Source organism: Schistocerca nitens, chromosome 6 (assembly GCF_023898315.1).
Source record: "Schistocerca nitens isolate TAMUIC-IGC-003100 chromosome 6, iqSchNite1.1, whole genome shotgun sequence".
NCBI lineage: Eukaryota > Metazoa > Arthropoda > Insecta > Orthoptera > Acrididae > Schistocerca > Schistocerca nitens.
This window is the reverse complement of record NC_064619.1, coordinates 743,481,156-744,634,588: the sequence shown is the minus strand read 5'-3', so window position 1 is coordinate 744,634,588 and position 1,153,433 is coordinate 743,481,156. Positions and strand designations below refer to the sequence as shown.

The 1,153,433-nt window shown below is 44.0% G+C and overlaps 1 protein-coding gene and 2 non-coding genes across 3 annotated transcripts; 2 read left to right on the top strand and 1 right to left on the bottom strand.

Annotated features, from left to right (window-relative positions):
• Positions 1-256,671: 256,671 nt before the first annotated feature.
• LOC126263616 (zwei Ig domain protein zig-8-like) lies at positions 256,672-755,686 on the bottom strand (the record flags this gene model as incomplete). The annotated part of the gene is made up of 9 exons (XM_049960703.1): positions 755,551-755,686; positions 472,875-472,996; positions 438,235-438,406; positions 420,966-421,136; positions 394,654-394,817; positions 330,711-330,869; positions 313,243-313,377; positions 270,224-270,434; positions 256,672-256,730 (listed from the first exon to the last, which is right to left on the bottom strand). Coding segments are annotated over exons 3-9 (1,053 nt in total), but the record flags the coding sequence as incomplete, so codon positions are not given.
• Trnat-agu (transfer RNA threonine (anticodon AGU)) lies at positions 730,492-730,567 on the top strand. Its single transcript has one exon. It is a non-coding gene; the product is annotated as a tRNA-Thr (tRNA).
• Positions 755,687-890,856: 135,170 nt separating the features above from the next.
• On the top strand, positions 890,857-890,929 carry Trnaa-agc (transfer RNA alanine (anticodon AGC)). Its single transcript has one exon. It is a non-coding gene; the product is annotated as a tRNA-Ala (tRNA).
• The last annotated feature ends 262,504 nt before the right edge of the window (positions 890,930-1,153,433 follow it).

Here is a 1,153,433-nt window from a genome sequence, read left to right as displayed (position 1 = left end):
GCACCGTTATCAGGGGATAGTGGATTATCGAACGCGAACTGTGCAGTTTACATTTTCCAGTCCTAACCGGGTGTATCATTTTTGTAGGGGGCGCGGGTGTGTGGCGGAACCTGCCCCCCAAGCGTTTCCCTGATTCGAACCCGCGTTGCGGCGGTGGCCGCGCATCTGATTTGAAATTGGTGACTTTGTGGGGCAAACATTATTAAGATGACCTACTGTCTGGCAAATGGTGCAATACGGCGCGCGACAGCGCATTGCCGTATGGTTGGGCTTCCCACAACGCTGACAAAATACTTCTTTTGCTGGGACCGGTACTGGGTCCGATGGGCGCGGGGCGGCAGCGCAAAAACGCAATACCTCTTCGCGTAACATTGCCAAACGAACAGCTTCAAACAGAGAAGTGGGGGAGGCTACTTTGACTTCTTCTCCGATGCGGGGGTCAATACCGCGAACAAATGCATCAATTGCACGCGCTTCGGCTTCTGAGTGCAAAATTCTGTTTTCACTGGCATTTTCACCTAGCTTGTAGGTACGACAAGATACTGCTCGTATGCGATCTGCAAAGGCATAAAAATCCTCATTAGGCTTCTGCCTAAGTGTTGATAATTGATCTCTGTAATATGCGGTACCTCTGGTATCGGAATAACGCGTAGTCAATCCGCGGGCCAATACTTCAAATTCGTGCGTGTCACGCTATTCGTCCACCGTTCCTATAAACATTCGGGCTTCAGTCTGGCTACATTGACCAATAGATCATCCGGCCAGGTACACGTGCGACCCACATCACGAATATTTTGTAAGAACATAGCCACATTTTCGTGGGACTTCCCAGAAAACGTGGGGATGAAATCAGCCGCAGGAAAATTGCTTACAGTCGCAATGTTAGCAGAAATTGTGGCGTTTGTATTAGAGACAGAATTAGTGTTAGTTGCCTCTGTATGAACATTCGTTACAGGGGTGGAGCTAGCCACAGGTATGGAAGTTCGCGCACTAGCTTCCAGCGTCTGTTTCAAGACGCGGTTTTGCTCAAGTAGCTCCTGATTTTGTGCGAATAACTGGCGCATTTGTGCATTTATGGCCTCGAGCGGGTCTTGCGAGACAGGTGCCTCTACGGGGGTATCCCGTTCCGTCGCTCGTGTTCCCATCGGCATGTTTACAATTTTATGGGACGCTAGTGACCAGAAAAAAGTAATGATTGTTACAAAAAAAGGACGGCCACAAAGATTCTCAATCCAGCGGCGGAAGATCGTCGAAGCTATAGTCGTAAGCATCGCGGCGACTTACATGGCGATGGAGGCGGTGCAACGCAGTGGTGGCGGCGACGGCGTGGTGCAGTGGCTGCGGCGGGCGGCGGCGGCGTCCGGACCCTCGGGCGGCGGCAAATGTGTTGGCGGCGGACGGCGCTGGCTCGGCCGGTCGGCGATGGCGGCAGCGCCTGGCGCGTCGGTGACAGCGGCGGCTGGCGCCGCGGTGGATGACGGCGTCCCTGCCGGCCGCGCAGCGCAACGCAGGCCCCTCGAACTCAGGCAGCGGGCAGCGCGGCGGCGTCCGGCTCACGTGGCTGATTAGCGTGGGCTGCCTCGCTGCAGCGCGCGCCCTGTGCGTGTTCACTGGCGCAGCCACGGCCCACGTGCAGCAAACGTGGCGGCCGGTTGGCGCATTCCATGCGCGAAGTGTACGGCGTTTTGCCGGGAAAAATTTAGTGTAGCGACAAAGTCACTACGGGAACGCAATCCCACTTCTGACACCAGTTGTACAGGATGGCGGGTATGGGCAGGCGGTGGGCATTATGAAATAATAGAGTAATTTTTAGAGAAAGGCCATTTATTGGCTAAACCATGATCAAAGGGGCTACACAGGCCTAGGAAGGTGAGGGTGAGCCAGAGCTTACAATTTGGCGAACATCGTTCGCGAAGCTACCGAAAGTGGTTGTCTGCCAAAACTAAGTCCACAGTGCCGCAGCACCGGGAGAAGCGGGAGATGTTCAGTGCTACAGGGCGCGCATCCGACTCGCGGGTGAGCAAGAATACAAGAGAGCGGGCCCGGCGACGGGCGGCCGGGTATGTTCGACGCACCACGCGGCTTCCTCCGCCCTTATTGGTCAGGACCGAGCAAACCGTGCGGGCGGCATGGAACTTTCCAGAGCGTTGCCTGCTAAGCGACGTCTGGGGCGGCGTTACCTCGTAAGCACATGAGAGAAGCGCGTGATCAAGGTGCCCTTGCTCGGTGCTGACTTCCTGTTACTAGACCGTGGGACGGAAGAATTTACAGGCAGCTAACACTGCCGGCCGTGGCTTGGCCGCAATGGAAAAATGAAGTTACCGGTTGGAGGCTCATATAATAAAGTAAAATCCCTTATTGTCTGGCTAATCCTTTACAAAACTCTCTACAACCTCTGATTCTTTTAGTTATCCAGGTCCCATTTCCTTAAATTCCTACCTTTTCACAGTTTCTTCAGTTTTAATCTGTAGTTCATAACAAATAAATCGTTGTCAGACTTCGCATCTTACAGTTTAGAACCTCGTTCCTAAATCTGTCTTACCATTATATAACCCATTTCAAACCTACTGGTGCCTACAGGCCTCTTCCACGTATATAGCCTTCTTTCATGAGACTTAAATCAAGTGTTAGCTACGATTATGTTATGCTCCGTGCAAAATACTACCAGGCGGCTTCCTCTTTCATTCCTTACCTCCAATCCATATTCACCTACTACTCTTCCTTCTCTTACTTTTTCTACTGCCGACTTCCTGTCCTCCACGACTATTACATTTCATTTGAGTAATATCTTTTATCTCGTCATACATTTCTTCAATCTTTTCATTGTCTGCGGAGCTAGATGGCATATAAATTTGTACTACTATGGTAGCCATGTGGGCTTCGTGTATATCTTGACTACAATAATGCGTTCACTATGCTATTCGTAGTAGCCTATCATCGTTCCTATTTTTTATTGATTATTAAACCTACTCGTGTACTATCCCCATTTGATTTTGTATTTCTGACCCAGTATTTACCAGCCCAGACGTACTATTCCTCCTGCCACCGAACTTCACTAATTCCCACTACATCAAACTTCAACCTATTCATTTCTCTTTTTAAATTTTCTAACCTACCTGCACGTTCCACGCTCTGATTCGTAGAACACCAGTTTTCTTTCTCCTGATAACTTTCTCCTCCTAAGTATTCCCTGCCCAGCGATCCGAATGCGATACTATTTTACTTCCCCAATACGTTACCCAAGAGGACGCCATCATCATTTAACCATACGGTAAGGCTGCATTCCCTCAGGAAAACTTATCGCTGTAGTTTCCCCTTGCTTTCAGCCGTTCGCAGTACCAGCACAGCAGTGCTATTGTGGTTGCACTGCCAGTTCAATCTATCATCTAGACTGCTGCCCCTGCGACTACTGAAAAGGCTGCTGCCCCTCCTCGGGAACCACACGTTTGGCTGGCCTCTCAACAGATACCCCTCCATTGTGGTTGCGCCTATGGTACGGCTATCTGCATCGCTGAGGAGCGCAAGCCTCCCCACAAAAGGGAGGAGGGGAATATCATGAGAGTGGCACACCTAATTTGCACCACCACCACAGTGAAGAGATAGATATCATCCACCGTCTCTAAGGAGAATGAAAGGAAGGGAACTGTTTCATTCAAATGTAAGTATTAATTTCCGCATATATTTGTCATTATTCTTATTTGCTGTTTTACTAATACTTTTTTAATTTTTTTTTACATTGCAGCGGATTTCTGATGACAAACAGTTGACCATCCCGAGATACAGGAGCCATTCGAATCCCCGCCGCACTTAACAGGTCCGACGGACTTCAAGTACAGACCGTCTCTTTCGTCTAGCTTCGAGCCTTCGACGCAGCAATATCAGGAGTTGTCAGTACCATTATCACCTACGTCTACACCATAATCTGGGCGGGGTCAATGGCATAACACAAATATTCACTGTTACGTGCAATTTAAATGTGAGTGGTAGCAAACGTATAGTTATGTGAATGCCCACATGTCATGAGTTCAATACTCTAATAGTGTTTGAATATCCCAATTTTTGTGGTAAGAATGTTATGCTTTCACTATACGAGAGGTGGCAGTTAAATGTAAATTCCTCAAAGGTAGCGTCTCTGTCCAATGATCAAACTGCATCCCCTGTGTTACTGGGTTGTCCCTCAGTGTGTCTTATTGGCTACGTAGAAACTACTCAAATAATGGTTAGGATGGGCTACAGTACACCTGTTAGAGGAGCGACATTCAGAAACTTGGTGCGTGCCAGTTCAGTAATTCAATGGGCGGTGAATGACTGTGTTGGTTGGCGTGATTATGGTTACAGATGTTTTGGTAATGTTTCGTATGCTCTTTCAAAGCTCTCTAACGTGAACACTTCTGAGGATGTATTTACAAAATACTTTGAAATGTGTTGTCAGCAAATAAATGTGTTCGTACTTACATATATTCATCTTCATCACAATGTCCCACGATGTTTTCCGAAATTAAAAAGAGAAAATAAATGATATTTGAAGGAACTGTTTTTGCTTTATTCCAAATAAAGATGTAGTGCTATCGTAGCTCAGTCAGTAGACTGTATCTGCAATAGGAGAAAAAAATGCATTTGGCTCCATTTGATAACTGACTCTAATTTATATAATGCTTACAAATTTTTACATGCAGTTGTACCACCCAAATGAATAAGAGATTCTTTTTGGAAATGAAAAGTGCAGAAGAGCTAAATTTCTGACAATTTTTTCTAGGTTGTCAACTTGATATATTTGCAAAGAGAAGTACATAGCGTTGAGTACAAATTACAGAGACATGATTTTTTTCTGAATGACTAGACGTTATGGAGATATGCAGCATTTAGTTGATGTAAATTCTTTCTTAATGACTAGATAAATTGTGTATGACTACAAATAACATCATCAATGGCAATTATGTTTTTTGGTGCAATGTTAGAGGCCCTTTTTTTACTAATGTGGTTGTGTTCTTTCACATTAGAGAAATTTTTGATATATTACTGAAGACTTTTTTGCAATATATTTATCATCTTTCATGTAAAAAAGAGAATAGGAGACAAGCAAAGAAATACATACCCTAATAACACTGCTAGCAGCCAACAGAAGAATAACTACTCACACACACACACACACACACACACACACACATACTCAAATGTCTACATTATGCTCTCTAATTATATACAGTTTTTACAAACACATACATGCAGTATGTATTGAACCGAATACATGCTCTTACATGTAAACAGCTATTCACATAACTATATCAAAGGATTCATGCGACTGTTCTGACACACTTGCACACCTGCTGTTTGCAGATAAATATCCCATCCACGAGCTCAGTCACTCAAGAGAATAGTATGATTATGGAAGATTCTCGATCTTATCCTCACACATAAGTCATCAATTGCCACCATGATGTAACTCTGTACAGCTCATGGTCTCATTATTGAATGCACACAATATGTGGAGAGGAAGAAGAATCCTCAATAGATAGGAGGCGCTCCAGTAATCATCAGTCATGAGAGCCACAGATGCTGCATGATGCATGATGCTGCTTGCCTTTGGGAGACACCTATTCTTGTATGGTAGGCACACATTTTGGATCTAAGACGCCAAAATTCCACAATCTGTGACCCATATACCTCATCTCTCTTCAGGCTGATAACGTTCTTGTTTTGGAGTATCATCAGTAGCCTGTTCAGATGTGTCGAATTCCTCAGGATAGTGCCTAATTACTTTATATGAGCCACAGCCTTTCATCCAGTAGATGAAACGGCCTGTATCCATATAAAATGTGGATCATCGAATTTTTTCTTCGCAGAGTCATAGAGAAATTGGTACACATGGAATTTGTAAATATATACTTGCTGACATATGCAGGTTTGATGAACTTTATCGAAATCTCACTGACCTGTAACTGAAGACGGTGTCCTGTTTAAAGTTTGGCCTAGCGACTTCATGTTGTGCGTCACAATGCCCCTCCAAGGAGTCAACTACACGAATTTCATGGTGGTCTCTTAAATTCTCCATGGCTTTCACGAAAACAGCTGGGATGCGCACTTGCGTCTTAGTATTACACATAAAGCAGCAGGGCTGTAATATCAAACACACAAAGCTTGTGTTCAACAGTTTTACTTATCTTAATTAAATACGACAAGACAGCTTGGAGTTTAACAACCTCACCACAATTACAATAACACTTTTCTCAAACTGCTATGAACATTTACTCGACCAATGTATAAAGCATTAATTAAAGTTTATCCTGGCCCAAAAATATAATAAAAACAAAACTTGCCAAACTCAAAATCGGCAAGACTAGCCCATACAATGAATTCCCTTTGTAACAACATTTCATACCAAAGGAATAACGAAAATAAATATTGCAAAACACAAGAAATAAAAAGGTAACTTCTCAAATGTTAATGCTCCCTACTGAAGGCAGCCAGTGCCCAAACTTCTGACTAAAGAAAAATCAAGTAGATGCCACTGCAGATAAACAGTAATTTAAATAACAAATAATTAATAAAACAGACCCTTGGCATCTAAAGATTGCTTGGTAACATACACACGTAAGACTTTGCTTTATAAAAATTTTAACGCTTACAACTCACACACAAGGTACAAATAACAACATCCGAAATGATAAAAAAGGACAATTAACCAAGCAGAGCCTTAATGAATCTGATTGGGCACTAATAACAGAGTGCCACTCAACATTGCAAGATCAAAGTCATACTTCAAGCCCAAAGTACATTCGCCTAAGATGCTGCAGGGTACCAAGCTTAACGACCTGACAGAGTCAGAGACAAAGAGCGAAGCAATACTTAAAGGTGTGACTGAGGAAGAGGGCCTCCACATGGAGCCAGTCAGACGAATCACAGTTCAGCTGACAATGGCCAAGTCGCCAATCCCTAATGTGATGCCCCACCATACTGGACGAAATGCACTGTGCTCAACGTAACTGAAACACAAAGCAACTACATCAGCTCACTTGCATTAACAACTTTATACTACACAACGCATAAAAAATGTCATTTAAAACAGGAAACCTCGCCTAAAACCGTTTTTAACTTGCCAGTTTAAGCATTCATTTAAGCACGATAACACCACATGATATTAACAGCTGAGTTTATTTTAAGACAAGGCCAGGCACAACTATATTTCCATGAGACATGATGTGATTTTACGAGGAAGCATTGTCTCTTGTTACTCGTCACTAATGTGTAGATACTTGTATTTGAAAAGCATGGTTAGCACCACCATAAACTTACAGTCACTAAATAATGAGCAGCTCAACAGTCTTGCTTACACATATCTGCTGATCCTTTATCAAGTAGTGAGAAACCAAGGTGGAATGCCTGAGGCCCATTGTCATGGCATGTGTGACTTAACTTGCCATAGCGCACTCAGGACCAAACTTACACTGTATAAAACATTGTTAATCATTAATACATATAACTAAGCAAGCAGTTGCACCTGCTTTAATCAAACACACACAATATGAGCAGGCGGACGGTTGATCCAGGTGATGCTCCGGCAAGCTCTTCCTCTCAATGTTTGTGCATGGTGAGCACGAAATCAGACACCACACATCGTGCCAGAACCCAACTATGCTGCTGTCTCCAGCCCCAGCACCCCACTCGTAACACATGCAATGAGCATGTGCACCAAATAAGGGCCAACCTCCCAACCCTGTAGTACCTCATGACCGAGAGACCACATCACGCTGCCTCCACACTGCAGACTTAAGTAGCTGGACGTGCAATGAACAACTAACTTGTGGCTGGCCAAAGGAAAATCGAAAGCAAAGATGACACTAGCGGGACAGAAGACCTGGCGCTAGCTAAGCGATGTATCAACTGCACTATCTATTAATTAAAAAAACAAAGTTTTCTCGTAGTGACACATTGTGAGAGCCCTCTGTTTGGTATTCACATCAATATAATCCTTCATCTAGCGTGTCTGGTTGAAGACGTTGCCATAGGCGACTCTAAGCAGTGCATTTCTAAATATATACACAGCTGAAAGTTTCTATAGTGCATTATGTATCTCAGTTTTCCCCATATAATTTTCATCGGTTGGGTTATGGAACCATTGCGTGGGAGTAGGTACTCTATACATCCAGGAAAATTAATGTGCATGTCATGCAGATTAGAGTGATACTCCAGGTTTATCTCCACAATGTATCTTTCACCCGATTCAGTTTCCTCACCTATGATATCTTCTAATCTGAAGACATGGTCTTCAGATAGCCATCAGACCCTCCATTAGGCAGATGCCGTTGCATGGCATACCCATACAAGTTTTTAATATCAAGATACATGTTGTAACTCTTCAGGCTTTCCCGGCGAGATCTGTACATGTCGAATAATCGGGTCTACTGCCGGATGTTTGTGTCGCTCTGGCACAATATTTCGGCCACGTAACTCGTTGCCTTCTTCAGGTGCTACCTGAGACTGCCGTATTGGAGGATCTCGTCCAGTATTTATGCCCAGAGGGCGCTGGGTGCTCTTTCTGCCGTCCGCGCCCGCCTGGCACCTAAAGAAGGCAACGTGTTACATGGCCGAAATATTGTGCCAGAGCGACACAAACATCCGGCAGTAGACCCGATTATTCGACATGTCCAGAGCTCGCCGGGAAAGCCTGAAGAGTTACATCAGAAGACTCTAAAGGGAGGAGATGTACCTTAATATCAAGAAGCTGGATAAGCTTCGACAGAGAAAGGGGAGGATGCTGAGTTCTCTCAGTTTCTTTCTGAGATGGCGAGAGGGGGATGTAGTTCCTGTCTTCGCCAGGTTCAAGCATCATGTTAACACTAGAACTGCGAACAGAATCAAATACAGTGCCAGCCTCGCGCTGGTAAGAGAAAGAGTGCGTGACAAGCGCCACTGCCTAGACGTCACATCCAGGGAGTTACTGTATCTCCACCATTCCATAGCAGCTACCCTGACCCCAGGTTGATGGTGCCTCCTCGTCCTTGGCTGAATGCACCATGAGGAAATCAACGGCATGTCAACAGGCCAATTTTGAACGCCTTAACAAGAATGTACAACAGGATGGGGACACACGGACAGTGGTCAACCTGAGCGACAAGCAGCTCGATGATGCCACCTCAAAAGTATTCAGCAAGGGCCTCAACTTTGCAGTGACTCCCAGAAGCATACCTGTTGCAGCCTTCCTCAGTTCGGTTGAGCAGTTCGTCAACATGCTACCTTCCAACATGTCTGAGGAGATCCGCCAGGAAACCTGCAGGGCACTCACCAGGACGAAGCCCCCCAAATCCAACATCTTGAGCGAGGAGAGGGTGGCACTCAGGTGGCTACGGGAGGATGACAGCGTTGTAGTTCTGCCAGCTTATAAGGGTAACTCCACAGTCATCTTAAACAAGTTGGAGTATGATAGGAAGTTGCAACAACTTCTGGAAGACACTGCTTAAAAACAACTAGATGGCGACCGCTTTGACAAGGTGGGCAAGAAGACCCGGAAGTTGCTGAAGGAGACAGGTCTACCTGAACAAGTCATCAAGAAGCTTCATCCCAAAGCACCTGTACCACCCAGACTCTATGGACTCCCCAAGGTCCACAAGGAGGGGGTCCCTCTTCGACCTATTGTCAGTAACACCGGCGCAGCGACATACCTCACGCACAATACCTGAAGAAGATATTGGCACCATATCTGGGCAAATGTGCCCACCACATTCGGAACTTGGAGGACTTCCTACAACGGCTAAGGCAGCTACACACTGTGGACTCTGACATCATGGTAAGTTTCGATGTGGTGTCGCTCTTCACACGAATGCCTCTCACCAATTCACTCAATATCATTGGAGAGAAGTTTGATGGTGCCCTGCTCGACCTGTTCAAGCATGTTCTGACCTCAACATATTTCCTTTACGGGGGTCAATTTTATGAGCAAACGGAACGAGTGGCAATGGGCAGCCCTTTATCACAAGTGGTATCCAACCTTTTCATGGAAAGGTACGAAGAAGAGGCACTTGCATCAGCCACTTACCAACCCAAGTGCTTTCTTAGGTATGTCGATGACACTTTTGTCATTTGGCCCCATGGCAGGGAGAAGCTAGATGACTAAATTCACGCCACCCAAGTATATACTATGGAGCTAAAGAAGGATAGACAGCTCCCATTCTTGGATGTCCTGGTCAAGAGGAAGGCAGATGGCACTCTGGGGGCACAGTGTGTATCATAAGCCCACCCTCACTGACTCATACCTTCAAGCCAGTAGCTGCCACCACCCGGAGGAGAAGAAAGGAGTCTTGAAAACATTAGTTCACAGGGCTCGGGCTCAGTTGGATACGGAAAGTCTGGCCACAAAGATAGAACATCTACACCTGGTGTTCAGCAGAAATGGACACTCCTCCACAGACATCCAAAGGGCACTTCGTGCTACCAGCCAACCACAGGATACAGAAGAGGAGCCAGAGGAGGAGAAGAAGGTGGCATACCTGCCATATGCTGGACCTATTTCTGCAAAGATCAGCAGAATTCTTTCAAAATATGATATAAAGAGTATCTTCTGTCCACTCTCCAAAATTGGGACAATGCTAGTGTGAAGGACGACCTGGGGCTACGTAAACCAGGCATTTACAACACCCCGTGCCAGTGTGGAAAATCATACATTGACCAGACAACCAAGACGGTGGAGTAGAGAACCTCACTGATGTCTTCCCAAATATCTATAAAATTGTCATTCTAACTAAAATATACAAATTCATATATATATATAATCCATCAATACCATTACTATGTTTTCCACTTTTCAAATGTTTGCTAATAAGGACGGTTTAAGAAATATTTGCAAACATTACATTGCACTAGTTTCTCTTTTGGTTTATTATTTCTGTCAAAAATGTTTTCTTTAAATTTAAATTAATCCCATACATTACTTATATTCACTTATATTTCATCACATTTCTTTGTACTAATTTATTAGGAAAAATTTTAATGACAAAAACTAAATTTACATTTTTATATTTTTATGTTTTTTCATATTTAACACTTACTTAAAAGAATTATTTAACCATATTCAATTTTCTCTTTATAAGTGGTAGCCCTATTGCTGAAGCCCAACAGTGTATGAAGTTCTATTTAATTTAACGTAAGTGTGTTCTAGAAGTAAACCTGGATGTCATTACTTCAAGACTGAATTTAGAGAAAATATTTGTATGGAGATCAATAACAAATTTAAAATTATTTTGTTAAACAGATATTGCCTGCCGGAATGGCCGAGCAGTTCAAGGTGCTACAGTCTGGAACCACGCGACCGCTTCTGTCGCAGGTTCGAATCCTTCGTCAGGCATGGATGTGTGTGATGTCGTTAGGTTAGTTAGGTTTAAGTATTTCTAGGGGACTGATGACCGCAGAAGTTAACTCAGTTAGTGCTCAGATCCATTTGAGCCATCAAACACATATTACAAATAAACAGTGGTTGGATTTTAATTATCTTGAAAATAGGACTGTTAAAACAAGATGAGATTGAGTTCCTAGGTTAAAATATTTGAGATTTTTGTTCATATTTTTACACATATATCCTGGGTAATAAATGGCTAAACATTTTAAGGGAATAAATATGAGAGATAAATGAAAAATATTTAACACATGTTTTAGTGCTATTTTCTATTTTGTATGAACACATTCAAAGAAAAAAACTAGTTATGAAAATTTCAAATCATCTCTTCACTTGCAGCTCTATTTTTCTTAGAATATTTGGAAAATGATAGGGAAATGATTGCTCACAAAAAAGATTCAAGAAAAATGGTTAAAATACGGAGGAGTAGTGAAAATATTCGGAAAAAATGATTAAAATATTGGAGAAACCTGATTTAAATGTGAACGAAGTGGATAAAAAGAGGGCATTTTTTCAGTGACTTTCAACGATCATTTTTCGTTGTTATTTTCTTTTAATTTTGATAAAATACTGTTAATTTCATGCCTTTTACACCCAAATACTATCTACTGATATAACAAGCAAATTACTGACGATATTGGCTGCAAAAAGGGAAATGGATAGGTTAAAGTTAGATATAGTGGGAATTAGTGAAGTTCGGTGGCAGGAGGAACAAGACTTTTGGTCAGGTGAATACAGGGTTATAAATACAAAAGCAAATAGTGGTAATGAAGGCGTGGGTTTAATAATGAATAAAAAAATAGGAGTGCGGGTAAGCTACTACAAACAGCATAGTGAACGCATTATTGTGGCCAAGATAGACACAAAGCCCACTCCTACTACAGTAGTAAAAGTTTATATGCCAATTAGCTCTGCAGATGATGAAGAAATTGATGAAATGTATGATGAGATAAAAGAAATTATTCAGGTAGTGAAGGGAGACGAAAATTTAATAGTCATGGGTGACTGGAATTCGTCAGTAGGAAAAGGGAGAGAAGGAAACATAGTAGGTGAATATGGATTGGGTCTAAGAAATGAAACAGGATGCCGTCTGGTAGAATTTTGCGCAGAGCATAAATTAATCATAGCTAACACTTGGTTCAAGAATCATGAAAGAAGGTTGTATACATGGAAGAACCCTGGAGATACTAAAAGGTATCACATAGATTATATAATGGTAAGACAGAGATTTAGGAACTAGGTTTTAAATTGTAAGACATTTCCAGGGGCAGATGTGGACTCTGACCACAATCTATTGGTTATGAATTGTAGATTAAAACTGAAGAAACTGCAAAAAGGTGGGAATTTAAGGAGATGGGACCTGGATAAACTGAAAGAACCAGAGGTTGTACCGAGTTTCAGGGAGAGCATAAGGGAACAATTGAGAGGAATGGGGGAAAGAAAAACAGTAGTCGAAGAATGGGTAACTTTGAGGGATGAAATAGTGATGGCAGCAGAGGATCAAATAGGTAAAAAGACGAGGGCTAGTAGAAACTCTTGGGTATCATAAGAAATATTGAATTTAATTGATGAAAGGAGAAAATATAAAAATGCTGTAAATGAAGCAGGCAAAAAGGAATACAAACGTCTCAAAAATGAGATCGACAGGAAGGGCAAAATGGCTAAGTAGGGACGGCTAGAGGACAAATGTAACGATGTAGAGGCTTATCTCACTAGGGGTAAGATAGATACTGCCTACAGGAAAGTTAAAGAAACCTTTGGAGAAGAGAGAACCACTTGTATGAATATCAAGAGCTCAGATGGAAACCCAGTTCTAAGCAAAGAAGGGGAAAGCAGAAAGGTGGAAGGAGTATATAGGGGGTCTATACACGGGCAATGTACTTGAGGGCAATATTATGGACATGGAAGAGGATGTATATGAAGATGAAATGGGAGATATGATACTACGTGAACAGTCTAACAGAGCACTGAAAGACCTAACTCGAAAGAAGGCCCCGGGAGTAGACAACATTCCATTAGAACTACTGACCACCTTCGGAGAGCCAGCTCTGACAAAACTCTACCATCTGGTGAGCAAGATGTATGAGACAGGCGAAATACCGTCAGACTTGAAGAAGAATATAATAATTCCAATCCCAAAGAAAGCAGGTGTTGACGGATGTGAAAATTACCGAACTATCAGTTTAATAAGTCACAGCTGCAAAAAAACTAACGCGAATTCTTTACAGACGAATGGAAAAACTGATAGAAGCCGACCTCGGGGAAGATCAGTTTGGATTCCGTAGAAATGTTGGAACACGTGAGGCAATACTTATCTTAGAAGAAAGATTAAGGAAAGGCAAACCTACGTTTCTAGCATTTGTAGACTTATAAAAAGCTTTTGACAATGTTGATTGGAATACTCTCTTTCATATTCTGAAGGTGGCAGGGGTAAAATACAGGGAGCGAAAGGCTATTTACAATTTGTACAGAAACCAGATGGCAGTTATAAGAGTAGAGGGACATGAAAGGGAAGCAGTGGTTGGGAAGGGGGTGAGACAGAGTTGTAGCCTCTCCCCGATGTTATTCAATCTGTATATTGAACAAGAAATAAAGGAAACAAAAGAAAAGTTCGGAGTAGGTATTAAAATCCACGGAGAAGAAATAAAAACTTTGAGGTTCGCCGATGACATTGTAATTCTGTCAGAGACAGCAAAGGACTTGGAAGAGCAGCTGACCGGAATGGACAGTGTCTTGAAAGGCGGATATAAGATGAACATCAACAAAAGCAAAACGAGGATAATGGAATGTAGTCGAATTAAGTCAGGTGATGCTGAGGGAAATAGATAAGGAAATGAGACACTTAAAGTAGTAAAGGAGTTTTGCTATTTGGGGAGCAAAATAACTGACGATGGTCGAAGTAGAGAGCATATAAAATGTAGACTGGCAATGGCAAGGAAAAGCCCGCATCTCGTGGTCGTGCGGTAGCGTTCTCGCTTCCCACGCCCGGGTTTCCGGGTTCGATTCCCGGCGGGGTCAGGGATTTTCTCTGCCTCGTGATGGCTGGGTGTTGTGTGCTGTCCTTAGGTTAGTTAGGTTTAAGTAGTTCTAGGGGACTGATGACCATAGATGTTAAGTCCCATAGTGCTCACAGCCATTTGAGCCAATGGCAAGGAAAGCGTTTCTGAAGAAGAAAAATTTGTTAACATCGAGTATAGATTGAAATGTCAGGAAGTCATTTCTGAAAGTATTTTTATGGAGTGTAGCCATGTATGAAAGTTTAACGTGGACGATAAATAGTTTAGACAAGAAGAGAATAGAAGATTTCGAAATGTGGTGCTACAGAAGAATGCTGAAGATTAGATGGGTAGATCACATAACCAATGAGGAGGTATTGAATAGAATTGGAGAGAAGAGGAGCTTGTGGCACAACTTGACTAGAAGAAGGGATCGGTTGGTAGGACATGTTCTGAGACATCGAGGGATCACCAATTTAGTATTGGAGGGCAGCGTGGAGGGTAAAAATCGTAGAGGGAGACCAAGAGATGAATACACTAAGCAGATTCAGAAGGATGTAGGCTGCAGTAGGTACTGGGACATGAAGAAGCTTGCACAGGATAGAATAGCATGGAGAGCTGCATCAAACCAGTCTCAGAACTGAAGACCACAACAACAACATTGGCTGCAAGTTCTATTCTGAGATGAAAAGATTGAAGCATCAGTTGTAGTTGGCCACATGAAACGAGTTACAGGACTGACAACCCCTTGAAAAATTAGATGATTTGTGTCTGTCTTGTGGGCAGTAAATCTGCTGTTTCATTCTCTACATTCTTATACTGCGATGGTTTCAGTTGCAAGCACATATTAATCCCAGAGTCTAGTAACGTTCGGATGTTTTCTTGTACTGAAACATGTTCGATATTGTAGCCAGATTGAGCAAACTGGTGATTGTTCCACCTCTGTTCATTTGAAATGATACTAGTAAAATTTTAACAGGTTGTCATATACGTCAGCAACTAAAATAGCTTTACAGTGAAACTGTGGACTGTCTTTGTCATCTGAAGTACTGTTAATAACAATAATAAGAATTTCTATGGGGCTGTACATTGTGTACTGATGCCCTTTCTCGAGCACTCCTTTCCACTGCTGCCTTGCCCTAGACCCCGCAGTTTACTCTGTGTGGAAAATTTAAGAGGTGTAGTCGAATTATTACTGTAGTAACAAAATCTCTGTTGGTGACTGGAAACGTCTCATGTATCTGGTTACACTGTATTGCCCAATAACCTAACGAGTTGCTGCTCTCATATCAGAGAAAGGAAGAGCACACCCTCCGTACCCATAGTTCCTTGCATCTAACAGCTCGCTTCATGGCGGATCTTGATCGCCACTTAGTCTCCTCCCCTTAACATCTGCTCTTAGCGCCTATATCGCAGAAACCGTTCTGACAATATGCACCATTGCCCGTGTCCCTGAGAACGTGGGGGCAAACCACATTGACTCGTTATGAAGGGCTGTCCCTGTGGTATTTATTATGATAGATTTTAGAACAAAAATCTAATATCAAGAAGATAAAGAGAGCAGGGATTGTATAGATGTAGTCATTTACGGTTCATGAGTGGGAGCATCATAAGTAATTCTAGCCCACGAGCCATGGTCCGCAGCCACACGACATGCTCTGTGCATGACATCCCTAAAAACATAGTCATCATTCCATATTTTGTGTTGTACACAGTCTCAGTTAGTTCCCATTCTTCCTTTAGCTTTTCCTTATTTCGAATCGACTGAAGTCCTCTTCAACCTTCTACACTGACAGGAAAAATTTGCAACACAAAGAAGGAGCTGTGCGACACAAACTAAAGTTGGTAGGCTTCCTTCTACATCTTAAAGATGAGGTCTATTCAGATGTTGCACGTCGCTTTAGAGGGTCGCTAGTAGCGCAACTATGAGGACACAAATCAGGTTAACTTTGAATACATGCTGTAAAGGTTGCGAGCGTTAGTTTTCTTTGAGATTGGACGTGATGAGTTGGTGTCATTCATAAACGCCTTTAAGGCGACGAAGACGTCGGTATCAACACCTAATTGAGTTTGAACGAGGTCGTGTAATAGCGCTACGAGGAGCTAGATCTTCCTTCTGCGATATAGGAGACAGACTTGGCAGGAATGCAGCCACTATACATGACTGCTCGCAGCGGTGATCACGAGGATGTATGGTTGTAAGAAGACTGGGATATGGACATCCATGTAGCACTACACAGAGAGAAGAGCATTGTGTGGGTATATGGCTCTGGTGCATCATACTGCATATGCAGCAGCAATCTGAGCATCGGTTGCCACCGTAGTGACACAACGAACTGCGCAAATCAGTCACCTCAAGGGCAGGTTTGAGCTAGATGCCGTGTAGAGGGCATTCTACTGACCCGGCAAACCACAGCCGTTTGCAACTTAACTGGTGTCAAGTGAGAGCTCGTTGCAGAGCAAGGTAGAGGTGTGCTGTATTTTTGATGGTCGTGTTTTGGTATGAAGGAGGTCAGTTGAGGGCCTGCAACCAACCTGTATGATTGCTAGACACACTGGACCTATACCTGGAGTTGTCGCCTGGGGTGTGACTTCGTATAAAAGCTGAAGCACTCTTGTGGTTATTTGTTCATCAGTCTGGTGATTCGATCTGTTGTGCTGCCTCCCTGAACAGCATTCTACATCTACATCTACATCTACATCCATACTCCGCAAGCCACCTGACGGTGTGTGGCGGAGGGTACCCTGAGTACCTCTATCGGTTCTCCCTTCTATTCCAGTCGCGTATTGTTCGTGGAAAGAAGGATTGTCGGTATGCTTCTGTGTGGGCTCAAATCTCTCTGATTTTATCCTCATGGTCTCTTCGCGAGATATACGTAGGAGGGAGCAATATACTGCTTGACTCTTCGGTGAAGGTATGTTCTTGAAACTGTAACAAAAGCCCGTACCGAGCTACTGAGCGTCTCTCCTGCAGAGTCTTCCACTGGAGTTTATCTATCATCTCCGTAACGCTTTCGCGATTACTACATGACCCTGTAACGAAGCACGCTGCTCTCCGTTGGATCTTCTCTCTATGAACCCTGTCTGGTGCGGATCCCACCCTGCTGACCAGTATTCAAGAAGTGGGCGAACAAGCGTACTGAAACCTACTTCCTTTGTTTTCGGATAGCATTTCCTTAGGATTCTTCCAATGAATCTCAGTCTGGCATCTGCTTTACCGACGATCAACTTTATATGATCATTCCATTTTAAATCACTCCTAATGCGTACTCCCAGATAATTTATGGAATTAACTGCTTCCAGTTGCTGACCTGCTATTTTGTAGCTAAATGATAAGGGATCTATCTTTCTATGTATTCGCAGCACATTACACTTGTCTACATTGAGATTCAACTGCCAGTCCCTGCACCATGCGTCAATTCGCTGCAGATCCTCCTGCATTTCAGTACAATTTTCCATTGTTACAACCTCTCGATACACCACAGCATCATCTGCAAAAAGCCTCAGTGAACTTCCGATGTCATCCAGGAGGTCATTTATGTATATTGTGAATAGCAACGTTCCTATGACACTCCCCTGCGGCACACCTGAAATCACTCTTACTTCGGAAGACTTCTCTCCATTGAGAATGACATGCTGCTTTCTGTTATCTAGGAACTCCTCAATCCAATCACACAATTGGTCTGATAGTCCATATGCTCTTACTTTGTTCATTATACGACTGTGGGGAACTGTATCGAACGCCTTGCGGAAGTCAAACACGATATCTACCTGTGAACCCGTGTCTATGGCCCTGTGAGTCTCGTGGACGAATAGCGCGAGCTGGGTTTCACACGACCGTCTTTTTTCGAAACCCATGCTGATTCCTACAGAGTAGTTTTCTAGTCTCCAGAAAAGTCATTATACTCGAACACAATACGTGCTCCAATATTCTACAACTGATCGACGTTAGAGATATAGGTCTATAGTTCTGCACATCTGTTCGACGTCCCTTCTTGAAAACGGGGATGACCTGTGCCCTTTTCCAATCCTTTGGAACGCTACGCTCTTCTAGAGACCTACGGTACACCGCTACAAGAAGGGGGGCAAGTTCCTTCGCGTACTCTGTGTAAAATCGAACTGGTATCCCATCAGGTCCAGCGGCCTTTCCTCTTTTGAGCGATTTCAATTGTTTCTCTATCCCTCTGTCGTCTATATCGATACCTACCATTTTGTCATCTGTGAGACACTCTAGAGAAGGAACTACAGTGCAGTCTTCCTCTGTGAAACAGCTTTGGAAAAAGACATTTAGTATTTCGGCCTTTAGTCTGTCATCCTCTGTTTCAGTACCATTTTGGTCACAGAGTGTCTGGACATTTTGTTTTGATCCACCTACCGCTTTGACATAAGACCAAAATTTCTTAGGATTTTCTGCCAAGTCAGTACTTATAACTTTACTTTCGAATTCATTGAACGCCTCTCGCATAGCCCTCCTCACACTACATTTCGCTTCGCGTAATTTTTGTTTATCTGCAAGGCTTTGGCTATGTTTATGTTTGCTGTGAAGTTCCCTTTGCTTCCGCAGCAGTTTTCTAACTCGTTTGTTGTACCACGGTGGCTCTTTTCCATCTCTTATGATCTTGCTTGGCACATACTCATCTAACGCATATTGTACGATAGTTTTGAACTTTGTCCACTGATCCTCAACACTATCTGTACTTGAGACAAAACTTTTGTGTTGAGCCGTCAGGTACTCTGTAATGTGCTTTTTGTCACTTTTGCTAAACAGAAAAATCATCCTACCTTTTTTAATATTTCTATTCACGGCTGAAGTCATCGATGCCGTAACCGCTTTATGATCGCTGATTCCCTGTTCTGCGTTAACTGTTTCAAATAGTTCGGGTCTGTTTGTCACCAGAAGGTCTAATATGTTATCGCCACGAGTCGCTTCTCTGTTTAACTGCTCAAGGTAGTTTTCAGATAAAGCACTTAAAAAAATTTCACTGGATTCTTTGTCCCTGCCACCCGTTATGAACCTTTGAGTCTCCCAGTCTATATCCGGCAAATTAAAATCTCCACCCAGAACTATAACATGGTGGAGAAATCTACTCGAAATATTTTCCAAATTATCCTTGAGGTGCTCAGCCACAACAGCTGCTGAGCCAGGGGGCCTATAGAAACACCGAATTACCATGTCTGAGCCTGCTTTAGCCGTGACCTTCACCCAAATCATTTCACATTTCGGATTCCAGGATTTCCAGGATAACGCTCGCTCAGATACCACTGATGTAAGACAACACACTCTACAGGGTGTCGACATGTTGCCTCGGTCTGCTCGATCACCAGATCTGTCTTCAGTCGAGCATATACGAGTCATCACCTGAAAACAACTACAATGTCACCTACAGATAGGGTTAATCGTCCCTGTATTGACCAATGAAGTGCAACAGGCATGGAACTCAATCTGACAAACTGACATCTGGCACCTGCACAACACAATGCACGCACATTTGCACGCTTACATTCAATATTCTGGCAGTTAGACAGGTTATTAATTTACCAGAATTTCACATTTAAAATGGCTTACATTGTGCTTACAATAACCTGTGGTCTAACAACGTTACACACTTAAATATGTTACTTAGACAAATGTACTCTCGAAATTTCATTACTATACAGTAATTATTTCCTCTTTTCGTTTTGCGATTTCTTTTGGCATCAGTGTTTATATTTTGGCCATTCCTTGTTTGTGAGTTTAAGGTCTGGCGACTGAGGTCGTGTGTCAGTAATGTCGGATCAATTAGAAATAAACAATTCTTCTTGCAAAATATAATAAGTGTTTCGTATTATTACCTTAGGAAAACTTGACTGCACATCTAATCATCAACGAGTCTTCGGTTGGTTCTGAATGTTGGCACACATCTCTTTGCTCACTATTCTGTCACTGAAAGTAACTTTTTCCACATTTGACGGCGAAATATAGTCACATACCAAAGCATATATTCCATAAACGTTTTCAGCAAGTTGCAAATATTAAGATGGTAGTCCTCCGCTTGCCTTTCAACACACCACACTTCTTCCATCACATCAGTTTGCTCTTGTTGGGATTTCGTAGGTGAACGTTACTATCTGCAGTGCCAGATAACACAGTGGCATAAAACGTGCCTGACATGGTGGCACTAGAACAGAAAAGTGGGGACAGAATAAAAAATAACCCACATGACCTGGTGATGGACATAGTGTTGATGCAGAAAGTGCTCCGCAATATGTAAGCGCCATCTGGAAGCCGCTGTGCGGAACTGAGAGGCACCAGGCAATGGTTGTGCCGGTGTAGAGCTGGCGTCTCATACTGTTATGTGGAGCACCTTTTGAGACTGGTACACACCAGTTCACTAACGCGAAAAACAACCTGGAGTGATCGCCCTGAAACCCCCATCCCATTTGCAAGGTACAGTATTTTGACTTGTTTTACTTTTTTCACCCGTGGTTTCTTACTTGTAATTTTCCGTTGTACACATTCACCACGTAACTGCAGAAAGTGTGTTCCACTATCTGCGTACCACACTCTTGAAGCAGCTGGATTTGGGTTTTAGGTGCGTGTAATCAAGTATTACACTGAAGCTTTCTAACGATTCATCGCCTTTCCTTTTCATTTAGCTCCTCATTCTCAGAGTCAGGTTTGCCTTGTAATACCTGTACCACAGTCGTACTCCTAGGTATATTGAGTTAACTTTGCTTCTGCGTCCGCGCCCTTCACAGAATGGCAGACGACAAGTAGTGGCCGTCTGGACGTGCCGTTAGTTCCCATTGCTACATTGTAGGCCACGTGGCAGGATGGACCGGACACGGTGAGACACGCTGTCACACCAAACACGGCGTGTATTTGTACGACACAACCTAAGTGATGCTCTTATGTGAACAAATGTTAAGGATTCAGTTCAATGCAGCCCTTCGTAATTTATTATTTTGAATAAGATCGGTTTGTTAACACTTTAGAGTGATTCTAACGCTTAGTTACTTGACAGCTATTTCTGTAATGATTCTCAACACATTTTGCGTGTTCAGTACGTATCAATTGGTAGTGAAAATCATTGAAAACCGTGCCTGATCGAATACTAAAGCTAGTTTTTGACCTCTGTGTTATTTGATCTAAAACCCAATTTAAGATTACGAAAGTTATATTAGTGAGAAAGACTTGGAAGCATTTGTGAGACTTTGTAACATATTTTCTCATAGCATGAGAACAAATAGATGGAAAAGGTTAATTTGTTAATGAATCTGAATTGACGATATTACGAATAAACTTCTGAATAAATTCTGCTGGTTATTCATTAGTACTTGTAATCGTTGTTGGAACGGCCTGGCTAGTTCATTTTTTTAATCCTGCTAAAAGAAGAAGAACCCACGATTCCGATTTTCGTAGTATACGATATTTAATGAAACGTCACAGATTCTGTTTCATGTTTTGAAATTTTGTTAACAATTTTCTGTGTTAATCACATCCAGCCAATACAAGGTAAAGAATACAAGTCACCGCACGCTAGACACAATTTCCACAACAAATTTACAGAAAGGAAGTTACAAGAATTATTGCAGTACTTTGAAAGACGATAATTTAATTTCAAACAAATGATTTTCATTTACTTTATATATTTTGTGATTATTGAATAAATGTTTCAATAGTAAATAATAATAACAAAAAATGTGTTTCGACAGCAAACATTTGTAAAAGAATAAATTACACAATCAATTTTTTTTATGTATTGTTATTTTATCCTCTCCACCTATAACACATGGTTAGGGGGTGGGCTGTCAGCGGATATAGTATGCCTCTCTTCAGCCAACTGAGACACAATTAAAAAAAAAAAAAAACATAATACAAAAACTGAACATGCCATTTAACAAAAATAATCGTTTTCTGTAATACAAAGGCAGATCGTTAGCTGCATAAGTTACGATACGAACGGTTGATTTGGTTATTAATTGAAACATAGACACAGATGAATGGAAAATGTCACATACGAAGATATGTAAACATATAGACAGTTGGATGAAATAAAATGGATAGGCTGATGTCAGACCTACTGAATGGATACAGGTTGAGTGAAGGGCAGAGTGGAAATAAACTGCCAGGGAGAAACGTATTATTTATAACGTATTATTTAAAAAGAGTGCATTGTTGGGGGGGGAGGGTTGAAGGTGGATAGTTGGAGAAGGGATGGGGGAAGAGGGGAGAGGGATGCAGCCCTGAACCAAGAGTTGCGTAGTGAGTGGAGAGGAATGGAGGAAAAGGGAGCCCCGACGAGGGGTGGGTCATAAGGAGTTGCTAGATCGTTTACAACGGGTATATATCAAGCGTATTTCATGCTCTAGTAAGGAAAGGCGGTTAAAGTTTCGTTGAAAGAGGATGTGGGGGTACGGAGTTGTAGTGTGAGGGAATGTGATGGTAGAGGCATGGCAGAGCAGGAGGATGAGTGAGCGGTGTAGAAACAATGGGTTGGATAGCGTCGAGTTTACAAATAACGTAGGGTATTCAGAGGCAGTCAAGATGGAAGAGTAGGCTGGGGAATTTGATAAGTTGACAGCAGATGCTGGAGGGGGAGGGTAAGCGGATCGGAGAGTGCATAGCATTCAAGAATCTGTAGGGCATGATGAAAGGAAGGAGTAGCAATACCCACGTTCCGCCAGAAGTAGTTTTAGTAATTTTAGTCTATTGTGAGCTTTCTCTTGAATGGTTAGTAGACGAGGTTTCCTGGTGATCACGGTGATCAAAACGGCTCTGAGCACTATGGGACTTAACATCTATGGTTATCAGTCCCCTAGAACTCAGAAAACTACTTAAACCTAACTAACCTAAGGACAGCACACAACACCCAGTCATCACGAGGCAGAGAAAATCCCTGACCCCGCCGGGAATCGAGCCCAGAAACCCGGGCGCGGGAAGCGAGAACGCTACCGCACGACCACGAGCTGCGGACTCATGATGATCAAGTGTTAATCCAAGTAGTTGGTATACAGTCAGATGACAAAACCTGCGCTTTATTTATTTATTTATCTTTTTTTTTCTCCAATGCGAGAACAATTTTTAAACACACTTTGCATACGTACAAACGCGTACTGGGTATAAATGACAAGCAAGCTGTAAATATGGATGTAAGAAAATTTTAGATAAGATACCAATGGATTGTACTGTATATCGAAAGAGTCTACGCGTGTTGTTTCGTAATCAGTGCGAGTCGCTCAATGACTAGTTTCACTACAAGTCGTACAAATTAGGTAGTGGATCCAGACGTAAGCAGCGCGCTCCGTTTCACTCTGAGATGAGTGTCGCGAGCTCCAGGAGAGCGGAGAGGCGTCGAGGTGTCGGCCGTGTCAGTTAACCCCGCGTGACCGGCCGGCAGCCACTGTGTGCCCGGCCTGGCGCGACACGGCCGCCTCTCCGTGTCCCGGCGCGGGGCCGTGGGCTGCCGTGGCGACGCGACGCGCCGCCCCCGCCTCGCTGCCCGCCGGCAGCGGCGCGTGGCCGGTGCGCGGCTATCCGAGCCACACTGAGGCCGCCGTGCGAGGCGACACGCCACTGTGCAGTCCAGTGGAGGGGAGCGTAGCAGGGCGGGGCGGTCATTTGGGCGCTCTGTCGAGCATCCGCGCCCAGGGTCGATCCCAGTCACGGTGCCGTCTCTGCCCTCGGTGGATACTTCACTTAGCCAGCAATGCACTGTACTGAGGTCCAATCGTCCTATTGTACTACTTACAAATTCTTGGCCGTAAAATGCTCCCTTGTTTGGTAATTTCCAATTGAAACAGTCATTTTTGGAAGTAACTTCTTCCAAAATTTCAAGTTTTCTGGAACAATGGATAACATTCTGCGGGTGACTTCATGGAATGTAACAGGATGAAGTGGATATTTTGTCACTATTGCACTTACTAAATTTCGCAATCTCTTTGAAAAAAAAGTACAAAATCTTGGAACAAGATCCTTTTCTTAAGGATGTAATTCTTAAGCATTGGCAAGTTATGTTTTAGTACCTTTTTAAGTTGTTTCCTTTTTTTACTCACACATTTTCGTGATATTGTAACTCTAAACAAAATACGCACAAAATGGTTTCATCGATCATCAGAAGCAGCAGCATCAGAGCTACGTACAATCCATTTCATTAAATCGTTGTGGAAATAGCTATAGTCATGCGGAATACAATCAAGTAAAGGTTGTATGTTTTGCATTTTGTTCCTGTTAACAGCCTTTTGAAATTTAAGAACGACAGACACTTCCGTAAATAAGACATCGAAGGTATGTTCCTATAATCCTTCTCTGTATTCAGAAGCGCCTGATTGTAACTTACTACATCGAAAATGCATGAAGAAATTTGTTTGAGACCTGACTTTCTCTATTTTTGAAAAAGTCTGCTTTGTGATTAGTTCCACAATTTCTTCCCCCCCCCCCCCCCCCCCCATCATCACCATCACCATTTCCTGTAGACTGCTGACCACCACATAGTCAGCTTGTAGATATCTTCAGTTTCTATTAGCTTTAAGGTGAACATAGGATTTTTGGAACCACTGGCAATTACTTCACAATATTCTCTTCCCGTATTCACTCTATGAGCCCTTCTGGATACCAGCTTCAAGCCGCGCAGGATTGCCCGAGCGGTCTCAGGCGCTGCAGTCATGGACTGTGCGGCTGGTCCCGGCGGAGGTTCGAGTCCTCCCTCGGGCATGGGTGTGTGTCTTGGTCATTAGGATAATTTAGGTTAATTAGTGTGCAAGCTTAGGAGGAGGAGGAGGAGGTTAGTGTTTAACGTCCCGTCGACAACGAGGTCATTAGAGACGGAGCGCGAAAGCTCGGGTGAGGGAAGGATGGGGAAGGAAATCGGCCGTGCCCTTTCAAAGGAACCATCCCGGCATTTGCCTGAAGCGATTTAGGGAAATCACGGAAAACCTAAATCAGGATGGCCGGAGGCGGGATTGAACCGTCGTCCTCCCGAATGCGCAAGCTTAGGAACTGATGACCTTAGCAGTTAAGTTCCATTAGATTTCACACACATTTGAACATTTTGAACCAGCTTCAAGGTCTAGAATTTCCTGTTGCACGAATGTCAACAAATAAGAGAAAACTCTTCAACTTTTTTTTAAACGTTTCTGGGCCCAGGAATGTTCCAACCACTCGAATTGTACAGGGATTCTCATTTTACCCAGAGCAGCCGTGGGAAAGGAAACATAGCTATTTGATATTTTCAGGCACTTATTCCTTTATATAATCAAATAAGAACGAGCACATTTTATTTGCGTCTTTCTTCGCAACGGCTCATGACATACATACATTACAGACTTATTATTCCCACGTTACAGATACAAAATACATTTACCCACAGCTGCCGAAGTTGAGCTAGGCAAAGCGAAGGGCAGTGCTTAGTGCAATAGGCCTCGATAGATGGCATACGAACATGATCACTATCCTATTGAAAGGGCATTATTCCAGGAGTCAGGCCTTTTCAAAAATAACGCCGTTGCAACCAGACCGCAAAAAGACATTTACAACTTGTGGAATAAACCCCTTTTCATGCAGAGAGATGTACCTATGTGTACAGAATATGGTACACTTCTTAACTCATTTTCTCAAATTTTGAAGTAAGTACCTTTCAAAAATGACTATATTAGTATGACTCTATTAGAATGAGTCTCTCCGACACACTGAATGGTATGTTACGTGGCCGTCCTTGGACCACTGTCTCTTGATTGATGTTGACGGTTATTTATAAGTACCTCAAGCGTTTCGAAAGACGATTGCGCGGAAACTTCAAGACATACAGAAAATAGACACACGTTAGAGCACAGAGCATTTATCCACGGTTTTAGCTCACACTACAAGTGCTTAGTTCGTGAGTTGACTAACGTCAATACCTGCGTGCGGTTCACGCTATTCGCTGCTGCTGTTGCGGGTCAGGAAAGTGTAGACATTGGGTTGCCTATCTGCAGGAGCGAACAAATTTGACGCGATGAAATGGGGCGAATCGCTCAACTGTATTCGCTGACATGGCTGCCCTCTAGTGCTGCGCTGTGAAAATACACCACAGCGCATTTTTACGAATCGAAACTTGCGGTGATGCTCTGTCCATTGATATGTCTAATTTTTCTGTAAGTGTGTCAGTTTTCGCGCAGTCGTCTTCCAAAACCCCAGATATACTTGTGAGTTTCGCTATATTGAAATTCAAGCCCACTGATGTGTCGGCCCAGATACTTCATCGTAACGGCTTAAGTCATGAAGCGACTTGTCTTGTCTTCGTTCCACCCACACTCAGCAGTTACTGCCTTAAGGGCCAAATCCACAGCACCATATTAAAAATAAAATAAAATAAAATAAAATATGAAATAAAGGCAGAAAAAATTTTAAGTTATCAGCTTATCTCATTCTGACCGATACGGGCACGTGGTCTCTCGGCGAGCAGCTGCTGCCTAACAGGAACACCGGTGTGTCCGAAAGGGTTCAGGTCAAGAGAATGTGAAGGCCAAGGTCTCAACATGAGGTCACTATTACGCTCCTCAATTACATCTATTGTAAAGTCAGTTATCCTGCTAGAAGATGCTGTTTCTTCAGGAGAGACGTCAAGCACGAACAACGCAGTGCAGGTGGTCTGCAATAATTTTCACCAATCGACGTCACGGTGGCTTCACTTACTACCATTGAACGTTCTTTGGATGCCCCCATAGTAAAATTAAAAAAATAAAAATTCAGGCAGCGTCCATGACGAGTTTCACGTTACGAGCAGTCGTTCGGCTGGATAACTGTGTATCTTGACACAACCATCCAGCATGCGTAGCAACAGATGTGATTCATCTGGCAAACCAAAATGTTTCCATTCATCAACGAACACATCTCGATGATTTATTGCACAATGCAGTCGCAGTTGACGAAATTATTCGGTCAGTGTGACAGCTTCGTCTGCTGTTTTGCCACACGTTCTGCTCCGAAATACTTGTGTCGCCACGAGCATTTTACCCTGTCGTCAGATCTGCTCACAGGGTTGCCTATCCTGCTTTAGACAGCCGGGAAGCCTCTGGCTTCAAACATCTGGGATGAGGGGTGAACGTCCAACACCTTGTCGACTATTCATGGTTTCAGCGTAGACGTTAATGACGGTACATTCGAAAAGTAGATACGTGTAACGACATTCCTCTCAAAAGCGAGTAGTCCGCCTTCCGTAATGTTCGCACATGCATTGACAATGCATTGACACATGTTGTCAGGCTTTGTCGGTGGATCACGATAGCAAATATCCTTCAACTTTCCCCACAGAAAGAAATCCGGGGTCCTCAGATTCGGTGAACGTGCAGGCCATGGTGTCGTGCTTCGACGACCAATCAACCTGTCAGGAAATATGCTATTCAATACCGCTTCATCCGCACGCGAGCTATGTGCCGGACATCCATCATGTTGTAAGTACATCGCCTTTCTGTCATGCAGTGAAACATCTTGTAGTAACATCGGTAGAACATTACGTAGGGAATCAGCATACATTGCACCATTTAGATTTCCATCGATAAAATGGGGGCCAATTATCCTTCCTCCCATAATGACGTATCATACATTAACCCGCCAACGTCGCTGACGTTCCACTTGTCGCAGCCATCGTGGATTTTCCGTTATCCAATAGCGCATATTATGCCGGTTTACGATACCGTTGTTGGTGAATGACGCTTCGTCGGTAAATAGAACGCGTGCAGAAATTCTGTCATCGTCCCGTAATTTCTCTTGTGCCCAGTGGCAGAGCTGTACGCGACGTTCAAAGTCGTCGCCATGCAATTCCTGGTGCATAGAAATATAGTACGGGTGCAATGGATGCTGATGTAGCATTCTCGACACCGACGTTTTTGACATTCCCGATTGTCGCGCTACTGATCGGCGGATTAGCCGCGGCAGCAGCTAAAACACCTACTTGGGCATCATCATTTGTTGCACGTCGTGGTTGACGTATCACATGTGGCTGAACGCTTCCTGTTTCCTTAAATAACGTAACTATCCGGCGAACGGTCCGGACACTTGGATGATGTCGTCCAGGATTCCCAGCAGCATAGATAGCACACGCCCGTTGGGCATTTTGATCATAATAGCCATACATCAACACGATATCGACCTTTTCCGCAATTGGTAAACGGTCCATTTTAACACGGGTAGTGTATCACCGTCCGCACTGGCGGAATGTTACGTGATACCACGTACTTATACGTTTGTGACTATTACAGCGCCATCTATCACAAAGCGAAAAAAGTGGTCCAACTAAAACATTAATATTTCTTTACGTACTACACGAATATGTAATAAAAAATGGGGGTTCCTGTTTTAAAAAAACGCAGTTGATATCCGTTTGACCTATGGCAGCGCCATCTAGCGGGTCGACCAAAGCGGCATCTGGTTTCCCCCTTGAAGCTATACGAGTTTCGTTCTTTGTAGTTTTTTCGTTTGATGGTTATTTCGTGAGATATTTGGCCCGGTCACTATCAATGGACCACCCTGTATATTTCGTCATGTACTCACAACGAAATCAAGTTCCACTCGTCGGTGTACATACACAAATGAAATAATTCGTGATGCATAGATTTATTCTTCAGTTGCCTTTCCTGTACCTTTATATACTGGAAACTTGAATTAAATATGAAGGAAAGATCTTTCAGTCTCGTGGAACATGTGGTGCACTACCGAATAGGGTGGTGAAGACGTGCCTTCACTGTTTATCAAACCATAACAGAAAAGCTTGTCCTTGTCATGATGCGAAATGTTTCTGGCGTGGTAGGCAAAATCATATCACACGAAGGCTTGCATTTGCACTTTACAGAAGCCTTCTGCTATACCACACAGAAAGAAGAAAAAGCTTTTGTTTAATCAATATTGGCTCAAAGCAACAACTGAGTTCCAGTTAGACACAGATGCATTTGTTTCCCTAATCAGTGAATGCGTCGGTAGCCCACAGCTAGAAACAGTGAAAACATTTTTGGTTTAAACTTGTTTGATTTGCTCAACCTGTGCGTACAAGTCTATTTTCGGAAGGCCTATTCCCCATGCAACACATGAGCAAGTTGATAAGTAACTGTAATGATGGAAAGACAATGGTGTGATACAACCTGTTTCCGCTAGTCAGTAGGTGTTACCCTTGGTCATACTCAAATAGTCGTAAGGAAGGTTACGTCTGTGTGCTGATTTTAAAGCCACAGTAAACTCACAACCTGTCATGGATTCCTTTCCTCTCTCATATCTAGAGGAATTAACTGATAGATTGGAGAGGGCAGATTCTTTTCTAAGACTGATTTACATGAGACACATTTACAGTTCCCACTGGACAAGCAGTCTAAATAATTTGTGTTTAACACTAATCTGGGATCGTTTCACTTTGAAAGACTACTGCTCAGAAGTGGTTACCTTCTGCTATTTTTCAATGGTTCCTGGAACAATTAACAGCAGAAGTCCCTTCACATGTGAGTTATTTGGATAGTACTGTCGCCAAAGGTCTTATACCAGCCAACCATATGGCAAATTTAGAGTGCTTCAAGTTTTCTGCAGCTGGCTTAAACTGCAACAAGAAAAACTGCTCCTTCATCCATAAAGAACGTGAATATTTAGAACATGTTGTAAATGCTCTAGGTTTTCATCCTGATAATTCGCGCTTGGCTGTGATTAAAGATCTGCCGACGCCCTGTAACATTAAGAAGGTCCAAGTTGTCATGGGGGCCTTACATATTTCATTAAAATCCACGCAAATGGTGTGGTGTCACCGCCAGACACCACACTTGCTAGGTGGTAGCTTAAATCGGCCGCGGTCCATTAGTACATGTCGGACCCGCGTGTCGCCACTGTCAGGATCGCAGACCGAGCGCCACCACAAGGCAGGTCTCAAGAGACGTACTAGCACTCGCCCCAGTTGTACAGACGACATTGCTAGCGACTACACATACGAAGCCTTTCTCTCATTTGCCGAGAGACAGTTAGAATAGCCTTCAGCTAAGTTAATGGCTACGACCTAGCAAGGCGCCATTTGTACCATTGCATGTATCTCAAGATAGTCTCACTTGTATCGTCAAGAATGCTGTATACCAAAGGACGATATAAAAGTTAAGTGTTCTAGTAGCTACGTTCTTTTCTTTATCACATTCATTACGGATCCTGTTCCAGACTTCGCGCCAGTCTGCTTGTGTGTACGTGTGCCCTTTCGGCTACCCGTCTCTGTGGACTGGCTGCCTTGTCAGTCCACTACATTGGCGACGAGTCTCAAAAGGGACTTTAGCGTTCGTATTGCACTAATTTGCTTGAGTCATGGCTTCGCCACATTCTCCACATGTACTGTCCGAATTTTATCGCTTGCAGAATCAGCAGACGCAGGCCTTGTTGGATGCCCTTGGTAGAGCTCGTCCAGGGTCACCGTGCACTGCAAACCGATGCGGCCGCCGCCGCTTCACCGCTACCGCAGCCACAACATGCGGTTGCACCCCCGTTTTGTAGCTTTGATGCAGCCATTGAATCTTGGACGGAATGGTCCCGACCATTTGGATTTCATCTCGCCGCATACAGAATTCAAGGTAATGAGCGGCAGCCGTTTTTGCTTTCGTGTGTAGGTGTGTCCACCTACCGTGTGATAGTGAAATTGTTTCCCCGACGCGACGTAGCAACTCTGTCATACGAAGAAATTTTGTCTGCTTTAGATTCCTATTTCAAGGAAACGGTCAATGTCGTTGCAAAAAGGTATGCGTTCTTTCGTACAAAACGTACGGCCGGTCAGACTAATAGGGAGTGGGTTGCGACTTTGCAAGGACTTACTCGGGATTGTGCATTTGAATGTGACTGTGGACTCCCTTATTCAGATACTATGGTGCGTGATGCAATAGCACAGAACGTTTCTGATGTTCGCATACGGGAACAGATTTTGAAACTCGTCAGTCCCTCTCTTCAACAAGTGATAGACATTTTAGATAGGCAAGACACACTTGACTTTGCTCAGGAATCATTTGCAACTTCGCCAGCCGTGTGTCACATTAACCGGCCCGCCGGGCCCGCTGCACGGAACGCTAACCTGCCCTCGCGCACGTCCGCACCGCCACGTGTCCCGCGAAAGCAAGCAAATGCAGTGAAATCATGCCCGCGGTGTGCAACTAGACATTCGCGTGAGAATTGCCCGTCACGCCAGGCTATTTGCTTTTTCTGTAATAAGAAAGGGCATGTTCAAAGTGTTTGCCTGAAAAAGCTCAGATCAGACACTCACAACCATTCCAGGCCCTTTGCTTCGCGCCGGAATCGAATCAAGGACACACAGGCTAGGGAACCTTCGCCCATGGACATTCATGTAGTTAGTGCCACTCCGCCCAGTGTTCCTCTCGCTAACAGTGACTGTGTTCGTCCCACAAAAAGTGTGCGTCGACGTCGACGCAAATCCCGTCACGTCGCACGTGATTCTGTACCAGTGTCTGTTCACGTTGCACAAAACAGTCGCTCTTGTCGTCAGCAGGACAATAAACTTTTTGTAGACTTGGACTTCGACGGCAAAGTGATACCGTTCCAGCTCGATACCGGAGCTGCAGTTTCATTGCTCAATCACGCCACGTACAAACAACTGGGCGCACCTCCGCTGCGTGCCGCAACTGTTCAGCTCACGAGTTATTCAGGACAGAATGTCCCTGTATTAGGACAGTGCACTCTTCTTGCCACATACAAGGGACAAACAAAACTTGTGTCTTTTTACGTCCTTCGTTCTTCTTCTGCAGTGAACTTGTTTGGTTTAGATTTATTTCAGTTGTTTAACTTGTCTATCGTCAGTCAGGTCCTATCAGTGAATCAGACTGTGCCTTCAGCCAGTGTTTCTAGTCTATGTGACGAATTTGTAGACATTTTTGCACCGGGCCTTGGTTGCGCTAAGAACTATGAGGCTCATTTGGAACTGAAAGTAAAAGCGCAACCGAAATTTTTCAGAGCGCGCAATGTTCCCCACGCATTGCGTGATGAGTTCGCCAGAACATTAAACCATTTAGAATCACAAGGCGTCATTGAACGTGTGCAGGCTTCTCTCTGGGCCTCACCCTTAGTAATTTTGAAAAAAACCTTCCAGAAAACTGAGACTTTGCGTGGACTTCAATGCAACTGTGAATCCACACCTTGTGACTGCTACGTTTCCTTTGCCCCGCCCGGAAGATCTTTTTGACAAACTGTGCCCGGGAACATATTTTTCCAAGTTGGACCTAGCAGATGCGTACTTGCAAATACCGGTGGACGACGAATCCCAGCGCGTATTGGTGGTTAACACTCATCTTGGATTGTACCGATTCAAAAGACTGCCATTCGGGTGTGCATCCGCCCCTGCATTGTTTCAGCAATATTTACAAACTGTTTGTGCGTCGGTCCCGACTGCAGCAATCTATCTGGACGATATTGTGATCTCCGGAAAGACAGCAGCCGAACATTTAGCCAACCTCCGCACATTATTTCAGGTATTCAAAAAAATGGCTCTGAGCACTATGGGACTCAACTTCTGAGGTCATTAGTCCCCTAGAACTTAGAACTAGTTAAACCTAACTAACCTAAGGACATCACAAACATCCATGCCCGAGGCAGGATTCGAACCTGCGACCGTAGCGGTCTTGCGGTTCCAGACTGCAGCGCCTTTAACCACACGGCCACTTCGGCCGGCATTTCAGGTATTGCTTCAACATGGTCTTCGCTTGAGGAAGGACAAATGTGTGTTTTTTGCTCGTGACTTACCATATTTGGGACATGTAATCAATGCCCAAGGCATACATCCGAGTCCAGAGCACCTCCGTGCCATACAGGACTTGCCTTCGCCACAGAATGTGAAGCAGCTACAGAGTGTGTTGGGAAAAATTACCTATTATCATCGCTTTCTGCGCAATGCCTCTTCCATTTCAGCTCCGCTTCATCGCTTACGCCGTAAAGGTGTTCCGTTCGTCTGGACGACGGAATGCGAACGCGCCTTTCGTCAGTTGAAATCGGCGTTGCTTTCCCATACTTGCCTTACGCCATTCGATCCCCAGAAACCCCTTTTGTTGATGGTAGATGCATCGGATTTCGGGATCGGTGCTGTGCTTGCGCACAAAGATGGATCGCATGATTGCCCTATCGCCTTTGCGTCCAAATTGCTCTCACCTGCGCAAAGAAATTATTCCCAGATAGAGAAAGAAGCTTTGGCTTGTATGGTCGTAACTTTACCATCATCACAGACCACAAACCTTTGACTTCGCTTTTTCATCCGAACAAGCCTGTACCTCCACGTACAGCGCAGAAATTCATTCGGTGGTCGCTTTTCCTCTCGCAGTACCGCTACGGTATCTTGTATCGGTCCACTGCTAAGCACGGAAACGCCGATGCATTGTCCCGTTTGCCTGTTGCTGAGGATAAAGCATTCGATTCTTCCGAACTTGCTTGCATGTTCATTGACTCGGAAACCGATGACGTGGTCGAATCGTTTCCGATTGATTTTCGTCGTGTAGCTACAGCCACAGCTGCTGACCCTGTCCTTGCTACTGTTTTGCGTTTTGTTGCTACACAATGGCCCTTGTCGAAGTCACGGATCGAGGATCCGTTGGTTCCCCGATTATTTGCTCACAAGGAGAGACTTTTTGTACGACGTGGTGTTTTGTTGTTGCGTTCTGATAATGATCAGTCCAGAGTAGTGGTCCCGCGTTCGTTACAGTCCTCTGTCTTACGGCTCCTTCACCAAGGACATTGGGGTATAGTGCACACGAAACAAATTGCTCGTCAGCACTTTACTTGGTTTGGAATCGATGCTGCTATTACGAATATGTGCTCTTCTTGCATGGCGTGTGCCGAACAACAATCCGCACCATCGCGGAAATTCTTTGCGTGGCCAAAAGCCACTTCCCCTTGGCAACGCTTGCACGTAGATTTTGCTGGTCCATTCTGGAATGCTCGATGGTTGGTTGTGGTCGATGCTTTCAGTAATTTTCCTTTTGTTGTCCGGATGTCTACCACGACGTCATCTGCCACCATACAAGCGTTATCCGCTATTTTTTGCGTTGAAGGTCTTCCGCAGACTATTGTTTCCGACAATCGCCCACAATTCATGTCTGCCGAATTTCAGTCATTCTGCAAGGCCAATGGTATTCAACATCTGACATCCGCGCCATTTTGGCCTGAGTCAAACGGTGCCGCTGAACGATTGGTCCGGACTTTCAAGTCACAGATGTTGAAATTGAAAGAGTCGCATTCTCAGGAAGACGCGTTATTGCTCTTTTTGTCTTCGTATCGCTCTCAGCCCCGAGATGGTCGCTCGCCGGCTGAGTTGCTCCACGGTCGTCCTCATCGAACCTTGATGTCGTTGCTGCATCCGCCGCATCAGGTTCCTGTGCAGCGGCAGACTCCTGTTTTTGCTCCAGGCAACGTTGTATTCTATTGCAACTATCGCGGTTCACGGCGTTGGCTCGCAGGGCGCATTCTTTGCTGCCTCGGCCGCGCGATATATTTGGTTTTGGGGGCCTCTGGTGAGGTGCGTCGGCATCTCAATCAGCCGCGCCTCTGTCGTCGCCTGGGTTCTGCTGCTCCCCGTCCGCTTTCAGCGACGGTGCCCTCCGGTCAGCGCCCTGGGGACCCATCTACTGGCTCGCCTCATCCCCAGGTGTTACCGACGATGCCTTCCATTTTGCCTCATGGCGACGCGCCGCCGCCGCCGCCGCCGCCGCAGCCGCAGCCGCAGCCGCCTGTTCTCCCGCCGGTGCCGCCCGCAGTGGACGCTTCGCTGCAGCCACCCAGCGCCTCCCTGGGTCACGCGGCGCCGATCGCTTCCCGTGACCAGCTGTCCTCCGCCATGGAACTCTTGCCCGCTCCGGCCCAGATGTCGTCATCGCGCGTCGGATCCCCCGACGCAATGGAGGTCGACCCTTCGGCCCCTCCTGTCTCATTACGGGCGCATACACCGCCTGTTGACGTGCACCCTGGACTAGGTTTTCAGGCGTTTCCTAGCTCCCCTCGGACCGAATGGCAGGGTGCGGGTGGCACGGCCTCGCCTGTTGTTAGGCTCCCCACCCCATCGCCTACGTCAACATGGGGTCCTCCCCACGGCGGGTGGAAGCCTTATCACACGACCGTTCGCCGATTTGCGGGGGAGGAATGTGGTGTCACCACCAGACACCACACTTGCTAGGTGGTAGCTTAAATCGGCCGCGGTCCATTAGTACATGTCGGACCCGCGTGTCGCCACTGTCAGGATCGCAGACCGAGCGCCACTTCAAGGCAGGTCTCGAGAGACGTACTAGCACTCGCCCCAGTTGTACGGACGACATTGCTAGCGACTACACATACGAAGCCTTTCTCTCATTTGCCGAGAGACAGAATAGCCTTCAGCTAAGTTACTGGCTACGACCTAGCAAGGCGCCATTTGTACCATTGCATGTATCTCAAGATAGTCTCACTTGTATCATCAAGAATGCTGTATACCAAAGGACGATATAAAAGTTAAGTGTTCTAGTAGCTACGTTCTTTTCTTTATCACATTCATTACGAATCCTGTTCCAGACTTCGCGCCAGTCTGCGTGTGTGTACGTGTGCCCTTTCGGCTACCCGTCCCTGTGGACTGGCTGCCTTGTCAGTCCACTACAAATGGTACTCAGTTTGCTGCTCCACTGGGTCGGCTGTGCTAGAAAGCGACTGTCTTTGTGTGGTCCTAAGGGAGTCAGGATGCATTTCAGCAATTAACGGACACATTATTTATTTGTCGTTGTTTGATTCATTTTGACTGTCATGGTAGCTGTCGATGCATCTTCTTACGGAGTTGGAGCTGTGCTCTTCCATAGAAATCGTCCAACAAGCCCATTGCCTTTGCCTCAAAACTCATAACAAAGCACAGTGCAAATACAATCAGCTTGAAAACGAAGCGCTCGCTATTATCTGCCGTGTTACTTAGTTCCACCAGACTTCTATGGTCAGAAGTTCTATTTGACTATAGACCATTGCTAGTTAACATTTAACAGCTATGTTCAGTCCTTCCAAGCTGGTCCCAAAATTGGAACTTTCGCCTCTGATACTAATTACCAGTATGAGTTGCTGTTTGGGCATACTGCCTAACATTCGATCGCTGACTTGTTACCTTGGTTATCAGTCGGTACTGACACAGAGTTTGATCGTCTGAGAAATCATGTTATCAGATTGATACACAGGATTTCGAAATTATTCAAAATTTTTCTCTCGATTTTTGGCGTATTGTTGCAGCAAGTACTTCATAACTAGCTCTTCATGGAGTTTTGTAATATATGTGCATGGGTGGCCACGTAGTTTAAAAGGATTTCCTCACTCTGTGTGAATGTGTTTGGAGCTTATGGGTGCTCAACAGAAAGGTTATCAGCGACCACACAAATATTAAAACAAACAAACGTGGATGAAATTACGAAAATTGTCACACAGTGAGGAGGAAACCTATCAAATTTCTCTCATACATTCACGGCCACCTCAACCACATTCACCTACACAATCACTCTTTATTGCACGCCGTAAGAAAACGGAGAATGTGTGAAAAGTGCTATACCTGGGATTAAAATAGAAATAAAATAACAGAGGGGATAACAGACAGGCACTGGGAAATGTGACTGGCTGACCACTTACAAAAAACATGGGTGAATCAATCACTCTGTTAACACTACATAAAAGTCTCCCTAAAACTTCTGGAAACAAGCTGGATAAATCACAAAACCTTAAAACTCTCACCATATTCGTCTGAAGATTACTTAAAACAGAGGTCAGATATGTCGGCAAATCTGCAGCCACACCAGCCACCGCCCGATGACACAGCACTAATTTTCATATTGTCACATGCTATCTATGTGGTCAGGTATTCTGATGTAGTGTACAGAGAATGACAGTGCATGGGTTGCAAATAACTACTCCCTTCAGTGCGAAGTTTCGTCTTTCTTCCACCGAGACCGCTGGGGTATAGTTCGCAAAAAGTAATTTGCCTCATGTCTTTGTGCTTGCGAGAGCACCGATGTCCAGACTGAAAAAATGCCCTCTCGTTGTAATGTGTGTGAGGAACATGAATGAGGTTCGCCACAACGCTTTTTAAGTGACCACGTCCGTACACAGAATGACAGTGCATCCTTACTGATTTCAAGGGTCCATTCTGGAACAAGCAATGGTTGATGGTGGCAGACACATACAATAATGTCCTTTTGTTGTCTCCATGACATCCACCACTATTGCAAGTACTGTATCAGCTTTGACTTCTATGTTTTCTCTCGAAGGTCTTCTTGAAGGTCCTTCTCTCAGACAATGGTCCACAGTTTTCTACACGTTTGTGCCACCAGCGACATACACTGCTCCTTTTCTCCCTCAGTCTAACAGTCATGCTGAATGATTCCTGTGAACTTTAAAAAGTTACACAGAGAAACTGCATTCCTTGCACGCATAGGGGCAACCCTTGCTACATGATGGGACATAAAAATAAATGTTCAAATGTGTATGAAATCTTATAGGATTTAACTGCTAAGGTCATCAGTCCCTATGCTTACACACTACTGAACCTAAATTATCCTAAGGACAAACACACACACCCATGCTCGAGGGAGGACTCGAAACTCCATCGGGACCAGCCGCACAGTCCAGGACTGCAGCTCCCAGACCGCTCGGCTAATCCCGCGCGGCGATGGGAAATCGCCAGTAGAATTGTTACATGGTCGTTGTCACTCTACCCAGTTGCGTCTTCTACAGAAACAATTCATTTTGCCCTCTCAGACCAATTTTCAGTCACAGAATGAAGTCTCCTTTAACAATTACTGCAAGGGACAGCACTGGGAACAAAGTTCATCGAACAGTTTTGGGATTCTTATGTCATTCAAGCTCTTGCTGGGCTGCATTGGCATCACCAGATTCAGCTTTGGCACTCTCATATCTGTGATTCTTGATAATTCTCGATCTTCCACCACAATCGAGTCAATCAACATGAGGAGGCATATATGAGGTAGCCATGGAGGTGGAAACGTGGGCTCCACTACGCCAAGACTACTTGGTAGCTACAACAGGAAAACACAATTAATTAGCAGGAGTACAAAATAAGAAAGTTTTATTACTTAACTTTGTTTTAATACATGATCAGTTGGTTGACAATTATAGAAGACGCGACTAGACTAAGCGTCTGTAGAATGACATAATTTACAAGTCACAAATCTTGCACTGACGAATTAATCTCTGGTAATCTTGAATGTCGAATCCGGTGAATTTGGAGAATAACTTGGAACGGAGCTACAAAGACTTGAAGTCAGCAACGACTGAGCTGCAGACAACGGCTGACTAACACCGGCGCTGGCTGACCACTGAGCGCGGCTACGAACTGTAGACTGGCACTACTGCACTGCTCTCCTGCTACACATGAAGTGGCGTAGCGGCGCCTCGCGGCGAGCCTACGTACTGCCACTGGCTGTGTACTGTTTGGCTAACACAGACGCTCTTCTGTTCCGGTTATCGAGAGAATCGTATCCGGCGGATCGATCTCTCAGGCGGCGGTGTGGTCGTATGACTGACGACACAATTCTGCTGGCTTGACAACAGTCCAAGCACGCCGCTGGGGTCCACAACAGTAGTCGCAGCCGACACTGACTGGGGTGTTGCCGACAGAGACTGCCGCCATGCCGCTGCCACAACTTCTGCCGCAGGCAACGCGGCGCCCAGCCCCACAGCCGACACGCACCCAGCACTGCGGCAGCGGCCGCCACTGCACAGACACTGTCGCCGAATTCGCCACCCATCCTCCATCCTGAGCTAACGGCCGTAGAGGCGCCACCCCTGGAGAGCCATCACAATGACTTGGGAGGATCCTTTGCTGCCAGCCCAAAGACAGCAGCTGCGTCACTCAATGTGGGCTTGAACCCTGTGGCCAGATTTTTGGCAGGTGTTCTCCATCTCTGGCAAGGTGGATACTGGAGTGCGAAAAGGGAGCTGCCACTGGCTGTGGTTCCATTCCCTGCCTCCACACTCAGGCCTCTCGCCTGCCATCGTCACATGACACCGTACGACAGGACGACAAGGTGCAAGGTTTGAGGGAAGGCATTCGGTGTCACCTGAAGAACGAGGTCGCACCGCAAGGTCAATACCTCGCAATGGAACCACACGTAAGCACAGTCACTGCCAGATGCAACCACAAATGAATGACGTTTGCATTCATAAGTTCCACATGCCACTGTTGCTGCCTGCTTACTTACACCAGAGTCCAGTGGCGCTGATTCTAACTGCAGCCTTCACCGACGACGACAGCATCACCTCAGTACAGCGAGCGGTGTGTGCACTGCCCACAACAATGTAGCCAAGTCTGTAGTCAGTTGTACGTTGACACAATATGCTACTATCTTTAACCGTATCAAGTAAAAATTAGTGTTCGGAGGCAACAATAAATATACATGACATTCCTGTGGACAAGAATAGTCCAAAAGTTAAATATTTCATCTCACTGAAGATGTAATAAAGTGATTTAATACACTCCTGGAAATGGAAAAAAGAACACATTGACACCGGTGTGTCAGACCCACCATACTTGCTCCGGACACTGCGAGAGGGCTGTACAAGCAATGATCACACGCACGGCACAGCGGACACACCAGGAACCGCGGTGTTGGCCGTCGAATGGCGCTAGCTGCGCAGCATTTGTGCACCGCCGCCGTCAGTGTCAGCCAGTTTGCCGTGGCATACGGAGCTCCATCGCAGTCTTTAACACTGGTAGCATGCCGCGACAGCGTGGACGTGAACCGTATGTGCAGTTGACGGACTTTGAGCGAGGGCGTATAGTGGGCATGCGGGAGGCCGGGTGGACGTACCGCCGAATTGCTCAACACGTGGGGCGTGAGGTCTCCACAGTACATCGATGTTGTCGCCAGTGGTCGGCGGAAGGTGCACGTGCCCGTCGACCTGGAACCGGACCGCAGCGACGCACGGATGCACGCCAAGACCGTAGGATCCTACGCAGTGCCGTAGGGGACCGCACCGCCACTTCCCAGCAAATTAGGGACACTGTTGCTCCTGGGGTATCGGCGAGGACCATTCGCAACCGTCTCCATGAAGCTGGGCTACGGTCCCGCACACCGTTAGGCCGTCTTCCGCTCACGCCCCAACATCGTGCAGCCCGCCTCCAGTGGTGTCGCGACAGGCGTGAATGGAGGGACGAATGGAGACGTGTCGTCTTCAGCGATGAGAGTCGCTTCTGCCTTGGTGCCAATGATGGTCGTATGCGTGTTTGGCGCCGTGCATGTGAGCGCCACAATCAGGACTGCATACGACCGAGGCACACAGGGCCAACACCCGGCATCATGGTGTGGGGAGCGATCTCCTACACTGGCCGTACACCACTGGTGATCGTCGAGGGGACACTGAATAGTGCACGGTACATCCAAACCGTCATCGAACCCATCGTTCTACCATTCCTAGACCGGCAAGGGAACTTGCTGTTCCAACAGGACAATGCACGTCCGCATGTATCCCGTGCCACCCAACGTGCTCTAGAAGGTGTAAGTCAACTACCCTGGCCAGCAAGATCTCCGGATCTGTCCCCCATTGAGCATGTTTGGGACTGGATGAAGCGTCGTCTCACGCGGTCTGCACGTGCAGCACGAACGCTGGTCCAACTGAGGCGCCAGGTGGAAATGGCATGGCAAGCCGTTCCACAGGACTACATCCAGCATCTCTACGATCGTCTCCATGGGAGAATAGCAGCCTGCATTGCTGCGAAAGGTGGATATACACTGTACTAGTGCCGACATTGTGCATGCTCTGTTGCCTGTGTCTATGTGACTGTGGTTCTGTCAGTGTGATCATGTGATGTATCTGACCCCAGGAATGTGTGAATAAAGTTTCCCCTTCCTGGGACAATGAATTCACGGTGTTCTTATTTCAATTTCCAGGAGTGTAGAATACCACCACCGTAATAGGTACCCAAGTCCCGCCCCAGTTACACAATTCGCAAACATTTACACAACTTTCTCTCAGTTTCACCTGAATAACACTGCATGCACAGAACTGGGGTACACGTATTCTTTTCCAGCGGTAATGGAATTGCGATAGGAAGGACACCCAGTGATCAGTTGAAACTAACCATACCATACCCGTTAGTAGCCATGCCGATCCTGCCCCGATGTGGGACAAAGGTACAAGAAAAAGAAGAAAGAAGACGTCTTTCGTAATGATGTGAACCAAGACCAAAAGTGATTGTATGCGCATTGAAACGGGCCTTGGAAGCTGCGAACTTATATCGATATCGACTCTCTTAGGACAACTTTCTAAGGTATGACAGCAACTGTCAGGCTCATGTTGAGGCTGCAAATGTTGCATTCAACTGCTTTTGAGTCTTGACAAACCAATTTCAGAAATTACTGATACTGACTAATTCTGCACAAGATGTATAGGCTATGCATTAATACGAACATGTAACCAAATTAATCATTGTCAAAATTACATCTGCTGTAAACTCAGGCTTATGGGAAGGAACCTAAGCATTGTTTCGTTGGATAAGGTCTGATGTTGGAATTCATGGGAGTAATGAGGCTATTACAACTCCACAAGTTAAAGATGACGCCATAGTATATTTTAGGACACACAACGGAAAACTGTATGTAAAGTGCGTGAAAGTCTTATTCTTATTGGACATTAATACGCTATAATGTGGGAAGAAAGAGAAGACAGGCATCACGGAAAACCACAGGCTTAGTAACGGTAACCAGACATAACCGTTTACAATCAGTGATCGGTGTTTTGCACCAGAGGACCCAGTCATTTCCGTGTCAACTCTGGCACCAGCTTGCACAATACGTTGTTGAAACTTGGCTCCATGGCTTCGTGGCGTCTGCGCCACACTCCAATCCTACCATCAGCTCTTACCAACTGACATCGCGACTCGTTTGACCCAACCACGGTCTTCCAGTCGTCTAGGGTTCAACCGGTGTGGCTATGAGTCCAGGAGAGGCGCTGCAGGCAATATCGTGCCCTCAGTAAAGGCACTCTTAATAAAAGCTACCAAAGCCCGTTAACCACAAACTGCGCCGTACTGTCCTAATGGATAAGTTCGTTCTACGTCCACATTTATTTCTGTTGTTATTTCACAGACTGTTGCTTGTCTGTTAGCACTGACAACTATAAGCAAAAGCCGCTGCTCTGGATAGGTAAGCGAAGGCCGTCGGCCACCACATTGTCGATCGTGAGAGGAAATGCCTCAAACTTGGTATTCTCTGCACGTTTCTGATATTGTGGATCTCTGAATATTGAACTCCGTCACCATTTCAGAAATGTAGAGCCACCTGAGTACAAACGAAAGCTCTGCCAATGTGCTGACATTTTATACCTTTTACAGCAAATAATACCACCACCTGTACAAGGGGCGTATAGCAGTCCCATGACTTTTGTCACTTCAGTGGTATATTTTGAGATCAGTTTCATGACATTAGGTATGGGATCTTGTTATGGTCTTTAGTCCAAAGACTGGTTTGATGCAGCTCTCCACACAACGCTACCCTGTGCAAGTCTCTTCATTTCCGAGTAACTACTGCAACCTACATCCCTCTGAATATGCTTACTGTATTCATCTCACGGGCTCCCTCTACGATTTTTATCCCACACACTTCCCTTCAGTACTAATTGGGTGATCCCTTGATGCATCAGAATGTGTCCTACCAACCGATCCCATGTCTGGGTCAGGTTATACCACAAATTTCACTTTTCCCAATTCTGTTCAGTACCTCCTCATTAGTTACGTGATCAACCCATATAATCTTCAGCATTCTTCTGTAGCACCATATTTCAAAAACCTATTCTCTTCTTGTCTAAAATATTTATCGTCCATGTTTCACTTCCATACATGGCTACACTACATACAAATACTTTCAGAGAGGACTTCCCGACGCTTGTATCTAAAGTCGACGTTAACAAATTTCTCTTATGCAGAAACGCCTTCCTTGTATTTGCCAATCTACATTTTATATCCTTTCTACTCAGACCATCATCAGTTAATTTTCTCCCCAAATTTCAAAACTCATCTACTTCTGTAAGTGTCTCATTTCCTAAACTAATAACATCAGCATCCCTGATTTAATGCGACTACATTCCATTATCCTTGTCTTGTTTCCGTTGATGGTTTCCGACCAGAATGATCGTTACTCCAGCGAAAGACCAGAAGCTTCCAAAATCTCTAGTTCTGGTTGCACAGAGGTTACATCTCACGCTGCTCCGCAGGTACTGATGTACTTACGGTTAGTGAGATGTGCCAACACTCCTAGTGGCGATACAACCCGCAAAAATATCACACTTAGATCTGGACAGCAATTTTCCGTTAATCTACGAATGTAATGGACTCACCTCTAATTTTATACTGCTCACCGTCATGGGAAGTCAGAGAGGCCCATAATTATGTTTTGCACAGGTGATGACAAAATAAAATGATTTGACCGTCACTCTTATTAACATTTAATGCAATTCGACACTCTGCAGGTTGATCTCAATCTGACGGATATGGTATCGCTGACCACCTGTTTGAGATGAACTGGTAACTTAGTAACGACACATGTGATGGTACTAGACCACCGATCTTATACAACACATTTGATAATTATTCTGAGATAACCTACATAGACTAGCACATGCTTTCCTGTTGAAACTGATAAGGTTGGGACCAAGGAGAGAGAACAAGGTGAATTAAATGCAAAGTTATATCAAATCCTACACGGCACAACGGTCACACTTGACGGCAATGTGAAAGATATAAAGCACTCAGAATCTACTCATATTAAATACGCGAGAGCAAATCAATTTAAGTACTCGAATATTAGTTACCTGCCGATTAATCCTGTGTGAATTTTAATCAAAATTAACCCCAAGCGTGCATCCCTTACCTTCCGCGTCCGGCAGCAAAGTGCTCGATATTCATTGTCCGTTCCGGTGATTGGTTTCCAACACTGACTAGCCCTTGCTGTTTGCGCTTCGTCTCTGATTCCTCGCACAGAAATGAATTAACCAGGTTGGAAGTGCATCCCAACACCACTTCATCTCCGCCTACAAACAGAACGACATTCGCATTCTCCTCTTATCTGAAGGCAGTGTGCTAAGTTTTATTCGAAGAAAACATACCTAATGCTGTTGATGGCAGTATACTTCACTGGCACGCTCATTAAATCGAAATTAATCGAATTGACCGCCTTCAATGTTAAACAATTCCGTCGTACCTCACCTCTAGTGGATGCGGAATCTGCTTGCATCACACTGATACGACTTCTGGGCCTCGAGATACGGCAGCATTTGCTTCATGTCATTCGCACTTAATTGTTTGACTGATAAATCGAAGCGTTGTCCGTCTGTAAAGAATAAAGTATACGGGCTCAAGGAATGTGAATAGCATTTCGATCGCATGATATTGGCGTAAGATTTGTCAGTTATGTGCTACATCTGAAACTTCTTTAATTATACATATTTACTTAAATTGCTGAGTAAAACTCAATGCAAGTAAGCCTGCTTAAACTGCTGAGTGAAACTGAACGTACTCTCACTTTGCTTGTCTTTATCGTTTCATTTCTGACAAATACAACTCTAATGCAATATGACTGCTGAAAAATGATAAACTGACTTCAAATAATTAATACAAAAGAATGTCCCTGAATAAGAAGAAATCCGAACAATAAGTTGTACATTTCATAAGTCACTTACCTCACAGAAAATCTTCATTACACGAACTACAGTAATGCCGCAAGCACCAGTACTGCCAGCTAAATAAAAGATTCTATCTACTGAAGGCTCTAACTACTAATAGGCATGTGGTTAGCAAAGGAAAGATTTTGTTGCAGAGCAAACAATGTATTTACCAGTTTTTACCTTAATCAAGTGACAACCAGTTCAAAAAAATTATATGATCATCAGTAATAAATCTCCACGACGGAAACATATTCAGACCGTCCGCTCGCGCTAATACTGCAAACTTCCAACACTGCTAGTTATTAGCTTCTAACCTCGATTACAGCTGACTACTCACACCCAGCTTCCATCACTGCTGGCTGTTTACCTGCAACTGCGAGTCCGACCAGCCACAGAGCCTCTTACAGAGTGCGCACAGTGCTGTCAGAGTTATTAATACAGAGCGCTACATAGCGCTGCCAACATATAAACGCATAAACAGCTCACTTACACATCGTAAATGTTTCTTGTACAATGACAGAGGCTTTTATTACTAAATTTTCAACAAACTGTTACTCAGTAGTGTCTAATTAATCCTCGAGTGTATAGTATGTATTATTTACTTCACTTGCCCTTACAAATATATTGTGCAACTTCTTTAATCTCGTAGTCTGTTCGGCGATTTTGCGTCAGAAGTTTCGCAAATATTGGTTGATCTAAAACTGTTTCTTGATGTTATACACGTTATTTCGACGAAAATTTTTTATTTTGTCTTTGTGTATAGAAAACTTCTGGATGTGCTTCTCAATCTCCAACGTTTTAATAAAACGTAGACTAGAGCGATTACTGGTTTGAAGTTCTGTTCGTACAACTGCTTTCTATTCCATTTGTAACATCGTAGTGTACATAGATATAATGTGCCACTATAAAGCAGTTCGTTTCATCAGCTAATGTGCTATCATGTCTTTGTTCCGTAAACTATTTTCCCTGCAGACTCTTTGAGTGGTTAGAGCGGGCGCTACTCCGTTTTCTTGTCGTAACTGAGTCGTTTTCCGCACCAGTGCCTCTGTGTGCGACAGCCCTTCCGCCTCTGGGCGCTGCTCCCTCTTCTGCACTTGTTCGTGCAGCACAAACAGCTGAGGGTCTGCCCCTCCTTTCTGAGGGCTTTCTAAACTGGGTGCTTGAGCCAAGTGCACCTCCGGACCGAGTTACAGAGCACCTGCGTGGGTGCAAATAAATTCTGCTCAATACAGCAGTAGAGTTTTACGAACTATAAGCTGTTGTGGGTCTGACGAGGAATACGTAATTGTTAAATTATAAGGCGAGCTGCTATGGAAATATCCTCAGTGGAACCATACAGTACTGTTTACTATTACGTGCAGTAGACTCGCTACGGTCGCAGGTTCGAATCCTGCCTCAGGCATGGATGTGTGTGATGTTCTTAGGTTCGTTAGGTTTAAGTAGTTCTAAGTTCTAGGGGACTGATGACCTCGGATGTTAAATATCATAGTGCTCAGAGCCATTTGAACCATTCCCGGATGTGAGGATTGCATGTAGACCTATATTGTTGAACACATCACGTAACTCTCCCTTCGTGGACCACGCGGCTCTGGCGGTGTGCTCTGGTGTCGGGTGTAGCCTCTCGGGGCGCAACAGGTCGACGCGGCTTCACTTGGTGCTCAGCTGGCCAGGGCATGTGTCCCAGAGTGTGCAACGGACATGGAAACAACGGCTGAAGAAGGGTGTGAGAAGCGGGAACGGTACATCAGAAAAGGCAAGGGTTTCAACGATGCGACCAATCTCAGCAGCATTAGCAAGCATCAAGAAACGTGCAAAGGTGCGAATTTCTAGCCCAGCATAAAGTGCCAAGCAACAGGAAAAGAGCGCAGGTGACTACTGTATATAACGAGGGAAAAAGGATGGACTTGCAAAATTACGGATCAGTATCCCTAACTGCGGTTTGCTACATTATCCTTGAACATATTCTCAGTTCAAATATAATAAATTTTCTAGAGATTGAAAATATTATGTCCATAAATCATCATGATTTTGGAAAGAATTGCTTGTGCGAATCTCAGCTTGCCCTTTTCTGGTATGGTTTATGGATGAAGGGCAACAGGAAGCCTCCATATTTGTAGATTTCCGGAAAGCATCAGACCTGCATTGCATGCTGTTAATGATGATACGAGCATATGGAATAAGTTCATAGATATGTGAGTCACTCGAAGACTTCTTAAGTAGTAGAGCCCAGTATGTTGTCATCGATGCCGAGTGTTCATCAGGGACAAGGGTACTGTCAGGAGTGCCCCAGGGAAGTGTGACAGGACTGCTGTTGTTCTCTGTATACATCAATGACTTGGCGGACGGGGTGGGCAGCAATCTGTGGTTGCTTGCTGATGATGCTGTGCCGTACGGTAACGAGTCGAATTTGAGTGACTGTAGGGGGCTACAAGACCACCTGGATTATATTTTTAGTTAGTGTGGTGAATGGCAGCTAGCTCTAAATGTGGGAAAATGTAAGTTAACGGGGGTGATTAGGAAAAAGAAACCTGTAATGTTCGGATACAACATTACTTGTAAATCTGCTTCACACGGCCACGTCTAAATATCTGAGGCTAACGTTGCAAAGCGATGCGAAATGCAAGGAGCATGTGAGGAATGTGGTACTAACGGCGAATGGACGACTTCGATTTATTTGGAGAATTTTAGGGAAGTGTGGTTCAGCTGTAGAGGAGACCGGATATAGGACTCTGATGCGACCCACTGTTGAGTACTGTCCGAATGTTTGGGATCTGTGCCAGGTCGGATTGAAGGGAGACACAGAGGCAATTCAGAGGCGGGCAGCTAGAATCGAACAACACCTAAGTGCTATGGAGATGCATTGGAAACTGAAATGGAAATCCCTGGAGGGAAGCCGACGTTCTTTTCGAGAAACACTGTTGAGAACATTTGGAGAACCAGCATTTGAAGCTGGTTGCTGAACGATTGTACTGCCGCCGAGATACATTGTGCGTCAGGACGATCTTACGACAAATGGGTCTCACACGGAGGCATACAGACCATCACTTTTCCCTCTCTCTATTTGCTAGCGGGACAGGAATGGAGATGACTAGCAGTGGTACCGGATGCCCTCAGCGACGAACCGTACTGCGTCTGGCGGTGGATCTATGTATATGTAGATGTAAATGCCATCAGTAGCATTCAATATGCTATCAGAAGATGATTGTGGTGTCACCGCCAGACACCACACTTGCTAGGTGGTAGCTTAAATCGGCCGCGGTCCATTAGTACATGTCGGACCCGCGTGTCGCCACTGTCAGGATCGCAGACCGAGCGCCACCACAAGGCAGGTCTCGAGAGACGTACGAGCACTCGCCCCAGTTGTACGACGACTTTGCTAGCGACTACACTGACGAAGCCTTTCTCTCATTTGCCGAGAGACAGTTAGAATAGCCTTCAGCTAAGTTAATGGCTACGACCTAGTAAGGCGCCATTTGTACCATTGCATATATCTCAAGATAGTCTCACTTGTATCATGAAGAATGCTGTATACCAAAGGACGATATAAAAGTTAAGTTTTCAAGTAGCTACATTCTTTTCTTTATCACATTCATCACGTATCCTGTTCCAGACTTCGCGCCAGTCTGCGTGTGTGTACGTGTGCCATTTCGGCTACCCGTCACTGTGGACTGGCTGCCTTGTCAGTCCACTACAATGATAAGTACGAGTACTACTGAAATTTGCGTCCTTAATACGAGGGCGGGCTGAAAAGTAATACCTCCGAATACTTTATGTGAAAATTCTTAATTTAAAAATAAAGAACTTTACTAACAATCTACGTGTTTATTCTTCGTGTTTAGATTTTTATTTCTCTACGTAGTCATCGTAGCAACGAACACGTTTCTTCCAGCCAGTCACCTTATATCACTACAACAGCGTATTTACGTAGCTTATTCAATCAAATACCAAGTTTGGCTTAGCACGTACGATGCCCCAACAGAACAAATCAGTCCTGTCACGGAAAAGCCACGTATAACACTCCTGTCCGCTACTGTTATACCATAACCTTAAAGTTGGAAGCAGGTCGTGAAATAAAACTATCTTGTTAAAGCAACAGAGCAGTGTTACCCTCTGAGAGGAATTTTATTATGTTGACCGTGTTGTACCTAACGGAGGTGGCTTATCGGAAATGAAAGTCAGAATTACTTAAATATTTGAACAGTAACAAACAAAATTTTGCCTATCTGCACTGTTTAACTGATAAAGGAAACGGTCGCCAGCCTAACTAGGCAAGAGAATGATTAACATTCTCGTTCAAGAAAATACTTATTAGTAACTTTAATGGATAAACACAACCTATACTTGGCCACACGCGAGTGCAATGAACTGACACATACATATGTTTACGTTAAAATTGAAGCTAACAAATGGAGCAGCACAAACTATTTGCAAAAATATAACAGATACCGAAACACACTATTACCTTCAGGGCATGATCAAACTGAACGGTCTTTATAACATTAATATTAGCATTCATTGCAGGGTCATAAATTGGACATAAGTTAAGTCTCTCTCAGTTAAATACTTTACTATTTAAAAATGAAAGTTAATTGGAATGCACTAACAGGTTGCTTCTCACTATCATTTGAATAAAGAAATTATGGTCTTCATAATTAGTGGTCTTTCCGTTACTTGTTACCGAACATTAACACACTAGACAAACTGTGGATCCTGTTATGCTGTTAATATGCACTTCTAATACACAAGAGAGACAAAGACTTAGTAAAGATGAGTATATAACGTTTCACAACTGCAGTTTTCCACTTTTACTACCGTCAGACACAAAATTAACATATATGTAAGATACTGACTCACCTTCTGCGATTTACAACAGGCAGTAATGTGATCATTTACTAAGCAAAGCTTTATAAGCCTCAGTCTTAAGAACTTTTAATTTGAAGTTGGCAACAACACATTAATAAGCAGTTTTACTGGGAAAATTATTTTCAGCAAGCATCATTAACTTTAACCCACTCTCTTGCCACATTCACTTTAACTTTCTTTTTACTATGTTCAAGAGGCATCAATTAGCAAAACTCTAGGCTTTAATTTCTTTCAGTAAGGACGCTCGGAAATCACTTTAGTTCAAACGGAGAGGAACCTGAGAGGTGTTATGATGAGGAGAAAAATCAAGGTTGCTATATAAATTCAGATATAAATTACCTTATATTTGAACACATCCATTAAGCTGATCCTTCACTGTACATCATTGTAGCATTCCGATGCAATGATTGCGCAATGTGGTGGCAACTGCATGTTGGTAGGTGGAATTGTAGGTAGAATTGCTGGACTCCGTCAGTTCTTGGTGGCGACGACAGATACAAATTCCAGAATAGTTCGAGCTATTTATCCATCCATCCGAGGCATTGGAAGGTAGCAGAAAAGCCTCTCTCGGAACCAGCACAATATGCATCTTTTACATGGCAGTGCACAGTTTAGTAGCTCGTCCCCGACTGATAGCTCGTCCCCGACTGACTATCAGTTCCACCTTTTCTACATAGGCCAGCCACAATTTGCGCGCGCTACACAGTTCCGTTCCCGAGGGGAACCACAACAACTTTTACATACAGAAGCCGGCCGAAGTGGCCGTGCGGTTAAAGGCGCTGCAGCCTGGAACCGCGAGACCGCTACGGTCGCAGGTTCGAATCCTGCCTCGGGCATGGATGTTTGTGATGTCCTTAGGTTAGTTAGGTTTAACTAGTTCTAAGTTCTAGGGGACTAATGACCTCAGCAGTTGAGTCCCATAGTGCTCAGAGCCATTTTTTTTTTACATACAGAATAACTAAGAATCCTAAGTGAGGATAAGCAGTTTACATAACAGCAACCAAATACATTAAATAAAACATAACATTTGCACATATTGACATTTCTACAAAAAATTATTCACACAGAAATTACAATTATATATAGTAAGTTTTGTTCCCTCCAAATGGAACAAAGAATTTAAATGACAGATATACTTTGCAGAAACAAATCACGTCATCAAAGTTCTTACAGAGAAAGGAGTATACAGTTTTGTGTTACTGATTCAATCAAACAACATTTACAGAGGCTCAACGATGTAACATTAAATAAAACAAAAGCAAAATAAATCAGCAGAGTTATGGTGTTACACATGCCCCATGTTTCGTTGAAGTTTCCTGTAACTGAAACTTCAAGGAAACATCCATAACACCTAAGTGGTGTTGGCTACAGAAAAAAATTTATACCATCCAACTTCAGTTGGGAGAAAAAAATACACATATTACAAATATACCGTATATACACTAAGGAAATTCATACACTTCTTCGAAAAACATTTTCAAAATAAGACATTTATAGTTATTTTCATTTTCACACTGCTTCAAGGATACTAATTTTCATCATTACACAACATATCTTTAACCATGTTCATTTCATACACATACAGTTCAAATAATAGACAAAAAGTACACAAATAATCTGCATATTAGTAGAATAGGTACAGCCTACAAATAAATTAAAAAAATAATAATAAACACATATACAATAGCACAGAACATTTTAACATAACAAAGCAGAAATTTGTCTTTCAATAATTTTAAAGGAATGTAAATTATCACAGACACACAAGCATGTTAATGATCATAGTACATTTCACAAGGCTCAGCAATTAATGGACTATTGATATTGTCAGTTTGCATCCACATATGCACAAATATTTACACAAACAGTTATGGGAACCTTTTCCAACTGTCTCTTTAAATACCAAAGTAACTTTGCAAGGTGTTTCCAAAATAATTAACTTTATAGCTGCTCTTCATTAATAGTAGTCCAAAATATTTGATGCACATAAACACACTAACCCATTCAGAACCTATCTTTAATTATCACTGTTGTGTTTTAAAACAAGGCAGTCCAAAACTTTAAGTTCTTTTAAAAAACCTCGTCTCGAAAATATCTACATCCATTTGAATAAGAATGCATAAATATTTTATAATAACTTTTCACTGACTTCAATAAGAATAGTCAGTTCATAACACACTGATCAAAAACCTAACTTGTTTCACTGCTTGCCTCAGCACTAGCAGTCCATATTACTCATGCTGCCCATTACTGGTTTGGCAGTCCTTGTATGTAAACATTTAGACACAAAAACATAATTTAGGTTAAGAACACACAAAAAACACATTTTTAAATTAATTCACTGCCCCATCCTCTAGGTTTGGCAGTTCGTGACCACTTATCAACTTCTTGCCCCCACAATTGCAAATCCTTTGGCTACTTCTCAACACAGCATATTTGGTAGCTCTCAACACAGGACCACAACATTTTTATTTTTTTTGTCGTGTTTTGCTGCCCAACAACATATTTTTGAGCAGTTTATTGTCATCATCCTTAAGTTTTCCATCATTATGTCACATCTTTGTTACCAATTGCATTAATGGTATAAAACATAAAACCTGCAACTTTGAAACAGCAATTAGACACTGGTAACAAAACCATTTCTTTTCAAATGACAACATCAGGTAACATATACATTAATCAAGAAATAATTAAATGTCATACTTGGGATCAAATCAGGATTAAGAATTTCTTACTACTCCTTTACCATTGCTTTTTCACACACTTTTAGGTCATTACATATGTCAAGATCAGACAATAATTTGAAATCTTATTGCTAGTGATTTCTGCCTACCTTTTGTGGTACTAGACACATGCCTCTCATACCTATTTTTATATACATTAGTCAGATTTATCTCCTCAGTTCTAAACACAGATATTTTTTCAACATCATATTTATCCCTACTTTCAAAAAACATTTACATTTCGTTTACCTTGCTTTCAGTATACTTACCTTTTCTCATCCATATTTCTCTTTCCAATTCCTTTTCCAATACATTTTTCCTTTACAATACCCACTACACTTTCATTTTTCTTGGTCATTTTCTAGTGTACCCATTTAAATATTCATCTACTTGTCCACAAACAGTACACAGTTTCTTACATTATTTCTACACTATTCAGTTTACTCTGATAGAGAAGAAGGAAAGAAGATAGTAAAAGTTCTGAATGATGAAGAGGAAGGTTGGCAGCACGAAAAGAAACGGAAGTAGTGCTGGCAACGACTTGGGTACCTAGTGCTCGTCAGACACTTGCCAGTGCAAAGAGTGCATGTCCCCTGAGGACTACCACATTTCATTCATCATTGGTTTCTGTGGACATACAACTTCAGGTCAATTATATTTCTAACCCTAAAGGCTTCCTTGACCTAGGGTACACAAGAAAATAAGCATTTGCATGTGGAGTTCCTTGCACTTCAAAAGGCCCATTGAAAATGTATTTGAATTAGAAATTTCATTATTAATTTCACTAGTTTTTTCATGGGTCTTCACTAAAACATAATCTCCAAGCTTAAATTTAGTTGTTTTGAGGTTATTATCATGCCTTTTAGATCTAGCGGCTGCTTTCTCTTTCATTATTTTCTTAACCAACTCTTTTTTTCTCATGCAGGTTAATACCTACAATAGGTGGGAATTGCGAGGTCTCTTCAATAATACTTTTACTTTTACGGTCCAACAAAATTTCTTCAGGGGTAAAACCGGTGATTTCATGGTATAAGGTGTTCATAGTTCGTTCAAAGTCACTTACAAATCTGCCCCATGCCTTATGGTTATGGTGACAGTAGGTTCTACCTATCCTTCCTAATTCACTCAAATATCTTTCGACATGGTTACTAGCTGGGTGGTTAGCTGAAATATATTTAACTTGAACATCATGTTTCTTCATGCCTTCCTTCCAGATTTTTGAGATAAACTGTGGTCCATTGTCAGACAAAACTGTCTTAGGTTTACTGATGGTGTTAAAATACTCAGTCATCTTGCTAAAGACTGCTTTAGGAGTAGCTTTCCTGATTGGATACAATTTTATAAATTTAGAGAACACTTCCAACACTTCAACAATGTAAGACCAATTACCTGAGGTTTTAGGTAGAGGACCATACAAATCCACTGACAGTAATTCTAATGTGTCCTCTGGTACTGTATTCTGCATAAAACCTTGATTTACTCTATTTTTTACTTTTGCCCTCTGTCATACATCACAAGATCTTATTCTCTCAGTAATTTTCTTAGTAGCACCTACATTAATCATGACCACATTACTTAACTTTTCAATACACTTTTTGGGACCACAATGCCCTAAGGCAAGGGGAAAATAATGAATCACTTCAGTTTCGAATTGCCTAGGCCAACACACCTTCCATTCTTCAGTGCTGGTATTCTTTCTCCTATATAACATTCCATTAAATACCTTGTAATATCTACTGATTTGTGGGTAATTAGGGCTACTAAAATCAACTTTCACTGACTTCCATATTTCATCCTCATTCTGGTGGAACCTCATACTTTTACAAATTTGCTCTATTCTTTTCCTACCTAGAACCTCCTTAATATACCTCATATGAAATTTGCCATCTTCATTACATTCCCTCGGTAAGTTGTTCATACCCTCAGGCAACCGCGATAAAGCGTCAGCTACGTAATTGTTACTACCTTTAATATACAATATCTCATAATCAAACTGTTGTAAGTACAGGGCCCATCGACTCAACCTGCCTGTAAACAGTCGACAGTTTTTCAAAAAGGTTAATGCCTTGTGGTCTGTATGAATTATAGTTTTATGTCCCCATAAATAAATCCTAAATTTCTTTAATCCCCAAATGATTGCTAAGGCCTCTTTCTCTGAAATAGTGTAGTTTACCTCATATTTAGTTAAAGTCCTACTAGCAAAAGCAATGGTCTTATGTTCTGTTTCCCCAGATTCTGTGTTTTGCTGAAATATTTCAACACCAATACCATAAGCACTACTGTCTGTAATCATGTGGAATGGCTCACTTAAAACTGGGTGATGTAAAATGTTTTCCCTTACTAACTCAGTTTTCAAATTTTCAAAATCTTTCTGACATTCAGACGTCCAAACATATACACTATTTTTCTTCAATAAGCTATTCAAATGTGGGCTGTTAAAAGCTTGCCCCTTCGCAAATTTGCGGTAAAACCCACAAAGACCTAAAATGCTTTCAACTGTTTCCTGTTCTTTGGAGGAGGGCACTTTTCAATAGCATTAAGCTTTTCTGGGTCCTTGCCAATCCCAGATGTGGTTATTATGTGTTCTAAAAACTTAATTTCTTGTCTCACAAATTCACACTTTTTTAACTTTAAAGTCATGCCCCCTGCTTGAAGAGCAATAAGGGTTTTGTTTAACAGGTCACAATGCTCCTCCCAGTTACCAGTAGCAATCAATAGGTCGTCCACATATACAGTCAACCTGGCACAAAGTTCTTTTCCTAACACAGAATCCAAAGCCCTAATGAGAACAGAAACAGAGGTATTTAAACCAAATGGTACAACTTTGTATTGGTAACACTTTCCTGCAAACAAAAAAGCTGTATATTTCCTAGAATCTTTGTGTAATGGGGTTTGCCAATATCCAGCAGTGAGGTCTAAACTAGTTAGATATTTTACATTATGGAACTTTTGTAATAAATCGTCTAAATTTTCAGGTCTGTCTACTTCTCTCCTGACAATTTTATTCAGTGTCCGTGCATCAATGACTACTCTCACGCCCCCATCCTTCTTATTGACTATAATAAGTGGACTATTGTATTCACTATTGCTTCTCTCTATTACCCCCCATTCCAACATTTAATCAATTTCAGCTTGTACTGCTTCTTTCTTAGCTATAGGTATTGGATATGGCCTGACAAAGAATGGTTCATGTTCCAGGACATCCATACGGTATTCAAAGTAATTTACGACACCTGGTTTATCAGAGAACACTTCATTATTATTATTCAAGATATTAAATAAATAATCTTTCTGTTCACATGAGATTTCTTGGATAGCATCAACAATTTCCCTAAAACTGTCAGTTTTTTGATCATCCTGCAATAAACCTCTCACATGATATATTTCATATAGTAGGGATAAACCATTATTTTCAGATTCTATTTTTAACAAAATGGGTTCTACATTAATATCTTGGACCTGGTTGTCAACTTCAAATTTAATTTCTATTGTTTTGGTTTCCCTATTAATGTTAACAGTTCCACTACCACAATCTAAAATTACTTTTTCCTTGTCTAGCCAATCAATACCTAGAATCATTTCAGCACTTAGTTCAGGGACCACTAAAAAATCATGTTCAAATTTTTGACTTCCTATTTCAAAGTCCATCAATACTTGTTTTTGAATGGGCTTGCTGGACCTACCAGTAGCTTCTATAATTTTCACTCCACTCACAGACATTATTACTAGTCCTGGTTTACATGAAATATGACCAAAGAAAGATAGTGATATGGCACTGATTTGGGATCCTGTGTCTAAAAGCACTTGCAGCTCAGTGTTATAAACATTTACAGGTATTGTAGTTTGTTCAATAATTCTGTGTTCCTTTTCCTCCTGTTCTTCCCATAACAGATCCTGCTCAACCATAATGTCTTTCCAGGAAATATTACCTACTGATTTATGTTGTATATCAGGTGGCTTTTTGGGTTTGTTGACCTCTACATCTTTACAGATTTTCAACAATTCGCGTTCTACTATATTTATATCTGGAGGTTCTTTAGGTTTCTGTAAATCTATTTCTTTCATTACATTAAGCAAAGCTTGCCATAATATAGTGTCATCTGGCGGCTCTTTCGGTTTTGTTTCGGTTACGCATTCCGGATTTTGTTTCGAAAAGATGTCATTAACTTTTTAGTAACCTCTTTCAGTAAAAGTATAAGTATGTTTGTCTACCTCCGAAAACTTATCTGTATTTGAATCTGTCGTCTCTCCTTCGTCTGAGCTATCACTAGGTTCTATTTCGTTATCAGATTCGAGCAGGAAAGCAACTTTTAGTGAGGCAGATTATCACTAGATGTTTCAGCCACTTCGTTTTTCGACTCATTTTCTACCCACTGCACATCGTTTGGAGACTCAGGCACTTCTGTTGTATCACTTTGAACGATTTCAGCCTTAACTTCATACTTAGTATAATCGTCATAAACTTCGATAACCTTCATGTTACTGTTTCCTTTACTGTCAATTTCAGATAATCGTGCGAAATTCCTACTAGACCCTTCTGCATTAGAATCACAGAACACCTTTCCATCAACAATAACTTCACCTACACTGCTTATAATGTCATGTTTACTAATGTCCTCCCTTACATCACTTTCACCTATTATTAATTGTGCACACGTCTTTTGCGTGGCGTATTCTACCTTCCTCTCCTCTTTATTCATCATAACCTCCCCCACATCTACGTCTTTTACCTCATACACATCATTAACAGTACAAATATTCCCCTTTTCGCTCGCCTTTTCTGTCTCCCTTTTGATGTGTTGGCAGAAGAGCCAACACCGTGTTGCTAGAAGAGGCCGAAATGCACGCGTTTAAGCTCACGCAGACTGGCGTGAGGTCTGGAACAAGGTAAAGTAATTATAGTAGCCAAAAATAGTACATAGCTTCTGCAATACTTAACTTTAATCCATAATTGGAGAACATCGCTCTTGTTGATACATTAATTACAATCTCAATATAAACTGGTAATGGCGCCTTGCTAGGTCGTAGCAAATGACGTAGCTGAAGACTATGCTAACTATCGTCTCGGCAAATGAGAGCGTATTTGTCATTGATCCATCTCTGGCAAAGTCTGCTGTACAACTGGGTCGAGTGCTAGGACGGCTCTCTAGACCTGCCGTGTGGCGGCGCTCGGTCTGCAATCACTGACAGTGGCGACACGCGGGTCCGACGTATACTAGCGGACCGCGGTCGATTTAAAGGCTACCACGTAGCAAGTGTGGTGTCTGGCGGTGACACCACATATTCGAACATATCCCGCGATTCATTAACATAGCCACTGTCTTCGACAACATCGCCTAAATTGTCTTGCTTAGTACGCGCGACGTTCATAGCGTCTATCTGTTTATTTACCTCCGCGTGATAACGTACGTAATTTAACTCGCGCGTAATGCCATCTGTTGGTGTGCTGCCTGAACTGCTCTCGATTGCATTCTGTTTTCGCGTGTCTAAATTTATTTCTAGTTTCCCGTCCATTTTAATTACTGTTAAGTATCGATACCTGTTATTTTCAATTTAAACTGAACTTACACTACCAGTTCTGTCAAACAAGTTACAGGTTCGTGCCGCTGGACGTTTTATGTTCACTCAATGTTTGTAAACTGCTAAATACTTATAATTTTTTCGGCTGTAGGTGCACTCGAACAACGTCCTGCCACACGGCGCCACGTATAACACTACAACAGCGTATTTACGTAGCTTATTCAATCAAATACCAAGTTTGGCTTAGCACGTACGATGCCCCAACAGAACAAATCAGTCCTGTCACGGAAAAGCCACGTATAACACTCCTGTCCGCTACTGTTATACCATAACCTTAAAGTTGGAAGCAGGTCGTGAAATAAAACTATCTTGTTAAAGCAACAGAGCAGTGTTACCCTCTGAGAGGAATTTTATTATGTTGACCGTGTTGTACCTAACGGAGGTGGCTTATCGGAAATGAAAGTCAGAATTACTTAAATATTTGAACAGTAACAAACAAAATTTTGCCTATCTGCACTGTTTAACTGATAAAGGAAACGGTCGCCAGCCTAACTAGGCAAGAGAATGATTAACATTCTCGTTCAAGAAAATACTTATTAGTAACTTTAATGGATAAACACAACCTATACTTGGCCACACGCGAGTGCAATGAACTGACACATACATATGTTTACGTTAAAATTGAAGCTAACAAATGGAGCAGCACAAACTATTTGCAAAAATATAACAGATACCGAAACACACTATTACCTTCAGGGCATGATCAAACTGAACGGTCTTTATAACATTAATATTAGCATTCATTGCAGGGTCATAAATTGGACATAAGTTAAGTCTCTCTCAGTTAAATACTTTACTATTTAAAAATGAAAGTTAATTGGAATGCACTAACAGGTTGCTTCTCACTATCATTTGAATAAAGAAATTATGGTCTTCATAATTAGTGGTCTTTCCGTTACTTGTTACCGAACATTAACACACTAGACAAACTGTGGATCCTGTTATGCTGTTAATATGCACTTCTAATACACAAGAGAGACAAAGACTTAGTAAAGATGAGTATATAACGTTTCACAACTGCAGTTTTCCACTTTTACTACCGTCAGACACAAAATTAACATATATGTAAGATACTGACTCACCTTCTGCGATTTACAACAGGCAGTAATGTGATCATTTACTAAGCAAAGCTTTATAAGCCTCAGTCTTAAGAACTTTTAATTTGAAGTTGGCAACAACACATTAATAAGCAGTTTTACTGGGAAAATTATTTTCAGCAAGCATCATTAACTTTAACCCACTCTCTTGCCACATTCACTTTAACTTTCTTTTTACTATGTTCAAGAGGCATCAATTAGCAAAACTCTAGGCTTTAATTTCTTTCAGTAAGGACGCTCGGAAATCACTTTAGTTCAAACGGAGAGGAACCTGAGAGGTGTTATGATGAGGAGAAAAATCAAGGTTGCTATATAAATTCAGATATAAATTACCTTATATTTGAACACATCCATTAAGCTGATCCTTCACTGTACATCATTGTAGCATTCCGATGCAATGATTGCGCAATGTGGTGGCAACTGCATGTTGGTAGGTGGAATTGTAGGTAGAATTGCTGGACTCCGTCAGTTCTTGGTGGCGACGACAGATACAAATTCCAGAATAGTTCGAGCTATTTATCCATCCATCCGAGGCATTGGAAGGTAGCAGAAAAGCCTCTCTCGGAACCAGCACAATATGCATCTTTTACATGGCAGTGCAGAGTTTAGTAGCTCGTCCCCGACTGATAGCTCGTCCCCGACTGACTATCAGTTCCACCTTTTCTACATAGGCCAGCCACAATTTGCGCGCGCTACACAGTTCCGTTCCCGAGGGGAACCACAACAACTTTTACATACAGAATAACTAAGAATCCTAAGTGAGGATAAGCAGTTTACATAACAGCAACCAAATACATTAAATAAAACATAACATTTGCACATATTGACATTTCTACAAAAAATTATTCACACAGAAATTACAATTATATATAGTAAGTTTTGTTCCCTCCAAATGGAACAAAGAATTTAAATGACAGATATACTTTGCAGAAACAAATCACGTCATCAAAGTTCTTACAGAGAAAGGAGTATACAGTTTTGTGTTACTGATTCAATCAAACAACATTTACAGAAGCTCAACGATGTAACATTGAATAAAACAAAATGCAAAATAAATCAGCAGAGTTATGGTGTTACAACCTCTTTGTTGATACGGTCAGTATAGGAAGTTTGACGGAGCCACAACCTCACTTTGGCTGCACGCCTTTATCGCCGTGTAAGTGAAGTCCTCGAAAGTGTTCCTTAAACTTAGGAAACAGGCTGAACTTGTGTGGAGCCAATTCGGGACCGTGTGGAGGGTGATCAGTGGCAGCGAACGCAGTGCACCGGACTGTTTCAGATGCCGGGCCGCTCTTGTGTGTCTTGGCGGTGTCACGCTGAAGGAGAGAGTGCTCCATGTGCAAAAAATTACGAATCACTGTGATAGTAAAACTCTTACGTTATTTGATTTTCAAACAGCGGAGCAAAACAGAACCTACTCAGACATTTCTCTCTTTACTTATTCTGATCATCACCAAAAAAATTTTTTTTTAGCGCGAAGTAATCTGACTTTCACTAAACCCTATAAAAGAATGGCCCTGGCTAACAATAACCTACACATTTCATGAATCACTTACCTCACAAAAATCTTCGTTACTCGAACTACTGCATTACAGCGAGCGCCAATAGTGCCAGTTAAATAAAAGTTTCTAACTACTGAAGTCACTAATTACTGATAGGCATAGTTAGCAAATGAAAGATTTTGATAGAGAACAAACAATGTATTTACCTTAACAATGTTCAAAAGTCACCATATATAGACTATATACATATCTATCAATTCATGAAATCCATCTTTGCAAATTTCCTTTCTCTGTCTGGACACACATCCAGATTGTGCTCACATAGTAATCTCTCAAAACTCTGGCATCTCCCGCTCCACATCAACCACTGCTGGCGGCTTACCTCTAACTGCAGAACGTACCACGCTGTTCACATCCAACTGCCCAACACTACACAAGCGAATATTCCAACAATGAGTCCAACCAGCCACAGACTGCACACAGCACAGTCAGTGATTTTCATACAGAGCGCTATGTGGCGTTACCAACATAAAAACCTAAACAGCCTACTTACGAACTCTTCAAATTCGTGTTCTTTTCGGAGGAGCTCACAGTACACTGTCATACTTATATCGTCCGCTACCATGTTGCACGCTACAATCTGGAGCCCTCTAGCGGCAGAGTGTTACATCTTGCTTCAGGGAAACGGGAAAGCGGACCCAGTAATATGCAACCGATACTTTGAACAGAATAAAAATTCGGAGGCATTACTTTTCAGCATGCCCTCGTAATAATAATCAGTATAAGAGTACTGATAACGAACTAATTATTGTAATACTAAATTGCATTGTTTTTATCTATTGCTTGTTTATTATTGAACTGTTTTGGCCGTTGAATCAATTATTAGGTAACTAATGACTATGCTCCCAAATACACAGATGAGAAAAGTAGGTAAGTGATAAGCTTACATTACTTTCAGTATGATACAAGGCAGTAAATGGCACATCAGTCCATCAAAAATGATGTATACGTTACAAATATTAAAACCGATCAGTTGCTTTTACCGAAGTGACCCTCACAGGGACACAGGGAAAGCAGTGATCAAGTTCCAACAAGTTTATCGACAAGAAAAATACGCCTGCTTCGAAAAGGAAAAATAAAAGGAAAAAAAATATAGCGTCTCGCTGGGTACTGGAGCAAAGGCTTGTCACAGCTGCTATCGAAACTCGCTTGACAGTGTCTAGTCTGTAGGCCTAGAAATACCGCTAGGAGCTTCGTAGGAAAATACAATTTGCAGGGAAATAATCCAAGTTCCGAGAACGTGGTCTCGATTTGGGCCAGCACAGACTAATCATCAATGCAGCCTAAGTCCACATATGAAACAACGACGGATGATGACAACAACGGCCTTGGTCCCTACAGTGTGCTTTGAGAGCGCCCCGAGGCAACGGGCTGAGCAGTGCGCGCCTAGAGACCAGGACGAGCTCTCGTAGCCGGGAAACTGACCGATGTAGACCGTGCGCCGGCCTTTACAGCTGCCGGCGGCGGAATATTCGTCATGCCATTTTGTCGTAACGTTCTGCTCGGACGCCAACAGGTCCCTCGGAAGTGGAGGCCTCTGTCAGCGCTGACAGCGGCGTCTGGTGCCCGGCCGTTACAGAGAGACGGAGAGCTCGCCATGCCGAGGCGTACAGCGGCCGGGCAAGTTGCACAAGGTGCCAGAGGTGCCCGAGGCGCGCCGCTACATTTTTCGTAGATCTTCGATACAGCATTTGCTGAATACAATATAATAAAATTTTAGACACACAAAATATCAGTTTATGATGGATACAGACTATTTTCTGTAGTGGTGTAACATGAGCTCTAATGTCTGATACACTGTATACGTTGGCACAAAAGTTTTGTTGGCTTAGTTTAGTAGAAGGGCGACACAGATCGCACACAAACTATGCTCAGTGATGGTAAAAGGGTCACATTCTGAGGATAGTACCTTTGGGAAAGCGAGGCAGCGAAACGGACGATGAATAGCGGCACTGTGCTGCCGGGCGCAGAAGGTGCGCGTGTCGTGTGAACTGGTGCTCCACAGAGAGGCTGACTTTGACTAAAATTCACAGTATCAACGGCAGTGTAGCTAATAATCGTGTAGCTAAATTGATTTGTAGTCGTGTATTTAATTTGAGTACATTCTCAGTACCTTACGTCCTTCACCTTGTCCTCATAGATACCCATTGGGCCGTGTAGGATTTGAAGTAACTTTGATTTAATTCAGCTTCTTCTCTCTCCTAGGTATCAGCATTATCTAATTAAACAGGAAAACGTGTACTAAGCTATGCGGATTATCGCAGGATAATTTGTAAATGTGTTTCATAAGATCGGTGGTCCACTGCAACGACATGTGTTGTTGATAAGTTGACGGTTCATCTCAAAGGGATGGTGAATAATAACATGTACGCAGACTGACATTAACCTGCCGGCTGTCGAATTATATTGAATATTAATAAGACTGATGTTCAAATCGTTTTCTGGCACCCTCACGGTCTTGCCACCACGTATAGTAAACTATAATTACGGTCCTCTGTACCTTCCTATGACGGTGAGTAACGCAATAAAGGAGTATAAAAAAATGGTTCAAATGGCTCTGAGCACTATGGGACTTAACATCTATGGTCATCAGTCCCCTAGAACTTAGAACTACTTAAACCTAACTAACCTAAGGACAGCACACAACGCCCAGCCATCACGAGGCAGAGAAAATCTCTGACCCCGCCGGGAATCGAACCCGGGAACCCGGGCGTGGGAAGCGAGAATGCTACCGCACGACCACGAGATGCGGGCAAAGGAGTATAAAATGGGAGGTGAGGGGAGTAACGTAAAACTGCTGTACAGATCTGAGTTTGGCATTTTGTGGCGCCTCTCGCCATTAAGAGTATAGTATTAAGTCTTGGCACATCTCACTAACGTTAAGCCCTTCAGTACCTGCGGAGACACACTGTGCAATCGAAACTAGAGATTTTGGAGGCTTCTTTTCTTTTCCCTGGAGCAACGCTCTGTCTGGACGGAAACGGTCATTATGAGTACGGTTTTGCGTAACTATGGTACCCATCATGGCTAGTATGGTTAAGATGTTGACTCTCCCTACCTTTGCCTACGGGTAAGTAATGACCTCAGATTTCCGTACCATCATGTGTAATAATTTCCAATGCACGTACTTTAGTAACACTTGTGGTGTATTTTGGTTCCTTCCTTGTCACTCTGTGTACTCGCTTTTAATGATTAGTAGAAACACGCTCTAGTGTAGTACAGTGCGTAAGCGATCACTTGTAATTGTGGTAACCATTAGTGCTGAATCTTCGCAACCGGACTACTTCTAAGTATTCTGTATCTTACAAAATCAGTTGAATTTTCACCCGGTATGACTTGGATTAACAATGCCCTAAAAATTTGTAAATCTGTTGTAAGATCTTATGGGACCAAACTGCTTAGTCATCGATCCCTAAGCTTACACGCTACTTAATCTAATTTAAATTAACATACGCTGTGGACAACACACACGAGGGAGGACTCGAACCTCCGACGGGGGAGGGGGGTGAGGGGTCGGGGGACCCTCGCGGACCGTCACAAGACGCCTCAGACCGTACGGCTACCCTGCGTGGCACAATGCCCTAGGGCGAATTGAAATAATTATATGTGACGCGTAAACGTTATAAGAATGTTATTACATTCAGCTTAGCATCAGTTTCAACTTTGTGAGTGCAGTAAGCTCCTCTCAGCCATTAAGCCCACCCACATATCATTCCTCAAAATATCAGAATCGAAGAAAGAATAGGTAAGATTTTGAGTTCTCATGGACAAGATCGCTTCCCATTCGTTTATAACGGAAATTAAATTGCTCCCGAGCGTTGTTGTCATAAAATAGTCTGTATGCCTCAGTAATGCTAATCCCATGCAAAGTCGTCATCCGTTCGCACATTTTGCGAGCCAGATTGGAGGTTTGTATTTCAGTATCCTTACCTACTATTAATGATATTGATGAGAGGCATGCAGGCTACCGAAGAGTACCCCCGTGAGTTAAATCTGACGCACCGATAATTAGTTACCAAAGAGAAGGCAACACGGGAAGAATAGAAAGAAGAAGGTGAGGGTTTGACTTGATCGTTCATGTTGTTTCATTTGGTGTGGGGTGGGGGGGGGGCGGGGGGGAGGAGTGAGAGGGATAAACAGAAGTGGAGCCAGACGCCTTTGTGTAGCTGCACTTACCGAGGTGATCCGTATCCAACCACCGTTTCAGAAATGAGGATTTACTGAACAGCTGAAAGCGTCTATGACACATATTTCTAAAATGAGATTTTCACTCTGCAGCCGAGTGTGCGCTGATATGAAACTTCATGGCAGATTAAAACTGTGTGCCGGGCCGAGACTCGAACTCGGGACTTTTGGCTTTCGCGGGCAAGTGCTCTACCAACTGAGCTACCCAAGCTTGCCCGCGAAATCCAAAGGTCCCGAGTTCGAGTCTCGGCCCGGCACACAGTTTTAATCTGCCATGAAGTTTCATATCAGCGCACACTCCGCTGTAGAGTGAAAATCTCATTCTAGAAATATCCCCCAGGCTGTGGCTAAGCCATGTCCCCACAATATCCTTTCTTTCAGGAGTGCTAGTTCTGCAAGGTTCGCAGGAGAGCTTCTGTAAAGTTTGGAAGATAGGAGACGAGGTACTGGCAGAAGTAAAGCTGTGAGGATGGGGCGTGAGTCGTGCTTGGGTAGCTCAGTTGGTGGAGCACTTGCCCGCGAAAGGCAAAGGTCCCGAGTTCGAGTCTCTTGCCGGCACACAGTTTTAATCTGCCATGAAGTTAACATATTTCTAACATAAAGATCTTCAAAGATCTTCGCACTTTGACCATGTCTATGCGAAGCAGTACTTTTCGTGGCCTCAGATTAATACAGGCATTTTGCAGAACTAAACCGTCTTTCTTGCATTCACAGCGCGTTATGTGTTTAGAGGCATTCTGGAATACACAGTTCACTCTACGGTTGTCCAAGATGCGACTGAGTTACTGTGGATTACTTCGTGCGCAGGGCAAGGTAATTTCCGACTTTAATGTTCACTCCTTACTATCCTCGCCCTCCGTTGTTACATCAGTAACAAAATGGAACCAAGTTGGTAGTTTAACCGTGGGTTCGGTGTGGGGCGGTGGTCGGGCGGGTGGACTGCTGTGGCCTGTTGTGGTGAACCACTGAGGGCTACGGCGAGACGAAGCCTCTCCGTCATTGGTAGGTCACCGGTCCAATACAGACACTACACAAGTTGGTAGTTGGTTGGAAGCACAGTGTCGTTGTTACGGTCTACGGAAACCAGTAGTTGATAGATGTTGGCCATTGATGGAATCCTGTATACGATTGGAGTTAACCCCCTCAGGCTCTCCGTCATTGGTAGGTCCCCGGTTCAATACAGACACTACACAAGTTGGTAGTTGGTTGGAAGCACAGTGTCGTTGTTACGGTCTACGGAAACCAGTAGTTGATAGATGTTGGTCGTTGATGGAATCCTGTATACGATTGGAGTTAACCCCCTCAGGCTCTCCGTCGTTGCTAGGTCCCCGGTTCAGTACAGACACTACACAAGTTGGTAGTTGGTTGGAAGCACAGTGTCGTTGTTACGACCTACGGAAACCAATTGATAGATGTTGGCCACTGATGGAATCCTGTATACGATTGGAGTTAACCCCCACAGAGTCAGTTAAGCACTCAAGATGGTGTACTTAATCACCGAAACTGGTAACGATATGATAAATAACATTGAAAGAGAGGCTGTAAGCGTTCCATTACATAAATGAACGGACGAAGTCCCTTAAACCCTCAGTGAGAAGGATTTGTGCAGCTACATCTTGTCGGTAATACGCACAGAGGGAAAGCAGGAAAACGTCAGCAGCCAAGTAACAAAGCTGGTGAAAGTGAGTGTTGAATGATCGGGACGGACAGTCATTGAAAAGAACTGTGACGTATAGAGAAGAGGCAGACAGCTGCAAAACTGTTTGCACAACTGAATGAGGCACTCGGGAAGCATGTCAGCACCAAAACAACATGAAGGGAGCTCCAAAAGCTGTGAATTGCAGTACAAGCTCAAATTCCAAAATCACCCAGCAGTGATTCAAATCTCTGTAACATGAAAATGTGGCGGCAAGGTTGGTTCAAATGGCTCTGAGAACTATGGGACTTAACATCTGTGGTCATCAGTCCCCTAGAACTTCGAACTACTTAAACCTAACTAACCTAAGGATATCACACACATCCACACCCGAGGCAGGATTCGAACGTGCGGCCGTAGCGGCTACGCGGTTCCAGACTGAAGCGCCTAGAACCGCACGGCCACACCGGCTGGCTGGCGGCAAGGCAATAGAACCTGGACAGTGGAGAAATGGAAGAAGTTGGTTTGCTAGGATGAGTTTTGTTGCACATTGTTCCCAACTCCTGACCGAGTTTACGTCACAACAATGAAACACGGCGGCGGTTCTGTGGTGTGTGGTGATTTGGGCAGCCGTATCGTGGTAATCCATGGACTTCACGGTTACTCTACCAGGGAATATGTGATCATTATCACTGATGAGGCCCATCCCACTGCACAGTATTTGTTCGGCAATAGTGATGGTATGTTCCAAGACGGCGACGGCCCTGATCACACGGCTCGCCTTGTCCAGGGCTGACTGCGTGCGCACGAGGACGGACTGTGGCTTCTGGCCTCGCCAGCACAGCCACCAGACCTCAGCGTCACTGAGCGCTCGTGGTGTACATGATCGCCGTCCACCTCTAATGTCTTTTCCTGGACTTGCCACGGTTTTGCAGGAAGAATGCTATACAGTTCCCTTGAAAACCGTACAGGACCTGTAGTTATCTATTCCGAGAAGACTGGAAGCTGTTTGGAAAGCCACGGTGTTTCCACATTTCTGTCCGCCTACTGTAGGCTCCCTTCAGATGAACCTGAGCTGACAGATTTGCAGCAACGGGGGGGGGGGGGGGGGGAGGAGGGGGAGGATTAGCACAGTGAACCAAGGCGTGACAAACCACACTAAAGATAATAATCGGGCGGAAGCAGATAAGCTGTTAAAAAAAAGGTAGTTTTTCTCTGGTGCGAGACGGAGTGAAGAGTAGGTAGCTGAAGATGACTTAAGGTTTCGAAGCCGCAGACTAGGTGACCCGTTCCTCGAAATTCTGCTGACGATGAGAGGCAAAGGAACCTACATCTCCTCGTCGCCAATCCATCAAAAATAATAACAAAACCCATGTTGCCATAAATTTGTTAGTTCGCCGCCGAACAAAAGTGTGCTTACAATTATTCAAGACTCTCATCAGCGGGCGGGTAGTGCGTTAAGAATCTGCGCCCACGCGTCGTAATATCGATTGATTTGGACAATTCTAGCCGCCTCTCTTCCCGCAGACTATTCGAACACGAAAATTACTGCAGAGCTGCGTAATCCTTACCAAAAAATCGAGGATATTAAAGAAATTACTGGAAAGGTGGAGGATGAATACGACTACACCGATGTGGACTTTCTGCTAACACTGAATAATAACTAGTGAAATGACTTAAAATGTGTTACGCAACTGTAATCCCACCGAAGAAAATGTGTTAAGCTTAATTTCTAAACTGCGGAATTACAGCTACAAGTGTGTAAGATGATGTTAAAAGGAATACAAGGCATTCAGCACCAGTATGATACTACATTGTCGAGATGGCAGTAGGTCGATAGAACACCTTGAACTCGATTTCAGGAGGGCAACTGTTTCCAAATCATTATCCAGTCGTTTGAAAATAACAAGGCAGCAACCCCTCACCCCTCGCATCTCACTCCGAGCTTGTTCTGCAACTCCATCGGCCTAGTTGCCCACGGGACAATGGACACTCTTCTTCACCAACATGTTAAATGTGAAGTGTTGCTGCAAGCTACATTTCATTCATTTCAAATCATAGCACAGCATTAATTACGTAGCACCCACACAATAGTTGCCGCTACCTCAGTGTGCGATTAGCGCTTTTGCCAGAGGGAAAGAGTATGGGATGCCCTAGTGGATTAGTATAATTAATTACTAGCTTTGCCTCGAGGTGTTATCCGTGGTTAAAGAGTTACTTATGAATAAATGTTAATGCCGAAACTCACTATCCACGCATATAGTTAATTTCAAAAGTTATCCCTTGGAAGTCAGCATTATATACATTATAAAAGTATATAGCCTATGTTTTTGAACATATCCAACTCCTCCCCCTCTCTCTGTGCATCACCTCCTGCCCCCTCCCTCCGTAATCACGTCCTCTTCAAATACGTTGAAAAAACATGTATGTCCATCGGGATGTTTGTTACAGTACGGTGTAAAAATTTGAAGTAAGTCAGTCAATAACTTTTCAAGCTATATGGCATAAACGTTTCCAATTTATATATACAGGGTGGTCAGAAAATGTCTGAAATGCTTGTAGGGATGTTACAGGGTAGGTTGTACTGAGACATAAATGTTAAGAAAGAAATTCGATACGTTGCTCCTTTTCCGAGTTATTTAGCATAGAATGTAGCCAATCAGGGCGTCGTGCGCTCACACTGAAGCGGCCTGCCAGGGGCCGTGTTGCCCAACGACTGCTTCGACTCGTTAGCTGAAACTTGAATTTACGCGCACGACGATCTGATTGGCCAACTTCAATGCTAAATAACTTGGAAACGGCGCAACGTATCGAATTTCTTTCTTAACATTTATGTCTCAGTACAACCTGCCCTGTAATATACCTACAGGCGTTTCACACATTTTCTGACCATACATTTAGCCGTTTCAGTGTGAAGGTGGAAAGGTTATGTCCAGACGATGCCTCTTTCCTCATGCGCAATAGCACATGCATGGGAGCAAAAGCGCATGTACAAAACTGTTGTGGAAAGAACTCACATACATATAACACGTTGCCTCAGAAATGGAGCCGTATGCTATAGATGCCTTTGTTTGCTCGGAAGTTTGTGCTGCGTGTGTTGCGATAAAAAAGTTGACAGAAAAAGAAGTCACAAAGGTGGGTATGGGCAAAAAAGTAGCCGTGCAACAGAGATACTTTACTGTGATATATAGGAAAAGACGGCGATGTTTCATTTGAAAATTTGATAAGAATGTGACAGAAAGGTTTTGATTTTTTGGTTATGAAAGTGAAACACTTGTCTCTTGGCAAGATACCATTATGAGGGATGCAATTTCTGTAGGGATGCGGCTGGTGATAACATTCCGTTACCTGCAACTGGCGATTCATGAATTTGTTTGGCGTCTCAAAATAAAGCACTTCTGTGGCTATTTCTGAAATTGCAAAGCATTTAATGGGTGTTTTTAGTGATTATGTGAAGGTTATTTAACTTTCATCAGTTCTTTTGTTTTATAAAGATATTGCTTGGAAGAGCAGTTGAATGGAATGGATAGTGTGTTGAAAGGAGGGTATAAGATGCACATCAACCAAAGCAAAACGAGGATAATGGAATGTAGTCGAATTAAGTCGGGTGATGCTGAGGGAATTAGATTAGGAAATGAGACACTTAAAGTAGTAAAGGAATTTTGCTATTTGGGGAACAGAATAACTGATGATGGTCAAAGTAGAGAGGATATAAAATGTAGACTGGCAATGGCAAAGAAAGCGTTTCTGAAGAAGAGAAATTTGTTAACATCGAGTATAGATTTAAGTGTCAGGAAGTCATTTCTGAAAGTAGTTGTATGGAGTGTAGCCATGTATGGAAGAGATACATGGACGATAAATAGTTTGGACAAGAAGAGAATAGAAGCTTTCGAAATGTGGTGCTACAGAAGAATGCTGAAGATTAGATGGGTAGATCACATAACTAATTAGGAAGTATTGAATAGGATTGGGGAGAAGAGAAGTTTGTGGCACAACTTGACTAGAAGAAGGGATCGGTTGGTAGGACGTGTGTTGAGGCATCAAGGGATCACCAATTTAGTATTGGAGGGCAGTGTGGAGGGTAAAAATCGTAGAGGGAGACCAAGAGATGAATACACTAAGCAAATTCAGAAGGATGTAGGTTGCAGTAGGTACTGGGAGATGAAGAAGCTTGCACAGGATAGAGTAGCATGGAGAGATGCATCAAACCAGTCTCAGGACTGAAGACAACAACAACAACAACAACTTTGTTTGCATAATTAACACACACTTAACTTAGCTGAACAGACGAGGTAAATGAGACTGCTCCTGAAGATTCGAGGGTTTGCCAGTTGGTTTGTCAAGGGCGCTATGGTGCAGGGACTTGAACCATCTCGCTGCAAATTTTTCTGCATCGAAGCAGTGCAGTGGAGGCCTATTTATTGAAATGAAACGTAGATTTGAAAATGTCGAAATTTGTAAACGACTTCTCTGATCGTTCACTGTTAGATTTATGGCACTAAATACGCGCTCACATTCAGCTGTACATCTAGGTACAGTTTCTATTGCTTTCAAAAGTTCTTCAGCAGAAGTGGGCAGGTATTGAGCATTTTCTTTATAGATTAGAAAGTATTTAACTAATGACGCGTAGGTGCCTTCATTTAATTTAAAATCCACCTTCTTACATAACCAAGGAATTGACATGTCAGCATAAAACACACGTTCATAATCATCGGAGGGCCATGTTTCTGAATTTAATAGAACAACATACAAAAAGAATCCAAGTCTTCAAAGCGGTTTTTTATACTGTCTGCGAAAGCCTGATAATTTTTTTTTTCCGAAATGTCTGAAATCATTACAAGACGGTTCTTTAATCTTCACTCCTTTGAATGTATGCTTTCCATCCAACTCTGGCACTATCATACTCATTCACAGCGATTCATTTGTTTTCATTGTTTCACGAGTTTTTATAGCAATCTCAATTTCTTATTTCGCTTTAAGGACTAAAGAATTTCTGTTTCGCATAAAGAATTATAGTATCTGCAGAACGACTTCATAAAGCACAGCTAATTCCATCGTAAGCAACCACTTCGTGAATGCTTAAGCAAACTTTCAAATTTAGATGCTTCGTGAATTGATCGGGAACCATCATGACTCTGTTTTGAAAATGGTTGACAAGAGTACCGTGGACTTTGAAGAAGAGCTCGAAAAGTTTAAATGAGGAAGCAACCCAACGTACGTGAAAAACACGGCGGAGTTTTAATAGCTGCGAGGACAATTCTTCTGAACCACACTGAAATAGTTACTGATTTTTGGGACTTCGAGAAAACAAATAATACAAAGAATTTAAAAAAAAACTCTCTATGGTATACACTCGCTACATCATTCATAACATCGTGAACTGCTTGCTCCATTTTGTGGTTCACGCAATGCAAGACAGTTAAATCCTTTCGTAAATTATTACGCAGTAGAGCGGCTACGCCTTTTTAAGATGCAATCATTGTTGATGCTCCTATAGTTACAGGATGACATTTTAGTAATTAATGTCATACTTTTCAGAAGCTGCTAACAGTGCACTGAAAATGCATTCCACTGTCCGACTTTCTTATTGAACAACATCTAAAATCTAATTGTAACCAACTCCATGAGTGGACAAAAGTACGTAAGGTATTAAACAGCTTTTATTGGCAGTTGTTGTACTTTCGTTCGTCACGATACTAGAGCCTGTACCTGATACTGTAAGGAAATAAACAAGATTTTTTTCTATCATTTCTTCTTGTATCAACATTACAATATTTCGGCATGCATGGTCAGAATGAAGCTTATTACCGGCGGATAAACCATTACCGTTTTGTAGTTCATTACTGCACGATACAATTTGATCGATGATTTATGTTTAGCCATTTCATGTACAGATCTGAACAATGAGGCAGTTGAGATCACTTTCTCTTGATGTTGCTTTCCCCATAACTTCTCACTTTCACTCACGGATTTTTCTAAACTTTGCTTTTCTTTGTTACGTATGATTTCATGTGTGATTTGCGCTTTGGATGATCACCGATTTTATCATTTAGTGTTTCTGCATAATTAGCAGGAACACCAGCTAAATCTTGTTGTCGATATGCACATGTTCAATGCTTTCTACCTTAAGTTCACGATCTTCTGAACACCCTGTGCATATTACCAACTTTGGTCATTTACAGACAGCACGGCTTAGTCTAGTTCCAGTCTAGAAAAAGCGATATTGCTACTCAATTTCCTGCTATAATTTCAAGCCTGTTGTTACTCCTATTCCTACCTTGAGACTTCTCAGAGTTTTCAGTTTCCAAAAAGTCCTCCCTTTATCTATGTTAACACTATCACTAGCGTTTTGTTTTCTAGATCCACCGTCAATGTTAACTCTGTTAGCCCCACTGTTAGTCTCCTTACATTCAGTGTTTAGGTAGGCGTCTGGTAAAGCACTGTTCTTAAGAAACGACGAAATTTTTCTTGTTCGAAAGTCGTGCTGAAATTCCGTAGTTTTAGAGGGCTGCATGCACTTAATAAGAATACTACCGAAGCGGGAACGCTGTGTCTTTTGTGGAAGAGAGAGAACAACCGAACGGCTCCAATTAATTTCGCGTAGGCGATCGGGGATCCTGCGTTAAGCTGGAGTCGCGCGGTCCGCGGCTGTACGAGTCAGGCTGTCGAGACCCTTCCGCTGGCTACCGTTGCTCAGTGAGCACTGCTTTATGCTTTTGCCAATGCAAAAGACTTGCACAACGGAGAACGTGCACGCAGGTACCGGGCTGCTCGCCCTGAATTTCAGCTCCGGCTCTCACACACCTCTGTGGTCCGGCTGCCACAGTACTTGTCCCGCAAGTTCGCAGGTAACAGACTGCGGATCTTAGAGGAAAGCAACAAGGAAAGCATAATTTGAAATGCTTAAGTACTTAGTGCTTTTCTACAAAATTAATGAGAAAACGTATTTACAGTAATTGTGTAATATTACTTTATGTGTACGGTTACACAGATTGAAATTAAATGTTCAGTTTTACGTATCTAGTGAGCGGAAGACAATCGTCCATGGTTGGGATGGGTAATTTAAAATCAGAGGGGGCATGGTTTGATAAAGACAGGGTAGTGCTAACACCCCCCCCCCCCCTCTGCAAATCACCACTCTGCACTATCTTCAACAGTACATGGAGTAAGGTGAGGGAGGATACCTACAGGTAGAAACAAATGAGTGCTGCCATCAAACAAACAGGAAGTAGCTGCAAAAGAAAAGAAAAATGAGACGCTATTTTGTGTCGATGCTAGAAATAAACAAAGATGACGATGATGATGTTGGTTTGTGGGGCGCTCAATATCGTGGTCGTCAGCGCTCGTGCAAGCCTCGAATCTACATCTACATTTATACTCCGCAAGTCATCCAACGATGTGTGGCGGAGGGCACTTTACGTGCCACTGTCATTACCTCCCTTTTCTGTTCCAGTCGCGTATGGTTCGCGTGAAGAACGACTGTCTGAAAGCCTCCATGCGCGCTCGAATCTCTCTAATTTTACATTCGTGATCTCCTCGGGAGTTATAAGCAGGGGGAAGCAATATATTCGATACATGATCCAGAAACGCACTCTCTCGAAACCTGGCGAGCAAGCTACACCGCGATGCAGAGCGCCTCTCTTGCAGAGTCTGCCACTTGAGTTTGCTGAACACCTCCGTAACGCTATCACGGTTACCAAATAACCCTGTGACGAAACGCGCCGCTCTTCTTTGGATCTCCTCTATCTCCTCCTTCAACCCGATCTTAATTTTATATGATCATTCCACTTCAAATCATTCCGCACGCGTACTCCCAGATATTTTACAGAAGTAACTGCTACCAGTGTTTGTTCCGTTATCATATAATCATACAATGAAGGATCCTTCCATTTCCAGTCGCGCATGATGATGAGATGATAAACAAGCAAAGAAAGACGTTTAAAATGCAGGAGGTAAGAGAGGAAATATGAGAGGAAGAAAAAGCCCAAAGTAAAGGCCTGGAAGAAATGGGTAGAAGAGTCTGGATTCTTAAGTAACGGGAGTGGAAGCAAAAGTCGCTCTGTGGGTTTTGAAGACGGTTAGCTCTACACCAGGGCCAGCCTCGGCGAGGCAAAGTTCACGCGTGCAGTGTGTGCGAACCGCGTTTGGGCCGAGGGCCTGTCTCTTGAACTTGGCTTCGCTCGGTCCTGCTCAGAACTATCTGGAACAGCGCGACATTTTACCTAGCACTGCGCTGCGGCAGTATTGGTCGACACAACTCCCTGAGTTCGGCAAACTCGTGGTTTTAGCGCTGTTTGCACTTCGCTGTGTGTTCGTGGTATGAAGGACATTCACAGGTCCAGTGGCTGTTTGCACAAGAAGAGGCAGTCTTGCGATCTGTCGTCACAGTACTTTAAAATGAATGTGAATGACCCAAGAGAGGGATGAGAATTCACTGTTTGCATAAGGGACGGGTACTGCCTGTCTGTTACCAAAAAAATGAAGCAGTACAATGCAAAGAGAATTTAGAGATTTACTCGATCTTTACAGCAAAGTGTCGACAGATAGGATTCAGTGTTCTGTGCACTAAGAAGCACTTTGCGCTAAATTCGCAAGAGTGGAGCACTTGAAGAAATTTGTGGCACAAATTGTAAAATTCTTGAAGTCGCACCCATTATTCCTCTGTCAGCTGCCACAATTTTCATTAGTAATGAACGAAGAATATGGAGATGTCTTATAAGGAAAATGACTGAAGGGATGAAAATCAGAACAACCAGAATGGACTGCAGACTTCGCATTTTAAGTAAACTGGACGACATACAGCTGACAGTAAAACAATTTACAATAACTGTTTTCTGGTTTCAAAGGGATGCAACTAAAAAGAAAATCGCATTGCAGAAGGGACACATTTTAACAAAAACACTCCAGTTGCCTAAACTCACTGGCGTTACAGAAAGCGCGAGGTTCGAACAGTTCATTGTGGTCTTGCAAGAATTAAAACGATAGTTTTACAAAGATTTTGAGGACACTGTCAGTTTTTCATCTCTTTTCGAGCTGTTTTTGAAACCGTTTCAGATGACAGTGTCCCTGTGCCTATCTAGTCTTAACTGACTGATCTGCAGTTTCAGTGACAAACTGTCCAGGATTGCTACATTGGTTTTTTCGGTTATATTTTCCAAGTCTCCATAATGAGGTTGCAAAAATGCTACAAGGTTACGATCGACATATTTGTATGGAAGATATTTTTTCGATAATGGAACGATTACATGGCAATCTGAGGGTAAAATTCTGTGAAATTGTCTGCGTCTGTCTGTACGTTGACAGTTTGTACCACATAAAAATTATATTATGTCTTCAGCGCGCAAAAAATTGTTAATTAATACTGAATACCTGTTTTGTTTGTGATCGGTGTTTGTTGAGAAATGCGAAATATAAAATTAAGGCGCTTGCAGTGCGACTGCGTCTGCAGTTTCCCTGTCTTCCCCCTTATCACGCTCAGACAGCGCGGTGTGGCGGTGGAGGAAACGTGAAGCGAGGGTCAGCGCTTTGGCACTCAGGACCGAACACCGGCCGCGAGCCGAATTCTTGGCCACCCTGCTCTATACCCGGATCAGAATAACAAAGTAATTGACAGCGAAGCACAGTTCAGCATAGAAGGGGGTCATGTTGTCGGCTTGGTGGTGCATGCGCCGCATATGGCTGTAGCAGCATAATCTGCGATATTGAGTTTGATTTATAGTATCGTTACATCCTTGTGGCTTAATAAACGCACTCCTGTGTATAAAATGATACACTGTTCTTGTTATTTGTATATCTTAGCAAAAGCAACAGGAAGCGCACTGTTTTTACAATAATCAGAATGAATGACATTCGTTACATAAGGGGTGTTAAAATGGATCAGAGTCGTTCATGTAAGAATAATAGCCAAAGACGTCAAAATTATATAAACTGCACGAGTACTTGCCAATAACTGTAGTGTGGATGTGGAGGGTCATACTTGGGCAGAGGCGTATTCCTTAATAACGAGATGAGATGTATTGTGCAACTGCAGTACACAGCTTCAGTCAAAAATACGAAACACAAGACAAAAATAAAGGCGAATTAAGGCAAAGGGAAAATGCCACTTAGTTCATAATCACTTTCTTCCCCAATAATGTCGTTATGTGTGCTGTGGTCCAAGGACGAGACACAGGAATTCCCCAAGGATATAATTATATATTCAATATTACTCTCTACACTCACTTTACCTTTCCGTGCTTCTTTAACAGACATTTCTATGTGATGTACAACAGCCCCCCACTTCTCTGGCGTTATTTGTGCCACTGCTTCCTCTAACAGTCTTTGAATATCTGCCACAGTGAAGCTTTCGTTATTTGTTTCAACGTAATTTTTAATCTGTGCCCAAATCATTTCGGTGGCGTTAAAGCCGCAGTGGTATGGTAAAGCCTAAGAACCCTGTGGCCAATATGTTTAGTTACATCGTCTACATCATGCTGTTGAAACTGTGGCTTATTTTTCTTTACTGTTTCCATGAGCTCCACCTTACATAAATCGTCCTTAATCTGTGGCGTTTCAACCATTCAACAATGTCGGCTTTTTCGTTGCCATTGTTGCAGCTTTGTCTTTAACGTCTGAACGGTATGGGGCGTTACCCATCACAATGGCAACGGCCGATTTGAGTTTTGCAGCACAGTGTCCGTTGAACAACTTCAGAAAACTATCGTGGTTCACCTCCTCGTGGTAGTCATTTGTTTTCCTCGATTTGTAAAGGACGAGACAGTTAGGTACGAAACCAGGTGCTCCTTGCCCACTGGGACCGCAGAATTTCCACATATGCTGTCATCTGTCCAGTCTTTCCTGACGGAGTGACAGGCGTTTATCCAAGTTTCGTCGAGTCACACAATGTCTTCAAACGGCTCTTCAACGACAGTTATTAAAAGTCGACAACGCCACTGCACGATGTCACATCTCTCCATTATAATTTTCCGTCCAAAACCGAGGGCTGTGACATGTTGCTGCCACTGAATAACTCTGCCTCGCGAAGAGTATCGCACAGCTTTTTTGCACTCGGATGTTCTTTTCTCTCGTAATATCAATATACGACAGCACATTGGTGAAGAGTCCAAGTTTGTTACCCACGGTTCTGTTCTTGTCGACTCTTCGGTTGTTCGCAGTTTGGATGAACCAACCTCTTCCGCTTATATGCACTCTTTGTCCTTACAAATTTTGACGACGGTATTTTTATGTATCTTCAAAGCGTCTGCAGTTCTCCCAGATACCTTCGTTAGAGGCAATAGAGTCGCATCATTGTGTCTGTCCTCGAAATATTTCCGCACCGAGCACACGAACTAACGTGTGTGACCACGCAAAACATGAGTAGATCGCTGAACTTTCCCTTTAGCAGCCCTCTTTCCTTTGCACACTTCCACTACAAGTTTCAGACATTCTATAGCGCTAATTAAACTCGCCGCACAGAGGGAAAACAGCAAACAACGAAAAGGACGACAACAGTTTACGGGCCGCGCGGGGTAGCCGCGCCGTCTCGGGCGCCTTCTCACGGTCCGCGCGGCTCCTCCGTCAGAGGTTCGAGTCCTCCCTCGGGCATGGGTGAGTGTGTGTTATCCGTAGCGTAAATTAATGTAAGGTAGATTAAGTAATATGTTAACTTAGGGATCGATGACCTCAATAGTTTGGTCCCATAAGACTTCAGCACAAATTTCCAATTTCCAACCGTTTACGTTACCGAACTCGATCATCGTCTGCAGCTAGCTACAGTGGCCGCTACCTGCAGTAGCGCAGAGATCTGAGATCGGCGAACGGAACAGGAGGTGCGGCCAAGCGCGCTCTCTCATCGGCTGGTGCTATGGTAGCAGCTCTGTCAACAACTAGACGTCGGTCACCTTGTTGTTCCTATACGGGTTTAGAGAAATGACTGTGAATGCAGAAGTAAGATTACGACCTTGTTCCATTTGAGTATTATACTGCTTAAGGACGCTCAAGGAAAGTATATAGATATTTTTTGTTAATAAAATACTTTAATCAAACTAAAATAGATTTTGGGGTTCACACGTAATGTCAAGTAATTTTTCAGGGGTGGCTAATGAACCGTGGTAGCTTTATTAATAAAATAAACGCATACAAGCATGCCGGCCAGTCAGCCAGCAGTCAGGAGCGAGAAATGGCACACGGATAGCGGATGTTTAGCCAGTCGGTTTGCGCAGAGGAAGATTCGTGTTAATTTTTTTCTCGCAGTTGTAAATTTCAGAGTTGTAATGAAATGAAATGTTGAAACATATCAACAGCAGCGTTCTCGGTTATAACGGAAACAATTTTGGTGTGAAGACATGGTGTACTGTCATCCATAAAAATTCAGTTGTTCGCGAGGCCAAGCATGGCTGCATCTGGCTTCCAGACGGTCGAATATAGCTATTTAAAGTCAATAATCGCTTCAGTTGGACCGGAGGACGCAGTCGACTTCACGCAAACACAGGACACACCGTTACGGAGCTACCACCAGGCAAACAGCCTGCACATTGCCATGTTGACAAACTGGGTCCATGGCTTCATGCGTCCACGTCACACTCGAACCCGACCATCAGCTGGATTCGTGTGTCGAATCAGGTGCTGCCGGCCGCGGTGGTCTAGCGGTTGTAGGCGGTCAGTCCGGAGCCGCGTGACCGCTACGGTCGGAGGCTCGAATCCTGCCTCGGGCATGGATGTGTGTGATGTCCTTAGGTTAGTTAGGTTTAAGTAGTTCTGAGTTCTAGGGGACTGATGACCACATAAGTTAAGTCCCATAGTGCTCAGAGCCATTTGAACCATTTTTGAATCAGGCGCTGCAGGCGATATCGCGCTGTTACCGAAGGCGCTACTGCCACAGCTGTTTAACGCCAAACTGCGGCGCACTGTCCTAACGGACACGACCGTTGTACGTCCCACGCTGAGTTCCGCGGTTATTTCAAACACTGTTGCTTGTCTGTTAGCACCGACAATTATAAGCAAACGCCGCTGCACTCGTTCGTTAAATGAAGGCCGTCGGCCGCTGCATTGCCCGCCGTGAGAGGCAATGCCTCAGATGTGGTATTCTCGGGACACTGTAGATCTCTCAATATTGAATTCCGTTAGTATTTATAAAATGGGACATAGCTGAGTACAAATGACAGCTCCGCCAGGGAACTGCCCTTTTATAACTCGTGCACGCGATACTTCCGCCGTCTGTATACAGGGTGTCTCCGTAAGAGCGTGCGAAAATGTAACAGGACATAGAGAATGTTCCACTGAACAATTTGAGATAGGGAACCTGGGGTCGGAGAAGTGAGCTTAAGGAGATATGGAAGTAAACTTGGTACCGCTTTATCTAGCATCAAAGTTTTCCAGCTTATTTTCAACTAACATACGTACAGCGTTATTACAAATGATTGAAGCGATTTCACAGCTCTACAATAACTTTATTATTTGAGATATTTTCACAATGCTTTGCACACACATACAAAAACTCAAAAAGTTTTTTTAGGCATTCACAAATGTTCGATATGTGCCCCTTTAGTGATTCGGCAGACATCAAGCCGATAATCAAGTTCCTCCCACACTCGGCGCAGCATGTCCCAATCAATGAGTTCGGAAGCATCGTTGATGCGAGCTCGCAGTTCTGGCACGTTTCTTGGTAGAGGACGTTTAAACACTGAATTTTCAACATAACCCCACAGAAAGAAATCGCATGGGGTTAAGTCGGGAGAGCGTGGAGGCCATGACATGAATTGCTGATCATGATCTCCACCACGACCGGTCCATCGGTTTTCCAATCTCCTGATTAAGAAATGCCGAACATCATGATGGAAGTGCAGTGGAGCACCATCCTGTTGAAAGATGAAGTCGGCGCTGTCGGTCTGCAGTTATGGCATGAGCCAATTTTCCAGCATGTCCAGATACACGTGTCCTGTAACGTTTTTTTCGCAGAAGAAAAACGGGCCGTAAACTTTAAACCGTGAGATTGCACAAAACATGTTAACTTTTCGTGAATTGCGAATTTGCTGCACGAATGCGTGAGGATTCTCTACTGCACAGATTCGCACGTTGTGTCTGTTCACTTCACCATTAAGAAAAAATGTTGCTTCATCACTGAAAACAAGTTTCGCACTGAACGCATCCTCTTCCATGAGCTGTTGCAACCGCGCCGAAAATTCAAAGCGTTTGACTTTGTCATCGGGTGTCAGGGCTTGTAGCAATTGTAAACGGTAAGGCTTCTGCTTTAGCCTTTTCCGTAAGATTTTCCAAACCGTCGGCTGTGGTACGTTTAGCTCCCTGCTTGCTTTATTCGTCGATTTCCGCGGCCTACGCGTGAAACTTGCCCGCACGCGTTCAACTGTTTCTTCGCTCACTGCTGGCCGACCCGTTGATTTCCCCTTACAGAGGCATCCAGAAGCTTTAAACTGCGCATACCATCACCGAATGGAGTTAGCAGTTGGTGGATGTTTGTTGAACTTCGTCCTGAAGTGACGTTGCACTGTTATGACTGACTGATGTGAGTGCATTTCAAGCACGACACACGCTTTCTCGGCTCTTGTCGCCATTTTGTCTCACAGCGCTCTCGAGCGCTCTGGCGGCAGAAACCTGAAGTGCGGCTTCAGCCGAACAAAACTTTATGAGTTTTTCTACGTATCTGTAGTGTGTCGCGACCATATGTCAATGAATGGAGCTACAGTGAATTTATGAAATCGCTTCAATCATTTGTAATAGCCCTGTATAAGTTTACACGTACTGTGCTGTTTAGTTACATTTACTTTCTTTATTTCCCGCAAGGAAACAAAGAGGACGAGTCTGATTACCAGGAAGTCATGATGCAGTTTTTGTTTACTTTACTTGTCCATAAGGTGGTCTGTTGTATCGTATTTGCATTCTCCCATTGGCCGTTCTGACCTGTTATTTATTTTATAAGTGACATGTAAGTACTGTCGCTGTTTTGTATTGTTAGTCAGTGCTTACACATTTTTATATAAACATTGTTTTCTTCTCATAAATTTGTAATTATGTTACAGACCAATGTAAATGTCTAAGTTCTAATCAAGGCACTTTTAGAAGTGTTGAAACCTGGTAAATAAGACTAAAAAATTGTGACCGAAGTTTCATTCGTTTCAATTTCTTCTCGTCTGCCATGTTTTATTACTTCCTGCTGTCCTAAAAGCATCGGAAGAGTAGAGAATGCTGTGAATCCGTTTACGTCGTGTAATCTTTGCCTTCCGCCAGCTATCTTTGGCAGGTGTTATTGTCTGTGATACAGAAATATAAACATTTCAATTCAGCTGTTAGTGTAAGAATTACGACTGTGTTCAAGCTTTTTTTGTATCATTTATCGTTTAAAATGCCAAGATATAGTGGTTCAGTGTTTAAGAAAGTGGCTGAATCTCGCCATTTACGTGTGAATAAACAGTTTATACAAGTGAGTCAACATAATTCAGTGGAAGGTAATTGCGAAGCTAAGACGACAAGCAGTTAATAGAAGAAACTTGTAACTGGTGTAGAGCTTCAGTCCTCTAAAGACGAAGTAAATAGTGGTTTTAGGATAACTGATTTAGAAATTATGTGTTGTATTACCAGAAATACGTGTGCGTGTGGTAACTGTGGAAACAAATCTTTAAGATTATATGACAGCAATGATAGAAATCGTGTTGCGTGTAATATGCACTTTGTAGTGGACTGTTAAGGCAGCCAGTCCACAGTGACGGGTAGCCGAAAGGCACACGTACACACACGCCGACTGGCGTGAAGTCTGAAACAGGATACGTGATGAAAGCTATAAAGAAAAGAACGGAGCTTCTCGTATACTTAACTTTAATTTCTTGTTGTACATTGCTCTTGATAATACAAGTGAGACTCTCTCCAGATATGGTTAACTGCGCCTTGCTAGGTCGTAGCCATGGACTTAGCTGAAGGCTATTCTAACTGTCTCTCGGCAATTGAGAGAAAGGCTTCGTACGTGTAGTCGCTAGCAATGTCGTCCGTACAACTGGGGCGAGTGCTAGTCAGTCTCTCTAGACCTGCCGTGTGGTGGCGCTCGGTCTGCGATCACACAGTGGCGACACGCGGGTCCGACATGTACTAATGGACCGCGGCCGATTTAAAGCTACCACGTAGCAAGTGTGGTGTCTAGCGGTGACACCACACACTTGTTTTGTGACAGGTGTCAAATTGACATTCGATTCAAAATATCAACTGCCAAGAATTGAGTGTATGAAGCCAACATAAAATTCTGTTATGGGATGAGATGTGTTGGTGTTGGAAGGGAAGGTAGCAATTTGTTTTGTGCAATAATGCATATGCCATCTCCGTCTGCCTCGTACTCAACACTAAACTATCTTTATCTGAACGCTTTGAAAACAGTATGCAATAGTAGTTTGTCAGCAGCAGTGAAAGAGGTAGTTTTATTTAAGAAGGACATTCAGACAGAGGTAAATGACCCTTTGCCTTCTACAGATATATGTGTTTCATGTGAAAACGCATGAATAAATAGGGGCCATACCTCCCTACACGGTGTTCCATCAGTTATACCATAAGTGTTGACACAGGAAAAGTTTTGCATTTGCAAATGATGTCCACATATAGCTCTATTTGTGTACAGAGGAAGACGTTAGGCCGGCTGGAGTGGCCGTGTGGTTCTAGGCGCTACAGTCTGGAACCGGGCGACCGCTCCGGTCGCAGGTTCGAATCCTGCCTCGGGCATGGATGTGTGTGATGTCCTTAGGTTAGTTAGGTTTAATTAGTTCTAAGTTCTAGGCGTCTGATGACCTCAGAAGTTAAGTCGCATAGTGCTCAGAGCCATTTTTTTGAAGACGTTAGACAATAAGGAAGAAGAGAGATAATGGCAAATAAAACGCAAAATAATTTGCAGCAAGAATTATGGTTGTGCTAGTGTTGGGATGGAGCCAGCAGGAACGAAATTAATATTCCATCAGAGCGAAATGAGGCATGGAATTAGATATCAGAAATATCATGGAGATTCTAGTGGTGTCAAATCTGTTGTAGAAAGCAAGCCATATGGAAATGGAAGCAACACTGAAAACCTTGAGTGTGTGGGGCACATTCAGAAGAGGATGGGCAGGAGACTTCTGAAACTGAAGCGAAAACAAAAAGCTCAGACGTGGGAAGCCACTGGGTGGGCCACAACGCCTGATTGACAAATAGATCCACAAATTTCAAACATATTGTGGCAAATCAATTAGGCAAAACATTGGAGATTTGAAGGGAACGCAGGAGGCAGTGTGGGCAATATTTTTTCACAAGTCGTCAACTGATGAGAAGCCAGTACATGAATTGCGTGATATATCCTGATGCAAATATTAGCCAGCAAAATCAGAAAACAAAACCTATTCACATAAACACAGTCTTCCTGAAACAGTTTTAAAAAGCCAGTATTTCAATTTCTAGCTCATCCAGATTTGTTAAGGAAATGTACCCATGGTAGAACACAAAACCCAAATGAGCGCTTCAACAATCTCACTTGGAAGAGATGCCCAAAAACAACATTTAGCACATCTACTGTTGTTAAAATTGCCACATGTATTTCTGGTGTTTAATGGTGGTAACATTGGAAGAATAAGGATCCTTACTGGACTAGGATTTGTTGCAGGTTGCTTCACCGAGAAGCTATTGAAGAAGATAGATACTGCATGTGTTGCACGTTCTAAACTGTGTGTGAAGGATATAGCCAAAGGGCCAGGCTAGAAACATCAGATAAAAAGGTAACAGGTACACGAAGAGCAAGAAGCCCAAATGTATGATTATGGTCAACATTAAGGTACTAGTTTATTGTGTAAATCCTTATAAAATCTATTATGTGCATTTCCCGGACCTTTCATTTTTCAGTGCGTAAGGAACATTTTCCCCTGAACCACTGAAGATAAAATAGTGAAATTTCCTGCAGACTTTGTTCATAGTATAACAACATCCTACGGTACAAATTTTTTCTAAGTGTAAAGTGTATTTCTGTCAACCTTATTTACTTTTATGTGAAATTGAACTTGCTTTGTTTCATATGCATAAATTTTAAAATAAATTGGAAGAGCTCTAAAACTGATATTAAATAACTGTTCAACACGTTTACTTATCTGCTTACTAAGAATTACCTACCACAATATGAAAGTTGTAAGTTAAGTAATTTTTGTGAAAATGTTCCTGCGTGGTAGCATGTGTTGCGAAAATCTCCAATAATGCCATGATAAAATTATTAGAGGAAAAAAATTTGAAAAAATTATAGAATGTAGCCCATAACATAATTACCGTACGTGCAAAATTGGGTTGTATTATCTTTCAAACACCAAAAACTATGTTATGTAACCATGTCCGTTTTCTCCTACACACCCCTGGTAAGGAGCACTTTTCTTTTAACAGTAAAATATTTCGTGTAAAATACTCACATACTTTTCCTGTAGTAAACATTACTATTAAAAATAAACACATGAATCTCTTGGATTAATGACGTTTGTGTGACGAGGTTCTCAGCGTATATGGTTATTACTGTATAAGCTTCTCGTTCGGCCTTAACTGACCGAGGTGATCAATTTGTAAAATATCGACAGCTGACTATGCTGATTCCGAAAGGAAAATGAGAACGAAGCGGACAGTAGCTCTGTCTTACTTCGCTGTTCCTCTGTGTCGATTTTCGCGCTTACGGTGTAACATTGGGAGTACGAGTATGTAAATTTTGTTGGATTCGACACTTTCTACCCTTTTGAGGGTGGCACGATTTCTGCGATAGATACTCGAGCGCTTGGTATTCACGTCATATGGCGTGAGGCACTTGTGGCGTGCGTCCGCTGTAATTAAACTTTTTATCGGGTTGTATGGCGGCTGCGTTGTGCCCATGCATCACACAATGTTTGTTGCCCGCCCGCTGACATAAAATGTGTGTCACCCGTTGCCTAAGCGAAAGCGCATTGTTTTCCAGATCCGCCGGAATATGGTAGAGATAACTTGCGTATCGGACATCACGTGACGGTGTAGTCTCGTGGTCGAACTGTTTTCTGCTGCAGACCTATGGCCGCCATACGTGTAGTGCGTTGTTCAGGCCACTGTAAAGAGTGCTGTGGAAGCACATTGCTAGCTTAATGTTCTATGCCCCTCTGCTACAAGAGGGGATGGGGGGGGGGGGGTAGGACATGGCGAAAACACTGCTACGCTCGTCCTCTCACGAGAACGTAAGAGGATTCACGAGGAATGTGTCACAATATTAGCTTTCCTAAAGAAGGTTCTCAGTATCAGTAACATTTGTGTTAAAGCGAAATTAGTACCAGTTTTTAGGAACTTCACAACGACGCCAGTTTATTTGTGGTAAATTAGTGCGAGGAGCATTATTAAATGCTGCTGTTAGAAACAGCTGCTCCCCTTTGTTCTCTTTGGTTGATACTCCTACGATTCGATTCTTAGTGCACCAAGGTTATGGTACTTGGCGTATCATCAGTAAGGACCGATCAGTTTCCATGAGCGTCTCTATAGCTGTGAGACTACTGTAGGACAGGGAGGTTCTTGTTGTATTTCAAGTCGTCACAAGAGTAATTCGTAGACTGGGAAGCAGGAGACAGGCCAGGGTAGCTGGATACACTACAGAATATGAATAGACAATGCTATAATTAAATAATCGAACACATTTGCTTATCTTTTGGAAAGGAATCTTGTAGAAGACGACAAGCACAAAGTCCTCTGTCCACTCTCGCAGGCCGGACGTCGCCAGCCGCTGTCCCGCGGAGCTGAGCTGTCGGAACGAGAAGACTTCCTGCGCTGTGCGGCAGGCCCCGGAGCGCTGTCGTCGGCGTCCTTCGAGCCAGCGCCGGAGAGGGCGCCGGTTTGACGTAATCTTTGCAGACGGGGGAAGTGCGGCGCTTGATCTGCGTGTCCCGTCACGTTAGCGCCACTCCTCGGGATCCCCTAATACTGACGTTCGTGCTGGCGGGATTTTTACGGCCGACACACGAGTGTTGTCGTACAATGCCACCACAGTTCTTCCATGAGGAAGACTTCACTATAATGGACTGTATTCAAAAATCTACATCAGTACTACCGGCCAGAGTGGCCGAGCGGTTCTAGGCGCTACAGTCTGGAACCAAGCGACCACTACGGTCGCAGGTTCCAATCCTGCCTCGGGCATGGATGTGTGTGATGTCCTGAGGTTAGTTAGGTTTAAGTGGTTCCAAGTTCTAGGGGACTAATGACCACAGCAGTTACGTCCCATAGTGCTCAGAGCTAGAGCCATCAGTACTACTTTTGATGATGGCTCAACTTCAAGTGCACCTATAGCATTCATACCCCGAATTACTGCTGCTGAATACAGCACGATTTTAAATACAACCTACCGTGGAATGATCTCTTACTTCATATTCATCGAGGCTCTAGTGTTCACCCAGTGTGTGTGTGGGAGGCGGGGAAAGTATGAGTTTGCTCATGTGACTTTTAGAAAAGAATACAGAGCGAGAGAGTATCCTACGATTCGTCACTCCTCTCTACATTGCTTCTTCCTTGTTCCGTAACCCCGCTCCCTCCCGCCACCCCCCCCCCACCCCCCCTATTCTGATCTTCTGCCCTTCTATCTCTTTCCTGCATTATATATTTTGGGAGATTACTGTTGATTCATCGACGTACGACTATGGGTGTCAGAAGGACATGTACCAGGTGACCTCAGCATCAAATAGGTCGTTCCCCTTAGGATCACGTGAATTAATTACAGGTGTTGTGCAAAAGATAACATAAAGAACTGAATTTATTAAATGGAGATGACTCTAGCATACGTGAAACATGGCGGTGTAAATCAGAAGATGATGAAAGTAGGGGTTTCATCAAGCTACTGAATGAAATAACGGCCACTGTGCGCTGATGAGCCAAAATGTTATGATTACTGCCAACCGTCAGCTTGGATGCCGCCTCGTGAAGTTGAGGGCACGTGACGCGGTATGAAAAGTATGTAAGCGCAGCAGAGGCGAATGGGGGAACACACTGGCGAAGATATGGGCTGCACATTGGGAAATACAGTGAGATAAGGCAGATTATTATTTAGCGCAGAATGTGAACGAGTGTCTAGAGAACGGCGACGTTGGTCGAAGGTTCACGTGCTACTGTCGTGAGCGTCTACGGAAAGAGCGAGAAGGGCAGTGAAACTACCGACAGACGCTACGTGGTTGGACGTCGACCACTCTTCGGAGAACGTGGGGTTCGGAGGCTTGTCTCCTCTATAAAGTAGGATAGATAGTGATCTGTGGCATCTCTGCCAAAAGAGCACAAGGCTGGTGCACGCACAAGAGTTTCGGAGCACACCATTCATCGTACATTGTTGAACATGGAGCTTCGCAGCAGACCACACCGACGTGGCCAGTTACGAGTGCAGTGGGTACGAGATCATCGATTAGTGGACTCGTGTCGGCTCTTCTGGTGAATCGCATTTTCGCTACACTAGATCGACGATGATCTCCACAAACGCCGTCATCGAGGTGAACAGCGGTTCAAAACGTGAAGCGCGTCACGGCTGCAGGATGGTGGGAGCGGTATTACGCTATGGGAGACATTCTTCCGCGCTTGCATGGGACCTGTGGTAGTAATAGAAGACACGGTGACAGCTGCGAACCACCTGCATCTCTTCATGTTGGATGTCTTCCCCACGTACCCAAATCAGCGGCCCGTTATTTACGCGAACTACATTACCTGTGGGTAGACATCTGAGGCCACATACCTCCACAAACCTACCACCAAACCGTCGGGTCCGTGATACGCAGCATTGGTGATGTGTTTCTTTCCAAAGACGGCCGGACAATCTATTGAGCAGGTGGTCAAAATGCTTTGGCTCATGAGTGTAAAATCATATTCAGTTCAACTCCCTGCAGACTTCAAATTGAACACAAGTTCGCAACCATTACGTTTATTAGGTATTAACGCAGGTTACATTTGGCTTTAAATATCGATACCTCGGCAGTGATCAGGTAATGAGTGAGGAGAACATGTTAGAGTCAACACAACATTTTTGGAAACAACTAAGATCGCAGAGGTTACACAGTCACTCCTGAATGTTAATCATAGACGAAAGAAAGAACTACAGCAACAATCGTATACATACAAATTATCTTGATTGGCCACATGTTGACATCGCGATTGCTAATAAACTATCTTGAATTAAAATTTCAGAATGCGAAACCATCGCATGCCTCCTACAACTCGATTTACGAATGCTGGCGTTGCTCACCACACTTAGCATGACTGCTGCCTACGAGTGGCTGACGTAGTGACTGCAGAATTCCAATCGTCTGCCCTGCACCGGAAGCTGCTCTCTCTCAGAGCTCGGAATCCCTCAGACAGAAGTAGTTCTACAGAGTGATCCCAACAAGATGCTGAATTTTTTGATGTGCCTTTGTCAATGTGAGCGGTATGCATGAATTTGATCACCATTGATAGTTTTTTTTGTGAGTGTCAACCAATCTTACGTTCTAATAACGTACCAGTCTCCCTTCTATACTAAATTTTATTATAATTAATCAATAATGGGATTTTTAGTGATGGAACTCCAATCTCTGCCCTATTTCGCGTTTCAGTCACTAAGTCTTTCTTCATGTACGGAAAAGAGAGTTCCGTTGTATCCGTCCTACATTTATTTACTGGTATGTCGGTCAATGGCAGCTGCTCTTACTGTTTCTTAGAAGACTAAACACAGTTCAGCTGAGTGATGCTGTAACCTCCGCGTGACGCAGTACTCGTTAAAGCCTGTTACTATGGTAACTGAGCGGGGTTCACCTTATGAGAAAGGAGTTTCTTATAGACATCGACCGCGTGTACCTGAATGGTGGCAAATCAGACTTACACCCTCTCTGTAATAACAATGATCCGTCAAGCAACTTCGAAATGCCATTACACGTCAGGATGGACCAAAAGCAACACTAAAGATGCTACCAATTTAATAATAATATGGTCGCCAGCCTAATTAGGCATTAACTGAGTTTCTTCCCTGTAAAAGTTGGTAGATATTCATGCAAAACAATAAGAAGTAGCACTGCATAATATAGTAGAATTTTAGAACCAGAAAATCTATTGAACTGATAGTTTCACGTTCTGTACTGATATGGAAAAACCATGAATACATAACACTACACTATACACTATACTACAAAACTTTATACTGTCTATTAATCTGATTACAAACGCCCTTGCCTATATGGGCTTCCTACAGGGTGCAGGGCATTACTAGAAATAGCACTTTCGTACCACACACAAAATGTCAATTTTGATAAAGATAAAACACTGATAAATTTTAAATTTTATATTGACTTTAACTTTTGCTGGTCAAACCAATTTAGTACACTTCAGAATTCAAATGTATAAAGGGGGGGGGGGGAGACCCTTAAACCGTTATGATCACTGTATTAAAAAAATCATTACTGAACTTATTATGAGTTCAAGATTTCCAGTATATAAGTTACTACTCTTTTCATCTTATTTACTGCTCATTAAAATACCCTTATATCTGTCTCGAAATAATAAACTTCACTACTATATCAATATTAAAGTTATCTTTCAATTTCGTTAGACCTTCGTTATTCATTTATTGGTTCATTAACAAAACATTTCTTTAATCACCATTCTGAGATAGCTAGTACTGCAAATCATTATCATTAACACAAATTTTAATTTTCATTTTGGGACACTCGGATTGCACAACATTTGGAAAGGACCCTGTGTAGGTTAGTTGTGAGGATAATTAAATGATGGGAAAGTTCTGGTAAAATTTACGTTATTATTGCACAGTTCACTCTCTGATCCATACGAATACAGTACTAAAAGTTTCAACCTGCTACTTTTGATGCGCCGGTTGGCGGGCGCCGAGATGACAAGGCACAGAGCACACATACAACCACAGCTATGGCTCTTGACGTATCGGCACTTTGAAAGGTCTCTGTTGGATTCCTTTCATGTTTAATTTCTTAAATCTGATGTCATTTATGGAGTAAATTCCTCTCCTAAATTTACTGTGGCGTTTCTGACTATCTGGGAGGAGACTGAGTAGTGGAACGTGTTACTTTTACACATAAACAAGAACGATCTGTCACACTACTACACTTTAAAGCACAGTTTATATGTAATTCGTATATGTAATTCATGTCACACAGTCTCATACGGAACCTACATCCGCTTTCTGTTATATACTGTATATGATAAGATACTGTCATCCCCCTTCCCTTCTGTGTGAGAGGATGAATGATCAAATGTGTTTGTAGTTGCATGCTTGAGGGTAGCAGACAAGGCTGTCTGCTAGAGAACAGTAGGACCAACGTTGGAACAGGTAGCTACGGTTCCTAAAAGCAAAGAGGTTTCTATTCTTAGTATGGTCCGGCCCGTCCCTTGTCATGTTGGTATAGGAAGCTGCCCCTCTGGCCCCTTCCGTTTGTCTTTGTGAGCGACCCTCAGGGAAGCACGCTCAGTGGTAGGCAGTTGCAGCCGAGTGGTAGACAGTTGCAGTCTGGCGGTGGCGAGCGTCTGAAATGGTAAGATCTCCGGCTAAGCGCGTGTCTGCTAAGTCCGTAGGACAATGGAACTGTTAAGTTCAGCCTAACTGAGAATTTAATCACTTTTATTTCGGGTTAGCTCTAAAATATCTAAGGTTACCTTAAATTGCAGCGTAGTGTAATTCTCGTGTCAAGTTCAGATTATTTTGCGTTAGTTGCTTTGTCATTACTTTGTGAGACCAGTACCACGTGCTTATATAACTGTTTGACCCATCAGGTTAATAGTAAGACGTTAGTAACCAGTTCAAGGTTATTCTTTTGTCAATTGCTTTTCGAGCTAATTTATTTTATTATCAAAATTACTGTGGAGTTATACGCTTTCTGTAAACCAAGTTGACCACGTGAAGCATGTGGTGTAATCATCAAAGTAGCCCTCAGCTATTCTTTCTGGGAAGATTTCACAAAGAGTTAATATGAATTTAGTATACCAGTGTGTGGTAATTACAAGACGGACAGGATTGTGCTACGAAAGTAATTTCTTTGACTGAAAATTTGAATCTGTTGGTTGTGGTTAACTTTCTCTTCCATGTGTTTCAATGTTCTTTGTGTGTTGTTTTATGAATCCAGTGTTGTATCCAGTCTCCCAATCTTGGCTCCATATTTTATGTGTTCCGTAAGATTCCAATCTCACATTTTCACAATCGTAAATAAGGCACCAGCTCAGTTATAGCTCACGTATAATATACTGAAATTTCAATGAACAATCTTAAAATAAATTTGCAAATATAAACTGAATTCTTTCTTTTTATTCAAATTCTCCTTTTTATATATAGATATATTACCGGTTGTTGTATGACTGTAAAAGATTATAATCAATGTTAGTCTGATTGGTAAGGTGGTAAACCTAGACTAGATACCCAGTCGTGAAACAGTTGCTTAGTAATGCAAGATTAACTTCCCCAGACAGTTCACGGCTTGTAACCCGCTTTTATTCTACTATTAGCATCCGATTTCAGCATAGCAAATTCCCATAGAAATATTACACATGGCGACCCTGTTCTGTGATTCCGCTAGACTCTGGAATCTCTGATACGTTAGATTGCGAGCGTGTATAATCTTAATTTTTTTACCCCTACAGCGCTCAAACAACTTCTGCGTTGTTCTGAGCAGACTTTCAAAAGATTCACGACGTTGTTGATCGGCGTTGTGTTGTTTGTCTTGTTTTGTTTTCTATATTCGTGTATTCTATATGTGTGTGTTTAGATGTGTTTTTTTTTCTCTCGCTTGTAAATTCCACTGTTTCGATCAAAAAAAAAATTTGTTTCGCGTGTGAAAAAGTACGTACTAGGTTGAGTATCTTTCGTGTGACTGTCGTAATTTTTGGGGGACACATTTATTGTGATTAGTGTGTTGCGTACTGGGTGTAAATTGCACTAATGCTGACACGTAACCAAGCTAAAAGTAAGCGGTCCGACAACTTAAGCAACATGGACCAAGGGGATAATTTGATTTCCAATATTAATGCGTCGGGCAGTTCCGAAAATACAATGGGAAATACTTCAGACGAAATGCAAAACAGGACGAACGGGCTCACATCAGAGCCACAAATTAATTTGCCTCCAACTAACCAAATTGATTTGGCAGAACTCATGAAAGCCTTATTGCAACAAAATAAAGAATCATCCGAAAAATCCATCCGCGAGCTAGGGGAACAAATGACACAGAAAGCAGAAGAATCGTTCCGAGAACAAAAAGAATCATCAGAAAAATCGTTCCGAGAACAAAAAGAATCATCTGAAAAATCGATCCGCGAGCTAGGCGAACAAATGACGCAGAAATCTGAAAAATCTATCCGCGAGCTAGGCGAACAAATAGACGAAAAACTAATCCAGCAGACAAATAAAGTTGACAAGTCGATGCAGAGAGTGTCCGATGATATCTCACAAAGAATAAACAATCTGGCAAGTGAAATAAAAAGTGATATTATGAAAGAATTAGGCCGTACATTTGAACAAATCGATGACTGTCTGCAAGCCCTAGAACAGAGCAAGCGGAGTGGTGAGGCCGAATCTAAAGAAAGCGAAGAACGGCTACTTAGGAATTTCCAAGAGCTGAGAGAAGAATGCCAAAGAGAATGCCAGCAGGTACTCTCGAGGGTCCAAGAGGCGGAGACGCATTGTCCCACGTCCGTTAGCAACACAATAGCGGACAACAGTTTAGCGATCCACGCGTTGGAACAGCAGGTTGAACAATTGAAGCAGACTGGGGCGGAGGACAAGAGACAAATAGATGATAAGATTGCGGCATTAGCGGACATTGTAGGCACGATGAAGCTGACGGAAAGCGAGAACAATACTACACCGGTAGCGGCCGCAGAGACCAAAGAAGTGCATTCGCTTCTTAAATTTCAGAAGGGACAATTCGAAGTGAACAGGCGACACAAAGCAGTAACAGGCGAATTACAAGAACGCGTGGCGCATCTGGAAAACCGCATGGCGTGTGATTCCGAACTCGCCAATAGCAATAAAAATAGCCGTACAAACAGTGCAGAGAGGGACTCCGGCCACGAGGGAGATTTTGAGGACAGGGAAGAATGTAATTTAAGGGGCAGACATGAGAGAAATAGAAACATCCAAGGGCCTCGCCAGGAGGTAATGCGGGGATTTGATTTCAAACATTTCCTTACAGTAAGAAAGTTTGAGATATTCCGAAATTCTCAAAAAGGCATACATCCACGAGCATGGCTCGAGCAATTTGAGTTCTGTCTTCCCCCCGACTGGGCAAGTTCACATAAGATAGAATATATGTGTGGCTATTTGGAAGGCGAACCGGCGAGTCGCATGAGGTCGGCAGCGCGTCACTGCAACTCCACTCGGGAGTTTCGACAAGCCTTTCTCTCCGCCTATTGGTCGGAAGCGGCACAAGATAGGGTCCAACATGGCATAATTATGCTGCCAAATTTGAACCAGTCTGGTTTCGGCAGCCCTGCACGCCTATTCGACCACATGCTGCAGGCAAATCAATTTTTATACGACCCATACGGGCCTGCGGAACTAATTAGGATATGCATCACCAAATTGCCGATGCACTTGCGCCACGTCATTCTTGCGGGACGATGCAAAGAGGACGTGGAAACGTTTAAAACACTTCTCCAAGAGTTGGAATACAATACAGCAGAATGCCCGCCTAATCAGGCACAAAATTATTACGGGGCACAGCAGCGCGATCGCAGTCGTGGCCGTCGTACTAATCAACGGCGTGACTGGTCGTCGCGACGCGAACGGAGCAATAATCGGGACAGGCCGTATAGAAACTGGGGTAACAGTCGCGAACACAGGTGGAACAACGGAAATGATCGAGGACGTGGACAAGATCGTGAACGCAACAGGTACGGCAACCAGCATCATTACTACGATGAACACGGTGGGAGTAGGATTGTAGGCGGAGCCCCACATGATGTTGAAATTCGGCCGGCCAACCCTAGACATAATCCGGCAAATGGAACTGAACAAAACCGGCAATGACAAACGATCAGCGCAGAAGGCGCCCAATCGGAACAAATGAGCGACATGGCAAATGAGTAGAAAGGACAGTGAGGAATAGAGAGGAGAATGAATTGATTAGTTTAAATTTGTGGCATATGCATTTTGAATAATAGGTTGGTAAAAAGAAAATAGTGATAAAGATGTTTCTATGTGCTTGATTGAAGTGATGTTTTAATTGTTTTCTTTCCTTGTGAAATTAGGATTTAGTTTGATTCAAACGTAAAGACAAAAGGTTTCCTTGTGAACGAGTGAAATGCTGTTTTTTTTGTGTGAGTAAATTGAAAAAGAGTCGCTCCTGAGAGAAGCAAGATCGTTGCTGAATTAGTGCAAAAACTCAGGGGAATATCCGATCTGTGGGTATTATGGGTCTGGCAAACCCAGGTCCCCAGCTGTTAGTAGCCTTGTTTCCGATTTTCTGCTTTCAGTGCTACTATTTATCTATTACTATTTTATATCTGTCTGTATAAATGAGGATCTCTTACTATAGTATGCGTGCTGTATGAATATTTTAAGATAGGAGAACTCTGAGAAAGGAATGAGTAAGTTTGGAATCTTGAAAACAGGATGCGATAATACGATTGTTTAACCATTGGCTTCCCAATAATCGATGACTCTGAGAAAGGAATGAGTAAGTTTGGAATCTTGAAAACAGGATGTGATAATACAATTGTTTAACCATTGGCTTCCCAATATGCGATGATATGTTAATATTGATGATATATGTCTTTTTTGTTTTTTATAGCTGAGTACGTAAAGTGCTGTCTGTGGATTTCGTAAGTATATTGATTCCCTTCAAGGTGAAAGAAGAATTGTGGTTTGTGTAATTTACGTGGTTCTGAAATATTATTGTGGTAGTCAAATACGAGCAGTTTTTCAGCAAATGGAGAATGGAACGGAAATATGGATCCTTTTTGTAGTCTTGATTGATGTTGAGCCAAAGCCTGAAAAATTATTCTGCGTTAATACTTGTCCTAGAAAAGCGACGTTTATGTGTTTTGCTGATGCTGTGAGCATTACAGCCTACTGTTTTCGCTGGTGCGGGATGCACTGCAGCCTATATGATTTGTACTGAGGAAATTTCCCTCTTGAAGGTAGAGGATGATTAAATAATTTTGATTATGGGTACGAAGGAAAGCTTGGTTTAAGGTAATAAGGATGAAGCAAAACATTTGTCATTTAAACTACAGGAGGATTCGAATCTTTTGTGTCTGTTGTAAGTTCAATATGTTAAGATGATACTGTTTTACAGAATAGAGGTGACCACAATTTTGCCATTCATGAGAAATGAATCCAGAATAACCACCACAGGCGAAATAACTGATTTGAAAGCGAAAGGTAACTTAAAGAAGGAACGAAATCGCAGCAAAATGGGTAAGAAAATGTAGTATAACTTGTATAGTGGCAGACATTTTTTTACCGTTCTCAGAGTCATCTGCGTGATTAACTCTTGTGATAACGTAATTTTAGATGAAATTTTCTTACTGTTTTATGTGTGAATATATGAGTATGATAAATGTATAATTGCGAGTCTCTTTTCAGGTGTGCGAACTGGTATAAATGTTTTTGCGTGTAAATAACCATTGTTCTTTTTACTGTGTATGTTTAAGGAAAGTTTCTCCATTTATCATGTGACAAGACGTATGCCGCGAGCGTCAAGAAGAGGGCGAATTAGAACATTGCTGTAGTGGTGTAAACACTTTGTTGAAGTAGCATTGAAGTGGATAGCATTGGAGTAGCTTGTGGGATTAACTAGTAGTGGAGTGAAGTAGAATTTTGAGTAATGCATGTTTATGGGTAGTTAGTTTGTAGAATAGACAACAGGTGTGCATGTGTGTGTGTGTAAATAACATGTGAACCCTATGCTGTCCTGACCTATACTTGCACAAGGCATAATCCTATTCATTTTAGTGAATTAATAAGTAGCGTTTGATTTATTAAAACGTAAGTGAACCACATTAGTGATGTGGATTTAAATATTATATTGTCAGTTCATTTAATTTTTATTTTTACATTGTCAAGTCATTTCACTTTTATTTTTTTTGACATTGTCAAGTCATTTAAATTTTATTTTATATTGTCGATTCATCTAATTATTTTTATAAAAAATAAAATAAAATAAAATTAATTTAAGTCTCACTTTGTTCTTAAAAATTGTGAAAGACAATACTAAGTGGTATTATGTATGACATTGTGTAATCACATAAGAATGATGAAAAATTTCTGTGAATGCAGTTGAGAACGTGAGAGCGAACCAGCAAAACTCTTAAGAGACAGCGGGAGCAGCCGGACTAGTTGTAAACTGGCGGGTTTCCCAGCAGGAGACGCTGTCAGCCAGGCCACTTTGGGAGCGCGGCCGGCAACAAAAGAAGGGCCGCCGCAAACACTTTCCCTTGTACCTGGAGCTAATGGGCGGCCGCCCCGCGCGACCCTTTCCTCGAGGCGATGACCTGAGATGGGCGAGCGGTCCACCGCGCAGAAATCCATCTCCTGGCAACGCACCACACGCACGCGACCGTGACGAGACGGCCGCGGAGAAACAACACAAGGGGCGTGGAGCCTTTTGACAGGTACTGTCCAAAGAAACTTGCAGACGTCAACGACGCCTATCGACATTTCCTGACGGATGCCTACTGTCAAGCGACAGTAAACCATGGTTCGATGTTCTCTGGTCGCTAAGGGTGGCACAAAAGAAGAGCCACTAAGTGCCATTCTTGCCCAGGAATATCAAACCGGCGAGCCAATTGAGGATAACTCAAGAATGTAACAACACAAAGGGCGTGGAGCCTTTTGACACATACTGTCCAGAGAAACTGGCAGACTTCAACGACGCCTATCAACATCTCCTGACGGATGCCCACTGTCAAACGACAGTAAATCATGGTTCGATGTTCTCTGGTCGCTAAGGGTGGCACAAAAGAAGAGCCATTAAGTGTCATCCTTGCCCAACAATATCAACCTGGCGTGTCAAACGAGGATACCGCACGAATTTGACAACACAAACATGGAACCAAATCGAGATGTACGTGACACGGGAGAGACTTCATGAGAGGGCAGAGACGGCGGGATTGCATGCAACAGATGGACAAAAATCCCTACTGACAGCTGCGGCGACGAACCCCCTCCCCCTCCCCTTATATTGTGCCTCAGAACAGTGGAACTAGTGAGTGTATCAGTGAACAGTGATTATACGGTTCTTAGTTCAATGCATATACGTGTGTTTCTGTCACAGAAACTTTGACTCGTGTGTTTGCAGGGACTCGATTTTTTGGTGTTTATTAAACTCTGACTCTTGTATTTTGCAGGTGTTCTATATTTTTTTTAAACTTTGACTCTTGTATTTTGCAGGTGCTCTATATTTTTTTTAAACTTTGACTCTTGTATTTTGCAGGTGTTTTATTTATTGGAGTTTTGTTTTAGATGTTGACTATTGTACTGTTTTATTGATCAATGTTTGTTCTTGTGTTATGTATTAGATTTGTGATATTTTGTTTCGTAAATTCATTGCAGTGGCATTGCTTCGTTTATCAGTCAGATTGCTATTCATTCTCATTGGACTGTGATCGATTAGCCTTTGCATGGGGCATATTTATTGTGAGCAACCCCTTAAGGGTAACAATCACACAATTATTGTAGTTTCAGTATAATGACACAGTGCTCATTGTTTGCTAACTAACTGAAATATTGTAGAGTGATTAAATTAGTGCCACATAGTTAGGTTAATTCTACAGATTATTAGTTTTATAAGATATATAATTTTTTTGCGATAACCACTTTGTAAAACATGTTTTTTTTATCAATTTTTTTTGCTTTTGGGGATTGTGCATTGTAATGTTCTGCTTTATAATACTGATGTTATTTCATGTTCTTTTCTTTTAATTGCTGTGGCACCTTTGCTATTTTCATAAATTTTGCCTGTTAATAAACAGTCATAAATTTGCCTGTGATCAGTTGGCTCTTGCTATGAGCAAATACTGGTGAACTCCATAAGGGTAACAACCAGAAATTGTTTTCATATTAATGACACAGGAACCATTGTTTTTACTTGCTGACCGATTTAGGTCTACACGATCTTTTAAATGGGTGTCACAGATTGTGTGTTTTTTTTTTCTCTCTCTTTGAAATTGGTAGATTGTAAAGATGTTTGAAATTATTGTGTTTTAGCAAGTAGCTGGTGACCTTTGGCCTTTCCTTTACACTTTTGGTTTAAGTAGGGTGTGAGAAGCCTGCTTGGGAATGTCCTAGCATGGCCAGAAAATTCCCTGCACAGTCTTTTCCCGGAGCGTTGGGGTTATGAAAGGTCTCTGTTGGATTCCTTTCATGTTTAATTTCTTAAATCTGTTGTCATTTATGGAGTAAATTCCTCTCCTAAATTTACTGTGGCGTTTCTGACTATCTGGGAGGAGACTGAGTAGTGGAATGTGTTACTTTTACACATAAACAAGAACGATCTGTCACACTACTACACTTTAAAGCACAGTTTATATGTAATTCGTATATGTAATTCATGTCACACAGTCTCATACGGAACCTACATCCGCTTTCTGTTATATACTGTATATGATAAGATACTGTCATCCCCCTTCCCTTCTGTGTGAGAGGATGAATGATCAAATGTGTTTGTAGTTGCATGCTTGAGGGTAGCAGACAAGGCTGTCTGCTAGAGAACAGTAGGACCAACGTTGGAACAGGTAGCTACGGTTCCTAAAAGCAAAGAGGTTTCTATTCTTAGTATGGTCCGGCCCGTCCCTTGTCATGTTGGTATAGGAAGCTGCCCCTCTGGCCCCTTCCGTTTGTCTTTGTGAGCGACCCTCAGGGAAGCACGCTCAGTGGTAGGCAGTTGCAGCCGAGTGGTAGACAGTTGCAGTCTGGCGGTGGCGAGCGTCTGAAATGGTAAGATCTCCGGCTAAGCGCGTGTCTGCTAAGTCCGTAGGACAATGGAACTGTTAAGTTCAGCCTAACTGAGAATTTAATCACTTTTATTTCGGGTTAGCTCTAAAATATCTAAGGTTACCTTAAATTGCAGCGTAGTGTAATTCTCGTGTCAAGTTCAGATTATTTTGCGTTAGTTGCTTTGTCATTACTTTGTGAGACCAGTACCACGTGCTTATATAACTGTTTGACCCATCAGGTTAATAGTAAGACGTTAGTAACCAGTTCAAGGTTTTTCTTTTGTCAATTGCTTTTCGAGCTAATTTATTTTATTATCAAAATTACTGTGGAGTTATACGCTTTCTGTAAACCAAGTTGACCACGTGAAGCATGTGGTGTAATCATCAAAGTAGCCCTCAGCTATTCTTTCTGGGAAGATTTCACAAAGAGTTAATATGAATTTAGTATACCAGTGTGTGGTAATTACAAGACGGACAGGATTGTGCTACGAAAGTAATTTCTTTGACTGAAAATTTGAATCTGTTGGTTGTGGTTAACTTTCTCTTCCATGTGTTTCAATGTTCTTTGTGTGTTGTTTTATGAATCCAGTGTTGTATCCAGTCTCCCAATCTTGGCTCCATATTTTATGTGTTCCGTAAGATTCCAATCTCACATTTTCACAATCGTAAATAAGGCACCAGCTCAGTTATAACTCACGTATAATATACTGAAATTTCAATGAACAATCTTAAAATAAATTTGCAAATATAAACTGAATTCTTTCTTTTTATTCAAATTCTCCCTTTTATACATAGATATATTACCGGTTGTTGTATGACTGTAAAAGATTATAATCAATGTTAGTCTGATTGGTAAGGTGGTAAACCTAGACTAGATACCCAGTCGTGAAACAGTTGCTTAGTAATGCAAGATTAACTTCCCCAGACAGTTCACGGCTTGTAACCCGCTTTTATTCTACTATTAGCATCCGATTTCAGCATAGAAAATTCGCGTAGAAATATTACAACTTTAAATCTTCTTAGCGTCGCAATACTTTTCCATTTAGTGCCTATGGAATTTTGCCATGCTGTGTGGGCGTTGGAACGGCATACCCGAGGCTCAGTGAAACTACGTCTTCCAGGAGAGCCTCCTCGCTCCAGAAGGTGTTGCTCAAACCAGTGCCAAACTCCAACTACTACTGCTGAGCCCGTTGTGCCGTGCAGTGGCCGCGCGCATATTCCCGCGCTCGCCTGCCATCCACCTTTTACCGCTCCCTGACAGACCGGGTATTCATTCACCCAGGGTTTTGCATTCTACATATCCTAACACATTGACTACGTATGGACCAGACGAACAGTTACAATTTTAAACATCTCACAACAGTTTCAACATTTGTTACATTTCAGTTCCATTACAATATTGCTTGACATACGACATAAACATTAATATTCACATTGAAACTTATTTACAGTTTTCTTAACACAATGGCATGAAACAAAAAGAAATGAAATCAGAACATCAATTACACAAGTTTATCGAAAAATCAGAAGAAAAAATATTATTTATATGTACAATAGTACAGCGTCGTTGTTGTTACAGTGCCAGTCTGAATGCTGCAGGTGATTGCTCCCAAGCCCAAAAGAGCCTAATGATTCCCCCCTCTCACTCCCCTTTACAGATTCTACCTTCACACCGTCCCACGCCCTTGCCTATATGGGCTTCCTACAGGGTGCAGGGCATTACGATGCTGCAAGCACCGTCGCTGTAAGCTCTCAACAAGCGTCCCTGGTGCTGATAGATACACCACGTAGTAAACAGTCCGTTGCGCACTACACAGCAGAGACGTAGCCCGCCAGTGCTCCTACCTGGCACCTCCTCCCACTCTCGTAGTGGCGTGCCTACCCACGTAAGTGGACTGCCGCCTGGACCGACGCTAGTAGCTCTTCCCCCTCCCCAACCCCACCCCCACCCAACGTCCTGCCGGCCTCTGCCCAACATGTCTTCCAAAGGATTCCTAACTACAGATTTAAACTATCTTCCACCATAAGAAATTAATGAGGAACTTTAGTTCAAAAATGGTTCAAATGGCTCTGAGCACTATGGGACTTAACATCTATGGTCATCAGTCCCCTAGAACTTAGAACTACTTAAACCTAACTAACCTAAGGACAGCACACAACACGCAGCCATCACGAGGCAGAGAAAATCCCTGACCCCGCCGGGGATCGAACCCGTGAACCCGGGAACTTTAGTAGTCAGGTATGTCAATCACATATGTGTACTACCTAAAAACATTATCGCACATAAAACTTTATATGTAATTAATGTACTTGAAAACTATGTAGTCGAATTGTCTAATAATCTAAAATTTTCCAGTATACCCCACCTCCATTAATTAACTTTGAAAAATGAAAACTTTTGTTACAACATAAATTAAAGAAGCTTTCAAACTACATACAGCCATGTGCAATAAAGCTGATTTCTGAAATACTATATGTATAAAATAAGCTGTACACAATGTGCTGTCAGAGTATTTTCAGTATATCTAATTAAAACATCCAAACATTTTCTATTAGTCTAGTTATTTATTTTCTGTATATCAGTATTATGTTTTAAATTGTCATTTTATGTTTTACATTCATTTCTTGTGTTTCTTAGTTTCCCATTTCACATTTGCGAATTTTTTTACTTGAAAATAATAAGTAAGTCATCATTGTAGTACAAAATTATTACAATAGTGATAATCTGTAAACCAATATGTAAATATAAAGATTCCTTACATCATGCACATGAAATGAGCAAAATTTTTTGACATAATACACATAATGGAGAACGCAACAAAAAACGAAATTCAGCAGGATTTCAAATTGTTGTGGGTAAATCCTCTTAATGTCTCCATTTGTATGAGCCATATCTCAGTACTGCTCTCCCATGAGGCACCGCCTTATCGTACCACTGTCCGTGTGGGCGGGAGAGTTTGTGTGCTCCAAGGAAGCTGAGAGCTATATCGGCGGTAGCATAGCTACTGGCAGGTCCAAGCTAGCGGGGCAGGTCTCAGCCGAGGAGCCAGACAAAGAGTTCCTCACAGCGACCCGTCTTATACCCTATTCCCTACCCTCTCCTCAGTTACCATTCCTTTTCTTTCTGTGATTACCGTAACACACCACTGCCTTGTGGTTGGTCTCGGGAGGGATGAAGGCTAAGGGAGAAAACCCTGAACGAAAATCTGGAGTGGGGACCCACTACGTCCCCTTCCAGCAGCCCCTGCGACTGAAGTGATACCAGACGTATTGGCTTGCCTTTCCTCTGGATATTATCATTTAGGTCGAGAGGGGGCAACTCACGACTCTTCATATTTATCGCTCAGGCTTGTAGCATCCTGGAGAGGACACTTCAGCGACGTCCAATGACTTCGGCACAACGCGGGAAGAGGCAGTTACCGGTTATAAGCTCTGTCTGATTGGCGTAAGACTCGAGTGCCAGGGGCCACTTCCGACGGTGGGAGAGATCGTTGCATCTCATTGGACAGCTACCGCCCGCCTCAAGCTGGGCAGCCCTCAGCCAATAAGGTGCTGTCCCGCCACTATCCGCCTGCTTCACGGGGTGTGTGGAGGTTACAAGTAATCTTCGACAAGCGGGTTGATATTGTACACCTACCAAAAACAAAAATTAAATAATAAAGAAATCACTATTTCGTATTGCCACCTGGAATGTTAGGACCATGTGTCCAAGGTACATTGACGATGCCCAAGAGGCTGATTTCATCTGTAAGACTGCCGTAATTGACAGAGAGCTCCATCGTTTGAATGTTGACATCGGGGGACTGCTGGAGACGCGGCTTCCAGACGCGGGCTCTATCAGGGAGGATAATTACACATCCCTCTGGCAGGGGAAGACGAGCCAAGATTTCATGGAGTAGGATTTGCTGTTAAAAACACCCTCCTGGACTATACTGTGCCACCATCCGGTGGAACAGAGCGAATTATCTCCCACACTATCATCCAGCATGGAAGAGAAGGATCTGTTTTATGATTTACTCAGCGACAGAATAGCCAAGGTACCTAGCACCGAGACACTGTATATTCTAGGGGAGTTGGATCAGATAATGACATATAGCCGAATAGCCTGGGACATCATGCGGTGGGAAAAATGAATGAAAATGGCCAGAGACTGCTTGAAGTTTGCTGCTTTTATGGACTGTGTATTACAAGCACATATTTCCAGCTTAAGGATCAGCACAAGGTGTCTTGGAGACACCCGCGCTCTCATCACTGGCATCAACTTGACTTAGTCATAGCTAGGCGTACTGGTCTCAAAAATGTGCTGCTGACACGAAGTTATCATAGTGCTGATTGCAACACTGACCACGCCATGGTGGCGTGCACAATGAGGCTCACTCCTAAGAAATGTCACCACGCTAAACCGAGAGGTCATCCCCGTATCAACACAGATCATGTTCATGACACACAAAGGAAGCAGGATTTTGCCAGTAATTTTGAAAGTGCTTTCCCAGGAAACGTGCAAGCAGAAAGGAATGTTGATAAGAAATGGGCAAAACTCTCGGGTGCAATCTACAACTCAGCAGTATTGGCCTATGGAATAAAACAAAAAAGAAATAAGGACTAATAGGAGCAAAGATTGGAAGAAATGGAACCAGTCACTGAGGCTAAACGGAAAGCACTGCTTGCTTACAAAAGAAATCCAAATGAAAGAACTCGAGATGACCTACGAAAAGCAAAGAACAGGGCACAGCAAACATCCAGGAGATGCGCAAATAACTACTGGCTGAATTTATGTGCAGGTACATATAAAGCGCCGATTCTGGGGATGCTAAAGCAATGTACGATGGTATTAAGAAAGCAATTGGACCAACTGTCAGAAAAACAGCTCCTCTGAAGTCCAAGACGGGTGAAGTCATTACTGATGAAGGCAAACAAATAGAACGCTGGGTTGAACACTACCTCGAGTTGTATGCAGCCTAGAATGAAGTTAGCAAGGATGCATGTGACGCCATCAAACAAATTCCAGTTATGGAATAGCTAGATGCAATGCCTAATACGGAAGAACTTAGTATAGAAATAAACTCTCTTCATCTACATCTACATTTATACTCCGCAAGCCACCCAACGGTGTGTGGCGGAGGGCACTTTACGTGCCACAGTCATTACCTCCCTTTTCTGTTCCAGTCGCGTATGGTTCGCGGGAAGAACGACTGTCTGATAGCCTCCGTGCGCGCTCGAATCTCTCTAATTTTACATTCGTGATCTCCTCGGGAGGTACAAGTAGGGGGAAGCAATATATTCGATACCTCATCCAGAAACGCACCCTCTCGAAACCTGGACAGCAAGCTACACCTCGATGCAGAGCGCCTCTCTCGCAGAGTCTGCCACTTGAGTTTGCTTAAAATCTCCGTAACACTATCACGGTTACAAAATAACCCTGTGACGAAACGCGCCGCTCTTCTTTGGATCTTCTCTATCTCCTCCGTCAACCCGATCTGGTGCGGATCCCACACTAATGAGCAATACTCAAGTACAGGTCGAACGAGTGTTTTGTAAGCCACCTCCTTTGTTGATGGACTACATTTTCTAAGCACTCTCCCAATGAATCTCAACCTGGTACCCGCCTTACCAACTATTAATTTTATATGATCATTCCACTTCAAATCGTTCCGCACGCATACTCCCAGATATTTTACAGAAGTAACTGCTACCAGTGTTTGTTCCGCTATCATATAATCATACAGTAAAGGATCCTTCTTTCTATGTATTCGCAATACATTACATTTGTCTATGTTAAGGGACAGTTGCCACTCCCTGCACCAAGGGCCTATCCGCTGCAGATCTTCCTGCATTTCGCTACAATTTTCTAATTCTGCAACTTCTCTGTATACTACAGCATCATCCGCGAAAAGCCGCATGGAACTTCCGACACTATCTACAAGGTCATTTATATATTTTGTGAAAAGCAATGGTCCCATAACACTCCCCTGTGGTACGCCAGAGGTTACTTTAACGTCTGTAGACGTCTCTCCATTGATAACAACATGCTGTGTTCTGTTTGCTAAAAACTCTTCAATCCAGCCACATAGCTGGTTTGATATTCCGTAGGCTCTTACTTTGTTTATCAGGCGACAGTGCGGAACTGTATCGAACGCCTTCCGGAAGTCAAGAAAAATAGCATCTACCTGGGAGCCTGTATCTAATATCTTCTGGGTCTCATGAACAAATAAAGCGAGTTGGGTCTCACACGATCGCTGTTTCCGGAATCCATGTTGATTCCTACAGAGTAATTCTGGGTTTCCAAAAACGACATGATACTCGAACAAAAAACATGTTCTAAAATTCTACAACAGATCGATGTCAGAGATACAGGTCTATAGTTTTGCACATCTGCTCGACGACCCTTCTTGAAGACTCGGACTACCTGTGCTCTTTTCCAATCATTTGGAACCCTCCGTTCCTTTAGAGACTTGCGGTACACGGCTGTTAGAAGGGGGGCAAGTTCTTTCGCGTACTCTGTGTAGAATCGAATTGGTATCCCGTCAGGTCCAGTGGACTTTCCTCTATTGAGTGATTCCAGTTGCTTTTCTATTCCTTGGACACTTATTTCGATGTCAGCCATTTTTTCGTTTGTGCGATGATATAGAGAAGGAACTGCAGTGCGGTCTTCCTCTGTGAAACAGCTTTGGAAAAAGGTGTTTAGTATTTCAGCTTTACGCGTGTCATCCTCTGTTTCAATACCATCATCATCCCGGAGTGTCTGGATATGCTGTTTCGAGCCACTTACTGATTTAACGTAAGACCAGAACTTCCTAGGATTTTCTGTCAAGTCGCTACATAGAATTTCACTTTCGAATTCACTGAACGCTTCACGCAAAGCCCTCCTTACGCTAACTTTGACATCTTTTAGCCTCTGTTTGTCTGAGAGGTTTTGGCTGCGTTTAAACTTGGAGTGAAACTCTCTTTGCTTTCGGAGTAGTTTCCTAACTTTGTTGTTGAACCACTGTGGGTTTTTCCCGTCCCTCACAGTTTTATTCGGCAAGTACCTGTCTAAAACGCATTTTACGATTGCCTTGAACTTTTTCCATAAACACTCAACATTGTCAGTGTCGGAACAAAAATTTTCGTTTTGATCTGTTAGGTAGTCTGAAATCTGCCTTCTATTACTCTTGCTAAACAGATAAACCTTCCTCCCTTTTTTTATATTCCTATTAACTTCCATATTCAAGGATACTGCAACGGCCTTATGATCACTGATTCCCTGTTCTGCACATACAGAGTCGAAAAGTTCGGGTCTGTTTGTTATCAGTAGGTCCAAGATGTTATCTCCACGAGTCGGTTCTCTGTTTAATTGCTCGAGGTAATTTTCGGATAGTGCACTCAGTATAATGTCACTCGATGCTCTGTCCTTACCACCCGTCCTAAACATCTGAGTGTCCCAGTCTATATCTGGTAAATTGAAATCTCCACCTAAGACTATAACATGCTGAGAAAATTTATGTGAAATGTATTCCAAATTTTCTATCAGTTGTTTTGCCACTAATGCTGCTGAGTCGGGAGGTTGGTAAAAAGGAGCCAAGTATTAACCTAGCTCGGTTGTTGAGTGTAATCTCCACCCATAATAATTCACAGGAACTATCCACTTCTACTTCACTACAGGATAAACTACTACTAACAGCGACAAACACGCCACAACCGATTGCATGCAATCTATCCTTTCTAAACACCGTCTGTGCCTTCGTAAAAATTTCGGCAGAATTTATCTCAGGCTTCAGCCAGCTTTCTGTACCTATAACGATTTCAGCTTCGGTGCTTTCTATCAGCGCTTGAAGTTCCGGTACTTTACCAATGTAGCTTCGACAGTTTACAATTACAATACTGATTGTTGCTTGTTCCTCGCATGTCCTGACTTTGCCCCGCACCCTTTGAGGCTGCTGCCCTTTCTGTACTTGCCCGAGGCCATCTAACCTAAAAAACCGTCCAGTCCACACCACACAACCCCTGCTACCCGTGTAGCCGCTTGCTAACGGAAAGGTCCCAGGTGAAGATGGGATCCCTGCAGAGGTTATTAAGTATAACAAGTCCTTCTCAAAAATTTATATTCACTTATCACAACCAGCTGGGAAGAATGTTATGTCCCGATGAGTATGCGGAATTCGAGGATAGTTACTCTATATAAACAGGAAGGGTACAGAAGTGACTGTAACAATTACCGAGGCATTTCATTACTAAGTGTAGCCGGGAAAGTTTATGCAAGAGTCATCCTAATGCGATTACAAATCTTTGCTTCCAGAATCTACCCAGAATCTCAGTGTGGGTTCAGGTCCCCTTATGACAGCTTCAAGAGAAATGTCGTGAGCAGCAGAGGCCACTTTATATTGCTTTCATTGACCTTGTTAAAGCGTTTGATTTAGTGAGCAGAAATGGGCTTTTCAAACTGTTGCAGAAGACTGGATGCCCACCTGAACTACTACAGCTAATTGTCTCTTTCCATGAGAAAACACAAGCAACAATCTGCTTCAATGGTAAAACATCAGAAGCATTCCCTGTTAATAGCGGTGTGAAACAGGGGTGTGTGTTAGCTCCTACATTATTTGGGACTTTCTTTTCCCTTCTGCTCAGGTTTGCCTTTGAAGACTGTGAGGAGGGAATGTGTCTACATATGAGGTCTGATGGAAATCTTTTCAACATTGTTCGCCTCAAGGCCAAGACCAAAGTAAATACAGTTGTTATCCGTGAGTTGTTATATGCGGGCGATGCAGCTCTAGTAGCGAACACAGAAGATGAGCTGCAGAATATAATCAACAAATTATCAAATGCCTGTGAAAAATTTGGTCTACTCATCAGCCTTCAAAAGACCAAGATCATGGCGCAGAGCACTACCAACCTTCCATCCATCAGCATTGACGGCAATCCTCTCCAGGTAGTTGATGACTGTACCTACTTGGGATCCACAATATGTAGCAACTTGTCCATGAACACTGAAATTACTAACAGAATCGCAAAGGCATCATCTGTCATGGCTAGAGTGAAAAACAGAGTATGTAACAACGGACTGCTTACCACAGAAACTAAATTGAAAGTGTACAACGCTTGTGTTATGAGGACCCTTCTCTATAGCTGTGAGACATGGACAACTCTTTCTAGGCATTCATCTCGACTCAACAGCTTCCATCTCCGCTGTCTCCGAAAGATCCTTCAGATCTCTTGGAGAGATAATCTAACACCGAAGTCTTCCATCGTGCAAGCACAACCAGCATCTTTGCTCTCCTAAGTCATCGACGTCTAAGATGGTTGGGACATGTCAGGCGCATGGATCCTGAACGGATACCGAAACAGCTGCTGTACGGAGAACTTCAGGAGGGTGTGAGGCCAGTGGGACGACCGCATCTTCGTTTCAAGGATGTCTGTAAGAGAGACCTGACCAAGACCAGAATCAATCCAAGTCGCTGAGAAAGCATTACAGATGACCGTGTCAAGTGGCGAGTAACTGTGCGCAACGGCGTCAAGTTCCCAGAGGACGAACGCACACAGGAACAAATCAGAAAGAGGACAAAGCGAAGAGACAGAGCGGCTTGTTTTCGAAATCCCTGAAATTTCACATGTCCAAACTGCAGTAGGGACTGCCACTCTCGGGTCGGACTTGTTAGCCACAGCAGACGCTACAGGCTCTGAACCAAGCATGTTACACCATCATCCCTCAAGAATGGACGGATGCCATTATTACCTCAGTACATTGGTGAGTCTTGGCAGGAAGAATTGACTATACACTAGTGATAGCAACATTACTTCATTGTTTATCAAGTGGAGATCGACATCAAAATTATTTAACAGAACTAGACCTGAAAATCTTCTCGCAAAATTCTTCCAACATCGACAGCCATATACATCCTATAAGTATACTAATGCCATTGAACCCTTTGAGATTACCAGTTGAATAAGTTAGTTTTCCTCAGATACAGTGCTCTATACGGTTCTTTAATACTGACAGCCCTACGTCTGTGACCACAACACAGATTTTTCTCCCTCTCTCTGGAAGGTAACATGTTTCAAATATATTTTGACTTTGTCAGGATTATGTTTACCGGATTTTGATGCCGTCACAAAGATATCTGGGCCTTCAAAAAGACATTTTCGAATTCTCAGTCCGAACTCACCATTAGTTTCTTTTAAAACTATGAATAACTACATGTCGCGGCACAATCCATAACTTTTCAGCCAGTTTACCACCCAGATTAACGGTCACTGCAACTCTATACGAGTGCGTTAAGATATTGATGTTAGTTGACCTTGATACAGCTTCCTTGGTACCTCGAATTTCCAGGGTTCCTTTCATATGTTTTTCCTCTTCAAATTCCGATTGGTCGGATTCGAAAATGAATTCCTTACTGAACGAAGCGATAAGGTTGTTTATCTCATCTACAAATTTTCGGGTCGATTCCGCAGTTTTCTGTGATTTTCATTATCTTGCGTCTTCCAATTATCTGGCACTATTTGAAGTTAAGCAACCATCCACTTAGTAGGTCACTATCATGCACATCCTCGAGTGTCCTCAAATGCGCAAACACCAGTTGTTCTGGCATATGTGCCTCGTCCTCCTTTGAGTATCCGTTGTTTTTCGTGTGCTCTACACTGTCATGTTGCTGTGGAATATCCGAAATCTGTTCCTAATTCACTTTTGTTATGTTGTGGTTCATGTCTCATGGACGTAATTACGTTTAGTACGAACTCCTTGAACAACGATTATCCTTTACTAAGTTTCACTGAAGACGGGATTTGTGGCTCCTTGTCTGACAAGCCTGATGAACTACAAGATTCGACACCTGTTTTAATAACACTTTCACTTGTTAGGCACTTTTCGTCATCATTGTGTTCCTCTTGTACATAGTCCACACAGGCGAAAATGTACGACACCACACATTTCACTGGCTCATGTTGCAGAAACTATAATATTTCATCTGCCACATCTTTCTCACTCTTCGATAGTCCTTGGTTTCCTTTACGACGAAATGTCCACTTTGCCAACTGTTGTTGTAGATTTAATGTGATGTTGTAAGACGTCACATTAACAATAAACATATGTCTAAGTGAAGCTAAACGTTATTATCTTTAAATTAAAAAATATTGTTGTTGTTGTTGTTGTGGTCTTCAGTCCTGAGACTGGTTTGATGCAGCTCTCCACGCTACCGTATCCTGTGCGAGCTTTTTCATCTCCCAGTACTTACTGCAACCCACATCCTTCTGAATCTGCTTAGTGTATTCATCTCTTGGTCTCCCTCTACGATTTTTACCCTCCACGCTGCCCACCAATGCTAAATTTGTGATCCCTTGATGCCTCAGAACATGCCCTACTAACCGGTCCCTCCTTTTTGTCAAGTTGTGCCACATACTCCTCTTCTCCCCAATTCTATTCAATACTTCATCATTAGTTATGTGATCTACCCATCTAATCTTCAGCATTCTTCTGTAGCACCACATTTCGAAAGCTTCTATTGTCTTCTTGTCCAAACTATTTATCGTCCACGTTTGTTATAGTGGCAATAACCTTTAAAACGTGTACAACTTCCTAAATTTTTATATAAGAATTAGTGAACTTACTCACGATATTTTTGTTGCGTTATGTGTGTAATCACTTTCAGAACTCAGAGCAGTAATCAAAGTAACTAATTTAATAAGAGTGAACCTGAAATTGCTGATGTACCCAAGTCCCAACACAATAAAATAAAAGCAGTGTATAGTAGAGGGAGTATGAATAACAACAGTGGCGTATTTAAGTTTACAAAATAATGAGAGATATTATTAAACCTTAGAGCTTTCTGGAGAACCAGCTGATAAATCTTACACAAAAACTGTGTACGTCCTGACGCAGCCATGATATTATGCAAATTATACGCCCTGGCACAGGTAAAATGTTTTGCGAACTGGCGCCATTCTGTCTGACCGTGAGCAAAAGGAGAAGAGAGCTGCAGCCAGAAGACCCACCTCTCAACGTTTGCTTTGTTTATTGTCGCCATCACTCTGCGCTGTAGCTCTGTTGTGAGTTACTCGTCAACTACACAGTTCAACCACGTGTCATTGCCTAATGCTGTTCTCACTTTTGGATACTTCCAGCCCCGCCCATTACTGCTATTAGCAGCCAATACTGTGAAGGCACAGTACATCATATGTGGAGCATCTAGCGCCATAATCATTTTGGCCTTTTGTGACCTCGCACTTAAGGGGTTCATTGTGAGAAGTTGGTTCACGATTTACAGCATTCTGTGCGACTGTTTTGTGTTCGGGGCTTCAGATGGTTCTGTCGCCTGTGGAATTACCTCCTTATCCTAGCCCACTGGTTCTCTTTTTAGAGTATCCCTCGTAATCTGTCAATTCTCTATACTTACCTCACGCTGCGAGGTTTCTCTGTGCTGTCTGTTAAAATCAACCTTCCGAATACTTTCTACTGAATTTCCATTCAACCCACTCTAAACTGTTTTCAAATTACTGGACAATTCTCTCCTGACCTCGGTCATACTTGTCAGATTTCTTGCTCGCTCACATCTTAATTTATGCTTACCCTTATGAAATTACCTTTCATATCCCTAACACTTGACATAAAGTACAAAATCTCCACTAAATTCTATAAACCCACGTACACAACACAATCTCAAAAGCACAGAACACCAAAACAAAGACTTTAAAACTGTACAACGATTGACTGACACAAATCACGTCTCTTTTCTGAACAAAAATACGTGGGTCATTTACACGCCAACAACTTGACATTTTAGATTCGTTAGTTCAACAATTACTAAGGCCGCTTTAGTGAGGCATTCTTCGCTGTCCTGATTGTTAAGGAAGCAGGCAACATATTGCCTGAAACCTGGTAAAGTTGCGAATGTTGTATCAAAATATTCCAGATCATGATATCCTGGCGGATCAGCAGTTCTCTGTGTGAGGTTATGGGTGAGCCATCGACATACCATTGTGGATGTAAGCAGGACTTTTACTGGGTGACGTTACAGACGAACTGATCGTTCCTCAAAGGATCATGTGAATTTATTTTAAGGTGTTTTTCAACAGGTAACTTAATCAACTGTATTTGTTAAACGGAGATGTCCCTAAAACACATGAAACATGAGCACTCACTCACAAGATGATAAAAATGGGGTCTATTGAACTAATGAATGAAATAATCATCCCTATAAAACGTATTATTACAAGACTACGTAGACCTTAAAAGAAACGTAAGTGCACGGAGGCAGTACCTAGGCAAAGATTTGGTAATGAGTCGGATGGTGAATACAGCAGAGTCAAAATAACATTTGGGACAACAACTGTGATTGTAGAAATCACACAGTGATAGCCAAATGTGAACCAGAGAAGGAAGGAAGAACTACAGAGAGAATCGTCCATGCACTCACTATTTTGACTGAGCTCCAGTAGAACGACTAATAATTCTTACTCATCTGGCCTGTTATCAAAGCCCCTCTCTTCGCTGATGCATCTGCTGTCGAGTTTAGGACGGAAGTTGTTCTACAGACGACTCCCAACAAGAAGCTGATTTTTTATTCTACAAACATCAAAAAAAGTTTTGCATCACCTCGGTTTCGAGGGTTCCGGAACCTGCACTGAAAACTGGAATAGAGATCAACATAAACATCATTTCCTCCCTTTATATTACTCATGAAAAACACATTGGAGAGCTAGACCTTCAGAGGTAGTGGTCCACATTGCTGTACACCTCTAATAATCAAAGTAACTGACCATTCAGATACGTTCTAACACGGCAGCAGCCTGCACTCCATGGTCAGTTTTAGTATAATTAACAATTGAATTGGTTTTTGTGCTGGAGCTAAGAAACGGGCTATGTGTCCTATTTTTTTTGTTTTCAGCCAATAAATTCTCCATGTATGCACAAGTAACTTCTGTTCTCACACTCTATAATGTGTTTATATTAGCTAAAACAATAATAATTGCGAAGCTGTATCATGAGTGTCGAAATGTTGGTATTAAAAGGAAGAGAGCGTCAGAGAAAGGCATGCATTTGCGTCTGTGGCCGGAGTTAAAAGCAAAGTGATAGTAAAATCTCAAAGCAAGTATTAAGAATTAAGCTTGAAATTACTGAAACTCAGTATGAATAATATGTCCGTATAGTTCGTCTCACTGTCATGTCTAGAGTTCATCTTGAACCGCAGGTGGAGTCTAAAGCGGCTGTGAGTTCAGTCATTGGTTGCATCTGTGACTAGATTCAACTTATCCCTCTTCCATTTGCTCGAGGAGGCGTCCGTTATCCGGCTGATGAGGTGTGGGTAATAAATATGACAGACAGGTCGTCTGGTGGAGAAGAGCCCTGGTGGTGAAGTGATTCTGCACCATCTGCTTTCTGACGGGAAGACTCATACGATTGCGTTTTTCTTTTTTTTTCATCAAATTGTTTTTATTTGCTGAGTTATAGGCATTGCAAAGGCCGACCAGTAAAAAGATGCCTTAGAAGAAGCTGGTACCCCTCCCTGACTATTGTTTCAGGCGGTTACCCACCTGTCCTGCCCTGTTTCTGTCTCTGTCTATGGCCACTGTGGCAGAAGCTCAGCAACACAGTCAAGTTTCTGTCTCTGTTTATTAATGTTAGCCACTCTTGGTTTTTATTGCACTTTCTTAAACGTTTGGCTTTGGTAGTCTGACAGAATCCCCCTCTTTCAGAGGTGGCCTAACTCACTTTCTGATGTTATCTGTTGAGGTGTTCCATTTCGAAGGCTCTGCAGTCTATGTTCTGAACACAGGCCTCAACGTAAACGGCATTTCACCTCGTTCCACGTTCAGGTTGTTAAATACAGCCTCTGTTGTTGGTCCTTCACTACGGAAGACCATGTTTGCATTGTGATTTTCTGGCGGGCAGTGCCTAGGGAAAGATCCTCAAAGCAAAGTCCAATTGACCGAATGCTATTGACCTCAACCATTGCCGAAGAGTCCTCCGAATTTTCCTGCGTGGCGGCTTCCCTGTCCAGCGAGGGTAGACCTGCTGCACACCTGTGTACTTGCAGCTCAGTTCACTGTGTCTCATGTGATTCAGTACAAAATCTAATCTATATTAAGTATTGGAAATCACGGTTACTGATACACATCTCATTTATCAGTGGGTACTAATTATTCTGATTTTATTGGTTGTTTTAACTCTGGTTTTTATCAGTTATGGGATAGTTTCGGAGGAAACGATCACTTAAAGTTGTCCAAGACACTTGTGTCTACGCAATTACTGTACCTTGTCATCAGTACAGACTCAGGTTTCCACATACCCTCCTTACAGGACAAGGAAAAAGCAAGCAGCAAAAGTGCGTTCCTCAACTGAATTACACATAGTTTTAGACACACTACTGGTGACAACAGGCCGTCATATTTTCGTTCAAGGCAGTTTAGCGTGATATTTAGTCCTTCTCATTCTTTTGCTACATGAAATGTAAATGAAAGATTTTTTTGCAAAAGCTTCAAAATAAAACAATTACATAGTTATTTACTTGACATGAGGAGCTGTTCCGGTGATTATGAGCCGATCAGTCCGGCCTCCACGCAACTTAATAAAAACATTTCTTCCTTACACCGAATTTTCAGAGTCCAGTTTTAAAGATTCTTTTTGGTTCGTGTGGCTAGAAACACGTAACAACCATTGAACGTCGTCATTGATGGGAAAAAAGACTGAAACTGCGGCCGAGCCGCGAAGAGCACTCTTCAGTTCGCAGTAGAAGGTGAGAATACGCTGGCTGTTGATCACATGTCCCAACTTAATCCATGAACGCTAAAATGTTTTTCCTTGGTTACAAATCTGTTGTGGAATTTCATTATAGGGCGCTTTCCTGTTGCAATATTTTGTACAAACTAATCATGAAACGAACGTAACTACACATACACAAATACCAGCTGAGTGCTACGAATTTCGAACACACTGCTACTGAATGCGCATATCAGATCAACTTGTTATGACCGATTTTGCTTCAAAAGTACAATGCGATAATTTTTTTTTTTGTAAATTCATATCTGTGTGTTTGCTGTTATCTTTTAATTTTGTGCCACGTGTAGAGAAGGTAAAGGGGCAGTCATTTTTCTCTTGTTTTACTCTCTCTACTTTAGCACTGCCTACAGAGTAATACGTGAGAAGGGAATCTTTAGTATGTAGTGATACAGGTTACTGGAACTCACCGAAACTTTTTTTAAAATCCATGCTGTATGTTATTTTTTATATTCGCTGCTCTTATACGATAATATTCATTTGAAGGGCTTTATAATGTGCGTTAGTGTCTAAAAGCTAACCTGGAATGTTACACCAGACTACGTATGAGAGAGACCTCATGCTGCGTGTTACACGTCTTAACGAGGACGTCACACCGACTGTAGAGAACGCCGAACGACAGGATCCGTATCTCCAGCAGATGACTTCTCTCCGGCAGTGTCTTCAAACGCGGAGCTGAATACTTCTTTGCGAGTTACGGAAATCAAAGTTTCTGATCTGCGGCCGCTTTCATATACGCCGCAACCATTTTCCTTATTTTGTACCTCTGTCTGAACTTTCTGATATACTGCTGGTTTTTTCGTTGACTGCGAAAGGGTAAAAATGTGAATAAATCTAACTCTCTTCTGATAAATGCACAGATTTCGTGCTTGTACGGTTGACAAGTACGGTACTCGCTGCTTCCACATGCAACACATCGGTACTCCAATCGTTGCATTGTTAAGCACATAAATTTTCAGCACGCGAGTAATTTCCTGAATGATAACAATACATGATCGTTAATGGTGTCAGGAGATGCAGAGCAGCGGAACTAACTATCAGAGATTCAACACTCCAACGCTACATTTACATTGCTAAGCCAAACAAATTAATTATGTTGTGCGGTAAGGAAACGGAGCAGATACGAAGTACGTGTGAACTCCTCGTAGAGTTAGGAACACACGTCTTCCTCTTAAGTCACAATAATCAACCTCTGTTTGAGCGGAATACCCTGAATTGACACTGTGACAAATACGTAAATGTTGGCCAGTTGCTGCGGTCGTATAGACAGAGAGAGACAACGGAAACGTGAAAATACGAGCAGTCACTGTTGTACTAGACGAAAATAGTCCTCAGAAAAATGCTAGGTCCTTTACTTGGCCCCGGAGGAGAACGAGTGGAATCTGGAACATGAAAAATATTAGTTAAATTTATTACAAGATAGATATGGAGATTGACATAGCTTTTCAAATAAGTCCAGCATATGTAAACGGATGTGCTACTGCGCACTGTGTTTTTGTGAGCGGTATATACGAGGGTGAGTCAAATGAAAACCTTAAATATTTTTTTTAAAAATATTATTTACTGTGCAGAAGTGGTACAAAGCTGTATCACTTTTCAACATAACCTCCACCACGCTCAATGCAAGTCCTCCAGCGCTTATAAAGTGCATAAATTCCTGTAGAAAAAAATTATTTTGGTAGTCGGCGCAACCACTCATGCACCGCGTGGCGTACCTCTTCATCAGAACGGAACTTCTTTCCTCCCATTGCGTCATTCAGTGTCACTCGGGGGTTTTCCTTCACTATGGCTTCAACTCCTGCAATGTTCTGTGAAGTCACAACTCGTTGTGCCTGTCCTGGACAAGGAGCATCTTCCACTGAAGTCACACCATTTGCGAGCTTCCTAATCCATTCGTAGACTTCCTGCTGTGACAAACATGCATCACCGTACTGAACCTTCATTCTTCGATGAATTTCAAAAGGTTTCACACCTTCACTACGCAAAAACCGAATAACAGAACGCTGTTCTTCCCTGGTGCAAGTCGCAAGTGGGGCGGCCATATTTATACTGATACTGCGACGGTGTGTGTGCATCTGCACTATGCTGCCACCTGTAGGCCATACTGCACGCTGTTTATAGCACGCTTACCAACTTACAGGATAAGGGCTCGAAATTTCGATTTGTTATTACAAATTTATGGTTTTCATTTGACTCACCCTCGTATGTGGACATGGCCATTTACAAAGGTCTTTAAATATTTTAGCCATAATAAACCTTTTGTAATGTGCTGCTTTCATCCCCATAACAACTTGGCGTGAGGGCCAACTTAAAACGAAGACGTATCATAACAAAAAGATTTTTTACGGCCTGAAGATGACAGCAAAGCCTGTCGAAAGAAATATTTATGCAATCTTCACTTTAGAAAGATTTTAACAAGAGGTCAATATGACTCTTGCGAATTTTGGGAGAGATTTATTTTTTAAAAGGATATATATATATATATATATATCCTCAGGGAGTCACACCTAGTGATACGTGGCTGGCGACCACGGGGCCCCGAGCTGAGTCCTGCCAGGCTCCTCACTGTTATCTTTCCTATCTGGCCACCCTCGGCCAGCTCTTGTTCTTTTCCGACCCTGACGCTATTAGGTTTCGAGGACTAGGGGTCTTTCATTTTCCAACCTATACTTCTCATGCAGCGTCTGACCCGGAGCGGCGGCTTCAAAAGGCGTCTGTATCCCATGTTAGGGGCGGCCTCCAGAACTGCGGAAGGCAACGGATTACCACCGCAGATTATCTTCCCCGCATAATGCAGTCTCCATTTTATGCACAAAAATGGTTTCCTCTCATGTTAAATCAGTCCAGAGGTGAAATTGTCCCCCATTCGGATCTCCAGGGGGGGGAGGGGGGGAGGGGGGGCGGACGACTTGGAAGGAGGCAAAAAATCAAAACGAGAATTGGTACCAAGAATGTTAGAACTCTGCTACAAGCTGGAAAACTAGAAAACCTTAAAAGAGAGATGGAAAAGAATCAAATGGACCTCGTAGGAGTTGCTGAGGTAAGATGGAATGGACATGGACAGTTGCAGTCAGATGAACATGTATTGTACTACTCAGGAGGAGAAGTAAAAGGAATGAATGGAGTAGGAATGATTATGACAAACGAATTGGCTAAATGTGTGGAATATGTAGACTATGAAAATGACCAGGTTATTGGTGTATATTGTCCAGGTGTATATGCCAACTTCAGAACATGATGACCAAATTGTAGAGGAAACGTACAATATAATAGAGAGAAAAATGGACGAAAATAAAAAATGCTGCAAAATAGTAATGGGAGACTGGAACGCCATTGTGGGAGAAGGGAAAGAGGGAAACATAGTAGGCAGGCATGGTCTTGGAAAGAGAAATGACAGAGGTGAATGGTTAATTGATTTCTGCAGGGAAAGGCAGCTGATAGCGGCAAACAGATGGTTCAAGAACCAGAAGTGGAGGTTCTACACTTGGAAATCACCAGGGGATAAATACAGAAACCAAATAGATTTTATACTGGTAGAAGAAAGATACAGGAATGGAATCAAGAAGGTGCACACATTGCCAGGTGCAGATATTAATAGTGACCACAACTTACTTATGGCAGAAATAGAAATAAGAATGAAAAATCTGAAGAAGGCGACCATGGTAAAGAAGTGGGATTTAGAGAAGATAAGATCCAACAAAGAACAAATTACAGAAATGCTGTCTCATGGAGTTTCTAAACACATTACGAGACAAAGACCACCTGATAATGTCAACGAGTACTGGAATATGCTGGAAGAAGGAATCATTAAAGCAGGACAGCAAAATATAGGATATCAAGAAATAATTTCCAAGATGGAGAAGAGAAGAAAATTGAAAAACTAGAACACTGAATATGCAAGAAAGATATACCGAAGGTTAAATAATTAACTGCGAAGAGAAACAGAGCAGGATAGGAAAAAATGGCTAAAAGTGGAATGTGATGAAATTGGAGAACTGGACAGGAAGGGAAGATTCGACTTACTATACAACAGAGTAAAGACTATGACATAGGAACAAAAGAGAGCAGGAAGTGCTGTTATGGAAATTTTGAGTAAAGACGAAGACATAGTGTACAAAGATCGTGACGATGTCCTCCAGAGATGGGAAGAATATCTAAAAGAGCTATATGACACAAATAGCAAACCAGAAACTCTGGAACTTGAATCACACAACAGTGTAATCACAGGAGTATGATAAAGGAGGTTAGGACTAGAGCAGGGAGTCACTGGATATCAGAGAATTGTAAGTGTTATGCTTCTGAATTTATTTGTGCAGTCCACGTGTACTCCACAACAGTCTGAATTTCCTCCTGTACGTTAGTGTGCTATTTTGTCCTTGTGATCGCTAGTCAGTGATGGGTGGAGGACTAAAAATTCTAAATGCTAAGTGCTATGGGAATATGGTGAGATTTCGAGAGGTCTTTGACTTTGCGGGGACATCTCTTACTTGTCGAAATCATGTGGATTCAAATGCTGTACATCGAATACTAGAGCAGGTGAGTGATGCTCTGACGAATGCGGAGTTAAGGGGTGTGCTCTATACATTTCTTCTAAGTATTGTGGACAAATCTATTACAACTTCTCACATAGGTTTCGTGAAGTGAATACTATGATAAAATTAGGGCCTAATACATAGATTTTTGGCCAACTGCTTTGCCGTAGTGGTAACACCGGTTCCCGTCAGGTAAACGAGGTTAAGCGCTGTCGGGCTGGGACCATCCGGTCTGTCGAGCTCTGTTGGCAAGCGGGGTGCACTCAGCCCTTGTGAGGCAAACTGAGGAGCTGCTTGATTGAGAAGTAATGGCTCCGGGAGAGCGGTGTGCTGACCACATGCCCCTCCATATTCGAATCCAGTGACGCCTGTGGGCTGAGGATGACAAGACGGTCTCTCGTAAGGTTGGGCCTTCATGGCCTATTCTGGAGGAGCTTATCTTAGCCTAGTTTAGCTAATACACAGATTTTTACCGAGAGACAATCAGTAGCACAAGTTCCATCTTTTGTTTCCTCAATAAATAACAGGCTAGAGTCTCCCATGAGTTTTGTGACACTGCAAATGGATGGACTGACATCTTAATAGGTAGATTAAATTTAAATCTACGTCTACATGCATACCTCACAAGCGATCATACGGTGCATGCCAGGGGTATCCTCTTTCATTACTAGTCGCTCCCTCCCTATTTCACTCACATACAGAGTGAGGGATAAAACATGTATATGCCTCCGTGTGAGCGCTAATTTCTATCTTATTTTCGTGGTCCTCATGCGAAATGTAAGTTGGCGGCAATAGAATCATTCTGTAGTAAGCTTCAAATGTCGGTTCTCAATAGTATTCCTAGAAAAGAACAATTCATTCCCTGAAGGGACTCCCATTTGAGGTGTCGAAGTATTCACCCACTAATTTAGCTTGTGCCAATAGGATTGCTACTAACGGGCTATATTCTGAGGGAAACCTAGGTCTGCAGGCTCATAGACGCTCGGTTGTAGCAGCGATGACTGCTGTTCACATTCGGTGGGGACGGGGCTGGAGGTTTCGTGGGAGTGGAGAAAAGAATGAAACATCCTATTGGCCCTATAGACCGACAGGTCTCAGCAGCATTAGTTTGGGGGCAATATACCGAAATTCTAAGGGACTTACTTCCACCAATGTGACAAGGCAACCGACAAACAGATCGTAGTTAGTGCTGGATATCTTTAGTTCTTCGGCGACATTTACCACCCTTTTCGGCACCAGACGAACTGATTATCTAGCCTGTGGAAAGGCCTAGAGACGTCACAGAAGCGACTGTAATGGCCATGTGGCGAGTGTAATCCGACTGTAGGAATAAAGTTACCGTGCAATGGGACACTCATGATCACTTTCATTAATTAGTCAGTCTATTTGGTATCAATGGGCGGATAGAAGTGTGGGAGAGAGTAACACAGGTATGATACGCCAGTTGTTGCAGTAACGAGGGGTTTTTCGGTTGCAGGGAGATATTTTAACGAAATATCGTCTCCCATCTACTCAGAGGGAGATGACCATCGTAATAAAATCAGCTTTGTTATCGAAGTTACAAATTGGTACTTAGTATTAACCTGATATTTACAAATCCTCTGTGCTGGTACCTTAATAGACTTTATAGGTGACAAGACATTTGGATACTTTAAGAGAGTTCGCAAGTGAGAGGGTATACTGTGAGAGAGGTAGAACACGTTCTTAGCACTTTGTCATGAGCCAAGAATGAGTTTCGTATTCTAGTCCCGTAATGGAGGACATAACGGACACTAAGCTGATGAGAACAGGTACTTTCTTTCCTGATGAAAGAATATTTAGAGGAAATATAGCCCATGCCATAACGCTGATGAGATTTTCACAACAAGTAACGGTACTTAAGCGATGTGAAAACGTGATTATGCTCTCATGTCTTCTGTCTTCGAAAAAACTCGTATAAAAGGGAGGAATCTAAATATCGCGTAAGGAATTTGAGATGTATAGACAATAGCATCCCAGTTTCTGATTCAGTAAAGTGGATTTATTATACTGAGGAGTGTACATCGAGGGTGGAATTGTGGTTCGAGCCGTACATTCAAGTCGCCCGTCCTTGTCTGGCAGTGTGCTGCTGCCAGTGGCAGGAGTGGCCGCAATGTTTTGGCCAACCAGAAACCGCGGTTTGGCCTTCTCCGATCGGTAGGTACAAAGAAATGTTCCGGCTGTTCTGAACATGCATGCAGCCATAGGAGAAAGTCCCAGCGGCAGCACTCATGACTCTCTGCCTGATTGAATAGCGAAGTATGCAGTATGCTGGTTAAGCGGCATCAGACGTGGACATGTGCGTGGCATGAGAACATTCAATATGGCGAGTGACGATTATTCCCTTTGTATACCGATCGGTTGTCTGATGGGCGTAGACAGTGACATCTCTCTAGCACCTGAGCGTCTGGTATGGCTGGAGATGGGTGCACATCTGCTGTCGCTGGTACGGGCTTCTGGTCCTCTCCCTGACAGTGCAGCAGTGGTTCTCCAGCTTTCGGCAGACAGCGATTGCTTCATGATCGCGAGTGTGTGCGTTCAGAAGCGTTTTTTTTTTTCTTTTTTTTTCCAGATATGTTTAGACGGAAACATTGTGGTGTGGTAGAGGAGGGTACTTGTGTTCACAATCGTCGGTGCATAAAAGACATTGGATATATTTAGATTTGCCAAATGTCTATGTGTGATTCTCAAACGCTGAGAACATATTTTGTTATGGCGAAGAATCATCGTAAGGTGGTAGTGTGTGTTTTAAGTGATCTGTTGGATTCCAGTAAATTATTAAATAAATAATTTGATAGGACAGTGCAAATGGACTATTTCCCGCCACGTTTGATATCGTAATTGAGCCAGCATTAGCCATTAGGAACAGAGTATTCTGAGGAGGTATGTTGTTCACACAAAGAGGAAGTACGCTCTTCAGTGAACCAGAGACAGGCAGTGAGTCTGAAATTTCCTGATCAAATGAACGCCACCATCTGATGCTTTGTTCGAATTCTACGACAGCAAATGGACATCCCTGTGGTGGGTAGGCTTATCAACTTGATCTATGGGTTTGAGGCACAAGTGTTACAACAGGACGTAGCCGCTTGAGATAGAGAGGAAATGGTTTCTGGGCATCGAATATCAAAGGACGCTGATCGCCTGCAGTCAGTGGTGTTTAGTATTGTGATCTATGATTAGCACTTTGGGCAGTTTTCGACTTCGATGTCGTACAGATGCGTTCTCGGCGCTCTGTCCAGTGGCCGGCAGCGCCCGTATGACAGACATAAGTGCGGCAAAACCAAAATGGTGGCTAATACACTGAACTTCATTCATCTCCTGCTTACAATTATTATGTCATGCGAAGAGAGGGTAGGGAGTGCAGATGTTAGTCCTACTCAAGTGGCGGTCTTGTCTTCCGCAAAACTGATTAAATAAATATATTGAAAATTGTATTGAACAATATATTATTGGCACTGATTTGTAATTCGTGTTGTGAGTTCCCTCCTCTCCAACAAATATTGAGTCTATTCCCACCAATTTCCAGGTGGAAGAGGGAGGAGGAACTAGAGAAGAGAATGGAAGGTCCGGGGGATTTCCGAGGCAGGGGACAAGAGGGTCAAAACTGAAATGGGGGGAAGGTGACAGAAAAAAGGATCCTTTTTGCAATACAGATGGAGGAGGAGGAGGGGGATGGGGAGGAGTGAGGGTGATTCTCAGAAGTATGCACTATCCCCAGGGGTCATAAACCAATTCCAGGGGGTCATAAACCACTTACCAGAGCATTAGGTTAATTGGAGTAGGAGGTGGAGGGGTCATTAAATTAATCAGTTTAATTAATTAGCACATCAAATTGACACTAAATGAGCCCCAGAAATTTCTTTGCCTCGCTAGCGATTATGAAATCTATGTACATCTCTTAGCAGCACATACAGTCAAGGTCCTATGTGCAGAACAGACAGCACATGGTTGTGGGGCCACCTACAAACCACTCTTGGGAGAATGCCGTGACCTCATCAAGATAGCCGTTTGACGGTAGCTCTGTGCCACACTGTTCTCCATTAATTTTACAAATTCCTCCTGATGGTCGCGAAGCTATTGCGGTTCCTACAACTCTTTGTGGACTACATCTACTGGTTATTTCTTCCTGCTGTCTCCATGGGTCAATGGGAGACTTGTTGGGCCAATTCCTGTATGCTATCCAGTGCGTCTAGGATGGCCCATGTCCACGCTACTGTATGCCATTACGCTGGGGCCTTTCATTACTGGTCTTACAACGCGCCAACAGGGTTTCACCTAGCGCGACCATACCTATCGCTCCTGAGCCTATGAAATGATCTCTTACTTCTCGGTCCTCCACACAGAAACACTATGCTATGACGCCATCCACTGGATCCAGCAGCAGAGACGTATTTTGGGTTGCAAACTTAACGTCCTCATGTCGACGACGGTGTATATCTGGTGTGGACTCCAGGTTGTGTGGCACGGAACCCACTCCCCATCAGTATAACACTTTGGTACTTATTTGTTTATTTATTTATTTACTTAACCTGATCAGATTGGGGCCATCAGGCCCTCTCTTACATCGGACCAATGTTCCACACATGCAGCATTTCGTACATCAGAGTTACATCATGACAATAGTTTAAATAAGAAAATTAGCTTACTCTAGTGACAATATGAATAACGAGTAATGACTAAGACTTAATAACGTAAATGCAGGCAGTATTTTTACAACTGCTATACATTCAAAATATGATAAAAACAATAATAATATCAGTAAAAAATCAAATAATAATGATAAACATGAGAAAAATTGGCAATAGTAATTAAAATTTGTGCAGATGTACATTAATATCTTGGTGTGTAAAGTAGATGTTTACTAGTATAGCGAGTTTTGGGGAAGGGAGATTTAAGGAGGGGGAAAGAGGGAACTAATGAGGTGAGGTGCATTCATGTACAGAGGAAGGCATTACTGTTGCTTAAGTAGATACGTCATTGTTTTTTGAAGCCGGACATGTTTTTAAGTTCTCTAACGTAACGGGGGAGGTTATTCCAGAGTCGGGTTCCCGCTACTGTACAGGACTTGGAGAATGAGACTGAGCGATGCAGTGGAATAGAGAGGATTTTATTATAATGGGAACGTGTGTTTCTGTCATGTTGTTCCGACATAAGCGTTAGGGACGAGGAGAGATATGAGGGACAGTGTACATTTGTAAGGCAGTAGATGAGACAGAGTGTATGGAAATCTCTGCGTTTGTCTGCACGCAGCCAGGACAGTTTTGCATATTTGGTGAAATGTGATCAAAAAGTCGAACGACACAGATATATCGGACGCAGGCATTCATGACCAGTTCTAGACGTCGCGAATTTTCCTGAGAGAGGCCTTGTAGGACAATATCGCTGTAGTCAGTAATTGGAAGTATAAGAGTTTGTACTAATTTCTTTTTCAGATCGAAAGGGAAGAGTTTTTTATATTTTTGTGGGACATGAAGGGATGCTGATGCTTTTTTGCACACTGCTGTTACGTGCTCTGTCCAATTTAGATTTTCATCTATTATTACTCCCAAAATCTTTGCTGAGGGAGAGAAGTGAATATTTGTTCCATTTAGGATAAGAGGTGGTACGGATTACCAATGTTTTGGTGTAATGAGCTTAGAGTGACCAACAACTACCGCTTGGGTTTTAGATGGGTTTAGTTTTAGTCCTATGTCCTGTGCCCATTTTGACAGTGCATCGAGGCCAGTAGTGAAATTTTCAGTAGCTTTCTTAAGATTGCATGGTTTCGCACTTAGATACAACTGAAGGTCATCAGCATACATATGATATTTGCAGTAGGTCAGAACCGATGACACATCATTGACATACAGGGAGAAGAGTATAGGACTTAGTACTGAGCCTTAGGGAATGCCTGACACTACCTCTCGCCATTGTGATATTATATTCCCGGACAGGACGCATTACTGACGAGACGTCATGTACGAGCGAAACCATTGCACTGCACTTGGTGAAAAACCGCTAAGTTTGGCTAGTAAGATGTCGAAGTCGACAGTATCAAATGCTTTGCTGAAATCTAAGAAGCAAATGATAGTCGCTTCTTGTCTGTCCATGGCAAGTTTCAGGTCATCTGTCACCTTTATCAGTGCGGATGTTGTGCTTCGGTGTTTACGGAAATCTGATTGGTATTCGTCTAGTAGGTTGTTACTAGTTAGGTAGTTGGTGAGCTGGTCGTGGACTATATATTCTAAGGTCTTTGATAGTACAGGAAGAAAGCAGATGGGGCGATAGTCAGAGGGTGCTGTGGCGATGTCCTTTTTAGGCAGTGGCTTAATTTGCCCCACTTTCCAGGCCTCAGGGAAAACACTTGTGATTAATGAATCGTTGAAAATGTCTGTTATAGAGGGCAGTAGCTGATCAATAATAATATTTACCATCTGGATGGTGATGCCATCATGTCCAGTAGATGCTGATCTAATCCACATTATGGCTTTCTTGACAGTATTGCAAGTGACGTGCTGTAGTTAGAATTTTTCTTTGCTACGGTCGTTCGTCCCCATGAAGTAATCAATGATTCTCTGTTTTTTTTTTTTTTTTTTTGCGGTTCAATTTTGGTTGTAGGTAATGTGAAGAATCGGTTTAGTTCTTCGGCTGGGACCATGGGATTTTCTGCAACTTTTATTTTGCCTAAACCGAGACTACGGATATTTTTCCACAGGGTAGTTGGTCTACATCTATTGTCAGCTAATGTACGGGCATGCTTGAGCTTAGTGTTCCTCATCGCTTGACTGACTATGTTTCGTTTCTGCTTGTATATAGTATGATTTTCAGGTGTAGGGTGTATCCTGTATGCTCGATGTGCAGCGTCCCTGACATTCATGAGCTGTTTTAGTTCATCAGTTAGCCAAGGTGCAAGTTTCCTTTTTACTTTTCTGGTCTTTATTGGAGCAAATTTGTCATACAGTTGAGTAATTTTGTTAGTGAAATCTTGGAGTTTGTCGTTTATGTCCATGAGGTCATCCCCCCAAACTATTTCTTGTACCTCAGTTTCGAGTTCAGGCAAATTTATGCGTTTGAAGTCTCGGTATGTAGACAGCTTTTGTTTCTTTCTAGGACATTGTAGTGAATACGTCATGAATATGATGTCATGGGCACACATGCCAGGCGCAGATATTTGAGAGGTTCGGATTATTCTGTTTGGAGATTTCGTTGCGAAAATAGCTATGAAAGTGTGACTGGTAGTCGTGTGATGAGTAGGTGCCAGCTGAAGTAGCGTCATATTTGAGGAAGAAATTCCCAGTGGAAGGACTATGGTTCAAATGGCTCTGAGCACTATGGGACTTAACTGCTTAGGTCATCAGTCCCATAGAACTTAGAACTACTTAAACCTAACTAACCTAAGGACATCACACACATCCATGCCCAAGGTAGGATTCGAAACTGCGGCCGTAACAGTCGCGCGGTTCCAGACTGTAGCGCGTAGAACAGCTCGGCCACTCCGGCCGGCGTGGAAGGACTATTGCGCAGAAAATTAATGTTAGTCTCACCTGCTGTAATTACAGGTTCATACGACGATTCGAGACTAGAGAATGCAGTTCCGAAGCAGGCGAACCCACCTACTTTAGGAGGTTTGTAAAGGACACATATTAAGCACTTTCTGTTAAGTGATTTGATCTCTATGAACATATATTCCACTTGTTTATCTACATTGTTGTCGGATGTGTGTAGTACTGTAGGTGACAAATCGGAGCGTATATACGCCCCTACTCCGCCCCCTCGTCTGTTGCATCTGTTGTGCCTGAGAAAGATATAGCCATCTAGGTTTATGGAAGTTGTTGGAATACTTGGTTTTAGCCAAGTCTCTGACAAAAGTATTACGTGTATATCAGTAGTTTGAAATATATATCTGAACCCGTCGAAGTGAGCTGGCAGAGATTGGACATTTGCATGTGCAATATGCAGCTTGGTGCGTTCGGGTGTTGATTGCCAGAGGATGCTGGGTGGGGGGGTGGGGGGGGGGGGGTGAGGGAGTGTCCTCACAGTTATGTGCAGTGATAGCTGTTGGGAGGGGGAGGGGGTGGGGTGGGTCCCTGGGGAGGCAACGGGCTCTGCGGGCAAGGTCAGCGAGGTCTTCAACGGTTATGGAAGTAGTCGTGGACTGGCAGGGGAAGGAATTTCGCTAAACACATCGGGAGTAATCTGCACGTCACTGTAGAGTGTGATATTAATTGCACTTATGAGGATAACAATTAAAGTATAATGGTGGGTTGCCAATTAAAGATGGAAGTGAGACTTCCTTATGTAATAATTAACAAAATTACACGTGAAAAACAATTAGAGATAAAAATAGTTATGTGGAGAAACGAAAAATTTGATAACACATTAGTTATGTTATGGTTGACAGTTTAAACAATATAAACATACAGATTAGTGGCAGCAAGATTTGACATGATTTAGCTTTCCTAAGCACAGGATTTCGAGTTCATTAACACTGCAAATTGTTCTCTTTCCGTTTTTGGTCTTGACCATTATCCTGCCGTCATTTGTACATAAGTTCTGTAGCTCAAATTTCGAAATCGCGCTCTTCAAAATGTTTAGTCTTTCAGAGGTCAGATCCTTGCGTACTGTCATACCCGACTTCTCGAGATTCTTCTTTGCTCTGAAGATTTAGGAGTCGACTTTTCGAGCTCGACATACTGCACTGCAGTGTTGGCTTACCACCTGCTTTTGCGGTCCACTCGGTACCGTAGCCTCAGCCACCTACAACGTGTGTCCCATATCAACAAGGCTGTGGCCCCTAAACTGCTACATGTTGCCCAGATGCTGTTATCCCTTTGTCGCCAACTCCAACTGGCTTTCGGATACTTCATATTAGCAGGGGCCGCTACAACACTAACCCTACCCCCTCTGCAAGGCAGCCTTAGCCTCGTCAACGTGTGAGCATGATCCATTGCACTCATTGTGCATACTATTCTGCAGCACTGGCGGGGATCCTACCCATCTTTAACACGCGGTCTCTTGGACATCCAGAAGGCCATTGTGCTCAAGCGGTTCTAGGCGCTTCAGTCTGTAACCATGCTGCTGCTACGGTCGCAGGTTCGAATCCTGCCTCGGGCATGGATGTGTGTGATGTCCTTAGGTTAGTTAGGTTTAAGTAGTTCTAAGTCTAGGGGACTGATGACCTCAGATGTTAAGTCCCATAGTGCTTAGAGCCATTTTCTTGGACATCCTCCGACCAGCTTCTCTCAGACAACCGATCGACATAGCACATATCAACCTTTATCGTACCACATCGTAACTTATTTAACTCAGCTACAATCAAAACTATCTCCCACTCATCCGCCCTCCCCATGCGAACGATTTTTATCCTGTGTTTACATCGTCCACCCCTCGTCACCCCATAGACGTACAGCACCCAGACATTAAATGGTAGACCGTTTCGACCTTCCTTGGCTTGATCATATGCCTGTTATTAACATAGAAGTCATAACAGCAGCTAAAGAAGAGCTACTACAAAATCTACGCAATGCCCGGTACTGTGCGTACAGGAGACACAGAAAAGTTGCGACATGCGCAAACCAGAAATAAACGGAATGCGCCTCGCCATTGAAAGACCCCATAATAAATATGGAAGTCCTATTTTTGTTCTTATGGACGTTCAGATCCTATCCACGCATTTACCGAGGGAAATGATATCAAAATTCTCACTCTAGAAACAGCCAATTGCACCGTTTCATCCCTTTACAAACCACCCAGTGCTGAATTTATGGTTAGTAAACCATCCACTTTTCATAATAAAAGAGTGAAGATTGTGACTGGTGATTACAACAGCCGTAGCAATGTTTGGGGTATGATGAAGGAGATGAGAATGGGGCGGCAGTACAAGAATGGGCAGAACTAAATCAGTTGTACTTAATCCACGATGCAAAATTACCAACATCATTCGACAGCCGCAGGTGGAAGCTAGGCTGTTACCCTGATCTCATATTTAGTAGCAACAGGTTCAGCCAACAACGTGTAAAATCTGTCGGTCACCCGATAGCCAGTACAGCAAAGACCAACATTTTCTGCTTTTAGATCTCTCAAAGTATCTTTTCGAAGAAGGTTTAATTTTAGAAAGGCAGACAGGCCGAGATCAGCAGGACTGCTCGACGTCGAAGTGGCGTCTATAGAACCAGCGCCAGAATGTTATGACACCTCCACCACCGCTGTAAATAACTGTTCCAGAATGTCACTTCCTCGTGGTTGTCCAACATCTTACGTTCTTACTCACAGAATAAGGAAACTTATTTCAAGAAGATCCTTTCAGTGAAGCATGGAAAAAATTCATTACTTCTATAAGAAAGACAAAAAGAGATCAATGGATTAAAACCACAGAAAACATGGGTCTACAAAGAGAACATCATAAAATTTGGACACTCCTGAAACATCTAACTAATGATCCAGCTACAAACTGATGTACACCATAATATTACAGCCAATAAAACAGCACGTCAGTTACTGCTAAATGGGAAGGCAACCCACAAATGCAAGAAGCCAAAATTGCAAAGAGAGGAGCAACAGGAGAACAATCTGCTTACATAATTCAGCATGGAAGTATTAGATAAGGCTATTAAACAAAGTAAGAATGGAGAATCAGCTGGCTTAGATAATATACAAATAGAGCAATTAAAGCCTTCGCACAACAGGATGCTGCATCTCTTTAATAACTGTGTGAGCAGATGACAAATTGCAAAGGAACCTGGTAAAAAAAAGGATAAGTCCAAAGAATTTTAAACCACATTCATTACTTTGTCGTCTAAACAAACAGCTAGAAAGAATGATCTAAAATCTCAGCTAATACCTCTACAAACTGAGTTTCGTACTGGCAAAACTGCACAGGACTGAAACGCCCGCTAAATTCGCTGGACAGAACAGGTGATTAGGATTGTGGAAAGGGCCAAATAAGGTGTCAGTCAGGTTCAGTCAAAATTGTAATTTATTGTAATTTAATAACACCTTTAAACTAAAACGGCACATAGCCGAAAATTTGGAACCGCGAGTTTCAAAAAGGCAATTATTTCACGGCTGAAGGCCTCCAAACAAGAAATCTTAAAGCAACAAGATAAATCTCAATTGGTAAAACACGCAATTAAAATTGCAGGTAAAACGAGGCTGAGAGCCTCAAGGCAAGGGTGAATAGACAAACATAAACAAGATGCAATACAAATGGCTGAAGGGTCACAATAAAAATTTTAAGATTTTAAAATAAATTACCGTAACCTTTCAAAGGCAGAAGGCTGCAATGTTGTTTCTTTTCTTTTTTTTTTTTTTTTGTTAGAATAAAGATAAGGCCCACAATTGATTTTCCAAAATTAAAAATACATAAAATCCAGTGTAACAAGAATTTCTTAAATCATTTGCTATGACAAATTATAAACAGACAATTAAACACTGGTGAGAAGGACAATAAAGAAAACGGCTCTCAGAAGCCTCCAGGGAGGTCGGTCTGTCCTCGTTCTCTTAGGTGAGACGGGTGGTGAGCCCAACTACACTTGATACGTCGGAACCCAACCGGGAGACAGCCACGGACTGACCAACAAAACGACTCACATTAGTACTCAAACACCAAAAGTCACGATCATCCACAATAAAATATGTATTAAACTGTCAAAACTACATACCCTGTTGGATAGCGACAACAGGTGAGGAAAGGACGCTTCCTGAAATTACATCAGTGGCCAGGGCAGGTAACCAAAACACATCTACATCTACATCTACATCTACATACATACTCCGCAATCCACCATACGGTGCGTGGCGGAGGGCACCTCGTACCACAACTACCACCTTCTCTCCCTGTTCCACTCCCAAACAGAACGAGGGAAAAATGACTGCCTATATGCCTCTGTACGAGCCCATATTTATCTTATCTTTGTGGTCTTTCCGCGAAATGTAAGTTGGCGGCAGTAAAATTGTACTGCAGTCAGCCTCAAATGCTGGTTCTCTAAATTTCCTCAGTAGCGATTCACGAAAAGAACGCCTCCTTTCCTCTAGAGACTCCCACCCGAGTTCCTGAAGCATTTCCGTGACACTCGTGTAATGATCAAACCTACTAGTAACAAATTTAGCAGCCCGCCTCTGAATTGCTTCTATGTCTTCCCTCAATCCGACCTGATAGGGATACAAAACGCTCGAGCAGTACTCAAGAATAGGTCGTATTAGTGTTTTATAAGCGGTCTCCTTTACAGATGAACCACATCTTCCCAAAATTCTACCAATGAACCGAAGACGACTGTCCGCCTTCGCCACAACTGCCATTACATGATTGTCCCACTTCATATCGCTCTGCAGTGCTACGCCCAAATATTTAATCGACGGGACTGTGTCAAGCGCTACACTACTAATGGAGTATTCAAACATTACAGGATTCTTTTTCCTATTCATCTGCATTAATTTACTTTTATCTATATTTAGAGTTAGCTGCCATTCTTTACACCAATCACAAATCCTGTCCAAGTCATCTTGTATCCTCCTACAAACACTCAACGACGACACCTTCCCGTACACCGCAGCATCATCAGCAAACAGCCGCACATTGCTATCCACCATATCCAAAAGATCATTTATGTAGATAGAAAACAACAGCGGACCTACCTCACTTACCTGGGGCACTCCAGATGATACCCACACCCCCGATGAACACTCACCATCGAGAACAACGTACTGGGTTCTATTACTGAAGAAGTCTTCGAGCCACTCACACACTTGAGAACCAATCCCATATGCTCGTACCTTAGTTAGGAGTCTGCAGTGGGGCACCAAGTCAAACGCTTTCCGGAAGTCAAGGAATATGGGATCCGTCTGATACCCTTCATCCATGGTTCGCTAGATATCATGAGAAAAAACGGCGAGTTGCTTTCTAAAGCCGTGCTGATGCATTGACAGCAACTTCTCTGTCTCAAGGAAATTAATTATATTCAAACTGAGAATATGTTCGAGAATCCTGCAACAAACCGATGTTAAGGATATTGGTCTGTAATTTTGAGGATCCGTCCTTCTGCCCTCCTTATATACGGGCGTCACCTGTGCTTTTTCCCAGTCGCTCGGGACTTTACGTTGGGCAAGAGATTCGCGATAAATGCTAGCTAAGTAAGGAGCCAAGTAGAGTACTCTCCGTAAAACCGAATTGGAATCCCATGAGGACCTGGCGATTTGTTTATTTTGAACCCATTCAGCTGGTTCACAACCCCAGGGATGTCTATCACTATGTCCTCGATACGGGAATCTGTACGAGACTCAAACGGTGGTATCTTTGTACGACCCTCCTGCGTGAAACATTTCTCAAATGCTAAATTTAAAATTTCAGCTTTCGTTTTGCTGTCTTCCGTTGCCGGGCCAGACTGATCAGTGAGTGACTGGATGGAAGCCTTCGACCCGCATACCAATTTTAGGTAAGACCAGAATTTCCTTGGGTTTTTAGCAAGATCTTTTGCGAAGGTATGACGGTGGTAGTGGTTGAATGCTTCGCGCATCGCTCTTTTTACAGCAGCTCGAATCTCTACTAACTTTTGCCTGTCCTCATTCTCCCGATCTTTCTTGTACCGCGATTGCAACTGCCTTTGCTTCCTGAGCATTCTCCGAATTGCGCTGTTAAACCACGGTGGATCTTTTCCGTCCGTAACCCACTTTTTCGGCACATACTTGCCCAATGCGTGATTCACAATGTGTTTAAAATTTGCCCATAATTCTTCCACGTCCATCGTACCGGAAGTAAATGAAGTCGATTCATTTACTAAGTGGAATGCTAACAAATGCTTATCTGCTCTTTCTAGTAAGAATACTCTCCAAGTCTTCTTGACCGACTTTTTAACTTTCGTAACCATAGTCGTAATGACAACATCATGATCACTAATCCCTGTCTCAACACTGATATCGTCGATGAGGTCTGGTCTGTTCGTGGCTACCAGATCTAAACTTTTTCCATTACGCGTTGGCTGTCGATTTAGCTGCTCAAGACAGTTTTCGGATAATGTGTTCAAAAGTAATTCACACGACTGCTTGTCTGTACCGCCTGTAATGAATCCATAGACATCCCAGTCTATACTAGGTAGGTTGAAGTCGCCTCCGACTGATCCGGGTATTTCTGCGATACAGAATGTAGACTCCCTTTGAATGATTCTAGAACTGTCACGGTGGAACCTGGTGGCCGGTAATAACACCCCACAATTAACTTTATTTCCCCTAGCCCTGTTAAATGTGTCCAGATAACGTCACAAAAAAAGGTTCAAACAGCTCTGAGCACCATGGGACTTAACATCTGAGGTCATCAGTCCCCTAGAACTTATAACTACTTAAACCTAGCTAACCTAAGGACATCACACACATCCATGCCCGAAGCAGGATTCGAACCTGCGACCGTAGCGGTCTCGTGCTTACAGACTGTAGCGCCTAGAACCGCACGGCCACTCCGGCCGGCATAACTTCACAATCACACTCTACTTCGACCTCTGTAGACAAAATATTTTTGTCAACTGCAATGAAGACACGACCTCCTAAGGTGTCTAATATGTCTTTCCGATACACGTTCCAACCCTCACTAAATATTTCAGAACTTCCTATCTCAGTCCCGAGAATAATTTGCGCGCCACACGCTTTCCTGGAGGGCAGTAAATTCACTAACTTTATTACGAACGCTCTGAAAATTTACTGCTGATATCTTGATAGCTTGTCTTTACACTGATCGCGTCCTGATTTCTCTGCCTGCACGTCGACTGGTGAGTGTTCATCAGGACACCTCGCACTACTGCCTAGCACAAAAAAAAAAAAACCATGTGCATTTCACAAGTACTTTGCTACCCGAGTAGCCACCTCCTTTGTGTAGTGCACCCCTGACTTATGTAGGGGCGTCCTACAATTCTCCACCCAATAGCGCCAATCTAGAAATCTGCAGCCAAGACCGTCACAGAGTCGACGAAGCCTCTAGTTGAGACCCTCCACTCGGCTCCAAACCAAAGGACCCCGATCCATTCTAGGAACGATGCTGCAAATAGAGAGCTCTGCTTGCACCCCGCGTGCGAGGCCAGCGGTCTTCACCAAATCCGGCAGCCGCCTGTACGAACTGAGGATATCCTCAGAACCCAAGCGACAGGCATCATTGGTGCCGACGTGAGCAACTACTTGCAGACGACTGCGCCCCGTACGCTCGATAGCCGCAGGCAAGGCCGCCTCCACATCTTGGATGAGGCCCCCCGGCAGACACTAACGGCCACACGGCAGAAAATTTCGCTGGTGCACTTGAATTGCAGTCAGCCAATATAGTTATGGTTCAAATGGCTCTGAGCACTATGGGACTTAACATCTGAGGTCGTCAGTCCCCTAGAACTTAGAACTACTTAAACATAGCTAACCTAAGGACATCACACACATTCATGCCCGAGGCAGGATTCGAACCTGCGACCGTAGCGGTCGTGCGGTTCCAGACTGAAGCGCCTAGAGCCGCTCGGCCACCCCGGCAGGCCAATATAGTTAATTGCACCGCATGTTGGCTAAATTTCAGCAATATAAACACTCGGTGTTTGTCACAGGAAAACCTCCCCAACAGCGAACCACCGAACCCAACCGAACCAAACAACATGAATGGACGTGGCTTGGGTAGTTGAAACCACTACTCAACTTTGACGTCCTGGGTCGGTGAACCACGAAGCTCGTAGCGATCAGACAGCTCCACACACGCGTCGACACTGCACAGGGCCGCCAGTGGGCCCAGCCGACTGCACCATGCGGTGGTGCGCAGCAACCACCGACTCACTTCAGACCCCCTAGCCGGAAATTATTGGCACAAAGCCAGAAATTGTACATGGTGCAAATATCCATACACATCGCTGCCGCCGCATGTAGAAGGAAGAATAACCTTGACGTAACCGCAACAAGGGCGGGAAACCAAACACAGATAGACAGCGAAGTTCACGGAAACGCGTAGCTGGGAGTGAACACGGCTCAAGGACAACTATGAATCTTACGCAGTTCATAGAAGATGGGTTTGAAGCTCGTGACAGGGATGGTATTTTGACGACTTATCAGCGTCCAATAGTACTGTCAACCACTAGCTACTACTACCCAAGGTATACTATATGACCAAGGATTTTAGCTGAAGGGCAGTGCAGTCCCTGGAGGCTACAGAAAAGTGGTCTCCGCCAAGGAAGAGTGTTGGCTTCAATTGTACTCAACATATATACAAACGAGCAACCTATAGTCCCCTGACACCAGGACCTTCTCGTATCATGATGACGTTGCTCTTGCCACTCAGAGCTCAGAATTCGAATCAGGCCTTAGGAATGCCCTTCTATCAAGGTACTATAGCACAAACCAAACTCAAAGATTCGGGTGTGTTCTTTTCATTTGAGAAGTAGGGAAGCTACTCATAAATTTATGACAGCAGGATAACGATTTGAGTAACAACATTGCTACGCTCCAAAATACCTAGGAATGACGCTGGACAGAGCTCTTCTTTTTCAAGAGACACTGCATGAATTGCAAGATGAAAGTTTCCACTGGGAACAATCTGTTAAGAAAATTGACCAGACCACAGTGGGGCAGTCAACCTCAAACCATCTGAACCTCTGCACTTACATTAGCCTATTCTATAGCAGAGTACGCTTGTCCTGTTAGGTATAGTTCATCGCATGCCGAACAGGTATACGTAGCTCTCAACGACACCTGCAGAATTATAACAGGTTGCTTGAAACCTGTTCTCATTGAATGGACTTACCACCTTGCAGAAATAACCCCACCTCACATTCGAAGAGAAATTGCGGATAAGGGACGAAAGGTAGTGAAAAAAGGACAGACCCATAACCTGTATGGGGATAAACAACAATCGCAGCCACTGAAGGAAGAGTTTATTTAGAGCATGAAAGGCACTTACTACCACTGCCGGAAATGTCTGGGTGCTGCTTTGGAGGGAAAAGACTTCCCTTCCCTCTAGTTTGAAAAGAGTTTCTGAAACTCTGCCTGCAAGACATAATATGGGGTGAATTGCCTGGAAATCTTTGAATAGGCTGAGGTCAGGAGTGGGTAAATCAAGGTTTAATCTGGAAATATGGGGCTACAGTACAGAAAAAAATATTAATGATGATTGTGGAGAAGTCCAGACTGTCCAGCACATGCTTCAGTGTCGACTGTTTCCAGTCTCTTCTATTGTAGAAGACCTGCATCAAGCGACAGAAAATGGACTGGAAGTAGCCAAATTTTCCTCAGAGACTATGTGACATGTTAACTATGTACATCTGTGTACGTTTCTGACACGAGAACATATATATAATGATAAATGTCAGACCAAACCGACTAATCGTCGACTTCATCATATAGGACTTGGCCACTTTGCTTTGACTGCCATCTCGACGAGACTGACGATTATCGTCTCACGTGCCCCGTGAAGTGGGTAGTAGATGATGTTCACATGTTGATGAGTCTAAGGCTGGTTTTTAGAGGGGGGAGTGCTAGTATTGTAGTGGAACTTTAAAAAGGCCCCCTGCTGAAACAAAGTATCCGAAAACCGATTGGAGTGGGCGACCAAGGGGTAACGGCGTCAGGAAGGTCTAGGAAACATGTAACAGTTTAGGGGCCACAAACTTGTTGACATAGAATTTACTTTGTAGTTGGTTTAGGCTACGGTGGACTTGGCAGCTGACACTGTGCATATGGACTGAAAAAGCAGGCATTACCCCAATACGGCGATGAAGTATGTGGAGCTCATAAAGTCGATTCCAAACTAACGAAGTGTCGTACTGATGGGGATTGTGTCCGGCACCACAACCTGGAGTCCTCGTCTGATATATATCGTCATCGATATGTGAACGTTAAGAATGCTACCCGAAAATGTCCGTACTGCTGGATCCAGTGGATGGCGTCATTGTGTTTCTGTGTGGGGTGGGCGAGAATTTGGAGATCATTTACACAGGTCCTGCAGTGATAGGTGTGATCGCGCTAGGTGGGACTCAGTAGGCGTGTTGTAAGACCGGCAATGACGGGCTCCAGTTCCCGCTGTTCCCCCAGGGCTCACACTACTGTTTTGTGAAACACCATGCACTCACTTGCTTTCGCAGCGGTCTACATACATCCCTCGACTCCTGGAACCGGGTTGTGATCGCACATAAGACGCTTACCCAGTCGCCCCATTACCAACGGTCTTTCACAAGATATCTTCACAGCGTCTCTCTTGACCCTCTCCCCAATAGTTGGGGCGTGCCCCGCCTCCACATTTCATGGCACATCCGTGATCACCCAAGCGCACCAGCACGTACAGGCCAATGGATGGATGTAATACAAACGAATGAAAAAAAGGACCATTGTTTACTGGTGACTAGAATTTGCTATCCTTCACTCCTTCACTCCTATAGCCCTTCAGAATTGGCGCTCGAACGATTGCCACTTTTAGTTGTCTTAGCCTACTTTCATTAGACCAGGGGGGGGGGGGAGGAGGAATTTTAGGTACGGCTAGGGTGCCCCTGGGATTGGTACTGCTTTTTCTTTTCTTTCGCTAGGTACCCTTAATTTACCAACTAAGAAAATTAAAGTTTCAGTAATCGCTGCATCTCTGGATTCAGTCCCGCTCATGTATTTTTTTTATTTGTATTTATTTCAGCGTTAGACATATTATTTCACACTATTGCATTTGAAAGCTAATATGATCTAATAAAAATGATAAAGATGTAAACACTAGTTTGAAACAATCAGACGACGCAATGCCACCGGGGGCAGATACGCAAGCTCGTCGATATCTAGTTGCGTTCGCGACCAAACCTATTTTTCAGTAACTTACACTTCAACAATGCGGAATCTTGTGTATTAACTTCTGTTACTGTTGCCTTTATTCAAACATTAAGATATTGTGGTAATGAAAACCAACCGCGGGAACGACTTGGGCTGCGAATCAGAGCCGCCAGGCGGGGAAGCCGCCGGCGGTGGAGCACGCACCACCGGGTGAACACAAGGACGAGTCGGACGACAGACCAACGACAAACGACAATGACCGACACATCAAGGAAGAGATAAACAACGGAGGCTTGTGGAAACCACAACACCAAACACCAAACGTAAATCCACTCGGAACCAGAGCCAGGAAAATGTCAACAACGAGCAACGACCAGAACGCAGCACCGCCGAGATAGAAACGAAATCCAGAGCGAGTACCAGACTGACTGGACTAGGGCAGAGCGGGTCCCTATACACGGAACCGGAGGGAGCGGCTATTGGCCGCTGTCTGCACGTGGCTTAGCAGCGGCGCCCTCGCTGCACGGAATAGCCGCAGCGGAGGCGGAGCCATCTATGGCCTGACCACATCCATTTGTTCTGCCGCGTGTTCGACTTCCGCGGCGGGAGGTACTAGAGATATGAAATTAGAAAAAAAAACAGTCTCGATCACACAGTTATTTATTAAAAATATGACTTGTTTCGGCCTCTAGTAGTAGGCCATCTTCAGATAATTAACTGTAAAGATAAAAATTAAAGGTGATCAGCTGCTTACGCAAATCAGAAAACATTAATCGGTACATTATTGTAGCATAAATTTGTTTAATGTTTTATGACTTGCCTGTGTAGATCAGCAATTTTGATTTTTATCTTTGCAGTACATTATCAGATGATGGTGTACTTCGAAAGGCCGGAACCGCTCACTGTGCGATGAAGCCCTGTTTGTTCTAATTTTACTTTAGGGGCTGATCACTGTTCCCAATAATGTTATCTAAAATCCTAACATGAACTTCTTACAGTCGTAAACGACCACTTTGTTTTGTCTATGACACCAATAAAGCCAATACAAAATGATAATGGACACGGTAACACCGTCTGTATCCAGCGAGGTACAAAAAACAAAATAGGTATACTACACTAGATTGCACATTATGATACGCACCATAATTCCATTCTGTACTTTTGACGTCCAGGCTTATTTACACAGATCCGGTACGTACACGTGTAACCTCCCCGCAAGTAATTGGAAAGTCAATGATTACAGAAATGGTGCCAAATGTTGTCTTCCCACAAAAGTGAATAATAAAAATGACCCAAGCGTAACCTCCTTGCAAAATTAAAGAATAATAATTGATCATTAAACCCACAATAATGTTAATTAAATAATGATCTAGGAACTGAATGTAACATCTCAACAGCAATGATTAAACCTGATAAATTTTATAAGGGCAGCAGCGCTGACCTTCGGCCCTTTGAAATAATTAAACCTGATAAATTCTTACCTCAGTAAAACTGCATCTATATCTGCTCTTATTTTTCGGCACAGCTCCGTGCAGTGCTGGCCTACATTTAATTTTAATTCTTGGAGGGAATGCATAGGAAATATTCTTTAAATTGAAATGAATCTTTTTCATCAAAGGAGTGGGAAAGTTCTTTAAATTGAAATGATTACTTTTCTTTAATAGATTTATTTTATAAAAATTATTATTGGGGCATTTCTTGAACAAATTAATTACAATTACCATACATTATTAGCTGATCGCAATGCTACTTCATTACCTTCTACAGTAATATACATATCGTCCACTACATTCCTGACCAGACTCGTGGGCAGAGCACACCGCGGACGCATGCCGACTCCCTACACACAACTGTACCAGACTGCTACTACTCTCCAACTGTCGACTCGCGCGGTCAAGCGCAGACTAGCAACGATAAATAACTCTCTGGTCATAGATTCTGTCACGTCTCGCCATCGCTGGTAATGATTACATATGAAACGTACGCGTTTCATAACCCTCCACCGGGGGGGCAAAAATTTGGCAGCGATGGTGAGTCATTTGGACTTGCCATGAGCAACAAATTTTTTCTTAACTAATTAACTTTACAATTACAGAATATACAGATATATAGGTGTAGAACACGAAGTAAATATAGTGCACATGCACTGAGTACGGAACATATCAGGCAAAGACAAAAAATATATACAATGAGTACAAAACATATTCACAATTGGCAAAAGTGCACACACACAGTAGTACAGAACATATCAGGTAATGAGAAAATACACATACAATAAGTACAAAACATATTCACAATTGGCAAAAGTGCACACGCACAGTAGTAGAGAACATATCAGGTAATGACAAAATACATATACAATGAGTACAAATGGCATAAAGTGCACACGCACTGAAGTAGTGAACATATCAGGAAATCACAAATGTATAGGCAACGAGTACAAATCAATTGAGAAATGACAAAAGTGCACACGCACTGAAGTTCAGTACAAAACATATTAACAAATGGCAAAAGTGCACACGCACTGTAGTTCAGAACATATCAGCAAATCACAAAATGAGTACAAATCATATTAACAAATGGCATAGAGTGCACACGCACTGTAATACTCTCTAGTATTTTTCTTCAACAAATGAACATATCAAGGAGTGAAATAAAGTGCACATGCACTATAGAAGTCTTTAGTAATTTCAGGACAACTGATCTTTTTAACAAATGAAAGGAAGTGCACACGCACTGTATATGACTTTTTCATTTTACAAGAATTAGGAAAGGAATAGGAAGGATTGCGTCATGGTAGTAGCACTTCAGGTTGCACGCAGCTGCACTGAAAGTCCATATCTTTCTACAGAAGCACAACACCAAGTGAGGCAATCTAAAGTTCTTTTCCCAGAAGTATTAATCAGCGTAGCCAAGACACTGAAATGTCGTAGTAATATTCCATATTATCCTTTTGGTAGTACACTAGGTATACCAAACAGTGGGACCATAATAGCATCTCATCGCTCATTGTGGTGGACAGCATGTCGTGTCAACACCACGTTCTTGTCTGTTACAGCAACGTAGAATTAGTGCAAAAACCAAAGATAGTGCTCCATGATCATAAGGATATACAGGACAAACGGATATTGCAGTAATTCCAGGTAATTAGGTTAGAAGGTGAAGGACATTAAGTCACATACTAGTCTTCATTGAGAATTACACTAGTAATGGGTGGCACTCATCGCCCAGTTACTGAACATTTCTGTACCATGTATGAAGTATTACGGAATAATGTTCATAAATAATCTGTGTACAGAGAACATTGGCACTCATTGGCCAGTTACAAACCATCAGAAGTCATCATTCAAAACATAAGCTAATGAATGGCGTAGTGTTAACATAATTCACTTAATTATAGTAATTATTGGCATCATGGGTAATCTTATTACAATAAACAGTGGCATTCATTGGCCAGTTACAAAGCATCTTTTTTGTATTATTAAGAAGTCATTATTGAAAATGAGTTAATTATTGGCATAGCATTTATACATAATTAGTCTAGTTATAGTATTCATGGGCATCATAGGTAATCTTATTACAATAAACAGTGACATTCATTGGCCAGTTGCAAAGCATTTTTTTTTTGTATTATGCAGAAGTCACTATTAAAACGACATACTATTCAGAGCTGATCAGTATTATTCAGAACTCTCTTAAACTAGTAGCATTATTTTGGACTGGTAATTATTTTGTTTGCTTTTGAGTTATTGCTGCAAATGAAGATGTGCAACGTCATTCGTCATGAGTCAGCTGTAGCAAGGTTATGAAACAAGGCAGTATATGTGGTCACATTTATAAATGATAGACACAACTGGGTAAAAAAAATGCAAGTACTAGAACAGGTTCAATAAGTAACAGGTTTAGTAAGTATCATGAAATGCTTCTCCTGAAAAAAATACAAAATGGATTATTGAGCTGAAAGAAGAAACGCATATTATGCTGAAAAGTAGTGAACTTCGAATTAACAGGTAGTGAAATGTGTATAAAATGTGTTCCCTAGCTGTCCTTTCCAAAACCTTCAGTCATCATACTATGCAATACAACACATACTGTCAAAACGAACTGCAACAAATACTTAAATAACTACATAGCGTTGAACATTACCCTCATCTGCAAAGAAGAACTTCATCACCTGCAAAGAAAAACTTCATTATCCATATCATCATAACTCCATTATTATCATCATCTGTAAAGGAAAACTTCACTATCCATATTAGCATATTCTTCATCATTATTCATCACCATTCATTATCATCTGCAAAAAAAGTCACTTCATTATTAATTATACAACTATTCCTTATTTCTACCATATTTCATCACTAAAACTAAGATGTGTAGTTCTGTCTGACAGCCTACATCAGTCGCCTCGAATTCTGAAAAAAAAAATTAGTTAAGACTGCTATTCTACGATGTGTATAGTATATTCTTGTTAATGCTTGTTATTTCTGATCCATTTACTCTTCACGAGGAGGTATTACATCTTCTTTCGTTCATTCCGAAGGTGAAATTCCCATTTCTGTTTAATTAATTTCTTTTACACGTTATTGCTTTCTGAAAATGATGAACAAAGATTAATGTCTTGCATTTAAATCATATACCCACTAAATAAAAACTGGTTTATAGTAACATAATTGAGCTTACAGCATAGCTTGACAGAAAACGTAATATGTCAAAAACATAGGCAGTGTGCAGGTGCAAAAAATTTACACAGAGTATCACAATGTAGCAGCAAAAAAAAAAAAAAATGAAAAATAGCCACGATGTTGAGATATCATAAGGCAAAATGTTAAAGTCAACTGGTGTTTGTTATATCTTAAATATTTCATAGTGCATACAAACAAAACAGGAAAACAATCATACATACATGAAAAATGGAAAATATGCACGGTCTGAGGTGTAACGACAAGAAGAGCGACCTGCTAACCTTACCTTGCCGGGCACTTGCCAAGAAAAAATACGACAATCATTAGTAAGTAATCACATAAATATAATTGCATAAGTGGTCATAAAATGTGTTAGTTCATCTGAAAAAATATGCACGGTCTGATTTGTAACGACAAGAAGAGCGACCTGCTAACCTTACCTTGCCGGGCACTTGCCAAGATAAAATACGATAATCATCAGTAAGTGTTCATGTGAATATAATTGCATAAGTGGTCATAAAAAAATTAGGAAATGGCATTACAGTGTGATAAATCATAAAGTATGTTCATTCAATAAAGGGTTTGATGTTAGATATGTGGTGGTTTCCTTTCGATTTTCTGGTTCTCAAAGTTTCGACGTGTACAACATTGGGGTGAGGAATGCTGCGAATTCGATATGGACCTGCGTATAGAAGTTCAAATTTACTGCACCTACCTTTTATTATGTTGGATAAATAGTGTGTACGTACTAATATCTTCTGTCCAACGTGAAAGTCACGGCGTATACAAACCTGTTTTTGTTGTCTTCTCCGGCGCTCTGCGGCACGTTTGATGTTGTTCAGCGCAATGTCAATTATTTCATGGTGTCGTAGTCGACGAGATGTAGGAAATGTTACTAATTCTTTAATTTTGTTAGGTGGTTCAACATTTTTCAGTATAACAGACGGAGATAGCATAGTCGATTCATTCGGTATGGAATTAATTACATCTTGGAATGAGAGTATGTGTGTGTCCCAATCAATATGTTTTTTATGGCAGTAAATTCTACACAGTTTACCAATTTCTTTCATTATTCGTTCACAAGGTTTCGAAGAAGCATGGTACTTGGATATATAGATCGGAGAAATGTTTCTAGCTCGTAACATACGTGTCCATATAGCAGATCGAAATTGTGGTCCATTGTCGGAAATTGCTTTCATCACATGCCCTACATGAAATAGAAAATGTTTTACAAATGCTTTCGAAACAGTTTTAGCAGTAGCTTTGCGTAACGGAATGAAGGTAACAAATTTTGAAGTGAGTTCAACAGCGACAAAGATGAAGCAAAAACCTCTATTAGTTCTGGGAATCGGACCAAAAATGTCTACAGTGGCCATATGTCTTAATTTAACAGGTACAATGGGATATAATGGAGGAATATGAGAAGTTGTGTCTGACTTAGCGTTCTGGGAGATTTTACATGACGCTAAAACTCGTCGTATACGTTTCTCCATGTTCGTAAAATAACAGTTCTGTCTCAATATAAGAAAACATTTTCTAGCTCCGTAATGTGCGTAACTTAAATGAGTATACCAGATTAATTTGTTAACAAGTTCGTCAGGAATGCATAATAACCAATCGTTGCTGTCAGGATGAGAGCGGCGAAACAGAATGTCATTGCGTACAGTGTAATGGTTTCTAACGGCAACATTTTTCCTATCTTGCCAAAGGTGTTTAATCTCTTTCCATACGTTGTCTTTATTCTGCTCTTGTGCTATGTCTTGTAATGACGACGAAATGAAATTTTCAAATGCAACTTGTTGAATGTACATGACGCTGAAATTTGCTTTGCAGAAGTTGGTTGCGATGTCTTGCTGATTATTCCCGAGAGAACGAGATAATGCGTCTGCTACAACATTTTGTGTGCCGGGAATGTGAACAATTGTAAAATTAAATTCCTGTAGATAAAGTTTCCATCTGCTTAATCTGTCGTGTGTCGATTTAGCCGAAAGTAAAAATTGTATCGCTCTATGGTCTGTGTAGACAGTGGTGTGTCTTCCATAAAGAAAATGCCTAAATCTTGTAAAAGCCCAAACAACACATAATATTTCAAGTTCTGTAACAGAATAATTTCGCTCAGCAGGTGATAGAATGCGACGTGCAAATGCTATGTTTTTAATTACAGTACAGCCATCTTCTTTAATTTCCTGAAAAATATGTACGCCTAAAGCGGTGTTAGAACTGTCGGTGGCAATGGAAAAGTTTCTGGTAAGATCTGGGTGCGATAAAAGTGGTGCATTCAACAAAGCATGTTTCAGATTCATAAATTCAGAATGTGCTTGCTTATCCCAGGACCAAATAGTGTTTTTACCTGTCAATTGACATAATCTAGGTGTGTCTAAAGCAGAGTAATGAATAAATTTACGAAAAAAGTTAATTAAACCCAAAAAGCTGCGTAGTTGTTTTTTCGTCGTAGGAACAGTAATGTCACGTAAAGCTTGAAGTTTTTCCGGATCAGGCGCAATGCCTTCTGCTGAAATTACATGTCCAAGAAATTTTATTGAAGTTTTGCCAAAATGCGATTTACTGAGATTAACTGTGAGTCCTTGTGCACGAAAAGTTTGCAACAGTTGTTCAAGAATCAGATTGTGTTCAGATCAGTTAGCTTCTGCAATAAGAATGTCGTCTACGTACGTTGTGATTCTGTCGGAAGTATTGTGTTCAAACTGCGAATAAAAGCTGCTGAAGAAATAGTTAAACCGAATGGTAATTTACAAAATTGATAACAGTCACCAAAACAGAGAAAAGCTGTGTACTTTCTGCAGTTCGGATGGAGCTGAATTTGCCAAAATCCCGATTTCAGATCTAATGTAGAATAGATAGCAGTACCGTGAAATTTCTGTAGTAATTCCTCTAGTTTCTGTGGTCGATCTGTTTCATTAATAATTATGTCATTGATGTGACGTGAATCAAGCACGAGGCGAAGTGAGCCATCCATTTTCTTAACAATATGGAGCGGGTTTATGTACGGACTAACTGCTGGTTCAATAATTCCTTGGTCAAGCATATCTTGCAATTTTTTCTTAACTTGTTCTCTATGGATATATGGAATGGGATATGCTTGGCTTTAAATGTATCGTGATGTTTGACTTGAAATTCATACATAAAACCGGACATAGTACCAGGAATGTTGTCGAAAACTGGAGCTTGCTGTAAAAGAATTTTGTGTAGTTGCGTGCGTTCGTCGTCTGTATTTGCACTGCTCTGTTTAACTTTATCAGAAATCATCTGTATTACGTCATAGTCAGCTTCATCTGGAGTATTATAGTTATGTACGTACGTATCTGTGAACAATGTGGAATTACAGTCTATGTTACGTGATGCAGAAATGACCTCTGTCCGATTAATTGTTTGTTCTTCTGCAGATAATGAGTGCTGAAATTCTAAAGCCAATTGCACATTTTCATCCTTCAACATTAAATATGAATTTTGAAAGTCAATGACTGCGTCGTGTTGTACCAGAAAATTAGTACCTAAAATAACGTCTGTAGTCAATAAAGGAACAATCCAAAAATTTGAGTGAAATGTGTGACCTGCAATACAAAATGATAAATGTGTCTGTAATTTAACGTCTACTCCTATACTAGATACTGCCCCTTTTACTTTCGTTTTGCATAATGGTAATGTAGGATAGGTATTCTCTTTGTTACACTCGTTGAAAGTTTCTTCATTTATTACTGACATAGGTGATCCGGAATCGATTACTACTAAAAATTTCGATGAACCAATTTTAATTTTGATGACAGGATGTGAAATGGTTTTCTGAACAATTGGTCTTTCCTGCAAAAGACTGTCTCTGATGTTGACAAAAGTAATTACATTTTCGTGAACAACGTTCTGCGTGTCTAAAGTAGTGCATGTGTTACTGGAAGATGCGACCTGTACTGTATCTAGTCAAATTCTATCTGACGTGTTATTATTATCAGGAGAATTCTGTGGCATTTCGACTATTTGAACTGTTCTGTTATTTCTTCCAGATGTATTACGTTCTGGATGATACCTACTGTCGGGTTCATTCATAAGAATATGTTCTTGCGGATGATTTTGCTGTTGGTAAGACCGACTGTTATTAGATGTACGCTGAAAATTGTGCTCATCGTTTTTACGTCTGTCGTGATAGTCATTTCTATACGGCGCATTGCGATAGGAATTGACATATTGTGTTTTCTGTACGTAGTTATTTCCTTGCTGCCGTGCGTTACTATTTGTTGGAGCTGAGACTATACGTGCACGCGGCGAAACATTAAAGCCTGGCTGACCTTGTAGACTGCATTGTTGGTTAGGTATGCTAACCGGCTGGCTTTCATGCTGTTGCGGAGAAAAACCTCTATTGTTATCAAAATGTGTTTGCTGTTGCTGATAATTTTGACGATACTGATAATTATAATTCTGTCTGTTATTAAAGTTCTGGTGGTCGTCGTTCCTGAAGCGTCTGTTACCTTTGCTATTGAAATTGCGTGGCTGATTGTAATTCCTGTAAGTTTGTTGGCCTTGGTTATTATACGAAAAATTTTTATTTATAAAGGAAAAATCCGATTGCTGCCCTTCCAAAAGCTGTAACAGATCCCTGAATACCGAGATATTTTCTTTTTGCCCGTTAAAAGTGACACTCTTAATGATCGTGGCAATTTAGAAATACATAGTTGAATGAGTGCAGATTCACTGTATGGCTCACTTAACTACTGGTTTTGTTGGACAATGTGCTCAAAAAATTGCGTGACAGTGGAAAAATTCGAGTTCTCATAATTTGGTAAACTAATTATTTGATCCTTAATTCCGCGCTGTGTCGTCTTCGACCAATACGCTGACAGAAAAGCATTCTGAAATTCTTCTACCGAATAGCATTGCCTCGCGATCGGTCTCATACGATTTGCCGGTTCGCCTTCCAAAAAACTGCAAATAAATTCAAGTTTATGTGTTACGGGCCAAGTCGGTGGAAAAGCAAAGCTAAATTGTTGTATCCAATCTAGAGGGTGAATCTGTGTTCTATCATTTTTAAATACTTTAAATTTTCTCACTGATAGAAAATGTTTGTAATCAAAATTATCGTCTCTGTATGACGGAACACGTTCAGGATTGTATGGGAATCTGTTTGACTGTGACTGTTCGGAATCTAATTCATGTACTCTCTGTAGATTACCTAAATTATACTGGCTGTGTGAGTGTGAGAAATGTTCAGAATTCGCCGTATGCTGTGACGTGTTATTAACTGAAATGTTTTTTATCTCTGTAACCTCTTGCTGTAAACTTGACAATTTTCTACGTAATGTGTTATTAGACGAATCGATCTCATTGATTGTCTGCTGTAAATTTTGGAATTCAGGTGTTTGGTTAAACAAAATCGGTGCAGTATCATCTGATTTGTTGTCATTATTACTTTCAATAACATCAATACGCCTGGCCAATTCATCACATTTTTCAGTCAGTATTTTTACCTGATCATCGTTCTTAGTGTCAGAAGCATTAATCTGTTTTTGTAATTTACGTGTGGTTTCGTTCAATTTTTTAACGTCGGCTTTGATGACATCGGAATCCTGTGTTAGTTCTAATTGTTCGAGTCTGTCGGTCACTGTTTGAAAGTCTGCTGTGTGTGTGTGTCTGTTTTCAATTTAAGATCGGAAATTTCATCACGCAATTCTGTGTTCAACTGCTTGATTGTGTTAATTTCATCCGACACTGTAGCAATATTGTTATCTACGTATGTTTTTGCCTTCGCAAACAATTTACGTTTATCTTCCTGTCTCTGTGCGGTAATTGTTTTCATCACTTGTCGTTTTACTTTATTTTGTTCCTGTATAAATTTACAGAAACGCGTTTCACTGTTTTGTAGGTGGTGATTAAAACGTTCTGTTAGCCGAATTTCGCGTCTATCTTTGCATCCATTGTGCGCGAAAGTTCTGCTCTCATTAGCTTAAACTCGTCGCGTAATTGTGTTGCCTTCTCAGAGCGTTGTTTACCGACTGCACTAATTTCGTCTCTAAGCGATTCTGTTGCAGTTGTTTGCATATCTCTTAATTCTTGCGCAACAGATCTAATTTCTTCGCTACTTTTCCTAGCACAAGCCTCAATTTCCTCGCGTAATTGTTCCTTAGTATCATGACCCTGCGCGGCAACGGCTCTAATCTGTTCACTAAGCTGTCTGGAATTGTTGTCTAATTTTTCATTAAACTGTCTGGAATTGTTGTCTAATTTTTCATTTAACTGTCTGGAAAGGTTGTCTTGTTTTTCATTAAGTTGTTTCAAACTTTCCCTAAGTTGTTTGTTATCTTCATTCTGTTGTTTGGAATTTTCACTAAATTGTTGTTTGAGATTTTCATTTTGTTTTTCATTCTGTTGTTTGAAATTTTCATTAAGTTGTTGTAGCAATATTGCCATAATTTGATCCAAGCCAATATTACCGACTCTATTCTCTGTGCTGTTTGATGACGTACCTGCAATTGTAGCATTTTGTGTAACCATTTGGTTATTCTGTGATTCTTGAAAATGTTTCCCAATCGGATGTGCACTGTTAGTCACTACACCGGAATTAAATAACTCTGTGGTACTTTGAGTGCACTGTTCATTTTCATTAGAAAAATTTATCTGTTTGTCACGTAAAACCTGCAAACCCGGTGTGTCAATCTGGGCAGCGCTCATTGCAACAGAACGCCCCTCGTCATCAATTGTCGTCAAATTAACAGAGGACACAATTGAATTAGTTTGTTCATCAATAAGATAACAATCATTATTAGTGGTCGGTACACACTGATTGTCCGTAAATGGAGGATTGTCATCATTACACTGCGTATCACAAGTACTATCGGTCAAGTTATTTAGGTCGGTTATTTCACTCATTATACCTCGCGATGTACTATTAACAGTCTTTCGCGGCATTTTTACACAAATCACAATTATTCACAAGTAGAACAAAGACAATGCAAAATCCAACAAACACTATACATCAAAGAGCAACAAATTGCCGATGATCTGTGGAAGAAAGTGACAATGTTAGTAAAAGCGTTGCGCCAAATGCTAATTATATTAAGTAAATAAGAGCATATATCTGACTACTTATCAGAAGATTCACAAAGAAATACGATCCTGGTTCGGATGTCGCCAACTTCCCCGCAGTAAAGTTTTAAAAGTCAATAATAGTGAAAGTGTAACCTCCCCGCAAGTAATTGGAAAGTCAATGATTACAGAAATGGTGCCAAATGTTGTCTTCCCACAAAAGTGAATAATAAAAATGACCCAAGCGTAACCTCCTTGCAAAATTAAAGAATAATAATTGATCATTAAACCCACAATAATGTTAATTAAATAATGATCTAGGAACTGAATGTAACATCTCAACAGCAATGATTAAACCTGATAAATTTTATAAGGGCAGCAGCGCTGACCTTCGGCCCTTTGAAATAATTAAACCTGATAAATTCTTACCTCAGTAAAACTGCATCTATATCTGCTCTTATTTTTCGGCACAGCTCCGTGCAGTGCTGGCCTACATTTAATTTTAATTCTTGGAGGGAATGCATAGGAAATATTCTTTAAATTGAAATGAATCTTTTTCATCAAAGGAGTGGGAAAGTTCTTTAAATTGAAATGATTACTTTTCTTTAAAAGATTTATTTTATAAAAATTATTATTGGGGCATTTCTTGAACAAATTAATTACAATTACCATACATTATTAGCTGATCGCAATGCTGCTTCATTACCTTCTACAGTAATATACATATCGTCCACCACATTCCTGACCAGACTCGTGGGCAGAGCACACCGCGGACGCATGCCGACTCCCTACACACAACTGTACCAGACTGCTACTACTCTCCAACTGTCGACTCGCGCGGTCAAGCGCAGACTAGCAACGATAAATAACTCTCTGGTCAGAGATTCTGTAGGCGCATTCAACTTTTCTGGCGATAGGTAAGGGCCCAAAGGCACTTCTACAGCGATTCCAGCCCACATGTTTAGCGCAAAGCGTGCCTGAAAGCCACGTTCTTGGGCGACGTGTGAATTGTGTCCCCACCAATAACGGCTGTTGTGGAGGCTGAAAAGACCTACACGATCGAAGTTAATTTGTCAGTCCATATCACTTTATTTATAAAATGTTCACAATCTTGCACTTGGTGCAAAAGCCATTCACAGTAGTGAACTCCTCTGATGCGTAGTTCTAGTCTCTCGTGTTAACTTGTAATGACATGGATGCAATCATTCATCGTGCACATTTCAGCAAGCAGTATTTGAGATATTTGGAACTGCCTCACAAGACACGGGTACTTAGTCGAGGCGGCTGGTGAACGGTTTCTAGAATCTCATCCTCCGTGGAGCACATCTACTTCTTGGTCGACCTCTGTCCTTCACTTGTGGATGAAGGTTACCGGATTCATCTACATCTGCATCTACATGGATACTCTGAAAATCACATTTAAGTGCCTGGCAGAGGGTTCATCGAACCACCTCCACAATTCTCTATTATTCCAATCTCGTATAGCGCGCGGGAAGAATGAACACCCATATCTTTCCGTACGAGCCCTGATTTCCCTTATTTTATCGTGGTGATCGCTCCTCCCTATGTAAGTCGATGTCAACAAAATATTTTCGCATTCGGAGGAGAAAGTTGGTGATTGGAATTTCATGATTCCGTCGCAACGAAAAACGCCTTTCTTTTAATGATGTCCATCCCAAATCCTGTATAATTTCTGTGACACTCTCTCCCATATTTCGCGATATTACAAAACGTGCTGCCTTTCTTTGAACTTTTTCGATGTTCTCGGTCAGTCCTATCTGGTAAGGATCCCACATCAAGCAACAGTATTATAAAGTGGACGAACAAGCGTAGTGTAGGAAGTCTCCTTAATAGGTCTGTTACATTTTCTAAGTGTCCTGCCAATAAAACGCAGTCTTTGGTTAGCCTTCCCCACAACATTTTCTGTGTGTTCCTTCCAATTTAAATTGTTCGTAATTGTAATACCTAGGTATTTAGTTGAATTTACGGCTTTTAGATTAGACTGATTTATCGTGTAACCGAAGTTTAACATGTTCCTTTTAGCACTCATGTGGATGACCTCACACTTTTCTTTATTTAAGGTCTACTGCCACTTTTCACACCATTCCAATATTTCTTCTAACTCGTTTTGCAGTTTGTTTTGATTTTCTGATGACTTTATTAGTCGATAAATGACAGCGTCATCTGCAAACAACCGAAGACGGCTGCTCAGATTGTCTCCCAAATCGTTTATATAGATAAGGAACAGCAAAGGTCCTATAACACTACCTTGGGGAACGCCAGAAATCACTTTTGTTTTACTCGATGACTTTCCGTCAATTACAACGAACTGTGACCTCTCTGACAGAAAATCACAGATCCAGTCACATAACTGAAACGATATTCCATAAGCAGGCAATTTCGCTACAAGCCGCTTTTGTGGTACAGTGTCAAAAGCCTTCTAGAAATCCAGAAATACAGAATCGATCTGAAACCCCTTGTCAATAGCACTCAGCACTTCATGTGAATAAAGAGCTAGTTCTGTTTCACAGGAATGATGTTTTGTAAACCCATGTTGACTGTGTGTCAATAGACCGTTTTCTTCGAGGTAATTCATTACGTTAGAACGTAATTTATGTTCTAAAATCCTGCTGCATATCGACGTTAACGATATGGGCCTGTAATTTAGTGGATTACTCCTACTACCTTTCTTGAATATTGGTGTGAGCTGCGCAACTTTCCAGCCTTTGGGTACGAATCTTTCGTCGAGCGAACGGTTGTATATGGTTGTTAAGTATGGGGCTAATGCATCAGCATACTCCGAAAGGAACCTAATTGGTATATAGTCTGGACCAGAAGACATGCTTTTATTAAGTGATTTAAGTTGGTTCACCACCCCGTGGATATTTACTTCTACGTTACACATGTTGGCAGACGTTCTCGATTCGAATTCTGGAATATTTACTTAGTGTTCTTTTGTGAAGGCATTTCGGTAGGCTTTATTTAGTAACTCTGCTTTGGCAGCACTGTCTTCGATAGTATCTCCATTGCTATCGCGCAGAGAAGGCACTGATTGTTTCTTGCCGCTAACATACTTCACATACGACCAGAATCTCTTTGCATTTTTTGCCAGTTTTCGAGACAAAGTTTCGTTGTGGAAACTGTTATAAGCATCTCTCATTGAAGTCCGAGCTAAATTTCGAGCTTCTGTAAAAGATCGCCAATCTCGGGGATTTTGCGTCTGTTTAAATTTGGCATGTTTGTTTCGATGTTTCTCCAACAGTGTTCTAACCCGTTTTGTGTACCAAGGAGGATCAGCTCCGTCGTTTGTTAATTTATTTGCTATAAATCTCTCAATTGCTGCCGATACTATTTCTTTGAATTTTAGCCGCATCTGGGATACACTTATATTATTAATTTGGAATGTGTGGAGATTGTCTCTTAGGAAGGCGTCAAGTGAATTTCTATCTGCTTTTTTGAGTAGGTATATTTTTCGCTTATTTTTCGAAGATTTGGGGATTACAATATTCAATCTTGCTACGACAGTCCTGTGTTCACTAATCCCTGAATCGGTTTTGATACTCATTATTAGCTCAGGATTATTTGTTGCTAAGAGGTCAAGTATGTTTTCACAACCGTTTACTATTCGCGTGGGATCATGAACTAATTGCTCGAGATAATTTTCAGAGAATGCGTTTAGCACAATTTCGGATGATATTCTATGCGTACCTCCGGAATTAAACATGCATTTTCGCCAACATATCGAGGATAAATTAAAGTCACCACCAACTATTATCGTATGGTTCGAGTACGTGTTTGAAATCAAACTCAAGTTTTCTTTGAACCTTTCAGCAACTGTATCACCTGAATTGGGAGGTCGGTAAAAGGATCCAATTATTATTTTATTCCGGTTGCCAACAATGACCTCTGTCCATACTAATTCACAGGAAGTATCTACTTCAATTTCGTGACGTTAAACTACTTCTGACAGCAACAAACACGCCTCCGCCAACCGTGTTTAGCCTATCTTTTCGGAACACCGTTAGGTTCTTCGCAAAAATTTCGGCTGAGCTTATCTCCGGCTTTAGCCAGCTTTCAGTGCCTATAATGATTTGAGAATCAGTGCTTTCTATTAGCGCTTGGAGCTCTGCTACTTTCTCAACACAGCTACGACAACCGTTATACCAACGGTTCCTGTATCTACGTTTTTCCTGTGTTCAGCCTGCACCCTTTGTGACTGAAGCCGTTCTTGTGTTTTCCCGAGACCTGCTAACCTAAAAAGCGCCCAGTTCACGCCATACAGCCCCTGCTACCCGTGTAGCCGCCTCCTGCGTATAGTGGACACCTGGCATATTCAGCGGAACCTGAAACTCAACTACCCTTTGGCGCAAGTCGAGGAATCTGCAGCCTACACGGTCGCAGAACCGTCTGAGCCTCTGATTCAGACCGTCCAGTCGGCTCTGTACCAGAGGTCCGCAATCGGTCCTGTCGACTATGCTGCATATGGACAGCTCTGCTTTCATCTTGCAAGCAAGACTAGCAGCCTTTACCACTTCTGTTAGCCGCTCAAAACCAGAGATAATCTCTTCTGATCCAAAGTGACACACATCATTGGTACCGACGTGAGCAACCGCCTGCAGTTGGCTGCACCCTGTGCTCTTCATGGCATCCGGGAGGCCCCTTTCCACATCTGGAATGACTCCACCCGGTATGCACACTGAGTGCACATAGGAATTCTTATCCTTCTTGTCAGCCAAGTCCCTAAGGGGCCCCATAACGCGCCTAACGTTTAAGCTCTCAACTACCAATAATCCCACCCTCTGCGATTGCCCGGCTCTTGCAGGCTGCGTGGTTTCCTCTGAAACAGGACAGGCGACAGCATCTGGCTCAGCGACAGTGTCAACCACAGACAGCACCTGGAACCGGTTTGTGAGACAAACTGGGGAGGCCTTATGTGCGGCCGCCTGGGAAGTCTTTCACCACCTGCTTAGCCCCGGGGCGACCTCCCACTCGACCACAGGTGAGGGGTCGGCCTAAGTGCGAGCCGTAACTGGGTTGGCCACCGGTGAAGACCGATCGGAGGACTCTGACGTGCTGAACGTCCGTTGGGTCCCCACGGCCGGCCCACAACAGTGGTGCCCATCTACTGCAGCTTCAAGCTGTGTAACCGAAGCCATCGTAGTCTGAAGCTGAGCGAAGTGTACCAACTCCTCGGCTCGCGTCGGCACACAACAATCGCAGTCCCTGTCCATACGAAAGACAGTGGAAAACTAGAATATGCAGATAAACGGACTATCAACACATTCTGCTGTAGCACCTGCCGAAAACGCACGAACTGTGTCTAGTAATACGCACATATTCAAAAATCTAACTACCGAAGCACTCAGGTGAAACTAAATAATTTGACCCTGATTTGGAACTTGTAACATGTCACAAAATCGGTTTATTTTCTGACGCAAACGAAAACGCGAGAACTGTGGCTATCAGATGTTAAATTTACACGCAGAAACTGAAGAAACTAAACTATTAAAGCACACAGACGATATAATAAAATTCGCTCCTGGTTAGGAACTCGTAAATGTCAAATGTGGTTACGTATCTGTTGCTGCGTCTGTCGCGGTCGGCGACTGCTGTCTGACTGACCGACTAACCATTCGGATTCCCGATGGCCTTGCTCTAGGAGACGAAACACTTTTTTTATCTGAGTGACGCCTTTGAAGGCGTGGAGCATACGCACGAGCAGCAGCAGCGGCAGCTTTGTTATAGGATCCAGCCAGCACCAAAAGCATATCGACGTATTTACCGTTTGTGTACCCGAGTGGGACTCGACAGGACCACGCTTGTCGGCCTCCGTAGCGACTTCGCACTTGAATGCTAGATCAATGATCTGATCCAGAGTAGGATCGTCGAGTCTGAGTTCGTCGCGCCGGAAAGCCGCGTCAGAGGCAGCTTGGATGAGGTGGTCGCGGACTATCTCGTCCGAGTAGGATTCTTTGGAGTTGATGTGACATTTCCGGCTGAGACCTTGCAGTTCCGCTGCCCACTGGCGATATGATTGGCCCGTCTTATTACACTGTTAGAATTCGACATGGGCAGCCAACACGTGGAACCTTCGTCGGTAGTAACCTGAGGGAACCTCACAAATCTGGGAGAAAATCAAAGAATCCGGAGGTCGAGGTGGAAGTTTCGTCAAGAGAACATACACTTTGGACTGGTTCCAGGACAAAAAGTAGGAACGACGAGCAGCCTCCTAGACTACCTGGTGGATTTGAAAATGCTGCTGGAGCCGATTCTCGTATGTTTCCCAGTCTTCAGCATCCTCCTGGAAAGCGAGAAACGGCGGGGGCGCTGGAACCGGGAGGTTTTGCAAGAGTTCCGTCAGTAAACGTTCCTGTGTATCCTGAGATTTCTTGCGAAACTGTTGAAAACCTTTTAGAATGTGGTGCACACTGTGGACCAGCTGCTGAAGGACAACTTCCGCCATGAGGAAGGCACATGCACGCACCAACTCGTCGCCACTTGTGTTGTGGCTGACAATTCGCAATTTTTCACAAATACAACTTTTATTGATGTAAGTTCACAAGGTTGATGATTGAACAACAAACGAAATGTAACAATAACGATGCCAGTAAAACTCTCTTAATTGAGGCAAACGAAAGTTCTCTTCTAATTTTCCACATAGGTTCGTGGTAATAGACACACACACTAGTAACAGTCCAATTCGGAGACTAAGACGTAATCTTCAACAGTCGCAGTACACGAGATCGGCATTCGGCGAGAACTGAACTTTGGGGCTGGTTCTAGCCTCTAAATGGCTGTCTCCAGCCAGTCAGGTTTTCTCGTAGCAGGCCGTGGCTGGAGCTCCCCCTGCACGGAGTACTGCTCGGAATGTCTGTTTCCATTATCTTGTATGAAAATAGCCAGTGTTTAGCATGGTGCTTTTGGTACCTTGGACATAGACAACCTCGTCCCGTGTGGCGGCCCATATAACAATTATGAACTAGGTTTTGCTCATAATCCCAATTAGAATTCTTGTATAAATGAATAAAATTTTACTGTTCATGTCAGCAATGATTTGTCAAAAGTGAGCACTGATCCACACCCTATGTACAGAATACTTAGATTCTTATATTATCATCCACAACATTTTCGTGAATTTTATTAGAGCAACCCTGCCCTCTCAACTAACCTTGATAATCTTATAATTAAATGTTTCCCTGAGACATTTCAATCTCTTCATTATCTACGATAATGATCGAAGAAGAAGAAATGAATTAAAATTTGTGCCATGGCCATATTATCTCCTATGATACAGTACTTTCCCATTATGTCCCACTGGGGTGCTATTCCAGTGTCGGAGTGCCCTGGCAGTAGTGACAATTTAAGGCAAAATAAGCGGAGGATGAATTGAAATAGGGAGGGCACACAGCTTGGGTAGTTCGTGCAGCAATAATCGCAGTTGTTCCGTGGTGGTGTAATGGTTAGAATTTCTGTCTAGCAAACAACTAGGCCTGGGTTCGAGTCGCGGCCGAGCCACAAATTTTAATTCATTTCTTCTGCTTCGAACAGTATAACCTTGATAAGTTAGACTATAAGTCTAAACCTATATCAGTATCGTGACTGCGGAGCGTGCGTTCTGCTACTGTTGTGTGGGAAGTTATGGTTGCTCTTCCCTGTTTGTACATTTAAAAAAGGAACATATTCGTGCGTGACACTGGCTTAAGCATACGCCTCACTCTGGCACTGGAGCCCTGTCATTGGGCACAGCTCTCGGAGAGAGATCTTGGAATTTGAGTGATTCGTTTCCCAGATGTAGGTGCTGACTGGCATCGATCTGACATTTTGACGAGTGCAAATTTCGATCAAGAAATAGCGCCTTCCACCTTTTGGGAAGCTCGTTTAAAAAGAGACGGAAACATTAACGAGAGTATAGGTTCACATATCTTGTTAGCAGGATAGCTGGCCGCTTATTTCGATCCCTTCCAGGTCTGTTCCGCTGTGTTCACTTTGCTGGTCTTTGACTTGAGTCATTGAGCCATGCGTGGCTCGTGTTCCCGCCATCACGTATTTTACACCCTGTTTTTAACGTACTTCCATCTCTCTACGTTAATTTAAATTACTACTGTCACTGAGTTGCTGCTTTGCCTGACCGTGACCGGCGTTTGCAGCGCGTATCGATATATCCCCTCTCGTAGTATCTTTGCTCGACTGCTATTACTTCTCGGTCGTTGTCTGTCGTCTGGAGTTCGGGTCGCGAGTTCGGACTGCCAGTCAGTTGGAATGCTCTGGAGCGCAGTCTGGACCTGCCAGTCGGGGAGTTGCAATGCAGCACTAGTGCAGTCGGTTTGGAGTAGTGAGGTCTGCGTCGACATGGCTCGCCCGTCCATTGCCGCCACGCATCATTTGAGCCTGGCCACGGTCTTGGTGGATCATCGGTTGGTCGTCCTACCAGACGACATGTTTTGCGTCACCGATCGTTCGTGAGTCGGCTGTGTGTGTGTATCGACTCCCGATTTGTCTTCGTCCCTGCTTAGTTACTGTTGGGTATCGTTCGGGTCTTCGTGCAAGTGTTTGTCAGGTTGTGTGTGTAGTTGCCGTTATTTCCACTGACGACTGTTTTAGATTTTGTCGGCATTCTGAGAGGAATCTGTCAGTTTGTGCGGATCAGGAAGGATATCTCCGTGCGGTGCAGTCGTTGGGGAGGTTTTTCTGTGAGCAACACAGAGTGTTTGTATTGCTGAAATTTATACTCCGTGCGGTGGAATTGACTATATTGGTTGACTACAATTCAAGAGCACCAGCGGAATTTTCTGCCTTGTGGCCGTTAGTGTTCCAGTTACCTGCCCTGGCTACTAACGTAATTTCATGGCAGTGTCCTTTCCTCACCTATTGTCGCTGTCCAACACGGTGTGTAGTTTTGACAGCTTAATACATATACATATTTGGTTGTGGATAATTATGTCTGTAACATTTTGGTGTTTGAGTTCTCATGTAGCGATTGGTGGCAAGAAAGTCCTTTTGTCGGTCGGTCCGTGGCTGCCCCCTGGTTGCGTTACTGACGGATCAAGTGTAGTTAGGCTCACTACCTCCTGTCTCACCTAAGTGAACGAGTGCAGACCGACCCCCTGGAGGCTTCTGTATGCCGTACTCTTTACTGTCTTTCTCACCGGTGGTTAATTGTCTGTCTATCATAGCCAATGATTTAAAAAATTATTCGTTTAATATGTTTTATGTAAATCGAAGACCTTCAGCCGCTTGGAACCTTATTCTTAAAATTACCTTTCAAGCTTAAACATTGCGGCCTTCTGCCTTTGAAAGGTTATCGTAATTTATTTTAAAATCTTGAAAATTTTACTGTGGGCTTTCAGCCGTTGGTATTGCATCTTGTTTATGTTTGTCTGTCCACTTTTCCCTTGGGGCTTTCAGCCTAACTGTGATATAAATATTTTAATTATTTTATTAGTAATTTTTAATGCGTGTTTTCAGTTACATGAAATTTACCTTGTTGATTTTTAAGATTTCTTGTTTGGAGGCCTTCAGACGTGAAAGAATTTGAGTTTGATGACTAACTGAAAACCTCAGCTGCCGACAGGTGTTGTTGATATACCTCGATGAGGACAGCTGAAAATGTATGCCCAGACCGGGACTCCACTCCGGGATCTCCTGCTTACATGACAGACGCTCTATCCATCTGAGCCACCGAGGACACAGATGAATAGCGCGACTGCAGGGACTTATCCCTTGCACGCTTCCCGTGAGAGTTTGATACTCGTAGCTGTAAAAGTTCGGCTATGTGCCGCTTCGGTTGTAAATGTGTTATTAAATTACTGTTTTGAGTGAAACTGACCGACACTTTATTTGGCCTTTTCGACAATGGTAATAACCTGTTCTGCCCAGCGGGTTTAGCGGGCGTCTCATTCATGGCTAGAAGCACACACACAACAACCCGTTCATGGTTTGAGCGCCACACAGTTTTCCTTTTTACTGTTACACGTGTAGCTCATATCATCCAACAGTACAGCATGACAAACTCCCTTATATGTATTCACCTGTTACTGAACGTAAGGTTTGTTTTCTAGCTAATGCTCAATTTTTTTCTCCGCAATCATCTCATTCTGTACAAATTCCTTGTGCTCTACGCACAGAAGTACGTCACCGTAGAGGAGACTTACGTTTGCTCATTTATTTGGTTCTTTTCTGGTAATATTTTCGAGCTTGCATCGTCTCTCTAGTTTCAGGTAAAGGCGATGAACTGCATCTTCAGTTTTGGTTCAAATGGCTCTGAGCACTATGGGAGTTAACATCTGGGGTCATCAGTCCCTTAGAACTATTTAAACCTAACTAACATAAGGACACTAAAATGTAAACTTTCACGCCCGGAAATATCATGTCCATTATAATTATCCGGGCTGTTATGCCGTGGTCGGTTGATGAATTCCGTATTGTTTCCCAACGTTTCGTCTCCGACTGCGGGAGACATCTTCAAGGGGGTCCGTAGCTTGATGGAAGGTCCAACACACACACTGGCTCGCTACGAGTTTGCAACTCTACTAAAACATGGTTCCTTGTCAGATGATGCTTATTTACACCTGTGTGATCTTTCCATCTCTTCCTTGGTTCCCTCGCAGGTTTTGCACTTCTCTGATTCTCAATTTCTTAAATCTACGCCAAATTTCGGGATATACTGGAAATATCTCAAAAGAAGGTGATCCCCAAAGTAAGATCGATGGTAGATCGTAAGAGCATGCAATTAAACAATACCGTTTGTTAAATCTCAAAGCCACTCACTTCCATGTGCTGCGGTAGCTCTCTCTCTCTCTCTCTCTCTCTCTCTCTCTCTCTCGAAAATGCTGGCTGGCTGAGGCAGAGCTGACACGAAACTGCCCGGCGCGCAAAGCTATGCAGCGTTCTGCTGCTTCTCTTTGCTCCGCCAGCCACTGCGCTTTGAGTACTCTCTCCCTTTTTTTATGTCTGTGTGTTTCAACGTACACTTCCCCTGTGGAGAATCTGCTCGCACCCCTTCGTACCCTGCTGGGTCGAGCTGCTTTGAGTCAATTCCCTGGCCTGTGATTCATTAGCGCCTGCGCGGACAAAATATGATTTCGAGAAAGTCTAACTTCATTCGTTCAAACTGTGTAAATGGATGTGATACGCACAAGGAATGAGAGACTATGTGGCAAGAATCTACACATATATCCTGTGTGAAAATTAAAGAACAAAGAAACGAAATCGTAGGCTACTCTTTCGTAATAGATTCCCACAGTCCCCAAGTTCTAATATACACTGAAAGAAAAGAAAATCACAACATCAAAACATAATTAGTGTAGGGTAATGAAATTTATGGAATACATATATAACTGATTAACGTTGCAAGATCACAGGATTACGTAAGTGCGACATGAACTGTTGAAAATCTGAAATGCTGGTACAATAACAACCCAAGTAACCATCATAATGTTATAAGCAAGCATGCAGATGTGCATGCATTGTGTTATTGTGTTCCACAGGTCCGGGATGTCATCTCGTGGTGTCGAGTTCTATGCCTGTTGCACTTGGTCGGTCAATACAGGGACGGTTACTGCTGGTTGTGGATGACTCTGTAGATGTCGTCTGATGATGTGTCTTTTGTGCTGCACTGGAGACGCATCTGGTGGTCGAGCTGGTCAGGGCAACATGTCGGCACGCTGTAGAGCATGTTGCATCACAACAGCGATATGTGGTGGAGCGCTGGCCTGTTGTTGGGAAACACCTCCAGGAACGGTAGCAGAACAATTTGAATCATCAGACTGACGTACAGATTTACATTTCGGGTGCGTGGAATAACCAAGAAGGCGCTCCTGCTGTCATACGAAATCACATCCAAGATCGTTCGCCGATGTTATTCAATCTGTATATTGAGCAAGCAATAAAGGAAACAAAAGAAAAGTTCGGAGTAGGTATTAAAATCCATGGAGAAGAAATAAAAACTTTGAGGTTCGCCGATGTCATTGTAATTCTGTCAGAGACAGCAAAGGACTTGGAAGAGCAGTTGAACGGAATGGACAGTGTCTTGAAAGGAGGATATAAGATGAACATCAACAAAAGCAAAACGAGGATAATGGAATGTAGTCAAATTAAATCGGGTGATGCTGAGGGGATTAGATTAGGAAATGAGACACTTAAATTAGTAAAGGAGTTTTGCTATTTAGGGAGCAAAATAACTGATGATGGTCGAAGTAGAGAGGATATAAAATGTAGACTGGCAATGGCAAGGAAATCGTTTCTGAAGAAGAGAAATTTGTTAACATCGAGGAAAGATTTAAGTGTCAGGAAGTCGTTGCTGAAAGTATTTGTATGGAGTGTAGTCATGTATGCAAGTGAAACATGGACAATAACCAGTTTGGACAAGAAGAGAATAGAAGCTTTTGAAATGTGGTGCTACAGAAGAATGCTGAAGATAAGGTGGGTAGACACGTAACTAATGAGGAGGTATTGAATAGGATTGGGGAGAAGAGAAGTTTGTGGCACAACTTGACTAGAAGAAGGGATCGGTTGGTAGGACATGTTTTGAGGCATCAAGGGATCACAAATTTAGCATTGGAGGGCAGCGTGGAGGGTAAAAATCGTAGAGGGAGACCAAGAGATCAATACACTAAGCAGATTCAGAAGGATGTAGGTTGCAGTAGGTACTGGGAGATGAAGAAGCTTGCACAGGATAGAGTAGCATGGAGAGCTGCATCAAACCAGTCTCAGGACTGAAGACCACAACAACAACAACAACAATCGTAACTTCAGGTGTAGGTCCGGTCGGTCCAGCACGTAGACATGTTAGTTGCATGTCCTCAACTGGCCTCTTTCTAACCAGCACCGGCCATAACCGGCATCGAGGTAGAGGCAACTTTCATCAAAAAACCCAACACTTCCACGCTGCCCTGCAAAGTGCTCTTGCTGGCCACCACTGAAATCGCGAGGTTGGTTTTTAGCCAGTGGAATGCAGGCTACAGGGCGTCTTTTTCCAAAGCTGTTTCACAGAGGAAGACTGCACTGTAGTTCCTTCTCTAGATTTTCGCACAGATGACAAAATGGTAGATATCGAAATAGACGACAGAGGGATAGAGAAACAATTAAAATTGGTCAAAAGAGGAAAGGCCGCTGGACCTGATGGGATACCAGTTTGATTTTACACAGAGTACGCGAAAGAACTTGCCCCCTTCTTGCAGCGGTGTGCCGTAGGTCTCTAGAAGAGCGTAGCATTCCAAAGGATTGGAAAAGGACACAGGTCATCCCCGTTTTTAAGAAGGGACATCGAACAGATAGACCTATATCTCTAACGTCGATCAGTGGTAGAATTTTGGAACACGTATTATGTTCGAGTGTAATGACTTTTCTGGAGACTAGAAATCTAGGAATCAGCATGGGTTTTGAAAAAGACGATCGTATGACACCCAGCTCGGGCTATTCGTCCACGAGACTCAGAGGGCCATAGACGCGGGTTCCCAGGTAGATGCCGTGTTTCTTGACTTCCGCAACGCGTTCGATACAGTTCACCACAGACGTTTAATGAACAAAGTAAGAACATATGGACTATCAGACCAATTGTGTGATTGGATTGAAGAGTTCCTACATAACAGAACGCAGCATGTCATTCACAATGGAGAGAAGTCTTTCGAAGTAAGAGTGATTTCAGGTGTGCCACAGGGGAGTGTCGTAGGACCGTTGCTATTCACAATATACGTAAGTGACCTTGTGGATAACTGAGGCTTTTTGCGGATGATGCTGTTGTATACCGAGAGGTTTTAACGATGGAGGACCTGCAACGAATTGACGCATGGTGCAGGGAATGGCAATTGAATCTCAATGTAGACAAGTGTAATGTCCTGCGAATACATAGAAAGAAAGATACGTAGAAAGAGTTGTCCTTGAAGTAACAGATTTAAAACAGTTCATTGCATCAATGTGGTGCCAACGTGTGTTCAAATTGCTTTTGCAGATGCAGAATGAAGCGCCAGGACCTGACGTCGAACACGATGGTCTCCTCTCTCGGCAGTGGCCGTCTGGAGTCTGGTCTTCGTGATCACCGCTGCCAGCATTCCATGTACAGTGACTACACGCGTACCAAATTTTTCTGCAATGTTATGGTTAAAGAACCAGTATCTGTTAGCCTTATTACGTGACCTCATTCAAACTCTGTGAGTTGTCGATGATGGTATGTTTGCCACCTTAAAGGCATTCTTGGCCAACATCAAACAGCGCTCACGATCGTTACAGCGTGTGTTTAAAGTAAGCCTGATTTGCATCCTTATAGTGGCACTACTAGCCTCACTTTTGCGATTTTCTATCGTCGGTGGTTTTATTCGTACTGAGGGAATGCCTTTACTGGGAAGAAAAATACAATAATGAACAGTGGAAGAGATAATTTTTCCCGTTTTACCAATTTTATTGATCTCGCTTTCAACAAAATGTAAGAACGTTATGTAAGACCCTCATGTATATCATTAGCAGCAAATCTGCCTGTATATAACAAAATTGCCCGTCCACTTGCTATTCGGTTACGAAACATTTTTTATTACATAAAGCTAGAGGCGAATAGATCTACAGGATTCTTTGTATTTACTAGTGGTGCCGTAAGACAGCCCTTCTCCTAATCCGTAGTTGCATTTTAATTTCAAACAGTATTTAAAATGTGTGAGGGAACAATAGTGGCTCTGTTTCACATTTGAGTCCGCAATGGTGAAAATGCTAATCAGCCCATATGAAACACAGTATTAAAACCTGCTAGAAGTCCTCAGAAATACGGAGAAAAATGACGCACCGTTGCTGCACAGTCGTAAATACGAGCAAATTAATAGTCATCGAACCTATTGGAGACAAATGTAGGATGCTGGCTCATCGCGTGATTACCGTACTTTTTTTTCTTTTGATCCAAGACAATGTTAACCACCATTACTTGGTCGCAGGACGAGGCGTACCTAATACAGTGTTCATAAATGCAACTAAAAAGATAAGAGATTAAAAGTATGTGGGAGGAAGGTAATGATGGCAATGTATACAAAGAAAACCACATAGCAACATGGTCCAGACTACTACCATGAACCGACGGCCGGCTTAACGCAACGCGTGACGAGTGGCCGTTTGGGTCGCCAAACTGAGAAGGGCGCAAGTGTAATTGTCCCACGCAGGGTGTATAATGAAAGCAGTGAAAACCGACAGGCGTGAATATATACGGCAATAGAAGCAAAACATGAGCCCAAAGGCAACTCCTCATTATTCAGTCTTCATGGACTATCCCAGGAATTACGTACGGAAAACAAAGGAAGTGACAGATGGGAGACCCCAACATCACTGTTACGTTACCTTTCCAGAATCATAATACGACTGACCAAACAACACCACAGAAATTTGGATCCCGCTTCTGTCGTCATCGAAATTTTGTTACATATAATTCTGGCGACCCGTCCAAGCATCGCGTGGCTTGCACTAAGTATCGAGGGCGAGACGACTTATCTATAGTGTGTACTCACATGTACAAACCTTCCTCGTGGATCAGTCTGTTAGTGAAAACCGTATCAAAATTTCCATAGTAGTTCCTGAGGTTAGGATTCACATGTAGACTGGAAAATGCGGCGGTGTACTTTATTTTATAGTATTTCAGATATATAGTTCAACTATCCTACCACGAGACACACGCAGGCGGTGCCTTACAAATCGTAAGTATGTGGAAAATCATTTTGGAAAACCTCCATGAGCTGTAGATTAATTGATTGTTTATTAGCAACAAGTTATTAACAACATGGTACACTATGTGATGAAAAGTGTCCGGAGACCTGTCTGAAAATGTCTTACAAAATCGTGGCGCCCTCCATAGGTAATGCTGGAATTCAATATGATGTTGGCCCACCTTAAGCCTTGGTGGCAGCTTCCGCTCTCTCAGACATACGTTCAATAAGGTGCTGAAAGGTTTCTTGGGGAATGGCAGCAGATTCTTTACGGAGTGCTGCACTGAGGAGAGGTATCGATGTAGGTCGGTTAGGCCTGGCACGAAGTCGGCGTTCCAAAACATCTCGGAGGTGTTCTATAGGATTCAGGCCAGGACTCTGTGCAAGCCAGTCCATTACAGGGATGTTACTGTCGTGTCACCACTCCGACACAGGCCGTGCATTATGAACAGGTGCTCGATCGTGTTGAAAGATGCCATTGCCATCCCCGAATTGCTGTTAAACAGTGGGAAACAAGAAAGTGTTTAAGACATCTAAGTAGACAAGTGCTGTGATAGTGCCACGCAAAACAACAAGGCGTGCAAGCCCCTTCCATGAAAAACACGGCCACACCATAACACCACCGCCTCCGAACTTTACTGTTTGCACTACACACGCTGGCATATGACGTTCACTGGGCATTCGCCATACCAACACCCTGACATCGGGTCGGCACATTGTGTACCGTGATTTCTCACTCCACGCAACGTTTCTCCACTGTTCTATCGTCCAGTGTTTACGCTCCTTTCTGTGCTTTTGTGTTGTACGTGTCCTTTCACGTTTCCACTTCACGTCCATTTCGGAAAAAGTAGACCTAGGGATGTTTAAGACTGAGGAAACCTCGCGTATGAGACAAGTGACACCCAATCACCTGTCAACGTTCGGAGTGCGCCATTCTACTCATTCACGATGTCTACTGACTACTGAGGTCGCTGATATGGAGTACCTCGCAATAGGTGGCAGCACAATGCACGTAATAAGAAAAACGTATGTTTTTGGGGCTGTCCGGATACTTTTGATCACATACTGAATGTGCTTTATACATCGAGTTTCTTACGACCTAGAAAGCCTGAAGAATAATTCTACTGTTGTCAGAACGGTGCACCGTCTCCAGACCCAGCAGTTCCGGGTTTGAACAGCTATCGTGGAGGACAAGACGCCGAAAAGTGAGGGCAACTCTGTATTAACCATAGGGCTTCAGTTACATTCTCGGAGACGAGTAGGCGTCACATGCCGTAAGGACGGTCGGGTGTCGAGATGTCGCCGTGACTTTCGGCAGCGCAAGCGTTCGCAGTTGCGACCGTAGACCGTATTGCAGGCTCAGAGATGAGACGGAGAGCTTGGAGAGCGCCGCCACAAACTCGACCAAAGCGTGGGAGTGGCGGCTGGCGGCGGACCGTGGCCGCAGAGGCGGGCGCAGGCTCCGGGCACGAGCCCCAGTGGTTACAGTGGCCGCAGCCTCGATGCCCTGACGGGTGGAGGGCTGCGCTCCATGGTATGGCTGACGGAGAAGCGGCACGCCCTGAGGAGCGCAAGTTCTTATCAGAACACAGATTTTGTTAGCCATACAATCAGCAAGGAAACTTCAAAGACCCCATAAAATCTCCTAATAAAGCGGTAGAAAATACTGTAAATAATAAGGAATGGATATAACAAATTGTTATTGAGAGAAACTTGTGTCTAAGATACAAGAACAACATACACTGGTGGGCCAAAACATTATGAAACTGTCCGACCCGAGATTAAATGTCTTCTCGTAGCGTTGCGGTCACGTGACTCTGTAAGGAAAGAATATGAGCGCAAAAGAGACGAATAGGTAGTCGTTATAGCGAAAATACGAACCGCAAATGCGAAAATGTACTGATATAAGCGACTTTGACAACCTGGGAACGAATATCTCTGAAACGGCGAAGCTAGTCTGCTGTCGTCGTAGTAATGTCGTGAGCGCCTGTGAAAAGTGATTGGGGGATGATGAGTGGGCCACATGGTATTTGAAGTCCACGTCTCATCACAAAGCGTGGAGACTGGAGGATTACTCGCTGTGTAAAGTAGGATAGGCAAGGATACGAGGTGTATTTGAAGGCAGAATACAATGCCGGTGCAGGCACAAGAGTTTCAGAGTACACTGTTCAAAGGCCGTTGGTGAACATGGAACTCCACAGCAGATGAGCCCTACTTGCTCCCGTGTTGGTCCAACCACGACAGCAATGGGACAGAGCGTCACTGAACTTTCGCCCCGGTTCTGTAGACACCGGTCACCTGGTCAAACGGAACGCATTTGTTTTTACACCAGGTCGATGTTTCTGCCTTACACGCCGTCATCCAGGCGAATGGCTGCTTGAACCGTGCACTGCGACACCGGTGCAGGCCGGTGAGGGCGGAGTTATGAGGCACCCAGACAGTTGTGGACTACGTAAACATTACTGGTGACCAGCTGCATCGCTTCACGTTTGATGTCTTCCCCTACGGCGATGACATCTTCCAGCACGATAACTGTGCGTGTCACGGGGTCAGACTCATGCTGCGCTGGTTCAGAAGCATTATAGTGAACTCACGTTGATGTCTTGGCCAGCAGACGCACCTGATCTGTACTGTGTAGAACACATATCGGGCGTCAGCTGAGCACACACCAAACACCGATCTGTAATTTAGGGGAATTTCCTGACCAGAGCGGTGACGTATGGTGCCTCATACCTCCAGAAACCTACCGAGGACTTGTCGTTTCCATGACAAGCAGAGTCGCTGCTGTATTCTGTTTGAGAGGTGGACCAACAACCCACTAAACAAGGAGTCATAATGTTTTGGATCATCAGTGTTTAGGGCTGACAGAAATGGTGAATAACTAAGAGGGCGTGCTGGAACGTAGCGCCTCCGAATTTGCAGAAGTCTACCGATAGAGGGCTCCAAATTATAGCATGTAACATACCGGTGTGTAAGATAGCTATGTTAGTGCGTCAGAAGTAGGGTGTTGTAAGCAAGTTTCGAATTCGAACACCTCGTCCGCGCGTGGAGCACGCTGTCCTCCTGTATGGCAGTGCCACAGCACACACTGGCGTTGCGACATCTGCAACAGTCCGACGCATTATGTTCTCTTTTGTTAGTCATGCTCCATAGAGTCCCGACTTGGCTCCATCCAGTTTTCATGTGTTTTAAATCACGCCATCCCACGATTACCACAGTGGCGCTGGTACGGCTACCGTAATAGATCTTTAGAACGGAAAAAACTGTCTTAGTTATACAACATAGGTATACTTAATCTTCACGTGTGACTCGTTTCGCATGTTCTAGGCATCATCAGACAATCGATAAAAAATCTTGCTAATCGTCACCCATGAGTGGAACGTAATTAAGAGTCCAATATAACTGGGAGGTAACGGTCATATAGTCATTGTCAATGTTTTATAACATCACCGATAAAATTCTTCCCACTAGCAACCGAGGCGTCATATGTGATTAAGAATCCCAAAGCACTGGGAGGTAACAGCCAGTGCACAGGAACAGAAAGTAGCACAACAGCATTCAGGTACTGATGGATGTGAGGAGGATGAGGAGGAAAATGAGTTGTAATAATGATGCAGGAATACGAGGACACAGACATAGTCTGCGTTCACGAAAGGAACGAGTTGAAATCGCATTCTCTTGTTGAGTCAATATACCCAACACCGACACTGAGTTTACTGATGGACTATGACGATGTGGAGGAATTTTTGGTACAGGAGGCAGAAGAGGAAGAGATATCTGATCTCTATCCGGTCGTGCAAATAACGACAGGAAAACTACTGCTAGATGCTGTGTTGGATAGCGGCAGCCAGTTGTCTGCTGTATCGGAGCAACTATATCAGGAGTTACGAAACACGTACAAATCCCGATGCTCAGTCTAGAAAACAAAATTAGGGGGAGCAATAAAAGGAAAATGCACAGAACTAAGTAGCTGGATACGATTGGAGTTCCTACGCTAAGGACACCAATTAGAAGGCAATATCTTTATCATGCTAAATCTGTCAATATGGGTGATAATAAGCTTAGCTTTTCTAACCGAAAGAAAGACAATGATGGACATGGGCAGAGGACATGTAACGTTCGGTGACGTCTGCATTAAATTTGATGAGGAAACCCTCAAAGCACAAATTCCTGGCAACTGCTTAAACGTGGAAAGGTATGATGGATGGGAGGAGGTTCGAAATGAACATCCGAGATATAGCAGAGGGCGACACGGTGATGAGCAATATAGGGAGACATTGGGGGAGGTTCAAGAAGCTGTCACCTGCTGCCAGAGGTCTAAGGAGCTATCGCCTGTAAGTTAACGGAGCAGCAGACATTCCTCAACAGGATAAGGCGTATCTCGAAAACATACTGCGGGGAAATGCAGAAATGGTTTCACCCAAAACAGAATAGATTAGTAGGTTCCAATAACAATTCTGGGTAAAACCCCATAAACCCTTCCCAGTACATTCATAAGCAATGTAGTTGTCTTATCGATAAAGTATCATGATGGAGCTCAACGACATGTTAAACAAATGAGTTATAGAGCATGCACCTTCAACCTACAACAGTCCGTTAAGAGTCGTGAACAAGCGTGACGGCAGCATTCGCCTGATGCTTGATTCGCAGCAGATTAACACGATTATTGAGGAGGAGACAGATCGCCCATCAAAACTCGAAGAATTAATACAGAAATTTCAAAGTCTCTCAGAAATCACCTGAACTGACCTGAGATCGAGTTTCTGACAGGTCGAACTCGCTTGGAATGCCGCAAGTACACCGGTTTCGTTGCATTCGGTCGCTGTTATCAGATCAGAAGACTGCCTTTCGGATTGAATATTTCATGCGCAGCCTTCGTTCGCGGCTTAGGCACAATCCCACACAAAGAATTAAAGGCTACGCTCACGTGTTATGCTGATAATGTATTATTAGGAGAAAGAATGTGGAGTGAGCACAACAGAGTACTAAGTAAACTATTAAAAAATTAAGACCATGGAGTAATTGTGAACCTAAAGAAATACTGAGTTGGAACCAGACAGGTGCGTTTCCTAGGCCATGTCATTTCTGGAGAAGGCGTAAGTCCCGATGCTGGGAAACTTGAAGCTGTAGGAAAATTTCCGGTTCTTCAGTCACCAACAGAACTGATAGGATTTCTAGGACTCATAAATTTCTGTAAGCCTGTTTTGTATTTAAAGTATCTATCAGCGCCACGGTTGCGTGCTCCAACTGGGAAGAAGATACCATTTGTCTGGGATGCAGTAGCAGACCAAGAATTTACAGCGCTCAAGGAAGCTGCACCCATCTTGTCACATCCGAACGTAGCAGAGGATTTTTTCATGGCCACGGGTAGCTCCAAGACTGGGCTGGAAACGATGATCTACCAAGAATGGGAAGAAAACGGACAAACCGAACACAAGACAAATTGCACTTTCAAGTCGCGTTTTAACAAAAAGCAAACAAATATTATTCAGTGACGGTATTGGAAGATCCCGTACTCATGTGAGGCTTTCAAAAATTCAAGTATTTCCTGTTTGGACGCAGAAACCGTGTCCATACTGACCACAAGGCGCTACAGTTCAAAATGACGTCTTGAGCGCTGGAACTCTACAGGGTGAAAAGTATTTAAACCGACAAACTCTAGGAGGTTGTAGGGACATCAAAACAAATATTTTTCCCTAATGTCATTTTTTCCTATGAGGATCATTTAAACCGGTGGAGTCCGTATTACGCTCTTTAGTTGTAGAAAACTTCTCTCCACCAGTGTAGTAGTGCATCGTCTCTGTTTACCAATGGAGCGATACACCTGGAGTGAGTACACTGATATTGTTGGTGCGTACTACGTAGCGCATCACAACGGACGAGCTGCACAGCGGGTTTATCAACAACAATATCCTAATCGCCGTATCCCGCATCGTACGACCTTTGCTGCTGTGTACCAACGTCTGCATGAGACCGGGTCACTTAGCAGATTACCTGGACAGGGACGCCGTCGCACGGTAAGAACGCTGAAATTTGAGGAAGCTGTCTTGCAGCATGTGGAGCGGGATCCTTCAATCAGCACTCGTGCAATTGCACGTAACATGGGGACGAATCAGACGAATGTAAGAACAATCCTTCGAGAGCAATTGTTACGTTCATTTCACTTACAGCGTGTCCACAACCTGGAACCAGTTGATTATCCACCCAGAGCACAGTTTTCGCAGTGGTACCTGGAACAGTGTGAAATGCATCCTACATTTCCATCCTCTGTGTTGTTTACCGAGGAAGCAACGTTCGGGCGTGATGGAGTCTTTAACATACACAATTCGCATGTTTGGAATGAGGGTAACCCACATGTCACAGTTACAAGTGTGGTTCTTCGTTAATATGTGGGTCGGTGTTGTTGGGGAGTGTTTAATTGGGCCGTATCTGCTACATAGGCCGTTAAATGGCAGGCACTATTGGAATTTTCTCGCCAGAGCATTGCCAAAATTGCTGGAAAACGTCCCGCTCCCTACAAGACAACACATGTGGTTCCAACATGACGGGGCGCCGGTACATTTCAGTCATCGTGTGCGTCGATTCCTGCACCGACGGTTCCCAGAAACGTGGATTGGCAGAGGCAGAGTGTTTGTTAGTTTAATTAATTTGCCACCAGAGAAATCTTCCTCTGCCGGTTTAAATACTCCTCATAGGAAAAAATGACATTAAGGAAAAATATTTGTTTTGATGTCCCCTACAACCTCCCAGAGTTTGTCGGTTTAAATACTTTTCCCCCTGTATACTGCAGGAATACAGCTTCACCACTGTCTGTGTGCCAGGACCCACCAATATAATACCAGATGCATTGTCGCGATCTCCAGCAAAACTAGACAATGCGGGAAACGAGACAGATGAATATGAACCTTTCTCGAATTACTACTCGTAAACAGTAGCTTTTGAAAATGTCATTATCGTGTCAATCAAAAACAGAACAAGATAAGGATAAGCACCTACAAAAGATAAAGGCAGAATAGAGGGAGGTCACAGAAGCTGAGATTAGAGTGCACTATGTAATAAGAAGGGAACTGCTGTTCTTTCGGAGACACACAGGCAGTACGCTGTGGGTTGTGTGTATGCCGGAAGAGATGGTTAACAAAATATTATGGTACATACCTCAACTGTGCGCACTTCGGCCACGAAAATGCTTCATGCGATAGGAGATAACTTCTCGCTTCCGTCATATGAAATGTGGATGAGTAAGGTTCTTTCAATCTCCAATAATTGTCAAAAGGTAAAGGCGCGCACAGTTAAAACACAGCCGATGCTCCATCCAGTTTTGCCCAAGAAACTGAAAGAGGCTGCGGCATCCGATTTAATGGGACCCTTCCCGAAAACACCACGTGGATTTAACTACGTCTTCATAGTAGTCGAACTAACATCTAAATTCGCAACACTGACGCCGTGAAGAAAGCGACTTGATTGACAGTGCTCAAGGCTCTCTATGAAGATTTCCTGACACGGGTAGAAAGTGTCGAAAAAATATTAAAGGATAGTGGTCCGTAGTACAGATCGAATAGGTGAAAGGACACTTTGAAGGGCAGGAACTTCAAATCTCTGTTCATAAGCAGGTACCATCCGAGCTCCAACACGAGTGAGCGCGTAATAAAAGTTCTCGGAATTATGTGTAGATTATGGTACGCGAAGAGACATGAAACGTGGGACGGGTATTTGTGAGACTTGCAAGACATCCTCAATGATCTTCCGAATGGGACCAGCGGATTATCGCCTTTCTCGGTACTCACGAAAATAGGTCCGCCTTATCATGTAAGGGGAACTGTTGATTCTCCGCCTGGAAGACGACTCAGCCACAGGGAGGTAATAGAGCAAGCATTGCAGGATATAGCAATAGCAGGAGAGAAACGAAAAATCAAAGCAGACAAACACGCGGTGAAGAGAGACTTTACGACTGGCGAGAAAGTCTTGGTGAAGCGGCTTTGACTCCCGAACAAGCAGAGAAATTTCTGGCACAAGTTATTTCCCACGCAATTCAGACTGGTGCGCATGCGTCGCGTGATTCACGCGAATGCCTTGGAATCGGAAAGCTTACTTACGTACAGGGATGTCGAGTGGCGTGCACCACATAAGCCATGTCAAGAAATTCATAAAGTACATTATTTGTCAGTCCTCGCTGTAGGTTAATTTGTTTGTCCATCAAGTGCGTAAGTGTAATTTATTTTCAATTTCAATTGAATGCTTCTGAAAGCAGCAAAAGAATAAGAAAGCGAAAACAAGGTTTGCGTAAGATATGGTGCGGGAGAATTTCTAGTGTTTAATGTTTAAGTAAAATCAATGTTTGTGAACACGAGTACTGGCGCAGGCAATCACAAGCTAACAAGACTTTTATGAGCGATGAAGCGTTCATTTGTAGTATCAATACCAACATTGAATATAATTAGAAATCTCGATTAGTTATGGAGAGCAAGTAATGTAGCTCCTTGCAGATAACCGTGTGTCCTTTATTTTTCTACTGAGAATAAAGTCATTGCGTCTTATTCTCTTTCCCTGGTGTGTCTTTCTCACCGTCGAGGGCGACAAAGAAAGCTCATTTTTGGAGTTATGGTAGGCCAACTACGAATGTGGTGGCGATTTTATGTTAAATAGATGGACTTACTGCACTACGCGGTAGCGTTTTTTTATGGGTATTATGGCAGCTTCATTCAGGATACGTGAGCGTCATGAAGGATATCAGGACGAATTGGATCTCTCAATTATTTTAATGATTTTGAACCGTGGCGGACTGGCGCCAGCACCGGGTACTCTCGTTATATCGTTGCGATCGATTTTGGAGGTTATATCTGATATTTGGATGTCGTGTGGCTTTCTTCTGGGTTGGCCGTCAGCTTTCGAAAAGAAAAGATTGAGAGACTTCTGACGTCTCCGGAGAAAGGAGTGCCGACTGCGTGATATGCCGCGGAGTTGTATTGGTCGGTAAGTCTGTGTTTTGGAGAAGCTCAGAGATCCAAGTTTCGTGATTTCTATCAAGGGTAAGGTTCCTGAAGTAAAGTGGTTAAGCTGCTTGAGCCGCTGAGTTATGCTCTGTGCAAACATCAAGTAAATTGTCCTTTAGTGTATGTGGCTGAGCGAAGTGTAAGAGGCGTTTCACTCGCTAGAAGATTGTGGGACTTACACAGCCGTTAATCGAAAAGTATGTGGATGAGCTCCGTGAGAGCTGGTTAAATGTTGGCTTCGCAGTGAAGTCTTAATTATAACTGTACTGGTTGTTCTCTAATTCACCATTCAGGGTATTAAGTGGTTGAAAACTGCACCTAAGTGATATTACTATTATCGGTGAACCGTCCTTAAATGGTTTCAATTTAAAGGTCAGTGATTGCTGCTGTGGATGGAACATTTTGTAGACTGATGCACGTATGTATGGTGCAAGGATTCTGCCCTGTATTTTTGTGTGTGTTTCAGAGAGTTTCAATTGTCCTGTGTTTGTCAAAAGCTGCTGTAAGTGGCAACGCCTTGGTGGGGAGTGAGGTGTAAGCTGCAGCCTAGGTCCTGCTGTGTTTACGTAACCCTGCCACGGCTGAGTTTCTTTGGGCGAAGACGTCATACCAAAAGTTTAACGTATCGTTTGTTTCCGCCAAGTCGGGTAAAACGCTTTTTGTAATTTTATTATGATTTTCTGATGTTTAAATAAATGTTTTTTGGGTTACGTAAAGATAGACCTGGAACTAAGTGAAGGTTACCAAATAGAGCAGGTGTAAAGTAATTAAATTCTCTCTCTCGATTGTCTTGTAATTTTGGGCTAATTGCAGTGACCTGTCTCTGTAGTAATAGACAGTCCACAGTGCTTGTTGAGTCAATGTCACAACTCTATGTAAGTACAGGGTGTAAACACGTAAAGTGTAATCCGAGTTTGTTTCATGGCAATCTTTCTTGCTTCTGTTACATATCCATGTTCTAGTGAATTGTGGTTAAACATGAGAGTTTTACGTGTTGTTTGGGCCGTGTAGTAATGAAATGCAATTAAGTAGCTGGCTCACTCTGATAAGAACTGTACTGCCAGTTATAAGCTTTTGTTAAGTGTGGCGAGGCCACGGCAATACTGTGTTTGCTAGTTGTTTCTTAACTGATTTGATAGGCATTTTATGGTTATACTTGTTGCGTTCTGATAATTGTTTGAATAAGAACTTATACTAAGTAACTGCTGCATTGTACTGAAAAATTTGGGGAAGAAACCTTGTTGTTGTTGTTGTGGTCTTCAGTCCTTAGACTGGTTTGATGCAGCTCTCCATGCTACTCTATCCTGTGCAAGCTTCTTCATCTCCCAGTACCTACTGCAACCTACATCCTTCTGAATCTGCTTAGTGTATTCATCTCTTGGTCTCCCTCTACGATTTTTACCCTCCACGCTGCCCTCCAATGCTAAATTTGTGATCCCTTGATGCCTCAAAACATGTCCTACCAACCGATCCCTTCTTCTAGTCAAGTTGTGCCACAAACTTCTCTTCTCCCAAATGCTATTCAATACCTCCTCATTAGTTACGTGATCTACCCATCTTATCTTCAGCATTCTTCTGTAGCACCACATTTAGAAAGCTTCTATTCTCTTCTTGTCCAAACTTGTTATCGTCAATGTTTCACTTCCATACATGGCTACACTCCATACAAATACTTTCAGAAACGACTTCCTGACACTTAAATCTATACTCGATGTTAACAAATTTCTCTTCTTCAGAAACGCTTTCCTTGCCATTGCCAGTCTACATTTTTTATCCTCTCTTTTTCGACCATCATCAGTTATTTTACTCCCTAAATAGCAAAACTCCTTTACTACTTTAAGTGTCTCATTTCCTAATCTAATCCCCTTCGCATCACCCGATTTAATTTGACTACATTCCATTATCATCGTTTTGTTTTTGTTGATGTTCATCTTATATCCTCCTTTCAAGACACTGTCCATTCCGTTCAACTGCTCTTCCAAGTACTTTGCTGTCTCTGACAGAATTACAATGTCATCGGCGAACCTCAAAGTTTTTACTTCTTCTCCATGAATTTTAATACCTACTCCGAATTTTTCTTTTGTTTCCTTTACTGCTTGCTCAATATACAGATTGAGAATAACATCGGGGAGGGGCTACAACCCTGTCTCACTCCTTTCCCAACCACTGCTTCCCTTTCATGCCCCTCGACTCTTATAACTGCCATCTGGTTTCTGTACAAATTGTAAATAGCCTTTCGCTCCCTGTATTTTACCCCTGCCACCTTCAGAATTTGAAAGAGAGTATTCCAGTAAACGTTGTAAAACGCTTTCTCTAAGTCTACAAATGCTAGAAACGTAGGTTTGCCTTTTCTTAATCTTTCTTCCAAGATAAGTCGTAAGGTTAGTATTGCCTCACGTATTCCAACATTTCTACGGAATCCAAACTGATCTTCCCCGAGGTCCGCATCTACCAGTTTTTCCATTCGTCTGTAAAGAATTCGCGTTAGTATTTTGCAGCTGTGACTTATTAAACTGATAGTTCGGTAATTTTCACATCTGTCAACACCTGCTTTCTTTGGTATTGGAATTATTATATTCTTCTTGAATGTGGGTATTTCGCCTGTCTCATACATCTTGCTCACCAGATGGTAGAGTTTTGTCATGACTGGCTCTCCCAAGGCCATCAGTGGTTGTAATGGAATACTCCCGGGGCCTTGTTTCGACTCAGGTCTTTCAGTGCTCTGTCAAACTCTTCACGCAGTATCTTATCTCCCATTTCATCTTCATCTACATCCTCTTCCATTTCCATAATACTGTCCTCAAGTACATCGCCCTTGTATAAACCCTCTATATACTCCTTCCACCTTTCTGCCTTCCCTTCTTTGCTTAGAACTGGGTTGCCATCTGAGCTCTTGATATTCATACAAGTGGTTCTCTTCTCTCCAAAGGTCTCTTTAATTTTCCTGTAGGCAGTATCTATCTTACCCCTAGTGAGACAAGCCTCTACATCCTTACATTTGTCCTCTAGCCATCCTTGCTTAGCCATTTTGCACTTTCTGTCGATCTCATTTTTGAGACGTTTGTATTCCCTTTTGCCTGCTTCATTTACTGCATTTTTATATTTTCTCCTTTCATCAATTAAATTCAATATTTCTTCTGTTACCCAAGGATTTCTATTAGCCCTCGTCTTTTTACCTACTTGATCCTCTGCTGCCTTCACTACTTCATCCCTCAGAGCTACCCATTCTTCTTCTACTGTATTTCTTGCCCCCATTCCTGTCAATTGTTCCCTTATGCTCTCCCTGAAACTCTCTACAACCTCTGGTTCTTTCAGTTTATCCAGGTCCCATCTCCTTAAATTCCCACCTTTTTGCAGTTTCTTCAGTTTCAATCTGCAGTTCATAACCAATAGATTGTGGTCAGAATCCACATCTGCCCCTGGAAATGTCTTACAATTTAAAACCTGGTTCCTAAATCTCTGTCTTACCATTATATAATCTATCTGATACCTATTAGTATCTCCAGGATTCTTCCAGGTATACAACCTTCTTTTATGATTCTTGAACCAAGTGTTAGCAATGATTAAGTTATGCTCTGTGCAAAATTCTACAAGGCGGCTTCCTCTTTCATTTCTTCCCCCCAATCCATATTCACCTACTATGTTTCCTTCTCTCCCTTTTCCTACTGACGAATTCCAGTCACCCATGACTATTAAATTTTCGTCTCCCTTCACTGCCTGAATAATTTCTTTTATCTCGTCATACATTTCATCAATTTCTTCATCATCTGCAGAGCTAGTTGGCATATAGACTTGTACTACTGTAGTAGGCATGGGCTTTGTGTCTATCTTGGCCACAATAATGAGTTCACTATGCTGTTTGTAGTAGCTAACCCGCACTCCTATTTTTTTATTCATTATTAAACCTACTCCTGCATTACCCCTATTTGATTTTGTATTTATAACCCTGTAATCACCTGACCAAAAGTCTTGTTCCTCCTGCCACCGAACTTCACTAAGTCCCACTATATCTAACTTTAACCTATCCATTTCCCTTTTTAAATTTTCTAACCTACCTGCCCGATTAAGGGATCTGACATTCCACGCTCCGATCCGTAGAATGCCAGTTTTCTTTCTCCTGATAACGACGTCCTCTTGAGTAGTCCCCGCCCGGAGATCCGAATGGGGGACTATTTTACCTCCGGAATATTTTACCCAAGAGGACGCCATCATCATTTAATCATACAGTAAAGCTGCATGTCCTCGGGAAAAATTACGGCCGTAGTTTCCCCTTGCTTTCAGCCGTTCGCAGTACCAGCACATCAAGGCCGTTTTGGTTAATGTTACAAGGCCAGATCAGTCAATCATCCAGACTGTTGCCCCTGCAACTACTGAAAAGGCTGCTGCCCCTCTTCAGGAACCACATGTTTGTCTGGCCTCTCAACAGATACCCCTCCGTTGTGGTTGCACCTACGGTACGGCCATCTGTATCGCTGAGGCACGCAAGCCTCCCCACCAACGGCAAGGTCCATGGTTCATGGGGGAAGGAACCTTATATTAATAAATTACTTATGTGTAAATCAAAGTATGACTACCAGCCATGATTCGCCATCCCGTTTTCCGTCCTGATTATAGTGGTGGTATGGATTGTGCAAGGTCGTATTAAAGGGGCCACGTACCAGATTTTACAATAGATGCTTGATTGTTTCTTTACATTTGGCAAGAAGATATGAACCGAAAGTAAACAGGAACGTATAATAACACTGCAGTGTAACCAACGTGAAGAAAGGAAGAAGGGGAGAAAAAAAAGGAAAAAGCAGTATTATTGGTGAAACATCCCCATAATGGAACCCACCGTTATATACTAGTGGATTATAGCCTAACAGTTTAGAATAGTTTGACCGTGTGCAACTGATAAAGGCTGCACGGTTAGTATTTACACTGGAGTTGTTTCGTATCAAATCCAACAAAGATAATTAAGATGTCAGGTAGCAATAATCGGCACATACTTGTTGTTAATGTTCTTTATCTACTGTCCAAACAGCACGAATGAGGCACTTAGTCCCTTCGTCTGCCAAAGTAATAACAGTTACCTCATCACAGGTCGCCTATTAATGTCGTGACACGCCAACGTTCTTCATGTGGCACTGAATGCACAATCCTCATTGCAGTGCAAATCGTGGGTGTCCGGCGCGGTTGTCGCGTAATCACGGTACACAAAGGAACACTTAAACACATCAACAAATCACGCAGTTAATGCCATTTACGTATTTGTACAGCCGCATGGCGTTGGGTGAGACACAGAACTGTTTAGGAAATGTAAACGCGATCGGCCGTCCTGCCGAAAATCCGCCCTGCTCGCTAAGCAGCCCACAGTTTACTTACTCGGAGTCCCAAACTCAGTACTCTGTGGCGCGCTGGGCGCCCGACTATCGGCAGTAGCCACTGCGACCTGCGTGAGACAAAGATATATTGTTCTCAATAAGCAAGGGGCGGTCGACCCCTCACACTGGTAAAGGTACGACTGCAGGCGCGCTGTCGAAGTCACTAGGGATGAGTCAGAAATAAGTAATACAGTATAACTAACGGGCCCAACTAGCAGTACACAGCAGAACGGGCAAGCAGACGCGGAATGAGGACATTCATAAGACCCAAAAACAGAACTAACCAGTAGTTCAAAACCTACTAGCTGCATAAGAATTAGGTGCAACATTTCAGCTCATGTATCTTAATCATGTTGCAGCTCTGTTCCTTAATCCCGTTTCCTTGCCATAGCATAATGGATGCAAGAATCAGTGAAAGGATGCTTTATTATACAATAATGATAGAATTATGATTCTTTTGATAACTTCTAATTTAGCGTAAGTTTATAAACGTAAGATTTTATAAAGTGGTATCTTGATGTGGACACTTGTCGGTTTAAGACGAGAATATCAGTTTACACAGGGAGTGTGAAAGGGAGATGGACGCATAGAGCGGAGGAGAAGGTGCCACTGTGCGGCGGGCTGCCGGAAGGAAGGAGTAACGAGAAGCGGCCGGCTCACAGCACAGCGGTCGGCGCGTGCGCTGAGAACGCGTACACCTGGAAGCGAGGGCCTCGGACACCTGCCGGCGCGCTTCCGTCTGTGAGCAGAGTCACCGGGGGATAGGGCAAAGCGGTTTGGGAAATGGGGGCGTACGTGCCTTGAAAACACTTGTAACGTGTTAGCGGACACACGTAACACACCAGGAACACGCAGGAAAAACAAGTCGTCAAAGTTCCGCACGTTGACACACAGAAACTCCGTAATTACTTTCTCATCAGTGCCTACACTTTGCAAGCACGAGCAGATCCACTATCAGTTATGAATAGGAGCAGGATACATCTACTCTACCCTCACATCCGTAGGTGTCACTACAACACACTCGACAGAGAAGAAACTCAGGAGGCAAGGGAGAAGAAAATAAAAGGCGGAAGAAAGGAAGTAGAGGATAGAAACCAGAAAAGACAGTAGGTGCGATACAACAGGAACATAAACACAGAGATCACCCACCTACTTGAATGAAATCCTCAGTAGTTTGCCGACAGAATCAGTCCAATAGACAGGTATCTCAGAGGCGAGCTCTGTCCACTCTAAATCACCCTGACCAGTGCGACGCGACAGCAGCCTCAGCCCAGCTGCTGAGCGGTGAGAGGCCGGAGCAGCTGCCTGCCACGCGCTGTACTCGCGGCCGGCCGGCTGACGCAGCGACGCCCCGCCGATGCCGAGAAGGCGGCGTGGGGCTGCCGGCAGGCGGGCCAGCCGGCGCGCCGCCAGTGCTCACGACCGTCACACGCCGAGCACCACAAAGTGCCGCGGCTCCTCGTGTGAGGCGAGTGACGGCAGCGGCCACCGCCAGTCTGTGATATTCCTGGCTGTGACCGCCAGTATTTTATTCTGCTAGAAGCTCACCTTGACGCAAATTGATACACGTGAAGTAACACATGGTACAAAAGTGGAGTGAGGTACAAGTGACAGATCTTACAGTATGTACCAGTCCTGTGGGAGACTCCTCCATTGTTACTGAACTTATTCCTGATTGGTCGGCACGTTCCGGTACCAGACGCCAAAATTTCTAAATTCTCTTATTAATCATTTATATATTTGTTCATAGTATTTTACCCAGTTTTCAGTACGACAGTCTCTCTCGGTTACCCTCCGAGTCTACCGTTTTTGTTTAGTAAATTTCACCCGTTTTGAGAAACATAAGAGTAACGATATTGTAACCTTCGCCTCGTCTTGGCGCCCCTAGGAGATGAAGTAATTCGGCTGGGCTAGTCAGACTGTTTCGGGCGTTCTACAGAGCCGGACGCGTAACTCCGTTTAGGGCATTCTGGAGGGACGGACATGTACCTATGCTTCGGGCGTCCTAGAGCGACAGACCCGTAACTATGTTTCCGTCGTTCTGGAGGGCGGGGCGTGGCGTACTCTATATCGGAAGTTGTCATGTAAGTTGCCATACAATTAAGAAAGCTATGTCGAGTGGTACAAAAGACAGTATAAACTGTGTGAGTATTTAAAATATAACAAAACAGAATGCAGTAATGAGAAGTGCCGCCTACCGTCATTGTCAGTACTACAGATCTTGTCCTCTGTAGATACGGAGCTAACCTGGGCAAGTGGCATCTCATAAAGAGCACAACCACAGGTACGAGTTGACAGCATAGCAGCCTCCTCCGAAGAAGATCCCACGACCCACGCGCTGTCTTCTGTCCTCGAAACACAACTTTAGAAGACGACAGGTTGGTGCAAAGAAGGTTTAGGGACTCTTATTCAATCTCTCCAGCTCCCAGATCTGACTTCCGAAGGACACACATAGTTTATAAGTCTCCAAGTGAAAGAGGTAACGTGAACTAATTTGGTTTGTCCTCCCAAAACTGCCCGCAGAAACACATAACAGTCCATCTCAAAAGACAGTAAAAGTACAACTGATGACAACGAAAGCCTTCTACTTATGTTTCAAGTCTAGAATTTAATAAGAAAATGGGAAGGTACTGTTACTCAAAACTCAGGGAGAAGTTGTGCTCCAAATGACAATAGATTCATTCATCCTTAACATCACAAGACAACAAAAATGACTAAAGAAACGTTACACAAATATTTTATTTGACAAACGCTTTCATTAACATGGGGTCTATGGTGGACAAAATGATCTGCTGGGGATCGACACACGACACAAAGCGGAACACTAATCGCTTTATCTGACTTCATACACACGAATCCGGGCTATGGCACAAAAACTACGCCACCATCAAACATCTATATTCCAAAAAGAAAAATCTGGTTCGAAAGAACAGGGTGCTGAGAAACATCTATTGGAGCCCTATGCCACAGCAGCGAATACTTTACCCTCCTGCTGGTTAGGGCGGCACACTATGATGCGTTCAGCGACTGAAGTCATGGACGGCCGCGATCTGTTATTAACGGTGCGCGCCCGAAAAATGCAAGTACACGGATTCGCATTCAGTTAATTCAGAACGCAGGTACTTTCCTATGAGCCTCTGAAACCCCAGTGGACCCGTTTGCTGGTCTGCCAAATCAATTTGACTCCGTGCCACGACTATGCATGACGGATTATGTCAATTGTTTAGACGACCGACTCAAGACAAATAATTCCCCCCGTGCATCACTCGTTGTGTGCGTGATGCTAGAAGCAGTACCTTTGATGGTTCAGAAGGTGACTGGCACGGACTCTAAGTGGCACAATATCAAAGGACACAAGTCTCACCGTTTAGATAGAGACCTGCAGTTCTTTACTAGCAAAGCGCCATTAGAAGAATGAGATCTCATCTCTTTCTGTCCGCTTCCTCCTCAGCTCGGTAGCAAAGCACATTTATATCTTAGACTTCCCCCCCTTCAGCATAAGCCAATCACGAGCTGGAGCCTGGCATTAGAAGCTATGCGCACACCAATTTGACCAAGCACAGACTTTCCAGTTAACTGGGAGAAAAGGAAAAAAGATTCAGCTTCGCGGCATGTTTTCCACACGTTTGCGCCATGTCTTTTGCTAACAACATGGCCAGGATGGAACCACACCACTCCATAAAAAGCTTGTTATCTCTCGTGTTGCAGCCATTTCAAAGTTTCCAAAGAACAGCCATAAACTGACTAAAAGCCTCATGCTTTCACAAATATGTTTTGTAACAGTGTCTGGACGTCTGGGCGCCAGTGACCCGTCCCACGGAAATCCGCAGAACGCTCACAGTTGTCTTGTCGGCTTCCTGCCTAACAAGGGCCCATCCTCTGCTTTATTGCCGGTCTACAATGCGCTGGCCATTGCAGCGGTGATTTCTCGGCGCCAGTCAGTCTACCTGGACGCGGCTGGCTCCCAACTGGCGCCAACCAATGTGCCTGCACAATGAGACCGCGGGATTCGGCTGTCCGGAAATGCTTCCACCCAGGTCCGTAGAAAAAACGCGCTTCCCTCAGCCCACCGTCGCTGTGCTCTTTTACTGCAGTCATTTAAATCGGCACCCTATTCCTTTGAACACACGTAAAGCTTACCGTTATTCCTTCCCTAGAGCAAGCAAGCACGAGCATTAACTACTGCCCACCATTTAATCATGAGGTATGAAGTCAAATCTTAATGAATATCATCGTCCCTGAGAACATGAAGTGGCATAACTCCACATTAGAAGTGATAGTGCCCTGCAATCTCTCAACATGTGTATAAATTTTCTAATGTTTTCATTTCAGTTTGGTGTATCAATCATTACGATCATTGCTTTGTGTTCATTTCAATTTGATGTTACTGGCAATACTCTTAATATACACATACAGGTACACCAGCACACTAAATATATGCCACCAGTTAAACTAATGTGACATTAATTTTAAATAAGCAGACCCTCAGTAAGAATAATCGATAATGCTTTGCTTTAATTACGAAATGAATGATGTAATGCAAACGTAAATAGCAGTGCACCTTAACTTTGCATTAAGAGATGTCCTGCTCTCGCTATTTCGTCTAACGAAATTAATCGTGATTAAGAAATTATCCTATGTGTGTTTTTGCTTAATTACATAAATTTGCTGTGGTGGTGATGCTTGATACTGCTCCCAACACGTACACAATAATAAAATGTTTGTTTAAAATAAATTCTTTAAAATTTTGATTTGGAAATGCAAAAGTGTAGGAAATTGCAGTATGACGTTAACTTCTTACATCTGTTTGGATATGAAATTATGCCACTGTTTTGTAATGAAGAAGTGTGCAGAACAATTGTCCACAAGAAGATGCAAATGGCAAACAGAGAGGCAAGTTACCACCAGAAGTTGTGAGAGTCTGGTTGATATCGGCTGTTAAATTTTTTTGGAAATTTCTGGTAAGTTGCTATCGGACCAAACTGCTTAGATCATCGGTCACTATTCTTACAGACTACTTGTTGTTGTTGTGGTCTTCAGGCCTGAGACTGGTTTGATGCAGCTCTCCATGCTACTCTATCCTGTGCAAACTTCTTCATCTTCCAGTACCTACTGCAACCTACATCCTTCTGAATCTGCTTAGTGTATTCATCTCTTGGTCTCCCTCTACGATTTTTACCCTCCACGCTGCCCTCCAATACTAAATGGGTGATCCCTTGATGCCTCAAAACATGTCCTACCAACCGATCCCTTCTTCTAGTCAAGTTGTGCCACAAACTCCTCCCCAATTCTATTCAATACCTCCTCATTAGTTATGTGATCTACCCATCTAATCTTCAGCATTCTTCTGTAGCACCGCATTTCGAACACACTACTTAATCTAACTTAAACTAACTTACACTAAGGACAACGCACACTCCCATGCTCGAGGGAGGCTTTGAACCTCCAATGGGGGTAGCCGCCCGAACCGTGGCAAGGCGCCACAGACTACGCGTTGCCAAGAAGGAGTTGTGAGACATAAACGACACTTTGTAGGTATGTTTCTACATCTGAAAGAAGACGTCTATTCAAATTTTTCTGTCACTCGCGTTAGCAGAGCCACCATGAGAATGCAAATCTGCCTTTTCTTCAAATAATCGTTGTAGCGATTGTGAGCCTTAGTTGTCTTTGATATTGCTCGTGGTGAGTTGATGTTATTGAAGACACGAAGACACCATTGTCATCACCTCGTCTAGTTTGAATGGGGTCGCCTAATAGGACTACGAAGAAGCTGGAGGTTCCTTCTGCGTTACTGCAGAAAGCCTCGGTAGGAATATAGCGACTGTACGTGACTGTAGACAGAGGTGGTCACGAGTACTTACTGTCGTAAGAAGCTTGGGCTCTGGACGGTCACGTGACATGATTGAGAAGGAAGACCATCGTGTTGGGCTTATGGCTCTGGCGCAACCTACTGCATGTGCAACAGCAATGTGAGCAGCAGTTGGCACAACAAAGGACAGCTCCGAGCCAGACGCCCTGTAGCGTGCATTCTACTGACCCTGGTCACCACCATTCGCGACTCAGTGCTGTCAAGCGAGAGCTCAGTGGAGGGCACGACGTGGGTGGTCCTGCCTCGGCGTCAGTGATGGCCGCGTCTTGGTTAGGAGGAGGCCAGCTGAGGGCCTTTGTGACCAAGATGGACCTCTACCTGGAATTATTATCTGGAGTGCGATTTCGTATGACAACAGAAGCTTTCTCGTGCTATCCGACGTCCCCTGACGGCAAACATAACTTCACTCTGGTCATTCGACCTGTTGTGCTGCCATTCATGAAAAGGGAAAGCTTTCCAACAGGATAAGCTCGTGCACATATCGCTGTTGCAATCCAATATGCTGGACAGAATGTCGACACGTTGCCTTGATCTGCTTGCTCACCAGAGCACGTATGGGAGATCAGTGCACAACACCTCCAGAGAAATCCAAAACCAGCGTTAACCGTGCCTGTATGGACTGTCCAAGAGCAACAACCACAGAACCTATCTCACAAACTGACATCCTGCACCTGTACAACATAATGCATGCATGTTTGCCTGCTTGCATTCAACATTCAGGCGGTTACAACGGTTATTAATGTGCAAGGACTTCACATTTGTAGTGGGTATGTCACGCTAAATTTACCTGTGGTTATGCAACGTTAATCTCTTAAATATGTTACTTAGCCATACGTATCCCCGAGACTTCAGACTCTTTGTCAATTGTTTTTACCTTCTTACTCTCTCTTGGTTGGGTGGTTCTGTTTCACCTCATCTTTTCCAAGTTCTCGGCACTTCACTCTTGGCTTGAGCACATAAAGGTAACTAACTATTGACTCATTTCATTTGTATCCAAAGTATGTAAAGTTACGCACTAGCAAGTATAGTGAAACATTCAGTAAGAAAAGTATTATAAGAGATGAGAATGGCCCAGGGTATTCCTGCGAATGGATGTACAGTGTCTGTTAACATTTTTTGAAGGATGACACTTGACACATTACTAGAAAATGTTCAGTTGTAGCAAGACGCAACGTCGCAGGTCATCACGAAAGGAATTTAGTTGGGAACGTCTTGTTTGCGTTTGAATTACATAACTGATTCGGTTATCGTATCCGAAGCATTGACACCCGCATCACTGAACAATATGCAAAGTTCCTTCGTTTCCGAATGAAACTACTGTTCTGATGTCGCCACCTGCAGCTCGCAACAACCAAAACGCCGTACATTTCCTCACCTGTCTCATTCTGGCACCTCCAACACATCACGTGACTGCTTCTGAAGTAACCGAGATGCAAACATAACGGTTTGGTATACGTCAACGTGTTGCATATTGTGAGTGGCAGAGCGCAACTAAAAATTCATTTAAATTTATTGCATTCTCTAAACCCGTGTAGCATGTGTATGCGTTACAAGACTCAGCCGCAATTTTCTTTCGTTCTGTTTCCATGTACTACTCTTAAAGGAACAGTGGTGACGAGATGGAAAGATATCTGCATTAATGGTTGTTTTGCAAGCCAGCACCGAAATACTCCCCTCCCCCCCCCCTCCCGATGTTAAACATTGTTTTACTTTAAACATTTTCCTTAAATTATTGTTCTTACAAATTAGTATTTTTTTTTTTCAAAGTAAAGTGCATATTTTTTCTAAATGTCGATTACTTATTTGTTCCTTTAACTCATATCATTAAACTGGAAATCGCGTTCCAACTTTTGAAAAAGTCTAACAGTGATTTCCGTCAATCAGTTATACACTTTGAAGACAAGTGTCAGTATATAGCGTACTGTAATATCCTAGAAATTAATGTATACGACAAATTAGCAGTAGGGTTCTGACGTGAAGAGAGGAGAAATTGGGAGGGCTTATTTAATATTGCAGCAGACCTTGTGCTTGGTACTTCCCCAGGTACTGTTGACTGGATACGAGCTGTTTCTTTTGTTTAATTGACTTATGACCGTACTGGTTCTGTTGCTGGATGAGGAGGTATTTCTTGTCGATTACTCACACGATTTTCAAGTAACTTGATGACGATGATCGTGTGTGCTGTTTCATGTTCCTTCATTTGATTGCTCAACTTTATTACGAGATTTTCTTCTTGCCCACTATTAGCTGCACTGTGTTCCATGCTATTCACTTCTTTTCCTTGTTGTCTGCCTTTACTGTACGCCAAGAGTGTGTGTAGTATAACAGTTATGGATCAAGGAAATATAGCTCAATTTTTTACAAACAAACAATGAACTACGGAAATAAACTTGTTAATCAAGGAATAACCATGCCAATGCTGTCACTTTAGATCAGGTGCCCACTACCTGCATAATTCGGAACATTTAGGCTATAGCTCATATCAAGCTTGTGGACACAACTTTTGTGCCAGGTAAGAAGCTTTCAAATATGCTCGAGCGTTTTCAGTATTCAGTTTGTAGCTGTTGGTAGCACTGGCAGGTAACACAAGAAAAATGTTCGTGAATTAAGCATAGAATCCAGAGCGAACCAGAATTTCGAGTTGCGAAGATAAAAACGATGAAAGGCGCCATCGTTTCGAAATTTTTCAGGACAGGTGGCTCTGGGTGCACTTGTTGCTAGTCCGTATCCATTAAATATTGTGATTTTCTTCAAAGCTTATAGGCCGGTGTGGAGGAGCAGTGCGCTGTCAGTTTCAGAAGGTGATAACCTTCTTGTTTGTACAAGGGAGGGTGTAAGGAGCGCCTAGGGCACGTGATGTGTGTGGGTGGGCAACTGCGAGGTCGGTCTCCGATCATAATTTCTAGGAAAGCGGAGAGGGGAAATGGCGATGCAGCGGCCTGCCCCCAGGATACTTGGAACACAGTTTCGCTATTGTTCGATGTGTTTAGTCTATGTAGGATGTATCTGAGTGTGCGTTCGTGTATACGTTAGGGTGGTTTGACGTCTGGTGTAATGTTACATAACTTGTAGTGGGTTTGTGGTGTAAGTCAAATACTTTTTGAGTAGCATGAACCTGCACGACAATATCTATAACATTTTACTCTCTGTCTTTCCCATTGTAGGTTTAATACTCATATGTCTGTTTACATTGAACTGGTCGTTTTTCTGTCTCTTTCTTTTCTTAGGCGTATGATGTAATCTGTACATTAATTCAGTACAAGACTTGCATCAGTTTGACCCTTCTATGTCAAATATGAATTCTTCATGAGGTTCATAAAAATACTTCCAAATATGAGGGGCCTCACTGGAATCCCTCACTCTGTAACAGAAGAAGATATGTACTGTTAAAAATGTTTGCAACTTGACTGTTTCTGTGGTCTGTTGCTGTTAAAATGCACTGTGTGATTTTAAACTTTATTCTATCATGTGTATTCTTCCTTTTAGTTGTATATTCGAAATACTTGGTTCGCAAGTTAAATGAAACGAGGGAAACTGTTTGTATTCTGAAAGTAACATAATATGTAGTTTTATAGCAAAATTTTCAAATATGTGCCTTTCAAGTGGATTGATGGTTCCTGGAATTCACTGGGACGTCTTATTTGTGAATCATGGTCCGCGTCAGAGGAGGATGCGCTGGGATTTGTTCCCAACATTTTCTGTTCTTTTATCTTCCACTATGAATTCATAATTTTTCAGAGGCTATGTCTGGTGTTTATTAGGTGGAACTCAGTCGACCATCTTCTTTTCTTGTTGCAAATTCTTGTGAATTGTTTTCATTTATCTATGACTTACAAAGTGTTCCCTCTATACGCTTTTGAAATAATGATGTTTTTCTCCTGTAGTTCCTATCAGATTCTTTTTAATGGTATGAACTCTGTTTCAACTGCGATATTACATTTTTATTTTTCTGTAAACTAGCTTCCATGTTATAACAAAATTTCCTTTTTTGATGTGTTCGACAGTCAAGTATATTTTCTGACCTGATTATGATGTTTCTCGCTTAGACTTCCTCTATTTGTATATTTGTATTTTTGTTCTCTCTTTCTTCTAGGAATTTTAATTCTTCCTTATGTAATACAGCATGTATGATGCTTATCAGTCTTGGGTAATATAATGTGTCCCAGGCAATGAACGTTATTTTTGACTTTATATACTGTATACAGAGTTTTTTACGTTTTACTATATGTGTTTCTGCGGTTTCCCTTAATTCCTGTTATGACGAAAAATGTGTGACTTCCAAACTCTGTACTTCGGCAACTAGATAGTTACTTCTGGGAACTCTCTGCACAAGTACCAGACGTGACACCCCCTATCTCCTCTCACTTCCAAACAGTTTTTATAATTCAGACATTTTTGACAGCAAGGAAGAGGCTATTAAGGACGAGAAGGATATTTTGAAAACCTTCTGAGATCACAGTATATTCTGTCGATATGAGACATATGTTTGATTCACGATATGTACATTCATGTTATAAAGGATAATAATGTCACGAGCCTGAATGATATTTAATATTACCACTTACCTCTACCTTCTTCAGTGTTGTATAATCTCTGCCACATTTTCAATGTTATCAGAGCCTACAATAAATAAAAAAGTAAATGAATGAATATATGGCTACTGCAATAAAACATTGAGTGTGAAAAGAGTGTGAGTACAATATAATTTGTGTGCATATAAGTTATCTGAAAGTTTACGAAATTAAAGTGAAGTACTGAATAACTAAATGAACTTAAACAGAAACGGAGCGTTACCAGCTGAAACAGGCGAGTAGTGATAGTGAAATCGTGCTTTCGTTAATTTCATTCTCTGCTGTTAACCATAGAAAAAGGCAGTTGCCTTCCCATCAGGAAAAGACACTGTTAGACACCGTAAATAAAGTGTTCAGTACATTAAAATCAGAAGCAAACACGTTTTTACCCTGTGGAACATAACTGCCAAAAAATTACAAATGTAAAATGTTTATCAACGGGTGATACTTTAATATAAATCCAAACTCCATGGAGGAAACTTTCTTAATCATCAGTACCGATAAATCAGAACAGCTAGTAGTTGTTAATTTGGATTCATATTCGTCCCAGATTTTGCCCGCGATACAAAGTACGGCGCCCACATTTGAAACTATCAAGGCTCCTTGTTTCATTCGAGTACGATATTGTTAATACCATGCTGGATCGTCTGGACAGTGTGTGTTCCGGAGCAAGTGCAGTCAAACCAATGGCGAATGGCAATTTCGATTATGAAGAAATCCAGGGGCAGTATCCTTCACTGTTGTGATTTTTCAATTAGAATGATCGAAACCTATCAAATTTCAGGTCTCGAATAACTGTCAGCCAAATATTCTGCCAGTCAACGGTTTTCCAAAATCGATCTTATTCATGTATTTCCGCAAATCCTGTTAGGGGAATAGCCAACCTAGGACGCAATGATTGACACTCCATTTGGACTCACTAAGGATGATGGCTGTTTAAGGGTTTCCTATGTTGTAACATTCATTTAACAACAGGGTCTACGGCGATCCACTCGTTCGTGTGTTACTCATCTAGGCCAGGGGTGGCGAAGATGAGTGTCAAAGCGCTCAGCCTCACTTCACATTTCCCCCTCCGCCACGCCATGCTGTCTGAGTGTGAGGAGGTGAAGAGGGGAAAAGTGCGATCGCGCAGCATTTAAATGGCAGCGCGGGCGCACTGCATACGACTTGGTTTTATATTTCACATTTCTCAACAACGTAGGGCACAAACAAAACAAATTTTCAGTATGATTTAATTATTTCTGGCGGGCTGAAGGGACAATATAATTCGTATGTGGAGTAAAATGGCGGTATACGGACAGACGCAGACATTTTCGTGGAGATTCCAATTCAAATGGTCACGTAATCGTGACTTATTTAGTTTCATAATAGAAAAAAAAGTCTTTCACACAAATATGTCGATCGAAATATTGTAGCATTTTTGTAGCCTCATTATATAGACTTGGGAACTCTATCTGAGGAAAGCAGTGAAGACCTCCTGGGCGTATCAGGATTTGTCGTTAAAACAAAATTAACTTGCAGGTCAATCAGTTACATCTGCAGATGCACGGTCTCGAAAACAGCGCGGTAACAGATGTAAGATTCACAGGGTCCCCAAAACCTTTATAAAACCACCCTTGTAATTCTTTCAAGGCCACAATGATTTCTTGTCTTCGTAGTTTCTTTAACGCCAGTGAGGTTTGGGCACTGGTCTTTTTCACAGTGTCTCTCTCTTAAGATGCGATTTTCTTTTTAAATGCATTCCCGTAAATCAGGATGGAGTTACGTTGCATTGTCTTACTGTGGGCAGTGTGCAGTCAAGTCCACTTAAAATGCACTGCATCCCGGATATTCTAATTTTCATTCTTGCACTTCTTTTTCCTTCGCAAACTCAACAATAGCGAGTTTTAAATCGAAAAATCGTTCCGGACATGTTAGGTGACCTCTACGCACTTTGCAGTAACGTATGAAGTCTCCATACTCTTCGTTCAGTTCTACCTAAAAGTGTTGCAACTAATAATGGAATAACGCGTGCGACTTCAGAAATTGTACTATTCATACAAGAAATTTCTTCACGTGCTCCAGGTCTACAAATTCAGAACAAAGTGCATTTAGATGTACAGAACAATGAATCGCGTCTGTTGATCGATGTAATTCTTTTCTCTTTCATTGTCAACTAAATCTTAAAATTCTTTTTGCGTGGTATTTGATGTTGTTTTATAGAAAATATGTGGTACCTGTCACCTATGCGAACTGAGAATTCTCGTGCCGTCTTCTGTCACTGCCAAACATTTTAAAGGATTGCGACGATAGATCGCTTGAGTGCCTTTTCTTGTGCAATCAGCCGGTGGACCTGTGAGCGTCCTACCTTCCACGAGCAAACAGCGAAGGTTAAACAGCGCTGACAGCACGATTTGCTGACCGGAAGAGAGTTGGGCCGACCGAAAAATGTCACACCACTATGCTAAATGAAATGTCTCGCTGTTTCGGGTGCTTAAGGACCGAGCAAGGCCGATTCACACACCGGATCTTGACTGGCAAGCGCGCCGCACACACTGAAGGCGTTAAGACTGGCGCGAAATGGCCGGCCCTGATCTAGACGGTAAAATGAAAAGAGCGTTTGGCATCGTTTGCCGGGAGGCCCATATTCGGGCAAGTTCGGGCGCCAAGTCTTATTTCATTCGACGCCACGTTGGGCGACTTGCGCGCTGGTGATTAGGATTAAATGATGATGAGGACAACACCAGTCCCTGAGCGGAGAAGATGTCCAAACCAGCCGGGAATCAAACCTGGGCCCGCTTGCAAGGGAGGACGCACGTTACCACCCAGCTAAGTAGGAGGACCTTCTAGATGGTATCTTAATTGACACAGGAAAACAGGAACATCTAGTTAACCTGAAAGGATAAGTACAGTAACTCAAACTAGAAGCAATACATTGCAACCACAACAAAATCGAGGTCTTTGATCTGAAAATACTGTAGTCGGTTGTATACTAAACGACCTGGTCAAGTCTGGGGAGCTACGCTCCAGGATTGGTCAGATTAATGACTAGGAAGAGGACAGATGTACGCCGTGGCGTACAGTGGGACAGTGGTACTACTGACAGGTGTTTATTCAAGCAGCCTTATGCCGCAGCCCGGTCATCCTCACGGACGCAGTGTGCTCCTGAAAACACAGCTGATCGCAGAGTGTTCTGGTGTTCAAAAATGGTTCAAATGGCTCTGAGCACTATGGGACTCAACTGCTGAGGTCATAAGTCCCCTAGAACTTAGAACTACTTAAACCTAACTAACCTAAGGACAACAGACACATCCATGCCCGACGCAGGATTCGAACCTGCGACCGTAGCGGTCGCGCGGTTCCAGCCTGTAGCGCCAGAACCGCTCGGCCACCAGCGGCCGGCTGTTCTGGTGTCCAGGATCACAAATGACGTACGTCATCGTGGGTCGCGCAGGGAACGCCGTGCTTGCCACCAGTGGTGTAAGACGAGCGTGGCCCACGCAGTTACGCTGAAGTCTTGCTGGCTACACACTCCTGCAGTTGGTCGTGGTCCCCAAGTAATGCGCTTGGGTGCAGTAACAGACACTAGATGTCCGTTGCAGGCCAGCAGTGCCCTGGTGTACCCCGCCCCAGGGATCGAACCGGACGGTGCCGATGACACCCAGGTAGCTAGATGCCTGCGAGGGCGTGCCTTCCCCTTCCGCATCGTAGAAAGCTTGCAGTCTGTCGACTGCAGTCCCTGGCTCGGTGGGTGCTGGCCGCACACCGGCTATCCACAGTAGAAGGAGGCGCGCCTCGCTGGAACTCGACGAGTCAATCAGCGGCAGGTAGTCAGCCGAGCTTTATCATTTCCCTTATTCTCTCAAACCCACCACCCTTTCCAGGTCAAGAATCTGACGCCCATTGAATACTTTGAGCCCCTAAACTCGATTACGCTTCTGGTCTAGTCCTACTGGAGGGACGAGCATGTTTGTTTGTGCTATCGGCTTTTCCCAGCTCGCTCTGCCCTGAGCACGGGTTGCTAGGCCCAGCTAAATCTGCAGCGATGGCGTTTGGCGGCAGCGTACCAGTGCTACGTCGCTCTCGATCACAATGTGCTAGCAGTCCCGTGCGCTCGATCGTTGACAGCTCTCAGAAACCTCCGTCTCGCTAGAGTCCTTTGTTGTAATGTTAACAATATCGCCCAGCGGCTTACCTGATCAGAACATCCGGCGGCCAAGCTTTTACTACCAGACCGAAATAGCAGTTAAGCTTTAAGAACTCAGAATTCGCCGGCAGAATTTTTCCGCGGCGCAGTAATTCTACGAAAGATCTATTCCGAATGCATCTTGTATTGTTCACCCCTTGAACCAGCATTGACAGAAAGGCTTATGCGGACTACAACGCGTGGCAATAGCCGACTGAAAAACCATTTTGTGCAACACTATTTCTACATCACGTAATTGTCACCCAATTGGGACGCAGAATTTTCAAATTGGGCTCAACGATGCCTACAGCCTACCTCCGTAACAGTGGAAAAGTATGGCGCCCTCGACGTCACTCTCGGACTCGACTACGCTTCAAACAACAAGTTGTCGACACACGCGGAAAAACATCCAAAGCTCGGAAATTCATGTGAGGTGCAAGGTGGGTTAATAATATTGCATTAACACCAAATTTCACCACTGTTCTGCTCAAAGCCACTGTGGACGTGTCATACGATCGGAAGATCGTCACTCCCCCTTTTATCCCCATTTAATCTCTTCCTTCGACGGCTCTACGATGGAGGTCAGGACCATGAGACCCAGGGTTTAAATCACGCGGTCTTCTTATGGTTGACTGAGCAAAACATTTCAGACACACCGCTGCTCAGAGCTGACACTTAAAGGCCTCAGAAGGTGTCAAAATGGCGTCAGTGGTACCACACATTCTCTCGGGGCACTGATTCCCACAGATTTTGAGCTTCAAAATGACATTTCACAGTGTGACGACCAACAGGAAGTTCTCGTCAATGATCGCCACTGCCTACGTCCCCCAACGATTCAGTACATTATCGGGATACAAACATGTAGAATGTTGCGTAACAGCTTTAGAGTGTAGAGAGATCGCAATTTTTGCCCGTGTATACAGGTTCCGTTGAAAATCATTCGCCGAAATTCGAACTTAATCCGATGGCAGTAACCCCTCCGATTCCCCTGATATTCTGTAGGCCATCAAGCAGACCATGGAGCAGCAGCGGGGAACCACTTACCTGAATGGGTGTGAAGGTCTTTGTACAACAATGTTGTTGATTTGGCCAACGAGGACGTGAAGTTGCAATAAAGGTATGTGAAACTGTTGGGGTGGGGGGGAGGGAATCTTAGGACATTTTCATGTCTTATTCACGCACTTGTCAAAGTTGCACCCCTCCCCCATCCCCACATCGCGCCACCACCATCACACCCCCCCCCCCCCCCCCGCCCGTGATCAGGATACAGAACAAAGGACTACCCGAAACAGCTCGGGACAACGATCGGGTCTGTTGTAAAAGGTACCTAGTGGTTCCAGTCTGTAAATACTGCAATCGCACTACATTCCAAATGATTCAGATAACGTTCCATCCGTTGTAGCCCCCCTCCCCCCCCCCCCCGACCAAAAAAAAAAAAGCCTCTGAACACTATGGGGCTTAACATCTGAGGTCATCAGGCCCCTAGAACTTAGAACTACTTAAACCTAACTAACGTAAGGACATCACACACATACATGCCCGAGGCAAAATTCGAACCCGCGACCTTAGCGATCGCGCGGTTCCAGACTGAAGCGCCTAGAACCGCTCGGCCACACCGGCCGGCGCTGAGAAATCAGTCGGGCTTCCATCCACTGCATGATGGTCAGGAAGGGGTTGTGTGCAGCCATGGCAGCCGCCATGGTGCCTTGCACGAGCTCCACTGCACCCATGGATGCCCTAGTGTATGTTACCCAGAGCGTAATGGAGCCGAAGCGGGCTTATCTCCATCCTGCAGTACACGTGTGAAGGACCTGTTGCCCTGGAGGGCGACGGCTTCTTACCCTCCCATCGGCATGATGCGGAGGGTATCGAGATTCAGACGATGCAACGCTCTGCAACTGCGCCAACGTCCATGTACCCATTTCAGTTGTAGTTGTCGATGTCGTGGTATAAACAACGGCACAGGCGTGGGTCGTCGGCTGTGGAGGCCCATCTTTAGGAGTGTTCCGTGTACTGTGTGTTCAGGCACACAGTAATTTGCCAGCATTAAAGTGTGATGTTAGTTCCGCCACAGTTCGCTGCGTGTCCCGTTTCACCAGTCTGTCGAACCTGCGTCGTCCAACACCTGTAATGAAGGATGGCCGCCCCACCCCAAGACGTCTGGACATTGTTACAACTTGGTTTCACCACTTGTTGAAGATGCACACCACAGCACTCCTCAAACATCCGACAGGTCGTGCAGTTTGCCAAATGCTCTGCCCGAGTCGGAGCCTTTACAATCTTCCCTCGGAGAAACACGCAGATCGCCCGCCTTCCCCATAATACACACAGAACATACGCTCACTGATATTACATGCCACATGCATGTGTCTGACTAGCGGTCATTCCTCGCCAGGTGACGCTGCTAACGTATATACACTCCTGGAAATGGAAAAAAGAACACATTGACACCGGTGTGTCAGACCCACCATACTTGCTCCGGACACTGCGAGAGGGCTGTACAAGCAATGATCACACGCACGGCACAGCGGACACACCAGGAACCGCGGTGTTGGCCGTCGAATGGCGCTAGCTGCGCACCATTTGTGCACCGCCGCCGGCAGTGTCAGCCAATTTGCCGTGGCATACCGAGCTCCATCGCAGTCTTTAACACTGGTAGCATGCCGCGACAGCGTGGACGTGAACCGTATGTGCAGTTGACGGACTTTGAGCGAGGGCGTTGTGGTGTCACAGCCAGACACCACACGTCCTAGGTGGTAGCTTAAATCGGCCGCGGTCCTGTAGTACATGTCGGACCCGCGTGTCGCCACTGTGTGATCGCAAACCTAGCGCCACCACAAGGCAGGTCTCGAGAGACTGACTCGAACTCACCCCAGTTGTATGGACGACAGAGCTAGCGACTAGACGTACTAAGCCTTTCTCTCTCATTAGCCGAGAGACAGAATAGCCTTCAGCTAAGTTAATGGCTACGAACTAGCAAGGCGCCATTAGCCTTAAAGTGATTGTAATTAGAGTCTCACTTGTGTACACCATAGAGATGTACAAGAAGACATTAAAGATAAGTATATGAGAAGCTCCGTTCTTTTCTTCATAGCATTAATTACGTATCCTGTTCCAGTACTTCACGCCCGTCTGCGTTAGTCTCGCGTGCCCTTTAGGCCACCTCTATCTACAAGGTGTTGGCTCAGCTGCCGACACATCACATGGCGACGAGTCTACAAAGGATCTTGTGTTTTACTTTGCCCTAATTTCTTTGTGTCATGGCTTCGCCACAATCTCCAGATGTACTGTCCGAATTTTATCGCTTGCAGAATCAGCAGACGCAGGCGTTATTGGATGCTCTTGGACAGCTCGTCCGGGGTCAACGTGCGCTGCACACCGATGCGGCCGCCGCCGCTTCATCGCTACCGCCGCCACAACATGCTGTTGCACCTCAATTCAGACCCTTTGACGCAACCCACGAGTCATGGCATGAGTGACTTCCACCTAGCAGCCTACAGAATTCAAGGTAATGAGCGGCAGCCGTTTTTGCTTTCTTGTGTCGGTGTGTCCACATAAGGAGTGATAGTGGTTTCCCCGGCGCGACGTAGCAACTCTGTCCTACGAAGAACTTTTGTCTGCTTTAGATGCCTATTTCAAGGAAACAGTAAATGTCGTTGCGAAGAGGTATACGTTCTTTCGTACAAAACGTACGGCCGGTCAGACTAATATGGAGTGGGTTGCGACATTGCAAGGACTTACTAGGGAGTGTGCGTTTGAATGCGAATGTGGACTTCCTTATTCAGATATTATGGTGCGTGATGCAATAGCACAGAATGTTTCTGATGTTCGCATACGGGAACAGATTTTGAAACTAGTTAATCCCTCCCTTCAACAAGTGATAGACATATTGGTCAGGCAAGACACACTTGACTTTGCTCAGGACTCGTTTGAAACTTCGCCAGCAGTGTGTCACATTAACCGGCCCGCCGGGCCCGCTGCACGGGACGCTGGGCGGCCCTCGCGCCCGTCAGCGCGGCGGCAGCCTAGCTCGCAAACACGTGTGCCGCGTAAGCAAGCTAATGCAGTGAAATCATGCCCGCGGTGTGCAACTAGACATTCGTGTGAAACTTGCCCGTCACGCCAAGCTATTTGCTTTTACTGTCATAAGAAAGGACATGTCCAAAGTGTTTGCCAGAAAAAGCTCAGATCAGACACTCACACCAATTCCAGGCCCTTTGCTTCACGCCGGAATCGAACCAAGGAAACTCAGGCTCGTGAACCTTCGCCCATGGATATTCATGTAGTTCATTCCACCCCGTCCGGTGACAGTGTTCATTCCACAAACAGTGTGCGTCGCCATCGACGGAAGTCCCGTCACGTCGCACGTGATTCTGTCCCAGTGTCTGTTCCAGTTGCACGAAACAGTCGCTTTTGTCGTCAACAGGACAATAAACTTTTTGTAGACTTAGACTTTGCAGGCAAAGTGATTCCATTCCAGCTCGATACCGGAGCTGCAGTTTCATTGCTCAATCACGACACGTACAACCAACTGGGCAAACCTCCGTTGCGTGCCGCAAATGTTCAGCTCAATAGTTACTCAGGCCAGAAAATACCAGTGTTAGGACAGTGCAGCCTTCTTGCAACATACAAGGGACAAAAAAAACGTGTGTCATTTTACGTTCTTCGTTCTTCTACTGCAGTGAACTTGTTTGGTTTAGATTTATTTCAGTTGTTTAATTTGTCTATAGTAAATCAGGTCCTCTCAGTGATTCCGACTGTGCCTTCCGCCAGTGTTTCTAGTCTATGTGAAGAATTTGCGGACATTTTTGCACCGGGCCTTGGTTGCGCTAAGAACTATGAAGCACATTTGGAACTGAAAGCAAACGCGCAACCGAAGTTTTTCAGAGCGCGCAATGTTCCCCACGTATTGCGTGATGAGGTCGCAAGAACATTGCACGATTTAGAATCTCAAGGTGTAATTGAACGTGTGCAGGCTTCTCTCTGGGCCTCACCCTTAGCAATTTTGCCAAAACCTTCCGGAAAATTGAGACTTTGCATGGACTTCAAAGCAACTGTGAATCCACAACTAGTGACTGCTACTTTTCCTTTGCCCCGCCCGGAAGATCTTTTTGACAAACTGTGCCCGGGAACATATTTTTCAAAGTTGGACCTAGCAGATGCGTACTTGCAAATACCTGTGGACGAAGAATCCCAGTGCGTCTTGGTGGTAAACACGCATCTTGGCTTGTATTGCTTCAAAAGACTGCCTTTCGGGTGTGCATCCGCCCCTGCATTGTTTCAGCAATATTTACAAACTGTTTGTGCGTCGGTCCCTACTGCTGCGAACTATCTGGACGATATTGTGATCTCCGGAAAGACAGAGGCCGAACATTTGCAAAATCTCCGAACTTTATTTCAGGTCTTGCGACAAAATGGTCTTTGCTTGAGGAAGGACAAATGTGTGTTTTTTGCTCGGGATTTACCCTACCTGGGCCATGTAATAAATGCCCAGGGCTTCCATCCGAGTCCAGAGCACCTCCGTGCCATACCGGATTTGCCGTCACCGCAGAACTTGAAACAGCTGCAGAGTGTGCTGGGTAAAATAAATTATTATCATAAATTTCTGCGCAATGCTTCTTCCATTTCAGCTCCGCTTCATCGCTTACGCCGTAAAGGTGTTCCGTTCGTCTGGACGACGGAATGCGAACGCGCCTTTCGCCAGTTGAAATCAGCGTTACTTTCAAATACTTGCCTTACGCCGTTCGATCCCCAGAAACCCCTTTTGTTGATGGTAGATGCATCGGATTTCGGGATCGGTGCTGTGCTTGCGCACACAGATGGATCGCATGATCGCCCTATTGCCTTTGCGTCAAAATTGCTCTCATCTGTGCAAAGAAATTCTTCACAGATAGAGAAAGAGGCTTTAGCTCTCGTGTTTGGTGTTACTAAGTTTCACGATTTCTTGTATGGTCGTCACTTTACCATCATCACGGACCACAAACCTTTGACATCGCTTTTTCATCCAAACAAGCCGGTACCTCAGCGTACGGCGCAGAAATTCATTCGCTGGTCTATTTTTCTCTCGCAGTACCGCTACGATATCTTGTATCGGTCCACTGCTAAGCACGGAAACGCTGATGCGTTGTCCCGTTTGCCTGTTGCTGAGGATAAAGCATTCGATTCTTCCGAACTTGCTTGCATGTTCATTGATGCGGAAACCGATGACGTGGTCGCATCGTTTCCGATTGATTTTCGTCGTGTCGCTACAGCCACAGCTGCTGACCCTGTCCTTGCTCCCGTTTTGCGTTTTGTTGCTACGCAATGGCCCTTGTCCAAGTCACGGATCGAGGATCCGCTGGTTCGCCAATTTTTTGCTCACAATGACAGACTTTTTGTACGACGTGGTGTTTTGTTGTTGCGTTCTGATAATGATCAGTCCCGAGTCGTGGTCCCACGTTCGTTACAGTCCTCTGTCTTACGGCTTCTTCACCACGGACATTGGGGTATAGTGCGTACGAAACAACTTGCTCGTCAGCACTGTACTTGGTTCGGAATCGATGGTGCGATTACGAATATGTGCTCTTCTTGCGTGGCGTGTGCCGAACAACAATCCGCACCGCCGCGGAAATTCTTTGCATGGCCAAAAGCCACTTCCCCTTGCCAACGCTTGCACATCGATTTTGCTGGTCCATTCTGGAATGTTCGTTGGTTGGTTGTGGTCGATGCTTTCAGTAATTTTCCTTTTGTTGTCAGGATGTCTTCCACGACGTCTTCTGCCACAATCCAAGCCTTGTCTGCTATCTTTTGCATTGAAGGTCTTCCGCAGACTATTGTTTCCGACAATGGCCCACAATTCATGTCCGCAGATTTCAGTCCTTCTGCAAGGCCAATGGTATTCAACATCTGACGTCCGTACCGTTTTCGCCTCAGTCAAACGGTGCCGTGGAACGATTGGTCCGGACTTTCAAGTCACAGATGTTGAAATTGAAAGAGTCGCATTCTCGGGAGGACGCATTATTGATCTTTTTGTCCTCGTATCACACTCAGCCCCGCGATGGTCGCTCGCCGGCTGAGTTGCTCCATGGTCGTTCTCATCGAACCTTGATGTCTTTGCTGCATCCGCCGCATCAGGTTCCTGTGCAGCGGCAGACTCCTGCTTTTGCTCCTGGCGACGTTGTCTTCTATCGCACCTATCGCGGTTCACGGCGTTGGCTCGCAGGGCGCATTCTTTGCTGCCTCGGCCGCGCGATGTATTTGGTTTTGGGGGCCTCTGGTGAGGTGCGTCGGCATCTCAATCAGCTGCGCCTCTGTCGTCGCCCGGGTTCTGCCGCTCCCCGTCTGCTTTCAGCGACGGAGCCGTCAGGTCAGCACCCTGGGGACCCATCTACTGGCTCGCCTCATCCCCTAGGTGTTCCCGACGCTGCCTTCCATTTCGCCTCATGGCGTCGCGCCGCCGCCGCAGCCGCCGCAGCCGCCGCAGCCGCCTCCGGCGCCGCCCGCAGTGGACGCTTCGCTGCAGCCGCCACGCGCCCTCCCTGGGTCACGCGCCGCCGATCGCTTCCCGTGACCAGCTGTCCTCCGCCATGGAACTCTTGCCCGCTCCGGACCAGATGTCGTCATCGCGCGTCGGATTCTCCGACCACATGGAGGTCGACCCTTCGGCCCCTCCTGTCTCTTTACGGGCGCATACACCGCATGTTGACGTGCACCCTGGACTAGGTTTTCAGGCGTTTCCTAGCTCCCCTCGGACCGAATGGCCGGATGCGGGTGGCACAGCCTCGCCTGTTGTTAGGCTCCCCACCTCATCGCATACGTCAACATGGGGTCCTCCCCACGGCGGGCGGAAGCCTTACCTCACGACCGTTCGCCGATTTGCGGGGGAGGAATGTGGTGTCACAGCCAGACACCACACGTCCTAGGTGGTAGCTTAAATCGGCCGTGGTCCTGTAGTACATGTCGGACCCGCGTGTCGCCACTGTGTGATCGCAAACCTAGCGCCACCACAAGGCAGGTCTCGAGAGACTGACTCGAACTCACCCCAGTTGTATGGACGACAGAGCTAGCGACTAGACGTACTAAGCCTTTCTCTCTCATTAGCCGAGAGACAGAATAGCCTTCAGCTAAGTTAATGGCTACGAACTAGCAAGGCGCCATTAGCCTTACAGTGATTGTAATTAGAGTCTCACTTGTGTTCACCATAGAGATGTACAAGAAGACATTAAAGATATGAGAAGCTCCGTTCTTTTCTTCATAGCATTAATTACGTATCCTGTTCCAGTACTTCACGCCCGTCTGCGTTAGTCTCGCGTGCCCTTTAAGCCACCTCTATCTACAAGGTGTTGGCCCAGCTGCCGACACATCAGGCGTATAGTGGGCATGCGGGAGGCCGGGTGGACGTACCGCCGAATTGCTCAACACGTGGGGCGTGAGGTCTCCACAGTACATCGATGTTGTCGCCAGTGGTCGGCGGAAGGTGCACGTGCCCGTCGACCTGGGACCTGACCGCAGCGACGCACGGATGCACGCCAAGACCGTAGGTTCCTACGCAGTGCCGTAGGGGACCGCACCGCCACTTCCCAGCAAATTAGGGACACTGTTGCTCCTGGGGTATCGGCGAGGACCATTCGCAACCGTCTCCATGAAGCTGGGCTACGGTCACGCACACCGTTAGGCCGTCTTCCGCTCACGCCCCAACATCGTGCAGCCCGCCTCCAGTGGTGTCGCGACAGGCGTGAATGGAGGGACGAATGGAGACGTGTCGTCTTCAGCGATGAGAGTCGCTTCTGCCTTGGTGCCAATGATGGTCGTTTGCGTGTTTGGCGCCGTGCAGGTGAGCGCCACAATCAGGACTGCATACGACCGAGGCACACAGGGCCAACACCCGGCATCATGGTGTGGGGAGCGATCTCCTACACTGGCCGTACACCACTGGTGATCGTCGAGGGGACACTGAATAGTGCACGGTACATCCAAACCGTCAACGAACCCATCGTTCTACCATTCCTAGACCGGCAAGGGAACTTGCTGTTCCAACAGGACAATGCACGTCCGCATGTATCCCGTGCCACCCAACGTGCTGTAGAAGGTGTAAGTCAACTACCCTGGCCAGCAAGATCTCCGGATCTGTCCCCCATTGAGCATGTTTGGGACTGGATGGAGCGTCGTCTCACGCGGTCTGCACGTCCAGCACGAGCGCTGGTCCAACTGAGGCGCCGGGTGGAAATGGCATGGCAAGCCGTTCCACAGGGCTACATCCAGCATCTCTACGATCGTCTCCATGGGAGAATAGCAGCCTGCATTGCTGCGAAAGGTGGATATACACTGTACTAGTGCCGACATTGTGCATGCTCTGTTGCCTGTGTCTATGTGCCTGTGGTTCTGTCAGTGTGATCATGTGATGTATCTGACCCCAGGAATGTGTCAGTAAAGTTTCCCCTTCCTGGGACAATGAATTCACGGTGTTCTTATTTCAATTTCCAGGAGTGTATATATATATGGAAGTTCCACACACAACAGAACATGGAGCGCATAATGAACGATATCAGGCAGTGGTAGCAGACCTGACTATCATGAGCGCTTGGACGTACAACACTTCACTGCCAAGGTTCTTAGCAGTTTCCTTCAGGGCAATATCATTCAGCGCTCTCTGTGAACGAGCTATTGAACGAGGATAAAAAAAGTTGCCTGTCTGGTAATGACAAGTGGTCTCAGTTCAAAGCGCTCATATGCATCACATAATTAACTTTTGCATTTGAAATTGTACGTTTTTCATCTGCAGCAATGCAATATTCTAGCATCTTATTGAAACTTTTGCACCTACAATTTCTAGATCTAGTGGTAACATATCCACAACAATAATAATGTGTGGTTATATTAGTAGAAAGAGAAGCTGAAACGAGCCTAGGCAATCTACAACTCCTACTGGCTACCCACAACAGCACACTGCATTTGGAGCAGCATAAAGGATGACTAGTAGCAGCCCTGTTGATATGTTGTGCATTTACTACTACAACGTCGTCACATCGCGAAAGCCTCAGACAACGTCGCAACTTATGTTGATTGCAATGAGTGAGAAAGATACATAAATGGTATAGTGTTTGTTGTAGCCTTGTGTTTCTGATACTTTACGTGATATTTTTCACTATCGTTAACTGAAATTGTCCGATTACTGATGTAGTGACTGTACTGTACTCATTAATCGGCATAGCGATTGCATACGAAATTGAGATTTTAATGTACATTACAGATTCTGTCAGAGAAACTTTACAAATCTCACTATGCTATGATTTCATATTCTTCCCGTCTAATACTAAGGTGCAACCTCTCCTACTGCAGTAATCAATAGAATTCATAATTTCGCATGGGGACATTGCAGCATTTGAAATCTTGGGGAAGCAGAGGAGTTGAAACTTCAGCCCTGCATCCTCACAGAGTTAAGAGATTTTCCGGTCTTGCTCACAGGCTGTAAAATGGTTGCAAAGAACTGCTGATCGCACATTTACTTATCTGTGTATTACCGACACCAGAGGTGCATAAGGCAATGGTGTATATCTCCCTTTGAACATCCATAACAGATTCTTACATAATTTGCTTTTCAACTGCTCTGATGCAATATTCCAGCTGTCCCCGCCGTTTCATATGACCGTAACTGTTGCACCCTATCTAAAACTCCAGAGGGACGTACACTGATCACCCATAATACTAACACCACCGACCGACAATCCGTACAAACCCGCCCATGCGATAGCAGCATCAACTGACGAGGAATAACAGCCAGTCAGACTGTTACGTCTGCCACAGAAGGCCCCTGCCAGGAAGACTACACTGAAGACACCCCTGTGTACCATATAACATACACAAGAACTTGGGAGGAGCAACTAAGAGGAAAACAATTTTTCAAAACAAGCAGAACTTGCTAGAGACTAATGCGAACCTTTTTCTGCAGAGGTCGCCTCACAGACACAGGGAAAGTTGGAGTACTCCGCCGGCTTTATAAGGCCAGCGCAGCAGCAGTACAGTCAGTTCCTCGCCGAGCTAGGACAGGCTCGGACGGAACTCACCGATAATCTTGATGAATGGTTGTCTACAAGTTATTTGTTTTTATGTGTATGTAGTGATTGTTCGAGAAGTGTACTTCAGTTTCAATAAACGACATTATACTGAGTGTTCTACAGTACTGAGTATTCAAGTAGTGGGATACGGCCAACATCACCCCAATGAACTAGCTGTTTCGTCCCCCACCACAAATCAACCAACGAATAAATCCAGTCTGCATTGCTGCCAAATTTATTCAAGATGGCGGATTCCAGATGGCGGCCATGGATGTGGCAGAAAAATAGGTCAATGGCTTACTCCGCAAAACTAACTCCACCTACACACACACACACAACTGGAAATGGCGGGTAAATAAAAAAAAGGCAGGATATTCAGTTTCATTGGTGGGAATATTATATTTTGGTGCTCACCTTGAGATTCAGATACAGACTGACCTAGTTCTCAACACCACCAATGGAGGACGCTGTTGGTCCTCCCCACAGTTCGCTCAGAATGTGTCGAGCAGCTGCACTGGAAGGAAATTGATTCTGCCCCTCAACTCAACAGATCTGAACCCAATCGAACACTAGTGGTATGTGACTGAAAGTCGCTACGGATCTTATGGCCCCACACTACAGAATTTAGGGGAATAGGCGACTCCCGTGTGCAGACGTGGTGCCAGTTCCCTCCGGTGACCTACCAAAGCCTCATTGAACCCAGGCCATGATGCGTCGGCGCTGTTATCCGTGCTAAACTCGACATACCGGCTATTGGGGAGGTGGTCGTAATGTCTGGCTGATTAGTGTAGACCACATACGTCCCTACCTCTGCCATATAAATGGAGGAAGATTAATTCTTAATATCCTGTGGATAGCTAGGCTATTATAGACGTGGGACAAGCTCGGATCGTTTTGAGGCCGGAGACAGAAATCGATCTTTCCGTTTCCACGGAACAAACCCGACATTTACCTGCAGAAATTTAGAGAAATTACGGAAAGCCTAAATCCGGATGGTCACAGATTGAACTGTCGTCCTCCAGAATGCGAGTCCACTGTGTTTACCTCTGCACCTCCTCCTTCGGTCTGATTTAAAGTTTGAAACCAAAATATCAGTCATGTGACACAGGCGATAATGTTAAATTTCTGTCATTACAAACTGTGCATAGTGGCTTCGGCACTCACAGTTATTCTCATTTGTAGATGAAATCAACATTAATTTTAACAGTTGAACATCTTCTTCTACTATTATTGCACATGTCATAGTACAGTTAATTTAATTTCTCCGGAGTTCATAATATTAATACAATGGTTTGAAAGATGGCGTTGCCTTCCTGGCAGGCCACTGCTATGGTAACATCCACCAGGCACGTCACCTTTCATTTTGTTTCGGTGATTATCATACAGATTCATTCACATTTGGTGTATCGAAATTTTTCCTGGTTGATAATGTGATGGACTATTAGGGTTAGTGTAAACCACTAACTGATCTCACAGTAATTGACTTGAGTAGCAGCAGTAGAACTAAACTCGTCTATAGAGACAGGCTTTTGGACTTTGGAGGTGACCATTGCCACCAATCTGGCGTTCGGCCTTGTTCCACTAGCGGCCAAGCAAGAGGGTGGGAACACTGTGTCTGAATGCGAAATGACACTTCTTTAGAGACTGATGGCACCGGGCACTCTTGCGCGGGCCTAACTGCTTTATTAGTGAGTGGACGTGGTGTGGGAGTCTGGTCCTTATTCCGTGTGCAGGTCCAGGTAAAGTGGCGATGGGCTGGCGCCCAACTAATGTGTTTATTACAAGGACAGCGTACCTTCGGATGAAGAATGTCTCCGGATGTCGCGTTTCTCAGATGCCGCCATGCCCCTCCAAAACGGCGCCCACTAAGTCGTTTTATGGACGAGACTGAGCTTGTTTTCGCTAGAAACCTTCCCTTATCTTGTGAAATGCGGTGAGAGTTCGGCTGCAGGGCCTCCAGGCATCGTGTGCTGTTTTCTCGGAGACCAGAATGTGTACTGCACTGCAGTATTTGATTGAGGAGGACCGGATCTCCTCGCTATAAAATATGATTGGCATGGTAACCACTGCTGGGCCACGGTAGGTTTATTCGAGAACATTGGGGGAACATCTGTTTTTCCGAAGGTTTTGAGCAAAACGGAGAAGAGGACTTACTTCTCGACGGTCGCGGAGTGCAGTCGCTAGTGCTATTCCGTTTATATGGACAGAGCAGTTAGTTGTAAAGTCGTCCCAACACCCGGGCGAAACTTCAGATTTTTGCGGACGTGAGACAATCACCAGTGGACGTGACGTCATCTCTCGGTGTACGACGCTTCAGCAGTGCCCGCTCGCAGACGACAGCATCTCGTCTTTCACCGGTTATACCGGTAACGTTGCACAGCTTCGGCAGATTCAGAAGCCTATGAATTGCTTTCATGGCCATCTTTCTTCATACCAGCCTTGTACTCACAGAAGTCGCTCCCAGTGTCCCTTGCATGCTTAACTGTATCTTTTTAATTTCATCCATATTATGTACCTTAACGTGAGAGACCAATCAGTGGAACGATGGAGCAGAGCGTGCTTCCCTAGACTGGCATCCTTCCACTCGCAGTAGCCAATCTCGTAGATTCCAGTGAGGTTCCACAAGCTATTGCCAGCCAACCTGAGTTCGTGTTAATGAAATGTTGCTCAGTTCAAGTTACTGCTTATATGTTTTTTCTCTCTTGACCTTAATGATAGTTAATAAATCTCTTTGTGATACCACAGGTCCTCGTTATTAATTTTTCAACGAGACCCATTGTCATTCCGTACGATGTCATTTATTTTGTTGTGGATTTGAAGTAATTAAATTAATATTTTGTTTAGTTATCCAACTCAGGGGTGATCCATACCTGAGGCAAGTCAGGTTTCCTTGCGATATTGATGAACGTGGCACCTCTTGGGTGTGGTGATCACGACTTTTCAGTCGTTTGGCAGACGGAGAATTGCCGCCACCATAGGCTACCTTGCAGCTTGTCGTTTTTACATTTATCAGGGGAAAATAATGAGGAAAAGTTGAAATATTATTGTGACAGTTCTCCCTTTTTACAAACGAGATCATCACAGTTCAGTAAATTCTTGTTTTTGTTGTATTGTGACTCACGTAGTTAACTGCGTCCATCAGAACAGGGGAAGAAATATCGGTTTGGCATGGAGCGTTTAGTTTTCTCGGCATTCCCTCAAAAATGTAGGTACAATGTTTTATCATGTTTCTACAAGACACGACATCCGTAATGTCCAGTTTTCACACAAAATAAGTGTTTACGTTTTGATATTTTCATTTAATCAACTGCAAATAATGAAATGCTATCAACGTAAAAAGCATAACATATTATAAAACGTTTGTTACAGAGAACACTCGTGCGTAATGAGTTTGATATTAGCCCTCTGACCTTCCAAATCTTTCTCACTCATCGACTTTTAGATGTGAGAACGAACATACATGTTAATTTTCAGCTCATGGAAATATCTCTGCAAGGATTTTGAAAAATGTTTGCTGCATAGCTTTACGTAGTCTTTTGTTTTAAAACTCTCCCTTTTGTGAACAAGGAACCAGAAGTTCCATTGTACCTCCTCAATGGAACGTACGTAACTAGTTTTAATATCACGTAGAAACAAGTCATGAGGAAAAAAGAAAAACACACACACGCACAGACACACACACACACACACACACACACACACACACACACAGAGAGAGAGAGAGAGAGAGAGAGAGAGAGAGAGAGAGAGAAGTGAGAGGCCCTGTAATTAATATTTCGTAGATATCGCAGTATTATCGCCGGACAGATAGAGAATGGACATTACCAGTTACATCGTAGTATATAGACACATGTAATTATTCTCAAATAAGCCTCTAGGTGCGATATGACTCCCTAGCGTTGGCCTACACATGAATCGAAAAATGTGTTCGCAAATTCTTCGTATTTTTTAATATGACTATCCGTGGAGTGAAGTATTATTTCTTTTCAGATATATTTTCGTGCACCCAAACACTGCACAAGAGTTCATTATTTTATTAGAAAGTCTTCACTAAAACCACCACAGCTAAGCTGAATTGCTGGACTATATTCTAGAAGCGGCCTGCAAAGAATGCCGCCACTAGCCAGGTGATCAGGTCGTTCCTTCGACTACAATGCAGTCATGCGCGGCCCATACCTTCTTTGGTGTCGGACACCCAACATCCTGGACTTTGCTCTAGTCTCTGTCTGCCCCTGCTGTTTTCAATGACTATTGCTCCTTCCAAGGTTGAGGTTTGACACCATTTTGTACCTTCACGTGGTTAGTATATTCCATAGACTTACATCCCTCCCTATTTCCTATCAGTACTTCTTCATCCGTGACTCAATTCCTTATTTTCTGCGTTAACTCCATATATTAGATGATACCACGTTCTTCTACTCTTAATTTACGATAGTCCAAGCTTCACTTCCGGGTCTATAATTTCAGGAGGTTTCACAGTTTCACTCCCTTGCAGTACCTTATTGTACTAAAGCTTTTATACTACAGAAAGCTCTCTTCGCCTCTACTATCCTATTACTAACGCCCTTGAATCTTCCAATAGTGGTATTCTTTCTTCTTGGGTAGGATAATTCTGTCGCTCTTTCCCCTGGTGTATCGCTACTGATATTAATATCATATTCAGTTATACTTCCTTCTGTTTGAACTAAATTCATATTCACTTCTAAGTTGACTTTCAAACAAAAGAAGTGCGTACAGAACGGTACGACCAAACGAATGGAAACATAACTTGATTGAGAGGGTATGCCATGTTATTTCAATTATTCGAAATCGTTCAAATTTACAAAGGAGTAGGTTGTATGAGCCCACTTTTCAGTATGACTTTCCACCCTTCTGGCCTTGATGCACACATTTATTCAGTTGGGAAATGTATCATCAAGGCGTTGTCCCCTCATCTGAGGCAAGCTGGTTCGCAACCGTTATAGCTGGTTCTTGATATCCCGGATATCACTGGGAGTTGACGCCCTACTTGGAGCCAGACGAATATCGGGCTCTTGATGGCCAGGGGAGTACCTCACCATCTCACAAACAGTACATACAGACACGCGCCATGTGTGGGAGAAATAGGGCACCACAATGTTGTCCCGTTCCAGGTAAAACGTGACGACGCAGGCTGTCAGTGACGTACAGTTGTGCCATTAGAGTTCCCACATACATTACCAGTCGTGAGCTGAAGTCACCCTCTATGGCACCCTGCACCGAGGGGCCTTTCCAAATAACTGGAAGACTTCTCCCAAGTTACCGCCATTCTCGCCAACGACGTTCACCCGGTGTAGCGCAAAACTGCCATTGACCACTGAAGACAGTGTGACGCAATTCATCAGCAAACTACGTTTCCCGAAGGTGGCACTGGTCACACGCAGCAGGCTATGCTGTGGTGTTAGCGGCAGCTTGCGCAGGGGACGGTAGTTACCTAGACCGCCTGCTCCTCGTAACCGATCGCTGGTGCAGTATGACACTGAGTATACGAGGCTTAGAATTTTAATAGTGGCAACTAGATAGGTCCATATTTCAAAGAAGTCACCAGCACAGAGTAGAACACGTGGACATCAGAGAAGTAGGTCAAGAATACGCTTACCAGCGAAAGTTGTGTTGAAAGTTCGACAAAAGTGCGCATCATTTATGACGGCGGCCGAGTTTAGATTCGTTCTGGGAATCTGACGTCACAAAACAGTCAGCCAATGAACAGAGAACGACGTTGCCGGAGCTCGACTGCAGTGCAGAACACGGACGAGTCTCTTCAGTTTTACAAACGTTCAGTCATAAATAAAGTAATAGAAATAAAGCGATGTCTTGATAGCGGAATTTCTTTTATAGAAAGTTTGGAAAAAGCATTCTTTATACCAATTGCTTCATATTCTATTAATTAATTAAACCAAACAAGCAATAAACCTCCTAATTCAGGAGATAGCAAGGAAAGGTGTTTGTATCATTCTCACTAACCGCTTTTTCGCAATAAAGAACAGCAGTAATTGTTTATTTCCTATTGTACTTCGACGAAACGTGAGTAATTCACAGTCATACCAACAGTGTTTGTCGGTATTTTGCGTCCTACTTTAAAGTCCTTCAGGAAGTGTATTGAACGATGAGCAGCTTTAGCATAATTTTGAAAGTATTTAGCTGCTAAGAGAAAGGTTTCGAGTTCAAACCTTGTTCGGTGCTTATATTTTCTTTATTTAAAAACAATATCGAAGTGTCTTACTTCATGAATTTTATTCGTTTGAATGTAATTTTTTGAAATTTCTAGTGGCAACTGAAATCAACCATCCAGAAAGTATACGCTATGGACTTTTACCTCTGTAAACTCTTCAAAATTTCGTGCAGTGGTTTACTACATTTAATGTTGCACAATAACTGCGTTGAACATCGAAACAAAATTAAGTCATTTATGGGGGGAAGGTATCAGTCAAGAAGATGTGTAAAAATCAAATTTTTAGGCCAAATAGTTTTTGTGAAATCGAATGATAAGTGTGTCAAAGCAGTCGGAACACCATGTGTCTACGCAGGCGAGCAATGCAGTGATGACATAATCGCGCACAGCGGGGAATGCGGGGAGCACGTCTCTGTAGCAGCGAAAAGGTTAATGCGGCCATGGTGGCTTTACTTCATAAACTGCGCGCTCCCCCCTAAACGTAAGTTTGCTTGGCGTGTGCAACTGGCAACGCAGCAATCTGCCGCGTCTGGGCGGGCATGCGCGAACCGCCAAGATAAAAGAATTGAACTATAGAGTGGTCTATTGGCCGACGAATCCCTGTAACAGTTCTGAAGCGAATGCCGTGAAGCGCTTCCTTCATCTAAGGAAACGAGTTGAAGTCACACGGGCCTAAATCTGGGGAGTGTGGTGGGTGGTACAGCACTTCCGAGTCCCACGGACTGAACAAATCACTTACAACTTGCGCCATCTGGGCCAGCACGTTGTCCTGCAGAATGATGGACGGGTCCTACAGGAACTCTCGCCGCTTCTCACTCGAAACTTGTCTTGCGCTGTGTTCCAAAACTGAACAGCTTAGCCACGAGGCTAGAGGCACCATGTCACGGATTGCGCGGCCCCTCCCGCCGGAGGTTCGACTCCTCCCTCGGACATGGGTGTGTGTGTTGTTATTAGCATAATTTAGGTTAAGTAGTGTGTAAGGCTAGGGACCGATGGCCTCAGAAGGAATTCACACATATTTGAACATTTTCTTGAACAGCTTAGAGAATAAAACGGCGATACTTTCTGCAGGACTCGCCCATAATTTTGCAGGACAATACTCGGACGCGTTTGGCGCAAGTAGTGACCGATTTTTCAGTCGATGGGGCTTGGAAGCGCTAAACCACCTACCACACTCCCCAGTCTTAGGCGTTATTTCAATTTGATTCCTAAAGTGAAGGAAGCACTTCATGGAAATTGCTTCAGAACTGTTACAAAAAGTCGTCGGATAGTAAAACACTCCACTCGAACTATCGAAACAACTCGCGGTGTTGTTAGGGTATCCTACAATTTCCTCATGGCTGCCAGCGGGCTGTGATTACTTTCAAGGACAGTGAAGCTTTGAATCATACATCTACTTCGTACAAGTTGTAAATAAATAGTTGCCACTCTTAGAGTTACAGCCCATATAATGGAGTCAATTATTCGTTCTCATGTGTCAGGCGCATATATGAACGGTTTATGATGGACTTGGTGCATGTACTGCGAACCTCCACTGCCGTCGTCAGCCGTGGTCCATTGCGAGCTTCACGATGACTGCCTTGCCCTCACGTTCCCTAGCACCCTAGCATCGGTTCACTGTCATAGACGAATACCCCACAGATCTGATTACTGCACGGTTCCACACCTAGGATAATGGAGACCCGCAACGAGCTGCCTTTCAGAATGCCAAGTTCTAATAATGCTGTCTCACACTAGTACGTTGCCTCTGCGTGTCGTCATCTGAAGTCCGCTACACACTCTAACAGCCAGGTAACAACACTAATCAGGAGTGATAGTACAGCTATCTGGTGGCCGTTCTACTTGTCACAGAAAATGGCATCTCTGATCGCTTACGTACCCGCAGATGGTGAGTGCGTGTACGAAGTTACGCTGCCATCCAACCGTCTCTTGCAGATACTTCACTCTCTTTCTCAGACAGTGTCCATTTCTCTCAAATCTCCTCAAAAGCCTTCCTTACAATAGTCCGCAATGGCTGTGTCCTCTGCGAACCTGACCACTGATACCTGTGTTCACCTATTCCGAAATTTTACTTCAAGTGTTTTATTTCTTCTTGTACGTACCTTCGAAGAACCGTGACGGTACCCTACTACCCCACATTCCATTCATATAACACACACTAGGGATTTGTGGATGTTGTAGTTTATTCCCCTGTCACTTTATTTTAGCCTCAGCGTTCTGAGAGTTGTGAACCGTTATTGAATTTTACGTTGTCGAAAGCTGTTTCAAAGTTCCCAAGTGCTAAGGAGGTATCGTGATTTTTTTTTTCATTCCGTGACGCGTTTCAGTACCAGAACTCCTTGTGTAACACATTTTTCCTTGGGAAACTGAACTAAACCTCCATTAGTACGACTTCATTTTTTAAACTTGCTGTGTAGATTATTGCAGCCACCAGCTTGCAAGTGTTGCTGGACACGCTAGTCACCCATCGCCTTCACATTCAAGGTTTCTGTCGATTGACATCATAGCGGTCTCACTCGGAAACACGAAAACACAACATTTGTATTTCTGTTGTCTCGCCTGTAAAACTGAAGACGAATACCAGCAAAAGGGTTGCAGAAATATTCAGCTCTTTATTTGCTACATTCATTAAAATTAACAATGATACATTTATTTACAAAGCCATGTGTAATTCAAATAACTTCTCTTCGTCCCCAACTTTAACTTTCCGTTAAATGTAATTCCACGTATCACACTTTGATAGATCTGTACAGAAGGCTTCTCTTTCATTGGAGAGAACACCTCATTCACACAGTTCCAGTCTTTCCTGGAGTCCACTTGTCGAAGAACTAGGTCCTCGGCTGCATCCTGGAGTAAATGCAGAACGCCTTGAAACAAGAAGCTCACTTCTTTGCAGGCAGCCCGCTGACACACCTGCAACAGAGCGGTTGCGGTACACTACGTAATTTTCTAGGTCATAGAGGATTTCTACGAGATATATAGGTACTTATTTAGAATACCAAAAGTGTTTATTTCTGAAGCGATAAAATCTCTGCGTTTAAATTCCGATAGTTTAAATCAATCAGTTTTTGATACAGTCTATACATTTCTCTTCGCTCACGTCACTTCCAAATGAGAAATTTCGCCAATTTTAGCTACGTTGGAGGATTCCTCAACGCAACATAGCTGTAACAAAATTATTTTCTACATTATACCTCCTCGTCAACAGTTACTGACGAAAAAGAACAGTACGTCTCTCATGTCCAGTTAACACATGTTCATCTACCGCTGTCTGCCCACAGTCCGAAATATATTTCAATAAAGCTACGTCGGATCAGTAATCATGGCCTCTGCGACTATGCAGGGTTAGTTCCCATGTCTCTTCCCAAACAATGCTTTATTTTAGATCAGGAATAATTTTTACCTCTCGCATACGACTCAGCCTAAGGGAAAACTGAGGTTCCCACTAAAGTTCCATATAGCCACATAGCTGTTCGTTATCCTACATTAATCACTCGAATCTTAAATCACGGAAAAGAGTTTCGCAGTATAATTGCCAGCAGAAGAGATTGGCGTTTAATCTGAGCATATCAGAAGAGTAATTAGTGAAGGTGATGATGCTGATTTTATCTAGAGTTAAATTTTCTCTCTGCAACTGAATTTGAGCTGATATGAAACTTCCTGGTGGATGAAGCTGTGCGCCAGACCGATACCCGAATTTAGGACTTTGCCTCTCGCGAGCATGGGGCTTACCGACTAACATACCCAAGGTACACTGATGCACATAAATTACGGATAATTGCAGAATGTGGTGCTACACAACGTGGCACTACACAAAACTGGCGCTAATAGCATAGGCACATAGGGAACACACACGACACAGATCTGTAGGTCCACAGTATTGGTGATAATTTGAGAAAACCGTCCCGAAACACATGTGCTACAAAACGACACCGTTTCCTATGCATGTGCCCCACATTAGTATGGGATATGATCACCATGCACACATACATAGGCCGCACAACGGGTTGGCATACTCTGGATCAGGTGGTCGAGCAGCTGCCTGTTGGAGCTCCTAAAGGGTCCTAGGGTTTTGAAGACGTGCAGCGGTACGTCGACCGAGAGCTTCCCAGACGTGCTCGATGGGGTTTAGGTCTGGAGAACAGGCAGGGCACTTCATTCGCCTGTTATCTTCTGTTTCGAGGTACTCCTCCACGATGGCAGCTCCGTGGGGCCGTGCGTTATCATCCATCAAGAGGAAGGGGGGACCCACTGCACCTCTGAAAAGGCGGACATACTGGTGCAAAATGACCTCCCGATACGCCTAACCTGTTATAGTTCCTCTGTCAAAGACATGCAGGGGTGTACGTGCACCAATATTAATCCTACCGCACACCATCAAACCACGACCTCCGTACAGGTCCCTTTCGAGGACATTAAGGCGTTGGTTCCTGGTCCACGCCGGATGAAATCCCGGCGAGAATCACTGTTCAGACTATACCTGGACTAGTCCGTGAACATAACCTGGGACTACTGTTCCAAAGACCATGTACTGTGTTATTGACACCAGCCTTTATGGGCTCTCCTGTTACCAGGGGTCAGTGGAATGCACCTTGCAGGTCTCCTGGCGAATAAACCATGTCTCTTCAATCGTCTGTAGATGATGTGTCTGGAGACAACTGTACCAGGTTGTGGTAAGGCCGCGAGCAAGACTACCTGCAGTACTCTGTGCCCGTCTGAGGGCACTGATGGTGAGACATCGGTCTTGTGTGGTGTTGTACACTGTGGACGTCCTGTACTGCAGCGCCTGGACACGTTTCCTGTCTGCTGGAATCGTTGCCATAACCTTGAGATCACACTTTGTGGCACACGGAGGGCCCGTGCTACGACCTGCTGTGTTTGGCCAGCCTCCAATCGCCCTAGTATTCTACCCCTCATAACGTCATCAATATGTGTTCTTTGAGCCATATTCAACACACAGTCACCATTAGCACGTGTGAAAACGTCTGCACACTTACTCGCTGCACCGTACTCTGACATGTACCTACACTCCTCTGCGTATGTGGACTGCTGCCAGCGCCATCGTGCGACGACCGCAGGTGAAATGCACCGCATGGTGATACCCAGAGGTGATTTAAACCTGCAAACCGCCAACCAGTGCGTCGTTTCACCATGTATCAGCATTATCCTTAATTTATGAGCATGAGCGTAGATTCACAACCCGTCCTCACAGCTTTGCTTCCTCCATTACCTCATTACCTTCCAAACTTCAAAGAAATTCTCATGCGAAACTTGTGGGACTAACATTGTTGAAAGAAAGAAAGAGAAAATACTGCGAAGTCATGTCTTGGCTACTGGCTGGGAAATTTTTGCAGAATGAACTTTTCACTCCGCAGCGAAGTGTGAGAAGATATGAAATTTACTGGCAGATTAAAGCTGTGTGCCGGACCGAGCCACGATCTCGGGAGCCGAGGCAACGTTTCCAACTCTCGGTCCGCACATAGCTTTAATCTGCCAGCAAATTTCTTGATTCTATCTCTTCATCGAGACAAGCTATTTCACTGAAGTTAGCTGAGGAGGGTGGAAAGGTAATACAAAGACACTGGTCACTTCAAGATACCGAGGGATCTGACTTGTGGACCAGTACAGCTTAACCGATAAAGCACTCCTGTGAATGACAAGAAGTCCTGTTAGATTCATAGTTTATAACATTATTTTAATTTTGATGTCATTTAAAGAGATCAGAATCCGATTCAAACACCTGTCTTTCCATTGGGTCGTCCATGCAGCTTCGCAGAGAAGCTCAATGTTTCAGTTCGCAACTCCGGAATTCCTCAGAACCCCACGGGGCTCGTGTTGCTAATGGGACAATCAGTTCTTGGGATTTAGATAGGAGACTCTGACTAGTGTCTGCCACCATCACTTATTCTGGCTGGAGATTAATCCACTGTTACACTTATCAGACAACTGAGGAATATCTAATCTCTTTGTTCCTTCTAAAATGAGATTTTTGGATAAACGCAGCGTTGCCTCTAAACCTCTGAACCAGAAAGCAGGAGCTGGGGACCGAGGACCGACTGTTATTAATCAGCAAAACACATGCAGGAGAATCTCATTTCGCTATGTACTGGTTTCTCTCACAGCTGTCAGAAAAAATGTCGGAAATGAGAAAGGTTATAGAAAGTTTATAAACGTGGCACTACAAGCGGAAAAAGTTCTCATATCTAACACTAATAAACGTTGCTATAGAGAAAGATACTGAGAACTTCGCGTTAAGAAAATCTTATTAATTCTTCAAGTAATAATTCTGCCTCTAAATTAATGTTACATAATGAGAGTCTCCATGCTTGGAGTTTTCTGTTGCTCGCTGGGCTGCGAGACTGGAGCATGAAGTTTAATCACCGCCGAGGTAGTTAGTGGCGAACACAGGCCGCAGATGAGAGAGGAAGGCATGACCACATCGGCTGCGTTCATTTGTAAGGAACCTGGCCAGCACATGTCTTCAGAGACTTACAAAAACCATGGCAAACCAATATCTGAATCGACGGGATCTCAACTCCACTCGCTGCCAAAAGTGAATCCAATGTCACGGGACCACATTACCACGGTGTAACCCGAAAGACTTATTTCAGTTAGTTTGCTCAAGTTTAGCAACCTTTTATCGCCTAATTTTGTGGTTACACCTTCAGTGAACGCTCTTTTCCAAATGTTGTTACCATTCTTATTAGAGATAATTACATCTTTCAATCCTCAGTATCGAACATTTCCAGATTTTTCGCGTAGTACAGTCTTGCATTCCTCCTGATGTCATTCTAAAATCCCATCAGGAATTAGTTTGTACATATTCTTGATACTAGGATCCCGAAATAATTATCTTGAGTCATTTTTTAATCACTTTCTCATGCAATTTTTTCACTCATGCCCGCATTAATTGTATAATTCTCTGTAAAATCTTTGGGTTCAATCTTTCTTTATAGCCATTAATTACATCTCCCATCTTCTGTAGACATTCACTGTTACACCTCTCATTTCACATTCCGCAACTCAATTTATCATTGATTTGCAGTTTTCAATAGATTGTTTATCACAACTGGGAACTGATATGGAATTTGCAATTTCCTTGACACTTATGACACTCAACTTTATCTTTGACGGTGAGAAAAGCTGAAGAAATGAATTGAAATGTGTGATACAGCCAGGATTCGAATCCACATCCCCTGCTTACTAGGCAGATATGCTAACCATTACACCACCACTGCAGTGTAACTGACACAACTGCATGGACTGTCGTAGTCCAAAGTCCACCGTAACAGAAATTTCAATTAATGCCTTCAACCCTTTTCCACCTTCTTAAATCATCACTACTGGCGAGTCTCTCCAGCACTGGAATACGACCCCAGTTTGGCACGTGATGGGGAAACGCTGCCTGTACATCAGGACTATGTGATCTATTGATAAGATTCAATTACAATTTCCTTGACACATATGAATCTCAACTTTACTTTTGACAATGGCAGGAGCTGAAGAAATGAAGTAAATTTCGTGCCAAGGCCGGGATTTTAACTCGAGTCTCCTGCTTAATATGCAGATGTGCTAAGGATAATTCATCGTAGCAATACAGCTAACACTATTGCATGAATTACTCTACTTTAATGCTGTGCCTAACAAAAATTTAAATTCATGCCGTCAGCCCACTTTCCCCTTCTTATCGAAGGGAAAGTTGAGAGTCATACGCCTCAGGGAAATTGTAATTCCATCATATCAATAGATCATCTACACCTGAGGTGGAGGCAGGGTTTCCCCATTTCGTACAAAGCTGGGGTGCTATTACAATACCGGAGAATCTCGGCAATACTGACGATTCGAGTAGGGAAAAATAGGCTGAAGGCGTGAATTGAAGTCTGTGTTAGGGATGTCACTGAAAGGGGGTAGTCTGTGTACCTATGTTAGCCATACTGCTATAGTGATGTAATGGACAGCACGTATGTCCAGCAAGCAAGATAACTGGGTTCAAGTCCCAGCAATGGCACAAATTTTAATTCATACCTTCAGCTTCTGTCATTATCGAAGAAGCTGCGTATATTTAAAGGTTCCACACTGTCTTTTTTACTCATGTTTGGAATTTTCGTTTTATTAAGGGGTTAAAAAAATGGTTCAAATGGCTCTGAGCACTATGGGACTCAACTGCTGAGGTCATTACTCCCCTAGAACTTAGAACTAGTTAAACCTAACTAGCCTAAGGACATCACAAACATCCATGCCCGAGGCAGGATTCGAACCTGCGACCGTAGCGGTCTTGCGGTTCCAGACTGCAGCGCCTTTAACCGCACGGCCACTTCGGCCGGCTAAGGGGTTAAATTTCCTAAGTGTTCATATTGGTATTTTGTTTGATGGCCTCAGCATGCACATGATCAGCAGTTTCAGTTACCCACAGAGGATCCAACATAACTCATAGCTTTCAATGTCTTGCATCCACAAACGAAACAAACATAATTTTCTTCTCATTCGAGCTAATTTCCCGATGCAGTTAAAATTTTATTCTGTGGGATTCCTTCGTTCTTTGATCATGTTTACTTGCATCAGAAGCTAACTGGCCAATGACTCCATGTACAGGAGATGATCTGGCGCCATCTAGTGACGTGTACTGTGCCTTCATGTGGAATGTGTGACTTAAAAATAACTTCCAGATTATCAGGCATACGTTTTGGTCGAATGATCCTATTCTCTGCAACTATTTTTCATGTTTAATTTCACACTTTTCTATTCAGTATAGTATCTCTTGTACTGTTTCGGGATGACTACTCCTTTTATGGCCACAGTCAGATTCTTTGTGTTTCATCTGCACTGTCTTTGGGATACCTGTTCAAAAAATTTATTTGAATCAGGAGAACTAATCTTCTGATTTAAAAGCATTTTCCTTCTGTAAATCCATTTATAGTTTCATATGGTTCATCATGAAATACTGACATCTGACTGGGATATCCCGACCACTAGTTCTAATTGAGATTTCTTTGTTTGTTGTCAGTTAGTGAGAATATTTATAATGAAGACTGTTATCTCTCTGACGACAACGTACCGAAAACTAAGCGCAGATCCGACGCAGCGTATCACACGGAATACGAATTGATTAATCAAGGCGTCTACTCTGCCGGCGGACATACAGAGTAACCTGCACAACACAGAAGCCCTACCATCTCGGCTGTATGGATTACCCAAGATCCATAAGAACAACGTTCCACTGAGACCGATCGTTAGCGCTCCTGGCTCACCAACATATAAACTGGCAGAACACTTGGCCTCTCTGCTCCAGCCACACGTGGAGAAGACCGACACACACATTGAGGACTCAGGACATTTCATTGAGAAGCCGAAGAAACTGAAACTTGCACCAAACGACATCCTGGTCAGCTTTGATGTTCTTCCGTTATTTACGAAAGTGCCACTCAATGACGCTCTGGAGCACATCGGTTCCATTTTCCCGCAAGACATCAAAAAGCTCTTCCATGCACGTCTCACCACGAGCTATTTCACGTGGAATGGCGATTTCTACGAACAGCTGGAAGGCGTCGCCATGGGTAATCCTCTCAGTCCAGTGGTGGCCAACTTCTTCATGGAACAATTCGAAGCACAGGCACTGGACTCGGCGACTTGCAAACCTAAGGTGTGGTACAGGTACGTCGATGATACTTTCGTGGTGTGGAGCCATGGTGAAGAACAGCTCGGTAACTTCCTAAGACACTTGAACAGCCTCCATGCCAACATAACATTTACCATGGAAGTAGAAAAGGACAAGAAACTGCCATTTCTAGAAGTGCTGGTCACAAGGTACGGCGAAAACCTGGGACACAGCGTGTACCGAAAACCGACACACAGGGACCGATACCTGCACAAATTGTCAAACCACCACCTGAGCCAGAAAAGAGGCATGATTAGTACGCTCGTAACGAGAGCAGGACGAATATGTGAGCCTCAACACCTCAGACGAGAAATGCAACACCTGGAAACTGTTCTGAGGAGCAATGGGTACTCCACAAATTACATTAGAAGTGTAACAGAGCTAAACACTCGGCGAAGTAAGGAACCAGAAAAAGAAATGTCGGGTACGGCCTTTCTGCCATACATTCCCAGAGTGACGGACAGAATCGGCCGTATATTGCGCAAACTTGGCGTAAAGACGATTTTCAAACCGACAGGGAAGATCAAAGAGTGTCTTAGATCGGCGAAGGAGAAAAGAGACCCACTTGCAATGGCGGGAATATACAGTATACCATGCACATGCGGAAAAGTTTATGTCGGAATGACTGGACGATCAATTAACACCAGGATCAAAGAGCATAAGCGACATTGCAGGTTGGGGCAGGTGGAGAAATCGGCCGTGGCAGAGCACGCACTGAATGAGACCGACCACGTAATAAAATTCGCCGACACAGAAGTTCTGGCTGTAGAGAAGCACTATCACACGCGCTTGTTCAGAGAAGCTATAGAAATACAAAAACACGCGAACAGTTTCAACAAGAAAGAGGAAAGCCTTAAGGTAAACGGATCCTGGCTTCCCGTACTGCAGCGAACGACCGTCGCAGGTAGCAAGAGGAGAACCGCACCGGAAATGACCATGGAGAAGCCCGCGGACGTTGGCGCGCCAGGTACATTTGACAGCAAAAAAAGTGGGTCACTGCCGAATACAACCAACATAACGTAGCTGTGTTGCAAGTCCTCTAAACACCAAACCCCTGTGGGGTACAGTCGTTTGACTACACACAATGGGTATCGCAACAGACTACTAAGAGACCAAAGGTCTTTATGGCAGTCAGTCTAAGCGTCAACTAATATCGTCATACAAAACATACTAGAAAGCACGTTCTTAGCAATGAGACACCCCATAACACTCATAAACTAACCTTAATTACAACAAGTGACACTCCAAAAGTTCTGAGAAAACGGATTACTTTACATATATCGTACAGTAATCCTTAGTCAAAATGAAATACTTGAGACAATATATGGAGTTACAAAGCTGTACGGCAGTTGGAAAAAAAGTTTTTCGCTCTCTAAAAGGTTTTCCATCCACGTGCTGAAGGTCGCTCAACGGCGAGTGGCTCTGAACACTTGATATTGGATGAACCAGTATAAAAACGCGATTAACGAATCACCAGTAATATCATTGTTCTCGTAACACATAAACAGCTACGTGTACACAAATTTGAACTTAAAATGACATGACCAACATCGTGGTTCTGGACCTGGATTCAAACACAGCACCTATAGCCATTGCTAACCAAGCTAAGCTTTGTTTGTGCCCTATTGAGACAGGATCACTAGCCATAAAGAGACATGAAGTATAGACGTTTGCACCAGTATCAGTTATCAATTCAGATCCTGAAAATAAATCACGAAAATGTTTGTACTGAACTGGGAATACTGTCATAACAGTTACCTTCCTGGGAACTACCCCCGACGACGTTTAATGTGGTATCATTCACAAGGAACAAGGTAAGGTCATGTTTAAAATTGAAATGTCATCGTATAAACCTTGTGACAGGGATGGGAACTCAGCGCCTAATCGGATTGTTAACGAAGTACAGTCATGCTCAAAAGCATCCGAACGACCTAGATTGCATTTCGCCTGATTCCCATGCAACCCACATAACGCAGGTGTCTAGCAGGTCCTCTAATCGCTCCTTGGTACAGTCGTTTGACTATTGAAAATGGTTCCAACAAGTCACCACTAGAAAACACTGCTCTGTATCGCAATAACTCAGGATGTAAAGAAATACCTCGATACTAAAAATATCAGGGAACACCTCATCACAGATAAGACTGTCCTTTAGGCTTGTAAGCTCACATTTATTGCAATAACTGACATATGTGAAATGTTAGCACTCTCATTATTACGTCAGATAGGTAATTCACGTAATAAGTTCGTCGTATTCATGATTTCCTCTTCAGAGTAACATACCATACTTGTTATTTAACACAAAGTGTCATTAAAAATTTACGTTATTCACGAGCAGCTAGTTGAGAATATGTATGAACTTCAAATGAGACGATGAACCGACTCGTTCTGCATATGGATTCAAACCCAGGTCATGCTAACTAAGATTTCGTGACTGACAAAAATAACAGTCATTCCTGATTAGGCATAAAGCGAGTGATATACCTCGATTTTAGACAGTATCAGTTAACAAATATGAACTTTAAATTACATGACGTAAACATTTTTAACGGTCGCGAATTCCTGCCAAGCATCTATTGTCCCTGTTAACGAACTACGAGATATGTTAAATACTGCTTCTTCACAAGTAACTTACTTGAAATGCAGTGAGATAAAGCTTTGTGTTGGACAGGGATTGGAACCCAGAACCTAATCGGACTGTTATCGAAGCACAATCAAGTTTGACATATCGGATTTTCTCGGCAGTAGCTAGATGTATTAACTAAAACGACGAGAAGAAACATTAATTTTTTCCTTCCCAGGACTCCAACCCGGCACATATCGCTGTTATATTCTAGAGAAAAGGAACGTTAAGTATGGGTTTGTTACACCAGCAGCGACATGTGAGCATGTTTGAACTAGAAATCTGACGTAATAATGAGAGTGCTAACATTTCAGGTATGTCATTTATGACTAGGAATCGAGCCCCACACATATCGTTGTTGACTAAACGCAAAGAAACGTCGGCTACCGAATTTTTCTCCATCAGCAGCTCGGAATAACATCCTTGAACTTACAGTGATCTCGCAAATAGTTCTATGTCTCACTGGAAGTCAAAATCGTCAGATATCGTTAGCGTTGACAACGAATGAAAATGCATTAAAAATACAAAATAATATCCACCATCAGGTAGGTGTTCTCATGCTAGAGCTTGATAATACATAGTGAAAAGTGTAGTGCTGGGCCAGGATTCCAACCCATTCATGCGCAATATGTGGAGATGTTGACGAATCTGCAGTTTTGAACAAACAACTTGTAGTCGAGCTGTATTATCACGGGGATCAAATTCCGCGTTAAGGGCGGTCTGAGTTGCATTCCCAGTTCAGAACCAATTTTAGCGTCATACGGAAGCTCAAATAAAAGACGGAATAAGTGTCCTGTGACCATACACAGGGTTTGTTTCGTCACTAGAAATAAATAACTAGTATAAGAAAGGTTACTGGTGATAGAGTTTCTACATGTCGCCACTCCTTACTTTATTGTGGTTCCACCTAACGTCTACTTGGTAGAGAAGGAATATCATGTTTAATGTGATTTTCAGACGACAATGCCATTATACCTTCTTCACTTGGCGTAGCCAGAAGAGAACAGAATCTGCCTCTCCCTATCAAAAAATATCGGCAGAAGTTGGAATCGAACCGAGACCATCATCATATGAAACTATCATCAGTCCAACAGACCACCAAACCCTCTTCCCTACGACTCATTTCTCTATCGTAACACCGTTACGGCACACAAGATGAGAATTCTGACACACAGGCTCCCTGTAGTGGTTTGCAAGATCTTCAGTACATTCATTTACTTGGTTGACCGAATCGCCATGAACTAGCTGCCTTGGCTACCCAGTGCATACATTCGACTCTATTTTGTAATCACCGAAATAAAATAACGTAACTGCAACCTACACAGAACTGCCAACAGTGTAGGATGTAGAAATTTAAATAGGAAGTGTTCCTTTCCATTTGAGCTACTCTATTGCGCTACCTGTTTGTTGAAACCATCGTGCAGTGCAAAAGAAATGCTGTAACTGTCTGTCTCTCAGAAGTCTAGATCCGGCCATATACATAATCTCACAGCACTGTGGAATGCCGACGTTCTGGAGGACCTGTTGTTCACTTACAGAGGTGCTGCAGCCACGTCGCAGCTAGTATCGTAACGGTAAGCGTCGCGCACTGTTGATAAGAAGTCGCGTGGTTTATTATATTCGCAACTACAATTTTTTTAAAGGCATTTCTGCTGTCAGCTGAAGTTATCAATTTAATGGAACTTTGAACATAATTCTCTTCACTTCTCAACCCAAAATAGTCGCATGTGGAAAAAAGGCTAACTTCTGCGTCATTTTGTTCTTTTCACGTTTAATAGACGGCTAGGCAGCAGATGCATCTCGAATCTATTGAATTATGTATGGAGAGAGCGCATCGTGCCACAATAAACAGAAAAGTATTTTCTACATTAGCTGTCGTCTGGTAGTGGCATTTTATTCTTCTTCAAACCTTGTTTAACAGCTTTAACTCAGAACAAGTTTTCTACATGCATGTAACCAATAAACCACATGTGCATTGTCAGACTGTTATAGATAACATCAGAGAATTCGCATATATCGATGATGATTAATCTCTCTCTCATGTTTAGTATTGTTTTAACAACACTAAAAGGAACCTTATTGAAACTGTGCACTGTATTGTAAGAAATGAAATAAAACTACCCACAAAAACCTTACGACGAAAGTAAGTCTGTTTTAACAAAACTGAGTATCTGAACACAAGCGTGCCTCTATCTGCACGAATTAGTATAATACTACTCACTTCGATTTCGATTGGGTCTGTGTTTAAATGTGATACACAGAAGGTATGCAAAAATGGCATCTCATAAATAAAGTTACGTATTCCTAGAAACCCAAAATTTGCTTGTCAGCAGCGGAAAGAGGCGTTACCTGTTGTGCAGCATTGTAAATTTTTCACCATTGCACTTTGAGCTGAAAGTATTTTTTTTACGATTTGCTTATCGATGTTTGATCTGACTGCTTGCAGCTCTTACACAGAAGGGACAAAAACGTTACATTCAGCGAGGCTGGAAACGCGAACCATAACAGTCCCGTTTTCACAGGTCAGCAGGTCAATACAGAGCTAGCGGATATATATGGGTTGCGCCTTCCTCTTACGAGGCCAATAGTGCCTAGAAATCGTAAACCGCTATTTACAGGACGAGATTAGTTGCGATTGCCACGTTCAATGATTTTGCTGGGCTGAAAACCGTAAATTTACAATCTTCTGTTACACCTCAAGCGATAAAAAAAATGGTTCAAATGGCTCTGAGCACTATGGGACTTAACATCTAAGGTCATCAGTCCCCTAGAACTTAGAACTACTTAAACCTAACTAACCTAAGGACATCACACAACACCCAGCCCTGACGAGGCAGAGAAAATCCGTGTCCCCGCCGGGAAACGAACCCGGGAACCCGGGCGTGGGAAGCGAGAACGCTACCGCTTGACCACGAGATCCGGGCCCTCAAGCGATAACAACTCAGGTTATTCAATGGAAATGACACGAGAAATCAAGTGAACTTGGAGGCTTAATTCCGTGCACACCAGGAAGTAACTCGTCAGTCAAAGAGTTGCCAAACATACCTTGCCTTGTTGCCAAATCCCAGTTACAGTACCAGCAGGAAGAAGACAAACCGATGTGATCCTACAGCGGGCTGGGACGTGACCATAGCTGGCGCCTCAAAGACGCGGCTGCTACGGCCTGGAATACGTAATGCGTCTGATTCGCATTTCTGTAACTAGGTTTAGGGACTGGAGCTTAGTTACTAATAATACTCAGAACTGACTGCTACTAAGCATCAAAAATCAGTAACTCTCATAGTAGTTTTTATATTTCTTTCGTAACTGTACTCAAAAGAAAGAAACTCATTCATGGACGTTTTCGTGCCTCGCCGATAGTCGAGCACAACAAACAAATTGTAACAACAACAACGCTGTACTATTGTACCAATAAGTAATATTGTGATAGAGTTGAATTGTAACAAATGTTGAAACAGTTGTAAGATGTTTAAAATTGTAACTGTGCATCTGGTCCTTACGTAGTCAATGTGTCAGGATATGTAGAATGCAAAACCTCGGGTGAATACCCTGTCTGTAAGGGAGCGGTAAAAGGTGTATTGGCAGGCGAGCGCGGGAAAATGCACACAGGCTCTGCACGGCACAACGGGCTCAGCAGTAGTAGTTGGAGTTTGGCACTGGTTAGAGCAACACCTTCTGGAGCGAGGTGGCTCTCCTGGAAGACGTAGTTTCACTGAGCCTCGTGTATGCCATTCCAACACCCGCACATCATGGCAAAATTCCATTGGCAATAAATGGAAAAGTATTGCAACGCTATGAAGAATTAAAGTGCCGATACGTCAAGAGCCATAGCTGTGGTTGTATGTGTGCTCTGTGCTTCGCCATCCCACCGCCAGCCAACCACCGCATCGATACAGGCAGGTTGAAACTTTTAGTATTGTATTCGTATGGACCATAGAGTGAACTGTTCAATAATAACCTACATTTTACCAGAACTTTCCCCTCATTTAATTATCCTCACAACTAACCTAGCTGGCCGCGGTGGTCTCGCGGTTCTAGGCGCGCAGTCCGGAACCGTGCGACTGCTATGGTCGCAGGTTAGAATCCTGCCTCGGGCATGACTGTGTGTGATGTCCTTAGGTTAGTTAGGTTTAAGTAGTTCTAAGTTCTAGGGGACTGATGTCCACAGCAGTTGAGTCCCATAGTGCTCAGAGCCATTTGAACCATTTTTGAACTAACCTAGACAGGGTCCTTTCCAAATGTTGTGCAACCCGAGTGTTGCGAAATGAAAAATTAAATTTTTGCTAATAATAATTGCTTGCAGAACTATGTTAGAATGGTGTTTAAAGAACTGTTTTGTTAATGAACCAGTAAATGAATAACGAAGGTCTAACGAAATAGAAAAATAACTTTAATATTGATATAGTAATGAGGTTTAATTGTTTCGAGACTAATATAAAGGTATTTAAATGAGCAGGAAATAAGATAAAAAGAGTACTAACTCATACTGATAGCTGAAAGCGATCCAGAATGGTCGGATTCTGACAATAGTTCAGATGACGAATATTTCAGTGCTGGTGAAAATAATGGGAAAACAGATAATTGCTATATTGTACCTACTGATGACGAAGTTTGAAAACAAAACCCAGGTGTTGCGACTGAACGCAGAAAAAAGGTGCCACCGGACGACTCAATGTAATGTTACAAAGAGTTCAAGTAATTAATGACTTTGAACTCCCGGAACAAAAGAAACCGCCAGATATAGGTGATGTGAAGGTCAAAAGCATATCTTGGGACGATGTTATCGTCAACCCGGATTTGCTTAGGGAAGATCACAACAATTAAAAGCATTTGACGGTTAAACAAACTATAATACCAGTTGAAATTTATAATGTGAAATTGCAAGTACTTCTTGATACTGGGTCTCAGATAAGTGCAATCTCCCAATCGTTTTTCGAACACACCTGTGATAAGCCTGGACTAGTAATTATGTCGGTGACTGGTGTAAAAATTGTTGGTGCTACTGGTAAGAGTAGCAAGCCAGTAAAGAACCTGATATTGATTGAATTTAGTATAAAAGGACAAAAGTGAACACGATTTTTTGGTTGTGCCAGACTTGAGTACTGAAATGATTCTGGATATAGATTGGCTAGATAAAGAAAAAGTTATTACCGATTGCCGCCAGGAAGTGGTCAAAATTAATAATGCATCTACGAATTTGGAAATAAAATTTGAGGAAAATGGGAAGGTGTTCGATTCAGAAATTGGTTCTTTATTCTTGGAGATCGACCAAGGTAATGATGGTTTGACAAACATGTATGAAATGTACCATGTCCAGAGGTTAATAGATGAGAGTAACAGGCAGGGGCATGATTTTAAAGAAACTGTGGAAAATTTGAAGGAGATATCTCATGATCAGAAAATAGAATTGTTTGATCTTTTAGAAAGTAATAGCACCGTAATTTCGGACAATCCAGGCCTAGTTAAGAACTTTGAATACCAGATTGAGACATTAGAGCATAAACCTTTCTTTGTAAGACCGTTTTCGGTACCCATATCAAAGAGGCAGGCTGTTCAAGTGGAAATACATAAAATGATAAAATGGGGTGTAATCGAACGGAGTAGCAGCGAATATAATAGTCCCCTTATCATCATGAATAAAAGGGATGGGGGAGTAAGAGTAATCATTGACGCCAGGACTTTGAACAAAATTGAAAAGAAGGAAATAGACAGACCTGAAAACCTGGACGAAATGCTCCAAAAGTTTTATAATGTGAAGTATCTAACCAGTCTGGACATGACCGCCGGATACTGGCAAATCCCACTGAGCAAAGAATTTCGTAAATATACCGCTTTTCTATTCGCCGGGAAATGCTATCAGTATAAAGTAGTGCCATTTGGGCTTACCACTTCTGAGGCGGTATTTATTAGGGCACTGGACTTGGTATTAGGGAGAGAACTGAGTTCCCAGCTAACCATTTATGTAGATGACTTACTGACTGCTACTGAGGAATGGCAAGAGCATTGTGAATTATTGCAGAAAGTTTTGGTTGTTCTACAAGCAGGGGCCATGACACTTAAGTGGAAGAAATGTGAATTCGTGAAGTCGGAAATAAAGTTTCTGGGGCATATTATTACTACGACCGGTATTGGCAAGGACCCAGAAAAGTTAAGTGCATTAGCAGAGTGTCCAGCTCCTAGAAATAGAAAACAGTTGAAAGCCTTTTAGGTCTATGTGGGTTCTATAGAAAATTCGTCAAGGGGCAAGCTTTTAATAGTCCTCATTTGAATAATCTCTTTAAGAAAAATAGTGCTTTTGTTTGGACTTAAGGGTGCATGAGGGATTCTGAAAATTTTAAAAATGAACTCTTGAATGACAATATTTTGCATCACCCCATACTGACAGAACCTTTCCACATGAGTACTGACAGTAGTGATTATGGGATTGGTATAGAAGTTTTCCAAGAAATCTGTGATGGCAAAGAAATCAAACACAGGACTATCGCGTTTGCAAGTAGAACTCTAACAAAATACGAGAGAAACTACACTATGTCGGAAAAGGAGGCTTTAGCCATTATATGGGGATTAAAGAAATTCAGGAATTATCTGTGGGGCCATAAGCTCATCATACATACTGACCGTAAAGCTTTAACTTTTCTTAAAGATTGTCGTTTACTTAATGGCAGGCTAACTCGTTGGGCTTTGTACCTGCAGCAGTTTGATTATGAGATCTGCTATGTTAAGGGTACTGAGAATTACATGGCAGATGCTTTATCTCGATTGCCTAATGGTATGAGTGAAGTGCCCGATGAAAATGGTGAAGAGGGTACTTTCCAGATAAGGTATATGAAAGAGGTTTCAGGAAAAAGGAAAATTGAGCAAATATGTGAAAACATGAGGAACCATCAAAATGAGGATACGACATGGAAATCCGTGAAGGTAAATTTTGACAGTGTGCAGTATCCTCAAATTAAGAAATACTACAAAATATTTAAAGGCATTTATACAGGAGAAAAGATTTAGTCACTGAGGAATGGAGAGTATGTTGGCCACACCAGTTTGATACTAATGTCATAGACTATTTCCATTTAGCATTGAGGCATAGTGGACCGAAGAAATGTTTGGATAAACTGAATAATGTAATAGTGATTGCTGGTAATGTCAGTAAGAAGGTAAACGAACGCATTAAGTCGTGTGATGTCTGTCAAAGGGCCAAAGTACCTAACAGAACTAGTAGAGGTCCAATGCAAAGTACATTACCTGAGGACGTCCTAGAATTATTATCAGTAGATTTGTATGATCCCCTCCCAAAGACTTCGGGAAACTGTGCATATATTCTAGTAATTTTGGAAGTATTCTCAAAGTTTGTGAAATTATACCCCTTGAAAAAGGCAACAGCAAAAGCTGTATTTAATAGGATGGTCGTATACTTCAGAACCTGTCGTTCACTTATAGAGGTGCTGTAGCCACGTCGCAGCTGGTAGCGTAACGGTAAGCGTCGCTCACTGTTGATAAGAGGTCCCGTGTTCTATTATATTCGCTACTACAATTTTTTTAAACGCATTTCTGCTGTCTGCTGAAGTTATCAATTTAATGGAACTTTGAACATAATTCACTTCTCAACCCAAAATAGTCGCATGTGGAAAAAAGGCTAACTTCTGCGTCATTTTGTTCTTTTCACGTTTAATAGATGTCCAGGCAGCAGATGCATCTCGAATCTATTGTATTACGTATGGGGAGAGCGCATCGTGCCAAAATAAACAGAAAAGTATTTTCTACATTAGTTGTCGTCTGGTAGTGGCATTTCATTCTTCTTCAAACCTTGTTTGACAGCTTTAACTCAGAACAAGTTTTCTACATGCATGTAACCAATAAATTGCATGTGCATTGTCAGACTCTTATAGATAACATCAGAGAATTCGCATATATCGATGATGATTAATTTCTCTCTCATGTTTAGTATTGTTTTAACAACACGAAAAGGAACCTTATTGAAACTGTGCACTGTATTGTAAGAAATGAAATAAAACTACCCACAAAAACCTTACGACGAAAGTAAGTCTGTTTTTAACAAAACTGAGTATCTGAACACAAGCGTGCCTCTATCTGCACGAATTAGTATAATACTACTCACTTCGATTTCGATTGGGTCTGTGTTTAAAAGGTATGCTGTGTCATACAGAATAGGTATGCAAATGTGGCATCTCATATATACAGTTACGTATTCCTAGAAACCCAAAATTTGCTTGTCAGCAGCGGAAAGAGGCGTTACCTGTTGTGCAGCATTGTAAATTTTTCACCATTGCACTTTGAGCTGAAAGTATTTTTTTACGATTTGCTTATCGATGTTTGATCTGACTGCTTGCAGCTCTTACACAGAAGGGATAAAAACGTTACATTCAGCGAGGCTGGAAACGCGAACCATAACATTCGCGTTTTCACAGGTCAGCAGGTCAACACAGAGCTAGCGGATATATATGGGTTGCGCCTTCCTCTTACGAGGCCAATAGTGCCTAGAACTCGTAAACCGCTATTTACAGGACGAGATTAGTTGCGATTGCCATGTTCAATGATTTTGCTGGGCTCAAAACCGTAAATTTACAATCTTCTGTTACACCTCAAGCGATAACAACTCAGGTTATTCAATGGAAATGACACGAGAAATCAAGTGAACTTGGAGGCTTAATTCCGTGCACACCATGAAGTAAATCGTCAGTCACAGAGTTGCCAAACATACCTTGCCTTGTTGCCAAATCCCAGTTACAGTACCAGCAGGAAGAAGACAAACCGATGTGATCCTACAGCGGGCTGGGACGTGACCATAGCTGGCGCCTCAAAGACGCGGCTGCTACGGCCTGGAATACGTAATGCGTCTGATTCGCATTTCTGTAACTAGGTTTAGGGACTGGAGCTTAGTTACTAATAATACTCAGAACTGACTGCTACTAAGCATCAAAAATCAGTAACTCTCATAGTAGTTTTTATATTTCTTTCGTAACTGTACTCAAAAGAAAGAAACTCATTCACGGACGTTTTCGTGCCTCGCCGATAGTCGAGCACAACAAACAAATTGTAACAACAACAACGCTGCACTATTGTACAAATAAGTAATTTTTTTTCTTCTAATTTTTCGTTAAACGTGTGTAATTGATGTTCTGATTTCATTTCTTTTTTGTTTCATGCCATTGTGTTAAGAAGACTGTAAACAAGATTCAATGTGAAGATTAATGATTATGTCAAATATCAAGTAATATTGTGATAGAATTGAAATGTAACAAATATTGAAACAGTTGTAAGATGTTTAAAATTGTAACTGTGCATCTGGTCCATACGTAGTCAATGTGTCAGGATATGTAGAATGCAAAACCTCGGGTGAATACCCTGTCTGTAAGGGAGCGGTAAAAGGTGTATTGGCAGCCGAGCGCGGGAAAATGCGCACAGGCTCTGCACGGCACAACGGGCTCAGCAGTAGTAGTTGGAGTTTGGCACTGGTTAGAGCAACACCTTCTGGAGCGAGGAGGCTCTCCTGGAAGACGTAGTTTCACTGAGCCTCGGGTATGCCGTTCCAACGCCCGCACAGCATGGCAAAATTCCATAGGCACTGAATGGAAAAGTATTGCGACGCTATGAAGAATTAAAGAGGCAATACGTCAAGAGCCATAGCTGTGCCCTGTGCTTCGCCATCTCGCCATCCGCCAACCGCCGCATCGATAGAAGCAGGTTGAAACTTGTAGTACTGTATTCGTATGGACTATAGAATGAACTATTCAATAATAACCTACATTTTACCAGAACTTTCCCCTCATTTAATTATCCTCACAACTAACCTAGACAGGGTCCTTTCCAAATGTTGTGCAACCCGATTGTCCCGAAATGTAAAATTAAATTTTGTGCTAATAATAATTACTTGCAGACCTAACTATGTTAGAATGGTGTTTAAAGAACTGTTTTGTTAATGAACCAGTAAATGAATAACGAAGGTCTAACGAAGTTGAAATATAACTTTAATATTGATAAAGTAATGAAGTTTAATTATTTCGAGACAGATATAAAGGTATTTAAATGAGCAGGAAATAAGATAAAAGGAGTATTAACTCATATACTGGAAATCTTGAATGCATAATAATTTCTATAATCAATTTTTTTAATACAGTGATCATAACAGTTTCAGTATCTCCGCCCCCCATCCTTTTTTATTCATTTGAATTCTGAAGTGTTATAAATTGATTTGACCAGCAAAAGTTAAAGTCAATATAAAAACCAAAATTTATCAGTGTTTTCTTTATCAAAATTGACATTGTGTGTGTGACTCGATAGTGCTATTTCTAAGGTAACCTATGCCCGATTTTAATCAGATCAATAGACAGTACGAAGTTTTGTAGTATACATTATAGTGTCGTGTTATGTATTTATGGTTTTTCCATATCAGTACAGAATGTGAAACTATCAGTTCAATAGATTTTCTGGTTCTAAAATTCTACTATATTATGCAGTGTTACTACTTGTTGCTTTGTACGAATATCTGCCAACTTGTACAGTGAAGAAACTCAGTTAATGTCTAATTAGACTGGCGACCGTATTATTAAAAAATTGGTAGCATCTTCTGTGTTGCTTTTTGTCCATCCTGACGTGTAGTTGCATTTCGAACTTACTTGACGTCTCATTGTTATTACACAGTGGGTGTAAGTCTGATTAGCCACCATTCAGGTACACGCTGTCGATATCTATACAAAAATCCTTTCTCACAAGGTGAACCCCGCTCACTTACCATAGTACAGGCTTTAACGAGTATTGTGTGCCCCACGCGCACGTTACAAAATAAAAATAAAAAGAGAATGTGTGTGTGTGTGTGTGTGTGAGAGAGTGAGAGAGAGAGAGAGAGAGAGAGAGAGGGTAATAAATTTTTGTAAAGAAATTGAGTACTTGTATGTAAAGAAATTTTTCATTAAAATGACTCGTTCCACACCATTACGAAATGTCGTATTCATGATCTATGGAGCAAGTATTAATCTAATCTAATCTAATCATATCATATTGCTCACTATCCATGAAGAGTCATGAAGTACCGAAATTTTCGCCTATATCAGTAACCAAATCTAAACTTGAAAATAAAAGACGACAGCTTTTGTAATAAACTGGGACTCCTATCAAGACCCTTTCATCCCTGTTAACTAACCATGAAAGATGTCTGATACACCTCAATTCAGAAGTATCGAAGTGTGTATGAATTTGAAGATGGAGCGCATGGTGTGAAGTTCTGACACAGAGATACGAATCCAAGACGTAATCGGATTGTTAACTAAGTAAAATCAAATGTTACGTAACGGGTTTTCTTGCCAGCTGCTAGGTGTTTAATTTAAAATAAGGACACAATTTTTTGTGCCTGAGCGGCAATCGAACCGCACGCCTACCGTTCTTCTTTATTGTCCACGAATATTGCTTAAGTATCAATTGCTTACTCACCAACAGTAGGATGTGTGCGTGTTTGTCCATAAATTGTTGGCAACATGAACAGACATTAAAAATTCACGTTAATTTTCACTAGCAGGCCGGTGTGCACGTGATAGGGCTTGAAATGAAATTATGAATATTTTTGTACTGGATCAGGGTTCGGACCCACATATATTACCTTTGGAGGAGACCTAGAGATGACCGCAGTCTTGGGAAAAAGAATGAAATGATTGAACTATACTGTTCCGAGAGATTCAGATCCTCGAAAGAGGAGATACGAATTCGAATCACAGTCCAGCACCAAATTTTTCAACGTCTCTAGTTCAATCAAGTACAAGTAAAATAAGAGCCCTGTTCCTTAAGACGGCTATCAGTTCACCAAATAAAATAAAATTTTCTAATGTAAGTAAGTTTACTGGTGACAGTATTTCTGTTCACCCTGACCTTCACCTATGTCATTTTCCAACGTAAACCGGCTCTGCCCAGTTTGGAATGAAGGAACGTGATGTTTAATGCGGATTCTGGATTATAACAGCTTTCTCTTGAGGTTACCAGACGTAAAGTAAATCTGTTTGTGCCTCTTAAAAGTAAATGCCTGAACCCAAGCATTGCACTTGTGGTATTTCGTTCCACCAGACCATTGTGGCCACATTTCCCAGCCCCAGGAGTGTGCAGTAATGGAAGATATGCTTAGCTTACTAAACCAGTCACGGTGGAAAAAAAACGCTAGTCTATTAAATGGTTAAGTAGAAGTAAGCTTCTGACGTGGAGATTATGCTATTCTCATGTCAACAGGATGTAAAGACTCTTCTAGGCGTCATAACCTCGATTTGAAGCCATTTTGAAATTTTCACTAGTTCAGGAAATTTCTTAGTTCGAGAAAATCCACTGTGAAGTGTGAAGTTACCGGATAATTCGATTATCACCGTCATTATTACTATCATTTTCTTCACACCGCTGCTGGAACACATGTGCTTGAAGATCATTTACGTCCTTTTGGTCATTATAGAAGTAGTTGCCTAAGAACAAGTTCTTTCCCTGTCTACGGAATCCTTTTCATGTTAATATCAAACATCAGCAATTACTCGTAGATCACATTAAGACTAAAGTAATTGATGAAGACGTTACTTGATAACGAATATGCGCTGCCTTTCTTCATTTACTTGCGCCTAGAAATGGCTGTCGAATACCGCCAAACCAAAAGCCAAGGGATCTTACTGCCTTCCAATATACGTCGCTGTCGGGTCTTCCATATGAACTGGTCGACGTGACCTGTTTCAAGTTGTGTATGACACAGAATGTTTTAGAAAATCAATTGTTTTCCTTTGTAATAAACAGAAAGATTTTCATTCTAAGCTATCCAATTCTAAAATTTTCGCAATATTAGTTCAAATTTAATATTCTCTTCCATAATGTAAGGAAAGTATTTCACAGTTGCAAAACCCGCAACCGACTCACTGTCCTTACACTTAGTCGCTGGCCATAAATTCTAGCTCAAAGTGACGCCAGTTTAATAACCTAATGTAGCGAAGACTGTTTGCCAGTGCTCTTTCTCACCGGAAAATATGCAGTTCACTCATTGGGCTCCATAAGTACACTGTAACAGTAATTTCTGTGTGTATGCAATGCATACGGATTGTAGAATTTAGTAGTGCTCTCTCTTCCACTTCTGTGTACAATATGCCTGACCTAAACGGGCCTTTTATTATTACAGGCCCTGGGCGGTGCAACATCATATTGACAACAGTAATGTGCTTATACTGACAACCTCATTGTTCGTTTTACCCGATTTTGTAATCATTTAAGTAAAACTAAATGACCTTCGAGTGGGAGACATTTCGTACCCCTTTTCCTTCTGTGAATTTTGTCAGTAAGCTTTTTGCCTTCGAACCAGCGAAATTCGGCAGAGTATGGCTGGTAAACGATTTACAAACCACGATTTAGTGCCGTTAACACGATTTATTTAAACATTGGCGTAGCTGAAGGAATTTAATTTCTTCTTAAATCGTCTTATGCAGCAACGTTCACAGGTATCTCCAATAGGAAAAGCTGTTTATCCAGGTACGAAGGTTGTAAAACAAACTTCCCACAGTTTGTGTCAGGTTGATCTTTTCGTCTGATAGCACTGCGTACGTATTTTGTGTAAGAGGTATTGAAGTAGTGTTCCTGTAGCTGTGGGAATCATTGGTAGAAAACGAGTTTCACACCAGTGGGTACAGTACTGATAAATATTGAAAATGATTATCAACCTAAGTCTGCATTCATCCACAAACTGAGGCGTATTTGTAATATTGAAGCTAGACTAGGTATCCTTGTCTTCCTTGAGTGGGCATTGGAAGGCGTTTACACACACGTATACAAGGGTAATCCCAAAGGTAAGGTCTCGTAAGGGACACGCAAGTGCTAAAGCAGACACAAACGAGAGATCCTTAATTTTAATGGCAAGCAGAAACCGCAGAGTTGGATGCATGGTGGCAAAGTGATACAGAGCAAGACTATGGATACGAAGGTCTCAGTTTCGATCCCTCACCAGTCCCACGATTTTTATGTGCCGTTTTACACATATTTCCCCTGGGGCAGTGTTTGTTGATGTGAAAAATGCCGAGTTGCACTTTGGTCCGAAAGCCACGTAAAACTGTAGGTTCCCGTATTAACTGGATAAGGTAAGTCAACTCAAAGGTCGGATGAAAGCAAAGCATACCACCTCCAAGAAAGACCGTGCCTATTAGAGCACTGTGTTCAAACCACTCTTGCGACTGGTGACTGCTTTACTTTCTATGGGTTCCAAAACTAATGATCTTCGGGTTATTAACATTTTTGTGTTTTCATGCTGTAGCTTTGATACCAGTAAACGTAAGTAACCGGCCGAGCACTGTCACCGTTCGAGTTGTCATGGTGGTAGGCGACGATGCTGTCGACCCCAGTTACAATTCTGGTCATGGCTATGGTTCAGTCGAATACCTCTATGGGCCGGTCTGCGTATTTCAAGATATACTTTTATACACTTGGTACACTTCCAAATTGATATCGGACAACACGTCAGTGCAGCGAGATTTCGTTTATGTGTTGCGCATGTTGCAAGTAATATTTATGTTTTGCTTGCTTCTGTGATAGGTTTCACCTCACTGAATGCGAGCAAGCTCACGAATAGACTGTCAATAACTGGAATTACGCAATAACACACTTAAAAGTTGTATTTTTGCGTTATGTATCCCGATGAAAGTAACTGTAAACAGGTTATATGCCTACTTGCTTATTATTGCGCTTCTCGATGCTTTCCTCAAAAAATTAAAATAAAAATAAAAAGAGACAGAGAGAGAAAACAGAAATGTATTTCAAATATCAGCTCAGTTACGCCATGTTCGTCTCGTGATGTAAAGCAAGGATAGTTGATAGGTAATATCTCGTTGTACTAGCCATATGTATGGCTACGGGGTTCTTTGTTTTCTCTCTGCAAACAACTAGAACAGAATTTAGTAACAAAGTGGTAAGAACACCTACTCAGTGGGCCAATTAAACACTCAGCCATTCTTGGTTATTTTATTAATCGTCTGTAATGCAGTAAACATACTTGATTATTGATTTGTAATTACCACCATTGTTATTGTTATTCGTCACTCCACAACAGCTTTCCTATCACTCATTGCCGCCGATCCATGGAATGTGGGATATTTCGTAACGGAGAATATACACATTTAACTCGGCGTCTTGTGTCTACTTAACACCATAACGAAAGACAAATTGGCGTCTCACTGTATTTTGATTACAATTCGTTAGCCTTTTTGCGACCTTATTTTAATACCTCGTGGGAGCAGGCATAATATTTTGCTTTTTGAACACCGATCAATAACACACAAAGATAGTAGATGGAAGGATACAAAGAAAAAATCAAACTCAATGGGTGTGGATCCAGTTCATCATAAGAAGACTAAACAAGAGGGAAAAATTACGAAAGCAATGAATACGCTGGTTAGTATACATTATTTGTATAGATCTGAAGATGAAAAAGCGCAGATCTGCACAGTCCCCGCATGTGCACTTTAGTTTCTGTCTTAATGGGCATAATCTTTAGATTCTCCTCTTCTGAATTATCAATTGAATTGATTATTCGTGGTACAGAATAATTAGGTAACTGTCTTTCTTACAGCTTCCATTCACACCAACATTTTTCTACATTCTCGTGCAATTCATGAAATTCTACTTGTATGATCACAAGACTGCACATACATGCAATCGATTTCTAGGTGTAAAGTGTTTGTTATCTTACTTTTCGTGACATGTTGACTGAGTTGATTTTCAAAGACTTTTTATTGCACTGAAATAATCTTTTGTAACAAAGTAACAAGGTAAGTGTTCTATTCGTATATATTTTGTGGGAAACTGTAATCGTGATGGAAGATTACACACCTGAATGTTTGACATAGGTGGTAGGAGAAAACGCTGCATATTAACCAAACCCCGTGCCTTCTCTCCGTATCCTCCTATGACACGAGCACAGGATTCTCCTCCTATAACGCTACAGAGCTGTTCCTAGCACAGCTGAGAATTAGCAACATCGTCACAAACATTTGGCAACACTGTGACAGTGCAATCACTTCTGCATATGGTACTGAATTGACTCGCTGAATTCACTTGATATTCCCTTCCCATTTGAATGACTCGTGGTATATAATCCTCATGTAAGCCAAGACACTGGGACAGAAATTACAATGTTTTGGCTAAAGAAATGCTATTCTTCACATAAGTGACAACTTTTATTACCTCTCACTATGCGTTATGAGGCTGAGCGACCAACACCATGACGAGAGAGTGCCGTGCTGGCAGCAGTGTGTCCGTAGCCCCGTGGTACCGCCAGTGTCTCGTGATGCAACGGTTAAAAGCGTCGTCAGTTCTAAGCTGGGCAGGGGACAGCGTGTGCGAGCTTTTTTTGTGTATTATTTCATGGAGCTGCGAATTTACGGAAAAAAATTCTGTAACAAAATCAGAAGAAAACCTTTACACATCAAATCCTCTTGGCAGCTCGACTCAGTAAGTTGTGTTAATGGTCGTAGATCTCGGCTTTCTGACTGCCAAGCTGCTATACAATACAAGCGTCTCTGAAGAAATTAGATTAGACCGTCAACTATACGAAATTCAATAATGTTCTTCACATAAGACTCCCTTGCCAGGGTGATACGTATGAAGGAAATAAATTGATTAGCAAGTCGCAAGAAAATACTTTCAGCTCAAAGTGCAATGGTGAAAAATTTACAATGCTGCACAACAGGTAACGCCTCTTTCCGCTGCTGACTAGCAAATTTTGGGTTTCTTGGAATACGTAACTTTATTTATGAAATGCCACATTTGCATACCTCTTGAGTATGACACGGCATACCATTTAAACACAGACCCAATCGAAATCTAAGTGAGTAGTATTTTACTAATTCGTGCAGATAGAGGCACGCTTGTGTTCAGATACTCAGTTTTGTTAAAACAGACTTACTTTCGTCGTAAGGTTTTCGTGGGCAGTTTTATTTCATTTCCTACAATGTACTGCACAGTTTCCGTAAGGTTCCTTTTAGTGTTGTTAAAACAATACTAAACATGAGAGAGAAATTAATCATCATCGATATATGCGAATTCTCTGATGTTATCTGTAACAGTCTGACAATGCACATGCAGTTTATTGATTACATGCACATAGAAAACTTGTTCTGAGTTAAAGCTGTCAAACAAGGTTTGAAGAAGAATAAAATGCCACCACCAGACGACAGCTAATGTAGAAAATACTTTTCTGACTATTTTGGCACGATGCGCTCTCCCCATACATAATACAATAGATTCGAGACGCATCTGCTGCCTGGCCGTCTATTAAACGTGAAAAGAACAAAATGACGCAGAAGTTAGCCTTTTTTCCACATGCGACTATTTTGGGTTGAGAAGTGAAGATAATTATGTTTAAAGTCCCATTAAATTGATCAGCTGACAGCAGAAATGCGTTTAAAAAAATTGTAATAGCGAATGTAACAGAACACGCGACTTCTTATCAACAGTGCGCGACGCTTACCGTTACGATACTAGCTGCGACGTGGCTGCAGCACCTCTGTAAGTGAACAACAGGTCCTCCAGAACGTCGGCATTCCACAGTGCTGTGAGATTATGTATATGGCCGGATCTAGACTTCTGAGAGACAGACAGTTACAGCATTTCTTTTGCACTGCACGATGGTTTCAACAAACAGATAGCGCAATAGAGTAGCTCAAATGGAAAGGAACACTTCCTATTTAAATTTCTGCATCCTACACTGTTGGCAGTTCTGTGTAGGTTGCAGTTACGTTATTTTATTTCGGTGATTACAAAATAGAGTCGAATGTATGCACTGGGTAGCCAAGGCAGCTAGTTCATGGCGATTCGGTCAACCAAGTAAATGAATGTACTGAACATGCTGCAAACCAATACAGGGAGCCTGTGTGTCAGAATTCTCATCTTGTGTGCCGCAACGGTGTTATGAAAGAGAAATGAGTCGTAGAGAAGAGGGTTTGGTGGTCTGTTGGACTGATGATAGTTTCATATGATGATGGTCTCGGTTCGATTCCAACTTCTGCCGATATTTTTTGATAGGGAGAGGCAGATTCTATTCTCTTCTGGCTACGCCAAGTGAAGAAGGTATAATGGCATTGTCGTCTGAAAATCACATTAAACATGATATTCCTTCTCTACCAAGTAGACGTTAGGTGGAACCACAATAAAGTAAGGAGTGGCGACATGTAGAAACTCTATCACCAGTAACCTTTCTTATACTAGTTATTTATTTCTAGTGACGAAACAAACCCTGTGTATGGTCATAGGACACTTATTCCGTCTTTTATTTGAGCGTCCGTATGTCGCTAAAATTGGTTCTGAACTGGGAATGCAACTCAGACCGCCCTTAACGCGGAATTTGATCCCTTCGTGATAATACAGCTCGACTACAACTTGTTGTTTGTTCAAAACTGCAGATTCGTCAACATCTCCACATATTGCGCATGAATGGGTTGGAATCCTGGCCCAGCACTAAACTTTTCACTATGTATTATCAAGCTCTAGCATGAGAACACCTACCTGCTGGTGGATAATAATTTTTATTTTTAATGCATTTTCATTCGTTGTCAACACGAACGATATCTGACGATTTTGACTCCCAGTGAGACATAGAACTATTTGCGAGATCACTGTAAGTTCAAGGATGTTATTCCAAGCTGATGGTGGAGAGAAATTCGGTAAGTGTCGTCTCTTTGTGTGTAGTCAACAACGATATGTTTGGGGTTCGATTCTCAGTCAGCACTGAACACTTCGTGATATTATTTCTAGTTCAAACATGCTCACATGTTGCTGCTGGTGTAACAAACCCATACTTAACGTTCCTTTTCTCTAGAATATAACAGCGATACGTGCCGGGTCTTCCCCCATGAACCATGGACCTTGCCGTTGGTGGGGAGGCTTGCGTGCCTCAGCGATACAGATGGCCGTACCGTAGGTGCTACCACAACGGATGGGTATCTGTTGAGAGGCCAGACAAACATGTGGTTCCTGAAGAGGGGCAGCAGCCTTTTCAGTAGTTGCAGGGGCAACAGCCCGGATGATTGACTGATCTGGCCTTGTAACATTAACCAAAACGGCCTTGCTGTGCTGGTACTGCGAACGGCTGAAAGCAAGGGGAAACTACAGCCGTAATTTTTCCCGAGGACATGCAGCTTTACTGTATGATTAAATGATGATGGCGTCCTCTTGGGTAAAATATTCCGGAGGTAAAATAGTCCCCCATTCGGATCTCCGGGCGGGGACTACTCAAGAGGACGTCGTTATCAGGAGAAAGAAAACTGGCATTCTACGGAACGGAGCGTGGAATGTCAGATCCCTTAATCGGGCAGGTAGGTTAGAAAATTTAAAAAGGGAAATCGATAGCTTAAAGTTAGATATAGTGGGAATTAGTGAAGTTCGGTGGCAGGAGGAACAAGACTTTTGGTCAGGTGATTACAGGGTTATAAATACAAAATCAAATAGGGGTAATGCAGGAGTAGGTTTAATAATGAATAAAAAAATAGGAGTGCGGGTTAGCTACTACAAACAGCATAGTGAACGCATTATTGTGGCCAAGATAGACACAAAGCCCATGCCTACTACAGTAGTACAAGTTTATATGCCAACTAGCTCTGCAGATGATAAAGAAATTGATGAAATGTATGACGAGATAAAAGAAATTATTCAGGTAGTGAAGGGAGACGAAAATTTAATAGTCATGGGTGACTGGAATTCGTCAGTAGGAAAAGGGAGAGAAGGAAACATAGTAGGTGAATATGGATTGGGGGGAAGAAATGAAAGAGGAAGCCGCCTTGTAGAATTTTGCACAGAGCATAACTTAATCATAGCTAACACTTGGTTCAAGAATCATAAAAGAAGGTTGTATACCTGGAAGAATCCTGGAGATACTAATAGGTATCAGATAGATTATATAATGGTAAGACAGAGATTTAGGAACCAGGTTTTAAATTGTAAGACATTTCCAGGGGCAGATGTGGATTCTGACCACAATCTATTGGTTATGAACTGCAGATTGAAACTGAAGAAACTGCAAAAAGGTGGGAATTTAAGGAGATGGGACCTGGATAAACTGAAAGAACCAGAGGTTGTAGAGAGTTTCAGGGAGAGCATAAGGGAACAATTGACAGGAGTGGAGGAAAGAAATACAGTAGAAGAAGAATGGGTAGCTCTGAGGGATGAAGTAGTGAAGGCAGCAGAGGATCAAGTAGGTAAAAAGACGAGGGCTAATAGAAATCCTTGGGTAACAGAAGAAATATTGAATTTAATTGATGAAAGGAGAAAATATAAAAATGCAGTAAATGAAGCAGGCAAAAGGGAATACAAACGTCTCAAAAATGAGATCGACAGAAAGTGCAAAATGGCTAAGCAGGGATGGCTAGAGGACAAATGTAAGGATGTAGAGGCCTGTCTCACTAGGGGTAAGATAGATACTGCCTACAGGAAAATTAAAGAGACCTTTGGAGAGAAGAGAACCACTTGTATGAATATCAAGAGCTCAGATGGCAACCCAGTTCTAAGCAAAGAAGGGAAGGCAGAAAGGTAGAAGGAGTATATAGAGGGTTTATACAAGGGCGATATACTTGAGGACAATATTATGGAAATGGAAGAGGATGTAGATGAAGATGAAATGGGAGATAAGATACTGCGTGAAGAGTTTGACACAGCACTGAAAGACCTGAGTCGAAACAAGGCCCCGGGAGTAGACAACATTCCATTAGAACTACTGATGGCCTTGGGAGAGCCAGTCATGACAAAACTCTACCATCTGGTGAGCAAGATGTATGAGACAGGCGAAATACCCACAGACTTCAAGAAGAATATAATAATTCCAATACCAAAGAAAGCAGGTGTTGACAGATGTGAAAATTACCGAACTATCAGTTTAATAAGTCACAGCTGCAAAATACTAACGCGAATTCTTTACAGACGAATGGAAGATCAGTTTGAATTCCGTAGAAATGTTGGAACACGTGAGGCAATACTAACCTTACGACTTATCTTAGAAGAAAGATTAAGAAAAGGCAAACCTACGTTTCTAGCATTTGTAGACTTAGAGAAAGCTTTTGACAACGTTAACTGGAATACTCTCTTTCAAATTCTAAAGGTGGCAGGGGTAAAATATAGGGAGCGAAAGGCTATTTACAATTTGTACAGAAACCAGATGGCAGTTATAAGAGTGGAGGGGCATGAAAGGGAAGCAGTGGTTGGGAAAGGAGTGAGACAGGGTTGTAGCCTCTCCCCGATGTTATTCAATCTGTATATTGAGCAAGCAGTAAAGGATACAAAAGAAAAATTCGGAATAGGTATTAAAATTCATGGAGAAGAAGTAAAAACTTTGGGGTTCGCCGATGACATTGTAATTCTGTCAGAGACAGCAAAGGACTTGGAAGAGCAGTTGAACGGAATGGACAGTGTCTTGAAAGGAGGATATAAGATGAACATCAACAAAAGCAAAACGAGGATAATGGAATGTAGTCTAATTAAATCGGGTGACGCTGAGGGGATTAGATTAGGAAGTGAGACACTTAAAGTAGTAAAGGAGTTTTGCTATTTAGGGAGTAAAATAACTGATGATGGTCGAAGTAGAGAGGATATAAAATGTAGACTGGCAATGGCAAGGAAATCGTTTCTGAAGAAGAGAAATTTGTTAACATCGAGTGTAGATTTAAGTGTCAGGAAGTCGTTTCTGAAAGTATTTGTATGGAGTGTAGCCATGTATGGAAGTGAAACATGGACGATAACCAGTTTGGACAAGAAGAGAATAGAAGCTTTCGAAATGTGGTGCTACAGAAGAATGCTGAAGATAAGGTGGGTAGATCACGTAACTAATGAGGAGGTATTGAATAGGATTGGGGAGAAGAGAAGTTTGTGGCACAACTTGACTAGAAGAAGGTATCGGTTGGTAGGACATGTTTTGAGGCATCAAGGGATCACAAATTTAGCATTGGAGGGCAGCGTGGAGGGTAAAAATCGTACAGGGAGACCAAGAGATGAATACACTAAGCAGATTCAGAAGGATGTAGGTTGCAGTAGGTACTGGGAGATGAAGAAGCTTGCACAGGATAGAGTAGCATGGAGAGCTGCATCAAACCAGTCTCAGGACTGAAGACTACAACAACAACAACAAACGTGCCGGGTTGGAGTCCTGGGAAGGAAAAATTAATATTTCGTCTCGTCATTTCAGTTAATACATCTAGCTACTGCCGAGAAAATCCGATATGTCAAAGCTGATTGTGCTTCGATAAAATTCCGATTAGTTCTGGGTTCGAATCCCTGTCCAACACAAAGCTTTACCTCACTGCATTTCAAGTAAGTTCCTTGTGAAGTAGAAATATTTAACATCTCTCGTAGTTCGTTAACAGAGACAATAGATGCTGGGTAGGAATTTGCGTGCGTTAAAAATGTTACGTTATGTAATTTAAAGTTGATATTTGCTAACTGATACTGTCCAAACATGAGGTTTATCACTCTCTTTATGCCTAGTCAGGAATGACTGTTAATTTCCGTCAGCCACGAAATCTTAGGCTGCATGATTGGTTCAAATGGCTCTGAGAGCTATGGGACTCAACATCTGAGGTCATCAGTCCCCTAGAACCTAGAACTACTTAAGGGGCTCCGGAAAGGCTCAAAATCATGAAAAGTTCAATTTTTACTTTTTTGCGTTTTCTGAATCTGCAGACTATTACCTTTTAATAGATATATAATTTATTCAATTCCGAAGACTACAACTACACTCCTGGAAATTGAAATAAGAACGCCGTGAATTCATTGTCCCGGGATGGGGAAACTTTATTGACACATTCCTGGGGTCAGATACATCACATGATCACACTGACAGAACCACAGGCACATAGACACAGGCAACAGAGCATGCACAATGTCGGCACTAGTACAGTGTATATCCACCTTTCGCAGCAATGCAGGCTGCTATTCTCCCATGGAGACGATCGTAGAGATGCTGGATGTAGTCCTGTGGAACGGCTTGCCATGCCATTTCCACCTGGCGCCTCAGTTGGACCAGCGTTCGTGCTGGACGTGCAGACCGCGTGAGACGACGCTTCATCCAGTCCCAAACATGCTCAATGGGGGACAGATCGGGAGATCTTGCTGGCCAGGGTAGTTGACTTACACCTTCTAGAGCACGTTGGGTGGCACGGGATACATGCGGACGTGCATTGTCCTGTTGGAACAGCAAGTTCCCTTGCCAGTCTAGGAATGGTAGAACGATGGGTTCGATGACGGTTTGGATGTACCGTGCACTATTCAGTGTCCCCTCGACGATCACCAGTGGTGTACGGCCAGTGTAGGAGATCGCTCCCCACACCATGATGCCGGGTGTTGGCCCTGTGTGCCTCGGTCGTATGCAGTCCTGATTGTGGCGCTCACCTGCACGGCGCCAAACACGCATACGACCATCATTGGCACCAAGGCAGAAGCGACTCTCATCGCTGAAGACGACACGTCCCCATTCGTCCCTCCATTCACGCCTGTCGGCCGGCCGAAGTGGCCGTGCGGTTAAAGGCGCTGCAGTCTGGAACCGCAAGACCGCTACGGTCGCAGGTTCGAATCCTGCCTCGGGCATGGATGTTTGTGATGTCCTTAGGTTAGTTAGGTTTAACTAGTTCTAAGTTCTAGGGGGCTAATGACCTCAGAAGTTGAGTCCCATAGTGCTCAGAGCCATTTGAACCATTTTTTTCACGCCTGTCGCGACACCACTGGAGGCGGGCTGCACGATGTTGGGGCGTGAGCGGAAGACGGCCTAACGGTGTGCGGGACCGTAGCCCAGCTTCATGGAGACGGTTGCGAATGGTCCTCGCCGATACCCCAGGAGCAACAGTGTCCCTAATTTGCTGGGAAGTGGCGGTGCGGTCCCCTACGGCACTGCGTAGGATCCTACGGTCTTGGCGTGCATCCGTGCGTCGCTGCGGTCCGGTGCCAGGTCGACGGGCACGTGCACCTTCCGCCGACCACTGGCGACAACATCGATGTACTGTGGAGACCTCACGCCCCACGTGTTGAGCAATTCGGCGGTACGTCCACCCGGCCTCCCGCATGCCCACTATACGCCCTCGCTCAAAGTCCGTCAACTGCACATACGGTTCACGTCCACGCTGTCGCGGCATGCTACCAGTGTTAAAGACTGCGATGGAGCTCCGTATGCCACGGCAAACTGGCTGACACTGACGGCGGCGGTGCACAAATGCTGCGCAGCTAGCGCCATTCGACGGCCAACACCGCGGTTCCTGGTGTGTCCGCTGTGCCGTGCGTGTGATCATTGCTTGTACAGCCCTCTCGCAGTGACCGGAGCAAGTGTGGTGGGTCTGACACACCGGTGTCAATGTGTTCTTTTTTTCCATTTCCAGGAGTGTATTTTTAAATTTTTTTTGAAATGTGTTCTACATGGGCGTGACCCACTGTGGCGCTGTTAAACTGCTGTCAAATGGTGTTATTATTAACGTCCGTGTTCATCAGGTACATTTTAGTGATGTGAGATAAAGTATGTGTTGTGGCTAACCTGTGATGGTTCAATATATATCGCTGGTGTGATTGTCGATTGTTTCATGTTTATTTACTCCGTCGTTATCTCGAAAATATTCGTAATTAATTCTGTTTCTTGAGTCTCTGTTTTGTTGAAGTATAATAATGAGTAAAAGTAAAGTTATTAGAAATCCTCTGAAGGCTTTTAAGAAAAGGAGAAATGTTGGAAAGCCAAATGTATTTAGAAATATGGGAATGAAGATAGGTTCTAACATGGTACGAGCGATGCTTGCTTTAGACAAGGAACGCCTTCGGGCTGCAGACAGGACTGTAAAGAGTCTAGAAATACAAGCAAGAGTAAACAGGAGGAGGAACAAGAGGAAGCTGGAGGAGGAGTTTGCAGAGGATGAAGATAAGCCATCCTATGGACCTGGAATGCACTAAAAAGTTAATCCAATCTTTGTCGCTCGATTCCCAAAACTTTTATTTTCTCATACTAATTACATGTTTTCTAAGGATCTTCCAAACATATTTGTTTCAAACTTTCAGTAAATGTTACATAGTACCTTCTGCATAATTTAACACAGCCTTTTTCCAAAAAACTGTATATTTTTGAATATATAAATAAAAAATTACAAAAAAATGTTGTGAATTTTCATTACAATTGAAAAAAAATCATCTTTAATAACTGAACTAAAATTTTTTAAAATCCCTGTGTTAAGTTGGAGCTCATATTCCAATAAATAATCTGTAAAAAGTTCAACTTCCTACCTCAAATACTTTGTGAGGAAAGATGTAATTTATAAGCGTTATTTTAACATTGCAAGTATAGGGCGTTCCGGAGCCCCTTAAACCTAACTAACCTAAGGACATCACACACATCCATGCCCGAGGTAGGATTCGAACCAGCGACCGTAAAAGACTAAATGTAGCGTCATTGGTAACCGCTAGGTTTGTTTACAAAGTTTTGGGGGAGTGTAATAGAAGGGTACTTGCGGCGATAGTGTCAGAGGGAGAGAGTGTGAGAGAGAATAGAAGAGATATTAACGAGTAAACATAAATGTTCAAATGCGTGTGAAATCTTATGGTACTTAACTGCTAAGGTCATCAGTCCCTAATCTCACACACTACTTAACCTAAATTATCCTAAGGACAAACATGCCCGAGGGAGGTCTCGAACCTCCGCCGGGACCAGCCTCACAGTCCATGACTGCAGCGCCATAGACCGTTCGGCTAATCCCGAGCGGCGAGTAAACATAATATGAAATTGTTTGCGTATTGTGTGGAGGACGGAGGGTGTATTTATGGTTGGGGGGGGGGGGGGGGGGAAGAGAGAGACGTATTTGAAATAACAAAAACTACTGTGACAGAGTCCATCTACGCTGATTAGTTTGTAAGTATGTTGACAGGGTATAAATGAAATCAAAATGGAATACTTAAGAAACTGTATATTCAAAAGAAACCTACTAGAATTAAAAGGGCAACTCAAAGGAAAGCTAACCCATATTGTATCTTTTCTGTTGCCACGCGATCTTCCACTATCTCCCAATGAGGAAAAATGACGAAAAAGAAGACATAACAAAACATTTTAAGAACTCTAATATTTTATCCAGAACATTATTTTGTACTTCTATCACGCGTCTTGGCATAGAATGTATAAGCCGTTGGACGTAACAGCATGAAGAAGCAACTTCCTCGCAGGCTTCCAGGACGCAGTCCCAAAGAGCGTCCGCAGTAGTTGGTTGGTTTCGTGGCCAGTTCTCTGTTAATGTTCTGGCGACCTCAGCCCACATGTTTTCCATTGAGTTCATATCAGCCGCCCGTGGCGGCCAATCCATGACGTTGACGCCAATCGTGGAGAGCCGCTGCTGAACAAATGCAGACTTGTGAATGGGAGAATGGTCCTCTTCCATGGTGACGCCCCCTTCTGCGTACGGCATTCGCACTGACGGAGGCATCACATTTTCCAATATGTGCGCATACTGCGCGCTGTCCAGAGTTCCTTCTATCCTGTGAAGAATTCCCGCCCCTCTCGCAGAATTCCAACCCCAGCAGGTAACAGATAGCCGTCCACTTCTTCTCGTCGTGGTTATATATTCGCGTCGATGGCAATTCCCTTGCGGCCTGTAAACGATTCGTGGACCGTCGTTATTGGTGGAAAGCACCTTCTCATCAGTGAAAATGACGTTGTCCCACGACGCCCTCAGGTGGAGCTCCGCAAATGCCAGCCGGTATAAAACGTTGTCTTCACTGAGCTCTTGTTTCACGGCGGATCGTCGTGCATGCAGTCCAGCGTCCCTCAGCCTTCGGCGAATCGTGTCACTGGAGCCGGGGAAGTTGGTCTCCCGCAGCAATTGCTCCGCGTTCAGAAAGGGATTTTCTCTGCTCCTAGACACTAGGTCCCTGTCTCCCTGCTGTGAGATTACTCTCTTCCTGCCTGAGCCAGGAGCCCTGTTGGTGGTGCCTCTTTCAAGGCAGATCCTCCACCATCTCGTTGCAGTGGTATGTGGTACGCCATACCGTCTGCCAGCTTCTCTGATGGAACATCCTCCTTCCTCAGTGAGAGCGACGACTCTACCTCGGCCGGCCGGAGTGGCCGAGCGGTTCTAGGCGCTTCATCTGAAACCGCGCGACCGCTACGGTCGCAGGTTCGAATCCTGCCTTCGGCATGGATGTGTGTGATGTCCTTAGGTTACTTAGGTTTAAGTAGTTCTAAGTTCTAGGGGACTGATTACCTCAGATGTTAAGTCCCATAGTGCTCAGAGCCATTTGAACCATTTTTTGACTCTACCTCGAATAGACCTCTCCCAGTGAGCCATTACGGCAGACAGCCTGATGTGTATTTCTGCTTGCCGCCCTTATACTGATTCCAGGAGAGGCGGTAAACATATTTACGTCAAACGGAGCGGCAGAGGCAGAGGCATGCGGCGCAGCCGTGTTGGCTCGTACCGGGCGGTTGGCCCTCACTTCCGTCTTGCCTCGGCCAGCCTGGCTGGCCCGTAGCTCGCGTGCCGCATGGCCACGATCACCCCTTGAAGGATCAAAAGTTACACCTAACCTACCCAAGTCTGTAGTTCAAACTAACGCAGCTACAGCTATTATGCTATAACATGTGCAGGCACACCTACGGTTGACGATTTATTTAAATATTTGACCAACAATACTTTCAAAAATACATTCATTTTAAACATAGCTACCACAAAATATTTCACCTAGCTAGCAATAGCATGACGCAGGAAACTATGCTTTCTTGTAAGCGCTGTGCATTAGATGTAGCCTTAAGAAAACCTGTATTCAACTACGACAACTAAGCGGAATGTAAAAGTAAACAGGTTTGGCGGCAGCTTCTCCAAATAATAGTATATACTTAGTATATAATACACGTTTTGTTCACTTGTAACATTTACTCAGTGTCTCTGAAACAATACGTATTGCACGACGGAAATTACGTTCTGCTGAGGCACTTCATTTACATCTCAATGATACACGACTACTAGAGAACATTGCTCTTTACGGCAGTCAATCCACTGGTAAATTAACATCATGATATCGCAGATATTAGGCAACTCGTTACTAGGGATGAGCAAGGCCTTAAGGTTTGCAACTAAACATGCTACTCCTAGCTACTACAAAATATGAAGTTGATTATTAACGTGTCTTCATAACCATGTGTGCGGCGTTAGACTCTCAGTCAGCATAGACGTTTTTGTCACCGTATTTCTAGTTAAACGTGTGCACATCTCGCTGATGGTGGACCAACATCGGACATTTCTCGTCTGTTCCTGGTGAGACAACGCCGGCGGTAGGCGCCGGGTTCGAATCCCGGTCAGGCAATACAACTTCAGTTGTCATTTAAGGTTCCAACCCCACTTCTGGTGACACACTGTGATCTCTACATTCTGATTTTACGTACTTATTCAACAATCTGATTAAGTGCTGGCTTCGCATCCTTGTCCCCAGCATTACTGATGGCATTTCAATTTTAAACATGTGCATCCTTTATTCTTGACAATACAACACTATACAACGTCTTTCTAGGTTAATTACCAAGAAGGTAATCGTCATGTTAGGGTTCCTGCTTTCGTACAAACATTATGGTCATTTACGTTCAAGTTGAGAATTGATAACTGATACAGGTGCAAACGTCAATATTTGACGTCTCTTTCTGCCTAGCGACCGAGTCTCGATGAGGCACAAAGCTTTGCTTAGTTAACAATGGCTTTACAGTCTGGGTTTGTATCCGGATCCAGAACGAAGACGTTGGTCATCTCATTTAAAGTACAACTTCGTGTGCAAGTAACTGTTGATGATTAATGTGAACAATGATATTACCTGTGATTCGCTGTTAATGTTGGGATTTCCGTAGAGTGGTTGCCGCCGTTAATCACGTTTTCTTTTAATTGCTTAGTATTACATAAAGTTGATGCGAAACCACTCCCTGTTGACGTTGAACGACGTCCAGCATGTGTTGGGTAAACCTTTCAGACAGCAAAGAACTTGTTTCCAATTGCCATAGAACTTTATAAATCCATATACTGTCTCAAATATTTAATTGTGCCTAAGGATTACTGAACGATTTATGTGACAAAACTAGTTGTCCCATAACATTTGAAACATCACTTATTATAATTAAGTTTAGTTTACAAACGTTAAGGACTGTCTGTCTCTTCTGTACTATCGTGGTGTTACTTTACATCTGGACGGACTGCCATAAAGACCGGTGTTCTCTAGTTGTCTCTAGCATTACCCATTATGTATCATACAGCGACTGTACTGTGGAGGTTTGTGAGTAAGTGCAACACATATATGCTATGTTGGTTGCATACATTCAGGTGCAGGCTACACGTTGGAATTCAGGGGTGACCCACTTTTTTTGCTGGCTAGTGTACATATAGTCTGCGGCCGCGAGTTCGGCTCCAGTTCACCACCGGCAATGGAGGGTGAAGATTTGACAATGCCAGCCACTCGTGCTGGCGAAACGTCAGAGAAATCATTAGATGAACGTCGGCCGAAGAACCCGAGACAGAAGCCAATAGGCAGTTTGTCAACAAGTGGCCACGAAAGCCTTAACAATTTTGGATTGCGTTATTGTTTCAAATTTTGTAAATAATTCTAAAAGCGACTCATCTCATATTTAAAATGTTAAGAATATCTTGCCGTTTCCTGTTCCTTTTTACCGTTTTCGTATTCTCGTTGCTGAAGGCATTATTTAATTCCTGTAGTTATTCAACGCATGTAGTTATTATTTACACTCGGAGCGCCATAATTTATTTCTATGTATCGACTTTCTTCGCAGTACACATTCAAGATGTATACTTCCTTATAATCTGGAATAACACAGTAACTACCTACCACTATATTAAATCCAAAATTTCTGCCTACTTGTCGGTTTCCTACTCTAATCGCACTTTGTTCTTCGTCTTAATTACTCATATACAGATGTAATCCAATGAAACGTGGACACAGAATTCGAAGACTCTGGAAAATGAAACTTTCAATCTATCTCATCTATAGGAAAAATTAAAACATACCTGTTACGGGAGGTGAGAGATATTACTATTGTTGATACTTTGCAAAGAGCAATGAAACAACTGGTGACAAGAAAGAAAAGCGGGAAAGTCATGAAGCCCAACATTCGCCTTCACAGTGAGAAAAATAAGTAATTTCAATCACTAGTTGCTGAAAAATCCACCACCTTAGTTTTTGCCGCATTTGAACAAGTTCTTGACAGGAACATTTTGAGTCACACGAGCAAGTTAGCCTATACGTGTAGTTTTCGCATCATCCACGCTTTTGAGGCAGTGGATGGTGAAGGACACACAGTACTGCGCGGACAGTCCGAGAGCAGCTTTTCGCGTTGTCCACTAGAGTGGTCAGTTTTTGTTATTTCTGCACAGCCTTAAAGAGGAGTGTCCGGCCCGCGTCCCTGGCCGAGGGGAGTAATGGCGTCCGACGCGGAGGCAGCCGACTAGAAGCCTGGAGTTGCAGGTGTCTGGGCAGCAAGAGTACTGGAGGTGGTGGCGTAAGATTCGTGATGACCAAACACTCCGTCACAGTCTCGTACTAAGGTGGGTAATGTGACAGCGTTATGGAGGGCCTGTTCCTCACATGGGGATGTTAAGCTCAGGGTTGCTCCTCGATGCTATTCGACACCGGAGAGCTATATGCCCGAATCAAAATCCACTCTGTCATATGTCAAGTGCCACAAATGCGACACCGCACTATACACACACTAAGGACTGTTAGCTACACATCTCTCAGTCTTCGCGAAGGGAAGGTGTCATTTTGCGGGAAGGAACGAATCCCTTTCCGCTGTGGATCTCGAACCAACCGTTCGTTGTGTCCAAACTCCAATGTGAACAAAAAGGAACTATACACTGAGCTGACAAAAGTCATAGAATAGCGATATGCGCATATAGAGATGGCATTAGTAATACGGACACAAGGTACAAAAGGGCAGTGCTTCGGCGGAGCTGTCACCTGTAGCCAGGTGATCCATGCGAAAAGGTTCAGGACGTCATTATGGCCGCGTAACGGGAATTAACACACTCTGAACGCGAAATGCTAGTTGCAGGTAGATACTTGCAACATACCATTCCTGAAATTGCTGGACAATTCAATATTCCTAGATACGTGGTGTCAAGAATGTGCCGCGAATACCATACTTCAGGTATTACTTCCCACCACACACAACGCGATGGCCGACGGCCTCCACTTAACGACCGAAAACAGCAGCGTTTGCATAGAGTTGTCAACGGTAACGGACAAGCAACACTCCGTAAAACAACCAAAGAAATAAGTGTGTAACGTACTATGTTCGGCTACCCAGAGATCATCTCCAACCACGCATGGACTTCATTTTACGGATCACAGTGCACCACGTCACGGGCTTGCAATTGTTCGCGATTGGTTTGAAGAACATTCAGGACAATTCGAGCGAATGCTGTGGTCACTCAAGTCGCCCGTTTGAAACCTGTATCGGACATAGTCGCAAGGTCAATTCGTTTACAGAACTGTGCACTGGCCACACTTTCGCAATTACTAACGGCTACGGAGGCAGTTGGCTCAATATTTGTGCAGGGGACTTAAGACGACTTCTTTAGTTTCGCCAGCTGCGACATATTCACGAATATGAACAGTGATCCAATACTATCAATTTTTTTTATTCCAGTCTTTGATCACAATATCAATCCCTTTGACGATGACCTACTTCAGACAGTAATGACCATCTTCAGATCTGTTGTACACCGTGTCCTAATGCGATGAGGCCGTAATGGCATCGTCAAAACATATAAATATACTCAGCACAGCATCGTCACATATATCTAAAATAAGGTGTAGAGTAGTCCACATCGTCCACACAGTCATTTTTCCTACTCACATTATGACACGGTGCAGAACAGATGTGAAGACGGTCATTACTGGCTGAAACTGGTCATCGTCAAAGGAACTGATACTGTGATCAAAGACAGGAATAAAATAACATTTGACTTGTTTAGTCCGTGCCACGTCGAGTTGCTGCACTACTCCTGACAAAAGAAGATCGTACATTATATTAGGAGGTATCCCATGCCTTTTGGCTCCTCGATGTACTTCAAGATACGCCTACGAACAAGAACTGTATTCTAAGCTAACAGATGTGCCATATGGACAAGATTACCCGTCTGATGAAGCGAGTAGGTGACTGCACCAGTGAGGCCCAAGTGAGCGGCTGGCGGCAGGGGGCGTCATCAGCTGCGTACGCGCGCCCGACCGGAGGCGGCGGCCGCGACGGCGAGGGCCGCCCCCAGCAGGGGGGCGGGGGGCGGCGGCCGGGGGGCGGACGCCGCCTGCCGCTGGATGGCCGCCGTGTTGTCCCCTGCAGCACACCGTGTCTCTGCGTCAGCTCACGCCTGCCGGGGCGGTCGCAACCACATCAGCACAGCCCCCAGGCGCTTCCAAGTACACCTGTATCTACATCCATAGTCTCCAAAACCACCGGGAGGTGCATGCGAGAGGCTACTTCCCATTGTTCCAGATATTGGGGTTTATTCTCGTTCCTTTCACGTATAGAGTGCGCTAAGATGATTGTTTGAATGCCTCTGTCCATGTAGTAATTATTCTAATCCTCACGATCCCTTTGTGAGAGGTATCTAAGGTGTAGTAGTATATTCTTAGAGTCATCATTTAAAGCCGATCCCTGAAACTTTGTTAACGAACTTACTCGGGATACTTTATGATTATCTTCGAGAGTCTTCCAGTTCAGTTTCTCTCCCAAACATGAGAGAAGCCTGCGACTGTTCGTGTTCGCCTTCTCTGTATACGTTCGATATGCCCTGTTAGCCCTACTTGGTAGGGTAAGGATCCCACTCACTTGAGCACTAATCGCACGGATGATCTGTAAGCATCTCCGTTGTAGAATGGTTGCACTTCACCAGTATTCTACCAATACGCTGAAGTCTACGACATGCTCTACCCACAGCTGAGCCTATGTCATCATGTCCCTACAAAGCGTTACACCGAGTATTTGCATGAGTTGCCCCATTCCAACAGACACTCGTCGATATTATAGTCATAGGATACGACGTTTTCTTCGTTCGGTGGAGCGCGCAGTTTTACATTTCTGAACTTTTAAATAAGGTTGCCAAACTTTGCACCACTTTGGAATCTTATCAACATTTGACTGAATATTTAATTACCTTCCTTCAGACAGTAGTTCATCATAGATAACTGCATAGTCCGCAAAAGTCTCACGTTATTTTCTATGTTGTCTGCAGTATGCAAAATGAATAGCAAGAGCCCTAACACACTTTCCTGGGGCACACCTTTCGGAAATCAAGAAATACCGTATTTACCTGACTGGCTCGATCCAAAGCTTTCAGTGTGTCATGTGAGAAAAGTACGAGTTGGGTTTTACACGATCGATGCTTTCGGAATCCATGCTGGTTGCCATGGATATGGTCATTCTGTTGAAGATACGTCATTATGTTTGAGCTCAGAATATGTTCAAACCTTTTACAACGGATCTATGTCAGAGATATTGGACAATAGTTTTGTGGATCATTTCTACTACTGCTCTTGTAGACGCGTGTGACATGCCCTTTTTTCCTATAACTAAGAACGGTTTTTAGTTCGAGGGGCTAAATCAGCCGCAAATTCGGTATAGAATGCGATAGGGAACTCGATCTGGTCCTTGAGCTTTGTCCAGATTTAACGATTTCATCAGTCTACACATAAACGGTCTTTTAAAAATTTGGGGTCATTGTTATAGGTATGGTAGATAAAGCTAAACTACATATTTTCAGATGTGGATCTAATGACCCTAAATGAGTACTCAGATCATTAGACCTTGTAGAAACAAATGCAGCTCATACCCACTGTCCAAATTATAAAATTTAATCACGCCGTCACAAGTGCTCTTTTGGACAATTAGACAGGTAGCTAAGGCACCTCAGGTTACATTGGGGTTTCGTGCATCAACTACTTCATGTTGCATTCTAGCGACAACTGTAAATGAATGCACATTCCTTTGCGTTCGGCCGCTACATTACACTTGCGCTACTTCATATAACGAGTAATGATTTGACAACCAGTATTGAAAGTAAACTGTAGAGCACTGCATCCGTGTGGCTCAGCTGAGTGAGAATTAGTCGTTCCCCGTCGTTCGCTGTTCCCATAGTGTGCCCTGACTCGCCATGACTCAGCAGACGTGTGTCCCCGTGGAGGCCGGCTGCCTGCCACGCCACGACGTAGAGGGAGCGCCGCGCCGCGCCAGCTGCGCGTCCGCCTGAGCCCCGGGCCGCCGTGGTTCCGGGAGCGGCGCGGGCGGCCTCCGGCTGCCTCAGGAGGTTAGCGTCGGTCGTCTTCAACAACTTCTGCTCACATGTACCGAGACTGTTCGTCCTGCCCCCCGCACACCGTAGGCGAATGAAGACGGCGCCCATCTCGCAAGTTCCTGCAACAATCTCGTAGCAGCCGCCGCTCACACATCACAGACCACTCCGTACTGTTTCGCAATGTTGCAGCACGTATGTCGCCGTTGCCTGTTATGGAACGCCAGTGGTTCGCAAGCACGCAGCTAGCTCGAGTTGTCAACAGAAGACTTGTACCGCTGCAAATAATAATCTCCTAAAGGTGACTCCTAATATTAAGATACTCAATCTCTGATCGTGTATAATCCGTACGATTTATGGCCTAGGGATTTGTGAATTCTGCGTACAGTGTACTTCAGTTACCGCTCGACGAGGTGTTCCACAGTACCTGTTAAATAGATGTCCCACGAACATTATTACCAGAGTTAATAATTTTAAATGTGAAAGCAAAGATAGTTAATAGGTTGTTCTCTGAGAAATGGCAGATCAAACGTCAAGTCGCTGTAGACTTAATGTTTACAAATAAAGAAATAATAGCACACCAGAAACAACATTCCGCACCAAAGAATAAAATTGTACAATAAGTTACGCAAGGATATTAAACAGATTATTGGAGAAAATGGATTTAAAAATGAAAATAATAAGTGTCTCTCGAGTAAAACATTCTATGATGCAAATGATTAGTCAGATAAGTTCAAAATGGCTCAAATGACTCTGAGCACTATGGGACTCAACTTCTGAGGTCATTAGTCCCCTAGAACTTAGAACTAGTTAAACCTAACTAACCTAAGGACATCACAAACATCCATGCCCGAGGCAGGATTCGAACCTGCGACCGTAGCGGTCTTGCGGTTCCAGACTGCAGCGCCTTTAACCGCACGGCCACTTCGGCCGGCGTCAGATAAGTAAGGGATCTGTTAAGAAATGTAGCGCTAGTAAATAATAATGAAACTGTGGTGTCACTGCCAGACACCACACTTGCTAGGTGGTAGCTTAAATCGGCCGCGGTCCATTAGTACATGTCGGTCCCGCGTGTCGCCACTGTGTGATCGCAGACCGAGCGCCACCACACGGCAGGTCTCGAGACACGTACGAGAACTCGCCCCAGTTGTACGACGACGTTGCTAGCGACTATACGGACGAAGCCATTTCTCTCATTTGCCGAGAGACAGTTAGAATAGCCTTCAGCTAAGTTAATGGCTACGACTTAGCAAGGCGCCATTAGCCTTAAATAGCTTGTATATAAAGAGTCACTTGTATCGCCACAATCTCCAGATGTCTCATCAAGAACGATGTATACAAGGATGTATTAAAAGTTAAGTATATTCAAAGATACGTATTTTCTTTATCACATTCATTAAGTCTCCTGTTTCAGACCTCACTCCATCCTTCGTGAGTTAGCGCGTGCATCTTGGCCGCCTCTTTCAATTAGTGTGCGTAGTGTTGGCAAGTCTGCCGACACTACAGAAACAACTTGCTCATATAGGTTTTCAATGGTTTCCCTAAATTTTTTCACGCAAATAGGATTCCTAGGTCACGGCCGCGAAACTGCTTCGGTTCTCTCAGACCTCACCAGTAAGTCTAAAAATGCCTGAAAATATGAGTTATGGGTTTCTTCATTCATAAACTGTAACACCACAGCACGTTGAGTCAGCCGAGCGGTCTAGGGCGCTGCAGACATGAACTGTGCGGCTGGTTCCGGCGGAGGTTCGAGTCCTCCCTCGGGCATGGGTGTGTGTGTTTGTCCTTAGGATAGTTCAGATTAAGTAGTCTGTAAGCTTAGGGACTGATGACCTTAGCAGTTAAGTCCCATAAGATTTCACAAACATTTGAACATTTTGAACACGTTGAGTCTCGTTGTGAAAGTGATCCACACGTAAGTAAAGCTGTTACCGCTGCTACAGAACCGATAGGCAACTGTAACCCTAACTGAACATGACCATTGCCTTATTGCAACGAAGCGAATGTCTTCCAATATTTTTTACTCTTGATTTCAACTTCAGGTAACGACACCATTTTGGGAAGCTGTAGCTGAAACATATATACAGACCCTAAATTTCGACCCACACAAAACATGAAATCTGTAGCCATATACGAAGGCTAAAAAACAACAGGACTTTGGAAGAGGAAGGCATCACTACGAAATAATTGCAGAGTATAGGGAGAAAACACCCTCGAAGAGCTTGTACAAATCATCACAGATACTTGGCAGACAGAACAACTGCCTTACAGGGAAGTGTATAATCATTCAACCACTCCACAAGAGTGGATGTCGAGCTTTCGAGTCACGTACAAGACATGCTCAGCATGTTTATCTCAAATGACACAAGCACAGCATACACATAACATCTGGGAAGGTCAAGTGGGCTTCTGACAAGGGCAGTCAGGTGAAGAACAGATCTTGAACCTGAAAAGAATACTGAAACATAAGGCGAACCAATCCAACCAATCATCCGCATTTTCATCCAATTCAAGGAGGCATATCACTCTGTTGGCTGATACTCTCCTTCTGGGCACCTAGAAGGGACTTCATTAACAAAACACTGACGGAAATGAAGTCCTAATTGCAACTTATGGGGTGAACATCAAAGCTGTTTGCAATTAAAACTACTATTCGCCCTGAAGGTGGACTGTCGTCATAAGTCTTCAACCTCACACTAGATAGATTCATCAGAAAAAGTGAAAGGGAATTAAAAACCCAATAACTCTGAAAGCATCTTCAGCTTGGACGAAGAACAACGACATTGCGATATGCTGCTTAGTTTTTGTAGACAGTGAATTTGCATCAATCAAATAGACAAAGTCAACAGAGCATGCACTGTTCTGATGTGAGTTAACCTGCATTGAATTTAACATTTAGAGATCGAACGTGACGTACGGCCAAATGGAAATTATTAGACGCTTCAAGTATCTTGGCGAGATCGTACAACTAACTTGGCTAGAAATGGAAGCACAGACACTTCGATTATGCAAGAGAGCGTACGGGAGGAAGCATGACAACCGCTACAAAAAGTGCATGTCCAGGCACACAGAGGTTAGACACTACAACCTGGCAATCAAATCTCAAGCCCTGTACGCCAACGAAACAGTTTTTGTAACATCTAAGTCGATGTTATGCGTTAGCTATAAGACATGGAAAATCTCCCGCGACGAACATACGCTGTAGTTTCTGTGGCATTTATAAGCCAATTTGAGGTTGTTTTCTGGCTTGATGGACCGCAAGTGTTGAATTAAAAACTATCCGTCTCTATGGCCCGTACTCTATTGAGGTATGTTGTAAATGGTTGCGGTTTCTGCTTTGTGTAATGGCCGACAATATGGACCAAACAGGAATACGTTTAATGACCATGATAGTTAGTGAACTATGATGAGTGCAGAAAGAACGGAAGACAAATTTAAAGACTGTAGTTTTTAGATATCAGCAACACTAAGGAAGAAAACAAAAGGGAATTAGAATACGCCAGATACACGTGTACGGTAAAAGAGGTTCATGTAAAGGTAGAAAAATCACAAACGAAGGGAGATTTTACAATGTAACAGTGGCATTTTGAATTCATGAAGAAAGAATGGCAGAAAACTTTGCAGAAGAGGAAAGGATGAAGTAAGGAAAATTAAATCTTATCTGATAAGAAAAAAATACGATATACTTGACGAATTAGCTAAATAAGGAGACAACAGGCAAGGGAAAAAGAGGCACCAGAAAAATTAACAAAGATTCAGGAAGAAATGCTAGTTCAATGGGACGATACATTAAAGAAGCATGGGGATAGTATCAAGTGGGTACAAGACCAAACTCAAGAACATAAGACTTGGTGACTAGAAGCATAAAGACAGGGAGAAATCGGTTAAACTAATGGAAAATTTAAGCATCGTGGAAAAGAGGTTAGCAGTAATTTAAAAATAGAATATTCACCTCAGTAAATGGTTTCAAATGAATAGACAGCAACTTCAAATGGAAGACATTAAGATGAAGGGAGACAGCGAGGACGCTGTAGTATTTGGGAGTTAAGTTTAACGAAGAAATTGGTGAGCCAAACGTCGATGGGAAAGCAGATATTTGCGTAGTGCGCTGGATGAAACTCTTATACAGCGTGTTCAATTTATCATGACCACCCTAAATAACTGTTTGTTCACATGCAAATTACAAAATGTTTCACGCAAATGTTCTTTAGCCGTCATGGGGACATCAATCAGCATGATTGCCTTCGTTGTAGCTCTGTTTTTTACAAAGATATGAACAACAGTATGGATTTTTTTAAATGGTACCCTAAATATTTTTATCCGGTAATTCATTTCCTCTCCTGAAGATCAATTCAAAAATGTATTACAATGTATCATTCACTGAAACACGACGTTATTAAGTACATAACACTACATTGACTTTGAGTTCTGGATCACAAACTCGTCCACTTGCTGGAGTTGTCAGAAAACAAATGAAAATCAAGTTAAAATTTAACACAAAATTGACTTTGACTCTCCTGTACCAATGCAGAGGAATAGGACATTCAAAGGTGCTCAAAGTGGTGACCCTGGACACCGATACACTGGTGCACTCGTTGAATGAAAGAATTATTTACTACTTACAGTGTTGCCTGCTGAAAAGAGAAGCAAGCACGATACGTTCCTGCATGTCCTCTAGCGTTGTTGGAATATCACGATACACAACGTCTTAATGCATTCCCAAAGAAAAAAGTCCAGGGGATTTAAATCAGGAGATCTAGCAGGCCAAGAAACTGTTCCTCCTCGACTTCTATCTGGCACGATACCTTCGGTTCAGAGCACGACGTGCGCACAAGGCATTATGCGTGTTGATACCACATAAGCATTCTGGTTCTCAGCAGCACAGAAGAGGAGGAAGGATTCGTTTGGGGAAGTTGGGATACGCTGTGCCGTCTAGACTACCAATGATGAGATAAGAGCCAATAATTGTAGCACCAAGCACCCCACACCAAACGTTAACTCTCCATTGACACCGATGTTCCACCTGTCTAAGACATCATGTATTGTCGCTGGACCAATAATGCATGTTCCTTGTTTGAGGCCGGCAGGAGTGGCCGAGCGGTTCTAGGCGCTACAGTCTGGAACCAAGCGACCGCTACGGTCGCCGGTTCGAATCCTGCCTCGGGCATGGATGTGTGTGATGTCATTAGGTTAGTTAGGTTTAAGAAGTTCTAAATTCTAGGGGACTGATGACCTCAGAAGTTAAGTCCCATAGTGATCAGAGCCATTTGCACCATTTTCTGAACAACAATAAAAGAAACGTTATGTCGATGCAGTTTGTAGGAAGGACAGCCTTTAATGTATGCCTACTGTACACAAAAGTTTTTAAAATGACTAAGTTACTGTATTAAATGTACTCGTGCATAAGAAGACAGTATTGCAATTACTTATCTTCTAACTTCCATTCCCCATAGATGAGTAGCATTTCTAACTTCTCTTCGTTGGTGCACATTCTACTCACATAGCTCTTCAACTGACGATGGATGCCGGAATGTCCGGTGTGCATTCTACTTATGTCAGCACGTGGATGTGTTCCATTACCCCGAGTACCTGCACTAAGCGCTGGGAGCCTCAACGTCAGTGTTGTGTTATGTAATTAATAACGTTGTCTTTCAGTGAATGGTACACTGTGATGCATTTTTGAATAAGCCTTTAGGAGAAGAAATGAATTACCGAATAAAAAATACAGGGTGCCATTTAAAAAAGTCATACCGCTGTTCATAACTTCGTAAAAAAACAAAGCTACAACGAAGGAAATCATACTGACTGATGTCCCGTGACGGCTGAAGAACATTTGATTGAAACATTTTGTAATTTGCATATGGAAAAACAGTTATTTATTATGGTGAAGATAAATGGGACAGCCTGTATAGTACGATAGTATATGAGGTGTGATTAAAGAAAAGATTTTGTCAACATAGAAAAGTGTTCCTCCACAAATGGCAACACGGCTGATAGTAATTAGAAGCCATACTAAAGTAAATCAATGTTATATGGTCTGTAGTAAACAGACATGTATAAATGGAAGTTAATCGGCTAATGTTAACAGTATGAACAGTGGAACAAGTGAAGTAACAGGTAAGAGTTGATCTCAACAAAGGATGTATTGTGAACACCACGTGTACAAGAAAATTTTAAAAAAAATACACTATGAATCCGAGATGGACATCGTTGAATCCTAGTACAAGCAGTGTGAGTACTAGACAGAGATTCGTTCAGTCAAAAGGCAAACTGTTTGGTAGGAGAGCCAGAAAAAAATGTTAAGTAAAACAGCCACAGAAAAAGAGGTTCCCAATGGACTAGGAATTCTGGACGACGGATATCGCTAAACAACCGCTGTTTGGTGATATCTTTTTTCTCACTCCAGTTTATACTCTGTTAAAACTGCTCAAAATAATCGGTTTCTGAAGTAACCAACTTTCGGTATTTTATTTCTGATATTTCCTGTAATAAACGTAGAAACTGAAAAAAAATTGAAAAATTTTTACTCTCAGTTTCAAGATACACAGCATCAAACTATAAAGTTAAATAGGCAAACAAAGGAAAACTTAGTCCGTCCAGCGTTAGCTGTTTTTCTCGAAAATTGATAAGTATTTGAATACAACAAAAAGTCACCAATTTACTGCCATTGATTATAGTCTTTTGAAACTCTGCTCAAGAATAACGTAACTGGGAATCATACCACTGTTTGGGCATTACAAACAGTCATTGCTAAAGGGTGAAAAGGACGTTGAAGAACTCTGTTCTTCGTGTTAATTTGTCTGCTGTGAAAGCTACAAGCAGGTAAAGGCATGTTATGCAGACAGAGGCACCAGATTAGCTGTTTTCAATTTTTATTGTATAGTATTAGTGAATTGTTGTTATCATAATTTCCTTCCTTTTTTTATTTCATAGAAATGAAAAACCTTAAATCTTTAAAAGCAAATAAAGCATTGTACTTCACTGCTACGTCACTTTGTAAAAATAGTAACATGCTAGAGTTGATGCCATTCTACAATACAACGCATGTCCGGCGACGACAGCAAGAAACTAACGTACACTGGCACACAGCAGGTACACGCGTACCCTAAGCCACGACACAGGCCGAGGTGGACATTATCATCTCAGCAGTGTTGCACCAATTCCTTCGCCAAGTGTTTGTTGCTCGTTTGTGTCGGCATTGTTATTAAAACAGCACTGATCGCCATTTTCCATAATAATGAAGTATTCCAAACAAACGCAATTTTTACAAACATGAATTACTGCTTGTTAAAAAAGGTGTATTTAAAAAAGAAAAATTTTTTGCACTACTGCTATGATTAATTCATATTTCGGTTTTTTAACTCGGTTATTATTGAAAAAATATGAACATGTTTTATAATCGAGACCAAACTAATACCAAATAATACCAGTTATTTAGAACTAAAAAACCATTATCGACTTTAACCGATCGATTTTCCCAACGCTCTTAGGAATCAGAGAAAAGCAATGAATTGAGAGAGAAAGGGAGTGATGCAGAACGTCAGGAGAACGACTAGAGAAACAATGAGTAATTCATCAGGTGTCATGCATAGGTATTTCTAATAATAATTTTTAGGAGCTAAAATCGCCGGTTTTGATAAAGAGCACAGTCCCTAATCACTCGTTAGAAAGCTATGCCAATGAAGTAGGTGCTACACAGGGTGTCATCCCTATTTTTAAACAGTTATAATTTCTTTATTTATGAACCTACTTCTTTAGAACTACTTTTGTTAGCTAAAGCACTCTCTGAGGTTGTGTTTAACATTTTTTTTTCAATTGGAATCTGCCACCTGTGTTGACTGTGGAAGAACGGGCAAAAGTAGCAGCTTGTTGTGAGGTCTGGGGATCTGCGGTGAGAGTGCAAGTGTGGTGGAGGGCTGAACCAGGAATCCATGCACACCGGATGCAAAAACAGCTGAAAACTGCAATTCCAAATTAGTAGGAACACGGAGTGTCGCCAATGCAAGTAGATCAGGAAGATCATTACCAAAGGATGTTGACAGATTCGTGAAATGTTCACGAAGAGCCCTAAAAAACCACTGCGTCAAAGATCTCGTGAAACTGGTCTTTGACGTTACCCATTTGAAACTATTCTTAATAAAGATCTCACTTTTACACCGTTGAAGCCACACTGACGACTGTGTTAGAAGAACGGAGTTTGGAGAAATTTTCTTGGGTTGGAATGATGATTGATCTGAACTTTTTGAGGACGTTCTGTGGACTAATGAAGCAGGATTCCATATTGGAGGATTTGTAAGCAGATGTAACTTCCACTACTGGGCAGCCGAAAAACGACCAAACGAATGTGTTAGAAAAGCACAAGGGCGTCCAGTTTCACAATGTAACAACCCACAGCTTCACTTCATGCAGCACGGAGCACCTGCACATTTTGCACATGATGTCCGCGAATGGCCGTACGATCATTTCTCAGGTCGTAAGATTGTCAAACATGGTGCACACGAATGGCCTGCCTGGAGCACTGATTTAACTGCTTGACATATTTTTTTGCTAGGACTGGGTTAAGGTGGTGGTTTTCAAGTGAAATTCACGGAACGTGGATGAATTGGAAGCAGTAATACGTCATGTTTGTTGTATGTAGAATTGAGCGGCGAATTAAAATTTGTACCAAGGCCGGGAATCGAACCTGGGCGTTTTGTTTACTAGGCAGGGGTGCTAGCCACTATTTTTTTTAAGGCGTTGATATAACTGGGACAGTTGAAACTGTGTGCCTCGACTGGGGCTCGAACCGAGGATCTCCATCTCCTGCTTATACAGCAGACGCTCTATCGATTTTTTTTTTAATGGGGTAAAGGTGGTTTGAAGCTCAGACTTAGAGTTCAACACTACTCTTTTAATTTATTTATTTATTTTATTTTTATTTTTTTCAGACTTACAACCTTTGCTGACACACATTTTGTTATAATACCGCATAAATAGTGTCTACAATGTCCAAATGTTGACAAATAGTGGCTAATTAGAAAATGAATTAAGTAAGTAAATGAATAAAACTGAAAATGTCCAAATGAAAAAGACATGAAGACATCACGGATAGTACAAATACAAAAGAAACATGCTCCTCTAGCAATGAAATGAAATTCGTGTCGGGGGCTCACGATAGAGCAATAGAGCCATCTATCGACCCGTTCTCCAGACGATGGTGTAAGACTGGGTCGTCTTCTCGAAAGTAACTAAGGGTCCGCAAAGTGTGATCGATGTCTATCTCGGCTTCTTCGTCTATCTCATCTCTCACTCGTCACACCCCATCTGGCCGGCGGGTCGGTAAATGTAAGTCGCAGGTAATTAGAGAAGCCTTGCCTATATTTCTTACGCTGATGAAGCTTCGTGTGTCCATCCAGGAGAAAATGTCAAAAATCTATTTTGTCCTTTTCCGATTCGTTATAAACGTAGCCCACAACCATTCCCCGTACCCATGTCACTGCATTGGTTTTTTGGACCGGAAAAAAGGGTGTCTGCAGAAATTGTGTGAAGGGCGGAGCGTAACAGGAACGCCAATATCTGTCGTGCCAAGTGCCACACCGGAACCGTCCCACTACATGCTAAACGATGTTCATCAGTGTCCATTGTTGCGCAGCCTAACTATATTTCCGGAACTGGCCGAAGGATAGTGGGTACCGTCAGCAGAAGTCAGTCGACGCTTCTTTCTTCTCTTCGGTGAACGCTCTTTCCGTCGCCTTGCTTCCGCATCCGCATCCGCCGTCTTGGTCCTGGCCTATCACGCTCTCGGTGGAAGCACTGGCAGCCACCACGGATGAGCCTGGAGCGGCCGTAAGCTGCATCTCTTGCGTGGTGTCCTGTGTCTGCTGTGGTGGATCCGGTGGTCGGAGTTCCAGTCCGTTGGTGTCCATGTTCTCTGTAGGGCGCAGCTGCTGGTGCCCATCGGAAATCTCCCCCACGTCTCCTCTAGGGGCTTCCACAAAGGTCAACGGTAATACAGTCATCTGTTGTGGCGCCTGAAAGTCATCCCGTGGGGTTTGCACTAAACGTCGCTGGAGGCATTCCGAGCGGACGTGACCTTCTTTCCCGCACCCCGAGCAAGTGCGAGGTTGTCCATCATAGATTGAATAGCTCGACAACCTCCTATGTACAAATAAGAGAGTACGTGCTTTCGCAGCTCTATCCGTATTTGTCTCATCCCATTTAGGACGGGGTATGTGGTAAAACTCGTCCATTTTTCGGCCAAATGAGATAGAACTGTACCGTATGGTCGAAAGGCGTCGGTCAAAAGTTCAGACGGGGCATCAAACGGAAGTTCGAAGAAACATATAGTGCGTATCCCCATTCCCGCGTGATCGACCGTAACCGCACCAACATTAACGCCGGCATAACAGAAACGATACCCGTTCGGTGATCGTTGTAGAAATCTTTCGCAAGCAGCCTCGTCAATAAGCTTGACATAGACGACGCTTGAAACGATCGATAAATGGATTCCCAAGATTTCCTGTGGATGGATTTTTACCTCTTCTCTGAAAAAACGTTCAATCTCGTGTGCCTTTGGTCGTGTATAGTCGTTCGCAAAACTGAACTTCAAAGTAGTTTTTCTGTACGAGTGTGCCATCTCGTTCTAGACTCACAACACCGCACACGCGAAGCTGCTCCGGCGTAAACAAACAGGCGCGCGCACCACAGCGCGGCCGGCGGGCAACACGGTCCGCACTGTGTCACTGCCGAGGGCAGACTGCACTCGTGTACCTGGCACAGCTCGTTGCTCAATCCGCTGCCACAGTCCACCTTAAATTCCCCTTACACACGAAAAGGATTGTCGAGGCTCTCCATGTTCTGAGGTGCTATTCCAGAACACGGGGAGCCTCGGCAATTCTGTTCGTGCGTAAGGGGGAATTTAAGGAAGACTGGGGCGTCAGTGAAAATTTGCATAGAGGAGGGAGACATGGCAGGGTAATCAGTGCAGTTGTGCGAACCGCTGTGACGAGGTGCGTTAGTGACCAGCGCATCTGCCTAGTAAACAGAAGACGCAGGTTCGAATCCCGGCCTTGATACAAATTTTAATTTTCCGATTCAGTCAATATGCAAAAATCATGTGTGTATGAGACCAGTAATGTCCCTGGAATTGTGTCATATCATTTGTATAAATATCCGATGTGCTACCAATGTTACACCTAACATGTTGCAGGCAGCAGTATCGCACGTATAAGTTAATTGAAAAAAAAAAAAAAAAAAAGAATAAATAAAAATAAAAGAATCGCGTACAGAAGGCTAGAGCTTATGCGGAGGTTTAAAATGACGGTAAACGCAACTTCAAGGAGTCCTGTTTCTATCAAAAGTATTTTTAAGAAAGCTGGTTCAAAATACAGAAATTTTGTCTGTTTAAAAATAGGGAGTGAGTTACGTGACACCGTGTACTTGTAGAGGTCCAACAGTGACGAGAAGCCGTGTAGAACGGATCGGGGAGTGTTCTGCTGGGCACGCAGGGCGCGCCCTGGAAGTGTGGCAGACGGGGGGAGCGCAGGCGGCAGCCACTCACCCTGCGAGACGTAGACGTTGATGGTGTCGGGCTGTGTGTCGGGCGCGCTGCACGTGTAGTTGCCCGAGTCGTGGCGCGTGGCGCGCGAGATGAGGAGCCGCGAGTGCGTGCGCGGGCCCGGCTCCGTGCTCACGGCGACGGCGCGCGACCCCTCGTAGTTGACGACCCGCTCGTTGTGGAACCAGAACACGTACTGCGGCGGCGTCGGGCTCTGCGGGCAAACACCGCCGCCCGTCACCGGCCGCGGCGGGGCCCGCATCGCAAAGCGCTCCCGCTCTGGCTGCCCGACACTTGTCCCAGTCTCAGGGCACCTGCGGCTCTCTACATAATTCACGGTCCTTCGTATAGGAGAAAACATCACAGACAGGGGCAAACTGAAGCGCTGATATAAATGATACCTGCAAGATACAATGGTATACAGCAGAAAAGGAACGTCTCGTCTACAACTTTTACCCAAACATCGAGAAACGAATGAGACCAAAACACACAGATACCGCACGTGGCACTGTCCATTTCCTCAGGGACCATGGTCCATATGGAGAACAACTCCGTTACTTTGCTATCAGCAGAACACCCTTGGCCACTTGCGGAGAACTAGAAACTCCTGAACATACGACCCTACACTGTGACAGAGAGAGAGAGAGAGATGCGCGCGCGCGCGCACACACACACACACACAACACACACACACACACACACACACACATACGACCACAAACGGAATATGACAACGTAGGGCAAATTTTACGACAGCCGGACGGTTGGAGCATACAGAATGACACAACCGAGAACGTGTTTCCCTAGTAATACAAGCAAGAAGAAACGCGTACACAAATAAGGGCAAACACACAATCAGCAGAACAGGACACTTGCAATGACCCAGAAACAGACTGTGATGCTGAAACAGATGCAAACTGGGAGGTTAATAAACGGACCTAGATGTAAGGTACGACTAAATTAAGGAACACAGGAATGGATCAACTGTCATTTCTTGCTTGCCGAGGTACCGCGCCTGATCGCTGACCTACAGGAACAGCAGGAACACGATCCCGAGCTCGAGGTTATTACAGGTCCTCTAAAATCTGGTTGTGATGTACCAGGGTATCAACTAAGGAAGGGCATCCTTTGTTTGTGAACTAAAAAGAACGGGCAGTTAAAAATTAGGCTGCAAGGGCGCTGGTCCCATCTATGTCCCGGTACTATCGCGAGTCGGTTTTAGGGGATCTCTTACGCATTCATAATATATAAGATCAAGAAACCATTAACGTGGCGGTCTCTCTATAAGGACGTGCAGAAAATGGTGGGTTAGTGCCCGGATTGTAAGACTGCTAAAGCTAATTCTGACACACAAATTGGGCTGCTCTGGTCTATCACAGCAGAGCAGCTAAGTGAGCGTTTATTTATTGATTATATACGATCATTGCCCCGAACGCAAGCAGGTAACAGATACATATTTGTGGTGGTAGATGCCTTGTCCCGATTTGTGTGGTTTCTGCCAAGTAGAGGAGTCATGGCGTCCTTATTAAGCACCTGTAAAACATATTTTCACTGCTTACTCCTTCCAAGGTTCTGGTGAGCGATAATACTCCAGCATGTACTTCTAGGGAATTCGAATTGTTTTCAACAAGGTATTAGCCATGCTACGACAAAACCTTACCCTACTGTTCCCAGTCATTCTTTACAGAAATATGCTGAATACATACCACGCTGAAGTCCAAACTAGGTGAAACAACGCCTCTCCATGGCTTAATTTGGCGTTCAATACAGCAAAACAAGAAACTCTTCAAAAAACCCCAACGTCGCCCAAGTTCACGTATTCTTTGAACTCCTCTTTATCCAACATCCAACCTGTGGATGCATTCAGAATTGTTCCTGGAAGAACGATCTCCAGACTCTAGCAAGGATAACTAGCGCAGAGCTAGGAATACCATAGAAAGGCCTCATAAAAGGGAAGCGGCGTGGTACAGCCATCGTCGGTTGCCTGGAAAGATGAATGTGGGAGATATAGTTTTCATCACAAACTTTGGGGACCGAGACGTTGGAAGCATGGCTACACGCAATCTGGTGCCTCGTTTTACACGTCCATGGCATCTCTGAGAGATGCCAATCAAGGTCTTTGCCAGAGGGTACACCTCAACCAAGTGAAGGCAGCGACAATGATTAGTTTTGGTATTGTGAATTTTGTAAACTGTTCCCCAAGGATTGTGTTTATGGGGGAGAGGCTGATACGTGCTGTGAATCGTTCTGTTGTGCCGGGCTGTTGTGTGCACCTATGTTTGCCTAGAGAGCGTACCCGGGCAACTTCTAAGAGGTCTCTGGTGAGCTCACTTCCTCTCAGACAGTCAGACGTGGAAACATGTGGTTCTTAGATGGAAAAACTGTGGGGTGTGCAGAGCAGCGGGAGCTCCGGGGTTGTTCGCTACTCTTCCGACAGCGGTGGTGTGGGCCGCATTCTGCCGTAATTAGTGGTACTGCGGAAATAGGAGCCTTTTCCACAATGGTCTAAGGACTTGTGCTACAGACCATCCGTGCAAGAATTCTACTCCGTGTGCCACCACACATCTCTCCATCAATACCTGGTGAGCAGCTTCACGTTGTCGCTTAGATTTAGCGATGCCGCAGTGCTATTGTAGCTGCAGTCAGTCCGGGCGTCTTGCAAGCTGCACTAATTTGGGTAACATTAGCGGTACTGATCTCCGAGAGAAGCTGACAACCGCTAACTATCATATTGTTGTTTAAATCATATGATTTCTTTGACGAGGTTCTGCCTCCTGTGGCAAAACTTCCTTGTGATTACAAACCTATTATTTATTGCTTGCTTTCTATTGCGTTGGTGCTTTGTTAAATCAAATGAACATATTATGACATTCAGTGAATTCGCCGTTGTGAACAGCGTAAAGTCTGGTGTGACTTTTAACGTTCCAACTGTGTTCTTACGTCCAGCCATGTGGAGTTGGCCTGGCCTGGGCTCTCTTAGTGTTAATGCAACTGTCTATTTAAGACCACCAGCGCCGGCCTTGCACCCAAAAAAATTCTGTTTCTTGTAAATGAAGAAAAATTATACTAACTTATTGTAGCACTCTGTTATATCTGGTACCAGGAATTTCTTTTCACTTGTTCTACCTTAGATTGTAAAACAGAGTGGTATTCTAGCTACAGGTGCATGTAATCCACAAATCTAATCAACAGAGTGTGAGATTCAGCTATTAATTGCCAAGCTATATATATTGCACAATGTTACTTCTATAGTTCAAAAATGGCTCGGAGCACTATGGGGCTTAACATCTGAGGTCATCAGTCCCCTAGAACTTAGAACTACTTAAACCTGTCTAACCTAAGGACATCACACACATCCACGCCCGAGGCAGGATTCGAACCTGCGACAGTAGCGGTCGCGCGGTTCCAGGCTGTAGCACCTAGAACCGCTCAACCACACCGGCCGGCATTTTACTTTTATAGTGTTTGTAATCTTTTCTCTATGTTTTAGTACGAGTTAATTTGAGCTACTGGGGCGCCCTCTTGTTGAGTGTCATCGGTTCTACTGCCCAGTGCGAACCGTTTTCAATAGTTTACTGTGAACATTTTGTAAACATTTCACCTTCAAATTTCTTATTACAGTTAATGTGTACACAGGGTTTCACCTTCAAATTTCTTATTACCGTTGTTGCTAAGTACAAGTTTCACATTCAAATTTTTTTATTCCGGTCGATTTATAAGTCTTTTCTAAAAACATAATTTAACCTGATTTAAGTGTCACAGGATGCGCACAGTTAAGATTCGGTTTTGTGTTGCTTTGAGTTTGTGCACTTTATTTCAGGTAGTGTTATAACTTTTAAAAGTTGTTTCAATTTATTTAAAGATTGTACTGTTACGATAATACCATTTCACTCTCAAATGCTCATTGATGTAGATAATACACTCCTGGAAATGGAAAAAAAGAACACATTGACACCGGTGTGTCAGACCCACCATACTTGCTCCGGACACTGCGAGAGGGCTGTACAAGCAATGATCACACGCACGGCACAGCGGACACACCAGGAACCGCGGTGTTGGCCGTCGAATGGCGCTAGCTGCGCAGCATTTGTGCACCGCCGCCGTCAGTGTCAGCCAGTTTGCCGTGGCATACGGAGCTCCATCGCAGTCTTTAACACTGGTAGCATGCCGCGACAGCGTGGACGTGAACCGTATGTGCAGTTGACGGACTTTGAGCGAGGGCGTATAGTGGGCATGCGGGAGGCCGGGTGGACGTACCGCCGAATTGCTCAACACGTGGGGCGTGAGGTCTCCACAGTACATCGATGTTGTCGCCAGTGGTCGGCGGAAGGTGCACGTGCCCGTCGACCTGGCACCGGACCGCAGCGACGCACGGATGCACGCCAAGACCGTAGGATCCTACGCAGTGCCGTAGGGGACCGCACCGCCACTTCCCAGCAAATTAGGGACACTGTTGCTCCTGGGGTATCGGCGAGGACCATTCGCAACCGTCTCCATGAAGCTGGGCTACGGTCCCGCACACCGTTAGGCCGCCTTCCGCTCACGCCCCAACATCGTGCAGCCCGCCTCCAGTGGTGTCGCGACAGGCGTGAATGGAGGGACGAATGGAGACGTGTCGTCTTCAGCGATGAGAGTCGCTTCTGCCTTGGTGCCAATGATGGTCGTATGCGTGTTTGGCGCCGTGCAGGTGAGCGCCACAATCAGGACTGCATACGACCGAGGCACACAAGGCCAACACCCGGCATCATGGTGTGGGGAGCGATCTCCTACACTGGCCGTACACCACTGGTGATCGTCGAGGGGACACTGAATAGTGCACGGTACATCCAAACCGTCATCGAACCCATCGTTCTACCATTCCTAGACCGGCAAGGGAACTTGCTGTTCCAACAGGACAATGCACGTCCGCATGTATCCCGTGCCACCCAACGTGCTCTAGAAGGTGTAAGTCAACTACCCTGGCCAGCAAGATCTCCGGATCTGTCCCCCATTGAGCATGTTTGGGACTGGATGAAGCGTCGTCTCACGCGGTCTGCACGTCCAGCACGAACGCTGGTCCAACTGAGGCGCCACGTGGAAATGGCATGGCAAGCCGTTCCACAGGACTACATCCAGCATCTCTACGATCGTCTCCATGGGAGAATAGCAGCCTGCATTGCTGCGAAAGGTGGATATACACTGTACTAGTGCCGACATTGTGCATACTCTGTTGCCTGTGTCTATGTGCCTGTGGTTCTGTCGGTGTGATCATGTGATGTATCTGACCCCAGGAATGTGTCAATAAAGTTTCCCCTTCCTGGGACAATGACTTCACGGTGTTCTTATTTCAATTTCCAGGAGTGTATTTGGTGAATGTCATCAAACCTATATCTTTGCCTTGTGGTGTTCTTAATTTAGACATTTATAACTGTACGCTTTAGTTTTTGGGGCCATAATTTTGACGTTGCTGATTTATTTGGAATTTTGTAATATTAATAATTTGTTATTCTAATGAGCATTAACGCATGATGTTCAGTCCCTCTCTGTCCAGGCTTTGCTTTTCCTTCCCTGTAGAGGCGTCTTGAGACATCTCACTTGCTATGCTCTATAATAAACCAACTTCTCAGTTCTCCATACCAGAAGAACAACCTTTTTCATCACTGTGTTTCTCTCACTCCTGGCTTCATAGACTCCACTTCTAAAACATCTTTCCTTTGTACATACGCCCTCAGCAACTTGTGATTTGGCACCTTCCAAAACTACCGTACGAACTGTATTAACACTTACGCTTTTCAGCAAATCAACCTCAGTAGCAGAATTCATGTACTTTCATTGGCAACTTCTTGTTCCCACGGAAAGCATTTTTTGGAAAAAATGCTGGTTCCGCCCTGGGGCTGGTGAACGCATCTCACCACCATGAAAAAGCCGATAGCCCTCCAGCACCCTCCATACACATACCGAGACTGAAGCTGACGTTCATCCACAACAGCTAAATGATGTACTAGGCCGCTGTCAGGAACAATATGTGACATTATCAAACGAAGTTTCAGCTATACACGGAAAAAGTGTCTGACGACTCACAGGAAGATGCTTTTTATATCGCGGACATCGTTGTACCACCTGCGTGCTCTTTCCTTCTGGAGAACAGTGACAATGAAAGCTAAAAAAAAAAAAAAAAAAAAAAAAAGAAGAAGAAGGTTCAAATGGCTCTGAGCGCTGTGGGACTTAACTTCTGAGGTCATCAGTCCCCTAGAACTTCGAACTACTTAAAGCTAACTAACCTAAGGACATCACACACATCCATGCCCGGGGCAGGATTCGAACCTGCGACCGTAGCGGTCGCTCGGTTCCAGACTGTAGCGCCTAGAACCGCTCGGCCACTCCGGCCGGCATGGAAAGTTCCCTTCACATTTCTCCGTTCTATAAAATCAAGTTGCGTCGCCGTTAACTGACATGTGATTATGTGAAAAACAATTTTCTGTTCGTAACTTAAATTTGTGACACTATCCTCGGATATTTTTCCTCATTTACTGCTCTCCCTGTATTTGGTATCATTCCGATGAGCACTTAAATGTCCTGTGCTGAAGCCAGAGATAATGTTCAGAAAAAAATTCTTACTCAATCTTTCGGTTCGCGCTAAGGTTCAGTCCACATCGAACATACACGTGCCAAGTATGAAGTGAGTACGACTTTCACACACAGTAGTACATCACACTTTCGCTTTCACTTTTAGGGGATTTTCAGAGTGACGTGCTTGCTTTGGACGATGGAGGGTGGGCAGTTTCATATACTTTACTTAAATTTCTGGCTATATAAAAATTATGACACCTTGGCTTTCGTTAGACGGATGTTAAGCTTTTCAAGTCTTTTCAGCATTACCTTTAAATTAGAGTTTTGGTCGACGCGAAAAATCACCCGATATATGTAAGAAAAGGATCACTGAACAAATTTCAGTGGAACATATAATTATGAATGTAAAGAACGTGAATAAACGCAATCGCCATACATAGAATTCAAGACATAAGAAATATCTGAGGCCATGAGCTGATGAAATGTGGGTCGGTCACACTGGAAGACAAGCATGATCAGCACAGATGTGGATCCCACAAAGCCACAATGAGTGTGATAGTCGACATGCGTCAGTCTATAAGTAGCAGTTTATCTGCCCCCTGCGGGTTCTGGGGTAAGAATAGGCCCGCGGTATTCCTGCCTGTCGTAAGAGGCGACTAAAAGGAGTCTGAACTGTTTCGGCCTTTAATGTGATGGTCCCCTAAGGGGTTTGACCACTACCTTTCAAAATTTTTCCGTTAGTGCGTACTATTTGGGGAAGGACGCCTTACGTGGTGCATTCTATATCCTTCTTGCCCTATGATCTGGCATATTCGTTATTGTCATGGAGTTGGACTTACACTGAGCTTCCGGCCACATCGGTTGCAGTATGATCCGGGTAGCCTACATTCCCTCCATTGTGTTCTTCCATCTTTACTCCCTTTATTAATGGATATTCGACACCCGACAACCAGCACGGTAGCCAGTCCGTTGTGGTGGGCTCATCATGTACACTCTTGGTGGTAGCCCCCTGACTACACAGGGATCGCACTGCTGATGCCTGAGCTGCTACCTCCCCACGTTTGCCGAGGAGTAGATGCCTATCCGTTTGGGGCATAGGGACTCCGGCGAAGGCCATCCTGCCATCTTTGCTGTGGCTCGGTGGCGCCCGTGGGAAGAGCCCCTGGTCGGAATGGGTGGCATCAGGGCGGATGACCCGCAATGAAGCGTGGTACATCATCTCTCGCTGGTAGGCCTCCACAAGCAGTCTCTAAGCGATCGAGGTCTAACCTCAACGGCAAGAAATACGAACCAAGATCATTTCCCTCCCTGGCCACTCCATGGGAGGAACGTATGGCTAAAGAAGGCAGTGGAGACTATTCACCCCGATACCTCGTGTGTACGCGAGTTGTTGGCGAATCGTTTATGTCGACCAAGCCCCAGTTTTTTGTGGAGCATTTAGAGGACTAGTTCGGGGAGGTGGAGGGCTTGTCCAAAATGCGCTCTGGTTCAGTTCTCATGAAAACAGCATCTTCTGCTCAGTCACGGCGGTTGCTCGCTTGTAACAAGTTGGGGGATGTTTCATTTAGCATCACACCCTATAAGAGTCTCAACATGGACCAGGGTATTATCTTCCACAGGGATCTTCTGCAGTCCGACGATGAACTGCGCGCCAACCTAGAACGACGAGGTGTTCACTTCGTCCGGCGCGTCCATCGGGGTCCGAGGGATAATCAGGTAGCCACCGGTGCCTTCATCTTGGCCTTCGAGGGTGATGTCTTACCCGAAAAGGTCAAGGTGATGGTTTACCGTTGTGATGTGAAGCCATATATCCCTCCTCCGATGCGGTGTTTTGAATGCTGGAAGTTTGGGCACATGTCATCCCGCTGTGCTTCCGGCATCACGTGTCGAGGTTGTGGACATCCTTCGCATCCCAATACTCAATGTACCCCGCCTCCTATCTGTGTTAACTGCGGAGAACACCATTCCCCCTGTTCGCCGGACTGCCGGGTCTTCCAGAAAGAACAGAAGATATTGGAATATGACCCTGGACCGCCTGACCTACACCAAGGCTAAATGGAAATATGAGAGGCTCCATCCTGTTCCAATGACGTCGACAGACGCCGCTGCTGCAACAATGGTTCTCCCATCATGACATACGGCTGGCTCTAAGATCGATCAGCATCCACTGGCCCCCTTGATTGTGGGGGGCACTTCACTTCCTGTTGCTCCTGCTCCATCTACTTCAGAAGCAACACCCTCCCCCCCCCCCCCAACCATCGGGGATGCCAGTCCCCACTTCTAAGCTGGAGAAGCGTCCGCCTTCTTCGGCTTCTCTCGCTTGGAAGGGATCCCTTGGGTCACTCCCTTCCCAGGTTCCTACCAGCGGCGCAGCAGACACCCACCAGTGGCTGGAGAAGCCACAGGTCGCTGGTCGTCGAGCTTCGCGCTCACCTTCGGTCCCAGAGACTGAGTCCAAGAAGCCCTCCCAGCAACGGCAACCTAAGGAAAAGCGAGAGGGACATTGACGACCCGTAAATCCAAGGCACCTGCGGTGGCACCTACTCCACCGCTACCTACAAGCTCTGCGTCTGAGGATGAGGTGGAGATTCTTGCGTCCGCTGAGGACCTCGATCTCGCCGGTCCCTCAGACGCAATGCATAGCACTTGCTCAGGTGCCCCATCGGAGGCAGCAGGTGACCCAGTGGCGTAATCTGCCTCTCCAGTCCCTTCACACCTTTCTGAGCCATGGACAATATCATCCTCCAGTGGAGCTGCAGCGGTTTCTTCCACCATCTAGCTGAGCTCCGACAACTTATCAGCCTTCACCCTTTCTTCTGCATTGCTCTTCAGGAAACTTGGTTTTCAGCAATGCGTACCCCCGCCCTCCATGGCTATCGGGGTTATTACAAGAACCGGGCAGCTTATGAAAGGGTGTCTGGTGGCGTCTGCATCTATGTCCTTCACTCACTTCACAGCGAGTCTGTCCCTCTACAAACAGCTTTAGAGGCTGTCGCTGTTCGGGTGTGGACGCCACAGGCTAATACTGTCTGCAGTCTTTACCTTCCACCGGATGGTGATGTCAAGCAGCATGTCCTGGCTGCGCTGATAGCCCAATTGCCGCCAACTTTCTTGTTACTGGGCGACTTGAATGCCCATAACCCTCTGTGTGGTGTGTCAGTGGAATCTACATCTACATATACATTTATACTCCGCAAGCCACCCAACGGTGTGTGGCGGAGGGCACTTTACGTGCCACTGTCATTACCTCCCTTTTCTGTTCCAGTCGCGTATGGTTCGCGGGAAGAACGTCTGCCGGAAAGCCTCCGTGCGCTCTCGAATCTCTCTAATTTTACGTTCGTGATCTCCTCGGGAGGTATAAGTAGGGGAAGCACCCTCTCGAAACCTGGACAGCAAGCTACACCGCGATGCGGAGCGCCTCTCTTGCAGAGTCTGCCACTTGAGTTGGTTAAACATCTCCGTAACGCTATCACGGTTACCAAATAACCCTGTGACGAAACGCGCCGCTCTTCTTTGGATCTTCTCTATCTCCTCTGTCAACCCGATCTGGTACGAATCCCGCACTGATGAGAAATACTCAAGTATAGGTCGAACGAGTGTTTTGTAAGCCACTTCCTTTGTTGATGGACCACATTTTCTAAGGACTCGCCCAATGAATCTCAACCTGGTACCCGCCTTACCAACAATTAATTTTATATGATCATTCCACTTCAAATCGTTCTGCACGCATACTGCCAGATGTTTTACAGAAGTAACTGCTACCAATGTTTGTTCCGCTATCATATAATCATACAATAAAGGATCTTTCTTTCTATGTATTCGCAATACATTACATTTGTCTATGTTAAGGGTCAGTTGCCACTCCCTGCACCAAGTGCCTATCGCTGCAGATCTTCCTGCATTTCGCTACAATTTTCTAATGCTGCAACTTCTCTGTATACTACAGCATCATCCGCGAAAAGCCGCATGGAACTTCCGACACAGGTCGAGGCGCCACCATTGAGGATGTATTGGCACAGCTCCATCTTTCCATTTTAAATGATGGTGCCTTCACACATTTCAGTGTGGCGCATGGCACGTACTCCGCCATCGACTTTTCGATCTGCAGCCCTAGCCTTTTACCGTCTGTCCAATGGAGAGTGCATGATGACCTGTTTGGTAGTGAGCACTTTCCGATCTTTCTGTCACTGCCACAGCGTCACTCTTCTGGGCGCCCCAGAAGATGGGCTGTGAATAGGGCTGACTGGGACTTGTTCTCCTCCACTGCCGCTATTGAGCCTCTCTCTAATTACGACATTGATGTGGTGGTTCACTCGGTCACCACCGGCATCGTTACTGCCGCAGAATCTGCCATTCCCCGTTCTTCTGGGTCCCCTCGGCGGAGGGCTGTGCCTTGGTGGTCGCCTGAGGTCGCTGAAGAGATTAAAGATCGCCGGCGGGCGCTCCAGCGTCGCAAGCGGCATCCATCTTTACAAAACCACGTCGCCTTTAAACGGCTCCGTGCGCGGGCCCGCCGCATCATTCGCCAACACAAGCAGGAGTGCTGGGAGCGGTATGTGTCCACCATTGGCCTCCATGTGTCTCCATCGCTGGTCTGGGCCAAGATTCGACGCCTCTATGGCCGACCCCTGTCAGCGTCCCTGCGCTCTCACTGAATGGAGCCATTTGTACTGACTCCGACGTAATTGCAAACTGCTTGGCAGAGCATTTTGCTCTGAGTTCCCACTGGCCTTCCGCTCCATTAAAGAGCGGATGGAATGTCAGAGCCTTTCATTTCGCACCCACCATCCAGAATCGTACAGTGTTCCATTCAGTGAGTGGGAATTTCGCAGTGCCCTAGCCGCTTGCCCTGATACCGCTCTTGGGCCAGATCGCATCCACTGTCAGATGCTGAAACACCTTTCCGTGGACTGCCAGCGTCGCCTCCTCGACCTTTGCAACCGTATTTGGGTCGAGGGTGAGTTCCCGTCGCAATGGCGGGAAAACATTGTTATCCCTGTTTTGAAACCTGGAAAGAACTGTTTGGAGGTGGACAGATACCGCCCCATTAGCCTCACCAACGTTCTTTGCAAGTTGCTTGAACGGATGGTGAGCCGGCGGTTGAGTTGGGTACTCGAGTCTCAGGGCCTTCTGGCTCCATCTCAGGGTGGATTACGTAAAGGCCGCTCTGCCGCCGACAATCTGGTGAGCCTGGAGTCAGCCACCCGTACAGCCTTTGCCAGCAGTCAGCACCTGGTCGCTGTCTTTTTCGACATGCGGAAGGCGTACGATACGACATGGCATCACCACATCCTCTCTACACTTCATGATGGGGGTCTTCTGGGTCGCCGGGCGAAGTGGCCGTGCGGTTAAAGGCGCTGCAGTCTGGAACCGCAAGACCGCTACGGTCGCAGGTTCGAATCCTGCCTCGGGCATGGATGTTTGTGATGTCCTTAGGTTAGTTAGGTTTAACTAGTTCTAAGTTCTAGGGGACTAATAACCTCAGCAGTTGAGTCCCATAGTGCTCAGAGCCATTTGAACCATCTTCTGGGTCCGCTGCCGATTTTCATCCGAAATTTCCTGTCGCATCGATCCTTCCGCGTGCAAGTCGCGGCCTCCCATAGTTCCTCCCGAGTTCAGGAGAACGGGGTACCATAGGGGTCTGTTTTAAGTGTCTGCCTGTTTTTAATAGCCATTAACGGGCTCGCTGCGGCGATGGGAACGTCTCTCTCAGCGTCCTTGTATGCTGAAGACTTCTGCCTTTAATATAGCTCTACTGGCATTGCAGCTGTTGAACGTCAGCTACAGGGCGTTATCCGTAAGGCGCAGGCTTGGGCTGTAGCGCATGGCTTCCAGTTTTCGGCAGCCAAGACCTGCGTTATGCATTTCTGCCGGCGACGCACTGTTCACCCGGAGCCGCGGCTTTATCCTGCCGGCGAACTTCTTGCTGTGGTGGAGACACATAGGTTTTTGGGAGTGTTTCTTGATGCCCGGTTGACTTGGCTGCCTCATATTCGGCAGCTTAAACAGATGTGTTGGTGGCATCTAAATACTCTGCGATGCTTGAACCACACCAGCTGGGGCGCTGACCGATCTACCCTCTTACGGCTCTACCAGGCGTTAATCCAGTCTCGTCTGGGTTATGGGAGCCTGGCTTATGGCTCAGCATGCCCTTCTGCGTTGCGGGTGCTGGACCCGATCCTTCACAGCGGGATCCGACTTGCCACTGGTGCTCTCCGGACCAGCCCTGTGGACAGCATACTCGTGGAGGCAGGTGTCCCTCCACCGCGGTTACGGCGCCAACGTTTACTGGCTGCTTATGCTACATGTTTGTAGCTTGCCCACGCATCCTAACTATCGTCTCCTGTTCCCGCCGTCGGTCGTCCCAGATCGTCGGCCACCGTCGGGTTGTACGATCGCGGTCCGCGTCAGAGAGCTTCTCTCCAGGCTTGGGGTTTTCCCTCTTCCGATTCCTTTCCGGGCCCCTCTGCGTACACCCCCGTGGTGTGTGCCCCGCCCTTGCCTTGAGCTCGAATTGGCACAGGGCCCGAAGGACTCAGTCCCTCCGGAGGCCTTCCGCCACAGCTTTTATTCTATCCTAGCCACGTATCAGGGCTCTGGCGTTGTTTACACTGACGGTTCGATGGTTGCTGGTCGTGTCGGTTATGCTCTAACTCTAGGGGACCACTACGAACAACGTTCATTGCCGGCTGGCTGCAGCGTTTTCACTGCTGAGCTGGTCGCCATCTTTCGTGCCATAGAGTCCATCCGCTCCTGCTCAGGTGAGTCCTCTGTTATCTGTAGCGACTCCCTGAGCGGTTTACGAGCTACCGACCAGTGTTTCATTCGATCTCGTCTGGTGATGGCTATCCAGGAGTCCCCGCACACTCTTGCCCGTTGCGGCAGCTCTGTGGTCTTTGTGTGGACCCCTGGTCATGTCAGCATCCCGGGTAATGAACATGTTGACCGCCTGGCCAAACAGACCTCCAGTGAACCAACCCTGGACATTGGCCTCCCGAAGACTGATTTGGAAGCCGTCTTCCGCCGCAAAGTTTTCGCGCTTTGGGACGCTGAATGGCGCGATCTGGCCACTCCTAACAATCTCCGTGCTGTCAAGGAGACGACGACTGTGTGGCGGTCATCCCTGCGAGCCACTCGCAGGGACGCAGTAGTCCTCTGCCGGCTCCGCATTGGCCACACCCGCTTGAAACACAGCTTTATACTGCGGCATGAGGACCCGCCTCTATGTCGATGCGCGTCGTCTTTGACGATGGTCCACATTTTGTTGGACTGTCCACTTTTAAGTGTGCTCAGGCAGACATTTGCGCTGCCTGACACGCTCCCTGCCCTTTTAACAACTGACTCTGCCATGGTGGACTTAGTTTTGCGTTTTATTCGGGCAGGGGTTTTTTATCGCTTAATGTAAGTGTTTGTCTTTTTGTGTTGATTCTGGCCCATGGCCTACGATTTTATTCTGATTTTTAGTGTGTTTCTAGGTGGTTGGCTTTTCCTTTTTTGTCGCTATGGTCGGCCAACCACCCTCACACTCTGTGTGATTTTAGTTCGTCTTGTCTGCTCTTTGTCTAAGTTTCTCTTGTCCTGTGTCGTCTTTCTTTTTTCCATTGTCCGTTTTTATTCTTTGTGAGTGTTTTTAAGTTTTGGAATAAGGGACCGATGACCGTAGCAGCCTGGTCCCTTTAATCCCCCAAACCAACCAACCAACCAGCAGTTTATCTAAAACGGTGTTCTCGAATCTCATGGTACCGCGTGCTAACCTTTTCATGTCTATGTATCTGTTACAACAAGATACTCAGTAATAAAGACATAATTCAGTTAAACTGGAAGGTTTGGTTGCGCACCGACTGAGCAGTTCAGGTTATGGACCCAATTCCTCATTTTACTCTATCTGGATAACTGATTTTTAACAGTCTTCGAACAGCATCACGTTTCAAATGTTTCCAGGTACTTCCTCTTCGGATGTTCGATGGTCTACAGCTATATTAGTCTCGATAACATACTACAATGAAGACCCCATTATCTGGCGTATCTTCCTCACTTCTGCATCAGAATCCACCCTATTTTTACTTCGGCTGTGGGACCTGAACGCTTCATGTGTATACAAGACGGTAACCTGACCCTGCATAGCGAGCCACAGACAGATCTATGTTAGGATTTACAAGAAAAGACAGGAGATATCAGCACAATTCCATCGCGAATTATGTCGTCGCAAGAACAGCCACTATCAAATGTTAATGGACGGGTCATGTTGTCAGAATAAGTGATGGATGATCGAGGTACGAAGGTGGCGCAAGTTCGAGAGATAGAAGCAGACAACGGAGAAGACCGCTAGAACGATGGGACAAAGGTCTCCGAAAGATCGCTGCTGTCAGCTACCTGGATACCGCCCAAGCCCGCCCTTAGGGAAGAAGAACTTGCAGATGTAACACAGCTCACTGACTGGATAGGCCACATAATTTAATGACAGGAATGACTGATGATTGGGATCTGATACCAGTAGGGTTCTTTTAATAATTAAGCGCCATTTCGCCTATGCCAATGTACTGGTGACGTCCTACATACTTCGGCAGTCTAGCGTTTGCCGGGAGTACGTGTGTGCGGAAGAAAACCCCTCTTCCATTTGATCGGTCTACTGGTTAGTCATTGGGTAGTGTGATACGTTTAGAGAAGAGACTACCTGCGACGGTAACTTCCCGACGCAAACTGAGTCGTAGCTGACAGTCTGTCGAGCGACTCCCTGGTTTTGCATGGGCGGTACACGGCGCATGCGCGCGCCACGTTCTCTCGACGACTCTCTCCGAGCGGCTCAGCCAGCCGAGACCAGAGCAGCTGCGGTGTCCACCAAGTTGCGGCCGCCTTTTGCTTGGACGGCTATTGAAACTTTTCGTGCATTTTGCGATTAACATGTTATCTTAGAAGAAACAACTCCAAAATATATTAATTATGAGATCATTTAACAGATAAATAATTTAGTTTCATGTTCTCCAAATCTGTCGTTTCTTAGCTAAAGAAAAAGTAGTGGCAGTTCCGTAAATACTGATTTGGGTGACAAATGGCAGAATTTTTTTTATTCTATTCAGTGTACGTCGAAAAGTCATCTTACACATGACACAAGTCCCGACTTTCGCACTCAAACATGAGTTATTCACTATGGGACGCGCCACTCTTCTATTACAAACAATTTGTTAAATTGGTGTACGGTGCAACGTTTGCAACACGATTTACTACAAAGGATGTGGTATGGGAACGGTGCAAGTTGTAAAGTCAGGACGTACTGCGAAGGCAAATCGTTCAAAAAACCAGAACGAATTCAATCAACCTTTATTTGTAGCACAAGGCGCGCATTTTTAGCGTTATAGTGCTTTTGGAGGATAGGACATGGACCAATCAGATACTGTGCTTAAGCAAGTATTAGTAAGAATTAAGCATGAAGGGATATATAGTGGTACAAGATAACCTGGGCAGGTCGGTATCTTCTTGTCAGAGCGAACGGCCGACTCAACTGTTTAGATCATCCAAGAACGATGCCTCCAGGGATGGCTACAGTTTTGCTTCCAGTAACAGCGACCAGAGGTTCGCTCATATGGTGTTCATGAACAGCACCACAGGTGCGGCGGATTTGTCGAAGGACCGTGGCTCACCCCATCGTAGGAATATATGGTACACCGACGAGAGATGAACGGAGGATGTTTCTAGCCGACTACACAAGTCCAAAATGGGAAAATGCATTGACATAGGCGAGAGACTGTGACAGTGGACAGATTCGTTTCAGCAGGTGCCTGGAAACGGCCATCTTGGAAACGGCCAAGTTCGTCGGCTGTTGAGCAGGCAACAAATTGTGGGACACCGAGATCATGAAGGACAGATGTCTGCGTGCTCTCTGAAGCAGGACAGGCAACGGTCTGTGGCAGACGGCTAGTTCAATACCAGTACAGGCTGGTTTTTCGGAGCATACCATTCAGAGCAGGTTGTTGAACATGGGGCTCCACAGCAAACGAACCCAATGTGATGTCGCAGTGACATCGGCAATTGTGAGTGAAATACGTACGGGATCTTCGAAGTTAGACCTTGGAAGTGAAAAGTGTCACCTCGTCGACTGCAGTCTGAATTACATTCCTTGCACACCAGGTCGATGGTCGTGTCCAGATGCACCGTCATCCAGGCGGGTGGCTGGCTGGACTGCGCCACAGACATAGGTTGATAGCGGGAGCAGTATCGTGTGTGTGTGTGTGGGGGGGGGGGGGGGGGGGGCATTCATCTTGACCTCCAAACGACTTGGGCTGGTAACCGATGCGACCAAACGGCTGTAGGCTACATCAGTACAGGGACTGTGGCATCCCTTCATGCGAGATGTCCTCCCCAACAGCGATAGCGTCTTCCAGCAAATTAACTGTGTGACAAGGTCAGAATCATGGCCGTGCGGGATTAGCTGAGCGGTCTAAGGCGCTCCAGTCGTGGACTGTACGGAGGTTCGAGTCCTCCCTCGGGCATGGGTGTGTGTGTTTGTCCTTACGATAGTTTGGGTTAAGTAGTGTGTAAGCTTAGGGACTGATGACCTTAGCAGTTAAATCCCATGACATTTCACACACATTTGAATATTTTTTCAGATTCATGCCACAGAAATTTGAGGATCATGATAGTGAATTCACGTTCATGTCATTGCTACAAAATTTGCCTGATCCGAAACCGATGGAACAAAATGGTTCAAATGGCTCTGAGCACTATGGGACTCAACTGCTGTGGTCATAAGTCCCCTAGAACTTAGAACTACTTAAACCTAACTAACCTAAGGACATCACAAACATCCATGCCCGAGGCAGGATTCGAACCTGCGACAGTAGCAGTCGCACGGTTCCGGACTGCGCGCCTAGAACCGCGAGACCACCGCGGCCGGCCCGATGGAACAGTAATGGGCAGAGGCTTTGCACCCACAAATCATTGGCCACTAATGTACCGGAACTGCGCAGCCTGTGGACAGATATCTGATCTGATGCCATATAGCTGTGTCGACTTAAGGAGAACTTGCGCAAGCCACGATTCGCCGAATGGCTGCTGTGCTTCGTTCCAGAAGTGGATCACACCATTATTAAGTATGTCACGATAATACACTGATGGGAAAAGAAGTAGTTGTGCAACATAAACAGAAGTTGCTAAGCGTGTTTCTACATCTGAAAGATAACGTCTATTAAAATTTCGCGCCAGTCGCATAAGAGTGGTGTTAGTAGCGCCACTATGGGGATGCAAATCAGATTTGCTGTAAGTACATTCTGTAACGGTCACTATCTATAGCTAGCTTTTAGACTGGGTGTGGTGAGTCGATGTTACTGAAAAATGCTTCATTGAGTGTGAACGAGGTCGTGTAATAGGGCTGCGAGAAGCTGGATCCCTTCTGCGACATTGCAGAAAGATTACGCAGGAAGTACCTACCGCACATGACTGCTGGCGCCGGTGGTCATGGGAATGAATGGTTGCAAGACCACAGGGCTCTGGATGGCAACGTGGCACTACCGACAGCGAAAATCATCATGTTCAGCGTACTGTATTTGTAACAGCAATCTGAGGAGCAGCTAGCATCACAGTGACACATCGAACTGTTACAAATCGATTAGTCCGAGGACAGCTCCGAACCAGACGCCCTGTTGTGTGCATCCTGCTGATCCCAAATCACCGCCATTTGCAACTTGAGTGGTGTCAAATGAGAGGTCACTGGAAGGCAGGGAGGAGTCCTGCTGTGTTTTATGATGAAATCTGGTTCTGCGCCAGTGTCAGTGATGGCCGTGTCTTCACTACAAGGAAGCCATTTGAGGGCCTACAGCCAACCAAAGTGCGGCGTGCTAGACACACTGGACCTACACCTGGAGTTATGCTCTGAGGTGCGATTTCGTTTGACAGCAGGAGCACTCTCGTGTTTATAATACACACCCTGATTGAAAATTGGTACGTGAATCTGGTGATTCGACCTGTTGTGCTGCGAATCATGAACGGCATTCCTGGCGGTGTTTTCCAACAGGATAACGCTAGACCACGTACCGCTTTTGTGACCCAACACGCTCTACAAAGTGTCGACATGTTACCTTTGCCTGGCCAATTAGCAGATGTTCTCCATTGGAACACATATGTTGCATCATCGGACGAAAGCCCCTGCGTTTTCCACAAACGGCATTAGCCGTTACCATTTGACCGACCAAGTACAACAGGCATGGAGCGCTATCCCACAAACTGACACCCGGCACCTGTACAACAAAGTGCATGCACGTTTGCAAGCTTGCATTCAACATTTTGACGCCTACACCAATTATTAATGTGCCAGCATTTCACATTTTCCTTAGTTTATCTCGCCCTTGCATTAACTTGTGATCTTGCAATGTTAATGAGTTACGTACGTTACCTAGATAAATATATTCCTGGAATTTCATTAATCTACGTTCGTTAGTTTTTCGTGCTGCAATTTTTTTCTGTGAGTGCATATTGTTTCATCGGTGTGCATACACTAAGTTATGCTTAGCAGCAAGAAACGAAGGGAACTATCCAGAACATACTCAGTGAATTGGGAATAAAGCGAGATGGTACACGCAGTGTAATGAATTTTGTGTTGTTCAGAATTTTAGAATGGAATTTCTTGACAACATCTCAGTTTATTTGAGTTTCGTTGGTGCCATTGGAAGTCCGCCCACGATTGCATTTCAATGAATTTATTCCTGTTGTATCCAGGTATTTTTTTACTGGGGTCCCATTAACTATCTGGCAGAGTCAATAGACGAGTTACGTTGATTTCTATTTTTGGAGTACGCATTACTTTCACGGAACTCGGCGTTTGGAAGAGAGATGCTGGGTGATGGGCCTACGTTAGGTAAACCTTCAGATTCAAAACTCATGTTTATTAAGAGAGCATACAGTGACAGCTGTGCCCGTCTAAGAGAGAAACTGTGTTTATTTACTTGTGTGTCGTAGCTTACAGCATTTCCCAAAGGATGCCCGCCGTTGAACTTGTACTCACCGTCGATGGCGGCTTACCCATCTGGTATCAACTATCTTCTCTTTCTATGGTCGAGTTTTGTTAAGGGTTCGGTTCGTCGTATTCAAACCAGATTTTTAAGAAAGTTCGCATGATGCTTTGCGTCCTTTGCGACGAGCTCCACGAGCTCACGTTCATCTATTTATTTTTAATTTTTAATGCTCCACTGTGGTAGGATATGTTCAGCTACAGTTCAGCCATGTTCCAGAACTTAGTTTTGTTGCGCCACCCAGTTGATAACACAACATCTTTGCAACTTGCTTACTTCAGTCGTATCAGTGGGTATATATGAATGTACGTAAGCCCAGTGAACATAGGGAAAGGAACTATACTGCGCAACAGAATTAAATGATCACTTTTTCGGAACTCTGCAATTCCCACCCATTGCGACGCATAAGTTTGAAATTTGAGTGAAAGGTGTGCACAACCTTTGTCTGTAATGATGCGAAAGCGACGCCCCCTGCTACGTCACTCTCCGACTAGACGGCGCTTCAAACAGCAAGCGACCTAAAGACCGCAGCTCAGAAGTTGACGTGACGCCTAAGGTGTGTTAGAGACGGGTTGATGGCGTCACACTGGCACCGAACTTCCCCACCGTTCCGCCCAGCGCCACCGTCGACATGTGACACGATGCCGAGGTCGGCACAGCCCCTCTCACTCACGTCTCACCCCTTCTTTTGACGCCTTTGTGACCGGAGGTTAGGAACCGCCCAGCGTTCAAATCACGCGGTTTTCTAATGAGCTGCCGTGGGGAAAATTCGAGACACAGGACCGCTCAGCGCGACTGCTCGGCACGAAAAGTCACCAGGAGGAGGCATAAAGGGCGTCAATGAAACCAGCCCGTTCCCCGTGGGCTTGACTACCACATATTTCGCGGTCGAAAACGACGGTTCGCATTGAAGTGATCAAGAGGAATACTTCCTTCACAGTCTTCGACACTGATGATACCATCAGACGTTTCCGGCTTTCTCTAAAGACATTTAGAGGCTGGATCTCCATTAAACGTGAAATGAGCCTTTCGAAGCGCGGCGTAATCACGATTTTTGCTCTCTTGTACAGGATGGAACCGCTAGGGACCGGTCAGAATTTTTCGACTAAATTTGAACGCGATTCAAAGCAGAGAAGGGCTCCTATACATTTCAATCCCTCCCATTTTGTGTCCTCCTATGGCGGGAAAGGAAGTGGTGTGACACTGACTAAGACGTGAATAAAATGGCAAAGGGTCCCTCTAAGACTCATCCCTCCCATTTCCCGCCCTCCTATTGCGTGATAAAGGGAGGGGGGCGAAGGGGAGCATTGCGACATAACCTCACGCGTGAATAAAATGGGAAAAGGTCCCTCTAAGACCAATAAGTTGCAAAACCATTGAGGGCACCCGTCCACCTTCACTGAGAATTTTAAAAAAGATTGCGTACAGAAATAACATGTAAAATATTCAGAGGCGCCTACTTGTAGACATTTCATTGGCACTCCTGAAAACTCTGTTACTTACCTGCAGGCGCCTCGGACTACTTTACAAATTATTTCTGTACATGATAATTTCTGAAGTTCTCAATAAAGGTGGGCCGATTGCCTAGAGGGTTTTTCCGAATTGGAACGCATCTTAGAGGGGACCCTTTGCTATTTATTCACGGATGTGTCAACGTCGCACCCCCTGTGATCAGGCCACAGGAGGAGGTGAAATAGAAGAGATGAGAACGCCTAAGAGTCCAGTACTGCTTTCGATAACGTTCACATATCGTGCAGTGGTTTTGAACGGTCCCTAGTCGGTCTGTACACGGAAGCAAAAATTGCAGTCGTGGTGCGCTCCAAAGGGGTCAGATCACGTTTAGGGACACGCAGACACAAAAATGGCGTTAGACAAGAACGAAAATGTCCAAGGGTCCCAGCAGTGTCCACGATTGTCCTCTTCAGGCCGGTTCCCACCAGAGCGCGGCGTGCGACAACGGCAGCGGCAACGGCAAGCGTTTTCCGCTTTGACGCGGCGGCTCGCGGAATTCGCGTTCCCATCTGGAAGCGGCAGGCGCTAGCGGTAGCCAATGACGGACAGCCACTGAGGTACGGAGTGGGACTCACCGAAACGCACGGTGAATAACTGTATCTTACACCTATATAAAGGAAAGACGAAGTTTTCTGTACAATGTACTCTTTCACATATTTCATTATTCATGTTTTCTCATTTCAACATAAACAGATTTCATGACTACCGTTCATGATTGTTCACTGTCTCCTAACACATTGAAACAATGTACGATAAAAGAGATTATTCAGATAGTTAAGCGAGACAAAAATTTAAAATGTGATACGGTAGCAGGTACACGAAAACAGTAGGAACACAAAGGCTAGTGGAAGCCACCTGATAGAATTTCCCACAGAGCATAATGTAATCATCGCCAGCGCCTTGCTTAAGAATCACGAAAGAATAATATATATTTGGAACAGAGTTTTCGAAACCAGATTTTAAATTGTAAGGCATTTCCTGGTGCAGACGCAAACCTGACTGAAGACTGTCAATAGCAAGAAAAGCGGTCTGAAAAAGAAAATTTGTTCACATCGAATATAAATTCTAATGGTTGGGTACTATTTTACAAAGGTATTTGTATGGAGTGCAGCCTTGTATTTAAGGAAAACGTGGATGATGAACAGTTCTGTCAAGAAGACAATGGACAGTTTCAAAACGTGGTGATCAATAAGAATCCTGAAGATTAGATACGAGGATCTTGTGACTAAACTAGAGGTACGGAATTAAATAGAGGTGGAAGAGGAAATTACGGCACAACTTTGACAACAATAGGGGTTAGTTGACAGGACGTATTATGGGGTGTCAAAGAGTGAGCAGTGAATTTACTCTTCCATGCACTCCTCCACAAAACATTTAGACCAAAACTGAAATCAGCTGAACACCAGATCTTTCAACCACTGTCTGACAACTACTGGATTCACTTTCAACTTTCTATAACTATCACTGGCTAGCCACACACACATACAGATATAAGGAGAACAAAAATAAACAAGCATTAGTTTTCAGCATATAATTCTGCAGGTTGGCAACATGTACATAAACAAACCAGACAGGAAGGGACATTAGGTGAACACACTGTAGTTACGACTTCAAATCAGAGTTTTCGGTAAAACGTCTACTGCTAGTGACAGAAGAAAAAAGAGCGAACATGAAGATGTTCTTATCTTCCATAATCTAAGTTTTAGTTCAACCTCCAGCATGTGACCAGGTGAGGGGAAACGTATATGTCCGCCGAAAACTCGATTCACTTTAAGTAAGTCCGCAGCTCATGGTCGTGCGGTAGCGTTCTCGCTTCCCGCGCCCGGGTTCCCGGGTTCGATTCCCGGCGGGGTCGGGGATTTTCTCTGCCTCGTGATGACTGGGTGTTGTGTGATGTCCTTAGGTTAGTTAGGTTTAAGTAGTTCTAAGCTCTAGGGGACTGATGACCATAGATGTTAAGTCCCATAGTGCTCAGAGCCACTGTAAGTAATAAGTCATTCACGTAAAAAAAGATGTGAACTGTTTTATAATCTGCAAGTATCACATGTCAAAACAAAACTGAATCATTCTAGATTCCACCGAAGATGCCTTAAAGTAAAAGGCGAAACGCGTCTTCAATCAGTGAAGTACACTGGATAAAGAAAAAAAAGTTTGTTACTTACCAAAGGGAATAATCAATAGCTGTAGATATTTAGTAAATTACATCTTATGACATACCAGCAAATTAGTTTCGGTTTAACTTCTCATTCCACATGCTTTTAAATGCTGTTTAAAAAGATTCATCTATCCCTTCTGAAAAACTGTAGTTACTTTCATATTTCGGTAGATAAACAGATTTAGGATATTTATCATGCGACGAAATACATGACTTTTCACAAGTTATCGTTTGCAAAAAAACACGTTTCGATTTCTTGAACCGTTTACGAAATTTGCATTTGATACAACGACATGGTCTACGACGAGCAGGACGAAGTACCGGTCGCGTCGCGAGCGACTCGCGCGCGGTCACCGCACAGCCCGTCCGCCGACGTATCATTCAGTATCTCGAGAACGGTGACAGCTATCGATCTACTCTCAGCTTTAAAAACAATTTCGATATGTTGACTAAATTTCATATGCAATAATGTATTACCTAAAATGAACTGTACGCAAAGTCCACGCAATAGTTTCCTTGGAATCGGATGATAAGTATTTCATAGCTGCCGCCGCATCCGCGCCAGCGGTTTGGCGAAAGTTCGTGTGGCCCGGGGTTCCGTACCTGACGTCACGCTCAGCGCGTTCTGTGATTGGCGGCGCGGACCTGGAGCGCGGCACGCGGCAGCGGAAGCGGTTCGACATGGTCAAACCGCGACACAGAGCCCACCGCGCCGTGCCGCTGACGCCGTTTCCATGGCAACCACGCCGCTGACGCGAGGTTTTGACGCGCGGCAGCCCTAGTGGGAACCGGCCTTTACAGTCAGTACCTCAGTCAACTGCGAACAGTCGATTCCGACCACGAAATGTGTGTGGATCAACGCCCCAGCGTAAGGAGTAGTTCCATTGACGCCCTTTATGCCACCGTGTGAGAACTTTTAGTGCCGACTGGTGTGTCTGAAATGTTTTCCTCGGCCACTCATATGAAAACCGCGTCGCGGTTCTAATCTCCGTCGCGAAGGTGTTAAAAGAAGGGTTGAAACGTTGGTGAAAAGGCTGTGATGACCTTGCTATCATGTCACACGTCAAAGGTGATGTTGGGCAGAATTTTGGTAACATTTGGTGCCAATGTAACATCATTAACCGACCTTACACGTCGTATGAATCGGAGCGGTGTTTTTTTTTTTTTTTTTTTTCCCGCACGCATTGACACATTGCAGTTTGAAGCATTGCAGAGGCAAAGAGTGACATCGGAGGGCGTCAAGCTTTATCGCCATTAGAGAGGAAGTTTGTGCTTACCTTTGAGCCAAGTTTCAAACTTAACAGCAGGAGACAGTTACGGGGTTTGGAAAAAGTGAGCATTTAATTCTGTAGCTCTTTGTACTTTTCGAGACGCAGTTCCCTCGCCTTCCTCGTTATCTGAGACCTTTCCTCTCCCGGTGTCGCCCCGTGCCTCCACGAAGCTCTCAGAATCAGACTCTGTCTCGCAGCCACTGCTCCTTCTGCTTCCCGCAGACTCTTGCAGCTAAAACTGGAACAACGAGACCGCCTGATTATCCGGAGCTAAGGAGTATCCAGAAGCGCGGCGCGTCTTTGCAGCCGCTCGCCTCGAATTATTCGAGAACAAAGCGGCTAACTAGGGAGGCAGCCGGAGAGCGGCGCCGCTGCTCGCTTAATTGCTCGCTTGTTCCTGCCGGCCGGCGCCCTTTGTATTCCCGCGAACTCGACAACCGTGTCCCTCGGCGAGTCGGCTGCCTCGCTCTTTGATAAAATCGTCAAATCTCGTCACGGCTGCGGTACAAAGACGCAAACACTGCAGAACTGGATAAGCGTGGCATTTTGTTTCGTTTGTTTAGGGCGACAAATATTGTTAGTATCACCATCCTTCAAATCAATTTATGAGTTGAAATACATAAAATGCTTATATTTGCTCTCTCTTTCTCACACTGCCACAAAAAATCAGTCTGAAGCGTAGTATACAGAGCACTATTATTAACGTTGTCTATGTCTTAAGATGTGCTGTCGAAATACGAATACAGGAACGGAAAAAACAGAAAAGAGTGAGTCCGGAATTTCGGTGGGTCGTTCTCTTAAGTAGTAACGAGGTGTCACTACCAAGAATACTCTGAAATCTCCTACATATTTCTGTACGCAAAAAGTTGAGACACATTATTCTAAAACGTGCTCCGCACCACTGACTAACCATAGACCAATCACACGGTTGTGTGACTCGAAAAATTGGAACAGGTTTATGAAAATTGTGTTCCAATAAACGGAAGTGAGTCGTGCAGGTCACTTTCATTTCCGCGAATATCCCACCTCTGCTGGTAGACCTCTGTAGGGGAATCCACAACAGTGTGTGACACAGGTGGAGGTATTACCGCCATGTAGTTTAGGTGCTACTAGTTTTATTCTATGTAATCCAATAGTTTCTAGCAGTTAGTCGTTCCCTATTTCACCCATACTGTTTTCTACATAAAGTTCCTACAGCAACCCACTAGCAATTTTTTTCTCTCTTGGACAGTTGGAGGTGTCTGTCTCTTATCTCTGGTATACGCATAAACTTGTCACACACGAACTACAAGACATGACAGATCATTATGAAAACCACCAGCTGCAGCGAATGTCAGAGAGCGCAATAATCGTAGAAGTTCATGAAACAGAAGTCACATCGATAGCTATGGGGGAAAGTTCATCGCCAGTCAAATGCGGCAGTCTGTATCTTACAATTAAGTACCAATGGGTCGCAGGGTAATACAGACTGTGATAACAAAAGACCGTGTTGGACACCATTGGGAAGTTCTGGGGTGGACTCATCTGTAACAGACATAAAAACAGCTTTTACTAACAAAATACTTTGTTCCAAATTTATTACAGTAGATGCAGTCCAGTTTATGGTTATCACTCACAGCTACCAGAGGTTTGCTCTTAATCTGCTGTTTAAGTTGTGCAGAACAGTCAAAGAAACGACAGAGGTTTACAGCAGACTGGAAGCTGAGCACTTTTTACTCATACACTAGTACTCACGGCCGGCCGAAGTGGCCGTGCGGTTAAAGGCGCTGCAGCCTGGAACCGCAAGACCGCTACGGTCGCAGGTTCGAATCCTGCCTCGGGCATGGGTGTTTGTGATGTCCTTAGGTTAGTTAGGTTTAACTAGTTCTAAGTTCTAGGGGACTAATGACCTCAGCAGTTGAGTCCCATAGTGCTCAGAGCCATTTTGAACTAGTACTCACGTATTTATTTTGTAACTCAGCGTATTTCGGTCACCGTGAAATTGAAAAGACTAACACAATAGCGGCCTTTTAAGATTTTATAAAAAGCAATGAAACAAACGCAATTTGTTACAGATAGTTTCACCATTCCTCAGACTAACTGTCTTTACAATATACCCTCCTCTCCGTGCCCTCAAACCAGCTGTGGATACATTTTCTCCACTGGGTTGTTGGTTCAAACGAATCACTTTGGCAGCGTTCATCAGCTTCTGGACAGTACCAAAAGTTCACTTCACCCACCTAGATCAGCTTCTGGACAGTACCAAAAGCTCACTTCACCCACCTAGATCAGCTTCTGGACAGTACCAAAAGCTCACTTCACCCACCTAGCGTACTAAAATGCTGCCACGTCACCAGTCGGCGCCTGCCAGTCTAACTTTTCTCCTGGCAGTGCCAATATTTCCGTCGCACTGGTCCTTGTGATAACCAAATTATCAAATGTTGTGACGAAGTTTGTGTGGCTAATCATTATGGTTACACAATCTCAGTGACACGATATGTTTAGTACACTGCATGTACTAAGGTATGGAAATGATTCCATGGTGCTTATATTGATTTCTGATTCTATGTGTTGTAAACTGTATATATCTGTACATCAAGCTACCTCTGTATGCATACTTCAAGGTCTGCAGATGTTCGTCATTGACTGAAAGGAAATATAATAAAATCGATGTTTCCTGGATCGCTGGAAAACTAAATACTGTGACTGTGTCATGACTCATGACATTAAGTCTTTCAACATGTAGCAGAGACTTCTGCTTCTTTTTTTCTGAAGCTCAGATATACTCCATTCTTCTATGTGGGTTTGATTACGCTCCTCCATCCAAGGGGCGCCGCGTCTGCTTTTTGCTCGCTGGTCTTGCTCTAGCCCGCTGGCCACTGTCTTCTTATGGAAGAGGTACCTGTCACATGCGTTTTAAGGTTTTGATTTTTACTAGTCCGAAGCCGGCCGCGGTGGTCTCGCGGTTCTGGGCGCGCAGTCCGGAACCGTGGGACTGCTACGGTCGCAGGTTCGAATCCTGGCTCGGGTATGGATGTGTGTGATGTCCTTAGGTTAGTTAGGTTTAAGTAGTTCTAAGTTCTAGGGGACTGATAACCACAGCAATTGAGTCCCATAGTGCTCAGTCATTTGAACCATTTTTTTTACTAGTCCGAAGCTTTCATTGGTATTTCTTAACCTGGACATTGTGGTTCTAAGGTTCGAATTAAAGAAAGTGCAAGGTCTTCTAGGTCACACTGTTTCCATCCATCTTTTACGAATGAAGTCTGTAGTTTTTTCCTGTTTTGCCACAGACATCATTGTTGGATCTTTTTTGGTGGATGCCATTCTAGTAATTGGATCCCATGATTGCCCTAATGCAGAGGCGGCAAGATTTCGGCTCATAGACCATGTCTGGGGATAAGTGCAAAGTCGCTCTACCTCACTGCACATTTCCCCCCCCCCCACCCCCCACCCCACCACCACGTCACTCCGTCTGAGCGCGAGGAGGGGAGGGGAAAGAGGGAGAAACTGCGAACGCGCCGCACTTAACTTGCAGTGTAGACGCACTGCGTAAGATGTGGTTTTGTACTGCACATTTGTCAACAACGTAGTTTAGAAACGAAACAAATTTTCACTATCATTTAATTATATTTGAAGCACTGAAGACATAGTATAAATTTTGTCTGGTACGAACTGTCGGCATACAGACAGGCGCAGACATTTTCACACAGTTCGCACTCAAGTTGCCACATAGTAGTGACATTTAGTTTCATAATCGACAAATGATCTTTCACACCAATCTGTCGATCGAAATACAGTACCGCTTTTGCAACCTCGTTATGGAGCCCTGACAACTACCTGAAGGAAGCATTATAGATATTCTGGACAGTTTTAAAGTAAAAAGATTTCTCATTACAGCTGAAATTACTGTGCAGGTCAATCAGTTACATCTGCTCGTGCACAGGACGCTTTCAAGTGAAACGGTAATGGTCTCTAAAACAGCTCGAAAACAGATGTAAGATTGACAATGTCCTGAAAACCTTTAAAAACTATCCTTTTAATTCTTTCAACGCCACTGTGAGTTCTTCAAACCTCGCGTTTCCTTTGACGGCAGTGAGCTTAGGGAATTGCTGTCTTTATCAAAATGTGTCCCTTCTACAACACAAGTTTTCTAAATGCACCCGCATCAAATCAGGAAGAAGTTATCTTGCAGTGACTTCTTGTCGGCAGTGTGTAGTGCAGTCCATTTACAATGCGAAACCTGTAATCCATTCCGAATGTTCTCATTTTCGTTCCTGAAATCCTTTTTCCTTCATCAATTTAACAATAGCGAAGTTTAAATCGGAAAATCGTTCCAGGCATGCCTCTTGATTTAACCGACATACTTAGAAGTAACACATGAAGTCTCCATACTCTTCGTTCAGTTCTACTGAAAAGTGTTGTAACTGACAATGGAATAACGCGTGCCACTCCAGAAATTTACGATGCATACCACCAATTTGCTCACGTGCTCCACGCCTGCATATTTAGCGCTAAGTGTTTCTCGATTTACAGAACAATCAATCCGATCTTCGATCGTTGTCATTTTTTTGTTTTCATTGTTAATAAAATCTTTAAATACTTTCTGCGTCGTATTGTAATGTTGTTCCATGGTAAATATGCAGTACCCGTAACTTATGCGAACAGACAATTCTCATCCCTCTCTTCTGTCATACACATTGATCTTAAAGAATTCGATAGATCACTAGACTGCCCCTTGCTATGTAAACAGACACTGGAGCTAATAAGGTAATTCAGATCATAAAAAGGTGAAGAATGAATAGCGCTTACTCCACGATTCTGCTGAACCGAGAGGGTTGTCCCGGCCGGAAAATGAAGGGATAAATGAAGTGTTCCAGGTACTTCCGCGAAGGACCGATAAAGCCGAGCGACAGGCCGGGTACTGGCTAGCACGCGGCCCACACTCGGTGCACGTGTGAAGTTTGACACGCTGTGGCTGGCTCTGCTCTAATGGATCTGAGCCCTTTTTCCTCAGTTCTTCGTACAGGCCTTTATTTGCATTGAAGAATATGGTTTAGCCTGCTACATAACCGCTGGCTTTAGAACCGGTTCACAGTGATGTACACTGATGAGTCTAAAAGTAATGACAACTGTCCACCGCGACGTTAGGTACCGCCTGGTAGCGCTGCTGGCACGTAAAGCGGTAGTAAAAGTACGTAAGCGGAACAGCTGTTGACGGGGGATCACACAAGCGAAGATATGGGATGTCAATGGGGGATTCCGTTGGCATAAGTGGCTTTGACGAAGGGCAGGCATAAGTGGCTTTGACAAAGGGCAGGTTATTATTGCACAGAGCTTGTGTACGAGTTCCTCGAAAATGGCGAAGCTGGTCGAATATTTCGTGCTACTGTCGTGAGGATCTATGGAAAGAGATACAAGCACAGTGAAACTACCACTAGGAGCTAAATGGTTGGACATCCACGACTCTTCACAGAAAGTGGGGTTCGGAGGCTTGTCTTCTCAGGCAGGACAGGTGGCATCGGGCACAACGCAGGTGCTCACAGCGATGTTCCAGAGCACACCGTTCATCGTACGTTGTTGAATATGGAGCTTCACAGCAGATCATCCTTACGTGTTCACATGTTGACCCAACGACACTGTCAGTTACGATTGGAATGGGCGCGGGACCATCAGGATTCCACCGTAGATCAATGGAAAAGTGTCGCTCCTTGACTGAATCAAATTTTTGCTGCGCCATGTTGACGGTCGTCTCCGCAAACGCCATTATCGATGTGAAAGGCGGCTCTAAATGTGCAGCGGTCTCCGGACACAGCCTGATGGGAGCAGTTTAATGCTGTGGTAGACGTTCACCTGCGCTTGCATCGGACCTGTGCTAGAAATCGAAGAAACGCTGACAGCTACGAATCACCTGCATTCCTTCATGCTTGATGGCTTTCCCGAGGGCGAGGTCATCTTTCAGCAGTAAAACTGTACATAACTGGGAGCCAGAACTTTGCTTCAGTAATCTGTAGAGTGTTATAGTGATGTCTCGGCGACCAAAGCCCTTTGTGTCGCTATTGGTGCTATCACCGCGCACGCGAATCAGCAGTCCGTTATTTACGCGAATTACACGACCTCTGCGTAGACATCTAATGCCACACTACCCCACAAAACTACCAACAAATTGCCGGATGCCTTACACGCAGAATCAGGGATGCATTTCGTTCTAAACATGGACAAACAAGCTATTAAGCAGGTGGTCATAATGTTTTGACTCATCAGTGTATATTCGTTAGTCTTTAGGCAGTGTTATAGATCATGCGCGATGTTTGCTAGGCTATTTCAAATTTAGGGGTACGTTCCTTAATTGTTTCCCTTTCCATTCCATTTTACATAATGATCACACCATGCTGCTTAAATTATTCTACTCTGCTGATGTCCCCATATTTTGAGCGGCGTTTTTCCGGGTCGCTAGATATTTATTTCTCTTTTCTCCAATGGTATATGGAGTCACTTTGGTTGGCGGTTTCGTTTAACATCTCAGTTTCAATTCCAGCAGTTTGAACGTTGTTTGACGGAATGGCAAAATCACCGGTGAAAGCTAAATAGTCTACCATGATTCACTTGGATACAGTTCCGATTTTTATCGGGCTACAGTCGGTTCAAGAACACGGTTGAAAAGCTTCGGAGAAAGTCCATGGCCTTCCCTGACTCCTCCTACTTTGATCTCCAAAGAGTCTAAGAGTCATAACAGGAACTTCGCCTTGCAATCTATATACGTCGCGGTGGCTGCAATTTCTGCCAGAAATTAAAGATCGATGAGGAATTCATTCGATATCTTTAACAGGAATCTTTTCTACTGAATCGTGTTCTTCCTTCAAGGCGACAGAGACTGACACATACTGCTCGGACCTTAGACTATAATATCTGATGGTGCTTATAAGGCTATGGATCTGTTAGGTAAGATGTCCGCCTGCTCAGCTGGGTGGTAACGCATTCGCCCCCCATGGAACGACGTAAGCCTTGCACTTGGCGGGCTAACTTCCCAGGATGGGGCCCCGGGCCAACGATGCCAAACGCCCATTTCCATTATATCAGGTTCAGTTTTCATTCCACAGAACCAAAAATAAGATAAGAGAGCATAACATAAAAAACGTAAATAATTTGAATATAAACATAGTTATGCATTTTTAATAAATCTATTATATACAAAATACCTAATCTTGACTGTTGTGACCAAGTGCTGTCGAAACATAAACCTAACAGACATTTTTACTTAAGCTGGTATAACAGTCCCTGTTACGATATTCAACAGAGTAGAAGGAGTTGCCTATCAAAAAGTCTTTCAAACTCTGTTTAAACTGTGCTTTATCTGAAACCACTTTTTTAATGGTTGCTGGCAAGTTATTGAAATTGTGTGTTCCTGAATATTGTACCGCTTTTTGTACCAAGGTAAGTGATTTTAGGTCTTTATGTAGATTTTTCTTATTCCTAGTATGGATACTATGTATTGTTAACTGTTGTAAGACTTTTCCTCAAGCCTAAACTTGGTATTACGCTATTTTATGGTCACTTATATTTCTAAATGCTCCAGGATGGCATGTGAGAGCGTTTTGAACGTTTGTTGTAGTAGCGATGTTCCATTGCATGTTTTGGTGTTTTCTCGCGTTGCCTTTCTTATGCCAGGGATGGATTAGGTCTGTTTTCCAGCTTTCGGTCCAGAAATGGTTGAAATGGCTCTGAGCACAGCTTTCGGTTCAAAAATGGTTCAAATGGCTCTCAGCACCATGGGACTTAACTTCTGAGGTCATCAGTCCCCTATAACTTAGAACTAATTAAACCTATTCAACCTAAGGACATTACACACATCCATGCCCGAGGCACGATTCGAACCTGCGGCCGTAGCGGTCGCGCGGTTCCAGACTGTAGCGCCTAGAACCGCTCGGCCACCCCGGCCGGCCAGCTTTCGGGTAGCGTTTCCTAAATCCATTATTTATCCTCTGATGGTAAAGATTTCTATTGATTCCTTCGGGGCGCATTCCAGACTTCTGCTTCTTCAGTCTTCTCCAGGCTGTTTCTTGTACTTGAGATGGGCAACGAGGCGCTTGGTTTCGTATTTGTCGGGTTGTCTGGACTCTGGGCACCAGAGAATGAGTTCGTTGTCTTACTTGGCCTTTCGGGTTTATCACAGTTCAGTAGTTTCTCAAAGTAATCTTCTAGGATTTTACAATTACTTTCACTGAAAGTCGCCATTGTACCGTCCTTTCGCAGGACGAATGCCGAAGTCCGCTTACCGCTCGCGAGTTTCCTTTTACAGATTCTGTAATACCGTCTTGTTTCATTTCTCATAAAGTTTTCATCAGTCTTTTCAACAAACAATATTTCGTATTTAGTTTCTCAGTTATGACTACTGAGGGTGTTTGAGCCGGTTAAATTTTATAGGATTCTCAATCGGTGTCTAATTTCGTCAGGTAATACTATTTCCACGCAGCCAGCCTTCACTTGAGGACTGATTCGCTGGTATCATTCCCACAGGCACGTTTTTTTACTTCTTCTGACTTCCGAAAATTTTTTGACGGCCTTAGTCAGGCGCCGTTTGGTATGACTGAAGTTGTTTTCGCTTAGTCTTGCTTTTCCCTGGAACTGCACGACTCTTTGTCGGTCACTGTCAAAACGTTTATTCTGTTTGTTTTAACTATTACAAATAACTTTGAAGTAACAGATATGTTCCATGCAGTGAACGGCTGTAAAATTTTGAAAGATAACCGTCCTGCGTTTTCCAACTGTTAAGACGATCCAGTGTCCGGCTGAACCGTTCGAATGCGATAAAGGTTGATCATCGAGTAAGGCATAACACACTGTATCATGAAAGCTCTAATTCACTGGAGAAAGTTCATTTAGTGGTGCACACTATCGACTTTCCAGCTCTTGAAAAGTGTTATATCACAAAGCCCCAGTCCGATATTTTCCAAACTTTATCCAGCCGTTCGTCACATAATAATTAGTACATAATGAAACTTTCATTTCCTTCGAAATTCTTGTGTGAGTCAGTGTTAGTGTGAGACATGACCTGCAGAGCCTCGATACGATCTTGTACTCGTTGTGGCCTGGAATCAACCTCCAGATGGTATCCTCTGGCGTAGCTTACCACGCCTCAAACATGTGCGAGGACGCTTCCTGGCTGAAAGTACTCCCCATGTCATACCAGAGAGGCACTGTGAGTGACGAATCTGGGTACGCGACAGGATGGTCAAGAGATTTTCAATATCTTTATTAGTTTAAAGTTTACTATATGACTGTATATTATACAACGAATTTCCAAAATCTAAGTGGTTCATCCGATTTTGTCAATCGACGTGTCTTTAGAAAGTTATTAGTGTAAACCTAAATTGGTATGAATTACAGGCATGAGACTTGAATAGTACATGAGTTATTGGAGGTCAAAGTGGGCAATTACTATTAATAGCATCAGGCCATAAGTACTCCACAGTTACACGAAGAAACGGTAGTAGCATGCTTATCAATATATTTATTCGTCTATGTCTTTGTTTATTTCTGATATATACTATTCATGAAGAAATTGGTTAAATATTTACTGTTTTTAGAAAGCATAGAGACGTTAGCTGCTGGCCTACCTTTTGTTTCTATTCCTTTGATATATACTTATTTGTTTATGTATTTAATAATGTGTGTTAAGGCGTCTTCATGGTCCAGCCGTAGCAATATTTAATTAATTTCAAGTTATTCAAATGTAAGTCCAGTGTTTCAATACGTTTGTGAGTGTGCGTTGGATTGAAGAAATGGCGGGAACGCTCTAGCCAATCACAGCGCTCGTTAATGGGGAGTCTGGATGGAAGTGTGGGTGGAGTGCTGGACAGGACAAGGGGTGCTGGATGGGGAGCAGGAAGGGGCTCGCACCGACTCGGTGGGAGAGTCGGGCAGTCTGCGCGTGGTCGCAGAAATATTTCGTAGTGCAGACTTGTGCACTTGTGTGATCTCCGTGGCTTCTGCAGTGAAGACGTAGTATGCGTTTAGAAGTGAATATCTCGCGAGCTGTTGTTTCCCTATTATTCAACTTATATTTTATTTAACTGCTGTAACGTCGACACCAATAAGTGTTTTGTAGTAATAAACGGCATTCTTTAAGGCACTTGCTGTCGTACTCATCATCTAAAGACGTTAAAAATAATACCTGTCGAACATAAGAAGTAAAGTAATGAAAGGGCTATATTAGCAACTCAGGAACGTTAGTTTAACAAAAAAAGGGAAAACCCTTGGTCATGCGACGAAAGTTCACAGATATATGAGTGGCTCGAAGGCTTCTTAACTAACAGAACCCAGTTTGTTGTCTCAATGGCGAGTGTTCATCAGAGAAGGGTATCGTCAGGGAAGTGTGATAGGACCACCGCTGTTCTCCATATACATAAATGGTTTGGTGTCCAGAGTGGCCAGCAATTTTCATTTGTTTGCTGATGATCCTATGGTGTGCGGGAAGGTCTTGAAGTTGAGTGACTGTAGGGGTCAATGGAAGCGTTTGATTCCAATCTTCTCCTTTGACCCACGGCATAAGGGTGTTATGGTGTGTGACGTCATTAAGGCGCGGAGTTTATAAGTTGGTTGTGTTTGTAGATGTCGTCTTCTTGTGTTTGATGGCGCCCTCTGTGTGTGTGTGTGTGTGCGTGTGTGCGTGCGTGCGTGCATCTGTGTGTGTGTGTGTGGGGGGGGTACATGTGCGTGTGCGTGTATGTGTGTGTGTAAGAGAGAGAGAGAGACTGACAGAGAGAGAGGTGTTGTGGTTTTGGTTTTGTTTTTGGTTTTGTTTATCGTAGTTGTAGGTGTTGGTTTCTTCGTATCAATAACTATGGTTGATCTATATAGGTCAAGGGAAGTGTCCGATTTCTGCAGAGTTTTGTAATTTTTTTTCGCCATTTTGTTTGTTTTGATATCGTGGTGTGTTCGTTTACTGTTATATTTAGCTTGTCCCCTCCCTAAAACCCGCAGTTTCCCGCGGTTGTCCCGTTAGTTTGATTGTATTTTGGAAGGGCGATGTTATTGTCTTATTTATACGTACTTTTGTGTTTGTTGTCTTTTGTATGTAGTGACATCACTGGCTATAGCCATTTCCATTACGTTGATGACGTCATGGGTCAAAGCAGACGGGTGGAATCGGACACTTCCGTAATCCCGACTGTAGAAAGATACAACTTAGACAGAATTTCTACTTGGTGTTATGAACATCAGCTAGCTCTAAAGATGAGGAAACGTAAATTCGGGCCGGCCGCGGTGGCCGTGCGTTTCTAGGCGCTTCAGTCCGGAACCGCGACACTGCTACGGTCGCAGGTTCGAATCCTGCCTCGGGCATGGATGTGTGTGATGTCCTTAGATTAGTTAGGTTTAAGTAGTTCTAAGTTCTAGGGGACTGATGACCTCAGATGTTAAGTCCCACAGTGCTCAGAGCCATTTGAACCATTTTTTGTAAATTCGGATGATCAGTAAGAACAAGCCCGTAATGTTCAGATACAGTATTAGTAGTGTCCTGCTTGACACAGTGAAGTCGTTTGAATATCTGAGCTTAAAGTTGCAAAGCGATATGAAATGGGACGAAAGTATGAGAACTGTGGCAGGTAAGGCGAATGGTGGACAAGGGTTTGTTTGGAGAATTTTGGGAAAGTGTTGTTAACATGTAAAGGAGACCGCATAAGACGCTGGTGCGACCTGTTCTTGTGTACTGCTCCAGTTATTTGGATCCATACCAAGTCGGATTGAAGAAACACATCGAAGCAATTCAGAGGCGGGCCGCTAGGTATGTCGCCAGTAGATTCGAACAACGTGTAGGTGTTACGGAGATGTTTCCGGAACTTAAGTGGGTATTACAGGTTGGAAGACGACGTTATTTTCGAGGAACAGTATTGAGAAAATTTAGAGAACAGGTATTTTAAGCTGACTGCCGAACGATTCTACTGCCGCCAACATAAACAGCGCTTAAGGACCACGAGGATGATATACGAGAAATTAGGGCTCATACGAAGGCATTTCGGCAGTCGTTGTTCTGTCCTATTTGGGAGTGGAACAGGGGAGTGGATGATTAGTATACATGGTACCTCTGCCACGCACCGTACGGTGGCTTGAGGAGTAACTGTGTACATGTAGATGTAGATGTAGACGTAGATAAATATCTTGACCTGTTTTTGATACATTATAAATATTTTGTAAATGGAAAATAACAAGAGCATATAGTTACGTTTCAGACATCAATTGCATCATATCCTGTCTTGCAACAATGTTGTGTGTCACTAAAACGCGAGAAGGTAATCTGTAATAAGAATTATATATTCAGCGTCTACAGTTGAGATTCTGGGAATGTTTTCAAGCAGTTGTATAAGAGCTCTTGACGTGCTGTTTGCACACAATCAATTGGTCGTCAGAGGCTCGTCGTATTTATCTCAATTTTACATATTTATCATTGATTTTACTCTCTTTTTTCTATAGTTTTCCGCATGTATATGGTCATATTGCCGGCATACCCATGCGTTGTTTGATTTTATACGCGGATATTTGGGTGTCCTACACACCAGCTTCCCAAAAATCCTAAGAGTTCTCCTCCATGATCCATTGCAAGTATTTTGGATATAGAGATCATCAAAAGTTATTAACACTCCCCACACTATTTACACACACGAGGCTGAACGGGCGGTGCAGACTGGAAACTCGTGTTCTGAAACAAATCCCTGTACTGCTACGCCACATCAGGGAGCTTGTGTGCAGACTCATGTAGATCGGCACTTGATGGAAACTCGAGGTCTGGCACAGCTCTACTTGTTCAGCTGACTTGCACTCTGCCGTGTAGGGATGTCCTGCAGGGACCTGACACGTGTGTACACACAGTTGATTTATGCTGTTGATCAGATATTTTTTCCCCATAAGTGTATGCTCTTATTGCTTACCAGATGAGCTTCGCTACTTTTTGTTATACCTTCCGATATGCCCCAGCAGCCACGTAAGGACGTCTACAAGCTTTAGATTTCGTTTCTTTTTTATCCTACTAATAAGTTATTCGTTAGTTGACGGTGTGTCGACTTCACTTAGCCTCCCAGAACGTGACAGTTCTCCTTCTCGGTACTTACGCATTGCACATCCCCGGCAACATGATTTATATACGAACTGTTAGCAGGATACGCATTTGAACCGCAGCTGTCCGTCGCTGACGGCTCTACATACATACATATAGAGACTATGCGTGCATTTTACCAATGGCGAAGTCTCGATTTGAACCGCTTGTACGTTAGTTTTGACGGTGCTACAGCCCCGCAAATAACTGAAAACTCTTTCCAAAACAATTCTGTAGGGGATGAAAGCATATTTAAATTCATCCTGCTAAAGAGCACAATATCTCCGATGAAAGTTTTATTACCGATATTTCATAACAATATCGTCCAGATTCTCCAGCAATAACAACAAACCAAGGCATCCTGCTGCGCCTACCACACTTCCTATTATACTCTTAAAGGATCCACAATGACGGCGCATGATCATCCCAGTTCCGCTAGTGCTACGTGTCCGTTGGAAGGATGCAGGCAATGCTTCGTGAGCATTATTGTTACGTGCAAGATAGAACAGCACATGCGTCGGATGGTATAGTACAGAACTGTATTCAAAAGCACCCAGTCACTCACAACCGTGGATCTTACTCTAGTCACCGTTCCAGATATAATGCGTGGTAGATCCACCTTCGAACCCTGACCCGGACGTAGCGGATTGTGGATCCATATCTAGATACCGTTCCGGATATGACCTGGGGTGGATCCACATTCTCACGCTAACTCAGGCCTACCTTCCGTCATGGGATACAAGCAGCGGCCTTTTGAAAAAGCTATTTGGAGACTTCTCTAGAATTTCGTTGTTGTTCCAGGAGGTCTAGTCTTCCCGAGAAATACATCTAACAGATTGCATGAAGCGACCTGTTCTAGTCTTTTGTCTATCTGTGACTGATTTCCGCAGTCTGGAGACAGTATGTGAGTGCTATCTTTGTGGACAACCAGTGACAAGACAGAACAGGCCTGTATCCCTACCTGTGGTGAGGAGAGGGAGAGATGACGGGTGGTAGAGCGGGCGGGGGAGGGTAAGACTGGCTCTAAGATAGTTTTCATTCCCCATCCCCATCCCCCACCAATCTCTCCGATGCAATTTTCTGGGGCCTGCTTTTGCTCTAGTTATTAGGATGTTTTTTTGCTAATCCTCGTTACATGTGTTACATTATGACCCGTTGTTTGAGAGTGCTGGTACAGTTCACGACAGTAGCGATGTGTAATTAAAACAGCGAAGCATTTTACATCAGTTATACGAGCAGCCTTGGCCTTTCCGTCTCCTGGCTGCACTGTGAATGTCGAGCAACGCAGCAGGAGACTGTGAAGTCAAACAGCGGTACACGCAGTCCTCAGCTGCATACTTACAGGTAATGCACTTATTAAACTCTTCTCTGTCCAACACCAACATAGCCGGCCGGAGTGTCCGTGCGGTTCTGGGCGCTACAGTCTGGAGCCGACCGACCGCTACGGTCGCAGGTTCGAATCCTGCCTCGGGCATGGATGTGTGTGATGCTCTTAGGTTAGTTAGGTTTAAGTAGTTGTAAGTCTAGGGGACTGATGACCTCAGATGTTAAGTCTCATAGCGCTCCGAGCCATTTGAACCATTTGAATCATAAGGATAGGGGTTCAGATACCAGAAAGGGCACCGCCATTTTTAATTTCCCACCAGTTTCCGGGAGGGAGGTGGGGTGGGACGTCAACACAGCCCTGAGACCAAGAGACTCCCACCGAAATTCGAAATTCCCGCCAAAATTCGGAATTCCCGATAAAATTCGGAATTCCCGCCAATAGGTTTGGTTGTGGAGGGGGGAGTGTTGGGAGGGGTAGGAACCCACGTGCCAGCTGAGGTAATCACAAACGTCATCTGGGGGCGGGGGTGGAGGAGGGGTTAGGGGTAATTAATTGATCAGTTTAATTAATTTGCGTATCAATTTGATATCAAAATTGTTCTTGTGCCGCCACCTTCCTACTATTCCTGACAACGAATCCATTCTGTGAACATTGCGCATCAGTAACACTTTCTATTTCCACAACAGTAGCGGTGCAAGTTTTAGGTAATTCACCCTGTATAGTAGATTGCACCCCACTTGTCTATACTATTTAGATCATTGTAATTGCTTATACTTTCAGGTACAACGGAACAAAAATAGGTTACTGCATTTTCGTTCAGAAACGCCTGTAATAATGAATCGTTTTTGTTGAAAATAATTAAAATACAGAATAATGCCACCTTCTGTTCACGACGCCTGCGAGTTTAGCATGTACAAGGTGTTCAAAACTTGAGTGCCCAAACTAACAGGGAATATAACGGAAAGAAGAAAAAAAGAAAACTTATTTCGTAAGGCAAACATGCGTCGGAAGCGCGTATTATTGGGTACTGAGTATGCTCTAGGTTATTATGCGTGATTTTGAATGAAACCGTATTAAACACTTCTCATTGCAATGTAGTTATGATTACTGTTACGTCACAACAACTGTTCAAAGTGAACACCATTAGTCTCAGCGCAGCGCCGGCATCCGCGTAGAAGGGAGTCCCGCGTCCGCTGGAAAATACTTCTGTGGCTGCTGCAAGAACTCTTGCAACCAATTCCACCTCTGAGTCAACAGGGGCAGAGCACACCTCGCCCTTCATGTAGCCCCAGAAGAAGAAGTCTAATGAGATGAGCTCTGGCGATCTTGCAGGCCAATGTACGGGTCCGTCCTGGCCAGTCCGATGACTACTCAATGTTCACACTGCAACGGCCATGCACGCACTTCCCTCTGTTTACAGGCTCAGTGCCGAAGAGCGTGGCTCTGCGCCGGACACAGAGGCGAGACAGCGTAAAAAGAAATAGCCGAAGCGACATAAGAAACAGCGCATAACGAGCGAGGCAGTACAACTACCCGAGGAAGCGACGACGCCTGATGAGTTTCGTCAGCCAATACAACGACCCCACACGGCCAATCCTAAGGTACCACATGGTTCGTTGTCTTCCCCTGCTACCGTTGAGACCGCGCATTGTGGAATTCGGGAGATTACCAAAGCCCCATGCCTTTGACAAATGTCCAACAGGTACCAGTGAGCAGAAAGTGTGTGGGACCACCTCTGCTATCAGGGTGCCAGTAAAATTGTCTGTTGGTGAAAGCCAGAGTTGCTGCACTGAGCGAAAGTACAGTGCCACATATCTGTGCTTGACATAATGAGTCCAACACGTCCTTTGTGCGTGTTGTGTGTGTGTGTGTGTGTGTGTGTGTGTGTCTGTGTGTGGCCGGGGACGGGGGGGGGGGGGGGGGGTATAAAGTAAGAGGAACAAAGCGGATCGTAGAAACTGCAGCAGCATTTACCACATGTCGGAACACCGCCTGTATCCTGGAAGCCACCATGTCTGTCGTGGGTAATACTTGGGCGTAATGTTCAAGCTAAGAAGCCATGTACACATTGACATACCGAGCTAGTTGTAAAATACCCAACGATTCAAATGTGCTGAGGCGAGCCTGTGTGCGGGGTTGTCGTAAGATCTGACGATACGTAAAGGCCGCAGTACGTTGTATTTGTCGATGGAACTATATCCCTATACATTTGAGCATTGAGACCATGTCAGGGGTACATGCACTTCTGGCGACATGCCTCGTCTCACCTCCATGTAGCGTAATTTCCGTAAGTTGGTCACACTGCCTGCCATCGCCCCATGCTGCTGCAGCCAGGAAAGCGCTGTCCGTATTTCGTCACCAACCCGTGCTAAGAACATCACATTATGGGCATACGCGCCATATCGAAAGGTCACGGAGCGTAGGTTAAGTCCTTCAAAGCGTCGCTTCAGTCCGTGAAGAGTGGGTTCGAGGGCAATGGCGAATAACACGGCCGAAAGAGGACAGCCTTGTCTCACGGACCTGTTGCCATGGACGGGGGCGAACCGATAGCCATTTACCACAATCCTCGTGACCGCCTGATGGATCAAACGAAGGGCAACAGATGTCATTACGTGCGGATGCCGATATGTTCCGTAACTGCAGGCAGGAAGCCATGATCGACGCGATCCAAAGCATGGTCAAAATCCAGGGCAATAAGAGCACCTCGCAGACGGCATGTTCGCACCAGCGCCACTACATCTCTATAGGTGGTCAAAGCCGTAAACACATTAGCGTTGCCTCCGAGGCAGGTTTGATCAGTGCGAATGGCCGCTATTACCGTAGATATTAGCCTCTCACTGGATGCGTGTGGACAGTTTTCAGTGTTTAGCACTGTCAGTGGGTGAAAACCAAGCGGGCGATGGCCTCTGCCGGATTTGGGCACCGAATCAAGATGCCTTTACTGAATTCAGATGATACTTGGAAAGCGGGGTTCAGGAGTTCTCTGAACATTGCGGACGACGTTGGGCCCATAAGATGAAAAAACCGCTTGTAAAGTTCAAGATGGAGCTCGTGAGGACGTGGCGTTTTGCTGGTAGCACCGGTAAATATAACCTCTCATAGTTCTTCCAAAGTCACCTACAACAAGGCCGTAGCCACATCTTGTGGATTCAGAGAGATTGGTAGGTCGGATAGGACCGCTCTGACTCCAACATGCATGTTGTGAGAGGATATGGTTGTGGCACGTAAACGTAGTATGTGTCTGTCGGTGTAACAACCGCTATGTAGTATACTTAGCGCATGTTTATAAGTAAGTGATCTTGTAGACAATGTCGGAAGTTCCATGTTGCGTACAGAGGTCGCAACGGGAAATGTGGGAAGACCTGCAGAGGATCGACGCATCGTGGAAGCAGTGGTAATTTACCCTCAAAATGAACAAATATAACGTGCTGTGTATGGATAGACACAAAGACTGATTACTGTATGATTACACTGTTGCAGAACTGTCACTGGTAGCAGTGGATTAGCAGAGGAAATAGAGAAAATGCAAAGAAGAGCAGCACGGTTCATTGCAGATTCGCTTAGTTAGGACGAAGCCATCACGGATATCCTGAGTCAGCTCCATTGAAAGATGCTGAAGAGAGGCATTCTGCATCACAGTGTAGTTTACTGTTAAAATTGCAAAAGCCAAAGTGCATCCTACTATATCTCGCGAAGAGACCATGAAATAGAGCACCCGTTCCTCCCTCCATCCATTCGCGGGTGGAACAGGAAAAGGGACAAGTGATAGTGGTACTGAAAGTACCCTCCGTCACACACCGCAAGGTAGCCTGCGGAGTATCGAACGTAGGTGTAAAGTTAGCCACGGTCCATCAACTTATTTCCAAATACAGGCTTCAGGTCAAGATATGACGAAGTATCATCCACTCGCTTCACCTACTGAAACGCTTCACTTCATTAACCGCGTCATTCGTCTCTTTGATCACACTAACAAATGGTTACTACAGAAGACAGTGCAAAAAACAAGATGTATGTGTGCAACGTTTAGCAAGCGCTATTCGTCTGGTCCGCAACAACACTTGGAAAGAATGCTGCGGAAGAATGCTAGGGCCACTGCGAGTACACGGATCGCGCTTGCCGCCGCGCCGGCCGGACTTACGTTCTCGATGATGCAGACGAGCGAGATGGTGCTTCCCTCGCCGATGTGGTACTCGCCGCTGCCCAGGATGAAGGCGGCGGGCGCCACGACGTGCAGGTTGAAGTAGTGCGACATGGTGCCGGCGCCGGTCGCCACCTGCAGCACAGCACGGCAGAGCAGAGCAGTGAACCAGTGCCACTGAACCAAAGCCAGTCTCGAGTCCCGTGCCGGCAAAAATCAATACCGCCCCGTGAATGTGGGACAAAATCTGCGCACGCAAAACCTGACAAATATTCAGCATTCGCAGTGACGATGTACCACTGCAACCAAACAATCCTCTACGCTTGGCCACACCTATAACATACAATGATGAGTCAAAACATGATGACCACCTACTTAATAACTCCTTTCTCCATATTTGCAACGAAATACGTCAATGATTCTGTAGGTTGGTAGGTTTGTAGAGGTATGTGGCATTAGATGTCTACGCATAGGTTACGTAATTTGCGTAAATAATGGGCCGCTGATTTTCGTGCCTAGATGTATCCCACACGAGACGTCAACGTGAGTTCACTATGAAGCTTCTCAAATCGCTGTAGCACGGTTGTGGCTTCGAGACATGAACAATTATACTGCTAAAAGACGACATTGCCATCGAGGAAGACATCAAGCTTGAAGGGATGCAGGTGCTCCGCAGCTGTCGGAGTGTTTGGAAGGTAGGAGGCGAGATACTGGCAGAAGAAAAGCTGTGAGTACCGGGCGTGAGTCGTGCTTCGGTAGCTCAGATGGTAGAGCGCTTGCCCGCGAAAGGCAAAGGTCCCGAGTTCGAGTCTCGATCGGGCACACAGTTTTAATCTGCCAGGAAGTTTCATGTCGGAGTGTCTTCGATTCCTACCACGTCTCCATCCAAGCGCAGGAGAATGTCTGCCACATCATAATACTGCTTCCACCAGGCTGCGTCCGTGGCGTACTGCACTTTTGGAGCCGCCTTTCACCTCGATGATGGCATTTGCGCAGACGACCGTGGACCTAGTGTAGCAAAAATGTGATTCACCCGAAGAGCCGACACGTTTCCATTGATCGACGGTAGAAACCCGATTGTCCCTTGCCCACTGCAATCGCAATTGACGACGTTGCTGGCTCAACATGTAAACACGTAGGGGTGGTCTGCTGCAGAGCTCCATGTTCAACAATGCACAATGAACGGTGTGCTCCGGATCACTTGTGCGAGCAGCAGCATTGTGCTCTTTCGACAGAGATGCCACAGATCAGCAGCTGTTCTACCTTACAAAGCAGACAAGCCTCCGCACCCCTCATTCTGTGAAGAGTCGTGGACGTCCGACCACTTAGCGCCTAGTGGTAGTTCCACCGTACTTCTATTTCTCTCCGTGGGCGCTCACGAGAGCAGCATGTGAACATTCGACCAGCTTCACCGTTTTCGAAATGCTCGTTCACACGCTCTGCGTAATAGCAATCAGTCAAAGAAGCTTATCTCCGTGAGTTTCCCCATTTCCACCCACATTTTCACTTGTGTGATCCCCCGTCCGTGTCTGCTCCTCTTGGATCGTTTTGTTACTGCGTCACGTGCAAGCAGCTGTACCAGGCGACATCCAACGTGGCGGTGGACAGTCGTCATTATGTTTTGGCTAATCAGCATATAATCCTCGATGCGCTCACAGCTATTTCGACAGTCACATATCTTCTCATTCCCTTGATTGGTAACTCCATGGAGTGCTGTGTGCACAACGACCATATATGTTAAATTAAAAGGAAGGTCAGCGTTGGCCATAATATTGTTTCACTAATAGCAAAATCGATTTTCAATCACAGTGATCATCTTCAGTGCTGTGATCTACAAATTAAACTCATAGACACTGTTATCAGTAACCAGGTATCTAGTTATCAGTAACCAAAGCTTTGGTTACTGATAACCAGTGTCTATGAGTTTAATTTGTACACCACAGCCGGCCGGTGTGACAGCGCGGTTGTAGGCGCTTCAGTCTGGAACCGCGTGACCGCTACGGTCGCAGGTTCGAATCCTGCCTCGGGCATGGATGTGTGTGATGTCCTTCGGTTAGTTAGGTTTAAGTAGTTCTATGTTCTAGGAGACTGATGACCACAGATGTTAAGTCCCATAGTGCTCAGAGCCATTTGAACCATTTTTTGTACACCACAGCACTGAAGATGATCACTATGTGATTGAAAATCGATTTTGCTATCAGTGAAACATCAATATTACGGCCAACGCTGACCTTCCTTTGAATTCCTCTCATTCCACCTTTGATTCGAATGCCAGCCCACAATTCTCAGAGTCAGTCCCCTCCCACTGTTTCCCGCCTCTGTATGGGTGACTGATCTACTTGCCAGCCTAAACGGCGCAGCGCCTCCGTTCCCATGACCCCCCACGACAGCCCGAGCGCTGTCACAACACCAGCCAATACCCACCGGCCACACGGCACACCCCTCCGGCAACCGACATTGGTTGCACACATCCACGTCATGTCCACCCTCCGAGCCACAATACCGTTTCGCCCTGCTGTTTACCGTATCTGGCTAGACAGTGTCAGCCACTCTGTTTCCAACAATAACACAGCAGCTCTGACACCCTCTGCAGCACATCAAGATCACCGTCGCCATCACAATCGTTCACACGAATTACGGCTTTTAGTTACTTACAAAATGAACTTTACCAGTTTCGACATTTATAATGTTGTCTTCAAGTCAAAAGCAACGCTCGAGTGAAGCGTTTAAGCTAACTGTTCCCAGCCAGTCCCGACAAGGGAATGAAAAATCCTAAGGAAGAGGGTCGAAGACTCTCAAAAATACTGGTAACACGATGAGTACCTCAGCTCTAACTTCTACCAAAACCGAATGGAGTTATGTCCGTCTTACCACTCACCAACATAAATAATTTTTACAAGTGTGCATTTGTGTGCAGTCTGTAAAAGTTAGCGAGAGTAAGGCATCAGAAACACAATTCGCTGAACAAACATCACCGCTGACCACACAGTTATGACCAACATCTTTACAAGAGTCACAAAATAGATATTGTTTGGCAAAGTATGCAGCGTTTACAGAGCTATAATTGCAGAACCGTAATTTTCTGTGTCGTTATACGTTCTTCCCTTATTCGTCATCGAAACGCCAAGTTAGAGTGTAAGTGAAGTACATCAGATGAAATGTACTCGTATTCACGAACATGGACGACTATCAGTCGTATACTGGAATGACGACGATGAAAATTCGTGCCGGGTCTGGACTCGATCCCGAATTTCCCGCTTACCGCAAGTGGTAGACTGGCCTTTGGACTATGCGAGCACGCATGTACGAAGGAACGTGGCATCGTAATTCTGAACAACACAGGGACTTCGGTATCGTATTTAAATGAAGTGATTAAAACACAGCAAAAAGAGCAGAATGGAAATTCTGTGACAAACGTCCAGATGGTGTCGTCACATTGATTTTTGATATTTGACTTGTTCAGTGGGGATACCGAAAGTAGTGCAGCACGTTCTCATGTTCGTCTTGTTTTGTGTGCGTTCTGTCCTGTCCCGCAGTCTTCTAATTATTTCATAAAAACGCCATTTGCACTTCAATGATGGTTGAGGGAAGGACGTACAACACAGCAACGTCTCTTTTTTGGAAATATGACTATAATTATCAAATATCGTGTAAGTAGGCTGTTTAGGTTTTTGTATTGGTAACGCCACCTCTGTATGGAAATCACTGGCTGTGCTATGTGCAGTCTGTGGCTAGTTTGCATTGTTGTCTGCCACTGTAGTGTTGGGCAGCGGCAGCTGGATGTGAACAGCGCGTAGCGTTGCGCAGTTGGAGGTGAGCCGCCAGCAGTGGTGGATGTGGGGAGAGAGATGGCGGAGTTGTGAAATTTTTAAAACTGGGTGTCATGAACTGCTATGTATATTATGAGTTTTCAACATTATTAAGGTAAATACATTGTTTGTTCTCTATTAAAATCTTTCATTTGCTAACTATGCCTATCAGTAGTTAGTGCCTTCAGTAGTTTGAATCTTTTATTTATCTGGCAGTAGTGGCGCTCGCTGTATTGCAGTAGTTCGAGTAACGAAGATTTTTGGTGAGGTAAGTGATTTGTGAAAGGTATAGGTTAATGTTAGTCAGGGCCATTCTTTTGTAGGGATTTTTGAAAGTCAGATTGCGTTGCGCTAAAAATATTGTGTGTCAGTTTAAGCACAGTCTTGTGTAATTTTTCAAAGGGGACGTTTCATATGGCGACCCTGCCAGGATATCTCACTGGAATCTTCTGATTTTTTCTTGTAGTTCGTGCAATTAGTGCAGCCTTTGTCTAGTGCTAGCGCGTAATTATAGAGAGAATTTCCTTTGTGTTGTACAGTAAAACAGTTGTGGCATGCTTGTTGATTTGCAGCAAGTATTTCACAGCTGCACTTGCAATTAACTAGATATTATTTTCAGTGTTATGTTAATGTGTTCTCTTATTTTTGCTCTTCAAATTGTGCTTTTCTGTGTTATCGTGTGAAATATTGTGACAATAATGGCGTGTGAAAAACGTAACACTAGGCTCCAAAGTAAACTGAGAAATAATAGTGACAACAAGCGTAGCTTATCAGCACCACTGTGTAATGAAGTAACAGACATTCAAAGTAGTAATTTGGTAATAGTGCATAGGGAGATGGAGCAGGCGGCAAACAATGGCGTAGACAGTGAAACAAATAGTGAACAGGGAAGCATTATCGATCGATCGGTCGGCAACAGCTCGCCTCAGGAATCGGGAATGACAGCACACAATCTTGCAAATACTGCAGATTCAGGTTTTGGGTCCTCACCGTTTTCTCAAATAAGTCAAGACACATTTTCTGCTTGTCAAAATGTCAATGTGGCCGGTGCAAATTCACTGCCGAAAAGCACTGAGGAACATGTTTCAGACACCAGTGCATTGTTATTACAGTTAATGCAACAAATGGGACAAAGGCTACAAAGGTTAGACACAACGCTTGAACAAAATCAGAAACAAATGGGACAAAATCTTCAAAAGTTAGACACAATGGAACAAAGTCAGAGACAAACACAGCAACAGCTTCAAAAGTTAGACACCACGCTTGAACAAACACGTGAAGATTTAACTACTGAGTTACATAACATCAAATCGAAATGTCAAAAAGTCTGTAATGACATAAAAACACAAATTTGTGAGCATTTCCAACCTATTTTTTCGCGGCATGAAAATGCATTACAGAATCACGAAGCAGCCATAAAAGAACTGCAAACCATTGTTCATGAAAATCACGACACATTGCAAGCTAAAATTGACTCAGTTGCATCTACCGATTCGGTTACGCAACTTGCAAAAACTCAGGAAAATTTAAAGGACACAGTAAATACTCTGAAACTTGGTTCATAAAAACACACTGAGGAAATAAGTACACTATCGGAGAAAGTAGCCGAACTTTCGGATCAGTTCACTAACTTATCTACAAAGGTAGATGATGATCTGAATGACACAAGACCGGTAGTCTTTAATGACACAGAAGAGTGCGAACAAATTAGGAAATTCAAACAAAATCAGAATCAAATAAATACGCAACACCAAAGAGAAATCCGGGAAGTACAAGATCAGCTGACACAGGTAATACAAGAATTATGTATTTCAGAGGACACTCGCGCCCCAATACGGGAAGAGGGACATAGAAATACGGAAAAGCCACAAAATAATAACACAGGGCATTTCGGAAACTATGAAAGAAATTGGCAAGGTGCACCTAATTTTGAAATGGAACCGCCGAAACGACGTAACAATGACCGATATGCGACTCGTCGACATGATGACTTTGACTATAAGCTGTTCATTACTACACGTAAATTCAAAACATTTAAGAATTCTGGCAACGACATTCATCCACAAGCATGGCTCCATCAATTCTCTCATTGTTTTCCTCCCAACTGGTCGTTAGAACACAGATTAGAATTTATGTGTGGCTACTTAGAGAATGAACCAGCTGTAAGAATGCGATCGGTCATTCACGATTGTCACAGTGAAGGAGAATTTTATCATGCCTTCCTCTCAGCATATTGGTCTCAAACTACACAAGACCGAGTAAAACATAGCATCATAATGATGAAACAGTTCGAACAATATGAATTCCCCAGTCTTGTGAAATATTTTGAAGACATGTTGCACAAGAATCACTACCTGTCAAACCCATACAGCCCCTCAGAACTCATCCGGATTTGCTTAATCAAATTACCTGAACATTTACGACGTATTATTTTGGCAGGACGTTGCAAAGACGACATTGAAGCTTTTCAGGGACTGTTACAAGAACTGGAAATTGACACTGACAATCGGGGAACGCGAAAACAGGATCACAACAATTACAGATCACATCCGTCACAATTCCGCGATGACAGAAATAATATACGACAAGGCTATTCTTTCAACGTAAATCGTGACCGAAACAAACACCACCCGTATGACAACCGTTGGCAGAGTAGTAATAATTACAGGGAAAGATCACCTCTCCGCGGTAATGACTATCGCAGAGACAGTCAGAGAAACAGACAATATGGGAACCAAAATAATTATTATCAAGGGAGACAGAATAACTTTAGACGCGACGGTCCAGCGCGCAGTTACGATTCAGGGAGAAATTCTTCACCACGTGACCGACAAGAAAGAAACTACGGAATCTACCGACATGACGACAGACGGTATGATCGTAACGACAGAGCTGAATTGCATCAGAACTGGCGGGATTCAAACAGAGCAGGGCCCTCTCGACAAGACGAATTTGTAGAAGTTAGGTCTCCAAATCCCAATAACGACGCGCGCCAACAAAGAGGCAATAGGCAATGACTCATACCGCTGGCAGCCACAAATCGTACGTATGAAACTGACGACGCAGCTGCCGTAGCTAGTAATTACGTAAGAATGGAAGACATTAGAGACATCTTACTCCAGGAACACGACGTTAAACAGAACAACATTGCATATCCTGTGATTGACATTACAGTAAATGACGTAAAATTTACGGCAGTACTTGACTCTGGCAGTCCCATTTCAGTAATTAGTGAATCAGCCTTTAGCAAATGTAGCAAATCGAACGATTGCCCCACACTTCCGTTACATAAGATTAAATTACAAGGTGCAATCTTTGGAAAAAGTGTAGATGTACGCCAACAAACCAACTTAGAATTCTTTTGTCAAAACCACAGCTTCTCTATGAACTTTCTCATTGTTCCATTATTGTCGACGGAAATTATATTGGGAGTAGACTTTTTGAATGAATACAAAGCAATCTTAAACTTTCACGATGCTGAAATAAGTTTAGAGAAAGAAGGTAAGTCAATAGCTTTGAAATTTGAAGATTGGCTCTCAAACCATGACGAGGAAATTAATCGGCTTTACCTTCTGTTAGACAACAGTTCGGAGTTTTCTACGGAACTAGACACTAACAATCACTCTGCAAGTACTGACAGGGATGATATCGACGACATATTTGATACTAATGAGTTAATTCAGAATAAAATTCGAACAATTGAGAATTGTAATGACAGTGATAGGCAAGACCTTTTTGAGATTTTACAAGCACATTCCACAGTTTTTACTCACAAAACAGGAACAATCAAGGGATTTCAATACCAATTTCGTGTTCGTGAGCATACTAAATTTTGTGTTAGACCATACGTAATTCCAGCACATTATAGGGACCGTGTTAGAACAGAAATACAATCTATGCTTAATGAGGGCATTATTGAGCCTGCAGTAAGCTCATACAACAATCCATTACATGTTGTTGAGAAGAAAAATGGATCGATCAGACTTGTCTTAGATTCGAGACAAATCAATACTATCATCATTCCTGGAACAGACAGGCCGCAAACGATGGAAGAACTTCTTCAAAATTTTAATGGCGTAAAAGTGTTATCTTCTATTGATCTCAGATCCAGCTTTTATCAGATCGAACTTCATCCAGAATGTAGAAAATACGCAGCTTTCCCTTGTTTCGGCGTTTGTTATCAGTTTCGGAAACTTCCTTTTGGTTTGAATATTTCTTCGGCAGCATTCATTCGCGGGCTAAATTCCATACTACCTGAGTTCTTAAAACGTCACATCACCTTATATGTGGACGATATTCTGATAGCAGAAGCCTCATGGGAACAACACAATCGCATCCTCAACAGCGTGTTACATATTTTTGCAGAATCTGGAATTACAGTTAACTTGGAAAAGTCTGAATTTGGTAGGACAAAGGTGATGTTTTTGGGACATATTATTTATTCTGAAGGTATTCAGCCGGATCCTGAAAAGTTAGAAGCAGTAAGAGCCATTCCAGTTCCAACCACAAAAAAACAAGGCCGCAGTTTTCTAGGTCTTGTAAATTTTTACCGTCGTTTTCTGAATATGCAAATTCTAGTTACACCAAAACTTTGTTCTCTCACTGGAAAAAATACTATTTGGAACTGGGACGAACAAGCACAGTTGGAATTCAATTCTTTGAAAGAATCGCTACTTAACGCGCCAATACTAGCTCATCCAGATCTGTCACAAGATTTCTGCCTTAGCACGGATTCTTCTAAAGTCGGTCTTGGTGCCCATTTATTTCAAGAAGCCATAGAAAATGACACTACTGTTCAGAAAACCATTGCTTTTGCTAGCCGAGTGCTAACAAAAACTGAAAAAAAATTATTCCGTTACTGAATTAGAAGCTTTAGCTATCGTTTGGGCATTTAACAAATTCCGTTTCTTTCTTTCTGGTAAGCACGTAAAAGTATACAGTGATCATCGTGCATTACAATTTCTTATGTCTTCAAAATTAAATCATGACAGGTTAAAACGTTGGGCATTGTTTCTGCAAGAATTCCACTTCACAATAGTCTACATTCCCGGCAAGGAGAACATTGTTGCGGACGCACTGTCACGCGCACCGGCTGGGCTTGAGAAAAGTAACACAGAAGGCAACCTCGAGAAAAGTTTCAGTATTCTTTACATTCAGAAAGGCGACTTTGAAAACTTCATCACCACATCTTTAAAGGACATTGCTCATGAACAAGATAAAGATCCGATTTGGAAAGACATCAAGAGCAAATGGCATGAAAAGACACACACACAGATTCGGCATTATTACCTGGTTAGAAACAACATACTCTTCAAACGCTGCACTGTTGATGACAAGCTATGGGTACTTTGCATTCCAGACGATTTTCTTAATAAGCTCATTTGGTACATTCATCTCAGCTACGCACATTTTGGTCCACGAAAATGTTATCATATTCTTCGAACGACTTGTTATTTTAACAATATGGAAAAGAAAATTCGAAGAGTCTTGTCTATTTGTAAACTTTGTCAAAAGGCGAAACCATCTACTGTCTCACATCGTGCTCCGTTGTTTCCTATTATTCCTTCTAAATTAAAAGAATTTGCTGCTGTTGATCTCTTGGGACCGCTTGTCAGAACATCGAATGGATTTTCGTACGTTCTAGCCGCTGTTGAACTTACTTTAAAATTTGTTTCTTTCACTCCGTTACGTAAAGCTACTGGACGGTCTGTATCCAACGCCTTTGTTAAAAATTTCTTACGTGAAGTTGGACACGTTAGTAAAGTCATTTCAGATAACGGACCGCAATTCAGATCTGCTGTTTGGTCACGCATGCTTTGGAATCATAAAATCAAACCTTTTTTTATTTCATTGTACTCACCACATTGCAACCCGTCTGAAAGGATTATGAAAGAAATCAATAAGCTTTGCAGACTTTATTGTCACAGAAAGCATCAGCATTGGAACAGATATTTACACTTATTTCATAATGTGCTGAATGAAATGCCTCATGACTCCACTGCTTTACCACCTATTCTTGTACTGAAGAATGAAGAACCACCGAACAGAATCAGAGAGCTTGTACCTTTCCCGAATACACGTAAACTTCGACACAAGGACATAATTGATTTGGCTATTAAAAATATAAAATCTGCAGCAGACAAAAGGAGAAAACTACACGGTAAAGCAAATGCAAAGAAATTATACACTGGTCAGAAAGTTCTCATTAAAGCTCATTCATTGTCACATAAGAAGAAACACTTAAGTCACAAATTCTTTCTAGTTTACAATGGACCTTACGGAATCCGACGTATACCACATGATAATTGCGTTGAAGTTGAAACTCTGCGTACTAGGAAGAGTAAAGGATTGCACCACATTTCACATGTAAAACCGTTTATTGAGAGATAATCTGCTTTTTAACTTAGTCTTTGCCATAAAATTTTTCACTTCACATTTCTAGTATGCTTTGTCAGACTTAGAATCTGTTAACATGCAACAATGTTTGAAGTTAAATATCGAGTCAAGAACCTAGGGAACATATTTAAACAGAAATTACGAATGCATTGTTATAGTGAACAGACGACACAGTGTTGTTATTTGTACATTCTTGCTTGTTAGTTACACGATTACGTAACGACTATCAGGCTTACATACTTCGAAGATGTACTGGTACTGCTAATGAGATTTTAATGCAACATTTTGGTTTACTTGAAAATACATTATGGATTCAAAGTGCTTTCTGAGGGATACCAGATGACACAGTAGTAAGTTTATTTGACAGCTACACGACTATATCACGACGCTACTAATGTGTGACACAATTTACATTGTTGCTTTTGCGGTGTATCTGTTTTATATCTGCACAATTTTTCTGAATTCTTCTGTAAAGTAAAACATGTTTTAGTAGTAACTTTTGTGGTACAGCTACAAGGAGACAGCCTTTTCTGTAGCACAACAATACGTTACAGCACAGTACTTTCTTCATCACGGTAATAAGCGTAATAACTAAGATATCTATACGCAAAGCATTTCACTTTTGTTTATCATGAGGTAAGTACATTCACTTTTGCGGAACTCAGCTTTCGGAGGACGATAACTACGACACTTCCACAGAGATTATCTTACAACATGACGCACAGTTTAGCGCTACAGGACACGCATTTCAGTGATTAATTTTGTACTTAAAACATTTATTTTTAAAAATTTTTGAATTACAAAGAAAGTTTTCTGTGATAGATTTCATTCCATTGCTGTAATCTGTAACACCTGAGGGTATAATTACATTAATCCTCAGGGGGGTACACGCTTACTTTGTGTACCATGTGTTTGGCAAGCACAAGGAGCCATAGCTAATATGGTATTTGCTTACACAACTTTACACATCGGTACCATATTTCTCTAACACAGAATTACACAGCTATCTGATCATCAGAGAAAGAAACTTTTTTTACTACATCAGTGACAGACGTTTATGTAATTACACAGTTGGATAGCTTCACACTTATGAAATTGTATTTTGTCTGTACTTTGTGAAATGCTCATATTTTTCCGGAACCATTGTGATACTATGAGAGCTTTGAATGATATATTTGATATGGGATCATGATTTTTATAGTACGTTTGAGGTTGATGACACTATTTAAATGAGCAGAGAATTTTCTTTAGGTTTTGAAATTATTGCAGAAAGCTACGACGTTTTCAAGATTTGACTGTGGTGTTATGATGTTATTATTACGACGACGATGTGTATTATGCTGCTGAGGTATGTTTATGGTCAAGAAGCTGATGCTATATGAGGAATTTGATTATGCTACGTATCTGTTATGATGAAATATTGAAGAAGTGTCGACGAATATTTATATGTGTAATAAGGTAAGGAGTAATGAATAGTGGTTAGGGACTCTGACTTGTGAAAAAGCATGCTGGAAACCAAGAATCGTACTTTAAGAGTTATGAAATGTGTGTAAATGCGTGAATGTATCACAATGCCGGCGAAAATTTTTTGGACACCGTTATATTTACAGGATTTTGTTTCTACAGATTTGTAACGCAAATTTTCGACCTGTGAAATTTTTTGTATGAGACTGTCACTGTAGCGGAAACTGCTGTCGTAAATATTTCGGTAAGAAAGGTAGGTGACCTTGACGTAATGCGTCTTGAGCGGCCACCTGTGCCAGCCACCTGGAGAAACAGCCATTAGGTGGAGGAAAAAGAGGTCATTAACCTCGCTTTTGACATTCCTTTGTAGAAAGCATCGCAAATACGACACGCTCATTACTTGGAAACATATGATTACTCGTATTTTGTGCTACTTACTGAAATGCTTATGAATTGATGGGAAATATTCGTACAACTGCACACCTGATTTGGACAAGTGTCTTTCTACGACAATTGAGAGAATTTCTACTGACTTACGAAATGCCACATAGCTATTGAATGATGTTTTTATGGTTTTGTTTGTGTAATTGCTTATTTCATTTGATATCTGTTTTCCAGCTATGTTGCAGCATTGGTTTTATAAAATAAAATTAAATGCATTTGCTAATGTGAACACTTTCTGTCAACAGATCTATTAAATAATTATTTTATGACCCACATCCTTCGAAAAAGGAGCTCTTGGAATGGAAAGAACAATAAGAAGGGACTAATAACAGAAACTGCATATATAATTTTCTTTTCAAGTACTTGGTAATTTCTTTTGTAGAAATAGTTGTGGTGCACCACTTTAATTACATAGACATTAAGATGTGATTATACATTTGCTTTATCTGCATCGTTGTCTTTAGTGTACTATTTTTTCTGCTTGAGCTTTGTCATGCTTAGGTATAAGTTATAGCATTTACTGCAGGTGCTTGCCAGGCATAGTGTTACTGAATTTGACTTTGTATTACTCTGTGAAGCCAGTTTTACTACTGATTTTTTTTTTGTTTGTTTGCTGCACATTGCCTTATATTAGTTGTATTATTGCAATTGCTCTGCTAATTTATTTTACTGCTGCTTGCTTTGACAGTTTCCATTTTTTTTCATTGCTGTTTGTATTAATTGTTTTGTGCTGCTGCATTGCCTCGTCCCTTAGTTTAGTATCTGAGCTCAGTAGATTTAAGTTAGCTTAACAGGGGTAGACTATATAAGAGAATGAGTTGCGATGAATTGGTAGAAAGGCATTGAGAAGTTTTACAAAGAAAGTACAGAAAGCAGGTATAGATAGCACTTTTTGAAATAATGAAGAACGAAGGGAGATCTCTAAGAAGTAAAGAAAGTTTTGTTTGCAAGATACTGCAGTAAACCAAACCCTGTCCTTTCCCTTTCTGTTATTCCGCTATGTGTTTGTGTACTCTGGTATATTTGTGTTCTTCCTGTCTTTATGTGTTTAGCTAATACGATTTATGTTGTGGAATTTTTTTAGTACTAAGGTACATTCACTATGATGAGGAATACTGTTATCCTCAAATATAATTTGCATGAATAATATGTTATTCACTTTCTAAAGATGAATAGACATTATTAATTCTGTTCTGTTTCTATGCTCAAGTGTGAAATTAATGTTTCGAAAACTATTCTCATTATTTTATATATTTACTTATGTCATAATTCCTGTAACACTGATGTACATGTTTATTTCTATTCTTTTGTGAAGCCTGTTTTACTACAAATGTTATCTGTATTGTTATGTTCTTTAATGATGTATTTTGTACCTTTGTTATTGTATTCTTATGTTATAAAATTGTAATTGACACCAGGTCATCAAATTAAGTAACTTGTAAGTTCCATTTCACTGCACACGTTTCTGTTGGTCATAGTATATGGACAATATGTGAGAAGTAGGGACTGTTAGTGTTTACATGTGTGTTAATAATTCAGCAAGGGACTGGATAACAGCATTGCTGGTTCTAAGGACAATTCCAAAATCTTTGTGAGTGATGGTGATTGTGCACCTGCACAGTCACAACAGATGGCTGCTGGCCATCTCTACAAGGACTACAGTGGGTCTACATCTTTGATGATCCATCAATACCATTATTTCTACAAGGACTGCAGTGGGTCTGCACCTCTGGTGGCCCACCAGTACCGTAATCTCTACCAGGACTACAGTGGGTCTGCTCTGTGATGACCTACCTACCAATACTCTTCAAAATTTCGACTGGCTCTGCTGTGGGTTTGCTCTGTTGTGGAACGATACCTGTCTGCATGTCAAGGGTCAGCACTGTCTTTCCGTTGGAAGGACAACACTACTTCTTCAAGACTGCATGGAAATCCACTACTCCAGTGTGCATTTTCTTTTACTGCTCAGACTTTGAGAAAAACACTGCAATGTTACTGTGATGAATGATCAGGACTGTCTTTATGGACTGTGAGAAAATTTTAGCTTTTGACCAACATTGTATCAATAAGTGTGTGCATTTGATTTCTTTGTTATTGTAATTATGGAAAATTTTATCAAATCATTATTGGCCACTGCCCAAAACAATTTGTAAAATTTTTTGTGGGGAGCATGGGGGCTATGTAAGTAGGCTGTTTAGGTTTTTGTATTGGTAACGCCACCTCTGTATGAAAATCACTGGCTGTGCTGTGTGCAGTCTGTGGCTAGTTTGCATTGTTGTCTGCCATTGTAGTGTTGGGCAGCGGCAGCTGGATGTGAACAGCGCGTAGCGTTGCGCAGTTGGAGGTGAGCCGCCAGCAGTGGTGGATGTGGGGAGAGAGATGGCGGAGTTGTGAAATTTTTAAAACTGGGTGTCATGAACTACTATGTATATTATGAGTTTTCAACATTATTAAGTTAAAAGTTAGTGTATTACACACTTCCCCCAGCTCAGGCAAATGGAGCAAATCGGTTGGTTCCTTTTGCATCACATGTGATCTGCGGTGCCCCTCAAGGGGCTCATCGAGAGCTTCTTTTAGTTCATGGGCGGTTTATCAGAAAACCCGAAAAAAGCTTTTTCACTATTTTTTCGCGGTAAGCAGCGGATATATAAAGAACTAAGGACAGCACATTACGCCATGTTCCCATTATCAAATAATTTTTACCCGTTATAGAGAAACAGCCCAAAAACACTTCTTTTCGGTACCAAAACCGAGTCGAGGATTCCAAGACGGCTATGCACAGCGAACGCCTGTAATTTTTACGATATGCCCTTAAGGTTCAGATTTAGGACAAATTTGAAAAGTTCTTAGATTTTTTATCCTGTTCAGAGGGATACAGGTTCAAAGTTACCCTACTTGTACACTTATAATACGAACGTAAAATACAGTGTGAGGCGAAATCGTAGTTTATAAAGTGACGTAGCACGGAGAAATATGCTGTGAAGTGTCTCCCTTATCATAAAAATGGTTCTGGAAACTTCGTGTTGTAGTAATGAAGCACACGGCCTGAGGTCCAAAATTTGGTTTGTGTTATTTCATTTTCGCGCAAGTAAACTTTCAAAGCTTTACTGATCCATAAAGCATTTTCGTATGAGTGAGACGCTCTGCTGTACCAGGCTTAAGAAGAGAACCAGAGGAAAAATGATGCTATCGTAGCACAAAAAAGCGAATACGCTCATGTTTAAAAGTCTCGGGGAAACTGGCTTCCTTATTCTACCTTTCTCAGCGCCTTTGAAAAAAATTCCCAATACTTCTGTTATGCGAACGTATTCGCATTTTTATGATGAGAGAGAAGGAGACAGTGGAAAAGCGAAAGAGACTGATATGTAGTACGTACAAGAAGATAGCAGAGACTGGTTGTGGTATAGAAAGAGCGAAGAAGACAATGACAGCAGCGTGGGAGAAAGGGAGGGACTCAGTCGCAATGCAACATAGTTGACATTGACAGAACAGTGAACAGTGCTAGGTAAAGAGTGAAGGAGACAGCACCAGAGGGAGAGGACGAAAGAAAAAGGAGAAAGTGGAAGTGGGTGAGAGCCAGTGATAATGAGAGGTAGAGTGTATGATAATAACAACGAGGAAGGGAGAGATACTGACAGTGGGAAGATATAGCAACAGTGGGAATGAACGAATAAGATAGTAGCAGTAAGAGAGAGTAAGAGGGAGATAGTGACAGTGAGAGCAGACTGTAGCAGTATGACAGAACGAAGGGGTCTGTAGTTGTCAGACAGGAGGCAGTGAAAGACACTAAGAGGTAATGGCGGTTAGCTGGGCTAAATGAGTGAGTGAAAATGGGCAGGTGGGAGTGGCTGGGTATGAGTTAGCTACAGTGATGCACCAGTGGGTATGAGAGAGTTACAAATAGGGACCTTGTGGGAGTGAGAGGTGAGCTGCATGTTAAAAAGGGCACGAAAATGTTAGCATGCCAAAAAGCTTGGAAAAATTTTCACACCTGCTGAGGTAGGTAGAATGAGGCAGCCGTTACCCCAGTTTGTAAACAGGGGCAAGTTTGACTTTCTTGTGCTTCGATAGGAGGATTTTTCCGCTGGTATTTATATCCCTTTTTCAGTATGTTGAGGGTAATAATGACCATATTCCTAACATAAATTTCCGAAAATTTGACGCAGTTATCAATGGAAGATATATTTCAGAGTTCTGTCCAGGCAGATTATTCAGTTTTTATTCATAATACGAAATTCATCTGTTAGTACCTCGTGAGAGGCCAATTTGTAGCGTCATCTTGAAACTGGAAAGCTATAATTACAGCCCCAATAGCCTTGCCTCGAATTTTCATTTAAACTACCTTCAATTATAAACGAACGACGTTCTGCCTTCGGCGACACCGTCAAATGACTGTGACAAACAGCAGTTTCCTCAAAATTTCAGAAAACCCAAGATTGTATAAAAGAAATGAGCACTGTACTTCCATAGGCAGCATCTTACCAATTGTATTATGCTGGAAGCATTCGTCGAGAGTGTCTTTGTGCAAATCTGTCACTTTAAGAGCTAGTGCGATACGATCAGAAAAAGTCAGGGCAAATTTTGAAAGGAAATTTGGAAGTGCCATACTTAACATGTGCTAAGTAATAATTTGAGTAAAACGGATATGGAGTGGGGTTGATAAAAGAGAATTCTACTTGTCACTGAAATAGGATCCCAGTGAGTATGACGAAGCTATACAGGCCTGTCCCAGTCCTCCCAAAAGGAAAACTACTGTCAACAGCAGGAATATAACTGGAGTCCTCAGGATGATCATCTGACAAGGTGGCCACTCAGATACAGAGAACGTTATTGTGGCCCGAAATAATAATATTGCTTAATGAGTCTTGCAAACAGCGCAATGAATTGTAAAAATGATTTTATCATTTACATGTTCCTGAGTATTAATGCAACAATTCTCTGCAGATTGTGTCAACAAATTAGGGAAAGGTATCGGGGTAAATTCTGAAAGAAATTGACGAAAACCAACATAATAACGTGAGATTGAATGATCAAACGAATAAAACATGTTTAGAGTGAGAGTTCAAATGGTTCAAATGGCTCTGAGCACTATGGGACTTAACTGCTGTGGTCATCAGTCCCCTAGAACGTAGAACTACTTAAACCTAACTAACCTAAGGACATCACACACATCCATGCCCGAGGCAGGATTCGAACCTGCGACCGTAGCGGTCACGCGGTTCCGGACTGTAGAGCCTAGAACCGCTCGGCCACTCCGGCCGGCTGAGTGAGGGTAACAGCACAAAAAATTGTTTAAAATTTGGTATGTAAACCACTGAAGGAATCCAAGTTATGAATGTTTGGCTGCATTCTCACCTGACATTCGTAGGTGCCGTTGTCACGCTTCTGGACGTACTTGATCTGGAGGCTCCAGTCCTCGTCAGTGGAGTGGGCCACCTGGAACCGCTCGTCATTGGTGTAGGTGAAGAGGCCCGAGGTGAGGATGTGCCAGTCTCGGCGTCGCACCCACGACACCTGCAGCCGGGGATACCCCTCACACACACAGGCACACAGTACAGACAGAGTTAATTACAGACGCGTGAGGGCAGCTGGATTGCGTCTACACGAGTAATTCAGGTAGGTGAATCTGGTGGCTGTGATCTATTTTGTCTGTGGCAAGCAAAAAGCAGTCAGCGTACTTACAGGACGTATCTTTAACTACACAGAAGCGACAAAGAAACTGGTATAAGCATGCGTATTCAAATACGGAGGTTTCTAAACATGCAGTACACATCGCTGCGGTCGGCAACGCCTATATAAAACAAAAAGCGTCTGTCGCAGTTGTTACATCGGTTACTGCTGCTACAATGGCAGGTTGTCAACATTTAATTGAGTTTGAGTGTGGCGTTATAGTTAGCGCACGAGCGATGGGACACAGCATCTCCGAGGTAGCGATGAAGTGGGGATTTTCCCGTACGACAATTTCACGAGTGTACCGTGGATATCATGAATCCGGTAAAACATCAAATCTCCGACATGGCTGCAGCCGTAAAAATATCTGCAAGATCGGCACTAACGACGACTGAAGAGAATCGTTGAACGTGACAGAAGTGCAGCCCCTCAGCAAATTGCTGCAGATTTCAATGCTGGGACATCAACAAGTGTCAGCGTGCGAACCATTCAACAAAATCATTGATATGGGCTTTCGGAGCAGAAGGCCCACTCGTGTAGCCTTTCTGACTGCACGACACAAAGCTTTTTGCTTCGCCTGGGCCCGTCAACACCGAAATTGGGCTGTTGATGACTAGAAACATATTGCCTGGTCGGACAGGTCCCGTTTCAAATTGTACCGAGTGGATGGACGTGTATGAGTGTGGAAACAACGTCATGAATCCATGGACACTGCATGTCAGCGGGAGACTGTTCAAGCTGGTGGAGCCTTTGTAATGGTGCGGGATGTAGAAAGTTGGAGTGATATGGGACCCCTGATACTTCTAGATACGGCTCTGACAGGTGAAAAGTAAGTAAGCATCCTGTCTGATCACCTGCATCCATTGATGTCCATTGTGCATTCCGACGGACTTAGGCAATTCCGGCAGGACAATTCGACACCCCACACGTCCAGAATTGTTACCCAGTGGCCCTAGGAACACTCTGCTGAGGTCTGCTGTTCAGAAGACACTTCCAGCCCCTCGTAGTCTTATGGATTTATGGACAGCCCTGCAGGATTCATGGTGTGAATTCCGTCCAGCAGTACTTCAGATATTGGTTGAGTCCATGCCACGTCGTTCAACATGGCGGTGAGTGAGTGAGGTGCGTTAGCTTGGCTCGCAAGTTTACGTGAAATCTGGAGGTGTTTTAAGCAGTTAGGCTAGTCTACATATACTAAAGCCGTATACCTACTGCCAAGTGTCGTATTTTACATCACATCCTGAGCACCAATTACACGGAATCGCACTTGAAATGGAAAATCGCCGAACAACGCGCAGTGCAGCCAACGGCCAGGCCGGCGACAGCGCACGGGTGGAGTCTACACCGGGAGCTGCGGCCGCTCCGCCCGGCACCGCTGACGTCGCCGCACTCGTGAAGGCTGGGGTGAGGTGAGTGCCGCGCTGCGGGCTAAGGAGGCGCCCGGGCTGGTTGTTCAAACCATCACTGATGCCGTCACTGCAGCAGTGACGGACAAAATACAGAAAACTCTGGAGGCGAATGTGAGCGAGACCCGTGCACTGGACACCTCGTTTAAAGCAAGTGACGAGAAAGCACGACTGCTCGAACAGAAATTGATCGAGAAGGCGGACGAGCTCGAACAATATCAGAGACGCAATCTCAGACTGATCGGCATCCCAGAGAGTAGCAGAGAGAACACAGATGAAGTAGTGATAAACCTTGTCCAAGAAAAGCTAGGCGTGCAGGTGACTCTGAGTGACATTGACAGAAGTCATAGAGTGGGTCGAAGGTCGCCAGGTTCTACAAAACCAAGACGTATAATAGTAAAATTTATGTCGTATAGGAAAAGATGTGGTGTCACCGCCAGACACCACACTTGCTAGGTGGTAGCCTTTTAAATCGGCCGCGGTCCGTTAGTATACGTCGGAGCCGCGTGTCGCCACTGTCAGTGATTGCAGACCGAGCGCCGCCACACGGCAGGTCTAGAGAGACTTCCTAGCACTCGCCCAGTGGTACAACCGACTTTGCTAGCGATGGTTTACTGACAAAATACGCTCTCATTTGCCGAGACGATAGTTTAGCATAGCCTTCAGCTACGTCATTTGCTACGACCTAGCAAGGCGCCATTATCAGTAACTACTGATATTGTGAATCATGTACCGTCCAGACCGACGTTCACCATTAATGGATTAAAGCATTCCACGAGCTACGTCCTTTTTTCTAAATTCTAATTTTCTTGTCCTGTTCCAGACCTCACGCCAGCCTGCGTGAGCTAAAACGCGTGCCTTTCGGCCTCCTCTAGTAACACGGTGTTGGCTCTCCTGCCAACCAAAACAAAAAATCTGAAATCTTCTGAGCAAAGAAGAATCTCGCGAAGTCGGGTCTGACGGTACGCGAGGATCTGACCTCTGAAAGACTAAACATTTTGAAGAGCGCGATTTCGAAATTTGGGCTACAGAACGTATGGACAAATGACGGCAGGATAATGGTTAAGACCGAAAACGGAAAGAAAACAATTTACAGTGTTAATGAATTCGAAAGCCTGTGCTTTAGAAGCTAAATCATGTCTAATCTTGCTGCCACTAACCTGTATGTTTATATTGTTTACACTGTCGACCATACTTAACTAATGTATTATCAAATTGTTCGTTTCTCTACATAACTATTTTTTATCTCTAATTATTTTTTCTCGTGTAATTTTTGTTATTATTTGTATTATCAACTTTTCGTTTCTCCACATAACTATTTTCATCTTTAATTTTTTTCTCGTGTAATTTTGTTAATTATTGCGTAAGTTAGTCTCACTTCCACCCTTAATGAGCAACCCACCGTCGTACGTTAGTTGTTATCCTCATAAGTGAAATTAATATCAAACTCTGTCGTAACGTGCAGATTACTCCCGTTGTGTTCAGCGAAATTCCTTCCCCTGGCAGCCCACGGCTACTTCAAGAACCGTTGCAGACCTCGCTGACCTTGGCCGCAGATCCCGCTGCCTCCCCGGGGACCCACCCCCTCCCCCTCCCGGCCGTTTTCACTGCTCAGAACTGGGAGGACACTCCCTCACCCCCCACCATCCTTCAAAAGCCTTCCGCATTCCTCATGCCAGACCCTCTTCTCACCGCTATTATAATCACGACCCGCAGACATCTGTCGGCAGTCTCCTCGGGCAATCAACACCCGAACGCACCAAGCTGCATATTGCACATGCAAATGTCCAATCTCTGCCAGCTCACTTCGACGAGTTCAAATATATATTTCAAACTACTGATATACACGTAATACTTTTGTCAGAGACTTGGCTGAAACCAAGTATTCCTACAACTTCCATAAACCTAGATGGCTATATCTTTCTCAGGCACGAGAGATGCAACAGACGAGGGGGCGGAGTAGGGGCGTATATACGCTCCGATTTGTCACCTACAGTACTACACACACCCGACAACAATGTAGATAAACAAGTGGAATATATGTTCATAGAGATCAAATCACTTAACAGAAAGTGCTAAATATGTGTCCTTTACAAACCTCCTAAAGTAGGTGGGTTTGCCTGCTTCGAAACTGCCCTCTCTAGTCTCGAATCATCATATGAACATGTAATTATAGCAGGTGACACTAACATTAATTTTCTGTGCAATAGCCCTTCCACTGGAAAATTTAAGAGGATGCTTTCTTCCTCAAATATGACGCTACTTCAGCTGGCACCTACTCATCACACGACTACCAGTCACACTTTCAAAGATATATTCGCAACGAAATCTCCGAACAGAATAATCCGCACCTCTCAAATATCTGCGCCTGGCATGTCTCCCCATGACATCATTTTCATGACGTATTCACTAGAATGCCCTAGAAAGAAACGAAAACTGTCTACATACCGAGACCTCAAGCGCATAAATTTGCCTGTACTCGAAACTGAGGCACAAGAAATAGTTTGGGGGATGACCTCTACTCCCCTCATGGACATAAACGACAAACTCCAGGACTTCACTGACAAAATTACTCAACTATATGACAAATATGCTCCAATAAAGACCAGAAAAGTAAAAAGGCAACCTGCACCTTGGCTGACTGATGAACTAAAACAGCTCATGAATCTCAGAGATGCTGCACATCGAGCATACAAGATACACCCTACACCTGAAAATCATGCTGTATACAAGCAGAAACGAAACAAAGTCAGTCAAGCGGTGAGAAACGCTAAGCTCAGACATGCCCATACATTAGCTGACAATAGATGTAGACCAACTATCCTGTGAAAAAATCTCCATAGTCTCGGTTTAGGCAAAATAAAAGTTTCAAAATAAAAGTTGCAGTAAATCCCATGGTCCCAGCTGAAGAACTAAACCGATTCTTCACATTACCTACAACCAAAATTGAACCGCAAAAAAAAACAGAGAATCATTGACTACTTCATGGGGACGAACGACCGTAGCAAAGAAAAATTCTATCTACAGCACGTCACTTGTAGTACTGTCAAGAAAGCCATGATGAGGATTAGATCAGCATCTACTGGACATGATGGTATCACTATCCAGATGGTGAAACTTGTTATTGACCAACTACTCCCCTCTATAACAGACTTTTCCAACGATTCATTAATCACAAGTGTTTTCCCTGAGGCCTGGAAACTGGGACAAATTAAGCCACTGCCTAAAAAGGACATCGCCACAGCACCCTCAGACTACCGCCCCATCTGCCTTCTTCCTGCACTATCAAAGGCCTTAGAAGATATAGACCACGACTAGCTCACCAACTACCTAACTACTAACAACCTACTAGACGAATACCAATCAGGTTTCCGTAAACATCGGAGCACAACATCCGCACTGATAAAGGTGACAGATGACCTGAAACTTGCCATGGACAGACAAGAAGCGACTATCATTTGCTTCTTAGATGACAGCAAAGCATTTGATACTGTCGACTTCGACATCTTACTAGCCAAACTTAGCGGTCTAAATCTCTCACCAACTGCAGTGCAATGGATTCGCTCATACATGACGTCTCGTCAGCAACGCGTCCTGTCTGGGAATATAAAATAATGGCGGCAGGTAGTTTCAGGCGTTCCCCAAGGCTCAGTATTAGGTCCTATACTCTTTTCTCTGTATGTCAATGATGTGTCATCGGTTCTGACCTATTGCAAATATCATATGTATGCTGATGACCTTCAGTTGTATCTAAGTGCGAAACCAAGCAATCTCAAGAAAGCTATTGAAAATTTCAATACTGACCTCGATGCACTGTCAAAACGGGCACAGGACATAAGTCTAAAACTAAACCCATCTAACACCCAAGCGGTACTTGTTGGTCACTCAAAGCTTATTAGCCCAAAACATCGGGAATCCGTACCACCTCTTATCTTAAATGGAACAGATATTAACTTCTCTCTCTCAGCAAAAAGTTTATGAGTAATAATAGACGAAAATCTAAATTGGACAGAGCACGTAACTGCAGTGTGCAAAAAAGCATCAGCATCCCTTCATGTCCTACAAAAATATAAAAAACTCTTCCCTTTCGATCTGAAAAAGAAATTAGTACAAACGCTTATACTCCCAATCATTGACTACAGCGATATTATCCTACAAGTCCTCTCTCAGGAAAATTCCCGACGTCTAGAACTGGTCATGAATGCATGCGTCCGATATATCTGTGACGTTCTACTTTTTGATCACATTTCACCAGCGTATGCAAAATTGTCCTGGCTGCGTGCAGACAAACGCAGAGATTTCCATACTCTCTGTGTCATCTACTGCCTTATAAATGTACACTGTCCCTCATATCTCTCCTCGTCCCTAACGCTCATGTCGGAACAACATGTCAGAAACACACGTTCCCATTATAATAAAATCCTCTCCGTTCCACTGCATCGCTCAGTCACCTTCTCCAAGTCCTTTACAGTAGCGGGAACCCGACTCTGGAATAACCTCCCCCGTTATGTTAGAGAACTTAAAAACATGTCCAGCTTCAAAAAACAGTTAATGACGTATCTACTTAAGCAACAGTAATGCCTTCCTCTGTACATGAGTGCACTTCACCTCATTACTTCCCTCTTTCCCCCTCCTTAAATCTTCCTTCCCCAAAACTCGCTATACTAGTAAACATCTACTTCACACACCAAGATATTAATGTACATCTGCACAAACCTTCATTACTATTGCCAATCTTTCTCATGTTTGTCATTATTATTTGAATTTTTTTTACTGTTATTGTTATTGCTTTTATCATAATCTGTATGTATAGCACCTGTTGTAAAAATACTGCCAGAATTTACTTCATTAGGTCTTATTCATGTTTATCATTATTATTTGATTTTTTACTGTTATTATTATTGCTTTTATCATAATCTGTATGATAGCACCTGTTGTAAAAACACTGCCGCATTTACTTTATTCGTATTGTAACTAGAGTAAGCTAATTTTCTCATTTAAACTATGGTCATGATGTATCTCTGATGTGTGAAATGCTGCATGTGTGGAACACTGGTCCGATGTAAGAGAGGGGCTGATGGCCCTATTCTGATCAGGTTAAATGAATAAATAAAATAAATATTGCGGCACCTCTGCGTGTTCGTGGGGGCCCTACACGATATTAGGCAGGTGTACCAGTTTCTTTGGCTCTTTCAGTGTATATTCATGATGTACTGTACACCAGAAATGCTCAATGTTGTGTGTAAATCACGTGACAACACAAATAAATCAGTGTCCCGACAATTTGTGAACGACACATGTTTCTTGTTGTTGACCACTGAGCTTCTTTTTAAATTTCATCTTAGGTCTGCACACATCACAGATCGCACTCTTCAATACTTTGGTAGGACAGCTTTAAAAGACACATCAGTATTCACCTGCTGGTTAAAACTTAAATGTGCGTTGCATATTAGCACATCATTAGTTGCTAATTGTGTCTTCGGACTAGCAGTTGGCCATACTTCACTGGACGCCTCAGTGAAGCAGTGATTGGGCGGTTGGCGTTCTTCTCCAGGCCGCTATGCGGTCGGGGATGGTTCAGTCTATGACAGACGATGAAGGTTCGAGTCACAGATTACCGTTACTGTGAAATGTTTTCCACAGTTTCGCGTGGCATCGTCCGTTACACTTATAAGAGAGAGACGCAGTCTGCTGTTAGAGCTGTCTACGGTTTGCCATAGCACATGCTGGAGCAGAACAACATTTATTGGTCGTAGAGCACACAGTCCCCTTTGCAGGAGTGTCCTACTACTCCCCAGTGGACTCTCAACCACAGGGGAGACTTCTACTGTGCAGTGACGTCAGAATGACGTGTCCTCCTTAGAGCTCGATGCAAGCACGAAACTCGACAGCAGTCGAAAAATGAAGAACTTTGTAGACGCCATATTGGATTCACGTATTACGTTGTTGCCATATCATAAATTCTGTGTTACGGCAGTGTTCCGTTTTGAAGCGACAGCGCATTGCAGATGTGACACAAACCTGTCTTGGTACGATTTTTTATAATGAAATGACAATTAATCACACAAAGGGAATATTAGCCTTCAGAATAAAGTAAGGAAAATGGAAATTCTTCCAATCCATATGTGGCATACAGCAAACCAGTGCTAAGCAAAATGGTAGTGTCCTCTTTAGTTTGAGCTCGCCGTCAGTCCGTGTTTGGACGGCGTGGCGAGCGGACGCAGGCCGTGGCTGCGTGCAGCAGAGCGCCTCACCACTTCTGGACGTCTTCTGTGCTGCAGGGAAACGTCAGTATGTCTTCCTCAACGACAGAGACCCTGAAATTTAGTTTTTAATGGAGCCTACCGCTCTCGCTGTTCGGAAATGTATGACTGATGACGTACAGTTGTTTGGTGAGGAAGTGGTATTCTAGTTAATAGTGCAGTGAATAGTCTACATACAAAATACGTACATTAAGAAGTATCTGAGAAAAAAATTTAATTAAAAGGAGGCAAAATGACTGACAACATAAAATCGTAAGAGAAAAATTCTGTAATATCGCACTTTATTTTTGCCTATATATGCACATAACCATCACTGTTAATCTATTACTATTTGCGATTCCTGTTACGGTTTCTGTCCAGTGACTGCAGTTTTCAAAGTTGTTGTGATTGCTTCTACTGCGTGTTGTTTAGAGTGAAAACTGAAAATATACCAAATTATTGTAAAAGGTGTACCAATAATTCTACAAAAGACATAGTTTCAGAGATTTGAATTTATTTAAACAGAGGGAAAGGTAGATTCTTTACTGATAACAACTGAAGATTTTTGATGTTTGACGTTTATGAGAAGTAAAAGGTGAAATTAACTGCATTCTAGAGTAAACATTCGCGAAGATTAACAGTATCGATATCGACACTCAAGTGTTAGTATAAAGTTTCAATATTGTAGACAGAATGACTGGAAAGACATAAACTTTGAACTAGCTGGAATATTTTGACAAATTGTTAATGAATATTTATTGGCCTATCTAAAGAACAAAAAAGGAAAGATAACAAACTTTGCTCACCCGTAATTAAAAACCAGAATCAGTAGTGCAGGGCAGATAACTACGTCGACCCAGCATGTTCTGCAGCGTGTGTGATAAACAGATCTAGTATCACACGCAGTGACTATAAACTACACGCATCAAAAAAAGTTTTGCATCACCCCAGTTACCAGAACTCCTGTAGACAGACGTTGACTGCGGATGTTGTATCACAGACACAGTCCCTTTGACTGTTCAGAGATGTCACCAAACCCTTCCAAACACGTAAACAACCATGCATGAGCAGAGCCTATTAGACGGAGGGGGTCCTACAGCTGATCAGTTCCAGTCATTCCACCAGGAAGGAGGTACACGGCTCGTGTTGTCTGTAGTTCAGCCGTACCTAGACGGTCAATACCGCGGTTAGATCGCGTCCGCATCGTTACTTTGTGCCAGGAACGGCTCTCAACAAGGGAGGTGTCCAGGCGTGTCGAAGTGAACTACACCAACATGGAGGAGATTCAGAACGACAGGAACTGTCGATGACAAACCTCGCTAGGCCGCCCAAGGGCTACTTCTGCAGTGGATGACCGCTACCTACGGATTATGGCTCGGAGGAACCCTGACAGCAACGCCACCATATTGAATAATGTTTTTCGCGAAGCCACAGGATGTCGTGTCACGACTCAAACTGTGCGCAATAGGCTGCATGATGCACAACTTCACTCCCGACGTTAATGATGCGGTCCATCTTTGCAACCACAACACCATGCAGCGCGATACAGATGGGCCCAACAACATGCCGAATGGACCGCTCGGGATTGGCATCACGTTCTGTTCAGCGATGAGTATGCCTTCAACCAGATAATCGTCGGACACTTGTTTGGAGGCAGCCCGGTCAGGCAGTCCAGCAAGTGTAGCTGTTTTGGGGTGGCATTATGTGGGGCCGACGTATGCCGCTAGTAGTCATAGAAGGCGTCGTAACGGCTGTACCATACGTGAATGCCATCCTCCGACCCATAGTGCAACCATATCGGCAGCATATTGGCGGGACATTCGTCTTCATGGACGACAATTCGCGCCCCCTTCGTGCACATCCTGTCAATGACGTCCTTCAGGATAACGACATCGCTCGACTAGAGCGGCCAGCATGTTCTACAGACATGAACCCTATCGAACTGGGCTGGGATAGATTGAAAAGGGCTGCATATGGACGACGTGACCCACCAAACACGCCGAATCGGCGATGAGGAGTGGGACAATCTGGACCAACAGTGCCTTGATGAACTTGTGGAGAGTGTGCCACTACGAATACAGACATGCATCAATGCGGGAGGACATGCTATTGGGTATTAGAGGTATTGGATTGTACAGCAACCTGGACTGCCACCTCTTAAGGTCTCGCTGAGTGGTGGTACAACATGTAATGTGTTGATTTCATAAGTAATGAAAAGGTCGAAAATGATGTTTGTGTTGATCTCTGCTCCAATTTTCTGTACAGTTGCCGGAACTCTGGGAACCGAGGTGATGAAAAACTTTTTTTGATGTGTGTATTGAAATCAGATTTAAACGAGCTGTGTCTGTTTAAAGCGAGGTGTTGGTTCTTAATATGTGTTCTCATAAGTTAACAGAGTATAATAACTGAATTGAAGCTTCGTCGCCCTGTAATTCAAGTAAAACAAAATAATTGCTAGTATACTCCGGCAACACTACGTACGGTTTAGGTCGAGAGCTGTACACACGACGACGCCACAGCCGAAGAGAACCACAAATTAAAATGTCTACGATCAGGAGAAGACCACGATAACCCAGCACCAGCTTCAACACACGATAGTTTACAGTATCAGAAAATTATGGCAAGTTCAACTGCGATCGAACTGCTAAAGTAAAACTACGAAAGCACACATTCTTTTATGTGACTGTACGCGGTCTTGGGCGTATGCCGTGTATGAAAAGTAACCTGGCTCACGCTCCATATGCAATTCAACTGGATATCTGGGGGAGAATTGTGGCCGTAGATGCCCTGCAATTGAAAAACCTGAGCCATGAGTAAGTAGCATACGCAGCTGTACCCTTAGGCCGGTTTGGGTACAACAGGGCCTGGAAGAAATGTGAATGAGCAATTTTCAGATTCCGTCCCCTAATGGAGAACACTGAAACTGACAATAAAAGTAAACCAAACGACGACGATGCGATCTGCATGACTGATGGCACACGTAACTAGGAACATCAAAATGTTTCTGTGGAAGAGTTACAGCATAAGGAGAAAGTAGCAAGAGTTAGTGAAAGGTAATAGAAATGAGTGCGTCATTGCACACAATAAAAGTTGATCAAGCGACTAGTGACCTATCAGTGACACGGGCACGTCACAAAATGAAGATAAAAGGAGTGACCGGTGACATTACTCCCTTTTTTTCTGAAAACTCTTACTTACTGTCTAAGAAACTCTCATAATGGACTGATACTAGGAGGTGACTTTAACTGTGCACTTCGTGTTACGGATATGAAGATTAACCTTTCCGATGCGTGGGCCACTGCGAGATGTAACAAATGTTGTCAGTGCAAAAGATAAGTCGAAAACCCTAACACCCAGAAGACTCGTTACGATCACGTAAGTTCAACTAAGGCATTCCGACTGGACAGGTTTTATGTTTCGGAATATATCAACGTAGACGGACGCGAAGTTATACCACTCAGCACGACCGATCACCACGCAGTTTGTATTAGAGAATCACCGAGACCTGTCCCGCGTGACGAGAGCCACTGGAAACCAAACAATAGTTTCCTTGATGACAAACACGCTCGAGAAAACTTCACCGTTGAACTGACTAACTGGGAAATAAATATCGATGTTATAGAAATCACAGTGAATAGTGTAAGGAGACAGCTAAACTACTTCTTTTTAAAAATGTTCTCCATCAGGTACACAGACAAGGACAACAGAACGTGGAACTTTGTTACAGCTACTTACCTGAGATTTATTACATTGGCCGGAGGAGTCACTTATCATTTACAGTTTCCTTCCTTTATAACCTATTCATCACTGGCACTGCTATAGCTATCAAATTCAGCTCATCGAGAATGCATCAATTTTACATTTTGTTTCCTGTTAAATTTTTTTCGGATTAAGGAGACGTCATTTGTCAAAAAAAAAAAAAAGTTGAAATGTGTGTGAAATCTTATTGGACTTAACTGCTAAGGTCGTCAGTCCCTGAACTTACACACTACTTAACCTAACAAACACACACACCCATGCCCGAGGGAGGACTCGAACCTCCGCCGGGACCAGTCGAACAGTCCATGACTGCAGCGCCCAAGACCGCTCGCCTAATCCCGCGCGGCGGTCGTTTGTCTTGATGGAAGATAAAACCGCTATGATTTATGCGCTTACGAAGAAGTAATCCTTGTCTTTAAAACTTATGATGGCACAGTATTAACAGCGTGTAACGCCTTTTTTTTTTTTTTTTTTTTAGTATATCAGACGTGGTCGCCATTGGAGGCATAACTGGAGAGCAAAACAACGGGCTAGGAGGAGAGGTTTAGTGCAAATAAAAAAATGAAAAGCTAGCATAGTGAGTAGGTACACGGAACGATGAAGTAGAATGAAGTAGGTTCGGTTCCTGGTGTATTGTGATATTTTTCTTCTTCGCATTTTGTCGCGTATTCCAATATGAAGTGACGAAATACGTCAGTACATTCAAATTGTAACTAGGAGCTGTCCAGGGAAGACGGAGAAAGCGATGGTGCAATCGGTTATTCAAACAGCGACAGGGCGTCGACGGCGGTGCACATGGAGACAGTACGGTCAGCGAGCCGACCCAGGTCCCGTACATCAGCGCGTCACAGTGACGTAAGTGCCTCACGAGTTGCCCAAATACGCTAATGTACTCCACCTTGCCGGCGATGTGAGTCAGAGGGAATGTTCCAGCAACTTGCTGAGCGCTATAAAGAGGGGACTCACACCTCACAAAAGGACATCACAGTAGGCAGCCGTCTGGGCCGCTGCCCTCGTGCGGGGCGTCGTCAGGCTGAGGTCTTACAATATTAAGAGCCTTGTCGGTAACGAGACGGTACTGAGAAGATACTCACAGGACCGCGAGATAGGAAGCAGCTGAGTGGGCAGCATCCAGTGGTGTCGTGCACTGAACACGTGAGTTAACGTCAGAAGAACCAGAAGTGAACTGTCATTGCACTTTGCTATCCGGAGTTTAATTCAACCTGAGATTCCCTGGGATTTACACAGAGTTCTGTGTCTCTGAACACCACCTTAGCTTATAGGTTCTTTAAAGGGTGGGGTCCAACCAGCTGCCTACGTAAAAGTCGCCATAGATCGAGGTAAGCCCTTGTAATTAAAACGTGTCCCTCTCGGGACACAACACTTTGTGGCAAGCTATAGGATTTTCTTCTGAATTTAATAACAGTATGTACTGCTACATGGACATAACAGCGTCCTCTGTCACGAAAGAGTTTCTTCGCTTCTGTGACACCAGTCTAATTAAAAGAACACAGTTAAATTTCCGCGAGTGAAACGAGCAGCAGTGATATTAATATTATAGCTTGTCAGAATTTTTTAAATATTTTGCAATTTCAGAGGGTGTAACTGGGGAGGAACCTAAGATTATGCATTAGAATGCTTGGTGTACTGTTGCTTTTTAGAAATAATACCACGGGGATTTATCCGAATCTCGATGTGACATACGACCGCGAAACTCGATAGCAGGCGAGAAATTTGCACCGGTTTTCTGACGTCACTGAGCACCAAAAGTCGAGTAGAGCGGACGTCTCCCTTAAAATTCACAACAAAGTTATTTTTTGCACGAAATTATAACTCCGCCGATTACACATATGACTTGTGCCCTCTGCAGCGGCCTTTTACGTATACTCCCAAATAGATGAGTCATCCATCATGCGATGGGTTTATTTTGTCTAAGTTAACAGTCCGGCATTGTCACGCCAACTTCAAGTTTGTGCAGTGAATTTTCTCACTTTGAGAGATGGTTCATCTTGCTAAAAGTACTGGTGTTTCCCGCTTTGATACAGAACATCTTCGTCTGTTGCTGGAAATAACTATCAGAGAGACACGATGTCCGATAGTTGTTTAGAGGTGGAAGAACAAATCACTGCAGCCCAGACATTTCGGCCGGTCTTGGAAGTTACAAACAACCATAGCTCTAGGATTTTGTTGAATTCATGCAGTGTTGTCGAAAAGAATCCAATTAAATGAGAGCAAGGGTCAATGACAATTAATTGATAGCCTTGACGATTTAATACAGCACATTTGTTACAAGCAGAAATAGAATTTGGCAGAAATCCGGAGAACTCAGTTTGTAAGAATGAGGATTACTATCGTGGGCCGTTCTCGATTTACCAGTGCGAATAGCAGTAAGATATTAAAAGCACTTGTTGGCGACTCTTTCTACTTCGTCACAATGAAAATAACTTCCGGCGTAAGAGTTTCGTATGTCGATAACGTAATAAAGGGCGGCTTCCACGATTCCCCTCTCAGTCAGCGTGCGCGAATATTTGTTACCATAATTTCACTGAACGAGAAACTCTATATACTTCCTACTAGAAGGTTGAGGGTATATGTTTGCAAGAATCACTTCTCTTAGTCTTCACATGAACAAATTAATTCTCTGGGAGGTTAGGCAAAGAGCACCCGCTAAAACAACAATTAAAAAAAATCGTTGGGCCAATTAACTGTACGAGCTGGATTACATAGTTGGAGCGCAGCATGACCACGGAAAGGAGTGACACAGTTAAGGATGAAGAGCGCACCTTTATATGAGCGTAATGGCAAAGGCAAACGGCTGTCTGGTAATATTGCATGCTTAGTTTACTTGTCTGGAGTCATCTTACTCACGACGCTGTATGTGGATGGCACTCTTCGGCCAGTACAGGTGTTTACAGAAATCAGATTGCAGCTGCCTCTTCAGGATGTAGAGCCTGGGATCCCATGTTCGAAGCTACACAGTACTTCAATGAGGCAGCTGCTACTCACCTTCATACACGAGTTATTCACACAACTTCTAGGGACCAATAAAGCGATACAGTTGCGCCTTCTCTGCTCTTCTTCAACAGTTACTTACACGACCTCAGTTTCCACCACATCTAATCTACCACTGCTGACTCGCATGTATGCAGGGAAGCGCATTTCTTTTTCCGTTTTAGCAACATATGTCGTCTTCTGGTCTCGGGATGTACGGTTACCATAGACTTCATTCTATGACAAATGACTTTGAAGCATGTGTTTAATAATATTTGCATCTTAACACTCTCATTTGTCGGAAACATTCTTCTCCCTCTGGACTGGGTGTAGCTCGCTTTATTGATATAACTTCTTAGCAAAATCCATTTCATTTTCATTTCTGACAGTAAAAGGTGTTTTCGTTTCCTCAGAATATTTCCTTTCGTTTCGATTGTGCCACGTGTTATTTAAATCACGAAGCAGTATGTCACATACATACGAGAGTAATTTAGGCTCATCCGATGCGTGGTAGGCAGGCTCATATTTGTCAGTACAGGTGAAATATGTGATCTGAAGCGGATTCGCTGCGTCTACAAAGATTTGCTGACGAGATTCTGGATGCCGAGCTAGTAAAAACTGGCTGAGGCAGGTTTAACCGAGTACGTTAATCGATTTAGACGGTTTCATCAGACTTTGGCTATCTCTTCTACAGCCGCAGCAGTGGTACGCATAGCTGGGGCTAAAGGCGGAACTGATCGGGACGGGATCAGGGGGGGGGGGGGGGGGGGAGGGAGATTGTGTTGAGTTCCTGACTCCGTCGCAGCCACTGCTGGGAAACTTGAGCCAGGCCCGACTCGCCGTGTGTGTGTGTGTGTGTGTGTGTGTGGACTTGCCGAGGTCACGTGACTCTGCGGAAAGTTGCCTGGAGCGGCCGCAGCCACGAGCTCCGTTGCGAAATGCATTCACCGCTCCCCCAAGTTAGGCTCCATTTCCTCGCCACTTTTCGACCCAGCAGGCCGTGTTCGGTGGTCGCTTTGCGTGTCAGGCTCCGTGTATCTCCAGTCTCCGTTACTTGTACCAACCACCAAACAGCGGCTGTGCAGTGTTTGTGTTCGAGGGTATTCGTAGAAAAATGTTGATGGACTCTTTCGTTACTGCTTTGTTGAACTATTGCATATTGATTGATCAAAAATACTGCCTGAAAAATATTTATTTTTTTGATTACCATACTTACAGTGTCTAAGTTTATCGTCGCCCAGCAACTAGTCCGCAGAAGGCCTCGTTGTTTCACATGACATCCCTCATCCTGTCAAATGCCAGATCGAATCCTAGTTTCTCGAGATCATTTCGCCACCATAAATAACTATCTAGGGGGTGGGAGTAACGGTGAACGGTAGCCATCGTCCTACCTAGCACCAACGTTGGAGGTTACATCCCACACCTCCTTGATTTACGACATAAAGTGGAGCCGTTGAACACTGATGATAGAGTCTGGCCCATCAAATGAAGTCATCGAGCTCGACGGTCCACGATGCGCCGAGTGAGCTATTCTGTGATACGACCCTTCCTCCTCAACAACAGAAATACGTCATCTATTCGTGTTCCACACAGTCACGTCCAGTTGACCACCCAGCAGTTGAAGAAACACTGACGATTCACAGTGCCGCGGTGTCCGACGAGTGCTACTGAAAGAAATCGCTGGAATCCTAAAATGCACGTCAGTCAGCCAACTCATTGCATCATGAAACTGGAAATACATTGACTGAAAGCGTGTTGGTCCGCATTTCGAATGAAATACAAGACCGGCAACCCGTGTCAGGAATTGGACAAGCCCCCGGCAGAGTTGTGGGGGTCTGCAGCATCAGACGTTCGTGCACAGGTCACGCAATTCTCCCTAATCACGTCCCGCTGATTTATGAGGGAGGACCTAGAGCCAGTGTTCCAGCGGCTTCAGAACAGGCAAACTTTGTATCAAGACATAACGTCTTTACTACCATGCTCCTCAACACACTGCAGGTAGTTTTCTAGTGACACGGTCAATTCTGCAGCTGCGGTAGGCAATCGCCGACGTGAAGTACATCAAGCACGAGGGGATTAAGATGGCACGTATTAATATTCACGTAATCAATATTTATCACTATGTCTTCGATTGCTTCCTTAGGTCCCATGGAAACACAGGTGAAGGTCTTCCATTACATAATAATCTTCCAGCGGCCTCTGTCTTCGTACGGTGCATACATTGAGCAGTCATTTCGCAGTGAAAACGTAGATATCGTCTGTTGCGGAACCTCATGTTCACCAAGGTGCGCTGACAGTGTGTTCCGAAACTGTTGTGCTTCCAAGACTGTTCCGCTGTGACCAGCTGTGCGGAAGCTCGCAGCTTAATATGCTTCACAGTGTGGTCAAGCCTCCGGCTTCCACGCTATGTGATGGGACGTGGACGTCAGTCACGTGATTTCGTACTGAAACATTTCCCAAAAACTGTTTCGACAGCAGCACGCGAACAGGGGAGGAAATTCGTCGTTTCCGAGAGGCTCGTTTCCAGATGACGGGTGATGTCAATTTGACCTTCGTGGAAGTCGTTTGTTATCACTGGATTTGCCCATTTGCGTATCCTGTCGTCTCTGGAAGGACTCTTCACTTGTTTTCTCTCCGCACATACTCCGTTGTCACCGTGTCAGGTATTGTTTTAGCGCGTTAGTGTAAGTACAGCAGAATAAGTGTCAACAACTTTTGAATATACGCTTATTGTATTCGAAAAGTATGTAGGAGCATACACTGATGAGCAGAAACATCATGATAACCTGATTATTAGCACGTTTGCCCGTCTTTGGAACGAAATACATCACTGATTCTGCGTATCACGGGCCTGGCAGTTAGTTGGTAGGTTTGTGGACGTATGTGCCATTAGATGCATACGAACATGTCACGTAACTCGGGTAAATCACGGGACGCTGATTTGCGTACGCGCTGCTGGCCCCAGATAGCGGCTCTGATGGGATCCATGGGATTTGCATCAGGCGAATGAGGCCGCCGAGACATCAACGTGAGTTCGCTTCAATGCTCCTCAGACCACTGCAGCACGGTTCTGCCTGCGAGACACTGCTGAAAGATGGCATCGCCGTCGGGAAAGAGATCAAGCATGAAGGGATGCAGGTGGTTCGCACCAGTACGCGGGTCCTCGACTACTGTCACAGGTCATATGAAGGAGCAGGAAAATGTCTCCCAGTGCATAACACTGCTCCCAAAATCTTGCTTCTGTGGCGCGCCACACGTTTCGAGTCGCCGTTATCCTCGATGACGGCGTTTGTGCAGACGACCATAGACCTAGTGTGGTAGAAATGTATTTCACCCGAAGAGCCGACACGTTTCCATTGATCGACGGTCGAATCCTGATGGTCCCATGCCCGCTGAAATCGTAACTGATGATACTGCGTCAACATTTGACCACGTAGGGTGGTCTGCTCCGGAGATCCCCGTTCAACTATGTATGACAAATGGTGTGCTCCAAAACACTTCTGCTTGCACCATCATTGTGCTCTTTCCACAGGTCTGCCAGAGATCACCATCTATCCTACTTTACAGAGAAAACAAGCCTCCAAACGCTATTTTCTGTAAAGAGTCTTGGACATCCAATACTTAGCACCTAGCTGTAGTTTCACTGTCCCTCTATATCTCTGCGTCGATGCTTATGGTAGTACATTAATACCTGTTCTGGAACACTTCTGATATCAAATTAAATAGATTGCTTAATTAACTACCCCACCCCCACGATGACGACTTGGCGCCTTCTCCAACCACCCCATTGGGAAAGCCGTGCTCTGTCACACACCACCCCACTCCACTCTTCACCGCCCAAAACAAAACAAAAACAAAAAACGGCGAACAATTAAAAGTTTTGCAGGAAACTAAGGCAGTTACGCTACCTGTACTAACGTAACTCCCTTCTCACTACAATGACGCCACCCACCCCCACCACTCCCCACTCCTGGAAATGGGGGGGAAAATCACACACTCAATGTTGGACTGTTGGACAGAGAGGACCTCACGATAGCAGCCTAATATATCGTCAACCACATTGCATTAAACAAATTAAGGCATTGGTCTGTTGTTTACGCAATTTTCAGTGATATCGTTTATTTAAGCAGTTTACAGGAATTAAGTCAGTGTGGAATATTATTTATTTAAACAATTTGGAGGAATGGATTTCACGCAGTTTATTTATTTCTTAAATCACAATACAGCTTTAAAATTACGATGTTACAAAACTGGTGTTACCTTGCTGAAAAAAATTCACAACACCAGTTGAAACTATTAACAGACAGACTCAAACTCTTCTAAGAGCGCTCCCTTCAGTTACAACCCTAAATAAATAAGTAAGTATCTATGTAACTCTAAGCAGAACACAAACACTTTTTTGAGTTTTAGCTGCTTTTTTGACGGAAATGTCAGAGAGAAAAATTTCTATGTTCCACTGCTGCTGTGGTGTTGAGCACTTTCTTGAAACGCTGAGTGGGATTAGTTTATATTTACTGTTGGTGTCAGAGACGTTAAGGCTCTCATTTTTTATTTTCCTCACTTTTAGAAGCACACTGGTGTCTAAACGCAGATGGGAAAACGAGATCAATTACACATCTAAAACCTCATGACATGTTTCGAAACCCACAACAGATCGTGAAAAAAAATAACGAACACACACCTACAGCAGATTGGATGTCCAAAGGATTCTCCTAGAATTAGAAGCACTGTCCAACAGAGGAGACAAATGGACAGACTTTTCGGCGGATTTTCGGTGTCCTACAGCTGCTGGTACACGCGTGACTCTCTGATGTCACGGAACACTCCGTAGATACTTCGTCGTGCCAGTGTCTTTATCGAACCAGGCTGTAGAGACACCCATGCCCCCCACAAAGGAAAAGTTGTGACCCTCTGATGTCATGGATCTTCTCGTGAATGGAGCATTCAGATTGGTTGTTACTAAATTCACACTTCAAATTGCTGTTGCTGCTGTGAGAGCACTGTCCGCCAATTTCTACACATTGACAAAGTACAAGACATTCAATAGAAAATAATGTTTCACTCATCAGCAAACACACAGCAGTCATATTGCACTGATAGTTAAAAACGCCAAAAATGGTTTACAGATCATGAAACGTGGAAACATTTCATCAATTACGCTGCTCTGCTATTGTCGATGAAACCATGAATTTTTCGATGTGAAAGCCATCTCCAAGCTTGCTATATCACCATAAGCGATTGTACCACAGTGCCATTTCGTTGTAGTAAACACAATTAGTATCCCAAACAATACGAAATTATCGCTTCTGTATCCTGCATATAACTATCGACCACCAAACATTCACATATATACCGCAAAGCTATACAGATCCAAACCGAAATGCTAAACGTCTTTTTCCAAAGCTGTTTCACAGAGGAAGACTGCACTGTAGTTCCTTCTCTAGACTGTCGCGCAGATGACAAAATGGTAGATATCGAAATAGACGACAGAGGGATAGAGAAACAATTAAAATCGCTCAAAAGAGGAAAGGCCGCTGGACCTGATGGGATACCAGTTCGATTTTACACAGAGTACGCGATGGAACTTGCCCCCCTTCTTGCAGCGGTGTACCGTAGGTCTCTAGAAGAGCGTAGCGTTCCAAAGGATTGGAAAAGGGCACAGCTCATCCACGTTTTCAAGAAGGGACGTCGAACAGATGTGCAGAACTATAGACCTATATCTCTAACGTCGATCACTTGTAGAATTTTGGATCACGCATTATGTTCGAGTATAATGACTTTTCTGGAGACTAGAAATCTACTCTGTAGGAATCAGCATGGGTTTCGAAAAAGACGGTCGTGTGAATCCCAGCTCGCGCTATTCGTCCACGGCACTCAGAGGGCCATAGACACGGGTTCACAGGTAGATGCCGCGTTTCTTGACTTCCGCAAGGCGTTCGATACAGTTCCCCACAGTCGTCTAATGAACAAAGTAAGAGCATATGGACTATCAGACCAATTGTATGACTGGATTGAGGAGTTCCTAGATAACAGAACGCAGCATGTCATTCTCAATGGAGAGAAGTCTTCCGAAGTAAGAGTGATTTCAGGTGTGCCGCAGGGGAGTGTCATAGGAACGTTGCTATTCACAATATACATAAATGACGTCCTGGATGACATCGGAAGTTCACTGAGTCTTTTTGCAGATGATGCTGTGGTGTATCGAGAGGTTGTAACAATGGAAAATTGTACTGAAATGCAGGAGGATCTGCAGCGAATTGACGCATGGTGCAGGGACTGGCAATTGAATCTCATTGTAGACAAGTGTAATGTGCTGCGAATACATAGAAAGATAGATCCCTTATCATTTAGCTACAAAATAGCAGGTCACCAACTGGAAGCAGTTAATTCCATAAATGATCAGGGAGTACGCATTAGGAGTGATATAAAATGGAATGATCATATAAAGTTGATCGTCGGTAAGGCAAATGCCAGACTGAGATTCATTGGAAGAATCTAAGGAAATGCAATCCGAAAACAAAGGAATTAGGTTACAGTACGCTTGTTCGCTCACTTCTTGAATACTGCTCAGCAGTGTGGGATCCGAACCAGATAGAGTTGATAGAAGAGATAGAGAAGATCCAACGGAGAGCAGCGCGCTTCGTTACAGGATCATTTAGTAATCGCGAAAGCGTTACGGATATGATAGTGGAAGACTCTGCAGGAGAGACGCTCAGTAGCTCGGTACGGACTTTTGTTAAAGTTTCGAGAACATACCTTCACCGAAGAATCAAGCAGTATATTGCTCCCTCCTACGTATATTTCGCGAAGAGACCATGAGGATAAAATCAGAGAGATTTGAGCCCACACAGAAGCATACCGACAATCCTTCTTTCCACGAACAATACGAGACTGGAATAGAAGGGAGAACCGATAGAGGTACTCACAGTACCCTCCGCCACACACCGTCAGGTGGCTTGCGGAGTATGGATGTAGATGTAGACATACACAGTCACAGCACTAGATATTCCCCATGAGGTCGGTTAGTCATCCCCAGCAGCCAACCGTCACGTCGGAACTGCCCCCACACAGACCGGCCTGTTTCCGGTTCAGAGCTCCCTCTGCGGACAACGGCCACTGCCCGGACAGGCGTACGAAGGTTGGGCTGGTTACCCCAACACAGAGGCGCCCACTGACAGTATGTTTCCTGTCTGGCCTCCTCGCTGCCGGAGTCTCTGCAACCAGCTGAGGCCATCTCCAGACTCTGGGTTGCAAGAACACTTTCTTTCAGAGCTCTTTCGATGAAAAACGCTTTCTCAATCGTGAATTATTTTACCAAACCCAAAACCGACATCAGCTGCAGTACAAGATTTTACACACCAAAAGAAGGGCGATATTTTTTACACTTTTATGCTGAGGTCATCGAGTGACATTCGAAAATTTCTAGAATTTTATGTATATTGACACGTTTTTGCCAGAATATCATACCATTTATGCGACTGTTCTCGATACCAACCACATAGCAGATGCTGCTGATCGCGTGCACATTATAATTCTGAAGATAAAGAGTGGAAATTGTGTCTCTATAGAGCCGAAACATTGGCGAGATCATTATGTGGAACGTGGTGGAAACCACTGAGTAACTAGAAACTTTTGCCATCTGTGAAGATTCTTACATGAAAACTCGAAAGTAGACGAAACTGGTAATTCCATTCATGTTCTTTAACGACTACCAATGTCAGTGATACATATGTCTCTAGATTATCCTAGTACTTCACAAATTCTACTTAGGTTTTAACACTCATAGTCCCATGTGTTTGTCATGTCCAGAGAACAAGCAAGTGACTCTTCCACTTGTTTTTTACCATCTAGATGCATAAAACACATCACACTCGAAATTATCTCAACCGAATAAAGAGGGGAAATGTGGAGAACGCTAGTCTAAGCCCTAAGCCGTCAACCTGGACGTTACAATGGGGTGGGTGTGGGGGGATAATTGTCCAGGGCATACATTCGCCACATTCAATATTCCCAAATTTCCATATAAAAATCGGAGAATACTCACAACACATGCGATTGCAAAGCCTTCCCAGCACGTACTGAGTACTAGTTCGCTATTCACCCACCCAGAGGGCAACACCGCTAGGTCAGTTGCACACTTGCACACCTTTTGTTCAGTATGGATGCCTCAGTAGGGCTCATGTTTTGAGCCAGAAATGTCCATTCGTTAGAGTCAACGGCTACATCCACCATGTGAACGCACGCCAGGTGCACTCGTCCTAGGAAAGCAGTTACATATTTATCGTTGTAATTATAATTAAATATTGCGATCGTAGCGCCAATCTGGTGATATTCGACGATGAGGGAAGTACCGGAAATACCTCTTCCAGATAACTGTGGCGCTGGAGAAACCAATTCTCCACGTGTCTCTTCTTAATGATTAGACATAATATTCCATGGAAAACTTTTCATACCCCTTATGGCTATCTACGCAGTTTAATCGCAATTTCTCACATTAAATCGATGCCTCCTTTAGGAATAAACATAATCATTTACTTTGCCCATCTTGGAACAATGACCACCGTAACGTTACCTTCTAACAGCTTAACATTCCTCACAAGCAGCGTGATTATCATTTATAGTCGTATAGCATTCCAAAAATGACGATACTCACACAAGATGGATGCCGTTTTACACGGCGTACCATAGCTTCCCAGTGGCAAAACCATCCGCTACATCGTCGTTGTCATATGGTTCAAAAAATGGCTCTGAGCACTATGGGACTTAACATCTATGATCATCAGTCCCCTAGAACTTAGAACTACTTAAACCTAACTAACCTAAGGACAGCACACAACACCCAGCCATCACGAGGCAGAGAAAATCCCTGACCCCGCCGGGAATCGAACCCGGGAACCCGGACGTGGGAAGCGAGAACGCTACCGCACGACCACGAGATGCGGGCCCGTTGTCATATGTCTGTCGAGTAATATTTATTTATTTATTTATTTTGGCATAGTTACAAATAAAAAGCTCTCGCGTCTTTTATTTATGTCAATTACGTTCTTGTACGATATCCGGCGTTTGCCAGAGGAGGGAGAACTCATACCACCGGCCGCGGTGGCCGTGCGGTTCTAGGCGCTGCAGTCCGGAACCGTGGGACTGCTACGGTCGCAGGTTCGAATCCTGCCTCGGGCATGGATGTGTGTGATGTCCTTAGGTTAGTTAGGTGTAAGTAGTTCTAAGTTCTAGGGGACTGATGACCTAAGATGTTAAGTCCCATAGTGCTCAGAGCCATTTGAACCAGCCAACCAGAACTCATACCCCCAGTCAAGTCACAGACTCATGCTAATACTCTCAAAATACCATCACGTTCTGACAGCAGTGTTCCGTAGTTAGAGGGCTGTCATGTCCTCCATGTGTCACTGACTATTTAGACAGCTCTCACAATGAGAAAATAGTACACTGACTTACGAGGAAATACACGAGGAAATTTACACCCATGCATATATGTGGACTGCACAAAGAAATTCAGAACCATAACACCTATAATTCACCGATATCGAACAACATCGTGTAAATATCTCCATGTACACTTACAAATCTCCCCCCCCCCTCTCTCTCTCTCTCTCTCTCACACCTTCGCTCTCTCTCTCTGTCTTTCGCTCCTTGTTATTCTTGTAACATTCAATGGTGTACAACGACGACCTGTAAAACACTGCTAATGTCACTTGCAAGAGAACTGAATAACTTATGACATCATCTATCTCTTCCAATGTATTGAAAACAAATTAAGTCTATTGTTATTGATGTGACGAGTCGTCAAGTGTAATGGTTTTTACATCGAGTAATTGAGTAATTGAGTGTTGATATTCCAGAAAATTACGAAAATTAATGGCAAATACGTAAAACTGATGAAAATACTACTAAAATGTGGAGGGGTAAGGGCACTTACATGCTCGCTTGTGTGTATCAAAATCATTCCAGTACTCGACCAGTGGGATTGGCAACTGATGCGCCATACTATCAGTGTTCTTTGGGTTTAAGTCCTGTTGAATAACCCTTGTTCCGCATGTGGCTCTGCATCGCAAGTCTCAAAAATAAAAGGCGTTAGTGTCCAAAGATTTGGCGATCAGGGTGACTACCACCTAGGATGCCGAAACAGTGATGACATTCCTGGGTGCAATTTGCTCTGGGTCTCTGCAAAAACAGAAAACTGAGATATTCGATACCCCATCACTGTGGAAGATGAGATTAAATTCATAGCTGTTTGGAAACTCCAAACAATGCCGCAGAGTCTTTCAGTTTCCATATAGTGAGATGTCTCCCACATTTTTCTCAATAAGAAACTCTGCCTCTGTCTTTTATTTCAACAGACAGATGGGACAAAGACATCAAGAAGATCGCTGGTAACACCTGGCAGAGAACTGCCCAAGACCGTCCCACTTGGAGAAGACTCCTGAAAGCCTACCTGAATCCACAACTCGAAGAGGCCACATCATCTAATGATTGAATTGGCTGATGATGATGATGATGATGTGTTGTGGGACCAGCTTAGTCTACACCATGCGATGTTCAGCTTTCTGTGCGAGTCAATGAATAAAAAAGGTGTTAAGGTCGGTTTTTCACCTCACACAGACCACAAAGTCATGGTAGAAAAGCCGGCCGAAGTGGCCGTGCGGTTAAAGGCGCTGCAGTCTGGAACCGCAAGACCGCTACGGTCGCAGGTTCGAATCCTGCCTCGGGCATGGATATTTGTGATGTCCTTAGGTTAGGTTTAACTAGTTCTAAGTTCTAGGGGACTAATGACCTCAGCAGTTGAGTCCCATAGTGCTCAGAGCCATTTGAACCATTTTGAACCATGGTAGAAAAACAAAATGTACATATATGCATGCAGCTGTAGTCATACACTGCTTCGATATGTTACAGCAAAGAAAAAGCAATGTATCAAACTGCTTATGAAATGACAACAGAGGAACTCTCTATTATGATTGATAGTCTGTGGGATTTAGTCTTCCTTCAGTACAGGCGACAAAACTTTACGCATGTCTGCGGATGCAAGTTTGATCATTGGCCACTGGCCTCCTATTCCAGTGGACCAATATGTGTATATTTAATGGGATCACCACATACAATCGATTTCAATGGCAGACGGTATTTGTTTCCGATACATCGGTCGAAAGGGACGTGGAAATCTTTTACTGAGTTCTCTACCATGTGAAATTATCTAAGTTTTAATAGTTCACAGTTCTTTTGCGTTGGATGTTACAAAGATAAGGGGGAAAGAGAAAGAGAGAGAGAGAGAGAGAGGGGGAGAGAGAGAGAGAGAGAGACAGCGACACTGTGATGTGGTTCAAATGGCTCTGAGCACTATGGGACTTAACATGTGAGGTCATCAGTCCCCTAGAACTCGGAACTACTTAAACCTAACTAACCTAAGGACATCACACACATCCATGCCCGAGACAGGATTCGAACCTGCGACCGTAGCGGTCGCGCGGTTGCAGACTGTAGCGCGTAGAACCGCTCGGACACCCCGGCCGGCACACTGTGCTGTGCTTGGATACCATTACACTGTCGTATCTCTAGCGTGGTAATCATAGAAATAGAATAGAGGAGATTTGGACATGTTCAGGGAAATATTTATAGGCTGTCAGTCGGTATCGATGTGTTGTAGGTGTAAAGATCGTGATTTTCGTTGTGGAGTCCTCGTATGCTCTGATCGGTTGTGCATTTCCTCCTGTAAGTTCGTGTACTATTTTTCTCATTGTGATAACTGTCTAACTAGTCAGTGATGTATGGATGACTAGCCAGCCTTCTAACTATGGAACAGTGCTGTCGGAATGAGACGGGAGTTTGAGAGAATTAGCATGAGTTTGTGACTTGATTTGGGGTATCAGTTCTCCCTGCTCTGGCAAACGCCCAGCTATCATGCAAGGACGTACGTAACATAAAAGAGGCGAGGGCGTTTTAATTGTAACTATGTCCTTTGTTCCTCGACAAATATGTGATAAAGACGATGTAGCAGGAGGGTTTCGATAATGGAAAGCTCGGGTAGGCCGTGAGAGACGACACCCAGCTGGTGTGGGTGTGGACCTAGTATATTTTTTCGCACGCTGTACATTATAAATGATAATCACGCTGCTTGACAGGAATGTTATGCTACTGGAACTTTTGTGGTCAGTGTTCCAGCATGAGGAAAGGAAATGACTATGTCCTTTCATAAGGGAGATATAGATTTGATGTGAGAAATTACGATTAAATTGCGTCGATACGTGTAAGGAGTATCATAGATTTTATGAGCAAAATTATGTCCAGTCATTAGGATTATACAGATTTATGTGGGAAATTGGTATTTCCAGAGCCACAGTCATCAGGAGGAGGTGTTTCCGATACTTGGCCCATGTCGAATATCTCCAGATTAGCGCTACGGTCGTAATATTTAACTGTGTAACTGGTAAATATTTGGTTGGTTTCCTAAGACAACTGTGCCTGGCGTGTAGGTGTATGGCGGAGGTACGCAGTGCCCGGAACGAATGGGCATTTCTGCTTAAGGCACGAGTCCTGCTGAGCCTTCGTACTTGGGCAGGCAGGGTACAAGCACGCAGCTGTACTAACAGTGTCGTCTTCGGGGTGAGTGAATTGCGAACTAATATTAAATACGTGTTGGGCAGCCTTTGCTATCGCATGTGTTGCGAGCATTCTCCAATTCTTGTGGGGAAATTTGAGAAGATTCAACATGGCAATTGTTTGCAACGGACAACTATTTCCACCCCCCGCTCCCGCCCCCCGCCCCCCCTCTCCTATGTAAATGGACAGGTTGGCGGCTTAGACTGCCATTCTGCACGTTTCACTATCTGTATTTGGTTAAGAGAACATCGATTGTGATTTGTTGTTTGTAGGTAGATGGTGAAAAACTGGTGGAAGAGAAAAAATGGTTCAAATGGCTCTAAGCACTATGGAACTTAACATTAGAGGTCATCAGTCCCCTAGACTTAGAACTACTTAAACCTAACTAACCTAAGGACATCATACACATCCAAGCCCGAAGCAGGATCCGAACCTGCGACTGTAGCAGCAGCGCGGTTCCAGACTGAAGCGCCCAGAACCGCTCGGCCACAATGGCCAGCGGGGAAGAGAGATGTTCTTGGATCTCTAGACATGAGAAACACATATTATTATGAGTATTAAAACCTTAGTAGACTTTGTAAAGTACAAAGGATGGTACAAAATCTGTTACATCATTGATATCATTATTTGTTAGAAAATATAAATACAACTCCCAGGTTCCTCATTTCCGAGTTTTCATGTAAGAATCCTCTCAGATGAGATACGTTTCAGTTTATTCAGCGGTTTCACATAATTTGTCTCCAGAATTATACTGTGCAAGTGATCAGTAGCATACTGCTATGTGTTTTATATCGAGAAAAGTTGCGTCAATCGTATGGTATTCTAGCAAACCATCTGAAAATGCATGAAATACTGGAAATTTTCACGTGCTACTCTATGATTTCAGGGTGTACGTAAAAGTAGTTTTATAGTGTGTATAATCGGATAATGTATTGATATCGATTTCGACATGGATGAATTAATTTGATATTGACGAAGCATTTCTCATCGAGAGATCTCGGAAAGTAAACCTTATTGTAATCCTAGAGGCCTTAGACGAACGCTACTTGTTGCAGAAACCGTCTACGAAGATTCTTATATGAAAACTTGAAAAGTAGAGGTAACATGTAGTTCTATTCATATTTCATGACGGATAATGATATCAGTGATATGACAGACAGGAGTCAGCACCGTTGGCGGACGCCTTCGTGTTGGGACAAACAGCCCAGCCTCTGTGCACACGTCCAGAGAGTGGATGCCGTCCACAGAGGAAGCTCTGAACGCGCATCAGGCCAGTGTGTCTGGGGGCGGTTGCCTCGTAAGCCTCGGCTGCAGTGCGTGACTAAACGACCTCATGGGGAATACCTAGTGCTGCGACTATACACACTGCTTGTGATTATGTTATTGTATGGATCTGCGGTGTATGTATGAGTGTCTGGTGGTCGATAGCTATAATCAGGATGCAGAAGTGATGGTTTTGTATGGTGCGGGTTACGAACTGTGTCTACTGCAATGGTATGGCATGGTCGTGGAACCACTTGTGCTGATGTAGGACCGTTGGAGATCGGTTTTACGCCGAAAATTTCAAGATTTCGCCGACAGTAGCAGAGAAGTCTGACGAAATGTCTTTGCTGATAGTTTCCGTGGTTCATGATCATAGAACATTTTTGCAGTGTTTAACTGTCAGTGCAATATTACTACTGTGCGTTTTTTTTTATGAGTACAAAATGGCTTTCCATTGAGAGTACTGTGCTTTGTCCTTCTGTAGAAAGTTGCTCCCACAGCAGCAATAGCAATTTGGAGGGTACATTCAGTAAGAAACAATGAGAATGCTCCACTGACAGGAGGTTCCATGACGTCAGACAGTCCCAAGACATCGTTTGTAGTTGTGGCATAGAAGTCTTTGCAGACTGGTGAGAAAAATACAGAGTTCCGTCACGTAGAGTCACATGATGACATCTTTGGCTCTGGCTCTGAGCACTATGGGACTTAACAGCTATGGTCATCAGTCCCCTAGAACTTAGAACTACTTAAACCTAACTAACCTAAGGACAACACACAACACCCAGTCATCACGAGGCAGAGAAAATCCCTGACCCCGCTGGGAATCGGGCCCGGGAACCCGGGCGTGGGAAGCGAGAACGCTACCGCACGACCACGAGCTGCGGACGATGTCATCTTTGTTTGAGTGTTCAGGCAGATCAGCCTCTTCTGGTTCGGGCACAGGGGGATTCTATCCGCCACCTGCTACTGTGGCTTTAGAGCACCTCCATACCAGCAGCTGTAGGACATCGGCAACCCGCCGAAAATTCCATCCATTTGTCTCGTCTGTTGGACAGTCCTTCCAATTCTAGGAAACTCTTTTAGACATCCAATCTGCTGTGCGTGCATGCGTATTTCTATTTTTTTCCGTTGGGGATTTCGAAACATGTCATGTACTTTTAGACGTGTAATTGACCTTATTTTCCCATGTGCACTTAGACATCGGCGTGTTTCAAAAAGTGAGGAAAATAACAGATAAGAGCCTGATCGTCCCTGATACCAGCAGCAAATATAAACCAAGCCCAGTCAGCGTTTCCGTAAAGTGGTGAACACCACAGCAGCAGTGAGACATAGAAATTTTTCTGACAGTGCCTTCAAACAAGCAGCTGAAACTCGGAAAAGTGGTTACATAAATATTTATTTATTTATTTAGAGTTGTAATTGAAGAGAGCGCTCTAAGAAGAGTTGGAGACTGTCTGTTACTAGTTTGGAGTGGTACTGCGAATCTTTTTCTTCAGCGGGATAATAACTGTTGTGTAACATCGTCAGTTTCGACCTACATTGTGATTTTGGAAATAAATAAACTGCGTGAAATTCATCCTCGCAAATTGTTTAAATTAATAATATTCTGCACTGCTTTGGCGCCCACAGATTGTTTAAGTAAACTGTATCCCTGAAAATTCTTTAAACAATACTCCAATGCCATATTTTTTTAATGCAGTGTGATTGGCGATATAGTACGGATCTTGAAATCCTCCCAGCCCAGCAGCCTGAGTGACCGATTTTTCGACGAATTTCCAGAGGTGGGAGGGTGGAGATGGGTGGGTAAAGTCATTAGAGTGACGGGAGGGGGGCGGGGCGCTACGTTAATGGAGGCAGCTCAACTGCCTTATTTTCTCCCTAAAATTTGAATTTCCTGCCACTTTTTGTGGGTGGTGGTGAGAGGGGGAGTAGGTAAAGGGTGGGACAGGGAAGGTATTTCTCAGTGAAGTGGTGGAGGAAGGGAGAATGTGGCAAGTGGAGAAAACCCAAGACGTGCGTTAGTTAATTGATCAGTGTAGTTAATTTGATGTGAAAAGTGTCCCAGTATGTTCTACTACTTCTCATGGCAGTAGCACGTGTACATTGAACCTGTTGTTGTTGTTGTTGTTGTTGTGGTCTTCAGTCCTGAGACTGGTTTGATGCAGCTCTCCATGCTACTCTATCCTGTGCAAGCTTCTTCATCTCCCAGTACCTACTGCAACCTACATCCTTCTGAATCTGCTTAGCGTATTGATCTCTTGGTCTCCCTCTACGATTTTTACCCTCCACGCTGCCCTCCAATGCTAAATTTGTGATCCCTTGATGCCTCAAAACATGTCCTACCAACCGATCCCTTCTTCATTGAACCAGCTTCGCTGTTTTCGGGATACTCATTCACAGCCTCAGCGTAACAATAATCCGCCGTTTTTCAAAGTCGCTGGTATCAACAGTTCGCCATTCTCAGCCACTATCTTTGCTAGGTTCATCCTCTGTCCGTGTTTGCTCCGCTTACTTACTTTTGTTACCGCGTCACGTGCCCGCAACGAAACCAGGCAGTGATCATAATGTTTTGGCTTATCAGTGTACTTTATATAGAGTGTAAGCTGTGTGAATTTGTGTTTGAGCTTGCAAAATGCGTGAAGGGTATGCGCAAACAGTGCTTTCAGTTTCAGCGACTTCCACCAGGTCGAGGCTCCATCCTATGTCTGCTAAGGACACCAGTGTGACGACACCAGAGGGCGATGTCTGGCGCTGCTGCTGGACACCAGCGTTCTGAACGCGGGGGCCGGACCCGCGCCGCGCAGCGCTCTGCTGGCCGTCAGCCAGGCCCCGCCAACTCGAGCACACGGCGTTGCAGATTGTCTTCGTCTGCCGCGTTCACAGTGTCCGCTAGCTTGTGTTATTTAGTGCTTTTTGAGGATAACTCGTATGAATCAAACAATTGAGTTGTGGTGTATTCTTCCCATGTGTTCCGAAATCTACGTACCCTGTTCCGCAGACATATTTCACAACTTACCGGATGTTCACTCTGAAACCCCAGATATTGCGAGGGAGTCCGTGTTTCTAAAAGTTTGATGTTATTCTGACTCTTATAATGTTATTGCACTGATTGGAACAGTTACTTGGCACGTCGTACACGGACCGCTGCAGCCTCACTGGCTTCGTGCAGTGCAGCCTCCCTGATGACGCGTCGCGGCGCCGCCAGCTGTCAGTTTCGGATCTCACCACCTGCCCTGTTGTTCGTGCTTCACTCGTGACGTGCGCTTCAGGCAGCGTCCACGCTGACGCGTCTTGACCACTGCATACACTCCAATTGAGACCTCGCGGCTTCTCACGCTTTCAGAATTTGAAGCCTGACAAGTGTGTCTGCTGCTAGATCTAGCTGCCTGTAATAATACAGTAGTATTATGCTGTATATGCTCTGCGCACAATAGCCTCACCGCTTCAACTCCTCACGCTGCAGGAACGATGCTGTCGATGTCGCAGCGACACTGCACACGGCTCATGGTCCAGATGTAATGTGAGCCTTCATTCAGTATGTTTTTGTCTGCAATTGTTTCCGATCAGTACAGTTACTATGATTACGCTTTTCAGTTGCGTCCTGAAGTGAAAAGATGACGGTAAGATAGTCGGTAGAGAATTAATAAAAATATTATATCAGTATACAATTTATATATTTTCTCCAGTCTATATAGTGAAAAAAAAAAAAACGCTGACCAGGACATGGAAAGTGCCATAAACCGTTTTCCCAGAAACTTCTCTCAGTGGAAGAGGAACCGCCGGCCAAAGTGGCCGTGCGGTTAAAGGCGCTGCCGTCTGGAACCGCAAGACCGCTACGGTCGCAGGTTCGAATCCTGCTTCGGGCATGGATGTTTGTGATGTCCTTAGGTTAGTTAGGTTTAACTAGTTCTAAGTTCTAGGGGACTAATGACCTCAGCAGTTGAGTCCCATAGTGCTCAGAGCCATTTGAACCATTTGAAGAGGAACCAAAATAAGCGAACAAGTGTCTCGGCTTCTTCGCAGACACTCGCCCGTTTCTCACACAAAAACGGTCAACTACTTGAACGCGCAATATGTGTCATTTATCACAATATCAGTTCGGCGCATCTAGTTGTGTAGTGACTAGCGTCGCGGCCTCTCATTTCTGCGTCCCGTGTTCGAAACCGGAATACTTTTATCATATTTTTTTTCATTTACCTACCCATGTCCGTATAAAATTACTACACGAATGTTTTACGGTGCATACCGAAATAACGTTGTGCTTATTGGTCTACTTACTCTATGTCTGGTATATGACTTAAAAAAAGAAAAAAAAACAGTACTGAATGAAAAATTTATTTGAAATTGTTTTTGGTGAAATTCCTATACTGCATATTGATTTATAATCAGCTGCATCGCCAGTTTTCGAAGAGGTGATCCGTTATGCGTGGTTTGCCGCGAAATTGTTGCCAGCAGGTGAAATCTTCAGCACTGTTTATGACGTTTCTTTCGCGAGTGAGAGCCACTGAAAGAAATGTCGCTGTGGCAAACTTGCCTCTGTGCCACGCTCGTGGTGTTCGGAATTTCTGTTTCTAATATTCCTGCCGTAGGGATCATGGAATGGATTGTGCCAAATCTTCCCGAAGAATAAACGTAAAAATGAAATACAGGAACTAAGAATTGACATCAGAATGAAATACACTGATGACCCAAAACATTTTGACTACCTTCTTAACAGCTTGTTTATCCATCCTCGGAAAGAAATACATCACTAATTCTGCTATCATGAACCCGACAGTTCGTTGGTAGATTTGTGTAGGAATGTGCCATTAGATTCTTATGCACAGGTCACGTATATCGTGTAAATAACGGGCATCTGATTTTCGCACGCGGTGATGGTGCCTGATAGCGACCTAGGTGACTTCCAAAGGATTCACATCAAGCGAATTTGGTAGCCGAGACATCAAAGTGAGTTAACTATAATGCTCCTCAAAGCACTGTAGCACTGCTGTGGCTCCGAGACACGGACAGTTATACTGCCGAAACATGACACCGTTCTCGGGGAAGACATCAAGCATGAAGAGAAGCAAGTGGTTCGATTTCTGCCACTGGTCCCACGCTGGTGCAGGAGAATGTCTCCCACAGCATAGCACTGCTCCCACCAGCGTGCGACCAAGGCGCGCTGCACGTTTCGAGTCGTCGCTCTCCTCGATGTAGGCGTCTGTGAGGACGTCAAGCGACATAGTGTAGTGAGGAGTCTGAATGTTTCTATTGATAGACGGTAGGATCGCGATGGTCCCGTGCCCAGTGTAATGGTAACTGACGAAGTCGTTGGGTCACCATGTAAACACGTACAGGTGGTCTGTTGTTGAGCTCATGTTCAACAACGTGCTCACAACAGTAGCACGCAAACGTTCGAGCAGCTTCGCCATTTTCGAGATACTCGCTCACAGGCTCTGCTCCACTTACATACTTTTGTTGCCGCGTGACGTGTCCGCAACGCCACCAGGTGGCGCCTCCAACGTCGCGTAGGACAGCGGTCAGTCTACATAAAGAATGTATGACGCTTATTGTGGCACCTAGTTGTTATTTTACAATTGATACAACAGCCTTTCAGTTCGTAACTTGAAAGGAACCATTCGTTTAGTTACCTTCTACGGACGTCGACACATAAATGAAAAAAAATAATAATAATAAACTGTAATTGGGTTTCTAAAACGGTACGCAGGAAGTGATGCGCAGTGGGTCCAGCCACAAGGCCTCTAGCTGCATACTAGTTGGCACATATAGTACCTCTAAAATCGTGACCGTCGTTTTCTCAGAAACGGCCTAGTGTCAACGGATAAGCCGAGGCACATTTTCTCTTATTTTGGCTCCTGTTCTACGATGACAAGTTTCTGGGAAATCGAGTTACGCCACTTGCCGTGTTCTCCTCAAAAATAAAAGAAACAAGCCAGCACAGAAACTCATCCGGCCGGAGTGACCGAGCGGTTCTAGGCGCTACAGTCTGAAACTGCGCGACCGCTACGGTCGCAGGTTCGAGTCCTGCCTCGGGCATGGATGTGTGTGATGTCCTTATGTTAGTTAGGTTTAAGTAGTTCTAGGTTTTAGGGGACTGATTACCTCAGATGTTTAGTCCCATAGTGCTCTGAGCCATTTTGAACAGAAACTCAGCTCCATTCCCATCTATTTCTTTCGTAGCACTTTTGCACGCACCTTAGAGCACTTCGTTTACCTAGTTTGCTACTGGGACTATTAGCAATAATTTATACATTTAATCAGTCTTAACGTATCAAACATAGCTGGCTTTGCATATTTATCTCTGTGGACATCTATAATTTCATCACATGTAACATGAAAGCTCAGTTTATACATAATGACATTTCGAGTACTCGTAGTAAACACCATCAAAAGTATCACGCCGCTTGTAATTCTGCCGACGTGCCGCTTCCAAGAAGCAGCGGATTGAGCTTGCCGTGCATCGAACGCGGATTAACGACGCGGGCTGGTGAGCGAGCCTGGATGTGATCGTTACGTCGTTTTCCACATCGCAATGGGCAAATACGTGCTTCATACACACACCAAGCAAACATTTACAAAACATTCTCATACCTGCACGAGAGATTTCCTTTAGACACAGACAGTCGGGGTGCTCAGATTCCGTTTCGAGTTTAGTACGAGACTGATGACCGTCGACGTTTAGTTTCTTCAAACATATGAGCGTCGTGGTGTATTACGGAACGACGAATACTAGCTACGGTAGACAGGATAATGAGTTCCCACCTACTCACAACAGCGTCTCTCGTGGCATTTGAAGTATTACTTTACATAAAAGCTTTACCTTGCTTCTAATAGTCGGAACCTGTTTCTCGTGTTTACGTGTCCTTTGTTTGAAATTTTTACGTTCGTTTTTCTATGTTAAGTATCATCGAATGTAAAAGAAATCGCAAGAGCATGTTCCATGAAATCAGCATACAAAATCAGCCTGCAACTGAAAATTTGTGTGCATGTGTGTGAAGTCGTTCCTCTTTGACTTTGATAAGACTGTAGCTGTGCATATGTGTCATACGTCTTCTTACTCGGTTTGCCGTAGTGCCCACATGCATACTGTAAGTGTACAGAGGCCTGTTGCTATTGTTCTTACAATTAAATACGAAACAAATGTAAAAACACGCCTGGTATTATTCTTATCATAAGTTCTGCTAGTGTGGATGTTTACATGTTTGTGCACTAATTAACTCTGTTTCATTTCGCTGTGGCTGAGATAGCGAGTCATTAACTTGTCACGGCTCATAGCATGTCGCGTCCGTTGGATGCCGATCATTTTAACGTGCCTTGCGCTTATTACGAGCAACGAATTATTGCGGATGATTCGGTCATTCGTCTCTGATCAATGATGCTCTCGAGTTTCGGTCCCGTCAGAAACAGGCCCCACTGAACTGCACTTACTGATGCTAGTTGACGAAAACTAGCTCAGGTATTTGATAATAACGTATCTATCCTTTCATGAGCATACTACATGATCACACCACGCACAATCGCCGTGCGTTACTAAAACCATATTCCCAGCATCTAAATGTTGTGTTGCTTTCTCTGGCGATGATTATCTTTATGATGAAGACTTTGAATACTGTCAATTCGCATGAAATCAGACTGTTCGCCTCACCTGAGAAACAAGCAAGGCTATAATTAATTTATATCGAGAGATAGTGAAGTAACGCTTCACGTCTAGTGGAACTACAGCTGAAGGGGTACAGATATCCACCGGACGACCCCGTGTATCAAATTGTAAAACTGTATTCATTAAGGTTTAACTGCTCGCTGGTTGCTTGTACTACGATCAACATCTTCATGCACGAGGGACACAGTGTCTCGTCGGTAACGATGTGCTCCACAATGAGACTGCAGGAAGCAACCTTCCCCTGCTTCTATGTACTTTACTATGAAATATTAATACCTTTTACATAGTCATTCATCCTTTCGTCAAAGATCCATGACTCCATTTAAAATCTGGCTTACACATTACACGTAGCTGTTCTCATTTCTCTAACTTGCGAGGTGCCGGGGCTAGTAGTGTATTTATCACTAAATTCTACTAGAATCCACATGTGTAAATCATGCTCTAAGCCCCCCCTATTCTAACTCCGACTTTTGCTGTTGCACAAGGATAAAAAAAAAAATACGCGAACTGACTCTAATCAACCCTGCTAGTGGAGTAGAAGAGAGTTTGGCACCTGCAATAATTTAATTTGATACATAAGTTAAATAAACAAAGGTTTCATTAGCATAGTGAGGAATGATAGGGTTGCTCTATCGATTAACAGAATGAAAGTTCTGTTCAAAATAACAATATGATTTATTAAGCTTAAACACAGAATAGTAAAAGAAACACAGGAAATTTATAAATCATCAAATTGGCTAAAATTGGAGATTCATACAAACACTATAAAGGTGAAGTTGTCCCTAACTTAGATCCTGAGGTTTAAGACGAAGTGGTATGTGGAGCCAATTCCTTTCCACTCAAATCTCAAGAGAGACACACAGCTAACCCAATAGTAATTGCTGTTACTCGAAACTGAACACAGTTAGAAAAGGATGAACAGGCGCGCTCTGCTGAGCTCTGATTATCACCTAGGAAAAATCCCTATCTGCCGGTGCTGCGGACGTACATTACCAACAGTCTTCTTATCTCCCAGAACACGATCTGGCGTACCGCAGGCGAGGGCTGGCTGCTACGACGTCCTCGACCGAAAGGCGACTGCCGACTACCCAGAGCACCCGTACAGGCCGAACACCGAACATTCCCGCCCCCACGACAGTGGCCGTGGTTACGTTCCAATCAGCAACTCGAAAACCGGCGGAAATTCCACTCCATTGCCGGAGCACTACCATTCCATCAATGGAGATTCTTGGCGCCAATTTCTGTGCTGATTTTGCAGAAAGTGCGGGAATTTTCCCGCCACAACTGCGTGGGTACACAAGTCATTCCCACGCCTCGCTGGTAGCCCGCCAGAAAGTGTTTTCGCAAAGTTTCTCTGAAGTAACGGAACCTCTAGCCCAGCCGCTACTTCACACCCCAGCGGGCGTGTCTCTTGACAATGTCGGCGTCTGAAAAGCATTCACTCGACTGCCTCACACACGTCGGCTTAACTCTCTCCCGTTCCACAGAGCCCGCCTGTCACCGGCCCACCCGGGTGACGAGAGACGCTGCGTGGGAAGTACGCGTGTTAAGGAAAAGCAACCCTCCACCGCATGCAACTAGAGAGGAGAATCGTAAGATAGAAATATGAGAGGGGGCTCATGCCACCTCTCATTGCCCCTACGCTATTTTAGATTGTAATTGGTGAGCGGTTGGCTCACTTAGGAGCAAGGTAGTGAGTCAAGCGCCCAAGAACAATCTTACAAAGTGACTCCACATACCGCACTCTGTAAAAAAGATCATTGCAACTGAAAAATGCAACTCATAGAGGGAGGATTCTTTATGATGTAGCCAACTTCACCTTCTTAATATGGAACACTAACACTCACATCACACATCCATACCCAGGGAGCCCCTTCCAAACACCGATTCACGCAGACATTCACGCTCTAAACATGGCCCGGGCATCTGAGCCAAATATGGAGCAGTTTATTCTTTACAATCAGAGTTGGAGTGCTCCGCAATTAAATGCCCAAGATGTTACAACAATTTTAATCATTAAACTAACCTGACCTCACTCACACATGATAATATTTAAGTTAACAATCTCTTTGTGAGTTTTCAGAATCTAGTTACAACCTCCGATTCATTCTGTCTCCCTGCAGCAAGAATAACCTTTACAAAATGTTCCCTGAACTGATGGTCCATTCACAATGACAGTGGTGGTATCTGCTTCAGTTTATGGGGACTTCAGGCACACTGTTAGCATACACACAACAATAAACACAAAATAAAAAAAAAACATGATGTGGAGAACAATACAGTAATCTGTAATAAGAATTACAGTGTAAAACACAAACGCATACAAGGTATAACATACATTACAGAAACAACATAAGAGAAAGAAATTTAAGAAAAACAAAAAAAACAAGGTTCATGGGGCATCAAATTGTGCGTGCACATTGCACAATGTTCACGACTGTGCTGAGAATGAGGCACTAAATCACATTGTTAGAAATATCCGTGGCACTTCACAAATTCCACTGTACTGACATCACATAAGGCTAAACGTCGGTTGTAGTTGCTACGTTGTGGCAACAGCAATAGGGAGTTCTGGAGTGTCTGCAGTACGCTGTTGAGATTGTAGTCAGACCCACGCATATGATCACGGCCGTATGGTAGGAAGACACAGTGATAGGCTCTCCTCACGTCGATTAATTGTCTCTGAGGTCTACTCGTTGGGATACATCACTAGTCTAGGTCTCTTCTCTCGCTGGACAGAACTTTATGTTTCCCAATATTGCAGTTCGACGAGGGATGATGGCACGTGGAGTGACTCCACAAGTGTGTGAGGTCATCCATACAGGATCGAACTAGGAGCGACTATTGTTAAAAACTGCTCTCTAATAGAGAGGAGAAGTAAGACATGAGACCATACATTTGTTAGTGTGGCACGATACTGCTTTGTGTATGCAGATCGGCCAATGCTAGTGAGTTGTAAAAACCCAAACAGGTGAGTATAGAGCGTCCCTTTCTGTCCTGAGGCACATGAGGCGCAGGTTCTGACACGATATGTGATCTTCTTCGTGTACTCACGACAACGTGGTCTGCCGCAGGGAATCCCTCCAAGCGGCTGCCGCGTCCGGAGAGCTAGCAGGCTGTCGCGTGTCAGGGTCAACGGCCAGCCCCACTTTCGCTTGTGGCGGGGCAAGGGTCCCGTGTAATCCCTCAGGTAGGCAGCCCGGTGACTGTCAGCGTGTAGGACGGGACGCTCGCCCTCTAGCAGGTAGCCGAAGACCTCTTGTTTTTGCGCTGGCTGGCCTCTGCATTGCCACGTTCCTCGTCATCTGTACAATTCTTACAAAAGTCTTATGCCTAACTTTTTCCCATGACCTTCTATGTTATAATAAATTTACCTAATGAAACATTGATGGTCTGTCATTTCAGACACTCTTATTTTACTTTTATAGTTATTAATCTATGGCAATCATTATAACATCTAATCTAGACATGGAAATAATTTATTTTGATATACGTGTAGAGATCGATCTCAGTATTGTACATGGTTGGTGATAACTGCTGCTATGTAATGGATGAACAACTAAATGTGCGGGCCCGCACTAATATTACTATTAATTATATAGATCGACAGTAGACATGCTTCAAGAATTAACTACCATATCCCATCGATCTACATTCTACGTCTTTTAATTAAATTATGTTGTTATGCAGGTCTAAGTTTTACTGTGCTATAAAGAACATGCAACTACGCTACTTTCGCTCGCCCGTCGTCCCTCCATCTCGGGTCTGTGGTTTGGTGACCTGAAAAATAGCAACTCAACAGGCGCGCGCCACACTTGTGGTAGAAAACCCCCACAATATTAATCTAGTTATTGTTAAATCCTACAGTTTAACTTATCCTAGTATCGTACTTTCCCTTTTATTTATTTATTTATTTATTTTATTTTATTTATTTATTTATTTATTTATTTATTTATTTTTTATTTACCTTATACAATACCCTTACATAGTTCCTGTTACGCTGAGATGTCTTGCTGCTCGCCGCTATTGACGACAGTGATGTGCGCGCCGTACGACATGACCTCCGAGTTTTCATTACGCCTCACTGAAACTCCAGAGACTGGGTCAGCCATGGCTATACACGACAATAAATTTATAGTTGCAACTTCCTTCTCTATGTGAAGCGGTTTTCGCGATCGAAGTACACCTTTCCAGAAGCAATGTAATATGACCAAGCCAGGACTGGTTCCTGTTGAGGATTCAGACACCCAACACACGCCAGCTACACAGTATGTCACGAATATCCAAGTACAATTCCTTGGTGATTCATCTGTGACAAAAACGAGCAGCACGCTAAATCCCCAACCAGCACATTAGCATGGTAGGCTTTTATGCCCTCATTTCTCTCGTCTAGGGCACCATTAGAGTCAAATGCTCACAGGTTCACCCCGACTTGCAAGACAACGATACCGGCGCAGCTCTGCAAAAACTATACTGCCCATATTCACCCTCGAAATCGCGCAATATACCACAATCGTGCAGTGCACTGACGCGTGCCTGCAAGCATTGGTATGAACGTCTCACGAACTGGTTGTGGCCGCTATGGAGCGTATCACGACCTCTCAGAACGCTTCTAAGAGCACGTTCTTGTATGCGCCCGTTTGTGCGACGTCTCGTCACTCATCCTTATCCCTTAACATGGACACCAGATAGGAAAGGACAAAAACATTGCTCATGAAAAGGTAGTGTCTCCTACTCCATCGACATTGGAGATCGCGAACATAAACAAAAAGAGGATAGCAGCAGTAAATTCTTATGCAAGACAACGCAGCGTGTTAATACTTTAGCAATCTTAATCTATTAATGTAACGATTATTGTTCCCCGAACAAAGGTTCATATATTTGCCTATTCTACTATGTACATTTCTTACACTACTACTATTCTACGAACTCCTTTATGTGAGATATGTGGTGGAGTCCTATGGACTTCTTTCCTTTCAGCGTCTCCAATTCATAAGCATTGTGGTGAGCTGCTCTCCTTATACGGTACGGGCCGTTGTAAACAGAATAGAATTTTTGGCATTTCATTTTTTGTTTGTTCGAAAGTCGGAAAGACTTAACGAGCACCTTTTGTCCAATTTGGAAGTGTCGTAGACGAGCTCCCCTGTCGGCACGTCTCTTCCTGACCTCTGCTGCAGCCCGTATCCTCTTGAGAGCCAAATCCACTATGGCTTGGTGCTGCGTTCGCGCCCTTGGTGGGAAGTTTACGACCTTGGTTATCAAGTCCTTAGGAATCCGGTTTTTCAGTACTGTAATGGGTGCCAATTTTGTTATCCCATGGGGTGCCTCATTGATCACCTCCTGGAAGTCTTTAAGGAAAACGTCCCATGTCGTGTGCTGTTTGTTACAGTACAACCGGCACAAGTTTCCGAGTTCTTTAATAACCCGTTCTGCAGCATTCGAGCTCGGATGGTGTGAAGATATAAAAATGGGATCAATTTTACATCGACGCAACGTCTCCTTCCATGTTTTTGACTTAAACTGTGGCCCGTTATCAGAAATGATTCTACTCACATGACCAACCTGTGGTAGGAAATCCCGGATTAGGGCTCGTGATACAGTTCGTCCTGTCGCCCTCTTCAGTGGCGTAAAGGTAACGTATTTGGACGTTAGTTCAACAAACACTAATACGTAAGTATATCCTCTTCTTGTTCTTGGCAAAGGTCCCATTAAATCTGTTGCTGCTAATTGTCTTAATTTGGTCGGTACGATTGGGTATAATGGTGCCTGCATGCTCACAGTGGTGTGCTTAGCCTTTTGGCAGTCTTTACACACCGACAGTACCCTCCGAATTCGACGCTCCATGTTTCGAAAGTAACACATGGTCCTTAGTTTGAGATTGCACTTGCGTGGTCCGAAGTGTCCATAGCTGAGGTGAGTATGCCATATAACCTTGTTTATTAGGTGTTCAGGGATGCATACCCCCCATTCAGTGTCATTGGCATAATTTCGGTGGAAAATTATGCCTTTCCGCAAGAGGTAGAACTGCCTGACGGTGGCGTGTCTTCTGTCTATCCATTTCTGTTTCAATAACACTAGGGCAGGGTCCTTGTCTTGCTCCTTCTTGATGTCCTGCATACTACAGGTAATAAAATTTTCAAAGGCTACTTTCTGCATATAGTAAAGGCAGTAGTGATTTTCCTCCAGATCTTCTTCCATGTTGTGCTCAAATCCGATCGGTGACCGTGATAAGGCGTCTGCAATAATGTTCTGACTGCCGGGGATATATTCTATCGAAAAGTTGTACTGCTGTAGATATGATGCCCACCTAATGAGCCGCCTGTGATTAAGCTTTGCAGTCATCAAGAACTCGAGTGCCTTGTGGTCTGTGTAGACCCTCGTCTTGCGACCAAACAGAAGGTATCTGAATTTTTCAAACGCCCATACAATAGCCAGCGCCTCTAACTCGGTTACTGAGTAATTCCTCTCACTCTTGGCTAGTACTCTGCTAGCAAACGCAATTGTCTTCCACACCCTGTTTCCTTCATGTACATAGTCTTGGAATACCATGACACCCAGACCGGAGTATGAACTGTCCGTTACTATGCAAAGCTCTTCAGCTAAATTAGGGTGTGATAGGATGGGTGCTTGTAATAATGCGAATTTTAATGTTTTCCATTCGGATTCGGCCGCCTCATCCCATTCCCAAGGAATCTTCTTTCCTGTAAGTTGATGCAACCGAGGACTGCTCTGAGTTTTGACATGTATAAAGCGGTTGTAAAAATTTATGATCCCCAAGAACCCCCTTAACTGCTTCTTTGTCGTAGGAATGGGAAACTTTTCAATCGCTTCGATCTTTTCGGGATTTGGCGCAATGCCCTCACCCGTGATGATATGTCCTAGAAATTTCACAGAGGACGTCCCAAAATTCGATTTTTCGATATTGATAGTCACACCGTATTCCTTGAATGTCGCTAGGAGTTCACCGAGGACCGCATTGTGCTCTCCCCAAGATTTCTCCGCGATCAGCAAATCGTCCACATAGCTGGTGACATGACGTTTCAAATTATCGCTTAGTATGCCGTCCAGCCCCCGAATGAATGCGGCAGATGAAACGTTCAAACCAAATGGTAGACGACGAAACCGGTAACATCTTCCAAATGCTAAAAAGGCTGTGTACTGTCTGCAATTTGGATGGAGCTCGATCTGCCAGAAACTCGATTTTAGATCAACTGATGAGAAGATTGATATTCCATGGAAGTTTTGTAAGAGTTCCTCTAATCGTTCCGGTCTGTCTGTTTCGGGTTCTATTATGGTATTAATTTGTCGCGAGTCCAAGACTAAACGAATACTACCATCTGCCTTCTCGACTACTCTTAACGGGTTATTATAGGCTGAAGCCGTAGGTTCTATTATTCCTTCACTCAGCATTCGCGTAATTTCAGCTGCTACTTTCTGTCGATATGCCAAGGGGATTGGATAGGGTGGCACACGAAACTGGTTGTGCGGACGTACACGAAATTCATATTGGAAGTTCTTTATTGATCCTGTCTTGGGAAGGAAGACCTCCGCATGTTCTACTAGTAATTTATGAAGTTCTTTGCGGTGTTCGCCCCTTATATTCTTTATTGCTTCCACTTTTTCTCCTATTTTCTCCTTTATTTCTCCCATTATTCCGACTTCATTCTCATCCGTGTCCTCTCCCCTATCCGCAACGTCGTCCTGTTCTTCCTTTCTGTCTTTCAGACACGCATAGTTTATCCGAACACAGTTAGACGGTAGTTGAGCTGGGATCAGCTGATCGTCGAACTTAATGTGGACGGGATTCCCTTTCCTCAAAACCACTTCACCTCGTCCTAGATCAACTATCGCTTCATGTTCATTTAGGAAGTCCGTTCCTATTATCATGTCGATCGCCAGATTTGGCACGATCCAGAAGTTAGACTCTATTTTGTGTCCTTGGCAGGAGAATTCCAGTCTTGTTTGTTGGGTGACCTCCGTACATTTACCCGCTAATGCCCCTTTTATTTTGGTTTTCTTAACCGATAGGACAGGCCAGTCCATCTCCTGAGAGCACCTCTTGTATGCTGCCTCAGATATTGCTGTTATGTAGCTTCCACTATCTATTATCGCATTCAGACTCTTTTCAGCTATTGCTACTGTGATAAGAGGCTGCCGATCATGTCGAGGAGTTGCTTTATGTTCCTCGAGCAGGATTTCTGATAAATCTTCGTAATGTATCATCCGTAGTTGGCCAGGTCCGAGATTACGTGCGAAATTCCGGCGGCCTGTGTTCGCACTAGTCTGGCGTCAATCCCTAGTTAGGCTCCCCCTCCTCTGACGTGCATTAGGATTTGCGGGTCTGGTTTCAATCTCCTGGTTCCACCGTTGTCCTTGGTTTCGCTCTCTCCAATTACGGTCGCTTTGCCGTTCGTTATTCCTTCTATCCCAGATTCCTTGTCTAGATTGACCCTGCTCCCTGACGTTCTGGTTTCCGTGTCTTTGGTTTCCATAACCTTGAATAGCGTAACCTTGACTTCCGTAACCCTGGTTTCCTAACTGACCAGTGCGATTATGCAATCTGCTGTCGTCTTCTGTTCCTGGCCGGTGGTATTTGTTACTTTGCCCCTTCTTCCTGTCCTTTGCTTCTTGTTTATCAAAGACTACTTCGAGTTCGCGCAATAGAATCTTGAATGCTTCTATGTCAGCTCCACACTTGCCGACAAGTGTCTGTTGGTACCTAACTGGCAATTTGGAAAAGCAAAATTTAATGATTTCTCCGTTACTATATGGACTATCTAAAAATTGATTCTTCTTGAGTAAATCATCAAGAAATTTGGTTGCGCTCCTATGCCCGGACACTTCCAGTTCAGGACAAAATATTATTTCCTCTTTAATCCTATCTTGCGTTTCCTTCGACCAGTAGGTCCGCAGGAATGCACCAACAAATTCCTGATAAGTCCGACACGTCACTGCCACACCCCGCATCTTTTCCGCGGCTTGGCCTTCGATGTGTCCACACATGAATTCTAATTTTGCCTGGGTTGGCCATGATGCCGGTAATGAATTTGTAAACTGCATCACCCAGCTCTTCGGATGCATCGACCCTCCATTTTCTTTGAACTTCTGGAATTTCAGTATCGACAGGAAGTGATTGTGATCAAAATCCTGTCTGATCCTCGCACTGGTGCTGTCACTCGTTTCCGATACTTGCACGTCTGCTGAGTGTCCTGTTCTATCTTGCTGATAACTGTGATGTGCAACCTCTGTATCACAGTGGAAGTGGCACTCAGAATTCACTCTCCTAAGTGGGCTATAATTATTGGAGCTATTACTTGCTGTTTCTGCGTGTGCATTGTTAGTTCCGCACTCTGTCACTGGGCTAGAGCACGGCGGGCTTTTCCTCGGAGACACAATTCTGTGTACTCCATCATGGGTATCCGAACGCGCAGTGCTCGTGTGCCCGTTTTGCTCTCGTTTTGCTATCCGACTCTCTACTTCTTCCATTCGTTTCGTGGAGTTCGCAACCGCGATATTACCTTGAGTTTTTAAGAATGCTAGGGATTTTGAGTGGGATTGTGTTGTACGTCGCAAGCGCCCTGCGAGTTTAGAAGTTGCTTCCGCGACTTTCATTGCCCCTGTTGCTGCAGTTTTGGCAAGGCCTGCTACTTTTTGTGCTACCGTTGACATTTGTTTTGCTTCTCCACATTCTTTCTTTATTGTTAATAATTCCCCACGAATTTCCCCTATATGCGAAATTATTGCCTCCGTGTCCTTCTTACGCTGTTCGTCAGCTTCTTCCTTCTCCTTCTTACGTTGTTTCTCCTCTTCTTCCTTCTCCTTCTTACGTTGTTTCTCCTCTTCTTCCTTCTCCTTCTTACGCTGTTCGTCAGCTTCTTCCTTCTCCTTCTTACGTTGTTTCTCCTCTTCTTCCTTCTCCCTCTTACGCTGTTCGTCAGCTTCTTCCTGCTTCTTACGCTGTTCGTCAGCTTCTTCTTTCATTGATCGTAGGAAGCTCAGTATTGGGTTTACGTCATCTTCTTGATCCTCTTCAAACATGGCCGATGTAACTCTGGACACCTGGGCGCTAGAGCTCTGACGTGACCGAGCTGGCCTCTGTCTGCACTCGTTCGTTTGACTATAAACTTCTGCTACCGTCTCGACCTGTGTGCCTGTCTCTGTTTCATCCTCTACTTCACTATCATAATCACGGCCGCAACGCTGCTCTGAGATCGCGTCCAAATCACCTTCCTCATCAATGCCCCTGGCGTCCTGTCCTGCTAAAAATGTGCCCATCTCATCTCCGAACCTATTCCCGTCAGTAAACTGCCCCTTATCCATTATGCTATCCTCTTTTGTTTTAGCTTTGCCCGATAATAGTCGTGCCTTACTTCTCGTTATCATTCATAAAAAACAAATTCATCTAAAATGCACAATAAAATTAATCTACTCCATATATTTTTTACACATAAACATAAAATTTCAACAACGCTGTTCCAACGCTGTAATCACAAACACAATTTGATGTGGTACAGAAACCGCACACAAATCCGACAAAGTGCGATGCGGTACAGACACCACATCAGCGAAACACAAAAAAAACAATGAACAAAAAATATATATACACTGAAAACAAAAACTGTAGTCATGCGCCGCTACTTAAAACTAAACGCGGAACTACCAAAAAAAACTTGGGTATTAATCATTAAAAAAAATAGAGAGAAAAAAAATTGAATGTTCCTACTAAGAATCCTGTTTGTTTATCAGAGATTCACAGGAAAGATCCGAGGCCAAGGGTCGCCATATTATGCGAGGTGCCGGGGCTAGTAGTGTATTTATCACTAAATTCTACTAGAATCCACATGTGTAAATCATGCTCTAAGCCCCCCCTATTCTAACTCCGACTTTTGCTGTTGCACAAGGATAAAAAAAAAATACGCGAACTGACTCTAATCAACCCTGCTAGTGGAGTAGAAGAGAGTTTGGCACCTGCAATAATTTAATTTGATACATAAGTTAAATAAACAAAGGTTTCATTAGCATAGTGAGGAATGATAGGGTTGCTCTATCGATTAACAGAATGAAAGTTCTGTTCAAAATAACAATATGATTTATTAAGCTTAAACACAGAATAGTAAAAGAAACACAGGAAATTTATAAATCATCAAATTGGCTAAAATTGGAGATTCATACAAACACTATAAAGGTGAAGTTGTCCCTAACTTAGATCCTGAGGTTTAAGACGAAGTGGTATGTGGAGCCAATTCCTTTCCACTCAAATCTCAAGAGAGACACACAGCTAACCCAATAGTAATTGCTGTTACTCGAAACTGAACACAGTTAGAAAAGGATGAACAGGCGCGCTCTGCTGAGCTCTGATTATCACCTAGGAAAAATCCCTATCTGCCGGTGCTGCGGACGTACATTACCAACAGTCTTCTTATCTCCCAGAACACGATCTGGCGTACCGCAGGCGAGGGCTGGCTGCTACGACGTCCTCGACCGAAAGGCGACTGCCGACTACCCAGAGCACCCGTACAGGCCGAACACCGAACATTCCCGCCCCCACGACAGTGGCCGTGGTTACGTTCCAATCAGCAACTCGAAAACCGGCGGAAATTCCACTCCATTGCCGGAGCACTACCATTCCACCAATGGAGATTCTTGGCGCCAATTTCTGTGCTGATTTTGCAGAAAGTGCGGGAATTTTCCCGCCACAACTGCGTGGGTACACAAGTCATTCCCACGCCTCGCTGGTAGCCCGCCAGAAAGTGTTTTCGCAAAGTTTCTCTGAAGTAACGGAACCTCTAGCCCAGCCGCTACTTCACACCCCAGCGGGCGTGTCTCTTGACAATGTCGGCGTCTGAAAAGCATTCACTCGACTGCCTCACACACGTCGGCTTAACTCTCTCCCGTTCCACAGAGCCCGCCTGTCACCGGCCCACCCGGGTGACGAGAGACGCTGCGTGGGAAGTACGCGTGTTAAGGAAAAGCAACCCTCCACCGCATGCAACTAGAGAGGAGAATCGTAAGATAGAAATATGAGAGGGGGCTCATGCCACCTCTCAAACTTATCACTTTATTTGTGTGCTAACTGAATAAAAATAATTAGATGATTATGTAAGACAAAACAGTACGCCGATTAAGGCGTTCTTTGGATTAAAATCATGTGGTTGGTACTACAGATGTGGTAAAGAGCTGTGTACTCGGCTGTGGACTACACCGTCAAAGACCGCCATCTCAGTGTCTTATAAGACCTTTACTGATCATTTCTGGAAGCGTGAAGGAAATTACAGTTCTCGTCACTGTAACGCACAAGACTTGATGGCAGGGCGAACAGCCAGAAATGTGACAGATCTTACGCTGTCGTAGGAGCGCCCTCATGGGAGTGTGACGTCAACAAATGACCGTAGCGTCCTTTCCAAACCACAAGCTGTGGTCGAGTAACTGCAGCTAAAAGGCAACATCATCTTCTGAAAACAGTCTCTTGTATGAGTAGATGTATGACTGCAATAAAGCTATACCTATTCTTAAACAATTAAGAGGTGGACAGCTTGTACCCTGTCTCAGGGTGGTTGGTTTCCTCCGAACGCCATTTACGGCCATGCAATGGAAATAAAATCAGCTGCTTCACGCCTGGGTTACGGTTAGGTCTCACTGAGAGACGAGTCGCTTTAAGCCTCGTATCACTGACACGTTAACATGTCTGTCATGTCGGTGGCACTCTCTCCCCTGTTTCGTGACAATACAAAACGAACTGACCTTCATTGAATTTTTTCGATGTCCTCCGTCAATCCTATGCGGTGTGAATGTCACATTGAATAGCAATCCTCCAGAAGAGGGCGGACAAGCGTAGTGTAAGAAGTCTCTGTAGTACACCTGTTGCTTTCCCGACATTATCTATGTGAAAGTTCTAATTTACGTTATTCATAATTGTAATTCCGTTCTACATAGTTGAATTTTCAGCCTTTAGATTTCTGTGTTTTATCCTGTAACCAAAATTTAGTGGATTCCTTTTACGAGGATTGGAACTTTAATAGTGGCAACTATTTATTTACAGCTCGTACAAAATAGATACGTGTTTCAAAGTTTTACTGACCTTCAAAGTCGGGTTCCCGGGTTCGATTCCCGGCGGGGTCAGGGATTTTCTCTGCCTCGTGATGACTGGGTGTTGTGTGATGTCCTTAGGTTAGTTAGGTTTAAGTAGTTCTAAGTTCTAGGGGACTGATGACCACAGATGTTAAGTCCCATAGTGCTCGGAGCCATTTTTGAACCTTCAAAGTAGTCACCAGCGTTGTGTATAACCCGTTCCCAGCGATGTGGAAGTCGTAGGATAATCTTAGCAGTGCCAGTTGTACTGACAGTTCGAGAGACTAATGCCGTGAAGTATTTCTTTCAGTTTAGAAATCGAGTTGAACTCACGAGGGCTTAAGTCAGGGGAGTGCAGTTGGTGCTATAGCTCTTAGCAGGCCCATCAGTCAAACAAATCAGTAACTACTTGGATGTACGTGCTTGAGCATCGTCCTGCAAAATGATAGTCAGGTCCTGCAGAAAGTGTTATCACTCTTGTTTGTAAGCTGGTCGTAAGCTGTGTTCCAAAAGTGAACAGTATCCCTTGTCAATAGCACTCATTACTTCGTAAGAGTAAAGAGCTAGCGGTATTTCAGAAGAACAATATTTTCCGCATCCGTGTTGGCTGTTTGTCAATAAATCGTTTTCTTCGACGTAAGTCGTAATTTTCGAACGTAGTATATATTCCAAAATCCTACTACAAGTCAACGTTAGCGATACGGGTCTGCAATTCGGCTGTTACTCCTGTTTTCCTTCTCAGGGAATTGGTATGAATTGGTTGAGGAGGGTGAAAGGCGATGGGGAATGGGAACTGGCGGTTGGCAAGAAGGCAGCTAGGAGGAGAAGTTATTCAGACAGTTATACCCAGCGTATATGCAATAGATTCGACCAACTGTCAGAGTGGAGAGGAGTCTCTTGTACCTGTAGATGTAGGGAATATGCAGCAATCCTCAGCAGTTAGGAGGCCTAGGTCAGTTGCAAAGTCTAACAGAAAGAAGAAGGTTATGCTGCTAGGTAGTTCGCACAGTAGAGGTGTGGGCCAACAGCTGCAGGAAGTATTGGGGAGCGAGCACCAGGTCAGCAGCATTGTGAAACCTAGTGCAGGGTTCGATCAGGTGACTGACAGCATAGGGAGTTACGTAGCAATTTTACGAAGGAGGATTCGGTAGTGATAGTGAGTGGAGCAGGGAACAGTTTTGATAGGGACGGGGAATATGATGCAGGTGGTGACCTGGTAGAGATAGGTACTCAAACTGGTGGCACTAATCGGCATTTCGTGTAACTGTTTCAGCGTCATGATAGACCTCACCTTAATGCGGCTGTTAGGTGCGTTAACATGGGGCTGGGGAGGCGCTGATGGCAGAAGGCATGGGTCACATTTCAGTTGGGTCTATCAGTAGATCGGATTTCACTAGGCATAGCCTGCACCTCAGTGGGTATGGGAGACTGGCAAAGCCTATAGGTGACGGTGTAGTGGGTGGTGGTGTGATCATTCATGGAAAAATTCCTGTAGTAGTTGCTATTAGAGCTGCACCTTTTTTAGATTGAAGTCAGCCGATGGATATACTTGCTTAAAGGAAGTCCCTCTAACTAAGGGCTCATCTTCAGAGGACGTCATGTTTCCAAGTAGACAAGGAATTAGCATAGTATATTCATCAAAATATAAGAGGTATTGGAGATAAAGTTAGTGAACTGCTTATGGATCCTGACTCTAAAATTATTGGTATGTCGGAGCACCACTTAAATAATTTGACGCTCAGAGGCTTCCTTCACCAGGATACAGATTAGCTGGTTGTTCTTCAAGGAATTAATTGAGGATTGGGCGAGTGGATATGTACGTAAAAACAGTATTCCATCTGAGTCCATAGACGTAGAATTGCGCTGCAATAAACAGATATTTGAATGTTGTGCAGGGGTAATTGAATTTAGTGAAAGTAAACTTTTAATTGCTGTCTGCCTTCGGAGGATTTCTGCTCAAGCTAGAAATGGTTCTTGATTTACTTAGTAGGAAGTACCAGAAATGAGTTATATGTGGTGACTTGAGTGTAAATTTTGTATATGATGGTGCAAGAAAAAGGATGTTGGTAGATCTCCTAAATTCATATGATCTGATGCACGCTGTGTTTTTTCCAACTAGGGTGCAGGGAACAGTAGCACAGCCATACACAATATTTTTGTTCATTCTTCATCACTAGATGGGCATTCTGTTAGTAAAAGGGTGAATGGCCTTTCAGACCATGATGAAGAAATTTTAACACTGAAAGGCTTTTGCACTCAAACAGATGTCGCATATAATTCCGAACTATGTATGAAAGTTAATCCAACAGCAATAGAGAGTTTTTTAAAGGTTGTCAAGTAATAAGAGTGGCAGGATGGTTATAGCGCGGATAACATGGATGATAAATAAAATGCTTTCCTTAACACATTTCTCATGCTCTTTGAGAGTTGATTTCCATTAGAACGTTCTAAACGGGGTACTAACAGTAACAAAAAATGGCTCTGAGCACTATAGAACTTAACATCTGAGGTCATCAGTCCCCTAGAACTTAGAACTACTTAAACGTAACGAACCTAAGGACATCACACACATCCATGCCCGAGGCAGGATTCGAACCTGCGACCGTAGCGGTCACGCGGTTCCAGACTGAAGCGCCTACAACTGCTTGGCCACCACGGCCGGCCTAACAGTAACAGGCAGACCAGGTGGTCACTAGTGGGATAAGGATATCATATAGAACAAAGTGGAAATTATATCAAGGTGGTAGAAGTAGTCACAATCAAACTACAGTAGCCCATTACAAAAAGTACTGTAAGATGCTTAAAAATGTTATTAGGAAGACGAAGAGTATGTGGTATGCAACTAGACTAGACAATTCACAGGATAAAATTAAAACCATGTGGTCAGTTGTAAATGAAGTGTCTGGTCAGCAGCACAAGGTCGATGATGTAAACTTAGTTCGTAATAAACATATTTCTGATACTGATAAATCAGATATATGTACAGTATTTAACAATCGTTTTCTGAGCATTGCTGGTGAATTAAATAAAAATTTAATTTCTACAGGGAATCATATAACATTCTTGGCAAATACCTTTCCGAGATTGATGTCTGAAACGCTCCTCTGTGATACAGACAAGGGGGAGATTAATTAATTAAATCTCATGGATATGATGGAGTGTCTAGCACAATATTAATCTATTATTCTGCACATATTAGCACTGTGCTTGGCCATATTGGTAATTTTTCATTTAGGAATGGTCAGTTTCCTGAACGATTAAAGTACTCACTAGTGAAGCCGCTTTATGAAAAGGGAGAAAAGGATGATGTAGACAATTTTAGACCTATTTCTATGCCATCTGTGTTTGCTAAAGTTATTGAAAAGGCTGTGTATGTAAGGATAATTGATCATTTTATATCACACGATTTGCTATCAAATGTACAGTTCGACTTACGCGTCATTTAACAACTGATAATGCTGTAGTCTCTTTTCTATGTGAGGTCCTGGATCGATTAAACAAAAGGTTACGAAAGCTAGGCATTTTTTTTATTTAACTAAGGTGTTTGATTGTGTCATCACAAAATATTGCTCCAGGAGTTGGATCATTACGGAATACGGGAGTAACTCGCAATTGGTCGACCTCTTACGTTAGCAACAGACAGCAAAAGTTATTCACAGTGTTGAGAATGGCTGTGATGTCGGGTCTGAGTGGGGTACAGTCGAACGGGGGGGGGGGGGGGGGGGAGCCCCAGGGATCGGTGTTGGGGCCACTCTCTTATTTACATAAATGGTATACCCTCTAGGATTAAAGATGACTCTAAAATATTTCTGTTTGCTGATGACACTACCTTGGTAGTAAAGGACGTTGTGTGGAACATTGGCTCGGTTCCCAAATAGTGCAGTTCATAACATAAGTTCATGGCTTGTAGAAAATAAACTAACGCTAAATCACAGTAAGATCCAGTTTTTACCGTTTTTAACATACAATTGAACAAACTGGACATTTTAATTTCACAGAATGGGTATATGGTTAGTGAAACTGGACAGTTCAAATTTATAGGTGTTCAAATAGATAGTAAACTGTCGTGGAAAGCCCACGTTTAGGATCTTGTTCAAAGACTTAATGCTGCAATTTTTACTATTCGAACGGTATCTGAAGTGAGTGATCATTCGATACGAAAATTAATCTACTTTGCTTATTTTCATTCGCTTATGTCGTATGGTATTAAATTTTTGGGTAACTCTTCCCACTCTAAAAGGATATTTTTGGCTCACAAACGGGCGGTTAGGGCAATAAGTGGTGGAATTTGGTGAAAGTTCACGAACGTCTTGTCGACCCCTGTTCACGAGTCTGGGTATTTCGATATCATATACAGTTTCTAACGGTCTTATATTGTTAACAATGTTAGGTTAAGCAGCTTTCACTCAGTTAATACTTGGCAGAAATAAAACCTGCATTTGGATCGGACTTCCTTAACTGTTGTGCAGGAAGGTGTGCAGTATAATTCTGCATCCATTTTCAATAAGCTACCACTCGAATTCAAAAATCTTTGCTGTAATCCACGCGCTTTCAAGCACTCAAAAATGCAAGAAATTTAACAATACCTAAACTAATAGCCACATAGATGCCTGTAAATAAGTTGATCCTGTATGAAGCTCGTAAATATAATTCGCGAACAAACGCACTCGCCTTATCTGCAGCAGCAAATAATTCACACGCATATGTACTTGCATGTATCGATTCTATCAGGTAGCCAGATGAGTGACACGTCTCACAGAAGGCTCTTTGGCTGTGTAGCCAATCAAACGCTTTGTGTTCCCGAACATTAACATGACACTACCCAACCTGATTCAGCGAGGCACGCATGTATACAGTGGACTACAGGCTTTATGTGTATGTTCTCACGTTTCGTCGTATAGAAACAGCTTCACGTCTGCACTCGCGAGACGTTGTCGCTGCTACAAAATTTACTCCCGTCAGCCAACTATAGTCTCTGATAAATTTAAATATCTACGTGACCTCCTTTGTCGCTCAATGCCTGTCTCTCACGGAGAGTGCTTCATCTTTTTCCGCTTCCTACACAGATCTTATCTCTTCTAAAGACCATTCCTTAAGCTCCTCGCAGCCTGAAAGTTTACAGTGTGCTGAAAAGTCTGTTTCAGTCTGCCACCTCCGCGGTGACTGGGTGGCGTTTTCGCGTCTGTCGAAAAGCTCAGCTCTGTTTCTTCCAGCAAATACGTGACTTTCAACAGAAACATTTTTATTCCCTGTGTGGCATGTTCCTCTTCATTTTCATACTGGCTAAGCATCTCAGGTTGCATAAAAACATAACAAGGAAGTGTCGCTGTATAGAATGAAACGGTCAACTGGTCAACGTGAGATGCCCCCATGCTGGAGATCCAGGCTCGACTTCCGGATCTGCCGTGGATTCCTCATTGGAGGGAGGAATCGGCGAGGGTGCACCCAGTCTCTTGATGCCAACTGGGAAGCTACCTGTCTGAGAGGGCCCCGCATCAAGGTCAGAATGTCGAGAATGGGTGGCAGTGTGGTGCGCTGACGCTCTGCCCCTCCACGCTGCATCTGTTGATGACTGACCCAGCATAACAAGGCGGTTAGTGACCTGCCACGTGAGCTTCAAGGGCTGATCAAGGGGTTCCCTTCTTTATTTATTGCTACCTGGACTACATTCATTGGTGTTGGATGTAACTGTGTCCATATCTTTATGCAGTGTTAATAATTTATATGGATTGGTTGTCCTCATCAGAATATAGATTTATTGATACGGTCAAAGAGCAGTTTATGAAAAACTGTCCCGTAACACTTGTGTTAGTGATTCTGAATCTTGAAGTAGTGATTAGTCAGCTTTCAAACAGCTTATCCTGCCATGAACAGCTACACTAGAACTTTCTCATTGTTTATATGCATACCATAAAGCTTCATTGGTTTGTTTGATAAGTATATCATTTAATTCTGGCACATAATAAGAGGATATTCTGAAACTGGATTCAACTGTGTGACAAACACAGACACTACTGCACAGTTTAGAGTTACCGTAAGTAACATATCCAGTGTCTTTTTACGTTATTTATGTGTTTCTTTCGTTCTTATCTGGAGAAGAGTAATTCACGTTCGACAATTTTTGTGTGGTTATTTACTTATAAAATCATGAAATACTTGTGGCGCTAAAAATTTCAGATGTATGACGTTCATTGATATCAAGTGATCTTTCAAAACGCCTCTGCCATGCGTCTGAAAGTTTGTTCATTATTTCTCTTTCATTGGAAATTCCGGTGTTTCCATTTCCATGTTATATCAATGCTTATTTAATCTGTTGCCACTGGTATTAGACAACTGCATACATTATAGATGGGTAATATTTACTACGTGAAAATAGTTCTGTATCTTTTGGGGATGCAATCAGCTTTATTTTTTCTTACACAATTAAAGGTTAATTCTTTCGAATCCCCGTAACTCTATTTCCACACAGAAATCTGAATTTTTACACCAAAAGGCTCTACAGCCTTCCTCTCTGATGGTGCACCAAATCTCTCCACAATTCTGGCCAACGTCACGGTTGGCGTGTCATACGACTGGAATGTCGTCACACCCCTTTTACCAACACTTCAGCTCAAGTCTGGACCGCTCTGCGATGGAGTTCAAACCACAACGGAAATCATACGGTTTTCTTATAGGTTGCCGACGAAAACATGTCGGACGCAACGCCTGTAACGATCGTCAGGAAAAGGCCACAGGGGGTTGTATAAACGGCGTCGATGAAGCCGGCCACCGTGGCTATGTGAACCATCTGAGCGTCGATGAAACCACCCATTCCCTTCTGATGTTGATTCACTCATTTGGCCCCCAGAAGGTAGTTCACAGTGCGATGAGCAACAGAATGACGTTCTTGATGAACTTTGACACTGCTCACACCCCTGGACAATTCCACCCTTTTATAAAACTGCCGTGGGCCTGCAAGATCATGGTACGTGATAGCATCCCTTTGGAGTGCAGCGTTACTGCAATTTTTGTTTGATGCACAGGGCGTAATCACTGGGGTCGACGTAACGAAGGATGTTTATGCTTTGCTTTTTCAGCCATTCTGTTCCGCTCCATCCTGTGAACTGAGGACGGAGTGACGCAACACTTTCACGTGCGTCAAAGGCTACCCGTAAGAACCCTACCCCCACCCTCTTCCCCCGCTAGTTTGCCAACATCCTCGGTGAGCGTGCGCACCTTTCTTAAGTACTTTAAAAATGTTCCTGACCAGAGACAGCCATCGACACCCCATATCTAACTGGCGTTATATCGCTGAACTACAGCCTGCTGACCAGATGTGAAATTTAAGGGTGCCAAAGGGGATATCTGTCAGTCGGAGCCTAGGAATTAGTGACTGACTGTCTCAGTACAGGGAGATTTTTAAAGTGCCCAACAAAGGTGAACGGATGATACGGAGAATTTCGTCTAACTAGAGGGTATTAAGGTAGCCTTGCCCTTTTATTCAGACAGGCGTCAACGTGCGGTCCCCATGACACTGTAAGAAAGCGCGAAGCGGGAGAGCTGCGAAAGTCGAATGATTTTGAAAGGTTCCAGAGCAAGAATTGCAGTCGCGCTACACTATAAAGGGATGCTATCATGATCAATAGGGTTAGGGCCCACGCTGTCCTCAGAGAAGTGTTGAAGCGTCCGGAGGAGGACTTCAGTATAAAAGGTCAAGAATGTTGTCCTGTCGCTCATTATGTAAGTAGGCTGTTTAGGTTTTTATGTTGGCAACGCCATGTAGTGCTCTATATGAAAATCACTGACTGTGCTGTGTGCAGTCTGTGACTGGTTTCCATTGTTGGAATTTGCTACTGTAGTGTTGGACAGTTGGATGTGAACAGCGCGTAGCGTTGCGCAGTTGGAGGCGAGCGGCCAGCAGTGGTGGATCTGGGGAGAGAGATGGCAGAGTTTTGAGAGCGGATGATCTGGACGTGTGTCCGTCAGAGACAGTAAATTTGTAAGACTGGATGTCATCAACTGATATATATATATATATATATATATATATATATATATATATATATATATATATATATATATATATATATATATATATAATGACTTTTGAACACTATTAAGGTGAACATATTGTTTGTCCTCTATAAAAATCTTTCATTTGCTGACTATGCATATCAGTAGTTAGTGCCTTCAGAAGTTAGAATCTTCCCGGGTTCGATTCCCGGCGGGGTCAGGGATTTTCTCTGCCTCGTGATGGCTGGGTGTTGTGTGCTGTCCTTAGGTTAGTTAGGTTTAAGTAGTTCTAAGTTCTAGGGGACTGATGACCATAGATGTTAAATCCCATAGTGCTCAGAGCCATTTGAACCATTTGAAGTTAGACTCTGTTATTTAGCTGGCAGTATTGGCGCTCTTGTATTGCAATAGTTTGAGTAACGAAGATTTTTGTGAGGTAAGTGATTCATGAAAGGTATAGGTTATTGTTAGTCAGGGCCATCCTTTTGTAGGGATTATTGAAAGTCAGGTTGCGTTGCGCTAAAAATATTGTGTGACAGTTTAGCGATCATTCAAGTAAGTAAAGAGAGAAATGTCTGGGTGCGTTCAGTTTTGCTCAGCTGTTTGAAAATCAAATAACGTAAGGGGTTTACCAGCACAGTAATTCACTGATTTTTCTAAGGAAACGTTTCAATTATAATACCAACCGTCATCTTCGACCACAGCCCAGAGCATGGTGGCAACTACTTGATTTCTTCTGACTCCAGTCACGGTCAGCTGGACGTAAAATAGTTTGTCTGCGAGTATTTGGAAGGCGACCATGCAACATCTATGCGGCCTCTTGCTCGAAATTGTTACTGATATGAGAACTTCTGGCACGTGTTCTTGTCTGTCTACTGGTTGAGGGAGTGCGAGATCAAAAAAAAAAAAAAAAAAAAAAGTAGGGCAATCGTGATTCAAATTTCCGATAAATGTATTTCACAAACTCCCTTAGTATCGTTGAGGACATGGCGATAAATAACCAGGCTCTGTATCGTTCCTAATGCCTAGCTGCTCGTTATAAATTTGATGCAGAAGCCTTCAGAAATTTTGTGTGAATGCGTAGTGTCTGTTCTTTCGAAGGGGGGAGAAAGAAAAAGGATCAGGCGATGAGTGAAAACGGGATTCCAACCGGGCATCTCCCACTTAGTATGCAGCTGCTTTGACCACTGTCCTACCCGCAACACAAGAGTTAACCACAACTGCGGGGACTATCTCGGGACCCCTCTCGGCCGGCCGATACTTTCACCTTCCGCCGCCTGTCCACGTCCTCCATGCTCGCTACTCTGAGATTTCCCAAGGTACGTAACGGCACATCCGCACTAAAGAAAATAGGGTCCGTTGCTCGTCTAAGTGAACCAGTTATATGAATGTGTAGGAACATGCACACATACAAACGCGCACGCTTACAGACACACACACACACACACACACACAAATTAGATGATCAGGCAGGTTCCCAGACTGTCAAATTGCAACTAAAAGGAAAAAGCTTGGGAAAGAATTAAAATAATAGAATAGATGGCTGATTGATGGGAGCCAGCCACCGTGCAACAAAGTAAAATCTCTATCCTACATGCTTAGACTGGAGTACAGACGCTTCACAAAATTTAAAAATCTTTACCACACTTATCTCGTCATCAGCTAAAGTAGAGTGCACATCCCAACCGAAATTCGCTCCCCCCCCCCCCAACCCCCCTCCCCCCCAACCCCCGTTCATCATAATATAAGCTGCACTCTCTCAAAATGCGGTGCACGGTGATTTGTACAGCACGGGCGTCACTGAGTGGAGTGTCCTACCACTACTATAGCAAGAAGCCATGTGTCAGCGGACAGTGGCCAGTTCGAAGCCGGGGCAGGCCACGTCACCCCGCCCGAATGTCCGGCGTGAGGAATGCCGCGGCCGGAAAATTGGCTTCAGCAACAGCAGCTTCCTGTCGGTCACTGCGTCTCTCCACTCCCACAACAGCGTGGATGTCTGACACGACAGAGAAATGAGAGCCTGCGGTGGACTGGCACACTGTGTCACGTCATGTTCGCTGCAAGCCTCCTTGGTGGCTTGGTCCACTGGTTCATTTCCCCAAATTCCCACATGCCCCAGTATCCACTAGAACGATACCTGTCGGAGAAGGACAGTTTACCATTTTCTCTGCAGGGTATAAGTGGTGAAGTGATTGTAGGGCAGTTAGTGAATCGGACAGATGACAAAATTTTTGCCATGAATACAATACGCCTTATCTGCTCAAGTGGTTTCAGGAAGGAAGGGAGAGTAGAATTTAACTTCTTGAAGACACTGCGGTCATCAGCTAAAGTAGAGTGCACATCCCCACCGAAAAAATGAGGAGGGAAATCGAATGTTGAGCTGTTCAGAGGAACCGACACAGCATTCGCGTAAAGCAGTTTAGGGAAATCACGGAAAACCTAAATCGGCGTGGCCGGAGAGGGATTTGAACCTTTGCCCTCCAGAGTCCACTGTGCTAAGCACTGCGGCGCCTCCCTCGGTCGAGCGCCTTCCGAATGGCGGGGAGCTGAGCAACCAAATACGGCGAAACGAGCGCTGGCAGGAAAGAGTCTCACCTGATGCTCTGAAAAACACGAGAGCAGACAGCCCACCTCCTAGGCTGTCACTGCCAGCGGCTGAATCCACAGTTGTAAGGAGGCGGGTGAAAAAGTGGAGCAAGTAAATTTATTACATGTTGAAGCCATGAGCGTAATTTTGTTGGAAGGGAATCACGATGCTGTCCAAACTATTGCACAGCTTTTTCTCTCTATTAATGTTGATGGTGTTGTTTTATCACGCCTCTTGCTAGTGGAGCTCGGGTGTCTATGTTGAGTGAAGGAATGGGTTACTTTCCAATTTTACCCTTGCAACGCACGAATATGGGGTAATTCTGCGAAAAAGTGTGGAACTGAAAAGGCAAGCTGTAGTTGAATTTCATGTTAGGGACGTACTTTTATTACAAATTCCTTTATTGAGCCGATGGTGGCCACAGAAGCGGTATTAGGTGTTGACATTTTGGTATCAGACCAGGTGAACTCGGGATGTGGTGAGTTAAGGTTGAATGTTGAAGGTGCCTCTCTAAGGTTTCATTTTACTGAATCTTCACTGACAGAAGTAATGTCGACCCAGTGTCCCAAATTTCTTGCACAATCCGAACTGCCACCTGAGGCAAAATCTTTTGTTAGTGATGGGAATGTTCAGGCAATGTTGCGGATGCCAGATGAATCGTTGTGTTGTACTGAGTCGTATTCTGTTGTGCATTTTTGTCTGATATGGCTTTCTCCGTTTTCTGTTGTGTTAAGCATCCTAGGTGTGTTCAGTGGACTGCCATTATGGAAGAAAAAGTAAGAAGACTCTCCGCAAAATCGGCGAAGAAGTGTGAAACTAGCCACGTTATCAACGCTACAGTCGCCTTACACATGCGTTTAGCGCCTGCTGCCATCCCAAGAGATGCGCTCCATAGTCGACCCTAGGCCGGTGTGAGCTGCACTTTTTGAGTCGAAGTGCGGGGCAGGCGGCAACAGTATCTTCAATCGGTTCTTTCGCTTCCTCAGAGGAAGTGTGGAACTCAAAAACTTGGGGAGTTCCGTTCCAGTGTGTGGGGAAGAATTACGCAGATCTTGATGCCTGATATGCGGTTTTCTCCTGTGAGATCTAGTCATGCTACTTGTATGCAATGCTTTACGGATTAAGGACGTGTGTCAACTTTGAATGGCTTTTTACATGAGGCGACCACACTGATTAATTCAACTATTCGATATTTGAGCAAATGCACTTGTATAGAGTCTTGCTAGTCGCTTTGAAATGTAAATTCTCGCTTGCAAGCTTTTGTGAAGACTTTCTTTCGCGTAATAGCGAGGACCTTCCATGAGATTGCTTTGTGACGGAGGTTACAGTTCACGTTGCTTAAAAGTTTGCACAATTTGTTGTTAGGTTTGTGGACGTATGTGACATTACATGTGTACGTACAGGTCACATAATTCGCGTAAATAACGGGCCGCTCATTTGCATACGGCGTCATGGCATCCAATAGCTATCCAGATGGGTTCAATAGGATTTACATGAGGTGAATTTTCTCGCCGAGATATCAACATGACTTGACTTCAATGGTCCTCAAACCACTGTAACACTGTTCTGGTTCCGGGACACGGACAATTACACTGCTGAAAGATGACATCGCCATATCGAGCACGAAGGGATGCAGGTGGTACGCAACTGCCAGCGCGTCTTCCATTACTACCATTGGCTACATGCAAGCGCAGGAGAATGTCCCCCATAGCAAAATACTACACCCACCAGGCTGCCTCGGTGGTGCGCTGCACGTTTCGAGGCGCCGTTCACATCGACGACGGCGTTTGTGGGGACAACTACCGGCGCAGGGTAGCAGAAATGTGATTCATATGTTCTACTGACCGACGGTCGAATTCCAATGGTCCCGTGTGCACTGCAATCGTAACTGACGCTACGATGGGTTAACATGTGAACAGGTAGGGGTGGTCTGGTGCGGAGCTCCATGTTCAACAAAGTATGCCGTGCTCCGGAACACTTGTGCGTGCACCAGCATTGTGCTCTGTCGGCAGAGATCACATAGATAAACCTCTATCCTACTTTACAGGGCAGACGAGCCTCCGAACTGTGAAGACTTGGGGGCGTCCTACCATTTACCGCCCAGTGCTAGCTTCACTGTCCTACTTCTTTCTGTACATGCTCACGACACTGGCAAGTGAACATTGCACCAGCTGTGGCGTTTTCGAGATACTCGTTCACGGCTCTGCGTAATAATAACCTTCCCTTCGTCAATGTTGCTGATGTCAATGGATTTCCTCATTTGGAGCCCAAATCTTCGCTAGGGTGATATTCCGTCCGTGCATGCGTCGCTTACATACTTTTGTTACCGCGTCACATGCCCGCAACGCCATCACGCGGCTTCCTAGAACGCAGTGACCAGTGCTCATTACGTTTTGGCTTACCAGTGTTCGTTGTTACCGTCATCGTATGCGCATGTTCTTTTCAGTTATTCGTTCGTGTGGTTTGTGACCTAATAGGAAAATGTCTCTTTCAATAGAATACAGCCATGCATTGTATACTTACAAGGCTTCAAACATTAAATAAGTTATTTCGTTCAGAGTCCACTCTGCCTAGAACAAGATCAGTTCAGTTACTGAATCGTACAGTAAAAGAAGCAACTGAGATACTTGTAGCTACTTCAGCTATGATTTTAAACTAATTCAGTTACAAATTGACAGCTACAGGTCATTTGACTACAACACCCAGGACAGTTGAGTTACTACACTGATCAGTCAGAACATTGCGACCACATACCTAACAGCCGGTTTGTCCACATTTAGCACGGATAACACTGGCGACGCGCCGTGGCACGTAAACAATGAGGACTCGCTTGGTCGCTGGACGGAGTTGGGATCACATCGGCACAGACAAGTCACCTAGTTATAGTAAATTGCTGGGAGGGGTGATGAGTTCGGACGCCACGTTCAATCACACTCTAGATGTGTTCGAAAGGGTTCGGATATGGTGGGCTTGGGGGAGGGGGGGGGGAGCACCACATCAATTAAAAGTCGCCACTGTGTTCCTCGAACCTCACCATCACAATCCTAGCCTTGTGATATGGGACATGATCTTCCTAAAGATGGTCTTCATCCTGCCTTGTAGGACCTCCACTCTACCCATTGATGCCCACGTTTATGTTCCTCAGAGTAAAACTGAATAGCCACCGACTTGCTCCATCCCTGTTCCCCTAGAAGACAACGGATTCCTGCTCTCCCAATGGCATGATAAAGTAGGTATCAGAATTGAACAGAGCATGTAACGCTCTGTAAATGCGCCAGTATCCAGTGCGAATAGTGGCATGCCCATTTCAGTCGCAGTTGTCGATGTCTCTGTGTTAACATTGGCAAATGCGTGGGTCGTCAGCTCCGGAGGCCCATCGTTAGGCGTGTTCGGTGCAATGTGTATTCAGAGAATGTATTCTGACCACCATTACAGTCTGATGTTCGTTGCTCCACAGATCTCCGCCTGTTCTCTAATACTAGCCAACCTAGCTACGACGTCCGACAAATGTAACGAGGCGTGGCCGCCCAACCACACCATGTCAGGACGTGGTCTCCCCTCGGTTTCACCACTTGTTGAACACACTCACCACGGCACTCCTAGAACATCCGACAAGTCGTGCAGCTTCAGAAACGCTCACGCCGAACCCCCGGCCACCACAGTATGCCCTCGGTCAAACTCAGAGATATCGCGCGCCTCCCCCATTCTACACAGGCAGAGGACGCTCATTTATACTACGTGCACAGCATGTGTGTCTGATCAGCAGTCATCTCTCGCCAGGAGACGCTGCTATCTCCTGGACGGGTTTATATCGATTGTAGGTCGACGGTGATAATGTTCTGGTTGATCAGTATAGTTCACAAGCTTAAGGAGGTCTGTCTTAAAAAGAACATGTCGAAAACATTGACAAGAACAAGAGACAGTATGGTAGGACACGAGATATTGGTGACCTGTCTGAATGAGAAAAGAAAAATCTGTACATGCAGTGTGTACAATACTGTGCGGTGGTGCGAGTGCAGGGTGTCGTGTGCTGCTGCGGCTGCCGCCTCACCGTGTGCTCGCCCAGGTTGCGGACGCGGCAGTGCAGGAACGCGGTGCCGCCCAGCTGTGCCGTCACGTTCGTCACCAGGTTGGAGTCGAACTCGGGGTCCGGCGGGCCCGGGGGCGGCCGCGCGGCCGGCGCAGCCGTGCTCTGCGCCTCCGGGAAGAGGTCGCCTGCGGGCAGACGGGGGTCGCGTCCACAGAGCCGCGTGTCGCAGCGCCGCTGCACTCTTCACAAGTCAGAGGTACCTCCAAAGTAGACTCCTGATCACAGTCTTACATCTCGCAGATCGACTTAAATCATCAAGTGTCTCGCGTACTTTTAACTTTCGAGTAAAATATATTTGTCTCTGGACGGAAAATATTTCTGTGACGGAGTCTCCCCTGCGACTAACAACTCACACCTAGCAAGGTAACAGAGAATACATACTTAATGTAAGTATCCCAATGTTACCCATACCTGCCAACTTTCAGAAACAGAAATCCAGAAGATCCCAAACCGCAAAAAATTTAACGCGTGCATGCGTCGCAATGTGTTCAAACATGGCGAGAAAAGACTACACAGAAGGAGATTACAGATAATGTTAACACACATAATGTAGGGTACATTTTAAGATCACTATTTTCGAACTCTGAATTAGGTACTCACACAAGTTACTTGCTGATGAGTATTCATTTTTGGTCACTTAACACTGGGAACAGTTTACACACTACACAAAAATGAGCTTTTCTGCTCTTGGTCTTGCAAGCTACACAACTACTAAACGGAACATTTATTTACACTTACTTGCAAAATTTTCTCAAGTTCACAGAACACTGGCTATATTCCCTCACAGGCTGCATAGGAGTCATGAAGATGAGTAGCTTTCTTTGCTTTCTTCGGAAATTCTCAAGGGAAACTATTTATGTAACATGGATCGCTGATTCTTGTTTTCAAAACAGAAAAGGATCCCGGAGTTTCACTCGACACGGAGGACCTAAACTGATTGTGATTCTTCTTCAGCAAGCTGAACACACGCTCACACTCAGCACTGCTGTGCGGCAGAGTCAACACAGAGAGCATTAGTCTGGCTAACCTACCGTGCTTAGGATCACCATCAGCTCCACGAATGCTCATCAAAAAATGGTTCAGATGGCTCTGAGGTCATCAGTCCCCTAGAACTTAGAACTACTGAAATCTAACTAACCTAAGGACATCACACACATCCATGCCCGAGGCAGGATTCGAACCTGCGACCGTAGCAGTCGCGCGGTTCCAAACTGAAGCGCCTAGAACCGTTCGGCCACTCCGGCCAGCGAATGCTCATCAAGAGATCCCATTTGGTATCATCTGTCAAGTTCTCGCACCCAACAGTAGCCGAGACATGAATCTGCAAAATGAATCAATTTTCCTACTGCTATGCTTCATCTTCGTATTGGTGACGTGTTTAAAGGAGTTAATATGATTTATTAATTTAGTTCTTCCGTCGTAAAAAAATGTTTATATCACACGAACACATGGAACAGAATGCGAATGTTTCATCTTTCCGTAATCACATAATACACAGAAATTCAGCAGATGATATCCTTTCTTAGTTGAACTCCTCACGAAAAAACTAAAACGCACAAAAATTCGTCACACATTTGCACGAATACCAGAACATACTGCAAACACCGCATAATACCAAGCATCAAAAAATCTTTCCCGCTAACATTCAGTCGAAGCTCAAAGAGAATGCAGCAATAAACTGTGAGATATGATTGTCGATAGAATGTTCGATCGACTTTTGCCGGCGGTGTTTCAACACATAGAGTTAATGACAAAATCGCATCGATACTCTGCGAGAAGGGATTATCCATAATAATATCGATCGACTCTCCGTCGGGTTTCAAACACTCGCATCTCAAAATAGCAGCTATTATCAGAAGTCAAAATTGAAATACTATATGAATGCAGTGGGCGGGGAAAATCTCGCGCGTTGATAATCCGAAAAAAACTATGTTCATTCGGAAAACCGGGAGAGTATCCCAAAATCCGGAAAACTTCGCGGAAAACCGGAACACTTGGCAGGTATGGTTACCATTCCACCACAGTTCCCTGTTCCCAATTATTTCCACACGGCAGACAACGTGGTTTCTGCGCAGGTCACAAATTCAGCTGTATGCCACACATGTATCACGATGTCATGCACGTACCACACTTGCTCACGTAACTGATAAGGAATACTAACAGTGTAAATATCCATACCCAAGAGGGAAGGTGAAACATTTTAGATGACTTGAAAAAAAGTTTTAATAGGGACGTAGGCTGAGAAGTAGGATTATTGCGTTGAAATATTCATTGTAGCAGAAATGAGAAATCTGAAATTTTCACCATGGGAGTTACGACATTTATTCGTAACAAAGGATTAGACCTTTCTGTAATACAGACGTCCTCCGTTTGGGCATGAAACAATTCGTTGTTAGCCAAATGTCTTCTTTAGTCATTCTGAAAGCGATAACTATGCTGCTATGCAGAACATTTCCAAGTTTAGAAGCCTGGAGTCTGACAGAGTTACGAGTGGAAAAGCATTCCTGAGTGCCCAGCATGCCTGCACAGGGCACCCAGCGCCTAGTATTAACAATCATCTGCTGCAGTTACTGTGGTCAGAGTATTTGCTACACTTTATTGATTCCATCTGTTCTACGCCGGTTGCTTTCCATATCGTGTTCTAACAGCTGCCTTACATGGAAGTGTGATACTTGTGGCTCGCCTCAACACTCTTCATGTTCGACATTTCGAAGACCTTCTCTAAGTTTATAGGTATCAACAGCGAGCGGCCCCCTTTCTCACCTCGTTAAAAATGCCGCTAGGAGTGTACAGAGAATGTCGGGACCTGTAGCTGCTACCACTGATCCAAGATCATCAGCACAAGGAGAGTGTGTGCCACGGTTCAGCGCGAGAACCACCACAAACCCAGAGGAGGCGCTGTAATGGCCGAGTCTGACGGCCTGTGCTTGCTGCTGCCTTCCAGCGAGTCTTCCAGCAGCAGTCTGTGTCAAAGAATCAAATTTTGGACATCCATGTATAACACTACTTGTTTGTGGTTCACCTATTTTTTCTAATAATTTTTTGCTTTAAAATTTTGGCTTATTGGTACTATATTTTCTGTATACGCAAAGTGTGATACACTGTAAACTGAAATTATTTGCATTGTATTTGAGTAATATATGTAAAATGCCACGTAAATTGTTTATTACGTTAGATAATTTTCTGGTGACACATTGTATTTATAAATAATTATGTATATAAACTGTTTATGTTAATGTAAATTTGACTATTGCAAGAAATGGTCACGCTTAGGAACAATGTAAGAAATAGGTGTTACGTAAAAGCCAGTGTGCTGTTGTTTGAAACGAATGTGGCTCTGCGGCGTGGGATAGGTGGAAAGGGCAAATTGGCGCGCTACCTAGAGCTAGCGCGGGAAGTAAGTCACACAGTCTGTAGGCAGCAGTGACTGAGCAACACCTTTGTGGAGCAGGAGAAGCTATACCTGCAAATTTCCACAAAAATGCCTCTGATGAAGACTGAAAACAGTTTACGGCATACCCGCGAGTTGTTGGGCTACTGAATGTAAAATAGAACGATGCCAAGATGAGAAATTGATCCCATACAGCAAGATACATGCATGCTGTACCGTGGCTAACTATAGCCGTCATAATTTTTCGCCACCCTCAAGCTTACAGCGACCAGATAGTAAACATTGTGTTTTACTAGTAAATAATCATTCTTGGAGTTTAAACAAACTGGTTCACCCTGTTAATTCATATTAGTCATACATATATTTAGGTTCCTTCCTGGTGTTGATTAATCCGAGTATCCTGTTTTACAAACTTATGAAGTGCCATGTTAATAGAAAGAGGCACCGTTCAATTTTTTCTTTTTTTTGTAAAAGGTTGTCTTAGTTTTTTCGCTGAAAGGCGTAATGAGAATTTTAGTTAGAGTAATAACACGTCCATCCTTTATTATATTACAGGGAAATAAAGTGAAACTATTCTTGTTTTATAAGTTTTCTTAACTATTGCAAAGTGTTATAGTAAAAGTTTGTTTGCATAAAATTCAGAGTGAAGCCAAGTTATTAGTACCGTGGCTAACTATAGCCGTCATAATTTTTCGCCACCCTCAAGCTTACAGCGACCAGATAGTAAACATTGTGTTTTACTAGTAAATAATCATTCTTGGAGTTTAAACAAACTGGTTCACCCTGTTAATTCATATTAGTCATACATCTATTTAGGTTCCTTCCTGGTGTTGATTAATCCGAGTATCCTGTTTTACAAACTTATGAAGTGCCATGTTAATAGAAAGAGGCACCGTTCAATTTTTTCTTTTTTTTTGTAAAAGGTTGTCTTAGTTTTTTCGCTGAAAGGCGTAATGAGAATTTTAGTTAGAGTAATAACACGTCCATCCTTTATTATATTACAGGGAAATAAAGTGAAACTATTCTTGTTTTATAAGTTTTCTTAACTATTGCAAAGTGTTATAGTAAAAGTTTGTTTGCATAAAATTCAGAGTGAAGCCAAGTTATTAGAATCTGTTAAATGACTGGTAGTTAGTTCAAAGAGTAATAGCTTTTGAAAGTAAATTCCAGCAAGAAAGAGTTTTTCTGAAAGTTAAATGTTCAGTATAAAAAGTGTGTGCTTTAGTATCTAAGTATTTTAGTGTTTAAGTTTGTTAGTTATGAAAATTGCGTTTCTGAAGGCCTCCACTGGCCAACTTTTTTTTAGCTTCCTTGACGTTATTACTGCTCTTTTTTCTCTTTTAAAAAAGTAATGTTTAAGGGTGTAGTTGTAAAAAATTTCAGTGTCTCAAGCAGTAGTTTTTACGTGGAGTAATATTTATTTGAATAAGAAACTTAAACAGTAGCAATAAAGTAGGCAGAACTCATACTTCTGCTTTTCCAGTACTTCACTGTTTCATTGCCTGAATAGGCTGGCTAACGTTAGCACATACTTTAAACCACTAAACGAACTTGGAACTGAGTTGTCCTAGATTCAATATAGTACTATTCACACTGCATTTCCTTCCAAGCGCTGGGTAAGATCTTAGGAAAAGAATTGAATAGTCTGATTTACTTATCCTTTAGACACAACACAAGGTCAAATCCTGTAAAAAATGTAACTCTATTGATTAGCTTTTCCTATTAACAGGACTATCCTACAACAGCGTACTTTATTTGGAAACTAAACTAAATTTAGTGAGAGGGTTATACTTGGCAACATAGAGACGGGGTTATCTGTTATTTAGGTAAAAGCATCTAAAATTATAACAGTAGTGGTTGGGTTATACATTCTCCTTCCCCGTTGGTGAATACTTCTGACACACACCAACTGAGTTCCTACCACTCATCAATTCAGCAACGCCGTTCCCACAACTGTCTCCTAGAGTGACACAGATGTACTTTAACGCAGGTCTACATAAAACGAATTCCTTAGAACTGATCTGCAATCAGAGGATCCCAGTTTATTTTGGCTTCCAGGCGCCGATGTTATGGTTGCGACAGCAGATATGAGAACTACAAACGACGCTGGGCTTGTATAGCAGCAGCATTCCCAGTCCTGTTGATTTGGTGTCACAGCTCTCCCTGTCCGTCGACAGCTTCTTATATGGGGAAAGTTCATTCGATTCCCGTGGAGTGTCTACTTTTCTGTCATGATACGATCTGGACCACCTGAGATGTTTAGTGTGGATCTCTCCCGTCTTGTCTCGATCCCTGTGTGATCCTTAGCCAAGAGAGTGCACTTATCACGTCTGTAGCCGGAGCGTCACACTGCTCGTTTCATTGTTCAAATGTCGATAGACTGTTCCACAATTTTTTTGGAACCTACTCAGTTGTCTGCCTTAATCCTTCTTCACGCTGATGGTTGATTTGGACTACAGGATATCAGGAATGTGACGGGCTAATGGATCTTGCCATTCACAAATACTTTCTATCTGGCTGGTTCTCTCCCTTTCGCAGTCTGTCTACACGTAGTGACTGTACTTACTACACAACTCCTGCACAATGAACACTGACTTATAATTTTATCTTCATTGTGCTACCAGCCAAGAGCAATAACTTCATGTGGCATCACGGTTTAGAACGAAAAATAATTTTTCACTTTCTTACAATACTGTCCAGAGTAGTGGTTGAGTTACATGATAAAACCCTACCACACTCATGTGCTCGTCTGGATAGACTCTGCAATCTTCGGACAATATTTACCATCACTCATATGCTGGTAAAAGAGTTCGTGCATCGCTGCCGACAAACTGGGTATTTCCTGTGAAATTCAGAGAATTTCATATAAATTCTCTATCAGTAATTTGGAAAGCTTTTTCCATTAGTTTAAAATCCAAAACAGGACATGTTGTGTTGTTGTGGTCTTCAGTCCTGAGACTGGTTTGATGTAGCTCTCCATGCTACTCTATCCTGTGCAAGCTTTTTCATCTCCCAGTACCTACTGCAACCTACATCCTTCTGAATCTGCTTAGTGTATTCATCTCTTGGTCTCCCCCTACGATTTTTACCCTCCACGCTGCCCTCCAATACTAAATTGGTGATCCCTTGATGCCTCAGAACATGTCCTACCAACCGATCCCTTCTTCTGATCAAGTTGTGCCACAAACTTCTCTTCTCCCCAATCCTATTCAATACTTCCTCATTAGTTATGTGATCTACCCATCTAAACTTTAGCATTCTTCTGTAGGACCACATTTCGAAAGCTTCTATTCTCTTCTTGTCCAAACTATTTACCGTCCATGTTTCACTTCCATACATGGCTACACTCCATAAAAATACTTTCAGAAATGACTTCCTGACTCTTAAATCTATACTCGATGTTAACAAATTTCTCTTCTTCAGAAACGCTTTCCTTGCCATTGCCATAGCTCCTACGATTCCATTTCCCCTCCTTCTCCTTTAATTTGGTAAAACATTTTCTAAGGAGAAGTGTGTTTTCCTGATATCGCTAATGCCCTTATAGAGATGGTTATAACCGTTATTTTCAGATACCGATTGTTGCCTGGCAACATTCTAAAAATCTCGAACTGCTCGATGTGAGCGTGGCGGTGGGGGGCGGGGGTGGGGGGGTGGGGGGTGCCGAACCATTACTGTCCACTTTTCATGTCTTCCTAGAATAATTCGAAAACCACTGCTTCTAGCGAAATTATTTTTTTCTGTGAGCAGTAGTTACCACACTGCCGGGGACGGAATAACAGCAGATATTAAAAACAGTGTTTTAATGGTATAAAATTAATGTTCTTGTAAAATGAACTGGGTGAGGAACAAATATTAAATGTGTGTACCACATGTAAGTGCAATAGAACCCTATTATGGGACAAATGATATTGTGGCTGTATGATGGGGTAGAGAACGTTGGGGGAGTGATTGAGGACAGGTCACCCGACAGCGGCCGTGCGCTTCACTCCTTCAGAGGTCTGCGAACTGAAGAGCGAGCAGGCGATTCTGCACCCTCTCTATGGCACTACGTCAAAACAAACAACTACTGCGTACTTCACCAAGTTATACGGACGCTTCTACACTTCGTCTTATGATTCACTGGCGACGTACTGCACAGACATGCCTAGGAGATGTTTATTTGCCAAGAAGTGCGTTAACGCTACATGGAATACAGTTATGGCTTACTAATAACACTAACGCAAAATACTAAAATGTAGACTATCACGGCCGGAAATGTCATTTCCATTATAATTATCCGGGTTGTTATGCCGTGGTCGATTGATGAATTCTGTGTCAATTCCCAACGTTTCGTCCCCGTCTGCGGGAGACATCTTCAAGGGGATCTGTAGCTCGATGGAAGGTCCAACACACCCACTGGCTCGCTACTGACTACCGCTAAATTCCGTGTCCGCGCGCTCCCGCGCCGAGGCGTGAAGTAACGTGATTTGAAAACTTCAGTGCAATTGGCCGCTGTCCGCTGCCGTCGATCGCCGTTGCCGTCACCCAGTGGCGGACGGGTGGTACACATCTTCTTCAACACCGGCATCCATATACCGTTTAATTTCACGCCCTCCCCTTTTCGATTGAAATTTGTAGAGCCTTTCGTAATATCCGCTTGTGGCCGCCAGTACTTGCGTCTCCTCGAAACGAATATGGTGGTTCCCTGGCTGGAAAGCATGCTCCGCAACAGCTGATCGTTCCGTTTCTCCTCTTCTACAATTGCCCTTGTGCTCTTCCAAACGTTTTGAAACAGTTCTTTTAGTGGTACCCACATAAACATCTCCACAGCTGCGTGGGATTCTATACACTCCAGCTTTTTCCAATGGTTTGCGAGCGTCGTTAGTAGGCTTAAGGTATTCCTGTATCTTCCTGGTGGGCTTGTAAATTACGGTAATATTTCGCTTCGTCAAGATCCTCCCTGTTCTTTTCGTTACATTTTTAACAAACGGCAGGTAAACCTTAGATTTTGCAGTAGCCTGTAGGTCACTATGGTTTCTGCGTGGCTGTCTCAACGCACGTTTTATTTCGGCGCACGAATATCCGTTCTTCATTAGTGCATTGTGGAGATGTTCCATCTCAGCGTCGAGCAACTCAGGTTCACAAATACACTCCTGGAAATGGAAAAAAGAAGACATTGACACCGGTGTGTCAGACCCACCATACTTGCTCCGGACACTGCGAGAGGGCTGTACAAGCAATGATCACACGCACGGCACAGCGGACACACCAGGAACCGCGGTGTTGGCCGTCGAATGGCGCTAGCTGCGCAGCATTTGTGCACCGCCTCCGTCAGTGTCAGCCAGTTTGCCGTGGCATACGGAGCTCCATCGCAGTCTTTAACACTGGTAGCATGCCGCGACAGCGTGGACGTGAACCGTATGTGCAGTTGACGGACTTTGAGCGAGGGCGTATAGTGGGCATGCGGGAGGCCGGGTGGACGTACCGCCGAATTGCTCAACACGTGGGGCGTGAGGTCTCCACAGTACATCGATGTTGTCGCCAGTGGTCGGCGGAAGGTGCACGTGCCCGTCGACCTGGGACCGGACTACAGCGACGCACGGATGCACGCCAAGACCGTAGGATCCTACGCAGTGCCGTAGGGGACCGCACCGCCGCTTCCCAGCAAATTAGGGACACTGTTGCTCCTGGGGTATCGGCGAGGACCATTCGCAACCGTCTCCATGAAGCTGGGCTACGGTCCCGCACACCGTGAGGCCGTCTTCCGCTCACGCCCCAACATCGTGCAGCCCGTCTCCAGTGGTGTCGCGACAGGCGTGAATGGAGGGACGAATGGAGACGTGTCGTCTTCAGCGATGAGAGTCGCTTCTGCCTTGGTGCCAATGATGGTCGTATGCGTGTTTGGCGCCGTGCAGGTGAGCGCCACAATCAGGACTGCATACGACCGAGGCACACAGGGCCAACTCCCGGCATCATGGTGTGGGGAGCGATCTCCTACACTGGCCGTACACCACTGGTGATCGTCGAGGGGACACTGAATAGGCACGGTACATCCAAACCGTCATCGAACCCATCGTTCTACCATTCCTAGACCGGCAAGGGAACTTGCTGTTCCAACAGGACAAAGCACGTCCGCATGTATCCCGTGCCACCCAAAGTGCTCTAGAAGCTGTAAGTCAACTACCCTGGCCAGCAAGATCTCCGGATCTGTCCCCCATTGAGCATGTTTGGGACTGGATGAAGCGTCGTCTCACGCGGTCTGCACGTCCAGCACGAACGCTGGTCCAACTGAGGCGCCAGGTGGAAATGGCATGGCAAGCCGTTCCACAGGACTACATCCAGCATCTCTACGATCGTCTCTATGGGAGAATAGCAGCCTGCATTGCTGCGAAAGGTGGATATACACTGTACTAGTGCCGACATTGTGCATGCTCTGTTGCCTGTGTCTATGTGACTGTGGTTCTGTCAGTGTGATCATGTGATGTATCTGACCCCAGGAATGTGTCAATAAAGTTTCCCCTTCCTGCGACAATGAATTCACGGTGTTCTTATTTCAATTTCCAGGAGTGTATTTCTAGCTCTGTCCGCTAACGTCTTGATAACACCCCGCTTCTGTTGTGGGCGGTGGTTCGAATCCAGGTGCAAATAACGGTCCCTGTGCGTGGGTTTCCGGTACACTGAGTGGCCCAAACTACCACTTTTCGTTTCTAAAAACAAGCACATCGAGGAAATGTGATTTGCTGTCTACCACCTCCTCCAGTGTAAACTGAATTCTCGAGTTTATACTCTTCAGATGTTTGTGGAACCGGCTTAGCTCCTCCCTGCCATGTCTACACAGCACAAACGTATCATCCACCTATCGGAACCATACATTTGGTTTTCTGCTGGCAGTACCTAAGGCCTGTTCTTGGAATTTCTCCATAAAGAAGTTTGCAATTACGGGACTTATGGGGCTTCCCAAAGCCATGCCATCCGCTTGTTCATAAAACTGTTCATTCCACTTGAAGTATGTGGTCTTCAAACAACACTTAAACAGTTCTGAAATATCGTCAGGAAAAATTCGATCCAGCTGTTCCACTACATCATTAAGTGGGACCATGGTAAACAGCGATACCACATCGAAGCTGACCAATATGTCCTCCAGCTGGACCACTATGCCATTCAATCTGATGATGAAATGAGTCGAATTCTTTATATAAGAGCCCGAACGGCCCGCATATGGTTTTAACAGCGTAGTCAAGAACTTGGCTAACGAGTAGGTGGGCGAACCAGTGGTACTTTTTATCGGTCTTAACTGCACATTTTCTTTATGAATTTTGGGCAATCCATAAAGCCTCGGTGGTAGTGGAACCCAATTGCAGAGACCTTTCTGTACACTCTCTTCAGTGGAAGACTTTTTATTAACCGCGACACAGTTCTAGGAAGGTTGTTAGTAGGGTCCTTATTCAGCTTCCTACATGCTTGCGTATCGAGTAGATCAGTAATTTTACTCTGATAGTCGGCCATATCCATAACCACCGTTGCGCTTCCTTTGTCAGCTGGGAGAATCAAAATACTATCGTCGTCATTCAGGAGTTTTAAAGCTTTTCTCTCACCCACAGTTATATTACTCTTCGGCGGTTTTGCATTGGCTAATATTCTCACTGATCCTATATGGATTTCTTCAGCTGTTACAGAATCCACACTGAGAATTCGTGCTTCTGCACTGGCTACAATTTCTTCCGTGGGCACAAAACGTGGACTAACAGCAACATTTCCTCCCTTAGCTAGCACAGATGTCTCATCGTCAGATAACGAACGTTTGGATAAATTGATAACGATCCGGGAAACGTCTAAATGTCCAACAGTCTGATTAGGTAGCAAATTATCAATCTTCTACTTCTGTTTACTATACGTTGTCAACATACGCTTCCCCATGGTATCATGCAGTAGTCTATCAATTTTATCCCAGTCACCGCTACACAGTTTATTACTGATAGTAATATGGCGAGACATTAACTTACAGTCTGTGCTTTCCAAGTCCCGTTAACATTTATAGGTTGCGCTACCACCGAGACTTTAAGGATTGCCCAAAATTCATAAAGAAAATATGCCGTTAAGACCGATACTAAGTGCCATTGGTTTGCCCACCTACTCGTTAGCCAAATTTTTTACTACGCTGTTAAAACCACATGTTTCATTTGCGTGATGTTGTACGTAGGCTGCCGCGCGGGATTAGCCGAGCGGTCTAAGGCGCTGCAGTAATGGACTGTGCGGCTGGTCCCGGCGGAGGTTCGAGTCCTCCCTCGGGCACGGGTGTGTGTGTTTGTCCTTAGGATAATTTAGGTTAAGTAGTGTGTAAGCTTAGGGACTGATGACCTTAGCAGTTAAGTCCCTTAAGATTTCACACACATTTGAACATTTTTGTAAGTAGGCTGCACAGTGTTGGTGGTAAGGGGACTGGGGAGGTAAAGGTGGCACTTGCTGTTGTGCAGCCTAACCATGTTGTAGTCACCTGTTTGTGAGTTAAAGGATGAACAGAAAGCTACCAGACTTGTAATAAGCATTAGTTGTGTTGCTGGTAGACTACACAAATCCATTCCATTGAGAAGCGTGTGGGGCTTGTAGAGCGGGCAGCACTGAGTGGAGGCACATCTTGTACGGTGAGCGTGATTACATCTGATGGAACGGGACTGCTTATGGTCAAGTATAGAACAGTAATTTGCTGTAATGCATTGATCGACTTAGGTTGAAATATCTGAAGGTCCATAACGCCTTAGGTAACCTATTACTGTTGCAAAGGGAGAGAATCTACGCATCTTAATCTCTTAATATGTCGGGAGAGGTGAAACTGGGTTGCTGCATTTGATACCCTCATGCTGTGAAAAGCATTCCATTTACTGATAATGGGGACAGCGTCAAATACCAACCGAGAGCCTGTCACACTCGGGGCAAGCCCTTCACTGTGCTAGACAACTGACAGCTCCAGCTGTTGAGCTGTCTTACCCAGCAACTGAGTTAAAAACTGCAGTAAAGGAAAAAAAAGACATAAACACGAGGTCAGTACAGTTATTTTCTCTGCTCGCAGAAGAGAAGTGGACAGGAAATCCTGGTCGCCTGTAGTCTGTCTGCAAACCCAAAATGGAGCAGCGTTCGTGATGAGGGAAGATGTCTTTCCTGGAAGAACACTAAAGCTGCTGTGCAGGATGACTAAGAATTACAGTAGTTTCTTCTCTAGCATTGTAGGACAGTGTGCAGAGATTTGTGTGGATTTTATTAATATGCGTTTGTTGTGTGAGTATTATTAGTAAACCGTATTCCATATAGTGTTAATTCACATTGTGGAAAAGAAAACACCTCACGCGCATATCTGCGTACTGCGTCACCAGTGATTAATAATACGTCTTGCGTAAGTATCGGAATTACTTAGGAAAACACCTTGCGACTCACTTGCCCGCCCCTCAGTTTGCAGACGTACGAGGAGGGAGCCTGCGTGGCCGCAGTCCTGGCCCTGGCTCCCCCCACGCGTCTAGCCTCCGCCCACCCCCATCCGTGCAGCCCGTCACACCCCAAGAACACAGTTTACCCATTAATAAGTTTGTACTGTACCAAGATGTGGTAGACACGTTTCATATTTGTTCTTAACCCTCTCCGTTTGACAGCAATAATTGCTTTTACACCACCAAAACACAATTTCCAATAATTGCATTTTCCATCCTCTGCAAAGCGGAAACTATTAGCCATAGAGAAAAATGAATAGGACAGATTTTGTAGGAAAGTGAATGTTTTTATTTCACACCTGATAAATTTCTCGCTGCAAGCCAGGTTCTCCGAGTTTTTCAAGAACCACATGAAAATGTGACGTTTGGAAGTGCCCACCAACACACCCACGCTCACACTGTGCCACTATAATGCAGACGCGAAACCGGACATTTTTGCCATTTATATTTATTGTAAATATGATGTACTTGTTTTATTTTGTAAGACTTGAGGTACTATGTATTAAATAGAACTGTGATACGTGCTGTCAGCTGTATAAATTAATTGTTATTATGATTTATTTATGCTGGGTTGATGCCGGTAGGGAAAGTTAGGGAAAGCAATATCGCTGGCAGAAGGTAAAGATTTATGTACAGAAGCGCTCTCCCTGGGCGTGAGTGTGACGTCAGAGCAGAGCACGCTGCAGGCTGAGAGGTCAGGGTGACCCCACACAAGTGTGGTACGCTGTCGCGCCTGTGTGAGGCGCAGCTGTCACTAGTGGCAGGTGTGAGGGAGGGGCTCCAGTAACATCGCGGTCCTGCCCCATAACTGGTCACTGCGAGTCAAGCACGGAGCAGTCGGAGCAAACTGTAAAACTGTTTTATTTTCGTTCACGTTAGAAACTTCGTGAGGCGTCACCCAGTGACATTCTGAGTGAATTTTATTCTAATAATAAGCATTGTAAGTAGGGACCTGGTGTTGTCATTAACCTACTTAGGGTCCCAATCCTTTCCAGTTATTGAATATCTGGGTGTCGTTGGTTTGATAGTTAAAAGAAAATTATTAAAAGAATATCATTGCCAGTTCTTTTTGTTTGATAAAACATATTTGAAAGTAATTAATTATGACGCCTCAGTAAGTTACCAGTTTTGTTCAATAATATTTAGCGCCAAGTTCATTCTTGGTGACTGAGTGAAGACAACGTAAAGTTCATTCTTGATAAACGAGTCAAGTTAACGTAAATTGAAGTAACTTGAATTTTAAGTAATTCTGACAACTGCAAATCAACGAAAAGTATAAATTAAGTTCACGTATTTCGTATCTGTGTGCATCGTAATAATGCTGTAGTGCTCTGTCTTGGTTCGCAATCCCATTACATTTTACTAGTCTTTCACATATAGATTTTGGCTACGAATAGCTATCTTCAGTGCTAAATTACAGAATCAGAATTAATTTGCTTTACACAAAACGATAACTAAAACACCGTCTTAACCAACAGCAGCCATCCATTCTGTCAGTCCGTTGAGAACCAACAGTCACTTATTTCATTCCATACTTTTTCATAGTAATTACATACCCCACGTCCGCAGCTTACCACGTCCAGGAATCTAGCGCACTTTAGTAAACATTAATCTGAGGTTACGTATATTATTGTCGTAACAAATAAGTCACCTCCAGGAAACCTTCTCAAATTAACATACATGAGTATCAAGGAAATAAAACTTTATTTACTCATTGCTATTTCGTAACGTATCGTGTTGTCATAAAGACGTGTCAACCTTCTGTTGCCTCACGAAGACCCAAACGGTTACGTATTAATTGTCGTCCGCGTTATCGATCACATAATGAACAGGCAGCATGCACTGGGCTGGCGACCGTATTAATTAGAACGACAGGCACACAGACAGCACTCACTCGCAATGCCATTAAATTTTATTACCCCGTCACATCTAGATTTCGGCTATAAATAGCCATTTTCAGTGCTAAAACACAAGTAAATTACAGAATCATAATCAATTTACTTTACATAGAACGAGAAGTAAAACACCATGTTATCCGACAGAAACTACCTATTCTAGTCAACTTACCATTTGAGTTACAATCCAACAAACTCGCGGTTAGTAGGTGTCAGCTGTCAGCATGGGATGTTACTGGCGTGTGGGCACAAGGAGGCTGAGACGGTAGTTTACAGCAATTACAGCAACCTCAGATTACATGTAATGCAAGTAACGCTACAGATTAACTAACGGAGTTTCATTTCAATTGAATAATTTAAAACCCTTTTTTTAATATCTAAAATCAGCAAACTTACTTGCATTTCACTTTAAATACTTAACATATGCCAACTTACAACGTGTTTGCTCATATCTTAGTGGTTAAATGATCAAGAAAAACCTATGCGAGGTATCCGTAAGAGGTTAATACAATTGCCTCACCCAAAACTGTTACAAAACTTCAGAAATAAAAAATTAAGAAGATCTTCTTCTTAAAACAAAGTTACATATCACTGTGAAATCCACCAAAGGCTAAAATCTAGCGTTGTCACTCATATTGTTATATCCTAGCCAGTAATGCCACCCGAGACCGCTGCCAAAAGGTTGGCAGCATCAAAGTCCGGACGCCGTCCGCATAAGCAGTGCCAGCGAGACAGGAAATCGCCGCAAGTCTGCGCGCGCCACCGCTGGCTTCTGGCTTCTTAAGCGCTGGAGTCGCGAGCGCTAGGACAGTTCTGTATTCGCCGCTCAGTTGTATCCTCGCCACCGAATTGTGTACTTGCTAGTCAGTTGTGTGTTCATCGCAGCAGATTTGTTGTTTGTCGTCAGCCGACGCTGACCTAGCCGCTCCGACTCGAACTAGACAGATTTCTGTAGACACGGAGTTCACTACTGTGTTTCTGTATGTTCGTTAATAAAGATAAGTACCGACTTTATTTAATCAGAGTGTTTGGGTTTTCATCTTTCTGTTCACTGTTCCAGCGGACCGGTCGGCCCGCTATTAAAAGTGTGGCGGTGACTTCGTAAGCCGTTTCTACAGCGAATTGTTTGTCGCTACGAACGCCGCCACAAAACTGGCGACGAGGGCTTCCGAACTCGTGTGCAGGGCTGGTTCAACTTGTTTCTGGTTATACTAATTATAGCGATAAAATTTTGGGGGCTGGTTTAATTTGTGTTCACTATGTCTGCCGAATTACAACAGTTGATCTTGTTACAGAGTCAGCAAATACAAAGTCTGGTGGAAGCAATCGCCAAACAAGCGGCTAATCCTCCAACACAAAAGGAACAAGCACAGGCAGCACCGCCTTTCCGTGCTTTTGATGCATCAAGAGAAGAATGGCGAGAATATTTCGCGCAGTTGCAGGCGCACATGACAGTCTACAAAATCACGGGTACTGAGCGGCAGCTTTATTTAATTTCCACTGCAGGCGTGGAAGTCTATAGACTACTTTGTAAGTTGTTCCCGGAATCCAAGCCAGAAGCTTTAGACTATGACGTTGTTGTTAACAAGCTTGCTGAGTATTTCGAGTCGCGAGTTCATGTGGCAGCAGCCAGATTCAAGTTCTTCAGATTAAAGAAACTGCCACATCAATCTAATAAACAGTGGTTAACAGATTTACGGGGCCTCACCCGTCAGTGCCGATTTAATTGTGTGTGTGGAGCTTCCTACAGTGATGTCATGTTACGAGACGCTATTACTCAAAACATTGCAGATTCTCGTATTCGTGCTGCTATCTTAAAGTTGCCTGACCCGTAATTAGAGACTGTGATGAACATTATTGCAGCCCAAGATATTTTTGACTATGCTGAGTGTGAGTTAGATCAGCCATGTATTTCTCAAATTGCCTGTGCTAAGCAAGTTATGTCACGCCCGCGGCCCCACCGGCAGAGTCAGACTGTAAACACTAGCCGGCCGCGTCATGTTAAACACATTCGTCAGCCGCGTGTGCAAAATGATAGAGTTAAGTCTTGCCCTAAGTGTGTTCTTGCTCATCCTCGTGCACGTTGCCCGTTAAGAAACGCGGTTTGTCACTTTTGTCAAAGGAAAGGACACATCCAGACTGTTTGTTTGCGTAAACGCAAGAACAATTCTAGTGCTACCCAGCCCATGGATATTCATGTTCTTCAAAGCCAGCCCGCCCAGAAGGTCGCGTTTAAAGACTCTTCCACGGTTCGTGTGGGTAATAAACTTGTTCGCAATAAGCCACCCACCCAGCCCTCTGCTATGCGACCCAAGCGTAATTCAAACGCTGTAAAAAGTAATGTACAGACTGCAAGTGAAGCGGGAGTTGTTGTTCCACCCGCCCAACCCACGAGTTGTCGTAAGCAGCGAACACGCGCTAACCGCGCTGATTTTGTGTCTTCCGCCTCCGCTGCACCGATCCAGAGACAGTGTAATAAACTATTTGTGAAGCTACGCATCCAGGATAAGACCTTCAATTTTCAATTAGACACTGGTGCGTCTGTTCAAATGGCTCTGAGCACTATGGGACTCAACATCTGTGGTCATAAGTCCCCTAGAACTTAGAACTACTTAAACCTAACTAACCTAAGGACATCACACACATCCATGCCCGAGGCAGGATTCGAACCTGCGACCGTAGCAGTCGCGCGGTTCCTGACTGAGCGCCTAGAACCGGTAGACCACCGCGGCCGGCAGGTGCGTCTGTGACTCTCATAAATAGTGCTACGTATGCGGCTATCGGCCGCCCTAAACTTTCAGCGGCAAAACATTCTTTGGCTACTTATAGTGGAGAACAAATTCCTGTGTTAGGTGTATGTAGCGTGCCAGCCACATTCCGTGGCAATACAAAAACAGTTTCATTCACAGTGCTCCGCGCTACAGACAGTGTAAACATTTTCGGATTAGACTGTTTTGACTTGTTTGGCCTGTCTATCCAAGACAATGTGTTGCAAATTAATTCTGTTGTTGTTCCTCAAGACAGCATAACCGATTTGTGTAAACAATACAGTGACATATTTAAAGATGAACTAGGTTGTGCTGCGAACTTTGCCGCTCATATTACGTTAAAAGATAATGCTCAGCCTCGATTTTTTCGTGCTCGTCCAGTGCCTCACGCCCTCCGGGCACCTGTAGCAGATGAACTTCGTCGTTGGCAAAACAACGGTGTTATTCAACCCGTTTCAGCGAGCCAGTGGGCTTCTCCCTTAGTTATTATAAAGAAACCGTCTGGCAAGTTACGTTTGTGTGCTGATTTTAAGTCGACAGTTAATCCTCAGACTGTCATTGATTCTTTTCCTTTGCCTAGACCGGACGAGCTGATGGATAAGTTAGGGGAAGCTCGTTTCTTTTCCGAAATTGATCTCCGTGAAGCATATTTGCAATTGCCCCTCGACGAGCAATCACAACAGTATTTTGTCATAAACACGTCGTTGGGGTTGTTCCGTTTTCTGCGTTTGCCTTTTGGTTGTGCGTCAGCTCCAGCTGTTTTTCAGCGTTTTTTGTCACAACTTCTGGCTAATGTGCCATCGTGTTGCAACTATTTAGACGATATTGTTGTATCCGGTCGGACGCCTGCTGAACATTTCCGTAATTTGGAGTGTTTGTTTACAGTGTTGTCTCAGGCAGGCCTACGTTGCAACATCGATAAATGTTCATTTTTCCTTACGGAGATGGAGTATATGGGACATGTTATTAATGCTCAAGGCATTCATCCCCCCCAGTCACATTTAGCAGCTATTCGTGATTTGCCCGCCCCTCGCAATCTGCATGAATTGCAAGCAGTTCTTGGCAAATTGACATATTATATTAGGTTTATACCTAATGCATCACAGATTGCTGCACCGTTGCATCGTCTCCGCCGTAAGAATGTTCCGTTTGTGTGGTCAGCTGATTGCCAATCAGCCTTTCAGCAGCTTAAAGAGGCTTTATTGAATGATCGTTGTCTGGTCCATTACGACCCTAACAAGCCTCTGGTGTTAGCTTGTGATGCCTCTTCTTTCGGCCTCGGTGCTGTGTTGTCTCACCGAGTCGGTAACACCGAACGTCCTATTGCGTTCGCATCTAAATTGCTAAACAAAGCTCAGTGTAATTATAGCCAATTGGACAAGGAAGCGTTGGCTGTTGTGTTCGGTGTCACAAAATTCCATCACTACCTCTATGGTAGACCATTCTATTTAGTAACAGATCACAAGCCCCTGACGTCACTGTTTCATCCGTCTAAACCAGTTCCTCAGCGGACAGCTCAGAGACTACAACATTGGGCTCTTTTGTTATCACAATACCAGTATGAGATACTGTATCGCCCTACAGCTCAGCATGCAAACGCTACCGCGCTTTCTAGATTGCCGATTGCTGCGGATGATGTCTTCGATTCCTCTGACGACTCTTGCCATCAGATTGACGCCGATGAGCATCAATCCCTCCGGGATTTTCCGATTGATTATCGTCAGGTGGCACGTGAGACAGCTACGGATCCTCATCTGAGTTTACTATTACGTTTTGTTCAACGTGGTTGGCCGTCCAAGGCAAAGGACATATCGGATCCTGTGGTTCGTCGCTATTATCCGCAACGTCATCTGTTGTCTGTTTCGCACGGAGTTTTGCTGTTACGCAGCGAGAATGACCAGCTTCGTGTAGTGGTTCCTCAAGTGCTCCAATCCAAGGTCCTCGACTTGTTGCATCACGGTCATTGGGGAGTGGTCCGCACCAAGCAGCTTGCCCGCCGTCATTGTACATGGATCGGCATTGATAAGCAGATTACGCAGATGTCTACAGATTGTTCGACGTGTGCCGAACACCAAGCTGCTCCGCCTCAACGCTATTTTGAGTGGGCACGCCCTGCCGGTCCCTGGCAGCGAGTACATATTGATTTCGCTGGTCCATATTGGAATTCTCGTTGGCTCATCGTGATAGATGCATTTAGTAATTTTCCGTTTGTTGTGCCCATGCAGTCTACAACGTCTGCACAAACTATACCGGCGTTGACTTCAATTTTTTGTATTGAGGGTCTTCCAGAAGTTTTAGTGTCTGACAATGGTCCACAATGTACCTCTGCTGAATTTGAAAGTTTTTGTTCTGCCAATGGCATTCGCCATGTTCTTACTCCGCCGTTCCACCCTCAATCGAATGGTGCAGCGGAACGTTTTGTACGCACATTCAAGGATCATATGGACCGCCTTCGTGCTACGCACTCTCGTCAGCAGGCCCTCATCACGTTTATGTCGTCGTACCGGACCACGCCACGCGACGGCCCTTCGCCTGCGGAGCTTCTCCACGGCCGTCGTCATCGCACCCTACTACGGTTGTTGCACCCCCCGGATCGACCCGCCGCTTCTGAGCATCGCACGCGTTTTCAGCGCAACGACGCCGTTTTTTTCAGAGTTTATCACGGTCGCCGTCGTTGGGAACGTGGTACCGCGATAAGTGTCCAGGGTCGCGGTTTTTATACTGTTCAAGGTGCTACTGGGGTGCACAGGAGGCATCAGAACCAGTTGCGCCGCGCTGGCCGCCCGGATTCTGCCGCTCGTTCTTTGTCCACAGATTTGGTCCGCGGCGGGTTCCAGCCGCGCCTTCCGACTTCGCTGCCGCCCCCAGGGCAGCAGCAGCAGCCGTCGCCGCTACCACGCCGACAGCCCGTCCCGTTGATGCCTCCCGCGCAGCTTCATCCGGGAACGCCCCGGGTGGTCGCTCCGGCGCCTGCGGTCCCTCTTCAGTCGCCACCGCCTTCGGAGCTGATGGACGTCGACCCCTCAGCCGGGCCGCCTTCCCAAGCGGTGGCTGTACAGCCTGTCCTGCAGCCGCTTTCCTTGGGCACCCCCAAGGAGTCTGACACCGCAGCGCCTTGTCCGGCGCCCACTCAGCACCCGTCGACGCAGCGTCAGGAGACGCTGCCTCTCTTCGTGGGTCCCGACGCCCCGTCGCGTCCAGTAGCAGAAGCTGCGCCCGTGGTCACAGGCGTGCACCCTGACCTCGGTTTTCAGTCGGTGTTTCCCGAGGCCCCGCGCAGCCAATGCTGGGGTGCGGACCGGGGATTGCCACCGACAACAGTCTCCGCCCCGGTCTCTTCTGCTACGCCTGCAGCCAGACCCCTCCCCCGCCGTCGACGCTCGCCACGTCATTATTCAACGACGGTGCGGCGATTTGGGGGGGAGGAGTGTTATATCCTAGCCAGTAATGCCGCCCGAGACCGCTGCCAAAAGGTTGGCAGCATCAAAGTCCGGACGCCGTCCGCATAAGCAGCGCCAGCGAGACAGGAAATCGCCGCAAGTCTGCGCGCGCCACCGCTGGCTTCTGGTTTCTTAAGCGCTGGAGTCGCGAGCGCTAGGACAGTTCTGTATTCGCCGCTCAGTTGTATACTCGCCACCGAATTGTGTACTTGCTAGTCAGTTGTGTGTTCATCGCAGCAGATTTGTTGTTTGTCGTCAGCCGACGCTGACCTAGCCGCTCCGACTCGAACTAGACAGATTTCTGTAGACACGGAGTTCACTACTGTGTTTCTGTATCTTCGTTAATAAAGATAAGTACCGACTTTATTTAATCAGAGTGTTTGGGTTTTCATCTTTCTGTTCACTGTTCCAGCGGACCGGTCGGTCCGCTATTAAAAGTGTGGCGGTGACTTCGTAAGCCGTTTCTACAGCGAATTGTTTGTCGCTACGAACGCCGCCACAAAACATATCATAGTCGTTAAGCGACACGCTAAATATTTAATGTAAACGAAATACGAAAGACCTTAAGATCAGTTAATCATACTAAAATAATGAACATCAACATAACAAGGCTGATTTAAGCAGGTGCATTATGTAAAATTACATACATAAACTATGGTGTATATCCAATTGCGTTACGTTGTTTATAAGAAGACGATCAAAGAAGCTGCCATTACACCCAGCCGTTAAGACTCAAAATACAACAGTGATTTACTTTTTTGTTGGTAATATATATATATATATATATATAGCACTGGATAATACCAACAAAATGGAAGACAAAATGATCCACTACCAATAATAAGTCATTTTCTCACGTACTGCGAAGCCAGGTGATGTCTTTTTGAAGGGTGGGCTGAAATTCCCGTAGTATATCCCTCCTGGGTCGTGACCTCTCTAGCCTCGTAACAGGACATTGTCGAAGAGCCGCCAAGACGGGCGCCCGCTCACTGTTCGCTGAGCAGTTGGATGTCAGGTGGCCCCAGACGGCAGCGTGTCCCGGTGACATGCACGAGGTGCACCGACCTGCCTTCGTCAGTCTTGCGCAACAATTTGACACCCGACCTCAGAGAGGTAACCGTGCGTACACTATGAACCAGGGGGCCAGACGATCTTCAACTAAATATTTTTAATTCTTTGTTTTTTACTTCTGAAGTAATGTAACAATTTTGTGTACGACAGTTGTGTGAACCTGTTAACGACACTTAGCACAGATTTTGGTGGATCGCTGCACCACTAAGGTATGATGAGCAAGGACATTGTAAGTTAGTTGGTGTTTCTTGAATATTTCAGAGTGATATGCAAATACACTCCTGGAAATTGAAATAAGAACACCGTGAATTCATTGTCCCAGGAAGGGGAAACTTTATTGACACATTCCTGGGGTCAGATACATCACATGATCACACTGACAGAACCACAGGCACATAGACACAGGCAACAGAGCATGCACAATGTCGGCACTAGTACAGTGTATATCCACCTTTCGCAGCAATGCAGGCTGCTGTTCTCCCATGGAGACGATCGTAGAGATGCTGGATGTAGTCCTGTGGAACGGCTTGCCATGCCATTTCCACCTGGCGCCTCAGTTGGACCAGCGTTCGTGCTGGACGTGCAGACCGCGTGAGACGACGCTTCATCCAGTCCCAAACATGCTCAATGGGGGACAGATCCGGAGATCTTGCTGGCCAGGGTAGTTGACTTACACCTTCTAGAGCACGTTGGGTGGCACGGGATACATGCGGACGTGCATTGTCCTGTTGGAACAGCAAGTTCCCTTGCCGGTCTAGGAATGGTAGAACGATGGGTTCGATGACGGTTTGGATGTACCGTGCACTATTCAGTGTCCTCTCGACGATCACCAGTGGTGTACGGCCAGTGTAGGAGATCGCTCTCCACACCATGATGCCGGGAGTTGGCCCTGTGTGCCTCGGTCGTATGCAGTCCTGATTGTGGCGCTCACCTGCACGGCGCCAAACACGCATACGACCATCATTGGCACCAAGGCAGAAGCGACTCTCATCGCTGAAGACGACACGTCTCCATTCGTCCCTCCATTCACGCCTGTCGCGACACCACTGGAGGCGGGCTGCACGATGTTGGGGCGTGAGCGGAAGACGGCCTAACGGTGTGCGGGACCGTAGCCCAGCTTCATGGAGACGGTTGCGAATGGTCCTCGCCGATACCCCAGGAGCAACAGTGTCCCTAATTTGCTGGGAAGTGGCGGTGCGGTCCCCTACGGCACTGCGTAGGATCCTACGGTCTTGGCGTGCATCCGTGCGTCGCTGCGGTCCGGTCCCAGGTCGACGGGCACGTGCACCTTCCGCCGACCACTGGCGACAACATCGATGTACTGTGGAGACCTCACGCCCCACGTGTTGAGCAATTCGGCGGTACGTCCACCCGGCCTCCCGCATGCCCACTATACGCCCTCGCTCCAAGTCCGTCAACTGCACATACGGTTCACGTCCACGCTGTCGCGGCATGCTACCAGTGTTAAAGACTGCGATGGAGCTCCGTATGCCACGGCAAACTGGCTGACACTGACGGCGGCGGTGCACAAATGCTGCGCAGCTAGCGCCATTCGACGGCCAACACTGTGGTTCCTGGTGTGTCCGCTGTGCCGTGCGTGTGATCATTGCTTGTACAGCCCTCTCGCAGTGTCCGGAGCAAGTATGGTGGGTCTGACACACCGGTGTCAATGTGTTCTTTTTTCCATTTCCAGGAGTGTATGTTTGTTGATTTTCGATATTGAGAAAAGGGTTCTAAACTACTGTATTGAAATGGAACTCTGTTAGTAAATTTGTAACTACGTGACGTATACTAAGCCTGCTGTACTTGCTGTAAACTATCGCCTTAGTTCCCTTGTGCATGTACACCAGTATGATCGCATGCTGACAGGTGTTGCCGCGAGTATGTTGGACTATAACTCAAATGGTATGTTGACCAGAACGAACAGCTGGTGTTGAATAAGACAGTATTTTAGCTACTGCTCTGTGTAAAGTGAATTAATTATGATGCTGTAATTTCCTTGTATTTTAACACCGAAGATGGTTATGTAAAGCGGAAATCTAGATATGACAGAGTAAAAAAGTCTAATGGAATTGCGACTGATTGCGATGTGCTTGTCCTTCCTTATAGGCTACGGTCGCTGTGCATGTGTTAATTAATTTTTCTATTATTTCAATTAGTTTTGTTATGCACTCTTTGACCTGAGTAAACTCGAAATAACTATAAAATACAGGAGTAAATATGTTCTTTATTCTAACTACTTGTTTTACACTTCTCTCCAGTAATGGCTCAAATTTCTTCGGAGACGACATCCTCATCGAAAATCACATTCATTAGGCATTAGGGATGACGGTCATATTACGCTATTAACCGATTAGTAAGGGGGAAAATTTGAACACCTCAGCGGTAGGGGTTTTTACGATGTTGCTATCACAACTCCCTCCCAACACCCCACAAAATTTTTCGACTACACATAATTTTTCCATTATCCGAACTTTTATGGTCTTCGTTGACTGAATTATAAGTGGAAAATTTAAAATGGTGTACACTGTATGTTATGATTGAGCTGTACATAATTTCTGATTTTTCTGTCTCTGAACTTCTAGGTGACAGAGGCTACTTACGTACTAGATACATTTATTTTAGAAAATTGAGGGGGAATTAATGGTTGTATGTCAACAAGTGGTTTCACGTGAGAGAGAATCTCAAGTGACCAGAACAATTACAGAACCATAAGGCACGTTGTAATAATCCCAATTCCAAAGGAAGCAGTTGCTGACAGATGTGAAAATTATCTAAATACCAGTTTAATAAATAATGGCTGCAAAATACTAACACAAATTTTTAACAAAAGAATAGAAAAACTGGTAGAAGCCGACCTCGGGCGAGATCAGTTCGGATTGTGGACAAATGTGGGAAGACGCGAGGCAATACTGAACTTACGACTTATCTTACAGGATAGGTTAAGGACAAGCAAACTGACGTTTGTAGCGTTTGATAGTTAGAGAAAGCTTTTGAAAATCTACACTAGAGTACTCTATTTGAAATTATGAAGGCAGCAGGAGTAAAATGCAGGGAGCGAAAGGCGATTCACAATTTGTACAGAAACCAGACGGAGGAGGAGCAGGAGATTAGTGTTTAACGTCCCGTCGACAACGAGGTCATTAGAGACGAAGCACAAGGTCGGATTATAGAAGGATTGGGAAGGAAATCGGCCGTGCCCTTTCAAAGGAACCATCCCGGCAGTTGCCTGAAACGATTTAGAGAAATCACAGAAACCAGACGGCAGTCACGAGATTCGAGGGGCATGAAAGGGAAGCAGTGGTAGAGAAGGGGGTGAGATAGGGTTGTAGCCTATCCCCAGTCTTATGCAGTCTGTATACTGAGCAAGCAAGAGTAAAGGAAACAAAACAAAAATTTGGAGTAGGAACTGAAGTCCAGAGAGAAGAAATAAAATCTTTGATGTTTTCGGATGACGTTGTAATTTTGTCAGAGACAGAAAAGGAGTTGGAAGAGCAGGTCAACGGAATGGACATTCTCTTGAAAGAAGGATATAAGATGAACATCAACAAAAGAAAAACAAGGATAATGCAATGTAGTCGAATTAAATTAGGTGACGCATAGGAAATAAGATTATGAAACCAGACACCTAAAGTAGAAAATGAGTTTCGTTATTTTGGCTGCAAAATAACTGACGATTGTCGAAGTATAGAGTCGACTAGCAATGGCAAGGAAAGCATTTATGAAGAAGAGAAATTTGTTAACATGCCACATAGATTTAAGCGTCAGGAAGTCGTTTCTGAAGGTATTTGTCTGGAGTGCATCGATGTATGGAAGTGATACATAGACGATAGATAGTTCAGACAAGAAGGGAGTACAAGTTTCTGAAAGAAGACTAGATGGGTGGATATAGTAACTAATGAGAAAGTACTGAATGAAATCAGGGAGACAAGAAATTTGTGGCACAACTTGACGAAGAGAAGGAGTCCGTTGATAGCACACGTTCTGAGACATCAATGGGGAGAGGGGGGGGGGGAAGGAGGTAAAAATCTTAGAAGAAGACCGAGAGATGAATACAGTAAGCAGATTTAGAGGGATGCAGGTTGCAGTATAATTCGGAGATGAAGAGGACCGCAAGGGCTAGAGTAGCACGGAGAGCTGCAACCAACCAGTCATCAGACTGAAGACCACAACAAAAACAACGGCACCTCTGTGTGTACCTCTGGTAGAGAGAGCACAGCGCCTGCGGCAGGTAGCGTGCGTGTACTGACCGGCGTTCTCAAAGTGGTCGTGGTCGAAGTCGTCGAAGCCGTCGAGCAGCCAGGAGTCGTTGAGCGGCCAGAAGAGGTCCCGCAGGTCTGACAGGCCGTCGTCGAGCGCCGCGGCCACCAGCAGCGCCGCCGCCCCGGAGCTCGCGTTCTGTCCGCCGCCGCCGTCCTCCTCTGCAACACGGCGCGCACCGGCCGCTCACTGTCACTGCAGAAGTTCTCTCACAGAGTCACTGCCCCGTTAGCTAGTGTCACCAGTTTCATCTATATCTACATTTCTACTCCGTAAGCTACATCACCGTACGAAGCGGGGGGTTCTTTGAGTACCTCTGCCACTTTCGCCTTTTCCTCTTACAGTCACCAATGCTTCACGAGAAGAACGAATTCTGTGCGTAGACTCGTATTTACGCAGTTTCACCTCCGTGGTCTTTTCTTGAGCTGTAAGCAGGAGGAAGCAGTGCACTTATAAGCCAAAACATTATGACCACTGCCCACTGCGGTTCTGGATATCGCTGGTGGCATCACGCGGAAACGAAAGTATGTCAGCGGAGCGGTGGATCACCCTAGAGCAGATATGGGCTGCAAATGGGGAAGACCTTTGTGATAAGCGACTTTGACAAAAGGCAGATTGTTATTACGCAGAGCCTGTGAACGAGTAAGTCGAAAACGGCGAAGCTGGTGGAATGTTCACGTGCTACTGTCGTGAGGGTCTACGGAAACAGGAAGGACGGCGAAACTACCATTAGGCGCTAAGTGATTGGACGCCCACAACTCTTCACAGAACGTCGGGTTAGGAGGCTTGTTCGCTCTGTAAAGTAGGACACATGATGATATATGGCGTCTCTGCCGAAAGAGCACAATGCTGGTGCACGCACATGTGTTTCAGTTCACATCGTTCATTGTACATTGTTTAACATGCAACTCCACAGGAGACCGCCCATACGTGTTCACATGTCGACCCAACGACATCGCCGGCTACGACCGCAGTGCGCACAGGATCATCGGGATTCGACCTTCGATCAATGGAAACTGACGACTCTTTGTGTGAATCACATTTTTCCTGCACTAGGTTGCTGCTCGTCTCCACAAAAGCCGTCATCGAGGTGAACGGCGGCTGGAAGCGTGCAGTACGCCACGGACACAACCTGATGGTAGCAGTGTTGTGCTATGGGAGACACTCTCCGGCGCTTGCATCGAACCTGTGGTGGAAGTCGCGCTGGGAGCTGCGAACCATCTTCAACCCTTCGTGCTTCACCTCTTCCCCAACGGCGATGTCATCTTTCTCTGCCTGCGTCTCGGAGCCAGAAGCGTGCTACAGCGGATTGAGGAGCATTATACTGAACTCACTTTGACCTCTTGGCGGCCAATCGATAGCGACCCACATGAGTTCCGTCTGCGTCGCTATCGGGCGCCATCAACGAGTACGGAAATCAGTGGCCAGTTATCTATGTGAATTCCGTTACCTACGCGTATACATCTGATGCCACATACCTCCAAAAACCTATCATCGAACTGTCGGATCCATGATACCCACAATCACGGATTTATTTCACAATAAAGACGAAAAAACAAGTTGTTACGCAGGGTGGTCATAGCGCGTTAGCTCTTCGCCGCGCATTTTTTGACTCTTCTAGGAGCGTAACCCTCTAAGAACTCCAACAGTAAAGCAAACCGTGATGCAGAGTACATCTATTGCAACGTCTGCCACTTCAGTTGCCTGTGTATCTTCGTGACGGTTCTACGATTACTTATTCATAGATGGAGAACTTGTGAAGGATATGATAAGTTCGAGTTCTGCCTTCGGACTCGAGACCACAACAACAACACTAATGAACCAGGAAAGAAACACCCTACTGTTTAGATTTTCACTATTTCGTCTATCAGTCCTATCTAACATCGACCTCAGTTTGACGAACAACATTCAGATATCGGCGAAACAATTGTTTTGCATGCAGCCTGTTTTGTAGATATACCACACTTCCTAAGGATCTTCCAGTGAATCTCAGTACAGCATCTGCTTAGTTGTGATTACATCCAAGTGGTCGTTGCACTTTCAGTCACTCCACAGGCATAAGCCTAGATAATTTATGTACGCGACTGCTTATAAAGATTGTTCTTCAATGGAGTAACTATACAATATTTAAAACAACCCTCATTTACTCTCCAGTCTCTTTCGCCAATTTTGAAATACATCACATGTTTCGATTTCTCTGGACGATATTCCTATCTCTGAACTTGCGTCAGCGACCCGTAGTGTCTGTATTCAGAACCTCATGTTAGTTTACAATCGTACAATAAAAACTAGCCTTTCTGTCCCTTTGCTGGGAGTACGTCACATTTGCATAGGTTCAGGGTCAACTTTCAGTCTCTGCTTCAAGCGCCGGTCCTCTCGACGCCTTCCTGCATTTGCTGCTACTCCTCTGTAAGCGACTCCATCACACGCGTTTTCGATTTTCGCACAACAGCCTCAGAAAACTACTTCATTTTTCAAATTCAAATATCAATTTTCAGTTAATGTAGTCCCATTTGTTTCTCAGTATCGGTTTAAAGACTTCGAGACGTCATTCTTTCTGTGACAAAAACACATTAACAGGGGATTGCTTGCAATGACTACTTGAAATCTCCCCCATGCCCGTATACACACACAAGAATGCACAAAGAAACGATTTAGTATATACTGCATGAAGAGACAGGACCGCTTAGAAAATGTATTCACTGAAAACTAAAGCCATGATACCAGTCACGCACTAATAATAATAATAATTATTATTAATATTATAAATGTTGTGTGTTGGAAAATCTGCTATTCGTATTTCCTGTTATTGATTTTAACAATACAGGTGCAATGATAATATTGAAAGAGAATTATGTCAACACTACTCAAAAAAAATGGTTCAAATGGCTCTGAGCACTATGGGACTCAACCGCTGAGGTCATTAGTCCCCTAGAACTCAGAACTAGTTAAACCTAACTAACCTAAGGACATCACACACATCCATGCCCGAGGCAGGATTCGAACCTGCGACCGGAGCGGTCTCGCGGTTCCAGACTGCAGCGCCAGAACCGCGCGGCCACTTCGGCCGGCTAACACTACTCCATAATAACTTTCTCACAAATACAAATTAGCTAAGTACCTTCTAAAACATCACTTAAGAGCACCACTGTATTCATAAGAAATTGTTATACACTCCGACAGAGATCTTAGTCACAGCACTAATAGCCAAAAAATAAATTATACCTCATTTCTTTCTTAACCAACACTTGCAGCCAATTGAGCAATTTGTGACGTAAAAATCCAATACTATCTGTAGATCTAGAATGACGACTCCCTGTAAAGCAACACAAAACTATTTAAACTGTGAGAGGTCTTATCAAGATCAAGTTGAATTAACTTCTTAAACAAGTCACCTAATAAAGTAAATGTTTCCTGGGTGGGGATCTTGGGATTCGAAATCGAACACATGTTTATAGACTGACGTTCTTTAGCATGTGAATTATTTACAGTATATTTTTGCCACTACATACATTTAGAGTAGCATGTAAATAAGCATGAATGTATTAGGAAAATCGTAGAAGGAAACTCTGTTCTGTGATCTTAAAGTAACAAAAATGCATCTTTTTCACTAGCAACGAATATTATATTGGTCCTCACGGTACAGCCATCATCTACACACATTATCAGATGTGCAACTTCACCGTTCAGACTTCTAAATGAAGATCAGATGAGCTTTCATTATTTTCTAGACGATAAATCCATGTGTCGACCATCGTATATGGAAACTGTGCGGTAGTGCGCGAGGAAGACGCAGCCTAAGAGGAGCTTCTACTGGGAAGAGAGGGCTTAGTCCTTCCACCCAGGGCGCAAGTAACCTCATAGTCGGTGATAGCTGGTAGCATGTAGATACAGCTTCAGTATGTATAGGTTTCCAGTAAACGCTCTGCCACAGAGTGCCAACATTCTGTTTGAGACAAGAACATCCAAAGCTGGGAGTTGAGTAGGTAGACAACTGCCATTCTGGATCAATGTACACTTTGACCGTTCGGTTGCCCACATGGAGGACCAGGGGCAGACTCAACTACACGCACTTCAGGCGACCTCCACTTGTTAATGCTGCAGCTGGCAACCATCTTGCATTCTTATTAGGTGTCTGACACCACAAACACCCAATTTTAACCTCTCTTCCCAGCCTCCAGCCCGTTCCCACCACTAAGCCATGCTCCTCTCCACTCTCTTCCTCCTCCTAACCATTCCCTCTCAACAAGTAACAGCCCAGTAATTCACCGGCGTTTTAAATGAAACAGCCAGTCAAGAAGTACCCAAAAGTCACCATCTTGTTCCATGTAACCAGCATGGCACCAAATTGTGACTGTGTTTCGATCTTTGTACCACAGGAACAAAGCTTTTATAAGTTGTTTGCATTATATATCAAAATGCGTAGATATTTGTCTATTCGGTATACTATCAACCATTATAATTAAACAAACACGTTATGTTTCGCAGCTGATAGAAATACGAACTAATGAGGAAGGCAGTAGCGTTTATCGATTGTAACTATGGTAGAAAAGCTCTGTAAATAAGTTTAGCTTTTCATAAGTTTAGTTTTCCATAATGAACTACTTAAATATATCAACATTTTCAGCATTTTTAATACTCGCTGTATCACTTTCAAAAAGCACCAAAAACATTCTATTAGCTTCGTAAAGACTTTGATATACATGGCGACTGCCTGGGGAAGGTTCTACATACAGGAAAGTTTGATCTCTGATCGCAACTGAAAATTTGAGCCTAATACCACAATAAGTTATCACTTAAAATTGTCTCTATCACCTGTCAAAATAAGTTAAGTTTTCCTCTGTAACAATACGAACCACAGGTGGCTCGCTCATTGATCTAACTTACAGGTTATATTTATTAAGAGCAATAGTTCGATCATTGTACACAACTATCAAGAAACGAAAAATTGTATGTATTACTTACCAAAATATGTACAGATTTGTTCTATAACAGTGCAAAATACGCAAAGATTAAAATTGTTTGCTGGACCGAGACTAACTCGGGACCTTTGCCTTTCGCGGGCACATGCTCTACCAAATTCTTTTTAAATTTTTTGTTGTTTTCTTTTTTCTTTTTTAAAAATATATTTGTTATTTTGTATTTCCTTTATACCACATCGAAAATAAATGTACCTAGCGCCGGATCGTACACTAAGTAAACAAAACAACTATCTCGGTACTTTCCTACACCGAGGTAATATGTTGGAAATGAAAATTGTGCTTCGTACACGATGCAGAAGGGTGTTTCGCTACTCTCCTTGCACTTCATCATCCAGGTAGATCTTCACGCATGTCGTATGTTAGTCCACTGATAATCGGACACATTCGTGTCAGCTCAGTCAATGGGTATCTTCTCCCACCTGTCGATGATCCATCTGCGGGGAAGTTCGCGTAAGGCACTACCTAAGTAATTAGATAAATATACACTACTGGCCATTAAAATTGCTACATCACGAAGATGACGTGCTACAGACGCGAAGACAGGAAGAAGATGCTGTGATATGCAAATGATCAGCTTTTCAGAGCATTCACACAAGGTTGGCGCCGGTGGCGACACCTACAACGTGCTGACATGAGGAAAGTTTCCAACCGATTCTCATACACAAACAGCAGTTGACCAGCGTTGCCTGGTGAAACGTTGTTGTGATGCCTCATGTAAGGAGGAGAAATGCGTACCATCACGTTTCCGACTTTGATAAAGGTCGGATTATAGCCTATCGCGATTGCGGTTTATCGTATTGCGACATTGCTGCTCGCGTTGGTCGAGATCCATTGACTGTTAGCAGAACATGGAATCGGTGGGTTAAGGAGGGTAATACGGAACGCCGTGCTCGATCCCAACGGCCTCGTATCACTAGCAGTCGAGATGACAGGCATCTTATCCGTATGGCTGTAACGGGTCGTGCAGCCACGTCTCGATCCCTGAGTCAACAAATGGGGACGTTTGCAAGACAACAACCATCTGCACGAACAGTTCGACGGCGTTTGCAGTAGCATGGACTATCAGCTCGGAGACCATGGCTGCGGTTACCCTTGACGCTGCATCACAGACAGGGGCGCCTGCGATGGTGTACTCAACGACGAACCTGGGTGCACGAATGGCAAAACGTCATTTTTTGATGAATCCAGTGTGTTTATTGTTGTCTCTCTTTATTATCATATCCAAGAAATGTATTTGCTTTTATGTGTTTTTTCCATAGCGAATTGAATATTTTTATGTATAATGTTTATGTCCGCATGAAATTAATCAATTTTCTCTGTTGGTTTGTCTACTGTGCAGATTATGTCATCCACATGACCAGTAAACAATTTTGTATCCTTTCTTTGTCATGACTGTATCAAAGATAGTGTTTTCTATGTGGTTGATGAATATGTTTCCCAATGTACCTGATATTGGGGAACCCATTGGAAGCCCATCCTTTTGTAATTAAATTACCTTTCAAATTGGAAGTAAATTTGGGAAATGATTGCTTTCAGGGCTGTAGTTATTTCATTAATATTGTATGCAGATGGTGTGTTGCATATCAGAAAGATTTCTTCAATTAGTTTTATTGTGTCTGCATTGATTTTAAGTACAGGACTCAAACAAGATGTATAAAAACGTTTAATCTAGCGAGGTGCCGGGGCTAGCAGTGTATTTATCACTAAATTCTACTAGAATCCACATATGTAAATCATGCTCTAAGCCCCCCCTATTCTAACTCCGACTTTTGCTGTTGCACAAGGATAAAAAAATACGCGAACTGACTCTAATCAACCCTGCCAGTGGAGTAGAAGAGAGTTTGGCACCTGCAATAATTTAATTTGATAAATAAGTTAAATAAACAAAGGTTTCATTAGCATAGTGAGGAATGATAGGGTTGCTCTATCGATTAACAGAATGAAAGTTCTGTCCCAAATAACAATATGATTTATTAAGACTAAACACAGAATAGTAAAAGAAACACAGTAAATATTTATAATACATCAAATTGGCTCACATTGGAGATTCATACAAACACTGTAAAGGTGAAGTTGTCCCTAAACTAGATCGTGAGGTTTAAGACGAAGTGGTATGTGGAGCCAATTCCTTGCCACTCAAATCTCAAGAGAGACACACAGCTAACCCAACAGTAATTGCTGCTACTCAAGACAGAACAAAGTTAGAAAAAGGCGAATAGGCGCGCTCTGCTGAGCTCTGATTATCACCTAGGAAAATCCCTGTCTGCCGGTGCTGCGGACATACATTACCGTCTTCTTGACTGCCAGGACACGATCTGGCGTACCGGAGCCGTTGGCTGGTTGCTTCAACGTCCTCGACCGAAAGGCGACTGCCGACTCTCTAGAGCACCCGTACAGGCCGAACACCCAACATTCCCTCCCCCACGACAGTGGCCGTGGTTACGTTCCAATCAGCAACTCGAAAACCGGCGGAAATTCCACTCCATTGCCGGAGCACTACCATTCCACCAATGGAGATTCTTGGCGCCAATTTCTGTGCTGATTTTGCTACGTCACGGAGCTATGCCCTGAGCAAGCCAATCACAGTTACTATTTTGCAGAAAGCGTGGGAATTTTCCCGCCACAGCTGCCTGGGTACATAAGTCATTCCCACGCCTCGCTGGTAGCCCGCCCGAAAGTGTTTTCGCTAAGCTTCTGCGAAGCAACGGAACCTCCAGCCCAGCCGCCACTTCCGGCTCCCGCGGGCGCGTCTCCTGACAATGTCGGCGTCCGGAAAGCATTCACTCGACCCCCCACACCTGTCGGCCTACCCTTTCAAAGTCAGAAGAGCCCGCCTGTCACTGGACCACCCAGGTGGCGAGAGACGCTGCATGGGAAGTCCGCGTGTGAAGGAATAGCAACCCTCCACCGCATGCAACTAGAGAGGAGAATCGTAAGATAGAAATATGAGAGGGGGCTCATGCCACCTCTCATAGCCCCTACGCTATTTTAGATTGTAATTGGTGAGCGGTTGGCTCACTTAGGAGCAAGGTAGGGAGTCAATCGCCCAAGAACAATCTCGCAAGCTGGCTCCACATGCCGCACTCTATAAAGAAAATCACTGCAACTGAAAAATGCAGCTCATAGAGGGAGGATTATTTATGATGTAGCCAACTTCACCTTCTTAATATGGAACACTAACACTCACATCACACATCCATACCCAGGGAGCCCCTTCCAAACACCGATTCACGCAGACATTCACGCTCTAAATATGGCCCGGGCATCTGAGCCAAATATAGAGCAGTTTATTCTTTACAATCAGAGTTGGAGTGCTCCGCAATTAAATGCCCAAGATGTTACAACAATTTTAATCATTAAACTAACCTGAACTCACTCACACATGATACTATATAAGTTAACAATCTCTTTGTGAGCTTTCAGAATCTAGTTACAACCTCCGATTCATTCTGTCTCCCTGCAGCAAGAATAACCTTTACAAAATGTTCCCTGAACTGATGGTCCATTCACAATGACAGTGGTGGTATCTGCTTCAGTTTATGGGGACTTCAGGCACACTGTTTGCATACACACAACACTAAACCCAAAATACAAAAAAAACATGATGCGGAGAACGATACAGTAATCTGTAATAAGAATATCAGTGTAAAACACAAACGCATACAAGGTATAACATACATTACAAAAACAACATAAGAGAAAGAAATTTAAGAAAAAAAACAAGGTTCATGGGGCATCAAATTGTGCGTGCACATTGCACAAAGTTCACGACTGTGCTGAGAATGAGGCACTAAATCACATTGTTAGAAATATCCGTGGCACTTCACTAATTCCACAGTACTGACATCACATAAGGCTAAACGTCGGGTGTTGTTGCTACGTTGTGGCAACAGCAATAGGGAGTTCTGGAGTGTCTGCAGTACGCTGTTGAGATTGTAGTCAGACCCACGCATATGATCACGGCAGTACGGTAGGAAGACACAGTGATACGCTCTCTTCACGTCGATTAATTGTCTCTGAGGTCTCCTCGTTGGGATACATCACTAGTCTAGGTCTCTTCTCTCGCTAGACAGAACTTTACGTTTCCCAATATTGCAGTTCGACGAGGGATGATGGCACGTGGAGTGACTCCACAAGTGTGTGAGGTCATCCATACAGGATCGAACTAGGAGCGACTATTGTTAAAACTGCTCTCTAATAGAGAGGAGAAGTAAGAAATGAGACCATACATTTGTTAGTGTGGCACGATACTGCTTTGTGTATGCAGATCGGCCAATGCTAGTGAGTTGTAAAAACCCAAACAGGTGAGTATAGAGCGTCCCTTTCTGTCCTGAGGCACATGAGGCGCAGGTTCTGACACGACATGTGATCTTCTTCGTGTACTCACGACAACGTGGTCTGCCGCAGGGAATCCCTCCAAACGGCTGCCGCGTCTGGAGAGCTAGCAGGCTGTCGCGTGTGGGTCGCGTGTCAGTGTCAACGGCCAGCCCCACTTTCGCTTGTGGCCCGGCGAGGGTCCCGCGTAATCCCTCAGGTATAAGGCCCCGTGACTGTCAGCCTGTAGGACCGGATGCGCTCGCCCTTCACGTCAGGTGGGGTGCTGATGCTCTTTTCTTGCAGGTAGCCGCAGACCTCTTGTTCCCGCTCCGGCCGGCCTCCGCATTGCCACGATCCCCCTCATCTGCACAATTCTTACAAAAATCTTATGCCTAACTTTTTCCCATGACCTTCTATGTTATAATAAATTTACATAATGAAACATTGATGGTCTGTCATTTCAGACACTCTTATTTTACTTTTATAGTTATTAATCTATGGCAATCATTATAACATCTAATCTAGACATGGAAATAATTTATTTTGATACATGTGTAGAGACCGATCTTAGTATGTACATGGTGTGTGATAACTGATGCTTTGTAATGGATGAACAACTAAATGTGCTGGCCCGCACTAATATTACTATTAATTATATAGATCGACAGTAGACATGCTCAAGAATTAACTACCATATGCCAACGATCTACATTCTATGTCTTCTGAATAAATTATGTTATTGCAACTATTCTACGTTCGCTCGCCGGTCGTCCCTCCATCTCGTGTCTGTGATTTGATGACCTGAAAAATAACATCCCAACAGGCGCGCCCAAACACAACACTTGTGGTAGAAAACCCCACAATATTAATCTAGTTATTGTTAAATCCTACAGTTTAACTTATCCTAGTATATCGTACCCTTTTTTTATTTATTTATTATTTTTTTATTTATTTTTATACAATACTCTTACATAATTCCTGTTACGTTGAGATGTCTCGCTGCTCACCGCTATTGACGACAGTGATGTGCGCGCCGTACGAAATGGCCTCCGAGTTCTCACTACACCTCACTGAAACTCCAGAGACTGGGTTAGCCATGGCTATACAAGACAATAAATTTATAGTTGCAACTTCCTTTTCTATGTTATGCAGCATTCGCGATCAAAGCACACCTTTCCAGAGGTAATGTAATATGACCAAGCCAGGACTGGTTCCTGTTGAGGATTCCGTCGCCCACCACACACCAGCTACACAGTATGTCACGAATTTCCAAGTATAATTCCTTGGTTATTCATCTGTGACAGTCACAAGCAGCACGCTAAATCCCCAACCAGCACATTGGCATGGTAGGCTTTATGCCCGCATTTCTACCGTCTAGGCCCTAGGGCACCATTGGAGTCAAACGCTCACAGGTTCACCCAGACTTGCAAGACAACGATGCTGGCGCAACACTGTAAAAACTATACTGCCCATATTCATCATCGAAATCACGCAATATACCACAATCTTGCAGTGCACTGACGCGTGCCTGCAAGCATTGGTATGAACGTCTCACGAACTGGTTGTGACCGCTATGGAGCGTATCACGACTTCTCAGAACGCTTCTAAGAGCACGTTCTTGTATGCGCCCGTTTGTGCGACATCTCCTCACTCATCATTATCCCTCAACATGGACACCAGATAGGAAAGGACTAAAACATTGCTCATGGAAAGGTAGTGTCTCCTACTCTATCGACATTGGAGATCGCGAACATAAACAAAAAGAGGATAGCAGCAGTAAATTCTTAGGCAAGACAACGCAGCGTGTTAATACTTTAGCAATCTTGATCTATTAATGTAACGATTATTGTTCCCCGAAGAAAGGTTCATATATTTGCCTATTCTACTATGTACACAACTTAAACTACTATTATTCCACGAACTTCTTTGTGTGAGAGATGTGGTGGAGTCCTATGGACTAGCGCCAATCCCTTGTCAGACTCCTCCTCCTCTGACGTGCATTAGGATTTGCAGGTCTAATTTCAATCTCCTGGTTCTCCTGTGGTCCTTGATTTCGCTCTCTCCAGTTACGGTCGCTTTGCCGTTCGTTATTCCTCCTGTCCCAGATTCCTTGTCTAGATTGACCTTGTTCCCTAACGTTCTCGTTTCCGTGTCTTTGGTTTCCATAATCTTGACTTGCGCGGCTTGGCCTTCGATGTGTCCACACATGAATTCTAATTTTGCCTGGGTTGGCCATGATGACGGTAATGAATTAGTAAACTGCGTCACCCAGCTCTTCGGATGCATCGACCCTCCATTATCTCTGAACTTTTGGAATTTTAGTATCGACAGGAAGTGATTGTGATCAAAATCCTGTCCGATCCTCGCGCTGGTGTTGTCACTCGTTTCCGATACTTGCACGTCTGCTGAGTGTCCTGATCTATCTTGCTGATAACTGTGATGTGCTACCTCTGTATCACAGTGGAAGTGGCACTCCGAATTCCCTCTCCTAAGTGGACTACCATTATTTGAACTATTACTAGGTGTTTCTGCGTGTGCATTGTTAGTTCCGCACTCTGTCACTAGGCTGGAGCACGGCGGGCTTTTCCTCGGAGACACAATTCTGTGTACTCCATCATTGGTATCCGAACGCGCAGTGCTCGTGTGCCCGTTTCGCTCTAGTTTTGCTATCCGACTCTCTACTTCTTTCATTTGTTTCGTGATGTTCGTAACCGCAATATTACCTTGGGTTTTTAAGAACGCTAGGGATTTTGAGTGGGCTTGTGTCGCACGTCGCAAGCGACCTGCGAGTTGAGAAGTTACTTTTGCAACTTTCATTTCCCACATTGCTGCCGTTTTGGCTAGGCCTGCTACTTTTTGTGCTACCAGTGACATCTGTTTTGCTTCTCCACATTCTTTCTTTATTGTTAGTAATTCCCCACGAATTTTCCCTATATGCGAAATTATTGCCTGAGTGTCCTTCTTACGCTGTTCGTCAGCTTCTTCCTTCTCCTTCTTACGTTGTTCGTCAGCTTCTTCTTTCATTGATCGTAGGAAGCTTAGTATTGGGTTAATGTCATCATTTTGATCCTCGTCACACATGGGCGATGTAACTCTGGACACCTGGGCGCTAGAGCTTTGACGTGACCGAGCTGGCCCCTGTCTGCTCTCGTTCGTTTGATTATAAACTTCTGCTACCGTCTCGACCTGTGTGCCTGTCTCTGTTTCATCCTCTACCTCACTATCATAATCACGGCCGCAACGCTGCTCTGAGATCGCGTCCAAATCACCTTCCTCATCAATGACCCTGTCGTCCTGTGCTGCTAAAAATGTGCCCATCTCATCTCTGAACCTATCCTTGTCAGTAACCTGCCTCTTATCCATTATGCTATTCTCTTTCGTTTTAGTTTCGCTCGCTAATAGTCGTGCCTTACTTCTCGTGATCATTCACGAAAAAACAAATTTATCTAAAATATACAGTAAAAATTATCTACTCACTGTAGTTTTACACATAGACATAAAATTTCAACAACGCTGTTCCAACGCTGTAATCACAAACACAATTTGATGTGGTACAGAAACCGCACACAAATCCGACAATGTGCGATGTGGTACGGACACCACATCAAAGAAACACAAAAAAACAATGAACAAAAAATATATATATATACACTGAAAACAGAAACTGTAATCATGCGCCGCTACTTAAACTAAACGCGGAACTACCAGAAAAAAACTTGGGTACTATTCAATAAAAAAAATTAGAGAAAAAAAATTTGAATGTTCGTACTAAGAATACTGTTTGTTAATCAGTGATTCCCAGGAAACATCCGAGGCTAAGGGTCGCCATATTATGCGAGGTGCCGGGGCTCGCAGTGTATTTATCACTAAATTCTACTAGAATCCACATATGTAAATCATGCTCTAAGCCCCCCCTATTCTAACTCCGACTTTTGCTGTTGCACAAGGATAAAAAAATACGCGAACTGACTCTGATCAACCCTGCCAGTGGAGTAGAAGAGAGTTTGGCACCTGCAATAATTTAATTTGATAAATAAGTTAAATAAACAAAGGTTTCATTAGCATAGTGAGGAATGATAGGGTTGCTCTATCGATTAACAGAATGAAAGTTCTGTCCCAAATAACAATATGATTTATTAAGACTAAACACAGAATAGTAAAAGAAACACAGTAAATATTTATAATACATCAAATTGGCTCACATTGGAGATTCATACAAACACTGTAAAGGTGAAGTTGTCCCTAAACTAGATCGTGAGGTTTAAGACGAAGTGGTATGTGGAGCCAATTCCTTGCCACTCAAATCTCAAGAGAGACACACAGCTAACCCAACAGTAATTGCTGCTACTCAAGACAGAACAAAGTTAGAAAAAGGCGAACAGGCGCGCTCTGCTGAGCTCTGATTATCACCTAGGAAAATCCCTGTCTGCCGGTGCTGCGGACATACATTACCGTCTTCTTGACTGCCAGGACACGATCTGGCGTACCGGAGCCGTTGGCTGGTTGCTTCGACGTCCTCGACCGAAAGGCGACTGCCGCCCCCACGACAGTGGCCGTGGTTACGTTCCAATCAGCAACTCGAAAACCGGCGGAAATTCCACTCCATTGCCGGAGCACTACCATTCCACCAATGGAGATTCTTGGCGCCAATTTCTGTGCTGATTTTGCTACGTCACGGAGCTATGCCCTGAGCAAGCCAATCACAGTTACTATTTTGCAGAAAGCGCGGGAATTTTCCCGCCACAGCTGCCTGGGTACATTAGTCATTCCCATGCCTCGCTGGTAGCCCGCCCGAAAGTGTTTTCGCTAAGCTTCTGCGAAGCAACGGAACCTCCAGCCCAGCCGCCACTTCCGGCTCCCGCGGGCGCGTCTCCTGACAATGTCGGCGTCCGGAAAGCATTCACTCGACCCCCCACACCTGTCGGCCTACCCTTTCAAAGTCAGAAGAGCCCGCCTGTCACTGGACCACCCGGGTGGCGAGAGACGTTGCATGGGAAGTCCGCGTGTGAAGGAATAGCAACCCTCCACCGCATGCAACTAGAGAGGAGAATCGTTTATTGTTGAAGATTTAGTATTGTTTTTTTCATAATGAGTTGTCTAAAGTTGCTTGTAGCCACTCCTCCCTCTTCGAAGATGCAGTTTCTGAAACTATATGTGAATTTACTTGTTATGGATGCTGGAAATGCTCTGAGGTCCATCAACATTATTTTCTAACTATTTGTTTCGTTGACAGGCATGGATAGCAAACTAGCTTATTTAAAGGTAATCAATTTTCACACACTTATAGTTCTGGAGGAAACTACTCATCACTGTATAGCAATATCAGCCAGTCTACGGTACAGCCAGTACAAATGCTAAATTACACACATAAAAAAAAATTTGCATCACCCCAATTACGACTCCTGAACATAGAGGTTGATTCTGGGTACTGTGTCGCAGACACAGACAATTGGACTGTTGAGGTGTCACTAAAGATGTAAACAACCATGCAAGAGCGGCACCTATTTGACGTAGGGGGTCCGACAGTCGATCAGTTCCAGTCATTCCACCAGAAAGGAGGTATACGGCTTGTGTTGTCTGTAGTTCAACCATGCCTAGATGGTCAATACTGCAGTTTGATTGCGTCCTCGTTGTTACTTTGTACCAGGAAGGTCTCTCAACATGAGAAGTGTCCAGCCGTCTCGGAGTGAACCAAAGCAATGTTGCTCGGACATGGAGGAGATACAGAGAGACATTAACTGTCGATGACATGCCTCGCTCAGGCCGCCAAGGGCTACTACTGCAGTGGGTGACCGCTACCTACGGATTATGGTTCAGAGAAACTCTGACACCATGTTGAATAATGCTTTTCTTGCAGCCACACGACGTCGTTTTACGACTCAAACTGTTCGCAATAGGGTGCATGCTGCGCAATTTCACTTCCGACGTCCATGGCGAGGTCCATCTTTGCAACCATGACACCAAGCAGCGCGGGACAGATGTGCCCAAAGACATGCAGAATGGAACACTCAAGGCTGGCATCAAGTTCTCTTCACAGATGAGTGTCGCATGTGCCTTCAACCATTGGAGGCAGCCCTGTCAGGCTGAATTCCTTAGACACAGTGTCCACTGAGTGCAGGAAGGTGGAGGCTCAAAAAAAAATGGTTCAAATGGCTCTGAGCACTATGGGACTTAACATCTGAGGTCATCAGAACTACTTAAACCTAACTAAGGACATCACACACATCCATGCCCGAGGCAGGATTCGACCCTGCGACCGTAGCAGTCGCGCGGTTCCAGACTGAGCGCCTAGAGCCGCTAGACCACCGCGGCCGGCAAGGTGGAGGCTCCCTGCTGTTTTGGGGTCGCATAATCTGTGGCCGACGTTCGCCGCTGGTGGTCATGGAATGCGCCGTAACGGCTGTACGATACGTGAATGTCACCCTCCGAGCGACAGTCCAACCATATCAGCAACATATTGGCGAGGCATGCGTCTTCATGGACGACAGTTCGCGACCCCATCGTCTAAATCTTGTGAATGACTTCCTCCAGGATAACGACATCGCTCAACTAGAGTGGCCAGCATGTTCTCCAGACATGAACCCTATCTAACATGCCTGCGATCGATTGAAAAGGGATGTTTATGGACGACGTGACTCACCAGTCATTCTATGGGATCTACGCCGAAATGCCGCTGAGGAGGGGGACAATCTAGACCAACAGTGCGTTGATGAACTTGTGGATAGTATGCCACGACGAATACAGGCATGCATCAGTGCAAGAGGACATGCTACAAGGTATTAAGAGGTACCAGTGTGTACAGCAACCTGGACCAGCACCTCTGAAGGTCTCGCTGTACGGTGGTACAACATGCAGTGTGTGGTTTTCATTAGCAATAGGAAGGGCAGAAATGATGTTTATGTTGATCTCTAATCCAATTTTCTGTACAGGTTCCGGAACTCTCGGAACCGAGATGATGCAAAACTTTTTTGATGTTGTATATCATTGTCCGATACATAGTTCAGGGTCCTACAGGACGTTTTAATTTATTGCTTGTCTACTACTAACTCTACACGCAACATATTTTGCGGACACTATCCACATATATCACTTGATGTACATACGAAATTTTATCATCGTAAATAAAGCACATAGTTCTGGAGTAATGACATCCTAAACAGTGAGATGTGTCATCCACATTCGATAATGAGAGCACTTACCAGCTTTGAGTAAACATTAAACACAATTTCAAAACTTGTGTAAGCTTTCCTTAGGTTACGAACTTAATATTAAATATTTACTACACTAATTCGCTTTTAAAGTGCCGTAAACAGGAGCTTGAGGTTGTTTTATACAAGGAAGCTTGGTTCTTTAAGAGTCGGTGGTGTACTGCTTACTTACTGTGGGATCTACCTACATCCCACAGGAGGGGGAATGAAGAGAGGGTGTGATTAAAGCGAACTCAGGAACATTCAGAACAACTTCAGGTAAATTGTCAGATACGTGGCTTATTAGTACAGACACACAGGGAAAATAAGATTCCGCACTACTGCTAAGGGTGGTTGTTTGGATAAGGTGGGCTGAGGAAAAAATGTTGGAATACGACCTGATGGTATTTATTTCCTTTATTAAATTGACACACGTTAGTTTAAAAGTATTAAGTGTAATTTCTCTCATATTTTTGCTGTGTGTTAATGTGAAGCGAGAATGAGGAATGCAGTGAACAAATAATCCCGTCAACATGTTTTGGGACGTCAGATAAGTCACACAGCTGAATACCACTGATAAACTTAATATCCTCTGTAGGGTTGTACAGCGTAAAACCGCAGAGAATTTTATATATTCGTGTATGCAATGTACGTCACATACACAGATGTTCAACATCTCCTCTCAAGCGCTCCGCGAGGCAAGCAGGCCGGAGAGTGACTGGCCCGTCCCTTGCACGCTGCACGCTGCTGCACGCTGCAGGCTGATCACTCACCTGGCAGAGGCGGCTCGGCCGCCACAGTGAGCGCCGCGCAGAGGCAGGCGGCGAACGCGCATGCGCAGACCCCCAGCGGCCACGGACTGGCTGGCGAGGCCGGCCACCTCCCGCGAGCCGCGGGGAGTCCCCGTTCTGGTGAGCTGCTCCACATGGCTCCACGCAGCCCAGTCTGCACACAAAGACCACAGTACTCTCAGGCACACCACTATACTTCACAGTCTACAAGCTCGTGTTCTTTCAGGCATGTGTTTGTCATGTTGATGTCTCATTACTTCTTTCATATTATCTGCCGAAAACTATGTTCTTTGCCTCAAATTTTCAACAGTTATACTTTATGACGTACTGTCTCTGTATAATGGTCATTTCATGGCTATACAGGATGTCGAACGGGGAGGTAGGCAGCTTACAAAAAAATTGTTTTCTTGTCCGACATTCTTTGTACTTGCAAATGAAATACCGTACTTTTAGCTATGCCCTATCTTCTGGTATAGGCTAAAATAGTTATGTACTTTTATGCAGTCTGAAGTGAAGTTGCGATGGATGGGAGATGATAGTGTTTTTACCTTGTATTAGGGATATTTATCTGTTGATTATATGTGTGAATGTATTTCAATGTGTCGAAGTACTTACATTAACTGTCAACACTTTACTGACATCTGAATTCCTTTTGTTCACACATAAAAAAAAAGTTTCGCATCACTCCAGTTCCCCGCACTCCTGAATACATACGTTGACTGAGGGTATTGTATCACAGACACAGTCCCTTTGAATGTTCAGAGATGTCGCTAAACCCGCCCAAATATGTAAACAACCATGCATGAGCAGCGCCTATTTAGTGGAGGGGGTCCGACAGCCGATCAGTTCCAGTCCACAAGGAAGGAGGTACACGACTCGTGTTGTCTGTAGTTCAACCATGCCTAGATGGTCAATACTGCAGTTCGATTGCGTACGCATTGTTACTTTGTGCCAGTAAGGTCTCTCAACATGAGAAGTGTCCTGGCGTCTCGGAGTCAACCATGGCTCGGACATGGAGGAGATACAGACAGACGTGAACTGTCGATGACATGCCTCGCTCAGGCCGCCCAAGGGCTACTACTGCAGTGGGTGACTGTTGCCTACGGATTATGGTTCGGAGAAACCCTGACAGCAACGCCACCATGTTGAACATTGCTTTTCTTCCAGCCACAGGAAATCGTGTTACGACTCAAACTGTTCACAATAGGCTGCATGATGCCCAGCTTCGCTCGCGACGTTCATGGCGAGGTCCATCTTTTCATCCACGACACCGTACAGATGGGCACAACAACATGACGAATGAACTGCTTAGCACTGGCATCACGTTCTCTTCACCGATGGGTGTCACATACGCCTTCAACCAGACAATCTTCGGAGGCAGCCCGGTCAGGCTTAACGCCTTACACACACAGTCCAGTGAGTGCGGCAAGGTGGAGGTTCCCTGCTGTTTTGGGGTCGCATTATGTCGGGCTGAAGTATGCCGCTGGTGGTCATGCAAGGCGCCGTAACGGCTGTAAGATACGTGAATGCCATCCTTCGACCGATAGTGCAACCATTTCGGCAGCATATTGGCGAGGCATTCGTCTTCATGAACGACAATTCACGTACTGTACACATCTTGTAAATGACTTCCTTCGGAATAACGACATCGCTGACTAGAGTGGCCAGCATTTTCTCCAGACATGAATCATAGCGAACATGCCAGGGAGAAACTGAAAAGGTCTATTTATGGACGACGTGACCCACGAACCACTCTGAGGGACCTGCGCCAAATCGCTATTGAGGAGTGGAACATTCTTGACCAACAGTGCCTTGATAAACTTGTGGATAGTATGTCACGACGAATACACGGATGCATCAGTGCAAGAGGACATGCTACAACGTATTAGATTTACCAGTGTGTACAGCAGTCTGGACCACCACCTCTGAAGGTCTCGCTATATGGTGGTACAACATGAAATGTATGGTTTTCATGAACAATAAAAAAGGCGGAAATGAGGTTTACGTTGATCTCTGTTCCAGTTTTCTGTATAGGTTCCGGAACTCTTGGAAGCGAGGTGATACAAAACTTTTTTTTTCGTGTGTGTATAAGCAGCACTCCCTGCTGTCACTGTGCAAAGAATGGAACCAGCTGAAAAATGCCCGTAAGGGAGCAGAAAAAAGGTTGAATTGCTCCTGTGAAAACGACTCTAACAGGAAAGTAGAGAACCAGGTGCCTTAATTCTAGTCCCCGCCTTTCTCATCAAAACGTATGGCATGCGAACATATTCGACCGTTTTTTGCTGAAAGAGAGTTGTGGGAGTAGTGGAGAGATAGTGACGGTAGAAGATGCAGTGCCATAGGGAGAGAATGAGATATCGATGGTGGAAGAGTGAATGTGCAGTGAAGGAGAAAGACAAATGGATGAAAATAGCAATGGGAGCCATAGAGAGAGGAGATACTGATGGCAAGTGAGAGACAGGTATAATGGAAAGTTATGTTGAGGTACTAACAATGGGAGCAAATGAGAGAGTAGACAGTAGAAATGAAAAAGAGAGGTGGCTGAAGGGTGGTTCTGGACCTCTCCACACCGGCGAACTTTCACACGAAAAAATTTACTCACGTTCCCCCATCCTCAATTTATAGTTTCCAGGTCGTCAAGCCTCTAGCAAACTATCTTCAAGGACTTGTGCGGAGAGGAGAACGACAATCGACTGTAAGCGAAAAAGGTATGGACACAAGGGAGAGAGAAGGAATAGACAAAGACAATGGCAGTGGAACAAAGAGACAGCGAAAGTGACAAAAAAGGAAGCTGTTGTGGGGAAGAGTGAATGAGAGGATTACAGACAATGGCATTGGGAGAGACAGACATGAGAAAGTACCAATGGTAAAAAAAAAAGAGAGACATATATTAACAGTGGCAGTGACAGGGAGATGCTGAGTATGATGGCGACATTACGAAGAGAGACTGGGTAAAAGGAGCTACTATGTCCTGTATTAAAATTTTTGGTGGGGAAGACGGAATGAGGACTGAGACAGCTGGTTCCCCTGTTCCCGTCACAGTCTTTTAAGGAGGAGCAAACTCGCCATTTTTGTGTTCCGACAGACGTTTTTTCAACTGCTTAATTTACAACTGAGTACGTTCGCCGCTGGTGGATGATAAGTTAACGCTTCCATAAACGTAAGACAATCGCACACGCGGTGAGAGCGTCGACTGCCTGCTCTCAGCGTCTCTGGCCAGCTGCAGCTGCAGCTGCAGCTCTTACCAGCTGCATGCAGGCCCACCGCCGGGTTTCGTCCTCAAAGCCACCCCCCCCCCACCCCCCACCCCCTGATATCGTATCTGACTGGCGCCTCAAAGCTACTATATTCATTTTTGACATAGTGATCAACAAGGAGACATTACGACAGTGCGAGAAGATGTTAATTATGATGGCCGCCTTACATCGCACATATGTCGGTGATAGCTAGGTTTTCCCTTCACCGATGAGTTTCGTTACAAATGTCTTCCACCCTTCTTCTGTGCGCCATCTGCAGACTGAGCGAGTCTTCTTTTGAAGAGTAAGAGCTGGCAATTTTTTTGTATTTTTCCATAAATCTCATGTTCCTTAACGGCAATATATGTCACTTACCACAACGTAACATCACTTGAAGTAACTAGCGATTTGAATGTTGGATGAAAGTACATCTCTTCTATTATAGTTTAAATGGTCACATTTTTGTTGTCATTAGCATTCGAATTTAGGCAGTGTTTTTCAATACATTGTCTCATGATATTTTTCTTTTCTTTAATAGTAACTGAAGTCACTGAAGATGAATGCGTTGATGAGATGTTGAGTGGATTTTTACAACAAAGCACTGCGTTCTGGCACAGTGCGTGGAATACGTTGTAAATTGTACTTGTAATATAGGTAATAAATCATATAAAGTAGTACCTCGTGTTATTATTGATAAACTAAATTCATTTCATGGCGGACTAAAATAAAATACTGGATATAGTATCAAGATACTTCTGTAAATTATAATGAAAGCAATGCAGAGGATATATTTATGCATCTGTTTTGAGGCCATCAGAGGCTGTGTTTCTAATCGACCTGCAGTAACTCATGTATGTCCAGTATTTCCCGCTTAAATTTGCCATCTCATACATTTCCGAAGTGAAACAAAATGTGAAAAATGCAACTGGGCAGGGATGCACCCATGTCAGAGGCTCACACAATGGGCAGCAATGCACATTTCCTATTGGTAAACAAACACCACATTCAACACACAGTTACCTTCTCTTAAATGGGTTATGTATGACATCTTTCTACTAAAATGAAAACTAGAGGTACTATTAATGATGGCAGACTTGGTTTCACTGCTCTAAACGTTAAACTTTCTGGAATACTTGGACCAGCGGTGTCAAATCTTTTAACTTACCTGGACGACAGTGGCATTAGACGAATATTTCTGGGCCACACATAGTATACTTAACACTAACGACAACTGCTGAAGAAGAAAGAGAAAAAAAAGGGATGGACAACAGGCAGAATAGCATCGTGTGGCGGGTGTTTCAGTTAGCTGATTGTTTATAGGAAGTTTACATAAACGGAATTGTTTGGAAATTTTCTTAGCGATCGTGTGATAGATGCTCTCTTTGTGGGCTGCATTGGTACTCGCTTTGGGCCGTACGCGACCCGCGGGCTGCGGGTTGGACACCCATGACTTACGCTTTAAATAATGGAAACGGTGCCACAGTTTCTGTCGTAATGCCGTAATGCGGGTTGCACGTACTGTCCAGAAGCCTGCTATCGGCAACACTTCTTCCGCGAATTACGGCGAGACTGTGGGTCCGTTACCAGTCATTGAAGTCTGTATATTTCATAAGCTATGAGGCTTAGAACAATGAAAACAAGTCTGCTGTCACTATCTGTACCTCTAGTTTTCTCTTACACGAGTGATTAATAATGTTTTAAAATGTAACTCGTGATGAAAGTGATGTTTGTTTACACTCACGGATTGTACATTCCTGCTCATTGAGTGAGCCCTTGACATAGGTGCAGCAGCCCTGGGCCGTCGCATTTTTTCCAACTTTTTTCGTTTCGGACAATATATGAGGTAGCAGAGTTAGGTGGGACTCCCCGTATGTTATGAACAGAAGTGGTCACATAACAGTCCTCAGGGACGTGTCTGATGCTACTTGTCAATGTGTCCCTCAATTATAGGTGCTCTTTCACATCTGATAGGAGCTCCCTAACCCCATCGCAAAGCCGATTTCATATTCCATACTCTTGTGTTTTGTTCAGAAGTCGAATGCCGTACGAAGCCGTCAAACTGGGTACTGCCTTGTGTGTCTCGTAGGCCAGTATTGCAAACTGGCTCCCACAAAATCACTGTTTGTTGTATCAATGTCGATTCATACACACAAGAATTTTAATCATCAGGATCGGCACACTACGTGAGAACGAAATTAATTCCAAGAGTCAACAACATATTTTCCTCAGTGACATACGAGAAGCCTTCACCTGCTTCCGTTCAACGATTGCCTTAAAAATGGCAGTCATCCGAGTATTTTTCCAATCATTTGGATAGCTATTAGGAAACGTGGACGAACGGCATAAAGTTAAGTCTTCCAACGGACACACTGCCACAAGAGGTAGACAGAAAGAGTGGCAGTTTAGTAGGCGTTAAGTGCCCGGCTCACAGGACGCTGTTGCCAATACCGTGCCACAGAGTAGAAGATCCATGGAAACCCGTCCACGAGTAGCTGATTTTAGTAATATATAAGAGTGAAGTTGGTGCGTTCCTAAAATGTGTGTAACTGTTACAAGAGATTTCAATTCCAACCACTACTCGTTTCTTAAAACTTACTCTGCTGGAGTGACTTCCCTCAACACATTCTGTAAACTATAACATTGACGACGCTTTGTATTTGATGAATACAGAACTTAAGCAAATACCGTTTTTCTACCTGATGTGAAGAGCAGATGAGGCGTAGCAGCTCGCACTAGTCTCCATGAATGAGTGGTTCGCTGAATGTACGAGTTGCGATTCTGAGGGTTCAAATGGCTCTGAAAACTGTGGGACTTAACATCTGAGGTCGTCAGTCCCCTACAACTTAGAACTACTTAAACATAACTAATGTAAGGACATCACACACATGCATGCCCGAGGCAGGATTCAAACCTGCGACTGTAGCAGTCACGCGCTTCCAGACTGAAGCGCCTAGCACCGCTCAGCCACCGCGGCCGGCAGATTATGACGGACTGAGTTTATCAAAACACACTCTGCTGTTGGCTACGCGTATTTCCACAACTTCGGTTCAGTTTATGGCTCTGAGCACTATGGGACTTAACTTCTAATATCATCAGTCCCCTAGAACTTAGAACTACTTAAACGTAACTAACCTAAGGACATCAAACACATGCATGCCCGAGGCAGGATTCGAACCTGTGACCGTAACGGTCGCGCGGTTCAAGACTGTAGCGCCTAGAACCGCTCGGCCACCCCGGCCGGCGCGGTTAAGTTTATGAAGACCTAGTGCAACAACTGTTGCTCGGAGGCTTTACTAAGTCACATGAACTACGCTGCATCTCTGCTGATTTACACTTCCAGTTCAGATTACAGAATATATATACTTTTTGATCCATCCGTTTCATAACGTACACATGCCTATTAACAGGTTTCAGTAAATCATTCCTAAACCGCAAAAAGTCTTGAGACAGAGTCTATTCGCTTTCAAACGAAAAAGTGCGATGGTAACAATTTAATTTATTTTGACCTTTAAAATGTCAGTCCATTGTAACTGTATAAAAATAATAGTTAGCGCATGGCGCTGGCGGCCGTGAGACCCCTCGTGGGCGGTTCGGCCGCCGCTCCACGAGTTCTTCAACGCCACTACGGTGACTTGCGAGTGAATGACGATGAAATGATGATGAAAGACACACAACACCCAGTCATCTCGAGGCTGAGGAAATCTGTGACTCCGCCGGGAATCGAACCCGGGACCCCATGCCCGGGAAGCGAGAACGCTACCGCAAGACCACAAGCCGCGGACATAGCAATGGTATCATGTCTTGAGAATCAAGTGCATAAAATGTAGCCACGATATTCATATTACAGAAGACTTACAATGTCGAGTGACAGTAGTGTGACCACCTGTCAAAAGACAGAATAACCGTCCTCTGCAACGCGAGCAGCTACCAGACGTATTGGAAGAGAGTGAGTGAGGCTCTGGAAGGAACCAACAGGGACGTGGAGCGCTGCCGACCCCTGTGCAGCGGCCAGCTGCGCCGGGTTTCTCGGCTGAGGACTCGGGGCGCGAACAGCCCGATCGAGGCGTTCCCACAGATTCTCGATCGGTTTAAATCTGAGGCGTCTGGTAGTCACAGCAGTACGGTAAAGTCATCCAACTGCTCTTCGAACCTCACAAAATGTACTTCGAGCTGCATTGTCCTGCTGGTAGATGACATTGTGCAAGGAAAAACAAACTGCACATAGAGGTGGACATGTCCAAAGGATAGATGCATATTTTTGTTGATCCATTTTGCCTTTCAGAAACGACGAGATCACCCAGAGAATGCCGCGAAGACATTCCCCAGCGCATATTCCTCCCTTCTCTGGCCTGTACCATTCCGAAGATTGTTGTAGGATGTTTGCTTTCAGACGTGTCACGTCACACACGCCAATGGCCGTCCGTCCGGTACAGCATAAAATGTGATTCATCTGTGGTCACTACGTGGACATCCAGTTGCTGTGACGGCGTGCAAAAACCGGCTTTCATCCCCGATGAAGAGCAGTCAGCGTGGGTGCACGAACGAGGCGCCTTCTGCAGAGGTCCTTACGCAGCAGTGGTCATTGAAGGGTCGTTGAGGAGATGCTGCCGGTAGCTTCTACGTTCATGTGGCTGATGAGTTGCTCAACAGTTGTTATCTGGTCTGCCGTACACAACTCCACAGTCACCATTCATTCCTCTCATTTTTGGCCCGCAGTGTACCAAAGCTGCTTCAACAGAGGTTTTGGAGATCGTATTTTTCACGCACCGTGTACTTTAATCTCCGCCACCTGTCAAGAATTAGAAACTTATCCGTTTCGGAAATGCTTCTACCCTTGGCCCTAAAGCGGTGATCATCCCCTTTCAATGTCAGATAGCTCGCTCCGTTTTCGGATTACGAAAACGACAGCACTGTTTTCCGCACTCTCCAGAGACACGCTTTGAATACAGTCTACTGCTATGCTGCCAAGTGCCATCTGTCAGTTGTTATAGGACACTGACGTCGTACGTAGAGTAGTAGGTAGATGGCAGCATGAGTACAATTTCGATATCAAAATGATCTGAAAATCAGTTAAATTGATCAATTAATCTCCCACCAACCCCCACCCCTGTATGAGGCCATGAGTTTCCCCTAGCTGGCACGTGGATCCCAGCTCCCTCCCCACCACTCCCCTCCACCACCTACCCTGTCTGTGGGGATTTCAAATTTCCGCTGTAAAATTAAATTTTCAGTTCAGAGGGCGTTACATTATCGGAAACTGTTAAAGAGAAGTTGTTTATAAAACGAGGACAGGTGACAGAAATCGAAAAATATTCAGAGGGTGGAGAATCAGGGAATTATGCACTGCAGAGGACATAATTTGCATTTCGTGCGAGAGGGATACTCTTATTTACCTTCCGATGGCATCGTATACTGCAGTCGCTCCGCAACGTCCAGCGAGGTGTCTCGGTCCTACAGTGGTCTGTCGTTAATGGGCCCACCCTCCGCTTCCGAGCGACGCAGTGGCCAGCCAGCAGTCAAAGAGAAATCGGCAGAGTCACCATTTCGTAGGCGTGTGGTGGTGGCCAGTACAATGAACAATAGTTTTGTTTTCGAAGGTTAGAGTGTTTCTCCCCCAGCTCTCCCATAAAAAAAATGTATTTCGAGGCATGCAGCTGACGTTGGAAGTGCCAGGCTATCTGTCTGTCTCAGAATGAACAAAGTGTGCTTTTCTAAAGCTAGCAACTCCGTCGATTCAAATGCAACCACTTGCCAGGAAACAAAGGATGTTTTCGATAGTTCCCTCTTTCTGTTTACCACACAAGTTTATTCTGCCTCTCAGCAGCGTTATGTTTCTCAGCCACCTGCACCAACCCCACTTGCAGGCATGGCATAGTGAGTTCGTATTAGTCCTCTGCAAAATGTAGTGTGGAGTCTGAGACGATATAAATCCCAACCCCTAGCACAACCACGATCAATCTTTGACACTGCCTTGTAGCGTCCATGTGATTCTGGCAATATGAAACGGTTATCGAGTGGTGATGCCAACAGCAGTGGTGATGGGAAACGGCCAAACTTGGGGCAACTGCCGTGTAAGTGACTATAAAAAAAATATGTGTTCAAATTGGAAGAGGTATAAAATTTCGTAGCAAATTATTTAGAGTTTTCGAGATTGTGATGCTTTCTCATTACATGTGATTAAATTTTTTTCCTTGCTGTTGCAGCATTCATTCCCAAAATGGCTGTGTGAAGTAGAGCGACAGATGGAAGCTGAAAGTCGCCAGTAGCAGCAAGCCGAAGACGTTATGCTACCGTTATGTAAGTACACTTAAAAATTCTGCGTGTCACAGTTTAGATGTTAAGAAAACATCTCTTACGGCATTCAAAGCGTAAATAGTGCGCGTAACATTTCTGCTGTCGTTCTAGCATTACAGCAGCAGCAGCAGCTAGATGATGAAGGTCAACAGCAGCAGCAAGCCGAAGACGTAATGCTACCATCATGTAGGTACGTACATCTCCAAATTCTGTGTGGTAGTTTACATGTTCAGAAAACAACTCTTGAGCTATTCAAATCGTAACAACTGTTTACAAAATTTTTGATCTTGCTGTTGCAGCATTAGAGCTGCTGCTGACAGACGTTGGTCTGCTGCTGGAGGCCGAAATGCAGCAAGAAAGTAAGTACGTTTGTAATATATTGGCGTCAGATTCTTTTTCATTGTAAACCGTGGTGTGGGGGATACATTCTTCTTTGTTGTTGCTATGGAGCAAGAGGAGGTTGAGAATCTAGCAGGGGTATGTGTTGAGACTGATGACCAGGAGTCATCGTTTCATCTGGTATGAACTTTCAGTTTTTTCGCAGTTTTGTATAATCAGTAACTCGCTGTAGGCAAATTGATTTCAGATTTTAGTTGTTGTTGTTTCTTATAATCCGTATCGTGTAGACGATTTCCATGGGATAAATCAGCGGCTTCACAACAACAGATCTGGCGAGGGTGAGATACCGGAGTGGGTGCATGAGATGGCAGCTGTCAAAGATAGTGCCATCTCGTCGTTTTGGATGAGTTGGAGGAGGAAGAGGAAATATTTGACTGGGTGGGGGAATTAGCAGAAAGATCGACTGAATTGCTCAATCCTGGGACCCAGTGATTATAATTCAACTGTTGTCGTTACAGTATATACTTAATATTCTGGAATGCTGACGTACTTAACGTTATTTGTTTCCAGCTTGCACTTAAAAAATTGTATGCATTGTACTTAATTTTTTGGCAATATTCATATGTAGGAGAGGTGACACCAACACCGCCGCAGTGGCACAGGCACCTAGAGCGGCGGCTGTGGAGACAGGCATCAAACACGCACCCGACCGACGTGCACTGCTGGACAAGGCGCCACTCGTGGCTGCGCAAGAGGCAGCAGCTGCAGCGGCAGCCGCTGCAGTGCTTGTCCCTGCACCACTGCACTACGGTGTCGATGGGAGGTTCAGTCAGAGCGACAAACTCCCACGCCATAGGCTGGCGATAGTGGAGGCTCCAGCATGTAGCAGCACCAACAAGCACCCTCCCCACAGCTCGGGTGTTCCCACAGGAACTCACCGCTGCCACCTCCTCCAGTTCCACCTCCGACTGTGTGCCCTGGCTGGCAGCGAAAGGTAAGTGTTCCTCAGGGCATACCCCTCATCCCAGAAGGCGCGCTCTCATCCACCAGGTGGAGGCAGTCGTCTCCTACTTGTAGTGTTAATGATGAGGAATCTGTGGCTAACGGTAGTGCTCTATGCTATCCTCTTAGTGAAGAACATCACATTAGCAGCTTCATGACCACTCTACAATACTTGGCCTTCGAGGACGGTATCACAAAGCAGTCAGGTTTGTAGAAACATGCCCCAGTGTTGCACGCAGACCTCCTCAAAGCCCTAGATGATCTGAGATAATGGCCCAGTTTTCCAAGATGGAAGTAAGAGGGTCAGCTAAAGCACTCAGCCAAATATCGCATCTCGACATCTCGACATCCATATTCATGTCCATGACCCGTTATATCAGTCCACTTACATCAAACTCCCTGAGAATATTAAGAACAAGCAAGCTCGTATTAACGTTGAACATGAAAAGCATAACGGTTCTTTGAATGGTCAGTCCTGTCTTGCGAAAGCAATATTAAGCACAATCCAGAGCACACATCTCCATACAGAATGCGCCTTAACATTTGTGGATGTTATAACTTTCACACTATTGAGTTCCCCTTGAAAATTCAGGACATACCAAAGTTTGAGACACAAAGTGTCACAATATCAGTTCACGCCTTTGGCCTGAACAAGAAGCTGGAAAGGAAACAAGATGAGCAGGACCAGCATACCGTAGTTGGACCTGTCCATTTTTCGAAATATACAGGTGGGAGTGATCATCATGTCAGCATGCTCCTCTTCTCTCAAGGCGATGGAAATACCGTGTGGCGAGGGCCTCCCGTCGGGTAGACCGTTCGCCTGGTGCAAGTCTTTCGAGTTGACGCCACTTCGGCGACTTGCGTGTCGATGGGAATGAAATGATGATGATAAGGACAACACAACACCCAATCCCTGAGCGGAGAAAATCTCCGACCCAGCCGCGAATCGAATCCGGGCCGTTAGGTATGACATTCCTTCGCACTGATCACTCAGCTACCAGGGGCGGACTCTCAAGGTGACAATCAACAATATATTTGGATGAAAGACATGTCCCGCCCGCTTTACGGCCAATTGTCGAAACATGAACATAAAAAACACATTTTCTTCAGGTGTCTAAACGACTTTTGAGGAGAAAAGTATTTGAAAAGGCATCTGAAGGACTGTAATCAAAGGAACACGTACGTGTTGTTATGTCTACAGAAGAAAATAATGCTCACCACCTGGAACGATGTTTATATGTTGTATACGCAGACTTCTAGTATCTCCTTGCCCCTATCACCCGCTATGAAGGGAACCCCTTAGCCTCACATACCACTTTCATGTAAAAACACGCACCGTAAGCGACAGTGTACCAAACTGCATGCTCATATGATTGAAGTCTTAACCACTAGGAATCTTATGGCGGGGTTAATCCCGCAGTTTGGCTGCTCACTGAGCTTGAAAAACTGTCATGAGATGTTGATAGGCTTTAAAGCAGCATCACCCCATGACCGAATCGGATTAGGATAAAAAATTGTACAACGATGCGGTTACCTGTCATATTTGTGGGCTGCCGTGTGATAGAAAAGCTGAAACTCCCCATAGAGGCCACTGTCATCTTACGGGGAACTTCCGCGATACGGCTTATTGCTCAAATGGCTCTGAGCACTATGGGACTTAACTGCTGAGGTCATCAGTCCCCCTAGACTTAGAACTACTTAAACCTAACTAACCTAAGGACATCACACACATCCATGCCCGAGGCAGGATTCGAACCTGCTACCGTAGCGGTCGCGCGGTTTCGGACTGTAGCGCCTAAAACCGCTCGGCCACCCCGGCTGGCGATACGGTTTACAACGCATGCAATTTGAAGTATCAGTTACCACGAAACACACCCATCTCTTTCCATAATTTAACCGGGTATGACCTTCACTTCCTTGTTGAGCAATTGGTTAATTTCGGCTGGGAAAAACATGAGGTCAGTGGCCTGCCTGAGAGTGTTTAAAAATATATTTCACTCTCCAAATGAATTACGCAAAAAATTACTCTTCCATTTCCTTCACATGCTACATTTTATGCAAGCGCTACTCTAGAAATTCGCTGGAACTCTACCTCGGAAGGATGTACATATCACCCGATCAGCATACCTCGATGAGTAAAAGTTTCAGCTTGTGATTAGGAAAGGAGTTTTCCCTTATGAGTATATGGATGGTAAGGGAAAACTGCGAAACCAGGATCCCTGACACATCTGCATTTACCAGTACTCTCACAGATGAGGTCGTATCTACTGCAGATTATGAGCTCATATGGCCACACAAATAAAGAACTATTTATAAGACACAACACTATTTTCACACATCTTCGTCTTCTGCTCGAGATGATGCAAAGGCAAGCATCTGTAGAAATCCAGGTCTTGAATAGATGCAAACTTGAAGATTAGCTGCTTTCATGTGATCTTCACCTTGTTTTGACGTAGATCATGGTATCGGGACAACCGAATATTCGAAGTGACATCATCATATATATATATATATACTGTATACCAGGATCGTCATAGTGGAGTCCATGGAAGAAATGTGTAAGCCACATTGCAGTCCTCCGTGTTTTAGCACAGTTCACAGCCTTGAAAGGCCTCGGCGATGCAATTATTGTTGAGAATATCTCTATTACACCGGCATGTTTTGTATATGCTATGAATGCAGTGTCATTAAATATGAATTATCTGTGCTCATCATAGGAACTATGAATGTCAACAACGACGCCCACAGTCCAAGTTGTCATTGTGAAATGCTCTGTGTCACTTATACGCCATGCTGCACAACACCAGTTAGTGAGCAACAGTTAATCGCACGATCAAGTAGAACTAGAATATATGCTGTAGTGTGTTCTGGGAAACTGCGGGGTATTCAAATTCGATTCGTACATATATTTATCCTTATTTAAATACCCCATTTTGCTTAGAACAATCTATTTCGTTGACTGGTGCCAGGTCCTTGAATTTCCGTGGACTGAGTAGGCATCCTTCCTCTTCATGGTAAGAAGCATGGAACCTTGCATGCATGTCAAATGCTAGACTGTATACATTCTGGTGCCACTGTAGCAGTAAACTGTCATACCGATATTATTCTGAATTCAAGTAGACTCTGGAATTAGTTAAATTGCAGTTGTGAAATACGGTAGATTCATTTACTGATTTCTCCACCTATTGGTCTGAAATGGGAGTATGATGAATGGCAGCGTTTCCATCTGCACGGAGGTTTTTATAGGCCATGTTTGACAGCTTGCTGCCGATAGCAGAGGATACGCAAAATCCTGTGATGAGTGGAAAGTTAATGGCAGAACTTTTAAAAGTTTCAAACACTCCTCGTCTTCCACAGTGATATACGGCATTTTCCATATAATTTTATTGATCACGATCTGATTCTCCTCCTGAGCGCCTACAGTGTGTGAGATCCCATGTGTTGCACATCATTCCATAACAAGTTTTTGTTTAGACATTCATAACAAAAAAAAATGGCTCTGAGCACTATGGGACTCAACTGCTGTGGTCATCAGTCCCCTAGAACTTAGAACTACTTAAACCTAACTAACCTAAGGACATCACACACATCCATGCCCGAGGCAGGATTCGAACCTGCGACCGTAGCAGTCGCACGGTTCCGGACTGCGCGCCTAGAACCGCGAGACCACCGCGGCCGGCACATTCATAACAGTTCGCTGCTTGTCCTCAAAGTACCCTATAAGCATTTTCGGAGGCATGCATGCAGCAAGTCGGCGGTACTGTCCTGCTGTTCTGCCCACAGGCTTGTCTATGAACCAGCGTGGTTTTTCTAAACCATCCAGATACGAGGGGTATAATGAGACTTATGTTTTAAAGGGTTATATTATGACGACATTGTGAGTACAATCAGTCTCCACCCCATTAAGTCCATTTCATATTTCCTGGAACAATAATGCCAAAGCATTACTTGTAGGCTTTGATCTCACTGTATGAGTACCATCCTTTTTCTTAAATGATCCATTCGAATGAATGAGACTCTTGCATGGGAGATTTAAAGCGTCTTGGCGCTGCATGACAATCCTGAAGCATAAGGTTTATGTGAGAAGTATTCCTGGCGTATGATTCGCTCGTCATATACCACTGAGTGAGATATATTGAGCGACAATGTCATTCCGAGGTTTCAAGACTACTGCTTTAAGAAACTCGTAGTTTCCATTGTTATCACCTTGCGGTTCTGCTGCGAAGTGCTGTGCTGTGCGCTATGTGCGCTGTTTTTATACCTCACGTCCACCTTGTTTTAGATGTAATGGTACAATGATTTCCTCACCACGAAGTCAACAAGTTGGCTGTTCTGGTCCACAATACGCTTCTCCAGGTAGTCCAATATCTGAACTGTCACTGGAACGTGTATAGCGTTCGTAGGAGTCTCAACAATCTTATACATCTACATCTACATCCATACTCCGCAAGCCACCTGACGGTGTGCGGCGGGGGGTACCCTGAGTACCTCTATCGGTTCTCACTACTATTCCAGTCTCGTATTGTTCGTGGAAAGAAGGATTGTCGGTATGCTTCTGTGTGGGCTCTAAACACTCTGATTTTATCCTCATGGTCTCTTCGCGAGATATACGTAGGAGGGAGCAATATACTGCTTGACTCTTCGGTGAAGGTATGTTCTCGAAACTTAAACAAAAGCCCGTACCGAGCTACTGAGCGTCTCTCCTGCAGAGTCTTCCACTGGAGTTTATCTATCATCTCCGTAACGCTTTCGCGATTACTAAATGATCCTGTAACGAAGCGCGCTGCTCTCCGTGGGATCTTCTGTATCTCTTCTATCAACCCTATCTGGTACCATGTTCCAACTGATGGAAAGAATCTGTAAATTGAATGAATCAATTTAACGATGAGATATGAATTCGACGCATTGTTGCACAGAAGACGGATCGTACTGACAGGGAGAATATCCACCGTCGGATCAGACTTGTAAGATTTACCAAGATCCGATCTTCACAATTCCGCATCCTCATGACTTCCATACAGTGTTCGGTAATCTATTCCGCATAAACACACCTCCAACCACGGAATGTTTCTTCTTAACAAACTTAAGGAGATCTGTAATCGCCCTGTCTGGTAGGACTGCTAGGGGGCTCCTTTTTGTTTATGAAGACAGCAGGTCCTTTCTTGTATTTTTTCAGGTATAGCCCTTTGTCGATGGCTGCTGCCTTCATCACGCAGGTATGTCTTCGTGTCTCCTGCAGTTGCTCCTGAAAGTTTTGTGCATTCTTGATTGTCCTGGCAACAGCAATACCCCCAGAAAGAATACTCACCGCCGAAAGACCATCTCGAGCAAAAATGAGGAAGGGAATAATACCACCTGATGTCTTGGGTGTTGGTATAACCCTGCGTGGTTTAATTGATCTTCCTTTTCTCACTTCTTTCTGCTTCAGGCTGCTTTTAGCTGCATACATCTTGGTCAGGATGCAGTTTTTCATGCACCCTTTGGTTGTCATCTTCTTCCTTAGCGCCCTACGTGCAACGCTCATAATTTGGCTGAACTTCTTAACATCCTAGCCTAACTTAACTTTATCAACTGAAAATGCTACAATGCGTTGCCCTGTACCAATATCCCTTCTCGCACGTATTTCCTAAGCTGCATCAGTTGAAACTCGATCGGCCATGTGACGATCGTTATTTGCTGCGTAAGCGATGTAGTGTTCCATACGCACGCCGTCGAGTAAATTTATCCCCTTATTACCGTGTTTTGAAGTTTTGAAGTTTTGTTCCAGGTCTACAGTAATTATATCCAGGAATGTGTAATAAGACCGGCAGTTTGTCGAGAATAGCGCCTCCTCCTCAAATGCATCTCCTATCACGCGTGTTATGCTGAGGTGGTTGTGGTCTGCGCACCCTGATATACAGGAAATCGTCTGCGTCGATCCAGATGTTTTGTGATGCGGAGAAAACCAAGCCACTGAACTAGTATTCTGTTCCTTCGAAGCCGCATGACCCTCTCTACGAGGTACACATCCGGTTCCGAGCTCTTCTATGTAACAGCATCCTCCAATTTCAGCACTACTGCTGTCTTTTAAGAGACAGGTTCTCGGACCGTTCTGCAAAATTTGGAAATTGTGAATATCTCAGTTGACCAGTTTGACAAGTGTGACTTCTCAACAGCTGTCTTGTGTTCAGAAATATCTACTAAATCACATACATTAAAATGCTGTTTGCGTGGGTCCAACATTTCAATACGACTGTATACCGATCTAGATGTCTATTACCATGAACAACGATTGGTCTCACTTTTATTGTGTGATGTTTGATTCGATTATACTATCCAATTATGTGCTGCAGGATATCAGTCCATTCATGTAGGCTGCGAAGATTGAATCACATCCACATTTAGGCTTTCACTTTTCTGTTCAGACGTGACACGATACTCGCCTTCAGGTGGGTGAACTTCGAGTAGTGATGTGTTCCATACCGCTCCATCAGTCTTGAAATATCTATTGTAAAACTCGCCGCTGTGATCAGTTTCAGGGTAGTCTGGGCTTAAATTCATCCCTGTCTGCAGCAATCGCTGAAATACAAGTGCCACATCCCTGCTTGTTTTCGCTTTCACAGGTTATGCCCAGGCAAATTTAGTATAAGTATAAATGACCATCAAAATATATTTGAATCCATTATTCACACGTGAATATTACATCATGTGGACATGATCCGCCGGCGACCGGTCATCCAAACCTCTAATCATAACATTTCTTCAAGGGTATGTTTTGCATGCTGGTTCGTGTGGTTCCCAAACTACGTACTTATTCGATGGTACCTCTCTCTAAGCAAAGAAATTACTGAAACTACTTCATTCGAATGAGCTGTACTATCAGCGGCAGCTGATGCCATCAGCACATGTAGCCGATCTTTTACCTAATTGGGGTCGTCGTAATATACATACTGTGGGAGTCGATCGCTCCCTCTTATATGCTAAATGTCAGTACCATCACCATTGCTAATTTTTTCACTATCCAGTATAGGTTTTATAATGAATTTGTATTTCACGTTGGTTCAGATTTTTGTTTTCTTATACAGATGCGTCAAAAACAACGTTTCACGACACATTTCTGTATCTTTAAGCGAGTAATTTACAGTATTTATCGGTCTTAGGAAAATAAGTTCAGTAGACTGGGTGTTTTTTGAAACTGTCTGATGCTGCTCTTGGTGTTCCCAGTGAAACTTGCAGGCTACGTGCCCAACATATATGGTTTTCACCAAAGACACTTAATACTTTGTCTAACCCAGCATCACTGTGACAGTTAGTGAAATCGGCAATAACTTCATCATCATCGTTGTGAAATTTCGCTGAGAATTCATCGAGTGATTGAGTAACTGCTTTAAAGGTTTCTTGCAGTGTCTGCTCCCGCATCAAATGCCCTAATATCAGCAACAACAATTTCTCTCGAATGGCCTTCTGTGCCTCGATGACCTTATGCCTAGTCGATATCTCGTCGTAAATAGGAATTCAGTGCAGTATGAGGTTTTATATATCCGCTCTCTTCTTATTATACTGCTCCCCCTGCTCGGTAACGATTGTTTTCCCTTCAGCTACTTTCCGTTGAATTGTCTTAACCCGTTCATGAAATGTTCTTAACAACAGGTATTTATTAACCTGATCATTCAGTGTATTGTTCAGTTTCAGAAGAGTATGACAATATGTACGCCTCCAACTTTGCGCCGAGAGTTTGGATTTTCGCATCCATGTACTGTACAAGCGAATGTTTTGTCTGTGCACACTTATCCTATCAGACTGAGTTCCCGGCATGTGTGTGAATTTATCCATGATGATGCATATACTCACCTCTTTTCATGGCTACAAAAATAGGAACTTAGAAGTTCCATCTTACCTATACTATTCAGTTTTCTAGTTTTATCAATAATGAGAAACTCATGCTATGAGTGATTCCAGGTATCTGCACGTATCTTTGCAACATCACTGAGCGACATATTGGTTCCTACATGAGCCTGAAAAATGTGTTTTAAATTCAGACTGTCTTGTTTGAATGCTATAATTGCTTTTGCATTATCCCTCACCAGCAGTTGTGAGATTCTGGAATATGTCTGACTCAGACAAAACACATCAACACCCATATGGTGAACAAAAAAGAAATATCGTCGAATTTGATCTCGGTTATCCAAAGCAACATCGTCGAATATGAACACTGTGTTTGGCTTTAGTTCTTCCGGCGGAGGAATATCACTGTTCTCACCAAACATCACGTACGTCCCATCATCTACACACTGTAGTATCTCCTGTAATAGTTGGTATTTGGAATGAAACAGTGTTTTTGAAAATACACATACTGGCTCAAAGCTAGCAGCGATATGAGAACATTTGTTCTGCCACAGTTGGATGGACCTACAATTATTGCACGTATGTTGTCAGGAAGGAGTACGCCATTTTTCTTCCAGTCTTCCTGCACGCCGTCACAGCTCCAGTCACTTACTGTTGTCTTGATGCTTCACCCACCCTGCCACGATACCTACTAAATGAGGTATTCGTGTGCAGCGGGTTACTATAGAAAATAAAGATCACTATACCCTGCCATGAAACTAACTATGTCAGATACTGGCGTGCAATGAGCTTTTACAGGGAATTTAGTTAAATGACATAATTTTATGCTGTTGTATGTTCGCACTGAAAATAATGGTAGCGATAGCTTTAGTACTTGCAATATAACGAAAGGTAAGAAATAAAACACATACATGGTTATTTCCATTTTTATTCAGGAATTATACACGGGGTCCACCACATCAACAGGTTCTTCCTTTATCCTAACACCAACACAGAATACAGAAAAAGCCTATTTGCAAGCACAGGATTCGGAATGTATTACTCTCAAACTCACAGGCAGTACATTACTTTCTCTTGGCACAACATTAACCTACTATTGGAAATCGTCTATGTGCACACTGTTTGCACGGAGACACTCTGCAACGTCCTTTACATAACTTTGATATAAGGCAGCCAATTGTTCAGTCTTTCCAACACAAGGCGTAGCACTATCTGTAGACTGAACAGTGTTGTAGTGGTGGAGCGCTGTAGTTAAATGGATGTGTGACCGTATTTCACAGGGAGTGCAGAGTCATTGTAAACTATTGTAATGGGAAGAGCTAGAGCAGCACAGTAAACATCCAGAGAAGGACGGCTAGGATGATACTCGACTGTCAACTGCTGCTGGATGTAGGCTTTTGCACGATACAGTTCATCCCATTCCACCTCTGCATTCTCGATGTCTATCACAACACACCAGTCTCTGTCTGCAGATGCTTCCATACCAATATTTAAACGCTTTGAACCACAAGCAGTTAAATTACACTGTGAAGTCAACAGTAGCGGGGCACAGGGCATAACTGGTATCTTTTCATCCTGTATATACTCACTTTGTCCATGCAGCATCATTGTAATACTCTATGATGGTGTGTTTGGTGGGGTCTAGTACCGACCTGTGCCATGATGATTAGGACCTCCTGTGCACTTCAGACTGTCAGGGGATACCTTGGTGTATTCAACCGACAATAAAACCTCATTGTCCTGCCAGGTGCGCGACAGGGTCCCAGACTACTGCCGCTGCTGTAGGCCCCGACGGCTTGGGACACGTCACTGCTGCAGACCTCAACGGATGTTGCTCCACTGATGAGCAAAGAAGAAAAACGCTGCAAGAGGTAATAGCATCACAAGACTTGATCTTCTGCACACAGTATTAAAGAAAGACATTAAGAAAGGGTACTTATTCTTCTACGGCTTCTTCCAGTTCTGCTGCTGCTGCTACAGCTGGGGAGCACTGGACGATCTCGGTTGGCGCTTCATGCTGACTGCTACTGAGGCTGCAGAGCTACTGGGCTCAACTTATATCCCCAAAGGGATAAGATGCTGTGTTCCTATTGGCTACTGCCAATTTCAAGCACCTCTGGTGGCATAATTGTGACCTAGACCAATCGCTAGGTCCTGTTTATCACAGGCAGACACCTCTTGTGAAAAATTCTGAATTTCAGAAATGGCAGGCAGTTATAGCAACAGCATCGGTCTGCCTGACTTTCAGAATGCATCTAGATACCATTTTACAGCATAGCCATTACCTGCTGGGAACTATACTTCTTCTTCTTCTTCTGGCACTCATATCTCCTTTCTATTCTGCATGTAGGAGGATATGGGCACAGTCCTCGGCTACATGCTTACAGGCAACACGGCTGTCACTCCTCCCGGTCAGACACCAACAGCTCTTCAATAGAACACATTTCACACAGCAGCAAAGATGGTGTGTGAGTGATGATGGGATGACACGATGGGTTGGTGGGGAGGGAAATTGATGAACAATTGAAGATATATATCATATATATGAACATACTTCCACTGAAGCAAATTAGAACTGACCAAATCTTTCATTTTGGAAGAGTGAATTCTTCATGTGGAACATCCCAATGTTTCCACAATAATAGCTAAGCATAGACTGAACCTCTCCCACCAAGTCTTGTCACGTGAGCACAGAAAAAAGTTTCTTACAAATTTCTGTGGTACGGGGTGGGTGTGGAACGTCAGCACCATCCTGGGACAAATAAATTCCCACTATTTTTCAAATACCCGCAATATTCGAAATTCCCGCAAAAATTCGGAATTCCCACAAACTGGGTAGGTGAGGGGGTTTGGGATGGGGAGGGGCAGGGACCCACACGCCTTCTGGCGAAAATACATGATGTCATCCAGGGCGGGGATGATTAATTGATCAAGTTAATTAATTTGCATATCAGTTTGATATCAGAACAGCACCCATGCCGTCATCTTCCTAGGTGGTGGTCACATTAATGTGACTGGATACATGAAACTACAGTAATGGAAATGGAGAGTGTTACACCATAATAACTCTCACCAAACGCTATCAAACTCAGAATGAAATTTTGAGAAACATACCATATGATTTAAGTGTGCGTATTTTCAGCACAAAACAATGCCATTCTTGTGGGTGAGAGATGGTGTACATAGTGACTTTAAGATGTGGCTAACGTCACTGGAAACTGTCAGGTGGAGATCGCCACCCAGCATGTCCAGATGTCGTGCACATGTGTTTTTCTACTTCTGAGGAAGCTCGTATCATTGGCGCGAGGGGCATGGGATCATCAGACCAACAGACAGCACAAACGATAGTCTGTAGTGCGATGATGGCACGTGTTATACAGAAGGATTACCTCATGTGGAAGGAAACAAGATTGATCGATTGGCTCTGGCTGATGGAAGGATGACAACAATTAAAATTCGGGAAAGAGTTCCAGGCAGAGTGACACTACGAATCAGTAAATGGGTATTGGAGGATGGTTTGAGATCTGGAACTGCCTCGAACCGCCTAACATTGACATCATATGGCAAACCACAGAGCTTTTCAGGGTGTACAAGTAGACCGACGGCCAACAGGGACATTGAGCAGCATTCTCTCATCCTCAGCGATGAGTCTCACTTCAGTCTGTAGCGGTCAGATCGGCGCTCATGTGTGTGTAGTCAACCTGACGTGAGGTTACAGGCAGCAGCGGTTTTAGGCTGAATTGGTAACTGTTGGAAGTGTGCTAGGGTGGTAAACCCCAGTCTCATACTCATCACGATCAAGGTACAAAATGGAATTCTGCCAAAGGGGACACAAAACACAACTTTCCATTTCACAATATGAATGCTTTAACGATTTAAAGGTTCAGCTGACCTAGCTGGCCCGTCAACTGATTATTCATCTGTAGACTGTGTCTGGAAACAGTGACTAGAGGCACAGCATCTGCTTCGGCATGACGAATTTCAGAGACAGTCTGCTCCCATGTTACAACAAAGAGTAAAGTGTGTTCGTGCACATGAAGTTCACAACTTACACTGATACTGACTGGCACCAGTTCTGAACATGATGAAGAGTCAAACAGTTGAGGCCTGTCACGTGAAGAACGTCCCCACAGAAAATTACGCATACTGCACTGGTGCTCCATTGCCACTTTCCGTTTCCTTCAGAGTGTAAGCAATAAGCAGGTTAGTTCCTTGTAAAAAGCTGTTTAAAGTGTTATGACTAAGAGTGCGTCCACAAATACAATGTGAACATTAATGAAAACGTTAGTAACTGTTATAACATCTGTGTTAGCAACAAGGGAATAAGAGCCGAAATTAGTATAGTTACAGGAAAAGGTGGTGCACCTGAAGGGTAATGTGCCTAGGAATAGACGATAATTTGTGTTCGGCACTCACGTACAGGGACTGGTTTTAGAATATACACTGGCCGATTTCCGACATTTTCTACAGTTTTTGCTGTTGTTAGATATCAGTTTGTGTCTAGCGCAGAATTTGTATAAATATTTCCGTTCTGTACATGAAACTGCTGTTGACTGTTTGGTTTGGAGACTAAATGGACCAAATTACAGGGTCTTCGGTCCCTTTTTCCTCATGTAAACAGGTCTCGGGTTAAAACCATTCCCAGTCAGGAAAAGTAAATAGGAGTACAACTGACTAGGAACAAAATTGAAGCAGATAAGGAAAGAAGCAAACCGTAAGGGAAGAGAAAAAAGCGGTGGAAGGTATTAAAATAATATGGCAGACGGCCTGGACTGCCGTAAGAATAAAGAGGATGAGCCAGCAACTCTGAAACACACTAAAATCTCCAGTTGAAAGGCAAAAGGCTAGAGAGACACATGCAGAGAAGAGACGAATGTCAAGACGAGCAAATAGCAAAGAAAGAGCGAGGAAGAATTTAAAAAAAAGACCGGATGAGGGCCCAGGAGAGAAGGCCAGACGTCCACCCTTATATTGGGTGATAAAAACTTCCCTCCTGAAGAAAACATAAACCTAGATAAGCGATTGAGGCATTGTTCCCTAACACTGTAGGTAGTGTGGAGTGAAGGTTAAAAGTCCTCCTGAGGGTGGCTGAAGTGGGCAGTCCAAGAAGATGTGGACCACAGTGAAGTGGAAACTACAGCGACACTGACATGGGTCCTTGCGATGTAGGTGACATTGTGTCAGCCAAGTATGGTCACTGCAGAGCCAGCAAAGAGCACCAGAGTCCCCGCTAGTGGCACATATTGATGACCTCGACACATTTGTTGTTTTCTTGAAACCACTTAGTTTATTTGGTGTAACTGAGGGTGCACCATTCCAGATCTCAAAAATTTTACAGTGCAAGACCAATCGGAGATCAGTCGCCAGTGTGCTAATCTGTAGGGTCGGTTTACCAGTAGCCTGTTTGGAAACCCTGCCAGCAGTTTATTGCCCAGCGACCGGCAAAAATCAGTAAGTCTCGACAAAATTAAGCAATGTGAGCGCATAATACGACGATGGCAGAAGTGTATGACGCAAGTCTTGGCAACGAAAATTGAAAGCCTTGAGTGAGGGCCCGTGACAGCACCTTTCATATGGCTCCCTGCAGTCGACGTTCAATCACACCAACGGTGGATGAGCAAAAGGAAATACAAACATCGTCAGCACATAAGAATGGTGATACTGAGACCACACCGCTGCTGTGAGACTACTAATGCCACTTAAAATGAGTGGAACGTTCAGGACAGAACCCTGTGGGACCCCATGCTCTTGGAACTGTGTGAAGCAATGACTCACTCTGAAGGTGCAGAGCACAAGACCATCTGTATAAAACTCGGGAGCAGGCCGCGAACACCCCACCTATACAAAGTAGCGAGGATGTAGAGAGCCAGGTGGTGTCAAAGGCTTTGGTTATTTCAAAAAAAGACAGCAATAACGTGTTGATGGCGGGAAAAGGCCGTTCGAACGGAGGGCTCCAGGTACACTGGGATGCAGCCAAAAGGCCTCAGGACTCAAGGAGCCAACACAACAGCTAGCTCACCATCCATTCGACCAGTTTGCTCAGAATGTTGGTGACGCTGATAGGACGACAGCTATCCACTTCTAGTGCGTTCTTACCAGATTTGAGTACCAGAACGACGAAACATTTTCGCCTCTGCGATGGGAATTCACCATCGCTCCAGATTCAGTCGAAGAGGGCACAGAGGTGGCGCTGGTAATCTGCTGACAGATGTTTATTCATTTGGGAATGGATACAGCCTGGTAGAGTGGATGTGCTTGGACAATCTGCAACGCCACTGAGAAATTCCCACTCACTGAAAGGAGCATTATGTGGCTCAGGGTGGCATGTAGCAAAAGATATGTGTTGTCGTTCCACCTGCTGTTTTAGGGTATGAAAGGTGGGGTGGTAATTTTCAGATGCAGAGGTACGAGCATAATACTCAGAAAGATGCTCTGAAGTTGTGTCTGGCTTTGTATATACAGCACCATGCGTGAAAAGTCCAGATATACCAGCAGGAGCTTCATATCTGCAAAGGCTTCCAAATCTGGTAGGGTGAGGTCCATGTTCCAATGATGGAGACATATCGTTCCCAACACTCCTGCTTCCGGCGTTTGATGACTTTACGACCCAGACACAGAGCTATTTGAAGGCAATGAGGTGCTCCAAGGACAGCTGTTGCTTATAATGCTGGAGGGCCTACCTACAGCCTGTAATGGGATCTGCAATTTCTGGTGACCACCAAGGCCCTGTCTTCCACTGTGGCAAACTAAGGAAGAAAGGATTGCCAAAGCAGCTGCAGCAACAATAGTAGTAGTGATGGTCTGGATCACCTCATTGACGTTACCATGCAATGGAGATTCAATGGCGGTAGTGGAGGTGAAAGCATACCAGTCTGCCTCGGTAAGATTCCACCTGAGCAAGTGTCCAGATGATTGATGCTGGGAGAGGGACAGGAAGAATGGAAAGTAGTTACTACCACCAAGTCGTCGTGAGCACTCCAGTGTATAGGTGGTAGAAGACCAGGACTGCAAATGGAGAGATCAATGGCCAAGTATGTGCCATGCGCGACACACTGACATGAGTACTCTGGTGGCAAATGTCGGATTAGTTAGTAGATGATCGACATCTTTCACATGGCCTGTGATCTTGGTTCCATCCTACAAAGGGTTATGGGTGTTAAAATCACCCAGAAGTAGGAAAGGTGAGGGTAGTTGGGAAATAAGAGCATCTAGTACATGGTAAGGTACATCACCATCTGGAGGGAGGCAGACATTACAGATGGTAATTTCCCGCATTTTCTCTCTCTGACAGCCACAGTTTCTAAAAGTAAGGGCACAGATACAGACTGCACCTGACATCCTCTTACAGTCAGTACGATTTTTGTGAATTCCTGATAACTACCGAGGGTGGGGCTCCACAATGCTGGGAACCAGGTATACTGAATGTCAATGCAGAAAGCACATGTAATGCATAAGAGTTGTAGTAACTCAGCCCAGTGGGAGGAAAACTGCCGCAATTCCACTGCAGGATGACGCTATCTGTGGCCTGCGAATGTCACCTTGAGCCACCGGTTGAGTAGTTGTAGCCACTTCCATTGCAGCTGAGGTGTCAGCGAGATCTAGGTCCTTGGGCTGTGCTAAAATCACCACCTTGTCTTCAGACGCAGAACTGATACGGAGTGGTGGCGTGGGGACCACCAGAGTCACGTTTCTTAACAGTCTTTTTCTTGGACTGTCTGCCCTCTCGCTTCTCTTTAGAAGATTGTCGCAAGGGCATCTCAGAAGTAGTTTCAGATACAAATGAAACCACAAAGCCCTTCAACCAGAAGCTTGTGGCTCCTTCAGCCACTGGCTGGTGTCCACGCTTGCCCAGGGAGAGATTTTGGAAGGTGGAGTCCCAAGGGACACCTTCCATGCGAGAGGAACTGGACAAGGCTGTTACTTTTCTGGCTAGGGTAAAGGGACCGATGTTCCTGGCGTTGAAGAACTTGATGCGCCCAAAGGGTAAGCTTTGGGAGCAACAGAAGAAAATGTGTCCCCAACCACTAGGAAGGGGAATGGAGACAGGTAGCCCTGAGGGCCAACTGTATAGGGTTTAGACAAGGACTGTACCATCGCTAATGTGGGGAATGTCATCGTTGCGGCAACATAAGACCATAGAAGTCAAATGGATTGCAATCATTCATATTTCAGTTTAACCTCTCTGTAAGTCATCCTGTCCAGGATCTTGTATTTCATCATTTTACTCTCCTTTCGGAGTACTGAGCAGTCCAGTGAGCAGGGGGTTGGAGCTCTCCACAACTGACACAGGTGGGAGAAGGTGCACAGGAAATAATCAGATGCAATGAATGTCTGCAGTATTGACATGTGGCACTAGTGTGGCACCAGAAAGTCATGTGCCCTAACTTCTAGCACTTCATGCACGCATACAGGGAGGGACGTATGGTTAGATGTCACATCGGTTGACCATGACCTTGACCTTTTCAGGTAATGAATCACCCTCAAAAGTCGAAGGTACTGGTAGCAAACCTGTTGTCGTTAGGTCCCCTATAGACACGCTGGACAAAGTGAACACACCACCGTTCTAAATTGGCGCGTAGCTCGTCGTCAGAGGTTGAGAAGAAAAATAATCTCATGGACAATGTTGATGCTTGTATGGGGCTAACAAAAACAGGAATATCACCCAGCATCTCACATGCGAGTAACTCCTGTGACTGGGCTGGGAAAGCTGTCTAAATCAGGACTGACACATTGCGCATTTTGGACAGCGCAGCGTCTTTCCCAAATTTACCCTCCAGGTGCACTATGAAAAAGATTGGCTTGGTAGTAAGAAAGGCGTCTCCATCGGTTCTGCTGCATGCTATATAACGAGGAAACGTTCTTCCCACGGTATACTTAGGAAGGGGAACAACTAGGTGTCTTATGTCTCAGCATTGCATTGAACCTCCCCTTCCTTAGAGGCTGCTGGGGCCCTTTGGTCCCCAGCAAAAGGTGAATTGGTTCACTTGATTGTGGATCATCCGCCCTGATGATATCCACTCCGATCAGGACCTCTCCCCACAGCAAAGGGCACCTGGCATTATGGCGCAATGGCATCAAGTCCTTGGCATACACAGGGGTTTCGCAGCTCAGGCATCAGCACTGATCCCTGTGTTGTGAGGGGTCAACGACCAAGAGGGTACTTGATGGCCGCACCATAAGAGATTGGCTACCATACTGGATAAATGGTGTGAAGAAATCCATTATTGTCATGTGGGCAAAAGAGGATGGCGGACAACAGAAGTAGATGATGTACACCATAAGGTGTCCTCGCCAAAAGAGCTTGATTGTGGGTGGTGATCCAGAGCCATGATGATAAGAGGTAAAGGAGGTCTAATCGCACTGTGAGTATATGGTACACCACATAGAGGTGTCTTTCCCCAGATGACCCCCACTTCGTAAAAATTTTGGACTGAAAAGGTCAAACTCTAGAGGAGACCATGATCCTAAAGGCCGAAAGTAGGAAACTCCCTTTGGTCGCCTCTTACTACAAGCAGGAATACTGCGGCTTATTCTAACCCCCGAACCTGCAGGGGAAGAAAGTGGTGTGTAATATATTGGAGCGTTCTGGAATATACTATTAATTCTTCAAGTACAGAATTTTAAGGTGAGTAAAATGCTATATATTTTCAGAAATATTCTTTTAAAATGTAGCATTTGAGCAGTAATTCGTCGGTTGTGAACAATCTCCTTCGCTGTGAGGGGATAGTAGCTCAGTTTTTCTCACAGAGAAATAGGAAAGGACGCAGAGTGTAAGCGAAGGGTAATGATTTCAACTGGGTCGTGAGATGAGCCAGAATGATGTGTGTGTGTGTAGCTCAGTGTGTGCGGTAACTCGTGGTGACCCACTGGTTTTGGAATTAAACATAGGTGAACTATTATTTCCTAGTATATTTGAAATCTATTGACTACTAACTATGTTTCAAAAAATGGTTCAAATGGCTCTGAGCACTATGGGACTCAACTGCTGTGGTCATCAGTCCCCTAGAACTTAGAACTACTCAAACCTAACTAACCTAAGGACATCACACACACCCATGCCCGAGGCAGGATTCGAACCTGCGACCGTAGCAGCAGCGTGGTTCCGGACTGGAGCGCCTAGAACCGCACGGCCACCACGGCCGGCTACTATGTTTCATTACATATGACACGTCTAATGTATTTGTAGAAGGATCTGTGGATGAATACAAAACTGACAGCCGTCAATGTTAGAAAACGCCCACCGTGTACCTTTTTTTATCCACTTTGCTGCAGACAAGACGGAAGCTGACAAAATAGTAACGTATCGTGAAACACAACATGCTGAATTCGCACATAATCAAAAATGTGGAAACTGTGACATGACAAATTCCTATGTATGTGGGGCATAGCCAATAGCTCATACTAGTCCTGAAACAGGGACACTGGTAACAGTGATAACTGAGCACCAGAGGGAGCTTGACCGTCTCTGACAAGAATGGAACCAATACGCCGTACTCGGACCAGTATGCGGTAGTTTTCTGTTCCGGTGGCCGGAGTAAAGTTATTTCGGAAAATTATGGGTTGCACAGATCCACGATTGTGAACTTACCGCCAGAGTTGAACAAATTCACTCAACTAATAAAATATGGCACCCTTCGCAAAAAAAGAGGAACAGAAAGTACGAACAAATGGCTACCAAAGGCAGTGACCATATAAATGGCAGAATGAATAGTGGGGCGACCACACAAGAGCTAGTGTGAAATTAGAGCCAGAACACGATACTGTATTACACATTTGATGGAGAAATAAAAGAATAACTTTCTTTCCGATTTTTTTAGTTTTAAATTTTGCTAAAGATATTCTAGCTCCCTACGAAGTTTCTTGAGAAATTTATAAAGAAAGCAGGCCTCACACATTTAGAGAGAAAATTACAGAAATAGTTTATGTATATCAATTGAAGTCGTTTCACAAGCGTTTGATGACCAATGCATAAATAGTATTCCACACGACAGTCACACAGATCGGAGATTTGAACACTCTTGGAAAAACTGCGCAACAATTAAGTAACAAGTTGCGCAACTTTATGATTGTTCAATAGAAAGTGGAAGAAACAGCAATTCCTAGACATACTCTTCTCGTAGTTTACGTCCATCTGACTGATGAGACTAATCTCCGTGAATAATCTCTTTTCAACAACCAGAATTTCTGAAAACATGGTGATACTGCCACATGTGATGACAGCGCTTAATTACAGCAAAAGGTCGAAGACAACACTCGACAATGTTTGCATACTCACTGCAGGATCTAAGGGGACTTCGGGAAATATATGAGCTGAAGCGGGTCCTCCGTGGCATGTTGCAGACTATCGAAACAGAGAACGCGTTCGAAACAAATGCTACGCTCAATAGAATTTGCACTACCCTACACCAGAAACTTGGGCCACATTCACACTTCCGCGTTATTTCACGCTGCTGCCGGTTAGTCTTCATAAGGTGACGCACAATACAGATTACTTCACTTGTGGGAGGATGAGGTCTTTGCCTGGCAGAGCTATATAAAAACTAATACCTTCAACACTTCGCTGTAAAGAAGCAAACCGGTAGAGCTTGTCTGGAAATAAGAACTGTACACATAAAAATAAAAATTACAGTTAAGGAAAGATAGCAGAAAGAACAGCTACTATTTGACACATGATTAATTTTCTTGTTTGACAACTCATTGGTTACAATAGTGTTGAGTATCTGATTTGTTGATCATCTAGTCTGATGAAAAACTGATAACGACGCTGATGAGTGACTAGAGGGAGTTTGTCCACTTCCGTATTTGGCCACGGAGTAAGCATACAGGGCAGTGATCTGAATATAGCGCGCCAAATAGATCCCTAGTGTACTTACTGTATTTCAACTACCATCACAAATTAATGACACATACGAATGCGTGGTTTCGTGACGATATGCGCTGACAAAATTCCCCCGAGCTGTGAAAAACACGTAGGAGTAAGCCTACGTAAAATACCATGTGGATGAGGACAGTTTTCTCTCGGACAGGTGGCGCGTACTATTTAAGAGCGCTGTGTATAACACGACAGATGCTTTCGCCTTCTCTAAGCTGAGAAATCAACGGTAGAAGAGCACGCTCTCGAAAATGGACATTGTATTGTATTCCACTAGACTTCTGTTATTACTCAGACTAACAGTTTCTGTGATCCAGATAATTTGTGACAATACCGTCAATAAAATGGCGATCTGCAGCTAAGCACGGCTTGGGACCCGGCCATCGGGAGGTTGAAAGGGTACGACGGGCGCGCGACGAAAACATTACCTTACATGGCACTCGAGCGAATACCAGTGACGTGACAGAGGGCACAGCGGCTATTTTTTTTTTTCATCAGTCTACTGACTGGTTTGATGCGGCCCGCCACGAATTCCTTTCCTGCGCTAACCTCTTCATCTCAGAGTAGCACTTGCAACCTACGTCCTCAATTATTTGCTTGACGTATTCCAATCTCTGTCTTCCTCTACAGTTTTTGCCCTCTATAGCTCACTCTAGTCCATGGAAGTCATTCCCTCATGTCTTAGCAGATGTCCTATCATCCTGTCCCTTCTCCTTATCAGTGTTTTCCACATATTCCCTTCTTCTCCGATTCTGCGTAGAACCTCCTCATTCCTTACCTTATCAGTCCACCTAATTTTCAACATTCGTCTATAGCACCACATCTCAAATGCTTCGATTCTCTTCTGTTCAGGTTTTCCCACAGTCCATGTTTCACTACCATACAATGCTGTACTCCAGACGTACATCCTCAGAAATTTCTTCCTCAAATTAAGGTCGGTACTTGATATTAGTAGAATTCTCTTGGCCAGAAATGCCTTTTTTGCCATAGCGAGTCTGCTTTTGATGTCCTCCTTGCTCCGTCCGTCAATGGTTATTTTACTGCATAGGTAGCAGAATTCCTTAACTTCATTGACTTCGTGACCATCAATCCTGATGTTAAGTTTCTCGCTGTTCTCATTTCTACTACTTCTCATTACCTTCGTCTTTCTCCGATTTACTCTCAAACCATACTGTGTACTCATTAGACTGTTCATTCCGTTCAGCAGATCATTTAATTCTTCTTCACTTTCACTCAGGATAGCAATATCATCACCGAATCGTATCACTGATATCCTTTCACCTTGTATTTTAATTCCACTCCTGAACCTTTCTTTTATTTCCATCATTGCTTCCTCAATGTACAGATTGAAGAGTAGGGGCGAAAGGATGTCCCTTCTTAATACGAGCACTTCGTTCTTGATCGTCCACTCTTATTATTCCCTCTTGGTTGTTGTACATATTGTATATGACCCGTCTCTCCGTATAGCTTACCCCTACTTTTTTCAGAATCTCGAACAGCTTGCACCATTTTATATTGTCGAACGCTTTTTCCAGGTCGACAAATCCTAGGAAAGTGTCTTGATTTTTCTTTAGCCTTGCTTCCATTGTTAGCCGTAACGTCAGAATTGCCTCTCTCGTCCCTTTATTTTTCCTAAAGCCAAACTGATCGTCACCTAGCGCATTCTCAATTTTCTTTTCCATTCTTCTGTGTATTATTCTTGTAAGCAGCTTCGATGCATGAGCTGTTAAGCTGATTGTGCGATAATTGTCGCACTTGTCAGCTCTTGCCGTCTTCGGAATTGTGTGGATGATGCTTTTCCGAAAGTCAGATGGTATATCGCCAGACTCACATATTCTACACACCAACGTGAATAGTCGTTTTGTTGCCACTTCCCCCAATGATTTTAGAAATTCTGATGGAATGTTATCTATCCCTTCTGCCTTATTTGACCGTAAGTCCTCCAAAGCTCTTTTAAATTCCGATTCTAATTCTGGATCCCCTATCTCTTCTAAATCGATTCCTGTTTCTTCTTCTATCACATCAGACAAATCTTCACCCTCATAGAGGCTTCCACCTATCTGCTCTCTCCTCTGCATTTGACAGTGGAATTCCCGTTGCACTCTTAATGTTACCACCGTTCCTTTTAATGTCACCAAAGGTTGTTTTGACTTCCCTGTATGCTGAGTCTGTCCTTCCGACAATCATATCTTTTTCGATGTCTTCACATTTTTTCTGCAGCCATTTCGTCTTAGCTTCCCTGCACTTCCTATTTATTTCATTCCTCAGCGACTTGTGTTTCTGTATTCCTGATTTTCCCGGAACATGTTTGTACTTCCTCCTTTCATCAATCAACTGAAGTATTTCTTCTGTTACCCATGGTTTCTTCGCAGCTACCTTCTTTGTACCTATGTTTTCCTTCCCAACTTCTGTGATGGCCCTTTTTAGAAATGTCCATTCCTCTTCTACTGTACTGCCAACTGCGCTATTCCTTATTGCTATATCTATAGCGTTAGAGAACTTCAAACGTATCTCGTCATTCCTTAGTACTTCCGTATCCCACTTCTTTGCGCATTGATTCTTCCTGATTAATGTCTTGAACTTCAGCCTACTCTTCATCACTACTATATTGTGATCTGAGTCTATATCTGCTCCTGGGTACGCCTTACAATCCAGTATCTGATTTCGGAATCTCTGTCTGACCATGATGTAATCTAACTGAAATCTTCCCGTATCTCCCGGACTTTTCCAAGTATACCTCCTCCTCTTGTGATTCTTGAACAGGGTATTCGCTATTACTAGCTGAAACTTGTTACAGAACTCAATTAGTCTTTCTCCTCTTTCGTTCCTTGTCCCAAGCCCATATTCTCCTGTAACCTTTTCTTCTACTCCTTCCCCTACAACTGCATTCCAGTCGCCCATGACTATTAGATTTTCGTCCCCCTTTACATACTGCATTACCCTTTCAATATCCTCATACACTTTCTCTATCTGTTCATCTTCAGCTTGCGACGTCGGCATGTATACCTGAACTATCGTTGTCGGTGTTGGTCTGCTGTCGATTCTGATTAGAACAACCCGGTCACTGAACTGTTCACAGTAACACACCCTCTGCTCCACCTTCCTATTCTTAACGAATCCTACACCTGATACTCATCTGACCAGAAATCCTTGTCTTCCTTCCACTTCACTTCACTGACCCCTACTATATCTAGATTGAGCCTTTGCATTTCCCTTTTCAGATTTCCCTACCACGATCAAGCTTCTGACATTCCACGCCCCGACTCGTAGAACGTTATCCTTTCGATGATTATTCAATCTTTTTCTCATGGTAACTCCCCCTTGGCAGTCCCCTCCCGGAGATCCGAATGGGGGACTATTCCGGAATCTTTTGCCAATGGAGAGATCATCACGACACTTCTTCAATTACAGGCCACATGTCCTGTGAATACACGTTACGTGTCTTTAATTCAGTGGTTTCCATTGCCTTCTGCATCTTCATGTCGTTGATCATTGCTGATTCTTCCGCCTTTAGGGGCAATTTCCCACCCCTAGGACAAGAGAGTGCCCTGAACCTCTATCTGCTCCTCCGCCCTCTTTGACAAGGCCGTTCTCAGAATGAGGCTGATTTCTTATGCCGGTAGTCTTCGGCCGCCAATGCTGATTATTTATCAAAATTGAGGCAGTGGCGGGGATCGAACCCGGGACCGAAGACGTTTTGATTATGAACCAAAGACGCTACCCGTAGACCAAGGGTATTTAAGCACGATAATAGCAACCAAAGGACAGTCCCAACTTGACAATGGCTGAGGAGTACTCGGCCGAAAGCTCGTCGATTTTGTAGCATTTGATGCTGCTGGAAGCCCGATAGAACTTTATCAGAAATTAATGACGCTTCGAAGCAGTGATTGGATCCGTTTGGGAACCATATGGCTTTCACGACCTGTCCAGGGATGGAGTCATGATAAGAAGTTTCACCCGGTGCTAAATTTTCAAGCGCGCGAGGCTAATAGACTGTAAACTCACCAGTTGATAAGATGCACAGAGCTGATTGAGGGCGAGTGGCTGTCCCCTACCTGTGCGTGGCATGGCTCTAGCCGCAGTCGCCGCGGTGCGTGGCCGCAGGCTCACGCATCTCGCAGCTGACGCGTCCACCTGTCAGTCTCACGGCGCCCGTCGCTGTCTGCGTCATCTCCACCTGAAAGGAAATGTAAAAGAGAGTGTGAGTACACCGTACGCACTACGGCACGAACCTGTCGGTGATATAATTGAATAGTCAAGCCTTAAGTTCTGTTCTAAACAATCCAGTGAGCAAGTACCTAATGACTGAATTTCTTAAAATGTAAGACTTGTATCGTGACTGTGAAGTAATATCTTACAGCTTACGCTCATACAACGGCGTGAGCGAGACATATGATTTACGAAGTGTTTCCTTAGACTAGCCGCTTAGATGGGGAATCGTCCGTAATATAAAATTTGTCAACGCGTGTGATTTGTTGTTGTTCTGATTGGAGAACTGATCATTGATGTAGGATATAACGGAAGACAGTTTATTACCTGTTTCTCAAATTCAATTAGTATCTGGTAAGTATTTTAAGAGCAAGAAGCTCGTCATCTAGCAAGTACGCTTTTAAAAGACTGCCTCGACAGGAGTGAGCGAAAATAGTAAAAATGTACTACTGAAGTGCAGGCCACCGTACTGTACACAACATGAATTGCGCTCGAAAAGCATTCATTTGGCAGACCGATATTCCTGTATACAGTCCATCGTCAGTGGCATCCTTTGCCGAGGATAAACAGAAAATTTATGCAGTTATGGTGACCTATCTCTATAATACAGCAAAACAGAAAAAAGTCTAGTCAGATAACAACGTGCCTCTCAGGATTAAAGTTTTTCACATGATTATTAATAACGGCGATCTGAAGACGTATAAACGACACGAATATTTAAAATCATGTGTTTTGTTTATCTTATGTATCACATGTAACTGACAATGGATTGTAGGCCCGAATATCGGAATAATCTGTGGAGCAGCCAGTGTACAAGAATGTTCTAATCACTATAATACGAAAATGGAAAAAAAGTGTTCCAGCTGTCTAACACACAAATACGTTCTGTTACACAGAGAACCTTGTATCGAACACTCTACTTCGTTAGTAAAACTTCTCTACAATTTAAGAATAGAATTTCCCTGAGTAGTATAAGGCAAATGCCAGGATGATTGAAATCGGCAGATATCATTACCGAATCCAAGCTTGGTACACCGATGACGTCTTGTCGACAGAACAATAAATTCTGAGTCTTCCATCCTTACATCCTTCATTAGGGCAGTAATCAGCAGGCTGCGACGTTTCATTTCTTCGTCCGTTCATTGATGACTCTAGCAGCTGAACTGACACAAAGGGCGGTTAGCAGAAACGGTTTATCATCCGTTTCGATGCGTTATTTCTGTGACAAGCCATTATTAACTCTTATTCCAAACAACGATTGACTTATAAGAAATTTCGCTGTTGAATCGTATTTCGTATCGGTTTCCCGAACATCTGATTCCTTGTAAGTGCTGCTTCCATTCAGTATATGAGCTACTCGACACTCTACCCAATTATTCATACATTCTGACTATAACCGTGATAACGATAGACGGCCTTTTTAGTTTCCTAGCAACCTATGACATAAGTCGTCAACTCTAAGTTCACTGAAAATATCGACTTCTATCGTTTCATTGTGTGATGCGTCCCCGTGTGCATATCTTTGATTTCCTAGCTGCCATTTTAGCCAGCATGGCACCAGTTACTAGTACCATTAGAGAGTTATGTCCAGCAGTTATGAATTGATTTTTTAATACTTTTTTGCTTTCTTACTCAGTAAACTGACGGAAAAAAGTTAACACCAAAAACTAATTAATGGAGAGTAACGATATTTCGGGATTACATTTATCTGGGTAAGATATTTAGCTGATCGACATAGAAACATCAGAGATTAAAGTAAAAGCCCGAGCAAATGTGAAATGCTGGTACATTAATAAACGGTGGAACCGCCAGAATGTTGAACGCAAGAGGCCGTATGCCAGTTTGTGGAATGGAGCTCCATGCCTGTTGCACTTGGTCGCTCTACACAGGAGCGGTCAGTGCTGTTTCTGGATGACGAGTCAGATCTGGTGATCGAGCAGGCCAAGGGACCGTTATGTGGGCGAGCGGTATCCTGTTGGAGAACAACCCTGGAATATTGTTCATCAGTAGCAGCAAAACAGGTAGAAGCACCAGATTAACGCACAAATTCGCAATCAGGAAGCGCGGGATAATCATAAGAGCGCTCCTACTGTCGTACTAAATCGCACCCCAGCCCATAACTCCAGGTATAGTTGTAGTGTGTCTAGCACTCAGACAGGTTGGTTGCAGGAAGTCAGCTGGCCTCCTTACGTACACACGGCCAGCACAGGCACCAGGCTGAGCTATCTTTCATCAGTTGTCCTACAATGAGATCTCACTTCACATCACTGAAGTCGCAAATGGCTGTGGTTTGGGGTTAGTGGAATGCACGCTACAGGGGTGTGGCTCGGAGGTATCCTTGAAGTAACCGGATTGTAACCATGTCTTGTGTCACTGTGGTTCCAAATGCTGTTCAAATTGCTGCCGCATACGAGATCTAGTAAGATGCCCCAGAACCTTCCCTCTCCGTAGTGCCACGTGGCCGTACATTCTTGTGGCCACCGCTGGCAGCAGTCACGTACAGTGGCTGCATTCCTGCGTGCCAAGTCTTTCTGCAATATCACAGAAGGAAGATCCAGCTTCTCGTAGCCCTATTATGCAACCTCGTCCAACCTCAGTGAGGCGATGATACTGGCATCTTTACAGCCCTAAAAGCACTGCTCAGAATACGATCTCACCACGTCCAATCTCAAAGGCAACTAACGCCCATGACCATTAGAGCGAGTATTTAAAGCAAAACTGATTTGCATCCAGGTAGTGACGCTGCTACAGCCACTCTTATGCGACTTGTGCGAAATATGAATAAGCATCATCCTTTAGATGTAGTAACATGGCTATCAACTTTCGTTTATGTCGTACAACTCCTTGTTGATGCTGCGACTTTTTAGTCATTGTAGGTGGCTTGTCATTGTATTATGGGAAATGTCCAGATAAAGATATTCTGCTAACATCCACTATTTACCAACTGCACACATCAAAAAAGTTTTGGATTACCCCACTTCCGACAAATCAAATGGTTCAAATGGCTCTGAGCACTATGGGACTCAACTGCTGAGGTCATTAGTCCCCTGGAACTTAGAACTAGTTAAACCGAACTAACCTAAGGACATCACAAACATCCATGCCCGAGGCAGGATTCGAACCTGCGACCGTAGCGGTCTTGCGGTTCCAGACTGCAGCGCCTTTAACCGCACGGCCACTTCGGCCGGCTTCCGACAAATCCAGAACACTGACGTTGACTGTGGATATTGTATCACAGACACTGTCCCTTTGACTCTTCAGAGATGTCACTAAAACCCCAAAATATGTAAACAAACATGCATGAGCAGCGCCCATTAGACGGAGGGGATCCGACAGCCCATCAGTTCCAGTCATTCCACCAGGAAGGAGGTACGCAGGTCGTGTTGTCTGTAGTGCAACAGTGCCTAGACGGTCAACACCGCGGTTCGATCGCGTCCGCATTGTTACTTTATGCCACGAAGGGTTCTCAACAGCGGAAGTGTCCATCCGTCTCGGAGCGAACCAAAGCGATGTTGTGCGGACATGGAGGACATACAGAGAGACAGGAACTGTCGGTTACATGCCTCGCTCTGGGTGCCCAAGGGCAACTACTGCAGTGGGTGACCGCTACCTACGGATTTTGGTTCGGAGAAACGCTGACAGCAACGCCACCATGTTGAATAATGCTTTTCTTACAGCCAAAGGACGTCGTGCTACGACTCAAACTGTGCGCAATAGGCTGTATGATGCGAAACTTCACTCCCGATGTCCGCGGCGAGGTCCATCTTTGCAACCACGACACCATACAGCGCCGTACAGATGTGCCCAACGACATGCCGAATGGACGGCTCAGGATTGGCATCAAGTTCTCTTCACCGATGAGTGTCGCATATGCCTTCAACCATACAATCGTCGGAGACGTGTTTGGATGCAAACCGGTCAGGCTGAACGCCTTAGACACACTGTCCAGCGAATGCCGCAAGACGGAGGTTCCCTGCTGTTTTGGGATGGCATTATGTGGGGCCGATGTATACCGATGGTGGTCATGGGAGGCGCCGTAATTGCTGCAAGATGTATGAATTCCGTCCTCCGATCGATAGTGCAACCATATCGGCAGCATATTGGCGAGGCATTCGTCTTCATGGAGGGCAATTCGCGCCCCCATCGTCCACATCTTGTGAATGACCTCCTTCAGGATAACGACATCACTCGACTAAAGTGGCTAGCATGTTCTCCAGACTTGAACCCTATCGAACGTGCCTGGCATAGACTGAAAAGGGCTGTTTATGGACGACGTGACCCACCAACCACTCTGAAGGATCTGCCATACACCGTAAGGTGGCTCGCGGAGTATAGATGTAGATGTATAGATGTAGATACAGCGAATCGCGGTTTAGGAGTGGGACAATTTGGACGAACAGTGCGTTCATGAACTTGTGGATAATATGGCACGAAGAAGACAGGCATGCATCAATACAAGAGGACGTACTACTGGGTATTATAGGAACCGGTGTGTACAGCAGTCTGGATCACCACCTTTGAAGGTTTCGCTATATGGTGGTACAACATTTCTGGTTTTCATGAGCAATAAAAAGGGCGGAATGATATTTACGTTGCTCTCTATTCCAATATTCTGTACAGGTTCCGGAACTCTCGGAACCGAGGGGATGCAAATCTTTTTTTGATGTGTGTACATACCGATGCTTTTGAGTTGTCCACCAACCTGTCTCGTGGGTCATCGAAGCCTTTACCGTTTCCATGACTACTGCCTGCGTCTCTGTGAGCACTTCTCTGATTTCTTACCTGCTATCTTAATGTGTGTGTTGCCTTGATAACGGCATTACCTCGAGTGTACACTACAGGACATTGCTTAGCGGCTATACGGGGATATATGTATATTTTAGTATTTTCATGGTGTAACGCAATTATTTGATGTCACGTAATGGCAGGACACGAAAAATTTTTAAAAAGATATTTTCTTCTTTTGCTTGTGGGCTGGCAACTATCAAGAATGATATCTTTGTAACTCGCAACAATGCCATTAGCTGGCACTTAATCTTCTTTTAGTCTCTATTCTCCGTCATTGTAACATAGGAAAGACGACTTGTCTGACGATCTGTAACTACTTACCTACGTATATATCCGTAGTTTACCATGAATTATTTTGTAAATTCCATATAACACCAGTATGTTGAATTTTGTCAAGCGTTTACCATTAGGTGGAACTGATATAACCCGTTTTCTTCTAGAAATTCGGGCGCCACTTAACCCTTGGCTCTGCGGCCACCAGTCAGCGGTCTACGGCCGTGTTGTGGTGTGGGCAGCCGAGGAGGCTCCAGGCACAGCCGCGCCGCTGTTCCATTACACGTTCATCTGACTCCATGCTCATCGGCTCCTCTGCATGTCTTGTTTATACATTGCTCGTTTTCTAAATACGTCATCTACATGAGGTAGAAACTGATCTTTAATAAAATACTGTTGCGATACGGACTGTTGTTTAAACTGAAATTACAGATATCAAGATAATGGCAATTAGTTGAAGAAGGCCTAGTGAAAAATAAAATCAAACTTAACAGCGTGCTTGAATAATAACTGTACAGTGTCCTTAAGTGACATGTACTGAGCAGCGGGTCCAGAAGAACATAAATTTTCGGAAAAGATTCTGAGACGCACCCACTCGACTGGAACATGTTCCCCGCTACCAGTTCATCACACAGCCTCCCGCTAGCTGCTAAGATTGCCCACCGGTAATCACCGCAACAGAACACGGATACGGTTAATAGTCAATAGTCACCTAAACACGACACTCAAACACAAAGAAACTTATTCCTGCAAATTAACCATTGCCAATTCCGTAAGTCTTATCCAACAAAACTTCCAGCTAACTAATGGATCCATATAGGGGATGTCATATTAAATACCTTTCAGCAGTATAGTTTACATCCTTATTTTATTTGGCAACCAGTTTCAGCATTTTACTACGCCATCTACAGGCCCCTGGCCGAATCTACTTCGGCTGTGACCGAAACAGGGGCCGTCAATACTGGCATTAGTAGATTCTTGCTTTAGTGATCAATTCCACCATCACCGATCAGGTTATGCGAATTACATAACTTGTACATAGAGATTTAACGCCACGTACGCCTACATACCTGCCAACTAATTGCCGCATCTCTGAAATGCAGAATAAGTGAAGTATTTCGTTCCAAGGACGGACAAACAAGCTACTAAGCTGGTAGTCATAATGTTTTGGCTAATCCTGATACACGTAACAGAATGTGACTCGTAGCGGTCAGTGCAAGAAACGTGGAAAACAACTCTGCATACTGCCGTTTTCGGAGGCAACTATAACGTCTGAGGGTATGTAACCTTCTCCACACGATCGATTTCATGTCTAGGAGTCCATTATGAATAATAGTTGGAAGCCTTCCACACCGAGATTCGCGGGGGAATTGCGGCCAGAACCATTGGAATGGCGAAGTGGAGGATTTGTGTACTGCTTGAAGGGCTTACTGGAACAGCACGGAGCTGTCTAAGTACCAATGCACGGCTCAGGAAAGCAGTAGCACGAGGGTACGGTAGCAGGGTACTGCACCGGCCATGTCTCAGGGCCGAATTTGGACGGATCATCGGATGCGTTGCATAGCTGTCGAGGACAACACGACTTCTGTACAGATCCTCCAACCTACTTGTACTACAGTGAACACTGAAAAGCTGTGCTGGCATCAGCCGGTTGAGCATGGTTACGAGCAGTTCTGATTTGCATTGCGTACTTGCAGGAGCCATACTCTTGCTCAGGACGAGCTCAAGAGCTCCACCGTCTAGCGTGGGACAGGCTCGAGAAGCAGCATCCCCGTCACTTTGTGGACTGACACCACGTCTAGCAGTACACAACAGCACCCTGGGAGCATATTTGGCTTTCACAGATATGGTAGGAAATTCACTGTTATTTTGGTTATCGTGTCCCCATACTTTCAATTGAAACAGTTTTTGGCGCATTGTAGCGCTGATTCTTTAATTGTATCGCCCCTCCCCCCTTACCCCAACCAATCTTGGATCTGAGCCATCAGACGTTCGCAGACACGTAACCGGCGTAAACCTCTTTCCGGCCACTTTAGTACTAAACGTTATGGCACGGTGTGTCGTGTCTCTCGGCTTTCAGTATCAAAGCGGGAATTAAGCGTGTGCCCTCGGCGCGTGCTGCAGCGACCCGGGCCGACAGATCGTGCACCGCAGTGCGCCGCTGCCGCGTGCGGCCCTCCAGAGTGGCGTGTAGTGGCGGCCGCCCTCGGCCACGCACCTCTGGCCGCTCTCTGCCCACTACATGATTAATGCGGCCGCCGTTCTAGCTGAGCGCGCACGCCGCACTCTGCGGGCGCTGCTGATAATTCCGCTAGTGATGAAACGCTCTGCACGCCACTAAATCTCTAGCTGTCTCATACACACACACACACACACACACACACACACATGACGGGTATAGGGCGGCGGTTGTAGCAAATGGAGACAGGCGACGACCAACATTTCCACGAGCACTGGCGTTTTGCGAAATGAGGAAATTGCTTCACTGTCATCGCCAGGTGCGACACGGGACTGGGGGACTAGGATTAGCCCATTGAGCTGGCAAGTTTTCAAATGGCTCTGTAGTCCACACGTGCACTTTTAATGGCCCAGACGCCTGCTGCAGATCCTGCAATACATCCGTAGCACTTGTCCCGCATTTCCAGTACCACTCACGAAACTGGCGGTACTGTATGTTTTCGGAGCGTGAATACTGTCGGATACACCGTCAGATGCAGAGCACCTCGTGTTCCTGCTGCAAGTAAGGTACACTGTCCGTTTGTTACACATTTTTACGAGCTTCCAACAGAAGCGACTTACTTACAGTTACCTGTGTGGTTACTAGATTATTTTTGTAATTTCTTGCATGTTCGAGTGCTTACTAGGCACAAGCTTTGAATTTAATAATAGCGTATCGACCAAGGTATCGTATAGGCTTTTGTTTGTTTTGGTTAGTGTAGCTCAGTGTCGTTTAGATCATTAGTGAGAGAGCACTCGGAATTCCTGCTGATAATAAGCCAAGAACACCGTTGATTTGTTACATACTTTTACGAGCTTCAAACAGGAGCGACTGTAGTAGTGGATAGTAACTGTGATTACTGTCTACAGATGCGAGCTGAGTTGGCGACCCTTCTCTTACAGCTCCAGGCTGCGTTGGCTTCCGTCACAGAGCTGGAGGCTTCTGCCAAGGGGCTTCACTGTGGGGGTTCGGTCACGGAGATGTGAGGGACGGCGAGCACATACCACGTGTCCCCAGATCGGTCCACTGCTGTGGCAATCCCGGGACTGCCTGCACTGAGGTTGACCCCTCACCTGTGGTCGGATGGGAGATCATTCCAAAGTCTGCCAGGCAGCAAAAAACTTTCCGAGCGGCCGATCGTAGGGCATCTCCAGATCATTCGACGAACAGGTTTCGGGAGTTATATGTGGCTCAGGAGCCGGCCGCGGTGGTCTCGCGGTTCTAGGCGCCCAGTCCGGAACCGTGCGACTGCTACGGTCGCAGGTTCGAATCCTGCCTCGGGCATGGATGTGTGTGATGTCCTTAGGTTAGTTAGGTTTAATTAGTTCTAAGTTCTAGGGGACTTATGACCACAGCAGTTGAGTCCCATAGTGCTCAGAGCCATTTGAACCATTTGTGGCTCAGGATGTCTCTGAGCTGGATGCAGTGTTCAACCTGTTACAGAGGAAGCTTCTCGGCCCACAAGGTCTGGGTATTCACAGATGGTGAGATTGCTGGTAATTTGGCGCGTAATGGGGCCGCTTAGGGATATGGCTCTCAAGGAGCGGAAGGAAGCCTTTGTGCATATCAGGGAGAGTCATTCTGCAGCCAACTGCAGGTGATGGCTCATGTCGGTACAATGACGTGTGTCACTTTGGATCAGAGGAGATTCTCTCTGGTTACAGTCGGCTATCAGAAATAGTAGAGACTGCCAGTCTTGCTTGCGAGATTAAGGCGGAGCTCACCATCTGCAGTATCGTCGATAGAACAGACTGTAGTCCTTTGGTCCAGAGCCGAATGGACAGTCTGAATCAGAGGCTCGGGGGGTTCTGTGACTGTGTAGGCTGCAGATTACTTGACTTGCTCCATCGGGTGTTGGCTTTCCGGGTTCTGCTCAATACTTCAGGAGTCCACTACACGCAGGAAGCGGCTACACGCGTAGAGTGAACTGTGTGGAAGGGATTGGGCAGTTTTTTAGGTTAGTCAGTCGCAGGGACCCACAGAATGCGCGTCTGTCTAAAAGGGAGACAGGTAAAGCACAGTAAGTTAGTTGTAGATACGACCGGTATTGTAGTTGTAAATTGTCATAGCTGTGCTGGAAAAGAAACAAAGCTCCAAATGCTAATAGAAAGCACTGAAGTTCAAATAATCATAGGTACAGAAAGCTGGCTAAAGCCTGAAATAAGTTCAGCTGAAATTTTTTCAAACGATCTAACAGTATTGCTGGCAGAAGTAGTTTGCCTTGTAGTGAAATAGGATAGTTCCTGCGAAATAGTATGGGTAGAGGTTGTACTTGACAATCGGACTATATTAACTGGATCGGTTTACCGACCACCGACTCAGAAAACATAGTTGCTGAACAGTTCAAAGTAAACTTGAGTGTTATTTCAAATAAGTATTCCCCTCTCATACAGTTATATTCGGTGGTGACTTCAATCTACTCTCGATAAGCTGGAAAAATTGTAAGTTTAAAGCCGGCGGCAGGCATAAAACGTCATCCGAAATTGTACTGAATGATTTCTCAGAAAATTATTTTGAATTAGTTCATGAGTTCACTCGAAGCGTAAATGGTTGCGAAAGCTTACTTGACCTCTTAGCGAACAAATAATTCTGGACAAATAGTGAGTGTCGTGACGAGCGCAGGGATTAGCGACTACAAGGCAGTTGCTGCTAGGCTGAGTACAGTGACACCTACAACCATCAAAAAGAAACGCAAAGTATATCTATTTAAAAAAAGTTGATGAAAATATTCTTAACGCCGTTTTAAGAGAGTCTTCATTTGTACCGATCTGACCATGTGAGCGTAGAAAAGTTGTGGAATGATTTCAAAGAGATAGTATCAACAGCAATTGAGAGATATACACCACATAAATTAATAAGTGATTATACTGATCCCCCACGGTACACATAACGGGTCATATAGCTGTTGCAGAAACAGCAAAAAAAGGATGCCAAATTTAAAAGAACGCAAAATCCCCAAAACTGGCAAAGTTTTACAGAAGTTCGAAATATAGCGCGTACGTCAATGCGAGATTCTTCTAATAATTTCCATAACGAACCTCTTTCTCGGCATCTGGCAGAAAACAGAAAGAGATCCTGGTCATACATAAAGCACGCCATTGGCAAGACGCAATCAGTACCTTCACTGCACGATAACAACGGTGAAGTCACTGGTGACACTGCCACTAAAGGAGAGTTATTAAACCCGGTGTTACGAAACTCCTTCGCGAAAGAATACGAAGTAAATATTCCTCACTTCCAATCAAGAACAACTGCCAACATGAGAAACACAGAATTACATATCCTTCGTGACGCAAAGCAGCTTAAAGTGCTTAATAAAGGGAAGGCTTCTGATCCAGATTGTATACCACTCAGGTTCCCCTCGCAGTATGCTGATACAATAGCTCCATATTTAGCAATTATATACTACCGCTCCCTCACAGAAAGTTCCGTACCCAAAGACTGGAAAATTGCTCAAGTAACCCCAATACCCAAAAAGGAGAGTAATTCGATGAATTACAGGCAGTAGTGTTTTGGGACATATACTGTATTCGGACATTATGAAGTACTTCGAATAAAACCATTTACTGACACACAGTCTGCAGGGATTCAGAAAATACTTGCGGAACACTACTATCTCTTTGTACTCATGAAGTGATGAGTGCTATCGACAAGGGATGACAATTGATTATTTTTAGATTTCCAGAAGGCTTTCGACACCGTTCCTCACAAGCGTCTTCTAACCAAACTGCGTGCCTGTGGAATATCGAGTCAGTTGTGCGACAGGATTCATGATTTCCTGTCAGCTCGTACTAATAGACGGAATGTCATCGAGTCAAACAGAAGTAATATCCGGTGTTCCCCAAGGAAGTGTTATAGGCCCTCTATTGTTCCTGATTTATATGGTATACAGACAGTCTTAGTAGCCCTATAAGATTGTTTGCAGATATTGCTGTCATTTACCGTCTTGTAAAGTTGTCAGATGACCTAAATGAATTGCAAAATGATTTAGATAAGATATCTGTATGGTGCGAAAAGTGGCAAATTCCCCTGAATAAAGAAAAGTGTGAAGTTATCCACATGAATACTAAAAGAAATCCACTAAATTTCCATTACGCGATAAGTCATACAAATCTGAACGCTGTAAATTCACCTAAATACTTAGAGGTTACAGTTACAAATGACCTAAATTGGAAGGATCACATAGATGACGTTGTGAGTAGAGAAAACCAAAGACTGCGATTCATTGGCGGAACACTTAGAAGATGCAACAGGTCTACTAAAGAGCCTGCTTACACCACGCTTGTCCGCCCTATTCTGGAGTATTGCTGTGCGGTGTGGAATCCGCATCAGGTGGGACTGACGGATGACATCGATAAAGTACAAAAAAGGGCGGCTCGTTTTGTATTATCGTGAAATAGGGGTGATAGTGCCACAGATATGGTACGTGAATTGGAGTGCCAATCATTTAAATAAAAGGCGTTTTTCGTTGCCACGGGATCTTCTCACCAAATTTCAATCAACAGTTTTCTCCTCTGATAGCGAAAACATTCTGTTGGCACCCACCTACATAAGGAGAAAAGATCATCACGATAAAATAAGAGAAATCAGGGATCGCACAGAAAATTTTAATTGCTCGTTTTTCCCACGCGCCGTTCGAGAGTGGAATGGTAGAGAGACAGCTTGAAGGTGGTTCGTTGAACCCTCTGCCAGGCACTTTATCGTGAATAGCAGAGTAATCACGTAGCTATAGATGTAGATGTAGAAAACTTTCAGTCTACCACCCAATAAAGTGGTGTCGAAATGCAGAAGCTGTAATCCTGATCGCACGGAAAGGTAGATTGTAACACTGTCATATCATTCTGTTCAACACGTCACTCTTATCAGATAGACGAGATTGATTGTGACGCTCGATCTATTCCAAACCGACTGCTTCACGTGAAACTGCTTTGTTCATCATAACATCAATTATGCGTAATAAATGTTGATTACGAAGTAACATTACACCTTCCTTACTACGTAAAATTGCTTCAATTTATCAGTCCCTTTCCACGAGTATTTTCTACTTTTACTTGTTCTATTAACTTCCATATGTAGTTCCAGTTTTCATTTATGCTTTCGTCTTGTAGACATTATCCCCAGGTTAACTAACTTTACTTAAGAGTGAAAATTGTTGAACTATAGAAGAAAAAACGTAAATTACTAACTACGGCGTACACACACTTTATTCAACACGTAAACGGCACAACAGATATTCGGATTTGCGTTATGACATGTTCGACATGCCTCCCATCATGGGGCGGTGACGTGGCGCAGATGAATAAGGAAACTCTGCATGACCCACTGAAGTGTCGGAACATCGATGCTGTCGATGACCTCCTGAATGACTGTTCTCAGCTCAGAAATGATTTTGCGGTTATTGCTGTACACTCTGTCTTAAATATAGCCCCACAAAATGGAGTCGCGTATGTGCTGATCTGGTGAATATGATGGCCAATCTAGGTCCCTACATATCTCGGAGCCAGAATGCGGTCCTCAAACTGCACCTCCAGGACATCAAACACACTCCTGCTTCGATGGAGACGAATTCTGTGTTGCATGAAACACATCTTGTCGAAATCAGTGTCACTTTGGATAATGGGGATGAAATCCACTTCCAAAACCTTCTTAAACCGTTCGGTAGTCACTGTGTCATTAGGGAATATAGCACTGCTTATTCCATGACTGCAGATTGCATACCACATAGTCACCCATTGGGGGTGAAGAGATTTTGTAACCTCGCCCTGACATAACTGACTGTCATCGTACATGCCTTATGAAACTTTACAGTGAATAAGGCTGTCTTTATTGAACGGGATTAGTTGGAGGAAAGAAGATGTCAACTAAAATGACTCAGCAAAGGAAAGGCAACTGCAGCTGGTGAGATACTCGTGTGCTTCTTTGTGGATTACACGGGGGGTTGGACTTCCTATCCTACCAGCAGTCTGTCATAATTCGCTGAAACAACGTAAGTTTTTCAGACATTGGAAGAAGCTGCAGGTAATACTCATTCTGGCAAGTGACGTAATCGTCGGTCGGATGCACATAAAACGGGCCTACATAGCTGGTGCCAACCTGCTGAAGAATTATGGAGGATGTTACACTCTTATTGATCAATGTAAAACGTATCTATAGCATCTGGCATGGAAAGGAAAAGAACGTAATTCTGAAGATTAACGTTCCCACGATGGGGGTGAGATCAGATTTGTCATGACAGGATATAATAAGGAACAGAAATCAGCCGTGCTCTTTCAAAGGAGGCATGACGGCATCCGTTCTGAGGGATATGAGGAAATCTCTGAACCACTAAACCTGCACGGTCGAACAGAGATTTGAACCGCCTACGTCCCGCACGCCAGTTCACTGGGTAACCTTTCTTGGTAACTGACATACGTTATCGCAAAGAGGTATCTTGTGAAACTTTTTCTTCTTGTCGCTGATATGACATGCTAGCAGACAACCCAATGTGCGTTTCGAAAAGGAGAGAGGGAAATCGACCACACGGAAGTAATTTGTCGATTATGTCAAGGATATGTTAGAGGGGTGCTAATGGTTGCTATAAACGTGTAAATAATCTGGTATAGTGGTCACAAGGTCTGTGCTGCTTTTTGCGACGGTTTCTATAGTCAATGGCAGAGGTTCCCAAACTGGTGGGCGCGCCCCCCCCTGGGGGACGTGATGATGTTGCAAGCGGGGCGCGGGTGGAGTTAGCGGTATACACCTAACATTTCTTTTTAATATCGATATTTTAATAAAATAATGATAGATTATGGAGCTATATGCAATGGTTTGGCGTCCCGCTTCCCGCAATCCTATCTCAATAACCTATCCTAGAACATACAGCTTTTGAAGATCGCGTTTAGTGTATCACGTTTAGAATGTCACACACAGAAACTCTCAAAATTACGAAGGCGATATGCGTTAATTCTAATATATCAGATTTGTAAACAACTTACTTTTGACAATTGGAAAACAGAAAAGTCAGGTATTAACTATTCTGTACATTTGTACACATGAACTGAACGTAATCATGTTATAACTTTTAGCCGCAGTAGGCTATGTTCATCAGAGTAATAATCACTTACACTGCGTAACTTCAAAAATGCCGTTTTATTACCCTGTCAACCCGCGGATCCCCATGTGATGCGATTACAGTGACTTTAATAGACTGTATAGTGTATACGCTTCAAATGAACTAGCGGGTTCGGCCGGCCGGAGTGGCCGAGCGGTTCTAGGCGCTACAGTCTGGACCCGCGCGACCATTACGGTCGCAGGTTCGAATCCTGCCTGGGGCATGGATGTGTGTGATGTCCTTAGGTTAGTTAGGTTTAAGTAGTTCTAAGTTCTAGGGGACTGATGACCACAGATGTTAAGTCCCATTGTGCTCAGAGCCATTTGAACCATTTTTTTTTTTTAACTGGCAGGTTCGTAATTTGGACACCAGGGTTATGCCCTTTGTATGTACACGACGTGAATGCGAAACTAGTACAAGCGTACGTTCTGAGCAGAGTGCTTCACATCGTTCTGGAAACATTGTCGTGAGTGCTAACAATGAAACATAACCCAACTAGGTAGACAATGAAGTCCATTAGTGCGGCTTTTTTTTTTTTTTTTTTTTTTTTGAACTGTCAGTACTACAGCTCTTTCATTCGGATTACTTATCTGACAAAACAGTTATTTTTCTTCTGCCTTTTTGAAATACGGCATAATTTCGGCTGAAATTAGTGTACGTTCTTTGCTCCGACAATGGCTTCTTTTGCTACGAGTACAGAGGTAACTGCTTGGCACTGTGCACGGCTTCCAGCGATGTGTGAGGTGTATCCATGACCTTACTTAATTACTGTCAAATATGACAACCAATTCATTGATGTTATCTCAAAACTTATATCGTTTCGTTTATAAGTAACGAAAGATAGGGGCACGAAAACTATTTTCGCATAAAACCCCAGGCTGCACTGCTCTGTACAGCACCGCAGAACAGGTAGCAGATTCTTAGGGTGCCCGTGGGCTGTTTCCGCCATAATCCGGGAAAAGCCCGTTTCTCCCAGCAAGAGCACTGCTCGGCCACCAGGTCGCAGACAGACAGTGCACTGACTTCCTGCGCTGCGGCTGGGCTTCCCCGTTCTTCGCCCCACTCCCCACAGGCAGTCAGTCACCTGAGGTGCCGACAGACGACAGTAGCTTTCCTTTACTTCAGTTGGTTGCTTGCAGTTGTCGACACACCTGATGTATTGGATTTTGCTGAAATCGCGTTGACTCTTTCACAGTTGTGCCTCAGTAATATCAGTGTTAGTGCGAAATTTTACTGTTAACCTCTTGTTTTCTTTTTACTTCACCTTGAGTGTCGTGAAAAAACGTAAATATAATTATGATTATATCAAATACGGTTTTGCTTCTATACAAAATCATGGTGTTGACCAGCCTCAATATTTGCTATGAGGTATTGAGCAATGATTATTCCATGAGACTATCTCGTCTGGAACGCCATTTGTGGGCAAAGCATGGTGCATTGAAAGAGAAGCCGAAGCAATTTTTTGCTGCAAAATGTGATAATTTTGGACACTGCTGGATACTTCGCTCAGACATCAGAAAAGGTACTGGAAGCCTCGTATGAGGTACCGCTACTTGTTTCAAGGACCAAGAAAAGTCAGATTATCGGAGAGACACTAGTCAAACCCTGTTTGTTGAAAGTTGCTAATATTGTTCTTGGGTCAGAAAGTAAACAAAAACTTTCACAAATACCGATTTCTACTGTGAAACGTCGGATTGATGATATGGCCGAAGACATACAAAATCAATTAGTTACGGCCGTCAAACAATCGCAGTTTTTCGCAATACAGTTAGACGAGATATGGACGTTGCGAATTGTTGCCAACTGCTAGCTTTCGTTCGCTATATAGAAAATGATGCAATTAAAGAAGAGTTGCTGTTTTCTACAGAGTTAAAGACAACATCAAAAGCAATTCATATAATGACAGCCGTCTCTGAATTCTTTTGTAAAAATGAGTTATCATGGCAGAAACTGATAGGCGTATGCACAGACAGTGCCCCATCAATGCCTGGATGTCGCTCAGGATTCGTGCAGATGGTCAGAGAAAAAAAACCTAGTGTTACTGCTATCCACCGTCAAGCATTGGCAGCTAAGACACTTCCAAAGGAACTCAATGACGTCTTGAAATTGTGCATCAAAATCGTGAATCATATTAAAAAGAGTGCGTTAAATTCCAGGTTATTCACAGCTCTTTGTGAAGACTTGGGAGCAGAGTATAAAACACTTTTATTTCATACAGAAGTACGCTGGCTCTCAAAAGGAAATATGCTAGGAAGATTATTTGAACTTCGAGACGAAGTGATGCAGTTTTTGGATAATAACAAACAAACTGAGTTGTATGGGGAATTTAGAAAGATCAGAGTTCATGTAGCATTGGCTTATCTGTCAGATATTTTCGAATCTTTAAATACATTGAATTTGAAATTACAAGCTGGAGAGTCAAACATAATTTTTCATCAGGATGCAGTTTTTGGAAAATAACAAACAAACTGAGTTGTATGTGGAATTTAGAAAGCCCAGTGTGCATGGTGCATTGGCTTATCTGTCAGATATTTTCGAATCTTTAAACACATTGAATTTGAAATTACAAGGTGGAGAGTCAAACATAATTTTTCATCGGGATGCCATCAAAGCGTTTACTGATAAGTTGCAACTATGGAAACATAAAGTCTTAGCCTGCAATTATTCCTGCTTTCCCAGATTGTTTGGAATCCTGGAAGAAGCCCGATTTCACAAGGATTTTAAGGATACTGATACTAAACCATTTGCAGCACCTCATTGATGAATTCGAACGATACTTCCCTAACAGTTGTGATCATAAAATTTACTATAGGTTAGCGACGGATCCATTTCACGTTGAAGTGGATGTGTTGCCAGACAGACTACAAGAGGAAATCTTAGAAATTAAAAAGGTTCTGCAGTGACGTATGACTTTGAGAAGATGGATAAGCCTTTATTTTGGGTGAAATATCTCACGGTGTATCCCAGCAGAGCAGAACAAGCACTGAAACTGTATTTACCATTTTCAAGCACTTACTTGTGCGAAAGAGCATTTTCAGCGGTAGTGGCGATAAAAAATAAGCTTAGAAGCAAACTCAGTATTGCAAATGATTTACGTTGCGCAGTTTCTACTATTCAGCCAAGAATTCAAAATCTTGTAAAAAATTCACATTGATTTATTTGTTTATTTCTTGCCATATGTGTGTGGAAATAATATTTTATAATAAATACGTCACATTATAAGAGAACTTGTTATTTTTCTCCTAACTATCCTTACATGTAGGTAATACTGTAAAATTATAAAAAAATATTTCGAAGAAACAATATAAAATAAACATAGTGAATCTGATGTAAATATAAATACTGCTTGTGATCCTCATGGATTCTGATGTTACGTGTGGTATGTTATTTCAACAAATAATAGTATTTCTTGTGGATGAAGACACAGCGAAAGTTTATCCTAGATATGGCAAGCGAAGAGTAGTCCTAAAATCGTATACTGGTGAAGAAATGGTGTGCAGCAAGGGAATGTAATGAAGGTAAGGAAGTTGATTTATTCATATTTTTTAAAGTTCTGTGTAGTCTGCAAAATTATTTCGTAACTTATTTTTTATTTTTTGTCTGGTTCTGAGAACTGGGCGTTTGTCGCCGTTCGGTAACTGTCGTCGTTGACATAAATGCCAACCTATGTGCAATGACAATGGGGAGCGGTATAGGCGTACAAATCAGTGATGTTCGTTAACACCGTGACTGAGTGACTATTTTTGATAAGGAGTGAAAGTAATAAGGTACACTCAAAATAATGGCCCACATCCACTAATCTGCAAAGGTCGCAAATATTTTTCCTTGTTTACCAAGGACTTTCTTTACTTTAGGAGTGGCTTATAATCACTAGACTAGACTGATGACGTAATAACTGCGACTCGATACATTAACAGCCCGCCATGTTACATGACGTCACCATCACAAATTTTTCAATAGTTTCTTCATAATTAATAAGAATCTCTATATTTTTTTAGGGGTGGCACGGAAGTTTTCTTTCCGGAAGAAGGGGGGCGTGACAAACAAAAGTTTGGGAAACTGGTCTATGGGAAGGTCACGTGTGCAGAAAAGTGTTGCGGAAAGTAGGAAGGAAGACCTGCAGGCGATAGGAAGCTGGCGCTAGGAGTGTCAGTTTATCACGGACACGTGTAAATGCGGTGTACGGCAAAAAATTAATCGGAAATGTTCCATTATACTATCGGTTATGCATCGCTGTAATGCACAGAAAGAGTAAAATACATACAGGAACTGTCCAGAACAATACAAAGTGAGGAGATCACGAAAGTGGCCCGTAGTACGCAGGAACTCATTCTTAGGTACACGAAGGACAACATGTTTATTAATAAGTATATAAAACGCAATGGTCAGATTCGAAGCACATGAGTTTCATACACCAAGAATACTCATTATCTGATGGGTTGGTTGAGATATTGGTCACAGGTCGATCTCTAAAACAGCCCAAAACCATTTAATATTGTTCCTTGAAACAGGCGAGTTCCCCGGCCCTAAATGACAATGTTCTACATCCGGAAGGGCAACAGCTTAGGACGGTTGTCGCAGAACACAGCACAGCAGTAAGCCGTGGCATGCAGCAGTGTGGGCTACCAGGGCCCCGTGTGGGGAAGTCGGAACGAGGCACGGCCAGCGACTCGTGCTTGGCTCAGCTGGTGACGTTCCCAGGCGGCGGCCGCCTTCGAAGGGCGGGACAGCGGACACGTGCAGGATCTGCCGTCGACTGTTTTCGAACGCGAGGCAGCGTGGGAAGAAATCAGGCTGGCGCTTGCCGTGCCTCCCAGGGTTGACTCGGCGACTGTCCGTCGGCGAGACGAGTGTTCCGGGTCACCCTTGCCTACCAACCTTGTTTGTCATGCCCACATAGAGGTGGAGAGGCATGGGGGATGGGGGAGGGGGGTGCAGGGGGCGAACCGGGGTATCTGTCCCGGGAGGCAGATTCAGGCGCCTCCAAATTCATATTCTCGAAGGAAAAAACCTGGTTTCCCAAAGCGCTTAGCATCCAGCGCAAATTGCTCTATCGATTATTCCCATGAATTTGAAAAGTATCGCTGTTGGTTTTCAAATATTCTTGAATACATTCTAAGTTGATTTCTAAATGAATCATAAGTTGATTTTTGAATGCGTGCATAGTATTCGTCATGTCTCTGCCAAGGGGATCCCCTTCGCATCAAGAAATAAAATACTTTCCCGCAGACAAAGCGTGAGGGGCTATACGAGCTGACTTGAAAAAAGGCGAATCGCTGTTTGTTTATGTGGTTCAGTGAGTGTGCGAATGCTCAGTGTTGTTTTAATTACTAGCGAAATCCATAGATTCAAACTACCAGAGTGGAAACAAACGATTAACAGTATTAACATGTAAGAAAGATTACTTGTTATCTTTTCGGTGTATCCAAGAAAATGAAATTCTGAGAAAATTTTTTGCGAGAACGCTACACTACTAAGGGCTAGTCGTCCAGTACTAGTTGGCAGCCGCTTGAGCTCTATTTTTGGAATAGCGCGGAAAACGCGTTGTACGAACACGTAACCGGAGAATAAACGCGGGATAACTGAACTGGTGATTCTGGCAAGGTTACTGAAGTTAGCTGGAGAGTAAGTTTTTACAGTGGCAGGAATAGTTACAGGATTAATAATGATAAGATTGTTAGAACGACGAACGAGAAGAAACGAGGACACCACACAAATTGCATGGAAGAATTTGATGAGTCCCGAGTTATGTAAACATTTCGTACACTTACTGCTTTTAGATCTTATGCCTCAGAAACTGGAGCATGTGAATGAAATGTGGTACTATTCCCTCACAAAACTTTTTGCTTACCGTAAGTCTAACAGGCATTTGATATTGGTACTTCGTGAGTTCTATTCTGCTGTGTTACTTATGTAAATGAGGTATATAAAAATGATCATTTGTGCAAAAACAACTCGCTTATTTGGCGTGTGCTACAATTGCTGCAATATTAGAAAGGCCTGTTTCGTTTTACCTAACAGACACTCACAAAATAGACGTAATCAAATCGAGAAACCACACTACTGCTGGTACCGCGCGCCGCGGAATTTGAATCCGCGCCAGACGTCATGGACGTCGAAGACCCCTACAGGTCTCTGCACCATCGCGCCGTAAGCTGTGGCGGCGCGCGCCTCCTCGCCCGCTTTTAGTGTAGCGTGTTTATCGTTCTTTGCTTTCATTACTAGTGGACGTCTTGGATTCGTTTGGTTGTCTCTGTCACTCCGTTGCTTCTTTCGTGTTGTCGTCGTAAGGTCTCTCTCCATCGTCCGTCGTTGTTTCGTGTCCGTCCTTTCGGTTCGTTTGTTTGTTCGCGGGCCGCTCTCCGTTTGGCCCCGCCGCGGTTTGTCGGCCACCCCGCGACCGTTCTGGTCGGGGTCACAACAGGTTACAACACCACCCTTGGGTGTTAAAGAAAGTCGTTTTGATTTTTCATGTAGCAAAACGTTTGACGAACTTCGATGAGGCAACAGATTCTTTCGCACAAAGAAAAGCACACCGTGTAAAGCTCAAGCAAGATAGAGAGAAAAAAATGCCGTGATCTGAAAACTGAAGAAATGTGTCTCGTCTTGTGTCTTTATTGGTTTTATGTTTCCTATATTTAATTTTAGGTCACACAAAAAGAAAGTTGTGTGCTAAAAGACAATAAATATTGCAAATTTTCTGAAGAGTTCTTTTTCTCCCAGTCACAAATAAATCCACCGAGTATTAATTATGAGTTGAAGTGTGATAGAACAATGCTGTGTGAAGAGGTGTGCCACTGAACTTTGGCACACTTAAGATCAAATAACATGTCTTACACTTCCGCGAGCACTTCTACACGAAGGTGCACACTGCAAAATGAATGTATCTTTGGAAAATCGATTCCTTTTTTCAAATTTCGGGGTAGGGGGTGGGGGGAACGGCGCCACTATCATATCTTTGCCCTGGTTCGGAAATAATGTCGATCCGGCACAGGTGTTTGTTGCTTTCGCGCTGAACTGGCATTGTCTCAGCCCTCGTTTGCTCGGCCCCTACGAGCTTCTGCCTCGGTAACTTGCGGCACCGTAGCTGCGGGAACCGCAGGGCCAGACCGACGAGTGCGCCTTACGCCGAACAGTTCGGAGACGATGATCGTTTCGACATGCCAGTGAATGGCCTGCCTCCACCTGAATCCAATGAGACAGGAGTTAAAACGTCGACTTCGTTCCAGACTAGACCTTCTAACTGGTTTCTCCTTTTGAGAAAGAATGGGCTGCCTTTTCTTCACAGCATACAGGTAGTTGTGATCTGTACATTTTACGGTCGGTCAGCTTCTCCTTCTCGTTGCTGTGTTTGCATTCAGCACACAGACGTATCAGGACACGAGTTCTCTTCCGACCTTACCTTCTCTTCCCCTTCACAAATCCATCCCAAACTATTTATAAAACCCTACCACAATTTTTCAGCACATGCTCAATGCATTTTCTTTCCCAGCTCTGAGTTACGTCCAATAGCTGCGTCTTCACTAGCACTTTCTTCAGCACTTCTTCATTATCTCACACTGTATATTCACTTCATTTTTTTCCACTCTCCACCGCTCACTCTGTTTGTCCTCTTCAAACCTCAAAACACAAGTTTCGGCACCGCACAGACGAACTGTCCAGACATAATTATCAACCAGCCGTCTCCTTAATTAAATTTTCCTATAGCTGCGCAAAATTTTTCAACACTAATTTACACTAACAGTTATGGAATTAAGACTACACTGCTTCTATATATACTCAGATCACAAAAATCGTGGGTCACCTCCTAATATCATGCACTCAACAAGTCCCATACAAAAATATTGAGCCATGCTGCCTCTATACGCATTCATAATTGCGAAAGTGCAGCTGGTGCAGGATTTTGTGCACGAAGTGCCTTCTCGATCACGTTCCATAACCGTCGCCTGTCGGGCGATCTGGATGGCCAAATCTTTCGCTCGACTTGTCCAGAACGTTCTTCAAACCGACTGCCAACAAATGTGGTGTGGTGAGATGGATCAATATACAAAATTTCATCGTTAATTGTGAACATGAAGTCCGTGAATGGGTGCAGATGGTCTCCAAGTAGTTGGATGACAGAGTAAGTCATAGCCCATACCGTCATGGAGGCACCACCAGCCTTTACAATACCTTGTTGACAACTTGGGTCCACGGTTTGGTGGGGTCTGCGATATACTCGAACCCTACCAGCAGTTGTTACCAACTGAAACCGGGACTCGCCTGACCAGGCCTCGGTTTTGCAGTCCTCTAGGGTTAAACCAATGTGGTCACGAGCCTACGAAAGATGCTGCAGGCGATGTCGTGCTGCCACATTTCTTCATACTGTCCTTACTGATACGTTCTTCGTACGTCTCACATTCGTTTCTGCGGTTATTTCAAGAAGTGCTGCATGTGTGTTGGCACTGACAACTCTATGCAAAAGCCATTCCTGTCGGTCATTGTGTGAAGGCTCTTAGCCACTGTATCGTCCACGGTGAGAGATAATCTCAGAAATTTATTATTCTCGGCACACTCTCGAGACTGCGGATCTCCTAATATGGACTTGCTTAACGATTTTCAAAACGGAACATCCCATGCGTCTAACACCAACTACCATTCCGCGTTCAGAGTCTGTTAATTATCCTGGTGCGGCCGTAATCAGTAAGAGCAAGTGGTTTACTCATGCGATGCGACGTGCGTGTAGGAATTATTGGACGATGGCTTCACGGTAGCCTAGCGGCAACGGGTGGGACAGATTCTTGATAAACTCTCGATGTAGCTGCTAGTATCATGACGGTCTGTTTGGTAGTTCCGCCACGAGCAGACCCCGTTTCTCTCGCACTGACGCTTGGCCTTTCGCAGGTGGCTACCACTGTCGACCGCGAAGTTGTATGCTTCCTAGCGGGCGGAGGTGACGCGGTAAGAGAAGTATGTGAGCGGAGCAGAGACAAATGGGAAATAACTCTAGCGACGATAAATGGCTCAAAAACGGAACTACGCGGATTTAAGCGAATCTGACAGAAGCCAGATTGTTGTGGCCCTGTGTCTAGTCGCGAGTATCTCTGAATCGGCGAAGCTGATCGGCTGTTCACGATCTGTTGTCGTGGACGTCTGTGGAAAGTGGTTGAAGAATGCTGGAACCACGAGCAGGAGACAAGAAGGTTGACGTCCATATTTAATCAGACAACACAGGGATTGGAGGCCTGCCCGCTCTCTAACGCAAGAGACGCGGTGATCTGTGACAGATCTGACAACAGAGTACGGTGCTGGGTCAGGCACGAGTGTTTTGGAGCACACAGTCCAGCGCACAGTGGCGAGCAGAGGACACCTATGTGTTCCCATGTAGAAATCTCGTTTACTGTTAAACCAGGCCGATGGTCGTATCCAGATGTGCTGTCATCCAGGCGAACTGGTGCTTGAAATGTGCAGTAAGCCACGGACGCAGGCCGGTTGGAGAAGTATTATTTCGTGGGTGACATTCCCTTGGGCTTCCATTCGACCTGCGGTAGTCAAAGACACCGCGACAGGTGTTTTTCGGGACACCTGTAGGCCCTTATGCTCGATGTCTTCCCCGAAAGCCGTGGCATGTTAGAGCAGGTCAACTGTCCGTGTCCCAAGGACAGTATCGTATTGGAACGGTCTGAGGAGCGCGATAGTCAAGTCTCGTTCACGGCTTGGCCATCGTACTCGCCTGAATCCAATGAAACTCAACTGGGACGCTATCGGGCGCCACCTCCGTGCCCACAAACGAACCGCCCGTAAATTACGGGAAGTGTGTGACCTGTGCCTTGGCATCTGGTGCCACAAAGCTCCGGAAACGTATCGAGTACTTGTCGAATCTAGGCAAGCACAGTCACTGTAGAACTGCGTTCCAGGTGAGGAACAGCACGCTTTTAAGTAGGTTGTCATAATATTTTTTGGCTCATCAGTGTACATGCAAGTGCTTTAATTCGCAGTGTTTCTGGTTGACGGCGCGTGCTTTCCCAACGACTCGCGCTCCTGCCACATCGTAAGCGGCTCGTTAGTTACCGCCCTGGTGACGTCACGCAACACTGCAGAGACGCACGTTCGGCTGATTAATCGCGGCGTGACGCGATAGGGCGCGGCGTGGCGTGCGGCGGGCGGCGTGCGGTGTGCACGCAGGGGCCGCGGCCGCCAGCCCGCGCCGATAAGCCCGCAGCGGCCGCTGGCGCAGACAAGCCACCAGCTCACGCTGACTGGTCCCGACACAAGCGAAACTCGCACCGTACTTCAGTAAGGGGAACTCCGCAAGTTGAGGATTTTCTCTCTTAATGCGGATAACGTTGAGACTCAAAACGCTGGTGTAGTGAGAGACCAGACTTCGTTTTCAAGATCTCGTACATCTACTCTACCAGCAAAAAAGTGTCACTTTTTCAAAACCTTGGAATTGTCTCCCATTAAGACAAAGAAATTTAAAATTTGGATCAAAGGTGCCTACAGCTCCCTGTCAAATGGTAGAAAAGATGGACTCACTCTGGGGCTCAGCGACACTTTCGACAGCTGGGTGTCGACACAAGCGGAAGGAGGCCACCGCTCAGAAGCTGATGTGAGCTGTAAGCTCGCATAATGATGTCACACTGGTACCTAAGTTCACCACAATCCTGCCCAACACCATCGTGCGCGCGTCGCACTATAACCACATTTCGCCTCCTGTTTGACGCCTTTGCAACAGAAGTCGGAAAGGTGACATTCCCGTGGTTTTCTTGTGGTTGACCAGGAAAAACATTGTCATATCGGCACTCACAATCGACACGAAGAACCCTCAGCAACTGGCATAAAGAGCGTCAGTGGAACCACGCCTCCACCTGGGGCGCTGATTGCCACACATTTTGGTCGATGAGGGACAGGACTACGTTCTTGACAACATTCTAAACTGCTAATGGCCCCCGGAAGATTCAACTCTATTCTAGGGCTGCAAACCCCAACGATTTTGATCTGATCCGCTTTGAGTGCAGTGCGATGTGCGAGGGCAATCTCTGTTCTGGTACAAAGGATGGAACCATTAGAGTCCTTTAAAAAGAATTCGCCGAAATTTGAACGCGGCAGGAAAGCCCTTTTTCAGCCCTTATGTTTCGTGCCTTCCAGTGACGCGACCACAGAGGCACGCTACGTTCGCGTCAATAAAACGGCAAAAGGTCTGTCTCAGATCCCCCAGTTTGAATAGACGCTCGGTGCCACCCACTTACCTTTGTTGAGCATTCAAAAAATTTATTTGTCTGGGACTTCAACTGAGTCATGGCGCGCTGCTGCCTTACTGTCTGAGGACTAGCAGTCCCTCATACAGTAAGTTTTACAGATACACTGCCTTTGTGCGTTATATTAATTTTCAGAGGATATTCTCGAAATTTCCCAAGGGCGCCACTTCGCAACGCAGATATGTATATGGGTGGACACTGTACAACGTAACACACATTAACCAAGACTATCAAAACGCTTCCAAGGCGGCAGATATTGCGACTACAACATCGCGCTTGATGTGTTCACATTGTGGACGTAGCAGTCAGAACGGTAGTTCGTGATATTGCTTCATCTCGAGGACTGTAACTGCGTCATTAGGATCAAATCGTTAACAACTTTCAATGTAATTTTACAACAAACCCAACGCACCGACACCGTTTATTCATTGTTAATCATGAAAACTCGGAAGTCGGACGGGAATATTTTAGTTATGCTACACATTTCTCCCTGGAGACTGGCAGAGAATGTCTCATAATGTGGAATTCAGCCATCCATAACTGATCTATACCAGTCATTTATGCTGTATTATAACTGATTATTTCCGTCTCCGGACTTCGGCATGGAAACTCCCTAACACAGTTAGCAGCAACACAAGCAAGATGCCAAAAGACTGTACCCACTCTCGTCACCAACACTTAGCAAATACTCTCACTCTTCAGGGAGGAAAGGTTTCACTATGGGATAAAGAGGAAACTGTCTCCAGTTAGGCAGCTTAAACTCTCATTCAGCAACGTCACGTAAATCGTTCTGTTTCACAACTGATTATCATCAGTTTTTCCAATAATTTGGTAGTATGACTGACCTGATCCACTGACATAGTCACATCAGATCCTTGATAGAAAGAGGAACCGGTGCGCCAACAGCGTCTACCCCCTGTCAGCTTGAATCTATATGTACATCAACTAACGGCACGAACATTACATTTACTTGCATATATCAAAACGTTAACCAACGTATTATTTGTAGTTAGTTATTCCATGTAATAGGTATAATCTAGAGAACCCCCTGCTTCGGAGAGTTTGTTTTCATCCAATACTGCTCCTCCTCCTCCTTCCCTCTCTCTGTCTCTCTTCTTTCTCTTTCTCTCCCTCCACCTCCGGTCTTTCATCACTTTTTATAACACCTGACATGTTTATCTCAGCGCATATATTCAGCACCTCAAGCAAAGATCGCTACAATCCCTTAAACCCTATGTATATCCACCTTATGATGGTGGTTTAAACCTCCGAAACTTGTCTTGTAGAGAAATAAATAGTGACTGGTAACAGTAAATTGTTGTTTCATTCGATATAAGTAACAGTCACGGTAAAGCATAACCTAAAATTTTCGCATTTAAGGTACCTAATAAGCAGAATCAGTGATTCCTTTTCTACCAAAGACGGACAAACAAACTATTAAGCAGGTGGTCATAATTTTTTGGCTGATCGCTCTAAATTTGTGATACCTCTTTGAGCGTATAGCTAGTTGCTGCCATGATCGTGGGCCCAGTAGGCGAACAATGGAACAGCATTACGACTGAGCTACTCAGGTGGTATCACGGACATGTTAGTTCGCAACAAGCCCCTGGACATCTCCAGAACGTCCACATGACACACTTCGACTCCAGAGTAGGGCAGTAGGATGCGGCCTGATGCAGTGTGGGGTGTAATTGGGAGGCCACTTCACAAATGTCGACAGTCTTAACGCAAGACGAGCACCCACAGACTAACCCCACAGTTATTATTATTGTGGTAGTTGTGGTTCTCAGTCCAGAGACTGCTTTGATGCAGCTCTGAATGCTACTCTATCCTGTGCAAGCCTCTTCATCTCCTCATAACTACTGCAACTTACATCCTTCTGAATCTGCTTAGCGTATTCATCTCTTGGTCACCCTCTACGAATTTTACCCTCCAAGGTTCAATCCATTGTCAAGTTATGCCACAAATTCCTATTCTCTCCAGTACTGTTCGGTACCTCGTCTTTAGTTACGTGATCTACGCATCTAATCTTCAGCGTTCTTCCGTAGCACCACATTTCGAAAGCTTCAATTCTCTTCTTAGCTAAACTGTGTACCGTCCATGTTTCACTTCCATAGATGGCTTCACTCCATTCAAGTACTTTCAAATAAGACTTCCAGGTCCTTCGCTGTCTATGACAGGTTTACAGTGTCATTGGCAAACCTCAAAGTTTTTATTTCTTCTCCGTGGGCTTTAATTCCTATCCCAGATATTTCTTTTGTATCCTTTACTGCTTGCTGAATATACAGATTGGATAATATAGGGGATAAGCTACAACCAAGTCTCACTTCCTTCTCAATCACTGCTTCCCTTTCATGCCCCTCCACTCTTATGACTGCGATCTGTTTTCTGTACAAATTGTAAACAGCCTTTAGCTCCCTGTATTTTACCCCTGCCACCTTCAGAATCTGAAAGAGAGTATTCCAGTCAATTTCTCAAAAGCTTTCTCTATGTCTACCACTGCTAGAACGTAGCTAAGATAAGTCGTAGGGTCAGTATTGCCTCGCGTGTTCCATCATTTCTACGGACTCCAAACTTATCTTCCCCGAGGTCGTCTTCTACCAGTTTTTCCATTCGCCTGTAAAAAATTCGTGTTAGTATTTTGTCTTGAAAGAAGTACAGAAGATGAACATCAACAAGAGAAAAACATGGATAATGGAATTTAGTCGAATTAAATCAGGTGATGCTGATGGTATCAGATTAGGAAATGAGACACTTAAGGTAGTAAATGAGTTTTGTTATTTGGGGAGCAAAATAACTGATAGTTCGGTAATTTTCACATCTGGCAACACCTGCTTTCATTGGGATCGGAATTCTTAATTGAAGTCAGTTTTTTTTTTTTTTATCGGTGTATATTTTCGTGTTTTCACTTCGTGACCTGTGCTTTACAAGCTGATGGTGCGCGCAATCTCCTTCGAAGCACGTTACGGATATGGGTGTAGGACAGAAATACGGTTGAGTGCTACCAGTTACTGCTGTAGGTGACAAGGTGATGGACGACAGCTCCTCATTAAGAACGCAGCGCCCGCTCTGTGAAGTAGGTTTGACGACGATCTGTGAAAGATCGGATGACAGAGAACAGTTTTGTCGGAGGCACAAGTGTTTCTGGGCGCATCGTCATCGCACACTGTTTAACAACATTGGGTTCTACGGCAGACGTCTCCTGCGTATTCCCAAGATGACTCAACGGTATCGTCACTTTCGATTACAGCTGCCAACGGACGGTCGAAAAAGGAAGGAAGGAAATCAGGGTATACTGTTCCGTATAATCGAGGTTACAGAGACGGATTGTGTCAGGGACGGGGAAGGAAATCGAACGTACCGTTTCAAGAGAACCATCCCAGCATTTGTCTGGAGTGGTTTACGAAAACCACGAAAACCGTAAATCTGCATGTCAGGACGCGGATTTGAACCGTCGCGTTCTCCTGGGATAAACGACGTCGGGATAAATGAGATCGTGTAGCCAGCTCGTAAGAATATCGTTTCCTCTTACACAAGGCACACGGCTGCTGTAAACATGCGCCACGCCCGGACATAGGCTGATGGGGGCAGAAAGCGAAATTGTACTGAGCCTCCACGATACCCGTGACATTAGTAGAATGCACGCTGACAGCGGGCGTTAGGTGAACATTATTGCGGACCGTTTGGATCCTCTCATGTTTCTTGTCATGGCAGACAGCGGTGGTACCTTCCATCAGGATAACTGCCCATCACACAGGGCGAAAAGCGTGCTACCTGAACCGAATGGAACAGTCCTGGGACGCCATCGAGTGCCAGCTCTGCGCCCACAGTTACCGGTTACCGGTACACAACTTGCGGGAACTGCATGACCTGCGCATGGCCATCCGGTGCCGCATACATCCGGAAACCTACCGAGGAGTTTTCTAATCCATGACACGCAGAACCACTTCTGTGTGGCGCTGAAAATGTGGATCAGCGCGTTGTGAAGCAGGTGATTTTAATGCTTTGGTTGGCCAGCGGATAAAGTTGGACGATCGCCTTCTTAAAGACCTCTAGACTACATCTATAATGACAGATGTGTTTAAAAAGCCATCAACACAGAGAACAAAATATAATTGTTTACATGGATGAAATTAATTAGAGAGCATGCAATTACAGTATGTGTATCCGAACACCTGGCTGAAAAATGCTTACAAATTCATGGCGTCCGCCATCGGTAATGCTGGAATTCAATATGGTGTTGGCCCACCCTTAGCCTTCGTGACAGATTCCGCTCTCGCAGTCATATGTTCAATCAGGTACTGGAAGGTTTCTTGGGGAATGGCAGCCCATTCTGCACGGAATGCTGCACTGAGGAGGGGTATCGATGTCGGTCGGCGTTCCAAAACATCCCCAAGGTGTTCTATAGGATTCAGGTCAGGACTCTGCAGGCCAGTCCATTACAGGGATATTAGCGTGTAACCACTCCACCACAGACCGTGCATTATGAACAGGAGCTTCGATCGTGTTGAAAGATGCAATCACCATCCCCAAACGGCTCCTCAACAGTGGGAGGCAAGACTGTTCTTAAAACATCAATGTAGCCTTGTGCTGTGATAGTGCCACGCAAAACAACAAGGTGTGCAAGCCCCCTCCACGACAAACACGACCACACCATAACACCACCACCCCGAATTTTACTATTGGCACTACACACACTGGCAGATAATGTTCACCGGGTATTCGCTATACCCACACCCTGCCATCGGATCGCCACATTGTGTACCGTGATTGATCACTCCACCTAACGTTATTCCACTGTTCAATCGTGTAATGTTTACACTCTTTACACCAAATGAGGCATCGTTTAGCATTTACTAGCGTGATGTGTAGCTTTATGAGCAGCCGCTCGACCATGAAGTCCAGGTTTTTTCACCTCCCGCTTAACTGTCACAGTACTTGCAGTGGACCCTGATGCAGTTTGGAATTACTGTGTAATGGTCTGGATAGATGTCTGGCTATTACACATTACGACCCTCTTCAACTGTCGGCGGGCTCTGTCAGTTAACAGACAGGTCGGCCTGTACGCTTTTGTGCTGTACGTGTTCCTTCACGTTTCCACTTAACTATCGCATCGAAAACAATGGACACAGGGGTGTTTAGGAGTGTGGAAATGTCGCGTACAGACTTATGACACAAGTGACACCCATGTTCGAAGTCCGTGAGTTCCGCGGAGCGCCCCAGTCTGCTCTCTCACGATGTCTTAGACTACTGAGGTCGCTAATATGGAGTACCTTGCAGTAGGTGGCAGCACAATGCACCTAATGTGAAAAACGTATGATTTGGGGGGGGGGGTGTCCGGATAGTTTTGATCACATAGTGTACATCATATTCCATGACTTGCTGTCTGTTGGTCTCTCGTTTTTCGACATGAGCGGCAGAGATGGTACTTCGAGACGTTTAGACACGTGTCCGCACCGTTTTGAGACTATGACACTTATAACACTCGTCGAAGCGCCGGAAAACTTAATTGCTGTGACCCGGCTGGGCAGTCGATAAGCTGCGGATTGACCTGGACATTTGGGAGACCACCGCACTAAAGCTAAGCGTAACCGACCAAAAGGGAAAATGAATGAGTAGATGTGCCGGTCACTATAAAAGCCAAAGAGACACTCCCATAACACACACCGCAGATAGGCCATCAGTTCAAGAAAAAGCTATCGCATGCTCTGAATAGGTGGGTAGGCGAAACGTGACGAAAATCTTAGCTTTAAACTCAGTATGTCTGGGCCGAGCTTTCAGTTTCGTCGAGAGCAGAATGTAGTCTCCAACGGAAGCATACAACCCAAAGCCACTAAGACGGTTCTTAGATTTTTATTTTCTCTCGGTAGTTCGGATGGACCCTTTGCAGGACGTTTAGTGCGTCCGTGAAAGTTCCCTGAAGTTGGGAAATGTTCGTTGTAGACTAGGAGTAGGCACCCGACAACGAGGTGCGCAGTGGCAAGACAGAGTTTTGCTTTGTTTGCCAGGCAGTCGCCGGCGTAGCACACGTCTGCCAGGGCCTCGCGGTCTGCGGGAAGTGTGTTTACCGGCGGTGCAGAGAAATGTGCGGCTAGCTTTGCGGCAGGACTGAAATTTCCTACGGTGAGCAACGCTGCGATGCGACAGACAAACAAAAGCTGAATGCCCTGACGTACAGTATGCTACGCTGGTGTTTGTGAAACGATTCTCGTCGCAGGTTCTGCTAGGAGGAGAACGTCAGCTGTTTCGGACGGCTAGCAGGGACTAACGTATGCTGGCATCCATGTGAAGTGATGCACAGCAGAGCTACTTCGGTTGTTGGGTTCAAATGCTTCAAATGGCTCTGAGCACTATGGGACTCAACATCTTAGGTCATAAGTCCCCTAGAACTTAGAACTACTTAAACCTAACTAACCTAAGGACATCACACACACCCATGCCCGAGGCAGGATTCGAACCTGCGACCGTAGCAGTGCCGCTGTTCCGGACTGCAGCGCCAGAACCGCACGGCCAGCGCGGCCGGCTCGGTTGTTGGGGAAAGTGTGTGAAAGGGCATTGGTGAGCAGGTGTGGTACATTGGGCGCTTCGGAGTAATAGTGCTTCTAACTCCCTAGGCGCATACCGTGAATGACATCAATATAGTTGAAAATGTTCACCAGATTGCGTGACCAGCCACAGGTCTGCGGTCATGCACTTGTAACTTGTAACAACAGGAAGGATAGCAAATAACGGAATTTTGCTTACTATGGGTATACAGTGAGGTGACAAGTGTGATGAAACAGCTGAGAATATCGGATCGGACCTCCCTTTTAGCGGCGTAGTGAAACAACTCGACGTGGCATGGACTCAACTAGTCAATGGAGGCCCCTGCAGAAATATAGACCCAATTACGAAACTATTACCAGTACAGCAATTTATGCACAAACTGAGGGTTCATTACATTCAACGGGATTCATATCGGCCGATCTGGGTGGCCAGATTATTCACTCGAACTGTCCAGAATGTTCTTCAAACCTGTCGCGAACAATTGTGGTCTGGTGAGATGGTGCATTGTCATCCTCAAAAATTCCGTCGTTGTTTGGGAATATTTAGTCCATAAACGGCCGCAAATGGTCTCCAAGCAGCCGAACATTATCATTGCCACTCAAAGATCAGTCCATTCAATGTAAACACAGCCTACAACGTTACGGAACCCTCCCCACCAGCTTGCACAGTGCCTTGTTGACAACCTGGGTTGGTGGCTTCGTGGGGTCTGTGCCAGACTCGAACCCCACCACTAGCCCTTACCAACTGAAATCGGGACTCGTCTGATCAAGCGACGGTTTTCCAGTCGTCTATGGCCCAATCGATATGGTCACGAACCCAAGAGAGGCGCCGGCCGAAGTGGCCGAGCGGTTCTAGGCGCCTCAGTCTGGAGCCGCGCGACCGCTACGGTCGCAGGTTCGAATCCTGCCTCGGGCATGGATGTGTGTGATGCCCTTAGGTTAGTTAGGTTTAAGCAGGTCTAAGTTCTAGGGGACTGATGGCCCCAGATTTTGAGTCCCATAGTGCTCAGAGCCATTTGAACCAGCCAAGAGAGACGCTCTAGGCGATGCTGTGGTGTTAGCAAAGGCAGTCGCGTTGGTCATCAGCTGCCACAGCCCATTGAGACGACACTTCGCCGCGCTGTCCTTACGGATGCCTGCGCCGTACGTCCCACATTGATTTATGACGTCATTTCACGCAGAGTTGCTTGTCTGTTGGCGCTGACAACTCTGCGCAAACGCCGCTGCTCTCGGTCGTTAACACAATGCCGTCGCCCACTGCGTTGCCCGTAGTGAGAGGTAATGCCTGAGCACTGATCTTCTCCGCACAGTTTCAACACTGTTGATCTCAGAACACTGATTTCCCTAACGATTTTCTAAATGTCCCATGCGTCTAGTTCCAACTACTACTCCGCGTTTAAAATCTGTTAGTTCTCGTCGTGCGGCCATGATCACATCCGAAAACTTTTACACGAATCTCCTGAGTGCAAATGACAGCTCCGCGAATGTACTGACGTTTTATACTTTGAGTAAAGGATACTGCCGCCGTCCGTATACGCGCAAGTCGCTGTCCCATGACCTGTGTCACCTCAGTGTACACAGTTGGTCTTTATCTTCTCTGCTATGGCAGTTTGTTGAGTATAATCGTTTATCTTCTCCATTAAACCAAGTTGTTACGCATAAGCGGCCATTTAGACTCAACACGGTAACCCGAGATTCTGTCTCGACAGTGGATTTTAAATGACCACCGATTTAAAGGCGGCAGACGACGTGTTTTGTGCCCTGTGCTAACACTCATGTCCTAACGTAACCACAGCCTCGCGATTTGAATGTATCCGCGAAAATGGCAGCGAGCAACATACGGCACAACTATTAAATACGCTTTCCTTCTTAACGGTAATTATGAAAGGGTACAGTACCGCCCGACATTGAAAATAGGTACAACACACTTCATTATTTTTGTCAGAACAACAAAATTTTTGGAAAATAACTCAATTTCAATTAATACAGCGAAGCCGGATACCAGTGTGGGAAAGAATGACAATTTATTTATTTAATTGATCACATGTGCACTCCCACAAAATAAATCCCTACATCCAGATCTGTGAAATGAATGAATGTATGGTCATCTGCTAACTGCAGATAGTGAATGTGATTATATGATCATCCCTGAGACGATCCTTTGGCCACATTTGGTGGGACCAAAGAGATGAAATTTACCTGAGCTTTGAGCGCCTGAAATGTGGCTGACCAATACGGTAGCAAGGTGCTCCCCCACTTCGGCAGAGGTGCGAGAGGACCGGAAGAATGGCCATGTTTCGGCACTCTGCCGCTGGATCTTGTGTTGTTAAGACCTGTCTTAGGTGTGCTCCGTAAAGACAAATGAGTGGAGACATGGTATGCATGTGGAATACTTAAGAGTAGTTTGAAATAATACTTTCTCTATTTCAGGAACTTTTGTGGGGAGAATTAAATGTCATGCAAGTAATATTAATGGGATCGTAGTAATCTTCGGAAGTGACCAACGGTCACAATGAAACCACGTGTAGCAATAAGTTGAAATACTTCCGTGTGCTTAAGTTAAGCTGAATTACTAGCGTGTGTACTATAAGTTGAAATATTTAAGAAATGGCGTGTGCAGGACTTGAAATTAGAGACGAGTACTTCCACGTGGTGAGTACTGTGTGAGTCTCAATCTGTGTGTGAGACAACGGATAAAGAAAAGTACTCGTCCATGGTATCAGTTGAGGACTCGTGTGTGTGATGAATATGTTCTTAATATTACTTTGCGTGATATGTTTCCGTGTGACACTTCATTCAAACTATAATACTCTGAGAGAGAAGCAAGGTGAGTCAGCCGTCTATCCAGCAACGCCACTTGGCTTGCATTGCACAGGAAGACGTGCATATATCTCCAGAGTTCATAGTAGGAAAGTAGAATTACGAAGTGGGGCAGTGTCATGTGAAACTGGGATAAATATTAATTGAAGTGGGAAAGCTGAAAGTGATAATGTTGTGACTATTCCCTGTGTTGTATTTCATGTTGTAGTGTGGTGTATGTCATGTAATTTAAGTATGTGTGGTTTGCATGGGAGAGTAGCAAGGTAGTTTCAGAGGTTGTGGGTTTTGCTTGTTCCTTCTGTACCGCTCGGTCTGGAGGAAAGTTTCGTGATGATGATTGTGAGAGTCGAAGTGTGAGAAACAATAAAAGATCCACCATCCTATCCAGAAAGTACACTGTAGCGTTAAATAATTACGAGACCATAAGGTAGAGAATCACCAATGTAAAGCCATGCCCACTGGGCGGAATTTCTCATGTGTTATTGTTGTAGGTTATAGAATTTGTGTGTTTAGGTTATAGAATTTATCGGAATAAATAAGATAGTGAGAAGAAAAAGATTGGTGGCCTTTTCCTTCGAATTGTATGTTGTCATGATATCCAGAATTTATAATGTGTGCGCCACTCATATTCAGTGCGATGGCCACGTGTTGATAAAAGCCGTTAAATAAAAAAAAAAAAAAAAATGTGGTATTGCCAGTGCGTAGCGAACAGTCAGAGTTAGGTAAATTACTGATAGATGTGCGTTTCCGTTGGGTATTATTCATATAGGAGGATAATTGGTAACTTAATTGTGAGTACGAGAGTTCATGTTACTCGATAAATAAGAATGAATCCACTCGCTTGGCAGACCACTCATCTTGCAGGCCTGACTGCTTGATGCCACAGTATGAGCAAGGCATGTGGGTGCCTCTCAATTAAAGACACCAATCGAAAAGAGGATGAGAGGAAGAAAAATAGATTATGATGAAAACTGAAAATGACGCAACAAAGATTTAAAAACAAAAGAAAATACATTTAACCATTTATTTGAATAAAAAACAGTCGAAGTCAGTTTTCTATAGATTTAAAAATAAAAGTAAAACATATGACCTGTATCTTTTTTTTCTACATCCTTTCCTACGGCTCGTCCTTGGACTCTCCAAATAATGCCTTCATCAGCTAGCTTCCTTGCACCAGGCGAGCGTTCTACCCGACGGGAGGCCCTCGTCACACGCCATTATTATTATTCAGCAAAAACTAATTTTCTCTCGAACCCAAACCCTCTTCTACTTAAGGGTATGCTATTATTTAATTCGTGGCATTTTAGAAGAGTTAGAATCATGTTCTGACTGCATCTGAAAAAATGTAACTAAGATATAACTCTGCATAGCTCCGAGCTAAGATCTTTGTGTTTTATTTAGCTGACTGGTGTGTGGACTGATTCTTTCTCTAGTTCTACCATAATCCTTTTCGTGGTGAAGTTATTTTCATTTGAGAGTTTTTCTACAATTCCCATTGTGATTTTAAGAGTGCGAGTAATATACGTGGGTATCCGTAGTTCTGTTTTCCTTCTTCGGTAATTTCCCATGCGGCGTTCAGTAAATCCGACTGACATGCTTGTTGTTTCAAGGATTTTATATGATGTTTAACTTTGAGGGTGGCGCTTTTTTCTCACAATCTAGTGAACTTAATTCACCTTCATTTGACCGTTTTGTTAACTGGTCTCTGACTACACGAAGTAGCAACTCTTTCCAGGTAAACCATCCTATATACTTCATTGTTTGAACAATATATTGTCGCTCTGTGCGTATTATTTGAGCTCGATACCACATTTCTGAAACACCCAACATGTCGACATATTGTACCCTTTGAATAAGATTTCAGTTCCTAGTACTGTTCTCTATTAAGGCGCCTCATACTTTCTCCACCACTCATTTAGAATTATTCTCGATCAGTTCGTTCACGTTCAGTTTAACGCCGATAACTTCACGTTAGGCTAGGAGAAAATTGAGACGCGTATAGCGCGTGTGGCGCGACGCAGCGCAGCGCGCGTTTTTGTAACATCACAGGTTCAAATGGGGCCGCGCAAATTGCGACGCGACGCGACTGGGACGCGACACGCGCCTGCGCCAGGTCGCGCGGCGTTGTGGTTGAGGCACAGTTTCTCGCGCCGCGCGTCGCGCTTGCCTCGCTAGCACCGTGGGAAATTTGAGGCGGGGAGCGCAAAAGTAGCCCGGCCATATGTTCACATCGGAACGGCGCATATCAGCAGTGGTAGTATTGCCAATACGAAAAATTTTGCCTTACTGTGTACTGAATTTTATTGCCTTTGGGTAGTGTTTCGTTTTTCGCCATTTAAACGTTCCAGCTTTCTTCGTTAGCACGTTATACTTTTCTGTTATTTATATCTGCATAGTTTTGTTTTGGTTTTCTTCTGTTAAGAAAAATGTATACTTCAGTAACTGATGAGCCATTGGCCGCTGGAATTGCACCATATGCCTCCGCGATGTTTTCAGATCGCAAGAAGGGTCAGAGGGTAGTGAATAAGATGCAAGGAATATTATAAAATCATGTGATTAAGAATCAAGGCAGGAAAGTAAAGCAAGGTTATATTCTCGCTTCCTAGTAAGCTAGCGTATCTGTACGATCTGTTACAAAAATTTAGAAAGGGATGATCTCCACAGGTGTGATCCCTTTGTGCTTGTGGTTAAAAGCGTCCAAGATCTGAAGTATAGAAGTTTCATTGTGATTACTCTGATACGTATGTAACAATGTAATACGACACTCTGTACTACATGCATGTGAACAACATATTTCCACTGCAAGCTAGAAACAGTCGAAAAGCAGTCACAAATAACAATGTTTTAATTGGTTCGCCGTAATGATAAAAAGCATTTCAATTGTTGCGTGGACATTATCAGCATTAATAAACTAATTATACAACAACAGGCTACACAAATGAAGAAAATGGTCGGTATTATTAGGAAAGTAGGAATATCCTAAAAGAGGGTTATGATTAGATTTACTTAATTTGTTGAAATGTGCTGCTGACAAAGGCAGATCTACTTTCATGACAATGTTTTTCGAACTCCATCTCACAAGGCACACATGGCTAGCTTGTGCATTCCTGTCGGGCGCATTATCCTTCGCTGCTGACGATACACTGACCACTGTGTTGTGCGACAGATCAATTGTTTATTTTTCTCAATAACAACTATTTTATTCGCGATCACGCATTGTCAGTTTGGCAAGCCCTAGGTGAGTAAACAGTATCTGGCATGTGCCTATCATTCCGCCTGAAGGAACGCTCGTCATTATTTTAATACTGCTCAGATCAAGAGAAGGAATAAAATCCTTTGGTAAGTTTCCATTCCAGTCGCCCAGTGTTAAAAATACGATGGGTTACGGGGATTCCACCAAAATTCCAACAGAATTGCCAATCTGTTTTTGTGTGAGTTGTTAACCTTTTCTCATTCGAAGAAGCATCAGCATTTATGAGTAAAGGGCATATTTCTCTTGGTGACTGGTTTAATTGTACTTCCTTTGTCACAATGTAATTTGCCAAACTCATCTCACAGCAGCTATTGAGACAGAATTCCGAAACGGAGGGCCTCATTAAACAAGTAATCGGCAATTACAGAGCTCAATAGCTTACGAAAAACCTCATAGTATCGGTTTGCAGTAACATAAAAGAAGAAATTCCATGTTTATTTTCATACTAGGAAGCTCTTGTTTCGCTAGGTGACGATAACTCTTAAAATATTACAGTCACTGGAGTGAAATAAATAAAAAAAGAAGTATAAGTGCTGATATATCGCCATAGATAAGAAATTTCGGTGTGTTGAATATTTGGCAAAACACTCTCCTCCTTGTGTGCTATCATTCGCCAAACTTTCGTTTCGATGTCTCGAGCGGTTTAGGAGGTACGAAAGACGTTGCGAGTATTTCATTCTCGCGGGCGTGAGATCGGAAGAGAGCGCGCTACATGGGATCCATTTTCTCGAGATCGGAGGCAGAGATCTCCTCCCAAGTCTAAACAAAAATTCAGCATGTTAGCTAAATTTCATACGCAGAAACATACGGTGTAATACGCACCAAACGCCAAATCATAGCGACCCCTAATTTTCGTTGCAAACGTTTTGAGTTTTGCGTAGTGTCTTACTAAAATGTGTACATCACAATAAGAATGGTAATTAGCGAGGTGATGGGCACTTCGTCACGAAGCTGACATATAACGCTACAAGTAAGGCAAAAATCATATATTTTCAGAGAATAGTTTCTGTAAAATCGTTTGAGAAAGATAACAGGTTGGGCGCGCTTCGGTTCAGTCAGCGCAGAGCTTCGCCAGTCGACGCATGCGAAGTTGGTGTACGCGTCGCAATATGCGCTGGACCCGCGTGACCCGTGCGGTACGTGCGTGTCGCGCTGTAGTGTCGTGTCACGTCACACGTGCTATACGCTTCTCAATTTGCGCCTAGCCAAAAGTCACGTTCTGTGAAGGGATGTGGAGTGAGTTCCGAAGTTTTGTTCAACCATAGGGACCGGGTTTTGTTGTTGTTTATTGTTGGTCCTGCTCCTCCCTTATGGGAATCCATTATTTGTAGTATCTCCCCAGCGCCTTGTTCCGAAGTTTTGTTCAACCATAGGGACCGGGTTTTGTTGTTGTTTATTGTTGGTCCTGCTCCTCCCTTATGGGAATCCATTATTTGTAGTATCTCCCCAGCGCCTTGATGCTTCATGAACATAACTGTTATATCGTCGGCATAAGTGTGAACCGCGAATCTTTGTGCACCAACATTTATCCCAGAGATCTGGTTGGTGACTGAGAGGATCACTGGCTCCAAGGAAATTACAAATAATATCACGGATAACGGGCATGCCTGCCGGGCTGAGCGCTGAACTGAGAATTCACCCGTGCATCGAAAGAAAAAATGTTCTGAGTGAAAATATTAGTAAGGGTACATCAGTCTGTGCTACCGTTGGCTGTCACATACTAACAATTCTTCCTGTGTGGATGGGATCAACTTTGTATTTTCAAATGGGAATCCCCATTTTCATTGCATATCCTTATACTACGCCAAAAATAGTAGGATTTACTCAAATCATTGTTTCCAATTCGTGCAAGATGGCGCTGTAATCGACTTATGCCAAGTGTGCCTGTTTTTGCAATTAAGATCCGACGCATTTGATTCTACATTTGACTTACAATGTAAATGTAAACCTGTGTGCTCTGACGGTTGATACTGATGTTCAAACGTTACTTAAGAACTGCAAATGTGACTGTACAATACAAACAAGATGGGTAAGACATTGACATTGCTGGCAAATAACCTGCTTGTATGGTAACGCAGTTTTCTAGTTTTCTGGTCCCTACGGAGTTTGATTGTGATGAGTACTCAAACCATCAGAATTCTTCATATCAGTGACCGCCCTCGGATCCTGCTACCCGGATGATTGATTTCCTTTCAACCGCCGTAACTCTCGCGCCGGCCGCTTCACAGTTACTGCCGCAATACAGACAACAGCCATAGTGATAACGTGAGATGTCCATGAACTGATAGTCACAGACGCACCTACGACTGACACTCACCGTCACAGACGCACCTACGACTGACACTCACCGAAATCACGCACCCCAATGTTGAGAGGCAAGGGGACAGCGGTAACAAACATCCCGATGGGAACGGGAAGCAATTGCATACACGTCGTCGTTCCTGGATCACTCTAAATGTAGTTTCTAACCAGCCACTGAAACGGCTAACTGCTTTGCACTGTACAACCAAATTTAGAACAATAAAGTAAATTTCGAAACATAAATATCAACCGTTTAAAACACGAAGGTTTGAATTTACGTCGTAAATGAAATGTAGAATCACATGCGTCGGTTCTTAATTGTAAAAACAGGTAAACGTGATATTTGTCAATTACAGCGCCACCTACCGCGAATGGAAAACAATGGTTTCAGCAAACAAGACGTATTTTTTGGTGTAGAATCCGAATAGGCATTAAAAACGAAGGTTGTTCCCATTTCGACATACAAAGTTGATCCCGCCCACACAGGAGGGGTGATCGGGAGGTGGCCAGTTCTAGAATAAACTCATGTGCTCTTTACTAATACTAACTTTTCACCTGGAACATTTTTTGTATGATACATCGTTTTCTAGATACTTGTCTTAAGGTAAACAAACCCCTTGTGCAAATACCGGATGGTTATAATTAAACTGCAGGTCGTGGGTGGCCACTGTGGGCTGTATTGTATGTATGGCAGCAAAACTTCCTATATATGGTAATGCGTTAATGATGAATCGATTTAGAGTGGAAAAAATTAGTTCTAGTTTTGATCTCCAGGCGCAAATCTGGCGCTGTACAGTATTTCGTCGACTTCTCCGGTGCACATATTGAACAAAGTGTGTAAGCGGCGGTTAATAATAAAATCAACATTATGCCTTTCTCACTTGTTTGACTTCTCCTGCCCGCGTCACATTCCTATTCAAAATACATATGGAATCATATGTTGGTTAAATATGAAAGTTTAGTATTTTTTGTGGGATCTAAAATTTAAAAACCTCTCCCACACCGGCCTGATTTAGCTTCACTGATCAGGATAGTAAAAAACATGCGTATATTAAGGAAATTTTCGATCACAAAGCAGGCTTATCACATTCACACAGTTCAGTACTGTTCTATCCTGATTAAATTGGGCTTAACTTAAATTCCATAAGGCAGCGAAGCAATTTCGAAGTCTCGGTGCGACTAAAATTGTCAGTCGATCTCCTAAAAACATTTGTAATAATTATTAACTTTCGGTGATCACATGGGGAAGACCGGAGATCTGCTGGTAAGACCGTGTTAGCGTATTTATTGAAAGTAATGAACTGGATATCTTGAGCATACAAAACGGCAGGTTCGTCCAGTGTAAATCAGACGTTCCCCACTGATCCCGTGCAACACAGCGTAGTAAGCAGACACTGTCAATAATAATCAGTTAAATAATACGCGAACACACTTACTTTAGTTTAGTTTATGTATTAAATTCCTTCTCATACAGAATCTCATCAAGATGGCAACTAGCTCAACCATACATACATATACATCTTCGTTCTTTCACGGCTAATCGGCAAAATCTCAATCCTTCCTTTTATAAGAGAAAACATAGATAGCAGAGAAGCTATTCCATGGAGTAAATGCACGCTCCAAGGAATAATAGGGCTTGAAACTACTTTGCATTGATAATCATCGTATATTAAAGTTTAGGAATCGGTAAGATATGAAGAGATATTTCGAGATATGTACTGAGTTATATAATTTATATAAATTTTCTGAAAATATCGCGGAGAGACCGCTGCAAGAGACATTACAAAAGGCAGCCCAAAACTGCAAATATTTCGACCTATTCAATTCGGCTGGCAAAGTTACGGAAGACTGTGTTCAGTTCTTAAGGGGCTCCGGAAAGGCTCAAAATCATGAAAAGTTCAATTTTTACTTTTTTGCGTTTTCTGAATCTGCAGACTATTACCTTTTCATAGATATATAATTTATTCAATTCCGAAGACTACAACTATTTTTAAATTTTTTTTAAATGTGTTCTACATGGGCGTGACCCACTGTGGCGCTGTTAAACTGCTGTCAAATGGTGTTATTATTAACGTCCGCGTTCATCAGGTACATTTTAGTGATGTGAGATAAAGTATGTGTTGTGGCTAACCTGTGATGGTTCAATATATATCGCTGGTGTGATTGTCGATTGTTTCATGTTTATTTACTCTGTCGTTATCTCGAAAATATTCGTAATTAATTCTGTTTCTTGAGTCTCAGTTTTGTTGAAGTATAATAATGAGTAAAAGTAAAGTTATTAGAAATCCTCTGAAGGCTTTTAAGAAAGGGAGAAATGTTGGAAAGCCAAAGGTATGTGTTATTACTGTAAACAATAAAGACGATAACCAAGTGAGTGAACCTAACCTCTCAAATACACCTGCCCATAGCAGTCAAAGTGGGAAAGAAAATACTTCACAGAAGAAGCTTGGTTCAATGAGTGAAAACTATGAATGTTTTATGGGCGAATCGGATGTGAATGAAATATTTGATATGTCGGTTCTCAAAGGAATTTTTTCAAACTGTGTAAGATGTATTCATTGTAGTGAAGTTGGTCTGGAACTCTTCATAATAAAGCACGTAGGACTTGCTAGTGAAATACAACTGAAATGTGATAAGTGTTCATACATGACCACCTTTTGGAACAGTGTTGCAGTAACTGCAGCTGAAGAAAATGGTAGAAAAATCTACGAACACAACATTAGATTTGTTTATTCCTTGCGTCCAGTTGGTAAGGGTGCTACTGCAGGTGCAATTTTCTGTGGCATCATGAATCTTCCAAATCCCCCAACCAAGTTTACGACCTATAATAAATTAATAGGGTCTAAAGTAGAAGATGTCTGTATAGAATCTATGAAGAACGCTGTGGAAGAGGCAGTAATGGAAAATAATGGTAACAGAGATTTGACTGCAGCGTTTGATGGTACCTGGCATAAAAGGGGACACACATCTCTTCATGGTGTAGTATCTGCCACCAGTATGTATACAGGGAAAGTTTTAGATGTAGCAGTAATATCAAAGTATTGTAGATGTCCACAAAAATATAAAGGTACACATGAAAGTAATTGCAAAGCTAACTATAGTGGCAGTAGTGGAGGAATGGAAGTGGCTGGTGTTGCCAGTATATTCCAGCGTTCTGAGGCGTGTGATAAAGTGCGATATGTTAATTACCTTGGTGACGGTGATTCTAAAAGTTTCAAACATGTTCAAGGACTGAAGCCCTATGGTGATGATGTTGTAGTGCAGAAATGTGAGTGTATTGGACACGTACAAAAGCGAGTGGGAACAAGACTTCGGCGACTGAAAGCTTCGTACAAAAAACAAAAACTCAGTGATGGTAAAGGGTTGGATGGGAAGGGAAGGTTAACTGACAGTGTAACTGACAAAATACAGAACTATTATGGAATGGCTATTAGGCAAAATACACAAAGTGTCGACGAAATGAAGAAGGCTGTTTGGGCTCTTTTTTTTCATACTTCTTCAACCGATGAAAATCCACAACATAGCTTGTGTCCCAAAGAAGAACACAATTGGTGTAAATATAACAAAGGATTGCTAACTGGTGAAGTGTACACTCATAAGCATAGCCTGGCTCATGCAATAATGGAGGTGATAAAACCTATTTTCAGAGACTTTGCAGCACCTGAACTGTTGAAAAAGTGTATTCACGGAAAAACTCAAAACCCCAATGAAAGTGTAAATAGTGTTATATGGTCGAGAATCCCCAAGACTGTGTTTGTTGGAATAGAAACACTTCACTTTGGTGTGTATGATGCTGTTGCGACTTTCAATGATGGCAACATTGTAAGGTGCAAGGTATTTAGAAATATGGGAATGAAGATAGGTTCTAACATGGTACGAGCGATGCTTGCTTTAGACAAGGAACGCCTTCGGGCTGCAGACAGGGCTGTAAAGAGTCTAGAAATACAAGCAAGAGTAAACAGGAGGAGGAACAAGAGGAAGCTGGAGGAGGAGTTTGCAGAGGATGAAGATAATCCATCCTATGGACCTGGAATGCACTAAAAAGTTAATCCAATCTTTGTCGCTCGATTCCCAAAACTTTTATTTTCTCATACTAATTACATGTTTTCTAAGGATCTTCCAAACATATTTGTTTCAAACTTTCAGTAAATGTTACACAGTACCTTCTGCATAATTTAACACAGCCTTTATTCCAAAAAACTGTATATTTTTGAATATATAAATAAAAAATTGCAAAAAAAATGTTGTGAATTTTCATTACAATTGAAAAACCATCATCTTTAATAACTGAACTAAAATTTTGTAAAATCCCTGTGTTAAGTTGTAGCCCATATTCCAATAAATAATCTGTAAAAAGTTCAACTTCCTACCTCAAATACTTTGTGAGGAAAGATGTAATTTATAAGCGTTATTTTAACATTGCATGTATAGGGCGTTCCGGAGCCCCTTATACATAAGATGTCGGCTGAGCTAGAGAAAACAGTTTTTGAGCAATGTACGCTACCAATAATAAGTTATGGCTCTGAGGCGCGGACAGTAAATCAGTTCATTGTTACAAAACTCATAGTGGCTCAAAGAGGAATCCAGCAAACAATGCTGCGCTACACGAAGAAAGAGATACATACACTCCTGGAAATTGAAATAAGAACACCGTGAATTCATTGTCCCAGGAAGGGGAAACTTTATTGACACATTCCTGGGGTCAGATACATCACATGATCACACTGACAGAACCACAGGCACATAGACACAGGCAACAGAGCATGCACAATGTCGGCACTAGTACAGTGTATATCCACCTTTCGCAGCAATGCAGGCTGCTATTCTCCCATGGAGACGATCGTAGAGATGCTGGATGTAGTCCTGTGGAACGGCTTGCCATGCCATTTCCACCTGGCGCCTCAGCTGGACCAGCGTTCGTGCTGGACGTGCAGACCGCGTGAGACGACGCTTCATCCAGTCCCAAACATGGTCAATGGGGGACAGATCCGGAGATCTTGCTGGCCAGGGTAGTTGACTTACACCTTCTAGAGCACGTTGGGTGGCACGGGATACATGCGGACGTGCATTGTCCTGTTGGAACAGCAAGTTCCCTTGCCGGTCTAGGAATGGTAGAACGATGGGTTCGATGACGGTTTGGATGTACCGTGCACTATTCAGTGTCCCCTCAATGATCACCAGTGGTGTACGGCCAGTGTAGGAGATCGCTCCCCACACCATGATGCCGGGTGTTGGCCCTGTGTGCCTCGGTCGTATGCAGTCCTGATTGTGGCGCTCACCTGCACGGCGCCAAACACGCATACGACCATCATTGGCACCAAGGCAGAAGCGACTCTCATCGCTGAAGACGACACGTCTCCATTCGTCCCTCCATTCACGCCTGTCGCGACACCACAGGAGGCGGGCTGCACGATGTTGGGGCGTGAGCGGAAGACGGCCTAACGGTGTGCGGGACCGTAGCCCAGCTTCATGGAGACGGTTGCGAATGGTCCTCGCCGATACCCCAGGAGCAACAGTGTCCCTAATTTGCTGGGAAGTGGCGGTGCGGTCCCCTACGGCACTGCGTAGGATCCTACGGTCTTGGCGTGCATCCGTGCGTCGCTGCGGTCCGGTCCCAGGTCGACGGGCACGTGCACCTTCCGCCGACCACTGGCGACAACATCGATGTACTGTGGAGACCTCACGCCCCACGTGTTGAGCAATTCGGCGGTACGTCCACCCGGCCTCCCGCATGCCCACTATACGCCCTCGCTCAAAGTCCGTCAACTGCACATACGGTTCACGTCCACGCTGTCGCGGCATGCTACCAGTGTTAAAGACTGCGATGGAGCTCCGTATGCCACGGCAAACTGGCTGACACTGACGGCGGCGGTGCACAAATGCTGCGCAGCTAGCGCCATTCGACGGCCAACACCACGGTTCCTGGTGTGTCCGCTGTGCCGTGCGTGTGATCATTGCTTGTACAGCCCTCTCGCAGTGTCCGGAGCAAGTATGGTGGGTCTGACACACCGGTGTCAATGTGTTCTTTTTTCCATTTCCAGGAGTGTATTACAGTAAGTATGAGACGTACAGCAAAACAACTTCCTTGAAATGGCAGTGGGATCTACATCTCGTTGGAAGAAAGACTATCAGATGGTCAAAACAAACACTGGACTGGAGAATAATTAACAAAAAACCAAGGTGATAGATGGGACAAAGACTTACGGAAACAGCTGCATTCACCTGGGCACGAGAAAGTTCAGTTTGGGAGAAATGAAAGAACTTACTGAGTTTCAATGTTGCTCGCAGACTCAAAGAAGCTACATCGCCAAATGAGTGAATATACATAAAAACGACGCACCACGAAGCAGTTATGCCAACTGGCCACAAACTGATATTCGTACAGGTGTCAACGGAAAACGCAAAATTGTAAACTTGGTGTCCGACAGATGAATGCGTGACGCTGCAATGCAGTTTCACCGCACAGCTGGCAAGGAGTGTAAGCAGGGGACGTATCGATTCCAGGGTATAAAGTGTTTGCGAATTTAATGCGGTGTATTCAGCTGGACAGTAAGTATGCCGCACAGAGAGAAGCGTGAACAACACACCCAAATGTTACGTCCAGACAGCTGGGGGTGATGCCCTGTGGTGCCGTTTCATTCCATAGTCTTCATACAGGTTTCGTTGCCACCTACGGTACCCTTACAGCACCCTCGACGATATTTTACCCCCCGTTCTGTTGCCCTTCGTGGCAAGCCATCCTAGGCGTATATTTCAGCAAGATATCCGCCTCGATAGCTGAGGGGTCAGCGCGGACGAATGCTGTGCAAAGGGGCCAGGGTTCGATTCCCGGCTGGGTCGAGGATTTTCTCCGCTCAGGTCGCCGATGTGGTGTCAAGTAAAAAGACTTGCACCAGGCGACCGGTCTACCCGACGGGATGGCCGGGCCACGCGAAATTTCATTCCATTTCAGTAAAGTAATTCCCGCCGGCGCACGGCGGGAGTTTCTACTGCTTATCTTCACCCTTGCCAAACCCCACCTTGACCACAAAGGTCGCAGGACCTCACCCCGGTTGAGAAGGTTTGGAGCATTATTGGCAGGGCGTTCAAACTAGCCCGAGATTTTGACGATCTAATGCGCTGTTTGATATAATCTGGCACGATACACCTCAGGAGTACATCGAACTACTGTATCAAACAATGAAAAGCCGAATAACTGCTTGCAGAAGAAACGCAGGTGGGTCAATGCGATAACGATTTACTCAGTCTGTGAAACTCTCTCTCGTGGGTAAATCATTCAATTTATCTGAAACAAACTGTAATCATTTGTTTGCCTGTATCTCTACATTATATCTGCCTAGTTATGTAACTCATTCAGTATAGTATTCTCAACGTATTCTGCCATTTATTGATTCTGTTTAACTTCAGGAGTGTACTAAAGTGTACTCATAATGTCTTCCAATGAGATACATCATACCGGACTCTGTAAGAACATCTCTACCTCAAAATGAACATCAGAATGTTGCCCCTACGCACGTATTTAGTTTACTTGGTGAGGGTTCTGAAGATAAAAAACGGCATAAGACCAATCCGCGCTATCCCCTGACATTTAGCTATCATGAACGAAAAGGTCGAGTTACCTTTCATACGGTCACTGTTTGAGGAAACCATATCGACACCAACAAAGATTTAGTTTCCTTCATCACTTAATATGTACAACACTTCAGGAACTTATTTAGAGGTAGATATATTTATAGTTCCAGACATAGCACTTCACAAGCATGCGGAGTAATCACCATCGAAGCTTGTAAGTGCATGATAGGCAGCGTACCACGTCGCTGCTAAGACATTCCGCCCTGTAGCTCAGCTACACATTTTTCAAATAAAGTTGAAGCACGTCACACTGCCAAATAAAGTACGAGCGTTTCTAACATAGATAGAAACGTACTTCATCAAAGTACGTAGTACCGTTTGTTCACCATTTCACAGTCCGCCCCTGGTAGCTGAGTGGTCAGCAGTTGGCCTTTGGCTGTGCTGCGGTGAGGACGCGCTGTTTGTGTTCCTGCCGCGGAGCGAGCGCTCGTGTTGTTTACATCGTACTCGGCCGTTTCTCGAGTGCCGTACTCAGCATATAGATCGCTATGGCGCACCAATACAGAAAATCGACGCTCAAATTTACGTTCCGCAACGAATCTCCACGGCCCAAAGCACTCGATTTCTACGAGAAGAAGTTAAAATCCCGGCGACCGACATTCTCGGCATTCACTTGTCCATTGTGAGTAGTATCGTATATATCAAGATCATCAACGACGCAACATGTGAACGGATCCTTCGGGACACGAAACAGGGCCTCCGTTTCTGCCATGCTGATGGCAATGTGGGGACTGTGCACGTCGATTATTCTGGCATGGGACTTCGCACGATCAGAATTTTCGAACTTCCTTTCGAACTACCGGCGGAGGACGTCGTGACAGCGCTGCGCCCCTACGGCACGGTGCATGATCATATTGCGGAAAAATGGACGCAACTCCAGACATATCCTGTGCTGAACGGAGTCCGTCAGGTCCGAATAGAACTTAAAAGACATGTACCTTCGTATCTGAATATCGGTGGCTGCCGTTTCATCGTCATCTACGATGGGCAACCGAAGACCTGCTCTGGTTGTGGGAAGGAGGGACACCTCAGATCAGAATGTATCCAACGTCGAATCACTCAACTGCCGCCGGCTGACGCGGACCCGCCATCGCAGCCGACGCTGCTTCCCGTGACTTATGCAGCAGCCCTCACGACAGCTACCACTTCACCACGACAGCCGACATCCACTGTTGGGTCGCGGCTCCATTCTCCAATACAGGGCGATGATGACACACCCGTTCCACAAGCTACGGATTCAACTCCGATGCCGCCGCCCCTGTCGACGGATAACAACATACATGACGATAGCATGGCCATAGACTCGCTTATTGTGCCTACGGCTGCCTTTGTGCCGGAACGTCGTGAATCTTTGCCGTCGTCTGACACAGAAGGACACACCAGGAAGCAATGCTCTCCGAAGCGACGGAAGCGGAGGCGTAGAGCAACTTCCGAACGGGATGCGACACAGTCTCCAGAGGACGACGACTTCACCTTCAATGACGACGCTACCACAGAGGCAGCCGCCATTTGCTGCAGTGTGGCACCACCGAACGGACAAACCACATATATCTACAGAGGCAAAATCGGATGCCGATATGCAGGATAGATGCTGCCCACCACCTTCTGGAGTGCAAGCACACATGCCGTGTCCTGAGGAAGCTAGGGAAGCCGATCTTGCTTTGAGTTCCCCAACGTGGGCGGATGACCACGACGACGACGGAACCATGCAAGTTATGCCAACAGGGCCCACGCCATTGGCGCCGGCTCTCTAGAAAGGACTGCAGGTGAGGTTTGGGGGGATGCGGAGGTTTCAATAGTCAGAAGCGTCATAGGTAATTCCAGTCTTAATGGATAACTTAACACCTGCGGTTCGGCAACAAGCTTATCGTATCGCCACGCTTAACCTCACCACGATACGAACGGCAGTGAAGATCCAGCTGCTGCGTGAGATGCTTCGTTCTTCGGATGTTGACATTGCCCTGTTGCAAGAAGTGTATATAGCGGCCCTCCCCGTTTTCTACGGTTATGTGCCATATGTGTCACCGGCGGACCGGAATGGCAGCGGTACGGCAATACCAGTGCGCGACGGGATTGCCATCGAAGAAGTGACTTACCTTCCGTCAGGAAGGGGGCTGGCGATCACAGCACTGGGCACGCGCATCATTAACATTTACGCTCCATCAGGAACTGACCAACGCCGCGAACGATCGCTGTTCTACTCCGAGGATATCGCCCCCCTCTTTGTCAACCGCTTCGATCAATATATCTTCGGCAGCGACTTTAACTGTGTGCTCCACCCCAAAGACCAAGTCCCACATTTCTCGACTTGTCAAGAACTTCGGCTCCTGGTTCGAGATCTGCTCCTCACCGACACGTGGGAGACAGTGCACGGTGACCATCCCGGGCCGACATACCTTACTAGTCACTGAGCCAGTCGCCTAGGCCGCATTTATGTCTCACGAGCTCTAGCGCCGGGAGTATTGGACGCCGAACGTTGGCCGCTTGCCTTCTCCGATCATAGCGCTTTCATATGCACACTCACTCTACAACAGCAGCGGATATGGCGCAGCCGACGACCCTGGAAGCTGAATGTGGCACATCTTCAAGCCCCGGAATGCCGTCAGATTATCGCCAACACATGGCTGGATTGCGAACGTCGTCTTCCCTGATACCCTTAGACTCTAGCATGGTGGGTGGACTGTGCAAAACCAGCGTTTCGGCGTGTGCTAACACAATTCGGAAAAGATATCGCAGCTTGGCATCGCCACACATTGGACTTTTATTACACGATGCTTCGCGAACTCGACAGCCAACCACCATCTCCAAACCCACAAATGGAAAGCCGCCGAATTAAAGGTAAAATATTGTCTCTTACGAGGAAACGTCTGGAGGGGGAGGCGTAGTGCGATCGCGACGTCAAGACCGAGCGGAAGGAGAAAACCCGTCTAAGCATCACACCGTGCTCGACAGCCGCCGACGCCGACAGCAGCTGATCACGGACCTCATATTGCCAGGTGGTAGGGTCGTAATGACACAGGCGGCGGTTACAGAGGCCTTTGCAGATCACTATCGTCGGTTTTACGACGAGGTGAATACAGAGGACGAGGAAGCGGACGATCACGACATACTGCAGCACGTGTCGCACACCCTCGACAATGCAGCAGCGGCGACGCTGTTAGGTGGAGTTACACGGGACGACATCGAGGACGCGCTTAACAAGGGAGCACTCAACAAATCTCCTGGGCCAGACGGACTGCCGCTCGAGTTTTATCGGACTTTCCGCGATCTAATGATTCCCCGATGGATCATCATGTACCAAGAACTGATGACCCCCGGTTCCCACGTGCCACCTGCATTCGTGGAAGGTCTCCTTATACCGATACACAAGCTTTCCAGAGTCGGACGGTCGAGGACTGCAGGCCCATTACAATGCTCAACTCGGACTATAAAATCTTCGCCCGACTACTCGCCAGTCGCATAAAGAAGGTTCTGCCCCTACTCCTCTCAATGGAGCAAACGACACAGGGCGGAGTGACCAACATGCAAACGGCAACCAGCGAATGCAGGGATTTAATAGCCATCGCCACATCCTGTCGCCTTCGAGCTGCTCTGATCTCCATTGATTTCGACCACGCCTTCGACAGAGTTCACCACAAGTTCCTTCTGTTCGTTATGGCCCGCATGGGCTTCCCGCCTGACTTTCTCGACATCTTTCAGCGCCTTTTCCGTGGAGCTGCATCCCGTGTACTGGTGAATGGGCGGATTGCGAGTCCCTTTCCGATCCGACGGTCAGTTCGCCAAGGATGCCCACTCTCCATGATCCTTTACGCGATCGCACTCGAACCACTTGTCGGAGGGTTGAAAAACAGGCTCTCGGGCACGTCATTGAGGGATCACACCTTTCACTGCAGGATATATGGTGATGACCTTCTATTACTTGTCCGATCTGGTGACGAAGTACGCTCGGTGATACAATGGATCAATCGCTATGGATTGGCAGCGGGCAGCCTCATGAATGTGGTCAAGTCGGCAGCGATGCCAATTGGGAGTGGTCTGCAGGAGGACGCTTTAGCCCCACTCCCACAAGTTACCAAGATCCGGTTTTGGGCATAACATTTACACAGGATGTGCGCCGCACGGCTGCCATGAACTATGCACGATTACTACAGGCAATACGCACAGAAGTTCGCCGGAACTTACTTCGACGGATGGACCTCCTACAGCGTGTGGAATACCTCAACCTTCACGTGGCGACTAAGACGATCCACATGGCCCAGGTCCTACCGATATCGACAGCGATGGCACACAGACTGCAAGCAGCGTTTGGATATTACCTTACCGCCGGACACCTATTCAAAGTCCGCTACGAAACATTCACCCTCCCTCCGCGTGATGGCGGACTGGGACTTATAAATGTACGAGCGAGAGCTACAGCGTTATACTTGTGCACAATGATGAAATTGTGGACCCACAAAGATGCTTCCCTTACGGGTCGTCTGTTAGAGGAATTGCTGCCGGCGTCTCTTCTGCCACCTGTCACGGTTGCGCACATTACACCCTCACTCTCGCACCTCTCGGCATTTATTCTTGAGTATAGCTACGTGCACCCAGACCTTCCCAACACTCGCACTCCAAGGCGAGAGACGTTTACAGACTGCTGCTCAGGTCCATCCCTCGCAATGAGATCGAGAGGAAGAGCCCTACGGCCCTATGGCCTGCAGTGTGGAGGGCGGTCCAGAAGCCGTTCCTCCCCACGCGGGTACGAGCCGCGTGGTACCAGGTTAGAGTTTAACGTCCCGTCGACAACGAGGTCATTAGAGCGTGGTACCAGGTGGTGAACGGGAAGGTTGTAACACGACACAGGCTGCACGCTATTGGGATGACGGATTCCCCCCTTTGCCCACGTTGCCACCTCGTGGATACTGACGAACACCGTTTAACATGTGGATCGGCGTATCGCGCCTCGCACAATCGAGCCACGGCTCCTCCTTTGTCCAGAGGATACTTATTTTCCTACCTGTGAAGACTCACGCTCTCACATGGTTTAAACATATACTACCTCTTTCGAGATGATGAGAAGATGGTGCTTGATTACTGGCAATTTCTCCAGGACAGTCATAACACACTTGAGTGTACACCTCGATATCGACAACTATTTGCGAACTACACTCCTGGAAATGGAAAAAAGAACACATTGACACCGGTGTGTCAGACCCACCATACTTGCTCCGGACACTGCGAGAGGGCTGTACAAGCAATGATCACACGCACGGCAGAGCGGACACACCAGGAACCGCGGTGTTGGCCGTCGAATGGCGCTAGCTGCCCAGCATTTGTGCACCGCCGCCGTCAGTGTCAGCCAGTTTGCCGTGGCATACGGAGCTCCATCGCAGTCTTTAACACTGGTAGCATGCCGCGACAGCGTGGACGTGAACCGTATGTGCAGTTGACGGACTTTGAGCGAGGGCGTATAGTGGGCATGCGGGAGGCCGGGTGGACGTACCGCCGAATTGCTCAACACGTGGGGCGTGAGGTCTCCACAGTACATCGATGGTGTCGCCAGTGGTCGGCGGAAGGTGCAAGTGCCCGTCGACCTGGGACCGGACCGCAGCGACGCACGGATGCACGCCAAGACCGTAGGATCCTACGCAGTGCCGTAGGGGACCGCACCGCCACTTCCCAGCAAATTAGGGACACTGTTGCTCCTGGGGTATCGGCGAGGACCATTCGCAACCGTCTCCATGAAGCTGGGCTACGGTCCCGCACACCGTTAGGCCGTCTTCCGCTCACGCCCCAACATCGTGCAGCCCATCTCCAGTGGCGTCGCGACAGGCGTGAATGGAGGGACGAATGGAGACGTGTCGTCTTCAGCGATGAGAGTCGCTTCTGCCTTGGTGCCAATGATGGTCGTATGCGTGTTTGGCGCCGTGCAGGTGAGCGCCACAATCAGGACTGCATACGACCGAGGCACACAGGGCCAACACCCGGCATCATGGTGTGGGGAGCGATCTCCTACACTGGCCGTACACCACTGGTGATCGTCGAGGGGACACTGAATAGTGCACGGTACATCCAAACCGTCATCGAACCCATCGTTCTACCATTCCTAGACCGGCAAGGGAACTTGCTGTTCCAACAGGACAATGCACGTCCGCATGTATCCCGTGCCACCCAACGTGCTCTAGAAGGTGTAAGTCAACTACCCTGGCCAGCAAGATCTCCGGATCTGTCCCCCATCGAGCATGTTTGGGACTGGATGAAGCGTCGTCTCACGCGGTCTGCACGTCCAGCACGAACGCTGGTCCAACTGAGGCGCCAGGTGGAAATGGCATGGCAAGCCGTTCCACAGGACTACATCCAGCGTCTCTACGATCGTCTCCATGGGAGAATAGCAGCCTGCATTGCTGCGAAAGGTGGATATACACTGTACTAATGCCGACATTGTGTATGCTCTGTTGCCTGTGTCTATGTGCCTGTGGTTCTGTCAGTGTGATCATGTGATGTATCTGACCCCAGGAATGTGTCAATAAAGTTTCCCCTTCCTGGGACAATGAATTCACGGTGTTCTTATTTCAATTTCCAGGAGTGTATTTGCCGAATGTCTTCGATAACCCCCCTCACAGTTGGGGAGTACCGGGCAGAGGATGACCGCCTTCATGGGGCTCCACACGCTGCGAAATGTTGTACCAATTTGGAACATGGGATCTGTACGCAGATGGGCCATGCACATGGAATGGCGTTCGGGCTTTGGTTACATTTTTCTTTCTTTATTATCTATCATCACACTATTAGTTTCAAATTCTATTTCATAGTTTAGAAGGAACTCTTGTACTGTTGTTGCTACGGATGTACATTCTGATTTTGTTTGTCGTAACTGAAAGACGCCTTTTTGCATTTATAAAAAAAAAGGTTGGCAGAGCAAATAATTTAGAATTACAAAATTAAACAAAACAAAAAATAAAAAAGCAAATAAAAACACAAAAAAAACAAAAAATGAAAAATAAAAAAGTGGTTAGAAAAAAAAGTGGTCAGCGCGACGGAATGTCATACCTAACGGCCCGGGTTCGATTCCCGATTGGCTCGGACATTTTCTCCGGTCAGGGACTGGGTGTTGTATTGTCCTAATCATCATCTTTTCGTCCCCATCGACACGCAAGTCTCCGAAGTGGCGTCAAACCGAAAGACTTGCACCCAGCGAACGGCCTACCCGACGGGAGGCCCTAGTCACACGACATTTACCATTTCACAACATGGCGCGTCCACAACATAGAGATGTTCTGTGGAAATTGACATACGTCGCGAACACCTGGAAATTTACGCACAGTGTTTAGTTGACGTGGAAGATATTTGCATGGTCCCTTTAATACTGTTGCAATATGTGTATTCGGTATCAAACCTCTATTCGTTACCGCTCTGTGTTTTTGCACAATAAAGGTCATGTGATTAAGTTCTACCTAGTTATTTAACTCATTCAGTATGATGTTCTCATTGTACCATTTACTGATTCTGTTTAACTTTAGGAGTGTACTACACATGAGCGATTACGGGATTCCTGCTTAAGCTAACTCTCAACTGAGTATTGTCCGATCGCTATATTCCCATTACGGCGCGCTGAAATAAGGAATGAATGAGGGCGCAGGCGGACGGCAGATTTCTAAGCACCAGTTCACTGTGACTGTCACATCAGACTCGTCTACCAGTACGAGGGACATGCACCTCATTCACACCACGTTTCCTGTAATGAAGTCTGCGAGTACATAGCAGTAACTTCATTGTTTCCGCGCTAAATGAGTGCCGCTTGTTCGTGGCTCACGGTTACACCACGAGAAATGGAATGTTACTGTCCACGCACTCATACGTGCAGCCAGAAAACTAATACCCGCCGTTTCCTCTAATTGATAGGCCAAACAATTAACGGCTCTAGCAGGATTAAAGGATTACGACCCCAGCGCGCGTTATCCTATTTCTGAAAGTTTCAGCCACTCCTGGGAACCGCCCTTATCTGCTGTCCTCTATGTGTGTTCTTGGCGATAGTTTTACACAACGCGCACAGCAAATTTATTATACTACTTTTTAGGTCATATTCTCTCTTCATCACTTCCTCTTGTTTAGTTCAGCCTTTCCCTAAACTAAAAAAATAAAAATAAAATACAATAAAATATATTAAAAGTTTTGAAAAGGAAACGATCAAATGTTTTTTAACATTAGATGCACCTCTGAATGATGCCAGAAATCATCTATTTCATTATTGGGAAAAGTGCGTGAGCAAGAAAAATGGTTCAAATGGCTCTGAGCACTATGCGACTTAACTTCTGAGGTCATCAGTCGCCTAGAACTTAGAACTAATTAAACCTAACTAACATAAGGACATCACACACATCCAAGCCCGAGGCAGGATTCGAACCTGCGACCGTAGCGGTCGCTCGGCTCCAGACTGTAGCGCCCAGAACTGCACGGCCAATCCGGCCGGCAGTGAGCAAGAAGAATGATGACGACATCCCTTGTATGTGAGGGGTTACTTGTTGCCAAACACGCGTTATCTGACATGATATTTGATGAATTATTTACTGAAACATATTTGAGGCTGAAAAACCTCACTCAGCTTCTCTGCACCTTTGGGCATAGGTGATACAAATACGTCATGCCCATAGAACGGCATACTGCAGGATCTGCACATCCCACTGGACAATTATCCTTCAGTACTCTTTAAGCTTCCAAGATTATAGGTTTTACATCGTGCTATAAATTCTTAATTAGCACCTCATATGCTGCACATAATTTTTAGCATAATTCAAAGTCGAGTTAAATGTTTCTCTAATCTACTTTAATTCTTACTGTTAAAGAAATGACTTTGCAAAATATTTGACCGTTTCTTTTCAAAAATATTTTTAACTTTTATCCAGAAACCGTGAAATACGCTACATTTAACTATCAGTCGGCATTCTATTATTTTAAAGAGTATATAGACCAACAGAAAGCTGAGAAGTTTCGGTTCATCCTATGTCTTGCTATTTGTTTTATTTGTTCAACCTCAAAGAAATAAATCCACAACTGCCATCGACAAACTGCAGTTCGGTAGCAGTTGTAGGAAGTCCTCCCACACAGCTCCAAGACGTCTTGAGTGTAGGATGCTGTAAGGGTATACGGGTTGCACGCAACTGTGCAAATCCTGACAAATATTTCGTGTAATTATCATCCGGTGCAACTAAAAAAACAACCCCGTTACAATGCTGAAGTTTCTCCTGGACATTGTGCCCTGTATCTTAATTTATCTTCAGCCTTGCACTTCTGTCGTTGTGTGTCGCCGAAATACTTGCGGAGTTCCACCTGGAATACTTCCCAGCTCGTGAATTTCTCCTCGTTGTTCTCATACAAATGATTGGCAGTGCCCTCCAAGCAGAAAAATACGTTAGTCAAACACACGGTGTCATCCCATCTATGTATACGCTCATATACCTTCAGCCACTTGTTTGGATCTTGGCCATCGTCACCAGAGAACTCAGAAGGATGTCTCATGTGGTGACACACAGTTGCTGTCATCGTAACGTCCTCTTCTTCTTCTGTCTCCGATGGATTGCGATCTGTTGAATACGGCTCGGGCTCGGGTTTCTCGCCACGTAAACGGCGGCTCTGTCGTGGCCTGATGGGAGCCACTGTGTCGTCGATAACATGCGCCATCACAAGTTCCAATTCCCAGCGTCCCCACCAGAATAATGTAGAAGAAGGTGTAATCAGACGAATGACGAACACTAAATTCACTTAACGAAGGTTTATTCAGCACTTGCACATACAAGAGCGCGGAGCGAACTGCCTCTGCCCAGAACACATACAGTATATATACAGCTGCAGAACATTCCAGTACAATGATTCTTGACATTTGTGGATACTTCTAGAATGTACTCGAACAGAATATAGAAATTAAAAGTGTACAGTCGAGGTTAGTTTTGAACTCACGACCCTCTGTGTAACACTTTAGTGTCATAACCACTACACCACGGTGCTACTCAGTTTCTTCTGCGACAATGTGTGCATAATTTTTCAGCTATTTCGAAAGAGATCTCGCAGGACGTTACGTGGGCTTTAAACCGAAAATCAGAAGCCAAGCTGAAAGAAAGCAACTATGAACAAATGACGAAAGCGTTGCAACTCATACCCACAACACACTGATAAAATGTATCCGGATAAATATTAGTGGCCGGCCGGGGTGGCCGAGCGGTTCTAGGTGCTACAGTCTCGAACCGCGCGACCGCTACGGTCGCAGGTTCGAATCCTGCCTCGGGCATAGATGTGAGTGATGTCCTTAGGTTAGTTAGGTTTAAGTAGTTCTAAGTTCTAGGGGACTGATGATCTCAGAAGTTAAGTCCCATAGTGCTCAGAGCCATTTGAACCAAATATTAGTGAACGTTAATGTGAAGTGTTTCCGCTATTCGTCATTGTGAGGCTCTGAACTCTGCAGCGGAGGCATTCAGTGAGGCGTGGGAATTATTGTGCAAGAACGGTAGCGCATTGTTCAAATGGCTCTTAGCACTATGGGACTTAACATCTGAGGACATCAGTCCCCTAGAACTTAAAACTACTTAAACCTAACTAACCTAAGGACATCACACACATCCATGCCCGAGGCAGGATTTGAACCTGGGACCGTAGCAGCAGCGCAGTTCCGGACTGAAGCACCTAGAACCGAAGAGTCGAAAGCACGTAGGCTGCTGACGTTGGATTGTGGGGTGTGGAGCGTAGTCGATATTCTAACTCGCTCCAAAGGTGTTAACTGCGTTCAGGTCGGGACTTTCGCCAGGCCAGTCCATTTCAGGATCGTTATTGTCCACAAATGGCCTGAAACTTGTTGCTTTGAGACAGGGATCACTATGGTGCTGATATAGGCCACCATCGTCCCCGAACTGTTTCTACGCTGTAAGCCTGGTGCACAGTGTTGCAAAATGCTGTCATATCCTTCTGCATTTTGGCGTAACACCATGTTTTCCGCATTTCACAGTTGATAACGCACGTGATGGTGGGTGACGATCTACAAGCATATATGCACAATCTGCACCATCCCGTCGTACTGGCATAAACTACAACTTACCTCGTCACTCCAAATCACGTGTTTATTGTCGTCCGCTGCCTAGTGGCGTCAATAATTATACCAACTCAGGCGCAGCCGAGCACAGCCCACTGTGGCTAGTGGGGATCTACTAGGCCATTGCACGCCATTCTTTTTCAATCACTGCAGACAGTCACTGTGCCAACTGGACTTCAGATAGCGCTCTGAACTCACGGGTGACTGTTTCCGCTGACTTCATGCGATTTCTTAAAACCACAGTCCACAATGTTCGACGGTCCCAGTTAGTCAGTATATGGAGTGTGTCTGGTATTAGTTTATCTGAGGCTGTTCTATCGCGTTCGCACTTCGCTGTCGCGTCACCAACAGTCGTCTTGGGCAGCTTCAGAAAGCTCTAAATGCCCTTGATGGATTTATTACTCTGTGGACATCCAATGATCAGTCCAAGTTCGAAATGGTTGTACTCTCGTGACGGACCCTTGCTGCTGTTACTGACAACACAATACTCCACACCTCTTTTTACACTGCCCGATCCGCCACGGAAATTTCATTTACACAGGTGGGTCTCGTTCTGCCGACATCTACTGGTCAGCACCGCGTTACATATTGTTCATCGGGTATGTATGACTTAAGCGATTCAAAAGATGTTCTATTTTTAATTAAGTTTTCTTATTTAAGAATTGTAAATCTACTGATAGATTTCGTTTATTGCTAGTTTCTGGATTTACGAAAATATCAACTGTAAGTATGCAATTATTACCATAGAGCTTCTTGGCCCAGTGAGAGGTTTACATCTACATCTACACGGTTACTCTGCAATTCACTCTTAAGCGCCTGGCAGAGGGTTCATTGAACCATTTTCATACTACTCTACCATTCTACTCTCGAATGGAACGTAGGAAAAAGGAACCCCTAAATCTTTCCGTTCGAGCTCTGATTTCTCCTTTTTTTTATTGTGATGATCATTTCTTCCTATATAAGTGGGTGTCAACAAAATATTTTCTAATTCGGAAGAGAAAGTTGGTGACTGAAATTTCGTAAATAGATCTCGCCGCAAAGAAAAGCGCCTTTGTTTCAGTGACTGCCACCCCAACTCGCGTATCATATCAGTGAGACTCTCACCACTATTACGGGATAACACGAAACGAGGTGCCCTTCTTTGCACTTTTTCGATGTCCTCCGTCAATCCTACCTGGTAACGATCCCATACCGCGCAGCAATATTCCAGTAGAGGACCGACAAGTGTAATGTAGGCTGTCTCTTTAGTGGGTTTGTCGCATCTTATAAGTGTTCTGCCAATAAAGCGCTGTCTTTGTTTCGCCTTCCCAACAATATTAACTATGTGGTCTTCCCAACTTAAGTTGCTCGTAATTGTAATTCCTACGTATTTAGTCAAATTTACAGCCCTTAGATTTGTGCGATTTATCGGATTTCTTTTAGTACCCATGTGGTTGATCTCGCAGTTTTCTTTGTTTAATGCGAATTGCCACTTCTCGCACCATACAGAAATTCTCGCTAGATCATTTTGTAATTGGAATTGACCGTCTGATGATGTTACAAGACGGTAAATTACAGCCTCATCTGCAAACAATCTAAGGGGGCTGCTCAAATTATCACGTGGTTCATTTATGTAAATCAGGAACAGCAGAGGGCGTATGACATTACCTTGCGGAACGCCAGATAAAGCTTCTGTTCTACTCGATGATTTACCGTCTATCACAACGAACTGTGACCAACAATCACAAACACTGCTAACGTGGCCGTGTGTCTCACGGAGAAAGCAAACGTAGTACTGATTAAATCACTGATCGCTTGCGTGCCAGGCAAAACACTCGGAGCAAGAAGCTGGTGATTTTGAGACACTAGTATGTTGCTAAAATAGCATGAGATAGATCCATAATCGGAACAACGCTGCAGAGAAGTTGTCTGTCTGTTTTCCACAGGTGAGCAGCTCTATGAAGCCGGCTGTTTGCGCTTGGTGTCTCTAATCGTGAGCTGCTTCCCCGTGCGCCGAGGCGATCCTCTGCCTTTGTAGTCCTGCACAGTGTGGAAACTTGGGTGTGTTTCCGCCGGTGCTTTCCAGTTTTTATTGTGACAGCTAGTCCTAAGATCTGAAAACAATGGCGGCTGAATAGAACTTCACTGACAAGTACAGGCCACATAATCCAGTCGCTGATTAGGGAATCAGTACACTATCGCTTACGTTACGTATTCGCGCACAGTATATAGTAAAGAGCAAATCGTTATGGCGGCTAAGATTTCTAGGAACATACACTACTGCCTCAGACAATCAAGAAAAATAAAGTGTTTTCTGAAGCTGAGCGTCGCTTACCGAGAAAGCGGTGAAATGATGTTGTAATCACCGCTGGTACTTTTACCGGCATCACTGCTATCTTGACATGAGGCCGACGGTGCAACAGGAGCTGCCGCCGAACATGTAGCAGACGACGCTGGCAGCTGTTGTTGCACGACCGTCCATGGTGGCGTCCGCTCATCTACAGCTTTCAGGTGTTGATGGCGTCGCTCTCCTTGATGTTGCAGAAACTGCGGTCCTTTCGCCTCCATCTCGTAACGCTGTGAATTCTTACAGTCTCCTAACATTTGTAGAGACACGATACACGTGTCATTTATTTAACGCAATTGACGTGAACAGTTTAGACGAACTAGAAGTACTACCCTGAGGTGACAAAAGTCATGAGACAGCGCTATGCACGCACACAGATGACGGCGGTATCGCGCGCACTACGTATAAGAGGCCAGCGGACTGGCGGAGCTGTCATTTGTAGTCCCGTGATTCACGTGAACGGGTTTCCGACCTGATTATGGCATTATGGCTGCACAGACTTTGAACGCGGAATCGTAGTTGAAGAAAGGAGTGGGCCGATAATACGGAATTTCAGAATTATCTCTCACCACGGACGAGGCAATGGCCGATGGTCTTCACTTAACTGTACAGGATGGCGGGTATGGGCAGGCGGTGGGCGTTGTGGAATAATAGTGTAATTTTTAGAGAAAGGCCATTTATTGGCTAAAGCATGATGAAAAGGGGCTACATAGGCCTAGGGAGGTGAGGGTGAGCCAGAGCTTACTATTTGGCGAACATTGTTCGCGAAGCTACCGAAAGTTGTTGTCTGCCAGAACCAAGTCCACAGTGCCGCAGCACTGGGAGAAGCGGGAGATGTTCAGTGCTACAGGGCGCGCATCCGACTCGCGGGTGAGCAAGAATACAAGAGAGCGGGCCCGGCGACGGGCGGCCGGGTATATTCGACGCACCACGCGGCTTCCTCCGCCCTGATTGGTCAGGACCGAGAAAACCGTGCGGGCGGCATGGAACTTTCCAGAGCGTTGCCTGCTAAGCGACGCCTGGGGCGGCGTTACCTCGTAAGCACATGAGAGAAGCGCGTGATCAAGGTGCGCTTCCTCGGTGCTGACTTCCTGTTACTAGACCGTGGGACGAAAGAATTTACAGGCAGCTAACACTGCCGGCCGTAGCTTGGCCGCAATGGAAAAATGAAGTTACCGTTTGGGTGCTCATATAATAAAGTAAAATCCCTTATTGTCTGGCTCATCCTTTACATAACGACCAATAGCAACGGCGTTTGCGTAGAGCTGTCAGCGCTAACGAGAAGCAAGACTACGTGAAACAACCGGAGAAATCAATTTGGGACATACAAAGAACGTATCCGTTAGTAGAGTACGGCAAAATTTGCTAACAGCACGACGTCGTCTGGAGCGTTTCTCCTGGTCTCGTGACCATACTGGTCGGACCATAGACGACTGAAAGACCGTGCCCTGACCAGACGAGTCCCGATTTCAGTTGGGAGGAGCCGACGGTAGGTTTGGAGACCCCACGAAGCCGTGGATCCGAGATGTCAACGAGGCACTGTGCGAGCTGACGGTGGCCCTGTAATGTTGTGGGCTGTGTCTAGAGACTGGGCTCTCTCCTCCTGCTGTACCGATCATTGAGTGGAAATGGTTTTGTTAGGCTACTCGGACACCATCTGCAGCCATTCGAGATCTTCATCTTCCGAAACAACGCCGTCATGTCACAGGGCCACAAATGTTCTCGATTGGTTTGAATAACATAATGCACAATTTGAGCGAATGAACTGGTCAGCGAGATTGGCCGATATGAATAGAATCGAACGGTTATGGGGCATAATCGAGAGGGCAGCTTGAGCACAAAATGGTGCAGCGACAACACTTCCGCAATTGTGCACGGCTTTAGCGGCAGCATGGCTCAATATTTCTTCGGGGCACTACGAATGACCTGTTGAGTCCATGACGCATCGAGATGCTGCAGTTAGCCGGACGAAAGGACGTCCGACACGGTATTGAGAGATGTCTCATAACTTTTGTCACCTCAGTGTATAGACAGGAAGAAGTCTAGGGGCCGGCCGCGGTGGCCGAGTGGTTCTAGGCGCTTCAGCCCGGAACCACGCGGCTGCTACGGTCGCAGGTTCGAATCTTGCCTCGGGCACGGATGTGTGTGATGTCCTTAGGTTAGTTAGGTTTAAGTAGTTCTAAGTTTAGGGGACTGATGACCTCCGTAGAGACATTTGAATTTTGAAGTCTAGGGAAAGTGGCCGGGAAACAACATGGGAGAATGTCGACTACGCACCCAAAACTGCAGAACGTCCTCTGGCGCCGCAGCACTCGCCAGCGCGGACTCTTCGGGATGGCAGCACGACTCACGCAGTGGCGGCCAGAGAGCGCGGCAGACGCACTCGCAGCCGGCGATGCGCGCCGGCAGACTCTGCCGTCCGAACAGCTGTCCGGGTCTCGAGCGAATACATCACTTACGACGAATCAGACCAGCTGTGTTGTCAAGAACCATTGACGGAGGGATGACCACTGAACACAACCCACAGGTTCTCAAAACAGTCGGTGAGAATCTGCCGTGTAGGCGACCCGTGAGGTGAGAAAAATTGTTTCCAGTATGCTGCAGGAGAAATCAGTGCTTCACTTATCGGATAAAACTTTACACGAAGTATGCTGGAACGAGGTTCCTTCCCAGTGAACGATACAAGCGCAGATTACCACTTGGGACTGCAGAAACATCTGGATTCGTTTCCGCTACTTTACACCGTCAGCTGCAACAAGAGGAGCGACTAACCCGTCATGTTGATTACAATTTGCACCGAGTGAAAGTTGACTTGTGTCTTCTTGTAATACGTAAATGTGGGAGAGCCGCCTGAGCTAAGACTCTTGGAGACCAGTCTGGACGACTCGCCCTCGGCCAATGAGGGGCCGGCAGCCGGTGCCAGGTACTGGCGTGGGGCACTGACGTTGGGTAGACCAGAGACGGTGCAATTAAATGCTAATGAAGTAGCAGCTGACGGCATCTGGCCGTGGCTAACATACTGCCGCAGTGTTCTGCTCAGTACTCGACAACCTCGTGGTGTAGGATAGATCTGTTTAAAAATGTATCACAAACTGGGACAATCAAACAACCGGCCAGAGGAATACCTGTAACCGACTTCTTTTTAAAGCTAGCGGCTAACGCTGGAAGAAACGCCGTATCTCCGATGTCTGGGCCGTACTGCTCGAAGCGACAGACGGTTAGTAACTAAAATCGATAACCACAATGCCAAAGTTGCTGTCTCTTCTTGTACATTAAAATTAACACACATCTGCACCTACATATATAATCCGAAAGGCACCGTGCGATGGGTGGCAGGGGAAACTTTGTGTACCGCTGCGTGTTCCAGTAGCGAACGGTCCAAGAGAGGAACGACGGTTCGCAAGACTTTGCGTGAGATCGAATTTCATTAATGTTAACTTCATGGTCGTTTCACGACACAAATGAAGCACGACGCTACAGAATTTTAACAGTAAAGCACAACAGCGTCTGCCACTGTAATATGGTTAGCATATGCGTCCCGCTTTCCTCTTGCTAAATGGATCTGCGACGAAACGTGCTGCTCTTCTTCGGACCTCCTCCGTTTCATCTATCTATCCTGTCTGGCGCCGATCCCACATTGACGAACTGTATAAAGCATTGCTGAAACGAGTGTTTTATTAGCTGTCTGCTTCGTGAACGCACTACAACTCTAGAGGATGCTTCCAACGAATCTCAGTTCGGTATATGCTTCACATGGGATTAATTTTATGCGGACTTTCGACCTCACGCCGTTCCGTGCGCATCCTCCCAGACACTTAACGGAAGTAACTGCTTCTAATGATCGTTTGGCGGACTAATCAGTTAGCCGTGTAACCAAACAGTCCTGGGTCTTGATGTTTATTTACGCGCAATACGTCACATCTGTTTCATCGACGGTCAAGTGTCAGGCATTGCACCTAGCATCGATTTAGCTACAATTTTTTAGCGTTGCGAGTTTTCTGTGTAAAACAGCATCATTTGTGAATAGAATTATCCACTAGGTCATTTACGTAAACAGTAACGGTCCTGCACCACTCCGTTGGCGTACACCCGAAATTCAGGGGGGGAGGGGGGGTCAGCTGCCCCTAGTGAGAATTCAATCAGTTTACGAATATAAAAAAATAGCTGTAACTTTAGGGCTCAGTTATGTATGATTTAAAATGCCTGTAAAATTACCACTAAAATAACCGGAAAATATCAATAAAATGATGTGAAAATGATATAAAACATATGTAAACAGAATTACAGGATGAACTAAAGCAATGAAAAACTTTAAAGAGAATCGAACAAAAGCTAAAAAAATGATGATAAATTTAAAAATTGTGTGTTTTTCTTTAAGATATCTCGTTCGTTGAAGATGTGCAAAATTGTTATATATTCGTCTTACAGCTATTGCCTTCGAAGTACCTTTATTTTTATTTCTACACCCATACGTGGTAGAAATTAACAACAGCAAGTGAGGCAACAATGGGAATAATCAGATGAACCAGCAGTTTATTGTTAACTTTTACAAATGCATTCTTGGGCAACATTTAAGCGTTTTTCCTGAAGGCACGACCATTGTTCGTTCCTCACATATTAAAAGAATCAGTTGTGTCATAAAGGGACGTTAAACACAAACGTAAAAAAATTATATCTTCCTTGAAAAATAATCTACGATGCAGTATCTATATGACGAAAAATACAAAATTAAAGATAGATATCTATAGCCGGAATATTCGAGATTTTAGTAACTGTAAACAATGCATATCTGATAAGGAAAGGCCGTTTACATGTTAACAAACTCTGGGCATTACTAATAAGCTATAATAAAATAAACCGAATCTGCCGATCGACAAACTACTACATGTGTACGTGGTCCCATTAAGAATGGTACCCATGGTGAGAGTTCCATCTCGAAAATGTTGACTTAATAGGGTACTAAAACGTCACCCTCTCTGTTCCCACCTCACTAGGTACAAACCTCTTTATAAACCTCAACTGGCAACACAATACAGTTGCACAACAAAACACACTCGGCAAAATTTTATTCTTTCAAATTTCAAATAATGGTTAACAATTGTCAGACGCTAATTTAAATTTGCATATTGTATTATGTTCCTTTTCGTTTGCTGAAGAAGTGCTCGAGGGTACTGTGTGGCCACTAATATCGCTACTTGTCTGTAGAAGTAGGCAATATTCGTCATTGGAACTACTGTCAACGAACGTGATCTAGCAGGGTGTAGCGTGCGCTACCTTCATTTCCGGAACGTTCTAGATGAGTCTTGCTATGTTCTAATAGGAACATATCGCATAAATATTTTCACATCCATGGCAAGAAACCGCTCCAAATGATCACGCGAAACTCAAAGTCGCTGGCTTGCGGTCTAATGGACACCGCGCTGTTTCAATGTTGAACCAAAACCCCTCCCTCCTTCCCGCCACTGTGATACGATTTCAGCTTCTGTTCTTTAGTCATCGCTCAGTTCGGTTCGGCATCGCATCGCGTTAAGGGTTTTGTAAATTCATTGTGAGTTGTAAGTGGACAGTGGTGCACGATTGTGGTTTGCATAGACGTTTGTGCGTTGTGAATGTAAAAGCGCAGTGTATACAGTGGCAAAATGACCGATATACGTAAGTTTCTTGTACCTCATAAGCGAATGAAAACTACAAATTAAAGTGGACGTGTAGAAGAAGATACTGTCTATGATGAGGTATCACAGGAAAAGGGTGGGTCAGACGCAACTATCACTAATAAAAATTCCAGTAGTTGTGCTGATGAAGAAAAGAATGACGAGGCCAGGACCTCTGCTGTCTTCAAGTGCGTTGATGGAAAGGGTAGCAGTATCCTGGTCAGTATTCCCGATGTCGGAAATTACGTTGAAAAAGAGGATATTGACAACTGCCTAAAGTATAAGATTTTATTGAATCCATGGCAACCTGAGAAAAGTTATAATGTTAAGAATGACATAGACAGCACAAAAAGAACATTTCGACCAGACTGGCTGTCATTATATCCGCGGCTGGTCTATTCTGAAGCAGTTAAAGGTGCCCTCTGCAAGTTTTGTGTGCCGTTCCACCCACGCGTAACGCATGGTGGTCATCATGGCGCATTCATAAGCCGCCCATTCACAAATTTCAAAAAGTTCCATGAATGTGCAAAAATGCATATGAATTCCTAGTGGCATAAAGATGCAATAGAAAAGTCAAATAATTTCATTAGTGTTGTGACAAACAAAACTAAAAGTGTGGAAAAACTCGCCAACGAGAATCTTGCGAAATTAATACAACCATATCGTGTAAAGTTTAAATCAATTGTTTCTTGTGTATTGTTTTGTACATTGCATGACTTATCTTTAAGTGCAAAAACAAATTCAAATGCTGTATTTGATGATTTGTTACAGTTTAGAGTACAGTCAGGTGACGAAACGTTGGGAAATCATTTTGAGGGTGCGCCTAAAAATGCTACCTCTGTTTCTCATAGAACCCAAAATGATTTAACTGATGTATGCGCCGAAGTAGTAAGAAATGATTTGATTAATACCGTCAATAACAGCGAATCATTTTCAGTTTTAGCAGACGAAACAATGGATATTGCAGGCACAGAACAACTTTCTCTTTCTGCACGTTATTTTGACCTTGCAACTAATGTTGTCAGAGAAGACTTCCTTGGATTTACACCATTAGCAAGGTTAGATGCAAACCATATCTCCAACACAATAATATCTACTTTATCTGCTTGGGGTTTAATCTAGATAAAACGGTTGGACAAGGCTATGACGGGTGCAGTACGATGGCCGGTAAAATTGGCGGAGTACAGAATATAATTGCTGAGAAATATCCCAAGGCTCGCTTCTATCATTGTGCTAACCATAGACTTAATTTAGTTGTGAATGATTTGAACACCTTACCAGAGGTTAGAAATGCCATTGGTACTATCAAAGAAGGAATTTCTTTTTTCCGGGGCAGCCCGCAAAGGAAAGTCCTAGTTGGGAACCTTCAAAAACTGTGTGAGACACGCTAGTGTGAGAAGCATAAGTCTATAAGGAAATTTAATGGTAAGTTTTTAGAAATTGTTGAAGCATTAGCAATTTTACATAAAGAAGGAGATCGTCAAACTAGGCAGAAAGCCTGGCAATTTTACTGTACACTTACTTCTCCAACATTTATTGTTACATTAAAAGTCATAGCAAAATATTCAGCAAAACTAGAAACTGTCACCAATATGCTACAATCAGTAAACATTAACTTGTTAGAAGTTTCAGAACACATTCATGGAATTGTCAAAATGTTATTGGATGACAGAGAAAATGCGGAAGCCGAATTTGAAATGATAATGAAAAGTGCTGAAAGCAACTCTAGTGCACTTGGAATAGATGTCACTGGCATTCGACAACCGCGAGTTGTTGCACGACAAATGCATCGTTCAAATCATCCATCGGTTTCTGTCACTGAGTACTGCAGAAAATCTCTCTTTATTCCATATTTGGATTTCCTAGGTCAGTCCTTGCAAGAACGGTTTTCATCTTTTGAAATTTTCTGCTTGCACCCAGAGGTAATGAAATCCCAAAGCGACCTAGATATGAAAAGGATAAATGAAAATATGACGATCTTTTAGATAGCTTCACTGAAGAAGCAAGGACATGGATCAGTATGTGGAAACGCGATAAAGTATCTGAAGGAGATATTGCTGAATTAAGCCTGACTGATCTACCGGACAAAGCCAAATTCTTGCCCGCCGTAGCTTCAGCTTTGAAGACAGCCCTTAGCTTACCGGCAACCACCTGCTCTGCGGAAAGATCGTTCAGGTACTTAATTACCACAGCAACATTTTTCTGATTGTAATTACTTAATTAGAAAGACTTTGAAACAAAAGTCAGATGAAACATTCCTTCTAATTATTTTTAAATCTTGTTTGAAATATTATCACAATAGAGTAATTGAAGAAGGTTACACTGTATTAATTAGTACAGGCCTACGTCATGTTTGTTTGCAGCACGCTCAGGCGCATGAAAACATGGCTAAGAACTACCATGGCAGATAATCGACTCAGTTGTTTGTGTATGGTGTCAGTTCATCGTGATAAGATAAAATCAGAGGAGGAGTCCTTTATCGAAAAAGTGGTAGATAGTTATGGGAAGGACTCGCGACGAATTCAAGTTTTGCACATTATTAGTAACAGAACCGATTTCCACAATCGTATGCCTTCTTTTGTTCTTAATATTAAATTTATAACAGTATTTCAAACTACATTAATATGTTTGTAACAATAAAACAGCCACATCATCCTTACAACGAAAGTTCACAAAATTTGTTAAGATATGAATCTGTTATGGGTTGTGGAAATTATTGTGTACATTTAGTTTTTACTTTACAAAATAGAAACAAAAACCCTGTTTTTTTTCAATTTTCAGGGGACTAACAGAGAAAAGTGTAAATAGCAAGAAAATGTATTAAGGCAGGCGAAAATGAATGATTTATTCTTACTTAAAAAGAGAAAATAATTTATTTTTACCTATTTAACAATCTGAAATTATTATTTATTTTAAGCACCTATTAACATCTCTCAGCAGTGGTGCACTTACTGACCTGGCGTTGTGCCTCAAAATGTGCATTTACGAGAGCAATTCAGAATATTCCCACAACATTAACTCTTAAAATGAGACACCTTAACAGCAAATGTGTGAGAAACAGCGAATTCATCTAAAACCGATGTGGCTGACACTAGGGCGTCTGCCTGTAGGAATGCAGCATAGCATAGGAATCTAACCTTTGCACAGCTGCCAAATTTTATTCGGAAATGCGTTGCCAGTTTTATTTGTCTCCTCTCTATCACCATGTGGAGTCGCCACACTGGGACCAAGTTTGAAACATTTGCCAGTTGCCATTTACTTCAGTATTGCAAGCGAGGGTACGCCATTAACCATCCAGGCATTTGATCGATGTGGCATATTGTAGAGAGATGGTAACTAATAAGTGACTGATGATTAATGAGACAATGATGGCTTGTTTGTGATAGTTTGATAATGACTTAGAAGTGAGTGGTCTCAATCCCTTAGGAGTCACAAGGGCCACCTGTGTTTCTAGGCTTCGTTCCTATAATATATCCCGGATGTGCCAGTTTCCAGACATACAAGAAAGATAAAAATCGATTTTCAGCGTCTTGAAGGCCTGATCAGGCACAGCGCCTCAGGCTGCCTGTGCGGGTCAGGCACTGCGGATGACAGGGGCAAGGAACGCCGCACAGGCAGAAGCGGTTGCTGCTGCATCAGCTGTCGCACCGTGGAAACGGATGGAACCTCATCACGCAGCAGCCTGCACGTGTATCGTGGTATCAAAGATCTGCCTCGCGCCGTTGCTGTCAAATGCGCCAGCAAATGCAAACAGCCGCTCTGGGCTGCTGCGAATCTGACTGCGTTGAAACTCGACGTCAGCCGGTGCGGCGAGCCGGCCAGAGTCGCGCTCTGTGTGACCGACACCTACATATCTATATACAACAGCGATGCGGCCTGGCCGTTGCCGTTGCCGTTGCTGTTCAAGGCCACAGGTGGGGCCGCCAGGCCGCGCTCTTTCTGACCAGGTCTGTAAGGCCTGTTGCACTCACAGCGGATATTTTCCGCCATGTCAATTGACCGTCGCCATTGTCAGAAGTCCAGTGTTTACACACACGGCGGTAAAATCACCGCGTCACCGCACGAGTCGGCAGATTAAAGGCAATGTACTTTCATCATCAAACCCATTCATTTCATTTTAATGTGTTATGTAAATTATTCATTGTTTTTAAACGTACAGTTTTGTTTGAAATGAACAGACAGTAAAATCTAAGTATTGTTATTATGTCGACTAATGAAAACGAGAAGGAAAAACGGAATAATTTGGGATCATCAACCAATTAATTTAAGAAGAGGGGAGGATGGAGCTTTCTAAACGTTGTTTGAAGGGAAGGATGACAAGATATCCTTCAGTTACTTCCGAATGTCGATTTTTAATAGCAGGAAAACAAGTAGTTCAGAGAGAAAAAAGCTTAGGACAGGACCAAACGAAAATGGCGGCAAAATGTACAGTCTACTAATGTAAAAACAGGTTTTACTATAATTATAATGTTAGTTTTTTATTCAGAACACTGGCATGGTACTAAAAGTGCATCAGTATTTCTAAATTGCATATAAGGGGAAAACATCTGGCTTAACATGAAACGACAAATGCTCTTCAGAGAACAATAGTAATTCAGTAAGCATATTAGGGAATGCGTAGGCCTATTCCAAAATAGAGCTGTATCACATGAAAGAATCGTTCTTAGTTAGTACACTACGCAGCTGCAGAACACTATTGTTAAGTGCATAAAAGAAGCTTTCACTGTAATGTAAGTGAATTTGACCAGGTTTACACAGTTGAGTGTAGTGAACCGTTTTTTTCCGGACTGTTAATTTAAAACCAAGTGCGTTCACTGCATGAACAGTGCTTTTAAACGCTTAAACAATTATTAGTGGTAAGAAAACAATTTATTGGCAGAATACGGTTCTGAAACATAAATTCTGGGAATATATATCGAAAATTTCTTCCTGTTAACAGTCACTTGCTCTTCTCTGTTTCTTAGGTACTGTTCAGTACAGTCGGAAAGCTGTTGTTATATACTTCACGCTGATCTTTTGTTCGTTAGCTGATAGTACAAAATCGTTTCTAACGCCTTCCGGAAGTCAAGTAACATGGCATCAACATGGGCACCGTTATCTACTGCCATTTGGGTATCGTCGACAAAGAGAATGAGCTCGATTTCACATGATTGTTGTTTAAGAAAGCCATGTCTGTTCCAACAGAGGATTCCCGTCTCCGTGAATACCGGAACAGGCGTGCATAAAACGCTGAATACCGGAACAGGCGTGCATAAAACGTGCTCTGATTTCTGTAACAGACAGAAGTCCACGATCTAAGCGCATAATTTACTGTGCCTGTTCGACGAACCTATATGAGAAGGAGAATGACCTAAGTAGAAACACAGCGAGTTCAGGGCGAGATAATGATCTTATCACGCCCGTTGGCATGTTACACAACCGGTGTCACATTACATACTTGGGCTCTTTGCTGGCCCCACACCCTCTCCCTTGGGGAACCACTGGGAATTCTTCAAGGTCGCCGGCCGAAGTGGCCGTGCGGTTAAAGGCGCTGCAGTCTGGAACCGCAAGACAGCTACGGTCGCAGGTTCGAATCCTGCCTCGGGCATGGATGTTTGTGATGCCCTTAGGTTAGTTAGGTTTAACTAGTTCTAAGTTCTAGGGGACTAATGACCTCAGCAGTTGAGTCCCATAGTGCTCAGAGCCATTTGAACCATTTTTTTCTTCAAGGTCACTCACAGAAATCACACAGGAAACTGTGTCATGTGACATTAAAATGGCGTGCGGCCCCTCAGGACCAATGACGACTGAGCACCCCATCCTCCTTCGCCCTTATAATCTTACATAACTGGGACATCACATCTACGTTTACACATCACTCCGCAAGCCACCGTATGGAGGGTACCCTGTACCACTACTTGTCGTTTCCTTTCCTGTTCCATTCGCAAATAAAACGAGGGCAAAACGATTCGTTTCTTATCTTTGTCGTCTTTACGCGCAATGATTGCTGGCGGCAATAGAATCGTTCGACAGTGCGCTTCAAATGGCGGTTCTCTAAATTTTCTCAAGAGTATTTCTCGAAAAGAACGTCGTCTTTTCTCCAGGGATTAATATTTGAGTTCCAAAAGCACCTCTGTAACAACTACGCGTTGTTCAGACCTACTGGTAACAGATCTAGCAGCCCGCCTCTGAACTGCTTCGATGTCTTCCTTCCAGCCGACCTGGTACGGATCCAAAACACTCGATCAGTAATCAAGAATAGATAGCACCAGCGTCCTATATGAGGTCTCCTTTACAGGTGAACAACTCCTTACTAAAATTCTCACAATAAACAGCAGTCGACCATAGGCAACCAGAGGGAGAGGATCAGGCTGTGTCTATTCGCTAGTAACAAATTATACGTATTCCCATATTTTCATTGCTGCCCCAGTTTCCCTATTTTCTAACTGGTGACACTCTGGAATGTAGGGAAAGGTTGTAAGCGTTGTCTATGTGCTGGTAATAAATTACATAAGGGTAAGTATCTGTTAATAACAGTTTAGTACTGTGAGGCACCAGCAGATACCCCACCTATTCACATATGTAAGCACTCGGAGGTTCACGATTCTTCGTGTTTTCCTCAATTTTTCATATTTTTCATCCATTTCCGTACTTTCACCTGGGTTTACACAGATTTACGTATTTTGTACCATTAGGCAACACAGTTCCCAAGGTCGCGTCGACTCTGAGGCAATCAAAATGCTTTAACTGTCTGACTGAGATATCACTTATGCTGAGGCACGCTTACCCAACTCCATCTTGTAAGACGAAATCACTCTGGACCTGGAAACAATACTAATAGGCCGAGTCTGTTTGTTAATAACAAATTACCTCACTTGAAGGCTGTATGTTTAATATTAAGAGGTACCAGTACCGACCTCACCTAGCCAGGTACTTAAATACTCTGAGTCTTACGTATTTTCCACAAATGTGCAAATTGTACCCAGTTACGCGAGTTACGTGTCAACATCGCGTCGCGTCTTGACGTCCCATCACAGTTTTGCGTCTCGTCGCATCACGTCGACGTCATGACGTTTTCGGCATGGTCCCAATTTGTGTGTCACCATTGCCATATCACCGTTATTAGTGTGTGACGTCATATGCTAGAAACGAACAAGTTGGGAGAAATACTGACGTCATGTCTGTTACGTCATAGAGAATTCTATAAGCATTACCGATTTCTATCTAAAGATACTGTATAAGAAATACCTCACTATATTACTGTGTTATTGACGGCGTGACAAAATTCTAGTGTCTCCAATCCAAGATATCCTTCTTGTAGCAAACCTGTAAACAGAGACGAGCAGCATCTGTGACAGACCCAGCAAAAAGCATGCCGTCAGCTAGAGGGTAGACCACCCCTCAGACTCCGACGTGTGGCTGTGTGGCCGCGAACGGCAAACAGATCCAAAGACGCAGGTGGGAATGTCAAAGACTCGTACACAGCTAGATTACGAGGACCTCCTACCTGTATTCGCCAGATAATGCCTGTTCAGTATGGAACTCCTCTTACGATCGTGGATGCCACGTCACAAACGGGAGAGATGGGTATGTCTGTCTAACACTACGACAGGCCAACTCCCAAGGCGAGGTAAAGAATCTTGAACAACGTGTGTGTAATCAGCTCCGATCTAGTAGCTGTCACAAATGATGCTGAATCGTCCACGGAGAGAGCGTCCCGTGTAATATTAGTAATTTTCGCCTCACAAACATTAATATACGCTCAATAGTAAACGCCCGATGGCCTAAGGTTATCGAACAATTGTAAAGTAAAAGAAATGAACCATCGCATAGCAGCAACAGAATCCATTATTCTTTATCTTTTCCGTTCTTGCGCGGTGCTTGTAAATCTCAATGTACATGTATCGATTAATGATATAAAAAACAATTCTGTTGTTTCAAGACAAATGAGGCATTGGGCGCCTCACCTTTTACTGTTTGTATTCCATGAAAGGTGGACGCGGACTTGCTGCGTTCCGCATCGGTATTTTATATTTTAGGTGAAAATATTCAGTAAATATGCTAATTGTTATTTTTCCAACCAGAGAACGTGTAGTTTCTTGTAACTGATTACGAACAGACAGCATCAAAAGGACATTTTGACTGTTACGTATTAAGTATTTAACCAACATGGTCATCTATTGTAATTTAATATGAAAAGTTACGTAGCATTAAAAAACGTGTGTTAGAGATAAGTGTGCTTATTTTAGTGAATTAACCTTGATGATTTCCATCTCGTAATTTACTTGAATGTTAATTATTTTGTGTTAGTTCATCACCAGTAATTACGATCACGCTGATGGGCCGAACGCAGCATGAGGCAGAAGGAACATTATCGGTTTCCTATTATTTCTGAATCAGCTCTTTTCTTTTAACAGTATAGTGTTGCATTTCTTTTAATGTCTATAAATCTTCTGGTCCTCTAGTTTTGTTCCGGGTATGACTACATCGCGGCTATAAAAATGCACAGAAATGATAATGTTTCTCCCTAACGATCTCAAATAAATCAATCTGCTGCTCTTGTTCAAAATAATCCAACCAGGTATTTAATGCTCAACGTATGTTATTATAATAGTGTAATCAATCGCTGATTCTGTTGCCAAGTAGCCCACCAAAATATTCATTTTTTAGACATTTTTCAAAAAATATAAAATAACAATTCTTTTTCTTTCCGCCCCCCCCCCCCCCCAAGAGCAACGCTACACCCGCGACATCAAAAAGCTTGCCGCAACTTGCAGATAAACTCTGGTAACAGTTTAAGCGCCGAGCTCTCTCCTCCCCACTGAGCCGTGCGTGGCTCGTGTTCCCGCCATCACGTATTTTACAATATGGCATCTCTAAAAGACCAGTAAATAAATGTTAAAATAATCATATACGTCATTCCCATACGGAAACGAGACTGAGAAATGGCCATAGTGCATTTATTTAATTTTTAGTGTAGCTCACACGTAGAATAAAACTTAAGTACATAATATTGTTATATGTGTATAAGAAGAGTACAGTATATAAAACTAACTAAATGTCAATATCTCATGAGGTCACTCCAATTCTCCTGATACGAACGCAGGGGGCATTCATCGCTAATGGGCTTGACTCTGGTTTGGAGCCCCACATTCACAAACCGGAGACTCCGTAGCAGCCCATCTGCAAAGTGAGTCTGCGCATTAACCATGTTCAGTGCGAGCTCTGTTTGATTTGATCTATAGTTTCCTACCGAGTTCTAGCAGTATCGCCGGTATACTTCCGAGATTTTCAGAATTTTCAGTAAGTTGACAGTTTTCATCCAACAGCTCTCTCACCTCGATATCACCGGCATCTAGCTGTTCTGCTTGGAGTAACGGTGGGTTTCTTGAAAGGAGTCTATTTAGTCATCGACCTGGTACGTCTTCCTGTATGGGTAATTCCACGTTTTCTTGTAGCTTGCGGTATTCCGTAAACAAGGCCTCGCTTCTTCGGATTGCGGGTGGACAAATGTTGCTCAGAAAAGGAAGCCAATAAATGGGTGTTGGTCGCGTTGTCCCTGTTATTTACCGTATAGTATTGGTGAGGTAGTTGTTTAGCAACACCAGGGCACAATACTCGGCTGCTGAGAAGACCTGCGCAAAGGACGATGTGTGCGAGGTATGTATCATTCCACACAATTTTTAAATAATATTGTTACGAATTTTTATCTCGGCAGCGGCATTTTCAACACGTCTTTTATATGAAATGATGCGGTCACGGGTGATACCAAGGTATTCAGGATACTTGTTACAGCAAATGGTGTCTCCGTTAAGTTTCGCTCTAATGTTGTTTGTTGTTGAGATGGAATGCAATTTTACTTGTACCTGTTTAAAGGCAACGCCTACTAAAATGGGAACTTACAACGCCTGAACTTTCTATGAGAATTGACTCCGCTTGTCCGAGATCCGCAAGAGCGATATTGTCCGCGTAACAGAATTTTGTTGAACTGGTATTGTGGAGATTGGAGACATATTGGTGGAAGAATAGGGGGATGAGACGGAGACCTGTGGCAGACCATTACATAATTTCCTCTCCTTACATTTTCTCCCAAATAAACGCGGAAATAACTATTGTTTCTCATGGCCGTGACGAGAGTTACAGTTTTTCGGCATCGGATTGCTTTTAGTAATTTGTATATCATTCCATCTCTCCAGACTGTGACATATGCCGCGGTTAGGTCTACGAACGCGACAAGAGTCTTCTGGAAGGCTCGAGAACCACAAGGGGGTCCGACGTCACCTCTGTGAGCCTGCAGACAGCCGTGCAACACATCGTCGTGTGTGTGTCCGCCAGTCGCGGGGGACAGCCATCTCATGGGCTGCAGGGCAGCGCGGGAAAAAGTCGGCGCATAGCTGATACTTGGAGGCGAATCACCGATCTGTGTGTGGCTAGGAGTAACCGTCCAGAACTCTTTTCGAACGGCTTTCGTCTGACATATCGCACCGTCTCGGTCGCAACGCCGCTGGTGAAACAGCAACCGAGGATCGCCCACTTGCTGCCGGTAATCTCCAGAGACTTACCAGGAACGTGCAACAGGAGGCCACACTGTCAGAATAAAATCGTTCTAAAATTAATTTATATTACACTTCTGTGAGCTGCTGCACAAAGTCTAATTAGTAAAAAAGGTATTATTTCCTCGCAAAAACAATCCACAGTTCTACTGGTTACAGTAATATCATCAAATCTTGGACATCAAGATTCTACCACGAATCGTCCTCTCACATATCGTTAGAGCTGCGACACAACAATGTTGTCGACGAAGATGCATAAATCAAGTAATATCTAAGCCTAACACATCTGAGACGAAAGCTAATAGAGTGTACACGCAGAGAAAAATTTTATTAAGTCGATGGTACTAGGGAGAAAGGTACTGAAACAGATTTGTCGAACCAGTTGTATTTGTCATCGTGAGGGGAGTCATAAAAAATGTAATCTGACAATGGATGAAGTGCTGAATTACGACTGATGTATCTGTCATAAGACAGATTCACCCTCAGCCTTCCTACAAAGAAGAAAAAAGTACTGCGACCAACGCACGTGATTTACAGCGTTGTTGGCTGAAACCAGCAGCGTTAAGGCGGACTTATTACTGATAAGGTCAATCAAGATACTCCAGAACACTACTGAGAACCAACGTTCACAGCCATTTTAATGTAAGGGAAAACAGACCTTATGCAAATGGACGCATTCTGTTCTTTGAGGATAGCTTATCTGTATAACATCTGCGACCCTATGACTTCCTACGTTGGACGAGTTTAATTTCTGCTGCACTGTCAGAATGTCTCAGTCTCGTTTGCGTGTGTCATTGTCGTGTATGATTATATCCGGATCTAGTTACAAGCGTTGTACTTACATGTCCGATAGGCCGGCCGAAGTGGCCGTGCGGTTAAAGGCGCTGCAGTCTGGAACCGCAAGACCGCTACGGTCGCAGGTTCGAATCCTGCCTCGGGCATGGATGTTTGTGATGTCCTTAGGTTAGTTAGGTTTAACTAGTTCTAAGTTTTAGGGGACTAATGACCTCAGCAGTTGAGTCCCTTAGTGCTCAGAGCCATTTGAACCATTTGTCCGATAGACCTACTCCACCGTCGACGTTGGCCTAGGATTGTATTTGTTCGTTACATTTTCCCCCAATGTCCTAGCCATGGTTCACACATAATGGAGGGATATGCCTGTTGTGCCAGTTCTGCTCGTTGTTCGAGAGATACTCATTTTTCACGAACAAATAGGTTTTCGTAGCAAATACATCAGTATGCTGGCTGTGTAGCGTGTGTCTTTGGATCTGTATGGGTTTGGTGAAATTACTCACCGTACTCGCATTTTCCCGTGGTTTTTATACGAGACTTATAGTAATGTCGCTTAGACATGCAGGGCTTATTTCCTTAAGAGTCTTGATTCCACTTGGGAGGCGGTCTAGCTGAACATGAACTCACCCACCCCAGTTTCAAAAGGATGATGGTTGGAAGCAGGAGGGTTGGAAGCAGGAGGGTTGGAAGCAGGAGGGGTCGTACAGGTATGTTTGTGACTGTTCCTGCAAGAGAGGTTAGTGGGGAGGGATGTGCTTGGTGCTGAAACTGTTAGCAAGACTTATCCGCGAAGGTGTCCACATACACTACTGGCCATTACAATTTCTACACCAAGAAGAAATGCAGGTGATAAACGGGTACTCATTGGACAAATATATTACACTACAACTGACATGAGATTACATTTTCACGCAATTTGGGTGCATAGATCCTGAGAAATCAGTACCCAAAACAACCACCTCTGGCCGTAATAACGGCCTTGATACGCCTGGGCATTGAGTCAAACAGAGCAGGGATGGCGTGTACAGGTACAGCTGCCCATGCAGCTTCAACATGATACCCCAGTTCATCAAGGGTAGTGACTGACCTATTATGGAGCCAGCTGCTCGGCCATCATTGACCAGACGTTTAAAATTGGTCAGGATTCTGGAGAATGTGCAGGCCTGGGCAGCAGTCGAACATTTTCTGTATCCAGAAAGGCCCGTACACGACCTGCAACATGCGGTAGTGCATTATCCTGCTGAAATGTAATGTTTCGCAGGGATCGAATAGAGGGTAGAGCCACGGGTCGTAACACATCTGAAATCTAACGTCCACTGTTCAAAGTGCCGTCAATGCGAACAAGAGGTGACCGAGACGTGTAACCAATCGCACCCCATACCATCACGCCGGGTGATACGCCAGTTTGTCGATGACGAATACACGATTCCAATGTGCGTTCACTGCGATGTAGCCAAACACAGATGCGACCATCATGATGCTGTAAACAAAACCTGGATTCATCCGTAAAAATGACGTTTTGCCATTCGTGCACCCACGTTCGTCTTCGAGTACACCATCGCAGGCGCTCCTGTCTGTGATGCAGCGTCAAGCGTAACCGCAGCCATGGTCTCCGAGCTGATAGTCCATGCTGCTGCAAACGTTGTCGAACTGTTCGTGCAGATGGTTGTTGTCTTGTAAACGACCCCATCTTTGACTTAGGGGTGCACGATCCGTTACAGCCATGCGGATGAGATGCCGGTCGTATCGACTGCTAGTGATAGGAGGCCGTTGGGATGCAGCACGGCGTTCCGTATTACCCTCCGGAAACCACCGATGCCTTATTCTGCTAACAGTCATTGGATCTCGACGAACGCGAGCAGCAATGTCGCGATACGATAAACCGCAATCGCGATAGGCTACAATCCGACCTTTATCAAAGTCGGAAACGTGATGGTAAGCATTTCTCCTCCTTACACGAGGCATCACAACAACGTTTCACTATGCAACGCCGGTCAACTGCTGTTTGTGTATGAGAAATCGGTTGGAAACTTTCCTCGTGTCAGCACGTTGTAGGTGTCACCACCGGCGTCAACCTTGTGTGAATGCTCTGAAAAGCTAATCGTTTGCGTATCACAGCATCTTATTCCTGTCGGTTAAATTTCGCGTCTGTACCACGTCATCTTCGTGGTGAAGCAATTTTAATGGCCAGTAGTGTATCTAGGCGTAACGTTGCAAGGCGATATGAAATGCAAAGAGCACACCAGGTTGATATTGTGGAAGGCGAATGACGGACTTCGTTTTTTTTTTCTTTTTTTCTTTTTCTTTTGCTGTGGGTAGGGGGGAGAGGCCTGGAAGTGCACCTCAACTCTAAAGGAGACGGCGTATAGAACACTGGTGCGTCCCATTCTTGAATGTTGATCGGGTGTTTGGCATCCACACCAGGTCGGATTAAAGAAATACATCAAAAAATTCGGATGCACGCTGCTAGATTTATTGCCGGTTAGCTCGTTCACCAAACAAGTATCACAGAAATGCTTCGTTAGCTCAAACGAGAATCCATAGAGGGAAGGCGACGCTATTTTCGCGAGGCGACACTGCGCAACTTTTGACAGCCGACAAGTGAGGCCAACCGCAGATTGATTGTACTGCCGCCAATGTGTATTTCGCAGAGTTGAGAAAAAATGAGTTCAAAAGTGTGTGAATTCCTAAGGGACCAAACTGCTGAGGTCATCGGTCCCTAGACTTACACACTACTGAAACTAGCTGTGTCTGAAACACACAGACCCATGCCCGACAGAGGACTCGAACCTCCGGAGGGTGGGGCCGCTCAATCCGTGACATGGCGCCTAAAACCGCGCCGCGCAGAGATGGGAAATTTTCCTCTAACGGAGGGTTATAGATGCTCGTTTTTCCGTAGCTCTATGCAAGTGTAACAGGACATGATACGATTAGTAGCGGTACGTGGTACCACCCACCTCCACCACCACCTCTCTCCGTCATGAACTGATGCACTGTAGGGTAACGTGCGGACTATGTTCGTAGATATGAATCTGTTATTGATTTCTTTTGCGTGAGAGTGATGGGTTCTATAAATCATTGTGACAGTACATGAAGGCTGTGTCCACTATTTTGAACCCACACTTGGACCACCCTCTCCTTCAGAAACAGCATGATAGTGGCAGAACACACACGAGCACTGGCATCTGCAACAGTTCGACGCGTTGATTCCACTGTCATCACCCATTCTCCAACAGTCCCGACTGGACCCCACCCTATTTACATCTGTTTCCAAAACTTAATATACATCCTCGAGGACTTCACTTTTACAGCGGCGGAGCGGTGCAAGCGTAGGTTGTGGCTCCCGTCATCACAGCAAACATTCTTCACTGACAGTGTCAGCAAACTGATCTATCGTCGGGAGAAATGGGTTCGTGGCAGGGGTGCCTATGTTGAGAAACAAATGCGAAGACATGAAGAATAAAGACGTAGAACGTTTACATTTAAAAAAAAATTAGCTTCAAAATTTTTCACATAAAAATTTCGGAGGCTTACTTTTCATCACGCCCTCGTAGTTTCGTATATTCTATGTAAAATCGCATCACGTGAAGTGGCCTTAAGTTTATTGATAGATTTCAGTTGACCATTGAAATGGTTCAAATGGCTCTGAGCACTATGGGACTTAACTGCTAAGGTCATCAGTTCCCTAGAACTTAGAACTACTTAAACCTAACTAACCCAAGGACATCACACACATCCATGCCCGAGGCAGGATTCGAACCTACGACCGTAGCGGTCTTGCGGTTACAGACTGCAGCGCCTAGAACCGTTCGGCAACACCGGCCGGCTCAGTTGACTATTAATCAATAATTTAGCTGCTTGTCATTTTGACGTTCTTGGCGCCATTTAACGAGGATGCTTACTCAATAAGCTGTTCCCCGGTGAAACATTTTTCAAAATCCATCCTATATTATACAGTGTGAGTTGCACGTTTATTTTTATGGTATGACCAGTTTCAGTTCTGAGATCCATGAAGTTTAGTAAGCGGCCGGACGATTCATACGGAATTACATACCAGGGCACAGTACTGATATGTGTCGCTCGAAATGGGTACAACGGGTTCCTTACAAATGAATGTAATCTGAAGATGGTCAAATATCGATTGAAATTAGTCACCTCATATACAGTTAACACCGTACCATACAGGTTCAAATTAAAATGTTTCAAGACAGTTGCAAACTCTCTCGCGACAATTACAATCATCAAAAGAACTTTTCATCACCCCGGTTCCCAGAACGCCTGAAGATGGGCGTTGACTGTGGATATTGTTTCACAGACACACTCCTTTTGACTCTTCAGCGTTGTCACTTAACCCGCCCAAAGATGTAAACAGCCATGCAAGAGCAGCGCCTATTAGACGGAGGGGGTCCGGCAGCCGATCACTCATTCGACCAGGCAGGAGGTACACGGCTCGTGTTGTCTGTAGTTCAACCATGCCTACTCGGTCAATACCGCGGTTCTATCGCGTCCGCATTGTTACTTTGTGCCAGGAAGGGCTCTCAACAAGGAAAGTGTCCAAGCGTCTCGGAGTGAACCGATGTTGTTCGGACATGGTGGAGATACAGAGAGAGAGGGTCTGTCGATGACACGCCTCGCTCAGGCCGCCCAAGGGCTACTACTGCAGTGGATGACCTCTAGGTACGGTATATCGCTCGGAGGAACACTGAAAGCAACGCCACCATGTTGAATAATGCTTTTCGTGCAGCCACAGGACGTCGTGTTACTACTCATTCTGTGCGCAATAGGCTGCATGTTGCACGACTTCACTCCCGACGTCCATGGCGAGGTCGATATTTGCAACCACGAAACCTTGCAGCGCGGTACAGATGAACCCAACAATATGCCGAATGGACCGCTTAGGAGTGGCATCAAGTTCTCTTCACCGACGAGTGTCACATATGCCTCCAACCATACAATCGTTGGAGAGGTGTTTTGAGGCAACCCGGTCAGGCTGAACGCCTTAGACACACTGTCCATCGAGTGCAGCAAGGGTGACGTTTATGTGGAGCCGACATACACCGCTGAAAGTCATGGAAGGCGCCGTAACGTCTGTAGGATAAGTGAATGCCATCCTCCGACCGATAGTGCAACCATGCCGGCAATATGTTCTCCAGACATGAACCCTAGGGAACAAACCTGGGATAGATCGAAAAGGGCTGTTTATGGACGACGTGACCCACTAACCACTTTGAGGGATCTACGCCGAATCGCCATTGAGGAGTGGGACGATCTGTACCAACAGAAATGATGTTTATGTTGATCTTTATTTCAATTTTCTGTGCAGGTTCCGGAACTCTCGAAACCGAGGTGATGCAAAACTTTTTTTGATGTGTGTATGTTGTTACTGGAGGAAACAATTTTGAAAAAAGTGATTTAGTATTTCGCTGCTGTCACTGCTGTATTTCGTTATGTCATTTTGGTCGTACTGTTTCAGGACAGATGGCTTTGATCCTCTTAGCGGTTCTTAGGACTTTCTGTTAAATCGGTACACAGAATTTTATTTTCGAGTTCACTGAACGCTTCACGCATTGCTGTCCTTACGCTAATTTCGTATTAGTTCAGTGTTTACTCGTGTCAGAGACTCTGACTACGTACAGATCTGCAGTAAAGCCCAGTTTGCTTTCGTAGCAGCTTTCTATCATTGATACCGAATCACTGCATATCTTTCTGAGCCCTCACAGGTTTGATCGGCACATATCTATCTAAGGTGTATTGTACAACATTTTTCAACTTTGTCCATTTATACTCAACATTTTAGATCTGAGAGATGAATGTTGCATGTCTACCGGGCGTAATCTGGAATATGTATCTTGTACCACATGCTAAGTGGCAATATCTACGTGCCTTTATTTACAACCTTATCCAGTGATTTTTCAGTGGTCCTGTGATCAGTGATATTCATGTTAACCGAGGGGAACAATTCTGGCCAGTTTGTGGACGGAAGATCTGAGATGCTACCCTCGCGAGTCGGCGAGTTCTCACCAGGCAGCTGAGTCGTACAGCGCCAGCCACAGGAGGGAGGGCTGTGGAACGAAGCGGCTTTCTCGGACGCGTTCGCAGCCTGGTATCCCGCCGTGAGCCCCTGGTCTTCTGCCTTACACACCCCACTGGCTGGAGCTCGCCAGCTGGAATTTGCCTGCCTTATGCAATCAACATACGGGGGATCGCCGCAGAGTGGTCCAGTTTACGCAGGAGCCACAGTTTGCTCGCACGCAGCCGCCAAGCAGCGGCCCGCTGTGCTTATGGCGGAACTCAGCCGCTGTTGCCGCCGAGGGAGAGGCCTGGGATGGGGGGTGGGAGACAGAGAGAGAGAGAGAGAGAGACAGAGGAAACTTTGTGCCCGACACGAGTTCGCGCAGCCAGCGGCCTTGCGAATTTCTTCCTTCCGAGAAAAAAACTACTAGCAGAACTCAAATTACATACGAGATGGTCTCATTCAGTTCACCTCTGTAACAGGTTAATATTTTTCCCCTGCGATATTCATCCTTACGGTTTTTATATTGTTCTAAGTGAAGAGACTTCAAGGCTTCAACTCATCAGGAAGTTGGCAGGATCCTCAAGTTTCTCTACGAAAGATACGTTATTGTTCAAGTGTGTCATCGACTAGGAAAGCCTAATGGAACGTAAGCAAAGAAGAAGTACAAGAATAATCACAGTCTTATACTGTCAATTTTTACAGCCTTTCTTCTTCAGTTGGGAGGTCACTGCTGTTTATCTTATGGACTACAGTGACGATTAATCATATTTTGCGATTGCGACTCCATTTTTATTTTTAAAGATAAACGTTCTACGTGATACTTGTAAACTGTTTCAATAGTGACAAAGGAAAACATTACTATCGTGAAAATTATGAACAGACTTCTCAGTAGTCATTTAGATGTAGATCGGCAATCTTCACAAGTAAACAGCTGAAACGGTGTGCGACACCTAATACTGCCTTTCTAACGAGTACAGCAGCAAAAGATTCATTTCGAGTATTTCATGTAATTATTGACAAAATTTAAAAATTCTGTCATAATCTACTCATTAAGCGGTAAAATCTTACGTTAAAGGCTTAACACACAAGTATTAAACTTAAAAATTGTGACTATGTATTCAGCCAGCGTAGCTCGAAGGGCGCATATTATGCATATTTATCCATCGAAGATTTGAATGGTTCTGAGCACTATGGGACTCAACTTCTGAGGTCATCAGTCCCCTAGAAGTTATAACTACTTACACCTAACTAACCTAAGTACATCACACACATCCATGCCCGAGGCAGGATTCGAACCTGCGACTGTAGAGGTCGCACGGTTCCAGACTGTGTAGCGCCTAGAACCGCTCGGCCACCCCGGCCGGCAAGATTTGAATACGAGACCATTCCGCGACCTGCAGAAAACTTAACACTTAATTCCAAACCTTTTAGAATTATTTTCTCGGTGATACGCCCTACAAAATAATGAAGGGAAATTGTTTATCGCTTACTACATTTTCGCTGTTTATGAAGAGGAACTTGAGTATCAGACATGATGATTCAATATATTACTTCTTTACTACTGACTCTGCTCCTATCACATGTTGCATACAGCATCCATATATATCACTTAATGTAACTGCAGAAATTATACCATTTTATGGAGCATAGCTCTACACATACAGACACTGATATGCCTGAAAACCATCATTTCTTAAACAGCGCAAATAATGGCATAGTAAGACGACGGGTCGTCTTGCCTCTTCATTGACTTATTAAGAGCCATGGAACCGGCCTATCTCGCATTTCTAAAATATCATTTTGCATACATGCAAATTAATGTCGTTTCGGCCACTGTCATACAAAGTAGGTAACCGGTTGCTGTGTACCGGCATGTATGTGATCGGGAGTATGATGCATGCAAATTGTAGTTGTCTTCATTTCACGTAAGAGACGAGTGGGAACTTTTGGCCTTTGAGGAGGCCTCACAATAGCAGGAGGTGCGGGAAAACCCAGTCACTGGGGATTGAGCATCACAAACATCCATGCCCGAGGAAGGATTCGAACCTGCAACCGTAGCAGTCGCGCGGTTCCAGACTCTAGCGCCTAGAACCTCTCGGCCACTAAGGCCGGCCACTGGGGATTGCGGACGGAGTCCTATGGCTGGAGGCTTTTGGGGAAGTTTTGGTCTCTAGGGAGACCTCAGATAGCAGTAGGGTGAGGGGGGGGGGGAACCCGGTCACTGGGCATTGTAGACAGAGCCCTGACCTATGGTTGGAGGCTTTCTCTTCCGACGTCGGGGCTCAGGGGCAGAGCAACGGACACTCGCTATTTTTCAACGGCTGGGAGCAGTTTTCTCGTGAAAGCCTCGTGTTGTGTGCAGGAACGCGCCATGGCTGTACTATTGTTCACAGACGTTTCCGAGAAATGGTCTGCGAGCTACACGGGATAGCCGACTGAACGGAGTCACGCGTTGAACCCCCAATTGTGGCATTCCGTTGGCGCCCTTCGCCAGGAGCTTCTAGCACAAAGTCCTGGCGAAGGCTTGATAGGCTGCTCGGCTGTTAAGTCGCCACACGTTTGCAGTCACCATCGGTCAGTGGAGGAAAGGGATGATGCAGGCACCTAATTTGACAGAGTACGGTAGAGGGAGTCTAGACGAATTCGTTGTAAGGCCGTATATGGCGAAAGCTTTGTTTACAGCGACGACTGAGCCGAGTGGTGGCACAGCGGGGCGGCCGGTCTCCGGGTGCAGGGCGGCAGGGAGTTTGGCAGGGAGCCGGCCGGCCCCTAGCCGCCGCAGGAGTCGGCCGCGTGCTTTGCCTGCCTGGTGAGGCGATTATTTCTCAGTTCCGCCGTGAGCAGTACTTCCAGAGCTTTGTGGTCTGCAAAGACTCTTGTCCTCCGACGGCATTAAAGAATTAAATCTCTGCAATCCCCACAGCGCAGCGCTTGTTTCCAACTTGGTTACGGAGAATAATTCTTACTTTTCTTGAAGTCGTGACTTCCAAACGCGATTACTTTTCACACCGGATTTCCAGAATCCACATATTTTTCGACAAACATCGCACCAACTCCGGAGCAGGCACTTTCTGTTACCATACAGAAATCCTCCATGAGGTTTTGGTGCGATAATAGGAACCCACAATAAGTCCGATCCGAGTGCCTGTAACTGCAGTTTGGCCACCTCGTCCCATCCCCAGCGCGTATCTTCATTGCAATAAGGCGTTGACAACTCGATGTTTAGCTGTGTGTGAATCGCTGACAGAAACTGATGACAGAAATAAGTGCGCGCAATTGTCGCCAGGAGAGGCTACTTCGCTATGGCCTCTATTTTTTACGGATTCAGTGCTAGTTCCTCTCCTGTAATCACGTGTGCCAAGAAGTCAACTTTTCTTGATCCAAAAGATGACTTTGCAATGTCGACTGTAACACTGTGTTCCTTGAAGGTGTTCAATAATTCTCGTAGGACCACTTGCGTTGTTCCAATCATTTCTCTACTATTAACAGACCATCAACATATGTAGTAACTGTCTTCTTGAGGAAATACTGAGGACTCTACGTACTCCTCTGATAAAAGTAGCAGACGAGATATTCCGAACGAACGGCAGCTTCCTGAAATGATACCACTTCCCGAATGCAAGGACGGCGGCGTACTGCCTGCATTCCAAGTGGACATCAATTTGCCAAAAGCTACTGCGCAGATCGATCGACGAGAAACATGACGCAACGTGGAGGTTCTGGAGCAGTTTCTTCAGTTCAAAAATGGTTCAAATGGCTCTGAGTACTATGGGACTTAACATCTGTGGTGATCAGTCCCCTAGATCGTAGAACTACTTAAACCTAACTAACCTAAGGACATCACACACATCCATGCCCGAGGCAGGATTCGAACCTGCGACCGTAGCGGTCACGCGGTTCCAGACTGAAGCGCCTAGAACCGCAAGGCCACACCATCCGGCTAGTTTCTTCAGTCTATCTGGTCTACTAGTCTGTATTAATTATTGTATTAATTTGTCAAGAGTCTAAAGCAAGAAGAATCGACCTGCCATTCTTTTTCATTGCTTTGATGAGATTGATGTAAGTAGATCTCACGAATTTACCACTCAATCTTTCAACATCTTTGAGATATCAGATACAACCTTTTTGCGATACATGTACGGAATGGTGTAAGGTGGAACAAAGAAGTTTCTGTGGGGATTGACCTGGAACTTACACACAAAATTTTTGGTTGTGCCTGGCTTTGATACAAATACTTCGGTGTTTGCCACGAGCAGACTTCTGAGGTTTTTTTTTTTTTTTTTGTATCGCCTAAGTTGTTGACTGAAATCACTTTCTCCTTGATGATCTCTTCAGTTTGTCGCTCATTGCGGACCTTTCCTTTCTCATCAGTGTATTAAGATTGGATGCCCACTCTATCAAATTTATTATTGTCCAAATGTATAACGCATGGTTTGACACTATCAGCACGAATATATTGTTCGTCAGACTATATAGTCATCTAGGTCTCCTTATTGTGAGTAAGCATACCCTTCCCAGGTCGAGAATTGCTTGGCGCCCTTCAGAAAATGCCGCACGTAGACGCAACGTCTGTTGTGAGATGGTGGTAATATTGCTCCCGCTATCAATAATACTGTGCAACTCAGCGTTCTCTATTGTAACTGCAACTACTGGGTGCAGATCCTCCTTGCTGGCTGCCTCTTTTTCTCCCTTAAGCACTTCGCACATATCCTCGAAACCGATTACATTTATATAGTTCCGACCAAATCTCGATAATGAGGCAATCTGAACCATTCCGCAGGTTTCTCTACTTCACTGCTGTAGTCGACTGGACGGGTACAGACGCCCGTTGTTATTATTATCATTCTGTCTGCGTCATCGATTGTCTCTCTGCAGGCTATGCCCTTGTTCGCACAGTTTCTATCAAACCTACGAGGATTCTCAGCTCTGTCGTTCTGGTCGCCATAATTTCTGTGGTCTGGTTGCGCTACTCTTTCCTTTCGCGCACATTGCAGTTTATTTCGCTCATTTCCCCTTTCACTATTCTTGCAGGGTTTCTGATAATTTCCTTCGTTTGCCCTTCTTCATTCTCCTGCAATTCGTTTGTCAAATACATGTTTTAGTACGGACAACAAACATATAAACGATACAGTGTTGTCGCCCTCTCTTATAACTAACACTTGTGACAGTGGGTGGGGAGTTTGCTGAAACAAAAGCGAATAGTTTCAAACTCGCTACATGTGGAGTCTAATGACTGACATTTTCGAACCAATGCGTTAAACATTCTTAGAGGCGTTTTGTATCTGGATACGTCTAGATCTGACCACAACATTACTTCTTGCATTTTTGGCGACGGGTATATGGCGAGAAACGTGTCTCTAAATTCCTCGATTGACTGCAGCATGCTGCACTAGCTCTCCTTTTTTCACAGCGACACTCTTCATGTGAGCACAAATAAGTTTCAGCTTCGCATTAAGTAGTTCCTACCTTTTTGAAGTTCTGAAATTTCAGGACGGACAGGAAATGTTTGTGACTGAATGCGTTCGAATGGGTTCCTTTCACGCTTGAATCTCTCATGGATACCTCAAGAAGTTCGACGTGATGCGCTAATAATGTCTACAGCGACCAGCGTGTTGTTGTTGTTGTTGTTGTTGTGGTCTTCAGTCCTGAGACTGGTTTGATGCAGCTCTCCATGCTACTCTATCCTGTGCAAGCTTCTTCATCTCCCAGTACCTACTGCAACCTACATCCTTTTGACTCTGCTTAGTGTATTCATCTCTTGGTCTCCCTCTACGATTTTTACCCTCCACTCTGCCTTCCAATGCTAAGTTTGTGATCCCTTGATGCCTCAGAACATGTCCTATCAAACGGTCCCTTCTTCTAATCAAGTTGCACCACAAACTCCTCTTCTCCCCAATTCTATTCAATACCTCCTCATTAGTTATGTGATCTACCCAGCGACCAGCGTACACACCCGAATTACCGCTACGGGTGTCACGTGTTGCTTCTCGTCATCCATCCAGAACCGATCTCCGGGTGCACATTTATCGCTTCTCTGTGTGGGCCACCGTTTAAACCCGAACCCGAGGGTAACCTACATAACCTTACGGGCTCTCGTACATTTTCCATTACGGTGTCTGTTTTCAACACTTGCTAAGAGTGAGCCACTCGGTCATCTACTTCTTACGACTTTATTCGAGATGCGCTCGACCACTACTTTACCTCCTCTTATTTGACTGATGAAGTTCTTTGTGTTGTAGTTCGCTGTTTGATTCGCGTGCTTAGCTCTTCCGGCTGCAGTGACAGCTATCTTCCTGCCTCATGCAGCTTCAAATGTAGCTATATGCGCGTCTCATTTTGCGGCTGTTGCAGTTTGCTTTGCTTCTGCACATGTTTTTGGAATTTTCAAAATTTTTTCACCAATTTCAGAGGAAATTCACTTCGTAAGTTCCTTAAATTTTCATCTCATGCCTTTTAAGCCTCTTCCCTCGATTATTTCTAATTCCTCTTTTCCTCTGGCTCAAGAATTTTCTAACAAAATTCTTCGTCCTTCTCATCCCTTCTTTCTTCTGTTTCTTCCTTTATCTGTTTCCTCTGTTTTTCTCTGCATCTCTCTAAGAAGATTTAAAATAGCACCATGAAATGGTTAACATGCCATAATGGTAGCATGACATGCATTTCTGGATTCTAGCACGCCGTTATGTTGGCATAGACTGTCCGATTTGTAGTCTGCCTGCAATGGGTTCTCGATTGTTGCAAATGCTTAAACATGCTCACTACGATATGGATCAACAGACTCGGCATTATCCTGAATGGTGTGTGGTCCCTGTTCATGATCAATCTCGGAATGGTGAAAAACACTTGCGTGCGGACCTGTCCGCTCCTTGTTCTCGAACACCATTTCGTCCCTCGAAAAGTCGCCGTCCCTGCCGTCAGATTGCTCCATCGTGTAATTAGATTTTCTACAATTCGCGTCCCTTAACAACCATGCCTTGCTCCTTGTCAGCATTCAAAACTGAATGACATTACAACAACAGCATTAATTCAAGCAAGAACAGATCTAATAATCTACCATTCTCCTCTGGGGACAAGAAACAGAGAAACTTCATCCTCCAAAAATAAAATCTACGAAAAAAGAAATCTTACACGATGCTCTTTACAACAGTGGCCTATGTGTTGCTGAAAACACAAAACACAAAACCATGGAAGGTAAGTCCGTAAATAAAAGATAAAGAAAACATAAGATTTAGGACATGGGCGCTACCAACTTAAATCTAGGATAGGTCTAAAAAAAATTCCATTAACTAATGAGGGAGAAGAAACGAAATGATGTGATATCAGTGTTTGGTTCTAATCCTGGCAGGGTCGACAACATGGAAATCTAGCTGTGGGTTTACTGCTGTGAGACCCTAAACTGACGTGCAAGTTAGGGGGAAGAATCACTACATTATGCTAATTACACCCAAGTGGCTTTTAGTGAACCTACACACTCAAATGGTTCAAATGGCTCTGAGCACTATGGGACTTAACTTCTGAGGTCATCAGTCCCCTAGAACTTAGAACTACTTAAACCTAACTAACCTAAGGACATCACACACATCCATGCCCGAGGCAGGATTCGAACATGCGACCGTAGCGGTCGCGCGGTTCCAGACTGTAGCGCCTAGAACCGCTCGGCCACCCTGGCCGGCGAACCTACACACTGTAAAGCGATTTTATAACAGCACATTATTCATTTATTCATTAAATTAACTGATCAAAGTTCCCCTACAGAAATGACGATGGAAACCGATTTTAGTCAGGGTGACTGTTTATCAGATAAATGCAGTCCAAGAAATTTACAATTACATTTATTTTCCTTAAATGGAACACAAATTTAATCAATAATTTGTACAAGTAACAGTAATGTACATTAACATAAATTAAACATATAAATATTCCTCATTTGTTGGTGTGGTGTGGGCAAGAGCGTAGTACAAACAACACTGCACAGAATGCAGCATGTTTCTCTACTATGGGGAGAGGAAGCAAAGAGAAAAGGTGCAATCATATCGATGAAAAAGTGTGTAATCGGATGCAATACCATGACATCACAAAAGCAGGCAAAGGGGTTCTGCAGATGCCACCGCTGAGAAGCCTCAGTTGGAATTGCAGCCGGCTGAGAAATCCACTGGAAACCTACAAGCCGGACCTGCATATATTAGCGACTGTAAGGCGCAAGGCGGCGGAGCTGGTGACGGCTGCTACTCGTGGTCGGCCACTGCATGGAGATGGGCTCCTTACTGGAGACTAATCGAAGTGCGGACGCGAAAACAACTAATTGTTTGTTCAGGTGGCCGGACAAGTGAAACCGTGACTGAAATTATTCTGCAGTACGAATGTAATTGCTGACGCCTTGTCACGACCGTGGATTGGCTTCATTGACAGCAACGATGAGGAACTCGGAGGAGTCTGTTTCTGCTACACTAGAATGTTTGCGTTAAAAAAATACGTAACATTGACAATGAGGGGCGTAAGAAACAAGAAAAATACGAACCCGGGAATAGTCAAGATAAAGCATAAGTGGAAAGGCCAGAGAGGCTGCAATCAGACAACCCTATCGCCCTTGGCAAGGGAGCCGGGTGGACGAGCGGTTCTGGGCGCTACAGTCTGGAACCGCGCGACCGCTACGGTCGCGGGTTCGAATCCTGCCTCGGTCATGGATATGTGTGATGTCCTTAAGTTAGTCAGGTTCAAGTAGTTCTAAGTTCTAGGGGACTGATGACCTCAGCAGTTAAGTCCCATAGTGCTCAGAGCCATTTGAGCCTTGGCAAGAGATTTTATTCCATAGGAGCAATGTGGATGATTCCGTCGTCTGCGTGTGTCGGGACACCTGACTGGCAATATTATCTGGCACATCCACTTGACTTATGGTCACTATGGTGTGAGGCAGTGCTTTCTGAAATTAAGGGCGATCGGCCATTTGAACAGTATGTAACAAAGAATCCACAGCATTGTGTCAGTATGTAAGGAGTGTCAGAAAGCCAAGCACACCACTACAAATATGCAGGCTCCTCGATATCCCATGTTACCCCATTCTACCCCGTAAATTGAGACAACTCGCCGTCAACGACCTTATGGAACCATTATCCCGGACAAAGAGCATGTATTCCTTCGTCTCACTATTCGTCGCCGGCCAGTGTGGCCGAGCGGTTCTAGGCGCTTCAGTCTCGAAACGCGCGACCGCAAAGGTCGCAAGTTCGAATACTGCCTCGGGCATGGATGTGTGTGATGTCCTTAGGTTAGTTAGGTTTAAGTAGTTCTAAGTTCTAGGGGACTGATGACCTCAGATGTTAAGTCCCATAGTGCTCAGAGCCATTTGAACCATTTGAATCACTATTCGTCGAACTGATGTCAAAATTCGTCACCTTAACGCCACTAAAGGCTGACCGTTAGAAGGGCATTTCGAAACGATTTCCTTTTACAAGTGGGACATATTGATAAGATGGTCTCCGACAACGGTCAGAAGTTCTGGACGTCGTTGTGGAAAGATACGATGATGGGACATAAAAGATGCCGCTTTTCATTTCCTCCCACCATCCGAGCTCCAGCTAGGCGGGGCGGGCAATCAAGGAGTTGGGGAACCTCTGCAGGATAGACTCAACAAGGGATATGTTTTAAAGGTTTCCACAGTGTGTTGAATCAGGCACCACACAGAGTCAATCAACTGCCAACAGTGTCACTTCTGCGCAACAGGCAGTTTTGCGAAATTTTATGTGTGTGGGATAGAGTACATATTAGTCTCTATTAAGCCACTTGTTTTGTTGTTTTGTGTGTTTCTATAGGTCTCATTTTGTATGTTTTTTGTGGATGACAGTTGTCCGTCAGACACCGTCCCTGGATAGGCTATATTCGTGAATGTGTCAGGATAGGATCTCAAAGTGGTCGTTTTCTGTTGTGGACAAATATCTCGATGAGTTCGTTATCTGCCTGCTCCGTAGGGATCGACATCTTCGCATTTCCTGTGGACTGTCGTGTTTTTAGTCTAATTGTCTTTGGTTTGGACAGAATCTTTGGTTAAGTACTGCGATGGTTCTATGTGAGAGTGTAAATGGACGAGAGATTGGTGCCCCCGTAGGTAGCGTGACGCTCTTCTAGTTTTGTTTCGGATAAATACGGCCGAGCGTTAGTGCACAAATCCGGCAACGAATATTTTTTATGTGCTTAAGATGCTGAGATGGCCACAGTGCCCACCCTGGCGACAAGTACCAAAGATCATCGGGAGTTACTTTAGATAGGAACGTGAGGCCTCGCCAGTTTTTGGAGCGCCAAGTCCCATAGTCGGATACTTAAGGTGTTAAATGGACCATAGAGCCTATGCTCTTCATAGTTGCGGTGTGTCACCGCATCATTGTGCGATTGTCGTGGTGTCAAAACAGTGGTTCTTGCACAATTTACCGTGAAACAATGACGTGTTCATTGTGCAAGTACCCCACATTGATACCAGTACTGTGACTTCATCAACTCACTCCTTCTTTACTGACTTGTAGGTTTCGAAAATTTCTTGTGCACTGGATCTATAGTAAGATCTAGCAGATCTTCGAATAAGTTTCAGAGGAATCAAATGATGCTGATCGGCAGCATGCAGACCACAGAGAGACCCAAAACTTGCAGAAACCAAACAGGTTATAGGCCATCTCACGAGGAAACTCCCCACTGTCGCGGCAGCACAACGGCCGCAGCAGGTTGCTCAGTAACAGGGAATGAAAAGTATATAGTTCGTGCACATTAATCAAGTACGCATAATCGCTTATAATTTCGGTCCTGTCGATGAAGGTGACGACCGATGTCCATTCTGAAGTATTTACCACTGTTTGGGAGACATGTTGCAACTATGTCACTGGTGCTGTCCTCACGGAACGGAAGTGAAGGATAAAGCAGAAATAGGGCTAGGCTTAATGCTCGGCACACACAAATAAAAATGGGGGACGGGGACAATTATTCATCATCCGCACAAAAACCACAATTACTTATAAAGAAGCAAAAAGATAAAGGTTATTTGTGTTAGGATAATGACAAAAGCATGTTCTATTAAATTACTTGCACGTCGATTCATTTATGCGTGGTAATTCCGAACGTTAGTTTGATCAGCAGACGGGTGAGCTGGAGGGAGAGAATTGATGAGCAGATAGCTGATGTGCAGCTCGAGTTGAGAGACATTCCGCGCTCAGCCAAGGTGACGCACTCCCTGGCAATGGCAACTTCTGCTGTGGGTGAGAAGGTGTGGCAGACACAGGTGCGAGACCCATTCACACATATGGGTCATGCCAGACACGATGGCGCCAAGGCCCTCCATCTGCGGTTTGGCACACAACAGCACTGCAGGACTCCTCGTCTCCCCATGGGAGGCAGACAGGAAGGGTCCACGTGGCATCACTAGGTGTAAGCCATCTATAGCCACTGACACACCTCGCTGCCCAGTGACACTGGCATGGGGCAGTGTTCGAGGCACAACCCACGCACGTGCTGGCAACTGGCTCATGGAAGTGGACTGAACTGAAGCAATGAACGCCCATGCATTGGAGCTGACCAAGGTACACCCGGAATGCGCAGATCATCGTGCATCACAGACGAAACTAACCAAAGCAGTAGTGGGTCACGTTTTCCACAATGTAACGCCCTCAAGGACCTGTTGGGAGCTGCACTGCTCTTAATGATCTCCAGTGGATGTGGTATATGTGACCGCGCGCCATTTCCGATCTTCTCTCCCCCTCTCGCCATAGGCTCGACACGATCTCACCCCGGTTTTACGTGGAGAAATAACACAATACTCAAGAGAATGTTTGTGATAAATGTTTTGTATTGAGGTATGTGTGTGGATCATTCTTTGCTTTACGGTCTTTGTGGTAGATATTTGGTGCGATGCCTCAAATAGCCGGCCGGAGTGGCCGTGCGGTTCTAGGCGCTACAGTCTGGAACCAAGCGACCGCTACGGTCGCAGGTTCAAATCCTGAATCGGGCATGGACGTGTGTGATGTCCTCACGTTAGTTAGGTTTAATTAGTTCTAAGTTCTAGGCGACTGATGACCTCAGCAGTTAAGTCGCATAGTGCTCAGAGGCATTTGAACCATTTTGCCTCAGATACAACCCAGTTTCAACTCACATGTATTTTCTCACATTTGTACAAGCTTCGATGGGACACTTTTATTGTATTGTGTTCTCTAGCATGTCTTTCACTGATCAGCTCAGCATTTTTCTCTTTGCAACAACACATACTTCATGTGCATTTTATCTCTTACTGTTTGTATATATTTAAAATGTTTATAAGGCATATAAGGATAAATTCAATTCCTTTTTTGCTGATAATCACTTTGCTTGTTCTAATAGGCAAATACAATTCTACATTGGATTTCTTTAGTTCATTCATACTAGAAATTTTTTCTCAATTACGGACGGTTTACCGTTATTTAATGAACAGCGGATTTTGATGTTTTTCGCCTTATAAATTCGGCATTCTTTTGTTGATTTAATGTTTAAACATCTTTTTTGTGTATAATCTTCATGAAATACACTGATAATCAATGTTTCTATCTATAGGATGACCTTCACATTCATTATTATACGATCTTGATTTCAGCTCAGTCATATTAGATACTCTTTTCTGTGATAATCTTCACGTCTATGTACATCATCCTCTATTCACTTTGAGCTAGGTTGCTTTCCACTATTGTGCAGTTTATTACGGCATATTGCTCTACGTTTTTGATGTATATGTCTGGAGTTTCACTCTCCCTCTAAAAATGTTTTTCGAATGAAGGAACATGACTTGGCATTAGGTCAACTCTAATGGATTATAAATTAAATATTTCTTGTTCTCAGACACAAGTTTCTGTGGTACTTTCATTAGTCGGAGATATAACAAGACTGTGTGTTGGTCTCCACAATTTATTTGGTTATGAACACTATGGTGTCACCGCCAGACACCACACTTGCTAGGTGGTAGCCTTTAAATCGGCCGCGGTCCGTTAGTATACGTCGGACCCGCGTGTAGCCACTATCAGTGATTGCAGACCGAGCGCCGCCACACGGCAGGTCTAGAGAGACTTCCTAGCACTCGCCCCAGTTGTACAACCGACTTTGCTAGCGATGGTTCACTGACAAAATACGCTCTCATTTGCCGAGACGATAGTTTAGCATAGCCTTCAGCTACGTCATTTGCTACGACCTAGCAAGGCGCCATTATCAGTTACTATTGATTTTGTAAAACATGTACCGTCAAGACCGACGTTCTTCATTAATGGATTAAAGTTAAGTATTCCACCAGCTACGTCCGTTTTTCTAAATTCTAATTTCCTTGTCCTGTTCCAGACCTCACGCCAGCCTGCGTGAGCTAAAACGCGTGCGTTTCGACCTCCTCTAGTAACACGGTGTTGGCTCTCCTGCCAACCAAAACAGACACCTGTGCTGTTTTCTTACTGGCACAAGTAGACGTTCTGATTATTGTAATTTGTTACTAATGCAAATTAATTGTAAAGACCTGAGTTCAATTTGGCACACTCACTTCAAACATGTTGGGCACTAGCATTGAGTCGAGTTCTCAGAGCCGGCCGTGGTGGCCGTGCGGTTCTAGGCGCCGCAGTCCGGAACCGTGGGACTGCTACGGCCGCAGGTTCGAATCCTGCCTCGGACATGGATGTGTGTGATGTCCTTAGGTTAGTTAGGTTTAAGTGGTTCTAAGTTATAGGGGACTGATGACCTAAGATGTTAAAAGTCCCATAGTGCTCAGAGCCATTTGAACCTTTTTTTTTTTTTTTTTTTTTTGAGTTCTCAGAATGTGAGCGATAAACAGTGGGTGTCCCAGGTGACTTCTCTGTGTTGTCCACCTTAACTGCTTCCTTTGTTCCTTCAGCCATATGGTCTCACGTTCGAGTTAGGTGTGATTTTTTCTTGTTTTTGTGCCACACTATCCGCATTTCTGAAGTGAGGCATACACATTCTAAAAATCCTACTGCGTGCGGCGGGGAATGCAAGGTGTGGGTCCTCTTGCCTCTTTATACACTTATTAAGGGCCATCGAATCAGTATGTCTTGCATTCCTAAAATCTACATTTGCTTACATGCAAATTAGTTTCATTGTATGCAAATTAATGTCATTTCTCTATGGAATTACACTATCATGCAAAGCAGGTAATCCGATGCTATGTGCTGGCATGACATGAGTGGGAGTAGGATGCATGCGTGTCATAATTCTGTTCATTTCATGTAGGACAGGGGCAGGAGCATTTGGGCTGCGAGGAGGCCAACCGCTCATAGTAGCAGGAGGTGAGCAGACATCCGGTCACTGGGAATTGTGGACGGAGTTGCGACCCACGGCTGGAGTCTTTCCCTTTTGATGGCGGCTCTCAGGTCCGGAGCGACAGACGCTCGCTACTTTTACAATGGCTCTGGGTGTTTTCTCGCGAAATGCTCATATTTTGCCCAGGAACGTGCCGGCTCGGTGCCACGGCTGCGCTATTGTTTGGAACATTTTGGAGAAATGGTCACTGAGCTCCACGAGATAGCTGACAGAATAGCGCCACACATCGCACCCCGGTTATCGCATTTTGTTGGTTCCCGTTGCCAGAAGCTTCCTGGCAAAGTTCTGGCGGAGGCTGTGATAAGCTGCTCGAATGTTACATCAGCACACGTTTGTAGTCACCATCGGAAACTGGCAGGAAGAAATGGAATTGGTGCCTCGGTTGACAGGGTACGGTGTGGGAGTCAAGGGAAATTGGTTGTTATGTCAAGATTGGTGAAAGCTTTGTTTATCGGCGATGATTGACTGCGTTCTGGCACAGCAGAGCGGTCGCTCTCTGGGCGCGGGGCGGAAGAGAATTTGGACGGGAGTTCCGTCCTGGCCCCAGCAGGAGCAGGTTGTGTAATTTGGCTGCATTGCAGCAGAGTAATTTCATTCGCAGTTTCACCTGTCTAGCCACACGGAGAAACACTTAGATTTATTCAAATGTTCAAATGTGTGTGAAATCTTATGGGACTTAACTGCTAAGGTCATCAGTCCCTAAGCTTTCGCACTACTTAACCTAAATTACCCTAAGGACAAACACATTCACCCATGCCCGAAGGAGGACTCGAACCTCCGCCGGGACCAGCCGCACAGTCCATGACTGCAGCGCCCTAGACCGCTCGGCTAATCCCATGCGGCCTTAGATTTATTCCTGCACGCTCTTCGATCGGCCTCCAAACTCAGCGGTGGCATCTGCCCTCTTTGGTAACATCAAGCTATTAATCTGGTTACACACTTGTTTATCGAAGTTACACATTGCAGCGTTTCTCTTTGCTCCCTCTTCTCATAGTAGAGAAGCACACCAGATTCTAAGTAGTGTCGTTTGTACTAGGTTCTTACCAACACTTGTATGAAATGAGGAGTACTTACATGTGTGGTTTATGTTAACATACATGACTGTTATTTGTGGTAATAATTGATCGATTTTGTGTTCCATTTAAAGAAATTAAATGTAATTGAAAATTGCTTGGATTGCATTTATCTGTTAAACAGTCACACTCATCATAACTCTTTTCCACCATTACTTCTGAAGGGTAACTTTGATCAATCAGTTTAATGATTTAATTGCATAGGCGGCTAGCCTCCCCATGTATGGCTCAAATGGCTCTGAGCACTATGCGACTTAACTTCTGAGGTCATCAGAACTAACTAAACCTAACTAACCTAAGGACATAACACACATCCATGCCCGAGGCAGGATTCGAACCTGCGATCGTAACGGTCGCTCGGCTGCAAATTGTAGCGCCTAGAACGGCACGGCCACTTCGGCAGGCCCTTCCCATGTAGTTTCTGTACCAGGGTCATATTAAAATCGCTTTACACGCCATGTGCAAATTCAGTATAAATCCACTTGGGTATGATTTGCGTAACATCGTATCACGTATCGATACCACCTGATGGGGGTCGGTCGTACAGTGGGCAACACATCTGCAAGCTCCCACCAGAGGCTGACAGCAGTCGTGCGGCTTCCAGTGGAGCCAGTGGAGCACGCTCGCTGAGCCAGCCCTCCGGCGGCTCGGTTCCACGAGCGCCCCCAGCCACTGCGGTACAGGATTGCTGGCAGCAGCGGCAGAGCCCACAGTCTCTTCCATATGTGACGCTACACAGACGACTCCTAGTAGCCGCTCAGAGAGCAGAGTTTGTGCTGCAGTGCAGGGAGTCACTTCCTCGTTGACACTGACAATTGGACTGTCTGTCTTGCTGCATTATTTGTAATGAGTCTTCGTGCACCTGGAGACATACAAATTAAGTAAGTCTTCTTTGAACTGTGTTAACTTGTTCGCCAATAATTTCTGCTTCTGTCCAGGTTTCCTACAATGCACCAGTCTGTAGCCCACTTCACCTCAGCATTGTGTATGAAGTCATACACCGCACAAATTATCGAGGCTACACACATCCAGTGTTTGAAAATAATAGCACTCAGCGACTACCAACAAATTTTAAATAGAACTCGAAACCCTTGCCAACATTTTGTCTCTTACATACCTAAAACTAATGGAAGGTAAACAGTATATCAATTACAAAACTTTCTGTGATCATGTAGCAAAATTTCAGCATCTAATTTATTTCGAGTTATTGTTTATTTTGACTTTTGGCTTAGACCAGGGATGAATAATTCCAAAGAAAAAAAACCGAAATAATAACTAGGTGAGCCGTGGTAAAAACTGCTGTTTTGAAGAGCGCGCCGCTGCGCGTAGTGTGAAGCAGTCGCCCTCCGTTTCTGGCGGTGGCGCCGCTGTGGCAATCGCAGCTTTGGTGTCTCCCTCTGGCGGGAAAGGGGAAAGATTGCCTGTTCACATGCATTTAAGGGGCGCTATGAGCTCGCCAGTGCCATCTTCGGCGGTAATCCGGAAGGATACCGCCCTTCGATTGACCTTTCGGTTCTAATCGAAGCGTTAGGAGTATTGCAGGTGCCAGCCAGCCAGCCAGCCGTCCAGCCGTCCAGCCGTCCAGCAGTCCAGCAGCAGCAGCAGCAGCGGTCCCGGTCCCGGTCTGCAGCGACGGTCCAGCCGGCAGCAGCCAGCCAGCCAGCCAGCCAGTCCTCCTGCAGCAGCAGCAGCAGCTGCGGCGTTCCTGCCACCCGCCGTCGCCGTCGCCGTCGCCGTCCCTGGTCTTCGTCCGTCTTCGTCTGTCGCCAGTTTGTGTCCTTTCTTTTTCGTCCTGTGCGTTTTTGTTTCTCCCTGTCGTCATGTCCGCCCCCACCCCCACCACCACCACCACCACTACCACCACAGCCATAGTTTATACTTCCCCTTCCGCCGCCACCACCACTATAACATGGTGTGCCCAGTCACACCCCCCTCCTTCCATCCCACCTCTTCTCACTCTCCCTTCGCCCTCGCTCTTTGTCGCCCCCTCTCCAGCTTCTTCCTCCCGCTCCTCTCGATCTGATCCTTTCCCCCCACTCCCCCAGCCTGTCACTGCCGCGACGGGCCACTGTCCATGCCCAGCTCTCCCCATCGCCTTCCCCATCACCGCCGCCACCATCGCCGTCGCCTTCGCCTTCACCGTCACCTTCTCCGGCGCTGACTGCTGCGTCCAAGCCGGGACCTGTCCCTTCCCACCACCTTCCTATAGCTCCCGTCCCTCATATCACCACCCGCCCTTCTGCCGCCATAAAACGACCTAGTAGCACCACCACCTCCTCCGCTCCCAAAGAGGCCCCGCCCTGTCCTCCTTCCCCCCCCCCCAGGGTGCCATGGATGTCTCCCCACCTGGCCCTGCTCCCTCTGCCTCCTCCTCCTCCTCCTCCTCCTCCTCCTCCTCCCCCCCTCCTTATACAAATACCTCCTTTCCCATCCCGATCCTTCCCTTCTCGAGGCCCGGAATCTCTCCCTCCTCCTCCGCCAACACTTCCCTGGTGCCTCCATCTCTCTCCTCACTCCCAGACGGGATTCTGTTCTCATCTCCTCCCCCAGCCCAACTCTCCATACTGACATCCTCTCCCGCCTCCCCATCACCCGTTTTGGCCCCAACACCTCCCTCACCCCTGCTCCTTCTCCGTCTCCTACCCGCCAACCCCAACCCCCGTGTCGCCCGCCAACCCCCACCGCCGTGATCACTCGGCACAGTCCGTCGATCATGGAGGAGGAGTTGTTGGCGGAACTCAAGGCGCATCCCACGCTGGAGGTGCGGGCGGTCCGCCGCATTTTCAACTCGGCCGGCCCCACTCGCGTTATGCGGGTTTTCTCCGAGGACGCCCCCTCCATTGACCGTCTCCTGAAGGAGGGTGCCTTGCTCTTCAACCAGCGCTACAAGGTCGACCCCTCCCGTTCCCCTCTTCAATCCCTGCGCTGCCAGAGGTGTCTGCGCTGTAATGCACACCCAACAGCTAAGTGCCGCGAGGCCCCCACCTGCCCACATTGTAGGCAAGCGCACTTCCTCCGGCAGTGCCCTAACCTTCAATCCCCTCCCTCCTGCAATACCTGCAATCTCCCCCATCCCACCTACTCCCAAAAGTGTAAAGCCCGACCCCCTCCGACCACTCCTGAACTCACCGTCCCTGTCCGTCGTCTGGACGCCCCCAACCCTCCTGGCAATTCCCTTCGTCCCCCCCCCCCCTTCGCTGAAGACATCATCAGGTTCTTCACCATCGTCCTTCAGAATGTTCATCCCTTTCAGGGCCCCCACACCCTCCAACAGATCTCCCTCGCCACCCGTTCAATTTTCCAGCTCAAGATGTACGTCACCTTCTCCAATAACCAGGCCCATTTCACCTTCTCCCGTCTTGACACCCTCGTCTAAATCCCTGTCATGGTGCGACAGCACCGTATCCTTTTCAACAATATCCGCTCCCTTCCCGCCAACAAGAACCTCTTCCTGCACACCCTTGCCACCCACCGCGTGGATGCCTTCCTCCTCAATCAAACCTTCCTCCAACCCCACCACTCCATCCACACCTCACCCTATTTCCTCCACCGCTCCGATAATCCCCTCCCAATTGCGCGTGGCGGAGTTACCATTGGTCCCCGCCGCCAGATCCCCGTTCAGCTCCAACCTCTCCTTCCCGACCCCACCGAACACCTGATCCTTAGTCTCTTCTTCCCTGGCCTTACCATTACCTGCGCCAACATCTATGTCCGCCCCAACGCCCCTATTCCTTTCGCCTTCCTCTCCCACATCGACCATACCTTCTCCTCCTACGTGATCGCCGCCGACCTCAACATCCATAGTCGTTCCGCTGCCCAGTTACGGCGGTGGCATCGGTTCCTCTCCTCCCTTCAAGGCGACCTCATCCCCATCCCCCAGCACACCCGTCCCAAATCCAACTCCACTCCTGATGCTATCCTCTCCTCCCCCAACGTCCTTGGCCGCATAACGGTGGATGTCCTGGAGCCTATTGGTAATGACCATCTCCCCGTCCTCCTCACCGTTTCAGACGGTCGTCGCCCCCGCCCCGACCCTCGTAATGACCCTCCTCCCAAGTACGTCCATGACTATTCCCGTGCCAACTGGAATGCCTACTGGGGTACCCTTTCCACCCAGGTCGATAGCCACCCCTTCACCTACCACCACCCTGACGATGTCACCCATGCCACCTCCTTTCTCCAGCAGACCTTGTCTGAGGCCGTGGAGGCCCACGTCCCTACTGTCGCCGTCCACCCCCACCGTCCTACCTTACCCCCACAGGCCGTCCTCCTCCTCCGTGAATCCCATCGTCTCTACCGTGCCTTCCTCCGCACACACTACGACGCCACCGGCAACTCCAGCGACACATTCGTAATTTGCTCGCGGCTACGAAACGCCGGGACTGGCGACAGACATGCACTCGTTTAAATGCTACCCTACCAATCAACTCGTCCAAGTTCTGGTCGGCCTTCCGTCGCCTTACTGGAACTAAACCCTCCCCCTCTTATCCTCTTCTCCATGATGATCACCCTTTCCCTGACACGCTTAGTAAGGCCAATCACTTTGCCTCCTACCTCTCCGATGTATTTTCCATCCCCGATGATCCCCAGTTCGATTACTCCCTCTTCCCGGATATCCGCGATCGAACTGACACCTCTGTCCCTCCCCTCGCTCCTGGTTTCCAGTACTTGGACAACATTGCACACACGGAACTCAATGCCCTATCACTACACAGGATCTCATTGCTACACTCCGCACAAAACGCAACACGGCTCCTGGTCACGATCGTGTCACCTACCGTCACCTTCGTGAAGCTCCTGTCTCTTTCCTCTCCACCCTGGCCAGGCTCTACAATGTAGTCCTGTCCACCGGTTACTACCCCGACCTGTGGAAAACCTCCCGTATCCTCATGTTCCTTAAACCTGGCAAACCGCCGTCCGCCGTCTCCTCCTACCGTCCCATCAGCTTTACCTCGGTCTGCAGCAAGGTCCTGGAATCTATCCTCACCCGACGCATCCACCAGCATCTCCGCCAGCACCGCCTCCTTCCCGTTACCCAGTGTGGCTTTCGGCCGTCCTTCTCTTCCGACGACCTTCTCCTTCACCTCACTCATCTCCTTTCCGAACAGCTTAATTCCCGTCGCTCCGCAATCTTCCTCTCCCTGGACCTCGAACGTGCCTATGACCGCGTATGGCATTCCGGTCTCCTCTTCAAGCTCCAAACCTTCGCCCTTCCCATTAACTACGTCTGATCGGCTCCTTTCCCTCCCGCCGTCCTGCCTATGTCACCATCCATAACACCGATTCCTACACCTTTTTCCCCTCTGCCGGTGTGCCCCAAGGCTCCATCCTCTTCCCCCTTCTGTACCTTTTGTACACGGCGGACATGCCGCCGCCGTCAGCCCCCGTCCACCTTCTCCAGTTTGCCGATGACACCGCCTTCCTTGCCCTTGCCCCCACCCTACAGCGCTCCCAACACCAATCCCATCTTGACCAGTTCACTGCTTGGTGCAACCAGTGGTTGCTCAAGGTCAATCCCTCCAAAACCCAGGCGATCATTGTAGGCAAAACCACCCCCTCCTTCCGCCTCCTTGATTTCTATCTCACCATCTATGGCCATCCTATCGCCCTCACTCCCACCCTTAAGTACCTTGGCGTCACCCTCTCCTGGACTCCCCACCTCCGGACAATCCAAGCCAAGGCACGCTCCCGACTCAGTCTCCTCAAGCTCCTCTCCGGCCGTCCGTGGGGTCTGGACCCCTCCACCATCCTCCCTCATCTGCCCTATCCTTTGTTATGCCCATCCGGCTTGGATCTCCGCCCCCCCTACCTTTTATAAATCCCTCCAAATCCTTGAACGTCATGCTCTCCGCCTCGCCTATCGCATCCGTCTCCCCTCCCCCACGCGGATCCTGTACGATCTCATCCCCTTCCCCCACCTCCTCCTTTTCCTTGAAAGGATACGAATCCTGTACACCTCCCGCAAACTCGATCCTCCTTACCCGCTCGTCTCCCCGATGCTCTCCCACCCCCGCCCGCTGCCGCGCCTGTATTCGCACGTCCCACCCGGTCTCCATCTCTCCACCCTCCTTACCCTCTCCCAAGGTGGCTTCCGCCAGCTCCCCCTCCCTGATGATGCCCTCCTCCCCTCCGTCTACCCCTCCTACCAACTTTGATCCTCCCGCCCTCCTCCTGTGCTTGCTCCTCTGGGCACCCTCCCTCCCTTCTCTCCCTTCTCACTCCCTCCTCCATTTCTCTCACCTCCTCCCCCGGGCTTCCCCTCCCCTGTCCCTGTCCTCCTGCCCCCGTCTCCTCAGCCATTGGCATCCTTTTTCTCCCCTCTCCCCCACCTCACCCCTGTTCACCTCTTGGCAGGTCCCCGGACTCGCACATGCTAAGTGGACATTCGCGCGCCAGAGATAACCGCCATCAGTGTCTCGTGTGTGCCGTCATGTTTAGTGTTCAGTGTTCACCGTCACACTCCATCGTTCACCATTGCCATCGTCTTCTTCACTGTTTGTGCGTCGTGTCAACAGTTCGTAGTGTGGATTGTCATCGAGTGTGAACGGCTTCACGTTTTTTTTTTTTTATGTTCATGTGTCTACTGTTTTTTCCCGCCGTTTTTCCAAGTGATGTATCTTCTCTGTTTATATCATTGTACTCTCTTCGGCTGCAGAGCGGCGTATTGTGCTGCTGCCAGCCTACCTGTTCCACAGGTTTTAAAATCACAATAAAGAAAAAAAAAAAAAACTCGCCAGTGCGTCAGTCGGGTCAGTCTCTCGTCCCCAGCTTGCTAGTCTGTCTCTCGTCCGCATTTGTTAGGCAGTTAGTGTCTGTCTGTCATTCGGAGTGCTAGTATATCTGTCGATCGGACAAACCTTTAAAGCCGGCAAAATGAGAGTCTTTCAACTCTGCCAGTAAGAGAACTCAGCAAGTGGTCGCCCGGTCGGGGCTTAGTTCCTGCATCCGAGTCTGCGCGTTAGGCCGCCAGTCTGCTCAGGCAATGGTCATTGCCGGTTACAGCGATCGGTTGGTCGGTCGCGCACTGAGACACAAGAGGACTTGTCCGTCTTGAGCGTCGGCGCGTGTGAGGTCGCCACGTGAGTCCAGTGGGCCGCGGCGTATAGCGACGGGTAGTGACTTCGCGATCGACATGAGAGCAAAAGGAGTCAACCCACGACATCAGTCTGGCCGGTGCGAGCTGCGAAGCCGTGGTGTAACAGGTTCTCCGAGCGCTTCTGAGCCCCTTCAGTTACCATGGCCGTCGTGTGTCTGGAAGTGTGTGGGAGACGCACCAGCATTGCAGTCGCGACGGAGCAGCAGTCGCGGACGGAGCTTCGGGCAGTCGGTCGGTTGGTGCGGACCAGGAAAGACGGGAGATCGGCGCGCCTTCCCGCGTCCGTTGAAGCGGCTGGCAGCGGACGGTTCGAGAGAGCGATTTGGGGGTGCTGCCACAGGTCTTCTCCAGAAATGGCAATTTATTAGAACTTAAGTGATTGGTGATATGTTGTTTCATTTACTTGTTAAATTCTACTTGTTTTCTTGGTCAGTCTCTCATCCCCAGCTTCCTCGTCTGTCTCTCGTCCGCATATTGTTAGGCAGTTAGTGTCTGTCTGTCTGTCTGTCTGTCTCTCTGCCGTACATTAGTAGCTGCCTCTGTCAGGTTTGTCGGATTCGGTGTATTAAAGAATTTATTGCGTGTAGTGTAACGGCCTAATTCCTGAAATATGTTTTGATCTAGCCTATCATCTTGACAGGCGGTATCTGTGTATTGTAGAGCATGTCAACTTGTTTGTCCAACCTTGTATAATTTTATATATGATTGCATTTGCGTGATATGGCTCTGAGCACTATGGGACTCAACTGCTGAGGTCATAAGTCGCCTAGAACTTAGAACTACTTAAACCTAACTAACCTAAGGACAACACACACATCCATGCCCGAGGCAGGATTCGAACCTGCGACCGTAGCGGTCGCGCGGTTCCAGACTGAAGCGCCAGAACCGCTCGGCCACCAGCGGCCGGCATGATTGCATTTCATGGGCTTTTACTTAAATGGTCATTTTAGTATATAAAGTTGACTACCTTTCACCGTAAGACATTTTTTAGAAGTTAAAATCAAGTTACACCTTTGGTGGCAAGTCAATCTTTTGATTTTAGTGTTTTGTACCATTTCTATTCCTCTTACGGGGTGCATATTTTGTGTGCTTGTGTGAATTGTTAAAACTTTTAGTTTAAAGTAACCTGGTGTGTTGCAGATTCGCACCAGTGTAGTCTTTCAGAGGTTGTTGTGAGCGGTCGTAACTACGGCCGTGTCAAAAGGGAGCAGCAAGGTTCTCAGCCCAAACGCTCATAGTCAAAAATTTGCTTGTTTATGCCTCTGAATAAATTGTAACTTGATATTTAGAGGGCGCATTCTGATTATAATTTTAAATCTGTTTTTTACACTGTTTTAGGAATAAAATTTCCATTTGTTAAAAGCAATTTGATTATGATTTCATCAGTTACTCCCTGGCAACTATTTCCACGCTTACATAGCGTGATTAAATGTATTAATGTTTTTGATGAATCGCTACTAAATAAAATACATTCTTACGAATATTCTTTGAATATAAATCCACGGTTCACTAGGTAGGGCTTCGGGTCTTGAACGTTAATTAACTTACAAAGCACTCACACCTTCGAAGGAAGGGAGTTCGACCCTTTAAAGTACTGGTGTTTGGTTTAGTGGTGTTGACCTACAAAAAAGGCAAAGAGAGAGAGAGAGAGAGAGAAAGAGAGAGAGAGAGAGAGAGAGAGACGGGGGAACGAGGGGTTGGCATGAAACGCTGTGACCCAAATGAAAATGGCAAATAAGGTACAACTAAGGTAATAGCTAACAGTGTGTGCCTACACCCATATACATAACATATATCTAAGGTGAAATATATTAGGCTGAAAAATAAAATAAATTTCAGTGGAAATAGAAGAGTATGCTTACTCATATCTACAAGATAAACTTGGCGGAGAGATTTTCGTAAGTTATGAAGTATCTTCTGTCTAACACCTAACACTGGAGCAACAACACTGTAGATCTTGAGAACCATACTGAGAAAATTCTCTGAGACTCGATTCTCAGGAAGAAGCTCAAGGTTACTCCCCAGTCCCTAGCGTGTGTCTCTCGTATAGAGAAAGTGGGAGTGAACTGGCCTGAGTAGCCACTCACAGACAGGATGAGACTAGACTGAATCGAGCACACACACCACACAGAGTGGGTGACACAAGACTGTCATGAGCGTAACACGTGCGGTTTTCCCCCACCCCAGACCACCGTTCCGAGCCTTTCTGCAATGATTTGAATCTAATCGACGTCCTCATTTTTAATATTCAGAAATAGACCATCAGTTATCCGATGTCACTATATGTAAAACATATAAACGACTTCTACAAAATATACGTACAAGGTGTACAATAAAATCTCTTAATACCGGCATTACAATACTGCAGTTGACAATGAAAATCTAAACTTCCTGTGAGATTATGTACTGAGGCGTAAGAATAAGTTCGTGTGACCACCGAATTGAAACAGCGTTCCGAAAGGTGGCGTGGAAGGCACGTGACGCCGTGTTGTTCTGGACTCCAGCCCTAGGACTGGTCTGAAGCACCTCTCCACCCTGGTCTACTCTGAGCAAGCCTTCTCATCGCTGAAAAACTTCGCAACATACGTCCAATACACTTGACTACTGTGTTCATGCCTAGGTGACCCTCTGCAATTTCTCCCCTTCACTCTTCTCTCCCTTACGAAATAGATTATATCTCCAGGTCTCAGGATGTATCCGACCAACCAATCACGTCATACTATCATATTGTGCCATTACTTTCTTTCCCTCTTTCAGTACCTCCCCGTTAGTTATTCGTTCTGCCCATTTAACCTTCAGCATTCTTCTGTAGAGCCACGTTCCACAAGCTTGACTTCCCTTCTTACCTCATCTGCTCATCGTCCACTTTTCATTTCCATAGAAAGCTACACTCCAGATAAATATCTTCAGAAAACACTTGCTAACACTTAAATTGATACTAGACGTTAACAAATTTCTCTCTTTCAGGAATGATCTTCTTGTTATTGCCAATCAGCATTTCATTTGCTCTCTATAGCGGCCTTCATCAGTTATGATACTGCTCAAACAGCAAAACTCGTTTTTAATTTTAGCGTCTCATTTCCCAATCCTCATTTAATCCGACCACGCTGCACTAGTCTTGGATTACTTTTGTTGATATTGATGTCGTAATTTTTTTCCAAGACGGCATTCATTCCGTTCGATTGATCTTCCAGATCCTATTCCGCTTCTAACAAATCTATCATGCCATCGACAAACTTCAAGGTTTTTATGTCTTCCCCTTGAACATTATTTCCCTTTCCAAATTTTTCCGTGGTTTTTTGACTGCTTGCTCAGAGTACAGATTGAATAACACTGATGTAGGTTACAAACCTCACTCCCCTTTCACTACCGTCTGGTTTCTGTACAATTTCCAGATTACATTTCACTCGCTGATATGCACCCCTACTACCTCCAAAATTTCAAAGGCACTATTCCAGTCAAAATTGTCGAAAGCTTTCTACAAATCTACAGATGCTTAATGTAGGTTTGCCGTTCTTCACTCTATCTTTTAAGAAAAGACGTAGCGTCAGTATTGTCCAGCGTGTTGCCATACTTCTTCAGAACCCAAACTGATCATCGCCGAATCGGTTTCTACGAGTTTCTCCATTATTCCGTAAATAATTTGTGACAACATTTGGCTCCACCACTCATTACGCTGACAGTGCGGTGGTATCCATATATATCAGCACCTGTCTTCTATGGAAATTGTATTATTGCATTGTAATATCTGTCCCATATAACTTCCACACCAGAGGGAATGCTTCTGACAAGGCTGACTCTTCCAAGAACCTCAGTAATTCTGAGGGAACTGTGTTTACTCCAGGGGTCTCGTTGCTGGTTAGTTGTTTTAATGCTCTGTCGCACTCTTCTCGCAGTATTGCATCTCCCATCTCAGCTTCACCGACGTACTATTGTCCTCAGTTTGTTTCCATATAGAGATTCCGTAAATATTCTTTTAATCTTTCACGTTTCCGTTCTTTGCTTAGCACTGGCTTGCCATCTGAGCTCTTGATATTTATACAGCTGATTCTCTGAGTCTCTTTTCCTATCGTATTCATAATCGTTTTCCTTCAATTTTTACCAATTTTTAAGTTGTTCACTTTTATTCTACTGTTCATAACTAATGAAATATGCTCAGAGTCCACTTTTGACCTTGGAAAACTGATACAGTCTAAGCTTTAGTTTCAAAATTTCTGTCCCACCATTACATGATATGAAAGCCTCCAGGGTCCCCAGGTCTCTTCCATGTATACAGCCATCTTTCATGATTCTTAAACCAAGTGTTTGCGACGAATAAATTATGCTCAATGCAAAATCCTACAACTCGGCTTTCCCTCTTTCATATCATGCGCCTAGTCCATATTCTGCTACTCTTTTTCATTCCTTTCCTTTTCCTGCTATCAATAGCTGGAGGCACTCAGAGCGACAAGCGTTTATCAAAAGAAGTATCTGTTATGGTTTAGTAAGGTTGCTACTTGTTGCGCGCCAGTTACATTGTCTTCCTATAAAAGTGAGTCAGTTCGCTGTTCTATCGTAACTTACGGACCGTTTCCTCTTAAGGTAGGTCAGTCGTAGTTTTTCTTCCCAATCAGCATTTAGTCTATCTAAATGAAAATGTTCTTAGCTGTATTTTTATAGAACACAGTTAGAGGAAAATCATTTATGGTTATATTATCTCAATAGATTTACGTTGACGGCGGATGGTTTACTGGTATAGACCGTGCAGGCCCGGTCGCCATTTATTCTTCATGTGACGGATTCTAACGCATGTTTTGCCTTTCCCGTTTACGGATGGTACGTCATTGTGTACGGAAAACGGAGACAAAAAAATTGGTCCACGAAAAACACGTATGTATCAGTAACTGCAATGGGTCAAGCTTCCCTACTGTTAGCCCCGAAAATGTTCCACTAATACTCGCTGTTACACCAGGCCAGAAACGAGTCTCAAGAAAGAGAGGTAAGACAGCTATCGTCACATCATCTCCGTACATGAATGCACTGCAAATAACGGTCAAAAAATCCCTGGAAGCTAAAGAGAACAGAGCGAAGATCAGGCTGCTAGTTAGAGAAGAGAAGAAGGAAGTTAAAGGTAAAGGTCTTCAATTAAAGAAGAGGAAGATAAAAGAAGAAGAAATTGACTCTACAGGAAAAGAAACATCCGAAGACGACGAAGATGCTGCACGTAAATATTGCAAGGAATTATGTTCGGCTTCAAGTGAGATGTGGGTTGGCTGTCGGAAGGGCACGCAGTGGGCTCACAGCTCGTGTACTCGCGTACACTGTGCATGCGATGGAGACCAGCTTACCTGTAATACGTGTCCTTGGTTCACTGATACAACAACCTAAACATGTTTTTTATGTTATCTTCATTTGCAAATTGCATTAGAAATATATCTGAATAAACAGTACCAAAATTTTCTAAAATGTTTTTATACCGCTGAGACCTCAAAAGTTTCCTGTAAATGTTAGGTGGGCAGATCTGTATCACTTACACGCCGCCCAGAGATTCTAATATAGGCCGTGGTAAGGAAAGTGTGTAAGCAAAGGAAAGAAAAATGGAGAGTCAGTGTGGTGACTGTACGGATCGGAAATTCTGTCGGCTGTGTGCTGTGGTGAGGGGGCGGGTAACTATAGGGGGAGGAGGGAGACGTTCAAGTGGGCGTCTACATTTACATCTATACTCTGCAAACCACCACCAGGTGCATGGCAGAGGGTACATCTCATTGTACCAGTTGTTAGGGTTTCTTCCCGTTCGACTCACGTATGGAACGCAGGAAATTTGTGTGTGCATAGTCGTGTGAAGTTAGCACCCCTTTTTCAAGAAATATACATTTTTTTCACAGTTCTCGATAGCTGTAGCATAGTTCTAGAGTTCTTTGTACAAAATTTCAATAGTTCTGCAGAATTTAGCGACGAAAACAACAATACTCGAAAAAATTTTCGTATCGAAAACATTCTTTGGCAATTTCCGCAAAATGTAAATAAGTACAAGAGTTCGGAGCACAGTTCTGAACAGAGCTCCAAGAGTTCTTCCGAAATTCCAAGTAACATTTTTTTGTGCAGCTAATAGTTTACGAGATAATTTCATTTTAATGAGAAAATCTTTTCACTTACTGTGAAGTTGGCACCCTTTTTTTCAGAAATATATATTTTTTTCAGAGTTCTTGGTAGATATGGCATAGTTCTAGAGTTCTTTGTACAAAATTTCAATAGTTCTGCAGAATTTAGCGAAGAAAACAACAATACTCGAAAAAAGTTTCGTATCTAAAACATTTTTTGTCAATTTTCGCAAAAATTAAACTTGTACAACAGTTCTGAGGACAGTTCTGAACAGAACCCCAAGAGCTCTATCGAAAATCCCAACAACATTTTTCTATGTTGACAATAGTTTATGAGATAAATTGATTTAATGTGAGTCACACTTCGTCTACGGAAAAAATAAATATATTCGTACAACAGTTATTATGACAGTTCTGGACACCACGTGAAGAGTTCTACCGAAAATCGTACTAGAATTTTTTTGTGCAGGTAATAGTTTAAGAGGTAATTGCAACTTAATTAAGAATTCCACAAGAGCTCCTACTGTGAAGCTGGCACCCTTTTTTCAGAAATATATATTTTTTCAGAGTTCTTGATAGATAAGTCATAGTTATAGAGTTCTCTGTACAAAATTTCAATAGTTCTGCAGAACTGAGCGAAGAAAACAACAATACTCGAAAAATTTTCGTATCGAAAACATTCTTTGGCAATTTCCGCAAAATGTAAATAAGTACAAGAGTTCTTAGCACAGTTCTGAACAGAGCTCCAAGAGTTCTTTCGAAAATCCAAGTAACATTTTTTAGTGCAGCTAATATTTTACGAGATAATTGCATTTTAATGAGAAAATCTTTTCACTTACTGTGAAGTTGGCACCCCTTTTTTCAGAAATATATATTTTTTCAGAGTTCTTGATAGATATGGCATAGTTCTAGAGTTCCTTGTACCAAATTTGAGTAGTTCTGCAGAATTTAACGAAGAAAACAACAATACTCGAAAAAAATTTCGTATAGCAAATATTCGTTATTAATTTTCGCAAAAAGTAAATTCGGACAACAGTTCTGAGGGCTGTTCTGAACAGAACCCCAATAGTTCTATCGAATATCCTAATTACAATTTTTTGTGCAGCTAACACGTTACGAGATAATTGCAATTTAAGGAGGGAACCTCTTCACTTACTGTGAAGTTGGAATCCTTTTCTTCAGAAATATATATTTTGTCAGAGTTCTTGATAGAAATGTCACAGTTCTAGAGTTATTTGTACAAAGTTTGAATAGTCCTGCAGAATTTAGCGAAAAAAAACAACACTACTCCAAAAAATTTTCGTATCGAATACATTCTTTGTCAATTTTCGCAAAAAGTAAATTCGTACAACAGTTCTGAACAGAACACCAAGAGCTCTATCGAAAATCCTAAAAATATCTTTTTGTGGCGATGATAGTTTATACGGTAACTGCTTTGATGTTAGACCCACTTTCTCCACAGAAAAAAGTAAATTCATTCAACAGTTTTGATGAACAGTTCTGTTTAACACCTCAAGACTTCTATCGATAATCATAATAACATTTTTTTGTGGTTATAATAGTTTGTATGGTAATTGATTAATTGTGGGGCACACTTACTCAAAAAAAAATTATGTCTGTTAGTATGTTCTGATGCCAGCTCTGGATAGCATCGAAAATACTAGTAACATATTCTGTGCAGGTAATTGTTTACGTAGTAACTGCCTTTATTAAGGAATGCTTATGAGCATTTCCCGTGAAGTTTGAACCCCTTTTACGATAAATATACATTTTTTTCATAGTTCTTGATATATATATATATGCAATAGTTCTAGATTTCCCTGCTCAAAACACGAATAGTTCTGCAGAATTTCGGGAAGAAAACAATAACTCGGCAAAATTTTGGTATGGTAAAAAATTATTTGTCACTTTGGAAAAAATAAATTTGTATAACAGTTCTGTTGGCAGTTCTGTATAGCACCGGAAGAGTTGCATTGAAAATGATAAGAACATTTTTGTGGCGATAATAGTTTATACAATAATTGTTTTAATCTGATACTCACTTTCTCTACTATAGCAAAATTCGTAGAATAGTTCTGATGACAGTTCTGAATAACACCCACAGAGTTCTACCAAAAACTATAATAACATTATTTGTGACGATGACATATGAGATAATTAATGTGGGACTCACCCTTTTGTCATGTAAAAGTAATAAATTCGTACAAAAGATCTGATGGCATTTCTTAATACGACCCTATGAGTTCTACCGACAACTGTAATAACATTTTTTGTGGGGATAACAGTTAATGAGATAATAGCATTTTCGAGAGACCCACTTGGTCTACATTATAATAAATTGGCACAACCCTTTTGCTGACAGTTCTGGATAACACCGAAAGAGTTCTTTTAAAAACCCTCATAACATTTTTATGGTGCCAGTAGATTATGAAATAGATTGTGTGTTCACTCTGCAGTGGGTCTGCGCCGATGTGAAACTTACTGGCAGATAAAAACTGTGTGCCGGACCGGGTCTCTAACCCCAGGCTATGACGAAGGAATATCGTCACAATATCCTTTCGTCCAGGAGTGCTTCTTCTGCAATTTTCGTAGGACAACTTCTACGAAATTGGGAACGCAGGAGATGATGTACTGCTGGAAGTACAGCTATGAGGACGATCGTAAATTCTCACTTTTATTTTGGAAAACCGAAAATCGAAAACCCGGATGTATATTCTACTAATTACAAAAAGTCTAAATGTTCATCACTATACAAATGCCGGTACACCTTCTTAAAACTGACTGTAGTAACTGTAGGTGGAAGCGTGAGATGTGCCCGCTTAGATGATTCAAAGAGAGAAGGCTCGTCAGTGCAAAACAAACAGATGGCTGAGAGAGCAGATACATTCACACGCGCCACTAACCAGATGGTGTCACACCTGTCGAGAATCCACCAGAGGTACAATGAGCTGTGGTGGAGTGCTGTTGGCGTGGATACTATGCAACTTACTTGATGGGCATCAATACACCGTTATATTAATGTACAATACTTGAGAAACAATGTCATTCACACACTCCGAGTTCCTTATCACTCAGTATTAGACTAAAGTACCGGCCTAAGCATCTTCGTGTTATAAGAAAAAAAGAGAAAAATACCAAGGGACACAAAATATGAGTCCGGATAAACCGGAAATCCGGATTACTGAGGACCAAATAAACGAGGTTCTTATTTACAAATTTCGAACTTCTTATTAACTTTAATACTGTATCCCCTCAACATAATAACACCTCTATCAGTCATGTATTGAATTAGGATTTAAACATACTACTTAGTTCGTTTGTACAATATATTCAGTAAATATACTTACATTTCTATACATTGTAAAGAATTTTAACTCTCGCTGTAGTGTAACTCATCAAACTTCCACACTTCCTTTCTAACTAGAACAAATGTTTGCAACAATATTAACGACAGCAATTTCAAATTTATTCGTTACACACAGCACATGTTTTTATGTATCCTAGCGTCTGGTGATGTTGCCACATAACTTTCATCCATGAGGGTCCTAGGCATATTTTTAGCTGTTAGTGGGTCCTGGATGTCATGAGAGCTCAAAACAATTACTGTTTTACGTAATAAAATTCATCTGGTTCTTCCTGATTCTAAAAATATACACTTCATGTATGCCTTTCATTGTTGTATGATTCAGTATCGACGCTAATGCTCTCTTGATGAGACATGAGCCTATTGTGCGTTTTTATCCACTGTGCCCTTTCGTATTTCATTTTAGCGATTAATTTATTTGTTTATCAACGTAGTAAGTAGTACAAAGCTAATCCAGAATGTAAACTGCACCGAAATTCTGTTTGAACTGTTTAATCGTCAGTGTCCGCTGTCTGAACGTCAAATATCAGATTAATACACTGCGCCTGGTTGCGTTATTTTATAGGAATTTTATTATTTTAAGTGGGAAGTACTGTATAATGTTGAAGAAATTCAAAGCATATTATTCGAAGAGCATAATATTATTCGAAATTTACCTGTACCAATAGGTGCAGGCAAAGCAGCATTTGTGATGCTGTAATTACCTCATAGATAACGATATTTGTCTATTGTAGTTTTGTATTCAAATCAGAATTTTGAGAGCATCAAAGCCTCATTTCAGCGTGAGAGAGGGGTAAAATCAATAGATGATATTGAATTGAAAGCCTTCATCAGTCTCTTGTTTTTAATTGTTGTTAACAAAAGTAACAGATAAAGCCTGGAAGATCTGTGTGGAACTGATGGTGATGGCATTGAAAAATTACACCTCGCAAATGAATATAAAACGTTTCAAATTTATTCTGGAGAGCCTTAGATTTTACAGTCGCGCTATTCGTGATGAAAGGAAACAATTAGACAAGCTAACAGCTATTCGGGAAATATTTACTGTGTTTGTACGCAAGTACCACAAATCTTACACCCCTGGAGAAAATGTTACATTAGACAAGAAGCTGGAAGGATTCTGTGGAAGGTACAGTTTTCGCCAATATGTATCAATCAAAACAAACGAGTATGGATTCTTAAGTGTGGATTCTTAAGTGTGGATTCTTAAGTATTTTACCTGTACAATTTGGAAATGTACGCTGTGTTGCAACCAGAAGGATTTACCAACTGAGCAATAAACATTTTGATGTTTTTCTGTGACTGTGTAAACCTATATATCAGTCGGGTCGAAATGTGAAAGCGGACAACTGGTTTACTAGTACTGGAATGATGATAGAGCTATGAAGGGAGAATTTTTCTTTTGTTGGCATGATTAAGAAAAACAAGCGTGAAGATTTCTCTAGACTTTGGTATTAGTAAAAGAAGGGCTGCCCATAATTCCTTTTATGGCTTCCACAAGACTGAACTCTAGTTTCCTCCGTACCTAAAAAGGGGAAGTGAGTGATCCAGGCATCACGTTTGCATGAAGATAATTCGATAGATGCTGGCATTGTAGATAAACGGAGGCCATCCACCGTAAATTTTACAGTAGCGTTAAGTGTGGTATTTTCACAGCGGATAAGCCGAATGCTTTGTACAACGCTGCAAGAAATGTCCGCCGATGGTCAATGGCTATATTTTTGGAATGATCAGTACAGTTGGAATCTATGCACAAGTGATTTATTGTGGCAACAGTAAGAATTGTATCAGAAGGAAAGGGTTTCTGAATCAGCTATGTTTTACAATGTTGTTTTCTTCGCTAAATTCTGCAGGTTTATTGAAATTTTGTACAGAGAACTCTAGAACTATAACTTATCTATCAAGAACTCTGAAAAAAATATATGTTTTTGAAAAAAAGGGCGCCAGCTTCACAGTAGGAGCTCTTATGGGGTTCTTAATTAAGTTACAATTACCTCTTAAACTATCACCTGCACAAAAAAATTCTACTAGGAATTTCGATAGAACACTTCACGTGGTGTCCAGAACTGTCATCAGAACTGTTGTACGAATATATTTATTTTTTCCGTAGAGAAAGTGTGTCCCACATTAAATCAATTTATCACAAACTATTATCGCCATAGAAAAATGTTATTAGGGTTTCGATAGTGCTCTTGGGGTTCTGTTCAGAACTGTCCTCAGAACTATTGTACAAGTTTAATTTTTGCGAAAATTGACAAAAAATGTTTTCGATACAAAAATTTTTTCGAGTATTGTTGTTTTCTTCGCTAAATTCTGCACAACTATTGAAATTTTTTACAAAGAACTCTAGATCTATGGCATACCTGTCAAGAACTGTGAAAAAATTAAACGTTTCTGAAAAAAAGGGTGCCAACTTCACAGTAAGTGAAAAGATTTTCTCCTTAAATTGCAATTATCTCGTAAGCTATTAGCTGTACAAGAAAATGTTACTTGGGTTTTCGATAGAACTCTTGGAGTTCTGTTCAGAACTGTGCTCAGAACTGTTGTACTCATTTACAATTTGCGAAAATTGATGAAGATTGTTTTCGATACGAAAATTTTTTCGAGTATTGTTGTTTTCTTCGTTACATTTTGCAGAACTATTGAAATTTTGTGAAAAGAACTCTAGAACTATGGCACATCTAACAAGAACTGTGAAAAAATGTATATTTCTCGAAAAAGGGGTGTTAACTTCACACGACTTGTGTGCTTGCACTAATTATTCCAGTCTTACCCTCGTGATTCCTGTGAGCGATATGTATGGTACTGTAGTATAATCCTAGAATCATCATTTAAAGCTGGTTCTTGAAACGTTTTTGATGGACTTTCTCTGGACAGTTTACGACTATCTTCAAGAGTCTGCCAGTCCAGCTTCTTCAGTACATCTGCGCCACTCTCCTTGCGGCCATTCCTGCTGCCCATTTCTGTGTATGTTGAAGTCCCCTGTTAGTCCCACACACTTGAGCGATATTCTAAAACCGGTAGCACGAGTGAGTTTTAAGCGATCTCCTTTGCAGACTGGTTGCACTTCCCAGTATTCTAACAATAAACCGAAGTCTACTACCTGCCATAGCCACAAATGTGCCCGTGTAATCATTGCATTTCATATCCCTAAAAAGCGTTACACCCAGACATTTGTATGAGTTGGCCGATTCCATTTGAGACACATTGATATTATAGTCATACCATACTACGTGTTTTTGTTTTGTGAAGTGCACAGTTTTACATTTCTCAAAATTAAAGCAAGTTGCCAAATTTTGCACCACTTTCAAATCTTATCGAGATCTCACTAAATATTTATGCAGTTTCTTACAAACAGTACATCATGACTGATACCAGCACCATATGCTAAAGGTATGAAATTACTGTTAATATTTTCTAGGAGGTCATTAACATATAACATGAACAGCAAGGGTCCGAACGCACTTCCTGGGGCACACCTGAAACTACTTCCAGATCTTTCAAATAACTTCCGGCAATTCAGCCAGGTAACACTTTCAGCGACTTCCAGATCTGACGATGACTTTTCATCCAAGATAACATCAATCCAGTTGCAAATTCAACTTGATACTCCATATGACCGTAGCTTTGACAATAAGCGTAGGTGTGGTATGTGGAAAATGCTTTTCGGAAATCAAACAATACTGCACCTACCTGATTGCCTTGATCCAAAGCTTTAGTACGTCATGTGGGTTGGCTTTGAGCAGATAATTTTGTTCAAGATACCTCATTATGTTGGAGCTCAGAATATGTTGTAAAATTCTACTTCAAATCGATGTCAAGGATTTTGGGCGGTAGTTTTGTGGATGACTTCTACAACCCTTCTTGTAGACTGGTGTGACTAGTGCTTTTTTCCAAGAACTGGGCTTGGTTTTATGTTCGAAGTATCAACCATAGATTATCAGAGCGGCTACCTCAGTATGCAATCTGTCATGAATTCCATCGGGTTCTGGAGCTTTGTTCAATTGCAACGACCTTAGCTGTTTCTCAACACCCATAACACTAATACTTATTTCATTCATACTCAGTGACAGCTCTCTGCTCGAATACACCTCCGTTACAGACGCCATTCTGAAGGCTACGTACAATGCCGCCATCTATCGGAAAGTCATTAATCTATAGGTGCTGAAGCGGGAATATATCGCGCGATATTCCACAACAGATTCCGCATTCTTTCAACCAAAGTTGGCCGAGAAAAAGAAATGTGTTGAACGGCTCTCGTGTGGCAGCTTGGAACGAATAAGTTAACGGTGTATAATCATTTACCTAATGGATAACGTTAGTGCAATGTAAGCAGCATACAACAGTCAGTATCGGTGCCTGGGGTAGGAAACGAAGATACCAGGGCAGCCGTGGGCTACGTGGACATTATTGTACAATTCCTACATCACTTCGTACCTGTTGTCTTCTGCAAAGGTGATGGCATTTTGCAGCTGTGTAACTGAACGGAGCCACAGTTGTTTGAGGAGCGTGACAGTGAGCGTACGTTGATGTCCAGGCAGCGAGATTAGCCTGACGTGAACACATCTGGGACGCTTTCGGCCGCCAGCTCTGCACCCACAAACCGCCGGCCCTTAGTTGACCCTTTCGCTGCAGCAGACGCGCTCTCTGCGTTCCGTGCGAAGGGTGGGTTTCGTTGTGACTCTACTGTTCACCAAATGCTGGTGCTTGTGCTGAGAGACGCTTTACGTCCGACATTAAACATGTCATCCGATTTTAAGAAAACTACGAGCTTTAGGGGACAATTTTGATTTTTACATATCAAACAGTCTGATATCTTCACTCGTTAAAGAACTGAATTTGCTTCCGTTATCCGTCATACGTACTGCACATCGGTCTGCCTGACTTGCAGAATGCATGTTAATACCATTCTACTGCATAGCCATTATCGGCTGGACAGTACTCCTCTTCTTTTTCGGGCACTCATCCAGTACAACACCTTTCCTTTCCGCATGTAGGAGGCTATGGACGCAGTCCTTGGCTAGTATGCTTGCAGATAACATGGCTGTTAAACTCCTCCCAGTCACACATCGACAGCTCTTCGACAGAGCACATTCCGCACAGCAGAAAGGATGGCGAGTGAGTGACGAAGGGATGAAAGGATGGGTTGGTGGACGGGGAAGCGGATGGGGATGAGCAGGAGAAGCTCTTCTAATATGTAAGAAAAGAGGGTTATTGAACTTACAGCTACCTAGTTTCAACTATTTCTCAAGGTCATCTGACTAATCATTTTTGCCATCCAAAATATATGCACACGGATCAATATATGTAGGAGATAGATTACGATTTTTGGTAGATTAGCACATAAGAACAGCAAATATTCAAGTATAAAATCCCTATAAAATTTTCCATGTACATTTAGATATAGAAAAAAACTCCTTCCTTGTATTGGTTAGGTGTAGTTTTAGTGACGTCGAATTTTATTTTTAACTTATAACTTAAATCCGAATCTGAGTCATCCATTTCATTCTCCAGCTTGTAGTTGGACAAATGCAGAGACGGTATGTTCTCGAATTCTAGTACGCATCTAATGTTTTTCCAGTAAACTACACCATTTATGGCACTAAAAATTAGTTCTGTTTCTTCCGGCTCTTTTTCTAGACGAGAGAATTCAGAGATGTTAATTTTTTCTCTTATTCCTTCATAACACTCTACATCTTCCTGGGTGTAGGCTGTCTGTTCTTCTGCAGCGCACTCTTGTGGAATTTCGGTATACATCTTTAAGTTTACAACTTTTGCAAACGAACTGTCATTAAAGCTTGGTTCTCCGTTGTTTCTGAGCTCTGCGAATGATTACTCTATTGCTAAGTGTATGACATAGAGCCCACCACATTTAGTTATCATGTAAACATCCTTTTTAAGCAGATACAGGGAGGAGTGGAGTTGGAGAAACAGATTTTTCGTGTGTCCTTTAATATAGTAAACGTGTATTTGTCAAATTACTGGCTGCAGAGAGAAATCAATGATTCAGATGTCGATGTAAGTTACAAGTTAAAAATTAAATTGGACAGTACTAAAACTACAACTGAGAAAAATAATGAAAGTGTTGTTTCCTGTATGTAAATGTATATGCAAAGTTAATAAAGATTTTGTATTAGAATATTTGTTTGTCTTATTCGCTAACCTACCAAAAAACCTAATACATTTCCTATATAGAATGAACCATGTGCATGTATTTCAGATAGTTAGGGGACCTTCAAAAGTAGTTTAGACTCGGTAGTTTAATGTATAGTAACCCCTTTTCTTGCCTACATGAGCTGATGGATAACAGGGCACCCTTAGAATTCCTGTTCTCGAATAGAAGCAAACTCGAAAATTCGTTGCATCCATGAGATCTCCTCCTGCCTTTCACGTAGATGATGGTGCCAGGGTGGTCGAATATTCGAAGTGCTGTCACCATATCTTTGTAAGGTACACCAGGACCGTCCTAGTGGGGTCCACGGAGGAAATGTGTTAGCCACTGTGCACTGTTCCATGTTTTAGCACAATTCACGTACTTGAAAGGCCTCGGTGATGCAATGCTTCCTGATAATGTCTCTATCATGTGTGCTGTGAAAGCTACATCTTTAAATACACTACTGACCATTAAAATTGCTACACCAAGAATAAATGCAGATGATAAACGGGTATTCATTGGACAAATATATTATACTAGAACTGACATATGATTACATTTTCACGCAATTTGGGTGCACAGATCCTGAGAAATCAGTACCTAAAACAACCACCTTTGGCCGTAATAACGGCCTTGATTGGTGAGAGATCTGGAGAATGTCCTGGCCAGGGTAGCAGTCGAACATTTTCTGTATCTAGACTGGCCCGTACAGGACCTGCAATATGCGGTCGTACATTATCCTGCTTTAATGTAGGGTTTCGCAGGGATCGAATGAAGGGTAGAGCCACGGGTCGTAACATATCTGAAATGTAACGTCCACTGTTCAGAGTGCCGTAAGTGCGAACAAGAGGTGACGAGACATGTAACCAATGGCAGTCCATACCATCACGCCGGGTGATACGCCAGTATGGCGATGACGAATACACGCTTCCAATGTACGTTCACCGCGATGTCGCCAAACACGGACTGGACCATCATGATGCTGTAAACAGAACCTGAATTCATCCGAAAAAATGACTTTTTGCCATTCGTGCACCCAGCTTCGTCGTTGAGTACGCCATCGCAGGCACTCCTGTCTGTGATGCAGCGTCAAGGGTAACCACAGCCATGGCCTCCGAGCTGCAAACGTCGTCGAACTGTTCGTGCAGATGGTTGTTGTCTTACAAACGTCCCCATCTGTAGACTCAGGGTTCGAGACGTGGCTGCACGATCCGTTGCAGCCATGGATAAGATGCCTGTCATCTCGACTGCTAGTGATACGAGGCCGTTGGGATCCAGCACGGCGTTCCGTATTACCCTCCTGAATCCACCGATTCCATATTCTGCCAAGAGTCATTGGACATCGATCAACGCGAGCAGCAATGTCGCGATACGATAAACCGCAATCGCGATAGGCTACAATCCGACCTTTATGAAAGTCGGAAACGTGGTAGTACGCGTTTCTTCTCCTTACACGAGGCATCACAACAACGTTTCACCAGCCAACGCCGGTCAACTGCTGTTTGTGTATGAGAAATCGGTTGGAAACTTTCCTCATGTCATCATCTTGTAGGTGTCGCACCAGCGCCAAACTTGTGTGAATGCTCTGAAAAGCTAATTATTTGCATATACAGCATCGTCTTCCTGTCGGTTAAATTTCGCGCCTGTAGCACGTCGTCTTCGTGGTGTAGCAATTTTAATGGCCAGTAGTGTATGAATTGTCTACACTCATCATAGGAACCTTGAATGGCAGCTATGACGTTCACATTCCGAGTTGTCATTGCGAAATACTCTGAGTATGACACAGCACTTGGTCATTTATACAGCATTCAGCACAGCTGCACAACACCAATAAGTGGGCAATAGTTAATCTCTCGATTATGTAGAACTAGAGCATATGCTACAGTGTGGCTGGGAAATTTGACGAGTATTCAAATTAGATTCGTACATATGTTGGTCCTCTTTTAAATAGGCCCTATCTCATTGTGCTTAGAACGGTCTTTTATGATGATTCGTGCCAGCTCCTTGAATTTCCATCGACTGAATAGGCAAACTTCCTATTCAGCATCTTTATAGTAAGAAGCACCCAACCTTCGATAAATGTCAAATCCTAGACTGTATACATTCTGTTCTCCCTGTGGCAGTAAACTGTCATTTGGATAGAATACTGAATTCAAGTAGACTCTGGCACTAGTAAAATAATTGTTGTCAAATATGGAGGAATCATTTGCTAAATTCCCCGTTCTATTGGTGTGAAATGCAATTATGATTAATGTCTAGCTGCATGGAGCCCATGTTTGTCGTCTCGCTGTCGATAGCTCTGGATACCCAAAAACCTCCCATGAGAAGAAAGTTAATGGCAGATATGTACCGGTATTCAGAATTTTTAATAGCTTGAAACACTCCTCGTCTGCCACAATATGTGGCATTTTCCATATGATTATATTGATGATGATCTGATTCGTCTCTTGAGCTCCTTGAATGTATGAGTTCCCATCTGTTCCGCTCCGTACCAGAATCAGTTACTGTTTAGCATTCATAACAACTCCCTGCATGTCCTCAAAGTACCTGATAAGCATTTTCTGAGGTTTGTACACAGAAAATCGATGGTACTCTTCTGCTGTTCTGCCCACAGCCTCGTCTATGAATCATCCTGCATTTTCTAAACCATGGAAATCCGATGGTGACGATGAGACATATGTTTTAATGGTTGATTACATTACGTAAGTAATGGGGTTACTATAATTTCAACTACATTGTTTCATCTACTTTCAAGGTCACCCGACCGTACATTTTCGCCATCTGAAGTACATGCACATGAGTCATTCTATAGAGGAAATGTATTAGGATTTTTGGTAGGTTAACGAACAACACAAGCAAATACTCTAGTACAAGATCATTAACTTTTGCGTATACGAATGCATGCAGAATACAACTGATTCCTCATCTTTGTCAGCTGTATTTTTAACTTAATTTTTAACTTATAGCTTAAATTCACATCTGTATCAACTATTTCTTTCTCCAGTCAGTAATTTGACAAACACAGAGAAGATATGTTCTCGAATTCCGGTATGGACCTAATTTTTTTTCCTATGATCTAACTCTTTTAAGACTTTAACAATTAGTTCCTTTCCTTCCAGCGCTTCTTCTAGACGAGAGCATTTGGAGCGTTCTCCTGCCATGGACACCTAGTACACAAAATATCACATCTGGGCAAGTAGTTGTGTAGTGTGTATGACCGGAAATCACGTGAGCTTAAGTATCGTCATCTTGGAGCATTAGAGTATGAAAGGAGGCCTGAGAGCCATAAATAATCAGTCTTCCGTGGTAGAATGAACGTGACAAAATGGATTCCTCCAAAGCGATAAACATCCCTTAGCTATTAAGAAGGAAGACGACACCAACAGCCGAAAGCAAGGGGGCGGGCAACCTCGTGCTAGCCGAGGAAAACACATGGCGCCATCTGGGGCTGGGGGATCAATTTAATTAATTTGCATATCAATTTGATATGAAAATCGAAACAGTGCGCCCTTACCCTATTACTCACATGAATATCTCTGATGCTCTGGCTTCCCACGAAAACAAACTCAATGACATGTCTCTGCTTGGAACGCACCTACGTTACAGACGCCTATTTGAAGGTCAGCGTCGTCACGAATCGGAACTTCACGAAACCTTACTACCTGAAGCGGGAATATTCCATAGTATCGCGCTACAGAGTCTGCTTTTTCTATTCAGTACTGGCCAAGAAAAGGAAGTGTTGCACTACTTATTGAACACCCCTCGTATATTGCTACACGTTCGGCAAATTGGGTTCAAATGGCTCTGAGCACTATGGGACTTAACATCTATGGTCATCAGTCCCCTAGAACTATTTAAACCTAACTAACCTAAGGACATCACACAACACCCAGTCATCACGAGGCAGAGAAAATCCCTGGCCCTGCCGGGAATCGAACCCGGGAACCCGGGCGTGGGAAGCGAGAAAGCTACCGCACGACAACGAGCTGCGGACGGTAAATTGGGGACAATAAGTGAATGGAGTATAATTATTTGCCTAAAGGATACCGTTAGGGCAATCTAAGCAGCATACGACAGTCAGTAATCGTTATTCCTTATGTCACCACTCATGTTACAAGTGTGTCACCAATTTAATCACCAAGTCGTGTTTGCTCCTATCCTACACGACTGCAGTTTCTGATTAACTTTCAGTCTCCAGAATAGAAAATGTCATCCAGCGGGAACGAGATCATGTTGTATTCAAAATTTTCTTCGCTACTTTGAAGATATTTTATTTGCTGGGCAAATAATCACAGACTTCTGAGCGCGCATGTTAAAATGCTGTGTGTAATATTCTGGCAATATTCAGAAACTCAGTGACAACATACAACAAACATTTGTAAATACCGAATTCCACAAAATTTTGTGTTCTGTGAGCGGTGAAACTGACCAGTATACATGTTGGCCCGATAAATATGAATAACATCAAGAAGTGGTGCAGTTGCGTCAGGCTTTTCCACTCTCATTGTGGGTTTCCGAGACTTTCTGATACTCTGTTTGCGTAACGTTTGTGTAAATAATATAGGAAAATTAAGTTTTCTCTGTGATCGTAAATTTATGATCGTGGGTAACATTCTAAATCACTCTTTACGTAGCTGGCACAGTATGAAATGGCTGAAGTCAGTAAAACTGAGTAAATTATTTACTTTAATGAACAGCTTTCAATTGGCGTTTGGTTTTAGCCCCGTCGCTGATGGTAAACACAACTCACAACGTCAATACGTTCTCTTTTCTCACAGAGATTTTTCTTAGTTCTGCTAACTGCTGACAGATGTTTGAATTTCTTTCTTCTTGTCCGTGCCCCACCTCTGTTATCAGTACGCTTCACAATCCGACGATACTTCAGGCAGTACAGTGGTCGCAGTTATTTACAGTGAAAGACTGTTATGAAATATTTTAATATTTCTCCTACGTCCGAATGTCACTGTTGTGCCTGCACGGCTACGTTATTTTCTGTGCCTCGCGATATCGTGCTGTCTAAACACTGCAGTTTTCTCACTCGTTATGCTCACCGCCAACCTGTCGCCCTGACATCACCGCACAGCCTCGTCTGTCATACCCCCCAGACATCCTACTCTCCTACGGCACAGCAGTTTACGTAAGATCTTATCTTGTCTTCTTGATTGCAACTTAGAAACGTTGCGATCCGTGCCTCTCCCAGTTATTCGATGCCACGAACTCCTCTCGTCTATCCATGCTGAAAGCCTGCAGCAGCAGCAGCACAAAGGTCAGCATCACCTGACTTTTCTGCCACCTCAGCAGCCACATACATACAACTGAATATTAGTGCTGTCGCGTTCCAATCGAAGACCCACGAAAGTGCCCCCAGTGACTCTAGTAGTTATCAAGGGCCGACCATGACCTTCAGTATCACATTATACTGTTAAGGTCTTCCGGAGTCAGGTTACCCACTTGACTGACTTGGTATCCCCACTCTTTCTATCCTGGGGAAACACCGGGAACTGACCAAGGTCACCCAGAGGAATATCCTTTCTCCCCTCCCATCGCACCATTCTGGGCCAATGAGGATCAAGTATCCCTCTACACATTCGTGTTTTACGACTGGGATAGGCTATGAGCTGTGTCTATTTGTTCACACGTTCAGTCACGTCACATGAGTTCTATTTGCTAACGTTTTTGTTGTTTTTGTTATGGTCTTCGGTTCATATACCTGTTTGATGCAACTCCTTATTTTCCTATGTCTAATATATCGGTCTCCCTCTACGATTTTTAACCCTTCCCCCTCTCCCATGCTTCAGTACTAAATTGGTGATCTGATGATCTCTCAGGATTTTAGAATCCACCGACCCTTCCTTCTAGTCAGGTTATGCCACAAAAGTTATTTTCTAGCCAATGCTGTTCTGTGTTTCCTCATCAGTTACATGTTCTACCCAGTTAATCTTCCACATTGTTCTGCAGCGTCACATTTCAAAAGCTTTTATTCTCTTCTTGCTTAAACAATTTACTGTCTATGTTGTAGTTCCATACATCGCTACACTCCATACTAAGACTTTCAGAGAAGACTTCCTGACAGCTAAATCCATACTCGATTTTAACGAAATTACTCCTTCAGAAACGCCTTCCTTGCCATTGCCATTTTATATCCTCTCTACTTCGACCATTATCAGTTATTTTGCTGCCAAAATGGCAAAATTTGTCTACTACTTTAAATGTGTCACTTCTTAATGTAATTCTAACAGCTTCTACTGATTTAATTCCAATACCTTCCACTACCCTCGTTTAGCTTTTGTTGGTGTTCATCTTGTATCCTCATTTCAAGACACTGTCCATTTTATTCAACTGCTCTCCCAAGTCTTTTTCTGTCTCTGACAGAATTACAATGTCATCGGTAAAGCTCCAAGTTTTTATTTTTTCTCTTTGGACTTTAATTCCCACTCAGATTTTTCTTTTGTTTCCTTAACTGCTTGCTTAACATATAGACTGAATAACATCGGCGATAGGCTATAACCCGTCTCACTCGCTTCTAAATCACTGCTTCCCTTTCATGTCCCTAGGCTCTTATAACTGCAGTCTGGTTTCTGTACAAGTTACAAATAGCCTTTCACTGCATGTATTTGACCCCTTTCACCTTCAGAATTTGAAAGACAGTATTCCACTTAACACTGTCAAATGCTTTCTCTAAGTATGCAACAGCTATAAACGTAGGCTTTCCTTAACGTACTTTCTATGAGAAGTCGTAGGGTCAATGTTGCCTCGTGTGTTCCTACATTTCTCCGGAATCCACACTAATCTTCCCAAGAGGTCGGCTTTCACCACATTTTCCATTATTTTGTAAGTAATTCGTATTAGTATTTTGCAACCATGACCTATTAAAATAATAGTTCTAATGTTTCGGTAATTTTTACATCTGTGAGCTCCTGCTCCTTCTTTGGTATTGGAATTCTTCTTCTTCTCGTAATCAGAGGGTATTTCTCCTGTCTCATACATGTTGTTCACCAGAAGAAAGAGTTTTATGACGGCTGGCTCCCCCAAGGCTATCGGTAGTTCCAATGGAATACTTTCTACTTCCAGGACCTCGTTTCGACTTAAGACTAACAGGGCTCCGTGAAATTCTTCACTCACTGTCATATCTCCCGTCTCTTCTTCCTCTTCCATTTCCTTAATATTGCCCTCATTTACATCTCTCTTGTATAGACGCTCTGTATACTCCTTCCACCTTCTTCCTTTCCCTTCTTTGCCTAGCACTGGTTTTCCATCTGAGCTCTTGGTATTCATACAGATAGTTATCTTTTCTCCAAAGGTCTCTTTAATTTTCCTGTAGCCAGTATCTATCTTTGCTCTAGTGATATATCCTCTTAAGGACTTACATTTGTCCTCTAGCCGTTCCCGCTTAGCCATTTTGCACTTCCTGTCGATCTCATTTCTCAGACGTTTGTATTCGTTTTCGCCTGCTTCAGTTACTGCATTTTTATATTTTCTCCTTTCATCAGTTAAATTCAGCTTCTCTTGCGTTAACCACGGATTTCTACTAGCCCTCGTCTTTTTGCCCACTTGAGCCTCTGCTGCCGTCACTATTTCTTATCTCAAAGCTACCGATTCTTCTTCTGCTGTATTCCTTTCCCCTGTTCTTGTCGACCGTTCCCTAATGCTTTCTCTGAAACTTTCTACAACCTCTGGTTCTTTCAGTCTATCCAGGTCTCATCTGCTTAAATTCCTACCTTTTTGCAGTTTCCTCAGTTTCCATGTACAGTTCTTTGTGCTCAGTCAACATCTGCCCCTGGAACCGTCTTACAATTTAAAATCAGGTTCCGAAATCTCTATTATAACCGTTATATAACCAGCCTGAAACCTAACGGTGTCTCCAGGTGTTTTGCACGTTTACTACCTTCTTTCATGATTCTTAAACCATACCTTCTTATAAGTAAATTATGCTCTGTGCAAAATTCTACCAGGCGGCTTCCTCTTTCATTCCTTTCCCACAGTCCATATAATCCTACTATATTTCCTTCTCTTCCTTTTCTTACTATCGAGTTCCAGTCCCACATGACTATTAACTTTTCGTCTCATTTAACTCTCTGAATAATTTCTTTTGTCTCATAATACGTTTCTGCAATCTCTTCATCATCTTCAGAGCTATTTGGCATATAAACTTTTACTACTATGGTGGGTGTGGGCTTTGTGTCTATCTACGCTACAATAGTGAGTTCACTATACTGTTCACAGTAACTTATCCGTGTTCCTATTTTATATTCATTATTGCACCTACTCCTGCCTTACTCCTACTTGATTTTGTATTATGAACATGTACTCAACTGACCTGAAGTCCTGTTTCTCCGACCACCTGACTTCGCCGGCCGGAGTGGCCGAGCGGTTCTAGGCGCTACAGTCTGGAACCGCGCGACCTCTACGGTCGCAGGTTCGAATCCTGCCTCGGGCGGGGCTATGTGTGATGTCCTTAGGTTAGTTACGTTTAAGTAGTTCTGAGTTCTAGGGGACTGATGACCTCCGAAGTTAAGTCCCATAGTGCTCAGAGCCATTTGAACCATTTGAACCTCCTAACTTCACTAATTCCCACTATACCTAATTGTAACCTATCCATTTTCCCTTTTTAAAGTTTCCAGCCTCCCTGCCCAGTTAACGTATCTGACATTCCACAGACCGTTCCGTAGAACGCCAGTTTTGTTTGTCCTGATAACAACATGCTTCGGAGTAGTTGCTACCCGGAATTATTTAACTCCGGAATATGTTATCCAAGAGAATGCCATCACAGCAGAGCTGCAAGCAGTCGCGAAAAATTACGCCTGCAGTTTCCCCTTGCTTTCAGTCATTCACAGTACCAGACCAGGAGGACCGTTTTGGTTGATGCTACAAAGCCAGATCTGTCAATCACTCAGACTGTTGCTCTTGCTACTACTGAAAAAGCTGCTGCCCCTCTTCAGGAGCCACACGTTTGTCTGGCGTCTCAACAGCTGCCGCTCCATTGTTGTTGCCGTTTCCGTACAACTATCTGTATCACTGAGGCGGGGAAGACTTCCCACTGCTGTCAAGGTCGATGGTCCATGTGGGGGGTGATTTAAATAGCAAGATGATAAAAAATTTTCGGCTATCAACTTCTCTCAGAGGTTCGTCTAATTAACGAGAATTACTCGAGTTAGCTCGTCTTGCCAGACATTCCGATGGTATAACGTTATTGCAGTTACAACAGCGCAGCTGCACTGCTAAATATAAGCAATAACTTGAAGCTCCTCACCGGGTATTAAAGGAGAGAAGTAAACATATTTTGCTGAACTGTGGACATTCCTCAGTCTGGATTGCTTATGGTGAGGAAGTACATACTTGGTAGTATTTCCATATCTCTTTACGAGTGTTTTAGTGCCATGACACGGTAACATTATGAGATTACATACCATTGTATTCTGCCTCGCAGCAATGGCAGATTTAGCGCACCGTCTTTGTGGTTCCAGGACTGTATTTGTCGCTACATTTTTTCCTAATATACCTGGTTTTATGTGCAACACAAAACACACACACTCGACTGAAATTACTAATTGTTTGTTCATACATTTCTGATTATTTCAACAAAGAACTTAAATGTATCTGGTGGGGTTCTAGGCGCTGCAGTCTGGAACTGCGGGACCTCTACGGTCGCAGGTTCGAATCCTGCCTCGGGCATGGATGTGTGTGATGTCCTTAGGTTAGTTAGGTTTAAGTAGTTCTAAGTTCTAGGCGACTGATGACCTCAGAAGTTGAGTCCAATAGTGCTCAGAGCCATTTGAAACATTTAAATGTATCTGGAGAATCTTCCGAATTAAACACCAAGTAAAAAACACTTCTTTAGTAATTCTTAAGTGGTATAAAGGGATATTCTTACTAATGCCAAGAATGATGACGGGGAACGAGGGATATTTGGGCACGAATCTCCCTCTTTGTCGTCCAACACCATGACCATACAACCACGACGGCCTGATTCTTCCAAATCCATCGATGTTGAACATCTTGAGCTGGGACCGTTCACCGTTTGTATTTCGATTCTTTCTTCACAGTTCAGTGCACCTTCTTCCTGTTTTCATGCTTGACGTGTGGTCAGTTTTAAAGGGACTATCCACTGGACCATTGTACCACTAAATCTGGGGCAGGGGGAGGGAGCTAGCACCGGGGAGTTCCCCTTATAAGGTGTGTTCACTGTGTGAAAGAGTGAAATTAACATCATCTGCTCTATAACACTTATAGCTGTCAACAACTTTGTGCAAACTACAGCCACTGCCAATAATAGTAATAACAATAACAGTAATAATAATAAAAAAATAGTAATAATAATATACATAGCTTGTGTAACAAAAGAAAGAATTGCTTTTGTAGAATTTTGTTGTTTTGTAGGGTAGTTAAGTACAGTTTCGGGCAGGAATGAACTAATGTGTAAGCTTTCGCTACTGTCCGTTTCGAATTTTTGTGTAAGTGGGAGTATTCGTGCTTTTTTCTATTTTTTGGACAAATGTACAAGATAGCCAACACGAATTAACTTGTGGGCTGAAAACCAGACATTTTTAGTTTGCACCAACAGAATAACTCGCGTTACTGTACACTTCACTGTCAAATGTTCTGTTATACACACACTTATTTGATTTCGTCACTTTCTCAATCACCAGATGTGGTCTGGGAGGTCATAATTCCTTTGCGCTAACCTTTCTTGGAATTTTATTTTGCCCTGGGGCATGCGTGTGTGTGTTGTTCTTAGTGTAAGTTAGTTTAAGTTAGATTAAGTAGTGTGTAAGCTTAGGGACCGATGACCTCAACAGTCTAGTCCCATAAGACCTTACCGCAAATTTCCTATTTATTTTATTTTGTATTCACATTTAATAACAGATTCAACAGAGTTAATGTTGACGCTGCACACGAAAGCCAATTACTGCACAGTTAACAACAAACTCCAAACACAAACTACCGTGTCTGGCAATTATGAAATTCAAGTAGTAACGTCTACCAGCAGCGTCAATTGACTAGAATTGAAAAGAGGCGCTGAGAGCCATAGAGGACTAAACCACACCGTCGCTGATCCAACATTTAAGTGAATGTAAGACAGACCAGTGAGACGGCTTTCTGTGAATGTTCATGTATTCATGTATAAACTGCGGGCCTACGGCACAGGTAACATTGACTCACCACAAGATCTACAGATGTCAGAAGCACGAATAAACGCTACAGTCTCACAATCGACGTTGATGTGCCGTAGGCCATTATAATTATCATCGCCTTAGATGGATTACTGTATCATAAAATCCAAAGCTTAATATACTGTAACTCATTCACAAACCCGCAAACTAGGTTTTTCTATCAGTGTAACTGTAGCATACTCTGACTTCCGATCTAGTTTTACTGTACCGTGAGTGAAATGGAAGATCTGAAGTGTGTGCTGCCTTCTAGCGCGATCTATGTCGAGCGAACATGGATCAAAGTCTGCCTCAGTGTGCTACAGCTGGTGGCACTGACGTGAACTTACAGTGGCGTGGTAGGAGATAGCTGTCCATGTCGTGAACTGTGGGCGTAGTTTATCAAATCCGTATGTATACGACTTGAGCAATGACGCTCCTTAAAACGTGTACATCTGAAGATGTGCTCGCGACCCTGGTGCCAAGTTTCATGGAGTCTAGAGGTGTAGCAGTACATAGCGCGGTAGATTTAGTGCCGTGCATTTCATATTACCGAGCCTATGTTACATTTAATAGCATTCAAAGAAAAATAACTAACAAATCCGCAAGGTGCCAAAAGTTTAGCGTGTTCACGTGTTCTTGTGCTCTTACACAGCAGCCACCACTGTTCGTGAATATAATACGACAAACAAGCAACAATGCCCAGCCCTTCCGTCAGCAGTTGCCCCGTGTTGCACGGAGAATATTCGAGCTGCGCGGAGTGCAACTGACGTTTCCCCTCAGCGAGCCACGTGCGTCACACCTGCGGTCCGCCGCAGCCACTGCCCCATTAGACAACTGCGGAACACCTGCAGGAGAGAGCGGTCGCGCCTCAGCCGCGCGCTGCGCCACAGCGGCCAGCAACGAGGTGTGCCGGCTCTCCCTGCACTGGACGCCTTCCCGCCACAATAACATGGGCAATGTGCCCATTGCATAAACTGGTCACTCATATTTATGATGTCTTCGTGATGATAATCTGGCAAGTGAACCCGCCGCTTCAATTTACATCCTCCACACTTGCTATCAAAGAACTCTTACTTTCAGAGCTCGGTTCATCCTCTGTCCATACAGCAAGGTTCTCTTTCAAAATTGTGGAAAATTCGACTTTATTGCATTTTTTGAAAGGTGTAAGTGTTTAGAGTCCCAGAAAGAAAGGCTTTTTAATCTGCGCGTTACTAAAGTTTCTGCAGGGCGTTGTTTGAAACAGTGTTATGGACACCGAGGTTCGGTCTCACCCAGAGACGCCCTACTCAGGTATAAAACTTATCTTGCCATGACGCAAGTTCACAAAATGATTTATATCACAGTATGCATGCCAACATATTCGCCGAAAAAGCTGACGAGCAATGTATGAAGGCTGCTCACCGCAGCATATTCAGCTCAGCCAGATCACCTTTTGGCATTTCTCGCTAACAAGAACGAGGGAATTGTTCTCCAGAAACAAGTCGAGTTACAAGATGGGACGATATACGGTACCGGAATTACGGACTAAAGATAGGTAACGAAAACACATTTCTTTGGTTGAATTTTAGTCAAAAGCTATTTTTTTATTCGCCATATTGCATTAGCCACTTTGAATTTTAAAAATCTAACTCCAGATCTGTGTTCAGCGACATAAAAAATGTGTAAGAACATCTGCTTTTAATAAAAGTTGAACTAGTAATACATATAAAAGTTTTCCCTAAACTTCATACATCTTTTTCTCGAGAAACGATTTTTCAAAACTTTGTGCAGCACAAAATATGAACGATTCAACACATTAACTTCTACCTTTGACACTCGTAAAGGAAACACTTCTCTTGGGAGTTTGTACCTACAATATTTGAAATTTGGTAACATTTACTATTTTTTGTAAAATCATAAAGAGTGAAAGAAGCCCCCAAAAATCGAACTCAAGAGTTCGAGTTAGCACTATATCGTTAAATTTAAGGTTATAGCGCTGAGGTCAGATGCAAACTCCCCTAAGTTTATGCAGTATCGACTGATGTTATCCATTTTTGATTTCAGCCAACTCCTAAGGGGCTACAATGCACGCACTCACCATACTTCGAACTCGCAGGCCCTTGATCAAACAATAATTACGGGCGCCGTTTTGTTTTCTCATACTGAAAATCTAAAATAAAGTTCAAAATATGTTCAGTCATAATCCCCAAACACATCCATTGTATGTCTCTTCATTGTCTCCAAAACATTTCCAAACTTTGCCTATTTGTTGCTCATTCGACTGAGAAACTGGCCTTAATGCCCTAACGCTATCAACCGAATAATACAGTGGAATGCGCGCTAGCTGAGATAAAATAAAGACAATGTACTTGATTTCCTCAGAGCACGAGGCATTCTAGGCTGCGTTCTTGCAGGGACTTGGTTATATGCGCCTCAGAATATATCAGTTCTGGACAATCACATCCTGCGAAGCGATAGCGATGCTGGCTGGGAGGTGTTGCCATGGATGATACGTGGAATTGGCTACACGTCCCTGCATTCTGATCTCAATGCGGAGACTATCTAAGTAGTAGGAGCGACTTTAAAGGCTTCTGGACGTAATGCAGACCGCTTATCAGTACACCGAGTACCAAACAGGAGTAAAGTTTCCGAACAACTGCGTAAAATGATGGGCGCTATTGAGTACTCAAAGATAATCATAGGTAATCTCAATGTGCATCCCTCGGCCCAAGATCCGCCACATGTCGACAGAATAGGAAGACTGATGGCAGAAGTAGCAGAAGAGAAAGATCTTACAACACTGAACGACGGTGCATGTACTGGGCTCACCAGGCCAGGACAACATACCAGAGCAGTGGACGTGCGTTTCTCTTCGCCATTGCGACAGCCACCATGAGAGGGGACGTACTACAGGAACCCCTCGGCTAGGACTACCTACCTGTTTTGATGACACTGTCATATTGCACGCGATCCAATAAAAAATTTCTCCCATTTTAGTAGAAAAGCAGACTCGGAAGCATATCAAGTGAAGACTGCGGAGAAACTGAACAACTGTACTGAATGCAACAACGCCGACGAATACTATTCTGATTTACTTAAAATGATTGGAACACGCAGCCGATACCCCGATCTCATGCTGTGCCCCGTTCGTCTGGGCAGTGAACTTCCAACAGTTCGGTGCGACGAAGAGTGTATCACCACTAATGCAGAAAGGCAGGAAGCTTTTAAAGCTTATAGGCTACCCCTAACAGTGCAATTCAGACGTGTACAGACGAAAATGGAGCACCTACTGAAAAGAAAGAAAACGGCAAGCTAGAAATCGTTTGTGTCAGTCTTAGCGGTGCCATTACAATGAACTCAATTTTGAATGACATAAATAGTACCCATAGAGCGTCCAGTAGGTCTCATACATTCGTCGCGCACCCGCCGCAAGTTCTGATTCACATATCGTCGCGCCCGACTCGATTTGGGAGACGTCCGGCCGGAAGATGACCTACCTCATCTTTTCAATTTAGCATTCAGCGAAATGGAACTCCACAGGACTCTATCACGGGATGCGAATACCGCTCCCGGAAAAGACAAAATATCCTACGCTATGAGTCGGCTGCTTCTGCAGGAGGTGAAATGGGAACCGCTTAGATTATATCATTCAATGTAGTTCATTCTTACTGACATTCCTTAGCTGAAAGCTGGTCGCATTGGCCCGATTTACAAGAGCGGGAAGCCACTGGAAGAAGCCACATCATATAGGCCAATAAGATTAATGTCATGCTTTTACAAACCTTCAGAATGCAGAAAACAAACCTTGAATGGTAGACAGATACATACATACCGAACCGCCAAAGAAACTGGTATAGGCATGCGTATTCAAATGCAGAGATATATAAACAGGCAGAATACGGCGCTGCGGTTGGTAACGCCTATATAAGACAGCATGTTCTGGAGCAGTTGTTAGATCGGTTACTGCTGCTACAGTGGCAGGTTATCAACATTTAATTGAATTTGAACGATGAAGTGGGGAATTTTTCCATACGACCATTTCACGATTGTGCCGTGAATGTCAGAACTCCGCTAAATCATCAAATTTCCGACATCACTTCGGCCGGTGAAAGATCCTGCAAGAAGGGGACCAATGACGACTGAAGATAACCGTTCAGCATGACAAAAATGCAACCCTTCCGCAAATTGCTGCAGATGTCAATGCTGGACCATCAACAAGTGTCAGCGTGCGAACCATTCAACGAAACAACATTGATACGGGCTTTCAGAGCCAAAGGCCCAGTCTTGTTCCCTTGATGACTGCACAACAGAAAGCTTTACGCCTCGCCTGGGCCCGTCAGCATCGACCTTGGACTGTTAATTACTGGAAATATGTTGCCTGGTTAGACCAGTCTCATTTTAAATTGTATCGAGCAGATGCACGTGTACGGGTATGGACACAAACTCATGAATCCATGGGCTCTGCATGTCAGTAGGGGACTGCTCAAGCTGGTGTAGGCTCTGTAACGGTGTGGGGCGTGTGCAGTTGGAGTGATACGGGAGCCCTGATACGTCTAGATATGACTCTGACAGGTGACACGTACTTAAGCGTCCTGTCTGATCACCTTTATCCATTCATGTCCATTGTGCATACCGACGGACTTCGGCAATTCCAGCAGGACAATGCGGCACCCCACACGTCCAGACTTGCTTTCGCGTGGTTTCAGGAGCACTTTTCTGAGTTTAAACACTTCCGCTGACCACCAGACACTCCGGACAGGAACATTAGTGAGCATATCAGGGATGCCTTGCAATGTGCTGTTCAGAAGACATCTCCACCCCATCGTGCTCTTACGGATTTATGGACAGCCCTGCAGTTGTCATGGTGTCACTTCCCTTCAGCAGTACTTCAGGCGTTAATCGAGTCCATGCCACGTCATCTTGGGGCACTTCTCCGTGTTCGCGGGGGCCCTAAGCGATATTATTTGACTCTTTAGTGTACATGCATACATAACGGCATTCACGGACCCTGAAGATCATGAGCTGACCGTACAGTGTTCTTCCATACATGGCGATCTTGTGCACTCTGAATCCAAACTGCTGAAGGTCCTCCTTCAGTTCATCCTCCCATCGATTCCTTGGTCTTCCACTTGTATGAGTTCCATCAAGTTATCCCATAAGCACAGCTTTATCACGGCACGTTTCTGGCCTTCTGGCAATATGCCCTGCCAAGCATATTCTCCGTGCTTTCGTTTTCTGCATGATGTTCGGTTCTTGTTGTACAGTTATTTGTTCTTTCTATTTGTCGATGTGTTCTCTTCGGGAATGGGTCCAAAGGTCTTTCACATGGTCTTCCGTTCAAAGAGCAGCAGGTCGTCTTTTTTTGTGTGCCTAACGTTTCTGTCCCATATGCAACTCAACTATCACTGAGTTATAGGCTCTAAGTTTGGTCTCTACTGACACATTTTCTGCTTCAGACTGAAATAAGTTTTAGACCCATTGATAATGCTTTGATTAATTTCTTGTTTCAGGTTATTATGCCTGTGGACCCAGGTGCCAAAGTATTTCACATTTTCCACTATGTTTACATTCCGTATTCCGACCTACAATTGGGCGTTATTAGGGGTTTCTCTATACAGTTCTATCAATTAAGTCTTCTACATACTAATCCTCTATCCACTGTTACGTTCATTCATTGCTAAGTCCTCTACGGTTTCCGCCATCTTTTCCTCTGACTTCGCTTTGGCTGCAGCGTCGTCTGCATATCCCAATGGCTGTGTTTTTCCATTTAGCTTAATCCCTTTGCCATTTCCCCAATTACTTTCTCCCGGACCAAACGAAAAACCAATGGTAAATGGTATCACCTTGCCTCACATCTGTTCTGATGTTGTGTTTCTTTGATAGCTCACCCTGGTGTTTCATTTGGACTTTTGTCTCTGCTGTACATATCTTCACCAAATTAATTAATTAACTTCCTGGGTACGCGAAGGTCACTCAGGATACTGTACATACTGAATCGGTGTATACTATCATACGCCTTTTAGAAATCATCAAATGTTTCCAGGAACCGATGGCTGAATTCTCAGCACTTCTTCTATGTTTGTCTCATGGTAAAAATCTGATCCACGGTTGATCTTCCCACTCGAAAACCTGCTTGGTACTCTCCAACAATATTTTCAGCAAAAGGCTTCAGCTTGTCAAGAATTATTAATGATAACACTATGGTGGTACGCTTAGTAAGGAAATATCTATATAATTACTACAATTCCTTTTTTTGTTTTTCTTTTTGTGCAGTGGTGCATAGAACATCAGGAGCTTCTTTTAAAGGGCATCCTTTGACGCCATTACAGCCGTTTTTAGTGACATCCAGATTACACTTGGTGACACCAAGAATCTGCTGGCAGTTTATAGGTACCGTATCAAAGCGTATGACTGTGCCCTGCTCCCGCGATTGCCGCCGCAGTTGAAGAATCTTGAGAAACCGAGTATTTTCATCCGCAGTCCATATCATTTACTGTGCAGCGGAGAGTTAATTACAGATCAAGGTTAGGGACGCGTAAGTCCCCGGTACACGAGTAAATGTTTGCACAGGATCCGATCTTATCGCCACTATTATTAAATCTGCAGATCTACAGTCACTTCTGCCTGATAATCTTAGATTGATACAACGCGTAGACGACCTCTGCTTCTACATTACAAGCATGAACCTCACGGAATGTCGATTTCAGCGGTGTCTCCCTATGGAAAAGTTTCAAGGTTGGTTGCTTCGGATTTCCTAGAAAATATCGCCAGCCAAATCCGCGGCTTGTATTTACACGCGACATAGATGACAAACACCAAGATCCATGTTACTGGATCATTTTCGTACACCAGTCGAGTAAGTTGTCAAATTCCTTGGCCTCTATATTGACCGGAAGGTTACTTGGTCCTCGCATGTTAAGTACATCCTACAAATATACGAAAAGGAAATTAAAATTACAGAGTTAATTACGGGGGTTGGTGGGGTACCGACACAAGAGTATGTGTGACTTCTTATCCTCCACTAATCCGGCCGTACGTCGACTGTGGTTGCTCTTGATATGGTTCGGCCACCGATTCTGCCCTACAACTGCTTGATAGGTGCCAGCATACACCGATCAGGTATTGCAATGGTGCTCTGTGGTCAACCCGTACGAATGCTTTCTTGCCGAAGTAAAGGGGTCTCAGCTCGAATTCTAAATATCTACTCACACGTGCACAATTTGGGCAAGATCCTTTTGCTCCGAAAATTCGGATATTGGCAGAGAAATTCCTTCCTAGTAGATATTAGTTTATAAATAAACTCCCGCCACTAGTGTAAGTCTTTTGTGATATTTCACCACTGTGTCACCGAATAACACCAGTTTCGCGCCATCCATGTTTCGTGACAGACTGTAAGAAAGCGATAACAGATTTAGACGTTCGAAAGGTCACACCACACATGGAACCTAATGTGAGCCCGCAGCTTTTCAAGTGGTTGTGAAGATGTGCACCGCCTCTACACAGTGGACCACGTGCTGCACACGGCGTTGGAAGCGCGTGTTATGAGGGACAGGCTCGCCACAGTGCACCATTCCAGCCCCTTCAAGCAGCCTACGTACCTACAGCGGGGCTCACCGCAGTCCTAGGCGGTCTTAAACGTCCTGAAGGCTTAGATATGAATGGTGTGCCAGAAAGGACTTGATAGCTTCGGAATGATATAGTTATTGAGATAACTTACAGAATTCGTAGATGTGTCATTTTTTTAGCAAACAACGGCAAGTTTGACCCACGCAGAGCATCATTTCTCAATTCCGACAACAGGAGCGGCAGCATAGTGCACAGTTAAAATGGCTACTTTCCCTGGTGGGGAGTGTGCTCGCTGTGTGCTTTGGTTTTATGAAACTTTTTAATTCCACAGATCGAAGAAGATAAGCAAAATGTGATGGTTTACTTCCAGCAAGTTCGAGGTTTCCCCGACAACCGCTTAACAGGTCAGTGAATTGCCCCTGAAGAGTCAATCGCATGGCCACCTCGCTCCCCAGACTTGACACCGCTGGATTTCTTTGTCTCGGGCTTTGTTAAAGACCGTGTGTATGTTCCTCCCCTACGAAACAATTTAGACGACCTGAAAAACCGGATCTACGCTGCCGCTGCACCAGTTATGCCCGAGTTGTTGCAACGGACGCAACCCCGAATCCTGCCGCAACCGGGCAGGTAAGCACGTAGCAGAACCGGATCCTCCCAAACTGACACATTGTACGTTCTATTATAGACAATAATATAATCATCTCTGCCATGTTTTTTATCTCCTTCCCCTACCCCTCCCATGTTTTAAACAAAATATATTGATTCACTTATGCACGCTTTGAGCGTGTCCTTGAGCGGGACTTAGTCACTGGCGCTGTGCCGGCTGGACTTTATCTCAATATGATGAAAGATAAAACTTTCAAACATGCAATACATGCGAAAATTTTTTACATCTTCTACTGTAACTTCATACGCTTTCCTTTCTGTGCTTGGAGTACTCATAACGTTTAGAACTACTACTTGCTTCAAACGGGAGGATTCGGGGCTGCGCTCGTTGTAACGAGTGTGGGAAGAAATTCACTATCGATGGAATGTTTGCCGCATCGCGAATGTTAGACACATCTAACCAAATTGACACTTGACACTTTTGTATGAAACTTGAGATTGTTACTACAAAATTACACATCTACTATTTGTAAGTTCTCTAAAAATATTTTTATGCCATTCCAAAGCTGTAAAGTCCTTTTTGATTCGGCCTGAAGATTGAATCATTATTCTGTCGGACTCGCGATCACCATTACTGCTCATACGGAATCGTTTTATGAATAATACAAACAATTGCTTGGTGTACCAGGTCGTAGCCGACATTGCAGCACTACAGTGTAGTAACAAAATCATGCTGTGGGTAATGGGACACCATCCTGTCAAGGGCAATGGGATTGTCGACCCTCTCGCTAAGCCTACCATCCACCACGGTACAAAAGCGTGCGAACGTGGTCCTTCATCCGTGGAACAACAAGTGGCGCCCATCGTGCCAGCAAAGACGGAGCCGTTATGCAGCCGTGGTGCGTACCGCAGAAACTTTCTACTTACCGCTTTAAGGCAGGACGTTCATCAAACTGACCGAAAATATCAGTCTTCGATTTATATTTTATTTATTAATAGAACTCATGGATTATAAGTTCCCAAACTTTCAGTTATGAAATCGCTTCCAAACTGCTTGCAAAGTAATTAAATGTCTGATACGACCTCCAACTCACGCCAACTTTTCGAAACAACACTTCAGTGCTAACTCGGTGAACAATGATTTCGTGGATTACTTTCAAGCAAACTTGCATGCTATGTATGTAGTAGGATGTGAAAAATGCCCTTTGATTTTACAGATCCTCTGTCACTCTGTTCCGTGATTTAGAAACAATAACAAACCAGCTGTTTTGTTCATAAAGAAGCAATTCCTCTCGCTTCAGTTGTCAGAATTGCAACATATGATGGGAGTTCTTGTATATAATGTTGGAAAAGCGGGGTAGCTGAAAGTATTGGAGAGAATGGGCTTTAAGATAGGAAATTTTATTCAGACATCATGCGTAAAATAGATTTACAGCTTCTCTCTGCAGCTGAAAAATCAGTTAAAGGCCTGGTAAACGAAAGAAGGTAGAAAACAAGAAACCAGAAGAGGAGCCGTGAATGGAAAAAGCACCCTGAGTACAAGTCTGGGGCCTTCTAAGAGCAGACATAACAATAAAAGTTAAGCTGAACTTTAAATTGCATTTCCTGAAAATTATGTATTTTAAACGGCATTTCCTCAAAATTATTGTTCTCTCTAGAGTAATTTTTTAAATTCTTTGTATAAGCTGGGATAAGGGGAAAAATGCTTGGGATTTGGCACGAATTTTACGTTGTTCTTACAGAATTATAATAAAAATTTATTAAAACTCTCCTATTCGATATACTCAAAAATCTTTATGAAAGAGATTTACTATATGCAAGGAGTTTAAATACAAAAAATTTTTGTAGTAATCTCTTGAATAGTTTCTCAGAGAAAATAACTGCTATTTTTTAAAAATAAAATATATAATCCAAGGAACATAAGAGTAAATGTGTTAATGTTAAATAAGGAATGGTACAAAATTTCACTGCTATATCTTAAAAACTGTGGATTTGGTGCACCTTTAAATGCGATATGTTTTTCATGAACGTTCCCCCTTAACCGTGAATTGTTCCGGCTGCTCCTCTATCTGCTACAACTGATTGATTTGCCTATATGCGGTTGCGGCACGGAGGTGGAAACGACCATCTCATTTTCGGCTGCCTACTGCAATATTACGTGACATCCGAATTGCTGCAGTGCTTGGTGTTAAGTGAAAAACAACTTCCTACCAGCGTCAAATCACTGCTCACGACGCATGATGTATCACTGTATACACGTATATAATACTGTTTGGCGGCTAAACGCATCTGGACTCAAGTATACTGTATAAACCAATGTAAATATTCCACACCGAACCGGCAAAGAAACTTGTATAGACATGCATATTAAAATACATAGATATGTAAACAGGTAGAATACGGCAACGTCTATATAGGACAACAAGTGTCTGGCGCTGTTGTTTGATCGGTTACAAGTGCTACAATGGCAGGTTATCAAGCTTTGAGTGAGTTTGAAAATGGTGTTATGGTCGGCGCAAGAGCGACGGGGCACTACGTGTCTGAGATAGCGATGAAGTGCTTATTTTCACGTGCGACCATTTCACGAGAGCACCGTGAATATCTCAAAGATCGCTGCTGCCGGAAAAAGATCCTGCAAGAACGGGACCAACGATGACTGAAGGGAATCCTTCAACGTCACAGAAGTGCAACCCTTCCGCAAATTGCTGCAGATTTCAATGCTGAGCCATCAACAAGTGTCAAAGTGCGGACCGTTCAACGAAACATCATCGATATGGGTTTTTGGAGCCGAAGGCCCACTCATGGACCTTTGATGTCTGCACGACACAAAGCCTCAGGCCTTGTAGTACGTGAGCGACGGAAGCGACCGACAGCGAGCGACTTCTGGATACGCAACACTCCAGCGATAAGCAGCAGCATCGGGCGAAAAGCTCGGGTGTCCTGCGTGTAAGCGACCATGTCGCGCTACAGGATGGCTGCTTAGAGCCAACCAGCTGTTCCTATAAATGGCGCCCCTACACTGTAGAATACTGTAGCAGGACAGTGAGGCTACAAAATTAGGTTACTTGAGGAAATAAAGTGAAAAGGAATGTTATGCATGAAATTTATAAAGGGGGGAATTTCACTGGAGAATTTCATAAATATCATCAACTAAGAAGATCACCAGACAAATTCTTCGAATACATCTGAATGAGCAGAGGAGTACTCGACTATCACATCAGTAAATTAAATACGAATGTTTTTCACTTTATCAAGTACTTTTAACAAGCCATAAAGGCAGAATAATGACTGACTACATGACTGACTCTTTTAAATACACAACTTGATAATGTCATCTATAGCAAGCTGTGGTGTAGATTTAGAGTTGCAGTACGTGACAACATGCATCTGAAAGGTCGTAGGTTCGATTCTGGGTTCTTCTTACACTTTAACTCGCTCAGTTACAATTCTGTATACTAAGTTTTATGTTTACTGTTTACACTGCATCGCTAATTATATTTTTTAAGGTCTTGCCAAAGTTGTTGTTCTTGAAAGAACTTGCTCATCTTTTAACAGCCGTGTACCGCAAGTCTCTAGAGGAACGGAAGGATCCAAATGGTTGGAAAAGTGCACAGGTAGGTCCAGGTCCAGGTCCTTGACTTCCGGAAGGCATTCGATACAGTTCTGCGCTGTCACCTGATACACAAAGTAAGAGCCTACGGAATATCAGACCAGCTGTGTGGCGGGATTGAAGAGTTTTTACCAAACAGAACACAGCATGTTGTTCTCAATGGAGAGACGTCTACAGACGTTAAAGTAACCTCTGGCGTGCCACTGGGGAGTGTAATGGGACCATTGCTTTTCACAATATATATAAATGACGTAGTAGATAGTGTCGGAAGTTCCATGCGACTTTTCGCGGATGATGCTGTAGTATACAGAGAAGTTGCAGCATTAGAAAATTGCAGCGAAATGCAGGAACATCTGAAGCGGATAGACACTTGGTGCAGTGCAGGGAGTGGCAACTGACCCTTAACATAGACAAATGTAACGTATTGCGAATACATAGAAAGAAGGATCCTTTGTTGTATGATAATATGATAGCGGAACAAACACTGGTATCAGTTATATCTGTAAAATATCTGGGAGTATGCGTACGGAACGATTTGATGTGGAATGATCATATGAAATTAATTGTTGGTAAGGCGGGTGACAGGTTGAGATTCATTGGGATAGTCCTTAGATAATGTAGTCCATCAACAAAGGAGGTGGCTTACGAAACACTGGTTCGACATATACTTTAGCATTGCTTATAAGTGTAGGATCCGTACCAGGTCGGGTTGACAGAGGAGATAGAGAAGATCCAAAGAAGAGCGGCGCGTTTCGTCATAGGGTTATTTGGTAAGCGTGACAGCGTTACGAAGATGCTTAGAAAACTCAACTGGCAGACTCTGAAAGAGAGGCGCTCTGCATCGCGGTGTAGCTTGCTGTCCAAGTTTAGAGAGGGTGCGTTTCTGGAGGAGGTATCGAATATATTGCTTCCCCCTACTTATACCTCCAGAGGAGATCACGAATGTACAATCAGAGAGATTCGAGCGCGCACGGAGGCTTTCCGGCAGTCGTTCTTCCCACGAACCATACGCGACTGTAACAGGAAAGGGAGATAATGCAGTGACACGTAAAGTGCCCTCCAGCACACACCGTTGGGTAGCTTGCGGAGTATAAATGTAGAGGTAGATTCAAAGGAAGGCTTTTTGACATTTAAATAGCGCACCAATGTATTTTTTATGTGCAAAACAGCTAGGACTTGAACAGATAAAATTTTTGACACTTCATTTACATAGCTTTTCGTGAAATACTTCAATTTTCCCTCAACTCATTGATTAAGTTTTTTACCCTGATTACTTTCAAGCATTTAAACACTTTCATGCAAAACTAGGCCTCACCCTGGTCACTTTGATACGCCGTTTACCTGTTTCTCTACATTTGTTTGGCTATGGATATTCGGACAAAACCTCATTATGTAATTTATAGGGAGTCTTGTTTTCGCTCTGTTCACTCGTGTAGAAAAACGTTACGAGTGTTAATCACACGGTAAAATATTCCTTTCTGTGTGCTGTCATTTCCAAAATTCGTCGTTTCGATGTCTTGAACCGTTTATGAGACACGACTATTTTTACGACCACTTGATTCCCGAAGCGCACCGTTCACGGATATAGCAACCAATATCTCAAGAATGAAAAGAGATATCATTCCGATCTCAACTTTAAATACAATTTAGATATATTGGCTACATTTCATACGCAATGATGTGTGGCCTTAAATGAACTGTACGGAAAGTCTACGCAATGTGATTTTATCTCTGCTAATTCTTAAAAAATTTGTGCAGCCATGTACCCAATTTCGTGCAGCACAATAACTATGATGAATAACGAAATTCAGACCTTTATCTTTTAAAGAATGTTTTCACCGAATAGTTTTCATAAAATCGTATGATAAGTTTTTCATAGCTGCCGTACCGTCCGCTCCACTGCTTTCCCGAGAAGACTCGTGGCTGTCGCTCTCTGTCGTGCGTGGGGCAGAAGCAAGATTCAAACACGTTTGAATTCAACGTCGCCAGTGCAGCGGGAGACAGGCAGCGACACAGATGTCGCTCACGTAGGACACTTCCGTAACTACACCCGCGGTTGTGGTTTGTCGCCCAAAGCTGAAGCACGCTGTCGCTTACGAAGGACGCGGCTTACGTCCCATCAACATCGACATTGGACTGCCGATGACTGGAAACATGTTGCCTGATCGGACGAGTCTTGTTTCAAATTGTTTCGAATGGTCAGACGCGTACGAGACAACCACATGAATCCAAGGACTCTGCATGTCAGTAGTGGACTGTTCAAGCTGGTGGAGGCTCTGTAATGGCGTGGGGCGCACGCACCTGATGTGATATGCGACGCTTGATGCGCCTAGATACGACTCTGACAAGTGACACGTACGTAAGCTCCCTGTCTGGTCACCTACACACAGTCGTGTTCATTGTGCATTCCGACGGACTTGGGCAATTCCAGCAGGACAATGTGACACACCACACGTCCACATTTGCTACAGAGTAGCTCCAAGAACACTCTTCTGAGTTTGAACACTTCCGCTGGCCACCCTACTCCCCAAACATGAACATTATTGAGAATATCTGTGATGCCTTGCAAGGTGTTGTTCAGAAGAAACTTCCACCCGCTCGTACTGTTACGGATCTATGGACAGCCCTGCAGGATTCATGGTGTCAGTTCCCTCTAGCACTACTTCAGACATCAGTCGAGTCCATACCACGTCGTGTTGCGGCACTTCTACGTGCTCACGTTAGCCCTACACAATATTAGGCAGGTGTAACAGTTTCTTTGGTTCTTCAGTGTATTTGAGTCTTGGCTACATACGTGTGATGAATGTGACTGGATGTAGCTTCTAAATTGTATCATACCATGTATTGGAAGTTGTGGAGTGGATAATGTCTGATGGTTAGAACTACATCATCATCATCATCATCATCATCATTTAAGACTGATTATGCCTTTCAGCAGTCTGGAGCATAGCCCCCTTATAAAATTCCTCCACGATCCCCTATTCAGTGCTAACATTGGTGCCTCTTCTGATGTTAAACCTATTACTTCAAAATCATTCTTAACCGAATCCAGGTACGTTCTCCTTGGACTGCCCCGACTCCTCCTACCCTCTACTGCTGAACCCATGAGTCTATTGGGTAACCTTGCTTCTCCCATGCGTGTAACATGACCCCACCATCTAAGCCTGTTCGCCCTGACTGCTACATCTACAGAGTTCATTCCCAGTTTTTCTTTGATTTCCTCATTGCGGACACCCTCCTGCCATTGTTCCCATCTACTAGTACCTGCATTCATCCTAGCTACTTTCATATCCGTAACCTCGACCTTGTTGATAAGGTAACCTGAATCCACCCAACTTTCGCTCCCATACAACAAAGTTGGTCGAAAGATTGAACGGTGCACAGATAACTTAGTCTTGGTACTGACTTCCTTCTTGCAGAAGAGAGTAGATCGAAGCTGAGCGCTCACTGCATTAGCTTTGCTACACCTCGCTTCCAGTTCTTTCACTATGTTGCCATCCTGTGAGAATATGCATCCTAAGTACTTGAAACCGTCCACCTGTTCTAACTTTGTTCCTCCTATTTTGCACTCAATCCGTTTATATTTCTTTCCCACTGACATTACTTTCGTTTTGGAGATGCTAATCTTCATACCATAGTCCTTACATTTCTGATCTAGCTCTGAAATATTACTTTGCAAAATTTCAATCGAATCTGACATCACAACTAAGCCATCCGCATATGCGAGACTGCTTATTTTGTGTTCACATATCTTAATCTCACCCAGCCAGTCTATTGTTTTCAACATATGATCCATAAATAATATGAACAACAGTTGAGACAGGTTGCAACCTTGTCTTACACCTGAAACTACTCTGAACCTTGAACTCAATTTACCGTCAACTCTTAACTGCTGCCTGACTACCCATGTGAAGACCTTCAATTGCTTGCAAAAGTTTGCCTCCTATTCCATAATCTCGTAGAACAGACAATAACTTCGTCCTAGGAACCCGGTCATATGCCTTTTCTAGATCTATAAAGCATAGATACAATTCCCTGTTCCACTCATAACACTTCTCCATTATTTGCCGTAAGCTAAAGATCTGGGCCTGACAACCTCTAAGACGCCTAAATCCACACTGATTTTCATCCAATTTTTCCTCAACTAATACTCGCACTTTCCTTTCAACAATACCTGAGAAGATTTTACCCACAACGCTGATTAAAGAGATGCCTCTGTAGTTGTTACAATCTTTTCTGTTTCCATGTTTAAAGACTGGTGTGATTACTGCTTTTGTCCAGTCTGATGGAACCTGTCCCGACTCCCAGGCCATTTCAATTATCCTGTGTAGCCATTTAAGACCTGATATTCCACTGTATTTGATGAGTTCCGACTTAATTTCATCCACCCCAGTTGCTTTATTGCACTGCAATCTATTGACCATTTTCTCCACTTCCTCAAATGTGATCCTATTTCCATCATCATTCCTATCTCATTCTACCTCGAAATCTGAAACATTACTGATCGTATTTTCACCTACATTGAGCAACTCTTCAAAATATTCCCTCCATCTGCCCAAGGCAGAACTACAATACAAAAAATAAAAAAAAAAGACTACGAGACCTTTGCTCAGTGATGTTTCTCCCGTCGCCGGCCGCTGTGACCGAGTGGAACTAGGCACTTTAGTCTGAAACCGCGCGACCGTTACGGTCGCATGCTCAAATCCTACCTCGGGCGTGGATAAGTGTGATGTCCTTAGTTCGGTTTAAGTAGTTCTAAGTTCTAGGGGAATGATGACCTCAGATGTTAAGTCCCATAGTGCTCAGAGCCATTTGAACCACTTTTTCTCTCGTCCTTGCTGCCTTCAGTCTTGCACCAGGTGATGGGCTACCACAATCCCCAAGAACAGCCACCACACTGAGCACTGAGTCGCTGAGTGGCGAGCATTACCTGCAAGGCACACACACACACACATTGATGAACCAAAAAATTACGAATCGGGGCGTGCCGCTGAAATGAATGTCGTCTGCCGGCGTTTCAGTAAGAAGCATAAATAAGCGCGGCAGACACCGATAGCGAATCATTCCAGCTAGATGTGTGCCGTAGATGGGGAAGTCCAATAACGTAAGGGACTTTGACGATGGGCAGACTGCTGCGCGCCGACGCCTGGGAACCTGCATCTTCGAAACGGCAAAGCTAGACAGATCAAGACGCACTAATCTAATGCCATAAGGAAGTGTGGAAAGTCGAACCCTGAGTAGGCGACAAGGTGTCGGATGTCCACGGCTCATCACAAAACGTGGAGGTTGGAGGTCAGAAGCTTGCTCACTCTGTAAACCAGGATAGGTGGCGATGTGTGGCATATGTGACGACAAAGTACAATGCTGGTGCAGGCAGACGTATTTCAGAGCACATCATTCAGAGCACGATGTCGAAAACGCGACTCTTCAGCTCAAGACTGCAAGGAGTTTCCATGTTTACCTAAAGATACTATCACTTACGATTGAAGTGGGCGCGGGATCATCGAGACTGTATCGATGGAAACGTGTAGCCTTGTCGGATGAGTCACGTTTCTTGTCACACAACCACCCAACGGCTTCCTGAAAGACAAGCAAAGCTGCAGACTCAGGCCGGCGAGGGCAGTGTTACGCGACGTCAGACTTTCACCTGGGCTCCCCTGGGTCCCGTACGGTAATGGAAGGCACTGTGACAGCTGCGCACTCTCTCTCTCCCTCATGCCATTACGTCGATGCATATATACTATCAGTTGAGCCACTCTTCCTACTACATGTTTCACGGAGCATATCTTTTCGTTTGGTCTACTACAGACTTCCTCGTTGGTGATAATTTCTCTCCATTTACTTTTCATCATTCTTCTGTAGCACAATATTACGAATTTAGTGACTCCCCTCTCCTCTCTCACTCCTATCATCCAAGCTTCGCTGCTGTATATTGCAATGCTCCACACATAGGTGTTCAACATTTGTTTCTCCATGTGTGACGAATACGTTTTTCTTGTTATTAAAAGCATTCTTCTCCTGGGCAGTTCTGTGTACTATCTCCTTCTAGCTTCTAAAACTCGCTCGTGATTCTACTTCTCAGTTAATTAAACTCATTCACTTCGTGAGTTGTTTGATTTTTCAACTTTACCCCTAAATTGTTATCTTTGTGTCTACAGCAGGCTAGAACTTTCGTTTTATATGTCTTTATTATCATATGTAATTCCTCCTCCATTATTCTATCCATTGTATTCAGGAATTTTTGCAGGTCTCCCTCACTTTCTGCAATCAGCGCTGTGTTGCCGGCAAGCCTCAACACGTCTACCTTATCTCAAAGAATGGGTACTCCTACCTTTACTACTTCTCTTACGCTGTCCAGCGCCTTCTGTATATACAGATTAAACAATTATGGGGATAGGGAGCAACCTTACCGTGCCACCTTTTGAATGCTAGCTGTCTTCTTTATTACGACAGCGAACTACGCCGATTTGACGTATGTAGGTGTTATATATGTTTCTTCTCTTTAAAGTTGATTCCTGATTGGCGAAGTATAATCCACAATACATTCCAGATGACGTTGTCAAATGCTTTTTCAAGAGCTACAAATGCTATGAATGTACTCTTGCCCTTCTTCAGCTTGCCTCACTGCCAATAACGATTCAGTTGTTCTCACACCTTTCCTAACACCATATTGGTCATCAGATAATTGTCCCTCTATTTTTTTCCATCCCAAATCTCTATGTCCTGTAAATATCACATACCAGGTAATAAAGTGCCAACTTCGTTTCATTAACAAACTTTTTAAATAGTTCTCCTTCTGTACCGTCAGTGCACAGCGCCTTCCTTTTTCTAAGGTCCTGTAGTGCTTTCTCATACTCTTCTTTCATGATAGTAGCCCGTGCATCATATCGTGCATTGACGACGTAACGACTTGCACGTTGTTACACTTAAGGCTGTTGGGATCCACGAAGGGCACTCCAACATCCGAGATCAAAGACGCACGCAGAGAGCGGGCAAAGGTGGTAGTGTGTAGGTTACCATAGCTAAATAGTAACAGTAGAGCCCTGCAAATCGTAGTCGCCCTGGACAGCTCTCCCAGGATAGAATTTTCACTTCATAGAATCAACTGGTAACATCATCGACCACATTGACGCTGTTAAGGCGTCACAGTAAAGATGGCCACGAAAAGGCACGTCTTAGCAGAGACAGGGAGCTTGATACTTGCTCATTAGAACTACAACGTCAGTGGGTTTACACAGGTTAGAGAGCTACTACAACAGTCTCCACCCACTAAAGGACCGAATGGTGGGGGGGGGGGGGGGCAGATGATGTAAGACATTAAGACATTGTTGTTGCTAGCCATAATAGGAGTGGCCGTTACGTTTATTTTCGACCTGGAAGCTGTTGACATCGAACTTGGAGTTTGTTGATGTAGAGTCGAGAAGTATCCATAGCGACCGAGTGAATAATGTGGTTGGCCAGAGGCGCCCTGTAGGTGTAGAGCGGCTCGACAGATTGGGCGAAGCTTGTTAGGTGCCAGAGGATTGGTGGGTACACTGCAGGAAGGGAGAAATAGAGCGCAGCCACGATTCTCTAGGAACTCATGTTTTTATAGTCAGAGGCAGTTCTCAGTCAGATCGCACGGTGGCCGACTCCGTGGTAGTCCTCTGTAAGCTCCGAAATGTCTGTTTTTCTCACTTAGAGTGCTGCTCTCAAATTTGTATTTAACATGCTGCTAGTGTTCGCTACTTCTATCAGCGCCCACTCACCATGGAATCAGACACTGATTAATCAGACACTGACTTCTGTAGTGCAAAACTGCCTGATTTGCTTTTCCTCGTGTTCTGAATTAGCCTTCAGTGCAGTAGCTAGTCTGATCAGCAGTAAATAGTGTTAATGAGACACCTGAGACACTTGAGATCCGTGAGTCTCCTACTGCTAGCAGCCTGTCGAGTCCCAAAATCAGCGCATCTTTAGGTTCACTGTGACAGTGTTTGGCGCTGATCCAAATAATCGACCTGCCTTCACTGGGAATTTGTCTTTCTGCATTTGCTCCTCACCACTCCGAAACTGCAGACTGGCCTCAAACCCCCTTTCCTTCCTCTATCCTGTATCACACTACTGGCCATTAAAATTGCTACACCACGAAGACGACGTGCTACAGGCGCGAAATTTAACCGACAGGAAGACGATACTGTGATATGCAAATGATTACCTTTTCAGAGCATTCACACAAGGTTAGCGCCGGTGCGACACCTACAAGATGATGACATGAGGAAAGTTTCCAACCGATTTCTCATACACAAACAGCAGTTGATCGGCGTTGCCTGGTGAAACGTTGTTGTGATGCCTCGTGTAAGGAGGAGAAATGCGTACCATCACGTTTCCGACTTTCATAAAGGTCGGATTGTAGCCTATCGCGATTGCGGTTTATCGTATCGCGACATTGCTGATCGCGTTGGTCGAGATCCAATGACTGTTACCAGAATATGGAATCGGTGGGTTCAGGAGGATAACACGGAACGCCGTGCTGGATCCGAACGGCCTAGTATCACTAGCAGTCGAGATGACAGGCATCTTATCCGCTGCCTGTAACGGATCGTGCAGCCACGTCTCGATCCCTGAGTCAACAGATGGGGACATTTACAAGACAACAACCATCTGCACGAACAGTTCGACGACGTTTGCAGCAACATGGACTATCATCTCGGAGTCCATGGCTGCGGTTACTCTTGACGCTGCATCACAGACAGGAGCTCCTGCGATAGTGTACTCAACGACGAACCTCGGTCCACGAATGGCAAAACGTCATTTTTTCGGATGAATCCAGGTTTTGTTTACAGCATCATGATGGTCGCATCCGTGTTTGGCGACATCGCGGTGAACGCACATTGGAAGCAGGTATTCGTCATCGCCATACTGGCGTATCACCCGGCGTGGTGGTATGGGATGCCATTGGTTACACGTCTCGGTCACCTCTTGTTCGCATTGACGGCACTTTGAACAGTGGACGTTTCATTGCAGATGTGTTACCACCTGGGGCTCTACTCTTCATTTGATCCCTGCGAAACCCTGCATTTCAGCAGGATAATGCACGACCGTACGTTGCAGGTAAAATACGGGACTTTCTGTATATAGAAAATGTTCGGCTGCTGCCCTGGCAAGCACTTTCTCCAGATCTCTCAGCAACTCTAAGCGTCTCGTCAATGATGGCCAAGCAACTGGCTCGTCACAATACTCTCGATGAACTGTGCTATCGTGTTGAAGCTACATGGGCAGCTGTATCTGTACACGTCATCCAAGCTCTGTTTGACTCAATGCTCAGGTCTCTTTTTTTTTGTGGTCATCAGTCTACTGACTGGTTTGATGCGGCCCGCCACGAATTCCTTTCCTGTGCTAACCTCTTCATCTCAGAGTAGCACTTGCAACCTACGTCATCAATTATTTGCTTGACGTATTCCAATCTCTGTCTTCCTCTACACTTATTGCCCTCTACAGCTCCCTCTAGTACCATGGAAGTCATTCCCTCATGTCTTAGCAGATGTCCTATCATCCTGTCCCTTCTCCTTATCAGTGTTTTCCAAATATTCCTTTCCTCTCCCATTCTGCGTAGAACCTCCTCATTCCTTACCTTATCAGTCCACCTAATTTTCAACATTCGTCTATAGCACCACATCTCAAATGCTTCGATTCTCTTCTGTTCCGGTTTTCCCACAGTCCATGTTTCACTACCATACAATGCTGTACTCCAGACGTACATCCTCAGAAATTTCTTCCTCAAATTAAGGCCGGTATTTGATATTAGTAGACTTCTCTTGGCCAGAAATGCCCTTTTTGCCATAGCGAGTCTGCTTTTGATGTCCTCCTTGCTCCGTCCGTCATTGGTTATTTTACAGCCTAGGTAGCAGAATTCCTTAACTTCATTGACTTCGTGACCATCAATCCTGATGTTAAGTTTCTCGCTGTTCTCATTTCTACTACTTCTCATTACCTTCGTCTTTCTCCGATCTACTCTCAAACCATACTGTGTACTCATTAGACTGTTAATTCCCTTCAGCACATCATTTAATTCTTCTTCACTTTCACTCAGGATAGCAATGTCATCAGCGAATCGAATCATTGATATCCTTTCACCTTGTATTTTAATTCCACTCCTGAACCTTTCTTTTATTTCCATCATTGCTTCCTCGATGTACAGATTGAAGAGTAGGGGCGAAAGGCTACAGCCTTGTCTTAGACCCTTCTTAATACGAGCACTTCGTTCTTGATCGTCCACTCTTATTATTCACTCTTCGTTGTTGTATATATTGTATATGACCCGTCTCTCCCTATAGCTTATCCCTACTTTTTTTCAGAATCTCGAACAGCTTGCACCTTTTTATATTGTGGAATGCTTTTTCCAGGTCGACAAATCCTATGAAAGTGTATTGATTTTTCTTTAGCCTTGCTTCCATTATTAGCCGTAACGTTAGAATTGCCACTCTTGTCCCTTTACTTTTCCTAAAGCCAAGCTGATCGTCACCTAGCGCATTCTCAATTTTCTTTTCCATTCTTCTGTATATTATTCTCGTAAGCAGCTTCGATGCATGAGCTGTTAAGCTGATTGCGCGATAATTCTCGCACTTGTCAGCTCTTGCCGTCTTCGGAATTGTGTGGATGATGCTTTTCCGAAAGTCAGATGGTATGTCGCCAGGCTCATATATTCTACACACCAACGTGAATAGTCGTTTTGTTGCCACTTCCCCCAATGAATTTAGAAATTCTGATGGAATGTTATCTATCCCTTCTGCCTTATTTGACCGTAAGTCCTCCAAAGCTCTTTTAAATTCAGATTCTAATACTGGATTCCCTATCTCTTCTAAATCGACTCCTGTTTCTTCTTCTATCACATCAGACAAATCTTCACCCTCATAGAGGCTTTCAATGTATTCTTTCCACCTATCTGCTCTCTCCTCTGCATGTAACAGTGGAATTCCCGTTGCACTCTTAATGTTACCACCGTTGCTTTTAATGTCACCAAAGGTTGTTTTGACTTTCCTGTAAGCTGAGTCTGTCCTTCCGACAATCATATCTTTTTCGATGTCTTCACATTTTTCCTGCAGCCATTTCGTCTTAGCTTCCCTGCACTTCCTATTTATTTCATTCCTCAGCGACTTGTATTTCTGTATTCCTGATTTTCCCGGAACATGTTTGTACTTCTTCCTTTCATCAATCAACTGAAGTATTTCTTCTGTTACCCATGGTTTCTTCGCAGCTACCTTCTTTGTACCTATGTTTTCCTTCCCAACTTCTGTGATGGCCCTTTTTAGAGATGTCCATTCCTCTTCAACTGTATTGCCTACTGCGCTATTCCTTATTGCTGTATCTATAGCGTTAAAGAACTTCAAACGTATCCTGTCATTCCTTAGTACTTCCGTATCCCACTTCTTTGCGTATTGATTCTTCCTGACTAATGTCTTGAACTTCAGCCTACTCTTCATCACTACTATATTGTGATCTGAGTCTATATCTGCGCCTGGGTACGCCTTACAGTTCAGTATCTGATTTCGGAATCTCTGTCTGACCATGATGTAATCTAATTGAAATCTTCCCGTATCTCCCGGCCTTTTCCAAGTATACCTCCTCCTCTTATGATTCTTGAACAGGGTATTCGCTATTACTAGCTGAAACTTGTTACAGAACTCAATTAGTCTTTCTCCTCTTTCATTCCTTATCCCAAGCCCATATCCTCCTGTAACCTTTTCTTCTACTCCTTCCCCTACAACTGCATTCCAGTCGCCCATGACTATTAGATTTTCGTCCCCCTTTACATACTGCATTACCCTTTCAATATCCTCATACACTTTCTGTATCTGTTCATCTTCAGCCTGCGACGTCGGCATGTATACCTGAACTATCGTTGTCGGTGTTGGTCTGCTGTCGATTCTGATTAGAACAACCCGGTCACTAAACTGTTCACAGTAACACACCCTCTACCCTACCTTCCTATTCATAACAAATCCTACACCTGTTATACCATTTTCTGCTGCTGTTGATATTACCCGATACTCATCTGACCAGAAATCCTTGTCTTCCTTCCACTTCACTGCACCGACCCTTACTATATCTAGATTGAACCTTTGCATTTCCCTTTTCAGATTTTCTAGTTTCCCTACCACGTTCAACCTTCTGACATTCCACGCTCCGATTCGTAGAACGTTATCCTTTCGTTGATTATTCAATCTTTTTCTCATGGTAACCTCCCCTTTGGCAGTCCCCTCCCGGAGATCCGAATGGGGGACTATTCCGGAATCTTTTGCCAATGGAGAGATCATCATGACACTTCTTCAATTACAGGCAACATGTCCTGTGGATACACGTTACGTGTCTTTAATGCAGTGGTTTCCATTGCCTTCTGCATCCTCATGTCGTTGATCATTGCTGATTCTTCCGCCTTTAGGGGCAATTTCCCACCCCTAGGACAAGAGAGTGCCCTGAACCTCTATCCGCTCCTCCGCCCTCATTGACAAGGCCGTTGGCTGACTTCTTATGCCGGAAGTCTTCGGCCGCCAATGCTGATTATTTATCAGAATTTAGGCAATGGCGGGGATCGAACCGGGAACCGAAGACGTTTTGATTATGAATCAAAGACGCTACCCATTTTTTTTATTTTTTTATCCAGCTATCCTAGCCACTTTTTTGTTTTTGAACAAAAATGAAAAAAGGGAAAAAGGATTTTGGAAGGTTTGTTTTTCTGCTTTGTTATTTTTATTTTATTTTATTTTTATACAAATGGATAAAAGGAAGGCCGTTCCTCTTCGGCTACATAAACAGAATAATAGGAAGTCGTCCCGTTACGACAAAGGATGCTCGAATTTTTCGATGACTGTCTTCTCGTTGCTGTGTTGTTTCCGTTGTTTGTTCAATCTCATAAAAAAAGGAACTGGGAAGAGGTGCTATGGTTATCTCCTAATGTCATCGGTAATCCAGCTGCGAGGCGGATTATGGAATGCGCTCCAAAGAAAATTAGAAAAATATTGCCTATATTTAGGGTTCTTGACGATCGCACAATGTCGTTCGTTGAGGTAATACCAAAAATCGGGTACTGTCTTTTCGCCATTACCGAAGAGGTAGTGAACAGCGTGGCCGCTGATCCACGTCACAGAGTTCGTTTTTGCTCTTGGGAAATAAATCTCATCGGGCAAAAGAAGTGATCGGGTGGTTATCCTGCCGGGAGTCGTGCGTGTGAGAAAAGCCAATATCTGACGCACCAAATACCAAACGTCCTTTGCCGATCCGCATTCGAAACGATGTTCATCCGTGTCAATCACTTGGCATGTGGCACACAAGGGTGAAGCAGCTAGGTGGATGTGATGTAGGCGGGACTGACACAACTGTTTCCCATTAACAGTTACGTACCATGCTGGTTGCACGTCAGTATCAAGGGTGGTGGCATTCACTGCCTGCCACACAGCGCGCCACTTTGTATTGGGGTGTTTGCTTTCAATTACATTCGGCGTCCTGTTCATTTGCATGGCAGCATACATCACCCTCGTCATCATCAAGCGTGTGGGTAGTAGTGCGGTGCGGATGTAGCTTAATCCAAGGAAGAATTGGCTAATGTAGAAGAAAGGTGCTGCGATGTCCGATGTCATGACAGGGGGTGCGAGTGAGATTGGTCGTAAGGCATCCAGTAAGGGACTTGTGAGGCACGTCGGACTTCGTCGCCACAGTTGCAGGTGACAGCTGACGAACAGGGCCTTCGCTCTGTCCTGAACATGACAAAGGCCTAAACCCCCTCTGCTCTTCGGGAGGGTTAGGGACTCGTAACGAATCTTAAATAACATGCCCGTATTAACAAAGGATCCCAAAACCGCCAACATGCGGTGAGCCAGGGTAGGTGGTATGGGGAGTATCTATGCAAAATGGGGGATACGTGACGCCAAATAGACGTTAGCATATCGTGTCTGTTGCAGGAGGTCTAGATGTCGCAAACGGTGGTCACTTATTCCTGCTCTCATCTGATTCAATAAACGCCTGTAGTTAAGGGCTGTTGAACGCTTCATGTCAGATGTGAAATCAATGCGAAGACAGCGGATTGTGTCACTGATTCTTAGCGGTGCGACGCTCTCGTCGGGTAGGCCTCTGCCTATAGACAGAGCGTGTGATTTGTGGAGATTGAGATGGCTCCCCGATGCCGCGCCGTAGGTCGCCACCGACGCCAGTGGTGCACGAACATCGTCATTATTGCGAAGAAGGAGTACCAGATCATCCGCATAGGCAGTGCAGCAAAAAGTGTGTCCACCAAGGGACATTCCAGTCAGGCGTTGTCGGAGGCCGCAGAGGAGTGGTTCCAAGACGAGGGCGTACAATATCGCCGAAAGAGGGCAGCCTTGTCGCACCGATCGCTGGATCTGTATCGGCGGCGTAAGACGACCATTATATAACACCTTGGACGTCGCGCCGCGTAGGAGACGCATCAGTACATTAACTATGACGTCCGGATACCCCATGTGTCGCAGTACCTCCATCAAAAATGTGTGGTCGACTCTGTCAAAGGCCTGGCTAAAGTCGAGTGAGGCCAAAACTCCTGGCAGTGCGAATATAATGGTCACCACCTTACGATGCCTGGTCCTACGACACAACACATCGGACTGATCGCTTTAGGTGTGCCGCCAGAAGCCGGGTGAAAATCTTCAAGTCACTGTTGAGTAAGGTCAAGGGCCGATAGTCACTGATCCTGGATCCGCCTCGTGGTTTGTGTATAGGCAAAATCAGTCCTTCTAGGAAGGCCCCAGGTATCTGCGTCGTGGGAGACATAACATCGCGGCAAATATCAGTCCATGCTGGTGCCATCAATTGTTGATACGTCCGGTAAAATTCCAGAGGAAGGCCATCAGGTCCCGGGGACTTATGAGCAGCCCCAGCCTGTATTGCTTCAATGATTTCCTCTTCCGTTACATCTGCAGTCAAATCCGCCGCCGCTGTCGGAGAGATCGAGCCATAAGTGAGTTGAGAGACCTCGGCGATCACCTCTGGGGGATGTCGATGTTCCGAGTACAGCCTAGTGTAGTGAGCATGAAGGGCGTTTCCTATGTCGCGCTGGGTATTAAGGCGTCCTCCGTCTTCCGTCGTGATAGCTTGGATCAGTGTCCTGCGTCGGCGCCGTCGTTCTGCAATGACGTGGTACATAGACGGTTCCTCCTGGGCCACTCTGTCTCGAGTGCGCGCTCTGACGATCGCACCCTCAAGGTGGCAACGTGTTAATCTGATGATCTGTGCCTTGGCACGGTTCACCGTCACCTGCCGTGCAGGTGAGTACGGCAGTGTTGTACATTCCCTTAAGATGCTGTAGTAAAAGTCCATGCTGCAACATCTCGGCCGTAGCCTATCAAGGTCTTCCGGAGGGCTGGTTTGGCGCAGAGTAACCACCACGACAGTGTAGACCGGTAGGTACCACGCCGGCGGCTACAAGTGTCCCACGTGTTCTCTATAAGGCGGCGGCATTCCTGAGAAGCGAGGTGGGCGACGTTCAACTTCCAAGGACCACGGCTGTGCCATACCTTCTGGCGGCCGAGGGTAATAGCGCAGATGTAGGCCTCGTGGTCAGAAAAAGCTGTGGGTCAAACTTCGGCAGCTCTTGTCCCCACAGCTATGGAGCGCGAGATGTAAATCCGGTCGATGCGGCTGGAGGAATGGCTGGTGTAGTGAGTAAATCCGGGCCGATCGCCACAAACGTGTTCCCACGAGTCCACTAATTGAAGATTATTTATAATTGTCGTAAGTTCTGCGCAGGGAGAATGATGTGGTAACTGATCCTTAGGTGCTTGGCTATAGTTGAAGTCCCCTCCCATTATCAAGGCGTCCTGACGGCCCATAAAGAGGGGCGTGATTGTATGAGCGAAAAAGGTGGATCGTTCGCGACGCCGACCAGATCCTGACGGTGCATAGATGTTAATAAGTTTGACTCCTTGGATAGTAAGAGCCATGCCTCTGGCATCAGGGAGATACTCGACGTCTTCTGCGGATATACCTTCGCGGAGGAGGATCGCCACACCACTGCCATTGGCAGACGCATGTGAGACCCAAGTCTTGTAGCCATAGGGTCCCTTGAAGTCTGTGACATACACCTCTTGAAGGAGCGCAATGTCGATGTCTGCTGCGTTGAGCAGGTCCTGTAGCATCTTTATGTCGGGCAAGTATGTTGTTGATGTTAATCGTCGCTAGACGGTACGTTTGGTCAGCCAGGTCGGCAACTGGGTTGTGTAGGAGGCCAGGTGTGGGCGGCAGGGGCGGCCCCACAGAGACTGACGATACAGCCGTAGTCACCGTTGTTGGTCGGTGCTGGGTACAGCCGCGGGAGCATCTCTGCCCTCGGCATCCTCCTGGTGCTGTGGCTCATCCTCGACATCATCCGCCCAAGAATCAGATGCAGCAATTGGTAACTGTTGATGAGTGCTGTCAGTAGAGCGCTCGCGCGCATGTTCAGTAGCAGAAGTGATGTTGTCAGACTGAGGCTCAGAAATTGTATCAGCCGTAGCATCGTGACGGGGTGAGTTGTGGTGGTAGAGTCCTGATTGTCGTCCGACGCCGGAGGTTCGCCCGGGTCACACGTCCGAAGCAGGCAATCATCGGATGGCGTATGGCGCAGTTTCTTGCGTTTTCGAGGGGACCGTTGTTTCCGGACATCTTGTTCTGTGTCAGAGTGCGGGCGACAATCATCTGATGCGGTCTCCATTGGTAGGAAGGCAGAGGTCGGGACAATTTCAGTTTCTACTTCCATCTTCTCTTTAGGCTCGTATCGGTGGCACAATTGATCACCGTCTTGAGGCAAGTCTGCCGATGACGTCGTAGGGGGGGGGGGGGGGATATGCTGTCCGCCACACTGTCATCGACCACTGACTGCAATAAGGTGTTACGATCCTGGGCAGGAACAGCTGTTGCGGTTGCAGCCGCTGCATACGTGATGGGGAGTGAAGTAGGCGTCGCCGGGGATGGAACTTCACCAACCGGTGTCTGGGTCAGTCGGCGTTGAATGCAGGCCGATCGGACATGTCCTTCCTGGCCACAGCCGGCGCAGGTACGCGGTTGTCCGTCGTACATGACAATGGCTCTGCAGCCGCCAATTACTAAATAGGATGGCACATGCTTCGTCAGTTCAATCTTAATTTGTCGCACTCCATTTAAGACGGGGTACGTTTCAAACGTTTGCCATTTTTCAGCCAAGTGGCTTAGCACGTTGCCGTATGGTTTGAAAGCTGTCATCACAACATCTGGCGCGACTTCGAATGGCAGCTCGAAGACCCTCAGAGTGCGAAGGCCTAATCCAGCGTGGTCGATCGTGGCAGTTCCTATGTGACCATCAGAATGCTTGAATTTAAGTCCATGAGCGTGTCGACACACAACATCAGTGCACGCCTTTTCATTGATCATTTTTATGTAGACGACGCTTTGTGTTATAGAAAAGTGGATCCCAATGATGTCTTGAGGTGCAATATGAAGTTCTTCCCGGATGAAACGTTCAATGTCAAGTGCTCGAGGTCTTGCATAGTCCGCTTGAAATGTGATCTCAATGGTGGACTTGCGATACGAGTGCGCCATGGCACTACCGAGACACGGACGCGTGACACTCGCCGCAGCGGAAGGTAAACAGTAAACACTCGCGCGCGCGGTGCGATAACAGGGGGACACAGGCACGACGACCTTGCCCCACCGCTGCTAACAGCGGACTGCCCCTAGACCACGGGTAACCCTCAGGTCTATCGAGGTCTATCTCAAGGTCTATCGAGGCCGTTATTACGGCCAGAGGTGGTTGTTCTGGGTACTGATTTCTCAGGATCTATGCACCCGAACTGCGTGAAAATGTAATCACATGTCAGTTCTAGTATATTTGTCCAATGAATACTCGTTTATCATCTGAATTTCTTCTTGGTGTAGCAACTTCAATGGCCAGTAGTGTAGGACACGGCACTGTGGCTCTACTTCTTCTGCCTTTCGGATAGTGAAATTGCTGTTGTCTCCTCTTATTATTGTTCTTCGTATTCCTTCCATTGTTTCACTGTGACTTCTTCATCATAAATTAAATTCCTTGTTCGTCCTTAATGCTTATTGTTTTTGCCTTTTTTATCTCTGGATGCCATGTCAGTTAACGTAGTCCTCTATGTACTGCACGAACATTATTGCGGTCCAGTTGGGTCCTTTCATGCACGGTATTTTCTACTGCGGAAATGGTTTCTTCCAGCAGGATATCTGTCAGTACCGCAGTGTCGTAATGACGCTAGAGTGGTTTTAGGCGTGTCCTAGTGAACTCAGGTTCACGTGTTGGCCACCAGATTCGCCTGATCTTACCTCTACGCATCATGCCTGTTACGCTATGTGTGTCAGCTCCGCGGCGACAAAAACCGACCTTTAATATACAGCAAGGGCGTGACCTGTGCGTGGTCATCCCGAGGCGTCCGAATGGCTTGACGAATCCGTGCCCCACAGTATGATCGTATGCACAGTCACGCTACCACACAGGTCGCCACAGCCGCCGCTGCAGATCCCAGAGAGGGAGCCAGGTAGGCGGCCACTGGGAGCCGCCTCGCTCTCTACACGAGCCTGTGGCGCAATTCGTCATTCTGCTGCTTCAGCCACCTCTTTACCGTACACTCACCACACAAAGCTGCATTCACTGGACCGCACAGAATAATTAACGTACAATTCGTTCATCCACACAGGCCCAATGCTCTGAAACGTATAGGAGAACGTTGTTCGACTTCCATTGAAAATAAATACTGTTACTCAATTAGTTTGTTTAAAGTCCTCTAGCGGCCAATTTCCACTCATGTTACCAGTTTCCAGGCCACAATATTTCATCACTGTTGCGTCAATTTCAGCGGTCTGGCACAGTCAGTCATTAGTAGGGGACAGCATTTTACCTGGTAGATAGTCTACCTAGGAATGCATGATGTTTCGTGGTTGGTGTTTCAATATAGTGACCAATTTTAGATTCACATGAAGGATCCCACACTTGAGACTGTCATCAGCAGTTTCCAGCAGTACCTACTGGTTCCTTTTCGTGTGGAACATGTGGTTGTGTTTGATGCACCATTTGGAAATGTTACTTGTTCCACACACTTAAGTGCTGTATGATACACTAGTTTGCTACACGTAACGACGAAAGTAACTTTTACATGATCTGTGAAATGTGGAGAGTACATACAGGGTGTTTCAAAAATGACCGGTATATTTGAAACGGCAATAAAAACTAAACGAGCAGCGATAGAAATACACCGTTTGTTGCAATATGCTTGGGACAACAGTACATTTTCAGGCGGACAAACTTTCGAAATTCAGTAGTTACAATTTTCAACAACAGATGGCGCTGCAAGTGATGTGAAAGATATAGAAGACAACGCAGTCTGTGGGTGCGCCATTGTGTACGTCGTCTTTCTGCTGTAAGCGTGTGCTGTTCACAACGTGCAAGTGTGCCGTAGACAACATGGTTTATTCCTTAGAACAGAGGATTTTTCTGGTGTTGGAATTCCACCGCCTAGAACACAGTGTTGTTGCAACAAGACGAAGTTTTCAACGGAGGTTTAATGTAACCAAAGGACCGAAAAGCGATACAATAAAGGATCTGTTTGAAAAATTTCAACAGACTGGGAACGTGACGGATGAACGTGCTGGAAAGGTAGGGCGACCGCGTACGGCAACCACAGAGGGCAACGCGCAGCTAGTGCAGCAGGTGATCCAACAGCGGCCTCGGGTTTCCGTTCGCCGTGTTGCAGCTGCGGTCCAAATGACGCCAACGTCCACGTATCGTCTCATGCGCCAGAGTTTACACCTCTATCCATACAAAATTCAAACGCGGCAACCCCTCAGCGCCGCTACCATTGCTGCACGAGAGACATTCGCTAACGATATAGTGCACAGGATTGATGACGGCGATATGCATGTGGGCAGCATTTGGTTTACTGACGAAGCTTATTTTTACCTGGACGGCTTCGTCAATAAACAGAACTGGCGCATATGGGGAACCGAAAAGCCCCATGTTGCAGTCCCATCGTCCCTGCATCCTCAAAAAGTACTGGTCTGGGCCGCCATTTCTTCCAAAGGAATCATTGGCCCATTTTTCATATCCGAAACGATTACTGCATCACGCTATCTGGACATTCTTCGTGAATTTGTGGCGGTACAAACTGCCTTAGACGACACTGCGAACACCTCGTGGTTTATGCAAGATGGTGCCCGGCCACATCGCACGGCCGACGTCTTTAATTTCCTGAATGAATATTCCGATGATCGTGTGATTGCTTTGGGCTATCCGAAACATACAGGAGGCGGCGTGGATTGGCCTCCCTATTCGCCAGACATGAACCCCTGTGACTTCTTTCTGTGGGGACACTTGAAAGACCAGGTGTACCGCCAGAATCCAGAAACAATTGAACAGCTGAAGCAGTACATCTCATCTGCATGTGAAGCCATTCCGCCAGACACGTTGTCGAAGGTTTCGGGTAATTTCATTCAGAGACTACTCCATATTATTGCTACGCATGGTGGATATGTGGAAAATATCGTACTATAGAGTTTCCCAGACCGCAGCGCCATCTGTTGTTGAAAATTGTAACTACTGTAATTTCGAAAGTTTGTCTGCCTGAAAATGTACTGTTGTCCCAAGCATATGGCAACAAACGGTGTATTTCTATCGCTGCTCGTTTGGTTTTTATTGCCGTTTCAAATATACCGGTCATTTTTGAAACACCCTGTACAAGGAACGGGGACAGTATAGCACAGAACGCAAGATAACCCTGCAGCGTGCTTCCACGTGGTATCACATATCGGTCCCACACCATGGGCGTCATAAAGTTAGCAGCTGAACAGCATGTTTCCGTCAGACCCCGACAGCGGGCCCGTGGAATCCGGTAGACCCAGTGGTGCGCGTCCGCTGAGTCACGCCTCCAGCGGCTTCGTACCATGACCGCGCCCTCTGCCGCCGCGTTATAGGATGGCCGGCGGCAGCCACACAACCCACTCGGAGCTTCTTCACTACATGACGCTATACAGAAGCCGCCTAGTCGCGTCTCATTCACCATCGGCCATACTTTAGTTCAGAGAGCATCATCTTCCTCCATATTTGGAGATGGACTTTATTTCTTGCTGCGTTATCTGTAATGACTCTTCGTTTATTTATTTATTTAGCATATGACATTTAAGTACATTTCAGTATTGGATCACGTTATTCTGCATTACATAACATTACATATATTCACAGACAAACATCTAGTCGCTGTATGTATTCAATGCATTTTTGGGATGCCATGATGAATTCTTCAAGTCCCCACTGAACTCTGGCACTGCATTCTTCTCTGTTGTGTTGTATGGTCTGCTGAGGCACGCCACAGTCACACTCTGGCGAAGACAACAGTCCCCATTTGAAGAAAGAGTAAGCTCATCTTCCGTGCCCAGTTCTTGGTCGGTTCAGAGTCGACCAGATCTTACAGCACTGATCAAACTGCTGACTCAGTAATACAAGGCATTAGGTGCAAATTGTTGGGGCATTTTGGAGCCATTCTCTTCTTCAACAGTTGATGTCAGCCCAGTGAGGCTGTCGAGAGCAAGAGGAGGATGTCTTGAACGAAGCCTCTTGATGCTCAGATAAGGTATATCGATGTGTACTGGTAGTTCAGGGTATGCTTCGATCTTGCTGTATTCCCTGACCAAGGCTGCTTCTCGTCGTGTTTTTTGGGAGTAGTATATGACTCAGGACAGGTAGCCATATGTTAGGTGTAGAGCTAAGGGTTCCTGAAATAATGCGCATGGTGCTGTTAAGTTCGACATCGATTTTGTTCACATGACTACTGTTTAGCCACACTGGTGCACAGTACTCCGCCGCAGAGTATACGAGGATCAGCGCAGACGTTCTCAGAGTTGCTGCCGTTGATCCCCAGGTGGTCCCACAGAGTTTATGGGTGAGGTTGTTTCTTGTTCTCACCATGGCGGCTGCTTTAGTAAGGTGTAATTTAAACGACAAGGTTCTCTCTAACGTGACCGCTAGGTACCTTGGCTCCGTGTTGTGGTTGAGGAGTGTGTCGTCAAGGTATACTTGCAGAGCTCTGTCGGCTTCTCTGTTATTGGGATGGAAAGAAGTTAGTTCTGTCTTCGTGGCATTAGGCATAAGCCTCCATTTACCGAAGTATGCTGCCACGATAGACAGATCGGATGTCAGGGTTTCTTCCACTGAATCAAAATCAGTGTGCCTTTCTGCAATGGCCCAGTCATCAGCGTAGCCAAATTTCCTAAAAACTGTTTCTGGCATGTCAGCGATGTATAGGCTAAAAAGCAGTAGCTCTAATACCGAGCCTTGAGGTAAGCCATTTTGAAGGAATTTCTGGCTACTGACTTTGTTTCCCATGACGAACTGGAATACTCTGTTACCAATCATGTTACCAATAAGCTTTGTCACTTTATGACAGGGAATTATTTTCATCAGTTTATAGAGAAGGCCTTGTCTCCAGACGGTTTCATAGGCTGCTGACAAGTCAATGAAGGGCACATATGTTTTTAATTTCTCTTGCAATCCCGCTTCAGTATGTGTTGTAAGGGCTAGGACTTGGTCGGCACAGATTCGGTTGGGACGAAAGCCGGCTTGTTCTACTGGGATGGCCATGAGTATTGTATGACCGATCCTGTTAAGCAGTACTCGTTCCAGAAGTTTGTATACCATGCTAAGCAGTGCTATGGGCCGCTAGTTCTGCGGAAGATTTCCCAGTTTACCTGGCTTTAGGAGGGCAATTATCTTGGCACCTTTAAGTTCTTGGGATATGTTTTCTGTCTGCAATAGTGATGTGAAGAACTTTGCTAAACATATTTTCGTATATTTTCCAGACGTGATGAGAAATTCTGGGAGGATGTCATCTGAGCTGGGGGTTTTACCTGGTTTCGTGTCCTTTATTGGTGCCAAGATCTTTTTGGGGGTGATATTTTGTGTTAACACTTTTAGCTTTCAAGTTCACGTTTAATGCGTATTTTTGTCTGTCGGTGGTTTACCCCTTTAGATGTTTTAACAATTTGCAAAGCAATTTTGTCAGGTGTTCTGCGGTTTTCTTCTCGAGTCATACGGCTGGCTCCTCCTATTTTTCGAAGCAGGGACCATGCTTTTCTGCCTGATACTTTAAAGCCCATAGCCTAAGTGGTTTCCATCCACTTCTGTCGTCGTGCAGTATCAAGGCTGTGTATGAGTTCCTCCGCTATTTCTCTGTCACCGCTGCTTTGGTAGTCATTATACAGTTCCTCACATTTCTCGTCCCAGCCTGGAATGTATTCTTTGCGGTTTTCTCTAGGTATATGCTTTCTTGCTGTCCTGATGACTGCTCCCACAAATCTTTTATAACTATCAGCAGATGGACATATCCATCCCAGGCATTTAGAGGTCTTCAGAGTAAGCTTTCAAATCCGCTTTTTGTAGGTTCCATCTGGGTCGAGGAGTTGAGGTTATCAATGGAATACTTGTGCTGATTTCTTCTGGGGCTGGACCGTGTTGACTGTGAGGGAAATCTGGCAAATCATTTCGGCTTGTTGACCAGGTTGCGATTTTCATCATCTGATCTGGGTCATATTCTCGTTTCCAAGCCGCTGATCTGAAGGAACCACAATCTTGAAGTTCGAAAATGACGTGGATGTTGTTTTCTTCTGCCCAGTTTGCTAAGGCTTCACCACTTGTATCAGTTACTCTGGATGGCTGTGTGATTGGAGAACACCTGCTGGCCATGCGGATCCTGGTGGTTTGTAAATGTTTGTTAAGACCAGTTCACCTATTTTGATTATCACAGAGTGGCTGTTGTCATTTGTGCAACTGGATAGCAGGTAAGCGTTCTTTATTTTTTGGCGTATGTGGCTACTCAATAGGCATGGTGGTATATTGCACCAATGATATCATATTCTGGTATTTTTCCTGTGGAGCGTAGTTGATCTTCGTTATCTGTGTGGGTTTCCTGTAGGGAAACCACGTCAATTTTGTGCTAGTCAAAAACTTTTGAAAAATTTGGCATTTGGTTTTACTAATGCCCTCAATGATCATTTGGCATATTTTAGTACTTGTTCCAAATTTCCTAGATGCTTGGCCATGAAAAGGATTTCATGTGATTATGAGTAATTTCCTCTCTTTTATGTACTTATCGAATACCCAGGAGTGTGGCTGCGAGTTTTGTTGCCTTCTTTTCCCCACCCAGGGGTCACGTGTGGGACAAATTTCAGCTTTTCACCCATGGGCGTGAAGCAACATCGACCCCTTCATTTACTTCGAGAAACAGAAGTTCAGTAAATCTTCTGTTTACTGTGATAACTTGTTGGTTAATCATCTCTGCTCCTGTCTAGCTTCCCTACGACGACAGCTGCCGCCCTACTGTGTGGCCTACCTCTCCTTAGCATTGTGTGCGAAGTCGTACGCAGCGCTGGCCACCGTACTGCTGGCGACTACTTGTGGTAAGGCGTTCCACTGCTCCACCATCGCACCTGACAACTCCTGGTCGTTGGTGCACGTAGATGGGCTGCCTTACGCCTTACCGACGTATTCCACACATGCTCGATGGTTTTTAAATTGGGGCGGTCTAGTCCATTTGTTGAATATCCTCTCTTTCCAAGAGCGCCTCTACCTGCCCATTTCGATGTAGTTGCATGCACACTGTCATCCATAAAAATGAAGACGAGGCCGGATACGCTCCTGGTACGTCATGCATGATGAAAGAGTGAGGCGTCACGATTTGCAGGTGAATCCCCCTATGGATCACTATGCCCCCAGACACCATAGTATCTGGACTACCGAAATAATCATGTTCGACAATGTTTCTAGGTACGAGGACTATTAGGAAATTAAGGGACGATCCGTCGCAGAATGGGAACCACAGTGAAAATTCGACCAACTTTTGCGCTGATGTGTTGGGCAGTGTTTCCAGTATGCTACTAAACAGCGTCACGTCGTTCTTCTCGTTTGTCAGCGCACAGTGAGCACGTAAAGATGCCTAGAAAATAGTGTCTGCTGCCAAATGTGAGTGCCCGCTTCGGGATTGCGCCTGATTCCGTGCAATCGCACATAGTTACTGTCATGCATTTCCTTCTTCGTGACAGCTCTCCGATGCACGTTGCACGGGAGATGTGGAGACTTTTGCAGCGTTTTCGATGGGAAGTGTTCGGTCACCCATCATACAGCTCGGACTTTGTACCCTCTGATTTTCGTCTCTGCTCAAATAAACCGCTGGCTACGAAGACATTTTGTCACACGAGCTGCAGTGCAGGGCAGAAAATTGTCGTAGCGCCGGAGGCTCCATCTGAAGACGAGGGTAGGGGATAGATGGTACAGTTCTATGACAGACGTCCAAGTCGGTGCGGCGACTATGTATAGCTGGAGAAGGCTCCTTACTGTTGCTAGTAAAATAGTTTTGATTTTCTCTGTGATACCATTTCGCTATAGATCGTTCCTTACTTCCAAAACAGAGGTGGTGGAAGTGCTACGGTGTGGAAAGGTATAATGTTTCATAGGCGTACTGATCTCCAAATCCTTGATCACGGTACAGTCAGCGGCCAACGTAATTGTGAAACTATGCTCCCTACCTACGTGCATCTCTTCAGGGGTACATCTACATCTACATCTACATTTATACTCCGCAAGCCACCCAACGGTGTGTGGCGGAGGGCACTTTACGTGTCACTGTCATTACCTCCCTTTCCTGTTCCAGTCGCGTATGGTTCGCGGGAAGAACGACTGTCTGAAAGCCTCCGTGCGCGCTCTAATCTCTCTAATTTTACATTCGTGATCTCCTCGGGAGGTATAAGTAGGGGGAAGCAATATATTCGATACCTCATCCAGAAACGCACCCTCTCGAAACCTGGCGAGCAAGCTACACCGCGATGCAGAGCGCCTCTCTTGCAAAGTCTCCCACTTGAGTTTATTAAACATCTCCGTAACGCTATCACGGTTACCAAATAACCCTGTGACGAAACGCGCCGCCCTTCTTTGGATCTTCTCTATCTCCTCCGTCAACCCGACCTGGTACGGATCCCACACAGATGAGCAATACTCAAGTACAGGTCGGACGAGTGTTTTGTAAGTCACCTCCTTTGTTGATGGACTACATTTTCTAAGCACTCTCCCAATGAATCTCAATCTGGTACCCGCCTTACCAACAATTAATTTTATATGATCAGTCCACTTCAAATCGTTCCGCACGCATACTCCCAGATATTTTACAGAAGTAACTGCTACCAGTGTTTGTTCCGCTATCATATAATCATACAATAAAGGATCCTTCTTTCTAAGTATACGCAATACATTACATTTGTCTATGTTAAGGGACAGTTGCCACTCCCTGCACCAAGTGCCTATCCGCTGCAGATCTTCCTGCATTTCGGAACAATTTTCTAATGCTGCAACTTCTTTGTATACTACAGCATCATCCGCGAAAAGCCGCATGGAACTTCCGACACTATCTACTAGGTCATTTATATATATTGTGAAAAGCAATGGTCCCATTACACTCCCCTGTGGCACGCCAGAGGTTACTTTAACGTGTGTAGCCGTCTCTCCATTGATAATAACATGCTGTGTTCTGTTTGCTAAAAACTCTTCAATCCAGCCACACAGCTGGTCTGATATTCCGTAGGCTCTTACTTTGTTTATCAGGCGACAGTGCGGAACTGTATCGAACGCCTTCCGGAAGTCAAGAAAAATAGCATCTACCTGGGAGCCTGTATCTAATATTTTCTGGGTCTCATGAACAAATAAAGCGAGTTGGGTCTCACACGTTCGCTGTTTCCGGAATCCATGTTGATTCCTACATAGTAGATTCTGGGTTTCCAAAAACGACATGATACTCGAGCAAAAAACATGTTCTAAAATTCTACAACAGATCGACGTCAGAGATATAGGTCTATAGTTTTGCGCATCTGCTCGACGACCCTTCTTGAAGACTGGGACTACCTGTGCTCTTTTCCAATCATTTGGAACCCTCCGTTCTTATAGAGACTTGCGGTACACGGCTGTTAGAAGGGGGGCAAGTTCTTTCGCGTACTCTGTGTAGAATCGAATTGGTATCCCATCAGGTCCAGTGGACTTTCCTCTGTTGAGTGATTCCAGTTGCTTTTCTATTCCTTGGACACTTATTTTGATGTCAGCCATTTTTTCGTTTGTGCGAGGATTTAGAGAAGGAACTGCAGTGCGGTCTTCCTCTGTGAAACAGCTTTGGAAAAAGGTGTTTAGTATTTCAGCTTTACGCGTGTCATCCTCTGTTTCAATGCCATCATCATCCCGGAGTGTCTGGATATGCTGTTTCGAGCCACTTACTGATTTAACGTAATACCAGAACTTCCTAGGATTTTCTGTCAAGTCGGTACATAGAATTTTACTTTCGAATTCACTGAACGCTTCACGCATAGCCCTCCTTACGCTAACTTTGACATCGTTTAGCTTCTGTTTGTCTGAGAGGTTTTGGCTGCGTTTAAACTTGGAGTGAAGCTCTCTTTGCTTTCGCAGTAGTTTCCTAACTTTGTTGTTGTACCACGGTGGGTTTTTCCCGTCCCTCACAGTTTTACTCGGCACGTACCTGTCTAAAACGCATTTTACGATTACCTTGAACTTTTTCCATAAACAACATTGTCAGTGTCGGAACAGAAATTTTCGTTTTGATCTGTTAGGTAGTCTGAAATCTGCCTTCTATTACTCTTGCTAAACAGATAAACCTCCTCCCTTTTTTTATATTCCTATTAACTTCCATATTCAGGGATGCTGCAACGGCCTTATGATCACTGATTCCCTGTTCTGCACATACAGAGTCGAAAAGTTCGGGTCTGTTTGTTATATGTAGGTCCAAGATGTTATCTCCACGAGTCGGTTCTCTGTTTAATTGCTCGAGGTAATTTTCGGATAGTGCACTCAGTATAATGTCACTCGATTCTCTGTCACTACCACCCGTCCTAAACATCAGAGTGTCCCAGTCTATAACTGGTAAATTGAAATCTCCACCTAAGACCATAGCATGCTGAGAAAATTTATGTGAAATGTATTCAAAATTTTCTCTCAGTTGTTCTGCCACTAATGCTGCTGAGTCGGGAGGTCGGTAAAAGGAGCCAATTATTAACCTAGCTCGGTTGTTGAGTGTAACCTCCACCCATAATAATTCACAGGAACTATCCACTTCTACTTCACCACAGGATAAACTACTACTAACAGCGACGAACACTCCACCACCGGTTGCATGCAATCTATCCTTTCTAAACACCGTCTGTACCTTTGTAAAAATTTCGGCAGAATTTATCTCTGGCTTCAGCCAGCTTTCTGTACCTATAACGATTTCAGCTTCGGTGCTTTCTATCAGCACTTGAAGTTCCGGTACTTTACCAACGCAGCTTCGACAGTTGACAATTACAATACCGATTGCTGCTTGGTCCCCGCATGTCCTGACTTTGCCACGCACCCGTTGAGGCTGTTGCCCTTTCTGTACTTACCCAAGGCCATCTAACCTAAAAAACCGCCCAGCCCACGCCACACAACCCCTGCTACCCGTGTAGCCGCTTGTTGCGTGTAGTGGACTCCTGACCTATCCAGCGGAACCCGAAACCCCACCACCCTATGGCGCAAGTCGAGGAATCTGCAACCCACATGGTCGCAGAACCGCCTCAGCCTCTGATTCAGACCCTCCACTCGGCTCTGCACCAAAGGTCCGCAGTCAGTCCTGTCGAGCCGGCCGAAGTGGCCGTGCGGTTAAAGGCGCTGCAGTCTGGAACCGCAAGACCGCTACGGTCGCAGGTTCGAATCCTGCCTCGGGCATGGATGTTTGTGATGTCCTTAGGTTAGTTAGGTTTAACTAGTTCTAAGTTCTAGGGGACTAATGACCTCAGCAGTTGAGTCCCATAGTGCTCAGAGCCATTCAGTCCTGTCGACAATGCTGCAGATGATGAGCTCTGCTTTCATCCCGCTAGCGAGGCTGGCAGTCTTCACCAAATCAGATAGCCGCCGGAAGCGAGAGAGGATTTCCTCCGATCCATAGCGACACACATCATTGGTGACGACATGAGCGACCACCTGCAGATGGGTGCACCCTGTACCCTTCATGGCATCCGGAAGGACCCTTTCCACATCTGGAATGACTCCCCCCGGTGTGCACACGGAGTGCTCATTGGTTTTCTTTCCCTCTCTTGCTGCCATTTCCCTAAGGGGCCCCATTACGCGCCTGACGTTGGAGCTCCCAACTTCCAGTAAGCCCACCCTCTGCGACCGCCCTGATCTTGCAGACTGAGGGGCAACCTCTGGAGCAGGACAAGCAGCCATGTCAGGCCGAAGATCAGTATCAGCCTGAGACAGGGCCTGAAACCGGTTCGTCAGACAAACTGGAGAGGCCTTCCGTTCAGCCCTCCGGAATGTCTTTCGCCCCCTGCCACACCTTGAGACTACCTCCCACTCTACCACAGGTGAGGGATCAGCCTCAATGCGGGCAGTATCCCGGGCAACCACAGTCTTAGTCCGATCGGGGGATGCGTGGGACGAGCTGGCCGTCCCCGACAAACCCCCCTCCGGACCCCCACAGTGATGCCCATTGGCAACAGCCTCAAGCTGTGTGACCGAAGCCAACACTGCCTGAAGCTGGGAGCGAAGCGATGCCAACTCAGCCTGCATCCGAACACAGCAGTTGCAGTCCCTATCCATGCTAAAAACTGTTGTGCAAAGAACGTCTGAACTAATCTACAGAGAGCGCAAACAAATCGACAAAATTTAAACGGTTATTAAAATACAAGATTGCCTAGTAAATGCAGTAATGCTGCTACTTGCGCACTGCTGACACACTGCTCGGCGGCGGAAGGAGACTACGCGATTTACACTATTCAGGTACTAAAACGCGATGCTACAACTCTCAAATACTATAATACGCCAGAAATTTATGAATTAAACAATGCAAGTACCAAAAACACGCAAAGAAATTAAGAATTAATTCGACTTTTTAATTTTTATGGATGGCAATGCGCGAGCGCGTCAAACTGTGCAGGTGGAGGCGCTCATGGAACGAAAGGATATTCGCTGAATGGACTAGCCCGCTCATTCCCTCGATTTCAATCGCGTCCAGACCGTATGGGATTCGTCGGGAATATGCACTGCTGCACGTCCAAACGCACCAACCGCCGTCCAGCAACTGTGAACCGCGCTGGTGCTGTAGCGGAACGCCCTACCGTAAGAGCTCGTCACCAGTCACGTGGGCAACATGGGAGCGAGGTGCAGCATTGCTGTCTAGGGTGATCACACACCTTATTAAGAACCGTGTCCCCCCTTTTGTAATGTCCAGGGAACCATCATTTGTCGCTATGACTTCAGTAGTTGTCATTGAACAAGTGTCATCTCAGCTCGTTTTACTGCATATTTCTTCCAGTTCTAGTCTGTACTACCACGTTGTAGCAGTTCATTTATTTCTCTACAGTCCAAGTTTTATCGAGCTATGTTACTTGGCAGTGATGCGTCTTGCGAAAGTTAGGCTCATCCGTAAGTTTTTCACGCCACTGCGTATAAAAACTCTTCTGACGACAGTTAATGCTTCACTTACAGAGCTTTATGGTTAGTCAAATTCTGTATATTTTTAAAACTACTAATTATAATATAAGGTGACGACGGTTAAGCGATACTTCGTCAGTCGTGCACCGTTCTGTACATTGAAACGGAACGTTTCTTTATCTGGAACATGTGATATTTCCAAGCAGGCAAGGTTTCTTGAACGTATTAACGACTTTTCCTGCTTTGAAAATGGGTATTGCCAATAGCTTCTATTTCAACAAGTTTTTATTTTCTGATTGGTTTTTAAAAACACTTCTGAATTTTATTTCACTGACTGTTTATTGGTATGTAACACAGCAATAACGTAACACATACACCAGGGATGACCAACCCACGGCCCGCGGGCCGCATGCGACCGAAAGTTAGTCTCTCTTTCTCTCTCTCTCTCTCTCTCTTCTTTAATCCAACGTGTTTCTGCTAAATATGTTACGTGCGGCCCAAAAATAATTTTCTTCTTCCAACGTGGCTCAGGAAAGCTAAAAGGTTGGACACCCTTGAGAGAGAATATTAAATACAAGATTTCCTGGATTGTTACTCTTGTAAATTTTAATAGAATGTTCACTACCATTTATATGACAATATTGTACCTGGAATAGTTTTCCACGTTTGGAAAAACTATACTTTTCCAGAGAAAGTTTTGTAATTTTGTTGGGCCTATAAAGTGAATGTTGTAATTTCAGAATTGAATAAGAAAGTACGTTGAACTTCTGTATTAAACGTCGGGTTTCAGGAGGAAGTCTGAAAAGTGTTCCAAGATGCAACCCTGTCATAAACAGGACAAAATTCTATCAATTAGTTTTTCGACCATTGCGTTAGCAAAAGTAAACATCACATATTTTGTGCTTCCCAGTATGGGGTACAAATGTGGTTGATTAATGAAACTACATCTACATCTACATGGTTACTCTGCAATTGACATTTGAATGCCTGTCAGAGGGTTCACACTACTTCTCTACCTCTCGAATGGCGCGTGGGGAAAAAGAACACGTAAATCTTTCCGTTCGAGCTCTGATTTCTCTTATTTTATTACGATGATCATTTCTCCCTACGAAGGTCGGTGTCAACAAAATATTTTCGGATTTAGAAGAGAAAGTTGGTGATTGAAATTTCGTAAATAGATCTCGCCGACAAGAAAACCGCCTTTGTTTCAGCGACTGCCACCCCAACTCGCGTATCATATCAGTGACACTCTCACCCCTATTGCGCGACAACACGAAACGACCTGAGGTGCCCCTCTTTGCACTTTTTCGATGTCCTCCGTCAATGTCACTTGGTAAGGATCCCACACCACGCAGCAATATTCCAGCAGAGGACGGACAATTGTAATGTAGGCTACCTTTTTAGTGGGTCTGTCGCACCTTCTAAGTGTTGTGCCAACAAAGCGCCACAATATTATTTATGTGGTCTTTCCAATTTAAGTTGCTCCTAGGTATTTAGTCGAATTGACAACCCTTAGATTTCTGCGATTTATCGTATACCCAAACTTTATCGGATTTCTTTTAATACCCATGTGTATGACCTCGCACTTTTTTTTTGTTTGAAGCCAATTGCCACTTTTCGCACCATACAGAAATTCTCTCTATATCATTTTGTAATTGGAACTGATTGTCTGATGATTTTACTAGACGGTAAATTACAGCGTCATCTGCAGACAATCTAAGAGGGCTGCTCAGATTATCACCTAGATCATTTATGTAAATCAGGAACAGCAGAGGGCCTATGAGACTACCTTGTGGAACGCAGATATCACTTCTGTTCTACTCGATGATTTACCGATATCACTACGAACTGTAACTTCTCTGAGACGAAATCACGAATCCAGTCACACAACTGAGACGAACTCCATATGCACGCAATCTGATTAATAGTCGATTGTGAGGAACGGTATCGAAAGCCTCCTGGAAGTCTATGAATATGGAATCGATCTGAGGTCCCTTGTCTACAGCGCTCATTACTTGACTGACCTGACTTTCGTTGATTAGCTGTACTCTCTGCATCTCGAGTACACATGCCCTGCGATTCACGCCATTGCTAGATGTTTCAAGTTAAGACAAGTAAAAAGCCATTATTATGAGTACTGCGTTTGAAAATACAAGAAAGGTTGTGGAAGTCACGTACAGTGTTACAGAAATCATCACAATATATTTACTTCTATAACATAGCAACAAAACATCATTATTAGCTAAGATGTTGTTGAAGAAATAGTATTTTAGGTGGAGTACAATGTCAGTTTGGAACGTACCAGACTGTACCACGTTAGACTGTACCGCTCTGTTTCACAGAACAAACTATCCTTTCCAGTTTTAAGATGCTCTGTGACAGTCTACGAAGCTGACATCGCTTTAAGTTGTTCAGCAAGAAAGAGTAACTTGCTTTATGAGTAAGCAGTCACTGACGTACAAAGTATGGAATTAAGAGAGCATTAGAGAGTGAAACAATATCAAGTCATTTTACGTTTTGCTGTGGATACTGTTCACGCTAATAATGCATTTTGTTTGCAAAATCCTACGGTATAATAGCGAGGTAAATTATTCACAACCTGCGGCTGGTATGAGATAAATGTATCTTAAGAGGTCCTACACTAGTATCACAATAAACAGCAAAGCTAATCTCACATAGTAGGTCATACCGTACCGAGCGAGGTGCCGCAGTGTTTAGTACACCGTACACGGCACTGGCATTCGGCAGGACAACGGTTCGAACCCCTGCCCTGCCATCCCGATTTAGATTTCCCGTGATGTCCCTAAATCGCTTCAGGCAAGTTCGTTTGGAAGGGCACGGCCGGTTTGCTACCCCATCCTTCCCTAATCCGAGCTGGTGGTTCCCCTTTGATGCTCTAGTTGCCGGCCGGTGTGCCCGTGAGGTTCTAGGCGCTACAGTCTGGAACCGAGCGACCGCTACGGTCGCAGGTTCGAATCCTGCCTCGGGCATGGATATGTATGATTTCCTTAGGCTAGTTAGGTTTAATTTAAGTTCTAGGCGACTGATGACCTCAGAAGTTAAGTCGCATAGTGCTCAGAGCCATGCTCTAGTTGTGGACGGGACGTCAAATACCAATCTCCTTCTCCTTCCTCTGGTCACACCCTCGATATTAATACATCGTTCAAGAAGTAAAGCGGGATTTATTTTTCGAGAAGCTTTTCATGCAATAATTCTAGAGTAAAACATCATTTGTCTTGTAACGTAGGGAAACTTGTTGTGAAGAAACGCTTCATTACAGATAACGAGGGAAAATGTTGTGTTTTAACAAGATAGGTGAACGGAGATGACTAGACGTATCACTTGCAAGCTAAGATACTGGTGGAACCCAGTACCCACACTAACAATATTGTGTCGATTGTAGCAATCTGTACGACTTTGTAAGGGAAATGGACAAAGTACTTGTGGTACCACCCTCACCGGCGTCTCGCAGTCGGCAACAGAAACGCACGTTTCTGACAGGCGCCGACCCGGCGCATCCACTCACTTGCTGGCACCTGCTGACCCACTCCTACAATGGCTCCGACTACCAGCGCACTCTGCCGCCGCGACGCAGGGCGGCCGGCAGCAGACACACGGCCCACTCTCACTTGGTCACGTGCCCATTTGAGTTGTAGTTGCCAATGTCGTAGTGTTAACATTCGCACATACGCGGGTCGTCGGTTGCGGAGGCCCATCGTTAATATTGTTCGGTGCAGTGTGTGTTCAGACACACGTGAACTCTGCCCAGCATTAAAGTCTGATGTTAGTTCTGCCACTGTTCGCCGCCTGTCCTGTTTTACCAGTCTGCCCAGCCTGCGACATCCGACACCTGTCATGAGCGGTGTCCGCCCATCCCCACAATGTCTGGACGTGCTTTTACCTTGGTTTTGCCACGTGTTAAAGACAGTCGTCATAGCACTCCTCGAAGATCCGACAAGTTGTACAGTTTCCGAAATGTTCGTGCTGAGCCTCTGGGCCATCTCAGTCTGTCCTTCCCCATTCTTCACACGGACAGCACGCTCAATGATACTACATGCACCGCACGTGCGCCTGACTAACAGTCATTCCTCGCCATGTGACGCTGCTATCGCCTGGACGGGCTTATATCGACAGTAGGTCGCTGGTCATACTCTTCTGGTTGGTCACTGTATACTGTGCACGCTCCTGAGCAGTTTTTAATTTGCTCAGTTTCTACCTTAACCAAGCATATTTCCATGGCGCCAACGTACCTTTGGCACAATGATTTCAGACGACACCTCATACACTATGCGATGGTGTACCAACCAGTCACCACCCGTGCCGCCAAAGCATGCTGATTTGCCCCGAATTTCCTCTCGTACCGTAATTTTCTGTTCTGCGAACAATGAATATGTTCTCACAGACAGGAAATTTTGCCGGCCGAAGTGGCCGTGCGGTTCTAGGCGCTGCAGTCTGGAACCGCGAGACCGCTACGGTCGCAGGTTCGAATCCTGCCTCGGTCATGGATGTGTGTGATGTCCTTAGGTTAGTTAGGTTTATCTAGTTCTGAGTTCTAGGGGACTAATGACCTCAGAAGTTGAGTCCCATAGTGCTCAGAGCCATTTGAACCATTTGAACAGGAAATTTTCTTTACAAATATGGATCAAAATGTCCTAGAATTTTTCTTATTTTGTTTCTTTCGCAAAGAAAAGTGGAGTTTTTAATTGCGCAGGCACTGGCTATTTTGACACATAAGAATTATCTGCTGTAAAATGACGGAATTTTACTTCAGTCAGTAGCGAAACATGATTTGCAACAGCCCTTGGAAAAAGCTACGGTCCCTTTAACTTGACCTCTGCAGATGGGGACGAAACGTTTCGTTTCTACAACAAATTCATCCGACCACGGCATAACAGCCCAGAATATTTTAATACGTGTGACATCAGTGACTGTGGAAAGTTTGAACGTGTGAGTTATGTGTTCTGTGGAAAAGAGAAAGTGTTACGGCGCGCAGGCAGGAGGGAGGTGGTTCAAATCCCTGTGAGGCCCTGCGTGTTCAGGACCTCCTTTTCTCCCCTGTACTATAGGGCTCGAGGCAAATGTCGGGGTGGTTCCTCTGATCATTTTACGCCTTGTTTCCCACCTCATCCGATTTTGTGTTTCGTCGCTGAAAACCTTGGGAAGTTGATCACCGAACGCCTTTCCTTATTTTACACCTGTGTTCTATTGCAGCTTTCCTGGTGAATACTTAAAATTTTTGGCCACTTTCTTCTGGATACTCCATAATTAAATCAACTTCATCCAGGAATGTAAAATCTTGCTGCTTTCTGGTTCTCGTCAGTTCTCTTAGCTTCTTTTAGGAGACACCTTTTTCCTATAGCTGCAACTGTCTCTGGCAAACGTTCATGAGAAACGCATTTTTCCTCTTTTTATGTAAAGTCAGGAAGAGAGCCTACTTTTCTCTTAGAACAGTGTTCTTAGGGCATCTGGTGACATTTTTTAGTAGAAATGTTTATTTGATGTGAACTAAACGTGGACCGCTTTTCTATCTTAAACTTGGTGTGTATGTGTTGTTACCCCGAACAATACTAGTGGTGTAATTACGTAACGCTATCTGATAAAAATGTGTCTCTAGACAATGTAAAGCTGTGTAATTGTATGTTAATTAACTTCTACCAAAACTTAAATCGATATAACGAAGAGACTGTCCGGAAATTCTGCATTGTGCAGCACAGTGAGCAGTGCTACTGTGCGTGACGTCACACTTCGTGACTTGCAAATTTCGACTCACAAGACTGACGGAATAAGGATGCTACATGAAATTAGAAATTGGATTTTGAAAGAATGAACAATTAAATCCAAACACTAAATGGCACACTTTAAAACAACCTGCATATGTAATGATATCTGAACTGATCCTAACGTAAACTAAATTTTATATTAATTTTGAAATGCAACACATAACCATGAATTATCTTACTGTCTTTACTATAATGCAACTGGCCTTAAAAAATTTATGGCGTACCTGTAGCATCGGAAACTCAGTACTACACCAAGTGATGAACATAAAAGACGCAGCGCAACAGCAACTGGCTGAAGGAAAGAAAGCCTTGCGCAGTGCGTTACAAGGACGAGGAGCTATGATAAGCAAATCACGCCTCGACTTTAGCCACTGTGTTCCACAGAGTGCAATGTGGCGACAGAGACACTCAGAAAAATTTAATTGTTTCGTGAGGAGACAGTGGTGGAATCTGAACTCGCTAAATAACTCAAAAGTATCTTACATTTAAAACATTGATTGCAAAAACTAAAATTCATCTTTTGACAATTACAATTACCTTTACAAAAATTATTTTTGATGACAAATACCATTCTTCCATAAAATCACTGACATGAAAAAAGAGTGGTAAATCTATAACTATTAGTGCAAGCCATATGAACTGATAACATGAAGCGCTAAAAAAAATTCCACTAAAACTTTGTTATTCCGAACACATTATAAATTACGCACAAGCAAGAAGTGCAGCAACAAGAGTAACTGAAAACCTTCGCTTCTGAAATAAAAGTTCACTAAACCATATTTCAAACATCATCTTTCTCTTCATTTTCATCTACGTTCCCTGCAAGCTGTTTCAGACCGCTCAGTAGTATAGCCAACTTCCGACTCGTTCACTAGTTTCTCTCAGAACACAAAATTGTTGAGGCTTTCGTGGCCACTTGTTGACAAACTGCCTATTGGCTTCCGTCTCGGGTTCTTCGGCCGACGTTCATCTAATGATTTTTCTGACGTTTCGCCAGCACGAGTGGCTGGCATTGTCAAAGCTTCACCCTCCATTGCCGATGGTTCACCACCGGCAATGGAGGATGAGGCTTTGACAATGCCAGCCACTCGTGCTGGCGAAACGTCAGAAAAATCAACGTCGGCCGAATAACCCGAGACAGAAGCCAATAGGCAGTTTGTTCTCTTAGAATGCTACAGCGACGACAGTACTGCTGCAGCCAAAGATTATATTCCTTGTACTCACAATCTCTGAGGAGTAAATATCGACTGTTGGAAACCTCTGTTTCAAAAACATCCAGTATAGGCCTGCAGATATGAAGTATGACACATGGAATGAAAATAGAGTTTACATAATTTTTCTTGAATACCAAAAATAAGCCAGAAACCTTACAATATATAAGAAACTATCAGCCTCGATTGCTTTAATGAAACCAACTTTTACCTAGGTTTCAGCCCAAATAATTGAGCCTTCTTCAGAAGATTAACCTGATTCACTAATATGTCTTCGAGGGCATGGTCAAGGAATAAAACTAAAACAGCCTGAATAGGCCTAGAACATGCCCTCGTAGACATATTATAGAATCAAGTTTATCTTCTGAAGAAGGCTAAATTACTTGGGCTGAAACCTAGGTAAAGGTTGATTTCATTACACTCGAGGCTGATAGTTTCTTATATAGTAGATTATCACGATTGCTGACTGGGCAGCAATGTTGAAAGTACCAGAAACCTTACAGTCTCTAACGATGTGGTGACACTTCCTCGCCTTGATTATAACGCTTATTACACATGAGAAACTTCTTTCTCCTAGCAGGTCGTAAATTTATCTTTCAGTTCTTCGAAACGATTTTCAAGAAATACGGGAAACTGGTTCTTTGGTAAATCAGGTCGCAACATCCCTACTCGTTATTTTCTTCCACTATAAAACGTGGATAGATTGCGTGAAGAGAAAGGAATGTGATATTAAGAAGATAAACTGTGCAGAATTTTCATCAGACAATTTGCTGAAGACTCACTGTTGAACTATTTTACCAGTGGGTTGTCTAAGAATGGATGGAATGCAAGGACGGAATGCAACAGGAAAATCAGTCTTCACGTTTGCCGAATTCATCCTGTTACATTTTCTCCACCTATCTCACATCCCTTGACGCCCATTCTAGATCCAGATTCATTATTGATTCCAGGCCATATCAGAGAAACCTGGAGAAAGTGACAATTCTGCTTCAATACCAGAGAACTCGACATTAGCATAAACATTTTTGGAATTATTTATTGGTGCAAGTTATTTATACAGTCATGGCACATACGTTTGTTTCTCCCCTCATCGTTACGCACATTTCTGTAATTTCAGTTGATTATGTTCTCAGGTGGGATATGGTGGTAGGCAACGCTTTGACTTTCCACGTGTTTTGAGACAATATTCGATTGTGACAATAGTCGATAAAATTTCTAACATTTACAGCCTGTGTTGATGACTGTAGAGCGTGTTTAGAAAAGTAATTTCACCCAAGCATTGCACACACACACACACACACACACAAACTGTTACCACAAATTTGTAGGTGGGTTTTTATTGTGAATACCAAATGAGGTGGATCAACGGAGTACCATTTTACTTAGAAAAGTTACTCGCAAAAGCTAATTTCCTGTCATCTGTTGTGTAGTTTCGGTTCTTATCAAATTCGTCCTTGAATTAATGTCCAGCACTGCAGTGGAATATCTTACAAACTGTTTGATCCTGTTTCGGCGATAATCCACTGGGACAAATTGCCTGCAGAGGGTGGTTACACTATTTCCAGAATAGTCTACGCCATCACGGATTCAAGGGGACCTTTTGTAATTCTTTGGCAGACATTTCAGAAAACCAAAAGAACCTGAGCTGGCAAAAAGACGTAGCCCAGGTTAATCGCAACCCCTATGCTGCTGGAATATGGAAAGTCAAATGTTATTTTCATTAACAGGCTCCAAGTTATTCAGGTAATTTATTAATTTAATTATTCGATTCCATTTTAGCCTGATATCTATAATTAAGGCACACTCTGTATTGATTCTTAGAGAAATTATGCAATATGGTTAATACTTAATTTTATCGTACATAGTACTACCTCCCATCACCATAACAATTTCTACTATGACTACTACTGTTATTATTATTAACCACAATAATAATAATATTATTTTTAAAAAAGCTGTTATCCTATGAATAAAAATCTCCACCTGCTACCAAATCTATGTCTACTACTGATATGATAACATCAGTTTTTGTCTGCCACATTCCACAATGCACTCCATCACTACCTAGTGGATAGGCACGCCCTGGCGTTTTCCTGGGCCCTTGGAGGGCGTTGCGCTTGCATCTGCCTCTTCCATTGCTCGATGGCTGCCTGGTTGCAGGGGAGGATTCCCCTATTCCAGGGGAGCACCGCCGTTGGCGGTGACGAGAGCAGCCACACGCCGGCTCAAGCCGCCCCGGTTCTGGTTCGTCTGGTGCCGAGACACGGCCCACAGCCCACGGCTGGGTTTTCTCCGGTGTTGTTACGATGGTTCCGCATACGGCGTCGGCAGTTTCTTTTGACAGCTGTTGACCGCCGCTGCCTTCGCTGTGTTGCTTTTTGATCTTCTGTCGCAACCTTTCGTGGTGCAGTTGGTGTATAAGATAGCGCCGCGCCCTACCCAAGCCTTTCCTCAAACAGCGGCGGCAGCGTTGTCCAAGGTCTGCCATTCTTTTCCTCACCGCAATATCTCCTTGACATCGAGTCTTCAGTTGCTGTCTGATACATCGGCATACAGCGGACATGGCCAGGTAGCACGTCCTGGCCTATCTTCATCACCACACACACATTCGGAGGTCTCTCTTCTGCCAGTTCGAAGCCAGTAGACGGCGTGGGGTCCATGACCAGTCATGATTTGTGACATGCCTCTTGAAGGATTCGCATGCTTCATTCCCAGTCTCTGTTTTATATTTGGCAAAACAACCATAGGTGCGCCTCGCTTAATTTTATATTCGGATTTCTTAGAACTATCTTACATCCGTTTTCCACGTCGCCACTGGGGCTTCCCTTCACTAGGATGATCAGGCCGTCGGCATATGTGTATGACCTCTTCATTATCTTGCAGCATTGCTAATACCGAGTCGAGTACTAGATCCCAGAAAATAGGGCCACTTACGGATCTCTGTGGGCAGCATTTTAAAAATTTCCACTATTAGGCGTCTCCTGGGCACGGCACGGTTGCTTCTCTGTTTTCCTTTAAGCAGTTGTATAACGCTCGGAGGCAGTCCGTCAGGCGGTCAGAAAGAGCTGCCCACCAACGAGTACCCTGCGGATGTCCATCCTTATGAATCAAAAGGCTCTGAGCACTGTGGGACTCAACATCTGAGGTCATCAGTCCCCTAGAACTTACAACTACTTAAACCTAACCAACCTAAGGACGTCACACACATCCATGCCCCAGACAGGATTCGAACCTGCGACCGCTCGGCCACCGTGGCCGGCTCCATCCTTATGGCTACGTCACATTTATGGGGATCGTTTTTCACACGTCTACGTCACCTCATTTACAATGTCTTCTGTTGACCTCCTGCTTCCGAATCCATACTGTTGCGAATTTATTCCAGGAAGATATTTTTCCTCCTGTAGTCCATCGCATAGAGCTTCTCCAAAACCGTTCCTAAGCTATGGAGAAGGGAAACTGGTTGGCAGGGCTTTGGATGGTTCAAATGGCTCTGAGCACTATGGGACTCAACTGCTGTGGTCATAAGTCCCCTAGAACTTAGAACTACTTAAACCTAACTAACCTAAGGACAGCACACAACACCCAGCCATCACGAGGCAGAGAAAATCCCTGACCCCGCCGGGAATCGAACCCGGGAACCCGGGCGTGGGAAGCGAGAACGCTACCGCACGACCACGAGATGCGGGCAGGGCTTTGGAGCTAGGGGACTTCTTCTCCTCACCCTTTCTCAAGATTATCCCATTTGCTTTCTTCCACGTATCTGTTATTCTTCCCTCCAATAAACAAGCGTTATAAAGTTGGCATTAATCTAAAACAATGTGCAGATAACGGTTTGATAGAACTGCAGCTGGGATTCCGTCAGGGCCAGGTGATTTATTCGTTTACTGTTTCAGTACTGCTTCCCTCACGTCCTCTTCCGAAAACGGACAAAGTATACCACCCGCACAGTATGCTTCCCTACTTTTGTTCCGCATTTCTCTGTGTTCGTCAAATTTGTCGTCCAGTATCGTCTGGAAAGAGAGCGTCTATTTGTAATTGTGCAGACTGAAGCCAGTTTTCTGTTGAAACCTTCCCGTCTCCTCTATATCTCTTTTGTTACGCAACCTTCCCTTCTACAATAACCTATGAAACCTTGCCTTAGGATTTCTATCTCTTGCTTAATGATAACAAATAAAATCTTTCCTTCGAAATTAATTCAATTTCTCAATAATAATAAGTGCAGTCTTCGCGTACAAATTCAAATGCTGCTTATTAAAAGTGATTTGCTGATTATTTCGACGAAACGTAGAATGTGTCGTCGTCGTGGCCCTCAGTCGTTACCTGCAATAACCCAAAACTGTTCCTTACCGTTTTTACTGTTATTGGATCGCCATCTGGCTGCTACATCTAACTGCGGCATGAATATACTTACTCTGTTTTACTATACTCTATTAGCTGCTGGTGGGCTGTCATAATAAGTGGCTGTATTTATTAACAAAGCTGACATTCTTTAATAGCAAAGCTGACGTTATTCTTTAATTAATATGACTGAAGATATTGCCTGCTACCACAATTATTTCCAAAATGATAAATATTAATTATTCCTACTTAATCCTATTAATAAAATATAAACATATTTCATAAATTGTGGTTTGACAATAGACAATAGAAATATACACGTCTTACACTGTCATGTTGCCGTATGCTCATTTTAGAGTTGATAACGTTGTTGGAGATTTTATCTCATGGCAGACGATTTGGTATGGCATAAACCATGAATCAAAATGTAAGTTACGTTCCATAGTCAGTTCCAGCTCTGTGTTCTGTTTGCTACAGGCGGTCCTTAAATTGCTACTCTCCAGCCTGAGAGGTCTTTCTTCCTTTTGGTAGAGCCTGGTTGCCCTTACGACCTCTGTCTCTGTTCTCAGACCCTGGAGACTCTCGTGCCATGGGACTCGTGAACTCCAGCTCGTTCGTCTTGTGACTGGTGATGCACCTTTCACTGCCTCTTCTACTGCAGTGACGAGTCGGCAGGCTTTTGTGTCTGCGTTGTCGTTAACTTCCACCAGGTCCGGACTGGGCGACACACTTCTGAGGTGGTTGCAGTCACGTGTTTAACGCGTCGTCACTACAGAGTCCATTTTTGCAGGAGCCAACAGTGGTCACACGTGGTGAGGCATCTTTCAGCTCTCCAGGTTCTGATCTTTCTGACCGCATGTTCGTGAACTATTGTGACGTCTATATTGTACTGCACTCCAGCCCTCCCTTCAAATTTGGGTGGGTTTCTGCGTCTGATCACCGCTTCCATATTTAACTGCATTATAACTTCTTGTAGCATAATGCCCCTTTAATGGTGACTTAGCGTTCGTGTCCATTGCGTAGATCAGTGGTTTCCTTTGGCCTAGGTCCTCTATACTGTCATTAAACTGGAAATACATTGAGACAAAAATCGAACTTCCCTTGACTGTTAGGTACGTAATATGCAACTTTAATTAGAATACTGTGTATGTATTGTAACTTGGAAATACATGTTAAAGTGTGAAGGAAGAGACAAAATCTCTTGCGGTCGTAAGCACACTCACGAAGGTTACGGAATTGACCCAACATTGCTGATCAACATTTGAAAATGTAGTAATTCACGGAACAGTGTAGGTAGAGAAGAAAATCTTGACACACATGCCTGAAGTGATATGATGTTTTTATTGAAACCTAAAATGAGTGCGAAAACCGGCCAACAGATGGCGCCGGACAGCAACATATCAGTGATGTCGCATGGAGTGAAAAGTGAGCTGTAGTGAGAGAGGGAGTCAGATGCGCCAGCACTCGCGGCATGTTGACTTTACCAGAAAAGGCATTGTCCGTGAAGCTTTACTATCAAGAAAGCAGAAACCGCTGCTGCAGCCTTATGACCTTATCGCCATGCGAAGGGAATTCGAAAAGGTAAAGATCCTGTGCGTCGCTGTGAAGAAAATGATTACGAAATTCTAAGCCACGGGTTGTTTGGACGATAGGCCACGTAATGGATGACCAGACACAAGTGCCGCAGTTAGTCGTACAGTTCAGGAAGAAATGGAGACTTCAGTGGGTTCATCTCCACATGGTGAAAGCAGCGCTCGTGAAGTTGACTGTCTGACCGGCATTCCATGCTCTACTGCTTGGAGAGCCCTAAGGCGTACCCTCCAATGCTATCCGTACAAAATCCATTGTTATCATCGTGAACTGTTAGCTACTGATTTCGTGACGCGGAGAGCATTTGCGGCGCGGGCACTTGAAAAATGAGGGAAGGTGACCATTGTTTGTCTAATGTGTTGTGGATCGACGAAGCCTATTTCACACTCTGGGGGGTCTGTCAGCACCCACAACTACAGAATCTGGAATACTGAAAATATTAAAACTGTCCTGGAAACTCTACTGCATGACGTGAAAGTCACGGCTTGGAGTGGATTTACCACATCAATCGTGATTGGACGCCGTTTCTTCGAGGATATGCAGAGTGCTTCGTTCCAAACTGTCAGCGTGATGCGAGATACGCCGGTTTCTTACAGAAGGGCATCATTCAGAGCCTGGCTAATAAACACTTGTTGGAAGGTTCAACTTTTTTGCAAGATGGCACTCCACTCCACATTGCTACACGTGTGTAAGGTATCTTGAGCAAATCTTTTGCTGAGGATCGTGTCCTGAGGCGCCACTTCCACCGTGCTTGCCCTCTCATGCCCCCAGACGTCAGTACGCGTCACTATTGATTCTGTGGTTACCTAAAGTAGCAAGGAGCGCACACTGTAGACCAACGAAGCTCAACGGATGACAGGCAACCACTTCATTGGCCTAGGTTTGGTTAGTGTATACGGGCAGAAAATCGGAACCAACGACGCGGTTGGATTTGGTTGCAGTTCGGTCTGCTGACGGTAACGTCAAGGCGCTGGGAGTTGACTGGCGCTGGGACACCTTCCCTAGTGTGGACGCTGTACCGAATGGTCGTCGATTCACTAGAGATTTTCTGTCTCTGGAACGGCTGTGTATTTGTGTTCCTCAGGATGGCCACAAGTCGCAATTAGTGTGGTTTTGCTCGTCAATTAAAAAGAGCATCATCAGAAACACTCGAATTTAATGTATAATAGCTAGCTGTTAAATTAAAGAGGGAAACCTGTCAATAAAACATACTAAACGCGACTTATGGCTGTCCTGCGATGTTTTAGAACGTTTGTTAATTGCGTCTAAAAATAGTTGAGTATAGAATGGAATATGAAGAGAGCATTAAAGCTGATAGAGTTTTATTGTGAATGGGAATGTTTATGGGACGCTACGAAGTGCGATTAGAAAAACAAACTGAAAAGGCTAGACAACTGGAGTGAAATAGCTCAGCTATTAAAAAGTGATATGCACGATGTGAAAAAGAAAACGGTCTTTATTGACGATTTTTCTCAGTGAACGACAATGAGAAACAAACAAAATTGGGAGTAACTGTTAACTTCCTGGTGCTGCTACAGCCCTCCTAAAAGAGGTGTTATTCTTGGAAATTTTAGGGCCTACATAATTCAATAACAATTCGAAACCTGTAGCTTTGATTAGGGAAAAAGTTATGAAAGAGTCCATATAGCAATTCAGCCTTAACGTCAGATATGAGTATTGTCCCTCCATATTACTCCCCACTTTTAAAATACAGGTTGCCCATCAGCGTCGTTTCTTCTTCTTCTTCTTCTTTTTCTTATAAACAACTTCTTGCAGTAAAATAAATGCTGCATGTCCGAAAATTGCTAAATCCTATTCTTCCCTCATGGTATCGGCCAGTGAAAGTTTAGTTAAACCGCGTATTTATAACAATAACGATACGGGAGCAAAGTCAGCAAGTTAGCAGAGCCAACTGCGATTCCACGTGGCCCTATCCCATGGCACCAAGGCCTTTCTTTGGTGAGAAAGAGAAGCCGGACGCCACTGCATTGGCGACCAGCGCTAGGCCGAATCCAGTCTGTGTCGTTCGTTGGGTTTCGTTGGCCTACCGTGTACACGCCTTACCGTGATCGCCCGACTACATTAGGAGTGCTAAAAGTCTTCAGTCAGTTTCTTGCCATACCTACCGACAGGCTGTACACTGCTGTTCACAACTTTGTCTCTGGACTACTGGTATTGTTGGTGACTGACAGCCGACATCGTGAGTATTCCTTATGAAGAACATCGCCTTCGCATAAATCTGTTGTTATTGCTTTTGTATCCTATAAACCGCCGTCTGTTGTCCATTTTGTGCACCTTTTCTTGGTTACAGAAGCATGTTAGCTCATTTTCATCTCTCTGCCTCCATTATTCCAGGAAGTGTCGAATTTTCAAATGTTGCCAGACCTTTGGGCCACCCTGTTTAGTGGCCTCTTTATTACCACTGATTCCAAGTGGATACATGGAAGTGTACTTTCTCTATTAAAGGAACAAGAGCAGTGGACATCGCATTACCGCTTCTCTCCCTTCCCCCATCCTCCCCACTGGCACTCGGTTACAAGAGTGTCCAAAACATCTGGGTTAACGTCGGTCCAAGAAATCTTTATTGTGGATATTCTTTGTCTTTTCTTGGGCATGTTTCCTGACAGCTGTAATACGGCCCGCTAAGACGTCCTCTCCTATGGCAACCTCTTCATTCCAGATCAGTCCTTACAACCAGCGTCCTCGGTTATTTGTCGGATACCTTCCAGTATCGGCCTTATCTTCTGCTCTTATCGGTCCACTAATGTTTCAACATCCTCCTTTTCCGGTTCCCCAACAGCCCATGAGTCGCTTCCGAACAATGATCCGAACCAGACCTAAATTCTTGTGATTTTCTTCTTCACTGTGAGGCCATCGTATGACTTCTTTTAGGAAGGAATTCTCGTTCCCCTGTACTGCTACTTACATCACATTTGCGTCGTCCGTCACGTTTATTCTGTTTCCACTAAATTCATCTACTACGTATTCCTCGATTTTGACGTTAAATCTATTGCAAACTTCATTCTGTTACTCCTCATTACTACCACATTGCCCGCCCCAGGTAGCTGAATGTTCAGCGTAGCAGATTGTCAATCCTCTGGGCCCAGGTTCGATTCCCGTTCCCGGCTGGGTCTGGGAATTTTCTCCGCCCAGCGACTGGGTGTTGTGCTGTCCTCAGCATCATCCTATCATCCTCATCAACTGCAGGTCGCCGAAGTGGCGTCAAATTGAGAGACCGGCATCCGGCGTACGGTTTGCTCGACGGGAGGCCCTAGCCATACGATTCAATAAATACTACCACATTTCTTCGGTTTACTTACATCCGCAGTATGTGCTCATAATACTTCGTACATTCATCCGACCCTGCATTTTATCTTCAGTTTCATTAAGATCACAGTGTAATTAGCGACGTATATCACTTAACTCCGTCATAATCAATTTTAATCCCTCACATGACAGTTTCTTTTATTCAGTAATTGCTTTTTCATTGAAGAGATGGAATATAGTGCAGAAATGAGCCCTTTTTAAACTGAGCATCTCTACCTTGGTCTACTATAACTACTTCTCCCTCATTTAATATTATTTTCTTACTATTTCCTTATTAACCTCTTCCTCCATGGGTTGATCTATTTTTCTAAGAATTTTAAACATCTTTCACCATTCTGCATTGTCGAAAGCTTCTTTTAGGTCGTTAAGTCCTATGTATCAGTTTTGATTTTTCTTACGTCTTACTATCATTATGAAGTACGACGTCATAACCTCCTCGCTTGTATCATTAACTTTGCTGAAGTAAAACAGACCGTCATCTAACAGATCTTCAGTTTTCTTTTCCTTGCTGCTTTATATTAATATTGCCAGCATTTGGATGCATCAGCTGTTGGTCCGATTGTGCGATGGTTCTCGCACTAACCTGCATTTCGCTATCCTGAGGATACCAGGAGTGAACAAAGATACCGGGAACCATTTCCCGGATTTTTGAAAAAAAAAAAAGCGCCGTGATGTGCTTTCACGAGGAACATCGTCAGCAGATGGAGATCCTGCGGTTACCTTTAATGACTGTTGATCACAGGGCGTCGGTTTCGTTATCAGTTGAGTCAGAGAATTTCTCTGATAGGGAGTGAGTATGTGTTATCATCATCATTTCATTATCGATGCTCAAGTCACCAAAGTGACGTTATGTAGGAAGACTTGCATCAGATGACCGAACTCTCCAGACGGGTCTCCTGGCGAAAAGCCATATGCACACCTTACTTTTTCGCCACAAGAGATATATAACCCTCTTTTGCTAAAGAACAAATTGTCTACTGCAGCAATAAGAATACCAAAATTGATTGGTACACATGTAAAATTTCCAGACAGTGAAGACCAAGACAAGACTGTAAACGTTGTTGTGTCTGCCTCTGGTTTTAATTATGTACCTCTAAGTTATGTGGAGGATTGTCAGAAAGATAATACAGTTATTATATGTAGATGTTGTATTAAAGCTGCAGACACATTTTTTTTTTTAAGTCAAGGACATCGTTCTCCACAGAATCATCAAATATGGACGTTACTGATTTAGAACTGGTTTTGACGAATAATGTTACTCAGGAGCTTCTACGAAAAAATCAAACAGTATTAAGCCAATCTCCATTACAGAAATTATACCTTTAGGTTCATTTATTGCCTGATATGTTTGCAAAAGAAAACTAGAAATGGAAGATGTCAAATTAAAAAAAAAAACAGAATGGACTATTTGTCAAAAACAATTGTAATGAAGGTAGAATAAAGACTGCTATTCGAAAAGAATAATCCATTGCATGGCAGGCTTACAAATTACTCTAAAAATAGTATGTGGATAATTTGGATGTGAATGAAGATAAACATATGTAGGCGTAGGCCATAACAAGATATTCTGAAATATGGAGTCATGCAGTTAGAAGATGATTGTTTCATTAACTGTCAAGTAGGCATACGCAAAGTGTCACAAACATTTAGGACATAGATCTTACATGTATGAGTGTGTCTGGAAGACATTATCATAAATGATTGTTAATTATCTTGTCGACATAAGCAACTTCAACCATGTAGCAACAATTTAAACTGATAGCAAATGACCCTTATCCCAGCGCCAGTACATCCGTTGCAAGGAGGCTTAAATTTACTACGCAGACCCTCATACACTGATGAGCTTAAGCATTATGACCACCTACTTAAAAAGCATGTTGGTCCACTTACCGTAAGCAGTTTAGCGGTGATTTTGCGTGCCATGGATTCGACAAGTACTTGATAGATTTCCAGAGGTTTGCGACACCAGTTGCCTACACACATTTCCCATAGTTTGTGGGCACGGAGCTGGCACCCGATAGCGTCCGCGCTGGATTTCATCGGAGTCAGATAAGCCGAGTTTGACGGCCAAGACGTCAATGTGAGTTCACAGTGATAATCCTCAAACGACTGACGCACGGTTCTGGGCTTGTGACACTTGCAGTCATCTTGCTGGAAGATGCTATCGCTGTTGAGAAAGACATCCAGCACAATGAGTTAGAGGTGGCCCTGGTGATGTTCGCGTTACTACTGCAGGCCCCACGGAGTGTACCCCACAATACAGTGCTGCTCCAGCCTGTGCGCGTTCTTGGCGTGCTCAATGCTCGACTGCATGACGGCGTATCTGGACACGACCATCGGCCTGGTTTAACGATGAACGGGATTCAGTCGACCAGATGACACGTCTCTACCGATCCGCGGTCCAATCTCGACGCTCCGTTGGCCACTGTGATCATAATTGACGATGTTCTTGGATCGACATGGGAATACGAAGGCGTTGTCTGCTGCGGAGTCCCACGTTCAACACAGTGCGCTGAACGGTGTTCTCCAGAACACTCGTCCCTGCGCCACACTGTACTCTGCTGTCAGATGTGCCACAGACCACCGACTGTTTTGCTTTAGAGAGCGGGCAAGCCTCCGATCCCTGTGTTCCAACTACTTGTCGGCTACTCGTGGTTTCAGCATTCACCACCCACTTTTCATACATGCTCGTGACAGTAGCACGCGAAGAGGCGAGCATCTTCGCCATTTCCGAGACACTCGCTCCCAGACATTGGGCTTTTGTCTATGTCGCTTAAGTCTGCGGATTTCCAAACTTGCGAGACTTATTGTTACTACAATGATTCCTAGTTTGTCTCTGCTCCGCTCATGTTCTCTGACCGCGTCACGTGCTCTCAGGGCCAACAGGCAGTACACAACCTCGTGGTGGGCAGTGCTCGTAACCTTTTTTCTGATCAGTTGTAGAACAACACAGGGAGCACATATGCTGTAACGCGGAATTAATTTGCCCTTGTTCTTTACATTGTCCTCTATAGAAAGGAAAGTATTAGCACATCGAGAGCCAAAGAAACAAAAAAGTTTAGCAAAATTAGTGCCGATGTGTAGCATAAACAGCGTTTATATCGTTTATATTTTGAAGCTATCTGCTACAGACGTCAGAGACAGGATAGATAAAACAAACACGCCGCAGTGAGGTTTATTTATGCATGTATTTGTTTAATGGCGACAACCATCCGGCGTGCGTAGCTCAGTGGCGCCACCAGACCCGATGCGGCGGGTGCTGGCAGCTGCCCAGCGCTAGCCGGTGCGCACCGAATAGCTTGGCTGTGTGGCGTAAATTATCCGTGGCGTGGGACGGGAGGGGTGGTGGGGGAAGGCTGCTGCCGCGTCCCGTGCTGTCAGGTACTCTGCGTAGTGTCTGATAGCTGATCGCCATTCACGGTTTATCGCCCAGTGGCCAATAGCTGATTCACAGAAGTAATATGACCTCTGTTATTACACAGGCCATCTCACATGTCTCCAGGGCTAATTATCTGAGGGCAGCTATTACCAATAACAACTGAAACAGATGTACATCTCAAACCAAAAAAGATACGTCAATATTATTCCACCTTGGAGCTCCAAGAACTGCTGATATGCTAGTCATAAATAAACATACTGTGTATAACAGAACGAAGCCGTGCAGTGTCAACCGAATTTTAGAGTGTGTCTAGACGATCTAATTGAGAACACCACTCACTCTTGGGTTGATTGCGACTAAGTGTGCATTGGAGCCATTAGTCTTCAAGAAAACTGTCTTGATGTTCCCGGTTAGTAAAACAGTGAACAGGCAGTGATTTCGTGAAATCATCTTGACATAAAGCAGAAGTTGCGTGTGTGACTCATGCTTCGAAAGAAAGGATGGACGGAAGATGATAGTTTAACACCCTGTCGACGACCAGGTCACTAGAGGCGACGGACAGGTTCGCACTCGGAAAAAGGTAAGGAAGAAAAACGTGTGTGTCCTTTTCAAATGAACCATCTCCACACTCACCTCAGCTAAACGAGGATGCCTGAAACACAGAACTGAGCTACTGCTGGCCACCCCGCCCACCCATCACTTCCCGTTAGTGCAGACTCCAGTATGTGAGTCTTCAAACAGGCTGCTATTGATTGTTATCACTATAGCGGCAGAAGACAAACAGATACACTAACGTGACAAAAGTCATCAGACACCCCATACTACCGCGTCAAACCTCCTTTGCCCTGTGTTGTGCTGCAACTCGACTTGTCACCGACCCAACAAGTCGCCAAGTCTCATGCAGATGTATTGTGCCCTGTGCCTCTATAGTCCTCCGTAACAGCGAAAGTGTTGCAGGCGAAGGATTTTGTGTACGAACTGAACTCTCGATTGTTTCCCGTAAATTTTCCCTTCAGTACCGTAAGGGCTGGTTTTAAACTAAGTGCCAAAAGCCTGCCATAGTTTGCGATGCCGTTGAGAACTGTCAGTGGCCGGAATCGACGCATCGAGGATCCTGACGATATCTTCGGAACGGGGATGATCAGATCTCGCGTAAAGTCGAGAGGTACGGTCACTTCGGTAGTGAGTATCTCCTGGAACAGTCGTCGCAACGTCGGCGTTAGCATATCTTGAAATTCCCTGTAGAATTTTATGGACAGTCCATCGGGTTCAGGGGATTTATTCTTGCTACCCTTCGCCAGTGCCTTCGTCACCTCCTCTTCTGCATGTCTGATTGCATCCCATCAGCAGGCTGTGGGTCTATTCGGCGCTGAAGTGCCTCGAGCGTATCGTCGGTCGCCGCCCCGTCCGGAGTCGTCCGTGAGTACAAACGGGTGTACTAAACCACAAACCCCTTCTTTATCACTGCCTCTGTTGTTAACAGCACAGCATTTCGTCGATTGCCTCGCCATCCGGAGTGTCCTGCGAGTACAAACTGGTGTAGTAACCGTCAAATCTGTTCTTCGTCCCTGTCTGAGTCGTTAACAGTTGGTTCTCCTCTGCCCGAAGCGTCGTGACGAGTTTCCTTTCGTAATGCCTCGGTTCTGCTGCTATATGGTGCACAGACGGTGGTTCATGTGCGACCCCATACCGCTGCTGTGCTCTCATGACCGTACCATAAGTCTTTTGGCGCATGTGCTGCAACAGTTTGGCTTTGAAGCAGCTGATTCCCACAAGTGGGCGTGCTTCTGGAGATCGATTCTGACATGTCGCACATGACTGAGTACCGTGTATGTCTCAAAGCTCATCCATTTTTCTTCCGCACACTGTAGTGCGACGATAGTTGTGGTGTCACTTCATATGGCAGTTCAGAAACACGTGCCGTTCTTATTCGAATGCCCGCTGCCTACATTTAGATTGCCAGCGGAGTGAAGAAACTTATAAGGTCCACCTGACGACTGAATGAGACGGCCACAGCAGTTGTCATTTACTTAGACGACACTTGCTACTATCGGAAGATGAGTGTCAACCATTTCGAGAGGATCGACTTTCACCACTTCCTTCAATAAATTTCAACTTCAAGCGCTTTTGGTCAAGCAAATAAGTTATCATATGTGAGCTTCACAGTCGATTTCGCCGGCCGCGATGTGCGAGTGGTTCTAGACGCTTCAGTCTTGAACCGCGTGACTGCTAAGGTCGCAGGTTCGAATCCTGCATCGGGCATGGATGTTTGTGATGCCCTTAGGTTAGTTAGGTTTAAGTAGTTCTAAGTTCTAGGGGACTGATGACCTCCAATGTTAAGTCCCGTAGTGCTCAGAGCCATTTGAACCATTTTGAACAGTCGATTTCCATAGAGAGTCAGCCAAGTCAACGTCGTCTGTTCAGTCTAAACGCTCCGCTGCTGGACCACTGCACTCCTCTCTGCTGCTTGTCGCGTCTAGGACGTAAATAACGCGTCATCGCCGCACAGCCTCTCGAGCCCAAGTGCCCAACTGAGCTCACGAGCCATCCTCACAGCTTTACTTCTGCCGGTACCTCGTCTCCTCGTTTCGTACCTTCTAAACTTCACAGTAACTCTCCTGCGAAACTTGCAAGAAGATTATCACTCCTGGATAAATTGTGTGCCGGTAGAGCACTTGCCAGTGTAAGACAAAGTTCCCAAGTTCGATCCGGCACACAGTCTGAATCTGCCAGGAAGTATCTCATATCAGCGCACACTCCCCTGCAATGTGAAAATTTCTCTCTGTATTACTCTTCATGCTAATTTACTCAGTCGCTGTTATTAAAAGTTAGATGATTTCAAACTGATAATCAGTAACATATCTATTTAAGCCTTTAACAACAACTATTTTCTAAATTAACGTTGAGAGTAAAACAGGGCTTTATACTTTATATTGTTTCTCTAACACAATAAGACTTTATATTTTATGCTTGAAAATGTCAAAAACACCGAAACTGCTATGCAAAATGAAAACAACTACCTGTAATAGCGAATATGACGTCACATTAAAAAGTGTGTCAACTTGTTATTCAAAGACTAACTCACACTCTTCCTCGCATAATATTTTGTAATGAACGATGTGATGTATAATATGATGCAGTAGTACTGGCGCAACGTAAGTTCATTTAGTTCCGGTAAGTGCCTGAACGCAGAAGTTGTAAACGTCTTATGACACTGTTGGTTGGGATGTCCAAGGAATTGGTTTCAGCCACCTTTTGAAAAGCGCACACTGGTCACTTTCCTTGCGGATATGTGACAGTTTTGTCGTGTGGGTACTTTTAGTGTTGGTGAGTGTAATAGATGTACACGTAGCGTAGCGTGTGTTTGTGTGGTACGATGATGATGATGACGATGACAATGAAGTTGAAGTATGACATCCAGCGCTGATACGCAACCTACTCATCCCGAATAGCACCAAGGCGGCCGGCAGCCGGAGTTAACGCTCCATCCGATGGACAGGTCACACTGTCAGCAGCGTCGCTTTCCCTCACTTCGTGAGACACTGCGGAGGGGTCTGCAACGTAGTGCAGGACGCTGGCGCGAGACAGGTGGTCAGCAGCTCCCACCCCTCCCCCCTCCCCTCCCGCGTCTCCTCCCCTTGCCTGCCAAACACTGGCAATAGAAATTTCATCAGCAGCAGGACTCGGTTCGGGTTACCCCCCCAGAGGAGCGACACCGCACATTAGTTAATGACCTCGGCTAATGCACAATGACCACAGTCTCCTTCCAGAAATGCATTTCCTTTATCAATAAATTAGTTGCCGAACGCATCTCCCTCGAATTTTTCACCTACAGCTCTTGCAGAGTGTCAGCTTTTGGAGGGACCGAAAAATGGAGCGCTCAACAGCTATTGTCGGCATGTTTGTGTCTTGTGATGGTTGCTGAAGCGCCATTTTTGGTCGCTCTGTCACCTGCGGCTATCCAGTTTATTGTTCAGTGACACATTTCGAGTCAGGCACGTGACTTTCTCAAAAATCACTTTACACCCTACCGTGGTCTTATGTTTGTCTATTCATGTGTAACATAATAGTTCTTCATAAAGTATTAGCATGTGACACTGGAAAAACCTGTGTGACACCGTAGAAAATTTCTGAGTTCACTCAGAAAAAAAAGCGCTGCCGAATAAATTGATAATGTTAATTGACAGCATGTAGAGACTGGCCACTCCTGGTTTCGAGCAACGACTGCCATCATGTACGTCTGGTAGAAATTACTGGGGACACAGCGTAAAAATTGAAACAAGTGGCTGCGGAAATTGATTTATTGGTGCGCCACTTGTCACGGGATGAAATATCGAGTCGACTTTTTACGTCGCGTCTCCGGCAGCGAATTGACCAAACATCGAAATGATAATAATACAAAAAAATAGAGCGGTGAGAAAGATGATGGACAGTTCGAGGAATGTCGTGAACGGAAACAACAAAGTGAAAAAAATAAGTGGACTATTGTGCCTGAGTGTATCGCGTACGGCTGGACTCAAATATTATTCGTTGCCGTGTCCGTGCTCTTTTTATCCCCCATCTGTTTCGTGCGCGCTATCCAATAGAAAAGTTTGCTTGCACGAATACTAGAATAACTTCTGCGTGTTCCACAAATAAGCACACGTACTGTTCTCGCACAGGGGCCAATAACATTCGTTCCGCCAGTGTTCGTTTTTTTCTTTCTGCTGCTAACGATCTGCCGAGAACGGCAACACCCGCTAGAAGACCATAGGTAAACACTCCGGCAGCCGTTGCGCACGAAACATACACTGTAGTTTATTTCCGTCTACCTCGCAACCTAAATATACCCCAGCCATATAATAACAAACGAATTCTACAACCGCGCTCAAATCTACTGTTGTAACCATGCGTAACGAATTTAAAGAAATTATAATGAATGACTAGCAGCGATGTGACCGAAACTCGTTTAGCAAACACAAGCACACTGATGTAACGCAATAATACATTTTACGAATCCAGCAATCTGACTGAACGTTTTCATATGGCATTTGAAATTTATTCATGACGAAATGCTGACATTACCGAAATCCATTCATATTCAGAGCTGTGCACAATATCTATTTGCATAAATTAGTGGCACGTTTACATACAAATTGTCAGTCTCTGTGGCGAACGGATCTTAGTTGTCTTATATGATTTACGCACATAATTTCGTGTGAAAGAGCTTCAAAACAAAGCCGAAAATTCCACTTGGGTTTAATTAAACTCTAGGGCACATTAAAAACAGTAGCAGAGCGCAACGGGAAGGCTTACGCAATCTTTCTTCTGTGATGGTTATCTTCCGAACAATTACCAAACTTCTAGCTGAACATCTCAAGAGGTGATAGTGGATACAAGGTGTTCGGAAATACCCGTTACAAACTTCTAGAACTTGTAGAAGGTAGTAAGCACGTAACATTTTGACTAGGAATCCGTGTCCGGAAACTTACGTTTTTCGTTCTACGGCGACTTTAGTTTAGGCGTTTAACTTATCCACTTCTGCTTGAGAAACTGAATTAAGCATGACACACTACAATTATAAGGGAACAATTCGAGAGGAAAAATAACGAAACATCTGTTTATCACCTAAGGGCATTTATTTGTACTAACGCTAAACATTACAGAGGAGTACCGATGCATTTCAAAAATGGTTCAAATGGCTCTGAGTATTATGGGACTTAACTTCTGAGGTCATCTGTCCCATAGAACTTAGAACTACTTAAACCTAACTAACCTAAGGACATCACACACATCCATGCCCGAGGCAGGATTCGAACCTGCGACCGTAGCGGTCGCGCTGTTCCAGACTGTAGCGCCTAGAACCGCTCGGCCACTCCGGCCGGCATGCATTTCAACAGCTGCTCGATATGGCGACAGTCAACGTTGTTACAGACATTGTACACGTCGTCCTGTCCACACTACGGCATACCAGGACAAGCAACCCCGACACTTTTCTCTTTCCCTCCACAGACGTGGACGCATTACACATCTGAAATGAAACAGTCATAGAACGGAAACGGTTAAGTGGTAAGTAAAAACTTTTGAAATGTGTACCTTCTAACGATATTACGGTAATATATTGACTATATTTGCCACCCTACAAGAGATGGCGAAAGGGACAATTTTGACACTCCTGCGATATGCGAAACCTCCGCAAAGAGCAGCGTAACACGGTTTCTTCTACATTCAGGGCTGTGCAAATCTTATGCAGGCGTGTGTGAAATGCTGTTATTGATCTTGAAAACCGTAACAGAGTTTGCTTAGCATTGCGTACAGCATGAATTTCTGATGTGTTAGAGGCTGAACTTGACCAGTACACTGTTTTATTAACAGACGCGCTGCAACAGATAAACTAGTTCGTAGCCTGCCATGCATGGTGGAAGTCCACTAGAACCCGAAAGACAGCAAGGTAGTTCAAGGAAAATAGTCAGGTATGCAAAGCCAAGGCGTCGTCAGAAGTAGCTAAATCCGCCAGAGTAGCAATCCAGTACCTATCTGAGTCCACAGGCTACGGTAAGTTTGCGAGGTCAGTTGCTGGAAGATAGCAGAGCCAATACGGATCCCAGATGCTGACCGTGCTCCTAGTCGGGGCAGCTACTTGCTGATATGGGAGCGACTACCAGCGGTGGCTGTCGTGTACAAGGTGCGTCTGAAAATGGCGGTGGCTAGAGTAAGAATATAATGGAAACAAGAGCTACGAACGAGTTTTTGACACATGCTGACATGCTTCTGTTCTTTGAGTGAGGGATCTGGGGTGAACTTTGTCAATGTGTGCATAGACATGTGGTTGAGAGGCTCAGCACATCTCTTTATTTGAAATGTAACATGTATCTAGATGTGAATAACTTTAACAGGCACGCGATGCAATAATCTCTGCCAAATGGCGAGATTCAGTGGCTGTCCAAACTCGAATGCGGGAGATTAGGTGAAACTAACTGCAGTGTGGTGGCTGATTCTGGTGTAGGGTGTGCTGTGGAGGTAGACATTGTATACCCTAATAGTTCGCATGATGCAAAAAGGGATTTTCTGTCATTTCTTGTGCAACAAGTCCCATGCAGTGGGACCATCCCCAAGTTGATGACAACGCTGGGGAACAAGCAGAGGTACTTCACGCATTACAGAAACCTCCAGCAGTGCCTCAATTTAAGAATTAATCTAATTGCAGTTAGGTAGTTAGGTGCGCTATTTGCTTCAAACTGTCACTCTGGTCAACGAAATACATTGATTTAAACACTAGACAGAGGGTATCTGTAAAAAATGATTTCGAAAAAGACTTTTACAGACTGATGAATAACGCAATTTCAGACAAGACGATGAAAAATTGAGAAAAAAAGCAAAATTCCTATTAAGTCATGTTGGGATGCGCATTGGGGCATAAGAAATATGTTGCCAGACCAGGCTTGAAGTGGTTCGCTATCTTCAATAAGAACTTAGTTTTTGTGGAGATGTCTAAGAACCCTGTCTACGCGGGGATGTGCATCTTAGACCTGTCCAGATTCTGCATCTGTTGATTTCATGATCAATTTGCAAAACCTCATTTCGTTCATCCTGAGACGCTTTATATGGATACAGATAGCTTCATCGATTGGCTGACAACATGTGATCCATACGAAGTAATGAGGCACCACTCTGAAGAATTCTACTCGTCTTCATACACAGAAAACAAGTAACTGGCCTCAAGGACATGATACGTACACCGCACTGCAGTCTAAAATCGGTTTCTTGGCTCATGATGATAAACGAGCATTTTTGATGATGAGATAATACTCGTCCGTATCTATACTATTCACTCGATGAGAGTGATTTGTGAATGACACAGAGTCAGAGCGTGTAAGTATGTATATGGAACAGTATGGCTCGTTTATCATAGTGTAAATGTTTTTAGTGTAAATGTGTGTGTGTGTGTAAATAATACCCACATCATGTCCGATTCTTACCAGGTTTGTGCACTATGTGCATCTGTAAATATTCACACATCATGTGTGTATGTGTGTGTAAATAGTTCCTGTAAATAGTTTAGTGTTTAAGTGTCACCTGCTGCCTCATATCCAGTCCGATTAGCTTTTAGTGTAGATAGATCCCAGTCCATCTAGAAAATACTGTCCTGTGCTACTATGCCCAGGAAAATTGAATAAATATTCTCAACCAGTGCTACTGTGCCCTGGAAAATTCTAAAAAATGCTCCCAACCTTTGTTACTGAAAATTGTAAATATTCTCAAGTTGGGCGGACTGTGGAAAGTATTTTTCTAGTCATAGTTATTAGTAACAGTAACAGTGTGTCAGTTTAAAGTATCTCTGCAATGAAAATATTACAACCAAATTGTATCTAGTTACTAGCACCTTTGCATTGAAATATGAGAACCAAGTTGTATCTCAAGAATGAAAGTATAATTGAAGAAATGAATTGCATCTGTGAGAATTAAATAAACGGAAGATCAGTTACCACACGTCTTTGTGGTTGTTATTTACAGAAACCCTGTCCAAATTGTATATGAAAGACGCATATGAGTATAATTTTAAACACGAGTGCTATTAAGAAAAGAAGATTAAGATGAAGACAAACTGAATATGCAAAATGATTGGATGGGATTGTGCATCTCGCGCAGAAAGTGTTTCCTTTGGTGGCAGGTAGCACATGATTGTATCCACTTCCAGAATCATGTAGCAAACATGTCTGAAATTATATTCCTGTGCCTGGAGAGAACCATAAACGTGATATCTGGTAAAGTTAAATACCAACAAAGTTTAAAAGAAAGTACACAGTTTGTGGGGTAAAAATTCATTTAATTGTAATCCAACTTAAAAGTAAGATTACATTTTCATAAGCACAGACAACACTGTTTTCACACTATTTTCTTAAGTCAATGGAGAGAGGATGACCCGTAAAATTCTAGGTTTTGAATTGTGGCAAACTAGAAGATTTGACACACCCGACTGATCTCCTTGCCTTTGACATAAATGATGGTATCTGTGTGATCGAATAATCGAAGTAACATCACTACATCTTTGTAGTGCATACCAGGATCATCCTGTGACTTCCATGGTAGAAACGTGTTCACCATTTTGAATTGCTCCATGTTTTAGCACACTTCACATCCTTGAAAGACCTTCCCAATGTAGTGCTTCCTAAGAACGTCTCCATTATGCTGGCATCTTGTGTGTATACTATGAAAGCAAAATTCTTATATTTGAACTTTGTACGCTCATCATCACAGAGACCCTGAGATGCTATTGCGAAACGCTCTGGGTACGGCGCACTATTTGTTCATTTATACAGCTTGTTGTACAGCACCAGTGAGTGGTGAAGAGTTATTCACATGGTCCCATAGAGCTAGAGAATAAGCTACAGTGTCTTCTGGGAAGTTTTCTGAGGATTCAAATTCAATTCCTGGACCTGTAGGTTCAGATTTAATTATCTCGTTCTGTTTTGAGCAGTCTGTTACGACGATTGGCGCCAGCTCCTTGAATTTTCATGGACTTAATAGACATCCTTCCTCTTCATAATAACAAAAATGGAACCTTGCATACATGTTAAATGGTTGATTGTATACATTTTCGTTCCACTGCAGGTGCAAATTATAATACAGGTAGAACTCAGAGTTTGGGTCGGCTCTGGCATAAGTTAACATGCTATTTACAAATCTAGTAGAATACTTTGCTATATTCCCTCTTCTATTCATCTGAAACGCAAGTATGAGGAGGCTGGGCTTCTCCAATTGAACGGAGGTTTTAATATCCCATGCGCATCTACCTGCAGTTAGCAGCTCTGGGTACTCGAAAAGCTCCCATTAGCAGAAGGTTAATGGCGGAAATTCACCAGTATTCAAAACTTTTAAAAGCTTCAAATGCTGCTCATCTGCTACAGTGATGTATGGCATTTTCCATATTACTTAAATGATGGTGGTCTCGTTCTCCTCTTGAGCTCCTTGAATGCACAAGTTGTTATGTGCTGTACGCTGTACCAGAATAAATTCCTGTATGGCATTCAGAACAAGTCGCCTGATATATTCAAAGTATCTCATAAAGAGTTTTAGAGGTAAATATGCAGTAATTAAGTTATAAGCTGAAACGTCCAAGTCGACGGGAAGTTTGTCAAGATATACCACCAGCTCCTGCAACGCATCTCCTGTCGTGCATGTTATGCTACTATGCTGGTTGTGCTCTCTGCACCCCATTATACAGCAAATCAGCGTCAATACGGCTGTTTTGTGTTGCAGAAAAACCTAGTGCTTTATTTTCCTGACGCCTTGTGACAAGTTCTATGAGAAACACACGTGTTTCTGAGCTCCTCTGCCGAAGACGTTTGTAATGATGGAGTACTGCAGATAAATGGATCGAGCTCCAGATCTCACCATGAGCACGCATTGTTGATCTATAACACAGCACGCCAGTACTGTCCACTGATACGTCTATACCAATGTTTAAACACTTTGAACCGCTAGCTGTTGAATTATAAGTCGAAGTGAAAAGAAGTAGCGCATTGGGAGGAAGAAACAGCTTCTCACCTACAACATTAACAAAATGGTAAGGTGGCAGCTCGCGATAGGCGGGACATCCGGGTTCGTCTCCCGGTCTAGCACAAATTTTCGTAGTCGTCATTCCATTCTACAGCTGATGGTTGTCCATATTCGCAATTGCGAAAACATTTAATATACTTCATAATGGCTGTAGTCACCGCAGTGCTTGTTCCTTTGGACATATATGCAGGTCCAAAGGAACTTTGCATGGTAATTCAGAATCACACAGGCACTGCAATATCGCATTTATCTGCTGACACAGGACAAGCGACTTTTAAGTAAAATATCTCACCTGTACCGGTGTATATACACTCCTGGAAATTGAAATAAGAACACCGTGAATCCATTGTCCCAGGAAGGGGAAACTTTATTGACACATTCCTGGGGTCAGATACATCACATGATCACACTGACAGAACCACAGGCACATAGACACAGGCAACAGAGCATGCACAATGTCGGCACTAGTACAGTGTATATCCACCTTTCGCAGCAATGCAGGCTGCTATTCTCCCATGGAGACGATCGTAGAGATGCTGGATGTAGTCCTGTGGAACGGCTTGCCATGCCATTTCCACCTGGCGCCTCAGTTGGACCAGCGTTCGTGCTGGACGTGCAGACCGCGTGAGACGACGCTTCATCCAGTCCCAAACATGCTCAATGGGGGACAGATCCGGAGATCTTGCTGGCCAGGGTAGTTGACTTACACCTTCTAGAGCACGTTGGGTGGCACGGGATACATGCGGACGTGCATTGTCCTGTTGGAACAGCAAGTTCCCTTGCCGGTCTAGGAATGGTAGAACGATGGGTTCGATGACGGTTTGGATGTACCGTGCACTATTCAGTGTCCCCTCGACGATCACCAGTGGTGTACGGCCAGTGTAGGAGATCGCTCCCCACACCATGATGCCGGGTGTTGGCCCTGTGTGCCTCGGTCGTATGCAGTCCTGATTGTGGCGCTTACCTGCACGGCGCCAAACACGCATACGACCATCATTGGCACCAAGGCAGAAGCGACTCTCATCGCTGAAGACGACACGTCTCCATTCGTCCCTCCATTCACGCCTGTCGCGACACCACTGGAGGCGGGCTGCACGATGTTGGGGCGTGAGCGGAAGACGGCCTAACGGTGTGCGGGACCGTAGCCCAGCTTCATGGAGACGGTTGCGAATGGTCCTAGCTGATACCCCAGGAGCAACAGTGTCCCTAATTTGCTGGGAAGTGGCGGTGCGGTCCCCTACGGCACTGCGTAGGATCCTACGGTCTTGGCGTGCATCCGTGCGTCGCTGCGGTCCGGTCCCAGGTCGACGGGCACGTGCACCTTCCGCCGACCACTGGCGACAACATCGATGTACTGTGGAGACCTCACGCCCCACGTGTTGAGCAATTCGGCGGTACGTCCACCCGGCCTCCCGCATGCCCACTATACGCCCTCGCTCAAAGTCCGTCAACTGCACATACGGTTCACGTCCACGCTGTCGCGGCATGCTACCAGTGTTAAAGACTGCGATGGAGCTCCGTATGCCACGGCAAACTGGCTGACACTGACGGCGGCGGTGCACAAATGCTGCGCAGCTAGCGCCATTCGACGGCCAACACCGCGGTTCCTGGTGTGTCCGCTGTGCCGTGCGTGTGATCATTGCTTGTACAGCCCTCTCGCAGTGTCCAGAGCAAGTATGGTGGGTCTGACACACCGGTGTCAATGTGTTCTTTTTTCCATTTCCAGGAGTGTATAATAGGTGTACATGTACAAGTTGCAGACACATGGCTTACAACGTGTGGAAATTTGGGTCTGGTCATGAGTCTTGCACGGATAGCCAAATCCGTGTTCGAGTCCTGGTCGGGCACAAATTTTGAACTTTCCCCGTTGATGTATATCAACGCCTGTCGGCAGCTTGATTTAATTATCATTTCATATTCAGACAAATTTTAATTGTGTCATTCCTCTATACAGTTGATGGTGGTCCATATTCGCAACTGTGAACACATTTCAAACATTCTTTAATGGAGAAAACAATCTTTCTACGCTGTAACAAATGACTGCTGCATTCTTAAGTGAGGAAATTTGGAAAATAATTCCAGATTCTTTACATGTTCGCCAACAGAAATTACTCTGATTTCTCTGTCGATCAGACGAATATCAGATCTGTTAATTCCGACAGCCCGGTCGGCAAAACTATGATGTCCCAAAACATTCGCACTCATCCATTAGTGATCACTACCTCGCTCAAATCCAGACTGAGAGAAGAAGAGAGTAAAACGGTACTGGAGGGTGAAGTGAGACTGGGTGAAGTGAGACTGGAGTGAACTGCTTCTTACTGGTTTGTCCAAATACAGGTATCCTAAGTAATGAAGTTATGTCTCTGCTTGGTGAAAACTACAGCATTGTCGAATAAAATGGCTTTTCCTTCTTTATGGAGATTCCATATTTTTTGGAACAATGCTCAGAAAATGTACTATTATGCGCAGTATTGGAAATATTATGCACTAATGGCAGAAAAAGATGATTAATAACGTGTAACATGTCACGTTAGGTACAAAAAATCAAAAAATGCAATATGCATGAATATACTTCCAATAAGGTCAAAATATACAAACATGCACGGAAAAGCTACTGTTGCATGGTATTATTAAGCCATGAAATGAATAATACCAGAGTATGAGAAGTGTAGCAGGCATTTGTATAGAATCCTGGCTTTAATAATAATAACTATAAGCAAAGTGAGTTTGAATGCAGGTTACACAGTAATTTTTTAAATTTTTTTGCATTCGTCTATTACTCATGAATTTGTAGAGATACCTGGGCAGGTAAAGAGTCAGACTGAAACAGACAACCATCCACACAACTTTCCATGAAATGTATTATAGAAGAGCAGTACTTCTACCAGCAATAAATGACTCATTTATAATCTGAAGAACAATTTCACCGAACCACGAGTATCTTATCTTTAATCGAAATAATATTACCCATTAACTGCCATTAGGAGAATTTCGATATGCTATCCGAACTGTTTACTTTTAGGATAGGAGAAGAGTGCACATTATCATATGAAAAATGGTGTTATAAAGAAAAAGCTCTCTTGAGTGCTAAGCTTATGTTCGTTTCTGATATTTGAGACAAGAACAAACATATGATATCTTTTCCCTGTACTTGCATCCCTACCAGTATCAAAATGCGAAGCTGAGGGCCCATTTTCCACGATGGAACGTGTGGAGTCTTAGCCGCAAAACACCATGGACGATGAAAAGTTGACCGTACTAGCCTTAATGTCAGTACACTGTCCTCTTCCTTTTGTAGCAGAAGATGTCTTAAATGTCACGGCAAGAGAAGGGACACTTTGACTTTTACTATAGCTATCAAATCAAGTTCTGTGGTATTTGAATGTACATAAAAACTAATTTAACGTTATTTAAGAAAATTGTAGATTACAGTAATTACAGTAAAATATTTTAAAACATTTAATTACCTTAGAAGTCCATCTTTCGTCTAAAACAAGTGGTTCTTTAGCTGACAGACGTATCTAACCCTCAATGAAAGCTCAGATTTTATATATGTTTAGTGTAAGGAAAAATATTTTCATTTCGTTGTGGAACATGAAAATACACTCTAAGACAAAAGAAGCTATGCACCAAGAAGGAATGGGACAGAAATCGGTAGATGTGATATGCATGTACAGAAACACAAATGAGAAAGCTGATTTATTCAAGAGAAAGAACTTCACAAATTGAGCACGTTACTAACGCTTTGGTCCACCTCCGGTCCTCAAACAAGCTCTTGACATTGAGTGACAGAGTTGCTGGACGTCCCACAGAGGGATGTCGTGCCAAATTCTGTCCAATCAGGGCAATATAGTTGTAGGACCCTGCCCTGCTCTCACCTGGGAAGAGATCCGGGGTCCTCGCTAGCCAAGGTACTGTTTGACAACCACGAACACAAGCAGTAGAAACTGGCGCTGTGTGCGTGCGGGCGTTATCTTGCTGAAATGTAGGACCAGGATGGCTTGCCATTAAGGCCAACACAACGGGGTGTAGAATATCGACACATAGCGCTGTGTTGAAGGGTGCTGAGGATTACAACCAAAGGTATGAGAAGAAGTGGTAACACTGAATACCACTTGCTGCCAGTCCGTAAGGCGGGCGACACCTAGGTTGCCCTGTCCTGCACTTCACCAGACCTCTTCGGCGTGTAGTCTCACTGACGAGTTGCGCTTGGAACTGTGCCGCGATGACCAGCGAAGAGTCTGAGGACCCCCCCCCCCCCCGCCAACCCGGCTGTCGCCCGCCATACGGCACGACAACCAGGGTTGATGATCGGGGGTGCCACTTATTTTCATTGCGGGACCCTTTCAGTCGTTATCCGCGCCACCATTACACCACAGCAACACCTCGACAATGTTCTACGCTCCCTTCGGTCGGTCTTCATGGCAAGCCATCCTGAGTTTAGAATTCAGCAAGGTAATCCCTGCCCACACAAGGCGAGAATTTCTACTGCTCGTCTTCGTGCTTGCCAAACATTATGTTGGCACTCAAGGTCGCCGGAGTTAAGAATGTCTAGAGCACTACGGGCAGGACCCTTCGACCAGATTGGGATTCTGACCATCTAACACGCCAATTTGACAGAAGTTGATCTGGAGGACATGCAACAACTCTATCGATCAAGGCCAAGCCGAATTGTTGCTTGTTTAATGGCCTTTGGTGGGACAACGCGTTAATTGCTTCCTCAAAAAAAAAAAAAAAAAGTTCGAATATGTGTGAAATCTTACGGGACTTAACTGCTAAGATCATCAGTCCCTAAGCTTACACACTACTTAACCTTAACCATCCTAAGGACAAACACACACACCCATGCCCGAGGGAGGACTCGAACCTCAGCCGGGATCCGCCGCACAGTTTGTGACTGCAGCGCCTGAGACCGCTCCGCTAATCCCGCGCGGCTTGCTTCCTCAATCTGTGAAGCTCTTCCTCTTGAATAAATCATCAAATTTTCTAAAATAGTGTACATTTGTTCACGACAGCCACCGATTTCCGTCTCGTTCGGATAATTCCTTCGTGATGCGTCGTTTTTATTTTCTTAGCTACATTGGGGACTCAGTTTACAGTTAGCCTGTTGCTGCCATGTAAAGATAATTGATGATTAAGACATTCACATAACGATTTAAGTGATTCACGCTGTGTTAAATATTTCTTTAATCTATTGAAAAAACAATTATTTTTACTCCCAGTCTTTAGTTTAGAAGTGTTATTAGTTTTCAGTTGTTGTATTATTATCTTCAAACTGTAATGGTTTTCACCTGTAAAAAAAATGTATAAAAATTATTTTTTACTTTTGTAGCAGTACTTGCCTTGATTTGGGGAATAGTTACTTATGTCGCAGGCAGACTGTATTTAATCTTAATGTTGTTTTGCGTAAGATTTCGACCATATGCGTAGTTGAGCGATATTTACTGTGGAAGGCGGCTACCGGTCGTCACTTTGTACTACGTATCTGTTCATAAAGATGGTTCACTTGTGGAACGGCTATGTATCATGTCGTCAAGTTTTACTATAAGAACGATGTTGTACTGTCAAATTTATTATTCGTAATATCCTTGGAACAGTCGTCCAAACGCCATTACTCTAATGGTTCAAATGGCTCTGAGCACTATGGGACTTAACAGCTGTGGTCATCAGTCCCCTAGAACTTAGAACTACTTAAACCTAACTAACGTAAGGACATCACACACATCCATGCCTGTGGCAGGATTCGAACCTGCTACCGTAGCAGTCGCGCGGTTCCGGACTGCGCGCCTAGAACCGCGAGACCACCGCGGCCGGCATTACTCTAATGTATTTGTAAATAAACGTCAAGCAAGCGGCAACGTAAGTTGTACATTGTAGATGAGTTTATTAGAATGGAAGACCGTATATTAATTCTTTTGATAAGGGAGTGAAGGTGTCATATTCTCAACTAATGAAATATTTAACTGTGACTAAATAAATTTGTTTTCAGGACAAATGAGAAAGATAGCCCTTTTTAAGCTCTTGTTTAGCAAATCCGAACCGCACCCCCCCTTTCCGTCCCAATTGGTTAAGGGAAGGATGGGGAGGGAAATGGGCTGTGCCCTTTCGAAGGAACCATTTCGACATTTGCCTGAAGCGATTTAGACAAATCACGGAAGTCCTAAATCAGGATGCCAGACATGGGATTGAACCGTCGTCCTCTCGAATGCGGGCCCAGTGTGCTAACACTGCGCCACCTCGCTCGGTCGTCCTTTCCCCCTACGGTCCTCCCCCCATCGACCCTTTGCAAAATCCTGCCTATGTCGTGGGTTATTTCTGACTGGATGTCAAACTAGTAATGGCACAAACACAGGATTTGATGTAAGATTTCAGAGTGACTGACGTTTTCATTGCTTTGTCGGAAATCAAGATATTCGTCGTATGTTGACTATGCCTAAAGAGGCACACCACGGTGACTGCTGCAGGCTTGTACATCTGCTACTAGGAGGTGCTTTGTTACGAGAACAGCGCGCTGGGCACGTCCAGCAGGCGGCCTCGTCGTATTCAAATGTTTTCTCATGTTCTGTGCGACCGCATGACTACCACTACCTGTGGTGGGTATACACCGGGTGGTTATAATAAGTGTGCAGCCATTCATCGAGGTCCTGTGTGGGCCGTAGTTATCGTATAGTAGCGAAATTTCTAAGGTACGCCAATGCGTTAACGCGGAACCGATTTACCCAGGAAAAAAATTAGTACCAATTTAGGCGAGAACGTGCAAATCTGACGCTGTGCAGCATCTGTTCGACGTCTCTGACACCCAAACTGAACGAAGAACGGCGGTTAATAATAAAATCAGTGTTATGCCTTTCTCGCTTATTCCTTCTTCTCTGCCGACGTCGCGTTCCGAATCCATTAGGTATCTAAACATTTCTATACGTAACTAAATGGGAATTTGTATGATGTGGCTGCTTTGTGCGTTGAAACAATTCGACGGTTGCACTTGAAAAGTTGTAACTGGGCTGGGACACAAACCTGGATGCTCCGCTTCTCTGGAACATTTGGCTTTGTTGCCTCGGCCACCGGGCACGCTTCCTGCCCGGCTTACCTTCCCAAGTGCTGCTCACCGCTGATACAGCGGCTTAATTCTTTTCCCCTGATGTTTGCATCATCGCTGAATTCCTGAGCTCTGATCCGGTCATAAATTTTTCGTTGTCGCTATTAAATATATCGCCTCTCGTTTTAACTTTACTCGACTGCTATTACTTCCCGCTCGTTGTGGGTTGTAAGTTAGTTGGTCGCAGTTCGGGTCTGCCAGTCAGTTGGAACGCGTCTGGAGCGCAGTCCGGACCTGCCAGGCGGGGAGTTGCAACGCATCACTGGTGCATTCGGGTTGGAGCAGCAGTGAGGTCTGCGTCGACATGGCTCGCCCGACCACTGCCGCCACGCATCACCTGAGCCGGGCCTCGGTCTCGGTGGATCGTCGGTCGGTCGTCCTACGGGACGACGCGTTTTGGCTCGCCGATCGTTCACGAGTCGGCTGTGTGTGTGTGTGCATCGACTCCCGATTTGTCTTCGTGTGTCCTTAGTTACTGTTGTGTATCGTTCTGGTATTCGTGCAAGTGTTAGTCAGGTTGCGTGTGTAGTTGGCGTGATTTCCTTTGATAAGTTATTTTAAATGTTGTCGACATACTGGCTCTGAGAGGTCGGTCGTCTCACCGGGAGACGTGTAACTTCTTCTTTGAGTGCTTCTGGCCCCCTTCAATTAATATCTTGTGGAACTTGGGTCGGTCCTTCCTGGTGCAGGGATGCCGTTTAGTCAGTGGGAGTGTTTCCTCTGCAGGTTGGGTCCGAGCCAGTATTTCCGTGGTGTTCTGGAATTGAGTCGGAGACGCGTCGGCAGTGCACTCGCGACGGAGCAGCAGTCGCGGACTGGCCTGCAGGCAGTCGGTCGGTCGGTTGGTACGGCAGGGTGGCAGCGTGTGCGCAGCTGTCCGATCGCTGTGAGCTTCGTGGTTCACCGACCCAGATGTCAAGGTTGAGGAGTAGTTTCAGCTGCCCAAGCCACGTCCATTCGTGTTGTGGTGGTTCGTTTCGGTGGTTCGCTGTTGGGGAGATTTGGTGGTCGAATTCTCATGTAGCAATTGGTGGCAAGCAAGTCGTTGTGTCGGTCGGTCCGTGGCTGTCCCCTGGTTGGGTTCCGACGGATCCAGTACAGTTGGGCTCACCACCTGTTTCACCTAAGTGAACGAGGGCAGAATGAGGTCCATGTACGCTTGCTGAGTGCCACCGGTGCTTAATTACATTACTTACTTTCAGTCATCTGATGTTTTCAAGGTGTACTAATTGTTTAGTTACTTTAGATTGACACTTCTGTTGTCAGCTAATTTAAATTTTAGGCTTATGGTTATTTGTTTTGTTTTCTTAAAATTTTGCTGAATTAATTTTTAAATTTATCTTTCAAGCTTAAACATTGCGGCCTTCTGCCTTAAAAGTCTATGGTAATATATTCTAAAATTTTGAAATTTAATTGTGTCCCTCAGCCATTTGTGTTGCACTTTGCATATGTTTTTTTTTTCTTTTGTTTTTAAATTACTTTATTGCTACCTTAATTGCTTTTAATCTTGTTAATTTTAAAGATTTCTTATTGGCCTTCACCAGTGAAAGAGTTGTATTCGGTAAAGGTGCGGCGGCTATGTGCCGCTTTGCTAGTAACAATTATTAAATTACAGTTAATGACAATTAGAAGGAGAAAATGACCTCAACCTTTGGCTCCTTTCCACAATCCTATTACCTGTTCTGCCCAGCGGGTTTAGCGGGCGTGTCACTGGTAGCAGAGCTTGGTTACGATCCACGTACCTCTGAGTTATGGGCCCAGCACGCTTCCACTGGTACACTCAAATCGTAGTCCACCAAAATAGTTAATTGCACGGCGTGGCGGCTAAATCTCAGCAGTAGAACCACTCGGTGTTGCTCATCGGAAAACCTCCCCAACAGCCAACCACCGAAGTGAACCACCACAATATGAATAGACTTGGCTGGGGTAGTTGAAACCACTACTCAACTTTGACGTGCTTAGTCGGCGAACCACGAAGCTCCTAGCGATCGGACAGCTCCACACACGCCCCGACACTGCTGAGGGACCACCAGCGGCTCCAGCCGAATGCACCACGCGGAGAACTTCCTTCGTCCGTAACAACCACCGACTCCATTCAGAATGCCGACAACATCTAAAATAGTCGTCAGTGGAAATTACGCCAACTACACACACAACCTGACAAATACTTGCAGGAGCAGCTAAACGATACACAACAGTAACTAAGGACACACGAAGACAAATCGGGAGTCGATGCCACACACACAACCGACTCATGAAGGATGGGCGAGCCAAAACGCGTCGTCCGGTAGGACGGCCGACCGACGATCCACCAAGACCGTGGGCCGGCTCAGGTGATGCGTGGCGGCAGTGGTCGGGCGAGCCATGTCGACGCAGACCTCGCTGCTCCAACCCGACTGCACCAGTGCCGCACTGCAGCTCCCCGACTGGCAGGTCCGGAACTGCGCTCTCGACGCGTCCCCAACTGACTGGCAGCTCCGGCCTCGCGACCCGAACAGACAACGAGCGGGAAGTAACAGCAGTCGAGGAAAAATACCACGAGATGGGATATATAGATAAACGCTGCAAACGCCGGTCACGGTCAGGCAAAGCAGCAACTCAGTGACAGTAGTAATTTAAATTAACATAGTTAGGTGGAAGTACGTTAAAAACTGGGTGTAAAATACATGATGGCGGGAACACTAGCCACGCGCGGCTCAGCTACGTCACATAAATTTCCCTTTAGTTATGAATGTGAGGCTGCGATTGTTGGTGTCTGTTCTTTCGGACATGTCCGAATGAATTGACACCACACATGTGATCGAATTTCCGTACGTCTTTCCTGCACTCACAGCGCCAGACTTGCACCTGGTGGCAAAAACTGGAACTAATTTGTTTTCACCGTGAATAGGTAACACATTAACACATTGAGTACCTACCAAGTTTCGCTCCCAAATCATAGTTACGTCCTGCATTTGACCTCTTCGACTAGCTAATATTTAATTATAAGCACTGAATATCATTTTTATATGCCTTCTATCTTGAGAACAGAAAATTATGTCAACATCTTACAATAGAAAATTATACTTTTAATTGAAGCTTTTGTCAGAAACTGTATGCGTTTCATTAGTTGGCATGAAGATAAAGTCTGTTATCATATTATGTTTTCTGCTGCCCAACTTAATTTATCTTACCTTCTCTACCTTCAACTGACACTCTTACGTTTTACGAAAACTAAATATTAATATGAATCATCAGCTTCAGTGCTAATCGCTGACTTATGCAAGAAAAATCCGTGTACAGGGAACTGAATTCTGAAGTATTTTTACTTTCCAGAAACCGGATCAAATACAGCTAGGTCCGATGGTTGTTGGTACTTGATGACACCCATAATGGCAGATATTCAGCCCACTGTAACATTAATGAAACGTGGATACCATCGCAGTTGGTCGCACAACTGCCCATTGCAGCGGACACACTCTGGCCGACGTCTACTGCGGCGGACAGCGCACTCGAGTGCCACCTGTGGATGGAGCACCGAGGTGGACGACACGCGTCGTCTTCCGCAGCGCCACCTCCATCGATTGCCAGTATCGACACAGGAGGAGGCTATGCTTTCAGTGCAGGGCTGAAGATGCCAATTTCCAAGCAAAGTTCTCCACCTACTGTCGTTGTTGTCCCGTTATACATCGATTTGCTGGAGCCGAAGGCAAAGCACAATGTACAACGATAGAAATCTACCCTTCAGAAAATACAGCGCGACGCGACCTCATAACTCTGTGACGTAATCCATAACAGCGCCTACATTGTTCGCATTGAAAACGGTGACAGTTCCGCATGAGAGACTTCCTTCTGCATCGACCTCTTTCTGTCAGTAGGGACCTGAGACAAGGGCGACTCCGGCGACTTCCACAGCAACATTCTGGGACATCGCGTTACAACGCTTTACGTTGGTGTAGAGTCCTTGTAGCATCGCTTCTGGAAGGAAATGAGTTGACTAGTTGTCTCAGAATGGTTTGCTCAGTACATGGAGTACCGGATTTTCGAAAGAACGTTTTAACAAGAGAACACAACGACAAACAAGACTTATTTCAACAATACAATGCCACCGAGCCCGACGACTTCCTTTACGTAAAAATTAAGTAAGGAAAGAAAACCCTGCAGCTTAGAAAACTGTTGCTATATTATGGATCAAGCATTCTTTATTTAGTGTAATGGGCGAAGTATTTACATCAAGATATATATATTTTAAACATGTTTATCGCAGATGTTAAACTCTGCGATGATTCATTGACGCACATCTCACTTTGTTCGTCAAGAGACAGCGCAAATCTTAGTGTTAGTGAGTTAGAAGATCATCTGCATGTCTGCACAAACCGGTAATTTGATCTTTACACAAATTTTGTTCAGTCAGCTAAAAGATGTAATACATAGGCTCCAACACATAAATTCAGCCTTAGTGACCTCTTCTATTGTCTATATGTGCTTTATCCACGGTGCTTCTTTTCACGAAGATGCCTCAGGGAAATTATCACAAAATGACAAATGATGGCTCAAATGGCTGTAAGCACTATGGGACTTAGCATCCGAGGTCATCAGTCCCCTACTTTGAACTACTTAAACCTAACTAACCTAAGGACATCACAGACATCCATGCCCGAGGCAGGATTCGAACCTGCGACCGTAGCAGCAGCGCGGTTCCGGACTGAAGCGCCTAGAACGGCTCGGCCACAAGGGCCGGCGATGACAAGTGAATTAATTCTCGCAGTGACAAACACAAATTGTTCGAAATGGACAACTTCATAATTAAAATCGTTTCTGGGATCCTTCACGAGAAGATGGAAAACTTTATGGCATGAGGCAAGAAGACAAACAGAGAGCAACGAGGGATAAAGTCGGTATTAAAGAGTACAGGAGAAGAATAGGAATAACGGGACGTGGGCATAGGCGACAAAGCTAAAACGATGTTTTACTATATCGCTGTATTATTAAGATTTCAGAAATCACTTAGTTCCGACAAGGGAGTTTATACAGCAAGAAAAGTTTAATACACGCATTTGACATGCTATCTCTTCCTGTGAGTACTTCATCAGTTATAACAAGAGGTAAAAGTACCTATAGACACGGAATGTAATTGTGTAAACTCTTTAACCACAAAATTAACCAGAGTTGATTTTTTTTTTAAATCTTAGTGGAAATGGTAAGCAGAGACGATACTCATACTTTTCAATCACTTTCCAAATTGTAAATTCTATCAGTTTGGAGCAGGACTGGTTGAATATTGAGGCAGATAATTCTGTCGGTGACTTCAAGAACGTCTGTAAAAAATTATATGTGAGAAACAAAGAGGTTTCCGCAAGAAGGAGTCTAAGAATCAACCAACGTTAAAGTTCCCTCAGGAGGTGAAAATGCGATGGCAGAAGTGAGTCAATAATGGTGGCCTTCGTGGGATTTAAGGGTGCTTTTTACTCTATACGTCGTTGACGCACTTGGACGGCTTACAAATAATAGCAATGTGCATAAAGTAGTTGCTTGTTACATAGGCCACCCCAGAACACACGTGGCGGTATGTACCGCCTATGCAACTAACTGAAGGCACTTTGTTTTTGGAAGTAAAAAAACTGCCCTCAATTAGTTGCATAGACGGTACATACCTCCACGAATTTAAAGCAACATAGGTAAATGACGATTCTACAACACTGTTGAGTTACTCTTCACGTGTCATTAAGTTCCGTAGTTTATTTTTTTCTGTTTCTTGTTGTACCAGGTCGATGGTTGTGTATGGAAACGCCGTCCCATAGGCGAACGCCAGCTCGGAACTTGCCCCGCGCCGTGTCTGCAGGCCGCTGATGGTATTGTGTTGTGGTGGACGATTTGAGTGTACAGCTGTGGAGTACTTCAACATTAACGCCGACCACCTGCATCCCTTCAAGCTGCATGTCTTCCACGACAGCGGTGAGTCTTTCAGCAGGATAAATGTTGATGTCACAAGGCCTGCCGAGCTACAGACTTGTTTATTTTATTTTGTTGTGCTGGCAGAAGAGCCAACACCGTGTAACTAGTGGAGGCCGAAATGCACGCGTTTTAGCTCACGCAGGCTTGCGTGAGGAGGGAAGAACTCTACTGACGTGCGGTCTGGAACATGACAAGGCATTAGAATTCAGAAAGCGGACGTAATTAGTTTCATACTTAACTTTAATCCATTAATGATGAACGTCGTTCTTGACGGTACATGATTCACAATATTATTTGTTCAGATTATAGTAACTGTGTGGTGTCACTGCCAGACACCATACTTGCTAGGTGGTAGCCTTTAAATCAGCCGCGGTCCGTTAGTATACGTCGCACCCGCGTGTCGCCGCTATCAGTGATTGCAGACCGAGCGCCACCACACGGCAGGTCTAGAGAGACTCCCTAGCACTCGCCTCAGTTGTACAGCCGACTTTGCTAGCGTTGGTTCACTGTCTACACACGCTCTCATTTGCAGAGAACGACAGTTTAGCATAGCCTTCAGTTACGTCATTTGCTACGACCTAGAAAAGCGCCATATTCAGTTACTATAAGTACTATCTTCAATAACGTATTCTGAACAGATAATATTGTGAATCATGTACCGTCAAGAGCGACGTTCATCATTAATGGATTAAATTTAAGTATCAAACTAATTACGTCCGCTTTCTGAATTCTAATTCCTTGTCATGTTCCAGACCTCACGTCAGTATAGTCCTTCCCTCCTCACGCCAGCCTGCGTGAGCTAAAACGCGTGCATTTCGGCCTCCTCTAGTAACACGGTGTTGGCTCTTCTGCCAACACAAACTGAATATGGCTCCTTGCTAGGTCGTACCAAATGACGTAGCTGAAGGCTAAGCTAAACTGTCGTCTCGGCTAATGAGAACTGATGTAGACAGTGAACCATCGCTAGCAAAGTCTGCTGTACAACTGGGGCGAGTGCTAGGGAGTCTAGACCAGACCTGCCGTGTGGCGGCGCTCGGTCTGCAATCACTGATAGTGGCGACACGCGGGTCAAACGTATACTAACGGACCGCGGCCGATTTACAGGCTACCACCTAGCAAGTGTGGTGTCTGGCGGTGACACCACATATTTATTTATTATTATTATTATTTTTTTAGGAGCATGATAGCGAACTCACAGTGATGTTTTGTTCACAAAATACCCGTTATCAAAATGCAATGAAACGAATTTAGACATCTTCAACTTTTGTGGTCCTGTCCTCCTCAGTTGCGCGTAATACTACGGTATATTGATAATTTTCACTTATGGACCGTCTGACAGCAACTGAATAAAACACAATTTTAGTGCCATACGCGTTTCGCCTTTATTTTCTGCAAGGCATCATCAGTGGCCTGGAATATGTACATATGTTAGCTATTTTATTTACATTTTTGTCACTGTGCCTATAGGTTATAAACAGTTCTAGTGGTTGGTATTTCCTATTAAGTAGTAATGTTTTGAACTGTACTTACAGGTTGCGTAGGCAGTTTCTTACATATTACGCTCCTGTTGCATTTTTGGTGTTGTTCTTCTTCCTATGAGCGCCAATTTGCTGTTTTTTTCCGCATTCCACAGCACTAAGCACTGAGCGCTTGTTTTAATGCAATGTTTTGGTTTCTGTTGCCGACTGTCAAATGTTTTTGCCAAAGATCGAATATTACTGCCAAACTTATGAGTAACTATTGAAGTATCTGTGGTCTGTTCGTGTATGCATTTGTGTGTGTGTGTGTGTGTGTGTGTGTGTGTGTGTGTATGTGTGTGTGTGTGTGAGTGAGTGTTTTTTGGTGTCGTATTAATTTAATTTAATTTAATTTTATTGTATTTATTTATTTATTTTTGTTTTTGTCCTGTGTATGTGTGTGTGTGTGTTTTGGTGTAATATATATTTTTTTGTGCTGTGTGTGTGTGTGTGTGTCCGTCTGTATTTTTGTGTTATGTAATTTTTTTTTTTTTTTTTTTGGAGGGTGGCTTTGTATGTGTGTGTGTGTGTGTGTGTGTGTGTGTGTGTGTGTGTGTGTGTGTGTGTGTGTGTGTGTGTGTTATATATATTATGTTATCATTTCCTTTATTAAGTGTAGTAGGGAGCCTGTGTTGATGTGTGTTTGTTCATAAAGTAGAAAACAACAGAACAGTGATAAACACAGGAAACCTAATAGAAAACATACAGAACATACAGGTACCACACACAGCATCACTGATTTCATTCGATATAGAAAATATGTATACCTCCATCCCTATCACAGAAACAATAGAAATCATAGAACAAAATCTCTCATCCCACAGCAACCTCACCACAGACGCAATAAAAGAAATAACAGATATGCTCAGACTGACAACTGAACAAAACTACTTTCAGTTTGAGGAAGAATATTATCTACAAACTGATAGACTGCCCATGGGATCCCCAATATCAGGAACACTAGCAAACATTTTCATCAGTCACCTTGAAAATCAGATATTTGATAAAATAACCACAAATAAAAGTTTCAAAATCATATATTGGTACAGATACGTGGATGACATTATTTGTCTGGTAGACGAGCCAAGTGAAAAAATAGATGAACTCCATTCAGAAATAAACAAAGCTCATAAGAACATAAAATTCACACTTGAAAAAGAAAAAGAAAATCAAATAAATTTTCTTGACATTACAATTAAAAAAGAAAATGGAAAACATACATTTAACATCTTTAGAAAACCAACAGCCACGGACACAATAATACATTCCACATCCAACCACCCCCAAAGCCAGAAACTTGCAGCACTAAGACACATGTTACATAGATTAAACAGAATCCCACTCAGCAAGAGAAACTATGAACAAGAAATGAACACGATCATACAAATAGCTAGGAACAACGGATATGACACACATGTGGTACACAGGCTCAATCAAAAAATAAAAACACAAATAAAAAACAAACACAACATTTCCACAATACAAAAGAATTCACAAGCTGAAAACTTACAAACACACTCAACAAACACACACAATGACAACACCACACAGAAAAGAACCAGATGGTACACCATGACCTACACACATAAACTAACACACAGAGTTGCAAACATCCTGAAGAGACAGGGCTTCAAAATAGCATATAAGCCTGGGCAAACCCTTCAATCACACCTAAGCCAGCGAACTACCAAGAGGGACAAATTCCAAAAATCAGGAATATACAAACTTGAGTGTCAAAGTTGTGATGCAGTATACATAGGCATGACATGCAGGAATTTTGAAACAAGATACAAAGAACATATCAGATGTTGGAAGTATGAAACAAACCATTCCACATTTGCAGAGCATTTAAAACACTACAACCATCATCCTACAAACATGGAACAAGAAATGAAAATAATGAGAATAAGCAACCATGACAAACATCTTATACAAATGCAAGAAAACTTCCACATCCAGAAAGCCATAGCAGAAAACAAACATGTGATAAATGAACAAACACACATCAACACAGGCTCCCTACTACACTTAATAAAGGAAATGATAACATAATATATATAACACACACACACACACACACACACACACACACACACACACACACACATACAAAGCCACCCTCCAAAAAAAAAAAAAAAAAAAAATTACATAACACAAAAATACAGACGGACACACACACACACACACAGCACAAAAAAATATATATTACACCAAAACACACACACACACATACACAGGACAAAAACAAAAATAAATAAATAAATACAATAAAATTAAATTAAATTAAATTAATACGACACCAAAAAACACTCACTCACACACACACACATACACACACACACACACACACACACACACACACAAATGCATACACGAACAGACCACAGATACTTCAATAGTTACTCATAAGTTTGGCAGTAATATTCGATCTTTGGCAAAAACATTTGACAGTCGGCAACAGAAACCAAAACATTGCATTAAAACAAGCGCTCAGTGCTTAGTGCTGTGGAATGCGGAAAAAAACAGCAAATTGGCGCTCATAGGAAGAAGAACAACACCAAAAATGCAACAGGAGCGTAATATGTAAGAAACTGCCTACGCAACCTGTAAGTACAGTTCAAAACATTACTACTTAATAGGAAATACCAACCACTAGAACTGTTTATAACCTATAGGCACAGTGACAAAAATGTAAATAAAATAGCTAACATATGTACATATTCCAGGCCACTGATGATGCCTTGCAGAAAATAAAGGCGAAACGCGTATGGCACTAAAATTGTGTTTTATTCAGTTGCTGTCAGACGGTCCATAAGTGAAAATTATCAATATACCGTAGTAAACGAATTTAGACCTATAGAGTGTGAAGTCTGTACGTGCATAACGCAGACCCATAATATATGCGAATTACGTGGGCTGTGAGTAGTTATCTGTTGCTATATACCTCCAGAAACATACCGAGTACGTTTCCAATCCATGCCATACAGAATCACTACTATATTTCGTTGCGAAGGTGGGTGAACGTGCTATTAAGCACATCGCGATCATACTTTCGTTAATTAGAGCATAAAATTTTTCCTAAATTTTTATGAGTATAATAAACAATAAACTAACTCTACCATTGCGGGGCCTCATATCGCAAGTGATGAGGAAGGAGGAGGGGGGGGGGGGGGAGTAACACCTCGTTAAAAAACCTGGATCCATCTGGCACCGGATTGTAGCATCCTGTAAGGGCCCCTGCCTAGGGTTACTGGGCGAAACCTGGTCAACGGTCTCAAAGGCGGAAGAGGAAGTTCAGAATCCCAACGGCGGAGAGCGCGTAAGAACTACCTCCAGTACTCAAAATCTTGGTTGTATTTTTTGTGGCCTTTGGGCCACACCCAAAATAACTTTCATCGATCATGCAAGTGTGTGATGTAAACTATTGTACCCAGGTGGACGATCTACAGTACGCCAGTACGTCAGCAGACATTCGGATTCTGGGGAGTCTGCAACACTGAAATAAGACAAGTCTTGGAATCTCATCAAAATTTCAACATAGGCAATCAACATATCTAGCAACTTTTAATGCAAACTCATTGTTGAAAACCGGAAAAATATAACATCTAATAGATACGCAAAAGAACGACAACATACTCGTAACAGCCATTCAAGAAACACATGCATACAGATACCTTCGATTCCGAAGGTTTTAGGATATACAGAGGGAAAGTGGAACCGAGAATAATGAAAAATATACCGCATCTTGGAACAGCCTTTATAATCAACAAAAAAATCTTGAACTCTATAGTTGACTTTTATTGACCACCAGAAAGACTCTCAAGTCTTACATTGACAAGCACAAACAAAATCTACACAATCATCAGTGCTCATGCCCCTGTAAACGAGGATAACAGGAAAAACGAAGAAAGAGTGGAGGCCTTTTGGAATCATCTAGATGAAATTATTCAGAAAAATCCAGATAAAAACACCATCATTCTTCTTGGAGCCTTTGATGCACAATTTGGTAAAGAAAAAAGATATAAGAAAATAGTTGGTGACTATCCTGCGCACAAGAGAACAAACAGAAATGATATGAGGCCAATACAGCTTTGCCAAGCACACAATTTTATTCGTAAATCTACAGCTTTCAAGAAACTACCACGAAGATAAAAGACGTGGATATCCCCAAATCCTAGCCTTGGAGCATTTCAACTTCATCATGTGGCAATGAAGAAGACCTCTCGCAAAGACATCAATAACGTTAGGGTACTCAGTGGTGCAGACTTGGTTTCAGACCACTATCTTTCTAAAATTAAGTTCAAAGTCATCCTAAACAGGAAACGCAGAATGTAACAATTTACAAAAGCAACAGAAACCATTCAGACGCAGAGCTGAGAGGATGTCAAGGAAAACCTCATCACTACAGTCTAACTTATAGCCCCTAACATAAGAAGCACAAAACATGCCTGGTGGCCGCTGGAATGTGATGCCCTCATTGAAACAAGAAAACAGGCATAGCGAAACTGGTAATCACAGAAAACAGAAGAAAGCAGATTGAATTTCATTAGAGTTAGCAAACTGGTAGATAAAAATATGAAAAGGATTAGGAAGTCACATGAAAAAGGAACTCTCCTCCAAATTGATGAAAAATTTACTCAAAACAACACAAGAAGCTTTTACTGAACTTTCAAACAAAGGTTATCAAGATACAAAGCACCCATCCTCCAATTTCGAGATGTAAATGGGACCATCGCTCACAATAACACGGAAAATTGCGAAGTACTAGCAGGCTACTTTGAGAAACTCTTGAATTGTGAACCCATCCTTGAAAATTTTGAATCCATCCCTAATAACCGTGAGCAGCCGGATTCAGAACCACCGACGACCGAAGAACTACAGAAGGTCATTTCAGAACTTAAAAACAACAAAGCGTCCGGAGAAAACCAAATAGTGGCCGAACTGTGGAAAAAAGCTGACAAAAATGCAATTCCATCCCTTCTCTGGAAAGAGGAAGAGAATACCCACAGTATAGAGAAGAGCTCTCATCCACCCTATCCACAAAAAAGGTCTGAAGACAGATCCCAACAATTACAGACCAATATCACTGCTGGATACAACATACAAGATTCTTCATAAAGTCCTTTTTAACAGAACAGAGTCGCAATTAGACCGGCAAATCGGACAATATCAGGGAGGTTTTAGAAAGGGTAGATCATGTTCGTAACAAATACTAAACCTCAAAAACGTCATGGCATACCAAAAATCATGGGCAAAGAAATACGTAATCTCCTTCTTGACTTCAAAAAAGCATATCATTCGATTGATAGAGAATCTCTATTATCAGTCCTGGAAGATAAGAAAACAACTAATATTATAAAAGTTACCCTTACAAATATATTTCCGAAAGTTAAATTTATGGGCGAATTATCTGAACCCTTTGAAATAAAACCGGGAGTGCGACAGGGGGATGGGCTCTCACCGTTGCTGTTCAATTGTACGCTTGAGAAAGTAGTCAGAGAATGGAACACAAATATTAAGAGTGGTATAATACTGAGTTGCAAAAAGAAGAACCTTAAAGTAAACTGCATTGATTTTGCAGTTTGCTAAAACAATGGAAGAAGCAAGGGAGCAAATCCTTGAACTAAAGAAACAAGTAGCTGAAATAGGTCTTCACATCTTCTTTGAAAAAACTAAGATACTCATAAACATCAAGCACTCATGCAAATACCTCAAAGTCCAAGAACAAAAGATTGAAACAGTAAAAGAATTCACATATCTCGGAGAATGGATTAGTTGGAATGCTGTGGAAAACAAAGCAATGGAATCCAGAAAAAATAAACTTCAACTGGCCTTCCAATTAACCAAAAATATATACAACAAAAAATCCCTTTCATGGGGGTTCTAAATTACACATTACAAGACAGTGATTAAGCCAGAAGCACTGTATGAGGCAGAAACACTAAACATGAATTTCAAAGGCCGAATGGAGACACTTGAGCTAAAGGGAAGATAAATTTTAAGAAATTATCATAGGATCAAAATTTCAAGACAATAAGATTATATACATCAAAAATGAAACTCTCTACAAGAAAACTGAAAAACTTTCAGATACTATGCGGAAAACGAGGAGAAATTTTTACGGTCATCTTCTCAGAATTAATTCCAACAGATTAACCAAACAAATCTTTAACTTTTTCCGTAACCGCAAAACGAAACCCAACTGGTTTAAAGAAACTGAGAAAGACCTAGTAGAATTAAATATTTCAGAAAATTCACTTATCGATCGAACAGCTAAATTAATTGCTAAAGATTAAAACATAAAGTTCAAGTACAAATCCAGACAAAAGTCCAAACCCTTCATCTCGGAAGAAGAGAGGAAAAGAAGATCAGGAAGAATGAAGAAACACTGGGCCCTAGGAAAAGAAAAACGCACAAAGAAATGATTGATCCAGCATACCTCAAAGAGGGTGAAAGAAAAGAAGAAAAAGAAACAAGAAACTAAATCCAAAAACCAGAACAATCTATGATCACAAGTAGTTGTTCATTCAGTGACTGTTTTCGACTGTAATAATCATCTTCAAACTGATCTAAATACGAATGTGCGTATTTGCACTAAGATTATTTAACAATATTAGTCTGGTGTACCACTATGTGTGGTGGGCTACAGAGTGGTGCAAGAGCTGTCGTCGTAGGGTACATGGACACGAGTAGAAATGTAGATATAGCTGCTGTCGGCTATCCTATATAGTGGCGGCTGAGGGCGTTCGTAGTCAGAGTTGCTGAATCTGTGACTCAGCAGGCGCGCATCACTGGGTCCGCTGGGTCCCCACACAGCCACTGTAGGCTCCCATCAGAAACGTGCGTTACTGTTTCCAACTGCGAGAAGCTGGCAATGTGTGGTATCCATCTATGGTGCCATAATTAGCAGCAGAGGCGTTGATTTACATTTTCTGGGAAGGAACTAACAAATAACTTTCTTGTGTCCTTGAAGTTGACAAATAAAGCAAATAAAAGTTACTGAAACTGTTGGCATCATCACATGGTATGAAACAATAATGAAATAATTGTAGTAAATATAGGGCTGTCGTTAGTGCAGTGTGCTTACAGCAGCTGCTGTACAAACAGATGTGGAGGCCAAGCCGAAAGGCTCAACTGACCATAAGCCCTGTTTAGAATGGCGTATTACAAAGGCAGACAAGTGATCTCTGACATTCTACATGGAACAAAATAGAATAACTTCAAATGTAATTTATAAACAAATTAAATATGGGTCCACACAAAATGTTAGGTAAAATTACATTTTATTATAAACGTTGACACCGAAATTTCGTGTAGAACGTTCAGGGCCACACGTCTCGCTTTTTAATAAGCAGCAGTAAACAGAGTTTATGGCCAGCCGCCCTCATGTGTTGGTGCTGAAGCTCCTGTAACCACGCAGCACTTACAACGACACTTCACTACAGGCCGTGATTGTTTATTTCAGTTTTGTCATATTTTTATACCATGTGATGACGACAGTAATGGCTACAAGTGCCTGATTTGTTAACTTAACTACGTTGTTTGTTAGTGGTCCTCAGACAGTGTGAATGAACGCTCATCCATTTAATATTAATTTATCATAAAGCTCTTATTGACAAATATGCAGACCATATTTTAATCAGTCTGAAGATGATCAATACGATCGCAGCCGGCCACGGAGTATATCAAATACTATCGACTATAGACAGCTTTCGTTTTGACACTTTGTCGTAACCTGGATTAATGTTATCTTCAAAGTGCCCATTAAACTCCTTATCTGAATTTATTCACATTAGGGTGCAACTTTTACATGTAATTCGGAAGGTAACCCTGTCTTGACGGTGAAGCGACAGAAACATATTAGGGTGGCAGAAGAAGAAAGCGATGTTCGTCCAAGACAGAATTTTTTTGGAAAACAAATTGGTGCTCTACAGTCCTTGTCATCCTGTGATTTTAGATCACATGAATACCAGACATAAAAGAGCCTCTTGTAAAATATATTTTGAAGGAGTGTCTTTCTCGTGTTCTTGGAAAAGTTACGTCCCGTCGAAATAGCCTGCCTTACGTAGAATACGATTTTAGTCTACAGTTACTTTACTTTTCACAGGACATTTATCGTGATGGCTGCGGTCTCGGTCTAGCGCAGCAAATTGTGGCCACACTTCTGCGAAGTGGTTTGCGGAAAGCGGAGAAGAAATACGCCGGAAGAAATTTCCGAGCCGGCTGCCAGAAAGCGTGTGCCAGTTTACGGGAGCTGCGGCTAACCGCTGCGCAGTGAAACTGCCGCCCGGCTGCGTCATTAAGAACGTCCCGGCGGGTTTGAAATGCGCAGCGCACCCTGCCTAAACCGCGTCGGTCGTTACGCCCTCAGTCAGAGGTGCTCCACACGTAATGAATCACTTCTGCAGGACCGTACGTAATGCACTACTCGAACGGCGAAAGGTACAACGGGCGAGCTGACGCCAATTTTGAGCTACACGTAGATATCGGTGTGGAAACAAGATTTTTTTTTTTTCTCTCAAGTGTTATCTGTCGGGAAATTGAAAGGCACTACGAAAATCTGATGAAATTTGCACAGACATGTTGCGCAGTATGTAGTATACACGTCTGTAGCGTCATGCTGCACTTCCAGGTCTGAGCCGTCGGCGAGCATATAAAGATGGCCGGGCAGCAGTCTCTACCGTGTGCGAAGTGCGTACCGTCATTTCACATCTTCATGCTGAGGGGTTCCGCCTAATTTCATGCAGTCCGCATAACAGTCATGCTTGACAGCCACGTGCAGCGATGGTGCAGCAACTTTAAAGCAAGACGTCCAGAACGTTCATGATATAGGCGGTCAGGAAGGAAGCGAATGCCAAGCACTAATCTTGTTCAGCGAGAGTATGAGACTATTCAAGATAACCGTGTATGAAGAGCAATGGAAATGTAGAACAAGCTTGTGCAAACACTGCAGCTCCAACACAGACGTTCCTGCTGCGTCTTCGATTTGAAGTGTTTGATCACCCACCGTGTATGACGGACTTGGTTCCCTGCGATTTTGATCTCTTTGCTCACGTGAACCGCTGGCTATGAGGACAGTGGTTCAGCGCAGACAATGATCTGCAGCTGAGTGTAGAGAATTGGCGAAAAGAACAGGAGACTGCCTTCTATGTGGCGGGTACTGGAAAGTTGGTACAGTGGTAAGTGGGGATACGCAACTATTCAGGGAACTGCCTGAAACGTGTACCTAAATGTTGCAAATAAAACATTTCCTATTTTCACCTTAGCTTCCATTTCACATTGGATGTTGGAAAAAAAAGAAGTCCTCTTATTAATTATTCGAGAAAGATGAATTTTGGATAAATCCTACTGGTGGAATTTTGCAAATCTTATTAATCCTGAGAGAATCGTGCATGTACTCTGACTACAGGGAATAATTATGCAGAAAGCGTGCTAATGAATGCCAGTCAAGCTACTGAGGTGAAAATAAAATGGGCTGTAAATAGTAGTGGTCAAAACGTGTGGCATTAGCTTTGATACTGCGGAATTCCAGGGACCTGTGGACAGACACTGGAGTGTCACTACGCATGAATGATGTCTGCTACTAGCTTCTCGTACTGCACGATTTAGGAAACCACCAAAGATTAATACTCATGTCTTATTTTAGGTAGCGCAGGTCGACAAGAATTGGACAATAAAAAGGTTATCCTCGTAGTGGCCGTAACATCACAGTATGCTCTCTAAACAGTTCATAGAACTCACAGGAATCTAATACGCAGTCGGCTGACAGTGATCTGAAACCTATTTCTCATGAGTTGCCCACGACCTCAACATCTTGTTACGTTAAGCAAATAGCTTACTTTCAAGTTAGTGAGAGCACTTAATTTCCTGAGACCATATTTTGGTCTATTGTGTTCTATAACATTTTCAAATGTGAGAAGAATTTCAAACGAAAGCAGCAGTTAACACAACTAGAACACTGAAGACACGCAGCTGATGGGGTTTTGCCGCGCGGGGTAGCCGTGTGGCCTACGGCGCCCTGTCACGGTACGCGCGGCTCCCTGCGTCGGAGGTTCGATTGCTCCCTCAAGCATGAGTGTGTGTGTTGTCCTTAGCGTAAGTCAGTTAAAGTTAGTTGCCACAATTTTCCTTATGGTGTCTTCGTTCATGGATCGCATGGAAGACCTTTGTCCAGGGTTCATACGAAATGTCGTTTGTTTATGATTTCAATAATCGTACGGGTCTTTGACATGTAGCAAGATGTATCTAAGGCGACGTGTTCTCCAGTTCCTTAACTACACGCAGAAACGAGCTTTGAACTGTCGCTTTGTAATAGATTCCAGATTTTATACATGGCGTCAGTGGATTCTAATCATCAGTTGGAATTAATCCATTCTTCACTCCAACCAGAAACGAACAGTCTTCATGAAAAAGTCGTCTCCAGCTTTTGCAGTCGTGTCGCCCTCAGTCCCATATATTACTACGGTATATTGATAATTTCTGGACCGTCTAATTAACTGAAGGAAACACATATTTTATGTCATATGCCCAGCGCCATTATTTTTTGCAAGTTGTCTTCAGTGTGAGGTTTCGTGGGTGTTGTTCTAAGTACTGTGTTTTCGTTCCTTTGTTGATGCTGGTCTTCTTTTTAGAACTGCGATTTGAAAATGTTTGTCCTCAGACTTGACAGCAGTAGTTCGGTTTGGGGAGGCGGAATGTAGCGGCCGTCTGCCGCTGCAGTTGATCGTGGTGGAGCCCACCTCCTCGCCTTTGACCAGCCGCGCCTGTGGTTTGGACCACACGTTAAACAACCACAGGGAGGCCAACACGCTGACTGACACACACCGTGTTCCTTTCGGTGTCGCGTGTTACAGGGACAGCCCCACCCGGCGCTATAATCACGCTGACCTCATGCCCTGCGACGTCCATCCTCTTGTGCCCGACCGAGGGGCCCCTAGCAATATGCTCCCTCACGTCCTTTCACTCATTTCCACCTCGTGGTTAGTATGTCATTTTATTTCACTTAAGTGGTGCACAGCATCGATTTTATACTTTGTGAGGAAGCAGAAGGTGGACACGAGCGGTAAGGCGGATGACGTTCTAGGATGCCACCCACAACATGAACCCAACAGAACAATGTAACTACAACGCCATCATAAAGAAGGAATGCAACATTACTAATTCGATTTAGTCATATTGAATGTAATTAATTTAAGCCATAGATCCCAAGCAGAAAATCCAATTACAGATGATAATGACAGCGCTATATTAATTACAATCCGTATTAATTTACTGGATGTCTATGTGACAAAAATACAATAAGCGTAATTAGCATACTTTAGATTTTAGATGAATTAACTTTTAATACATTTATAAATATTTCTTTTGGAACAGTTGCACGACAAGCCACTGGAAGCGGTAAGGCAACGTAGACAAATGGGAGCGAAGACTAGTTCTTTCGAGAGGGAGCGTTTTTGTAGCGAGCAGTTTCCGGTGTTAGCTATGGAATTCAGCAATGTGCCTATGTATGCTGAGACGCTGTGGTGTCTCTTGTCAGTGGCGATTTCGAGGCTGCCGTTTGACGGTGTTAGACCTTGTTCGCAGGCTGCCGCACTTCCAACTTTTCATTCGATTACAAACAGCGATTATAGATCAGCGTAGTCTATTCAGTGGACTAGATTAGTTTGTAGAGATTCTGTAAATGTCACATGTTTGACATACGAAGAAACACAAGTTTAAACTTCAATACCACAGTCTGGGCTGTATCATATGTTGTTTCTCAAACAAACTTACATATCAGGTGGTTATAATTAAAGTTATTAAAGTGCTGCTACTCACACGTGTCCAGTGTGGGTTGTAATTACCGTATGGCAATGAATCTTGCTAGATATTCTATTTTCTTGGTGCAGAACCGATTTGCATTGAAAAAATAACAGTTCCAATTTTGGCCCCATGCAGTACTGTGAATGCCAGGCAGACGTATACGAATGTTCCCATACGTAATACACTCCTGGAAATGGAAAAAAGAACACATTGACACCGGTGTGTCAGACCCACCATACTTGCTCCGGACACTGCGAGAGGGCTGTACAAGCAATGATCACACGCACGGCACAGCGGACACACCAGGAACCGCGGTGTTGGCCGTCGAATGGCGCTAGCTGCGCAGCATTTGTGCACCGCCGCCGTCAGTGTCAGCCAGTTTGCCGTGGCATACGGAGCTCCATCGCAGTCTTTAACACTGGTAGCATGCCGCGACAGCGTGGACGTGAACCGTATGTGCAGTTGACGGACTTTGAGCGAGGGCGTATAGTGGGCATGCGGGAGGCCGGGTGGACGTACCGCCGAATTGCTCAACACGTGGGGCGTGAGGTCTCCACAGTACATCGATGTTGTCGCCAGTGGTCGGCGGAAGGTGCACGTGCCCGTCGACCTTGGACCGGACCGCAGCGACGCACGGATGTACGCCAAGACCGTAGGATCCTACGCAGTGCCGTAGGGGACCGCACCGCCACTTCCCAGCAAATTAGGGACACCGTTGCTCCTGGGGTATCGGCGAGGACTATTCGCAACCGTCTCCATGAAGCTGGGCTACGGTCCCGCACACCGTTAGGCCGTCTTCCGCTCACGCCCCAACATCGTGCAGCCCGCCTCCAGTGGTGTCGCGACAGGCGTGAATGGAGGGACGAATGGAGACGTGTCGTCTTCAGCGATGAGAGTCGCTTCTGCCTTGGTGCCAATGATGGTCGTATGCGTGTTTGGCGCCGTGCAGGTGAGCGCCACAATCAGGACTGCATACGACCGAGGCACACAGGGCCAACACCCGGCATCATGGTGTGGGGAGCGATCTCCTACACTGGCCGTACACCACTGGTGATCGTCGAGGGGAAACTGAATAGTGCACGGTACATCCAAACCGTCATCGAACCCATCGTTCTACCATTCCTAGACCGGCAAGGGACCTTGCTGTTCCAACAGGACAATGCACGTCCGCATGTATCCCGTGCCACCCAACGTGCTCTAGAAGGTGTAAGTCAACTACCCTGGCCAGCAAGATCTCCAGATCTGTCCCCCATTGAGCATGTTTGGGACTGGATGAAGCGTCGTCTCACGCGGTCTGCACGTCCAGCACGAACGCTGGTCCAACTGAGGCGCCAGGTGGAAATGGCATGGCAAGCCGTTCCACAGGACTACATCCAGCATCTCTACGATCGTCTCCATGGGAGAATAGCAGCCTGCATTGCTGCGAAAGGTGGATATACACTGTACTAGTGCCGACATTGTGCATGCTCTGTTGCCTGTGTCTATGTGCCTGTGGTTCTGTCAGTGTGATCATGTGATGTATCTGACCCCAGGAATGTGTCAATAAAGTTTCCCCTTCCTGGGACAATGAATTCACGGTGTTCTTATTTCAATTTCCAGGAGTGTAGATTAAGAACGGAGCTTGGGCAGAAAATGTCAAGCAAATGAGAAAGGCATAACATTCATTTTATTACTAATAGTCGCTTATACAACTAGTTCAAACGAGCACTAGAAATGCTGCACAGTGCTAGATTAGCGCCTGTTCGAAATCGGGGCTAACTTCTTTCCACTCTAAATGGATGACTATTACCGTATCTACAAAATTTCGTTGCCATATGATAATTATAGTTCACTCAGGACCTGGGTGAGTAGCTACACTTTAATTATAACCACCTAGTATATCGAGTGGACACACCAGCTCTCTGCAGTAGCCTTCTAGTGCAATGGGGGTATATTTACCGTGTGGTGTCACATATCGATACCACTCTATGGATGTCAAACTCTACAATGGCACTGCAAGTTCCCGTCTGTCGCCAACAGACCAAATGGTGCACGTCCACTGCACCGTGCCTCCAGCGGATCTGCTCTGTGAGCGCCCTCTGCTGCCGCAATACGGGACTGCCAGCAGCAGCCGGGCAGCCCCACTCGCGCTTGGAGCCTCGCTATGCAGACGCCGCCTAGCCGACAATACAGGAGATGGTAGACGAAGTGGAGGATATAGACTCAAATGTTGGGATGTTAAGACACGAAATAAAACGAAGAGGGGGGAAAGGCGCCAGCCACGTCCTTGTAGGAGAAATTCAATGAGAGTACTGGAAAAGTAGAAATGGATTTCGGAGGTAAGGCAAGTATAGCAGAAACTGATCTTTGAGGCAGAATCGGAACCGAAACATAAAATGTAGAAATATTACGGGTAAAGTAAATCTAATGTGCAGCTCCAGCGCTGAACTGCTTCATACAGTAGTGATGTCAAACACACTGTGGGTGGGTTAAAGCAGTAATTGACGACACAAGCGGAAGGAATTGTCAATAGTCCTACGATATATGGAAACCAAGTAGCTTTCGGGATACCACATATGAACATGCCTAATAGTAAAATGTTTCCTAGCGAAAGGAGAAACCGTATTGTTGATTTTTTGCAGTCTTAACAGACGTCAATAAAATTAAATTTCTAAGGTGGCACGAAGGAGCAAATGCCCTTATGTTGGCAATCACCGCACGGTAATGACTAACATTATGAATAGCTTCGAAGCATGATTTTTAAACAGGTAATGCATCTCCCGAGTTTGTTATTCAATAGCCTTGCAAATAAAACTGGACGTGAAACATGGAACCGTAGTAAAATGTAACGCTTACCCGTTTCCCCAGTGTATTCAGCATACAGCGGTGCAGAGAGAAGCAACGCTACAACTTTAGAGAGTCAGTATCTCGCCATCTCGCAGCTTTTATTTAAACCATAAGATAAAAGTAACTGAATTTTTTTAAAACAGGACACCTAAAATTATGTTTTCTGGATAAAAAGATCTCGTCTTCCTTCAGCACTTCCGCCTTGTGTTGCACTGTCCCGCTGCTCACTCTCTAGAATGTCTCCCGCTCTTCAGCAGTGTCTCTGCAGTGTTCACTTCTTCTCTTGCTTTCTATTGTATTGGGTTGTCGAGTGAACACTAGTTGCATGACGCCACATTAATGCAACAAGACAATGTTCTTGACAATTTCAAAGATAAAGGGAGTCACGAAAGCTATAACTACGTGTAAACACTAATTTTACCAAGTCTTTGGTAACAACACACTCATTGTATGCCGCCTGACAAGTAACGTGAAGCATCCAGAGAGCATGGGCTGATGTCAATGTAAATTCGTACATGTACACACCATCGGTGGGTATGTACGTGACTGAAGCTGCAATTCTGTGTCAGGTACGGCCACGAGAGTGCTTTAGCGCTGTGCGTGTTTAGAGTTGTTACCAGGCCTAGTAGTGTATACAAGAGGCGTGAACAGCGTCATCACCGTCAAAGACACGAGATACCACAAATCGCGTGTGATAGAGTTATCAGCACGACAAAGTGAGGCAGAGGCCCAATTTTTGGTCTCTATTTGCCCAGCTGATCGAATCGCCAATATCCAAGTTTTTGGGGCTGTCTGATGTGACCGTGCCCATTGTTGGATGGCATGGGAACGTGAGGGCAGGCACACTTGATGGCAAGATTCCGGCAGACCACATCTGACCAACACAAGGCAGGATCGCCACATTGTACACAGAGCACGTCGTCATCTCTTCTCGTCCGCGTCTGCCATCCGAGAGCTACACTCCTGGAAATTGAAATAAGAACACCGTGAATTCATTATCCCAGGAAGGGGAAACTTTATTGACACATTCCTGGGGTCAGATACATCACATGATCACACTGACAGAACCACAGGCACATAGACACAGGCAACAGAGCATGCACAATGTCGGCACTAGTACAGTGTATATCCACCTTTCGCAGCAATGCAGGCTGCTATTCTCCCATGGAGACGATCGTAGAGATGCTGGATGTAGTCCTGTGGAACGGCTTGCCATGCCATTTCCACCTGGCGCCTCAGTTGGACCAGCGTTCGTGCTGGACGTGCAGACCGCGTGAGACGACGCTTCATCCAGTCCCAAACATGCTCAATGGGGGACAGATCCGGAGATCTTGCTGGCCAGGGTAGTTGACTTACACCTTCTAGAGCACGTTGGGTGGCACGGGATACATGCGGACGTGCATTGTCCTGTTGGAACAGCAAGTTCCCTTTCCGGTCTAGGAATGGTAGAACGATGGGTTCGATGACGGTTTGGATGTACCGTGCACTATTCAGTTTCCCCTCGACGATCACCAGTGGTGTACGGCCAGTGTAGGAGATCGCTCCCCACACCATGATGCCGGGTGTTGGCCCTGTGTGCCTCGGTCGTATGCAGTCCTGATTGTGGCGCTCACCTGCACGGCGCCAAACACGCATACGACCATCATTGGCACCAAGGCAGAAGCGACTCTCATCGCTGAAGACGACACGTCTCCATTCGTCCCTCCATTCACGCCTGTCGCGACACCACTGGAGGCGGGCTGCACGATGTTGGGGCGTGAGCGGAAGACGGCCTAACGGTGTGCGGGACCGTAGCCCAGCTTCATGGAGACGGTTGCGAATGGTCCTCGCCGATACCCCAGGAGCAACAGTGTCCCTAATTTGCTGGGAAGTGGCGGTGCGGTCCCCTACGGCACTGCGTAGGATCCTACGGTCTTGGCGTGCATCCGTGCGTCGCTGCGGTCCGGTCCCAGGTCGACGGGCACGTGCACCTTCCGCCGACCACTGGCGACAACATCGATGTACTGTGGAGACTTCACGCCCCACGTGTTGAGCAATTCGGCGGTACGTCCACCCGGCCTCCCGCATGCCCACTATACGCCCTCGCTCAAAGTCCGTCAACTGCACATACGGTTCACGTCCACGCTGTCGCGGCATGCTACCAGTGTTAAAGACTGCGATGGAGCTCCGTATGCCACGGCAAACTGGCTGACACTGACGGCGGCGGTGCACAAATGCTGCGCAGCTAGCGCCATTCGACGGCCAACACCGCGGTTCCTGGTGTGTCCGCTGTGCCGTGCGTGTGATCATTGCTTGTACAGCCCTCTCGCAGTGTCCGGAGCAAGTATGGTGGGTCTGACACACCGGTGTCAATGTGTTCTTTTTTCCTTTACCAGGAGTGTAGTAAAGGGCTCCCTGCAACGTTCTGTGCCAACCCACACAGAAACTACGTGTAGGCTTACGTTAGCACCATAACACAAATGGTGGCGTTTGGAAAGTTCCCACGACTTGGAAGCGTGGGCTGCTGATGAATGGCGTCGCACTGCGTTGAATGACAAACCAAGATTAGCACTGCTACAGACGACCTTCGTCGACGGGAATGGCAGTGATCTTTGGAGAGGACCCATCCTTCCAGTGTTTGGAGAAGCTCATTGAAGTTACTCGTGGTGTCATGCTATGGGGAATGACTTACTTCTGGTCACAGCTGGTGGTGACTGAGGGAGCCGCTGATGGTTCCACTACCTGACTGACATCCTTCGCCCTCTTCCGTTACCTCTCATCCAGCAGTATCGTGGTACCATGTTTTCGCCTACTGCCCACAAGTAGGACTGTAAGGACATCAAGAAGGTCGGGTGGCGTCCCACCTGTTTAAAACATACCACGGTGCATGCGACTGCAGCAGTACGGAGGGTGTGACGGGTTAGAGGGATAAACTAGCTGCAGATATGACCTGAGCTACATCACACTTGCACAGTAAGTCAGATCTGGTGGTGGGTTGTTTTCCATCCGACCCTGTGAAGAGAGGGTTAACGGGACAATCGACGTCTACACATGGCACGTGTTTGTATGAACTATGCATGTGACGTAGACGTACAAACATGGGCAGTAAGATCCCAGGATCAGAAAATGTGTGCTACCAGTTTCGACAACAACTATATCCCAGTGCTACTATCAATGATATCAATGGCCAGTTACAAGGGCGAGCTTGCCTCAGGGGACGATAGCTTTATGGCTCCTAACCCAAAGGAAATTACTTGATGCATTCAGGCGCGAGGGGTACTACGCCACAGTGGCAAGATGGCTGAGCTGTACAAGTACTTCGTCAATTCGACTCGGTTTTGTAATCACTGAAATAACTTAATCTCTCAAACTGTGAAGTTTCATATCTTTTCCTCCTCCCCTTTTATGTGCTTTCCGTTTCGTTACGAACCCGAGTTTATACAAGCTATCGAAAGCACCTCATTAAATCTATATTTTACGTGAATTGACAGTACGGTATAGATTGTAGTGTCCCAGGCTCAAACTACCAAACAGAAAAAAGGAATTAATTACGAGTTAGAAGATTTATTCTGAAAACAAGGTGAAACGTAACTCAGCGTAATCACTCGTGTCCAGGTCCGTAGCCAAAGTTCGTGCCCCGTAAAGACATCACAGTGACAGCGTCGCGACGGAGAGCACACCTGCTCCGTACTCCAGGAGGCCCACCACACGACTCCGCTCCCGGGTTGCGACGACGTGACTTATCCACGTGGGGCTGCATCCCTTGTGGCGCCTCCACTGCGAGCACTTTGAAGTATGCCGCGCTGCTTCCAGAGCAGCTATCGCAAACGGTGCTCCAGAAGGCTGTGGACGCATCTTACGTGCGGCGACCGCGCTTATGTACGCACGGCACAACACATATGAAGTACACAAACGTTATAATTAAAGAATCCTGAGAGATAGTACGGTATTATACAGACTGTCTGTGGATAAAGTAAAATTTCTGTCTGCTCTGTTTCCATTACTGCGCTGTATCGTTTCAAATATATGGAAAAGTACAATCGCCTCAGAGTGGCCGTTCTTGGGTCAGAGCCCAGAAAATGACCATTTCGCATGTGCCGTAATGAATTGCAAAATGTTGACGTTGGGGTCACCATTGTATCCTAAGTACTCATTTTATTAGCAGCCGTAGCTGCATAGAAACGTTGGTATCACTCACAAGAGCTACTTATTATACTCCATAGCCACTGCCTAACTGCGATGCAACAAAATGGGATTTCACTGTTACTTGTGTGATTTGGCAAGTTCTTGATGTTTGAAACAAATAATAGCTTTGAGCCGCTACTGAACAGCAATGGCAACAGGATAATGGGTGGTTTTGCTCCACCCAACGATACCTCACTTTTCACACAATTCATAACCTGAAAAATATACTTCTATCCTGTGTCACATAATACTTAAGAATGCATCATGGCTTAAGGCCACATGTGCTTCAATTATACAGTCTGATGGTGATGACATGGATCAGAGAAGGAAGTTTGTGAGTACCTACCGACTTGAACATGCTGTACTTGTCGTTTGTCAGTCAGGTGTTGCACTTTCTTGCTCCCACAGAGTCAACCACTGCCCGGTAAATATGAGTTGTGGAGCTGCCTGAGGCAGGGCCGATAGGTCACCCTACGGCGGCTATTGTCACCAAAGCCAGCACGTCAGAGATGAGGTTCCACGTCACTCACTCGTGTCAGACGACTGGGACGTACAGAGACGCACGCTACTAATCACCTGTAGCACGGTAGTATCTAACACACGTGTCGTGAACCACAGCGCACTTGCTCAAACCAGACTGTAAATCCTGTAACACTGCTTTCTTTTTCGTTCGGTAGTCGGCACCCCATTTGTGTCGATCGGTACTAATTGCTATCTACATCATTTGTGGATTTCGTACTGTGGGAGCCGCTGCACTGGAGTGTTCTTCACCAGCCCAGACCATGCCTGATGCCCTCGAGCTCTCAACACAAACAGGTCCACATCAGTTCCCATGCTGCAACGTTGAGCCAACAGTGTGGAGGAGTATGGGAGTAGTAGGACAAAGTACGTACCACCCATTCTTCATTGTTGCCCGGTGTATCCAAGATGGCGATGACGTCATCCAAGGTGGCGGCCTGTAGACTTGGCAACATTGCATGATGTCATCCTAAATGGCGGCAGTGACGTCAGCTGATGATTCGAGTACCATTACCCAGGATGGAGGCTTTTGGGGGAAGTCTGAATTTTGGCAGGAAGGTAGGTCAATTGGAATACCTCCACTAACCTAAGCCCCGCCCCTCCCCTCCCCTCCACCAGAAAATAGCAGGAAGTTCAAATTCCATCAGCACAAAGCAACACACCCTTACTACGTCGACTAACCTAAGAAAATGCCAGGAAAAAGTCTCAACCTCTGCTAGACACAAGTTTTAATTTGGCATACAGTCTTTATTTAAACAATTAGAGGCAGTACCACCATCAAATGTGTTCACCATACACAGTACCGCCACCAGAGGGTGCTGTCATCCGTTCTGTGACGTAATCCAAGATGGCTGTCTGGGGTTGGGGAAAATGGCGGGAAAGGACTCATCCTGTGGTGGACGTATATTTGAACAATCTGAGGCAGTACCTACATCCAGTGTGCACACCATGGGATCCAGGTTCCAATTGACCACTACCAGACTGCACTGTCACCCCTCCCATGACGTAATCCAAGATGGTTGTCTAGGATGGAGGAAAATGGTGGCATGTGAAAGTCATGTCTACAGTTAAAGTTCTTCGAGTGTTACACTGATGTCACATGTCTATATAAATAAGCGCCAAGTCATCCTCTGGGACGTTCACGCATGTCTTTACTGTTGAAGACATGTGAGAGGCGTCTAACCAACGCGCGTGAAACTTGTGGATACTGATGTCACGGCATGTAGTATAGAAATCTGATTGCCTGCTTTCTATTCCTCGTGATCTTAACAGGACCTGTTCACGAAAATAGCCAAGAATAACATCGATTTCATTTTTCCAGATGGTCGTAAGGAGGCATTACAGAAATTGTAATATCCATGCTTGTGAAAATACAGATAATCATAAAAGCATTCTTGTTACTCTGAGAGAGAGAGAGAGAGAGAGAGAGAGAGAGAGAGAGAGAGACGATTGTCGCATCAAGCCCTTCCAGAAATAGTGACGCTCGATAAAGGCTTTTCATTGGCTGTACATTCAAATGAAGCTCTCTCATTCGTCTCCTTGGTCTATACGTAAACCCGCAACCAACCTCCATCGTCCTCAGTCCGCTGCTCCGCCTTTTGTGCGTTCCGTCGTGTCTGTGTGTGTTTACTAGTTGCTTTCTCTCCACAAGATGAAGAGAGGAAGCTGCAGCAACACCTCAGAATGTAGCAGGAAGAGGCTTAGACTTCTGGAGACATGATTACCAAGTGAGTAAATAATTTCTATTTTGAGTGTAAATTTAAGTGTATATGTTAAATTCGCCTCATTAATTCCGCCTCTTTGTTGTAGTACGACTCGAGGATTTTGTCTTGGAGTGGGAGGAGAGAGAGGAGGGGGCTGGACCGCAACAGACTCTGGAAGTCCAGCCTCCTGTGTTAGGTTCACAGCCGATATTACCTCGTGAGTATAATTTTCATTGTAATTTTGTATAGTAGCGATTGAAAATTTTCTTACTTCATACTTCTTCTTTTTATTTTCTAGATCACCTGAAGCAAATGCATTCTGAGCTGGCGGCTGAAATAATTATCTACCACAGCAGCAGCAACACTACGTGGAACAGCCCCAATTTGTAGATAACTGACAACAGCGCCCACGTAAGTATATAAAAAAATATCCATGTGTGATCTTTCAGTGTAACTCTACATTCAAAATAAATAAAATTATGTCTCGTTCTGTTATACGAACAGCTCTAGAGCACATGGGTTTGCTGTTCATCAGCAGATGCAGGAACAGCCCCCAGCAAATAATGAGATGTCCAGCAAGCAAATAAGTTTTAAAAAATGATTACGTGCCCCTAGATAATACAAATAACGGTTAAGTACAGTGCTTACCGCTGCTGGTGCTGTGAAAGAAAGAATTCTGACACTCACATGGTTGTAAGCAGAGTGAGTAATTACCTTTACCGCACTATCAAATAAGTCACAATAATTATCATGTAGTAGAGCGAGATCAGAGCGCCTTTGTCGGTCCTCGTCTGTCTCGCCAACAGCAACAACAACAACAATAACAAACAAGATATATAAAAGATTTGTTACAGAAAAAAACTTTCTAAACTACTACCACTTTAGAGAGTTTTCTTCCGTGAATATTCTTTCATATCTACAAGATCAGCTTGCCATAAGTCATTCAAACCTTTAATCATAACATGTCTCCGATGGTATGTTTTGTATGGTTTGTGCAGCTCTCAGAGCAATATTTCCATACTTATTCGATGATACCTCTCTCTCTAAGCTCAGAGATCATTGAAACAAACTCCTTCGAATGAGCTGCTGCAGCTGATGCCATGAGCACCCGTAGTCGATCTATTAGCACATTGGGGTCGCCACAATATGCATACTGCAGGATTTGATTGTTCACTGCATTATGCTAAATGTCAGTACCCTCACCGCTCCTACTGCTGATGTTGTTGCTGTTGTTTTCGCCATCAAGTATTGGTTTTTTAATGGTTTTATATTTATTGTTGTTTTGGCGATTTCATGTACATCAGTTATGTGCAGTATTTCACGGTACGTTTCCCTATCATTAACTGAATAATTTATAGATTTTTTGGTAGGTCTTAGGAAAACAAGATTCATTAAGCCAGGTATTCTCTCAAATCGCCTATCACAAATCTGTATTGTGTCATCAGTTAGTGTTTTAAGATGCATACCCATCATGTACGGTCTTCCCCTACTAGCGCCTAATGTTCTGTCTATCTGACCAGGGGCGAGACGGACAACGAATTCGGCAATGGAAACACCATCGTTATCGCGTTGCTGACAGCTGTCAGAGAGATTCAGTAACCGGCTTAAAGTTCTCTCTTGGTGTTTGCTGTCGATCCATATGCCCTAACGTCAGCAACCGTAATTTCTCACGAACTGCTTTCCGCGCTTGAATCACTTTCTGCTTCGTTGACATCTCGGTACATACTAATCAGACATCTCCGCAGCGCGAGGCTTTATATATCCGCTCTTTTTCTTCCTCTTACTGTGTACCCGCTCCGCCTTCTCAAAAACAAGGAACTCTTCATCTATTTTCCCCTCAATAGCCTCGTCCTTATCAGTTACGTCGGTTACTTTCTTACCGACTTCATTAACTGACTAACTTAACGCATTCACCATTCTCAGAAGAGTCTGGTATTACGTCTCTAGTTCCCTGAGCATTCCTCCAACCTTATGCACAATAGCCTGAATTTTCGCATCCATGTACAGGCGAATGTTCCGACTGTGTACACCCATTCTCTCGGGTCGACAGCTAGACATGCGTGTGAATTTGTCCATGGTGCAGCGTATATTTATGTAGTAACCTCAATTATCGTGCTGTATATGCAGAAACTCTTGAAAGTTTTTCTGTATCTACCGTCACTCAGTTTTCTTGTTTCATCAATAACGAGAAACCCATATTGTGAATGATTCCATCAATCAGCACATATCTTTACAAAATCATTGAACGACATGTCAATTCCGACATGTGCCTCGTAAATGTGTGTTAAATTCAGACTGCCTTGTTTGAAGGCTATAATGAGATTTGCATTATCCCTAATCAACTGTTTCGGGATTCTGCAATATGTCTGGCTCAGATAAAATACATTAGCACCGATATGACGACAGAAACAGAAATATTTTCGAATTTGGTCTTGGTTTTTCACAGCAACATCATCAAATATGAAGGCAGTGTTTGGCTTTACTTTTTCAGTTGGAGGGATATCACCGCTTTCACTGAATGTCGTGTATGTAACACCATCTACACCGCGCAATATCTCCTGCAATAGATGATGCTTTGGCTGAAACAGTGTTTTTGAGAATACACAAACCAAACTCCATCTACATGTGTTAGCAGCGTCATGAGGATATTAGTCTTCCCAAAATTGGATAGACCTACAATAAATGTTCATATCTTATGAAGAAGGAGATTTCTGTTCTTCTTCTTCAGGTCTTCTTTTGCATCTTCACAGGACCAGTCACCAGTCACTACCAACAATATATATATATATATATATATATATATATATATATATATATATATATATATATATATATATATATATATATATAGGGTGAGTCACCTAACATTACCGCTGGATATATTTCGTAAACCACATCAAATACTGACGAATCGATTCCACAGACCGAACGTGAGGAGAGGGGCTAGTGTAATTGGTTAATACAAACCATAAAAATGCACGGAAGTATGTTTTTTTAACACAAACCTACGTGTTTTTAAATGGAACCCCGTTAGTTTTGTTAGCACATCTGAACATATAGACAAATACGTAATCAGTGTCGTTTGTTGCATTGTAAAATGTTAATTACATCCAGAGATATTGTAACCTTACATATACATACATTCCTTATTCATTTAAATATCATACATAGGATGTAGTATTTCAAGAAAATCATCAGACCCTTTCTGTATCTTCTTCTTCGAACCTGTAAAGTACGGGGGCAGTTCAATAAGTAATGCAACACATTTTTTTTCTCGGCCAATTTTGGTTGAAAAAACCGTAAATTTCTTGTGGAATATTTTCAAACATTCCCGCTTCGTCTCCTATAGTTTCATTGCCTTCCGACAGGTGGCAGCGCTGTACGGAGCTGTTAAAATGGCGTCTGTAACGGATGTGCATTGCAAACAACGGGCAGTGATCGAGTTTCTTTTGGCGGAAAACCAGGGCATCTCAGATATTCATAGGCGCTTGCAGAATGTCTACGGTGATCTGGCAGTGGACAAAAGCACGGTGAGTCGTTGGGCAAAGTGTGTGTCATCATCGCGGCAAGGTCAAGCAAGACTGTCTGATCTCCCGCGTGCGGGCCGGCCGTGCGCAGCTGTGACTCATGCAATGGCGGAGCGTGCGAACACACTCGTTCGAGATGATCGACGGATCACCATCAAACAACTCAGTGCTCAACTTGACATCTCTGTTGGTAGTGCTGTCACAATTGTTCACCAGTTGGGATATTCAAAGGTTTGTTCCCGCTGGGTCCCTCGTTGTCTAACCGAACACCATAAAGAGCAAAGGAGAACCATCTGTGCGGAATTGCTTGCTCGTCATGTGGCTGAGGGTGACAATTTCTTGTAAAAGATTGTTACAGGCGATGAAACATGGGTTCATCACTTCGAACCTGAAACAAAACGGCAATCAATGGAGTGGCGCCACACCCACTCTCCTACCAAGAAAAAGTTTAAAGCCATACCCTCAGCCGGTAAAGTCATGGTTACAGTCTTCTGGGACGCTGAAGGGGTTATTCTGTTCGATGTCCTTCCCCATGGTCAAACGATCAACTCTGAAGTGTATTGTGCTACTCTTCAGAAATTGAAGAAACGACTTCAGCGTGTTCATAGGCACAAAAATCTGAACGAACTTCTCCTTCTTCATGACAACGCAAGCCCTCACACAAGTCTTCGCACCCGAGAGGAGCTCACAAAACTTCAGTGGACTGTTCTTCCTCATGCACCCTACAGCCCCGATCTCGCACCGTCGGATTTCCATATGTTTGGCCCAATGAAGGACGCAGTCTGTGGGAGGCACTACGCGGATGATGAATAAGTTATTGATGCAGTACGACGTTGGCTCCGACATCGACCAGTGTAATGGTACCATGCAGGCATACAGGCCCTCATTTCAAGGTGGCGTAAGGCCGTAGCATTGAATGGAGATTACGTTGAAAAATAGTGTTGTGTAGCTAAAAGATTGGGGAATAACCTGGTGTTTTTCAATGCTGAATAAAACAACGCCTGTTTCAGAAAAAAAATGTGTTGCATTACTTATTGAACTGCCCTCGTATTTCCGAAACAGAGATTTTTGAATTGCACATATCTGCCTCAAGCCAATGGATGCCTCACAGTACTCTGGTTTTTCACATGCACATTTGATCTTGTTTCTCTTGCGGTTGAGTTCAAGTGTGAACAAATGTGCTACTTCAAATCACCAACATGTACAATATGCACACATAGGAGGTTTGCTTCATTGTATGCAGAGTGTATGCTCAGCAACCAATGGTTCAGTCTCTCCAATGCAATATGTAACTTTATAACTGAGGCATGCCTTAGATAAACACAGTTGTCACCCGATTTTACACATAGTGCACAGTCATCACACATTGTTGTAATAGATAGAGTCACACCAGTAAGGCGAATGTCTGGGGGAGGACGAGTTGGATAATACTCTGTAGTCAACTGCTGATTGATGTAGCGCTCTGCACGACATATTTCGTACCAGTAGAACTCGGAAATTAACACCATTCGATGCATTTTCCATTTCCATTCCCGCATGCAAGCCCTAGAAATGATATGCTTCTATACCAACGTTCACACATTCCGTTCCACTAGGAGTTAAATTGTATGTGGAAGTGAAAAGTATGGGTACATTCCATGTCTTCTTATCCACAGCATCTGCAGTCTGTGGCTGCACTGGCACAGGGATGTTCTGCTGGTATGCGTGATATGTTCGTGACCATTACTGCCCTCCATCTCCCTGTTGTTTAGGAACACCAGCAGCATTCAATGTGTTGGGAGCAGATCGTGTGTCCTCATCAGACAAATCAATGAGTGGGTCAGACAACAACAGCTCCTTGTCCTGCTCCAACAAGTGGGATATGTGCAGGCGCTTCAGTCTGTAACTGCGTCTCCACTACGGTCACAGGTTCGAATCCTGCCTTGGGTATGGATGTGTGTGATGTCCTTAGGTTAGTTAGGTTTAACTAGTTCTAAGTTCTAGGGGACTGATGACCTCAGATGTTAAGTCCCATAGTACTGGGTGCCATTTGAACCATTTTGGGATGTGTGCACTACTGGAGCCGATGTGGTTGCTACAGGTTCAGATGTGTTGGAGGTTGTTGCTGCCGCAGGTCTAGAGGTTGCTACAAGTATCAACAAGATGCCAGTCGAGGCTGCTACAGGACCGGATGCGGCAGAGATTGGCATGTTGGTGCTCGACCCTGTGGGCTTGGATTCGTCGAGGGCTAGTGCTGAACAAGACAAGGAAGTATTGCATGTGCACCAAGATACAGAAACAATCAATAATAATAACAATAATAAACATAATGCTAACGACAGAGAAGGATGTGATGTGGGATACTTAATCTCCCACTTCTTCCTGTTCTGTAGGACTGTACTGAATTGCAACTGCTGTTGACGCTTCATGGTTCTTCTTCTGCTGCTGCTGACTGACTAAGCAAGACTAGGGTCCCAGAGCTGCTGAGCCACCCATTGTCACCTCCAATGACATTACCAGATACTGCCATCCTACTGGCTGAAGTCTAACATGTGACTGGATTAAGGGTTGCTATTGGTTCCCACCCCCCACCCCCTCAACAAAAACCGCCATCTTGGATTACATCACCCTCTGGTGAAAGTACTGTGTACTAGATCAGTTGGACTCCAGACCCCATGGGAGCTCACTGGATGGAGTTACTACCTCAAATTATTTAAATAAAGACATTTGGCCAGCACAGGCTGAGTCATTTTCCCGCCATTTTCCTCCACCCCAGACCTCCATCTTGGATTACATTACAGAAGGGACAACAGTGCCCTCTGGTTGCGGTACTGTGTACTAGGTCATTTGGACTCAGGACCTCGTGGTGAACACACTTGATGATGGTACTTCCTCTAATTCCTAAAATAAAGACTTCGAGCAGAATAAAGACTTATGTCCAGTATAGGCTGAGTCCTTTTCCTGCCAATTCCTAGGAAGAGGTGGTGGTCGGATGACTTAGGTTAGTGGATGTTGCCCAAGTCACCTATTTTCTCGCCATTGTCTTATGTTAGTAGAGATGTGTTATATTGGCCTGATGGAATTTGGACTTCCCACCATTTTCTTCTGGAGGGGAGGGGTGGGGATAGGTTAGTGTAGGTAGCCCAACTGACCCATTTTCCTGGCAAAATTTAAACTTCCCCCAAAAGGTGCCACCTTGGATAACAGTAATGGCGTCATCAGCTGACATCATAACCGCCATCTTTGATGATATCATTCACTGTTGCCAAGTCTACAGGCCATCATCTTGGATGACGTCATCACCGCCATCTTGGAAACATCTGGCAGCTATGGACAGTGGGGTGGTACAGAGTTTGATCCACTACGCATGGGCTGTCTGTTACAACAACGTGAGTGTCGTGGCAGGTACACCATGCTATTTTCGTCCTGCATGATGCACTAAACTTTCCTCACAGACTGGGCTGTCCCTTATAGCATGTTCAAAATTACTTGATAGTCGACGCCTGTGAATTGCCGGTACAGTGTCGCCACGTTGGTCGCCGGCTACTGCTCGGTTGTAGGTAACACACAGAAACAGCAAGTCACTTTACGGATGATGTTCATATACAACTCATAGCAATGCTGGAAGTGGCCGCCGCAATAAATGTCAGAAATTCGATATGCTCTGTTGACGGCTGATTTTAAGTGACCAATAACTGGTCTACGGCAGGAGATGCTTTTTGTAGCCCTGAATTTAGATTCGTGTCCTAAGATAATTACAACCTCGCGGTTTGACGTATCTAAGAAAACGGTGGTCAACAGTTTGCGGCAGAACTAAAAAGAGGATCGCTTTCTTCACGGCTATTAAAGCTAAGCTCTACAGACGAACTCAAGATGGAGAAAAGGAAACTGTTATTTCTTGCTGTCATTGGTCACCTGATACTATCCTCTCGCTGGGTATACTAGCTACGGCGTTACTAACTGGAGAGCAATCGTCATTGGCACTTGTCTGCAGATTATAGACGACACAGGCAGATTACAAAAGAAAAAAGAATAAAAAGAAAAATAAGAGCAAATAAATCAGTCAATACTATGATGAAAATGACTTGGCAAGAAATTAGAAAGAAAATAATTACTTTTAAACCAATTATCATATTTAAAATAATAATCAAACAATTTTGATTAGCTATAAAAATATTCATGGTATTTGATGATATTCGAAGCAAAGCCTGTCATTTGGCAAGTTTATATGCCAACCACTGCGTTAATGAAGACTAGTAAGTGAGGACGTAGTATTTTTCTCTATAGTCGCCCACTCGCAATAATGAACTGCAGCCTTCAAAAACCAGGTCTCACACCATGTCCTGCGAAGCTTATCAGTGTAAGCCGAACTCTGTGATTATGATAAACACGTACGAGAGAGGGCCCATAAAGCCGGAAATCGTCATAATGTCTTTATTTCTTAATAATTTTACACCATATTTTGATCACCTTCAAAATATTCTCCGAACTTCTACAAACGATCCATCCATTGTTAAAAATAGTTCTTAAATTCACATATCGTCTCTTATCGTTGTTTATGCCTTCCCGCGATTTTTGGTTTACCTCCTCCACAATGGCAAGACGCTTCCTTTTCGTGACCCTTTTGAGTCTAGGGAACTAAACAGAAAAAGGGAAGTCACAGGTGGCTAGATCGAGGGGGGGGGGGAGGAGTGGACAACCGGTGTCACACCGTTAACTGCTTTACCGAGAGGGCAGTGTGGGCCAGCGTGTTGTCATGATGCAAAAACCAGTAGCTTGTGCCTCAAAGATCTGCCCTTTTCTTCTGGATACTCTTCCTCAGTGTTTTCAAAACCTCTCAGTAGAACAACTGATTGAGAGTTTGACCTTCCGGAATGAACTCTGCGTGCTTAACACCTGAAACAAATGAGCATTGCCTTGATGTTTGACTTCACTCGGCGAGCCTTTTTTGGGACGAGGAGAGCCACTTGTCTTCCACTGAGAAATTCTAATTTGTTTCTGGGACGTATCTATAGCACCACGGTTCCACCCCAGTACGAAGGTCGTTCTGTAAAAAGTTCCAAATTGTAATTTAAAACATTCTAAAAATTTGACGGTCTTCAGACCTTATTACATGATGACTGCAGGGGTTAGTGGTGAACGGAGCAGGTATCGTGGGCACTGGATACCTGTTCCATTCATCGACGCAGCCTGCTATCATGGAATGATATGGTCTGAAGACCTTTAGACCGAAATCTGTTACCTATGTCCACAATCACCGCAATCGAAGTGAACAGCGGCTCGAAAAGTGCAGCAAGCTACGGTAGCAGGCTGGTGGGAGCCGTATTACCCTGAGGGAGACATTCCCCTGCGCTTGCATGAGGCCTGTGGTAGGAATCGACGAAATGCTGACAGCTGCGAACCATCTGCAGCGCTTCATGCTTGATGTCTTCCCCGACGGCGATGCCGTCTTTCAGCAGGATAACTGACCGTGTCTCGAAGCCAGAGTTGTAAGGAGCATTATAGTGAACTCACGTTGAATTTCCCTGTCACCAAATTCGCCTGATCCAGATCCTATGGAACCAATCTGAGTCGCTATCGGACGCCATCACAGCATAAGCAAATCAGCATCCCCGATATTTACGCGAATTACATGACATATGCATAGATATCCGATGCTACATGCCTCTATGAACTTGGCAACAAACTGTTAAATCCATGATGCGCAGATTCAGTGATTATTTTGTTCGAAAGACGGACAAACAGGCTATTAAGAAGGTGGTCATAACGTTTTGTCTCATCAGTGTATATACAAAATCTTCCTAATACGCTATTCAAATTTAATGTTCCTTATGTAAGTGTTCGCGGATTCGAAAAGTTTCCACAAATGGCACAGCCGAAGTGAAGCTGCGAAAAGACGTCTACGTGAGACACTCATATCGAATTATATTACAGGTTGTGCAAAAACAAACGGCAGTGAACGTAGATAAACGTTTGTGTACAGTGTACGGTACTGATGCAGTTAACAGCACTGTTGTGTGATGAGTAAAGGGAGTTAAGGCGGCAGGCAGTGAATAAGCGGAGCTCCGTGACCGGCCGAGTTCGGCTCGCCCCTCCAGAGCCACCGATTGGGCGCTCACCAGGTGGCGAGTGGCGCGCGCCGTAATTGCTGCCGACCGGAGCATCGCAACTCCACAACTGGCTCCACAGCTGTCGGTGAGCATTGGAAGCGCGTATACCGTGACTCACACTCTTGGATGTTTAAAGGTTTGCTCAAGACAGGCTCCACTAACGCTCACAACAGTCCGCAACACTGAAAGAAATACCATTTCATATGTACTGTTGGAGAGTTTGAGGTCAACGGAGCAGCTGTTTTATCGCTGATCGCTACAAGTGAACAAATCTGGGTGCATCACTTTCAGCAGGTAGCGGAAAGACACGGGTTCTCTACTCTACTGGCTATATACTCTGAAGGAGATGAGAGCTTAATTCATGCAGCGATAACCAAGGCTACGAGCAGAGGACAAGAGCTTTACCAACCTGAAATACGTACCCTATATACAGCGCAGGTCTAAGGCAACAGAAAAATACCATACATAAAACAAATGTCGATAATAACCCTCAAAAACAAATATGTTCTGAGAAAACAATTGTGGGGCATTACATAAAGAACGATCCTCGCATTTGCAATTTTATTTATCCGTCTTCTTCTGAATTACAAAAGAGTCCGTCGTTTTGAATACGTTTATAATTTACTAATAAAACCAGTCTAATATTTTGTCTCTAGCGTTATCACTTCAGCAGTGTAGTCTTCAATGTCACAGCCTCGTCAGTACGTTCTTAGGCAAGACATTCGCTGGGTTGTCAACACTTCAGGAATGTGTATCTGTAGTATCTGTAGGAGGTACAGTGCGTTCTTAATTGACATGGAACGTAACGTTTAAAATCCCCGTAGCATTTGCCGTGCATGCACGTTGGCTGTTTCTGGTTGTGATGAAAGTTCGTTGAAGTAATTATCCCACAAAAGGTTCTGTCACGTAATAGCACCGTTGACCAGTTGATTATTTTTCAGGAAGTTCACAGAAAAGTAACCAAGATCGATCACTTTTGTTTTAATTCTGAAGATGACAACCAGTGTAAAGCACCATTACACGAATGTAAATAAACAGCCCGCCAAAAAAATACGAAGCACCCAGAACGGGAGCTGGAAACTAGGTGAAGCTACACAGGACGAGAGCGTATATGTGATGATATTGCAGTGAATACAATATATACTTAAATTTACAATGAACTAGGCAACATGAGCCAACTTGTCAGAATGGCACATCATACACTCTGGCTTCGACGCATGTGCATATTCTGTTAGGAGGCAAGCTGTCTTATAATTGTTGCAGTTGGTCGTTGATATCCTCTATCCTCGGTACTGGCTCTCGGACAGAATTGATGTCCGAACTGGCCCAACACATGTCGTATCGAGGACAGTTCTGAGGATCTTGCTGGAGACAGGAGTATATCAACATCACAGACGCAGTTTATAGAGGAACATGTAATACGTGCTAGAGCACTGTCGTATTGAAAAATCGCACTACTGTACCGTAGGATTACAGGTAACACACGATGACGCAGGATATACGTGAGTACTCAATCTCAAGCACTACGATTGAACCAGACAGCCAAATGGAGACTCACAACGATGCCCTTTTCAAACTTTGTCAGGTGCTGACAATGCTGCCACACACGACTACACGACCTCTCCGTGTCATTCAGGGTGATCACTCAACATCTGATGCTGTCCACACCTCTTTACGTTCCCTACTTGGCCTGGTGACGATACTACTACAGACGAACAACAGTATTGCACAGTGGCTGTCGTTCTGTCATCACAATTGTAACTCTTATCACTTACGTAGGAGCCATGGTGTGTACTCGTATGAAATTACATACAAATTGAACCATGTGTTCTGGATGCTTAACATCTTTTGCCAGGCAGTATTCATCGGCCGAAATGTACTCATCAGATTCCGACAGTCACTAATTACTTAAACACGTCAGCATACATTGGCTCATATTGCTTTAGTTGTCGTCAATAGCGTTCTATCACGTTCTGTGAGGGCTAATAATATTCGATTGTGTTCATGACCCCTACAGCACACAGAGTTCATTGGCTAACCGTGAAAACTCTCTTGGTTGATTAATACAACCTGCACATGATCGACTCGCCATGTGTAAAGTGCATGAGCACTTCTGTCATAGTGATTACACAGCCATAACTCAAGGCTGATGCTCATACTAAACTGCAATAACTCAAATATATATATATATATATATATATATATATATATATATATATATATATATATATATATACTCCTGAAAATTGAAATAAGAACACCGTGAATTCATTGTCTCGGGAAGGGGAAACTTTATTGACACATTCCTGGGGTCAGATACATAACATGATCACACTGACAGAACCACAGGCACATAGACACAGGCAACAGAGCATGCACAATGTCGGCACTAGTACAGTGTATATCCACCTTTCGCAGCAATGCAGGCTGCTATTCTCCCATGGAGACGATCGTAGAGATGCTGGATGTAGTCCTGTGGAACGGCTTGCCATGCCATTTCCACCTGGCGCCTCAGTTGGACCAGCGTTCGTGCTGGACGTGCAGACCGCGTGAGACGACGCTTCATCCAGTCCCAAACATGCTCAATGGGGGACAGATCCGGAGATCTTGCTGGCCAGGGTAGTTGACTTACACCTTCTAGAGCACGTTGGGTGGCACGGGATACATGCGGACGTGCATTCTCCTGTTGGAACAGCAAGTTCCCTTGCCGGTCTAGGAATGGTAGAACGATGGGTTCGATGACGGTTTGGATGTACCGTGCACTATTCAGTGTCCCCTCGACGATCACCAGTAGTGTACGGCCAGTGTAGGAGATCGCTCCCCACACCATGATGCCGGGTTTTGGCCCTGTGTGCCTCGGTCGTATGCAGTCCTGATTGTAGCGCTCACCTGCACGGCGCCAAACACGCATACGACCATCATTGGCACCAAGGCAGAAGCGACTCTCATCGCTGAAGACGACACGTCTCCATTCGTCCCTCCATTCACGCCTGTCGCGACACCACTGGAGGCGGGCTGCACGATGTTGGGGCGTGAGCGGAAGACGGCCTAACGGTGTGCGGAACCGTAGCCCAGCTTCGTGGAGACGGTTGCGAATGGTCCTCGCCGATACCCAGGAGCAACAGTGTCCCTAATTTGCTGGGAAGTGGCGGTGCGGTCCCCTACGGCACTGCGTAGGATCCTACGGTCTTGGCGTGCATCCGTGCGTCGCTACGGTCCGGTCCCAGGTCGACGGGCACGTGCACCTTTCGCCGACCACTGGCAACAACATCGATGTACTGTGGAGACCTCACGCCCCACGTGTTGAGCAATTCGGCGGTACGTCCACCCGGCCTCCCGCATGCCCACTATACGCCCTCGCTCAAAGTCCGTCAACTGCACATACGGTTCACGTCCACGCTGTCGCGGCATGCTACCGGTGTTAAAGACTGCGATGGAGCTCCGTATGCGACGGCAAACTGGCTGACACTGACGGCGGCGGTGCACAATTGCTGCGCAGCTAGCGCCATTCGACGGCCAACACCGCGGTTCCTGGCGTGTCCGCTGTGCCGTGCTTGTGATCATTGCTTGTACAGCCCTCTCGCAGTGTCCGGAGCAAGTATGGTGGGTCTGACACACCGGTGTCAATGTGTTCTTTTTTCCATTTCCAGGAGTATATATATATATATATATATATATATATATATATATATATATATATATATATATATATATATATATTAGACGAAAACAGATTGACTAGATCTATAATCTACCTATGAGGCAATAGGAATATCTGTTGTACTTGATGTCTTGATAATAAAATTTTACGTGAAAGATGTTTTGTCTCGATTAATTTAAACCAAAACTTCCGCAATGGATTCATATCTATCTTCATCCCACGACTGCTGCTTTGGAGTACAGTTACCTGTTGGCTGAAATACAGGAAAATCCCTAATTGCGGGAAGGAATCATACTTCGATCTTTCAACGTTCGTTTTATTGCATCAAGCAACTCCAGCTTGGTAAGCTCATCGTTTACTGTAGATACGGAATTTGTCCACTGTCGATAAAGCGCATCTACTAACAACTATAATTCATCAGGAAGAAAAGTCAGAAAACAGGAGCGATGTTAACCTATTAGTTAGGTGATACACCTCTTATTGGATTTTTCGAAGAAGAAAGACAAATTTACAGTTATTCTCGCGAAAACTGAATACACTGAGCTGATGAAAGTCGTGGGATACTTAACATCGTATCTGACCTTTTCTTTCCCGTCGAAGTGCAGCACCTCTACGTGGCATGAACTGAAAAAGTCGTTGGACGCCCACGCAGAAATATTGAGTAATGCTGCCTCTATAGGCGTGAAATTGCGGAAGTGTTGACGGTGCGGGATCTTGTGTCAAATTCACCTCTCGATTAATACCCATATTTGTTCGATGGGGTCTACGTCGGCCGATCTGGCTGTGCAAATCATTCGCTCGAATCAACCAGAATGTTCCCTAAACTAATCGCGAGTAGCTGTCGCCCGGTAACATAGCGCATCGTTGTTTGGGAATATGTTCATGAGTTGCTGCGAATGGTCTCCAAGTAACCGGACATAACCATTTCCAGCCCATGAACGGTTCAGTTGGACCACACCATTGTGGAACCACTACCAACTTTCACAGTACCTTGTTGACAACTTTGATTCATGGTTTCGTGGTGTCTGCACCACACTCGATCCCTACCATCAGCTCTTACCAGCTGAAATCGCAACCGATCTGATCAAGCAACAGTTTACCAGTCGTCTAGGGTCCAACCGATACGATCACGAGTCCAGGAGAGGTTGAGCAGGCGATTTCGCGATGTTAGCAAAGGCACTTGCGTCGTTCGTCTGCTACCATAGGCCATTAACGCCAGATTTCGCCGCACTGTCCTAACGATTACATTACACACTGATTTCTGGTGTTATTTCAAGCAGTGTTACTTGTCTGTTAGCACTGACAACTCTGGGCAAATGCTGCTGCTCTCGGTAGGTAAGTCCGTGGTGAGAGGTGATGCGTGAGTCAGATATTTACATCACTTTCGACTGTTTGATCACGTTAGGCTAGAGCCGGTTGTATTTTTCATTATTAATGCCATGTTGAATTACATAAGAGAAGCAAATTTTTGGCAGGAATAACGACTGGACACTTTTCTATTTAATTTCAGGTAGAAATATTTTTATAAATATTTGGATGGCATGTAAACAGAGAGATATTTCCTGCACGCAACAACGTGTTGCTCTTCCCGAAGTAGATAATTCTCCAATATTGTACCCAGAAAATTTATTGCTTTCTGATAGGAAAATTGGAAGACGTGTTTCAAGAGAATACCCGGTGTCCATGTTCAGTGTGATATAAGGGTGACCTGTGATTATTTAGGGCTTTAGTTCAAGAACCATATTTTGTTCCATCGTGAAAGTGAACAAACGATGGTCATCCATACCTAATACGGTAGCAGCAATGTCGTTAGGACTGGGCTTTAGAAGCAAACGGATGCTGTAAGCAAATCAGTGGCAACTACGAGAGCGAACCACAGATGAAATATCATTCACATACAACACGGAAAGCAGTGGGCCAAGAGCTCAACCCTGGGGGGACACAGAGATCACACGTTTCAACGATGACTTCTCTGCCCCACAGGCGACTCGTTGACACTTTCTTTTGCAGTGAATGACGATTCGGAGGTCTATATTCCTTGAGAAATTCAGCTGTTTCAGTTTCATGTGTAGTATATCGGAATTAATGTACTGCACAACAGAATTACTGGATCACTTTCCCGAAACTCCGTAACTGTTTCCCAGAGAGACACCAAAGTTTGAATTTCGGCTTCCTCTGTAATGGTGCAAATGCCTGGTGCACCGCTACTTCACCCTCGACGCTTCAGATCGCGAGGTGTCGACACATGCGAAATGAAGGCCAGAGCTCAGAAATTCACGTGGCATATAAGGTGGATTAGTGGCGTCACATTGGCACCAAATACCGCAACAATGGAAAGGTCGTCAGAGCCCCTCCTACCCACACTTCACGACTTAGATTCATGCTTATGCGATGGAGGTCAGAACTGCGATCGGTGGCGCTTGGTGGGAATGTGAATCTGCCTTGAGGTGTGCCGAGATAGTCCGTGTGTCCGGATGGCGCAGTGGTAAACGCACCTGCCGAGTAAGCAGGAGATCCCGGGTTCAAATCACGGTTCGGTATACTTTTTCGCTCGACGCCGCTGGTTTCGTTTAAAGTTCCGCTGCAGCTGAAAACAGTGATCTCCCTTCCATTTACATATAACATGCTGTCACTTGGCGATTAACGTGAGTATAATATGCAACCCAGTCGCGTTTACTGCACCATTAACTGGTTTTAAAGTCACTGCTTGCTGATCGTCAGATGGATGTCTTGCAGGAACAGTAGCTGGACCACGTGCAGCTAGGCGTTCTATGGTCAAGGTGATTGAACTGCCTCATAGTATCCAAGACAAATTCATACTGACAATACACGCTTTGCGTGGTTACAAACTAACACACACACACACACACAAACATACAGAATGTTTTGCATCTAAGTACTGTGTATATGTGTGTGTGTGTGTGTGTGTGTGTTAGCAAAAATGTGCATTATCAGAATGAATTTGTCGTTGATACCACGAAGCAGATAAAATTGTAATTCACAAACTGGACGCCGAAGTACTCAATTGGAATAAGGAATCAGAACACAACAATATATATATAAGGTAAAGAGAAACTTCATTATGCAGATTAATACGTTTTAGTCGAAGTACTGTAATAGTAACGCACAAGCCCTCTTTTTTGGGAGTTTGCTCGTCATGTGAAACAACACTTTATTTCTTACGTTCCGCTTTTAAACACTGTAACCTACCACACCCACCCCTGGAAGTCACCTCTATGTTATAGGCGTGTATCTAGTGAGCTCGATTATCTGAACGGACCACGGTACACACTATACACTGAGCAAACAAGCGAATTAGCGTAAAGGCGCTTCAGTCTGGAACCGCGTGACCGCTACGGTCGCAGGTTCGAATCCTGCCTCGGGCATGGATGTGTGTGATGTCTTTAGGTTAGTTAGGTTTAAGTAGTTCTAAGTTCTAGGGGACTGATGACCACAGAAGTTAAGTCCCATAGTGCTCAGAGCCATTTTTGAATTAGCGTAAAATCTTGGAGATACGGCGCCATCTGTATGGCTGCAATGGTCCTCACGAGTCGACAGACACCACACAGACGCGCACGCGCACACACACGCACACACACACACAGAGAGAGAGAGAGAGAGAAACACACGTTGTATTAAGTACGAATAACGGCCAGTTGTACAGCTGCGACCTATTCGGAAATAGAGTGCCGTGGGCAGGGGCTCGTGATGAATCTACAATCATACTGAACTCTTTAGAGTGTAAGAAAAAAATCAAAACGGCAAAAGCGCCTTGCTGTAAACGTTGCTGTAAACGCGATTTTGATTATGTAAATAGCTAGGGTACAGCTTAATTATTTTTTCGAACTGCACCGTTGTCCACCGTGTCCCTCCTTCAATTTACCTGTGTTTACACACAACGCAAAGATGAACATTGTGTGCAGCGTTCGTGCATCATAAATCAACGATGGAGTTTAACTTGTACCTTTCAAGGTGATTGTAATATTACTGACGCACGCTGAAGTCAAAAGCGACATATGGGATTAAGCATATTGACATTACAATGAGGTAACAAAACCCTCGCACATACACTAATAGCGGAAGTATACACGTAAGAGGGGAATGCATTGGCGGAGCTTACATTTCATGTGAAAAGGTTTCCGACATGATTGTGGTCACACGATGGGAAGTAGCAGTCGCTGAACGCGGAATGGTAGTTGGAGACAGACGCATTGGACATTCCATTTCAGAAATCGTTAGGGAATTCAGTATTCCGAGATCTGCAGTGCCAAGAGTATGCCTTGTGCGTAGAACATGCACTGTCTCTCACCTCGAACAACGCAGTGGCCTTGACTAACGAGAGCAGCAGGTTTTGCGTACAGTTGTCAATGTCAACAGACAGGCAACACGGCTCGAAATAACCGCAGATATTAACGTGGGACGCACAACGAACGTGTGCGTTAGGTGAGTCCGGTGAAATTTGGCGTTAACGGACTATGGAAGCAGACAACGGACACGAGTGCCTTTGGTGACAGCAAGGAGCGCCTCTCCTGGGCGCGTTATCATGTCAATTGGACCCTGCACGATTGGAAAACCGTGACCTGGTCAGTTGATAAGAGCTGTGGTAGGATTCGAGTGAGTCACAGCCCCAAGAAGCCATGGACCAGGTTGTCAACAAGGCACTGTGCAAGCTGGTGGTGGCTCCACAATGGCATAATGGTGTAGGCTGTGTTTACACAGAATTCATTGCGTTCTCTGGTTCAGCTGAACCGATCATTGAGTATCTGGAGGCCATTTGCAGCCATTCGTGGACATCATGTCCCCAAACAACGATGGAATTTTTATGGATGACAATGCGCTATGTCAGCGGGCCATGGTTGTTCGCAAGTGGTTTCAAGAACATTCTAAACACCTCTAGTGAATGATTTGGCCACCCAGATTGCCCGACACGATTCCCATCGAATAATTACGGGACGTAATTGAGAGGTCAGTTGACTAACAAAATCTTGCACCGGAAACACTTTCGCTATTATGGACCGCTACAGAAGCAGCACAGCTCAGTATTTCTGCAGGAGACGTCCAACGACTCGTTGAGTCGATGCTGCTTCGAATTGGTGCAGTACGCCGGGCAACAGGAGGTCCGACGAGCTTTCCCGAGGTATCCCGTGACTTTTGTCACTTTAGTGTAAGCAGTGCTAATTCAAAGTTGTCACTGACGTTTAATAAACCTAAGAAAATTAGAGGCCTGCAGAGAGAAGGTACGTCTAATGGTGTCCCTATCAGTGTACTACTGAATACAGCTTATGTATTTCATTCGTGTGTATCTCGTTTCTAAATAGTACTTTTTCATTCTTTGACATTTGTGTCATGTGTTCAGCACGTGAGACAAGTTTTCGGGGTTTTGTAGCCACAGGGGATACCGAAGCACAATTTCAGAGCCTCTCGTGCCGTGTTATTCCTGTTCACATTCGCCAATATTGCACGATGCGAGCGGAGGGGACTGTTGAACCCTAGTGAGTGACTGTAGATGTCAAGAGTCGTGCTGCAGGACGTACATGCAGTTTCACACTCTGTAGTGTTTATGTGGATACTGGGGAGCGTATGTATGACGCAAAAACTGGAAACGTACAGTTTAATAACCGATTTCGTTGACACTTGTTTGACTTTTACACGTAAGCGAGCTGAGTAGATTTGCTGAAGTAGCTATTGTGTAAACTACCGGTATTAACCAAATATCGGTTTCACTACAGTGGGCACATATCGTTTAACGCAATGTTGGCTGTGGCATTTACGCAAGCTCTCACCTCTTATGCTGTACACAACATTCCTGTTACACCGAAGTAAACTGTACCCCAAAAGTAGAGCACACGTTTGCTCCTGAATGACGGCGTCAGTAATAAGCAGTGACAGTTGGGAGTAAAAAAAACTATGTCGACAGTCACAACAGACTGCAAACGATCCAGGGAAAAACATACGTCAATCGTGGGTGGGAATGCAGGCACGTCAATAACGCGCAGGTTTTAGCGCAAGCGCATAGCTGCAAAGTTTGTCCATTCACAAATCCAACTTGATTTTGTTAAGCGTTGCCACAACTGTAACAATAATGTAAAATGCAGGTAAACTGGTCAAATATTCCTCGTATGTTATAACTGCTGCAAAAGCAAACGATTAATCCTCGCGTAAGTAAAATCTATGCCAGCCTTAAACTGTCACCGGAAAGTAGCTAGTGTGTTTAGATATTAACAGTTGATATTGCTGTGAGGATGAAAAGTTAAACCATTTTTATGTATACTAATCAGAATCAGTCTGAGGACTTAATTCAAGCGAATGGACCTAAGAGAATTACGAATTTAAGTAAAAGATTTTAATTTCAAGACGACGTACATCGTGAAAGGAATTATGAAAGCTACTTTCGATTTATATGAGCACAAATGAAATATAAGACCAGAGCGAATATTGATCAGTCCTTGAACTAAATACTGGAGAAGAGTTGAATTGGGTTCATGTGAAGGGTGTAGTATGCTCTACTCGCAAACCCTTAAAAGTCACTGTGGTCGTAACGGCCAAGGACGTTTCTGAGACGTTGATGCTTTATAGCTGTAACAGAAATCTTAGATTACTGCCTTCCATAAGCAATACTCTTCATACTGTGGAATCCTCAAATTCCTCATGGACAAAGTGAGGATTTCAATATGACAGCAACTCACTCATGCATTATAACACTCCACCGAACGTCTCCTGCATACTTTATTGTAATAATGATGCAGGAGGCAGAAAAAGACGAGGAGATTATGTTTCTGAAACCTCCTTTTCTTTGTTCATGTAGACCTCGAGTTTTTTCACTCTTCCAAAGATTTTCACTGTCACAATAATGTACGGTTATTCTAAATGACTTCACAACTTTACTTACTTACAGAACTTTACTGAGAAGGCTTATACAGGTGATAGAGGTCTCATCTTGTAGCAAAATATTGCCAGTTTTTCTCATTGGTAGAAGGTGACTGCCACTGGTCATACAACAAACGTACTGTCTGGCGTCAGTTTATTGTCACAATGTACTCACCATGTCTGACTTCACTTCTGCAGTACTAGTCTATATAGCTTCAGGTGCAATCTTTTTCGTGGTCGTAATTGACAAACTCTAAGATCTCGCTATACACGACGTGTTAATTTCCCGGAAATCCGAACAAAAATCTCTATCTCACTCGCTCGACGACAGACTCAGAAACTCCTGGGTGAGCTAGAAATTCATGACGAATACTACAATCAGTTCCATCGAAATTCTGACGCCAGGAGAAATCTGTAGTTCTACTACGAGGACGAGGTTTCTTATGGTACTCACTACGAAATTGTTGATTCCTTTGTGACACAGATGGTTGAGGCTCGCCATCCTACTTTTTGTGCAATCGTATTTCATGTATTAGGGTCTAAATACAATTTTCGTCACCTCTCTTGTCTAACTGCCGTTGTTAAAGTTCCTGCATTAAGCACATAGTACGCATATTACGAAAATGGTAGAAACAAAATTCTCCAACAAAACTTTATTATTGGATCGCTCAGTTCGTTGCCCTGCTTGCAATGAGCTTATTAGTTTCCTCAGAAATTATGGATATCAAAAGTCATTGCAATTGTATAATTTAGTATATCCTACCACAGGGAGAATTGTATAAGCCCACAGGCTAGTTTTGAAGAAAAACTTCTTTCAAAATTAAAGAGGTGTTTTTCCTCTTTTCAGTAACGTAATTACAATATGCCAAACTAAATGAGTTTAAAATATATTGTTTATTAAAGATTTCAACTGGGCCAAACTTTCGGTGCCAGCTACAGCCAAACAACGGTAAATTTCTGAGCTTGTGACATTTATAAGGCAACTAAGTTAAGCTCATTTTAAAAGTAGTGTGGTTTTGATTACTATCATGAATGGTTCCATTTTTTGAAGTTAATTAAGCCCAGTGTTGTATTTTATTGTCTTGCAAAGTAAATTATGAACTACTCCAAGTGAAGTGAATGATTAACTTTCTACTGTAATAATCAGAGAGCGTTTACTAGTGAAACTATACTAGTTTATGCGTCCCCATCATATTCTCCACTTATTAGCAAAAAAAAAAAAAAAAAAAAAAAAAAAGAACTAGTACTGTAGCCAAGGAAAACGGATATGTGTAGAGGAGTGTAACATTGTTTATTTGTGATATTATTCATCTTTATTTGTTACGTCATGTCAGTTAAGACAAAAGCCCCTCATGTCCAAATTTAGTTACTGCACTTCATGCAGTACCATTTCAGTATTTGACTAACAAGTAAGACATGCTTCTGAATGTAGCTGTCAAATCTATTCCCTATAATTTACTGTGGTGTGCATTATCGGTAACTGCTGCTACGCACAGTTCAAATTGCACCGTGTCAGTTTGTATCCTGTTTGATTTTCAAAGGGAAATCTCAACGAAAGTAGCTTCAATAACCAATATTCAATTTTCTTAAACATATAGTTCCAAACTAATGTGCCTAATTGGGCTGGTGACGGTTCATTTTTCTTATTCATTTATGAGTTTACTATTTTCATTGACTCCTAAGGTTAAAGTCCATTTGGTTTTCCTGTTAATTTCACCAAATTCAAGGTTACAGTCCGACACCTTTGCCCATTAGACACACGCGCGGTCAAATGTTCGAAACCCTCTCAGAGGGTAACATTAGCATGTTCCACTGCACGATAGTTTTGTATGTGGCTTTTCCGTGACAGGACTAAAGGTTCGGTTGTTACGAAAGAGTGACATACACACGCTATGGCTATAGGATATGTTGATTTTCTTTTGATCGGTTGATTGTTCTGAATCTGTTGACATCCATACTAATAAGAAAGGGTCCTTAAATAAAATTACTACATTTTCAGGAACTAAATTTTAACACATACTACGGTAATAAGTACGGGATTACCCTCGCGTAGACATAAATTAATACTGCATACCTCATTAGCTGCTGCTTATACCAAATAATATATTAGCAAAATGTAATGACAAAGTGAGTAGCCAATAAAAGATCGACTTCCAGATCGATGGAATTTTTAAACTATTACACAGTTCAGTACTATCCTGGATACTCTTTTTGACTGTGTTCAGTCTGGTCGTTCTGTTCATTCCGCCCTCAGTCTTCGTCTGCTGTAGCTGCTCTCCATTTTATCCCAACCTCGGGAAACGTTTGTGATGCCACTCCACTCGTTTAATACAGGCCGAAAGAACATGTAGTCACAAGCAGTAGACATCAAAATGGGTGTTTCGCTTCGCTTGAACGATATTTATGATTATAATGACGGTTCTGACAGTTCTATTACTTTCTTCCTTAATTGCGTATGGTCTTTTCATATATACTATGTGCAATCTTGTTTTGAAGGAAATAAGAACTTACATCCGTACTAACTACCTATAGGTAGATATTGTTAGCAACTGCAGGAGCGTAAATATTGGCGAACTTCCAATTTTGAACATAATAAGAAGCTTACGGCTATTGGAGGATAAATCCTACACCAGCATTTTCAGGGGTGATCCGAAAGATTATATCGCAACTGGTAGGTTTTGTTACGTGACACATTGTTGCTGACTATTTTTTCCATCCAAAACACGTAAGGAGTACATTCGCATTTTCTGAAGTCTAACATTCTCATTTTCAACTTTCGTACGTATCTAGCAGTGAAGTTCGGTAGTGCAACAATAAATGAAAGAAACCTTTGCCACAACACGGCACGTTAAAATCGTGTCTAAGTCCTCTCAATAAAATTGTATACGTACTTGAAGTTATTAAGTCCTTTTACAATCACCTTACAGCGGGGTGGTAAAAGTCATAGGGTAGGCCTGCCTCTTAATTCCACGGCGGTCGTCGTTTTGCAAGGCGTAGTGTAGCGGCTCGACGTGACGTGGACCCCACAAGTCCATGCTGTCTCTATAGGCACCCATACCTGCAGAAGTGTTGCCGGTGCAGTACCCTGTGCACGAAATGACCTCTGGGTTATGTCCTAGAATTGATCCATAGGATTCATGTTGGCCGGCCTGGGTGGCCCAGCGGTTCTAGGCGCTAGAGTCTGGAACCGCGCGAGCGCTACGGTCTCAGGTTCGAATCCTGCCTTGGGCATGGATGTGTGTGATGTCCTTAGGTTAGTTAGGTTTAAGTAGTTCTGGGTTCTAGGAGACTGATGACCTCAGAAGTTAAGTGCCATAGTGCTCAGAGCCATTTTTGATTCATGTCGGTAGATATGGGTGGCCATACCATTCGCTCTAAATGTGCAGAGAGTTCCTTAAACCAATCGCGAACAATTGTCGCCTGGTGACACGGCGCACTGTCAAACAAAAAAACAAAAAAAAAAATTCTATGGTTCTTTGGGAACATGAAGTCCATGAATGGTCTCCAGATAGCCGAACATAACCATTTCCAGTGAGCGATCAGTTTAGTTAAACCAGAGGAGCCAGTCCATTCCATGTAAACACAGCCCACACCATTAAGCAGCCACCGCCAGCTTGCACAGTCCCTTGTTGACAACCTGCTTCGTGAGGTCTGGACCACACTCTAAACCCTCCTTCAGGTCTACCAAGCGAAATCGGGATTAATCTGACCAGGCCACGGTTTTCCAGTCGTCTCAGATTCAACCGATCCGGTCACGAGTCCAGGAGAGGTGTTGCAGGTGATGTCGTGGTGTTAGCAAGGGCACCTGTGGGCGCCGCCTGCTGCAGTAGCCCATTAAGTCAAAATCTGCGGCAGTCTCGTACGCGTACATTCGTTGTACGTCCCACATTAATTTCTGCTGTTATTCCACGCAATGTTTCTTGTCTGTTAGGCCGGGCGGAGTGGCCGAGCGGTTCTAGGCACTACAACCCGCGCGACCGCTACTGTCGAATCCTGCCTCGGGCATGGATGTGTGTGCTGTCCTTAGGTTAGTTAGGTTTAAGTAGTTCTAGGGGACTGGTGACCATAGCAGTTAAGTCCGATAGTGCTCAGAGCCATTTGAACCATTTGTCTGTTAGCACTGACTACTCTACGCAAACGCTGCAGCTGTCGGTCGTTAAGTGAAGACCGTCGGCACACTGCGTTGTCCGTGGTGAGAGGTAATGCTGACGAGTGGTATTCTCGGCACACCCCTGACAATTTGGATCTCTGAATACTCCATTCCCTAACGATTTCCGAAATAGAATGTCCCATTCTCCCATGCTCCAAGTACCATTCTGTGTTCAAAGTCTGTTAATTTCCGTCGCGGGACCATAATCCCATCGGAGTAAAATGACAGCTCCGCCATTGCACTGGACTTTTGTACCTCGTGTACGCGAAAGTACCGCCTTTTGTATATGTGCATATCGCTATTCCATGAATTACGCACCCTTAACGTGTATTAATGAATGGATTAATGAATAATTTACTTTCTCAAAAATATATATTATGATCCATATGCGCACTCGAAGCTGTGAGCCTTAGCTCTTAGCACATGTACAGCAATATCCCCAGATGCAGTAGGCACGAAACGCACGGTGATTTTCCTCTTAAAGTTAGCATTCGTAAGAGACATGCTGAATCGATTGATAAAGACGACCAGCAACGCAACGCTAAGCTGAAAGCCTCAAAAAAATAAAAAGAAACGAAGCCCGGAAGGAGGTGGGAGGAGGGTGTGGAGAAGCCACCCTGTCGAGGGTCGTGGCCAGCAGACGGGCAGCGGGCGGCGCTGGCCTCCAGCACTCGCCGGAGGGCTTCATTAGGCAGCTGCCGGTGTCTGAGTGCTGCCGAAGGTAAACGCAGATGCAGGGCGAGAGGCTAACGGCGCAACACGCGCCTCTGTCTGGGGCAGCCGCGGCCTCCGTGGCTCGGGTAGTAAGACAAAGGGGTCAGCCGCCGCGCCGCAGGCTGCAGCTCAGCGTGCCGTCGGGACGGCGACGTCACTACACACGGATCTCGAATCCCGGCAGCCGCCTTAAGCAATTCAGAGAAATGTGGCTAAAGATGTATCTCGATGGCCGCGCTGCGGTTTAACAAGGGGATCGCGCCTAATCGTCACCACTGATTTTGTCTAGATTTGTGGCAGATGCCATTCTTGGCCAGAAACGAAAGTGACTGGAATGGAAGCTCCAGATGGCCAAGCGTTCAGAAATAGACTCCGTTTACGAAGTGTGTCGCATGAGGCACGAGCCATACAAGTATTGCTGTTACACGTTAACTCCCAAGTTCGTCTCAAGTTCCAGACTGCGTTATGTACATATCCACTAGATGTTACATCTCGACAACAATACAGGACGTAAAACAGTTATCTTCAGTGAATATTTAACGCTCAGGAAAAGATACATTAATAAAAACCGTTATTTCAGTACACTTGCCAAATCGTATTTAGAACACATTTTAAATACTATATTAATTTCCCTTGTGAGGTAAATGAAACTTTATTTTGTTTATCGTTCTGTATTTTAAATTTTTCGTATTGGTATACCTCTCAAGTTGGATTTTGGCGCAAATAGATTTTGTAGAATAAAGACTGGTTGGCCGGACTGAAAATGAATTACGTTGAAAAAGGACTGTCTTGAACCCCAGTGACTATCATGACATTATCTGAAACTTGGAAATATCTGCAAACTTGGATCGGATGTAAACGTTGCTGACTGAAAGTCATCGACAAGAGGGTTAGCAACAAATAATCCTGAGCTAATAACGAGCATCAAAACCGATACAGGGATTAGTGAACACAGGGTTGTCGTAGCGAGATTGAATATTGTAATCCCCAAATCCTCGAAAAATAAGCGAAAAATATACCTACTCAAAAAAAAAAAACAGATAAAACTCTCTTGACGCCTTCCTGAGAGACAATCTCCACTCATTCCAAATTAATAATATAAGTGTAGACCAGATATGGCTTAAATTCAAAGAAGTAGTATCGGCAGCAATTGAGATTTATACCAAATAAATTAACAAACGACAGAGCTCACCCTCCTTGGTACACAAAACGTGTTAGAACACTTTTGCAAAAACAACGAAACAATCATGCCAAATTTAAACAGACGCAAAATCCCCAAGATTGGCGATCCCTTAAGGAAGCTCGAAACTTAGCGCGGAGTTCAATGCGAGACGCCTCTAACAGTTTCCACAACGAAACTTTGTCTCGAAACCTGCTATAAAGTCCAAAGAGATTCTGGTTGTATGTGAAGTATGCTAGCGGCAAGAAACAATCCAAGCCTTCTCTGCGCGATAACAATGGAGATAATATCGAAGACAGTGTTGCGAAAGCAGATTTACTAAACACAGCCTTCCGAAATACCTTCACAAAAGAAGACGAAGTAAATGTTCCAGAATTCGAATCGAGAAAAGCTGCCAACATGCGTAACGTAGAAGTAAATATCCTCGGAGTAGTGAAGCAACTCAAATCACTTAATAAAAGCAAATATTCTTGTCCAGACTGTATACCAATTAGGTTCCTTTCCGACTATGCTGATGCATTAGCTCCATACTTAACAATCACATACAACCGTTCGCTCGACGAAAGATCCGTACCCAAAGACTGCAAAGTTGCACAGTCACACCAATATTCAAGAAAGGTAATAGGAGTAATCCACTAAATTACAAGCCCATTTCGTTAACGTCGATATTCAGCAGGATTTTAGAACATATATTGTGTTCGAACATTATGAATTACCTCGAAGGAAACGGTCTATTGACACACAGTCAACATGGGTTTAGAAACCACCGTTCCTGTGAAACACAACTAGCTCTCTATTCACATGAAGTGCTGAGTCCTATTGACAATGGATTTCATATCGATTCCGTATTCCTGGATTTCCGGAAGGCTTTTGACACTGTACCACACAAGCAGCTCGTAGTGAAATTGCGTGCTTATGGAATATCGTCTCAGTTATGTGACTGTATTCGTGATTTCCCGTCAGAGGTCACAGTTCGTAGTAACTGACGGAAAGTCATCGAGTAAAACAGAAGTGATTTCAGGCGTTCCTCAAGGTAATGTTGTACGCCCTTTGCTGTTCCTTATCTATATTAACGATTTGGGAGACAATTTGAGCAGCCGTCTTCGGTGGTTTGCAGATGACGCTGTCGTTTATCGACTAATTAAGTCACCAGAACATCAAAACAAACTGCAAAACGATTTATAAAAAATATCTGAATGGTGGTAAAAGTGGCAGTTGACCCGAAATAACGAAAAGTGTGAGGTCATGAACATGAGTGATAAAAGGAACTTCGGTTACACGATAAATTAGTCTAATCTAAAAGCCGTAAATTCAACTAAATGCCTAGATATTACAGTTACGAACAACTAAAATTGGAAAGAACACGTAGAAAATGTTGTGGGGAAGGCTAAACAATGGCTGCGTTTTATTGGCAGGACACTTAGAAAATGTAACAGTCCTACTAAGGACACTGCCTACACTACGCTTGTCCGTCGTCTTTTAGAATACTGCTTCTCGGTGTGGGATCCTTACCAGGTAGGACTGACGGAGTACATCGAAAAAGTTCAAAGAAAGGCAACACGTTTTGTAATATCGCGAAATACGGGACAGAGTGTCACAGATATGATACAGGATTTGGGCTGGAATCATTAAAAGAAAGGCGTTTTTCGTAGCGACGGTATCTTCTTACGAAATTCCAGTCACCAACTTTCTCCTCCGAATACGAAAATATTTTGTTGACACCAACCTACATAGGGGGAAACGATCACCACGATAAAATAAGGGAAATCAGAGCTCGTACGGAAAGATGTAGGTGTTCATTCTTTCTGCGTGCTTTACGAGATTTGAATAATAGAGAATTGTGAAGGTGGTTCGATTAACCCTCTGCCAGGCACTTAAATGTGGTTTGCAGAGTTCCCATGTATATGTAGATTCAGATGTAGAATTAAAGAGAAAGATCAGAGCACTACCACTGTTCACGGGGAACAAAGCTACGGCACTGATAGAGGATGTGGTAAATGTATCTGCAAAAGGGTAAATCCTAGATGGCACTAAAACCACCAGAGATACGTAAATCTGTTATGGTAAAATCAGAAAAAATCACAGATGTAACAGTTCACATATGTAACAGTTCTTTTACATAAGCACTATGGACTAGGCTGGATGGACATTAATGAACTTTCATTCTACATGAATATCTTCAAACAGCAGTCCGAAGTTGAACTGGATGAAGAATCTGATGTCGGACATCTACCTGGTGAGTCTGAGGAGCAGGTCAGTATTTCATGTAATAAAGTAGTGATCTTACAGTGACGTCCTATATTAATACAAAGTTGACGGCAATTGTTCAAAACAATTAATGAGTAGGTAGCTACTATGTTATTTTTTCTGGTGGTCACTAATAATTTTGTAACAGGAATAAATGTTACGGTATGCCTACGTTATTTTTCATTTGTTCCTACCATTTTAAAACCAAACATTTCCAGGAACAGTTATGTCCGTATAAAAGTTCCAAAATTCGTTATCGTCAAAATACAATATTTATTTTAAATAAAAAAATTTCGTGTGATTTATGGGAAATATAAATCCAGAATATAAAAGAAAATTGTAACAAATTAAGAATAACAGTAAAAACCAAAAAACAACTGAGTGGCTGTTTTTTCTCGTTTCTGGAAACTATTGTTACATGGACGTAATGGACTTTCGAAACGGTCGACTCATAGCGTAGTTTTCGCGAAGCCATTGCTGCAGCGGAAGTGATGTAGGATTCTTAAGAGTCGTTGGGTCGAGACCGCCGCTGATATTTACCTCTTTTCTTCTTTTTCGTTATTTACAGTGCGAACAAACCGAAATAGCCTTCGACATGTTATGTTTGTTAATATTTTCATTAAATGCATGAAAAGGAGTCGAGAGGCAGCAAGCGAACGAGGTCCGTAGTCGTAGCTAGCGTTGCTCCCAACGGCCTATGGACTGAGCGCACTTGAACCACCGGGAACCTACTGTTCACGTATAGCTGCACAGGGCAGCCAGAAGGTTGGTAAACTCAGGGCGTGCTAAGTCCTGTACCGTTTAATTACAATTATTTCTTGGAAAGTTAGTTGCAGAGTCCTCCTTTTCAGCTTTTTAAAATTTTTTTTGGAATTTTGTGGTAAGTTCCTATGGGACCAAACTGCTGAGGTCATCGGTCCTTAGGGTTACACACTACCTAATCGAACTTAAACTAACTTACGCTAATCCTGGTACATCCATAGTTGAAATGGAGGACAGTGGGACGTCACGTGGTATAAATTTATATTAAAAATGAAGAAATTCCTCCAGCTGTCCATATCCATATCTCACCACGGACTTCTAGTATCTGCCGCAAGCAGTTGACGTCAACAAGTGTATCGGCCTGAAGATGACGTTATTAAAACTTTGAAACTAGTTGCCAAAATAAAATCGACACCTTAAATACAGCTGGAGGAATTTCTTCGTTTTTAATATAAACTTACGCTAAGGACAACAACGCCCCTAGCCCGAGGGACGCTTTTTAACACAATGTTAATAACTACTATATATTGAACATTATTAAGGCTTATTTCCATTGTGAGTAACGTAAGAAATGAAATTATAAAATATCCGCAGAAGGCTCGAAAACCACGATTCTAGGATTACCTTCCTCAGCTCTTTCCGATGCGCCAACCGCTTCCGAAAAGCTACGCTAACGTAACTTCTGCTCGCCAGACCCGTTATTTACTTCTAAACGCCTGCGCATCTGGAACTTCCGCTTCAGTCGTGTTCGCTTCTGGCCAAGCACAGCATACACTGATGGGCCAGAATATTATGACCAGTGCTCACCTCGAGATTGAATGCGTCGTGGCGGTGGTGAGACACGTGACGCAATAAGAAAAGAATTTCATCGGAAGAGAGACGAATGGGCTGTGATTATAGCGACGTTACGGCCACAGATATGGAAATCACTGATATAAGCTGTTTTGATAAAGGAGACATTGTTCTGGCCCTTCAGCTGGAAACGAGAATCTGTGAAACGGCGAAGCTGGTCGCCTGTTGGCGTACTACTGTCGAGAGCACCTGTGGAAAGGGTTTGAAGGATGCTGAAGTAACGAGTAGGCAGCGTGATATTGGACGACGTCTCATCACAAAACGTAGAGTTCGGAGGATTTCCTAGTGTGTGAAGTAGGACAGGCGTACCCGTGGCACACCTGGTGACAGAATGCAACGCTGGTGCAGGCACAAGCGTTTCGGAGCCCACTGTTTGAAGGCCGTTATTGAACATAGAGGTCCCCCTCACACGACCCTACGTATTCCTGTATCGACAGCGTGACACCGTCAGTTATGACTGCAGTGGGCACAGCATCATTGAGTTGTCACCACGGATCAATAGAATGGTGTCGCCTGTTGAATGAACCGCATTTCATGTTAGATCAAGTCGACGGCTGGGTTCTTACACGCCGTCATCGAGGTGAAACATGCACCGCGTCACAATGCAGGACGGCGAGGGCACTCAGCTCCTATGGGATGGTAATGGAAGGCATAACGACGGCAGTGAACAAAGTGAACATGATTACGGGCACCTGCATCGTTTCACGCTTGAAGCTTCCCCTCTACTGCTATGACATGTTCCAGCAGTACAAGTACCCTTGTAAATGATAATTAATTGAAACCTCAGCTTCCGACAGGTGTTGTTGACATACCATGACGGGGACAGCTGAAAATGTGTGCCCCGACCGCGACTCGACCCCGGGATCTCCTGCTTACGTGGCAGACGCTCTATCCATCTGAGCCACCGAGGACACAGACGAATAGCGCGACTGCAGGGACTTATCCCTTGCACGCTTCCCGTGAGACCCACATTCCCAACTGTCCACAATCTACATACGTAATGTTCGTAATAGATACTTTGCCCATCCGTGTTCCAAAGTCAGAATCGTACTACAGTGGTTTCATGGGCATTATAGTGAACTCACATTCATGTCTTGGCCAGAAAATGTGCATGATCTGTACCTAATGGAACACATATCGGGTGCCAGCTGCGTGCGCGTAAGCCACAATCTCGTAATTTGCGGGAATTTCTTGATCTGTGCGTAGACATATTGTGCCAAAATACCTCTGGAATCCTGTGACGGACGTGTAGAATCCATTCTGGGCAGAATCTTTGTTGTACTGTGTTTAAAAAGTGGAACAACACGCTGTTAAAAAGGTGGTCATAATATTTTGGCTGATCGGCATATGCCATAAATCTGGCTGAAATCGGTGACGACCAGTATGCGCGATCCCCTTGCCAGCCGTCATCCCAGCCCCTCTGAGTCCACTGGCCTATTGCCCAATAAAATTTACGTCACACGAGGAGCGCCGTAAAGAAACTCTCTGAATGGCTAATGGCAAAGACAAATGTGAAGTGGAAATGAAAACAATGACACATGCCGTCGTCCTTTAGAAATTCTTACATCCTACCGTACATACCGCGCGGTCACGTAGCAGCAAACGCCACAATGCGAAGTAAGTGAATTCTCTTACTTAGGTGGTACACTAACTGAAATAAAAGGAGAGCCAGCTCAAGAACCTTTTTCCCTAGAACCGACAAATCATCTAGCTCTCATGCCCCCCCCCCCTCCCCCCACCATCTTCTACCTACGACATAAGTTGGATTTCTGTGGGCTCTTGGTTCGATCTTAATAACCTATGTTCGAGCAGGGTAATACGTACACATTCCTCTGAAATTGAATTAAATTTCCGTCTCTTACTGCAGTGTTGAGTATAAAAAGAAGGAAAAATTCATTTCCATTTACGGTAATTCCTGAATCTTTAAAAGCTATTAGTGAAAGCAGAGAGCAGTAAACCTATAGTATTGTTCTAGTTTCAATAATAATGTGCTATCCATTGAACTGAATGGAAACAATTAAAATATAAAACTTAGGTTAATTCTTAGATCAATAACGAAACACCTTTACTTCCGTGATTTACAACTTATTGTATTAGAAATACCAAAAATAAACTTTCAATTTCACACTGACGTGTCTATGTTGCATCAAAATGGCGCGTAAGATGTAATCTTATTTCGGCGGCAAAGTTTACCTCTGCCTCAACATTTATCTAGCACACTCCACAGAGGTAAGAAATGTAACGTTGGCCCTGTGTGAAATCTGAGTGGTATTAGATGTAAACGTAATCGAAATGTTTATATTTTAAATATGTTGAAACTGACTAGGACTAATATGTCCAGTACTAAAGTCAGTGATGGCTGGTAACAGCACGGGCTCCATCGTTTCGTATGTGATTGACTTGCGGACCTGCGTTCGCGGCGCAGTTTTGCTTCTATTACCGTACACTTGCTACCGCGCCAGTTTTCGCTAGTAACTGTGATCCTCGATGCATACAAATTTTGCACCCCTACCCCCCGGGCACCCCCCTCACTTGGTGAGACAAGCGGTCGCTTGTGTCAGTTGGGCCTTAAACAGGTCCCGAATAAAGGCAAACACACACCGTAAGGAACAAGCATGTTGAAGCATCCCCAACTCTCTTGTGGTTCCCTTTTTAGGTACTCCACGTCGACGTCTGCTCGTAGATACGTGTCGTCGGTAGGTTTTCCGGCTTTACTTCCCGACGTGACAGCGACGACTCTCCGATGAGGTGCGGGCCTTGTGTTTTGCTATTACTGCGAGTCCTGTAAATGTCGCTTTTATTTAGTAATTTGCCCGGCTAAAACTCTCCCCTTTTATGATAGCCTGCGCCACCTTTCGGAGGGAGTGGGGACGTCAAAGGGTCACAAAAGTTCATATTAAGCAGTCCGTAAAACACGTAAATGTTCACTTCAGTTAGAGTGTTAGTTAATGCCTACGCTTTCCGCTAGATGGTGCTGACTTACTGCTGAATAGCTCTGGTTCCGTAAAACCTTCACTGATTAGTACTAGGTAAGTGAAATAAGTACAACACTCTTGTATTTCACTTTCACTCTATATTCAAGGATTAAGATTGATGGATGATGGTCTATTTAAAAGGTTCCTAGCCTGGAGGAATCTAAATAGTCCGCAAATGCCGATATGCATGCGCTCTTCGTCCAGATTCGCAACTAACGGCACACGACACTTTCAAAAGTCCACACGTTAATATCTGAATACCGTTACCTCTGAATTCACTCGTATCAGCAGATAATTTGAGTTTCTTTCGTCTATATGTCCGCAAAGTTCCAATCTAGCACTTAAGTCCTAAAATGCCCTTAAAACTCCGTTGCTACCAAAAGTTAAAGATCGTACACTACATCACTTTTAATCTCCGTAATATTCCAACAATTTATCGTGGATCTTAACACGATAAAGTCCAATCTAATTATTGTCTCGCTGACTGACACGGGTTCCCCGCCCTTTAACGATACAATCAAGGGAAAAAAGTCTGCAATAATGACGATCGGGCCTTTTTGTAAGTTTTTCATCACAAGAGTTTAACGTCACTGCCTTCTCCATGACGGGGCTTCCGTGGCTTTGCTGTACTTAGACGTTAAACTACTTGCTGATATATTATAATTTTGATCTGCAATTACCGAACTCTGATTCCACACTATTTTCCCCTCTAAAAATTCTATTCTTAATTTTAAATTATTCTTTCTATGGCTTTTATCACTGTAAACTGAACCGGGGTGTTAAAATGTGAATCCTTCTTTTCGGAGTAATATCAGAATCAACAGTCACGTGTGTACAGAAGAGAGTCACAAACTATTAACGGAGTCCAGAAAAACGAAATGAAGAATTACTAGCAGAACTTAACGGAAAAACATTCCCTCGTGAACATACGACTAGAAAGAACCAAAGGCACCTCATTTGGCCGCCTGTAGTATACGACAGTATCAATAACACACTTCTAGGAAGTAAAACAAAAATTACACTGGTCCAGAACTTTCGTTTAGTGTGTGGGTTCGGATCACCGACATCCGCATTTGTGTTCCTTGAGATATGGACGTCGGACTGACTGCGTCCACATGGCCTACCGTGTGCATGTCACGTGCGGTAAACGAATGCCCAGAGACCGCGCGCAGAGTACGGGAGACGCGGAGAATAACCGCTGCCCCTTTCGAGCAGCATTGCCTCTTGACACAAAGGCAGAAGAAAAACCCTGAAAGCAATAGAATTCAAATCACTGCTGTATCTCTAATAAGCGTTCCAATATCAACGGATTCAGAGCTCTTTGTAGGAAGAGACCTGGACGTGAAAGCGACGTGGCGGACGGTGGAGGACTGTGGCGATTCGTGAGCCACCGAGTGCCGGAAGACAATGCTTCTCTTTCCACCTGGCTTCAGTTTCATGTGCAGTCTGAGCTTTTGATGTCTCGCTTAGGCGAAGGAAAAGCGGGAGTGCCGTGCGGGATTAGCCGAGCGGTCTTAGGCGCTACAGTCGTGGACTGTGCGGCTGGTCCCGGCGGAGGTTCGAGTCCTCCCGCGGGCATGGATGTGTGTGTTTATCCTTAGGATAATTTAGGTTGAGTAGTGTGTAAGCTTAGGGACTGATGACCTTAGCAGTTAAGTCCCATAAGATTTCACACACAAAAAGCGCGAGTGCAACCAACGTAGCCATTACGAAGTAATCCGCATAGGTGGACCAAACACTCTACATTGGAATTCGCTATCAATAGAAAGACGAGCTTCACACGAATGAAGAACGTAATGCGTTAGAATGAAGGTACCGGTAGGAGTAAACTGAACGATGATGGCATCCATCGTAGCGAGGCAGAGAGGGTGTGTTTCATTTTCATCCGGCCCCGAGAAAAGGAAAGAAAGGGTCGTATGACACTTCAGGCCGCGAAGGACAGGTCCTGCCTCCTAATCGGAGAGGAAAGAAAATCCTCAACACACAGTCGTCGCTATTCTCTAGATGTAGGAATCATGTGATGAAATTGTGAGTTACGTCTTAAAAGTTTCTGTTGGTTGTAGGTGACTCCATAGTTGTGTGCGGGGTAACTTCTCCGTTCCACGATGATGACGGAAGGGAGAGAGTGAACCTAGGTGGCGGTACGTGTCCTACTCGTGTCTAACTGCACCACGGCCGCAGCCGGGCTTAGCGTCACCACCCACAGGCCGAATCACCGCCGACAGTGTCATCTGGCCTCATTCCAAGACACACTGCAGCGATGTTCGGAATTTGACTCGGGCCACTGGCGCAAGGTCAGGTGATGAGGAAGTTTTCGCCATCATCTCTGCTACCGTTTCTGGCCAAACACATCCACGACCAGGTTTGGAACCAGCTACGTGCGAGTGGAGCGCCATCGCACAGGCGTGCGGCAGCGCCCTGAGCTACGGACAACTTAGGAGCGTCAGCGTGGTCTCGGCAGTGGGGCAGACTCAGGTACAGTTCAGGGGCGGCTGCTTCACCAGGGCACGACCACCAGCATCCACTGACACCCAGAAACGCCCAAAGCGAAGCTTTCGGGACACATATAGCTAAGTGACAGTAACAGCTGACGGACGTTTATTCATAAATACATATTTTTCATTGCCTACGTCGGCAAGATAATATGTACCAATATTTCTTGTTCTTGTTTTGTCTGCTGCTGTCTAGGGTTACCTCTGTTTGTCTCTCTCATTCAGTGGATTTATTGAAGAAAAAAGGAAATATTTCACTAATATTTGTTCTCAAATTGGCATATACACTTCAGAGGCAGCCAATAATATGAAACTATTAATAATAAATTACTTTGATGTACTAAACTGCTGGTTAAAATAACCACTAGTTAAAATATTCCCAGTATAAAACAGTAAAAATGATAAAACCCCTGAGGGGACAAAAATAGTTGAATTTATTTAGCTTTACGCTAGACAGTTTATACAATATCTGTGTGAATCATTCATAGGCTCTAATCGAATACTAAGCATTTCTTATTTGCGGTAACTGCAGTGCAAACGATCACAGCTAAAAAATTTACTTGCGATGTCCTCTTTGTTAAAGGCTCTGTGACTACAACGGAAACTGATAGGACAGAAGGGCAGCTATCCAACTACAATAAGACTATTAAAATGTGCCGTCTGTCGTGTAGGAGACACAAGGGATAACGTCTTCTGCAGCCGATTTTCCTTGCCACAGAATGACAGTCAGCAAAGCTTCGTGCGGGTCTAATTATTCTACACCACAGAGGAGCCGATAAGAAATAGAACTGCGTTCATATTTTCTTGTCAAACATTAAGTGTCGTACAAGAAAACTGATAGTGTGGTGTTCAGTATGTACAGATGCAGATAAATATAAGATTTTAGCTCAAAATTGATTTCTTTCCATTCGGGAAGGCAGAAAGAGGTCGCGAACTGGGGATGTCTGGGAGGAGATCCCCAGTTCCGGCACTCGAGTGACAGCCAATCCCGACGCTGCGAACACCCTGCCTCGAGCGGCGGGTTCGTATTTTTATTATTGGGCTCGTGCATGAGTTTGTAGCGTTTCTTCATAATTTAAATGAACACAAAAGAGACTTTTGTCATCAATAATATATTCTCATTCACTATTTACAACAGTCTGCCAACGCTTCGTACCTTTTCGATTCTGCGACAGTAGAAATTACTAATTACGAGGCGGAGAATTAGTCGAGCCATATTCGGAGCGCACTTTCATTTGGAAAGATAGTTTCTTGAAGGTTGTTCGATAGAGAACGGGAAAGGTGAAAATCAGAGGGCGCAATATTAGGTGAAGAAGGTGGGTGCACAATGACTTCCAACTCAATTCTTGTATAGCATGTTTTGTCAGAAAGAGGGCAGGGGTTACAGTGGAGTACACCAATTCACGCAGCGTTGCTGGTCAGCAGCGACGGCTACAGCTTGAGGGAAGCAATTCGCAGTACACCACACCGTCGCTATTCTACTAGACGGATTCACATTTCAGTTCCCAAAATACCTCTGTAACACTTGCATATTGTTCGAACCTACCAGTAACAAATCTAGCAGCTCGCCTCTCAATTGCTTCGGTGTCTTAATTTAATCCAACCAGGTATGGATCCCAAACACTCGATAAATACTTAAGAATAGGATACACCAGCGTCCCAAAAGCAATCTCTTTTACAGGTGAACTACACTTTCCTGAAATTCTCCCAATAAAGCGAAGTCGACCATTCGTCTTCCCCTGCAAAACACCGAGCGAGGTGACGCAGTTGACCCGCATTCGGGAGGACGACGGTTCAAACCCGCGTCCGGCCATCCTGATTTAGATTTTGCGTCATTTCCCTAAATCGTTTAAGGCAAATGCCGGGATAGTTCCTTTGAAAGGGCACGGCACACTTCCTTCCCCATCATTCCCTAATGCTGTTGGACCGATCACCTCGCTGTTTGCCCCCCTCCTCCGAAACAACCACGCAACCAACCAACCTACCTACCAAAGAACTCACACTCTCGTTCAATTTCATATCGCTTTGCAACGTTACGCCCAGATATTTAAACTTCGTAACAGTATCAAACAGGACACCGCTAACATTGTACCCGAACATTACTGATTTGTTTTTTTTTCTTCGTACACATCAGCGTTAATTTAATTTTTTCTACATTTAGAGCTAGCTCACAATCATCACGCGACGTACAAATTTTTTGTAAGTCATCTAGTATCATACTAGTCATTAAATGTCGAAACCCTACCGCACACCTCAGCATCATCAGCAAACAACCGCAGATTGCTGCCCACCCAGTTCGCCAAATCATTTATGTGTATAGAGAATAATAGCGATCCTACCACACTTCCCTGGGGCACTCTTGACCTGACGATACCCTTGTCTCGGATGAACACTCGCCCTAGAGGACAACATACTTTGTTCCATAGCTTAACAAGTCCTCGACCCACTCGTACATCTGTAAACCTACTCGATATGCTCGTACGATCTGTACACAGAGTTACTGCTATGTTTGGACTCAGGCATGAAAATCTGTTCCTAATGTTCACACAGAGACACCAGTAACAAATGGTTAGCATTGTTAACAAGCCAATTGGTAACGAGCAAGCAGTGATGAAAGTATGGCCACCCGTTGACTTTTGTGATTTCGGCTCAGAGCGTGCGGTACCCGATTTTTGAACTTTCGCCATCGCATGAAAATGTCGTACGATGTTGGAATGACCACAGTTCATCACATTTGACATTTCTCCAGTACAGTGAAGTCAATCATTGTGGATTTACGCGTGTAAGCGATCTTCATCAAACGCTGAAGGTCTTCCTGGACGTGGAGAGTAATGCCAAAACGATCGCCTTTAAAACGAGAAAACCAGTATCCTGCCGTGCTCTGTCCAGTGACATTGTCGCCATACACGGCGGAAATGTTTCTGGCTGCCTCCGCTGCTGTCGCTCCTCTATTGAACTCAAACACAAGAATATGTCGAAAATATTCCGATTTCTCCACTTGGCATTACGTTTTCTAGTGCCATAGTTCCACTCGCTATATCCAAATAACAACATGACAATGTGTAAACTGAAACAGCAACAGTGAACTACAAATAAAAACTGAAAATCGATTAAAAAACAGTAGCAACCGGAATACCAAAATGGAAAAGAAAACGCTACGTACTTATATATGAAACTATGTATTCATGGAACAATGTCGTCGTTTGTCGTAATAAAAACTGCATACATTTGAGTTTGTGTGTGTCTTGTTTTGTATTTGTCTCCCTCTGCCTCTGTGTGTGTGTTGATGTTGGTGTAAGGGTATCTGTGTAAGATCGTGAGTGTGCTTTGAATACATGACTGACGAATACCATACAAATGCTTTCGAGAGGCAGAACATGAATACATAAAATATAACGACGACTTACGTTTCATCGTGAGCCATGTTTCTTGTTAATATACAGTCTATAGCAGAAACCTGATGGCAGTTATAAGAGTCGAGGGGCATAAAAGGGAAGCAGCGGTTGGGAAGGGAGTGAGACAGGGTTGTAGCCTGTCTCCGATCTTATTCAATCTGTATATTGAGCAAGCAGTAAAGGAAACAAAAGAAAAATTCGGAGTAGGTATTAAAGTCCATGGAGAAGAAATAAAACGTTGAGGTTCGCCGATGACATTGTAATTCTATCAGAGACAGGAAAGGACTTGGAAGAGCAGTTGAACGGAATGGACAGTGACCTGAAAGGAGGATATAAGATGAACATCAACAAAAGCAAAACGAGGATAATGGAATGTAGTCGAATTAAGTCGGGTGATGCTGAGGGAATTAGATTAGAAAATGAGGCACTTAAAGTAGTAAATGAGTTTTGCTATTTGGGGAGCAAAATAACTGATTATGGTCGAAGTAGAGAGGATGTAAAATGTAGACTGGCAATGTCAAAGACAGCGTTTCTGAAGAAGAGAAATTTGTTAACGTCGAGTATAGATTTAAGTATCAGGAAGTGGTTTCTGAAAGTATTTGTATGGAGTGTAGCCATGTATGGAAGTGAAACATGGACGATAAATAGTTTGGACAAAAACAGAATAGAAGCTTTTGAAATTTGGTGCTACAGAAGAATGCTGAAGATTAGATGGGTAGATCACATAACAAATGAGGAGGTATTGAGTAGAATTGAGGAGAAGAGGAGTTTGTGGCACAACTTGACAAGAAGAAGGGACCGGTTGGTAGGACATGTTCTGAGGCATCAAGGGATCACAAATTTAGCATTGGAGGGCAGTGTGGAGGGTAAAAATCGTAGAGGGAGACCAAGAGATGAATACACTAAGCAGATTCAGAAGGGTGTAGGTTCCAGTAAGTACTGGGAGATGAAGAAGCTTGCACAGGATAGAGTAGCATGGAGAGCTGCATCAAACCAGTCCCAGGACTGAAGACGACAACAAACAACAGCAATCGAACTTACTCAACTTCTGTCAGTGTCAGGTGGAGGTGATGCAGAAAATTTTAAAAGTGCAAAGTAAATTAACGGAAAGAAATGGAGCACCCAAAAGGGTTAATTTTTTGATTATGTCTCCATCACAACTAGGCACTAGTACTGAATCGAGAAACGGAGTATCTGTATGAATCACAATCAAAACGAAGTGACCACAGAGGCGAAAACGCTAAGTAAATAAGAAAATCGTAAATTTACCACCACTGACATGAGCGTAGAGTTAAGGTGATGACGCTGTTTGGATAAAACCGGAAATACGTATTTCCAATCGTGAACAGACACTCTCAGGTTCGATAAGTACGGACAGAGAGGGTTTGCGCAACTCATACCTCAGTGGGCCGTCGCCTTGCCAATTGGAGCATATCGCAATAACTGCTTATCGTTGTATCAATCCTGGCCCTAAGGCATTTCGAACTCACCACGACTTTCTTCGTACTGCCAATACTTATCTCATACAGGCTTCAGGTGAAAGATGAACGACTTTGTGAGTACATGTAGTTCATCAGCAACGGTTAGTGGAAAAACTTTTATTAGCACGCTTACAGTGTGTGCAGAGGAACAAGACAACGACTGTTATGTCGTTCTCAGCCACGATAGGTGTTTCAGCACTGAATGGACAAGTCGTCTGAAATCGCATGTAAATTCAGTGAAAGGTAACCGTCAAAGTTACAACAGTCTTACGGGGAACAGAGGTCGTTCGGGAGCGTATAAAAAAATCTCTGGAACTTGTGGAAGATAGCGACGGCCGTATCAGTATCGGACACGACAAATCTCCCGCCAGCGCGGACAAATGTTGTACTCGTGTGGCTGAGGCTCGCTTACCGCCACGGCCGTAGTCCATGCCGACATCAGCCGCCGATGGGGCGCACCCAGCGAGCCATGCCGGCCGGCCCGGCGCGGACGAGATGTGACGCGTGGCGGAGGCGTGCAGCTGGCGAGGCGGAGCGGGCACTGTGCGTCGTCAGAAGCGGGCAGCGGCGGAGGCGGCGGCAGAGGCGGGCCGAGACTGCGGGCGGCGGCGGCCGGCGCGGCCGGGCGGAGCCGCGGCGGGCGGCGCGCACTGCGCATGCGCCGGCGCGAGGGACCGCCGGCCGGCCCGCGACGTCTGGCCGCGGCCGAGGTCGGGAGCGGCGGGGGCGGTCGGCGGCGGGCGCTGCCGGAGGAGCCGGGCACGTCTCTCCAGCGCGGAACTGACCGCCGTAGTGCGGTGCGGAGCGAGTGGAAGCAAACGTAGGCGCCTGCGTGTGCCGAGCACGTTGGCAGGTGACGGTGGCTATGTCAGGCCTACTCGAAGAGGGACCTGCCGAGCTTGCCCGATTGCGTGAATAGCAAGCCGGCCGATCTGCGGCCTTACACTTTAATTCGTCAGTTCCGTGATGAACTGCCTATCATTTCGTTAATGATAACTTTTATTACGATGTTTCGGTATTAGCTAAACTACTGAAAGAAATTCATAAGCTTTGCAGTGAAAAACAGGAGCCACTATAAATTCGCGTTTGTGCTTCTTAGGCTATACACTGAAGAATCAAGGAAACTGGTACACTTGCTTAATATCCTACAGGGTCCCGTCAAGCACGCAGAAGTGTCGTATCAGGACATGGCATGGGCTCGTCTAATGTTTGAAGTAGTGCTGTAGGGAAGTGACGACACGAATCTTGCAGATCTGTCCGTAAATACGTAAAAGTACGAGGGGGTGGAGATCTCTTTTGAACACCACGTGGCAAGTCATTTTAGATATGTGGAATAATGTTCATCTCTGGAGTTCGGTGACCAGTGGAAGTGTTTAAACGCAGCAGAGTGTTCCTCGAACCACTCTGAAGCAATTCTGGACGTTTGGATTGTAGAACTGTGCTGCTGGAATAGCCCAAGTCAATCGGGAAGCAGAATAGACACGAATGGATGCAGGTGATCAGACAGGATGCTTACGTACGTGTCACCTGTCAGTGTCGTATCTAGACATATTGTGAGTGTGTGGGTTTTATTTTGTCAATTTGTGCAATGGACTGATCCGGCAAGTACCCTTTGGCTCCTGCAAGAAACAATTTCCCCCTCACACTACTACAGAAGTCAGACAGACGTTCCTAATGTACCAACAAGAACTGCTTGAAAAACATTCAGCAACAAATATCTTCTGGAGTAGTCTACTGTAAGGAAAAGACACAATAATATTCTATATTCTTACGTAACTAGTGGAATACTTGGGTACTGGAGTATTGACAGTTGGTGTAAGAAAAACATTAAACGAACGAAAAATATTATTTATTGCAAAAAATTCTGAGAAATCAAGTGAAACTTTCTCTTATAAATTAATAAATTTCCGGGTTCTTTTCACAACAATAGATTGTCTATTATGGATAGGAATGCTATTATTTTACAAAGTATGGAAAGGTTCTTTTCTCCCTTTTCTGTAAGAATGTTATTTACTTGGCAGAATGGCTGAGAGCTGTGCCTACATAACTTGAATAACGTTTCTAGGTACAGTCAAGGCTGTTGGGTGAGAAATGTAATGGAGTGTACTGTTATGGAGGAAAGATGGGGCTCGCATATGCTGTAGCACACAGTACCATGAGCTGCAATGACTGCTGCCTTCATCGCTCGCTGCTCACAAATAACACAACTATCTTTTTCTGTCTGGATTGACCTTCCCCAATCAAACTCTCCCTACACCTTGATGAAGTCAAGGAGTCCTATCTGGCCTTTAACTAGTGGCGTGGTACACCGGTCAGATAACCAGTCCACTACAATGCCACTCAGTATTCACTCTCTGGCATTTAATCAATTCCCTCTCCGTGTTCACAACGCACAATAAGTGTGGCAGCCAACACAGTGAACAACGCTTAATTGTGAGCAACTCAATATAGAGCATCACTCTGATTCGCTAACGACAGAGGTGCTCTCCCAGTGAAGTACTGAGGAGAGGCTTTGTTCCTCGCCCTTTGCATACACGTGCAAGCACACTTGCTCTCGTTACGTGTTCCTGCTCCAAGAGCAACAACGGAATGGCCCCTTTTTCCGGAAAAATTGCAAGGCTATATCATTCGCTATCTTCCCTCTGGCTCCTTGCATCGGAAATATTCCGCTAATCAGCATTGCTCTTTTAAATGGGAGAATGACGATTCGTTTAAGTCGACCAATGTGGAAAAATGTAGCATCTCCATTAGGCGTATACTGTCTTCCTGTGAGAACTCTGTAACTATGCAGTCAGTCCATCAAAAAATGCGTCTTCTGGGCGCTCCCACACAATGTAGCAGAATTTGCTTTTAAGTCGAACACGAGGGTCGTTATCCCTTCGCTCTGGCAAAAGCTGTCCTCTCTCTGGGCGGTCACTCCTGCCGAAGTAGGTGTGTGTTGACTCACCCCTCTGAAGGGATGGGCCTCCCAGCGAGCTGGTTCCCTGTTTAGAACGAAAATTCCTGTGGTCATCATGTTGTGTATGTCAGCCTCGACTTTTTAAACCTCAGTGTGCACTTTCGATTTACTTATTAGATTTGCATATCGCTTTCATGAATTCATACAAAATTGACTCTACCTTATCGAGTTTGGGTTCGAATGAAGCGTCTTGATATGCAGAATACGATTGTGAGGATGGAATATGTAAGAAATGAAGGTCAGGAGACCACGCCACCTTACAGTATCAGGGGTTCCACTTCACTCCAATGGCACATGCCCCACACGAGTAGAGAACCTTCACAAGGTTGAACAGTTCCCTGGTGACGTGGAGGGTCCATGGATTCATGAGGTTGTCTCTATACCCATATATGTCCATCCACTTGATACAGTTTGAAATGAGACTTGTCCAACCAGCTCACATGTTTCCAGTCATCAACAGTGTAATGCCCATGTTGACGGGCCCAGGTGAGGTGTAGATCTTGGTGTCATGCGGTCATCAAGGGTACATGATTGGGCCTTTGGCTTCGGAAGCCCATATCGATGAAGTTCCATTGAATGGTTCGCACTCTGACACTTTTTGACGGCCCAGCACTGAAATCTGCAGCAATTTGCGGAAGGGTTGCACCTCTGTAATGTAGAACGATTCTCTTCAGTCGTCATTGGTCCCATTCTTGCAGGGTCTTCTTCTGGTCACTGTGATGTCAGAGATTTGATGTTCTACCAGATTCCTGATATCCACGGTACATTCATGAGATGCTCGTAAGGGAAAATGCCCACTTCATCGCTACCTCGGAGATGCTGTGACCCAACACATTTGCGCCTATAACACCACGTTCAAAGTCACTTAAATCTTGATAACCTGTCATTTTAGCACCAGTAACTTGAACAGTGTGGATTGCCACGGTTCCTGTTTTTCCCTTGGTTTAGTCCAGTTTGGAGTTTCCATGATTTCCTAGAGGGCGTTCTGGAGCCTTCACGAGCACGCTGATAGCGCGCCCGCTGAGAGGAGGCGCTGTCTGCCGTGTGGAGGACCGTGTGGAGGACGCTCAGTCCCTCTATGTTACGTCTGGATAGGCCCAAAAACTCGGGGCGTGACGGCACCAGAGTCCGTAAATCTGCGGACAACGTTTGGTTTCCGTGCATGGGCTGGGAAAGCTAAGAAGTCCGTCTGCGGCTGTCAATAACCTCCAGAAGGTGGTGTCATCACTGAAAGTAAGAATTTTCATCTAATTAGTGCAATGGTCGTCGTCTGGCAGGGCCACTCTCCCGGTGTTGTGGGAGTTAATAAGATCTGTGTGGCAACGTTTCTCTGCTTCGAGTTTGCGATCGGAAATTGCCGTGCATGAGTGTTACGGCCCCCTTGCATGATCGTGCATTTGAATGCCATGCTGACTTAAGGTGTGCGTAGTAAAGAAACAAAAAAGAAAAGAAAGAAAAATCTTTGGCTGTGGACCTTCTGCAAAGTGTTGTTTTTCAATGGACGGCGTAGGTCACTGTTTGGATAAGCACGCTGTAAAATGTTAAATAACCTTGTACTGTCTGGCTGAGAGATAGAGCCAATTAATTTTATGAATGTCTGAAAAGCGAGATTATGTTAATGTTCACCAATATCTGTTGTCTTTTAGTATGTAGGCATATTTAACTTTAGTCATTGCTATTGCCTATATATTCTTGGGTTAAAGAGTTTAGTCCCGGTGGCATTTAAGAGCTCTATTGAATTATATTTAAGATAGTGCTAGAGTTTCTATTTGGTAATCTGCTTAGTCACGACTGATTTCAGTTGCTCGGTCTGTCTGAAATGTTGGGCCTATTGGCTAGAGACCATTGTTGACTCGCTCTCCTCAGCTCCGAAGTACCGTATTGATAATACAGTGGTAGTTGCAGAAGTTATCAGTTCTTGTGAGTACAAATAAAGCTACCTTTGCCTCTGTAATTTTCGTCCGCTGGCCAGCAAGCTTTGGTTAATGATCAAAAATCACCAACTGGTGTTCGTCCAACCTAGTGGCTCATGTTCGACGAATTCCCTTTCCAGTTCGGGTAAATGTTTCCTCCTCCTGGGGGAGCCATTCTCTTTCCCGAGACACACTGGGGTAAGAGTAGCCCGAGTGTCTGTTGCCACTCGGTGTTCCAGGAGAATGAAATAAGAGATTAATTATCTACTCCACCGTTATGCCCAAGAAAGGCGAATTAGAGTAGTTTGGATAACCTAGTATTGTACACTATTAAGATAGTTCTAGGTTTGGAGAAACTGCTGTTTGATAAAATTTAGCCTTCTGTGTCGGTAATCCGGCGTATTCCACGACGCAACATTGCTATAGAACTGAAAGATTTGGTTTTGATACATTTGCTGAGACGTGACTTAATGATCAGTTATTGTTGTTAATTGATTTAAAAGAATCTTCTTTAATAAAAAAAAAAGCTCCGTCTTTAGGCCACAAGTGGCCCTTCCGGGACCGTCCGGCCGCCGTGTCATCTTCCGAGGAGGATGCGGATAAGGAGGGGCGTGTGGTCAGCACACCGCACTCCCGACCGTTAGGACGGTATTCTTTGACCGAAGCCGCTACTAATCGGTCGAGTAGCTCCTCAATTGGCATCACGAGGCTGAGTGCACCCCGAAAAATGGCAACAGCACATGGCGGCGGGATGGTGACCCATCCAAGCGCCGGCCACGCCCGACAGCGCTTAACTTCGGTGATCTCACGGGAACCGGTGTAGCCACTGCGGCAAGGCCGTTGCCCAATCTTCTTTAATGTGTGGTTATAATTCTTAATGAGTGATCGTCCTTAATGGTGTAACATTTAATGTACGTCTGATTGTCCCCTATGTCACCTACTGACTTCAGAGACTGAAAAGGTGATCCTTGCTCAAGTTTATGGGACTTTATTAACTGTTGACCTTTATTGTTTATGGTTTTAAAAATATGTTTGTTAAAAACGAATAATTTTAGATTCCTATTGTTTATTAAGTAATTCTTAAGTCATATAGTAGATATTACGAGTGGAAATATTCTATCATTGTTACACTTCCTTGTCCTGTGGTTTCTTTGCGACTGGTCCTGGACGATGTTCGAATCCTCCCTTGGGCATGGGTGTGTGTGTGTATGTCCTTAGGATAATTTAGGTTAAGTAGTGTGTAAGCTTGGGGACTGACGACCTTAGCAATCTGAGGTAAAGCGTTGGGACGAATTAGTTCTTTCCTTTATCATTACCATTAAAGATAAATGATTGTTTGTCGCTTGTTATTGAAATTGTTTGGGAGAATAGTTTATTGATTTACCCCGTATAGAGAGTATATCACTGATCTAACAACTGCGCAGGCACTTGTCTTATTAGGTGCTGCCGACCGTAGCGCCGTATTCTGCCTGTTTACATACCTCCCTATTTCAATACTTCATATCTATTCCAGTTTCTTGGCGCTTCAGTGTATATTGCTGCGTATAAAATTTAGATGAGACATTGAAAGTCTCAAAAGGATATCGCTAGTTCTCTCCAATGTCGAGAAAATGGAAGATACGTGAAGTGCACCGTCACGAACACGTGCGCCAGTGAAAAAGCAGAACAAAATATTCATAGATCCCTCGTATTTCATAAAAGGTTTGGAATACTAAAAAAGTATTTTGACAAATAATAGCACACGAAGAGGACAGTATTTTTCCATTTGATTAATATGTGAAACTTCCGTATCTACCGCGATACTCGAACAACTACAGTTTTTTAAACGAAATAATGTAATTTTAATGCTCACCAGTAGCTAGTGAAACGAGAACCGCTGTGGGTTTTCCAAACGTATAAATGTGTAAGTTGGACATTTATTTTTATACTGAGAATGGGCTTTTGCAGAAGTATTGACCTGTCTTGCTTCCAGAAACTGTCTCAGGATTCTGTCACATTTTCAGCTGCATTAGACTGTCAGTGAGATGAATAATACTAACCTTCCCTGTGTTTTAACAAATGATGTAGACTTCAACATGGCAACAAGAGAAGTTTTGCGTTAGTCAAAATTCGTCAAAGTCCATCGTGAATCCATGTCTCCTCAATTCCCTTCCCTCCAGCCCTGTGGTGTAATATTTGCAATGACTTGTTTTGTCAGCATTTCAACCTCACTGAGCGTAAATTATTTGTTGTTTCTTGCCACTTTTTTTTCACGTACGCCCCGTATATTCTCAGTGGGTTGGCTCAAATGGCTCTGAGCACTATGGGACTTAACTTCTCAGGTCATTAGTACCCTAGAACTTAGAACTACTTAAACCTAACTAACCTAAGGACATCACAGACATCCATGCCCGAGGCAGGATTCGAACCTGCGACCGTAGCGGTCGTGCGGTTCCAGACTGTAGCGCCTAGAGCCGCTCGGCCACTCCGGCCGGCATTCTCAGTGGGTTTCAAATGAGTGTAATAAGGAGGAAGCTCACTTTAACCACGTCCTATAGTTCAGCCAGTCTGACGAACTGGTAGCATGGAGTTCTTGGCTTCTACAGCACTACAAGTTCTGTTAACTTTGCCTTATACACACTATTGTATGTATTGTATAGCATGTGAAATGGGAACCTAGAAACGATGGAGAGGCCCTGTCCCCGCCAAAGCCGCAGTGGTCCACAAACCCACGACGACTACCGCAGACCAATTCGCCCACCCGCCGCCCCACACCGAACCCAGGGTTATTGTGCGGTTTAGCCCCCGGTGGACCCCCCCCCCAGGAAACGTCTCGCATCAGACGAGTGTAACCCCTATGTTTGCGTGGTAGAGTAATGGTGGTGTACGCGTACGTGAAGAACTTGTTTGTGCAGCAATCGCCGACATAGTGTAGCTGAGGCGGAATAAGGGAAAACCAGCCAACATTCGCCGAGGCAAATGGAATACAGCCTAAAAACCATCCACAGACTGGCCGGCTCACTGGACCTCGACACAAGTACGATGGGCAGATTCGTGCCGGGGACCAGGCCCTCCATCCCGCTCCAGAAAGCCGCTTTATACACGCTAACTTAAACTTTATCGAATGGAATGTTTCTTTGTGCAGAGTGCAGATTACCCGCTCTACGCTATTACATTGTGGAGCTTTATCCACCACAACGGACGGGTGTGGCGCACTATCCATTTCTATTGTCACATTCGGAGGAATATTTTGCAGCAGAACATTCTATTTACAGCCGGTGAACACGTTCTCGGACGATCACATTTATTGCGAATACCGTGTTCGGACATGCTGCTCCATTATTATTACTGCAACGCCAACACAAAACATTGCTCACAACACCTGAGGACTGCAGAACACTTGACCGCCAGAAAATACTACTTTACAAAGAGAGCTAATGAACGTAGATGCGTGTAACGCGCCGCGGCGCAACGTGATAAACTTTTCCACTGCAAGGCAAGAGGGCCGCTTTACCGACCTCCCTGCCGGCGACGTGGTAGGGGAATCCGGCTCGCGATTGGTGTTACCTCGGCGACGGTGACAGGCCCCTTCCGGTGAGGCAGACGTCAAAAATCGCGCTATAACTATCACGAGAGGCGGGCCCAACAGCACGAAATAAGATGAGGAACACTGTGTTGTCAGTAGAGAAGCGTTAACAATATAATGGGGCCTTCAGAAGAGCTCACTGACTTCGAAAGTAACCCAGTCAATGGATGTCACCGAAAAGGAAATCAACGAGAGACATTTCGAAGTTGTCCACGTCGACTGTTCATAATGCGAATGTGAAGCGGAAATGCGAAGGAGCAACCACAGTCAAAACTAAGTACAGGCGGACCTCACAAATTGAAGGAGAGGGACCACCCAGCGTTGCCCTGGGTGGTTTTAAAACACTCAGGTGTTCCACAGTGTTGTCAGAAGTCCTGCTAGCATAATGCCAGTACGTACTGTGTTATAAAGCATGACTTACAATGGTCGAGCACCTCCTCATAAGCCATACTACACAACCAGAGCATGAAAATGTTACACAAGGTACGAAAGGGCAGCGCATTGGCGGAGCTGTCATTTGTACTCAGGTGATTCTGGTGACAAGCTTCCCACGTGATTATGTCCGCACGACGGCATTAACTGTCTTTCAATGGGAATGGTGGCCGGAGTTAGATGCATGACACGTTCAGTTTAGGAATACGAGATCCACACAGTGTCAAGAATGTGCCGAGAATACCAAACTTCAGATAAAATCTCTCATCACGGGCAATACAGTGGCTCACGACATTCACTCAAGGACCGGGTACAGCGTCGTTTGCGTAGAGTTGTTAGCGCTAACAGACAAGCAAGCGTTAAATAACTGCAGAAACAACATAGTAAGTACGACGAAAGTATCCGTTAGGACAGTGCGGCCAAATTTGGCGTTAATGGGCTACGGCAACAGACGACCAATGCGAGGGCCTGCAGCGCATCTGCTGGGCTCGTCACTGCAAAGTCGTGGCCTGGTCGGATGATTCCCGATTTGAGATGGTAAGAGCTGATGGTAGGTTTCGAATGTTGCGCAGGGCCCACGAAGCAACGGACCTATCTTGTCAACAACCGTATGTGTATGTTGGTGGTTGCTCTGTAATGGTGTGGATCGTGATTACATGGAGGTGACTGGGTCCTCTGGTCAACTGACCCAATTATCGACCAGGAATTTTTATGTTTGGGTACATGAAAACCATATGCAGCCATACAAGCACTTCATGTTGCCAAGCAACGATGGAATTTTTCGGGATGACAATGCGCTGTGTCACTGGCCACAGTTGTTCACAAGTAGTTAGATGAACATTGCGTACAATTCATGCGAATCATTTGGTCCAATGTGAATCCCATCGAACATTTATCGGGCATTATCAAGAGATAAGTTTCTGAACAAAATCCTCGATTGGCAATGTTGAGAGGTGGCATGCCTTTAAATGCACACAGTGACTTGCCCCCTCTATTTTACTCTGAGTAATTCGATTTGGGGAAGTAAGGCCGAGTATTGTCATTACAAGACTGGTATTGAGAACTAAGAAAATATGAATATTTTCCGCTCTAATTGCATGCGGTGAAAAGTTGCTATTGCTTCACACGCGGACTTCCCACACAGCGTCTCTCGTCACCCGCGTGGTCCGGTGACAGGCGGGTTCTGCTGATCTTGATAGGGTTATGCCGACGGGAGTCGAGTGGTTGCTGTCCAGATCCTGACATTGTCATAAGAGCGGGGGCGACACGCCCACATGGGCCTGAAGGAGCAGCTGGGGCTAGAGATTCCGGTCCTTTGCAGAAACTTAGTGAAAACATTTTCTGATGGACTTCCAGGGAGGTGTGGGAATGACTTGTGTTCCCAGGCAGTCATGGCGGGCAAATTCCTGCGTTATCTGCAAAATCATAACTGTGATTGGCTTGCTCCGTGACGTAGCAAAATCTGCGCAGAAATTGGCACCAAGTATCTCCAATGGTGGAATAGTAGTGCTTCGGCAATAGAGTGTAATTTTCCTCTGGTTTTCGAGATGCTGATCGGCACGTTTTAACCACGGCCATGGTCGTGGGGGCAGGAATGTTCTGTGTTCGGCTTGTACGGGTGTTCTTGACAGAGTCAGCTCTCAGCTTTTGGTCACAGTAGATTACAAGACCGAGCTCTCGCTGCTCTGGACAGCCTGCCTTCCGTTGGCTGTCTAATATACTTTCATTTAATTGTAACTGTTTGACGAAGTTGCTGAAGTTTCGACTTCAACGTAAGTTTCCGAGTACAGTTGGGAATTGAGCGTTCTGCATACAAGCGGCCTATGTTGTCCGTCTTGAACAGTTTTGACTAAAATTGACTGTATCGGAAATACTGTGTGACTGCGCTTGTTAAAATCAATCAGTGTACAGTCAGTGATTGTGTAGCGAGCCTTCTTCGTCTCCCTCAGAGGCGCATTTGTGTTGCTAGGAAGTCTTTAGTCTGGGACAACCAGACAAGGATAATTTGTTTCGGGCTATACTCGCGACATTATCATCACCATGACGGGACGTCGAAGCAATCAGCCATCGCCTCCGGTACGCCAGATCGTGTCCTTGCAGTTAAGAAGACAGCTTGGTAATGTATGTCTGCAACACTGGCAGATTAGGGAATTTAGGTATGTGACAATCAGAGCTCAGCAGAGCGCGCCTGTTCCCGTCTTTTATAACGTGGTTCTGTCTTGGGTGTTCATTGTCCGAGTTCTCACTACAGTAGCAGCAATTAATGTTGGGTTGGCTGGGTGTTACTTTTAAGATTTGAGTTGCAAGGAATTGGCTCCACATACCACTTGATCATAAATATCACAATCTAGTTTATGGACAACTTCACCTTCACAGCATTTATCTGAGTATCCAATTTGACGTATTGTAAATGTTTCATGTGTTTTGTTTATTATTCTGAGTTTTGTCATAATAAATCAAATTGTTATTGTGGACAGAACATTCATTCTGTTGATCGGTAGAGCAACCCTTTCATTTCTCACTACGTTAATGAAACTTTCCTTTATCAAATTAATTTCTATCAAATTAAATTACTGCAAGTGCCAAACTCTTTTCTACTCCACTTTCAGGGTCGATTACAGTTAATTCTCGTTTCTTCTTAATTCATGTGCAACAGCAAAAGTCGGAGTTAGAAATGGGGGGGGGGGGGGGGGCTTAGAGCATCATTCCCATATGAAGATTCTAGAACAATTTAGTGTTAAACACAGTGCTAGCCACGGCACCTCGCAACGTTTTCGCGACTATGGACAGGTATAGAGGCAGCAAAATGGTTCAAATGGCTCTGAGCACTATGCGATTTAACTTCTGAGGACATCAGTCGCTTAGAACTTATAACTAATTAAACCTAACTAACCTAAGGACGTCACACACATCCATGCCTGAGGCAGGATTCGAAGCCGCGACCGTAACGGTCGGTCGGTTCCAGACTGAAGCCCCTAGAACCGCACGGCTACTCCGGCCGGCCGAGAGGCAGCACTGTTCAGTATTAGTGCAACGTTCTTCCAACGAGTTGTTAAGTCGGTACCATGTCCAGTCCCTCCCTGCACTACAGCAGGCAAAAGGAGATCGGACACGGTACTAGGAGGAATGACGTTCTTTCACGTCGGCGTGTTTTCGTAATCAGTGTTGTGTGACTCATGGCCCATGCTGTGGCTTAAACAGTGGTGTCCGTGGTCTATGGATTACTGGAAACGAATGATTTATAGTGACGAATGTCGCTATACTCGTCAGCAATGAGATGAAAGAATCTGTGCGATTCCTGCCATCATGTTTATCGTCAACAGTGAAGTACAAAAGTGGTAGTGGTATGGTATGGTATGGTCTTTTTCGAAATTAGTGTGTGCTCCACTTGCTACACTTACGGAAACGCTGAACATGGAAGGATGTCAATGCACTTTACAGCATTATATACTGTATACATTATGTAACTGCCCAGTGACTGGACAAACTGGAGAAGACTTTACGTGACATATTGGGTCCCTGACGTCAAAATTTATCATCATCGCCACCTGGGCACGAATGAGCAGTGACTCGGTGGGAGATGGCCTGCTGTGTGCCCGACGACGCTAATCACTAACAAACGCGCATTTATTGTTCCAAAATAGAGTGCGTATTCATTGAGGGGTGCGAACTGTGGCGGCAGGCAGCAGGGTGGTAGCCACTCACAATGCGATGACGTCGACGCGCGGTGCGCCGATCAGCCGTTGCGGTAGTGGGGGGGGGGGGGGTTGGAGTGTTCCCTGCACCCAGGAGTGTCGCGGCACATCGACCACACCTCAGCCAGTGGCGTCGGGTCGGAGCTGCCAGTGGCAGCAGTTTGTAGCCATTGCGTTCTCTTTGACATAGTAAACTGTGCACTCGTGTGCACCTACTGAACTTGAATGGAATGTGCAACGTCAGACTGGAACACACTGTGGCCTCTGATGACAGTGAATGGGATTTATAGTCATATTAATGAGCAATAGATTTATTTGCATTCAGGTCTATTACCAACTCCAGCACAGGACCACGAAGACAAGATACAGGGAATTACCGCTCATACGGAAGCATGTAGATAATCTTTTTTCTTTCACTCTGTTTGGTAGTGGAACGGGAAAGGAAGTTACTGGTAGTGGTACAGGTTAACGTCAGCCACACACCTTACGATGACTTGCGAAAGAAGCCTAGGGACGTAGATGCAGATTTAGTCTACCTCTTAAGATGTTACTCCGTCCACCTACAGGCGCATAAAACTCACGGAAGTATATCTCGTACTTACACCCACCCACCGAGTACAATGAGTATTGACAGGAATCCTGAAGACAGAATTTGTCGTGCTTGACCATCAGTGCCTCGATATGTACGCCAGTTGGCTGCACAGCTCCCCGCGCTAGTTTGAATGAGCCCCACCTTCATACCTCACTATATCTTCTCAATTTACACTATAGCTTTCAGGTCATTGTTAACTACTATCACGACATTAAGACTTATAAGCAGGTTTGTGATTAAATGTTATCTCCTGGTTGGCATCGATTCGACAGCTCGACACTAAATAGTTGCTACATACATATCCTGTTAGCCCACATCTGTTTGTGTTACGTGACTAATCTGCGAAGCAAAAGCATCACATAGATGTTGCTAGGATCGTGTAAATTGGTATACTTCATTCGAATATGAAATGGGAAAAGCTACTCTGTTTTTCCCAGAAACATAGGGTGGATTAAGGCTATCTATGGAAGTATGTATGAAATTGTTTACTCGATGCCGGCCGGTGTGGCGGAGTGGTTCTAGGCACTTCAGACTGGAACCGCGCGACCGCTACGGTCGCAGGTTCGAATCCTGCCTCGGGCATGGATGTATGTGATGTCCTTAGGTTGGTTGGGTTTTGGTAGTTCTAAGTTCTAGGGGAGTGATGACCTCAGATGATGAGCCCCATAGTGCTCAGAGCCATTTGAACCATTTTTTTTTTTTTGTTTACTCGATGAGCGTGTAGGTTGTCATAGATGTCTATCGATGTGTATTCGATAATACTGGTAATCTCCACCATGTTCTGTACAGCCAATTGCAGTGTATTTGTTTTAGATGTGGGATGTTCGTAGGTGGTGGAGTTGTCTGCAAGCCACACCTGTTCCCTGCAGAAGAACAATGGCTTCCCTCCAGGGATTCAATTTGAATTCTCGAAATACAGCCACTAATTTGGTGGAAGCCGATAGGAAGGCCGTATTGTGAGGGAAAGCCACGTGTCAAGGGTAGTACAGATATGGCAGTGTTGGCTGTGGCTGCTGTTCACATGCGTGCTGCTGGTAGCGGCGGCAGTGTGGGCGTGGCCGTCGCGGGGGTGGAGGGGGGGGGAGTGAAGCGTCCCACCGCCCCCGCAGACCGACCGGTCTCTGCCGGATTGTTTGGGGTGCAGTACAGCGGAATTGTAGGCGACTTATTTCCACCAGCCTGACAGAGCAACTGACGGGCAGGACGTGATTAGCGTTCAATGTCTTCAGCTATTTGAAGACGCTTACAACCCATTTTGGTACCAGAAGAAGCGACAACCTAGCCTGTGGGAAGTGCCATAAGACATCACAGAAGTACCCGCAATGGTTACCTGACGAGTGTAATGCGACTGCAGGAAGACATTACTCACCACGCAATGGGACTCATGATCAATTTAATTAATTAGTTCAGCAATTTATCAATGACGTGCCTCCAGGCGGGTGCAAGGGTGGGACAGAGTACGGCGGATATGATTCGCGACTTGGATTGGTAATCAGGTATTTCTTCGTTGTGGTGAGACCTTTTAAGGAAATTACAGTCTCCCACATTCACAGGGAGAGACGATCATCGTAATAAAATCAGATATGTTACCGAATTTACGATGTGCTACCTTAAGGTTCGTCATAGGTGGCGAGGAATTTGGATGCTTTGAGAAAGCTCTAAACTGAGGAGGCAACCTGTGGCAGGTGTAGGACATGCTCTTACAGCTCTCTCACGAGCAACAAATGTGAATAATCTTCTAATCCTGTCATGCAGGACATAACAGATAGTAAGCTGATAAGAGTAGAGTATTTTCTCTTGACGAGAGAATACTTAGAGTAAACATAGTGAATACTATACCATTGTACAGGACATTTACAACAAATGACAACAGTTTAGAGATGTGAAAACATGTGTATTCTCCATTTACTTCTGTCCTTGAAAATAAATCGTATGAGAGGGAGGAATGTAAAGTCATGCTCAAAAGTATCCGAACGACCTGAATTGCAATTTGCCTTATTCGCATACAAACCGCATAACGCAGCTGTCTAGTGGGTCCTCTAATCGCTCCTCGGTGCAGTCCTTTGACTATTGAAAATGTTTCCAACAAGTCACCACTAGAAAACACTGCTCTGTATTGCAATAACTCAAGATATAAAGTAATACCACGATACTACAAATATCAGGGACACCTTATCACAGATAAGACTGTCCTTAAGGCTTGTAAGCTCACATTTATTACAATAAATGACATTCCTAAAATGTTACCACTCTCATTATTACGTCACATAGGTAATGCACGTAGTAAGTTCGTCGTATTCACGATTTCCGCTTCAAAGTAACATACCATACCTATTATTTAACACAAAATAACATTAAAAATTTAAGTTATTCACGAGCAGCTAGTTGAGAATATGTATGAACACGACGAAACGTCTCGTTCAGCATATGGATTCAAACCAAGGTCATGCAGACTAAGCAAAGATTTCCTGCCTGACGGAAACTAATAGTCATTCCTGACTAGGCATACAAAGAGTGATATACCTCTATGTTAGACAGTATCAGTTAGCAAATATCATCTTTAAATTACATAACGTAAACATTTTTAACGGACTCGAATTCCTACCGAGCATCTACTGCCACTGTTAACGAACTACGAGAGATGTTAAATATTGCTTCTTCACAAGTAACTTACTCGAAATGCCGTGAGGTAAAGTTTTATGATAGACAGGGATTCGAACCCAGAGCTAAATCGGATTGATATCGAAGCACAATCAACTGTGACATATCGGATTTTCTCGGCAGTAGCTAGACTTTTTAACCGGAATGACAAGACGAAACATTAGTTGTTTCCTTCCCAGGACACCCGGAAACTATCGCTGTTATATTCAGGATATAACGAAGGTTAAATATGTCTTTTTTACACCCTCAGTGACATTTGAGCATGTTTGAACTAATAATATGACGAAGAGTTAAGTGTTGACTGGGAATCCAACCCCACACATATCGTTTTTGACTACACACAAACAGACGCCAGCTACCGAATTTTTCTCCACCAGCAGCTCGGAATGGCATCATTGAACTTACAGTGATCTGGCAAATAGTTTTGTGTCTCACTGGGAGTCAAAAACGTCAGATATCGTTAGTGTTGGCAACGACTGAAAATAGATTAAAAATCAAAATTATTATCCACCTGGAGATAGGTGTTCTCATGGTAGAGCTTGATAATACATAATGAAAACTTTAGTGCCTGGCCACGATTCTAACCCATTCAGGCGCAATATTTGGAGATGTTGAGGTATCTGATGTTTTGGAACAAACAACGAATTCTAGTCGAGCTGTTATGGTGTCACCGCCAGACACCACACTTGCTAGGTGGTAGCTTTAAATCGGCCGCGGTCCATTAGTAGATGTCGGACCCGCGTGTCGCCACTGTCAGGATCGCAGACCGAGCGCCACCACACGGCAGGTCTCGAGAGACTTACTAGCACTCGCCCCAGTTGTACGACGACTTTGCTAGCGACTACACTGACGAAGCCTTTCTCTCATTTGCCGAGAGACAGAATAGCCTTCAGCTAAGTCCATGGCTACGACCTAGCAAGGCGCCATTAGCCTTAGATAGCTTGTATCTAAAGAGTCTCACTTGTATCGCCACAATCTCCAGATGTCTCATCAAGAACGATGTATACAAAGGATGGATTAAAGTTAAGTATTAGAGAAGCTACGTACTTTTCTTTATAGCATTCATTACGTCTCCTGTTTCAGACCTCTCTCCATCCTTCGTGAGTTAGCGCGTGCATCTTGGCCGCCTCTTTCAATTAGTGTGCGTAGTGTTGGCAAGTCTGCCGATACTACAGCTGTATTGTCACGAATGGATCAATTTCCGCGTTAAGGGCGGTCTGAGTTACATTCCCAGTTCAGAACCAATTTTATCGACATACAGAAGTTCAAATAAAATATGGAATAAGTGTCCTGTGACACTACGTAGCGTTTGTTTCGTCACTAGAAATAAATAACTAGTATAAGAAAGGTTACCGGTGTTAGAGTTTCTACATGTCACCACTCCTGACTTTATTGTGGTTCAATCTAACGTCTACTTGGTAGAAAGGAATATCATGTTTAATGTTAATTTCAGACCACAATGCCATTATACCTTCGTCACTTGGCGTAGCCAGAAGAGAATAGAATCGTTCTCTGCCTATCAAAAATCTTCGGCAGAAGTTGAATCGATCCCAGCCCATAAGAACGAGGATGAGTCAAATGAAAACCTTAAATTTTTAATAAAAAATCGAAATTATGCGCCGTTATCCTGTAAGTTGGTAAGCGTGGTTCAAACAGTGTGCAGAATGGCCTGTACGTGGCAACATAGTGCAGATGCACACATACCGTCGCAGTATCAGTAGAAAGATGGCCGCCCCACTTGCGACTTGCACCAGGGAAGCACAGCGTTCTGTTATTCGGTTTATGCGTAGTAAAAGTGTGAAACCTATTGAAATTATCCACGAATGAGGGTTCAGTACGATGTTGCATGTTTGTCACAGCGGCAAGTCTACGAAAGGAGTGGGAAGTTCGCAATTGGCGTGACTTCAGTGGAAGATGTTCACTTCCACCAACCGGAAAGGAAGAGAGCGAGCAAGGAATGGCGCCATTCCTCATCACCAAAACCAAAGAAGTTTCGAACAGAACCCTCAGCAGGGTAGGTTATGCTGACTCTCTTTTGGGACGAAAAAGGCGTCATTTTGCAGCATAACATGCCTAGAGGGACCAATGTCACCAGTGCATCATACATAGATCTCCTAAAAAATCATCTGCAGCCTGCAATCAAATCAAAGCAACGTGGACTGCTGTCCGCAGGTGTGCTTTTGCAACATGACAATACAACGCCCCACACTGCCCGTACAACAGTTGCAACAATCACAGAACTGCATTTTGAGTGTCTTCCTCATCCACCATACTATCCAGACCTTGTCCCAAGTGATTTCCATATGTTTGGGCCACTCAAAGACGCAATGAGAGGAAAGAAGTTCCGATGAAGAGGTACGCCACGCTGTGCATGGGTGTTTGCGCGGACTACCAAAATAATTTTTTTCTCAAGGAAATTATGCACTTTATAAGCGCTGGAGGACTTGCATTGAGCATGGGGGAGATTTTGTTGAAAAGTGATACAGCTTTGTACCACTTCTGCACAATAAATAATATTTAAATAATGTAATGTTTTCATTTGACTCACCCACGTATATGAACATATCATCAATTCAGCAGACCATAAAATCCTCTTCGCTGTGGTTCATTTTTCTATTGTAACGCCGTTGCGCCACACTGGATGAGAATTCTGACACACAGGCTCCTTGTAGTGGTTTTCAGCATGTTCAGTAGATTCATTTACTTGGTTAACCGAATCGCCATGAACGAGCTACCTCGGCTACCCAGTACATACATTCGCCTCTATTTTGTAATCACCAAAATAAAATCACGTAACTGTCACCAGAACTGCCAACAGTGCAGAAATTCAAATAGGAAGTGTTCCTTTCAACTTGAGCTATTCTAGTGCGTTATCTCTTTGTTGAAAACGTCCTGCAGTGCAAAAGAAAAGGTGTGACTGTCTGTCTCTCAGAAGTCAGCCATATGCATTATTTCACAGCACTGTGGAATGCGTACGTTCTGGATGAATTTTGTGACTTCTGGAGGTGGTGTAGCTATGTATCGGGTAGTAGCGCAACGGTAAGTGTCGTCCATTGTAGATAAGATGTCGCGAGTTCGAGTACATTCACTGCTACATTTTTTAAAACGTAATTCTGCTGTCTGCTGAAGTTATCAGTCTAATGCAGCGGCGGGCAAACGTTGCAGGCGGCTCATGAGCGCACAGCGCTGCACGTGTGCTGCCAGCGTGCAACCGTCAACCGGGGCAGTGGCGACAGCCGGCAGGTTGCGGCAGTGTAGTGCCAGGCTAAGCTGCGGACGTTGATGCGAAGCGACCACTGCGTAGCGAACGTTGCATTTGAAGTACCGGAAAATGCAGAGTGAATCGAGGAAACGGAGAAGTGGAGATTTGCTAGCTTTTAAAAGGGAATGGGAGAATAAATTTTTCTTTGCACAAAAACGTGAAAATTCGAACTGTTTAATATGTGGCAGTATTCTCGATGGTCAGCGGAGGTTTAGTATTGAAGGCCATTATAATAAATTTCACAAGGACGAGTACAATTCATCGTCGGATTCTGAGCGGATGGGGAAATTGACTGAGCTTAAGAATAGCGATCTGACGATACTAGATGAATCTGTCGTAGTTGCTGTTGTCACGTGAGATCTGCGACTTTCTTTCGTCATGTCTCTCATCTAACTGATTTAACATTTTATGGAACACTGTTTTCAGTTTTTCAGGACGACAACAATAATAGCCCAGCGGTATGTGCAAGTTATAAGATTGCGCTTAATATAGCGAGAGCTGGAAAATCATTTGCTGAATTAATAAGTCTCGGTTAAGAGCAAACATCAGTGATGAAAATCTACTTAACTGTTTGCATTCGTCTGTATGTAGAAATTTTGTTCCAGATATTAAACGTATTGACAATTAAATAAAACGTATCGTAGGTAAAAGGCACTCTTTCAAACCATAATTTCTTTCAAGCACTCCTACTAACCTTATTCCTTCATTCAATAAAGCAAGCTAGGAAACAAAACGTATTACAGAGGAAGGAGTGGAGAGACGGTATGGTGGGGAGGGGAGATACGCGGGTGGCCAGCTTGCCCCTGTGTGCACGCAGAACACCTTTTAACTGCACGCATGCAAGTGCACCGCACACGTGCAGGATTCCTGCCGGCCCGTGATGTAATGGAACTTTGAACATAATTTCCTTCACTTCTCAACCCAAAACAGTCGCATGTGGAAAAAGGGCTAACTTCTGTAACATTTTGTTCTTTTCAGGTTTAATAGACGGCAAGGCAGCAGATGCATCTCGAAACTTTTGGATTATGTATGGGGAGAGCGCATCGTGCCAAAATACGTCAGAAAAGTATTTTCTACATTAGCTATCGTGTGGTAGTGGCATTTTATTCTTTTTCAAACGTTGTTTGACAGCTTTAACTCACAAGGGAACCTCCCCATCGCACCCCCCTCAGATTTAGTTATAAGTTGGCACAGTGGATAGGCCTTTAAAAACTGAACACAGATCAATGGAGAAAACGGGAAGAAGTTGTGTGGAACTACGAAAAAAATAAGCAAAATATACAAACTGAGTAGTCCATGTGCAAGATAAGTAACATCAAGGACATTCGAAGATTATGAGCGCAGTGGTCTCGTGGTTAGAGTGAGCAGCTGCGGAACGAAAGGTGCGTGGTTCAAATCATCCCTCAAGTGAAAATTTTAATTTTTTATTCTCAGACAATTTTATGACGCACACCCCGTCACCAGTGTCGTATAGAATATATTAGACGTATTTTCCTGTGGAGGAATCGGTTGACCTATGACCTTGCGATCAAATGTTATCGGTTCCCATTGGAGAGGCACGTCCTTTCATCTACTAATCGCACGGTTTTGCGGTACGGTCGCAAAACATAGACACTAAACTTATTAAAGTGAACAGAGACGCCAATGAACGAACGGACAGATCATAACTTTGCGAAAAAAAAGGAAGTAAATTTTACACGCGAGGGAAGATTTGAACCAAGGACCTCTCGTTCTGCAGCTGCACACGCTAACCAAGGGACCACGGCGCTCCTGAGCTGACACTGTCCTTGAAGTTGCTTATGTTGCGCATGGACTACTCAGTTTGTATATTTTGCTTATTTTTTTCATAGTTCCACACAACTTCTTCCTGTTTTCTCGATTGATCTGTGTTCAGTTTTTCAAGGCCTATCCACTGTGCCAACTTATAACTAAATCTGAGGGGGGTGCGATGGGGAGGTTCCCTTGTCAGAAGAAGTTTTTTACTTGCATGTACTCAATAAACTGCATTTGCATTGTCGGACTGTTATAGATAACATTAGAGAATTCGCATATATCGTTGATGATTAATTTCTCTCCCATATTTACTTTTTTTTTACATCACTAAAAGAAACCTTACGAAAATCGTGCTTCGTATTATAAGAAATGAAATAAAACTAACCATGATAACCTTACAACGAAAGTCTGTTTTAATAAAACTGAGTATCTGTATATAAGCGCGCCTCTATCGGCGCGAATTATTAAAATACTACTCATTTAGATTTCAAGATTGTTATGCTCTGTCCTACTCAAGAGGTATGCAAATGTAGCATTTCACAAATAAAGTTATGTATTCCTAGAAACCCAAAATTTGACTGTCAGCAGGGGGAAGGGGAGTTACCTGTTGTGCAGCATTGTAAGTTTTTCACCATTGCACTATGAGCCGAAAGTATTTTCCTGCACTTTCCTTATCGATGTTTGGTCTGACTGCTTGTAGCTCTTTCACAGAAGGGCTAAAAACCATACAGTCAGCGAGACTGGAACCCCAAACCACAACAGATGCATGGCTAAAATGCCTCTTACGACTATGGGACTTAACATCTTAGGTCATCAGTCCCCTAGAACTTAGAACTACTTAAACAAAAAATGGCTCTGAGCACTATGGGACTCAACATCAGAACTACTTAAACCTAACTAACCTAAGGACATACACACATCCATGCCCGAGGCAGGATTCGAACCTGCGACCGTAGCAGTCCCGCGTTTCCGGACTGAAGCGCCTAGAACCGCACGGCCACCGCGGCCGGCAACAGATGCATATTCACAGAGCTAGCAAAGAGGTATGTGTCTTGGCTTCCTCCTACGAGGCCAATAGCGGCTAGAACTCGTAAACCGCTATTTAAAGGACAATATTAGTTGCGATTTCCACGTGCAACCACTCTCCTGGGCTGAAAACCGAAATTTACAATCTTTTGTTACACCTCAAGCGATAATAACTCAGATTATTCAATGAAAATGACAGGATAAACCAAGTGAACTTTCAGGCTTAATTCCGTGCACACCAGGAAGTAACTCGTCAATTACAGAGTTCCCAAACATACGTTGCCTTGTTGCCAATCTCAGTTACAATACCAGCAGGAATAGAACGAACCGACGTGATCCTACAGCGGCCTGGGAAGTGACCATTGCTGGCGTCTCAAAGACGCGGCTGCTCTCGCCTGGAATACGTAATAGGTCTGATTCTCGTTTCTGTAACTAGGTTTAGGGACTGGAGCGTAGTTACTGATAATACTCAGAACTGACTACAAACTAATCATTATAAATCAGTAACTCTCATAGTTGTTTTTATATTTCTTTCGTAAGTGTACTCACAACTAACAAACTCATTCATGGACGTTTTCGAGCACAACAAACAAATAAGAAAAAAAAGAAGTGTGTGTGTGTGTGTGTGTGTGTGTGTGTGTGTGTGTGTGTGTGTGTGTGAGAGAGAGAGAGAGAGAGAGAGAGAGAGAGAGAGAAATAGAAGAGAATGAGAGAGAGTAGAAAGTAGTTGTAAAGAAATTAAATCATGGTATGTAAAGAAATCTTTCATTAAAATGACACGTTCCACATCATTACGAAATGTCGTATTCATGATCTATGCAACAAGTATTAATCTAATCAAATCTAATCTAATCATATCATATTGCTGACTAGCCATGAGGAGTCATGAATTACCGAAATTTTCGCTAGTATCAGTAACCTATCCACGAAATATGTCTGATATACCTCCATTCGTAACACAGTGGTGGCTCTCCTGCCAACACAACAGTCAGTATAACCACATTACTGTCGTCAGTAAGTTGTTGCACTGCCCAGGGCCTGTAATGATAAAGGGCCCGTTTAGGTCAGGCATATTTTATACAGAAGTGGAAGAGAGAGCACCACTAAATTCTACAATCCGTAAGCATTGCACACACACAGAAATTACTGTTACAGTGTACTTATGGATCCCAATGAGTGAACTGCGCATTTTCCCGTGAGAAAGAGCACTGGCAAACAGTCTTCATAACATTACGTTACTTAAACTGGTATCACTATGAGCTAGAATTTATGATCAGCGACTAAGCGTAAGGTGAATGAGTCGGATGCGGGTTTTGCAACTGTGAAATACTTTCCTACATTATAGACGCGAATGTTAAATTTGAACTAATATTGCAAAAATTTTGAACTTGGATAGCTTAGAATGAAAATCTTGCTGTTTATTGCAAAGGAAAACAATTGATTTTCTGAAAAATTCTCTGTCATACACAACTTGAAACAGGTCACGTCGACCAAATCACGTGGAAGAACTGACAGCGACGTACATCGGAAGACAGTAAGATCCCTTGGCTTTTGGTTTGGCAGTATTCGACAGACATTTCTAGGCGCAAGTAAATGAAGAAAGGCAGCGCGTTTTTGTTATTAAGTAACGTCGTCATCAGTTACGTTTTAATGTAATCTACGAGTAATTCCTGATGGTTGATATTAACATGAAAAGGATTCCATAGACAGCGAAAGAAACTGTCACTAATGAGCAAATGACATTAAATGATGTTCAAGCACATGTGTTCCAGCAGGGGTAGGAAGAAAATGATAGTAACAACGACGGTAATAATCGAATTATCCGGTAACTTCACACTTCACAGTGGATTTTCTCGAACTAAGAAATTTGCTGAACTAGTGAAAATTTCATAATGGCTTCACATCGAGGCTATGATGCATAGAAGAGTCTTTACATCCTGCTGATATGAGAACAGCATAATCTCCTCGTCAGAAGCTTGCTTCTACTTAACCATTTAATAGTCTCGCGTTTTTTCACCGTGACTAATTTTGTAAGCTAAGCACATCACCTGTTACAGCACAGTCCTGGGGCTGGGAAATGTGGCCACAATGGTATGGCGGAACGAACTATCACAGGTGCAATGCATGGGTTCAGACATTTACTTTTAAGAGGCACAAACAGATTTACTTTACCCCCGGTAACATCAAGAGAAACACGTCATAATCCAGAATCCGCATTAAACATCACGTTCCTTCATTACCAACTGGGCATAGCCGGTTTACGTTGGGAAATGACATAGGCGGAAGTCATGGTAAATGGAAATACTGTCGCCAGTAAGCTTACTTACACTAGAAAATTTTTGTTTTATTTGATGTACAGATAGCCTTTTAAAGGAACAGGGCTCTTATTTTACTTGTACTTGATTGAACTAGAGACGTTGAAAAATTTGATGCTGAACTGCGATTCGTATTTGTATCTCCTCTTTCGAGGATCTGAATCTCTCGGAACAGTACAGTTCAATCATTTCTCTAGGTCTCCTCCAAAGGTAAGTATGTGGGTCCGAATCCTGTGGCGGCCCTCGGTCTGCAATCACTAATAGTGGCGACACGCGGGTCCGACGTATGCTAATGGAGCGCGGCCGATTTAAAGGCTACCACCTAGCAAGTGTGGTGTCTGGCGGTGACACCACACTGACAACCTCACTGTTTGTTTTACCTGATTGTGTTATCATTTAAATAAAACAACATGACCGCCGGCCGAAGTGGCCGTGCGGTTCTAGGCGCTGCAGTCTGGAACCGCGAGACCGCTACGGTCGCAGGTTCGAATCCTGCCTCGGGCATGGATGTGTGTGATGTCCTTAGGTTAGTTAGGTTTAACTAGTTCTGAGTTCTAGGGAACTAATGACCTCAGAAGTTGAGTCCCATAGTGCTCAGAGCCATTTGAACCATTTGAACAACATGACCTTCCAGTGTGAGATATTTCGTCCCCCTTTTCCTTATGTGAAATTTGTCAGTAAGTTTTTTGCCTTCCAACCAGCAAAATGCGGCAGAGTACGGGCGGTAAACGATTCACAAACTGTGGTGTCACTGCCAGACACCACACTTGCTAGGTGGTAGCTTAAATCGGCCGCGGTCCATTAGTACAAGTTGGACCCGCGTGTCGCCACTGTGTGATCGTAGACCGAGCGCCACCACACGGCATATCTCGAGAGACGTACGAGAACTCGCCCCAGTTGTACGGCGACGTTGCTAGCGACTATACTGACGAAGACTTTGCTCTCATTTGCCGAGAGACAGAATAGCCTTCAGCTAAGTTAATGGCTACGACTTAGCAAGGCGCCATTAGCCTTAAATAGCTTGTATATAAAGAGTCACTTGTATCGCCACAGATGTCACATCAAGAACGATGTATACAAGGACGGATTAAAAGTTAAGTAGTACAGAAGCTACGTAATTTTCTTTATCACATTCATTAAGTCTCCTGTTTCAGACCTCACTCCATCCTTCGTGAGTTAGCGCGTGCATCTTGGCCGCCTCTTTCAATTAGTGTGCGTAGTGTTGGCAAGTCTGCCGACACTACACAATCCACGATTTAGTGTCAATAAGAAGATTTCTTTAAACATTGTCGTAGCTGAAGGAATTTAGTTTCTTGTTGAATCGTGTTAGGAAAAGCTCTTTATCCAGGTACGAATGTTGTAAAACAAACTTCCCACAGTCTGTGTCAGGTAGATCTTCTCGTCTGATAGCACTGCATAAGTATTTTGTCTAAGAGGCATCACAATTAGTGTTCCTGTAGCTGTGGGAATCATTCGTTGAAAACGAGTTTAACACCAATGGGTACAATTAAATCCGTCAAACAAGGTTTGAAGAAGAATAAAATGCCACTACCACACGACAGATAATGTAGAAAATACTTTTCTGACGTATTTTGCCACGATGCGTTCTCCTCATACCTAATACAAATGTTTCGAGATGCATCTGGTGCCTGGCCGTCTATTAAACCTGAAAACAACAAAATGTCAGTGAAGTTAGCGCTTTTTCTACATCCGACTATTTTAGGTTGAGAAGTGAAGGGAATGACGTTAAAAGTTCCATTAGGTTGTTAACTTCAGCAGACAGCAGAATTACGTTTTAAAAAAATGTAGTAGTAAATGTACTCGAATTCGCGATGTCTTATCTACGGTGGACGACACTTACCGCTACGCCACTAGCTGACACATAGCTGCAGCAGCTCCCGAAGCTATAAACAACTCCTCCAGAACTTCCGCATTCCACAGTGCTGTGAGGTAATGCATATGACCGGATCTAGACTTTTGAGAGACAGACAGTTACAGCTTTTCTTTTGCACTCCACGACGTTTTCAACAAACAGATAGCACAACAGAGTAGCTCAAGTGGAAAGGAACACTTCCTATTTAAATTTCTGCATCCTACGCTGTTGGCACTTCTGAGTTGGTGGCAGTTACGTGATTCTGTCTCGGTGAATACAAAATACAGTCGAAAGTATGCACAAGGGTAGCCGAGGCAGCTCGTTCATGGCGATTCGGTCAACCAATTAAATGAATTTACTAAACGTGCTGCAAACCACTACAAGGAGTCTGTTTGTCAGAATTCTCATCCAGTGTGGCGCAACGGCGTTAAAATAGAAAAATGAGTCACAGAGAAGATGGTCAGTGTCGCCTTGTGCGTCGAGCGAGCAGCTTGTCGTTAACTTCCGCCTGTGCCGCAGCGGCGCTTGTGTCGAAGCTACTCAGTCTTGTTGGTGTACCGGCCCGAGTCACATCGCAGTTGCGTAGCGGAGTTAGTTGTCGTTTTCCTCTTGGCGGCGGTGTCTGTCGAGTCTCCTAAATCTGTTCCTCGTCGAGCTACTGTCCGTTTCAGTTTTGACAAGAGTACGCGTCGAGTTCAACCTGGCTCCTTAGAAATCCACGATTGGTTGGCTGATGTTATCCGTGTTACACCTGGTCACGTAGATAATGCTTACTTTGATTCTGATTTGTATATATTCTTTGTGAAGTTTTATGATCCCGTTCATTTAGAAAGACTTCTCTCCCGGGTAGGTTCTAAAGTGTTGTTTACACATCGCGATGGTTCTGTTAGTACTCCTCGAAAATGCGGCACTCGAGTATACTCCGGCTATAATTTATATCCTTCCTCCTGAAGTGCACGATTCACTTCTTAAACCAGCGATGCTTCCGTTTGGAGTCATACGGCATCTCCGATGGGAACGCTGGTCAGCACAACATCGCTTCCAGTGTTATAATGGTATCCGGACTGTGGAGATGTGCGTTAAAAAGAATATTCCTTCCCACCTAACTGTTTGTGGTTACCGCATCCGTGTTACGTATACAGGGCAAGAAGGAACTTGTTTTCTCTGTAACGAAAGCGGTCATCTCAGATCTAATTGCCCCCGCCGTACTACTGTTCCGACGTCGTCTTATCAAAAAGTCTTCCTTTAACGTTAGCAGACACAGTAACTTCGCAAGCAGCTGTCAGTCACTCTCCAACTTTAAGCGATGTAGGGGCAACATTACCCCCTACCCCTCGCGGATTTCCACCGTTACCGACGCCTACCAGTGCGGCCTCTGTCCACGAAGGGACGACGGCTCCTGCAGCGCACGTCAAACACCGGCGGACTGAGGACGGTACAGATTTCGAGTACGCCCCACTCCAGTCTCGTTCTTCTGACACGGCGTTGACAGAGGCTGCACCTTCTGGCGGTAATGCGTTGTCTGCTGATGTTAATTGTGATTCCAGTAGGATTCAGGATGTAGCTGCTTCTGTTGATGTTGAAATGTGCGTTCAATCTGCGTCCCCCACGTCACCCTTCGACGTGACGGTTCCCGTGGGTTCCCTTGTTCCCGCAGAGACGTCGCCTGCTGGCCAGCCTTTACAGTGCAGTACCGCCCCTCCTCCACGCTGAGACGGTCGAGCAACAGGATTCTACTGCTTCTCTTCCTGATGTTCAGGAGATCCTACCTCACACCGGAACTGTATTACCTGTCTCTTCTGTACCTGATGTTGCTGTTGGTCGTTCTGAGTTGTGTTCCCAGATTTCCGATAAGTGCGGTGACGACGGCTCCTCCGTCAAATTGAGCTTGACGTGCCACCAACCCCTCCACATCAAGAGTGTATATTTTCACGGAGTGGTGTGAAACAGCGTTTTCAACCTGCCCGTGCCGCGGCGCGTCGTAAAAAGAAAAGCGAGGATTGCTCGGCGTCAGTTGGGGAGGACTAGCATTGTACCTTCTTTTCCGCGCCTCCGGACGTTGGGGAGAGACGGACGTGATAGTGCTTTTTCCTTAATGTTGTTTTATTGACCTTACATGTGTTAACGGATGCAAGGGTATACATTTCTAACCCTCAATGTTAATAGGATACGTGCCCACTTTCGGCTTGCTGCGTTACCCCAGTTTATTTACGACTCCCAAGGTGATATCGTGTGTTTACAAGAGGTATTATTTGATGTGTTTTGTCTTCCTGGATATTCTGTTTTTCAATGTCGCGCCTGAAAATTCTACCGGTATGGCTTTGCTTTATCGAGATGGAATCCCGCTGACGGACTTAGAAACGCTAGACGATGGTCGCGGTATCGGCTGTAGTTTTTGTGACCTGACCTTAATTTTTCTTTACGCTCCGTCTGGATCCGGTCGTTCATCCGGTCGCGCGCGGTTCTATAAGGAAGAAGTTTATTTACTCCGACGGAACCCGCGCAAGGCTACATTTTGTCGTGAAAATGATATGGTGACGTCCTTGCATCTCCAGGATGCTTGGGTTTGCAGATATCCTACATTGGTGCGGTTTACGTTTTTTACTACTTCAAGCAGCCGATTGGACCGCTTTTATTTATCTGCCCCATATGTAGTCAGCTTCTATCGATTGATGTAATTTCTGACAGTTTCACTGATCACAGTGCTGTTTCAATGACTTTTATCCACGTCCCGCAGCTGGTCAATCTCTCGCGCCTTTTATGGAAGCTACTCTACATCTCACGGACCCCTCTCTGGAAGGCATCATCGCAGACGAATGGTGGGTTACCTTTGCTAAACCCCGGATTCGAAATACACTCAAGCATTTTAACGCTGCAAAAGCTGGTGAAATAAGGCGCAGTAGGGAATTTTATTACGCAGTCCTTCGCGATCTTTACGATAATGCTCGTGATGCCCCCTTGAGGGTCGTCGACGTCCACCGTGTGAAGGCAAAACTTCTGCAACTCAAACGTAGGCAAATGGATGGGGTCCGACTACGTTCCCAGCCTCGTTCAATCGTACAGGATGGGTTGTCCTCTCTCTATCATCTTCTCTGGCTTCACACGCGATCTCAAATGACGTGTCTTTCTACCATTCGTTGTCTAGATGGGCGTGAGTCATCCTCCCAATCTGATATCATGTGTGAACTTTACCAGTACTGTTCCGAGCTTTATGCTGAAGTGGATCAAACGGTCCACCGTCTATTGATTTCACCTCCCTCCTTGATCGTGTTGTTACACCAGCTTTCCTGGAAGAGTTTTTCTCTGTATTCCATCGCGATGATACACTTGATATTGTGGCTCGTTCTCCTTCCCACAAATCACCTGGCCCCGATGGCCTTCCAGAAGAATTTTATATTCGATTTTGGCCCTTAATAGGAGATACGATAACTTCCATGGTGAATGAAGTGTTCCAGGGAGGCCTTCTCCCGCCCAGCTTTAAGGTTGCTAAAATCGTCGTGATTCCAAAAAGCCGGGACGTTTGCGTGTGGATCAGGACCGCCCAATATCCCTCTTCAACTATGATTGTAAAATAGTGGCGCGAGCAGTCAAAAGCCGACTATCGGTATTGTTGACTACCATCATCGCGAGTCATCAAAGTTGTCTTCCGGGTCGTACTCTCCTGACTCCCGTTGCTGAATGTCGAGACTTAATTTCGATTTCTTCCACCATTCCCGTGCCAAGCGCTTTGATTTTCATTGATTTTCACAAAGCGTTCAGCCGCGTCAATCATGGATTCCTTATGCAAGTGTTGACGAATGTTGGTTCAAATGGTTCACATGGCTCTGAGCACTATGGGACTTAACATCTGAGGTCATCAGTCGCCTAGACTGAGAACTACTTACGACTAACTAACCTAAGGACATCACACACATCCATGCTCGAGGCAGGATTCGAACCTGCGACCGTAGCAGTTGCGCGGTTCCAGACTGTAGCGCCTAGAACCGCTCGGCAATCCCCGCCGGCGACGACTGTTGGTTTTGACAATGCTGCACGACGGCTGTTTAGCTCTCTCATCACTGGTATTCTGGCGTCCATTGACGTAAATGGCCGTCTTACTTCCTCCATCGCGGTGTGTCAGGGCGTCCTTCAAGGGAGTCCATTATCAATGTCGCTCTACGTGCTGTTTCCGGAACCATTATAGCGAACTATAGCTGCTCGTTTCAGTGGCTGGTCGCTGCTGAGAGAAAGGTTTACCGCTCGTGCATATGCTGATGGCTTTATGGTTCTTCACCGTACCCATGATGATATACCACGACTGAAGGAAGTTTTGGGTGTTTTTTGTCGTCTTACGGGAGCGCGAGTTAGTGACCAGAAATATCGTTTACTCAATTTGCGAGGATTTGACGCTGTTGAAATTCCATGGGCTTCGAAGGTCACCTGATATCGATCGTTGGGTGTTATAACTATCTGTCCGCTAAAGATGGCTACGATAAACTGGAAGTCTGTCACGGATAAGATTCACGGTGCAATCATTGAACACGAGCGTCGCTCCTTCTCACTTCTTCATAAGGTTCGGGCCATGGAAACGTATGTGTTAAGTAAGGCTTATTTTATTGCACAAATCTTTCCACTTCCTGCGATGATGTCCCGCAAGTTGCAAAGTTTAACTGGCAGGTTTATCTGGCGCCACTCTGTATTTCGCGTGCGTTATGGGGTCATGGTGCGGCCACGTTTGCAGGGGGTTTGGGCCTCCCTGACATTCGGGTTAAGGCTTCTGCCTAATTCATCCGTCGCACCGTGTTAACTTGTCAACGCGCCCCCAAGTCGCTTACAGCTCACCTTTACGACTGTATCCGACGGGCGAGTTTATCACGTCCAGTAGACATTGGTAGGATTAGTTATAAACTACAGCACGTCAGGGATTTTTTTCTTGAGGTCAGTTATTTAGGAGTAAATATCCTTTCCCAAGCGAATCTCTCCCTAAAAATGCTCTTAAGCCGCTGGCCAGTTACTTATAGTCTTCCCTCTGTGGAAGCCCTGTCGCCAGAAACGAACTGGAGGATTGTTTGGTCTAACATCAGCCTCCCGATTTTCCCGATGGAAGTGGCGTTCTCGTGGTACCAAGTTGTTCATGATATTGTACCTACCAACGTGCGACTTTTTCGTATTGGCCTCAGTGTAACGGATCGCTGCAATCGTTGCCATGAAACAGATACATTATCTCGTCGGTTGATTTCCTGCTGTCATACCCATTGGAGATGGCTTCGCCGACAACTGGCTTTTCTCCTCAGGACGTCGGAGGCGGCTATCTAGGGGAGATTCTCGTGCGTCCCGTTTCAACCTTCTTTCATCGACAGAAGAATAATACCATCATGTGGCTTGTTGGCCATTATGTCCACTACGTGATGGTGAGTGGATATGACGCAGATCCTTGTGCCTTTTCCCACTATATGGCCACCGCACATTGGACGTGGCTCCGGATGCCCCGTTATCATGAAGTTTTTTCTAATATGTTGTATCTAGTTTTTCATCGCCAAGGCGTTGGATGAGTTGCAATGAGACCCTTTTTTATAGACATATTTTTTTTATTTTTGTGGGCGCTTCTATGGATTTAGATGTTCCACGATGCAGAAGTGGCGGAAGGAAGAATGTGTGGGGACGTTAAAACTGACGCCCAATTGCTTCCTATACGTTTTCCTGATTTTACCCTTATGTTTTTGTCGAAATGACTTCTTTTGTTTAATTAAAAAAAATGATAGGTTCATATATTTATGGGCTGGGTTCGATTCCAACTTCTGCCAATGATTTTTGATAGGGAACGACGGATTCTTATTCTCTTCCGGCTACGCCAAGTAAAAAAGGTATAATGGCATTGTGGTCTAAAAATCACATTAAACAACATATTCCTTTCTACCAAGTAGACGTTAGGTTGAACCACAATAAAGTGAGGAGTGGTGACATGTAGAAACTCTATCACCACTAACTTTTCTTATACTGGTTATTTATTTCTAGTGACGAAACAAACGCTATGTAGGATGACAGGGCACTTATTCCATCTTTTATTTGAGCTACTGTATGTCCATAAAATTGGTTCTGAACTGGGAACGCAACTCAAACCGCCCTTAACGCGGAATTTGATCACTTTGTGACAATACAGCTCGACTACAATTTTTTGTTTGTTCAAAACTGCAGATTCCTTAACATCTCCAAATATTGCTAGTGTATGGTAGTTCTACGTTCTAGGGGACTGATAACCAAAGATGTTAAGTCCCATAGTGCTCAGAGCCATTTGAACCATTTTTTGTTTTTGTTTTTGAACCGCCTCTGGCCGTAATAACCGCCTTGATACGTCTGGGCATAGAGTCAAACAGAGCTTGGATGGTGTGTACAGGTACAGCTGCCCATGCAGCTTTAACACGATACCACAGTTCATCAAGAGTATTGACTGGCGTATTGTGACGACCGAGTTGCTCGGCCACCATTGACCAGACGTTTTCAATTGGTGATAGATCTGGAGACTGTGCTGGCCAGGGCAGCAGTCGAACATTTTCTGTATCCAGAAACTCCCGCACAGGACCTGCAACATGCGGTCGTGCATTATCCCGCTGAAATGTAGGGTTTCAGAGGGATCGAATGAATGGTAGAGCCACGGGTCGTAACACATCTGAAATGTAACGTACACTGTTCAAAGTGACGTCAATGCGAACAAGAGGTGACCGAGACGTGTAACCAATGTCACCCCACACCAACACGCCGGGTGATACGCCAGTATGGCGATGACGAATACAAGCTTCCAATGTGCGTTCACTGCGATGTCGCCAAACACGGATGCGACCATCATGATGCTGTAAACAGAAGCTGGATTCATCCGAAAAAATGACGTTTTGCCATTCGTGCACCCAGGTTCGTCGTTGAGTACACCATCGCAGGCGCTCCTGTCTGTGTTGCAGCGTCCAGGGTAACCGCAGCCGTGGTCTCCGAGCTGATAGTCCATGCGTCTGCAAACGTCGTCGAACTGTTCGTGCAGATGGTTGTAGTCTTGCAGACGTCCCCATTTGTTGACTCAGGAATCGAGACGTGGCTGCACGATTCGTTATTACTAAAAACATGAATGACATGCTATGTGGACTGACATTAACAATATTGATTAAATTCAAGAACCTGCTGAATAAAATGAAGTATTACTGATATACAGCTGTGAAAGTTAGGGAGAGGGTGGAAAATTAGCTTTAACTCGGACTTTAATTATGGATAGGGCGGTCAGACTGTAACTACTTCCTCGAACAGTGATTCTGAGCTTCAGAACTGCAAGCTACCACTATATGCCTGTCGGACAGTAACTGCTTCAGTTTGAAAGAACATGCTGCGGACAGTAAAAATGCAACTTAAACGTGTTTAATGCGCCGAGGATGCGAAATGATCGCAAGCCAATGACCAGATCTTTGCTCCACCGAATCAAACGGCGGACCTCCGTCTCTTTCCCTTGTCAGGATCCACGTCTGTCTCTCGAAAGAAAAACCTGAATGTTCAGTCAGACTTGCCTCGGCACCAAGGCCTGAAATCTCCTACTCTTTGGTCCTTCAAAGCCTGTAATCCCCTATTCTGTCGTCCTTCACTGTCATGCACCAATCCCACTTCTCCAACAAACTTCCATCATTTCCGAAAACCCCTCCCTGTGGAGTACGTCCGTATAGCCAAAATCACCATTAAAAATGGCAGCACTTTAATGCGCCTACCACGTAAACCTCTGTGTACAGTACAGCCTTCCTTCAGAAGACGGTCAATATTCGCTCCTCCAATCCTGTCACATATCTTAACAATGAACCGGTACGTTTCGTGACGTCACTGGCGGCGTCCTGGTCAAGACACTGTTTCTCAGCGTAAGTGGCAGTTTTGTGTCCGGCGTCCTGCTGTGCAAGTCCATCGTAGCCGCCGAGGCGAAACGTTTTCATGAGCTTAACAGGTTCGAACCTCGCAGGAAAGTCGTTAGGAAGTACTAGGTCGACACCCGCTGAACCTGAGGTATGCACTCTCCTTGGCAAAGAACAATATTATCAGCGTGCCGCTCCGAAGTGACCCGGCTAAAAAGCCGTAAAAAATTCTGCCGCAAGTCCCTAGGACAGTGTGCTATACAGGTCGTTTCCCTAAGAGCGTGCAAAAATTTAACAGGACATGAAGGTTGGTTGGTTTGGGGAAGGAGACCAGACAGCGTGGTCATCGGTCTCATCGGATTAGGGAAGGATGGGGAAGGAAGTCGGCCGTGCCCTTTCGGAGGAACCATCCCGGCATTTGCCTGGAGTGATTTAGGGAAAGCACGGAAAACCTAAATCAGGATGGCCGGACGCGGGATTGAACCGTCGTCCTCCCGAATGCGAGTCCAGTGTCTAACCACTGGGCCACCTCGCTCGGTAGGACATGAAGGATGCTTCACTGGACAATCTCAGGTACGGAACCTGGGGTTGGAGAAGCCAGCTTCAGGAAAATCACATTACTGTGTACTTCTTTTATTTACATTAGCTACAGCTAATAGCAAATACCATCACTGACACAATGAACGTACCATTTGTTCCGTACCTTACATAATGTGCTGAAACTGACAGCCATCAACCTCAATGTAAGCAAGACACCGTCGAGTAAGATTCTAACGCACCCTGAAAAATATCCCTGGTGGGTTTAGAATCACATCACAGGCAGCTACAATTCTGGCAACTAATTCCACCTCACACAAGTGACTTTAGATATCCCCATAGAAAATAATCAGTAGGATTCGGGTCAAGTGACCTCGCAGGCCATGGAATAGGACCTCTCCTTCCAACCCAGCGACCAGGAAATGCAGCATTGAGATGGCTGCGGACATCCACGCTGAAGTGAGGCGGTGCACCCTCATGTGGTATCCACATCCTCTTTCGAACATCCAAGGGTACGTTCTCCAACAAAGGTAGAACTCTCCGCACGAACCTTATGTGCTGGTGGGCATTCAGACGGCCAGGTAGAAGATAGGGCCAAATGAGATTGTCGCCTAGAATGCCGGTCCATATATTCGCAGCAAAACATACTTGATGGTGTAACCCTACTACAGCTGAGGGTTTCCCCCATCGCACACATGGCTATTCCTGCTGTTCTAAATACTAATCAAATGAGACCTCATCAGTAAGCAGCACAATTTGGAGGAAATCTGGTCCATCAGTCCATTGTTGTAGCAACAACTGACACAATGTGACTCTTGGTGCAAAGCCAGTCACAAGCATTGCAAGGGCTCGTTGTGAGTGATATGAGTGTAATCGTTGTTTGTGCAGTACTCGCCACACGCTAGTATGTGCAACGTCCATTTCACGTGCAGTATACATGCTGATCCACCTATGCGCGTGTATATCACCATATCTTCCAGACTAGGGAAGAGTGCGTTTGTTTTTCTTACCCAACGAGAAACACAGGGTAGTTTCCGCTGGTAAAATCGGTAAAGATTCTGAGTAACGTTTTATAGAATTTTTAAAGGGCTAGGGCAGCAATACAGCTGACAACACCTCTCAGCTAAAGGTAAAAGCCACTGGCAGAGGCGTAAAAACATTGGATCACCAGCTTGTGTGTACTGTGAACACAAGCAACCTTGAGTAATCTTTTGCATATCTTGTCACGAAAACTAACCATACTCCGTAGACTTGACGGTCATCCTAAATAGTACTAAACTTTCAGGTTCTGATATCAGATGATTTGATGTAATATTGGCCAACTCAGACAGTCCTTCACTGTCTAGATGTAGAAAAAACTCGTATAGAACCTTCTATTAAATTTTGATGCTATGTTCCGCGTTATTTCTGCTAATCAGGACGTAATGTGGTATTTTAACAATTGTCCTAGCATTTTTGTGCCACGCTCTATGTAAACCAGTGTCCTTCATTGACAATAGTACAGTAAATAAAACAGTTTTGTACAGCAAAACACCAATGTGCCCTGTCGTAGATTAAGGGACCACTCCTACCCCATTAATATTTTCTAGTGCCGCTAACGCACTCACAGGGTGCTTTTGCTTATCTCTGACAAACGTGAAATCTAGTGGAGTGTCAGAAAATGGCAGCCAATTGGCATTAAGAATTCGGAGAATTTTTTTTAAACAAAGTAATAAGGTTACTAAAAAAAAAAATCAAATTTGTGTGAATTCGTAAGGGGCCAAACTGCTGAGGTCATCAGTCCTCAAGGTTACATCTACATCTACATGGATACTCTGCAAATCACATTTAAGTGCGTGTCAGAGGGTTCATCGAACCACCTTTACGATTTGACTTCTGAAATTTTCCCGGCGTATTTCGTCCTCTAATAATTTCCGGGCATGCAGCCGGATCCCGTCGACATTCTGCCACGATATTTCGGCCCAGAGACGTCCGGCCATCATCAGGTGAGTACACAACTACTGAAGAGCCCAGGTGCAGTCGCGGTATTTATGCCGAATCTCGCGCATGCGAAATGTACTGGCATCCTACGGCGCATGCGTCAGTTGTTGACATGCGCGGCATAGCCGGGTTGTACGTGCTGCCCTCGGTGGTGAAAGTAAAAGATCAGCTAGTCATTGAGTATCGAATGACGTTGTCGATTCCGCTGTGATTTTATAATTTTAATAACAGGATTCCAATTTTTATCCAGCTGAAAGCCGTTGTCACGATTTATAAGATTATCGGCAAGACGTATTTCCACCGATTCTTTGATTACGGAATCCCAAAATCCGGAAACTGGAGCTAAAATTTTTGTTTCATTGTATTCCATTGAATGTCCAAAAGAAATACAGTGCTCTGCTACTGCCGATTTTGACGGTTGCCGCAGACGGGTGTATCTTTCATGTTCTGTGCATCGTTCATGGACAGTTCTTGTCGTCTGGCCAATATATGCAGAGCCACATTCACAGGGAATTTTGTAGACGCCTGCTTTCTTCAGTTGTAAATCGTCTTTAATGAATCCAACCAGAGCCCGGTTCTTTGCTGGTGGACGGAAGATAACCTTGATTTTACATTTCTTCAGTAATCGGCCTATTTTCGACGACACATTCCCGGCGTATGGAAGGAACGCAGTTGATTTAAAGTTGTCATCAGCGTCCTCAGTGCGTTGCTTCTTGTCATGACAGTTGCGCATGGCCTTCCTTATTTGGCGTCAAGTGTAACCGTTCTCTTTAAAAACCTTCTCCAAGTGTTCTAATTCTGTGTGGAGGTTCTCATCATCCGATATCGTGGCAGAATGTCGACGGGATCCGGCTGCATACCCGGAAATTATTAGAAGACCTTTACGATTCTCTATTATTCCAATCTCGTATAGCGCGCGGATAGAATAAACACCCATGTCTTTCCGTACGAGCTCTGATTGCGCTTATTTTATCGTGGTGTTCGTTCCGCCCTATGTAGATCGGTGTCAACAAAATATTTTCGCATTCGGAGGAGAAAGTTGGTGATTGGAATTTCCTGAGAAGATTCCGTCGCAACGAAAAAGGCCTTTCTTTTATGATTTCCTGCCCAAATCCTGTATCATTTCTGTGACACCCATATTTCGCGATAATACAAAACGTGCTTCCTTTCTTTGAACTTTTTCGATGTACTCCGTCAGTCCTACCTGGTAAGGATCCCACACCGCGCAGCAGTATTCTAAAAGAGGACGGACAAGCGTAGTGCAGGCAGTCTCCTTACTACTAAGGAGTAGTCCTGCCAATAAAACGCAGCCTTTGGTTAGCCTTCCCCATAACATTTTCTATGTGTTCTTTCCAATTTAAGCCGGCCGAAGTGGCCGTGCGGTTAAAGGCGCTGCAGTCTGGAACCGAAAGAACGCTACGGTCGCAGGTTCGAATCCTGCCTCGGGCATGGATGTTTGTGATGTCCTTAGGTTAGTTAGGTTTAACTAGTTCTAAGTTCTAGGGGACTAATGACCTCAGCAGTTGAGTCCCATAGTGCTCAGAGCCATTTGAGCCATTTTCCGATTTAAGTTGTTCGTAATTGTAACACCTAGGTATTTAGTTGAATTTACGGCTTTTAGATTAGACTGATTTATCGTGTAACCGAAGTTTAACGAGTTCCTTTTAGCACTCATGTGGATGACCTCACAGTTTTCGTTATTTAGGATCAACTGCCACTTTTCGCAACATTCAGATATTTTTTCTAAATAGTTTTGCAGTTTGGTTTGTTCTTCTGATGACTTTATTAGTCCATAAACTACAGCGTCATCTGCAAACAACTGAAGACGGCTGCTCAGATTGCCTCCCAAATCGTTTATATAGGTAAGGAACAGCAAAGGTCCTGTAACACTACCTTGGGGAACGCCTGAAATCACTTCTGTTTTACTCGATGACTTTCCATCAGTTACAACGAACTTTGACCTCTCTGACAGGAAATCACAGACAGAGTCACATAATTGAGACGATATTCCATAATCACGCAATTTTACTACGAGCCGCTTCTGTGGTACAGTGTCAAAAGCCTTTCGGAAATCCAGGAATACGGAATCGATCTGAAACCCCTTGTCAACGGCACTCAGCACTTCATGTGAATAAAGAGCAAGTTGTGTTTCACAGGAACGATGTTTTCTAAACCCATGTTGACTGTGTGTCAATAGACCGTTTCAAATGGTTCAAATGGCTCTGAGCACTATGGGACTCAACTACTGAGGTCATTAGTCCCCTAGAACTTAGAACTACTTAAACCTAACTAACCTAAGGACATCACACACATCCATGCCCGAGGCAGGATTCGAACCTGCGACCGTAGTGGTCTCGCGGTTCCAGACTGCAGCGCCAGAACCGCGTGGCTACTTCGGCCGGAATAGACCGTTTCCTTCGAGGTAATTCATAATGTTCGAACACAATATATGTTCTAAAATCCTGCTGCATATCGACGTTAACGATATGGGCGTGTAATTTAGTGGATTACTCCTACTACCTTTCTTGAATATTGGTGTGACCTGTGCAACTTTCCAGTCTTTGGGTACGGATCTTTCGTCGAGCGAACGGTTGTATATGATTGTTAAGTATGGAGCTAATTCATCATCATACTCCGAAAGGATCCTAATTGGTATACAGTCTGGACCAGAAGACTTGCTTTTATTAAGTGATTTGAGTTGCTTCACCACTCCGAGGATATTTACTTCCACGTTACGCATGTTGGCAGCTGTTCTCGATTCGAATTCTGGAACATTTACTTCGTCTTCTTTTGTGAAGGTATTTCGGAAGGCTGTGTTTAGTAAATCTGCTTTCGCAGCACTGTCTTCGATAGTATCTCGATTGTTATCGCGCAGAGAAGGCTTTGATTGTTTCTTGCCGCTAGCATACTTCACATACAACCAGAATCTCTTTGGACTTTCTAGCAGGTTTCGAGACAAAGTTTCGTTGTGGAAACTGTTAGAGGCGTCTCGCATTGAACTCCGCGCTAATATTCGAGCTTCTGTAAGGGATCGCCAATCTTGGGGATTTTGCGCCTGTTTAAATTTGGCATGATTGTTTCGTTGTTTCTGCAACAGTGTTCTAACCCGTTTTGTGTACGAAGGAGGATCAGCTCCGTCGTTTATTAATTTATTTAGTATAAATCTCTCAATTGCTGCTGACACCATTTCTTTGAATTTAAGCCACATCTGGTCTATACTTATATTATTAATTTGGAATGAGTGGAGGTTGTCTCTGAGGAAGGCATGAAGCGAATTTTTATCTGCTTTTTTGAATAGGTATATTTTTCTCTTATTTTTCGAGGATTTGGGGATTACAATATTCAGTCTCTCTACGACATCCCTGTCTTCACTAATCCCTATATCGGTTTTGATGCTGGTTATTGACTCAGGGTTATTTGTTGCTAAGAGGTCAAGTATGTTTTCACAACCGTTTACTATTCGCGTGGTCTCATGAATTAACTGCTCGAAATAATCTTCAGAGAATGCGTTTAGCACAATTTCGGATGATACACTCCTGGAAATTGAAATAAGAACACCATGAATTCATTGTCCGAGGAAGGGGAAACTTTATTGACACATTCCTGGGGTCAGATACATCACATGATCACACTGACAGAACCACAGGCACATAGACACAGGCAACAGAGCATGCACAATGTCGGCACTAGTACAGTGTATATCCACCTTTCGCAGCAATGCAGGCTGCTATTCTCCCATGGAGACGATCGTAGAGATGCTGGATGTAGTCCTGTGGAAAGGCTTGCCATGCCATTTCCACCTGGCGCCTCAGTTGGACCAGCGTTCGTGCTGGACGTGCAGACCACGTGAGACGACGCTTCATCCAGTCCCAAACATGCTCAATGGGGGACAGATCCGGAGATCTTGCTGGCCAGGGTAGTTGACTTACACCTTCTAGAGCACGTTGGGTGGCACGGGATACATGCGGACGTGCATTGTCCTGTTGGAACAGCAAGTTCCCTTGCCTGTCTAGGAATGGTAGAACGATGGGTTCGATGACGGTTTGGATGTACCGTGCACTATTCAGTGTCCCCTCGACGATCACCAGTGGTGTACGGCCAGTGTAGGAGATCGCTCCCCACACCATGATGCCGGGTGTTGGCCCTGTGTGCCTCGGTCGTATGCAGTCCTGATTGTGGCGCTCACCTGCACGGCGCCAAACACGCATACGACCATCATTGGCACCAAGGCAGAAGCGACTCTCATCGCTGAAGACGACACGTCTCCATTCGTCCCTCCATTCACGCCTGTCACGACACCACTGGAGGCTGGCTGCACGATGTTGGGGCGTGAGCGGAAGACGGCCTAACGGTGTGCGGGACCGTAGCCCAGCTTCATGGAGACGGTTGCGAATGGTCCTCGCCGATACCCCAGGAGCAACAGTGTCCCTAATTTGCTGGGAAGTGGCGGTGCGGTCCCCTACGGCACTGCGTAGGATCCTACGGTCTTGGCGTGCATCCGTGCGTCGCTGCGGTCCGGTCCCAGGTCGACGGGCACGTGCACCTTCCGCCGACCATTGGCGACAACATCGATGTACTGTGGAGACCTCACGCCCCACGTGTTGAGCAATTCGGCGGTACGTCCACCCGGCCTCCCGCATGCCCACTATACGCCCTCGCTCAAAGTCCGTCAACTGCACATACGGTTCACGTCCACGCTGTCGCGGCATGCCACCAGTGTTAAAGACTGCGATGGAGCTCCGTATGCCACGGCAAACTGGCTGACACTGACGGCGGCGGTGCACAAATGCTGCGCAGCTAGCGCCATTCGACGGCCAACACCGCGGTTCCTGGTGTGTCCGCTGTGCCGTGCGTGTGATCATTGCTTGTTCAGCCCTCTCGCAGTGTCCGGAGCAAGTATGGTGGGTCTGACACACCGGTGTCAATGTGTTCTTTTTTCCATTTCCAGGAGTGTATTTTATGCGGACCTCCGGAATTGAACATGCATTTTCGCCAACATATCGAGGGTAAATTAAAGTCACCATCAACTTTTATCGTATTAGTCGGGTACGTGTTTGAAATCAAACTCAAGTTTTCTTTGAAACTTTGAGCAACTGTATCATCTGAACTGGGAGGTCGGTAAAAGGATCCAATTATTATTTTAGTCCGGTTGCCAACAATGACCTCTGCCCATAGTTAAACTACTTCTAACAGCAACAAACACGCCACCGCCAACCGTATTTAGCCTATCATTTCGGAACACCGTTAGGTTCTTCGCAAAAATTTCGGCCGAGCTTATATCCGGCTTTAGCCAGCTTTCAGTGCCTATAACGATTTGAGCATCAGTGCTTTCTTTTAGCGCTTAGAGCTCTGGTACTTTCCCAACACAGCTACGACAATTTACAATTGTTATACCAATGGTTCCTGTATCTATGTTCTTTCTGTGTTCAGCCCGCACCCTTTGTGACTGAAGCCCATCTGGTGTTTTCCTGAGAGCCTCTAAGCTAAAAAATCGCCCAGTCCACGCCACACAGCCCCTGGTCCTGACCTATTCAGCGGAAATCGAAACCCAGCCACCCCTTGGCGCAAGTTGAGGAATCTGCAGCATACACGGTCGCAGAACCGTCTGAGCCTCTGATTCAGACCCTCCACGCGGCTCTGTACCAGAGGTCCGCAATTGGTCCTGTCGACTATGCTGCAAATGCTCAGCTCTGCTTTCATCTTGCAAGCCTTTACCACTTCTCTTAGCCGCTCGAAACCAGAGAGAATCTCTTCTGATCCAAAGCGACACACATCATTGGTACCGACGAGAGCAACCACCTGCAGTTGGGCCGGCCGAAGTGGCCGTGCGGTTAAAGGCGCTGCAGTCTGGAACCGCAAGACCGCTACGGTCAACAAGGAGGCGAAACACTCAAAACTTTAATCTACCTCCTTTGATTAACTTTAGATCGGCTGAAGGCCACATTCAAAATCCAAGACACAAGACTTAATCAAAATTGAAATACATAGTTCTTCTGGAGGTTTCACAGAATAGTATTTTCTAAATCTTCAACCTAATTGGCTGAAGGCCTTAGCAATTTATTTTTTATGGAACTAGGCTCCAGATCGCATATTAAGCAATAAGAGGAGTTTCAATCAAAAGGCAGGAGGGCTTATCTTAAAACATGTCATGCAAATTGGGCTGAAGGCCCCACGCAGAAGCACAACAATCTTATGCCTTAAGGGCAAGAGAAGAAGATTAATTTAAGAGGTATTAAAACTTGGCTGAAGGCCGCTCACCAACAAATAATTTAATGGCTTAAGCCCTAGAAAAAGTGTTTCAGCCGCGCGGGATTAACCAAGCGGTCTGGAGCGCTGCAGTCATGGCCTGTGTGGCTGGTCCCGGCGGAGGTTCGAGTGCTCCCTCGGGCATGTGTGTGTGTGTTTGTCCTTAGGATAATTTAGGTTAAGTAGTGTGTAAGCTTAGGGACTGATGACCTTAGCAGTTAAGTCCCATAAGATTTCACACACACCAAAGAGTTTCAGTTTTAAAGGGCAGAAGGCCGTGTCTTAGAACATTTCATATAAAATAAAGAATAACGATCTCATGCCTTAAGGGCAAGACCAGGACATTAATTTAAGAGATATTAATACTCGGCTGTAGGTCACATATCAACAAAATATGTTTAACGGCTTAAGGTCTAGAAAGAGTTTCACTCTAAAATGCAGAAGGCCTTATCTTAAAACCTGTCCAGTAAAATTCGGCTGAAGGCCCCATATAAAAGTATAACAATCGCATGCCTTAGGGGTAAGATAAGAAATTTAAGAGATATTGATACTCGGTACTGATACTCGGCTGAAAGCCACACCATCAACCAAATAACTAAAATCCAAACAGGGAAATTACTACATAACACACAAGTAACGGCGCTCAGAAGTTTCCAAAAGTCAGCCTGGATCTGTAACACTAATGCCTATTTATGTGAGACAGGAAGCCTGTCCAACGACGTCTTAATCTGGAGCCAACCCAACTGACAGACAGCCGACCGACCAATCAACCAAATCAGTTCCGCTTCACAAACCAGCATAACGACCAGAAGATTTTAATACACGATACACAGAATATTGGCGGCCATGACCAACAACAACTCAGCTGTCGAACTACACGCCATGCTGGACAGCAACAACACGACGAGGAAAATACACTGCCTAAAATTACGTCAACGACCAGGGCAGGTAACCAGAACGTCAACAGCCACAAGGAAGAAGATGCCCCTCGTGAACTTCCATAACATGGAATAAATTAAGGTAAATTTCACGGGAAGACACCTAGAATCTTAGGCGACTTAAATACACCCACGTTGTTGCTCGCGGAAATGTCCCAAAAGCGACAACCAGGATCAAACGAAAAATGTAAACAGTTGAGACTCGATAGTAAGTTAAGTGAGGACTCAACTTTCATGTTCAAGATAGGTGGGCGACGAACTTCACTCGCAAACAGCACCTCACACTCTAACCGCGCGTGAACGCCGCCAGCGGCTCCAGCCCGACTCTGTGTGACTGGGGCTTGCTTGCTGCTCCATGCCAACTGACCGACTGGACTGCTGGTCCGTCCGCGACTGCACCGCTGGTGCGTCTCCCACTCACTGACTACTATCGGTCGCTCCAGAGATGGTACGACAGTGCTCTTATCGATATGCGCTGCTGCTGCCACTCACGGGCAAGTAAGGCAGGAAGTTAGTGACGCCAGTAAATGGAATTAAGAAACGAGGCGGCACTACCGTAATAGAAGATGACAAACAATTAATGGGATGAACACGAGCTGTGCATGGCCCATTGTTACTCTATATCTGTGGTCAGCCACGCTAAACAGTCTGTTCGAACTGTGTTAGTGCTGTCCACGAACAACGACCGCTTCCCTGGTTCCCAGTGCTATCGAGTCAACTTTTTCTCGTATTCCTCTTGCTCCATGTGCAAGAATCTACCTGCACCAAGCAGATGTGTAAGAACTCCCTCATTCTCACTCAGTTTAGCCACATGTGACGTATTTTCCTTCAATTTATACGAATTTTAGATCAATTTTTGTAATTTTACCGATTTTATGCCACTTCTGTTCATGTGATCGTGACATCACTTCTCGCCTTGTTTTCTGAAATCGCTTGCAAACGTTACCATTGTCAACACCTAGCACAACCGATATGCGACTGTAGCTGCAGCGCTATGTTACGTTCAGGGAAAAAATCTGTTATTAATCTGCTATTGCAGTGCAAACTCGTTGTCATATGGAGCAGATGGTGGCCTAACTTAATCAGCACCGACCTTTTAATGATTTACAGCCTTCGTTTGTATTATTTGGCAAACATTAATCTCATTGCTAGATAGTGGAACTAATAACAAAAATAAAATGCATCAACACCATGACAGAATACTCAGTTCTATGATAATCAAAGTATTTGGCTACAAAACATAATAAATCAGCTTAATGAAATCATTAGCATCTGACATGGGTAAAAACTGGGTGGAGTACATTTAAAAAGAGTGATAACAAACGTAATATTGTGCTATATCCTCCACACATTACTTACGGGTAATAGTTGCACAAAGTTTCACAGGCTACAAAATATTAATACATTTCAGTAGAATGGAGGGTGCAGTTAGCAAGCTGAAGAGATAATGTTCCATAAATCACATGAAAATCTTTAACCACATTAACTCATGTTAGAATACAAGGTACAAAGTTCTCGAGTAAAATACTAGAATTATGGTTGAATTCAGGGGATAACAAAGGCTACACATCAAAACCCATGCATATGTAATACCAAAATGCTACCTTCTCGCTTTAAACTACCTTAAATCACTTCATAGAGCAATCGTCCTTCAAAACATGGCATACTGGAATACATAGTAAGAGAAGAAGATAGTGAAATATTACACCTAGGTCGAAATTACTCACTAGTTTCAGTTGTAAAAATTGTAACATACAGTAGCCAGAGCATCTGATGTGCTGTCACTACCTCAACTTGGATACATTCGAAATGGCCAATACAGCCAAACAGTCGTGAAAATCTCTGAAAACCAAAAGATAAGACACATATATTCATTTAAAACCCATTTTAAATTAGCTCGTGGGATAATACTCCACACGTACATCACTTAGTTTTACATGTTAATTAATTAGTTAAAAGTAAAGTAAATAAGAATTAACAAGGTTGAAATGTGACCAACTTGTGGTCTAAATGGTTTTTGGTTTTCACTTCATATACTATAGGTCTCACAATGGGAAGATGTAATCAATATTTCTCGTAAGTTAGTGCTCAACATGGAACACACGGATTTAATATTTTTCGCAATAGTGCCACTTGGTCATAATTTTACAATAATTATTAACAAACTGTTCCCTATAACTAAAATTACAACAAGAAATTCTGAAGGTCAGGACCAAAACTACCCTTTTCGGACTATCAATTGATAGTGAAGATCGGTTACAGCGTTATTTTTTCCTCTAAAATGACAACGTCCAAGAAAAATGTATGTCCCGTCAACTGTTGTTAGAGGCCACAGTTTTGAGATTATCAGGGTACTGTCATATGGCATAAAATAAGCTTGTAAAAGAAAGTTGTGGGCATGGAGAAACACACAGGCAAAACTCTACAAAAGATAATTAAAATGTGGTCAAATGGTTCAAATGGCTCTGAGCACTATGGGACTTAACTTCTGAGGTCGTCAGCCCCCAAAACGTAGAACTACTTAAACCTAACTAACCTAAGGACATCACACACATCCATGCCAGAGGCAGGATTCGAACCTGCGACCGTAGCGGTCGCGCGGTTGCAGACTGTAGCGCCTACAACCGCTTTTTTTTTTTTTAATCTCATTTTGTTCGCTTTTGTTCAATGTGTCTGCTCGGGGCGGACGTCGTAAGACATCCGATTAGGTTCGTTGGTGATCGATTAACTCAGTTTTTTTGTTACAGAGGGCACGTAACCCTCTGACCGAACACGCTGAGCTACCGTGCCGGCAGAACCGCTCGGCCACACAGGCAGGCAATTAAAATGTGTGTCCATAGTGGAAAAAACAGGAAACATTATCCTCGTCCTATTCATAAAACTTCACATAGTAAAGGAAAGAATGCAGTGAGTTTATAATCAGTTCACTAAATACGAAAAGCGTCACATCTAGAATGTGGTTCCGCGCGACAGAAGCACACGCACTGTTTGTAAACAAACTTGGGAAGAGGATAAATTACTCACCTCTAGTATTTTCTTTTGAACCTGGACGAGGATACCCAAGTGGAAGTAGACGTCCTAACAAAACCAACAAATGTCAAAAATTTACGTTTTTCAACAGAGCGAAAAAACGTTTAAATTAGTTAAATATCACCTTGCCATCAATTATGTTTTTTATATGATGTGGTGGGTAAATCATAGCGACACTGGGTTTGAGTATTACTTCCCGTGAGTATCGCATTGTCGCTTCACAGTACATCACGCGAGAAGTACGGATGGGAATGCCATCTGTCGCTCAGCTGTTTTTGACCTTCACTTGTCAGTAGCGGCGCGTGTTTCCCAAGCTGCGGTCTGTCATTGACATGATGGAGAGAAGTAGAGCCACATTCGATTTCACTTTAAAGTACTTAGATATTTTACAGCAAGAAGACGATGAAGAAGGTCATTGTCTTTCTGCGACACGTGGCAATGAAGGCTGTTACAACATTTTGATTAACAGCCACCTTTTAAATGACGATACGAAACTCAGACATTATTTCAGATTAAGTGTCAGCCAGTTTTCTCATGTTTTGGAACTTATAGAAAGTGAGATACAGAGAAAAATCGTGCAACCAGGTCAAGAAACCTATCAGTGCAGCTGAAAAACTCTCAGTGACGCTAAGGTACGTGTAGTTTTATTATCTTATGTACATTTGCGGCGCTGGGATCAGAACAATTGTTTGTTCATCTGAAACTTTTGTAGCAGCTTGTATTTGGCTTTTATCAGATTTATTGATATGGATTCAACTTTCGTATTGTCTTTGAAATCAGTCCCAGCGATGGAAACCGTATTGTCTATCACGTCATTCACCTGAGAGAGCAAAATATTGCAGACATATCTGGAACAAAGTCTCTCTTGTTATAGCTCGTTAAATGTATCAACAAAAGTTGTAAAGGTCCGCATCTCGTGGTCGTGCGGTAGCGTTCTCGCTTCCCGCGCCCGGGTTCCCGGGTTCGATTCCCGGCGGGGTCAGGGATTTTCTCCGCCTCGTGATGACTGGGTGTTGTGTGATGTCCTTAGGTTAGTTAGGTTTAAGTAGTTCTAAGTTCTAGGGGACTGATGACCATAGATGTTAAGTCCCATAGTGCTCAGAGCCATTTGAACCATTTGAAAAGTTGTAAGGAAATGCGCGAGAATGTGTCCTATAATATTTACATTTACGTAAATTCATCAGATTCGGTCATAAACCGTATTCCAGGGAATATGAAAAACAATACTCTTTTACTTATCGCAAATGTCATCTATATCTTACACTGCTGGCCACCGTAAATGCAACACCAAGAAAGACAAGAGGTAGCACAACAAGATTTATTTTGTAGATAACATGTTGACCAAGTATCAAATGATTACGTTTACAGACGTCTGTGACATGTGGTTCCTGCCAGAATCAGTAGCCAGAGTAGCCGCCATTGTTGGAGATCACCGCTGCCACACGTCTCGGCATTGAGTCAAAGAGACGTTGGATGTGTTCCTAGGGTACAGCAGCCCAAGCAGCTTCCACACGTTGCCAAAGATCATCTGGTGTGGCAGCTGGGGATGTAATCTGGGTCACTCGTTGAGCAACCATGGACCACATGTTTTCTATCGGCGAAAGATCCGGAGAGCGAGCCGGCCAGGGAAGCAATTCAATCTGGTTATTGACGAAGAACCTTTGGACAATGCGTGCCACGTGTGGTCGCGCATTATCGTGTTGAAATATGGCTGTGGCCGAGCCCTGAAGGTAAGGAAGGGCAACTGGCTCCAGCACCTCGGATATGTAGCGCCGGCTATTTAAAGTACCGGCAATGCGTACTAGAGGCGTGCGAGAGTAATATCCAATACCGCCCCATACCATAATACCCGGTGCAAGACCAGTGTGGCGGTGCATAATGCAGCTGTCCAGCATCCTCTCTCCACGGTGACTCCACACTCGAATCCGACCATCGTGGTGCTGCAGACAGAAGCGTGCCTCGTCAGTAAAGACAACGTCATTCCATTCTGCCGTCCACAGCCGTCTGTCATCACACCATTGGCGACGGAGACGTCTGTGGTTCTGCGTCAATGGTAGACGAAGCAATGGACGTCTTGCGGACAGACCACTCTGCTGTAAACGGCGTCGAATGGTACGCGCAGACACTGGATGATGCGTTACAGACGCAAAGTGCTGTGCTATGGTTCGGGATGTCACTGAGCGATCCGTCACTGTCATGCGCACAATTTGCCTATCAGCACGTGCAGTGGTGCACCGAGGTGAATGCGATCGACCTCGTCGGTCCGTCGTACCCTCCTGCATCCAACGGTCACATATCCGCATTACAGTTGTTTGGTTTCGTCCAACACGACTAGCGATTTCTCTGTATGATAATCCACAATCTCGGTAAGCCACTATCCTTCCTCTGTCGAACTCGGATACTTGATCAAAAGATGTTCGCTGTTGTCTACGAGGCATAACTGATCATCTTGTGAAACAACCACAAAGTAAACACACGTGCCGAACGTACACTCGTCGAAATCGCCAAGCCTTAAATGGTGCTATGAGGTGGCGCCACAGGCGCGCGTGATGTGCGTCTGCGCTGAAATTCTAATCAGTTGCATATCTCATCGCTGCAAACCCATGGTGTAAATTTCACTTGATTCGGATGCTTCCTTCAGGGTGTTGCATTTACGGTGGCCAGCAGTGTACATGAGACAGATGAATCTACAAGGAGCATCACAACATTTACCTTCGTTCATATGACCTAAGCTAATTTTTATGGTACACCACAAAACCGATTGAATTGGTATGAATGAAATTATTTCAGCAAACACTGTTATGCATTTCAGTTTTCCTTGACTGGCTCGACACCTTTCTGGCAGCCGTACGTCTTTGTGTCGACCGACTTCCGTCGCAACACTGCTCAGTGGTGCAGTGCTACGGCAGCTGCCGCAACAGTCGCGCGTCGCATCCCAAACTCGAACTGCGCATGCGCCAGCAGGCAACTTCTGACGTCACGTAGCGACCCGTCGCAGTCGCTAGTGTGCGTCGCGTCTTGGACAACGTACCTGAAGGCGAGCCTCGCCGTGATGTGTCAGTGATGCATCGATGGAAGAGACGGGTAGGCGATCAATTTGTGAAAGCAAAAACTGAAAGAATAACCCAATTAGCTGGACTCTCTGCGGGCAGTAACCACACCGTGTAAGGTACATTGGCCTGGAGGAGGGAGATACAAAGTAATGGTTGAGGTTGGAATGAACAGACTCACAGCAATGGTAGTAACCCAGTGCAATGCATGGGCGAGGGAGGATCTGTGCTCCGTCTCCACAGAGGCGATTACGGCTCATGGTGGTTAACTACTACAAAATTCCCAAATTCGCTGAAGTAACAGGGTGAACTACGAAAAAAGGGGGTCGCGAACTACAGCCAAATTGTACAATAAAACTTTTATTCATTTGGGCGAAAGTCTCTTAAAACTATATTTCCAAGAAGATAACGCATTACTGGGCTTTGGTGATGACGTCATGTCATGGGTGCTAATCATCAACAGTCTAATGCTTATTTGATCGGGTGCTTCAATCTTATTTCGTCACGAATCTTATTACGTCACGAGTAAACAAACGGGTGTCTCTCACTTCGTAAATACACAGTGGAGCACTGTAACCAAATGGTAGCAGTGCCGATTTCCGTGCTCACTCGTAACATCTTTACTTAATCACTAAATTACTTTGTAAAACGTAGAGTAAACAACAACGTAACTTGTGTTCCTGTGGATGAACTCTTACATGTGCAAATATCATATGGGGTGCGAACAACAATTGTTCACTTACTAGGGTGAAACTTCTTTGGTTTTATCCTATCACGAAATATACTTCGTTCACCGCTCTGCAGTGAGAAGGTAGCGCGCTTCTTGTCAACTTCAGAGGCGCATTCAACTCTTCTCTATTGAGTATCCTAGATAACTCGGGTGCTTCATTTTCGGCCGGCCGGTGTGACCGAGCGGTTCTAGGCGCTTCAGTCAGGAACTGCGCGACCGCTACGGTCGCAAGTTCGAATCCTGCCTCGGGCATGGATGTGTGTGATGTCCTTAGGTTAGTTAGGTTTAAGTAGTTCTACGTTCTAGGGGACTGATGACCTCAGATGTTAAGTCCCATAGTGCTCAGAGCCATTTGAACCATTTTTTTTTTTTTTTTTGCTTCATTTTGTTCTAAACATACCAGTCCGGCTCTGGGCACGAACATGGCGCATTATGTGATTCCAGAATCGCTAACTGACAAAATCGTGTATTACGACTGAAGGGAAATCTTACGTAATGGGAGTGTTGCTATAGTGCAACATATCTAAAATACAGGGTTGTGGTGGGTACATAATAGTGGAAGCATTCAAGAATTTGGAAAAGGAGCAGGCAGTCGGTTCTTAAGATGCATGGAATGTGGTATGGTGATACTATACTTTGGAGGAGGCTCCGAAATGCAGAGTGCTACCAAACTAAATGGCTGTGCTTCGGAAGACACCCCATAACGGCGCGCTTCGTTATTGCGATGTGTTTCCACTTCGCATTCCATCAGCTGGAGCTTGCTTGCTTCCAAACTCCCCTCAGAGTTATAGTCTGGTCAGTGGCATGAGAATTAAAAACTCGCAATCATTTTTCAATCTTAGGCAGCTTGAAAGGGAAATAAATGCTTCTATAACGACAGTAGACTTAGCTCATCTGCAAAGCAGAGCAGCATTAGGTCCAAAAGATAGATGAAAATCCAAAGTATCACAATCTGTTGAACAATAAAAGACAAACAGAATAGACACCGCCAGGAGTGGCTCCACATTCTAGGTTTGGCAACAAAACGAAACGTTCAACGACGTGTGCTTGTAAAAATTAGCATTGTAGAAAAACTTTAGTAGGGTAAACTTGATGCATCTTTCGAAAAGCAAAGCAAAATCATTGAAAATAAAGGAGATCTTAAAGTGGAATACAGTACAATACAAAAATTCTGCAACAAAGCTAAATAACGGAAACAGCTTAATATCATTAAATGACAAATATACAGTAATTGGGAGAAGGTACCTTTAAACACCTCAAAATCTTAAGAAACATCCAAACTTTTCACATAATACAGAGAGGTGTGGACTTGGAGCATCTTTCTCCTAAAACTATGACGGTTACTTACAACTTAATATTTACACTACATATAATACTCCCAGTATACTGTCACTCAAAAAATATGCAGTAAAGGACTTGTAAATCAAATGAAAATCAGACTTAATTTACGATGGACCAGATGGTTCAAATGGCTCTGAGCACTATGGGACTTAACATCTGAGGTCATCAGTCCCCTAGAACTTAGAACTACGTAAACCTAACTAACCTAAGAACATCACACACATCCATGCCCGAGGCAGGATTCGAACCTGCGACCGTAGTGGTCTCGCGGTTCCAGACTGAAGCGCCTAGAACCGCACGGCCACACCGGCCGTCTACGATGGACCAGACAAAGAACATGGAGAGAAGTGGTAGCATTTGGGGACGTGACTGGCTCATCGCGAGGCTTCAGCTGTGCCAGTTCACGTGTTTGCGCCAAGTGGTCTCTGCTTATACTAAGCATTCACTGAGACCATAGGCCGCAATTTAGACGACTAAAGAAACATTGTCTCAACTGGAAACTCGTTGCATGGTAAAGGGAATCATGGTTAATGTTTCTGCCCTGACCTCTGGGGTGGCAGCATAAAACAGACCATTTAACATCCCTTACAGCAAATCACACAGGAACTCCTGCCTGTACGTAATTATCTTGAACCACATGACCACAGGACCTCGTGCCTGCTCACAAACAACCTCAATAAAACAACGTATTACATATGTTCATCTCTAAGTTGTTCTCTGGATAAATGGCTGCAAGGCGTCAGCGTATATCAACACTCACAGTACAGCGGTGGCGTGGCGACTGGGGGCCGTAGGCGTGCAGTACTCGTGTAGCAGTGGCTTGGAAGGCGGGGCGGCTGGCTGCACGGCGCTGAAAGTACGCCCTCTGGACGTCGATTTCACGACTCAGACGCAGATGGCAGTGGGGAGATGACCGGCGGTGAACGCGGGGTGGCAGGTGGGAGCCGGCGGCCGCGGGGGCAGGGAAGCCGTCCTGACCACGAACAGCGTGCTCACGTGCTCAGTGAGGCACGGCACCGGCTAGCACGCAATGCGTGCTTTCCTTTTGCGCCTCAGTGGCCGGTTCAGAGGTAGCGGGAGTCGACCGAGAAGATGGGCCGACTGCGACCGTCAGGTGGGGCAGGAGAGCACGCTGAGCGCACGTACTCTGCGGAGTGCACCTCGGTGGGCTCAGCAGGCACGTGTAGGAGCGGCGTGCTGCGAGAGGCAGGCAGCTGACGTGGTCCCGGCTGCTGGTATGTGCGGGCGCAGCATCTGACGCGGCATCGCGGCGTGCAGGCTCGGCTCGTAGCGGAGCAACAGCAGCCACACTCGTCAAATATGAAGTAAACGGCCACACTGTCGACTGAATGGTGGGAACCATTCGTCATTGTGACACCAGTGTTAATTATGACATCCCAGTTCTGGACACCAGTGTTAACGTGTATGAGCAGGGGGGAGGGGGGAGAAAGTTGTTACATATGGCTCGTGACGATAGTGTGCAGCAGTTCGAGCGGTCAGGATTTGAGAGTGGGCATCCAGGGTAGGGGGACCAAATTATTTTCGGTGAAAACCGGGACACATTCACCCGGGTACCAATGGACACCTCATTCCACATGTACCCAGGTTTCTTAATTTTAAATATTAATGTTTTCTTCAACACTTCCCCATTTTGGCACTCTGTACAGTAACATCCAATCAAACACCGGCGATGACAGTAAATATGAGGCGCTCCACTTGCTGAGATATTCTACACAAGTGTCATAAAACTTGTTAACTTCTTCTCTTAGACTCCTTTTCACTGGTTCTGATACTTCTGTTCATTTAAGGACAGATTTAACATGAAAAGAAATGAACTGCTGTTCTCTGCTCTTAGTAACAGTTTCCAGAGTATTTTTCAAAACATCATTTACCTCTATTACACTTTTCGTGCTTCCCTCAATTTCCTTTATCCCATGCTTCAAAGTGCTAAGCTGACTGTGAATGAACCATAAGTAGGCTTCACTTAAAGGGTTACTGAAAAACTGAACCAATATTTTGGGGGCTTTGTCTTCATCTAGGAAAAAATCTTTTAATGGTTCAAACAGGCAGATTACTCTTTCAACTGCTGGAAACTGTGATAACCAGCGAGTTTTCGAGTGACACATTACATTCATATATTCAGTTCCCACATAATCACAGAACTCCTTAAGCCCTTAAGCCTCTCTGTTCTAACAGTGTATATGTAATAGTGTGAGTATACCTTCATGACGATAGTTTCAACATCACAGCTTAAACTGTCAGCAGATGTCTGCACGCTATTGTGTAAAACATGTGCAGGGCACCCTATGCCTTCAATGTTTTCACGCAATGTTGCCTTTAATTTGGTAAATACGTTGCATTTGCCTTGTCTTTTTAAAGCACCAAAGTTTGTGTTTGTGTTGTCTCCACAAAATGCCACACATTTATTTTTCTCAAGCTCAAACATTTCAATAGTATTCATACAAAATCTTGAAATTTCGTCAGATGTTTCATTAGGTAGCTAACTCACCTTAAAAAGCTTGGTCTGAATTTACTGATTAATATCGAAAAACTGAACAACAAACGGAAATATTTTAGTGGCCTTATGATTGCTGGCATCAGTGGATATCCCATAGAGAGAAGACTTTTTGATGCATTCAAGGCTCTCCTTTACACTCTGGGGAGCAATAACTCCTCTCACTAAGGCTGACACTTCAGTTCTTGCTGAACTAAACGTTTTTGCAATGGAAGAATCATCAAACATAATGCTGTCAAGCTTATTAGTAAAATCACTAGATCTATAAGTTTGGTGATGTTGTACCGTGTGGTAGGCTAGTGTAAGCTCAGCTGCTCGAACTTTCATCTCTTCACTTGACTAATGTTTCACAAAATAATTTTGTAGAGATTTACTGCAGCTCGGTGCACTGTTTATGTTAATGTGTTTCTTTGACCTGATGTCGGAACGTCCACTATAACTTATACTAATAAAGCAGTTACATACGGAACACTCTGCTTCGTAATCAGTACGACCTTTCTTAATGAGATTCCATTCCTTGGAATAACAGTCACTGAACTTCCAGGCTCGTTTCGGCATTGCGTTTCACAGTACTGCAGCAATAATACCACTAATATGAGAAAAAACTATTGCAGTTTTTCTGACAAAACATCAACTACTACACTGTTCTGACAATGAGTGTGTGAGCCAGTGGCGCGACAACCGGATGGTTTCATAGCTCTGTTACAATAATACAACTTACTACTTGTTGGCCAAAGTACCGCTCAAAGTAAATTATTGCCTGAGTGTATCAATACTGATACTGTGATTACTAGTATGGGACAATGGAGGTTTTAGACGAATAAGCTAAAATATATTAATTCCTTGTGTTGTATTTCCTTTAATATAGCGAAATCTCAAAAATTTGAGAAAGTTTCACGAAATGTATTTAAAAACTGAATTACGGGACTTTTGAGCGTCCCGAAACAAATTTTCGGGACAGCGGAACACAGGGATGAAAACCGGGACAATCCCGGTTTTCCGGGACGTTTGGTCACCCTAATCTAGGGCTGCGGTTAAATAAAAATATGGCGTTTCAGTCTTTGATCGCTATTCTTTATTTTCAATGATCGGTTTCGAGCTAGCTGCCCATCTTCAGATCTGTTACACAAAGTTAAAAATATAATTAACAAGTTCGCCGGCCGCGGTGGTCTAGCGGTTCTAGGCGCTCAGTCCGGAACCACGCGACTGCTACAGTCGCAGGTTCGAATCCTGCCTCGGGCATGGATGTGTGTGATGTCCTTATGTTAGTTAGGTTTAAGTAGTTCTAAGTTCTAGGGGACTGATGACCACAGATGTTAAGTCCCATAGTGCTCAGAGCCATTTGAACCATTTTTAGAGATACAGTTCGTGATAGAAATATCTTAGTTTACAAAAAGAAATTTTGGAACGTATTAAATGCCAACATACTATATATTGCAGTTACAGAGCAACTTGTCAGTCCAGAACAATCGGTCGCTGTCATAACTAAGGTAAATTTTAATCGGTTAAAGCCATATATCGCAGTTTTAGAGAAACCTGATTGGTAACAGTAAAAAGTGCCCTTTACCTATAAGAATTGTGTATCTGTTATTATCTCACCCTACATATTAATGGCGAATATTCTTTTTAATAAAACAATTCTTAAAGTTATAACATATGAATAACCTTTTTTTGAGTGGACTTTGAAATGAAAAAGTTTACATTCATTTAAAATTTCTTTATAAAGAAACATAAAATATAATTAAAATATAGATATTCTTTCGAAAATGTGCGTTTCCTCTTATTTGTTTTGATTGGTGGTGGAGAGGATTTCCCTACGTCAGAACGTATACAACGCCACGCCGAGTCCTCTTTCGCCGCGCCCAATTCACCTCGCCGCCAGTACGCTGAGGGCCGTTCCGCTGCAGCTGTTTCTTTCAGGGGCGTGCTGTTGCATTCAAGAGTAAGCCTAAAACAGGTCTTTAAAAATCTCATAAAAACTCCTGTGTATAAAATCACTCTACTCATTAAGTAGTAGGCCTGGGGTTTTTCTCTGCTGGGCGTATATTTCAATCTCTTCGAGCACGTTGAGATAGAGACTTTTTGGAGCTTGATCTAGCACCTCCATTTGTTCATTTATATTACTCACTTCATGTGTACTATCTTTTACATGTGCTCCAAATGCTGTCCGATTGCTATGACTGCAATGATCTCTGTATCGAATTTCAAAATTTCGCCCTGTTTGTCCTCCATAATAACTGTCACATTCAGCACATTTGATCTTATATACTCCGGAATTGTTGTATTTCATTTGTTTTGTCGTTGCTGGTTTATGTCTTAGTATATGTGCTGTGTTGGCAGAAGAGCCAACACGGTGTTGCTAGAGGAGGCCGAAATGCACGCGTTTAAATACACGAAGACTGGCGTGAGGTCTGGAACAGGACAATGTCTTGAGAATTGCAAATAAAGAACGAAGATCTTGGAATACTTAACTTTAATCCATAATTGGCGTACATCGCTCTTGACGGTACATTAATATGCTCAATATAAACTGGTAATGGCGCCTTGCTAGGTCGTAGCAAATGACGGAGCTGAAGGCTATGCTAACTATCGTCTCGGCAAATGAGTCAGTGTAGCATCGCTAGCAAAGTCGGCTGTACAACTGGGGCGAGTGCTAGTACGTCTCTCTAGACCTGCCGTGTGGTGGCGCTCGGTCTGCAATCACTGACAGTGGCGACACGCGGGTCCGACGTATACTAATGGACCGCGGCCGATTTAAAGGCTACCACGTAGCAAGTGTGGTGTCTGGCGGTGACACCACATTCCTCCCCCGCAAATCGGCGTACGGTTGTGTTATAAGGCTTCCGCCCGCCGTGGGGAGGACCCCATATTGACGTATGCGACGAGGTGGGGAGCCTAACAACAGGCGAGGCTGTGCCACCCGCACCCGGCCATTCGGTCCGAGGGGAGCTAGGAAACGCCTGAAAACCTAGTCCAGGGTGCACGTCAACATGCGGTGTATGCGCCCGCAGAGAGGCAGGAGGGGCCGAAGGGTCGACCTCCAACGCGTCGGGGTACCCGACAGGCGAAGACGACATCTGGTCCTGAGCGGGCAAGAGTTCCATGTCGGAGGACAGCTGGTCACGGGAAGCGATCGGCGGCGCGTGACCCAGGGAGGCGCCCGGTGGCTGCAGCGAAGCGTCCACTGCGGGCGGCGCCGGCGGGAGGACCGGCGGTGGCGGCGGCGCGTTGCCATGGGGCAAAATGGAAGGCATCGTCGGTAACACCTGGGGATGAGGCGAGCCAGTAGATGGGTCCCCAGGGCGCTGACCGGACGGCACCGTCGCTGAAAGCAGACGGGGAGCGGCAGAACCCGTGCGACGACAGAGGCGCAGCTGATTGAGATGCCGACGCACCTTACCAGAGGCCCCGAAAACCAGATACATAGCGCGGCCGAGGCAGCGAAGAATGCGTCCTGCGAGCCAACGCCGTGAACCTCGATAGTTGCGATAGTATACAACGTCGCCTGGAGCAAAAGCAGGTGGCTGCCGCTGCACAGGAACCTGATGCGGCGGATGTAGCATCGACATCAAGGTTCGATGAGGACAACCGTGGAGCAACTCAGCCGGCGAGCGACCATCTCGGGGCTGAGAGCGATATGAAGACAAGAAGAGCAATAACGCGTCCTCCCGTGAATGAGACTCTTTCAACTTCAACATCTGTGACTTGAAAGTCGGGACCAAACGTTCAGCGGCACCGTTTGACTGAGGCGAAAACGGCGCGGATGTCGGATGCTGAATACCATTGGCCTTGCAGAATGACTGAAATTCTGCGGACATTAATTGTGGGCCATTGTCGGAAACAATAGTCTGTGGAAGACCTTCAATACAAAAGATAGCAGATAACGCTTGGATGGTGGCAGATGACGTCGTGGAAGACATCCTGACAACAAAAGAAAAATTACTGAATGAATCTACCACAACCAACCATCGAGCACTCCAGAATGGACCAGCAAAATCGATGTGCAAGCGTTGCCAAGGGGAAGTGGCTTTCGTCCATGCAAAGAATTTCCGTGGTGGTGCGGATTGTTGTTCGGCACACGCCATGCAAGAAGAGCACATAGTCGTAATCGCAGCATCGATTCCGAACCAAGTACAGTGCTGACGAGCAAGTTGTTTCGTTCGCACTATACCCCAATGTCCTTGGTGGAGAAGCCGTAAAGACAGAGGACTGTAACGAACATGGGACCACGACCCTGGAATGATCATTATCAGAACGCAACAGCAAAACACCACGTCGTACAAAAAGTCTCTCCTTGTGAGCAAAAAATCGGCGAACCAATGGATCCTCGATCCGTGACTTTGACAAGGGCCATTGCGTAGCAACAAAACACAAAACGGTAGCAAGGACAGGGTCTGCAGCTGTGGCTGTAGCTACACGACGAAAATCAATCGGAAACGATTCGACCACGTCATCGGTTTCCGAATCAATGAAAATGCAAGCAACTTCGGAGGAATCGAATGCTCTATCCTCAGCAACAGGCAAACGGGACAACGCATCAGCGTTTCCGTGCTTAGCAGTGGACCGATACAAGATATCGTAGCGGTACTGCGAGAGGAAAATAGACCAGCGAATGAATTTCTGCGCTGTACGTGGAGGTACAGGCTTGTTCGGATGAAAAAGCGATGTCAAAGGTTTGTGGTCTGTGATGATGGTAAAGTGACGACCATACAAGAAATCATGAAACTTTGTAACACCAAATACGAGAGCCAAAGCTTCTTTCTCGATCTGTGAATAATTTCTTTGCGCAGACGAAAGCAATTTGGACGCAAAGGCAATAGGGCGATCGTGCGAACCCTCTGTGTGCGAAAGCACAGCACCGATCCCGAAATCCGAGGCATCTACCATCAACAAAAGGGGTTTCTGGGGATCGAATGGCGTAAGGCAAGTATTGGAAAGCAACGCCGATTTCAACTGGCGAAAGGCGCGTTCGCATTCTGTCGTCCAGAAAAACGGAACACCTTTACGGCGTAAGCGATGAAGCGGAGCTGAATTGGAAGAGGCATGTGAAACATATCTGTGGTAATAATTAATTTTTCCCAGCACACTCTGTAGCTGCTTCAAATTCTGCGGCGAGGGCAATTCTTGTATGGCACAGAGGTGATCGGGACTGGGATGTATGCCTTGGGCATTGATTACATGTCCCAGATATGGTAAATCACGAGCAAAAAAACACACATTTGTCCTTCCGTAAGCGAAGACCATTTTGTCGCAAGACCTGAAATAATATTCTGAGATTGGCTAAATGTTCTTCTTCCGTCTTTCCGGAAATCACAATATCGTCCAGATAGTTTGCTGCAGTAGGGACCGAGGCACAAACAGTTCACAGATATTGCTGAAACAATGCAGGGGCGGATGCACACCCGAATGGCAATCGTTTGAATCGATACAAACCAAGATGCATGTTAACCACCAAGACGCGCTGGGATTCGTCGTCCACTGGCATTTGTTCTCAGATATTGCTGAAACAATGCAGGGGCGGATGCACACCCGAATGGCAGTCGTTTGAATCGATACAAACCAAGATGCGTGTTATCCACCAAGACGCGCTGGGATTCGTCGTCCACTGGCATTTGCAAGTACGGATCTGCTAGGTCCAACTTCGAAAAATATTTACCCGGGCACAGTTTATCAAAAAGATCTTCCGGGTGGGGTAAAGGAAAAGTTGCAATCACTAGTTGTGGATTCACCGTCGCCTTAAAGTCCACACAAAGTCTCAATTTTCCGGAAGGTTTTGGCAAAATTACTAAGGGTGATGCCCAGAGAGAAGCCTGCACACATTCAATCACACTTTGTGATTCCAAATCGTTTAATGTTCTTGCGACCTCATCATGCAATGCGTGGGGAACATCGCGCGCTCTGAAAAATTTCGGTTGCGCGTTGACTTTCAATTCCAAATGTGCTTTATAGTTCTTAGCGCAACCTAGGCCCGGTGCAAAAATGTCTGCAAATTCTTCACATAGACGAGAAACACTGGCTGAAGGCACAGTCTGGTTTACTGATAGGACCTGATTGACTATAGACAAGTTAAACAACTGAAATACATCCAAACCAAACAAGTTCACTGCAGAAGAAGAACGAAGGACGTAAAAAGACACAAGTTTTGTTTGTCCCTTGTATGTTGCAAGAAGGCTGCACTGTCCTAACACAGGGATATCCTGACCTGAATAGCTAGTTAACATTTGTGGCACGCAACGGAGGTGTGCCCAGCTGTTTGTACGTGTCTTGATTGATCAGAGGAACTGCAGCTCCGGTATCGAACTGGAATGGTATCAGGTGGCCATGAATGTCCAAATCTACAAACAGTTTATTGTCCTGCCGACGACAAGAGCGACTGTCTCGTGCAACGTGAACTGACACTGTTACAGAAGCACTCGCGACTTGACGTGATGTCCGTCGATGACGACGCACACTGTGTGTGGGACGAACACAGTCACTGTTAGAGAAAGTGGCACTGGGCGGAGCGGAATTAATTGCATGAATATCCATGGGCGAAGGTTCACGAGCCTGAGTATTCTTGGTTCGATTCCGATTCCGGCGCGAAGCAAAGGGCCTGGAATGGTTGTTAGTGTCCGACTTAATCTTTTTCTGGCAAACACTTTGAACATGTCCTTTTTTTATTACAGAAAAAGCAAATAGCTTGGCGTGACGGGCAATTCTCACGCGAATGTTTAGTAGCACACCGCAGGCATGACTTTAGCACTGCATTTGCTTGCTTGCGCAGCAAACTTAGCGGAGAGCTTGGCGGCAGCTGCGCGGACGTGCGCGAGGGCTGTTTACTGTTCTGTGCAGCGCGCCCGCCGGGCCGGTTAACGTGACACACGGCCGGCGAAGTTGCAAATGATTCCTGAGCAAAGTCAAGTGTGTCCTGCCGATCCAATATGTCCATCACTTGTTGAAGGGAGGGATTGACTAGTTTCAAAATCTGTTCCCTTATACGAACATCAGAAACGTTCTGTGCAATTGCATCACGTACCATAGTATCTGAATAAGTGAGTCCACATTCACACTCAAAAGCACAATCCCTAGTAAGTCCTTGCAAAGTTGCAACCCACTCCCTGTTAGTCTGACTGGCCGTACGTTTTGTACGAAAGAATGTATATCTTTAGCAACTACATTGACAGATTCTTTGAAATATGCATCTAATGCAGACAAAATTTCGTCGTAGGACAGAGTTGCTACGTCGCGTCGTGGAAACAATTTCACTATCACACGGTACGTGTGCACCCCAACAGATGCTAACAAAAATGGCTGCCGCTCGTTACCTTGAATTCTGTAGGCGGCGAGATGGAATCCAAATTGGCGTGACCACTCCGTCCAGCTTTCCAGTGCCGCATCAAAAGGACGAAAAGGTGGTGCAACTGCATGTTGTGGCTGCGGTAGCGGTGGAGCGGCGGCTGCGCATCGTTTTGCATCGCACGTTGACCCTGGGCGAGCTGTCCAAGGGCATCCAATAAGGCCTGTGTCTGCTGATTCTGCAAGCGAGAAAATTCGGACAGTACATCCGGAGATTGTGGCGAAGCCATGACACAAGTAATTTAAGCAAGTATAAAGAAGAAGACTCTTTGTAGACTCGTCGCCATGAGCTGTTTTGGCAGAAGAGCCAACACCGTGTTGCTAGAGGAGGCCGAAATGCACGCGTTTAAATACACGAAGACTGGCGTGAGGTCTGGAACAGGACAACTGAGAATTGCAATAAAGTACGAAGATCTTGGAATACTTAACTTTAATCCATAATTGGTGTACATCGCTCTTGACGGTACATTAATATGCTCAATATAAACTGGTAATGGCGCCTTGCTAGGTCGTAGCAAATGATGGAGCTGAAGGCTATGCTAACTATCGTCTCGGCAAATGAGAGCGTATTTGTCAGTGTAGCATCGCTAGCAAAGTCGGCTGTACAACTGGGGCGAGTGCTAGTACGTCTCTCTAGACCTGCTGTGTGGTGGCGCTCGGTCTGCAATCACTGACAGTGGCGACACGTGGGTCCGACGTATACTAATGGACCGCGGCCGATTTAAAGGCTACCACCTAGCAAGTGTGGTGTCTGGCGGTGACACCACAATATGTGCCATTTGCCCTTCATTCTGGAATGCCACTGCGATGTTTTTTGGAAAGCATTTAGCAATTCTTTCCGACACACGCTTTTTGTATGTCAGGGTTAATTATCCTAGAATCATTACTGATACCCGCGGATTTGTTTTTGATTTTGTTAAACATATGTGTAATATCTTGTGCCCTGTATCCATTAGTTGCTGCTACTTGCTTAATAATACCTAGGTCCTTGTGCAACTTATCTTCCTTTAGTGGCAATCTCGGGGCTCTGTTGCACATTGAACGGAAGTACGCTCTTTTATGCTGTGTCGGGTGGTGCGACGTCGCTTCAATGATGTTGTCGGAACCCGTGTCTTTTCTATAGACGCCGAAAACGTGCCTACCTCCCTCCTTTCTGACGGTCAATTCTAGTTAATCGCCCCATTGTTCTCCATTTCTAGCGTGAATTGAATTTTTGGATGCTGCTCGTTTAAAACTTCTTCTTTTTCCCTTTGAATAATAAAACAGTGTCGTAAACATACCGTCTGTAATAAATTAACTTCACCTTAATTTCTGGAAAAGAGCTGAAAACTTTGTTCTCAAAGTCATTGATAAAAATTTCAGCTAAAATACCTGATAGAGTGTTTCCCATAGCTAAACCTTCATCGTGAATAAAAACTTTATCGTTAAAGATGAAACTATTAAAACTCAATGTGAACTCTAGCATATCCAAGAATTCGATCATTTCACCCATCCTCATTGACCTATTTTTTATCAGGTTTTTCCTGATGATATGCAAAGTTTCCGCTATTGGTATATTAGTGTAGAGGTTCACGGCGTCCAATGAGGCTAGGACTGCATCCTCTGGGATTGCAATGTCCTTCACTTCGTTCGCGAAACACACACTATTTTTTACGTAGTAAGCTTGCTGGTATTTATACGCAGATTTTAACTTACGGTACAGAGCCTTATTCAAGAGCTCATTAACGGCTTCCTTCTCATTACAAATAACACGCATTGGTTTGTTCTCCTTGTGCAACTTTATTTGCGCTCTTGCTTCCAGTGTTCTTGGATTCATCTTTACTGATCTAGCTTTTTCATTTGCAGTGAATAAAAATTGTACTGCTTCTACCCTTGCCTTTAAATCTGTCCGAAACTTCTTTGTTAAACCTTTTTTGATTTCTTTAATTCCATTTTCCTGAAATTACTATTACCAATCAGGTTTCTCTAAAACTGTGATATAAGGTTTTAACCGATTAAAATTTACTTTAGTTATGACAGCGAACCAGTTGTTCTATACTGACAAGTTACTCTGTAACTGCAATATATGGTATGTTGGCATTTAATTCGTTCCAAAATTTCTTTTTGTAAACTAAGATATTTCTATCACGAACTGTATCTCTCTTGATAATTATATTTTTAACTTTGTCTAACAGATCTGAAGACGGGCAGCTAGCCCGAAAGGGGTCATTGAAAATAATGAATAACGATCAAAGACTGAAACGCCATATTTTTATTTAATGAACGATCGCGAAATTCCCATTAAGACAATCATGTCTGCGGTTAAACAACAAAACCGGAAATTAGGTACAATAAAGAGGATATATATTAATGTACGGTGTACAAGGGGCACGCCTAGAAGATCGCTGCACAGTAGTTTGCCCCAGTTACGTGGTGTATACCACCACACCTGAACACAGACTCTTGGTCGCAGCACACTTGTCAAACCTCTCAGTCCTCCTCCACTGCTCTGGAATACTTGTGTGCATAAATAACTTTTATAAAGTGTTCAGCGCCTGAATACAGTTGCCAGCGCTGGTTTAAACGATTTGTTTCAGATACTCTCGCACACAAAGCACTGTAGTGTCTGTCGAGGTTCATGTGGAATGGACATATATTACGACGAATACATTCGAAAATAAATCACGGAGGAATAGTGTTTATAAATTGAAACTAAAATAAATGAGCGCAAGCACACCATGTCGAAACTCTGAAGATGATCTACACCACGTAAAAAATTCTGTTTAATACACTCTCACAGTTGTTTGCTACACGAGGCACAGTCGTAACTCGGGGACCCACGAAGGGGTGGCGCATGCTTCAGCGGCCGCAGCTCCGCCAAAGAGTGAGGCGAGGGCAGTCCGGCACAGAAAGAGCGGACAAGCAGAGCAGGCAGATGTGAAGACAGCTGACATCCGTGCCAGGCAGGCCAGCGCAAACTTGTCCACCATGCTCAGACCAGCGCTCGCCGGTAGGTTGCGTAGAATCCTTCACTCCTATTGGCTTCTGAAAATACTGTTCACGTCTTTCCATCAACCGTTCATCCTGATTGGTTCCCGCCAAATCAGTGCGCGTATATAAAACCTATCCCCTTCATTCTCAATCTCATTCTGCCACCGTCAGTTCATCAGTGTGCAAATGGTTCAAATGGATCTGAGCACTATGGGACTTAACTTCTGAGGTCATCAGTCCCTTAGAACTTAGAATTACTTAAACCTAACTAACCTAAGGACTTCACACACATCCATGCCCCAGGCAGGACTCGAACCTGCGACCGTAGCGGTCGCGTGGTTCCAGACTGTAGCGCCTAGAACCGCTCGGCCACTCCGGCCGTCAGTTCATCAGTGTGTTTGTTCTTTTAGTGTGTGTGCATATGTTTGTTTTTGAAAATGAATGTTTGTTCTATCTACCTTGCCTTGAGGCTTTCCGCCTAGCTGTGATATATGCTTTTTAAATTATTTTATTTGTTATTTTAATTGCATTTTTATCTTGATGATTTTTAAGATTTCTTGTTTGGAGGCCTTCATTCGTGAAAGAGTTGCATTTGCTAAAGGTGCTTTTGTTGTAAATGTGTTATTAAATTACAATAAATTACAATTAGAAGGTGTAACTGACCCAAAACGTATTTGGCCCCTTCCACAATCCTAATTACCTCTACGGTCGCAGGTTCGAATCCTGCCTCGGGCATGGATGTGTGTGATGTCCTTAGGTTAGTTAGGTTTAAGTAGTTCTAAGTTCTAGGGGACTGATGACCATAGATGTTAAGTCCCATAGTGCTCAGAGCCATTTTGAACCTAATTACCTTTTCTGCCCAGCGGGTTTAGCGGGCGTTTCACTATCCTTCATGTAAACGGAAGTGCGAGGATGGCCTGTACTCTTACCTTTGCGCAAGCATCCTGTCTCTTCAGATTGGCGACACCAGCGACGAATGTTTTTAGGTGTAGGCGGGACAGTGCCAAAACGTCGACAAGAAGCACGCTGGACCGAAATCACTGTCACACTGTTTGCAAACTGCGGCAACAAAAGACTTTCTGTTGAGCAAACGTCATCTTACTTCTGAGTGACGGCACACTGAGACGATGCACTGACTGACATGTAACGGTAATTTTCTGAAACTCTAGGCCTCAGCCATTCAAGCCACATATTTTTCCTTGAGGACACTTCAGATGTCGTACTTCTTACCGTCCAAAATGATGTAATTGTTTTTTATTCACCCTGGCCGCGTGGCATTAGCCGAGCGGGCTTAGGCGCTGCAGTCATGGACTGTGCGGCTGGTCCCGCGGAGGTTCGAGTCCTCCCTCGGGCATTGGTGTGTGTGTTTGTTCATAGGATAATTTAGGTTAAGTAGTGCGTAACCTTAGGGACTGATGACCTTACCAGTTAAATCCCTTAAGATTTCACACAAATTTGAACATCTTTGATTCACCCTGTATTTTCAGAAAAGCGTTTCTACCATTTAAAGTAATATCCATGTGACAGAATTTATCCTTTTCAGGAATGCTTTTCCTTCTGTTGCAGACTGCCTTTTATATCCTACGTACTTCGGTGATAGTCACATATTTTCTTGCACAGACAAAAAATTACAGATTTAACGTATTAACGAAAGGTTTGTGTATGTTTCCTGCTATGTCTGATTTGATCTCATCTCGTAGTAGCACTTTCAACCTAACTCTTCGGTTATTTGCTGGATATATTCCTATCTCCCCACAGTCCATGATTCACTGATACACAATGCTGTGCTCCAAACATGCAATCTCAGAAATTTCTTCTTCAAATTAAGGCCTATGTTTGATACTAGTAGACTTCTCTTGTACAGGAATTCCCCTTATGCCTGTTACAGTATGCTATTTATGTCCTCCTTGCTCCGTCCGTCCTGGATTATTTTCTTGCATAGGTAGCAGAATTCCTTAAGATCCTCTACTTCGAAATCACCAATACCGATGTTTAGTTTCTCTCTGTTCTCATTTCTGGTACTTCTCGTTACTTTCGTCTTTCTTCGATTTGTAAGTAGGCTGTTTAGGTTTTTTTATTGGTAACGCCACCTCTGTATGAAAATCACTGGCTGTGCTGTGTGCAGTCTGTGGCTGGCTTGCATTGTTGTTGGCCATTGTAGTGTTGGGCAGCTGGATGTTAACAGCGCGTAGCGTTGCTCAGTTGGAGGTGAGCCGCCAGCAGTGGTGCATGTGGGGAGAGAGATGGCGGAGTTTTGAAATTTGTAACACTGGATGTTATGAACTACTATATATATGATGACTTTTGATGACTATTAAGGTAAATATATTGTTTGTTCTCTATTAAAATCTTTCATTTGCTAACTATGCCTATCAGTAGTTAGTGCCTTCCGTAGTTTGAATCTTTTATTTATCTGGCAGTAGTGGCGCTCGCTGTATTGCAGTAGTTCGAGTAACGAAGATTTTTGTGAGGTAAGTGATTTGTGAAACGTATATATTAATGTTAGTCAGGGCCATTCTTTTGTAGGGATTTTTGAAAGTCAGATTGCATTGCGCTAAAAATATTGTGTGTCAATTTAGTGATGATCAGAACACGTAAAGTGAGTAATGTCAGTACGTTCAGTTCTCCTCAGCTGTTTGAAATCTTTCATTTGCTAACTATGCCTATCAGTAGTTAGTGCCTTCCGTAGTTTGAATCTTTTATTTAGCTGGCAGTAGTGGCGCTTGCTGTATTGCAGTAGTTCGAGTAACCAAGATTTTTGTGAGGTAAGTGATTTGTGAAACGTATAGGTTAATGTCAGTCAGGGCCATTCTTTTGTAGGGATTTTTGAAAGTCAGATTGCATTGCGCTAAAAATATTGTGTGTCAATTTAGTGATGATCAGAACACGTAAAGTGAGTAATGTCAGTACGTTCAGTTCTCCTCAGCTGTTTGAAATCTTTCATTTGCTAACTATGCCTATCAGTAGTTAGTGCCTTCCGTAGTTTGAATCTTTTATTTAGCTGGCAGTAGTGGCGCTTGCTGTATTGCAGTAGTTCGAGTAACCAAGATTTTTGTGAGGTAAGTGATTTGTGAAACGTATAGGTTAATGTCAGTCAGGGCCATTCTTTTGCAGGGATTCTTGAAAGTCAGATTGCGTTGCGCTAAAAATATTGTGTGTCAGGATAAGCACAGTCATGTATAATTTTTCTAAGGGGACGTTTCATATGGCGACCCTTAGCCTAGGATACCTCACTGGAATCTTCAGATTTTTTTTCTTGTAGTTTGTGTAATTAGTGTAGCTTTTGTTTATTGCTAGCGCGTAATTATACAGAAAATCTCCTTTGTAGTTGCAGTCTTTCATTGTTGTACAGTAAAACAGTTGTGGCATGCATGTACATTTGCACCAAGTATTTCGCAGCTGCAATTAACTAGATATTATTTTCAGTACTATATTAACGTGTTCTCTTATTTTTGCTCTTCAAATTGTGCTTTTCTGTGTTGTCGTGTGAAATATTGTGACAATAATGGCGTGTGAAGAACGTAATACTAGGCTCCAAAGTAAACTGAGAAATGACAGTGAAGACGAAAGCAATGTGTTAGCGCCACCGTGTAATGAATTAACTAATATTCAAAGTAGTAATTTGGTAACTGTGCATAGGGAAATGGAGCGGGCGTCAAATAATGGTGTAAACACTGAAACAGGTAGTGAACAGGGAAGCATTATCGATCGATCGGTCGGCAACAGCTCGCCTCCGGAATCGGGAATGACAGAACACAATATTGCAAATACTGTAGACTCAGGTTTTGGGTTCTCGCCGTTTTCTCAAATAAGTCAGGCCACATTTTCCGCTTGTCAAAATGTGAATGTTGCTGGTGCAAATTCACTGCCGAAAAGCACTGAGGAACATGTTTCAGACACCTGTGCATTGTTATTACAATTAATGCAACAAATGGGACAAAAGCTTCAAAAGTTAGACACAATGGAACAAAATCAGAGACAAACACAGCAAAAGCTTCAAAAGTTAGACACGCTGGAACAAAATCAGAGACAAACACAGCAACAGCTTCAAAAGTTAGACTCATTGGAACAAACTCTTGAACAAACAAAAATCTTGGTTAACCCGAACTACTGCAATACAGCGAGAGCCACTACTGCCAGCTAAATAAAAGATTCAAACTACGGAAGGCACTAACTACTGATAGGCATAGTTAGCAAATGAAAGATTTTAATAGAGAGTTACTGAGTTACATAACATTGAATCGAAATGTCAAAAAGTCTGTAATGACGTAAAAACTCAAATTTGCGAGCATTTTCAACCTATTTTTTTGCGGCATAAAATTGCATTACAGAATCACGAAGCAGCCATAAAAGAACTGCAAACTATTGTTCATGAAAATCATGAGACCTTGCAAGCTAAAATTGACTCAGTTGCATCTACCGATTCGGTTACGCAACTTGCAAAAACACAGGAAAACTTAAAGGACACAGTAGATATTCTGAAAATTCGTTCAGAAAGACACATGGAGGAAATTAGTTCACTATCAGAGAAAGTAGTCGAACTTTCGGATCAGCTAAATAATTTATCTACGAAGGTAGATGATAATCTGAATGACACAAAACCGGTAGTCTTTAATGACACAGAAGAGTGCGAACAAATTAGGAAATTCAAACAAAAATCTTGGTTAACCCGAACTACTGCAATACAGCGAGAGCCACTACTGCCAGCTAAATAAAAGATTCAAACTACGGAAGGCACTAACTACTGATAGGCATAGTTAGCAAATGAAAGATTTTAATAGAGAACAAACAATGTATTTACCTTAATAGTCATCAAAAGTCATCATATACATAGTAGTTCATAACATCCAATCTTACAAATTTCAAAACTCCGCCATCTCTCTCCCCACATCCACCACTGCTGGCGGCTCACCTCCAACTGCGCAACGCTACGCGCTGTTAACAGCCAACAGCCCAACACTACAATGGCCAACAACAATGCAAGCCAGCCACAGACTGCACACAGCACAGCCAGTGATTTTCATACAGAGGTGGCGTTACCAATAAAAAAACCTAAACAGCCTACTTACAGATTTACTCTCAACCCATATTCTGTACTCATTGGACTCTTCATTCTATTTAGTAGATCCTGTAAATCTTCTCTTTCACTGAGGATAGCGATACCGCCACCGAATCTTATCATTGATATCCTTTCAGCTTGAATTTCAAGACCACTCTTGAGCCTTTACCTCCGGAATATTATACAAAGAGGTCTATGCCACGAACGTCTAGGGAAGTTATTCCAGTGGTGATTTCCCGTTGCCTTGCACTGTCCTCCACTTCCTTTCGGCTCGCTGACCCAGTTTCCCGCTGGGGTTAGTTACCCAACCTTCCAGTGGGTTGCTCACCGTGACGGGGGCACCACGTGTAGGTAGGCATAAGAATGAGAAAGCGGAATTGGACTGAACATTGTTTGAGGAGGGATTGTTTATTGAAGGAATAGAAGGAATGGTGAAGGGAAAAAGGGGAAGAGGGAAAAGAAGGTATCAAATGCTGGACAATATCAAAGGAGGCATGTATTCAGAAATGAAAAGACTGGATATGGACAAAGAAAAGTGGAAGAGGCTTAGCCCATGACAAGAGCTGCCGTAAGGCAGAATACCATACGACTGCTGCTACTACTACTACTACCACTACTACTCAAGCCTTTCTTTTATTTTCGTCATAGCTTCTTCGGTGTAAGATTGAACAGTAGGGCCGGAAGGCTACACCTCCGTCTAACACCCTTTTTAATCCGAGCACTTCGACTTCGGCTCTTATTGTTCTCTCTTGATTCTTGGACATATTGTACATTGTCTGTCTTTCCATATAGATTTTTCTCAAAATTTCGAACATTTTGCACCATTTTACATTGCCTAACGCTTTTCCAGTTCGACAAATCCTATAAACACATTTTGTTTTTTCTTCAGTTATGTTTCCGTTATCAACCGCAACGTCGCAATTGGTTCTCTGTTGTAACGTGTCAAAATTAATTGTCAATAGTTTCGTGTCGTTACATAAATAATGTAGTCGTTTGTGTCTATTATGTCAGAAGCAAAATTTCGTCAACCACACAAAGCATGTAAAAATTTTTCATTTCTTCTATATATATATATATATATATATATATATATATATATATATATATATATATATATATATATATAACCATTTGTAGAAGGTACAAGTGAACATGCAAAAGCGGCAAATACCATCTACGCGGCGTTGGCTGACTGCAGCAACGCGCGCCAGAGATCATCCTAGGCGTGCTGGCAGCTATACAACGAAATAACAGCCACAAAAAATTAAATACTGATTTTTAAAGCCTACTTTCATCTGTATTTACGGTTCAGCTATGGTTCTGTAGAAAGAAGCAGTCAGTCACTTTCAAGGAGTCGAAGAGTACGTGAGCTTGAGTTAGTAGCGTGTATCGCTATCGATACTTTGCTAGGAGACTACGGTATTGATTATCAAGATAGCTGGAGATTTTCCGAGAATTTTGTTCGAAAGGTTTCGGAAGCTGGCAGTGAGTGGATTTAGACTTTTCAATGCAAGATTAGATAATTCAGTAACGATGCTATGACAGAGTCAGTGTAACCGTTTAATGAATTTTATGTAGAAGTAGCTCCTCATAATTGTGTTTTGTACTCGATCTGTGGTAAAACGACCTTTGAGAGATGGGCTTAGTGTAGCGTTGTTGGTACGCTGCTTTAGTTTGATGACCAGTATTTATGTGTTGTAGGTACGACCGTTTTAATGTCAGCAATAGTGTAAGACGAGGCCCGTTTTTGCTGCCTGTGACAGTTTCTTGCACACGCCAAAGGATATGTATGTTGGGCATAGTTAGGAAATTTCGGTATAAGCACTCTCTAAGGTAGTTGAGTGTTAGCTATTTGTGTAGATTTGTGGAGGACAGTGTTACTAAGAGGTATTAACCTGTTGTATACTGCGGAGTATTTTATAATCCAACGTCGTTCTCGAGTTATTCTTGATCGTGGGGTTAGGCACAGGAACAAATGGAGAGAACGTGAATTGTGATAAACAGTGTATTTAGCCCGTACTCATTGTTAGTGACGGAATTGTAGAGCTTCCCTTGCCCTAGCCGTAACATATGCAGGTGTAAAATGCATCTGTGACTGTGTGACTGCCCTTTTTATAGATGCCCATTCCTCTCAAACTGAACTGCCTACTGAGCTAAATCTTATTGCAGCGTCTACAGTCTCAGTCTACTACTACCGCATCCCAGTCTTTATTAGCTTTCCATCTCCATTTACGTACTGCATTACTTGTTCAATATCCTCCCATACTCTCTCTACATCTTCGGCTTGCGACGTCGGCATGTATACATGAAATATCGTTGTCAGAGCTGGGTTGCTGTCGGTTTCTATGAGCACCACCGTATCGTTAAACCATTCACAGTAACTCATTCTCTGCTCCACCTTCCTATTCATAACGAATCGTTCTCCCGTTATACCATTTTCTGCCGCTTTTCGTGTTACCCTGTACTCATCTGACCAAGATTCCTTCTTTCCATTTCACTTTACTGACGCCCACTATATCTAGAGTGTTATACTGATAGGAAAACCTATTTTGTGACATGCTCAATGAAATATACTATATTAAGTTTAGAATTTTATCATACAGTAATCTATTTGAGAACCTGAGGACCAAAAAGCACATCATCGTCGATTGTGTGTCTGCAGAATTTATTCATGCTTCTGACATCTATTGATCTTATGGTGGATCAGGTTCATTTGTGTTGTAGGCCCACACTCTAAGTACTAACATTCACGAACAGCTGTCTCACTGGTTTCTCTGATGTTCACTTAAATGTGGGATGGACGGTGGAGTGCTTTTGGTTCCTCTGGTTCTCAGCGCCTCATTTGTATTCTAGTCAGGTGATCATGTCGGTAGACAGTACAACTTATATTTCATCGTTCCCACAAACGGCAGTTTGTGTTTGGAGCTGGTTGTTTACTGCGCAGAAATCGTCTTTCGTGTGCAGTATCAACATTGTTGACTATATTTTTAGTGCCATAGAAAAGAAAATTATAAGAAAAATTTAGCCGCAAAGGAACTACGATCTGCCAGACCAGATCCGTTGACGGAGAAAGTGACGAAATGAAATAAGCGTGATTACAAGCGAACTTTAACAAAGAAGTGTATAATAAGCGTAAGTTGCTGTGTGGGAGCAACGTGAGAATATCTGATTTTCAGCCCGGAAGTTTATTTGTCAACCAAAACATACGCTAAGGAGCTTGCACATTTCTTCAAAAAAATACAAAAGCACGAAAACTTGCACTTACACAAAAATACGAAAAGGAGAGTAGCGAAAGCTTACACATTATTTTGTTATTGCCCTAAACTCTTCATAATTATGTACAAAACAACAAAAACATTTTTTTTCTTTTTAAGACAAGTTATACATGTGATTATTATTATTTCACTTTCCTGTCTCAGACATTATGTCTGGTTAAAAATGGTAGGTGACGCGGACCTTGATCAAGCGTGACTTCCTTTTAACTGCACGGTATATGTCACATTGCATTTAGGAACTTTCCGGTAATTGAACAAGTATCAATAATTACAGATTTCTGTAGTTGCATATATAACTTTGGATGTAGCTGTACTGCGTTGATGTACTGGTGGATATTGTGTGGTATGACTCCTGTAGTTGTTAGTATAATCGGTATAATGTCAACTCTATCCTGATGCCACATGTCCTTGACTTCCTCAGCCAGTTGGATGTATTTTTCAATTTTTTCTCCTGTTTTCGTCTGTATATTTGTTGTATTGGATATGGATATTTCGATTAGTTGTGTTAATTTCTTCATTTTATTGGTGAGTATGATGTCAGGTTTGTTATGTGGTGTTGTTTTATCTGTTATAATGGTTCTGTTCCAGTATAATTTGTATTCATCATTCTCCAGTACATTTTGTGGTGCATACTTGTATGTGGGAACGTGTTGTTTTATTAGTTTATGTTGTATGGCAAATTGTTGATGTATTATTTTTGCTACATTGTCATGTCTTCTGGGGTATTTTGTATTTGCCAGTATTGTACATCCGCTTGTGATGTGATCTACTGTTTCTATTTGTTGTTTGCAAAGCCTGCATTTATCTGTTGTGGTATTGGGATCTTTAATAATATGCTTGCTGTAATATCTGGTGTTTATTGTTTGATCCTGTATTGCAATCATGAATCCTTCCGTCTCACTGTATATATTCCCTTTTCTTGGCCATGTGTTGGATGCGTCTTGATCTATGTGTGGCTGTGTTAGATGATATGGGTGCTTGCTATGTAGTGTTTTCTTTTTCCAATTTACTTTCTTCGTATCAGTTGATGTTATCTGATCTAAAGGGTTGTAGAGGTGGTTATGAAATTGTAGTGGTGTACCCGATGTATTTATATGAGTGACTGCTTTGTGTATTTTGCTATTTTCTGCTCGTTCTATAAAGAATTTTCTTAAATTGTCTACCTATCCATAATGTAGGTTTTTTATGTCGATAAATCCCCTTCCTCCTTCCTTTCTGCTTAATGTGAATCTTTCTGTTGCTGAATGTATGTGATGTATTCTATATTTGTGGCACTGTGATCGTGTAAGTGTATTGAGTGCTTCTAGGTCTGTGTTACTCCATTTCACTACTCCAAATGAGTAGGTCAATATTGGTATAGCATAAGTATTTATAGCTTTTGTCTTGTTTCTTGCTGTCAATTCTGTTTCCAGTATTTTTGTTAGTCTTTGTCTATATTTTTCTTTTAGTTCTTCTTTAATATTTGTATTATCTATTCCTATCTTTTGTCTGTATCCTAGCTATTTATAGGCATCTGTTTTTTCCATCGCTTCTATGCAGTCGCTGTGGTTATCCAATATGTAATCTTCTTGTTTAGTGTGTTTTCCCTTGACTATGCTATTTTTCTTACGTTTTTCTGTTCCAAAAGCCACATTTATATCATTGCTGAATACTTCTGTTATCTTTAGTAATTGGTTGAGTTGTTGATTTGTTGCTGCCAGAAGTTTTAGATCATCCATGTATAGCAAATGTGTGATTTTGTGTTGGTTTGTTCCAGTAATATTGTATCCATAATTTGTATTATTTAGCATGTTGGATAGTGGGTTCAGAGAAAGGCAGAACCAGAAAGGACTTAATGAGTCTCCTTGGTATATTCCACGCTTAATCTGTATTGGCTGTGATGTGATATTATTTGAATTTGTTTGGATGTTAAGTGTGGTTTTCCAATTTTTCATTACTATGTTTAGGAACTGTATCAATTTAGGATCTACTTTGTATATTTCCAATATTTGTAGTAACCATGAGTGGGGTACACTATCAAAAGCTTTTTGGTAATCAATGTATGCGTAGTGTAGCGACCTTTGTTTAGTTTTAGCTTGATATGTCACCTCTGCATCTATTATCAGTTGCTCTTTACATCCTCGTGGTCCTTTGCAACAGACTTTTTGTTCTTCATTTATAATTTTGTTCTGTGTTGTATGTGTCATAAATTTCTGTGTAATGACTGAAGTTAATATTTTGCATATTGTTGATAGGCATGTTACGGGGCGATATTTTGCTGGGTTTGCTGTGTCTGCTTGATCTTTAGGTTTCAGATAAGTTATTTCATGTGTAAGTGTATCAGGGAATGTGTATGGGTCTGCAATGTAACTATTATTATTATTATTATTGCTGTTATTATTGACAGTGGCTGTAGTTGTATAAGCATGCTGATAAGCATGACTGTGATACGGCAGACGCTATTAATTTCACACCCTCATATGTACCTGAACCTAAAATTTTGTGGACACCCGGGGTGTATGCTCACAGGCCACCTCTGCCCACCACCCACTCTTGTCGCAAGGTTGGCAAACGCGCGTGTAGTACTGTGCTCGAGATGGCGAAAGCAGTAGCCGTCTGCAGAGTTGTGAGAAGACTGCGGTACAGCCATAGAGTTATTAAAATCGAGTCACGTTACTGGCTGAAGTAGGCGCGCGAAGCTGCGGCACCCATTCCACCGAAACCGTCACGTCGATTCAACTGTAGGAATCTTCCGTGTTTCGTCACTGCTGTCAGGAAGAAACTGTACGGTCTGGTGCCAAAGGGGGGTAACTTCATTTTAGCATGTTTTCAGGAGAGACATAAGACTAATTCACGTATTTCATGTAGCTTCAGTAGTTCAGAGAGATAAATTCCCGAAACGAGGTAATGAGTGGGTACAATTTGAAAGGTCAGCGCGATTAGTATCATTTTCAGTAATATGTATTTTTAAAATTGAGATGCCTCTGTCTTGCACCAAAATAGTGCAAAAATGTTTAAATATTTGAGCATGTCTCTTTATTTAAATCGTTAACGTAGAAGATGACAAAGCGAATGTAAAAGAAAAAGACTTTTTCTCTTTGATTCCAAACACACGAACAAAATAAAACAAAAGTAGTAGCCATATCAAGTGGGATGTTCCGTATATAAGCGTTGCCTTCTGTAAGAGAGTCAGTACGGTCTTCACTTTACACACGTGGTACCACATGGTACTTGGTACGTACTGCTCCACCAGTGCCATCGTTTCGCTAGTTTTAATGGCAGCTTTCCTCGTTATGCATACGGAGCAGTGAGTGTAATATTATGAGAGTGATTCAGCAACCTGAACTTTCAGAAGATAGACACCGTTGCAGGTACACTAAATTCTAATACATCACTATTGTGAACGTAACGAAACACTCGATAAACAGACACTAGAAATCTGTCTTTGGTATGACTGTTAAATGTTTTCGGGGAGTAAGATTCACAAAGTCTCTTATCATAGCAGCGTTACGCTGATTACATGGAACTTCTATCGTGACGTCTTTTTCACTATTTTCCCACATTCCTGTGGCAGAAAAATCCTTTCTGTTCTGAGCGTGATCCCGTATACAACTATGATCTGGTTTGTGAAACCGGTGGGTAATGGTTTCCAGTCCGATAACTTTAACAAACGTAAATACCAACTGCACTAGTTCCGTTTACTTATTTTGGCCACAACAGTTGTTTAAGAATATGTATAGATTTCTAATATATAAATTTTCACTTTTCTTTCCTGTCGTTCCATCATTCATATAAAAGTTTGATGTCTTATTCTTGGCTCTGCAGACACAGCTTTTCTAAGCTCCAACTCTTTCTCAGCTCCAAGTTTCTTCTTTTCCTCCTCAGGTACAGCATCTGTCATTCGATTTGAACTGTGTCACAGGTTCGGCAGGTGTCCGTTCGAGGGCTCCAACAGGCATAATTGCAGTCTGTCGAAAGCGCCTGTAGCAGAAACCAAACGAGACAACAGGTTTGTAGCTCTTGTCTTCTGCCTACAACATACGCTGGTGTTGCTCATATTTATCCAAATACACTTCATACATCGTGCTCACATTTAACTCGGAAGACAAATAACATTTATTACTCTGCTTCCTGCAATAATAGAACGAATGCTTTGGAAAACTTTTAACGTGACAGTCTGTCTCCTGTCTAATGATTTCTGAAATGGCATTTTGCCTAGTTTCATGTATTCCTCTCTTGTTCTGTGGATGTGTAATATTTGCTGCTACGTAATTTGCAATGCGCTCTACACGCTTTCTGCTGATCCCATAAATTAGACTGAATCTTGTCTTGCAAAGCTTAAATTCATTTGGTCTCATCCTAAGCTAAAAAGAAACAATGTAGTATAAAACTCCTGTACTCCGCATAGCAACATATAAACAGACATACATTTACGAAAGTGTTGCATTTCACACCTGACTTACACCTGAAATTGCAAGCCCGGTAAGTCCTTGTCCCTGCTGTTGGTCTGCGTCTCACGACGCTGCATACCGTTATTAAACCAGTAAGAATGAGTGTTGTTGTTCTAGGTTTCCTGTTTCACAGAAATATCTCAAGATAGCACTTTTCTCATCATCTGCAAGTATCAATAAGCAGTTTCCTTTGCATTCGCAGTCTCTATCAGGCTTCCTGCCTCGTGCAACTTCTACAGTAGCTCCTCCTTTCTCTTCACCCCTAGTATGTGTCAACTGCCTGAGACTCCCTTTCTACTTCATTGTATGTCTAAACTCACATTTATATTTTTCCGTGAAGATTCACTTCCTGTATCATTATTGGGGCTAAACATACTGCCTAGATCTACACAAGGTTCACTCACATCACTATCCAACTAAAAGCTGGAGAAAGCAAAGCAACGTACACAAGAGTCGTAATGTGCTTCTCCCTACCGAGTGACTGCAGAAGCACTTTGTAAGAAGAGGGAGGTATATCCCGGAGATGCCTCTCTTTTACCCCAACTGCAAGAGGCAGCAAAATTTTAATCACGTATATTACCGTCAGTTACCAACGAACGACTCCCCCCTCAGTCTTGCATCAAAGATGCAGCTAATTGTGCACCACATAGGAGCAATAAACAGTTTTTCGTGAATTTTGTTCTTCTCCCCCCCCCCCTCTTCTTGCACCAGACCGTTCAAAAATTAAATTTCGAAAGTTTTTCGACAGATACCTCTCCTCCGTGCAGCACTCCGTGAAGAATGGGATGCCATCTGAAAAGAAAATGTAGGCAGGCTGCACACTTAGATATAAGCAACTGTTAAGAGCAGAAATTAGTTCAATAGTGTAGTGCACAAGATTAAGTAGAGGAGTTCAGTCGAGTTGCTCAAAACTATACTATGTGACCGAAAGTTGCGGACACCCACAAAAACATACGTTTTTCATATCTGTGCTGCCACCTACTGCCTCGTACTCCGTATCAGCTATCTCAGTAGTCATTAGAAAATCGTGAGAGAGCAGAATGGTGCGCTCCGAGGAACTCACGGACGCGAACGTGGTCAAGTGATTGGGTAACACTTGTGTCATACGTCTGTACGCGAAATTTTTACACTCCTAAACATCCCTAGGTCCACTGCTTCCGATTTGATAGTGAAGTGGAAATGTGAAGCGACAAGTACAGCACAAAAGCGTCAGGGCCGACCTCGTCTGTTGACTGACGGAGACCGTTGATATTTGAAGAGGGTCGACATCTATCCAGGCCATCACAGAGGATTTCCATACTGCATCAGGATCCACTGCAAGTACTATGACAGGTAGGCGGGAGGTGAGAAAACCTGGATTTCATGGTCGAGCGGTTGGTCATAAGCCACACATCACGCCGGTAAACGCCAAACGACGCCTCGCTTGGTATAAGGAGCGTAAACAATGGACGATTGCACAGTTGAAAAAGTTGTGTGGAGTGGCGAATCACGGTACACAATGTAGTGATCCGATGGCAGGACGTGGCTGTGGCGAATGCCCGGTGAACGTCATCTGCCAGCGTGTGTAGTGCCAGCAGAAAAATTCGGAGACGGTGGTGTTGTGGTGTGGTCGTGTTTTTCATGGAGGGGCTTGCACCTCTTGTTGTTTTGCGTGGCACTATCACAGTACAGGCCTACATTGATGTTTTAAGTATCTTCTTGCTACCCACTGTTGAAGAGCAATTCAAGGATGGCGATTGCATCTTTCAACACTATAGAGCCTCTATTCATAATGATCGGCCTGTGGCGGAGTGGTTACAAGAGAATAACATCCTTGTAATGTATTGGCCTGTACAGAGTCCTGAGCTGACTCCTAGGTTGGTTTGGAACGCCGACTTCATGCCAGGCCTCATAGATCGACATCGATACCTCTCCTCAGTGCAGCACTCCGTGAAGAATGGGCTGCCATTCCCCAAGAAACCTTTCAGCACCTAATTTAACGTATGCTTGCGAGAGTGGAAGGTGTCATCAAGGCTAAGGGTGGGCCAACACCATACTGAATTCCAGCATTGCCGATGGAGGGCGTCACGAACCGTAAGTCATTTTCAGCCACGTTTCCGTATACTTTTGATCACGTAGTGTATTTTCTTGTGCCAATTCTCTTAGTAACTAAAACGTATTTGTATTCTACGAAATGAACTGTACTCATAAATTAAAATGAGTGAATAAGCGCCTTCTTCAATTAAGGGGAGCCGGAGGTGCCTATGCTGCCCATGTTAAAATCACTAAGTTTGAGGAACATTTATGAATAAACTACCAAATAGAAAAATTTGAATTTTTTTTACATATAGAGTGGTTTAGTATTGCAGTTATGACAGAGGGATTTTGGAGTATCTTTTCTAGTTTCCTTCCAATTATTTTTTTTATTAATGACCCAAATTTTTTTACAAATAATTGATTTATAATTAAACTGAAATGAAACTACTGAACATATTGCCAAATGGCTGTGTTACAAAGTAACAGCACTAGGAGTGCTGTATAAAAATTTCATCTCTCTAGCTTGAGTGGATTTTGAGAAAATGTTCCTTACATTCGAAAAATTCTAATTCACGGGAAATGGCTATCAAAGTTTCTCAGTTCATTCCTGCACTATAGGATGGATTATCAGGGTCTTCTTCTTCATCCTCCAAAAGCTTCCGCTTCTGTCTTCTTTTCTGGCCTATTGTTCCATCATACTTCATATGCCTTTCTCTTCTTTCTGCTCCTCTTATCCTTTCTCTGTCAATATTTCTTAGTGCTCGTACAGTGTTCACCCCAGCTGTAAATCCTAATGCCTTCACAACTTCACACTTTACACTGTTGCCTTGGTTATAGGTTGCTATTGCATCATAAATGCCAAAGTGCAGAGTTTTTATGCTTACAAACGCCCTTTTAGGAATCACTTTCCAAATCAAATTGTTTACGCTCTCATTAGGATTCTGCGTCTTTCCGTGTAGACATTTGTGTAACAATTCTGGCTGTGCTAAGTCATGAAAAATTGGTTTTATTGTTCCCTCCTGATTCTTGTACATACTGGATATTACCCGCTTTACACAAGAAGTATAATACTACCAACAACAGGCGCAACACTGAACTAATTCGAAACGGTAAACAGCAAAGAGACGATGTTCCGCGCTCTTATTCATTGTAGTATCGCATCTTGGTATTAGTGTTAATTTTCTTTTCCCTACGTTCTTCCTCTTCTTATATACACGGTTACTAAAACGTGGCATCGTAACCAGAACAAAGGTGTACGACAATATTAAATGGAGCAAGATGTTCGAAATTCTGAGGAAAATAGGAGTAAGCTGTAAGGAAATACGGGTAATATTTGTCACAGAAAACAATGTAGCCAACCCTTGCACACTCGCTGTATGCGTAACATAAGGCGCTGTATGCGTAACAGGCCGAGAAAATCCCAAGACGTTCGCCAGGAAGTCACGAGAGGGTGTTAGATGCATTCAGCGGCCGCCCATTTCCTCTGCAGGCGTGGGGGAAAATTGTAATAACTCCACTTCTAGAGCGAGTAGAACAATAATTCAAATTTTACATTAAAGAGGAATGTTCCAATTAATTTTCGGTAGTAAAAAAAAATCGTAATTTTTTGGATTTGACCACCTCCGGCTCCCCTTTAAAGTTTCAAATACAGAACGGATTAATCTGTTCCCTATTATGGGTAACCAATAATATGAGCTCCGTAAAGGAATCAAAGTGTTTCAGACTGTGAACTTCACCTCGTAATACCCAATATAAAAATAATTCAATTTGTCACATGGAAAAAATCCATCCACGTCGCTGAGAATGAAAAGAGAAGTATCAAAAATAGTTAAAATGGGCTATTTTGATCCTGAAAGTTAAACTATTGGCAGAGTGAGTGCAGACAGACAGAGAGAGAGAGAGAGAGAGAGACAGAGAGACTCTTAGTCTGACAAAGATATTGGAACGGGGCCCGTGTTCGTCTCTCTGTCCGGTACACAGTTTTAATCAGCAAGGAAGTTTCAAATCAGCGCACACTCCGCTGCAGAGTGAAAATATCATTCTGGAAATATCCCCCAGGCTGTGGCTAAGCTATTTCTGCGCAATGTCCTTTCTTTCAGGAGTGCTAGTCCTGCAAGGTTCGCAGGAGAGCTTCTGTAAAGTTTGGAAGGTAGGAGAAGAGGTAATGGCGGAAGTAAAGTTGTGAGGACCCGGCCTGACTCGTGCTTGAGTAGCTCGGATGGTGCCGGCACGGTAGCAAAAAAAAAAAAAAAAACACTGAGTAACAGGATCAACAAACGAACTTGAACGGATGTCTTGTGACGTCCGCAACGGCTAAACAGACAAAAAAAAAAAGTGGTAGAGCACTTGCCCGCGAAAGGCAAAGGTCCCGAGTTCGAGTCTCGGTCGGGCACACAGTTTTAATCTGCCAGGAAGTTTCATATCAGCACACACTCCGCTGCTTAGTGAAAATATCATTATGGAACCCATCATTAAGTTAGACAACAATATATATATATATATATATATATATATATATATATATATATATCTGCCAGATGCTTTCTATAATATTATTCAATTTGTTTTTGGCAATTAAATCTTGACGTTCTTTATTCCTTCGTCATGTATTATTTAAGCTGCCATAAATGGTGACTCCGACGAGATATAGGGGCCGCGGCTGAAGATTAAATGCTGCGGACACGGCCAGCGAAAGATTTCGGGAAATGTTTAACCGAACACGGTCAATGTGAAATTTTCGCCATTATGTTGCACTGTTTCGTGTCGCTGGCATTACAACTTCAACTTAGAAAATTAATTATATACAACACCTCTGCAGCCAGGATCTGTTGAAAATGTTTGGCATTTGGTTGCCAGTTCGACTCTACTAAGTATTTCTTAGCAAAAGAGCGAGTCTTATCAGCGTTTCAGGAGAGTGGAGAGCGCCAAATAGAAAGGTTAGTCTGTGAACTGCCTTTAGATCATATAATGCCAACTTAACTCTTATGGACGATAATAGGTTGTGCTGGAAGAAAAAGGTACAGAAAAGATTTTGCTAACTTTAGGGTTAGACCAACGTCTTGGTGGTATTCCTAGTTTTATCTTTGTCTGAAGAGGGTATAGATAAATTGGCTCTCATGGCAGATTAGTGATTGAAATGTGTTCAGTTACTTAAGTTTATCAGATTACAACACAGAAGTCGTCATTAGATTACATTCGGTATTGTAGTAACATGAACATCGAGCACTAATAGACGAACTAGAGAGTCAGCTGAAAGAAAACAGGAATCAATGACATCAACGTTCTCGTAACAGGGGCAGAATCGGATCAAGATACAGCAACAAAAGGGAAGTATACTACCATTTTCGTTTTGGTGCAAAGTGGGAGCTAGAAATATGCGTTTAGCTTTGTGAATGGCGAAATTGCTGAAACTGGAAGAAGCAGACACAATAGCAGCAAAATATTCTGTCACAGACGTCAGAGGCCGCAAATACCCCTTGTTTATCAAAGATTAGAACTCAGGGCAATTGTTGTTGTGAGGCGGCGGAGAAGACGTCACTGCCCTGATATGAACAAAAATGACCGAGGAAAAGCGGCTGAATAGAAACTCTTTGCAGCGAACGCCTCTCAAGTTTCAGGCTGTGGTTTAAAATTGCTGAATACTGACATTGGATTATGACGTAAATTTCGTTGTCCCTTTACTGTCGCATGTATCTGAAACGGGATATTAGTTGCAGAGTTTTCCGTCGTTTTATCTGCTAGTTCATGTGAAAAAGAAAAATTTAACAACACACAGTTGAAAGTGAAAAGGAATGTAACATGTATCAAATCAACTGGTACTGGTAATTCATTTCGTTGCTCCTGTAAATTTTCCTGTTTTATTTTTATTTTTTTTAAGAAATATCATTCGTAAACATTACCTAGTGTCGTCCTAAAACAAGGTTAAGCTGTCGAATCTTCTGCAAGTCTCGTATATTATGAAGATAGTAACTGTTCTCGAAAGAACAGATACCATTGATGACCGCGCAGCTTCTTTAGAATAAATAATAATTAATTGATACCCTCAGCTGCCGACAGGTGTTGTTGATGTACCTTTATAGGGACAGCTGAAAATGTGTGCGACGACAGCGACTCGAAGCAGGAGATCCTGGGTTCAAGTTCCGGTTTGGATACACATTTTCAGCTGTCCCCATCGAGGTGTATCAACAATACCTGCCGGCAGCTGAGGGTTTCAATTAATTGTCATTTCTCGTAGGTTAGACGTATACAAATTGCATATTCGTAAGTAAGAATCCCAGTGCACGTTAGACTGCACCGTTATTCAACCAACTAATTAGCAGTGGATCACGAAAGGTTAAAAAACCGGATGGCCGCTGGAGTGTTAGTGAAGATTATCGCCGCCTAAATGACTGCATCCCAGTCAGACCTCTATCTAGCGATCCCACTTCAAAATTATCGAAAGCGGGGCAAGTAAGGAAGCAAATTACTCCGAGTCTTTCCACCTCTCAGAGAAGGGAACAGTCTTGAAGTGTGTCATGCCATGTAGACGGGGAGTAGCAACTTTTTTATCCGATCTTTTTCATATTCCATATGCAGACTTGTATTATTAATACAATATACTGCAAAAATCTCAGTTCAGAATTTTCAACACCTCGCTTGATATAGACCTCACCGAATATTCATAATAACTATTTTGGTGTTATGAAACTAATCTGGGGCTATAGTGAATTCATTTATAACATCAGCTGAAATTGTAACTAAAGCGGTTCAGTTCGAAGAGGTTAATTTTCTATCCTTTGGGTTGCTTTCATTACAATAGCTGCTGACGGAATAGTAACCGCTTTTAAAATCATTATTTAACTATATTTTGTTGTGTGAATGATGTGGAAGGTGTATGGAGTTCATACGTAAAGGGAGGATGGTTTAGTTTGTCAATAAATCTATAAAATGTATGTTTGGGGGAGTACTTGTTCATTTAAGACGTGAATCATTTGACGTATGTGACGTAAGTGCTTCCGTGCATACCTATGTACAACAGCAGCCAGACGGATATAGTTTGCAGTTTAATCAATTATCAGTTCTTTTCTTGGGATATACTACGTTTTCTTTTATTTAACTTTAATCTGGCCGGCCGCTGTGGCCGAGCGGTTCTAGGCACTTCAGTCTGGAACCGCGCGACCGCTACGGTCGCAGGTTCGAATCCTGCCTCGGGCATGGATGTGTGTGATGCCCTTAGGATAGTTAGATTTACGTAGTTCTAAGTTCTAGGGGACTTATGACCTCAGATGTTTGAGTCCCATAGTGCTCAGACCAATTTCAAGCATTTGAAATTAAATCTGGTTTCGTAAATACAAAATTTCTTTTCTAAATTGCTTTCTGTGATGCGGTTTTATGGTACAAGACTTACTGAGTGTAATTCAGGGTTGGAGCTGTTCTGATTTGTTGCCCAAATCATCACCCAATAGGGATTCGTGAATCGCCTTATTGTACAGATCAATGTTAAGCTGCGCTACACAAATTTGTATCAAAATGAAGGAAATATTACACTTCGCCCGTTCTCATTTCGTAATTATAAAGTGACTCCAGTTTAGAAGGACCTGGTGGAAATTTGGACATTTTGAGTGAAATAGTTTGGAAGTTATTTGCTTGTGAACGTTCTTGTCATACTTCAAACTCCGTGAGGCGTGCTTCGTAAACAGACATTATGGGAAGAACTCCATTCTAAGAAGCCCACTGAACGACCTGATGTAGCAACTCTCTTATAGCTGAGGGTCAGTGACTGTAGAGTACGTAAAAATCATTTGGATCCACTGATTAAGTCCTCGCTGCTTCCGTCTGCAGAATTTGTAATGAAAACAGCAACTAATGTCCACCAATAATACCTTGACAGTAAATGCGGACTTGACAGTAATTTACAACGTGTTCTGAAGGCAAAAAGCCTAATAAATTGAACTGTAAAGCATTTTCAAGAAATCTATCTAGTATCTCGAACGCCCTACATTTTACGAACTTTCAGATGCTTCGTCCAAGCTTGAGTCTTGCGGCCGTTGCTTGGTAGGCATTTAGTCGATTTTTCTTCAAGGCCGCTTTCGTCGGCTGAATCAGTACCTGTCGACTCAGAGTGAAGGAGCAGATGACGAGAAACCTGCTGAGGCAGGTGGACTGACCTGACCTGCTGGGGGTGAGAACCTCGCCGCAGACAGTGCTTCACTAAAAGCAGGTTGTTTGAAAATAAGTGCAAAAAAAATTATACTAGAATCAATAAATTGTTTATATCTGACGCAATCGGCTAACAAACACGCTCAAATCTCAATATGAGCAAAACGTAATGCATTTTTTGCCAAAACTACGATTTAACTGAAAATACGACATACTTTTAATTTTTGATAAGCTATTTCATACAGCTAAAATTCTCAATGAATTAGCAATTTCTGACTCTAAAACTCTAACTTCAGATTACGAAGAAATAATTTTTTTTTTTATTTTTCAGAGTACGAACTTATCGAGGCAAAGCTGGACAAATTACAATATCTTGAACCTAAATATCGTATACGTCGACTGCGATTGCAACATTTCTCCAAACAGTTACACCACAGGTAGCCAGCCAGCCTCGTGAGAGATGTATAACCAAGCCATGTGCCGCTTAATCAGTCCAAATACGCGATACTAAAATTCGTTCAACGTTGAAATGCAACTTCGTTACCGCTGACTTTCTCAAATGTGGAGCATGAACTTGCACTGTTTGCAGATGTATCAAACTTGGCCCCAGGGGCACCCATACAAGAGAAAGGAGATGGGATTTGGAAGCCTATTAGCTTCTTTTCAAAGCTGTTTTCCCTTCCCCAGAATTTACGACTGAAAACTTCTCAATATTTGTTATTATTACACATACTTATTCTGTCGACAGTGTTTGAACTTGAATGTTGCATGCTCATTCAATTTCTTCCAGTTTTCGTCCCTTTTTTCTCTTCCCAAGATCTCTCCATTCATTTACGTTGTTCCTGTTGTCTTCCTTCAGTTAATATCATTAGTTTTCTTGCTATATTTTACTTCAAGTTTCTAAACGTGTCTCATTAATCATTTCACTATTGATTCCTGCTTGTTTTAGGTCTTCTTCCATTTATCGAGGCCAGTGGTTATTTCTTAAGCAGTTCTATGTATCTGTCCACAGAGCCGGCCGCGGTAGTCTCGCGGTTCTAGGGCGCAGTCCGGAACCGCGCGACTGCTACGGTCGCAGGTTCGAATCCTGCCTCGGGCATGGATGTGTGTGATGTCCTTAGGTTAGTTAGGTTTAAGTAGTTCTAAGTTCTAGGGGACTGATGACCACAGCTGTTAAGTTCCATAGTGCTCAAAGCCATTTGAACCTTTTTTTTTTGTCCACAGAATGTCATTCGCTGTATTCTCATCATATCTGTGAGTCTGTCAGTGTGCTCGTATAATTCCTTGATTGGTCGTTTTGACCGTATACCACGCCTGTGTTAATTGGCCCAAAAGTGTTTCTAAGGATTTGACGTTCTACACTGAAGAGCCAAAAAACTTGTAGACCAGCCTAATATCGTCCAGGGTCTCTGCAAGCACACAGAAGTGTTGCAAGAAGAAATTGCATGATCCCGAATAATGTCTGAAGTTGTGCTAGAGGGAACTGACACCATGAATCCTGCAGGAGGTACGAGGGGGTAGAAATTTCTTCTGACCAGCAGGTTGCAAGGCATCCCCCACATATGCTCAACAGTGTCCAAGTCTGGGGAGTTTGATGGCCAGACGAACTATTCAAACGCAGAAGAGTGTTCCTGGCGCCACTCTGTTGCAATTCTGGACATGTGGGATGTCAACTTGTCCTGCGGGAATTCCTAAGTCCTTTGGAATGTGCAATGGATATGAATGGATGCAGGAAATCTGGAATGGTGCTTAACTTAAGTACGTGTCATCTGTCACAGTCGTATCTAGATGTATCAGGAGCCCCATATCACTCCTCCCCCCTGCGGGTTCGGGGGTAAGAATAGTCCCGCGGCATTCCTGCCTGTCGTAAGAGGCGACTAAAAGGAGTCTCAATCGTTTCGGCCTTATGAGATGGTCCCCTCTTGGGTTTGACCATCTTTCTAAATTCTTCCGAAGAGCGAGCCAATTGGGGAAGGGCGCCTTACATGGTGCACTGTATCCGTCGTGCATGGAGACCTTTAGCCGGCTTTCTCGTCGTTGCCATACTGTCCCGCTCGTTTTCCATCTCTTGGGCGAGGATACGTCCCCAGGTGCGCTTACCGCGCTGCACTGTGCAGTGTTGCTTTTAGCTGCGACGACGACCTTGGACTTTTTTGCACCTAAGATCCAGCACGGTAGCCAGTCCGTTGTGGTGGGGCCGCCATGTACCCTGTTGGTTGTAGCCCCCTGACAACACAGGGAACGCTCTACTGATGCCTGCGCCGTTAACTCCCCACGTATGCCAAGGAGTAGATGCCCGTCTCCCTGGGGCATCAGGACTCCCGGCAATGGCCATCCTGCCAGGTGGCTATTGCTGCGGCTGGGTGGCGCCAGTGGGGAGGGCCCTTGGTCGGAGTAGGTGGCATCAGGCCGGATGACCCGCAATGAAGCGTGGTACATCATCTCTCGCTGGCGGCCAGCCACCAGCAGTCTCTAAGCGTTCGAAGGCTCATTTTAAAGCTAACGTTTATGACCCCAAATCGTTCCCATCCCTGGCCACACCATGGGAGGAACGAAAGGCAATGAATGACAGTGACATGTATTCTCCCAGGTATCTCGTCTGTACCAGAGCTGATGGTGAATCTTTTCTATCCGTGAAGCCTCAGTTCTTTGTAGAGCATTTAGAGGACAAGTTTGGGGAGGTGGAGGGCTTGTCCAAAATGCGCTCTGCGTCAGTTTTGATAAAAACGGCATCCTCTGCCCAGTCACGCAGGTTACTTGCTTGTGACAAGTTGGGGGATGTTCACGTTACCATCACCCCACATAAGAGTCTAAATATGGTCCAGGGTATTATTTTCCATTGGGACCTACTTTTGCAGTCTGATGACGAGCTGCGCGCCAACTTAGAGCGTCGAGGTGTTCATTTCGTCAGGCGCGTTCATCGGGGTCCGAGGGACAATCAGGTTGCTACTGGTGCCTTCATCTTGGCCTTCGAGGGTGATGTCTTACCCGAAAAGGTACGGGCAGAGAGAGCGGCCTGAGCTGGCGAGGCGAGCGCATCGCTGCCGTTGCGCGCTTCGCTTACTCGGCCGTTGAGAGCTCGTGAAGAGGTTTTCTGTGCTGTGGGCGCCGCGGAGAGCAAATTGTCGTGCGTTGTTGTCACAACGCGTGCAAATTGTCGTGTTCCGCGCCTCGCAGCATGGGAAAGAAGGGTGCGCAGAGGAAACCTGCCGCTACGAAGGGTCGCCGGCGCGTGAGAAGGCACCTTCTGTAGAAAGGATGGACGACCAAGGCACTCCTCAGGGGGTTACCTTGGTGCTGTGATGAGGCAGCGGTCCGGGAAGGGCTGCTGCGAGCCGGGTTTGGTAATGCAGCCGCAAGGTTGCACAACCGGACCCATAGGAAGAGGGCGCCGCTCTATGCCGTGACCGTGCAAACGGTCGACGGCGGGAGCGACATCTTCGACTTGCGGAAGTTGCTGGACTTCCCGGTTACGACGGAGGCTCTCCCGACCGCCACGGACCCTCAGCCCCAGTGCTTCAGGTGCCAGGGCGAGGGCCATGTTGCGAAGTATTGCCGCAAAGCGGCGAGGTGCGTCAAGTGCTCAGGTGAGCACGACAGCCGCGCCTGCGACCGCGGCAGCAACGCTCTGCCGACTTGTGTCCGGTGTGGCGGCCCGCACGTCGCCAGTTGGCGCGGTTGTGCAGCTTTCTCGAGCCGCAACCGTGCCGGGGGCGGCGAAGCGGCCGCGGCCGCACCGACGCAGCAGCAGAAGAGAAGACGACGTCGGAAACGGCGTAGGGCGCAGAACAGCCCGGCGCAGCTGAGGGACGGCGCAGCAGCAGATCCACCTGCCAGGGACAGGGACGACCGCTCGGAAACGGGCAGCCAGGACGCAGCTCACTCTTCCGTGAAGAAACGTGGCCTCGAACTCGGCACCGCCGTGAAGGAGGCCACAGCAGCCCTCAAAGCCGTCATGCCGGCGGAGAGGGCTGCCTTCGCAGCCGCCGTGGCTGCAGAGGAGGAAGAGGCCTTGAGGCAACTGCGAGCAGTCTTCGCCCAAGGCCTCAGCGCAGTCGTGCCTGCGAACACTCCTGCGACCTCGCAGAAGGACGTTCGCGTGCCTATCCCAGCGGTTGTCCCAGCAGCACCGCAGGTGAGAGGCGCAAAGAAGACAACCGCCGCCCCAGCGGAACCGGTGGCGACGCCGACGACTGCGGGAGCGACCCTCATCGCGACAGCGAGAGCGAACGGCCTGCATTTCTCCGACGCTGAAGCGGCGCAGCTCACTGAACAAGCGGAGCTGCTCGAAGCTGCAGTGCAGAAGTCCTGCGCCGTGCAGTAGAGGAGGACGCTGAACGGTAGCCGATCGCCGCCGTTCTGCACCAGCCTGATGAAGCTGCACCAACTCACCGACGACAAGGCGCAGCAGAGGGCCTAACAGCAACGCATGCGTTGCCGCGTCGGACTCTTATGTTACAGGGAAGAAGCCACTGCGGCCGGCCCAGGAGACTACAAGCGAGTCCAGCCGCAGCACCCGGACAGACCCAGCTAACGACCACGCAGCACATAGGTAACGATGCACGATACCTCACGCTAACCTTCCCTCACCTTGCATGCTCTGTCGCAGCTAGCAAGCCGCTACTGCCCTTACTACCCGTCCTACTGTCGCAGAGGTTTTTTCCCCTTGGCGCTGGCCTTGGCACTTTTTTTCCTCTGCTCTTACAACCGCTACCCTTCAATCGTTTTCGACTTCTATCTCCTGATCATGTTGATGAGTAATCTTACCCAGACGCATGGATAACATCACAGCCTGCATCCTGTGACGCCTGATTCAAAAACTAACATGTTTACGGAGGTGACAGTAGAACTTTTGGTTTGGTCACCACGTTGGTGCGGGCGTGGAGGGGCCCCATCCTTTAAAAAAAACCGAAAAGGTTAAGGTGATGGTTTACCGTTGTGATGTTAAGCCATATATCCCTCCTCCGATGCGGTGTTTTAAATGCTGGAAGTTCGGCCACATGTCATCTCGCTGTACTTCCAGCCTCACATGTCGAGATTGCGGACGCCCATCTCATCCCGAAACTCCATGTGCCCCGCCACCCATCTGTGACAACTGTGGAGAGCCTCATTCACCTTGCTCGCCGGACTGCAGTATCTTACAGAAAGAACGCAAAATCATGGAATATAAGACCCTGGACCAACTGACCTACTCTGAGGCTAAGCGGAAATTTGAACGGCTACATCCCGTGCGCATGATGTCATCTTATGCCTCCACTGTCACTCCAGCTCCAGCTCCCTCAGTTGCAAGACATACCGTCAGCTCTCAGAGTCAGAGGACCTCACCTGCCCCCTTGACGATGGGGGCCGCTTCTTTCACTGTTGCTCCCACACCACCCACCTCGGGAGCAGCACCCACTAAACCACTGGGGACACCAGTCCCCACTTCTAAGCCGGAGAAGCGTAAGTCTTCTTCGGCTTCTCTCGCTCGGAAGGGATCCCTTGGGTCACTCCCTTCCCAGGTTCCTACCAGCGGCACAGCAGACACCAACCAGTGGCTGAAGAAGCCACAGGTCGCTGGTCGTCGAGCTTCGCGATCGTCTTCCGTCCTGGAGACTGACTCCAATAAGCCCTCTCAGCAACGGCGACCAAAGGAACAGCGAGACAAAACGACACTGAAGACCCGTAAGACAAAGGCATCTGCAGTGGCAGCTACTCCACCGCTCCCTACAAGCTCTGCGTCTGAGTATGAGGTGGAGATTCTTGCGTCCGCTGAGGACCTCGATCTCGCCGGTCCCTCAGACGCAACGGTTAGCACTTGCTCAGGTGCCCCATCGGAGGCAGCAGGTGACCCAGCGGCGTAATTTGCCTTCCCAGTCCCTTCACGCCTTTTTCAGCCATGGACAATATCATCCTCCAGTGGAACTGCAGCGGTTTCTTCCACCATCTAGCTGAGGTCCGACAGCTTATCAGCCTTCACCCTTTCTTCTGCATTTCTATTCAGGAAACTTGGTTTCCAGCAATGCGAACCCCCACCCTCCGTGGCTATCTGGGTTATTATAAGAACCGGGCAGCTTATGAAAGGGTGTCTGGTGGCGTCTGCATATATGTCCTTAACTCTCTTCACAGCGAGTCTGTCCCTCTACATACAGCTTTAGAGGCTGTCGCTGTTCGGGTGTGGACGCCACAGGCTATTACTGTCTGCAGTCTTTATCTTCCATCGGATGGTGATGTCGCGCAGCATGTCCTGGCTGCGCTGATAGCCCAATTGCCGCCACCTTTCTTGTTACTGGGGGACTTTAACGCCCATAACCCTCTGTGGGGTGGGTCAGTGGCAACAGGTCGAGGCGCCACCGTTGAGCATTTATTGGCGCAGCTCGATCTCACGATTTTAAATTATGGTGCCTCCACACACTTCAGTGTGGCGCATGGCACATACTCCGCCATTGACCTATCGATCTGTAGCCCTAGCCTCTTACCGTCTGTCCAATGGAGTGTGCATGACGACCTGTGTGGTAGTGACCATTTTCCAATCTTTCTGTCACTGCCACGGCGTCACTCTTCTGGGCGCCCCAGCAGATGGGCTATGAATAAGGCTGACTGGGACTTGCTCTCCTCCATTGCCGCTATTGAGCCTCTCTCTAGTGACGACATTGATGCGGTGGTTCACTCAGTCACCACCAGCATCGTTACTGCCGCAGAATCTGCCATTTCCAGTTCTTCTGGGTCCCCTCGGTGGCGGACTGTGCCTTGGTGGTCGCCTGAGATCGCTGAAGCGATTAAAGATCGCCGGCGGGCGCTCCAGCGTCACAAGCGACATCCGTGCATTGAACACCTCATCACCTTCAAACGGCTGCGTGCGCGGGCCCGCCGCCTTATCCGTCGAAGCAAGCAGGAGTGCTGGGAGCGGTATGTGTCCACCATTGGCCTCCATGTCTCTCCATCGCAGGTCTGGGCCAAGATACGACGCCTCTATAGCTATCGGACCCCTGTCAGCGTCCCTGCGCTCTCACTGAATGGAGCAGTTTGTACAACGGCGAAATTGCCAACAGCTTGGCAGAGCATTTTGTCATGAGTTCCACTTCTGAGAATTACCCTCCGGCCTTCCGCTCCATTAAAGAGCGGATGGTACGTCGGAGCCTTTCTTTTCGCACCCACCATTCTGAATCCTACAATGCTCCATTTAGTGAGTGGAAATTTCACAGTGCCCTTGCCGCTTTCCCTGATACCGCTCCTGGGCCAGATCGCATCCACTGTCAAATGCTGAAACACCTTTCAGTGGACTGCAAGCGACGCCTCCTCGACCTTTACAACCGTCTCTGGGTCGAGGGTGAGTTTCCGTCGCAATGGCGGGAAAGCATTGTCATCCCCATTTTGAAACCGGGCAAGAGCCCTTTGCAGGTGGACAGCTACCGCCCCATTAGCCTCACCAACGTTCTTTGCAAGCTTCTCGAACGGATGGTGAGCCGGCGCTTGAATTAGGTACTGGAGTCTCGGGGCCTGCTGGCTCCGTCTCAGGGTGGGTTGCGTAAAGGCCGCTCCGCCACCGACAATCTGGTGAGCCTGGAGTCGGCCATCCGTACTGCCTTTGCCCGCCGTCAGCACTTGGTCGCTGTCTTTCTCGACATGCGGAAGGCGTACGATGCGACATGGCTTCATCACATACTTTCTACGCTTCATGGAAGGGGTCTTCGGGGCCCTCTGCCGATCTTTATCCGCAATTTTCTGTCGTATCGTACCTTCCGCGTGCAAGTCGCGGCCTCTCATAGTTCGAGTCCAGGAGAATGGGGTACCACAGGGATATGTCGTGTCTGCCTGTTTTTAATCGCAATAAACGGGCTCGCTGCGGCGGTGGGGACGTCTGTCTCCGCTTCCCTGTATGCTGACGACTTCTGCCTTTACTACAGCTCTACTGGCATTGCAGCTGTTGAACGTCAGCTACAGGGCGCTGTCCGCAAGGCGCAGTCTTGGGCTGTAGCGCATGGTTTTCAGTTTTCGGCTGCCAAGACCCGCGTTATGCATTTCTGCCGGCGCCGAATAGTCCATCCTGAGCCGCGGCTTTATCTTGATAGCGAACTTCTTGCTGTGGTGGAGACCCACAGGCTTTTGGGGGTAGTTTTTGATGCTCGGTTGACTTGGCTGCCTCATATTCGGCAGCTTAAACGGGCGTGTTGGAGGCATCTAAACGCTCTGAGTTGCTTGAGCCACACCAGCTGGGGCGCCGACCGATCTACCCTGTTACGGCTCTACCAGGCGTTAATCCAGTCCCGTCTGGATTATGGGAACCTGGTTTATGGCTCAGCATCCCCATCTGCGTTGCGGGTGCTGGACCCCATCCTCCACAGCGGGATACGTCTGGCCACTGGTGCCTTCCGGACCAGCCCTGTGGACAGCGTACTTGTGGAGGCTGGTGTCCCTCCACTGCGATTGAGGCGCCAAAATTAACTGGCCGCTTATGCTGCCCATGTTTTTAGCTTTCCCGGGCATCCAAACTATCGCCTCCTGTTCCCGCAATCGGTCGTCCATCTGCCAGAACGTCGGCCCCGGTCAGGTTGTACGATCGCGGTCCGCGTCAAAGAGCTTCTCTCCGGGCTTAGGGTTTTCACTGTTCCACCTCCTTTTCGGGCCACTTTGCTTACACCTCCATGGTGTGTTCCTCGCCCTTGCCTTCGGCTCGACTTGGCACAGGGCCGTAAGGACTGAGTCCCTCCAGAGGCCTTCCGCCGCCGCTTTTATTCTATCCTGGCCACGTATCAGGGCTCTGGCGTTGTTTACACTGACGGTTCGATGGTTGCTGGTCGGGTCGGTTATGCGCTAACTCTAGGGGACCATTCCGAACAACGTTCATTGCCGGCTGGCTGCAGCGTTTACACTGCTGAGCTGGTCGCCATCTTTCGTACCCTAGAGTATATCCGCTCCTGCTCAGGTGAGTCCTTCGTTATCTGTAGCGATTCCCTGAGCGGTTTACGAGCTCTCAACCAGTGTTTCGCACGTTCTCGTTTGGTGATGGCTATCCAGGAGTCCCTGCATACTCTTGCACGTTGCGGCCGCTCTGTGGTCTTTGTGTGGACCCCCGGTCATGTCGGTATCCCGGGCAATGAACATGTTGACTGCCTGGTGAAAGAGGCCACCAGTAAACCATCTCTGGAGATTGGCCTCCCGGAGACTGATTTGCGGGCAGTCTTACGCCGCGAATTTCTATCGCTTTGGGACACTGAATGGCGCAATCTGCCCACGCCCAACAAACTCCGTCCAATCAAGGCGACGACGACTGTGTGGTGGTCGTCCATGCGGGTCTCCCGCCAGGAGTCTGTTGTCCTCTGCCGGCTGCGCATTGGGCACAGTCGGCTGACGCACGACCACTTATTGCGCCGTGAGGACCCACCTCTCTGTCGCTGCGGCTCCGTTTTCTCTGTGGTCCACATTTTATTGGAGTGTCGTCTTTTAGCTGTGCTCAGGTAGACGTTCGCACTGCCTGACACGCTCCCTGCCCTTTTAACAGATGACCCTGCTATGGCTGGCTTAGTTCTGCGTTTTATTCGGGCAGGGGTTTTTTATCATTTAATCTGAGTGCTGTGTTTTATTTTATTGTTTTGTGTTGATTCTGGCCTTTCTCCTACGATTTTAATCTGAGTTTTTAATGTGTTTCTCGGTGGTTGGCTTTTCCTTTTTCTTTCTATGGTCGGCCAACCACCGTCACACTCTGTGTGATTTTAGTTCGTCTTGTCTGGCCTTTGTCTCAGTTTCTCTTGTTCTGTGGCATCTGTGATCCATTCCGTTAATCGTTTGTATTCTCTGTGGGTGTTTTTAGTATTTGGAAAAAGGGACCGATGACCGTAGCAGTCTGGTCCCTTTACTCCCACAAACCAACCAACCAACCATATCATTCCAACTGCACACGCTCCACACCATTAGAGAGCCTCCACCGGCTTGAATAATCCCCTGCTGACGTGCAGGGTCCATGGATTCATGAGGCTGTGTAAATATCCGTACACATTCATCTGCTCGATACAATCTGAAACGAGGCTCGTCCGACCAGGTAACGTGTTTCCAGTCATCAAGAGCCCAATATCGGTGTTGACGGGCCCAGGCGACGCGTAAGCTAGGTGTCGTGCAGTCATGAAGAGTACACGAGTGGGCCTTCGGCTCCGAAAGCCTATATCGATGATCTTTCGTTGAATGGTTCGTACGTTAACACTTTTTGATGTCCAAGCATTGAAATCTGCAGCAATTTGCGGAACCGTTGCACTTCTGTAACGTTGAACGCTTCTCTTCATTCATTGTTGGTCCTGTTCTTGCAGTACCTTTTTCCAGTCGCAGAGATACAGGAGATTTGATGCTTTTCCTGATATTCACGGCACACTCGTGAAATGGTTGTACGGGAAAATCACCACTTCGTCTCTACCTCGGAGATGCAGTGTCCCATCGCCCGTGAGCCGACTATAACACGACGCTCAAACTCACTTAAATCTTGATAACCTTCCATTGTAGCGGCAGTAACCGATCTAACAACTGCGCCAGACACTTGTTGTCTTATATACGCGTTGCCGATCGCAGAGCCGTATTATGCTTGTTTACATATCTCTGTATTTGAATGTTTATTACTATGCCAGTTTCTTTGGTGCTTCAGTGTACCTTTTTCTATCTCCGTGGACGTTTCTGTTGCGTAGAATGCTTCTGGCAGTACAGCTACATTGTATGCTTGAGTTTGCCTTCTCTTGATATATTTCTCTTATTGCAGTGCGTCCATGTGGATACATATATATATATATATATATATATATATATATATATATATATATATATATATATATATATATATACTCTTTCTGAAGTTTTCCTATTATTCGTATGTTGGATACCGTGTTTGATCCTCCTGCTTGTGTTGATACTCTCTTAGATACCTGAAATTTTCCACATTTTTAACCTCTCCGTATTTTGTGTGCATGGCTGGTGTGTTGTTGTTATATATTGCCATGTACTGGATTTTCTCTAATGATATCTTAGCACCGGTTTTGGTAGACGCGCCTTGTGTTCCAGAGAGGCAAAGTGTTCCAGTGCTTCTTTTGGTTCTTGTCTATTGTTGCTCAGTATTGGCAGGACATCTGCAAATGCCAAACATTTTATGATCGTTTTCCTTTTTGTCCACATCGTTCCAGAATTTTGTCCAAGGACATTTTGAATAAAAGCGGCGATTGCCTATCTCCTTGTCTGGCCGTCGTGTTTATCTCGAATGGTTCTGAGATTTCTCCGATAACATTTACTTTGGAGATGGTGTCTGTGTCTATTTCATGAATGCCTTAGTTTTTGTGTCTATTCCATGCTCTTCTCTTCAAAGAGAGTCTGTTGCTGTATGTAAACACTTTCTAAACTACATCAATGCGACTACAGTGTTATTCTTCTGTCTGTCGTTCAGAAGTGTTGACTAATACCAAATCTGTCTAGTTCATGTTCTTCATTTTCTAAGTGGTATTCACCTACCTTTGTGGCAGCTTGTTATTCTAGTATGTTGACGAATGCTTGTAGAGATTTCTGTAAGTGGCCGGTAGTTATGAGATATCTCGGTAAATATTAAGCACAGTGTTGTTGCCCTTTCTTTTGCAGTGGCTGGATTAAGGCTCATTTCCATTCCAGTACCATCTTCACAATAATCCATACTTCCGTGGGACTTTTATGAATTTTCTTTGTGGTGTTTTGGTTTTTGAATTCCGAGATCTCGGCGATAATGTCATTTTTTTGTGGAGCTCTGCGTTTCTCAGCTGTTTCATAGCTCCTCTACCTCTGCAGTTGTGGTCGATTTCGAGTTTCAGTTTGGTACAGTCTTCGTCAAATTTAATTTTTCCGTGTGCTTTCCACAGTTGAGGATTTTGTAAAAGTACTTATTAGTATGAAACTTCCTGGCAGATTAAAACTATGTGCCCGACCAAGACTCGAACTCGGGACCTTTGCCTTTCGCGGGCCTGAGTCGTGCTTCGGTAGCTCTGTTGGTAGAGCACTTGCCCGCGAAAGGCAAAGGTCCCGAGTTCGAGTCTTGGTCGGGCACATAGTTTTAATCTGCCAGGAAGTTTCATATCAGCGCACACTCCGCTGCAGAGTGAAAGTCTCATTCTACTTATTAGTAATTTTACAGTTTTTGTTTAGTATTGGTTTCTAGAGATCCTCGAGCTCTTTTGAAAAAGATGTATGTGGCTGTCAACTCTTTATATTTTGCCTCAATATTCTGCAGAAGTTTCTCATGTTATTTCCCTTGAAGTATAATTTTGGCATATGCTGTTTTCATTCGTCTAATACTGCTAAACTTTTTTCATACCTGGATTCTCGTTCAACGCTTGATCAAAAGCAGCGTCCCACTATCTATGTCTGCATTTCCTGGGAGGTCTGCCTCAATGCCGAGCCTTCTTACCTGAATTCATGTGGTCTTTCTAACTTCCTGTAATACTTTTTCTTATTTCCTGTTTTGGTATTTGGGGTCTGGCCTTTTCGGTACAGACTTTTCGTTTCTTAATATTTTCTCTAACCATTAACGGATACAAGTGATGACAGGGATCGAAGATTCCTTTGCTGTTCTCACATTTATAATGTCTCGTTCTTTTCGTTTTTTATGGTTACGTGATGTATTTGAAATTGTCCCCCATAAGTTTTTGGATGGTTTCGATGTTGTGAATTTGGTCTTGGCGTTTGGTATTGATTTGACATAAATGTTAAGTTAAAATTTTGGCAACAGAGTATAAGGTGATCCCCATTCTTGTTCGTTCGTTTGTGTGCTGTGTACGAACCTGTGATTTGGTGATACTTCTTATTGTTGCCTAGCTGTGTATTGAATTTTTCCTAGTACATTTGTGAGTCTCAATCCTCGACATTCAAGATGGTGTTATACAGATTTCTCATGAAATTTGCAGTCACAATACTGTAATTCAAAAGAAAATTCTATCACGTTGATACTATGTGTATTAATTAGTAATTAGTAATAGCCACAACAATTAAGTTATGGTACGTAGTAACGTACGTACATAATATACGTGATCTGTAAACTACTAAGTGAAAACGTGATTCAGATAAATGCAGTTATTTATAAAAAAGATACTGTATTAGGCTCGCATCATGTACGCATGACACAAAATCTATATTAAGCGTCTTAGTACAAGCAGAGGTATAAACTTAATAATCGAAAGCATGAATTATGCTCTGACATATACACAGATAAGCCATAACATTATGACCACTGCCCACCTCAAGGTTGGATGCCGCGTGGTGGCGTTGTGGGCACGTGACGCTCTGTGAGAAGAATGTAAGCGCAGCAGAGACCGACGGAGTTCATCCTAGCAAAGATATGAGCAGAAAATGGGTTAATCCACTGAGATAAGCAACATTATCGAAGGACATATTATTATTATGCAAATCCTGCGAATGAGTATCTCAAATACGGTGAAGCTGGTCGAATGTTCACGTGCTACTGTCGTTATCATCTACAGAAAGACTTAGAGGAGCAGTGAAACAACCACTAGGGGCTAAATGGTTCGACGTACACGACCCTTCACAGAACGTGGGGTTCGGAGTCTTGTCTGCTGAGTGGGATAGATGGGGATAAGTAGCATCTCTGTCAAAACAGCACACTGCTGCTGCACCCACAAATGGTTCGCAGCAGCACACCACCCTGACACGTTCGCATGTTACAATGGGCAGAGGACCGTCGCGATTCGACCGTCGATCAATGGAAAAGTGCTGGTTTTTCGTGTGAATCACATTTTTGCTGCACTAGGTCGATGGTCGTCTCCACAAACGCCGTCATCGAGGTGAACAGCGACTCGAAACGTGCAGTGCGCCGCGGATGCATGTTGGTAGGAGCAGTAATATGCTATGGGAGACAACCTCCAGCGTTCGCATGTGGTAGTAATCGAAGACACGGTGACAGCTGCAAACCACCTGTTGATGTCTCCCCGACGGCGATGTCACCTTTTAGCAGCGTAACTCTGAGTGTCTCGAGCCAAAACCGCGCTGCAGTGGTCTGACGAGCATTATAGTAAACTCATGCTGGTGTCTCGGCGGCCGAAATCACTTGATGTAAATCCTATGGAACCCACCGGGTCGCTATCGGGCGCCATTACCTCGTAAGCAGATCAGAGACCCGTTATTAAAAAGAATTATGTGACCTGTGCATAGACATCTAACGCCACATACCTCCACAATCCTACCAACAAACTGTCGGATTCCTGATTGGCCGGAACAGTAACGTTTTTCGTTCCAAAGACCGACAAACAAGCTAGTAACCACGAAGTCATTATATTTTGGTTCATTAGTGCATGTATACAACAATATAAATACTACAACCAAAAACTTTTAGGAGGCTGATTTCCTCCATGGCACCCCACCGCCCTCAATCCGTTTACCCACTCCCCCGATCCATAATTCACTCAGAATTTTAGAAAAAATAACTACAAAAATGAAACCGAAATTGTGTTAAATTTTTTCTCTCAGTGACAATGTGTCACGTGTTCCTTTTCATTTTCTTTTTTTTCCCGCAGCGTGCGATCTATATGATATCAAAGTACGAACGAGCAGTAGACCTGTTGGTTGCAATACATGTCTTATGCTCGCGCATTGTGGGATTCCTGGAACCCGAAAAAGTCCTGCAGGGATGAGCATGGTTTCTTCGGAAAGCACCCAGCTCGCTCTGTTCATCCATGAGACCCAGAAAGCAGTAGACACCGGCGCCTGGGTTGATCCTGTGTTCCTTGACTTTCGGAAGCCATTCGATACAATTCCGCACTGTTGCATAATGAACAAAATACGAACGTATAGAAAATGGCACACCAGCTGTCTGACTAGACTGAAGAGATTTTACTAGACAAAACACAACAAGTCGTTCTTAACGGATAAAAATCTTAAGACGTCAAAGTAAGGGAGCGTTACATGACTATTATATATATGTTGATGGACTCCAGTGGTAGGCGGTCCGAGAGAGGGTTCAACAACACGGTACGCTTTACTATTAAAATAATTCCGACAGCGTACGCTTCTAGAACTGCCAATCAATACAGTTGTTCCTCCTACGTGTATACTGGGGAAAGGTCATGAAGTTCAGTGGTCAGAGCCGACAGATACCCTCACCAGAAATGGCTCTTCCGGCGAAGCATTTGCGACTGGCACAGGAGAAAGGGGCAGTAACACTCGTATACAAAGTACCCTCGGCCACACACCTTAAGCTCTCTTGTGGATTATTTTACGTGATCAACCTTGCCTCCTCAACTTTTTCTCGAAGTTAGAAGCTTCACTGTCAAAAAATTACGATTCAAAGTAGTGGCCATTGTTAGTCACTACCTTCTTCCGTCTTTCCGGCTGCATAAGAATTCCGCGGCAGAAGATCTCGACGTCTTTTGAGGAAATCCGTGAATCGATACAAATATTCGTATGGGCGGGAGTTCTGGCTAGCCAGCACGTCTGCCATTGATCGGAAAATCTGGCAGCCAGATGGAGCGATGTCTATAGCCAACGGCGGTGGGATACAACTTCCCATTTCAACGATCAGAAATATGTTCTGACGGAATTTTAGGAGCCTCAGCCGCAGATTTCGTCATGTTAAAGCAGAAAATTAAAACTTCCGGCAAATGACGAGAACTGGATTTGTAAGTTAACACATTCGGTTCAGAATAACTTCATGATGCATTGCAAATCGACTAATGTTTTGATGGCCTTATGTTTACATATGCCAAAGCTTACTGTATGACGCTTACAACCTTCAACCTGCACCACCACGTGCCGCCACTATCACCTATTGCAAAACGGCGGAAGCAAAGTTGTAGACCTAAGAGATGTAGATGCAGGTAGTACTGTATTTCTCGTAGCGTCCTCTTTTAGAATGTCCTTGGTTTCCATCGAGAACTCCAGCAAAGTACGTGTTCGCTGCCACAACGTCACATTCGGCTGTTGCTCCCGCCACGTCCCAGCAGACCCAGGGCTCCGTCGCAAATGGCGTCGATATTTAAAAGACAATATGAAAGCACTGTAACATACTTTGCGCTGCACAAAGCGTGATGTCCGCTCTCCCGTATAGAAGGTAATCGTTCCGACAACGTTCCGATACGGCGTGGACCGCTGATAAATAAAGTCGCAGATGGAAACAGAGATGCTTCGGGCTGGATGAAAGTACAATGGCAAAATTCCGAGTCAGAAATCCGATGGGAAGTTATGAGCTGTACAATGTCCTCGGCAAACACAAACAAATTGAGGCCGCCAGCCAAATCTCTGCGGTATTGCGGACGTGTTTGTCGCATATGTGTCGTTATTTCACTACAATAAGAGCAATCACGGCGAGAGATAAAAGCTGCTTCATCCATTCCCTAGCACACGTTCGGCTTACTACGTCGTTGAGATAAAAGCCACATGCGTATGGCACTTAATTTTCAAACAACAGTTAAATGGTGGCCAAAACTATAAAATAAACGACGTAACTGTATGTTTATACCTTCGTAGTTATATCTTCAGCAATGTACGTTTCATTAAAATGTCTAAAGAGATACAAACAGAGATTTACGACAGGTTAATTTAATGTCCATAAAATGACACGAAGCAGTGATCCAATAACTGCATGAGATTGATAATCAGATGTTACCGTTGCAAATATTATAACCCTAGGTCACCAAATTACAGTTCCTTGTCATCCTGCATAAATATGATCGGATTATATCTTTTAGACACATTCTGGTGCACAGAATCTCGTCATAAGGTACATACCAACAAAAAATCCTTAAAATTCATGTATTCTAGTGGTTATAACAATGTTGTTGTTGTGGTCTTCAGTCCTGAGACTGGTTTGATGCAGCTCTCCATGCTACTCTATCCTGTGCAAGTTCCTTCATCTCCCAGTACCTACTGCAGCCTACATCCTTCTGAATCTGCTTAGTGTATTCGTCTCTTGGTCTCCCTCTACGATTTTTACCCTCCACGCTGCCCTCCAATGCTAAATTTGTGATCACTTGATGCCTCAGTACATGTCCTACTAACCGGTCCCTTCTTTTTTTCAAGTTGTGCCACATACTCCTCTTCTCCCCAATTCTATTCAATACTTCATCATTAGTTATGTGATCTACCCATCTAATCTTCAGCATTCTTCTGTAGCACCACATTTCGAAAGCTTCTATTCTCTTCTTGTCCAAACTATTTACCGTCCATGTTTCACTTCCATACATGGCTACACTCCATACTAATACTTTCAGAAATGACTTCCTGACACTTAAATCTATACTCGATGTTAACAAATTTCTCTTCTTCAGAAACGCTTTCCTTGCCATTGCCAGTCTACATTTTATGTCTTCTCTACTTCGACCATCATCGGTTATTTTGCTTCCCAAATAGCAAAACTCCTTTACTACTTTAAGTGTCTCATTTCCTAATCTAATACCCTCAACATCACCCGAATTAATTCGACTACATTCCATTATCCTCGTTTTGCTTTTGTTGATGTTCATCTTATATCCTCCCCTCAAGACACCATCCATTCCGTTCAACTGCTCTTCCAAGTCCTTTGCTGTCTCTGACAGAATTACAATGTCATCGGCGAACATCAAAGTTTTTATTTCTTCTCCATGGATTTTAATACCTACTCCGAATTTTTCTTTTGTTTCCTTTACTGCTTGCTCAATAAACAGATGGAATAACATCGGGGAGAGGCTACAACCCTGTCTTACTCCCTTCCCAACCGCTGCTTCCCTTTCATGTCCCTCGACTCTTATAACTGCCATGTGGTTTCTGTACAAATTGTAAATAGCCTTTCGCTCCCTGTATTTTACCCCTGCCACCTTACGAATTTGAAAGAGAGTATTCCAGTCAACATTGTCAAAAGCTTTCTCTAAGTCTACAAATGCTAGAAACGTAGGTTTGCTTTTCCTTAATCTTTCTTCTAAGATAAGTCATAAGGTCAGTATTGCCTCACGTGTTCCAGTATTTCTACAGAATCCAAACTGATCTTCCCCGAGGCCGGCTTCTACTAGTTTTTCCATTCGTCTGTAAAGAATTCGCGTTAGTATTTTCCAGCTGTGGCTTATTAAACTGATTGTCCGGTAATTTTCACATCTGTCAACACCTGCTTTCTTTGGGATTGGAATTATTATATTCATCTTGAAGTCTGAGGGTATTTCACCTGTTTCATACATCTTGCTCACCAGATGGTAGAGTTTTGTCAGGACTGGCTCTCCCAAGGCCGTCAGTAGTTCCAATGGAATGTTGTCTACTCCGGGGGCGTTGTTTCGACTCAGATCTTTCAGTGCTCTGTCAAAATCTTCACGCAGTATCGTATCTCCCATTTCATCTTCATCTACATCCTCTTCCATTTCCATAATATTGTCCTCAAGTACATCGCCCTTGTATAGACCCTCTATTTACTCCTTCCACCTTTCTGCTTTCCCTTCTTTGCTGAGAACTGGGTTTCCATCTGAGCTCTTGATGTTCATACAAGTGGTTCTCTTATCTCCAAAGGTCTCTTTAATTTTCCTGTAGGCAGTATCTATCTTACCCCTAGTGAGAAAAGCCTCTACATCCTTACATTTGTCCTCTAGCCATCCCTGCTTAGCCATTTTACACTTCCTGTCGATCTCATTTTTGAGACGTTTGTATTCCTTTTTGCCTGCTTCATTTACTGCATTTTTATATTTTCTCCTTTCATCAATTAAATTCAATATTTCTTCTGTTACCCAAGGATTTCTACTAGCCCTCGTCTTTTTACCTATTTGATCCTCTGCTGCCTTCACTACTTCATCCCTCAAAGCTACCCATTCCTCTTCTACTGTATTTCTTTCCCCCACTCCTGTCAATTGTTCCCTTATGCTCTCCCTGAAACTCTGTACAACCTCTGGTTCTTTCAGTTTATCCAGGTCCCATCTCCTTAAATTCCCACCTTTTTGCAGTTTCTTCAGAGTCCACATCTGCCCCTGGAAATGTCTTACAATTTAAAACCAGGTTCCTAAATCTCTGTCTTACCATTATATAATCTATCTGATACCTTTTAGAATCTCCAGGGTTCTTCCATGTATACAACCTTCTATCATGATTCTTAAACCAAGTGTTAGCTATGATTAAGTTGTGCTCTGTGCAAAATTCTACCAGTCGGCTTCCTCTTTCGTTTCTTAGCCCCAATCCATATTCACCTACTACGTTTCCTTCTCTCCCTTTTCCTACACTCGAATTCCAGTCACCCATGACTATTGAATTTTCGTCTCCCTTCACTATCTGAATAATTTCTTTTATTTCATCATACATTTCTTCAATGTCTTCGTCATCTGCAGAGCTAGTTGGCATATAAACTTGTACTACTGTAGTAGGTGTGGGCTTCGTATCTATCTTGGCCACAATAATGCGTTCAATATGCTGTTTGTAGTAGCATTCCTATTTTCCTATTCATTATTAAACCTACTCCTAATTGACTTTGTGGTGATAACCCTGTAGTCACCTGACCAGATGTCTTCTTCCTCCTGCCACCGAACTTCACTAATTCCCACTATATCTAACATTATCCGATCCATTTCTCTTTTTAAATTTTCTAACCTACCTGCCCGATTAAGGGATCTGACATTCCACGCTCCGATCCGTAGAGTGCCAGTTTTCATTCTCCTGATAACGACATCCTCTTGAGTAGTCCCCGCCCGGAAATCCGAATGGGGGACTATTTTACCTCCGGAATATTTTACCCAAGAGGACGCCATCATCATTTAATCATACAGTAAAGCTGCATGCCCTCGGGAAAAATTACGGCCGTAGTTTCCCCTTGCTTTCAGCCGTTCGCAGTACCAGCACAGCAAGGCCGTTTTGGTTATTGTTACAAGGCCAGATCAGTCAATCATCCAGACTGTTGCCCTTGCAACTACTGAAGAGGCTGCTGCCCCTCTTCAGGAACCACACGTTTGTCTGGCCTCTCAACAGATACCCCTCCGTTGTGGTTGTACCTACGGTACGGCTATCTGTATCGCTGAGGCACGCAAGCCTCCCCACCAACGGCAAGGTCCATGGTTCATGGGGGGGGGGGGGGGGGACATTGTAAGTACTGTCAGACAATTTAAGTACAGTTTTCAATGACGAAGTGTGGTATACTGAGATACTTCATAAAAAGAGTTTGCCACAGTTGGTACCAGAACTACCGTGGACGTCCGTCAGCGGCAGGAACTTCGCTGCTTGCAAACCAACTACGCTGCATCCGAGATTCCCCACCTGGATGGAGCATACCCGCGTTCGAGCAGGAGCCTTGAGTTGTCAGTCAGTCCGACTCCTGCTACAGAGTTCCTGCAGAACGTTCGTGCTGCCTTCGAGGCTTCAAGACGTCGAGTGAGTTACAGTGACCGATAGATAGTGGTTAGTCTTCATTAGAAACAGAACAATGAATACAATTATCATTGTGTATGGGCAGAGGCCACCTACCTAGAGATTTAAACTGACTACTGTTAGTTTGAAACTGTTTTTCGAATAGTACATCAAGACAGACGATTAGTTTTCTTCCGACATTATTCAGTTTTTTCCAGGTAATTGTAGTTACCGCAGGGCAGGTAGGCTAATCCTGCATTCTACAGTTGCCGTAACCAGCATTGCCGAAGTCGAGTAACATATTTTACTATTCACTACACAGGTTTACTTTCACTGTGTCTGTACTTCCCTCGAAACCACATATCCGTCGTACCAGGATGTACTGATAGTCTTTTTCAGCAGCAGAGAGATTTTCATCAAAATGGGTGCCCCCAGGCCACAACAGAAAGAGTGAACATGAAGACTGTTCTTCAACTCACGATGATGAAAATACGTAGCAATAACAAAGCATACGTACATGAAAAGTATGAGCAACAGCAATAAGATTAATGAAATATGCTATTAAAATACTTACGTGCTTTCTGAGGAGAAACATGGTATAATAAATATGTTTATTTATCACATGGAAGTGATGTCACGTGACATCTTTGTTGTAAATCCCGCTCCGTTTAGTGGACGACATGAAAGCTTGTGGTTCGAGAAATAAGACAAACGCTCAGTGGGGAGTTACTAAACTGTCACGTTCACCATATTGTGGTTCACTACTGGCAGTAAGTAAACCTAACGGCCAAGCATGCTTAGTTCTGGATGAGAGTTCTATCAATAAAGTGACTTTGCAACAAACTGGCACCCAAACTTTTGGAAACTAAGTATGGAAAAATCAAAAGAGTTTCGCAATTCAAATATTTAGGTGAAACAATCTCAGAGACTGGTCTAGAAAAAATTGGAAATGAAATTCGTTGTCAAAAGATGGAGACAGCTTTTAGACTTACAAAAGACATCTACAACAAAAAATGTCTCTCGAGGTACTCTAAATTGAGACATTACAACACGGTCATAAAACCAGAGTGCCTTTATGGGGCTGAAACGCTAATTTTAAACAGAAGAAAGGACATTCAAGAAATCCAAAAAAGAGAAAGAAAAGTAATCAGAAAAATTCTAGGTCCAAAATATACTGAAGAAGGAACATACAGGCTAAGAGAAAATAGTGAAATTCAACAATACACCAGCATATATTCAGATATGAAAAAACGCAGATTAAAATTTTATGGGCATATTAAAAGAATGGATGCTACCAGACTAACTAAACAAGTAGTGGAATTCTACGAAAATCGAAGTAAAGCTAAATTTGAGACAATAAAATGGATTGCTGCTATAAAAGAGGACATGAAAGAGGCAGATATAAAACAAGATGAAATTCAAGACAGAAAATTATTTAGGAAAAAAATTCATGACTGGGTAGTTGGTCAAGCTGAAAAACCAAAGAAAACTGGAACCACAGGGTCTGATGAAAGGAAAAGAGCTCATTCCGAGAGAATGAAAACAATTTGGGCAGAGAGAAAGTCTAAAAGAAAATAACTGAATGCCCCGTGATTGTACTTCGCGTGGTCCAGTAGGGCCCAAACGTGAATAATAATAATAATAAAGTGACTTTGCCAGTCTACAAGCAACAAGAATGCCTGGAAGAACAATTTCTAAAATTTCATACAATATGCAGTTTGACTAGCCTCGATTTCCGCTGCTCATATTGGCAGGTGTTATTTTTAAATGAACCTGAGAAATACACAGCATCTGTCGATGCTGGTAGAAGTTACCACTTTTGCATTGTACCATTTAAATTAATGTAAATTATGGTGTGTTTATTATGGCTCTAGACACAGTTCTCGGTCCTGGTCCTCTAGACACTGCTACATAGGGCAGAATATTATATAAATTTTCACAGGTTGGAATGACAGTCAACTTACAGAAATCAAAGTTTGGTCATGACGAAATTAAATTTTTGAGCCATGTCTTACCTCCTGCAGGAATAACACCTAATGCTGATGAGATAAGAGCAGTGAAATATTGTTCAGCTCCGAAAACAAAATGCCAGTTGAAAGCACTTCTTGGTCTTTGTTTTTCATCGTTTTGTTCCTGGGATGTTACTTGATAGTCCACCATGTTGAATCTGTTAGAGAAGAAGGTCACATGGCACTGGTGGAACAAATGTCAAACAGATATCGATGAAATAAATAATGCGTTAGTAATTTCTGAGATCCCATGTCACTGTGACATGAGCAGATTTTTCATTTGCCATGGATGCATCCTTTTCGGGAACTGGTGCATCTGTATTTCACATATGTGAAACACACAGTAAAATTGAAGTTCACATGGTTAGTTCCGCCAGCAGAACACTTCCAGAGTACAAACATCTATTTATGCTATTGAGGTAGAAGCTCTGGCCATAATACGGGCGTTTAAGAACTTCTTGCGCTACGTTTATGAAAAACGCATTGAAGTATTTTGTGGCCACAGCGCTTTGAGCTCTTTGTCAGTCTGTCAATTACTACACCATTGGATTACTAGGTGGACAGCTTCTCTTCAGGGACACAGTTCCGAGATAATGCTTGTAAAAGGTAATAACAGTGCTGTACCTGATGCTTTCTCGCGTCTACCACAACGAGTGACTGATCTTTCGTATTTAACGGAGCAAGTAACTGATTACAGGATTTTGTTAGTGAAAGACACGGTACAGACAACTCTATATAGATACGCGTAACAACGCGCTACTTTACAAGAAACAGATCCGTGATAGAACTATGTAACAGAGTCTTACTATGAAAAACCCACCTCGGAAAATTTTACAGCATTACGAAGTTCAAAATAATGTGTTATGCTGTAGATGTAATTTTCTTGATGACCACTGATGTGTGTGGTTTGTGTGTGTGAATGTGTGTGTGTCAGTGTCTGTGAGCGCACACCTGTTTGTAAAGAGACCTTAGTGTGGCATACACATTACGTTTGTGGTCAATGCACTACCACAAAATGTTTAATTCAACTGAATTTATATTGCTATTTTACAAATATGTAAAAGTATGCTAAACAGTTATTAAAAGCTTGTCAACTGCGTTAGAAAGCAAAAACTCACTAATAAGTGCAGTTACGTGGACTTACACTCCATACTACCAAATACAGCCAAAACAAATTGTTTCTCTTGATGTCAGCAGGCCACTGCCCTCTGGACGACGTTGCGTTAAGTATTTATTAGCTCTGTATTACCTTTTCTCAAAGCATGTCGAGCTACATCCTAAAAGATCGACGACAGCGTGCATGGGGGTTTAATTAAAATATAATGCAAATAATTTTAATTTTTTGATTTAGTAGTTTGTCCGATTACGAAGTCTCGTAACGGTTGGCCCTGACTAGTATTATTACGCAATCTGACTGCATAGAACAACAACAAAGAATGAAATGGAAATTTTCATTAACACAATTAATTAATTAAGTCCCCAGCAACTATAAAACCTACGAAACCAAGGCACAAGTGTAACTGTTCTGTGTGTGGAAGTATGACTCAACGTACGCATCTGGCACGGTTCTTCTTCAACAACACAAGAAATTTTAAATATCATTTATACTGAATTAATTAAAGGAAATAGAAATACCATAATTACTCAAGAAAACCAGAATTACACTCTAATACAAGAACACAAGCCAGATGCTTTGTTGACTGAACCTGTAATGACGCATTATTCAGGACATTGAAATAATGAGAAAGAAAAGAAAAGTAGTTACCTTAATTTATATTGATGAAAAGCACTCTAGACATTACAATCTCTCCACACCGACTCGCTACTATCACATCTCAACAAGAACTTTTCAGTATCACATCTCAGCAAGCACTGCCTACTAGCTCATCTCAACAAACACTCCTCACTACGACATCTCAGCACTGACTACTATGAGTTCTCCCCAAGCACTGACTACTACGACATCTCAATAATCACTGCCAGTGGAGGCGGCGGAACAATACTCTCTAGCGCGATCTCTGGCGCTGTGGCTCAGTGTAGCCACCTTTCATATGCCCTTCCTCCACAGGCTAGAATTTGATGGTATTTTTGCCAGCATTGGTGGTGAAAATACCACCAAATTCGTCAAAAAAATACAGTCAAAAATAAAAGATAATATTCATGCGTAAATATCATATAACTAGATAAAATTTTGGCTTTGCACTGACGTTTCAATAACCTAATATATAAAATACAGTAAGCAATACAAATTCTTTCATACATGTGACTTTACATAACAGTTTACACAAGTATTATGTGGTTAAACAGTTCAATCAATAGCGTCAACAATGACGAATATGTGCAGGTAAGAGTCTCATAACTTTTCACAAAGAGTAATACACAAAAATCGGTTTATACAAATATTCACATAAACGCTTTCCATACCTCAAGAATAAGCAGTTGACAGTTCCAGCAGTAGCACCCAGCAATGGTCAACAGGTGCAAAAACCAACAAGTGACATTTTTTCAGTAGAAACAGTCCATCAGTGGCACCCAGTAATGTTGAATAGGTGCAGACACCAACAAGTAACACCATTTCAGTATAAGCAGTTCCATTAGTGGCACCAGCAATGTTGAGCAGGTGCCGACACCAACAAGTAACACCATTTCAGTATAAGCAGTTCCATCAGTGGCACCAGCAATGTTGAATAGGTACAGACATCAACAGGTGACATCTTTTCAGTAGAAGCAGTCCATCAGTGGCACCCAGCAATGTTAAATAGGTGCAGACACCAACAAGTAGCACCATTTCAGTATAAGCAGTTCCATTAGTGGCACCCATCTATGTTGAGCAGGTGCAGACATCAACAGGTGACATCTTTTCAGTAGAAGCAGTCCATCAGTGGCACCCAGCAATGTTGAGCAGGTGCAGACATCAACAAGTAACACCATTTCGGTAGAAGCAGTCCATCAGTGGCACCCAGTAATGTTGACCAGCTGCTGACCGCAGTCCATAAAATTCACTATCACTAATCACACTGTTCATCAGCAGAAATTAAACATGTCCAGGTGGCATCCACCATGTTGAAAAGTGCAGCACCATCACTAATCAGACAGTTCAGGCATGAACAATAGTTTGAATACACATACAATGCTTTTACACTAAACATACAAATCATAACAAACACACAAATGATATCAGATAATTGTCCTATTAACTATTACAATACACAAATACCAGTAAACCTATTTATGGGTGTCAGTGCAAGCCACAACAACAAGTAAAATAATATTTAGGAGATAGGTTGGGATCACTTCTCTGGGATTATAAAAGGAAAACACACAAAACACACTCACTCATCTTTCATCCACATTTAGTGCTACTGTGTAGTTGAATAGTGTTAACTGTGTAAATGCAATTCTGTCAAAATTTTATGTTCATCATGTGTATCAAGTAGTAGTGGCAGCAATGTATAACAGTCAATAATAGTTAGTCAACGTCATAGTCATCATGTCAAGACCAATGTTTGCCAAGCCAGATCAAAATGTACGGTTGCTGAACAACTGTCAGTGAGCCAAGATATGCAAATACTTCCTCTCTTCAAAAAAAGTATATACTGCTTACTGATTTAACAATGTGTGTGTGTAGACAATCTTCCTTCTACTTGAGTGTTCTAGTCTGCCATCTTTATCCTCCTTGTTCCATATAGACCAACAAAAAAAAATATGCTCCTCACTTACTTCACCTCTTATCCACCAAAACTCCAATAATCATCAGCATCACATAATCTCAATACTTCAATAATACCTCATTTACCTTACCTCTTGTCCACGAAACTCCAATAATCATCAACTTCACATAATCTCAATACCTCAATAATACGTCGATACATATAAACCTCAGCACCAATATCATTTCACTTCCATAACAACTCTTTCCTCTAGTCAGTCTCCTCGAACAAGTACAGACAAAATCCTAGTGCAACTTCAATTCATCATCCCATACAATCCGAAGACACAGTGTCCACACACAACCTCTGTGTAATCCATCTGACACAAATTTTCTACTCATTATAAATTATAAGATACATTTTGGTTCCTTGTCCATCATTAAATAAAAGAAATGCATACATGACCTCTAACAGACTTAGTTCGAATAACTCTCAGTAATTAAGTACGATTACGAAGTGTTAATGATCGTGATATTTCAGTGTGTACACCACTTCAAAAATTATGGCAAACAGAAGCAAACATGTGGAGTATTTCTTGTGTCAAGTGTCACTTCCTATTTCAATTGCTCACGAAGAATGCAGTGTAATAACTGTCAATGGTCTAAACCTAGTGTTGGTATGTCATGTCGTTAGCTTCCTTCCTATTAGCATAAATTTATACAGCTTCCATAAAACCTCCAGCTCATGTGACTTCTATGCAGTTTCTTGTATCAATGTCGTTCGTAGCATTATAGCAGTTCATTTTCTTATCTTAAAAATATAAGGCACTGAGCGTAAGCAATACATGCAATATCGCGACAATATACCAGTAGCGAACAGAATGTCAACAAGTGGATGCAGCACAATCCCTATAACGAGGCTCTGCCAAGCGAACAATCTACAATTAATACAATAGTGTAACCTAATCTTCATGTTTGTACACTGTACATCAGCATTGCTATATTCTAAATTGAAGAGTAGTTATGACAACAAAAGGAAATGTGTTAATATACAATCCATACGCAAAGCAGCAAATGTGTATCTTACATAATAAACAGGCCATTATCATCATATCAGCATAAGCAAATAAATGTTCATACGTAATCTTAATAAGTAAACATGAAGGCGCAAGCAGATAAATCACAAAGTATAACTTACATGCATAACCACAGTCAGCACAATTAATCAGTTGACAATTACAATTTAAATAAATACGCACAGCAGGCACATAATAAAAAAATATAACATCAGTGAAAAAGCAGTGCAGCCAAACGATGCATAATATATACAAATAACAAGCCTGTTCATTAATCCATCATTGTCAAAATCAGTAAATGTACACAAGCACGTCGCTTCACAAGTAAATTCATAGAACATGAAATTTAGCACAAAGTATGAATCACGTAATCGCAAGCAGCAAATTACGTCTAAAGTACGTACCTAAGTGGAAATATGTTACCTGAAAAATAAACTCAATTAATAGTTACCCTTTTTAGTTTATTACTTTTTTTTTTCTTTCGAAATTACATTCTTCCTGAAATTTTCTCCATAGCAAGTCGTCTTAACGTCGGACACGCACAGAATTTACCTGAAGGTCTTAAATATTTTACACAACCGTATTCTGAAAAATACTGAACGTTAATAACATAATTTATAAAGTCACCATAGCTTTATACAGAATTTAGTCGGAGAAATTAGACTGTGTATTTGTTTACGTCTGTCAGTGCATTCGCACTGAGCGCTCGATCAGCTGTCGACACGTGACGTAGAAAGTGATTGTTTGCGGTCAACGACTGCCTTTTGCGGCGCGCAGACTTCACTGTTGCTTTGAGTATCTGCCGCCGCCGGAACACGGCGCGGTATCCTTGCATTCTCCACCTGTTTACGTATAACTGTTGGTTTCTCAAAAGTATGTCATTCCACAAAAATTTTTACGTTCGATATATGATGTATTCCCTTAGAGCGCCGAGATTTAAGAGTTTCTACTTCCACAGTATTATCATGTATAATTTTGCGAATTCTATATGGACCGTTATAAAGCAGAAAAAATTTGCGACACAAGCCTTTTCCTTTATGAGACAAACGATGAGACTTAATTAACACCTTTTGACCAACTGACAAAATTTTTAAACGACCAGGACGTTTAGCTGATTTCTCTCTTCTAGCAGCCGCAGATGCAATATTTCGTAGAGCCAGGTTGACAACTTCAGAATGCCGCAGTTTCCGTGAAGGCGGAAAAGGAACGATTTCAGAAATGCGATTTGACTGTGCTTTGTTTTTTAATATCAATAGAGGCGGTAAAGAAGTTGAGTCATTAGGAAGTTCATTCAGAATGTTTTGAAAAATATGAAGATACTGATCCCAAGTTCTGTGATTCTGATGACAATAAAGACGGCACAATTTATTGATTTCCTTCATCCATCTCTCTGAAGCGTTAGACTGAGGGTGAAAAAGTGAAATAAAAATTGGTTTAATCTTACGACGCCGTAGAGTACGAAGCCAAATTTTAGAGCGAAACTGTGATCCATTACCTGATATAACCCTATCAACATGACCAACTTCTTTAAGAAAATGTTTGATGAAAGCGTTAGATACTGAACGAGCTCTTGCTTTGCGTAAAGGTGTAAAACACACATATTTTGATGTCAATTCCACTGCTACGAAAATGTACGCAAAACCATTAGTAGAACGAACCACTGGACCGAACAAATCGACTGCAGCCATGTCCTTTAATTTCGCTGGAATGATAGGAAACAACGGTGCTCTGTGAGAAATTATTGGCGGCTTAGCCTTTTGACATAATTTGCATTTGGCAAGAACAGATCGAATACGTTTTTCCATATTACTGAAGTAGCAATTTTCTCGTAATTTATGAAAGCATTTTCTGGGACCAAAGTGCGCATAACTAAAATGTGTGTACCAAATCAATTTATTGACCCACTCATCAGGAATACAAACTAACCAAACAGAGTTGTCGACCGATTTTCGTTTGAAAAGAATATCATTGCGAACTAAATAATACTGTCTGATCGCTACGCTTTCCTTTCTCCTCCACTTCTCCTTAATGTCCTTCCAGATTGGATACTTATTTTGCTCCTTAGCGATGTCCTGGAGCGAAGATGAAATAAAGTTCTCAAACGCAACACCTTGAATGTACATCAAACAATAATGGTTTTCTTTGCAGTCCTCTTCAGCACTTTGTTTCAAACCCATAGGTGCACGTGATAAAGCACCAGCAACAATATTTGAAGATCCTTGTATGTAAACAATACTAAAATCAAATTCCTGTAGATACAGCGCCCATCGTGACAATCTGCCATGAGTTAATTTTGTCGACATAAGAAATTCCAAAGCTCGATGATCAGTGTAAACCTTAGTATGTCTACCAAACAAAAATGTGCGAAATTTTGTGAAAGCCCAAACAACAGCCAAAGCTTCAAGTTCCGTAATCGAATAATTCTCTTCGGATTTAGAGAGAACACGACTTCCAAATGCAATAGTCTTCTGTACTACAACGCCGTTTTCTTCTATCTCTGGAAATAAATGTGCACCCAGGCCTTTGTATGATGAGTCCGTCGCCAAACAAAAATCTTTAGATAAATCCGGATGTGAAAGAAGTGGAGCAGCAACTAAAGCGTCACGAAGTTGTTCAAATTCTGATTGAGCTTCCTCATCCCAACACCAATTAGAATTCTTTCCAGATAGTTCACATAAACGAGGTGTGGCCAAATTGTCCAATCTAACAAAGCGTCTAAGAAAATTACAGACACCAAGGAAACTACGAACATCACGTTTTGTGGAGGGAACAGCATAATTACGAATAGCGTCTAGTTTTTCTGGATCAGGGAGAATACCTTCTGTAGAAATAATGTGACCGAGAAATTTCACCTGAGAACGACCAAATTCAGATTTTTCCAAGTTCACTGTAATGCTAACTCTTCCAAAATACGTAATAATGAATCCAAAATGTTTTTGTGCTCACTCCAAGAATGTTTAGCAATAAGAATGTCGTCAACATAAGAAGTAATATTGTCACGAAGATAAACAGGTAAAATTTCATTTAAACTACGAATGAATGCTGCAGAAAATATAGTAAGTCCAAACGGTAATTTCCAAAGTCACTTTTGGGTAAAACAGTCAAATCCGGTTATTTTTTACCTACTGTCTAGATAGATGGATAGTCGAAGAATTGTTTTTATAGATGCAAAGAATAGTGAAAGAGTAGGCAGCGGTGCAGAAAACTAAAAAGGGAAATAAAACACCACTACAGCTCGGGGCCCTGTGAGCGCTACGACACATATTCACTTAGTGTAGTGAATCCCCTGAGGACTTTAATAGCTGCACATAATTTCCAGTTTGTGACTTAGTGGCAAACTTGGCGGAAGTGCGTACGTAAATTGATCTAACCATGCACATGGATGTATCTCATTCTTAGAATTACGAAAGATCTTAAATTTCCGAACAGTCAAGAAGTGTTTACAGTCAAAGCTTCCGCCTCGTGGCGACAAAGACCTACCGCGTCTGTCCCAGTCCCAATGTCGATTATTGTCAAGTTCGCGCGCCTGGCGCTCTCTTGTTGCATCCCGTAAATGAAACAAATTACTTTCTTCAAAGCCCTCTGCTATCTGTGATACTAAAATTCGTCTGCTGTCTTTTTCTACAATTTCCCCTTCAATTTGTTTGACTTGCTTTCGTAATGCCTCAACTTCCCTTTTAACACGTTCATTAAATTTTCCCTGATTTTCAACATGCTTATTTATGTTCTGGTACTCTTCGGTTTCTGCAAATGGTAATGGAGCTGTATCATCCGACTCTCTGTCCCCCTGTAAACTAAGATTTGTCAATTTATTTGAAATCTCCTCAACTCTTTCCGATAAGTCACCTATTTTTTCTTTCTGTTTATTTACGTCTTCCGTAAGTGTCGCGACTCGGGTTTCAGTGTTGACACATTTGGTAGTTAACTGTTCATATTGTTGTGTTAGATTATTTATTCTGTCATTTGGTACGGATTCCTCGATTCTCTCAAATATTTCTTCCTTATCGTGTGCACGTTGTAAATTTAACTCTGAAAATTTTTGTACTATCACGCGATCTCTTTCTTCCTGTTCTCTATCTTGTTCCCTTCGTCTAATCTCCACGGCAATTAATCTATTGTTGTGAGAATTCAAAATCGGTTGTACTTCTTCCCTAATTTCTTTCTTTAATTCATCTTTCATATTTTTGAAACATGTCCCTATTCGTAAATCTAACCATGTTTCCAGTGTTCCCATATCAGTTTTTAATTCAGATCCCAAAGTTCCCATCTCGGTTTTAATTGTTCCTATTTCTGTTATTAATTCAGATCCTTGTGAGTCTAACCGTGTTGCCAAAGTTCCTATCTCTGTTTTAATTGTTCCTATTTGTGATCCCAAATTTAATATTGCACCCATCAACTGCTCCATAATAGCCGGTTCGAAATTCCTTTCGCCCCTAACATTTCCCGCAAAACCAGTTTCATTCGTCATAGCTGTAAAGCTATCTGTGTTCGATGCTATTCCAGAATTTTCTATCGTTAATCTCGTATTCTGTGAATTTTCTGATTGAGAAAAATTTTGAAATGGTTCCGGACTGTCTTCCCGACTTATTAAATTGTCTTCAACTCCATTATTCATCATACTGTTGTCCTGTGTTGGCGAATTCGCCATGTCGACAATTTCGTCATTCTCACTATTCATCATTTTCGCCTTTTTCATTGATCGCGTAATCATTTACAAAACATACAAAACTCGTTGTTGTACGAAAATTACACACAATGCCTCTTTATTTCCAACAATACCATTCACACGAAATGCTTCCCTCAACCACGATTAACGAACAATTGAAATCTTCCTAACTGCACAAAATTGTCAAACCCGTATACAAGATAACAAAATTAAATTCTGCAAAAAAAAAAAAAATACCATTAGAAGAGTGACAATTACCAAATCTACACATGCAAAATAGACTACAATTACTAAACTACAAAGTACTACAACAATACTACTGTCTACTATTTTTACAATCAGAAGAATTCCAAGGGACGATCCGAAGCAGCGGTCGCCACGTGCATGGGGGCTTAATTAATATATAATGCAAATAATTTTAATTTTTTGATTTAGTAGTTTGTCCGATTACGAAGTCTCGTAACGGTTGGCCCTGACTAGTATTATTACGCAATATGACTGCATAGAACAACAACAAAGAATGAAATGGAAATTTTCATTAACACAATTAATTAATTAAGTCCCCAGCAACTATAAAACCTACGAAACCAAGGCACAAGTGTAACTGTTCTGTGTGTGGAAGTATGACTCAACGTACGCATCTGGCACGGTTCTTCTTCAACAACACAAGAAATTTTAAATATCATTTATACTGAATTAATTAAAGGAAATAGAAATACCATAATTACTCAAGAAAACCAGAATTACACTCTAATACAAGAACACAAGCCAGATGCTTTGTTGACTGAACCTGTAATGACGCATTATTCAGGACATTGAAATAATGAGAAAGAAAAGAAAAGTAGTTACCTTAATTTATATTGATGAAAAGCACTCTAGACATTACAATCTCTCCACACCGACTCGCTACTATCACATCTCAACAAGAACTTTTCAGTATCACATCTCAGCAAGCACTGCCTACTAGCTCATCTCAACAAACACTCCTCACTACGACATCTCAGCACTGACTACTATGAGTTCTCCCCAAGCACTGACTACTACGACATCTCAATAATCACTGCCAGTGGAGGCGGCGGAACAATACTCTCTAGCGCGATCTCTGGCGCTGTGGTTCAGTGTAGCCACCTTTCAAGCGTCTGCCATGAACATTGTTAGACGGATTCTCATACGTTACGTTCCAACAGTTGGCAAACCTGTCACATCTGCTTATTCGAGACATGGCTCCCAGGATGGCAGGTCCGCAGCCGTTCAGTACAGAGGAAATTGGATAAATTTTTATTTCGTCCATCTCAGATGCATAGACACAAAATTCAGCTCCAACGGTTAATGGTTTCGGGCGCCCATTTTCAAACCACAAACTTTGCTATCGACTCTAATTATTCATACAATGTGGTGCCAAAAGGCATGAACAGGTTTTTTAATGCAAAATATACTGTTGGCAACAAGTACCTTCATACATCTTAATCTACATCTGTGAAAAAATTACTTTACAATTCCTTTTGCTATAGGTACAGTGTACTTAAATAAAACATGAGCAGAAATCTGAGATGAAAAGCGTTAATGTGTTAAACTAGAAAAGGTATTTACGAGGATACTTATTCTTTAGATAAGTCTAATAGGTAATCCTAACTTTCTCAACCAATTATTACCCATTTCTTTGTAGACAGTTAGCTGAGTGGTCAGCGTGACTGATTGTCAATCCTCTAGGCCCGGGTTCGATTCCCGGCTGGTTCGGAAAATTTTCTCCGCCCAGAGACTAGGTGTTGTGCTACCCTCATCATCATCCTATCATCGTCATCGACTGCAGGTCGCCGAAGTGGCGTCAAATTGAAAGACCGGCGCCCGGCGAACGGCCTGCCCGACGGGGAGCCCTAGCCATACAATTAAAAAAAAATTGACAGTTATTATAAGTATGTCTATATATTAAACTTTCAGTTCTATTATACGAAGAAATGGTCACATATCCATGATCCTGAAATGACTGAAATCAGTATAAGCTCAAGAAGAGTACTATTAGCGAAGCGCAAATATTTATGACGGATACGGCACCTTAAGGTATAATTGTGCTATTATTTACCACTTTTATTATATTTCTTAAGTTAAATTCTTGCGCATAGATGTTTGATCAGATAAGTTTTTGTAAGTAATGTGTGATGTACGACAATTACAATGAGAAGTTGTTTATGCACTAATACGCAATGCTGTTCTTCATTTCCGGTTCCTTTTACATGCATTTTCACACACGTACGGCTGTCTTTGCTGTGTGCAGATGCTTCTACTTCGTAGCATTGGTAACGGCTGTTGCTCCAACTTTAAATAGCGTTGAGCCTGTATAATAGAGAAATTTTGAAGCAAACTCGGCTTAACCTGACCTGACCTGAATATTTGATCCTTAATTCGAAAATCCAGTGTTAACACTTATATACAGGACAAGGAAATTGCATAAGAACGAATATTAAATACTAATTTCTTTATATAAATAAAATGAAAAAATGTTCGGTTTCATGATTACTAACGTGATCCGGAGGGAGTGATCGAAACTTTAATTGTGTATTGCAAATGGAAAAGCTCTAAATTAGAAACTCTTGGATTAAGTTGCAGCTGAGTTTTAACGTTTTTGAGGGGCATTTAAGGGTATATGACTGAGATGAGAAACCTACGAAAAAAAAACAGCTTGTGTGAGAAATTCTGTGTTTGGCAAAGGATACTATGTGTAGCCGGAATATTCCGCCGACATAGATGCATAACAAGGAAATGAACACACTGCTTACCTGAACTTCATCCTGTGAGCATATGGCTGGCTGTGGTTTGGTGTGTGGGAGAGGAATGTCCTTGGAAGGTTCCGCAAGGCATTTCTTACTAACATGATCTAGCAAACGCGCTATCCACTGTACACCAGCAACGCCGAACTGTTTGTTGCGATTCACGACAATCCCGGTTATCCACTAAAGAGTTGATTGTCGGGACAGGCTGTTTGTTGTCTTCGTGGCGTCATTATGGAAGCTCAAATGATGTAATTGAAATGAACACAAAATATAGACTCAATGTGGAGACGGACTGTGCAAGACGTAAATCTTCGTGACAAGTTACACCACTCAGGCACTTACTGTGTCCTGAGATTATAAGAAACTCACTTTCCTAAATGAAACCGAATGGATCTCTTAGAACCTCTTACAATTTATTAATGTGTGTGTGTGTGTGTGTTTGTGTGTGTGTGTGTGTGTGTGTGTTCATGTTGTTTTGAAAAAATGGAAATCATTTATCTTTGATTAACCTGCTTTTATTACAGCACGACCCACTTGAGTTGTGAAATAACCTCACTGATTCTGTCATACAGTTGTTTGGAGATCCCGGCCCTTATGAATAATTTGATCTGAACGTAATCATGATTGGATCGTGAAATTCAGGAAGTGTACGAACAAGAAATTCATTTCCTTGATCCCATCCTCCAAAGCCGAACTGTCCGTTGACCTCTGTCGTCTGCTGTCGTCTGTTTTCCTTTACACAGATCAGTGATAGGACGGACTGTGTCAGTTCAAAAAATGGCTCTGAGCACTATGCGACTTAACATCTATGGTCACCAGTCCGCTAGAACTTTTTTTTTAATGCGAAAGTGAAAAGTAGGGCCTCTCCGGGATATGAACCCGGGACCTCCTGCACCCAAAGCAGGAATCATACCTTTTTTTTCGCACGAAGTTTACCACTTTTTTTAATGTATTTATTTATTTTTTTACATGATTACATTTAGGAAACGACAATGAGAATTCTAGTAACTAAGTGTTACAACAACAATGGTGGCATAAAAGAGTAATCAAAAAAATAAAAATGTAAATCAATGATGCAATTCCAACTAAAAGGTTCTTCAATAAATGTAACTGGTTCCACTTGGTGCTTCGCCATCGTTATCTGATATCTCCAACAGCGCCTTTGAAGGGCATCTGCAACGGAGGCATTCTGCTTCGCTAGTGCCTCAAGGAAAACAGCATCCTTGCAGTAGCCTGTCTCTTCCTTCGCTCATGGCTGACAAGGCAGAACGTTCAGCCGTTAGTGTGTTGCGGCACAGAACATTAACCGCAGCCTGGCACTCCCCAGCTGAGTGGGGGATTAAGGAAAACGCTGCGTAAATAATTTGCGAAGAGCGCAATGGTATTTCGATGTGCGTTCGAGGTCATTGTGAGCATTTTGTAGGAACCACCGGTAATCAAGCTGCTCTTTCTCTCCTTCGCTAAAGATATAGGCGACGGTAAGTCCTTTGAACCATGTAAGCGCATGATATTTTACGGCCGGAAAGTAAGTTTCATCTGGACAGAGTAGGGTCTGAGGGTCAATCATATCTGGTGTGACACGGAGGTAACAAGAGAATATCTTCTGTGTTAGTCGCCAAACTCCGGACGATGATGCGCAAGTAAAACGATGTTCGTCGGTATCCAAGAGGTGACAATCTGGGCAATAAGGTGAGTCTGCCAGTCCAATAGTGTGAAGTCGCTGTCGTGTGGCATATTTTTTGTTGGCGATCTGATACCACTTCGAACGCACCGTGGATGACAGAAAGTTGTGGTGTATCGTTTTCCACACTCTTGGGCAGTGAACCGTAGGGTACCTGTTTTCCACCACGTTATGGGGAACAGCCCGCAGAAGGTTGGTATAAAAATCTTTCGCCTTTGGTGGACGTGTGGCGGAGAGGTTCGAGCTGAAATAGCTGTAATCAAGAATGAAGGTCGACACATGGGAGAGCTGTGGTGCGACGTGCGCAACCGACACCGGCGGGACGTTAGAGACTGGCATCAGAACCTGTAGTAAACGACCCGTGAGAGAGGTATGTTGACTTTTCCATCGTTTCCTCACGTTGCTCATGTAAAGGGCAGCTGCTCTCGCCCTGACGTTGACCAATCCCAGCCCCCCTTTGTGCACTGGGAGGGTAAGAGTGTCGTATCGTACTGTAAATACATGACCTGCGGAAACGTAGTAACTGAAGGCCGCCTGAAGCCGGCGACCTATCTGCAGCGGTAGTGGGAGGAACTGTGCCACGTGGTTGAGTTTTGATGCCACGTAGAGGTTCAGGTATTCAACACGTTGTAGCTGATTCATATTCCGGAGCAGGTTAATCGATAGCCCTCCACCTGGCTTGTGTACCGGTATGAGAAGTCCTCCGACAAACGCTGGCGGCTCAACACAGTCTGGAGACATAAGTTTGCGGAACATTATAACCCAGCGAGGCATCATGATGTCACGGAAAGTCCGGTAGAATTCGATGGGCAATCCATCAGGTCCAGGAGACTTATTGGCCGCACCTTTGTCCACGGCGTCTTCGACTTCTTCGAGTGAGATTTCCTCTGTTAGTGCATTCACGGTAGCCTCGTCGATAGTACGTGTTACCTGCTGTAACACTTCAGTAGTGGCCTTGTCATCGACGGTTCTTTCCTGGTAAAGATGACGAAAATGATCCTCCACCGCCTTTACTATGGGTGCTTGGGTCGTACATAAGCGACCGTCGTGTGTCCTGAGTTGTGTGATTAAATGTTGGCGTTGTCGGCGCTTATCCGGCACAACGTGGTGCGTAGTGGGTTCCTCTGCAACCGTTCGGTCGTGCCGTCGCGAGCGGACTACTGCACCTTCTAGTCGGCGCTTCGTCAATGATAGTATGTGAGCCTTGATTCTGCTTTGGTCATGTTGTCTCTCTGGGGAAGGGGGTAAGGCGTCGAGGTCCCTGAGTGCCGCGTGGTAAGAATCGAGGGTCTGTCGATGCCACGCAGTCACGTCCTTGCCATATTGCATAAGTGTCCTACGGATTGAAGGTTTGGCACAGAGGAGCCACCACTCCAGGGTCGAGGTGTATCGTGGGTGGCGGCGTTCACAGTCAGTCCACGTTGCTGCAACTTGCCGACGGCAATCCAGGTCCTGGAGATGAGTTATGTTGAGCTTCCAAAAGCCATTGCTGCGCCAGACTTTTTGGGGGCGTAGGTGTATAGTGCAGATATAGGCATTACGATCGGAGTAGGCCTGAGGCCATAGCTCGGCGTCCAGCACACCTTATGTGAGATCTTGTGACACATATATGCTATCAAGTCGGCTGGCAGAATGACTGGTAAGATGAGTATGGCCAGAGCGGTTACCGTGGACTTTTTCCCACGTGTCGCACAAGTGAAGTTCTTGGATCATCGCACCCAGTTCCGGACAGGGCATGTAATGTGGGATTTGGTCCCTGGGGTGAAGTACGCAATTAAAATCGCCGGCGAAGACGCTGTGGTCGTATCGTCCAAGGAAAAGGGGAGCGACATCTGTGGAGTAGAATCTGGCGCGGTCGTGACGTCTTGTGGTACCCGGCGGCGCGTAAACATTAATGAATCGTGTATTGAGCGCCGTAAATGCTATTCCTCGCGCAGAGGGAAGATACGTGACGTCGGTAACTTCAATGCCATCACGCACTAATATTGCCACTCCGGTGTCTGCAGGGCTACCGGGCGTCACATGTGTGGCGTGACCGTAAAAGTTCGGGAGTGCAGTCGTTTTCACTTCTTGTAGGAAAGCAAAGTCAACTCCCATGGCTCGTATTGTTTCTTTCAAAAGTTGGATCTTGACAGGAGAACTTATCATGTTGATATTCATTGTCGCCAGGCGGTAAGCCTGGCAACGCGTTGTTTGGGCGAGGTTATCCATGTAGATGTTGGAGAGAAGCGAACATCGGAAGTGATGTCAGCCCCCGCCGAACGCGTCCTCCTTGTGCTGCTTATGCTGCGTGATCCGGCGGCGCCTCAGCTGGCCACAGATCGGGATCTTGTGTCTCGACGTCCTCGGCCCACGAAGCGGGCGCGGATGTCTGTTCATGTTTCACCATAGCCTCGGCATGTTTGATAGTAAGGGACCGGGCGACTTCGCTGCCTGCACTGGTACCTTCCCGCTGCTCACCGTTTATGTCAATGGGCTGATGGTCGAAAGCTGCATGTTTTTCTGTCTGTTCTGCAAGGTTGGAGTCAGTGGAGACAGCCTCAGCTTCGCGGCTGGCTTCTTGAGTGGTCAGTTGTTCTTCCCCGGCCAAATGCGAACCGCTGTGTTCCGACACGGTCCGACGACGGCGCTTTCGGCGTTTCGGTGATCGCTGTTTCCGTACATCGCCTTCATTGTCAGAAGACGGCACTGACTCACGATCCGTCGGGACAAACGGTAAGTACAATAAGGGAATCAATTCCCATTTTGCTGTCGTCAACGTCTGTCGTGTTCGGTAGCTCCAGCGTCATCGTACTATTTTCCACCGCTGGCCAGGTCGGCGGATCATCCAGGTTTTTGTCCGTGGAAAGTGATTCTTGTACCGCTGAAACCGTCGACTGTGTCTGTTGTGTGGAGAACGTCGTGAGCGCCGCCGCGTAAGTCACGGGTAGAATAGTCTTCGTCGCTGGTGGTGCAACGTCCTTCGGTGGGAGTTGTGTGATCCGACGCTGGAGGCACTCGGAACGAAGGTGACCTTCCTTGCCGCATCCGGAACACGTCTTCGGCTGGCCGTCATAAATAACTATGGCCCGGCACCCTCCTATCTGTAGATAGGATGGCACGTGTCGTTGGAGACCAATGCGCACCTGGCGTACTCCATTGAGTACTGGATACAACTGGGTCCATTTTTCAGCCACGTGTTCGTGTACCGTGCCGTAGGGGCGGAGCGCCGCTACAACTTCTGCCGCCGGGAGTTCAAATGGAAGTTCGAATATGCGTATAGTCCGCAGTCCCATTGCGGCACGGCCGACCTCGACGTTGCCAACATTTCCGTCGGCGTGGCAGAAGCGGAGTTCTTGTTTCATCTCACGAAGCACCTTGTCGCATGTAGTTTCGTGTATGAGCTTTACATAGACCGTGCTACTGACGATCGAAAAGTGGATGCCGACAATGTCGGCAGCCGGGATCTTGGCTTCCTCTTTTAAAAAGCGTTCGACTTCGAGCGCCTTTGGTCGGGTAAAGTCGTTCCGAAATGTGAATTTCAAGGTTGATCTTCTGTATTGGTTTCCCATGGTCTTGTAGCGCTACGGCGTCACGTTAGTGTCGGCCGAAGAGAGTAAACAAGGCGCGCGGGCCCTCGCTGATGGCGGAGAGCACACACTGCACGTCTGCTTCGCTCGGCTGCGAGAGCCGCACTGGACTTACAAGGGGAGGACGCCAATTGTGAAATTCAGATTCGATTCATACTGCGCATAATAAAAGCTCATGGCCAGAGGTGTAATGTGGCAAAGCACCAAGACGCACTTCTCAGCCTTTGTTGAGAAAATCGACATTTAACTGCCGCTGCGCTGCCGCTGCGCTGCCGCTGCGCTGCTGCTGCGGTGAAATACTCTCTACGATTAACGACTTTCTACAGCGTTGTGGCGCAGCGGTAAGCGCTCGGGTTCGTAATCAGAAGGTCGCCGTATCGAATCCCGCGCTATGCAATTTTTTTTATTATTTGTTTTTTTGTAATTCAAATGTATACACACACACACACACACACATTATATATAATTCCCGGCAATCAGTTGCAACAATTATGCATATAATAAGTTGTTGAAAGTCGTTTGTCGTGGAAAAATAATACTTGAAATGAAACACAATATCACAAATAATATTCAAGTGGATACAATTTATTGAAAAGTTCGGTATACACTCGCACATCATGAACAATTAGTGACCAGAAGTAGCTGGAGTATCGCACAAACCAGAGTGATAGTGATCATAAAAACATGGAAAACAGAAAACAGCACGACATCGAACACATCTGATAAACGATGTGTTTTTACAAGAACAATTGTTTTTTAAATTACCTGCTGGGAAACACACCTGATTGACATTCTGAAAAATTGTTCTATCGTTCGTCAGGTTTGATGCATACCACGCGTATCGTATCATATCAACAATAATCGGAGAAGACAATTGGTGGTGGACGATGGATTGGATTTTTATACAATCGTCTCTGGAGTTGATGTCACGGTTTCGCTCGATTAAAAAAGCACAAGTTTGAAGGCGCTTGATCAAATTTTTTACCTGCCGGTAAAAATAAACGTCACACGGTTGGACGAGAGGAGTGCACTTTGGAGGAATGACTTTTATAGTGCACGTTGGTAACTTCTTATCGTCCTGGAACGTCTCATCGTATAACGCCGAGTTCGTTTGCCCACTCCAAGAGTCGATCAGAAGGAGAAACTCTTTCTTTTGTACGTATGGTTGCAAAGCATTACGCAAGAAGTCCATGAACAAACCCGTTATTAGTTTACCGGATTTGGAGGATGTAATAACAACGTTGGTATACTTCTTGGCGTACTCGTCGACTGTCTTCTGTACTCTGGGTCCAAACGTACCTGTGGACTCTTGGAGGCATACGAAAACAAGAGGCAAGACTCGTCCAGACATCGTGATTGAATATCGTGCCGTATACGAATGCGTCACCTTGTTGATGTCGTGTCGGGTTACCAGGACAGCCTTTGACCCTTTTTCGGCGAGAGTTCTGTTGAACGTGGACTCGTACTGGCACCCTGACAAACAAAATATAAAAATATAGTTTATATAAGAAATATACGAAATCTGTGTTGTCAATCATATATCAGATTATCATATTCTATCATCATGTCATGTGACATTTGTGAACAGCTCTTTACGTACCTGTTTGATCAGTGTTAATTACGAAATCCTTGTCGAAGTTAGTTATCAACGTTCGCGTCTGGATCCGAAATGTGTCCGCTGCGGCCAAAATTTCGTCTTGGGTAGCCGTCTCTTTCCGGGAAACAAATTTTGTGATTTTCCGTTGCCGAATACCATGCTTCTTTTTAAATTCGGTGACCCATGTTTTTGAAGCTTTGAAGTTGAAATCTGGGAACTGACTTGCAGCGCCCAAGGCCCACTGCTGCAGGTTTTTGGTAGTAACTTGCTGGAAGTTTTGTCGAGCTTCTACGAAGCGATCATGCACCCATGAATCGATGGTACAATATATATCAAATTTGCTACCGCCACGTTTGATTTGCTCTTCCCACCTGGATAAATAGCCCATATTTGTCAAACGAAAGCACCCCTTTTTTTGTAGAGTTTTGAGACTCCAGCCTGTATGTTCTTTGGCCAGATTTACAGCTCTAATTTTGTAGTCCAGAGATAATCGTACCCTTTTTTTTTCTTCTCATCCGGATCGTATTCGTCTGATGATTCTTTGGCAATGGGACTCGTTTCAACGACTTCGTAGGCATTATTATCGTCGATTTCATTAATGTCTATCAGTTCCTCATCATGAACGAGGGTTTTTTCGGCGAGCATTTGCAGCGTATTCTGGAACATTTCTTCCCCAATTACCATGGCTTCTTCGTTGATTGATGATGACGGTTCTGCTGCGATGCGATTACTGTTACGAAGGAGGCTTTCAAAATACACCAACGCATCTTTCAATAGTTGTTTCGCCACTTCACTGTGTATAGAATCTTCTTCGATCACATTACTTTCATGCGAAGGGCCCGGATCGCTCTCCAATTGTGCCGTCTCCATTTTTCCGTTTGTTTAACAGGATGTACCAAAGCTCTCACGTACGCACTGATTTTCGACGATGTTATAAGTTGCGCTAGGGACCGCATCTACCTTCTTTCGAAGTTAGCAGGCAACAACGCTGTTATGCGGCGGCTCGTTTCGGCCCATTCAACATCTGTCCTTCAAGTGCAGCGAGCGAGTAACGGAGTTTATATTTCATACCTGCCACAGCAAATTTGTGTTCGTGGGGTCTCTATTCTAATTCGAACGTTTGACTTACAATATACGTATTCGTTTCGGAATATCGTTTCTACGTCTTCTTTCAACAACTTATTATATGCATAATTGTTGCAACTGATTGCCGGGAATTATATATAATGTGTGTGTGTGTGTGTGTATACATTTGAATTACAAAAAAACAAATAATAAAAAAAAAGTTGCATAGCGCGGGATTCGATCCGGCGACCTTCTGATTAGGAACCCGAGCGCTTACCGCTGCGCCACAACGCTGTAGAAACTTATTAATCGTAGAGAGTATTTCACCGCAGCAGCAGCGCAGCGACAGTTAAATGTCGATTTTCTCAACAACGGCTGAGAAGTGCGTCTTGGTGCTTTGCCACATTACACCTCTGGCCACGAGCTTTTATTATGCGCACTATGAATCGAATCTGAATTTCACAATTGGCGGCCTCCCCTTGTTAGAACTACTCAAACCTAACTAACCTAAGGACGTCACACAACACCCAGTCATCACGAGGCAGAGAAAATCCCTGACCCCGCCGGGAATCAAACCCGGGAACCCGGGCACAGGAAGCGACAACGCTACCGCACGACCACGAGCTGCGGACTTGTGTCAGTTGTTTTAATGTAATGGAATATCGGAACGCTAAAATAAATGTAAAAATGTCAGTTCACTTAGAAGAAAGGAAGAAAATATTTTTCGATGTACGTAGGCATCTTCTACCTGTGTAAATGAAGGAAGTGTGTTTATTGAGCTTCGTATAAGACGTAATGTCCTATCCGTTATGTGAGTTCAAAGACAAAGGAAATGAAATGACGTTGGCAACGATAAACAGTGAACACAACGGAATGAACAGACGTAAATTAGTGACTTCCTGAATGGCGTTGTCTGTTTAGTGGTGAAAAAGTGTGCCAATGTCCATCAAAATGGCTATATAATATAACATTTAACATAATCTATACAGTTTCCTGATCTCTAAGCTGTGTATGACTTCATCCTCTGCCTTTATTTAGATCTGAATTTTTTTTTCTGAATTTGTGGACGTTGGTTGCGTTGCAGTACGTGAATTACATCCCGAGAAATTACAAACCGAAGTTGACATAAACGAAACCCGCTGCTCTTGCACATCTCAGGAGTCAAGTGTGAACCTCACTTTGCTCATAATCTTGATATGATTGACGTACATAATCTTAGTTTCAAGTCATCACGAGGGCCGAAAGTAGTGAAAGAGTTTCCTGCAACAAACGCTGATATGAGGGGATTACACTTGCTCCTCTGGATGTGCAATAGCGGCGTGTTTCGTTTATTTGAAGCTTCAACTTCGCTTTGCAGTTTATCGGAATGTAATTTACGTATTGCGATGCAAACACCGTCATTATTTTCGTGATTTTTCATGTTACTGATTGTATAAGTTATAATACAGGGTGTCTACTTACAAAAATACAGATTTCCGTTGAAACTTATGTTTGCTTTGTTTTAGAATGTCTCATAGTATTTACTTTTATGATCCCTTGCTTTACCCTCATACCTGTGACAATGTCTATTGCGGTACCAGAGATATCTGCGCTGAAACATTTAAGTGGGCCACCCTGTTATACCATGTATCTATTAACATAACTTATTGCGGCTTCGCACACTCATAACGCAATAGTTTTTTTGTGTTGCACATCTCTTATTCTAACTGATAGCATAGGTAGATCACGTCCACCGTCAGTGTGCTTGCAGGATTGTATTTTGTTACAAAATTTTCTCTCATATGCATAGGCTGGTTCATTGAAGGCCGGAATATAGCAGTTTCGGGATGCTACGCTACTCCTCTGCACATTTGAAGGAAACTCCAGAAACCTTATCACTGTGATGGACTGGTAGTTCTATTCACTTTTTTATTTGTCTTTCAGCAATGTCATACAGTCTCTGATAACAATAATATATTGGTTTATATCGTCTTACGTGTCTTCACTCTACCTGCCACCTACGGCTGATACCTGACCTTGCTGGAGTCTCATAATGATCCACACCCCATGGCGAACAGAAGAACACAGAGGCCATCCACGTGTGGGCTCTAGCATTACGTACGGAAAGGTTGGGGGAGGAGGGAGAGCTTGTTTCTTAATTGTCCAGAGCGTAAGGTGGAAGGGAGAGACGTGGGGGGGGGGGGAGGGGTTGGCGCTTAAATTGTAAGAAACGTTTATCTGCGAAGTCGTTCACCGATATCAACTGGTAAACGCGTAAGCACTGGCAAGTTCTGACTGGTTAGCTATGGCGGTGTGCTCCCTTCCTGAATGCCTGCTTTCATAGCAGTGCCTTTTGCGTCGGCCACCAGATCGGGATGCATGTGATTGAAGCAGTGGAAATTTCTCTACCATTCCCTGCTAAAGGATGTGGCGTAGTACTACGTAATCATGTGGAACTTTCTCTTCACGGCCAGGGTTTCGCTGGCAGCCAGGGCTGCACGAAGAGATCCACACCCTGTTGGCAGCTCACGTGGCATATTCGACGCGAATTATCCGACGAATGCAGGAGGAAATCCCTCACAATCTAGGTGTGAATTTGCATAACTTTTGTCGTTGTTATAAATATGGTATTTATACTTGACTTTCGACGACAGTCTTCGAAATCGACAAAACTACGGTGCTTAGAGAATGTTACTATGCTGTCACATAATAGTGTAACACATTTTGTTAATATTTACGGAATATGTGCAGTCATCATTATTCATAGCAATATGGGAACGAGTTCGTTTGTAGCGTACATTAATTCTCTGTGGATGATTTTGTAACAGTTTATGTACACTACTGGCCATTAAAATTGCTACACCAAGAAGAAATGCAGATGATAAACAGGTATTCATTGGACAAATACATTATACTAGAACTGACATGTGGTTACATTTTCACGCAATTTGGGTGCATAGATCCTGAGAAATCAGTACCCAGAACAACCACCTCTGGCCCTAATAACGCCCTTGATACGATTGGGAATTGAGTCAAACATTGGATGGCGTGTACAGCTGCCCATGCAGCTTCAACACGATACCACAGTTCATCAAGAGTAGTGACTGGCGTATTGTGACGAGCCAGTTCCTCGGCCACCATTGACCAGACGTTTTCAATTGGTGAGAGATCTGGAGAATGTGCTGGCCAGGGCAGCAGTCGAACATTTTCTGTATCCAGAGAGGCCCGTACAGGACCTGCAAACATGCGGTCGTGCATTATCCTGCTGAAATGTAGGGTTTCGCAGGGATCGTTTGAAGGGTAGAGCCACGGGTCGTAACACATATGAAATGTAACGTCCACTGTTCAAAGTGCCGTCAATGAGAACAGGAGGTTCAAAATGGTTCAAATGGCTCTGAGCACTATGGGACTTAACAGCTATGGACATCAGTCCCCTAGAACTTAGAACTACTTAAACCTAACTAACCTAAGGACATCACACAACACCCAGCCATCACGAGGCAGAGAAAATCCCTGACCCCGCCGGGAATCGAACCCGGGAACCCGGGCGTGGGAAGCGAGAACGCTACCGCACGACCACGAGATGCGGGCGAGAAGAGGAGGTGACCGAGACGTGTAACCAATGGCACCCCATACCATCACGCCGGGCGATCCGCCAGTATGCCGATGACGAATACACGCTTCCAATATGCGTTCACCGCGATGTCGCCAAACACGGATGCGACTATCATGAGGCTGTAAACAGAACCTGGATTCATACGAAAAAATGACGTTTTGCCATTCGTGCACCCAGGTTCGTCGTTGAGTACACCATCGCAGGCACTCTTGTCTGTGATGCAGCGTCAAGGGTAACCGCAGCCGTGGTCTCCGAGCTGCTGCAAACGTCGTCGAACTGTTCGTGCAGATGGTTGTTGTCTTGCAAACGTCCCCATCTGTTGAGTCAGGGATCGAGACGTGGCTGCACGATCCGTTACAGCCATGCGGATAAGATGCCTGTCATCTCGACTGCTAGCGATACGAGGCCGTTGGGATCCAGCACGGCGTTCCGTATTATCCTCCTGAACGCACCGATTCCATATTCTGCTAACAGTCATTGGATCTCGACCAACGCGAACAGCAATGTCGCGATACGATAAACCGCAATCGCGATAGGCTACAATCCGACCTTCAGCAAAGTCGGAAAGGTACGCATTTGTCCTCCTTGCACGAGGCATCACAACAACGTTTCACCAAACAAAGCCGGTCAACTGCTGTTGTGTATGAAAAATCGGTTGGAAACTTTCCTCATGTCAGCAAGTTGTAGGTGTCGCATTCGGCGCCAACCTTGTGTGAATGCTCTGAAAAGCTAATCATTTGCATATCACAGCATCTTCTTCCTGGACCGAGCGAGGTGGCGCAGTGGTTAGACACTGGACTCGCATTCGGGAGGACGACGGTTCAATCCCGCGTCCGGCCATCCTGATTTAGGTTTTCCGTGATTTCCCTAAATCGCTCCAGGCAAATGCCGGGATGGTTCCTTTCAAAGGGCACGGCCGACTTCCTTCCCCATCCTTCCCTAATCCGATGTGACCGATGACCTCGCTGTCTGGTCTCCTTCCCCAAAACCGACCGATCTTCTTCCTGTCGGTTACGTTTCGCGTCTGTAGCACGTCATCTTCGTGGTGTAGCAATTTTAATGACCAATAGTGTATATAACTGTGCTTTTTCTGCTACGTGTTCCCACATGGCGAATCTCACCAAGATGATGGACACACACAATTCACATGGATGCTTAAAGAGGCTAACATAGTGCAGAACACCTAGTAACTCTCAAGAATCAAGTTTAGAAGCAATGTTATGCGCTCACAGTGAGTGTTTTATGTTGCAGTACTATTTCTTACAGACACAACATTTTTGGTGGGAAGCATTAGAATTTTGTTTTGGCATCATTAATATGTCCTACAACACGCCTATTTAAAAACATAAATTATAATATGACATAATCTAGTAATGTGTTGGTGACTTGGCAATGTTTAATATACAGCGGTATGATATTGCTTATACATACAGCATCTATGGCTGGAAATCGTTAAAACTGCAGTGCATATAGAATTTCGTATGATGTGATTATTTCTGTCATTAGCGGAGCCTGTCCATTCCTGACACATACACTATGACTTCACACACGCATGAGTAATGGTGTGGTGCTTTAGCAATGACAAATAATTTGTGCACTTGCTGCATTGTGCATTGTGATTCCCTGAGAGCATAATGATATTGATATTGATGTTGCTGCTGATGTTGACAAGACGTGACGTGATGTGACATGATGCAATGTTGAAATGACATCGGGAGCAGTGGTACTGGAGTCTTGCAACTGGATAATATTTTGGTAAAACATTAAAAATGTCTAAAAATACATAAATTTGTGGAAAATACGAAAAATCCTAATAACGTGGAAACACTGTGGAAAACACGGAAAAGTACCCAAAATCGGTGAAAAAGTTACATGGTAGAATAATGAGAGTACTTACATATCTGCCTAAGTGTGGTTTCTACTTGTGTCTCGGAAGACGGACATTACATAAATTTAGTTTGTTATTTACAAATAGTCGTGGATTGATGTGACCTAACGTAATTACAATAATTTGTTATTAACAAATAAACACAGCGTGATCCTCTCACTAGGCTGTACAGCTTCAGAGTGAACCCCGCCCACTCAAGTGCTCCAATTACGAAGATAACGATGGGGATCGGTTGCTTGAATCTCATTTTGCCGCGTGAGGGGAGGTGTGGGGTTGGGGGAGAGGGGGATTGGAGGGGTGACTTTGATCAATTGCTGATGGTTCCCCGTTGAAGAGAAATGGGGGTGACCATGAATATAAGTCGCCCAAATGTGTAACCTGACACTGCGTAGAACTTTCTGTGATCATGGGATGAGATCGTTGTCTCGCCTCACACCAGCATTGCTGACCTACCGTTGACCTCTCAGCTAAAGGGGTGGAAAATAATAAATACGCGTTCTAAAATTACAGAGTTAAATTATTTCAGGCTCAGATGAAGAATTTTACACATAAACGGAAGGAATATGTTTCAGAAATGTGAATTGTAATAGTTGCTTATAATAATTATTTATATTCTTCTTGTATCTGTCTTCACTAGAGGAAGAATTAACAGAACTCGTTAGTGTACGCGACATTTGAAACAGTCGTTCTACGATCTGAATATCTTAATTCATTCCGTTAGTTTTTGTTTTCTAATGATAACAGACGTCTCTCATCAAAGTATCACATGAATAAACAAAGCGTAACTTGTCTGTGAGTAGAAAGTGTTGTGGTGATTGAAGCACTGCACTGGCACTTCGCGAGAGTGAAATTCAGGCCGCCACATATGTTTCACTTAAATCGATAAAGCTTAATGTCGGGTTTTTCCTCTCCACACAACACTACCGCTTCCTTTTCCATCCCTTGCGTAACCAGAGTTTCCTTCATTTCTTATCGCCTCGATCTTGAAAGGCTAACGAACTCTGTTGTTGCTAACGATGCTGTTGTTACTAACGTTTAGCCATCGTAACAACAGTACGTAAATGGAAATTATTGTTTAAAAGTTCATAACTACGTGTTTGCTTCGCATTTTACGCTGTCAACTTCTGATACGGATAATTTCTCTGAATAATCGTTCCTAAAATTACGTTTCTTTCCTTTCATAAAGCCTACATTCTCAAATAAATAAACTTCCTTCGTCGAGTTTAAAGCCGAATGGTAATAAGCATCGGTTTTACAGCCCACGGAATTACGAGATAATTGCCATTAATGTGGACCGTTAAACATTAAGCTGATTTCCCGCTCGGATATACGAGATCGTGTCGTCATTATTCGAACAGTGGTAACACACAGCTGCGGTTGCTTTGTGAAACTCTGTGTCCTACATAACAAAAGGAGACGGTACTCTTCATACAAACCTCATGACACAACCTTCGGTGATAGTAATAAGCCACACCTCTGTCCTATTAATAATTAAAACCCACTACTCCTTCATCACGTGATTTCGGTAACGAGGCTTGTCATACTTTAACATAATTGTCAATCGCCATGTTTAGTCTTCCATGCCAACATTTCTCGTAGCGAAACATCTAAACTCTGTCCTCCATCTGAGGTGAGCCTCAAGAGAACGTTGTCCAGCTCTTACTCGTTTACTTGGTGATATCTGTTCCTTCTAATGAACAAAATTCTTTCTGCAGGAGCGTCCTTCACAAACCATTTCGAAACTTCTTGAAAATGCGAAGCACTCTTTCGGTAGACGAAGTGAAATCAGGCGCTCCAATACAGTACGTTGCTTTCTTCGTGAGAATTTACGCTGCTGTAGCAGGTGTTTTCTCTGGAGTTACATTCCTCCGCCCCAACAAATATTTTACATATTTCAATCTTCGTCCTTATTTGTCGCCTAAGAATTACGATAATACTGAAAATCCCTTTGTGTGTTATGGTTTCTGACATGTTTAGTACCGCAAAGAAAGTGAGTTTCTCCAAGTATTGTTACAGAAGTGGTACTACTTTCCGTACGAACAAAAATTTATACTTGTGCGTATTCAGCTGATAAATCCAAAAAGCGTCACCAATCGAAAGAGCACATTTGCAAGCAGCAGGAATAGCGCGTATTCTTACAGTGTAAATGAATATAGGTAATTTGTTAGGTTACCTCAATCCCTAACACTACATTTTTGATCACGAAACGAGAAGTTCAATGGGCCTACGTAATCAGTTTATTAAAAGAAACTGTTTAAGTTTTCGTGTATTCAGAGATTCCACACAAAAGCTGTTGTGTCCTCAAAAGAATTACCACGTATAGACAGTTCACGTATAATTGATGAACATTGATTGCCATCTCATTACATCGCAACTAAAGTGCTGTGGTGGTGTAATGGTTAACATTTCTGCCTAGCATGCAAGAAGACCCGGGTTCTAGTCCCGGCCGCAGCACAAAGTTTAACTGATTTCTTCTGCTTCAGTCATTATCACACCATTCCCATCACAACTCAGACAGTAGGCATGAATTTACATGGAGAATGTCAACAATCAGCCAAAACCCCTAACTCCTTTCGATGTATAGCTACTGGCAGTAATTTTGCATTTTTGCACTTATGACTACGTTAACAGCCTCAACACCACGCATAAATGCTAGGAAAGTCCTACCCTCAGGGCTTCTCCGGATAATTCACATTTATCCACAGATTGAACATGTATGCTTTGCACATTACATGTCGTCTTCCCACAACCATCCGCACGTCCACCAAACTCCTACCAGCTAAATATAATTGGGTAAGAAACCAGTCACCATTGCAAACTGTAAATTCGTCACAAACTTAGTTTATTTAGGATTATGCACCTTCTCCTCACCAACACCCCCCTCTCTCTGGGGCGCTTGGGATGCCCCATTTTCTCTTTCTTCCTGCTCCCAGTATCTGACAGACAACGGGTCGTATTCTACTACGTGTACTTGAAACTGGTGCATGCTCTGCTGAGTTATGCTTGAGATGTTATCCCTTCTTGACGCAACTCCCACAACTTATAGAAGTTAAACGTCACAGGCAATGTGGCCAATCTGCGTAGCGACACTGGCAGCTATTCGTTCGGCACTAATGCCCTAAGTTTTCTATTATTTTGACATCACCACAGCTAACGGTGCTATGGCTGACGCGCTTCCGCAGTAATTTTTGGACGTAGTAAGTTCAAAATGGTTCAAATGGCTCTGAACACTATGGGACTTAACATCTGAGGTCATCAGTCCCCTAGAACTTAGAACTACTTAAACCTAACTAACCTAATGACATCACACTTATCCATGCCCGAGGCAGGATTCGAACCTGTAGCGGTCTCGCGGTTCCAGAGTGAAGCGCCTAGAACCGCTCGGCCACACCGGCCGGCCGCACGTAGTGGTGAGTCATATGGCTACTTTAGGTCTCCGAGTTATGCGTGCATCTTTCTGTTTGTCCATCCCTACAAAAACTGGTGACAGTGGCATATTGTCCCCGAGTAAATTAGGACCTGGGACTTGGTCGTATATGTAAGACGTTTGCTTGACATTATCTCCAAGCGAACTTGAAATGTGCTGCAGCACATACACATACTACATAAACACATACATACACACATAGATACACACAGACATCCATTTTTATACAGGTTGAGGCAGAAACGGGAGATCATGTGAAATACTCCCAGAAACAGTACACGTGTTGATTATGGAAAAGCATATACGCACACTACATAAATATATATACAGTATACCCGCATACATACACACAAACATTCAGTTTTATACAAGTTGAGACAGCTACGAGAGACCATGTCAAAAATATCCAGAAACAGTGCACGTACTGTTTAGAGAAGTTTTCGATGTATCCGAGTAAATTTTTAACTTGTATCGTTGCCAAATTATGCCAGCCATGTTTTGCTTAAATGAACTACACACCGGGAAGAGCCTTAGGGGCTTCCTGTGTGGAACCTACTCCAGTTGTAGGGGTCTAACAACATCACAGCGCCACAGACGAGCGACCCGCCGTCACAAGGTGACTTACGACACGTGCCTGTTGCCCTCTCCATATGAAATCAGAGATCAGGTACTCTTCGTGTGTTCATTATTGGTATTGTCGCATAAAGTACTCGAAATGTTGACCTTGTTAGCTGGTGGACGGTATAAACCACAGTTGGACGTTCAATGTAGCATCCCGAATTTCATCTGACTTTACCCAACACACTCCCGTATTGTAGGCTACCGTATTTCACGTCATTGCGAGTAGTCAGTATTTCCCACTATATTTTGTTAAAATTTTTCACACAGAAAAAAGTTACTGTACTTACGCTGAGACGTAGTGAGTTGCAGAGCTTGAACTAATTTGGAGAGCTGCGTCTTGGACTGAAGATTGCGACAGCAGCACATAGGAAGTGCCAATAGCGGCTACAGCGGTGTAAACGTTTCATTTAATTTTGTTTTTAAAATAGCCCCTTTCCTGTGAAAGGTGAAACCAAGGTTATTTAAAAGGGAGGTTGTGCCCGAAGCTAAATCGGCTGTGATTGGCTGACGCAGTGACGTCACTGTAGGAGCAAAGCGAGGCAGCGGCTAGCGCAGCAAGCGACTAAGGACAAGCAACTACTTATAACACCAAAAAGTTCTCAGGAAATTATTTAAAATAGTTGATTTACCTATTTAGATGTTTGCAGTAGAAGAAGACTGCCACTGTCTTGATTTCCGCTTCTGTGCTGCAGCTGCCTTCTGCATTTTATGCTTCGTATTGAGGAACCGCATACGAATGAAAAGTCGTGTTTTGACATACAGTTTTATAACGTGTGACGAAAATTCCGGATATTTAGTTTGGACAGCAGTGCACATTGTTTTCACTATATTTTTTTCCTTGGAAATACTATCCAATCCATTAAATTGATTAAAAATTAGTTCAAACTGAGACACCTTATGTAGCCACTCATCTGTTGGAACTGTAAGCCCACCGCGAGATAAAAATTCAATCCAGCCATAATTTTCATTTGTTGGAGGACTTAAAATCTCAGCAGACGGCGTTCCCAGTGTCTTGTCACAGTTCTTTGCACGATATGCAATGTAGCCAGCCAGGTAACGGAATCCTTCTGCAGAGCAGTCACATCCCTCTTTGACAGCAGATTCTTCTGGTGCAGGTTGAACAGGAAAGTTAATATCTCGTAGCTCTTTTTCACCATCTATCATTTGCAGTGCTTCGCTCATGTCAGGCAAAATTCCGTGAACAGATGTGACGTCAAAAATCCGTCACACTCATCTGCCTCTACTGATGTGTCACTTGACAGAGGAATGTCATGAACATTGTGTCCCAGCAGTAACAGCCGTAATCGATATTTTACTTCTGTTGGAGAAGGGTTCAAATGGAAATGACCAATTCCTCTGATCTGCGAGAAAAATTTTTCCAGTGCATCCTGATTCAATCTTGCAGTTAAAATATATGTTATTTGTAGTGGCTGAAGATCTGAAAACAGTCCAAATAATGACCGAACAGTTGTCATAATGCCTTTCTGGAATGGGAGCAAGTGATTTGCATTACCTACGAGCATTTTTTCGGCACACGTATACAGTTCTCTCAATATTCTTTCTTGAACATCCTTATGTATCCCATAACCACATGATAACACATTCTTATTGTACCTCCGAGCATTCAGAATGTCAAATGCGTCGTTTGCTAACTGAAAAAAATTTGCTGCTTCCTCCTCTTCAGGCATTAGGTACTTTATGGCTTTAGCTGTGGTATTCGAAAAAAGTTGCATTGCCAAATAAACCCTTTGACGCTCTCTCCCCTTGACACTGAGATGAAGCTGTGACAGTTTAGGACACAACTTCATTTCACTCCTATCTAATGCGAGCAGTCTTTCTACAATAGATTTATTAACAATTTTCCCACTTGGAAGCTTTAGTCCGTCATCCAGAAAGTGGTTCCTCATTAATTTAAACAAATGCGGAACATCTGAAAACAACCAGATTCGTTTATTTTCATACTGCGGATTGGAAAAGCAGGAATTTGTTTCTGTCACTTTAAAATCTTTCCACACAGATCGATTTTTTGTTCCAAGGTCGCACACTACCGCAACAACATCGTAACCAACATCTTGTACAGAGCAGATAATACTGTTTAACCGAGCAGCTCTTATTTGTGTGTCAAAATCATAGTAAATGGGTTGCTTCCATCCAGAAAACAAACCACGTACCATAAGAAATAGCACGTTACTGTGTGGCCCTACAACACGATCTTCAACAAGATCATAAATAATATTGCTGTCTACATTCATTTCGTCGAATGATAGCACACACACACGTTCAGTGTGCTTTCATTAGTTGCAAAGCGTCTGTCAGCACACCAGGAAAGCATCTGAAAGAGCGTGACGTCCATCTCTTAAGTGTTGACAGTCCTGGAAGTGGGAAACCGACCTGATTTCTTAAAAACAAATAACAAAAAAATGGGTCAAATGGCTCTGAGCACTATGGGACTCAGCTGCTGAGGTCATTAGTCCCCTAGAACTTAGAACTAGTTAAACCTAACTAACCTAAGGACATCACAAACATCCATGCCCGAGGCAGGATTCGAACCTGCGACCGTAGCGGTCTTGCGGTTCCAAACTGCAGCGCCTTTAACCGCACGGCCACTTCGGCCGGCAAACAAATAACATTTCCTAGACACAGCACGAAGTGTACCCGCTTTACAAATATCTTCCCTTTGCCATTTGGCTCGTTTCTGTCCACTCAACTAGCAGTTTATCTTTGTTTTTGAAAACAATTTGCCTAATATTTGAGTCACTTTCTCCTGCACTTGCTTCTTTTGACACTTTTGTTGATAGTTTATTTTCTCACCACAAGTTTTCACTTTGAGTTTCAAATGCTTCTCACTACACCTGAGATTTGCACACATAGCTGTCAGTCTGCGGTTCCTGTATTCTAATTCTTCTATACGTTTACAGAGTTCGCTGATCTGTTTACTACCAGTGTCACAGTCATCTGTCGCTGTTGACTGGTCTATTTTTCTTTTTTTCGGAGACACACTAACCAGGTGCTCAGTTGCATTTTTCACTGTCTTTCTTGCCTGCAACCTGTCTGCCCTATTCGGAGAAACTGTGTCATCAGGGCCTGAATTTCCACTAACACTGGGAACACTTCCTGGTATATTCACACTCGGCACTGCGTCTGGTTTAAGTGTTTTCTTCGGCGGTAGATTGAGAAGTTCTGCTCGCAAGTCACGTAGATAATCATCGGATGTGAAATGCAACGAACAAACAGTTGACGTCGCAACACTGAATGGATCTTTTCGGTGGCACTTCATAATCCAGGCCTTCTGCAGTTTAACGTCTTTTGGGAACGAATGATAAATTATATCCTTGTCTTTTGTCTTTTGGCTGTACGACCGACACCCTGTTACAGCACACCCAGGCATTTTAACTCAACACTTTTACAAAGCACCACAACAACACCACAAACTAAAGCAAAACAACAACATCGGTAAAACAGCTCTTTTAGAGCCTCGACACAACGTGCTCCTATGCTGACGTCATGCGCAGAACGACGAAATATTCGCCGATCTGCGCAGGCCATCTGGGCCTCCCCTGGGTGAAACGTATTCACAACTTTCAGCTTCTGCAACCAGATGCTACAACCAGTGTATACATACGTCAAATATTCTGAAACAGAAAAATAAGTAAGAAGAAAAGGTGTCTGAAGTATAAAAATATGCTAAATGAGGAAACAGAACCAGAGGAATGAATGATACATTGACTTAACACTTTATTCGGGACACACAGAAATATTGTGAAGACAAATTACTAAGTTACTTACACTGAAGAGCCAAAGAAACTAGTACACCTGCCTAACATCGTGTAGGGCCCCCATCAGCACGCAGGAGTATCGCAATACGCCGTGTCATGGACTCGACTAATGTCGGAAGTAGTGGTGGAGCGAAATGCTCCATGAATCCTGCAGGGCTGTCCACAAAATTGTAAGGTGGCTATAACTTTGCACCTTACAAGTACTTATGAACATATTTTGACGTGATTTACAACCGAAATTAGGTATCATTTGATAGGTTGTACATCGCATATAGGAATATTTGAGAGAGTGACTGACATTGTCACGTACACATTGTAAATAGTTGTTAACGCTTATTGCATGAAAGGAGACGTAGTGTCTTTATTATCAAAACGGCGTTATGAATGATTGCCTATACTAGTAGGTGTTGGAACGCCAGTGGAAATAAAACGGATAGCGTAACTCAAGCCCTGGGCCGGCCGAAGTGGCCGTGCGGTTAAAGGCGCTGCAGTCTGGAACCGCAGGACCGCTACGGTCGCAGGTTCGAATCCCGCCTCGGGCATGGATGTGTGTAATGTTCTTGGATTAGTTAAGTTTAAGTAGTTCTGAGTTCTAGGTGACTGATTACCGCAGAAGTTAAGTCCCATAGTGCTCAGAGCCATTTGAACCTTTTTTTTTCAGTATATCTATTTCCTCGCTAACTTTTCACACTGGACGACAAAAGACTAAAATATGGATGTCGGCGTTCGGAAGAATCTGTAGAGAGGGAGAATATTCCGTGGTTTCGAGGGAGGGTAGCCTAACTTTGCTGAGAAGCCAGTAGTGGAGAGAAGAACTTCTTCCGTTTTGAGCGCCTGGGTTTGACAGTCGCTCAGTATCCGCTTTTGTTGGCACAGACGGACTTGCTGTCTTTGCTCTCAGGAGATTTTATAGCTACAACGGTTAGGCACTGTACTGTTGCAAACTTATATAATTCTGGACTTCGCCTCCGGGTAGGGAGTCGTCGTTGAGTACGCAGCGTTCAGTGATTGAGAGCACTTCTTCTGTCTGTACTCACGTAGACACATTATCTGAATTCCGTCCTTGTGGCTGGGAGTTCGCATTTCCTGTCTGTAGAACACAGGAGAAGACAGTATTAGGTTATGATAGAGGACCGCCTTCTGCCGTCCTAGTGTCTGAAAGAGTTTTATTTTGTGGCTTTGGTCCTTCCATCGTCGCAGACATATACAAGAACCATCACTCCCACGCACCGGACGCAGTATATGCGGTGATATTGCTAATTGCTTCGGCTTATTAGGGCTGTAAAGCTAAACAGCTGTGATCACTGAGGTTGCACACCACTGTAGATAATCTTTGAAAGTATTGTCTTCTAGTGTTCGGTACGTAGGTGATGTCAGTCATCTCGCCTTATGTATATTAGATCGCGTAGCCATTTAGGAAATCCATGTGTATCTCTTTATGTCCATTGCACTTTGATATCTAAACATTTGTAATTGTGTAAAGGTGTCTTCATCTACAAACAGAAATAACATTTAGCATTTAGTAGTAACTAGTTCCCTTAATCATTCATTTATGTTTATGTTATAATTTATATGTTAAAGAACGAGGAGATAATATCAGCACTAAGAGATCCTAAGATCTGCTTCAGGGGACAGTCAAACAGGACCAAACCTTCACTTTCGCGTTTAGTATTTCCGTTGCGCACATTCATTTTCCACCCACCTGGAGTAACACCTTGAGAAACCATAAGAGTACGAGGGAGTGGAGACCTTTTCTGAACATCACGTAGCGAGGCATCCCAGATATGCTGAATAATGTTCATGTCTGGGGAGTTTGATGGCCAGAGGAAGTGTTTAAACTCATATGAGTGTTCCTGGAGCCACTGTGTAGCAATTCTGGAAGTGTGGGCTGTCGCATTGTCCTTGTGGAATTGTCCAAGTCCATCGGAAAGCACAATGGACATGAATGGATGCAGGTGATCATACAGGATACTTACGTACGAGTCACAGGGCAGAGTGCTATCTAGGCGTGTCACGGGTCTCAAAACACTCCACACTATTACACAGAGCCTCCACCAGCTTGAACAGTCCCTTGCTGACATGTACAGTTCACGGATTCGTGAGGATGTCTCTATACCCTTACATGTCCATCCACTCCATACACTTTGAAATGAAATTTATACGACCAGGCAACATGTTTCCAGTCATCGACAGCACAATATCGGTTTTGACGGGACCAGGTAAGGCGTAAAGCATTGTGTCGTGGAGTCAGCAAGGGTACGCGAGTGGGCCTTCTGCTCCGAAAGCGCATATCGATGATGTTTCGTTGAATGGTTCGCACGCTGACATTGAAATTTGCAGCACTCTGCAAAAGGGTTGTAGTTCTGTCACGTTGAACGATGCTCTTCATTCGTCGTTGGTCCCGTTCTTGCAGGATCTTTTTTCGGTAGCAGCAGTGTCGGTGATTTGATATCTTACCGGATTCCTGATATTCACGATATACTAGCGAAACGGTCGTACGGAAAAATCCCCACTTCATCGCTACCTCGGAAATGCTATGTCCCACTGCTCGTGTGCCGACTATAACACCACTTTCAAACTTACATAAATCTTGATAACCTGCCATTGTCCTAGCAGTAACCGATCTAACAACTGCGCCAGACACTTTTTTTTTTTTATTTTTTTTTTTTTTATAGGCGTTACCGACCGCAGAGCCGGATGCTGCCTGTTTACATTTCTCTGTATTTGGATACACATGCCTGTACCAGTTTCTTTGGCATTTCAATGTGAATTACATCTACACTTGTCAACCGAAACGTGACCACTGCCCATCGCTTTACTGGATGCCGCTTGGTGGCTTGACGGGCATGTGATGCGGTAGCAAAAGTATGTAAACGGAACAGACACGGACGGCAGATTACCCCAGTGAAGATATGGGTTGCAAATAGAAAAATCCATTGAGATAAGTGACTTTGACAAAGGGCGGATTCTTTATACACAGACCTTTGAACGAGTATGTCGAAAATTGTGAAGCTGGTCGAATGTTCACGTGTTACTCTCGTGCATCAACGAAAGATGTAGAACGACAGTGAAACTACCTCTGGGGGCTATGTGGTTCGACGTCACCAACTCTTCACAGTACGAGGGCTTCAAAGGTTGTCTGCTCTGTAAAGTGGAACAGATGGCGGTTTGTGACGTCTCTGCCGGAAGAAAACAATGTTACTGAACGCACAAGTGTTTGGGAGCCCACTGTTCATCATATATTGTTGAACATGGAGTTTCGCAGGAGACCGACCACTCCTACCTGTTGCCATGTGGACTAAACGACATCGTCAATTACGATAGCAATGGACGTGGGACCACAGAAACTCAACCGTCGATCAGTCTAAACGTGCCGCCTCTTCGGGTGAATCACATTTTTGCTACACTAGTTCGATGGTCGTCTCCATCCGTCTCCATCCGTCATCGAGGTGACCGGCACCTCGAAACGTGTATCGCGCCACGGACACATAGTGGTGGGAGCATTACACTGCTATAGGAGACATTCTCCTGCGTTTGCACGGGACCTACAGTAGTAATCGAAGACACCCTGACAGCTGTAAACCACCTTGTAAACGACGCTTCACATGTTCTCCGAAGGCGATGTAATCATCCAGCAGCATAGCTGTCCGTGTCTAGGAGCCAGAACCGTGGTACGCTGGTTCGAGGAGCATTAGAGTGAACTGACGTTGTTGTCTTTGTGACAAAATCTACCTGATGTAAATCCTATGGAACCCATCTTGGTCACTGTCGGGTACTATCTCACAGTACGCAAATGAGCGGCCCGTTATTCACAAGGATTACATGACCTGTGCGTAGAAATCCAATGCGTCATACCTGCACAACAAAACCAACAAATTGTCGGACTCTTGATATGTAGAAACAGTGATTTATTTTGTTCCAAGACGAACAAACAATTTGTTAAGCAGGTAGTCATAATGTTTTGGCACAACAGGGTATATGGTCATATGATCAATTTTACAAACATTGTTTCGAAATACATTACGTTACCTCTACCATCGTCCATAAACATCGCGTGTACGCCACATAAAAGTACTACAGTGTTCTTCCTGTGGCTTAAAAATTTTTGCATTTTGCACTATTGTATGTCAAATGAAATCAAATAATGGTATGGCATTCATGGTCAGAAGTCCCCAACTGGGGACTGAGTCGACACCATATTGGGCGACTTACGTGTAGAAGATGATGAAATGATACTGAGGACAACACAAAAATTAGTTCCCGAGTGGAGAAAATCTCGAACCTGGGCCCGCTGCATGGCAGTCAGACGCGCTTACCGTTTTTTTGTTTTTTACGGAAAGGGCCGGCGGTGCGGTGGTGGCTCGAGGAGCAGAGTGGCGGGGGTCGAAAACTGAAGCCTGGCCAAGGTGAGCACTCATCGCCACTGAGCCATTATGTAACAGGAAACTGAGGGACGTAGGAATCAACTGAAGTCTCAAGTCTTTTTTTTTTTCGTTTTTTGTTTATTTTCACTACATTTTTTTATTTTTTTCACTATTATTATGAAATAATGTGGAGCGTACGTCACCTGTGCCGAACCAAAGAACCAGAATACTGGAAAAAATAAAAGAAATAAGTGCATTTATGGCGTTCTCTCCTATCCACAGAGGTCATCGGGTAGAACCGATCATAGGCAGCTGCAACTCAGATACTGCCGGAGGGCAGGGTAAGTGTCTTCAGCTCCCGGTGCTCCCTAACTAAGTGGGGGTGTAACAAAGACCCTCGAAGATAGTAGGCAGGTAACAGGCGGTAACATGGCGTGTGTTCGAGCAATGTTTGGACTGTTACGAAATAGTTTCAGAAGTGGAGGCGGGAATCGCCCGCTCCTTTACCCACGTAATGGCATTATAATTATTTGGCGGCAGGAAAATATGTGTCCCCCGGGTCTAGGAACATTCGCGATTCGATCCCATCAGGTGGCACATGATGAAGCAGGCAGTCTACATCTACATCTACATCTACATTTATACTCCGCAAGCGACCCAACGGTCTGTGGCGGAGGGCACATTACGTGCCACTGTCATTACCTCCCCTTTTTGTTCCAGTCTCGTATCGTTCGCGGGAAGAACGACTGTCTGAAAGCCTCCGTGCGCGCTCGAATCTCTCTAATTTTACATTCGTGATCTCCTCGGGAGGTATAAGTAGGGCGAAACAATATATTCGATACCTCATCCAGAAACGCACCCTCTCGAAACCTGGCGAGCAAGCTACACCGCGATGCAGAGCGCCTTTCTTGCAGAGTCTGCCACTTGAGTTTGCTAAACATCTTCGTAACGCTATCACGGTTACCAAATAACCCTGTGACGAAACGCGCCACTCTTCTTTGGATCTTCTCTATCTCCTCCGTCAACCCGATCTGGTACGGATCCCACACTGATGAGCAATACTCAAGTATAGGTCGAACGATTGTTTTGTAAGCCACCTCCTTTGTTGATGGACTACATTTTCTAAGGACTCTCCCAATGAATCTCAACCTGGTACCCGCCTTACCAACAATTAATTTTAAATGATCATTCCTCTTCAAATCGTTCCGCACGCATACTCCCAGATATTTTACAGAAGTAACTGCTACCAGCGTTTGTTCCGCTATCGTATAATCATACAATAAAGAATCCTTCTTTCTATGTATTCGCAATACATTGCATTTGTCTATGTTAAGGGTCAGTTGCCACTCCCTGCACCAAGTGCCTATCCGCTTCAGATCTTCCTGCATTTCGCTACAATTTTCTAATGCTGCAACTTCTCTTTATACTACAGCATCGTCCGTGAAAAGCCGCATGGAACTTCCGACACTATTTATTAGGTCATTTATATATATTGTGAAAAGCAATGGTCCCATAACACTCCCCTGTGGTACGCCAGAGGTTACTTTAACGTCTGTAGACGTCTCTCCATTGGTAACAACATGCTGTGTTCTGTTTGCTAAAAACTCTTCAATCCAGCCACACAGCTGGTCTGATATTCCGTAGGCTCTTACTTTGTTTATCAGGCGACAGTGCGGAACTGTATCGAACGCCTTCCGGAAGTCAAGGAAAATGGCATCTACCTGGCAGCCTGTATCTAATATTTTCTGGGTCTCATGAACAAATAAAGCGAGTTGGGTCTCACACGATCGCTGTTTTCGGAATCACTGTTGATTCCTACAGAGTAGAGTCTGGGTTTCCAAAAACGACATGATACGCTAGCAAAAAACATGTTCTAAAATTCTACAACAGATCGACGTCAGAGATATAGGTCTATAGTTTTTCGCATCTGCTCGACGACCCTTCTTGAAGACTGGAACTACCTGTGCTCTTTTCCAATCATTCGGAACCTTCTGTTCCTCTAGAGACTTGCGGTACACGGCTGTTAGAAGGGGGGCAAGTTCTTTCGCGTACTCTGTGTAGAATCGAATTGGTATCCCGTCAGATATTTGCTGCACGAATCGCTGTAAGACAGGTGAGACATGATCCAGCTGGCAGACGCAGCTGGTGAGACAGACGCAGGCAGGACCTCAGGCAAGCTGCGTGTTAGGGATGTGCTCCATCCGGTCCACTTTTATCTTATAGTATTCATATACAAGGCAGCAGCTCACATACAGATATTGACGAGTCCGAGGCCACAGTCCTATGAAGACAGTAAGAGTCTCTGCAGACTTTAAACATGGAGCCATCTGTAAGATAGCAGCCAAGAGCCGCTTGAAGGTTGCGCACAATCGGTGTCTGCAGAGGGAGCAGTTAAGTGATGCAGACCAACGTTGATGCTACATAACGATTGAGGAAATAACGTCGGGGAAGTCTGTCCTAGTGGCACAGGAGATTCTGACGGATGTCATTTCGGACGATGTGTAACAAGCCACAGAAATTCGTTGCTAACGTGCGTGTGATGGTGGGGGTAAAGGTAATGTCCAAAATATCAGAAAGTCCATACTAGCGGCAGGGCTGTCACCTCACGTTCCTGCAGCGATTGTCCAGCGTATGTCACAGAAGATTTGGCCATGTTCATTGCAGTGCCTGCGGCAGCTCCATAATACATAACCAATTCGAGGACTGCTAGAATCTCAAAGTGGATGAGGAATAAGTTGTCTTAAAGATATGCCCAGGAACAAAAGGTGTGTAGGAGAAGGGTGAGTCCGAAAATCTTTGCCGACAGCCCCAAACGAGGGGCTCCAGGACAGTAGCACAAAGGATTGTAGAGAGGATGTACTTTTGCCGAATTGAGTGGCGGATGGATACTGGCCTTGACAAACGTCTGCCACTTGTACTCATGAGCTGGCACCATGTAAAGTTGCTGAAGGACGTCAATCAAGGGAGGAGGAATGCCCATGCCGTCTGTCACTGGAAACAGAAAATGATGCCACACTTTATCAATGGCACTATCGAAATGTATAGAGAAGACCGCTGTGTGGAATTTGCAGGTTGGCGCCATTGCAGTTAAGTCACAGCATTCGACTGTGGCAGTCTGTCTGTTCACCTGCCACCCAGGCGTCGTCTGCTCTAGAGAAAGAACGTAAGGGAGTATCATTCGGAGATGCATTGCCAGTAAGAGCGCAAAGATCTCGTAATCTGCGTAGAGTAGGGTAATCAGTCGATAGTTCATGACCGTTGAACTGTGGGATGTCTTTTGCATCGGAATGACAAAGGTGGATGGGACTTTTTGACCAGATGTCATCAGTTCCTGCAATATAGTCGTCCACCACGATGCTATGAGCCCTCAGAAGGCCTCATAAAACTCTATTGATAAATCATCAATGTCGTCGATTTTGTCGCGTGTCACCACCACTGTTAAAGTACACACTTTTGTGTGGTTGAGGACGCATGTAACGTATTGCTAGTCGTGTCCACCGTTGTCAGCGTCCTCTTCGTTATAAGTGGTTTGATGAGTATATTAACGATGTCAGTCTGATTGATGACCTGCAGGTCACATGGTGTGACCGGAGCGTCGATGAGCTGGCGACCACACCATAGTTCATTGGAGAGTATGTGATGCGTGGAGGGAATTTCAAGTCCCACCTGGTCGCAGCATCGGGTCGGTATCACGATCCCCAGTAGTTTGCGACATCGTAGTGCAATTATCGTCACCTTAGCTCCGTGCCTTTCCATCTAGTTGTCTGGAGGTGGCAGCTCGGCATCCAGACCTTGGAGGATTACAGTAGAAGTGGACGATGTTGTGATGTCATTCAGCCTAGTCCTTTCTGTACTACATCAGTGCCCTCTGGATCACTGGTTTCGTGGAGTCCATTCACGGTGTCAAGACTGAGGCATAGTTGGAACGGTACCACTCACAGGCTGCCCAAATGTCGCTGACTTGCTGATGACAAGCATTGAGTTTAATACTAAAATGTAGACTTTCACGGCCGGAAATATCATGTCCATTATAATTATCCGGGCTGTTATGCCGTGGTCGATTGATGAATTCTGTGTCGATTCCCAACGTTTCGTCTCCGACTGCGGGAGACATCTTCAAGGGGGTCCGTAGCTCGATGGAAGGTCCAACACACCCACTGGCTCGCTACTGACTGCCGCTAAATTCCGTGTCCGCGAGCTCTCACGCCGCGGCGTGACGTCACGTGTTTTGAAAACGTCAGTGCAATTGAGTTCCATTGAGTTTCCAAGGCACATGCCTGCACCATACTGATTGGAGAAGAACCATGTACGTGTATGTGCAATGGGCAGAAAAGCCAGTGGCCAGCGTTCAGCGTCCTGTATTGCAGATATAAAATCCCATGAGCAAGAGGCCCTGCACCACTGAACGTAGTAACTGGCATGTAGAATAGTGTGGAGCCTGATCTTTTGGGAGCACAATACGGTTAAAATCACCTCGTAGCAGGCAGTGTTTGTCTCGCCATGAAAACAGGAGAGCGCTCTCTTCACCATAAAATTGGGCCCTTTCATGTTGTTGGGCTGTGCTGATTGGGTGTAGGCATCAATTGAAGCCGGCCGGGGTGGCCGAACGGTTCTAGGCGCTGCAGTCAGGAACGACGTGACAGCTACGGTCGCAGGTTTGAATCCTGCCTCGGGCATGGATGTGTGTGATGTCCTTAGTTTAGTTAGGTTTAAGTAGTTCTACGTTCTAGGGGACTGATGACCTCAGCAGTTAAGTCCCACAGTGCTCAGAGCCATTTGAGCCATCAAGTGAAGTGCATCCCCACGGCAACGAGTGCTATAGCCCTAGCTTATGCTAGGGTGACATCAGCAACGAGAATCCCTTCACAAATGTGGATGGCTAGTCCTTGGCCATGGGACCAGCTGTGGAGGTGTGGGTGGTAAGCGTTTTGTATCTGGCAGACTGGCCATGTGAACTTCTTGCGGGAGGGTGAAATCTGTGTCACGAGCCCAGAGCATTTCCCTCAAAAGTTGGATTTTCAGCAGTGAACTGATATTGCTGGGGTTGACCATTGCTATCTGATAGACCTGGTGGTTTACAACTGGAGGCAACTCTGCCAAGGCGTCAGTAGAAAGATGTGGACGTCATGGTACAACGTCATTCCACTCGCCCCCTAGGGTTTCGGAGACAGTACGATCAGTGGAGGGGCATCGACGTCGCAAATCCTAATATTCGGTTTTGCCCTTCTACCTCCTTTTCGTCCATGTCATAGAGGTGGGCGCTGGTGTATGTCTTCATGGTTTTCTCAAGATTGAGCAGTGGTTTGTGATGTGCTATTGGCAGAGCTAAATCCTTTAAATAGTTCGGTGTTCTTACAGTGCTGTGGGGGGACAGGCGCAGTCACACTGGCAGACGTCGCCACACTCACATCGTCTACTTGTGCGTTGGCGGTTTCACGGATTCTCAGCGGCCTCGTCTTCAGCCTGTAACATCTCCTCTTGAGAGGAAGGCCGCCTTAGGAAGGTTGAGCGAGTCGATCTCCACCTTGTTTCCGAGGGTCGGAACGGTGATCGGCAGTGTTGGCAACGTCGGAACGGGGTCGACGGCCAGCCGAGGCGCAGACCTGTCCATAGTGCTACGGTCTTGCTCAGCTGCACCGTTCAGGCGCTGATGCGACGAGGCAGGGAAGCGAGAACACAGGCGTAGGTCACCACGTGGATGCCCCGTCGGCGGCTTGAGGGTGGGTAATACACCTTTGTGGCGCGTAGGAAACGCGTATCGTACGCATGCCTAAGAGTATTTAGTTGACAGTGACCTCCCCGACATTGACCTCAGCACGACATAAGCGGAGTCCCTGTTTGGTCTTACGTAGAATGATTTCGCACGCAGCATATTTGTCAATTTTAATAGACACAGTGCTGTTCACGATCAACAAAGTGGTTCTACGACGACAGTCAGCGGCAACTTTGGTTCATTTCTCAGAAAACGCTCCACGTCGAACGCCATGGGTAGGGAGTAGTGTTGCAGAAAGCAAATCGGAGTGTACGTTTTCGGTAACGATTCGCATGTGTCGCAGACGTTAAGCCGGCGCACAAGTGACGGCCGTCAGAATGTACACAAGGCGAGCTCTCGTTCCGCACATTGGCGCCCTTCAAAGGCAGAATACACCACTCAGCTGAGGGGGTGGACGTGCTTGTGAAATGTCTTCAAACAATTCCTTTTGATACGAAGCACCAAACCAGTCGTCTAACCATGACGGGAAAGTCTACATCATCGCTTTTCACGCAGATACTGGCCAGTGGCCAAAAGTGTCATGTCAGATATCATTCTCTGGTAGAGGGGCTCCTGTTTATTTGTTCTTCTGGACTTGTCCATCCAGCAGTCAAAGGTAGGATTCGTCTTTCCCGAAAAGATAATTTCAATTGTAATGTCACAGATAAGAATTCGCTAACACATTTTCTTAACAACTTATCTTCAACAGCCCTGTTTTCCGTTTATAGGCAGTTTTCATAGTACAATAAAAAACAGCGCCACAAAATCGAATGTAACTGTGTTACAGCAGTAACTGATGCTCACATAACCTTAGAAGATGTGTGATAAAGATGCAAACTACTCGGAAACTTATCAGCATAGACAATAGAATATCGAGAGCTTAAATGATGCATGCAAGCACTAATACCTAAACAAGGACGAAACTTTCAACATGTTTCCGAAAACAGTGTGAGCAACTTTGCCCAATAAAGGGTTAAGTTAACATGACTAAGATCAAAAGTGACAGCTCATCAGAACAATAAAGGAATAGAAGCCAAAGTCAAGATGGAGTCAATGTAATTGAAGAAATTTGTTCCAGTCGATACAAAGTAAGAATAGAACGGATAATCAAAGCCAGGAAGAGAGGTTGAAAGGGGAACTCTTTGCTGAACTATCATGGAAATTCTTCTTGGATCTTCTGGTGTTTTCTAGCTACATTTTGCTATTAAAGGAAAACGACGTTACTAAGGAAATATCTGTACGCTACAAGAGAATCGTAAACAAACTGTCCTCTAATGCACCGTTTAGTATCTCGCAGGGTCCTTAGGACACTAAATAATCACGAATGTGACGTAATTTTTTAATTACTGTCGATTTCTAAGGCACGACATACACTCCCTTATTTCGAGAATTATGCTACAAATCAATGGAAAAGTTAGTGTTCGCACTCATCCAATATCGTATTCAGAAGTGAAGCTTGCTGGCCGTCTGGGGCGTAGCTATCTCTGGCCGTAACAAAAACGAGATAGACTGTTATGTTACTGTGGTTCCACTACACTCGTCGTTTCCGACCATATAAAAGTTTCATATTTTTTCGTTTACGTCCTCATCGGTATACGGCATGTCTAGTTTCCTTAGGCGCACAGTATTTATCCTACAAAGACGTCAGATTTTTCATGTGAGAGAACCGCAGTCTAGTGAATGTGGGGGGCAGTACGTCAGGTGGAGCGGTGCGCGCCGCCCCGCCAGTCACACTCGCTCCAGAAACGTCTTATCCGCAGTCTCGGCGTCTCCGCACGCAAATAAGTCGTAAGCAACCGTCCGGGTGCAGGCAGCGCCGCGGCCACGTCCTATTGGCTGCCGCGCTGCAGAGCGGCGGCAAGCCGGCCAATGGACAGCCGGAATGCGGCGGTGGCTGTGGCTGAGTGAGTCAGCGCTGCGCTCGCGTGGCACAAGGTCACCCTCCCCCCCACTGAATCACTGACGGGGCCACCCTGCCAGATTACCCTGCTGGTCATTTCCAGGCGGGAACTGGCCGCTGCTCGACGTGATTACTACACTACTTGCTGGCTACTTACTCATTACTGTCACAAGAAACACTAATTTCACGCACTACTTCGAATGAAAAGCGCTACATCGTCATCTCTGGAGATTATTATTCGCAAGATAACTTCTCAGTTTTCGCTATCTGCGGCGAGATATGGAAACTGCAGACAGGGAAAGCAGTCGTGTTACATCGTGTTCCCTATTTTGAATAGCAACTTCCAGAACAGATCTGTCACTCTACTAAATAACCGCAATACAGTGTGTCTGTAAAGTGATATCGCAGAAGTGAGACAAGACATTAATGTGGAGTAGAAATCAGTAAAGGGCTAAGTACCAAAACACTGAGTCCGAGTGATTGTTTTCTTTTTTTTTTTTTTTTGACAAAAGTATTTCAATGAAATAATTTCAACAATATTTTTTTTATTAATGTCTAAAATAAGAGTCACACAACAATTGCAAAACTTTTAAAGTTTACTTCCTTTTATCAATGAAAATAAATATTGCATTCCGAAAACAAGAGGACGCGCTAAATGCCACATAGGTGTCAGTAAATACGAGGTAAGTACCAATGAAAGACATTTCATTTATCAGTTCTGTTAATGATAAACATTTTGCGGGTAGACTATCCAGGGATTAAATTATTTTTAATCCTTCTTTTAATTTTATATAGCAAAAAGTAATCCTTATTGATTTACTGTTCGAAAAATATTCTTTTAGCTACTTTCAAATACGACGTGTAGAACGTTTTTCTTTTCAGCTGAAAAGTTGTTTTTACATTGTTATGACGGTTAAACAAAGTTCTTTAATAAGTCAGTGGTAATCCCTTTCTTGAAAATCTTGTAGGTGCTCCAGTCTTCTAATCGTGTTAAACATTGGTCTCATTTTGACGAAACGTGTTTGCAATTTTTTCACTTGAATCCAACGTCATTTGGAAATATTTTCGTTGTGTTAGTATGTGTATTGGCTGTTTTTTTTAATAAAACAGTCCTCTGGCTGGAGCATAGTAACCACAAGCCGATTGTTAGATGTCGCATTCTCCATAGGTTTTTCAAGACACACTGAAATTCTTCTACCTGTAACGTTTTTCAGTCTGGCCATAGTCTCTGTTACGTGCTGCACGTAGTTACAAGGCTTTGAGGCACTTAGCCCGCTTTAGCACCCCAAGTGGGCCAGCACATACCACCCACACTGTCTTTTGGGACTCAAACACACACTGCTAGAAACGTTTGCAGCACTTAGTAAGCTTTTCAGGTTGTTCGCAATGGCACATAGCTTGGGTTTTAGGACAGTCGTTAGCGGCTGTGCCTGCGGCTCTGCGCCAACCGCCGCTGTCAGCTGGCAGCTGGTTTGCGCCAAACAGCGCGACCGGCTCACTTCAGAGTTGGCTGCCGCAGCGCACCTGTCCCCTACCTGGTCCGGCGTGGCTGTACGCGCTTGCCGAGCAGTTGGCCTGACCTCGCTTCTGTACCACTGTGAGAGGTTCTGCACTGGGTATGCTGTACATTGACCACAGCGAAGCAGTTTCTTCGACTTCTGTACAAATTGTGATCAGTGACCTTGTTGTTTCCCCTCACAATGGCCGACCACCTGCTTTGCGCCAGACAGTGCGACCGGCTCGCTGCCACATTGTGCCTGTCGCCTGTCCAGCCCAGCGTGGCTGCACGCACCGGCTGAACACCTGGTCTGACGTGCTTTCTGCACCGTGGCACGCGTATCTGCACTGGCGACGCCTCGCACTGACCGCAACGAAGCACTTTCTTCGACTACTGTACGAATTCTGATGAGTAAACTTGTTGTTTTCTCTTACGACTGCCAACCACGTTGCTTGCGCCAGACATTGCGACCGGCTCACTTGGGAGGAGTCCACCGTAGCGCACCCGTCGCCCATCCAGCCCGGCGCTACTGTTGCTGTGGTATCGATAGCTAGGATGCCACAACGTAGGTGCACTCTGCTAGGTTGGCACTACTACGAGACACCGACGAGAGCGCCCTCAGCAGGTACTGTCGATGCCTACGAGCTCCGCGACTGCTTCAGCCCATTTCATCAGGTGAAGCCAGCCAGGACACTTCGCTTCAGCATCGCAACTACGTACAAAGTTATGTAATCGTTTATCACCTTTTTTTTGCAGCAGTAAACCATTTTCTTGCAGTACCGACCTGTATTACCTTTTCCCGTTCCTACCCACGCGCCGCCTCCCAGGCGGGATACAAAAGTTTCGCTGGCCGGAGTGGCCGTGCGGTTCTAAGCGCGTCAGTTTGGAACCGCGTGACCGCTACGGTCGCAGGTTCGAATCCTGCCTCGGGCATGGATATGTGTGATGTCCTTAGTTTGGTTAGGTGTAAATAGTTCTTAGTTCTAGGGGACTCATGACCTCAGCAGTGAAGTCCCATAGTGCTCAGAGCCATTTGAACCATTTGAACAAAAGTTTCTGCCTACCGAACAGCCAGCCTCACCCGCCTTCTGCACCACAGAATGCATGTCTGCACTGGCGATGCTATGCACCGAGTGAAGCGAGACAGTTTCTTCGACTTCTGTATAAATCCTGATCAGTAAATTTGTTGTTTTCCTTCACTGCCTGTATGATTCCACGATGGCTGGCCGCCTGGATTCATGTACTTGCTGCACTGGAAACCTGTGTGCAACGCATTTGCAAGGTCGATAAAAACTCGAGCCGTCCTGTCCATACTACAAAGCGCACCGTATAGTGTATCTGGAAATCTCTCTTGATGGCAAAAGTGGCCATGAAAAGTTGACTGCCTGGATTCCAGCTCCAGTTTAAATCCAGCACAAAATTTCAAATCAGCGAACAATTCGTTGTATTAGTCGATCATATTCCGTTCTAAAGTGATGATACCCCAAATCTACAATCTGCCTAACGAATGGAGTGGAGTGCTTCCCATCTCTGGCTGCACACGATAACAGATCATTCGTAGGTGTAACAGGTGGTATTTATGTCCACTCAACACAACCTATCTTGAGAGATCCATCTCTCCTGCGTACACTAAGCGGCACAGTGTCAGGCTAGGACGTGCTCTAATCCTGGTCAACACTGTGACTAATCCAGTCCACGTACTGTTTTTATAGACTGTTCCAGCCTTGGCTTCATGCTGTGGGACTGGTCACGTGACAACCAGACTCTCGTTGGTGCCACGGTGGAGGCTTTCGTTGTGTCAGCTCTAAGCACTTCGGGGTGGCCGGGCGGTTCTAGGCGCTTCTGTCTGGAACCGCGCGACCGCTACGATCGCAGGTTCGACTCCTGCCTCGGGAATGGATGTGTGTGATGTCCTTAGGTTAGTTAGTTTTAAGTAGTTCTAAGTTCTAGGGGACTGATGACCTCCGATGTTAAGACCCATAGTGCTCAGAGCCATTTGAACCATCTAAGCATTTCAGCTTCTGAACGAGAAATCTGGTGACAACTTGTGTTCACTTGGACACAAATTACGGATGCCATTTTGAAAATCAGTGGCGCAATAACTTACAGAAATGGATCTGTGTATTCGACGATGCATTGTGTCTTTATAGCTTAGCTGGTGCGTAAATTGTTCACGAAGGGAATGCTACTTCTTCGAATCCTAGTTGAATTCCTACTGTTTTAACTAAAATTTTAAACTGGTTGTAGTAATGGAATTCCTTTCAATTTTTACCCTAACATTGTGGTATCGTCTGAAGTTCGCTGTGTCACACCAAAGTCAGCAACGCGAGTCGCTACTGGAGACATTAGGGATGTCTGACTGCAGAGAACAGTGCTGAACGGTGGAGACTAAACAAAACACTCCGTCTCTCTCAGCGTAGCAGCGCCCTCACACAGAGGCCAATTTAGAGCCGAGTGTAGAAGTGCTTTTGCCTAAGTTCATGACCTCTGCTAATGCAGTCAACATCATCGAGTAGGACTTAAGACGTATTCATGTCTTAGATGAAAATATAATTTTGTAAATGTTGAACATTGTACTTCGTGAGAAGAATTTTAATTTTATGTATCAAGTGATACTGTAATAACCAATTGCAGTAGTAAGTTATCAGTCACTCATGAGCAAGAGGATTTTATTTTATCAATCACTCATGTGGAGGAAGATTGTATCAACTTACGTAAACCTTCTTATCACTCATGTAATAAAGTGAATTAATTGTGTGTATTTCAGATTAGCCATCTCCCAGAGAAATCAAAGAACTCACAATTATATCTAGGTGATTGTAGTTTTGCCCGATAATAATTGAAATATACACCAAATTTTCAAACATGGGTATGTCGTAATGCAATCTGCCTGGAAAAACTCTTTACTGATGATAGCACAATAGTGGTTCCTGTGAAATATTCCCCTAGGGAACAAATTAAAATAGTAAGCACACATACACCCCAACAAAGGAATTAAAATGTAATTAGTCATTTAATACACTGAGCTCGTGCAGAGCTAATGTGCGTGTAATCTGTACTGTTACTGGATTGAAATCTTAATGAAGAATGAACTGTTGTACTAAAAATCAGTTCAATCTTCTCCCGAGCATCGTGAGTCATCGCACCTGAAGGCTCTAAAACAGTAACAAGGAACATCTTGAGTGCGAGGAAACAGAAGGGAAATGATGTTTACGGCATTAGACGCCCCACAGATTGTCTACCATACAACCAAAATATTGGCTGCTAATGGCAGCAGGTGGTGGGCATCCGATGGTGAGCACATCGCGAGGCTACAGAGTGTAGTTCAACTGCTTGGTTGACCAGGAACACGCAACGGTGATACAGTACTGGTGGTGTTGATATGAAGCAGGGCAGTGGCAAAGATAAGCATGCAAACATTGCATTATATCTACAACAACAGTTGCCGCAGTTGACATTTCGTCAGAGATGAACCCAAGGAATTTCGAAGAGTGAGAAAGAAGTGCTAGAAGAAATATTAGCGTTTCTGCAAAGTGAGTCAGCGAAACGTGTGGTGTCGTATACGTTCCACTGTGGAGGCAACGTACATGAGGAGTGCAATGGTGACGATACATGTTCAGGAAGTGAAACTGATTACTGAAACAGGTGCCGACGCGTGTAGTTCATCATTCTTATCGGTCAGGGAGCCGCAAATCCTATCTTCAGTGAAACGTACTTAAGGGATGTCGTCCAGAGAACGGGTACTAACCATAATGCATGGAAGATGAAAAGTGAAAAATCAGTTATGGACAGGTCTCGAATAAGTCCGCAACAATATGACAGTGTAGTTCATTAGGAAAACTACGAATATTCCGGGGAGGAAAAGACACACTTGTTACAAAAACTGACATTTGCGCGTTTCAAGGATGCTCGATACAATTTACAGGAAGTGCATGAGAGTGGCCTGATCCGTTATGCACATCAGTAGGCACGGCACATAGATTACAGTGACTTGAAATAAAGCAGTCGACGGTTGTGTAACTTCAAACAGCGCTACAGAAATGGAAGACGTAAGATAAAAAAATTTCACACAAAGTGTCAACTTGACGATGCAAGCTGTGGAATCGGCCCAAAAATTTGTAGATTAGATGAAATAAACTTATCCCATCGTTCAGCAAGGAATTTGTTTTCAACTCTTACCAGTCGGGAATTGAGAAAGAAATGCATATGAATGGAACCCTGGAAATTAGAGGTACCAAGAGATTCAAATGGTTCAAATGGCTCTGAGCACTATGGGACTTAAAACCTGAGGTCATCAGTAGCCTTGAACTTAGAACTACTTAAACCTAAATAACCTAAGGACATCACACACATCCACGTCCGAGGCAAGATGCGAACCTGTGACCGTAGCGGTCGCGCGGTTCCAGACTGAAGTGCCTATAACCACTCGGCCACACCGGATGGCGGTACCAAGAGAGGATCAGCTAATATCGGTGCCTCAACCCTTAAAAATATAATTACGCCTACTGTTAATTTGGATGGTAAATTTGGTGGAGAGTTAGTTATTACACTGTGAGAACCTGGAGGTGCTGTGCCACCTCCGATTTTTCGCTTATGCGTGATCTTGCAAGGCCAGTGGAGAATATTTACGCCACAACAAGTAACAGAGAAAAATGGGCGTAAGAGAACTACAGCTATGATAAGTACACTGCTTTTGGCCAACATCTGATACAAAGAACTTGTTTTTGCTTGATTCCTAGACTGAGTATAAAAATCATAATCCTTTACAGCAAAGTGTCCCACCAGAAGAGTGTGTGTTACTGCACCTCATAAAACCTGTAAATACCGGACAAACTGAGCCTCTGGGTGTTTGGTTTTTACGTTTCTATGAAATAAAAGCACCAGATCGACATTTCACGTAATCGGCATTATAACTCGAATCTCTAGAGCGCCCATTTTTGTTACAGGCGTCTGATTGTGAATTATAGTTCATACTAGGGCAAGTAAAAGGAAACCATTGTTATTATCTGTTTCGATGAAAGCATGAAAAAACCATCTGGGGATGAATTATGAAAAACTGGAAACTTGGAAACCGGTCACTGTACTGGCCGGTTGCTGTACACCATCAAAAATCTATTATTATCAAGGTTTTGTAACATTGGCAATCACAGCAGCTCCCAGTCGTCTCAGAATGGATAAGGACTATATGGTATCCAGAGGAATCGTGTACCACCTGAAAACTCAAATTATGGATAAAGAGATGTAAGGTAAAAGAATAGGGCCCTAGTACCATCATTTGTCATTACGTAGTACAATCGTATTGATATAAGTACCTCTGAAACAAGTTGGCCTTTGGCAATCACAATTTCAGTTAATTCCAACACAGACTGAGTAAGATATAAGAGCTCAATAACAGGGTTATAACAACAGGTAGGCCTTGATTAATAAGGGTCTCAGCTGACCCAAATTTTGAAATAGCTCTTAATTTAATCAAAATAGAACGCGCAAGCCTTCAGTCAAGTAAAATTACCAAATAGTAAACAGGCAGCCCTTCAATAATAACAGCTTCAGTTAAGTATAATTACCAAATATCAACAGGTAGGCCCTCAAAAATAAAAGCTTCCGTTAAGTAAGACTACCAAACAGAAAACAGGTAGGCCTTTATGAATAACTGCTTCAGTTAAGTAGCCAAGAGTCTCAATTACCTCCTCACAAGGGGTGCACCAGAAGACTCATGCGCTAGGAGCACAAATCTACACCAAACAGGAGAGCCAAGAAATGTTACAACAGGAGGACCGGCCTTCCAAGGCCCTTTTCGTTGGATACAGGCCGGCAAAAGGAATATTAACACATCAAGGCTTTTACTTGAAACCAACAATAACTAACCAAACGGTCACAGTGTCACTGCAAGATACCATCTCTACAATGACGGCGAAATGCCCGAAACAAAACTAGGCTGTCAAACCCAATTACATTGGCTCAGCAATTGCAAACTTGGGGACCCAGGCGACTCCTACGCCAATATAATTAACGCAGTGATGACGTCTGCAATGCCCGAAGTTATCTCGTAACCGACACCCGCCCATATTACAAGAAAAAGGTGTTCGAAGACGTTTGGCAGTGAAGTCGGATAAAAGGCAATCATTTAGGTACTGCGTGACGATGGCGTGGTTTCGCCACAGCATAGAAGAAAAACATTGTCGCTCCAACTCAGGAAACACCATCGGCTCACACAGTTTGTGATATCCTTTTGACAAACAACCAACGCCAGTATCGACACAGAAAAAGTAAACAACACCCCACTATTCAAGGAAAGAACTGATGGTGAGATTTATCAGATAAGCAATCGCAATGATAGCAATAGACCTGTAGGTATCAATAAGGAGATAACAGTTAAGATCTCGAAACTCAAACCTTAACTGAAGTCCACGAATCTATGCTGAAGCTTTCCTGTTCAAAAGGTAGCCAAGAATTTAGCACAGCTCCCTCATCGGTATCCCACGTCCCAGCTCCCATGAAGACGGTACTCGAAGTCAGCCATGGATTCAAAGCGGCCGACTAATGTGCCCAGAATCCACTCGCCGCACTTCCTGCTATCCTTTCATGTTGACTTTTAATCCCACTCTTGAGCTTTTATTTTATTTCCGCCATTGCTTCTTCGACATATGGGCTGGACAGCAGAGCCGAGAGCCCAGATCATTGTCTTACATCCTTTGTAATCCGTATTCTTGGTCTTCCACTCCCATTGTTCTCTTTTGGCTCTTGTACATATTGTATAATACCCGTCTCTCCCTATAGCTTACTCCTATTTTTTTCAGAATTTCGAAAGTCTTGTACAAATTATCGAGCGCTTTTTCCAGGTCTACAAACCCAATGACCATACTTTTCTTTTCCTTCAGTCTTGCTTTCATTATCAGTCGTAACATCAGAACTGCCTGTCTGAAGCCTTTACCTTTCCTAAGGTCAAAGTGATCGTCATCTAACAGATCTTCAATTTTCTTTTCCATACTTCTGTGTTATTCGTGTCAGAAAATTATATGTGTGAGCTATGAAACTGATTGTGCCCTAATTCTCACACTTGTCGGCTCTTGCTATCTTCGGACTTGTGTGAATGACGTTGTTTCTGAAAGTCGAATGGTATATCTCCAGGCTCCTGCATTCCACACACCAATGTCTGTACATGTTTTCTTGCAACTTCCCCCAACGATTTTAGAAATTCCGATGGAATTTTCTCCATACCTTCTGCCTTAGTTGATTTTAAGTCTTCGAAAGCTCTTCCAAATTCTGTTTCTAATACTGGATCCCCTACCTCTTCCTTATCGACTTCTGTTTCTTCTTGTCTCAGGTCGTAAGTCAAATACTACCCCTCACAGAGGCTCTCAATGTACTTTTTTCCACATATGAGCTCTCTCTTCTGCGTTTGAAAGTGTGATTCCCAATCCACTGTTAATGTTACCGCCCTTGCTTTTAATTCCACAAAAGGTTGTTTTGACTTTGCTATGTGCTGAGTCAGTCCTTCCAAGAATCATTTCTTTTTCTATTTCTCCGCACTTTAATTTCATTCTTAAGTGAATTTAATTTCTCTAGTCCTGGATTTCCCCGAACGTTTTTCTATGTCCTTCTTTCGTCGATCAACTGAAGTATTTCTTCTGTTACCCAAGTTTTCTTCGCAGTTACCTTCTTTGTACATCCATTTTTCTCTCCATCTTCGTGATTGCTCTTTTTAGAGTTGTCCATTCCTCTTCAACTGAACTGCCTACTGAGCTATTCATTATCGCAGTATCTATAGCCTCACAGAACTTCAAGCGTATGTTTTCATTCCTTAGTATCGAATGTCATATCACCTCCCACACTGATTTGGCAAATACACTTTAAATCCATCTTGTCCTGCTTGAAAGCTCATTATCCGTAACCATCTCCTTTGGAACCCTTAAGTATATCTGCATCAGGTAAAAGACTTCGCAGCTCATATGATGCCCAAAGTAGAAAATACCCTTTTTGGGTTCTGGTTTTCAACAGCTGCAGCGCCAAATATGAACACGCTGTTTTGCTTGACCTTCTCAGGAGGTAGGGTATCACCATTTTTACTGAACGTCTGCTACAATTCACCATCTGTTCCACGTAAAATTTCTTGCAGCAGCTGGTACTTGGATTAAAATAGTGTTTTCGAAAGTACATAAAGGTGTTTGAAGTGAAGGCCTTCAGGGTGGGCTAGCAATCACAAAACAATGTTAGTCTCACGATAGCTGATGGTCCAACTGTGACGCCCCTTATATTATCAAGGAGTAGCGGCCAACTCCTCAGTTTCTTCTTTTCCTTCTTCTTTTTCTCTCTGTTGGAAGTCTCGCTGCAGCACAGTTGGTTACTACGAGATTTTTTGGATAAGGTTGCTTCATCCACACAGCCACGCATTTAAATAATGTGGTACAACAGAATGCAGTACTTTTTTAGAATCAGTGTTCATATAACTTCTTTTTTCCCCGCTCCAGTCCCTGTAGTGATTGAAACTGCATTACAGAATAAGTACTACACTCCATAGTCATTCAGTTATTCAGCTTCGGTTGTGCTGGATGTCAGTTAATAAGGTGCTGCTGTTGGAAGCGAAGTGATGCAGTAGCAGTGTTGCAGTTCTCATAGTGAATTTGAGTAGCGGTAGTGAGTGTATGGTGCAACGTCATGTAACAGATGTGAACTCATAATTCCTCACTATGTCACACAGACTCATTTGGAGGACTACAGGTGCATGGAGAGGCAGATGTTGCTGCTTACAGCATGTCTCGGTGGATGAAATGAAGTAGTGCCTGTAACACTTTCTCTGATATTTATACGAAGCTGAACGACAGCAGGCATCTTCCACACACCCTTGATTACCACACGTTCATTACTCAGTTTTTACTATTATTATCTGATATATCATACAGAACCAACTGCGTACCTGGAGTATTAAAGAACGATGCACTCATTTTAAAGTATGGACTCTGCTTAAGCACTATGACTTGCATGCTATATACCAGGTTGATATCCCACCGCCAGTTGAAGGTACACTAGGCTGGATGACTAATAGTGCATGATAATGCCCGTAACATTTTTTTGTTGTTGTTGAGTGCTCACGACACCCAAGTAGAAAACTAATTTTTTGTTTGTAGTAACTTATTGCTTTACCAACAGAGCTATTGTACCTGAGAATACATTGTGGCTATTACTTGACTGTTAAAGCACCCTCCAATATGTACCTATCTCAGTTCCTGCTCCCTGTTTGAAGAGGACGATGAAAAAATTCGAGTACACACATACACACACACACACACACACACACACACACACACACACACACACACACATATATATATATATATATATATATATATATATATATATATATATATAATGTGTGTGGTGTGTGTGTGCGTGTGTGTGTGTGTACTCTAGTATTTTTTTCTCTATCAGCCTTACAAAAACGTGGGTGAACAAAAAATATCACTAAATTATCGTAATTTATTCTTCATTTACAGACTTAGTTTTTTAATAATATTTCACAAACAGAAACATCTTGTACACAAATTATAAGAAGTACAGTGGCGTATTTTCTTATAGGACTGACATAAATTATTTATTTGTGGCCCATGTGCTCCATAGGCACTGGATGCACACCGAAGTTCCAAATAAAAACTTTTTATGAAGCTCTGACAGGATCACATCAATGTCTCATTCTATCTGCGGCTATCGATACAGCTTTGTCCATGTTGCTGTAACTGATCATCATCATAAATGCTGTACTTACAATCAAATGAAACCCTCTTCTTCTTATTGTTGTCGCTGCTGGATCCTCAGAATGCTGAGACCCAGTTGTACTCCTTGTATCACACTGGACCCATTACGATGCCAACGCCAGGGGTGGGGGGGGGGGGCAGAAACGAACGCTACTGGCTGTGACATCATCGAGGCGGGTGTTTACAAGGGGATGAGTCTCCAGGAAAAGCACCTTCAAGAGGCGATAGATTTGGAGCCTCCCCTCCCCAACGATCACAGATCTCAATTAAACTCGATGGCAAGATCAAAGTGAAGAAAATTAAAATCCCATCAGTACATATAACTTATTTGACCTTAATTGGCCTTAATTGATTTAACTTATCCTGAAACCTCAATGGTACCCTAATAATAGATAATTACGACAGTATACGGATACTCTGAATCAACAAAGCACAAACTGTCTGCGCACTCCTCAGTTCCGGCAGATGATTGTATACTGACTACTTCAAAAGCGGTAGTCACCCTCTTTCTACGACTTTTGTCTGCCAGTCTGGTTTCTGAAGTCGTAAGTCACCATCGACAAGTTGATCAAACTGCGTCACGAAACGATCTATTAATTTCAAGTAATTTATATGAACGAGGTCTTGCTGAAAAGTAATTCCTCCGGATTGTTTATCCTTTTCTCAATATCGTTTTAGGTATTACATGTAATGCATACTACCTGGTCCTCTTTCCCGCTTTTTTGAAGCAAGTGACAACCTTCTGCCACAAGAGGGTTCCGAAATGTACCGTGTAACGTGGCGGTGTGTACCGTAACTACGTCGGTGCGTGAGAGACCCGCAGAAAACTGAAAGCACGAGCTAAACGTCATCCACGCATGGAGTGCCCTCAGTTTCAAAATAACAATGCCAGTTCACACAATACCGCGTCACCTTGCGTTCTCTTTAATCGTCATCCTCCACATTGTTCCGATCTGGCCCCATCAGATTTTCATGCGCCTCCACAACTGTAAGGACACCTTCCAGGACTTCACTTTGATAACGATGAAGCGGTATGGGTAGAGGTGAGGTTGTGGCTCTGTCACCATAGCCAAGCGTTCTACACTCACATTGTCAACAAACTGGTCTTTCTTTGGGCGAAATGTGTCGATCGCTACGGTGACTGTTGTTGTTGTTGTGGTCTTCAGTCCTGAGACTGGTTTGATGCAGCTCTCCGTGCTACTCTATCCTGTGCAAGCTTCTTCATCTCCCAGTACCTACTGCAACCTACATCCTTCTGAATCTGCTTAGTGTATTCATCTCTTGGTCTCCCTCTACCATTTTTACCCTCCACACTGCCCTCCAATGCTAAATTTGTGATCCCTTGATGCCTCAAAACATGCCCTACCAAACAATCCCTTCTTCTAGTCAAGTTGTGCCACAAACTTCTCTTCTCCCCAATCCTATTCAATACCTCCTCATTAGTTACGTGATCTACCCACCTTATCTTCAGCATTCTTCTGTAGCACCACATTTCGAAAGCTTCTATTCTCCTCATGTCCAAACTGGTTATCGTCCATGTTTCACTTCCATTCATGGCTACACTCCATACAAATACTTTCAGAAACGACTTCCTGACACTTAAATCTATACTCGATGTTAACAAATTTCTATTCTTCAGAAACGATTTCCTTGCCATTGCCAGTCTACATTTTATATCCTCTCTACTTCGACCATCATCAGTTATTTTGCTCCCTAAATAGCAAAACTCCTTTACTACTTTAAGTGTCTCATTTCCTAATCTAATCCCCTCAGCATCACCCGATTTAATTAGACTACATTCCATTATCCTCGTTTTGCTTTTGTTGATATTCATCTCATATCCTCCTTTCAAGACACTGTCCATTCCGTTCAACTGCTCTTCCAAGTCTTTTGCTGTCTCTGACAGAATTACAATGTCATCGGCGAACCTAAAAGTTTTTACTTCTTCTCCATGAATTTTAATACCTACTCCGAATTTTTCTTTTGTTTCCGTTACTGCTTGCTCAATATACAGATTGAATAACATCGGGGAGAGGCTACAACCCTGTCTGACTCCTTTCCCAACCACTGCTTCCCTTTCATGCCCCTCGACTCTTATAACTGCCATCTGGTTTCTGTACAAATTGTAAATAGCCTTCCGCTCCCTGTATTTTACCCCTGCCACCTTCTGAATTTGAAAGAGAGTATTCCAGTTAACGTTGTCAAAAGCTTTCTCTAAGTCTACAAATGCTAGAAACGTAGGTTTGCCTTTTCTTAATCTTCCTTCAAAGATAAGTCGTAAGGTTAGTATTGCCTCACGTGTTCCAACATTTCTACGGAATCCAAACTGATCTTCCCCGACGTCCGCTTCTACCAGTTTTTCCATTCGTCTCTAAAGAATTCGTGATAGTATTTTGCAGCTGTGACTTATTAAACTGATAGTTCGGTAATTTTCACATCTGTCAACACCTGCTTTCTTTCGGATTGGAATTATTATATTCTTCTTGAAGTCTGTGGGTATTTCGCCTGTCTCATACATCTTGCTCACCAGATGGTAGAGTTTTGTCATGACTGGCTCTCCCAAGGCCATCAGTAGTTCTAATGGAATGTTGTCTACTCCTGGGGCCTTGTTTCGACTCAGGTCTTTCAGTGCTCTGTCAAACTCTTCACGCAGTATCTTATCTCCCATTTCATCTTCATCTACATCCTCTTCCATTTCAATAATATTGTCCTCAAGTACATCGCCCTTGTATAAACCCTCTATATACTCCTTCCACCTTTCTGCCTTCCCTTCTTTGCTTAGAACTGTTGCCATCTGAGCTCTTGATATTCATACAAGTGGTTCCCTTCTCTCCAAAGGTCTCTTTAATTTTCCTGTAGGCAGTATCTATCTTACCCCTAGTGAGACAAGCCTCTACATCCTTACATTTGTCCTCTAGCCATCCCTGCTTAGCCATTTTGCACTTCCTGTCGATCTCATTTTTGAGACGTTTGTATTCCCTTTTGCCTGCTTCATTTACTGCATTTTTATATTTTCTCCTTTCATCAATTAAATTCAATATTTCTTCTGTTACTCAAGGATGTCTATTAGCCCTCGTCTTTTTACCTACTTGATCCTCTGCTGCCTTCACTAGTTCATCCCTCAGAGTTACCCATTCTTCTTCTACTGTATTTCTATCCCCAATTCTTCTCAATTATTCGCTTATGATCTCCCTGAAACTCTCTACAATCTCTGGTTCTTTCAGTTTATCCAGGTCCCATCTCCTTTAATTCCCACCTTTTTGCAGTTTCTTCAGTTTTAATCTACAGGTCATAACCAACAGATTGTGGTCAGAGTCCACATCTGCCCCTGGAAATGTCTTACAATTTAAGACCTGGTTCCTAAATCTCTGTCTTACCATTATATAATCAATCTGATACCTTTTAGTATCTCCAGGATTCTTCCAGGTATACAACCTTCTTTTATGATTCTTGAACCAAGTGTTAGCTATGATTAAGTTATGCTCTGTGCAAAATTCTACAAGGCGACTTCCTCTTTCATTTCTTCCCCCCAATCCATATTCACCTACTATGTTTCCTTCTCTCCCTTTTCCTACTGACGAATTCCAGTCACCCATGACTATTAAATTTTCGTCTCCCTTCACTACCTGAATAATTTCTTTTATCTCGTCATACATTTCATCAATTTCTTCATCATCTGCAGAGCTAGTTGGCATATAAACTTGTACTACTGTAGTAGGCATGGGCTTTGTGTCTATCTTGGCCACAATAAAGCGTTCACTATGCTGTTTGTAGTAGCTAACTCGCACTCCTATTTTTTTTTATTCATTTTTAAACCTACTCCTGCATTACCCCTATTTGATGTTGTATTTATAACCCTGTAATCACCTGACCAAAAGTGACTATGATGAGAAATAAATAGGAAGAGACAGAGAACAGAGACATGGAATGTTAATAAAGTTTGTTTAATTTAACAAGCTTTCACAGACAGAACGGGGAGACAGTACTTTCCACGACGCCCTCGTAATGTCCATAAATGTCTCTTACGTAATAAAATGGAACGCTACACACGTCCTCTCGATGTTATTGATTATATGGCTACCACTTTCGATAGTTAATTACGCCATCTTCGGGCGTTAACTGGCGCTGAGGGGCATAACGTCAATTATATACAAGATTCCATCAGTGCCCAACATCTATGAAATGATTTATGTAGACTGAAAAACCCGTTTTGTGGCTCCGGCCTTCGAGTACCAATTGACTCAGCAGGTTGATATATGATGGAGACTGATCGTTGGTCACTGATTGAATCGTGTATACCACTGGAGTTAACTCCCTACTAAGGAACCACTACTAAAGCTTTTAAACACGACAGAAACATTCCAATACCTTTTCTCGTGCCATTACAGAGTGGCTATAAAACGCACTTGCCATACCTATGTCCACGGGAAGAGAGTCGATAAAAGACTCGCGGCTAGAGGACCCGGTTAAAGTTGTGGATTGGCTACTGACCTGGGAAGTTCCACATGTTAGCCAACTTAACGGTTTACCCCTGACAGAACGACTTGTCTTGTCGACACAGTGAACGTTTCTGCCCTTGTGCTTACATCTCCCAGCTGGCGAGACTGTACTAGCAGACAACCAATTTCCGTTACCTTCGAGAATCCATCAAACATAACCATGCCTTTTGGGTTCAGAAAATTACAATACAGAGAAATTCTAGTATACAAAATACAGAAGTAATAAATGAAAGCAAATTAATCTTTTTCTTCCTTGTGGCTTACTACTTTTCGATATAGGCCGCCAGAGGTGAGACTTAGTTACATGAAATGGATCTGACGGATCCGTTTAAATACCGGAGACTATTAACACTGGAAGCAAATTGAACTGTTATTAACATACTTTCCAGAATTGAGAACGAACAATGCAACCATCATCACAGTAATCCAAACTGGACTGAAAAACTTAAAGAGGAATGAAAAAATTATCACAGTGATTTTCTTAGGTACCCGACATCAAACAATAGGATAATCCTGAAACTCTTCATGACAAGAAACAAATAATGACAAGAAACCATTGAATATTTTACAGCATTTTGAAATTCTATTTCGCAAATGTATAACGCTTTCATTACGAGTAGTTTTCGTCTCCTGTGCGAAGACAGGAATGATGCAACTCTCCAAGCCACACTATGCTGTGCAAGACTCTTCATCTCCTAGTAACTATTGCAACCTACATCCTTCTAAATCTGCTTACTGTATTCGTTCTTAGCCTCCCTCTACGATTTATGACTCCCCCCCCCCCCCTTCCACAGACACACACTTCCATTCAGCACTAAACTGATGGTCCCTTGATGTCTCAAAATAAGCCATATCAGTCGACCCATTCTTGTAATCAGAATGTGCCAGAATTTTTTTTTTTTGCTCCCAAATTGTATTCATACCTCCTCTTTAGTTATGTAATATACTCATATAATCTTGAGCTTTCTTCTGTAGCGCCATATACCAAAAACTTCTGTTCTCTTCTGTCTAGACTATTTATCGTCCACGTTTGACTTTCATACATGGCTACATTACACACAAATGCTTTCAGAAAAGACTTCCTGACAGCGAAATCTATACTCGATTTTAACAAATCTCTCTTCTTCAGAAAAGCCTTTCTTGCCATTACCGGTGTACATTTTATATGCTCCCTACTTCGGCTATCATCAGTTATTCTGCTGCCCAAATAGCAAAACTCATCTACTACTTTAAATATCTCATTTCCTAAACTAATTCCCTCAGAATCAACTGATTTAATTCGATTACATCCCATTATCCTCATTTTGCTTCTGTCGATGTTCATCTTTTATACTCCTTTCAAGACTGTCCATTCCGTTCAACGGCTCCCCCAAGTTCTTTGCTCTCCCTGACAAAAACACAGTGTCATCGGCAAACCTTATGCTTTCCCTACACTTTAATTCGTGCTCCAAACTTTTATTTTGTTTTCTTTTCTGCTTGCTCAGTGTATAGATTGAATAACATCGGAGATGGGCTACAACCCTGTCTCACTCCCTTGTAAAATGCTGCTTCCCTTTCAAGCCCCTCGTCTCTTATAAATGCCATTTGGTTTCTGTACAAGTTGTTAATAGCCTTTCTATTCCTGTATTTTACCCCCGCTACCTCCAAAATTTCAAAGGGAGTATTCCAGTCAACACTGTCAAAAGCTTTTTCTCTTCTACAAATGCTATAAACTTAACGTTGCCTTTCCTTGACCTTTCTTTTATGAGAAGTCGTAGGGTCAGAACCGCCTCGCGTATTTCTAAATTTTTTTCGACGTAAAGCGAGTAAGAAATTACTTGACTGCGCCTAGTATTTAGAGAGGTTCAGTATACTTGCAGATGACTGTGTAATCTGAAAGGAAATTGTATTTTTAAACACAAAAGCTGATGTTCACTTTCGTTCCCTCGATACAGAACGGCAACTATATGTGAAGTTACATTACCCTCCGAATTGGAGCAATACGTTTTTATCTGAGCATAGTTTTGAAACATAAATTAATGGTGTTAAAAATGGTGGCGCTGTTATAATAATGAACCCTGCGACCACAGTGACTCTACGAGAGCGGGTTGGCATGAAAGGGCGTAGCCGCTGTGTGTGTTCACGTGTGGCATATTATGCGATAGCTTGGCCCCTTTGACGTAGATGAAGTGAAATGTCGAGAGCTGTGGAATTAATAAATGGGTATTTCATTCAGATCTAGTGGCATTTAGAAATGGGTTTTTGTTGTGTTTGTGGCAGAACAGAAATAAATATCAGTTGTTAATTTGTAGCTGTATATCATCAGTTTATGATTTGGTATTTGAAATCCCATAGGAACGGTTAATTAATCTCTCCTCCGTGACGCGTGCAGTTGCATAAAACACTTCAACGTCACATTCTGATAAACAGAAATGAAAATGTTATGTCTTCTGTGGTATAGTTTTCTGACGCATGCGAAAACTAGTCACCACAAAAATGAAAACAATGACGCGCCGGATTCGAACAAGTATATTTTCTAAGCAATTCTGAAGAACACTGCACAGATTTGACAGTGACGTATTCATAAATATAGTAATACATAGAGACGTCGTCGACACTATTGTCAGCAGAATCTATTTTTCATCATCTGGAAATGACCTACCAAAATTGAAAGCTATTGTTTTATCTACCGGAGAAATGAAGTTCCAGAAAACTGGCCGAAATATGTATCAAGCACATTACACTAATTCTACATTTTATCGATGGAACATCTTAATGATTAAGAGCATGACACAAGTACTTCTGATTTTTTAAAAAAATTCTCGTCCTTATCAATATAGCTGCGGACAGCCTTTCTCATTTCCTCGATAAATTTTCCTCTATGATTCTTCATGAATTTGGCACCCGACTAAATGTAATAGGAAATTTGAAATGTTACTAGACATCATGCAACATTTTGATTTGAATGATGCCATATAAACTTCATTTAGATGATTTGAAAACATAAGCACAGAGTTCCACAGATTAAAGATAAGGAATTTAGATTATGTTAATAACGTTATACTGAATGACAGATGCAGGATTAAAATGTAGGTTTTGTTTGCCTTTTACGCCAAGGTGATTCCACATGGAAATGTCAAGAGATGCCAACATTTGTTCTGAGGAATGTCAAAACCTTCGACTTGGAGTGGCATGTACGAGATTGACTTGATAAGGCAAACTTAGCAAACGTTCCTTTAGAGGTTCGCGTTGTGTACCTTGACATGCGGATGACGGGTGGTCATCGATATTTACAAAAGATCGAAAGTAGGAGTTTAAACGGCGATGTCGGATACTGATGTCTTTGAACATCGTAACATTGATGTTGAAAACAAAATATCGATTTTACATGTTTGAAAAAAAAAAAAAAAAGAAAGAAAGAAAGAAAACGAAAAAAGGAAAAGATAATTAACTTTTTGCTACTGTCAGTAATTGTTTCGTCTTTCAAACGATCTTTTTCATTCGTATTCGTAGTGATTTCAGTGTAGTGGTTGTATATAGCACCCGGAAGAAAATGTCGTACATCGTTCTGCTCACAAGCTCTGTTTGGCAGCAGATGAGTCTTTTAGAAGCACTGGCAAATTTCCAGAGCAGACTAATTCTGTGAAAGACTTCGTAATGTGAGTTAAACAAAATGTACTAGTAATGCATGAGCTAAGAAGGGAATCAGACCACAAATAAACTGAAGAAATAAGCACTAGGTGGGATTCAATATTCTATGTCACGGGAAAGTTTTTGCACCTGCGTTTTGTGATTGAGAATATCTTTAATTCCAATGAGAGTGGACAACGCATCCCAACAGCCGCAAATGTTGCTGATCTGACAGCTTTTTGTGACATTCTCAGGCATGTAGATACAGCTACTTATTAAGTTTATATTGAAACGTAGATTCCAAGCAGTAAAGTAATCCCGAATACTTGAATTTTCAGTATCAAAATATTTGATATGCAACCAGTACAGAATATTGAGGAGAATGTAAGATGAAAGTGATAGTCATATCAGAGTTTCCCTATACTAGATTCAAGAACAAACAACTTCCCGATGCTTTGCGTGTTGGAAGGAAATCAAAACCATGAAGTATTCGCTTCCAGGTGTTTGAAACGACTGGCACTGAGGACGGACTTCACGTTAATACATTATCCTATTGGAAAACGGAGAAATAAAATTTGATTTATTGCATGAACATTAAAAAGTAGTAGATCGGAATAACAATTTGGCAACTTCAACAGAGAGGAACCTACTTTCACAGTTTAGCTATTACGTGAGAGATCGGCTTGTGGATTTTGAACAAGATTCACCAGAAGTGTCGAAGCACATTCTTGTGTCCTAGAACAACATTTCAGGGGGACATTAAAAACCTGTTAAACTTCTTCCCTGGCAGTGTCACGAGCAGTGCTGAACGAGTCAATGACAGACGGAATGCCAGAAAGAGGATACCTTCTTAATGGCGATTGCGAAAAGTGTCGCAAGAACGCCCAGTGTGTGTGTGTGTGTGTGTGTGTGTGTGTGTGTGTGTGTGCGTGCGTGTGTTTTTCTTTGTGGTTTAGCCAGATCTGTCCCTACCAGTAACTATTCAGTAACCGACGCAACTGAAAAGATCGTCCGAAAGACGAAGAGATGTTGAAACGACCAAGAGAGCTGACCAAACCGGAAAACCAGTACGCATGGTGTCATTGCTGCCTCACTGTAACAGAACACATGAGCGTACCGAACACAAATGCTACTCCTGTTCTAGTGGATTTATATTCAGCTGCAGAGGGTCCTGTCGGCTGCAGACTACAGACAACGGTGGGGGGGGGGGGGGGGAGCCGCGCGGGATGGCCCGTGGTGTGGGGCGCCTTGCCAAGGTTCGCACGCCTCCCCTCGTCGGAGGTTCGAGTCATCATCGGTCGGGCATGGGTGTGTGTGTGCTGTCCTTAACGTAAGTTAGTTTAGATTAAGTAGTGTGTAAGTCTATTGACTGATGACCTGAGCAGTTTGGCCCTATAGGAACTTACCACCACCGCAGGGAAGAAAGCTACCACTGAGCTGCCAGTAAGATCAGGCTGGCCGAGGGACAGCGTCGGCGAATGTTAGGAGCTCTCGCCAATTTTCGGGTGCCTTCATATCCAGATGGGAAAAAAGAGAAACTACGTGTCCCACGGCAAAACACTGTATCAACACAAAGGACCATACGCCAATCAGCCAGCGTTCATGCACAGTGCCGCCCGCCGAGCGACGGATTGTTAGGGAGGAGATGCTGCAAGAAGACATCACTGAATATTCAGAGAGTCCGCAGCTATAGTCCTTGAGAAGAAAAAGATTGCTTGTTGCCAACTCAGTGAGCAACGGAGAGGTGCATTGTAGGAATTCCTAGTAGACAGGAAAACATACCAAAGGTCCAGGTATAAGTAATTTCAGCTGAAATGAAAATGAGATGAAGGCAAGGACCAGTAGCGAGGCCTAATGACGGTCCTGGAGTCCAGGGAACGAGAGACCGACGCCGCGGCCTGGGTGGCGACGCGGGAAGAGGTGCAACAGTAGTACGGGTGGGGGGGGGGGGGGACGCTGATGAAGCTGATAGTGCAACGAGAAGTCTGCTACGACACTTGTGATGGTCAAAGGCTGAAGTAATTAGAGGAATGTTACTGATACACTATAGCTAGAAATAAGGTAAATTAGAGAGATAAATGGAAAGAAAGCACTTTCTATTTTAATTAATATTCGTACATGACTCATATTTTCTGCTAGATCATCGGTATATAAACATAGTGCGGGAGTAAAACAATTCGCCAACTCACTATATAAAAAGTTGAGATAGCAATGCACACTATGCATGTGATATTAAAACATGCACTAAATACAGTAGAGCGTCGATTATCCGAAGTAATTGGGGGGGCATTGATGTTCGGAAAACTGGTTTGTTCGAATAATCGAACTGTACATGTTTATTTGCCAAAACGAAGTACTGTACACTACATTAATTCATAAAAACAGGCATCTGTTTTAGTATTGCAGATTCACCTTCTTCTAACCTTTTAATAATCTCGTACTTGTCCCTCATAGAAAGGACAACACGTTTACGTTCAAGCATTTTGTATCGTCAAGTTAACTTCTTCACGCAGCAGCACACAAGTGGTCGTAACAGAGAACAGAAGGTGACTGTTTTCACCGTGAGAAGCTCTTCTAGGGGGCGCGCAATCCTTCGAACTGCGCGGAGCGGCACGCCTCAGCTCTAAGCTGGCGCAGCTGTTGCTGTGAACAGCTTTGATACTATCATAGTATGAAAGCTTTCACGACCGGATGACATATCTTCTGGTAAACCTTCCGGGATGTAAGGTCGTGGTCCATGAAACTCTTCAGCTCCTAACGTTTCGTCCAGAGCTGCGCTGGACATCTTCAGAGGGGTGTTTCTCCTCCGGTGAGTCTTGCCGACCACGACCTTAGATCCCTGAAGGTTTACCAGAAGCTTTGATACTGCCGCTACTTCTACTGCCAGTGCCAAGCCGACAGAAGTGTGCTGATTGTTGAAACACAGCGACTGGCGCCTTGGCCGGTCAGCAGCGCCTTGTGAAGGCCCCATTAGAAGCAATGTTCCGCCAGCGGTGGCCCAGTGCGGCGACTACTGTGGTAAACGTGGTTTGGGAGTGAGTGGGATGAGGGACGGTAGGGTGGGAGAGTAACAGGTGCGAGGCGAGCGAGCACACAGTTCGGTTAAGCGGTCGTTCCGTTGACCGACGTTCGGATAATCGACGCTCTACTGTATACCTATTAAAGAAGAATACTTGTACCTTGCACTTGTCTCTGTCAATGGAATGGTCTAATCCGACATGTCGAAATTTGCGGTGAAATTTTTCATGTAGGAAGAATAGGCAAAAAAAAAAAAATACTTAGTCCTTTGGTCACATGAGAACGAAATGCTGTGGAGATACGTCACACACACACTCTTTGTTCTGGCAGACCGAGTGAAGGACTTCTGTGACGCTGATATCCCTGGCTCCACCGAACAGGCACTCCACGTGCCGTCCGACACGACTCCTCCTGCACAGAGACGGAGAATCAAAATGTCAGCTCTGTGTTTTCACTCAATCGTTCACCTTATGTTTCCTCTGGTTAATCGTTGCAGGCAGTTTGTTCTAACGTAAGTTGCAAGAGTCTTTTTGTATGTTATGCCTCGTACATGTCTAAACTTGTGAGTTAATTATTTGTGGCTAAATGATCTAAAGGGTTTCTGACGAGTGCCGTTTTCAGACTATCCGCTAAGAATGTCCTAATGATGGGCACGCATGCTATAGCACACACTACCTAATATGTTCCAGAACTTTCTCTATTTCTTTCTTTCGGTTGCGCCATAGTCCCGCAGCGATCGCAGGGACGGCGTGGTTACAACGGATTTGGCAGTGTTAGTGTTAGGGATGGCCGGATGCCCCTCATGCCGCCACCCCGTACCGCCCAGGAGGGAATCAGTGTACCCCAACGGTCTGCGTCTAGTGTAAACTGTGAAAAAGTGCGGACGTGTTTCAAATGTTTGTGACGCGTGGAACTGAGGCGGAACGTGGGGAACAGCCCGGTATTCACCTAGCGGGCTGTGGAAAATCGCCTAAAACCACATCCAGGCTGGCTGCCATACCGGCCCTCGTCGTTAAACAGCCGGGCGGATTCGATCCGGAGCCGGCGCGCCTAGCCGAGTACAGGAAGCAGCGCGTTAGCGCCCTCGGGTACCTTGGTGGGTCTGATATGTTCCAGAACGCTCTGCATAAAAACAAGATTCTTCTGGGGACTCACATCTTGGGATCTATTGTTGACAGAGGGGGAGAGCCTAGTGTTTTGGATAGCCCTTTCTCTAGGGACCATTTGTGTATCCAACACTAGGATCATCTTATTGTCACTGACCTACTGTAAAGGGTCCAAGTACGAATATTACATAGCTTCTCCTGCTTAGGCAAATGGAACAAATGGGTCGGTTCTAGATGCACTCTACAGTGGACCTAAAACTATATTTTTCTGGGTGCGGAAATTTGTCGCAGCGTGCTGCGGCATACCCTTGTGTCTTCCGCTCTGCGATGCTGGTCGCAGGGCGCTGCCTGAAACATTTTCCTAGGTGCGGAGCGGTGAGCGTCAGAACCAAAAAAAATGATTTTTTTTAGAATTTGGCAACTGTACTTGACAAAGTGATACGAGAACTACCTCCTGATATCCTTTTTTTAACTCAATAGAAATTCTGTGCTATTGAAATAGATAAATATTTCAGATTTTACGAAAAACTGATTTTTCGTGCTACTCGATATTTGTCACTCGATATCTCCTAAACTGTCGTACAACAACATAACCTTACAGTTGTCTTGAGTCGTATATGTCCATAACGTCTAAAAATTGTCTGGCCAATAGAGTCGTTAATAGTGAAGTAATAAATTAAAATGTAACGTCTTACGCAGAACTTTTACCAAACCAACATCTAAAATGTATGAATCTTCCTGGCAGATTAAAACTGTGTGCTGGACAGAGACTCGGATCCTTAGCTCAAGTCTCGGTCCGGCACACGGTTTTAATCTGCCAGGAAGTATCGTGTCAGCGCACACTCTGCTGCAGAGTGAAAATCTCATTCTGGTCCAAAATGTAGTTAGAGACAAATGTTTCCCCGTTACATTTTTTGTGGTGGGTGAAAGCGAGCGAGGATCTCTACGCTTGGCCCGGGCTGTGCAGCGCGACAGTAGCAGCGGAGGAGTCAGTGGAGGCGGAACATGCAGCGCGTTGGTCGAGGTAGAAAACTGTTAATTTCGGCACAACGAAAGTACATGGAAGGTGGGGAAGAGGGTGAGGACTGTATGTTATTCGAAAGAGTACTCAGGAAGCGCAAAGCAATGAGACACACGTTCTTGCATCGTGAAGAAAAGGAGCGTATGAAATTTTAGTTAAAACATTTGCTCGACGATGAGGAGAAGTTTAGGGCATTTTTCAGAATCAGACCCAACCAGTTTCAACTTTTGTAGTCCTGTCTTCCTCAGTTGCGTGTAATATTACGGTATATTGATAGTTTTTATTTATGGACCGTCTGACAGCAACTGAATAAAACACAATCTTAGTGCCATACGCGTTTCGCCTTTATTTTCTGCAAGGCATCATCAGTGGCCTGGAATATGTACATATGTTAACTATTTTATTTACATTTTTGTAACTGTGCCTATAGGTTATAAACAGTTCTGGCGGTTGGTATATCCTATTAAGTAGTAATGTTTTGAACTGTACTTACAGGTTGCGTAGACAGTTTCTTACATATTACGCTCCTGTTCCATTTTTGGTGTTGTTCTTCTTCCTATGAACGCCAATTTGCTGTTTTTTCCACATTCCACAGCACTATGCACTGAACGCTTGTTTTAATGCAGTGTTTTGGTTTCTGTTGCCGACTGTCAAATGTTTTTGCCTAAGATCGAATATTACTGCCTACAAACTGCCTATTGGCTTCTGTCTCGGGTTCTTCGGCCGACGTTCATCTAATGATTTTTCTGACGTTTCGCCAGCACGAGTGGCTGGCATTGTCAAAGCTTCACCCTCCATTGCCGGCAATGGAGGGTGAAGCTTTGACAATGCCAGCCACTCGTGCTGGCGAAACGTCAGAAAAATCATTAGATGAACGTCGGCCGAAGAACCCGAGACAGAAGCCAATAGGCAGTTTGTCAACAAGTGGCCACGAAAGCCTCAACAATTTTGTATTACTGCCTACCTTATGAGTGTAACTTTTGAAGTATCTGTGGTCTGTTCGTGTATGCATTTGTGTGTGCGTTTGTGTGTGTGTGTGTGTGTGTGTGTGTGTGTGTGTGTGTGTGTGTGAGTATGAGTGTTTTTTGGTGTGGTATTTATTTAATTTAATTTAATTTATTTATTTATTTTTGTTTTTGTCCTGTGTATGTATGTGTGTGTGTGTGTTTTGGTGTGATATATATATTTTTTGTGCTGTGTGTGTCTGTCTGTCTGTATTTTGGTGTTATATATATTTTTTTGGGGGGGGTTGTGTGTGTGTGTTTTGTGTGATATATATATTTTTTGTGCTGTGTGTGTGTGTGTGTCTGTCTGTGTTTTGGTGTTATGTAATTTTTTTTTTTGGGTGGGGGGTTTTGTGTGTGTGTGTGTGTGTGTTTTCGTGTGATATATATATATATATGTTATCATAACAGAAACCAAAACATTGCATTAAAACAAGCGTTCAGTGCATAGTGCTGTGGAATGTGGAAAAAACAGCAAATTGGCGTTCATAGGAAGAAGAACAAAACCAAAAATGCAACAGGAGCGTAATATGTAAGAAACTGTCTACGCAACCTGCCACTGATGATGCCTTGCAGAAAATAAAGGCGAAACGCGTATGGCACAAAAATTGTGTTTTATTCAGTTGCTGTCAGACGGTCCATAAATAAAAATTATCAATATACCGTAATATTACACGCAACTGAGGAAGACAGGACTACAAAAGTTGAAGATGTCAATACAGCTATGTCAAGCATTCCCTGTCAACGTGTACAACAGGTTCAAGAAAATACATCTGAGACTCCATAAGACGATACAGCATATAAAATTCAACAGAACATGCAAAAAGAACGATTTAATTCCAAGTTACATTAATGTAAAGGTTAAAAACAGTTCTACAGTGGCAGAAAAGTCGAAATCATTTGCAGAACGATATTGGTTGCTACATGAAATTAAGATGCTCTATTCGAAAAAACAGCACCTAAACATGATGCTCTATGAGAGTCATCTAGAATTGGCAAAAAACGTAGGAATCGCCGCAGTTTTCATGGCGCTAGTAGAAAAAACTGAGCACAACACATACACAGCAATGAAACATTTACAAAACAAACATAAACACAAGATAATGAAACTAACAGTAAAAAAGACGCAAAAATACATTTACATTTTAAATGTGAAACCACATGAACACCAACACACATTCCATCCACGCTTAGTTAACCTAACAGAGACAGAACTACACGAAAACGAAAAAATGCTCTTGGAAAAAGGTTTGAAACACTGCACCAATAGCAAAGTGAACAATCAATACATAGAAAATCTCATAGTAGAAACCGAACACATCGTTACACGTGAAGAACAACAAAATAATTGTGAAATAAACATAGGACTGACAAGAGAACTAGTAAAAGAAGAAATAAAAGGCATAATAAAACAAACACAGCAGACACACAATAAGAACAACCAAACAGAAGCAGCTACTATGAAAAGCTTACAACAAAAGTTAACAAACAACAACGTATTAATAACAAGAGCAGACAAGGGAAATGTAACAGTACTCATGGATAAAGAGCAATACATTACAAAAACCAAGGATTACATTAATACCAACGCAATACAAAAACTGAAGTCAGATCCAACTACACGATTCCAGGCAAATGTGAAACGAACACTGAAAAACATTGAACACACACTCACAGACAAACAGAAATACTACTTAACACAGAAAAACCCACAAGCACCAACACTCCGCAGTCAACCGAAAGTACATAAAGACGGAATGCCAATGAGACCAGTTATCAACTTCAAGAAAGCCCCAACATACCGCATAGCCAAGCACCTCCAAAAGTTAGTTACAAAACACTATAAAATAGAAAACAACAGAACAGTGATGAACACAGGAAACCTAATAGAAAACATACAGAACATACAGGTACCACACACAGCATCACTGATTTCATTCGATATAGAAAATATGTATACCTCCATCCCTATCACAGAAACAATAGAAATCATAGAACAAAATCTCTCATCCCACAGCAACCTCACCTCAGACGCAATAAAAGAAATAACAGATATGCTCAGACTGACAACTGAACAAAACTACTTTCAGTTTGAGGAAGAATATTATCTACAAATTGATGGACTGCCCATGGGATCCCCAATATCAGGAACACTAGCAAACATTTTCATCAGTCACCTTGAAAATCAGATATTTGACAAGATAACCACAAATGAAAGTTTCAAAATCATATATTGGTACAGATACGTGGATGACATTATTTTTCTGGTAGATGAGCCAAGTGAAAAAATAGATGAACTCCATTCAGAAATAAACAAAGCTCATCAGAACATAAAATTCACACTTGAAAAAGAAAAAGAAAATCAAATAAATTTTCTTGACATTACAATTAAAAAAGAAAATGGAAAACATACATTTCACATCTTTAGAAACCCAACAGCCACGGACACAATAATACATTCCACATCCAACCACCCCCACAGCCAGAAACGTGCAGCACTAAGACACATGTTACATAGATTAAACAGAATCCCACTCAGCAAGAGAAACTATGAACAAGAAATGAACACGATCATACAAATAGCTAGGAACAATGGGTATGACACACATGTGGTACACAAGCTCAATCAAAAAATAAAAACACAAATAAAAAACAAACACAACAGTTCCACAATACAAAAGAACTCACAAGCTGAAAACTTACAAACACACTCAACAAACACACACAATGACAACACCACACAGAAAAGAACCAGATGGTACACCATGACCTACACACATAAACTAACACACAGAGTTGCAAACATCCTAAAGAGACAGGGATTCAAAATAGCATATAAGCCTGGGCAAACCCTTCAATCACACCTAAGCCAGCCAGCTACCAAGAGGGACAAATTCCAACAATCAGGAATATATAAACTTGAATGTCAAAGTTGTGATGCAGTATACATAGGCATGACATGCAGGAATTTTGAAACAAGATACAAAGAACATATCAGATGTTGGAAGTATGAAACAAAACATTCCACATTTGCAGAGCATTTAAAACACTACAACCATCATCCTACAAACATGGAACAAGAAATGAAAATAATGAGAATAAGCAACCATGACAAACATCTTATACAAATGCAAGAAAACTTCCACATCCAGAAAGCCATAGCAGAAAACAAACATGTGATAAATGAACAAACACACATCAGCACAGGCTCCCTACTACACTTAATAAAGGAAATGATAACATATATATATATATATATATATATATATATATATATATCACACCAAAACATACACACACACACAAAACCCCCCACCCAAAAAAAAATTACATAACACCAAAATACAGACAGACACACACACACAGCACAAAAATATATATATATATCACACCAAAACACAGACACACACACACACACACACACACACACACACACACACACACACACACACACAAACCCCCCCCAAAAAAAATACATAACACCAAAATACAGACAGACAGACACACACAGCACAATATATATATATATATATATATCAAAACACATACATACACAGGACAAAAACAAAAATAAATAAATTAAATTAAATTAAATTAATACCACACCAAAAAACACTCATACTCACACACAAACACACACACACACACACACACACACACACACACACACACACACAAACGCACACACAAATGCATACACGAACAGACCACAGATACTTCAAAAGTTACACTCATAAGGTTGGCAGTAATATTCGATCTTCGGCAAAAACATTTGACAGTCGGCAACAGAAACCAAAACAATGCATTAAAACAAACGTTCAGTGCATAGTGCTGTGGAATGTGGAAAAAACAGCAAATTGGCGTTCATAGGAAGAAGAACAACACCAAAAATGGAACAGGAGCGTAATATGTAAGAAACTGTCTACGCAACCTGTAAGTACAGTTCAAAACATTACTACTTAATAGGATATACCAACCGCCAGAACTGTTTATAACCTATAGGCACAGTTACAAAAATGTAAATAAAATAGTTAACATATGTACATATTCCAGGCCACTGATGATGCCTTGCAGAAAATAAAGGCGAAACGCGTATGGCACTAAGATTGTGTTTTATTCAGTTGCTGTCAGACGGTCCATAAATAAAAATTATCAATATACCGACCAGTTTCATTAACTTCTTTCATTAATTGAAAACAAACTGAGAGGTAATTCCTGCAACCGAGTACCAAAACCAATTACACCAACAGTAACACTCGCAGCTACATCAAGGTAAGTTTCTCAATAATAACTAACGTTAATGTAAGTTGTCAGGCTACGTGATGATGTAGTTGTGCCATTATTTCAGTAATAGCGCTTGTTATAATAGACTGGGCACTGCTTTGCCATTGTTCCGGTACAATAAATGCTAATTTACCGAACTTCTGTTAAGTATATACGCGTGGCTTATACAGTTTCCGACGGCAGCAGATGGGACTGAGAATGGGACAAAAATATTGACTCTGTAGCTTGAAGAAAATTTATTGCAGTACGAAGAAGGGAAATAATACTACATGGCATAATATAGAAAGCATATTTCACTTATTATAGTCACCGAATTTTGCAGCGGTGACATTATTCTCGTACAAATTTCAAATAACTTCCGGGAATTCAGCCAGGTAACACTTTCAGCGACCGCCGATATTTCGTCGGGAGAACACCCCGCCATTATCAAGGCAAACTGCAACGGACAGGCGGCGTACATGCAAATTTAATACCTCGGTTCTCCGACAGAAGCAGGAAAGATAACACACACACACACACACTGAACACTAGTGCCACCAAAGATGACCAAAGTCAGAGCTATCGATAGTGAGACTATGAATTCGCAGGTAAGGCAGCATTGACTCTGTTCCTCTGTTTTTTGACAAGGGAGAGAGCCGGATTCCAAACAGAGTTTAAACAGAAACCTCCATCCCTGTTAACGAGGTTGCTCGCTAATTTAATCTCAACTGCCTCCATAATGACACTGTCCCAATAGCTGGACGTGCATGCCAATATCTCGGTGTTATTATATAACATGGGGTGACTAGTAGCCAAGCAATGTTCGGCAATTGCAGATCTATTTGGCTGCTGTAATCGTGTGTGCCGTTTATGCTCAGTACGTCTGTCCTCCACGGTCCTGATAGTTTGACCAATATATGCCATGCTGCAGCTACAAGGAATACGATATACACCCGCCTTACGCAGTCCAAGATCATCCTTAACGGAACTCAAAAGTGCTCTAATTTTAGATGGAGGTCGGAAAACACATTTCACATCGTATTTCCGTAAAATACGACCGATCTTATTGGACGTGTTTCGTACGTAAGGCAAAAAGGCAGTAGACTTAGGTGTTGACTCAGAATTATCATCAAAAATGGTTCAAATGGCTCTGAGCACTATGGGACTCAACTGCTGAGGTCGTTAGTCCCCTAGAACGTAGAACTAGTTAAACCTAACTAACCTAAGGACATCACACACATCCATGCCCGAGGCAGGATTCGAACCTGCGACCGTAGCGGTCTCGCGGTTCCAGACAGCAGCGCCAGAACCGCGCGGCCACTACGGCCGGCAATTATCATCAATCACCCGATGTACAGTTGGTCGATAGCGCAACGCACGCTCAATCTGTCTATCAGTATAACCATTTTGACGAAATGTAACTTCAAGATGGGACAGCTCAGCGTCAGAAACGACATGTGCCCTGTGTACCAAGGTACGAAGTACCCCTTCACGCTGAGCCGAATGGTGACAACTATTAGCTTGTAAGAACAAGTCGGTGTGAGTACGTTTCCTGTAGACTGCATGTCCCAATGATCCATCATCCTTCCTCCTAACCAACACGTCGAGAAAGGGAAGGCAACCATCCTCTTCCACCTCCATCGTAAAACGAATGTTCGGGTGGATGGAGTTCAGATGTTCTAGAAAGACATTCAAATTCTCCCTACCGTGAGGCCAAACAACGAAGGTATCGTCAACGTATCTAAAGAAACAGGCGGGTTTTAAAGGCGCCGACTCCAATGCACGTTCCTCGAAGTCTTCCATAAATAAATTGGCGATCACAGGAGACAACGGACTACCCATCGCAACTCCATCTGTCTGTTCGTAATACTGGTCATTAAATAAAAAGTAAGTGGATGACAACACATGCCTAAAGAGATTAGTTAAAGGGCGCTGCAGTCTGGAACCGCAAGACCGCTACGGTCGCAGGTTCGAATCCTGCCTCGGGCATGGATGTTTGTGATGTCCTTAGGTTAGTTAGGTTTAATTAGTTCTAAGTTCTAGGCGACTGATGACCTCAGAAGTTATTCGCATAGTGCTCAGAGCCATTTAGATTGGTTAAATCAGCAGCAAACCTGGCTTCAATTAACCGCAACGAATCAGACAGAGGAACACGAGTGAAGAGAGAGACCACATCGAAACTCACTAAAATATCAGAGTCATTCAGCCTCAGTCCCTCCAAACGACGTAAAAAATCAGCTGAGTTCCTGATATGATGTTCACACCGTCCTACTTGTGGACTCAACAGAGAAGCAAGATGCTTGGATACACGAAATGTCGTAGCGCCGATGTTACTCACTATAGGACGGAAAGGAACCCCTTCCTTATGAACCTTTGGAAGGCCATATAACCTAGGGGGAACGGCACTATAGGTGTTAAGCCTCTTGATTGTGTCCTGCGACAAACCACTTTTCTTCAGGAAGCTGTTGGTCTTTCTCTCAACACTTTTCGTGGGGTCAGCATCGATTCTGCGATACGCTGAATCAGATAGTAAACGTTGCATCTTTTGTACATAATCATGTTTATTTAAAACAACGCTGGCATTGCCCTTGTCAGCAGGTAAAATAACAATACTGGGATCAACTTTGAGAGAGCGTAAAGCAGCCCTCTGCAACTGTTACATTACTCTTGGGTGAACGAGCCCTAGTCAAAACACGGCATGCCTCCCTCCTAACTTCCTCTGCAGCGTCAGGAGGTAGTTTGCATACTGCCTGTTCAATTGAACTAATAAAATCAACTACCGGCAAATTCTTCGGAGTGGGTGCAAAATTTAAACCCTTCCCTAGCACGGATAAGGTTGCGTCGTCAAAAGATTTCTCTGTGAGATTTATCATAGAACGTCGAGATATAACATCCGACTCCGCGCGATGAAAACGTTCAAACTTTGCCAAATGCCGGGCAGTAACGGAGTTGTACTCCCAGTCAGCTTGGGTCCATGAGGCACCGTCCAACCAATCCCAAGTGAAATCAGACACTTCAGATGCAACCATTAAATGAAAACGATACAATTCTTTGGAAACAGAATCCATACGTCGACGAGTAAAACGAATCCTTTCGCGAACCAGAGCCAAGCCAGCACGTTGCTTGATACGATTGGCGGCAGGAGAATTAATATGGTGCACAATCTTAGCAAATGTTGGGACATGATTTTCATCACGACACCTCAATAAAAACGACAAAGCACATTGCAGTCTAACTCGACAGCTACGAAGTTTATCCAACTTACGTAAACACCGATCATTTCCTCCCCGTAGAGGTAAACAATGTGAGACCTGAGTTTCTCCTGGCGTATACAACTTTCAAATAACTTCCGGGAATTCAGCCAGGTAACACTTTCAGCGACCGCCGATATTTCGGCAGGAGAACACCTCGCCATTTTCAAGGCAAACTGCAACGGACAGGCGGCGTACATGCAAATTTAATACCTCGGTTCTCCGACAGAAGCAGGAAAGATAACACACACACACACACTGAACACTAGTGCCACCAAAGATGACCAAAGTCAGAGCTATCGATAGTGAGACTATGAATTCGCAGGTGAGGCAGCATTGACTCTGTTCCTCTGTTTTTTGACAAGGATTCCAAACAGAGTTTAAACAGAAACCTCCATCCCTGTTAACGAGGTTGCTCGCTAATTTAATCTCAACTGCCTCCATAATGACACTGTCCCAATAGCTGGACGTGCATGCCAAGATCTCGGTGTTATTATATAACATGGGGTGACCAGTATCCAAGCAATGTTCGGCAATTGCAGATCTATTTGGCTGCTGTAATCGTGTGTGCCGTTTATGCTCAGTACATCTGTCCTCCACGGTCCTGATAGTTTGACCAATATATGCCATGCCGCAGCTACAAGGAATACGATATACACCCGCCTTACGTAGTCCAAGATCATCCTTAACGGAACTCAAAAGTGCTCTAATTTTAGATGGAGGTCGGAAAACACATTTCACATCGTATTTCCGTAAAATACGACCGATCTTATTGGACGTGTTTCGTACGTAAGGCAAAAAGGTAGTAGACATAGGTGTTGACTCAGAATTATCATCAATCACCCGATGTACAGTTGGTCGATAGCGCAACGCACGTTCAATCTGTCTATCACTATAACCATTTTGACGAAATGTAACTTCAAGATGGGACAGCTCAGCTGGCGAAGTCTCAGCGTCAGAAACGACATGTGCCCTGTGTACCAAGGTACGAAGTACCACTTCACGCTGAGCCGAATGGTGACAACTATTAGCTTGTAAGTACAAGTCGGTGTGAGTACTTTTCCTGTAGACTGCATGTCCCAATGATCCATCATCCTTCCTCCTAACCAACACGTCGAGAAAGGGAAGGCAACCATCCTCTTCCACTTCCATCGTAAAACGAATGTTCGGGTGGATGGAGTTCAGATGTTCTAGAAAGACATTCAAATTCTCCCTACCGTGAGGCCAAACAACGAATGTATCGTCAACATATCTAAAGAAACAGGCGGGTTTTAAAGGCGCCGACTCCAATGCATGTTCCTCGAAGTGTTGACATCCACTTACTTTTTATTTAATGACCAGTATTACGAGCAGACAGATGGAGTTGCGATGGGTAGTCCGTTGTTTCCTGTGATCGCAAATTTATTTATGGAAGACTTCGAGGAACGTGCATTGGAGTCGGCGCCTTTAAAACCCGCCTGTTTCTTTAGATAAATTGACGATACCTTCGTTGTTTGGCCTCACGGTAGGGAGAATTCGAATGTCTTTCTAGAACATCTGAACTCCATCCACCCGAACATTCGTTTTACGATGGAGGTGGAAGAGGATGGTTGCCTTCCCTTTCTCGACGTGTTGGTTAGGAGGAAGGATGATGGATCATTGGGACATGCAGTCTACAGGAAACGTACTCACACCGACTTGTACTTACAAGCTAATAGTTGTCACCATTCGGCTCAGCGTGAAGTGGTACTTCGTACCTTGGTACACAGGGCACATGTCTTTTCTGACGCTGAGACTTTGCCAGCTGAGCTGTCCCATCTTGAAGTTACATTTCGTCAAAATGGTTATAGTGATAGACAGATTGAACGTGCGTTGCGCTATCGACCAACTGTACATCGGGTGATTGATGATAATTCTGAGTCAACACCTAAGTCTACTACCTTTTTGCCTTACGTAGGAAACACGTCCAATAAGATCGGTCGTATTTTACGGAAATACGATGTGAAATGTGTTTTCCGACCTCCATCTAAAATTAGAGCACTTTTGAGTTCCGTTAAGGATGATCTTGGACTGCGTAAGGCGGGTGTATATCGTATTCCTTGTAGCTGCAGCATGGCATATATTGGTCAAACTATCAGGACCGTGGAGGACAGGTGTACTGAGCATAAACGGCACACACGATTACAGCAGCCAAATAGATCTGCAATTGCCGAACATTGCTTGGATACTGGTCACCCCATGTTATATAATAACACCGAGATATTGGCATGCACGTCCAGCTATTGGGACAGTGTCATTAGGGAGGCAGTTGTGATTAAATTAGCGAGCAACCTCGTTAACAGGGATGGAGGTTTCTGTTTAAACTCTGTTTGGAATCCGGCTCTCTCCCTTGTCAAAAAACAGAGGAACAGAGTCAATGCTGCCTTACCTGCGAATTCATAGTCTCACTATCGATAGCTCTGACTTTGGTCATCTTTGGTGGCACTAGTGTTCAGTGTATGTGTGTGTGTTATCTTTCCTGCTTCTGTCGGAGAACCGAGGTATTAAATTTGCATGTACGCCGCCTGTCCGTTGCAGTTTGCCTTGAAAATGGCGGGGTGTTCTCCCGCCGAAATATCGGCGGTCGCTGAAAGTGTTACCTGGCTGAATTCCCGGAAGTTATTTGAAAGTTGTATACGCCAGGAGAAACTCAGGTCTCTCACTATTCTCGTAGTTTGTAGGGTCTTGCTCACTGTCAACACTTGGGATAGAGGAAGGGAGGCTGCTGTCTGCGTACCTCGCCACGTGGAGTTGTTGCAATATTCTTGACCTCTCTGGATTATGGTTTATATGTCCACCACAATACTCAAAATCGGTTTTTTGGATTCGCATATAAGGCCAGGTCTTCTTCTTTTTTTTTTTCTACTGTCATGGATTTGAAAAACAAATCAGTTTCGTCCTCAGTTTGAGTCTCCATAAGCTTGTCGATAAATGTAGAGAAAGTCTGTCGATCTTGCAGTCCTTTAATACGTTCCTGTAACATACGGTAAAATACAGATAGCGAAATGCTATTTACAATTTGTACAGAAACGAGATGGCAGTTATAATAGTCGAGGTGCACGAAAAGGAAGCAGTGGTTGGGAAGGGAGTGAGACAGGGTTGTAGCCTCTCCCCAATGTTATTCAATCTGTGTATTGAGCAAGCAGTAAAGGAAACAAAAGAAAAATTCGGAGTAGGTATTAAAATCCATGGAGAAGAAATAAAAACTTTAGGTTCGCTGATGACATTGTAATTCTGTCAAGGACAGCAATGGACTTAGAAGAGCAGTTGAACGGAATGGACAGTGTCTTGAAAGGATGATATAAGATGAACATCAACAAAAGCAAAATGAGGATAATGGAATGTAGTCGAATTAAGTCCGGTGATGCTGAGGGATTTAGATTAAGAAATGAGACACTTAAAGTAATAAAGGAGTTTTGCTATTTGGGGAGCAAAGTAACTGATGATAGTCGAAGTAGGGAGGATATAAAATGTAGACTGTCAATGGAAAGGAAAGCGTTTCTGAAGAAGAGACATTTGTTAACATCGAGTACAGATTTAAGTGGCAGGAAGTGGTTTCTGAAAGTATTTGCATGGAGTGTAGCCATGTATGGAAGTGAAACATGGACGATAAATAGTTTGGACAAGAAGAGAATAGAAGCTTTCGAAATGTGGTGCTACAGAAGAATGCTGAAGATTAGATGGGTAGATCACATAACTAATGAGGAAGTATTGGACAGAATTGGGGAGAAGAGGAGTTTGTTGCACAACTTGACTAGAAGAAGGGATCGGTTGGTAGGACATGTCCTGTGGCATCAAGGGATCACCATTTTAGTATTGGAGGGTAGCGTGGAGGGTAAAAATCGTAGAGGGAGACCAAGAGATGAATACACTAAGCAGATTCAGAAGGATGTAGGCTGCAGTAGGTACTGGGAGATAAAGAAGCTTGCACAGGATAGAGTAGCATGGAGAGCTGCATCAAACAAGTCTCAGGACTGAAGACCACAACAAAAACAACAACAGTACCGTTACTCACTAGTTTTGTTTTCTTTGCTGCGGTCTATGGACAAGTGGAGGAGAGCTGTCAGGTTCTGGAATGGTTCTTTCAGCACTGAAAGCATTGAAGCTGTCATGCTATGGTTGGTGGCTGTGATCATCGTCTGTTGTCAGTCCCTCTTCATCAGAACCTATGTATTCCGTGTTGAATTTGGAAAACGTTTTCTTCCAGCTGTTAAGGAATCGAAGTCCGTCTCTTTCCTTCGTGGCTGCTGATGCAGTTACTGCAGACATTTCCAGCTTCCTGTATCTCCTAAAATGATCTCGGATGTTTCTCCATCGCCCTTTGCACTGCTCACCTGAAATCACAACCGTTAAATATCTTGAAAAGAGCGAACAGTTAAACTTCGTCTAAACACGTTGTATTTATAACGTTAGCATTGTTTCTCTATTTCAGAAATGTTGTTATGTATTGAATTTTGTGTCAGTTTCAAATTCAAGTGCTTACGTATCATCTAAAGTAATTTACTCCCATAACTTGCAACTGGGGAATCATTCCATTCTCTACAATTCTCGCATCGCATTTCGGTGTCTGCAATAAGTACATTTGTGCCCCATGTTGTCGAGGCACTTGAACAAGCACTGTTACCTAAATTTTTACCTCCTCCTGAGGAGATAGTCTGGGGAAGGAAGGCAGAAGAATTCTGGACTCGGAAATTCCCTAATACTGTTGCTGCACGTGATTGTAAACATGTTGAGATTGATGCACCTAACAAAACGAGAAGTCTATACTGCAACTACAAAGGCTACTTTCCAGTATTTCTCCTGGCCACGGTGGATGCGAACTACAAGTTTCTTGTTGTTGACGTGGGCTCTTATGGCCCTTAGGGAGACGCCGGAATATGCAATAAATGGGAAATTGGGAGACTAGTAAAAAACGAATCAGTTTTCCCGTCGCCACAGGTATTGCCACGATCGACATGCTGTTGCGTCATCTCACACTTTGCGACGAGGCCTTCAGATGAGACGAACATATGACGAAACCTTATTGCAAACAACTAACACTAGAAGATGCACGTAAAAGAAACTTCAGTTACCAGTTGAGCAAAGCAAGAAACGTTTGTGAGACCGCTTTTTGGTATGATGTGTTCCACATTCAGAGTTTTCCTTTACTCCTATATATGTTGAAGTTGAATCTGTAGACAAAGTGATTCCAGTTTGCAGCTGCTTGCACGACTATGTTTTAGAGGAATACCAGTCGGCACAGCCTTACAACGCAGATCTATCAGAAATTAATGTACTGCCCAAAGACAACGTGATACCCTTGGCAGGAGTTGGTGGTTACGCCAAAGCTGAGGGATTCACTGTGAAGAGCAGATTCACTAATTACTTCAATGGATCGAATTTTAATCTACGTTCACAGTAGTAATCACAGTAACAACATCCGCCTCATCATAACTATGGTTAAAAAACTTGTACAAATATATTTATAAATGTATTACAATGGGCACAATAAAAGACATTTCTTTGTTTTTATTGTTTCTACAACAACTGTGTTAAAAGCTGTCTGTTGTTGCCTGTGCGCGCGAAATGAACGGTGGATCTGTCGTCTGGCTGCTGCCCAGTTCGACTGCCCCCACTCCTCCGGCCGAGTAGATTGCTGCGACGTGCGCGCGCGACACACTCCACCCGGAGCACGCGGGCGTTTCTCGCAGGCGCAGGCCGCTGCGGCACTGCGTTGTCTGCACCCTAGGAAAAGGGTCTCGTATGTTTACTTTGTGCGAGTGGGCAGCGGGATCACGCATGCGCTTTGCATAACACGCTGCGGCAAATTCCCGCAGCTAGGAAACTGCAGCTTAATGGGCTTACGAAGGTACCATTACTGTGCGGCTGGTCCCGGCGGAGGTTCGAGTACTCCCTTGGGCATGGGTGTGTGTGTTTGTCCATAGGATAATTTGGGTTAAGTAGTGTGTAAGCTTAGGGACTTATGACCTTAGCAGTCAAATCCCATAAGATTAAAAAAAAAGGTACCATTAATTAATGGACGGTTTCTTCGAAACGCCAAAAAATGTTTTTTTATCCCTTTTCCGTACGAAAGCCGTGCCGCGGATTGTCAGACGGATATGCACAGCAATTGACTGAAATTTTTGCGATACGTTCCAAAGACCACGGACTCGAAGAACCATGAAAATTCTTTCGAAATCACTATCGGTTTCCGAGATACAAGGATTCAACGCTAATTCACATCTACACGTAAAACACACGTGTAAATTTCTACGTGAGGCAAAATCTAAATAATAAATAGCCACAGCAAGTTTTTTTTCAAATTTGAAGGCTGTATTCTCTATGCCTAGGCATTCATGTACAAGTGCCATCATCCCGTATTCAAAAATCTACATGAGTTATTGAGAAAAACCCGAAAAACATGGTGTTTGGATACCAAAGCCGAGCCGCAGATTCCTACACAACTATGCACAGAAAATGAATGCAACTTTTACTGTATATCCCTAAAATTCCGCTCTCTAAATCCTTGAAAATTTTCTTGATATCTTTATACGTTTCCGAGATACAGACGTTCAAATTTACTCTACCTGTACACGCAAAATATCCACATAAAAACCAGGTGAGGCGGAAACGGCTTATAAAGTGCCGTAGCACGGAGAAATATGCTGTAAAGTGTCTCGGTTGTGATTAGAAGTGTTCTGGGAATCAAGTGATGTAGTACTGAAACATATGCAAAACTTTTGTGCACATTAATTCCGGTTTCAGGTGCAGCATTATAAAAAACATATTTTTGCATTATTTCAGTTACAAATAAGTAAGACACAAAATTTTTTGTAGCCCATAAATTTCATTTCATTTCATATGAGTGACATGTCCTACTGTGGTAGGAAAAAAAAAGGAACCAGTGGCAATATGCTAATATGCTCCCCTTTACCACACTCTGAAAATTGGGCAACGGTTGCCTCATTTTACTTTCCTCAGAACCTTTAAAAATTATCCCGAAATGTTTTGGCATGTGAACGTAATAGCGCTTTCTTGTTCTGAGAGAGAAGTTAACAGTGGCAGTGGGAAAGAGATGGAAAAGTAATAAGCACTGGTAGACAGTAGGCAGTGGTTATAGTATAGAAAGTACGACGGAGAGAATGGCCGTGTGCGAGTAAGAGACGGACACAGTGGCAGTGGGACATAGTTTATAGTGACAACACAGTTCTAGACGAGGAGTGAAAGAGACAGAGGCAGACGGCGAGGAATAAAGAGGGGTAAGTGGAAGAGGCTGAGAGTCAGTGATATAGTGTGTGTGTATAGCGAAAATTAGAGATACTCTATTCAGATGTAGAACTAATGTCATTGTAAGGGACATTATGTTCACGTAACAAGAACAAAGTATTTAAATGTAAAGCCAATGAAAAGAAACTCTATTACATAAGATTGCGTAGTTTTCTGTACCTCACGCATATTTATCCCAATAGCAGTACAATTTCTATCGTTAAAACTCCATCTACGCGAAATAGATCAACTAAAAATACTGGTTTATGTTAGAAAGTCAAAAGGCTTCAGGCGATTCAATATTTAGTCTGCAATACCCTTTAATATTAATTACGATAATATCTTCAAGAATAAAGCAGTACTTTTGATTAAAGATATGGTTTTAACGTACAAGCACAAAGCAACTGAACAGAAAATTATATAAAGGTCGTTGAGAAACCGTATCTTAAGTACCTTCTTTTATCTCACAAATTGCTGAAGGTATGCTGCTGAGTGTAGTATGTCTTGGCCTCCATAGTACGTCAGGAAATGCAAGGAGGAAAATACGAGCTGACAAAATGTTGCTCGTAAGAATTGCAGCTCCCTTTTCTCGCACAAGATGCACAAATTATGTTAAAAAGCATTTAACATTGTACTACATTGCTGAGTGATAAAAGTATTCTTCTCGATAGATGGATGGTGAACGACTAACTGTAACAGAAGTAAAGTCGGGTCTTCCCTGAGGATCGTTGATAAAACTTCGGTTGTTGTCAGTGTGCATAAACTTGTTTTAGGAATAAAGTGAGCGGCAACCTCTCAGTGTTAGCTCACTATTACTGCTGCCTACAGAACAATATTGTAGACAGCTGATTGTATTTCAATTCCTCATCTTTATTTCCACTTACGATACTCATACGTCATCTTGACTGTGGTTAAAGTAAAACAATCCCCGCAGACAAGAAACATAATTCAGAACCATCTGCTAACATTTTTCGTTGTAAAGTTTTTGAGACCATAATATTGTTAATGTCACCACAAGGACAAATGAAGAGGAATAAAGTAACCCGTGGTGATGCGTGAAACCCTCACGTTTGACTGAAGAATCGTAGGAACTTTAGATTACCCGTTACGGATCTAATAAACCAACTGTTTTTGGCAGGACATCAACTAAAATTTTCAAATGTTCAAATGTGTGTGAAATCTTATGGGACTTAACTGATAAGGTCATCAGTCCCTAAGCTTACACACTACTTAACCTAAATTATCCTAAGGACAAACACAGACAACCATGTCCGAGGGAGGACTCGAACCTCCGTCGGGACCAGCCGCTAAAATTTTCCAGTACAACTTCTTTCCTATTTCGTATTCTACACAAATAGACCTAGATCCATATCCATACAAATTACAGCAACGAAGGTGTACAGGGTGAGTCACTAATTATTGCCACCTAGAATAACTCCGAAAGTATGGTAGTAGCTGAAAAGTTTGTGGGACATATGTTGCATGAGACAACGGCGTCCATACTATGACGTTGATTTTTTGTTGGTAGGTGGGGTCGCATCAGAGATATGAAGGTGAACTTAGTTTTTTTTTTATGGGTGGTATAGTTTGGTGCTTATTTTCTGATAAAAGCTATCGAGACTAATCCACTGATACGTAACAGTAAGGTCTTTGAACGTCAACGAAGGTCAAAAAGGTAGCATGAACGTTCATTTACAGAAGGTGCTCGAAGTGATGATCATTGGTATCAGGCAGTGCTGCAATCTTCTTATCATGGACTGAGTGGTATTCCTTATCACTGCAGCACTTATCGAAGCCAAGCTCTGACAATTCTCTCTTGTGCATCGTACTATTAGTAAATATTCGGCTAATACGGAGTATCTATCTAACGTGCCATTGAGAAGTAAACACAATTCGACGGTTGTTATGCGTCGCATTGAACTCTGACGATGGGCTCAACTTCAGATTCAGAGGGATGACACATTTATTAATTTGATTTTATTTACTGACGAAGCTACATTCACGAACCATGGAAATGTCAATTTGCGTAACATGTATTATTGGGCAACTGAAAATCCATGTTAGCTGCGGCAAGTTGGACACCGAAAACTGTGGGCGGTGAATCTATGGTGTAGGATTCTGGAGGACAGAATTATAAGCACCTATTTCATCGAAGGAAGTCTTAATGGTGGGCAGTACACCACATTCCTGCAAGAAACATTAGGTCTGTCATTGGAAGAAACACCTTTACGAACAAGGAACAGAATGTGGTATCAACACGTTGGGTGTCCGGCAGCCGGCCAGAGTGGCCGTGCGGTTCTAGGCGCTCAGTCTGGAACCGCGTGACCGCTGCGGTCGCAGGTTCGAATCTTGCCTCGGTCATGGATGTGTGTGACGTCCTTAGGTTAGTTGGGTTTAAGTAGTTCTAAGTTCTAGGGGACTGATGACCACAGATGTTAAGTCGCATAGTGCTCAGAGCCATTTGAACCATTTGGTGTCCGGCACGTTTTTCGCTGGTGGCTAGAAATGAGTTGCAGAGACAGTTTCCAACCGAGAGTCGCGGCGTTATTAAACATTTTTTTGGAAGTACTGGACAGCAGCACAAATCAAAACAGAATTTGGTGAAATTCACGCTCCTCTGCACCATCAATGAAGACCATTTACTTTTGGATTAATGAATTTATGCGTGGTAGAAAAACAGCGAAGACGAAGCGCGCTCTGGTCATTCAATGGCGATCACTGCAAAGGAAACCATTGATATGACATGGTAACGCAGAAAAGACGATTAAAAATCCGTGAGATTTCTGGGACTGTATGCACATCAACTGAGCGTGCGCGTAATATCCTGCACGGAGAATTGTATGTGATGAAGCTATGTGTGAGATGGGTGCCGCAACTGCACCCTCCCCCTCAAAAAAAAAATAAATAAATAAATAAATAAAAAATCTTCCGAATAGGCCTCAAAGACCAAGTTGGCCAAAAGCTCATCTGCTGCAGCATTTCAATACAATTTCTGGCGATGTTTAATCGGAATCCGCAAGACCTTTTGTGGAGTTTGTTGATAAAACTAGGATCGACCATTATACATCAGAGTCAAAACGGCAGTTAAAACAATGGACAAAGTCTGATGAAAGTGCACCGAAGAAGGCAAAAGCCATATTTCTCATTGATTACTAGGGAACCATAATGGGCCCTATTATGCTTCAGTTTTGGCTTGTTGAAATTTGCGTTGAATGAAAAATCACCAAGGCTGGCACGAAAAAAGTGCTCTTTCACCGGGATAATGCATCGTGCAACAAATGAGCGAAAACAATGACGAAAGTACATAAATTGGCCTTTGAATTGGTTCCTAGTTCATCCTATTCACCAGATGTATACCCAAATGACTTTTCTCGTTCCCAAACTTGAAACTTGCTGAGAAGAAATTTTCATCAAAGGAGGGAGTGATAGTTGCAGTCAACCAATAGGTTGCAGAATTTGGCAGACCCTATTTTTCCGATGAGATGAAAAAAGTGGAGGATCGCTGGACCAAGTGTATATTCCTCAGAGGAGACTATGTCGTGGAGTAAGGTCAATTACTTTCGAAACAAACATTTATTTCTTGATTTTTAACAGACTTATAAAACGACCTTCCTATATCATTGTACGACACATGGTTCAAGAGGTATTGTCACGAACACTGAGATAGTCTGGAACTGCCGTATCATGCATGGCGTTTTAATTTATTGCACTTTTACTACTAAAACTATTCACAACACATTTCGCACACAGTAGGCTCATATACCAGTGGATGTACCTGTGAAAGTTAACGACGTCATAAACTGTAAAATGCATGAAAATGAAACTGCAGGGCGAAATTCGCTAGACATACAGGTGAAATACGTGATCAAATGCGCGTATAATATGTAAAATAAGTGTGAAATATATTTGACATGTGCGTATGCGAGCAAAGGAATGAACAGTATCAAGGAGGAAATAACAGAGAGGATAAAGAAGATGGGGTCAGCCTTCTGTAAGACGAGAGAGATATACAATAAAAAGAACATATACAGAGAGGCTAAGATAAGCCACTATAAGGCAACGGTGAGAAATGCATTATTATATGCTGCCGAGACAATGACACTAGGAAGAAATGGGGTAGAACAACTAGGGAGAAAAGTACTAAGAAAAATACTAGGTCCCAAAAGAGATGGAGAGAGATGGATGCGAAGACCTAGGAAGAACTGCACTAGAACTTGAGAACAGTATCCGGGGAAATCAGACTCAAAAAGATAAGGTTTCCGGCACATGTAGTTAGGATGAGTATGGACAGAATGACGAAGAGAGTGTGGAAAACAACAGGGAGGACAAGGGGAAAGACAGGAACCAACTGGTTTGTTGAACTGCGGAAGGACTGGTTGGAACTGGGGATCAAGGTCGAAGGAAAGGAAAATGGGAGGAGCAAATATACACCGACCAATATGTTGGTGATCAACGACGAAGAAGAATACAGGAAAAGATTAGAGCGTTGCATGTGGAGCCGACAGGAGAAAAGGATACTGAAGATCTCGGAAGAATGAAGGGTATCTGGGAGAAGAAGAGGAAAATGCAGTCCGCAAAGGGGCTACCTGTGGTCCTACAGAGTCCGCAATGCAAGAACAAGAAGAGAAGAAGAAGAAGATAAGCGAGCAAAACTACAATAAAAAGTATATTCTAAACCCCTGGAATGATTTCAATCAAATTTGATACACATATTTGATACAATCTGGAAAGAAATGCTGTAGGAGTAAGAACCACCAGTCCCCTATTGGGGTGAGTTTGATAACGTTGAGGGAGAAGGGAGGATGAGGAGATGGGCAAACAGCGAGGGGGAAGGAGGAGATAGGCACAGATAGGAAGAGGGTGACAGAGATAAGGGAAGGGGAATAGACTGAGAGAGGGCAGAGGGCGAGATGGACAAAGAAAGAGAAGAGCTGGAGATCGACAGACAGTGAGAGGAAGAGATAGGCCAAGAGTTGTGGGAGGAGAAGATGAACAGACAGAGGGGAATGAGGAAATGGACAGAGAGAGGGATGGGATGGGGTGGTCAGAGGGAGGGGAAGAAGGAGACTGACAAAAAGAAGGAGAGATAGGATTGGGGAGGAAGAGGAGATGGACACAGTGGAGAGGAGCAGATGGACAGAGGGGGAGGAGCAGACTGACAGACGGAGGGTTGAGGATGAGATGGACAGAGGTTGGGGAGGGGGGTGGAGGAGGTCGACAGGGGGAGACGATGTGGTGGAAATGGACAGAGAGATGGATAAGAAGGAGTACTCAGTTAATCTGGATATAAAAAAGGCATGATTCCAGTCTGTACTGAGGAGGTACTGCCACGCGAAAGTAATTGACTTTTTTATAAAGGCTATCAGTGATTGACTGATACCCCTTCCTTGCAAATGCGCACGATGTTACCTTTCTCTAACGCATTTTCTTGTCACACTTTTAAAACTACCGGATGCGCTTTACACGTTGGTGCTTGTATTAATACATTATTGTTTATGAAGATTCCGAGACATAAAAATCAGTCAGAACTAAGGGACTGAAGCATGTAAACCATAGTGAAAAAGAGATACCGCTCTTCTCAGCTATAGTTTTTTTTTATATGTCCGGTAACAGTTATAGCAAACTAGAGGAAACAGTAATCTCATTCCATTTGTCAGAGAAATAGCTTTTATACGCATGTTTATTGTCTTAGCTGGAAATTTCAGTGCTTGGTGCCTTTTGAGAAGAAAAATTGGACTTCTTCAACTATTTATGTGCCATTGTGCAAAAATTATAAGCAAGACGTATATCTTCAGTATCACTATCTCTATATTAGCAACAGTCACGATAAAACGTCATCTATTAGGTTCGCATTTAAATCACACGTAATGTAGTTCAAATGAAAATAACCGCGTCGATCTCCCCCTTCGAAAGAGAAGCATTGTTTGGGTAGACGCTGCGGTACTAGAGTGCTGTACTGCCAGCAAAGCAAATTTGGAAATGGTTTTGTGAAAACGAGTGAGCAGTGAACGTCATTATTGAAAGTACTGGGACTGCAACCACAGTAACTTCAGACACAAGTTTTGGAGATTTCAGGTGGATTCCAGTTGCGCGTGCAAAACGCTGAAGGTGTTGTTAAAAATCTCTCCGTCTTAACTACTTAGCAAGGGGCATTGCAGCAGCTAAATTAATGATTCACGTGTGGTAAAGCAAATAGTTATGCACGGCTATAAAATATGAAGTTTCGAAGAAGGAGAAAAAGTAAAGAAACCTCTCACTCCCCTGTTTGTAGTTCATGCAGAACGTGTGCAGCATTTCTTTGACTGCAGACGGTTAACAAAGGATGGGTTCTGCATTCATGGCATAAAAAATAAGAAAAGAACTACTTACATATACTATGAAGGGAATGGATTCAAAAGTCCTGACAAAGTATTCAGCTTTCTAGCCTACTACTTAAATGAAATACATGCCGAATTTGAAACGTATTTGGCAATAACTGTACAGCACAAAATAAAAATGATACATTATGCCACGTCGTACTATCGTCCATAGATTCCGAGGAAATCCACAAAATTCAGCGCTTCTTTCCCGTGAAGGGGCGTAGAATTTGGCCTTGCAGTTGTGTTTGCAGTGTCATGAAGTGTGTGCCAGTCAAGCATGACAGGATATACACGTTCCATTAACCAACACAGCTGATCAGGCAAATTTCTCAGCCGGAAAATTTCATTGGGAAAGAATGCTGTGTTGTTACCTCTTCAGCTTCAAACAGCCTTATTCTAAAAGCGATATTATAAGAAGACCTGTGACTACAGTAACAAGCCACAAAATATGCTCCATCTCTACTATGCATCATTTAATTTTTAAAAGAGAAGTGGAAAGGTACAATTAAGGACATGCAACATTTAATGGACTAATGGCTGCCAAATAGTATTGCAGAGAGTTTAAGTTATTCAGTGTACATATGAAAAATTCAGCCCATCGTGAAAACTGTAAGTGAAATCAAGAAGTATGGTGGGTCTCCAGAAACCTCAAGTGTTTAATCCAGGAAAAAAATTCTCGAAAGTTTATGAGGTTGACAATGGAGAAGGGGAGTCTAAAAACATAATTTCATGTCTTGCATCAGATTGATAATTTACTAATAGCGTATATTAACGTTATTGTTGTAAGACGTCGTGGTCTCCTGAACTTCATTGCTTTCATATTCCGCCCTCACAATCATATTCCGCACATCAAGACGCTTCATTCGAACCCAAACTCGATAAGATAAAGTCAATGTTATATGAATTCATGTAAACGATATGCAGATAACAAGTGTGCACCCGGGTTGAAATACTCGAGGCTGGCGTACACACATACATTCCAGAGACAATGGTCACAGGAGCTTTTAGATCGAGAGAGGCAGACCACTCACTGGGAGGTCGGTCCCTTCAGATGATGAGTCAACCTCGGATGCCCATGGAGCAGACAGCGTGTGCCTGAGTGAAAGGGGGAACGACCCCGTGTTCGGCTTGAAAGCAAATTCCGCTACATTGTGTGGGAGCGTCCAACCTATGCATTCTTTACACATAGCACGCAGTTTCAGAGATTTTCACAGGGAGACAGCAAACGCCAAACGCCGATACTACAGATTTTCGAATTGGTCGCCTTAAACGAAACGTCATTCTCCCGGTTTAGAAGAGCAATGCTGATTGGCAGACGACATTTCTGACGCCTGGAGCTGAAGGAGTAATGGAAGAAACCGAAAGATCTACTCCTTCACGTCTGGCGTGGAGAGGCTCCGTTCTGTTGTCGCTCTTGGAGCGAGGAACAAGTCTCTCCTCAGTACTTCACTGGGAGAGCACCTCTATATTGAGTCCTTGCGATTAAGCGTTGTTCACTGTGTTGGCCGACACACTTATTGTGCGGTGTGAACGGACAGAATTATAGTTAAATGCCTGCGAGCGAATTTTTGAGTGGCATCGTGGTGAACTAGTTATCTGACTGGTGTACCACGCCAATAGTTAGACTAGGGGCGAATAGAAATCCTTGATTTCATCAAGGTGTAGGGAGAGTTTGATTGGCGAAGGTCAATCCAGATAGAACGAGAGTTATCTTATTTGTCAGCAGCGAGCGTCGCAGACAGCAGTCATCGCAGCTTACGGTATTGTGCGCTACAGCTATTCCGAGCCCCATATTTCCTCCACAACAGTACGCTTCACTGCATTTCACACACAACAGCCTCGAACATACCTAGCAACATTCTAAAGGATAATTATTCAAGTTGAGTAGGTGCACCTCTCAGCCATTCTTCCAAGTCAGTAACAATCTTCAAAAACTTTGTATAGAAATTTCATTAGCGAATCCTGTCCTTGAGAGGTAACTTCACATTCCAAAAAAAAACAGGATATAACTTGTTCACATCATAACTAAAAGTTCCATTGTGATTTCTCGGGATTTTTGCAAAATAAATAATAATTTTCGTTAGTTTCATGTTTTTCTTACACTACTCCAGTACCCAAGTATCCCACTAGTTACGTAAGAAATTTTGTGAATTTTTGTGTCATTTCCTTACAGCGGACGACTCCAGAAAATATTTATTGTGGAAAGTTTTTCAGACATTTCTCTTTAGAAAATTAGGAGCGTCTGTCTGACTTCTGTAGTAGTGTGGGGCTGGAAATTGCATCTTGCAGGAGCCACAGGGTAAAGGGTACATATCAGATTAATCCGTTGCGCAGAATAACAGAATAGCAGATCAACCCCACACGCTCACATTGTTTACGAACTTAGAATGGAAAAGCAACTGCAATCGCTTGGCAGTGCAAAGGCATCAGGACCAGACGAGATATCTGTAAGATTCTGCAAAGATTATGCGACAGCACTTGTTCTCGTTTTCGCAGCTGGAGCAACGATAAGTGTCTAGCAACTGGAAAAAAGTGGAGATCATTCCCTTTTACAAGAAGGGTTGTACGACAGACGCGCATAATCGTAGACCTATATCGTTGACATCAATCTGTTGTAGAATTACGGAACGTGTTTTATGCTCCAGAACTATGATGTATTTGGAGAACGAGTCTCCTCCATTTGTACCAACTCAGAATCCGCAAACTGAGACCTTATGAAACTCTGCTACCTCTCTTCCCCCACGAGTTCCAAAGGGTCGTAGACAGCTCACTTCCGCCTGCTGCAGCGTTCGGACGTTCTAGCTAGTGCGCTGTGCGTGGCAGTGACTCGTGTACGTTTCGCGAATGCGTGTGGAGCTTCTTACTGTTCGCGTTATTACTAGTATTTCCCTACTCATATCTTCGTTTTTCGAGAAGAATCGTTTTTTTGCAGTGCAGCGTACGCCGAACTGTGTGTGTTTACTTCGTCACACGTTCGAGGCGATAGCGCTACACATAGATTACCGAAAAATGGCCGATCCCCCCGATTCGGCTCAGGCCATACAGTCGACACTAGAAATCTGCCATCATGACGCACCGACAGATTTTCCGTTGCCACTGACAACCGTGCTGAGATCCAGGAAAGTGCATTACCACTACCAGGTACACAACTTCTCGAACACCAAAAACAACAGAAGTAACTACAACATCAAACCTAACAGCAGCTTCTGCATCACCATCGTCAACCACTGCAGTTCCATCCGAAACAACTGGCACCACAGCAGCAATTTAGCTATTGCAGCTACAACAGCAACTCCAGCAATATCACCGCCAGCAACAACAGCTGCATCAGGCTAGTCAGCAAGTTAGCCAACCCTGCGACCCTTCAGCTTCCCCTTCAGCTTCGTTTTTGAAGCCAGTGCACCTGGAAGTCAGCAGCAGGAAGGCGGGCCCCTCAGTAAACGGCTGTGTGTTGACTCACCTCCTGTTGGAAGGGGTTTCTCTCCATTTCTTTTTTTTCGTCATCAGTCTGCTGACTGGTTTGATGCAGCCCGCCACGAATTCCTTTCCTGTGCTAACCTCTTCATCTCAGAGTAGCAATTGCAACCTACGTCCTCAATTATTTGCTTGACGTATTCCAATCTCTGTCTTCCTCTACAGTTTTTGCCCTCTACAGCTCCCTCTAGTACCATGGAAGTCATTCCCTCATGTCTTAGCAGATGTCCTATCATCCTGTCCCTTCTCCTTATCAGTGTTTTCCACATATTCCTTTCCTCTCCGATTCTGCATAGAACCTCCTCATTTCTTACCTTATCAGTCCACCTAATTTTCAACATTCGTCTATAGCACCACATCTCAAATGCTTCGATTCTCTTCTGTTCCGGTTTTCCCACAGTCCATGTTATACTACCATACAATGCTGTACTCAAGACGTACATTCTCAGAAATTTCTTCCTCAACTTAAGGCCGGTATTTGATATTAGTAGACTTCTCTTGGACAGAAATGCCTTTTTTGCCATAGCGAGTCTGCTTTTGATGTCCTCCTTGCTCCGTCCGTCATTGGTTATTTTACTGCCTAGGTAGCAGAATTCCTTAACTTCATTGACTTCGTGACCATCAATCCTGATGTTAAGTTTCTCGCTGTTCTCATTTCTACTACTTCTCATTACCTTCGTCTTTCTCCGGTTTACTCTCAAACCATACTGTGTAGTCATTAGACTTCATTCCGTTCAGCAGATCATTTAATTCTTCTTCAAAAAATGGTTCAAATGGCTCTGAGCACTATGGGACTTAACATCTGAGGTCATCAGTCCCCTAGAACTTAGAACTACTTAAACCTAACTAACCTAAGGACATGACCCACATCCAAGCCCGAGGCAGGATTCGAACCTGCGACCGTAGCAGTCGCGCGGTTCCAGACTGTAGCGCCCAGGACCGCTCGGCCACCAGCGGCCGGCAATTCTTCTTCACTTTCACTCAGGATAGCAATGTCATCAGCGAATCGTATCATTGATATCCTTTCACCTTGTATTTTAATTCCACTCCTGAAACTTTCTTTTACTTCCATCATTGCTTCCTTGATGTACAGATTGAAGAGTAGGGGCGAAAGGCTACAGACTTGTCTTACACCCTTCTTAATACGAGCACTTCGTTCTTGATCATCCACTCTTATTATTCCCTCTTGGTTGTTGTACATATTGTATATACCCGTCTCACCCTATAGCTTAGCCCTACTTTTTTCAGAATCTCGAACAGCTTGCACTATTTTATATTGTTGAACGCTTTTTCCAGGTCGACAAATCCTATGAAAGTGTCTTGATTTTTCTTTAGCCTTGCTTCCATTATTAGCCGTAACGTCAGAATTGCCTCTTTCGTCCCTTTACTTTTCCTAAAGCCAAACTGATCGTCACCTAGCGCATTCTCAATTTTCTTTTCCATTCTTCTGTATATTATTCTTGTGAGCAGCTTCGATGCATGAGCTGTTAAGCTGATTGTGCGATAATTCTCGCACTTGTCAGCTCTTGCCGTCTTCGGAATTGTGTGGATGATGCTTTTCCGAAAGTCAGATGGTATATCGCCAGACTCATATATTCTACACACCAACGTGAATAGTCGTTTTGTTGCCACTTCCCCCAACGATTTTAGAAATTCTGATGGAATGTTATCTATCCCTTCTGCCTTACTTTACCGTAAGTCCTCCAAAGCTCTTTTAAATTCCGATTCTAATACTGGATCCCCTATCTCTTCTAAATCGACTCCTGTTTCTTCTTCTATCACATCAGATAAATCTTCATTCTCATAGAGGCTTTCAATGTATTCTTTCCACCTATCTGCTCTCTCCTCTGCATTTAACAGTGGAATTCCCGTTGCACTCTTAATGTTACCACCGTTGCTTTTAATGTCACCAAAGGTTGTTTTGACTTTCCTGTATGCTGAGTCTGTCCATCCGACAATCATATCTTTCTCGATGTCTTCACATTTTTCCTGCAGCCATTTCGTCTTAGCTTCCCTGCACTTCCTATTTATTTCACTCCTCAGCGACTTGTATTTCTGTATTCCTGATTTTCCCGGAACATGTTTGTACTTCCTCCTTTCATCAATCAACTGAAGTATTTCTTCTGTTACCCACGGTTTCTTCGCAGCTACCGTCTTTGTACCTATGTTTTCCTTCCCAACTTCTGTGATGGCCCTTTTCAGAGATGTCCATTCCTCTTCAACTGCACTGCCTACTGCGCTATTCTTTATTGCTGTATCTATAGCGTTATAGAACTTCAAACGTATCTCGTCATTCCTTAGTACTCCTGTATCCCACTTCTTTGAGTATTGATTCTTCCTGACTAATGTCTTGAACTTCAGCCTACTCTTCATCACTACTATATTGTGATCTGAGTCTATATCTGCTCCTGGGTACGCCTTACAACCCAGTATCTGATTTCGGAATCTCTGTCTGACCATGATGTAATCTAATTGAAATCTTCCCGTATGTCCCGGCCTTTTCCAAGTATCCCTCTTCCTCTTGTGATTCTTGAACAGGGTATTCGCTATTACTAGCTGAAACTTGTTACAGAACTCAATCAGTCTTTCTCCTCTTTCATTCCTTGTCCCAAGCCCATATTCTCCTGTAACCTTTTCTTCTTCCTCTACAACTGCATTCCAGTCGCCCATGACTATTAGATTTTCGTCCCCCTTTACATACTGCATTACCCTTTCAATATCCTCATACACTTTCTGTATCTGTTCATCTTCAGCTTGCGATGTCGGCATGTATACCTGAACTATCGTTGTCGGTGTTGGTCTGCTGTCGATTCTGATTAGAACAACCCGGTCACTGAACTGTTCACATTAAGACACCCTCTGCCCTACATTCCTATTCATAACGAATCCTAGACCTGTTATACCATTTTCTGCTGCTGTTGATATTACCCGATACTCATCTGACCAGAAATCCTTGTCTTCCTTCCACTTCACTTCACTGACCCCTACTATATCTAGATTGAGCCTTTGCATTTCCCTTTTCAGATTTTCTAGTTTCCCTACCACGTTCAAGCTTCTGACATTCCACGCCCCGACTCATAGAACGTTATCCTTTCGTTGATTATTCAATCTTTTTCTCATGGTAACCTCCCCCTTGTCAGTCCCCTCCTGGGGATCCGGAATCTTTTGCCAATGGAGAGATCATCATGACACTTCTTCAATTACAGGCCACATGTCCTGTGGATGCACGTTACGTGTCTTTAATGCAGTGGTTTCCATTGCCTTCTGCATCCTCATGTCGCTGATCATTGCTGATTCTTCCGCCTTTAGGGGCATTTTCCCACCCCTAGGACAAGAGAGTGCCCTGAACCTCTATCCGCTCCTCCGCCCTCTTTGACAAGGCCGTTGGCAGAAAGAGGCTGACTTCTTATGCCGGAAGTCTTCGGCCGCCAATGCTGATTATTTATCAAAATTTAAGCAGTGGCGGGGATAGAACCCGGGACTGAAGACGTTTTGATTATGAATCAAAGACGCTACCCCTAGACCACGGGTACTCTTCATAAGATGAGGATTAGGGACTCTATGCGGGTCAGCCAAATGTCGGGGGGTTTTAACAAGAATGCTTGTACTTGTTCACTTTCCCAACTGGATCAGGTCGTTGGCTCTGGCTGAAGGCCTGTTATGAGACCCAACCTGTTAATTAAAACTGCCCCTTCACTATTTTTGATTAATATTAATAACTAAATAGCTTTCAGGAAACTGATCACTACTAAATAAACAAAGATAGCACTGAACACATTTATTTAACAATAATCTTCCTAACATCAAACTGAACAATGACATACATTTATAAGTGATAAAATGAAGCTAGTAATGGCAATGGCCCTTAAATTCCAAAACTAACTCTTAAGGTCGGATAACGCATCTGGGTGGGTAGATCACGTAACTAATGAGGTATTGAATAGGACTGGGGAGAAGAGAAGTTTGTGGCAGAACTTGACTAGAAGAAGGGATCCGTTGGTAGGACATGTCCTGAGGCACCAAGGGATCACAAATTTAGCATTGGAGGGCAGCGTGGAGGGTAAAAATCGTAGGGGGACACCAAGAGATGAATACACTTGCGAGGGGCCGGGGCTAGCAGTGTATTTAACACTAAATTCTAGAAGCTACATACGTAAATGATGCTCTAAGCCCCCCCCCCCTTTTCTAACTCCAACTTTTGCTGTTGCACAAGGATTAAAAATATACGCGAACTGACTGTAATCAACCCTGCAAGTGGAGTAGAAAAGAGTTTGGCACCTGCAATAATTTAATTTGATAAATAAGTTAAATAAACAAAGGTTTCATTAGCATAGTGAGGAATGATAGGGTTGCTCTATCGATTAACAGAATGAAAGTTCTGTCCAAAATAACAATATGATTTATTAAGACTAAACACAGAATAGTAAAAGAAACACAGGAAATATAATACATCAAATTGGCTCAAATTTGGAGATTCATACAAACACTATAAAGGTGAAGTTGTCCCTAAACTAGATCGTGAGGATTAAGACGAGGTGGTATGTGGAGCCAATTCCTTGCCACTCAAATCTCAAGAGAGACACACAGCTAACCCAACAGCAATTGCTGCTACTCAAGACAGAACAAAGTTAGAAATAGACGAACAGGCGCGCTCTGCTGACTTCTGATTATCACCTAGGAAAATCCCTATCTGCCGGTGCTGCGGACATACATTACCAAAACTGCCTTATTAACTGCTAGAACACGATCTGGCGTACCGCAGGCGAGGGCTGGTTGCTTCGACGTCCTCGACCAAAGGGCGACTGCCGACTACCCAGAGCACCCGTACAGGCCGAACACCGAACATTCCCGCCCCCACGACAGTGGCCGTGGTTACGTTCCAATCAGCAACTCGAAAACCGGCGGAAATTCCACTCCATTGCCGGAGCACTACCATTCCACCAATGGAGATTCTTGGCGCCAATTTCTGTGCTGATTTTGCAGAAAGTGCGGGAATTTTCCCGCCACAACTGCGTGGGTACACAAGTCATTCCCACGCCTCGCTGGTAGCCCGCCAGAAAGTGTTTTCGCAAAGTTTCTCCGAAGTAACGGAACCTCTAGCCCAGCAGCTACTTCACACCCCAGCGGGCGTGTCTCTTGACAATGTCGGCGTCTGCAAAGCATTCACTCGACTGCCTCACACACGTCGGCTTAACTCTCTTCAGTTCCACAGAGCCCGCCTGTCACCGGACCACCCGGGTGACGAGAGACGCTGCGTGGGAAGTACGCGTGTTAAGGAATAGCAACCCTCCACCGCATGCAACTAGAGAGGAGAATCGTAAGATAGAAATATGAGAGGGGGCTCATGCCACCTCTCATTGCCCCTACGCCATTTTAGATTGTAATTGGTGAGCGGTTGGCTCACTTAGGAGCAAGGTAGTGAGTCAATCGCTCAAGAACAATCTTACAAAGTGACTCCACATACCGCACTCTATAAAAAAGATCATTGCAACTGAAAAATGCAACTCATAGAGGGAGGATTATTTATGATGCAGCCAACTTCACCTTCTTAATATGGAACACTAACACTCACATCACACAACCATACCCAGGGAGCCCCTTCCCAAACACCGATTCACGCAGACATTCACTCTCTAAATATGGCCCGGGCATCTGAGCCAAATATGGAGCAGTTTATTCTTTACAATCAGAGTTGGAGTGCTCCGCAATTAAATGCCCAAAATGTTACAACAATTTTAATCATTAAACTAACCTGAACTCACTCACACATGATACTATATAAGTTAACAATCTCTTTGTGAGCTTTCAGAATCTAATTACAACCTCCGATTCATTCTGTCTCCCTGCAGCAAGAATAACCTTTACAAAATGTTCCCTGAACTGATGATCCACTCACAATGACAGTGGTGGTATCTGCTTCAGTTTATGTGGACTTCAGGCACACTGTTTGCATACACACAACAATAAATACAAAATACAAAAAAAACATGGTGTGGAGAACAATACAGTAATTTGTAATAGGAATTACAGTGTAAAACACAAACACATACAATGTATAACATACAATACAAAAACAACTCTAGAGAAAGAAATTTAAAAAAAAGAAACAAGGTTCATGTGGCATCAAGTTGCCTTTACAAAATGTACCCTGAACTGATGGTCCATTCACAATGACAGTGGTGGTATCTGCTTCAGTTTATGGGGACTTCAGGCACACTGTTTGCATACACACAACAATAAACACAAAATACAAAAAAAACATGGTGTGGAGAACAATACAGTAATCTGTAATAAGAATTACAGTGTAAAACACAAACGCATACAAGGTATAACATACATTACAAAAACAACATAAGAGAAAGAAATTTAAGAAAAAAAACAAGGTTCATGGGGCATCAAATTGTGCGTGCACATTGCACAAAGTTCACGACTGTGCAGAGAATGAGGCACTAAATCACATTGTTTGAAATATCCGTAGCACTTCACAAATTCTACAGTACTGACATCACATAAGGCTAAACGTCGGGTGTTGTTGCTACATTGTTGCAACGGCAATAGGGTGTGCTGGAGCTTCTGCAGTACTCTGTTGAGATTGCACCAAGACCCACGCGTATGATCACGGTAGTAAGGTAGGAAGACACAGTGATAGGCTCTCCTCACGTCGATTAATTGTCTCTGAGATCTACTTGTTGGGATACATCACTAGTCTAGGTCTCTTCTCTCGCTGGACAGAACTTTACGTTTCCCAATATTGCAGTTCGACGAGGGATGATGGCACGTGGAGTGACTCCACAAGTGTGTGAGGTCATCCATACAGGATCGAACTAGGAGCGACTATTGTTAAAACTGCTCTCTAATAGAGAGGAGAAGTAAGTAATGAGACCATACATTTGTTAGTGTGACACGATACTGCTTTGTGTATGCAGATCGGCCAATGCTAGTGAGTTGTAAAAACCCAAACAGGTGAGTATATAGCGTCCCTTTCTGTCCTGAGGCACATGGGGCGCAGGTTCTGACACGATATGTGATCTTCTTCGTGTACTCACGACAACGTGGTCTGCCGCAGGGAATCCCTCCACACGGCTGCCGCGACCGGAGAGCTAGCAGGCTGTCGCGTGTGGGTCGCGTGTCAGTGTCAACGGCCAGCCCCACTTTCGCTTGTGGCCCGGCGAGGGCTGTCTGTCGCCTAATCCCTCAGGTACACGGCCTGGTGCTGTCAGCTTGTAGGACCGGATGCTCTCCCGCCCTTCACGTCAGGTAGCGCGCTGACGCTTTCTTCTTGCAGGTAGCCGATGACCTCCGGCTGGCCCCTGCCTTGCCACGATCCCCGTCATCTGCACAATTCTTACAAAAATCTTATGCCTAAGTTTTCTCCATGACCTTCTATGTTATAATAAATTTACATCACGATACATTGATGGTCTGTCATTTCAGACACTCTAATTTTAATTTTATAGTTATTTATCTGTAGCTATCATAACAAAAATCATGGAAATAATTTATCTTGATATTTGTGTAGAGACCGATCTCACTATTGTACATGGTGTGTGACGCTATATTGGATGAAGAACTAAATGTGCGGGCCCGCACTAATATTACTATTAATTATATAGTTCGACAGTAGACATGCTCAAGAATTAACTACCATATGCCAACGATCTACATTCTATGTCTTCTAAATAAATTATATTATTATGCAGGCTGAAGTTTTACTGAGCTATAAAGAACATGCAACTATCGTACGTTCGAACATGCAACTATTGTACGTTCGCTCGCCGGTCGTCCCTCCACCTCGGGTCTGTGGTTTCATGACCTGAAAAATAACATCCCAACAGGCGCGCCCAAACACAACACTTGTGGTAGAAAACCCCCACAATATTAATCTAGTTATTGTTAAATCCTACAGTTTAACTTATCCTAGTATATCGTACCCTTTTATTTATTTATTTATTTATTTATTTTTTTACCTTATACAATACTCTTACATAATTCCTGTTACGTTGAGATGACTCGCTGCTCGCCGCTATTGCCGACAGTGATGTGCGCCGTACGACATGACCTCCGACTTTTCATTTCGCCTCACTGAAACTCCAGAGACTGGGTTAGCCATGGCTATACACGACAATAAATTTATAGTTGCAACTTCCTTCTCTATGTGATGCGGATTTCGCGATCAAAGCACACCTTTCCAGAAGCAATGTCATATGACCAAGCCAGGACTGGTTCCTGTTGAGGATTCAGTCGCCCAACACACGCCAGCTACACAGTATGTCACGAATATCCAAGTGTAAGTCCCTGGTTATTCATCTGTGACAGTCACGAGCAGCACGCTAAATCCCCAACCAGCACATTGGCATGGTAGGCTTTATGCTCGCATTTCTCTCGTCTAGGGCACCATTGGAGTCAAACGCTCACAGGATCACCCCGACTTGCAAGACAACGATGCTGGCGCAGCTCTGCAAAAAAAAACTATGCTGCCCATATTCATCCTCGAAATCACGCAATATACCACAATCTTGCAGTGCACTGACGCGTGCCTGCAAGCATTGGTACGAACGATTCACGAACTGGTTGTGGCCGCTATGGAGCGTATCACGACTTCTCAGAACGCTTCTAAGAGCACGTTCTTGTATGCGCCCGTTTGTGCAACATCTCGTCACTCATCATTATCCCTCAACATGGACACCAGATAGGAAAGGACAAAAACATTGCTCATGGAAAGGTAGTGCCTCTTATCGCAAAGACAGAGGAGATCGCGACCATAGACAAAAAAAACGTTAACAGCAGTAAATTCTTATGCGAGAAAACGCAGCGTGTTAATACTTTAACAATCTTAATCTTATAATGCAACGATTATTGTTCCCCGAAGAAAGGTTCATATCTTTGCCTATTCTACTATGTACACCACTTAAACTACTATTATTCCACGAACTTCCTTGTGTGAGAGAAGTGGTGGAGTCCTATGGACTAGCGTCAATCCTTTCTTAGACTCCCCCTCCTCTGACGTGCATTAGGATTTGGAGGTCTAATTTCAATCTCCTGGTTCTCCTGTTGTCCTTGATTTCGCTCTCTCCAATTACGGTCGCTTTGCCGTTCGTCATTCCTCCTGTCCCAGATTGCTTGTCTAGATTGACCCTGTTCCCTGACGTTCTGGTTTCCGTGTCTCTGGTTTCCATAACCTTGAATAGCGTAACCTTGATTTCCGTAACCCTGGTTTCCTAACTGACCAGTGCGATTATGCGATCTGTTGTCGTCTTCCCTTGCTGGCCCGTGGTATTTGTTATTTTGCGCCTTCTTCCTGTCCTTTGCGTCTAGTTTATCGAAGACTACTTCGAGTTCGCGCAGTAGACTCTTGAATGCATCTATGTCAGATCCACACTTCCCGACAAGTGTCTGTTGATACCTAACTGGCAATTTCGAAAAGCAAAATTTAATGATTTCTCCGTTGCTATATGGACTATCTAAAAACTGATTCTTCTTGAGTAAATCATCAAAAAATTTGGTTGCGCTCCTATGCCCGGACACTTCCAGTTCAGGACAAAATATTATTTCCTCTTTAATCCTGTCTTGCGTTTCCTTTGACCAGTAGGTCCGCAGGAATGCACCAACAAATTCCTGATAAGTCCGACACGTCGCTGCCACGCCCCGCATCTTTTCCGCTGCTTGTCCTTCGATGTGTCCACACATGAATTCTACTTTTGCCTGGGTTGGCCATGATGCCGGTAATGAATTTGTAAACTGCATCACCCAGCTCTTCGGATGCATCGACCCTCCATTTTCTTTGAACTTCTGGAATTTTAGTATCGACAGGAAGTGATTGTGATCAAAATCCTGTCTGATCCTCGCACTGGTGTTGTCACTCGTTTCCGATACTTGCACGTCTGCTGAGTGTCCTGTTCTATCTTGCTGATAACTGTGATGTGCTACGTCTGTATCACAGTGGAAGTGGCATTCAGCATTCACTCTTCTAAGTGGGCTGCAATTATTGGAGCTATTACTCGCTGTTTCTGCGTGTGCATTGTTCGTTCCGCACGCTGTCACTGGCCTAGAGCACGGCGGGCTTTTCCTCGGAGACACAATCCTGTGTACTCCATCATTGGTATCCGAACGCGCAGTGCTCGTGTGCCCGTTTCGCTCTAGTTTCGCTATCCGACTCTCTACTTCTTTCATTCGTTTCGTGATGTTCGTAACCGCAATATTACCTTGAGTCTTTAAGGCCGCTAGGGATTTTGAGTGGACTTGTGTCGCACGTCGCAAGCGCTCTGCGAGTTGAGAAGTTACTCTTGCGATTTTCATTGCCCCTGTTGCTGCAGTTTTGGCTAGGCCTGCTACTTTTTGTGCTACCATTGACATTTGTTTTGCTTCTCCACATTCTTTCTTTATTGTTAATAATTCCCCACGAATTTCCCCTATATGCGAAATTATTGCTTCCGTGTCCTTCTTACGCTGTTCGTCAGCTTCTTCTTTCTCCTTCTTACGTTGTTTCTCAGCTTCTTCCTTCTCCTTCTTACGTTGTTTCTCATCTTCTTCCTTCTCCTTCTTACGTTGTTTCTCATCTTCTTCCTTCTCCTTCTTACGTTGTTCATCGGCTTCTTCTTTCATTGATCGTAGGAAGCTCAGTATTGGGTTTACGTCATCTTCTTGATCCTCTTCAAACATGGGCGATGTAACTCGGGACACCTGGGCGCTAGAGCTCTGACGTGACCGAGCTGGCCTCTGTCTGCACTCGTTCGTTTGACTATAAACTTCTGCTACCGTCTCGACCTGTGTGCCTGTCTCTGTTCCATCCTCCAATTCACTATCATAATCATGGCCGCGACGTTGCTCTAAGATCGCGTCCAAATCACCGTGCTCATCAATGACTCTGTCGTCCTGTCCTGCTAAAAATGTGCCCATCTCATCTCCGAACCTATCCCCGTCAGTAAACTGCCCCTTATCCATTATAGTATCCACTTTTGTTTTAGCTTCGCTCACTAATAGTCGTGCCTTACTTCTCGTGATCATTCATGAGAAACAAAATTTATCCAAAATACACAATAAAAATAATCTACTCCCTGTATTTTTACACATAGACATAAAATTTCAACAACGCTGTTCCAACGCTGTAATCACAAGCACAATTTGATGTGGTACAGAAACCGCACAGAAATCCGACAAAGTGCGATGTGGTACGCACACCACATCAACGAAACACAAAAAACAATGAACAAAAAAATATATACACTGAAAACAAAAACTGTAATCATGCGCCGCTACTTAAAACTAAACGCGGAACTACCAGAAAAAAACTTGGGTATTAATCAATTAAAAAAATTAGAGAAAAAAAATTTGAATGTTCGTACTAAGAATACTGTTTGTTAATCAGTGATTCTCAGGAAAGATCCGAGGCTAAGGGTCGCCATATTATGCGAGGGGCCGGGGCTAGCAGTGTATTTAACACTAAATTCTAGAAGCTACATACGTAAATGATGCTCTAAGCCCCCCCCCTTTTCTAACTCCAACTTTTGCTGTTGCACAAGGATTAAAAATATACGCGAACTGACTGTAATCAACCCTGCAAGTGGAGTAGAAAAGAGTTTGGCACCTGCAATAATTTAATTTGATAAATAAGTTAAATAAACAAAGGTTTCATTAGCATAGTGAGGAATGATGGGGTTGCTCTATCGATTAACAGAATGAAAGTTCTGTCCAAAATAACAGTATGATTTATTAAGACTAAACACAGAATAGTAAAAGAAACACAGGAAATACACTCCTGGAAATTGAAATAAGAACACCGTGAATTCATTGTCCCAGGAAGGGGAAACTTTATTGACACATTCCTGGGGTCAGATACATCACATGATCACACTGACAGAACCACAGGCACATAGACACAGGCAACAGAGCATGCACAATGTCGGCACTAGTACAGTGTATACCCACCTTTCGCAGCAATGCAGGCTGCTATTCTCCCATGGAGACGATCGTAGAGATGCTGGATGTAGTCCTGTGGAACGGCTTGCCATGCCATTTCCACCTGGCGCCTCAGTTGGACCAGCGTTCGTGCTGGACGTGCAGACCGCGTGAGACGACGCTTCATCCAGTCCCAAACATGCTCAATGGGGGACAGATCCGGAGATCTTGCTGGCCAGGGTAGTTGACTTACACCTTCTAGAGCACGTTGGGTGGCACGGGATACATGCGGACGTGCATTGTCCTGTTGGAACAGCAAGTTCCCTTGCCGGTCTAGGAATGGTAGAACGATGGGTTCGATGACGGTTTGGATGTACCGTGCACTATTCAGTGTCCCCTCGACGATCACCAGTGGTGTACGGCCAGTGTAGGAGATCGCTCCCTACACCATGATGCCGGGTGTTGGCCCTGTGTGCCTCGGTCGTATGCAGTCCTGATTGTGGCGCTCACCTGCACGGCGCCAAACACGCATACGACCATCATTGGCACCAAGGCAGAAGCGACTCTCATCGCTGAAGACGACACGTCTCCATTCGTCCCTCCATTCACGCCTGTCGCGACACCACTGGAGGCGGGCTGCACGATGTTGGGGCGTGAGCGGAAGACGGCCTAACGATGTGCGGGACCGTAGCCCAGCTTCATGGAGACGGTTGCGAATGGTCCTCGCCGATACCCCAGGAGCAACAGTGTCCCTAATTTGCTGGGAAGTGGCGGTGCGGTCCCCTACGGCACTGCGGAGGATCCTACAGTCTTGGCGTGCATCCGTGCGTCGCTGCGGTCCGGTCCCAGGTCGACGGGCACGTGCACCTTCCGCCGACCACTGGCGACAACATCGATGTACTGTGGAGACCTCACGCCCCACGTGTTGAGCAATTCGGCGGTACGTCCACCCGGCCTCCCGCATGCCCACTATACGCCCTCGCTCAAAGTCCGTCAACTGCACATACGGTTCACGTCCACGCTGTCGCGGCATGCTACCAGTGTTAAAGACTGCGATGGAGCTCCGTATGCCACGGCAAACTGGCTGACACTGACGGCGGCGGTGCACAAATGCTGCGCAGCTAGCGCCATTCGACGGCCAACACCGCGGTTCCTGGTGTGTCCGCTGTGCCGTGCGTGTGATCATTGCTTGTACAGCCCTCTCGCAGTGTCCGGAGCAAGTATGGTGGGTCTGACACACCGGTGTCAATGTGTTCTTTTTTCCATTTCCAGGAGTGTATAATACATCAAATTGGCTCAAATTTGGAGATTCATACAAACACTATAAAGGTGAAGTTGTCCCTAAACTAGATCGTGAGGATTAAGACGAGGTGGTATGTGGAGCCAATTCCTTGCCACTCAAATCTCAAGAGACACACACAGCTAACCCAACAGCAATTGCTGCTACTCAAGACAGAACAAAGTTAGAAATAGACGAACAGGCGCGCTCTGCTGACTTCTGATTATCACCTAGGAAAATCCCTATCTGCCGGTGCTGCGGACATACATTACCAAAACTGCCTTATTAACTGCTAGAACACGATCTGGCGTACCGCAGGCGAGGGCTGGTTGCTTCGACGTCCTCGACCGAAGGGCGACTGCCGACTACCCAGAGCACCCGTACAGGCCGAACACCGAACATTCCCGCCCCCACGACAGTGGCCGTGGTTACGTTCCAATCAGCAACTCGAAAACCGGCGGAAATTCCACTCCATTGCCGGAGCACTACCATTCCACCAATGGAGATTCTTGGCGCCAATTTCTGTGCTGATTTTGCAGAAAGTGCGGGAATTTTCCCGCCACAACTGCGTGGGTACACAAGTCATTCCCACGCCTCGCTGGTAGCCCGCCAGAAAGTGTTTTCGCAAAGTTTCTCCGAAGTAACGGAACCTCTAGCCCAGCCGCTACTTCACACCCCAGCGGGCGTGTCTCTTGACAATGTCGGCGTCTGCAAAGCATTCACTCGACTGCCTCACACACGTCGGCTTAACTCTCTTCAGTTCCACAGAGCCCGCCTGTCACCGGACCACCCGGGTGACGAGAGACGCTGCGTGGGAAGTACGCGTGTTAAGGAATAGCAACCCTCCACCGCATGCAACTAGAGAGGAGAATCGTAAGATAGAAATATGAGAGGGGGCTCATGCCACCTCTCACACTAAGCAGATTCAGAAGGATGTAGGTTGCAGTAGGTACTGGGAGATGAAGGAGCTTTCACAGGATAGATTAGCATGGAGAGCTGCATCAAACCAGTCTCAGACTGAAGACCACAACAACAACAATTTCCTTGTCATGTTCCAGAACTCACGCCAGCCTGCGTGAGCTAAAACGCGTGCATTTCGGCCTCCTTTAGTAAAACGGTGTTGGTTCTCTTGCCAACCACAACAAATTTACTCTTCTCCAGCAGAGCCGAAAGCACGTCGTCCTCTCGCTACAGGAGCTAAGACGCTTCTCCTCGATAACAGCTCCAAAAGCTTCCCTCTACAAAATTCAGCACCCCCACACTATTTTCCGAGCTAGCCAATCCCGTGGCTATAGACCAGCACAGTTCGCTCCGTCTATTATTTCCTGGCTTCTTCCAGCTAATTAAAACATTCCGCTCCATACTGCGCCTAGAATGTTCTGGAACAAACTGAAACTCCGTTCAAAATTGAACCCACCAATCGTGTCTCTCTGTTCGCCCTCGCGCGGGAAAAGGTCATTGCACTAGCTTAACCGCGTTTCTTAGAAAGTCCCCAGAAAACGTTAAGACTCGTGGGAAGGCTCCCTTAGGCTTCAGCTCATCTCGACATAGTGGCGTCGGCGTAACGCCCAGCGCCAACGAGACGCCGTCCCTTGAAGCCCTGCCTGTGTTGTCCGCGCAATGGGTGCCTACCTGCTCCGGCGGCGCGTCTTCCCCAGTGGGACGCTTTCGCATGCCGACTCGTAATGGTCGGTTGTAAACTCCCACACCCCTCTGCCCTGCCTTTGAGCCGTGCCACTCGTCCGCGCCAGCCAAACTCCGTGAAAATATCACCTGAACCCCGACTTGATGCAACATGCGAATTTCTTAAAGTTAATATCCGTCTTATGCCTTCTGATACTCCCTATGTTAATTTCAATAGCCTGATTGCCTGATAAATAACATAATAACCGACATCTAACTCGTCTTTGCAACAATTGTTATATTACAGTAAGGTGAAAAATTCTGCTACTTTACACTGTTCCAGACCATCATTTTCGTGAGATATCGGGTTGGGATCCCCTTTTTAGTAATGGTACAGTGCAGACAAAGTCATAACGCCCTCAGACTTCCTGTGCTGCCGTCGTATGCCAAGTGTCAACAATCGGTACAGTCTGTCAGGTACAGGCAGGCCCGTGTATTGTATCTGTGGAGCGCTTGTATAAGAACAGTGGCATACCCCACTCTATGCCGATAGGCAGGTTAATATTTTCCTAAAATTTCTCATTTCAAGCCTTACGTTGTTGACATTAGTCCGTCAGGTAGAAAGAGAGTTAAGGTAGAGCTGAAAACTGAAGCGGCTGCCAACGCTTTTGTAGAAGTCCCTGGTTTCAAAGATCGTTTGATGTCTATATTCCCAAATTCGTGCTCCATAAGTGATGTTGTCATCAGCCTGACAGTCAACGAGGTTGTTGACACAATGCAGAGCATGTATTCTGTCGCAAGTATCAAACGACACACTAAGAAACATCATTCACATGCCAGACAAACGGTGCCGATTACAGTCTATCTAGTGGCATTTCACTCCCAAACTCTGCCCTCACATGCTGCTACTCTGGGGACACGTTTTACAATGGAACCCTATGTCTCTCCAGTCATTCAACGTAGAAACTGCTGGCCTTTTCATCACGATAGAAGTCAATGAAGACATCATACTCGCTGCAGCCAGTGTGGTGAGACACACCCAGCGGATTCACGTACGGTGCCGTTTCTGAGGCGTTTAAATGTCCCTGATCCGCACTCAGTGACACAACGTTCGTGGGCGGCCTTTCTCCATCAAATCTACGTCACGTCGGTGAGCTCTCCGACAGCCCCCAAAATCCGCTGGTACTTTTCGGGTACAGCACCTACGACAGCTATTAACGACACTACTTATGCTTAGTAGCTGTGTCGGAGCTTTGGATCCTCCAATAGGATGTACGATCGGCGACTGCCAATATAGGAGTCCTTCAACATGAACTGAGGACGCGGAAGACAACAGTGGCAGCCGTGTCAATGACATTGTATCAGCTGGGTTCTGTTGTCTGCTTTCGAAAATACCAGTTTTATCGCCAAGACAGAAGACTGCCGAGGATGAGTCGCCCTCTCCCTTAACAATGAACTGTATAGCACGTCAGTAAAGATATCCGAGGAGGCTATCGCCAGCTTTCAAGCAATAGGGGTCAGACTCTCTCCTCCAATTGGTCGCCTAACTGTCGTGCTTCTTTACAGCCAGCTAAAGTCGTGTATTCCCCTTGACAAGTTGTACACACTGGTTCAGCAGATGGAAGCTCTATTTTTATTTTGTAGGGATTTTAATGCTCACAACAGACTGTGGAGCTGTGGCTATAACGATAGGCTGGGTGCCGGGATTCTTGAGATTCCCGACGAGTTTAATCGTATCCTCTTCAGGGATGAATCCCCTACGTCACTTCCGTTTCCTGTACAGAGACCCTCATACGCCGACTTCACTCTGTGTTCCGGATCACTTTCTTCGTTTTCTACATGGTCTACTCTTCCCTATCCTATTGAGTCTGACCACTATATTTCTATTATATCGACTTTCACTGTAGTGCCTGTCACAGACTATGGGCCATCTCATAAATGAAACATTGTGTAGGTAGAGTGCTCTCGGTATGACGCAACTATCGCCATTCCCCACCGTGGCCCCCTACAAAGAAGGTATGTTATGTTTAGAAGTTATACCAATGTAGCGGCATCGCAGTCTACTCCACAGAAGAAACTTATGACTGGCACCAGCTTATGCCCAGTTCCCTGATGGGACATAAAATGTTCGCGTTAGATGATGCATTGGCGACTGGTTTGCAGTCGCCTTAAGCCGCATACCACGTGAGAGAACTACGCTGCCTACAAACTGATGGATGCGTCCAGTAATCGCTTTCTCAAGGCCCGCAAGGAAGGATACTGGAGGAAGTTCTGCGGAAAGTTGTCTGTGCACACTCCTGTTGGGCGTATCTGGTCGACGGTGAACTCGCTCGAACGGAAACCGGTACCTCACATGCGGTTGCAGATCTGAATAGACCAGTTTCGAACCTCCAACCGCCATGCCGGAACCCATCGATCTTGCGACGACAGGTGCCGCTGCCGATCTACGAGGTGGCTTAACCACGACTTTCTCTCTCGGAGAACTCCACAGGGCTCTAACGTTCTCATCAGATACATCTACCAGCTGTGACAAGATCCACCACTCCATGGTTCTGAATTTTTCTGATGATGCACAATGTGGTCTTGCGAACATCTTTAATGACATCCGAACGGATAGGAGAACGTTCCTGACGACTTGAAGAGCAAGATATTGGTGCCCATACCGAATCCTGGGAAAGACCGTGGTCAAGCGACAAATTACCGCCCGATTTCACTGTCGTTCGTCCTGTGTAAGGCATTCGAACGTCTCCTCAAGCTTCGCTCGGAATGGGGATGGAACATGATAAATTGCTGCCGACGATGCAAAATAGCTTCTGTTGCGATGGACACTGAAAACACGTTCTTGACAAACGAGTATTTAAAGGTCTCATTTTTTGACTTTTAGAGGGTGTGTGACAACGCCGTGATACCTGAACCTATTAACAAATTGTAACTGCTGCACACCCCAATGGTGATTTTACGGATTATGTAGAGTTCGCTGTGTTGCCGTGTCGTATATATCCGCTACCAGGACAGGGTGTTGGACGGACCCCGCATAGTATCTCGTGAGCTCACACAGAGCGCGATACTGACAAGGGAACCTCCCCATCGCACCCCCCTCAGATTTAGTTATAAGTTGGCACAGTGGATAGACCTTGAAAAACTGAAAACAGATCAATTGAGAAAACAGGAAGAAGTTGTGTGGAACTGTGAAAAAATAAGCAAAATATACAAACTGAGTAGTTCATGGGAAGATATGCAATGTCAAGGAGACTGAGAACGCAGGAGCGTCGTGGTCTCGTGGTAACGTGAGCAGCTGCGGAACGAAAGGTCCTAGGTTGAAGTCGACCGCCGAGTGAAAATTTTAATTTTTTATTTTCAGTTTATGTGACAAACTCTTATGTTTTCATCACTTTTTTGGGAGTGATTATCGCATCCACAAGAAAACCTAAATCGGGCAAGGTAGAAGAATCTTTTTACCCCTTCGCCAAGTGTACAAGTTAGGTGGGTCGACAAAATATACCTGTCATGTGACGCACATGCCGTCACCAGTGTCGTATAGAATATATCAGATGTGTTTTCCTGTGGAGGAATCGGTTGACCTATGACCTTGCGATCAAATGTTTTCGGTTCCCATTGGAGAGGCACGTCCTTTCGTCTACTAATCGCACGGTTTTGCGATGCGGTCGCAAAACACTTACACTAAACTTATTACAGTGAACAAAGACGTCAATGAACGAACGGACAGATAATAACTATGCAAAAATAAAGAAAATAAAATTTTCACTCGAGGTAAGACTTGAACCAAGGACCTCTTTTTTTTTTTTTTTTTTAAAAAATTCTCATTTTGTTCACTTTTGTTCGTTGCATCTGCTCGGGGCGGACATCGCAAGACATCCGTTTAAGTTCGTTGTTGATCGATTAGCTCAGTTTTTTTATTACAGAGGGCTGCTAACCCTCTGACCGAACACGCTGAGCTACCGTGCCGGCTACCTCTCGTTCAGCAGCTGCTCACGCTACCACGGGACCACGACGCTCCGGAGCTCATTTTGTCCATGATGTTGCCTATGCGACCCGTGGACTACTCAGTTTGTATTTTTTTTTTCACAGTTCCACACAACTTCTTCCTGTTTTCTCAATTGATCTGTGTTCAGTTTATCAAGGCCTATCCACTGTGCCAACTTATAACTAAATCTGAGGGGGGTGCGATGGGGAGGTTCCCCTGTGAGTCCCTTACTACTTGCCCTGTACGTTGCCGACGTAGAGGCTTTGTCCAGCCCCAACGTCAAAGATCTTCAGCATGCGGACGACGTCTGCATATACGACCACTCGTCGTGCTTTTGGGTGACCCGCCTATAGCTTACCGACGCATGTGAAATGTTCGCCGCATGGGAATTCAAAAATCAGGTCACTTCGTCACCTGACAAACCAGTTATTGTGATATTCACTAAGAAACTGAACAATAACTTCTAATCCGAACTTCTGTTTGGCCCGTACACATTTCCTATTCGATCACATGGTGTCTACCTTGACAGCCAAGTCACCTGGTCGCGGTATGTTGGGTACCTCATAGACAGGGTGGAAAACAGTGAATATCTTGCGTATGCTTGCCCGAGTCTGGTTTCGAGCGGAACCAGTTTTGCTCTTGACTTTGAATAAGGTTTTGTATCGTTCTGTCTTAGGTCATGGCAGCATAGTCTACGGCACTGCGCCAAGCAACTGCACTCACGCTGACAACTTAAGCATAATGGTAATACATGGTGAAACAACACTCTGGTGGGCAGATTGCGGGTTTAAATCACCTCTGAGTATGACCTGCGGTCGTCGCACGGTTGCGCTGCCAGAAGTTTACATACGCAGAGGAGTGTTGGTTCATGTCAGACTACGGTGCAGCGAGTAAGTGTGCAGACGTTTTCAGACGTGCTAATGGTGACTGTGTGTTGAAAATGGCTCAAAGAACACATATTGATGACGTTATGAGGAGTAGAGTACTAGGACAACTGGAGGTTGGTCAAAAACTGCAGGTCGTACCACAGGTCCTCCGTGTGCCACAAAGTGTGATCTAAAGATTATGGCACCGATTCCACCAGACAAGAAACGTGTCCAGGCGCTACAGTACGGGACGTCCACAGTGTACAACACCACAAGAAGACCGATATCTCACCATCAGTGCCCGCAGACGGCCACGGAGTACTGCCGGTAGCCTTGCTGCGGACTTTACCACAGCCACTGGAACCGTTGTCTCCAGACACACAGTCTACAGACCTGAACAGACATGGTTTATTCGCCAGGAGACCTGCAAGGTGCATTCCACTGACCCCTGGTCACAGGAGGGCCCGTAAACCCTGGTGTCAACAACACAGTACATGGTCATTGGCACACTGCACCCAGGTTATGTTCACAGACGAGTCCAGGTATAGTCTGAACAGTGATTCTCGCCGGGTTTTCATCTGGAGTGAACCAGGAACCAGGTACCAACCACTTAATGTCCTTGAAAGGGACCTGTATGGAGATTGTGGTTTGATGGTGTGGGATGGGATTATGATTGGTGCACGTACACACCTGCATGTCTTTGACAGAGGAGCTGTAACAGTTCAGGTGTATCGGGACGACATTTTGCACCAGTATGTGCCGCAAAACGCCGTGGAATGGACTACACTAATGTCTGAAGTAGTGCTGGAAGGAATTTACACCATGAATCTTGCAGGGCTGTCTGTCTATAAATCCGTAAGAGTACGAGGGGGTGGAGATCTCTTCTGAACAGCATGTTGCAAGGCATCCCAGATATCCTCAATAATATTCATATCTGGGGAGCTTGGTGGGCAGCGGAAGTTTTTAAACTCAGAAGAGAGTTCCCGGAGCCACTCTGTGGCAATTCTGGACGTGTAAGCTTCCAAGTCCGTCGGAATGCACAATGGACACGAAAGGACAGGATCCTTAAATACGTGTTACTGTCAGAGTGATATCTAGACGCATCAGGGGTCCCATATAACTCCAACTGTACATCCGCCACACCATTACAGAGCCTCCACCAGCTTGTACAGTCCCCTGCTGACATGCATGGTCCATGGATTCAAGAGGGTGTCTCCACGTCCTTACACGTCCATCAGCTCAATACAATCTGAAACGAGACTCGTCCGATCAGGCAACATGTTTGCAGTCATCAACAGTCCAGTGTCGCTGTTGACGGGCCCGGACGAGGCGTAAAGCTTTGTGTCGTGCAGTCATCAAGGGTAGACGAGTGGGCGTTCGACTGCGAAAGCCCGTATCGATGACGTTTCGTTGAATGGGTCACACGCTAACATTTGTTGATGTCCCAGCTTTGAAATCTGCAGCAACTTGCGGAAGGATTACGCTACTGTCACGTTGAACGATTCTGTTCTCACATTGTCTGTGCCGTTCTTCCAGGATCTTGTCACGGCCGCAGAGATGTCGGAGATTTGATGTTTTACCGGATGCCTTACAGTCACGGTACAGTCGTGAAATGATCGTACGGAAAAATCGCCACTTCATCTCTGTGTCCCCACCTCTCATGCGTCGACTGTTGCACCACTTTCAAACTGACTCAAATCTTGATAACCTGCCATTGTAGCAGCAGTAACCCATATAACAACTGCGCCAAATGCTTATTGTCTTACATAGGTGTTGTCGACCGCAGCGCCTTACTGTGCCTGTTTACTTACATATCTCTGTGTTTGAATACGCATGACTATACCAGTTTCTCTGACGTTTCAGCGTAATTTCACTTTTGGAAATTTCTTAATATTGTGGAATAATTTTTGTAATTTGGGTGAAGACTGTAGCACATAACAGGTGAATACCGCTATGTAAAAACGGAATGAGAAAAGGCCTCGAACTAGAGGAAAAAGTGTGTTGGTTGATTGATTTTGGGGAGGGGACCAAACACCAAGGTCATCGTCCCATCGGATTAGGAAAGTATGGGAAGCTATGGCGGCCGTGCCCTTTCCCACGAACCATCCTGGCATTTGTCTGAAACGATTTAGGGAAATCATGGAAAACCTAAGTCAAAGCCGGCCGGGGTGACCGAGCGGTTCTCGGTGCTACAGTCTGAAAGTGCGCGACCGCTACGCAGGTTCGAATCCTGCCTCGGGCATGGGTGTGTGTGTGATGTCCTTAGGTTAGTTAGGTTTAAGTATTTCTAAGTTCTAGGGGACTGATGACCTCAAAAGTCAAGTCCCATAGTGCTCAGAGCCATTTGAACCATTTGAACCTAAGTCAAGATGGTCGGACGCAGTTTTCAACCGTCATCCTCCCGGATGGTAGATCAGTGTGCTAACCACTGCGCCACCTGGCTCGGTGCAAAAGTGCGTGAAAAGTGCCCCTGGCACAACCCTCTACCCTAGATATATACGTATATTTATTACTATAATATGCAACAAACAATCCTGTTGGAGGAACAGCCGCAACTGAGTATTATACCAGAGGTTGGAAATACCGCTTCAGTTATTAAGTTTATAAAGTTCTTTTATTATCACACGACCGGTTTCAGGCTCTTATACGCCCATCTTCAGGTGTCGTAACTTGGTGCTGTGACCCTGAACGCCGCGGTTGAGGTGTATGTGCGCAGTGTGCTAGCTACGAACGCTCGTAGGTAACATACAACTGAAGCGCTATTTCAGCCTCTGATATAATACGCTAGCTGTGTACCGGTCACTGTCTGGGTGAGTACTTACTATTAGTCCGTCTCCTGCTTCCCCCTATTTCTACCCATCCGCTTCTGTCCTCTCTCTCCGTTTACCTTCCCAAACGTTTTTTCTGTTCATCTGTTCATCAATCCCCCTTTCTCTGTCCATTTCCACCCCACCTCTCTCTGTCCGCCTTTCTCTTTCCCATATCTGTGTGCATTTCCTCCTTACCCCTCACTTCTACTACTACTTCCTTCTCCTTCCACGTTATCACTCCCGCTGCAGTAGGAGGTTGCCGGTTCTCACACGCACAGCAGGGTGTACCGAGTTTGGTTGAAACCGATCCCGGGGCTTAGAAGAGATTTTGATGTGCGGCTTCATTCGCATACGTGAATGCCACATGTATTACACATATATTTAATTTATTTCTCACATATTTCTACACATATTCGTCATTGCTAATTTCGTCCAGCAATTTGTTTTCAAGAACCTCGAAGTTTAAAAGTCCATATGTAGTGAACTGTGTGCCGCACAATGATATAACATTGTAGATACATCCAGTGACGTATGTGGACACACTTTAACTCCGTAGTTAGCGATAACGTAGAAATAAATTAAAACGCCATGGATGATAGCAGTTGTCCAAGAATGTCAGTGTTCATGGCATATCTCCTCAACCATGTGTGATGTGGCGATATATTTTTGCAGGTACGTTCAGTGGTATACGTATATACCGCTGAAAAATATATTGCATATATAGTTGCTACTAAAGAAGTAATAAATTAAAAAGTCATGCCTTATGCGGCACTTTTACTGCAAGAACACCGCAGAAGTAGTAAGCGAAAAAAATTTTTTCCTTGCAACATTATATAGTGACTGCGAGCAAGAAAGTTCAAATGGCTCTGAGCACTATGGGACTCAACTGCTGAGGTCATTAGTCCCCTAGAACTTAGAACTAGTTAAACCTAACTAACCTAAGGACATCATAAACATCCATGCCCGAGGCAGGATTCGAACCTGCGACCGTAGCGGTCTTGCGGTTCCAAACTGCAGCGCCTTTAACCGCACGGCCACTTCGGCCGGCAGCAAGAAAGTCTCACAAAAGTTTGAAACTGCCATACAGTGGGGATTGATAGCGTGCTATTTCGTCTCATACCACGGCACCTTTGGGTGATATACGATTAACCATTTCAGTACAGCGGTATGCCTTCACGGCAGGCAATACTTGGCTTACATTTTAGCAAGACCCCCCTTGCCAAACCGCACGTCTCCCAGCAAGATCACGGATCTCTCCCTTGTTGAGAATTTTTGTAGCACAATGAGGCGGACCTTCCTACCAGCTCGGGATTTCCGCCAATTGGACATTCTTTGGCACGATACCGCTCATGAGTAGATCCCAAAAGTCTATCAATCAACGCTTGCATAGGGGCTAAAGGTGGACCAACGCGTTATTGACTTGCTCAGTTTGTGAAGCACTTTCTCTTAAATAAATCGTCAATTTTTTCTGAAATTGTAACTATTTGTTTGTCTGTACATATACGACACGTCTACCAGTTCATATCTAATTTCGATAATTCCTTCGGGGTGCGTCGGTGTGTCGATTTTTCATTTTTTTTTTTTTTAGTGTACATACATACGTTTCTAGGATATGTGTAGATGTGTATATAGATAGATTGGAAATCGTCGCATAACTGAAATGATGTCGTATAGAGATTATGATCAGAATGGCGCCTGTAGTAAGCGACGTTAAACTACGGCATGTTTTATAATGGCAACTGAGGAGTGACATTCTTCTCGTGGCGTGTTTTTTTTCGTCAGAATTTTTATGCTCTTTCTAAAGCATCGATCTGTTTGTGGTGTAAACATTCCTTTACGAGTCATTTTAGCTGAGTGCTTTTCTTCTCCTAGCACTAGGGCTTATGTAAATGTCACCACCGTTCCGCCTTCTGTTTATCTCACGAGCTCATTTCATTACATTTTATTGATTTTCGTTTTAACTGCCTCAGAAAGCTTTAACCGCCGTAATTTTAACGTATTCGCAAAATGTTTGATATTAATTAGAGATTACCCACAAATATGTTACATTACTCAAGTTTTAAACTTTAGATTAAGTATGGACAGGCGATGGTAAGTTAGAAAATTTAAAAAGGGAAATGGATAGGTTAAAGTTAGATATAGTGGGAATTAGTGAAGTTCGGTGGCAGGAGGAACAAGACTTTTGGTCAGGTGATTACAGGGTTATAAATACAAAATCAAATAGGGGTAATGCAGGAGTAGGTTTAATAATGAATAAAAAAATAGGAGTGCGGGTTAGCTACTACAAACAGCATAGTGAACGCTTTATTGTGGCCAAGATAGACACAAAGCCCATGCCTACTACAGTAGTACAAGTTTATATGCCAACTAGCTCTGCAGATGATGAAGAAATTGATGAAATGTATGACGAGATAAAAGAAATTATTCAGGTAGTGAAGGGAGACGAAAATTTAATAGTCATGGGTGACTGGAATTCGTCAGTAGGAAAAGGGAGAGAAGGAAACATAGTAGGTGAAAATGGATTGGGGGGAAGAAATGAAAGAGGAAGTCGCCTTGTAGAATTTTGCACAGAGCATAACTTAATCATAGCTAACACTTGGTTCAAGAATCATAAAAGAAGGTTGTATACCTGGAAGAATACTGGAGATACTAAAAGGTATCAGATAGATTATATAATGGTAAGACAGAGATTTAGGAACCAGGTTTTAAATTGTAAGACATTTCCAGGGGCAGATGTGGATTCTGACCACAATATATTGGTTATGAACTGCAGATTGAAACTGAAGAAACTGCAAAAAGGTGGGAATTTAAGGAGATGGGACCTGGATAAACTGAAAGAACCAGAGGTTGTAGAGAGTTTCAGGGAGAGCATAAGGGAACAATTGACAGGAATGGGGGAAAGAAATACAGTAGAAGAAGAATGGGTAGCTCTGAGGGATGAAGTAGTGAAGGCAGCAGAGGATCAAGTAGGTAAAAGGACGAGGGCTAATAGAAATCCTTGGGTAACAGAAGAAATATTGAATTTAATTGATGAATGGAGATAATATAAAAATGCAGTAAATGAACCAGGCAAAAAGGAATACAAACGTCTCAAAAATGAGATCGACAGGAAGTGCAAAATGGCTAAGCAGGCATGACTAGAGGACAAATGTAAGGATGTAGAGGCTTGTCTCACCTGGGGTAAGATAGATACTGCCCACAGGAAAATTAAAGAGACCTTTGGAGAGAAGAGAACCACTTGTATGAATATCAAGAGCTCAGATGGCAACCCAGTTCTAAGCAAAGAAGGGAAGGCAGAAAGGTGGAAGGACTATATAGAGGGTTTATACAAGGGCGATGTACTTGAGGACAATATTATGGAAATGGAAGAGGATGTAGATGAAGATGAAATGGGAGATAAGATACTGCGTGAAGAGTTTGACAGAGCACTGAAAGACCTGAGTCGAAACAAGGTCCCGGGAGTAGACAACAATCCATTAGAACTACTGATGGCCTTGGGGGAGCCAGTCATGACAAAACTCTACCATCTGGTGAGCAAGATGTATGAGACAGGCGAAATACCCTCAGACTTCAAGAAGAATATAATAATTCCAATCCCAAAGAAAGCAGGTGTTGACAGATGTGAAAATTATCGAACTATCAGTTTAATAAGTCACAGCTGCAAAATACTAACGCGAATTCTTTACAGACGAATGAAAAAACTGGTAGAAGCGGACCTCGGGGAAGATCAGTTTGGATTCCGTAGAAATGTTGGAACACGTGAGGCAATATTAACCTTACGACTTATCTTAGAAGAAAGATTAAGAAATGGCAAACCTACGTTTCTAGCATTTGTAGACTTAGAGAAAGCTTTTGACAACGTTAACTGGAATAGTCTCTTTCAAATTCTGAAGGTGGCAGGGGTAAAATACAAGGAGCGAAAGGCTATTTACAATTTGTACAGAAACCAGATGGCAGTTATAAGAGTCGAGGGGCATGAAAGGGAAGCAGTGGTTGGGAAAGGAGTGAGACAGGGATGTAGCCTCTCCCCGATGTTATTCAATCTGTATATTGAGCAAGCAGTAAAGGAAACAAAAGAAAAATTCGGAGTAGGTATTAAAATTCATGGAGAAGAAGTAAAAACTTTGAGGTTCGCCTATGACATTGTAATTCTGTCAGAGACAGCAAAGGACTTGGAAGAGCAGTTGAACGGAATGGACAGTGTCTTGAAAGGAGGATATAAGATGAACATCAACAAAAGCCAAACGAGGATAATGGAATGTAGTCAAATTAAATCGGGTGATGCTGAGGGGATTAGATTAGGAAATGAGACACTTCAAGTAGTAAAGGAGTTTTGCTATTTAGGGAGTAAAATAACTGATTATGGTCGAAGTAGAGAGGATATAAAATGTAGACTGGCAATGGCAAGGAAATCGGTTCTGAAGAAGAAAAATTTCTTAACATCTAGTATAGATTTAAGTGTCAGGAAGTCGTTTCTGAAAGTATTTGTGTGGAGTGTAGCCATGTATGGAAGTGAAACATGGACGATAACCAGTTTGGACAAGAAGAGAATAGAAGCTTTCGAAATGTGGTGCTACAGAAGAATGCTGAAGATAAGGTGGGTAGATCACGTAACTAATGAGGAGGTATTGAATAGGATTGGGGAGAAGAGAAGTTTGTGGCACAACTTGACTAGAAGAAGGGATCGGTTGGTAGGACATGTTTTGAGGCATCAAGGGATCACAAATTTAGCATTGGAGGGCAGCGTGGAGGGTAAAAATCGTAGAGGGAGACCAAGAGATGAATACACTAAGCAGATTCAGAAGGATGTAGGTTGCAGTAGGTACTGGGAGATGAAGAAGCTTGCACAGGATAGAGTAGCATGGAGAGCTGCATCAAACCAGTCTCAGGACTGAGGACCACAACAACAACAACAACAGGCGATGTAAGGATTCGACGGGGTAGAGGTCCATGTGTTCTAACAGATTGTGTTTCTACAGGATCTTTAGTGACGTGACAGTCACCTCTTAAAGATACTGTGTACTTATAACCCACAGGGCTCTGTACAGTGAACGACGGTGAAATCCCTTTACCAGTGTCATCTGTCTCCTCTAGAAGAACATTCTATCAAATAAATTACAGTTCCACGATAATCCAAGAAGTGACCATTTTCTTAGAATGAGAAAATGCAAACAGTGGTAAATACCAAAAACATGGCAGTCGGTAGTGTAATGTGCGAGCAACGGAAACGCTTTACAGGAACAGGTAATACGAATCCATTGCCTTTTGTGGCTAACTACGACTCACAGGAGGATCCTGAATATGTTCCCTTACCCACATGAATTGCCGGCCGGCGTGGCAATGCGGTTCTAGGCGCTACAGTCTGGAGTCGACCGACCGCTACGGTCGCAGGTCCGAATCCTGCCTCGGGCATGGACGTGTGTGATGTCCTTAGGTTAGGTAGGTTTAAGTAGTTCTAAGTTCTAGGCGACTGATGACATCAGAAGTTGAGTCGCATAGTGCTCAGAGCCATTTGAACCAACCAAATGAATTTCCCAAAGATCTTCTGACCTTGTGAAAAATTATGTAAGCGTGTAAACAGCGTGAAGTTGTAGCACTTACCAAATTTCACCTGAATCTACTTGACAGTGTAATGACAAAAAATTTCAGTGGCCATCCTTAACAATGCAAGGCGACGCTAATCTTAATTTTATTTCGTGCTGAATCACAGATTCTTTTTTGATGTTGTTACGCTTTATTGTTGGAAAAATCGCTAATGCAAATGTAAGTATCATAATCGAACCAATTTGGACATTTTAGATTTGTATTTTTTGTGCAGTTTAGAAGTAATGTCTCATAACACGCCCAATGAGTAAACAGTGGTAAGACAATGCCAACCCACGTTCGTAGTAATAGACGTCAAATTATCGAGTAAAACTGAAGTGATATCAGGTGTTCCCCAGGGAAGCGTCCTGGGACCTCTGCTGTTCCTGATCTATATAAATGACCTGGGTGACAATCTGAGCAGTTCTCTTAGGTTGTTCGCAGATGATGGTGTAATTTACCGTCTAGTAAGGTCATGCGAAGACCAGTACCAGTTGCAAAGCGATTTAGAAAAGATTGCTTTATGGTGTGGCAGGTGGCAGTTGACGCTAAATAACGAAAAGTGTGAGGTGACCCACATGAGTTCCAGAAGAAATCCGTTGGAATTCGATTACTCGATAAATAGTACAATTCTCCAGGCTGTCAATTCAACTAAGTACCTGGGTGTTAAAATTACGAACAACTTCGGTTGGAAAGACCACATAGATAATATTGTGGGGAAGGCGAGCCAAAGGTTGCGTTTCATTGGCAGGACACTTAGAAGATGCATCAAGTCCACTAAAGAGACAGCTTACGCTACACTCGTTCGTCCTCTGTTAGAATATTGCTGCGCGGTGTGGGATCCTTACCAGGTGGGATTGACGGAGGACATCGAAAGGGTGCAAAAAAGGGCAGCTCGTTTTGTATTATCACGTAATAGGGGAGAGAGTGTGGCAGATATGATACGCGAGTTGGGATGGAAGTCATTAAAGCAAAGACGTTTTTCGTCGCGGCGAGATCTATTTACGAAATTTCAGTCACCAACTTTCTCTTCCTAATGCGAAAATATTTTGTTGAGCCCAAGCTACATAGGTAGGAATGATCATCAAAATAAATTAAGAGAAATCAGAGCTCGAACAGAAAGGTTTAGGTGTTCGTTTTTCCCGCGCGCTGTTCGGGAGTGGAATGGTAGAGAGATAGTATGATTGTGGTTCGATGAACCCCCTGCCAAGCACTTAAATGTTAATTGCAGAGTAATCATGTAGATGTAGATGTAGATGTAGAAATGCACGCAGTTTGCAAGTACTCATTGACGTATTTTTAAGAATAAAATCTTCTAAAAAATATTCGATTTTAAAAAGATGTACTGTAGAAATGTTTGACAACACTGACTTATCTGAACAGAAAAAGTGACACTGCATATGTTTCAAATATCTCGGTGAATAGTTCTCGTGTTTCCACCCAGGCTGCAGCCTTAAAATACTGAAACGTTTCGTCGAGTGTCATACTCATCTTTTGATGAAGTGTCGAGTGATGTGGATGCTGTGACATTTATACTAGAGGAGAGCCCTCCCTCCACCTGGCTGCCGGAGGCCATGAACTGTCTCGCAGGCTGGTGGAGAGGGGTGTGTCTGTAGTGGTGGGGGTAGCGGGTGATCCGTTCGCATGTTGTGCTGGTCGCACTCTAGTCGTATAGCCGCTGAAGCCGAATTCCTTGCGCAGTTACACGGTGTCCTTCGTGTCTGTTGTCGAGACTGCCATGAAGCCGTTTTTCAGTTGGATTCCCAATTTCCGGTTTCTCACCAAAACACCTTGGTATTCTGGAAGTCAAAGGTGTAGTCTTCTTTGAGGCTGATTTTTCTGTCTGTTCCAATCGCACGTGCCTGCCATACTACTCACAGCGTTTTGAAATACAGGTCTGCATTTGCCCAATGTACTGTTGGCTGCTATCTCGCCCGATATTGTACACTCCTGGAAATGGAAAAAAGAACACATTGACACCGGTGTGTCAGACCCACCATACTTGCTCCGGACACTGCGAGAGGGCTGTACAAGCAATGATCACACGCACGGCACAGCGGACACACCAGGAACCGCGGTGTTGGCCGTCGAATGGCGCTAGCTGCGCAGCATTTGTGCACCGCCGCCGTCAGTGTCAGCCAGTTTGCCGTGGTATACGGAGCTCCATCGCAGTCTTTAACACTGGTAGCATGCCGCGACAGCGTGGACGTGAACCGTATGTGCAGTTGACGGACTTTGAGCGAGGGCGTATAGTGGGCATGCGGGAGGCCGGGTGGACGTACCGCCGAATTGCTCAACACGTGGGGCGTGAGGTCTCCACAGTACATCGATGTTGTCGCCAGTGGTCGGCGGAAGGTGCACGTGCCCGTCGACCTGGGACCGGACCGCAGCGACGCACGGATGCACGCCAAGACTGTAGGATCCTACGCAGTGCCGTAGGGGACCGCACCGCCACTTCCCAGCAAATTAGGGACACTGTTGCTCCTGGGGTATCGGCGAGGATCATTCGCAACCGTCTCCATGAAGCTGGGCTACGGTCCCGCACACCGTTAGGCCGTCTTCCGCTCACGCCCCAACGTCGTGCAGCCCGCCTCCAGTGGTGTCGCGACAGGCGTGAATGGAGGGACGAATGGAGACGTGTCGTCTTCAGCGATGAGAGTCGCTTCTGCCTTGGTGCCAATGATGGTCGTATGCGTGTTTGGCGCCGTGCAGGTGAGCGCCACAATCAGGACTGCATACGACCGAGGCACACAGGGCCAACACCCGGCATCATGGTGTGGGGAGCGATCTCCTACACTGGCCGTACACCACTGGTGATCGTCGAGGGGACACTGAATAGTGCACGCTACATCCAAACCGTCATCGAACCCATCGTTCTACCATTCCTAGACCGGCAAGGGAACTTGCTGTTCCAACAGGACAATGCACGTCCGCATGTATCCCGTGCCACCCAACGTGCTCTAGAAGGTGTAAGTCAACTACCCTGGCCAGCAAGATCTCCGGATCTGTCCCCCATTGAGCATGTTTGGGACTGGATGAAGCGTCGTCTCACGCGGTCTGCACGTCCAGCACGAACGCTGGTCCAACTGAGGCGCCAGGTGGAAATGGCATGGCAAGCCGTTCCACAGGACTACATCCAGCATCTCTACGATCGTCTCCATGGGAGAATAGCAGCCTGCATTGCTGCGAAAGGTGGATATACACTGTACTAGTGCCGACATTGTGAATGCTCTGTTGCCTGTGTCTATGTGCCTGTGGTTCTGTCAGTGTGATCATGTGATGTATCTGACCCCAGGAATGTGTCAATAAGGTTTCCCCTTCCTGGGACAATGAATTCACGGTGTTCTTATTTCAATTTCCAGGAGTGTATATTCCCAGTACGATCGTTTTAGTGGGTCTTTCACAGAGCCAGGCAACTCTTTCGTTTTCGGCGGCGGTCTGAAGCCGGCTTTCAGTTTGAATGTTTCGAATAGGAACGTAATTTAGGCTGTGGGCGGTCTGCTGCATCTTGTCTCTTCTTGAATGCTCTACTAATCTGCGCTTCACGGTGCCCATTTTGCGCAGTACTTGCTTCAAGTTTGTAGGTAATCCCGGAGGTCTGTTTTATAGCAGACGACTTGAACCCTATATATGTGGGTGGGCAGCACGCTCTGTCGCTGCGCTGGACGGCAGCAGCTCGTGGCAGGCAGGTACAAGCCTTCTTCCTTTATGCAGAATGGCCTAGCGTACCATATGCGTTCTTCGTCATTGGTACGGCCCGGAACGGGAAATAACCATATCCACAGTGAAAGCAGTGTTATGATGGAAGCTGTTAAAGTGGTCCAGACGCTCGTCCAGTGCCTTTTAGCCCTGCTCCCATGATAAGTGGTCTGCAGAAGCACCTCCTCAATGTGTTCCATGGTAGAAGAAGACGAGCGCATATTATTACTAGCAAGCATGGCAATGGTGATGGATCGCCTTCGGCTTACTTGGAAAGATCTTGACACCAATGCGCGTACTCCGCTCACATGTCAGCTGTATATGGGAAAGGCACTACCAGCACTGGGCGGACTGCAGCCCACGCGCCGACAGCGAGGTGCAGAAACGCCGTGCCGCCGCCGAACAGTTCTGCAGATTTGTAGACTGTCGGGAGCTCAGACGACCGACAAGGAGGCGAATAACACGCACCATTCTCGATGACAACACCTAAACGGCACATTATTAGTGGCACGGAGGAAGCTATCCGAGGGGGGCCAAAGGTAGAAGCAGAGGAGACCTGGCGGGAAACCTGGAGGGTCATCGACAAGTCCCGCCTATATGACGGCAGCAGAACAGGAGGCTGTTTCAGTCACTGAGAGGTCCTCAAACAGACAAAGCCAATGCAACGGTGTGGAAAGTGTAATGACTAACGTCAAAGGAGAAAATTAGACACGCACCAATATTTGATGAGATTTCTGTTGCAGCATACAGAGGCGTACCACAGGTACCTTGCAGTTGGCGGAAAAGACATTTTACCAACAAAGTGGTGAATGAAACGTTGATTGAAGCATGTTATTATTATTTTGAATGGAATGATTTAAGAGTTGGGTAAAATATCGTGAGTGTACAAACTAAGGTACACAAAAGATTTCTTTTTAGATTATTACAATCTAGGCATTGGCACGGCTCGCACAGCTGACACTTTTGAAATTGGTAAAAAAAAAGAAAAAATATTTTGCATACTGACTTGGGTTCTGTGGAGGAAGTAAAGGTGGTAATCTTATTTTTGTGCGTCTTATAAGTCAAGAAAACATGTGCAAGTGCTAACCGTCCCATCCTGTCTAGCATATCCCAATCAGTCCAATAAAGTGTGTCATCGGAAAATTGTTTTGTGTGACCAGATGTCTGAACTGACATCCATTCTGTATCGGTTTTGTAGCGCTCTTCGATGAACGATACCACTTAAGGCCAACTCTTACGTCACTTGCTTCAGTCTGTCTCGTGTATTTTCCATGTTGGCATTTCTGACAAATAAATCTTTTATAAATATTATTGCTGTGTAAAGGGCACTGTTGTTTCACATAAGTCTATGTGTCTTCTAGGTGTACAGTATTCTCATCTGTGATGTGATGAACAGTGTTATTGTGAGCAGTTTATTTTTCATTTACGCTCGACTTAAATACATGTTTATTTTCCATACGTCTTGTATACGTCTATGACGTTATCATCACGTTCATTGTGACCAATGTTATTTGTGTTCCTCACGTATTGTTTACTTGGTTTGATCTTCATTTATTTGTGCATGTCTTGTCTTATGTACATACGGAACATTATCATCACGTTCAATGTAACGGTGTTCTTCATGAGCAGTTTATTTGTAAGGAAATTTATTTATCTGTACATGTCTTGTACCTCTTCACTAATGGCAAACATATATGTAAATGGTCAACTGGGCTTGACACACCAGGGTACAACAGAAAACGTAATATCCCCGCAATATCCCACATCGGTGAATGAAGTGTTAATGTACTTGTTAGGGAGTGAAGAACTTGGTTTCTTTTGAAGTGTGTGTGCGATGGACCAAGTGGACATAGATGGGCGACTTCGCCACGACATTCAACCATCCGTTCGGAAGATTAACAGTCGTGACAAGGATATGTGTGGCACGTCCGACTGCAGCCACTTTCGCCAACTCGCCGCGAGCGGCTGCGGTGGGGGAGGGAGCCGGAGACCCTGGGGCGAGCCCCGGAGTAGAGGAGGACACTGCAGGTATTCCGCAAGCCACAGCGGGAAGCCGGACAGACGCCCTCGCCTCACTCAGGGAGGGGCACGTTGTGAAGGGCCTGTCTGACAGCGAGAAGCGTGCCGTAAACTGTAGGACACCTGCAGCCATTAGGACGGAACGCCAAGAATGAACTCGCGAAAGCATCTTAGAGAGCAGAAATGTGCTGACAATTCCAGCACCCCAGCGAGGAGTGTACAGAAAACACGGGGAATTGGAGCAACGAGGCTCGTGAAGTAAGTCAGCATTCTTAAGAAAATGTTTTTCTCGAGAGCGAGGACATTCCTTATTAATCACGGATGCCGGCAGATTTTGAGACGTAGCCCAAACATTGTGCAGATCTCACACAGAGAAAGCAGTTACTAAGAAGTGTTATTTAGCTGCTCTCCTTACAGCCTCGGAATGCAGGAAGACATCTCAAGAATGTGAACCTTCCACCCATTACCAACAGCCACCTTCCGACGCCGTGCCGGCACAGCTTCGGCCACGCAACCGACAACGGGCAGACAACGCGGAGATCGCAGCTGTGTCTGCGACGCCGCAAAGCCGCGGCTGCTGAGGAGGGCAGTCGACCCGCGCTGCACAGCTGCGAGGCGGCGCGGAGAGCCTGCACAGCGCCTGCCACTGGCAGCACCGTAGGTTTACGATAACGAATAACGGGGAGGCCATTCGCCCTCTCCTCCTTCTCCTTAATAACCGAATCGTGTCCACGCCCAGTCAAATCGGCCCTGAGTTTTATAATTTTGTTTTGGTTTGTGTAAGCAGCACGGAAATAAATACATTTCTTTCATGTTTTGATCATATATGCAATCTTTCGCGTTCATACATGAACCCCTTAATTAATAATCATTTGTGTTTGATTTCGTTTCTGTTGTGTACATAGTTCCGCATAGTCAGCGCGTACACAACTTTCCCACTAGAGCGCGCTCTGCTAAGCACAATAGCGCAGGCGCAGCGCTCGTCCGTCTCCGCACTACGAGAAGGCGCTGTCTTAGAGACGGACCAAATTCTGCTTCCGCTGATCCGCGTATTAATATGTAACACAGCCAATGACATTGCTGCTAACGTAGAACCTTTTCTCCTCGCAGATCACACTCGCGCAGTGATACATGAACGTGCGAGGTATTATAATGAGTGTACAGACCCCCAATTTGCATTAGTCTGCACCAGTCTATAGTCAAGTTTCAGTCTGCACCTAATAAGATTACCATATTCCTGTACATAGCCATCAAGATAAATGACACTTTGTCAAGTATCAGAGATATGTGAGAGTAAGAATAACGTACCAAGATAAAGGAACTTCAGATTGTCAATTGTAAACAGCATCCAGAATAAAGTTAAGTAAGGTTTATGATTGTTATTGTTTTAATAAATGTGTGTGAAAATTAATCAAATTCTGTTTAAAGTTGGTCACCATCAATCTGCTACTCTAAGCGTGCAAGTGGCATTTCTATCGTCTGACGTAACGGCAGAAGATAAACACGCCACGATAAGACCACGAGACATATTGCTGACACTCGCCTACTTCGTTGTGAGTGACAAGTCAAATAATCTGATGGTGTGTCTATCGAAGGTCTTACAGTACGCACACCACACTTTCATTATTGATATCAAGTAATTGTTGCCTCCTAAAATGGTTCAAATGGCTCTGAGCACTATGGGACTCAACTGCTGAGGTCATTAGTCCCCTAGAACTTAGAACTAGTTAAACCTAACTAACCTAAGGACATCACAAACATCCATGCCCGAGGCAGGATTCGAACCTGCGACCGTAGTGGTCTTGCGGTTCCAGACTGCAGCGCCTTTAACCGCACGGCCACTTCGGCCGGCTGTTGCCTCCTAATGTCGCGCAATTTCATTAGTCATCTACTCATAAATTCATGTCTGATAGCAGAGAGAAGGAATTCACAGTTCACCACAACATATTAATAAGGAAGAAGCAGATGGTACCCGAGACCGTACACTGTATAGCAACAAGACACACACAGACTTGTATGCAAGCAGCTGCAGCCACCCAGCGCAACGGCACAGAGAACTGACCGCCATGGTACATAAGCCACACGTGATTTGCTATAAAAAAATGTCTCTCTGACGAACTACAACATATGAAGGAATTATTCCACTATTCGACAAAAATGGGTACGATGAAGCACAAATAAGTAAGGCATTCAACAAGAGACAAGATGCTGGAAACAGGGAAGAGGGAGACAAAGATGAGAGACTTGCTTTCCGTCCATACCTGGAACTGCAATCAGCCAAACTTCTTGTACACTCGAACAATCCTATTAAAAAACCATCATGTGACCACTGACGAAGACGAAATACACTCATGGTCATAAATTAAAGATAATTGCAGAATATGGTGCCATGCAACGTGTCACAACACAAAACTGGCGCTAATAGCATAGGCACATAGGGAACACACACGACACGGATCTGTAAGTCAACGGTATTCATGATAAGTTGAGAAAATCGTCCCGATACACATGTGCTACAAAACGCCACTGTTTCCTGCGCATGTACCCCCACATCAACATGGGATGTGATCACCATCCTCACATACACAGGCCGCAGAGTGGGTATAGCCTCCCATTCTTGCAGTAGTGTCTGTTGAGCTCCTGAAGTGTCGTAGGGGTTTGAAGCCGTGCAGCGATACGTCGACTGAGACCATCCCAGACGTGGTCGATGGGCTTTAGGTCTGGAGAACAGGCAGGCCACTCCATTCGCCAGACATCTTCTGTTTCAAGGTACTCCTCCACGATGGCAGCTCGGTGGGACCAAGCGTTATCATCCATCAGGAGGACGGTGGGACCCACTGCACCCCTGAAAAAACTGTAGAAAATGACGGAAACTGATTAGGTGGTCTCTGGTGCGCTTTCCTTCATGTTATAGTAAAAACCATCTTGTATTCTTACGTACATGATGCTCTAGGTGTAACGCTCTAACTTATGCATGTTTCGTATCTCCTCCTATGACAAAGGACGAATTACAACCGAACTTCGTAAACACACCGCTTACTATCTGGAAACAAGCAGTGTGGTGGTAAGAACCAGTTGCCTTCCATGCAACTAAATACTGTCTTCTGACAGTGTGTCAGTAATGGGTGAAGTGGAGGGAGATATAGGGTGATATTGAGAAAGGGGAGAACTGAGATATAGAGAGAAGACATAGGGGGAGGGATCTGAAAAGGGTGGGGATAAAGTGGTAAGAGATATAGGTATAGGGGGAGGAGAGGATGAAAGAGAGAAGGGGGATAGAGGCAGCGGCACTTTGAGGCATGGAGGATGACACTATGGTAGAGACGGTGAGTGGGATGCAAATGAGTGGGAGCAAGGGAGCTAGAGAGAAAACGTGGGGAAGAGGAAATAGGAGGGACGAAATGGGAGAGGGAGAGAAAGGGTGAGGGACAGACAGAAAGAAAGCGCTAAAAGTTTTCTTACAAATGGATACTAAAAATGTTTGGACGTACATGTGTATGTATGTAAACCATTATCTGAGTCTCAACCAAACTTGCTATACATGCATAAGTGGAAATTTCTTTGTATGAATGCCTTACGATTTCTATGCTGAATGAGATTTTCACTCCGCAGCGGAATGTGCACTGATATGAAACTTCTTGGCAGATTAAAAGTGTGTGCCACACCGAGACTCGAACTCATATCAGCGCACACTCCGCTGCAGAGTGAAAATCTCATTCTCGAAACATTCCCCAGGCTGTGGCTAAGCCATGTCTCCGCAATATCCTTCCTTTCAGCAGTGCTAGTTCTGCAAGGTTTGCAGAAGAGCGACTGTAAAGGCTGGAAGGTAGGAGACGAGGTACTGGCAGAAGTAAAGCCAGTGAGTCGTGCTTGGGTACCTCAGATGGTAGAGCACTTATCAGCTAAAGGCAAAGGTCCCGAGTTCGAGTCTCGCTCCGGCACACAGTTATAATCTGCCAGGAAGTTTCAAGTTGTATGCTGTTTTCATCTATATGTGTAAACGAAATTTCTTATATCTTACATTACAGGCACAGTTCCGTTTTTTTTCCTTTCTAATGGAAGACTGTAATAAATAAGTACACAGACAATACTGGTTACTCAGATAGTTTTATATACACTCCTGGAAATTGAAATAAGAACACCGTGAATTCATTGTCCCAGGAAGGGGAAACTTTATTGACACATTCCTGGGGTCAGATACATCACATGATCACACTGACAGAACCACAGGCACATGGACACAGGCAACAGAGCATGCACAATGTCGGCACTAGTACAGTGTATATCCACCTTTCGCAGCAATGCAGGCTGCTATTCTCCCATGGAGACGATCGTAGAGATGCTGGATGTAGTCCTGTGGAACGGCTTGCCATGCCATTTCCACCTGGCGCCTCAGTTGGACCAGCGTTCGTGCTGGACGTGCAGACCGCGTGAGACGACGCTTCATCCAGTCCCAAACATGCTCAATGGGGGACAGATCCGGAGATCTTGCTGGCCAGGGTAGTTGACTTACACCTTCTAGAGCACGTTGGGTGGCACGGGATACATGCGGACGTGCATTGTCCTGTTGGAACAGCAAGTTCCCTTGCCGGTCTAGGAATGGTAGAACGATGGGTTCGATGACGGTTTGGATGTACCGTGCACTATTCAGTGTCCCCTCGACGATCACCAGTGGTGTACGGCCAGTGTAGGAGATCGCTCCCCACACCATGATGCCGGGTGTTGGCCCTGTGTGCCTCGGTCGTATGCTGTCCTGATTGTGGCGCTCACCTGCACGGCGCCAAACACGCATACGACCATCATTGGCACCAAGGCAGAAGCGACTCTCATCGCTGAAGACGACACGTCTCCATTCGTCCCTCCATTCACGCCTGTCGCGACACCACTGGAGGCGGGCTGCACGATGTTGGGGCGTGAGCGGAAGACGGCCTAACGGTGTGCGGGACCGTAGCCCAGCTTCATGGAGACGGTTGCGAATGGTCCTCGCCGATACCCCAGGAGCAACAGTGTCCCTAATTTGCTGGGAAGTGGTGCGGTCCCCTACGGCACTGCGTAGGATCCTACGGTCTTGGCGTGCATCCGTGCGTCGCTGCGGTCCGGTCCCAGGTCGACGGGCACGTGCACCTTCCGCCGACCACTGGCGACAACATCGATGTACTGTGGAGACCTCACGCCCCACGTGTTGAGCAATTCGGCGGTACGTCCACCCGGCCTCCCGCATGCCCACTATACGCCCTCGCTCAAAGTCCGTCAACTGCACATACGGTTCACGTCCACGCTGTCGCGGCATGCTACCAGTGTTAAAGACTGCGATGGAGCTCCGTATGCCACGGCAAACTGGCTGACACTGACGGCGGCGGTGCACAAATGCTGCGCAGCTAGCGCCATTCGACGGCCAACACCGCGGTTCCTGGTGTGTCCGCTGTGCCGTGCGTGTGATCATTGCTTGTACAGCCCTCTCGCAGTGTCCGGAGCAAGTATGGTGGGTCTGACACACCGGTGTCAATGTGTTCTTTTTTCCATTTCCAGGAGTGTAAATGGCCAATTGTGGACTCCTGCCTCATTGCAAACCAGAAGGGCTATTATCCAAACCGGCAGGGGAACATATTTGTAAGACGTTTAGTTGAAACTGGTATTAGAATACAAATTTAAGAACTTCATGGTGAATGTCTAACTGTATGATTACTAGCGGCTGTAGTTAGAACTAATTCATGCTCCTATTAATTTTTAGCGATGCTTGAAGCAATTAACGGTCCTATTTCTTTTCTGCGTATATTGTCTGTATGATGACATTGTCACCTATGAAACTAAAGTGCAATATGTGTGTGACTGGAGTACTGTCTTTAATCATAAAGAAAAAGCTGCACCTAATTAAACATAAAGAAGTGAACATTCTTTGAATAGAGTGTGGGTTACGTTGCGAGGGTGTCTAGTACTATAGCTACCTAACGGAATCTCATTACGATTACAAAGTCTGATGGAGCAGCTGTCTGGACGATGGCATGTCAGACCCTGTCCGGACATTCAGAAAAGTTTTTTCGTGTATCCCACAAATCACTTAAGGAAGACTCCGGGATGGTTCTATAAGAAGGTTGTTTGTGTAGTTGCCCCAGATGATAATTACACGAAATATTTGTCAGGATTTGTAAAACGTGGGTCCTTGAGGTACCTGAATACGCGAACACCGAGAAGTAAATTTAAACAGTTTTATTAACAAAAGGCTGATTATAAAACACGCACGCTACGCATATCCGTCATCACTGTGTCTGACATCCTACCACCGGCTAATTTCGGTCTATCAAAAGGCTCCATGGTGAGATAAGGAAAGAGATATATTCGCGCCCGAGGCCGCGCAAGTTATATCGGCGCATTGCCGACGGCGGCCAGTCGCTTAGTCTCCTGTGGCGCACTGCAGCCGGACGCATGTCTACTGACAAAGAAAACTGTTGGCATTCCAAGACAGGTGTAGTGGGACGCGAAATTGAAGCGTCACCCATCCACCAGTGTCAGCCCAGTTTGCAGGTGAATATAAGTTTAATTTAGTTTTGTTTATGTATTTTTGTAATATTTGTAATGGTTGTGAAGTGTCCAAAGTTTTTGTATTTTTTTTATGTTTCATGTACGGAGAGGGCGGCGCAACGAACGGAGACAGCATCTTCGTTGCCGGGACCGGAGAGAAAATTGCTGGCCACTATACGTTGCGGGTCGACAGCCAAAGAGCGACAGAAGATTCTGAAACCGATTTGTTGCGTCGTGCTTCTAAAAATTGAAAATGAATAATTTGTAATGTTTTGTACAACAATGATATCATAGGAAGTTTAATCTGATTGAAAATGTTAGTTTTGTCTTGTCAAGGCTCAGGTTCACGTCTGTATGTAGGAAGATAATAAACTAGTGGATGCTACTAAAGTTGAAATACGTGTTCCGAGGAGTTATTTATGAAGAATTATGTGAATGAATTAATAATATATTTGACAAGATTATTGGATTTTGACAGCGTCCATCGCGACTTTGAATCTCAAAAAGTTTATTCAATGTGGTTCTATTATCGATTAAATCTGATAACGTGTATCAATATAAATTCTGAGGAGAAACAAACGACGTCTAAAAAAAAAAAAAAGTTTATGCAAACCAGTTGGCCCGAGTGACGTAATTCTGTGCATACGACTCAAATGATGTTTTACAGTTTCGTTCAAGAACCATTCTGAGACAGTTTAAAAAGAATATAAATAATTTTGAAGTGGGTTGTAACTGACGTAGGTGACGAAGTCTACACATGGTCATATGTCGAAAGAAAATCATTTAAACAAATCTATACGTCGTTACACTACACAGGTCGGCTGGCAAGCGCGTGTTACGTACTGTACGGCTACGTGCAAACCCCTAGACCCTTACATCACTCTCCCCGGAGAAAAAGAACAACCATAGGTGGCTCAGAACAACCCCCTGGACGTTATGAATCTATTTCGCCATTTGTGACATCAGAAGGCATTGCAACATGCGTTTCATTTGCAGGCACAGTAACGTTCGGTACAGGGAAGCTTGCCATCAAGATGACAATTTAATACAAGACTAATGCTGTTGACAAAGACAAATTAATAAAAGCAATAAAAACACAAAACTAACAATCAAGAATGCATTAACGTTATTGGATGAATCGAAGGACTTAATTCTATTTGCTGCTTCAATGAAGTTTAGCTATTTGTTGGAAGAAATTACATTTTCACGGATATCCTTAGTTAAATCATTGTCTTCAGAGTAACTTGATAACTAATGATTTCCATATGTTAATATATATGAATCATTGCAATAAACAGATAATATTCTTATTAATGGCAAATATCTAGTTGGATGAAATGCAGTTTGCAGTACTCTAGTCATATCAAATAGTTCACATGATAAATCACAATGTGTGGCATTCAAGATTATTCCACTATCATTCAGTTTGAGTGCAAAGTGTATCTCGGGTGTATCACAATTTTTACATGTAAAGTGGACATCAAGGGTGGAGTTAAATGAGAAAATTATACCTTCAGAACATTGTTTAAGAAATTGATAAAGAGGCGTTAAAATTCTAGAGAAATCGTCTCTTTGGGGCTGATTCGTAAACAATTTTTTCTCCGTGCGGTAAACCCTACTTTCTGAGAATACTTCCGATTCAGGGCAGATTAACTTATGATTACGTTTACACGTTTGCAAATCATTTTCATTTAGGGACACAAAATATCTCCGATCCTTGTTGATCAGTAGATAATCATTTAGTATGTATTTTACACGAATACTTGCCTGTTTCCATTTCACAAGGTAAGTATAATTCCTATACATTTCAAAATTATGCTTTGATCTCGCAATGGTTACAGAAACAATAACAGTTAATTCATCTTCAATCATTAAAGAGTGTGTGGTGGTTAACTTGTAGTAAGCTATAAACTGTAAGACTTAACAGGATAAATCATAGCATGTATTGCATCTATCTTTCGTTCAATTGACAGTAGTATCTGTAAAAAACGCTGTGGATGTAGTAGTACACTTCTCAAACAATCATTTGCACTACTTTTTAAAGATGTTCTTCAGTTATGGGGAACTATTCTGGCATTTGATAAACTATCAGTAATCCTTAACAAAAGAGTGTTTAAATCTAAGTGTGCACTCACAGCATTTAATCCTTGGAATAGTTCTTGGATATCTGCCTTCATTTCAATACGAATTACGTGGAAATGTGGGATAAATTTCTTTACATCTGTTCAATGAAAACTGTGTAGTTAGTAATGGTTCTTTGCATATTCTTTAATACGATAATTCATTAAGAGGTTTTTGTTGAATCTGTACCGGACTATTGTTCAAGAGTCAACATTTTGCCTTTAACTTCCAGTAGGTCTCGACTAGTTAAAGTACCAAATACAGTACGAAGAATACTCCCTCCAAAATCAAACCAGGCATGTTTACACCTAATTAAAGTTTTGTGTGGCAGAAGCTTTAAAAAACAGTAAATCTCTTGTTCATAATTAGCAAATGTACACTGTACCTGCATTTTGGATGCGATACAGTTATTATACCAAGATCTACCCCTTTCCAAAATTGTATCATTATCCTTAGCAGAACGAATTAGATCAATTTGCTTCAGTACAGAACTGAACTGTTGGTGGATTTCACTCAGATTGTTCTTGAGTACAAGTTTTACATTACTTCTAGAAACTACCATGTCCCAAAACACCTGTACTCTGTGGTACTATTACTACAGCATTCATAGAATACGATATCATAGCACACGTAATAATAAAAATGAACAAGGTTAGTCAGTTCTAAATACTACAGTGAACAATGAACATAAAATAAATGAGTTTCTTGTGGTAACCTGTGGAATAAAAGGTTTAGTTTCACCTGTGCACTCGTGCAATAGCTTCAATACTAAATTTTCACAACACATTCACATAAGCACATGGCTGAAATAAACACACGCATTGCACTCCCACACACTACGCACGTTTACACATATTGTAGGGGTGTCTGGAACATGATCGATTGGAACGTGGCGATACCTCGGCCTCGAAGTCTGGACTGCGACCTCGCGATTCTCGCTTCCTGCACTCGAGAACAGCAGGTCTACCTCCCGGTCGGTCTTCGTCGTCTTGTGAAACTACAGGAAATCTACCCAGAAATGCCTTTACATGATTTATATGAACGACAATCGACAAAAGGGCAGTTGGAGCTTAAGAATGACTGGCGACAACACCTCCACGATTGGAATTGGATATGGTCCTTTCCAACACTTCTTAAACTTCTTGACTTTTCTTTAACACCACGTTCCTCAGATACACAAGACCTCCAACTCAATGCTGTGGCACTGCTGCTTGGCGGTCATGTTCTCTCGCTTGCCGAAGAAAGGATTGATGTTTTCACTGTTTCACTCCCCTCCATGCTTCGTTTAGTTTGCGTGCTAGATCCCTTATGAGTTCGTTGCTGATTCCGGCAGTTGACCACGCAAAGTCCATGGGTGAATGCATTATTCTTCTGTAGACGATCTCATATGGACTTAGGCCAGTTGAGCTGTGCATTTTGGTGTTGTACCAACTTACCAAGCACAGTAAGCAGACATCCCAATTGTCGTGTTTGCTGCCCACATAATGGCTAACCATTTTAATATTTGTTCTGTGGACTCACTCGACTCTTCCATTTACTTCAGTGTGTATTGGTGTAGTCTTTAATTGAGCTATTTGAATGAGCTTACAAGACTGTTTAAGTGATTCACTCATAAAATTAATTCCATGATCGCTAATTATACTTAATGGTGATCCAAACTTAATAATCCATTCTTTTCAAAAACTTTAGCTATGTCCTCAGCACTCTGATCAGGTGTTGGTATCATGAGAAGGTATCTAGAGAAATGATCTAACATTGTCAATATGTATTTTTTTCCATCTTTAGTCCTAGGCAATGGTCCTACAACATCTAGTCCTACTCTTTCAAATGGTTCACTTGTCTCTGGCAGTTCCTGCAATGGTGCTCTACTTTTTCCAAATTATTCCGTCTGTTAGAGGAATCACTTTGTGAAACAAACTCGAAAATGTCAGCTTTGCAGATCAGCCACCAACACATTTGAGGTATTTTAATGTTTGTTGCTTTTTTACTGCAATGTCCTGATCATGAAGAATCGTGTTTTTCTTACATAGTTTGCTCTTTCATGCTTTCTGGAATAACTAGATGGTTTCCCTTACTAGCGATTTTGTACAATAATCCATCGATTTCGACAAAACGTTGATCATTTTTCCATAATTTGCATTGTGGATCTTCTTCTTGAGCTGCCCTTAACTCTTCCTCTCGACTTATTGTAACACAAACATTGACTTTTCGACCCATTGCATCAGCATTCACATGTTGTTTACCAGGTCGGTGAATAACCTTAAACTGGTACTCACTCAGTCATAATGCCCATCTTGTTGATGTGGAACTTGGGTCCTTTAAGCTCAATAACCATTTAAGTGCAGCATGATCTGAAATAACTGTAAATTCTCTTCCTGTTAAGAAACATCTGTTATGTGTTATACCAAAACCCAAAGCACAAAGCTGCTTCTCAGTAGTAGTGTAGTTACGTTCTGTCTGGAAGCAAATGAGATTGGATGTTCGTGACTATGAACTTCTTGAGACAAGATTACCTATTGCAAAATTGGATGCATCTGCTGAAAGAATAAAAGGTTTACTGTAATCTGGATAGGCTAACACTGGGGCTGTGGTTAGAGCATTTTAAGTTCTTACATTGCCTGTTTGCATTCTGTTGACCAATTAAATGTGATCCTTTCTTCAGTAGCTTTGTCATTGAACATGTTATATTCGCATAATCGGCCAAAAATCGTCTGTAGAAATTTGACAATCCCAAGAATGATTGTAGTTCTTTCAAATTCTGTGGTTCAGGAAAATTCTTTACATCTTCAGTTAACTCTGGATCATGTCGAACACCTTCGCTGGTTATAACATGACCAAAGTAGTTAACTTTACTTTGTGATAAATGACATTTAGTTTTTGGCAAATACAAGGTTGCACTTCTTATATGCTCAAAAACAGCTTGTAGTCTCTCAGTATGCTGCTTCATGTTTTCACCAAAAATTATTACATCATCAAGGTAAACAATTGCTTGTGTTGGGGTGACCCCTCATAAAACTGAATCCATCAGGCGTTGAAATGTAGCTGTAGCAATACGAAGCCTAAATGCCATACGAAGATACTTGTATACTCCTGTCACAGTTACAAATGATGTTTTTGTTTGTTCATCTGGATGTACTGTTGACTGATGATAACCACTTGTTCAATCACATACTGAAAAAATTCGACATCTGCCCAAGTAATCAAAAGTTTCCACTAAATTTGGTAATGGGTAAATGTCGGGTGCGGTCACAGCATTCGAAGATCAGTAATCAACACAAAAACGGAAATTTGGTTCTCCAGAAACTGATTTCTTCTTTAGAATTACAACAGTTGGACACAGTGGTTCTGATGGATCGCTTGGTTTTATAATTCCGGCTTCTAATTGTCTACTCCCTTTGACTAAATGGTATTCGGTCAGGTTTCTGTGTGATTGGGGATGCATTCCCTGTATGAATACGATGCTGAACTAAACGAGTGAGAGTTAAATTTACACGTTATCGGAATAAATTTGCGTACTCCAACAAAACACGCGCTAAAATCTTCTGTTCATCAGCTGTCATATGTTCTATCTTCTTCCAAATCTTGCGCTTCAGTTCATTATTAACCTCGTTTTCAGGTTGCAATTTTGCTGTACTGTTACAAAAATCTGTGGTGTTTGTTACCTCATCTGGAATCTATATTACGTTACTTTTACTTACGCTCGACACTTCACCAACTATCGTTCATTGTGGCAAAACAACATCCTCATTGCTCATATTCGTTATTGTAACTGGGACTTTTGCGACATTTTGTCTCACCATTGTAGCGACACCTACACTTCTAGCAACGTAACAATGCATTGTATCCAGTAACTCACTTTTATCGGATCGTTCAATTAATAACAAAGTTCTAGAATGAGATTTTCACTCCGCAGCAGAGTGTGCACTGATAGGAAACTTCCTGGCAGATTAAAACTGTGTGCCCGACCGAGACTCGAACTCTGGTCCCGAGTTCGAGTCTCGGTCGGGCACAAAGTTTTAATCTGCCAGGAAGTTTCAATAACAAAGTTCCTTCCTTGCATCAAGCTGACTTAACTTCAACGTAGATTGTCTTTCCTGCTCCAACTGGAATTTGCTGAGGCTGATCAATCTGACCATCGACTCGGACGGTTTGATCTGATGCATCGTTTGGGCGGTCCATTCCTACTATGTCAGTATTGCTGCTCCTTTGAGTACGATCTGAAGAACGATTCTCTAGGCTGTAGCTGCTACGGCCTAGTCTGAACTTACTTTCTGCGACAAATATCTCTGCCTCTTTAGCAGACAAGAAATCAAATCGAAGTACACCGACATAACGAGTTTTTTTTTATTTGAATCTACTTGCACCCTTGCTTTGTATTTATCGTTATCTTTATTTTCACCTTCATTTTGGCCTTGGCCAAGAATTAATTCTATGTCAACTTCTCCATAGTTACGTAATTTTCCCCTGTTTTAACCCTCGCACTTTTAATAACGGTGGTTTCAATTTATCCCATTTACCTATGAAACACCACATTAATGAGGTCTGTAGTAGTTTGATGTTTCGCCCACGATATACAACACCTGTCACGAAGTCATTTTCGGCCCGATTTTCGCTGGAACCAACAGGAATCACTGTCTCTGGCAAGGGGCGGACGGAGTGGTGACCCGTAAGTCCCCGTGCTCGTTTAGAGATCTGGAAGATTGTCTGTTGTTCGCATTACTTATCTTCTTGTTGCGACAATCTCTCGAAACACGACCCTGCGTCCGGCAATGATAGCACATTCGGTTCTCTTTACAATCCTTACGCTTGTGACCCAGATTATTGAATCTGTAGCGTTGTATTGTTGTGTTGAAAACTGTGCGTTCTTTTCTCTGCATCTCATTCGGTCGTCTTATTGCTTCAACGAAACCTACAGCTGATTCTATTGCTTACTGAAACGTTTTACATCGTGCCAATCTAACAGATTTGCTTATTTCCTCTCCTTACATCCCATGAATAAATGTGTCCACGGCTCTCTGGTAGGCTTCGAAAAATTGAATGCAATTTTCATTTTCATCTTCTACTAACTCGTACGATTGAACGTTGATGTTTCGAATTCTGTCGGCAAACTGCTCCATAGATTCGTCTCGTCGCATTCGCAAACTGTTAAGCTGCTCTCTGTAAAATCTGATGGCGTTTTAACGTTTAAATCTCTGAACAACAAGCATTTTAAACTCATTGCAATCTTCTGTTTTCACGCAGGTAGGCACTGCACTAATGAAAATTTGTGCTGGTCCCAGAATTCTTAATTTGGCAATCACTAGCATATCGGAATCTGTCCATGATCCTAACAAGGCGACACCTTCAAGTTTACGAATAAACACCTTCACATCATCCTCAGGTTTCCCGCTAAACACTGGTACTGATGGCAATAATTAAAAATTCTCTATTGTATTTGTACTTGTACTGCATGAACTATCATTTGACAAGTCTTTCGGAATGTTACTCTCGCTTCTTTCTGCTTTTAACTGTGGTCAGCTGTACCTGGTCGCTGTATGGAGCCAGGGGTTAGGCAGCGGTGTGAGGCCAGTTTGAGCATCCCAGTCTAGCAGTAGCGCGCGGAGCGTAGTGTATAAAGCTGGTCCGGGACTGTGGATTAGCCAGTCCGCTGCCGCCACCAGCGGCTGTGGCGTCGGCGGTCGCCCGGTGCCGCTGCTGCCGCCGCCGCCCCGAGATGGCTGGCTCAGTGACGCGCACGTCCATGCGGCCAAGAGCTTTGCTGTGATGAACGCGACGCGCGGCTCAACTCATCGTGCTGGGGTCTCAATTACAGCCCGCCACGCCCCAACATGCGCTACAGCCATCTGAGGCTTTAACTCTGTGAAAAAAAAGCATCGATTTATAGAGCATGTTTAAATAGACAGATACTGAAGTATGAATGATAATATGAATATTAAACCTGTTATAATAATCACCTTGTTCATTCTTAGACCACAGCTCAGTAACAGCAGCCAGCCCCTCGTCATCGACATCGGGATCGAATTCCCCGTCCGCCGCAAACTGCGAAAATGTTTGAATAGGAAAAAAATGTAATTACATATCGATGGAATTGAATCTTACGCAGGAGAGCTGGCTCGTCCCCTTGGCGAAGACCATTGTCTAAATTACACGGCTGGACCGCGCCCGATTCATCTACAACAACAATGAAGTTTACGTTATATTACTGTATCATCGAACACTCGAGATATTAGGAAAACAGAAACAAATTTCATACTCACGTTTGGAGCTGAAGGGGTTGGACCCTTCCCAGCGCATCGTTAAGCGCGTTCAACACTTCATTGAAGAATGCTGAAATAATGAGAAAAAGCAAATTCAGTTTCACGCATGAACAGAGCAGGTCTGTACTTCACATCGTAAATAACACTGACATGAAAGTAATAACTTACGTCGGACCTCGTTCAGGCGAGGGCGCTTCCCCTCACCGCTGCAGTTGGCTGGAGATCGCTTCATGATGGTCGAGACACAGACTCTATAGGAATGAGGGTGAGCACATGAATGCTGGTGTTTAATGGTTCAAATGGCTCTGAGCACTATGGGACTCAACTGCTGTGGTCATCAGTCCCCTAGAACTTAGAACTACTTAAACCTAACTAACCTAAGGACAACACACACATCCATGCCCGAGGCAGGATTCGAACCTGCGACCGTCGCAGTCGCACGGTTCCGGACTGCGCGCCTAGAGCCGCGAGACCACCGCGGCCGGCGCTGGTGTTTAAATAGGACACCGAGCGTCCTCCTATGTCACCATGACACTAGCTAATGGGTGTGAAGCTTCTTGGTGTGAGCCCACTAGCACACGTGGCGACTAGTAGCTGAACTAGCCAGATGCGTCCAAAACCTCGAAGAGACCTGAGTCATAATTTATGGATTTACAGCAAAAGAATTCATGTTATTTGGAATACATACTGGATCATATATCATACATACAGCCTCTGCATGTAGAGTCATTAAGACTTCAACTGCGGATAATGAAATTAGACATATTCTGGATAAAGGAAAGGAAGTATTTTTATTGCACCTCGATCAAAGACTGCTATTTCCGACGGTGAATCTTATATACGGGAAATTCTACAATGCAGGTATTAAGACTAGTGTTTGTTAAAATTAGCTTAGCTTTGTAAGCGCTGAAACAAATGATTTAGAAAGTATTCAGATGATAAAACGGAGAATTTTAGTATTTAGGGGTTGTGTTCAGTTGAGAAGACGAAATGTCAAGTAGTGCTATCGGCGGCCTTGCTGTGCTGAAAGTTTAGTAAATTACTTTAACCTGACGCTGGAAAATTTTCATGTAGAAATGTAAAGTGTTCTTTGTTTCAAACTCTTTATAGCTGGAGTACGTATTTAACAGATGTCTTGATAACTCTTGAAATGTCATTAAGCGTAGCTAGTGAAGAGCTTTGTCTTCAGATGTTAAAAGTGAGAATTTTAGTATTTAGGAAAGGTGGAGAAGATGAAATTTAAAACAAATTAGCACTATCGGCGGCTTATATGAGCGATGAGCGATGAAAGTTTAGTAAATTATTCTAACGTGGTATTAGAAAATTTTTACGTAGAAATGTGTAGTGTTATACGTTTCAAGCTCCTCAGAGCTGGAGTACATGTTTAATAGATATCTGGACATGTTTCTCAAAGGTGAATATCATGTTAATTGATACGTGCAATGGAATGATAAAGCGATGGAAAGAAGTAGCTCCGCCTGTAAATTATTATTACTCTGCCACGCAGGTAGCAGGATGATGGATTTTGAAATGCATAGTTATAAGTTTTGTACTGAAGTGTTATATGTTTCGAACTCCTTAGAGGTGGAGTACGTCTGTGGAGTACGTCTTTTAATAGTCTTTCAATGCTTGGAAACGTTATTAATCGTATCGATTGAAGGAGCTGTTAAGAATACTTGTGTGGTTCCTGTTTTGGGGGCGTCCGGCTGGCGCCGCAGTGTATGAAAGCTCTGCCGGACTTTAGTAGAGGCACGGGTGTCAGGATAGCGGGCGAGAGTGTTCTTAGAGAAAGCGAGAATGTTTGTGTCCGGCAGACGCCAGCGGGTGTGAAAGTAGGGCTAGTCGGTTGTCGTTCTTATCATCAATGCGCTTGGTCGCCCGCGGCACACATACAGCCGGACGACATATCGCGAAGCGCTGTAGCGATCAACTTGGTCAGGTGCCTCTTGTGCAAAGCATTTATTTGCAGGTCCGTACTCCTCGTATTCATATCTTGAAGCGTTAATGCTCAGATGAATGAGTGCATGTAATACAGCTATTAAAACAACCGATATCTCAGCCTCTTGTGGAGATAACACGACACTAGTGTTATAGGTAGATGATAAATTTAAAGAAATTTAATCAAATATAAACAAATCTATAAAAATTTAAAGAAATTTACGCAACTAAACAAATTTATAAAAATTATATTCGAATAGGATGAGCAGCCTCAGGTGAGGGCGACACCATACTAACTCGCCAAAACTGCAGGAGTAAGCTTTTAGAGCAAAATTCACACCCATTTTCCAAGAGGATGGCGAACACACTTGATGGTACTGGCCCTAATTGTTTAAATATAGCCTTATGTCCAGTTCCTAGGAAGAGATGACTTTGATTAGTGGAGGTAGCCCAAGTGCCCTTTGTTTCCCGCCATTTTCTTAGGTTAGTGGAGGTAGTCCAATTGACCTACATTCCCTCCTAAAGTATCCATCTCGAATGACGTGAATCGCGTCATCAGCTGACGTCATCGCCGCGGTCTTGGATAACGGTACTTTGGGGGGACGCCGGCCTAGCCCTACTACTCACATGGAGTCACTATAAAGAACAGAGATCTAATCTGTGAAGTTGTAGTCTTCCTCCATGGAACCCGAGTGCAACACTAGCAAATTGATGATTTGGCACTCAGGAGGCTGCGTGAGGCAGAAGTTTAAAGGAAAGAGATCTGGGATAGAAAGGCACACGCAAGGGAACTCCGCATTGGTCAAAAGATGCTGGTTAGAAGTTTCCATCTGTCGAACAAGCAAAAACAGTTGTGCCACAAATTCTACCTTGTCTACATTAGATCTGTCCGAACATGCAGGACTGCTCACATGGAAACACTGGAACTAAAACTTGAAATCAAGGAAATCTCTGGGTATTCACCGTATCTGTCATCTGAAACTATCCATTGAACAGGTGTTTACATTAGTTAAGTTACGTTAGAATCAGTTCGTACATAGTTCTTCCGGGGATTCGCGGAATCTACATTATTCGTTTATAGAATTTCTGAAATTCATGTATTTTTAAGAGTCATTTATAAGCTTATTGTACGACTCCTCGAGGAAGACAGTCAAAAGAGTAGAGTGGCTGTCACATCATCGTATCTATGCGTTCACTGCCTGCTTGAAACTCAAAGTCAGAAGAGTACAGAAATTCATCATAGGTGACAGCTCTTCACATTAACTGACACCTCTATATGGCATGATAACTTCTGCACGTTAACTAAATTGAGCCCAAGGTCCAACCTGCATTTACCTTTGTGAAAAATGGCTGTTAGTCTTTTGACTGCACTGTTGTTGCCTATTATCGCGCTCCAAATAGTATAAGAACGTTAGACAAGAAACGATACATTATGAACATCAGATTCAGCTGCATAGTTCACATGATAGAGTCTTCCATAACATCACTATCGCCTGTGAGAGTATTTCTGTCACCGTTCTACGGCATGTTATCCCCTCCCCAATATACGTATGGGTGTACGTTGCTCTCCGTTGTTTAGCGATGACGGCATTGCGACCATGCCTCTGCGCATGTTTGTCTCGATTTTTGGATGTGTTATGAGTGGTATTAACTGGCCACACATTACGTGCGTGGAACGCTAACTTTTCTGGGACTCTGGGTGATAGACCGTCATGCGATGAATCCTTTCTCGAGATCTTTGTGCTTTTCTGGCGCCTAAGGAATGAGCACATACAGTGGAGTCACGGTGGCGTGGCATACTAAAGGTTCAGGAAGAGATGGCAGCAGCAAGAAGGGGACCACTGGTGAGGGTGAGGACCGACCTACATCGGACAATTAAATTTATCTTTTTGTATTCTATTGCAGCGGCGATTCAACAAGAGGAAATTGGAGCCGTCCTTGTAACATGTGGAGCAAGAAAGAGGCGGTAGGTAATGACATTTGTAAATTTCAGATGTGCAAATGCGCGATCAGGTGTCAAGGCAGAGCATCATTGCAGACGAATGGAAACATAGTTTCGGACAACTCTGGTGTTTGAGGACAACGCTGCAGGAGGTACCAAGAACAGGAGGAGTATATGAAGCGTAATCATAGTCTAAGAACAGGGAGGGCTTAAAGTTAACAGCTGTTGAGTAATGAGAACACGTTAATGCTGAAAGGGTACAGTACCGCCCGACATTGAAAATAGGTACAACATTCTTCGTTATTCTTGTCAGAACAACATTTTTTTTTTGTAATAATAACTCAATTTCACTTAATACACCGAAGTCGGATACCAGTGTAAGAAAGAAGGACAATTTATTTATTTAATTGATCACATGTGCACTCCCACAGAATAAATCCCTATATCCAGTTTGGCGAGATCTGCGAAATGAATGAATGTATGGTCGTCTGCTAACCGCAGATAGTGAATGGGCAATATATGATCATCTTTGAGACGGTCCTTTGGTCACCTTTGGTTCACTCTGGCGCTGGATCTTTTATTGGTAAGACCTGTCTTAGGTGTGCTCCGTAAATACAAAAGAGTGGAGACATGGTATGCATGTGAGATACTTAAGAGTAGTTTGGAATAATTATTTCTCTGTTTCAGGAACTTTTGGGGGGAGAATTAAATGACAGGCAGGTAATATTAAGGGGATCCTAGTAACCTTCGGAAGTGACCAACGGTCACAATGAAACCACGTGTAGAAATAAGTTGAAATACTTCCGAGTGCTAAAGTTAAGCTGAATTACTGGCGTTTGTACTATAAGTTGCAAATGTTTAACAAATGGCGTGTGCAGGACTTGAAATTAGAGACGAGTTACTTCAACGTGGTGAGTACTGTGTGAGTCTCAATCTGTGTATGAGACAAAGGATAAAGAGAAGTACTCGTCCATGGTATCAGTTGAGGACTCGCGTGAGTGGCGAATATGTTCTTAATATTACTTTGCGTGTTATGTTTCCGTGTGACGCTTGATTCAAATTATAATACTCTGAGAGTGAAGCAAGGTGAGTCAGCCGTCTATCCAGCAACGCCACTTGGCTTGCATTGCACAGGAAGACATGCATATATCCTCCAGAGTTCAGAGTAGGAAAGAAAAGCTACGAAGTGGGGCAGTGTCGTGTGAAACTGGGATGAATACTACGAGGGCAGTTCAATAAGTAATGCAACACATTTGTTTTCTCGGCCAATTGTGGTTGAAAAAACCGGAAATTTCTTGTGGAATATTTTCAAACATTCCCGCTTCGTCTCGTATAGTTTCATTGACTTCCGACAGGTGGCAGCGCTGTACGGAGCTGCTAAAATGGCGTCTGTAACGGATGTGCGTTGCAAACAGTGGGCAGTGATCGAGTTTCTTTTGGCGGAAAACCAGGGCATCTCAGATATTCATAGGCGCTTGCAGAATGTCTACGGTGATCTGGCAGTGGACAAAAGCACGGTGAGTCGTTGGGCAAAGCGTGTGTCATCATCGCCGCAAGGTCAAGCAAGACCGTCTGATCTCCCGCGTGCTGGCCGGCCGTGCACAGCTGTGACTCCTGCAATGGCGGAGCGTGCGAACACACTCGTTCGAAATGATCGACGGATCACCATCAAACAACTCAGTGCTCAACTTGACATCTCTGTTGGTAGTGCTGTCACAATTGTTCACCAGTTGGGATATTCAAAGGTTTGTTCCCGCTGGGTCCCTCGCTGTCTAACCGAACACCATAAAGAGCAAAGGAGAACCATCTGTGCGGAATTGCTTGCTCGTCATGTGGCTGAGGGTGACAATTTCTTGTCAAAGATTGTTACAGGCGATGAAACATGGGTTCATCACTTCGAACCTGAAACAAAACGGCAATCAATGGAGTGGCGCCACACCCACTCCCCTACCAAAAACAAGTTTAAAGCCATACCCTCAGCCGGTAAAGTCATGGTTACAGTCTTCTGGGACGCTGAAGGGGTTATTCTGTTCGATGTCCTTCCCCATGGTCAAACGATCAACTCTGAAGTGTATTGTGCTACTCTTCAGAAATTGAAGAAACGACTTCAGCGTGTTCGTAGGCACAAAAATCAGAACGAACTTCTCCTTCTTCATGACAACGCAAGACCTCACACAAGTCTTCGCACCCGAGAGGAGCTCACAAAACTTCAGTGGACTGTTCTTCCTCATGCACCCTACAGCCCCGATCTCGCACCGTCGGATTTCCATATGTTTGGCCCAATGAAGGACGCAATCCGTGGGACGCACTACGCGGGTGATGAAGAAGTTATTGATGCAGTACGACGTTGGCTCCGACATCGACCAGTGGAATGGTACCGTGCAGGCATACAGGCCCTCATTTCAAGGTGGCGTAAGGCCGTAGCATTGAAAGGAGATTACGTTGAAAAATAGTGTTGTGCAGCTAAAAGATTGGGGAATAACCTGGTGTATTTCAATGCTGAATAAAACAACCCATGTTTCAGAAAAAAAATGTGTTGCATTACTTATTGAACTGCCCTCGTAATTGAAGTGGGAAAGCTAAAAGGTACAGAAAGCTGGCTAAAGCCTGAAATAAGTTCTGCAGAAATTTTTACGAAGTCTCAGACGGTTATAGTTGGTGGGGACTTCAACCTTCCCTCGATATGTTGGCAAAAATACTTGTTCAAAACCGGTGGTAGGCAGAAAACATCTTCTGAGATTGTCCTAAATGCTTTCTCCGAAAATTATTTCGAGCAATTAGTCCCCGAACCCACGCGAATTGTAAATGGTTGCGAAAACACACTTGACCTCTTAGCCACAAACAATCCAGAGCTAATAGAGAGCATCATGACTGATACAGGGATTAGTGATCGCAAGGTCGTTGTAGCTAGGCTCAATACCGTTTCTTCCAAATCCACCAGAAACAAACTCAAAATAATTTTATTTAAAAAAGAGGATAAAGTGTCACTAGAAGCCTTCCTAAGAGACAATCTCCATTCCTTCCGAACTGACTATGCAAATGTAGACGAGATACGAGATGTGGCTCAAATTCAGAGATATAGTAACAACAGCAATTGAGAGATTCATACCTCATAAATTCGTAAGAGATGGAACTGATCCACCGTGGTACACAAAACAGGTCCGAACGCTGTTGCAGAGGCAACGGAAAAAGCATGCGAAGTTCAGAAGAACGCGAAATCCCGAAGATTGGCTAAAATTTACAGACGCGCGAAATTTGGCTGGGACTTCAATGCGAGATGCCTTTAATAGGTTCCACAACGAAACATTGTTTCGAAATTTGGTAGAAAATCCGAAGAAATTCTGGTCGTATGTAAAGTATAAAAGCGGCAAGACGCAGTCAATACCTTCGCTGCGCAGTGCCGATGGTACTGTTACCGACGACTGTGCCGCTAAAGCGGAGTTATTGAACGCAGTTTTCCGAAATTCCTTCACCAGGGAAGACGAATGGGATATTCCAGAATTTGAAACACGAACAGCTGCTAGTATGAGTTTCTTAGAAGTAGATACCTTAGGGGTTGCGAAGCAACTCAAATCGCTTGATACGGGCAAGTCTTCAGGTCCAGATTGTATACCGATTAGGTTCCTTTCAGATTACGCTGATACAATAGCTCCCTACTTACCAATCATATACAACTGCTCGCTCACCGAGAGATCTGTACCTACAGATTGGAAAATTGCGCAGGTCGCACCAGTGTTTAAGAAGGGTAGTAGGAGTAATCCATCGAACTACTGACCTATATCATTGACGTCGGTTTGCAGTAGGGTTTTGGAGCATATACTGTATTCAAACATTATGAATCACCTCGAAGGGAACGATCTATTGATACGTAATCAGCATGGTTTCAGAAAACATCGTTGTTGTGCAACGCACCTAGCTCTTTATTCGCGAGAAGTAATGGCCGCTATCGACAGGGGATCTGAAGTTGATTCCGTATTTCTAGATTCCCGAAAGCTTTTGACACCGTTCCTCACAAGCGACTTCTAATCAAGCTGCGGGCCTATGGGGTTTCGTCTCAGATGTGCGACTGGATTCGTGATTTCCTGTCAGGAAGGTCGCAGTTCGTAGTAATAGACGGCAAATCATCGAGTAAAACTGAAGTGATATCAGGTGTTCCCCAGGGAAGCGTCCTGGGACCTCTGCTGTTCCTGATCTGTATAAATGACCTGGGTGACAATCTGAGCAGTTCTCTTAGGTTGTTCGCAGATGATGCTGTAATTTACCGTCTAGTAAGGTCATCCGAAGACCAGTATCAGTTGCAAAGCGATTTAGAAAAGATTGCTGTATTGTTTGGCAGGTGGCAGTTGACCCTAAATAACGGAAAGTGTGAGGTGATCCACATGAGTTCCAAAAGAAATCCGTTGGAATTCGATTACTCGATAGATAGTAAAATTCTCAAGGCGGTCAATTCAACTAAGTTCCTGGGTGTTAAAATTACAAACAACTTCAGTTGGAAAGACCACATAGATAATATTGTGGGGAAGGCGAGCGAAAGGTTGCGTTTCATTGGCAGGACACTTAGAAGATGCAAAAAGTCCACTAAAGAGACAGCTTACACTACACTCGTTCGTCCTCTGTTAGAATATTGCTGCGCGGTGTGGGATCCTTACCAGGTGGGATTGACGGAGGACATCGAAAGGGTGCAAAAAAGGGCAGCTTGTTTTGTATTATCACGTAATATGGGAGAGAGTGTGGCAGATATGATACGCGAATTGGGATGGAAGTCATTACATCAAAGACGTTTTTCGTCGCGGCGAGATCTATTTATGAAATTTCAGTCACCAACTTTCTCTTCCGAATGCGAAAATATTTTGTTGAGCCCCACCTACATAGGAAGGAATGATCATCAAAATAAAATAAGAGAAGTTAGAGCTCGAACAGAAAGGTTTATGTGTTCGTTTTTCCCGCGCGCTTTTCGGGAGTGGAATGGTAGAGAGATAGTGTGATTGTGGTTCGATGAACCCTCTGCCAAGCACTTAAATATGAATTGCAAAGTAGTCATGTAGATGTAGATGTAGATGTGATTATAACGTTGTCACTATTCCTTGTGTTGTATTCCATGTTGCCAGCGTGGGGTGTTTCATGTAATTTAAGTATGTGTGGTTGGCATGGGAGAGTAGCAAGATAGGTTCAGAGGCAGTGGATTATGCATGTTCCTTTTTGTATCGCTCGGTCTGGAGGAAATTTTCGAGATGATGGGTGTTACAGTCGAAGTGTGAGATATAGCAAAAGATCCACCATCCTATCAAGAAACTGCACTGTAGTGTTAGATAATTACGAGACCATAAGATAGAGAATCACTAATGTAAAACCATGCCCACTGGGCGTAATTTCTCGTGTGTAATTGTTGTAGAAAATGTAATGGTGTGTTTAGGTTATAGAATTTATCGCAATAAAAAAGACAGTGAAAAGAAAAAGATTGGTGGCCTTTTCCTTCGAATAGTATGTTGTCATGATATCCAGAATTTATAATGTGTGTGCCATTCATATTCAGTGCGATGGCCACGTGTTGATCAATGCCGTTGGGTAAGAAAGAAAATGTGGTATTGCCAGTGTGTAGTGAACAGTCAGAGTTGTGTAAATTACTAATAGTCAGATGTGCGTTATCCGTTTCCGTTGCGTAATATTCAAACAGGAGAATATTTTGTAACTTAATTGTGAGTACTAGAGATGATGTTACTCGGTAAATAAGAATGAATCCACTCGCTTGGCAGACCACTCATCTTGCAGGCCTGACTGCTTGTTGCCACAGTATGAGCAAGGCATGTGGGTGCCTCTCAATACTAAGTGCTATATGAAAAGAGCATGTTAGGTGAAGAGTACCAGCCAGTCATATGACGGGAAATGGTACTAACGAAGCTCTCACACACAGAGGAGAAATACTTCACACCATATACTTAGGACAAGTATAAATGTTAAGCATGTCCTGTTAGTCTATATGACAACACATACTTCTTCTTTTGATTTAGTGTTTTCGTTTAGATTACACAAGTAATTACATAAGGATTCTCAGTGTATTTATTCAAAGGATTTTGTTTTTGGGTTGTTACCTTAAACATAACGTACGAAACTTTGTAAAACATTGTCACTGAAATGCATTACGAGGACTGTGCAGGTTTTGGGAGCTGTCTAACACACCATCAATGCATCCTGTGGGGGCATCATGAGGCAACACCCTGCAGGCAGCGACAACGACCACATGGCAGCCTGAAGGAGAACACCTGAGGTAATGCAACCCACAAATCTGCCACGTACAGGGCCAATCGTCAGTACTGAATGAGTGCTGTCACAGTTGGTCCTGTGCCTGCCACCTTACCAGCCCAGAGTAAGTGAAAGTGGAGGGAGAGCTTTACCATGTGCCACAGCTGCCATAAATCAGCCGACCTAGGCCCAGGTGGCTGTGAATGGATGTGGCCCTCTGGACAAGGGTAACTGGCCACTGATGCCACATCAGTTCCCCGAAAGCCTGGCAGACGGGCTGCGTGCTGCTTCAATGTCAGCCGACAGCAATCACCCACTGACCCATTCTGAATGGGATCGACAGACAGCGAGCTCGTCCTGTGCCTACGAAGGACATGCAGACAAACCAGTGCCACAACAAGGCTCAGAGGGATTCGCCATGCGGACACACTCGCTCTACAGATGGCTTGCGGATCGAGGTGGCTGCCATCAGGAAAGCTGCTCCTCCAGCCATGTACCGTGATGTAGGTGAGCACTAGCGATGGTGGAGACACTACGAGTTACCCACTGGCACAGTGGGAGAGAGGAAATCCTCACAAAGGTTTCAAGCAAAATGCAACACTGACCCACCACCTCACCCAAGGGGAGACTGCACTCTTTCAGCTACTGGATCGACAGATGAGGTAGTGATTGAGATGTCACTACCTGAGATGGTATAGCCAGATGTTAGGCACAGGTGTTTCATTCCCTCCCACCAGATGTCCTACTGGTCATGCCTCTCACCCGGCAGACTGCCAACCTCTGCCAGGTCGAAACATTACCAAAAACCCAGCGGCCTCACTGGTGCTGCCATGTATGGGATGGGGAAAGAGCGCCACATATTAGTGGTCCCACATCAAGCGATGAGTGAAGGGGTACCCTCACCCTGGTGTGACATGGTGCATATCGATCCTTCAGCCAGTCCAGCGACCATTTGTGTAGTGCCATGTTCTGCTTGTCTTTGTAAATGAAAAATGTCTCCCCAGGTGCTCTTATGGAGGAAGCAATAGGATGATTCATGTTTCAGACATTCAAATAATCGAGTATATTTTCTTGTAAAACTTATTTTTGCAGTTAACCTAGTGAACAAAATTTGTCAAGGGATTATTAAGTAACTTAATGAACCAGATTTTCAAAGGTCTTGGAGCTCTAAGAAACAATATTACACATTCCTAAGAAATAAGTACAACAGATGACACATGTTACTAATTTGTTTAGAATTTCAGAATGAGTGTGTTTCTTTAAGTTATATTGCCCATCACTGTGGCAAGGAATGATGCCAAATCCATGGATATTTAATATGATTAGGGATATTAGTCATCTCTGACCTAAGAAATGAGTAAAATATATATATATATATATATATATATATATATATATATATATATATATATATCTGCAAAGTTTTTTAACCGCCTGGTATTTGTCTATCTGAAGGGTGGGATGTGGCAACGACCCTTGTGTCCAAGTGAATCATAATACACTTAGCAAAGCTCAAAAAATGATTCAATTTGCTCTGAGCACTATGGGACCTAACTGCTGTGGTCATCAGTCCGCTAGAACTTAGAACTACTTAAACGTAACTAACCGAAAGACAACTCACACATCCATGCCCGAGGCAGGATTCGCAACTGCGACCGTAGCGGTCGCGCGTATCCTGACTGTAGCGCCTAGAACTACTCGGCCACTCGAGCCGGAGCAAAGCTCACCTGTGCATATAGCAGGCTGCAGATTATGTGCGAGTGAGTGACACCTAAGGTGAAGGAAGTCAGGCTGAGATGTTTTTTTTTACTTGTGGTCGATGTTGGTAAAGTCTCACCCACCACTTACGCCATCTTTGTAAAATTTCAATACTATTTGATGATGAGACAGTCTCTCACTATTTTCCACATTCAAGGGTACTATTTAATGTGGATTTCTCACCCAAGATATCGTATTTGTGAGACAACAGGAAGTTATTTGTATGAGCACCCATTGATGGAAATGTGTACATTGTTAATGCATGCAGGATGTCTATGGTGGCTCTACTGCAAATAATATTTTTTGAAGTTGAGAACAAACAAGCAGTTTGGGCATTAGCAGTAAATCTTGCTGTGGATGTTTTGGGTTTGTAAGCCATGTGCATCTGTTAGGAAAAAGAAAATCTGTATGCGCTCAGTGGGGACAGAATGCAGGGCCCAAGAATTTTTCTCGTGGTAAGCAGACAGTGTGTTCGGTCGAAGAAGCGGACGGACAGCCGTCCTAGACCTCCCTGTTAGGCGTCCCTTGCCACAGCAGGAGGCGGGGCGCGAGAGAAACCTAGGCCACGCAGTCAACACATTACGACAGCATTGTAAACCCCGTTTGTGAACAGGGATGACGGCTACAGAAATTCACGAGGTTCCTTGTTGACCTTGGACTGTGCACTATTGGAGAAGCCATCAAGTGGTGTCGTCCCTCGACCCGCAGAATTTCTTGGGAACCCTCAGGTCTTTAAAATAATTTTTGATGGAATAAAACATTTATCGATGCTCTGAAATGATCTATGTTGGGACATTAAAGCACTTCTCTTAGTTCGGCTGGGGCCCTGGTCCGACATGCAGTAACGTTCAGGCCATCCAGATAATGATCTCCATCATAAACATGTTGTTCGCTTTAGAGCTATATGGAAACTGAAAGTAACAGGCTACCTAAAGTGGCCATGGGGTAAAGAACAAGTCGGGTGGACAGCTTCGCCTCCTCTCCACGCGGAAATCTGCGTGTCAGGGGTAGGCCACTTCGCCAGAGAAGACAAGAATGAGGATTAGGAAGAATTAGGTGTGGCCGATGAGTAGAGCAGATGAGTTTGTGGGATGAAATGGAGTTCGTGGACTCTAGTGAATGGCAACGAAACCCTTACGTGAGCCGTTGTTGGTGTGCTTCTGTGGAAGTGAGGGGAGGAGAAACTTGGTCTTCCGATTCAGACTCTGCCTTCCAATTCAGATCGTTCGGTGGAGTGGGTCTTTTGATTCAGACTCCAGGCTGGAGCGGGTCTTCAGTTTCAGACTCTGGTCTGGAGTGTTTCCTGGTCTCAACTTTTGTAATGAGTGGTTTCCACCAGGGAGACTTTACACTAGCACTGGCGTCGACTGGTGAGCCCGTAGTGAGGACTTTGAAGCACCAACAGTTTAGACCTCAGTCATCTCGGACAACTTGCTGTATCGAGTGCAGTAGTATTCATGACTTCCCCCATGAACCATGGACCATGCCGTTGGTGGGGAGGCTTGCGTGCCTCAGCGATACAGATGGCCGTACCGTAGGTGCAACCACAACGGAGGGGTATCTGTTGAGAGGGCAGACAAACATGTGGTTCCTGAAGAGGGGCAGCAGCCTTTTCAGTAGTTGCAGGGGCAACAGTCTGAATGATTGACTGATCGGGCCTTGTAACATTAACCAATACGGCCTTGCTGTGCTGGTACTGCGAACGGCTGAAAGCAAGGGGAAACTACAGCCGTACTTTTTCCCGAGGACATGCAGCTTTACTGTATGATTAAATGATGATGGCGTCCTGTTGGGTAAAATATTCCGGAGGTAAAATAGTCCCCCATTCGGATCTCTGGGCAGGGACTACTCAAGAGGACGTCATTATCAGGAGAAAGAAAACTGGCATTCTACGGATCGGAGCGTGGAATGTCAGATCCCTTAATCGGGCAGGTAGGTTAGAAAATTTAAAAAGGGAAATGGATAGGTTAAAGTTAGATATGGTGGGAATTAGTGAAGTTCGGTGGCAGGAGCAACAAGACTTTTGGTCAGGTGATTACAGGGTTATAAGTACAACATCAAATAGGGGTAATGCAGGAGTAGGTTTAATAATGAATAAAAAAAATAGGAGTGCGGGTTAGCTACTACAAACAGCATAGTGAATGCATTATTGTGGCCAAAATAGACACAAAGCCCATGCCAACTACACTAGCACAAGTTTATATGCCAACTAGCTCTGCAGATGATGAAGAAATTGATGAAATGTATGACGAGATAAAAGAAATTATTCAGGTAGTGAAGGGAGACGAAAATTTAATAGTCATGGGTGACTGGAATTCGTCAGTAGGAAAAGGGAGAGAAGGAAACATAGTAGATGAATATGGATTGGGGGGATGAAATGAAAGAGGAAGCCGCCTTGTAGAATTTTGCACAGAGCATAACTTAATCATAGCTAACACTTGGTTCAAGAATCATAAAAGAAGGTTGTATACCTGAAAGAATCCTGGAGATACTAATAGGTATAAGGTAGATTATATAATGGTAAGACAGAGATTTAGGAACCAGGTTTTAAATTGTAAGACATTTCCAGGGGCAGATGTGGATTCTGACTACAATCTATTGGTTATGAACTGCAGATTGAAACTGAAGAAACTGCAAAAAGGTGGGAATTTAAGGAGATGGGACCTGGATAAACTGAAAGAACCAGAGATTGTAGAGAGTTTCAGGGAGAGCATAAGGGAACAATTGACAGGAATGGGGGAAAGAAATACAGTAGAAGAAGAATGGGTAGCTCTGAGGGATGAAGTAGTGAAGGCAGCAGAGGATCAAGTAGGTAAAAAGACGAGGGCTAATAGACATCCTTGAGTAACAGAAGAAATATTGAATTTAATTGATGAAAGGAGAAAATATAAAAATGCAGTAAATGAAGCAGGCAAAAGGGAATACAAACGTCTCAAAAATGAGATCGACAGAAAGTGCAAAATGGCTAAGCAGGGATGGCTAGAGGACGAATGTAAGGATGTAGAGGCTTGTCTCACTAGGGGTAAGATAGATACTGCCTACAGGAAAATTAAAGAGACCTTTGGAGAGAAGAGAACCACTTGTATGAATATCAAGAGCTCAGATGGCAACCCAGTTCTAAGCAAAGAAGGGAAGGCAGAAAGTTTGACGGAGTATATAGAGGGTTTATACAAGGGCGATGTACTTGAGGACAATATTATGGAAATGGAAGAGGATGTAGATGAAGATGAAATGGGAGATAAGATACTGCGTGAAGAGTTTGACAGAGCACTGAAAGACCTGAGTCGAAACAAGGCCCTGGGAATAGATAACATTCCATTAGAACTACTGATGGCCTTGGGAGAGCCAGTCATGACAAAACTGTACCATCTGGTGCGCAAGATGTATGAGACAGGCGAAATACCCACAGACTTCAAGAAGAATATAATAGTTCCAATCCCAAAGAAAGCAGGTGTTGACAGATGTGAAAATTACCGAACTATCAGTTTAATAAGTCACAGTTGCAAAATACTAACGCGAATTCTTTACAGACGAATGGAAAAACTGGTAGAAGCGGACCTCGGGGAAGATCAGTTTGGATTCCGTAGAAATGTTGGAACACGTGAGGCAATACTAACCTTACGACTTATCTTAGAAGAAAGATTAAGAAAAGGCAAACCTACGTTTCTAGCATTTGTAGACTTAGAGAAAGCTTTTGACAACGTTAACTGGAATACTCTCTTTCAAATTCTGAAGGTGGCGGGGGTAAAATACAGGGAGCGGAAGGCTATTTACAATTTGTACAGAAACCAGATGGCAGTTATAAGAGTCGAGGGGCATGGAAGGGAAGCAGTGGTTGGGAAAGGAGTGAGACAGGGTTGTAGCCTCTCCCCGATGTTATTCAATCTGTATATTGAGCAAGCAGTAAAGGAAACAAAAGAAAAATTCGGAGTAGGTATTAAAATTCATGGAGAAGAAGTAAAAACTTTGAGGTTCGCCGATGACATTGTAATTCTGTCAGAGACAGCAAAGGACTTGGAAGAGCAGTTGAACGGAATGGACAGTGTCTTGAAAGGAGGATATAAGATGAACATCAACAAAAGCAAAACGGGGATAATGGAATGTAGTCAAATTAAGTCGGGTGATGCTGAGGGGATTAGATTAGGAAATGAGACACTTAAAGTAGTAAAGGAGTTTTGCTATTTAGGGAGTAAAATAACTGATGATGGTCGAAGTAGAGACGATATAAAATGTAGACTTGCAATGGCAAGGAAATCGTTTCTGAAGAAGAGAAATTTGTTAACATCGAGTATAGATTTAAATGTCAGGAAGTCGTTTCTGAAAGTATTTGTATGGAGTGTAGCCATGTATGGAAGTGAAACATGGACGATAACCAGTTTGGACAAGAAGAGAATAGAAGCTTTCGAAATGTGGTGCTACAGAAGAATGCTGAAGATAAGGTGGGTAGATCACATAACTAATGAGGAGGTATTGAATAGGACTGGGGAGAAGAGAAGTTTGTGGCACAACTTGACTAGAAGAAGGGATCGGTTGGTAGGACATGTTTTGAGGCATCAAGGGATCACAAATTTAGCATTGGAGGGCAGCGTGGAGGGTAAAAATCGTAGAGGGAGACCAAGAGATGAATACACTAAGCAGATTCAGAAGGATGTAGGTTGCAGTAGGTACTGGGAGATGAAGAAGCTTGCACAGGATAGAGTAGCATGGAGAGCTGCATGAAACCAGTCTCAGGACTGAAGACCACAACAACAACAAGTATTCATGAGAGGTCTGCCGTTCTGAAGTTTGATCTCCTTGTGTGCAGTGCTGAGTAATTAGGTCAAATAGGTTCAAGGTAGATCCGGAGAATAGGAGTGTCACTTGATGCAGTCTGCCGAGATTTCACTGCTCTGTTAGAGAGTAACAGCGGTCCATCTAGCAGCGCGCCACATTTTGTGCCCGCTGTAGGGAATTAGAGGCGCTGCGCAACACTGCTCTTTAGACGCTTTAACCAAGGCAGTCACCTGAGAGAGAGACGTACATCGAGGAAAGGGGTACTGTACTGCTGCTCCAGCTTTTCAGGGCAAACAAGATCACTTCTGGGTGGAATAAATGCATCAGAGTCTATTCAGTGTTAGATTACTGTAGATTGCGTTATAGGTATTTACTGCCAGAGTAAGTAGTTCAATGAAACAAACTTAAGTCTGCCAACCAGCCACCAAGTAGGGTTGCTGACTGTTTGTTGCACATTTGTGCTGCCATTTTTGTCATCATGCTTAACATGTTTTTTTATCCAATCAATACACTTGCGCCATAGCTTTTAGAAACGATCAGTCCTGTGTTAATCAGCAATCAACAACTGACAAAAATAATGGCAGGATCATCATTTCATTAATAGTATTTCAGCATTCAAGTTCATTTAGATTCTGACTGTGATAACCTCTAATGCAGGTTGTCGACAAGAAACACAGTTAAAGGGCAAAATCACTCGTAGATGCGTGAGATAGGTAGTCAAGTGGAAGGTTCACTAGTTAAAGCTATTGTTGTCGGGCAGTAACTCAGAATCGCCTGTCACCCACAAAACGAACCGCAAGTGCACTGTAGTCTTGTACATTAATGAAAAAGAATCAAATACCAAAAAATAAGTAAAATAGAGTAATTAAAATTCTGGAATACATTTCTCTTGCTAACATACTAAAGGGTCACAGGTTAACGTAAGTCCGAGTTAACCCATTTCTAATGTGAAATGCTAGTATGTTCGTAAGTAGTTTAACACCGAGAGTGTTGAATGCAAGCATGTAAGGGCGAATGCATTGTGTTGTGCAGGTGCTGGCTGTCAGTTTTTGGGATGGAGTTCTACAGCTGTTGTACTTGATCCGCCAGTACAGGAACCGCTGTTGCTGTTGTGGATGACACTGAATTTGTCGTCTGATGATGTCCGTTATGTGCTGGACATGGGATAGACCTGGTGATCGAGCAGGTCGAGGCAACATGTTGACACTCCGTACCCCATGTTGTGTTATAACAGCCGTATGTGGGCGAGCGTTATTTTGTTGGAAAATGCTATTCATTAGCGGCAGCAAAACAGGCTGACCCACCAGACTGACTTACAAATTCGCAGTCAGCGTGCGCAAGATAGCCACCAGTCTGCCCCCGATGTGATACGAAATTGCGCCCCAGACGATAACTCCAAGTGTAGTTCCAGTGGGTCTAGCACGCAAATAGTTTGTTTACAGGTCCTCAACTGAACCCCTTGTAACTAACACACAGCCATTACTGACACCGAAGTATATGAAGCTCTCATCAGAAAACGCAGCACACCTCTATCCTGCCCTCCAATGAGCTGCCGCTTGTCACAAATGAAGTCAGAAATGGCGACGACTCAGGGTCAGTGGAATGCAGACTGCGAGGCACCGAGCTCGGAGATGTCTTTGAAGTAACCGATTTGTAACAGTTCGTTGTGTGACTATAATGCCAGCTGCTGCACAAATTGCTGATGGAGATGCAGTATGATGGGTCAGAGCTATACATCAACTCTCGGTAATTGCGTGTGGACGTTTGTCAACAATCGTGTACGGTGTATAGATTCCTACTGTTTGCAAAGAAGGAAGAGCTTCTCGTACCCGTCTTAGATGACGTCGTTAGTGGAGTGTCGATATAGGCGTCTTTGTTGCCTCAGAGGCATTCTTGACATCAGCTCACCCTGACAACTGCGAACCACCTGCATCGCTTCATGCTTTGATGTCTTCCCCGAGGGCAATGCCATCTTTCAGGAGTAGTCTGTTTCTCGGAGTCAGAACCGTGTTACAGACGTTTGAGGAGCAATAGAGTGAAGTCACATTGAAAAATCTGCCTGATGTAAATCCTATGGAATCAATCTAGGTCGCTATCGGGCACCATCACCGCGTACGCAAATCAGCCCCCCGTTATTTGCGCGAATTACAGAACCTGTGCGTAGATAGTTAATGCCACATAGCTTCACAGCCCTACCAACGAATTGTCGGATCCCAGATACGCAGAATCAGTGACGGACAAACAAGCCATGAAGTAGGTGTTCGTAATGTTTTGGCTCATCAGTGTATTTCCTGATATATTTGCAGCTCTTCGTTAGGAGAATTTACCTTGAGAGAAGTCTACGTGAGCTCCTGATGCGCCTAGACGGTCCGCCACCCGCGGCGCCACGGTGGGCTCAGAGCGCAGTAGACAGAGGGCGCCGCCGGAGGCGCCCGCTGCCAGTGAGCGGCCCGGCAGACGGCCAACACGTGACCTGCGTCCGGCGGCCGGCGCTGCCGCCGCTCCGCGCCCCGTGAGCTCTGGCCGGCCGGTGACGCGCGCCGCCAGCGACTCCTGCGACTACTCTCTCGAATCTCAGCGAGACCGTCCTCATCTAACGCCTATGTATGGAGATGACACCAGACGCAGGACACTCGGTCGTTTTCCAACACCACTGACACCTTAATATACGTAGAATTATGTGCGGTCCGATACCCAGTAATGGTTACCGCCAGGCGTAAACATTTATAACGTCCAAATTTATGGTTGCGAAAATATCACTACCAGCCTCGCAACGGACAGATTTTTACTTGGAAAAGTGTTTTACAGCTCACTGTGGTGTCTTGAGAGGGAGTAAGAAGGACTGCTGTAAGCGCGACAGAAGAGCTTACCTCGTCCGGTGGAATTCGCTTCGGTCAGCATGTGTTGGTCCGCCTGCTGGATCCCCGACCTGGTCTGGCTAAGCGAGCCTCGAGTCATGCAGAGTACGGAACTCGGTAGCACTGCTCAGGGAGAAGTGTAGAAGTGGCTAAGTATCAGCGTCATTCCATGACATGGTAGTGCCGCTGGCACATTTCTCTATATACAAGTCCTAACGACGATGTCCCAACTCGACATTCTGAAAGTGCAATATGGTTTCCACTTTAGAGCAAAAAAACTACACTACTGGCCATTAAAATTGCAGATGATAAACGGGTATTCATTGGACAAATATATTGCACTAGAACTGATATGTGACTACATTTTCACGCAATTTGAGTGTATAGATAATGAGAAATCAGTACCCATAACAACCACCTCTCGCCGTAATAACGGCCTTGATACGCCTGGGCATTGAGTCAAACACAGCTTGGATGGCGTGTACAGGTACAGCTCCCATGCAGCTTCAACACGATACCACATTTCATCAAGAGTAGTGAATGGCGTATTGGGACGAACCAGTTGCTCGGCCAACATTGACCTGACGTTTTCAATTGGTGAGAGATCCGGAGAATGTGCTGGCCAGGGCAGCAATCGAACATTTTCTGTATCCAGAAAGGCCCGTACATGACCTGCAACAAGCGGTCGTGCATTATCCTGCTGAAATGTAGGGTTTCGCAGGGATCGAATGAAGGGTAGAGCCACGGGTCGTAACACATCTGAAACGTAACGTCCTCTGTTCAAAGTGTCGTCAATGCGAATAAGAGGTGACCGAGACGTGTAACCAAACGCACCCCATACCATCACGCCGGGTGATACGCCGCTATGGCGGTGACGAATACACGCTTCCAATGTGCGTTCACCGCGATGTCGCCAAACACGGATGCGACCATCGTGATGGTGCAAACAGAACCTGGATTCATCCGAAAAAATGACGGCTTGTCATTCGTGCACCCAGGTTCGTCGTTGAGTACACCATCGCAGGCGCTCCTGTCTGTGATGCACTGTCGAGGGTAACCGCAGCCATGGTCTCCGAGCTGATAGTCCAAGCTGCTGGAAACGTCGTCGAATTGTTCGTGCAGATGGTTGTTGTCTTGTAAATGTCCATCTGCTGACTCATGGATCGAGACGTGGCTGCACGATCAGTTCCAGCCATGAGGATAAGATGCCTGTCATCTCGACTCCTAGTTATACGAGGCCGTTGGGATCCAGCACGACGTTCCGTATTACCCTCTTGAACCCACCGATTCCATATTCTGCCAACACTCATTGGATCTCGACCAACGCGAGCAGCAATGTCGAAATACGATAAACCGCAATCGCGATAGGCTACAATCCGACCTTTATCAAAGTCGGAAACGTGATGGTAAGCATTTCTCCTCCTTACACGAGGCATCACAACAACGTTTCACCAGGCAACGCCTGTCAACTGCTGTTTGTGTATGAGAAATCGATTGGAAACTTTCCTCATGTCAGCACGTTGTAGGTGTCGCCACCGGCGCCAACCTTGTGTGAATCCTCTGAAAAGCTAATCATTTGCGTATCACAGCATCTTCTTCCTGTCGGTTAAATTTCGCGTCAGTAGCCCGTCATCTTTGTGGTGTAGCAATTTTAATGGCCAGTAGTGTATGTCTTAAGCTCTCCCTAGCAGTGCAGGAGGGTCTTTTCCATTTACACACATCACTACTAGTAGAAGCTTCGGAGATTCTGCCCTGTCCTGTGTCTGGTTGATCACGCGCTTAATGCGTTATGCCCTCTCTCTTTGGTGGACTTGTAATTTTCCTGCGTTACGTCTTTGGACCGTGCAGCCGAGGGCCAGCTGAGCCGTGGTACGTCTGGCACACCAGCTGTAAGGCGCGACACTATCGACTACCCGGCTGTACTAGGGTCTTTGCCCCTGTTCTGACCTCTCAGGTGTTTCGCGCTCGGGGCAGTTGGTGTTGGACTCGCTACGAGGCGCAAGGACTTGCTTGCGCGGACGAAAGAGAAGCACAGCGGTCTATCTCATAAGACGATAGCGAGTTGTGGTGAACTGGCCGGATGTCAACTCTGGCCGCTATTCGTCGCATTGCTTTGGTGCCTCTTTTCTCGAAGAGACCCGTTACTGGAGGCCATATCGAACAACGCTCTCCGTAGACGGTATAAGTGGTTTTGGTGCCTTCGTTTCGTTGAACGATTTGCGTTGCAGCGAGTGTACTTGTTGCTTGGTTGCCCTCATGTACGTGTTGTTGAAGTAAGAGCAGCCGGCAGTGTGTGTGATCCTATGGACACCAGCATTTACTACTTCTTTTAAAAATTCCGCTGGTTGGATTACTGTTAGGAAGCTGATCAGTACGAAGGTGTGTCTTACATTTTGGGTTTTTGGGAGAGTACCCAAAAGTTATATATTGTCTGTATGAGATTTTCAGTGTATTGATTGCCAGCAAATCGACGTCCCTTGTATATTGCTGTAAAATTTGGGTCACTTCCATTGAAAGCAATTACTCTGTCATTAGTAAGGACTCGTATTCTGTGAAGCTAGTCGTCTGTATGCAGTTCCTTTATATACGTGTATTTATTTGAAAGCACTCACTCTGTTATTAGTAAAGGTTCGTATTCTGTAAAAGGGAATCATTTGCACATAGAATTTTATATGCATACAGTTAATTGAGTGCACTCACTCAGTATTAGAAAGAGCGCAATTGGTTCTTCATTTATATTCTTGTTTATTGATTAAATTATAATAATTGTTGTTTGGTTTCTGTTTGCAGTGTCTTTGGCTCTGAGCACTATGGGACTTAACATCTGAGGTCATCAGTCCCCTAGACTTAGAACTACTTAAACCTGAAACTTCCTGACAAATCAAAACTGTGTGCCGGACCGAGACTCGAACTCGGGACCTTTGTCTTTCGCGGGCGTGCTCTACCAACTGAGCTACCCAAGCATGACTCACGACTCGTCCTCACAGCTTCAATTCTGCCAGTACCTTGTCTTCTACCTTCCAAACTTCACAGAAGCTCTTCTGCATACCCTGCTGAACTGGCACTCCTAGAAGAAAGGATATTGCGGAGACATGGCTTAGCCACAGCCTGGGGGATCTTTCCAGAATGAGATTTTCACTCTGCAGTGGAGTATGCGCTGATATGAAACTTCCTGGCAAATTAAACCTAACGAACCCAAGGGCAGCACACACATCCATTCCTGAGGTAGGATTCGAACCTGTGATCGTAGCAGCAGCGCGGTTCTGGAGTGAAGCGCCTATAACCGCTCGGCCACAAAGGCCTTGCCGTATCTTCTGTGGTCCGTTGGTGTTCCAGTTTTCTGCGAGTTGCGGTGTGTGGGAGCGGCACCGCGTTCCGCCTCGGTGCACAGAAGCTGCGACCTGCCATATAATGGGAAGTGACTCCCAGTTGGGCCCCAGCGTTTAGTTGTTTTGGACGGCTGGTTTGCTGCTTCTGGCATTTCACCTTTTGCCGAGGTCAGCCTGGCGTCAGTACCCGTTTGGTGAACATTTAACGTGTTTCATGTATATTTTAAAAAATAAGGTTTTTTTTTTTATTGCTTGGGAATGAATTGTATTAAATTGTAACTCGTTGTGCTGGTTGTGTTATTTGGGTTCTTAACGAACTGGTGTGCGTTTCGTAAATCACTTTCACATTGCAAATTATTGCTCTTTTAAAAAAATTACCTGTGCCACATTTCCTTAAATCACTTACAGATTGTAATTTATTGTTCCTTTAAGTATTGTAATCTCTATGGCTCATCCCTTTAAGTCAGTTTTCGTAATTGTAATTTGCTGCCTTGCTTAAGAAGCAAACTATCTGTGATATATTGGTATTGTCTTAAAGATATCCACGTGTTGTGGTCTCTTAGCTGTTTTATAAATATTGTTTTTGAATAAATTTTCAATTTATTGATTTGGTAGTTGTTGTGTTTAAGGAGTGAAATAATAGGGGACTTGACCTTCCATGCTAAGTGTACCCCTCATCCCGGCTTCCTCATTCACACCAGTCATGTGCCACTGCTGTGTGTACGAGACTCTTTATAGAGTTCAAACATTAGCTCGCCCCTTGCGGAAATTTTTGGAAATTTTTGGTAAGTTCCTATGGGACCAAACTGCTGAGGCCATCGGTCCCTAGGCTTACACACTACTTAACCTAACTTAAACTAAGTTACGCTAAGGACAACACACACACCCATGCCCGAGGGAGGACTGCAACCTCCGACGGGGGGAGCCCCACGAACCGTAGCAAGGCGCCCCGGACAGCGTCGCTATCCCGCGCGGCCGCCCCTTGCGGAGTCAGCGCAAGTGCGCAGCCGCTTCTAAGTTAAGAACTTACCTAAAAGTGAATTAATGGATTGGTTGGAATGCTTCTTTCATTCGCTAAACCATTGCTTAAGCATTTGCTAGTGTTACACCGAAACCGAAAGCAACTATGGACTGCCAATAGGACTCCATATCTCTACGCAACGTGAATGGTAATGTCTGCACTGAGCTGGTGTTCCCAGAATATGTAAGTTTGATTCCGTGAAGAATAAACAAATACCCACCACAACGTTATGAAGAAACACCTGGTGTGTTTTTCCGAGGAGATGTTTCTCAATTCCACAGCTGCACACTGTGCCACAAACAGTGTTGTAACAACAACAACTGTACATATAATATTTTTCTTCTGAATTTCGATAAATTACTGTAATCAAGGTTCTGAAACCATTTCTTTTCTTGTCATGTCATTATGTTAAAGACACTGTAAACATATTTCGATGTAAATTGTAATATTTATGTTAAATTTCAAATAATGTTATAATAGAAGTGAAGTTTAAACAATGTTGGGAATATTGTAAGATGTGAAAGTTGTAATTGTACGCCTGGTCCATACGTAGGCAATGTATTAGGATATGTGGAATGTAAAACCTTTGGTGAATACCCTATCTGTAGGGGAGAGGTAAAAGGTGGATGGCAGGCGAGCGCGGGAAAATGCACACGGGCGCAGTACGGCATAACGGGCTCAGCAAGACAGTCGGAGTTGGGCACCGGTCAGAGGAACACGTTCCGGATCGAGGAGGCTATCCTGGAAAAAGTGGTTTCATTTGAGCCTCGGATGTGGCGTTTTCGACGACTATACAGCATGGCTATATCCAATAGGCACTGAATTAAAAAGGATTACGACGCCAAGAAGAAGTAAAGTGCCGATACAGCAAGAGCCATAGCTGTGATTGTATGTGTGCTGTGCGCCTCGCCATCTCGCTGCCCGCCAACCGCCGCATCGACTTGCACAGGTCAATTCTTTACAAGTGTATCCGTATGGACCAGTGTTAAATTTGTTCCTAACTGTTCAATAATAACTTGACTTTTTACCAGAATTGCCCTATCACTTAATTATCCTAATCACTAACCTGGACAGGGTCCTTTCCGCATGTTGTGCAATCCGAGTGTCCCGAAATGAAGATTTAAAATTCATGTTAATAAGAATTACGTGCAGAACTATCTATGCTAGAAAGATATTTAAAGAACTTTGTTGTTAATGAATATTTTGGTAAATAATAGACCTGACAAAATTTGAAGATAACGTTGAAAATGGTTTAGTAATGAAGCTTAATTAATCAGAGACAAAAATAATGGTAGTTAAATGAGGAATTAATAAGACAAAAAGAATAGCAACTCCTATTTTTTAAATCTTGAGTGCTTCATGTTTTCGATAGTTAATACACTCCTGGAAATGGAAAAAAGAACACATTGACACCGGTGTGTCAGACCCACCATACTTGTTCCGGACACTGCGAGAGGGCTGTACAAGCAATGATCACACGCACGGCACAGCGGACACACCAGGAACCGCGGTGTTGGCCGTCGAATGGCGCTAGCTGCGCAGCATTTGTGCACCGCCGCCGTCAGTGTCAGCCAGTTTGCCGTGGTATACGGAGCTCCATCGCAGTCTTTAACACTGGTAGCATGCCGCGACAGCGTGGACGTGAACCGTATGTGCAGTTGACGGACTTTGAGCGAGGGTGTATAGTGGGCATGCGGGAGGCCGGGTGGACGTGGGACACTGTTGCTCCTGGGGTATCGGCGAGGACCATTCGCAACCGTCTCCATGAAGCTGGGCTACGGTCCCGCACACCGTTAGGCCGTCTTCCGCTCACGCCCCAACATCGTGCAGCCCGCCTCCAGTGGTGTCGCGACAGGCGTGAATGGAGGGACGAATGGAGACGTGTCGTCTTCAGCGATGAGAGTCGCTTCTGCCTTGGTGCCAATGATGGTCGTATGCGTGTTTGGCGCCGTGCAGGTGAGCGCCACAATCAGGACTGCATACGACCGAGGCACACAGGGCCAACACCCGGCATCATGGTGTGGGGAGCGATCTCCTACACTGGCCGTACACCACTGGTGATCGTCGAGGGGACACTGAATAGTGCACGGTACATCCAAACCGTCATCGAACCCATCGTTCTACCATTCCTAGACCGGCAAGGGAACTTGCTGTTCCAACAGGACAATGCACGTCCGCATGTATCCCGTGCCACCCAACGTGCTCTAGAAGGTGTAAGTCAACTACCCTGGCCAGCAAGATCCCCGGATCTGTCCCCCATTGATCATGTTTGGGACTGGATGAAGCGTCGTCTCACGCGGTCTGCACGTCCAGCACGAACGCTGGTCCAACTGAGCCGCCAGGTGGAAATGGCATGGCAAGCCGTTCCACAGGACTACATCCAGCATCTCTACGATCGTCTCCATGGGAGAATAGCAGCCTGCATTGCTGCGAAAGGTGGATATACACTGTACTAGTGCCGACATTGTGCATGCTCTGTTGCCTGTGTCTATGTGCCTGTGGTTCTGTCAGTGTGATCATGTGATGTATCTGACCCCAGGAATGTGTCAATAAAGTTTCCCCTTCCTGGGACAATGAATTCACGGTGTTCTTATTTCAATTTCCAGGAGTGTAGTTTCAACACAGTGACCATAACAGTTTTAGGGTCCACCCCCATCCCCCTTCTTTTTCATTCTTGTTATTTCTATTCATTTAAATGCTAAAGTGCACTGAACTGATTTGATCTGCAAAGTGAAAGCCAATATAAAACCTAAATTTATCAGTGTTTTTTCCTTATTAAAATTGACGTTGTATGTGTGTTTCAAAAGTGTTATTTCTAGGGCAACCTATGCCCGATTTCAGTTGGATCAATAGACAAAATGCAGTGAGTAGTAATCATTGTAGTGTAATGTTGTGTATCTGTAGCTTGTCCAAATCAGTACAGAAAAGGAAAATACAAGTTTAGTAGATTTTTCTGGTTCTAAAGTTGTCCATATAATGCAGTATTACTACGTCTGGTTATGTTTGTACGTACATCCACTTGTACAAGGAAAAAACTCACGTAATGCCTAATTAGGCTGGCGACCGTATTATTAATAATTGGTAGCATCTGCTGCGTAGGTTTCTTGTCCGTATTAATGTGTAGTTGCACTTTATACTAGCTTGACGTATCATTGTTGTTACTGACTGAGTATAAGTCCGATTTTGCTTCCATTCAGGTACACGCGGTCATCATATTTAATAAAATCCTTTCTGATAAGGTGAAGCCCGTCAACTTATCATAGTACAGGCTTTAAGAGTTAACGTACGCAAGAGCGGGGACGTTACAAGTGGCTTTTTCGTGACAGGACTATTTGTTCTGTTGTGACATGCTACGTAACAAACCAAATTTGGTATACCATAGTATAAGCTGCTTCAACGTAAACGCTGCTGTAACGAGTGTCTTGAAAAAGACAAACAAGAAACTAACGCTATTGTCATTCGAAAGAAAAGCAAGCTCGACTGTTACTAATTTTATAATAATGTTGCCACTGAAATGAATCTAAATACACTGAAAAGAATCTAAACGTACTGAAACTACTCTAAATGATTTACGATCGATGACGTGAGCTGTACACGCACTGAAGCTATTAATTCATACGTTCAGCTGCTGTCTGACAGGAATTGCTAAAAATAATGAGTATAGAGTTTTTTTCTGCTTTTCTTATTACATACTGAAAGAAAGAGAAATTAGGCTAATTTTCACAATTAATCAAAAAGTATTCCCCTTTCCAGAGGTTTTGGAAAACAACAGCGCCAGGAATGTGTATCATTTAATCGCTTTCTGACGAGAAATGGTTAAAATCATTAGTAAACTCTTCTGCTTTCTTATTACCTGACAAAAGAAATATAAATTTAATTCATTTTTCCAAGTCATCAAAACACATTACTTTTTCCAGATGTTTTGAAAAGCTACAGCGCTTCGTATGTGTAGGATTACCGTAGTGAGCTTAACGAGTACTTACGTTGAGCTCAGATAATTACAGTTATAACAATGTTCATCAAGTTGTTCCACACAATAGATGTTTGTATTGTCTATTGGCAGCATTAAAGATAGACAGAGAGAGAGAGAGAGAGAAGGAGAGAGAGAAGGAGAGAGAGAGAGACTTTTGGTGCCACATACATACGTATGGCATAGGTACTACTGGATTCTTATGGCTGCAGCCGCAAGTTACGATGTTATGGCTATCATCTTAACTGCGTGTTGTCCGACCTTTGGAATGCAACACGACAGTGACTCTCCACTCCAGGTACTTTTTTTTTTTTTTTTTTTTTTTTTTTTTTTGTCATCAGTCTATTGACTGGTTTGATGCGGCCCGCCACGACTTCCTTTCCTGTGCTAACCTCTTCATCTCAGAGTAGCACTTGCAACCTACGTCCTCAATTATTTGCTTGACGTATTCCAATCTCTGTCTTCCTCTACAGTTTTTGCCCTCTACAGCTCCCTCTAGTACCATGGAAGTCATTCCCTCATGTCTTAGCAGATGTCCTATCATCCTGTCCCTTCTCCTTATCATTGTTTTCCACATATTCCTTTCCTCTCCGATTCTGCGTAGAACCTCCTCATTCCTTACCTTATCAGTCCACCTAATTTTCAACATTCGTCTATAGCACCACATCTCAAATGCTTCGATTGTCTTCTGTTCTGGTTTTCCCACAGTCCATGTTTCACTACCATACAATGCTGTACTACAGACGTACATCCTCAGAAATTTCTTCCTCAAATTAAGGCCAGAAATGCCTTTTTTCCCATAGCGAGACTCCTTTTGATGTCCTTGCTCCGTCCGTCATTGGTCATTTTACTGCCTAGGTAGCAGAATTCCTTAACTTCATTGACTTCATGACCATCAATACTGATGTTAAGTTTCTCGCTGTTCTCATTTCTACTACTTCTCATTACCTTCGTCTTTCTCCGATTTACTCTCAAACCATACTGTGTACTCATTAGACTGTTCATTCCGTTCAGCAGATCATTTAATTCTTCTTCACTTTTACTCAGGATAGCAATGTCATCAGCGAATCGTATCATTGCTATCCTTTCACCTTGTATTTTAATTCCACTCCTGAACCTTTCTTTTATTTCCATCATTGCTTCTTCGATGTACAGATGAGTAGGGGCGAAAGGCTACAGCCTTGTCTTACACCCTTCTTAATACGAGCACTTCGTTCTTGATCGTCCACTCTTATTATTCCCTCTTGGTTGTTGTACATATTGTATATGACCCGTCTCTCCCTATAGCTTACCCCTACTTTTTTCAGAATCTCGAACAGCTTCCACCATTTTATATTGTCGAACGCTTTTTCCAGGTCGACAAATCCTATGAAAGTGTCTTGATTTTTCTTTAGCCTTGCTTCCATTATTAGCCGTAACGTCAGAATTGCCTCTCTCGTCCCTTTACTTTTCCTAAAGCCAAACTGATCGTCACCTAGCGCATTCTCAATTTTCTTTTCCATTCTTCTGTATATTATTCTTGCAAGCAGCTTCGATGCATGAGCTGTTAAGCTGATTGTGCGATAATTCTCGCACTTGTCAGCTCTTGCCGTCTTCGGAATTGTGTGGATGATGCTTTTCCGAAAGTCAGATGGTATATCGCCAGACTCATATATTCTACACACCAACGTGAACAGTCGTTTTGTTGCCACTTCCCCCAATGATTTTAGAAATTCTGATGGAATGTTATCTATCCCTTCTGCCTTATTTGACCGTAAGTCCTCCAAAGCTCTTTTAGATTCCGATTCTAATACTGGATCCCCTATCTCTTCTAAATTGACTCCTGTTTCTTCTTCTATCACATCAGACAAATCTTCACCCTCATAGAGGCTTTCAATGTATTCTTTCCACCTATCTGCTCTCTCCTCTGCATTTAACAGTGGAATTTCCGTTGCACTCTTAATGTTACCACCGTTGCTTTTAATGTCACCAAAGATTGTTTTGACTTTCCTGTATGCTGAGTCTGTCCTTCCGACAAAATCATATCTTTTTCGATGTCTTCACATTTTTCCTGCAGCCATTTCGTCTTAGCATCCCTGCACTTCCTATTTATTTCATTCCTCAGCGACTTGTATTTCTGTATTCCTGGTTTACCACGAACATGTTTGTACTTCCTTCTGTCATCAATCAACTGAAGTATTTCTTCTGTTACCCATAGTTTCTTCGCAGCTACCTTTTTTGTACCTATGTTTTCCTTCCCAACTTCTGTGATGGCCCTTTTTAGAGATGTCCATTCCTCTTCAACTGTACAGCCTACTGCGCTATTCCTTATTGCTGTATCTATAGCGTTAGAGAACTTCAAACGTATGTCGTCATTCCTTAGCACTTCCGAATCCCACTTCTTTGCGTATTGATTCTTCCTGACTAATGTCTTGAACTTCAGCCTACTCTTCATCACTACTATATTGTGATCTGAGTCTATATCTGCTCCTGGGTACGCCTTACAGTCCAGTATCTGATTTCGGAATCTCTGTCTGACCATGATGTAATCTAATTGAAATCTTCCCGTATCTCCCGGCCTTTTCCAAGTATACCTCTTCCTCTTGTGATTCTTGAACAGGGTATTCGCTATTACTAGCTGAAACTTGTTACAGAACTCAATTAGTCTTTCTCCTCTTTCATTCCTTATCCCAAGCCCATATTCTCCTGTAACCTTTTCTTCTACTCGTTCCCCTACAACCGCATTCCAGTCGCCCATGACTATTAGATTTTCGTCCCCCTTTACATACTGCATTACCCTTTCAATATCCTCATACACTTTCTCTATCCGTTCATCTTCAGCTTGCGTCGTCGGCATGTATACCTGAACTATCGTTGTCGGTGTTGGTCTGCTGTCGATTCTGATTAGAACAACCCGGTCACTGAACTGTTCACATTAACACACCCTCTGCCCTACCTTCCTATTCATAACGAATCCTAGACCTGTTATACCATTTTCTGCTGCTGTTGATATTACCCGATACTCATCTGACCAGAAATCCTTGTCTTCCTTCCACTTCACTTCACTGACCCCTACTATATCTACATTAAGCCTTTGCATTTCCCTTTTCAGATTTTCTAGTATCCCTACCACGTTCAAGTTTCTGACATTCCACGCCCCGACTCGTAGAATGTTATCCTTTCGTTGATTATTCAATCTTTTTCTGATGGTAACCTCCCCCTTGGCAGTGCCCTCCCGGTGATCCGAATGGGGGACTATTCCGGAATCTTTTGCCAATGGAGAGATCATCATGACACTTCTTCAAATGCAGACCACATTTCCTGTGGATACACGTTACGTGTCTTTAATGCAGTGGTTTCCATTGCCTTCTGCATCCTCATGTCGTTGATCATTGCTGATACTTCCACCTTTAGGGGCAATTTGCCACCCGTAGGACAAGAGAGTGCCCGGAACCTCTATCCGCTCCTCCGCCCTCTTTGACAAGACCGTTGGCAGAATAAGGCTGACTTCTTATGCCGGACGTCTTCGGCAATGCTGATTTTTTATCAAAATTTAGGCAGTGGCGGGGATCGAACCCCGGGACCGAAAACGTTTTGATTATGAATCAAATACGCTACCCCTAGACCACGGGTATACTTATACAGCGCTTAGTAGGTTTCCGAAAGGATATGACACCAGACGTCAAACCACAGGCCACCCCCGTTCCCATGAACTACGGACCACTTGCTTGTAAATGCGCAGCTGATGCCCCATAGCGTCCACAGATCAGGCGCATATGGTGCCCAAGCTGCCAACTTCAGCATCCTACCATGCTGCTCAAATCACAGTCGCTTGACTCTGGCGTTGTCACAATAAGAGTAGCCATAGCCACCGCGGAAGACATCAAGAATGCATGGATGCGGGTGGTCTGCAATAGCGCACTCGTTGCCTTCAACTGTTATGATGCATTCGGTTATTGCGATGCTTTGGAATCCCAAGTGATTGTCCTCAATAGAGTAACACTTTCCTCGCAGTCTTGAGTACGTGGTGCGGAAAATGTTTCGAATTGCCCCTCCACTGAGTGATGATGTATCCAAGTACCAGCATCATGTTGGCTATAGAAAATACTGATTCAGCAGATCAGGCGACAAATTTCATGCGATTCGCAAACCAATCTCGATTATCCCATGCCGCATACGATCGTCGTTGACGTTGTCGTTGAGACAACAGCGATGCAGTTAGGGGTTGTCTGCTGCGGTGACCCTTGTTCAACCATCTGCACCGATCGGTGTACTCCGAGACCCTCACGTCTGCTTCAGAATTTTGTCGCCTGCTCGTGGCTTCAAACTCCTTCAAATATTTTCCGTAGATGCCCACAATAGTAGCACGAGAAGAGCCGACCATCTTCGCTCTTGTCATCCGTACAGTCGCCAGAATGATTGCTCATTCGCGTCTGCTCCACCTAAATGGTGGTCAGAACCAATATAAAAAGCTTCTAAGGGTGATATAGGGGAGGTTCTTCGGAGACTTAATCGCCAAAAAAATACAGAATGCGTCACGCCGTTTCCGAGTTATTTATCAATTAAGTTAGCCTATCATGTCGTTGCTCGAGCAAATTTAAGCACCTACACGCACTAAAAAGCGGTACGTGAGTCACCACTTCTCGAAATGCTCATTACCAGTTAAGGTGTGCCTTTCATTTCACTAATAAATCTAACCGAAGTGAGCGAAAGCTACAAACCTTCCCTGTGAGGAAAGCAAACGAAAAACACGTTCCACGACTGGCAGGCTGCTTGAATTTGCGCTCGTGACGACCTAATTGGCTAAATCACTCGAAAATGGAGAAGTGTGTCGAATTTTTTTCTTAACAGTTTATTACAGCCTCCTCTGCGACACCATTAGAAGTTTCTTAGACTGTTTCTGGCCTTCCTCAAAGAGTCACGAGCCAGCGCAGTCCCTTTCTTTCTCGCTTCCGCAGCTTTCAGACAGTGAGCACCCAGCCATTATGACCACCGACTTCGTATCGATATAAACCCGTCGAGGCGACAGCAACTTCACCTGGCGAGAAGTGGCTGTTAGTCAGACGTACGCACAGTGCATGTAGTATCAGTGAGGGTGCTGTCCGTGTGCAGAGTGGGAAAGGCTTTCCATGTATCTGTGTTTGACCCGGAGGCTCGGCACGAGCATTTCGGAAACTGCACGACTTTTCAGTCGTTCGAGGAGTGCAGGTGTCGAAACCAAGGTGAAACCACGTAGAGACGTCATGGGATTGGCGGCCAACCCTCATTACAGATGCCGACTGAACTGTGGTGGAACTAACATCGTACTTTAATGCTGGGCAGAGTGTGTAAGTGCATCTGAACACTTAGTGCAGACAACACTCATAACGGCAGGCCTCCGCGTGCTGAACACGTACGCCCCTTCATGTCGACCATGTTTCCCGACGGCAGTGTCGTTTTTCAACAGGATAATGCGAGGAGTGAGGTGGAGTGATTCGACGAACACAGAGGTGAGTTCCAACTGATGTGTTGGCCTCCATACTCCGCAGATCTGAACCCTATCGAATACATGTGGGATTTGATTGAACGTGGCGTCAAAGTTCGTCGTTCCCCTACCCGGAATTTACTGGAGTTAGGTGACGTGTGTGCCCAGATGTGGAGCCGCCTCCCTCCAGCGACCTACGAACACCTCATTGCCTCCATGCCGCGATGGCTCGCCGCTGTTAGCCGTGCCAAAGGCGGACATGCCGGCTGTTAGGTAGTGCTCATAATGTTCCGGCTGGTCAGTGTACTGTGTCGGCTCATCAGTGTAGGCTGGATGCTGTCCGCCTCCGTAACGGAGTGGTCGGCGCGGCTGACTGCCACGCGGAGGCCTCAGTTCGTCTCACATCTAGGTCGGAGGCTTCATCCGTTCGGGAACTGGCTGTTGTGCTGGCCTTGTCATCATTTCATCACCAACGACACGCAAATCGCCGTAACTGGCGTCAAGTAAAAAAGTTGCACTAAGCGTCCGAACAACCCTAAATGGTGCTTCCTAGCCAATAGTGTCAAACAATCATTTCATTTCACTTTTAGTGTCCACACGGCTGGGTGCACGTTCGTCAGCCGCTCTGTGGCCGTTGTGCCATAATGCAACATCACCTCATGACTTGTATCGCCGAGTCTGGTGGCGCAGCGGCTACTCGCTGTTTCGAGGAGGACGACGGCCAAAATTCCTGTCCGCCCATCGAGGTACAAATTTTCAGTGGGTTTCATAAATCGCTTAAAGTAAATTCTGTGATACTTTCTTCGAGAAGGACATCACTAATGCCTCACTCCATCCTCTCCAACATATGGTTTGCGCTAAGCATCTAACGATTACATCGTCGACGGGGAGTTGAACCCATATCTTCTCGCTTTTTCATTTCTATTTCAGCATATTTGTCACAGGTACTACAATTTTGATAATTTTGTTACGTATAGAACATCTTCTCGGTAGTTCTAAACATTCGCAAGCATTCGAAAGCTAATGGTGTATCGTGAAATGTCATTTTATGAGTCGTCAGTCTTCTGACTGGTTTGATGCGGCCCATCACGAATGATGGCAAAAAGTCAGTGAAAAACGCCGTACACTTGCCAGCAGAGGCCATCGATAGGAAACCCCATCCGATAAAACGACAGGTAGTCATAGAGTGCAAGAACGAATTTGACAGTAGGAGCTACGTCGTACTGGAGCAAACAGAGTATGTGGTGATTCATACTGCAAGGCTTGGCGACAAACACGTAGATTTATTCGTTTACATTAACTGTTTGTATGTTTATACACGACTTTAACTAGAGTGTTGACTGCAACCACTCTGACTGTCCTTTCGTCAGCCTGGGGCTGCGAGGTTACAGTAAATCGGTAGCGGCGCATCGGTTACAAGCTACTACACACATAGGAAAAATTCCGTGTGGTGACCGTGCCCGAATGCCAGCACAAGTATCATAGACATACTCAAGCAGAGTGACTCTGGAAATGTCCTCGAGGCATATGCCATGATGCCGCACCCGGCTAATGAAGATGCAATTCTTGAGGGAAACAATAGTGTCTTGGAGAGACGTTGGGAGAGAGCCTGTAGTATGCAATGGGGAAGGAATTTTTGTTTCGTCAACGTGAGGGTACGAGGGTTACAGTAAACCTGCAGCGGTTCATCGGTTCCATGCCTTGACTGTAGATGAAAGACACAGCCAGTACGGATATGAACTAGCAGAATGTCTCCAACAGTGTCCTCGAGTGATATGCAATGGAGCAGTACCCTCCAGATGGAGATGCAACTCCTGAGGCGAGCATGAGTGTCTTCGAGAGGTGTCGGCAGAGTGATTGTAGTATGCAATCGCGACGCAATTTGTGTGTCTCATCGTCTATGTGAGGGTACAGTAAACCGGCACCGGTGTATCGTTTCTATGCCACTGGCACCCAGGAGAGCTTCAAATGGTCCAAATGGCTCTGAGCACCATGGGACTTAACATCTGTGGTCAGCAGTCCCCTAGAACTAGGAAGTACTTAAACCGAACTAACCTAAGGACATCACACACATCCATGCCCGAGGCAGGATTCGAACCTGCGACCGTAGCAGTCGCGCCGTTCCGGACTGAGCGCCTAGAACCGCTAGGCCATCGCGGCCGGCCAGGAGAGCTTCCTTGCGGTGACCGTAGTCGAATGAGAACGCCAGTATTACAGATATAAGTCAGCAGAATGTCTCCGAAAATGTGCTCGAGCCACATGCAGTAGTGCACGACCACTCTGGTGGAAACCCAGTTTCTGAGGGGAGCATTATTCTCATTGAAAGACGTTGGCAGAGAGCATGTAGTATGAAATACAATAGCAATTTCTGTGTCCTACCATCAATATGAGTGTGCCAGGGTTACAATAAACCGGCACCGGTGCATCCGTTACATGCTACTGGACCACCAGGAAATGTTCCATGCGGTAACCGTAGCCCAATTCCAGTGCCAATATCATAGATATACAATAGCACGATGACTCCAGCAAGGTCCTCGAGTGATAAGCAGTAAAGCAGCACCTGTCTGATGGAGTTGCAATTCTTGAGGAGAACATTTGTGTCTTGGCGAGGTGTCAGGAAAGTGCCTGTAGTAAGCAATGGCGACGCAATTTCAGTGTCCCCTCGTCTATGTGAGGGTGCGAGATATACAACAAACCGCCAGAGGTAAATTGGTCGCAAGCTACGGGACACCCAGGAGAGGTTCCGTCGGGCGACCGTAGCCGAATGCCAGCGCCAGTATCATAGATATACAATAGCCGAATGACTCCAACAAAGTGCTCGAGGCATATGCAATAGCGCAGCATCTGTCTGATGAGATGAAATTCCTGAGTGGAACATTGGTAGTTCGGAGTTGGGAGTAGTTGGAAGAGAGAATGTAGTATGCAGTGGCGAAGCAATTTCTGTGTCCCATCGTCAGTGTGTGGGTGCGATGATTACAGAAACTGGCAGCAGTGCATCAGTTACAAGCTTCTTCACACGCAGGAGAGGATCCATCCGAAGACCTTAGCTGAATGCCAGCGCCAGTATGATTCATGTACCCACGCACAATGTCCCCGACTATGGCATCGAGGAAATTCAACAGCTCAGGACCCATCTGAGATGTTATTCCTGAGGGGAACTTTAGTGTCTTGGTGAGACCTCGGCATACAACCTGTAGCATTCAGTGGGGAAGCAATTTCTATCCCATCTTCAACGTTAGGTTGTGAGGATTACAGTAAACCGGTAGCAGTGCATATGCTATAAGCTACTTGACTACCAGGCGAGGGTTCTATGCTGTAAGCGTAGCCAAATGCCAGCACCAGACTCATAGTGTAACATTATTTGTTAATCGTTCATTTAAATTTTGACAAATTCGTTAGCTTCAAAGTTTTCCCTTATTGTTACTTCATTTTCTGTAAATGTAAAGTACGTGAGTCTGAAGTTCTTTGATTTGTATGTGAATAATGTATGTAAAATATTATGTAAATTGTTTATTACGTTAAATAATTTTCTGATGTCATTTTTTATTTAAGAATATTTGTGTGTAGAAATTTTTCATGTTGATGTAAATTTCGCAATTGAAGAATTGGTCACGCTCAGGAAGAATGTAAGAAATAGGGATTATGTGAAAGCCAGTGTGATTTTGTTTGAAACCAAAGTGGCTGTGGGAAGTGGAAAAGATGGCAACGGAGAATTCTCGCACTAGTTAGGGAAAGCGCGGGAAGTAAGTCACAGTTTGTAGGCAGCAGTGATTGTGGCAGCGCCTGCGTGCAGAAGGAGAAGCTTTGCCTGCAAATTTGCACAAAACTGCCGCGGATGGAAACTGCAAACGGCTTACGGCATACCTGCGAGTTGTTGGGCTACTGTATGTGAACGACGTTCAAAAAATTATTCAAATGGTTCTAAGCACTATGGGAGTTAACATCTGAGGTCATCAGTCCCCTAGACTTATAACTACTTAAACCTAACTAAAATAGGGACATCACACACAACTATTCCCGAGATAGGATTCGAACCTGCGACCGTAGCAGCAGCGCGGTTCGGGACTGAAGCATCTAGGACCGCTCGGCCACCGCGGCAGGCGTGAACGACGCCCAGAAGAGAAACTGAGACCATACAGCCCATGGACCTTGCCGTTGCTCGGGAGGCTTGCGTGCCACAGCGATGCAGATAGTTGTACTGCAGGTGCAACCACAAGGGAGAGGTCCCTGTTGCGAGGCCAGACAAACGTGCGGTTCCTGAAGACAGGTAGCAACAGTCTGGATGATCTGGCCTTGTAACATCAACCAAAACTGAGTTGCTATGCTGGTACTGCAAACGGCTGACAGCAAGGAGAAACTACAGCTGTAATTTTTCCCGAGGGCATGCAGCTTTACTGTATGGTTAAATGATGATGGCGTCCTCTTGGGTAAGATATTACTTAGGTAAAATAGCCCCCCATTCGGATCTCTAGGCGCGGACTACTCAGCTGGACGTCGTTATCAGGAGAAAGAAAACAGGAGTTCTACAGATCATAGTGTGGAATGTCAGATCCCTTAATCTGGCAGGTAGGTTATAAAATTACAAAATAGGAAATGGGTAGCTTATAGTTAGATATAACGGGAATTACTGAAGTTCGGGGGCAAGAAAAGCAAGACTGTAGGTGCAACCACAAGGGAGGGGTCTCTGTTGGTCAGGTGAACACAGGGTTATAAATACAAAATCAAGGATGTAAAAATGAATAAAAATAGGAGCGTGATTAAGCTACAACGAACAGCATAGTAAACTCATTATTGTAGCCAGGATAGACACGAAGCCCACGCCTACCGCAATAGTACAAGTTCATATGCCAACTAACACCGCTGATGAGGAAGAGATTGAAGAAATGTATGATGCTATAAAACAAATTATTTCGATAGTGAAGGGAGACGAAAATGTAATAATCATGGAGGACTGGAATTCGATAGTAGGAAAAGGAAGTGAAGTAAAAGTAGTAGGTGAATATGGACTGGGGCTAAGTAACGAAAGAGTAAGCCGCCGGGTAGAATTCTGTGCAGAGCATAACTTAATCATAGCTAACACTTGTTTTAAGAATTATAAAGAAGGCTGTATACGTGGAAGAGGCCTGAAGACTTGGAAGAACTCAGATAGGCTATATCGTGGTAAGACAGCAATTTAGGAACCAGGTTTTAAATTGTAAGCCCTTTCCAGGGCAGATGTGGACTCTGACCATAATTCATTGGTTATGAATTGTGGATTAGAACCCTTCCATCTAGTGAGCAAGATCCATGAGAGAAGCGAAATACCCTCAGACTTCTAGAAGAACGTAATATTTCCAGTCCCAAAGAAAGCAGGTGTTGACAGATGTTAAAATTACTGATCTATCAGTTTAATAGGCCACAGTTTTAAAATACTAACACGAATTCTTTACCAACGAATGGAGAAACTTGTAGAAGCCGACCTCGGGGAACATCAGTTTGGATTTTGTAGAATCTTGGAACACGCGAGTAATACTGACCCTACGACTTCACTTAAAAACAGACTAAGGGGAGGCAAATCTACATTTCTAGCATTTGTAGACTTGGAGAAAGCTTTTGATAATGATGACTGGAATACTCTCTATAAATTCTGAAGGCGGCAGGGGTAAAACACAGGGAGCGAAAGGCTATTTACAACTTGTAGAGAAACCAGATGGCAGATATAAGCGTCGAGGGGCATGAAAGGGAAGCAGTGGTTGAAAAGGGAGTAAGACAGAGTTGTAGCCCGATGTTATTCAAACTGTATATTGAGCAAGCAGTAGAGGAAGCAAAAGAAACATTTGGAGTAAGAATTGAAATCCATGGAGAAGAAATAAAAACTTTGAAGTTTGCCAGTGACATTGTAATTCTATCAGAGACAGCAAAGGACATGGAAGAGGAGTTGAAACGAATGGACAGTGTCTTCAAAGGATAATATAAGTTGAACATCAAAAAGAGCAAAACGAAGATATTGGAAAGTAGCCGAATTAAATCAGGTGATGCTGAGCGAATTAGATTAGGAAATGAGACACTTAAAGCAGTAGATTAGTTTTGTTATTTGGGGAGCATAATACCTGATGATGGTAGAAGTAGAGAGGATATAAAATGTAGAATGGCTATGGCAAGGAAAGAGTTTCTGACGAAGAGATATTTGTTAACATCGTGTATAGATTTAAGTGTCAGGAAGCTTTTTCTGAAAGTATTTGTATGGACTGTAGCCTGTATGTAAGTGAAACATGGACGATAAATAGTTTACACAAGAGGAGAATAGAAGCCTTCGAATTGTGGTGCTACAGAAGAATGCTAAAGATTAGATGGGTGGATCATGTAATTAATGAGGAGGTACTGAGAAGAACTGCGGAGTAGAGGAATTCGTGGTACAACCTGACTAAAAGAAGGGATCGGTTGGTAGGACAAGTTCTGAAGCATCAGGGGACCACTTATTTATCACTGGAGGAAAGCGTGACGGGTAAACTTCGTAGAGGGAGACCAATACACTAAGCAGATTCAAAAGGATGTAGGTTGCAGTAGTTACTCGGAGATGAAGAAGCTTGCACAAGATAGAGTAGCATGGAGAGCTGCATCAAACCAGTCTCTTGACTGAAGACCACAAAAAAACAACAACAGCAAGATACTTGCAGGTTGTACTGTGGGTAGTGTAGCCGTCATAATTGTTCGCTACAACCAAGCCTACAGCAACCAGATAAGATTTGTTTTTGCATTTTTACTTTTGTACAGCGTGAATCACTAATTTCAACTGTGTTTCAATAACCATTCTTGTACTTTAAACACACCCTCTTATTTCATCCTAATTTTATACGTATATAGGGCTCCTTCCTGGTGTTTGAGTAATCCAAGTATGGTATTTTACAGACTTATGAAGTGCCACGTTAATGTAAAGAGGCACTATTTAACTTGTTTTATGTTTTCTTAACTTTTGCAAAGTGCTATAGTAAAAGTTTCCTCACGTAAAATTCAATCCGAGTGAAGTCAAGTTACTAGAATGTTACATAACAATGAAGAAATATTTCAAAGAGTAGTAGATTTTGAAAGTAAATTGCAGTAAGAAAAAGTGTTCTCGAAGTGAAATGTTCAGTATAAAAATTGTGTGCATTGTTATCTAAGTATTTTAGTATTTGAGTTTGTTGATTATGGAAAGTGCTTTTCTAAAGGTCCCACCTGGACAAATTCTTTTCTAGCTTCCATGAAGTTATATACTGGGCTCCTTCTCTTTTAAAAACGTGGTGTATAAGGCTGTAGTCCAACATTGTTTAAGTTGAGTAATATTTAATTGAAGAACCAAATTAAATAGTAGCAAGAAAGTAGGCAAAATTCATACTTTTGCTATTCCAATACTTCACTGTTTCATTGCCTGGATAGGCTGCCGACCGTCAGCGCATATTTTAAACCACTAAATGAACTTGGAACTGAGTTGTCCTAGCTTCAGTATAATATCATTCATACTGCATTACTATCTAAGATCTGGGTAAGGTCTTAGGAAAAGAAGTGAACAGTCTGATTTACTTATCGATTAGACACAACACACGGTGAAATCCTGTAAAAAGGGTAACTCTATTGATTACCTATTCCTATAAAGAGGACTATCCTCCCATAGTGTATTTTATTTGGAAACTAAAATTTAAGTAAGAGGGTTATACGTTGTTTTTCCCTTGACAGGACGATCTTCACAGTTGGGGTAGAGTATATGTGGCAACTTAGAGACAGGGTTTTCTGTTATTTAGGTAAAAGCATACTACATTACAACAGTAGCGGTAGCGTTATACGGATATAGAATGGCAGGACGAGTCCAGCAATGTCCTAAAGGCATATGCAACAGCGCAGCACCAGTCTAATGGCGAGGCAGTTCCTGAGGGCAGCCTTAGTGTCTAAATTAGACGTCGTCAGAGAGCCTGTAGTATGCAATGGGGAAGCAATTTCTGAGTCCCATCGTCAATGTGAGTGTGTGATGGTGCCAGTAAACTGGCACAGGTGCATCAGCTACAGTCTACTGGACACCCAGGAGAGGTTCCATGCGGTGCCGCAGCCGATTGCCAGAGCCTGTATTGTAGACGTACCCAGAACGATTCCACAAATGTCCTCGAGGCATATGCAATAGCGCAACGCCCTCTGATGGAGATCCGGTTCTTGAAGTGAGCATTAGTATCATTGAGAGATGTCGGCAGCAAGCCTGTAGTTTGCCATGGCGAAGCAGTTGCTGTGCCGCTTCTTGAATTTGAGGGTGTGAGGGTTACAGAAAACCGGCAGCGGTACACCGGTTACAGGCTACTGGACGCCCAGGAAGGTTTCATGCGGTGATCGTAGCCGAATGCAAGCGCCACTATGACAGACATACAGTAGGAGAATGTCTCCAACAAATCCTCGAGGAATAAGTAATAGTGCAGCACCCCTTCAAATGGCGACGCAATCATCTGAGGAGGATAGCATTAGTGTGTTGGACAGATGTCGCAAAGAGCATGTAGTATGTAATGGCGAAGCATTTTCTGTGTGCCATCGTCAACTTGAGGGTGCGAGGATGTTCCAAGCGGTGACCATAGCCGAGTGACAGCGCCAGTATACACTAGCAGAATGATTCCAACAATATCCTTAAGGTATACTGTATAGCACAGCACCCATATTCCTGAGTTCACCACTAGTCTCTTGGAGAGACGTTGACAGGCAGCTTGTAGTATGCAATGAAAAAGCAATTTTTGAGTCCCCTCGTCAATGTGACGGTGCGAGGCTTACAGTGAACCTGAATCAGTGCGTTAGTTTCAAGCTATGGGACAAATAGGTGAGGCTCCGTGCGGTGACTATGTCCTAATGCCAGTGCGAGTATCATTGATATAAACTAGCAGAAAGTTTACAACAATGTACTCGAGGCATATCCACTAGCGGAACACCCGTCTCTTGGGATGAAATTCCTTAGGGGAGGATTAAAGTCTTGGAGAGACGTCGGCAGAGGGTCTGTTATATGCAATGGTGAAGCAATTCCTATGTCCCATCGTCTATTCCGGGTGCGAGGGTTTCAGTAAACCAGAAGCAGTGCATCTGTTACGAGATACTAGACACCCAAACAAGGATCCATGGCGTGACGGTATCCTAATGCCAGTGCCAAGATATACTAGCAGAATGACACCGACAATTCCCTCGAGGTATATGCAACAGCGTAGCACCGATCTGAAGGAGATGCAATTATTGAGGGGAGCATTAGTCTGTTGGACAGATGTCGACATAGAGCCATATCGAAGCAATTCTTATGTCCCATCGTTAACGTGAGGGAGCAAGGGTTACAGAATATCGGCAGTGGTGTATCAGATACAAGCTACTAGACACATATGAGAGGTTCCATGCGGGGAATATATCCGAATGTCAGCGCCAGTATCACAGATATACACTAGCAGAAAGCCTCCAACAAATTTCTCGATGCACATGCAACAACGCAGCATCTGTCTGAATGAGATGCAATTCCTGAGCAGAGCATAAGTGTCTTGAGGAGACTGCAGCAGAGAGCAATGACGAAGCAATTACTGTGTCGCATCGTCAGTGTCGCTGTGAAAGGGTCGCAGTAAACCGACAGCGGAGCATCTGTTGCCAGCTCCTGGACATCACGGAGTGGTTCCACTGGGTGATGGTAGCGCACGTATCGTAACATATAAAGCAACACAATGACGCCACTGTGAACCACGTCCCTGAGCCATATGCAACAGCGCAGCATCCGTCTAATTGCGAGGTAATACCTGAGGGCAATACCTGAGGAAAAGAGCCTGTATGTAATTATGAAGCAATTTCTGTGACCCAGCATCAATGTCAGGGTGCTGTGGCTACAGTAAAGCTGCAGCTGTGCCTTCCGTTCCAAGCTACTGGACAGAAACGGGAGGTCCCATGCAGTAACCGTAGTCAAATAATAGCGAGACTATCATAGACGTATCGTAGCACAATGACTCCAGCATTGTCCTCTAGGCATATGCAGTAGTGCAGCACCCGTTCAATGGGGAGGCAATTAGTGACGGCAGCATTGGTGTCCTGTAAAATGGACGCCGAAGGAATTTCTGAGTCCCATTGTCAGTGTTACTGTGAGGGAGTTACAGTAAACCGGCAGCGGTGCATCAGTTACATGCTGTGGGACACCCAGGAGAGGTTCCATGGGCTGACTGTAGCCGTACACGAGCGCCGGGATCGTAGTTATACACTAGCAGAATGGCTCTTACAATGTTCTCGAGCGATATGCAGTAGCACAGCACCCCCCTGATGGAGATGCTGTTCCTGAGGGGATTGTTAGTGTCTACCAGAGACGTCGCCAGAGAGCCTACAGTAGGCAATGGCGAAGCAGTCTCTGTGTCCCGTCGACAGTGTGAGCGAGAGAGGGTTACACTATACTGGCAACCATTGCTCCTGAGGGGAGTATTTGTGTCTTAGGAGGGGGTCACATGATTGCCTGTAGAATGCATGGCGAAATAATTTCTGACTCCCATCGTCGAGAGTTATAGTAAACCGGCAGCGGCGCATCAGTAACAAGCTACTGGACGCCCAGGTGGAGTTCCAAGGGATGAACGTAGCCGAAGGCCAGAGCCAACATCATAGATAAACGCTAGTAGAATGTCTCCGACAAATGTCCTCGATGCATGTACATTATTTATGTATATTAATCGTGACCGGGCCAAATATCTCACGAAATAAGCGTCAAACGAAAAAACTACAAAGAACGGAACTTGTCTAGGTTGAAGGCGGAAACCAGATGGCGCTATGTTTGGCCCGCTAGACGGCGCTGCCGTAGGTCAAACGGATATCAACTGCGTTTTTCTTTTTTAAATAGGAACCCCCATTTTTTATTTCATATTCGTGTAATACGTAAAGAAACATGAATGTTTTAATTGGACCACTTTTTTCGCTTTGTGATAGATGGCGCTGTAATAGTCACAAACGTATAAGTACGTGGTATCACGTAACATTGCGCCAGTGCGGAAGGTATTTGCTCTGTGATACATTACCCGTGTCAAAATAGACCGTTAATCAATTGCAGAAAAGGTCGATATCGTGTTGATGTATGGCTATTGTGATCAAAATGCCCAACGGGCGTGTGCTATGTATGCTGCTCGGTATCCTGGACGACATCATCCAAGTGTCCGGACCGTTCGCCGGATAGTTACGTTATTTAAGGAAACAGGAAGTGTTCAGCCACATCTGAAACGTCAGCCACGACCTGCAACAAATGATGATGCCCAAGTAGGTGTTTTAGCTGCTGTCGCGGCTAATCCGCACATCAGTAGCTCCGAGGAAACCGGTCAGCATCCAAACCATGTTGAATAACGCTTTTCGTGTAGCCACAAGACGTCGTGTTACGACAGGAACTGTGCACAATAAGCTGAAACTTCACTCCAGATGTCCATACGAGGTCCATCTTTGCAACCACGACACCATGCAGCGCGGTACAGATGGGCCCAACAACAAGACGAATGGACCGCTCAGGATTGGCATCACTTTCTCTTCGCCGATGAGTGTTGCATATGCCTTCAACCAGACAATCGTCGTAGACGTGTTTGGACGCAGCCCGGTCAGGCTAATCCATAGGTAGAGCCCATCCACAGCAGCAATAGCCATTGGGCGGCCTGAGTTAGGCATGTCATCGACAGCCTCTCTGCATCTCCTCCATGTGCGAACAACATCGCTTTGGTTCACTCCGAGACGTCTGGACACTTCCCTTCTTGAGAGCCCTTCCTGGCACAAAGTACTAATGTGGACGCAATCGAACCGCGGTATTGACCGTCTACACATGCTTGAACTACAGACAACATCAGCTGTGCAGTTCCTTCCTGCTGGAATTACTGGAACTGTCTGGCGGTCGGATCCCACCGTATAATAATCGATGCTCTTGCTTGGTTGTTTATACCTTTGGGCGGGTTTAGTAACATCTCTGAACAGTCAAAGGGACTGTGTCTGTGATACAACATCCACAGTCAACGTCAAGCCCACCCACAAGGATCGGTATCTGCACGCCACCAGCTTCCATCACGCAGCACAGAAACAGTTCTGAGGACCTTAGTACATCAAGCTGAAACAGTCTCAGATGCTGAAAACTTGATGAGAGAATTGAGCCACTTGCGCAAATATTTAAGGAAAACGGTTACAACAACAAACACGTCACCCAAGCCTCGAAGGAAGAGGACCTCTGAAGAAGCCACCAAGCACGTTGCATTCTTACCGTTCTGTGGTTCCGCAACAGGGAAGATTAGTTGGGTCCTGAAGAGGCATAAAATAGACGCAATCTTCAGGCCTCCGGCAAAGATCCGGCAACTAATGAAATCTGTGAAAGACGATGTAGGGCTCATAACGCCAGGAATTAACAAGATACCGTGTGGATGTGGGCAGTTCTATGTCGGCCAGACTGTTCGCACTATTGAACAGCGCAGTATGGAACATGAAAGGTGTTACCGTCTACGCTATCACGAAAAGTCAGCTGTAGCAGAACATGCTCTGGAAAACGGACACCGAATTGCATTCAATGAGACGTCTATTATTAAACGAACTAATGGATTCTGGGTTAGCGTGATAAACGAGGCCATAGAGATTAGAATTTCCGACAACACCTTCAGCAGAGACGGTGGATTGCAGCTGAGTACAGCGTGGGATCCGGTGTTGAGGGAGTTGAAGCGGGTCCGGCGGTTGCGCGGCCAAAACATTACTATATACAGAGCACCAGTGACACCACCACCGATGGCGCGGCTATATAAGCATGGCAATGACAACCGCACGACAGTCATCCACTTGGCAGAGGCAGAGGAGATCTCTGCCGAAAGGTCGTGGGCAGTAAACCATTTGACGCGGCTTGAAAACCGAGAATGTTGTATTGAGATACTGGATCCCAGGAGAGATTCCATGCGATTACTGTAGCCAAATCACATTACCAGTATTATTGATATAAACTTGCAGAATGTCTGTGACACCGGCCGTGGTGGCCAAGCAGTTAAAGGAGCTACAGCCTGAAACCGCGCGGCCGCTACGGTCGCAGGTTCGAATCCTGCCTCGGGCATGGATGTGTGTGATGTCCTTAAGTAGTTCTAAGTTCTAGGGGACTCATGACCTTAGAAGTTAAGTCCCATAGTGCTCAGAGCCATTTGAACAATTTTTTGAATCAATGTCTGTGACAATGTACTCCAGACATTTGCAATAGTGCAGCACCCGTCGGATGGAGATGCAGTTCCGGCGGTTATTATTAGTGTCTTCTATACACCTCTGCAGAGAGCCTGTAATATGCAATGGCACAGCAAGTTCTGTGTCCCATCGTCAATGTGAGGGTGCAAGGGTTACAATAAACTGGCAGCTGTGAATAGGTTACAGGCTACTGGATTCCCAGGAGAGGTTCCATGCGGTGACCATAGTCGAATGCCAGCGCCACTTTCAAGACATAAACTAGCCGAATGATTCCAAAAAGACATCGAGGCATATACAATAGCGCACAGGCCGTCTGTTGGAGATAGAATTCAAGAGGACGGCATTTGTGTCTTGGAGAGACGTCGGCAGAGAGCCTGTAGTATGCAACGGCGAAACAATTTCTTAGTCTCATCGTCAATGTGAAGGCGGGAGAGTTACAGTAAACCTGCAGCGGTGCATCAGTTGTAAGCAGCCTTTTTAATTGTTGGTATGTTGGCAGCGCTTTAGCATGCATTAATATCACTGACAGCGATGTGCGCCCTCTGCAAAGACTCTGTGGCTGGTCGGACTCGCAGTAGGAAGGCAATAGTTACCAGTGTCGGAGGTTAGCAGTGAGCGAATGGACGGTTTGGATGTGTGTCCGTCCTGGACATTTAGTATTGGTTTGACATGGATAGTAAAATGATGGTTGATGTATCTGCTAATGTTTGACTGCTAATTATTGACGATTATATCATTTTTAGAACTGGATGTGACATGATTAAGGTAAAAATCTTTGTTTGCTCTGCAAGTCTTCCCTTTGCTAACCAAATGCCTATTAGTAGTTAGAGCCTATAGTAGTTAGAATGTTCTTGTTTAGCTGGCTGTTGTTGCTGCTTGCCGTATTTGCTGTAGTTCGTGTCATGAAGATTTTCTGTGAGGTAAATGAAATGTTGGGTCATTGTTAGGATCTCTTCTAATTCAGGGACATTCTTTTCTGTTAATTATTTGAACAGTCAGATCGCGTTGCACTTGGATATTGTGGGCAATAAATAAACAGAATAAGTTTGAATTGTATTTGCCAAGGAAAATTCTGTATTTCAGTGTTGAAATGATAAAGAAAAGAAACAAGCAAAGAGACAGTATATTCAGTGCCACTCAGTTTCATTCAGTAAGGTTCAGTTACATTCGGCAGTTTAAGTAAAGATACAGAAGTTTTACCTGTTAACCCCTAGCCGAGGATACCGGAAATAATGTGATTTTCTGGTAGTCTGAATAGTTAGTGCATGATCAGAAATTAGTTAATGTTTACTGCTAGAGCGCAATTATATATAGAGAATTTCCTTGGTAGTAGTAGTTTCCTATTTTTGCATTATATTCTAATGAGGAAAGCAGTAGTGGCATGCACGTGGCTTTGGACTAAGTACGTCGCAGTCTCTTTTGCAACTAATTAGATATTTATTATTTTCAGTGCTACTTCAGTGTGTCTTCTTATTTTCGATTTTCAAATTGATATTTGTGTATTACGGTGTGAAAAAGTGGGACAATGATGGCGTGAGAACAGCGTAATAATTAGCTGCAAAGCAAACTGAGAAATGATAGTCATTTACACATACTTAATTTACTAACGTAAGGTTCCTGCAGATCATTCCCCAATATCTACACTACAAGCAGTAGTTACTTACTATAATTTCTTATAAACACAAAACAAGTATAACCATAAATGCATGTAAAAACAGTTCAGAAGCAAGTGGCAAACGCTGCATTGCAGTGGCTTCGCCACACTTAACAAAAGCTTACAACTAACAGTACAGTTCCTGTCAGAGCGGACCAGCCACTACACGGCCCAAACAACACTTGTTTGGGCCGTGTAGTGGCTGGTCCGCTCTGACACTTAAATCTCACGTGGGTAACCACAGTTCACTAGAACATAGACATGTAACACAAGCAAGAGAGATTGCCATGAAACAAACCCAGATTACACTTAGTTGCAGGTCTATTTTTATGTAACCCAAAAACCATTTGTTTAAACATCAGAAAATCATAAATTACAAACCAGGTTTTCCCCGCCTTGGCGGGTCTCCGACGATTGTCTGGTAGGAGGCACATGCGACAACTTCATGCCAGTCTCGAGTGGCCCATTCGGCATGTTGTTGCGCCCATCTGTGCCGCGCTGTATGGTGTCATGATTGCAAAGATGGATCTAGCCATGGACGTCGGAAGTGAAGTTGCTCATCATGCAGCCTGTTGCGCGCAGTTTGAGTCGTAACACGACATCCTGTGGCTGCACGAAAAGCATTATTCAATATGGTGGCGTTGCTGTCAGTGTTCCTCCGAGCTACAGTCCGTAGGTAGGGCTCATCCACTGCAGTAGTGCCCCTTGGGCGGCCTGAGCGAGGCATGTCATCGACAGTTCCGGTCGCTCCTTATCTCCACCATATCCGAACAACATGGCTTTGGTTCACTCCGAGACGCCTGGACATTTCCCTTGTTGAGAGCACTTCCTGGCACAGAGTAATATTGCGGACGCGATCGAACCGCGGTAGTGACCGTCTAGGCATGGTTGATCTACAGACAACACGAGCCGTGTGCCTCCTTCCTGATGGAATGACTGGAACTGATCGACTGTCGGACGCCCTCCGTCTAATAGGCGGTGATCATGCACGGTTGTTTACATCTTTGGGCGGGTTTAGTGACATCTCTGAACAGTCAAAGGGACTGTGTCTGTGATCCAGTACCCACAGTCAACGTATATCTTCAGAGGTTCTGGGAACTGGGGTGATGCAAAACTATTTTTGATGTGTGTATATAGCTTCACGTTACTCTTAGTCTGAGAATTGGAGAACAGAGGATAAATCCATTTACTTTGCGAAGAAACAATTCACTTTTTTGGAGATCATTGCTATTAGTGAAGATATCATCATATCCCCACAGTACAACGTGGTGTAGGACAATGAGGTTATACAGAGAGATATAACGTGTTTACAACATGCAGGTGGTACTAACGCAAGGGCTGTGATGTTTATGAGTGTAAATTAACGTTAGTTAAGATGATGAAACAGCGTAAGTTTAAATAATAAGGATACTGACTAAACAGCAAGAAGCTAAAAACACTGTCTCTAATAAAGTAAAAAGTGTGTAGTCACATTAAGTAGGAAATATCTTTTTGAACATAACGTGTGTGAACAGCGATTGCAAATGTAAGCTCATGCCAACTGCAAGGAAAACTATTATGTTTCTTATCGGTGTGCTGAAGTATTGTAATTCTGATTTGGTTTTCAAACGAGAGGAATGGCGAGTCGTTTTACAAATAAATTAAAATATTCTTACGTGTTAGTTTCGAGCCAGCTGTCTATGCAATTCATCTTATAAAATTTGGCGGTCTACCGCTCTAACAACTGAACTCTCGAATAATCCCGGTGTATTAGGATAAAACGACAATTTCAACTGTCAGTTAAATTTCGTTGAATGACGCTATCCTCCGTCGCAACAGTGGAGATCTATAACGGGGTTAAGTTAATGTTCTTCGCAGTGCAACACATATTTAATTCAAATGGTTCAAATGGCTCTCACCACTATGGGACTTAACATCTGAGGTCATCAGTCACCTAAAACTTAGAACCACTTAAACCTAACTGACCTAAGGACACCACACTCATCCATGCCCGAGGCAGGATTCGAACCTACGACCGTAGTGGTCACGCGGTTCCAGGCTGAAGCACCTAGAACCGCTCGGCCGCTGCGGCAGGCTTTAATTAAGTTAGTGAACTTGTACGTCGACGTGATGGCAGTTTGCCAGAACAGTCCACCCACATTTTACGTATCTTCTCATTCTCTGGAACACTCAAAAACAACTTTATAGGAGATTTAATAGATGTATTTGTACAGTGCGGCACTACACACCATTTGTAACCCATTTTCCGAAACGTAAATTCCAAAACACGACGTCGCTGTGAATTAGCATTATGACAGTAGGAGCAGCGAGCTAGCCAGTGACGTCACAGGCGCCACATGACTCGAATGGAGCATTTTAGGTGCTTCCAAATAATTTTAATTTCATTTCAGCGTTTATAGAAGAATACTGAAATTCAAGAGTAAAAAAGCGTGTTAGGAGCCTAAAATGACATAATTAATCATTTAAGATAATTTCCAGGTAACAGTCAAACACTCTAGTCTCAGGTATGTTCTTTCTCCGAATCAACTATTGTATAGTAGTAAAGGAACGAGAGCACAATGAAAACTAAAGAATGGTGCATACTGAAAGCGTTCTCGTTGTTTATTTTTCATCACAGTAAATTCAGAATAACATTTATGCACTTATGTAATGACGCAAACATCCTTTTGAAATTATGACAACTGTCAGGTAGAACAAGGGAGAAGATCAATAGTAGTGCTTCCTGTTGCCATTATAATGTTTAAAGACAGACACATCGTGGTGAAGATATCACTTTCATCGTGATATTCGTTTATTTCCACTTACGAAATGTATTATAAAGTAATTGTTAGAACGCTGTGCTCAGTAAAAGAATTCTCCAAAAACGCTTAATCGTTGGAATCATTTTCGAATCCTTTTCCTGTGGTGTTAAATATTAATGGTAAAGTTTTGCATTTTTCACATCACGAGTGACATAGTTGCAGGCTTTGCCGAAACAGCCATTATGATGAATTAAAATACCGGTGAAGTGTAAGAGCTGCAACTGAGGGAATAATTGCAAGTCAAACACTGTTCCATGCGATGTCTCACTTCGGCCCTGAAAGCCCTCTATTAACAGAACTATTAACTGTATACTGTTCGTTAAAGCATTAACGTTAACACAGAAGTTTCATTGCAATTGACAGAAGAATGTGAAACATCCAGCGCGTTGACAGCTGCCAGGGAGAGGCTGCCAGAAGTGTTATGCAACACTGACTGTGAACTGAACGCACATTTATCGAGTTACGCCGAAACGGTGTACGGAGAATCAAAAAACTGACACGTGCTTGACGCAGGACAAAGGATGTTACATAATCGGCAGTTAGAAATTCGAATGAAGGCAACAACCGCGCATTAATTTTTAAAACAGGAACAATATATGTGAAAAAAGTTAGGGCACGTTTCAGTAGCGAACGGTTCGCCCACTGACACTTGTTGATGCCCCAGCATTGATACGTGCAGCAATTTGCGGAAGGGTTGCGCTTCTGTCACGTTCAACGATTCTCTGCAGTCGTCGTTATACCCGTCGTTGCAGGACCTTTCTGCGGCCGCGGGGATGTCGCAAATTTGATATTTCACAGGATTCCTGATACTCACGGTACACACGTGAAAATCCCCACTTCGTCGGTACGTCGGAGATGCTGTGACCCATCGCTCGTGCGCCGACTGTAACACCACGTTCAAACTCAAATCTTGATAAACTGACACTGTAGCAGCAGTAACTGATCTAACAACTGCGTCAGACATTTGTTGTCTTATATAGGCGTGGCGACCGCAGCACCGTACACCACCTGTTTAGATATTTCTGTTTTTGAAAGCTCATGCCTATACCAGTTTCTTTTTCGCTTCAGTGTAATAACACATTGTTTGACAAAAATGCAAATTAAATCATAATATGAGTTTCATTTACAGTACTGCTAGTATGTTTGGAGAATGGTGCCGTCTCCGTGTAGTATGTTGGTTAAAGTGAATGAAAATTGGTCCAGGACACAAAAATAAAATTTCAACGTTATTGTATGTGAGCGACTGTGCACGATTCCTGTTTCTTCAGCGTGTCGTGTAGTTTCCCCTGCCTCCTGTCTGAGCTGCTTGACCCTGTTTCACAGGCCGCTAGCAGGAGAGGCCAAGTGCTGGCAGACGGGACACGACATATCTTGGACGCGACCGCGCCTCACCCAGGCGCCAGTCGCTGGCGGCCGGACTGACTGCTCACAGCAGGTGAGGACGCATGCGCCTCTCCGCCCACCGACAGCCAGTACCTCCAACACCCAGTCAGTTTGAAGCCGCTCTATCTTCCTCCTGCGAAAACGGCAAAATAATGAACACTACTAAAGTCAAAAATTCTTGTTGATAATAGCATTTCAAGCAAAGTATTAAAATCGTGCTCTTCTCATAGAGATGCTGTCGGCTCATTCCACTATCAGATTCCTTCTCAAATATTTTGCAGAAGATAATGCATTTCAGCCCCCCAAGAACCATGGACCTTATCGTTGGTGGGGAGGCTTGCGTGCCTCAGCGATACAGATCGCCGTACTGTAGGTGCAACCACAACGTGGAATCTCAGATCCCTTAATCAAGCAGGTAGGTTATAAATTTAAAAAGGGAAATGGATAGGTTAAAGTTAGATATAGTAGGAATTAGTGAAGTTCGGTGGCAAGAGGAACAAGACTTTTGGTCAGGCGAATACAGGGTTATAAATACAAAATCAAATAGGGGTAATGCAGGAGTCGGTTTAATAATGAATAAAAAAATAGGAGTGCGGGTAAGCTACAACAAACACCATAGTGAACGCATTATTGTGGCCAAGATAGACACGAAGCCCATGCCTACTACAGTAGTACGAGTTTTTATGCCAACTAGCTCTGCAGATGACGAAGATATTGAAGAAATGTATGATGAAATAAAAGAAATTATTCAGACAGTGAAGGGAGACGAAAATTTAATAGTCATGGGTGACTGGAATTCGGTAGTAGGAAAAGGGAGAGAAAGAAACGCAGTAGGTGAATATGGATTGTGGCTAAGAAATAAAAGAGGAAGCCGCCTGATAGAATTTCGCACAGAGCATAACTTAATCGTAGCTAACACTTGATGCAAGAATCATAAAAGAAGGTTGTATACGTGGAAGAAGCTTGGAGATCCTGACAGGTTTCAGATAGATTATATAATCGTATCACAGAGATTTAGGAACCAGGTTTTAAATTGTAAGACATTTCCAGGGGCAGATGTGGACTCTGATCACAATCTATTGGTTATGAACTGTAGATTAAAACTGAAGAAACTGCAAAAAGGTGGAAGTTTAAGGAGATGGGACCTGGATAAACTGACTAAACTAGAGGTTGTACAGAGTTTCAGGGAGAGCATAAGGGAACAATTGACAGGAATGGGGAAAGAAATACAGTAGAAGACGAATGGGTAGCTTTGAGAGATGAAGTAGTGAAGGCAGCAGAGGATCTAGTAGGTAAAAAGACGAGGGACAGTAGAAATTCTTGCACAGATCTTCCTTTGTTTTTCTTTAATAGAATTTCTATGTTGCACACAAATTCAAGACCTTGTAATCTCTTCAAGGTGATTAAGGCCACAGAAGCATCGTCTTTTCCGAACGTACTTCTGACCAAAAAGCAATTCTGGTACTGGAGCCGAAGGCTTTTGTTAATCATGCCTTTTGCTTTCTTGTGATGATATTTCCATAGAAGCTTTCACACTCTAACACATATTTTTTGTACCCAACAGACAAGTGGAATACCAAGTTTCATATATTTAGCTTTAAAACTTTTAATGTAACGAAACATTTTCCTAAACCACTGAAACACGTTCTTTTTATTTCTAACTGAGAAATCAAATACAAGTTATGATAGATGTAGTTCTAAAAATGTTTTAGTAGTTCTTTAATAACGATTTACTTTCAAAAAAATAATTTTGCACCATAGCAGTTGAATTTCCAAAAATGTTGAAAATCGAACTTTTTCATTCCTGACAGAGAAACCAACTTACGTAGCTCTAGCTAAAAAATTGACTTTATAGCGACATGGTTTCAAAAAGACCTTCACCCATTACTTCACCCTTTTAAGAGCGGAATTTCAAATAATCCAGTCTTAAACGATGTCTAACATCAGACGCTCATGCTCTCCAAGTTTCAGGTTTCTATCCTTTGTGGCTTGGGCTGGACAATTAGGAGTCAGTGAATCAGTCTGGCTCAATTTCACCCTATTAGAGGATGAATTTTTAAAAACAGTGAAACAAATATTTCTTCATTTCCAACCTAGAAGCCAAACACAAATTCTTATATATTTACCTTTAAAAATGCTTTCCCAATGAATACCTTCTTAAAAGGTTCACCCCTGATATGTCCTCCCGTAGGGTTTGAATTTCTGAAAACTGTGAAATTCATACTTTTTAAAATTTCTAATCAAAAAGTCAAACATCAATTTCCATATATGTAGCTTTAAAAATACGTTAGTAGATCTTTAATAATGCTTTATTTTTAAAAAACTTCGCCCATTACTTCACCCCTTAGGAACTAATTTGCCAAAAATGCTGAAACATGTAATTCTTTATTTTTGACAGAGACCCCAAATACCACTTTTCATAGGTCTAACTCAAAATTCCCTTTACACTGACAGTTTTTGAAAAACCTATGCCACCACCCCAGGGCTGGAAAATCGAAAAATCCCTTCAAAGCACTTCATACAATATATGATCAAGATTCTGTGCAAATTTCATGTTTCCTTCCTTCGTGGTTTCGGGTGGGCAACGATGAGTCAGTGAGCCGGTAGTAGTAGGGCAACAGCAGTATCGCCCCACATTGTGGGACACCTACATCAGGGACAAGCGTACATTCAGGGCCAAATCTAATGTTCTCTTTTGACTGAGATGTCCTTCACCTATTGTTCTGCTGCACTACAGGTCTTCTAAGTGTGTTTTCTTTTTTGGAGCAGTATGTATTTCCTAAATTGGTTCTCTCCACCACATTAAGAAGAAGGAGGAAGCGTGTACCATGTGGTGTGATAGTAACAACAACAACAACAACAAATACCTCTGCATGTCACAGTCCACTGCAATGTATTGAAAAGAAATAAACATGACACTTAAATCGCGATCTAATCCATAGTAGTAGGTTGTCAGATGCCAGAGACCCCTATCACTCTGGAGTATCACATCGCAATTAGGTTTTTAAAGAACTATAGAATTCCTAAACTCATTCTCTCCGCTAAATTAGGAAGGAGGAGGAAAGGCCTTCTAGGGTGACAGGATAGAGGCAACAACAATGAATGCCTTTCCAAAACAAAATCCACTGCGACATATTGAGAAGCACTAAACATATTGAGAAGCACTAAACATCACAAACAATTTAACCAGTAGTAATACGTTTTCATGGCTAGATGTAACAGAATGCTATCAAATGGGAACTTGACGTCACGATTGTGGTTTTAAAGCACTATAGAATTCATAAATTGGTTTTCTTTACTATATTTGGAAGGAGTAATGGCGTACAGCGTGATGGGTTACAGGCAGCAGCAAATAACACACCCAGTCAGAATCCAATGCAGTGTACTGAGAAGTGCGGTCCATAACATACTAAAAGAACAGTTCAGTCCGAAGCAGTAGTTGCAACAGCTTGATGTCGGAAGTCGCTGGAACACTCGCACATAACGTGCGCTCATGTCTGGGAGTCCACACCAAGCACCCCAGTTACCTTGTACACCATGGGTGCCAATGCTCAACAGTCGTTGAAAGCTACAACCACATTCATGGCTATACTATGCCGTCTGGCCAGAAAAATAGTGCATTTGCGCCAGGTTTTGATAACTATAGCACATTTACAAGCAATTTTAGAATATGTAGCAAAAAGTGATGTCATTATCGCATGGGCAGAAGTGGCATAAAATCGATAAAATTATGAAAAATGATGGAAGACACGTATAAATTGAGGGAAAAGGTGCCATAATTCGTGGGAAAATAAGGGGAAATGAGGGAGTACTTGCACTTGTTGGAGGAAGCTCTTGTACATGGGAATGAGTATGCAACAGCGTGAGGAATAGTAGTAAAAGTTGACATGGGAGAACCGTTAACCAGGGAAACAGTCATTTTTCGTCCATAGCGATAACACATTGGAATATAATATATAATGTGGATGACCACCAGATGCAGAGTAATAAATTTATATATGTCGTATCACGTGCCCAAGTATGAATCCAAAGCTGTTGGAACCACCTTATAGATTTTTATAAAGTGTCCTTATCTAATGAGCGTTGTATCACCAGGTGGGGTTTCTGCAATATACGGAGTAGATTGGGTGTTTCATCCTGTGCAGCACTGTTTAGGCGTCTTAAACCTTAACAATCAGTATTTACAATGTGTTTCTGTGTACTATCCACCAGTCAGAACCATGCAGTGTCAGATAACAAATACTTTACAGACTCTTGCTGTATGGTTGTTAACAACATTCTGTTGACGTAATAGTGATACATGCAAGATGACTACTTGTGTTGCTTGAGGCTTTCCCGACGGACATGTTGTATATATGGTTCTCGGGCGAGATGTCGGATGTCATAGTGAAACTCCACAATATTTCGTCAGCGCAACTGGCCGACATCTTCAGGTGCGACGAACACACTGCTAGGGCAGGACCAGAGCTCCCTATTTATCCCAGTCTTAGGCAGGAAGTGCGCATGCGTGGAGGCGCCAAATTCGATGGCCAATAGGGACGATATGAACAGATAGCTGGAAGGACAGCAACGCCACCTACAGGATGAAGAACCAAAGACTTCGGCGCACGCGTGGAGGCTGCCGCCGCTGCTCTGCGCTACCATCGGCCGCCCCAGCGACCTCTGTCGGAAGCCGCAAGCAAAAATGCGTGTCCGCGTAAGGCGCGTGACTACCCTCCCGTTGTCAACAGAATATTTATGTTGCTGGCGAATCGTCGTCCGTTGTATGACCAATAATACTCCTCTCTGCTCGAAGTGACTTCAATATGGCCAGTGCTGGATCCCAAGCTGTACTAAGCTGAAAGCCCGTGTCTCTGTTCACAAGATTCGTCGAGCTACGTATTTCCACTGCTTCCTTAAAAACACTGTCCCAGTACGAACTCGTCGATGCGAGAATTTTGGTATGTCGATAATTCATAGAATGGCCTGTACTGAGACAATGCTCGGCCACTGCAGTCTGCAGTGGAGAGGGCAAGTCTTAGGATTTTCTAGTAGGTTGGTGCATAAGATGCGTAAATATTCTCACAGTGAATCAAACATCACATGGGTATGGCAGCAATATAACCACATACATATGGAAAATTGTAGAAAAATGTGAAAAATGTCATAAAATTCTTGAAATACGAGGAAAACCCACTATAATCAGGAAAAACCGATGTGAGATAAGTAAAAATTTCTATATGAAAGCATGATGCTAGAAGCGTCTCTTGCGTGTGCGTGTAGAACCAAGTAGGATGAATTGTGATCATGTTTTTAATAGCACGGGCCTTACGAAATATGTGTTGCCAGCGGCAGATTCCTTCTCCAGTCAGGTTCAAATGTCGTTTCTGAATAGTGTTCCTCCAAAAGAACATCGTCTTCTCTCTAGGGATTCCCGTTTGAGCTGGTTGGTCAGTGTAATTGGACTGCTGAAAAATAAGTTACTCATGGTGCAAATGATTATTTTGATTAATTAGTGTATCAATTTGATATGAATGACACACCGCCTAGCGGGTGAAAGCGATGGGTAGGGCACCACAGTTATGGTTCTTGAGTTGGAGGGGTAATCAGAAAATTTTATCGTTGTTGCCGTATCTTTTAAGGGAATTTCAGTCTTCCACCTGTACAGGGAGAGACGACCACTGTATTAAAATCAGACATATTACGATTTTATAAAGTGATACATAGTACAAACCAGATATTTACAACTTTTCTGTGCTGTTGCCTTAAGAGACTTCGAATGTGGCGAGGTATTTGAATACCTTAAGGGAGTTCGAAAGAGAGGAGGCTTCCTGTGACATAGGTACATCTTAGCACTCCAACATGAACTAAACATAAGTGCAATAATCTAGTCCTTTGATGCCTGACTTAACAGATATTAAGCTGATTAGAACAGCTTTTTTATACATGATGAGGAAATACTTCAGGGAATGTAATCTATGTCATAATGTTACAGGATTATCACAAGTAACCATACATTAACGATGCGAAAAACCTTATATGCCGTGATTCCTTCCGTCTTCGAAAATAACTTGTATAAAAGGTAGAAATCTACATTTCACATGAAATATTCGAGGTATATGATCAACGAAATTGCCATCTCACATTGAGTAACGTGAATTTCTTAAACGGGGTCTATGTCGAGATGGAATTGGTTACAACTCCTGTGTGGATCCAGGGTGCAGCTGCTTGTTTCATAGTACACCACGACTGGCTGCAGGGGCCGTCGTGAGGATTCGGAGCAATATACACTTAGCTCACCTATTGTGGTCGGAAATTCCATAACTGTGATGGTATAGTCTTACACCTAAATTTGGAATTTCAGTTATCATTTCATACATCATCTCTTCGAGTTGAGACGTCAAATAATAATAGTTTTGGATTACTTAATGAAATTTCTCATCAAAAAGATTAAATAAAATGTTTATGGGGGTAAACTTCTGTGCACTGTCGATATTTTATTTCAAGTAGATTTAACCTGTGTGTGTGTGATGGAAGCAAATTGTTCAAATACCTATATAAATGATTTAATTAGTATTTCCTTTGGCACATGTTCTGAAGCAACATTATTGACATCTTCAAGAAATGATATTCCGCACCAGATTCAATAATGCCTGAAGCAGTTTATGCAGTGTACCACAAGAAAGTGTGCCAGGAAGACTGGGGCAGTTTAGAGTCCATAACGGAATAAAAAAAATTGTTTGTTTAAATACCCACATTATTTGCTATATTCTCTACACCGCAATCTACAGTCGTCTCTCTCTCTCTCTTTGTATGCATCCATCTTTCTTTAAGCGTATTTAGAATCTGCTTCTATTTTTGTGACGTTGTCAATTTGTATGTGTGGGAAATAGCTGCAACGTCTGCCTTATATCCCCAACATCACGATCCTGTGACTAGAAATTCATTATTTATTAACTTCAGCAGTATTTCAGGATCGATTACCAGTCAGGTATTTGCTTTGGAAAGAAGGTCTCTCTCCCATGCAGTTGTATCTACACTCCTGGAAATGGAAAAAAGAACACATTGACACCGGTGTGTCAGACCCACCATACTTGCTCCGGACACTGCGAGAGGGCTGTAAAAGCAATGATCACACGCACGGCACAGCGGACACACCAGGACCCGCGGTGTTGGCCGTCGAATGGCGCTAGCTGCGCAGCATTTGTGCACCGCTGCCGTCAGTGTCAGCCAGTTTGCCGTGGCATACGGAGCTCCATCGCAGTCTTTAACACTGGTAGCATGCCGCGACAGCGTGGACGTGAACCGTATGTGCAGTTGACGGACTTTGAGCGAGGGCGTATAGTGGGCATGCGGGAGGCCGGGTGGACGTACCGCCGAATTGCTCAACACGTGGGGCGTGAGGTCTCCACAGTACATCGATGTTGTCGCCAGTGGTCGGCGGAAGGTGCACGTGCCCGTCGACCTGGGACCGGACCGCAGCGACGCACGGATGCACGCCAAGACCGTAGGATCGTACGCAGTGCCGTAGGGGACCGCACCGCCACTTCCCAGCAAATTAGGGACACTGTTGCTCCTGGGGTATCGGCGAGGACCATTCGCAACCGTCTCCATGAAGCTGGGCTACGGTCCCGCACACCGTTAGGCCGTCTTCCGCTCACGCCCCAACATCGTGCAGCCCGCCTCCAGTGGTGTCGCGACAGGCGTGAATGGAGGGACGAATGGAGACGTGTCGTCTTCAGCGATGAGAGTCGCTTCTGCCTTGGTGCCAATGATGGTCGTATGCGTGTTTGGCGCCGTGCAGGTGAGCGCCACAATCAGGACTGCATACGACCGAGGCACACAGGGCCAACACCCGGCATCATGGTGTGGGGAGCGATCTCCTACACTGGCCGTACACCACTGGTGATCGTCGAGGGGACACTGAATAGTGCACGGTACATCCAAACCGTCATCGAACCCATCGTTCTACCATTCCTAGACCGGCAAGGGAACTTGCTGTTCCAACAGGACAATGCACGTCCGCATGTATCCCGTGCCACCCAACGTGCTCTAGAAGGTGTAAGTCAACTACCCTGGCCAGCAAGATCTCCGGATCTGTCCCCCATTGAGCATGTTTGGGACTGGATGAAGCGTCGTCTCACGCGGTCTGCACGTCCAGCACGAACGCTGGTCCAACTGAGGCGCCAGGTGGAAATGGCATGGCAAGCCGTTCCACAGGACTACATCCAGCATCTCTACGATTGTCTCCATGGGAGAATAGCAGCCTGCATTGCTGCGAAAGGTGGATATACACTGTACTAGTGCCGACATTGTGCATGCTCTGTTGCCTGTGTCTATGTGCCTGTGGTTCTGTCAGTGTGATCATGTGATGTATCTGACCCCAGGAATGTGTCAATAAAGTTTCCCCTTCCTGGGACAATGAATTCACGGTGTTCTTATTTCAATTTCCAGGAGTGTAGTAGGATGGTTCCTGCACACAGGAACAGGACTTGACCTACTGACATGGCATAGTATGCCAAGAGGATGTGCGCTTTCGTTTGCAGGGATTAGCCTGCTGCTACTTGCAGTGGCCAGCGTCTCATCGTTGTTTCCAAGTCACCCCTGCAGACATTGACTCTGGGTAGCCTGTGCAGATGGTGTGATGCGAGAATGTTTTTCAGAAATCTTTGATTGATCTGTGGCATTGTTATTACATGTTTCGATACACGATGAGAATGAAACAGCACCATAATTGTTTAAATATACTACACTCTGCAATCGATTTTCTGACAAGTCCAGTCAATTAACTATCTTAAATATATCACTTTGTATCCTGTAAATTGTTTAAATAAACTATATTCCACAAACTGTCTAAACTGTAGAACAATATTCCACACACTGCTATCGATTTCCCGGCACATCCTTTAAATAAATAAATCAACTATATTTTATACACCACCTTGTGTCGAAGAAATTGTTTAAATAAACAATATTTCACACTGTTCCATAAAAACGCGGGAGAACTGCCGGATATCAGTAACTTCCTGCCACGATATTTCGGCGCAGAGTTTTCTGCCCATCTTCAGGTGAATGCCACTGTAGTAGTACTGGCGAGTACGCGGTGAGCTTCGCTATTTAAAGCCTTCTGAGGTGACATTGCGCATGCGCTGCTCAGCGTGCCTATTCATAACGGCTCCGTGCACTGCGCCTCGCGCCCTCCACTGTCACCTCAGAAGGCTTTAAATAGCAGAGCTCAGTGCGTACTCGCCAGTACTACTACAGTGGCATTCACCTGAAGATGGCCAGAAGACTCTGTGCCGAAATATCGTGGCAGGAAGTTACTGATATCCGGCAGTTCTCCCGTGTTTTTATGGAACAATCAGTACGCCGGCCAAGCTTTGAAGATCGCAATATTTCACACATTGTCTAAACTGTTGAAATAATATTCCATACACATCAATCTATTTCCCACGAAATACTTTAAATAAATAAATAAACTATATTTCATACACCGTCTTGTAGCCCATAAATGGAGTGAATAAACAATATTTCACACATTGTCTTGCCTAGCCGAAATTGTTTCAACAGTATTCCATACTCTGCGATTGATTTCCCACCTAATAGCCAATCAATTGAGTCCTTTTCCTGCCAATATCCAGATGGAGAAAGGGATGGGAAAGGCTGGCATGTTTCCCAGAGGTAGAATAGTTAATTAATTGATCAAGTTAATTAATTAATCAAATTGGTATCAAAAGTGTTCTTGTATTGGCAAGAGGAGTTCCCAGAGCGGTGGGGGAGGAAGATGGGGAGGGTGGAGGAGGGGTAGATGTGACATGGAAAACCACTTAATCGAATAATAACTTAAGCATCTGTCAGTCAAAAGAGAACAGTAGGTTTGCTTCTAAATGTATGCTTGCCCCCGATGAAGACAACCCACAATTTGGGACGATACCGCCATTGCCCTACTACTGTCAGTTAGGACATTTCCTTGCATGTATAGAGGTAAATGAGACAATAACAGTATTCATAAGAATAGCACTATAGTTGGAGTCATGCACTATGGTGGTGGAGTTTAGGCTCGGTGTGTGCACCTACGTCACGCATTCTGCAGCAGCCAATGAGAGTTCAGTAGTATCGTGTGGACTATGCTGTGAATGTTGTAGTCAGTGTAAGCATTAGATATGATGGCAGCAAGTTATTTGGCGAAATTTTGTTCCATTTTTTACGAGTTGTTGTGGCTGATGATGGTGGGAAGCGCCAAATTTCACATTAGCAAGTGAGAGACATGACTTGCAGGATACACGAATTCTTCCAGCGCAAAGCAACTGCCTCTTGGATCCTGTGCAGACCACCATAGTTCACGAATCGGACTGTAGGAATAAAACCAACATCCTATTACAATTACAAACTTATTTTTTCGTATTATCTGGAGACGCCTGTGATTGTTTCACGTTATTTTAATTTCCGATCCAATCACATTATTTTCAGATTACCAATTTCGATAGTCTTAAACGGTCATCCTCAGAATTAAAAACAAAAATTAGAAGTTCAGTATCTTCACTTAAAACTTCCGGGCTGATAGGCCGTGGTCGAAGTATAAAACTGTCTCCTGACGTTTCGTCTCTGACTGCGGGAGACATGCTCGGAGGTAAAGCGGCAGTTCGCCGGTTTACCTCCGAGGGTGTCTCCCGCAGTCGGAGACGAAACGTCAGGAGACAGTTTTATACTTCGACCACGGCCTATCAGCCCGGAAGTTATAAGTGAAGACAATACCGGCCGTGAAAGTTTACATTGTATGATCAGAAGTTCAGTATGTTATTCGAAACATGACTTGGAGAGTACATTTAATATCATAAAATAACGAAATAATAAAATTTACGTACCCAATTGCGGCACAGGATGAACATGTGTTGCCGTAAACGTAATACTATTGTGCTACATCTTATGTAGTAGAATCCAAAAGCAAATATGAAATAAAGATCTGTCTACTGCCAAACAGCTGGTAGTCGTTTCAAAGAGGTAAAAGTACATTACAGATATTCAACTGTTCCATTAAAATCAGGAGCATAAAAATGTATAAAACATTTGTTACTTTGTTATTAGGACGTAGGATTTTACAACGTAAATACTATAAAAGTTCGTAAAACAGTGCCGCAAACTTTTCCAAGTTCCACCAGAGCGACCTTCTCTTTCACCTAGGCTATATGCAGCACAACATTGCTCAGAAAGTAGCGAAGTACGCAGCCTTATAAGTATTGCAACACGTCTCTTATAAATGAAAGCTGGCGATGGATAACCAGTGCTTTAAAAACAAACTCAGATCATTTCATTTTGCCTACTCTTACCACTGCATAGATGAATTACCGAGCAGCAGTACGCATTTCACCAGCCGCTTCTAACAATGGCTGGTAGTAGATTCTGACGTGTTTCTTGTCCAGTCGACAGTCAGCAGGCCAGCTCACGATTTATCACGGAAGCTAACATAATTACAAATGTATATGATGTGACAACGACAATAGTCAATCACATACGCCTTTCCACTTCATAGTAACACTTGATTTTGTTTGATAACAGACTCAGTACCCTTTCTGCTACAGTTCGACAAAGCGGTCAATTCTGTCTAAGCCAGTACGAAACCAGGTTAATAATAATGAGTGTTTCTATTACAGAACTCAATGGAGATTAGAGTGAGAGGTGAACGTACTGCTGACAAGCAACTGACAAGGTTTGTGAGTGGAATGGCATATTTCATGTATGCCTGTATAGTTTTTGGTGGACCAAGTGTTAAGGTGCTGGGGTTTAGGACATTTGACAGCAAATATGTAAATACATTCCAAATACTCTTGCTCATCCTTTTACAATCGCATCGTATCCACCATGAGCGTTAAATATCATGTTAAGAAGAAGAGATCTAGTGGAGTTCGGAGATTATGACTCGGATAATGGTAGTCTGAAGCTTAAAATCGAGTCTTTAATGGTTATGTTCCATTCACACGGCTCATGCACTGTAGCATATGCCTCGTGGACATCGTGGGGGTCGTTCTCTTAGTGTATAACTATGATTCTGTACTGGCATTTGGTTATGGTCAACGCATGGAACCTCTCCTGAGTGTAGAGTAGCTTCTAACTGATGCTCCGCTGCTGGTTTACTGTAAGCCTAACACACTTACGTTGACGATGGGACACAGAAATTGCTTCGCAATTGCATACTACAGGCTCTCTCGAAGTCTCCGCATTGATCCTCTCCTGGGTATCTAGAAGCTTGTAACAGAGGCACCACTGCTGGTTTACGGTAACCTACATACCCTCATATTGACGGACACGGAAATTGCTTCGCCGTTGCATACTACAGTCTCTCCGCTGACTTCTCTACAAGGCAACAATGCTACAGTCAGAAATTGCACCTCCATCAGATGAGTGCTGCGCTATTGCATAAGCCTCGAGGACATTGTCGGAGTCACTCTGCCAGTGTACAACTATGACACAGGCTCTAATATGCAGCTATGGTCACCCCATGGAACCTTCCCTGCGTGCCCAGTAGCTTGTAACAGATGCACCATTGCTGGTTTACTGTAACCCTCGCACCGTATCATTGACGGTGGGTTACAGAAACTGCTTCGTCATTGTGTACTACAGGCTCTCTGCCGACGTCTCTCCAAGACAGTAATGTTGCCCACATTAAACGCATCTACATCGGACGGATGCTGCACTATTGCATATGCCTCTTGGACATGATAGCAATCAGCTGGTTTATAACTATTATAATGGCTGGCAATCGGCTATGGTCACCGCATTCAAGCTTTTCTTGGTGTCCTGAAGCTTGTAACTGATGCAGCACAGCTGGTTTACTGTCACCCACGCAGACTCACATTGACAATGGGACACAGAAATTGTTTCGCCATTGCCTACTACAGGCTCTCAGCCAATGTCTCTCAGTGACAATAATGCTGCCCTCAGAAAATGATTCGCCATTGGATGGGTGCTGAGCTGTTGCATATGGCTCAAGGACATTGTCGGAGTCATTCTGCTAGTGCATATGTATGGCACTGGCTCTGACATTGGAGTACTGTCACCGCAGGGAACATCTCCTGGGTGCCTAGTATCTTTTAACCGATGCACCTCTGTCAGTTTACTGTATCACTCGCACCCTCACAATGAAGATGGGACACAAGAAATGCTTCGTCATTGCATACTGCACACTCTCTGCTGACGTCTCTCCAAGATCCTAGTGCTGCGCTCATTAGTTGCATCTCCATCAGACAGATGCTGCGCTATTGCTAGTATGTATACATATATTACTGGAGCTGGTACTCGCCTACTGTCGCTGCATGGAAAATCTCTTCTTTATCCAGTAGCTTGTAACCCCCACACCCTCACAATGAAGATGTGACACAGGAAATGCTTCGCTGTTGCATACAACAGGCTCACTCCCGACGTGTCTCGAAGACAGTATTGTTGCCCTAGGTGTTGCATTTCCAGTGGACGGATTCTGCGCTTATACATATGCCTCGAGGACACTGTCATTCTCCTACTGTATATCTATGATTCTGGCGCTGGCGTTCGGCTATAGTCTCTTCGGTCTCCAGTAGTTTGAAACCGATGCACCTCTGCCCGTTTACTGTAACCCCTCCACTCTCAAAATCACGATGTAACACAGAAATTGCTTCGCCATTCCATACTCCAGGCTTTCTGCCGATGTATATCCAGGACAATATTGCTGCCCTCAGAATCTGTCTCGCCATTAGAAGGGTTCTGGACTATTGCATACATTCTCGGAGTCATTCTGATAGTGTACATCTATGACACAGGCGTGGCTACGGTTATCGCATGGAACTCCTACTGGGAGTCCAACAGCTTGTAACAGGTACACCCTTGCCAGTTTGCTGAAACCTTCTTACCCTCACATTGACCATGTGACGCAAATTGCTTCGCGCATGCGTACTACAGGCTCCCTGTCGTCGTGTCTCCAAGAGAATAAGCCGCTGTCAGGAGTCGCCTCACCATTAGGCAGGTTCTGGACTATTGGATTAGTCTGGAGAACATTGTTTCAGTCATCCTGCTGGTGTACATCTATGATACTTTAACTGGGGCACCATTGCCAGTTTACGGTAACCCTCGTACCCTCACATTGAGGGTGTTATAAAGGCACATTTGCATGCCGCGCGTGAGTTTCCTCGGAAACGCGAAATCTTAATTAAATAATTAATCTGTGACAAATAAATAAAGCCTATGGCACAGAACTGCAGCGCTGTGTCGCTGATAAAACAAAACACAATTACGACACTCTTACGTTTCATTAAGAAAGAGAGGTCGAGACAACAGCTGAGGCTGGAAGCTCGTATATTTTATTGACTGGCACACCGCCATATTTGATGTTATATAAGAACACTGCGAGTTGCAATCTTACTAGGCACTCGACTCTGTAAAGATCCTATATTTATGAAAGTAAGTTGAATTATTTAACTGTAGGCTTATTCGTTGAATATATCTGATTTAACTAACTGTGTAAACTTTTTTATGTTTAGTAGACAGTCACCTCTGTACGAAGTATTGACATGGCTGGCAAATTATTCTAATATTGAGATTTAGATTTGAGTCCGCACCTACCGCAGCAGTCTTTGGAAACGATTTAAATACGAAGTCCGATTATTTGAGTCTTATTTCACGGTCAACTACGAATAACATTACATTTACGAAAAAGCCATTGTCAAGCGTCTGATACCGAATAATTAAACGTCCACGTTCCAGATAAGCAAATATTAATTACAACCAATCACTATCATACATAATTAATAATTAATATTTTATTTTATTTTATTTATTTTATATTGGCGACTGCGTGTCGGACTTGTTATTTTGTCATTTGTTACATTGTTCTCTTTGTTTCATGTGAAAAATCAACTTTCTGGACCTGGACGTGAATGTATGAGAAATAACAAAAATCTGAAGATATTTTCCAATTCTAAAATTTTGCGGGAAGACGCAATGAAGCTTCCAGCAAAATAAGGTAAGACGCAGCATCTTTGCATTGGCAGGCTTGACCAGGCGCATAATTCAGTGTATTAGCTCTTCAGTAGATTCTGTAGTATTTCTTTCGCGCGTAGCAGTTTTCAGTGATAAATTTCATTCTCAGTGCTTTTCCTTAAACAATAACTTCTGCAACAATACCAATACACGAGTGTACAATATGGCCGACTTCTGTACGATACGTTGTAACATGGCCAGCAGCCATTGAGAATAATCCGATATTCAGTTTACATTTTTAAATTAACAAACAGCCATTGTTGCTACGAGCGATTCATGTTCAACTGCATTTTATTTTAAAACCAGTGTCAAACTTTATTTTCTTGAAGCATACCATACGTGTGGCGTGGTCATAACTAGATAACAATACGCAAAGATGGAACAGCAAAGACATACTATTCAGACGCAATCCGACTCGGACGAGAGACAAAGGTTAGAAAATGACTTTACGACAGCAACCGGTAGTGACGATTCATCAAATATTGACGCAAGTGTTAACGGAAATTTTGACAACAGGCCGTCCACCACAAAAATTTCAAAGTCTCAGTCAGAGCCCATGTTAATACATGACGTCACGTCTAATGACGCGGCGGGGGCAGAGACCTTGCAAACAGTAAACATTGCCAACATGTTACAAATGCTAATGAAACAAAACGCAGAAAATATGGCAACCTTAAGGATGCAGAACGCGGAAAACCTGGCAACCTTAAAGACACAAAATGACGAAATTAAATCTGACCTCATAGCAATCAAGGCATGTAATGACATTTTATGTAAACGTGTGGAACTTATAGACGCCACACTGACCAAACAGATGACTGAACTCAGTACGAAATTTTCCAAGCTTAAGACAAGAAAAGACTACAAATGACGTGGCACTTTTACAGACACAAGTAAAAAACCTTAATGTCACGTGTGAAGCTCTTACTGAACAAATTCAAACATATCGTTCAGTACATGACAACCTTGAAAAACGAATTACTGACGTGCAGAATAAATTTGGCGATGTTGAAAAACAACTGACTGACAGATTACAATCTGATGTCAGAGCTCATTTTCAAAATATTAATAAAGAATTTCATGATTGGGTAGAGAGCAAAGACAAACATTTAGATAGATGCATACGTGAAAATTTACCAACAATTGTGCACGACTCCGTAGCGGAATACATCACTAATAACAAACAGCTGATTAGTGACGCAGTACAATCCGTCACTGCACCCATGAGACAATTCACCGATCAACCACAGTCTGAATGTAACGAAAATATCAGTCAAAATGTACAGTTCAGAAACCAATATACATTCGAGTATGACGCACACATACCGCACACGACAAACACACAAGAACAAAACACACCACGAATACAACACATACCACGACGTGCAAACACAAACACAAGCTATTATCATGGTAAACCACAGCAACATTACCGTAATTACTCACCATCTGAACATTACAGTAATTACAGTGGAACAAATCCATATCATAATGCCAGGGAAGAAGAAAGCTTAATAAAACACAGGCAATTTCAGACTTTTATCCCAGAAAAACGAACCATTCATCCGGTGATTTTTCTTAAACCTTTTAGTAACGCATTTCCACGCACTTGTAGTGACCGGAAAAAGATTTCTTATATTGTTGGTTACATCCAAGGCGATGCAGCTGCCTGGGCATAAAGTCAAGCTGACGTATGTACCACGTACAGTGAGTTTGAGCGTGCCTTTCTGAACAAATTCTGGTCGCAATCCGTCCAGGAGCGACTCAGAAAACAAATTTTAGAACCTGAAACTTTTAACAGTAAAAATGGTAACTTACGCAGATATTTTGAAAAATACTTGAACATGGGACATTTTTTGGACGAACCAGTCGCAACACGTGATATACTCCGTGCGTTGAAGGCCAAATTGCCTTTCAACATTAAAGAAAAACTCTTACATATTCCGGATGACGATCCAGATTATTTTTTAACGGCTTTAGATTCGGTTGATATGTTACTAGAAGATCAGCGCTTCGCGCGGCAAAACAGCAGCCACGATGTTTACTCTAGTGGTATGCAAAACATGCAGGCTTGCCAACTCAATTCTGGCGCGCCCACAGTTGGATACGCGGTACAGCAAAAACAGCAAACTCACATGCCGACTCAATACGGATATCAAAATCAACACGCGTATTCCAATACAAACAACAATTATAACAGTAATAACACTTCATGCGGCAATCCATACAAAAGGCACCGCGGTAATAACAACAACAACAACGGTAACAACGGATACAAATATAGCAACAAAAACACAAACAGAAATAGAAATAATAATAACTACGAGCCAAGACAGCATCAAGGCTGGACTCGTAGCGATCACTACTTTCATTCAAACACTGCTATACCACAGCAGCCACCAGGACAAAATTGGAGCATACCTTACGACCGACAGGTAAGTTATAATGCGCAACAGCAACAACAACCGCAAAAGTTTGGAGATCACAACAGGCAATATCCGAATGTGAATATAATAGAAATGGTTCAAATGGCTCTGAGCACTATGGGACTCAACTGCTGTGGTCATAAGTCCCCTAGAACTTAGAACTACTTAAACCTAACTAACCTAAGGACATCACACACATCCATGCCCGAGGCAGTATTCGAACCTGCGACCGTAGTGGTCGTGCGGTTCCAGACTGTAGCGCCTTTAACCGCTCGGCCACTCTGGCCGGCGAATATAATAGAAATGACACCAGATACACAACCTCAATCTGTGTCAGTACCTAATACAAATGCTAATCCAACAAACTAGAAACAGTCACTTCTATGCCCCGAGTCGTGGCTGAAGAATTCTTGGGGGCCGACTTCAATGTTAATCAGTTATTTGACACCACCATTGAACAACAAAATATTGATTTACCTAATAATTCTAAACAAAAACTACCTGTTTTATTTATAAGATATAACCACAATGAGAATATATCAAATGAACTTTTTCAAGACAGTACACAATGTCGTTCAAACACAAATGAAATTGTTTTAGCCTCTACTACTGGTGTAGTAGGTGGGATTCCAACTACTGTTATCTTAGATACAGGTGCAGCTGTGAGCGTTTTGTCTTTTAATTTCTATAAAAAGATGTGTGAATTGGAGCCTGTGCCTGAGTTTCCTGTCCAAAACTGTAAAATAACTACTGCTCTAGGTAATAAGTCATGTAGGGTTACGAAGCAAGTTTTTGTAAACATTAAAATAGGTAATGGAACCGTACAATGGCCATTCCTGGTTGTACAAAACCTTGTGACAAATTGCATATTAGGATTAGATATTATGAGCGAGAAGGACTGCATTATAGACTTCTCCAAAGGTAAATGTATTTTAAATGATAAAGGCAGTGTAATTATTATTGATTTGGATAGGAGAACTCTAAAGTATGACAAACACTGTACAGGGTACAAGGTTCAGTTAGTACTTGACAATGACATTCAAGACATGCAAACACACTCATCTGACACAGAGCTAATGGACTTGAAAACATTGCTTGATCATAAGATAAATGAAGCTACAGCTCTCAGTGTACATGAACGTATAAAACTACAGAAAGTGTTATCCAAATATTTACAAGTTTTTACCAAACGATTAGGTGTTATCAACACGTATGTGTACAAGATTGAAGTTAAGCATCACAAGATCTTCTACCACAAGACATATAACGTACCGTTATCTCAACGACCTGCTGTGTGGCAAGAACTAAAACAAATCACAACATAGATAATAAGTAGTATAGAAATTTTCATTTCAGCTGTACCAGTGACGCAGTTGAAGACAGAAGAACTTTTCTTTCAACGCCGCGGCACCACCGAGAAGACTGAATATTAAAGTAAAATTTATGATTACGTAGCAGTGAATGATATATTAATTTTTCACGGAACATTTGTGACTGTAGGTACCACTGACTTGGTATGACACCTGACGAGCCGACAGACGTCATCTGTGAACTGACCTTTTACTTCGAGAAATAGATTAGACGCACATCTCTCAGCAAGAAAAGCATCTACCAGTAGCCAAGGCCACACAGACACTATACACACACGCACAAAACGCGAGGAATCCAACAGTTTTCCGTCTCTTATTATTTTGAATATTTATTGAGTAGTGAAAACGCCTGGTCTTGCCTACTGATGTAATGAATGTTGTGTCTAACCTATCTTAATTTCAGATGACATCACAAAAAACATCGATAAAATCCCAGCAAAACCGTTAAAGAGAACGTAAATATCTGCAATTCATGTAATCAAATGTGACATAATGTAATAATTTATAGCTATGTAATGATGATGTAAACATGTTTATGTGTAAATGTATTACGTTTATGCCCGCCGAAGTGGCCGTGCAGTCTGGAACCGCAAGACCGCTACGGTCGCAGGTTCGAATCCTGCCTCGGGCATGGATGTTTGTGATGTCCTTAGGTTAGTTAGGTTTAACTAGTTCTAAGTTCTAGGGGACTAATAACCTCAGCAGTTGAGTCCCATAGTGCTCAGAGCCATTTGAACCATTTATTACGTTTATGCTAAGAAAATATGCGACGTGTATATGTATGGTTACTTATGTTTTTTTTTTTTTAAATGATGTATAATGTAACTGTTACTATGTGAAAATTTGAACGATAACGAGTGCCAAAATGTGAAAAACTTAAAAAAAAAAATTGTGTAGTGAACCACTGTTCACGGACCTTAACGTACATTACTAAGTCTGCAACTACGCAGAAACCTATGTGAAAGAAACTGTTAATGACATTCATCATGCATCGTACCTTTGTAAACGCGATGAACGATTTCTTTGATAAGTAACTATGAACATTTAGGTGAGCTATATTTAGCAAAAAACTGAAAATGTGAAGTGCGTAATTGGTGCATCGTCTAGTGACATTACTACAGTATCTAACTTCAAGATGTTAACTGGATTAAATGGTCACAACGTGCCTGTCCAGAAAACAACACGACGAGTGGAAGAATTTTGGTTGGAACTTCAGGGAATGGAATGTTCTCGAAATGTGACGGACACACTTACCTGGACTGTCCAAGGATCGACGCCAGCTATGTGCCATCCGAGGTTCTGCAACCAAGCTTCCACGGAATATCGAAAACGAACTGCATATGGACCAATTACTCGAAGGGTCATGTCTGATCTGTAATAAACAATGCTTTTTGTCACAACGAACTGCATCACAACGACTATAATGGAAATAGGAAATGGACATACTTATGTATCAATCACGTTGTTATACAGCGATGTTACTGTGATCAAAAAACTTTACCACGACAATAACCTGTGAAAAATTATTGTGCAGCAGATGAATATAAACTGTAATAACGACACGATTGTGTATAGGTCAACGCACCTGAAACAAAAAGACATTTTTCTTTGAAGCATTTCAATGCAATACTATGTAACTAAGAACATTCAACAATCTAAAGTTGTATTGTATTATAACAAATATTGTAATTTTAAAACTAAGTTACCTGTCATTGAATGTAGTCTTCATATGTAATCTTGGTGGAATATTTTCTTTGTGCAACGACTAAGAAATGTGCGCGCACACGAACAATATGAACTGCAATACTGTGCCGCGTGATCTAAATTTACGATATAACGGCAGTGCTGGAGTCACACAGACGCTTCTGCGCATGCGCGCACTCTATTTTGCCAACATAAGAACTTTTACGGCGCACGTGCGTCATTCAAATTTTGTATATAATATACAGTATAATGTAAGTCATGTAAATAGTTGTAGATAACTTAGATTTTCTTGTGCCTTTAGGTTAATTGCTTGCCTGCAGGTGTGTCCTTTCGCCTCGCAATTCAGGGGGCAATATAAAGGCACATTTGCATGCCGTGCGTGAGTTTCCTCGGAAACGCGAAATCTTAATTAAATAATTAATCTGTGAGAAATAAATAAAGCCTATGGCACAGAACTGCAGCGCTGTGTCGCTGATAAAACAAAACACAATTACGACACTCTTACGTTTCATTAAGAAAGAGAGGTCGAGACAACAGCTGAGGCTGGAAGCTCGTATATTTTATTGACTGGCACACCGCCATATTTGATGTTATATAAGAACACTGCGAGTTGCAATCTTACTAGGCACTCGACTCTGTAAAGATCCTATATTTATGAAAGTAAGTTGAATTATTTAACTGTAGGCTTATTCGTTGAATATATCTGATTTAACTAACTGTGTAAACTTTTTTATGTTTAGTAGACAGTCACCTCTGTACGAAGTATTGACATGGCTGGCAAATTATTCTAATATTGAGATTTAGATTTGAGTCCGCACCTACCGCAGCAGTCTTTGGAAACGATTTAAATACGAAGTCCGATTATTTGAGTCTTATTTCACGGTCAACTACGAATAACATTACATTTACGAAAAAGCCATTGTCAAGCGTCTGATACCGAATAATTAAACGTCCACGTTCCAGATAAGCAAATATTAATTACAACCAATCACTATCATACATAATTAATAATTAATATTTTATTTTATTTTATTTATTTTATATTGGCGACTGCGTGTCGGACTTGTTATTTTGTCATTTGTTACATTGTTCTCTTTGTTCCATGTGAAAAATCAACTTTCTGGACCTGGACGTGAATGTATGAGAAATAACAAAAATCTGAAGATATTTTCCAATTCTAAAATTTTGCGGGAAGACGCAATGAAGCTTCCAGCAAAACAAGGTAAGACGCAGCATCTTTGCATTGGCAGGCTTGACCAGGCGCATAATTCAGTGTATTAGCTCTTCAGTAGATTCTGTAGTATTTCTTTCGCGCGTAGCAGTTTTCAGTGATAAATTTCATTCTCAGTGCTTTTCCTTAAACAATAACTTCTGCAACAATACCAATACACGAGTGTACAATATGGCCGACTTCTGTACGATACGTTGTAACATGGCCAGCAGCCATTGAGAATAATCCGATATTCAGTTTACATTTTTAAATTAACAAACAGCCATTGTTGCTACGAGCGATTCATGTTCAACTGCATTTTATTTTAAAACCAGTGTCAAACTTTATTTTCTTGAAGCATACCATACGTGTGGCGTGGTCATAACTAGATAACAATACGCAAAGATGGAACAGCAAAGACATACTATTCAGACGCAATCCGACTCGGACGAGAGACAAAGGTTAGAAAATGACTTTACGACAGCAACCGGTAGTGACGATTCATCAAATATTGACGCAAGTGTTAACGGAAATTTTGACAACAGGCCGTCCACCACAAAAATTTCAAAGTCTCAGTCAGAGCCCATGTTAATACATGACGTCACGTCTAATGACGCGGCGGGGGCAGAGACCTTGCAAACAGTAAACATTGCCAACATGTTACAAATGCTAATGAAACAAAACGCAGAAAATATGGCAACCTTAAGGATGCAGAACGCGGAAAACCTGGCAACCTTAAAGACACAAAATGACGAAATTAAATCTGACCTCATAGCAATCAAGGCATGTAATGACATTTTATGTAAATGTGTGGAACTTATAGACGCCACACTGACCAAACAGATGACTGAACTCAGTACGAAATTTTCCAAGCTTAAGACAAGAAAAGACTACAAATGACGTGGCACTTTTACAGACACAAGTAAAAAACCTTAATGTCACGTGTGAAGCTCTTACTGAACAAATTCAAACATATCGTTCAGTACATGACAACCTTGAAAAACGAATTACTGACGTGCAGAATAAATTTGGCGATGTTGAAAAACAACTGACTGACAGATTACAATCTGATGTCAGAGCTCATTTTCAAAATATTAATAAAGAATTTCATGATTGGGTAGAGAGCAAAGACAAACATTTAGATAGATGCATACGTGAAAATTTACCAACAATTGTGCACGACTCCGTAGCGGAATACATCACTAATAACAAACAGCTGATTAGTGACGCAGTACAATCCGTCACTGCACCCATGAGACAATTCACCGATCAACCACAGTCTGAATGTAACGAAAATATCAGTCAAAATGTACAGTTCAGAAACCAATATACATTCGAGTATGACGCACACATACCGCACACGACAAACACACAAGAACAAAACACACCACGAATACAACACATACCACGACGTGCAAACACAAACACAAGCTATTATCATGGTAAACCACAGCAACATTACCGTAATTACTTACCATCTGAACATTACAGTAATTACAGTGGAACAAATCCATATCATAATGCCAGGGAAGAAGAAAGCTTAATAAAACACAGGCAATTTCAGACTTTTATCCCAGAAAAACGAACCATTCATCCGGTGATTTTTCTTAAACCTTTTAGTAACGCATTTCCACGCACTTGTAGTGACCGGAAAAAGATTTCATATATTGTTGGTTACATCCAAGGCGATGCAGCTGCCTGGGCATAAAGTCAAGCTGACGTATGTACCACGTACAGTGAGTTTGAGCGTGCCTTTCTGAACAAATTCTGGTCGCAATCCGTCCAGGAGCGACTCAGAAAACAAATTTTAGAACCTGAAACTTTTAACAGTAAAAATGGTAACTTACGCAGATATTTTGAAAAATACTTGAACATGGGACATTTTTTGGACGAACCAGTCGCAACACGTGATATACTCCGTGCGTTGAAGGCCAAATTGCCTTTCAACATTAAAGAAAAACTCTTACATATTCCGGATGACGATCCAGATTATTTTTTAACGGCTTTAGATTCGGTTGATATGTTACTAGAAGATCAGCGCTTCGCGCGGCAAAACAGCAGCCACGATGTTTACTCTAGTGGTATGCAAAACATGCAGGCTTGCCAACTCAATTCTGGCGCGCCCACAGTTGGATACGCGGTACAGCAAAAACAGCAAACTCACATGCCGACTCAATACGGATATCAAAATCAACACGCGTATTCCAATACAAACAACAATTATAACAGTAATAACACTTCATGCGGCAATCCATACAAAAGGCACCGCGGTAATAACAACAACAACAACGGTAACAACGGATACAAATATAGCAACAAAAACACAAACAGAAATAGAAATAATAATAACTACGAGCCAAGACAGCATCAAGGCTGGACTCGTAGCGATCACTACTTTCATTCAAACACTGCTATACCACAGCAGCCACCAGGACAAAATTGGAGCATACCTTACGACCGACAGGTAAGTTATAATGCGCAACAGCAACAACAACCGCAAAAGTTTGGAGATCACAACAGGCAATATCCGAATGTGAATATAATAGAAATGGTTCAAATGGCTCTGAGCACTATGGGACTCAACTGCTGTGGTCATAAGTCCCCTAGAACTTAGAACTACTTAAACCTAACTAACCTAAGGACATCACACACATCCATGCCCGAGGCAGTATTCGAACCTGCGACCGTAGTGGTCGTGCGGTTCCAGACTGTAGCGCCTTTAACCGCTCGGCCACTCTGGCCGGCGAATATAATAGAAATGACACCAGATACACAACCTCAATCTGTGTCAGTACCTAATACAAATGCTAATCCAACAAACTAGAAACAGTCACTTCTATGCCCCGAGTCGTGGCTGAAGAATTCTTGGGGGCCGACTTCAATGTTAATCAGTTATTTGACACCACCATTGAACAACAAAATATTGATTTACCTAATAATTCTAAACAAAAACTACCTGTTTTATTTATAAGATATAACCACAATGAGAATATATCAAATGAACTTTTTCAAGACAGTACACAATGTCGTTCAAACACAAATGAAATTGTTTTAGCCTCTACTACTGGTGTAGTAGGTGGGATTCCAACTACTGTTATCTTAGATACAGGTGCAGCTGTGAGCGTTTTGTCTTTTAATTTCTATAAAAAGATGTGTGAATTGGAGCCTGTGCCTGAGTTTCCTGTCCAAAACTGTAAAATAACTACTGCTCTAGGTAATAAGTCATGTAGGGTTACGAAGCAAGTTTTTGTAAACATTAAAATAGGTAATGGAACCGTACAATGGCCATTCCTGGTTGTACAAAACCTTGTGACAAATTGCATATTAGGATTAGATATTATGAGCGAGAAGGACTGCATTATAGACTTCTCCAAAGGTAAATGTATTTTAAATGATAAAGGCAGTGTAATTATTATTGATTTGGATAGGAGAACTCTAAAGTATGACAAACACTGTACAGGGTACAAGGTTCAGTTAGTACTTGACAATGACATTCAAGACATGCAAACACACTCATCTGACACAGAGCTAATGGACTTGAAAACATTGCTTGATCATAAGATAAATGAAGCTACAGCTCTCAGTGTACATGAACGTATAAAACTACAGAAAGTGTTATCCAAATATTTACAAGTTTTTACCAAACGATTAGGTGTTATCAACACGTATGTGTACAAGATTGAAGTTAAGCATCACAAGATCTTCTACCACAAGACATATAACGTACCGTTATCTCAACGACCTGCTGTGTGGCAAGAACTAAAACAAATCACAACATAGATAATAAGTAGTATAGAAATTTTCATTTCAGCTGTACCAGTGACGCAGTTGAAGACAGAAGAACTTTTCTTTCAACGCCGCGGCACCACCGAGAAGACTGAATATTAAAGTAAAATTTATGATTACGTAGCAGTGAATGATATATTAATTTTTCACGGAACATTTGTGACTGTAGGTACCACTGACTTGGTATGACACCTGACGAGCCGACAGACGTCATCTGTGAACTGACCTTTTACTTCGAGAAATAGATTAGACGCACATCTCTCAGCAAGAAAAGCATCTACCAGTAGCCAAGGCCACACAGACACTATACACACACGCACAAAACGCGAGGAATCCAACAGTTTTCCGTCTCTTATTATTTTGAATATTTATTGAGTAGTGAAAACGCCTGGTCTTGCCTACTGATGTAATGAATGTTGTGTCTAACCTATCTTAATTTCAGATGACATCACAAAAAACATCGATAAAATCCCAGCAAAACCGTTAAAGAGAACGTAAATATCTGCAATTCATGTAATCAAATGTGACATAATGTAATAATTTATAGCTATGTAATGATGATGTAAACATGTTTATGTGTAAATGTATTACGTTTATGCCCGCCGAAGTGGCCGTGCAGTCTGGAACCGCAAGACCGCTACGGTCGCAGGTTCGAATCCTGCCTCGGGCATGGATGTTTGTGATGTCCTTAGGTTAGTTAGGTTTAACTAGTTCTAAGTTCTAGGGGACTAATAACCTCAGCAGTTGAGTCCCATAGTGCTCAGAGCCATTTGAACCATTTATTACGTTTATGCTAAGAAAATATGCGACGTGTATATGTATGGTTACTTATGTTTTTTTTTTTTTAAATGATGTATAATGTAACTGTTACTATGTGAAAATTTGAACGATAACGAGTGCCAAAATGTGAAAAACTTAAAAAAAAAATTGCGTAGTGAACCACTGTTCACGGACCTTAACGTACATTACTAAGTCTGCAACTACGCAGAAACCTATGTGAAAGAAACTGTTAATGACATTCATCATGCATCGTACCTTTGTAAACGCGATGAACGATTTCTTTGATAAGTAACTACGAACATTTAGGTGAGCTATATTTAGCAAAAAACTGAAAATGTGAAGTGCGTAATTGGTGCATCGTCTAGTGACATTACTACAGTATCTAACTTCAAGATGTTAACTGGATTAAATGGTCACAACGTGCCTGTCCAGAAAACAACACGACGAGTGGAAGAATTTTGGTTGGAACTTCAGGGAATGGAATGTTCTCGAAATGTGACGGACACACTTACCTGGACTGTCCAAGGATCGACGCCAGCTATGTGCCGTCCGAGGTTCTGCAACCAAGCTTCCACGGAATATCGAAAACGAACTGCATATGGACCAATTACTCGAAGGGTCACGTCTGATCTGTAATAAACAATGCTTTTTGTCACAACGAACTGCATCACAACGACTATAATGGAAATAGGAAATGGACATACTTATGTATCAATCACGTTGTTATACAGCGATGTTACTGTGATCAAAAAACTTTACCACGACACTAACCTGTGAAAAATTATTGTGCAGCAGATGAATATAAACTGTAATAACGACACGATTGTGTATAGGTCAACGCACCTGAAACAAAAAGACATTTTTCTTTGAAGCATTTCAATGCAATACTATGTAACTAAGAACATTCAACAATCTAAAGTTGTATTGTATTATAACAAATATTGTAATTTTAAAACTAAGTTACCTGTCATTGAATGTAGTCTTCATATGTAATCTTGGTGGAATATTTTCTTTGTGCAACGACTAAGAAATGTGCGCGCACACGAACAATATGAACTGCAATACTGTGCCGCGTGATCTAAATTTACGATATAACGGCAGTGCTGGAGTCACACAGACGCTTCTGCGCATGCGCGCACTCTATTTTGCCAACATAAGAACTTTTACGGCGCACGTGCGTCATTCAAATTTTGTATATAATATACAGTATAATGTAAGTCATGTAAATAGTTGTAGATAACTTAGATTTTCTTGTGCCTTTAGGTTAATTGCTTGCCTGCAGGTGTGTCCTTTCGCCTCGCAATTCAGGGGGCAATATAAAGGCACATTTGCATGCCGTGCGTGAGTTTCCTCGGAAACGCGAAATCTTAATTAAATAATTAATCTGTGAGAAATAAATAAAGCCTATGGCACAGAACTGCAGCGCTGTGTCGCTGATAAAACAAAACACAATTACGACACTCTTACGTTTCATTAAGAAAGAGAGGTCGAGACAACAGCTGAGGCTGGAAGCTCGTATATTTTATTGACTGGCACACCGCCATATTTGATGTTATATAAGAACACTGCGAGTTGCAATCTTACTAGGCACTCGACTCTGTAAAGATCCTATATTTATGAAAGTAAGTTGAATTATTTAACTGTAGGCTTATTCGTTGAATATATCTGATTTAACTAACTGTGTAAACTTTTTTATGTTTAGTAGACAGTCACCTCTGTACGAAGTATTGACATGGCTGGCAAATTATTCTAATATTGAGATTTAGATTTGAGTCCGCACCTACCGCAGCAGTCTTTGGAAACGATTTATATACGAAGTCCGATTATTTGAGTCTTATTTCACGGTCAACTACGAATAACATTACATTTACGAAAAAGCCATTGTCAAGCGTCTGATACCGAATAATTAAACGTCCACGTTCCAGATAAGCAAATATTAATTACAACCAATCACTATCATACATAATTAATAATTAATATTTTATTTTATTTTATTTATTTTATATTGGCGACTGCGTGTCGGACTTGTTATTTTGTCATTTGTTACATTGTTCTCTTTGTTTCATGTGAAAAATCAACTTTCTGGACCTGGACGTGAATGTATGAGAAATAACAAAAATCTGAAGATATTTTCCAATTCTAAAATTTTGCGGGAAGACGCAATGAAGCTTCCAGCAAAATAAGGTAAGACGCAGCATCTTTGCATTGGCAGGCTTGACCAGGCGCATAATTCAGTGTATTAGCTCTTCAGTAGATTCTGTAGTATTTCTTTCGCGCGTAGCAGTTTTCAGTGATAAATTTCATTCTCAGTGCTTTTCCTTAAACAATAACTTCTGCAACAATACCAATACACGAGTGTACAATATGGCCGACTTCTGTACGATACGTTGTAACATGGCCAGCAGCCATTGAGAATAATCCGATATTCAGTTTACATTTTTAAATTAACAAACAGCCATTGTTGCTACGAGCGATTCATGTTCAACTGCATTTTATTTTAAAACCAGTGTCAAACTTTATTTTCTTGAAGCATACCATACGTGTGGCGTGGTCATAACTAGATAACAATACGCAAAGATGGAACAGCAAAGACATACTATTCAGACGCAATCCGACTCGGACGAGAGACAAAGGTTAGAAAATGACTTTACGACAGCAACCGGTAGTGACGATTCATCAAATATTGACGCAAGTGTTAACGGAAATTTTGACAACAGGCCGTCCACCACAAAAATTTCAAAGTCTCAGTCAGAGCCCATGTTAATACATGACGTCACGTCTAATGACGCGGCGGGGGCAGAGACCTTGCAAACAGTAAACATTGCCAACATGTTACAAATGCTAATGAAACAAAACGCAGAAAATATGGCAACCTTAAGGATGCAGAACGCGGAAAACCTGGCAACCTTAAAGACACAAAATGACGAAATTAAATCTGACCTCATAGCAATCAAGGCATGTAATGACATTTTATGTAAACGTGTGGAACTTATAGACGCCACACTGACCAAACAGATGACTGAACTCAGTACGAAATTTTCCAAGCTTAAGACAAGAAAAGACTACAAATGACGTGGCACTTTTACAGACACAAGTAAAAAACCTTAATGTCACGTGTGAAGCTCTTACTGAACAAATTCAAACATATCGTTCAGTACATGACAACCTTGAAAAACGAATTACTGACGTGCAGAATAAATTTGGCGATGTTGAAAAACAACTGACTGACAGATTACAATCTGATGTCAGAGCTCATTTTCAAAATATTAATAAAGAATTTCATGATTGGGTAGAGAGCAAAGACAAACATTTAGATAGATGCATACGTGAAAATTTACCAACAATTGTGCACGACTCCGTAGCGGAATACATCACTAATAACAAACAGCTGATTAGTGACGCAGTACAATCCGTCACTGCACCCATGAGACAATTCACCGATCAACCACAGTCTGAATGTAACGAAAATATCAGTCAAAATGTACAGTTCAGAAACCAATATACATTCGAGTATGACGCACACATACCGCACACGACAAACACACAAGAACAAAACACACCACGAATACAACACATACCACGACGTGCAAACACAAACACAAGCTATTATCATGGTAAACCACAGCAACATTACCGTAATTACTCACCATCTGAACATTACAGTAATTACAGTGGAACAAATCCATATCATAATGCCAGGGAAGAAGAAAGCTTAATAAAACACAGGCAATTTCAGACTTTTATCCCAGAAAAACGAACCATTCATCCGGTGATTTTTCTTAAACCTTTTAGTAACGCATTTCCACGCACTTGTAGTGACCGGAAAAAGATTTCTTATATTGTTGGTTACATCCAAGGCGATGCAGCTGCCTGGGCATAAAGTCAAGCTGACGTATGTACCACGTACAGTGAGTTTGAGCGTGCCTTTCTGAACAAATTCTGGTCGCAATCCGTCCAGGAGCGACTCAGAAAACAAATTTTAGAACCTGAAACTTTTAACAGTAAAAATGGTAACTTACGCAGATATTTTGAAAAATACTTGAACATGGGACATTTTTTGGACGAACCAGTCGCAACACGTGATATACTCCGTGCGTTGAAGGCCAAATTGCCTTTCAACATTAAAGAAAAACTCTTACATATTCCGGATGACGATCCAGATTATTTTTTAACGGCTTTAGATTCGGTTGATATGTTACTAGAAGATCAGCGCTTCGCGCGGCAAAACAGCAGCCACGATGTTTACTCTAGTGGTATGCAAAACATGCAGGCTTGCCAACTCAATTCTGGCGCGCCCACAGTTGGATACGCGGTACAGCAAAAACAGCAAACTCACATGCCGACTCAATACGGATATCAAAATCAACACGCGTATTCCAATACAAACAACAATTATAACAGTAATAACACTTCATGCGGCAATCCATACAAAAGGCACCGCGGTAATAACAACAACAACAACGGTAACAACGGATACAAATATAGCAACAAAAACACAAACAGAAATAGAAATAATAATAACTACGAGCCAAGACAGCATCAAGGCTGGACTCGTAGCGATCACTACTTTCATTCAAACACTGCTATACCACAGCAGCCACCAGGACAAAATTGGAGCATACCTTACGACCGACAGGTAAGTTATAATGCGCAACAGCAACAACAACCGCAAAAGTTTGGAGATCACAACAGGCAATATCCGAATGTGAATATAATAGAAATGGTTCAAATGGCTCTGAGCACTATGGGACTCAACTGCTGTGGTCATAAGTCCCCTAGAACTTAGAACTACTTAAACCTAACTAACCTAAGGACATCACACACATCCATGCCCGAGGCAGTATTCGAACCTGCGACCGTAGTGGTCGTGCGGTTCCAGACTGTAGCGCCTTTAACCGCTCGGCCACTCTGGCCGGCGAATATAATAGAAATGACACCAGATACACAACCTCAATCTGTGTCAGTACCTAATACAAATGCTAATCCAACAAACTAGAAACAGTCACTTCTATGCCCCGAGTCGTGGCTGAAGAATTCTTGGGGGCCGACTTCAATGTTAATCAGTTATTTGACACCACCATTGAACAACAAAATATTGATTTACCTAATAATTCTAAACAAAAACTACCTGTTTTATTTATAAGATATAACCACAATGAGAATATATCAAATGAACTTTTTCAAGACAGTACACAATGTCGTTCAAACACAAATGAAATTGTTTTAGCCTCTACTACTGGTGTAGTAGGTGGGATTCCAACTACTGTTATCTTAGATACAGGTGCAGCTGTGAGCGTTTTGTCTTTTAATTTCTATAAAAAGATGTGTGAATTGGAGCCTGTGCCTGAGTTTCCTGTCCAAAACTGTAAAATAACTACTGCTCTAGGTAATAAGTCATGTAGGGTTACGAAGCAAGTTTTTGTAAACATTAAAATAGGTAATGGAACCGTACAATGGCCATTCCTGGTTGTACAAAACCTTGTGACAAATTGCATATTAGGATTAGATATTATGAGCGAGAAGGACTGCATTATAGACTTCTCCAAAGGTAAATGTATTTTAAATGATAAAGGCAGTGTAATTATTATTGATTTGGATAGGAGAACTCTAAAGTATGACAAACACTGTACAGGGTACAAGGTTCAGTTAGTACTTGACAATGACATTCAAGACATGCAAACACACTCATCTGACACAGAGCTAATGGACTTGAAAACATTGCTTGATCATAAGATAAATGAAGCTACAGCTCTCAGTGTACATGAACGTATAAAACTACAGAAAGTGTTATCCAAATATTTACAAGTTTTTACCAAACGATTAGGTGTTATCAACACGTATGTGTACAAGATTGAAGTTAAGCATCACAAGATCTTCTACCACAAGACATATAACGTACCGTTATCTCAACGACCTGCTGTGTGGCAAGAACTAAAACAAATCACAACATAGATAATAAGTAGTATAGAAATTTTCATTTCAGCTGTACCAGTGACGCAGTTGAAGACAGAAGAACTTTTCTTTCAACGCCGCGGCACCACCGAGAAGACTGAATATTAAAGTAAAATTTATGATTACGTAGCAGTGAATGATATATTAATTTTTCACGGAACATTTGTGACTGTAGGTACCACTGACTTGGTATGACACCTGACGAGCCGACAGACGTCATCTGTGAACTGACCTTTTACTTCGAGAAATAGATTAGACGCACATCTCTCAGCAAGAAAAGCATCTACCAGTAGCCAAGGCCACACAGACACTATACACACACGCACAAAACGCGAGGAATCCAACAGTTTTCCGTCTCTTATTATTTTGAATATTTATTGAGTAGTGAAAACGCCTGGTCTTGCCTACTGATGTAATGAATGTTGTGTCTAACCTATCTTAATTTCAGATGACATCACAAAAAACATCGATAAAATCCCAGCAAAACCGTTAAAGAGAACGTAAATATCTGCAATTCATGTAATCAAATGTGACATAATGTAATAATTTATAGCTATGTAATGATGATGTAAACATGTTTATGTGTAAATGTATTACGTTTATGCCCGCCGAAGTGGCCGTGCAGTCTGGAACCGCAAGACCGCTACGGTCGCAGGTTCGAATCCTGCCTCGGGCATGGATGTTTGTGATGTCCTTAGGTTAGTTAGGTTTAACTAGTTCTAAGTTCTAGGGGACTAATAACCTCAGCAGTTGAGTCCCATAGTGCTCAGAGCCATTTGAACCATTTATTACGTTTATGCTAAGAAAATATGCGACGTGTATATGTATGGTTACTTATGTTTTTTTTTTTTTTAAATGATGTATAATGTAACTGTTACTATGTGAAAATTTGAACGATAACGAGTGCCAAAATGTGAAAAACTTAAAAAAAAAATTGCGTAGTGAACCACTGTTCACGGACCTTAACGTACATTACTAAGTCTGCAACTACGCAGAAACCTATGTGAAAGAAACTGTTAATGACATTCATCATGCATCGTACCTTTGTAAACGCGATGAACGATTTCTTTGATAAGTAACTACGAACATTTAGGTGAGCTATATTTAGCAAAAAACTGAAAATGTGAAGTGCGTAATTGGTGCATCGTCTAGTGACATTACTACAGTATCTAACTTCAAGATGTTAACTGGATTAAATGGTCACAACGTGCCTGTCCAGAAAACAACACGACGAGTGGAAGAATTTTGGTTGGAACTTCAGGGAATGGAATGTTCTCGAAATGTGACGGACACACTTACCTGGACTGTCCAAGGATCGACGCCAGCTATGTGCCGTCCGAGGTTCTGCAACCAAGCTTCCACGGAATATCGAAAACGAACTGCATATGGACCAATTACTCGAAGGGTCACGTCTGATCTGTAATAAACAATGCTTTTTGTCACAACGAACTGCATCACAACGACTATAATGGAAATAGGAAATGGACATACTTATGTATCAATCACGTTGTTATACAGCGATGTTACTGTGATCAAAAAACTTTACCACGACACTAACCTGTGAAAAATTATTGTGCAGCAGATGAATATAAACTGTAATAACGACACGATTGTGTATAGGTCAACGCACCTGAAACAAAAAGACATTTTTCTTTGAAGCATTTCAATGCAATACTATGTAACTAAGAACATTCAACAATCTAAAGTTGTATTGTATTATAACAAATATTGTAATTTTAAAACTAAGTTACCTGTCATTGAATGTAGTCTTCATATGTAATCTTGGTGGAATATTTTCTTTGTGCAACGACTAAGAAATGTGCGCGCACACGAACAATATGAACTGCAATACTGTGCCGCGTGATCTAAATTTACGATATAACGGCAGTGCTGGAGTCACACAGACGCTTCTGCGCATGCGCGCACTCTATTTTGCCAACATAAGAACTTTTACGGCGCACGTGCGTCATTCAAATTTTGTATATAATATACAGTATAATGTAAGTCATGTAAATAGTTGTAGATAACTTAGATTTTCTTGTGCCTTTAGGTTAATTGCTTGCCTGCAGGTGTGTCCTTTCGCCTCGCAATTCAGGGGGCAATATAAAGGCACATTTGCATGCCGTGCGTGAGTTTCCTCGGAAACGCGAAATCTTAATTAAATAATTAATCTGTGAGAAATAAATAAAGCCTATGGCACAGAACTGCAGCGCTGTGTCGCTGATAAAACAAAACACAATTACGACACTCTTACGTTTCATTAAGAAAGAGAGGTCGAGACAACAGCTGAGGCTGGAAGCTCGTATATTTTATTGACTGGCACACCGCCATATTTGATGTTATATAAGAACACTGCGAGTTGCAATCTTACTAGGCACTCGACTCTGTAAAGATCCTATATTTATGAAAGTAAGTTGAATTATTTAACTGTAGGCTTATTCGTTGAATATATCTGATTTAACTAACTGTGTAAACTTTTTTATGTTTAGTAGACAGTCACCTCTGTACGAAGTATTGACATGGCTGGCAAATTATTCTAATATTGAGATTTAGATTTGAGTCCGCACCTACCGCAGCAGTCTTTGGAAACGATTTAAATACGAAGTCCGATTATTTGAGTCTTATTTCACGGTCAACTACGAATAACATTACATTTACGAAAAAGCCATTGTCAAGCGTCTGATACCGAATAATTAAACGTCCACGTTCCAGATAAGCAAATATTAATTACAACCAATCACTATCATACATAATTAATAATTAATATTTTATTTTATTTTATTTATTTTATATTGGCGACTGCGTGTCGGACTTGTTATTTTGTCATTTGTTACATTGTTCTCTTTGTTTCATGTGAAAAATCAACTTTCTGGACCTGGACGTGAATGTATGAGAAATAACAAAAATCTGAAGATATTTTCCAATTCTAAAATTTTGCGGGAAGACGCAATGAAGCTTCCAGCAAAACAAGGTAAGACGCAGCATCTTTGCATTGGCAGGCTTGACCAGGCGCATAATTCAGTGTATTAGCTCTTCAGTAGATTCTGTAGTATTTCTTTCGCGCGTAGCAGTTTTCAGTGATAAATTTCATTCTCAGTGCTTTTCCTTAAACAATAACTTCTGCAACAATACCAATACACGAGTGTACAATATGGCCGACTTCTGTACGATACGTTGTAACATGGCCAGCAGCCATTGAGAATAATCCGATATTCAGTTTACATTTTTAAATTAACAAACAGCCATTGTTGCTACGAGCGATTCATGTTCAACTGCATTTTATTTTAAAACCAGTGTCAAACTTTATTTTCTTGAAGCATACCATACGTGTGGCGTGGTCATAACTAGATAACAATACGCAAAGATGGAACAGCAAAGACATACTATTCAGACGCAATCCGACTCGGACGAGAGACAAAGGTTAGAAAATGACTTTACGACAGCAACCGGTAGTGACGATTCATCAAATATTGACGCAAGTGTTAACGGAAATTTTGACAACAGGCCGTCCACCACAAAAATTTCAAAGTCTCAGTCAGAGCCCATGTTAATACATGACGTCACGTCTAATGACGCGGCGGGGGCAGAGACCTTGCAAACAGTAAACATTGCCAACATGTTACAAATGCTAATGAAACAAAACGCAGAAAATATGGCAACCTTAAGGATGCAGAACGCGGAAAACCTGGCAACCTTAAAGACACAAAATGACGAAATTAAATCTGACCTCATAGCAATCAAGGCATGTAATGACATTTTATGTAAACGTGTGGAACTTATAGACGCCACACTGACCAAACAGATGACTGAACTCAGTACGAAATTTTCCAAGCTTAAGACAAGAAAAGACTACAAATGACGTGGCACTTTTACAGACACAAGTAAAAAACCTTAATGTCACGTGTGAAGCTCTTACTGAACAAATTCAAACATATCGTTCAGTACATGACAACCTTGAAAAACGAATTACTGACGTGCAGAATAAATTTGGCGATGTTGAAAAACAACTGACTGACAGATTACAATCTGATGTCAGAGCTCATTTTCAAAATATTAATAAAGAATTTCATGATTGGGTAGAGAGCAAAGACAAACATTTAGATAGATGCATACGTGAAAATTTACCAACAATTGTGCACGACTCCGTAGCGGAATACATCACTAATAACAAACAGCTGATTAGTGACGCAGTACAATCCGTCACTGCACCCATGAGACAATTCACCGATCAACCACAGTCTGAATGTAACGAAAATATCAGTCAAAATGTACAGTTCAGAAACCAATATACATTCGAGTATGACGCACACATACCGCACACGACAAACACACAAGAACAAAACACACCACGAATACAACACATACCACGACGTGCAAACACAAACACAAGCTATTATCATGGTAAACCACAGCAACATTACCGTAATTACTCACCATCTGAACATTACAGTAATTACAGTGGAACAAATCCATATCATAATGCCAGGGAAGAAGAAAGCTTAATAAAACACAGGCAATTTCAGACTTTTATCCCAGAAAAACGAACCATTCATCCGGTGATTTTTCTTAAACCTTTTAGTAACGCATTTCCACGCACTTGTAGTGACCGGAAAAAGATTTCATATATTGTTGGTTACATCCAAGGCGATGCAGCTGCCTGGGCATAAAGTCAAGCTGACGTATGTACCACGTACAGTGAGTTTGAGCGTGCCTTTCTGAACAAATTCTGGTCGCAATCCGTCCAGAAGCGACTCAGAAAACAAATTTTAGAACCTGAAACTTTTAACAGTAAAAATGGTAACTTACGCAGATATTTTGAAAAATACTTGAACATGGGACATTTTTTGGACGAACCAGTCGCAACACGTGATATACTCCGTGCGTTGAAGGCCAAATTGCCTTTCAACATTAAAGAAAAACTCTTACATATTCCGGATGACGATCCAGATTATTTTTTAACGGCTTTAGATTCGGTTGATATGTTACTAGAAGATCAGCGCTTCGCGCGGCAAAACAGCAGCCACGATGTTTACTCTAGTGGTATGCAAAACATGCAGGCTTGCCAACTCAATTCTGGCGCGCCCACAGTTGGATACGCGGTACAGCAAAAACAGCAAACTCACATGCTGACTCAATACGGATATCAAAATCAACACGCGTATTCCAATACAAACAACAATTATAACAGTAATAACACTTCATGCGGCAATCCATACAAAAGGCACCGCGGTAATAACAACAACAACAACGGTAACAACGGATACAAATATAGCAACAAAAACACAAACAGAAATAGAAATAATAATAACTACGAGCCAAGACAGCATCAAGGCTGGACTCGTAGCGATCACTACTTTCATTCAAACACTGCTATACCACAGCAGCCACCAGGACAAAATTGGAGCATACCTTACGACCGACAGGTAAGTTATAATGCGCAACAGCAACAACAACCGCAAAAGTTTGGAGATCACAACAGGCAATATCCGAATGTGAATATAATAGAAATGGTTCAAATGGCTCTGAGCACTATGGGACTCAACTGCTGTGGTCATAAGTCCCCTAGAACTTAGAACTACTTAAACCTAACTAACCTAAGGACATCACACACATCCATGCCCGAGGCAGTATTCGAACCTGCGACCGTAGTGGTCGTGCGGTTCCAGACTGTAGCGCCTTTAACCGCTCGGCCACTCTGGCCGGCGAATATAATAGAAATGACACCAGATACACAACCTCAATCTGTGTCAGTACCTAATACAAATGCTAATCCAACAAACTAGAAACAGTCACTTCTATGCCCCGAGTCGTGGCTGAAGAATTCTTGGGGGCCGACTTCAATGTTAATCAGTTATTTGACACCACCATTGAACAACAAAATATTGATTTACCTAATAATTCTAAACAAAAACTACCTGTTTTATTTATAAGATATAACCACAATGAGAATATATCAAATGAACTTTTTCAAGACAGTACACAATGTCGTTCAAACACAAATGAAATTGTTTTAGCCTCTACTACTGGTGTAGTAGGTGGGATTCCAACTACTGTTATCTTAGATACAGGTGCAGCTGTGAGCGTTTTGTCTTTTAATTTCTATAAAAAGATGTGTGAATTGGAGCCTGTGCCTGAGTTTCCTGTCCAAAACTGTAAAATAACTACTGCTCTAGGTAATAAGTCATGTAGGGTTACGAAGCAAGTTTTTGTAAACATTAAAATAGGTAATGGAACCGTACAATGGCCATTCCTGGTTGTACAAAACCTTGTGACAAATTGCATATTAGGATTAGATATTATGAGCGAGAAGGACTGCATTATAGACTTCTCCAAAGGTAAATGTATTTTAAATGATAAAGGCAGTGTAATTATTATTGATTTGGATAGGAGAACTCTAAAGTATGACAAACACTGTACAGGGTACAAGGTTCAGTTAGTACTTGACAATGACATTCAAGACATGCAAACACACTCATCTGACACAGAGCTAATGGACTTGAAAACATTGCTTGATCATAAGATAAATGAAGCTACAGCTCTCAGTGTACATGAACGTATAAAACTACAGAAAGTGTTATCCAAATATTTACAAGTTTTTACCAAACGATTAGGTGTTATCAACACGTATGTGTACAAGATTGAAGTTAAGCATCACAAGATCTTCTACCACAAGACATATAACGTACCGTTATCTCAACGACCTGCTGTGTGGCAAGAACTAAAACAAATCACAACATAGATAATAAGTAGTATAGAAATTTTCATTTCAGCTGTACCAGTGACGCAGTTGAAGACAGAAGAACTTTTCTTTCAACGCCGCGGCACCACCGAGAAGACTGAATATTAAAGTAAAATTTATGATTACGTAGCAGTGAATGATATATTAATTTTTCACGGAACATTTGTGACTGTAGGTACCACTGACTTGGTATGACACCTGACGAGCCGACAGACGTCATCTGTGAACTGACCTTTTACTTCGAGAAATAGATTAGACGCACATCTCTCAGCAAGAAAAGCATCTACCAGTAGCCAAGGCCACACAGACACTATACACACACGCACAAAACGCGAGGAATCCAACAGTTTTCCGTCTCTTATTATTTTGAATATTTATTGAGTAGTGAAAACGCCTGGTCTTGCCTACTGATGTAATGAATGTTGTGTCTAACCTATCTTAATTTCAGATGACATCACAAAAAACATCGATAAAATCCCAGCAAAACCGTTAAAGAGAACGTAAATATCTGCAATTCATGTAATCAAATGTGACATAATGTAATAATTTATAGCTATGTAATGATGATGTAAACATGTTTATGTGTAAATGTATTACGTTTATGCCCGCCGAAGTGGCCGTGCAGTCTGGAACCGCAAGACCGCTACGGTCGCAGGTTCGAATCCTGCCTCGGGCATGGATGTTTGTGATGTCCTTAGGTTAGTTAGGTTTAACTAGTTCTAAGTTCTAGGGGACTAATAACCTCAGCAGTTGAGTCCCATAGTGCTCAGAGCCATTTGAACCATTTATTACGTTTATGCTAAGAAAATATGCGACGTGTATATGTATGGTTACTTATGTTTTTTTTTTTTTTAAATGATGTATAATGTAACTGTTACTATGTGAAAATTTGAACGATAACGAGTGCCAAAATGTGAAAAACTTAAAAAAAAAAATTGCGTAGTGAACCACTGTTCACGGACCTTAACGTACATTACTAAGTCTGCAACTACGCAGAAACCTATGTGAAAGAAACTGTTAATGACATTCATCATGCATCGTACCTTTGTAAACGCGATGAACGATTTCTTTGATAAGTAACTACGAACATTTAGGTGAGCTATATTTAGCAAAAAACTGAAAATGTGAAGTGCGTAATTGGTGCATCGTCTAGTGACATTACTACAGTATCTAACTTCAAGATGTTAACTGGATTAAATGGTCACAACGTGCCTGTCCAGAAAACAACACGACGAGTGGAAGAATTTTGGTTGGAACTTCAGGGAATGGAATGTTCTCGAAATGTGACGGACACACTTACCTGGACTGTCCAAGGATCGACGCCAGCTATGTGCCGTCCGAGGTTCTGCAACCAAGCTTCCACGGAATATCGAAAACGAACTGCATATGGACCAATTACTCGAAGGGTCATGTCTGATCTGTAATAAACAATGCTTTTTGTCACAACGAACTGCATCACAACGACTATAATGGAAATAGGAAATGGACATACTTATGTATCAATCACGTTGTTATACAGCGATGTTACTGTGATCAAAAAACTTTACCACGACACTAACCTGTGAAAAATTATTGTGCAGCAGATGAATATAAACTGTAATAACGACACGATTGTGTATAGGTCAACGCACCTGAAACAAAAAGACATTTTTCTTTGAAGCATTTCAATGCAATACTATGTAACTAAGAACATTCAACAATCTAAAGTTGTATTGTATTATAACAAATATTGTAATTTTAAAACTAAGTTACCTGTCATTGAATGTAGTCTTCATATGTAATCTTGGTGGAATATTTTCTTTGTGCAACGACTAAGAAATGTGCGCGCACACGAACAATATGAACTGCAATACTGTGCCGCGTGATCTAAATTTACGATATAACGGCAGTGCTGGAGTCACACAGACGCTTCTGCGCATGCGCGCACTCTATTTTGCCAACATAAGAACTTTTACGGCGCACGTGCGTCATTCAAATTTTGTATATAATATACAGTATAATGTAAGTCATGTAAATAGTTGTAGATAACTTAGATTTTCTTGTGCCTTTAGGTTAATTGCTTGCCTGCAGGTGTGTCCTTTCGCCTCGCAATTCAGGGGGCAATATAAAGGCACATTTGCATGCCGTGCGTGAGTTTCCTCGGAAACGCGAAATCTTAATTAAATAATTAATCTGTGAGAAATAAATAAAGCCTATGGCACAGAACTGCAGCGCTGTGTCGCTGATAAAACAAAACACAATTACGACACTCTTACGTTTCATTAAGAAAGAGAGGTCGAGACAACAGCTGAGGCTGGAAGCTCGTATATTTTATTGACTGGCACACCGCCATATTTGATGTTATATAAGAACACTGCGAGTTGCAATCTTACTAGGCACTCGACTCTGTAAAGATCCTATATTTATGAAAGTAAGTTGAATTATTTAACTGTAGGCTTATTCGTTGAATATATCTGATTTAACTAACTGTGTAAACTTTTTTATGTTTAGTAGACAGTCACCTCTGTACGAAGTATTGACATGGCTGGCAAATTATTCTAATATTGAGATTTAGATTTGAGTCCGCACCTACCGCAGCAGTCTTTGGAAACGATTTAAATACGAAGTCCGATTATTTGAGTCTTATTTCACGGTCAACTACGAATAACATTACATTTACGAAAAAGCCATTGTCAAGCGTCTGATACCGAATAATTAAACGTCCACGTTCCAGATAAGCAAATATTAATTACAACCAATCACTATCATACATAATTAATAATTAATATTTTATTTTATTTTATTTATTTTATATTGGCGACTGCGTGTCGGACTTGTTATTTTGTCATTTGTTACATTGTTCTCTTTGTTCCATGTGAAAAATCAACTTTCTGGTCCTGGACGTGAATGTATGAGAAATAACAAAAATCTGAAGATATTTTCCAATTCTAAAATTTTGCGGGAAGACGCAATGAAGCTTCCAGCAAACAAGGTAAGACGCAGCATCTTTGCATTGGCAGGCTTGACCAGGCGCATAATTCAGTGTATTAGCTCTTCAGTAGATTCTGTAGTATTTCTTTCGCGCGTAGCAGTTTTCAGTGATAAATTTCATTCTCAGTGCTTTTCCTTAAACAATAACTTCTGCAACAATACCAATACACGAGTGTACAATATGGCCGACTTCTGTACGATACGTTGTAACATGGCCAGCAGCCATTGAGAATAATCCGATATTCAGTTTACATTTTTAAATTAACAAACAGCCATTGTTGCTACGAGCGATTCATGTTCAACTGCATTTTATTTTAAAACCAGTGTCAAACTTTATTTTCTTGAAGCATACCATACGTGTGGCGTGGTCATAACTAGATAACAATACGCAAAGATGGAACAGCAAAGACATACTATTCAGACGCAATCCGACTCGGACGAGAGACAAAGGTTAGAAAATGACTTTACGACAGCAACCGGTAGTGACGATTCATCAAATATTGACGCAAGTGTTAACGGAAATTTTGACAACAGGCCGTCCACCACAAAAATTTCAAAGTCTCTGTCAGAGCCCATGTTAATACATGACGTCACGTCTAATGACGCGGCGGGGGCAGAGACCTTGCAAACAGTAAACATTGCCAACATGTTACAAATGCTAATGAAACAAAACGCAGAAAATATGGCAACCTTAAGGATGCAGAACGCGGAAAACCTGGCAACCTTAAAGACACAAAATGACGAAATTAAATCTGACCTCATAGCAATCAAGGCATGTAATGACATTTTATGTAAACGTGTGGAACTTATAGACGCCACACTGACCAAACAGATGACTGAACTCAGTACGAAATTTTCCAAGCTTAAGACAAGAAAAGACTACAAATGACGTGGCACTTTTACAGACACAAGTAAAAAACCTTAATGTCACGTGTGAAGCTCTTACTGAACAAATTCAAACATATCGTTCAGTACATGACAACCTTGAAAAACGAATTACTGACGTGCAGAATAAATTTGGCGATGTTGAAAAACAACTGACTGACAGATTACAATCTGATGTCAGAGCTCATTTTCAAAATATTAATAAAGAATTTCATGATTGGGTAGAGAGCAAAGACAAACATTTAGATAGATGCATACGTGAAAATTTACCAACAATTGTGCACGACTCCGTAGCGGAATACATCACTAATAACAAACAGCTGATTAGTGACGCAGTACAATCCGTCACTGCACCCATGAGACAATTCACCGATCAACCACAGTCTGAATGTAACGAAAATATCAGTCAAAATGTACAGTTCAGAAACCAATATACATTCGAGTATGACGCACACATACCGCACACGACAAACACACAAGAACAAAACACACCACGAATACAACACATACCACGACGTGCAAACACAAACACAAGCTATTATCATGGTAAACCACAGCAACATTACCGTAATTACTCACCATCTGAACATTACAGTAATTACAGTGGAACAAATCCATATCATAATGCCAGGGAAGAAGAAAGCTTAATAAAACACAGGCAATTTCAGACTTTTATCCCAGAAAAACGAACCATTCATCCGGTGATTTTTCTTAAACCTTTTAGTAACGCATTTCCACGCACTTGTAGTGACCGGAAAAAGATTTCATATATTGTTGGTTACATCCAAGGCGATGCAGCTGCCTGGGCATAAAGTCAAGCTGACGTATGTACCACGTACAGTGAGTTTGAGCGTGCCTTTCTGAACAAATTCTGGTCGCAATCCGTCCAGGAGCGACTCAGAAAACAAATTTTAGAACCTGAAACTTTTAACAGTAAAAATGGTAACTTACGCAGATATTTTGAAAAATACTTGAACATGGGACATTTTTTGGACGAACCAGTCGCAACACGTGATATACTCCGTGCGTTGAAGGCCAAATTGCCTTTCAACATTAAAGAAAAACTCTTACATATTCCGGATGACGATCCAGATTATTTTTTAACGGCTTTAGATTCGGTTGATATGTTACTAGAAGATCAGCGCTTCGCGCGGCAAAACAGCAGCCACGATGTTTACTCTAGTGGTATGCAAAACATGCAGGCTTGCCAACTCAATTCTGGCGCGCCCACAGTTGGATACGCGGTACAGCAAAAACAGCAAACTCACATGCTGACTCAATACGGATATCAAAATCAACACGCGTATTCCAATACAAACAACAATTATAACAGTAATAACACTTCATGCGGCAATCCATACAAAAGGCACCGCGGTAATAACAACAACAACAACGGTAACAACGGATACAAATATAGCAACAAAAACACAAACAGAAATAGAAATAATAATAACTACGAGCCAAGACAGCATCAAGGCTGGACTCGTAGCGATCACTACTTTCATTCAAACACTGCTATACCACAGCAGCCACCAGGACAAAATTGGAGCATACCTTACGACCGACAGGTAAGTTATAATGCGCAACAGCAACAACAACCGCAAAAGTTTGGAGATCACAACAGGCAATATCCGAATGTGAATATAATAGAAATGGTTCAAATGGCTCTGAGCACTATGGGACTCAACTGCTGTGGTCATAAGTCCCCTAGAACTTAGAACTACTTAAACCTAACTAACCTAAGGACATCACACACATCCATGCCCGAGGCAGTATTCGAACCTGCGACCGTAGTGGTCGTGCGGTTCCAGACTGTAGCGCCTTTAACCGCTCGGCCACTCTGGCCGGCGAATATAATAGAAATGACACCAGATACACAACCTCAATCTGTGTCAGTACCTAATACAAATGCTAATCCAACAAACTAGAAACAGTCACTTCTATGCCCCGAGTCGTGGCTGAAGAATTCTTGGGGGCCGACTTCAATGTTAATCAGTTATTTGACACCACCATTGAACAACAAAATATTGATTTACCTAATAATTCTAAACAAAAACTACCTGTTTTATTTATAAGATATAACCACAATGAGAATATATCAAATGAACTTTTTCAAGACAGTACACAATGTCGTTCAAACACAAATGAAATTGTTTTAGCCTCTACTACTGGTGTAGTAGGTGGGATTCCAACTACTGTTATCTTAGATACAGGTGCAGCTGTGAGCGTTTTGTCTTTTAATTTCTATAAAAAGATGTGTGAATTGGAGCCTGTGCCTGAGTTTCCTGTCCAAAACTGTAAAATAACTACTGCTCTAGGTAATAAGTCATGTAGGGTTACGAAGCAAGTTTTTGTAAACATTAAAATAGGTAATGGAACCGTACAATGGCCATTCCTGGTTGTACAAAACCTTGTGACAAATTGCATATTAGGATTAGATATTATGAGCGAGAAGGACTGCATTATAGACTTCTCCAAAGGTAAATGTATTTTAAATGATAAAGGCAGTGTAATTATTATTGATTTGGATAGGAGAACTCTAAAGTATGACAAACACTGTACAGGGTACAAGGTTCAGTTAGTACTTGACAATGACATTCAAGACATGCAAACACACTCATCTGACACAGAGCTAATGGACTTGAAAACATTGCTTGATCATAAGATAAATGAAGCTACAGCTCTCAGTGTACATGAACGTATAAAACTACAGAAAGTGTTATCCAAATATTTACAAGTTTTTACCAAACGATTAGGTGTTATCAACACGTATGTGTACAAGATTGAAGTTAAGCATCACAAGATCTTCTACCACAAGACATATAACGTACCGTTATCTCAACGACCTGCTGTGTGGCAAGAACTAAAACAAATCACAACATAGATAATAAGTAGTATAGAAATTTTCATTTCAGCTGTACCAGTGACGCAGTTGAAGACAGAAGAACTTTTCTTTCAACGCCGCGGCACCACCGAGAAGACTGAATATTAAAGTAAAATTTATGATTACGTAGCAGTGAATGATATATTAATTTTTCACGGAACATTTGTGACTGTAGGTACCACTGACTTGGTATGACACCTGACGAGCCGACAGACGTCATCTGTGAACTGACCTTTTACTTCGAGAAATAGATTAGACGCACATCTCTCAGCAAGAAAAGCATCTACCAGTAGCCAAGGCCACACAGACACTATACACACACGCACAAAACGCGAGGAATCCAACAGTTTTCCGTCTCTTATTATTTTGAATATTTATTGAGTAGTGAAAACGCCTGGTCTTGCCTACTGATGTAATGAATGTTGTGTCTAACCTATCTTAATTTCAGATGACATCACAAAAAACATCGATAAAATCCCAGCAAAACCGTTAAAGAGAACGTAAATATCTGCAATTCATGTAATCAAATGTGACATAATGTAATAATTTATAGCTATGTAATGATGATGTAAACATGTTTATGTGTAAATGTATTACGTTTATGCCCGCCGAAGTGGCCGTGCAGTCTGGAACCGCAAGACCGCTACGGTCGCAGGTTCGAATCCTGCCTCGGGCATGGATGTTTGTGATGTCCTTAGGTTAGTTAGGTTTAACTAGTTCTAAGTTCTAGGGGACTAATAACCTCAGCAGTTGAGTCCCATAGTGCTCAGAGCCATTTGAACCATTTATTACGTTTATGCTAAGAAAATATGCGACGTGTATATGTATGGTTACTTATGTTTTTTTTTTTTTTTTTTAAATGATGTATAATGTAACTGTTACTATGTGAAAATTTGAACGATAACGAGTGCCAAAATGTGAAAAACTTAAAAAAAAAATTGCGTAGTGAACCACTGTTCACGGACCTTAACGTACATTACTAAGTCTGCAACTACGCAGAAACCTATGTGAAAGAAACTGTTAATGACATTCATCATGCATCGTACCTTTGTAAACGCGATGAACGATTTCTTTGATAAGTAACTACGAACATTTAGGTGAGCTATATTTAGCAAAAAACTGAAAATGTGAAGTGCGTAATTGGTGCATCGTCTAGTGACATTACTACAGTATCTAACTTCAAGATGTTAACTGGATTAAATGGTCACAACGTGCCTGTCCAGAAAACAACACGACGAGTGGAAGAATTTTGGTTGGAACTTCAGGGAATGGAATGTTCTCGAAATGTGACGGACACACTTACCTGGACTGTCCAAGGATCGACGCCAGCTATGTGCCGTCCGAGGTTCTGCAACCAAGCTTCCACGGAATATCGAAAACGAACTGCATATGGACCAATTACTCGAAGGGTCACGTCTGATCTGTAATAAACAATGCTTTTTGTCACAACGAACTGCATCACAACGACTATAATGGAAATAGGAAATGGACATACTTATGTATCAATCACGTTGTTATACAGCGATGTTACTGTGATCAAAAAACTTTACCACGACACTAACCTGTGAAAAATTATTGTGCAGCAGATGAATATAAACTGTAATAACGACACGATTGTGTATAGGTCAACGCACCTGAAACAAAAAGACATTTTTCTTTGAAGCATTTCAATGCAATACTATGTAACTAAGAACATTCAACAATCTAAAGTTGTATTGTATTATAACAAATATTGTAATTTTAAAACTAAGTTACCTGTCATTGAATGTAGTCTTCATATGTAATCTTGGTGGAATATTTTCTTTGTGCAACGACTAAGAAATGTGCGCGCACACGAACAATATGAACTGCAATACTGTGCCGCGTGATCTAAATTTACGATATAACGGCAGTGCTGGAGTCACACAGACGCTTCTGCGCATGCGCGCACTCTATTTTGCCAACATAAGAACTTTTACGGCGCACGTGCGTCATTCAAATTTTGTATATAATATACAGTATAATGTAAGTCATGTAAATAGTTGTAGATAACTTAGATTTTCTTGTGCCTTTAGGTTAATTGCTTGCCTGCAGGTGTGTCCTTTCGCCTCGCAATTCAGGGGGCAATATAAAGGCACATTTGCATGCCGTGCGTGAGTTTCCTCGGAAACGCGAAATCTTAATTAAATAATTAATCTGTGAGAAATAAATAAAGCCTATGGCACAGAACTGCAGCGCTGTGTCGCTGATAAAACAAAACACAATTACGACACTCTTACGTTTCATTAAGAAAGAGAGGTCGAGACAACAGCTGAGGCTGGAAGCTCGTATATTTTATTGACTGGCACACCGCCATATTTGATGTTGTATAAGAACACTGCGAGTTGCAATCTTACTAGGCACTCGACTCTGTAAAGATTCTATATTTATGAAAGTAAGTTGAATTATTTAACTGTAGGCTTATTCGTTGAATATATCTGATTTAACTAACTGTGTAAACTTTTTTATGTTTAGTAGAAAGTCACCTCTGTACGAAGTATTGACATGGCTGGCAAATTATTCTAATATTGAGATTTAGATTTGAGTCCGCACCTACCGCAGCAGTCTTTGGAAACGATTTAAATACGAAGTCCGATTATTTGAGTCTTATTTCACGGTCAACTACAAATAACATTACATTTACGAAAAAGCCATTGTCAAGCGTCTGATACCGAATAATTAAACGTCCACGTTCCAGATAAGCAAATATTAATTACAACCAATCACTATCATACATAATTAATAATTAATATTTTATTTTATTTTATTTATTTTATAGTGTGACACACGAATTGCCTCGCGATTGCATACTACAGGCTTCCTTGCTACTACTCTCGAAGAAACCAATTTCGCCCTCAGGAGTTGTCTCGCCATTGTGCGGGTGCTGGGCTCCTGCAGAAGGCTAGAGGACAATGTCACAGACTTTCTGCTAGTGGACAACGGTTATACTTGCGCTGCTGCGATCATCGCTTTTAACCTCCCTTGGTGTCCAGTAACTTCTAATTAATGCACCATTGCTTTTTTTGTAACCCTCGCACACTCACATTGAGGATGGGACACAGAAACTGCTTAACGATTGCATAATACAGGCTCTTTGCCGGCCTCAGGAGTTGTCTCGCCATTAGGTGAGTTGCTATGCTGTTGCATAAGCCTCGAGGACATTGTCGGAGTCATTCTGTTGATGTACATCTATGATACTAGCGTTGCTACAGTCACCGCAGGTAACCTCTCCTGGAAGGCCAGTAGCTTGTAACTGATGCACCATTTATTTATTTTCATTTATTTCATTAACAGTGCAGAGTAATCTACTTCCTTGAAATGTAAGCGGGATCTGATGCTTCTAAATCCAACAGGAAACACTTCTCATTATTACAATGTTATTGGTATACCGTAGTTAATGCTTTTTTAAATAATGTGAAGAACATTATATTTAAAAATTTCTTTAAGGTTACAGCTAATTGAGTGCTTAACAATTGTTAAAATGCTTCTATGTAATTTGTTTTTGTGTAGTTGATGAGAATTAATTTATACAATGCAAATGTCAAAGAAAAATAAAAAGAAAAATGTAATACAATGAGTTTGGTGAAAATAATTTGCAGTATGTAGAGGGAAGCGTTATATGGTGTCTGGACGTGTAATATAGTCTATGCAGCATGTTGGTTGGTAATGGCGTGTTTCTACCTATTTCAGGTGAGAAGGTCTCGGTAGAACCTCTGCTATTCTCATTTGAAATGGTTTGTGCTTATATATGTTTACTGTGTTTGTGTGTATCGGTATATTACTGGGAGTTTTGCAAGGCAGGACACTACTTGATACACAGCACCTCTTTGTTTTTCCTAGTTTTGATATTTGCGGTATATTCTATGTGATACCTTAGATACATACACCTGGTATTATACACATAAATAGTGACTGAGCATTTGAAACATGGAATACACGAATTTTATCTTTACGTGAGGAATACACTAATGTTTGTAAATTTTTTTAGTGGAAATAGATTGTAGTTCATTGCTACTTGAATGCATTATTCTTTAAATAACTTAATACATTACATCTTTAGTTTTATACATATTTTATACAGAAAATACATTTGATCTATGAAATTAATTCATTGTAGCTTTAAATAGAGAAGAGTGTATACTTCCATTTACACATAATAAGACGAACAATACATCACTGCTGGTGTGCAGTATATTTTAAAGACTGTGCAACATGTCGTTGGGAGCAGGAGCCTCAGAATGAAAGTTGTTCGTGCCTTCTCCTCCCAAGCAACATAATGTTATTACTCGAGTCTTAGTACGTGGTGTCGATGTTTCTTTGTTATATGATTGTTACTACCTGTTGTGTTGTTTGTGACTGTGTTGTGGCATGCGGTTTCAAGCATTGTTGGTTTGGGTCCCTTACGTGTTGATCCCTTCTGAGTCATGTTCTTAGTGTGTTGGTTTCTTCCTGTGGTCATGCTTGTGTCCTCCCATGTGGTTTGTTTTGTTGTTTCTGTTTGTCTACGCTTCCGCCCATGTGGGTTTTGGCGCTTGTATTCTTCATGCAGTGTGTTCGATACAATATCGACTACGCTATTTATTGTGTTCCTATCATCGGGATTGTGTATAGTTCAGGCGATGTCGCTTTCGTTCTGTACAGGTCTCACTTGTGCTAGCGTGTTGCACAGCAGTCTGACATGTTCTGATGTCCCAGTTTCTCTGCAAACTCATACTTCATCGTTAGTTAGTCCCATGCGGTTTAAATGTACCGGATACGGCCCGTGGCCTGTCAGACCATCCCCCGGCTTGGGTCGACATGTTACAGTTGTAGTCTTTCGCGTACTTCAGGGAAGAAAGAGTGTACTCTGCGACCTCTGTCAGATGCGTCCCACTCTCTCTGACATGTTTGAAACCGCCATTGTTTCATTTGTGTTTTGTTCATAATGTTCCTTCCTGTAATTTCAGTGATTATCGAACCTGTCGCTCTTAAGCCAATAACGTGCAGCTCTATACCGTACTGTTATGTCTATAGGGCAGGTCCCCATCACAACGCAAAGTGCCCCTGGTGCCTCTAGTGACGTCGTGTTGACCGCTCCGCTCATCCTCAGGGGTACACTGCGTTGACCTCGTCTTGCAATTCTCTTGTTAGTCTGTATGTTCAGTCTGTGAGCCCACGCACTTGCGGAGAAGCATGTGATGTATTCAAATATCGCAATGTGGTAGGTCCTCATCGTCTTAATAGGTAATTTGTACTAAGTTGTGTTTAGTCTTGCTAGTTTGTGAATAATCTTGGAGGCTTTGTCAACTGTCAATTTGATATGATACTTAAAATGTTTTTCGTCAAGATGCAGTCCTAGATAACTTGTTGCTTGCTTCCTCTGTATGCTTGTATTGTCCAATTTTAGAACTGGATTCCTCTGTAGTGTCCCTCTGAGCAGTAAATATACAGTTGTGTTGAGAGCGATTTTTAATTTATTTTCTTTGTGCCAATTGTTAACTTTCTGAAGCAGTTGCGTGCCTTTTGTCTCTAGTGCTGCTCTCCAGTTGGCTGACACAACTACGAGCAGGTCGTCTGCGTACGCCACCACACCTCTTACCTTGCCGTCACACACCAGCAGGTTCAGCAACTCCGCGATTGCGATATTCCAGAATATTGGTCTGCAGATCGAACCCTGTGGACATCCCTTTGTTATTCTCTCGACAACCTTGCGTGTAGCAGTTCTCCAGTCCGCCACTCTGTCTCTGCAGTAGTCGAGGAGACTACTGTAGAGGGAAGCCGATAGCCTCATTTCCCTTAACCTGGCGAAGAGGGATGGCCACCACAGATTGCAAAAGCCCCAGCTATGTCGATTAATAGGGCGGCCACGTTTTTGTAGCTGTCATTGATCGGGGGATGGAGACTTCTATTGATCGACCTTCCCTGAAGCCGAATTGATGGGGTGTTAGCCCAGAGGAGGCGTCTGTGCCGTTGTAAGCGGTCACACAGGAGCCCCTCCTGATTAAGAGGCATATCGGTGGGTACGTTTTGGGGTCTGTTGGCTCTTTGTCTTGTGATTTCATGATTATTACTACAATAGCAGTTTCTCGGTTTTTAGGCCTGCTGAGTGCCGTCGCGACTTCTTGTGAGAATGGCATGGTTACACTGTCACTGATGTATGATTGTCTCATGCTCAACGTTGTTTCGCTCGTCTTGTGTGGGGTCGTCATGTGGGAGATACATAATCAGAAGATATTCTGCAGTGCTTCTCTATCCTCTAGTCATTGTACCGTCAGCTTTATTTAATTGTTGACTGAATTGTCGGTGTCTTAACTCGTTCCGTATCTATTTTGAAAGGTCGTCCCTAGATGTCGTTCTGTAGCTGGGTTTTGACAAAATTGCTCCAGTAGTCTGGCTTTGTTGTCTTTAGTTGTTTTTGGTATTTCCATTTAGCGTCACGGTACAGTTCAAGTCTTACCTGTCTTTCAGTACCTGTCCCGTGAATTGTTCCTTAATCTAGCAAGTTCTGTCCACCACGGTTGTTTCTGTCTCCACCCAGTTTTTGCCCATGATATAGCTGCTTCCTGTGCTCTTTGTAGGACCTCTGTCAGAACATCCGTTTTGTAATCTATACTGCCCTGAACAGTGTGTAGTGACGACGCTCAACAACAACTCGAACTTTTTGCCAGTCGGCACTTCCTATGAGTTAATGCTGCTGTTCATGGTCCATGTTATGTGTACTGACATATCTGCCTGTGGTTATGACGATTGCGTTGTGGTCGCTGTGTGTGGCTCTATCCAAAGAGATTTTGCGTTCCCTGGAGAAGGTCTATGTTACTTACACCACCGCACCACCGGCGTCTCCGTGGTAGGTAGGTGTCTGACCAACCCTATTCGGTATGAAGAGGTTGCATTCATTTATCACGTCACCACTAGTTGTCCCCTGCCGCCAGTTCTATCTTAGTTCCACAAGGGGGATTTTGAGTTGATATCAGATAGAATGAGCAATCTATTTCTTTATGAGTGTCGTGCAGTGTCTTTTATTTTGTCTAAGAAATGTTCTATATCATACGAGTACTGAGCGTAAATAGACGACATGAGCCATACATACTGCCCGTCTGTTATTTCTGCTGTGGCGATGTGTTCAGAGCAAAACTGGGTGATCTGTGTTACTACAAGGTTTCTATTAACTACTATTGTCGTGGCTTTCCTGCTATTGTGATGTAATGTAAGGGGAGTCCTGAAACATTCCCGCCTCGCACAAAGGGTTCTTGAACGCAGGCGATGTCTGCTTTTGTTTCCTCTAAGAGCCTACCTAGTTCCGTGTTTACTAGGGTACCGCCCTTGCAGTTTAGTTGTATTACCTTCGTAAGGGATATCTAGTGAAGGATAAACACTTGGGTGTGGTTTCTTTAAAATCCAGAAACACATGCCCATGTGCTCTCACAAAGTCCTTGTATACTTTCCCTAGGTTTAGGCCCTCTCCCCTTCGCTCACATGGATCTCCTAAAAACTTACATACTTCTTTGAGGTTCGTTAGCAGGTTTTCAACTCTTAGGGCCTATCAGTGTGTTCCGTAGTTGGAAAGCAGATTTTATCCCCGTTTTCATGCTTATTTCGTATTATTTAGCGAAGAGCTGTTTGAAATACGTCCTTGTTTTCCAGTCTGCTGAGCCGTGGGTCAGCTTCCAAGTTTTCGTAGTTTCCGTGATTATCGCTATCCAGCTTGGGGTCCTTGGCTGTGTCTGGTTGGTGTTCTTGGCTGTTTATTTGTTGCTCCGACTTCGAGTAATTTTGCAGTCCAACATGTTTTCCCTCCTTTATGGTTTCTGGTAGTGTGAAGTTCGATGTCTTTTCGCTGAGCATTTCCCCTGATAGTGACTTGTTGTTTTTGAACTCTTCCGGGGACTTGTTCGTGAAAGGTGACTGTTGTATCTCCGTTTCTGGAGTGGTTGTGTCTTTCTGTTCAGCTGCTTTACTGTTTCGTTTTTCGTAGTGACTGTGTGTGCTACCCCAGTAGACAAAACGAATTGGTGTAATATAGGGTCTACATTTGGTTGTTTCAAATTCTACTTGTTATTTTGGTAGTGTGCAGTTGTCGTTGTCAGGTTTGCCTGTGGTTTTGGGTTTCTAGTGAACTCCATGACATCTTCATTCTCCGGATGTTCAAGGACGTCGTTGTATTGCTCGGAACTATCTCGTAGTATTTCGTCTTCCATTTCGTCAACTCGCAGAAGGAGACCAGCGTGGAAGATGGCCCAATCAAACACGTGATATTTCAGGTGCCCGGCCACTTCATATTCAATTGCTCCCTGTAGCACATTTCGTCTACATTGTCGCCAATGCTGAAGTACCTGAACTGCATTATCTCCCAGAACTAAGGCTCTACATTAGTATTAATATCTGCATTTGGGGAATGTTGTAACCTCATGTGTTGCCAGTCTCTCATCTTAGTCGACGGCAATTTGTTCCTTTGAGTGATTGTGTTATTAGTTACGTCTGTCCCTTCGGTTGTTGGGGGGGGGGGGGGTTCCTGACAGTTATGGTAGCACTCGTTATTAATGGACGTCGCCAAGAACATCGTACTTGGTGCGCTCTATTTGTCTTTCGTAGAGCTGTTTATATGTAGGAAAATCTGGCCTCTCTGCCTTATCTCAAGTTCTATTTTGGGTTTGCCTGGTATACAGCCTACATGATTATCCTGCCTGCATTCTAACTTTTTGTGTCCTGGTTTTGCACATCTTCCGCGTACTGGTTCCTTGTCGCAACGCTTGAATGGGTGACCGAAGCCCCAACAGTTAAAACATTTTTGTACAGCAACAAAGTCATTCATATACAAAGATTCAAATTGAATAAAAACCCTCTCTTTTTGAAACAGCAGTAACCTTACTCTTGGCGATAATTCTAAAATATTGTTTACTGTCCTGTTGCGCTTCTGTTTTAAATTTTATTTTAACCTCGCTATCGAACTCGTCTTTAGTAACGTGTTCACTCAGGTTTATTTCGTAGAACTCTTCTAAGAATTCCTGATCAGTTAAGGGGCTCCGGAAAGGCTCAAAATCATGAAAAGTTCAATTTTTACTTTTTTGCGTCTTCTGAATCTGCAGACTATTACCTTTTAATAGATATATAATTTATTCAATTCCGAAGACTACAACTATTTTTAAAATTTTTTTGAAATGTGTTCTACATGGGCGTGACCCACTGTGGCGCTGTTAAACTGCTGTCAAATGGTGTTATTATTAGCGTCCGTGTTCATCAGGTACATTTTAGTGATGTGAGATAAAGTATGTGTTGTAGCTAACCTGTGATGGTTCAATAAATATCGCTGGTGTGATTGTCGATTGTTTCATGTTTATTTACTCTGTCGTTATCTCGAAAATATTCGTAATTAATTCTGTTTCTTGAGTCTCTGTTTTGTTGAAGTATAATAATGAGTAAAAGTAAAGTTATTAGAAATCCTCTGAAGGCTTTTAAGAAAAGGAGAAATGTTGGAAAGCCAAAGGTATGTGTTATTACTGTAAACAATAAAGACGATGAAAATCCCCAACATAGCTTGTGTCCCAAAGAAGAAGACAGTTGGTGTAAATATAACAAAGGATTGCTAACTGGTGAAGTGTACACTCATAAGCATAGTCTGCCTCATGCAATAATGGAGGTGATAAAACCTATTTTCAGAAACTTAGCAGCACCTGAACTGTCGAAAAAGTGTATTCACGGAAAAACTCAAAACCCCAATGAAAGTGTAAATAGTGTTATATGGTCGAGAATCCCAAGACTGTATTTGTTGGAATAGAAACACTTCACTTTGGTGTGTATGATGCTGTTGCGACTTTCAATGATGGCAACATTGTAAGGTGCAAGGTATTTAGAAATATGGGAATGAAGATAGGTTCTAACATGGTACGAGCGATGCTTGCTTTAGACAAGGAACGCCTTCGGGCTGCAGACAGGGCTGTAAAGAGTCTAGAAATACAAGCAAGAGTAAACAGGAGGAGGAACAAGAGGAAGCTGGAGGAGGAGTTTGCAGAGGATGAAGATAATCCATCCTATGGACCTGGAATGCACTAAAAAGTTAATCCAATCTTTGTCGCTCGATTCCCAAAACTTTTATTTTCTCATACTAATTACATGTTTTCTAAGGATCTTCCAAACATATTTGTTTCAAACTTTCAGTAAATGTTATACAGTACCTTCTGCATAATTTAACACAGCATTTTTCCAAAAAACTGTATATTTTTGAATATATAAATAAAAAATTGCAAAAAAATGTTGTGAATTTTCATTACAATTGAAAATAAATCATCTTTAATAACTGAACTAAAATTTTGTAAAATCCCTGTGTTAAGTTGTAGCCCATATTCCAATAAATAATCTGTAAAAAGTTCAACTTCCTACCTCAAATACTTTGTGAGGAAAGATGTAATTTATAAGCGTTATTTTAACATTGCAAGTATAGGGCGTTCCGGAGCCCCTTAAATATGTTGAGACATGGTGCACTGCCAGCAGTGGTCTGAACTTGTTGGGTTCTTCACACCTAATATCTTTAAGCTGTGCTGTTTTTTCTATTATCTTTTTATTGTCTGCTCCTGATTCTCTTTCAATAATTACAGTGTTTGCTGTTGGCCTGATTGATATTATTTTTAAGATGTGTTGTTGCTTGGGATTAATGGTTTTAGTGATTGTCTCTTTAACAGACCTCACATCTTGGTTGTTTTCTGATTTAAAGAAAAGTGTTCTGGACTGTTTAGCTTTTGTTTGTCGAATGCGTTCTAGTACTTTGCTTTTAGGTTCCGCAATCGGACCAGTAGCCGAAACCGCTGCAAATGAAAGTGAGACGGGTTTCTTTTAGGATTTTAGACTCTGATTTTCGGATTTGAGGTCTGCTATTTCTTGTTCCAGGCGCTGAATGCATTCCTGGGCATCTGATGCGTCTGCAACCGCTAGTTATTTTCTGAGCCAGGCGTTTTCAGGTCTGAGCTCTTCATTTTGTCCGTAAAGTCTTGCTTGACCGTGTGCGAGAGCCCACATTTTGTCTCTAACCTGCGATGTAATTGTGGTTGACGACCTTTTTTGTTTCAGTTAATTCTGGAACTCCACTAAGATCTCACCTACAGCGTTTATCATTTTAGTTTCCATTTTCTTTCTTTTGGGAATTTTAACTCTTCGCTGGATACCACTCGTCTTATTGCTCCCGTGCTCCTGCCCGTCCGAGATACGTCACTGTTCCAACGTCCTCCGACTGATGTGTAGCATATTGATTCCGAGAATACGTTCGGCATTTTCGGAAGTAGCAGCGACTGCCGCAAACGTGGACCAGGTTGTATGCTCTAGAGTCCGCGTATAGTCGAGGAAGTGGAGCTTAACTTAGTCAAAACCCGGGGAACACGTCCCATATGTTTCACAAAGTGAGGCAAAGAGAGTGCGCACCGGACGAAATTTGCTGTACGGCAGCCGATTCCCAAATTCTGGATCCGTTGCGCATGTAGTTCGTCTCTAAACCGAGTGCAACCGGTTCGGTAAAGCGCACAACGCTCTGTGATTTGTTCCGCAGTTTGAGGCTCCGTTACTCGGTAGCACCAGTAAATGAGAGCCACAGGCCAGTTGACAGTACCTGCAGCCAGCTTTCCGTAGACGGCGTCCGATGAGTCGGCCGCTGCTGTCTGGGACGCCTTACGCAACGAACAGCTGTGGCTCGCATGGTGAGCCCGTAGCAGTCCGCGCCGCCAGCATCGTCCGCGTCCGACCCCACTGCCGCCTGCAGGAAGCGCAGCGCGTCGCAGTCGACACGGAACAAAACGGTCTCCTTTCCGCCAGCGAAACTTCCCATACGGCACCCAAGAATACATTCACTATCACGGAAAAAAAGACCTCTAAGGGACAAACTCCAGCCACAAATCTAGTCTTCAATGCTTAACGTGACAGATCACGCCTTTGGCTATCCACACATAAACATGTACTGCACTCAAACCACTTCTTCCCACCACAAACGCGAAAACAAGCGGAGCTCTCGCCGATCACGTCCGCACGCCACGCCACTGACACTCACATCAATGCACCGCTACCCGTGTAGTATATTCCCTCGCGCCTTCACACTGACGACGTGACACAGAAATTGCTTTTCGACTGCGTACTACAGGCTACCAGCTGGGACTAGTGCTGCCCTCAGTAGCTATCCCGCCATTAGCCGGGTGCTAGGCTATTGCATAAGCATCGAGGACATTCTCAGAGTCATTCCGCTATTGTAAATCTTTGATACTGGCGCGGCTACGGTCAACGCATGGAAACTCTCCTCCAAGTCCAGGCGCTTGTAACCGATGCACCACTGCCCATGTACTGTAACATTCGCACCCTCACATTGACGATGTGACACAAAAACCACTTCGCGATATCATACTACAGGCTACCAGCCGACTTCTCTCAAAAGGACTAAAGCCACACTGTGGCGTTGATTCGCCATTATGCAGGTGCTTTGCTACTGCATAAGCGTCGAGGTCATTGTCGGTGTCTTTCTGACACTGTACATCAGTGACACTTGCGCGGTTACGGTCACCACATGGAACATCTCCTGGGAGCCCACCGCTGCCCGTTTACTGCAACCCTTGCAACCTCACACTGACGATGCGACACAGAAAATGCTTCTCGATTAGATACCACAGCCTCCAAGCCAACGTCTCTCTAACAGACTATCGCCGACCTCAGGAGTTGGGCTAGAGTTGGCCTATTGCATAAGCCTCGAGGACACTGTTGGAGTCATTCTGCTGGTGTACCTCTATGATACTTGCAAGGCTGCGGTACCAGCATGTAACCTCCTCTCACGATACAGAAACTTGTAACTGATTCACCGTTGCCAGTTTATTGTAACCCTCGTACACTCACATGCACTTTGGGACGCAGGAATTTCTTCGCCATGCCGGCCGCGGTGGCCGTGCGGTTCTAGGCGCTTCAGACTGGAACCGCGTGGCCGCTACGGTCGCAGGTTCGAATCCTGCCTCGGGCATGGATGTGTGTGATGTCCTTAGGATAGTTAGGTTTAAGTAGTTCTAAGTTCTAGGGGACTGATGACCTCAGATGTTAAGTCCCATAGTGCTCAGAGCCATTTGAACCATTTTTTTCTTCGCCATTGCATACTACAGGTTCTCTGCCAATGTCTCTACAAGGCAGTAATGCCGCTCTCAGGAACTGCCTCGCCATTCGGCGAGCCATTGTTAGTGCACATCAGTGTTACCGCATTAAACCTCTCCTGGATGTCTAGTAACTTCCAACCGATGCACCGCTGCCCATTTGCTTTAAACCTCGCATCCTCCCATAACGATGCGATATAGAGGTTGTTTCGCGATTGCATACTACAGGCTCTAAAAGACTAATGCCACCCTCCGGAGCACTCTCGTCATTATGCGTGTTCTGGCATACTGCGTAGTGCACATCTATGATACTGGCGCCGCTACGGAGACCGCATGTAACCTCTCCTGGATATACAGTAACTCGAAACGGATGCGCAGTTGCCAGTTTATTTTAACCGTTACGGCCTCACATTCGCGTAGAGACACAGGAATTGCTTCGCCATTGCATACTACAGGTTCTCTTCCGACGTATCTGCAAGGCCCTAATTCCGCCCACAGGAACTGTCTCGATATTAGGTGGCAACTGGGCTATTGCATAAGCCTCGAGGACATTGTCGGAGTGTTTCTGCCATTCTACAACTATCATACTCGCGCGGCTACATTCGGCGAATGGAACCTCTCCTAGCAGTCCAGTAGCTTGTGACCGATCCACCGCTGCTCATTTACTATAACCCTCCCATACTCCCACTAAAGATTCCAAACAGAAAATGCTTTGTGGCTGTGCTACACGCTCCCTGCATTCGTCTGCTCTAGACTAAAGCCACCCTCAGGAGCAGTCTCGCTATTATCTGAGGTTGTGCTAGTGCATAGGCCTCGTGGACGTTGGCGGAGTCATTCTGTTTGTGACATCTATGACACTGGCGCGGATGCGCTCACCGCATGGAAACTCTCCTGTGAGCATAGGAGACAGTAACCGATGCATCGCTGCCTGTTTACCGTAACCCTCGCAACCTCACGCTGGTGGTGCGACACAGAAACTGCTTTCTGATTCCATACTACAGACTCCATACCGACTTCTTTCCAAGAGACTAATTCCACCCTCAGGAGTTGTCTCGCCGTAAGGCGAGTGCTGCGTTACTGCATAACCTTCGAGGACAATGTTGGAGTCAGACTGCTAGTGTACATCTGTGGCAGCAGTCAGCGAATGAAACCTCTCCTGTTAGTGCAGTAGCTTGTGACCGATACATCGCTGCCCATTAACTGTAACCCTCGCACTCTCAGATTGACGATGTGACACAGAAATTCCTTGGAGACTGCACACCACAGGCTCCCTGCCGACTTGTGTCCGAGAGACTGATGACGCCCCCAGGAGTTGTTTCGCCATTAGGCGAGTGCAGGGCTATTGCATTAGCGTCCAGAATGTTGTTGGGGTCATTCTGCGAGTGTACATTTATAATATTGGCGCGCCTATGGTCAGCGAATGGAACCTCTGTCGGGAATCCAGCAACTTGTAACCGATGCGCCGCTGCCTGTTTACTATAACCCTCGCAGCCTCACATTGACGATGCGACACAGAAATTGCTTCGCGATTGCATTCTACAGGCTCCCTGCCGCGATTTACCGGTGGTTGTTCCGTGGGCGCGGATCAGGCGGCCCTATTCATTTCCAGTATATTTTCAGTGGTCGAGATAATCCGAATTTGATGCCCACGACATCAGCGTCAGTTCACTGCCATGCTCCTCTACGACTGCAGCACGATTCTGGTCTTGTGACACACGACAGTTATTCTGCTGGAAGATGCCATTGCTGCTGAGGAAGGCATCAAACACGAGGGGTGACAGGTTGCCCCTAATAATGTTCTCGTAATCCACAGGTGTCGTGCCGCCTTGTATTACTGCCGCAGATCCACCTAACCACAGATAAATGTCCCCCAAAATGTGATGCAGCCAGCATCGTTCTGCGTCCGTGGCACACTGCATGTGTCGAGCAGCCGTTTGCCTGGGCGGCGGCGTATTTGGACAAGACCGTCGACCTGGTTTAACAATAAATGGGATTTATCCGACCAGGTCAAACGATTCCATTAGTCCGCAGTCCATTCACTATGACACTGTGCTTACTGTAATCATAACTGACGGTGTTGTTGGGGCAACATGGCAACACGTTCCTCTGCTGCGGAACAGCATGTTAAACACTGTGCGCTGAGCGGTGAGCTCCAAAACACTTCTGCCCGTGCCAGCACTGTACTCTGTCGTCACACCTGCCACACATGCCACAGATGGCCTTCGACACCTGTGTTCTTACCTCATCCAACTTCTTGTTGCCTACTTATGGTTTCAGCATTGTTCAACCGCTTTCCTCAGACGCATGTGGAAACATGGAAACGAAAGGAGTTCTAAGCATTTTTAAAATATCAGATGTCAGTCGTGGTGTGAGGTATGTAGGCCACCTTGGGGATGAAGCCTGTAAATGACAGACCATATGGGGACAGTCTGATAGAAAAGCCCGAATGTGTTGGGCATGTACAAAAAAGAAAGACCTCAGCGGAAAAAAACTGTCAGACGGTAAACACATAGGTGGTCAGGTCATCTTACAAAAAGTTAAATTGATTCTTTGACTCAGTATTAAGGACTAGCAATAAGGAGAAATGTAGGAGATTTTGAGAACGTGAGACGAGATGTTTGGGCAACATGGTTTCACAGGGTGTCAACATATGAAACCCTACAGCATGGTTTGTGCCCAAAAGGGGAAAATTCGTGGTGCAAGTATTGGTTGAGCAATGATACAGGCATACAATATGCCCACAAGCATTCCTTACAACTTGCTTTAATGAAGGCACTTATGCCTATATACAGGGGTCTGGCAAAAAAAAAAAAAACTACTTAGTAAATGTATGCATGGTCTCTCTCAGAATGAAAATGAAAGTTTCAACAGCTGTATATAGGAGAGAATACCCAAAATTGTGTTTGTTGGGCTGACGGTGCTGATGATTGGTGTAATGGATGCAATAATAACAACAAACAATGGTGGTGCAATTTCAAGGATCAATGTTATGAAGAAACTGAACATCCAGACGGGAAGGAATATGGCTTGAGCTCTAACTGCCACTGATAAGCGGCGGGTATATGAAGCAGAGGCAGCTGCAGAATTTGTTGCCAAGGAGTCAAGGATAAAGAAAAGAATGAAGAGAAAGAGTATGGAGGATAAGGAAACAGGAGGACAACTGGAGTATGCAGCTGGAATGTTCTAAACGAGCATAGTGGTAAGTTAATAATTCTGTAATTTTTTTTTTTTTTTTTTTTTTTTGCGACTAACCGAAAACTCTTATTTTCATCATTCAGGAACACTTTTCTCCTAAATGTCTGAAGTTAAACTCACAAAAATTGGTGCAGGTATTTAGAATGACCTCCTCTACGTCCCTTGTCTACTATTTTCTGAAAATTTGTAATATGAAGATGATGTCGGTGATATTTGAGCTACATTTTTAAATATTTTACTTGTAGTAAAATAAATTATTTGTCTTTTTCACTGATCAGGATGAGGGAAGGAAACTGGAGGCATAAAACACTTGTGTAAACGTTGTCTGACCCTTTTTCCAAGCTGTGCAGTCAATGGTTCCAAAGAAATTGGTACGGCACTGAAATAGTGTTCCGTTTTTTCTACTGATATAATATTGTTGTGAGTAGCAAAATACGAGGGCCGTTCAGAAAGTAACCTCCGGTTGATTTAAAAAAATACACCAAGTTAAATAAAAATATTTTAATATATACATCTTACAACTACATCTTTGCACTACTTTTCTACATAGTCTCCATAGCGATTGAGGCACTTATCGTATCTCTTCACAAGCTTTGAAATTCCTTCTGCATAAAAATCACCCGCTTGTGCCTGGAGCCAGCCTGTGACCGCATCTTTGAGCTCTTCGTCGTCATCAAACCGCAATGACCCGAGCCATTTCTTCAAATGCATGAAGAGGTGATAATCACTTGGCGCCAGGTCTGGGCTGTAAGGTGGATGGTTGATAACGTCCCACTTGAAGGACTCAAGAAGGGCCGTTGTTCTGCGAGCAGAGTGAGGACGGGCGTTATCGTGCAAAAAAACGATACCGGAAGTCAGCATACCACGGCGTTTGTTCTGTATAGCCCGTCGTAACTTTTTTATTGTTTCACAGTACACGTCTTGATTAATGGTCGTACCACGTTCCATGAATTCAACCAACAACACCCCTTTGGCATCCCAAAACACCGTTGCCATCAGTTTTCTGGCAGAAAAATCTTGCGAGGCTTTTCTTAGTTTGGTAGGCGAATTTGAATGTGCCCACATCTTTGATTGTTCTTTTGTCTCAGGGTTCACGTACTTAATCCAGGTTTCGTCACCGGTCACGATTCTGTTTAACAATGGTTCTCCTTCGTCCTCATAACCTGACAGAAAGTCTAATGCAGAGGCCATTCTTTCAGTTTTGTGGTGGTCGGTAAGAATTTTGGGCACCCATCGTGCACAGAACTTACGGTAACCCAAAATCTTGCTGTCACTATCTCGTACAAGAGAGTCTTAGAAATCTGTGGTAAACCAGTAGGCAACTCCGACATTGAGAAACGTCGATTTTCACGAACTTTTGCATCAACTGTCTGAACGAGTTCGTCAGTCACCAATGATGGTCTACCACTCCTCTCTTCATCATGAACGTTTTCTCGTCCACTTTTAAATAAACGTACCCATTCACGGACAACTCCTTCACTCATAATTCTTGGTCCGTACACGGCACAAAGCTCACGATGAATAGCTGCTGCAGAATATCCTTTGGCTGTAAAAAACCTTATGACAGCACGCACTTCACATTTGGCGGGGTTTTCTATTGCAGCACACATTTCAAACTGCCACAAAAACTAAACTAGCGCAGGTACGACGTTCACTCGACCACGGCTTGATGCCGACTGACCTGTTGAGTGCGTGAACGCACAGATGGCGTCGCTACTCCCCCCACAACCCGCACTGTGACCAATCGGAGGTTACTTTCTGAACCGCCCTCGTATAATAAATATCTCAAGATTTAATCGTACCCTCTCTAAGACTCTGATTTTTATAATTAAATTCTCTCTAGAAATCGTGTACATTTGTGCTAAAAATGGACAAGTCTTTTATCGGTCCGCGAAAATGAAAATATATCTACGATTTTTTTTTATTTATCCACACTCTTGAAGGCCATTTTAGTTTGAAAGTCTTGAAGGAAAATATCAAAATCTCCAGATTTTTGTAAACGGACACATCGTGTGCTCGTTTCATGAGCTGTTGTAAATCCTTTAGGACCACGTGAGTATGGATATGTGGAACAAAGAAACTCCTAATCTAATTTAACAACCTTTGTGAGTGATTTGACATCCCCACGATTCTCCTGACTAGTCTGAGCCTGGAAACGTGCACTATTTGAAGCTATGATTACTTAGCCCTACCACGTTACACCACTTGGCTCTGGTAACAGTAACACGTACTTGTTGGCAATGATTCCAATAGTTGTACGTGTATCGATACCATAGTGTAATGATATTGGTTTTATTGTCTGATTGTACGCATTTGTTGGGACAGAGGGTCACCTGACCTACGTTGTGTCAATTGTGTTGATTGTATTCAAGCGTTCCTGGATTTTGCAGTAGTTTTCTATCGGCTTAGAAACCCTGCATACTACTGCATCGTCTAGAAGTAGTCGTATGAGCCTACAAATTTCGTATTTCTACGCGATGTATAATGTTTCGTCTGTGTGTGTGTATGTGGTTCTGTCTGTGTGTGTGTGTGCGTGCGTGTGTGTGTGTGTGTGTGTGTGTGTGTGTGTAAAGGTCTTGAACAGTAGTTGTTCTGCATCTGACGCTACTGCAGCGTCTAGTAATGTATCGCCATTGAGAGAGGGGAAAGTGACAAAATGTTTCGATGTTATGCAAGCAAGTATTTTGATTACCAAGTGACCGTGCAGAAGTAAATATAAGGTTTCGGGAAAATAAGAAACTAGCATCGCACTGTTTCCGCTATCTATAGCTCTATAGCTTTCTGGATCTTCTGAGCGAACAGCTGGAGAGATTCCAACGTAAGGTGATCGGTGCTAACAAACTAAAAAAAAAGGAACTGAAAAATTATGCGATCTGAAAATATGTTAAGTAATTCTACAGAGAACTCATGTCACAGGGAAAGAATTTTGGTTGTGGACATCATTCCCACAACCAGACTGTAAGACCGGAACTGTACGAGTACGTGACATTTTCCAATGATGCCTTCCACGCTACGTTATTCTACTGACCCGCGATAAGTTATTGCCCGTAGCGGTAGGGAAAGGGATGTCAGTTCCTCCGATATACACGGTGACTGCGCGATGATTATGCAAACTTTCAGGGACGATGGGGAAGGGTGAATCTATTAATTGGAGGTAAGTCATCGTGGTCGTGAAAACATCGGGCTGACAGTTAAAAACGCAAATCGTAAGAATATCTCTGTGGGCCTCTTCTACTGCTAGCTCTTTCCTTTCCGTACTTCTGGAGTTGGTCGTGTACTTTCTAGTAGAGAAGATGTGTTAGGCATTAACAAAGATAAACAACAGCTCATAGCAGCTGGGATATGGATCTTAGAGCTAGTATTTACTCGACTTTTTTCTTCTTTTGGCCCATACTGCCCCGTCCCATAATATGGAAAACAAAGACCTTGTAGTAGAAGAGTCCCACTGTCAGAGGTGTATTAACGATTTTCGCTTGTAACTATTGAATGCGTCGTTTCCGGATCAGGGTTTCTTATCACAGATTGACACATTTGCCCACCTCCATCACCCCAGAAAGTTTGAAACATCATCACGAGATCACAGTGTACATGATACTACTCCAGGCAGGTGTAAAATGAATGTGCGCAACGGAAAACAATAAACGCTAAAATGATGATTTGGCCCTGTCTGACGACTCCCTGAAGCAGATCTTAGCATCTCTTCATTCTCGTTTTATATATAAATCACAATCCAAACATAAATGTATGATGAAGGCAACTAATACTACTAAATGATAAACGTTGTTGTTCTGTATATATTTATTAAAGTTTAAAATCCACCCTTTAAGTACAATTGTCTATATTTCCTAACTAAAATTATTGATCAATTGCCCAACTCTGCCCCTTATTATGACTGCGCGATCTAATATTAATAACGCGAAACGACTGACTTCATCTACGTACCAAATAATAGAAGACACTACTTTCAAAGATGATCTACGGTGGTGTGGAACCTCAGTGTAAATAAACTAAGGTGATAACAGCTGTTTAGCGTTGTAGCCCTAATAAGCCTAAGCAATTTGCGAAATGCCCATATGTAGTGCGTCCGCTGCGTCTAAGTAATGGTTCTGGTACTCGTCTGTGACAATGGAAGAACTCCAGCCACGGCAGGAGGCGGTCCTCTGACTAACATACTCTAATATTGTCTTCTCCTCTCCGTGTCCTACACACGAGAAACGTGAACGCGCAGCCACAAGGACAGAGTTCAGATAACGTCTCAACGTAAGTATATGCAGAAGAAGTGCTCTCAGTTACTGAACGCTGCGTACTCAACGACGACTTCTAACCCGGAGGTGAAGTCTAAAATCGTATATGTTCCCAACAGTACAGTGCCTGACTGTTCTAACTATAAACTCTCCTGAGAGCAAAGACAGCAAGTCCGTCTGTACCAACAAAGCTGATACCGAGCGACCGTCATACACGGGCGCTCACAACGGAAGAACTCGTCTCTCCACCGCTGGCTTCCCAGCAAGACTCAGCTCCCCACCTAGTAATTCCGAAAACGTATCATATTCCCGAAACCACGGAATATTCTCCCTCTCTATAGATTCTTCCGAACGCCGACCAACCGTATTTCAGTCTTTGTAAGCTTCTGAGTAAAAATCCTTGGAAAGAACCCAGCCTGCACGCTTTCTGAGGTGGTATATCTTCGTTCCTCTCAGCTGCGTCCAAGCTTTCCAGAGTTTGGAAGTATTATCCGGTTATCATACCGGCCCTATTACAATAGCGGCCGGCCGCCCCTGTATTGTGTCAGGTGTCCAGACTGTCCGTCTTGGCAATTCCTGTGTGGAGCTGGACCACCACACCTGCGTGGGTCTTCCACCCAGGACTTGCGTTCCACCTGCCGTTTCATTTCCACTGTCGTTCCTACCTCCACTAGTAAAGGCAATCATTCATTACGCCATTCTCATAATAAATACATCCAATCACCTTTCATGCAATAAGCGTTAACAATTATGTAGAAGGCGTACGTGACAGTCTCCTTTGTATATTCATATATACAATGTACAACCTATCACGTGATACGTAATTGTGGTTGTAGATCACGGCAAAGTATGTGGATGAGTGCTTGTAAGGTGCGGAATTATAGCCACCTTGCAAGTGTATATTTTGCCGTTTATAATATCAGACTTAGAGATAGGATCTCTTTTAAATGGCTTTACTTGTTTCCTATTTCCATATTCATTTATTTCTGTATCTATTCTATTTCGTGTCTGTGCAGCTCCCATTGATAGAGACTGTCTTATATTCGGCGATAATGACCGTAGCTGAAAGAAACGTAAATATAAATAAGGAACATATTGATCAGCCGGAACATATTACCACCTACCTAATAGCTGGTGAGTCTGTGTTTGGGACGGTTAACAGTGGCGACACGTCGTGGCGCGGAAGGAATGAAGCCTTCGTAGGTCGCTGGATGGAGGTGGTATGCAATCTGCACACACGAGCCACCACATTCCCGTAAATTCCGGGGCGTGATGCCAACTTCAATCACATGCCAGGTGTGTTCGATCGGGTTCAGAACGGACGAGCTGGGGGACCAGCATATAAATCGGAATTCGCCAGTGACCTGCAACAAATGTACGATACTCTTTGGCCGTCACGAAGCCTTGCACCAGCTTCACTAGACCAATGGTCTGGTACCGCGCGCCGCGGAATTTGAATCCCCGCCAGACGTCATGGACGCCAAAGACCCCTATAGGTCTCTGCACCATCGCGCCGTAAGCTGTGGCGGCGCGCGCCTCCTGGATCACGTTCAATGCGAGGGCGCCACAGTGGAGCACGTGGTCCCAGCGGCCAACAGCGGCGTCCCCGATAGCATACTTAGGCGCCTGCCTCGCGCTCAGCTAACGAGTCTAATCTCGCGTATGTCGGTTTACACCTCGCTTCGCGCTAGACAGCTTTCTTCTTTGTTTTGTGTATGAGTGGACTGGTTTCTTTCCTTGTGACTTCGTTGTTCGATCTTGTTGTTGTATTCGTTCTGTCCTACGTTGGTCGTGTCCGTCACCTCCCATTGTGTTGTTGTTCGCGGGCCTCTCGGCGGGTCCCGCCGCGTGTTTCGTCATTGCTACCTCGCGACCGTCCAGGTCGCAGTTACATGGATGCCCAAGTAAATGTTCACTAGAGCATGATGGAGCTCCCGCCATGTTGTTTCCACCCCGCAGTAGAGCTATCGAGGAGCTGTTTCTTGGAAGCCCCCGAATTCGCGCCTTCCCATCATAAAGAGGAAGAAGGTATCGGGTGTCGTCAGACCATGCAACGCTCTCCTGCAGCGCCAACGTCCAGTGCCGATGGTCACTTGCCCGTTTCGGTCGTAATTGCCGATGTCGTGATGATAATATTGGTACATACATGGGTCATTGGCTGCAGAGGCTCTGCCCAGCATTAAAGTTTGATGTCAGTTCCGCCACAGTTCGCTGCATCTCCTGCTTCACCAGTCTGCCCAGCCTACGACGTCCGCCATGTGTGATGAGGGGTGGTCGCCACATGCTGAAGACACTCACCGCAGCACTCCTCTGACACCCGCCGAGTCGTGTAGTTTACGGAATGCTCGTGCCGAGCCTCTGGCCCATCACAAACTACGTCCAGTCTAACTCAAATGGATCGCGCACGTTTTCCATTCCACACAAGTACAGCACACTCACCGATACTAAATCTCCCGTTCGTGTGTCTCATTAGCAGTCATTCCTCGCCATGTGACGCTACCATCACATTGACTGGTTTATATCGATGGTAGGTCGTTGGTCATAATGTCCTGGCTCATCTGTGAAAAATAAAGGTCGTCTGGAGCACATCCTTAACAAAAGTTTCGTTCCCGCTATTTTAAGCGCCGACACCAGGTGCGGCACTTGCTGTCGAAGACGCGGCAAGTGGTGCCGCTCCGCCGTCAGTGCCGAGGGGGAGGGCGCTCCGCTCGGCGAGCTGCCGACTGCCTGGAGACCGCGAGTGAAGCGTCGCATCGGAGGCGTCGGAGGCGCCGCAGGCGTCGCTGCCAGGCCGCGGGCTGTGAGAGCTCGGAGACTGCCTGCCACTCCCCGGTTGCCGTCCGCCGCTGGAGCTGCAGCTGGAGCCCCCAGGACTGGGCCGTTACGGGCCGGGCGGGCTGCGGCTCCCCGGGTGACGTCACTTCCACCCATCACGCGACTGCACTCCACCCACCTCCGTCTGCCCGCCCCACCACTTCCGTCACAGCCGTGTGGGAGCGCCGCGGCGAACCACCCAATCCGGACAGGTGCTTCGCTCTGGGGGATGCTCAGGTGGTATCGGCCCACTCCTGCGTCGCACTTTCTCAGGGAAATAGTCTGATACTGAACAGCTCCAATGGGAAATCGCCGCGCTCCGTGGCTTTCCAAGGAAATACATTTCCAGAAAAGGCAGAAGGCAAAGAACGACTACACATTTATTTCTAAAGACAGAGTACGTGAAAATAGAAAATAATTAATACTTTGTACTGAAAACTATGTACAGCACTGAGGTATTTACGGAAAAGCAAATTTTCGCTATCAGCCAGTTGTATTTAAATTTATTGTTCACCGATTTCTTTATTACAACCACCATCGCCCAAAGGAGTATTATGCAACCTGCCTGTGCGTTTCGTGACACTGCTAAATTGTGATTACGAACCACGATATCTCATCATTATACAATGATGAGCCAAAACATTACAATAGCTAGCCCACCGCGAGACTGAATACCTACTGGTGGGGTTGCAGGCACGTGACGCAATAAGGAAAGAGTGCAAGTGTAGCAGAGACCAATGGGCAATTATTATAGCAAAGATACGGCCCACACATGCGGAAATTCACTGACAAAGGGCACGTTGTTGAGAGGCTGTGGCTGAAACGACAATCTCTGGTCCAGAAAGCTGTTGCCTTTTGGCGTACTGATGTCGTGAGCACGAATGGAAAGTGGTTCAAAGATCGTGAAATAATCAGTAGGCCATATGGTATTGGACAACCACGTCTCATCACAAAATGTACAGTTCGGGGAACCCTCCACTGTGTAATCCAGGATAGACAGCGATTTGGATAAGCTCTGACGACAGAGTACAATGCTGCTGTAGGCACAAGTGTTTCAGAACACGCTGTTCAAAGGCCATTGTTGAATATGGAGCTTGAAGCATCCCCAACTCTCTTGTGGTTCCCTTTTTAGGTACACCACGTCAACGTCTGATCGTAGATACGTATCGTCGGTAGGTTACCCGGCTCTACTTCCCGAGTTGACAGTGACGACTTTCTGACGACATGCGGGCCTTGTGTTTTGCTACTACTGCGAGTCTTGTAAATATCGCTTTTATTTAGTAATTTGCCCGGCTAAAACTCTCCCCTTTTGTGATTAAGACAGCCTGCGCAACCTTTCGGAGGGAGTGGGGACGTCAAAGGGTCACAAAATTTCATATTAAGCAGTCCGTAACACACGTAAACGTTCACTTCAGTTAGCGTGTTAGTTAATGCGTACCCTTTCCGCTAGATGGTGCTGACTTACTGCTGAATAGCTTTGGTTCCGTAAAACCTTCACTGATTAGTAGCAGGTAAATGAAATAAGTACAGCACTCTTGTATTTTACTTTCACTCTATATCCAAGGATTTAGATGGTCCATTTAAAAGGTTCCTACCCTGTAGGAATCTAAATAGTCCGCAGATGCCGATATGACGCGCTCTACGTCCAGATTCGCAACTAACGGCACACGACACTTTCAAAAGTCTACACGTTAATATCTGCAGATAATTTGAGTTTCTGTCGTCTATATGTCCGCAAAGTTGCAATATAGCACTAAAGTCCTAAAATCCACTTAATACTCCGTTGCTACCAACAGTCAGAGATCGTACACTACATCACTTTTAATCTCCGTAATATTCTAACAGTTTATTGTGAATCTTAACACGATAAAGTCCAATCTAATTATTGTCTCCCTCACTGACACGGGTTCCCCTCCCTTTAACGAAACAATCAAAGAGAAAAGGCGGCAATAATGACGATCAGGTCTTTTTATAGGTTTTTCATCACAAGAGTTTAACGTCACTGCCTTCTCCATGACGGAGCTACCGTGGCTTTGCTCTACTTAGACGTTAAACTACTTGCTTATATACTACAATTTTGATCTGCAATTACTGAACTCTGATTCTACACTATTTTCCCCTCTAAAAATTCTATTCTTTCTATAGCTTTCATCACTGTCAACTGAACCGAGGTGTTACAAGCTTCACATCACACGATCGCTACATGCTCCTGTGGTGACTCAACGAAATCGTCATTTATGATTGCAATGGTCACAACGTGACTGAGTTTTCACCACGGATCAGTAGAAACATGTCGCCTACCGAATGGATCGCATTTCTTGTTAGGCCCTTGCAAGGTGTCACCCAGGCGAATGTCTCCACGAAACATGCACTGTGCCACAGATACAGGCCAATGAGGGCAAAATCATGCTTGCGGTGCATCGGGTTGGGCTTCCGTGGGATCTGTGGTGGTTATCCGGCTATCCGAGGCATCGTGGCAGACGTGAAGTAGGTGGACGCTGTTGCGGACCACCTGCATCCCTCCATGCTGCAAGTCTCCCCACACAGCGATGATATCTTCCAGCAGGATAACTGTCCGTGCTGCAAGGTCACAATCGTGTTACAGTGGTTTGACCAACATTATAGTGAACTCACACTGCGGCCAGCAAATGTGCCCAATCTGTACCCACCGGAATGCCGGCGCCAGCTGCGTGCCCATAAACCATCATCCCGTAATTTGCCGGAACTGCTTGACTTCTGCGTAGACATCTGGTGCCATATACTTTTGGAATCCCGTCAAGAACTCGTAGAATCGATAGCGAGCATAATGTCTTTTGCATTGTGTTTGAAAGGTAGAGTTACCCGTTATTTAACATGTGTTCATAATGTTTTGGCTCGTCATTGTATCTGATATCGTGTGAAAAATGCATTTTTCATCCAACAAATGTATAATTATACGAATACGTGGTGTCTGTTCTTTCGGACGTGTCGAAAGGCACAGGCTCTACATATTCATATAACTGATTAGCTTCAGTGGGCAATTAATTCAGAACCTCCAGTGTGGGTGCACATTTACGTTCGACCTACAGCGGGAATCTGAAATTAGCGAACATGGACGGAGACTCCACTTAGTTGTCCTAGGTGGGAATCCGTCTGCTGAGGAGCGTGCCGAGGTAGTCCGCGTGTGTTCGGTAAGCACTGTGCCTGCATGATACCGTGATCAACGCAACTGCCTCGTACGGGAAAAATGTCGGATTTGAGTCCCAGTCAGGCACACATTTTCCCTCGTCACCGCTGATTCCGCGTACGTTCACAATGCAGCTTCTATCATTAGCTCTTTTCCTTTCCTTTCCCTCCCTCCAGCTTCAAATGCATAGGATGTGTAATTTTTATTCCAGTGGTGACAGTTGAAATAACGGGAACTGGTTAAGAATAAATTTAAATACGAGGGTCGTCCACAATGTATGTTTCGTTTCTATTTCTCCGAGCGTGCTTGGCAGTTTCTCTGACTCAAGGAGAAGACATGTACGCCATTTTCGGATCGATGCTGCCGACGTGTGCCTTGTAGTGCTTCTTTATAATGTCAGCCGTAGTTGAAAATGCTGCCGCGCGTGAAATCAGATCTGTGATTCGTTTCGTAAATACAAAGAAAGACAAAATGCTATGAGTGATTCAATGGTTAGAAGATGGGTCAGACTTTTCAATCAAGGTCGTGATCAAGTTCACGATGAATAACAAAGTGGACGCCCGTCTGTGGCTACTGATGAACTGGGACGCGTTTGATCATCCTCCGTAAAAACCGGACCTCGCTGCTATCGACTTTCAACTCTTCTTACACCTAAAATCTGTCTTTGGTGCTCAACACTTCAACGATGATGACGAGCTGAAAGAACATGTTACCACATAGTTGAATACACGGCGGCAGCTTTCTATGTAGAAGACATACACAAACTTGTGCCACGCTATGACAAGTGCCTACAAAATTTCGGAAACTATGTAGAAAAGTAGTTTAACGGTCTTACATTTTTGTACAATAAATATTTTTTCTGTATCTGTACACGTTTGCTTTATATAATGAAACGGAACTTACTTTGTGGACATACCTCGTTTATCCATCTGATAGCAAAAACATGCTTTTCTTTGAAGAAAATAGTCGACCTGTACATTGAAACAACGAATCAAAAGAACACTAAAATTCAACTTCCTAGATGAGAAACACTAGCGAATAGGCTGCATTCAGACTGGACCAGAACACTCAGAAATTGAAATCTTATCACGCCAAACTCGTACGCTACAATACTCTAGTGAAACCTGAGTGTTTATATGCAGCAAAGACAACTACTCGAAAAGGACTCTCGCAAACAGACAGCAAAGGAAATGAAAGTCCTTAATGAACATCCTGGCGCTGTAGTTAGTAACAGGTGGTGAATGAAGCTCGTGCCTGTAAACCGTAAAGTCTCCACCTCCGAATGGCATTATGATTTGCCAGGATCGACTCGTGATTCTGATTCCACGTTTAACTGGAGGCCGCTTAACCCGAATGGTTGCCGACACACAGGTCACAGAAGTGGTGCCAATTGAAGGACTTCCACCAGACCATTAAGCCACAAGTTATTATTGATTTTGTTGTTTTTAATTACGTGTAAAGCCATTACAGGACTACGCAAGACTTCTACCAGCCATACTTCTTTCACCTTCTCTTTGTACATTCGTTTCAGGTGATCAAGGTGTTCCTGTCTTGAATTTCTTGACCTCTTGGCTCTCTTTCCACTTGAGTTCTTTGTGCTTGAATGTTTATCTGTCACTTATATCTGACTCGCTTATGAGACAATCTTTCACGTCTTTCTCTGGTGATAGGTTACATTTTCTTAATGTTTTCTGTGTACTCCAAGATCTGTTTCTGTTGTTATGCTCGTAAAATCTGAGCCGAAATTTCTTCATGCTACGTACCATGTTAAACATCCGTTCGATCTCGCGATCTCTGTTCCCCTTCTTCTGCCTTATTAGCCTCTTTCGATTTTTCTGCTGATTATTCTCCCTAGATTCTTGATTTTTTTCTACTGCACCTCCCTGATCTGTCACCAACGTTTCTGATGCGCATAACGTGACTTTAACATAAACACTCACTTCTACATGGCGTGATAGGCATCGTTTATTGTAGATGTTTCCTGCCCTCCGGAATGCTCTAGTCACCTCGTTTCTCACTTTACGAGTTACTTTCTCTATCCCACTTGCCTGTATCGTCTCTCCAAAGCACTTGAAGCTGTGAACTGTCTTGGTTTCACTTTACTTTGTGGTGACGTTTTTTTGTTGCACATCTCTGATCTGAGCAGACAACCCTGTAGAAGCGCTAAGTGCGGGTTTCAGATTCTACTTTTCGGTCATTAGGTGTTTACTTCACTGGTTTGGCCCAGTAGAATATCCCTCCGTTTTGTTGCAGGAACTTCTTGGTTGTACATAGTAGCCGCAAATTAGGTCTCAATAATTGTTCAATTATTTTCACGTTACCAATGGATCACTATGGTATACTTTGTTTAGGTCCCATCCACCATACTGCAATGGAATCCATCCGCTTTGTTCAATAACACCGCTTTTTTGCGGTGTTCTGTTCTAATGGACAGCGAGTGTTGGCTAGGAAGTTCCGAACTTTCTAGCTCTAACGTTGTAATGCAGAAGTTTTTAATAATTTGTGCCGTGTACGGCTCTAGTCGCCTATGTTGGTCGTGCTTCCTCTTGGCGGTGAGGCCGCCTCTGATGCGATCGCATGACGTTAGGGGGGAGAGATTTCTGGCGGTGGCGCGAGGAGGAAGGGAGCGGCGGACGCAGCCAAGTGATGAAGTTGCGCTGTGGACGAGAAACGGGCGTACCGGAATGTTGGACAAGAGTACAGCCCGCCGGATGGACGCCAACACAGCTTCCGGATGATGCAGTGTCACTCAGCTACTGCGTTCGCCCAGAGTTACTACAGGGCCTGTTTTCTGTTCATTCGTCTGCAGTGCGCCGCTTATGGACGTCTTATTTGTTTCTTGTGGGACTTGAAATATGTACCCCACGGAAGGTTCTGAGGGTGCTTATTAACGAACAAGAATAAAGTTCTGTGTACCTTGTTGTATGAGCATCCTTCTGTAGCAAAACTGATTTTGACATAGGTCACTGAACTCAGTCGAATGCTCCATTCGCATTCCTATTAACACACTTAATTTTTTAAAAATTTAGAAATCTTAAAGCAATTTTAGAAAATTATAATATTAGTGTATGTCTCGTGGTTGTTATTCCTTCTTGATTTGTTGTTATGGAGATGTCCACCTAAAGATGTGGCTTTTAGTGCCATGAAACCAGTAGTGATCGAAAGATGAAGTACTAAATACAGCTGAAGCGGTTTATTAACAACTGAGATGGTTTTTGATTTGATATGTATTTTGTTTTCTTGAAGGAGATTATTCTGTTTTCTCAAAGGACATCTGACATCCGACATCCCAGCCTTCTCTTTCAGGACCTCCAACTGTTTCACTGCAGTTTCTGTGTTATCAGTGAGTACTGACAGACCATCAGTGAATGCCAGGCAGCCAATATATAGTTCTTTGGTTTCCCATCCTTGCCCGATAGGTTTACGAAGCCCCTGTATCATCAATTCTTTATCCCATTCCCTGATAACTTTGTGTAAGACTATACTGAATCATATTGGTGAAACACCATCGTCCTCCTTCACTCCTGTTCTCATCTCGAAGGGCTTTGATCACTCTGCCACGAATTTAAATTTCGATTTGATACTTTTAGTGTCTGTACCCGCCAGGTTAGCTGAGAGCGCCCATGCGCTGCTTCCTGGACTCGGGTAGGCGCACCGGCCCCGGGCCGAATCTGCCCAGCGGATTAACGTCGAGGGTCAGTGTGCCGGCCAGCTTGGATGTATATTTTAGGCGGTTTTCCACGTCCCACTAGATGGATACTGGGCTGGTCCCTACGTCCTGCCTCAGTTACACGACTCGAACACATCTGCAACAGATTCACACTATTTCATGATTTACTCTAGATGCAGATGGCTGGGGTACAGTAATTCCACCCCGGGAGTTATGGGGTGGAGGCAAAAAGGGCATCTGGCCACCCCTTAAAAATTAACCATGCCAAATCCGTATTTAACGCCGTCGACCCTGCGCAAAATTGGGACAAAGGCAGCAGCAAAAGAAGAAAATAGAAAACTTTTAGTGTTTGTGTGATAACGTTCGCTGTCTTGTCGCTGGTATCCCTCCTATTCCATTTCTTGAAGTAGTGCTAATCTGTAGAATGATACGCCTGTTTGAAACCTACAGAGGTGGAATCTCTGCTTCTCATCGCTTGGTATCTCAGTCTACAAAATGAGTAGTGTTCAGCACCGGATCTTCCGAGTCTGAACCTTGCTCGGTTCTCTCCTACCGTTATTTTCCAGTTGGAATTGTGTCCTTTGTATGTGACAGGCAGAAAAAATATCCTCCTGCAGTTGTTAACATCAGGCTTATCCCCTTTCTTATGTAGAGGATACACAACAGAGCAATTCCAGTCTTCTGATATTACTTCAGTCACCCATATGTTTTGTAAGATATTTGTTATTTCTCTGATAGTATTCGGCCCAGATTTCCTTAGCAGTTGAGCAACGATGCTGTCTTCTCCTGCTGTTTACCATATTTGAACTTCTTGATTTGTCTTTTGATCTCCAGTACGCCTGGTGATTTTGACTTGTCATATCTCAAGATCTCTTCGTCCCTAGAGAATCTCGCGACCGGCTCAGCACAACTCAGTAGTTCGGTGAAGTATTCTGCAGACGTTTCTTTGTTGTTCTGTGCCAGCTCTCCATCTGTGCTAGGAATCCAATGATTATTGTTTTAAATGTTTTGTAGAAGGTTCTCTTATTATACTTTTGGAAATCCTCCTCTATTCTTTCAACTAATACATTCGGTACTCCGTTCTCTTTTGACTCTCCTGATGCCTGTTGCCGTTGGCTCTCTCACTTCTTCGTACGTTGCCAAGTTAACTTCTGTTCTGTTGCTGTCTGATTTGTTGAATGCTATTTCCCTGTTCTAAATTGCCTTATCGCATGGTCATTTTGCCACTAATGCCTCTGGTTTTGATTAGACAAATTTTCTCTGTCGATCTTCACTTTGTATTCTTCGTAAGTCATGGCTGTGTCTTCCTTCCAACCGTATTTGATTCTTGATAGTTTTAATGTCGTTGTTTCGAGATTTGCTGTCAGCGTGGTCTTCTGTTTAATTATTTTTCATCTCAGCCCTATTTTGATTCTGCTGAGACAATGATCGGAGTCTAAGTTTGCTCGTCTGCGAACTTCTGTGGTTCTGGTCTGCAATTTCTACGTGAGCGATTTCTTATTTTAGTAGGGATTTATTCGGTGACCTCCCCGTCTTGGTTTTCTTAATTTCTTTCCTAAAGATAGCTACGCTGCACTCGTACTTAGTAACTCAACTCTGCCAGTTTCTGAGTATTATTTTGCCATCCTTCTGAGTCTGTTTTATCTTTTTGTGAGTTTTATAACACCAAATTAATTTTTAAAATATCATTTAGAGATTTTCATCATGGTTTCCTCTAGTTCATATCAGTACTTACGGAATTCCTGTTTACTGCCTTGTTATCTTAGTTTACTGGTGCAAGTGGTTTGACTATTGTGTAAGACTAATTAGCCCATTTGAGCCTCATCAACACCCATCTGTTGTTTACTGGTTTCATTTCCGTTGCTGAGCCGGCCGAAGTGGCCGTGCGGTTAAAGGCGCTGCAGTCTGGAACCGCAAGACCGCTACGGTCGCAGGTTCGAATCCTGCCTTGGGCATGGATGTTTGTGATGTCCTTAGGTTAGTTAGGTTTAACTAGTTCTAAGTTCTAGGGGACTAATGACCTCAGCAGTTGAGTCCCATAGTGCTCAGAGCCATTTGAACCATTTAGCCATTTCCGTTGCTGAAGACCGTCGTGTTGTCTGGAAATATCATTCCTATTTGCTTATTTTCCTGTCTGTTTTGTTCTTCAACAGTCTATAGTTACCGAAATCTATGGTGTTCCCGTCTGTTACGCGGATCTCTTGAACTGTCAGTATCAGGGTCTTTTGTCGAGCCAACATATTTTCTAATTGATGTAGCTTACTTGCTTTGATTTTGATGTTCATTACTCCAGTGTATGTCACTTCGGTCTCGGACTCCCTATGGTCTCGTGGTACGTCGAACTCGCCATAATCCGATAGTTTGATTGCATATCTGCTTTCGCTTAGTGGACAGAATTGGAGTGATTAGTTCCAGAGCTTTGTTCGCAGCCGCACCAACTAGGTGAACAGACGTTGACCAATAATCGCCGGCTCAGAGCACATGCTGGAAGGATTTACCTGAGTTGTTCTTCCTTTGTCTCCGCCGTTGAAATGATATTCTTCTTCTTCTGGCTTTGAGGTCATTGACCCTACACAGGGACGCTGCCGGAGCCAGGTGGACCCAGGTTTCACTCCTCCTCCTCCCCCTCTCCCTCCCTCATCGCTCGCAAGACGATGCCTCAGGCTTGAGACCACTAATGGCGGAGTTTATTATTGTTACTGTTATTATTATTAACTGACATGAAATAAGGAATTCTTTGAAAAGTTTGGAAAGGACTCAACCACAATGTTGTAAAGAAGTCTGGCTTTCTGTTCACTCACTAAAAGAATAAAATACCGTTTAAAGTCACCTTAATAAAAATAATATAATAATTGCTATTCATTCAAAAATTGGCTTGCAGGCAATGTGGCAATGTAAGCTATCTGTAAGCTTAGAGACACTTTCAACCTAGGAATTCGTAAACTTTGAACTCAAGAACGCGACTCTCAGAATGTGTTGCAAAATCTGGGTATGAGAAAGTAACTTAAAAGTTACCGGGTCCTAATGGCAAAAATACTATCTTAATTCAACACGGTGAATCATTAAACTTTTAAACCGATGAATTGGCTCTGGAAAAACTCAGTGTTCCCTTTTTATTATTTAATTTTGGCTTATACGTTAAACAGTGGAAACACCGCGACGCTGTTCTTGTCTAGAAATCGCATTGCATTTGCTGCGCTACAACTAACTACTGAGAAGCGCGTGGTACAATCAATGCATTCTTGCTTGACAGTAAATCTGAATAAGTAAATATGGTAACTCACATTTACGCACGGACTTTGTATGCGCACAATAACTTGGAATAAATTGTAACATCAAATGTAATTAGTTTTTCTGAATAGAAAAATTCTGCGTTGAAAAATTATCTCTTTCTTTGCTTCACAAGCACAAATATACAAAAAAAATTACAGTTGTTGAGTCGACCAACGTAAGTAGTCTTTAACATGAAATGAAAACTTTTCAAAAATGCAACACGTAAAATTACATTAGATATTCAACATTTATTCCTATTACTAATTCCAAACTGAAAATTGTGCATGGCTGTCTACTTGCCCCTATGCTCAAATCTCTGGATGTTTGAACCAAGAATGCGTAGGTACAAGCTTCCGCAATGAAGTACAAAGTCTGAAATCAGTTACCTTAAATTAAATCCTCTAATCTTACTCCTCAAAATAATTATAATAAAACCTTCTTCTGGAAGTGCTTCAGTCTCTGTTAATCAACTTGTTTCGGCTCCTCAGAATACAACTGCAACCGTACCACTCGGTCTGTGCCGTACTACAATTCGTGTCACACCACTGCCGATCACCGTGTCTCCTCGTCTGACGATCCACTGTGCGCATCATCTCCTGCTCACCTTGAAAAGCAGAGATGGTCCAAACAAGCCTCCGGACAACACAGCATATGTGCTCACACTGCGCGATTGTAATTCCAAACAGGACAAAGGCGCGTACCTGTTTACGACAGTCAAATTCTAGAAAAATGCCCACGAAATTATCTACAATTTTCTACCAACGTACTGCTCTGCTAGAAGGACAGAAAGACAGAAGTCTCATGGATGAAAAAAGTACTGTACGATCTAAGGAACAGTGGGTTTTTCCCGACGAGAAGCAAGTAGAACGGGAAAGTACTGTCGGACGATGTGCGAGCAACAGTTTAAGTCAGACAATGAAGCAAAATTGATGAAACAAAAGAACTGCAGATGTGGCACAGATGGGGTCATTGCAGAGCTTAAACGGCAGATTCACCTTTAACGGCCCAATAATTTAACGGCTGCTAAGCACTGTAATTCCACTGGTCATTCTAGCGACTACGGAGAACTCACGACCTGGCCACAGTCTCGACCGGCCCAGCCCAGACATGGGTTCACATCTCGACAGCTCACGGAAGCCTCTCATTTCACGTCCGCGCTCGCAGAACATGTTTTACTCCAAATCTTCATTGCCTATCTTTCCAAGACCTACCACTCATTTCAGTAACTAGCCACCTGAGTGATAAACATTGCAAATTTTCGGACTCGGTGACTGCTCCAACGGAGAAACCTCAGTTGTGCATGAATGACTAACTTAACATAAATTTTTGTCCCTTTATTTAATAAAAACAATGAAATTTATCTTGATTTGTTAATCAGATTTAAGTGATGTTAGGTTGAATGTAGTTGCTGCAATATAAATAAAGTTTCCAAGTTCAATATAATTTCATAGCTCTCTGCCACACATACTGAGTGTAGACTGGTGATTAAAGAGCAGTACGTAATTAAGCGAAATGGTGTTAGCTCCAGCCCTCAATATTGTTGGCAAATATACACAATTAAAAAAAACAGCAAATTTTCACTGTTAAAATCGCTCCGAATCAAATAAACACTATCACAATAAAATGCAAGACTAATGAACGTGCTATGTAACGAGCGTAGGTTTTGCCCAGCGTTGAAATTAACAGATTCCCATTAGCTAACTGGGTTAAAGTTCGGCTCAGAGTAAATAATTCCAAGAGCGATTTGGCTTACTTTGCGATAAAAAGAAGGTCATCTGAGCCACTCGCAGAAAAAACCCAGAGTCCTGGAAACCGCAGACTCTTCTACGTTCCGCTGAACCGTGCCGAAGTATCGACGCCGTCGTCGTCGTCTCAGAAAAAATTCCAAGTCACAAATGCAAAGGGCAATACCACTGCCCAAGCAGACATAGTTCTTGCCTCCACAACTCTACCTAAATAGTGCAAAAGATGGAAGATGGCCTCCGTCTAGAAGTTGGCGGCCGAACTTCCCCGCATGGGGCCTCCCGGCCAACAATGCCATACGATCATTTCATTTCATTTAACGACATCCACCAGTCATTGTCCTTATTTTACAATTCTTTATACAATAATACAATTCTATATCTAGATGTTTCACTAGATATGGGCTAAGAATCTGAGCAAAATTACATGTTATACTCGATTGTATTGAATAATTACAGTTTTACAAGGAACAACCTGAAAGTTCAATTGCTGCAATGAAATATTATGTAGCTCTGACCATCTTTAACCAAAGACAAAACTACATAAAATAACAGACATTTGATTATCACATAAATCTTATAAACTGGATGTTTTTTGGGATGTGTAATAGTGTCATTTTTACTATTCGAACGGTATCAGAGGTGAGTTATCGTTCGACACGATAGTTAGTCTTCTTTGCTTATTTTCATTCGCTATTGTCATACGGTATTATATTTTGGGGTAACTCTTCTAAAAGGATATTTCTGGCTCAGAAACGGGCGGTTCGGGCAATAAGTGGTGTTAGTTCATGAACCTCTTGTCGACCTGTATTGACGACTCTGGGTATTTTGACATTGGCCTCTCAATACGTATATTCCTTATTGTCGTTTCTTGTTACTAATATTAGTTTATTCCCAAGAATAATCAGCTTTCACTCGGTTAATACTCGGCAGAAATCAAACCAGCATTTGGATCGGACTTCCTTAACTCTTCTGCATCCATCTTCAATAAGCCGCCACTCGAATTCAAAAATCTTAGCAGTAATCCACGGGCTTTCAGATCGAAAGAGTTTCCTCATGGGTCACTCCTTCTATTCTGTCGAGGAGTTCCTTGAAAAATTAAGCTGATTTTTATTGTTTTGCTAGTAGCGTTTACTTAAACTTATGGACTGATTTGTTCAGGTTGATAATCATTTTATTTTTATCTGTTATTACGTTTATGTTGTAAGTTCATGTACTGACACGTTCCATGACCTTGGAGATTTTCTCCTCAATTTGGTCCTGCGGAACTTGACGAGTAAATAAAAAATAAATAAAATAATAGGTCTGCCCAAATATATTGCCTTGCAGGTAGTGTAGCTATCGGGTTTATAAAATGTATTTATGTAGTCAAATGTTGAATAAAAATGTCTGTCACAGGTTAATTATTTAAATAAGAGAATGTGCAGCTCAAACAGGGCGTATCATCGAGCACTACTATTTCGTAGGTCGTTCTCTTTGCAACAAAATTTACAAATTTTGTTAATTCATTATTAAATTTCCCTTAAAAGAAAATTCTTTCACACATTATATATGAAGCATATTTATAGTGATCAGCCAGAACGTTACGACCAAGGACCTACTATCGATTTGAAGTTTTCCAGGCGATAGCAGCGTCACCTGGCGAGCAGTCACTGCTGGCCAGACACACGCGCGGTCCATACGTTATCAGTGAGCGTACTGTCCATGTGTAGAGTGGGGAAGGCGCACGATCTGAGTTTGACCGAGGGCAGATTATGATGGCTCAGAGCTTTGGCAAGAGCTTTTCGGAAGCTGGGGACAGGCGGCGAACTGTGGCAGAAGTTACATCAGACTTTAACGCTGGGTGGAGTACGTGTGTGTCTGAACACGCAGTGTACCGAACACTCCTATCAATAGGCCTCCGCGACCGACGACCCACGCATGTGCCAGTCCTAATGAGCCGTAGTAAAATTTGCTGTTTTGGAGAGCGCGCCGCAGCGCGTAGTGTAAAGTAGTCGCCTTCCGTTTCTGGCGGTGGCGCCGCTGTGGCGCTGAGGTGTCTCCCTCTGGTGGGAAAGGGGAAAAGTTGCCTGTTAACGTGCATTTAAGGGCGCTATGAGCTCGGCAGTGGGTCAGTCTGTCAGTCTCAGAGAGTCTGGTCAGTTGGTCAGCAGAGTCAGTCGGGGCAGTCAGTGTCTGTCTGTCGTCCGGAGTGCTAGTATGTGTTAGGCCACCATTGTGCTCGAGTTTGTTCAGGCAATGGACATTGGCGGTTGGATTGATCGCTAGGTTCCCGGGGTAGGGATGTCGGGTAGCCTGAGGGCATGTTTCCTCTGCAGGGGTGGGTCCACCGAGTGATCGCTTAGTCAATGTCGGTCTGCCGTCTGGAATGCCAGGATGTCTGTCGTTCGGATCGACCTTAAGGCCGGTTGGATCGATCGGTTGGTCGGTCGTGCACTGAGACACTAGATGCCTTGTCCGTCTTGAGCGTCGGCGCATGCGAATTCGCCACTTGGCAGCCAGTGGGCAGCGCCGTATAGCGAGGCGTAGTGGCTTCGCGGCCGACACGAGAGCAACAGGATTCAACCCACGACGTCGGTCTGGCCGGGGCGAGCTGCGACGCCGTGAGACGGGAGATCGGCGCGCCTTCCTGCGTCCGTTGAAGCGGCTGGCAGGGGACGGTTCGGGAGAGCGTTTTGGGCGTGCTGCGCCAGGTCTTCGCCAGAAATCGTAGTTATTAGAAATTAAATGATTGCTTCAGTTGTTAAATTCTTCTTGTTTTCTTGGTCAGTCTCCCGTCCCCAGCTTGCTAGTTTATCTTTCGTCCGCATTTGTTAGGCAGTTAGTGTCTGTCTGTCGGTCTGCCATACGTTAATAGCTGCCTCTGTCATCTTTGTCGGATTCGGTGTTAACGAATTTATTGCTTAAAGACCGAATTCTTGAAATATGTTTTTATCTTACCTATCATCTTGCGAGATGGTATATGTGTAATGTAGAGCATGTTGTGCATTTTATGTAAGTCTGCTTTTTTGGGTTTCATTTAAATAGTCATTGTAGGTTATAAGGTTGCCACCCTTCCACCGTAAGAGTCCTTTAAAGAAAAAAAAGACTAATTGCACTTTCGGTGGCAAATAATTTGAGTGTTGTACCATTTCCATCCCTCTTATGAGGTGCATAGTTTACGTGTTTGTGTGAGTTGTTGAAAATTTTTTAGTTTAAAGTAATCTGTTGTGTTGCAGATTTGCACCAGTGTACTCGTTCATAGGTGTTTCGAGCGGTCATGACTATGGCCGTGTTGAAAGGGAGCAGGCAAGCTTCGCAGCCCGAAGGCTCCTACTGTTAATATTGTTCTTACTGTCTCTAAATAATATTGTAACTTGATACTTCGAGGGTGCTTTTCTGCTTACAATTTTAAATGTTTTTTTTAAACCTTTCGGAATAAAATTCACATTTGTTAAAAGTAATTTCATTTTCCATCAGTTACTTCCTGGCAACTATTTCAACGCTCACCTAGTGTGATTAAATGTCTTAATGTTCTTGATGAATCGCTAGTAAATAAAGTAAATTCTTTAAGAAAAGATTTTGTAAGTAAATTTTTTCGGTTCAGCTAACATCATGACATCGGCAACTACGACTGAAACGGGCACATGACAATCGGCACTGCACGTTGGAGCAGTGGTGGATCGTTGCATCGTCCGATGAACCACGATACTTTCTTTTCATGCCGTTGAGAGGGTGCAAATCCGTCGTCTTCCAGGGGAACAGCTCCTTGGCAACTGTACTGCGGGACGGAGACACGCTGACGGCGGCTCCATTATGCTCTGGGGAACATTCACGTGGGCATCCATGGGTTCAGTGGAGCCTGTGCAAGGCACCATGACGGCCATGGAGTATCGTACAATAATTGGAGACTATGCACTCTCCTTAAGGACGATCATGTTTTCCAACGGCAATGGCATTTTTCAAGAAGATAATGCACCGTGTCACAAGGCGAGGTCTGTGATGGAGTGGTTCTAGAACCACAGTGGCGATTTCCAGTTGACACCCCCAACTCGTCAGATCTGGACCCTATCGAAAGCATCTGGGATGTGACTCAACGTCGAGTCAGAGCTCATCGCCCCCCCCCCCTTTCCAAGAATTTACAAAAAAAATGGTTCAAATGGCTCTGAGCACTATGGGACTCAACATCTTAGGTCGTAAGTCCCCTAGAACTTAGAACTACTTAAACCTAACTAACCTAAGGACATCACACACACCCATGCCCGAGGCAGGATTCGAACCTGCGACCGTAGCAGTCCCGCGGTTCCGGACTGCAGCGCCAGAACCGCTAGACCACCGCGGCCGGCAAGAATTTACAGATTAGGTGACTTGTGTGTGCAGATGTGGTGCCAACTCCCTCAGAGACCATGCCACAGCGAGTCGCCGCTGTTATCCGTGCCGAAGGTGGACATACCGGCTATTAGGCCGGCTGTTCAGTGTACATATCGAGAGATTCGCCCTTTTCTCCCCTTTAAAACAGTGTACGGTGCTTTATTACAATAAAAATAATTTTTTCCGCACTTGCGCAAATGTGTGTGAAGCCATTCATCTCTCTGTGATTGTGGCTAGGTTTGCACGGCGTCACGTTCTGGCAGCCTGGGGAAGGGATACTTCCACGCTGTCGCAGCGATGCCCCTCCACGGCCGCGATGCATGCCAGCCAGCCGTCGGCGCTGCACCACCTGCGAGACCGAACAAAATAGTCGCTCCAGGCACGTCATGTCACAGTTGTGAACTTCAGTGTTTTATCACCACAAATTTCAATAAGAGCAACAAATGTAAAATATGCATGATATGTATTCTCTCGTCTAAAATGCTGCTGGTGTCTCTTGTTTGTTTTCATGTCCTGTGAACAAGGCACGTGTCCACAGAAGTGGCGCTGCGCAGGCATAACTTTTCTTAACACTTCGTCGCGAGGGTGTGCTCCGGGTGATGGCTCACATCAGGTTCTACGCCCAGCCGTCCACAATGGCAGCGCCTACGTCATATTTACGGGCACTGGAAATCGAACGTAAGAAATACCGAATGAGCTTCATGTTTATGTAAAATAAAACCGTTTGCATGTAGGGCCTGCGGCTTATGTCAGTAATAACAAAGTTTTGATTTATCATGAGAGCATAAAAGTAAAACTGTATCATCATCATCCACAGGAAAAAAAAAATCTGATTTTTTTTAGTTATAGCAATTAAGTGAAGATGAATCGCGATTAGGATAAGTGATAAACAAATAGCTGACATTTTCGTGACGTGACAGCGGAATATCACAGAACGGTAGTGTTAGAAATAAGGGACACTATTGGCTTCTCATCATAGCTGGTGAACTGTGCCACACAAAGGAAACGGGCAAAATGAATCCTGCCTGACGCAATGGCTCACCTTAAGCGAAAAACGATTACCCAAACAACCAGCACACCATAATCAACTACAACTTTGATGCAGACATTCTAGGTCAATGTTTAGAATAGATCCATAATCCTTACGGAAATGTCATCAAATTTCAGACTACGAAGGAGAATCGAAATTGTAAAAAATATCTTTTGAGAATCAAGTAAAGATGTTAACAATTTTTTCTCGATTGCCTGCATATACAGGGTGTTACAAAAAGGCACGGCCAAACTTTCAGGAAACATTCCTCACACACAAATAAAGAAAAGATGTAATGTGGACATGTGTCCGGAAACGCTTACTTTCCATGTTAGAGCTCATTTTATTACTTCTCTTCAAATCACATTAATCATGGAATGGAATCACACAGCAACAGAACGTACCAGCGTGACTTCAAACACTTTGTTACAGGAAATGTTCAAAATGTCCTCCGTTAGCGAGGATACATGCATCCACCCTCCGTCGCATGGAATCCCTGATGCGCTGATGCAGCCCTGGAGAATGGCGTATTGTATCACAGCCGTCCACAATACGAGCACGAAGAGTCTCTACATTTGGTACCGTGGTTGCGTAGACAAGAGCTTTCAAATGCCCCAATAAATGAAAGAGGATTGAGGTGAGGAGAGCGTGGAGGCCATGGAATTGGTCCGGCTCCACCAATCCATCGGTCACCGAATCTGTTGTTGAGAAGCGTACTGAAATGTGCAGGAGCTCCATCGTGCATGAACCACATGTTGTGTCGTACTTGTAAAGACACATGTCCTAGCAGCACAGGTAGAGTATCCCGTATGAAATCATGATAACATGCTCCATTGAGCGTATGTGGAAGAACATGGGGCCCAATCAAGACATCACCAACAATGCCTGCCCAAACGTTCACAGAAAATCTGTGTTGATGACGTGATTGCACAATTGCGTGCGGATTCTCGTCAGCCCACACATGTGGATTGTGAAAATTTACAATTTGATCACGTTGGAATCAAGCCACATCCGTAAAGAGAACATTTGCACTCAAATGAGGATTGACACATTGTTGGATGAACCATTCGCAGAAGTGCACCCGTGGAGGCCAATCAGCTGCTGATAGTGCCTGCACACGCTGTACATGGTACGGAAACAACTGGTTCTCCCGTAGCACTCTTCATACAGTGACGTGGTCAACGTTACCTTGTACAGCAACAACTTCTCTTGTGGTGTCACCGCTAGACACCACACTTGCTAGGTGGTAACTTAAATCGGCCGCGGTCCTGTAGTACATGTCGGACCCGCGTGTCGCCACTGGGTGATCGCAAACCTAGCGCCACCACATGGCAGGTTACAAGACACGGACTAGACCTCGCCCCAGTTGTACGGACGACATTGCTTGCGACCAGACGTACGAGCCTTCCTCTCATTTGCCGAGAGACAGATAGAATAGCCTTCAGCTTAGTCCATAGCTACTACCTAGCAAGGCGCCATTTGTATCAGTGCTAATAGCGTACTAATATTCAAGAGAGATGTATTCCAACAAGAGAATAAAGATAAGTATTAAACGCATCTACGTACTTTTCCTCTTATTCATTAATAAGTCTCATGTTCCAGAACTTCAAGCCCGTCTGCGTTAGTTTAGCGTGCACCTAGCTACCTCATTGTGTCTATGCTTTCTGAAATAGACACAACATAATTTGGCGACGAGTAAAAGAGTTTGTATTAATTCGTTTGTGTCATGGCTTCGCCACAATCTCCAGATGTACTGTCCGAATTTTTTCGCTTGCAGAATCAGCAGACGCAGGCGTTATTGGAAGCCCTAGGACAGCTCGTCCAGGGTCAACGTGCGCTGCAAAACGATGCGGCAGCCGCCGCTTCTTCGCTACCGCTGCCACAAAACGCTGTTGCACCTCCCTTTCGGCCATACGTGGCGGCCGAAGAGACCTGGCACGAGTGGTCTCGCCAGTTCAACTTTCATCTCGCAGCCTACAGAATTCAAGGTAAAGAGCGGCAGCCGTTTTTGCTTTCTTGTGTCGGTGTGTCTACCTACCGTGTGATAGTGAAATTGTTTCCCCGACGCGACGTAGCAACTCTGTCCTACGAAGAAATTTTGTCTGCTTTAGATGCCTATTTCAAAGAAACAGTTAATGTAGTTGCACGACGGTATACGTTCTTTCGTACAAAACGTACGGCCGGTCAGACTAATAGGGAGTGGGTAGCAACTTTGCAAGGACTTACTAGGGAGTGTGCATTTGAATGTGACTGTGGACTTCCTTATTCAGACACTATGGTGCGTGATGCAATAGCACAGAACGTTTCTGATGTTCGCATAAGGGAACAGATTTTGAAACTAGTAAATCCCTCCCTTCAACAAGTGATAGACATATTGGATAGGCAAGACACACTTGACTTTGCTCAGGCATCTTTTGAAACTTCGCCAGCAGTGTGTCACATTAACCGGCCCGCCGGCCGCGCTGCCCGGGACGCTACACGGCCCTCGCGCCCGTCCGCACAGCAGCGGCAGCCTAGCTCGCAAACACGTGCGCCGCGTAAGCAAGCAACTGCAGTGAAATCATGCCCGAGGTGTGCAACTAGACATTCGCGTGAAAATTGCCCCTCACGCCAAGCTATTTGCTTTTACTGTCAAAAGAAAGGACATGTTCAAAGTGTTTGCCAGAAAAAGTTAAGATCAGACAGTCACACAAATAATTCCAGGCCTTTTGCTTTGCGCCGGAATCGACCCCAGGACAATCAGGCTCGTGGACCTTCGCCCATCGACATTCATGCAGTTCATTCCCACCCGTCCAGTGACACTTTAGCTAACGGTGACTGTGTTCGTCCCACGAACAGAGTGCGTCGACGTCGCCGCAAATCCCGTAAAGTCGCAAGTGCTTCTGTACCTGTATCAGTTCAAATTGCACGTGACAGTCGCTCTTGTCGTCAACGGGACAAACTTTTTGTGGACTTAGACTTTGAAGGCAAAGTGATCCCCTTCCAGCTCGATACCGGAGCTGCAGTTTCATTGCTCAATCACGACACGTACAAACAACTGGGCGCCCCGCCGTTGCGTGCCGCAAATGTTAAATTACATAGTTATTCAGGACAGCATATACCTGTGTTAGGACAGTGCAGCCTTCTTGCCACATACAAGGGACAAACAAAACTTGTGTCATTTTACGTTCTTCGTTCTTCTACTGCAGTGAACTTGTTTGGTTTAGATTTATTTCAATTGTTTAATTTGTCTATAGTAAATCAGGTCCTATCAGTGAATCAGACTGTGCCTTCCGCCAGTGTTTCTAGTCTTTGTGAAGAATTTGCAGACATTTTTGCACCGGGCCTTGGTTGCGCTAAGAACTATGCAGCACATTTGGAACTGAAAGACAACGCGCAACCGAAATTTTTCAGAGCGCGCAATGTTCCCCACGCATTGCGTGATGAGGTCGCAAGAACATTGCACGATTTAGATTCTCAAGGTGTAATTGAACGTGTGCAGGCTTCTCTCTGGGCCTCACCCTTAGTCATTTTGCCAAAACCTTCCGGTAAACTGAGACTTTGTGTGGACTTCAAGGCAACTGTGAATCCTCAACTTGTGACTGCTACTTTTCCTTTGCCCCGCCCGGAAGATCTTTTTGACAAACTGTGCCCGGGAAAATATTTTTCAAAGTTGGACCTAGCAGATGCGTACTTGCAAATACCTGTGGACGAAGAATCCCAGCGCGTCTTAGTGGTTAACACGCATCTTGGCTTGTATCGCTTCAAAAGACTGCCATTCGGGTGTGCATCCGCACCTGCTTTGTTTCAGCAATATTTACAAACTATTTGTGCGTCGGTCCCTACTGCTGCGAACTATCTGGACGATATTGTGATCTCAGGACAGACAGAAGCAGAACATTTGCAAAATCTCCGAACATTATTTCAGGTCTTGCGTCAGAATGGTCTTCGCTTGAGGAAGGACAAATGTGTGTTTTTTGCTCGGGACTTACCCTACCTGGGGCATGTCATAAATGCCCAAGGTATACATCCGAGTCCAGAGCACCTCCGTGCCATACAGGACTTACCTGCTCCGCAAGATTTGAAACAGCTACAGAGTGTGTTGGGTAAAATAAATTATTATAATAAATTTTTGCGCAATGCTTCTTCCATTTCAGCTCCGCTTCATCGCTTACGCCGTAAAGGTGTTCCGTTCGTCTGGACGACGGAATGCGAACGCGCCTTTCGCCAGTTGAAATCGGCGTTACTTTCAAATACGTGCCTTACGCCATTCGATCCCCGAAACCCTCTTTTGTTGATGGTAGATGCCTCGGATTTCGGGATCGGTGCTGTGCTTGCGCACAAAGATGGTTCGCATGATCGCCCTATTGCCTTTGCGTCCAAATTGCTCTCATCTGCGCAAAGAAATTATTCCCAGATAGAGAAAGAAGCTTTAGCTCTCGTGTTTGGTGTTACCAAGTTCCATGACTTCTTGTATGGTCGTCACTTTACAATCATCACGGACCACAAACCTTTGACATCGCTTTTTCATCCGAACAAGCCTGTACCTCCACGTACAGTGCAGAAATTCATTCGCTGGTCACTTTTTCTCTCGCAGTACCGCTACGATATCTTGTATCGGTCCACTGCTAAGCACGGAAACGCTGATGCGTTGTCCCGTTTGCCTGTTGCTGAGGATAAAGCATTCGATTCTTCCGAACTTGCTTGCATGTTCATTGATTCGGAAACCGATGACGTGGTCGAATCGTTTCCGATTGATTTTCGTCGTGTAGCTACAGCCACAGCTACTGACCCTGTCCTTGCTACTGTTTTGCGTTTTGTTGCTACGCAATGGCCCTTGTCAAAGTCACGGATCGAGGATCCTTTGGTTCGTCGTTTTTTTGCTCACAAGGAGAGACTTTTTGTACGACGTGGTGTTTTGTTGTTGCGTTCCGATAATGATCAGTCCCGAGTCGTGGTCCCACGTTCGTTACAGTCCTCTGTCTTAAAGCTTCTTCACCAAGGACATTGGGGTACAGTGCGCGCGAAACAACTTGCTCGTCAGCACTGTACTTGGTTCGGAATCGATGCTGCGATTACAAAAATGTGCTCCTCTTGTGTGGCGTGTGCCGAACAACACTCCGCACCGCCGCGGAAGTTCTTTGCATGGCCGAAAGCCACTTCCCCTTGGCAACGCTTGCATATCGATTTTGCTGGTCCATTCTGGAATGCTCGATGGTTGGTTGTGGTCGATGCTTTCAGTAATTTTCCTTTTGTTGTCCGGATGTCTTCCACGACGTCTTCTGCCACAATCCAAGCCTTGTCTGCTATCTTTTGCATTGAGGGTCTTCCGCAGACTATTGTTTCCGACAATGGCCCACAATTCATGTCCGCAGAATTTCAGTCATTCTGCAAGGCCAATGGTATTCAACATCTGACTTCCGCGCCGTTTTCGCCTCAGTCAAACGGTGCCGCTGAACGATTGGTCCGGACTTTCAAGTCCCAGATGTTGAAATTGACAGAGTCGCATTCTCGGGAGGACGCATTATTGCTCTTTTTGTCTTCGTATCGCTCTCAGCCCCGCGATGGTCGCTCGCCGGCTGAGTTGCTCCATGGTCGTTCTCATCGCACCTTGATGTCTTTGCTGCATCCGCCACATCAGGTTCCTGTGCAGCGGCAGACTCCTGCTTTTGCTCCTGGCGACGTTGTCTATTATCGCACCTATCGCGGTTCACGGCGTTGGCTCGCAGGGCGCATTCTTCGCTGCCTCGGCCGCGCGATGTATTTGGTTTTGGGGGCCTCTGGTGAGGTGCGTCGGCATCTCAATCAGCTGCGCCTCTGTCGTCGCCTGGGTTCTGCCGCTCCCCGTCTGCTTTCAGCGACGGTGCCGTCAGGTCAGCGCCCTGGGGACCCATCTACTGGCTCGCCTCATCCCCAGGTGTTACCGACGCTGCCTTCCATTTTGCCTCACGGCGTCGCGCCGCCGCCGCAGCCGCCGCAGCCGCCGCCGCCGGCGCCGCCCGCAGCGGACGCTTCGCTGCAGCCGCCTGGCGCCTCCCTGGGTCACGCGCCGCCGCTCGCTTCCCGTGACCAGCCGTCCTCCGCCATGGACCTCTTGCCCGCTCCGGACCAGATGTCGTCTTCGCCCGTCGGGTGCTCCGACCACATGGAGGTCGACCCTTCGGCTCCTCTTGTCTCATTACGTGCGCATACACCTCATGTTGACGTGCACCCTGGACTAGGTTTGCAGGCGTTTCCTAGCTCCCCTCGGACCGAATGGCCGGGTGCGGGTGGCACAGCCTCGCCTGTTGTTAGGCTCCCCACCTCATCGCATACGTCAACATGGGGTCCTCCCCACGGCGGGCGGAAGCCGTATCTCACGACCGTTCGCCGATTTGCGGGGGAGGAATGTGGTGTCACCGCTAGACACCACACTTGCTAGGTGGTAACTTAAATCGGCCGCGGTCCTGTAGTACATGTCGGACCCGCGTGTCGCCACTGGGTGATCGCAAACCTAGCGCCACCACATGGCAGGTCACAAGACACGGACTAGACCTCGCCCCAGTTGTACGGACGACATTGCTTGCGACCAGACGTACGAGCCTTCCTCTCATTTGCCGAGAGACAGATAGAATAGCCTTCAGCTTAGTCCATAGCTACTACCTAGCAAGGCGCCATTTGTATCAGTGCTAATAGCGTACTAATATTCAAGAGAGATGTATTCCAACAAGAGAATAAAGATAAGTATTAAACGCATCTACGTACTTTTCCTCTTATTCATTAATAAGTCTCATGTTCCAGAACTTCAAGCCCGTCTGCGTTAGTTTAGCGTGCACCTAGCTACCTCATTGTGTCTATGCTTTCTGAAATAGACACAACATCTCTGACGCTGACATTAGGGTTATCGTCAACTGCACGAAGAATTGCCTCGTCCATTGCAGGTGTCCTCGTCGTTCTAGGTCTTCCCCAGTCGCGAGTCATAGGCTGGAATGTTCCGTGCTCCATAAGACGCCGATCAGTTGCTTCGAACGACTTCCTGTCGGGACATTTTCGTTCTGGAAATCTGTCTCGATACAAACGTACCGCGCCACGGCTATTGCCCCGTGTTAATCCATACATCAAATGGGCATCTGCCAACTCCGCATTTGTAAACATTGCACTGATTGCAAAACCAAGTTCGTGATGAACACTAACCTGTTAATGCTACGTACTGATGTGCTTGATGCTAGTACTGTAGAGCAATGAGTCGCATGTCAACATAAGCACCGAAGTCAACATTACCTTCCTTCAGTTGGGCCAACTGGCGGTGAATCGAGGAAGTACAGTACATACTGACGAAACTAAAATGAGCTCTAACATGGAAATCAAGCGTTTCCGGACACATGTCCACATAATGTCTTTTCTTTATTTGTGTGTGAGGAATGTTTCCTGAAGGTTTGGCCGTACCTTTTTTGTAACCCCCTGTATAAGTTTGCTATATGATAAGGTAAATGCCAGAAAAATGACCAGCATCTGTTATGTTTCAGAGAAAAATCACTTAGATGGAAGGTGAAATGGAAACGTCGACGACTGAACCGAAAAAAATTGTTTTGTCAACAAGAAAATCATCCAGCAAACACAGAGGAAATCAGAATAGTGCAAATGCATCACTATTTTGATACTGATTCGTCATTCTCCCATCTTATAGCCCTTGTTTGAAATGTATTTGGTCAAAGTTATTCTCTTTATTTACCACCAAGTAATTTCCTCCTATCCCACAAAGTGAAATTTTGAAGTAATACGAAAAAATTTGTATCAGACCGGAAAGTGATAGATTTCATAATGGATTGCAAGAAAACCTA